At 42.2% G+C, this 1,096,237-nt stretch overlaps 6 protein-coding genes across 13 annotated transcripts; 5 read left to right on the forward strand and 1 right to left on the reverse strand.

Moving 5' to 3' along the window:
- The first annotated feature begins 65,426 nt into the window (after positions 1–65,426).
- asb18 (ankyrin repeat and SOCS box containing 18) lies at positions 65,427–110,530 on the forward strand. Of its 2 annotated transcripts, XR_011886409.1 has the most exons (6): positions 65,427–65,681; positions 82,095–82,362; positions 92,881–93,385; positions 104,486–104,599; positions 108,328–108,722; positions 109,134–110,530. XR_011886409.1 is itself a non-coding variant. In XM_072261393.1 (5 exons), exons 1-5 carry the CDS (start codon positions 65,438–65,440, stop codon positions 108,511–108,513), a joined length of 1,317 nt encoding a protein of 438 aa, XP_072117494.1. In that variant the 5' UTR covers positions 65,427–65,437; the 3' UTR covers positions 108,514–110,530. The 2 variants fall into 2 exon arrangements, 1 of the variants encoding a protein (XP_072117494.1); XM_072261393.1 differs by having other exon boundaries at positions 108,328–110,530.
- Positions 110,531–117,651: 7,121 nt separating this feature from the next.
- gbx2 (gastrulation brain homeobox 2) lies at positions 117,652–119,392 on the forward strand. The gene is made up of 2 exons (XM_072262402.1): positions 117,652–118,171; positions 118,839–119,392. The coding sequence occupies exons 1-2, from the start codon at positions 117,652–117,654 to the stop codon at positions 119,363–119,365; spliced, it is 1,047 nt and encodes a 348-aa protein (XP_072118503.1). The 3' UTR covers positions 119,366–119,392.
- Positions 119,393–150,899: 31,507 nt separating this feature from the next.
- Positions 150,900–800,863, reverse strand: agap1 (ArfGAP with GTPase domain, ankyrin repeat and PH domain 1). Of its 2 annotated transcripts, none has more exons than XM_072261395.1 (18): positions 799,915–800,863; positions 538,496–538,554; positions 503,703–503,790; positions 477,305–477,390; positions 474,355–474,496; positions 472,573–472,707; positions 450,363–450,490; positions 449,923–450,078; positions 445,992–446,084; positions 403,928–404,032; positions 379,181–379,349; positions 356,195–356,356; positions 312,924–313,085; positions 248,368–248,522; positions 244,438–244,528; positions 242,722–242,944; positions 157,001–157,256; positions 150,900–151,273 (listed from the first exon to the last, which is right to left on the reverse strand). In XM_072261395.1, the coding sequence occupies exons 1-18, from the start codon at positions 800,123–800,125 to the stop codon at positions 151,043–151,045; spliced, it is 2,652 nt and encodes an 883-aa protein (XP_072117496.1). In that variant the 5' UTR covers positions 800,126–800,863; the 3' UTR covers positions 150,900–151,042. The 2 variants fall into 2 exon arrangements, with proteins under 2 accessions (XP_072117496.1, XP_072117495.1); XM_072261394.1 differs by lacking the exon at positions 799,915–800,863 and adding an exon at positions 599,587–601,310.
- Positions 800,864–972,694: 171,831 nt separating this feature from the next.
- LOC140199899 (putative methyltransferase DDB_G0268948) lies at positions 972,695–1,011,901 on the forward strand. 2 transcript variants are annotated; one of them, XR_011886520.1, is made up of 7 exons: positions 972,695–972,951; positions 980,418–980,578; positions 982,404–982,617; positions 985,841–985,941; positions 998,000–998,137; positions 1,007,833–1,010,011; positions 1,011,104–1,011,901. XR_011886520.1 is itself a non-coding variant. In XM_072262403.1 (6 exons), the coding sequence occupies exons 1-6, from the start codon at positions 972,841–972,843 to the stop codon at positions 1,007,921–1,007,923; spliced, it is 816 nt and encodes a 271-aa protein (XP_072118504.1). In that variant the 5' UTR covers positions 972,695–972,840; the 3' UTR covers positions 1,007,924–1,011,901. The 2 variants fall into 2 exon arrangements, 1 of the variants encoding a protein (XP_072118504.1); XM_072262403.1 differs by having other exon boundaries at positions 1,007,833–1,011,901.
- Positions 1,011,902–1,030,072: 18,171 nt separating this feature from the next.
- ndufb3 (NADH:ubiquinone oxidoreductase subunit B3) lies at positions 1,030,073–1,034,785 on the forward strand. The gene is made up of 2 exons (XM_072262404.1): positions 1,030,073–1,030,241; positions 1,034,499–1,034,785. Exons 1-2 carry the CDS (start codon positions 1,030,129–1,030,131, stop codon positions 1,034,653–1,034,655), a joined length of 270 nt encoding a protein of 89 aa, XP_072118505.1. The 5' UTR covers positions 1,030,073–1,030,128; the 3' UTR covers positions 1,034,656–1,034,785.
- Positions 1,034,786–1,039,520: 4,735 nt separating this feature from the next.
- On the forward strand, positions 1,039,521–1,067,537 carry LOC140199389 (CASP8 and FADD-like apoptosis regulator). Of its 5 annotated transcripts, none has more exons than XM_072261399.1 (10): positions 1,039,521–1,039,673; positions 1,047,056–1,047,491; positions 1,050,106–1,050,211; positions 1,056,942–1,057,119; positions 1,058,642–1,058,751; positions 1,059,703–1,059,790; positions 1,060,511–1,060,599; positions 1,061,657–1,061,735; positions 1,063,425–1,063,932; positions 1,064,348–1,067,537. In XM_072261399.1, the coding sequence occupies exons 2-10, from the start codon at positions 1,047,190–1,047,192 to the stop codon at positions 1,064,475–1,064,477; spliced, it is 1,590 nt and encodes a 529-aa protein (XP_072117500.1). In that variant the 5' UTR covers positions 1,039,521–1,039,673; positions 1,047,056–1,047,189; the 3' UTR covers positions 1,064,478–1,067,537. The 5 variants fall into 5 exon arrangements, with proteins under 5 accessions (XP_072117500.1, XP_072117498.1, XP_072117497.1 ...); XM_072261397.1 differs by having other exon boundaries at positions 1,039,522–1,039,677; positions 1,060,511–1,060,605; XM_072261396.1 differs by having other exon boundaries at positions 1,039,522–1,039,673; positions 1,060,511–1,060,605.
- Positions 1,067,538–1,096,237: the final 28,700 nt, after the last annotated feature.

The following is a 1,096,237-nucleotide window of genomic DNA, read 5'->3' on the forward strand; positions in this document are numbered from 1 at the left end:
AGAAAAATTTAACTTTCCAGCTAAATGTGCCAAAAAGTCTTGGGTGTGTGATACAGGGTAACGATCGGGGTTGGTAATCTCATTAAGGCTTCGTTAACTGCCACACATGTGGCAACCACCATTGGACTTGGGGACCATACGGAGGGGCAAAGCCCAGGGGCTATTCAACCTGCGTACAATGTCAAGTCTTTCCATGTTGACAAACTCAGTCTTCAGGGTTGCCAGCTTCGATGTGTCTAGTCTATGTGCACAGGCATGGACTGGCAGACCAGTTGTGGAAATGTGGTGCTCAAGCCCATGGTTTGTGACTGTAGTTGAGAATGTGGGCTTGGTGAGGTTTGGGAATTCACCCAACAGTCAGGTGAACTTACATGCAGTGGTGCATGTGCTTGACAGAGTCATTGTGGGGAACTTATTGGGGAGGTAGGGTAACAACCAAAAGTCCTTGACGTCCACAAGCCGGCAGTTCTTAAGATCAACTAGCAGTCCTGGGCACATAGAAAAACTGCACCAAGCAGAGGTCTAGCCACTTTAGCTAGGACAAAGTCCCATGTGTAATGTCACCCGCTGAAGCAGAGTGTCACCCATCATGTGCCTTAAGTCTATATCTTGCTGCCATTGGTGGCCTCCAGTGAGGTTTCGTCGCTCTTTGCTTTCTGATCAAAAGGCAACGCTGGCCACACACTCACTTGAGCACACATGTTGCCCTGAATGGGAGTTCATAATGAGCAGTAGACGACCCTGGCAGCTGGAAACCACAGTGATCACAGTCCTCTGATGTCCCACTGCTCTGGCACAATCAAAGTTGCAAGACAGTTGGCACTTCCTAGTATTGGTGCAAAAGCGACGGTGATAAAAGCACAAACCCAGTGTAGTCTGTTTCACAGCCACGGGTGTGTGTGTGTATTGGAAGCCTTGCTGACCAGGGTTACTGAGGCTTTATTTTCATCATGCAATATTTTTCATGTTCAGATCGGTGTTCAAGCAGAGTCACCACTCTTGATCCTGTGGAACTACCGAGCAATGCTACAAACCAAGTGATGGCATTTTGCTCCCAGAACTTCTGCAGTTTCAAAGCAACTGTGTTGGCGGACATGTTCAATAACTCTGGACTCATCCAAGAGCACTGCTGTATCTGGTGCTGGGAGAAAGCCACTTTTCGGTTAAGCATAGAATAGAACAGACTCTCATTTCCCTCTGATACAGCAATCTTGCCCTCAGGTCCTTAATTTTGTCCTCCAGTGACTGCACATTTGCCAACAAGGTGTTGGGTAGAGGAGCCCTCATCCCTCCTCATTTCAGCCTGGCTTGTAGCCCCCACCCCCCCCCACCCCACTCCTGTCTCACTTCCAGCCATGACAATGAATCTTCAACCTCTTAAATGTGCCGTACCTGTCAGGTCTGCTGAGTCCTTCAGACAATTGAGAGTTCTGAAGATCATTAGCTGATTTAACAGTACATTGCCTAGAGGGATGTTACTTGCTGCAGATTGCAGTGAGAGTAATTTGAAAGAGTATTTAAAAGAATATTTGGAACTATCGTCTGCAGCCCACAGAACATCGATGATCACCAGTGCCATCTTGTCTAGTTTAGGTTCATCCAGTAATGGGCCATAGTCTATTCAAGAATAAAGATTCAAGATTGTCCAGTATCATTTTCAGTACACAACTGTAAAGGGGAATGAAATAGTTGTACTCTGGATCTGATGCAGCACAAAAAAAACACAATAAATACAAATACATAAGATAGCTTATATACATAGATTGATTGTGTGTCCATGAAATGACCCCAGGCACAGGAGTGACTGTACATATGGTGATTGACAAGAATTGATTAAATAGTGGTGCTGAGGGATGTGGAGCAGTGGGTTAGTAGGTGGAGGTGTTAATCAGCCTGACTGCTTGGAGGAGTTAATAGTTATTAAGTCTTGTGGTCCTGGCCTGGGTGCCACGTAGCCTCCTCCTTGATGGGAGTGGGACAAACAGCCTATGAGCAGGGTGAGTGGGATCCTTCATGACACTACTGGCCCTCTTTCAGCCCCTTTCTCCTTACTGTACATGTCCTTGATGGCGGTTAGGCTGGTGCTGGTGACGTGTTGGGCAGTTTTGACTGCCTGTTGTAGAGCTGTCCTGTCCGCTGCAGTGCAGTTTCCGTACCGCGCAGTGATGCAGCATGTTGAATGCTCTTTACTGCACATCTGTAAAAGGACGTGAGCAGCTACGTACGTGACATTGGTGAGTTTTTGTTCATGATGTAGGATGTGTTCTGGGAACGAGAGGTTGTGTGAGATAGGCACTTCCTGGAGATTGAAACTGCTGTGCCACCGGTGTAAAGAGAAGTGAGAGTGGTGTGAGTTCTCAATGACCATCTCCTTTCATTGAGAAAGGGGTTGTTGCCAGTCATCAGGCCTCAAGCACTGGTACCTTCCAGCCCCTGTCTGTAGACCATCTTGTTGCTGGTGATGAGCCCTACCACTGCGGTGTCATCGATGAACTTGCAATGGGCTCAACACTCAAAACCTGGGGAGGCACGCATGCTGACAATGATGGGGAGGGAGGAGCGGTTGTGCACCCGACTATCTGAGGTCTGTTGGTCGAGAAGTCCAACACCCAGTTGCACAGTGGTGTATCTAGACCGAGGAGAAGGAGTTTGTTCCCCAAGTGGAGGGATGGGAATAAACAAAGGGTCAGTGCTCTGCTAGATACCAGCACTGAACACACAGATGTAATATATCTGGAAAACATACACAAGAGATTCTGCAGATACTGGAAATCCAGAGCAATACACACAAAATGCTGGAGGAACCGGAAACAAAGCCTCAAGATTTGGGGGAGTAAATTTAGGACGGAAATGAGGAGGAACTACTTTCCCCAAAGAGTGGTGAATCTGTGGAATTCTCTGCCCAATGAAGCAGTGGAGGCTACCTCAGTAAATACATTTAAGACAAGGTTGGATAGGTGTTTGCATAGCAACGGAATTAAGGGTTATTGGGAAAAGGCAGGTAGGTGGAGATGAGTTCATGGTCAGATCAGCCGTGATCTTATTCAATGGCAGAGCAGGCTCAACAGGCCAGATGGCCTACTCCTGCTCCTATTTCTTATGTTCTTATGAAGGATCTCAGCCTGAAATGTCAAATGCTCCTTCACTCTGTTGATGCTGCTTTACTTGCTGACTTCCTCCAGCATTTTGGATGCATGCTTCACTATTCCACTATTACCTGTGCCACAGGAGCAGATTGCCTTCATATGGGAAGGCAGGCAGTACATCGTCACCAGATTGCCTCAGGGGTACGTGCACAGCCCATATCACAGGCTGAGAGCGCACAATCAGAATCAGGTTTATTATCACCAGCATGTGACGTGAAATTTGTTAACTGAGCAACAGTAGTTCAATACAATACATAATCTAGCAAAGAAAAATAAAATAAATAAAAATAATAATAATCAATAAACAAGTAAATCAATTACATATATTTAATAGATTTTTTTAAAGTGCAAAAACAGAAAGGCTGTATATTAAAAAAAGTGAGGTAGTGTCCAAGGATTCAAAGTCCGTTTAGGAATCGGATGGCAGAGGAGAAGAAGCTGTTCCTGAATTGCTGAGTGTGTGCCTTCAGGCTTCTGTACCTCCTACCTGATGGTAACAGAGAGAAAAGGGCATGCCCTGGGTGCTGGAGGTCCTTAATAATGAACACTGCTTTTCTGAGACACCACTCCCTAAAGATGTCCTGGGTACTTTATAGGCTAGTACCCAAGATGGAGCCGACTAAATTTACAACCTTCTGTAGCTTCTTTCAGTCCTGTGCAGTAGCCCCTCCATACCAGACAGTGATGCAGCCTGTCAGAGTGCTCTCCATGGTATGATAGAAGTTTTTGAGTGAATTTGTTGACATGCCAAATCTCTTCAAACTCCTAATAAAGTATAGCCTTCTTTATAACTACATCAATATGTTGGGACCAGGTTAGATCCTCAGATCTTGACACCCAAGAACTTGAAGCTGCTCACTCTCTCCACTTCTGATCCCTCTATGAGGATTGGTAGGTGTTCCTTCGTTTTACCCTTCCTGAAGTCCACAATCAGCTCGTTCATCTTACCGACGTTGAGTGCCAGGTTGTTGCTGCGGCACCACTCCACAAGTTGGCATATCTCACTCCTGTACGCCCACTCATCACCACCAGTGATTCTACCAACAATGATTGTATCATCAGCAAATTTATAGATAGTATTTGAGCTATGCCTAGCCTCACAGTCATGTGTATATAGAGAGTAGAGCAGTGGGTTAAGCACACACCCCTGAGGTGCACCAGTGTTGATCGTCAGCGAAGAGTATATGTTATCAGCAATCTGCAAAGATTGTGGTCTTCTGGTTAGGAAGTCGAGGATTCAATTGCAGAGGGAGGTAAAGAGGCCCAGGTTCTCTCAAACAGGATTGTGGGAATGATGGTGTTAAATGCCGAGCTATAGTCGATGAACAGCACCCTGACGTAGATATTTGTGTTGTCCAGGTGGTCTAAAGCTGTGTGGAGAGCCATTGAGGTTGCCTCTGCCGTTGACCTATTGTGGTGATAGGCAAATTGCAATGGGTCCAGGTCCTTGCTGAGGCAGGAGTTCAGTCTAGTCATGACTAACCCCTCAAAGCATTTCATCACTGTCGATGTGAGTGCTACCGGGTGAGTCATTAAGGCAGCCCACATTATTCTTCTTAGGCACTGGTATGATTGATGCCTTTTTGAAGCAAGTGGGAACTTCCACCCGGAGCAGTGAGAGATTGAAAATGTCCTTGAATATTCCCGCTAGTTGATTGGCACAGGTTTTCAGAGCCTTACCAGGTACTCCACTGGGACCTTCTACCTTGCGAAGGTTCACTCTCTTTAAAGACAGCCTAACATCAGCCTCTGAGACAGAGAGCACAGGGTAATCAGGTGCAGCAGGGATCTTCACAGCTGTAGTTGTCTTCTCCCTTTCAAAGCGTGCATCGAGAGCATTGAGTTCATCTGGTAGTGAAGCATCGCAGCCATTCATGCTATTGGGTTTCGCTTTGTAGGAAGTAATGTCTTGCAGACCCTGCCGGGGTTGCCGTGTATCCGATGTCACCTCCAACCTCATTCGAAATTGTCTCTTCACGCTTGAAATAGCCCTCTGCTGTGTGGGCCGGCTGGTGGCACGACATTGGCACCGGACCCGGGAGCAGAGGTTCCCGGGTTCGAAACTAGTCAGGTCTGCTCCCAAGTACACTTTCCATCCGTGCCGGGTTGAGTGTCAAGATTGCAACTCGCCCTCGTAAAATAAAGGGAAAATACTGTGAAAATGTCTGAGGAGTGACACGCCACACAGTCTCTCTCTCGCTCCGCGCCTTGTAAAAAGCCATGAAAAAGACAATCACAGACGCGCAGACACACACGCCAAAACAAAAATTAAGGATGACTGAAATGATTAAAGAATTATATATAAAAGAAGAAATAGCCCTCTGCAAATCATTCCTCATTTTCTGGTACAAGCCTGGGTTGCCAGACTTGAATGCCACAGATCTAGCCTTCAGCAGATGACGTAGCTCCTGGGTCATCCACAGCTTTTGGTTTGGGAATGTACAGTAAGTCTTTCTGGGCACACACTCATCCACACAGGTTTTAATGAACACTGCTGTTGAATCTCCCAGTATCCAGGTAGTCTACTGTAACGATGACAACTGACTAAGAGGACCCAATGGAGAGGAGGTAGCTGAGGCCCTGTGTGTGCTGGTAAGCTACATGCAAAGCCACACTCTGGAGAAGTTGGAGCCCAGTGACTGTGAATCTGGGAGCCTGGAGGAGGCCTGTACTGTGCTGTACGTGCGTGGCTGGATGGCGGAGACTGAGGACAGGGCTTGCTTTGCTGTTGTTTTGCTGCTTGCTGAGTTGTTTTGCCGTGTTGTGCCGTGTGTTCTTCCGCCAAGCATCGTGGGCATGATATGTTGGTACCACAACATGTGGTGATTTGCAGATTGCCCCTAGCACATCCTTAGGTTGTGACTGGCTGGACGTTAGTGCAAAAGATGCATTTCACTTCACGTTTCAATATATATGCGATAAACAAAATGAACCTGAGTCAGAATGTGGAGGATTGAGGACGGACGGCTAACCCACAGATGGTACTAGGATCGAGTCAGTTTTCGGAAATCCTGTGTGAATCAGGAGATCAAGTGATCCCAGATGAAGTACAAAATAATATTGTTCTAATGGTTCCTCCAGCCAATAAGCAAGAGACACAACGGCTTGTGGGCCTATTGGGCTACTGGAGGTGGCACATAGCGTACCTAACTGTCCTGTTCGAACCCTGACATAAAGTAACTATAAAAAAAAGGCAGCTTTTGAATGGGGTTGAGCCATAGCAAGCATTTAAGGTTGCCAAGGAAGCAGTGGCTCAGGCCCTGTCCTTGGGCCTTCATTTCCTCAGGCTGCCATTATGGGTGTCCGTGTACATCAGGGCACCTCTGTGTGGAGTCTATGGCAGAAAGTAAAAGGAGCAAACAGTCCCCGAGGGGTTTGGTTCCACACTCTTTGAAAGACAGTTGCTAGGTTGCTGTGGGCAAAACGAGAGCAAATCCAGAAATCCAAGGTGCAAAGGGACTTGGGCGTCTTTGTGCAGGATTTCCCCACTTAGTTGCACTACTGCAAGAGGTTGTGTTGGTGTGGGATACAACATTGTGATGTGAAGGATTGAGGAAAGCATTGTGGCAATGACACCTTCCTGGAGATGTGAGAGACTGAAGATCCTGGACCCTGGGGTGAAAAAAATACAGACTGCTGGAGGAACTTGGGGTGTTAGGCAGCATCTGCAGAGGCAAAAAGATGGCCAACGTTTCAGGTCAATTTGCTTCATGGGGACTGAGAGGAGGAAGGAAAGGTGGCCAATATAAAGAGGAGAGAAGGAGTGAAGAGTGGGGAGATAGGGCTGGCAGATGAAGCAAGTGAAGTTGAGGATAATGTTCAGGTGAGTTCAGGGGAGCTTTTTTTGTTTAGGATAAGATCAAGGTCTGGGCAGATGACAGTATTAGTGGAGGGAACTGAGTGTTTCTTTGTTCCACAAAGTGTTGGATGTGCTAAGACCTTTCTGATGGGTGATAGAGGTATATAACGACTGGACAAGGCCTTATCTGGCACTGGTCCTTGTCAGCAATGGGTCAAAATCAGAATCAGTTTTAATATCACTGGCATATGCTGTGAAATTTAATGTTTTGCAGCAGCAGTGAAGTGCAATACATAATAAAAAAATATAAATTGCAATAAAAATATATATATATAAAAATAAATTACATAAGTAGTGCAGAAAGTACTGAGGCAGTGTTCATGGGTTCATTGTCCATTCAGAAATCTGATGGTGAAGGGGAAGAAGCTGTTTCTAAAATGTTGAGTGTGTGTCTTCAGGCTCCTGCACCTCCTCTTTGATGGTGGTAATAAGAAAAGTGCACGTCCTAGGTGATAGGAATCTGTTTTAGATCCAATGGTTAATATCAGGACATGCAGCCTGGTTCCAGTGTAGGATGGAGACGAGATTTTGTGGACTGTCAAACTGGTGTCCTTGCTATTGGATCCCTTGGCCACTACTCTATCTCATTGGCCTAAGTTAGGAATCATTTCCTATTTCAGTGTTTGTCTAAATGTCTCACAGTATCTGATTGCACCACCACCTCTGGCAACAAGTTCTATATATCAGCTGTTCTCTGTGTAAGAAGACCTATCCTGTCAGATCCTCTGTTCTATGCCCCGCAACTGTGTGCATATTTACTTTTGCCCAGCGTCCAGCTGCACGCCTACCCCTCAGGAGTGTCACACTGCAGTGCTATCCATCCTTCCAGAATCGACGAGCTCAAACGGGAATCTGATCATTACCATTGCCTAGGAAACTTTGTTGCCATACTTTGTAACAATCTTGTTAAACTGAGGTATTGTTCTTTACTTTTGTGTCAGAAGGTCATGTGTTCAGAGACCCTTCCAGAGCCATTGAAAGAAACCTAGTCCCAACAGAGGGTACTTCGCTGTCTGGGGTGTCTACTTGTAAGTGAGAACCTATTTCAAAGCCCTAGCTGCTCTCTCAGATTGATAAATAAATATCTATGATAGTATAGCAAAATGCAACAGAGATACCACCTGATGATATTGATAACCTATATGGTCTGCCCTGCTCAATACTTACTCCTGATATTGATGACCAAAATGATGTTCTTTGAACAATATTGACTTCTCATTCAAAATTACTGATAAATTATTTATCTGGTCATCATCACATTATCAGTTCATGGAGCTTGCTGTTACCTTTTCCCCTTCTTTACCTGTGTTAAAGCAGCCCAGTAGCGTAGTGGTTAGTGCACCACTATTACAGAGCCAGTGACCCTTGGTGAGGGGTTCAATTCCTGCAAGGAATGTGTGTGTTCTCCCGGTGATCACGTGGGCTTCCTCTGGGCACTCTGCTTTCCTCCCACATTCTAAAGATGCATGGTTAAGGTTAAAGACACACAATGTAGGTGCTGTGGTAACACTTGCAGGCTGCCCAGCAACACCACCACTGATTTGGTTTGATAGAAACAGCGCACGTCACTATGTGTTACAATGTTTTAATGCACTTATAGCAAATAAAGCAAACATTTAAAATTGCTTTACAGAGAAAATTCATTTTCTGTATAATGTTTCATGATATTCTGAAGGACAGTAGACAGATGTAAATCTTTCTTTCTCTTAAGTTACTGATGGATATTATCAATAATAAGAGTAACATTGGAATCACTTACCCATTGTATTCAGTCCTGGAACTGTGAAGGAACAAGAGGAATATGTGCAGAAGAGGGATGTATTTTAACCACCTCTTCATGATAACAATGAACTGGGACCTACTCTGCATGCAGCAAAAGCTCTGAACTGTGAGCTTGATGAAATAGTGATCAAGTAAAACTGTTTTCAGATACACATTCCTACCCTCAAATAACTATGCTGCAGCTTAATTGAATTCTAAGCAAACCTAATGGCTGGAATGCAAAACAGCTGTCTGTGGTGGTTGAAGACACTGAACTTGTTCTTCTTAAAGCAGGGAAAGTTAGGGAGAGATGTGTTTAAAAGTTTTGATAGAACAGATCTGCAGAAACAGTTCCCACTCACTGAAGGGTCAATTTCCAAATGGCACCAATCAAAAATAAAAAGCTAAAAGTCCATAGAATGCCACAAATTATATTATGACTGATCAGTTATTACAAATAGGACAATCCATATTAACCATCCAGATATAATATTACAGGATAAACAAGCAAGAACAACTTATTCAATAGATATAGCCATTCCAAACACATATAGAGGTCAATAAGTGAAAACACCAGAAATATGCTGAAATGAAAGAGGAAATTGAAAGACTTTGGAATATGAATAGGTTATGCTTGTTTCAACAGTAATATCTACAATTGGTGTCATCCCAAAGTCACTACACAATAGCATTAAACAATTAGAGCTATACAGAAATATCTATGTAAATCTTCAGAAACCAACTGTCTGAATAGTCTGAAAGTTCCTAGCAATTAACAAATGAGCATGCTTGGTTATGCCTGTACCTCAGGATTTACCAGCTTGAGTTGAGAAAAATTAAAAAAAATAATAATAATAATAATAATAAATAACAAATAGAGATGAAGAGTCATTGAAGTGAGTGCATTGGTTGTGGGAAAAGTTCTGTTTTGGGGTGAGTGAAGTTATCCTCTCTGGTTCCAGAGCCTGATAGCTGAGGGATAATAACTGTTTCTGAACCTGTTGGTGTGGGACCTGAGCCTCCCATATCATTCTTCCCCATGGTTCAGTGAGACGAGAGCATGGCCTGAGTGGTGGGGATCCTTGATGATGGATGCTGCTCTCCTGTGAAAGCACACCATGTAGATGTGCTCAACGGTGGGGAGGGCTTTACCCATGATGGACTGGGCCGTATCCAGTACCTTTTGTAGAATTTTCCATTCAAGGGCTTTGGTGTTTCCATACCAGGCTGTGATGCAACCAGTCAATATACTCTCCACCACACAACTATAGAGATTTGGCAAAGGTTTAGATGTCATGCCGAATCTTCCCAAACTTCTCAGAAAGCAGAGCTGCTGCTTCCTTCTTAATTGCATTTACGTGCTGGGCCCAGGACAGGTCTGCTGAAATGACTGGCTCATGTGCCTCCAGTTTCCTCCTCCTGAAGTCAGTAATCAGCCCCTTGGTCTTGCTGACATTAAGTGAGAGGCTGTTGTTGTGGCACCTCTCAGACAGATATTCAATCTGCCTTCTGTATGCTGATTTGTCACCACCCTTGATTCAGCCAAAGACAATGGTGTCATCAGCAAACTTAAATACGGCATTGGAGCTGTGCTTAGCCTCACAGTCACAAATTTAAAGCAAGTGATCAAGATGATGCTGGTGAACCACGGTGAAGTGCCAGGGGCTGCTTGCAAAACTTCTGAATATACAGTAGCTCCTTTGAACTACTCCCACTGCAATCTGTAGTGCAGCATGTAATTTCCCCTTAAGCAATGTACTTTTGAATTGTCTGAATGAACTAGCAATTTCATGATCTTCTAAAAGACTCGGCGGACTTAACTCTCAACCAAGCAGATACTGCACCGACAACAGTACATCACCATGGCTGGAAGAGAAAATCGAGGGGTAGACTCCAAGCCAGGGTGAAACGCAGAGGAGAGAGACCCCCTTTACCCAGAATCTTGTGAGTAAATGTACAGTCGCTGGGGAATAAGAATGACGACCCAAGGGCAAGATTGCTGTGTCAGAGAGAAATGAGGAATTGCTGTGTTTCACAGAGTCATAGCACACTCCAAACACACCAGATGCATCAGTAAGACTCAAAGGCTTCCCACACACGGGATGGACCGGGCTTCTGATTTAAAGGAGGCAAAAGGTGGGGGTCTGTGTTCCATGATAAGCTCTCTGTAGTGCTCCAATGTGGTGGTGTTCTCATACTCTTATTCCCCCAACCTGGAACATCTAACAACTAAGTGTCAACTGTTCTAATTACCAGGCAAGTTCTCTTCCGTGACACCTAACCGCAGTCTACATATCACCAAAAGTCAACGTTAATCAGGCACTCAAGATATTAATTCTTCCATCACCAAGCAAGAAACAGTCTACCCTGACACTTTTCAAATCATGGTCTGGGACTTCAATCAGGTTTGTTGGAATAAATCTCTACCCAGTTGTCCTTCTTCTTGGACCCTTAGCTCTCACTGGAGCATAGACCATCAACGACCTCCCACCTCCATCGTCCTCTGTTCTGAGCCAGTTTCTCAAGGGTGGACCAGGAGTATCCCCATTGTCTAATTTCAGCCTCGGCGTCTTTCCTCCATGTGTTCTTTGGACATCCCTTTTCCCTCTGTCCTCTTTCCTGTCTGGTGATGTTGATTGACTTCCTCAAGGTGTGGCCAGTCCATCTCCATTTCCATTTGTGTATTTGTATGTCTATGGACTCCTGGTTGGTGTTCTCCCACAGTGTCTGGGTGGTTAATGTGTCAGTCCATCAGATGTTTAGGATCCTTCTCGGGCACTGGTTGATGAAAGCCTGCGGTTTTTGTAATTGCTTCTTTGTTGTTCTCCTGATTTCAGAGCCGTATAGGAATGCTGCTTTAACATTGGAGTGGAAGATTCTGATTTTGTTTTTCCTTGATATGGATGGCCACACATTCTCAAGATGTAGAATGCTACTTCGACCTTGTTGATCCTGGCTTTGACATTCTCATCTGTCCCACTATATACACCTACAATGCTTCCAAGATAGACAAAGGAAGTCACTTCTTCCAGGGTTGTATCTCTCATCACTATGGATCTTTTGCTGGTGCAATTGATCTTCATCACTTTTGTTTTATCTGCATTTGGTCTTAGACCTAGCATGGTGGAGTTAGCAGTCAAGAGTGTTGATTTTACTTGCATCTGTTGGTTAGAGCTAGACAGTAGGGCGATGTCACCTGCAAACTCTAGATCATCAAGTTGCCACCACATAATCTGCTGGATTCCATTTCCTTTCTCATTTGTTGCCTGTTTCATAATCCAATCCATTGCCAACAGGAACTGGAAAGGAGCCATCAAGCATCCTTGCTTCACCCCAATGTTGACAGTGAAGCTTGCTGACAGTTTTCATGTAAGTATGACTTTGCATGAGATGTTGTAGGAGTTCCTGATGATATTGATAAATTTCTGTGGTATTCTATAATGTTCATAAGTTTCCATAGGGAGTTTCTGTCTAAACCATCAAAGGCTTTCTCACGGTCAATGAAGTTGATTAGAGAGAAGTATTCCATTCAATTGACTGGTCTATGATTATTCTTAAGGTAGCTCTTGATCCGTGCAGGAGCGATCTTTCCTAAAGCCTGCTCGTTGGTCCCTTAATGTTGTGTCAACAGCTTGTTGAAGGTGATGCAGAATAATTCTATTTAGCACCTTTCCAACCACAGATGTTAAGGATATAACTCTGTAGTTTTTACAGTCTCAAAGGTTACCTTTCTTTGGAAACTTGATTAGGTGGCTTTCTTTCCTCTCTTGTGACGTCTCTTCTTTGCCCCAGATGTTGCAGGACAAAGTGTATAGGACATCAGCCAAAAGCTTAGGGTCTACCTTCAATGCCCCTGGTGGTACGCTGTCTGGGCCAGCTGCTTTTCCTGACTTTAGCCTCTTGATTGCCTGTATCATTTCCTTCTTTGAAGGACGCCACAGTTGACAGCCAAGTTTGATAGTGCTTCTGGAATTAGAGGAGATTCTGGAGGAGGTAGTCTGTTCAGAATCTCACTGAAGTACTGTGTTCAGCGTTGGAGCTGTTTCTCTTCTTTAGTTAGGATATTTCCATCTTTATCCTTCACTTGGGTATTGATCTGGTTGAATTTGCCAACAAGTTTCTTGGTAGTATTGTACAGTTCTTACATATTCCCTCTTGCTGAGGTTTCTTCTGCTTGGGATGCAAGGGTGCTGATGTACTCTCTCCTGTTCACCTTGATATTTCTCCTTCCTTCCATGTCCACTCTGTCATACTCCCTCTGTGCCTCAATTTTCTCATTCCTAGTTCTGCTATTCCCTTGTCTTTTAATGCTCTCCTCTTCTTGATTGTTTCCATTGTTCCTGGTGCAATCCACTCCAGGATTACACCAACTACTCAAAAGTCCTTTTTCCCCAGCACTTCCTCACAAGCTTCATTTATTGCTTCCTTGACAGCAGACCATTTGTCTTCAATATCAAAGTCCTCAAGTGGAACCTGTTGGAAAGTGTGAGGGAAAATCTCTGAGCTGTTTCTTTGTCTTTCAGATAGCTCACATCATACTTCAGTCACTGATTGTGTGCTATGTAGCTTCTCTTTAGCTTCTTCTGTACTTTGGCAATCTGAGGATGGTGGTTTGACCTGGCACCTGCACCACGTTTCACTCTCACATCATGGAGTGAATTTCAAAACTTCTTTGGGATACATACATGGGTAATCTGGTTTTCTGTAACCTTGTTTGGTGACATTCACGTTGCCTTGTGTATTGACTTGTGTGGGAATAAGCTTCCACCAATAACTAGCTTGAAGTTAGCTCAAGTTTCAGCAAATCGTTCCCCATTTTTGTTCATTTCTCTGAGATTGTGTCCCCATCACCTGGTCATGTCCCGCATTACCCCTGCCTATTTTGGCATTAAAATCTCTCATAACAAAGATCATTTTCCTTCTCTCTGCTGATGACTGCACTGAATGTGATGTAAAGTTCATCTTTATCTTCTTCATTAGTGTCATTTGTTGGTGTGTAACATTGGATAACTTAAGCTATTATCTTCTTGTGCTTGGTTTTAAAGCTAGCAGTGATGAATCTGGAACTTGTGGCTTCCCATGTGATCTTGGCTTGACATGCTTCTGGTGTCACCCTGAAAGCTACTCCCTCTGTATATGGGGCACCAATACTCTGATGGCCTGAGTAGATGATAGTTATCCCATCTGTCAGTTGAGTCTCTCCAGTTGATCTCCATCTCATTTGCTATGACTGTGGATTTTCCTGCCTGATACATGGTTCTCGCATTCCAGGTATCCAAGGTAGATATGGACTTTGGTGACAGAAGTGTTGTCCACTGTGCAGGATCCTGATGACTTTCCCTGCACTGTGTCATATGCTCACTTGATGGTGAGCTTCTTCTCACAAAGTTGATGCTATGGTTGGAGATCAATGTTTCTGTAATCCATTGCATCCACTGTACAGCTTCACCAGAGCCCTGCTTGCTGATCTTCCCATTTCCACCTTTCACGACGAGGATGCAGGGCTGGACTTTGAGAGGTCTGCCCATATACCATCAGTATTAAACCTGAAGCACCAGGAGTCCAAACACACTAGACCACAGCTACACCACAATAAGGGATACCCACCATTTCATGGCAAGGCCACATTCCAGGAAATCTGATCGCTTGGTTGTCCTTTTCCTGCCTGCACACAGGCAGAGGCAAAAGAGCAAAGCTCTGGAGAAAAGGACAATGGAAAGGTGGTTGCAGGAGGCAGAGGAGAAGCTACAAGATTGTTTTGAGTCAGTGGACTGGGCCGTGTTCAGGGACCCTGAATGAATACACCACGATTGTCATGGGCTTTATTAAAACAGTTGTAGGTGAGTGTTTTCCCTTCAAAATCATTCAGAGTCTTCCCCAAACAAGAAGCCCTGGATGAACCATGAAATCCACAATCTGCTGAGGGCCAGATCATTGGTATTCAGGTCTGGTAACCAAGATACAAATGGTCCAGGTATGTTCTCCGGAAAGTCCTCTCACGGGCGACGTAGCAATACCAGATGAAACTTGAATCAATGAAGGATGCTCAACAGTTGTGGCAGGGCTTGGATGCCATCAGCTCTAACAAAGTGAAACCAAGTGACATAGGCAACAACAAAGCTTTGCTTCCAGATGAACTCAGTGCCTTCTTTGCCGTCTTGACCATCACAACATGGAAGAACCTTCACAAGCTCCCACAATGCCCCCCCGCCCCATGACTCTGTGCTTTCAGTATCTGAGGCTGACATGAGACCATACCTCTGGAGGGTGAACCTAGAGAGATCACTTGGCCCTGACTGGGTATCTGGCAGAGAACTAAAGACCTGTGTGGATCAGATGGCTGGAATGTTCATCAGTATCTTTAACTTATTGCTTCAAGCAGGTGTCAGGGCACTGAAGCAGGGACCCAATCGCAGACCAAGTACTGTGCTCACTATGATATTTACTGAGTTGCAAATCCAAAGGGGCAACAAAGTCAGTGTCAAAGTTCAGGCAGAGATCAAAACTTCCAGAGAAATACAAAATTGGGAAACAAGCAGAGTCGATATTCGGATGGACAGAGTTCAGATACAAATGCTGGAAAGGTCAGGAAAACTCATTTGCACAATCTGGTGAAAATGCAGGACTAAAATAAACAGAGATGCAGATGATAGGTGGAGCACAATGAGACAGAAGTGGTAATAATGAGAAACAGGTGAGAGACGGAGTACTCAGTAATACAGGGGCCAGAGTAGAGCAGGAGCGGGGACAGGAGCACATGGGGCATGAAAACAAATGAGCACATGGCAATATAAAACCACAGACTGATGGCTAGGGGGAAAACCCACAAAAAGACAGAGTTCAACTGGAGGTACTAACAGCAGGCTTCAAGTATACCAGTGCCTAAGAAGAACGTGGTAACCTGCCTCAATGCCTATTGTCCAGTAGCATTTACATCCACAGTGATGAAGTGCTTTGAGAAGCTGGTGATGAAACATATCGACTCCTGCTTGAGATGCTACTTGGACCTGTCTACCAGCACAAAAGGTCCACAGCAAATGCCATTTCCTTGGCTCTTTATTCAACCCTGGAACATCTGGATACATCAATCTGCTCTTTATCAACTACAGCTTAGCATTTAATACTATCATCCCTTTAAAGCTAATCAATAAGCTTCAAGATCTTGGACTCAATACTTCCTTGTACAATTGGATCCTCGATTTCCTCACTTGCAGACCCCAGTCAATTCAGGTTGGCAACAACATCTCCTCCACAATTGTCCATCAGTACAGGTGCACCACAAGGCTGTATGCTTAGTCCCCTGATCAACTCGCTTTTATCTTTTGCTTCTGGGATTCTACTTTAACTTGGATTGCTTTGCCTGGAAGCACAGGAACTTTCATACAGGAATTGAGAAACGTAATTTTGAATTGTTCAAGCTCTGGGTGTCCTGAGTCAGAGTATATTTAAAGGAGAGGTTGATAGGTTCTTGATTAGTGAGGGACAGGAGGAGGCAGAAGAATGGGTTTGAGAGGGATAATAAATCAGCCATGATGAGATGGCAGAGCAGATGGTGGGCTGAATGATCTGATTCTGCTCTGGTCTTAGTGTAAAATGGTTTATAAATGCAATTCTTTAATCACTTTAATTTACAATTGATAACCACAATGATTGTCTGATCTTTGTTGTATTTTTAGTTTTATTTTTTAGTTTCTTGTTCCTTAAGATTGTTATAGTTGGGGGTAGTATTGGGGATAAACTCCCACTAACTGCTCCCAAACAGCCTCTGACAACCAAGTCCAGCTCCTGACCCTCAGGTGTGGTTTAGCTGCTAAGCCAGGCAGAACTGTTTCTGCTGACAGGAGAAGGGGCAAAGGCAGGCTTCTAGCACCTTAAAACCAGTCACTTTGAGCAGATCAGGTTTGTCAGCCGTCGTTGGTAGCTCTTTTAGGAAAAGGAAAACTCTGATCTCCTGCTGTCTTACAGCTATACCCACCCATGGGGAAGACTTCGGCAGTAAATCCAAGGAGTCCCTAATGCAGTCCTACGTTGAGTTCAACTCCTATGATGCCACTGATACCAAACTGTATCAGGCCCTGCCGTTCCAACGGTTGTGTGGAGCCAGCTAAATGGGCAACAGCTTGCTCTCCATATCATGCTGCTCTGGCTTCCATATCACGTAGACAGCCAGGACGGGACATCCATGGTCAAACTCAACCAACGGAGGGCCTCAACTTTAAGCTTCTTAGAACATTCTGGAAGCTGCATTTTTAGATTGATGCTCACTGGAAGTGCCACAGTGCTACCTTTCAGGTTGGATGTTGTAGTCTGCCCTCTCAAGTTTGTGTATAATATATTGTGGGCAAGTTACCCTTGACGTCTCAGTCATTATTCATCCCTCAGTTAATATGAGCAGCTGAGCAGTTTGTTGGTTATGGGAGGTTGCTGTTTATAAATTGGATAACTTGTTTCATAAATTACAACAGAGTCTTCAAAAGTAATCAGTGGCTGTAAAGAACTTGGAATGTTCTTAAGATGTTGAAGACCACTGCGTAATTAAAAACTTCCCATTCTAATGGAGCAGTACCAAGTTTGCAAATGTCCATTAGGCCAGCCTGGCTTCGGGATTCAGCGAAGACTTTGGTAGCGAGCTGGGGAACTGTGGATCTCCTTGGCCATCCTTATTTGCTGGTGAATCGGATGTGGTGTTGCTTTCAGACTTTAGAAAATGGCAAGTGTCAGGAAACCTGATACAAAATATCATGTTGATTCATTGTATGTGATTGTCCAAACAATAAAGTTTTTATTTATATGTCTGCAGTAAAACACTACCCATAAATAAAATCATAAAAGTTAAAAAATTGTCATTTGATGTAACTTTATGTTAATAAGAAAGGTACACAATGTTGATTTCACGAATCGTTCATGGACCTCTCAAACAGCAGGTAGGGTTTCAGAACAACATTTTACGTAAAAGCAGGAATCTTAGACGTAATGCCCTACAAGAGGCGCAGTCTATGATTTGGAGGTTTGGTCTGGCTTCCTTGTACAGGTAGTTATCGGTAAAGTTTTCCACACACTTTCTAAATTGGCTTATTCACCAGGCCAGCCAGCTCCAAAGATTTACGATTCTAACATCTCAGCTACCTTCTCTCCTCCACCTTCTCGACACTGGCACCCACAATTCCATCTCAACATTGCCTCCTGTGTGCTGGACGTCGCTTTAGTATCAGAATGTACTGACTATAGAGTGAGTGGTTAACAGGCAGGTGGGCATAGGAGATCACCAACAGCCCTGAGCCCTGATGCTGAACAAAATTCAGATCCAGGTTTGTTTATCATATACCATGCAGTACATTGTTTGCATTAACAACCAACACTCCTAAGGATGTGCAAGTGTCACCACCACCTCAAGGGCCACCATAACATGCCCACAATGCAATGCAGGACACACCACAACAGGCAAAAACAAATAACAATAGCAAAGCAATCCCCTGTCCTCTCTTCATCTCCAAGCTTTGCCATCAGACTTCAAATTCCAGACTTCTGATCAATCTATTGACTCTGGCACTAGCCAATGGCAGGACCACAAACCCCAGGCTTGAACTCTGGGCATACCAACTCATCAATAGTAAGTATGTAGAATCATAGAGTCATGATGCTAACTACTAGGAGCCTTCAGCCCATCTGGCCTATGACCGCCAAGATTCCCATCTACATTAGTCTCATTTGCCAGAATTTGGCCCATATCCCAAACCTTTCCTATCTATATATCTATCCAAGTAATTTTTCAGTGTTGTTAATGCAACCAATACGCACCCATATGCTTACTGACAAAACCATCCGTCATCCACCTGGACCTGACACATATAGAAAGCAAAGGCACGTATATCAGAATGTTGTTTCTGGATTTCAGTTCGACATTCAACACTGTTGTCCCACAGACCTTGATGAACAAACTCCAAAACCTTTGGTCTAAATACTCCGCTGTACAACTGGGTGTTGGATTTCCTAAGCAACGGACAACAGATAGTCAGGATGCACAACCATCCCTCCCTCCCCATCATCCTCAACACGGGTGTCCCTTCAGGGCTGTGTGCTGAGCCCATTGTTGTACACTCTGCTCACACATGACAGCAAGGCCAAACACCCCAGTAGTCACATTGTCAAGTTTGCCAATTACACGACAGAGGAGGGGCCTCATCACTAACAATGATGAGACGGCCTACAGAGGGGAGGTCGAAGAGCTCAAAAGGTCTGGTACCAGGCAAATAACCTCTTCTTTAATGTCAACAAGACAAAGGAGATGTTTATTAACTTCAGGAGAGTTTGTGCACTCACATTTCCCTTTGCATCAGTTAATTAAGGAGTGGGCATAGGTTTAAGGTGAGATATGAAAAGGATGTGCAAAACAACTTTTTTCACCCAGAGGGTGGCTGGAATCTGAACACTCTGCCTGAGCTGATGATCACTATCACAGCATTTCTGAAGCATCTGAATCAAGGCTCAAGCTACAGACCAAATGCTGGTTAATTGGACGCGATGTCAGCATGGACACTGATGGGCTGAAGGCTTGTGTGCTTTGTGGCCCTACTCAGATGGAGAGTGAGAGGCCAGCACGGGATAATTAGGTAAGGAGCTTTGGAGAACGGATGTGGATGTGAAGGCTCAGATGCCAACAGTGGAATCGGAGCAAGTTGTGGAATACTGGAGCAAGAGGACGAGGGTGATCTTGGCTGGGGCTGGTGGCGCAGAACCCAGTTGTAGTGATGGGAGCGACCATGCATCGGCTTGGAGTGGTGATAAGCGGAGTGCACATCGTCGTCTGAGCAAACTGCTGCTGCAGCGGTGCCCTATTTCCACTGTCTGATCCAGTGACTCCTGCTGCACTGGCTCACAGCAGAATTAATCAGTCAGGAGCCTGATACTGCTACACAAGATCCCGAGGGATGTGGATAGAGTAGAAAGCAGGGAACCTCGCTCCATAACAGATGCCTGGATGAGTGCAGCTTTCACAACACCCAAGAAGCTTGACACCATACAGGTGGTTCGCTGGGTACCCATCCACAGCTTTTCCCTCATTCCACCATCGATGCACAATCGCAGTACTTTGTATCATTTTACGGTACATTGCAGGAACTCACCAACTCTCCTTACACATCACATTCCAGCCCCACCACCTCTACTCAGCTAGAGGGCCAGGGGCAACAAAGCCACTGGGACACCACCAGCTGTAACTTGCCTTCCACGACACACGATCCCGACTTCCCTTCGACCATCGCTGGACCAAAGTCCTGGCTCTCCCTCCCCAGCAGCTTGAAGGCTGCAGCACAAGCAAGAGAAAATCTGCAGATGCTGGAAATCCAAGCAACACACACAAAATGCTGGAGGAACTCAGCAGGCCAGGCAGCATCCATGGAAGAGAATACAGTCAACGTTTTGGGCCGAGACCCCTCATCAGCAGCACGACCTGTTAAAGTCCTGCCAAAGGGTCTCGGCCCGAAACGTCAAGTGCACTCTTTTCCAATAATGCTGCCTGGCCTGCTGAGTTCCTCCAGCATTGTGTGTGAAGACTGCAACAGTTCAAGGCAGCAGCTCGAAACTACCTTCTCAAGTGCAGCGAGGGATGGACGCAGCCTCTGATGCCCACGTCCCTTGGATAAATATAATGGAGATGTTTGTATCCAGAGGGCATAGGGTAAAGGGTTAGAGGTTTAGAGGGGATTTGAGGGAGTACTCTTTCACCACGAGGGTGTCTGGAATGTGGAATACACCGCCTGAGAAGGCGGTAGAGGAAAAGACTCTCATTGTATTTATAAAATATCTAAACAAGCACTTGGATCTCCAAGACTCTGGGCCAAGTGGTAGTAAATGGGATAAATCAGCACACAGACCCTGTCCTGCTGTGACCCTGAGGGCAAACAGGACCAGCTTAGATTGGCATCTTGGTGGGCATTGTTGAGTTGGGCTGAGGGGCCTGTTTCTGTGCTGTATTAGTCTATGAATATAGAATGGCAATTGATGGTCAGTATGAACATAATGGGCCAAAGGTCCTGTTACTATGGTCTATGATTCTATGCCTTCGACTCTGATTCAAACCATGTGAAATTTTTCACAAGATGAAGACATGTCTATACAACAGGAACTGACGTGAGCTTCAATAACAAACTACCAGATTGCTAATATTACCAAGAGCCCTGAAGAAGGGTCTTGGTCCAAAATGTCGACTATATTCATTTCCATAGATGCTGCCTGACCTGTTGAGTTCCTCCAGCATTTTGTGTGTGTTGCTTTGTATTTCCACTATCTGCAGATTTTCTCGTGTTTGTAATATTACCACTACTTGCTGAGTTAAACGTTCTCCACTAGATGGTGCCAGTGTGCTAATTTTAAACTGTTAGCCAAATACAGTGGTTCCCAAATATTTTCGTATTGCCGACGCCCTTGGCTCCCAGCCCACATCGCCACTCTCCCTTTCTAACCTGAAATAAAAACTACGAAGAATTTTGTTACAATGAACAGTTAAAAATAAGAACTGCAAATTCAAAACAGTGACAAATAATTGCAAAGATTATTCCAATCTATTTAAAGCTCAAAACCCAGAGGATGGGCAAAGGGTATAGTGAGAGGGACAGAGGGAGAAAAAGGAGAGAGAGAAAAAGAATGTGTGTGTATAAATAAATAATGGATGGGGTACGAGGGGAAGGTGGGGCATTAGCAGAAGTTTGAGAAGTCAATGTTCATGCCATCAGGTTGGAGGCTACCCAGAGGGAATATAAGGAATATACCCCTTGCCCATCCTCTGGGTTTTTCCCCCCCTCCCCCTTTTCTTTCTCCCTGGGCCTCCTGTCCCATGATCCTCTCATATCCCCTTTGCCAATCACCTGTCCAGCTCTTGGCTCCATCCCTCTGCCTCCTGTCTTCTCCTATCATTTTGGATCTCCCCCTCCCCCTCCAACTTTCAAATCTCTTATTAACTCTTCCTTCAGTTAGTTCTGACGAAGGGTTCCGACCCGAAACGTCGACTGTGCCTCTTCCTAGAGATGCTGCCTGGCCTGCTGTGTTCACCAGCAACTTTGGTGTGTGTTGCTTGAATTTCCAGCATCTGCAGATTCCTCGTATCTCCCTGATGTGTCTTTATTGCAGCTCACCCAGGTGAGCACAGTATACTTGAAGATCATCTGGTATTCATTCTTTCTCTTTCAACTCAGAGAGGCTCAGAAATTGGAAAAGGTCACAACGGACAATGTTGCACTTAAACAGGGTTAACATGGAAAGAAACGTGGAAACAATTGATTTGACTTTGATAAGATTCACATCTTTTCCTTGCAATTGAAGATTAATTTCATTAAACATTGCAAACAATTCTGACAAATAAGCAATGTCACGACTAATGTTCTTGAGTTGATAACTGAATGAAGCATTCAAGTCTTCAAAGAATTTTATCAGTCTCAAGGAATGCATAAAAGTCAGAATCAGAATTGGGTTTATTATCACTGGCATGTGATGTGAAATTTGTTAACTTAGCAGTAGCAGTTCAATGCAATACATAATGTAAAAGAAAAATAATAATAAATAAATAACAGTATACATATATTGAATAGATTAAAACTCATCAAAAAGCAAAAATAATATATATTAAAAAAGTGAGGTAGAATTCACGAGTTCAATGTCTATTTAGGAATCGGATGGCAGAGGGGAAGAAGCTGTTCCTGAATCACTGAGTGTGTGCCTTCAGGCTTCTGTACGTCCTGCCTAATGGTAACAGTGAGAAAAGAGCATGCCCTGGGTGCTGGAGGTCCTTAATAATGAACACTGCTTTTCTGAGACACTGCTCCCCGAAGGTGTCCTGGGTATTTTGTAGGCTAGTACCCAAGATGGAGCCAACTAAATTTACAACCCTCCGCAGCTTCTTTCAGTCCTGTGCAGTAGCCCCTCCATACCAGACAGTGATGCAGCCTGTCAGAATACTCTCCACGGTATGATAGAAGTTTTTGAGTGAATTTGTTGACATGCCAAATCTCTTCCACATCAATATGTTGGGACCAGGTTAGATCCTCAGATCTTGACACCCAGGAACTTGAAGCTGCTCACTCTCTCCACTCTGATCCCTCCATGAGGATTGGTAGGTGCTCCTTCGTCTTACCCTTCCTGAAGTCCACAATCAGCTCTTTCGTCTTACTGACGTTGAGTGCCAGGTTGTTGCTGCGGCACCATTCCACTAGTTGGCATATCTCACTCCTGTACGCCGACTCGTCACCACCTGAGATTCTACCAACAATGGTTATATCATCAGAAAATTTATAGATGGTATTTGAGCTATGTCTAGCTACACAGTCATGGGTATATAGAGAGTAGAGCAGTGGGCTAAGCACACACCCCTGAGGTGTGCCAGTATTGATCGTCAGCGAGGAGGATATGTTATCACCAATCCGCACAGATTGTGGTCTTCCAGTTAGGAAGTTGAGGATCCAATTGCAGAGGGAGGTACAGAGGCCCAGGTTCTGTAAATTCTCAATCAGGATTGCGGGAATGATGGTATTAAATGCTGAGCTATAGTCGATGAACAGCATCCTGACATAGGTGTTTGTGTTGTCCAGGTGGTCTAAGGCTGTGTGAAGAGCCATTGAAATTGCATCTACCGTTGACTTATTGTGGCATTAGGTAAATTGCAATGGGTCCAGGTCCTTGCTGAGGCAGGAGTTCAGTCTAGTCATGACCAACATCTCAAAGCATTTCATCACTATCGATGTGAGTGCTACCAAGTAATAGTCCTTAAGGCAGCTCACATTATTCTTCTTAGGCACTGGTATAATTGTTGCCTTTTAGAAGCAAGTGGGAACTTCTGCCCGCAGCAGTGAGAGGTTGAAAATGTCCTTGAATATTCTGGCACTAGATTTCAGAGTCTTACCAGATATTCCATCGGGACCTTCTGCCTTGCAAGGGTTCACTCTCTTTAAAGACATCCTAACATCGGCCTCTGAGACAGAGATCACAGGGTCATCAGGTGCAGCAGGGATCTTCACAGCTGTAGTTATATTCTCCCTTTCAAAGCGGCATAGAAGACATTGAGTTCATCTGGTAGTGAAGCTGCCATTCATGCCATTGGGTTTCACTTTGGTGGAAGTGATGTCTTGCAAACCCTGCCAGAGTTGTCGTACATACGATGTCACCTCCAAGCTCATTTGAAATTGTCTCTTCACCCTTGAAATAGCCCTCCGCAAATCATACCTGGTTTTCTGGTACAGACCTGGGTCGCCAGACCTGAATGCCACAGATCTAGCCTTCAGCAGACGACGTACCTCCTGGTTCATCCACAGCTTTTGGTTTGGAATGTACAGTAAGTCTTTGTAGGCACACACTCATCCACACAGGTTTCAATGAAGTCAGTAACAACTGCAGCATAGTCATCCAGGTTCGAAGATGAATCCCTGAATACAGACCAGTCCACCGATTCAAAGTAGTCCTGTAGGCGTTCCTGTGCTTCCCTTGTCCATACCTTCTTGGTCCTCACTACTGGTGCAGTCTTCAGTCTCTGCCTATATTGTCTCAAGCAGTCTCCTTTTGAGAGCCACCTGACTTCTGTGTGCAACAGCAAGTGTCCAACCTGTTCATTATTCCCAATACAAAGCTCTTGAAATAGAGAGACATGGGACTTCATTTTATTTACCACTGTGATAGCAGTATTTAATGATTTGTGCAGCCGATCACTTAGGTTTTTAATGACAAGATGTTGTCTGTGAATTTCACAATCTTTATTCAAGAAAGTCATAACCCCCACAGTGGCATTCTGACATTGATGGTGCCCCATCTGTTGCACAAGCTAGAATGTTGGTGAGCAGACTCTTTCTCTTTGATAAATTGCTCAACAACCCAAAATATTAACTCTTCCTTTGTATGTATTTCTAGTCCCCTTGCAAATAACAACTGTTCAACCATGCTTTAACCTTTTATGAAGTGAATATTACCAAGAAGCAAAGATTCACTGCCTAGCAAAGTTGACTCATCCAACTGCAGAGCAAATTCTGTCATCCTAAGAGTGTTGTACAATGTGTTTTCCATATTCTCAGACATTTCATCTATTCATCTTTGAACAGAGTTGCTGCAGAGTGGAAGCGTTTTAATTCCTTGGTCTGGTAACTTATGCAAAAACATACTCAGAACCTTCCTTACTGTTGGCAGAATCAATTCTCCAATTGTAGGGGCTTTCCAAATTTAGCAATGAAATGTTGTGTGAAGCACACAGACCATTACTGTTTTATGGGGAAGTGCTGGAAAATATGCTTTGAAATGTTTTCCACTTCTTAAAGTTTTCACAAAGTGACCAAAAATAAGCACGTTCTTGTTTGCTTATTCAGAGTGTATTCTCTTCAAATCTTCAAGGAGCCTGGAGGGTTTCATTGCCTCATTTGAAAAGAATCGTTTCACACAACAGACGCAATGGCTGCTGTTGGTTACAGAGTTATGGTACAAATCCATAATTCTGTATATTGTTTCTTGCCTTGTGAATTACTGTATTCTAATTGGTTGCATGATTATCTGGTATGGAAGGGCCACTGGATGGGATCAGAAAGAGCTTCAGAAGGATGTATCTCTATCATGGGCACTAGCCTCCCCACCATTGAGGACATCTTCAAAAGGCAGTGTCTCAGAAAGGTGACATCCATCATTAAGCACCCTCACCATCCAGACCATGCCCTCCTCTCATTACTATCACAAAAGAGGAGGTTCAGAAGCCCGAAGATGCACGCTGAGCATAAGAACTTCCTTCTTCTTCGCCATCAGATTTCTGAATGGACAATGTACCCTTGAACACTACCTCCGTATTTTTGTACTAGTTTACTCTTTAATATATACATGCCCTTGTTTCTTATATTACCATAAATTATAGTATATTTTATAAGTTGCACGTACTGCTGCTGCAAGCCAACTGATTTTACAACATATATCAGTACAAATAATCCTGATTTTGGTTCTTGTAGTTTCTCCACCCCCATTAAATTTTCCCCATTGATTTTTTTCTGATTGATGTTTTCCTCTGGAGGACTTCCTGCTCACATTATTTACAAACAAACATTGCAACGAGAAGACATTTCAAGACTGCCCCAGTATTTGGCATTCCTTGCTCTGAGGCAATGTGTAGAGATGGAAAGGTCATGGGGTTTCTGAAGTCACAAGTTCAGGGCTGGGGAGGTTCTGATAGGAAAAGAAATAAAAGGCGGCAGAGGAGGGAACTACAGCTTTTCCTGAACAGCTGCAGATTTTTCTTTGGATCGTAGGAGAATGAGGGGAGATTTGACTGAGGTACAGTATACAAAATTTTGAGGGGTATCATTAGGGCAAATGAAAGCAGGTTTTTACGACAAGTTTAGTGAGACTAGGTCATTGGTAAAGGGGTGAAAGGTGAAATATTTAACAGGAACCTAAAGGGGAATTCTTCACTCAGAGAGTGGTGCAAGTGTGGAACAAGCTGCCAGTGGAGGTGGTGGATGTGAGTTTTGATAGGTACATGGATGAGAGGGGTATGAGCGACTATAGTCCAGATGCAAACTGATGGGACTAATTGGAATAACAGTTCAGCACAGGCTAGATGGGCTGAAGGGCCAGTTTCTGTGATGTAGTGCCATACGACTTTATGATTTTGAACTACCAGGAAATATAAAACAGATACAACAGGGTCAGGACCCCTATCGTCTGCCTGAAGTCCATGGGAGAAGTACTGAAAGGGAAAGGAGTCAGAAGAAGAGAGTGTGACGTGCACTGGTTAACTACCTTCAGATGGCCAGTGCTGAGAGGTTACACCTGGTCAACATGGTGGCCCAGTACCTTTGGGTCAGGCCTGTCTGGGCTTGAACCCAGGTCTCCAGTGCAGCTGTCCACAATTGTACCACTGTAGCGAAGGGGCTGAGAGAGAGGAACCCAGGTGCCGAGATCACAGGAGGCCAAAATGAATATTCAGACAGATATCTTACTCAATATCTTGCCTTTCCAGCAGAGTTTCAAAACAAAAGCAATTATCCAATTCAGAAGGCTGAGCAGTGGTTCAATATTACAAAAAAAAGGAGTCAAAAAGGAGCAGGCAAGCAATTCCAAAACAAAAAACAATGGCCTGAATCCAATGTTCAAAAATAAAACATGCCCAACATACAGAAACAGCAAAGCAAACACAAGAACCCACTCAAAGGTAATACAGCACTTGATTACAAGACAAGTATACTATCAAATGTTGACTCAAAGACTGAGCAAAGAACAGCACGATTCACACAACTTAAATACGCAGAATAACTAGGCACATGTGTAGTCAATGATACAGGTAGCACAGCAAGGCTCGAATGTTCAGAAACCAGAAGCCCACTGAGGGCTTTTAGAGGCCAGCTGTGGAATGGACTCCAAAACCCTGACACTTTGTGGTCTCCTTCATTTGATCCAAACAGGAATAGATCTGGGCCCAGAGAGACAGAAACCAAGAAACACGTCCTTGGAAAATAAATGCTGAAACAGCTCATTCTACCTGCTTCTCACATCCACCATTTATTGGAGCCTGGTGTGTCTGTGCACCCCAGGTGCTGAGAGGCAGCTCACTGTTGCTCACCTTCTGGTTGCCTAGGCGATCTTGGCAATTTTTCTGAAGAGGTAACCAAGAAGGCTGATGAGGGCGGGACACTGGATATCGTCTATACAGATTTTAGCGAGGCATTTGACTAGGTCCCAAATGGAAGGCTAATCTGGAAGGTTAAATTGTACGAGATCCAAAGGGAGTCACAGTAGTTGAGTGGATCCATAATTGGCTTGATGATAGAAAGCAGGTGGTGTTGGTGGAGGGTTGTTTTTCAGTCTAGTGGTGTTCTCCAGGGGTCAGTGCTACACCACTGTACTTGGTCATTTTCTGTATGTGAATAATTTGGATGAGAATATATAAGGCATGGTTAGGAAGTTTATGGATAGCATTAAAATAGACGGTATTGTAGACAGTGAAAAAGGCTATCAAACAATAGAGGTGGATTTTGATCAGCTGGGTAAGTGGGCCATGGACTGGCAAATGGCTTTCAATTCAGATCAGTGCAACTTTTTGCATTTTCGGAAGGTAAATCAGGGTAGGACTTTCAAAGTAAACAGTAATGCCGGGGGAAGCATTGGAGAACAGAGGGACCAAGAAATACAAGTACTCCTGTTTGAGTACTGTTGGGGGTGTGGGGGGGGCGGCCTACCTGGGGGAAGCAACAGTGCCCATGCCTCTGGCACAGAGTCTGGCCCTGTGGCTCAGAAGGGTAGGGAAAGGAAGAGGATGGCAGCAGTGATGGGGACTCTATAGTTAGGGGGTCAGACAGGCGATTTTGTGGACGCAGGAAAGAAACACGGATGGTAGTTTGCCTCCCAGGTGCCAGGGTGCGGGATGTTTCTGATCGCATCCACGATATCTTGAACTGGGAAGGAAAACAGCCAGAGGTCGTGGTACATATCGGTACCAATGACATAGGTAGAAGAAAGGAAGAGGTTCTGAAAACAGACCACAGGGAGTTAGGACGGAAGTTGAGAAGCAGGACCACAAAGGTAGTAATCTCGAGATTACGGCCTGTGCCACGTGACAGTGAGTATAGGAATAGAGTGAGATGGAGGATAAATGTGTGGCTGAGGGATTGGAGCAGGGGGCAGGGATTCAGATTTCTGGATCATTGGGACCTCTTTTGGGACAGATGTGACCTGCACAAAAAGGATGGGTTGCACTTGAATCCCAGGAGGTCCAATATCCTGGTGGGGAGGTTTGCTAAGCCTACTGGGGAGAGTTTAAACTAGAATTGTTGGGGGGTGGGAACCAAACTGAAGTGACGGAGGAAGGGGCGGTTGGCTCACAAATAGAGAAAGCTTGTAGACAGTGTGAGAAGGAGGATAGGCAGGTGATAGAGAAGGGACGCGCTTAGGCTGACGGTTTGAGACATGTCTATTTTAATGCAAGGAGTATTATGAACAAAGCGGATGAGCTTAGAGCGTGGATCAGTACTTGGAGCTATGATGTTGTGGCCATTAGAGACTTGGGTGGCTCAGGGGCAGGAATGGTTACTTCGAGTGCCAGGCTTTAGATGTTTCAGAAAGGACAGGGAGGGAGGCAAAAGAGGTGGGGGCGTGGCACTGTTGATCAGAGATAGTGTCATGGCTGCAGAAGAGGAGGAAATCATGGAGGGATTGTGTACAGAGTCTCTGTGGGTGGAATGTTAGGAACAGGAAGGGGTCAATAACTCTACTGGGTGTTTATTACAGACTACCCAACAGTAACAGGGACATAGTGGAGCAGAAAGGGAGACAGATTCTGGAAAGGTGCAATAATAACAGGGTTGTCATAGTGGGAGATTTTAATTTCCCAAATATTGATTGGCATCTCCCTAGAGCAAGGGGTTTAGCTGGAGTGGAGTTTGTTAGGTGTGTTCAGGAAGGTTTCTTGACACAATATGTAGATAAGCCTACAAGAGGAGAGGCTGTACTTGATTTGGTATTGGGAAATGAACCTGGTCAGGTGTCACGTCGCTCAGTGGGAGAGCATTTTGGAGATAGTGATCGCAATTCTATCTCCTTTACAATAGCATTGGAGAGAGATAGGAACAGACAGTTAGGAAAACATTTAATTTGAGTAAGGAGAAATATGAGGCTATCAGGCAGGAACTTGGAAACATTAATTAGGAACAGATATTCTTAGGGAAATGTACGGAAGAAATGTGGCAAATGTTCTTGGGATATTTGTGTGGCGTTCTGCATAGGTACGTTCCAATGAGATGGGGAAAGGATGTTAGGGTACAGGAACTGTGGTGGATAAAGGCTGCTGTAAATCTAATCAAGAAGAAAAGAAGAGCTTATGAAAGGTTCAAAAAACTAGGTAATGATAGAGATCTAGAAGATTATAAGGCTATCAGGAAGAAACTTAAGAATGAAATTAGGAGAGCCAGAAGGGGCCATGAGAAGGCCTTGGCGGACAGAATTAAGGAAAATCCCAAGTCATTCTACAAGTATGTGAAGAGCAAGAGGATAGGACGTGAGAGAATAGGACTAATCAAGTATGACAGTGGAAAAGTGTGTATGGAACCGGAGGAGATAGCAGAGGTACTTAATGAATACTTTGCTTCAGTATTCACTACGGAAAAGGATCTTGACAATTGCAGGGATGACTTACAATGGACTGAAAAGCTTGAGCATGTAGATATTAAGAAAGAGGATGTGCTGGAGGTTTTGGAAAGCATCAAGTTGGATAAATCACCGAGACTGGACGAAATGTACCCCAGACTACTGTGGAAGGCAAGGGAGGAGATTGCTGAGCCTCTGGCGATGATCTTTGCATCATCAATGGGGATGGGAGAGGTTCCAGAGGATTGGAGGGTTGCAGATGTTGTTCCTTTATTCAAGAAAGGGAGTAGAGATAGCCCAGGAAATTATAGACCAGTGAGTCTTACCCCAGTGGTTGGTAAGTTGATGGAGAAGATCCTGAGAGGCATGATTTACGAACATTTGGAGAGGTATAGTATGATTAGGAATAGTCAGCATGGCTTTGTCAAAGGCAGGTTGTGCCTTACGAGCCTGATGAATTTTTTGAGGATGTGACTAAACACATTGATGAAGGTAGACCAGTAGATGTAGTATATATGGATTTCAGCAAGGCATTTGATAAGGTACCCCATGCAAGGTTTATCAAGAAAGTAAGGAGGCATGGGATACAAAAGGACATTGCTTTGTGTATCCAGAACTGGCTTGCCGCAGAAGAGTGGTTGTAGATGGGTCATATTCTGCATAGAGGTCGGTGACCAGTGGTGTGCCTCAGGGATCTGTTCTGGGACCCTTACTCTTCTTGATTTTTATAAATGACCTGGATGAGGAAGTGGAGGGAGGGATTAGTAAATTTGCTGTTGACACAAAGATTGGGGGTGTTGTGGACAGCGTGGAGGGCTGTCAGAGGTTACAGCGGGACATCGATAGGATGCAAAACTGGGCTAAGAAGTGGCAGATGGAGTTCAACCCAGATAAGTATGATGTGGTTCATTTTGGTAGGTCAAATATGATGGCAGAATATAGTATTAATGGTAAGACTTTTGGCAGTGTGGAGGATCAGAGGGATCTTGGGGTCTGAGTCCATAGGATACTCAAAGCTGCTATGCAAGTTGACTCTGTGGTTAAGAAGGCATACGGTGCACTGGTCTTCATCAATCATGGGATTGAGTTTAGCAGCGAGAGGTAATGTTGCAGCTATATAGGACCCTGGTCAGACCCCACCTGGAGTACTGTGCTCAGTTCTGGTCACCTCACTACAGGAAGGATGTGGAAACCATATAAAGAGTGCAGAGAAGATTTACAAGGTTGTTGCCTGGATTGGGGAGCATGCCTTATGAGAATAGGTTGAGTGAACTCGGCCTTTTCTCCTTGGAGTGACGGAGGATAAGGGGTGACCTGTTAGAGGTGTACAAGATGATGAGAGGCATTGATCATGTGGATAGTCAGAGGCTTTTTCCCAGGGCTGAAATGGCTAACACGAGAGGGCACAGTTTTAAGGTGCTTGGAAGTAGGTACAGAGAAGATGCCAGGGGAAAGTTTTTTTTTAAATATACGCAGAGGGTGGTGAGTGCGTGGAATGGGCTGCTAGTGACGGTGGTGGAGGCAGATACAATAGGGTCTTTTAAGAGACTCCTAGATAAGTACATGGAGCTTAGAAAGATAGAGGGCTATGGGTAACCCTAGGTAATTTCTAAGGTAGGGGCATGTTCAGCACATCTTTGTGGGCCAAAGAGCCTGTATTATGCTGTAGATTTTCTATGTTTCTACTCAGCTTGCTGAAAGTGGTGTCCCAGAGACACAGGGTGGGGAAGAAGGTATTTGGCCTTTATCAACCAGAGCACTAAGTATAGGAGACACAAGAAATTCTGCAAATGCTGGAGATCTTGAGAAACCCACACAAAATGCTGGAGGAACTCAGCAGGTCAGGCAGCACCTATGGAGGGAAATGAACAGTCTACGTTTCAGGCTGAGACCCTTCATCAGCTCTCTTCCATTCCAGACTGGATGAAGGGTCTCGGCCCAAAATACCAACTGTTCATTTCTCTCCATAGGTACTACCTGGCCTGCTAAGTTCTTCCAGCAGTCACTGTGTGTTGCACTAAGCATAGGAGTTGAGACATTATATTACAGTTGTATAAGCCATTAGCAAGGCAGCTTCTGGAGTGTCATGTACATGTTATAGAAGAGATACCATTAAGCCGGGAAGAGTGCAAAGAAGATTGATGAGAATGTTCTCAGAATTCGAGGGCCTGAGTTATAGAGGGAGGTTGGGGCAGGCTGGAATTTTATACCCTGGAGCCTAGGAGACTGAAGAGGCTGGCCTTATAGAGGTGTATAAAACTATAAGGGGCCTAGATAGGGTGAATGCATACAGTCTTTTTCCCCAAGGAATAGGTTAAGGTGCAAGGGGAGAGATTTAAAAAGGACCATGGGGAAATTTCTTCACGGAGTATGTAGTGCCTACTTGGAATGAGCTGCCAGAGGAAGGGGTTGAGGCAGGTACAATAATAACATTCAAAAAACATTTGGACAGGTGCAGGGATAGGAAAAGATTGGAGGAATATGGACTGAATGTGAGCAAATAGGACTAGCTTAGATGGTAATTTGATTGGTATGGATTAGTTGAGTCAATGAGCTGTTTTCATGCTGTATTCGTCTATGACCATGACTCAATTTGTGTTCAAACCCTTTTTAATCAGACAGTTATATCCTGACACAGTGCATATATGGAAAGAACGAACCATATTGATACAATTCTCTTCATCTCAGGAAGTCCCAAAGCATTTTGCAACCAAAGACAAAACAATCACAGCTTCAGATAATTTCCACAGAGCAGGCAATGCCATGACATTGACTGCAAACTGTTCCATTGGTTTTGGTTGCTGAATGGACACAGATTAGCACTATGTACACAGGGTATAATGTAGGTACAGTACCTGAAAAGTGCCGGTGGTTTAGCTGATTCTTACAAACTCCAGCCTTTAGTGGCAGCTTTTATTTGAATTTCTTAACTGAGTTTAAGTTCCACAGCCAGCATGGTGGGATCTCAACCATTATGAAAGAACAGTTATGGTCCACACTAACTATAGTACCTCTGTAACTAACAAAAACAGAGAATTCAGGAATAGTCAACATGTCAGGCAGCATCTGTGGAGAGAGGAGGAGAGGAGCAATGCTTCAGATTGATTACTAAAGAATGAGAAAACCTGCAGGTGTTGGAAATATAGAGAGCAAAACAGTTAATGATTCAGACTTTCTGTCCAGGAATAATGTTAATGTTTATTGTACTGCGTCTGGTGCCCATGATGCGGTCTTCTGTATGCTGGAGCCATCCAATACAGATTGTAGAATGCCATTCAGTGTTTAAGGCTGACACTGTGCTCCCTAAACTTCTGAGCTTAGTTTACCGGTTTAATTCTCCAGCCCACTACCAAAGTGACCTCCCTACCAGCTGTGCCACTGTGCCACAGGGCCACAGGTGAAAGTATTTCATAGCTACAGCTGGGCCCTAGTCAGAGAGCGGGCTGCTGCTTTGTGGGATCTTGCTGTGTCACTGGCTGCTGAGCTGAACAATAATGCAGCCGGTGCAGTGCTTCACAACTGCATCATCACTTTGCAACCTGCACTATCCTAATGCAGCCAAGGCCAACATCTTTCTGTTAGGCCTGAGTTGGCTCACATATAAAGGCTGGGGCTTTATAAAGTATTGGTCAGACCACACTTGGAGTATTGAGAGTAGTTTTGGGCCCCTTTTCTAGGAAAGCATGTGCTGTATTGGAGAGTGTTCAGAGAAGGTTCACAAGAATGATCCGGAAATGAAGAGGTTAATGTATGAGGTGGCTCTGGGTCTGAACTCGCTGGAGTTTAGAAGAATTGAGGGGAGGTCTCATTGAAATCTATCAAATATTGGAAAACCTACTGTATATAGAGTGAATGTTTCCTATAGTGGGGTGTTTAGGACCAGAGGGCACAGCCTCAGAATAAAAGTGCATCTGTTTAGAAGAAAAATGAGAAGGGATTCCTTTAGACAGAAGACGGTGAATCTGTGGAATTTATTGCCACAGACGGCTGTAGAGGCCAAGTCATTGGGTACATTTAAAGTGGAAGTTCATAATTCTTGATTAGTAAGGACGTCAAAGGTTATGGGGAGAAGGCAGGAGAAGGTGCTTAGAGAGATAATAAATCGGCCATGATAGAATGGTGGAACAGACTCAATGGGCTGAGTGGCCTAATTCTGCCCCTATGTATTATGGCTTTATTCAAAGCCTCTTGCCCCTTCCTCCCTTACAACAGACCCGCGCCAGGAATCCAGATGAGGGTTCATGAAATTTGGAGAGCACAGCCTGTAATTTGTTGGTAGGTCACAGGCTCTTGCTTCCACCTCACCCCACTACAAGACAGGTACAAAGCCTACTTCAAGGTACACCCCACTACTGAAACTAAAGGGTGCTAGAATTGAAACACATAATCGTCATAGGAACCAGGTGACTGGGCCATTTCAGCACAGCCCTTTGCAAATGTAACCAAGCAGTAGCTATTACTGACACAAAAGCCAATTTCCAAACTTCCACATTGTAAATCACAACACCTTCAGCTGACTTTTTCTCTATATTATTTGCATGTATTTCATTGTACTACTGCCATAAAGATAACAAATTTCACAACATATGCCAGTGACATTAAACCCGGTTCTGTAAAAGAAATAGGATGATTTATTCTGTGTTAAATTTAAGAGCACAACTTATGTTGTAAGGAATCATTAAATGAGTTAATCAGAGATAAACCAGGTTTTTTTTTCGTACACGCAAAAGATTCTGTGGATGCTAGGAATCTTGAGCATACAAAATGCTGAGGAACTCGGCAAGTCAGGCAGCATCTATGGAGGGGAATAAACAGTTGACATTTCAAGCCAAGACCATTCACCAGGACAGGAACGGAAGGGGGCAGAAGCCAAAATAAGAAGTTGACCAGAGGGATAGGGGTACAAGCTGGCAGGTGATAGGTGAAACCAGGTAAGGGGGAAGGGGAATAAAGTAAGAAGCTGGGAGGTGATAGGTTTCCGAGGTAAAGGGCTGAAGAAGGAGGAATCTGATAGGAGAGGACAGTGGACAGTGGACCATGGGAGAAAGGAAGATCAGAGGGAGATGATGGGCAGGTGAGGAAAAGGGATGAGATGGTGTGAAACCAGAATGTGGGATGGAAAAAGAGAGAAAGGGAAAGCAGGAGGAGATTGCCGGGAAGAAACTGATTTTCATGCAGTCAGCTTGGAGGCTACCCAGACAGAATATGGGGTGCTGCTCCTCCATCTTAAGCGTGGCCACATCATGGCATTAGAGGAGTCCATGGATTGACATGTCAGAATGGGAATGGGTGGTCAAATTGAAATGGGTGCACACCGGGAGATCTTGTCTTTTGTGGTGGACAGAGTGAAAGTACTGAATGAGGTGGTTACCCGATCTGCACCAGGCCTCACTGACGTAGAGGAGGCCACAGAGGGAGCACAGGATACAGTAGATGAACCTGACAGACCCGCAGGTTGTGTCACCTCACTTGGAAGGACTGCTTGAGGGCTTGAATGATGGTGAGGGAGGAGGTGTAGGGACACACGTAGTACTTGTCACACTTGCAGGGATAAGTGCCAGGAGGAAAATCGGTAGGGATGTACGAGAGGTCAAGCGAATCACAGAGATCCCGTCAAAATGAATCAATAAGCTCCAAGACCTTAGCCTCAGTACCTCCCTGTGCAATTGGATCCTGGGTTTCCTCACTTGTAGACCCCAGTCAACTTGGATTGGGAACAATATCCTTATGGACAGGTTTGCCAGAGCTGTTGAGAGTGGTTTAAACTAATAGGGCAGGGGGATGGGTGTCAGTATAACAGGTTTACAAGTGGATGATGTAATATGAATGTAAGGAAGGACAAGCCAATGATCGGGTACAAATGCAGACAGAGCAAAGGTTTAAATTATACCAGAGGCAAAATTCACCGGGGCGAGGCACTCCTAGGCAGGGCGAGGCACTCCTTCTTAGAGCACAGGGCCAGGCCCCTTCCTAGGACGCAGGGCTGGGATGCTTTTGCAGGGCCGGGCCCCTTCCTTGGACGCCAGGCCAGGATGACTGCCAAGGTCAACCGCCAAGGAAACTGTCAGGGATTCAGATGGGGAGGGGAAGAGAACAGTCCAGCCTCAAGGTAACAGCAAAGACGGCCTGGCTTACCCCAGGGAGGCAAAAACAGGAAGGGACAGATCCAACCACAGGGTAATGGTAAGGACGGCCTGACTTACCCCATGGAGGCAAGGACAGGAAGGGAGCTCAATCCAGAGTGGCTCCAAGTCTCGGGGCAGCCAGCAACCTTGGCTGGCAACGGAAACAGCCGAATCCATATCTAGCTCGGAGTGGCAGACAGCCACTCAGCTGGCCCCAGAAATGGCCAAATCCACACCATGATGACTGCTCCAACTAGAGACAGCAAGGTCCATGAAGCAGTGGTCCTTCAACCAGGGCTAGAGATCACAAATAGCTGCTCTAGCCTTCTACCAGCAGGTTTTCTCCAAGGAGATACTGACAGGACAAACCAGCACCCACACTCAATTCCAGGGCCACTGAAATTCTCAGCCCCAAGATGAGCATCAGGTGCCTATGATTAAGCCCAACTGAGACAAGGGACAGCCGGAAGACCCGGAGTCCAGAGTCCACAGTCCGGACCGTGAACCGGAACGCGGACTTCACAGACCAGACCACGCCAATTTTAGAGCATCACTGAGGGCATCATTGTGGGCTTTTAAAATCCCACAAAAGACAACTAAAAAAACTACAAGGGAAAAGATGAAATATGAGGGCAAACTAGCTGATATTTTTAAGCAGGATACTGAAATTTTTTCAGTTATATAAAGAGTAAAAGGGAGGTGAAAGTTGATATTGGACCACTGGAAAATGAGGTTGGTAAGGTAGTAATGGGGGACAAAGAAATGGCAGATGAACTTAATAAGTACTTTACTTCAGTCTTTACAGTGGAAGACACAAGCTGTATGCCAGAGGTCCATGTGTGTCAGGGAGCAGGAGTGAGTGTCATTGCTATTACAAAAGGAAAAAGTACTAGGCAAACTCAAAGGTCTTAAGGTGGATAAGTCACGAGGACCAGATGGACTACATGCCAGAGTCCAGAGAGAGGTTGCTGAAGATATAACGGATGCATTGGTCATGATCTTTCAAGACTCACTTGATTCTGGCATGGTCCCGGAGGACCGGAAAATTGCAAATATCACTCAAATCTTTAAGAAGGGAGAAAGATAAAAGAGAGGAAATTATAGGTCAGTTAGCCTAACCTCAGTGGTTGGGAAAATGTTGGACCCCATTACTAAGAATGAGGTTTTGGATATAAATGATAAAATAATTCAAAGTCAGCATGGTTCTGTAAAGGGAAATCTTGCCTGACAAATCTATTAGAATTCTTCAAAAAAGTAACAAGCAGGATGGACAAGGGCAAAGCAGTGGGTGTCATTTACTTAGATTTTCAGAAGGCATTTGATAAGGTGCCTCTCATGAAGATGCTTAACAAGATAAAATCCTAAGGTATTACAGGAAATCAACTGGCATGGATAGAGGAATGGCTGACAGGCAGGAGGCAGTGAGTGGGAATAAAAGGGGCCTTTTCTGGTTGGCTGCCAGTGACTAGTGGTGTTCCACAGGGGTCAGTATTGGGACCACTACTTTTCACACTATTTGTCAATGATCTAGAAAATGGAATTGATAGCTTTGTGGCACAGTTTGTGGATGATATGAAGATAGGTAGAGTGGTAGATAGTGCTGAAGAAGCAATGTGATTGCAGCAGGACTCAGACAAATTGGAAGACTGGGCAAAAAAAAGTGGCAGATAGAATACAGTGTTGGGAAATGTATGATATTGCATTTTGGTAAAAGGAACAAAAGAGCAGACTATTATCTAAATGGGGAGAAGGTTCAAACATCAGAGGTGCAGAGGGATTTAGGAGTCCTCATGCAAAACTCCCAGAAGATTAATTTGCCGGTTGAGTCTGTGGTAAAGGCGGCAAATGCAATTTTGACATTTATTTCAAGGGGAATAGAATATAAAAACAAGGAGATAATGCTGAAGCTTTATAAAACACTAGACAGGCTGCATTTGGAGTATTGTTAACACTTTTGGACTCCTTATCTCAGAAAGGATGTACTGTCATTGAGAGAGTCCAGAGTAGGTTCACAAGGATGATTCCAGGAATGAAGGGGTTAACATATGAGGAGCATTTGGCAGCTTTGGACCTGTACCTCTGGAATTTAGAAAAATGCGTGGGGATCTCATTGAAACCTACCAACTATTGAAAGGACAAGATGAGGTGGATGTGGAGAGGATATTTCCTCTGGTGGGGGTATCCAGAAGTAAAGGACACAAGCTCAAAATTGAGGGGTGACCTTTTAGAATAGAGGTAAGGAGGATTTTTTTTAGCCAAAGAGTGGTGAATCTGTGGAATGCTCGGCCACAGACTGTGGTGGAGGCCAAGTCCGTGGGTATATTCGAAGCAGAAGTTGATAGATTCCTGATTGCTTGGGGCATCATGGGATATGGTGAGAGGGCAGTGCGTGGGCTTGAATCGGATCCGAGATCAGCCACAATGAAATAGTGGAGTGGAATCAATAGGCTGAATGACCTAATTCTGCTCCTATATCTTACGGTCTTCACATCTCCTCCACGATCTCCATCAGCACAGGTGCACCACAGGGCTGTGTGGTTCACACCCTGCTCTACGCGCTTTACATCTATGACTGTGTGGCTAAGCGCATCTCCAATACCATATTCAAGTTTGCTGATGACACCACTGTTGCGGGCTGTATCAAAAGTGGTGATGATTTTGGCATACAGGAGGGAGACTGAAGATTTGGCTGAGTGGTGTCATAACAACAACCGTCTCACTCAATGTCAACAAGACCAAGGACTGATTGTAGACTTCAGGAGAGGAAAACCAGAGGTCCATGAGCCAGTCCTCATCAGAGGATCAGAGGTGGAGAGGGTCAGCATCTTTAACTTCCTGGGTGTTACCATTTCAGAGGACCTGTCCTGGACCCAGCGTGTAAATGCAATTGTGAAGCATGGTAGTGCCTCTACTTCCTTCAGAGTCCGAGGAGGTTCGGCGTGACATCAAAAACTTCGGCAAACTTCTATAGATGTGTAATGGAGAGTGTATAGACTAGCTGCATCATGGCCTGATATGGGAACATCAGTGCCTTTGAACGGAAAATCCTCCAAAGGATAGTGGGTTTGGTCCAGTATACCACAGGTAAAGCCCTCCCAACCACTGAGCACACCGCGTGAAACGTTGTCATGGGAAAGCAGCGTCCATCATCACCACCCAGGCCATGCTCTTTTCTCACTGCTGCCATCAGGCAGAAGGTGCAGGTGCTTCAGACTTGCACCACCAGGTTCAAGAACAGTTACTACCCCTCAGCCATCTGCCTCATGAAAAAAAGGGGATAACTGCACTCCCTTGCCCATGGTTCAAGATGTTTCCACAACCGAGGGTCTCACTTTAAAGACTCTATCTTGTTATTTCATGTTCTCGTTATTTATTGCTATTTATTTATGTTTGCATTTGCACATTTTGTCTTCTGGATTCTACTTGATCTTTCATTGATCCTGATATAGTTGCTACTCTCTAGATTTTGCTGAGTATGCCCGCAAGAAAATGAATATTAGAGTTCTATGTGGTGACATATATATACTCTGATAATAAAATTTACTTTGAACTTTGGAGGGAAATTCATGGTGAGGGACAAATGGACAAGGGAATCACATAGAGAGCAATCTTTATGGAAAGCAGAGATAGTGGGAGAGAGAGACGTACTTAGTGGTGGGATCCTGTTGGAGATGGCAGTAGTTATGGAGAATGATGTGCTGGATACAGAAGCTCGTGGGGTGGTAGGTGACAACAAAGGAAACCTTACCCCTGCTATTTTTGATTGCAGGAGGATGAGGTGAAGGCAGATATGCAGGAAATGGAGGAGATGTGAATGAAATTAGCATCAATGATAGTGTAGGGGACACTCCCAGATGTTCTAGAATGGAAAGCATCATCCTGAGAACAGATGGGGCGGAGATGGAGGAACTGAGAGAAGGGAATAACATTTTTACAAGCGTTAGGGTGGGAAAGGTATAGTCAATATAACTGAGAGAGTCAGGAGATTTGTAAAAGATGTCAGTAGATAACGTGTCTCCAGAGACATTGAGAAAGGAGAGATGATTGTCTGAGACAGATGAGGGCAGGATGGAAGTTGGAGGCAAAGTTGATTAAATTGATGAGCTCAGCATGGATGCAGCAGGAAGCATCACCAATCCATGTACCAATGTGGTGCAGAAAGAGTTGGTGTCACAACGGGGGGGGGGGGCGTTGATGGCTGACACAAATGCAAGACACAGACACCGAAGTACAAGGAACAGGACTTGACGAGAGTAGGGACGTGACAGGATACAGACAAGGAGCAGGGACAAGAATGCAGACTTGGGTTTGGACCCCGAGCCAGAGACTGAACAAGGACCCAGAACCTAGGTCTTGCCTCGGGCTCAGGCCCCAGAACTAGGCAAGGACATGACATGACGGCAGGACTGGCTGGAGCTTGGAGACAGGCTTGGGGTCCAGAGGCTGGAGCTTGGAGACAGGCTTGGGGTCCAGAGGCTGGAGCTTGGAGACAGACTTCGGTCTTGGGTACTTCAAGGCTTGGTATGGACTCCAAGCCAGAGACTGGGCAAGGACCCAGAACCTGGGACTTGACTCGGGCTCGGACTCCAGAACTAGGTGAGGACAAGACGAGGCTACAGGACTGTACATGGCTTGGGTGAGGAACTCCTGGGTAGAGTGAGACACAAGGACAGGTAAAGGCACATGGTCAGGACTCAGATAGGACTGGACTAGGCACGGACTGGACGAGGGCCTTCAGGAGCACAGAGCTTTGGACTAGAAGAGACAGGAGCACAGAACACAGAGCCAGGACCCCTCTTTGGTAACAGGACATAGGGCTGGGACTCATACACAGAACACTGAACATGAAGAGACAGATCCCAACACAAGGTGGCGGCAAATGGCCAGACCCACCTAGCAAAGGCGTGGACACAGAGACAGATCTCAACACTAGGTAGCGGCAAACGGCCGGACCTACCTAGCGAAGGCGTAGACACAGAGAGACAATTCCATACAACAAAAGACAGTTCCTTATCTTGACCTAACAAGGCTCCGGTCTTGCTCCAGCGGTAAGACTTCAGCGATACAGATGGGTTATCCAGATTAGGTGAGCAGGCAGAGAGTCAGGCAAGGGGGGAAAAGACAGGGAAGGGAACAGGACAGTCCAGCTGGGAATGCCTGGTTTGCAGAGGTATTTATGTCTCAGCCCCAAAACGAGAAACATGCCCACAACTGAAACTGGGGAAAACCAGAAACCCTGGAACAAGGAACCATGGACCGGACCATGAACCGGAACACAGACTTCACGAACTGGACTATGACAGTTGGAGAAATTTCCCTGTGTAGGCTCGGGGCATGGATTGTCCACATATCCGATGAGAAGGCAGGCATAGCTGGGGTCTATGTGGATGTCCACGGCTACACCTTTGGTTTGGAGACAGTGAGAGGAGCCGAAGGAGAAATTGTTAAGTGTGAGGACCAGTTCCACCAGTTGGATGGGGATGGTGGTGGATGGAAACTGGTTAGGTCTGTGACAGGACACTGGAGCAGGAATCCAATCGCGGACCCAGTACTGTGCACAGAGTGATATTAATTGAGTAACAAATCCCAAGGTGAAAACAAAGTCAGCGTCAAAGTTCAGGTAGAGATCAAAACATCCAGAGAAATCCAAAAACCCAGAATCGGTAAACAGGCAGAGTTGATGACAGGGTACAGATACGAATTTGTCAAGAGTACATCTTATTGTACCAGGGAATCTTTCAATAGTCTAATAACAATGGGTTAGAAAGTGTCCTTGAGCCTGGTGCTACATGCTTTTGGAGTTTTGTATTTTCTGCCCAATGGGAGGGGACAGACAGGAGAATGTCCAAATATTCTTTGATTAATCTGACCGCTTTACCGAAGCAGCACGAGGTGTAGGGAGCGTCCATGGAGCTTCATTGCAATAATTAAGTTTGCTGGTGATACCACTGTCGTAGGCCAAATCAAGGGTGGTGATGAATCAGTATATAGGAGGGAGATTGAAAATCTGGCAGAGTGGTGCACAGCACTCTCACTCACTGTCAGCAAGACCAAGAAGATGATTATTGACTTCAGGAGGAGGAAACTGGAGATTCACGAGCCTGTCCTCGCAGGCCAATCAGAGGTGGAGAGGGTCAGCAACTTTAAATTCCTTGGTGTTATCATTTCAGAGGATCAGTCCTGGACACGTTATGTGCCATTATGAAGAAAGCACGACAGCGTTTCTACTTTCTTAGAAGTCTGCAGAGATTCGGCATGACATCTAAAACTTTGACAAACTTCTATAAATGTGTGGTGGAGTGTTTATTGACTGGTTGCATCACGGCCTGATATGGAAACATCAATGCCCTTGTATAGAAAATCCTCCAAAATGTAATAGATACAGTAGTCTATCACTGGTAAAACACTCCCACCATTGAGCACACCTACATGGAGTGACGTTGCAGGAAAGCAGCATCCTATCATCAAGGACCCCACCATCCAGACCATGCTGTCTACCCACTGCTGCCACCAGGAAGAAGCTACAGGAGCCTCAGGAACAGCACCGTGCAGTTCAGGAACCATTATTACCCCTCAACCATCAGGCTCTTGAACCAGAGGGGATAGCTCATCTTCCACGCTTCCATTTTTTTTAAAAGGGAAGTACACTCGTGACCCAAGCCTGCCATCTAGGATCTACCGATATCCCTAGTTTTGAGTTTTGATAGATTATTTTAAGCGTCTTAAAATGATGCACCCATGGCTTTAACTGTGGACTTCAGCTATGGTAGTCCAAAATGGGAACATCTCATGATTCCCTCCACAGCTGCACACAAAGTGTCGCCACTTATTGGTGCCATATCCAACGGTTTCCGGTTTGGGAACACCCACATTTTCCTCTTTGGTACACTGTCCCCAGCACATTTGCTGATAAAGTCTGTGATGTCAAGGTGATTCAAAACACTGGTGCTCCACAAGTTTGCATCATCAGCCCTCTACTCTACTCCCTGTACACACACGACTGCGTGGCCAGACTCTGCTCTGACTCCATCTACAGGTTTGCAGATGATACCGCCATGGTGGGCAGTGTCTCAAATAACGATGAGTCAGAGTACTGGCAGGAGACAGAGAGTTCAGTGACTTGGTGCCATGACAACAACCTTTCCCTCAATGTCAGAAGGCTGCTGAATGACTTCATAAAGAGGGTGTGGGAGTGGGGGTGGCGGGGGGGGAGTTGTATGAACCTGCACTTGTCTACAACAAGGGTTTAGGATGAGAGGATTGAAAGCTTCAAGTTCTTAGATGTGAACATCAATAGCCTGTCCTGCTCCAATCATGCAGACATCACAGCCAAGAAAGCTCACTAAAGCCTCTACTTCCTCAAGAGGCTAAGAAGTTGGGCATGTCCCCATCGACTCTTACCGAATTTTACTAATGCACCATAGAAAACATTCTGTCTGGATGTATGGCACTTGGTATGATCATTGGTCTGTAATTAGCTACAAGAAACTGCAGAACATTGTGGACACAGCTCAGCACATCATAGAAATGAGATTCCCTTCTACGGACTTTATCTATACTTCCTCTGCCTTGGTAAAGCTGCCACCATAATCAAAGTCTCCACCAAAGTGACCCGAAGGATCACTGGGGACCCGAGTCACCCCAACCACAAACTGTTCCAGCTGCTAGCATCCGGGAAACGGTACCGCAGCATAAAAGCCAGGACCAACAGGCTCTGGGACAGCTTCTTCCACCAGGCCATCAGACTGATTAATTCAAGCTGACACAACTGTATTTCTATGTTATATTGACTGTCCAGTTGTACATAATATTTATTACAAATTACTATAAATTGCACATTGCACATTTATACAGAGACGTAACGTAAAGATTTTTACTCCTCATATATGTGAAAGCTGTAAGAAATAAAGTCAATTCAAAATGCAGGCATTCTCACTTCTCCCCTCTCCTATCAGGCAGATAATACAAAAGCCTGAATCACGTACCACCAGGCTCAGGGTCATCTGCTATCCCATGTTATCAGACTCCTGAATGGACCTGTTGTATTTTAAGGACTCTTGACCTCAATCTACTGTACCTCATTATGATCTTACACTTTATTGTTTACCTGCATTGTACTTTTTCAGTACTTTTTACACCTTATTCTGCATTGTTATTGTTTTACCCTTATTCTCCCTCAGTTCACTGTGTAATGACTTTATCTCTTTCTACGAGACAAGCTTTTCCCTACATCTTGGTAGATGTGACAGGAATAAACCAATTCCAGTAAAGCTACTGGTGCACTAGATTTGAATCATGGTGTTTTTTCTCTAGTATATACCATGTTATGACAAATTTTGAGTGAGAAATCACTATTGCTTGACTTACAATCCTGCTGCCAGGCACCTATGATTAGTCTGTCTTGTATTTTCTGGGTGATTTCAATTTAGTGGATTACAAGCAGATCATGTGCTGTTTACCAACAAGCACTTCAGTAAACTAGCCATTAGAAAGCTGATGCCTGTCTCGAGTACTTAGCATCACTGAATGATGGTATTTTGCCAGACAGTGTAAATATAATCATTATGAAAGTACCACTGCTCCGTGGTAGGATTTAATGCCTGCTGTTAATAATCTCATGATAGCCTCTTTTGAAACTTCACAAGAGAGCTTTTTCAGGTAGTTGGGGGCCACAGAAACTGTTTTATGATTTGTATGTTTATAGTTTAAGATGTAAATATACAGAATTTTCTGGGTATTTTTATTGAGCTACTCCAAAAGAATGAATTTAAATCCTTTTCCCAGCTCCCGAACTTGTCTGCTTAGTGTAACTTAACCTACATTCAAAACTGTTCAACCCTGAGTTTCCTTTTTAAGACCATTCATGTTGGGGCAGTCCTAAAAATAGAGTGCCAATGGAACAGACAATGGAAATCTGTCCCCTCCACCTTTTATACTGGCATTCATCCCTCTTTCTTTTAGTCCAGAGGGAAAGTCTCAATCTGAAACGTCAACTGCCCAGTTGCCTGCACGGACCCATCAAGTTCCTCCAACACTTTGTGTGCTGCTGACAATGGAGCAGTTATACTGCACAGGCTGAGGCCAGGTTTCTTTTGGTTGGGGTTTCAAACAGCATCAGCTCTGGAGTGAATCTCAACACGGTATGGCTTTTGACTAAGTGGTCAGAGATGAAAATCTCCTCTCTTCCTAAGCAGCTATGAATATCATGGATATGGTTGGACGTGAGGGTTACCAGAGCAGCAATGTTCACTCCTCACTGGGATGTCAAGTCCAAAGCTACATTACAGGAACATTGTCAATCCAAACTCAGCCCTGTGCCTCCTGAAGAGATCTTGGGACTGATCATCCCAAGGTTGGGCAAGGAAATACTTTAAGGAGCATCAGGAAAAAGTAGAGCTGGGTAAACAGGGAGGTTTAGGGATCCATCTGCAAGCAGAGGAGCCAATAATGGAGCGATTAAAAGTTGTGGTTGATGAAAAGACTGCAACTGAAGGAGCTCAGGGCTGTAAAGATAGGCAGGGCAAGGCCATGGAGAGCTTCAAGTGTAATTGTTGACAAGTAACAACAATGTAAACAACTGCTCAGCCACTGGAGGAAGCCTTCGCATTGAAGTTTCCAGCTTGCTTAGACGTGGCTGAGATTTCCATTTCTGGTGTATGATATTAGCATTGATGGAAACTTGCCAGTTGCCATGGGGATGATGGGGCCGAAGGGCCTGTACTGTGTGTCTCTATGATGTAATTGTGCTCGACCAGTGAAGCATTTGAACAGTTTCAGACCAGTAAGAAGGCTGACGTCTTTGATGAACTTTTACATTCAAAGGGAAGAGAATTTTAAATTGAAGGCATTATCAAATTCAGGGTTTTGCTCAATGTCAGACGGTCAACAATATTAATAAGATGCAGCCTTGATGAAAGATCTTGGCCTGAAAGGACAATTCTGCCTGACGTGCTGAGCTCCTCCAGCATTTGGTGTGCATTACTCTGGATCTCCAGCAGAAACTCATGTGTTAATAAGATGTTTCTGTTAAGAACAGAGGAAGAAATATTACTCAATGACCTCAGCACATCACAGAGACAGAACGAGTCTAGGATGCAGAGAGCTGCAGTTCAAGAAGTCACAGAGAATGAGCTGCCATAGAAGGTTGGGGGTGGGACAGAGGGAAATAGACTTCCTTCAGAATTTTTGTTGGCAGAACAACAAAGTGCAAATGGAAGATTTAAATTCTGAAAGCTCTCATTTGGAATATTGTCAAAGGAAATTAAGAAGGACTGGCAGGTGGGGGTCCCATGCTTGTCTTTCACATCCACTGGCCAGGAATAGTCTTTATACAAGCACCACTTGTTCTCCCTGAGCAAGCACAAGCCATCAGAGCAAGTTTCCTCTTCGTGCGGAAATGTTTTGTGAACACATGTTGAGTATGCACTGCAGTTTCAGCTTTTCAGACTGTGCTCAGGTTGCTGAGCAATGTCTGCGGGGAGGACCTGGCTTCACTAGCTCTTGGGCTGACAACTCCAGTTAGCTGTAAAGCTGGAGGCGGGCAACGGAGCTACGGGACAGAGCTGGGTCTGAGTAGCAGGTGAGGCCTCCGGGCATGGATGCCCTGCTCTCAGTAATGTATGATATGCCAGGCAGCGCACCTGGAGCCGCAGTCGTGCAGCCAGCACGGCAGTTGTCTCACAGCTCCAGAGTTGCAGTTTCAATCCTGACCTCAGGTGCTGCCGGTTTCATGTTTGCATCTTCTCCCTGTGACCACAAGGGTTTCTCCTGGAAGCTCCAGTTTCCTCCAACATCCCAGAAATGTGCCGGTTGGTAAATTAATTGGCTACTGTATATTGACTCTTGTGTAGGGGAGTGGCAGAGAGTTGATGGAACTGTGGGGAGAATAAAATCGGGATCAGTATAGATCAGCACTGATTCAATGCTGTAAGACTCTAGGAATTCTGGAATATAAATAACCAAAGTTCAAAGTAAATTTATTATCAAAGTACATCTTTGTCACCAAATAATATTCTGAGATTCATTTTCTTGTGGGCATTCATACTAACTGCAAAGAAACACAATAGAATCAATGAAACACCACACACAATGAAGATGGACAGACAGCCAATGTACAAAAGACCGCAAACTGTGCAAATACAAAAAAAAGAGGAGGAAAGAAACAAAATAAATAAATAAATAATACCGAGAACATGAGTTGTAGAGTCCTTGAAAGTGAGTCCATAGTTTGTGGAACCTCAATACAAATGAAGCCACAATATATTTACTATTTGATGTTCAATCCACGTGTATTTTTTCCAGCAGCAGACTTATCCCTTTCATCAGTAATCCAGGATACCCGCTTCCCTCCAATCTGATTTCCAACATCACATGACATCCTATCATCTATCTGCAAACCCAGTCCAAAAGCCTCGGTTTCTCGCCTTCAGAATTATTGTCACTATTTGCAAGTATTCAACGAAAATAAATGGAAATCATTTTGTTTAAGTCTCACCAATGATTTTTCTCTCTGGGTTGTTCTCAGTAGCATATTAGAGATTTTTTGTAAAGATATAGTGAGATTAGCAAGAATCACCATTTCCTTGATGTGTTTGACATAGTAAAATAACCTAGAGTGCCTGACAGGGAGGTTCAGATAAAATGGAACATTTTACAGTCAATCACAACGGTGGCATGAAAATCAGCAACTGGAAGCTTGATCAAGAGTTAGATTTCGAAAGAGTGTCTTCAAGGAGGAGGGCAACATGGGGAGAGAGAGAAAGGAGAAGTTAGGAAGAGAACTTTTGACCTTATGGATCTGGTGGGTGAATCCAGAAGCAGAGAAGGGCAGGGAAATTGGAGAACATGGACTTGGAATTATTTTTAAAAAGGATGAGAATTTTAACATTGTGGTGTTGGGTAAACAAGGTGAGATATGAGTTGCATGTGAATTTTTGGTGATTTTAATTGGATGGGATAAAGGTATAATTAATTCAATGTCTTCTGTTTGACTTTGGATCAAAATTGAATTAATCAAGTGTTTTAACCCAGAGCCACAACGGGAGGAACTACAAGTTCAGTGATTCAGCTTCAGACTATTCATTACCTTTGGGAGCGGGTCAGTCTTGCACAGTCTGCTTCTGCCACGTGATTCTGTAACCTGAGCCACACATTCCAAGCCTTCAGCAGCCTCTGATCTAATCTGAGCAACTCACTTCCCCCTCTCCTCCCAGCCTTCAATGAGCTCAGCTATGCAGAAGATTAAACCAAAACGTGATCTGGTCCCCGATCACCCCGTTGCTTCGAAGTTCATCCGGGATCTGAAGTACGCCCTGGAGCAGGATGACTCCGAAGAGGTGAGCTTCCTCCTCCAGCAGCGGGCTCACAGCGCCAATGCCATCATCGAGCTTTCCAATGATGACTGGATGAAAGAACCGTCTGCTCAGCTGGACCCTCTCGTCTTGCTCGGTCAGCCTATCACATTTCATTCAAGTTAGAATTTAGTCTTGCTAGTGGGGCTCTTTTATTTCCCCTCTGCACTCGGCAGAGGGCTCATCCACTGAGTGTATATGTTTAGAACTCAAAAATAGGAAAGATGCAATCACTCTGGTGGGATTATACTACAGACTTCCATAGCCACCAGGACAGTGAGCAATTGATATCTGAACAGATTAGGGAAAGGTGTAAAAACGACAGGGGTGTTATCATAGGTGACTTCAACTTCCCCAACATTGACTGGCACCACCTTAGTGCAAGAGGTTTAGATGGGGCAGAACTTGTTTGGTGCATCCAGGAGGGTTTCTCAAGTTGGTATGTAGCTAGTCCAAAAAGAGGAGGGGCAGTATGGGACCTGGTGTTGTGTAATGAGTCTGGCCAGGTGACCCACCTTTTAATAGGAGGTGGTGAATTTAGTCAAAAAGAAAAAGGAAACTTATGTAGGATTTTAGGAAGCTTAAATCAAAGAAAGCCCTGAAGGGTTATAAAGAAGCCAGAAAATTACTCAAAAAAGAGAACTGGGAAAGTCAGAAGGAGCCATGAGAAGTCCATGGCAAGCGGGATTAAAGAGAATCCCAAGCTATTCTATACATATATCAAGAGCAAGAAGATAACTAGGGAGAGGGTAGGACAACTCAAGGATAAAGGGTGGAACGTTTGCTTGGATGTGAAGATGTGTGTAAGGTCCTTAGTAAGTAATTTGCGCATCAGTATTTACCAAGGAGAAGGAAGTAGTAGAGGATCAGTGCTAACCTTCTAGAGCATTCCAAGACGAGGAAGGAGGTCGTACTGGGTCTCTTAAAGAATGTTAAGGTGGATAAGTCCCCAAAGTCTGATGGTTTTGCTGGGGCCTTGACCAATATCTTTATGCCCTCGATAGCCACAGGTGAGGTCCCAGAGGACTAATGTTGTTCCATTACTCAATAAGGGAAACAGAATAATCTTGGAAACTATAGACCGGTGCGTCTAATAGACTGAAGAGGATCTTATGGATAGGATTTACGAGCAATTGGAAAACCATGGCCCAATTAAGGATAGTCAACATGGATTTATGTGGGCCAGTCACATCCTACTAACTTGATTGTTTTTTGGAGGTGATGAAGGTGATTGATGAAGGTGTAGTCATGGAGGTTGTCTACGTGGATTTTAGTAGGTATTTGAAAAGTCCTCCATTGAAGGTTTATCGATAAGATTAAAACGCATGGGATCCAAGATGAATTTGCCATTTGGATTCAGAATTGGTTTGTCCATAGAAGACAAAGGTAGTTGTTGATGGTACTTATTCTGGTTGGAGACCTGTGACTAGTGGTGGATGAAAATGTGCATGGATGGCTTGGCAAGCTTGCAGACAATACAGAGGTTGGTGGCTTTGTAGATGGCATAGGAGACTGCCAAAGTATGCAGTAGGGTATAGATCAGTTACAGATAGGGGCACAAAAATGGCAGATGGATTTTAACCTGACCAAATGTGAAGTGTTGCACTTTTGGAGGTGAAAGATAAGACCCTTAACAGTGTTGATGTGCAGGAAGATCGTGGGACTAAATTCATCGCTCCCTGGAAGTGGCTACTCGGGTAGGTTGGGTGCTTAGGAAGGCACTTAGCATGCTTGCCTCTATTAGTCAAGGAAGTGAGTTCAAGAGGCAGGAGGTTACTGTCGTTCAATGGTTTAATGGTTTAATATCAGAGAATGTATACAATATACAACCTGAAATTCTTACTCTCCGCAGACATCCACAAAACAGAAAAAAAACAAGTGAATGACAGAAACATCAGAACCCCCAAAGCACCCCCTCCCTCCTCCCATGCACAAACAGCACCAAAAGTATCAACCCTCCCCTCCCCCCACTTGCTCCAGCAAAAGCGCCGACCCCCATCCACCATGCAAAACCCCCAAAGAGTCTGTCAAAAATTTACTGTCCATCCCAACACTTCAACATCTCAGACAAACTCTCTCTCACTAGCGGGCGAGAGAAAGATATTGCTCCTGAAACAAACAAGAGCGGGAGACCAGCAGCTCTCTGTTCCGATGTTATGATCTGCTGCATTTCTTGCCCGAATCCCCTGACTCCAGAACTGACAGAGAGAGTGTAGGGGCCTTCTAACAGCAGCGTACACCACCTGCTGTCTCGATGTTTCGAGCTCCAACAACACTTCCATCGGTGACGTCAACCAGGAGCCAGGTGGTCTATGGGGCCCGCACCTGGCGATAGTAAAGCACCAGGCCGCACGGCGAGTCCAAGAATGAGAACCCACCACCCGTGGAGAACTGTAGCTTGACCTGCAAGTCCGGATCACGGACCCCGACAGGGCCCCAGCCATTTTGAAAAGAAAAGAGAGGCGTGAGAAAAGAAGAGGAGGAAACCGTTTCACAGGCGAACTGGAAGGGGTCGCTTTGGGTCTGCAAAAACCCTTAGTTTTATAAAACTCTAGTTAAGCAGCATCTAAACTATTGTATTAGGTTCTCATCACCCTCATGACAGGAAGGATGTCAAGGCTTTGGAAAGAATGCAAAAGAGGTTAACAGAGGTGCTGCCTGGATTAGAGGGCATGTGCTATAAGGTGAGATTGAATAAACCTGGGTTGTTTTCTCGAACGGTGGAGGTTTATAGGATTATGAGAGGCATGGATAGACAACCGGTATCTTTTACCCAGGGTTGAAATGTCTAATACCAGAGGGCCTACATTTACTGGGAGAGGGGGTACGTTCAAAGAAGGTGTGCAGGGTAAGCTTTTTAAAACAGAATGGTGAGTGCATAGAATGAGCTAACTGGGGTGGTAGTGAAGGCCAGTACAACAGGTTTTCAAGGGGCTCTTTGATAGGCACGTGAATGTGCAAGAAATGCAAGGATACGGACTTTGTGTAGGCAGCAGGGATTGGTCTAGTTGGGCATTCAGCCCAACATTGTGGGCCAAAGGCTTGTCCTGTGTTGTGTTCCAGGCTCTGTGTTTATCAATATCAATGTGCCTTGTTTATTAATGCATGGAGCTTGTATTTTTCAGTTTTAACTAGATCCTGCCTCTCAACAAGGAAGAAGTCTTTTTTATTAGCATCAATATAATACCATGTCAGTAATAATTGCCAACCATGGAGAAATTTCACTTTAATTTATATTGTGTAAGATTGCATTGCTTTCTCAATCAGACCAATCCCCATATGTGCTGTCGAGTGGTGTGACGACAATGACCTTGTCACCCGTTGTCACTTTGAACATAACGTGAATTTGAATGCACTCATGCTAATTTAAAACTTGCACATCGGTTGACAATTTTGTTAAGTCAAAAAAATACTGGATTTTGTGGAAGTGGGAGAAAAACAAACGCCCTTGAACGAAAAAAGACTCAAGTCCTATTACTGTCAGTCAATCACAAAATATCAGGTTATGATGACATTGCTGTTTGTGGGAGCTTGCAGTACGCAAATTGGCCAATGTGTTTCCTGCAGTTTAACAAGTTCTACACCTGAATAGTACTTCATTGGCTGTAGAATGGCTCCAGGCCACCTGAAGCTGTGAAAGAAATTACCTTATTGCAAGCCCTCTTCTTCATACAGTTCAGTTGAAAGAAGGAGTTTCAGGACATCGCAAGGCACTCCAGTAATTATTACCAACAGTTAATTGAGGGAGGAGCATTGGCCAGGAGCTCAAGGATGCAAGAAAAGAAGCTTTCATTCTTCCCTGCCATTCTATATGATTATGGTGAATCTATCTCAGACCTCTAGTCCTCCTCTTGCCAGATCTCCACAGCATTCAATTCCCTCAATCTTTCAAATATTTATCTACTTAAATACTTAGTGATCCAGAGAAAAGAGAAATTTCTATGCACCTCGGTTTTAAATGACCAGCTTCTTATCTCACCTTGTTGAGACTCTTTCAGTGGTGAAAACATCTTGACATCTATCCTGTCAGTATCTTTTGTGTCTTAGTAAAGTCCCCCATCATTCATCCAAACTGCAAGACACAACTTGATTAGCCTCTCTTGATATGTCAACCATGTCGTCCCAGGTGAATCTCCTCTGAGCTACTATACCTCCAATGATGCTATATTGTTTTGCCTTGGGTAAGAGGACCAAAACATTACAATAGTTCAGGTGTAGCTTTACCACCACTCTATCCTTCCCAATGATACTGTGAAATATTTAATATCAGCCTGAGGGACCAGGTGGGATCTCAGTAAAACAGCTGGAGCAGAAGGCAGCACTTATGAGTGCACAGTACTCCCTTGAGTACTGTAATGAAACGTCACCCTAGATCTTTCTGTGAGTGTCAACCCATAACCTCAGATTGTATGGCAGGAACTCTCCCAGTCAGCCATGACTTCTGAGCTCTCTTTAACCACTGAGATGGATTTCTTAAGGTTGATAAATTGTCTATCTCCATTGCCGATGAATTAGGCAGCCAAGGCAGCAGATGGGCCAGTAGAATGTTTTACCTGATGGAAAGATAACTCTGCCATGGACGGTCCCAAGCCCAGCTGCAAAAGGAGGAGGACTGGGCATAGGGCTAGCAAAGCCATCCATAAAAACCCATTACTAGAGAAGCTCCGAAGACCACATCCCTGGGAAGAAAGGATCTTTGAAGATGAGCTACAGCTGGGGATAACTTGAAAAACTGTTCCAGGACAGAGAACTCTGGGGACTCTATGCCCCAGTAGGGGTGATGGGCTTGAGAAGAAGATGGAAAGAAGATGGACAGTGAGAGTAGGAACGCAATGAGGTGAAGGATAAATGTGTGGCTGAGGGATTGGAGCAGGGGACAGGGATTCAAGTTTTTGGATCATTGGGACCTCTTTTGGCGCAGGCGTGACCTGTACAAAAAGGACGGGTTACACTTGAATCCTAGGGGGACCAATATCCCAGCGGGGAGATTAGCGAGGGCTACTGAGGTGACTTTAAACTAGAATGGTTGGGGGGTGGGAATCAAATTAAAGAGACTAGGAGAGAGGAGGTTAGTTCACAACAGGGGGTTGGGAACCAGTGCAGAGAGACAGAGGGGTGTAAAATGAGGGTAGAAGCAAAAAGTAGTAAGGTGAAAAGTAAAAGTGGCAGGCCGACAAATCCAGGGCAAGCATCAAAAAGGGCCACTTTTCAACAGAATTGTATAAGGGCTAAGAGAGTTGTAAAAGAGTGCCTGAAGGCTTTGTGTGTCAATGCAAGGAGCATTCGTAACAAGGTGGATGAATTAAAAGTGCAGATTGTTATTAATGAATATGATATAGTTGGGATCACAGAGACATGGCTCCAGGGTGACCAAGGATGGGAGCTCAACATTCAGGGATATTCAATATTCAGGAGGGATAGACATGAAAGAAAAGGAGGTGGGGTAGCATTGCTGGTTAGAGAGGAGATTAACGCAATAGAAAGGAAGGACATTAGCCGGGAGGATGTGGAATCGATATGGGTAGAGCTGCATAACAGTAAGGGGGGCAGAAAACACTGGTGGGGGTTGTGTACAGGCCACCTAACAGTAGTAGTGAGGTTGGGGATGGTATTAAACAGGAAATTAGAAATGTGTGCAATAAAGGAACAGCAGTTATAATGGGTGACTTCAATCTACATGTAGATTGGGTGAACCAAATTGGTAAGGGTGCTGAGGAAGAGGATTTCTTGGAATGTATGCGGGATGATTTTTTGAACCACCATGTCGAGGAACCAGCTAGAGAGCAGGCTATTCAAGACTGGGTATTGAGCAATGAGGAAGGGTTAATTAGCAATCTTGTCGTGAGAGGCCCCTTGGGTAAGAGTGACCATAATATGGTGGAATTCTTCATTAAGATGGAGAGTGACATAGTTAATTCAGAAACAAAGGTTCTGAACTTAAAGAAGGGTAACTTTGAAGGTATGAGACGTGAATTAGCTAAGATAGACTGGCAAATGACATTTAAAGGATTGACGGTGGATATGCAATGGCAAGCAGTTAAAGGTTGCATGGATGCACTACAACAATTGTTCATCCCAGTTTGGCAAAAGAATAAATCAAGGAAGGTAGTGCACCTGTGGCTGACAAGGGAAATTAGGAATAGTATCAATTCCAAAGAAGAAGCATACAAATTAGCCAGAAAAAGTGGCTCACCTGAGGACTGGGAGAAATTCAGAGTTCAGCAGAGGAGGACAAAGGGCTTAATTAGGAAGGGGAAAAAAGATTATGAGAGAAAACTGGCAGGGAACATAAAAACTGACTGTAAAAGCTTTTATAGATATGTGAAAAGAAAAAGATTGGTTAAGACAATTGTAGGTCCCCTACAGACAGAAACAGGTGAATTGATTATGGGGAGCAAGGACATGGCAGACCAATTGAATAATTACTTTGGTTCTGTCTTCACTAAGGAGGACATAAACAATCTTCCAGAAATATTAGAGGACAGAGGGTCCAGTGAGATGGAGGAACTGAGGGAAATACATGTTAGAAGGGAAGTGCTGTTAGGTAAATTGAAGGGATTAAAGGCAGATAAATCCCCAGGGCCAGATGGTCTGCATCCCAGAGTGCTTAAGGAAGTAGCCCAAGAAATAGTGGATGCATTAGTGATAATTTTTCAAAACTCTTTGGATTCTGGACTAGTTCCTGAGGATTGGAGGGTGGTTAATGTAACCCCACTTTTTAAAAAAGGAGGGAGAGAGAAACCAGGGAATTATAGACCAGTTAGCCTAACATCGGTAGTGGGGAAACTGCTAGAGTCAGTTATCAAAGATATGATAACAGCACATTTAGAAAGCGGTGAAATCATCAGACAAAGTCAGCATGGATTTGTGAAAGGAAAATCATGTCTGACGAATCTCATAGAATTTTTTGAGGACGTAACTAGTAGAGTGGATGGGGAGAACCAGTGGATGTGGTATATTTGGATTTTCAAAAGGCTTTTGACAAGGTCCCACACAGGAGATTAGTTTGCAAACTTAAAGCACATGGTATTGGGGGTAAGGTATTGATGTGGATAGAGAATTGGTTGGCAGACAGGAAGCAAAGAGTGGGAATAAACAGGACCTTTTCAGAATGGCAGGCAGTGACTAGTGGGGTACTGCAAGGCTTAGTGCTGGGACCCCAGTTGTTTACAATATATATTAATGACTTGGATGAGGGAATTAAATGCAGCATCTCCAAGTTTGCGGATGACACGAAGCTGGGCGGCAGTGTTAGCTGTGAGGAGGATGCTAAAAGGATGCAGGGTGACTTGGATAGGTTAGGTGAGTGGGCAAATTCATGGAAGATGCAATTTAATGTGGATAAATGTGAAGTTATCCACTTTGGTGGCAAAAACAGGAAAACAGATTATTATCTGAATGGTGGCCAATTAGGAGAAGGAGAGGTGCAACGAGACCTGGGTGTCATTATACACCAGTCATTGAAACTGGGCATGCAGGTACAGCAGGCGGTGAAAAAAGACTGGCATTTATAGCGAGAGGATTCGAGTACAGGAGCAGGGAGGTACTACTGCAGTTGTACAAGGCCTTGGTGAGACCACACCTGGAGTATTGTGTGCAGTTTTGATTCCCTAATCTGAGGAAAGACATGCTTGCCATAGAGGGAGTACAAAGAAGGTTCACCAGATTGATTCCTGGGATGGCAGGACTTTCATATGATGAAAGACTGGATGAACTAGGCTTATTCTCTTTGGAATTTAGAAGATTGAGGGGGAATCTGATTGAAACGTATAAAATCCTAAAGGGATTGGACAGGCTAGAAGCAGGAAGATTGTTCCCAATGTTGGGGAAGTCTAGAACGAGGGGTCACAGTTTGAGGATAAAGGGGAAGCCTTTTAGGACTGAGATTAGGAAAAACTTCTTCACACAGAGAGTGGTGAATCTATGGAATTCTCTGCCACAGGAAACAGTTGAGGCCAGTTCATTGGCTATATTTAAGAGGGAGTTAGATATGGCCCTTGTGGCTAAGGGGATCAGGGGGTATGGAGAGAAGGCAAGTACAGGGTTCTGAGTTGGATGATCAGCCATGATCATACTGAACGGCGGTGCAGGCTTGAAGGGCCAAATGGCCTACTCCTGCACCTATTTTCTATGTTTCTATGTTAAAGATCATGGAAATATAGGAATGAATTTGCAGCAATGGATCCTCTACACTTTAGAGGTTCTGTAGGATAAAGTCACTGATCGTGAATGCATTTTGCTTTTGTGGGTGGGCTTGTTGCCATGGCAATGCTAGACTTACTTATCTTATTTTGGTCTTCCCATAGTATATGCCTGCAAATCATCTTAATCTCCTGCTCCAAAGGGTGCTACAGAGGAACATTAATAGAAAAAATAATTCATTCTAACTGGAATATTAAAGCAAGGGATCAAACACTTGGGATTACAGAGTGTCTTAAAGGAGTAAAAAGATCAGGGCGTCTGAGGGAGTGAATCCCAGGGACTGGGGCCCAAGCTGCTGGAGTAATGAAAGTCAGACATGGGCAAGATGTCACAGAGGAAGGGAAGATATCTTGGTGGGAAGTTAAAGAAAGAGGGAGAGGCGAGAGAGACCTGGAATGAGAATTATCGAGGCATTTGGAGATTGGGATCCAGGGCAGATCAGTGAGCGTGGGTCTGAAGGAAAAGTACAAATCGAGATATGGGCAGCAGAGCCTGAAACATTCTAAATTCATTGGAATTATCCAGACTTTCTCAAAACCTAGAGAAATTGTTTTTCAGCACTTTGGGTATGGAAGGAGAGAAAAGGATTGTTGGCAGCAAGTCAGCCCACTGACTAAAGGCAAGTTCCATGAATGCTAGATTTATACTGGACATTCACACCCTGAGGGTGGTGTTTGTAAAGAATTAAACTGGGTATTTTATTTTAAAATCAACAGGGAATTTTACCCAGCTTCTCTGCTTCTACTTCTTTTTAGACCATATATAATTGCTATAAGACATAAAATATAGGAACAGAAGAGGGCCATTCAGCCCATCAATCATAGGCTGATCCAATTCTTCCAGTCATGCCCACTCCCCTGCGTTCTCCCCATACCCTTTGATGCCATGGCTAATCAAGAACCTATCTATCTCTGCCTCAAATGCACCCAATGACTTGGCCTCCACAGCTGCTCGTGGCAACAAATTCCACAGATTTACCACCCTCTGACTAAAGTAATTTCTCCATGGGAAATAACTTTCCCATATCTAATCTGCTCAGGGCTTTTAACATTCAGAATGTTTCTATGAGATCCCACACCCATTCTCCTGAGCTCCAGGGAATACAGCCCAAGAGCTGCCCAACATTCCTCATACAGTAAAGCTTTCATTCCTGGAATCATTCTCGTGAATCTTCTCTGAATCCTCTCCAATGTCAGTATATCCTTTCAAAAATAAGGAGCCCAAAACTGCACTGAATACTCCAAGTGTTGTCTCATGAGTGCCTTATAGAGCTTCAACATCACATCCTTGCTCTTATATTCTATACCTCTAGAAATGAATACCAACATTGCATTCGCCTTCTTCACCACCGACTCAATCTGGAAGTTAACCTTTAGGGTATCCTGCACAAGGACTCCCAAGTCCCTTTGCAGCTCTGCATTTTGAATTCTCTCCCCATCTAAATAATAGTCTGCCCGTTTATTCCTTCCACCAAAGTGCATGACCATACACTTTCCAACATTGTATTTCAATTGTCACTTCTTTGCCCATTCCCCTAAACTATCTAAGTCTCTCTGCAGGCTGTCTGTTTCCTCAACACCACCCACTCCTCCACCTATCTTTGTATCATTGGCAAATTTAGCCACAAATCCATTCATCTCATAGTCCATACATACAATAAGGTCATACAGTGACATACATCGTAAAAGCAGTGGTCCCAACACTGACCCCTGTGGAACTCCACTGGTAACTGGCAGCCAGCCAGGATAAGATCCATTTTCTGCTGATCAGCCAATGCTCCACCCATGCTAGTAACTTCCCTGTAATTCCGTTGGCTCCTATCTTGCTAAGCAGCCTCATGTGCGGCACCTTGTCAAAGGCCACCTGAAAATCCAAGTACATCACATCTACTGCATCTCCTTTGTCTACCCTGTTTGTAATTTCCTCAAAAAACTGCAGTAGGTCTGTCAGGCAGGATTTTCCTTGTTATTCCTTATTACTTTCTGGAAGATAAGATTAGCTTTATTTGTCACAGGTACATCAAAATGTTCAGTGAAATGCCACATTTGCAACAAATCAAATCAGTGAGGATTGTGCTGGGCAGCCGACAAGTGTTGCTGTGCTTCCAGCACCAATACAGTACAGCAATCCCACAACTCACTTACCCTGACTGTGTGGCTTTGAAATGTGGGAGGAAACTGGAGCAGCCAGAGGGAAAACACCGGGTCACAGGGAGAACAAACAAGATTCATACAGACAGTGGTGGGAATTGAACCCTGATCAGTTGGCACTGTAATGTGATTCTGCTAAATGCTACACCACCATGCCACCCCCAATCCTGTGTCCTGAACTGTCTGGAGTCCTGATACAAACACATTGAAAACACACAGACTCAGCCTGCTATTTTTAGCCTCTTACAACACTGAAGTCACGGGGCTGAAAAGATATCAGTGCCCCGTTGCTAGGTGCTGGTTGGAATATTGGAATACTTCGCATAGGGAAAAAGCACACTTGCATTCAAAAGAGCCAGATCACAGGGAAGCTCAAAGAGCTTGTGACCCATTATCTTGTTCCAAATTTGATTGCACACAAATAAGGTCATAAAGAAATGAGATGTCTGCACTTAAACCCTGCCCTCTCAGCACTGAAGCCGCAGAGTCTTACGGGGAGTCCTCCCGTGCCAGCTTTGAGCCTTTTGATCACCTGTGGCACTGGGACATGTGAGCCCACCTCCCTAGGCTGAGGACTAAGAGGGGGTGGAGAGTTGATTTCTTAATGTAAGGGATAAGGGTGAGCTTCATGCTCTAAGATGTTGCACCGGAGGAAGCCCTGGTGGAAACGGTGCCAGAGTCAGCCCGGGGCATCAGTCAGATGGAGACGTGCTTCTGGTGACAAGTTTATTTACTGAGCAAACCCAACTATACCATGGCAGGATTAGCTGGCACTTCATCTTCCAAGAGAAGCATAACTCACATTTTTATGGCACCTATCGGAATGTCCTCCCGAGCTTTCAAGCCAATGGGGAGCTTCTCAAATGTTGTTACTCTTATAAACACAATAATCTATACACAAGATCTCACATTGAGCTAAATGGCCAAATAATTAGAATTTAGCTACTAGTTCACATGCTATTAGATATTTGTATTAATGAGCAGGTGTACTGGTGCACCTCATTGAACTGAATTGACTTTATTACTTACTTCCTTCATATACGTGAGTAAAAATCTTTGTTACATCTCCGTCTAAATGTGCAATTTAGAGTAATTTATAATAAATATTATGTACAACAGGATAGTCAATATAACATAGAAATACAGTTGCGTCAGCGTGAATTAGTCAGTCTGATGGCCTGGTGGAAGAAGCTGTCCGGAGCCTGTTGGTCCTGGCTTTTATGCTGCGGTACCGTTTCCTGGATGGTAGCAGCTGGAACAGTTTGTGGTTGGGATGACTTGGGTCCCCAATGATCTTTCGGGCCCATTTTACACACCTGTCTTTGTAAATGTCCTGAATAGTGGAGAGTTCACATCTACAGATGCACTGGGCTGTCCTCACCACTCTCTGCAGAGTCCTGCAATTGAGGGAAGTACAGTTCCAATCTAGGCAGTGATGCAGCCAGTCAGGATGCTCTCAATTATGCCCCTATAGAAAGTTCCTAGGACTTGAAGGCCCATACCAAACTTCTTCAACCGTCTGAGGTGAAAGAGGCTCTGCCGTGCCTTTTTCACCACACAGCCGGTATGTACAGATCACGTGAGATCCTTGGTGATATGTATGCCGAGGAACTTAAAGCTCAACCCAGATCCATTGATGTCAATAGGGGTTAGCCTGTCTCCATTCCTCCATAAAGTGGCCACAGAGTGTAAATTTAAAAAAAAGAACTAAGTAGTGTAAAAAGAGAAAAAAAATAATGCTCGTGGGTTCTGATGATGGAGGAGAAGAAGCTGTTCCAAACACGTTGAGGGTGTCTTCAAGCTCCTGTACCTCCTGACTGATGTCCCGGCTGCGATGGTCCCTAATGATTGACGCCACCTTCTTGAGGCATTGTCTTTGAAGATGTCCTTGATGGAGCTAGCTGAGCTTACACCTTCCTGCAGCTTTCTCTGATCCTGCCAGATGGTAATGCAACCGGTTTGGGACGGAGAGAAGAAGCTAATGCAAGCTTCTACACTTGGTTCTTAAGAATGTGTAGGTGATGGGAAGAGCAGAATAGACAAAGAGCATAAGATTTGACACAATGTAGTACTTTGGACTGTTGCTGGTTGACTTTGAAATGGATGGTACTCTGTCAGAGATACAGGCGTACTCCTCCTCCTCCTCCAGTAACAACCTACAGCTTTCCGTTTCACACCACCCTCTCCTGCAAGAAAGCATGATGTCAGTAAGAGTCTTATATGCTTGATGCTGGTGGTCAGTGTGTGAGCTGTGCTGGAGGTGAGTATGAGAGACCAAGGTGGGCCAGTGATAACTGGTGTGCAAAATTATTGAATGTCCCACCTGCTGCTGTTAAGGTAAGACTATAACACACACAAAATTGCTGGAGGAACTCAGCAGGTCAATCAGCACCTATGGAGAGGAATAAAAAGTTGCCGTCTTGGACCGAGACCCTTCGTGAGGATGAGGCCTGATGAAGGGTCTCAGCCTGAAACGTCAACTTGCTGAGTTCCTAAGATTCAAAGCACATTTATTATTAATGCTTGAGTTCATCTAGCATTTTGAGTGTGTTGCTCTGCGATCTCCAGCATCTGCAAAATCTCTTGTTTTTATGTAAATCTGTATTCTGGTCCCTGTGAGCAAACAGTTCTATTCATACCTTAGATCAGCATTGCAGCCAATCACCTGGATGAGGCCACACATGTTGTCCCTTTGTCCTATTGTCTTCTAAGTTGATATTAGTTGAGCTTCCTGGAGGTCAGGAGAATCACAGTACCGGCTATATTACCATAAGGTATAAATAGAAATGAATCCAGTTCAATTGAATTGAATCGAGAAGAGTATCATATAGCAATATCATGAAGGATCCTACCCATCCTGCTTATGAACTGTTTGTCCCACTCCCATCAAGGAAGAGGCTATGCAACATCCACATCAACTCAAAAACAATTACTTCCCCCAAGCTGTCAGGTTAGTCAATGCCTCTAACATTTACCCACTACTACATACAGTACACATCACCTTATGTACGTGCAATCAGTCTACGTATATGACGGTTACTTGTACATTCTGTTTCATATGATTGCTTTTATATTTATATTCATTGTGTTTTTATCCTTGTTGTCTTTTGGCATGCTGCATCGGATCTGGGTGACAATCATTTTGTTCTCCTTTGTACTCACATACTGAGGATTGACAATAAACAACCTTTAATCTTGAACCTTGCCATTCTCTCACCATGTCCCTCAGATATCCCTCAGCTAAAACTGTTTCTCTGAAGTTTGCTGCACACAGTAGTTCTGTACATGCACTGGTAACCCAGCAGCACGGATCAGTTCAAATCCCACCGTGACAACGGTGCAGTTTCAAAGCAAAAATTGTCTTTTGTAATTGTTTTGTAGTCATAATCAGCTGAATGGTCACCATTCGATGACATGGGGTGTCTGTGGATGTCGGGTTGTCCCAGGTTGGTGGGTCACTGATCAGACATCACTGTGAGCAGGAGGCATGAGGGCCAGTCGATACCGAAGATCAGAGCCTGAAGGTCGATCGGATGTCCAGAAGTCAGAGCCGATGTTCGAAGGCTGAAGACTGGATATTAGAGGTCTGGAGGCCTGTCCTGAAGTCGGAGGACTATCCATGTCTGTGGGTGGGTTGGAGGGAGGAAAGGGGCTTACTTTGCCATTGTTGTTTCAGTGCTTGTTGTGTTCAGTGTTGTTCTGCCGAGCATTGTGGCCATGCTATGTTAACGCCAAAATGTATGGTGACTCTTGCGGGCTGCCCCCAGCACATACTTGGGGTGTTGATTGTTAAAGCAAATGGCGCATTTTACTGTGTGTTTCCATGTACATGTGATAACTAAATCGGAATCTGAACCCCCTTCGAAACTGCAAGGCCTTCCCATGGCACAGCCAATGTGGGTTAGTTGGCAATGTTTCACTCTTCAGCAGAAAAATAACTTGTATTCTCATTGCGCTCATCAGAATGTCCTTGCATGTCTTACAGACGATGGCGATCTCCTCAAAAGTGGCTACTCTTGTAAACACAATAAACTAATCCATGCACAGCAAGATCCCCCGCTGAAGTAAATGGCCAAATAATTTTATTTTAGTTACTAGTTGAGAGAGAAGTATGAATTGGAATTCCAGCGATATCTCCGTCCTTTGGATTTTGTGTGTTCACAGAGCGAATACTGCATCGGTGTGGCATTTCTTCCGAACACAGCGTTCCAAAAACATACAGCTGAAAGGAGATCAGTCTGAAACGCTGCTGCATTCAAACACTGGACGCTGAACTGTGTCCCGGAACTGGATTCAGTGCTATTTACACCTTTGGTAATATAACCGGTGCTGTATCCAGTCCCTGTTTCTGGGTGCTGTATCCCAGTATCGTTTCTCCGCCCTTTGGTCAAGGTCAAGTGTAGTGCAGGGTAGTATTGATCCGGGTACCTTATCCAGGGAATGTATTGAGTTACTGTATCAGGGAACAAAATCCAGGCAGTAGACCCTGGTACACATCAAGGTTTCAAATCCACTACAGCATCTGTTACTGTCTCTGAGCACTCTACACTGGTACTGTGTCCAGGTACCATTTCCTGTTAGTTTCCAGGCCTTTTACTCTGGTATGATGTCGGGTACTGTTCATATTATGGTCTCATAGTACAATGTTCTGATGATAATGTATCCTGTAATGTATGTGAATTCCATTTCCTGATGTACCAGCTGGGTGATGTCGCCAGTCATTTCGGTGGACCATACTCTCCTATAGTTTCCAGTCCTACATCCTGTACTATACCCAAGAATGGTGTCCAGTGGTAGTTACGGCCAGTCGCCATCTCACAAGTGCCTCCCTGCCTACAGTTCCTTAACTCTGGAGTTTGATTCTTGTCTCACCCAGCTTCCCCAAAGCCAAATCCAGGGTTTAGTCAGGCTCCCTCTTTAGATCTCTCAAAATCTCTTCCTTCGGAAATTCAAAGCTCTTGACGTGGTAAGTTGTTGAATACTATTTCTCACTCCACCAGCAGGTCCTTGGGTAACACTGACTCTGGCTTTAACCAGCAAGATGCAGACACAAGGAACTGCAGAGGCAGGGATCTGGATCATCTGCGCAAGATAACGGACGGTCAACACTTCACATCGAGAGCCTTTATCTAGACTGTTTGGGTTCTGGGTTCTCCGAGCAGAACTTGAGTCCAGGTGAAGTTCATTGTAAAATGGCAACTCTCCATTTCCCTCCGTAGATGCTGCCTGATCTGCATGAGTTCCTCATAAACACAGGAGCTTCCGCGCAGATCCTGGAAATCTGGAGTAACACACACAAAATTCTGCCATTTTGTGTCTGTTCTGCTAAGTTCCTCCAGAGCTTTGTGTTTTAACCAACAAGAAGTCATCAGACCACAACCAGTGTTCAGGTGGGTAAGAGTTTCTTCCCCCAGGCTGTGAGCCTTCTGAACACTCTGGTACCTCCAAGTACACATTACATATGGTGATGGTGGCGTCAGTTAGTCTCGCAAGACCATGGATCTGCGCCTGGAGTGTCCTCTCCAGGGCGCAGGCCTGGACAAGTTGTATGGAAGACTAGCAGTTGCCTATGCAGCAAGTCTCCCATCTCCACGACACCGATGTTGTCCAAGGGAAGGGCAAGGGCCGATACAACTTGGCACCAGTGTCGTCGCAGGAGTTGCCAGAGTGAGGTTGAAGGCAACGTCGGACAGCCTTAGGGACTCCAGCTCCGGATTTGTCCTCAGGGTTTACTCCCGAAGCCTTTCCCATGACTGGGTACGGCCGCAAGGCAGCGGAGGTTTGAAATCAGAGTTTTCCCTCTCTTAGATTGACTGCCTTCCCAGGCTGACGAGCTCCATCTACCCGAAGCACTGGCTTTAAGGCGCCAGGACTCGCCTTCGCCCCTTCTCCTGTCAGTAGAAACAGCTCCGCCAGGCTTAGAGGCTAAGCCACACGAGAAGGCCAGGAATTGGACTTGGTTGTCAGAGGCTATTTGAGGTGCATGCCGTGAGGAGAACTTCTAGGTAGTGGGAGCTTGTCCCCACTACCACTCCTCGGCTTGACGACCTTGGAACCACATTATATATGACAACATCAGTATCAGTAATGCTGTTGTATGTTTAACTATATGTCAAAGTGCACTTTATATCAACTTGTACATCTACAGAATGAACCTGATGAAGGATCTCGGCCCAAAACATCGACTGTTTACTCTTTTCCATTGATGCTGCCTGCCCTGCTGAGTTCCTCCAGCACTTTGTGTGTGTTGCAGTTACAGAATACTTTTTTTTTATCTGTTGGTATTATTTTTGTGTGCTGAATGTGATATGTCCTGTGATTGCACCTTGGTCCCTCAGGAATGTTGTTTTGTTTAGCCGTATACATGCTTACAGTTGCATGGCAATAAACTTGAACTTGTGTTCTGAGTACTAGTATCACTGGACAGCCAGTCCTCAATGGACTGAGCTTAAGCCACACAACAGCACAGTCCATATACTTGATCCGAGGGACAGCCAACTGCAGGTGGGACGATTGAAAAGCAAAATTCACTTGACTGCTATATGTACGTGAATGAAACAAGTCATGCACCCATTCCCAGCACTGCCAATATTGAGATTGTTGCATGACTGCCGACTATTAATAGTGGCACAATGGAGGGTGAGCTCAGTGATACCAGGATATTTATAGCATAACAATAGCCAGTGTCCTTCAGTATAATAGTGGGGAGCCAGTCAAGGCTAAAATAAACTCCAGACACACAGCTCTTCAGGCGATGGACAGAGACCCTGTGAACCGGTCACAGATATTCCTCCACTTTGAACAGAAGCAGCACATCATGCCTTCCCAGGCCGTGAAGCGCCAAGGCCCGGAGACATTCCACCACGCACTGGTGCAGGGAGATCTGGCGCTGCTGAAGTCTATGGTTGGCGAGTACCATGAAGACGTCAACCTGCTGTTCGACATCTGCCATGGTGAGATGGAGTGGCAGGCGAAACCCCTGGCGATCGGCATCTCAGGTACCTGCTGTGCACGGCCATCTTGGCTTTGGAATGGTGGGGTATAAATAGACAACACGGTGAGGGGAAGGGGAAACTGCTTCTGCTCCCTGCCGCTCAGGAGAAATGTCGGCATTATCAGTGGACCACCCATTGTGGAATCCGCCCGGAACCGAACGGGCAATCAGGGAGGCCGGCTTCACTCCTGTGTGGAAAGTTCCCCAGAATACATTGGCTAGGCTGCAGTACTGTGGTTGTGGTAGCGTTGGAGAGTGGGCAGAGGAGAGTCACCTTGACATTGTCTGGAATGAAGGACTGTAGCTATAAGAAGGAACTGGATAGGCTGAGCTTACTCTCACTGGAACACACTGGAGGCTGAGGGGTGGAGTACAAAGGTTTCTAAAATTATGAGGGGCATAGCTGGAGCAGATCAAGTCTGTTTCCTATGGTAGTAGAGTCTAGAACTCGAGAGAACATGTTTAAGGTGGGGGGGGGAGCTTAAAGGAGATCTGAGGAGTAAGTTTTTTCCTTGCAGAGAGTGGTGACTATCTGGCCAGAGCAGCCAGGGGAGATGGTGGAGGCAAGTACAATCACAACGTTGTCTGGGAGCACGGATAGGAAGGGTGTAGAGGGATGTACAGGCAAATAGAATGATGTACTGTGATAGTCTGCGTGCATGGGGAGGGCTGAGAGGGCCTATTTTGTGTGCTGTATGATTCCCGTGTTTTGGAGACATTAGAAATATTGAAAAGACCTTTTGACAGCAAGGAGCTGTCAAACGACCATCAAAAATGGGGAGAGGGGTGTGGCTTTAGAATCAGCTGCCTAAGGTCTGGATACTGCAACAGTCAGATTTGGAGGTCAATCAGTATGCACGGCTGCAAATGGGCTTGCGCTGCCGTGGAATAGTATTTACAAACATGGTCGATGGTGTGTATCGAAATAGTGATATGAAGCAGCCCAGACATGGGTGCAATAAATAAAAGGTAATCACTAAGAAATCCAATACTGATTTTAGGAGAACCAGCTGTACCCAGGCCAGGGGAGGCCATTGATTTTATTCCATGGAGAGTGGTAGAGTCAAAATACCATTACATGAATTGAAGGGAAGTCAGACAGAGAGGGACAGAAGGATAGAGTGAGTGAGGTAAGGAGCATTAGATGACTGTTCTGTGTGCTGCTCACAGTGGGCCATTCTTGTCCTCAGGATATCTCAGTATGCTTCACTGCCTGCGAACCACTCCTGCAGCACAGAACGAATCTCAGGAGAATTGCAGCTATGCTTGTTCACACCAAGCTCCCACAAAAGACCACATGATCCTTGAGGGAAAGATACTGTGCAGAATCTTATTACTTCTAAAATATATGTAGTTTATTCATAAAAGTATATGCAGAAATGCAATACAGTTGGTAGCTATCTCTCTTAAGATTCATTGTAGCGTTAAACCAATGCATCCTACTTGTAAACATGAGAAAGTCTGCAGATGCTGGAAATCCAAAGCAACACACACACACACACACACACACACACACACACACACACACACACACACACACACACACACACACACACACACAAAATGCTGGAGGAACTCAGCAAGTCAGGCATCACCTATGGAAATGAATAAACAGCCTATGTTTCCGGCCTAGACCCTTCTTCAGGATTGAGAAGGAAGGGGGAAGGTGCCTGAACAAAAAAAGTGGGGGAGGGGAGGGGAAGGAGGCTGGCTGGAAGGTGATAGGTGAAGCAAGTGGGTAGGAAAGATCAAGGGCTGGAGAAGAAGGAATCTGATAGGAGAGAAGAGTGGACCATAGGAGGAGGGAACCCAAGGAGAGTGATAGGCAAGTGTGGAGAAGTAAAAGGTCAGAATGGGGAACAGAGGAAGTGGGGGAGGGAGGATTTGTTGACCAGAAGGAGAAATCGATATTCATGCCATCAGGTTGGAGGCTACTCTGATGGAACATAAGGTGTTTCTCCTCTCCCCTGAGGGTGGCCTGATCTTGGCACAAGAGGAGGACATGGACCGACACATCAGAATGAGAATGGGAATTGGAATTAAAATGTTTGGCCACCAGGAAGTCCTGTTTGTGGCAGATGGTGCGGAGGTGCTCGACGAAACAGTCCCTCAATTTACGAAGATTTTCACCGACGTAGGGGAGGCCACATTGAGAGCTCCAGACACAATAGGCAACCCCAGCAGATTTGCAGGTGCAATGTTTCCTCACCTGGAAGGACTGTTTGGAGTCCTGAACTTACAGGGATAAGAGCTAGGAGGGAAATTAGTGGGGAGGGACGAATGGACAAGGGGATCGTGGAGGAAGCGATCCCTGAGGAAAGTGGGGGGGGAAGGCAGAAGGTAAAGGTCATTTTAATGGTAGGATTCATTTGGAGGTGGCAGAAGTTGTGAAGGATCATTTGTTGGATACGGAGACTGACGGGGTGGTAGGTCAGGACAAGAGGAGCTATCACTATTAAGGTGATGGGAAGATGTACGGGAAATAGAGGAGATGCGGGTGAGGGCAACATCAATAATGGACCAAGGGAAACCCCATTATTGAAAGAAGGAGGACATCTCTGATGTCCTGGAATAAAAAGTTACGTTCCGGGAGCACATACAACAGAGGCAAAGACATTGAGAAAAAGGAATAGTATTTTTACAAGAGATAGGATGGAAAGAGGTAACTGTGGGAATCAGTATCTTTATAAAAGATGTCGATTGACAGTTTGTCTGCAGAAATGGAGACAGAGAGATCAAGAAAAGGGAGGGCGGTGTCAGAGATAGACCGAGTGAATTTAAGGGCAGGGTGGAAGTTAGAGGCAAAATTGATAAAATTGTCGAGCTCAGCATGGGTGCATGAAGCAGCACCAATGCAATCATCAATGTAGCAGAGGAAGAGTTGGGTAGAATACCTGGGGAAGGCTTCGAACATGGACTGTCCTACATAGCCAATGGAGAGGCATACATAGCTGGGGCCTTTGCGAGCACAAGTGGCTACCTCTTGAGTTTGGAGAAAGTGGAAGAAGAAATTGTTGAGGGTGAGGATCAGTTCAGCCCGATAGAGGGGGGAGGTGGTGGAAGGGGATTGGTTGGTTCTTTTGTCATTCTATTTGTGATGCATTAACACGACTCACATTTCCTCTGTACCTGCCACCACTATTTCTATTCACACCACCAAACGGTGTGAAGTGTCTGGATTTGGTCACGTATGCCAATGGGACAGACTGAAAGCCCAAAGCAAAAGGCAGACATTTCATAACCAAGTGTTAGAATTTAATAAATGGACAATGCACAGCCAGACAGGACTGTTTAACATCACTGAAAAACAAAGAATAAAATAGGATAGAGTTGAGTTGCCCTGGGTTAAAGCAGAATAAACACAGTTAGGAAGGAAGGTAAGAAGCAGGACCTCAAGGGTAGTTAATCTCGAGATTGCTGCCTGTGCCACGTGACAGTGAGGACAGGAATAGAATGTGGTGGCAGTTAAATGCGTGGCTGAAGAATAGGAGCGGGGGAAAGGATTCAGATTTCTGGATAATTGGGATCTCTTCTGGGAAAGGTGTGACCTGTACAAAATGGATGGGTTGCACTTGAATCCAAGGGAGACTAATATTCTTGTGGGCAGATTTACTGGAGCTGTTGGGAGAGGTTTAAACTGTTGGGAGCGGTTAAATATGGCAGGGGAATGGGAACCAGTATGATAGAGCTGAGTATGAGCCAGCAGGTTTACAAGTAGATGATAGGTGTAACTTGAATATAAGGAAAGACAAGCCAATAATTGGGTACAAGTTCAGACACAGCAAAGATTTAAATTGTACCAAGGGTGAAAAATGCAGGACTTAAATGTGCGTAGCATTTGGAGTAAGGTGGACAAACTCGTGGCCCAATTAGAGATTGGTCGGTATGACTTTGTGGGCATCACTGAGTCATGGCTGAAAGAAGGCCGTAGTTGGGAACATAACATCAAAGGATATACTTGGTATTGAGAGGACAGGCAAGAAGGCAAAGACAGTTGTGTGACTCATTTGGGAAGAGGTGGAATTACATCTTCAGAAAGAGTTGACACAGAGTCCGAGAATGTTGAATCTTTGTGGGTGGAGTACTGCAAGGATAAAAAAGCCATTGTGGTAATCATATATAGACCCCTAAATCATAGCCAAGACGTGGAGTTGAGGCTGCAAAGGGAGCTGGAAAAGGCATGTAATAAGGGTAATGGCACAATAGTATTGGGGGACTTCAATATGTAAGGGGATTAGGAAAATCAGGTTGGTGTCGGATCACAAGAGAGGGAATTTGTTGAATGGCTATGAAATGGCTTTTTAGAGCAGCTCGTGCTTGAGGAAAGGTTATCTTAGATTGGGTGTTGTGTAATAACCCAGATCTTATTAGAGAGCTTAATGTAGAGGAACTCTTAGAAGGCAGTAATCATAATATGATTTTCATGCTGAAATTTGAGAGGGACAAGCATAACTCACATGTTACAGAGGTATGAGAGAGGAGCTTGCCCAAGTGGATTGGAGGGGGATACTGACGGGGGTGAGGGCAGAGCAGAGATGGCTGAAGTTCCTGGGAATAATTCATAAGACACAGGATATGTATGTCCCACAAAAGAAATTGTTCTCAAAAGGCAGGGACAGGCCATCATGGCTGATAAGGGAAGTTAAGGACAGCATAAAAGCAAAGGAAAGGGCATCTAAGGTAGCAAAAGTGAGTGGGAAGTTGGATGATTGGGAAGCTTTTAAAATCCAACAAAAGGCAACTAAAAAGGCTATAAGAAAGGAAAAGATGAAATATGAGGGCAAACTAAACAATAATATAAAGCAGGATACTAAAAGTTTTTTGAGTTATATAAAGAGTAAAAGGAAGGTGAGAGTTGATATTGGACAACTAAAAAATGATACTGGTGAGGTAATAATGGGGGGCAAAGAAATGGCAGATGAACTTAATGGGTACTTTGCATCTGTCTTCTCTGTGGAAGAGAAGCAGTGTGCCAGAGGTCCGTAAGTGTCAGGGAGCAGGAGTGAGTAGCATTGCTATTACAAAGGAAAAATGTGCTAGGCAAACTGAAAATTCTTAAGGTGGATATGTCACCTAGATCAGATGGACTACATCACAGGATCCTGAGAGAGGCTGCTGAAGAGATAATGGATACGTCAGTCATGATCTTTCAAGAATCTTTGGATTCTGGCATGGTCCCAGAGGACTGGAAGATTGTAAATGTCACTCCACTATTTAAGAAGGGAGGAAGCAAAAGATAGGAAATTATAGGCCAGTTAGTCTAACCTCAGTGGTTGGGAAAGTGTTGGATGAAGATTTGGGGTACTTGGAGACTAATGATAAAATAAGTCAAAGTCAGCATGGTTTCTGTAAAGAGAAATCTTGCCTGACAAATCTGTTAGTTCTTTGAGGAAATAACAAGCAGGGTGGACAAAGGAGAGACAGTGGATGTCATTTACTTGGATTTTCAGAAAGCATTTGATAAGGTGCCAAACATGAGGCCGCTTAACAAAATAAAACCCTATGGTGTTACAGGAAAGATACTGGAATGACTGACAGGCATGAGGCATCGAGTGGGAATAAAGGGGACCTTTTCTGGTTGGTTGTCAGTGACTAGTGGTGTTCCTCGGGGGGCAGTATTGGGACCGCTACTTTTCACATTGTTTGTCAATGATTTAGATAATGGAATTGATGGCTTTGTGGCAAAGTTTGCGTATGATACAAAGATAGGTGGAAGGGTAGATAGTGCTGAGGAAGCAATGCGATTGCAGCAGGACTAAAATAAAAATGACAGGTGGAATTCAGTGTTGGAAAATGTATAATGCATTTTGGTAAAAGGAACAATAGTATGGACTATTAACTAAATGGAGAGAAGGTTCAAACATCAGAGGTGCAGAGGGACTTTGGAGTCCTTGTGCAAGACTCCCAGAAGGTTATTTACAGGTTGAGTCTGTAGTAAAGAAGGCAAATGCAATGTTGGCATTTGTTTCAAGGGGAATAGAATATTAAAGCAGGAAGATAATGCTGAGCCATTATAACACACTAGTCAGGCCACACTTGGAGTATTGTCAATGGTTTTGGGCCCCATATCTCAGAAAGGATGTGTTGTCTTGGAGAGTGTCCAGGGGAGGTTCACAGGATGACTCCGGGAATGAAGGAATTAACATATGAGGAATGTTTGGCAGTTTTGGGCCTGTACTCAATGGAATTTAGAAGAATGTGGGGGGGTGGGGGTGATCTCATTGATACTGGATGTTGAAAGAACTAGATAGGGTGGATGTGGAGATGATGCTTCCTGTGGTGGAGGTATCCAGAACTAGAGGGCACAGCCTCAAAATTGAGGGATGACCTTTTAGAACAGAGGTAAGAAGGATTTTTTTTAGCCAGGGAGTAGCAAATCCGTGGAATACTCTGCCACAAATTGTGATGGAGGCCAAGTCCGTGGGTATATTTAAGGTGGAAGTTGATAGTCTCCTGATGGTCAGGGCATCAAAGGATATGGCGAGAAGGCAGGTGTATGGGGTTGAGTGGGATCTGGGATCAGCCATGGTGGAATGGCGGAGCAGACTCGATGGGCTGAATGGCCTAATTCTGCTCCTATGTCTCATGGTCTTATGGTTTTTTAACTTTAACCTTAGACTTCCTTTAAGTAGTGCATTGAAATAAGAATTAGGTACTTCTGCAATAGGAAAGTAAGGAGGAAGGCATAACCTCCTGTTGAATGACTGCTCTAAAAACTTCTGTCTCATCTTGGGCTTTCCCACATGTTAATCCTTTCAACTCTCCTGCTGACTATGCCAAGTTCTTAGATCTGCTAGTAATGTTATCGAGGAAGTCTTCAGAGGTCAAGAATGAGGCACCAGTCTTGTGGTTACTTGCCGTTGCTCGTTGTTACTTTCTGTTACAGACTGATACAGTCTCACCCGAACCTCTGATAACCATCTAATATATTGGCAGTAACCATAAGATTATCCTTCATTCTTGACTTCTAAAAAACCTTCCGGATAACATCATCTCTAAATCTAACAGAAGGGATACCATGAAATAGTTGTAATGACAACAAGTACAAGTTAAGAACATTAACATGCAACTGTATTTTTCACACATAAAAGCAAACATTTATCTGATGTTGAGCCAATGCCCTCACAATGGTTTCTATTGTATTACACAGAAAACTCAAGAGTTAGTCATGCTGTCAAGAGACTATATCCAAATGATTACCTTCAGAGCATTTCATTTTCACTGATAGGATAAGAGCAAACTATCCGTTCATAGGATACTTTAGAAAAGGATAAATTTATTTCTGCAGATTTGAAGTAATGTTTTTGAAGTTCATTCTGAGGACTGTAGAGGGAGCACACAGCACATTGAATCAGCATGAGTGGAATAGAGCAAATATATTAGCTGCAAATGGGATAGGAAGTCACACAGCACAGAAACAGACCCTTCTGCCCTTCGAGTCTGCACCAATCATCGAGCACTCATTTATACTAATCCCAGTTTAATCTTGGGGCTGCCGGGTAGTGTGGTAGTTAGCATAACAGCACCGGTGCTCCGGGTTCAATTCCGCTACTCTCGGTAGGGAAGCTCTACGTCCTTCCTGTGACTGTGTGGGCTTGCTCCGGGTTCTCTGGTTGCCTCCTACGTACTAAGGACGTACGGGTGAGTAGGTTAATTGGTCACATAGGGGTAATTGCATGACACAGGCTCACAAAATCATCTGCAGATGCTGGGGTCAAAGCAACACAACACGCTGGAGGAACTCAGCAGGTCGGGCAGCATCGGTGGAAAAGATCGGTCGACGTTTCGGGCCGAGACCCTTCGTCATGACTGAAGAGGGAGGGGGCAGGGGCCCTATAAAGAAGGTGGGGGGAGGGTGGGAAGGAGAAGGCTGGTAGGTTCCAGGTGAAAAACCAGTAAGGGGAAAGATAAAGGGGTGGGGGAGGGGAGGCAGGGAGGTGATAAGCAGGAAAGGTGAAGAAAGAATAGGGGAAAACACAATGGGTAGTAGAAGGAGGCGGAACCATGAGGGAGGTGATAGGCAGCTGGGGGAGGGGGCAGGGTGAAACTGGGATGGGGGAAGGGAGGGGGAGGGAATTACCGGAAGTTGGAGAATTCAATGTTCATACCAAGGGGCTCGTGGGGTGGAAGGGCATGTTACCACGCTGTATCTTGAATTTAAAAAATCATCCCACATTCACATCACTCCCCCCCCCCCAAGATTCCACCACTCACGTACAATAGCCAATTAACCAACTAACCTGCACTTCTTTGGGATGTGGAAGGAAAGCGGAGCTCCCAGGGTCACAGAGAAGACGTGCAAACTCCCCACAGACTGCACTGGAAGTCAGGGCTAAACCGGGGTTACTGGAGGCGTGAGGTAGAGGCTTTACTGGCTGCACTGCTGTGTGAGCCTAGTGGAGATATCTGATCTTTAATCTATCAAAGCTACGTTCACAGTCAGCAATGCCCAGATCTCTGTGATGATATGCTCAGGTACACTGCTGAGCTCCAGCTCCAATGCACATCCATAAGACCACAAGACATAGGAGCAGAGTTAGGCCATTCAGCCCATCGAGTCTGTTCCTCCATTCCATCATTTAGATCTTAGTTTGCCCCTGTGGTACAATGTAACTCTTTGCTCTGTCTGCACTTGTGCCCAATCATCGGTTTCTCCTTCCTTACATTCATGCTACACCCATCAACTACCTGCTGGCTCATCCTCAGCTCTATCATCCTGATTCCCAACCCCCTGCGCATATTAGGTTAAACCAGTCCCAACAGCTCTAGCAAATCTGCCCATTTTGCGATTATGCTTCTTTGTCACCTGTGTTGGCTTCCATGTTTTCTACAGCACGCAGTGACTGCACCTTTGAAGCACTTCACTAGCTGCAAAGTCATAGGCACACAGCTCATAAACAGGCCTTTCAGCCCATCATACCAGTTCTGACCCATCCGCACAAACACAAGGAAGTCTGCAGATGCTGGGAATCCTAGCAGCACACACAAAGTGCTGGAGGAACTCAGCACGTCAAGCAGCATCCATGGAAAAGAGTAGACAATCACTGTTCTGTGCCAAGGCCCTCCATCTATCTGTACCAATTCCAATGACCAGCACCTGATCCATAGCCTTCTATGCCTTGTTCCAGGTGATTCTTAAATGTTTCTGTGCTGTAGTTTCTATGGTTTCTATGGTTGTGAGAGTCTCTGTCTCCACTACCTTCTTCGCCAGTGCATTCCATATTCCAACCAACCTCTGGCTGAATAAAAATCTTCTGCAGATCCCTTCTAAATCTATTACTTCTCACCTTAATCTCATGTCTCCTGATCTTAGATAACTAAGTCATGGGGGACAGTGTCTTACCATCAGCTCCTGTCTTTGCATCTCATAATTTTTCACACCTCCACCAACAGCAAGCCTAGCCAGTCCAGTCTCTCTTCATAACTGAAGATCTCTCTCAATCCCAGGCACCATCCTGATCCAAATGGGATGGTCTATTGCCAAATCTAACCAGAGTGGAAAATACATTAAGCTAGAACTTTGTTTGATTCACAGTATTCTTTCCAACGCTGGTGTCCACAGGCATTTTTAATCAAAAAAAATTGCTGTCTTGAGGCAGTAGTACAGTGTGATACATAAACAAATGTCTAAAAAATAAATAATTACAGTAAGTAGTGCAAAAAAGGCAAAAAGAGAGGTAGTTCTCATGGGTTCATGGTCCATTCAGAAATATGATGGCAGCTGTACAGTGATGGACATTAAAAATTGCTATAATTTACAGTAGGAGACCAAATTAACTAAATAGTACAAAAGAGGAATAGTGATATGGCATTCAAGAGTTTACAGACCATTCACAAATCTGATGGCGGAGGGAAAGAATCTGTTCCTAAAACATTGAGTGTGTGTCTTCCACCTCCTGTACCTCCTCCCTGATAGTAGCAATGAGAAGAGGGCATGTTCTAGGTGACGAGTGTCCCTTACAATGGATGCCACCTTTTTGATGCATTGTTTTTTGAAGAAGTCCTCGATCATGGGAAGGACTGGATGGGGAAACGTGCGTCTACAAGGAGCAGTTGCTGGAAGAAGAAACCTAGTGCTGTCCCTGTGGCACCGTGACTTGCTGATACACCAGATAACATCACCCAACACAAGAATACATTCTTCTTTCCACAATATACACCATAATAAACTTTACAGCAAGCAGTCTGTTGTGGTGTTAAATTACACCCTAATTAATTTACTTAAAATTGGAGAGAGCCCTAGGGCTCCTCACCATAATAATTAAAAAGTGTTCTTAATAATGAGCTGGAGGATTATCAGACGCAGACATTTACAATATTCCTGGTGTGTTTAATTACTGTTAGTGTTCACTACCCTATTTTTATCAGAGAGGCAGCAGATTGTCCCATTCACAAACCTCACTGATGTTAGACAGGAAATAGCATAACCATGGCTGTAGAGCATGTGGTGGTTGTCCATCCTGTCCTACAATGACAGGAAACCTGTTTTTAAAGTGGAAGAGCCGTTGTACTGGGGCAGTTCCACCCTCTTGCCATCAGAAGTCTAGGTCTAGTGGTATGAACAAGCGTCGCAAACTGGGCGCTTTCTTGGTTGCAGTGGATGTCCCTGATGGCTTCTGTGCCTTTCATGCCCTTTGCCCCCCACGGAGCACTGCAGAACCTCCTTCCTGGCCGTTCAGTCTCACCATAGATCTCATCCGTCCCGTCCACCGAAGCTGGCTTTGCATGCGAGGACAGGCACGTCCCTTTCTCACTGGGGTACGAGGCTGCTGGCTATCCCCTCACCTGGTTCAGCCCACCTGTCGGAGTGGTGTACCGGGGTGTGGCCACTGTCTCACGCAAACAGTTATTTACAGCCACAGGTGAGAGCCGAGTGTCCGGTGGGGACGGAAGGGGAGTGAGCTTCCCCGAATGGATACGACAAGCCCCTACGCCAGAGGTGCTACCCCTCCCTGGATATCGCAGACACTCCAGCCATAGGACATGATGTGAGCTTAAACATCCAGTGGTTATGGGAATATTTACATGGGAATAGGTGCTGCCTGCCCCATCACACCACAGACCTAGCACCTCTTCAAAGGAAAAGTGATGATGGATGATGTGGTTATGATTGGAGGAGCCAGCTGAAAGTTTTGAAACCAAGACCATAAGATTTTTGTTGCTAAGGGTATTGTAAGTCATGGGACCAAACATGGCAGGCAGAGTTAAGGCACAAATCAACGGTGGGAGTCAGATTCGGATTTATTCATCACATGGACATCAAAACATACAGCAAAATAAATTGAATTGACTTTATTACTTACATCCTTCATATACACGAGGAGTAAAATTCTTTACATTACGTATCTGTTCAAATGTGCAATGTGCAACTTATAGTAATTTATAATAAAACTATGTACAACAGGACAGTCAATATAACATAGAAATACAGTTGCGTCAGCATGAATTAAGCAGTCTGATGGCCTGGTGGAAGAAGCTGTCCCGGAGCCTGTTGGTCCTGGCGTTTATGCTGTGGTATCGTTTCCCGGATGATAGCAGCTGGAACAGCTTGTGGTTGGGGTGACTCGGGTCCCCAATGATCCTTCAAGCCCTTTTTACACACCTGTCTTTGTAAATGTCCTGAATCTTGGGAAGTTCACATCTACAGATATGCTGGGCTGTCCGCACCACTCTCTGCAGAGTCCTGCGATTGAGGGAGGTACAGTTCCCATACCAGGCAGTGATACAGCCTGTCAGGATGCTCTCAATTGTGCCTCTATAGAAAATTCTTAAGATTTGGGGGCCCATACTAAACTTCTTCAACCATCTGAGGTGAAAGAGGCACTGTTGTGCTTTTTTCACCACACAGCCGGTATGTACAGACCACGTGAGGTCTTCGGTGATGTTTATGCCGAGGAACTTAAAGCTGTTCACCCTGTCAACCCCAAATCCATTGATATCAATAGGGATTAGCCTGTCTTTATTCCTCTTGTAGTCCACAACCAGCTCCTTTGTTTTTGCGACGTTGAGGAAGAGGTTGTTTTCTTGACACCACTGTATCAGGGTGATGACTTCTTCTCTGTAGGCTGCCTCATTATCACTTGAGATTAGGCCAATCAATGTAGTGAATTGCATTGTTTGCACTAACAACCAACATACCCATGCATTTGCTGGGGACAGCCCACAAGTGTTACAACACGTTACAGTGCCAACATGCCATACTCGCACAACCTTCCGAGTGAAGAGCTCCCCCCCACTCCGGGTTTCCCCTAATATTTCACCTTTCACCCTTATCCTACGACCTCTGATATACTTACACCGACTGTGTGTGACCTGGGGCTTGGATAAGTCAGTAGAGAGTGCCGGAGAGCTACACCGTACACCCTGGTGAGTGGAACTGCAGGGGTATGCATCTTAGGATAAGGACAAGGCAATGGAAGGCGTGGACGGTGCATCATGGTGACATATTGTTGGTGGGCCTTGCATAGTGAGGCTGACACTCCCTCTCTTTCATGACACCAGCACGTAAGTGACATCACAAACAAAGCACGACAGCTCCTCTACCTTCTGAAAAGTCTGTGTACATTCAACAGTCCTGGGTATGACTCCAAACTGCAACTGGTGATGAGGCTCTGATTGGGGACTTTCAGAGCTTTGGGGAAAGTGGAGTTACCCCTTAGTCATTCATTGCTCCCAGGGCCACTCTGACCCAGAACGGCAGCACCTGCAAGGGTTCCTGCTCAGGATACGAGCGAAGGCTAACGGCAGATCCGGCAGGTTCAGTAACTGAACTTATGACGGAGAAGGCGGATGAGCTATGACCTCAAATGTCAACAGCTATAGTACAGACCGATGAACATTCGGGAAGGGAAATAGCGATTTCTTTAGTTCGCCCAACGGTAGGCAATAGCAAACCACCATTGCAATTTGCTAAGAAAACCATGGTCAAACTCACAAAATGTATCACACAACAACAGCGTCAAGAGGATCTTCAAGACAACTCTGAAGATGCTTCGCTTGGTGGGGTTGATTCTGGGCAGCAGGGGATCCCTGACCGTCATCAAGCTACTGCTCATAAAATTAAAGTAACACAAAAGAAAATTATTGCCACTTGGAATGTAAGAACCCTATATCAAGCAGGAAGATTGAACAATGTGATAAATGAAATGGAAAGACTAAAGATTAACATCATGGGAATTAACGAAGTTCGTTGGATAGGTGTTGGAACATGTCAGAATAGAAAGAAAACACTAGTTTATTCTTGTGGAACATCCCATACTAATGGAGTAGGAATTCTTATGGACAAAAACATGGCAAAGAGTGTTTTAGGACATTGGGCAGTATCAGAAAGAATGCTCCTTGTTAGATTCAGAGGACAACCATTTGATTTAGCAATTATACAGGTATATGCACCAACAACAGAGGGAACAAATGAGGATATAGATAAATTCTATGAGGAGCTTGAACAAGCAAAGAATGGATGCAAATCTCAAGATATTGTTATTGTCATGGGAGATCTAAATACTAAAATAGGACAAGGTGCTGATGGAAATACCATAGGAAAATTTGGACTACGGGAAAGAAATGACAGAGGTGAGAAATGGGTAGAATGGTGCAAGATGAATAATCAGGTCATTATGAATACCTACTTTAAAAACCATCCATGAGGCTTGTGGACCTGGAACAGTCCAGGTGATAACACCAGAAATCAAATTGACTTTATTACTATAAACCAAAGATTTAGAAACTCAGTGACTCAATGCAAAACATATCCAGGTGCAGACTGTAATAGTGACCATAACCCACCCCATAGTATGTCATGTAAAAGTAAAACTTAAAAAACTAAAGAAGCAAAAACCTGAACCTTGACTACTTGCAATTAAAGAAGAAAACTTAAGACAAAAATTTACAATTGAAGTAAGGAATAGATTTCAAAGTCTAGAAATAGAATCTGTTGAAGATGATAGAAATCATGTAGAAATGAAATTTTAACTCTCTAAAAGATGCCTTGGTAGAATCAGCGAAGTCAGTGATTCCTAAAAAAGAAAAAAACACAAAGAATAAATGGATGACAGATGAAATCAAAAATCTAATGGAAGAAAGGAGACGGAAGAAAGCAAATCCTATAGAATATAAGTCCTTAGATTAAAAAGTAAAAAGCTTATGTCAAAAAGCCAAAGAATAATGGTTAAACCAGGAATGTGAGCAAACAGAAAGAATACCTATTACTGATCCAAAAAGGTTACATCGACAAATGAAGAATACCACTGGTAAAAAAAGCTCCTCTGTCCTTCAGGTGGATGTTTGAAAGCAAAGGACAGTACCATTATCGTGGAAAAAGATGAGATTATGAACAGATGGACTGAGTACACTCAAGTATTGTTTGAAGATGATCAAGGCGAAAAACCAGAAATTAAGAAAAACATTGAAGGCCCAAGTATTTTAAAATCTGAAGTTCATAATGCAATAAATAAGATGAAGAAAGGAAAGGTTGCAGGTCCTGATGAATTAGTAATAGAAAAAATTATTGCCCTTGAAGATTATGGAATTGAAAAACTTACTGATTTAATCAATGACATTTATGAGACTGGAATAATACCAGAAGAGATGAAAAAAATCAGTATTTATCACTCTTCCTAAGAAAGCTGGACCAATAGAATGTGAATTACATAGGACCATAAGTTTAATGAGTCAAATCACTAAGATACTTCTAAGAATTTTGATGACAAGAGCTAAAAGAAAGATACAAGCTGAAATAGGCAAAGGACAATGTGGTTTTGTGAAAGAGAAAGGTACAAGAAACATGATATTGATGTTAAGGATGCTATTAGAACTAGCTATTCAAGTGCAAAAAGATTTGTTTGTTTTATCGACTACACAAAAGCATTTGATAAAGTGAAGCACAATAAGTTATTTGAAATATTACAGAAAACTCTAGATCTAGATTCGAAAGACCTCTGCCTAATCAGAAATCTATACTGGGAACAAACTGCTGCTGTAAGAATAGATGGAGAAGTGAGTCAGTTTACAAAAATCAAGAGAGGCGTTAGACAAGGGTGTGTTTTCTCCCCTGATTTATTTAATGTGTACAGTGAAACAATACTACAAAAAATAAGAGATATCTTGGGAATCAAAGTTGGCAGTGAAAACATCAATAATTTCAGATATGCAGATGACACTGTGTTAATTGCAAGTACGGAGGAAGAACTACAAAACTTAATTGATATAATTGTTGAAGAAAGTGCAAAAATTGGTCTATCAATTGCAAAAAGACAGAATGTATGGTGATATCCAAAAAGAAGGAGAATCCTATCTGCAGGCTGAGAATAAACAGGGAAGACATAAAACAAGTACAAAACTTTCGCTACTTAGGAAGCTGGGTGACATCAGATGGCAGGTATGACTTGGACATCAAAAGAAGAATAGGGATGGCAAAAGACACCTTTACGAGAATTAAGAGTATACTGACCAATACTAAACTAGGCATGACAACCCACCTCAGAGTACTGAAGTGTTACGTTTATCCAGTTATGTTATATGGCTCAGAACGTTGGACAATATCTAGTAACATGAGGAAACGAATTGTAGCAGCGGAGATGTGGTTTTTGAGGAGGATGCAAGAATATCATGGACGAAACGAATATCTAACGAGGATGTCATGAACAGAGCAAGCACAAAAAGAGAAATAATGTATGAGATCATGAAAAGGCAACGTAACTTCATTGGGCATGTGATTAGGAAAGAGGAGTTAGAATGCACAGTAATTATGGGAAAGATTGAAGGGAAGAAAGCAAGAGGAAGACAAATGATGATGGAGACAGCAGCCAGAGAATTGGAAATGAATACCAATGAATTGATCCACTTGACCCGAAACAGGAGTGTGTGGGCCATGGCAGTCAAAGCTCAAACTGGGCAGGGCACCTGATGATGATGACGATGATGATGATGATGTAGATTCAACATGTCATCTGAATCTTTGACAGACTTCCATAGATGCACAGTGGAGAGTATCCTGACTGGTTGCAACACCAATGCCTAGGAATTGGGAAAGTCTACAAAAAATGTTCGATACATCACAGACAAAGCCCTCCCCATCATTGAGCACATTTTCAAGGAAAGCGCGCCACAAGGAAGCAGCATCCGTCATCAAGGGCCCCCAACATCCAGGCCATGATCTCTTCTTGCAACTGCTATTGGTCAGGGGACACAGAAGCTTTAGATCTCACATCACCACATTCAGCAACAGTAATTGCCATCAATTTGTCTTCTTTGGCACCTTGCTTGTTTGTCCATCTTTGTTTACGTATGGTTTTTCATAAATTCCATTGAACTTAATTTCCTGTAAATGCCAATAAGAAAATGAATCTCAATGTAGTATATGGTGATATATATGTATGTAGTTTGGTAATAAACGTACTTTGAAATTTGACCACTGCAGGACTCTGGTCTCTGGAGTACAAGCGCGAGCTGACCAGCCCCCTGTGCATCGCAGCGAGCCGCGGCTACACCAGCTGCCTCCAGTATTTGCTCCAGCGCGGAGCGAAGCCCAACCTGATTCCGGGAAGCAGGAGCCCCCTACACCTGGCCTGCGCCAACGCCTACGCTGACTGCACGGAGCTGCTGCTCGAGTATGGAGCAAACCCAAGGCTGCAGACGGAGGATGGAATGGGCCCCCTGCACCTCTGCGACTCCCCTCAGTCCTTTTGGTGAGTGACGACTAACAGTGCCTGGTACCGTCAGCTTAACAGGTGGAGGCACGGAGTGCCTTGAAAGGACAAATCCATGTAGAACATTAAATATCCCTGATATATCTGCCTCTACTGCCAACCCAACAGTGTGTTGCGTGCACTCCCTGGGTAAAACACCGACATCTGACTTCCCCTCTATACTTTCCTCCAATCAACTTAAGATTATGCTTTTTTCATTTTAGCCATTTCTGTCCTGGGGTAAAGTCTCTGACTGTCCACTCTGTTCATGCTTCTTATCATCTTGTACACAGTTATCAAGTCACCTCTTATACTCCTTTGCTTCAAAGAGAAGGGCCTGAGTTCGTTCAAAGGCCTGGGCAAGGTTGTATGGAAGACCGGCAGTTGCCCATGCTACAAGTCTCCCCTCTCCATGCCACCGATGTTGTCCAAGGGAAGGGCACTGGGGCCGATACAACTTGGCACTGGTGTCGTTGCAGAGCAATGTGTGGTTAAGTGCCTTGCTCAAAGACACAGCACACTGCCTCAGCCAAGGCTCGAACTAGCAACCTTCAGATCACTAGATGAACGCCTTAACCACTTGGCCACGCACCAACACTAAAGCTTCCGTATCCTTTCAATAATGAGGTGACCAGAACTGAACACAATGCTCAAAGTGAGGTCCAACCAGGGTTTCACAGAGCTGTAGCATTACCTCACGGCTCTTGAACTCAATCCCTTGACCTATGAAGGCCAACACACCACATGCCTTCTTAACCACCCTATTAATTTGAGCTGCAACCGTGAGAGAACTATGGACCTGGACTTCAAGATCCCTCCTTTCCTCCACACTGCCAAGAATCCTGCCATTAACCCCATGCTCTGCCCTCAAGTTTGACCTTCCAAAGTGAATCTCTTCATACTTTTCTGCGTTAAACTCTGTCTGCCACTTCCCAGCCCTGAATCCTAGCAACATCCAGTTGTAACCTATGACAACCTTCTATACTATCCTCAACACCACCAACCATAGTGACTTCCACAACCTCTAGACAACCAGAGCTTCCTTTAGTCTTGGACACTCTTCAGATGTAGCTAATGTTGTAAATTAGGAAATAAGAAATAAGACAATATAAACAAAAAAAAAATTAAAAACATGGGAGCACGAGACAACCTTCAGTCCTGCTACATCATTCAGGATCCCTCCACACAGACCCTCAGGCTCAACAGTCTCTCATCTTGATGCTGTCTGTATCTAAATATTTATCTGTCTCCTTCTTAAGTATATTCAGTGATGCTACAGCCCTCTGAGGTGGAGAATTCCACTGTTTCAGTGAAGACACTTCTCATCTCAGTCCTGAAGTTCTTTCCTGTAACCAAAGGTGCTGACACTTGACTCTAGACTCCCCAATCAAGAGGAAAGTTCTCCCGCGTGCAGCCTGCTGAGCAGTGCCAGAATCATGTAGGTTTCCACGAGATCCCATCCTATTTGTCCACTCTCTTGTGAATAGAAGCATAGTGAACCCATTTCTCCTCGTACAGTAGTTCTATCATTCCCGGAATTCATTTGGTGAATGTCTGTTGCACTCCCTCCATGCAGGTACTTTTTAGATGAGAAGAAAGATATGCAATGTATTGTCTCCTGTATAATTGTAGCAAGACTTCCTCTTGCAATGAAAACTAACATAGTACAGTATTTGCCTTCACTGCCTGATACCCCTGCATTTTTGCTTTCAACAACAGGTGTATAAGAGTACTTAGTCCCTTTGTAAAGTTACACCTCTCACTTTATTTAGAGATACAGTACAGTAACAGACCCTTACAACCCAATGAGCTCATGCCACCCAACGTGACCGATTAACCTACTAACCCATACATCTTTGGAATGTGGGAGGAAACTGGAGCACCCAGTGGAAACCCACAGGTAACAGAAAATATACAAACACCTGACAGACAGCGGCAGAACTGAACCAGGGTCGCTGGCACTTTAATAGCATTACGTTAATAACTACACTACCATGCTGTCCATATTAACACCATTTAAATCAAATGCTGCCTTCCAGTTTCTCTGACAAAAACAGATCTCTTCACATGTATCCATGTTATACATACCCATGTAATGCAACCATGGTTTTGCCCAGTCACTCAACCCATCTAAGTCACCTTGCAGTCTCCATTCCTCTTCACCAGCCAGTTTTCAGTTATTGTCAAGCTTCACTGTGTTACCTTCTGTTCGCTCATCCAAATTATTGGTATTGTGCATAGCTGAGGTACCAGCACTAATTTCTACAGTGTCTTACTAGTTACTCCCCTGCCATGCCAAAAATGACCCAAGTATTCCTGTCTGTCAATCGAATTTTCAATCCATTCTAATTCTTTATTCCCTTTACCATGCACTTTAATTTTGGATGCTAAATATTCATTAAAGGCTTTCTGAAAATCCAAGTACAACTCTGGTTTTCTCTTATTTACTCTACTAAATACAACCTAAAAATCTTCAGTAACTTTGTCAAAAGCGATTGCCCTTCCAGAAACCCAGGCTGACTTTATTAAATCTCATTGACGTCTTCTGACGTCCTGTCACCTCATCCTTTACAATAGCCTCTGGCATTTTCCCCACTCCTGCTGTGAGAATGACCAGAGTTTCCTGCTTTCCCTCGTGTTTCTTTTTGTTTTAAATGATACGGTTATAATTCACCCTCCACTCTGTGAAATTATCCCATAATCCATGGGGTTCTGGAAAATGATAACCGATACATCCATGATGTAGTTTAAAAGAATGAGGAGTGATCTTATCGAAACGTATCATACACTTGATGCTTGACAGAGTGGATTTTAAGATCTTTTGGGGATCAGGGGAATGTCAAGTGAGGAGACGTAGTTATGAGATTAAGGATCAGTTATTTACTGTGTGTCAAATGGTTGATGTGACCTGTCTAGTGTGGTAGTGCAGTGGGTAGTGCCTGTCGCTCTCACTTTCAGCTTCCACCGCTGGCTAGCGGTCTTGCGAAAAGGAGAGCTGAATGTGTAAGTCTCTCTCTGCTGATACATAGCCTCTCCAGCAGCCTCGTGTAGTGCATCCTGGCTGGCAACACATGAAAACTGAACTCCATTTGGACTTGGGCTGAACTACAGAGGACGTGGAGGAGGTCTGGCCCCTGCACACGTAGCACGCAGGCCCACCGGCGTGTGGACGTGTGGTCGTGAACCAGATCCACAGCTTCAGATAAATAGCCCCACTGCCTTGTGGGCAGCCCCGGGCAAGACAAAGGCTACGAGAGTAAACCCAGACAGCAGAGTGGAGCTCCTAAGACGCCTGGATGTCTCTGAACATCTTTCCAGCAGCTCCTGCAGCCAAGCTGGTGCCAAACATACTGCTTTTTTTTCCTTTGTACCACACCAGTGAGTCCAGGAGGAGGACCTTGACATCTGGGCATCCCAGGATCTCCACAACTTCTGCCCAGGCCTGTGAAAAAATTCTCCATTGTCCTTCAAGACAGACGGATTCCATCATTTAAAATTGAAGTCCATAGGGACTTCTTACAGAAGGCGACAAAACTCTGGAATTCCTTTGCTTGGAAGGTTGCAGAGGCTGGATCAGAAGGTGTAATTAAAGAGGCAATAGGCCAATCTTGGTAAGATCAGGGAATCGATATGGGAACTGGCAGAGATAAGGAGATGGAGAGCTGAGGCCTGGCTTCAATCGTCCACCATCAAAACAAATGGTGGAACAGGCTAGAGGGGCTGAGTGGCCTGCTCTTATGTTATTATGCTTTTGTGTTGTGGGATACAGTCTCCAGGAATTTATCAACATTGGATGTTGATAATACGCTGGGTGAATTAATATTGATTGGGACAGCAGAACAAAGGTCCACCTCCTCTTTTATAGACCATGGAACATTAAACATAAAGGGTTAGTACAGTACCAACCCTTCGACCCACAATGTTGTGCTGTTTCAGCATGTGCCAATGGAAATTCAGCAAGTAGCTGAGAGGCTGACAGTGTCAGCAGCATCCACCCCCACCCCCAACTCCCCCCCCCCCCCCCAGGGCCCACTCTACTGCCCTCACAAAGCTATAGAGAGAGTTAAACACCTTCTCAAAAATCACCCGGGTTTTTAATAAGATCATACTTGTGAAACTGCAGAAAGATAAGTAAAACACACATTAAATTCAATAAAGAATGGTTGCACGCCTGAATATACTAATAATATTGATTATTCTCATGATCAGTGTCAAACAAGGTAACACGCGCACGCAACATTCCATATCTATGTCATGTAGACCACAGTGAACTTGTGACACAACAATAGCTTAATAGTGATAAACCATAAACATATACTTTGAAGGAAGTATTATCTACCAAATGTTTACCAATATTAAGAAAACTGAAGACTCTTCGAATTAACCCATGCAGGAAATTATATCAAAAGATATAAAAAACAGCTTATAAACTGGGAGTGATATTGTTACAAAACAAACAGCGCCTCTAGACGCCAGAAAACTCCCAGCCTGGCATTCATAAGATGCCAAACTTAACTACTGAAACTAAAAGTCAACAAACCAGTTGATATGTCTTTGGCAAAAGAAAAGTCTCAGAAACTAGCCTTTAAACAGTCTTAATGCACAGTCTTTAACCATTCCCATTTCGAAAATGTCAGGCTTGAATGCAAACTTGCTGGTGATAATATCTGCTGAGCAGACCGGCGACACAGTGCTCACCCAGAATGACGAATGAGTGAGTTACCTCTGGAGTCGTGCTCCCTAATCACACCCTCCGACTCGCAAATCCTCTCAGAGTTAAGAAAGGGACAGAGTTGACTGGAGTAACTTTGGATTGGGGAGGAGCTCCTGCTTTGTGATTCTCTGCATACACCTGTCTTTGAACAAAGGATTCGAACCTTTGCCCAATTCACTTGCTCTGCGCTGGGAGCTTGCCTACAAATATACCAACCACTGCAAAGACCGTCTTTAGCTACTCCTGCCATCTTCTCTTTCATCTGGACATGACTTTCACAGGGTCTGAAATGAGTTTGACATCCATTCTCCAGGACATTAGTGTTAAATGTGCTGACAGCGGGCTGATGTGCACCATCGAGGCAGACTTCACGCAATGTGATGCGACCTAGGTCCAGTTGTTGGGCACAAGATGCTGACCATTGTGCTGTTCACGTACCCTGTGTGCTCAGATGGTCTCTGCTGAGCAGCAGGCGAACCCCAGCAAATGGGAGAATCTTGTCAGCGATGTCCTTAAGGTGCGAACAACCACGTGAAGCTTCAGGAATCGGGATTTCATCCCTGTTGTTGGGAGTGTGGTCACGCGCAGTGAGGGTTGGCAACGGTAAGCAGACATCTTCTCCTATCAACTCCACAACAAATCCACTGGCTCTTCTTCCGGTGACTATTGATGTTCCAGAACAGTCTTTAGAGTGTTTGAGGAAGTAGCTACGCCTGATGAGTGCTCAGCTAGCGCCCCGCAGTGCTCCGCTGCAGGTGTGCTGGAAACAGTAGCCCAAGGTGCTGGCCCTGGACTTCGAGCTCTACCTGTGTCTAATACTTAGTGTTGTCAATGGGTTGTCGGCTCAGTTTCCTGGAGACCACTGGTGCTCACTGCACTGTGTGTCCATTCATGTTCTGCAATATATTGTTCCAGCTTCTCCAGTTCTCCTTGCTACCCTCCACAGATTCCCCACCATTCTCCGGGTGACTGTCTTGTCCACTTTCAGACTGACTCCACAGCACAGCCTCTCCGGCCAGTCTCGGTCCCTCAGTCAAACTGTTGTCCAATGGTGGTTGATCACCGTAGCGCGCGAGGGCTGTGCATGTTGGTTCTGCAGTAGCTCCTGTCGGAAGGTGAGCCGCTGATGCGCTCAGTGCACTGTTCAGCCCATGTGTACTCTTACTAAGTGGTGAACACCCACCTATTTCCAAGGTGGGTGACCTTGAACAGTTCTCACTTTCTCCCTCAAATGGGGGTTGATCTGTCTTTGTGTTTGAATCTGAAGCAGGTTCAGGAGGAGGATTGGGTAAACATTTGGTGTGGAGCAAGACAGGAAGCTGGTTGCCATCTTCGTCTGCTGCTTTGATTTCATTCTCCGTTGAGCCACCATGTTGTATCTGAGGGCTTGCTCCAATGGCCAGTCCTTCAGTCACCTTCCCAGACAGATGACCCCCACTGTCTAAGTTATACACCTTTGTCTCTGTCAAGGCAGCCCCAGCTCCACGCTTCTCCTTGAGGGCTCTCAGTGTAGCCTCTCCTCGAGCTTCCTCCATTCACATTTCAACTCTGTGCTATGCATATGCTGCTCTCATTTTGCCACTTCAGCTCTGGCGGGGGGTCATGCTGCAGCTATGCGAACTGTGCTTACATTTGCCCGTGAAACGATGCAATCAGTGCGCCACATTCTGACCGTAGTTTCAGGGCTCAGCAATCACATTGCTCGGGTTGGAAGCTGACATGGTAATGTGTGACATTTAGACTCGTCTTCGGCCTGTGGGTGATGCCTTTGAAGACATGTTATCTTTTCACTCTACTGCCCTCGCAGTGAGGCAATACGAAGCTATGCAGTGAGTTAAACACCTCAAAAATCACCCCAGTCAGAAGCTTTCTTCAAAATTTTTAATGAGATCTTACTTGTGAAACTGCAGGAAGTTAAGTAAAATATGTATAAAATTCAATACAGAATTACCACACACCTGAATATACTGTCAATTTTTTTTCTCACAATCAGTGTTAACCAAGATCATTCACACACGCACACACGCACGTACATGCACACAGCCCTGTGGACCAGAGGGAACTGGTTAATAGCTTAATAGTGATAAATGATAAACATAATACTTCCTTTAAAGTATATTTATTAAATGTTTACCAATATTAACAGAACTTAAGACTCACAGATATTGCTGTTTCAAGGGCAAGTAGGGAGTGAATGGAGATGGATGCAGGAAATTATGTAAAAAACAGCTTGTGAATAGGATGTGATATTCTTACGAAACAAATTGCACACAAAATATCTGTGCCTCTAAGTTTCAGAACACTGACAGGGCAGAGATACCTGTGTACCACTGTGGGGTTGCTAGCCCAGAGTGCCTGCACTGGAGATAAGGCTTTTAATTGCTATTAGTACGTATGTGAAAGTAAAGAATCCCACTTGACTAGAGGCCCAGCCATGACCTGAAATATTATCTCTTGCCCCTGTGGTGTGCCATGGGCATTGTTTGTGCCAACAGCCAACTGGGCTGCAGTTACCCTCCTGGATCACCATGGCAGAAGTTCCCAAACCCATAACATCCACCACCAAGGACGAGGGCAGCAGCCTGACAGGAGTATCTGCATCTCCAGCTTTCTTTTCCAATCGCACAGTGTCCTGACTAGGGCATCTATCACCAGTCCTTCAGTATTACTGGACTCTCCGTGGAGAACTCCCTTCAGAACAGCACTGTGCCAGTACCACCTCAGAAGGACTGCAGAAGTTCATGATGGCCACTCACTGCCACCTTCGAAAGGGCAATGATCAATGGGCAGTAAAATACTGGTCTTGCTGGTAATGCCCACACCTCATTAAAAAAAGTGTCTCCAAAGTGAGCTGACCAATTAACTTGTGATGTGGTTGTTTCAGATTATACTCCGGATTCTGAAGTTCTCATTGTCGTTCTACTTTCCCTGTTTGCCCTCACACTGTAGCGTTCGGGCCAGCAATGATCCCTGAAAATAAGACCGTAAGACAGAACAGTAGGACTAAGCCATTCAGTCTATTGAGTCTGCTCTGCCATTCCATCTTGGCTGATTTATTTTCCCTCTCAACCCCATTCTTCTTCCTTCTCCCCATAACTTTTGACATCCTTACTAATCTAGAACCTATCAACCTCCACTTTAAATATACCCAATGACTTGGTCTCTACAGCCTTCTATAACAATGAATTCCACAGATTCACCAACACCTGGCTAAAGTAGTTCCTCATCTCTATTCTAAAGCGACGTACTCCTACTCTAGGGCTGTGCCCCTGGCCTAGACTTTCCCACTACTGAAAACATCCTTTCAACGTCACTCTATCTAGGCCTTTGAATATTCAGTAGGTTGGACTAGGTAGGTGCATCAGCACTCACAAATCCCCTTGCACCTCCAATTTCTGAATTTGCTCCACATTTTAAAAATAGTCTATACCTTTGTTCCTTGTACCAACGTGTATGACTGTACAAGTCCTTACACTGTATTCTATATGCCATTTCTTTGCCCATTCTCCTAATCTGTCCGTTCTGCAGACACTTTGCTTCATCAACACTACCTGCCCCTCCACCTAGCCACAAAGCCATTAATCCCATCATTCAGATCATGTACATATAATGTGAAAAGTATCAGATCTAATATTGACCCCTGCAGAAAACCACTAGTCACCAGCAGCCAACCAGAAAAAGCCCGCTTTAGTCTCACACTTTGCCTTCTGCCAGTCAGCCAATTTTCCGTCCATGCTAGTAGCTTTGTGGTGAAATGAATAAACAGAAAAAAATGATCACACTATTTATTCAAATTTCTTTGTTATTTTATGCATCTGTCTACACTGTTGATAATGCACCAGTTATTGGCAAAGTGGAAATGATCCTGCACATTCAATCCCCTTAGCCATTAATAAAAAAGGTTAATAGTTGGAGCCCAATACAGCACCACAGGCGACATCACTGGTAATATTATGCCAATTTAAATGCCTGCCTACAGTTTCTACACCATTTCTTGCTGCCCAACCAGCCTCCTAGTAAGGTCAAAAAATGGTGTTCAGTTCCATCAGCTTCAGCTTCAGTTAACAATTTTCATGAGAAACTTAATTAAAAATATTCTGAAAATTCACAACATTCCTCCATCCATTACATTAGATGCTAGTAGCACACACCTTGTTTTAACAAAATACTGTCAGATTCTGTGGGTTCTAGGTGAGTCGTTTTATAAGAGATCTTCCATCTACCTGCAATGGGGTCATCCTGTGTCTTGGCAATGAACCCTGATCTCTCAGGTCGAAATTCTTGCTGTATTACCATGCAGTGGCACTATGTCTGTGACATCACCAACACACTATTGATAATTCAGCCGCCTCTGACCCCTTCCCCACACCTGCTCACCTAACCTCTGCTGTCCTTTAGACCTTCCATCACCAATTCCACCTTTGACCTTCGACCCTCCCACATTTCCATCTCGCCTAACCACAATGATCCCAACTTCCATCACGTTTTGCTCCAGCCCACGCACTCCCGTGATCAGCTCTGACTCTATACAGCCTCCCCACCCCCAGCTGGACCAAGTGTACCTGCTTCTAGATGGCCTCGCTGGGCGATGGTGTGCCCGATGGATGGCCATGCTGATCAACCAGGTGACTCCTAGTGCAGAACCCATTCCGAAATTATCGCGTGATTGGTCCAATAAGAATAAGCCGATGTGAGTGGGGCAGAAGCTGGCACAATGCCTCACCTTGAAGATGCAGAGAAGGGCAGCCTCAAGGCAGAATGGAGAGCCCGACACCCACCCATTTACTTTGCCCCTCACCCGGTTTCACCCATCACCTGCCAGCTTGTACACCTTCTCCTCCCCCCATCTTCTTATTCTAGCTTCTATCCCCTCCCATTCCAGTCCTGATGAATGGCCTCGGCCCAAAATGTCAACTGTTTATTCCCCTCCATAGACGCCGCCTGACCTGCTGGGTTCCTCTAGAATCCTGTTTCTCGCTGTTTAGCGTTGAATGCCAAGACACCGGGGAAGGAGATTTTGGCCGGGCCAATACAGACAGGCCCCATGGCGAATGCAGAATATTTCGGTCTCCATTACTTTGCAAGGCAACAGGAGCTAATAGCTAATCATCACACTTGAGACCTATTGTTGCCAACAACTTGCATTCGTGTAGTGACTTCAATAAAAATGCCTGAGGCTGCTTTACAGAGGGACAAATGCACAAGATTCGACACTGTGCCATAAAAGCAGACACAAGAAAAGCTAGATGAAGAGTTACATTTTAAAGTGCATGTCAAACTGGAGTCAGAGATTTGCAGAGGGAACTTTAGGGTTTAGTTATAATTGGACGTAGAACATACATTACAGTACAGTACAGGCCCTTCAGCCCACAATGTTGTGCTGACTTTTTAACCTACTCTAGGATCAATCTCGTTGTTGCCCCCTGTATGGCCCTTCATTTTTCAATCATCCGTGAGACTAACTAAGAGTTTCTTAAATTCCCTACTGTATCGGCCTCTACCACCAACCCTGGTAGGACATTCCATGACCCACCACTCTCTGTGGAGACAAACTTACCTCTCTGACATTCCACCTATACTTTCCTCCAGTCACCTTAAAACTATGCCCTCTTGTATAAGCTATTTTTGCCCTGGGAAAAAAGTCTCTGGCTATCCACTCGATCTCTGCCTCTTATGATCTTGTACACATCTATCAAGTCATCTCTCATCCTCTTTCACTCCAAAGAGAAAAGCCCTTGCTGATTCACTGTGTCCTCAGGTTATAAGTGAGAGTAATGCTTTCCCGGTTTGCTTCCCTTGTCTAGGTGTGCAAAGTTACTCCTAAAGTATCGTGCAGATGTCAACCAGTTGACCGAGGAGGATCAGGAGACCCCCTTGCATGTGGCAGCCAAGCAGGGTCTTCATAGTCATGCCCACCTCTATCTCAGATACGGGGCCTCTGTGGATGTCATGAATGTCCACCAGGTGTCACCACTGAGCTGCGCCTGTGCCAGTGCGGTGGAACTGGCGAAGCAGAAGGACTATCTCCAAGTGTGCAAACTCCTGATTGCGTACAGCGCCAACGTGAACTCTGTGGACACTGAGAAGCGGAGCCCACTGCACAAGGCTTCCCGAAATGCCAGCGCCCAGCTGGTCCAGCTGCTGCTGACGCACGGAGCAGACGTCAACGCCATTGACTACAACGGTTGCTCCCCCTTGGCCAATGCCATACAGGCTGCACCTTTTAAGAAAGAGCTTGAACCCCAACGCGCAGTACAAACTTTACTCAATCACGGATCTCAAAGGGTGTGGCCAGGAGCCTTTCTGAAGGTAACATCAGTGCTCACTGCTCCGGAGAAAGCTACTCAGAGATGAGTGGCTGTCACAAAGAGGTACAACATGGATAAAGGCCCATCAACCACCCATTGACACTAATCCTATGTCCTACGTTCATCCTAGTCTCATTAACTTCCACAGACACACAGATGTCAAGCAGTCAATTGACCTGCCAAGCTGCACATCTTTGTGCCGTGGAAGGACACTAGGGCACCCACGTGATCAAAGGGAGGTCACAGGCAGCACACGAGGTCAGAAATGAACCCAGGTCTCTCGGGCTGCAAGGCAACGGCTCTACCCGCTGCACCAGTGTGCCACTCGTTGATGAGTTAAGGAAACTCTACCCATTAACTGGCAACTTCTCAGCAGCAACAATATTATCAAATATCCTAAGGGGATCACTGAAAGATTGTCGAACAGTTAATATAATCAGAGAAGTGACAAAAAAAAGATTAGAGGGAAGTTTTTAAGAAGAGGAAAAGATGATAATGGTACGGCAAAGTGACACAGTGCTTAGCGCAATCACTTTACAGTGCCAGCAGTGTGACCAGGGTTCGATTCCCACCACTATCAGTAAGGAGATTGTATATTCTCCCTCGTGACCACGTGGGTTTCCTCTGGGTACTCCCGTTTCCTCCCACATTCCAAGAGACACACGGTTAGGGTTTCTGAGTTGTGGGCATGCTATGTTGGCATCAGGAGCAACACTTGCGGGCTGCCCCCAGCACAACCCTCGGTGATTTGATTCGTCGCAAACAACGCGTTCCACTGTATGTTTCAATGTACATGTGACAAATGAAGCGAATCCATCTACCCAACATGGAGGAGGTTCAGTGTCAGGATCACGCAGCATGCGGAGACAAATCTTCACGCTTACGAATGGTACAAAGATCTGTGCAATTGAAAGAGATGGCAGGTGATGGAATGAACTGAAAACCAGGACTCAAATCTTAAAACAATACGTTGGAAGTCAATGTAGGCTTTGATGCGATTGAGACTTGGTGCAAGGATCCAGGCAATAGTGCACTTGTTTCAATTATTTTTCTTTACAACATATAGGTGTTTCATCTCTGCTTCAGATTTTCCTTTAACACAGAATAGGGCCTGAAACATTGGCCCAGTTACTGCGATGTCATTAGCAAAGTCTCTCAGTGTTTGGGACTTTATGTTCTGAACAATCACAATTGTAGCCTACACCTAATCATAAATGACCCTTTTGAAAGACATTCATAGGAAACCAGGTCCGAACGAAAGTAGTGGTGATACTAGAAATTTGCAGCAACTCATGAACATGACTTATGGTCAGGGGCATGGTGCACAGAGACAGCTATAGGCCATTCAATCTTTCACTTAATATCCAACTTAGCAACAACCTTCCCAACCAGTTATTCCCCGTCCTGCCCCTGGCAGCCAACTCGGCCAGGGCTCCATTCTCAAACAACCCATCAGCAAATCTCTGAGTACATACTAGAACAAAGACAGTGGCAGTTAGATACCTACAGGGAATGTACATGATGGCAAAAGAAAAAATTGCATTCATAATAAATAAATCAAGCTAGTTATGGTAGTGTTTAGCATTCCTGATATCAATGACAGAGAAAGATTAAAGATTAAATATTAAAAATTAGCTTTATTCGTCACATGTACATTGGAAAAACACAGTGAAGTGTGTCATTTGCATCAAATCAGTGAGGATTGTGCTGGGGGAAGTCTACAATGTCACCATGTTCCAGTGCCAAAGCAGTATGCCCACAAATCACCAAACCTAACCCGTACCTCTTTTGGAATGTGGGAGGAAACCGGAGCACCCGGAGGAAACACACACAGTCAGGGGGAGGATATTCAACCTCTCAATAGACAGCAGCAGGAATCAAACCCCAATCTTGTAGCTGGTGCTGTAAATCCTGGTGCTAACCACTACACTACCATGCCACCCAGAGAAAGGAAGAATTAACATTTCAAGGTTATTATCTTTCAGTGAAATGTTCCAGCATTGTTTTAGTTTACTTTTGTGTTTAGCAATTATATGCCACCTTTTACAGCATATGAATGGGTACTTGGCCTCTCAGGACTGTATTGTCACCAGTAAGATCAGGGCTGAACCAAATGCAACCTCATTTCTGTGCTCCCACTATCCCCGATAACATTTCACTCCCTTCTTTAATGAGGATCTATCTGCCTCTGCGTTAAAAATATTCAACAACTTTCTTTCTATCAAACTTTGAGGAAAAGATTTCCAAAGATTCACAATTTTCTTAAGGAAAAATATGCATATTATTTCCACCTTAATGTACATCCCCTATTTCTAATTACTGACACCAGTTCTAGTTCTCCTTTGGTAGGAACTGCTCTCTTCACATTGACCTCATCAGTCCAGCTCCCTCTTACTCTTCCAAACTCCAACCTAGGCTAGCCCATCCATCTTTCCTTCTGGGACAACCATCCCACTCCAGATACAGGCTGGCTCCAGGTTATGACAGGGCTCCATTCCTGAGAACGATTCATAACCCAAATTGCTCGTAAACACAAGTGATTCTGCAGATGCTGGATATCCAGAGTAACACACACAAGGGAACTCAGCAGGTCAGGCAGCATCTATGGAGGGAAATAAACAGTCGACGTCTTGGGCTGAGAACCTTCATCGGGTTTTGTAAGTTGGAAATGAACAACAGTGCATGGGAGAAGGTCGCAGAAACAGCTGTGATGGTAGAGCACGTGGGCACAGGAAGAGCAGCCAGCCTCACTGACCCAGTGAGTGAGTAAATGAGTCTGCTTTGCACTCCCAGCTCTGTTCAACTTGACCTACACCACCCCAGATCAGTGAGTGAGCAAATGAGTCTGCTTTGCACTCCCAGCTCTGTTCAACTTGACCTAGACCACCCCAGATCAGTGAGTGAGCAAAAGGGTCTGTTTAGCACTCCCAGCTCTGTTCAACTTGACCTAGACCACCCAGATCAGTGAGTGAGCAAACGGGTCTGCTTAGCACTCCCAGCTCTGTTCAACTTGACCTAGACCACCCCAGATCAGTGAGTGAGCAAATGGGTCTGTTTAGCACTCCCAGCTCTGTTCAACTTGACCTAGACCACCCCCCCCCCACCCGATTGTTGTGGCTTTGGAGTGTGGAGACAAGGCAAGCGGATCTGGACCCATTGCAATTTGCCTATCTACAGGTCTACAGCAGATGCAATCTCATTGGCTGCCTTCTCAGCTTTGGATCACCTGGACAATAGCAATACTTATAGCAGTTCAGTGTTCAACACAATTATACCCTCAGCCCTAATCAACAAACTGCAAAACCTGAGCCTGTGTACCTCCCTCTGCAATTAGATCCTCACCTTAATCACTGGGAGACCACAGTCTGTGCAGATTGGAAATAACATCTCCTCGCGGACAACCGACACGGGCGCACCAGAAGGATGCATGCTTAGCCAACTGCTCTACTCTCTCTACATCCACAATTGTGTGGTTAGGCACAGCTCAAAGGCCATCTGTAAGTTTGCCAGCAACACAACTACTCTTGGCAGAATTTCAAATGGTGATGAGGAAGCATACAGGAGCAAGATCAATCAGCTGGTTGAGTGGTGTCACAGCAATAACATCAGTAAGACCAAGGAATTGATTGTGGACTTCAGGTGGGGAAGTCAAGGGAACACTTGTCCTGTGTGTGAGATATGGGAATCTGGGAGACCTCCAGCCTGTCATAACGGGGCACTCTGGGAGCGGACCCAAATGCAAGACACAGACACTGAAGTACTAGGAACAGGACTTGACTAGAGAGCTGGGACAAGAACACAGACTTGGGCTAGCACATTGGCTAGGCAAGCGGGACCAGGACAAGGAACTGGGAACTAGGAGCCTGGGCTTGGACTCCGAGCCGGAGACTGGACAAGGACCCAGAACCTGGGTCTTGACTCGGGCTTGGACTCCAGAACTAGGGGAAGACATGATGTGGTCTTGGGAGACAGGAACCTTGGACGAGGACTTGGATGAGGACTGGAGCATGGGAACACGGAGCCCTGGCCTTGAGAGACGGGAACACAGAACACAGAACACAGAGCCTTGGTCTTGGGAATGGGAACGCAGAGCCTTGGTCTTGGGAGACAGGAGCGCAGAACACAAAGAGACAGTTCCCATTACAAGGTAGCGGCAAACAAACAGACCTACCTAGCGAAGGCATGGACACAGAAATAGTTTCCAACACTAGGTAGCAGCAAATGGCCAGACCTACCTAGCAAAGACGTGGACACAGAGACAGTTTCCAACTCAAGGTAGCAGCAAACAGCCAGACCTACCTAGCAAAGGCATGGACACAAAGAGATAGTTCCAAACAATGAAAGACAGTTCCTTATCTAGACACAGCAAGGCTCCAGTCTTGCTCTGGCAATCGAACCTAACAGAATAAGAGGGTTAACATATGAGGAACATTTGTCCACTCTTGGACTGTATTCTTTGGAGTTTAGAAGAATGAGGGGAGACCTCATAGAAACATTTAAATGTTGAAAGGCATGGATAGAGTGGATGTGGCAAAGTTGTTTCCCATGATGGGGGAGTCTAGTACAAAAGGGCATGACTTAAGGATTGAAGGGTGCCCATTCAGAACAGAGATGCAAAGAAATTTTTTTAGCCAGAGGGTGGAGAATCTATGGAATTTGTTGCCACGGGCGGCAGTGGAGGCCAAGTCATTGGGTGTATTTAAGGCAGAGATTGATAGGTATCTGAGTAGCCAGGGCATCAAAGGTTATGGTGAGAAGGCGGGGTAGTGGGACTAAACGGGAGACTGGATCAGCTCATGATAAAATGGCGGAGCAGACTTGATGGGCCGAATGGCCGACTTCTGCTCCTTTGTCTTATGGTCTTATAGCAATACAGGCAAGGTTGCAGGCAAGTCTTCAGGCCAAGGCTTCAGGAGGACTGTGAAGGGAACAGTCCAGCAACTGAAGCTGAATCCAGGAGCTATTTATGTAGCCAGTCCAAAATCAGAATCATGTGCATCAATAAAGGCACACAACAGGACAAGGGAAAACTGGAAAACCTGGAATATGGTTCAATGGACCGGACTGTGAACCAGAATGTGGGATTCATGGACCGGACCATGACACAGCCTCCTGGATAACCGCATATGCACCAGGTGCACGAGATGCAGCTTCTCAGAGAACATGTTAAGGAACTGGAGCTGCAGCTCCATGACCTTCAGCCCATATGGGAGACTGATAGATAGGAGCTACAGGGAGGTAGTCACCCCTCGGTTGTAGAAGTCAGGTAACTGGGTAACTGTCAGGAAAAGGGAGGGAAATGGGCAGCCAGTGCAAAGTACTCCCATGGCCATTCCCCTCAAAAATAAGTACACCACTTTGGATACTGTCAGGAGGGGCACCTACCGGGAGGAGCCACAGTGACTGGGTCTCTGGCACTGAGTCTGATGCTGTGGATCAGAAGAGAAGAGAGGTGAAGAGCAGTACAGTGTGACAGGAGATTCGATAGTCAGAGGAATAGAGACGTAATAGAGATACCGGATGGGATGTTGCCTCCCTGGTGCCAGGGTCAGGGATGTCTCAGATCAGGTCCACGACATCCTAAAGTGGGAGGGTGAGCAGTCAGAAGTCTTAGTACACATTGGCATGGATGATATAGGTAGGAAAGGTGAGCAGGTCCTGAAGAGAGATTTTAAGGAGCTAGGTAGAAAGCTGAAAGGCAGGACCTCCAGGGTAGTAATCTCTGGATTGCTGCCTGTGCCACGTGCCAGTGAGGGTAAGAATGGGATGATGAGTGTGTGGCTGAGGAACTGGTGCAGGGAGCAGGGGTTCAGAGTTCGAGGTTAAGGGATGAGTTACACCTGAACCCGAGGGGGGAACGATATCTTTGTGGGCAGATTTGTTAGGGCTTTTTGGGAGGATTTAAACTAATTTGGCGGGCAGATGGGAACTGGAATGATAGTTGGTTTACAAACAGAGGCAGAGTGTAGTGAGACGGTTAGCAAGGACAAGCTGATGACAGGGCAAAATTGCAGTCAATGGGATGAGTTGCAATGTAAAGGGGGACAAAATTGAAAAGAGTGATGAATACGTGACTGAAGGTGTTATATTAGAGTGTACACAATATACGGAATAAGGTAAATGAACGTGTAGCACAGTTACAGATGCAAGTATGACATTGCAGGCGTTAATGAATCGTGGTCGAAAGAAGATTACAGCTGGTAGCTTAGCATCCAAGGATACACATTGTACTGAAAAAACAGGTGGGTAGGCAGAGGGGGTGGGGTGGCTCTGTTGGCAAAAAATGAAATCAAATCATTAGAAAGAGGTGACATAGGATCAGAAGATATAAAATCATTGTGGGTCAAGCTAAGAAACTGCAAGGGTAAAAAGACCCTGATGGGAGTTATATACAGACCTTCAAACAGTAGCAAAAATGTGGTCTACAACTTACAGCATGAGATAGAAAATGCATGTCAAAAAGGCAATGGTACAATAGTCAGGGAGGATGTCAATATGCAGGTAGATTGGGAAAATCAGGTTGGTTCCGGACCCTAAGAGGAATAATTTGTAGAATACCTATCAGATGGCCTTTTAGAGCAGATCATGGTTGAGCCCACGAGGGGATCAGCTATTCTGGATTGGGTGTTGTACAATAAACCAGAATTGATTAGAGAGCTTAAGGTAAAGGAACTCTGTGTCACAATGGCGGGGCATTAGGAGCAAGGGTGGACCCAAATGCAAGACACATCTTGTGAGGTTACTTAGATTAAGTTTATTGTTTGATACCAGGAGAGTTAGGAAGGAGCAGGAGTAGCAAACCGGACAAGGACTCAGGACTACGACTAAGCTGGGACCAAGGGTCTGGGCTCGGACTCGGAATCAGCTCTCAGAACTAGAGGAGACATGAAGAGGCTAGAGTATGGACTCCGAGCCTGAGACTGGTCTTGCCTTGGGCTCGGACCCCAGAACCAGGCATGGACATGACATGGGCTAGGGAGAGGAGGAAAATGGAAAACAGAGCCTCGGTCTCGGGAGAGCAGGTACATGGAACCATGGACACATACACAGAACACAGAGTCAGGACCCCTCCTTGGGTACAGGACATAGGGCCGGCACTCGCACACAGAACAGAGAGTCGGGACCCCTCCTTGGGTACAGGACATAGGGCCGGGACTCATGACCCTCCGCGGGGCAACGGCAAGACAGCCTGACTTACCCCACGGAGGCGAGGACAAGACAAGACAAGACATGACCCCCCGCGGGGAAACGGCAAGACGGCCTAACTTACCCCACGGAGGCGAGGACAAGACATGACCCCCTGCGGGGCAATGGCAAGACGGCCAGACTTACCCCACAGAGGCGAGGACAAGACAAGACAAGACCAACACGAAAGAACACCAGACAGTACCTATCTAGCTCTGGCAATAGAACTAGACTGAAGTGCAGACGAGGGCTGCAGATGAGGGCTAGAGGCGAGAGGGGCAGAGAAGGGATTCAGACAGGGTGGTAGGACAGGAATCACAGACCACCAGGGCCACGACTTGACTTGGTGCTTGAATGCCGCCAGGACCAGGACTTGACTTGGTACTTGAATGCCGCCAGGGCCAGGACTTGACTTGGGGCCTCCGGGTAGTGGCGAGCTCTCGACTCAGCCCGGGAACAGTAGACAACAGTTCTTGATTCCCTCCAGCGGGTTAACTGACGGACTCACCTTGATGAGGAAACTTTGCAGGCTAGCTTTGGCAAAGTAACTGGACAGGGTTGCTCCGGTGAAGAAAGGCGAATTACCGGCACTCGCTTCGGCAGAGACAAGGCTTGCTCCGGCCAGATGACATCGGCACACCGTGACTTTGCAGACACTTCCGCCCCGAACGGCTGAAAGCCAGAGACTATAAACTACCGGTTCAGTGGAGAATAATTGCCTCCAATCACCAAAGCTGAGGGACACGGGAAAACAGGGAATCAAAAGTTCTGATCGTAACATAAACAAAGTAAATTTAAAGGGACCCTGATCCGGACCATGACACCCTGAGGGCCCAGTGATCATAATATGGTAGAACTCCCCCAGCAATTTGAAAATGAGAAGCTGAAGTCAGCTGTATCAGTATTACAGTGGAGTAAAGGGAACTGCAGAGGCATGAGAGAAGAGCTGGTCAATATTGACTGGAAGGGACCACCAGCAAGGATGACAACAGAACACCAATAGCTGGAGTTTCTGGGAGCAATTCAAAAGGTGTAGGATAGATACATCCCAAAGAAGAAGATGTATTCTAAAGGCAGGATGATGCAACTGTGGCTGACAAAATAAGTCGAGGCCAACATAGAAGTCAGAGAGAGGGCATATAATAGCACAAAAATTAGTGGGGAGTTAGATGATTGGAAAGCTTTTAAAAATCAACAGAAGGCAACCAAAAAAGTCATAAAGAAGGAAAAGATGAAATAGGAAGGTAAGCTAGCCACTAGTATTAAAGAGGATACCAAAAGTTTCTTCAGATATATAAAGTGCAAAAGAGAGGCAAGAGGAGGTATGGAACTGCTGGAAAATGATGCTGGAGAGGTAGTAACTGAGGACAAGGTAACTGTTGACCTGAATAAGTATTTTGCATCAGTCTTCACTGTGGAAGACACTAGCAGTATGCCAGAAGTTTGAGAGTGTCAGGGAGCAGAAGTGATGTCCTAGAGAGAAGGAAACTGAAAGATCTAAAGATAGAAACATCATCTGGATCAGATGGTCTACACCCCAGGGTTCCGAAAGAGTGACTGAAGAGATTACAGAGGCGTTAGTGATGATCTTTCAAGAATCATTGGATTCTGGCATGTTTCCAAAGGAATGGAAAATTGCAAATGTCACTCCACTTTTCAAGAAGGGAGAGAGGCAGAAGGAAGGAAATTATAGGGCAGTTAGTCTGACCTGAGTGGTTGGGAAGATGTTGGAATCAATCATTAAGGATGTGGTCTCGGAATACTTGGAGGCACATAATAAAATAGGCATGGTTTCCCGAAGGGAAAATCTTACCTGACAAATCTGTTGGAATTCTTTGAAGAAATAACAAGCAGGATTGACAAAGGAGAAACAGTTGATGTTGTGTCCTTGGATTTTCAGAAGGCCTTTGACAAGGTGCCACACATAAGGCTGCTTAATAAGATAAGAGCCCATGGAATTACAGGAAAGATACTACATAGATAGAGCATTGGCTGATTGGCAAAAGGCAAAGAGTGGGAATAAATGGAGCTTTTTCTGGTTATCTGCCGGTGACTAGAGATCCACAGGGGTCTGTGCTGGGACTGCATCTTTTTAATGATTTGGATGACAGAATTGATGGCTTTATGGCCAAGTTTGAAAATGATACAAAGATACTGTAGGTGGAGGGGCAGGTAGTGTTGAGGTAGTAGAGAGGCTACAGAAGGAGAAAGGGCAGAGAAGTGGCAGATGGAAAACAGTGTTGGGAAGTGTATGGGGTACAGCTTCTTCCCCTCTGCCATCAGATTTCTGAATGGACAATGAACCCACGAGCACTACATCAGTATTATTTCCTCTCTTTTTTCACTACTCATTTAATTTAATTTTCCTTTTTTTTATATACTTTTTGTAACTTATAGTTTTTATTATTATGTATAGCAATGTGTGGGTGGCGGGGTAGAAATATGTCTCTCCACTGGCCTGCAGCTCACCCTTGGGCAAGGTGTAGCACCTGCTTAGCACCCCTCGCCCCCACCAATCAGGGTCACACAGAGCTACGGGAACAGATTGTGGATGGTCCTATGAGCATCTGGTGCATGTCACAAATCCCGGTTATGCGACCACTGATGCCAGGCAGACAATCTCTGAAGAGTATTGATAATGGTTGAGGTCACCCATCTTGTAAAGACACTGTCCAGAAGAAGGCAATGGCAAACCACTGCTGTAGAAAAGTTTGCCGCAACAATCATGATCATGGGACCAAGATCGCCTACATCTTACGACACGGTACGTAATGATGATGATGATTGCAATGTACTGCTGCCGCAAAATAAATCTCACGACATATTCCAGTGATACTAAACTTGATTCTGGTTTGGAAATGTCCATTCCCAACTGGCAGAAGATGGCTGCAGACCCCACAGTACTTGGCAAATCCATCCCACTGGTCTTCCAAATACTCAACATTTTCGTACGGTCTGTCCATAAGTCATGTGTCCATATCCTGGGGAAGGGCCTGTATTACTGTTATAAATCTTCTCTTGGCACCTTAAGTTGCCTTGAGGTAGTGAAGGTGTTTGGAACGTTTCAACATGAGGTCGGAACGTCAGTGTGAGGGACACAGTGGGCAGAATTCTAAGTGATAATAAGTTTTTTAAAAAGTTAATGACTTCCTTGTCTGAATGCCTGAACACTTGCACACTGCTTCTGCAGTGAAACTCTGATAATCCAGCACGCTTGGAGCTTTCGCGACCGGTTTTCTGGACTATTGATGCTATTCCTGTTTATAAGATTAGCTTTGTTTATCAAGTGTGCATCGAAAGATCCAGTGAAATGTGTGTGCGTCAAATCAAATCGGCAGGTATTGTGCTGAACATCCTGTAATATTGTGACACACTTTTATTTTGGTTTTTAGGTGTTACACTGTGAACCCAGGAAGCTTAAGGGGTCTGCAGTAAAACCAGTTTAAATGGAGGATCCTGTGAGCTGAAGGGGAGTGAGGGGTATGGGGTCATAGTGAGTTGGAAGGGTATATGTTGATATCACCTGACGAGGCTAATGCCAAATCCCCAGGATTATGGATCATTGAAGTGTTATATATCTGCCGTTTGTCAGGCAAATGACCGAGAAGAGTGCTTGAACTACCTGGCTGAAAGGCTGCAAAACTGTCTCTGAGTGAGCCTCAGATACAGCAGTCTGATATACCATGGTCAAGTAGTTGCTCACTCCTCTGCCTCCATCCACAAGGAACAGAACTGCTCATATTCCCCATGGGAACTGTATCCGAGAGGAGGGAACGGAGAGGAACCTATCTGGCCAAGTGCAGTCATTGTTGTCTCTCAGAACACCAAAGTTGTGAAGGACGATGCATGAGTATGGATCAAAGCGGGAGTTAATTTTTTTTTTTACAAACCACTCAGTGGCTTGTTTTCCTTCCAGGTGCTGAAAAGTTGTGCGGATTCTCCCAAAACTGTCGAAGTCTTGTTTAATTCCTACCAACAAATTCAGGTCACGGAGGAGTGGATGGAAGCTGTCCCCAAGGAAATATTTCAGGTATACCATTCTGGTGAAAAGCACTGAAACTTACAGCACGGAATGATGGAAATCACATCTTTGTGTTTGAACCAATGGTTTACAAGAATTATACTAATTTTTTATCAACACTGTTAATCCATATCATTACCCAGAACGTACAATACCCAAATAGATCTCTCACTTTCGTTCAGGCAGCTTAGCCTCTTGCACCTTGCTTTATATCACTCACCTGCCTTCATTTATCATATATTTATCCAATTCCCTCAAAACTTTCCATGCAATGTGCCTCAGCAACAGTTCTCCATTTCTTCACTGCTGGACTAAGCAGGTTTCTCCTAGAGTACAGCAACAAATTCACTGGAGAGTATCTCATACTTAAGAGTCTTTGGTTTGTGGCTATTTTACAAGTGGAAACTCCTCTCTGTCTAGCCTCTATCAAGCTCTCGGTAATGTTAAAGACTTCTATCAGGCCCCCTTCTATTTCCTGGAGAAAGGTGTCCGATATATTTTCACCTGGGTACTGTGTCCCATATGAAAACCTGTATACACGGTGACGAATTGCCTGGTCTCAGGCTAACTCCTCTGGTAGAACTTTCCTAATTGCTGATGAACATATAGACACTGAAATTAGTTGTCTGATTTCCACTTGATCGTCCCCCGGTAGAGGAGGCTAGCCCAACGTACTCATAAGGCAGTGGGAAGTGTTGGAACTAGTTGCTTACTCTTCCCACTCTCCTGCTCTTATGTCCACTCATTATTTTGACTCCCAGAGCACTATAGCACAGAAACAGGCCCTTCAGCCCATCTAGTCCATACTGAACTATTATTCTGCCTAGTCCCCTCGACTTGCACCTGGACCATAGCCCTCCATTCCCCTCCCATCCACGTATTTATCCAAATTTCTCTCAAATGTTGAAATCAAATACACATTCACCCGCTTCCACTGGCAGCTGGTTCCACCCAAACACCACCCTCTAAGTGAAGAAGCTCCCCCTCAGGTTTCCCTTAAATATTTCACCTATCACCCTTAACCTATGACCTCTTTTTCTAGTCTCATTCAACCTCAGTGGAAAGAACCTGCTTGCATTTATCCCGTCTACACTTCTCAGAATTTTGTACACTTCTAACTGATCTCCCCCTCATTCTCCTACACTCCAGAAAGTAAAGTTCCAACTTGTTCAACCTTTTCCTTTAACTCAGGCCATCAAGTCCTGGTAACATCCTTGTAAATTTTCTCTGTACTCTTTCCATCGTATATCCCCAAGTAATGTGCTACTGCAATCAAACCTTTCTCATTTCACTGTGGGATCGTTCTGAAAAATTTTCCTCCCTCCAGCAAGCATCTTTCTTGGTTCATGAAAGCACATTGCCTTGCACTAGTTGGACTCACCTAGGCAGGATTAAAGATTGCTTGAATGGATAATGATTTGTATTTGAGTGATGTTACAGCAATTGTGCTAAAAGTGACCACAGTAAATTCACAGGGGGTCCTATTCCTGACATTTTCATCCACTTACCTCGACTGGAAGCCTCCTTAAGGGCTGAAGGTCCAAGGATAGGGGAGCACCCCATTGAAATCTATTGAATTCTGAAAGGCCTTCATAGAGTGGATGTGGGGAGGATGTTTGCAATAGTGTGGGAGTCTAAGACCAGACGACACAGCCTCAGAATAGATGAACGTCCATTTAGAATGGAGATGAGGAGGAGTTTCTTTAGCCAAATAGTGGTGAGTCTATGGAATACCTTGCCTCAGGTGGCTGTGGAGTCCAAGTTATTGGGTATTTTTAAGGCAGAGGTTGATAGATTCTTGTTTATTCAGGGCATGGAGGGATACAGGGAGAAGGCAGGAGACTGGGGCTGAGAGGAAAATGGATCAGCAATGGTGAAATGCTGGAGCAGACACGATGGGCCAAATGCCCTAATTCTGCTCCCATGTCTTATGGTCTTATCGTCTTATAATACACTATGGTGCGGAGTGGGACTCAGGGCATTGGGGGTGGAGGTGGGGGGAGTGGTTTAGCTCACTTTCCATCTGTAACCATAAGATCATAAGACATAGGAGCAGATTAAACCATCCACTCCATCAAGTCTGCTCTACCGTTCCATCAAAACTGATTTATTATCCCTCTCAACCCCATTCTCCTACCTTCTCCCCATAATCTTTGAGGACCTTACTAATCAGAAACCTATCAACCTCCGTTTTAAATATCCCCAATGACTTGGCCTCCACACCGCCTGTGGCAATGAATTCCACAGATTCACCACCCTCTGGCTACAGAAATTCCTCCTCATCTCTGTGGTGTGTTATTGGCTGTGTAGGAGGGAAGGCTTAGATTGATTGTAGAGTAGGTTTACGACAGGACATCATGAGCCCAAGGGCCCATACAGTGCTGTTCTGTTCTATGGTCTAAGAAACAGGCCCTTCAGCCCACAACATCCATACTAACCATTCTGCTTATCTTATCCAGTCCCATATTCAGTCCGTTGCTTTCTGTGTTTGATGATTCAAGTGCTTGTATAGATGCTTCTTAAAAGTTTTGAGGGTCTCCACCTCCACCACCCCTCAGGCAATGCATGTCTGATCCAACTTTTCCCCTCAGATCCCTATTAAACCTTCGACCTCTCACCTTACACCTGTAACGTCGTGATTTACGCACCATCACCTGTACCACATGCTATCCTTCAGCATCCTCCATTCAAAAGAAAACAAGTACAGCCTCACCTCTTAATGGATACAATCTATCACAAGCACCATCCTGATAAACCTCCTCTGCAACCTTGCCAGCCCCTTCACTTCATTTTTATTAGACCATGAGACATCGAAGTAGAATTCGGCCACTCTGACCATCAAGTCTGCTCTGACATTCCATCAAGGCTGATTATTATCCTTCTCAACCTTTGAGTCCCTAGCTAGTCAAGAACCTCAACCTCCACTTTAATGTCTTGGCCTCCACAGCCATCTGTGGCAATGAATTCCAGCAATTCACCACTCTCTGGCTGAAGAAATTGCTCCTTATCTCTGTTCATCTATTCGGAGGCTGTGCCCTCTGGTCCTGGACTCCCCCACTGTAGGAAACATCCTCTCCTCATCCACTCTACCTCAACATTTCAATATTCGATAGGTTTCAATGAGCAGTGGACAGAACTGAACATACATCTCCAGGTCTGGTTTAACCGAAGTTTTGTAAAAATATAACTTGACATCCCTGCCCTTATACACAATACTGTGGCCAATGAAAGCGGGCATCCCAAATGCCTTCTTCACCATCCTATTTACCTGTGCTGCCACTTTCACGGATTGATAAACTTGCCAGGAGCTCAGCTGCGGTGAAAATAGTCCTCTGCTCAGTCTTTCGGTGCCTATTTTCGGTTACTGAATTCTAATGCTACATCTGTCATAGAACTAAGCACGGTTCACCAAGAAAGTGGATGACAGGAGGTTCAGATTCATTTATTTATCACATGTACGTCAAACCATACAGTGAAATACGTCATTGGCATTAACAACCAGCACGACCTAGTGACGTGCTGGGGGCAGCCCACAAGTGCCAACATGTAAGTACCCCACCACGCTCTCTGTATGAAACATTTTCCCCCCAAATCCCTTATAAACTTTCTGCCTCTCACCTGTGACCTCTTGCCTCAGACACCGCTTCCTACCCTTAACCCTCCTCCATTTGGAAGAACACATTCCATTTAATGGCATGGTTACACTGAGTGAGTACTAACTCTTCTCTGCTCCCCAGGTGCATCGGCCATTCTATGAGTCCCTCTTTGCCTTAGCCTCTGGCCCCCGCTCCTTGCAACACCTGTGCCGATTTGCTGCCAGGAAGCTGTTTGGAAAGCAGTGCTCCACCATCGTTCCCCAGCTACCAATCCCAAAGCGCCTACATGGATATCTTCTCCTGGAGCCAGAGGACCTGGTGTATTAACTCCTTTGGATGTTGGTCCATCATCTTCTGCTTCACTGCACAGCAAACACTGCAAGAAGTTCAACTGCCAAATAGTCTGCATCACTGGCTATTTGGTTTGGAGCCTATATTCTCCGGACTTTTGAGGGAATCTCTCTGTTGAAATTTAGATGTTTATAATGATTAAAGGAGTAGGGGTGTTGATGGAAATAAACCATTTCTTCTGGCAGGTGAGTTGAAAGTGTTAAAAGTAAGCTTCGGGACAAACGTGGATGGCTGAGGAATCTCCTGCACTGAAGACAGAACTTGAGGTTCTGCCCTGTATCTGGCTGGTCATTTGTTGGGAAGGGGAATCTTTGTGCCACTTTAACAAACATGAAGTTAAACAACAGTGATATAGGCTGCAGTATGAGTAAAGTGTGTACTGTACGTGCGCATGAATTGCATATGTGTGTCTATGATGAGTCAAAGCATCAACATCCAAAGTAATTTCCCAACATCTTTTCCAAGGTAACCTTCCAATGGTGGGTTTGCATATCTGAACAACATGCTGACGTATGTTTACAAACACCACAAGCTATCTAATGTATGTTTTGCCTTAGAAGACTTAAAGAAAATTCCTATCCTATTCCTCTCCATAGATGCTGCCTGACCTGCTGAGTTCCTCCAGCACTGTGTGTGTGTTTCTCTGAATTTACAACATCTGCAGAATCCCTTGTTGTGTTTAAGAAGAATTCTAGCTTGTTTCCTTATGTCTGCCCTCTGCTGGCCGCTGCATCGTTGCCCTAATCTGAAAGACTGTGCTCTCTTCCTACTGGGGTCATCTTGTCCCTGCTCCTCCGGTCACTCAGATGGTCTCGTTGCAGAGTGCCGTGTGTCCTGAAGGGGGCGATGGTGCTACAAGATTGACAATGAAAGCCGGCTGACCATTGGTCACGTCTCTTGAAGGAGAGCACCATCGTGAGTGGGGTTAACCCCACCAGCGCCCAAGTAATCCACAGCATTAAAAAGGATAGTTGCTACCTCATTTCAGGAACTGGAGAGATATTTCATTCGTGTCAACGTTGCAGTGATCTGTCGGGATTCCTTGGAATAAGGCTGAATTTCCCTGAACACACTACCTATATTTTTACCATATTTTGCAGCGGACTTCGGGCACTACTTGGTAACAGATGGCAACGGAAGTGGTTCCAGTTAGATGTAGATATTGAAGGAATAAATGGTGGTGTATGTCTCACAACGACGGATTTCCAATGCAATTCCCTCTCTGTGAAATTCAGACATTACGATACAGAAACGGCAGCGGTTACAATAAACCGCTGAATCGATCCTCCGTTTTTCATGTTCCAAGCAAATTTGGCTCGCATGATACACAGAGGGTGAACGAGTCGAGGAACACTTCTTGACAGTATCAATTCCGCTTTAAGACCCGCGGAAAGTATCCAGTCCCGCCGCAAACTTCCACCGGCTCCCCTTTCACGTTCGGAGTGACACTCGCATTCCCTGGTCGCTGAGGGCATGCCTCGAGAAGAGACCCTCCCCGAATTTGTTGTGCCAACAGTTTTACGTCTTGCCTTTAATGTTTTCCCCGATTACAAGCAGATTCTTCCGGTAAAGAGCATATGCACATTCTCCAAAAAAAACCCATCAAAACACGAGACATTAACAAGACAATGTGTTTAATTGGTACAGGGGTTTGCTAATGATACGGATCGACGGACAGTTTTATATATTTTTTTAAAAATCTATTTTGTCATCACAACCTCGTCTTTCTAATAACATTTAACATACCAAACAAGAGGCAAAACACTTTGTCAATTTAAAATGCATTAGCATTAATGTAACATTTTCGTATTACACAGAATGCAGCAAATTACAAATATTTTGAGAGAGAAATTTTGATGAGAAAAAAACATATTCTCCTTGAACATTTTATAATGTTATCATAAATCATTAAGACTCCAGTTCATATATTGATGCGTTTGGGGTAATGATTTACAATTTCAAAAGTGTCTGGTATACTATTTGTCTAATGACTGTGCGATTAAATTCACTTTTTAAATGACCCATGACTCATTTCATGGTAATATATCGAGTCTATGTGTTTCAATCCGTCAAATGTAATTGAATAACACTGCATTTAAAATGTCTCAGCCTGATTGTGCTACAGCTTTTAAAAAGGTAATGCTCAACTTGGGAGTTTGTACTATATTCTGCAGAAAACTTGAATTAATTCGCGTGTGATATAAATCGACTATCTAGACGAGAGTGTGGCGGCGGCGGGGGGGGGGCGAGATCAGACAACATGTATTGCGATCCATTGGGGCAACAGCCTTTGGTGCTGGGAGATGGAGGCAGTGGGGAGATGGGGACGCGGGGGAGGGGTGTGATTATAAGCGTGGACCAGCATTCCCCGGCAATAATGCGGGGACCGGACGGCAGCTGATAAGCAATCAATGAACCCATCCTACACATTGTACTGATTCCGGAGCAATGTGTCACTTGGGTCCTCAAACAAAGGCCAGGAGCCCATGATATATTGTACTCTTTGCCCTTGGTCTGAAGGTGAAGTCCGAATTTCAGACTGAATCGTCAGACCGAATCTCCCCAACCCAGATATCACAGGAACTCCTTCAGATCTTGTCCTTCACACTCCAAATGTTGTAATGTCCGTACTCGCGCTCTTGCCCCATATAAAAACCACTCCCTCATTTCTTATCTGTTCTTCTAAGTTCCATTTTATTGTTACTATGGCATCTTTCTCCAACACTCCCACATTCAGAAAGGGTTGAAACACTAGTACAGCCCTGGTGTCAGGGATCAGAGGAAAAAGCCACCATTTTCCATTGATGTGAGGTATTATTTATATATGATAGATAGATAGATAAGTGTGTGCTATATATATATATATAAATAAATATAATTAAATACCTTTCATAGATATATCATATATATAATATGGAATATGTATGAGGGATTTTAAAAGTATATATATGAAGGAGGCGGCCGTTTTAGGGCTTAATGCCTCTGGACGGTTCTGATAGTAATAATTCTTTCCCTCACTCGTTCCCTCGGGGTTGAGGGAGACCGTGGCATATGGGGTAACAGATGACTTTTCTATAACTTTTCACCCTCTCCACCACCCAATTGCAATCCTGAGTAGAAGTCTCTCCTGGCAGTAACAGGGTAGGTGGCTGGAGAAGGCGATAAAGGGTGGTGGGGGTTGAGGGGTGGGGAAACGATCTGTAATAGAAGTTGGCTCCGAAAAGTTCATTGCATGTTTTAACCTGTGAAAATTGAACTCGATTCGCAAGAGTTGACCAAGGCCATTCAAATACCGCGGCGATCTGCGGCGGGTACAGCTTCAGAAGGGGACAATTGCGTTTGAGGCTCGCGGTAACTTTATTCAACAATGTCGCCGCGTGTTTTTAAACACGCTAGCGCCTCCCAAATTCACTCGGCCGATTTAAGATTTGTGTTAAAAACTAAGCCGGTGATATTTACGAGGGACGTAAATAGTGCACATCAGTTGCAGAATTTCGGCGAGACGGACTCTGTGCAAAATGGACGTTTCCAAACTGCCTGTACTTTATGGGACGTGTTGATTGATTGGCGTGGATTTTATTCCCCGTTTCATTCCCCCCCCTCTTTAAAGTTAAATGCAGGACGTGTTTTCGCGGCATCTTTTCAGACTATAACAAACGTAATTGTTTTGCAATTCGCTGATTATAGGGGTCGGTCGGTTTAGGAATTTGTTTGATCAAAGCTCAGCCCGGTTCTTACAGATGTTTTGCAGATGTTTAAGTGTGTTGAATTCACAGAAGCCGTAGTGTACCGGGCAACTTTGTTACATTGTAATGCCCACTCTAATAGCTTTGGGATTTTTTTCTAAACGAGTATCGTTTTTAAACCTGATGCATCTTTCCCTTTATAATGTTAGCGCGCACAACTTTGTCGTTTACTGCCATGTATTACTAAAGACTTTTAAATGGGTAGGTGAGCCTATGTCGTGTGTTAAACTGAGAAACGCACCTCACGAGGAAGAAAACACCTGCAAAGTTGGTGTGTGCAGACAGCACATCTGTTCGCAACATCTGTCCCCAGATACAACAGACACGGCACACACATATAAACACCGGCAAAGTACTGAAGTTGTGATTTAAACAGGAAAAAGTCTAAGAGTAACACCTTGTCCTTTTGTTAACAAGTCTCTGTACTTTCACGTGAAGTCACGCCACTCGGTATAACAGAGAAGAACCATTTTACCATGGTTTGCCCTTCAAACATAAATAAGTATTAAGGAATCTTTATTTACTGTTTCAAAATAAATTTTATTCCTAGAAGTATAATAATAATTGGTATATGAACACAAGAGATTCTGCAGGAGCTAGAAATCCAGAGTAAAACACATAAAATGCTGGAGGAACTCAGCAGGACAGGCAGCATCTATGGAGAGGACGTTTCGGGCCAAGGCCCTTCATTAGGGTAATTAGTACGTATCTTTGTTTCCAGTCACTGTCCATCCACGTCAATGAAGGGAAGGGTCTCCGATGCTCTGAAATGTAGATTTGATTATGAAAGGATCAGAACGTGGGCCAAAAATGTTTGGGGAAGGAAGCCGAATTGCTGTAAAAGATAAGTAGTGTGCGACGCACCGTTTTCTTCACTGCATTATACAGTATATGTTTAAACAGGAAGGATCGCGATACCCCACTGTCTCCTGCCCCTCGGCATTCCCCAGGATTGCTCCCTTTACAGCTGTCTGCGGGATTAACATAGCTCTGATCTTCGAAAACAATGAACTGTAGAAATTAGATAAAGGCAACCCACAATTTCAATCCCAGATTAAAGGTTTCATTGGACACATGAAACGTCAGGCTGCCGGCCAGCTGTGAGATAAACTGACCCGTCTCGCTCTGTGCTGACAAATTCATAACTTTTATAGTGATTGTCACTCGTTGCCGCTCAAACTCCGACGATTGTTGGAAACAGCGAGCAAAACGCGCGGAAACAATTTCTTTCTCTTCCTGTCTCTCGCTCCCTCACCCCTTATTTTATGGTTTGTTTGTCATGTAATCGCGCCAATTTCTCACTTAAATCTGAGTCTGCCTGATTTGCAAATAATCGATTTAATGACTTCTTCCTCCCAATCGGCAGAGATCACTAATTAGTTCGACTGTTGCGTTTTCTAATTGACCTGAAACAGGCGAATGGGTCAGTCCGCAATGAATCTCCAAGGAACGCGCCGAAGTGTCCTTAATAATTTTATTTCATAAAATAGCATTAAAACCGTAATCTCAACAATGAGTTGGGTTTTAATTTAACAGAGACGAGTTTGGGGTGTCCTTCAGAGGTCATGGGGGGGGGGGTTGGAACATCGCATTCCTTACAGAGAAATAATGCCCAGTGGCAGATTCAAAGCGGCTTTTAGAGCGAGAACGACTCGGTATCTGATTTCTCCGGGGTTCATCCGCCCTTCGGGCACATCTCTTGATTCTGCCCCCCCCCATCATTCTTACCTCCGAGACCGCACCCCGCCCTGCTCCTAACCCTCTCCCCTTCCCTATACCGTTACAAACACTCCTTATCCCAAACCACAGTTGACAGCATCCGTCATTAAAGGCACCTTGTTGCCCGTCCACAGTACTTCGTCTTTCCACGGATTCTTTGACATCCGTCAACAACTTTCGCCGATGATCAGTTCGTTTATTACTGGTAAACACGGTACCTTTTTGGAGGAGATATTCGACATTGTTCATTGGATCAGATAACCTCATTGGCAAAAAGACAGCAGGTTAAGGACCTTCTCGGTCTAACAAACGTATTGGCAGCAGAGTCAGTAACAACTTCCAGGAGGGCAACTTGGATATGTAATAGGAGAGGAGGGTTATACAGGGGTAGTTTCAAAGAGCCGGCACAAACCCATGGCCCGATTGACCTTCTGAGTTAGAAAACAAAAAAAAATGATTCCTGCTTATATATGAATGCCCAATTTCTTCTCGCTGTTCAGAAGGGAATCTTCGGATGTCACTAAAAATGGAAACAAACAGCAGAGATCTACACTTCGTCCGAGCCAGACTCTCCAGCTGATGCGCCCGAACGACGAAAGACTCGTCCAAAGGGAATGATTAAATAAAAGGCCCGATTGTAGATTAAACAATTCCCAGAGTTGGAGAGCGGGCCGTTGTCCGAATAGGGGGTGGGATGGCTAAGCGAGACAGAGAGAGAAAATGAGTTTGAGTGTTTTTTTCTCAAGCTAGCCCCTGTAAGAATGGTTAGTGACAAAATAATGAGAAGCCATAAGTATACTGTCAAACCCCTGAATCCCACACTTTGACAGACTCGTTCTCCCATTCTGCCTGATCACTCCGTGATCTGAATTACCGAGAGACTCCACCCCTGTCATTAGTGGCCTGGTGCCTCGATCACACCCGCTGGATCTCCGGCCGGGAGAAAGGGAGCTCCACCAAGAGAGAGGAGACATTGAGATTGTGCTCAATGTGAGGCTCCGTTTCATTATTAAACGATCACCCTTCTTGGCTAGATTATATTTTCAAATAACCCACCTTTTGCAATTTTACAGGTGCACTTTCCCTGCATTTTGGCTTTCTGATATTTTCGACCGAGACTGGTATTTCAGCTCCCGTTTCATTTGGGCCGCCAATGTTTATTTTGTTAATCATAGCTCAATAGGCTTCTGGCTCTGTGAAATTTCTTAAAGTGCAGGACTGAAATCAATAACCATGTGATGGAACAGATGGAATTTTAGAAATGCCCCCATTTTGACCAGCGTTTCAGGGAATGTAATCGAATCGAATTTCGCGCTGAAAGAGTTTGATAGGCCGAACTCGTTGGTGTCTTTCTCCCAAATTCACCAGAGTCTGAAGGGTGTCAGTGTGCCGGGGAAAGGGGTAGTTAAACTGACGCTTTCTTATATCTGAGTCTGCCTTCCCCTCCCTCCTTCCCTGTCCTCTATCCTTCACAATCTTTCCCCCTGCCCGTATTCTCGGCCAAATCCCTCCCAAGTCACAGTCCGTATCTATTTTTTTCCAAACTCAGCGAACTCCTACCCATATATTGCTAATCTTCACTCTTAACTGTTCCTTTATTTCTCCAGTATTTTCGCTTTTGATTTGCCGAAAGAGCAGGTCGTTTTTTTTGTTATCACGCCCACTTTTCTTCACCTTTCACATATTCTTCTTTCTGTCAATACGCGGCCGGTTCTCTTCTCTGAAAGACTCGGGAGTCAGGCTTTCTTCTCTTTGTGATGCTTATTATTTTAGCGATTTTAAATCGGGATCGGATTGTGTAAAACTAAATGAAAGCCGGCGTTCATTTCTTATCATTTTTGTCGGGTTGTTTGTTTTACTTTTTAATCCAGGAGTAAATGCCTACTTATTCTGGGAGCCTCGAGAGATTCGCATTGTAAAAGAGCAGCCCGTACCGATTTAACGCAATCATGTTGGTGAATAACTCGTTTACATAATTGCTGGGCACTGATTTCAAAGTTGGCCAGCGGCTGATTTAGAACCACATGGAGTCCTTTCTATCTTTCAGTTAAAAACGCTATGAATAAAAGTTTAACTCAGACCTTCAGCGGGCCGCGTCTCGCAAATTGGTGTGTCTGATGCCTATACTTCACACACAACAAGCTCTTTGTAATCCCGGTATTCCCGGACACTGGGCCAATTCTTCTCTTCCAGCTCTGCCGACTGACAATTGGTCTCCTCACCCCTAATACAGTTATCCCAACACGTTTATTTTTTCCCCCAAACGGCCGCAAACAGAGCCGCGATAATTCCGTAATGATCGCGACCGGGGTAATAAGGCAGGACGCTCGCTAAATGCAAAACCCGGCGCCAGCAGCTGATCGCCCCTGTGTCCCTCTCTGTGTTGTTTTGGGGACCGAAACTGTCTGTGAGCGAGCCCTGTCGTTCATCGCCCCAGACAAGGCAAACACAAGAGGACTAGGAAAGGACCACCATCCTTCACGTACCCTGAGCCAGAAGGTACGACCATGTCCAAAAGACTCAAACCCGTTCAACACATAGACTGGACTAAGGATCGATATAATCCATTCCCATTAATTTATGGTTATTGTCCACTTAACTCAAAACTACTGCAAATCCTCTGTGTGTGTGTGTGTGTGTGTGTGTATGTGTTTAAAGGAGTTTATGCTTTCGAATTGTCATACCGCACAACTATTTAATGGATTAAATAGTTTTTTTGTAGTTGTTGTAGCAAGTGGATTCGTACTGAAGTGGAGGCTGTGTGTATCAATCCCCTCTGGAACCAGCCCGGGAGTTTAAGTAAACCGCATGCGCTTCATTACAGGGCATGACGGGAGTTGTAGTTGCAAGCCGCTCTGGAGGCCTAAAGACTTTCGCGCTTTAAACTACAGTTCCTGGGATGCTGTCGGCACCCTTATCCCAGCCTTTCATTCCTTCAAGAACGTGTGTATATTTTGATGGAAAGGATGTCGGGACGCAACAAGGACTGCGTACCTGTAGAAGTTTGTTCTGAGTCGGTGGTTAAATCTCCCCGTCACTTTCGGCATAGATTCACTGTGAAATCACATCAATTGTTGGGAAGAGTACAAGATCCTATAAAAACATTTAAAAGACATTTGAACTACTGTAGCATTAAAGTTTTCAGTACAATTAAGTGTTTGCATTTTCTGTCTAAAGGCCCCAGTTTTCACTAACGGTACAGGGACATTAAAACAAAGTGTTGCGGGGGGTGGCGAGGGAGCAAGGCGAATGTCATACAACAAATGCAGTACCGAAGGGTTGCTGCGCTGGGTGGGACCGCGGCGAGACCACGCCCTCTCTCCTCCATCTCGACCAATCAACAGGGGTAATACGTCCCACGTGACAGACGGGACGTTGCAAGTTTCAGGAAAATGTGAATGAGAAAAAGCGGAGCGTAATTTGAAGCTTTGATGGATGTGACCCCTGGCTGCGAAACCCCCCCCCAACCAGAGCCTATTTCACACTCGGATCTTGAAGGAGCCCCCGGATCCCGGAGAGCGATGATATCCAGGGGAAATCGGAGCCTCGGACCATCGGGCTACTGACTTGAGCCTTTGCACCTTGGACTTGCTCAGCTCTTCCCGTCCTTCTTGACTAGCCTCGCCGCATCTGGGCACCCTTCGCTTGTATGTGCGCCGACTTCAGCCCGTTAACTGTGATGCAGCGACCATTGGGAACCGGCACCGCCTTCAGCATAGACTCCCTGATAGGCACCAGTCCTCAGCCCAGTCCCGGCCACTTCGTCTACACCGGCTACCCTATGTTTATGCCCTACAGACCGGTTGTCCTGCCCCCGCCAGCCCTTCCACAGCCTTCTCTGCAGCACAACCTCCACGCCGTGCCAAGTCCTCACCACCACCAAGTGAGCAACCTGACCGGCTCTCTCTCCAACGGCTTCTGCACCAGCCTGGGCCAGGGGATGGCCGTCACCACCCTCATGGCCACGTTACCGGGCACGGGCGAAGGCAGTCGCAGCTTCCCGTCCTCCCCCAACCAGGAGCCGGCCAGGAAGTTCATGCAGACTCTGGTAACCCTAGACAAGGCTGAAGGCGGGGTGCAACAGGAGGGAGAAGAAACCAAGGCGTTTCTGTGCAAGGACACCCCGGCTCTGTCTTTTCCGGTGTCCGAAGCCGTGCACGCCGTTATAGGTAAGATCATCGTTGCGTAAAAGAATACTGTCACCGGCAAAGGCACAGAATTGTTCATAGTCGCCGTTTGTTAATAACAACCACCACGATAGAAAGTCTCGGTGCATTCAGAGTTCCACTGATTTTAAGTTCAATCGGGTGCATTACAAAACATGCCGACTGCATTCTCCCGTCCTGGGTTCCATCAGAGAAACAGCGATCTTAGAAACAAGAGTTACACATTGTTATGCGCCACTAACACGAGTTACAGTTGAAAGAGAGCGGACACGCTGTCTCAGAGGAATTTGCAAAATTAAACGGAGATACGGGATAAATAGGCTTTGGAAATTTTGCATCTTGCCTCACTGTAGTTAAGGCCGTATTATTAACATATGAACTAAAGCGTGCTTGAATTGACCCGAACTCTAGAAATTCAGACAGTTATTCTGAACCATTTTATCAGCGTGTCTTTAATTAATTCCGATACATTTTTTTAAAAATGTGATCGCAAATAGCTCTTCATTTTAAAAAGATAAGTGAAAGTGATGAATAACAAAACAGTGTTCTGAAGTTTAGAGAAAAAATTAAGTTTAAATAATTAGTTGTAATCTAATTAGGCACATAGATTATTGATAAGTTTGAAATGTCAAATTATGTTGTATTTTCCTCCCTCTCTCTTTCCCTCCAGGTGCCGTCACGACTAACAGAACACAAGAAAAAGTAGATTCAAAGGTAGACGACGACCCCAAAAGCAAAGATGAGAGTTTTTCCATGGACAGTGATCTCGATTACAGCTCTGATGAGAACGTCACATCCCAGGCTGCTCACAAGGGAGAGGAGTCCGGCGCCGGCCTGGAGGAACTTAACCACCACAATCCCACCCCAACAAATACGGCAACAGGCAAAAACCGGAGGAGGAGGACAGCCTTCACCAGCGAACAGCTGCTGGAACTGGAGAAGGAATTCCACTGCAAGAAGTACCTCTCGCTGACCGAGAGATCTCAGATCGCTCACGCCCTCAAACTCAGCGAAGTGCAGGTCAAAATCTGGTTTCAGAACCGCAGGGCCAAGTGGAAACGCGTGAAGGCGGGCAACGCCAACTCCAAGTCGGGAGAACCATCCAGGAACCCCAAAATCGTGGTGCCAATCCCAGTGCACGTCAGCAGGTTCGCGATCAGGAGCCAGCATCAACAACTGGAGCAGCCCAGACCTTGAGAGGAAAAACTTTTCCAACGAGGCGAGATTAGGGGCAGAGCGCGCGCGCACACGCACATATACACAGAGAGAAACAAACTAACTTCCCGGGTAAAAACCCAAGACTTGCAACAGACAGACCCCTATTTATTATAAATAAATAATTATGCTTTGTTTGTATATAAGAACTGAGAAAATACATCAACTCTATACGGTATTTAACTGTTTCGTGGACCAAAACATGTGCGCTGGGAATATCGCGAACGTCTACATGCCTGGGGAGAAAGAGACCGCGATACTAAGATTCACATTAAATCCATCTTCCATTGGTGTTTAGACCACTTTGCATTGTTTCATCGTATGCCAAAAGGTAAATTCCGTAAAATATTGCTATTTAATGTCATTTTTAAATGTTCATGCGGACACGGTCGTTGTGATAGATCTTTTTGTTAATATATTTTTTTTCGGCGTAATTCGCTTTTGAAATTGCAGTTCATTTTTAAAGGAGGAAAAAAAAGACGAGTGTGACTATATGAAATGATGTTGTTAATTTATTTTACGTTTTCTTTTTGGAAAATAATTGTAGCATATTTCTTATAAATGACGAAAATTCTCCCAAAAACGTACAAAAATGCTTTGTGAATAAAACCGAGCGTTGGTTCCATAAAAAAAAATCAATCAGCGCTTGCAGTTCCTACTAAGTTTTGCGTTACTAAAGGTTAAACATTCGAGGTATATTCTTTGGTAAAGTGAAGGGTGCAGTGAATGGATTGGTAATCTGGTACAATATAGTGAGATACTGATTTAAAGTGAAATTTTGAAGCTGAAATTTAAAAAAAAGGAAATGTGAACGCCCCGACTCGGGAGAGCGGACTTTGCTGATCCCTGGACAATCAGAAAGTTTCCCCGGAATCACGGGTTGTTAATGTGCTGGCGATCGAATCGATCTGATACGGGTGTGAATTAGCTGCCCAGTAACAACGAACCTCTACCCGCTTAAGTTATTTAACTCCAAGATCAGTACGAATTTAATATTTAAATTTACAGAACAAACTCTGCAAAGATGCAAATGAGTGACAAGACTTGAGAACACTCCGGTCAGCTGAACTATTTTGAAGGGATTATACTGATTGATACATAATCTGTAATTAATAAGCAAATAATTCCAAAATCCATTCTATCGGCACCTTTAACTACTTCCCCGAAAACATCTAGCTTTCTGAGACCGAATAAATAAGATCTAAGATACTTTTAAAAGACCCAAGTATTTGCCAATGGGCCCGATCTGTACGGATTTAATCCCCAAACTAAAATCGGTGCGATTTGTCAGAGAAACAGAGGAACAGCATTAAAATAAAACTAATTGAGAATGAGAGCCAGTTGTAACAATCCTTTTCATTTAAAATTTCATCCGTTGTGTACAACTGGGAATTTCATGACAAGCTGGGCGAATTGTCACAAGAGTTTAGCCTGCCGGCTACGTGGATGAAAAAAAAGATATAATGAGAGTTTAAAAATAAACTGTGTCGGAGCCAGTTGCGTGCATGAAGCCACGTTAGGATGATTACCAATGCTGTTTAAGGACTGCTCCTTTCTGGGAGTTCTGTTCACAAGAGCTGGTGAACGAGGGCGAATGCGTTAACCAAGTGTTGGAACTGTGCCGATGTAAATACCCCCTTGGGAAGTTCATTCTTTTTCACTTCTTTTTTCGCAGAGAAAATATTATCGACAAATCGATTTTATAAAAGACGTACAAAAAAACTCCGGCGATCAGTTGGTAAAGATCCGCCGGTGTTCCTGATGCCCCCTGTAACTAAATCAACCCTTACAGAAGGTCAAAACGATTGATGGCAGATAATTTACCCTGGCCACATATCATCTAATTCCCTCCTCCCACAAAAAAACAAAGTCGTCTCTGCACCCCTCCCCCAGCTCCACCCCCTCCAAAGTGTTAGTGGCGACAGTGACAGTGTTGTATTGTTGCTGACCCTGACCCCAAATAAACGATACACGACAGGATGTAGCGAGTACAAGATAAACAACTAGGCATTTGATCGCTGTCACCATCGCCATCATCAGCGCTTTAATTTGGCTGCCTAATGAGTCAGATCGCAGGGAGAGATAAAAATTGTCAATCGCCATGGCTTTTAATGAATTTTTTTGCAAATTGTAATCAACCCCGACCGTCGCAGCCCAGTGATTAATGGGCCCCAGGAGAGATGGCTAGCACCTCGCTTTTCATTACATCTCATACACGCTGCACTAAATTAACAGCAACTTGTCTGCGCTTAAAATTAAGTCCCAATGATTAATTTTGATGGGAGTCTAAAGAATAGCTCGTCCTAATAGTTACTGGCCCGCGATGCTTTCTCAAATGAATAGAGCTCCGAGCTGGTTATTTCACCTCCCCCTTCAGTAACTTGCACACTCACATTCAACACATCGAGGCGGGGGCTGCGAGAGCCTATTTGTTTTATTGTTAAAAGTCAGAATTCTGCACAAAAATGCCAGCACTGGAGAATGCATCGGATAACTGAACTACTTTGATGGAGGTATAGATATTAATAGCACATAATTAATAGTGGAGTTAATTTGACACCTATTCTGTTCGCACAATATCCCCAGCTCCCCAGATTTCCTTTCTGTAAAGGGAATTACCATCCGATCACAGAATCACTGGTCAGTTTAAAGGGGTTTATTAATCATTTATATCACAATTACCTCATTAACCGGACTATGGGTTGGTGTCAATAATTAGAGACTGAACATGGTATAGAATATTTATCTGTATCCATGACTTAGGAACTGAAAATGCAAATTCATACTTCATTTCAATCATACAGGGCTAGTTTGTCAATTCTGTTGTTGCAGAAAGACGAGTTCCCCAAACTCCCTTATTATCTCATACTGTGTTTGGAAGTGCTCTTATCTGTATTGAGAAATGTACAAACAAAGACTTAAAATATGGAGTCAAACAATTTGCATAATATCAAAAAGGAAAATGCGCTCCGTCCTGTGAATATGGAGAAGAAATGGGGTTTAGTTAAACCGGCATGACAAAGCCTAAGCATGCTTGATGTTGGTGGGGAACTTAAGCTGCGAGCAAAAGGCAGCCTTTTCAAAGGAAAGCAAAGGCGGGAGTATTTACATTAGAATTGTCCACAAGAATGTTATCCAAAATTTGTACTGTGCATCATTTTATCAAAATCATGTCGTGCTGTTTGTGTTGACATTCCCTGGTTTAATAATGCCAGGATAATGATGACTGGAAGTACTATGTAGTGTCGCTCGTCTTTCTGTCTTCTCGCCCCTCCCCCCACCCCCAACAGGAAAGTTGACCCTGCATCCCCCAAATTGTCAGCTGGCACAAAGAGCGGAAACTAACTTCGGGGATATTCCTTCTCCAATTAACCGGAAGAACAGCGCTCTCCTGTTCTCCGGCAAAACACCGCCTGTATTTCGCCGCAATGTCAGAGCAGCCAAAACCATCAAACAGCCCGGAGAAAGTGCTTACAGAAATTAATCATTGCGAAGTGCTGCTGGTGATAATATTACACAGCGGACACGGGGAAGAGTTGTTCGATTGTTTTCTAAATTATAACTTTCTCAAAGTAAAACCGGGTCTTCATAATTGGATATCATGACAGTCTGATCTTCGTTCATTAACAAAACTCTAGAGTTAATTGAAAATGCCCATGCAGCGTGGCCAGGGGTTAATAGAAGATGTCTAGCTCTGTCTTGGCATAGCCGGGTGCGTTGCGAGGGAGTTTTAATATATGTGCGGGTGATATTCGCTGTTAAAATGAAGAGAGATAGAACGTAATAAAAACCCATTAGACGAGTAATAACAGACCCGCTTTTCGCCTCACATTGCTCCGCGTATGCACGCTGCACTAAACGACTGCACTACCCTCGAATGACCATAAAACCGAAGCTGTCTTTCTACATCTGGAAACCCACGTGGAACAGTGTGATTCTTTGACAAGCTAACTTTACAACTCTTTAAGCTGTTGTGAACTACAAAACGCACCCACTGTTTAAAACCCTCGTAGCCAAGCGAGCAAGAGCTAATTTAAAACACAAGAGATTCTGCAGATGCTGGAAATCCAGAGCGACACTCGGAAAATGCTGGAGCAACTCAGCAGGTCAGGCAGCATCTATAGAAATTAACAAACAGTTGACGTTCCAGGCCGAGACCCTTCACCAGGTCCTGATGTAGGGTCTCAACCCGAAACTTCAACTATTTGTTCCATTCCATAGGTACTGCCTGACCTGCTGAGTTTCTGTAGCATTCTGTGTGAAGTGCGGATTCTCTCGCCAATTCTCTTACCCGGCACAGTCGCTGTTTTGTTTTAAAAGATCCGCTTAGCCAGCAGACAGTCGATTCGTAAACTTGGCGCCTGTCAAATCATAACGCTCAAGGTTTATAATGATCAAGCTGGAGATAACAGAACGTTTTTCATTTACGATCGATACCAAAAAAGTATTTATTTCAATACCGACAACCCCAGAGCAGATAGGGTCGCACAGAGAAAGAGAGCGGACAAACAGAACTACTTGTGAAACTTCTCTTGGTACCGCGGCGGTTTATCAGGTAGACGGACGAGCTCATTGTGTGAAGTTATAATCCCCTTTACGTTCGAAATGTAAACTCATCAGTTATCATCATCTGCCCAATATCAATAGCTGCACGGAATGAGGCGCGAGTTAATGTTTGATTTTTGCTCCAGTCAAAAAAAAGATGCAATCATTTGAATGTATTTAATCTGAAATGATTACACGCTCTTAAGGTCAAAGAGCAGCGCACGGAGCTTTCAGATGTGAATTGTTGGAGGTCATTTTAGTGGTGCATTACAGCCTAAATTTGGTCTCCATCTCTGTGGAGACGCCGTTCATTTCATTTACTCCTGAGATGCGACATTTTGGTACAAACAATGTGCTGCACTAGCACCAATTATTTTTAAAAGTTGGATAGTAAATACAGCAGTTAAACACAGATCACGAGATATATGCATTAACCAAGTTAAGTAGGAAAGCATTTCTCGCTATATTGACATTGAAAATCAGTGCGGTTGTGTTCAGTGCACAGTTGGGAGTGTGGCGCACAGATCCAGCATCCTTTTATTCAAAAGGTATAAAGGACACGGAGCTGCCGAACGTGTATGTTAAAATGATTTATTCTGTTCATTCCTGTATGCGGCGGACATTCATTTCCCACCTCCGTTTGCCGTCGTTGCGTTGCGTTTAGTGTATTAAAAAAAGCCGGGGGGTGGGGTAGGTGAGGGATTATTTCATCACTTGGATCTAAATTCCCCAGCTACCGTGATGGGGCTCGAACTCGAGTCTCTAGATCAATAATCCAGAACTCTAGTTACCAGTGCAGTAAGGAAATCGGCGCGACTTTGTGTTGGTGAGGTATTTAAAATTAAGAAGCGAGATTCGGAAGTCTCCGCCGTAATGAAAATCAAAGTTAGGCTGTCATGTGCGAATAGGAAATTGCGGAGTTACAACTTTCTTCAGGGAGTGCTGAGAATACGGAATTAACTGGCACAAGAAGCGAGGTGAAACTGATAGTCCCATTTTTAGGGATTCTGGACATAAGAGAGAAATAGGTGGTTGGGTGAAATTAGACATAAACCCCGACAAGGATCCAAGATCAAAGAGAAGATTTGATTTTCGTATGTACAAGTGCAAAGAAAATCTTTTTGCGCTGCATCCCAGGCATATAGCATCATATAAGCAGCTTTTCTCAAGGAAGATAAACAAATTAAACTTAAAGTATACAGAGTTTTTACAAGAAAAGACAATTAGAGAAAAGGAGGATCTGTGGGCCGAATGGCCTGTTTCTAGGTAACCAGGTTGTGCTGAAACAGACGGAGGAGACAGAGGAGGACTATGACGTTTACTTGTGACACAATGCCAGTGACTGTCCCTGGATACCACAGCACACACTTAGCCTGTTAAAGATATGTTCAATTACAGACAAATAGTGACTGTTTCACTCGCTATCATTAATGCTCACAGACGCCTCGGACCTACCCTAATTGTTAAAGATTGAAATTACCTGAGCAGATGACACAGCCTCACGGCGACCCGAATCGCCACAAATGTATCTTCATTCTAACGCACATTGGCCGTTACAGATCCAGTGTTCTGGAGATTGACGCTCACAGACGAACACTGCCACTAATACACTGAAGTTATTATTGAACTACACCCCGTGTTTCATTGACAACAACTGATCCGCACAGTTAATGATTACTCTGAATCTAAGTGTTACGAATGTACTTTTATCACTCATTAGACGCTGAGTGTTACCGATGTTCAATGTTACGAACTGCACACCAACCATTATCGATGTGCAAACATTGTTACCAATGCAACTCATTGTTAGGAGACATTATTTTAAATTTGTACACCGGTCGTTACGGATGGACTTACTTTACTTACAGTGAAGTGCTCTCAGCATTATGTGTACAGATTACCCTACTACTGATGTAAATTATTTAACTGTGCAGTAGTACAGATGGACCTTGATTTGAACAAATGTACGGTGACTGGTACAGGTGGTACAAGTGAACTCTGACTTGTACAGGTGGACTCTGACATGAACGGGCGGGCCCTGTTTGAAACAGGTGTCCTCTAATTGGTACAAGTGGGCCCTGACTCGTACAGGTAGATTCTGACTGGAACAGGTAGACACCAATTGGAACAGGTGTATTCTGAATGGCACAGGCGGATCCTGACTGGTACAGGTAGACACCAATTGGAACAGGTGTATTCTGAATGGCACAGGCGGATCCTGACTGGTACAGGTAGATTCTGACTGGAACAGGTAGACACCAATTGAAACAGGTGTATTCTGAATGGCACAGGCGGATCCTGACTGGTACAGGTAGATTCTGACTGGAACAGGTAGACACCAATTGGAACAGGTGTATTCTGAATGGCACAGGCGGACCCTGACTGCTACAGGTAGATTCTGACTGGAACAGGTAGACACCAATTGGAACAGGTGTACTCTGACTGGTACAGGTGGAAACTGATTGGAACAGGTGTACTCTGCTTGTTCGAAATGTACATTGGTTGTTACACGTGTACAACTGCAGTAATTGTCCCATGTACACACATATTTTCATAAGTGAACAATGTTACTGATGTAGATTAATTGTAACGTGTACAGAGGCCGTAAACAGACACATCTTCGCCCATGGAAACTATTACTTTTTTACAGATGTGCAATATTACTGATCTACGCCGTTCCGGATGTGACCACGAACTGTTCCATTACCCGCTGATTATGTACACGGCTAAGTATCCTACAGTCACTGTAACACACTAACAAAAGTAGACGATGGCTGATGAAGGACGAGTCCGGCCGAAGCTCCGACGTGTAAAGTGAAGGTGGAGTGATGGTCTACAGTGGGTTCCGTGCTGACAGGTCTCGGCTCCCAAGGCAGGCGATGGTTATCCTAGCTAACACACCAGCCACTTCACGAGGGACTCTGCCCATCGGCCTCAACACGGGGGACGTCCCAACAACAAAAAGAGCTGTAAATATGAAACACCTGCTCGGAAACCTCCCCTGCCCCGTATGAGCCCAGCTTCTTATCTATGGGACTGGAAAGTGGTCTACAAGGCACACTTTGAAGGTGGCCGGCTTCTAAAGGAATGCAGAAGTCCAAGCACGCACAGGACTACCGGGCGGTGCCAGAGCTGATCTCTCTCTCCTTTGGTCCCTCGATCCCCCACCCCCCCCCCCCCCACCCGTCCCTTCCCGGTAGTGCATAAACCCTAATCGGCTTTAGGACACTTGATGCAATTCCACTGCCTTTGTCTCGCTGACAGCGCCGCCTTTTGTGATGTGACCGCCACTTGTTTAAGAGCCCCCCTCTCTAGTTCAGCGGCTGCGAGAATGCCAGCCGCTGCCTGAATTACAATGGATAAAGCGAGATTACACTAAACTGATCCCCATTAATAGCTGGGATCAATGTGGATGATGTTCCACGCCCGATCTGCAAACTCACTTTTTGGTTAAAAAAAAACCTCTTGCTTTATTGTTGACTCACGCATTGAGCTTCAGTGAATCGGATCAGGGGCCCCGGCGTGACGCTTATAAAGGGAACGAAGTTCAGGAAGTCTGCAACAGAGTTGCCCCCTATAAATGTGTCCAGCCGCACTGGTAACCGTCAGTGTGCTGCCAACAGAATATATGCATGCCCTTTCCAAACACGATGCCGAGCAGAAAAGGCCGCCATGCCTCTTAAGATATGAACAACTTGCTGCAATGGTCGGGAGCCGCAGTTGGAGCTGAAAAAAATTAACACGGTAAACCCATTTCTCCATTGCCTTGCCCTCCGATCCCTGAAGCCTCAGACCCTTTGATACCCTAACCCTGTCCTTGAACACTAGAGTTTTTCAGCTATTGGGTGGAGGGCGAAATACTACGCTCTACCGACCATGGAGGCAAAGCGTGCCTTCTCAATTACTCCCAATGGTCTTGTGCTAACTTTAAGATGAGATCCCCTTGTTCTTGCATCACCTGCTCGGGCAACAAAACAGCAGCGCACTGATCCTGCAGTCCGTCATGCCCAGTCGGTAGTTGTGCAAGGTGCTCTATACATAGTATGTGCTTAATTTTTCCTCTCTGGTCCTCAAATTCCATAACTTTTCTTTGTGAAGGAAACACGGTCGTGAATGGTCAGCCAGACTTAACAACAACATAAACAAATTGCTGTCTGAACTCAATGGGTTAGGCAGAATTGCACTATATTTCCAGCATCTGCAGGGCCTCTGGTGTCATCCGGAATTAACTTTTGTGGCCAGACAACAGGTGGATCAGGAACAGAAGAGAGCTGGGCCTTCCAGTACAGCACCAGCAGTGGAAGGACCACCGTTTCACAGAGCACAGGACATCACAGCACAATATTCAACAGTATCTCTGTTTCTGTGGTCCACCCTAGACATGTAGCTTAACATGAATATACAAATATCCATCCAACCTTGCTCTAACTCACCACTATCCCACAAACAGCACTCAACTACAGATACCAAACAACCATTTCTAAAAAAATTAAACGCTACAGAGACATTTGTGTATTTTGTTAAAGAAAATAGCATATTAAGTAATAGACCACTTTTAAATAAAAACTTGATTGCTTTGTAGATATATGGCCAGTGCATGATTAAACAAAGATAACAAGTGCTAATGAACAATGACATAATGAGTTGAATGGATGAAATTGGTTAACTGAAACAGAAATGGGTGCAGAAGGAATCAAACTGGGCAAAGGACTGACCAAACTAAAAGGTGAGGATGTGGCAGATGTGACAGTTTAACCTTCAAATCATCAATTCTTACATCATGGCGAGAGTGAGCATTGCAACAGACACAGGGTGGTCATCCTGCATCAGTAAGATCTCTCCCAAGCAGAAATTTTGCAGCAGATAGGAGTTTCAGGATGTGCTGTCCAAGATCTTCTGAAGAAGCACAAAGAAACAGGCAAGAAGACCAGAAGGGCAGAGGCTGCCCACAGAAATTGAGTGCAGCAGATAATAGATACACTGTATATACAGTAATAATTAAACCACTCATTCAAACCAATTCTATAGAAACACAAAATCTCCAGTAAACTCAGTAATATTCCACTACTAAACAGTCAATAAATCAGATACAATCTGAATATTAATGCCATCTCAAAACTTAGAAACAGCGGGAACTAATGCAAAAAAAGACTGAAATCAATTAAACCAGCACATTACCAATAAAAATACTACACAAACTCACCACTAAATCTGTAGGTATCTGCAGTAATTCACAACACAGAAAGAATTTAAAACAAACTTCAATGTTAATTAACTCATTGTTAAATCACCAATAAAACCAAATACTAACTCTTAATTAAATCATCAGTAAATTCTGGTAGCAACTGACCATTAATCCTGCAATGAAAACTGTAACAAATTAAAACAAACTAGCATCAACTCAACATTAAATCAACAATGAAATATATTTTTTTATATTTTAGAAATCACAACTTAAACCCAAGTGGGGTTGTGCTGTGTTGTGACTAGGTTGGAGACAGTTTAATTGAGGAGGTTACGTTAGAAGATCTGCTCTAACTAGTGTGGATTTTGTGGGTCTGTGTGAGCCAGGACTATGGGTGGAACCACTCAGAATGGGAATCAGAATCGGAATCAAATTTATGATCACTGATATATATGGTGAAACTTGTTGTTTTGTGGCAGCACTACAGTGCAAGACAAAAAAATTACTATTATTAACAATAAGAAATAAAATAAACAAATAGTTCAGAAGAGGAATAGTGAGGTAATGTTCATGGGCCATTCACAAATCTGATGGTGGAGGGATAGAATTTTTTCCTAAAACATTGAGTGTGCATCTTCTGGCTCCTGTAGCTCCTCCCTGATGGTAGTAATGAGAAAAGGACATATCCCGGATAATGAGAGTCCTTAACAATGGATATTGTCACTACCTCTTGAAGATGTCATCACTGGTTGGGAAGCAGAGTCCGTGATGCAGCTGACTGTGTCTACAGCCCTCTGCAACTTCTTTTGATCTTGCCCATTAGCGCCTCCATTCCAGGCGATGACGATGAAACCTGAACTGCTCAGGACCAATTTTTTCAGGTCACAATTATGGGGACAAGTGCATTAGTGTTCCAGGTAACATTACTGCAAGAAACAGCTAAGCACTTATGGAATATATTTTAAAAGTGAAATACAACACAAACATGTCACTCTGCTGCACATTCAGACTTACTAATCTTTGGGGAGAATATTCACCAACTGCTTCGTGAAGCTTCAAGTACCAAATGAACTCTTGTGTACAGCACATCCAATGCACCCAATTAAAAGGCCTGTATACCACTAGCTAACATCAGCAGAGAATGAGGTTCTGTGTCAAGGTCATTCACAGTGAACATGTTGTACCCTTGCTTATCTTGACTGGCCCTCTGGTGGTTGGGTTCAACCATGGATACTGCGTCCCAGCTGTCTACATGATATGCAAGCACGCACAGTACGATATGGAGAGCAAGCTGTTGCCCGTGCAGCAGTCTCCCCCTCTCCAGCCACCCAATGAATCTAAAAGAATGGCAGAGACTAATACAGGTCTGGTATTAGTGGTGTCGCAGTCAGCATTGAACCCAACATTGGACTTCCTTAGGGACTCCAGCTCTGGATTTTTGCATGTGCTTTACTCCTGAAGCCTTCCCCATGAGCGGGTATGGCTGCCAGGCAGCAGAGGTTTGAGAGAGAGTTTTCCTTCTCCTAGGTGAGCTGCCAACCTCGGATGACGAGCCCCATCTGCCCAAAACAACTGGTTTGAAGGCATCAGTAACCCATCTTTGCCCCTTCTCCCACTAGTAGAAATCGATCCACCATGAGAAGGCCAGGAGGTGGACTTGTTTGTCAGAGGCTATTTGAGATGGAGATGCATATTGTGGGAGGCAATCAATATGTAGTAGCAGCTTATCTCCAATATTTCCCCCCAGCTATAACAACCTTAAAAAACCTTGTTTATCTTACAAAGTGCAATACAGTAGAGCTCTGTGGGTTCTCAGTCTAGAATTAGTGTGAGTTCTGAAGACAGATCTGTTGTGTTTCCTCAGCCAATGTATTCACTGATAAATGTACTAATATAATCATAGTCAAAGTTGAGTTTGTTGTCAGATACTTTATTGTCATATGCATTATTACATGTACTGTATGCATTGGAAAACCTACAGCAGCATCACAGGCACATAGTGACAGATAAACACCAGTCACAAGAGAAACAAATATAATTTTTGCAACAAAAACTTCAATGAGAATTTAAAAAATGTTAATAGTAGTGCAAGTAGTCAAATTATTGTAGTCAAAGTAATCAAGTAATCAAGAGTATTGTTATACTGAGGCTTGTTCAGGTTGGTTCAAGAACTGAATGGTTTCAGGGAAATGACTGTTCTTGAACCTGGTGGTGTGGGGCTTCAGGCTTCTGTATCTCTTGCCCAATGGTAGCTATAGGAAAATGACATGGTCTAGATGGTGGGGATCTTTGATGGTGGATGTTGCCAATAATGGGGAAAGATATGCCTATGGTGTATTAGACAATAGACAATAGGTGCAGAAGTAGGCCATTCGGCCCTTCAAGCCAGCACCACCATTCACTGTGATCATGGCTGATCATCCACAATCAGTATCCAGTTCCTGCCTTATCCCCATAACCTTTGATTCCACTATCTTTAAGAGCTCTATCTATCTCTTTCTTGAAAGCATCCAGAGACTTGGCCTCCACTGCCTTCTGGGGCAGAGCATTCCACATATCCACCACTCTCTGGGTGAAAAAGTTTTTCCTCAACTCCGTTCTAAATGGCCTACCCCTTATTCTTAAACTGTGGCCTCTGGTTCTGGACTCACCCATCAGCGGGAACATGCTTCCTGCCTCTAGCATGTCCAATCCCTTAATAATCTTATATGTTTCAATCAGATCCCCTCTCATCCTTCTAAATTCCAGTGCATACAAGCCCAGTCACTCCAATCTTTCAACATATGACAGTCCTGCCATCCCGGGAATTAACCTTGTGATCCTACACTGCACTCTCTCAATAGCAAGAATGTCCTTCCTCAAATTTGAGACCAAAACTGCACACAGTACTCCAGGTGTGGTCTCACCAGGGCCCTGTACAGCTGCAGAAGGACCTCTTTGCTCCTATACTCAACTCCCCTTGTTATGAAGGCCAGCATGCCATTAGCTTTCTTCATTGTCTGCTGTACCTGCATGCTTGCTTTCAGTGACTGATGTACAAGAACACCTAGATCTCGTTGTGCTTCCCCTTTTCCTAACTTGACTCCATTTAGATAATAATCTGCCTTCCTGTTCTTACCACCAAAGTGGATAACCTCACATTTATCCACATTAAACTGCATCTGCCATGCATCCACCCACCCATCCAGCTTGTCCAAGTCACCCTGCATTCTCATCCTCCTCACATTTCACACTGCCACCCACCTTTGGGCTGAGCCTACTGCTCTCTGCGGAGTCTTACATTCCTGCACTTTCAAATTGCCATACAAAACCACGCAGCAACCTGTCAGGATATCTTCAACAGTACATCTGTAGAAATCTGTGAGAATACTTGGTGACATGTTCCATGACCTTTTTAATGTTCCAAGAAAGTAAAGAAGCTAGTTCAAAGTTCAAAGTAAATTTATCATCAAAGCACATATATGTTACTATATGCTACCTTGAAATTCATTTTCTTGCAGGCATACTCAATAAATCCATACTTGAATAATAACAATAATAGAATCAATGAAGGATCATACTATTGGGCATTCAACCAGTGTGCTGCAAAAAACAAAAAGCTGTGCAAATACGCAAAGAAAGAAATAATAATAAAAATAAATAAGCAATAAATATCAAGAGGTGTTGGCGCATGGCCGAATGGTTAAGGCGTTGGTCTAGTGATCTGAAGGTTGCTAATTCGAGCCTCAGCTGAGGCAGCGTGTTGCGTCCTTGAGCAAGGCACGTAACCACGCATTGCTCTGCGACGACACCAGTGCCAAGCTGTATTGGCCATAGTGCCCTTCCCTTGGACAACATTGGTGGCACGGAGAGGGGAGACTTGCAGCATGGGCAACTGCCGATCTTCCATACAATCTTGCCCAGGCCTGCGCCCTGGAAACCTTCCAAGGTGCAAATCCATGGTCTCACGAGACTAATGGATGCCTATAGAAATATCAAGAGTCACTGAAAGTGAGTCCATAGATTGTGGGAGCATCTTCCTTGTACTTGGATCTGGGACAGGCCAATTAACCTCCAACCTGCATTTGGCTTTATCATGACAGTTGAGGAGGCCATGGACAGACATATTGGTGTGGGGATGGGAAGGCGCCATTCGGAGATCCTGGCAGACAGTGCAAACGTACTAAATTAAGATGGTCTTGTTGGAGTAATGCTACCGCTCGGTGATGCTGAGCCATCAGGATTTCCAAATGGTCAGATAATGGAGAGGAGATTATCAGACTTCTATGGCAGTGGGTCAGGATGATGAGTAGTTTGGAAAGGTGCAGGCTGGGATGGATGACAGAAACTGATTTTAAAAAATTACTAAAACATAATTTGAAGAATAATGATTTTATCATACCATAATACAGCACAGATCTCTTGTGTCAATGCTGTCTCTGTGACTGCTGTCCAATTTGAGTCACAGGCACGGAAGCAGGCATTTTGGCCCACCATGCAGACCGTCAAGTACTCATTTAGACTAATCCTCTTTTATACTCCATAAAATCCCATCACCTTATTTCATTGATTTTAACTAGAGCGAGAATTTTTCAGGCTTACCCACTGAATGTAGCCCAAATTCCTACTTGACAATACAGTATATATTTAAACTTTTTAAAGTGGGGCAGCCGAAAGGAAAACTCAGCAGCAATGTGTAATTTGAAGCAGCCAGGTCTTATTTATTGACATTCCCAATTTAGTTACAATTTGTAGTTGAAATTGAAATCTGATGCAATAGTTTCTTTTAATTTACTACAAGTACCCAGTTCTGCCAGATAATAACCAATGAAGCTCACAAAATGAATTAAAAATAAATAAACCTTATATATAAAATAAGATCATGGCTTAATAATTAAAAATATCCTGGTCCTGTTCCATCTGCTTGTTTTGCCAGTGACCTTAAATCTGAATCCTTTGCTTATCCACTCTCCTACAGGGGCAAAGATTTCCTGTGATATACTTTATTGAAACACCCGGTATGGGATCATGTTTAATTTTAATCACTGTACTGCTCAAAATATCTAAAACGTTATAGGGAGGTTGAGATATGCAAAACCCAATGATAAATGATTTAGAAGCTTTTCAAAGTGGATCTAGTCTCTTTCAGTCAACTGAGGAGATGCTAACAGCTCCTGGAGTAGTTGTAACTGCTTGTAATTGATGTATTCCTATCATTATACTGCTGTCACCTCATGAAATAAACTGATAGCAGAGCTGCACCATGGATTAGGATACACACAAGGGCTTGAGCAACTTGTTGACAAAGACACTATGCCTCTGACCCATTTTGAGAGACTGCAGCTCCTACTTCTTCATTATCAGACCAACATGCGTCAAATTATAATATTAATATTGATGATTCTAATGTGTCATGATGCATAAACACCTCAAAGTGTTTTATCGATTAACTATGAAGTAATTTCATGAGTGTTGCTGAGTTTGCAACTGCCCAGGCGCTTAGCTACGATTGCCCCATCACAGCCGAGGACTGGATCTAATAGGTGGCAAAGAAGCCTCTAGGGCTCAGGGGAGAGGGAGGTCTGGTCCAGCTGAAGCTTCCACTTAAGGAGCATAGATTGTGGAAAGCATGTTGTGTCACTGAAGTCAGTAAGAGGTGGGCAGGCTATGCTTTTTAGAATTGTCACTGGTTTCCCTACTGCTGACCCATACAATTACCTGACACGATTCTAGGCTCTGAATGTCCTCCCTGGCTCTTCTTTACACATATCCCTAGACTTTTATGGCCTGCTGTCAAATTCAGTCTGATTTAAACACCTTGGGATAACTTACCCTGTTGTTGCAAAGTTCCCAAATTTTTGTTGCGGACTGAATTGTCTGCTTAAGCACTGAACACTGGTCTCCATCAGATAATCACCTCCAGCACATCTCAAGGACAGAGAGAGAGGCAACAGCAGGACATGAGCTGAGCAGCTAGCTGCAGGCTCTGTTCAAGTATCCCGAGGACAACTCAGACTCCACTCTCCTCTCTCCTGTGAAGTCACCAATTGTAAACCCGATATACAATAAGTGGTACTTTATTACACACGTCCTATATCTAATAATGTGGCCAGTGAGTGCAGAGATGTTCTTCTGCACACCACTGTTGGAACACACGGCTATTTGAGATACTGTCATCTTCCTGTCAGCTTGAACCAGTCTGGCTATTCTCCTCTGATCTCTCTCACTAACAGGGCGCATTCGTCCACAGAACTGCCACTCACTGGATGTTTTTCTCGCACCATTTTCTGAGAACTCTAGTGAATGTTTTGCATGAAAATCCCAGGAGATCGGCAGTTTCTGAGATACTCGAACCACCCTGCTGGTCCACGGTCAAAGTCACTTGGACCACATACCTTCCCCATTCTGATGTTTGGTCTGAACAACAACTGAACCACATGACCATGTCTGCATGTTTTTATGCATTGAGCTGCTGCCACATGATTGGCTGATTAGATTAGATATTTGCATTAATGAGCAGGTGTATAGATGTATTTAATAAAGTGGCTTCATATGTTCGAATGGTCTGTTTCTTGAATCAGGCAGAAGTCAATGGCAGGCGACTGGGAGAGGAAATTTTAGCCCTAGGGGGACCGTCCACCTGTAAAATATCCATCCTGTGAGGTCAGATCGGGAATATCATCCAAAGTTTCCTGATCCGAATATCTCAATGGTATATGGACATTTTTGTGTTACTTTTTTTTGAACTTATGATGGGTTTTCCACAAAACATTGATTGGTGGGCTGCCTTCGTGGGTGAGAGGTTTGGTGGATTTGTAAGTATTCTGCCTCTGCTCAAGAGTTCTCCCTGTTTTCTCATGCTAGATAGATAAATAACTTCATTCCCGGCTTAGTTGTAGTTGAAGGCAGTTTTTTTGTTCATCAACACGTTACAGTATGCAAAGAGCTGGTGTAAAAAGACGCTACTTCTCAGCATTCTAACGAAAGGCAGACTTAAATATTGATTGAAATTCCTTCGACTTCTATGAAATGTACAAACAATATAAAATGGCTGCCCTGATGATGAAAGCTAATGGCTTAACCATGTGATAATGAAAATTCAACAGCTGTGAACCCACAACTAAGCAGTGAGATCTAGCAATTAGAAATAAAATAACAATCCAAATCAGGACAGACGTGACAGTGAGTCTTCTCCAATGATTGTCACCCTGTCGTGGTGGAGAGGGTTGTGAGCTCCAGAGATCTTGAGAGCCATGCTGTTTGGAGCTGAACTCCTGATAGGGTCCCTCACGGTCAAGGGGAGGTCCTGGACAAAGGAGGACCCAACCAAGACCTCAGTGGGGGAGCTGGCAGAAGCTGATGACACATGACAATGGACCACGTGGTGGATGCCTGTTCATCAGCCTCCCCACCTTAAGCAAAGCCACACACTCCATTCTCGTTAAGAGAACAACCCCTTTGGAGACCATCATACTCATCTCAAGGGATCGCACTACCAGGGTGAATGGGTGAGCGGGAGAGATGGGGAAGGGGCTCGTTCTGCTGTTGTTGTGTTATTGTTGCTGTTTGTATTGTGCTGTGGAACATTGTTGGCATGCTATATTGATGCTGGAATGTCTGGTGACACTTGCAGGCTGTCCCCAGCATAGCTTTGGGTGTGTTGGCCGAGAATGCAATTAACACATTTCACTGTATGCTTCATAGAAACATAGAAAATAGGTGCAGGAGTAGGCCATTTGGCCCTTCGAGCCTGCACCGCCATTCAGTACGATCATGGCAGATCATCCAACTCAACCCTGTACCCGCCTTCCCTCCATACCCCCTGATCCCTTTAGCCACAAGGGCCTTATCTAACTCCCTCTTAAATATAGCCAATGAACTGGCCTCAACTGTTTCCTGTGGCAGAGAATTCCACAGATTCACCACTCTCTGTGTGAAGAAGTTTTTCCTAATCTCGGTCCTAAAAGGCTTCCCCTTTATCCTCAAACTGTGACCCCTCGTTCTGGACTTCCCCAACATCAGGAACAATCTTCCTGCATCTAGCCTGTCCAATCCCTTTAGAATTTTATACATTTCAATAAGATCCCCCCTCAATCTTCTAAATTCCAACGAGTATAAGCCTAGTCGATCCAGTCTTTCATCATATGAAAGTCCTGCCATCCCAGGAATCAATCTGGTGAACCTTCTTTGTACTCCCTTTATGGCAAGAATGTCTTTCCTCAGATTAGGGGACCAAAACTGCACACAATACTCCAGGTGTGGTCTCACCAAGGCCTTGTACAACTGCAGTAGTACCTCCCTGCTCCTGTACTCGAATCCTCTTGCTATGAATGCCAGAATCCTCTTGCTATGAATGCTTTGATGTTTATGTGATCAATGAATCTGAATCTGAAAAAAAAAACAATTTAAAATGCATTTCTGTAGAGCACAGCAGAATCCAAATTGATGCAGAGCACACTCTGCAAATGGACAAACGCAGGATAAAATACATCTAGAGTGCAGGACAGTGGGAATGCTACACCACAAGAGATGGCATTGGGAGTGAGGTCTTTAACTGAGGGCCTGTCTGGATACAAAGTAAAAATAAACCCCACCTCTTTATCTCAAGAAGAGCATCGGAGTTATTCCTGCTGAGCAGAGTATCTCTCAGCGGTTAACCCTGCTGCTTGGCCAGTTTTAATCTACGCTCACCACAAAATAAAATGATTATGTCACTATCACATTTCTATTTGCAGGAGCTTGTTGTGTAGCATTTTACCACAACAGAAAGTAATTCATTAGTTGTAAATGTGTTGTGACAGCCTCAGGTTGTTAGAAGTGCTGCTCAAATGCAAGTCTTTATTTCTGCTTTCTTGAGGAGAACGGGCTCTACTTTGTCCCAGCAAAAGTTAAATCCAGTATTGGATGTTGTAAAGCAAGGAGTTCAATTGCCCTGTCATACGTAACTGCATGCATGGCCTGGCCAGGGAAGAAAGGATTAGATAAGAAACTCTTAATTTGCAGGCAATCAGATTATCGGCGAGTCTGTGCAGCCCACTGAACAAAAGTCTCAGGAAAGATATTCTGCTGTCCCTTTGTGTATCCCAGTGGGACGTGTTATAATAAGGATTCCGGGGAGGTTTCAATGTCCGCTATTGGCATCCTTAGGGTAATCTGATTAACAATAAAATTACCCAATGAGTTATAATTAGAGCCCCGTGGATTTCATGGAAATTTTTGCTAGATTTTACAGACACATCATTCTTCATATATTTCACTTAGTGTCACGGGCCGGAGATATGAAGTAAACAATAGAACTTTCTTCAATATCTAATGAGAATAGTAATTATTCCAAACATATATCATTACACTCTTTGTAAACATTAAATACACTGCATTATCAAATTTGTAAGTAAGAATGACGATTTTTTCTTTACGTGCAATATATCTTGTTTCCTGTTTTTGTATTTCTTGGTCATCTGGTTTAGATCTTTGTGATGGTATTACTGTTGAACATTTTTTTTATGGAAGTGTTATAGTTACATAGATTTATATGGAACACACAGCACAAAAACAAACCAATCTTTTGATAGAGGCTATACTTCAAGTGATCTATCTGTGAAAGGATAGATTGTTAATATAAATCTCACGTTGCATTTACTGAGGCACCCACATAAAAAAGAATCACACTGCTAGTTTTGTGACCTGATCTGTGCTGAAGTGCTCTTGAATGGGAATGGCTTTTATTCGGATTCTCACCAGTACTTGATGTCCATTAGAAAGTAGCTCCAGGATCGGTACTTGGGATGATGAAGGAAAAGTGATATGGCTCAATAATACAAATAATAGTAAGGAATCATATATATAAAAACCTAAAATCCTTGGGCTTTTCTATGAGTTTCAAATTGTCCTCAGACAAGTTCAAGAACAAGTTGCACAATTGGAAACCAATGCATCCAGAGGAATCCCACACAGTCACAGGGAGAACATGCAAACTCCACATGGGCAGCCCCAAGGTCAGGAGGGACTCAGAGCTCTTGAGCTGGTAGGCAGCAGCTCCGCCAGCTGCACCATTGCTCTGTCCTGGGTGAAGGCTTGAATCAAAAGCCATCTGATGCACCTTTTGACCAGCTTGTAAGAGTGTGTAGCAGGCGGAAGTCGTCCCAAAGCATGGAGGATCCGCAGTCACTCATGCAACCAACCTCAAGTACCTACCCAGGGGACTCAATATTTTCAAAAGAACCAGAGCAATATAACCTACCTCAGTGGGACCGGCCTGGTCTGCATAGTTCAATATGTAGCACAATCATAAGAGATTCTGCAGATGCTGGAAATCCGTAGTAACATACACAAAATGCTGGAGGAACTCAGCAAGTCAGGCAGCATCTGTGCAGAGGAATAAACAATGGATGTTGAGGTTGAGAAGGATAATAAATCAGCCATGTTGGAATGATGGAGCAGACTTGATGAGCCAGTTCTGCTGCTGTATCTTAATGGTTTTATGTAGCATATTGCCCCATTCCAAGTAAAGTGATAGAGAACTCCAAGGAGAACAGGCCAAATTCCAAACTTTGTGATCCATTCAGGATTCCATTTCTTTACTTAGTTCTTCCTCTCCTCATCCAGCCCTTCTGGTATCAGCTCCCGCTCTTGGGAGGGGAGATCAGGACAAAAATTATTGAGGGAACACTTGCACCATTCAGGCTTTTGCTGTGGCCTACAGTCACTGGACACAAAATTATGAGGGGTTTAGCTAGGGTAAATGCAAACAGGCCAATGAGTTTGGGTGAGACTAGAACTAGAGGTCATAGGCTATGGGTGAAAGGTGAAATATTTTACAAGGAACCTGAGGGTAACTTCTTTACTCAGAGGGTGGGACAAGTGTGGGATGAGCTGCCAGCAAAACCGGTGAATGTGGATTCGAGTGCAATATTAAAGAAATGTTTGCTAAGTACATGGATGCAAGGGGTACAGAGGGCTATGGTCCAGGTGTGGGTTGATGGGACTAGGCAGAATAACAGTTTGGCACAGCCTAATGGGCTTAAGGACCTGTTTCTCTGCTATAGCGATCTATAACCTGAATTGTGACCACATTATGATAGTAGTTGGGCCAGTAAGGCAACCTTTGACAATCATTTTGTTAAATGTTTAATGCCATATTTGAAGAGCTGACTATAGCAGCATTCTGAGAATGAACTATGGTATATTTTGTATCATCTAAAAATATTTTGATAATTTGCTGTAGTGGCAAAAGAGAATTGAGTATTGAAGTGTCAAAAGGACTAGAGGGCTGACTTCAGTGACAGACGATGGTGATATCTTACAACATGATTTTATAGAGACTTTTAGTGGAACATTGATAAATTGTCTTCAGAGGACTGACTGTAAGAGGATTCAGACCATTATCCCTAGCAGTATTCAGACAATAATTGATCATTGTACAGTATTATGAAAGGATTAAATCTCATATTTTGAGGACTGACTGTTGAAGAAGGCTAACAATGATACAGTTGATAGGATTATTAATAATACAGTTCAGTAGACTATGATAGTACTCTCAGAATTATTGTTATAATATTCAGCTGATCGCCTACCATGATAGAACACACATAGAGAAGATGTTTCCTATGGTGGGGGGGGGGGGGTCGTCTAGGACTGGAGGGCATAGCCCCAGATAGAAGGATATTGCAGTAGAACAGAGATGAGGAGGAATTTCTTCAGTCAGATTGTGATGAATGTGTGAAGTTCATTGCCACATGTGGCTGTGGAGGTCAAGCCATTGGGTATATTTAAAGTGGAGGTTAATAGGTTTTTGACTAGTAAGGGCATCACAGGTGATGGGGAGAAGGCAGGAGAATGTGGTAATATGGTTGAGAAGGATAATAAATTGGCTATGATGGAATAGTGGAGCAGACTCAAAGGCCTAATTCTGTTCCAATGTTTTATGTTCTTTATTCCTGGACTCAACACCGCAAAGCCCAGTAGAATGGACAGCTTGGGAATGGGTCTAGACCTTGTTTCCTGGTGCCGGGCATTTAGTTTCAAGACTTGGCAAAGGGCATCACAGTGGGCAGCAGGCACAGCCGTTCCCTCACTAGTTCATTTTTGACTATATGGTGTTTGCACGTGCACCCTGTGTCATGGATTTCCACAAATTTCTACTCACATCCCAAAGACATGCAGGCTGGTGGGTTAACCATCCGTAAGTTGCCCTTCATCTGTAAGTGAGTGGTGGAATTTGGGGCAGGAGGAAGTGGTGGGAATTTGGGGAAAATATAAGGGGATCAGTGTAACTGGGAGGTTGATGCTCAATGAGGTCTGGGTGGGCTGAACGCTGTATGATCCTATGACTCTGAAGGCAAGGTTACAATGGGAGTTATGTACACATTCTCACATCTCTGCAGTAATGCTGAAGAGCAGCACAGTAGCATAGTGGTTAGTGCAAGCACTTTACCGTACCAGTGATTACCGATTGGGGTTTAATTCCCACCATTGTCCGTAAGGGAATTTGTATGTTCTCCCCATGAGCAACTGGTTTCCTCCCATATTCCGATGATGTACAGGCGAGGGTTAGTGAATTGTGGCTGTGCATTATTGGTGTTGGAAGTGTTACAACACTTGCAGGCAGACCCCAACACAATCCTCAAGATGTAAATGACATATTTCACTGTATGTTTTGATCTACGTGTGATAAATAAAGCTAATTTTTTTTCTCTTTAATCATTCTGTACCATTATTTAGTTACTGTCAGTAATATTCCAGCAAACCCAAATCCTAATCGAGAGAATCTTCTGTGCTGTCTTTCCAAACAGATCATTGGTTTTTGCATCTTGGCAGAACATATTTGAAATTTGTGTTATGTATACATGTGGGCTTCCCTGTCATTACCTAATGATGTTAAATTTTTGGCTGCACTTTCCATTAGATAGAAATTCATAATTTATGTTTATAGACAAGATTTATATCACAGTTCTCACTTCAGGATCTTTCAAAGCTTTGCATCTCAGGAGATACAGTACATAGTAAACCGTAATGTAAGAAATGAAACTGCCAACTCAAGCACAGAAAGCTTCTGCAAACACCAATGAAGAGATGTTTGGTGAGATGTTGAAACCCAGCCAAGTAATTTGCTCTAACACAGATTAACTGCAGCTCCTTTTTGGACTAGGAACACCCAATACATAGTCAGTGGCCACTTTACACCTGCTCATTAATGCAAATATCTAATCAGCCAATCATGTGGCAGCAACTCAATGCATAAATGCATGCAGACATGGTCAAGAGGTCCAGACCAAACATCAGAATGGGGAAGAAATGGGATTCAAGTGACTTTGACTGTAGAATGATTATTGGTGCCAGATGGGGTAGTTTGAGTATCTCAGAATCTGCTGATCTCCAGGGATTTTCATGCACAGCAATCTTTAGGGTTTACAGAGAATACAAAATACATCCAGTGAGTGAGAACACCTTGTTAATGAGAGATTTCAGAGAATAGCCAGACTGCTTCAACTGATAGATGACAGCTGATAGATGATAGGTGACAGTAACTTAAATAACCATGCATTGTAAGTGGTGTGCAGAAGAGCATCTCTGAACACACACACATTGAAACTTCAAGTGAATGGGCTAAAACAGCAGACCACATCGGCTTTCACTTCTGTACCTAATACTGTAAAATGGCCACTCGGTGGATGAACAAGCACTAATGAGAGTGGTGTGGGTAGATATGGACAGAGTTGCTGGCTGCTGTGGGGGTGCAGTACCTGCTGCACAATCCCAGCCCCAACCTTGAGTTGTAACAATCAGGAGCTGGGTCGAGACGAACAGAGCTGAGGAGAGCTGCACAGACTCGCTCACCCTCCTAGTCATCGAGTTTGGCTAGGGGCTGCTCTCCCGTGCCAACTCGCTCTCCTGTCACGGCTGTTTCTGTACCCCTTTCACACGAACTGCTGTTCATTTCCCACTAAAGCACAGTTTGGGTTATAATGGGTTCTCAGGAAATGAACTCTGCTGTAACCTGTGGATTGTTTGTGTGTACACCACCATGTTTTACGGAACCAAACACTCTAGAAGCAACATATCAAGATTTTTTTTATTGAAAAGAGACATTTTACAATTACAGAGATTTGTCTCCTTGCATTACTTTACAGTCTTTAACAGAGTACTGTACAGTTGACCTACAAAATCATAATACATACTGGTATGGTCAATCATAACTCAGCCTAATAAACTCCACTGGTAAAATACAGGCAACAGCACACAGCTTTTTTTTTGTTAGAAACATATAAATAAAGCATCTAGTCATTGCAAAACAAGAACTGCCAAAATGAGGTAATATTGAACAAAATCATTTATTCGGACAGTATCCATCATGTACGTATTTACACAGAGAAACAACCAACAGCTAACAGTTCCTTACAGATACATTCCAGGTTAGTGTAACAGCAGATAAACTGATTCCAGGTACTGTAAATTCTGGCACAGTTTATAAAGCACGATTAGGAATATGTTTATATTTAGGCTTGGCACTCTTTAGGGCTGGAATCCCTAAACAAACCAGAAACTCGGGGATTACGAAACAGCAATGCTGAGCATGTAGACCCCCAGTAATCCGACAATCGCAATCCAAATAAGCTGCTTGGATGTTGTTGAAGTGTGAAAATAATTCAATGACGAAGCACCACTGGCAATGCGCTGCTTTTACACACTGTTTCCACTTGGAGACATCTTACAGTGGAGTTCCTGGAATGCTGGACCGATGACTCGGTTAATGCGGCTGTGTTATGTGTACAGATTGCCCGACCAATAATCGACAGTGTGTGTGTGTGGGGGGGGGGGGTGCTCAGAGACTATTTTGAGAAAAAAAAAGAAATACAAGGAGTTGGGCCAATGGCTCAGAGGGATAAAACAGTTTTCATACAATGAGTCCGGACTTGGCGGGAGAATTACAGCAAGTGCTTGGAAGGTGGAGGTGCAGGGAGGGGGAATAATTTTAAGGTGATTGGAGGAATGTATGGGGGTGATATCAAAGGTTAATTTCTTTACACAGAGAATGGTGGGTGTGTGAAACACCTGCCAGGCTTGGTGGTAGAGGCAGATACATTAGGGGCATTTAACAAATTCTTAAGTAGGCAAATAGATGATAGGAAAGTGGAGGGTTATTTAAGAGGGAAGGGTTAGATTTATCTTGAAGTAGGTTAAAGATTCGGAGCAAGAAGGCTGTGACAGGAATGGTTAAGGATTTCCGGAGCGAAGGCAGTTTTACTACTCAGGGTAAAAGAGAGGCAAGACTGCGCACGTGTGTGACGTCAGCCAGCAGAGCAGAAAAAGTTTAAAAAGACCGTCATATCCAGCGGGCAGTGAAGTGAGAGGTAGCAGAGTGGTAGGGCTTTGGCTCAACGGGCTTAGGCAGTAACAAGGCGAGGTAGGTTTACCTGTCTTCATTGCGGAAAGAAAGTATGTGTGTGAGGCCGGTTTTCTGTGCTTGGTGTCAGATGTGGGAGGTCCTGGAGTCTCCCAGCCTTCTGGACGGCCATATCTGCACCCGATGTGTCAAGCTGCAGCTCCTAAGGGACCGAGTTAGGGAACTGGAGTTGCAGCTCGATGACCTTCATCTGGTCAGGGAGAACGAGGTGGTGAGAGAAAGGAGTTATAGGCAGATGGTCACACCGGGCCACGGGAGACAGACAAGTGGGTCACAGTCAGGAGAGGGAAGGGGAAGGGTCAGGTACTAGAGAGTACCCCTGTGGCTGTACCCCTCGACAATAAGTACTCCTGAGTACTATTGGGGGGGTGGGGACAGCCCACCTGGGGGAAGCAGCAGTGCCATGCCTCTGGCACAGAGTCCAGCCCTGTAGCTCAGAAGGGTAGGGAAAGGAACAGAAAGCCAGTAGTGATAGGGGACTCTATAGTTAGGGGGTCAGACAGGCGGTTCTGTGGATGCAGGAAAGAAACACGGATGGTAGTTTGCCTCCCAGGTGCCAGGGTTAGGGAGGTTTCAGATTGCATCCACGATATCCTGCAGTGGGAGGGAGAACAGCCAGGGGTCATGGTACATATTGGTACCAATGACATAGGTAGGAAAAGGGAAGAGGTCCTGAAAACAGACTACAGGGAATTAGGAAGAAAGTTGAGAAGCAGGACCGCAAAGGTAGTAATCTCGGGATTACTGCCTGTGCCATGCAACAGTGAGAGGAGGAATGGAATGAGGTGGAGGATAAATGCGTGGCTGAGGGATTGGAGCAGGGGGCAGGGATTCAGATTTTTGGATCATTGGGACCTTTTTTGGGGCAGGTGTGACCTGTACAAAAAGGACGGGTTGCACTTGAATCGCAGGGGGACCAATATCCTGGCGGAGAGGTTTGCTAAGGCTACTGGGGAGAGTTTAAACTAGAATTGTTGGGGGGTGGGAACTGAACTGAAGAAACTGGGGAAGAGGCGGTTGGCTCACAAATAGAGAAAGCTAGGAGACAGTGTGTGAGAGAGGGTAGGCAGGTAATAGAGAAGGGATGCGCTGAAACAGATGGTTTGAGATGCGTCTATTTTAACGCAAGGAGTAGTGTGAGCAAAGTGGATGAGCTTAGAGCGTGGATCAGTACTTGGAGCTATGATGTGGTGGCCATTAGAGACTTGGATGGCTTAGAGACAGGAATGGTTACTTCAAGTGCCGGGTTTTAGATGTTTCAGAAAGAATAAGGAGGGAGGCAAAATAGGTGGGGGCATTACACTGTTGATCAGAGATAGTGTCACGGCTGCAGAAAAGGTGGACATCATGGAGGGATTGTCTACGGAGTCTCTGTGGGTGGAGGTTAGGAACAGGAAGGGGTCAATAACTTTACTGGGTATTTTTTATAGGCCGCCCAATAGTAACAGGGATATCGAGGAGCAGATAGGGAAACAGATCCTGGAAAGGTGCAATAATAACAGAGTTGTTGTGATGAGAGATTTTAATTTCCCAAATGTCCATTGGCATCTCCCTAGAGCAAGGGGTTTAGATGGGGTGGAGTTTGTTAGGTGTGTTCAGGAAGGTTTCTTGACACAATATGTAGATAAGCCTGCAAGAGGAGAGGCTGTACTTGATTTGGCATTGGGAAATGCACCTGGTCAGGTATCAGATCTCTCAGTGGGAGAGCATTTTGGAGATAGTGATCATAATTCTACCTCCTTTACAATAGCATTGGAGAGAGATAGGAACAGACAAGTTAGAAAAGTGTTTAATTGGAGTAAGAGGAATTACGAGGCTATCAGGCAGGAAATTGGAAGCTTAAATTGGGAACAGATGTTCTCAGGGAAAAGTATGGAAGAAATATGGCAAATGTTCAGGGGATATTTGTGTGGAGTTCCGCATAGGTACGTTCCAATGAGACAGGGAAGTTATGGTAGAGTACAGGAACTGTGGTGTACAAAGGCTGTAATAAAAATCTAGTCAAGAAGAAAAGAAAAAGCTTACAAAAGGTTCAGAGAGCTAGGTAATGCTAGAAATCTAGAAGATTATAAGGCTAACAGGAAGGAGCTTAAAAAGGAAATTAGGAGAGCCCGAAGGGGTCATGGCAGGCAGGAAACCCAAGGCATTCTACAAGTATGTGAAGAGCAAGAGGATGAGACGTGAAATAATAGAACCTATCAAGTGTGACAGTGGGAAAGTGTGTATGGAACTGGAGGAAATAGCAGAGGTACTTAATGAATACTTTACTTCAGTATTCACTATGGAAAAGGATCTTGGTGATTGTAGTGATGACCTGCAGCAGACTGAAAAGCTTGAGCATGTAGATATTACGAAAGAGGATGTGCTGGAGCTTTTGGAAAGCATCAAGTTGGATAAGTTGCCGGGACTGGATGAGATGTACCCCAGGCTACTGTGGGAGGCGAGGGAGGAGATTGCTGAGCCTCTGGCGATGATCTTTGAATCAACAATGGGGACAGGAGAGGTTCTGGAGGATTGGAGGGTTGCGGATGTTGTTCCTTTATTCAAGAAAGGGAGTAGAGATAGCCCAGGAAATTATAGAACAGTGAGTCTTACTTCAGTGGTTGGTAAGTTGATGGAGAAGATCCTGAGAGGCAGGATTTATGAACATTTAGAGAGGTATAATATGATAAGGAATAGTCAGCATGGCTTTGTCAAGGGCAGGTCGTGCCTTATGAGCCTGATTGAATTTTTTGAGGATGTGACTAAATACATTGAAGAAGGAACAGCAGTACATGTAGTGTATATGGATTTCAGCAAGGCATTTGATAAGGTACCCCATGCAAGAAAGGAGTCATTGAGAACGTAAGGAGGCATGGGATCCAAGGGTACATCACTTTGTGGATCCAGAACTGGCTTGCCCACATAAGGCAAAGGGTGGTTTAAGAGCGTCATATTCTGCATGGAGGTCGGTCACCAGTGGTGTGCCTCAGGGATTTGTTCTGGGACCCCTACTCTTCATGATTTTTATAAATGACCTGGATGAGGAAGTGGAGGAATGGGTAAGTTTGCTGATGACACAAAGGTTGGAGGTGTGGATAGTGTGGAGGGCTGTCAGAGGTTACAGCGGGACATTGATAGGATGCAAAACTGGGCTGAGAAGTGGCAGATGGAGTTCAACCCAGATAAGTGTGATGGTTCATTTTGTTAAGTCAAATATGATGGCAGAATATAGTATTAATGGTAACACTCTTGGTAGTGTGAAGGATCAGAGGGATCTTGGGGTCTGAGTCCACAGAACACTCAAAGCAGCAGCACAGGTTGACTCTGTGGTTAAGAAGGCATATGGTGTATTGGCCTTCACTAATCATGCAATTGAATTTAGGAGCTGAGAGGTAATGTTGCAGCTATATAGGACCCTGTTCAGACCCCACTTGGAGTACTGTGCTCAGTTCTGGTCGCCTCACTATAGGAAGGATGTGGAAGCCATAGAAAGGGTGCAGAGGAGATTTACAAGGATGTTGACTGGCTTGGGGAGCATGCCTTATGAAAACAAGTTGAGTGAACTTGGCCTTTTCTCCTTGGAGCGACGGAGGGTGAGAGGTAACCTGATAGATGTGTATAAGATGATGAGAGGCATTAATCGTGTGGATAGTCAGAGGCTTTTTCCCAGGGCTGAACTGGTTGCCAAAAGAGGACACAGGTTTAAGGTGCTGGGGAGTAGGTACAGAGGACATGTCAGGGGTAAATTTTTTATGCAGAGAGTGGTGAGTGCGTGGAATGGGCTGCTGGCAGTGTTGGTGGAGGCGGATATGATAGGGTCTTTTAAGAGACTTTTGGATAGGTCCATGAAGCTTAGAAAAATAGAGGGCTATGGGTAAGCCTAGTAATTTCTAAGGTAGGGACATGTTCAGCACAACTCTGTGGGCCAAAGGGCCTGTACTACTTTATGTTTATGACTCAGAAGTCACCTAATGCTTTGGATTTGACAGTGATCATGAAGGGTTGTTCAATCTGTGAAGCTTACCCCAGAATATTAACCATTTGTTATAAAAAAAAGGGAATTAAAGGAAAGCTGCTTCCCCCTTTTTTTTTATTATACTCAATAAACTTGGGCTGTCAACTTTATCATAAAATGGAGACTAGGCATCAAGAAAAACTGGATTTAAATCTAAAACTGAGGGAACTGGGCTACTGAAGCCCACACACACTGTTAACCAATTACATGTAATGTGTGTCAATTTTGTGTCTAGGAATGTGCATGACTGCCCTTTGCTGCTGTTCCCTGGTACAGCTTTTGACTGGGACATTCTGGATGACTCCAGCCTCCATGCTTTAGGCCAATCTGGATGTGAATAAACTGCGATCCTTGGGATGGATGGACGGGGAACAGTTTACTGCCAGAAATCTTGTAGGAGTTTCCCACAGTATTTTCCTTTAGAATCCAACAGCAATATACTGTGCAATGTAGTACGGTTTGCAACCAAGCAGCACAGACACACACGCACACCAGCTCCTGCCAGTCCAGAATGGAGCAGGAGCAGATTGGAAAGACATATGATGTAATATTGTGAGCAGATTTCAGCGAGGACTTACCGCGCCTACAGCTCCCTCTTCAGAGTGAGAACGGGAAACAGTGGAGCACACCCAACACTGCCTCTGTCAGTGTGCCTTAGTGATAAGATATGAGGTGGAGGGGGCACAAATCAAAAAGCTCCAGCAGTACAGGTTCAAGTGTCAGGACAAGAAAGCCCTCAGTCAGTGAAAATCGATCCTCCCTTCCAGATGAGGGGAATCACTCAGGTGGAGGTGTTTGGTGGGGTGGGGCATAAAATGGGAATAAAAGCACAGCATTGCTTTGGGTTGTCAGCAGTGGGTTCCACAGAGAATGTCCTGGAATGCTGGAATGGGGAATTATCCTCCCAGTGAACCCCAGGAATTCCATACAGATCCTGACTCTGGCTCACACCATGCACTGGAAAACCAATGCCAGCCTGTACAAAGCAGTTAACCACCAGGCCCAAGTGTGTCAGAGGAAGGCCTGTGAGTAACTTGCTATTTTCTCTCAGCACTAATTAAAAACCCTAGATCTGCTGGAGTTCTGCTGATTAAACACAATAATTCCAGAGCCAAAGAACTAATGCAATGAACTGGAACAATAGCTCCTATTTGGACAACGCTGGAGTGTAAACATGACTGGAGTTTAAATTGTGCATCAGTGGCCCAAATCATTCTCACAGTTTGCTCCCATTCACGGACCCCCCACCCAACAGACACCCCCCAAAAAAAGCCAGAACAACACACAGCCAGTAGTGTGACTCACAGACACGAGTGCCCATTTTAGAGTGGCTGGTATACAGAAATCCAATCTGAGTTTCAAGTAATCCCCTCCCACTTCCCACTCCAGAATAAAAGGCTAAAATCTCAATGGAATGAACAATATTATGTACAACATATAAATACTATAGCATCAGAGTTTACATTATATTTACAGATGGGACAGAGAACCATGTTGGAAATACCTCACAAAACAAGGTGGCAAATCTATCCATTTTGGAAAAAGCTACCAATGGCAGTGCAGGTCAGAAAGGCTGTGACTGTGAGATGAGGCTAGCACTGATCAATCCCCTTTCTTTTTCCAAGCGAGCACACTGTACAAGGCTTCCAGCCGCTTAATCACATACAGGGTACAGTTCTGCTTCCCAGCACAGCACCTGACTGACCCTTCGCAACTAGCAGCCTCCGTTTACTAAACAGGCTGCATCGTGAAGAGAGGCGAGGAAGAGGACTGAAAATTAAATAGACACTAAATTATGACAATGGATTTAGGAAGGAGGGCTCAGAGGACTAGAAGGAGCATGACTGAGATAATGTGCTGCTCCTGCGAACATTGCAATCACATCCAAGCAGTCACTGAACCGTGCCATGTAACTACCTCCTCAGCTAATATGCTTTCCTCTATGATGACTAATCATGTTCTATTAAACAGTGGTAATGCTGGAAGAACTCAACTATACAAGCGTAATGAAGCCAGTATTCTCCCTGGACAGATTAGCCACAACTGATTTGACACATACCATCATTGGAGCTTCAAACCTGACAAACTCCTCGCTCTCACCTGATTTATGTCAGTGGGGGCCCTTCGTAGAAGAGCTGAATCAACCTGTTTTGGTAGAGGTGAAATGTACTGACAATTAATTGTCAACGTCCAGAGTTCCAATTTTTCCCCATGTCCTCTGCCCTGTTGACCCAGTTGGGCCATGAGCTTTTAATACAGATCGTAGTCTCCACCTGTTATCCTCGAACTAGGGCAATTCCTGATGCGTGCTGCATCTTGCTTTTTTCAGTCAACCTGCACAAGACCTCATGCCATTCAGGTAATCAGCTGACTTGTGGCTGCTTGTCTCTTACCCCCCTTCCTCTTTCAACCCCCCCTCCCCCATTTTTGTCAGGCCTTCATGGTTTTGCATCCTTTCGAGAACATAATCAGGAGTGGAATGAGGTTTCACAGATATGAGGCTGTAAAGGGAGAGGTTCAGTGCTGCTCTCTAAATACTTGAACTCTTGCTCAGATGACAGTGGGCAATTTCGACTCCATCTGTCTGCCTTTGCTGTTGTTGTTATTGTTGTTGTTTCGGTTGGTCTTACTGGATAGGTTGGGAGTCGCCAGCAGAATAAAGTGTTCATCAGGGCAGCCGTATTGAAGGAGAGTGTCAATGCACTCCTGACTCATTGCTTGCTTGGCATAGGCCAGTGGAGTGTTTCCGTGAACGTCGCGTGCCATGACGTCCACTCCGTACTGTAGGGGCAAGAATGAAAGTTAGCACATAGTTACTCTAGCCTGGTTTATTCAATTAGATCTTGAGGTTAACTCCACCACCCTGCTAACTCTACTACATCATTGCTCTTACTCAACAAAACCCAACCTTACATTTTTTTCTTTTCACCTGACTCACCTCTCTGTCACTCCCACTTTGTTTTGGGCAGCATATTTCAGATTTTTACACAATGCCTGAGTTCTAACTTTAAGGTATTATCACTAAATTAGACTGAGATAGCACTTGCTACTAAGGGGTTCTTTATCAGAGCGAGGAATCCCATGTATCTGCACTGCACATTGAGACCTATTGCGAATATCAGTTCTTAGGGATAATCTTCTTTCCAGAGACTAGAGAGGCAGTGGGGCAGGAGGTGTAAAGATGGGAATAAAAGCACAGCCTCCCTAGTCTCCCACACAAAACACTTCAACCCCCAGGATCAAGTCTGGCTGACAAATTTTGCAAAGTTCCTAATTCTCCACCCAAATCTGGTGATTCAAGTTTCAAACTTCATCATCCCTTTGATAAATGAAACAGAGCACTAATTTTAGCCACTCACTTGGTCCCCAGTTTAATCATAGCTGTTCTAACATGTACTTTATTCTGCCTTAACCATCCTCTTACTGTTAGTGCAGCAAGCTCATTTAGTGTTCTTTAACTCTTTCTATGACTGGTCCTCCACAGATTATCAATGCCTGACTGATGTACAGCCTGGGCATACAAGTGAGAATTTGAGAGACCTGTGCTATGGATTTGTCAGCTTCTGTGGGGCCACAGGCATCTTCTGCTTGGTTCATGGCAGCATTTCCAGTCTGTGAATTGTCTGGGTTCCGAAGAGTAATCAGGAACAGAATCTGGGGACAACCTGTATTTTCTTCGAGAATCAGAAGCTGGCTTTACATCCTGGTACGTCTCTTTGAATAAACTCTCAGCTATTCCCATTATCACCTTGTATTCCCCCTCCTTTAGCATTTTGCACTTGAAAATTACCACTGGGTTTGCTTCCAGCGTCTAGTCACATTCTAATAATATACTGGGAGCAAGAAACCTTGTGCACCCTTCTAGATTTTTCAATCTCCCTTCTTTGACTCACTCTCAATTCCTCCACTTTAATCAGCTGCTCTATAATTACTCAATATTTTTCTTTAAGATTACATTTGTACAGTTTTTCCAATGGAGGCCCACCTTCAATCATGCTCCCTTTTATTCTGCCTGTTTTATTTACACACATTCCCAATTTTTTTAGAAAATGGAAAGACAGATTTGAATTATTATGGTGCATTTCACAACTTCAGATGTCCCAACATGCCTCACAGCATCGGAGCACTTTATCACTCCTGTTATTGTTCGTGAGTTGTATCTCTTCCATTTAACCTGGTGGTTCATTTTATCTCTCTTGATTCTGGTGTTTCCAGTGACCATAACACACAGGAGCAAAAAGAGGCCCAGTGGGTCTACTCTGCCATTCGATCATAGCTGATTTATTATCCCTTTCACCCCATTCTCCTGCCTTCTCTCCAGTAACCTATGATGCCCTTCCTAATCAAGAAACTATCAATCTCCACTTTAAATACAGCAATCCAATGATTTTGCCGCCACAATCATCTGTGGCAATGAATTCCACAGATTCACCACCTTCTGGCTAAAGAAATTCCTCCTCATCTCTGTTCTTAAGGGACGTCCTTGTATTCTGAGGCTGTGATCACCGGTCCTAGACTTTTGCACAATTGGAAACATCCTCTCCACATCCACTGTACTTAGGTCTTTCAATACTTGATAGGTTTCAGTGAGATCCCACCCCATTATTCTAAGGTCCAGCGAGTACAGGGCTATAGCCTTCAAATGCTGATATTACATTAACTCTTTCATTCCTGCGATCATTCTCGTGAACCTCCTTTGGATCCTTCAATGTCAGCACATCCTTTTTTAGATAAGGGACCCAAACCTGCTCAGAATGCTCCAAGCGCGGCCTTATAAAACCTCAGTATTACATCCTTGCTTTTACGTTTTAGTCCTCTCAATACCATTATCCCTAATGTTTTCTTATTCTGAATCAAATTCTACTGCAGTTGCTGTTTCCCAAATATTCCCTTCATTCTACAACAGTTCAAACCACATCATGGCCATGGCCAATAGTAACCCAGAGACACAAGAAGCTGCAGCTGTTAGAATCTGGAGCAAAGCAATCTGCTACAGAAACTCTCACAACATGCTGGAGGAACTCAGCAGGTCGGGCAGCATCTGTGGAAACAATCAGTCAACGTTTCGGGCCGGAACCCTTCGTCAGGACTGTAGACGGAAGGGGCAGAGGCCCTATAAAGGTGGGGGGAGGGTGGGAAGGAGAAGGCTGGAAGGTTCCAGGTGAAAAACCAGTAAGGGGAAAGATAAAGGGGTGGGGGAGGGGAAGCAGAGAGGGGGATAGGTAGGAAATTCCCCTATCCCAATTTCACTCTGCTCCCTCCCCCAGCTGCCTACCACCTCCCTCATGGTTCTGCCTCCTTCTACTATCCATTGTGCTTTCTCCTATTCCTTCTTCACCTTTCCTGCCTATCACCTACCTGCTTCCTCTCCCCCACCGCTTTATCTTTCCCCTTACTGGTTTTTCATCTGGAACCTACCAGCCTTCTCCTTCCCACCCTCCCCCCACCTTCTTTATAGGGCCTCTGCCCCTTCCTTCTTCAGTCCTGATGAAGGGTTCCAGCCCGAAATATTGACTGATCGTTTCCACGGATGCTGCCTGACCTGCTGAGTTCCTCCAGTGTGTTGTGAGTGTTGCTTTGACACCAGCATCTGCAAGGTATTTTGCATTTGCTACAGGAACTCAGCAGCTCAGGCAGTGTTGGTGATCTTGGCAATACCGTAGAGTACTTCACTCCTACAAGGTGCTATTTGGGGATCAAACAGCATCCCTGAAGCAAAGATCAATGATATAGCAAGTAGCACCTTGTTGGAGTAAAGTATTACATAAGACTGACCAAATGTACAGGATGGAACATGTTGGAAAAAACAGTTCCTGTCCTGACAATTCACATCGCCACACGTTGTTAGTGTGACCAGGGTATATGACAAACTTAAAATCTCAAGATTACATCCAGGGTTGGGAATCCTGCCTCTGCCTAAAGTTTTAAACCCCAAACTGAATGGTCTTTAAAGTTAAATGTGTCAACAAATAGTGTGAAGGAACAAGGTTTTGATTTCTAAGGCACTGTGAACAGTTCAGGGTGGGATCAATTAATCTGCTGTCCCGGTGAATACATAAGCACAGTTGTACACAGGTCTTGTTGGAGGGCCTCAGCCCAAAATGTCAACTCTTTATTCCTTTTGATAGATGCTTCCTGACCTGCTGAGCTCCTCTAGCATTTTATGTGCATTATGTAGCATAGTGGCACTTAGGGTTTTAAGCTAATGTGGGATGGGGGATAGAATTGGGGGTGTTCCTGAAGGACAGGTTAATGTATGGATCTGATGTTACATGACTTACATAAGGTAAGGGTGATGGATGGGGTACAGGGAGTTTACAGAAAACAGGGACGAAAAACACTGACTATGGTGGGAGATGGTTGCTCTGTCACCAAAAGCATCAATAAAAATATAAACTGGTAGCAGTAGGTCACACTATAATCATAGGGGATTGCATTCTTCATAAAGACCAGGCAAATCAAATTGACAAAAAGAGCTTGGAGGACAAGTTCATGGAATGACTTCAGGTCAGCTTGCCTGAGCAATTTACTCGGAAACGGGCTACTTTTCACCTTTTTGTAATGAGACAGGGTTAATTGCTAATCCTCCAGGGAAAGTGGTCACAATCGGATAGAACTGTGCGCACTGTTATAGAGACACTGAACATTGACATATTAAGGGTTTTAACTGAAATAAGGCCAATTATGCAGATATGAGGAATATTTTTCAATAAGGTAGATGGGGACATTAGATCAAGAGGCTTGTCAGTAGTTAAATAATGGCAAATATTTAAAGAAATATTTCAAATTCTCAACAAATGTCCATTTTATTGAGTAACATAAAGCCCACAAGAGAAGCGATCCATCTTTGGCTAACTAAGGTTAGTGATGACATTAAATTAAAGTAAGTTTGTGATGTTGTCAAGTACATTTAGTATGCCTGTGGCTTGGCTAAGTTTTAGGATGCAGCAACAAATGACCAAAATAAAATGGGAGAAGATAAATTGGCAAGAAGTATTAAAAAAAGATAGAAAGCAAACAGTATGTCCCACAGAGGCAGCAGGAAATGGTTGAAGCACTAAACAAATATTTGGTTTCTGCCTTCAGCGGAGAAGATACACCAAAAATTAGTCAAATGACAAGGACGTTAAAATGAATTTCTATTCCAGAGAAAAGACAGGAGGATTTACAGGGATTACAGCTAGACAAGTGCTTATGACCAATAGCATGCATTTCAGTGTTCGAAAGGAAATGGCCATAGAAACAGCAGATGTAATGGTAATAATATTCCATTATTTCTGCAATGTTTCCAGCAGATTAAGAGGTAGCAAATATAATAACTTTGCTAAAGGAAAAATGGATAGAATCCAACACAGGGTAGCATCATAATGTATTGGTTAGTGCATCGCTTTGCAGCGCGCCATTTGACCTGTGTTGAATTCTCACTGCTGTCTGTAAGGAGTTTGTATGTTCTCCCCACGACCATGTGAGTTTTCATGTGGGGGCCTTGGGTTTCTCTCACATCCCAAAGACGTATTAGTTAGTGGGTTAATTGGTTGCATGGGTATAAGTAAGGCAGCGTGGACTTGTTGGGCTGGAAGGACCTGTTACTGTGCTGGATCTCCAAATAAAATAATAAAAAGAATCATTGATCAGTTAGCCTGGCATGTGTTGTCAAAATTCAGCTGAAGGACATGCTAGCAAGGCACTTGCAACATCGTTAGGGAAAGTCAGCACAGTGTACAAAAGGGAAATCATGTTGGAAGTGTTATCAAGTTTCTGAGAATGCAACTGGCAGGTTCGGTAAGGGAGAAACAGTACGTGTGGCGTAAGCTGAATTTCCAAAACACTTCTTAAAATGCCCAATTAAAGATAGCTATAGAAAATAATGTATGGGGGTAAAATATAAGCATACATCATCTGCTTAGGCTACTCATTCAGATCTCATTTCGAAAAGTGAGCACACTGGTGGCCTCTGTGTTAGTGTGCTTTACGAGAATGATTGCTGAAATGAAAAGGCTATCTTCGTTAAAGATACTGTTTAAGGCTGACTCGTACTCATTAAAGACAACAACAACCACAGAGCAAAACACTGCTACTGTAATCAGAAATAAAACACAGAATGCTGGGAACACTCAGCAAACCAGGCCGTAACTGTGTGAGGGAAAATAAAGATCATCCATCTGAAAAGCTGCCTCACTCAGTTGCCTGATCAACTGACTATCCTCAATATTGTCTTCTCTTAACTCACTGGAAACAGTAAAAAGATTTTGAGAAGAACTGGGAGGTCAGATGGTAACAGGCAGTTTTCTATGAAGGTCTCGAACAAGGAAGCATCGAATAAAGAGATTACCATTTAGGATTGAGTTGGGAAGGGATTACTTTACAATGAAAGGAATCAGAGTTAACACCTGAGGTCTGAGGCCCTTTGTCAGAACAGGGTGTGAGGTGCTTTGGGACATTCTGAGTTTGCAAGATGCGATAACAACGTGCCTTTCTTCTAGTTATGCTGCTGGATCACAGACTTACCCAGATCAGTAGCTGTGTCAGGACTACATTCCCCTTCCTACAGGCTAGGTGTAAGGCCGTGCGTCCATCGCCATCTCCGAAAGTCTCATTTACTTCGTCCTTGGAACCATGGGCCAGGAGCAAGATGACTGTCCGCAGGTTTTCCTCGGCTGTGGCGTGCAGCAGCTGCTGTCCCAGGGCAACGTTGGAGCACGGGAGTGGGGCCAGAAAGAGCTTCTGTTCATACTTGGCACGGATCCAGCGCTCCTTCTCCTCCCTAGGTGTACAGAGAAAGATAAATTCTGTAAAACAATTTCTGTAAAAAAAAATTCCTTGTAAAAATTTTGCCTGATTATTTACATCAAATACCATTGTTCATAAATCCTGACAATCTGGCCTCTGGCTCACTCATTGATATGGAATAAAAGCCAAGAGAACAGAGTGGAAAGAACCTGGAATGTGTGATCAGAGCAAAGGATCTGGAGTGTGTCTGGGACCAGGTAACGGACCGTGCGTGGGCCAGAGTAGCAGCAGTCAGGAATGTGGGCTGTTTGTGGCCAGAGCCAGGTTCCAGAGTGCCTGTGTATTTCCCTTTCACCAGACTCAGTGTGAAATTTATATCAACGTGTTAAAAAAACAGATGATGTGTCTGGGGTTTTAATAGTAGGAAATCTACTAGTCTGTACTACTGAAACCCCGATGATGCCAGATTGAATGAATTTTACTGTACATGTTTCTCAGTAACTGTGCACTATTGGAGAGTGGCATCTCTCAAAGATGCTGTTTGGTACCTAACATGAAAGGACAGGTGCACGGGTCACCACTTCATCAAGTAACTTGGAATACTATTGCGATCTCTCCAAAGTTTTGAACTCAGGGAAAAAGATTGCTTCTCCAGTGCAAATTAGAGATGGACTATAAATGAAATCCCACATTCCCCCCCCCAACATTTAAAAGAAACATTGGATTTGGACAGTGTTAATATCAAATGTTCAATTGCTATTATTTCAAGATTTACAAGCAACAGATTTATTAACAGGTTTATGGAAAAGGACACATGATTCTTTTCATTGAACTTGTGGTTGTGTGAGAATGCAATTCCGGAATGTTTTCACTTAGCAACTACCAGCCAGCTCATCCACACATCTGTATCAACCCCATGGCATATCAGTGGGTCCTGCAGCTGTGTACAGATGGCACAAAGCTTACTGAGGAGAACAGAACAAACTTCAGCAGGATGGTTAGGCAGTGCAGATTAAAGTCTGGTGGGAAAGAAAACAGAAATTAAATTGCTTCAGAACAGGCAGATCTGGGGTGAATGTAAGTTGTTGACAGTGAAAGAACAAGTTGAAAAGTTGTTTCAAGTAAAACAATGTATTTGATTATTTGCTTAATAAAAAGAGGCATCGGTTGTGATGGTAACAAATTCATATTATGGGTGTTTTAAAACATTACAAAATGTTTCTCATGAGAGTCAGCACAGGAGATTCAAGGTCTGATGATACAGTGACCTTCGTTGCAAGAAAATTTGAGAACAAGGATGTCTCGCTCCATCTGCACAGGGCCTTGGGGAGGCCACATCTGGAGTCTTGTGTGCAGTTTTGGTCTTCGTATCTGATTGTTGCTTTGGCTTAATTGGAGAAGAATGGGCTTCATAGAAATAGGACTTGTTTGATTAGAAACAGGGAGGATGTTTGTAATGGCAGGGGAGCCCAGAACCAAGGATCGTGGCCTCAGGATATGGGATATGCCAATTAGAATCAGGATCAAGCTAAACCCCTTCATCCAGAGGGTGGTGAATCAGTGAAACCCTTTGCTGCTGAAGGCTGTGTCATTAAATACATTGAAGAAGGACGTAGATGTATTTCATATCATCGGTGGAATCAAGGGAAACGAGGAGAAAGTATGAACAGGATATATGGGAACAGGTCATTCAGTCCACTATGTCTGTGCTGACCGCCATAAAACCATCTGCATACAATGTGGTCTATATCCTTCAGTTCCCTTCCTGTTCCTGTCCGTGTGCCTTTTGAAATGTCTCTTTAATGCCACCATTGTGGTGCTTCCACCACCTCTCCCTGCAACACATTCCAGGCACCTATTGTTCTCTGTTAAAGTAACTTGCCTCTTAGATCTGATCTTTAAACTTCCAACACTACTCATCTTATATTTATACTTTCAAGTACATGACGTTTCTACCCTAGGAAAAAGGTTCTGACTGTCTACCTTGTATAATTATGTAAACTTCAGGCTTCTCCTCAACTTCTAACACTCCAGAGCCAACAAACCAAGCCTGAACAAACTCTGCTTATAGCTAATACCCTCTAATCCGAGCAGCATCCCGGTGAGCCTGCACCCTCTCCAAATTCTCCACATCCTTCCTGGAATGTGGCTACACACACGTGTGAAGAAAGAATACCAAGGACATCTGTAGGTTGTGTTAGTTGTTAAAGCAAGCGACACATTTCACTGTATGTTTTGATGTCCGTGTGATAAATTAATCTGAGTCTGAAGAATTAGCAGATATTGCATGGAGACCAGGAATGACTGGCTTAGTATGCCCAGAATCTTGAGAACACTTCCACAGCAGAAAAGGGCAAGGGAACATTTTCCAAAATCATGTAGGGTTTTGATAGCGTAAATAAGGAGATTGCCTTCTGTGCCAGTAGGTTTGGTAAGTAGAAGTCACAGATTTAAGGTAATTTGTAATAACTAGAGCTGACATGAGGGAAGTTTTGTTGTGCAATACATTATTGTGACCTGTAAGGTACTGCCTGAAAGAGAGACAGTAGCAGTTTTAATAATGAATTGCAAAAGAGAATTGATAAGTTAATGAATCAGAAAAAACATGTGCAGGCCTGTAGAGAAAGGAGCAGCAATTGGACTAAATGGGGCTGGGACAGGCTGGTTCAATGGAGAAGGCTGAAGGTGCCCAGAGAGCAGAGCACAAGCCAAAGTCAACACAAGGTGCCTCTCACAGAGATAACCTGGTATCCAATGACTTGACAACAGAAACTTGCAATCAGGTGAGCTGTTTGTACTCATTGCGCCTGGGAGGGATGTAATGAGAGAAAGAAAATTAAAGAGGGTACTCCAGTTTTCTTTATCCCTGAGAATCACAGAAGATTTGCTTTGGGTTTGGAAGGGGTGGAAGCTGACTTTGCGGTGACCTTAACAGTTGTATTCTATTTGTCCTCTTGAGCAGAAAGGTTAAAGGGGATTTGTACTTTGAGGAGCTGAGGCTGTGTTTACACTCTTATCTGTAATCCAGTCTTGTGTCCACTCTAATCCGAATTAAAATGCAAATGTAAATAGATTAACTGGATTAGCCGTGCACCATTTCCTGGTGGGTTGGAATGACACCCCAGTGACCTTAGCTTCACCTGGATTGCACGCAGCTCTCAAACTTTACAACTCCTTTAGCACCACCCTGCCCCACACTGTAGCACCATCCCGAACACAATGAGCCGAACCCTCTTCCTCAGCAATGGATTCAGGACCATAAAATGCTTTCATTTCAACGTACAGTATGAAAGTGGTGTTCAACCTCTATATTTAGAAAATTACATTGAACTTACATTTCAAGAATAGGCCATTCAGCCCAACTGATCTATGCTAGTGTTTCTGCTGCACCTGTCCCAACTTCACAACCTATCAACACGTTTGCTTTTTCTTTTCTTCTTCACTTTTTCATCTTTCCCTTAAATGCTTCCACATCAGTTACTTCAGCTTCCACATTCACAGCTTTATTTCGGCTGAGAGATGCTTCTGCATAGTAGATATTTTGGTTGCCACCTTTCATTCGAAGTAGTCTAGCTCTGCATGTGAATGGACATGTCATATATAACAAAGGAAGTGCTGCCGTCATTGGAGAGCATCCAGAGGGTTAGTGTGTGAGGAGGGGTTGATGGCTTTGGGCCTGTACTTGCTGGAGTTTAGAAGAATGAGGTAGGGATCTCATTGAAACCTACCAAATATTGCAAGGCTTAGAGAGAGTGGACATGGAGAGGATATTTCAAATCATGGGTCAATTCAACACTATGCTGACCTTTCTGTGCATCTGTGCCAATACCATTTACCCGCAATAGGTCTGTACTTCTTCTGTCCCTGCCTATTCAAGCAATCTGTCTGAATGCTTCTTAAAAGTAGTAATTGTATCCAATTCTACCAATTCCTCAGGCAGCATTATTCAGACATTATCCACTCTCAGTATTAAAAATGTACCTCTCAGATCTCCTTTAAATCTCCTTGCTCTCACTTTACACCTAGGCCCTTTTATTATGAAACAGTTCACTGACGCATCACAATCATAGGAAAGACACAGCAGTTCATGGCCGGGGTGATGTGCAACAATATAACATGATGCCCACTAGCAGTGCAGGTCCTTGCACCAGCTGTTGCTCAGTCAGCTGGCCATCATGCACTATCCTGTGGATCAAAAGGGAAACTCACCTTTGGGGTGTTCTGGCACATTCCATGTAATCAGGGAATGATGCCCCCGGAAGAATATTCATCCGAAGGATGGAATGCAGCAGGAGATACGCAAAGGATGAACAGCAAATCAAACATTCAAGTTTGGCAGAGAACGAAGGGATAGGATGCAACACCAGAGCCACCAGGATCAGAGCTCAATCATTTGCCAGGGCCCATTGTCCAAATACATTTAGGCAGAACCATCATCAACCTCAGATTGGAATGTATCCTATTATCCTTACCATAGACCATAAGACAAAGGAGCAGAATTAGGCCATTCGGCCCATTGAGTCTGCTCTGTCATTCAATCATGGCTGATCTATTATCCCACTCAACTCCATTCTCCTGCTTTCTCCCTGTAACCTTTGACCTAATTTTACTAATCAAGAACTTATGAACTATTAATCAAGAACCTATCGACATATAGAAACATGCTGATGAAGTAGGTTTCCATGAACTGCAAAGGGATCTTGGTCCGTCAGCGAGATGGGCTTCTGCAGCCAGAAGGGGACTGAATTTTAAGATTCATGATTCAAATAAATTTATCACGTGTTCATGGAAACATAGTGAAATGTGTTGTCTGCATTAATAACAAACACGCCCAAGGGTATGCTGGGGTCAGCCGACAGGTGTTGCCACAAATTTCAATACCAATATAGTATGTCCACAACACAGTTTGATTTCCATCATGCAAAGATGTCCTCCCTGCTATCATCAGTCGGTACAGTGTCTGCTCCCTCCCACAGAGGAAATTCTTCTCTCTGGCCACCTTTAATGATCCTAATCACTGAGTTAGATTGCCCCTTAGCCTTCCTCACTTTTGAAATGTGATGAGATTAAAATCACTATTTTAGCAAAGGTAGGCTTGCTAACGAAGGTGCTTCATGACATGGCTTGGAGGCATTATTGGGTCTGAAGAATGTGAGGCGGTTTACGTTGCATTGAGAATTACTTTCTTCTCTTCTCACATCAACCTGAAAAGTTCGAGATTCGAGATTGTTTATTGTCACCCTTCAGTACATGACTGTAAAGGAGGACAAAGTAATTGTTACTTCAGATCCGATTCAGCAAAAAAAAACACAAGAAGCATAAAGAAGACAATAAAAACAAATACATAAGGTTAGCTTATCTACATAGACTGATTGTATACACATAAAGTGATGGGAGGAACAGGAGTATCTGTGTGTCAGGAGGCGTTGACAGGAAATGATAAAGTACAGGAATAACACCATTTTCTATTTTTCTAGTGAACTCCCAATTCTCTTTGCTGAACTTAAGATAGTTTAACGCATTTAATGCTGGTCCCCAAACTTCTAGCTGGTACAACATTAGAAACTCTGTTCGCACAAAGCAAAAGCCATCTATGATTCTTTTCCCAATCCCAAGCCTCTTATTGCTTTGCAATTTTTGTTACTTTAAAGAAAGGTTAAAGATGAGCTTTATTTGTCACACGTATATTAAAACATATAGTGAAGTGTGTCATTTGTGTCACATCAAACCAGAGAGGATTGCGCTGGGGGTAGCCCACAAGTGTTACCACACTTCTGGCACCAACACAGCATGTCCACAACTCACTAATCCCAACCTGTACATCTTTGGACTGTGGGAGGACACCGGAGCACCCAGAGGAAACCCACATGGTCACTGGGAGAACGTACAAACTCTTTACAGACAACATCAGAAATTGAAACCTGATCTTGCAGCTGGCACTATAATTAATGTTTCACTGACTCCCGTAGACCCAAATAGAAACTTGAAGTTAAAATATCCCATTTTCCTGCTTTGAAGAGCAGAGTTCTCTCTGTCTCCTGGTTCATATTCATCCCACAGACAACATGACTAAGACATGATCTAGTCATTTATCACTTTGCTTCTAGTTGGATCTTACTGCACAAAGATTACCTGTTTTTCATACTTCTTTACAACATAGGAGAAGGCTATTTTGGCCCATTTAGTTAATGCCGGCCCTGAGTGCAATCTTATTCCCACTTTAATTTTCCCTGTGATATATTCTCCCCAAATTTACAGCAACGCCCCCAGATTTCATTATTCGCCAACATACTAGGAACATTTACAATGACCTAACCTAACCAGTTGAATGGTTAATCTTTAGCATGTCAGAGGAAACTGGAGGAAATCCACATGCTCACAGAAATATTCTGCAAACTCCACACACACAGATCCTGAGGTCAGGCCTAAACCTGGGTCACTGTGTATTTTATACAATGATTAAGCTTTGTTTCACAACATAATGGCAGAGAGTTGACAGCCTGTCACTCTGGCATCATCAGGGAGTTGATAGGAAGAGCTGGTATGCAATTAGTCTCTTGTTTTGTTCTCACCTAGCAATCATCTGACTCTTAGTTCACAACTGTGGGTGAGATTACAGATGTGGTATTGAAACTTTGACTGTCTTGCAGACCTTAGAATTGGATTTAGCATGGAGAAATCTCTGTATTAACTACCTATAGACTGATTCTACATACCATAAACTGTTCCTGTATCTGAGATTCTGCAGATGCCGGAAATCCAGAGTGACATACACAAAATGCTGGAGGAACTCAGCACGTCAGGCAGCAACATCCCAAGGAAGTCCTAATGAAGAGTCTCTTCCCAAAATGTTGACTGTTTATTCCTTTTCATAGATGCTGCCTGACCTGCCGAGTTCCTCCAGCATTTTGTGTGTGTTATCCAGTACTTCAATCTGGTCTGGTCTTAATAAGCAACCATAACAGCAGTCATTGAAACAGACTTAGTTTGAAAACAGTGAATTTATTAAACAAATAAGTGGAAAATGCTGGACATACTGAGTAGGACAGTAGCGTGAAATAAAACACAGAAGAGAGCTGGCTAATCTGAAATCCCCACATTTTTGCATTCAGCTGGTTAGGACAGAACATGCTAAGTAATAATCCTCAAGAATTATGGGCAAACCTGCAGTTGATTCTTTACATTTAAGTTTTTATATTTCAAAAATATACTTCATTCATAAAAAGTATATAAAAAGAAAATGCAATAAAATTAGTAATACCTTCCCTAACCATTGTGTGATAAAATCAGCACAGACTATCTAAAATGTTTGCAGTGCAACTCATGTAGTGCAGGGTGTTTCCCTGTAGTAATATAGTCAATCTAGCACCAAGGAGGAGATGGACTGCTGGCTAAATAAAAGTTCTTTGTTGATGCCTTATCATACTCTCATTGTGACCTGCTGCCAAACACACTGTTGATCTACATGGGGCAGATCAAAGGCATCCGTTAGTCTTGCAAGACCATGGATCTGCGCCTGGAAAGTCTTCACTCTCCAGGGCGCAGGCCTGGGCAAGGTTGTATGGAAGACCAGCAGTTGCCCATGCTGCACGTCTCCCCTCTCCATGACACTGATGTTGTCCAAGGGAAGGGCATTAGGACCCAAACAGCTTGGCACCAGTGTCATCGCAGAGCAATGTGTGTTTAAGTGCCTTGCTCAAGGACACAACACGTTCCCTCGGCTGGGGCTCGAACTCACAACCTTCAGGTAGCTAGTCCAATGCCTTAACCACTTGGCCACGTGCCCACACATGGGGCAGATTACGTTACTTTTATCCAAATATTACAAAGTCCCAATTCTATTACTAAGATGGTGAGAGGTATTCCTTCCAAAGCAAAATCCAAAACGTATCAATCTGCAGTGCATCAATGACTCAACAAACCAGTGCAGGGCAGGAGAGAGCAGGAAAGATTCCTGTTCAGTCTTGGCTGCCTTGACCTCTCATAGTTATCGAAGTACAGTCTTAATGAGCTAGATGCAAATAATATGGTAATGTGTCACTTACAGAATCATGGATTGATGCAGGTTAAGTGAGACAGTTCAGCTTTAAGGGAGCTTTGACTTCTCGATTCCCACTGCACAACGCCCAGAGCAATGAAAGCACGTACCACCCTTTCCACTAGCATTGCCACTTTCAGGGAGCACCCAAGACCTGACTTGGTGGGATTAAGATTCATGCCTCTTGATCACACCCTGAATCCCTGGACAATCTCCCAGTAACCTAAACCTCTCTGCTGCTAACTTAGAATACATTACTCGAAAGGGCAGTGACAACAGATTCAACAATTGTCAACATCAAACAGGATGCATATTTTTACCTGCAGGGCTACAGGGAAAGAGCAGAAAAAATGGAACAAAGAACTGGAACAGGCCAAATGGCAGCTTCCTGCAACAACAATGAGATCCACTTTGTGGTTTGCTGATTACTTTTTGGTTTGGAAGATACCAAAAGAATTTTTTTGTTATTTTGAAAAAGAAGAGTTAATTCCTTCACAAACACGGGATTCTGCAGATGCTGGAAATCCAGAGAAATACACCCAAAATGCTCGGGAACTCAGCAGGTCAGGCCACATCTATGGAAAGGAATAAGGAGTCAATCTTTCGGCCCGAGACCCTTCATCAGAACTGGAAAGGAAGGGGGAAGAAATCAGCTATTCCTTCTCGTTAATTTCTTCTCTTTCTCATGAATTCTTAGCTGAGGATAATTCCAGAATGTGATATCCTGGACTTTGTTTTCAAATGTAATTTTCTCTGCGTGGGTTAATCTGATCGCTCTGCTGTGAATGGTGCCTCCTTGCGGAGAGCCTCCTAACCAGAGGTTAACCTGACTTCTTCCTCTTTCTAGCCTCACATAGTGGGCTGTGGCAGTGGTTTAATTAAAAGTGTGTCTGCTGGATATCAGCATCGTTGCCTTGGCTCATCACATGAGCTGTTGTTACCCAAGAGACCAGAGCATTATTTTAGCCTTTTCTCATCTCAATAATAATCGAGAAGAATAAAATCCACCCCACTCCCTCTGCTCTCAAACCCTCCAAAAAGACCTGTGGTAACCTCTGACACCAACACAGCATCTGGGAGAAAAGAAAGAAAGCAACCACAACAAAAGTTCACTCACCTTTGGAGTGTTACCACAGCCTGGGTGATTGGCAGGACCACGATGACACAATGAATGGGCTGGGGAGCTATGTACAACTGGGAGATTTTTCTCTCACTCATTCTACTTCTCAGGAATGCTGACAGTTCACCAATAGCTTGGCTGGCTCACAATAGTTGTGTGTGGGGTGTAAAACACACATTGAGTTTGCTCAGTTCTTCTTGGCTGTGAGGTGATGCCTGATACTTTCGACAGCTGCAGACTTCCCTTCCGTTAGCCACCTCAGGCAGGGAAGGAATGATTTCAGCATCACCTCTCACATACCCAGGAGATTGGCAAGTTCACCTTCTCTTCTTCTTACACTCATCTGTTTTTAATATTAACCTGCTTATCTCAATCTAACGTCCCATTAACTTCTGTCAATACAGCAAAGATCCTGGGTCACTATCATCTGTAAGCTTCATGTTCCCTCCTAGTTCATATCACATGAGGTAAGCCCTCCCTAAACCTTTACACCTCTCTCTCTTCCGATAAGGTGCTCCTTAAAACACATCATTTTAACCAAGTTTTATATCACTAGACTATTGTGATTGAATTCTTGATAAAAGTGTTACTTAATTGTAGGTTTTATTTGCACAGTACCTCATCCATTTCCTTCTTAGAAGCCATTTTCTACAACAGATTACTGACATAAACCTATTGTTTTTCAGTTAAAGTCAACAAATTTGTTAAGTATGACCTGTAGCCAGACCCTGGGTGGATTGCATAATTCCAAATTCTTCCCCATTGCAGAAAGCATTGATTCTGATTCCAGAACTTACAAGCTAATGCAGTTATTCTCTTTTTGCACTGTTCAAAATAATGGAATAGTTTGCATTTTACCTTTATTAAAAAGGGGCACTATAACTATGATATAACTTGCTCGGAGAGTTGCTGCGTATGCTTAATTGTTTTCTTTCTATCTACCTGTTTCTCTTTGACTTTTCTGCTTTTCTCTTTGTTTTGCATACTGTCCACAATATCTCAACTCATTGCACTGCTGGCATTTTTTTTTAGATTATGAGAATACTCAGTCCTCGTTTACTGTCACTATAGAAATGTATGCATGCATTAAGTAATGATACAATGCTCCTCCAGAGTGATATCAGAGAAAAACAGAACAAACCAAAGACTAACACTGACAAAACCACATAATTATAACATACAGTTACAGCAGTGCAAAACAATACCATAATTTGATGAAGAGCAGACCATGGGCACGGTAAAAAAAAAGTCTCAAAGCCCCGATCGACTCCCGAGTTCCCGATAGCAGGCAGCAAAAGGGAGAAACTCCCTGTCATAAACCTCCAGGCACCGACAACTGCCGATGCCTTGAAAGCACCTGACAACAGCCGACGTTGAGTCTGTCCATCCAAAAACTTTGAGCCTCCGACCAGCCCCTCCGACACAGCCTCCCGAGCGCCCTCGACCTCACCTCAGCCGCCAAAACAAGCAAAGCCGAGGATTTGGGGCCTTCTCCTCCGGAGATTCCGGACCACACAGTAGCAACGGCAGCGAAAAATGTATTTCAGAAGTTTCTCCAGATGTTCCTCTGTACTCTCACGTCTGTCCCTATCAAATCAGAATTGTGCACGGTACCCTACTTGACAGATTACAGATATTCACCGGAGTGGCCGCGTGCGCTGCGTCACGCTGCCATCTTCTCCTCCTCATTTATGTATTTATGCACATTTTTATTCCATATCCTTACTTTAACCTGCAACTTTATTTTTATATAATTATTTATTCCTTATAATTGTTGAAGGTTCCTGTCTTTGGTTGCATGTTGCACCCTGATCAACCCACCACAGCAAATTCCTAATACATGTATGGTGAATAAAGTTGATCCTTGTTATCTCCTACTCATTTAATATCCTTCACAGTTGGTCATTTACGCAAAGTCATTTAAGGGGAACATGAGGGGAAACTTTTTCACTCAGAGGGTTGTGAGAGTGTGGAATGAGCTGCCGGTGCAAGTGGTGCATTGGATCTCGATTTTAACGTTCAAGAGAAGTTTGGATAGGTAAATGGACAGTAGGGGTATGGAGGGCTTTGGTCCTGTTGCAGGTCGATGGGAGTAGGCAGTTTAAATGGTTCGGCACGGACTAGATGGTCCAAACATGCCTGTGCTCACCATTGACCTCCCATTTAAACTCATCCTACCCTAACCCCATTTTTACTTTACCCTCCCTACACTGTCATCAACTGTCCACCCTCCAAGCTCTAGCAATCACCTGCACTAGAGGCAATTTACAGTCGGTACAGTGTGGGAAGTTGGAAAATGGAGCACTTTACAGGGAGCGTGTGTCAGCTTCCTCACAAACAGCACAGGAATGAACTTTGGTCTCCAGCGCTGCAAGGCAGCAGCTCTACTAGCTGCACCAGCAGGGCGTCCCCTCTATCCCTTTGACATTCTTTGTATTTTTATTTAAAATACCAAGTCAGAATCGTAATCAGGTTTATCATCACTCACATATGTTGCAAAATTTGTTGTTCTGTGGCAGCAGTACAGCGCAATACATGAAATATAACACGAGGGGTGATTGATAAGTTCGTGGCCTAAGGTAGAAGGAGTCAATTTTAGAAAACCTAGCACATTTATTTTTCCCACATTTACACACTTAGTCCAGCAGTCATAGAGCATACGGATCCCTTCTTTGTGGAAGTTGGCATCTTGGACCTCCAGAAAGTGGTCCACAGCAGGGGTGATTGATAAGTTCGTGGCCTAAGGTAGAAGGAGATGAGTTATTAACTTCAAACTTTCTGCATTTTCACTCAAAGAGTTGAACTGCACGTGCATGTAACGAGAGCTCTATAACTCATCTCCTTCTACCCAAGGCCACGAACGTATCAATCACCCCTGCTATGGACCACCTGGAGGTTCAAGATGCTCTTGTTACATGCATGTGCAGTTCAACTCTTTGAGTGATAATGCAGAAAGTTTGAAGTTAATAACTCATGTCCTTCTACCTGAGCCACAAACTTATCAATCACCCCTGCTGTGGACCATTCTACAAAGAAGGGATCCATATGCTGCACAACCGCTGGGCTAAGTGTGTACATGTAGGAGGGGACTATGTTGAAAAATAAATGTGCTGAGTTTTCTAAAATTGACTCCTTCTACCTTAGGCCACGAACGTATCAATCAACCCTCGTAGATTTCAATATGAAATACAGTATATAATTACAATAAGAAATATATAAATATAAAATAGTGCAAACAAGAGAGCAAAGATAGTGCAAGGGTTCATGGACAGTTCAGTAATCTGATGGTGGAAAGGAAGAAGCTGTTCCTAAAATGTTGAGTGTGTGTCTTCAGGATCCTGTACCTCCTCCCTGATAATGGCAATGAGAAGAGGGTATTGTCTGGGTGGTGTGGACTCCAGAAAGATGGATGCTGCCTTTTTGAGGCATTGCTTTTAGAAGATGGCCTCAACAGAGAAGGAGGCCAACGCCCAAGATGAAGCTGGCTGAGATTACAATCCTCTGCAGTCTTTTTTCGATCCTGTGAATTTGCCCCTCCATATGCAACGGTCATGCAGCCAGTCAGAATGCTCTCCACGGTACATCTGTAGAAATTTGCTTGCCTTTGGTGACATACTAAATCTCCTGAAACTCCCAGTGAAATATAGCTGCTGGTGTGTTTTTGTCATACTCTACCACTTACAGCCGTTATTGCCTTCAAGGTAATTGGGATGAGGGGGTTGAAGGGGTGTGAAAATGGGTGGGCACTGGGTAGAGGCCGCCAAATAACTGCTGCAATGTAACGTCTGGGAAGAAGTGGCTAGGCTGTAGGCTGCAGGCACTGAGAAAAAGCGCAATCTGCACGTAGCGACTTACTGATCCTAGTCAAAGCAAAACAAAGAGAGGGAAGCTGCTGTGTTTAATTAGATGGGAAGGTATGGGAACTAGTTGCGGAAGGTAGAATCATATTTGGGGAGAAGAAGAATGGAAAATAAAAGCAGAATCAAAAAGTAAACACGCTTGTTTAAAGAAAGGAGTTGGGACATCATTGCACAGGCACAAGAGTATTATTATATCATACAGGCCACAGAGCAACCCACACAATCTATTAACAGGACATGGCTGTGTCTATAAAATGCCTGAACTTTGACCCGACATTGTGCCAATTCTTACAGCACAAAGAACTGAGCGGGCCTAGTGAATCAGAGCAGTGCCCTCCTGCCTCTCTGCTTGCATTCAAACTCGGCAACAGGCTCTCTTCTCTTTAAAGAAACAGCACAACAGTGCCAGAGCCTTTTAAAGGCAGAGAAAATATAACGGACCCCCCAACCCGGCCCTTTTATCAGTCTGTACATTGTTTATGGTTTCCTCAGTAACAAGGAACCCCAGTAAAAAATATTCCCCCATAACAGGCAGCTTCCACCGAAACATTGCCAACGAAGCTTTCAAATAAATAATAAGGTCTGAATTTGCACCTTCAATGCAGTATCCAGAGAGTTAGTCATTTTATGGCATAACCTATTCAGCAACTTCTAATTTTAAAATCTGCTTGTAAACTGTGAGAGGTAAAACCTCTCCCCCTACCCCCACACTCACCGCTCTCCACAGGGATTGCTCCCTCCATGATTCCCTTCCCACTAATCTCCAACCCAGCACTTATCCATGCAAGCAGCCAAAGTGCAACACTTGCCCAGTCACCTCCTCTCTCACCTCCATTCAGGGCCCCAGTGAGGCAGGTGAGGCAACACTACATCTGCGAATCTATTGGGTTTGTCTATTGTGTCTGGTGCTCCCGATGCTGCCTCCTCTACATTGGTGAGACCTGCTGTAACTTGGGAGGCCGTTTTGTCAAGCATCTGTGCTCCATCTGCCAAAAGCAGATCTTCCCAGTGGCCAAACATTTCCATTTCCATTCCTGTTCTGACATGTTGGTCCATGGCCGCCTCTTGTGCCATGATGAGGCCACCTTCGGGGCAGGGGAGCAACTGGGTACCCTCCAAACTGATGGCATGAATATTGGTTTCTCCTGCTAAAAAAAATTAACCCCTGCCACCCCCTTCTTCTATTCCCCACTCTGGCCTCTTACCTCTTCTCATCTGCCCATCACCTCCCCCGGCACCAATCCTCCTTCCCTTTCTTGAATGGTTCACTCTCCTCTCCTGTCAGATTCCTTCCTCTCCAGCCTTTTACCTTTCCCACCCACCTGGTTTCACCTATCAACTTCTAGCTATCCTGCTTCCACTCCCCCCAACTTGTTATTCCAGCGTTTTCCCCCTTCCTTTCCAGTCCTGAAGAAGTGTCTCGGCCCAAAACATCAACTGTTTGTTCGTCTCCATAGATGCTGCCTGACCTGCTGAGTTCCTCTAGCATTTTGTACATGTTACTTGAGGAAAAAATTAGTGCTTTGGACAGGCTACTTTGCAAGTTGAAGTGGCTAGTTTTCACCAGGCACTGGTTATCTTGATAAAGTCAAAAGTAACGGGGCATTCTTTGTTTCAATCCACTGAGCAGATGTATCACTGAAGGTCTGGGGCAGGGGTACACTGGCCCTGGGGATGGGGAAGGGGCGCACTGCTGCTGGGGATGGGGCAGGGGTGCACTGGAGCTGGGGGTGGGGCAGGGGCACACTGGCCCTGGGGATGGGAAGGTGGGTTAACCTTGTACTATATTATTGCTAGTATTAATCTCGTACTTTCACAAACAATTCCAATGCAGCTAATTCTGTTTCCTCCAAGAAATTGCACCGTTCAAACTAAATTATTTCGAGAGAAAAACATGGAGAAAGGTAAGAGGATCATTGATAAGACTCCTTCACTATCAGACTCCCACCAATTGCATTGCCCTATTGATCCAAAACTGCACTCAGCTAATCATGAGATACAACTTTACTTTCTGAAGTTAACATCGAAACAGTTTTTTTTCTCCAAACTCCTCTGTTTAAGGATCACACAGAACATTTCCCATACATAAATTAAACATGAAAAACACACAGTAATTTCATTCAGGTGTTGTAGTATTTAATAGGGTCTTCTATTTTTTAAATGCCTGAATGAATTAGTGCCTCAGGCCATATAAACGCTACACTGCTTTTCAACAATGATATTATTGCCATAATAATCCTAAATTAGCTCTATACTGTATTTCATTCTAACCTTTACACAGGCTCTTAGCTCATTATAAAGCTGGGCACAACGCAATAGCAAATCAATAGCTTTCTGATCAATGATGCTGTATCATCCTTCACAATAACACTAAGCTGGTTACATTGCTTCAAACCCCATCCTTTAAAGGGGCTACATTTCAGCATTGCAGTCACCTTGACTCAATGTATCTATCGTGTAAATAGTTGTCATCCTTGTGCTGCTAAGGCCCAGCTCAGAGACCTGCATCTAATTCTTCAAAATAGAGGCTTTAATTTTCCCAGAGGAAGCCTTGTCCCAGGGCCCAGTCATCAGCTGCAGATTGCTTAACTGCTTCCCAACCCTCTGGAGTATGGAGGTTTATATCCCTGTCAGCTAATGAGCTAAAGATCAAATTACTGAAGCATCCAGGATTCGGAAAGTAGGAGAGTGTGGGGGGCGGGGTTGGAGGAAGGCAGGAAGAAAATAAAGCCCAAAGATTAAGCTCTTTTTCTTCTGTCATACACCGTTATTCCTTACTGTAATCTGTTCACAACAGAGGCAGAAGACGACAATGGGACAAAGAGATTTTTAAAAAATCACGTGTAGATGAGTGGTGTTGCAAAGATGTAAGGGTTAAAAACCAAGCTGTCTTTAATTGGCTTCACATCAGTGGGTGAAGGTTTCGTTTTGAGCCGTACTATTTGTACGGGCTAAGAGTAAGACAATTACTGCCAAATGTTGCAAGTACAGAAATCCCCCTCTGAGCTGGTGAACCCCAATCCTATTTATGCCCAACCCAACTGGGATATCAGAGTGGGAGCAGTTGGAACCCAGCTACTCAAGTGTCTTAAAATGAATTAAAATTTCAGGAAATGGTCAATTCCCTTAACCAAGGCTGTCATTATGAGAGCAGGAACATTTTCTTCTGGTTCTCTAATTTACCTGGCTGTTCGTCCAGTAGCTTAATAAATAATGAGCCTGTGTACAAATGGTTGCTTACATAGCTGCATTGTGCAGCCACTCTCAGTTATAAAGTACCAACACATTATACAACAATTGCCTGCCCACCACACTCTGAATGTCCAGAAGCTCCCAGGAAAGATCATCTACAGTGCATTGACCTACAGCGTTTGCAGAACGTGTGTTTCCAGGATATTAGTTATTCAGGTAGGGACTTGTATCCAAGATGCACAAGGTTGTCTCTAGAGTAAGCAATAAATACCCTGAGACTGGCAGTAAAACCTCAGAGTGATAAACCCTAAGCTCAAACCCAAATCTGAGTTGACTTGACAGAGGAGCACAAGATGATAAAAGACACTGATCGAGTGGACAACCAGAGACTTTCTCCCAGGGTGGAAATGTCTAGTATGAAGGGGCATAATTTTAAGGTGATTGGAGTGAAGTTTATGGGGGGGGGGGGGTAGATGTCAGAGGTAAGTTGTCTTTTTTTACACAAGTATGCATATTGATGATAGAAAGTGGAGGGCTATGTGGGAGGGAAGGTTAGATTGACATCAGAGTAGGGTAAAAGTTTGGCACAACATGGTGGCTGAAGGGCCTGTACTGTGCTGTAATGTTCTATGAGGGGTTAAGTGCCAAAATCTCTGTTTTCAGTTCTGTATTCGCCCTTCCTGTGCATGTTTGCCTGGGGCTTTGGTTCCCATTTTCACACCAGTACAAGTACACAGTTATGCAAGCTATGATCTCCTCTCTAGCGGTACTCACCACTCCTTAATAAAAAGCAAATGATTCACAAAGTAAGGACAATGGGAATATTGCCATCATAGTAGCAGTAATCTATCACCTCAGCTGGAAGGGCTGGATTCAAGCCTCAGCACTATGACTGTGACTGACCGGTGCTGGCATTGACAATGCCTTGCAGATTAGATGCTTTGAAACATCACTTTTGCTTGGAAAATGTTATTTTGAAAATGGCTGATGGAGTTATTCTTGGTGACCTGGTCTGTTTTGTTGCGAATACACTACCCCTAAATAAAGGGCGTGATTAGCACATGGTGTCACAAATTCGAACACAGAGCAGAACAGCCCCTTTAGCCCATGATACTGTGCTGACTCTTTAACCTACTCCAAGATCAATCCATCGCTTCCCCCTGCACTTTTATATCATCCTTGTGCCTACCTAACAGTCTCCTAAATGTCTCCTAATGTATCTACCCCTATCCCACCCCTAGTGCGGTATTCCACACACTTACTGCATTCTGTGTAAGAAACCCATCGCTGACATCCTCATGCACTTTCCTCCAAACACCTTAAAACAGTACAGTGCAATACAAGGTGTACAATAAATTATAATAAATATATTTTTAAACATCAATAAGAGAGCAAACAAATAGTGAGCTGGTGTTCACAGGTTCACTGTCTATTCAGAAATCTGATAGTAGAGGGGAAGAATTTTTTGCTAAAACTTTGAGCGTGTGTCTTCAGGTTCCTACGCCTCCTCTCTGATGATAGTAATGAAAAGAGGGCATGTCCTGGGTAGTGGGTCCTTCATGATGGATGCTGCCTTTTTGAATCATCCCCTTAAGAAGTGAGGCTAGAGTCCATGATGGAGCTTTGTCTCTGTTAGCTTTACTCTAACTCTGACAACAGTGCAGAAGCATGACTTGGCTGCAAAATGCTCTAGGGTGTCCAGAGGCTGTGAGAAATGCTACGTATAAAGCCCAAAATTGAGAGTGGGCACATTGTGATATCACCTGCCCTGACTTAGCTGGCAGTGTCCCAACCTGCAATTGTCCCATCACAGTCCCAATCTCACTTCGTAAATCTGCTCCTAACTCTTTCCCATGACTCACCAGATGAGGCAGCTGCAAGAAGAGCTGGATCTCCACAGGACTGAGCGGGGAGCAGAACCCCAGAGGCTACACTGGGTTAGCTGGGTGGGCAGCTGTGCAGGGTCTTGAAGGGCAGTGAAAGTTCACAGAATGCAGGGAAAGACCAGCCTGGGTGGAAATACAATTAAACTCCGAAAGTATTGAGAGCAATAAGGAGCCAACATATCAAGGACTTTGGAGGGTGTCCACATTATCTGCACTGAGACTCTGTGATGAAGAAAGGGGTGAAAGGGAAAATGGTGACCACCCGATCCTATTTGGCCTGGACACAACCCCAATCGACAAGGATCCAGTTCTGGTCCTGTGGTGAACAGGTGGGAAACTGTACTTCAGAAGTGGGTGTGGAGGGTTGGGGGGGGGGGGCAACTGGTGGTGGAGGTGAATTGACATGAAAGACTGGAGCTGGCATTGTGGTGAGAGAGCGCAGCGGGGGGGGGAGGGGGAGGACTTAGGATCCATGGTCACCTCTTTGCCGCCCTCTAAACGCCCTGTCTGCCTCACTACCAGACCAGGCCAGACTCAAACAGGGCAGGTAGAACTTCTCTGAGGTCTGATTCAGAGATACCAACCCTCACCAAGAGGAATCTGGGCACAGTGTCACAAATGGAACTATTCCCTCTCCGTCAGCTGCAAAACTCATGAAAAACAACTTTAACTCTGCAAAACATATATATTAGTATTTAAAGCTTCATGTGGACTAATTCAATCCTCTGTGGTGAAGCCCTAAATTGGACCTCTGATGCCATAAAGCAGTATTGTGATCCAGGGCTGGTTAGACCATAGCCCCATCACAAGGACAGCTTCTATCATACTGTTAAAAGACTATTGAACAGTCCCCTAGTAGGACAAAATGGACTCTTGACTTCACAATCTACCTTGTTTTGGCCCTTGCACTGCACTTTCTGTGTAACTGTAACACTCCACTCTGTGTTCTGTTATTGTTTTTCCCTTGTCCTATCTCAATGCACTCACTGAAGTGACAAAATGATCTGTGTGGATGGCAAGCAAAACAGAAGTTTTTCACTGTACCTTGGTACACGTAACAATAATAAATGAATTTACTGGTTTTTTAAAATAGTGTACGCCTCACTTTCTTCTTTAGAGCTGCTGGCACCCCAAATGTGGTGTGATTGGGAACGAGGTTGCTATGAGCTGAGCCACCCAAAACATCACCAATCAAATACTTTGCTAACTCCTATTCTGTTGGCTAGGTGCCTTTATTAAGAAACTCTTTAGCATTAATTGTTGCAAAGTGAGTTCGGCAGATAAACTGAATTCCTTCGTACACATTTCCTAAATAAATACTCTTTTGTTAAATTAGAAAATGAATAAAGAAAGATATGCATGAAGAGGAATTGACTGATGTGATGGAGAAATATTTAATAGATGGACTTCACTCAAGTCCCAAAAGATTACAGGAGATGATTATCCAGTAATCTTTTTATATTCTTCTAATATTGGAGTTTATAATGAGAACTCTGACTCTTCAAAGTGCATTTCTTAATTCTTTCTTTGCATTTTTCACAAGAAAATTCACCAAATCATCAAAGTTTACATAAAATGCTTTGTCAGCACCGGCTAGACTAACATTTAGAAAACTTTTGGTCAAAGCAGAGGGTTTATAGAGAGTCACTAATTAGAAGGATCTTAATGATAGGAATTAATTTATGACAAATTAGTTCAGTTCTGTATTAACTTTTTTGTAGCTACCCTTTCCGATATTAGTTTATGTTCAAAATGTTCAGTTGCTTCCTGCCAGAACTAATTATGTGATCTATTTAATTCTCAACCTGTTTTCCTTAATTGTACTGATACAGCAATGAGCGTAATGCAGTAACATAATAAGCACCTCACGGAATGACATGTACACCAATCATTCATGCCAATTCCCGAAAATAACTGGGCTATATTAAGAGATTATCATAAGCAGCATTGGGTCAAAAATACTCCCAAATGGGATTTGAACTGTACATGAAAATAATCTGATATGGAAAGAAAAATTATGATGATGTATCTCCAAAAATCAAGGTACAATAATATAAATTGTAGTGAAAGTATATTGTGGGTGACACACCACTAACTGTTTTAGGACTTACATTCAAAACATTAGGAGCAAAAATCATGAGTGTTGAAGAAATACCTGATAGATGGTGAATACTGATTTTATTTGTCATGTGTACATTGAAACGTACTGTGAAGTGCGTTGTCTGTGATGAATCAGATCAGCGAGGACTGTGCTGGGGGCAGCCCACAAGTGCTGTTATCCTTCTGGTGCAAACGTAGCATGCCCACAACTTCTTAACCCAAATTATACATCGTTGGAACATAGGTGGAAACCAGAGCACCTGGAGGAAACCCACACAGTGATGGGGAGGTTATACAAACTCCCTACAGACAATGGCGTGAATCAAATCCCAACAGGTGATTGCTGGTGCTGATAAACGATTGTGCTAACCACAATGCCACTTTCACAGAACTCTACCTAACAGTGTTGACTTAGTCCTTCCAAGATTGTTCACAGTCATATTTCAGAAGTGTAAAGGAGAATGAAATAATTGTCACTCTGGATCTGATGCAGCAGAAAAAAAACACAATAAGCATAAAGAACACAATGAATATAAATAAAAAAACAATCCTATATAAAACACAATATACAAGTAACTGTTATATACATAGACTGATTGTACGTACATAAAGTGACACTAGGTGATGTGCACTGTAAGTAGTGATGGTGAGGTGGGTAAACGGGTGGTGGTGTTGACCAACTTGATGGCTTGGGGAAGTAATTATCTTTGAGCCTATTGGTCCTGGCATGAATGCTGCATAGCCTCTTCATTGATGGGGGTGGGACAAACAGTCCAATGGCAGGGTGGGTGGAATCCTTCATGATATTGTTGGCCTTTATCTGGCACCTTTCTGAACTTAATTGAAGCTGCATATTTTGCAGAGGCACTCAAATTACATCTCATCTTCTCCACCATTGTCACAAGTAAGCAGAGGTGCAGAATGTAAAATACAAGGAAATGATGAGACTATAATGAAGTGTATTACAATTACATTATAGCTCTCCTTGAACAGTACTAAGATTCAAGACAGAACAGCAATACAGAGGTTTTAAACGAGGTGCATTACAGCTACACTCGAATGATGTAGGGTATTAGAAAATATTATGAGTAATGACTTGAAAATTATGGGCATTTCTTCCACTGGGATAATGCAGATAATTATGTGATAGTAGGATATGGTCAATAGAATCAGATTGTTTCCAGTGGTTGAAAGTTAGAATAAGGTGTCATAAACACAAATGAAATGCAAGAGATTTAGATCAGTGATCAAGAGGAAGTTCTTTACATGGCAAATTGTGAGATTGTATAATTGATTTCCACAGTCAATAGCGGAGACAAAAAAACAGGCCCAGCATGTCTTGAAAAGTTAGACGAATTGCATTGTTTATGCAAATGTGAGGCAAAGAACAAGCACAATAAAATAAATCCTCCTTTGTTTTGTATTTCTTTACTGATGAATGATACCAGTACATATATTGCGACTTGGCTAACTAACAAAATCTGACCAACAACTTCCTAAAAGCAAACATATGGCAATAATATCAACATTGAAAATTATTCCACCAGGTTTTACACATAAACAGATAATGCACTCATTTGGTTTCAGTAATCAATTATTCTTTTGTTATCTGTTCTACAGTTTGTCCTGCATTATTGTCCAAAAGCACTGGCACCACTCGTATGATAGGAAGAGATTAACAACACTGCAGTAGACACCACTTGGGACATGGTACTAGTGGAAAGCTAAGTGGCTCTGCAGATAACCTGTGATTATGTTTTGAGCTCTTTTGCCTAAAGCAAAACTTCTAACACTGGCCTCAAATTTACCTACAATTAATTTGAACCTCTGAGTCCTTGCCACACTCTCACTGTGTAACACATTGTTTCAGATTTTTCAATTTCATGACCATTTTAGAACATTAGCTCTTGCATGTCTCCTGAGTAAACATTTTCCCCATATTTGAAACTCATGGGATGGTTCAAAGAAAATGCTTTTTGACAAATAAGGCAAAATGATATCAAAATCAAAGAATCAGATCAAAGTTCCAGAATCCCATTACATCTGGTTGTGAATGGTGGTGGACAACTGAACAGCTAGTGGGAGGAAGTGGCTCCAAGAACAACTCTGTCCTCAACAATGGTGGGGCCTCGTAGAGCCAAGGTCAATGCTGAGGCTTTTATAACCACGCTCAACCAGAGGCGCCCAATTGATGACCCATCTTGACCTCCTACTGAGATGCCGACCATTATAGAAGCCAGTCTTGATTTGGTCAATTTGATTTATTACACATGATGTTAAGTGACATCTGAGAACACTGAATATAGCAAGACCATGGGACCAAATAACATTTTGGCTCTAATCATGAAGACGCAAAGAGCTAAATTCCAGGGTGTCACTGAGTAGCATTTGACCAAATGTGGTATCAAGGCACCCTGACCAAAATAAAGATAGACGTCGAGGGGAGAGCGCTCTAGTGACTGGAATCCCAACCTGCACCAAGGAAGGGTGATATCTCAGAGCAGAGACCTAGGTAATGAATTCCCCTCTTGCTCAAGGTCAGAAATGGACTATTTGCCGATGGTTTCAGTGTTCAATTCCATTCACCACTACTCAATGAATAAAACAGCAAAACGGAGACACCATTCAGGCCTGGTCACAAAGTCCTTAAAAGGATAGATAATATTGACCAAGGATGAGGCATAATAATATACCAAAGTAGTATAGTTGCAAAAGGTTAAATTATGAGAGTGTTGCATAAATGCCAATCTAAGTGAGGTGCTTAAGATCACTAATGGAATAGCTAATGTACTCACAGGGAAGCTATTTCCTCTGAAAGAAGAGTCATAACAAGATTATAATGAAAGTTCAGGGTCAGAAGATGTGTTTACAAAATATCTTCTTTTTTCCTTAGCTGAAGATGTCCCAATATTGTTAGCAGTCCCTCCCTTGGCTTGTTTCCCACACTTCAGCTCTCAGTTCATCCCCTCCTTACCTCTCAACAGAGCAGCCTCTTACTGTCCTCACCTTCTCCCCTGCCCAGCCATTCAAATGAGCATTCTCCATCAGTTCTGAAGTCATACCTCTCCCTTACTTTTCACACTCCCTCCGGAGCAGCCTGGCTCACGTCTCTATCACCACTGCAAACTCTCTCCCACCCACGGGCCCACACTTCTCCTTTTATCTCCACATTGTCCAGCGTCCCAGACGCTCTTTCCCAAGTATCAACAATTTTTGGGCACATCTTTCCATGTACTAATTTTGCTGCTCACCATGCCCTCTCCTCTACCTTGGGTAAACTAAGAAATTCACCGCCCTGTTCTCTCTCAGATAAATTTAAGACATTGACAGATAAACAGGAATTGAGGGTTTTGGGGACTGGAAAGGAGTTGAGGGCCTGGGGTTAATCATGTTGAATAGTGGATCAGGCTTGAGGATTCTAGTGCCTACTTACAGAACAGTACAGCACAGGAACAAACTCTTTGGCACATGAAGTCTTGCTGAACTAATTAATTAATCCCTTCTGCCTACATATGGTCCATATCCCTCCATTCTCTCATATTCATGTACCTATCTAAGAGTTTCCTATCTGCCTACTCCTTTTTGCTTGTATATTGTGTCTAAGTGGGACAGGATAATCCTTATGTAGAAAACATCTACTCAGTTTGGGAGTGTGACCCTGAGTTTCCAGTCACTTTAGCTCTCCATTCCACTCTCTCTCAAACATGTGAGGAACTGCACTTCAATTTTTGAACAGGCACACTAAAGCCTGCCAAACTCAACTCATGATTCTGTTGTCCCTGTTGGCACCTGCTCTAGACCAATCTTCTGTTTTGTTGACTTGTCTTATAACTATTTTCTTTTGACTTGCTCCACCATTGGCCATAGAATAAGACTGGATGGAAACAGGCTCTTTGGTCCACTAAGACCATGGCAACCACCAAGCACTTGTTTACATTAATCCTACACTCGTCCCAGTTCATTCTCCCTACACTCCCATCAGTTCTCCTGGGTTCTACCACTTGCCTACACACCAGAATCAATTCCACTAACCCACCAAGGTGTGTGTCTGATGACTGTAAAATCTGAGTTGCACCGACAGAATAGTGTGTGCCTGGTGGTTGCTGAGATACTTTCTGTACTTGAATCAAACTTGCTCCATGCTCTTTGAGCAAGACACACAAAATGCTGAAGGAACTCAGCAAGTCAGACAGTATTTATGGAGGGGAGTAAACAGTTGACATTTCGGACCAAGATCTAGATCTAGAACAGAAGGGGAAAGAAACCAGAATAAGGTGGCTGGAGGGAGGGGAAGGAGTACGAGCTGGCAGGTGATAGCTGAGACCAGATGAGGGGGAAGGTGGTGAAAAAACTAGCCGCAGGATGACTGCAGTAACTAGTGGTTGCAGTCCTGATGAAGGGCCTCACCTGAAACGTTGACTGTTTAATCCCCTCTTATAGATGCTGCCTGGCTTGCTGAATGCCTCCAGTATTTTTGGCATCCGCAGAATCTCTTGTGTCAATGCTCCTTGATTGGTTTTCATCGTCTGAGCCTCAGCAACTGATGACACATAGAAATATGAATAGTGGAAACAGGCCATTCAGCCCACTAAATGCCTACCGACCCATTTCCACTAATTCTACATCATTCCCATTTTATTCCTCCCACACTTTCAACAATTCGTCTCAGATTTTACCTCTTAACTGCAATCAGAAGCAATTTATGGCAATCAATTAACTTAATGACCTGCAGGTCTTTGGTATGAGGGAGGAAACCTACACAGTTCACAGGAAGAACGTGCAAACTCCACGCTGGTAGGGCTTGAGGTCAGGACTGAACCCACATCTCTAGCCCCTCCTCCACCTTCTAACTCTGGCTCCTCATCTTTTTTCTCTCCTGTCCTACTGAAGGGTCTCCGCTCAAAACATCGACTGTTTACTCTTTTCCATAGATGCTGCCTGGCCTGCTAGGTTCCTCCAGCATTTTGTGTGTGTCGCTTGGATTTCCAGCGTCTGTAGATTTTCTCTTGTTTGTCTCTAGCCCTTTGAATCAGCAGCTCTACTAACTGTGCCACTGTGTCTTTAATCTCTCCTCCATTAATCTCTTCTCCGCACCATTTCCTGTATCCTAAACCTGTTTTACCAAAAAACACTGATGCGAAAATTTAACCCTCTCCACAGATGCTGCCTGAGCATTTCCAAATTAGGAGATACCTTGGACTATCTCTTTCAAGAAGCTGTCAATTCTGAACACTAACTTAAAAGTTCTGGAAATGGAAATGAATAGATTACTGTTAAATGAGGGCTTCAGGGACATGGATCCAAGACGGAGTTAGGACATACATCAGTGAAATGTAAGGGGATGAGTAGTCTCCCGCTCCTGTGCTCCCTTCTGTTTTCGGTTTGGGAGATTAGCCCAGTGACTCTTTGCTGTTCAATCATCAGGCCCTCAAGGATCAGTGACCAAGGCGGGATGGTAGAAGCGGACATGACAAAAGAGGGTCAGAGGTTACTGTAGTACTAACCCACCAGATTTCAAAATCTATAAGCACCACGTTCTAGAAATCTCTGTCCAAATGGGCAGCCTACATTGAGAACCTACATCCACCCACAGATATAAATCTGAAATGTCTGCACTATTTTAATTCAGCAGCGCTACAGCCAGATTAAAGTATGTTTTCTTCAAGTTTAAGGCTGAATATCTGGCATTAAAATTTATCCATTAATTCCTGGGGTAGGCTTGATTTATAATTGTTGACCAGGAGAATAAGTACAGACGTACATTCTGATGTTCCTCTCTACCCCACAACTGTCTCCAACAGGCTGAAGGGCCTGTTTCTGTACCGTAGTGCTCTCTATGCTACAGAATATTAGTAAAACACACTGTACAACACTTCTCATGGTCAAGCACTCTTTGTAGAGCACCAGAGCACAGAATGAATTACCTGGTGACCCAGGGAGCAGGATGGCATATAGCTGTGCAATTCTCACTGGAAGGACGAAAAAGCTAGCAGCAAGGAATTTCCCAAGAGCCTTTGTGCCTTGGGCAAAGTGGGGAACTGTTCTGGAAGTGTAGGAGAGGAGCTGGAAACAATGTGAAGAAAACAGAGAATCCTTCCTCTCTGCAGGGGCAGGGTTCTGAATAAGGCGCAGGAAGTTCTTAGCAGTTGACTGACTTCTCACATGCATGCCTTCCCACCCGAGCTAGGTTGCTAGGAGGAAGCAAAGGCAGCTGGATATAGTCCTGTGAACAATCGGCAAGAGATAGTGCACAATGTTACATGGATATTTATTCTTTAATTACTGAAATCCTACAGATAGCTCACTGCTGTAAATCTCATCTTCACAGGAGCCTCAGGGAAAAAAAACAAAATAAGATTTACGAACAATCGGTTACAAGAGAAATAAATACCCCAGCTGCTCCCAATCAATATTGGGAATATTTTCTTCAAACTAGTCAGGTGTTTTATGAGGTATAAAGAATAAGAACTTTAATAGCTGTGCAAAACCAAACCAATGGAGCTAATTGTCCAATTAACCTTCCCACCAAAAACCCAATGCTCAGGCTTAAACTACGATCAGTGGCCACTTTATTAGATACCTTCTGTACCTAATAAAATGGTCACAGAGTGTACATTCGTGGTCTTCTGCTGCGGGAGCCCATCCGCTTCAAGGCACGATGCGTTGTGCATTCAGAGATGCTCTTCCGCACACCACTGTCATAATGCGTGGTTATTTGAGTTACTGTCTCCTTCCTGTCAGCTTGATCTAGTCTGGCCATTCTTCTCCGACTCTGTCAATAACAAGGCATTTTCACCCACAGAACTGCCAGTCACTGGATCTTTTTTTTTGTTTTTTTCCACACCATTCTCTGTAAACTCTAGATTTTGTCGTGAGTGAAAATCCCAGGAGATCAGCAGTTTCTAGGATACTTAAAATCACTCTGCAGTTACATGGTCAAAGTGACTTACAACACATTTCTTCCCCATTCTGATGTTTGGTCTGAACAACAACTGAGCCTCCTGATCATGTCTGCTTGCTGTTATGCGTTGAGTTGCTGCCACATGACTAGCTTATTATATATTTGTATTAACAAGCAGGAGTACAAATGTACCTAATAAGGTAGCCACTGAGTGTATTTCAAACATACTACCCTACCCCCTCCACCACCAACATGATCGTGTAGTAAAAATTACAACACATTAAGAAAGCTTGGATTTGTTGAAATTAGGAACCTAAGGCCCTGACCGTACATTTGAAGAATATTACATCAATTTGGATCTCCATGCAAAGTTTCGCCACAGCAACCTGTGAATGAATGATCCAATCGGATGTCTAATCCCACACCAGTTAAAAGTTGAGATACGAGGCTGGATCATGTCAATGCCAAGCCAAAGGTTCCATGATGAAGGGCTGGCCAGTTGCATTGCACATCAGACCAAAGGCCATTTATTTAAGGAGGGAAGACACAGACAGATTTACAGGGGTATCTGAGTAAGAATTTTTTTTCACCTAGACCGTGACTATAACATGGTACGCACTGCCTAAGAAGCTGGTGTTGGCAGGGACTCTCGTGCAGATGTTGGAAATCTATCTGCAGAAGCATCTGGATGAGCACTTGTATCACCATGGCAGAGTACGCTAAGTGATGGCAAATGGGATTAGTGTAGATAAAGCTGCTTGATCATTAGTATAGACACACTAGGCCAAAGGACCTGTTTCTGTGCTGTATGATTCTATGTCTCAGTGCATGGTCACACCAAAACTGGAATGCACTGGAGATCCAGTTTGGGTCCACTTGACCTCTCCCTGAGACTCTGAACACATAAGTGAGTCTAGGGTTGGTTCGATAAGGTACAGACCCAAAGAGCTTGACATACTGCACTTCAGCCTTTAGCAAGCAACAGCTGACCTCTCTAGTGCAGCTTCATTGCGGGTTCAACACAATCTGGCTCAATAAACATTCACTCCTTTACTGACCTCTGCCTGTATTTTCTTCTCATCACAACCCCTCATTATCTCCTTGTGTTTTGATATGAATTGGGTCTTAGATAGGTACATGCAGCTGAGAAAAAGAGAGCTATGTGGTAGAGAAATTCTAGGCAGTATTGAGAGTAGGTTGCATGGTTGGCACAACATTGTGGGCTGAAGGGCCTGTAATGTGCTGTAGATTTCTATGTCTATGTTTCTATAACTCCACCTCCCACCATGCCTAAGAGAACAGGAATATTTATTGACCTTTTTGACCATCTACACCAGGGGTTCCCTAACTTTTTTATGTCATGGACCATTAAACAAGGAGTCTGTGGACCACAGGTTGCAAACCTCTGATCTACACCAATCCCATTTGCCCTCAATAGAATTACATCTGCCTATGCCTCACTTATTTAAGCATCTGTCTTAATGGTTCTTAAACATAGCAATTGTATTTGCTTCCACCATTTCGTCTGACAGCGCATTCTAGATATCAACCACACTCTGTGTGAAGAACACTTTATCCTTCAAATCACCTTTTTGAGAAATTCTTTAACTTTTGGTAATTTCTCCCTCTCCCCCTTCTCTCTTTTTTCATTCCCTATTTTGGCTTCCCTCTTACCCCTTTCACTTCTCCTCACTCTGGTTCCGCTCCTCCTTCTCCCATGATCTACTCTCCTCTCCGTCCAATTCTTTCTTCTTCAGCCCTTTACCCCTTTACCTCTTTCACCTATCACCTCTCAGCTTCTCACTTTATCTCCTGCCACCCACCCACCTTCCCCCTCACCTAGTTTCACCTACCACCTGCCAGCTTGTACTCCTTCCCCTCCTCCCACACTCTTATTCTACCCTCTTCCTTTCCAGTCCTGGTGAAGGGTCTTGGACTGAAACGTCAACTGTTTATTCCCCTCCATAGATGCTGCTCAAGCTACTGAGTTCTTCTAGCATTTTGTGTGTTACCATGGATTTCTAGTGTCTGCAGAATCTCTTGAGTTTATAGGAATATAATATCCCTTGAGGGCAGCATGATAGCATTGTGGCTAGCGGTAATATTTTACAGCACCAGTAATCAAGGTTTCAATTCCTGCCACTCTCTGTAAGGAGTTTGTACATTCTCCTTGTGACCGCAAGGGTTTTCTCCCGATGCTCCGGTTTCCTCCCACAGTCCCAAGACGTATGGGTTGGTAAAGTTAGTGAGTTGTAGGCATGTTATGTTGGCGCTGGAGGCATGGCGACACGCGGACTCCCCCAAGTACAACCTCGGACTGTGTTCATCATTGGTGCAAACGATGCATTTCACTGTATGTTTCGATGTATGTGTGACAAATAAAGCTAATCTTTATCTCTTTATCTGACTCCACATAACCTATTCTGCTCTTGGATTAAGTTAACGACAACAAATTTGGTGTGTAAACAGATTTGGAAAGGAAAAAAATTGATAATGCTCGTCCTTCTTCCTATCTGCTCTGGTCCCCACATCAACCACCCAGGGAGGACTCCTAACCCTCCCCACAGAGTTTTCATGCATGTCTATGTATTCTCTATCCAAAGGGCAGAGAACAGCAGGAGGATGGTGTTTTATTAGGTAAGTATAAAGCACAAGACAGTGGTATTGCGTTCACCCAGGCTCTCCCTCCAGATGGATACACAGGATTAAGTGCAATACAGTGAGAAACAGAATATAAATGTCTAAACCCAGACATTATAATGCATTTCTGACCTCCTTCCCTCGCCCTTGCGTGCAAGCTTGATATAGGCATTCAATCAAAATAAGTGGACATGCAGTCGTTTATAGGAAATTAACATTTGCACATGTACACATGGTAATAGGACAGATGCCGCCTCATTAGGGCCTCGTTGCTGTGGCTCAGTCATACATTCCACTTTCAGCTGCTTGTATATGTGACAACCCGTGGGCAGCAGCCCTTTCCAGCTGTCTCATTACCCATCTAACCTGGCCAGCAGCTTAAGCTCTGGGACTAAGTTACTCAATTCCACCCACTTCTTTCTCTGCTCCCTCCATTCAATACTGAATCATAATTCTGTCCTTACATTACTCTTTTGAATAATTTAACCAGGGTTGCACTTGCTGTAGACTATTTTGCAACAAAAGCCACTCAACACATGCTTTCCTTCATTTCTCTTGGTTAATTCCTTGTATCTCTCAATTGAACCACCTTCAAAGGGTTATAGACCCTTACAACACTGGGAGGGACAATTTGGCTGAAGATGTCTATGTCAGCCCTTTGATAAAGCATTTCATTTAACTTTAAAGAGAAGAAAACTTGCATTTATACAGCGCCTTTCACAGAGTCAGGATAGCCTGAAGCAATTTACAGCCAATTAAGTACTTTTGATGTGTAATCACCATTAGAACAGCCCCATTTCTCTGATCTTTCCCCACAGCCCTGCAAGTTTTCTCTATTTCAAGTTTTTTTTTGTCTGGTTTCATTTACATTCTGTTGAAATTCAAAAAGCAAAAAAAAACTACAGATGCTGGAAATCTACAACGAAATAATAAAAAGAGAAAGCATTGGTAAAAGCAGGTCAGGCTGCATCTGTGGGGAGAGACAAAGCTAATGTTTCAGGTTGGTCCCTTCATTAAACCTGTTACATTCTGGTTGCTACTGAATCATATACAACCCTCCCACGTAAAAGCTCCTTTCCTCTTTCAAGTCTCCTTACAATCTATTCCTTCATCAAATCTTTAGTTCTGATAATTTTATGTGGCTTATGTCATGTGATTTGATACTGTACCAGTGAGTTACTAGACTATAAATACGTATTATTGTGTCTGCACAAACCATTTTGAACCTTCACCAACTCTTATTCCCATTCAGTTTTCTATATTATGTGTCTGGATTGTAGAGAAATACAACATGGATAAAAGCCCCTGGTCCACTGTGTCCATATTGATCATCTGGCACTCAGGTTTACACAAGTCCTTACCTACCTGTCTTACTCTCCCCCATTCCTATCAATTACCTCAGATTCTACCTGCAACAAGATGGATCTCAAGGCAGTATATGTTGACATATACATACTTCAATAATAAATTTATTTTGAACCCACCTGTACATTAGGACAACTTACAGTGGCCAATTTACCCACCAACTCACACATCTCTAGGATATGGGAGGAAATTGGAGCGCACAGAAGAAACCCATGCTGTCGCATGGAGAACAAGCAAACTCCACACAGACAGCACCAGAACCCAGGTCCCTGGAGCTATGAGGTTGTGGCTCTACCAACTATGGCACTGTTTGTGAACTAGTTTAACATTCTTCTCAGGCTTTCATAACCCACTAGCTGGGAGGATCCCTGGTAACATCTCAGATAATTTTCCTTATTTCCAGAGCTTATGGCTAACTTTGTTTAATTAACTAAAACAGAATAAATACTACTTACTCCATTGATGCCTTACATGGTCACCATCTTCTCCTGAACTTATTTGCTCTGTATAAATGTCCATTATTAGTAATTTTTACAGGGACCAGTAATACTGTATTTTTGGTATTTGTTCAATACCAGAACAAACCTGCTCTTGTGCATCATATTCAGTGAGATGCTCTTTGCTGTTCAATCATATTTGCTATCACACATTAAAAACTTTTCTTAAGCTTCACTTCAATTTAAAAGAAATCACATTTTTCTGTGCGTTGCCTCACATTTTTATTGCCATTTTCACACTTCAAGATATCACAAAAGTCCTGCCCCTCTGCAGAATCAGCAACAGCCAGATCCCATAAAGAGCAGCAACATGATGACCAAATGAACGACAGTAACCAGGGTCAGTCACATTGGCCCCGGAGAGGACACTGATTTTGCTCGCTATCCTTCTTTGTACATATACCATTGGTGGCATTTTTCTAGTGAGCACAGCTGCTCAGAAAACCGTGTGTTTGTGCCAGGCCTGAGGTCTTGAAAGACCATGGGTTCAAATCTTTCTCTTTAATAGGCCAAAAGGTGTGCTGGTGCACTGAAAGTGGCACCCTTACTTAACACTAAGCTCCCAAAGTAGACATGTTAGCCTGAGCTCTGTATTAGGATGAGATTTTCAAGTGAACAGAGAAAAATATTTAAGAGCTTCCTCAAAGTGGAGAAGGAGCATTCGGGGTGATGTTGAGGGACAAGGAGCATATTGAAACTCTGTATAAGCAGTGGAAGGAGTCAAGAACTATCCTCCTGCCCACCCATCGACCACCTCCTAACCCTCTTTATGAAGGGACTATGATTCGCATATTCGAGTCATCAGCAATCCAGAACTCACAAAACCATAAGAAAGTTATTTTCAACCCTGATGTACAGCCTCAGATGAAGAGTGCAGTAGTGAAGCACAGGAGAACTTGCCACTCCTTCAGTAGAATTGTTTCACTGGACTTTACACACCACAGAGTCTGGTTTGAAATCTCATCACTAAAATGGCTTCCCCTGACAGTGCAACCTTTGCTTAACTTTGCAGTGCAAAGCTTGCCTGAATTATGTGCTTAAGTCTCTATGATGGGACTAAACCCCTGGCCTTCTAAGCCTGAAGCATGTGTGGTGTAAGACTGTAAGGTATAGGAACAGAATTAGGCTAGTCATCCCATCGAGTCTGCTCTGTCATTTCATCATGGCTGATTTATTACCTGTCTCAACCCCAGTGTCCTGTCTTCTCCCTGTAAACTTTGACAGCATTACTAATCAAGAACTTATCAACCTCTGCTTTAAATATACGCATAACTTGGTCTCCACAACCATCTGTGGCAATGAATTCCACAGATTCACCACCCTCTGGCTAAAGAAATTCCTCATTTCTGTTCTAAAGAGACACCCTCTCCACATCCACTCCATCTAGGCCTTTCAATATTTAATAGGCTTCAATAAGATTCACTACCACCCCCCCGTTCTTCTAAACTCCAGTGAGTACAGAACCAGAGCATGATGACCAACAAATAGAATCAGTTATAGAAAAGTATAGCACAGAAACAGGCATTTGACCCACTTAGTCCGTGCTGAACCACTTAAACTGCCCCTAGTCCCATCGACCTGCATCCAGACAATAGTCCTCCATACCACTACCATCCATGTACCTATCCAAACTTCTCTTAAACGTTGAAATTGAGCTCCCATGCACTACCTGCATTGGCAGCTCATTGCACACTCTCCGACCCTCTCTGAGTGAAGAAGTTTCCCCTCAAGTTCCCACTAAACATTTCACCTTTCACCCTTATAGCCCACCAAAGCTAAGCGGAAAAAGCCTGCTTTCATTTACCCCTCAATATTGTATACTGTACCCCTCAATATTGTATACCTCTGTCAAATCTCTCCTCAATCTTCTATGTTCCAAGGAATAAAGTCCTAATCTATTCAATCTTTCCTTATAACTCAGGTCCTCGAGTCCCAGCAACATCCTTGTAAATTTTCTCTGTACTTTTTCAACCTTATTTGCATCTTTCCTGCAGTTAGGTGACCAAAACTGCACACAATACTCCAAATTGGGCCTCACCAATATCTCATACAACTTCAACATAACACCCTATCTCCTGTACTCAAAACTTTGATTTACAAATGTCATATCTACTTGTGCCACCACTTTCAATGAATTATGGACCTGTCTTCTCAGATCTCTTTGTTCTACCACACTCCTCAGTGCCCTACTGTTCACTGTATAAAACCTACTGCAGACATCCCACCTCTCCCGGAACTTCCAGGAGTCTCCTGCATATGACTAGTGGCTCCCTGATGCCCGCAAATTATATACAATATCACGGAAATCAATTTTTTTGAGAGCGAGCAAGAGAAAAGCAAGAGAGAGCGCGACAGCAACCACGAAAGAGAGCGCACGCGAGTGAGAAAGCAAGCGAGAGGGAGAGAAAGCAAGCGAGAGCGTTGAGAGCGCGCGAGCGACCACGAAAGAGAGAGAAAGAGCACGAGCGTGCCATGGCAGAGTGTTCCAAAAAAAATATAAAACATACGTCACCCCAGACTATACTAAAGTGTACCCCTGCCTAATAGGGGTCAAAATAATGACAGTGTTGCTCACTGCACTGTTTGCAACAGTGACTTTTCTATTGCCCATGGTGGGCTAAGACAGTAAAAGACATGTTGAGGTGAGTTTAACAGGTGTCATTCGTTCATTAGCATAGCTAACATTATTTAAACTAGCTGGCTAGCTGCTAAGGAGCTGCTCTATTGCAGACATCCCACCTCTCCCGGAAGTCTCCCGCAAATTGATGGTGCTACCTCCCTGAAATGAGTTTTTGCGGGGTGGGATATCTGCTACTGATACCTTGCACTTATCTGCATTAAATTCCATCTACCATTTTTCAGACCATTTTACCAGCTGGTCCAGATCCTGCTGTAGCTCTGATAGTTTTCCTCGCTATCCACTATAGCCCCAAACTTAGTGTCATCTGCAAATTTGATCCATTTAACCACATTGTTATCCAGATAATTGATATAGATGACAAACAACAATGGACCCAGCACTGATCCCTGCGGCACCCCACAAGCCTCCAGTCAGGGAGGCAAACATCTACTACCATTCTCTAGCTTCTCCCACAAAGCCAATGTCTAATCCAATTTACTACCTCATCTTGAATGCCAAGCAACTGAACCTTCTTGACTAACCTCCCATGTGGGACCTGTTAAATGCCTTGCTAAAGTTCATGTAGACAACATCCACTGCCTTGCCTTCATCATCGTTCCTGGTAACTTCCTCAAAAATCTCTATAAGATTGGTTAGGCAGAACCTACCATGCACAAATCCATGCTAACTATCCCTAATCAGTCCCTGAGAATACCCTTCAACAACTTTCCCACTACTGATGTCGGGTTTACCGACCTATCATTTCCTGGTTTACTTTTAGAGCAGGGGCCATCAACCTGGGATCCACGGGCCCTTCAGATAATGGTAGGGGTCCATGGTTTAAAAAAGCTTGGGAACTCCTGTTTTTGTGCCTTTTGAGCCTTTCCTCAATTACCCTGACCCAATGTAAAAAGAACACCACAAAATTTCGTCAGCAGTCTCAACCTTATCTGTAATCCCTTGTTCCCACCACAACCTCCTCTTACCCTTGGCTCAATGGTCAAATAGCATCAGAGATTACTCCTAATTACATTGAACAGAGTTGGAGTGTAACTTAGTGCATCAAGAGCTATATTCCTTCGAGAGAGCAGGGATGAAGGAAGAGTCTAGGAGTGGACAGAAAGGAGGTACTGGTTACTAGATAAGGACCGAAGGACATTTTGTAGCTTTGCTCCTGCAGAGATAGTCAGGTGATCCAAAACCTTAAAAACATACCAGAGGCAAGAATTAAAAAAATGTATTTATTCATTTATGGGATGTGGGCATCGTCAGCTAAACCAGCACTTATTGCCCATCCCTATTTTTAAGAACTAACCACATTGCTGTGGATCTGGAGTCACATATAAGTCAGATCAGGTAAGCATGGCAGGACTTTTCCCCTAAAGGATATTAGTGAACCAGATGGGTTTTTATGACAATTGACATGGTTCTATGGTAATCAGATTTTTAAAAAATTGAATTCAAATTTACCATCTGCCCTGGTGGGATTCAAACTCATATAACTGGGTCTCTGGATTACTGATCCAGTGGTGATTACAACTATGCCAAATCTCCGACCAGACATGAGCTTTAATCAGTGAATCTGAGTGCAACGTCGCCATTGATATTCTAACCAAAAATCAGAATGGAGCAAATGTACTCATTGTCAGACCAGTCACAATAGCAAAAATAAAACTTTATGTTATGCTGACAGTCTGCTGAGATGCTACGAACACATTATTGTGGAGTAAATTTTTCAAGACTGAACTCTCTAGTGGAGTCAATGAGACCAACAAGTGAAGGCTAGCAATCAGATGTACATCAGAAAGGAAGTATACTTACACCACTCTGGTCACAACCTTACCAGGGAACAGCCGATGAAGTATCATCATTACTGCAGCATTGTACATTGCAAGTTTCCACAGACAATGCAGGATAATGATAACACAGTTTCTTTAAACATTGCTGGCTGAAGTACAGAAATTGGCCAGATTTCAAAATCGTAACATGTGATCTTTTATGCTCAGCTATAAGGGGAGAGAGGGTTTAGCTTTATGTTTAAAGGTGGCAAATTTCATGGTGCAGAGACCTTTCACAATTACACCAGAGCCTCAGCTTTGATTCCAGAGTTGACCAAAGGTTTTGTGACTAATAAACAAGCTTTCTATCCATACAGCCATGAGTGACATTTAGGGAAAACTACAGACCAAAAGCCTCCCAGAATGGTGCACTCTTGCATTGGTAAGAGAGTCCATTGCATCCTTCCTCACTTCTTGGCTGTCAGCCAGACATACCTGAGTGCTTTGCTTCACTCTGAAAAATGCTCCAGGGTTTCATACATCATCCATTATTCAGACAACTTCTTCTGCAAAACTGCAGCATGGTGTCAACTACTCTTCCACTGACTTTTCTCACCTCCAAACTTTTTCTAACATTGGTGCCTCAGCTTCACCTTCCATCACCCCGGAAGGCTCCCACTTCCAAACAACTGAACTGAAATACTTCAGTCATAAACACAGAACACAGAATAGTACAGCACAGTAAAGGCATGACGTCGTGCTGAAGGTTTAACTTACTCTTAAGATCAATCTAATCCTTTCCTCCTATATAATCACCCATGTGCCATCTAAGAGTTTTTTAAATGCCCCTAATGTATCGGTTCTACCACCACCTTGGCAGGGCTTCCCATGCGCCCACCACTCTCAGTGTAAAAAAAATTAGCTCTGACCTCTTCCCCCTATACTTACTCCAATTACTTTCAAATAATGCCCCCTCTTGTATTAGCAATTTCCGCCCTGGGAAAAAGTATCTGATTATCCACTTGATCTATGCCTCTTAGCATCTTGTACACCTCTATCAAGTCACCTTTCACCCCCCTTTGCTCCCAAGAGAAAAGCCCTAGCTTTCGTAACCTCTCCTCATAAAACCTTGTCAACGCCTTGCCACTTTCACTCTGCAACCAGGTATCACGTTCGAAGATTCTGCAAGATTTGCACTGCATCCCCTCTATAACGTTAAGAGTCAATGAAGTCATATACACCCTGGAAACGAACCTATGGCCTAGTGAGGCCAGACTGACCATCTGGCGTTAACTTATTCCCCCACATTCCCATTAGCTTACCCACAGATTCTACCACTAACCTGCACACTGGTCAGTTTTTACTGGCCAGTTAGCCTACTGACCTCCATGCCTTTGGGATATGGGAGGAAACTGGCGCACTAAGGGAAACGCATACAGTCACAGAGAGCACATGCAAACTCCACCCAGACAGCCCCGGAGGCTGGAATTGAACCTGAGTCCCTGGAGCTGTGTGGCTGCACTTTACCAGCCGCTTACTATAGCCTTCAGAACACAACATTGTCCTGTGTCCATAACCTTCAGCCCTGCAGTGCACCTATAGTTAGTTTATGAGGCCATCAGATTATAGGAGCAGAATTAGGCCATTCGGCCCAACAACTGTTCCGCCATTTGATTATGGCTAATTTATTTTCCCTCTCAACCTCATTCTTCTGACTTGCCCCCTGACCCCCCACCATAACCTTTGATGCCCTTACTAATCAAGACCTATCAACGTCCACTTTAAGTACACTCAATGATTTGACCTCCACAGTCATCTGTGGCAATGAATTCCATAGATTCAGTAGCCTCTGGCTAAAGAAATTCTTCCTCATCTCCGTTCTAAAGAGACGTCTCTTTGAGGCTGTGTCCTCTGGTTCTAGACTCCCCCCACAATTAGAAACATCCTCTCCATGACCACTCTGACTAAGTCTTCTAATTTTTGGTATTTTGGGGGTTCTTTTTGTTCTTTATAAGGCCTTAAAATGCTTTGGCACATCTAACAATCTTAACAGTGATATGTAATAAGTGTGAGCAGTTGTAGCCCCAACACTAAATCTTTTCCTTTCTTCCACCATTCACCCCCTCCCCCACCCCTTTAGAACCTTCCTTGAAACCCAGTACTTACAGTAACAATTTGTCTCAAACCCTCAGGCTCTTCCCTATGATGAAAAGGGGAATGAGAAAAATGTACTTTTTCAAAGGAGATAACTGGGCAATTGCTCGAAAGAGAAACTTTTGCAAGGGAGATTGGGTGGGGGGGGAGGGAGACGAATTGGAAAACTCAAAGAAATACAAGAGCACAATAGTCTGAATGCGCCCCCCCCCACCCCCCTGCCATGTGCTGTATATACACAGGAAAGTTTCCACAATTTTTCTGCCCTTTTCACTATGTAGTAACTGTAAACGGCCAAATATTCATTTGGTTTGCAGCAAAGCTAACTAAATATCAGACTCAATGTATTTAAAAAAATTTAAATGCTGATGATAGATAATCAATTCAAATTCGTGCTTTTGGTGAGTTGGAATAAAGAATACAAGTTTGTTCACATTGAAGGGGAATGCCAGGACAGCCATGCAATTGGTACCCCAGTGACTGAGAAGTGGTGTTGTCAGTTTACCACCAATTCAAAAGGCTGTGTTCAAGAAGAAATTTATTTCTCTTTGTGTGATATTATTTCACTTCCTCCCGTCCCTTAGAAGAGAGAACCTCAAGAGGACTAGTTCAGTTCCAGGCATGAACTCAGTGGGCTAAAGAGCTTATGTTGGATGACCTACAGCTTCAACTCTCCATAATTGAGAGTCATCTGGCATTAAGAACCTCCTCAGCCATCCATCATTAAGGACCCCCATCACACAGAACATGTCCTCTTCTCATTGCTATCATTAAGGTGGAGGTTCAGGAGCGTGAAGACACACACTCAACATTTTACGAACAACTTCTTCTCTTCCATCATCAGATTTCTGAATGGACAATGAACCCATATATACTAGCTCAGTAACTTTCTTCCCTTTCTCTGCTCTTTTTGCACTATTTATTTAATGTTAATATATAATAGTTATTTTATTGTTCTGTATTACAATGTACTGGTGCAGCAAAACAAATTTCACGACATATGCCAGTGACATTAAATCTGATTCAGTTTTGCCTCTCTGGCTAGAAAGTGTCATTCGATTACTATAACTTTGTTTCCTGAAGAAACTACAATTTTCTCCTTTTCACATTTGTAACCCCTTCCCCTTTTCAAGACAGGACTGAATGTAAACACAAGAGATTCTGCAGATGCTGGAAATTCTGAGCAACACACACAAAATGCTGGAGGAACTCAACAGATCAGACAGCATCAATGGAGAGATATAAACAGTTGATGCTTCAGGTTGAGACCCTTCATCAGGATTTGAAAGAGGGGGAAGAAGCCTGTATGAGAAGGTAGGGGGGAAGGGGAAGGAGTACAAACCGGGCAGGTGATAGGTGGAATCAGGTGAAGGGGTAGGTAGGTGGGTCACAGAGTGGTGACACAGAGAAGCTGGGAGGCGATAGGTCAAGGGCTGAAGCAGGAACCTAATATGAGAGGAGAGTGGACCATGGAAGAAAGGAAGGGGGAGGGGCACCAGAGGGAGGTGATGGGAGTGAGGGGGCAAGAGAGGAGCTAGAATGGGGAATGGAAAAAGAGAGAAGGGGGAGGGTTTAGGTAGTGTAATGCACATTGTATCTCACTGCATTAAAAGATATTGTCATCCATTCCAATTATTTTAAATCACTATACTCTAAATATGGATGTTCCTCCCAGCGGAAATAAGTACATTCTTCTTGTTCACTCTACCAAAAAACCATCATAATTTTGAAAATGCAATGAGGTTTACTCCTAACCTACTCTGTTTCTCTAGGTTTCCCAGGATTAGCTTTACCACAATGCAAATTGAGCAAGATGGTGGCTTTGGTCCCAAGATAAACATTTCTCTTCTGGTGATATAAATACGTCTGGCAGAGTGACTAATCAACTCCAAGCTCCAATATACATTCTTGGTCCAGACGAATGCCATCATTAAGAATTTATTTTAGTTGTTAGTGTTCAACATGCAGTCTGCTGTAATGATAAGAATAGTAGCACCTTCTACCAGCTGGATTTTTCCTTGTACTGTGGACACCACCTCCCATTGTCAAAGAAAGGAGAGTTTACAGAAAGCGTGGTGGGCAGAGCCTGTTCTGAAACATGGAAATTGGCAAGTGGAACAGGGAGATGTAACTCAACGTGCAATGGTTAGGCAATACACTGCGCAAGACAGAAGGCACGATCAATCGAAGGGCCACAGTGACCAGGGCTTCAGATTCAACATGTCTTGAAGGGGCAAGTTTTGACAGATGTAACTATAAAAGATGCTAACATCATTTTGCATTTTACAAACAGGGCATAATTATAACAATTATAGTGTCACTCAGTACAGTTGTATTCCCGTCAATGCTGACCTTTTTACCATCTTCTCCAATCGCATTTAGGTCCATATCCTTTAATGCCTTGCCAATTTAAATGCCTGTATCTACTTACAACACTTGTTCGGGCAGTATGTTCCAGATATCAATTCATTTTTGTGTATAAAAAAACCCCTTCCCTTCAGAATCTCTTAAAAAATCCTTCCTCTGACGTTAAACCAATGCCCTCTTGGTCTCGGTTTGAGTAAACAAAACAAATGTCTATTGGCAAGGTATCTGTTAAGAGTTTTGTGGGAAATTCTGGTTAACTATGTGCTAGAAGGGACGAAAACCATCAGTGCTCATAGGAAGGATTCAGGGATGAGAAACCATTGTCATGAAAGAAAAGATGAGATTCTAGGACCTTTTTATAATTGGTGCTGAAGACTGAAGTTTATGACAGTTTTAGATGGAATGAATAGAAATAGAGAATTTGAGGGAGTGAATAGGAAAAAAATGCTTTGTCTGATTAATTGAGTTTGTGTCATTAATTTAAAATAGTCACTAAGTGAGATAGTTAAGGGAAAGTTCTTTTACACAGAAATGGTGCACAAAGTGCTTTATTAAGGGGACTGGCTGAGGCAGCAAACATTACATCTCTTAAGGGAAAATTGGATAAAGAATTGAAACAGGAGGAAGCCACAGGGCAGTCGCGTAGTAGCATAATGGCATTATAATGCCAGACATTGGGTTCAATTCCCGCCACTGTCCGTAAGGAGTTTGTACGTCCTCCCCAAGACTGTATGGGCTTCCTCTGGGTGCTCCAGTTTCCTCCCATGCTCCAAAGATGTATGGGTCAGCAGGTTCATTGGTCACATGGGTACAAATTGGGCAGCACAGGGTCATTTGGCCGGAAGAGCCTGGTTACCGAGCTGTACCTCTGAAAAAAAAACAAGACTTGGATGGCCATGAAGTAGGACTGTGGAATTACCTCGGGTTCTCGCCAGCTAACCACCAGCACTGAAATAGGTCTTCCCTAGGCATTAGCTTTTGTTCACAGCTGGTTCTTCAGCGCTCTGTTTTTAATTGAGAGCGTTTTGGGAGCTTTGCTGGTTTATTTGCCAGAGTCCGTTTGCCAGCCTCTCTACGCTTTGCATGTTGACATTCATGTTGACTGCGTGCACGTACACTTCTGCTGTCCTCTGTGGGACAAACGAGGGCCAATTTGTGGCACAGTGACACCTGCAGCTCTGTACCAGATTCCACCCTGACCTGTCTGTGTGGAGGCTGTACATAATCTCTCTGACCACGTGCTTCCCGTTCCTTCAGTTTCCTCCCATGTCCCAAAGACAGGTGGGCTAGAAGGTTGAATGAGTGCTGTAAATTGCCCCTGGTGTGTAGGTGAGTGGTAGAATACAGGGGGGAGGACTTGCTGAGAAGTGGGGAGAATGAAAAGTGAGCAGTTGATAGTACAGGTTCAAGGGCTGAATAGCCTGTTTCTGAGTTGTACCTCTCTACTGCTCTATAAATGAATTCTCAACTGATTTCAAGCTGTGCTACTTCTAGCACAGTAAAACACTGATCAGTGCCTAAACCAAACACACACAAGATTCTGTAGATGCTGGAAATTTGGAGCAATACACAAAATTCAGAAGGTCAGGCAGCATTGATGGAGAGGAAGAAACAGTTGACATTTTGGCAGAGACCCTTCATCAGGACAGGAAAGGAAGGGAGAAGAAGGAGGTGGGGGGGGGAATGGGTCCCCTTCTTCTTCAGCCCTTTACCTCTTCCACCTATCGCCTCCCCGCTTTTCTCACTTCTTCCCCCCCTTCCCCCTCACCTGGCTTCACCTATCACCCGCCAGCTGGTACTCCTTCCCCTCCCCCCACCACCTTATTTTGGATTCTTCCCCCTTCCTTTCCAGCCCTGATGAAGTGTCTTGGCCCAAAACGTTGACTGTTTATTCCTCTCCATAGATGCTGCCTGACCCGCTGAGTTCTCCGGCATTTTGTGTGTGTTTACTCAGGATTGGTAGCACATTTATCCCCGAGTCAGTCAGAAAATTGTGGTTTCAAATATCACTCCCTGCTCGAGCATGAAATCAAGGTTAATAACTCAGTACCAGCGCAGAAAGAGAGAGTGCTCCAATGTCAGAGGTACGGTCTTTCAGATGAGAAGCTAACCCACGACCTCGTATGTCTTGTCTGATGGGAAATATTCCATGGCACAATTTCAAACAAGGTGAGGGGAATTACTCCAGATCCAGGTCAATACATCAGCTGAATGGCCTAATTCTGCTCCTATGCCTTATACCTCTCAAGCAACATCACTGAAGGCTGATTATTTAGTAATTTATCTCAGAGCTGTTTGAGTGACATTATTGTACACCCACTGGCTGCCACGCTTCCTACAATAGCACAGTGGCTACACTTTACAAGTACTTTATTGGCTAGCAAGTTCTTTGTGAAACTGGAAGACTGTGAAAGCTACTATAGGAATGCAAGTCCTTCTAAATACGAATCAAATTGTAGTGTCCCATTCCTCACTGAAATGATCAAACTTAGCAGAGAACAGCAGTTAAAGTCGGGACTGATCTGGTCTGGGAGCACACCGAATCAAAACAAACTCTCTTTCAAAGCTTTGCAACTTTGTTGTACTTTGTGGCTATGTTCAACATTCAAAAACTTTAAACAAGTCCCTGTCCAAAGAGCACTTCCTGACCCAGAGGCATCATCTGCGTCTTATTCCTATCGGAACTCCCTAATAACATTAGAATGCATCTTTTTCCGATGAAACTGTAATGAGAAGCAACTGTCAATCACTGCCCTATTAGCCTGGATGGGCTCACTTCCTGAAACAATTTATTGGATTCCCAGCTGCAAGCAAGACCTGGCCTTTTCAGTCTTTTCTTGGGGCTATTCAGGGGGAGTGTGTGGCATTCTGTTGCTGCTGTGCTCCCTTTGTGTGGACTGTTTGCTCAGAAATCAGCTTCCTGAGTTTGCTGACCTCCCCTTTCCCCGAAACCTGCCAAGTGTTTACCAACCTTTTGCTGTTTGGCTTGTGGGCTGCATGGTAATCACCAGCTGTTCCCATGCAAGGAGGGAAAGGAAAAACCCCCTCACCCGTCCCCAGCCTCCACTTCCCCAAAACCCCCTCCCCCCTCTGCTGAACATCAATTTCTTTGAAGGTAACCCAAACAAGCAAGCTTTTAAGGAAATGATCAAGGGAGTCTGAAAGCCTGTATATCATTAGAAGTCACTTGCCAATCACTGTCAGTCAGAGGCAGACATAAATTCCTTAAATAGATTTCAATTATGTCATAAAATGGTATTAGAATGAATCTGAACATACATTCAAATATTGATTAAGTTATCTCTTTCTTCTCTGCACCCTCCAGTAAAAGTACTTGTTTTATTGTTGGACAAACTACTCAGCAGAGGGAATAATCGTACAAATCTGAATTCAATCTTGGATTCTAGCCACTATCCACCCTGCCCCCCCATCCCACCACCACCCTTGACAGAAGAGTGAATTTAAGGCTTATACAGGGACAGGAAGGCAAAAGGTTTGATGGCTAGCTAATCTGGAATGCCACTCGGGGACCATAATTCAGTGTTGAAACACGAGAGAGGGTTTAAATTTAATAAAGAAATCTGATGCCATTCTCACTTTGTGAATAAGATGAGAGCTTTGCATTCACAATTACAGCCCTGCACAGCTAGCAGAATTTTTGAGAATGTAGTTGCAAGTTAATGCAGGAACTGCACTGGCCAATTGGTGCATTGCTAATACCCACAAATAGTAGCAGCAATATATTCTCAAAAACATTCAATGGGTAATGACCATTTTGTTCAGTGATGTTAACTGAAGGATATTTACTGTCCAGAGTATTAGGCATATGGCATAACTTTGTTGGTCTGTATGAAGTTGGTGCCATTTCCCTCTCTGAGAAAGCAGACAGGGCTTCAGATTAACATCTCCTCCAAAAGCTCACCACTTGCTCTGCACTTGGGAACATCAAATGTGCGTTAGAGCTGAAGTCTCTACACACACTTCGCCAGAAGTGACATTCACAGTATTTGCTAAAAAAAAATGGAAGCCCGTTCTGCCACTGGACTTAGTTACAATGCCTAATGCAATGGAACAGCACGTTGATACAAATGAAGTTCACACCGGAGAAGGAACACTGTATGGTTTAGGGGCAAGTGTCCCCACCCCACTCTTGGGGAGGACTAGGAAAAATTAGAAAGAATGGATAACTTAGATACTTTATAACATAGCTCTTAATTGCAAGTAATAGTCACATCAAATTGATAGCATGCTGAAAACATTAGCACTTTGAATGTTCGCTTTTCTGTCATTAGCACAAATTTAAAAAAAAGGACTTGCAGCAAGTTGTATTATTTTGGATATATTTGTTTTGCATAGCACAACACAATTCCAGCACAGATGCGTAGAAACAAGCAAAGTACATTTTTGACTTCAGCCAATTTGTAAAGATCCCAGTCGACATGAAGCCCGGAGTACCATATACACACAGATCAATGATATTCAAAGTGCTGAGAAAATTCAGGCCCCATCATTTGTACGTACAGAGGGTCATGTAGAGAAAGCAGAAATCTTTGTTTTTAAGCACAGCACAGGATCATTTATTTATTTATTTTGTGACACAGTGTGGAGCAGGTTCTTCCGACCCTTCAAGCTACACCACCCCAGCAACCCCCAACTTAATCAAGGAACAACTGACAATGTCCAATTAACCTACCTGGTCAGTCTTTGAACTGTGGGAGGAAAGTGGAGCACCCGGGGGAAACCCACGCATTTCACAGGGAGAATGTACAGACCAGCACTGGAACTGAACTCCCTCCCCACTCTGGTATGCCCTGAGCTGTAATAGCGTCGCGCTAACCGCTATACAACTGTGGCGCCCTCTACTGAGAAATACAGGGATTCAGATTAACATCGCCAAAAGAAAGCTCACTACTTGCTCTGCACTTGGCAACATCTGCGTGTTAGAGCAGAAGTCTCTACACACTCTCATCCAGACGTGACATTCACAGTATTTGCTAATAAAAATGGAAGCATGCAAGGACAAAACTGCATTTTTTTTTATCAGACTTTTAAGAACCTCCAACATTTAGTCTCGGCTTCCAACTTACAGGTATTCTCTGATCCATTAAACTCTGGCTAAATGTCATAAACAGCAATTACAATGTACAGAGGATGTGAGCAGGACTGTTCTTTAATATTCCAGAGAGTTACCCCCTCCCCCCCAGCAACATCTAAACTCATTACTTTGAACTTTCAGCAAATATTTTCCTTTGCCATGTGTATTTTGACATTTTTATTCCATCAACGGGGTTGTTAAAAATAATGTCAATAGAATTTTCTATTTGCTGAAAGAATTATTTAGATTTTCTGCTTCCAGGATAAAACATGGAGACTAAATTTGGTCGCTCATTAGAGGCGAATGAGCCAATCATAAGGATATTATTCAACCATGTAAAAAAAATTATCTGGCTAATTCTATCAGTGAATATTTTACAGATGAATTAGGCCATGGAATCTAATTATTTTTAATGTTCTAACTGTGCTGTCTGTCAAGCCGGTTTTAAGCTACTTAAGATGCGGTGAAGAGGTTTGTTCTTATCAATGGCAGGGCTGATAATAGCAGTGGAATGACAAGTACAATCAGCTAGTTACATTGATCAAACTGATCTCACCCACACTTCATATTCCCCTAACCAGGTTGAATGACTTATCACTGGAATATATTGGGTTAGACAGAATGATTTGCTATCCATGCAGGTGACTGACAACTATTGGGGATTTTGTGACTCCTATTAAACCTCCCCTTGTCACTGGACGGCTGTGAGCAGCTTGTGGGACACAGGAGATGAGAGAGCAATGGTCCTCAACAGGAGCTGGGCTGAAAAAATAGCAACACGTGACTAATTAATGACCTCTCGATCTCTGCCAGAAGAGCGGAGTCAAGGGTGATTAATTAAATTTGCCAAAGGAGGAAATTACAGTGTTAAGAGCTAAAGTTTGATTGCTCCATAATTAACCGGAGTGCAAATAAGATCTGCATCTATAACAAATCAAAATGGAATTAACAGCCTTGATGTTGGGAGCTGTTTTAAAAAAGACAGTTTGTACTCAATTCTCTGAAGATGAAAACTAAAATTATTGCATAAATAGATGGGACCACTGGGTAGGTTTCTCACATCATAGCATAACAAAGAAATGGAAATTTAGGGGATAATAAACATTTAAAAATAAACAAGGGGTCAATTAGTCTAACTATTCACCAGATGCAGAGACTTGCAGGCAATATTAAATGGCATTAACAAAATCCCTTCTCTTTTTCTAAAGAGAGTCTAATAATTAAACCTGTACAAGAAAATTTGAAGTTAGCTGGAACATTATTCGGCTAATTTCCATTGATCATGCTACCCAAAAGTACAAGTCAGGGCATGGCAATTAGAGATAATCACCAGTATGAATGCAGCAGAACCCAAAAGCACACTGCAATGAGATCAAAAGCCATGGAGAATCAGCACAAGTACAGAACACCTCAGTATACTGTGAAACACAGTATGAATCTCTGCATACATTTCGTATGGCTCGACATATAGTCTATGTACACTAATGTATGGTGTATCTCTAAATATAGCTGGTGTGGCTAAATTGAGGGTTGTAGTTTATTATCACTCAGCAGAACAAAGCTCTGCTTAAAATGCAGCAACTTATAAACTACAATTATATGCTGTACGTGTTTAAATGTTGGAAGATTTACTTCAAATATTTTGCAGAAGTTAACTATAAAGTAACTATATTTCCATTCAATTTTTAAAAGCAGTCAATATTTTTTGTTTTTATATATTGCATTTTTCCTGAAAAAGCAAAAAAATGTTTTGGAGAAAACTGTTCAAAGGCCAGAACTGTTGGCACCACTAAAACCGTATTTATGTATTTATCAACATTACTCGAACAGCAGATGAGAAGCCTATATACTGTGGTTGATGACAGTGTTCTGCTCCTCTACCATTAGCTTCACACAAAAAGGCATTTTGGTGTCTGCCTCATCACTGACATATATTAAATTAGCTATGAGCTTATTAAATGGTGGAACAGGATGGAGGGGCTGAGTGGCCTGCTCCTGCTGCTAATTTCTATCTTCATATAAAAGATGTGAGGTCGCTGTTCTTCAATAGTAACTGTGGACTGAACTCGTCACAGAAATTATGGTATATCATTTTCAATGATACAACATTAGTTAATTATTGCCAGTCAGCTCTCTTGATGCAGAAAATTAATCATTGTTCACTGTGGAACTTCATTCTTTCACGTTTTTATATTTTGGACTACTTTAAAAATTATTAAATTAGAAGTTTCATTTTATTTTTTTAAATCTCATTTTCATGTCAATTTTGCCTCCTGAATCTAACTCTTCCAGTTTCTTTATTTCTGTTTCTGCACATGATTTGTCTTTGAATTTATTCTAATTAAGTCCCCTCCCTTCTCAGTCTTAATGCTGTTTATTTCCTTAAATTTCGGCCCTCTGTTAGTTGTTCTCTCTGCTCAGGTCCCTGATGTGCTATTTCTTGTGTTGAATTCTTGGTAGTTTGCATTTTTAACAAATTTTAATCAGAGCTGAAAGCCCAAGAGGAATTTAATCACAAGTGCAAAGCGATGCATTTTAGGGATATAACTGAATGTTAGGGATAGGACAAATACAGGGTCCTAAGGGATATCGATGAACAGAGAGTTCAAGTCCATAGTTCACTGAAAGTGGAACGTGGTTGTAGAGATGGTGTGGTGAAGGCAGAAAATAGCACACTTGCCTTCATGTACCAGGATATTTAATATAAAGGGGTTCATTCTACCTCTGAGGGTTGCTTTGAGGTTATAATAATACTGTACTTTTAAGGGATCGTTAATGGTGTTCTCAGACAAGGATAAAGAATCTTTAAGAAATTAGTGCAGTTACATTGCAACTTTACAACACATGGGTTGGACAAATTATCTGATGGAAGAACTCAGTGGGCCAACCAGCAGATTGTGTGCTGCTCTATATTCCGGCACCAACACTCTCTTGCCTCCAACACAATGGTTAGACTACACTTGGGATATTGTATGCAATTCCTGTAACTTTCAGCCGCATCAGAGGAAGGATGTGGTTACACTGGAGAATATGCAGAGGAGACTCACCAGGATATTACCTGGATTGCAGAACTTTCATTATGGGAGCAGATTGGATAGCCTGGTTTATTTTCCCTGGAGTGAAGGAGGCTAAGGGTGAGCTGATAGAAATATATAAGAATAGAGAGGCATACATAGAAAATCAATCTGTTTTACCTACTGTAGAGGTACCAAAAACAAGATAACATAGGATTTCAAGTGAGAGAAAGGAGTTTTAAAAGGGATTTCAGGGGAAAATTTCTTTTACACAGAGAAAGGTTGATCTCTGGAACTCACTGCCAGGTAAGTGGTGAAGTCATATATTATCACTGAATTAAGAGGCATTTAATTATGCACTCAAATAAGCAAAGTACAGGAGATACGGGATTTAATGTGGGCAAATGCGATTGGTATAGATGGGTAAAGAGGTTATCATAGACATGGTGAACCAAAGGGCCCGTTTATGTGCTGTATAATTCTGAATGGCAGAGGCTGTTTAATGTCCTGATGGGGGAAAATCTCCTCCTGCGTGCCAAATGGTATAATTGGATTATAAATGTCCTGAAATGATGAATAACTTAACAATTCTCAAATAACACAGATAAAGCTGGAATCTTTCTATATCATCCATATCCCTAGAGATCCCTATGAATTTGCCTTTATAAACCACTGCAGTCCTGGTGATGAAAGCAGTTTTCTAATGGAGTCCTGAAGGGAGTTCCTCAATTTTGACCCACAAAGGTTAAAAAAAAAAGGCAATTTATATCAAAGCCAGGATGATGAGCAATTTAGTCATGAAGTCCGAGAGCCATACCACACAGAAATGGATCCTTCAGTCCACCCTGTCATGCTAACCATCATATTGTCCAGAACGTGGAGGGGACTATCTCTAACTTCAGGTAATTTCTCCCCCCCTCCCTACTCTTCATCCCCCTATGGTTCCCCTCCTCCTTCCTTTTCTCCCATGGTTCACTCTCCGCTCCCTCTTCTTTCACCTTGTTCCCCCCCTCACCCAGCTACCTCCCACCTACCCTTCTCCTTATTCTGGCTTCTTCCCCCTTCCTTTTCAGCCCTGATGAAGGGGCTCAGCCTGAAATGTTGGCTTGTTGACTATCTATTCCTCTCCATAGATGCTGCCTGACCTGCTGAGTTCATCCAGCATTTTGTGTGTGTTGCTCTGGAGGAGAGAGTGTTCCCATCCAGTTGTTCTCCTTGTGCTTCCTGAAGATGCACCAACATTTTAGAATTGGATCCTCTCTATCAGAGCCCCCATAACACAGTCATTTGAGTCAAATAGCACTGAAAGAGTCCGTGGGCAACCACTTACGCTAATCCTATCTGACCTCATGTTATTCCCTTCACATTCCTGTCAATTTTCCCCACCTCCAGACGACAGCACTCCCTTAACCCTGTTTGCAATTTACAGTGGCCACTTAACTGACTCCCCCCCCAACATGGAGGAAACCCATAGCGTCAAGGGAAGAGTGTGCAAACTTCGCACAGACAGATTGAGTCCAGGTCGCTGGAGCTGTGAGATAGCAGCTTCTGCATTCCCATCCACAATCTGTTAGGTTGACTCTCACATCCCACACCACATTCTCTCTTGGAAACCTCCTCCTCACATGGCCCATGCAATCTTCTCTCAATGCCAACTTCACACAAGCATGCCTTTTCCACTGCCTAACTTTATTGACAAAAATTAACAGGATATAAGATATGGTAAATCTGAAAGTACTGAAACATAAAATCTGAAACATGCAAAATTTAAATGCCTATAACAAAAACATCAATTGTTCCCAAAATAGCTGTTTCCAGGAAACAGAAGAGGAAAATCTTTTGAAGTATTCAATCTTGAAATTGCTCAGGAGTAAGTTACTTTTGATGAACAAACTTGTCTCTTGTGTCAATAACAAATCTGAAAAACACTTTCTATTGCTCCACTCTATCCTTCTCTTTGGGAATTTCTGTATGGCCAGTAGCCTCTCTGACCCCCTACTGATTTTCTTTTCAATTCTTCTTGTAATCTTCTCTTCGAACCCCTTCCCTCATAATTCTCTTTCTGAAACTCTCCACCCACTGTCATGACCCCCCTCTCCAATAATCTTGTCGTAATTCTCTGATCTCTTTGCAACTCTCTCCCTGACTTCCAGTTTTCTTGGACATGGTCATTGTCTGGCATTTAAGTGGGTCTTATTAGATGATGAACAAGAGAAAATTTGCAGACTGAATTGACTTTATTTCTTACATCCTTCACATATGCGAGGAGTAAAATCTTTTACGTCACGTCCCGTCTAAACGTGCAATTTGTAATTTGTAATAAATAGTATGTACAACAGGACAGTCAATGTAGCATAGAAATACAATTGCATCAGCACGAATTAATCAGTCTGATGGCTTGGTGGAAGAAGCTGTCCTGAAGCCGGTTGGTCCTGGCTTTTATGCTGCGGTACCGTTTCCTGGATGGTAGCAGCTGGAACAGTTTATGGTTGGGATGAATCGGATCTACAATGATCCTCTGGGCCCTTTTTACGCACCCGTCTCTGTAAATGTCCTGAATAGTGGGAAGTTCAGATCTACAGATGTACTGGGCTGTCCACACTACTCTTTGCAGAGTCCTGCGATTAAGGGCAGTACAGTTCCCATACCAGGTAGTGATGCAGCAAGTCAGGATGCCTCGATTGTGCCCCTGTAGAAAGTCCTTAGGATTTGGGGACTCGTGGCAAACTTCTTCAACTGTTTGAGGTAAAAAAGGCACTGTGGTGCCTTTTTCACCACGCAGCCGGTACATACAGACCATGTGAGATCCTCGGTGATATGTACGCCGAAGAACTAAAGCTGTTCACCTTCTCAACCCCAGATCCATTGATGTCAATAGAGGCTAGCCTGTCTCCATTCCTCCGGTAGTCCACAACCAGCTCCTTTGTTTTTACAACATTGAGGGAGAGGTTTTCTTGACACCAATGTGTTGGGGGGGTGGGGTGACTTCTTCTCTGTAGGCTGCCTTATTAGTATTTGAAATAATGCCAATCAATGTAGCATCGTCAGCAAATTTAATTTGCAGATTGGAGTTGTGGGTGGCGACACAGTCAGGGGTATACAGAGAGTACAGTTGACGTTTCGGGCAGAGATCCTTCGGCAGTTCTGCTGAAAGGTCTTGGCCCAAAACATTGACTGCACTTTTTTCCATAGATGCTGCCTGGTCTGCCAAGTTCCTCCAGCGTTTTGTGTGTGTTGCTTATTAGATGATGCGTTGGGAAAACAGCTTTTGTTCCTGCTCCAAAATAGCAACCATAGAAACAGGAAGATCTTGGTATTCAACATCAACACAACCCCCATCAACCAATGCTTAGCATAGGGACAAAATACAATGGACAACAAGGTACAAAGCAAATAATAAAACACACCCTTGGGGTAAAAGTCTCAAATGGATCAGAACGTCACCAGGTATTCTGAATCTCTCCAAGATAGTCCAGGATACTGCTCACAGAAACCATAAATAAAAAAACTAGTACCCATTTCTTCTGCTAATTCTTACCAGACTAGATCGCTAATTTGCTTTTTTAATATAATAGAAGTTATACTGAAGCAGCATTTGTAAAGAACAAACACACTGCCTAATCTTTTACCAGTAAATCAAACAACTTATCACATTATTTTGAGAATCCTAATCCTTTTTAGATTTAATGAAGGAAAATATAGTTCAACAAACCTACCTGAACACTTGACTGAAATTTCCTGAGAATGAGAGACTTATTGTTCTATCTATAATTCTGTTAACTTTATGTCAAATGGCACATCATCTTCACAACAGTAGGGTAAATGAATAAAAGTTTTGTTCCAGGATTACTAAATAAAGTCAATTTTAAAACTCCTGACAGTGGCTTATTAAAATATAGTACAAAAGATCCAATATTTAAATATTTCAATGTATAATGAAACCCTAGACCTTCATGCCTTATTTTTGGACCATGAACTGTTTTCAGTGAACGGGTAACCAAAGTGCTCAGCAGTGAAAGGATCTGTCTCTTTCGGGGGTATATATATGCAAGGCTGACTTCACATGATAATGTCTGCGAGTTACAAATTTTGCCTTTGCCTCTTCTAATACCATGTGATAGATACCAAGGGTGTTCTGAAAATGCTTCTCGTAAACGATGTTGAATATAAGACTTTTTCTACCCTCTCACATTTATCTAATGTGACTATTCTGTAGAAGGTCAGAACAGTTCTCCCTCTTGACCAGCACTTATTCCTCAACTAAGACCACTAAACCAGTTTACTTGATAACAATCAAATTAGCTCTTGTTGGGATACCGCCTTTTACTGTGGTGCAGCTAATGAAGCTGCTGCCTCACAGTGCTGGAGATCTGGGTTTCAACCTGATCTTAGGCTACATCCACACTACGCCGGTTTCGAGTAAAAACTCGACACACTAAGTGTTTTTCAAAATATCTCCGTCCACATTAGGCAGATATTTGGGCGAATCTCCTCCTACTGGGCATGTGCAGAACACACAGAAAACAAGCGAAGAGGAAACGATATACTTGGTGCACGTTTGTCCAGTTACAGAGTAGAAAAACTTAAAAGGAATTGCCCTTGGCTCTCGCGCAGGAGGACTTAAAACTAAAAAAAACAAATACTGGAGTGTATAGAGGCAACCGACAGGGAGTTAATGGACAGTATAACATTGTCAAACATTGAAAAACTGACTAACTCTGTTGCATTAATAAAGCACCTTGTTAAATGTATAAATCTTGTCTGCATCAGTGTTATCTTGTATTTCCACACAATGTTACATTAGGCTGTTACGCATCTATTGTCAGAGAAGTACTTGCATAAGTAGGTAAACCACCTTCATACAAGCAAGGACAGAAAACAGGGCAAACTGACTATACTTATTTATTCAGTAAGCTACGGGTCAAAGTATTTGGTGAGGACATTTCTAACTCTTCTGGCTCCAGTCTCGTTGCCGTCTGTTCTGAAATTGTTAGGTTGTGTGGAGGGCTGCGTTCAAGAAAACAACGAAATGCCGCGCTGCCGCCATCTGTTCCGGCACGTCATGACAGTGTTTTTAAATAGTCTAAAAAGCTCACTTTACAATTTGACTCTCACACAGTCCACACCGACTGCGCGTTATAACAGCCGTCTGGCAGTGCTTGCGCAGTACCAAGCAGAAGCAGAAAAAGCATTGTTGTTGTGGTGTTGTCATGACAGTGTTTTTAAATCTCTCTGTTTACCCTGTACACACTACAACGGATATTAGGCGTTTTCAGATTTATTCACTCTGGAGACCGTTTCTGAAAATCTCTGTTTTCTGGGGATGAAAACGCCGCTTTAGTATGGATGGAGGGTCAAAACGAAGAGAAAAAGGTTTTCAAAATTATCCTGCGTAGTGTGGACATAGCCTTAGGTGCTGTCTGTGTGGAGTTTGCACATTCTCCTTGTGACTGTGGGTACTCTAGGTTCCTCCCACCATCTAAAGGTGTGGGGCTGGTAAGTCACTTGACCCCCTTGCGTGTAGGTGAGTGACAGAATTTGAAGTAAGTTGATGGGAATGTGCTATTAACGTAGGATTGGTTGGATTCAACAGGCCAAAGGGCCTCTTTCTGAGCTGTATCTATGACAACGGCAAGATGGCTGCTGAGTTCCTTAGTATACATAGATAATTTGATAGAGGTGTTTAAAAATCTTAAAGGGATTAGTCAGAGTTAATAACTAGACAATATTCCCATAGCTGATGGTTTTGAGAACTAGCAGGCACAAATTTAAGGTGTTAGGTAACAGAATCTAAAGAAATGAGTAGTTAGAATTCGGAATGTATTTCCAGTTGGGGTGTTGGATAGAGATGCAACAGTAGCTTTCAAAAGGGAAAATTGATAAATACCAAAGGAGAAAGTATTCCAGGCACATGAGGAAGGAAGAGGGGGAGGGACCAACTGAACTGTCCTTTGAAAGATCTTACACACACCTTGCAGGCTACATGGTCTTCCACTGTGTTACATTATTTGTAGTTCTATGATAACAATAATGACTACACCTCAAAATTTAATGCAGGATGCACTGGGAAGCCCAGGAGTCATGAAGGGCATGAAACAAATACACCTTCTTTCTTTAAAGTAAACACTCTAACTCAAATTACAGAAAAGATCAGGAAAAATAGTTGGCATAAAACTAACATAGAAACATAAAAACATAGAAACATAGAAAATAGGTGCAGGAGTAGACCATTCGGCCCTTCGAGCCTGCACTGCCATTTATTATGATCATGGCTGATCATCCAACTCAGAACACCACCCCAGCCTTCCCTCCATACCCCCTGATCCCCGTAGCCACAAGGGCCATATCTAACTCCCTTTTAAATATAGCCAATGAACTGGCCTCAACTGTTTCCTGTGGCAGAGAATTCCACAGATTCACCACTCTCTGTGTGAAGAAGTTTTTCCTCATCTCGGTCCTAAAAGGCTTCCCCTCTATCCTAAAACTGTGACCCCTCGTTCTGGATTTCCCCAACATCGGGAACAATCTTCCTGCATCTAGCCTGTCCAATTCCTTTAGGATCTTATACGTTTCAATCAGATCCCCCCTCAATCTTCTAAATTCCAACGAGTACAAGCCCAGTTCATCCAGTCTTTCTTCATATGAAAGTCCTACCATCCCAGGAATCAATCTGGTGAACCTTCTCTGTACTCCCTCTATGGCAAGGATGTCTTTCCTCAGATTAGGGGACCAAAACTGCACACAATACTCCAGGTGTGGTCTCACCAAGGCCTTGTACAACTGCAGTAGTACCTCCCTGCTCCTGTACTTAAATCCTCTCGCTATAAATGCCAGCATACCATTCGCCTTTTTCACCGCCTGCTGTACCTGCATGCCCACTTTCAATGACTGGTGTATAATGACACCCAGCACTCGTTGCACCTCCTCTTTTCCTAATCGGCCACCATTCAGATAATAATCTGTTTTCCTATTTTTGCCACCAAAGTGGATAACTTCACATTTATCCACATTAAATTGCATCTGCCATGAATTTGCCCACTCACCTAACCTATCCAAGTCACCCTGCATCCTCTTAGCATCCTCCTCACAGCTAACACTGCCACCCAGCTTCGTGTCATCCGCAAACTTGGAGATGCTGCATTGAATTCCCTCATCCAAGTCATTAATATATATTGTAAACAACTGGGGTCCCAGCACTGAGCCTTGCGGTACCCCACTAGTCACCGCCTGCCATTCTGAAAAGGTCCCGTTTATTCCCACTCTTTGCTTCCTGTCTGCTAACCAACTCTCCACCCACACCAATACCTTACCCCCAATACCGTGTGCTTTAAGTTTGCACACTAATCTCCTGTGTGGGACCTTGTCAAAAGCCTTCTGAAAATCCAAATATACCACATCCACTGGTTCTCCCCTATCCACTCTACTAGTTACATCCTCAAAAAATTCTATGAGATTCGTCAGACATGATTTTCCTTTCACAAATCAATGCTGACTTTGTCCGATCATTTCACCGCTTTCCAAATGTACTGTTATCACATCCTTGATAACTGACTCCAGCAGTTTCCCCACCACCGACGTTAGGCTAACCGGTCTATAATTCCCCGGTTTCTCTCTCCCTCCTTTTTTAAAAAGTGGAGTGACATTAGCCACCCCCCAATCCTCAGGAACTAGTCCAGAATCTAACGAGTTTTGAAAAATTATCACTAATGCATCCACTATTTCTTGGGCTACTTCCTTAAGCACGCTGGGATGCAGACCATCTGGCCCTGGGGATTTATCTGCCTTCAATCCCTTCAATTTACCTAACACCACTTCCCTACTAACATGTATTTCGCTCAGTTTCTCCATCTCACTGGACCCTCTGTCCCCTACTATTTCTGGAAGATTATTTATGTCCTCCTTAGTGAAGACAGAACCAAAGTAATTATTCAATTGGTCTGCCATGTCCTTGCTCCCCATAATCAATTCACCTGTTTCTGTCTGCAGGGGACCTATATTTGTCTTTACCAGTCTTTTCCTTTTTACATATCTATAAAAGCTTTTACAGTCAGTTTTTATGTTGCCTGCCAGTTTTCTCTCATACTCTTTTTTCCCCTTCCTAATTAAGCCCTTTGTCCTCCTCTGCTGAACTCTGAATTTCTCCCAGTCCTCAGGTGAGCCACTTTCTCTGGCTAATTTGTATGCTTCTTCTTTGGAATTGATACTATCCCTAATTTCTCTTGTCAGCCACGGGTGCACTACCTTCCTTGCTTTATTCTTTTGCCAAACTGGGATGAACATTTGTTGCAGTTCATCCATGCAACCTTTAAATGCTTGCCATTGCATATCCACCGTCAATCCTTTAAGTGTCATTTGCCAGTCTATCTTAGCTAATTCACGTCTCATACCTTCAAAGTTACCCCTCTTTAAGTTCAGAACCTTTGTTTCTGAATTAACTATGTCACTCTCTATCTTAATGAAGAATTCCACCATATTATGGTCACTCTTACCCAAGGGGCCTCTCACGACAAGATTGCTAATTAACCCTTCCTCATTGCTCAAAACCCAGTCCAGAATAGCCTGCTCTCTAGTTGGTTCCTGGACATGTTGGTTCAAAAAACCATCCCGCATACATTCCAAGAAATCCTCTTCCTCAGCACCTTTACCAATTTGGTTCACCCAATCTACATGTAGATTGAAGTCACCCATTATAACTGCTGTTCCTTTATTGCACACATTTCTAATTTCCTGTTTAATACCATCTCCGACCTCACTACTACTGTTAGGTGGCCTGTACACAACTCCCACCAGCGTCTTCTGCCCCTTAGTGTTACACAGCTCTACCCATATCGATTCCACATCTTCCCGGCTTATGTCCTTCCTTTCTATTGTGTTAATCTCTTCCTTAACCAGCAACGAAGTCTAAAAGCCTTTAAAGTCCCTGAACAGGTAACTTTAGTTTTAATACCAAACACACATTGCTGTAATGATTTTTGAGAGTTAATCTCATAATAATGTCTGTTCAACACCATCACTGGGAAGAGCTGACACACAAAGAAATCACAGCACTCACAGTATCATTTAAAATGTAGTTCTAAGATTCTTCACTGTTATTACTTCGAGACTGGTTAGATGTTCAAAACTGCTGCAGATGATGTCAGATTTGCTACTTCGGTTTCTAGTTCAGACCAAACAGAACAATTATGATCACTGAATCCAAAGTCTAAACAACCACAACAATAATTCAGACAGCTTTAACCTCAACTATGCTTAGCACTCCGTCCTGCTTGGTGGCGCAATAATATCAGCGCTGGACTCCGGAGTGAAGGTTCCCTAGTTCGAATCCAAGTCAGGTTGAGCGTCGAGCTAGCAACTTGGCCTCGTAAAAACAAAAATAGCTTGCTAGGAAACACTGTCATGACAGTGCCCCGATAACTCCACTGCCGAGTTAAGGGCTAAAGAGAGAGAGAGAGAGAGAGAGAGAGATGCTTAGTTCTCACACGGATTACCATAGACACTCACTTAGCATCAGTTTAGATTCTGGACCACACACTGTTAAGTTTTACAATCATATTCATATAGTTTCAAAAACTGGGTTTCCACTCCTCACACCTTAAAAGAGGCAGAGTTTTATGGGCTAGTCTTGCTTCAGTTAGGTGAAGAAGCCCAGCCACCTCCAAGCAGCTGCAAGATCACACCTGGATGATCACAAAAACAAGTCTCCTCACACCATGTTGCTTACCCGACAGCCTGCTGAGAGTCTATCTGTTTGGAAACATCAATGTGAACCCTTCACTGACACCTTGGTCATATTTAGCTCCACTCATATATCTGTTAAACACAAGGGTTTCCATTACAGAACCGACTCAGTGATTTTCACAAGGGCTATCCAATAATCTAAAAAAAATGAATTGCTGGTTAATTATAGTTTTCATTGCATTAAGTAACAATATACTATTAAGTCTGTTTTGAATTGAAATTAATCATTTTGATTCTTAAGTATGATATTTGTTTACTTTTTTATCTTTTAAAAGGTATGAAGTTTCTAATGTTGCACTAATTTTTTAAAAGTTTTTGAACATTTCAATGTCAGAGACGTTCAGGAATATTCATGGATTTTTTTTACATATCTAACAGTATACTAAGTTAATATATGTGACTAAGGCATCTGGTGGAGATTTTTCCCAGGGGTACTGTTCCCATGACTTCCCAATGGCATTAGCCGAGCCTGGCTGTTGAGGATCTGGGATGGCTTGGGAAAGGGATGTTGGCCATGGAATGCACACACACGACGTAGAGATAAAGGATCGGTCAGCTGCTTGAGCACAGTGCTGACCAGAAAATCCATTCTTCAGTAGTTACATTGGATTAGAAATATTAAAAATTAATGCATCAATTTGCCTTCTGTTAATTGTGCATGTTAACTGTCATTAACAGACACTCTTAGCCTTTTGATTGGAATGTGGGAACATGGGCCATTAACACCAGAAGCACGTTTTTTCACTGAGTTTTCTGTGAAGCAATCTGAAGAACACTGGCTTGGTTTCAACTATTTTTCATTATCTGTTTAAAACCATCACAAGGTTGCAGAACCGTGGAGAAAAAACGAGGGTTGTGGGACAAACTAGATGGAGGCTGACACTGGGTAACTAATAGTTCCTATTTTGAGCAAGGCCCTTAAGATGATTCTGACTATAAGTAAGAAAATACACAAAAATCACTGAATACCGTAACCACACCTCAACAGTATTGTAATTAATGGCATCAAAAGCACATAAGACTGCTTACTAAAGAACAATTACTGGGAGTGGTGAGAGGGAGAAAACTAGATCTGCTGTTCAGAGAAATGAATGTATATATAAATATTAGCTTTTTGAATTTACATGTAGGGGTCTCTGTTACCCAACAGCTGCCTGCATTGCTTTCAAAGAGCCAGTGCTGACCTGGATGGGCTGAATGGCTCCATTTTTTGGTGAACAAGGGGCTTCAGCAAGGAGCGTGATTTGTGAGTAACAACAGGCGGGTATTTTCTGCCTGTGTTGAATTCTTTCAGGGACTTTAGATTGCACAAGCTAGTGGTTAAAGTAGAAGATTTAAGATCTTAAATCTAAAGATAAAGATTAAAGGCAAAGATTTAACTTTATTTGTCCAGTGTACATCGAAGCATAACAGTGTAATGTGTTGCTTGCGTCAAATCAAATCAGTGAGGATATGATGGGGCAGCCCACAAGTGTAGCCACACTTCTAGCACCAACTTAGCATGCCCACAACATATTAACCCTAACCCATAAATCTTTGGAATGTGGGAGGAAACCAGAGCACCCGGAGGAAACCCAAATGGTCAGGGGAGAATGTACAAACTCATTACAGACAATGGCGTGAATTGAACCCCGATCAGTAACCGCTGGTGCTATAAAGCGACTGCATTAACAGCTACGCTACAGTGCTGCCCAAGGTCTCTAATGTAACCAGTACTCTAGAGAGGTGTCACTAGGTGGCCAAAGAATTTGGACCAGTCCAATGCTCCTCCTGTAATTTGTGAGAAATTAGGGAAAAAGAAGTTTATCTCAGCTGCAACTCTTCACAGCACACCCAGAGAAATGGGTGGATTTATTGCGGAGCATCTGCTATGCTAGAGATGTCAGAGGCACTGTCTTTCGGATAAGAATGCAAGAGATTTTGTTCTTATCTCTCATTTAAGAACACAGACATCGGAGCAGAATTAGGTCATTTGGCCTACTGCGTCTGCTTCGCCATTCCATCGTGGCTGATCTATCGTCCCTATGAACCCTGTTCTTCTGCATTCTTCCCGTAACCTCAGACACCTTTACTAATCAAGATCCTCAAGGATCAGGAATCAACATGCTCCAAACTAGCCACTAATCCTGCTGCAGGAATGCCAGCAGTTTACCGGTGGGAGCCGGAATGGAACTCCCAAACTTAGTGATAGATTGCATTCATGGGCTGGCTTTGTGAAGTGCACCATCAGTTAACATTGGGGCATGTCATCAGAGAAGCACTGGTGGGAACTGGCCTGTTCTTGTGTTAGATCAGAGTACTGTTCTCTTTATGACACTGGGATGCTTTCCTGGTGGGAACACATCAGCCTGGGACCAGGCAACATCAAGGGCATGGGCAGGTTATAGAGCACGACAGCGCAGTTAGGAGTTATCAAGGACTACAGCCCAGAAACAGACCCTTTGGCTCATCTGCACCATGCCAAACTGCTATTCTGCCTAGGACTTGAATCTACTAATCCAGAAGTGGTAACACCACCACAGAGCTGTGGCTTCCTTTTGCGAAAGATCACACAGCACTATACAAAGAGCAGAGAAAATCCTAGCAGTGCCAACACCAATACAAGAAATGTTGGGACAAACAGATTATCTGGTCATTATCACATTACCATTTATGGGACCTTGCTGTGCACAAATTGGTTGTTATGCTCCTTACTTTTCAACAGTGATTACATTTTAGACAAAAACTTAATTGACTGTAAAACACGTTGTCGTGTCCAGAGGTTGTGAAAGGCACTGTATAAATGCAATTCTGTTTTATATTGAAAAGATTATACTCTTGAAAAGGTTCCATGCAGAGGGAAGTAAACAATCCCACAGAGAGAATGTAAAAATTCAAAATGGAAAACACCAACAAATTACGAGGACTGAACCATGCCCACTGACATGAGATGACGGTAATTTATGGTGAGTTACAATTAGAGGCCCTGTCATTTTTGTGTGCTCATGCCAATTAATTAAATCTGTCAAATGAAAAAACAGTAATGTTCATGTGATAATTAATACAGAGAGAGACAAGTGATCGCAGCGCAGGATAGCAAGCTGCGATGGTCAGGATAATTCCCCCTCCAAGCATTAGCACAGAAAAAAAAAGGCAAAATTGCCCCATAATAATTGTCGTTACTCTGATCACTCAAGTAGAAGAGGGTTGATTAAAAAATAAAGTCAAGCCTTACTAGCTTAAATATCCAAGTGCAGAAATGATAAAATTGGAGGAGTTTATTCATACCATTAAGTCTGGGAGAACTTAATTGAAAGAAGAGCCGATGCTGGACCTTGACAAGCAGGAGGTCACTGTAATTGCTGCCGGACATATTTAACATTAAGATAATCAGGCCATTAATTACCCTTTGGATCATTAAATCAGCCAGTTGCAAAATGAAATTTCTGCCTCTATTACTCACTTGAGAGACCACGAGGGGGCTTTTAATTTATCAGCGAGCTCGGCATACAAAAGGGCTCCGGCACTCACAAGCAGTATGCTTGTGCAATGTACCAATTGGCCATGCTCTCTGCTCAAAGAAAATTAAATAGGTAAAATAACCTCTGTTTTCTCATAAACCCGGGGCTAGGCAAATGCAAGAAGTGGGGGGAGGAAAACAAAGCCTGCGTAGGAGGTAACAGAAGTATAAACATCTGAAGCTGCTTGCTACTTAGAAATCGTAATAAGGAAATCATCCCTGATTATCAGTGCTAATTTGGACCCTGCCAGTAGCTTGTTATGCGAGTTTCTGAGTGACATTTAATTAATTCAATTGCTTGTTAATGAGGGAAGTGACATGTGGGGAGCAGATGCCATCCAAATACAGATGAGGTCCTGGCCAGCCAACTGCAGAGGGTCAGTAGCCTTCCTTCTCTCACCAAAGCACCCATTTAAATCCTGAAATTATGTTCTAGCTTATTCCTGAGATGCAAAATGCTTTTGAAGGAAGACTTCATTTTAATCTCATTAGCCAACTACCACCCCCCCCCCCCACCTGAAGTTTACTGAAAACATCTTGGTGTTTAAATTCTAAGTCTTGTGTTCCTATCCCTGTGTGACCCTGGTGCTCCCTATGCTGTGACCTCCTCCCCCGGCCCCACAATCTCTGACTGCTTGCTGAACTTTAATCTACATTGCTTCACCACTTGCAGACAGCCATTTTCCAAGGCCTGGGCCTCTAAAATGATGAACTTTTATACCTCTCTCTCCCTTCCATTAAGATGCTCCTTAAACCACCTCGCTGTGGCACGTTGTCGCAGCTAGTAGAGCTGCAATCTCACAGTAGCAGAGACCCGAAAGGTAGCGCCTCCAAATGTGCAGTGCTCTGACAGATTTTTGTGTTTAGGTGCCTGGGACGAAGAAGGAGGCAGGAAAATCACTGCAGACACTACCCACCCTGCAAAATGCCTTTTGCAAAAGGTCCCTTCAGGAAAGCACCATAGGGTTATTAAAACAAAGACTTCATGCCATCTTAAAAATTTATTCCCCCCCAGGCAGTTAATCTGATCAACCAGTCCAGTTAGTCCCCCACAACCCTCTTTCTATTATTTCAGTCTCTTCACTGCACTGTAAACACTATAAAACACTTTTTATAATGCTGTTTATTTTTTATAATTGTTTATAATTATTATAATGGTATAATTTTATAATTTAGCATCTGTTCCCTACGTCTCTTCCCTCATTAACAGAACTTCAGTCTTTATAATTGTTGAATGTCATTGTTTTTTGTTGCCTGGCCAACACACCACAGCAAATTCCAAATACATGTGACTGTATATGGTGAATAAAGTTGATCCTTGATTCCTGCAGATAGGCTTGAACCCGTGAACTCATCATTCTGAGGTAACATTACTGATTTACACTGAACTACAGTCAACTTTTGCTGTCACATTTAGGAACATACTCTAAGTATTCTGACAGAAAATAAAAGGCCGCCTTCCTGCATTTATCACTCCCGCTCCATCCATCACCTTGAAATCCAACAAATAATTAATAACTGAAATTCCTTACAGGGTGAAACTTAGTTCCCAAAATTATGATCTTCTCTATTTCGTTATGACCTACGAGAACATTCAGCCCATTAACTCTATGCCAGCTCTCAATCCCACTCCCCCATTTGTTTCTCTGTAACAGATTCTTTCCCGTATTCCCTGCAATTCTCTTGAATCTCCCACTATTCACATGCACTAGGGACAAGTCCAGTGGGCAATTAACCTGACAACCAGTATGACTTTGGGATTTGGGAAGAAACCAGAACATCTGGGGAAAAAAAAACCCCTTGTGGTTTCAGGGAACTTGCAAGCTCCATAGACACAGCACTGGACGTCAGGACTGAACCAGGGTCTCTGGAGTTGAGACAACCCGCTGTGCTTCCTGCCAACTTCTAACCAATGAAGGAGTAATTAAGAGTAACATAAACCCCCGGTTTCTCTTCATATGCCCCATGTTCCAGAGATTAGTGGAAGCTGTGTCATTAAGAGTATTTAAAGAGAAGGCAGTTAAATGTTTGAAAGGTCAGGGGAGGGAGATTTAAGGGGAAAGGGGATCTGGCAGAGAGGAGGGGTTGAGGCCTGGGTAGATCAGCCATGATTGCATTGAACAATGGGACAGGCTTGAGGGGTGAGTGGTCTATACCCGTTCTATTGTCTTGTGTTCTCAGGATTAAAAACCTGGAATTACCCAATTCCTAACAATTTGGTAAGATTTTCACTACACAATTTGTAGAGGTTCAGGGAGGCAGGTCACCAGCAACTTCTAAGGGCAATTAGGAGTGTGCATGAAATGTTGGCTTACTTATTACACATACCTAACCTGAGAACTAATAACTATAAACTGTACATTGTCAGCATGGAGCACCTCAATATCAGCACAATTTCCTCAGAGAGTGCTCCAATGCTTCAGGTTCAACCCTCACTGGTGGTGCTGTCTGTGTGGAGTTGGCACGTTCTCCCAGTTGCTGTGGGTTTCCTCTGGGTGGCCCAGTTTCCTTTCACATTCCAAAGGTGGTGCAAGCTAACTGGCCACTATAAATTGCCCTCAGTGTATAGACGTGTTGTAGACCCTAGGGGTGAAGCGATGGGAATGGTGGGAGGGTTGGAACAGTGTAAACACTGGTGGTCGATGGTTAGTGCACACTCAGTGTTTCTGTCCTGTATCCCTTCATAACTCTATGACAGGTGTACAAGCTCTTTTTCGACTTTTGCTCAGATCAGCCTGAACTTCGAGATTGAAGTTTACTTGTCACGTGTCATTGAAATATAGAGTGAAATCCGTTGTCAGCGTAAACAACTAACGCGCCCGAGGGTGGGCTGGAGGAAGCCCACAAGTGTCACCACATGTGCTGGTGCCAAAATAGCATACCTAAAATGCTCATCAGAACAACTTCTGAATGTTAGCCTGGATATTTCCCCATGGAGACAAACAAAGTAAAAACAAACAAAAAAAACATAGCTCATCAGGGAGTATTTGACAGGGAGATGAGTGTTGACTACTTGTCAAGCATCTTTTGACTAGAAGCAGTGAATGGATCTCTGTCAGCAAGATAGAATGAGAACATTAAGCTGTCTCTTTTTCCAGATGCTAACCTGCTGTGTACTCCTGTTTTAATAACAGAATCCCAGGTTTTGTTTTATTGCTGATGTAGTAATTGAACTCACTTGCTCTGTTTGGACAATTAATTCCTGTGCGCAGACTCCCAGTGTCATCAGCATGCAGTAATTAAAAGCATTTCAATTTGAAGATGAAAACCATGGCTGTTGACAAATCTTGTAATATTGGAATTAATCACATAATTTTACTGAAATATTGTTCCTCACAGTATCTTTACGCGATGAAGCCCTTTTGACAATCCTCCCTCACTCTGTTAGGAATGCACAGTGGGGTACATCAGGCATGTTGGTTCCACCACATCAACACATCTTAAGCCATGAATCTCATGCCTGAGTCAGCTAGTATTGTGTAAAGCTCAGGGATATATTTAGGAGCACCTTTTAAAAGGGGTGATTTGCCCAGATGCTACCAAACTTTAAGAAAACAAAAGCATTTGCTCCACAATCCCGCTCATTTTGGGATGTGGATTCACATCAATTCTTGGATGTCTCCAATTTCTTTTAAACAATAAGCACCAATATCATCAAATGACAAAATCTCCCAGTTTCTTTACCAATGCAAGTTACCCTCACTTTATCTGTTATAAAGACCTCCAAATTATTATGACTTTTAACATAACGACCCTGAGGTTTGCTTACTCGTTTAACACAGCGACACCTGTGCTCTTTGATGTCAGACACTAACCCTGAGAGTTGGTGCCTCCATTAACTCTGTAACTGAGTGCAGAGATGGTGCTTTCTGTATCTCACCGAACCCATAGTTCTTTTCACTTTCCTACATAAAATTCATTTCTCCTCTCTCCTTTAAGGTGACAACCAAGCCTACGCAGTACTGTCTCCTTCAATGCCTAAATCTCATTTGTGTGACAAATTAATGTTACTTTTAATTTCATATGCTGTTTTACAGAATTCAAATCCTTAAACACAGATGTCCAGCGCCTACAATGTGCTTTGCCATCACCAATGACTCCTAGAGTTATAATTGCTAACAGAGAAACCCTGAAAGATAGTATCTCAAATACTACTCCCTGTAGTTACTGTCTTCATTAAAATAACACACTGCTTCTTTAAGCACACTGACCCCTAGAGGCACTACCTCCTTTAACATCAGGTGGGGAGCTGGAGTTAAACAGCAACATACTAAATGCTGGAGGAACTTAAGCATCCGTGACACTTCACATATTCTCAATCTCTTCAACCACTTTCAGTTCCCTAGTCTTAATCGCCTCATTTTCACTATGGATGTTTGGTCCCTATATACACTTCTATCCCTGTTTAAGGAAGGCCTTAGAGCTCTCCGCTAAATTAACTTGATCATTGCACTGGAGTTAAAGCTGTCCAAAGTCAGTCACTGAATTTTAAGAATAAATTCCTACTTCAATGCACTGACATGCAAGATTTAATGTCTCCTGTAAACCTTGGACAGTAACTCCTTGAGATTTTGCCTCATTTAACATTGACCTCCAGACCTCTTGCCTCTTAATATCATTGGTACTTAAAATTGCTGCCTCCTTTAACAATCCCACTAATCCTTGGAGTTACTCTCTCATTTATTATTGCTGTTTCTCCAGCTGGTAGTCAGCAGTGAGTGGTGTGCCACAGGGGTCAGTGCTGGGCCCGCAATTTTTCACGATATACATTAATGAATTGGAAGAGGGGACCGAGTGCAGCATATCTAAGTTTGCTCGTGGCACTAAATTGAGTGGAAAAGCAAATTGTGCAGAGGGTGCGGAGAGTCTGCAGAGAGATATAGATAGGTTATGTGAGTGGAGTACAATGCTGGCAAATGTGAAATCATCCACCTTGGAGGGAAAAACAGATCAGAGTATTATCTAAATAGTGAAAGATTGCAGTATGCTGTTGTGCCGAGGGACTTGGGAGTGCTTGTGCACGAATTGCAAAATGTTGGTGGTTTGCAGGTGCAGCAGGTTCAAGGCAGCAAATGGAATGTTGGCTTTCATGTACTAAAGATTGAATTTAAGAGCAGGGAGATGATGCTGCAACTGTACGGGGTACTGGTGAGGTTGCATCTGGAGTGCTGCATGCACTTCTGCTCTCCTAACTTGAAGAAAGATACGTTGACTTTGGAGGGAGTGCAGAGGAGATTCACCAGGTTGATTCTGGAGATGAGGGGGGTTAATATACGAGGATAAATTGAGTCATCTGGGACTATACTTGCTGGATTTCAAAAGATTGAGAGGAGCCTTATAGAAACATAAGATTATGAAAAGGGTAGGAAAGTTGTTTCCACTGGTAACTGAGACTAGAACTAGGGGACAAAGCCTTAAGATTTGGTGGAATAGATTTAGGACGGATATGAGGCAAAACTGCTTTTCCGAGAAAGTAGTGAATCTGTGGAATATCTGCTCAGGGAAGCAGGAGAGCCTACCTCATTAAATCTATCTGAGCGGAATTACAGGTTTCCCCTGCTATCCGAAGGTAGAGCGTTCCTATGAAACGGTTCGTAAGCCGGAATGTCGTAAAGTGAATAAGCAATTACCATTTATTAACATGGGAAAAATTTTTGAGCGTTCCCAGACCCAAAAAATAACCTACAAAATCACGCCAAATAACACATAAAACCTAAAATAACAGTAACATATTGTAAAAGCAGGAATGATATGATAAATACACAGCCTATATAAAGTAGAAATACTTTTCTGCAGCACTGTGTAGCGCAGCAAAAATCTCACGGCAGCGCTCTCGGCAGAAACACTCTCTCCAGTAATCTTTCAGCTATGAAGCTGCCAAATCACACCAAATAACACATAAAAATACACAGCCTATATAAAGTAGAAATAATGTATGTACAGTGTAGTTTCACTTACCGGAATCAGGAAGACTCCAATAAATTGGCAGTTTCGTCACAGTTAAACACTTGCTTATATGAATAACCACCTTCTGAAATTATTTTCTTCAGTTCAGCTGGGAACTTTTTGGCAGTTTCAGTATCAGCCGAAGCACTCTCTCCAATAAACGTTAAACCATGAAGCTGCCCTGGCCTCAGAAACCAATCAAACCACCCATGACTACCTTTAAATTCCACTTTCGCACCACTTTCATCACCATCGTCCAGTGCTTTCTGTTTCAGCTTATTAAAAAGACTGACTGATTTCTCCTTAAGTATAAGAAAACTTAACGGAACACCATGGTTTGTACACCCATTAGTCCACTCAAGCAATAGACTTTCCATTTTATCCATTATTGGAATCTGACTGACAGACCACTTTGCTACGAGCAGAACCAACAGTAATGTCGGCAGCTTTCAAAATTCTTTCTCCCTGCGTATAAATAGTGCGAATGGTGGACGCAGGCAAGTTCAACGCGCGGACAATGTCCTTACTTCGTTCACCACAGTCGAAACGCTTAATTATGTCTAGTTTTACACTAAGTGTAACACCCTTACGAGCTCTTTTAGGCTTTTCCGATACCTTAGAATCATCTTGCTAACGGATGCACAAAATAAATCGAGATAAAACACGTGTTTAAGCATTGCCGGCTAGAATGCAGTTCCAGGGGAGGAGCTTGGCTGTTCGGGCGTGCGCTGCCTTCTTTCATAACAGTGAAAACACCTTCTGTTAGTGAAAACAGGTAACTAATGTAGGTCTCTCGTAACAGCGAACGTTCGGAAAACGGGGGCCACCTGTATTATTCTGCCTAGTCTCATTGACCTGTACCTGGACCAAAGCCCTCCATACCCCTCACATTCATGCACTTACCCAAATTTCTCTTAAATTTTGAAGGCAAGCCAGCATCCACCACTTCCGTAGGAAGAGGTACAGTCGACGTTTTGGGTTGAATCCCTTCATCAGGACCTGACGAAGGGTATCGGCCCGAACCGTCAATTGTAACTCTTCCTATAGATGCTGCCTGGCCTGCTGCGTTCACCACCAACTTTGATGTGTGTTGCTTGAATTTCCAGCATCTGCAGAATTCCTCGTGCATCCACCACTTCCCCTGGCAGCTCGATCCACACTTGCACCATCCTCTGAGTGAAGAAGTTTCCCCTCAGATTCCCCATAAATATTTCACCTTTCACCCTTAACTAATGACCTCTAGTTTTAGTCTCACCCAACCTCAGAGGAAAAAGCCTAGTTACGTTAGCAAATCTACACCATTGATAATTTTGTATACCTATCAAATCTTCCCTCATTCTCCTAAACTGTTTAACCTTTCCCTGTAACTCAGATCTTCAAGTCTCAGCAACATCCTTATAAATTTTCTCTGCCACCCAACAATTTCCTGAATATTTACTCCTTCCTTACAAAGGATTCCAGTGCACACCATCCATAGAAGACACGGCAGCAATCAACCAGGTTTCTTTAAAAAACAAGAGAATCTGCAAACGCTGGAAACCCAAAGCACCAAACGCCAATGCCCTTGAACGGAAATTCCTACAAAAAGTAGTGGATACTCTCCAAACTATCACAGGTAAAACTCTTCTAGCCACTGAGCACATCTACGGGAAATGTTGTCCCAGGAAAGCAGCATTCATCATCAGGGACCCCCACCACCCAGGACATGCTCTCTTCACACTGCTGCCATCAGGAAGAAGGTACAGGAGTCTCAGGATTCACTCCACCAGGTTCAGGATCAGTTACTACTCCTTAAACATCTGGCTCTTGAACCACAGGGAATAACTTCCCTCGTCCTATCACTGAAATGTTCCCACAACCAATGGACTTACATTCAAGAACTCTTCATCTCATGTTCTCAATATTTATTGCTTATTTATTTATTTTTATTATTTCTTTCTTTTTGTACTTGCACTGGTTGAATGCCAAAGTTGGGCGGTCTTTCATTGGTTCTGTTGTGGTTACTATTCTATACATTTATTGAATATGTCCTCAAGAAAATGAACCCTAGGGTTGTACATAGTGACATAAATGTACTTTGATAATAAATTTACTTTTAACTTTGAAATTCTGGAAGAACTTAATAAGTCAGGTGACATCAGATGCTACCTAACCTGCTGAGATCCTCCAGCATTTTGTGTGTGTTGATCCAGGCTTCTTTGACACTTCCTCAAACTTCAAATCCTTTACCAACTGAAAAAAACTTTCAGGACAGTTCCATTTTGCAAGTTCTTCTCTGAGGAGCGTGCTGCCCTGATATAAGATGGCATGGGAATAATCCATTCCTTCACTGTTGCTGGGTCACAATCAGAGAGCTCCCAACCCAGCACTGGTGTAGGAGAAACTTCAGTACACACACTGCAGTCAGCAATGGCGCAAGAGGATCAAAACCATCTTCACAGCACTGAATATGTAATTATTGTTAATGTCAGCATTTAATGATGGAATAAATAAAACAGTGGCCTCTGGATTTATTGTCATCATTAACATCACAAGTCTTACGGTCACTGCCTGCATTAAACCCCACATATTAATCCCCAGTGTTATTCTCTTCATTTAATGCCACATGGAAAATAAAAGGTTTATTGAATATCACACTGATTTGTCTCCTTCAGCATCCCACACTGGCTACAGCCATCACTGTCTTGTTTCATATTCTGCACTGGCTGCTGTGATCATCATCGCAGTCCATGCTTCCCGTTGTAATAGGATTTGTGTTCTTAACCACAAATACTGCCCTCTGGGGTTGCCATGTCTTTAATCTTTGACACAATCCTGGAAGACTTCCCTCTTTTAACTGGACATGGGCCTGCTCAAGTTATTGGAGTCTCTTAACACACTGGTGCACACGACCTGGTCTCCTGTGACATGTCAATACTGATGCTTTAGAACTATTTTATCCCTTACTCCTGCAGTTACCATGACCTACAACATATCAATAAGGACCAATTCCCATAACACCATAAACCCCTATGGTTACCAACACACCTTACCAATTCCTGGAGCAATGTCTCCTAAAATCCACTCTGACTAACATGCTGATGCACAATCGTGAAGTTCCTTTAATATCACCCCTCATACCAATGCTATTGGTGTCCTTTAACATCATATACCAAGCTGTATAATCATCTCTGTGAAATAGGCAGACGACAGAACTTATTGATCTCTGATTTTACCCTCTCTTGACTCCAGGAATCACAAGCTGACCAAAGGCGTTCCTATCTCACAGAGGCCCGAGTTATTTGGCAGCAAGTTCTCCCACCTGTGAGAACACAAGGAAGCCTGGCGGGGGCAGAGGTGCAGGAATAGGGTGGGGTGAAAGTGATATTTGAGAAGTAATTCTACAACCTACCGACTCACTTTCAAAGACTCTGCCATTCATGTTGTAGTATTGTTTATTAATAATAATACAAACATGAGTCCTTCAAAGTGAGCATTTAGTTATTTTAAATTTGCACAATTTGTCTCCTTTTGCACATTGGTTGCTTGTCAGAGGAATCAGAAGGCAGGGATAGGCAGCGATCCAGCTAATGAAGAAACCAGTGCAGACTGATTTTGGTTGGTGAAGGTATTGTGGTTTGAGTGCCAACACTAATTTACCAACAGATCTTACCAGAACGACTTTCTAGGAAGGTGGAACAGCCTACACTTCCAGCGTATGCAACATTCACAAACTCCAAATAATGGGAGACATAACAATCCTGTACAAAGACATGTGTCATGTGGGCACAACACCACTCTAAAATTACAGAAAAGCACAATGCTGCCACAAAGTGACCCAATAAAGCTCTGTGGCTTAAGATAGTTTTCACCCATCAATAGAATTTTTGAGCAGAAACCTTCTTGACCTCATTGAAATGTGAATGATCCTACGTAAGAGGGCTTGACAGGGAAACACTGAGATGCTTCCACTAACAGGAGAGTCATGGACAAGGGGGCAAAACTGCAAAATAAGGAGCAGGTTATCTAAAGCCAAGGTCTGCAGTAATTTCTTCTTTCAAATATATCTCTGGAATTAACCACCTGACAGGGTTGTAGAGGCTTTTCATTAGAAGTATATGTAGGTAAATTTTTTGAAAGTTTGAGAAACTTGGGGACTTGGCACAGAAGAGGAGCTGACTTCTGGAGGAGGTCAGCAATGATTATGTTGAATGGCAGGGCAGGCTTGAGGGGCTGAATGGCCTACACCTGCTCTTACTTTCCTGTGTTTTTGTGTTCAAACACAAGCGAGCACAGGCAGGATGCAAAGACACGCTGAACTAAAGTGAGCTGCCACAGCCTGCTTCTCTGCTGATGGGAGAGGGGGAGAATTCTGCAGAAGTCACAAACGACCTGCTCTCTACTGCAAGCAGCTGCTCAAAAATCCCCGGGGAAAAAAACAGCAGCGCAGAACATGATGGCTGCTGTGACCATCCCAACCACAGAGGTCTCGACCTGTTCTGTGGCTGCAGCACCAACACGATGGAAACCTCCGTCAGCACCTCTTGACAGAGGCAGAACAACTCACAGTCCCGCACATCACTGAGGCGCTCCCCCCTCATCGTTTCCCCCCACTCCAGACTTACTACCCTGCACAGCATACCCCGTAATCATCCTCCCAGCACATTGCACACACCTTCACCAGGCACACTTCTTCAAAGAAAATGTTTGCGTCCCTCTTACAACACCAGATATTTGAAGCTGACAGCAGGGGAAGTACCATCCACATGGTGCATCTACAGTATCGATTTTAAGGTGCAGTGCTTGGGGCCTTGAGGCTTTTTGGTTACCTAGAGTTGGGGTTGTCTCATTTTACCTGAGGGGGTTCTTCCTCCTGACTCTGGGCAATAATTGATATGACTAATCAGTATCAATACCAGCGAGGATTAGCAAGATGTCACACACTCATTGAGTTATACAGTACTCAAGCAGGTTCTTCATCCCTCCAGCTCCATACTGACCATTTAGCACCCACTTCTACGCAAATCCTACCCCTAGCGTCATTTATTCTACTCACTCTACCATCAACTGCCCCCAGATTTTACCCTCATCTGTACATGAGGGGTGATTTATAGTAGCTAGTTAACCCACCAACCTGCACTTCTTTGGGATGTGGGACGAAACTGGGAAACCCATGGGATCACAGGCAGTGTGTGTAAACTTCACATGGGTAGTCAGGATTGAATGACTTGACGCAAGAGCAGGTCATCAAGAAGCAAAAAATGTATTAGTCCAGGTCTTCCAGCGTGGACATTTCTTTGGGTGTGGATCCTTTCACTGACCCTGGCCAGGTGACCTTGGAGAGATCCGAAATGCTGGCCAAAACAAGCAGGAAGCTGTTTGCTCTCTGAAGGGAAATTCAGCAGACTAAACTTGAGTTCGGAAGACTGAGAAGCAATCTTATTGAAATGGTCAAACTCCTGAAGGGGCTTGTCAGGATGGATATGGAGCTAATGGTTCCACTGAAGGCTGTCCAGAACTGTAGGTCACAGAATCAAATGAAGAGATCAGCCTATACTTAGTCATAGAGTAATTCAGAACTAAAGCACAGAAACAGTCATTGTGGCCCATCTAGTCCATACTGAACTATTTGTAAAGCCTACTTCCATCAACCTGCACATGGACCACAGCCCTCCACATTCTTCCCATTGATGTACTTACCTAATCTTCTCTTAAATGTTGCTATCGAACCCACATTCACTACCCCCGCAAGCAGCGTATTCCCGCACTCTCACCACCCTCTGAATGAAGTTCTCCCTCATGTTCCCCTTAAATATTTTAGCTTTGTTCTTAACCCATGACATCTAATTCTAGTCTCACCCAACCTCAGTGGGAAAAGCAGCACACTTGCATTTACCCTATCCATATCCCTCATAATTTTGTATACCTCTATCACATCTCAAATTATAAAATCAAATAATCACCTTAAATACCTTAAGCCTTAATCTTCTGTACTGGAGTGATTACAAGTCTGATGACTCTTTTTGATGGTTTTTACACTGGGTGGTTGAGAAAGTTTTTCTTTCCATGTTTGGATTCTGGTCTGCATCAGTATTTTTTTTAGAGGATGGTTGCGTGTCTAAGATGACAAGAAAGGTATTAATTCCTCAAGCATCCAAAGCACCAATCCCTAATGTTACTGACTTCTCACAATTTACCATCCAAACTTGTTAGCTTTTCCTTTGAGAAATCACATTACTTATCTGTTATTATGGTTCCTCCAGCGTTTGGAGCACTGGATCTTGGAGTTAGTGTCTCCTTTAACAAATAGTAAATTACTTTGTTATTGACGTTTCTTCCCCCATCTAATTCTGGATTATCCAATATAATACATATTCAGCATTCTAAAAACAGGAGCTGAACTGTCAGGGAAAATTACCAGAGCTTTAAATAAATAAATTCTGGAACAAACTTGTGTTAATTTTGGCTATATTGATCAAATGTGATTCCTGTTCTCATCAACCCTCGACAAGTAAAGCACAGTATTGAATAAAGGCAGATAAAGGAGAAAAAATGAAAATTTCGCACAATCAGTGCTGAAAGATTTTTGCTCACCAGTAATTAAAAAAAGATGGTGCAGAGAAGTAATGGCTCTGTGTAAAGAGTAGGAAGTCAATAGTCTTTCAGCAGACGCCAGCTTCAATTTGTTACTTTGAGGAAGTTTCAGCCACATTCTGATAATTGCAGGGAACTATTTAATCCATTTCCAGGTGACATTAACTGATTAATGCCAGGGAGGAGGTGAAATGGAGGGAGTTGGAGGCAAAAAGGAAGGAGATGGGATCATATCATCATTTGAACTGTCATACTGAAATTATAGCACAAAGACACTTATCTCAAGTTCCATCACACTTTCCAATTCCACCATCTCCACCATCTAGAAAGGCAAGAAAGGTGGTTACAGTGGGAACACCATTGGCTTCAAGTTCTTCTGAATCAACCCTGCTTGGAAATATACTGTGGGGTTCCTTTATCATTGCTCAGTCTAAATATTGTATTAAAATCCTGGAATTCCCTACCTGACTGCATTATGGAACTACACTGACCATACTGGCTGTAGCGAACACCTTTCTAAGGGTCATAGTGCTGGTTTTGCTACCAATGCCCACATTCCAGGAGAAGTTCTTCCTGATGCTACAGTCTGATGGCTTTACTGCAATGTTAAACTTTCCTTTCCTGCACTGCATTTGATCAATATGTAAGCCTGACAAACATCCAGCTGCAGCAAGTAGCTGTGAAAGTCTGTGTCATGTTTCTTATGTTGCATGAAGCAAGAGATAAGATACAGATTAACTTTGTCACATGTACATCAAAACATGGAAGCGTACTATGAAATGCATCAATTTGTGTCAACAGCCAACCAACACAGTCCGAGGATTGCACTGGGGGCATCCGCAAGTGTCACCACGTATCTGGTGCCAACATAACGTGCCCAAGACTCACTAACCTTAATCCAGGAGAGGAAACCCCCAGAGCACCCAGAGGAAACCCTCACGGTCATGCAGAGAACAAACAGACAGCGGCAGGAATCGAACCCTGATCGATGGGTGCTGGTACTATAGAAACCATAGAAACTACAGCACAGAAACAGGCCTTTTGGCCCTTCTTGGCTGTGCCGAACCATTTTCTGCCTAGTCCCACTGACCTGCACATGGACCATATCCCTCCATACACCTCCCATCCATGTATCTGTCCAATTTATTCCTAAATGTTAAAAAAGAACCCGCATTTACCACCTCGTCTGGCAGCTCATTCCATACTCCCACTACTCTCTGTGTGAAGAAGCCCCCCCCTAATGTTCCCTTTAAACTTTTCCCCCCTCACCCTTAACCCATGTCCTCTGGTTTTTTTCTCCCCTTGCCTCAGTGGAAAAAGCCTGCTTGCATTCACTCTATCTATACCCATCATAATTTTATATACCTCTATCAAATCTCCCCTCATTCTTCTACGCTCCAGGGAATAAAGTCCTAACCTATTCAACCTTTCTCTGTAACTGAGTTTCTCAAGTCCCGGCAACATCCTTGTAAACCTTCTCTGCACTCTTTCAACCTCATTTATATCCTTCCTGTAATTTGGTGACCAAAACTGAACACAATCCTCCAGATTCGGCCTCACCAATGCCTTATACAACCTCATCATAACATTCCAGCTCTTATACTCAATACTTTGATTAATAAAGGCCAATGTACCAAAAGCTCTCTTTACGACCCTATCTACCTGTGACGACGCTTTTAGGGAATTTTGTATCTGTATTCCCAGATCCCTCTGTTCCACTGCACTCCTCAGTGCCTTACCATTAACCCTGTATGTTCTACGTTGGTTTGTCCTTCCAACGTGCAATACCTCACACTTGTCAGTATTAAACTCCATCTGCCATTTTTCAGCCCATTTTTCCAGCTGGTCCAAGTCCCTCTGCAGGCTCTGAAAACCTTCCTCACTGTCTACTACACCTCCAATCTTTGTATCATCAGCAAACTTGCTGATCCAATTTACCACATTATCATCCAGATCATTGATATAGATGACAAATAACAATGGACCCAGCACCGATCCCCGTGGCACACCACTAGTCACAGGCCTCCACTCAGAGAAGCAATTCTCTACCACCACTCTCTGGCTTCTTCCATCGAGCCAATGTCTAATCCAATTTACCACCTCTCCATGTATACCTAGCGACTGAATTTTCCTAACTAACCTCCCATGCGGGACCTTGTCAAAGGCCTTACTGAAGTCCATGTGGACAATATCCACTGCCTTCCCTTCATCCACTTTCCTGGTAACCTCCTCGAAAAACTCCAACAGATTGGTCAAACATGACCTACCACGCACAAAGCCATGTTGACTCTCCCTAATAAGCCCCTGTCTATCCAAATGCTTGTAGATTCTGTCTCTTAGTACTCCCTCCAATAACTTACCTACTACTGACGTTAAACTCACCGGCCTATAATTTCCCGGATTACTTTTCGATCCTTTTTTAAACAACGGAACAACATGAGCCACTCTCCAATCCTCCGGCACCTCACCCGTAGACAGCGACATTTTAAATATTTCTGCCAGGGCCCCCGCAATTTCAACACTAGTCTCCTTCAAGGTCCGAGGGAACACTCTGTCAGGTCCTGGGGATTTATCCACTTTAATTTTCCTCAAGACAGCAAGCACCTCCTCCTTTTCAATCTGTACAGTTTCCATGGTCTCACTACTTGATTCCCTCAATTCCATGGATTTCATGCCAGCTTCCTTAGTAAATACAGACGCAAAAAACCTATTTAAGATCTCCCCCATTTCCTTTGGTTCCACACAAAGCCGACCACTCTGATCTTCAAGAGGACCAATTTTATCCCTTACAATCCTTTTGCTCTTAATATACTTGTAAAAGCTCTTTGGATTATCCTTCACTTTGACTGCCAAGGCAACCTCATGTCTTCTTTTAGCCCTCCTGATTTCTTTCTTAAGTATTTTCTTGCACTTCTTATACTCCTCAAGCACCTGATTTACCCCGTTTCCTATACATTTCATACAACTCCCTCTTCTTCTTTATCAGAGTTGCAATATCCCTTGAGAACCAAGGTTCCTTATTCCTATTCAATTTGCCTTTAATCCTGACAGGAACATACAAACTCTGCACTCTCAAAATTTCCCCTTTGAAGGCTTCCCACCTACCAATCACATCTTTGCCAGAGAACAACCTGTCCCAATCCATGCTTCTTAGATCCTTTCTCATTTCTTCAAATTTGGCCTTCTTCCAGTTCAGAACCTCAACCCTAGGACCAGATCTATCCTTGTCCATGATCAAATTGAAACTAATGGTGTTATGATCACTGGAACCAAAGTGCTCCCCTACACAGACTTCTGTCACTTGCCCTAATTCGTTACCTAACAGGAGAGCCAATATTGCATCCCCTCTAGTTGGTCCCTCTATATATTGATTTAGAAAACTTTCCTGAACACATTTTACAAACTCTAAACCATCTAGACCCCTAACAGTATGGGAGTCCCAATCAATGTATGGAAAATTAAAATCCCCTACCACCACAACTTTATGTTTCCTGCAGTTGCCTGCTATCTCTCTGCAGATTTGCTCTTCCAAGTCTCGTTGACTATTGGGTGGTCTGTAATACAATCCCACTAATGTGACCATACCTTTCCTGTTTCTCAGCTCCACCCATAAGGACTCAGTAGACAAGCCTTCTAATCTGTCCTGCCTGAGCACTGCTGTAATATTTTCCCTAACAAGCAATGCTACTCCCCCACCTTTCATTCCCCTGCTTCGATCACATCTGAAACATCGGAACCCTGGAATATTAAGCTGCTAGTCCTGCCCCTCCTGTAGCCAAGTTTCACTAATTGCTACAACATCATAATTCCACGTGTCAATCCACGCTCTCAACTTATCCGCCTTCCCCGCAATACTCCTAGCATTGAAATATATACACCTCAGAAGATTTTTACCACCACTCACAACCTTTCTATCAGCGGATTTGCTTAAACTTTCAACATCATTTATTTTCACCCCAGCCACACTGTCAGCTCTGGCACTCTGGTTCCCATACCCCTGCAAATCTAGTTTAAAGCCTCCCCAATAGCACTAACAAACCTCCCTGAAAGGATATTGGTCCCCCTGTGGTTCAAGTGTAACCCGTCTCTCTTGTACAGGTCCCACCTGCCCCAGAAGAGGTCCCAATGATCCTGAAATCTGAAACCCTGCCCCCTACACCAGTTCCTCAGCCACTTGTTCCTCCTCCAGAGCATCCTATTCCTACCCTCACTGGCACCTAGCACAGGTAGCAATCCTGAGATTACCACCCTTGAGGTCCTGCTTTTCAACTTCCTACCAAGCTCTCCATACTCACTGTCCAGGACCTCTTCACTCTTCCTTGCTATGTCATTGGTACCGATGTGCACCACGACATCTGGCTGGTCACCCTCCCACTTCAGAATGTCATGCAATCGATCAGAGACATCCTTGACCCTGGCACCTGGGAGGCAACAAACCATCCTGGATTCTCTGTCACGACCACAGAACCTTCTATCTGCACCTCTGACTATCAAGTCCCCTATCACTACCGCTCTCCTCTTTCTCCCCCCTCCCTTCTGCACTGCAGAGCCAGAATAGGTGCCAGAGATCCGGCTACTGCAGCTAGTCCCAGGTAAGTCTCCCCCCCCAACAGTATCCAATGCGATATACTTGTTGAGGTGAATGGCCACAGGGGAACCCTGCTCTGCCTGCCCTTTCCTCTTCCCTCGCCTGACAGTGACCCAATTTCCTGTGCTCTGCTCCTTTGGCATAACTACCTCCCTGTAGCTACGATCTATAATCTCCTCATTCTCCCGAATGATCCGCAGGTCACCCAGCTCCTGCTCCAGTTCCCTAACGCGGTTTGTCAGGAGCTGCAGCTGGATGCACTTCTTGCAGGTGTCGTTGTCAGGGACACCGGAGGGCTCCCTGACTTCCCACATCCTGCAAGAGGAGCATTCCAACATCCTGCCTGGCATTCTCTCTACGCTAGACAATCTGAACAAAAAACTTACCAGAACCTACCCTAGCCCCTGCCTGTTCTCGCCGAAGCCTGTTTGAGCCAAAGCCGTCCCACTCTGACTCAGTCCACTCCGACGATGGCCGCTGTATATGGTGGTCTGCTTTTTAAACCTTGGCGCGCTATGTCACACGCTTGCGCAGTGCAGACCCTTCTCCCTGAGCAGTGTTTAAAAAAAAACACGACTTTTTCTACCCGATTTCTTCACTCCTTCTCAGCTGCTTGCTTCGACTGAAACCTATAAAGCGATTGTGCTAACTGCTGTGGTACTATGCCGCTCCGCTTTACCAGGAGGTAAAGTGTAGTGGCTGGACTCCACTATACTGCAGAAAAAACAGTAAAAATCAACATGCCCAAGTGTGGTCATTAAAAGAGGAGAGTGTTAAATATTACATGTGGTATCCTTCCTGTTCTTCCCTCTCCGTCCCACTTAGTCACACAGGACTCTGTGAGAATTACAGTTGTACGTGGCCTAGACAAAATTAAATCCTATTTGGCTGCAGCTTGTTACAATCATTACAGCACTTTGGAAGTGTAATCTGCACCCAATGTGTAATACACTGTAATGTTTCACTGCTAATGTAATGGCCTCTCTGTAATGCTTCACTGCTAATGTAATGGTTTCTATGTAGCAGCAAGTTTGGGTTGTGACTAGGGATAACGGGGGCTTTGGAATGTGTGCCATCCAATGAGAGGCATGTTGTTCTTTCTTGTGGGTCTGAGAGAAGGGATTTCGCAGTCTTCTGTCAGCAAGAGATGAAGAGAGAAGATGCAAGTGGAGAGAGCTGGTAGACCGCTGGACGGAGTGGACTTGGAGAGAGGGTTCATGGGTCAGTGACGCTCGGAGGAGGTCAATGGGAACGAATGGATGGAACCGTGAGCTCCAACATGCACATTAGACAGTTTCATTGAAATGGGTCCTTTTCTTTTTATTTTCTTTACTAATCCTATATTCAAATTAAGATTTATAAAGTTGAATTGTTTAATTGCATATGGTGTACTGTCTGATATTGTGCGGTGCAGATTTGTAACCGGGCAACACATCGTGCAGCATCCACACACACGAGGTTTCTCAGTTTGGCTGGGACAGAGGCTGTCTTCCTCTAGACAAACGTAGGTTGGCCGAACCTGAGGGTTACAAATGGAAATGGAGCAGCCACTCAACAAAGTGAAACTACAAATAGTCTTCTGCTTTAATGCTGATTCTGTGAGAAGATTTGGGCAAATTCCTTGGCTCATCTTCAAAACAATGTCACGGCATCTTTGAGGACCGCTGCAAGGGTAGGCAGGACTTTGGGCTAATGCCAATTACAGTGATATAAACAGCAGTTACGGGCCATTCGGCCCATCTAGTCCATGCTGACCCAATCTTCTGCTTAGTCCCATCGACCTGCATCTGAATCGTAGTCCTCCAAACTCCTCCCCATCCATGTACTTAACCAAACTTCTCATAATTTGGGATTAAGAGAATCCCAATTGGCCAGATTTAGGAACAGCTTCTTTCCAACCGTGATAAGACTGCTGAACGGATCCTGACCTGGATCTGGGCCGTACCCTCCAAATATCTGGACCTGCCTCTCAGTTTTTTTGCACTACCTCACTTTCCATTTTTCTATTTTCTATTTATGATTTATAATTTAAATTTTTAATATTTACTATCGATTTGTAATTCAGGGAGCAAGAAGCGCAGAATCAAATATTGCTGTGATGATTGTACGTTCTAGTATCAATTGTTTGGCAACAGTAAAGTATAAAGTATAAATGTTACAACTGAACCCACATCTACCACTTCCACTGCCAGTTCGCCCACACTTGAAGCATCTTCTGAGTGGAAAAAGTTCCCCTTATACTCCCCTTAAATAGTTCACCTTTCACCCTAAACCTATGACCTCTAGTTCTAGTCTCATCCAACCTGAGGGGAAAGAGCCTGCATGCACTCGCCCTATCTATATCCCTCATAATTTCACATACCTGAATAAGATCTCCCCTCATTCTCCTCACTCCAGGGAATACAAGTCCTAACCTATTCAACATATTCCTATAACTTGAAGCCTCAAGTCCTGGCAACATCCTTATAAATTTTCTCTGCAATCTTTCAATCTTATTGATATCTTTCCTGTAGATAGGTGACCAGAACCGCGCACAATACTCTAAACAGCCTCACCAATGTCTCATAGTTAAAAGATGGCAGCTTCAATGGCCCCTCAAACGCACTCTGCCAGTCACTGCAAGTGCCGTATGAAATCTCCAGTGTGAAATATGAACAGAAAGCATTTGAATAGAAGCCAAGCACGCATTCACCTGAGCACTACTGGCCACCTCTCTCACAGAATTGATGACAGGCTGGAGACATTAGGCCTGTAAGAGGATGAGGGGTGGCCTTACTCAAACAAGCAAGATCCCAGTGACAGGTTAGGTGTTGAAATGTTTTCACAAGTGGCAATGACAATGATTCAAACTTGCTTGCTATTTGAGATTCCTTATGAATCTCGCTTGAATTAGCACTTACATAGGTTTTATCACTGCTGTTTTGTATCACCACCCGGTTCCATGTAATAAATTCATGCATCTATTCTGTTCCTTAAAAACAATTCAAATGCCAAGCCAGTGATAACCAATCATACAGAGTGTTGCAGTAACCAAAACTGTAATTTCTGCCCATGTTTTTGCAGTGTACAGCATGAAACATTTCTACAAAAAGCTATTTATAAAGACAAGTGTGTTAAACATGATGAGGGAAACCCACAACATTCCACCTCTCTCATATTGAGACAGACTGAACCACATGATGAAAATCTGGAGGAACACACACAAAATGCTCAGCAGCGCAGGCATCATCTATGGAAATGTATGAACGATCAACGTTTGGGCAGAGAGTATTCACCAGGGCCTCAGCCTGAAACGTTGACAGTATATTCCTCTCCATAAATGCTGCCTGATCTGCTGAGTTCCTCCAACAATTTGTGTGTATTGCTCTGGATTTCCAGCACCTGCAGAATCTCTTGTGTTCATGAAGACTGAGTAAGCCTAAGATGGGTCACTTGCTAGACTCCCTCCAAACCTTGCACAGATCACACAGCTGAAAGTGACATTTAAACCATCAGTGAGAAGATCTGATTCCTAGGCCTCAACCTGTTGTACAGGCTGCACATCTGTGGTACGATGATGTTTTCACCATGGTGACTCCCCACACAATGTCATAGAGACCCTCAAACAGAGAGGTTTGCTGACTGATATAGCTTGAAGACGATAGAGTAGAGAGAACCTGCTTCTTCTGGTAAGGAAGTTCAAAACAAGTGGGCATAATTTAAAATCACAAATCTGGAACTCACTCCCCAAAAGCTGAGGGCTGAATTAAAGATTAAAGGTCAGCCATGATCTAATTGAATGTCAGATGAAGCTCAAGGGGTTGGAGCTTACATTCAGCCATTCAGTCCCAGAGTGCCAACTCTAGGCAATTACTGAAGGTGACAATTAGATTACAACAAAGAAAAGGTAGACTGCAGAGGGAATAAGGAAACTCTGCAAGTGAAGAAGAAAAGTGCAGAGATATGCTCTAAATTGCCAAGTATTGTCTCAGTTTGATCTGAAACTTCAGGCAGAATCAGATATTGTGGAATTTGTCATGTGGGCCCTAAAAGTATCCCTTTTCATCACTGTGAAGTCAATTAAGCAACTACACAAATACTCTAGGGATAGGGTTTGGTGGGGGTCTAAGTGAGTTTCATATTACTGCCTGCCTTTGAAATGCTGCTATTCTTTAAATGTTAATTCAGAAAAGACTATCATCCATTAATAGGTGCTCTCAAAACTTAATATAAGTATTAGGTATTAGATATAAATCCATCTAAATGGTGGAAACTAGCAGTTCAAAAGGTGTTTGCAATAAAATGAAAACTGACTGTGACAACTTTCATGTAGTGTGTAAAAGGCAGCACAGTGCTATAATTGCTTGGTGCCCTGGTTTCCTCCCACATCTCAAAGATGTGCAGATAGGCAGGTTAGAGGCTGTAAATTGCCTCTAGTGTGTGGTAGAAAATAGGGTGAGATAGTGGGGAAAATTAAAAATGGAATTAAGATAGGGCAGTTCTAAGGTGCTTGGAAGTATAGAGGAGATGTCAGAGGCAAGTTTTTTTTACACAGAGTGGTGAGTACATGGAATGGGCTTCTGGCGATGGTGGTGGAGGTGGATACAATCGGGTCTTTTAAGAGACTCTTGGATAGATACACGGAGCTTAGAAAAAGTGCTATGGGTAACTATAGGTAATTTCTAAAGTAAGTACATGTTTGGCACAGCACTGTGGGCCGATGGGCCTGTATTGTGCTGTAGGTTTTCTGTGTTTCTAAGATAGGATTAGTGTAAACAGATCGAGGGGGTCAAGGGCCTCTTTCCTTGCTATATCTCCCTATGATTCTAAAAGTGCTGTCTTGACCTGTGTTGACAAAAAAATTATGCAAGGATACCAATCTTACCCTGCATTTTCACTTCCATGTTACACACAAAGAACGAACTTTGGAGGCAGTGGGAATCAGAGACTTTTAACTGATGACTGCCAGGGTCAGTTAATGTATTCAGAAACAAACTCAGAATTTTACTTAACACCATCTTGAGAACAGCGGAAAATATTAAAAGAAAAGCAAGTCACTGCTAAAAACTGCATCAGCTTGATCTTGTGTCATTATACAATTAGCGAATAGGTTTAGGTATGAGGCTGAGCCTGAATATAACAATTTGACATCACAGGAGTTTCCACGTTTTGAAATAAGACAGTGCACTACCTTAGCTTTGTAAGTGCACATACACAGAAGCATGATAGACATGAAGTCACAAGAGACTGCAGGTGCTGGAATCAACTTGACAAACATGACTTTTAAACTACTTTCTAATCTGTAGCACACAGTGACACAGAGAAAAGTTATATTATGCTGAGGACACAAAGTAAGAGTGAATCAGGAGAATGCCTGACCCCTGAACGATGGGAAGCAAAGAAGGATCCTGTCATGGAAAGAAATTAGAGATGTAATAGGAGCATGGAGAAGGAAGAGGCACGCAAAGTGAGGAAAAACTCAGGAAAAACTGGGCTAAGCAAAATACACAAATGTAAAACATGGGAAATTAACTCCAAGCAATATTTGTTAATGCCAAGAGAATGACTGGATAAAGCATGCCATGTACATCTTTATTTTTATTACAATAGTTACAGTGCATTAATGGACTCCCCTCACAAAAGACTTTTAATTTGAATTAGCTGTCAGTGTAAATGCCTGCATCTGTGTCCATGTGTTTGTGTGAAGATTACGGTAGGATTGTAGTCATGGCTGGTGTTAGTACCCCTTCACCCCTGAGAGAGAACATTGTGGGCTGATGCCCCATACCAGGATTTCAGCAAAAGGTTATGTTGCCACTTCAATGCAACACTGAGAGGAAGCTGCCTAGGCAGATACACTGACTTTCAGAAGACTTTAAGCCAGGGCCTCAGCCCTCAGTTGGACAAGAAACACCCCAATTCATTACCTGACGGAGAGTTACCACAAACCAAATAAACCTTGAATGTAAATTGTTTGCGATATGTCACTATTTTGAAAATCCAGATATACTGTATTCACTGAGTCCTCCATATCTGCTCTGCTAGATTTATGATAGATAATTGTCCCTTTAGAAAACCCAACACTGAATGGTTCCACCAGCTGCAGGACTACACTCAGTTCTGCTTTGTGCAGTATTTATTGGAAATACAGTAGATGTTACTTAAATCACTTGAAATGCCGAGAAATACTTTTGCATTCAGTGAATGATGCTGCAGAAAAGCACTAACCATTCCTCTCCCCTGATCAGCAGACAAGTAGCCTGTACTATATCAGCCCACTTGGTACCCATCACACAGTGAACTATCCCAAGGCATTTTACAAGCTTTAAACAAATAACCATTGACATCAAGCCACTAAATGGGACAGAGACAAGAAGTGTTACAACTTTAACCAAAAACTTGAAGTAACAAGGACTGTCAAAGGGAGAGGTGGCAAGGTTAAAGAAGGGCAGGTGACACTACACCAAGTGGGACCAGCCAACTGCACTCAGCAATGGTCTGAAGAAAGATTTCAGCAACTATTTCAATAAATTGAAACATACGCTTTACCTAGTAGAATCCGGTGAGGGTTTGGTACGTCCCTGAGCACTTCCTTCCCAGATGCCATTTGCCATTTCATTCCCAATGGATGACATCACTCGGATGAGTTCCACCGGCCAATCATCAAGATCAAGAGAGCGGACACGTGACAGGTGGGTGCCAAGATTGCGATGAATACCTGAACATTCGATGCAGATGAGAGCTCCAAGGTTCAAACTGGCCCAGTCTGGATCTGAAATAATCAAATCAGTCAATTAAACCTTTTTTTTAAATCTAAAGTCCTTCTTCTTTAGATATACTCATCCCTTCAAACAATCTATCCACATATGGCATTCCTCTGTTATAACATTCTTTTTTTGTCTGAACACTGGGCTCCAATGACTTCTGCGAGAGTTGTGGTAGCGTGATATAAGATGGACTCTTGACCTCACAATCTACCTCATGATGATTTGCACCTTATTGTCTACCTTATTCTGCACTGTGAAGGGTTTTCATTGTAATAACGATAAAATCAATTAACAATAAATATATTGATGGCATTCCTTTATCTCTTAATAGTAATTTTAGTGTTCAACTTAGCTTTTGGAACTAGGTCACCATCAAACAAAGGGTCTTCTGCCAGAGGGGAAAAACCCAGAAAATTAACAGAATCACCTATGGCCATCACCATGAGTTGATATGAAGATCAATTCTGCTGGCTTGCGACATAGGGTGGAGGGCTGTTACTTAGGATTGACAAAGATCTGAAAATTTGCTGGAGTTCTACCATGGATGTGGAGAGACAAGAAAAAAAAGATCCCAGGAATGAAAGGGTTAATGTATGAGGAGTGTTTGATGGTTCTGGCCCCGTACTTGCGAGGGTTTAGAAGAATGAGAGGGTATCTCATTGAAACCTACTAAATACTGAATGGCCTAGACAGAGTGGACATGGAGAGGGTGTGGGGGGGGATCTCGGACCAGCAGGCATAGCCTCAGAACAGAGGGATATCCCTTTAGAACAGAGAGCAGGAGTAATTTCTTTAGCCAGAGGGTGGCGAATTGGTGGAATTCATTGCCACAGATTGCCAAGTCATTGGGTATACTTAAAGTGGAGGTGGATAGGTTCTCAAATAGGAAGGATATCAAAGGTTATGGGAAAAAGGTAAGAGAATGGGGTTGAAAGAGATGATAAAGCAGCCATGAGGGAATGGTGAAGCAAACTCAGTGGGCCGAATGGCCTAATTCTGCTCCTATGTCTTATGATCTTAAAATCTGGAGATTCTTTCCTTAACGCAGGAAAGGCAAAAGAAAATTTAATAAAGGGATCTACAAAGGACAAACTATCTTCACAGCCGGAAGGGTCAGCAACATGAGGGCACAGACTTAAGGTAATTGGTGAAAAACTCAGAGGGGAGATGAGGAGATTTTTGTTTCAAGTCAGTGGTTTGTAACAATGCATGACTTGAAAGGCTGGTAGAAGTAGATTCAATAATAACTTCCTATAGGGAATTAAATCCGAAGTTTAAAAAAAAAGAAACATTTGTAAGTCTTTGGGGAAAGAGTGGGGAAGTGAGACTAATTGAATTGTTTCAAAGACACCACACAGACATGATGAGATGATGGCCACCTCCTGTTCCCTTTCATTTTATGGTTACATCCTAGAAACTCTCGCTTGTCTGATGCAAAATGGCACAGGGATTTAGAAGAGCAACAATTTTAGAGAGAAAACACCATTTCATCACTTACTTAGTGCTTCGCAGTCCACGCACTGAGAGTTGCCCCGAATATTTCTGATCGACTGAAGGGCAATGGCTTCATTCTGGCTTGTTAACCGTGACTATAAAAGCAAAATAATAAGAGAGTGAATGACCCCGTGAACAAATGCAAACAGGCAGACTCATTACTGATGCTCCTGTGGAGAATTATTAAACGTTTTGGCTACCACTTTCCGATAGACCGCTTACCCAATTATTACTGCCCTTTGCTCTTCTTAAGGACAACCCTTGTCAAGTGACATTTATTATCGAAACCAAAGATTGTTTCACCTGTTCAGAATGGATGAGTTGGGGAGGGGAGGCTGAATGGATAGATAAGTGGACCATCAATGGGACAGCTTATACTCTGATTCTTCCCCATCTGTTTGCCCTTTAGAACAGATTTCGAGTCAGCGGCTCCCTTGAAGCAAGAACTGACTTCAAGACCATTCATAATTATTCACAAAGAAAAGCACAAGCTCTTGCATCATATGTACAGCACCTTGAAAATGAGTAATTAATGAAAGAGCCCTCTCAAAATGTACAGTAGTATATATTTAGGAGAATTAGACACCTGTAGAAAAATGAAAATAATACACCAATCTTTGCTACTTGCTTCCCCCATAACCCTGATCATCAAACTGTTAAAACATTCTCCCTTTGAGAACAGACTAAGCAAAGCAGTTCTGACGAAGAGTCTTGGCCTGAAACGTTGACTGCACCTCTTCCTAGAGATGCTGCCTGGCCTGCTGTGTTCACCAGCAACTTTGATGTGTGTTGCTTGAATTTCCAGCATCTGCAGAATTCGTGTTGTAAGCAAAGCAGTTGATGATTCACAACAGAATACATTCTTATCATAATCCAGAGGTTAGGAGAAGTACATAACAACATTTTGTAGGCTTTTGTAAGTGGATAAAGCATAGCTTTAGGCTAGATGCCAGCCAATGATGTCAGGAAGCACTGATTTACACAATTTCTAATTCTCCTGAAAAGCTGTGAGCCCTGCAGTTTACTGAAGGTTTCAAAATTGGGAATATAATATATATATTATATATAATATATTATATAATAATATATATATATATATAAAATTATATAGAATAATATATATAATTGGGAATATAATATATATTTGCAGCTACCTGGTTTTCTGCATTAATTTCTCATAGAATATGGTCCAATCGTCATCTAAGTCACAATAATAGACAAACACAATCTGCCCAAACTAATAACACACAATTGTACTACTTCTCATCAATACTGAATACACCACTTAAACAATCACAGTCTAGCTTCAGAAAGGTATGTGAACCTCTGGGGTAATGCCTTCTACAAAAGCAATTTGGAGTCAGGTGTTCCAATCAATGGGATGAGATTGGAGGTGTGGGTTGTAAAGGTGCCCTGTCCTATAATAAAGACACACAAAGTCAAGTTACTGACAGAGCCTGCTTTTCTCCAGAAAGATCTGTTTATGAGCACCATGCCTCGATCAAAACAACTTTCAGAGGAATTGTGGGAGATGCATGAAGCTGGAAAAGGCTACAAAAGCATTTCTAAAGATCTGAGTGTTCATCAGTCCACAGTAAGAGAAACTGTCTACAAATGGAAGAAATTCAGCACTGTTGCTACCCTCCCTAGGAGAGGGCGTTCTGCAAAGATCACACCAGCAGCACAATGTGCAATGCTGAGGGACATGAAAAGACCCAAGGGTAACAGCAAAAGATCTGCAGAAATCTCTAGAAGTTGCTAAAGTCTCTGTTCATGTGTTCACTGTAAGAAAATCACCGAACAAGAATGGTATTCATGGAAGGACACCACGGAGGAAACCAATGCTCTCCAAAAATAAACATTGTTGCACGTTTCAAATTTGCAAAAGACCACTTGGATGTTCTATAACACTTCTGGGACATTGTTCTGTGGACAGATGAGAGAAAAGTTGAACTTTTTGGCAGAAATGCACAGCTCTATGTTTGGAGGAAAAAGGGCACTGCACACCAACAACAAAACCTCATTCCAACTGTGAAGCACGGTGGAAGGAGAATCATGGTTTGGATTGCTTTGCTGCCTCAGGGGCAGGCCAGCTTACAATCGCTGAGGGAACAATGAATTCAAAATTGTATCAAGACATTTTACAGGAGAATGTCAGGGTAGTGCTCCATCACCTGAAGCTTAATAGAAATTGGATGATGTAACAAAATAATGATTCAAAACACAAGAGTAAATCAACAACAGAATAATTTAAAAAGAAAAAAAATGTTTTGGAATTGACAAAGTCAGAGTCCAGACCTTAACCCAATTGAGATGTTGTGGCATGACCTGAAGAAGGTTGCTCATGTAAGGTATCCCAGAAATACTGATGAACTGAAACAGCTTTCTATAGAGGAATGGTCTAAAATTCTTCCTCGCTGTTGTGTAAGTCTGATCAGCAGCTACAGGAAACATTTGGCGGAGGTTATTGCTGATAAAGGAGGTTGTACTAGTTACTAAATACAAAGGTTCACATACCTCTTCCAGCCTGGACTATGAATGATTAAACACTGTGTTCAATACAGACATGAAAAGTACAATTGTGTGTGTGTTATTAGTTTAGGCAGATTGTGTTTGTCTATTATTGTGAGGTAGTTCATGGGTTATTGTCCATTCAGAAATCTGGTGGTGTAAGAGAAGAAGCTGTTTCTGAAGCACCGAGTATGTCTCTTAAGGCTCCTGTACCTCTTCCTTGATTGTAGCAAAGAGAGGAGGGCCTGCCCTGGGTGATGGGGGCCCTTAACAATAGATGCCACAATTGTGAAGCATCACCTTTTGAAGCTGTTCTGAAAGCCGGGGAGGCTCATGCCCATGATGGAGCTAGCTGAGATTACAATTTTCTGCAGGTTTTTCTGATGCTGTGCAGTAGCCTTTCATAGTAGACATTGTTGTAACCAATTAGAATGCTCTCCATGGTACATCTGTAGAAACTTGTGAGTGACATACCAATTCTGCTCAAACTACAAATGAAATATAGACGCTGTTGTGCCTTATATGTCATTGCTCCAACATGTTGGGTCCAGGATAGATCCTCACAGATGTTGACACCCAGGAACTTGAAACTGCTCACCCTTTCCACTTCTGATCCCTCGACGAGGACTGGTGTGTGTTTCTTCAACTTCCTCTTCCTGAAGCCCACAATCAATTCCTTGGTCCTACTGACATTCAGTGCAAGGTGGTTGTTGTGACACCACTCAGCCAGCTGATCTATCTCACTCCTGTATGCCTCCTTGTCACCCTCTGAAATTCTGCCAACAGTTGTTGTGTTGTTGGCAGTGTATAGATGACATTCGAGCTGTGTCTAGCCACACAATTGTGGGTGTAGAGAGAGTACAGCAGTGGGCTAAGCACACATCCTTGAGGTGCACCACTTCAAGCTTACTCAAGAAACCTAAATTTTGCTAGAAGCATGAACAAACGGCACAAAGTGGACAAGTGTTGTGAAAAGGCAAGGCTGATTTATTCCTGACCTGTGTCCTTAATTCACCTTGTAAACCAATTCAAACTCCTGGTACTGTTTTCCACAGAAGCCACTCCAAAATTTTCCACAGATTCCAAAAGTGAAACAGAGTTTCACCTTTTCCTGCAGTCTTACTGCCAAGTTTTATACCAGGTTTTGATCTTCCCATAAAGCCTTAAGAAAACTTTCCTCTCTCCACCCCATCACCCCACCATCAGTTATAACTCCACTCTATGTTGGAGGTGGCTACACCAAATTCAGTAACATCAGAGATAAAACATAAAAGATATAAATTTAACTAGCTACAAAAAGACTGATCTCTTTCAACAGAAAGAAATTAGATATATCTATAATGATCACAAAATCGTCAGTATCACAGTTAACAGATTGATAAAGGAAATTACTAAAGCAGAGAAAGGAACTTGGGGAAAGTACCTTGTTCTTGCTGCTCTCGCATGATTGTAAACTGGCCAAAATCTGACTTTCAATCGCTTGGACCCATGCGTCCCTCTCCTCGTAAGAAGCAGCTTCAAAGTGCCATGTCTGACCCGTGAGAGACACAATTATAAACTCAAAATTCTCTTCTTGCTCTGTAGAGGAAACAAAAGGAAAGTCTTACCAAGTGGAGAACTCAGTGCAGTGTGTGGGTACACCTGCCTAAACTCCCAGGGCCTTTTTGTAACTCATTTCAATCACTTCAGACCATGTAAAAGTCAAAGGGGAAATGCTGGGAACTATGGTCAAGTGATGAATTGATCATCATCAATGGAGGTTTAACGATAAGCACCCAAAAGTGTTAAAGGTATCTAGCCAACAAGGTTAAATCCAACAAGATAGGACTCATTCAATGAAATTTAACCACTGAAATTTTACTGGCTAGTGTACTGATATTGTGATCAGAAGTTAAATGCTCGAAGAGAAGGGTTCACATTTGGAAACAATTTCCCATAGGAGAAAACTGATCACTGTTTTTTCCATCAGCTGTAACAGAGACAACAGATGCATAAGTAGGAATTTCTGGTATCATTTTGAAAATGGCTTTGAAAACAGCCTGGTTGCAGAGGAAGTTCTTTGCAACCTGATAGCTAGCATTAAAGGGCATCAAAAGATTACTCACTCCTGTTTATAATTTCAGATAAAGTCATCACAGCATCTGGACAATCATCTACAGCAAACTGAGTTAACAAAATTGAGTAACCTTCTGTTAATCAAATGATGTACAGTGAGGTTCCTTTTTCTATGTGAGGCTTTATGGGAATTTTTAACTTTCTGTCAAACATACTTAAAGATACAGGCATTGGAAAAGGTGCGATGATGATCACAAGGTTGATACCAGAAGTGAGAGTGTGGAACAAAGAAAGACCAAACATGCTGTACTTTGTCACTATTGAGTGGTGACTCAGTGAGATTCCAGAATGTTCGAAGTAAATTTATTATCAAAGTACTGAATGTAGACATCATCATATGTTGCTTTGAAAATTCATTTCCTTGCAGGCATTCACAGTATAATTGAATCAATGAAAAACTACCCACAAGCAAAGAGTGGCAATCAATGTGCAAAAGACAAACTGTGTAAATACAAAAAAAAAACAAATAATAACAACAAACAAATAAATAACACTGAGAACGTGGTTTCTACTGGAAACAATCTCCACACAGATTAAACCCCACTAGAATTTAATCCAGCGAATGTGAGGTGATGCACTTTGGGAGGCCAAATGCAAAAGCAAAGTACATGTCTGCAATATTGATGTAGAGGGATCTTGAGATGCAATTCCTTTGCTCCATGGAAGTGGAACACAAGTGGACAGGGTGTTAACAAAGGCATGAACCATGCATGCATGCCTTCATCCATCCCGGCAATGAGTATAAAAGTCAGGAGGTTAAGTTGCCGTTGTATAAGATTTTAGCTAAGACACATTTAGAGTATTGTGTGTGTCACCACAGTACAGAATGTACGTGGAGACATTAGAGGTTCACCGGGACGTTGACTGGATTAGACAATATTAGTTACAATGAGAGGCTGGACAAATTTGGACTGTTTTCTCTGGAATGTCACAGGCTGGCGTGTGACCTGATAGTATATTCAACTTTGAGAGGCATAGGGTGGAGATGTCAAATACTTCGGGGCAGAGGTTTAAGTGAGAGGAGGAAAGTTTAAAAGGGATTTGTGTCGGGGGTGGGGAGGGTGACAGAAGCAAATACAACAGCAATATTTCAGAGGCATTTAGACAAACAGAGTGAACTAGCAGAAAATAGAGTGATACAAACCATGTGCAGGCAGATAGGGTTAGGTTAGACTGACATCATAACTGGTGTAGAATTGTTTGGCTACAGGGCCAGTTCCTTTGCTGTACTGTTTGATGTTCTTTTAGGGTGGTAGTCCAAAGCCAGGGGTTGTACTTAGTAATAAATTTACCACGAAACTCAGTAGAATCTGCTCTACTTAGGGAGGGGTAAGAGTGTGGTATTCCTCTGAATGGTTGAAGTGAACACTGAGGCGATGCTGTGTAGGCAGGAGGAGGTAAAATAAGACAAGCGATGTTGATAGTGGTGGATTAAACACTGTGAGAGGAGATTTACAGGGAAAGCACAGATATTGGCCAAAAGCCTATCTCTGTGCTGTTACATTCACTGAATTCCCCATAAAGATGCAAACACATACCACAGGACAGTACTTTGGATAGTCGCAGGAGGCAACAGGTCTTTCAAAATGGAAGAGGGCCCCATGTAAAGGCACTCAGGTATTAGAACTGCAAAATATTTCCTGCTGAAACGTTACAGAAATTATTAATGCAGGAATTATCAAACCATTGTAATAAATAACACCTTTTGAGCAAAGGGCTCTGAGCAAATGCTGGCCTTTGAAATCTTGCTGGGAGCACACAGTTACAATGGGACTTCAATCACTTGCTGCCAACTGCACAGTTTATGAACAGATTCAATCATTTGTTCATATGCCAATTGACAAAATATTTTACAGTGTAATATTTCTAAAGCCAACTTGAATCAATTATATATAAAGCAACAAAATCCTCCATTTGAGATGCAAGTTCACACACAAACCTATGCAATGAGCCCCTCAGGCCCCATTCAACGTGCTGGAATTTTGTATCTGCAAACCAGAAATTCTGAAGAAAAAACAATGGCAATCAGGAAATTATTAAACTAAATCTACCACAGAAGAACCCTAATAAGAAGGCAAGGGCTTATGATTATCTGATCCAGTTGCTTTCCATTTAAAGTGACATTACCCATTATAGCTGACTTACTGGAATGTGACCAGATATACATACTGTATACCACATACGATTCCCGGACTACATGTATTAAAGAGCTTTGAAATGGATTTTGGGCAGTTGAATAAATTGACCTCCTGACATTTTGTATAAGAAAAAAACAACCTAATTTATAATTTTCATGTACAAATGAAAAATTCAATCTTCTATTAAACAAACGTGTGATTGCTGGCTTTGCTGAAAGCGTTTCAAGTCAATTTATGAACTTTGACTCAGGTGACCTTCAGCGGTACGGAATAACAGGCATAGACTATAAAGCATTCGCACATGCAAATGACCTAGCATGCACCAGCCCTGGATTGGAGCTCAACTACAAAGAGCATTACAGGCAATGTTTCGCAAAACAAATTAAATACTGTACTTAAATGTCACAGCACACGATTGTATTTTGCCACAGATCATTACACCTGCTACTTGCACCTTAAACTGCAATAACTTGGAAAATATTACATCGAATGGCAACATGTGCTGAAGTCGGGGTTGGGGGTGGGGTGGGGAGAATGGAAATGGGTTTCTTGAAGTAATTTAAACATCACTATCCTACAGCTAGAGGGAAAGGTCAAAATTTAAGTAAGGAAAAAAGGAACATGTATGACATAAATGATGCAGTTAAATAAAGCTTAAAAAGAAATACAAACAATATCAAAGCCCACACAAGTAGGCAAGTTATACTCCCAACCAAGCTTTCTGCCGGCCGGTCAGTTTTAACTCTGCGTTCATTACCTTCTGTGTTGGTGCTTGTACTGCTGCTGCTGTATATATTTCGCAAGCTACCTACACGGTTTAGTTTCCAGGCTTTACGCTTGGCTGCGTCCAGGGAGCAGAGGGAGAGAGACAAAATGGAGACAGAAAGAGAGAGAGGTGTCAAAGTACAGTGAGAAAGTAGGCAACTAGCAAGGGGGAGGGAGCGGGGTCTCGCTAAACCTCACACAGCAATTAGGAGAGAGGGCACTTAATTGCTTGGCTTCTGCTTTCCAAACTCAGGATCTTTTCTTTGGTTTTCAGAAGTCAGGACTGAAAAAAAGAGGCCATGCTCAAGCAGTAAATTTTAGTTTGATGGAACTTTCTGGCCAGTCCCTCCATGTGTGACTAGAAAGTCTAAGCTGAATCATGCAGTCATATCCATATGATGACTTGGATCTTTGAAACATCAAAAATAGCAACAACTTTTTATAGTACACAAAACGTACACAAAATGTTGACGTAATAATGTCCAACAGCTGACAGTCAGGTAAATTATAACAGGACAATTTAAAGTGGAAGCGGAAATCTGAAAGATACTGTATCTGTTAGAAATACTTAGCAAATCAGGCAGCAGCTACAAAGAGAGAAACAACAGTAAGGTCTCTGCTTGATGACATTGTTTCAGAACCAATTTGAAATGCAAACCTTTTCTCTTCAAATACTTGCATATTTCCAACAATTTTTGCTTTAATTCCAATTTTTATTCAACATATTTGAACGAATAACCAAAGAAATTAAACAAGACATTATGAAATATATTTTTCCCTCTTTTTGACTTCAGAGCCAAAGCCTAGTGCAGTGGAGACCAGCCATTCACAGACAAGGTTGGGTCCTACCCCTGACTCCAGACAATTTTTTCTTTTGAAGCAGTTAACAGGTTACTACAGGTTGAAGCTCTCTAGTCCGGCATTCTGAGATCTGGTGACTCCCGTGGTCCAGGTGTGTTTTGAATGTGCAGTACAGTTCAGATCTCTACTGATTTACTGAACTCTCAGATCTAAAATTAACTAAGATGTATAATAATCTGTAGCTAATTAACCTATTAACCAATTAACTTTTTCATTCACAACCAGCAATTATTTCTGATTTATGGACTCTTTGACAGTTCTCAGAATCATTTTACCTTGGAGCATGCACTTAAATAGAACAGTTCTCCTGCTCAGTAGAGGTGATTGGGGTTAATATTCCTGGATTTTTTTTTGTAGCTTGGCACTAGTCAGGTCTCAATGGTGTTGGATTAGAGAGTTTCTGCCTGTTTTCAATTAGCTTCCACTGACATTTGTGAAGAATAGAAGCTCAACAAAGAAAGGAAATAGAAGAAAAGATATATAAATAAATGTAGAAGCAAAAGGGTATAATCTTCTATCTTCATTCATTGATGGGCCCTAGCAGTGTTGGAAGGCCCAGTGATTATTGCCCATCCCTAAAATGTAGCTGGGAAGGTGCCTTTACGGGCTGCTGTAGTTGCTTGGATGAAGATGTTCCCTTCGTGCTATTGAAAACAGATTTAGTCCGAGGGATGATAAAAGACCAGCAGTAGATTTTCAAGTCATTGAGTCACAAAAAAAGACCATGGAATCAGACCCTTTAGTCCACTGAGTCCATATTAACCTTCAACCACCCATTCACACTAATTCTTCATTAATCCCATTTATTATTCTCCTCATATTCACAAGGAAGGCACCTTAACATCTTGACCTTTTAAGGAGGCTTTTTCTTGTCACCGAACCCTCCAACAAACTTCTACAGGTATACAGCTGGAAGTATCCTGACTGGCTGCATCATGACCTGGTTTAGCAATTCAAATATGCAAGAACATATGCAGCTGCAGAGAGTAGTGGATTCTGCCCAAAACATCACAGGCAGGTCCCTACCCACCTTCAGAAGTATCTATAACAGGCACAGCCCTCAAGAAGGCAACATCCATCATCAAAGATCCCTACCATCTGGGCCATGATCATAGCTCTTTGTAGCTACCATTGGGCAATAGGTACAAAGACTTGACTGACCAATAAGGACCATCTCAAAGAAATTGAGCTGTGTCAGTGAACACATTAGATTATAAGGATTGAGATAATGTAACACAGCTTTGGCAAAAACATTTCACTGCAGGGATATGTGGTCATCCACTACGTATCTGAAAGGATAGATAAATGGTGAAAAATTAGAAGAGTTAAAGGTCCGAACAAACACAAGAGGGTCCATGCACAAGAGGGTCAGTGAAATGCCATGGATGGGCAAAGAACATAATCAAAATTATGATGAAATTCTGACCTCTATACCTACAGCACAGGTGAACAAGGACACAGAGGCTCATGCTGAGATGCTGCAAACAATCTGAGCAATGTCCCTTAAAAAGGACGTGTAGAAACAGGAAAATGGGATCAGTGGTAGGTGATATGACGCCTTGAAGGTGCTCTGTCATTCAACAGGATCATGGCTGATCTTCCATCTTGCTGCCATATCCCCACTCTCCCTAAACCTCATGATGATTTTTGTGTTATCTATGGTCTTTCAGTAAGATGGTTACACACTTGAACACAGCAGCCTCTCTGGGTCCAACCAAAGATGCAATTGCAAAGGGAGAAGAAGATGGCAGCGCGATGAAGCTCGCAGCGGCCACTCCGATGGTGATGTCTGTTATTTGTCAAGTAGGGTGCCGTGCACAATTCTGATTTGATGGAGACAGATGCAAGAGCACGGAGGAACACCTGGTGAAACTTCTGAAATGCCTGCTTTGCTGCTGCTGCTACTGTGTGGTCCAGAATCTCCTGAGGGGAAGGCCCCGAGTCCTCAGCTTTGCTTGTTGCTCGGTGGCCGGGGCGGGGTCGAAGCGCTTGGCAGAGGATGGTGCTTGGAGAGGCTGTGTCGGAGGGGCTGGTCGGAGGCTCGAAGTTTTCGGACGGACTCAGAGTCCGCTGCTGTCGGGTGCTTCCAATGGTGCTGCATCGGCAAGACTGCGGCGCTTGGAGGTTCATGGCAGGCAGACTTTCTCCCTTCGACTGTCTGCGTGAGATGATGAGGCTATCGTGACTTTGAGACATTTTTTTTTACCGTGCCCGTGGTCTGCTCTTTATCAAATTACGGTATTGCTTTGCACTGTTGTAACTGTATGTTATAATTATGCGGCTTTGTCAGTTTTAGTCTTGGTTTGTCCTGTGTTTCTTGTGATATCATTCTGGAGGAACGTTGTATCATTTTTTAATACATGCATTTCTAAATGACAAAAAATGAGGACTGAGTGTCCTCATAATCTAATCTAATCGTTCATCCTTTTTGTCCCTTTTAATGACTGCAAGGCACCACTGGTTAGCAAGAGTATCAAGTATTGCAGGTCTACTCCACAAGTGAGCTGCTGGATAGTGGCAGAGCTGGACTTGTTGCACACTGTGTTGCAGCCAGCTTCAGCCAGCCAGGGAAGAAAGGCACCGTCAGTGGTGATTGCAAGACCCTGTTGGACATTGGTAATGTAGGATACTGCGAGTCCAATTCACTGGCTCACTGGTGAAACTGACAGTGGAGGACCTGCATGGCCTCAGTTGTAGTGCGGACCAGGCCTTGTTCATACCTCGGGGTCACTTGTTGCGGCCGCTGAGGAGAGAGACATCAGAGCTGGCAGTGTGCCACTGGATTTTGTGCTGGGTTGGAGGCTGGCAGCTCCCATCCGGTGTTCCCTTGATGGGAGACAAGCCCGCTTGCATTCGCCTGCAGCTGACCTATGCATTATGTGTTCACTAGACACTAGAATACTACAGCACAGTACAGGCCCTTCAGCCCTCGATGTTGTGCCAACCCATATATTCCTTAAAAAAAGGTGCAGAAATGTTGCGCCAGGACAACATCCATACACCATTAATCTACGGGCCATGCTACTCAAGGACTTAGGCTATATTATTACTATTTTTATTTTTAGTACAGTTTGAATACCCCCTGTATCTGAAATTCCAAAATCCTCCAAAATTTGATTTTTTTTTAAAAGAGCTGACATGATATCACAAATAGAAAATTACACAAGACACTGAAAAGGTTTCCAGGTGATGCGCAGGCCTCTGTGCACCACAAACAGTTCTGAGAACTGACCTTACGTATGTAGTGAACAGAAGTCAATGAGAAATAGACTAACTCCACATCGGGTGACACAGTAACATAGTGGTCAGCACAGCACTTTACAGTACCAGCAACCCCAGTTCAATTCCCGCCACTGTCTGTAAGCAGTTTGTACGCTTTCCCTGTGACAATATGGCTTTCATCCGGGTGCTCCAGTTTCCTCCCACAGTCCAAAGAGGTACTAGTAATGGGTTAATTGGTCATTGTAAATTGTCCATGATTAAGCTAGGGTTAAATTGAGGGTTAACAGACAGCACAGCTCAAGGGACCAGAAGAATCTACTCCATGCTGTACCCCAATAAAAATACATAATAAATAAAAAACGAAGATCTCGATCGTGTATCGCAGTGAACATATGTGGCTTAATGGTATGTTGATAATGAAACAAGCAAAGATCTATCACAGCAAACTGAAAATTGAAGGCCACTGTGAATATTCAATGGGATGGTTGCACAAATTTAAGAAAAGGCACAGCATTAAAAATTTAAAGTGTTTGCTGATCATGAAAGTCTAACACAAGAAGTCGTCTACAATGCTAATTGTTTTTATGCTTTCCATCAAAACCTAAAAATAAAGTAAAATTCAAACTCAGTGTATTCAAAACATGGCATTGTAGGTGGAGACTGATGCTTGTTCAACAGCTGACTCAGGTAGTCTCCTGACGCTGCTGTGCTGCTTTCATTACTCTGCACTCATTATATTAACGGTCTGTAATAACTTTTACTGTTAAGTACATATGTGTGATGAACAAGTGTAAGCCAAAGACTGCTTACCGGTAGTACATAAATTCAGAGTAGGAAATGATGGTGATCATTAAATATTCTAAAATCTGAAAAAAAATCCAAAATCCAAAACACTTTGGCCCCAAGCAGTCTGGATAAGGGGCACTCATCCTCTACCACTTTCTGTGACTGTTTTTCTGCTGTGTGTGCAATGTGTGACTGTCGGTTCTGGGTTTTACAACTTAACCCCAGAGGAAGGCTGTTTCATTTGGCTGTATTAATGTGTACAGTTGAATGCCAATTAAACTTCAACTTCTTTTTAAACATATTCAGCAACTTGGTCTCTAGAGCCCTTTGTGGTAGAGAACTGTACAGGTTCACCTCAATAATAACATTTCTCATCATCTCATTCTAAATAACTAACTCCTTGCCCTGAAACTGTGATCTCTGGCCTTAGATTGGTCCTTTCTCACTTCCAGCCTGTTGATCCCTGTTAGAACTCTAGAGACTTCAAATGAGATCTCCTCACATTATTCTACACTTCAGTAAGTGTAGGCCTCGTCAACCCAATCTCTTCTCTGGACAACTGTACGGCTGCCGAAACCCCTCTGCACTCCCTCTATGCCAGATATATCCTTCAGAACCATGGAGTTATACAGCATGGAACAAGTCATTCAGCCCATCGTATCCATGCTGACCATTGGGAAGCCATCCATATTAATCCCAACCTCCAGCACAGGGTCTGTAGTTTACTATGCCGTGACAATTTAAGTACTCATACAGGTACTTTTCATGTAAAGAGACCAAAAATGCACACAATTCTCCACATGTGCCCATCAAAACCACGTACAATTAAATATTCTTGCTTCCTTATTTCTATCCACTTGCAATGAAGGTCAAAATACTCTTTGCCTTCTGAAAAGTTCCCTGCAGCTAGCATGTTTGCCTTCAGTACCTGGTGTACCATGACACCCAGATTCCTATGACACCCACTTTCCCCCCACATCCCAAAGATGAGCAGGTTGGTAGGTTAATTGGCCACTGCTGTGCCTGATGTGCAGTGAGTGGTAGAATCTAAGAGAAGTGGGCGAGAATTTGGGGTTAATAAAATAAGATTAAAGTGGGAATGGTGTAAAGTGTTGGCATGGACTTGGAGTGTGACTCTATAACTGCTTGTACTGGTTCTCCCCATAAGTAGGTACTTAAAAAATGGCATGTAGTGTAGCTTTACCAGGATGGTATCTGGGCTCAGTGGAGAGTGTTGTCAGCCCAACATGATAGATTTCTTAGCCTAGGCTACCTCATTGTTACTGAACAGCAGCTAACTACGGCATTCCATACCTCTGAATTTTCCAAGTCTTGGTGTAACCCATAAACAAACAAGCCAGGAACATGATGGAAAACTTGTCCGGATGAATATAGCTCCAACAAGATTTAACCAACTTGACACTATTCAGATTCAGGTTTAGTTATCACGCGTACTTGGAAACATACAGTGAAATGAGTTGCTTATGTCAACAGCCAACACACCTAAGGATGTTCGGGGGAAGGGGGTGGGGGGGGAGCAGCCTGCAGTGTCACCACACATTCTGGTACCAACATAGCATTCCTACAGAACAACACAGAATACAACAAGCAACAAAACAACACCAGCAAAACAAACCCCTTTTTCTCCCTCCCATCCACACATACAGCAGTCCTCCAAATGTAGGACAACCTCCCACCTCCTATCTTCAGTCTCCAGGATTTGGCCTTCAATTTTGACTTCTGACCGACTCACGGGCTTCGATTTTTGGTATCAACCCCTGGACTGTCTGATGACAGGACCCCGAAAGCCAGGCGTGCTGACTCATGCCTTCTGCTCGCACAGACATCCGATCCTGGGACCCATTAACCTGGAACAGCCCGACATGCATGGACGTTCTTCCTCAGCCATTAACAAAGCTGGAGCAGAGGTCTGGACTCCATATGTCCTCCATCACCTGCCCGCGTCACCGGACTTCAAGACCAGAGCAGAGGCCTAGACTACAGAAACCAGCTTGGGTGGCCTCCATCTATCACCCCGACTACTCAGTCTCCCACCTCCACCACCGGTGCACACTGCTTGCAGGATGTTACTGGCAAAATCTTCTGCAGCAATTGGCCACAGACACCAAGGGTTAATGCTTCTGACAGAAGGGAGCACCACCGCTTCTGTGTTGCAGGATTCCCCACAAACAGCACCCATCCTGATTTTAAAAAATCTATCGCCCTTCCTTTGCTGTCACTGGTTCCAAATGCAGAAAATCTTTGGGTGACAGATTTACATGCAGAGCGTCAAGAAGGTAGCTTGCCAGCATTCCCTGGAGAGCAGCTCGGAGTGGGCAATAAACCTTAACCTCATCACTGATGCCCAAAGAGAACGCATTAAAAACACACAACACAACTGCACTTGTGTGCCCCACCCCATCAATAAATTTATTTTAATCTGGATTAATTTTCTTCCTTTTCTTCAAAAGACAATGCCTCATGAAGGTGACATCCATCATTAAGGGTCCCCACCACCCGAGGACATGCCCTCTCTCATTACTACCATCAGAGAGGAGGCGCAGGAGCCGGAAGTCACACTTGATGTTTTAGAAACAGCTCCTTCCCCTCCAGCACTGATTTCTGAATGGACCATGGAACATCATTATTTTGGCCCCCTTTTTGTACTAATTAATTTAAAGTATACATTTATTATAACTTATAGTGTATTTTATGTATTGCCCTGTACTGATGCCGCAAAATAACAAATGTCACGACATTAGTCAGTGACAGCAAACCTGTCCGGATTCTACACTGTCCTCTCAGAGAATGCTGTTTCAGGCTGAACCTGCTTGGATGGCACTGAATGATGTGGCTGCTGCTCCAGGGAACATTTGCCGAGGACGTACGACCACATTCTAAACAAACAAAGGTTGTATTACGTCCAAACCCCTGTTATAATAGGAATCCAGCAACAATTCCACCTTGGCAGAGGAAAACGAGTTGGTCTTTTGGCATCAATGTGAAAGTGCTCTTTTAAATAAAAACAAAAAGAACAAAAAATGTTTATTCTGACTGACTGTCAGTATATAATGTCACTCCAAAAACATACGGTACTTTCTAATACTTGGAAATATGTCTTCAATTTTGATCTTTGCATCTGACATGCATCTTTGCTTCTCCACCAGTTCACCTGACTTTGCCGTTGCTTTTATAAATATATGCAAGTTAGTGTGCAGTCCAAAGAAACTTCCAGAGGATTTGTAAGCACAATAAAAATGGAAGTTCAAGAACAGAGGTTTGCTCATACACATATTCAGATTTATTTGTCACATGTTGTTTGCATTAACAACTAATATACCCAAGGATTTGCTGGGAGCAGCGCAAATGAGAAATTTTGCGGCATCAGTACATTAGAGTCAGGATTTAACCTGGGTCACTGGCGCTTTGAGGTAGTTAGATTAAACCGGCAACTGTGTCGCCTCATTCCAAGGAAACGTAACAGAGAATTTTCCACATCGTTGTCACCTCTGAATCCGAAGGGTGGAATCAAGTATCGCTCCAGAGGCTTGAGCAAATAACTTGGTTGCAGCACTGGGCCAGAAGCCCCATCAGAATGATGCTTGTTCTCAATGACTCAAATTATGAGGACAGATTATACAGAAGATGAATTGTATTCCCTGTCTAATGGAATTTCTGGATCACATTGCCTTACTGTTTGGCAGCCAAGTGAAGGAAGTGTAGTGTAGCCAATATAAACATCCCTCACCACTGCTTTTTTTCAGGTGCTCCTTTTGAATGACAGCTTAACCTGAGCTGCCCTCTCTGGTCAACGCAAAAGACACAAGGGCAAAAAATAGGAGTTATCGCTCATATCCCAACATCATAAAAAATTGTTTATTTAATCATTACCTCGTAATGGGTCGTTTGTGGAAACTATGAATGGAGTTGTTGCTGTGTTTTCCACATTATAACTAGTATAGGTGACATCAGCACTTAGGAGACCATGGGAAAAACAGAATCCAAGGCTCCCACTTCTTCATTTAGTCATGTTCCTCTTTGGAGATATTGACCTTGGAAGGTTGGTTAGGACAGGACTAGTGATGAGGATAACTGCCCTCAGAACTGAAAGGACAGGAAAATTGCAGGTAGAAAACTGCCTAACACACAGAGAGCCAAGAGGAGTAACAAACTGCTGTTTCTCAGGCTGGATCGAAGTGTAAAAAGGTGATCACCAGAAATCCGTACTGGGATCCATCTTTTTAAAATATATATTACTGGCCTTGTCTCGGGTATGTAAGGCATCAGTTCAGTCTTTGCAGACAAACCAAATGTAGACGAGTAGAAAATAACAAGGTGAGTAAGTAGCAGGATTGGGAGGACAGAAACAACTGAAATAGGCAGAAGCATGGCAGGTGAAATTTAAGGCAGAGATGCTTGAACCCCTTTGTTCTAAAGAATGAAATGAAGAAATATAAATTAAATGTTGCAATCCGGAAAGGATACCAGAAGAGAGAAACTCTGGGGTTTATGTGCAAAGTCTTTAAAGATGGCTGGCTTTGTAAATACAGTCCAAAAGTCCCATTGAAAGAGCAATTTAAATGAAAAGTTGTTGCTGTACATATGAGAATGCTGTTAATAGTCAGGAAGACTTGATAAAAATTTGGATTTCATTGCATGTAGATCATAAGACATAGGAATAGAATCAGGCCATTTCACTCATGGAGTCTGCACCACCCTTCCAACATAGCTGATTTATTATCCTGCTCAACCCCAATCTCTTGCATTCTCCATGTAACCTTTGATGCCCTGACCAATCAAGAACCAATCATCCTCCATTTAAATACACCCAATGACCTGGGCTCCACAGCCTTCTGTGGCAATGAATTCCACAGATTCACCACCATCAGGCTAAAGAAATTACTCTTCATCTCTGTTCTAAATGAACACCCTTCTATTCTGAGGCTGTGTCCTCACCACACCACAGGAAACATTCTCTCCACATATCCACTTTATCGAGGCCTTTCAACATTCAATAAGATTTCAATGATGTCACCCCTCATTCTTCTGAATTCCAGTGAGTAGAGGCCCAGAGCCATCAAACACTCCTCATATGACAAGCCTTTCAATCCCAGAATAATTTTCATGAACCTCCTTTGAACTCTCTCCAACCTCAGCACATCTTTTCTTGAATAAGGGGCCCAAAACTGCTTACAATACTCCGTGAGGCCTCATTAGTGCTTTATAAAGCCTCAACATTACATCCTTGCTTTTATATTCTAGTCCTCTTGAAATGAATGCTAACATTGCAATTGCCTTCCTCACTATTGACTCTAACTGCAAATTAACCCTTAGGGAATCCTGCACGAGGACTCCCAAGTCCCTTTGCACCTCAGATTTTAAAATTTTCTCTCAATTTAGAAAATAGACTATGGTTTTATTTCTTCTACAAAAGAGCATAACTGTATACTTCCTGACATGGTTTTCCATCTGCCATTTCTTTGCCCATTCTCCTAATCTGTCCAAGTCCTTCCGTAGCCTCTCTATTTCCTCAAAACTACCTGCCTTTCCCCTATCTTCATATCGACCGCAAACTTGGGCATAAGTACATCAATTCTGTCATCCAAATCATTGATATATAACATAAAAAGAACCAGACCCAACACAGACCCGCGTGGAACACTACTAGTTACCCGCAGCCAGCCAGAAAAGGCTTCCTTCATTCCCACTGTTTGCCTCTTGTCAATCAGGCAATCTGCTACCCATGGTAGTATCTTTCCTGCAGTACCATGGGCTCTTATTTTGTTAAGCAGCCTCATGTGGGGCACCTTGTCAAAGGCCTTCTGAAGTGTTACTATTCATGTTATGGCAATTAACAGCTTATAAACTTGCTCAGAGTGGGCAAGGACACTTGCTCATGAGCAAGGACACAAGTGTGGTTGTAGAGGAAATGGCTGCCTTGTGGTGTAGGGTGTTTCTAAGAAGGTTTTGGAAATCAGATACATAATTGGTAATGTTAAACAAACACTTTGACACAGTGGTTAGGGTCATATGTATAGTTCCTCAACTCCTCAGAAACAGTCAATTCTTCTGCTTACACTAGGGTTGTAAGTTACAGGAAATAATTAACCATCATGGCTTTGAGATATGGGAAGACACCCATGCAGTCACTGGGAGACTGTGTAAACTCTCCACAGCAGGCAAACTAACAATGTTTAAAGTCACCTCACTTTTCTCCACTGTCCTTCTCAATTCTGCCTCTCCTCCATCTTCTCATTGAAGGGTTGATAAAAAGACATGGATCATATAATCAATATAATGGGGCCAGAAGGATGAGTTACAAATTAGCATTTAATGGTGGAAGGAAGCAGTTGTCCAGGATCTACTGTGAAATTCAGATTTGCCAAAATCTGTCAGGACACTAAGGGTTGAATTACAGGAAGAAATTACTCAGCCACTGTGAAGCAGCCATATCCCAAAATGGTGATGCTTTGTGGGCAGCAAACAAAACTACTAACTACTCTATTAATTACACTTTTTCTGGACTATGACCATTGCAATCTGCAGCCTGTAATTTCCCTTTGGGAGATGTGCTTTCGAAGCTCCTGTACAACCTGGTATTTTTACGGTATCTTGAGGGATTCGGCAAACTGGACTCTCGAGAATGCAGGTACGGCAGTGTTGGCCATTACTGGAGCGGACTCCGGGCCAGATAGATGTGGCGGGTCCTGGGCGGAAAATAAAGCATTGTTTAATCCATCTAAATGCCAAGCCAGACTAAGGCACTGAGGCTGAGGGTGAAGGATGAACCAGTGTTCAGCTCACTCCTCCATGAGGCTTTACTCACCTCAGCACTGAACTGGCTCCGAGGCTGTGGCCAGCGGTCGTTGGGCTCTGGGATCGGCTGCAGCACTGAACTGGCTGCATGGCTATGGGCTCACTTTTGGGAACTCTGCCGTTCATTCTCTGTGTGTTATTTGTTTACTTTTTAATTGTTTGCACAATTTCTTTTTTTCCCTCACAAATTCGATGCTTGATGGTCTTTGCTGTGTGGGATTTTTTCATGGATTCCATTGTGTTTCTTTGTTTTGTGGCTGTTTGCAAGAAGGTGAATCTCAAGGTTGTATATGTTATATATACAGTCGTCCCTCGGTATCCGCGGGCCAGGACCCCCCACAGATACCAAAACCCGCAGATGCTCAAGTCCCTTATATAAAATGGCATAGTATTTGCATATAACCTACGCACATCCTCCCATATACTTTAAATCATCTCCAGATTACTTATAATATCTAATACAATGTAAATGCTATGTAAATAGTTGTCATACTGTATTGTTTAGAGAATAATGACAAGAAAAAATAGTCCGTACATGTTCAGTAAAGACACAAACATCGTAGCTCTTCTGGGAACGCTGATGCTGCCTTGGCATCAGCCGATGCCGATTCTCCCGTGATCTTTAAGTTCTTGAGGCTGTAGCGCTTTACATAGCTAGCCAGCCATCCCTTACTAGCCTTAAACTCCTTCCTCTCACTCACAACACAAGTAGCGAACGAACGAGACACGAGGCAAACAATGCTCAAACAACGAGTGCTGGAGAGAGACTGGGATCTGTGAAATGGCAGGAGGTTACAGCAGGGTATGCCTACACATCACTTCATTCGCATGGATTCAGCGTAGTGCTCGGCGCACAGCAAATTCAGGTTTTGCTTTTTGGAACTTTCTGGATTTTTGTTTTGAATATTTTTGATCCGCGGTTGGTTGAATCTGCAGATGCAGAACCCGTGGATACGGAGGGCCGACTGTATATTGATAATAAATGTATTATAAACTTTGATCTAATTGGCACGGGTAAACAGAGGGACAGTAATCCAGCCTGGTTTTCTGAAAGATAGCAGATTATCTATATTTAATATGGGTGAATCCAAGATTAGGCCACTCCCTCCCACCACCGTCACCTTTCACCAGCATTCATGCTCTCAGAGTACACGAATTTTGACAAAGTGCCAGAGTCTGAATTTTCTGCAGAAAGTGAAAGCAGAGATCTCTCTCAGTATTTGGATGCTTTTTCCCACAAGTGTACATGAACTATTATATTGTATGTACATTTGTTGCTTCCCTCAGAAGACAGTCGTTAGTCTAATCCACTGCCTACAATGAGACAAGTGGGACATCAGTGAGGTCACATTTTGGAAACTACATTTGTCCTATAAATGGCTACATTCATAGGAGGTCATCAGTAAAGAAAAAACTATCTGGAACACAACACCAAGAGTGCACAACATTATTTTCACTTTTATTTTCTGCCTGCCTTTGCAGAGTACGGTTACCACAGTTTCATTGGTAGTGGCCACCCTCGAGTATCTGCTGAACTGGCTAATCTTTCAAGCAGGTCTAATCAGCATGCATTGGCAGGTTATTTGATTGTGGGAATATCGCACTCAAGGCTCTTAATAAAACATCCATCTGTAGGAGAAATGGTGACCCAACAGAAATCAACTGATAAGGAATTCTGCTTCAGTGCATTGATTCTCTATCTTTCACAAGCCCACAATCTGCCATACAAACAGCACAAGAGCAGCTTCACAGGTAGATTCCAATGTCTCAACCTACCTTTATTATAGATGAACACTAAATCACTTGTCTTAATTGATGTTTCTGAAAGATGCTGGCCTCAATACTTTCCCATGTGAGAAACATCCTGTTTATGGCATTGGAGGGGGCCCAGAGGAGGTGCATGAGAACGATTCCGGGAATGAGAGGGTTCACAAATGAAGTGTGTTCGATGGCTCTGGGCCCTTACTCATTGGAGTTTAGAAGAATGGTGGTGGTGGTGGTGGGGGGGCGGAGGACCTCAATGAAACTCATCGAATATTGAAAGGCCTAGATAGAGTGGATGTTGTTTCCTATGGAAGGGGAGTCTAGGACCAGAGATGAGCAGTTTCTTTAGCCACAGGGTGGTGAATCTGTGGAATACACTGCTACAGACGGCTGTGAGGCCAAATCATTGGGCATAATTAAAGCATGGGTTGGTAGTTTCTTGAGTAGTAAGGGTGTCAAGAGTTATGGGGAAAAGGCAGGAGAATGGGTTGAGAGGGATAATAAATCGAAAGTCAAAAATGAGCAGATTGTATTCCTTAGTATTTTGCCAGCTAACGGTGACAAGAAATATAGAACAGCTCTTCCGGCTCTCAGTGTCTCTGCTGAACGTGATACCAAATTGAACAACCCCTTCTGCCTGTAGGTGATCCATATTCCTCCATTCGCTGCATATTTGTGTCTATATAAAAACTTCCTAAACACCACCCTTATATTCTGCTTCCACCATCATCCCTGGCAACTTGTTTCACACTTACCACTCTTCGTGTAAAAAAAACTTGCCCTGATACATTTTCTTTAAACTTTATCCCCTTACTTAAAGCTAGACCCTCCAGCATTTGACATTTTTGCCCCAGGAAGAAGATTTTGACTGCCTACCCTATCAATGCCCCTCACAATTCATAATCTACCAGATGTCTTCTCAGGCTCTGATGCTCCAGAGAAAACAATCTAAGTTTGTCCGATTTCTCCTTACAGCTAATACCCTCCAATTCTGGCAGCATCTTATAAACCTTTCTGCACCCTTTCCAAAGCTTTCACATCCTTCCAGTAATGGGGCAAGAGATCGCCAAGTGTGATCTAACTGAAGTTTTATATATTTGCAACATGACTTTCTGCCCCAAATGATGAAGCCAAGCATGTCATGCATTTTCTTTACTATTCTATCTACCCGTGTTGCCTCTTTCAGGGAGCTATGGATGAGGACCCCAAAATCCCTCTGTTCATTAATGATGTTAAAGGGGTTCCCCCATTAAATATATTCTCTTACATTTGGTTTCCAATTTGCAACACCTTACACTTGCCCAGATTAAATGTCATCCACCATTTGATCTAGATCTGATCTATATCCCACTGTATCCTTTGATAACCTTCTCCACTGTCTGTATCTCCACTAATTTTTGCGAAGTTATTCTCCAACTCATTTAAAATTTTTGTCCAAGTCTTTGATATATAGCACAGACAACTTAGTTCCCAGCATCAGTCTCTGTGAAACACCACTGGTCCTGGACCTCCAGCCAGACTAACACCACTATCCTCTGCCTACTATGGGCAAGCCAACTCAGAATCCATATGACCAAGTCATCATGGATCTTAATCTTCTGGATCAAAGGGTAACTATTAAGGTAAACTTTGGTTGATAGAGACAAGTCATTTCATATTCATGTTACATTTTTCATTAAGACGAAGGAGTCTACTTCTGCTCTCAGAGCAACGCTATCAGTGCCTTTCCCCCACTGGTGATATATTCCCCCTCAATTCTGCATTAATACACCAAAGATTCTCCAACCTAGACTGGGGTAACTTCTAGTAATCAACTAATCTATCAACCATCACGTCCTGGAGTTGTAGGAGGATATGCATCGTCACAGGGAGAATGTGTGAACTCCCCACAGAAGGCAAATTAACAAAAAATCCAGATGTTTTGACTCTCTTCTGTAAATGAAAGTCAATCCACGTCACTTGTTCATTTCAGATTTGAAGTTGATGGACTTTTGTCAAACAAAGGCATATGGGATATACAGGCTGGAAAGAAAAAAAATTGAAGGGAGAAAATGTGCAGCATTATGTCGATAAAGCTTCCTAATGTGTATAAGATTATTTGATTTTTATGTACAACATGCCCTTTCAAAATGCATGCTGACTAGTCATGATTAGCTCATGTTTCTCCAAGTGCTTAGTAATTTCATCCCATATGACAGAGTCCAGTAGCTTGCCAACAACTTTAATCAGACTAACTGCCCAAGCTCTTTTTTTAAATAAGCCTCCACATCTGGCAACGTCCAGTATTAGTCCTGCAGTATGCTTTCCAAATAGTTTGACAGACAACCGGAAAACTCTCTTTATCCAAAACAATAATCTCCATGAACAGTCACGTAGTCACGATGTTGCTGTGTTCCTAGTATCCGTATGTATTCTTATAGAGTGCCATAATGGTGCAGCAGGTATAGAGGCTGCCTCCCAGCTCCAGTGACCCAGGTTCAATCCTGAACTTGGGCATAGCCTGCTTGTTCACCTTACTCGCTTTTATCCGTCAAAACATGGAGGAACCTTCACAAACTCTCACAACCCCAGATGACCCTTCGATTTCAGTTTCTGAGGCCAACTTGAGAGCATCCTTCAGGAGGGTGAACTGACAGAAAGCATCCGGCCCAGATGAAGTATCCGGCCAAGTAGTAAAGACCTGCGCTGATCAACTGGCTGGAGTGTCCACCAATATATTTAACCTTTCACTTTGGCAGTCTGAGGTCAAGCAGGCTTCAATTATACTGGTGTCTAAGAAGAACAAGATAACCTGCCTCAATTACTATTGTCCAGTAGCACTTACATCCACTGTGATGAAACACTTTGAGAAGCTGGTGATGAAGAATTTCAATTCCTGACTGCGAAGAGACTTGGAACAACTCTGTATTCAATACTATCATCCCCTCAAAACTAATCAATAAACCCTGAGACCTTGACCTCAGTATCTCCGTCTGCAACTGGATCCTCGACTTCTTCACTTGCAGACCCCAGTCAGTTTGGATTGGCAACAACATCTCCTTCACAATCATCATCAGTACAGGTGCAACACAAGGCTGTATGCTTAACCCCCTGCTCTACTCGCTTATACTTATAACTGTGAGGCTAAGCACAGATCCAATGCCGTATTTAAGTTTGCTGATGACACCACTGTTGTTCACCATATCAAAGATGACAACAAATCAACATATGGGAGGGAGACTGAAAATCTGCCTGAGTGGTGCCACAACAACCACCTCTCACTCAATGTCAGCAAGACCAAGGAGCTAATTATTGATTTCAGGAGGAAGAAATCAGAATCCATGAGCCAGTCCTCATTGGGGGAATCAGAGGTGGAGAAGGTCAGCAACTTTAAATTCCTCAGTGTTATCGTTTCAGAGGACAAGCGCTATTATGAAGAAAACATGGCCACTCCTCTACTTCCTTAGAGGTTTGCAAAGATTCAGCATGGCATTTAAAACTTTGCCTAACTTCTATAGATGCGTGGTTGAGAGTATACTGACTGGCTGCATCACAGCCTGGTATGGAAACAGCAATGTCCTTGAACAGAAAATCCTACAAAAAATAGTGGAGGCGGTAGTCCGTCAAGGGTAAAACCCTCCCACCGTTGAGCACATCTACATGGAATGCTGTCATGGGGAAGTAGCACATCAAGGATCCCCACCATCCAGGCCAAGCTCTATTCTCCCTGCTGCCATCGGGAAAGGTGGCACAGGAGCCTCAAGACCCACTCCACCAGGTTCAGGAACAGTTACTACCCCTCAACTATCTGGTTCTTGAATCAGAGGGAATAACTTCACTTGCCCCATCACTGAACTGTTTCCATAAACTCTGTACTCACTTTCAAGGACTCTTCCTCTCAGGTTCTCAATATTTATTGCTTGATTGCTTATTTATTTATGTATGTATGTATGTATGTATGTAGGATTTGCACAGTTTGTTATATTTTGCATAGTGATTGTTTGTCCATCCTGGTGGGTGTGGTCTTCATTTATTCTATTGTGTTTCTTAGATTCACTGTGTATGCCCACAAGAAAACAAATCTCAGGACTGTATGTAGTAACATATATCTACTCTGATAATAAATTTACTTTGAAATTTTAACTTTACTTTGAACTTCAGTACGAAATTTTGAACATCTGGTACTCAGGATTCCTCCCACATCCCAAAAACATGCCAGTTGGCGTTTGGATGGCCACTGTAAATCGGTGGTGAGAGGTGGAGGGTGCAGTTAATGGGTAGGAGAGAGAACTAAGTAAGAGAATGGGATTGTTCTTGGATTTAGCATAGACTCAATGGGATGAACAAAAGAAAATAACCAGGCAAAGTACTGAATTAATATCTACATATCCTTCATCACCATGTCAGTTTCCATCAGTCTTTAAGGGCTACATTTTTACATTAATTATTCTTTCACTACTCTGTGGAAGACTTGCTATTTCTCTCTGCCCTTTTCTCCGCCGAACATATTTCTTATAATCTTTTCTGTCTTCTTTATATTTGTCCTGACTCATTTTTATTATCTATGCACTTGCACTAAATGATGCTATATCTCATCTCAAATTTGATCTAGTCTTTCCATTTTCCACTGTATTTAAAACCAAATCTTATCATCATGGATTATTCTCTATCCTGGTCTACCTTTCAATCATTCATCTTGGTAATGCATGCTCCTTCAATTTGCCTGCAAGTATCATTGCTAATTTCTTCATTGCCATTTAACGCTCTCCCTGTAATGCAGCCACTCGCTTGCTATCCAAAGGGATTGCACTTGGACACGTTGTTCCTCTCTTCCCCATGGCTCTCTTTTGCAAAATTGGCACAGTAACATTAAAGTGTAGATAACACTGAATGAAAATCAGGAAAAAAACCCTGCAGACAGAAGAGGAGGAGTAGGCCATCTGCCCCACTTTTCGACATGGTCATGGCTGATCGATGTTGGTTTTAAACTCCTATTCCAGTTCCCAAAACCCCCAGCTGATGATCTTTCAAGTATTTACCTTTCTCCAACTTAAATATAATGATTGGTCTTCACCAACCCCTGGGCACAGAATTCCAGAGAATTTTTTTTATCCACCTCAGTTTTAAGTGAACAGCCCTGATCTTACTGATGTGTCACCTTGTTCATGACTCTCTCACTAGTGAAAACAAGTGGGAGAGTCAACACTTATCTTGTCAAGCCCCTTTAGGATCCAAGATCCCCAGTTATTCTCAGCAACTGTGATGTGACGTAACCTATCCAGCCTTTCTCAACAGGACAACACAGTCATCCCAGGAATTAGAATGGTGGATTTCCTTTAGATGTAAAAGGCTATAGGACATAGGAACAGAATGAGGCCATTTGGCCCATCGAGTCTGCTCCGACATTCAATCGTGGCTGATCCTTTTTTCCTGCAATTTTCTCCAAAAAAAGATCTGAAATAAAACAGAAAATATTAGGAACTCAGCACATGTAGCAGCATCCACGAAAAGACAAAACGTAGGATTAGTCCAAGGCACATTTGTCTAATAATAATATCAAATTGAATGCCTGTACTTGAATACTCCCCATGACCTCACTTGCTCTGTATTCACGTGGCCCTAAATCAGGGCCAACACATGCATAAAAGGGCTGGTACAGTAGGGTGGCAGTTAGCATTACACTATTACAGTGCCCGTGACCCGGGTTCAATTCCCGCCACTGCCTATAAGGAGTTTGTACATTTTCCCTGTGACCGCATGGGTTTCCTCCAGGTGCTCCTATTTTCCTCCCACATTGAAAAAGACATTCAGATTAGTAGGTTAATTGGTCACATGGGTGCCACTGGGCACATGGGCTCATTCCGCTGAAAGACCTACTCTCATGTTGTATCTCTACAAATAAATAAATAAGCAAGCAGATAAATACAGTGGCATGCAAAAGTTTGGGCACCCCTGGTCAAAATTTCTGTTACTGTGAATAGCTAAGCGAGTAAAAGACAAACTGATTTCCAAGAGGCATAAAATTAGAAATGACATTTTTCTTTAATATTTTAAGCAAGGTTACTTTTTTTAATTTCTATCTTTTACAGTTTCAAAATAACAAAAAAGGAAAAGGGCCCAAAGCAAAAGTTTGGGCACCCTGCATGGTCAGTACTTAGTAACTCCCCCTTTGGTAAGTATCACAGCTTGTAAACGCTTTCTGTAGCCAGCTAGAAGTCTTTCAATTCTTGTTTGGGGGATTTTTGCCCATTCTTCCTTGCAAAAGGCTTCTAGTTCTGAGAGATTCTTGGGCTGCCTTGCATGCACTGATCTTTTGAGGTCTATCCACAGATTCTCGATGATGTTTAGGTCAGGGGACTGTGAGGGCCATGGCAAAACCTTCCGCTTGCTCCTCTTGAGGTAGTCCATTGTGGATGTTGAGGTGTGAAGTTCTATTTTAACTTCATCAGTCCACAGGACTTGTTTCCAAAATGCATCAGGCTTGTTTAGATGTTCCTTTGAACCTTTTGAATAGAACCTTTTGGCTGCAATGATCAAAGGTATGTTTGGAGAAAAAAGGGTGCAGAATTTCATGAAAAGAACCCCTCTCCAACTGTTAAGCACGGGGGTGGATCAATCATGCTTTGGGCTTGTGTTGCAGCCAGTGGCACAGGGAACATATACTGGTAGAGGGAAGAATAAATTAAAATAAATACCAGCAAATTCTGGAAGCAAACATCACACCGTCTATAAAAAAGCTGAAGGTGAACAGAGGATGGCTTCTACAACAGGATAAGGAACCTAAACACATCTCAAAATCCACAATGGACTACCTCAAAAGGTGCAAACTGAAGGTTTTGCCATGGCCCTCACAGTCCCCCGACCTAAATGTCATCGAGAATCTGTGGATAGACCTCAAAAGAGCAGTGCATGCAAGACAGCCCAAGAATCCCACAGAACTAGAAGCCTTTTGCAAGGAAGAATGAGCGAAAATCCCCCAAACAAGAATTGAAAGACCCTTAGCTGGCTACAAAAAGCGTTTACAAGCTGTGATACTTGCCAAAAAGGGGTGTTACTAAGTACTGCCATGCAGGGTGCCCAAACTTTTGCTTCAGGCCCTTTTCCTTTTATGTTATTTTGAAACTGTAAAAGATGGAAATAAAAAAAATAATCTTGATTAAAATATTAAAGAAGTGTGTCATCTTTAACTTTATGCCTTTTGGAAATCAGTTCATCTTTTACTCGCTTAGCTATTCACAGTAACAGAAATTTTGACCGGGGTGCCCAAACTTTTGCATGCCACTGTACATAAACTAGATGAACGTTAAACAAAATGTTTTCCTGTATTTGCTGCTTTGTATGCATCTAGCCCCAACATTATCTGGTCACTGTCAATCGAATTCTCATCTATGTCTGTACCCTGCACCCAATCAATGAACAGGATGCATGCATAGTACAAGCAAAGATTTGCCTGGTAATACTCTTCCCCTTCTCCCAACCACACCTTTCCTTTAGACCTCCTCCTAATTGGATATGTGCCTAACTGGGAGCAGATACAGTAAAGCAATCAAGTTTGGAGTGCACACTTGGTCCTCTACCCTCTGTATCTCCCTCACTCTAGTTGCCGGCCTGGTAGCACTTTTGGGTGCTCTGATAGAAACCCAGACCATTGTCTTCCATACCCCTTCAGTCCATGTACTTGTCCAAATTTCTCTTAAATGGTGAAATTGAAACTGCATGTACCACTTCTGCTGGCAGGGCTCACCACCCCCTGAGTGAAGAAGTTCCTCCTCATGACAAACTCATGAAGGAGTAACGTTGGGGAGATAGCAAGAAATGCAATAAGGAGACTCTGAGATTTGGTGCTGAAGAAAGGTCTCAGCCTGAAACTTTGGCAATTTATTACTCTCCACAGACGCCACCTCACCTGATGAGTTCCCTCAAGGGGTGGGTGGGTGTGTGTGTGTGTGTGTGTGTTGTGCTGGGTTTCCAGCATCTGCAGAATCTCTTGTGTTTATGAAATCAGGAGGTAGATGCTGGAAATCCAAAGCAACACACCCAAGATGCTGGAGGAACTCAGCTGGTCAGACAGCATCTCTAGAAATGATCAAACAGTCAAAGTTTCAGGCTGGGATCCTTCTTCAAGACTGGAAAGAACATGTTGTTGGTCCATGGCCTCCTCATGCCATTGATGAGGCCACCCTCAAGGTGGAGGAGCAACACTTTATATTCCGTCTGGGTACCCTCCAACCTGATGGCATGAATATTGGTTTCTCCTTCTTGTAAAAAAAACTGTCCCCCTTCCCTCTTCTATTCCCCACTCTGGCCTCTTACCTCTTTCTCATCTGTTTATCACCTCCCACGGTGCCCCCTCCTCCTTCCCTTTATCCACTGGCTCACTCTCTTCTTCTATCAGATTCCTTCCTCTCTAGCCCTTTACCTTTCCTCCTATCACCTTTTAGCTAGCTCCCCACTTTTTTTAATGCTGCCTGACCTGCTGAGTTCCTCCATCATTTTGTGTGTGTTACCTAGGAGATATAAGGTTTCTACAGAAGGTGACTAGAACAGCTGATAATGAAAGCCACCCAATGACAAGATGCACCAAAGGGTCTCAGACTCCTGGCTCTTGGGTTCTAATTAGCAAAGGATATTCTCTTTTTATACTTCCAACACACTGGTTTCAGACTTCAGCCCCAGCATCTGTTTTGGGGGCTGTGAAAATATCTTGGCAACTGTGATATGCCATATCTAAGCTCAGTGGCTACTTTATTAGCTACCTCCAGTACCTAATAAAGTGGCCTATGAGTGTATGTTTGTGATCTTTTGCTGCTGTAGCCCATCTACTTCAAGGTTTGACATGTGCATTCAGAGATGTTCTTCTGCACACCACTTTGTAACATGCGAGTTACTATCGCCTTCCTGACCAAATCTGAACCAGTCTGTCCTTTCTCCTCTGACCTCTCTCATTAAAACAGAACAGTCACTCACTAGATTTTTTTGATCTATTTCCTGTAAGCTCTAGAGACTATTGTAGGTGAAAATCCCAGGACATCAGCAGTTTCTGAGATACTCAAACCATCCTGTATGGCACCAACAATCATTCTACGGTCAAAGTCACTTAGATCACATTACTTCATTCAGATATTTGGCCTGAACAACAACCAAAATTCTTGACCATGTCTGCATGCTTTAATGCATTGAGTTTTGGCTGCATAATTGGTTGATGAGATATTTGCAATAATGAGCAGGTGTACTGGTGTAGCTAATGAAGTAGCCACTGAGCATAGAGTTTTAATGTCTTTGCCAGGTCTCAGCACAATACCAGGAAATCACAACCCAAGGGCAGGAGTTTCAAAGCCTTGCAGCAAATTAACTGATGTCAGTGGAGTGTAAAACCAGCAGTAGCTGTTTTCTATCCCTTCCAATCGACTTCATTGGAAACAAAAACTAGAAAAGAAGTGAAATGGAGGGCCGACATGATAATGCTTGTTTTCACTACTACGCCAATGCAAGATACACCATGTTAAGACAAATTGTCATTGATGCTCCCATAAATGAAACATCCAGTATTGTGTCACGTTTAAAGGAAAGGCATCCTGCAGCAAAGAACTGAATCTTTGTGCCTTTTTGCTGTACAGACATGTTACAATCAATGGTTCCTTTATTAGCAAAGGGACAGGATTTAAAACTTCGAGCAGCCTGGATGTCAAACCTTCCGATATTCCCTTTGGTCCGTGCATTGATCAGCCTCCATCAGTTCTCAGAGCACTGTGATAACATGCAAGGTGCCAGAGACCTGGTCCGACCTAATGAACAATTATCGACGTGTGAGAAAGGCTGTATAGAAACCAAAGCGCACAATTCATTGTAGGACAATTTAAGCAAGCAGTGAATTAAAGCATTCATCTGCCTCTTCTCAGTCCCATTTTAAAGCAAAGTATACTTTGCATCCTCGAATCACCAATGCAGTGTCAAAGGAGAAGTCAGCAATAACTTCACATGGAATCTTCAAGCAGTGAAATGTCCCCTGAAGTTTCACAGGAAGATTCTTTGCGAGAAGTTTGATGCTGAGCAAATAGCAAGAAAAGTTAGATCGAAAGTGTAGCTCTTAAAAGGAGAGTGGTAGGCAGGTCAGGAGATCTTCAGAGTTCATGAGGTGTGCTTACAGTTGGCCCCATAAAGTAAGATGGAAAAAAAATAATCCAATTAAAAATAATGTCAATCTGAACTGATGTTGCATAAACAAGTGCAAATCGGAATCAATTCACCATGCTGGGCAGAAGCCAAATGCACATTTCATCACTGGTGGGCAGATATACAGTAAGCACAGCTGACCCTATAAATATAGCATAATGTGACTGTAATCCTCCGTTCTGGGTGAAGTAGTGAGAGATCCTTTGCAGTATATGTCAACTCAGCTGGCGAACACTAAAGAAGCAAGTCTCCAAAATAAAGTGCCCACCAAGAGTTCCTTTCTCCTATACGGGCTACTCAGAGACAGTATTTTCACAACACTGGATGCCAAGGAAGAGATCACTCTTCTGACGCTAGGACCAGAGGGCACAGTCTCACAATACAGGATGTCCCTTTGCAACAGAGATGAGGTGGAATTTCTTTACCCAGAGGATGGTGAATCTGTGGCATTCATTTGCCGTGGATGACTGTGCAGTCCAAGTCATTAAATTGGAAGTTCTAGATTAGTGAGGGCATCAAAGATTATGGTGAAAAGGCAGGAGGATAGGGTTGAGAGAGAAAATAAATCAGCCATTATTAAATGGGACAGCAGGCTCGATGGACTGAATGGTCTTATGGTCTTAATTCATTCACTCACGGGAGGTGCATCTTGCCGGCAATGCCACCCTTTAATGCCCATCCCTAATTGTCCCTGAAGTAAGGAGGCAGCTCAGGGCAAATACGCTGGCAGGTCTGAAGTCACAGGTAGCCTAGACTGGTCATAGACTTCCTTCTGCAAGTGACATTAATGAAGTAGGTGAACCCTACCTCCCAAGTTTCATGGTTAATGTTATTGTTACCAACTTTTCACTTAGCTTGATTCATTTAATAACTTGAATTTTAATTTCCCAGAGACTCAAGGGTCTTGGTCCAAAACATCCACGGTTTATTTCCCTCCATAGATGCTGCCTGACTTGCTGAATTCCTCTCGCATTTTCTGCATGTTGCTTTAAGTAGCCCAGTTGGCATGAACAGTTTGAAATACAGGCTACTGACTTGATGGTTCAAAACTAGTACTTGTTAATGCAGTGGTATAACTACTTTGCCGGCTGAAGGCACCTCTGACAGTAGGCACTGCATGCCTGATGATGCAGATCACAAAAAAGCTAATTTCAATATACATTACACATTTTTACATGTGATTAATGTCTTTCTTCCCTGACAACCTGTGTTAAACACTGTGCCCACAATGCTCCACTTGGTGGCCAGCTAGTGATGAAGAAAAGTTTGCCAAAACTTCCCTTCTTTTTCACTCTGTTCATAAAACCAAGGATCTTGTATGCCCAATACCAAGGGAGATTTCAGGAAGAACTCCTTTACCCAAACAGCAAGGGGAATGTGGAACTCGCTTCTCAAGGGCTAGACAAGATGAATGAATAACAGAGACGTATTTTATTGGAAGCTACTTAAACTCCTTGCTGCCCATACGTAGCAAGGAGTAGAAGGATACGTCACTAGAGTTGGATGAAGTGGACACAATGCCAGCAGAGAGAAATGCCAAAGGGCCATTTCTGTACAGCAAATGCTATGCAAGTTATCTCTAGGCTATAAACGCTCGACTTTATATGTACAACTTGATGATATAATGGATTTGTGGGGCTGCAGGAATCTTCTGTCTTGTGGAAACTCAGTTCATGGCCATATTGTTTCATCTTGCAGTGAAATCTGATTGGTTGTGTAAAACCCTGGGTTAACAACATGTTGGCCTTTGTTGGCTGCATTTCTAGTTTATGAACTGTTGGGGTTATGAACTATTCTAAGGAGCCGAACTCTGTCATAATGAGTCGAGGACCTGTAATTTATACTATTTACAGAACCCCACTATTGTCTTAACCCAGTATAACATAGCAAGACCATTGGATTAAAGCAAGGATTTTGCAGTTTTCTGCAACTTCATGCCACATCGAGCATGCAATTAATGATTTAAGCTCCCAAATATGACTATAATATGTCACCTAGAAGTCTCACTGATAGCAATGTGACTTTAAGATAAATTTGCACAATGGGTCTTCTATAGATTAATAATTGAGTTTGTGATCATTAGAAAGTAGGCAATTGCTTAATTTAGGTCAAATAAGAGGCAAGCTTTCATTTACAATTTATGTAACTACAAAGCTGATATGAACTTCCTGAAATACAGACAAGAGAGTCTTAGAGGCAAGAGTTTTAAAGATAAATTTAATGTGCCATGACTTAATCATGCTATTTTTAACCCTTAACAATAATAAATTCAATCTTACATTAGGGAAAAAACTATAGAGAACAATATGCAGCCAATTATAAAATTTAAGCTTCCCAGCTTGCGCTGATGGATTCTGACTAATGAATATGCATGGTTCATTTGGAACACAGATGACGTCGGAACATCAACAAATGCACTTTAATCGCCTATATAGGCAATGCTTTAGAGCCATTTTGGAAAGCAACAGGAATGTATATCCCAGTGTAACATGGATTGTTTAGCTTAAATATACCAACAAGTGAACTTGTAAATGGCATGCTTTTGTTGGGGATAAAGGCTCTGGTCTATGTACAAAGACAGAAAGTACAGCTGGAATAATAAATCAATACTTCATTAACTTTACCAAAAATCTGCCCAAATTACAGAATGGAAGGTAGCAGAGATAACAGATGGAGTGAAAAAAAATGCATCTGACGTTGGTTAGACACAGGGATGAAGATGATCTCAATTTCAAAGCTCCCTTGATACAGGGATGGATATCTAAGTTCAAAAGTTCAAAGTAAATTTATTATCGAAGTACCTATATATCACCGTATGCTACCCCGAGGTTCATTTTCTTGCACGCATTCACAGCAGAAAAAATAAAATGCAATAGAATCAATGAAAAACTATACATAAAGACTCACAAACAACTTATGTGCAAAAGACAAACTGTACAAATACAAAAAGAGGGATATACCAGAGAACTGGAGGTGCAACGGCCTTGTTCAAAAAGGAATGGAAGAACACACTAGGAAAGCCCAGGGTAGTCAGGATATCTTCTGTCAGAAACAATTACCAGTGAAAATGTTGAGGCACTGGGAAAGGATGTGTTGTTAAAGGGGAGCCAGCACAGATTTGTTAAAGACAATTATTGTTTGACTAACCTGGCTGAATATTTTGATAAGGTCACAGAGAATGACAAAGGGAGTACAGGAAATGTTGCCCATCTAAATTTTCAGAAGGCATTTAATAACATCTGCCATGAAAAGAAGTTTGCAAAAATCGAAGTCTGTGGAAGTTAAGGATCACCAAAAGCTTAGATGTGAAAAGTATAAGGCACAAAGTAGTGGGACACCGTTTAGGACAGCATTTTTATTTTATATTTACTTAAATCTCAGAGATGGGTATACAGGGTAAAATTTTGAAATGTATGGGTGATACCCAGAAGTATAGCATGCAGTAAGTAACATCACAGTGAAGAATCAAGTTGCCACTGATTGGCAGACAAATGATAGATAAAAACTAATGTAGTGAACTGTGATGAGCTACATTTTGATACAAAGAACAAAGTCAATATAGACCAAAGAGTGCATTCTGAAGGGTGTATAGGGACTGGGTGACCTGAATGCACATATGCAGTATGCTTTTAAAATAGGAGGACAATTTGAGTGTGTGGTTAATAAAAGACATGGAGTCTTGGGGTTCTAACTAAAAACATTCAGTACAGTAGCAGGAAGAAAACACCAGTCAGGCCATAAATTGCTTAATACATTCAATTTACTGAACTAGAGGAGTAACACTGTTTCATTTGGCTCTATTCATGTATGGTTGAATGACAATTAAACTTGATATTGATGTGAAGGTGATGGAGGGACTGGAGAAATTATTTGCTAAAATAGTTTCAGGCAGGAGTGATTTCAGCTAGTGGGTTAGAATGGAGAAATCAGGGCTATAATCTTTGGAGCAAAGAAAGCTTAAAGAAAATCTGATAATTGATCACGGTTGGTTTTTTGAGAGAATAATGGCTCCTATTTGTGGACAGAACAGGAACTACATACTGTGTATTAACAATTGGGGAAAGGTACAAGTAGGAAGGAGGTTAGGAAAAACTCTCACACAGAATACAGTTATGACCTGGAGAGTGATGAAATAGTTAAATTCAAAAATGAATTATAAAGGCTCTTAAGAATAATTTTCAGAGGTGTGTGGAAAACACAGAGACATTATTCTCCTTGGACTAGGGCAGACTCAATATAACAACACTAGAAAACAACAAGCAATGCTACCAGAAGTGAGAGGATGGAAGTATGATCCAATGAAACAGCTTCAAAATTATGACCATTCCAAAGGGTTGATATGCAGAAGATGTTTTTGTCCATAGGAGAGTCTTAAAACTATAGATCATAAATGCAAGATACTGTAATAACTAATAAATACAACAAAGATTTCAGGAGAAGTGGCTAGAATGGGATACTAGCAGCCACAGGAATTGTTGGAAGTAACATGAGGTAAAACAGGTGACTTCTTGAGGAAGAACAGCATGAAAGGTCACATTTAGAGGGAGAGGATGGGGTAGGGTGCTTGGAGGTTCATGTGGTGCATAAACCTGTTGTACCAAACAGCCCGTTTCCATGTTGTAAATTGTATGTAGTTCTAAGCTGGAGTTTTGACTTCAAACATGTCCAGGGCTTCTCTCTGCCCTCATTTCTCAAATGACAGGAAACGGCCAGGAACTGGCGTAACAACTTTAAAGAGTTTACCATATAAACCACTACAAATGACAGGGGCAATTACAATATTAGGTTTCAAAGAAGCCGCGGAATGAAATTACAAGCCACACTTATCAAAGGTATAATTGTTTAACCTACCAGCAGTGAGGATATCCAACAGCAATCTAATTGTTTAAATGCGACTGCTGGGGCCTGGTGCTTTACATAAAATAAACCTTCCTAAACAGTGCTATTGGAAAGTTACTGTACAGCTTTCATTACAAACAAATCTCAAAGAATTGCCAAATTGTCGGAAAACATAATTTATTTTCGCTGTCGGGTGAAGAGAGGGATGATGAAATGGGGACGTTGCTAAGTCGGAAAAGCTGTTCCCTTGGATACTCTCCTTTTTCCCCACTGCTTTTCCCACACTTGTCAAGCTACGGAGAGGATGATCTATGTTGGGCCCTAATTAAAGACAAAAGACTTTCTGGTAGCTTGATGCACGAACTGTTCCTTGATCAGCCTACCATGCTCAGCAAAAGACATTTGCTCTCTCAATAGCTTCTGTTCCCGTTCAAGGTCCATCTCCTCCAGATCTCAAGAACCGATAGATCATTTTATGGTGTTTGTGGTTAAAGCAATTTTTTTTTAAAGACTTTTTTTTGCTTCAATTATTATGTTCAAATTTTATTCCCTCTGACGTGCACTTGCTAACCGAACAGCCCACCGGCAGCCCCTAAAAAGGCTGACAGTGCTGGAAAAATTCAGCAGGTCAGGCAGTATCTGTGGAAAGAGAAACAGCTGACACTTCGGGTTGACAACCATACATCAGAATCGGTGGAAGATCTCTAACCTGAAATGTTATCTCATTCTCTTTCCACCGATGCTGCCTGATGTACTCAGTTTTCCTAGCATTTTCTAATTTATTACAGGCAATCCTGAGACTATGAACACTCAATAACTGTACATGAATAACCTTATTGAGTTCACAAGTCCAATGTACATACATACATTTGTTCCTACAAATGGCAGAAGTAGTCACTCACTGTCCCCAGATGTGAGGATTGGGAGTCTGCTAACAGGAAACTAAGACAAGGGAACACAATAATTTCCATGTTCCCTAACTGCACCAAAGCATGGCATCATGTCCTTTCATTATGCTTCAGTGATTTGATGCAACACCCTGAAACACTCTCCCAAATGCTAATGGAATCCAACTTCAAATGGGCATATTATGTGCTTGAGTAGAAACACTCAGTAGGTCAGGCAGCATGGAAACACGTCCTCCAGCATCAACCAGCCCATTTAATCTAGTCCCATCCACCCACGTCTGGCCAATATCCCACAAAACACTTCCCATCCATGTACCTGTCCAAATGCCTTTTAGCAGGTTAGGCAGCATCTATAGAAAGAGAAACCGAGTTAACATTTCAGGCTGGATATTAACACTGATTTCCTGTCCACAAATGTTGCCTGATCTCTGTATGCTTACAGCTTTTTCTGTTGTTATTTCAGATTCCCAGTGTCTTCAGCTGTATTGGCCTGATTTCCCTGTATGCTACTTGATCAGTAAACTACATTCCAAGTCCACTCCCAAAACAGGTATGAGAGTAAATGCACTATCAGGCTAGAAATTCAATCACACAGATTGAGAAGGTCTTAAATTTCATCCTGGGGTTATACTTTAACCCTGAAAGACCTGCTCAAATCCCACACTAAGTTTGTATACGGAAGATTGACTGATACTTTAACAGAGATATTTATGATGATGAAATTTGGCAGAATTGATAGAAATAAACTGGAAGACTTTATCTGACAGCAACTTAAGTTTAACATTTGAACAGTGCTCTGATGCGATGTACCTGTGATGCAGCTGCAAGTTGTCTTTGTTGTTGCACCTGTGCATACATATCATCATCATCAGGTGCCATGCCCAGATTGAACTTTGACTGCCATGGCCCACACACTCCTGTTTCAGGTCAAGTGGATCAATTCATTGGTATTCATTTCCAGTTCTCTGGCTGCTGTCTCCATGATCATTTGTCTTTGTCTTCCTCTTGCTTTCTTCCCTTCAATCTTTCCCATAATTACTGTGCATTCCAACTCCTCTTTCCTAATCACATGCCCAATGAAGTTACGTTGCCTTTTCATGATTTCATACATTATTTCTCTTTTTGTGTTTGCTCTGTTCATGACATCCTCGTTAGATAGTCATTTCGTCCATGATATACACATACTTGTGCAAATAATAATAAACTTGACTTTGGCTGCTTAGGGTGGCAAAATGACACTGCTACTAGAACTGCTGCCTCACCACACCAGATGTGTTCAATCCTGACCCCTGGCACCGACTATGTAGAGTCTGCATGTGACTGTATGGGTTTCCTCTGGATTCTCCAGTTTCCTCCCAAAGGTGTGCAGGTTGGTAAGTTAATTGGTTGCTGAAAATTGCCCCTGGTGTGCTGCTGAGGGGTAGAATCTGGATGTAGCTGATGTAGGTGGGAGGAGAAGATGGCGGCGCGACGCAGTGTGTGCAGCTCTCCAGTGAAATGATATCGTATCTGTTAAATAGGGGCCGTGAACAATTCTGATTTGATGGAGACAGACGTGAAAGCACAGAGGAACATCGGGAGAAATTTCTGAAATGCCGGTTCACTGCCGCTGCTACTGTGCGATCGAAAATCTTCCGGAGGGAAGGCCCCAAAATCCCCGGCTTTGCCTGCTGCTGGCGACCGAGGCTGAGGTCGAAGTGTTCGGATAGAGATGGTGCTCGGTACTCAGTGTCGGAGGGCTGATCAGAGCTCGAAGTTTTCGGACGACTCAGAGTTGGAATGTGGTCGGGCATGGCAAGGAGAGTTTTCTTCCTTCTCCCATCTGCGTGAGATATGGGACTTTCGAGAGACTTTGAACTTTTTTTTACTGTGCCATGGCCTGTTCTTCATCAAGTTATGGTATTGTTGCACTGTTGTAACTATATGTTATAATTATGTGGTTTTGTTAGTTTTTCAGTCTTGGTCTGTCCTGTGTTTCTGTGATATCACACCGGAGGAATATTGTATAATTTCTTAATGCATGGATTACTAAATGATAATAAAATAATAGAGGACTGCGTTTCCTCATAACCTAATCTAATTCTGGGGAAAACATAATGGGATCAATGTAGGGTTGGTATAAACTGCCTTTTCCAAAAGCTCCCTCCTAGAAAGGGCTACAAAGCTATTAAAACAAAACACTTCACATCATTTTAGAAGTTCCTTCCCTAGCAGTTAATTTGATCAACCATTCTTAGATATTCACCTCAACCACTCCCCCATCTATTACGTCAGTCACTGCACTACACATTAAACCAGTATTGTTTTTATGACACTGTTTACATCGTAAATACATGACCGTAGTTATGTACTTGTGCACATTCTATTCCATGTTCATACATTAAGCTCAAAGTTTATTTTTTATTCTTATAATTGTTGAATGTTGTTGTTTTTGTTGCCAGTCATGCCAACACAACACAGCAAATTCTGGATACAGGTGGATTCTAGTTAACTGGGACACACCAGAATGACTACATTTTGGCCCAGTTAAGTTTCATGTAAATAGTCAAAAAAGTATTAAAAAAAAAGGCAAACAAATGATGTATTTAAATGAAATACAGAACAAGTTAGAAGTCAGCAATACTACTACAGTACTATAAAACTGTGTATTTGTTCCTAATAGTTATTGACGGAAGAATTCATCCAGTGTACGCAAATGAACAAATTCAGTGCAGACACACTGAGCTGATAATGAACGGCCTTCATACAATGCTATTGATGATTGCATCCTCCAAATCTTCATTTTCATTGTAACATTCAAGATGATTGTCGATACCTTCAAATTCTTTGTAGTTTCTAACTTGTGAAATAGTTTCATTTTCACTCCTGGCCATTTCTGGCATCAAGCCTGAATGCTTGAAACGCCAGTGAGCAAAACAGTTCTGAATTGTCTTACTGCTTATTTCTCGCCAACTAGCAGTGACAACGATCACTGTTTTTTGAACACAAACACATATAACAGCCACTATTTTAAAACTGTTCGCTCGAAGCATGGTGTAGTGTCTAATGGCCACAGAAGTGTGCAGGACTAATACTAGTTAGAACCTGTTCGACAACAGTCTACTGCCCCAATTAAGTGGCATAGTGTCCCAAATAAATGAATGGAATCCTGGCAATTTTTAAAATTAGTCTTTGTTCTTTAAGAGTTGTCTCAAATAATTGGCTACCCTGAGGTACATACAAATCAGTTGTAATTGAATTGCACGGTAGAATAAAGGAAAGAGTCTATCCTGTCTCCCCGGGAATAATCTCAATTTGGGCCGTCCTTTCTAGAAAGCTAGTGACCCCTTACTGGAAAGTGAAATAACAGCATCAGTTGAGAATGGACATACATTGTTATTTTTCCATTCTTCAGTATACCATTATTGATACTCACTATTTACTCACCTAAACTATAAGTGGCTGCAGAAGTGTGACAACATTGTAAAGTTCATCTAACTCTACAATGCCAAAACCCAAATAACATTCCAGCACATCAACTCCAATTTCAATGGTAAGTGGGCCAAGGAATGGCAAATACAATTTAATTTGGGTGAGTGAGATGTGCTACTACATTTTAGGAGGATAAACAGGAGTAGGGCTTTCATAGTGAATGACAGGGCCCTGAGAGCACTGGTGAACGGAGGGGCCACAGAGAAGAGTACAGGTACTCAATTTGCTGAAAATGAGGTCACAGAGACACAAGGTGGTGAAGAAGGCTTTTGTCATGCCGATCTTCATCAGACAGAGCAATGAGTATACAAGTTGAGATCCCATGTTCAGCTGTACAAGATGTTGGCGAGACTGCATCTGGAATATCGCACTCAGTTTTGGTCACTCTGCAGGAGGGAAACGACATTAAGCTGGAAAGAGTGCAGAGGGTATCCATGAAGACGCTGCTGGAACTCGAGGGACCGAGTTACAGAGGGACTTCATTCACTGGGGTGTAGAAGAATGAGGGATGATATTATAAAGGTGTTTAAAATCATGAGGGGCATAGAAGGGGTGAGTGTACATAGTCTTTTCCCAGAATTGAGGAATCATGAACTAGAGGACATAGGCTTCGGGAGAGATCAGGGAGATTTAATAGGAACCTGAGGTGTAACCTTTTCCTCCCATAAGGAATGAGCTGCCAGAGGAGGCGGCTGAGGGAGGTATGTTAACAATGACTATAAGACAATTAGACAGGTAACTGGATAGGAAGGAATATGGGCCAAATGGGACTAGCTTAGATGGGACTCTTGGTAGACATGGACAGGATGGGCTGAATGGCTTAAGTCCATGCTAAGTGACTCTATGGACATCTCAGTCATAGAAGGATACAACATAGAAACAATCCTTCTGACCATCAAACACCCTTTCACTAATCCTGCATTAGTTCTATTTTGCCCCCACATCCCTACCAACCTCCCCTCCCCCTCACAATTCTGCCACTCACCTGCACACCAGGGTCAATTTACAATGGCCAATTAACAGACAGACCTGTATGTCTTTGGGATGTGGGAGGAAACTGGAGCACCTGGGGAAAACTTGCAAACCCCATTCAAACAGCACTTGAGGACAGGATTGAACCTGGGCTCCTGGAGTTGGGAGTTGGGGGTTGGGGAGGGGTATAGCCACTCTATTAGTTTCACCATTGTGCTCTCTGCTGCAGCCAGAAAATAAGGCTCACATCTGCATCTCACATCATATTCACCCTTGCCACAGTGATCTGAGTACAAGGTGGCTTGTGGTCAGAAACGTGCCCAATTGCACCAGGAAACTTCAAATGGCAGCTGCAGACAATCTTGAATACGGCCATTATTGACAGCATTTAAGCTACACACATCTTTGACTGAACACGAAGGGGATATGGTCTTTTAAAAGAGATTTCCATTATAAAATCTGATTTATGACCAATTAATAAAAAGGACAGAGTTATTTGTGTGACAGATGGACACACAGACACCAAATAATCACAGTAACCTCCTTCTTTATGTTTTATAGCTGCTAACGGGGCCAATAATTGAGTATTGCTGAAAGCGACGGTACTATCTCACGCTAAAGCCTGAAGATCGTGCGGTATTTCATTGGTCTCGCCCCCCAATCAATTCACAAACCACTGAGGGTGAAATGAAAACCATTAGCAAGGCCTTTATATCAGGCAGCTAAGGCATGCTCCTCTGTGCCAGAAATAGATTATGTCAATACACCAGGGGCGTTAGCAGTTCCGACAAACTCCCTGCACTTTATATTCTATGTCACTGACTCCCTGACAACAGGGAATTTTGAACTTCAGGGCTTTATAATCAACTGAGTGAAAGAAAAAAAAAGATCACTTCTTTATAAGCCCACGGCGACCTATTGACTGTTCAAAACAAAATAAAATCAAACTTTACTTGTACATTACACAGCCATTAATGTCAGGATTAAACCAAGACTGTTTGTCCTCTTTTTATAACTCTCCACTGATTTACTAATGTTCACAAATAGCACAATAAATTCAAATTAAAGGTTAACTCACAAAATTACTATGATGTCTAAAATATCAAGCACACAAAGGGAAAATTGACTAATTTGCAGTGGTAAATACAAATAAAAAATATAGGATTTGGATAAATATAGAATTTGCATTTATGGAAAAGCGGACCAGAGAACATATTTTATGCTCTAGCTAAAATGCCAGGGAGTGAGATACAAAGGCACACACAGGAAGATTCCAGGCAAGCCCCAATCCAATAAATAATCATGGTCCTCCACGTGCTTAAGCCTCATCCAACTGTTGGTACGTCTCCATTTTCAACAGTCCTCTTAACGATTATTGAGAAATTACGAGAAAGGGACACATGATCCCTCTGCAGAGCAAGAATAAAGGCAATGGGAAGGGAGAGAAATATTAAACCTTCAATGGTTCTAATATATTTGTGAGCTTTGAGGAAAAGCCACAGAACCAAAGAAACATATGGCATCGAAAGAGGAAATTTGGCCATTCTCATTCATAATAGGCATAATACCCTGCTTCAATTTTTGATCAGTACCAGAGTCATAGAAATATACAGCTGGGAGACAGACTCTTCAGCCCACAGTGTTCATTCTGACCCTCAGTCATCCATTTACTCTAATCCTATTCTTTTATTATTCTCCCCATCTTCCCCCGCCCCCCCAGACTCTACACTCGACAACACACTACAGGCAATCTACATGGGCCAATTAACTTACCAACCCACAAGTCTTTGTGACCCTGCATTATGAATGATGCAGGGACTCAAAATGAAACATTGAATATCTCTTTGCCTCCACAGATGCTGCTTGAACTGCTGAGTTCCTTCGGCAGCTTTACCTTTCTGCCCAATATTCCAGTGTCTCAGTTGCTTGTGACTCCTGCACACCTTTGGAATGTGGGAGGAAACTTGAGCACCTGCAGGAAACCCACGCAGTCACAGGGAGTATGTGCAAACACTCAGTAATGGCAGCGCAGCCGTTAGCTCGGGGCACTGGAGTTCGGAGTTCAATTCCAGCGTCACCTGTAAGGAGTCTGCACGTCCTCCCCGTGGAGTGTGTGGTTCCCTCTGACTGTCCCAGTTTCTCCCACAGTCCAAAGACATACCCGTTAGTAGCTTAATTGGTCATTGTAAATGGTTCCATGATTAGGGAGAAAAATCAGTGGTTGCTGGGTGGCCCCGCTCAAAGAGGCAGGAAAGCCTATATATCTCAATAATTCTTCTAAATTTTAGATATTATAGGCTTGTCTGCTTAATGTGGCACAAATCTCCATCCAAGAATCAACCTGGTGAATCATCACTGCTCTCCCTCCATTAGAAGAATAACCTTACAGGTTGGGAGATATTTACTGTCCACAATATTCCAGAAGTAGTCTCAGCAGGAATCCACATAACTGCAATATTTGTATTTAAATCAATTCTCAATCATGAACTAGAGAAATGAGAAATATAGGCTTTGGTCTTTGAGCTTATTAAGATCAATTTGATTTTCTACTTCAAAATCACTTTCTTATACTAACCCCTAGTCATTTCTTTCTACAAGCCGTAAGACTTTTAAATTCACATGTCTGTTTGTTGCTACAGAGTTATAACACAAAGATTTTTACTCCCTTGTGGGATGGATTTAAATAAATTCTAAATTCTAGTCTTTGATTTTCCAACATTTGGCTTCCTTATGGCTTGGTGTTCTTTACACAATAACTTTCAGTGATCTGTGTACAAGAACACATTTACCTCTCTAAACACCCAAAGGCCTTTCAATTTCATGCTGTTTAAAAAATATCCTACTTAGCTATTTTTTCCCTACCAAAGTTGACAATCTCACATTTTTATGCAGTCTCTTTCATTTGCCATGCCCTCATGCGTTCATTTAGCCTGTATGGATTCCCTTACCTTCGTGTCATCAACAAACATGAACAAATTATTCTTCCTCTCTTCATCCACATCACTGATGTGAATTGGAAGCAGGAAGCAGCACTGATCCCTGAGCAATGCCACAAGTAACATCCTCTAAATTTAAAAATTACCCATTTGATCCTACATCCTTTTGCCTGATAGTTAAACAATCTTAAAAGTTTATCACCTCCAATCCCATGTGTTCTACTTTTGTTTAATAAAGTCTAAGTAGACCACATCTACTGGCTTCTTTATTCTGTTATTCCTATTCTCAATATCTCTACAGTTTTATCAAACATTACTTGCCCTTCAAATATCCATGGTTGCTGTATTCAATTATATTATTATTTTTTAAGGAGCACACTATCACTTCCTTAGAAAAGGCTTCTAACATTTCCAGCACAGTGGTACATCTGATAGAGCTACTGCCTCATAGCTCCAGTAGCCCAGATACAATCCTGACCTCCTGGTGCTCTCTAGTTAGAGTTTGCATGCTCTCCCTGTGATCCTGTGGATTTCTTTTGTGTGTGCTCTCGTTTCCTCTCACACATTGACAGGTTGTGACAAAGTGCCATATGACTCCATGACTATAAATGCTCCTGTCTCATTCTGTGAACTATCATCTTTTTAAATATCTACAGATGCTTTTACTTTTTTTAAATATGCAGGAAAGGTTTATAGTGCTTTAGGAGACCTTTGCCATTCTTCAACCTAAGAAGTCTCTTGGGGTCAAGGATGATAACTCTTGTGGATTCTGAGTTGGCTGATGAGACAAGTGTGAGATACATTGTTGGGAATGAAGGTGCTTAGCAGAGTAAGGAAATGGGAGGTGGTGCACACCTTATGATTCTTACGTACTCCTGATAAATGGACTTGCAGTTCCCAAAACCATCCCCAAAGTCCATTCTCCACTTTGAGCCGTTACATGCCAAAGATTTCCTCAAGTTCATGGGGATAGAAGGAGGCTGTTAGATCTTCCTTGAATTTGTCTCTCCATCCACCAGGTCATAGGAGCTTGGTGTCATGCATGTGAACACCATGGCCACCTCATGCAGTAGACTGGAACCTCAATCCTGCACATGTTGGCCTGACTGAAGATGCTGATGCTTGTTTATTTATACTGTCAGTAGATTTGACGGATTTTGTGGAGATTTTGCGGGCAACATCTCTTGCTTTAAGGGGTTTTCTTTAGTTAGCCATTGCTTCTGAAGCATACAGCCAAGTAGGTAGACAGTTGGCCGTGGGAATCAACAAATGCCAGTTTTGGAACCCTGATCTTCAGGCATAGTTTTCCTCAGTTGGCCAGAAGTTTCGCTGGTGTAGTGAAAGAGATTGACACTTGCCCTCATTGATTGATGCTCTGGACCTGAGGAAGGTGGCCCATGTTTCCCAACCCTGTTTTATTGTGATGGGGTTGAATACTGGATGCTAGGTGTAAGGCACATGACTTCTTATGTTCCAGTGAATGAGTCAATGATCAGCTGCAGCTCAACCTTTGAGCACATCAATCACAAATGTGTTTGGATACTGCAGATCAATAACTAAAGCTAGAATGACCATGGTAGAGATGGCACAGCTCGGACCTATTACCCTTTGTCCTGTGCCAACTTGTTGGAGAAAAGGTGCATCAACATAGTGATAAAGACTGAGAGAAGTATTTGGGCGAAGACACAGCCTTGCTCAAAGTGGAAACTGCACCAATAGTTACTCAAGCAAATCCATAACATAAAATTATTAATACTTGTACTGGAACATTTGTATGGACACAGCTAAAAGATGTTTTGTTCCTCTATTGTTTTTGTAAATAAATGCTTCTTGAACAAGCCAAAAGTTGTGTGTGTGTGTGTGTGTGTGTGTGTGTGTGTGTATGTGTGTGTGTGAGAGAGAGAGAGAGAGAGAGAGAGAGACAGACAGACAGACAGAGAGAGAGACAGCAGGGAGGGGAGAGTGGGGGAGAAGGGAGAAGGGGAGAGGGAGAGAGATATCACTGAAGCCCCCTACCCACACTCCTGAAGACTCAAGCACATCTGAGATTGCTCTCATCGTAAATATTTTTAATTTAGTCCCTCCACTTTCATTAATTATTAGGCTACTCTAAAAATTTCAATCAATTAAAAATTATAACCATCCATTTGCAGAATGACTTTGTGCTGCCTACTGCCATCCTGGCTATGTGCCAGTGTGCAGACAAATGCTATCAGTGTTTCTGACTATGACGAGTGCAGAAAGACCATGCATAATTGACTAAAAGATGGGCTAAAACTGTGGCCAATCAGTGTGTGATCAAAACCCGTGGAATATTGAGTGCTACTTGATTACAGAATACATATCTTTACTCTCCTCCCTTGAACACATCATGAAATCTCTTCAAGGTCTAGAGTGCCATAATATGATCATTACTGTCAAGCAGTATGAAGTGCATACTATTGGTTTCAGGTTAGAGACTCATACTTCACAGGAGTAATTTTCTTTTATTTTACTATGTTTGAGATTGCAGTCCATTAAAGCAAAGAGGCAAAAGGGCTGTTTAAAGATCATAACAGAGCACACAAAGCAGAATGTGTGTTCTGGAACAGAGAGCAGATGTAGTTTGACGAGAAATAAAACAATTTTTTTAAAATCTCATTGTGGCTGCGTTAAAACCCTTCAGCATGAGATGTTAAAACACCTCCACCTAGGAACGAGACAGTGTCCGTCAGTTATATTGAGAGCCGTTGAAACACTTTGGAAAACTCAGCTGCGCTCCTTTTCTGCGAGTACACAGAGTTATTGATGAGCTCTCCCCATTCTGATGTCCTTGTGGCCCCCTAAATCTGCCTCTATACAAGTACAGGGTGAATGGCTTGCTATTCTCTACTCTACAGCAAGGCATTCTTCTGATGTTATGCCTGATAATTTCCTCCATGGATTTGGCACATGGCCCACTCAAACCAAACATCACATTCAATTGGAGGACAGGAATATCAAAATAGCTTTCTACTCCTTAAAATTAAAAAAAAACTCACCCCCACTAAAAAAGGTAAAAGATAAAAGATTTAGAGACTTAGCAATGCATTTCACTGTATGTCTCGATGTACATGTCACATGAGCACAGAAACATACTATGAGATGTGTTGTTTCGGTCAACAACCAATACAGACCGAGGACTGTGCTCGAGCAGGGGTTCCCAACCTTGTTTATGCCATGGACCCCTACCATTAACCAAGGGGTCCATTGGGAACCCCTGTGCTAGGGGCAGCCAGCAAGTGTTGCCGTGCTTCTGGTGTCATCATAACATGCCCACAACTTGCTACACCAAACCCAAAATATTGAAAGACCCTAAACTTTTCAATGGTTCCTTTGTCACTCTTCTTAAAAAGGCTTGGCAACAAACACTTACAGAATGATAGAATCATCTTACATCATGACTCATTGCAGCCTCAAAGAATCAAGGTGATACAGCACTGAAACCTGCACGCCGGCCCACTGTGTCCAAGCTGACCATTTAGTGCTCATTTACATCAATCCAACATTAGCCTACATTCCCATCAACTTCTCCCAGAATCAACCACAGATAATTTATGGTGCCCAGTTAGTCTAACAAACCGCAGGCAGATGTGGGAGGATACCCATGTAGCCACCGGCAAATTCTACACAGACAATGCCTGAGATCAGTATTGAACCTGGATCACTAGAGCTGTAGGGTAGCAATCGATTAGCATGACTGATAAGATCAACCCCATTAGTCCAATTGCCCTGCTCTTTCCCAATAGTCCTGTGAATATTCCTTCTCAAATGTCTAGCTAATTCCCTTTGAGTTTCCTTGCGGAGGCCAAGTCATTGGGTATACAGTACTTAAAGTGGAGATCAATAGGCTCTTGATTAGTCAGGCTGTCAAAGGTTATGGAGAGAAGGCAGGAGAATGGGGTTGAGAGGGATAATAAATCAGCCATGGTGGAATGATGAAGCAATCCTGATAGGCCCAGTGGCTTAATTCTGCTTCTATATCTTATGGTCTAAAAGGCTGAAAGATGAAATGTTTAAGGGGAATATGAGGGGAACAAGCTCATGTGTTTATCTTGAGGAGAGGATGAGGAGAGTGTGGAACAAGCTGCAGTGGAAGAGGTGGACGTGGGTTGGATTTCAGCATTTAAGAGAAGTCTGGATAAGTACCTAGATGGGAGGGGTATGGAGGACTATGGTCTGGATGCAGGTCAATCAGACTAGGTAGAATAATAGTCTGGCATGGACTAGATGGGCCAAAGGGCCTGCTTCTGTGCCACAGTGCTGTATGACTATGAAGTTAATTACTGATTCTGTTTCCACAACCCCATAGGCAGCCAACTCCAAATTATAACCAGTCTTCTTGTAAAGAGGATTTTTCTCACATTCTCCTTGCATATTTTGCTTTAAGTTTTAATTTTGAGCGGCAGGTCCTTGAAGCATCCACTAAAGGGACCCGCTTCTCTCTCAATATCCTACCCACACTGCCAAGAGGAAAACAGGCATAGGTGTTGCCAGCAATTCAACTGCAAGCGGAAGCCCTACCCCAGCAATTATTTTTATGTTAGGAGTTCAGGTAACCACATTTTGGATTGATAAACTGGCTTTTTGATCAAGGCACAAACATTAGCATTTAAAAGTGCAGATCTGGTAGAGGTATTTCAGGCTATGGGAGGTCTGTATTAGGTTTGATGGGAAATTTGTGAAGCTACAGCATGAGCTACAGGAATGCTAAACAAGTCAAGGTAACATGCTCAATCCACAGAATGAAGCAATCCCGCAATCTGTGCTCTGCATTTCAATAAATATATTGGAGTACGAGCTTCCATGTGTATGCCAATGTTTTCAGCTGGTGACCACTTCCAACTAGACGGCCAAGAACAACAGGTGAATGAGAACATCAATCCTGCAAACACTCTTCCAAATCATTCTGACTAGTAAATATGGCACAATTTCTGGGTCAAATTCATGGAGATCCCTACCTAACGGAGTTGTGGAGTTCCTTCACAATAAGGATCACAGCGGTTTAAAAGGACTTACCATAAATACTGATTAGGATGGCTGATTACAGTCTACCTTGCCAGCGATACCATGAGACAAATGAAACAAACTTTGTGCTCAGTAAATGTCTGCCTCCTCCTGAGTCACACCATTACAGACACCAGTCCTTGAAAATCTCTACACACTGAGCATGTTATCAGGAAGGAGTTATTTAAAGAAGGGATTACCAACCTGGGGCCCACAGATCCCTCAGTTTACGGCAGAGGTCCATGACATAAAAAAAGGTTTGGTTTAAAGTAAAAGTTATAGAACTCAACTTCATCCAGGCTACAGTACTGCAGCCTTGTACAAAAGAAGTATCTACGCTAATGGTCAAGCTGTCCTCGAAAACCCACAAAGAACAGGACTTCCAATTACCATGTACTATGTCATGAGCCTATTCTCAATCCCTAGATACCAGTAGTAGTGCCCCTCTCTAGACTCTCTCTATACTTACCACCATCTCGGTAAATCAACATAATCCAGGACTCTCCCATCCACCCTGTACATTCTCACTTTTCCCCCTCCCATAGAGCAGAAAATACAAAAGCCCAAAAGCACATAGAATCAACAGTGCTGTATTAGTGCCCCACACACCCACTGATCACTGGTCTCTTTCCTTCTGTTAGAACTACAGCTCCAAACCACATCACAGATCAGGTCCAAATGTGACTAAAAAGAGCCGAATTCCAGAATGAAAATGAATAGAGACAAGAGTGATGGCAAGGAGTTATAAAAACATCTTGTTACATCCTATCTGGATGTATTAAGGTTCTGCACATGGACTGCAGAGTTGTGGACACAGCTCAGCACATCACAGAAAGCAGCCTCCCCTCCATGCACTCAAACTATAATACTCACTACCTCAGTAAAGCAGCCAACATAATCAAAGACCCCATTCACCCCAGACATCCTCTCTTCTCCCCTCTGCCATCAGGCAGAAGATACAAACGTCCGAAAGCACTTCCACCAGGCTCAAGGGCAGCTTCTACCTTGCTGTTATAAGACTATTGATTGGTTTCCTAGTACAATCTCTTGACCTCACAATCTACCTTGTTATGATCTTGCATCTTATTGTTTACCTGAACTTTCTCTGTAGCTGTTATACTTTATTCTGCATTGTCATTGTTTTACATTGTTCCACCTCAATGCACTGTCATGATCTGATCCATATGAACAGTATGCAAGACCAACTTTTCAGTGTAACATGGTATACGAGACAATAATAAACCAATTCCAATCACCAAAGGTGAATTCATTGGATGCAGCACAATGACACAGATAAAAGAACTGTTTGTTCTCAGCTCTAATGGCCCTGATTCAATCCTGACCTTGGGCGCTGTCTGTGTGGAGTTTGTATGCTCTCCTTGTAACTGGGTGGTTGTCCTCTGGATGCTAGGATTTTCCTCTCATATCCCAAATAGCCATGTGTTGGTAACATCCAGAAAATGACATTGTTGCCACACTGGATGCTACTGCTCAGGCTGTGCCCAAGATCCACCTTCAACTGCTTCACCAACGATTGTCCTCCCCTCTCTCCTTCTGCGGATGTTCACTGCTGATTGCAATGGCTCATCCCCTTCACAAGTTTTCTGATAATTATGGAGACTGTCCTTGCACTCAGCGTGAACTTGATAGAACTCTTATCTGTGACTAGTTAGTGACAAATAATTTTCATGCCACACATGGACCAAGCAACGGCCACCTTAAATACGTTCAATCTCCTTCTCTTGGCATTCAATGACATTACCATCATCGCCAACCCCACCACCACTGAGTTAACATTGATCTGGACTAAGTACGTGCACATGCACATTGTGGTGACAAGAGCAGGACGCATTATCTACAAGTGACTCTTTTTCTGATTCTCTGGAGGCGATCCATCACCCATGAGGCACTGTTAAAAAGACTGATGACGTATTCTCCACTCACCAAGACGGGCACGGCTCCAACCACTTTCAAGAACAAGTCCAACAACATCAGGACCAACCAGACCACTTCCACCTTGAGCCTTTCCTTCTTCCACCACCTGAACAGTGTATCCAGCAGTATCTTCCGGGAGCAGCAATGCCCAAACCGCTAATCTCAAATCACCCAGAAGTAAGGGCAGTTCCATGGAAACACACTGAGAATCATGAGTTTAAAAAATCCTGTTCTTTTGTTCCAAAATCTCCTTTCCTAACTGCATGAGGAGAGAACCATAACTACACAACTGTGATGGTTCAAGAAAATGATGTTTCAAAAGGACATTTGAGATGGATGTCATATGTCGATTAAAAGCAAAGAGTTGAGCATGGAATTGGATCTTTACAGTGTACTGCTTAGAAGCTCTGCATTTTTGAGCTGTTATCATCCATGCGAGATGTCCTCTCTGCTCCTTATGAAAGACCCTATGACTATCAAAGCACAGCAGACATGGGACTGCAGATATCATGCTACAAGATTATTTGGAGTTTTGGTATAGAAATGGGAAGAGTTTTTGTTTTAAAATATTATCAATCTGCTAGATCCTTTCACTCTCTCCATTCCACAGGACAAAGATTCACATGAAGTCATACTGCTTCACATTATTGTATGTTAATTCTTTATCCTGTATATAAGACAACGTACTGACAGGGATCTATGCCCTAAGACCATTAGACATAGGAGTAGAGTTAGGCTATTCGGCCCATTGAGTCCACTCCAGCATTTTACCATGGCTGATTTATTATCCCTCTCAACCCCATTCTCCTGCCTCTTGATATTCTTACTAATCAAGAACCTATCAACTTCAGCTTTAAATATAAACAATGATTTGGCTTCCACAGTTGTCTGTGGCAATAAATTTCACAGATTCACTACTCAGGCTGAAGAAATTCTTCTTCATCTCTGATTCTGAAATAGAATGTTACTGCTGATGCAACCTATTCCTGCATACTAAGATACTTCAGTCCCCCACCCCCACCCCCCATTATGGCAAGATCCTGAGTGAAAAGTATTTCAAGTCTGCGGAATTTGTATTCCCGATGCTTCTAAAGACATTGCTCTGGATCTAACAACCACAGATCTTAAGGACCTCAATTTCAATCCCAACAAATGCTAAACAGGCTCATCTCAAGTAAGTAGTGAAAGGAAGGAAAAATATAATGATATGCAATTAAAAAAAAATAAAGATCTTGCATTAATACTTATAATCCCATGGTGTCCTAAGATCCTTTATGACCAATTCTGAAGCACCTTTGTAATGAGGCTGCTATTGTAACGTTGGAAGTTTAGTAGTTGATTTGGATGTTGATCCCCAAACCTTATGACCCAGCAAGAAATGAGACATAACAACACTGTTTCTGGATTTGTAGACAGAATAAGTAGGATTGCTAATCCCGACTGCTATGAATTGAACCAAGCCTTGCTCGAGCATCTGATGAGGATTGCTTTTATAACCAGATGAGGTCAATCAAACATCCCACTAACAATTGTGCCCTAACCTGACACAGGAAGAACGGCAGTTGGGCGCAGCATACCCATCCGTGAAGGTGTACCCTCTGCATGACTCATCACAGTACTGTGGTACAGCAAGTAGAGCCACAGTCTCACAGTGCCAGAGACTTGAGTTCAATCCGAACCTTGGATGCTATCTGTGTGTAAAGTGTGGGATTCCCTCAGGTACTCCGGTTTCCTCCCATAGTTATGTAAGTTAATTGGTTGATGTAAATTGACCCTAGTGAGTAGGTGTGGTGGGATCTGCATGGAGTTAAAAGGAATGTGTAGAGAATTAAAAAAGGATCAGTGTAGGATTGGTGTAGGTGGTATTTGAATGTCAATGTGGATTTGGTGGGCCAAAGGACCAGTTTCTGAGCCGAATTTCTCCGACTTGATCTTCAGGAGACTAAGTGGGAACAGGTAAGGCCAAGTTGTGTCAATCAAGTCTGACACAAAGGAGCTGCCACACAGCAACCCGCTTTTGAAGTAAAACAATGACACTTACAAAGTGCAGTTGGTGAGCAGAAACAAAAATAGACCATGGACGCTACTATCACTTCTCTGACATGGTCTACGCTGTCACTGGGTGTTTTATCACCACTTCAAAAGGGAAATTTCTTCGATGATGGCATGGTGGTGTAATGGTTAGCACAATGCTTTCCAGCACCATCTGTAAAATCGATCAGGGCTCACTTCCACCACAATCTGTAAGGAATTTGTACATTGTTTCTGTGACTGCAAGCGTCAATTCCGGATGCTCTGGTTTCTTCCCATGTTTCAGATATGTACAGGTAAGTTGTGGGCATGTTATAGTGGCACTGAAAGTATGGCAACACTTGTAGACAGCCAAGCACATCCTTGGATGTGTTGGTCGTTGAAGCAAATGATGCATTTCACTGTATGTTTCAATATACAAAATAAAGCTAATCTTCAAAATCTTTTAATCCTTCAACCCCATGACTTCATTTCTTAAGCTGGAAATCGATGTGAGAGTGTGGCTACCATGTGTCAGAGTACATCTTCAATCAAATTATACTCTGCACTCTAGGGAACTAGTAAGATCTATGGAATTATGACCCTGATGTTGAGAAAGTGTTTCACATGTGAATTGAACAAATTTAAGGCTGGTAATTATGGGATAGGTGTCAATAAATAGATAGAGTCATAGAAACATACAGCATGGAAACAGGTCCTTGGCCTACTGGAGTCCGTGCTGAACATCAACCTATTTACATCAGTCCCAGTTTTTAAAATTTACATCACATTTCCTCAGATTCCACTGCTCACCAGCATACTTGAGGCAAGTAACAGTGGCCAGTTAACCTACAAAACTGCATCTTGGGAGGAAACCAAAAGACCTGGAGGAAATATATGTGGTCACCAGAAAAACATGCAAACTCCACCCAGGCAGCAACCGAGGTCAGGAATGAACCAGGGTCTCTGGTGCTGAGGTATCAGCTTCATCAGCTGCACTGATATGTTGCCTCGGCTTATAGAATATTCCATTTCAGGAAGTCAGACAAACTTTTTCGAGATAGGGTTTACAACTTGAAAGTTGTTGTCACAAAGTGTGCAGATTGCTGTTCATTTCAGGGAAACCACACAAGTACACAATCATGAAGACTTGTTCCTAGATCAAGATGGAGCAAATTGGGGGTGGGAGGGTGGGGAGGAGGCTTAAGTGTATTATAAACTGGCAGAAACCTGGGGGGACACATGGGCTGCTTCTCTGCTAATGTTCAATGGTCACATTCCAGAGCTGCTCAGAGTTTGGTGAGAGGTGATGATTTCCCTCAGGATCTGAAGTGAAAGGGTTTGTCCTTATGTTGCACCTTCTGAAACCTGGGACTCATCAACAAGCCAATTAATTAGTTGCTGAAGTATTACAATGTCGGGAATACATCAGGTTTGAATCTTCCACATTTTTTAATTTTAACTGAGTTCAGGAACTTTTTCCTCAGCTTTTATTAATGTTCTGCAAGTTGGGTATTTCAGATAATTTTAAAAAAATTAATCAAGACTTTCATCAATTTTCAACTCTATAAAGTGCAACTAAATCAAAATGGATAATAATAATAATTACAGCTTACCTCAAGCTTCACCCTAATTATTTCATCAATACAAGCTACATTTTCACAAAAACATTTTGCTTTTCTGTCCCATTTTGTTCTGAGCGTTTTCTCTACTGGTCTTTCCCCCCCCCCCTCCCCCACTATTACCCAGCTGATTGGCAGAGTGGATAATTTTAGGGATAATTTTTAACTGTGAAAAACTAATTCTTAAAAAAAAATACAATTTTCCTGGTAGGGTTTGGGACAGTTTAAAAAAAATCTTATATTGGTTAAACCAAAAATTCAAAGCATGTGACAGACTTGCTGCAAAAGCAAGATCCCACAATCAACTATGAGATGATAATAAGGTGTTTTTTTTAGGTGAAATGAAAGTCACAAAACTGCAGATGTTGGAAATCTGAAAAACCCAAAAAGCTGAAAAAAAGAACTAAAATTTGAAGCCTAATATTTGCTCTCAGAACTGAGAAAGAGAGAAAAAAAAATCATAGTCATAGAATTGTACAGGCACAGAAACACACCCTTTGGCCCATCTAGTCTATGTCAAACCCTTTGAGTTGTCTAGTCTCACTGACCTGCATCTTGGGAGGAAACCAAAGGACCTGGAGGAAATATATGTGGTCACCAGAAAAACATGCAAACTCCACCCAGGCAGCAACTGAGTCAGGAATGAACCAGGGTCTCTGGTGCTGAGGTATCAGCTTCATCAGCTGCACTGATATGTTGCCTCGGCTTATAGAATATTCCATTTCAGGAAGTCAGACAAACTTTTTCGAGATAGGGTTTACAACTTGAAAGTTGTTGTCACAAAGTGCAGATTGCTGTTCATTTCAGGGAAACCACTCAAGTACACAATCATGAAGACTTGTTCCTAGACTAAGATGGAGCAAATTGGGGGTGGGAGGGTGGGGAGGAGGCTTAAGTGTATTATAAACTGGCAGAAACCTGGGGGGACACATGGGCTGCTTCTCTGCTAATGTTCAATGGTCACATTCCAGAGCTGCTCAGAGTTTGGTGAGAGGTGATGATTTCCCTCAGGATCTGAAGTGAAAGGGTTTGTCCTTATGTTGCACCTTCTGAAACCTGGGACTCATCAACAAGCCAATTAATTAGTTGCTGAAGTATTACAATGTCAGGAATACATCAGGTTTGAATCTTCCACATTTTTTAATTTTAACTGAGTTCAGGAACTTTTTCCTCAGCTTTTATTAATGTTCTGCAAGTTGGGTATTTCAGATAATTTTAAAAAAATTAATCAAGACTTTCATCAATTTTCAACTCTATAAAGTGCAACTAAATCAAAATGGATAATAATAATAATTACAGCTTACCTCAAGCTTCACCCTAATTATTTCATCAATACAAGCTACATTTTCACAAAAACATTTTGCTTTTCTGTCCCATTTTGTTCTGAGCGTTTTCTCTACTGGTCTTTCCCCCCCCCTCCCCTCCCCCACTATTACCCAGCTGATTGGCAGAGTGGATAATTTTAGGGATAATTTTTAACTGTGAAAAACTAATTCTTAAAAAAAATACAATTTTCCTGGTAGGGTTTGGGACAGTTTAAAAAAAATCTTATATCGGTTAAACCAAAAATTCAAAGCATGTGACAGACTTGCTGCAAAAGCAAGATCCCACAATCAACTATGAGATGATAATAAGGTGTTTTTTTTAGGTGAAATGAAAGTCACAAAACTGCAGATGTTGGAAATCTGAAAAACCCAAAAAGCTGAAAAAAGAACTAAAATTTGAAGCCTAATATTTGCTCTCAGAACTGAGAAAGAGAGAAAAAAAAATCATAGTCATAGAATTGTACAGGCACAGAAACACACCCTTTGGCCCATCTAGTCTATGTCAAACCCTTCGAGTTGTCTAGTCTCACTGACCTGCACTGGGACCATTGCCTTCCATAGCCCTACCATCCATGTACCTACCCAAACTTCACTTAAATGTTGAAATTAAGCTTAATGCACCTTTTGAGCTGGTAGTTTGTTCCACACACTCACAATCCTCTGAGTGAAGAAGTATCCCCTCATATTCCCCATAAATATTCCATCTTTCACCCTTAACGCATATCCTCTGGTTGCAGTCCCAACCAACCTCAGAGGAAAAAGCCTGCTTGCATTTACCCTATCTATACTCTTCATAGTTTAGTATACCTCTATCAAATCTCCCCTCAATCTTAAGCAACGCACACAAAATGCTGGAGAAAAGTCAGCAGGCCAGGCAGCATTTATGGAAAAGAGTAAACAGTCGATGTTTCAGGCCAAGACCTTTCATCAGGACTGGAAAGAAAGAGGAGAAGTCAGAGTAAGAAAGTGGGGGGAGGGGAGGAAGAAGTATAAAGTGGTAGGTGATAGGTGAAACCAATCTTCTACGTTCCAAGGAATAAGGTCCTAACCTATTCAATTTTTCCTATAACTCAGGTCTTCCAGACTGGACAACATCCTTGTAAATTTTCTCCGACTCTTTCAACTTTACTTTCCTGTAGGTAGGTGACCAAAACTGCATACAATACTTCAAATTAGGCCTCACCAATGCCTTGTACAATTTCAACATAACATCCTAACTCCTGCACTCAATATGAAGGCCAATGTGCCAAAAGCTTTCTTTGCAACCCTATCTACCCGAGACCCCACTTTGAATAAATTATGGACCTGTATTTCCAGATCTCTTTTTCTACCACACTCCTCAGTGCCCGACTGTTCACTGTATAAGACCTACCCTGGTTAGTCCTGCCGAAGTATAACACTTCTCACTTGTCTAAATTAACTTCCATCTGCTTTTATCTTACAGCCCATTTTTCCAACTGGTTCAGATCCCGCAAGCCATGTTAGTCTTCCCCACTGTCCACTACACCCCCAATCTTGGTGTCATCCACAAATTTGTTGATCCAATTAACCACATTATCATCCAGGTTGTTGATACAGATGTCAAACAACAACAGACCCAGTACTGATCACTGCAGCACTCCACTAGGCACAGGCTTCCAATCAGAGGGGGCACCATCTACTACCACTCTCTGGCTTTTCCCACAAAGGCAATGTCTAAATTTACTACCTCATCTTGAATGCCGAGTGACTGAACTTTCTTGGCCAACCTCCCATACAGTACCTTGTCAAATACTTCACTGAAATGCATGTAGACAACATCTACTGCCTTGCCTTCATCAGCTTCCCAGGATGATGACGTAAATCTCAAAGTTCAAAGTACATTTATCATCAAAGTACATATATGTCACCATATACAACCCTGGGGATGGCACAGTAGTGAAGTGGTTAGTACAATGCTTTATAGTACAGAAGACCAGGGTTCAATTCCCACCACTGCCTGCCAGAAGTTTGTATGTTCTCCCCGTGATCGTGTGGTTTCCTCCGGGTGCTCCGGTTTACTGGTTGGTAGGTAAATTGGTCATTGTAAATTGTACTGTGATTAGGCTCGGATTAAATCAGAGGGAGGGGCGGCATGGTCTGAAGGCCTATTTTGCATTTTATCTCAATAAAATTTTTTAAAATATTCAATAAATCCATAATAGAATCATTGAAAAACCACACCAACTGGGCTTTCAGCCAGTGTGCAAAAGACAATAAACTATGCAAATACAGAAATAAATAAAAAGCAATAAATATTGAGAACATGAGATGAGGAGTCCTTGAAAGTGACTCTTCATCTCATGTTCTCAATATTTCTTGCTTATTTATATTTATTAGTAAAGTCACTTTTGGGGTAATACAGACCGGACACAGTCCCTCCAAGTCCGCCCCATCAACCATCCAGTTTACACCACACCAATACCCCATTTTTGTTCTCCCCACATTCCCATCAACCACTCACCGACACACAGGGGGCAATTTACAAAGGCTAATTAACTTACTAATCTCTACCTCCTTTTAATCATTAGATACAGTATAGAGTCCAAAGCTCAAGGTGGTGGAATAACTTAGTTTACCATGACAAGGGTCCTGTAGTAATCACAGTTATTGCTCCAGATTTTACAGTTATCTTATAATTTCAGCAATACAGCCCAATGCTGTTTCCTTGCAATGTTGTTATAAAGCCATCACTTAATTACTTCCCTCGCTAATACTACAAAGCATTTAGCAGAAATATTTGAATCAAAATTGAAAGATTATGAGCACTTTTATTTACTGGGCCAGTGTGGATGGAAGTAAAATGTTCAAAGCACAAGAAGGTGAAATAACTTGGTTCACCATGACAAGGATCCTGTATTAATCATAGTTATCATTCCAGGTGTTTCAGTAATTTTATAATTTTATGATAATTCTTTGTATATGGTTCTCAAAGAGGTCAGGTTTCCAAACCTGGCTGAGTGACAGATTAGAATGAATCCTATATAAATGGTTTCTTAATGCAAGTCTGATTAAAATTGCATCAACAATTATGCCAATGAAAAATTTTGTAAGTTCATTTTTATGAACAATTCACTTTATTTTTTAAGCAAGGAATCAAGCAAACAGGAAGCATACCATTAGTAAGTTCATGCTCCTTTCCTGTAGTTTTGTGTTAAGCTAAGAATGATGTCCCCCTCGCTAGTGAAGGTTCAATAAAGTCTCTTGACCTTCAGTGATTTATGGATTTTAAATATACTAGCTAGACAGTTCATTGAATTTGGATACTCACATGTGCTTAAGGAGCCACGTCAGTTGTGTATTTAACCTCACGCAGTTGGGAAATTATAAGCTAACAAACAGACCATTTATTTCATGGAAGTTATTCCTTTGGTGAACAATTGTCAATGACAAATGTTAACAGTGATGCCACTGAAACAATACTTGCTGCTATGGTTAATGCAGTCGTCTACCAGTTGTCACTTCACCTTGGGAGTGAACCTGATGGGCCCTTGGGAATACATTGTAGAGCATGGTGAATCAAGATTGCATTTGCTTTTAATCTGTAATTTATAAAGAATCCTACATTATCATCTATGAAAATGGTTTATTAGTCACTAAAACCAGGGTAAAATCAAGGATAAACACCAGTAATATCCCATGAGAGAGGGAGGGAGAGGGAGGGAGAGAGAGGGAGAGAGAGAGGTGTAGAGAGGTGTAGAGAGAGAGAGAGAGAGAGAGAGAGAGAGAACGAGAGAACAAACATGAAGTGAGTCTGTGCCTTTCCAACAGAGAACACACACATTGAATTTGCAAAAAAGATAAGGGGTAAGAGATGGAATCATCATCACCATGGGTGTGTTTTTGTGCTTATGAAAGAAGAGAAGTTATTCAGGACATTGATGAATCCACATTCTGTAGTGTCTCTGTGTGGTGCCTAAGCAAGTCCTGTTGGGGTTCTCTCCTCCGAAATCAGATTACCCATTTTCAGCCTGGGAGCCATTTCAGCTGTCACCTAGGATGAAAATAAGTCCAGTTCTACTTGCTTGATCACAACCTTTGGGAAAGCATCTGTGTGGACTAGCTGTTATTTGAGAACTGAATATAGCCTGCTGAGATACATAGTCCAAACATACAAAGGCTGACTATCCAGACAAGATGCAGAAGGGTAATGAACAGGTCACTAGGGAAATATCAGGGAAAAGATATTTCAAATGTTGAAATAAAACAAGCACACCTCAGAGGCATATAGATTCTGTGTTTTCTACCAATCTTTTGATTGACAATTATGGTTATATTGGACCGAGTGCAGGTCGGTGGGACTAGGCGAGAGTATGAGTTCGGCATGGCCTAGAAGGGCCGACATGGCCTGTTTCCGTGCTGTAATTGTTATATATATTAATTGTTATAATTTCAATTTTTTTCTGGTGAAAGTCAGGCCACCGAAGAGAATCTGGGCCAATAGCGTTGGTTAGTATGGAATGTTACTGATGATGAATAAGGGTCAAAATTTGAAACTCTGAAGGCACAGCATGCAACCATTTTCTTCATTACGCTGATAATTTTTAGGCTAAAGCTCACATTAATGCAAGCTGAAGAAACCTAGGTTGCAGGAGGCAGGTAACTGGGCGACTGTCAGAAGGAAGGGAAACGGACAGCCAGCGCAGAGCACCCCTGTGGTCGTTCTCCTCAATAATAAGTATACCACATTGAATACTATTGAGGGGGACAACCTACCAGGGGTGAGCTGCAGGGACAGGGTCTCTGGCTCTGAATATGCTGCTATGGCTTAGGAGAGAAGAGAGGTGAAGAGGACTGCAGTGTTGATTGGAGATTCCATAGTCAAAGGAACAGAGATGAGATTCTGTGGGTGAGACAGGGTCAGGGATGTCTCGGACTAGGTCCATGGTATTTTCAGGGGGGAGGGTGAGCAGCCAGAAAGTCTTGGTACATATTGGCGCGAATGGCATTGGTAGGAAAGACGAGGAGGTCCTGAAGAGAGATTTTTGGGAGCTAGGCAGAAGGCTGCCAAACAGGACCTCCAGAGCAGTAATCTCCAGATTGCTGCCCTTGCCACGCGCCACTGAGAGTAAGAAAAGGATGATTTGGCAGAGAAACGCGCAGCCAGCAGGGGTTCAAACTTATGGATCACTGCAATGTCTTCTGGAGAAGGTATGACCTGTACAAAAGGGATTGAACTCAAGGGGGATCAATATCATTGTGGGCAGGTTTGCTAGAGTTGTTCGGGTGGGCTTAACCTAATTTAGCAAGGGGATGGGAACCAGAGTGATAGTGTTGAGGATGAGATTGTTGGTTTACAAACAGAGGCAATGTGAGGTGAGACTGCTAGCCAGGAGAAGCAGATGATAGGGCAAAATTGCAGTCAACAGGATGAGTTGCAACGTAAAAGGTGGACTAAATCGAAAAGGGTGAACAGAGGACTGAAGGTATTTTTTTTATATACACAAGGTATATGGAATAAGATAGATGAACTTGTAGCACAGTTACAGATTGGCATGTATGATGCAATGGGCATCCCTGAATTTTGGCTGAAAGATTATAGCTGGGAGCTTAGCATCCAGGGATACCCATTGTATTAAAACGACAGGCAGGTAAGGCAGAGGGAGTGGGGTGGCTCTATTGGCAAAAAGTGAAACAAAAAATTAGAAAGAGGTGACATAGGGCCAAAAGATGTTGAATCATTGTGGGTAGAGCTAGGAAACTGCAAAGGTAAGAAGACCCCCCCCCCCCCCACAAACACTAGAAAGGATGTTGTCTACAAATTACTATGGGAGATAGAAAATGCATGGCAATATTACCAATATTACGATAGTCATGCGGGACTTCAATATGCAGGTTGAATGGGAAAATCAGGTTGGTGCTGGATCTCAAGGGGGGGAATTTGTAGAATGCCTACAAGATGGCTTTTTAGAGTAGCTCATGGTTGAACCCAGTAGGGAATCACCTATTCTGGATTGGGTGTTGTGCAATGAACTGAAATTGATTGAAGAGCTTAACGAAACTATTAGGGACAAGTGACCATTATATGTTAGAATTCAGCCTGCAATTTGAGAAGCAGCAGCTAAAGTCATATGTATTAATATTACAGTGGATAAAGGGAATTACAAAGGCATGAGAGAGGAGCTGGCCAAAACTGATTGGAAAAGAACACTGACAGAGATAATGGCAGAGCAGCAATGGCTGGAATTTCTGGGAGCAATCTGGAAGGTGCAGGGTACATACATCCTAAAGAGGAAGTAGTCTTCTAAAGTCAGGATGACACAACCGTGACTGACAAATCAAAGCTATCACAAAAGCCAAAGAGAGGGCATACAACAGAGCAAAAATTAGTGTGAAGTTGGAGGAATGGGAAGCTTTTAAAAACAACTAACTTAGAAAACAACTAAAAAGGTCATAAAGAAGGAAAAGATGGAATATGAAGGTAAGCTATTGAACAATATTGGAGAAGATAGCAAAGTTTCTTCATAAAGTGCAAAAGAGAGGCGAGAGTGGATATCAGACTGCTGGAAAACGATGCTGGACAGGTAGTAATGGGCAACAAAGAAATTGCGGATGAACTGAATAAGGAAATTGCAGATGAACTGAATAAGCACTTTGTAATAGTTTTCACTGTGGAAGACACTAGCAGAATGCTAGAAATTCTGGAGTGTTGGGGGTAGAAGAATGTTAAGTTCATTCGTAAGGCCAGTGATGTTGTGGGGATGGAACTGGACTCTCTAATGGTGGTGTCTGAAAAGAGGATGCTGTCCAAGTTGCATGCCATCCTGGATAATGTCTCCCATCCACTACATAATGTACTGGTTGGGCACAGGAGTACATTCAGCCAGAGACTCATTCCACTGAGATGCAGCACAGAGCATCATAGGAAGTCATTCCTGCCTGTGGCCATCAAACTTTAAAACTCCTCCCTTGGAGGGTCAGACACCCTGAGCCAATAGGCTGGTCCTGGACTTATTTCCTGGCATAATTTACGTATTACTATTTAACTACTTATGGTTTTATTACTATTTATTATTTATGGTGCAACTGTTAACAAAAAACAATTTCCCCCAAGATCAATAAAGCATGACTATGACTAGTTGCCATTACTAGGGAGATGGTTCTTGGGAAACTGAAAGATCCGAAGGTAGATAAGTCACCTGGACCAGATGGTTAACATCCCAGAGTTCGGAAAGAGAAAGCTATGGACATTGTGAAGGCATAAATAGTGACAGGAAAATAGCAAATGTCACTCCACTCTTCAAAATGGGAGAGAGATGAAAGGAAATTATTGGCCAGTTAATCTGATCTCAGTGGGTGGGAAGATGTTTGAGTTGATTGTTAAGGATGCGGTTTTGGGGTACTTGGAGGCACATGATAAAATAGGCATGGTTTCCTCAAGGGAAAATCTTGCCTGACAAATCTGCTGGAATTCTTTGAAGAAATAACAAGCAGGATAGACAAAAGAGGCAAAGAGTAGGGATACAGGGAGCCTTTTCTGATTGGCTGGAGGTGTTCCACGGGGGTCTGTGTTGGGACCGCTTCTTTTCACATTATATGTCAATGATTTGGATGATGGAATTGAAGGCTTTGTGGCCAAGTTTGTGGAAGATACAAAGATGGATGGAAAGGCAGGTGGTTTTGTTTAAGTAGAGAGGCTACTGAAGGACCTAAGACAGATGGAATACAGTGTCGGGAAATGTATGGTCATGCACTTTGGTAGAAGACATGAAAGGGTTGACTGTTTTCTAAATGGAGAGAATATACAAAAAAACTGAGGTGTGAAGGGATTTGGGAGAGCTTGCACAGGATTCCCTAAAGGTTAATTTGCAGGTTGAGTTTGTGGTAAGGAAGGCAAATGCAATGTTAACATTCATTTTGAGAAGTCTAGAATATAAAACCAAGAATGTAATGTTGAGGCTTTATAAAGCACTTGTCGGCTTCACTTGGAGTATTGAGAGCGGATCTGGGCCCCTTGTCAAAGATAGGATGTGTTGACATTGGAGAGAGTTCAAAGGAGGTTTACAAAAATGATTCCTGGATTGAAAGGCTTGTCATATGAGGAGCATTTGATGGCTCTGGATCTCTACTCACTGGAAATCAGAAGAATGAGGGGTAACCTCATTGAAATCTATCGAATGCTGAAAGGCCTCAACAGAGTGGATTTGGAGAGGGTTTTTCCTATGGAGGGGGAGTTTAAGACCACGGCCTGAAAATAGAGGGGTGTCCATTTAGAATGGAGGATGAATTCCTTTAGCCAGGGAGTTGTGAATCTGTGTTATTCATTGCTACAGGCAGCTGTGGAGACCAAGTCATTGGGTATATTTAAGGCAGAGGTTGATAGATTCTTCATTAGTCAGGGCCTGAAGGGTTACGCGGAGAAGGCAGGAGGAGACTGGGGCTGAGAGGGAAATGGATCAGCCATGATGAAATAACACAGCAGACTCGATGGGCCAAATGGTCTAATTCTGCTTCTGCCTCTTATGGTCTTAAGGATTTAGTGTGAGAGCTAAAAGAAATCATGAAGTGCATAAACAAAAACATTAACTGCAGTAAGAGAATAGGGGAAACATCCCCAGCAGAAATAACATGAGTAAGAAATACTGGAAAATATATTAAAAGAAAGGAAGGGATAATGTGAATGTATGCTCATTTAATCCACACAAAGCTATAACAGCCAATGACGAAATGGCAAACTTGTTCATAAATGAGTCCTTGCAGTTCCATTCATGGTGACAAAAAAATATATAAAAGTAATTCGGGTTTGCTATGCTGCAAGAAAATAAGGAGTCTTACAATAACCAAATCTCAGCACCTGCTAGCTTCCATCCCAAGTCATTATCTTTGAGAATCTCCAGATTCAAGAATGATCTATTTTGAATGGAAAAAGTCAAATGTCTTGTAAGTATGGAAGGAAAAAGACCAAGAAGCTAAAAAGTCAGTTTTGTATTTGTTGTGAGGAAATTATTAAAGCCCATCATCCAGGACAGAGACATCACTCAGCAAGTAATGAGTTGATCAAAGAATGTTATTAATTGCAGGTCATGCCTGACTAATCCCGTTACATTCCTGGAGAAGGTCAGAGAGTCACACAGCACAGAAAGAGGACTGAATAAAGAGAACACACTACTGTCAATACAAACTTCAGGGATGCACCTGAGAGATCTTTGCAAGGAAAGCTATTGGAAAAACAAAAGAGCTTGGATCAGAAGTTACTTAGCAACAGATGTCTGTGGGCTGTTGGCCATCTGATAGCTCAATGGAGATTCATAGATTGGCAAACATTAGCAAGACATAGAGGGGAGGAGTAAAGTCATGTCCCCAGGGTCTGCACTGGAAAATCTGATTTCACAATATATATTAATCACTTGGATGAAGGAATAAGAGGCACTATATTCAGGTTTACAAATGGTACTAGATTGTACAATTGGGAGATGAAGATTACATCGTCAGACTATCTAACTATGTTTAGAAAATATACACAGCACACTTTACATTGATAAATCTATAAATTCGTGTGGGGAAGCGGGCAGTTATCCCATTTGGATGTAACTATTTTGTTCAGGATTTTATCTTTATGAAACATGTTTCACACTCTCATGATGCTCACATTAATTTCAGTGGTGTGGCAACTATTGTAACATAACTTCACTCTAGCCACAATATAGCAATGAAATTGGGGTTTTTGATGCAAAAAGAGTTAAATGCAGGCAAGAAAGCCAGGAGATTTTGCTGTTCTTCAACCTGGGCTATGTGATATTTAAATGCAGAACCACATTGGAGGATCAATTTAGATTTTGTGCTCTAGTCTACAAAATTGTATGTTGATCCACTACTATTGTGACTTGGAAGCAAATATTTCACCATCTCACAGTACACTGAATGAAAATAGCAATTGCATATTTCATCTCGCAGCAGCTGTCTGGGATTTGTAGTTCAGGAGGAGTTTGGGCACTTTAGATTTTAACTTTTAAATAATGACTGAATAACTACACTCAATGAAACCTCTCCACTGAAAGAAATGCTAATGGAGGTTTCAAATATCTGGAACCAATAGCGAACTCTAAAAGCCTGTGAGTTAACGATTGATTAGCTGATCTGAGCATGTGTGAAATGGAAATGCAAAAAAAAACATGATTTCTTATCAATTTAATATTTTGGGTTATGCCTGCTGATTTAATCTCCTACACTGGTAATTGCAATTTTTATGGTTTAAAGAAAGAGACGATAATTTTTCATTTGTGTCTCTTCTAAAGCCTGGACTCTTCAGATTACTTACTTGCAGGTCACGTCCATTTGATCTGCTCCACAGAACAAATGTGAATTGTAAGTCAGCATCTACCATTTCAGGAACCGCCCTGTCACTGAGCCCCAAAAAGGTGGCACAGGAAGAACCCTTTACTAGTTTTTAAAGGGCCAGAAAGCCAGCATTTAAAAAATGCCGCAGGACTTATAAATAACTATTTGCCCATCTCTGCTCAACTGGGAAACGGGCTAGACATTGCAAATCTCTCATCACAAATAACAACTTTTGCATTTTCGAAAACACTGATACTTTGATGTGGTATGGTGACAGATAATAGGCCACGAAACTAAAATTGAAAGGTATCACACTAGAAATACATTGTGTTCTTTTCCGTAGAACAGTAAAAGCTTTGAGCGAGCTTTTTATGCATGCAATATACATGAACAAGGAAGAATAATTTTGCTCTAATACACCTACATTATGTGGCAACTTCGACTGATATTCTTAAGGCTTTTAAATCAATTGTTCCCTATAGTTGAAAATCAACATTTAAAAGTACCAAAATAACATTTTGATGTGCTCCAGAACCATTCAGTTCTCCAAACAGCATTGTTGTGATGCATAATACTGAATCATCTCATCATATACCTGTAGATAAAACTTACAACATGTTGTCAATCAATGTACCAGGAATATGTCAGGCCAATGGGTTGCATGACCAATTCCACACTTCATTTGTACTTTTATCAATGTTCGGGATGCAGCACTGGGACATAGCCTTTGAGGATGACTCAGAGCCAAGAAGCAAAAGTTAACTTGGGCCCTCTGCAAATTAAGAGCCATTTTAAAGACAAGCTATGTATGCCAGTCTTTCCAAAAATCTTATCCCAAATCCACCGGTTCCTCAGCTGCAAATCTGTGGTGAGTCAAGACTGAGGAAAGATTCAACATTCTGAATACGTCTTTCGTTTCTGTTTCTGTCTTTTTCATTTCATTTTATTCCCATTAGGGCATGCAGCATGGTCAGTATCTAATGCAACATTCATAGTGCCCTCGAGAAGGAGCAGTTTTCTAAACCTACTATTGTCCTTGAGATGCAGGCGCTGATACAGTGCTACTGGGTAGGGTATTCCTACTATGATGAAAAGTGTGGTGGCTTATTTCAACATCAGAATGGTGTATGATTTTGACTTGCAGAGGCAGTGCTGAATTACTAAGACAGGCTTGCTCTGGATGGTGAGCTTGGCAAAGTGATCAGCAGCAGTTTGGAGCATAGGGATTTTCTCAGCAGAAATCACACCACCCAGCTTGAGACTACGTGGATAAAGAAGGGTCAACTTTTAAGGATCATGCAATGCAACTATCTACGGTAAGCTCTTCCTGTACATTGATGGAAATGCTGTTGCTAATTATACTATTTCTGATTAAACAGAAATGGAGGACTCATAATTGTCCAGAAAACAAGCACAGTTATTGAGAGTGGGGAAAAAAATCAGTTGGGCTTTTAGTTTATGACCTCTCTGTGATGGAATACCTAGCCTGTAGTTAGATGAGGTGATGGTTTCTAACTCCGAATTGCTGGTGCATTGTTTCACAAGAACAACAAACACAGTGCAAATGGTGAAGTCAGTGCCTACATGAGGAAGAGAGAGGATTGTGGTTTCCCTGTCAGTCAAGATGATTAACAATTGATCTACTCTGGTACCTTGTCAAGTGAGTCACCTGTTCTCCCAAAGGAAAAGCAGATACCTGCATTCATACACAAAAATAAAAGGATGTTTTCAGGAACATACCATGGGTTGAGTATTTGAAACTGCAACCTACCAACCTTCTCCAACAGACAACACTGGCAATACCAGTGATCACTAAATTGAACCAATTCTACACAGCAGTACACAAGCAAGCTCACATAACTGCTGCATTAGACTGCAATATATTTGGGAAAAAATATCAAATTTAAGCACAGGCACATACAAGCAGTAAACTAAGCACTGGACACTTTGCCTTCTTTAAATCAATGAGTTCTAGAACATCTCACTTAATGCCAGTAGGGAATATTAACACAGTGAACTACCTTCTGCTGTGCCCGTGATGCCATCCGCTTTGAAGTTACTGGTGCTCTTCTTCCTGCGATGTTTTTTCCTGTTGGCATGGGGCGAAGGTGGAGGCTCCAGCTTGGGACTGGTGGTGCTTGATATACTGGGGCTTGAACACACAGAGTCTCCCAGGCCAGTATCTTCAACAGAAAACACGAGAAATTAAGTTTTCCTTGATCAGTTCCAGCACTTCAATAATATATCCAAACTTCATCATTTGAAATTGGAATACAAGATTTGGGCACCACAAGGAGACAACTCTTACACAAATGGGGAAAATAAAGAATTGGTTTCTCTCAAGGTCCCAGGAATCGATAAAGATTGGGATTTAATATGACCAACTAATCTTAGATGTATTCCAAAATATCATATCAAGTGTATCCATTGGTACCTATGCTTTAGCCATTGATTACCCTTCAATCATGTGCGACCCATCTTCCTCACCTACTTTAAAACGAAGTGCAAACTTCAGTTTGAAGCATCTTATTTGACTAAACAGGCAAAATTAATTCTAGATAAAATTTTCAGCGAACAATTAGTACACAAGGAAATGCACAATTTATCAGCTAAATTGGAAGGAATATCATATCTTCACAACCTTGGCATTCTGCGATTTCCTTTCCAATCTCTACTTCTCCCTCCCTCAAAATTCAAAGTAAATTTATTATCAAAGTACATATATGTTACTATATACAACCCTGAGATTCATTTTCTTGAAGGCACACTCAATAAATCCAAAGAATAATAACTATAATACAATCAGTGAAGAACTGCACCAACTTTGACCATTCAAGAGACAACAAACTCTGGCTCTTTCACATGCACTAGTGCAATGCAGTGGGAAGAACTTATTATCTGAGACAGTATTTAAATCAGTGTTATCAAGTAGGCATTTGCCATATGTTCTGTACAATTCCCCTAGTTTGCAATAATTTCTTTTCCAACACCATTAACATTATAGTAATCATTTAGACTAGTTTGATTCAAGATCATATGAATCACTAATCAATACAAAAACAATGAAGTAAACCCAATGCAAGTCAGTAGAAATAGGAGTTCTATGCCTTAAACATTCATGTAAAAATACTTTAAGAAACAGGTTGTAACACTGTTTCTGCAGAAAAAGGCGGCGGGGTTAATCTTGACATCGTACAGGTTATTTGGAGATGCAAACTCTATGCAAGGAATGTCCCCAGGTTGCACTCTCAAAGAAGGGGGTTAGTAAAAAGATCAGGAAATTCTTGTTGGGAGTAGGTTTCTGAGTGGGGAGCTGGTTGGCTTCAGAGAAGATGGAAAGAAGGAATCAAAAACAAGAGAAAGCAACATGATTCACATTATTTTACATCATAACATTTGTAGTTGCTGAAGATAAAATAACTCCGTTGCCATGCATTAACATACCCTGGAACAGATTCAGTTGTTCATTATCTTCAATTGGAAGCCATGTTCAGAGAGAACAGGTAGAGATGGAAATGAAATGTCTTAGAAAATTTAATGCAATATTATAGTTCTAGTTCTAATATTATAGTTCTATTGTCAACCATATTTCCTTACAGCAAGTTTCCAGTTAGCATGGAAAGAATGGTGAGTTTAGATTCATAGGACACTTCTGATGTGCCCTCACAGGCATTGAAATGCTATTATCTTTATACTGCTACTGGTAAAATAACCTATCTGAATTGCATTCCCCTTACATTATGCACATTTCCCCTCTTTCACTTTTAACGCAGGTCACTCAGCACATCCGATCCACGTTCATTATTACAGAAGCATTTTCATATCCCCATTCCTCCACTTCTTTCACTATAGCAGTCAATTTTTCACTACAATTAACCTACCAGCCTATCTTTTTTTGGAGGATTTGGGAGGGAGCTAGAGCAACTGACAGAAGCCCGCAGGGTCACAATAGAGAATGTGTCAACTCTGCACAGACCTCACCAAAAATCAGGACCGAATCCGCAGCCATGAGGAGACAGCACCAACTACAATATCGCTGTGATGTCCCCAATAACAGTCGAGCAATGTCTTTTCAACTGGGGTACAATTCCATGTTAAGGATAGGAATGGGCAATATTATGGTACGCATTTTCTGATTACAAGCAATCAATTTTAAAATATTAACTCCCTTTGCACTCCTTTGCTTCTACTTTGGGTTGTCTAACCTGACCATTTTCTCTTTTGCTATCCTACCACTCACTCCTGTGTACTGATTATTTCATTCATGGTCAATTGGAGTCATTCCTTTTTCTCTCTTTCAGTACTGACAATTGACATAGGAAATGCATCCTTGTTCACTGGATTTCCAGGCTGTGTGTGCATTGAAACATATACATTACTTGGAACTAAAGTGAAAGATTATTTTTTAAAAATTGTGACAAGATGACAGTGACTTGCTATTAATTCAGATGAAGTTTCCTCCAAGTATTTTGCTACATTTCACAGTGAAAGATTACAATTTGAAAAGAGTCATACAGCGTGGAAACAGGACCTTCTGAGCCTGAGCTGACCATCAACTACTCATTTACCTACATCACATTTTATTCTCCCTAATAATGATGATTCATAAACGTTTATGAAGGGTTCATAAGGGTTTATTCCATGATTTATGGAATCCACTCAGTTATACACTTGACGGTCATGATTTTTACACATAATTTAAAGCACAGATTTATTCAGTTGTTTTGCTAATACACTACAGTATATTATGAGTAGAATAAGCCACCAGAAAAATGTGGACACCAAGTACAGTGAGCGTCCTGTTATTCTCCGTTAACAGAGATCACATAGAAAAACTCTGTTTCCATCTGGAAACAGTTGAACAATTGCATTCCTGATTGTTTTGTTGATCATTATAGTACACTTAAGCCCCAGTGGCAGTGCAGTTAAATTGCTCCCAATAGAACCCACAAAAAATCCACACATTTAATATTTTGATGCCTCCCCTCCAATTGAAAACACATATTTACTATAGCCCTGTATGACTACCACTCTATGTAACATATGAATGGAGAAATTCCACCCTGAGGGGCTATGGTATACTCCTCATAGACCATCGCTAAGCTCAGGGCTTGGTTTTACAGCTGGATAATGTGTTGGCACAGAGGCTTGAAGTACATCCCAGGAGTTGTCAAGTATTAGCTCCAAGATGTTATCTTTCCATGCAAGATTACTTTTATTACACATTACAGTGATGTACAGCAGGAAAATGGACTGCATTGGTACAGCTACACAGAACAGATTCACTCATTTAAAAAAACATAACCTGCTTCTATTTGTGAGTGGTATGTTGACCTTACTGTACTTGCTCATGGCTCAGTGGCTAAGCATTTTCCTCAGGGACAGAAGTCTTTGGGACCATATCCCAATTCAGAGACATTATCTAGGAAGTGCAGTCCTTTCAAATTGGGGTTATACCCATCTTCTAAGGAGGCAAGGAAAAATTGCAAGGATATCTTGGCCAACACTTACCCCTCAGTAACAAAGCAACCACATAATGTGCTGTAGTTAGTATTGCAAAATACAAAGCAAATCAGGTTGTTTATTTACGTACATATTATCTACTTCGTTTTCTGTATTATAACAGCATTTAATATTCACAGTCCTAATTGAGGGGCGACCTTTTAGAACAAAGGTAAGGAGGAATTTTTTTTTAGTCAGCGAGTAGTGAATCTGTGGAATGTTCTGCACAAACTGCGGCGGAGACCAAGTCCGTGGGTATATTTAAGACGCAAGTTGTTCGTTTCCTAATAGGTCAGAGAATCAAAAGATATGGCGAGAAAACAGGTGTATGGGGTTGAGTGGGATCCAGGATCAACCATGATGGAATGGCGGAGCAGACTCGATGGGCTAAATGGCCTAATTCTGCACCTATGTCTTATGGTTCTATACTGTACTAAACCGTTGGCAGATGAACTGAAGTCACATCCAGTGCAGTTTTTTCTCCCTTCTCCTCTCCCCTGCTCCGTGAACCACATCCAGAAACCCCACGTAGTGGAAATCCAATGACCTCGGGCAGGAATCGCCTCACTATTGGGGGAAAGTGGACTGGGGTTGAGCGGTGATTTTTCTCTTCATTTTGAAAAGCTTGTATCCTCTCAGACGTGGGAAGTAACCACTTTAGTGACATGTTAAGCAGACCCCACCAGAGAAAAATTGAAAAGAGGAAGAAATTGTTAAGAGAGTAAATTGCTTAAGTTGCAGTTAACAATTTTATTTTAGGAATCAGAATCAGGTTTAATATTGCCTATGTTGCCTATGTTGTAAAATTTGTTGACTTAGCAGCAGCAGTACAATGCAATACATCAGAATCAGAAACAGGTTTACTATCACAAGCATAATTCATGAAATTTGTTAACTTTAGCAGCAGCAGTTCAATGCAATACATAATATAGAAGAGAAAAATAAATAAATCAATTAGTATACGTATATTGAATAGATTAAAAAACGTGCAAAAACCAGAAATATTGTATATTAAAAAAAGTGAGGTAGTGTCCAAGGATTCAATGTCCATTTAGGAATTGGATGGCAGAGGGGAAGCTATTTCTGAATTGCTGAGTGTGTGCCTTCAGGCTTCAGTACCTCCTACTTGATGGTAACAGAGAGAAAAGGGCATGCCCTGGGTGCTGGAGGTCCTTAATAATGAACACTGCCTTTCTGAGACACTGCTCCCTGAAGATGTCCTGGGTACTTTGTAGGCTAGTACCCAAGATGGAACCAACTAAATTTACAACCCCCTGCAGCTTCTTTCGGTCCTGTGCAGTAGCCCCCCCACCCCCACCATACCAGACAGTGATGCAGCCTGTCAGAATGCTCTCCACGGTACATCTATATAACTTTTTGAGTGTATTTGTTGACATACCAAATCTCTTCAAACTCCTAATAAGGTACAGCCGCTGTCTTGCCTTCTTTATAACTGCATCGATATGTTGGGACCAGGTTAGATCCTCAGAGATCTTGACACCCAGGAACTTGAAACTGCTCACTCTCTCCACTTCTGATCCCTCTATGAGGATTGGTTTGTGTTCCCCCATCTTACCCTTCCTGAAGTCCACAATCAGCTCTTTGGTCTTACTGATGTTGAGTGCAACCTTTTTGCTGTGATGAGATAGGAAGTCTTCTCACTACTCTACCTTGCTTGTCAGTGGCACCTGCTTGATAGACAATCCTGTGGTGTAACTAAAGATGAAAACACACCAGTAGCATTGCTCTGCTGGCAGAGTGGCAGGAATAATGCAGATGCTGATCATTAGACTTTGTATGACCAATCTTTCTTTGGCTTCCGCTCTTCCCTATCCCTGTACCTCTCGATCCCCCCGCAAAGGGAAAATTTGCCCATCTCTGATCTGGATCAATTAAGTTGGAAGGATTAGCAGTTTCAGCTCCTTGGGGTAGAGAATAGCAATGAGTCGAACTACTGAGGGAAGTTCCCCTCCTACCTCAATCTTATGTGATTGAACTTGTCCCAATACCATGGATCTTCTGTTCTACACTCTTTCCAGGAGGAAGCATTCTCACAGCACACACCCTGTCCAATCCTTTCAGAACCTGGTGAGGTTTCTTTCTTCCAAACTCATTTAGTATCACTTACGACTGTGAGGTGGCCCAATTCGCCAACTAACCTACGGGGGAGGTCCGTGGACAGACAATAACAAAGCTTCCTTTTGGGCCAACTAGGTCACCTTTTACCGTGAGCTCTTAATGGACGGTCCCCAAAATCACTCCATGTGGTTCCCAGCTTTACAGGGGAACAACTTTGTTTCCGACCTATGGAAATGATGAAAGAAAGAAAGATTTACGCAGCAACCTGCAGCACTTCAGCTTCTTGTCAAATGACCACCCTTTTGCTTTCTAACAGGTGAAGCTCCATCAATTTAACGTTGTAGCATTGGAAAAGGCAGTAAAGACAGCCTCATTCTGAGACTGTAAATTAGTGTCTCCTCTGCCTCCCTCTAAAGCAACGATCTAACTTGGATTGAATTTAAAATAGGCACCTGCCTTGTATCAATCAAAGTGTGAAAAGGTTGATTGCTACAAGTTATCTAAAAAAAAGGGGTAGAAATTAGATGACTACACCATCATTTTTGCTGCTAAACCAGCTTTGACAGAAACATTAAAACTCACAGCTTTCATTCCTGAGAGGAGGTCCATTTGCGACCCTTTCAAATATTCAGCATTACATATTCGTTCTTCCCAATCGGGCATTGCTGTACAGAAAAAAAATATAATAATCTGCAATAGCCGCATTTCGACACTTGAAGTACGAGTTGGGAAAGTGGTTTCACTTTTCACTCTGAAAGCTGACAAGCATGACTAGAGGGTGAATAAAATAACATTCAGTTCACATAAATATCAAGCAGCCTGCCCAAGACTGATGGGACCAGAATGTGTTCTCAGCCATCATTCCCCAGACAGGCCCAAGGACACCCATAACTTATTTTACAATCATTTAGTTTCAGCTGAACTGGAAAAGTGACAACTTATCTCTGCTGACAAGATGCCATCTCAGACCTTACAATTAACTGTACACGATTAACGGTCCTCTTTGTCATTATCTTCTATCATGATCAACTGTGTGTGCAGCCCTCCATGCCAGGAGGCCATTAGGACAATGCAAGTACCCAAATATGTAGTTATAAAGCTGGCTGAAGCAGCAAGCGCCACTCCTGAGCACCTTCACACAAAATATACTGTAACAATAAAAAAAATTACTGAATGGGAAGCAGGTGGTGCAGTGAAGTAGCAAATGGGCATTGCTACCTTTGAGGTGTTGCGGGGATTGAAGCTTCAGCTAGCTTTGAAGACTAGCTTTGTGTAAAATCTGCTGGAGCAGCTTCAACCAAATTCCTATTGGCTCTAGGCCAAAAGACTAATCTACTCCAGCCTCAGCTGTAATGACACAAAGGCCTCGAGTTTCTGCCACTGGTGATCACCCTTGGAGAGAGAAATTAGAACTCTGAGAATAAAGATCACACTGGCTGTTCTTTTGAGAGTTGGGGCAGAGGTGAGGGAAATTTGAATTGCAATGATTTTGAACTTACGGGAAATTTTTAACAAACAAAACTACTGTAAACAAGTCAGCAATAAGATTGGCAAATAAAAGTAAATTGACCCAAATCATGGAATGAAGAGTTCAACAAACCCAACTCAAGAAGTAATTTATACCACCTTCCGTAGCACTTATTTGCTTAACCCCTGCTTTGGTAAGAAAGGTGAAAAGATATCAATGATCATAAGATACATTGGAAAAGTTTGGTGTTCTAGGCACTGAATCATACTGATTTTCCAGAAGTGAAATTAGACCAGGACAGGCTCACCTTTGGTAGATTGTACTCTGAAGACAATTCGACAAACAGCATTCTCAGGTCTGATCCTAAGAGTTATCTGTGCAGAATTATTCATAGCATCACCCCAATGCAGTCACGAAACTTGAAGCTTTTTACTAGCCTAATCATGGTCACCTACCGGCATTCAACTATTAAAAAAATGCCTCATTTGTGAAGAGGTTTTGGAAATGCAACAGACTACTTCGGGGAATTATGTAGTTCTTGACAGGGAAATGTCTTCCTTACATTGCAGGCACAAAAGCTACTGTGGTGGGAAAAGGACAATCAATGTTTCCGGTCTTCAATCTAGTACAGCTGAAGGGTTTTGACCCAGAACATCGACTGTTCATTTCTCTCCACAGCTGCTGCCTGACCTGCTGAGTTCCTCCAGCATCATGTTTTGCGCTTCAGATCTGAGTGCCTACAGTCACTTGGGTCTTGATAACAATCGTCGTATTTTCTAAGTATTATACGTGTCGTAGGAAGTCTCAGAGAACCACGTCAAGGCAGTGGCGCTTGGTAGTAGAGTTGCTGCTCCAATGATCCAGGATCGGTGCTGATCTATGGAGCTGTACGTATAGAATTCATGAGAGCATATATTTCCTCTGGGTACACTTGCTTCCAAGCATATCCCATAAACACGCAGGTTGTTAGCTTAATTGTCAAGTGCATCACAACCTGGTATGGAAGTTGTCCTGTCCAAGACAGGAAGAAGCTGCAGAAGATCGTGAACACAGCCCAGCATATCACGCAAACCAACCTTCCAGCCTTGGACTCACTTTACACCGCACGCTGTCGGAGCAGTGCTGCCAGGATAATCAAGGACACGACCCACCCAGCCAACACACTTTTCGTCCCTCTTCCCTCCGGGCGAAGGCTCAGGAGCTTGAAGACTCGTATGGCCAGATTTGGGAACAGCTTCTTTCCAACTGTGATAAGACTGCTGAATGGATCCTGACCCGGATCTGGGCCGTACCCTCCAAATATCCAGACCTGCCTCTCGGTTTTTTTGCACTACCTTACTTTCCGTTTTCTATTTATGATTTATAATTTAAATTTTTAATATTTACTATCGATTTGTACTCCAGGGAGCATGAAGTGCAGAATCAAATATCGCTGTGATGATTGTACGTTCCTAGTATCAATTGTTTGGCGACAATAAAGTATAAAGTATAAGTGTGTAGATGGGTGGCAGAATCTGGGTGGAGCTGAAGGTAAAGTGAAGGTAGAATTAATGTAAATAACCTCCTGAGGGTCAGCTCAAACTTGGTGAGCTGCTGGGCCTGCTTGCATGCTGTATCCCTCTGTAACTTTATGATGGACATATTTCTTTCTACTTAAAGGCCTGACAACAACATTACTCTGCACAAGTTACAAAGTGCTCCATACAAAGTTTGACATTCAATGTTCAAAGGTATGATAAAATTTGTTTCAGTGTCTGAGGAGAGGGAAGAAAGGGCTCAATTTTTTTTGCCACTTTCTCTCATATTTGTCTTTTGAAGGAACTCTGTGACTGACCCTGTCAACACAAGTTGGTGGTAGAATTATTGATGATAGCTCTTAATTTAGACAACCATCTGTCAAAACAAATAAATGTTCTGTGTGGGATGTCTAAAGAAAGATGCAGAAGTCAAGGTTGTATTCTAGCTCTACTCTAGCAGTGCTAAATTGTAAGTGTGGAAACTTGGTTCTTTGCATTCATTTTGTTTTGCATGTTATTAAAATATCAACATTGCAATTTGCAAAATATACTATTTTATTTTATGGTGCAAAACCTGTAGCCATTGTTGTCTGAGAGAAAATAATTCCTATGAGGTGCTGATTTCAACAAAAAGATTAAGCCTCTCCTAATATAGGTGTGTCATCTACTTGCTGTTCATCACCACTCCTGATGCAGGGGGTCCGTACGGGGAATGTGCTGTTAATGCAAGGTAATGTTTCACTTGGTACCAATGAGCTCTATTCTGCTCTCCTAGTTGGGTTAGGATGGGGCACATAGTATAAGGGGATAAAATTATATATTTCCATAATTTGTATTACTGGCCTAACTCCAAAGGCAGATTCAACATCTTCCATCTTTGCATAATGACATTACCGTTATTTTCTGCTACTTTCTTTACAAAGCTGACAATGGTCAGTGGGAATATCCCACATATGCGAACACAACAACCAGATAGATAGATATACTTTATTGATCCCGAGGGAAACTGGGTTTCGTTACAGCCGCACCAATAGAGCATAAATATAGCAATACAAAAACCACAAACAATCAAACAACAAAATGCAAACTATGCCAGATGGAAAATAAGTCCAGGACCAGTCTATTGGCTCAGGGTGTCTGACCCTCCACGGGAGGAGCTGCAAGTTTGATGGCCACAGGCAGGAACGACCTCCCGTGCCGCCCAGTGTTGTACCTCGGTGGAACGTGGCCGAAGTCCAACAGTAAAAAGTTCAATATCCGATCTACAAACACATTCCTCGATCGTAGTATGACCCGGATTGCACCATCTGTTGTTAACCAGAACAGTAAGCACCCAACTCCTTTACGATTACCGCTCTCAGTGCACTTCCGGTCAGCCGGAACGGTCTGGAAGCCGTCCATGGAGAAGTTTTGATCGGGTATCGGGTAACCACACTTTACATTTAAATAGCATCTTTAATGTAGCAGAAAGATTTGGTTTGAAAGAACAAATTGACACCAAGCAACTGAAGGAATATGATGTCAAAGGATCAAAGATTTGGTTTCAGAGATGAGCATCGAGGAGGAAAGTGGATTAAGAAGGCATAGAGGTCATGGAAAGATCTTTTTTATGGGGCTTTGCTAAATAAAGGCACAGGCATTAGATTTATGAGAATTTCATACATTCTGTATTGAAGGAATACAAGTGCTGTAGAAGGCTAATGGCTGCAGCCGGCTACAGAGATAGGTAGAACTGAGATGAGGGAGAAACTAGCGTGGATCAGCATTGGATAAAGGGACTTCAGTAGAAAAAGACCTCAAGATTATGAAGCATAACAAAGGATGTCAATCTAGTTGGGCATTAAAGTAAGAAGATAATAAAGGCATGATGCATGATATCTGAAAGATGTGGGTCAAGTGAAGGCTGAATCTGCCAATACTATTTTTAGATTAGATTATGAGAACACTCAGTCCTCTTTTATTGTCATTTAGAAATGCATACATGCATTAAGAAATGATACAATGTTTCTCTGGCATGATAGCACAGAAAACAGACCAAAGACTAACACTGACAAAACCACATAATTATAACATACAGTTACAGCAGTGCAAAGCAATACCATAATTTGATGAAGAACAGTCCATAGGCACAGTAAAAAAAAAACAGTCCCCGATAGCAGGCGGCAAAAGGGAGAAACTCCCTGCCATAAAACTCCAGGCACTGTCAACTTGCCGATACCTTGGAGGCAGCCGACCACAGCCAACCCTGAGTCCATCCGTCTGAAAACTCCAAGCTTCCCAGCAGCTTCTCCAATACAGCCTCCCGAGCACCATCCTCTGCCGAGCGCCTTCGATCTCTCCCTGGCCGCTGAAACACGCAAAGCTCCAGAGATTCCGGTTACCACACAGTAGCAACGGTAGCAAACCAGACGTTTCAGAAGTTTTCCAGATGTTCCGCTGTGTACTCATGTCTGTCTCCATCAAATCAGGATTGTGCACAGTCCCCTACTTGACAGATAACAGATATTCACCACCAGAGAGGCCGCGCCGCGCGCGCTGCTGTCGTGCTGCCATCTTCTCCCCTCTTGGGTCAAGTGAAGGCTGAATCTGCCAATACTATTAAAATGGCAGCTTAAGAAATAGCATGGATGCCTGTGAAATCAACCTTATTACACCAAACTTGTGAAATTCTGGTGCAGTTTCAGACAGAGAGATTGAGTTCCCAGAACAGAAGCAGACAGAAGGTATCTTCAGTCTTCCTAACATTTAACCAGCGGAAATTAATTCCGGACAAAGAAGCTGACATAAAGAGACCAAACTCATGGCTGTCACCATAAAACTGGAAACCAACACTTTTGTTTTAGGTGATGCTATCAAAGAGTGGAAGAAAAATCGGAGAGAATCAAGGATGGATATTTATGCAATATTTGATATAACAAAAGAACCATCCAAAGGGAAGTCGTTATTAATAATTCACTGGCCACGATCCATGACAGCCATCCTGTCTAATGACAACCAAAGGGAAACTGGAGGAGCTTGGTTTGTAAAAAGGCTGGATATATACATTGAGAAAAAGGAGTGACCAATACCTCTGCTGCAAACACCCAGGGAGTCACCAGTGATATTGATCAAAGACAGAAGGGCAAAAGCCTCTTGAGAGGATGCTGATATGAAGCTCCATGTGAGATGGACATACGTTCAGGAGGATACAAAGCTTTCCAGGGCTTTGGAGACAAAAGGGAGAACGGAGATGGGAAGGTGATTTGCAAGGATAGAGAAATGAAAGTTGAGTAGAGAGAGAAAGGTTTTATAGGTGCACCGTAGAAAGCATTCTTCTGGGGTGCATCACAACCTGGTATGGAAATCGTCCTGTCCAAGACCGGAAGAAGCCGCAGAAGACTGTGAACACAGCCCAGCACATCACACAAACCAATCTTCCATCCTTGGACTCACTTTACACCGCACGCTGTCAGAGCAGTGCTGCCAGGATAATCAAGGACACGACCCATCCAGCCAACACACTTTTCGTCCCTCTTCCCTCCAGGAGAAGGCTCAGGAGCTTGAAGACTCGTACGGCCAGATTTGGGAACAGCTTCTTTCCAACTGTGATAAGACTGCTGAATGGATCCTGACCTGGATCTGGGCCGGACCCTCCAAATATCCGGACCTGCCTCTCGCTTTTTTTGCACTACCTTACTTTCCCCTTTCTATTTTCTATTTATGATTTATAATTTAAATTTTTAATATTTACTATCGATTTGTACTCCAGGGAGCATGAAGAGCAGAACCAAATATTGCTGTGATGACTGTACGCTCCAGTATCAATTGTTTGGCGACAATAAAGTATAAAGTAAAGTAAAGTGAATTGCTTAGACAAGATGGAATTAGTAGACCACCTAATTCACCACAACTTCTGCCATCTCCAACGGGATCCCACCACCAAGTACATCGTTCCCTGTCCTCCCTCCCCCACTTTCTGCAGGGATCATACACTACGCGACTCCCTTGTCCATTCGTCCCTCCCTACAGATCTTCCTCCAGGCACTTATCCTTGCAAGCAGAACAAGAGCTACACCTGCCCCTATACCTCCTCCCTCACTACCATTCACAGCCCCAAACAGACTTTCCACCTGTGAGTCTGTTGGGTTATCTACTGCATCTGGTGCTCCCAGTGTGGCCTCCATCCACCAGAAAAAGCGGAATCTCCCAGTGGCCACCCATTTTAATTCCACTTCCCATTCCGACATGCCAGTCCATGGCTTCCTCTACTGTCACCGATGAGGTCACATTCAGGTTGGAGGAGCAACACCTTATATTCCATCTGGGCAGCCTCCAACCTGATTGCTTGAACAAAGATTTCTCGGACTTCACCACCCCCCTCCCCACTAGTGTTCCTCCTCCCCCTTTTTCTTTACTCCATGGCCTTTTGCCTTCTCCTATTAGATTCCCCATTCTCCAGCTCTGTATCTCTTTCACCAATCAGCTTCCCAGCTCTCTTCTTCATACCACTCCTCCCGGTTTCACCTGTCACCTGGTGTTTCTTCCTCCACTCCTCCCACCTTCTTACATTGATTACTCATCTTTTTTCCCAGTTCTGCCAAAGGGTCTTGACCTGAAATATCGACTGCACTCTTTTCCATAGATGCTGCCTGGCCTGCTGAGTTCCTCCAGCATTTTGTGTGTGTTGAGTGAATAACTAAATCAGTTCCGTTCTATATCTATCAAAGTCATCCGGTTTAGGAGGTCAGATTCAAGTGAATCCCTTGATGACTATAAAAGAAAGCAGAATACTCAAGGCGCAGATGGTATGAGATGGATCTGGCAGGTAAGGTTAAGAAAAATTCCCAGAAGTTCGATAGATATATTCAGAGTAAAAGGGTGATGAGTGAGAGAGTCTGTCCCCTTGGAGATCAACAAGGCCACCAGGAGACGGATAGGATTTTTAACAAATATTTAAGAGATAAGGGAAAGAAATGGAGGTTTTAGAGGACATTTATATTACCAGGAAGGTGGTATTTGCCGCCTTACAGAACATTAAGGTGGATAAATCCCCAGAACTTCACTGAGTGCATCCTTGAACTTTGTGGGAGGCTAGGGAGGATATTGTGGAAAACTTGTGGAGGTACTTGCTTCATTGTTAGCCACTGGTGAAGTTCACAAAGTCTGGAAAATGGCTAATTTTATTCTGTTGTTTAAAAAGGGTAACATCAATAGTGGGGAAGTTACTGGAGGAGATTCTCATGGACAGGACCTACCAGCATTTGTATAGACAGAGTCTGCTTTGGAGAAGTTGGCATGGCTTTGTGTCTGGGAAGGTGCGCTTGATGAATGTTTTCAGTTTTTTGACAAGGTTGCCAATATAGGCATTTGGCAGTGAATGTTGCCTAGTTGGACTTTAACAAGGCCTTTGACAAAGATCCGTGTGGTAGGCTGGTCTGGAAGGTGACGTCGCATGGAATCCAGGAAGAGCTAGTGAGGTGGATTCAAAATTGGCTCGGAGGGAGGAAGCAGCAGGTGCTGGTAGAAGGTTGTTTCTTGGTGACTAATGGTGTGCTGCAGGAGTCGGTGCTGGAACATTTGTGGGTCAAGATAAACAAAACTACAACAAACAAAACAATTAACTATTGTATTAATTACACTTCTTGTGAACTAAGATCACTGCAATCCACAGCCTGCAATTTCCTTTGAGAGTTGAGCTTTTGAACCTTTTGTACGACCTGGCATTTTTGCAGTACGCTGAAGGATGCAGCAACCTGGACTCTTGAGAATGCAGGTACAGATGTGGCGGCCATTGCTGGAGCAGACTTGGGGCTGGATCGAAGCAACAGGGCCCAGGCCCGAGAGTGAATAGCAAACCCATGTTTGGCCGATTTAAGCACTGAGCCAGATTAAAAAGGTTGAGGTGCCAAGGCTGAGGATGAAGGACAAACTTCCTTCCTCCACAAGGCTTACTCGCCTCAGTGCTGAACTGACTCTGTAACTGTGGCCTACATTCACTGGCATTTGCCTCAGCACTGAAGTGGCTCTGTGGCTGAGGCCTATAGCCATCAGGGTGCTGGACTGGCTTCATTCATCTCAGCACTGAACTGGCTCTGTGGCTGTGACCTGTAGCCATTGGGGTCCTGGTCTAGTTTTATTCCCCTCAGTGCTGAACTGGCTCTGTGGCCATGGGATTCACTTTCAGGAACCCTGTGGTTCATGTTGTGTGTGTTATTTGTTTACTCTTTTTATTGTTTGCACGATTTGTTCTTCTTTTCCCCGCACACTGGGTGTTTGCTGGTCTTTGTTGTGTGGGATTTTTTTTTAATGGGTTCTATTGTGTTTCTTTGTTTGATGGCTGCCTTCAGAAGATGAATCCTAAGGTTGTAAATAGTATACATACCGTAAACACGAGGAAATCTCCAGATGCTGGAAATTTAGGCAACACACACAAAATGTTGGTGGAACGCAGCAGGCCGGGCAACATCTATAGGAAGAAGTACAGTCGATGTTTCGGGCTGAGACCGAAGGGCTGTACCTCTTCCTATAGATGCTGCCTGACCTGCTGCGTTCCACCAGCATTTTGTGAGTATACATACTGTACTTCGATAACAAATGTACTTTGAACTTTGTTATTTCTTATTTGTAAAGAATGATATTGATGCTCAAGGACAAAACTTAATCAGCAAATTTGTGAGTGACACGTTGTTGATAGTTGATAGTAGAATACAAGGAGATCTTGATTATTTTGGGAGGTGAGCCAAGGAGTGGCAAATGGATTTCAAGACAGTTAAGGGTGTAGGAGAAGCAATTTGGAAAGTTAAACGAGTGAAGCCAGTCCAGGAACCTGATGGCTGCAGGCCACAGCCACAGAACCAGTTCAGTGCTGTGGTGAGTGAAGCCAGTCCAGGAGCCCATGAATGGTAGGGCACCAGAGAATGTAATGGAAAAGGAGGATTAGGGAGTACAAGCGTACTGTTTGTTGAAAGCAGCATCACAGGTAGACTGGATGGTGAAAAGGGTGGTCTTCATCAGTCAGGGCACTGAGTATAGGAGTTAGGACATTACGTTGCACTTGTACAAGTCAATATTAGACTGCATTTGGAGTACTGTGTACAGTTTTGGTCAACCTATAATGGGAAAGATGTGGTTAAACTGAAAAGAGTGCAGAAAAGATCTTGGAGCATGTTGCCAGGACTGGAATTCCTGAGGGAGAGGTTGGCCAGGCTAGGTTGTCATTTCTTGGAACACAGGAGAATGAAGGTCTAAAATATAAGAGTTATTGGATAATATGGATAATAATAGTGTTTTTTCCAGACCGGGGGGTACAAAACTAAGGGGCATAGATTTAAGGTGAGTGAGGAAAGAATTAAAAGGGACCAGAATGGCAGCTTTTTCTTGCATGGAATGAGCTGCCAACAGAAGTGGTTGAGCCAGGTACAATAATATCATTTAAGTCGCACTTGGATAGGTACATGGCAGGAGGGACTTGGGCCAAACACAGGACATCAGGACTAGCTAGGTGGGCACAGTGATTGGCAGGGATCCGACGGGCCGAAGGGCCGGTCTGTAACTGTGTTGCATTGCTCTGTGACTTTACGCCCATGCAATACTGAAATGAGGAGGAAACGCTGTAATTAAGGAGCAGGAATAACAGGGATAAGAGTGCCAAAAGCTGGAGCCAAGCTGTGCAGGGTCAATAGATAGGCAGTTGAGATGGCATTTTGAAGTGCACTGAAGATCCTATGATGATGCTTTTGATCAGTGATTATCAATGCTATCAGAAACAAGGGAATGAACAGAACATGCTTAAGCCTCAGGATCAAGTAACAATTACAATCAATTTGCCTCCTGTCAATGAGAAGATTCAAATACTTTACAATGAAAAGTGTGGAGCCAATCAAAATCAGGCTATTTCAATTAACATGACCTCTTGTCATTTTCAAGCCTTAAAATTCTTGCATGCTTTCAGATCAAAGATGTCTTCACTGGCACTCTGCAGTCAGGTCTGGCTTCAGGTTCCTCCACAATTATTTACTTTTTGCACATGATGCAGCTACACTGATCACTTGTTGAATTCCTACGTCCGTCTATATATAACCATTTCACGTTTTGGGACACTATTGGCAGTCAGAAACCATAAATAACTGAAGGTCACTGTTCACTGACATTAAAAATCTGTAGCAAAGGTGTATCTGGAACTTTAGCAATGCTTTGTTCATGTCTGCTTTCAAACACTATTCTTTAAAGTAAATCTTGATGAGATGGTTTAAAAAAAAAACAAACTTGCCGGAGTTATTGAGTCCCTATGATGTCAAAGAGATCAATTGACCTCATTAAACAGACGTGATCATCAATACTACTCACTAGCGGGATAGAGTTACTGAGCTGGACAGATTAAGGGAATTAAATCAACTTCAATAGAGATAGTGACAGAGGCTGCTAGACTGGGGAAGCTATTGGGCCTGACAGCTCAAGTGGGCTGGATGAACTTGGCTGGGGATACATTCAGGAACAGAATACCACACTAGAAGAAAACAGATATCCTGAAGAACTCTAATAGGCAGTAGAGGATTTTATGGTGTTTTATTTTGAGATGTTTCAAGTCAGGTTATATTCGAAGTGAGAAAAGTGGACCTCGATAAAAGAGAGGTACATGTGAAAATCTGGGTGAAGGAAGTAACGGCTATTTGTAGGGTAATATTGATTCAATTTTGGATTTCTGGGTGTTTTGATCTACACGAATGCTCTGGATTCAGAAAACCGTGAGCGATAATAAACAAGAGAGTCTGCTAATTCAGCAATAACTACGGCTTTGGAAAAAGATAAATCTGCCCATGGGAACATACCACTGAGATGCAAAGTACTCCAGCACAGCCAGTTAACACCTGTAAAAGTATCTCAGGGTTATACAATAAATGCTAAGAAAAAAATCTGGAAAGAAATCTGTTTAAATAATTAGATAAAAGCACAAGCTAGTTAACCAACTTAAGGGAAGTTTCTCTTTACGATATCATTGGTGTTACCTATTTCAGAGTCTTTGCTTAAGATAAGCAAATCAGAAATAAAAGCATTGAGTGGAAGCTGGTAACTCTCATGGTGAACTTTCAATTTTTAAGTGACAGACACTTTTAGTGCTGTTTCAGAAATGAATTATCTTCCTTTTTCATTTTCACGTGTGTGAAATACTGCTTTGTATTGGCAGTGAAATCCGCGATCATCCTGTCCACTGATATCATGTTATTTCTGCATCCTTTTCAACATGAATTCTTGTTGATCTAATCTTTATGTCAAGATACTTTTCCTCTTCACAGAATAAGATAGAACCTTCAAAGCTGCTAGACTTTAACCAAGTGAAATGTAAATGAGACAGATAACTTGTGATGTCAGTTCATAAGTGTATTGAATAAACAATGAAGACATTAATTTACAGAAAGAGTACTCTCAGAGCAGTTTGCTGCCTGCCTTCACCATAGCTCCATTTTTAACTTGCTTTTCAATAATTATGGATCAGGGTGTAGAATTGTTATTCTTCTTGTAGTTTAACTTTTCTATGCTTATAATTTTTTCTAATCACCTATATATGTGTAATTATTCAGCGATTTTTTTCAGTATTTGTAGTGTAGCTGATTCTGTATTTTCTAGAAGCTTCTTAGTTTTTCTGCAGCAGGTGTAATGCCACTTGAATTGGGCTATTACACAGGCCAGAGTTCCTAGAGGGCAGGAGAAAGGATTTCCAATGATCCCCTGGCCTGGCGAATTGGTGTAACCGGAATTCGAGGCTTAGCGTTTGGGGTCCCGTCATTGATAAACCGGAGTTCGAGGCCTAGTGTTCAGTGATCAAGGCGTGATGGTTGAGACGGAAGTCTGGAAGTTGAGGCCTGCTGGCCGGAGCAGAGTTTGTGAATCTCAGTGTCTGCAAGTCCGAGTTGCTGGAAGCTGGAGGCTGGAGACTTGTCCTGGGGTTAAAAGACTGAGTAGGTGTGTGGGTGGGAGGGAAGAATGGAACTTGTTGTGTTATGTTGTTCTGCTGAGCATCGTGCCCATACTATGTTGATGCCAGAATGCGTGACGACATCTGTGGGCTGACCCCAGCACACTATTGGGTGTGTTGGTCGCTAACGCAAATGATGCATTTCATTGTATATTTCAATGTAATCTAAATAATATTGAATCTTGTACATTTCAACAATGGAATATGCTTTATATCTGAGTATGAGATGGCCATGACTTCTTTTCCTCCTCCTCTCTTTGTTCTGGGCTCTTGTAACACTTAATACAACAGACAAGTTTTATGCCTCCTTTTTGACTTCCAAAGAACCTTTGGATCAAAGTCACCAGATCCAACACAGTCCAAAGATGTTTTTGACTTGAATAAAGAATTACATTTGCCCTACAGCACAAAATGGGCCATTTGGCCCATCCACTCTAGACTAATGCTTACCTTCCACATAATCCTCCATCACTGGCATATCATTTCATCCCTGCATATATCCTAAGCTTTCCTTAAATGCATCAGTGCTATTATATCTCAACTGTTCCACCTGCTATCAACTTCCGCATTTCATTCGGCAGAATACCCTACTGGAATTTCTCAGTGATTATTATATCTCTACCACGTCTAGTTTAGTTACTCACAGGTGGAAACACTTTTCTCCTTCTCTCCCAAAAAACCCACCTTGCATATTGGACTTCGATGGTTCCTTACCTGCAGATTTTCTAGACTACTAGGTGTTATTTAACTAATGTTGCAATGCACAATTAATTCACTTTTCTCTTAAATATCACCCTATAGAATACAATTTTTTCATGAAGTGGATAGGGAGCAGAGGAACTGTAACCCCAGCGAATGGGAGCACAGAGTAGGAACTGGGAAGTGGATAGGGGACACATGAAACAGTGCTCCAGCAGGTGGAGTTACACACAAAAAGCTGGAGTGGAAATGTAGCCCATTTATCACACTTCGTGTTTTAATTACAGATTTCCATGGAGTTAATGAGCACCGCAGCACAGAAACAAGCCCCTTGGTCCACACAGTTTGTGCCAACCTAATCTTCTGCACCAGGTCCATAGCCCTCCACACCTCGGTCATAATGTACCTTCCAAACATTGCATAACATTTGAACCCACATCAGGGACTTCCATTGATCGCTCATTCCACACCCACACCACCCTCTGAGAGAAGTAGCTCCCCTTCAAAGTTCAAAGTAGATTTATCATCAAAGTACAGTTTGCCATATCCTACACTAAGATTCATTTTCTTGCAGGCATTCAAAGTAAATACAAAGAAACACAATAGAATCAATGAAAAACTGCACACAAGACGGACAAACAATGTGCAAAAGACAACAAACTGCAAATACAAAAGAACTAATAATAATAACAATAAATATCGAGAACATGAGATGGAGAGTTCTTGAAAGTGAGTCCTTAGGTTTTGGGAACACTTCTGTGTTGGGGTGAGTGAAGTTGAATGAAGTTATCTCCTCGGGTTCAAGAGCCTGATGGTTGTTGGGTATTAACTATTCCTGAACCTGGTGGTGTGGGTCCTGACGCTCCTATACCTCCTACCTGATTGTAGCAGTGAGAAAAGAGATGGCCTGGATGGTGGGGATCCGTGATTTTGGCAACAGTACTCCTTTTATATGTGCTCAGTGGTGAGGAGGGCTTTACCCATGATGGACAACCTTCCAAAATCTCCCCCATCTCTTTTGGCTCCGCACATAGGCATCCACTCTGATTCTCCAAGGGACCAATTTTATCCCTCACTATCCTTTTGCCACTAACATAACTGTAGAAACCCTTTGGATTTATTTTCACCTTACTTGCCAAAGCAGCCTCGTACCTTCTTTTAGCTTTTCTAATTTCTTTCTTAAGATTCTTTTTACATTCTTTATATTCCTCGAGTACCTCATTAACTCCAAGCTACCTATATTTATTGAAGATCTCTCTCTTTTTCTGAACCAAGTTTCTAATATCTCTTGAAAACCATGGCTCTCTCAAACTTTTAACCTTTCCTTTCAACCTAACAGGAACATAAAGATTCTGAACCCTCAAAATTTCACCTTTAAATGACCTCCATTTCTCTGTTACATCCTTCTCATAAAACAAATTTTCCCAATCCACTCCTTCTAAATCCTTTTGCATCTCCTCAAAGTTAGCCTTTCTCCAATCAAAAATCTCAATCCTGGGTCCAGTCCTATACTTCTCCATAATTACACTGAAACTAATTGTATTGTGATCACTGGCCCGAAGTGCTCCCCAACAAATACCTCCGTCACCTGACCTATCTCATTCCCTAACAGGAGATCCAACACTGCTCCTTCTCTAGTTGGTACCTCTATATATTGCTTCAAAAAACTATCCTGCACAATTTTACAAGCTCCAAACCATCCAGCCCTTTTACAGAATGGGCTTCCCAGTCTATGTATGGAAAATTAAAATCTCCCACAATCACAACCTTGTGCTTACTACAAGTATCTGCTATCACCTTACAAATTTGCTCCTCCAGTTCTCGGTCCCCATTAGGTGGTCTATAATACACCCCTATAAGCGTCACACCTTTCTTATTCCTCAATTCCAAACAGCCTCCCTAGACGAGTCCACTAATCTACCCTGCTAGAGCACCACTGTTATATAATCTCTGACGAGCAATGCAACACCTCCCCCTCTTGCCCCTCCTATTCTATCACAACTGAAGCAATGAAATCCTGGAATATTTAGTTGCCAATCACACCCCTCCTGCAACCACGTTTCAGTAATAGCTACAACATCATATTTCCAGGTATCAATCCATGCTCTAAACTCATCCACCTTTCTTACAATGCTCCTAGCATTAAAATAGATGCATTTAAGAAACTCTCCACCTCCCACTCTCTGTTCATCCTTAATTGAGCAAACAACTTTGTTATCTTCTTCTTTTTCCCTTACATCAACCTCCTCTCTCCTAGTCTCCTTAATTTGATTCCCTTCCCCCAACCATTCTAGTTTAAAGTCACCTTAGTAGCCCTCACAAATCTCCCCGCCAGGATACTGGTCCCCCTATGATTCAAGTGCAACCCGTCCACTTTGTACAGGTCATGCCTGCGCCAATAGTGATCCCAATGATCCAAAAACCTGAATCCCTGCCCCTTGCTCCAATCTCTCAGCCATGCATTTATCCTACATCTCACTGCATTCCTACTCTCACTGTCGCGTAGCACAGGCAGTAATCCCGAGATTACTACCTTTGTTGTCCTTTTTTTCAACTCCCTTCCTAACTTCCTATATTCTTCTTTCAGGACCTCTCCCCTTTTCCAACCTATGTCTTTGGTACCTATATGTACCACGACCTCTGGCTCCTCTCCCTCCCACTTCAAGATCTCTTGGACGCGATCAGAAACATCACGGACCCTGGCACCAGGGAGGCAAACTACCATCCGGGTCTCCTGACTTCGTCCACAGAATCGTCTATCTGACCCCCTAACTATTGAGTCCTCTATTACTACTGCCCTCCTCTTCTGTTCCCTACCCTTGTTAGCTACAGGGCCAGACTCTGTGCCGGAGGCATGGCCGCTGTCGCTTCCCCCAGGTAAGCTGTCCCCCCCCAACAGTACTCAAACAGGAGTACTTATTGTCAAGTGGCACAGCCACAGGGGTACCCTCTATTACTTTATTCTTCTTATTCCCCCTCCTAACTTTGACCCACTTGTCTGCCTCCTGTGGCTCCGGTGTGACCACCTGCCTGTAACTTCTCTCTATCAACTGCTCACTCTCCCTGATAAGACGAAGGTCAGCGAGCTGCAGCTCCAGTTTCCTAATGCGGTCTCTTAGGAGCTGCATCTCGACGCACCTGGCGCAGATGTGGATGTCCGGGAGGCTTGGAGACTCCAGGACCTCCCACATCTGGCACTGAGAACAACAAGCTGCCCTCACACTCATACTTCCCCCCTCTTCAAATAACAGTGAAAAAAAATGACCAAACCCTCTTCGCCTCGCCCATTTCCGCCTAAGCCCATTTAGCCAAAGCCCTTAAGCCTTCACTCTGCTCCCGGCTCACTCCACAGCCCGCAAACTCCGCTGCCTGCTATATAAGGCTGTGTTCCTTTTAAATCTTCCTCGTTTCCCTCCACGACGTCACACGCCTGCACAGTCCTGACTCTCTCGGCTCCGATGAAAAAAAAACAAAAAATTTAAAAAAGGCTTCCTCCACACTCTCGCTCCGAATCTCAGTCTTCTTTACCACATTTACCCGATCTATGTCCCTCATAATTTTGTATACCTCTATAAGATCTCCCCTCATTCTCCTGTGCTCCAGGGAATAAAGTCCAAACCTACTCAATCTTTCCTCAAGTCTCGAAAACATCCTTGCAAATTTTCTCTGTACTCTTTCCAGCTTATTGATATATTTCTTGCAGATGGATGACCAGAACTGCACAGAATACAACTTCAACATAACATCCAATAAAACAAAATTTAAACATAAAATTGATCTAATACAAGTTTAATAACAAGAACTCATCTGGCCCACAACAAATTTCACTGACAGAAGAATGGTTTGGGATATCCTAAGGTTGTGAATGACACCATTTCAGTGCTTATTCCTTTGAACTAGTGATGGACAATAAATAATCTGCCTTTGGAATACACATGCTCGAAATGAATTAAAAAAATAAATGCCAATAAAAGAAGTTGAACAAAATAAAAGGCAGGCGATGAGCTGTCTACACAGTTTAAGACTAATGTAAATTATTGACAGGACTTCTAATTACTGTTGGTCTGCATTTCAATCAATACTAGACAGGGTTCAGCTATAAGAGATGCAGTACTTTGGAAAACAAGCAAAGCTCAATACTGAAAGAACATTATTGGTTTATAATGTTCAAAACTTGATGGCAATCATGTGGGAGCATACAACATTAGATGTATCAGAATTCTAACTTGTATTACCTTGACAGTACACAGAATGTAATAATAGTAAAAACTTCCACTTTAGATAATAAAATCTATATAATCCTGCAAATAACAAATGTACAACATCAAGTTTCTGGCGGCAATTGATTTCCAAAGTTTTTCCTAAAGTTTATGACTTGCTGAAGGTACTTTTTGTGCTGCCTTTCAGCACCCACCAATGTTGGCTGTTACACTGCATGATTTCTGAAGCACTGTTGCCACAGCCTTTAGTCATTGAGTTATATAACTCAGAAACAGATCCATTGGTCAGCTCATCCAAGCTCACTGCATATACCCACCACGCTCATGCAAAAAGTTGCCCTTTAAATCATTCCCCTCTCAGCTTAAACCTCTGCTCTCTAGCTCTAAGCTCCATCACCCCGGGAGCAAGACTGTGACCATCACCTTATCTCCTCCTCTCATGCTTTTACAAACCTCTACAAGGTCACCCCTCAGCCTCCTTCGCTGCAGGAAACACTCTCAGACTATCCAGTTTCTCCTTATAACTGAAACCCTCCAGTCCAGGCAATGTCCTTGTGAACCTTTTCTACACTGTCTCCAGCTTAATCTCTGATGGGATCAGTCTGTAACATTCACTGCTTATTTCCCTTCACAGATGCTGCCTGACCTGCTGAGTTCCCCCCAGCATTTTGTGTGTGTTGTTCAAGATTTCCAGTATCGGTAGAATCTCTTGTGTTTATGGATATTGGGGTATAATTTTCATTGGCTATAAAGTGCTTTGAGATACCTGAGGCTCTGAAAGGAGTACAGGGATATAATTTGAAGTCCAATTGGTTTCCCGGGAAGACAGAGGAAACATATAGTTCACCCAGTGATGACTACACATCGAGCATGGCCTACCAGGATAGTGTGAGAGGTTACCAAGAAATAAGTAGGGAAATAAGATTAATAGGATTCCTCTGAGAGCCAGGCTAGACTTGAAAGGCTGAATAGCCTTCTTTATGCTATAAGAAAATGTGAAGTGCAGTGGCTATCAGTGGCTGGTACTGTTGGATGAAACACTGCAAGATTTTACATAAATTTGGCGAAGACTGCTGATTTGACGGTGAGGTTTTTGCACTGTAGTTTCAATGATTGGCAACGCCAAATGAATGGGTAGGGAAGATGCAGATCTTACAATACATGCATCTCAGAAAGTAATCCATTAGTTCAGAAGATACTAGCACTGAGCTTGTGGTGAGTAACAGAGTGTGGAAATCAGACAACAATTTGTTATAATGTAGGAGAAATGATTAGTACGTTTGCAGATAACACATAAGTTGGTGATGTTATGGATAGCGAAGGAGGTCATCTAAGACCATTACAAGATATAGATCAGATGGAAAGTTGGGTGCAATGTTGGTCAGTGGAACTTAATCCCAAGTGTGGATAACACATTTTGGAAAATTAGTTGGGATAGAACAGATATAGTAAATGAAAGGGCCCTAAGGAATGATGAGGAGAGGAATCATGAGGATTAAGTCCACAATTCTCTATCAGTGACAGTACATGTAGACAGAGCAGCAAAGAAAGCATATGGTGTATTTGTCTTTGTAAGTCAGGGCACAGAATATAAACGTTACTTTGCAACTTTACAAAACACTGGTTAGTATGTATTCTGATTATATTGCCTTGTGGTCATCTCACAATACAAATGATATAGTTGCACTGGAAGATGTGTAGAGGAGATTCACCAGGGTCATGTGTGTATTGGAGGGGCTTCCGTTATGGGGAGAGATCAGATAGGCTGGGCATGTTTCCCTGGAGTGGGGGGAGTGCGGGAGGAGAGGGAGGGTGACCCGATAGAGGTATATAAGGTTAGAAGAGAGCAGAGAGAATTACTTTCCCATGGTAGAAGTATCCAGAATAAGAGGGCTTAGGGTTAAGGTGAGAGGAAAGAGATTTAAAGGGAATCTGAAGGGAAAGCATTTATTTATTTTTTGCACAGAGAACAGTTTACCTATTATTTATTTTATTTGCCCAAGGAGGTCCTTCCAGTCCTTTGAGCCACAACCTTGATCAACCCCAACCTCATCATGGGCCAATTTATGATAACCAATTGACCTACTTGGTATGTGGGAGGAAACCAGAGCACTTGGGGAAAACCCACGCATTCTATGGGGAGGACGCACAGAGACTCCTTACAGAATGGTGTCGGATTAGAGCTCCAAACTCCGGAACACCGCGAGCTGCAATAGTGTCACACTAACTGCTATGTTACTGTGGTGATAAGTGGAATTTACTGCAGGGGAAGGTGGAGAATCAGATACAATCACTAGGGTAAAGAGGCATTTAGACTGGTACTTGAATAGATAAGACAGAAGGATATGGACCTATTGGGATTAGAGAAGGTGTGCGGAAAGAACGACAGGGAGGTGGTGGGCTGAAGGCCTATATGTATACTGCATAACTCTATGTCTCTACAGCTCAAAAATTGCTTTTGGAATGATACCAGGGACAAGTTATTTCACTGGACTATAGAAACTAGGATATTTGCCTGGAGGGGAGACATCTCAATTTACAAAGAAGTTGTGCTAGAGTAAAGTATCTCCACTGGCAGGGGAGCCGATAAGCAGAAGAGATATATTTAAGGGAACTGATAGATGAATCAGCAAGGACATGGAGGTTAAATTTTCTTTTTATGCAGACAACTGGATGGTCTGGAACGTGCTCCCCGAAGTAAGTAGTAGAAGGAATAGTATCTTAAAAGGACAAAGGGTCAAGATCAGAGCAGTGGACGAACTGGAAACTTTGTCAGTGATGCTGGCCAAAAGGCCAACTCTAATACTGTAAGGTTTCATGAGTTGGACAGCACCATTGGCTGGCACTGTTTGTACGCAGGTTTCCAAAACAGATCAATTATACATGCTCCTCACCATTGTGCATGTAGAAAAATGATGAGTGAGCCCATTAGTCCGGCATTGCAGCACAGCAATGGATGGACACAAGGATAATCAAGATAAGCTTTATTTGTTACGTGTACATTCACACATTGAAACATACGGTGAAATGCATCTTTTTGCATCAACAGCCAACACAGTCTGAAGATTGTGCTGGGGGCAGCCCGCAAGTAACACCACACTTGCAGTGCCAACCTAGCATGCCCACCGCTCACCAACCCTAACCATACATCTTTGGAACCTGGGAGGAAACTGGAGCGGTCACAGGGAGAATGTACAAACTCCTTACAGACTGCAGCAGGAACTCAACCCTGGCTGGTGATCGTTAACAATGTAAAGTGACTGCACTAACCACAATTCTAGCTTGTTCATTAATCAAGTCAAACATGATTTACTAAATCCTCACAGAGCTTCCAATCTAAAATAGAGTCAAGTGAATGTGATTGCTAAATAGCACAAGTTAAATAAGAAGTTCCTGGTGGCTCTGGGGGGTGGGGGGGGGGATTCCAAAGTCAACCATTGTTTCTCTACGTCCACTAATGTTTATCGTGGCTTAATCTCATATCAAGTTACAGAACCAACATCAGTTCCATCAGTTGCAACATCCATCTAATCAGAATAAGAAAATATTATATTACCACTTCTCATTTATATGTGCAACACTGGAATGGCTGCAGGCGAGAGTAAAATTGTCACCGTAGCACATAATCTACCTCGGAATGATTTACAGTGAATTCAAAGTTCTGAAGAACAACAGGTCTATTCTAGTTATTACAGGACATTCCACACAAATCTTCCTGCAAACCACTTAATTAAATATTGCCTCATTTCAACCAATCCTTGCATTCTTTCCTCCCATGCATTTTAACTAGCTTCCCCTTTAAATACGTACAGCAATGAGTAAAGGCAACTGAACTTCACCAGTGACTACATTGCTATAAGCACAATTTACTGCATATGGTGCTATCAGAGACTGGAAATAATAACTAAAGATTAAACTCAATCTCTCTCAGCCTTGCCACATAAGAACAATCCATCATTACTGCTTCATCCAGATCATTAAAGACTAAATGTGACTATAACCATAATGGTTACAGGAAAATCAACAGACAAGTATCACTGGCTATAGTTGTTAAACATTGCACGATGAAATCAAACTGCTTTTCACTTAGGGACGAAGCAAAATCTCTTTCGGAAATTGTTATAAGTTGATGCGCTCAGTCTGTGTGACACCATTAGCATGATAAACAGTGGAACGTATAGCAGAGCCCAAGCCTTGGATCGAAGCGACCTGTGATAAATCTACACAAGCAGTTACTGCAGGCAGGCGCCCTGCTCTTGGCCCCATTTTCTCAGTTTAACTAGCACCTCTTACTCCCTTGCTCTGCCTCCTACAGTGCAATTTATCTAATGATACAAGGCATCGCTTTAAATGGCTAACACTCAGGGGACCCCAGTAGCTGGTTAATAAGGACAGCAAAGAGCCCTGGCATACAAAATATCCACTAAATTTAGGAGTCTCTCTCAAAGGCTCCCAGACACTAATGAAGACACAGTACTCCTTTTTTAAAACTGTGTCAGACTGCCATGAGATCTGAGAACACATTTCCCCTGCTGGTAACTGTTAGTGCTGCTAAATGCTTAAGTTCCTGCCTTAAATTCAACCCACCAATTACTGGGGACACCGACTGCCTGTACACGGACCAAGATGCAAAGTACCAGCAGAAGAATCAAACAAAACAATTAACAAACAACCTCACAAAAAAATCTGTCTAAATATCACCTTATCCTTTGCCTTCCTTCTAATCTAATTCTACACACAAGCACCTGTATTTACGTACTGTGACTGGCAATTCCATTTCTGAATGGCCTTGGACATCATTTGACTTTTAAGCAGACATACTAACCAAACAGATCTTCTTAGGCCTATCTGAATGGGCCTAAATATTAAGGGACTTCTTTTGATTTTACCTCAGCATTTAGTCTAGACTTCTGTTCTAGCTGTACTAAGTTGGACAAAGTGGAAGTTTTATTAATAATTTTGTGTACTTTGCTTAGAAGCCAATCTTTAAATCTGTATATATCGGCACTGCTGCTATTTAACCATGGTTTATAAAGTAACAGTCTAACTTGGTTCCCACACTGCACTCTATTTGCATTATGCAAGCAGAATGAACGCCCCTTTCTTTTACAGACAGCCTGTTATATCCATGGCTCCCTGAATCATGAACAAATTAAATTGGTTACGGTTGGAGGTTGCAGTGGTGTTGTAATGACCAGAATGTAAATTCATCTGCAGTCAATGAGCTTGATCCATGTTCAATAATTCAGTAACACAAATGTATATTTGTTAAGCAGCTGACACTTTCAATGACTGATAAATGCATTTCCTTTAGAAACATATCACTGACTTCCCTTCACATTCTTTCCAATTAAAACTAAAATGAAAGTATATGCAACATCAATAACTAATTTCTCTTTCAGTTTGATATAAAACCAGGGAAATCTTGTCCAGTATCAGTAATACATAATTGTCATTCATTACTTATTGGAATCAATATAGGATCAAGGCATCACTGTTATTTCCTCCTCTCCATTTCCCCAAAGGCCATTTCAGGAACAGATCTTAGCTCGGGCTTCCTTCTCTTCATTGCCAGTCACAAGAAATGTTATTGAAATTCTTGGAAATTCAAAGGAAATATCAAGAATAATTGGTCCACCGCAACTAATGCCTTTGCTTGTTAGGCAAACCTGTGGACAAAACAGTTGAATTGAATAGGTGCGATGAGGGTTCTGACAACTTTTGACTGAGGATGGCATGACAGAACTCCAGTTAAAGTGAAGTCAGTGAGAATCCAAGGGAAAGCCCTCCACTGTCTGATGCCATACTTCACACAAAGAACGATGGTTCTGGGTTCTGGACATTGTTCCAGTCTGAAATGGATTTGGCTGCAGATGTTTCTCAGATGGTGGCCTTGGCCCATTCATTTTCAGATGTTTCATCATTTGACTCCTCTCCTCCCCCGCCCCCACAAGGTTAGAAGTAGGGATGTTCACTCATGGTACTACGTTTAATCCGCAACTCAGTGTAAAAAAAAATGAAAGTTCTCAGTTTACACTGGGAAATACCAAATATATTTGTTCAAAAAATCTTGAATGTCCTGCTATAAAAGTCATTGAAAAAGTCACATGGTAGGTTGGACTTTATTGCAAAAAGATACGAGCATAAGAACAAAAATCTTGTTACCACAATTATATTGGTCCTTCGTGATACCTTGTGGAGTACTGAGCAGAATTTATGTCACTGCACCTACAAAAGTATACATTTGATAAAACATACGTGGGCAAAGAAAATGTTTTGTTCTGGGTTGAGGGATGGGTACCTATCATATGAGGAGTGTCCAGTAAGCAAAACTTCACTTCTCTAGAGTTTAGAAGAATGTGAGGTGAGCTTATTGAAATATCCCACAGAGCAGGAGGGGGTTTCAGAGCAGAGGGTCATAATCTGAAATTCTGGTTTAGCTATTTAGGACAGTAAAAGAGAAATTTGTTTACTCAGCGAGTGATGAAACATAGAAACATAGAAAACCTACAACACAATACAGGCCCTTCAGCCCACAATGCTGTGCTGAACATGTCCCTACCGTAGAAATTACTAGACTTACCTATAGCCCTCTATTTTTCTAAGCTCCATGTACCTATCCAAGAGTCTCTTAAAAGACCCTATCGTATCCGTCTCCACCACCGTTGCTGGCAGCCCATTCCAAGCACCCACCACTCTCTGCGTAAAAAAAACTTACCCCTGACATCTCCTCTGTACCTACTCCCCAGCACCATAAACCTGTGTCCTCTTGTGGCAACCATTTCAGCCCCGGGAAAAAGCCTCTGACTATCACACATTCAATGCCTCTCATCATCTTATACACCTCTATCAGGTCACCTCTCATCCTCCGCCGATCCAAGGAGAAAAGGCTGAGTTCACTCATCCTGTTCTCATAAGGCATGCTCCCCAATCCAGGCAACATCCTTGTAAATCTCGTCTGCACCCGTTCTATGGCTTCCACATCCTTCCTGTTGTGAGGTGACCAGAACTGAGCACAGTACTCCAAGTGGGGTCTGACCAGGGTCCTATATGGCTGCAACATTACCTCTCGGCTCCTAAATTCAATTCCATGATTGATGAATGCTAATACACTATATGCCTTCTTAACCACAGAGTCAACCTGTGCAGCTGCTTTGAGTGTCCTATCGACTTGGACCCCAAGATCCCTCTGATCCTCCACATTGCGAAGAGTCTTACCATTAATACTATATTCTGCCATCATATTCAACCCACCAAAATGAACCACTTCACACTTATCTGGGTTGAACTCCATCTGCCACTTCTCAGCCCAGTTTTGCACCCTATCAATGTCCCGCTGTAACCTCTGACAGCCCCCCAGACTATCCGCAACATCCCCAACCTTTGCGTCATCAGCAAATTAACAAATTAATTCCAAGTCTGAGAATCGGAGCGGGAGTGCGGAGGAAGCCATTTTTGAATTTTTCGTTTTCTTTCCCCCATCGGTGTTCAGAGAGGCGGGACTGCGCAGGCGTGTGACGTCGGGCAGTGAAGCGCGGAAGATTTAAAAGGAAGACGGCCTCATATAGTGGGCAGCGGAGTGAGCCGGGAGCAGAGCGAAGACTTAAGGGCTTCGGCGGAAACGGGCGAGGCGAGGAAGGTTTGGTATTCATTTTTTGTTGTTATTTGAGGAGAGGGGCAGTATGAGTGTCAGGGCAGTTTGTTGTTCTTGGTGCCAGATGTGGGAGGCCCTGGGGTCTCCAAGCCTCCCGGATGTCCACATCTGCACCAGGTGCGCCGAGATGCAGCTCCTAAGGGACCGCGTTATGGAACTGGAGCTGCAGCTTGATGACCTTTGTCTGGTCAGGGAGAGCGAGGAGTTGATAGAGAGGAGTTACAGGCAGGTGGTCACACCGGGGCCACGGGAGGCAGACAAGTGGGTCACGGTTAGGAGGTGGAAGGGGAAGAGTCAGGTAATAGAGAGTACCCTGGTGGCTGTGCCCCCTAACAATAGGTACTCCTGTTTGAGTACTGTTGGGGGGACAGCTTACCTGGGGGAAGCGACAGTGGCCGTGCCTCTGGCACAGAGTCCGGCCCTGTAGTTCAGAAGGATAGGGAAAGGGAGAGGTGCCAGGGTCCGGGATATTTCTGATCGCGTCCAAGATATCCTGAAATGGGAGGGTGAGGAGCCAGAGGTCGTGGTACATATAGGTACCAATGACATAGCTAGGAAAAGGGAAGAGGTCCTGAAAGGAGAATATAGGGAGTTAGGAAGAGAGTTGAGAAAAGCAAAGGTAGTAATCTCGGGATTACTGCCTGTGCCACGCAACAGTGAGAGTAGGAATGCAATGAGGTGGAGGATAAATGCGTGGCTGAGGGATTGGAGCAGGGGGCAGGGATTCAAGTTTTTGGATCATTGGGACCTCTTTTGATGCAGGTATGACCTGTTCAAAAAGGACGGGTTATACTTGAATCCTAGGGGGACCAATATCCTGGCGGGGAGATTTGCAAGGGCTACTGAGGTGACTTTAAACTAGAATGGTTGGGGGGTGGGAATCAAATTAAAGAGGCTAGGAGAGAGGAGGTTAGTTCACAACAGGGGGATGGGAACAAGTGCAGAGGGAGAGAGAGGGGAGTAAAATGAGGGTAGAAGCAAAAAGTAGTAAGGTGAAAAGTAAAAGTGGCAGGCCGGCAAATCCAGGGCAAAAATCAAAAAAGGCCACTTTTCAACATAATTTTATAAGGGCTAAGAGTGTTGTAAAAGCGAGCCTGAAGGCTTTGTGTGTCAATGCAAGGAGCATTCGTAACAAGGTGGATGAATTAAAAGTGCAGGTTGTTATTAATGGATATGATATAGTTGGGATCACAGAGACATGGCTCCAGGGTGACCAGGGATGGGAGCTCAACGTTCAGGGATATTCAATATTCAGGAGGGATAGACATGAAAGGAAAGGACGTGGGGTAGCATTGCTGGTTAGAGAGGAGATTAACACAATAGAACGGAAGGACATTAGCCGAGAGGATGTGGAATCGATATGGGTAGAGCTGCATAACACTAAGGGGCAGAAAACGCTGGTGGGAGTTATGTACAGGCCACCTAACAGTAGTAGTGAGGTTGGGGATGGTATTAAACAGGAAATTAGAAATGTGTGCAATAAAGGAACAGCAGTTATAATGGGTGACTTCAATCTACATGTAGATTGGGTGAACCATATTGGTAAAGGTGCTGAGGAAGAGGATTTCTTGGAATGTATGCGAGATGGTTTTTTGAACCAACATGTCGAGGAACCGACTAGAGAGCAGGCTATTCTAGACTGGGTATTGAGCAATGAGGAAGGGTTAATTAGCAATCTTGTCGTGAGAGGCCCCTTGGGTAAGAGTGACCATAATATGGTGGAATTCTTCATTAAGATGGAGAGTGACATAGTTAATTCAGAAACAATGGTTCTGAACTTAAAGAAGGGTAACTTTGAAGGTATGAGATGTGAATTAGCTAAGATAGACTGGCAAATGCCACTTAAAGGGTTGACAGTGGATATGCAATGGCAAGCATTTAAAGATTGCATGGATGAACTACAACAATTGTTCATCCCAGTTTGGCAAAAGAATAAATCAAGGATGGTAGTGCACCCATGGCTGACAAGGGAAATTAGGGATAGTATCAATTCCACAGAAGAAGCATACAAATTAGCCAGAAAAAGTGGCTCACCTGAGGACTGGGAGAAATTCAGAGTCCAGCAGAGAAGGACAAAGGGCTTAATTAGGAAGGGGAAAAAAGATTATGAGAGAAAACTGGCAGGGAACATAAAAACTGACTGTAAAAGCTTTTATAGATATGTGAAAAGAAAAAGATTGGTTAAGACAAATGTAGGTCCCCTACAGACAGAACAGGTGAATTGATTATGGGGAGCAAGGACATGGCAGACCAATTGAATAACTACTTTGGTTCTGTCTTCACCAAGGAGGACATAAATAATCTTCCGGAAATAGTAGGGGACAGAGGGTCCAATGAGATGGAGGAACTGAGGGAAATACATGTTAGTAGGGAAGTGGTGTTAGGTAAATTGAAGGGATTGAAGGCAGATAAATCCCCAGGGACAGATGGTCTGCATCCCAGAGTGCTTAAGGAAGTAGCCCAAGAAATAGTGGATGCATTAGTGATAATTTTTCAAAACTCTTTAGATTCTGGACTAGTTCCTGAGGATTGGAGGGTGGCCAATGTAACCCCACCTTTTAAAAAAGGGAGAGAGAAACCAGGGAATTATAGACCGGTTAGCCTGACATGGGTGGTGGGGAAAATGCTATAGTCAGTTATCAAAGATGTGATAACAGCACATTTGGAAAGTGGTGAAATCATCGGACAAAGTCAGCATGGATTTGTGAAAGGAAAATCATGTCTGACGAATCTCATAGAAGTTTTTGAGGATGTAACTAGTAGAGTGGATAGGGGAGAGCCAGTGGATGTGGTATATTTGGATTTTCAAAAGGCTTTTGACAAGGTTCCACACAGGAGATTAGTGTGCAAACTTACAGCACACGGTATTGGGGGTAAGGTATTGATATCGATAGAGAATTGGTTGGCAGACAGGGAGCAAAGAGTGGGAATAAACGGGACCTCTTCAGAATGGCAGGCAGTGACTAGTAGGGTACTGCAAGGCTCAGTGCTGGGACCCCAGTTGTTTACAATATATATTAATGACTTAGATGAGGGAATTAAATGCAGCATCTCCAAGTTTGCGGATGACACGAAGTTGGGTGGCAGTGTTAGCTGTGAGGAGGATGCTAAGAGGATGCAGGGTGACTTGGATAGGTTAGGTGAGAGGGCAAATTCATGGCAGATGCAATTTAATGTGGATAAATGTGAGGTTATCCACTTTGGTGGCAAAAACAAGAAAACAGATTATTATCTGAATGGTGGCTGATTAGGAAAAGGGGAGGTGCAATGAGACTTGGGTGTCATTATAAACCAGTCATTGAAAGTAGGCACGCAGGTACAGCAGGCGGTGAAAAAGGCGAATGGTATGCTGGCATTCATAGCAAGTGGATTCGAGTACAGGAGCAGGGAGGTACTACTGCAGTTGTACAAGGCCTTGGTGAGACCACACCTGGAGTATTGTGTGCAGTTTTGGTCCCCTAATCTGAGGAAAGACATCCTTGCCATAGAGGGAGTACAAAGAAGGTCACCAGATTGATTCCTGGGATGGCAGGACTTTCATATGATGAAAGACTGGATCGACTAGGCTTATACTCGTTGGAATTTAGAAGATTGAGGGGGGATCTTATTGAAACATATAAAATCCTAAAAGGTTTGGACAGGCTAGATGCAGGAAGATTGTTCCCGATGTTGGGGAAGTCCAGAACGAGGGGTCACAGTTTGAGGATAAAGGGGAAGCCTTTTAGGACCGAGATTAGGAAAAACTTCTTCACACAGAGAGTGGTGAATCTGTGGAATTCTCTGCCACAGGAAACAGTTGAGGCCAGTTCATTCGCTATATTTAAGAGGGAGTTAGATATGGCCCTTGTGGCTAAAGGGATCAGGGGGTATGGGGGGAAGGCTGGTACAGGGTTCTGAGTTGGATGATCAGCACTGAATGGCAGTGCAGGCTCGAAGGGCCAAATGGCCTACTCCTGCACCTATTTTCTATGTTTCTATCCCTCCACTTCCTCATCCAGGTCATTTACAAAAATCACGAAGAGTAGGGGACCCAGAACAGATCCCTGAGGCACGCCATTGCTGACCACCCTCCACGCAGAATATGACCCGTCTACAACCACTCTTTGCCTTCTGTGGGAAAGCCAGTTCTGGATCCACAAAGCAATGCCCCCTTGGATCCCATGCCTCCTTACTTTCTCAATAAGCCTTGCATAGGGTACCTTATCAAATGCCTTGCTGAAATCCATATACACTACATGTACTGCTCTACCTTCATCAATGAGTTTAGTCACATCCTCAAAAAATTCAAACAGGCTCGTAAGGCACGACCTGTCCTTGACAAAGCCATGCTGACTATTCCTGATCATATTATACCTCTCCAAATGTTCATAAGTCCTGCCTCTCAGGATCTTCTCCATCAACTTACCAATCACTGAGGAAAGACTCACTGGTCTATAATTTCCTGGGCTACCTCTACTCCCTTTCTTCAATAAAGGAACAACATCCGCAACCCTCCAATCCTCCAGAACCTCTCCCGTCCCCATTGATGATGCAGAGATCATCACCAGAGGCTCAGCAATCTCCTCCCTCGCCTCCCACAGTAGCCTGGGGTACATCTCATCCGATCCTGGCGACTTATCCAATTTGATGCTTTCCAAAAGCTCCAGCACATCCTCTTTCTTAATATCTACAGGCTCAAGCTTTTCAGTCTGCTGCAAGTCATCACTACAATCACCAAGATCCTTTTCCATAATGAATACTGAAGTAATGTATTCATTAAGTACCTCTGCTATTTCCTCCAGTTCCATACACACTTTCCCACTGTCACACTTGATAGGTCCTATTCTTTCACATCTTATCCTCTTGCTCTTCACATATTTGTAAAATGCCTTGGGGTTTTCCTTAATCCTGCCCGCCAAGGCCTTCTCATGGCCCCTTCTGGCTCTCCTAATTTCCTTCTTAAACTCCTTCCTATTAGCTTTATAATCTTGTAGATCTCTAACATTAGCTAGCTCTCTGAAGCTTTTGTTCTGAATTTTTAAAATTTTCAACCCAAGAAGATGTGGAAGCTCTGCCATAAACTGCATTGAGAAAAGAGATCAGTAACACTGGACAACAAAGATTTTACTTCCTGAATATTTTTGAGTGGATCTAATGGACTTTGGGCTGTTGATCATGAAAATCACCATCACATTTCCCTATGTACCTTTTTCTTTTGTATCACCTATATCTGTTATTCAATTCATAATTCAAGTCAATTAAAATGTTGCCCACAATGTAAGTTGTAAAGTTCTCTATCTTCTCTAAGCATGTCTGGGCATGCTTAGGCAGGACAGATACTGCATGGCAGGACAGGTTTTAGAAAGGCTATAAAAGCATCACCCACACACTGTTCTATGCATTGCGTTTACATGCACATCGGTTTATAATCACATTGATGCACATGCTCTACGTGCATAGCATGTTGTGTGTACTCATTATAATAAAGTAATTGTATTTCCGAGAGTATTTATGATAGCAAAATGTCTTGCCAATGATGCAACAGCCCGGATACTTTCTTTTATACTTGTGGTTAGTATACACTTAAATCCCAAAGACGGAGCATGACTCCTCTTATTAAGAAAGGCTATGAGCTCTACTTTTGGTGTAAAATTGGTGACCAAGACAAAGCCTGGGCTCCTCACATTTATTGCATTCCCATTTAGACTTCTTTCCTGCAAATCTTGGTGCCATTGGTGATGAGCATGGTGAAACATTTCACCAGGACATTGGGTCATGGAGAAACAGTATAAGGGCAACTGGAATCCATCAATGCTGGCTGATTATTGTTGGACACTTAAGCGAGAAGCCTCAGACATTGAGTACAAACGAAAATCATCAACAAAACATTTTTAGCTTAGGTGAACTATTGCAAAGCGTCAGCACTGTTATGCAATTAAATGAATTATGTTCAATTTCGTGTTTCTCCGAAGTCCTACGTGATACATGTAGTCTGAAATTATATTCATGCTCAGCTTCAAGCGGACTATCATAATCAAAAAAAAAATTCTGAGGAAGCAACACTTTTGAGGAAATTTATCCAGTGTAATTTTCTGAATAAGAGGGGAACCAAGAGGCAGACTGGGGTGGATGAGGAACAGGCTAGGGAAGAATGTTAAGGTAGATCAGCCATGATCTTGGTGAATGAGAGGCTGAATGCCCTACTGCTTCCAGCTTTTATGTTCTAATGTAGCGCCCTTTACAGAATGCAGTATGGCCTTCGACAACTCTGGCATGATGCTAACTGCAGACATAATACCAAGACTACAAAATCAAGTGAGAGACTGAGTTTACTGCAGTGAAATTTCTCAGGCTCAAGTATGATGGAATATGTCCCACAGGCCTAAATTAGTGCAGCTCCAACAACACTTCACCAACTCAAAACCCAACCCCAGGATAAAGTAGCCTGAGTGACTAGTACCAAATCCATTAGCCTGCTCATGCCCACCAGCACAGATGCCTCTGTGCACCTCCACAACATACACTGTAATAACACTGACTGTCGCGATCTGGAAGGGCAGCAAGCCCATGGAATCACAACTCTCAAAGGTTTTCTCCTGTCTTGCAAATATATTACTGCCCCTTCATCATGGATGGGTCTAGACATTGAAACTACTGAGGGTACCCTCACCAGAAGGATTGCGATGTTTTGCGATGACAGCTAACATCATATTCTCAAAAGCAAACAGGAATGTGTAAAGTAAATGATGATTAATTTCTGCAAATGAACACAAAACTGAGCACTCCAATGATTCCAGGACCACAATACTGATGCTCAGTAGTGATTTTGATCAATTCTGATATGATGTATACTTTCCAGTTGCAGTAACATTGAAACAGGCATAGGTTTCTCAGCCATATATGCTGGCTGTATTGTCCAGTAAGATAAAAGCTATCATTCAGTACATCTTCAGTCCTACGTCCCAGTACCATTTTGACTTTGACCCCCTACATTATTCCAAGGAGGTCCAACATATACTGGACAACAGAATTGGCCACATTGTTGCTTTTGGACTCAGTACTGAATTCAATCATTTCAGATAACCATTTTCTTCACCTTTTTTTCAATGAAGATTGCTGAGGATTTCAGTTTTAATTGTTCCTTTTATTTCTTCACCAAATGGCAGACCATAAAGTCTTTGCTACCTTGATTTGAACCCTATCACATTCCCTCTGCTCTCTCTACTCCTCCCTACACAATTGTGGTTTGCGCAATGCTTTGCAGCACTGGCTGTAAGACTGGGGCTTGATTCTTGCTGCCGCCTGAAAAGAGCTTGTACATTCTCCTGATGACTGCTTGGGTGCTCCACTTTCCTCCCACGTTCCAAAGATGTACGGGTTAGGATTAGTGAGTTGTGGGCATGCTATCTTGGGGCCAGAAATCTGGTGATACTTGCGGGCTACCAGTACAATCCTCACTGATCTGATTTGGCACAAATGATACATTACACTGCATGTTTCAATGTACATGTGACAAATAAAGCTAATTTTCATCATCATTATCACCCCCTCTCTCTGCCTGTTTTGTTTTCTCACTCACCCAGCAGATGAAATGTCACTTGTCTTTTTTCTCTCCCTATTAGCTTGGTCATGAATTTCTATCATTTAAGTTTTTTTGCTCCTATATTTTATTACATTCATACATTTCACCACATTTCATCTCTCCTTAGGACATCTGTTAAAACCTTACTCTCTACCTGGACATTTGGCCCCCCGCCATGCTATAACTTAAGGTTCTCTATATCAAATTTTGTTTGATAGTATTCCCATCAAGTGCTTTGCGATTAACTGTATCAGTGGCCACTTTATTAGGTACACCTACTCATTAATGCAAATATCTAATCAGCCAGTCATATGACAGCAACTCAATGCATAAAAGCATACAGACATGGTCAAGAGGTTCAGTTGTTGTTCAGACCAAACATCAGAATGGGGAAGAAATGTGATCTAAGTGACTCTGACTGTGGAATAATTGTTGGTGCCAGAAGGGGGTTGAGTTTCTCAGAAATTGCTGATCTCCTGAGATTTTTATGCACAACAGTCTCCAGAGTTTACAGAGAATGGAGCAAAAAACAAACAAAAAAAAATCCAGTGAGCGGCTGTTCTGTGGGCGAAAATGCCTTGTTAATGAGAGGTCAGGGGTGAATAGCAGACTGGTTCAAGCTGTTAGGAAGGTAACAGTAATTGAAATAACCATGTGCTACAACAGTGGTGTGCAGAAGAGCATTCCTGAACATACAACATATTGAACCTTGAAGTAGATGGGCGACAGTAGCAGAAGACCAGAAACATACACTCAGTAGCCACTTAATTAGGTACAGGAGGTTCCCAATGAAGTGCGCACTGTGTATACATGACTATAATGTTCACTAGCAATGATCAGTTTTATACCTGAGCTGTTAGTGGAACTGAAATGAGCACTAGAAGGTACTTGTAAAGCCACAGTGAGATAAAGCACAGGAACGGACCATTTGGTCCACAGGGTCTGCACCGACCACCAATCACCCATTTACACTAATCATAAATTAATTGTTTATTACTCGCCCAGTTTGCCCCAGATTCCACCCCTCACTCACACAGTGGGGACAACTTACTGTGGCCCATTAACCTTCCAATCCACAAAATATTTAGGATGTGGGAGCAAACTGAAGCACCCAGTGGAAACCTCTGCAGGCACAGGGAGAACATACGGTCTCCACACAGACAGAACCTGAGGTCAGGAGTGAAATCTCGTCTCTGGTGCTGTGAGGCAACAGCTCTACAAACCGTGCCACTTTGGAAACTGATTCTTCGAAGACCCATGTAAAGAAGTCAAGAGTCAGCTGACCCACAGAGGGAACCATACTCGGCATCCACCTTGTACCTACCTAGGGTATTGGAGAGTAGGCTTTGCTGCTGTGTTATAATCAAAGTTACAGAGATCAAGATGAAAATCTGACTTTTAAGTAAATGTCTAAAAGAAAAGAAGAGTTACATAAGAATTGTAACTTCCATGATCCTTGGTTATCCTAATGGAAGCTGATAAAGTACCCGTGACCTGTCACAACTATGGTGAAGAAAATACAGCAGTCAGTTTGCAAAGAAGATCCCCCATTTGATCTTTTTTTCCCAGTTATGATGACTATGGGATGTGTTTTGGCTAGAACTGAGGGGAATGATTCTACTATTCTTAGAACTAGTGTCCTGGGGTCCTTGGTGCCTGGCTGAGAGAGTATATGGGTAAATGAAGCAGAAATAGTACAGGCTCTGAAATATCTGAGTAAGCAGCTACTTCATGAGTGAAATGTAGTAATTATATGAAAGTTAATTATTCATAGTTGCAAAGTCACCAATAGTGCAAATGACATTGGCAGTTTGTGGATATGATGATAGATGATTCTGACCCATCAATAATTCTCCAGCAAAGTTTGAAACAACAAAGTGCAACCTCATCCAGGTAGCTGTCAGATTACAATGAGAGGCCCAGAAAAGGTAGGTAATAAGAAACACTTTCCCATGGCAGAGTTGTATATGACTGGGGGTTGGGGGTGGAGGGATCATGGGTTTCCAGTCAGGAGTAGGTTTGGAAAGGATCCAAGGAAGGAATTCTTTTTCGATCCAAAGCGTATTGTAATCTGGACAATGTCTGATGGGGTGGTGGAGGCAGAGACATTTAAGAAGCAATAGAACAAGCACTTGAATTACTAAGGATTAGTAAATGACTAACCGTGTGCTGGTAAATGGGTTCAGTATAGTTGGCTGCTCAATGCTCTGCACAGACATGGTGGGCCAAAGGGCCTTCATTTGCATGACAATGAAAGTTACTTCAATGGCTCTGGTTGATGACAGTAGGAGTAAGAGCCACTTATTCGCCCTCTCAGTGCTCGGCTTAAGGCTGATTTATACTTGTGCATACTAGCATAAGCCGTAGCCTACGCAAGTGGGCTACGCCATTGTGAGCATTTATACTTGTGCGTTGGTGTGTCTGCGTCGCTCTGCAATTCACCGCCAAAACGCTAGTTAGCAGTGGGGCTTCTATGCCACTGTGTTGAGTTTCTTCGTGTTGTCATAGTCATACTTTATTGATCCCAGGGGAAATTGGTTTTCATTACAGTTGCACCATAAATAATAACTAGTAATAGAACCATAAATAGTTAAATAGTAATATGTAAATTATGCCAGTAATTATGAAATAAGTCCAGGACCAGCCTATTGGCTCAGGGTGTCTGACCCTCCAAGGGAGGAGTTGTAAAGTTTGATGGCCACGGGCAGGAATGACTTCCTATGACGCTCTGTGCTGCATCTTGGTGGAATGAGTCTCTGGCTGAATGTACTCCTGTGCCCACCCAGTACATTATGTAGTGGATGGGAGATATTGACCAAGATGGCATGCAACTTGGACAGCATCCTCTTTTCAGACACCACCATGAGAGAGTCCAGTTCCATCCCTACAACATCACTGGCCTTACAAACGAGCTTGTTGATTCTGTTGGTGTCTGCTACCCTCAGCCTGCTGCCCCAGCACACAACAGCAAACATGATAGCACTGGCCACCACAGACTCGTAGAACATCCTCAGCATCGTCCGGCAGATGTTAAAGGACCTCAGTCTCCTCAGGAAATAGAGACGGCTCTGTCCCTTCTTGTAGACAGCCTCAGTATTCTTTGACCAATCCAGTTTATTGTTAATTCGTGCCGTAATTGTTATATGGTTATATGGTTATAAGGATAAACAGCCCTGGAAGTCCTTGGCAATAGGAAAATGGAAAGAAAACTTCCAATGTGGTTACCATCGCCAGCACAGGGGAAGACGACTGTGGTGTTTGGGAAACGATCAGCAATCTAGGTTATCACCAGGAGTCTTCGGGGTATGATCCTTGGACTACCTGTCTTCAGCTGCCTCAATAATGACCTTCCACCCATCATAAGCAAGGAATTAAAACACAGGAGAAAGGCATTTGGCTGATGATGCTGGGCCCTAGTACAATCCCATCAGTCCCATTCCTTCTGTCTTCCCTCACAGCCCTGCCAGCTATTCTCTCCCGTATTTAATCATTTTGAAACTTTGGATTGAATTGATGTACAGCGAATTCCAGTTCACAACTACTCTGCTTGAAATTGCTGCCTTTTAGCTCCAGTGACCCAAATTTAATCTTGACTTTCAGTATGGTCTGTGATGAGTGTGCAGCATTCTCCCTTTGACTACATGGGATTTCTCAAAGTGTTCCTGTAGTCGTCCCAGACGTGGGTTGGTAGGTTTTTTGCCCCTAATGTGTTGGCGAGTGGTAGAATCTTCCAGACTTTCTCCTTTGGAAAGATACTATATGCCTTAGTAGATATCCACTCCTAACTACAGGTTTCTGAATGTTAGAAACAATTTCTATTTGGTAATATTAATTGCAATACTGTGTACCAGAAACGAGATACTATCTCTCTGAGTTGTGTGAACTATTGAGAAAGCCATACCCACAGTGTGTTCATTTCCAACTGCATACAGGAACCAGGTAGATCTGCACTGATAGTGAAAACCCCAGTTCTAAACGGATACATGTCAAATGATGAGAAATTTGGCAATTTCTTGGTCTCTGATCTCCTAGAAAGTTGTTTAAAAATTCCCAAGGTTTGAAAGGTTTTCTGTTTTAAAACCGGGATCTTTTCTTTACAAATGCTGTCATCCTGCATTACTGCTGGTATTTCTGAGATAGTTAGAAGAACTAGAAGGACTTTCGGAGCAGGCACAATCGTAATGTTCAGAGAAGATAAGGAGAAATACAAAGAGAAAACCATTTGCAAATCCATGGAAGTGACATTTCAACCGAATTGGATTATCAAAAAGCCAGGCAGAGATGACCAGCTGAGGGGTTGCTCTCTCAATTAGATCCTAATACTGGCCTGTGTTTTACCATTAATTAAACATTGCAGAGCGTCAGAAGGTTCTGGCAGACTACTTAAAACACACAATTCTGTTAAAAAAAAACACAAATCTAGGATACAAAATCACAGAAGGCCTGAACTGATGATACACAGAAACTCCAAAGTCGATAAACTAAATCTAAAATACGATGCTAGTATTAGTAATGGTGAGCATAAAACTACTAGACTGTCATTCCAAAACACTTGGTTCATTATCGTCCTGTCTGGTGAAGAGTAGAAGCAAATGAAGGAGGCCCATCACAATCAAGGTGAAGCTGACTGTCACACTTACCGCTGCTGATGCCAGAGTTGGCGATGACAGTGGCTTCACTCCACTGATCTGCACTGGACACAGAGTAGGAGCGCTGGTGCATTCCCTCAGGGCGGCTGTTGAAGGACACCAGACTGATTCCACTTGCCATCTGTGATGCAGATCCTGTGGGGGTCACATTACCTGAAGGTGGAAAGAAAATGTGACAGGTCATTAAAGCACAGAGACGCCATTGGGTTCAGTGTACGGCTCTTCACAGATACCTCACACTGGTACAGATCCTCCTGTTATTAAAAGCAAACTCCTCCGTATGGGAGTGGATGCAAAACCAGAGGCTTTGCATTTATGTAAACTTTAATTCATCCAAACCTCTGCTTTCATTTTGCAATGGACAAATTATCAATATTTTTAATGTTTCTTCAATTCCGATCAATGGTGCCGACACGTCTTCAGATACCTTGGGCACAAGATCTGAAATTGCCTTTTTAAACCTCCCCACTGCTCTCTGCTCTTCTAGCACAATAATTACGTTGAGAAATGGAGTGATACAAGTTGGATAAATGAACTTTAAAACATTTTTAAGCTCTTGTGGTAAAGATAACAAGTTTAGAGAACCCTCGATTGTGCGCAGAGGTACAATGGTGCTAGACAGTGGCTTCTTCGAGCTCATCTGCGGAAACAGCTTAATTTCTACCTTCAATGTCTCTCTTTTTCCTTTTCGAGGTGGATGAGGTTCTGTCGAAGACTTTGACCCACAGCTGCACTCCAGCTTTTGTTCTTTATGATATTGGTTCCTGTTGCCGGGGCTCACTGACCTGCCAGTTTTTGATATCTCAAGGATGCGGCCTTCGACGTTCTGAGGCCTTACAGCTCTGGGGATGGACTGATTCTATGCCGGTACCACCGAATGAAGTGTCACAGGAGAAAACGGATAATTGGGAACAGCAAATCAGCTGCTGGAGGGCTATCTTTCTCTTGTTGGTGAGGAGAGTTTGTTGTCGATTCTTGAGTTGGGGTTCTCAGAAAAAAAACTCTAACTCCGTAAATCAGTGAGCGTTTTTTTGTCTTGTTAGTCTGTGTGACACCTCGCTGTCCCTTTATTAGGGATTGAGAGAGCGTCTCTGGTTTGTCAAACTGTTGGGTGAATGAATGTGTTTTGTTGTACTGTAGATCATGGTCTTTCTCAGGGGCTTTGTTACTGCTTGCTTGGTGGGTTGTGGGTTTTTTGAAATAAGTGGGGGACAGGGAGGGATCGATGCTTTGTGGCCACTTGTGCATGGGAGGGGGGTGTGAGGGGTGTCTTTGGGGTTCTAACATTTTTACTGTCACTCATTCTTTGGGGTACCCTTCTGTTTTCATGGATGTCTGCAAAGAACAAAGATTTCAGATGTATATTGCATACATTCTCTGATATCAAATTGAACTTCTGAAGAGATATTGGAGCCCTGGTTAAGGAAAAAAAAAGGAGGCACAGAACAGATATAGGCACGTAGGAACAAATGAGGTGCTTATGGAGTATAAGAAATGCAAGAGAACACTTAAGGAGGAAATCAGGAGGGCTAAAAGAAAGTATGAGGTCGCCCTAGACAAAGGGGTAAATGCAAGCAACCTTTTTCCACTGAGGTTGGATGGGACTACAATGAGAGGTCATAGGTTAAGGATGAAAGGTTAAAAGTTTAAGGGGAGCATTAGGGGAGAGCTCTTCACTCAGAGGGTTGTGAGAATGTGGAACTTAGCAGCCAGTGCAAGTGGTGCATGCAAGCTTGATTTCAACGTTTAGTAGTTTCAGTAGGTATATCGATGGTAGGGGTATCGAGGGATGTGGTCTGGTTGCAGGTCGATGGGAGTCTGCAGTTTAAATAGTCTGGCATGAACTAGATAGGCTGAAGGGCCTGTTTCTGTGCTGCTTTTCTCTATGGCTTCACAACCAGGTGAAGGAGAATACTAAGGGATTCAACAGATATGTTGAGACCAAAAGGATTGCAAGGGACAAAATTGGTCCTCTGGAAGATCAGAACAGTAATCTATTCATGGAGCCAATAGAAATGGGGAGAACATAAATGCATTTTTTTGCATTTAAAGAGATAAACACAGTGTCTATAGAAGTGAGGCAAAGCAGCAGCGGGGTCATGGACCCTATACAGATTACAGGCGAGGAGGTGTTTGCTGTTTAGAGGCAAATTAGGGTGGATAAATCCGCAGGGCCTGAGAAGGTATCCCCTTTGACCATGTGGGAGGCAAGTGCAGAAATAGTAGGCGCCCCTAGAAGAGCTGTTTAAGTCATCCTTATCGAAAGGCGAGGTATTGGAGGATTGGAGGGTAGCTAATACTGTACCATTGTTTAAGAAGGGTTCTAAAAATAAACTGGGAAACTATAGGCCAGTGACACTGACATCAGTAATGGGAAAGTTGTTAGAAGGTACTCTAAGGGACTGGATATATGGGTATTTGGATAGATATAGACTGATTAAGGATAGTCAGCATGGCTTGGTGTGTGGTAGGTTGTGTGGAACCAATCTGATAGAGTTTTCAAGGTAGTTACCAGAAATATTGACGGCAAGGCAGTGGCTGTTGTCTACATGTTGTAAGGCACTTGATAAGGTTCGCATGGGAAGTTGTTTAAGAAGGTTCAGTCACTCAGTATTCAAGATGAGGTAGTAAGTTGAATTAGACAAACAACAGGAATTCTGCAGATGCTGGAAATTCAAGCAACACACATCAAAGTTGCTGCTGAATGCAGCAGGCCAGGCAGCATCTCTAGGAAGAGGTGCAGTCGACGTTTCAGGCCGAGACCCTTCGTCAGGACTAACTAAATGAAGCTTCCTTCAGTTAGTCCTGACGAAGGGTCTCGGCCTGAAACGTCGACTGCACCTCTTCCTAGAGATGCTGCCTGGCCTGCTGCGTTCACCAGCAACTTTGATGTGTGTAAGTTGAATTAGACATTGGCTTTGTGGGAGAAGCCAGAGAGTGGTAGTAGATGGTTGCCTCTCTAACTGGAGGCCTGTGATAAGTGGAGTATCGCATGGACTGGTGCTGGGTCAGTTGTTTGTCATCTGTATCAACGATCTGGATGATAATGTGGTTAGTTGGATCAGTAGATCTGTGGATACACGTTTGGGGGTGTAGTGCACAGTGAGGAAGACTATCAGAGCTTGCAGTGGGACTGGTCCAGCTGGAGAAATGACAGATTAAATTTAATGCAGACAAGTGCGAGGTATTGCACTTCGGAAGGACCAACCCAGATAGGTCTTACACAGTGAACGGTAGGGCACTGAAGAGTGCTGTAGAACAAAGGGAGCTGGGAATACAGGTCCAAAATTTACTGAAAGTGGCGTCACAGGAAGATAGGGTCGTAAAGAAAGCTTTTGGGACAATGGCCTTCATAAATCACAGTATTGAGTACTTGAGAGGGGATGTTATGTTGAAGTTGTTTAAGACATTGGTGAAGCCTAATTTGGAATATTGTGTGCAGTTTTTGATTATCTAACTACAGGAAAGAGTACAGAAAAAATTACAAGGATGTTGCCAGGACTGGAGGACCTGCGTTATAAGGTAAGATTGAATAGGTTAGAACTTTATTCCTTGGAACATAAAAGATTGAGGGAAGATTTGATAGAGATATAGAAAATTATGAAGGGTATAGATAGGATAAATGGAAGCAGGCTTTTTCCACTGAGGTTGGGTGGGACTACAATCAGAGAACATGGGTTAAGGGTGAAAGATGAAATGCTTAAGGGGAACATGAGGGGAAACTTCTTCATTCCGAGGGTCTTGAGAGTATGGGACGAGCTGCCAATGTAAGTGGTGTACGTGAGCTCGATATCAACATTTGAAACAAGTTTAGATAGATACATGGATAGTAGGGGTATAGAGGGTAACGCTCTGGGTGCAGGTGGATGAGAGCAGGCAGTTTAAATAGTTTGGCATGGACTATATGGGTTGAAAAGCTTTTTTCTATCTTTTCTATGAGTTTCTACCTTCTCCCCATAACCACATGGGTTTCCTTAGGATGCTCCGGTTTCCTCACACATTCCAAAAAAGTGTGACAAATCAATCTAACCTTTAATCAGGAATAATTACCTTCTTAGTCCTGTCATATGACACAGGAGCAGATTTAGGCCATTTGGCCCATCAGGTCTGCTGCACCATTCCATTATGGCTGATTTATTATCAGCCCCATTCTCCTGCCTTCTTCCCGTAACCCTTGACATTCTTACTAATCAAAAACCTATTAACCTCCATTTTAAATATACTCAATGACTTGGCCTTCAGAGCTGTCTGTGGCAATGAATTCCACAGATACACTACCCTCTACCCAAATAAATTCTTCCTTCATCTCTGTTCTAAAGGGGTGTCTTTGAATTCTGGGGCTGCGGCCTCTGGCCTTAGACTATCCCAGCACAGGGAACATCCTCTTCACGTCCACTTCATCTAGGCCTTTAAGTGTGCAATAGGTTTCAATTCTTCTAAACTCCAGTGTATAGAGGCCCAGAGCCATCAAACATTCCTCATACAACAGGTATTTTACAACAATGTGGGGATCACAGGCATTCAAACAGCTTCCCTCACAAACGCTCACATACATAATGCCACACAGTACATCTGGGAACAGCTGTGATTCAGAAAAGCACTGCAAATTCTCCTGCCCTGTCATCCAGCAGCAAAGTTGCTCATTGCAATGCCTCACTGACAATTCCTGACTGACAATTCCTGGCTTTCACGCAAGTTCACAGATCTCAATTTGCTCCTCAGACTCCGTAGCCCTCTGATAGCTCCCTGCCCTTTCAGGAAATAAAAATGTATCACACAGACAGTGCTTTAATTCATCTGCTCAAGCATTAACTTATAAGACTCGGTGTCCAATTACTCTTCCAGGAACCATCTTAGGTTTAACCAACATGTAGTTTAAAAATGCCTCATTAGAAAAAGAAAAATCAAAATATGTATTTTTCAATGCATTTACATATATTTACACACAGAAGATATACTATGCGATGGATTAATCTCCTCTTGCCAGTCAATAGACTAATCTAAATTTGTAAATGGCATCTCAATATTTACCACTTTCAAGCGACTAACTTGAAGGCTGAAATAACTAATAGTGGATGTGTCAAGCCTCATGTTATCTACAAATGGCGCATACACAAGAGAGCAATCTGCTGGTTTGTCATGGATTTTAATTTTGAGTAAACCAAGCAAAGCAAGGAAACTTGCCCCCACCTCTCATTCAAGGGGTCGGGGTGGGGGGAAAATATGTATCACAAAACTACAGTAGATGAGTCCTGAGTCAAGGGCACAAACACAAGAGGAGAAGATTTATCACACATGCTCCCTCACACGCTGAGTTGGCTTGCTGCTCTCTTGTTTTTGGTCGAGGGAGTCATGAAATTCACAGATTTCAACTTTTCAAGGGAGATTGGGATTAGGTTGTGGCCTGCTGTCTGAATAATGAACTGACCAAGATCAAACATCAAAATCTCATTAAGTTACTCCACTGATTTTGCTCTCTTGGTTACAGAATCAGACAGCTGTTACAGTACAAGAGACTGCTCAGTCTACTGAGCCTGCATCAGCTCCAACAATTTCATCCAGTCCTAATCCCCACAATGCAAATTACGATTTTTCAATTTGCTCCTCAAAGTCCTTAAATTCTATCCGCACCATCGTCACAGAAAGTTCCACAACATGACTGCATACTTCGATCTTTGCTCATGTCACCATTGTATCCACTTGTACAAACATAAGTCATCTTTTCCCCTTGGACTTTGAAGCATCCACTGATGGAAACAGTTCGGTATTGAAACCGGAACACACCCCAGTAAATTTAATAACATCGAGTAACTTGGTTTTACTGTATCAGAATTTTGGCTGCAAGTTTTTTTCTATTGTGCTGTTTCTCCTTTCTCTCCATGAGCAAACCCTGACCTGCGGTTAGCACAATCTTGCACTTCTCTCTCACCATCTAACTACCCATTAACAACTGATCTCCAGTGACCCCAGCTTTACTCTATCACAGAATATTCCCTTTTTACATTCATCTCTCCCTACTCTCTCCAACTTAAAAATAAATTTCTTCTCTTTTCTTGTTTTACAGAGGGCCTGAAACATTCACTCCATATCTCTACCCACTGAAGCTGCCTGACCTGCTGAGTTATTTCCAGCATTTTCTGTTTTTATGTCAGATTTCCAAGCTGACAAGGAAACTCAAATAACCGTGCAGAAGAGCATCTCTGAACGCACAGCACATTGAACCTTGACGTGGATAGTCTACAGCAGCAGAAGACCACAAACATATACTCAGTAGCCACTTCCTGTACCTAATAAAGTGGCCACTGAGTGTATGTGCTTTGTCAATGTTAATCTCTTTTGGCCTTTATATTTGCTCTGGTTTTATTTTCAATGCTCCCAAGAAATTCACACACTACCCTCCTAAGTGCAATCTGTTTTTAAACTATGACCATTAGTTCCAAGATTTTCAGTAACCTCTCAGTTTCTACCTTGTCAAGCCCTGCGAGATCCTTATATGTTAAATGGATCATCTCTAACCCTCTTTCATTGAACAAAGGCCAAAGCTCATACACTCAGTGCCATTTTATCAGGTACAGGAGGTACCTAATTAACTGGCTACTGGGTGTATGCTTGTCGTCTGCTGCTGCTTTAGCCCATCCAGTTCAAGGTTCGACATGTTGTGCGTTCAGAGAAGCTCTTCTGCACTATGCTCTATTTGAGTTACTGTCACCTTCCTGTCAGCTTGAACCAGCCTAGCCATTTTCCTCTGACCTCTCTCATTAACAAGGCATTTTTGTCCATAGAACTGGCACTCACTGGATGTTTTTATTTTTCGTACCATTCCCTGCAAACTCTATAAACTACTTGCATGAAAATCTCAGGAGATCATCAGCTTCTGCGATACTCAAACCAACCTATCAACACATTAGTTTGAATCACTATATATCCGTGTTGGGAAAAATAATGCAGAGACCTGAGCACAATGATCCAAGCTGATACTCCTGTCCAGTACTGCCCAATGACACTAGACTGCAAAGAGTGTAGAAAAGGTTCACAAGGACTAAAGGGCTTGAATTATAAGTTGAGACTGGATAGGTTAGGGCAGGCCAGGGCAGGCCAGAGGCGTAGACATAGATAAGATGAATGGCCACAGTCCTTTCCCCTTGGTAGGGGAGTCTCTAAAACCAGGGTTAAGATAAGAGAAGAAGGCTTTAAAGAAGATTCATACCTTTCCCCTCCCACGTAGAGAGTGCTAAGCATATGGAACAAACTGTCAGAGGAAGTGGCAGAGGCAGGTACAATTACCATGTTTGAGATAGTTAGGCATGTACATGAATAGGAGAGATTTGGAGGGATACAAGCTAAACGTGAGTAAATGGGACCAGCTGAGATGAATTAGGCCAGTAGACCTGTTTCTGTGCTGTATAACACGATGATCGTCAGAAATGTTAGACAAAAGATAATCATCCCATTGATAAACACAAGAGATTCTGCAGATGCTGGAAATCCAAGTAATACACACAAAATCCTGAAGAACATCAGATCAGGCAGCATCTATTCAAAGGAACAAACAGTGAACATTTCGGGCTGAAACCCTTCATTAAGACAGTTTATTCCTTTGCACAGATGCTGCCTGACCCGCTGAGATCCCCCAGCATTTTGTATGTGTTACTCATGTCAGTGATACTTCTGGGAGTTTACGGCTCACAAATTGTCACAGATGTTTGAAAGACTCTGTAATGAATAGTTAAAAGCTAAATGGAGGTAGATTCCTGTTAAGCAGAGGACAAAGTTAAAGGAATTGTGAAGGTGGAACAAAATATTTTAGTGAGTATGGTTTAAATTAGATTGCTGTTAAGTGAACTGTTTCTGAAACAGTCTACCACAGATTTTAAAGGGGTATTAGAGATTTTAAAAAAAACAAGTTTTTAAAGAGGATCTACAGAAATGTTAACCCTGTTCACTCTCCACAGATGCTGCATGAACTGCTGAGAATTACCAGCATTTTCTGTTTCTCACTCCAATTTCTGACAATTGTCAATGGAATCTGGGTATTTTTTTTAGTGTCTTGAAGAAGGTGAGAACTTTGCTACTGCAACTGAACAGTCCTGGCTGATTCTGCACTGCTCAGTGCCAAGGAGAATATAAAAGCAAGGATGTAATGCTGAGGCTTTATGAGATAACCTCCTGTATCTAATAAAGTGGCCACTGGGTGTCTGTTCATAGTCTTCCATTGCTTTAGCCCATCCACTTCAAGTATTGATGTGTTCTGCATTTTGAGATGCTCTTCTGCACACCAATGTTTTAACACATGGTTATTTGGAGTCAATGTCGCTTTCCTATCAGCTTGAACTAAACTAGCCGTTCTCCTCTGATCTCTCTCATTAACAAGGCATCTTCGCCCACAGAACTGCCACTCACTGAATGTTTTTTGTACCATTTTCTGTAAACTCCAGAGACTGGTGTGTGTGAGATTCCAGGAGATCAGCAGTTTCTGAGCTATTCAAACTATCCCGTCTGGCACCAACATTCATTCCGCAATCAAAGTAACTTAGATCACATATTTCCCCATTCTGATGTTTGATCTGAACACCAACTGAACCTTCTGACCAGGCCTGCATGCCTTTATGCATTGAGTTAATGCCACGATCGGCTGATTAGTTATTTGGATTAAAGAGCAGGTGTACCTAATAAGAGTGGCCATTGAATGTAGGTGCAAAAATGCAAGTGATTTGGGATTCCCAACAGCTATCATTCCAAATGCAGGAGAAGCTATCTGCTTCCACTGTACTTACACACCTGTCCTTCCACCAACCCTTCCAGTATAATGAAGGGATATGTTCTTCTTATGATTTGCCAAAGACAGAACTTGCTGGGCTGGTATTTGTTTCTCATTTCCCAGCGCAAACACGCCAGCTATGTGGTTTGGAGGATTCCAGCCCAACCTAGTTGCTCTTTGCTGGTGTTTTGCAGAGTCCAATGAGAGTGCATTTCCCTGGCACATTTATGTATTAGACCTGCTACAGCTTCAGGAAATCCATTCAATTCAATGGATGGGGACAGGAAGAAAGCCGGGATATTAGTTCACAAGCAATAAGTTGGAGGAACTCAGTGGGTCATGCAGCATTTTGGAGGGAAATGGACAAGTGACCTTTTGGGTTGAGATAGAGGGTCCATTTCTCTCTACAAATGTTACCTGATCCACTGAGCTCATCCAGCTTTTTGCTTGTTAACTAATATCCCTGACGAAGGGTCTCGGCCTGTGCTTCTTCCTGTGGATGCTGTCTGGACTGCTGCGTTCCACCAGCATTTTGAGTGTGTTGCTCAAATATTTTTTAACTGTTTTAATTTAAACAAAAGTAATTTATAAAAATGTTTCATTCTTAACATTTATTGAATGTTTCTAAATGTCAGGGACATTAAATACGGAAATGATTCAGAAAATGTGTAGCTCAGGTGGTTGGGTTGCTCTTCGATCTTGGCAATTTACTTGCAAATATTTTGTCACCATATGAGGAGACATCATCAGCAAATATTACGTCAACCAGACTGGGAAAAACTATTCACAAGGACCCATGAACATCAGCTGGCTGTAAAGTGGCATGACCAACTCTCCCGAGACTCTATCCATGAAGATCAAGAAGGGCACAAAGTCGACTGAGCATCAGTGAAAGTTGTGGCGTAAGCGAACGTGTGGCATACAAGAGAATTCCTCAAAGCATGGCCTTCTGTGAACAATTCTGTCAACAAACATGTAGACCTCGATCCTATTTATGAGCCAATGTGGGCAAAATTCCAGACCATGATGTTCACCACGCAACCATCAGTGATTGATAAACATTCAGAGGACTCACCACAAATAATAGTGCGCTGATGATGTCTCCTGATATGGTGACGAAATGTTTCCAGTAAATTGCCATGATCGGAGAATAGCTCATCCCAACCAATATTAAATATTATTGTTTAGCCAGCTAAACTTAGAGCATGACTTAGGTGGCTGCCAGAGTTCTTAGTTGTTTTGTGAGGTGAGCATTGTTTTAGGCCATAATATCCTATAACCACATTGCATCGTTGCTATTTTGTACTGGATGGCTCTGAGCAGCATGTTGATATGTTGCCAATCCTGAAAAGAAAACATACTTATCTTGCAGTCAGCAGTAAAAGCAAGCAACTTTCTGGCTTCAGATTCTGCCCAATAAGAAACAGGCAATTGCTCATTGGGATTAGATCCAACAACCTTGAGCAAAACTATTAGCCAAAGGTACAAGACACTTCCACCTTTTCATACAAAGTGAAATAATACCATTCTGTGACACCGTGTCATTTTCTCATTCTCTCTTTCTCTCTCTCTCTCATTCCAGAGAATGAAGGACCATATTTTCTAAGGGTAAAGTTACAATGTTGTAATTCCAGTCCCAACATCAGCCTCATCCACCATTTATGCCATTTAATCCCTCCGACTCTCCATCCTGACACTCTCCATTCCTCCTGTTTTTCTCTTCAACCTGTTTGTTTCACTTCTAAGTTCTCCCAGTTCCAATGAGAGGTCAATGACCTGAGATATTTCTTACCCCGCAGATACTGCTTGATCTGCTGTACATTTCCAGACATTTTAATGCCATATGTACCTTCAAATGCTATATTACACAGTGTAAATTGCTATCTGGTATTCAGAGGCTACTTGGATATACACACAGGCTTGAAATTCCACCAACCACTTATCTTCTTATGGCACTTTCCTTTGTAACCTCTTTTACCATTTCGATACCCATCGCCCAAGGACCCAAGCAGCGATTCATTTGCACTTCTTCCAATGTAGATCAGAGTTCAAAGTTGAAAGTAAGTTTATTATCAAAGTACATAGTACTATATAATCTACTTTGAGGTTCATTTTCTTGCAAGTATTTACAGGTAAAATAAAGAAAAACAATAGAACCTACAGAAAACCATACATAAACAAAGACTGACAAACAACCTATGTGCAAAAAAAAATACTGAGAACACGAGTTTTATAGGTTTATATACAATTTGTTTCACTTCTAAGTTCTCCCAGTTCCAATGAGAGGTTATTAACCTTTCTTATATGTCTCACTCCACAGATGCTGCTTGATCTGAAGCGAATTTGAAATGAGTGAGTCTGTAGGATGTAGATTCAGTTCAGACTGAAGTTTGCCGTGCTGGTTCAGTTGCCTGAAGGTTTATAGGTAAACAGTTGTCTGAAGGTTATAGGTAATTACTGCTCCTGAACCTGTTGGTGTGGGACCTAAGAGCCCTGTACCTCCAGCCCAATGGTGGTAATGGGAAGGAATTATGACCTGGATGGTGGGGGTCTTGATGATGGAAACTGTTCTCTTATGGCAGTGCTCCATGCTTAATGGTGGGAAGGGATTTCCATCACTTTTTGTAGTCTTTTCCGTTCCTGCACATCCCAGTCCGTGGTGCAACCAGTCAGTATACTTTGCACCATGCACCCAGAGAAGAATGTCAAAGCTTTTAGTGACATCCAAATGTACGCAACCCTAACTTGGGGTCCACGGACCCCTTGCTTAATGGTATCGGTCCACGGCATAGAACAGGCTGGGAACCCCTGCTCCAGGTACAAGTGCTGTTGTGTCTTCTTTGCAATAGGAGCTAACATGTCCTCTGAAATGTTAATGCCAAGGAATTTTAAGCTATTGACCCTCATCTCTGATCCTTCTTCCTCGTGTTCAATAATCAGCTCTTTGGTTTTGATTATGTTGAGCGCAAGGTCTTTTGACACTACTCAACCACATTTTCAATCTCCCTCCTAGATGCTGATTCACCCCCACCTTAGGTTCAGCCAACGACAGTGGTGTTGTTGGCAGACTTAAATATGGCATTGAAGCTGTACTTAGCCACACAGTCATAGGTATAAAGTGAATGAATCAGGGATATAAGCATACAGCCTTGTGGTGCTGATGGTGAGTGTGGAGAAGATATTGCTGCCAATCCGTACGAACTGGGGTAGCCAGTGAGAAAATCAAAGATCCAGTTTACAGGGAGGTATCCAGGCCCAGGTCCTGGACCATACTGATGAGTTTCAATGGGATGATAGTACTGAATGCTAAGCTGTAAGTCAATGAAGAGCATCCTGACATACAATCAGTCTCCACACACACTGCCTGATCTGATGGGTATTTCCAGCATTCTCTCCTTGGCTTCAGGTTTCAACAAAGCTCTTAACTGCATTTCAGTTTTAATCTATCCACTGTTTTTTTTTTTCCCTCTCTCTCCTCCTCCTCCACCACACACTATTCTCTATTAATCAATCAACTACACAGGTCGAGAAGCAACAGTCACCTGGTCAACCACCTGGCCTCAGAGTAATATTTCCTTTTCCACACTCTGTCTGCAAGAACTAACTTGTTTTCTCACTTTCCCAGTTCAAACCTTTCCATGGATGCTGCCCAACCTGATGAATATTCCTAGCAAGTTCATTTATTTCAACATTAATAAATTGTTGGATTTTTTAAACAAGCTAAGCATACTCCGAAACACACGCAATTACTGCAATTTGTCTAGATGACATTTGTGTCAAATGTAGACAATTTTTTTTAAAGGAAATGATGCCTCCATTTGCTGGGGGTTAAAGGGCAATTCAGAATAAACAATATATCTCCCCTCCAGCAAATGGAAGCACATAAGTCCATTAATACAGAGAAAAGGATCAAAACATTGGTGTAATAAGAAAGAGGACTGAGAAAAAATACATGGTATAAACCAATACACATAATGCTGGAGGAACTCAGCATGCCAGATGGCATCTAAGGAGGGAAATTAGTGGTTGATGTTTTGGGATGAGACCCTTATCAGGACTGAAAATGAAGAGGACAGAAGCCAGAGTAAGAAGAGGAAGGGAAAGGAGTACAAATTGGCAGGTGATTGGTGAGACCAGGTGAGGGGGAAGCTGTGTGGGTAGGGGAGGGGTGGTGAAAAGTTGATTTGGATCACTATGTTTCCTGTGTTAGCAACTAGAAGTGAAAACAACCACCGTCTCCATGCTCTCCCTCTATCCGTTCCTATTTCTGTGCATAAAACAGGATTAAACTCCACAGGAGAAGTGGGAAAACCACTATAATAGGAGGAAATGTCTAGTCATGTTATGAAGGCACTGTCAGGATGAAAAGGCCAGTTGTTCACTCAGCACCACCTCTACAGCTACTTAAATAAAAGGGACTTTTTAAAAAATAATGCTTTTAGATGTCAGCCAGTATTTCTGTAAAATTGCCCTGAGTGATAACCAAGCAAGAGACAGTCTATGAATCAAATTATATCTATCTTGTTGAGGGCCGAACCTCAAACTCCTGGCATCCTTTCCCCTTCTAGCCCAGCAGCTCAGTCAGATGTTGGAAACGGGCTGCACCTGCCAGCAGCTGTTTACAGTGCCGATCTGCCGGTTCTAATGAAATGGCCATTAACTCACTCTGAAGGTCAGAGAGCACTGCGTACATGACTGACACGGCACTCAAACACCACTAAGCAACACGGGGCCCTCTCCTCCCTTGAGACCATTTATTATGACACTTGTGTCTGCTTTATTCACTATAATGAAAAGCTGATCAAAGAATGCCAAAATACTTGCAAGCCAGTTTCTGCAGTAAATTATCTTGAGGTGGAACATACCCGTTTTCACAAGTACTGGATATAAACCTGTTTTGCATTAAATAAAATTAATTTGGGGTAGTGATGTCTCCACTGTATCTATAATACCTCCTGATCAGTGACTAGCCTATAATAAAAAAATACTCACTTTTGCCTGTTCCAGGTACAGTATTGATTTACTTATTTTATTTCTTGCAAAACCCTTCTTTGCTGGTCAAGCAGTTTGAAAGCAAATAACGAAATCTAAGCAGCTTAGCACATGACTGCAAGTCTACAAGATTAACAATTGGGAAATGGGACACATAATACCAAAGAGAACGGAATCAGACTGAAGTCTGATATAGTTTATACAATTAACTAGCTTGCATCACCAATGCTAACACACCTCCAGCTAGCTTTTTATTCCTGGTGCAATATTTATATTCACAGCTGAGGGATGAATGAGCAATGATTTAGTTTGGTGACAATGTGCAAACATTCTGAAACCACTGGCCCAGAATTTGCTGGGTAATAATGACAGGGTTAGCACACACAATTAGCATGAAAGTAACTTGACAATCTGCCGCAATGGGGAATGACTCCAAGTATTCACACTGTATCTGATTTGTGTATATCTGCCATGGCAGAATGACCTCAAGCTTCCCTTGAAGAAAAAGACCAAAAGTCTATTTCCTTAACTGAAGTCATGTCGGAATTGGGAAAGAAATGAGGTAGCAGCAGAGAGGGAACATAGATGAGTTAGTGTCCTAAATATGTCTGCAAAACTTGAATGAATGGTTCTGCAGAGTGTTAGGACTAGTACATTAACAGTGTGACAACACTGTCCATGAGGAGATTTTAGTTGATAGGGTAGTTAAGAAGGTTTGTGGTGTGTTGGCCTTCATTAGTCGGAGAAATGAATTTAGGAGCCACAAGGTAATGTTGCAGCTCAATAAAACTCTTGTTAGACCAGAGGATGAGAGGAGACTTGATAGCAGTGTACAATAATAAATGGTAGAGGATGAGTGGACAGCCAGAGACTTTTACCCAGGGCAGAAATGACTCATACAAGAGGGTATAATTTTAAGATGAATGGAGGAAAGTATGGGGGGGGGGGATGTCAGAGGGAGGTTTTTTTTTCTTTTTACACACAGAAAGGCCTAAATGGAATGCTCTGTCAGGATTAGTGGTGGAGGTAGATCCAATTGGCATATTTACAAACCTCTTAGACCGGCACATGGATGATAGAAAAATAGAGGGCTATTTAGGAAGGAAGGGTTAGATTGATCTTACAGTCTGTTCAAATGTCGGCACATCATGGGTCAAAGGGCCTGTACTGTGTTGTAGTGTTCTGTGTTCTTTTTGAAACACTTCAGATCCCAAAGTGGCTTGACAGGGTAGATGTTGAGATGTTTTCACCAGTGGGAGAATCTTGAATAATGAGACATATTTTGAAGGTAAATGGTCATTTAAAACAGAGGTCCCTTGAAATATCTTCCCTTAGAGAGTCGCGAATCCCTGGAATGCTCTGTCCTAGAGTGTTGCTGGGGCTGGATCAAAAGAAGTAATTAAAGTGGAGGCAGATAAAAAGATCAAGGCATTTAGGGGTCTGACACAGAAGAAGTTGTTGAGGCCTTGGGCCCCATCAGCCCAGATCACATTGAATAGTAAGGAAGGTTTGGGATATCTGACGGCCTACTCCTGTTCCTATTTTCTTGTGTTACAAAGTAATATTAGTTTGCAGATCTACAGTTATTCACAACCTCAAGATTCTTCACTTTACCAGTCTTTGCTGTTTGGCATGAAGTATTGCAGATAACTTCTGCTTGCATTATCTCACAAACAATCCGACAATGTTAGTTTTTAGGAAGTATTGACTGAAGGCTGGATACAAGAGGGCATGATTGGATCATTATAATTGGTGATAGATGATTAAAGCCTTACTCTTGTGGAACCCATGACACTTCTTTTCCAATATCTTCTCTGCTCTTCTTTAAAGTGGTGCCACAGACCTCCTTGAAAATGCAAATTGGGGCCTCACTTTATTGACCTACAGCATACGAAAGATTAAACCTCAGCAGGTGCAGTACGAATTCAGAACTGCACTTGCAATGTCAGTCTGGACTTCTGTGGAAGTGGATCTGTGCATTGTATTGTAGGAATAAACAGCACAAAGAGAAAAATGGCTGAGAAACAGGATCGTGAATGACCTGGCAGGAGAAGTTAAGCTGAATAGAGGGACACAAGTAAATAATCCCAGGGCCTGACAGCATTGAACAGCAAGGGTGCTCACGACTGTATACAAGGTGACTCTCAACCAAAACAATGAAAAGCGATTAACTGATTCATTATATCATAGATCATGCTTGTTTAATTTGACTGCCTTGTCTCCTAGGTAACAACAATAGCTCATTGTTACATTGCAGCTCTATAAAACCTGGGTTAGACCACACTTGGAGTATTAAGCTGGGTGCCAATCGCCGAAGAAGAACAACTTGGGAGTATTGTGCTCAGCTCTGGTCACTCATTGTAAGAAGGATGTGGAAGCTTTAGAGAGGGTGCAGAGGAGATTTACCAGGATGTTGCCTGGATTAGAAAGCTTGTCTCATGAGGACAGGCTGAATGAGCTTGATCTTTGGTCTTTTCTCTATGGAGCAAAGGAGTATGACAGGAGACTTGATAGAATTGTACAAAATGATAAAGAGACATAGATTGAGTGGACTTCCGGTAAGATGGTGGCGTGCTTAGTCGCAGCAGCTTCTCCAAGTCCAACAAACAACGTTGGCTTTGGTATTACAAAATACTGTAAGTGTGGTTCATTAGTTCATTGGAAAGACCAGTAGCAGAGGAGATGTATGGCGGTTGTTGCAGTGACCAGGCCCTGATGCTGCACAGGGAAGGAGACACCAGAGGTGGTATCGGAGATAACAGAGACACGGTGGGCCTGCTGAAATCTATGCTGGGTTGGAAGCTAGTCCCTGCAGGTCCATTCTCCCATCAGTCCTGCTCTTCAGTGTTCGCTCTCTGGAAGACAAGCTGGACTGCCTTCATCTGTGGCTGACCCAGTGCGAGATGATGAACTGCTGCGTGCTTGTTCTTGCAGAAACATGGCTCCAGGACAATAGCCTATGCATCATCAATCTTCAGGCCATGCCACTCAGTGCCTTGAGCTACTATTACTTTGTGACCGTATGTACTATTGTAACACTGGAGGAAATACCGGGGGGAAGGATGTCAGAAGCAGGGCAGGGGTTTTACATAGAGAGTGGCAGGTGCTTGGAGCGCAGTGCCAGGGATAGTGGTAGAGGGTGATACATTAGAAACATTTACAAGACTCTTAGACACATGGATGAAAGAAAAATGGAAGGTTAAGTAGAAGAAAAGGGTTAGATTGAACTTGGGGTAGGTTAAAGGGTCAGCACAACATCATGGGCTGAAGGGCCTGTACTGTGCTGCAATGATCTATATTGGCTTTAAAACGCCTTGGAAAAATCTGGGGCTCTGGAAGGTGAGCTATGGAACAGCAGAAGTCTGGGGAAATGTTCTGAATATGAGAGTGGGGTGATGTAAGGGTGAATAGAAAGGTTAATCTTTACACAGCCAGGTCTCACAAGTGGTACACGGACTTAGCAAGAGATCAGTTTTGTTAAGTGTAACACACACATAAAATACTGGAAGAACTCAGCAAGTCTGGCAGCACCTATGGAAAGGAATAAGTAGTCGATGTTTCGGGCCGAGACTTCACCAGGACAGGTTTATAATGTAGGAGCATCACTGCCAGGACACCCGCAGTACTTGCAGCCTTGCATATATGCCATTTCTGATCCAGAATGCTACCACGTTTCTCACCCTCTACATGCCACCTTGGCTGAACAGAGGAGCACTTTTAGTAATAGACCAAGACAACTGCACCGCTCCAAGGAGCACTTATTTGAGGTCATTCTTACCCTCAGCCATTAGGCTCTATGAGTCAACCTATTGCCAGGGAATTGATGACCCCTGCTGTCAGACTGGCTGAGATAACTTATTTTGTATTCTTTCTAGTATTTGTGTATCTGTGTACTTCTAATGCTATTGTATCCTTGTAATTTCCTTTGGGATCAATAAAGTACCTATCTATCTATACAGTATTGGGGTAAAGTATTCCATAGACATAGGCAAAATTGTACATTGAAACAAAGTCCTTTTTATGCATTAACTCTCTCCATTGTGCCTTGAGATAGCACTCTCAATTACCTTAATATTTATGCCTCTCAAAATGTATAGGCCAACAAGAAGAACTAAGAATACACCCTATCTGTGGATTGCTTTATCTAAAGTGTTGGAACATACAGTGATGGCAGTAAGATGGCAGCGCGACTGATCGCAGCAGCTTCTATAGGGTCAACCAAAGGTGCCATTTTCTTTTTAAACAGATTTTTTTAAATCGCAAGACCCTGCTGGACATTAAAAAATGAAAGTTCTGCAGCTCTACCCTTCAGTGAGTTGCTCGTGGCACAGAAGCTGAAGGAGCTGCTCTTGGTGCAGATTTTGCTGCCGTCTGCGTCAGAGAGGCGTTGGAGGAGTCGGTGTGCAGTCTAACAGCGAGTGATCTTCTTAGCCGCTTTCCTTCTGATTGCAAGACCCCATTGCACAATGTTAACGGAGGAGGAGAAGATGGCAGCGTGACGCAGCGCGCGCGGCCTCTCCGGTGAATGATATCTGTAATCTGTCAAGTAGGGTACCATGCACAATTCTGATTTGATGGAGACAGACGTGAGAGTATGGAGGAACATCTGGAGAAACTTCTGAAATGCCCACTTCGCTACCGTTGCTACTGTGTGGTAACTGGAATCTCCGGAGGAGAAGGCCCCGAATCCTCGGCTTTGCTTGTTTTGGTGGCTGGGGCTAGGTCAAAGGCGCTCGGCAGAGGATGGCACTCAGGAGGTTGTATTGGAGGGGCTGGTCGGAGGCTCGGTTTTCGGATGGACGGACTCAGTGTTGGCTGTAGTTGGGTGCTTCCAATGCATTGGCAGTTGTCGGTGCCTGGAGGTTTATGGCAGGGAGTTTCTCCCCTTTTGCCGCCTGCTATCGGGGACTCGGGAGTTGATTGACTTGGGACTTGAGACTTTTTTTTTACCGTGCCCATGGTCTGTTCTTTATCAAATTATGGTATTGTTTTGAACTGCTGTAACTATATGTTATAATTATGTGGTTCTGTCAGTGTTAGACTTTGGTTTGTCCTGTTTTTCTGTGATAACACTCTGGAGGAACACTGTATCATTTCTTAATGCATGTATGCATTTCTAAATGACAATAAAAGAGGACTGAGTGTTCTCATAATCTATTGGTGGACTGCAGGGACAGACAGCGGGGGAGCTGGGTGGCCTCAGTCATAGCGAGGACAAGGCCTGAAGCTACGGTGTCACATGTTTACAGTAGCCCAGGAGAGAGGTGTAAGAGTCACTGGGCGGTGTGGCGTGGCATTCAACCTGGAGTCAGTGCTGCCCCCAGTGTTCCCTTGACAGAAGGAAAGCTGTCAACTGCAGATTTCTGCAAAACTTATGGACTCAGGGTGTTGGACCATTTTTTTTGTGTGACTGTATTTTACTGATATCTTGTATGTGCTATATGTGCCTTGTGCTGTGTGTGACTGTAGGTACTGTGTTTTACACCTTGGCCCCAGAGGAACACTGTTTTGTCTGGCTGTATTCATGTGTACAGTTGAATGACAACTGAACTTAAACTTGAGCGAGCTGGAAAATCTCACTTATGGGTGTCCTCTGATCAATACAGATGAGGAGGGTCAACTGACCTGCTTCCATGCCACGACCCTTGACTGCAAACTGGTATGTCACAGCAGAATTCAGAGGCAGGCACTGAGCTGTGTCACCCTGGTCAAAGAGGGTTAAACTTCACAAGGCCCTTGTCAGGGCAGACAAGCACAAGGTGAGAAATGAGAGTTTTCACAATGCGCTGGGGTACAGCAATATCCAAAAGGGCTGACTGAACTGAGATGTGTTTTTAACTCTTTACTTCTACACAGAAGGGGTTGTGAACCATGTTAATGGAATAAAAGAATTTTTTTGTCATTTCATCCAAACATGAAGACTAGACAGCATTATTGAAAAAATATGAGAGATGAATTTATGAAAATACATCTTAATGTTTTCTTCTGCCTCTGAACAGTACAGCTTTGACACCATGAACCACAGCCGAAATAATACAACAATAAAGCGTATAGGATCTCTTTATTGACTGCCAATGAACTGCTCTCCTATACAGGCAATTACTTCTCCAAGTCTGTCAGTCAAAGGAAAAATGACTGAATCCATTAGATCAAACCTTTGCCACTGCTCATAATGCACCTCTTAGGCCTCATTAATCTGAGTCAGCGGCACACAGCCAGCAGTGCTCAACAAGGCAACCAGCGCCTCCCCCACACCCCACGTGAGTTCTTTCATCTCTGAAAACAGTGCTAATCAAGCTATCCTTATTACCCGACTCACTGTCATGTGAACAGCATTCACTCTTAACTGCTCTCATTACAGTCCCATCTTCAGAGACGTCTGACTGGAAAGAAAGTCTGATTGCATTAATATTCATGACAATAATTAGTATTCTAGGTCACTGAATATTCATGCTATTATTTTGGTTTTATGGGTTGGACGAAGTTCTTATAGTCAGTGCAGAGGGGGCTTGTATTTTCTAGCCTTTATAGATCAATATTCTATAGCAAGAAGAGTGCAATCCTTGCTGAGCAGGACTTTTTCAATATGTTACCTGGTAACTGGCTGAAAGTGTATGCGTTTGAAGTTCACACCTGCTATAAATGGATTTTATCTAATTAAATAAAAAATTAACAAGAAAATTACAACTCTAGTTAATCCGCACTGAACTAAAGTCTGTGTTTTACACATTTTCATTTGCAGGACTGCTGTACAGAGATCTAAATGTTTACCAGCTGGTGTAAATACATATAAATAAGTTAATGATGTCCTGGAGAATTCTGACAGAAATTTATAAGAGGTTAAGAATTAACATAAGAAAGGTGGTTAATAGTCAAAACACGTCAGCTAATGGCTTTCCGTGCTTAGATTTGAGTTGTTTAAGATCAAACCCATCATTTGTAAATTGAGCATCATCAGAATTTAGATGTTGAAAAGCAAAAAATTACAAACGTTAAGTTAAAAGATTAGAAGAGTAGGCTTCAAATCTACAGAAGTGCATGTTACTTTTCCAATATGCTAGATAACTACAGATGACAAGATTGCGTATTATCTATTATGGAGTGCTACTTTATGATATATCAATCCCAGTCCCCCCCCCCCCACTTCCCTCCTCTGAAGGTGCTCACTCACTCTGAGTGATGTATCCATTTCCACAAGGCACTGGCTCCCAGCCACTGCCTAGCCCTGAGTGACAATCCTTAATGTGTGAGCCAGAAGGTTGTCAGTATCCCACTTGCCTCCAACTGGGTTGGTTTGTCTGTTTTCCAGTGAACCAAGTGAGGTGAAAAGGAGTACGGGAACCGGGGCCCCATTAGTTTGAAAGGGAGCATGGTAAACATTACTTGGTGAGCCAGATGCTACGTCATCGAGATTTCCAAATATTTGGGTAGCAGGTTATCGGAGTTGTTTTTTTAAAACAGTTTTTATTGGAGCATTCAGGTTCTTGTGATCTCCCCATTTCTCTTCTCACAGATGTAGCTGGACTTGCTGACTATTTCCAACATTTTCTATTTTTATTGAAAATATCTGACTTGTCCAATGTTTGAAGCACTTCATTTCCTATAAGAGGAATGCTGACTCTCCTCTCTTAGATTCAAGCGTAAAACACAGAAATCTACAGCACATAACAGGCCCTTCAGCCCACAATGCTGTGCTGACCATGTAACCGACTCTAAAAAATGCCTAGAATTGTCTTATTATTTTTATCTCATCTGGCTTTTCTGGCACATCTTTACTCCAACTCAATCCTAGCAACATGGTGCAGCTATAGTCAAATTCTACAAATTTATTCTTTTAAATTATCCCCATGAATTCACCCGTTCTGCTTCAGCAACACCTTGGATAAGTGTATAAGGTGCCTGGAAATCTCATCACATCAAAGTTGCACATCATTCTGAGCTTGCTTGGGATAAGCTCCCAAAGAACCATTTCTAAAATACCCTTTTGCACAAATAATGTGAGATTTAATGGTGCCTCACCTCCACCTCCTCCAAAATAACTTGGGATTAGCATTACATACCAACCTTTCCAATGATGACCATATTCTGATACTAACTCCAATAAACCGGCATCTGATTGTTCAGTAATTCTGATAGTCCAGTATCTGGTTCAGAATGTGAACTGGGGTCCAGAATACAAGTGGGGTGTGTGATCCAGAATGCAGCTGAGTTAGAGTCAGGAATACCAGGGTTCAGGAATGTGGAGAAGGTTTTCCTGCCAGAGTAAGGGCCCAGAGTGCTTGAATATTTCCTCCTCCAGTTAAACTCACTGGGTTTATTGAAGAAATTACTATACTGCTGCACAATAGGTAAAAATGCAAAATAAATGCATATTTGGGTACTGGGAGTATCATCCAACAGTCTGGAAAATCTGCCAGTCTGGGACTGCCAACATTTCAAGGGTGCCAAGTTTCTGGAGTTCTGTATTTCTTTAATTCTTTAAAATCTAGTTTGTATCTCTTTGCTAGAATTCAGATCCTTATAAGCTTTTTAGTGGTAGGTTCCAGTTAATACTGTTGTCCATGAAGACAGTAATATTTTGGTTGAGCTTGTTGTTCAGGCAGATTTTAGAACATTTGTTCAGTAGAGCATATATTTTTTACTTCTTTTTTTGTCTGAGAAATGTTTGAATCCTCCAATGGTTAATAATGAAGATTATTTTGCATGGATTAAGAGATATTTTGAATGACAAGGGGAGTGGATCGTATCAGCTTCTCCTGGATACTGTAAGTAAATCAACGCACGGCAAAGTTGCTCAAATTGAGGAACCAGTTCCATCAGTATGAGCCGAACATAGTTCCTGTTCTACTACAATCCAGGATCATTCCAGAGAGGCTGGTAAGCAGAATTCTGCTCCCAGTTCTGGAAGTAATTTTCAAAGTCAAAGTAAATTTATGAGCAAAGTACATATATGTCACCATATACAACATTGAGTAAGACACAAAATATATGTTACTCTGGATTTGCAGCATCTACAGAATCTCTTGTGTTTCCATTACCTTGAGTTCAATTTTCTTGCAGGCATTTACAGGAAAACAAAGAAATACAATAGTTTATAGAATACTGTGCAGAAACAAAGACTGACAGGCAACCAAAGTGCAATTGAAGACAAATTGTGCCAAAAAAAACCCTCCACCTAAACAATAATGCAGAGAACATAATGTCCAACAGTGCATTTTGTTGCTCACCTGCATTCTGTGAAATATGCAAACTGCTCAGGTCTTTGGGCAAACCATTTGCTTTAGGACTGGAAATGGGGGCACAAGCTGAGGTGGCACGAGGCGGTCGCTTCCCTGGGACTTTGACGGTAGTCCGAAGGAGATCAATTTCCTTCCCGTGGACATTTTGCATGTAATCCTTGAGATGAGAAAAGTTAGTGTAAAAATGTTAGTATTCAAATGCTCTAGAATTGCCTTTCCAAATCAAAAGAAACAGAATGGATTAAGGTAAAGTTAAAGTGCAATAAACAATTAAGCTTTTTAATGAGAGGTGACTAAATACAACAAATGCAAACACCACAGTAACAGAATCCTAATGTCCACATCTTTTGTCTGAAACAAGCCGATTTTTCTAAAATATTGTGTTAATTTAGATTATCTTCATACGGATACCTACAGCTTAAAATAAAGCACTTATTTTTGTTTACTGCAAATAATTTTATCCTGCTCAGGCTGCCTAGATTCTGGCAGCACTATTTGTCAACATCAAGCCCCAATTATTATAAACAAGGCAGTATCCCAAACTGACGCCCTCTCCCCTGGTTTTCATGTGCAAATGCTGTCTCTACAATCAGTTGTGTCATTTGTGTTTCAATACTGATCAGAACAGAAAGATCTTAACAAGGCACAAGGGCAATTCAAACCAAGGTACTCAAACAACTCTTAACAAGTCACTGGAGACTACTTGATGCAAGTCTCCACAAGTGTGGTCCTTGCAAACCTCTGCCCCTTAACAGCTTGAAAATAGTAATTGCAAACTTATTTGCATTTATTGGTGTTCATCATATCTAAAAACATAACTGTGAGAGCCTCTGGGCCATTGTTCTGCTTGGAGAGCATCAATAAATGAGGTGACTGGGTGCAGAAATCCACCCTCTTTGCTCCTACGCTGTCGCTTGTTTTTACATTTGACTCCTAATTATGTTGCATCTATTGCCATCCACTTAATTAGCTGCATTAATGTGATTTCTTTTCACATAGTCAAGCAATTAAGAACTATGATTAAGTTTCATTCAATTAGCCTCAACAAACATGTTAATTGATGCCCCAGATGGAAATGAGGTGCAGTGAGGGAAACCTGCTCACGATCCACGATTCTGTCACAAAACCACGACTCTCAAGACAGTTGCTGCACCAATACAGATCTCTCCAGAATAACCTCCCGCCACTTCACAGCTGTAACAATGTGTCTCTTGTTAATCAACACTACCATTTTATGGAAAGTTTTTGAGAAAAAAAACAGAATGCACTATTGACTTAAAATGGAGCACTCCCATGTAATTAATGGTGGGGGTGGGGGGAATAAAGTATTTAATGTTGAGCATAAGGAAGAATTGCTATGTTACTTTCAAGGGGAAAGGCATGTTTCATTCAAATGTGGATTAGCTAAGGGGATCTGTTTCCAAAACCTCTACATATGCCATAAGTGAAAGTCTGTTTTTAATCAAAATTGTGATTATAGAACATTTAAAGTATTAGAACTGGAAATGGTGATGTGCCCTGACTTTACATCACTATGGCAAGGGTGCTTACTTTGAGATACTACCATGCTAACTCAACCTCCCCTAACCTAGGAATTAAAACTGCAGGCCAACATCAGTTATGGATAAGCGCTAGCATGCCAACAACAGTGGCAATATGCTGCAAATATAATGAATAACAAGGGAGCAAAAAAATAGCTCCTGGAAGAACTCTGCGGGTCAAGCAAAATCTGTGAAGGTAAAACAACTGCTGGTGTTTGGGAGTGAGATTCTGCATCAGCACTTGTCTTGAACTGAAATGTCAAATTAACCGTTTGCCTCCATAAATGCTGCCGGAGCTAGTTTCCTCAAACAGTTTGTCTTTCGCTCTAGATTCCAGCATCAGCGATCTCTTGCGTCTCCAGAACACCAAAGGGGGCTGTTTCAGCTGTATCTTTTGAGTAAAACGGAAACTCTGAGCTTTGTTGTACTTAAATACTGATGTAAGTCTTATCTCAGCTGTCCAGTGTTAAGCGGAATAAACAGATTTGTAGCAACACACACAAAAAATGCTGGTGGAATGCAGCAGGCCAGGAAGCATCCATAGGAAGAGGTACAGTCGGTGTTTCAGGCTGAGACCCTTTGTCAGGACTAACTGAAAGAAGACATAGTAAGAGATTTGAAAGTGGGAGGGGGAGATCTGAAATGATAGGAGAAGACAGGAGGGGAGGGGTGGATCCAAGAGCTGGAAAGATCATGGGACAGGAAGCCTGGGGAGAGAGAGGGGGGGGGAAGGGAGCCCGGAGGGTGGAGAGCAGGCAATGAGTTATAGTGAGAGGGACAGAAGGAGAAAAAAAGAGAAAGAGAAAAAAAAGGGGGAAATATATTAAATAAATAAATAAGGGATGGGGTATGAAGGGGAGGAGGGCCATTAATGGAAGTTAGAGAAGTCAATATTCATGCCATCAGGTTGGAGGCTACCCAGACAGAATATAAGGTGGTGTTCCTCCAACCTGAGTGGCTTCATCTGGACAGTAGAGGCGGCCATGGCCTGACATATCAGATTGGGAATGGGATGTGGAATTAAAATGTGTGGCCACTGGGAGATCCTGCTTTCTCTGGTGGACAGAGCATAGGTGTTCAGCGAAACGGACTCCCAGTCTGTGTCGGGTTTCACCAATATATAGAAGGCCACATCGGGAGCACCGGACGCAGTATATCACCCCAGCCAACTCACCAGGTGAAGTGTCGCCCCACCTGGAAGGACTGTCTGGGGCCCTGAATGGTGATGAGGGAGGAAGTGTAAGGGCATGTGTAGCACTTGTTCCGCTTACAGGGATAAGTGCCGGGAGGGAGATCAGTGGGAAGGGACTGGGGGGGGGGGGGACGGGACGAATAGACAAGGGAGTTGCGTAGGGAGCGATCCCTGTGGAAAGCAGAAAGGGGGGGATGACGTGCTTAGATTTGTATATGCTTTCTTCTGTGTGAAACTATAAACACACAAACACTAAGTGTCAGATTTGTTTACATATTTACAACAGACACTACCGAAAGGGGATCATAATCAATTTAGAAAAGCTGCAGGATCTTTTTTTCAAGAAAGTTTCTCACAAATGGTGATTGATAGACCAAGATATTTCACAGGTTCATCTGAAGCTTCATGAAGTCTTCAAAGACTCGGAGGGAGTCAGCTTTCACTTTGCCTTTTACCTTTCAGCCTTTGACACGGGGACCTTAAACAAAATTTACATAACATGTTGTCAAACCTTGGCATGCTATCTGAATACCTGGGGATCTAAGTGCTGCAAACCCAAAGCACAGAGCTTTGAACAAAAAATTAGCAAAGATTGGTCCTGACAATTTTGTGCATTGAACAGAATATCAAGCATGTTGAAGGAACACAGAGATCTTTCCCTTGGCATAGGAACTGTTGGTGCACATCAGTTTGGAAGGTGCATATGATTGCAGCTGTTGAAATAGATTGAAAATGCCTCATACTGTAGAGCCCAACACAACATTAGAAGGAACATTCCCAGTAAATTGGAGTTTAAAAAATTGCAGAAGAGTTTCAGTAAGATTCTTCCTGGTCAGGGCATTCCACAACCTGAAGGACCCGGTGTTTCAGTGTATTCCTGGTGTATTTATGAAAAACAACCAACAGAAAAATAAACAGCAGAATTATCACTTTGCCAGGGACACTGATGGTGGTAAACAGAAATACTGGGGAAAAACTGCCAAACTTTTCTTCACACTTAGTGTCAAGATCTTCTGCGTGTGCCTGAGTGCAGAGGCAAGCTCTGGAGGGGTGTCAATGATTATCTCCCGGTAGCACTCATCATCTACTGTGAGAAAATGCTTTGAGAGGTTGGTCATGGCTCGAGTTAACTCCTGCCTGAGTAAGGATCACGACCCACTGCAATTCGCCTATTCCCACAATAGATCTATAGTGGATGCAATCTCACTGGCTCTCCACTTTATTGAGAGATACACCATGGAACAGGCCCTTCACCAATTAACCTACTAACCGGTACATCTTTGGACTGTGGGAGGTAGATGGGGCACCCAGACGAAACCTATGTGGTCACAGAAAGAACATAAAAACTCCTTACAGATGGAGCCGGAACTGAACTCTGATGTCCTGAGCTGTAATAGTGTTGCACGAACCGCTACAAGACAACAGCAAAACACACATCAGGCTGCTGTTGATTGATTACAGCTCGGCATTCAATACCATCATCACTCAGTATTAATCAACAAGCTTCTAAAGCCGGGCATCTATACTTCCCTCCGCAATTGAATCCTTGACTTGCTTATCAGGAGACCACAGATGGTGTGGATCAGAAACATCTTCTCTTGCTGACAATCAACACGAAAACATCTTAAGGATGCATGCGTAACCCACTGCTGTACTCCCTCTATACTTAAGACTGTGTGGCTAAGAACAACTCAAATGCCATTCATAAATTTGCGGCTGACACAACTGCTGTCAATAAAATCTCAGATGGCAATGTGGAGTGAGGTAGATCAGCTGACTGAATGGTGTCACAACAACCACCTCACACTCTATGTCAGTAAGACCAGGTCTTGATTACAGGCCAGGAAAGGGCAGTCGGGCGGACATGTAGCAGTCCTTGTGTGGGGTGAATGGTGGAAAGGGTGAACAGTTTTAAGTTCCTGGGGTGTCCTGGGCCCCAACACATTGATGCAATCACAAAGGTGGCACTTCAGCAGCTCTACTGTGTTAGGGGTTTGAGAAGGTCTGGTATGTCACCAAAGACTCTCGCAGACTCCTAATGACATACATTCTGGCTGGTTGGAACTCAATCACACAAGAGCCGCACAGGGTTGTAGACTCAGCCAGCTGCATAACAGGCACAACCAACCCCACCACCAAGGACATCTTCAAGATGCAGTGCCTCAAAAAGGCAGCATCCATTATTAAGGACCCTCACCGTCCACAACATTCTTTCTTTTTGTTACTGCGCTTGGGAAGGAGGTACAGAAGTCCGAAGAAGAAACCACACTCAATGATTCAGGAACCACTTCTTGCACCCATAAACACTATCTCATTATCCCGTTTTTTGCATTATCTATTTATATTGCAATTTATCACAATTTTATGTACTGCTGAATCAAGACAATAAATTTCATGTCCTATGTCAGTGGCCTGGTTCTGATCTAAGGTGGTGATGTGTGCATACATCCTTTGTATGGATATGATGAGCTGAATGGTGTTCCCTGTGCTGTATGGCTTTATGACCAGGTTAATTTACAGTACCATGGCTTGATGACTTCACAATCTCAATACACATAAAATGTATTTTTCCCTTCCTAGATGCTTTTTTTGGGGGAGTGGGGTGGGGAAAGAACCTTTTTCTCTACTCCAGATTGCCCCGCAATTAAGAGGTTTTACTGTATCTACCTGCCATGCCCATTCACCCTTTAACTAACATCACTAACACAACCCAGATGGCCATAAACACACGAGAATCTGCAGAAGTTGGACATCTTGAGCAACACACAAAATGCTGGAGAACTCGGCAGGTCAGCAGGGAAATAAAGAGTCAAGGTTTTGGGTTGATTCCCTTCATCAGGACTGGAAAGGAAGGGGGCAGAAGCCAGAGTGAGAAGGTGGGGGGAGGGGAAGAAGTACAAGCTGGCAAGAAGACCAGAAGAGGGGCAAAGTGGGTGGGTGGGGGAGGGCTGATGAAGTAAGAAGCTGGGAGGATAGGTGGAAGAGGTGAAGGGCTAAAGAAAGAAAAATCTGATAGGATTTCAGATTGGAGAAGAAAGGGAAGGAAGAGGGGCAAAGATGGGGTGAGGGGGTATAAGGGAAAGCAAAAAAGAAGAGGGTGGGTGGAAATTTTCAGGTGATGTTGTCTGAGATTCTGCAGATGCAAAAAATCTTGACAATATACACAAAGTGCTGGAGGAAATCAGATCAGGTAGCATCTATGGAGGAGAATAAATCAGCACGTAGATGTTAAAAGGACCTTTCTCGCATAAGTTGGTCATAGTTTGTCCCACATTATATGCTGTGTCCCAAATTTATTTCAAAAGATCGCTCTAGCCTTTCAGGAGTTATGAATGATGCCATCTTTTCCTCAGACTATCCTTCAGGATAGAGGACTGAGGACTTGTTTCCATTCCAGTGTCACAGGCTCTCAAGCAATGTGGGAGCAGCTGACTGTGCTACAGGAGACTGAATGGTTTGGGAGGTAAGCTGGGCTTGGGTATTCCTCAGACTGAAGGCTCTCCTGAATGTTCCATTTCTGTACAGAATAGCCACAGAGGTCAGAGGTTCCCATGCGTCAGTGGGAACATCAGAGATACACAACTGCAGATGCTACAATACACAACTACAGATGCCACAAGGCGTTGGAGGAACTCTGCAGATCAGGCAGTTTCAGGTTGAAGGGTCTCAGCCCAAGGCATTGACTGTCCATTTCCCTCCAAAGATGCTGCCTTTCTCCAGCACCTAGTGAGCTGTTAACATCCTCAAATGTTGCCTCCACCCACCAGTGATTTCTTGGCACAGTGGAGCTCAGACCAAGCCTCTGTCTTAAGAAATCTTGTATGGGGATGTACTTCAGAGCTGAACAAGTGTAATTGAAGATTTGAAGCAGGGGATGTTTGGCTTGGGAGAAGATGCTGACAATGCTTCATCTATCCTCTCAGCATCATTGAAACCTTTAAATTGGAAGTAGCACTTTTGTGTTTGCTGCTGTTTTGGGCCCAGCAAACGAAGAAAAACAATTTTTCCAATTTTCGAGATTTCTGATTCCTACAGCTACTTCTATTTTCTGGCACTTAAAAAGTTTAAGAGAGTTTAAAAGAGAAGTGATCTTGTTGCAACAAACTAGATTGTTATGGGCTCTAATTGGGTGGGTGTTTCCTCTGGCTAAGATGATTGGAGCTGAAAGCACATGATTTTGCATGTACTGTGGTCAAGTTTGTTGACCTGGTACATCCCTTACTGCCCAATGGGGGTAGATTTGCCCACACTTTGGAGAAACTTCATGGCTGGATATTGCATAAATATACAAGCAAAGCAGCCATCTTGTCATCATTCTTCAGCTCTTGTGTTGTGGGCACATCTTTGTTCTACTTTTGAAAGAACAAGAGATAGCCACATCCCTGCCCGGATTATGCTGGTTTTGGTGGATAAACATTTTCCTGAACACCGGAAAGAAACGCACCAGTTCAACGTTTAGATGTGTCCCCTGTGGGAACTGCCTTGAAATCTAAAAAAAATACCTCCATCAGTCTGAGTCCAAATGTCAGGCTAGAATACAGGCTCAAATCTCTAGAGATGGGCTTGAACCCATAACCCATTCACACACAAACCAGGGGATGCTATAAAGCAAGCCAAGCTACACACTTTAATTCTTATTTCACCAACAGTTCTATATCAGGAAACAAGCAAGGAGTCAAAGAGACATATAGTTCGAACCAACCAACCAACACCCACTTTATATTAATCCCATTTTGTTCTCCTACACTGCCATCAACTCCACTCACATTCTGTCACTCATTGAAATTTACAGCGGCCAATTAACCCACCATCTTTGGAGACCCTTAGAGCTGTGGGGGCAATGTGCAAAGTCCAAACAGACATTACCCAATGTCAGGATTGAACCTGTGTCACTGGAGTTGTGAGACAGCCACTCTACTATCTGTGCCCCTAAGAGATACGGCTGTGGTGAACCTTCTTATGTCCTGCTGGCATATTTAGAAAATACTGACAACTCATTCAGAAACCTGCCAATCTAGTCCAAAACCAAACAGCTGGGAGTCCTATTCCTAAATGTGCTTTCAAACAATGTATTTTCCCCTGTAATCTCAGTTTGCAATTTCCCTAATGTAAGGCAAAATATTCATCAATAATATTTTTATCTCCTGCTCCAGCTTCCTTAATTGTCTGGTAACTGAAATTATGCTTAATAATCTAATTGTGTGCAGACCTTGGGGTGTCATTAACAATTAAACAACTCAAATTAGGGAAAGCACTAATTGGGAGGCTAGAACAGTTGATTTGCTCACTCTCATATAAGCAGAATATACAAAAGGGTGGTTAGCATTTCTGAGAATTACTTCGTTTTACCTTTACGCTGCCTATATCTAACATTGGTGCGGATATGCAGGGGAACGTCAACAGAACTGTCAGAGGTCACCCCATGTAATGAACAGCAACTTTGGCACTTGACATGAGATGGGAACCCAGGTCCTTAAGTTGTTGTCATCCACTGGTGGTAGGCAAGCTGACCATGGTTCTGCACTGGAGCTGAGGTGTTCAGTCAGGGCGGGAAGTCGTCATGATTGATCTAATACTGAGATCGAATGCGCCTGATCAGATTGACAACTCACTCCTTTCTCTCAGTTAAACAGATGAGATCAGCTGAAAGATCCTCAGGTAAGTGTTTATTTTAATGGATGCTGACCTTTAGGCAGGACTGCAGATTTAAATTACTCAGTTGTAGAAGCCCTTAATTTTAAAAGATGTTTTAGTGTTTGAAGTTACTTAAAAACTGCTTCAGAATGCAAATCATTTAAATTGGCCAGTAATTAAGTCCATAAGCTATAGGAGTAGAAATAGGCCATTTGGGCCATTTTGGCTGATCCAATTTTGCTCTCAGCCTCAATCTCCTGCCTTCTCTCCATATCCTTTCATGCCCTGGCCAATCAAGAATCGATCATCCTCTGCCTTAAATATACATAAAGACTTGGTCTCCACAGCTGCCTGTGGCAAAGAATTCCATACATTAACCACTCCCTGGCTACAGAAACTCCTCCTCATCTCCGTTCTAAAAGGATACCCCTCTATTCTGAGGCTGTCCCCACTGGCCCTAGACTCTTCCACCACAGGAAACATCCTCTTCACATTCACTCTACCGAGACCTTTTACCATTTAATAGGTTACAATGAGGTCATCCCCCCATTCTTCTGAATTCCAGCGAAGAGCACAGAGCCATCAAATGCTCTTCATGTGACAAGCCATTCAACCCTGGAATTATTTTTGTGAACCTCCTTTGAAACTCTCCAGTTTCAAAGCACATCCTTTCTTAGATAAGGGGCCCAAAACTGCACACAATACTCCACATGAGGCCTCACCAGTGCTTTACAAAGTTTCAACATTATATCGTTGTTTTCATATTCTAGTCCTGTTGAAATTAAAGCTAAAATTGCATCTGCCTTCCTCACCACAGAATCAACCTGCAAATTAACCTTTAGGAAATCCTGTGCAAGTACTCCCAAATCCCCTTGCATCTCTATTTTTTTGTATTTTCTCTCCATTTAGAAAATAGTGAACTCTTTCATTTTTCTACCAAAGTGCATGACCATACACTTCCCGACACTGTATTCCATCTGCTATTTCTTTGCCCGTTCCCCCAATCTGTCTAAGTTCTTCAGTAGCCTCTCTGCTTGCCCCTCCACCTACCTTCATATTGAGTGTAAACTTGGCCACGAACCCATCAATTCCATCATCCAAGTCACTGACATATAATGTAAAAAGCAGCCCCAACACAGACCCCTGTGGAACACCACTAGTCACTAGTAGCCAGCCAGAAAAGGCTCCCTTTATTCTCACTCTTTCTCTCCTGCCATTCAGCCACTGCTTTATCCATGCTAGAATCTTTCTTGTAATACTATGGCCTTGTAGCTTGTTAAGCAGTCTCATGTGTGACACCTTGTCAAAGACCTTCTGAAAGTCCAAGTACACAACATCAACTGATTCTCCTTTGTCTATCCTGTCGCCTATCCTGTAGAATATTTTAACTTAATAGCTCTTCAAGTGCTTTCACTGATTGCAACTGTTTTTGAAAGTTTCGGTGTTTTAAAGCTTACAGTTTCTGCTGAATCAAGGCTGTGATTTCTCAGTGGGAGATTGTGAAAGGTAGGTTTGTAGTTATGTTTTTGGAAGTTAGGAGCAAGCACACAAGACTTGGCCACAAATGGATCAGGAGCAGGAGATAAAAATATAATTGATGGACATTTCCCCCAACATTATGGTTCCGAGGGCAGTGGTGCGTTACTCTTGCAAGATGTAGGAAGTCAGGGAGACCTCCAGTGTCCCATATGTCTATACCTGTGAGAAGTACATCTGGCTGCAGCCCTTTACAGACTGGGTTTGGGAGCTGGAGCTGGAGTTTTGCCCATTCAGGAGACTGGACTGTTTATACACAGGAGCTACAGGGAAGCAGTCACGTCCAAGTTGCAGGAGGCAGGTGAATGTCAGGTGAGGGAAAGGGAACAGGCAGATAGTACAGGGTACCCTGTGGCATAACTCATTGGATACTGCTGGGGAAGGAAGACCTTTTAAGAGAAAGCCACAGTGACCAGGTCTCTGGTACTGAGCCTGGGTCTGTAGCTCAGAGAGGAAGTGGAAGAACAGAAGAGCGGTGGTAGTGATAGGGGATTCAATAGTTAGGGAACAGGTAGGAGATACTGTGGACATGAAAGAGACATCTGTATGGTATATGGTCTCTCAGGAACCAGGATCAGGGAAATTTCCGATCAGGTCCACAACATTCTTAAGGATGAGAGTGAACAGCCTGAAATCACGGTACATATTGGTATCAATGATATAGGTAGGAAAAGGGAGGAGGTCCTGATGAGAAAATGCAGGGAGTTAGGTCGAAAGCTGAACAACAGGACCTCTAGGGTAGTAATCTCTATGCCACACACCAGTGAGAGTAAGAGTAGGATGATTTAGTAGATGAATGTGTGGCTGAGGAACTGGTGAAGGGGGCAGGGTTTCAGATTTATGGATCATTGGGATTTCTTCTTGGGAAGGTAAGACCTGTAAAAATGAGATAGGTTACATCTGAACTAGAGAGGGACCAATGTTGTTATGGGCAGGATTGCGGGAACTGTTGGGGAGGATTTAAACTAATTTGGCAGAGGATGGGAACCACAATGATAAGTCAGATGATGGAGCATTTGGTGACTGTAAAGGTAGATGAAATGTTGAGGAAGGTTAGGCAGTGGATAGGGGAAAGATGCAGCCAGTTGGATGAGTTGAAATGAGTTTGATGTGAGAATTATCAGGAATAAGGGTGATGAACATCGAACATGGATCAGTACATAGAACTAAGACATTGTGGCCATTACAGAACTTGGCTGTTACAAGGGAAGGAATGACCGCGGCATGTTTCAGGGTTTAGAGATTTCAAAAAGGAAAGTGAGGAGGTAAAAGAGGTTGGGGTGGCATTGCTAATCAGGGTTGGTATCATAGAAAGAGAAGTTGTGAAGAGATCATCTACTGTGTCAGTGTGAGAGTCAGTCTCTCTATGGAGCCCCTCCCCACTATAGCACTGAGGAGCAGATCAGTAGGCAGGTCTTGGAAAGGTGTAAGAACAACAGGGTTGTAGACATGGGTGACTTCAACATCCCTAATATTGATTGGCATTTCCTTAGTGCAAGAGATTTAGAAGGGGCAAAATTTGTTAGGTGTGTCCAGAAAGGATCTCTGACACAACATGTGGACAGGCTGACTAAAGAAGAGGCCATACTGGGTCTTGTAAAAGTAATGACAGAACGCTCAGTGAGTGAGCATCCTGGAGATAGTGGCCACAACTCTCTGATCTTCAGCATAGCCTCGGACAATAGACAATAGGTGCAGGAATACGCCATTTGGCCCTTCGAGCCAGCACCGCCATTCACTGTGATCATGGCTGATCATCCACTATCAGTATCCAGTTCCTGCCTTATCCCCATAACCTTTGATTCCACTATCTTTAAGAGCTCCAGGACAGGAGTTTATGGCACGGGAAAGAATTTAATTGGTGGAGGGCTAATTATGACGCTATTAGGCAGCAACGCCTAGTCTTACCTCAGTGGTGGGCAAACTATTGCAGAGAATTTTTAGGAACAGGATTTGTAAGCGTTTGGAGAAAACTACTTTTTAGGGATAGTTAGCATGGCTTTCTGAGGGACATGTTCTGCCTCACAAGCCTTATTGAGTATTTAAAGCAGAGTGGTGGAAGTGGTAAGGTGGATCTTAGTAGGGTGTTTGATAAGATTTCCCCATGGTAGGATCATCTAGAAATTCATGAGGCATTGGATCCATGGAAACCTATTCTGTCTTGAGGCCCGTGATAAGTGGTGTTCCACAGGAATCTGTTCAGGGATCCCCTGCTTTTTGTGACTTTTATGACTTGGATGAGAAAATGGAGGGGTGGGCTAGTAAGTTTGCAGATGACACGTAGTTTAGAGGTGTGGGGGAGAGTGTAGAACCTATGCGGATAGATTACAATGGAATAAAGACAGGATGCAGAGTTGGACGGAGAAGTGGCAGGTGGAGTTCAGTGTGGAAAGCCTGAAGTGATACACTTTGAAAGATAAAACTTGAAGACAGAGGACAAAGCTAATGTCAGGATTCTTTGCAGCGTGGAAGAACAGAGATACCTTAAGTTATTAGAGGGGGAAGGGGGGGTTCAAAGGAGTGGGGCAGGGGGAGGGGGTTGAGGGTTCAGTGGGGGAGGGGCAGAGGGGGAGAGGAGAAGAATCTGATGTAGATGTGTTCAAACGCTACTCTGTAGTTTTGGTAATATGACACTGGGAATTCCATTGCACTATGATGGAGGGATAGGTGGGGTAAAGCTTCCTAATGCACCTACCTTCTCAGGTCAATGGGAAAAAAAGTCTCAGGATACAATTTAGGGGGAGGTCTGTTGTGGGGGCAGGGGTTCCGACCCTGACCAATATTTAAACCTCAGCACATGAATCCAGTGATTATACATTGCTATTATGGGCATTTTGTTGAGTAAAACATATCCATGCGATTTCCCCATTTGAGAGCTGATTATGCTTCTAAAAGTACCCCATTGTTTGTAAAGCTCTTAGCCATGAAACGTACCTTCGTTTACAGGAGTGATTCAAAAGAAACTGTTTCTTATCTTAACCACTTCTTGTTTTGGGCAGATATCCCTCTCAACAGTTGTTCAAAGCCTTGTTACTATTTCGCTATAGGCAGCAAGGAGTTCATTCCAGCCAAGGCGTGGCGCAAAGAGGAAAACAAATGGGCAGTCAGCAGCTTCAGAGCAGCACTGTATGGAATCATGCGGGAAGGTGTTTCAGATTGGATAATTCCTTCCACAAGCGTGGTTAACTTCCTGTGGTCTGGTCACTGCAAATTAACTCTCACTAGTGAGATGTGAAGGCTATAAATCAGGAGAATTTGGATAGGTTGGGTCTGTTTTCCCTTGAGCAAAGGAGGCATGATACAAAATTATGAGCAGCAGAGATAGGATAATAGCCAAAATCTGTTTCCTGTAGTAGGGGTGTCAAAGACTAGTGGGCACAGATTGAAGATGAATGGGAGCTTTAAGGGGGGAGGATCTGAGGGATAAATTGTTCACAGAATGAGGCAGGTACAGTAACAACACTTAAGAGGTACCTGGACAGGTACCCGAATGAGGAGGGTATACAAGGATATGGAATTAATGCAGGCAGTGGATTAGCATAGATAAGTATGATAGTTTGTATGGATATGAGGGACCAAAGGCCCTGTTTCTATGCCCTACAAGAAGATATACAAAAACACAGCCGCAAATTACAGTAGCCAGAAGGCAAAGAACATCCATAGAAAAGGAGCTGTAAAAAACCTAACTACTGTGAGCAAAACAGTTGTTTCGAAGAATGAATGGGACCAATTTGCATCCACCCCTGGTTCCCAACCCAAACACCACACCCACCCACACTTCCCTCACCCCCATTCTTTTTGTTACTGTCAGGGCAAACTGAATGGACACAAAACAAGCTGCCACACTGCCAAGAACGTCCAGGACCTTGTTGCTTCTGGAGTTCAAAGACACAACAGACAGAGCCCACAGCCAGTGTGAAGCAGCACTAATTTTAAAGGCATAAAATGCTATAAAAAGGCCTTGGGGGTGGGGGCAGACAGTTTTGAAGCTGGTTAAATCTAAATAAGACATGGTTCATTTAATTTGCAGCTTAGCCTAATGTAACAATCAGCTGTGTCTTGCACAACTTACAGCAGCTACCGAAGCCCAAAAGCAGAGCCTCCAGATTAGTTTTTGATGGACTATATTTCACATTTGACGTGTACATAATCAAAAGAGCAAAATATCCAATACACATGAAAATCTGAGCAAAACACAAAATTATATGGCATGCTCAGTTCTATTCAAAGGCATTTTTCTGAGCCATGTACCTGAACAGGCTACCTACCAGCTGATCCCAGCCATCTCAAGCATCATCACAAGCTCTGTCAGCACCACCTGCCTAATTTTGGGTTTAAGACTGCACAATCTGAAAAACAAATTTGCTGAAAATCAAGCCCTTTCAAAAAGATCAGTAGACTTGCTCAACTTTTCTACGTCTCCCTCTTAGTTCAAACAGGGAGAGCATGTTTCCATTTGGGGACCTCTGACCAAAAGCACATCATTCCTTGCTGTACCACACCAAAACACCGACTGCCCTAGCTGGACAGAAGAGCAGAGAGGCTTTAAAGACCAGGCATCATTCCCGTGTTTGGAATTTTAATTCTACGTAAAGACTATTTTTTTTATTTTGAGAACAAGGTTTAAAGTTCAGGAAGAAAGAGGCATGCAAAAATACAAAGTAGCGACATCTATTTGGAAGTTTTCAAAATGTAACACATGCTTCTTACCAGAAACAAAAGTAAAGCCTGCATATTCCAGGAATGGAGGTAGAGCACAGTGAGCATCTTAGTCTGTTTCTGGTCGTCATAAACACCAGCAGTGCAGAGGATACAGACAATGCTCCATATCATTCTCACAAGGAATTCATTTTACATTTTTTAATTTGGAAATTGCTCCAGATGGAGACATCATCTTGACAATCACCCCCCAGGTTTACTTTAATCATGCTTCATTTCCGTAAAACAAAAATTTAAACATTAGATAGAGCTGCCAGTAGTGTAAATAGCTGCTAAGGAATTAGCTCATTGGTGTCACAGGTTAGTGCAATTTTTAATCATAACGATTAAATCGGCAGTGAGAGCACAACAGGGAAAATATTCAACTTCACCCAAAATGGTCTTTCCTGCATAGCTTAGATTTCTTTATTCATTTTGCGAGTCAATGTGGAGAAGGCTCTCTGGCCCTTCAAACCACATAGAAACATAGAAAACCTACAGCACAATACAGTCCCTTCAGCCCACAAAGCTGTGCCAAACATGTCCTTACCTTAGAAATTACCTAAGGTTACCCACAGCCCTCTATTTTTCTAAGCTCCATGTACCTATCCAAAAGTCTCTTAAAAGACCCTATCGTATTCGCCTCCACTACCGTCGCCGGCAGCTCATTCCACGCACTCACCACCCTCTGTGTAAAAAACTTACCCCGACATCTCCTCTGTACCTACTCCCAAGCACCTTAAGCCTGTGTCCTCTTGTGGCAACTATTTCAGCCCTGGGAAAAAGCCTCTGACTAGCTACAAGATCAATGCCTCTCATCATCTTATACACCTCTATCAGGGCACCTCTCATCCTCCGTTGCTCCAAGGAAAAAAGGCCGAGGTCACGCAACTTATTCTCATAAGGCAAACTCCCCAATCCAGGCAACATCCTTGTAAATCTCCTCTGCACTCTTCCTATGGTTTCCACATCCTTCCTATAGTGAGGCGACCAGAACTGAGCACAGTACTCCAAGTGGGGTCTGACCAGGGTCCTATATAGCTGCAACATTACCTCTCAGCTCCTAAACTCTATTCCACAATTGATGAAGGCCAATGCACCGTATGCCTTCTTAACCACAGAGTCAACCTGCGCAGCTGCTTTGAGCGTCCTGACTTGGACACCAAGGTCCCTCTGATCCTCCACACTGTCAAGAGTCTTACCATTATGAGATGAGGAGATGGCAGAGGAACTGAACAAGTATTTTGCATCAGTCTTCACTGAGGAAGACAGCAGGATACCGGACACTCAAGGGTGGCAGGGAAGAGAAGTGTGCGCAGTCACAATTACGACAGAGAAAGTACTCAGGAAGCTGAATAGGCTAAAGGTCGATAAATCTCCTGGACCAGATGGAATGCACCCTCGTGTTCTGAAGGAAGTAGCTGGGGAGATTGCGGAGGCATTAGCAATGATCTTTCAAAAGTCGATAGATTCTGGCATGGTTCCGGAAGACTGGAAGATTGCAAATGTCACTCCGCTATTTAAGAAGGGGGCAAGGAAGCAAAAAGGAAATTATAGACTTGTTAGCTTGACATCGGTGGTTGGGAAGTTGTTGGAGTCGATTGTCAAGGATGAGGTTACAGAGTACCTGGAGGCATATGACAAGATAGGCAGAACTCAGCATGGATTCCTTAAAGGAAAATCCTGCCTGACAAACCTATTACAATTTTTTGAGGAAATTACCAGTAGGCTAGACAAGGGAGATGCAGTGGATGTTGTATATTTGGATTTTCAGAAGGCCTTTGACAAGGTGCCACACATGAGGCTGCTTAACAAGATAAGAGCCCATGGAATTACAGGAAAGTTACATACGTGGATAGAGCGTTGGCTGATTGGCGGGAAACAGAGAGTGGGAATAAAGGGATCCTATTCTGGTTGGCTGCTGGTTACCAGTGGTGTTCCACAGGGATCAGTGTTGGGGCTGCTTCTTTTTACATTGTACATCAACGATCTGGATTATGGAATAGATGGCTTTGTGGCTAAGTTTGCTGACGATACGAAGATAGGTGGAGGGGCCGGTAGTGCTGAGGAAACGGAGAGTCTGCAGAGAGATTTGGATAGATTGGAAGAATGGGCAGAGAAGTGGCAAATGAAGTACAATGTTGGAAAGTGTATGGTTATGCACTTTGGCAGAAAAAATAAACGGGCAGACTATTATTTAAATGGGGAAAGAATTCAAAGTTCTGAGATGCAACGGGACTTGGGAGTCCTCGTACAGGATTCCCTTAAAGTTAACCTCCAGGTTGAGTCGGTAGTGAAGAAGGCGAATGCAATGTTGGCATTCATTTCTAGAGGAATAGAGTATAGGAGCAGGGACGTGATGTTGAGGCTCTATAAGGCGCTGGTGAGACCTCACTTGGAGTACTGTGGGCAGTTTTGGTCTCCTTATTTAAGAAAGGATGTGCTGACGTTGGAGAGGGTACAGAGAAGATTCACTAGAATGATTCCGGGAATGAGAGGGTTAACATATGAGGAACGTTTGTCCGCTCTTGGACTGTATTCCTTGGAGTTTAGAAGAATGAGGGGAGACCTCATAGAAACATTTCGAATGTTAAAAGGCATGGACAGAGTGGATGTGGCAAAGTTGTTTCCCATGATGGGGGAGTCTAGTACGAGAGGGCATGACTTCAGGATTGAAGGGCGCCCTTTCAGAACAGAAATGCGAAAAAATTTTTTTAGTCAGAGGGTGGTGAATCTATGGAATTTGTTGCCACAGGCAGCAGTGGAAGCCAAGTCATTGGGTGTATTTAAGGCAGAGATTGATAGGTATCTGAGTAGTCAGGGCATCAAAGGTTATGGTGAGAAGGCGGGGCAGTGGGACTAAATAGGATAAAATGGATCAGCTCATGATACAATGGCGGAGCAGACTCGATGGGCCGAATGGCCTACTTCTGCTCCTTTGTCTTATGGTCTTATGGTCTTACTAATACTATATTCTGTCATCATCTTTGACCTACCAAAATGAAACACCTCATACTTATCTGGGTTGAACTCCATCTGCCACTTCTCAGCCCAGTTTTGCGTCCTATCAATGCCCTGCTGTAACCTCTGACAGCCCTCCACACTATCCACAACACCTCCAACCTTTGTGTCATCAGCAAATTTACTAACCCATTCCTCCACTTCCTCATCCAGGTCATTTATGAAAATCAGGAAGAGTAAGGGTCCTAGAACTGATCCCTGAGGCACACCACTGGTCACCGACCTCCATGCAGAATATGACGCGTCTACAACCACTCTTTGCCTTCTGTGGGCAAGCCAGCTCTGGATCCACAAAGCAATGTCTGCTTGGATCCCATGCCTCCCTACTTTCTCAATAAGCTTTGCATGGGGTACCTTGTCAAATGCCTTGCTGAAATCCATTTACACTACATCTACTACTCTACCTTCATCAATGTGTTTAGTCACATCCTCAAAATATTCAATCAGGCTTGTAAGGCACAACCTGCCCTTGACAAAGCCATGCTGACTATTCCTAATCGTATTATGCCTCTCCAAATGTTCATAGATCCAGCCTCTCAGGATCTTCTCCATCAACTTATCAACCACTGAAGTAAGACTCACTGGTCTATAATTTCCTGGGCTACCTCTACTCCCTTTCTTGAACAATGGAACAATATCTGTAACCCTCTAACCCTCTGGAACTTCTCCTGTCCCCACTGGTGATGCAAAAATCATCACCAGAGGCTCAGCAATCTCCTCCCTCACCTCCCACAGTAGCCTGGGGTACATCTCGTCTGGTCCCGGTGACTTATCCAACTTGATGCTTTCCAAAAGCTCCAGCACATCCTCTTTCTTAATATCTACATGCTCAAGCTTTTCATTCTGCTATAAGTCATCCCTACAATCGCTAAGATCCTCTTCTGTAGTGAATACTGAAGCAAAGTACTCAAGTACCTCTGCTGTCTCCTCCGATTCCATACATACTTTTCCACTGTCACACTTGATTGGTCCTATTCTCTCACATCTTATCCTCTTGCTCTTCACATAGTTGTAGACTGCCTTGGGGCTTTCCTTAATCCTGTCCGCCAAGGCCTTCTCATGGCCCCTTCTGGCTCTCCTAATTTCTTTCTTAAGCTCCTTCCTGCTAGCCTTATAATCTTCTAGATCTCTATCATTACCTAGTTTTTTGAACCTTTCGTAAGCTCTTCTTTTCTTCTTGACTAGATTTACAGCAGCCTTTGTACACCACAGTTCCTGTACCCTAACATCCTTTCTTCGTCTCATTGGAACATACCTATGCAGAACCCCACGCAAATATCCCCTGAACAATTTCCACATTTCTTCCTTACATTTCCCTGAGAACATCTGTTCCCAATTTATGCTTCCAAATTCTTACTTAATAGTCTCATATTTCCCCTTACTCCAATTAAACGCTTTCCTAACTTGTCTGTTCCTATCCCTCTCCAATGCTATGTTAAAGGAGATGGAATTGTGATCATTATCTCTAAAATGCTCTCCCATTGAGAAACCTGACACCTGACCAGGTTTTTAAAAATGCAAACATGAGGAAATCGGCAGATGCTGGAATTTCAAGCAACACACACAAAAAATGCTGGTGAACGCAACAGGCCAGGCAGCATCTATAGGAAGATGTACAGTAGATGTTTCGGGCCGAGACCCTTTGTCAGGACACACGAAGGGTCTCGGCCCGAAACGTCACCTGTACCTCTTCCTGTAGATGCTGCCTGGCCTGCTGCGTTCACCAGCATTTTTTGTGTGTGTTACCTGACCAGGTTCATTTCCCAATACCACATCAAGTACAACCTCTCCTCTTGTAGGCTTATCTACATATTGTGTCAATAAACCTTCCTGAATACACCAGCAAACTCCACCCCATCTAAACCCCTCACTCTAGGGACATGCCAATCGATATTTGGGAAATTAAAATCTCCCACAACAACCCTGTTATTATTACACCTTTCCAGAACCTGTCTCCCTATCTGCTCCTCAATGTCCCTGTTACTATTGGGTGGTCTGTAAAAAAACATCCAGAAGAGTTGTTGACCCCTTCCTGTTCCTAACTTCTACCCACAGAGGCTCCATAAGACAATCTCTCCATTTCTTCCTCCTTTTCTACAGCTGTGACACTACCTCTGATCAACAGTGCCATGCCTCCACCTCTCTTGCCTGCCTACCTGTCCTTTCTAAAACATCTAAAGCCTGGCACTCGAAGCAACCATTCCTGCCCCTGAGCCATTCAAGTCTCTGTAATGGCCACAACACTGCCCCAGCAACCTCACAACTCCGATTAACCCTAACCTGATGACAGGACAACTTACAATGACCAGTTAACCTACCACACACATCTCTGGACTGTGGGAGGAAACCAGAGCACCAGGAAAAATGCATGCATTCCACGGGAAGAGACTCCTTAGAGAACAGTGCTGGAACGGAACTCTGGAACGGCTAGAGCTGTAATAGCATCACTCTAGAAGCTGTGCTATCGTGGTGATATAATATCTAACCATCAATTCAGGCACATGTCGTGCCATGAGTGTACCTGCAACCTCTCTCACATACACACAAATGCTTCACCTTTCATTTTGATTTTAGTCATGAATTGTGGTTTGATGTATTAAATCAAACAATGCTTTGAATTAAACTCTTGACTGTTTCATGAATACAGGGAATGGTTCTAATGCTCATCACGAGTCTCACTTGATATAATGCTCAGTTATACAGACAAATTGATTAAGATTTGAGCACAAAGTGGAAAGAGATAAGGGAGAGTTTGAGTTAGGCATGCTCATTCCAAGTACAAAAGGCTCAAATTCAATTATCAGTTCACTTGAAGGGCTTCATCTCCACACCCTGAAGAATATCTATTGTTTGAAGTTCTTCCTATCATTTGTCCAAATTTTTACCTTTTCACCTTTGTTTCTTTGGTTGAGCCTCCTAATAAACCTTAATGAATATTCCAGCCGTCCTGTTTAATACCCTATAAAATTCCACAAGATCCCTTCTCAACTACATTTCTTCAGTGATGAGGATCCTCTCTAGTTCTTTGAATCTTTCTTTCATGCTGTGAATCAGCTGGAATGTGCTGAATTAAACTGAGAGTGAATAAAATTGTTTAGATTGCCAACTAATATCTAGGGACATACCATGAGAACAGAGACAAGGATTGTGGTGAACCTGTGGAATTCATTACCACAGAGAACTGTGGAGGCCAAATCACTGAACATATTTAAAGCAAAGGTTGATAGATTCTTGATTAGTCAGGATGTCAATGGTTATGAGGAGAAGACAAGAGAATGAGGTTGGGAGGGTTAAGAAATCAACCGTGTTGGAGTGGCAGAGGGACTCAATGGGTCAAATGGCCTGATTCTGTTCCTATGTCTTACGACACCCCTGCTAGGAAAAGCATGTAGAATGAACAAACAGCTGAGGTAAAACTGTACTGCATTTGTGATATAACTAATATGAGCGACAGTGACAGTGACGTACCCAGGAATACAGATGACTGACTACATGCTTGCTTGTTCGAGAGTAAACTTCAATCCCAAGCTTCCAAATATGCCAAAGACATATTTGGTAGACCTCCAAGCCATATAATGGTGCAATATACATGGTCTACCTGCTGGTATATACTATTTTTCTAACCTTCCAGCACTGGAGATGGAAATGGGGACAAGAACAACCAGTGGAGTTCATTCTCCTGGCCCTAATCCAGTGACCCCTGTTGAAAAGCAAGTATTTATGAGATAGGAAGGGTTAAGATCTGAATATCTAGCTGCTGGTTAATTCAAGATATTCCATTCTGTCCACAGTAATACTAATAATGGCCAATGTGGCTATCTCTAAGGGTCCTGTTATATGGTAGGCAATATCAGAAGTATGGTATGAGAAGCTCAGGACTGAAAAAAGCCCAGGGAGGTTGAAAAAGGAATCACTTGTAAGAATGGATTGGCAGTTGTCATGGAGGAATTTTAACTGCCATATAGATTGGGCGAATCAGGTTGGTCAAGGAAGTCTTGAGGAGGACTTCATAGAATGCATCTGTGATGGCTTTCTTGAGCAGCATGTTAGTGAACCTACAAGGGAAAATACTATCCTAGATCTAGTCCTGTGCAATGAGACAGGTAAGATTAACGATCTTGTAGTCAGGGATCCTCTTGGAAAGAGTGATCATAGTATGACTGAATTTCACATTCAGATGGAGGATGAAATAGTTGGATCTAAAACTAGTGTATTATGCTTGAACAAGGGAGACTACAATGGGATGAGGGAGGAGTTGGCTAGTGTGGATTGGGAGCACAGGTTATTTGGTAGGACAGTTGAGGAACAGTGGAATACTTTCAAAGAGATTTTTCACTGTGCTCAACAAAAGTATATTCCAATCAAAAGTAAGGACAGTAAGTGTGGGGAGAGCCAGCCTTGGATAACTAAGGAAATAAGAGATGGTATCAAATTAAAAGCTCATGTGTACAAAGTTGCAAAGAGTAGTGGGAGACTGGAGGATTGGGAAAACTTTAAAAAGCAACAGAGAACAACTAAACAAGAAATGAGGAAAGGGAAGATACAGTATGAAAGTAAATTAGCACAAAATATAAGAACAGATAGCAAAAGTTTTTATAAATATATAAAGCGGAAGAGGATGCTAAAATCAACGTAGTTCCCTTGGAAGACAAAAAGGGGAAATTGGTATAGTCATATTGGGTGATAAGGAAATGGCTGAGGCATTGAACAACTATTTTGCGTCTGTCTTCACGGTGGAGGACACGTCTAATATGCCAAAGAAGGATGTTATGGACGAAATGGGAGGTGAGGACCTCCATAAAATCACTGCCACTAAAAAGATAATGATGAGCAAACTAGAGGGCCTGAGGTAGCTAAGTCCCCTGGTCCTGATGGGATGTGTCCCAGGGTGCTGAAGGAATTGGTGGAGGTTATAGTAGACGCGTTGGTAATCATTCATCAAAACTCTCTAGACTCTGGGCAGGTCTCCAAGGACTGGAAGACGGCAAATGTCACGTCACTTTTTTAAAAAGGATGTAGGCAAAAGACGGGCAACTATAGGCCAGTTAGCAACATTTGTAGTCGGGAAAATGCTTGAAGCTGTCAGTAAGGAAGAAATAGTGAAACATTTAGAAAGGAGTGGTTCTATTAGACAGACGCAGCACGGTTTCAGAAAAGGCAGGTCTTGTTTGACAAACTTCCTGGAGTTCTTTGAGGACATAATGAGTGCAGTGGATAGAGGGGAACAGGCGGATGTCATATACTTGGATTTCCAGAAGGCGTTCGATAAGGTGCTGCACAAGAGACTTATAAATAAGATATCGATGCATAGAGTCAGAGGAAGTGTATTGGCATAGATAGTGGAATGGTTAACCAATAGAAGGCAGAGATTTGGTATAAATGGGTGTTTCTCCAGTTGGCAGTCAGTGGTGAGTGGGATGCCGCAGGGGTCAGTGCTGGGCCCGCATCTGTTTACCATTTACATTGATGATTTGGAAGAGGGGACTGAGTGTAGCATAGAAAAATTTGCTGATGACACTAAAAATGAGTGGAAAAGCAAATTGTACAGAGGATGTGGAGAGTCTGCAGAGGGATATAGATAGGTTAAGTGAGTGGGCCAAGGTCTGGCAGATGGAATACAATGTTGGTAAATGCGAGATCATCCACTTTGGAAGGAATAGTAGAAGAGCAGGTTATTATTTAAATGGTGAAAAATTGCAGCATGATGTTGTGCAGAGGGACTTGGGAGTGCTTGTTCACGAATTGCAAAAAGTTGGCTTGCAGGTGCAACAGGTTATTAAGAAGGCAAACGGAATGTTGGCCTTCATTGCTAGAGGGATTGAATTCAAGAGCAGGGAGGTCATGCTGTAATCATACAGGGTACTGGTGAGGCCACACCTGGAGCACTGTGTGCAGTTCTGGTCTCCATACTTGAGGAAGGATATATGGCTTTGGAGGCAGTGCAGAGGAGGTTCACCAGGTTGATTCCAGGGATGAAGGGGTTAACCTATGAGGAGAGATTGAGTTGTCTGGGACCATACTCTCTGGAGTTCAGAAGAATGAGAGGGGATCTTATAGAAGTATACAAAATTTTGAAAGGGATATGTAAGTTAGAAGTAGGAAAGTTGTTTCCATTGGAAGGTGAGACTATGGGATGTTGCGTCAAGATTCAGGGGAGAAGATTTAGGACGGAGATGAGGAGAAACTATTTTTCCCAGAGAGTGGTGAATCTGTGGAATTCTCTGCCCAGGGAAGCAGTTGAGGCTTCTTCACTAAATATATTTAAGAAACAGTTAGATAGGTTTTTACATAGTAAGGGAATTAAGGGTTATGGGGAAAAGGCAGGTAGATGGAGCTGAGTTTACGGACAGATCAGCCATGATCTTATTGAATGGCAAGGCAGGCTCGATGGGCTGGATGGCCTACTCCTGCCCCTATTTCTTATGTTCTATGTTCGCTTCCTCAAGCTTGTTCTGGTTCACTCTCCCATTTCTACAAACCTCGACTCTGCTTTCCTCAGCTTCACCCTCTACACATCAACTTTCACTTCTTCCTTCCACAACAAACTTCCATTGTCTGAGGACGACACACCAAACTTTGCCTGCAGATAATTGGTGACACGGCCTCAAATGATTTCTGTTCAGAGGAGGTCTTTTTGGGAAGTGAGTTGTTTAAACTGAGGTGCAGAACATTTGCTTTGGATATCTCTTACAACAAAGATTTTCATTCCATGAAAATTCTTGGAGATCTCCCGAAGTGCCTTCCCGCCCTCCCCATTTCTCCTTGCAATTTTATTCTTGAGGCCTTATTCCCCACTGACTGACCAATAGATCCCATCAACAAATAGGAATGAAACGTGTTCTGTACAGTATTCTTAAGGCAAAATGTATGGACAAGTAATCTAGCACCCAAATCACAAGGAATTCATGAAAGCGTTCTCAGGCCATGACCTAACCATTTTCCCCTGACTCTCGCTCCAATATAAACAGAGATTATTACTGATAACCTCACTATGAGTTTAATTCACAATTGCTCAGATAATGGAACAGGCCACACTCATGCTGCAACATCTGGACGAACTGCAAAGTGGGAATACTCAGGCCTGTGAAGAACCAGATGAGGTTATGTACTTACATGCAAACTAGGATGATATGTCAAGAGACCGTTATCACACAGCGTTACATATTTCTTCTTCCATTCTTTGTTAAGTGACTTCCCACTCCTCTTAAGCAGCATTCCCTAAAACAAATGAAAAAGTAGATTTAAGAAAGCAATTGTATGTTTTTCCCAGGAGAGTCCATTTCAGCACAAAACGATCTCAGCTACCTCTGCTTTGTTGCTCTACAATCCATGATATTCTGCAATCAAATTTTTGTTTTTAAAACTCTGAATTTGAAAGCCCTGAATGCACCCACTGGATATTATTTCCAGCCCCTAGAACAGCATCCAGAATATCCTGTGTCAGTCTCAGGGCTAAATCACTGTACCCCCACTTTACCTACCAACCCAATCACCTTTGGGATATAGGTGGAAACTGGAGCACCCAGAGGAAAGCCACAAGGTCACACTGAAAAGGTGCAAAGTCCACACAGAGAGCACCAGACACTAGAATTGAACCTGGGCTTCTAGGCTCTGAGCCAGTGGTTCTACTCGCTATGTATTACCCCTAATGGCGTATTCTGTTCCAGAGCAGTTAAACCTCTCACCTTAATTAAAAACAAAATCCACCTTAGCCACTTTATCAGGTAAACCTGTGCACCTGCTCACGAATGCAAATATCCAAACAACCAATCAAGTGGCAGTAACTCAATGCATAAAAGCATGCAGGCATGGTCAAAAGGTCCAGCTGTTATTCAGGCCAAACATCAGAATTGGGAAGAAAAGTGACCTAAGTGACTTTGACTGTGGAATGATTGTTGGTGTCAGATGGGGCGGTTTGAGTATCTCAAAAACCGCTGATGTCCTAGGATTTTCATGCACAACAGTATGAGAACAGTATGAAAAGCAAAAAAAAAAAAGATCCAGTGAGCAGCAGTTCTGTGGATGAAAACACCTTGTTTTGAGAGAGGTCAGAGAACGGCCGGACTGGTTCAAGGTGAGAGGAAGGTGACAGTAACTCAAATAACCACAAGTTACAACAGTAGTGTGCAGAAAAGCATCTCTGAATGTATGGCATGTCAAGCCTAACGTGGATGGGCTACTGCAGCAGAAGACCATGAACGTGTACTCAGTGGCCACTTTATTTACAGGAGGTATCTAATAAAGTGGTTCTGAGTGCACAGGACTGGTAATAGAGGAATGCTGCACAGACATCATCCTTCTATTTCATCTGTCATTACTATCAAACACCACTGTGGGTACTTCACCAGATAGTGACTGCAACTTTAAGCATAGGACATTGCACTGAACTTCAATGAGTTTGCAACCTCATGATAATGCTGGGTCACTTCACAGAGATCAGGAGCAAAAAACCTGCCTTATTTTCTCACAAACACGAGGAAATCTGCAGCTGCTGGAAATTCAAGCAACACACACAAAATGCTGGTGGAACGCAGCAGGCCAGACAGCATCCATAGGAAGAAGCATAGTCGACGCTTCAGACCGAGATAGATACTGGGATAGTGGGAAAGCAAACAAACTGAAGGCGAAATCGAAGGGAAATTTGGACAGATGGTATTTAGAGAAAATTAAAACACTTCTTTTCATTTTCTATGGTCATCATCATCATGGCTAGACCATGGTAAACATGGTGACATCTCCTGGTGAGACCATGGTAAACATGACAACCTCTCCTGGTGATACCATGGCAAACATAACACCTCTTGGTGAGACCATGCTAAACATGCTAACAACTCCTGGTGTGACCATGACTGTTCGATTAACTTCTATTTTGAAAAAAGAGGACTGGCAAAATAATTAAATCAGAATGCAAAGGGTGGTAGAGATACAAGTAGAAGAGGAAAAAGGTAAAGAGGTTAGGGAGAGTACTCCAAAATAGAAGAGAACTCAATTGTGGAAAACGAGGGAGAGATAGGTCAGTTGGGTTGAGAAACTGCAAAATAACAAATATCAGTGTTGGCGATTTTCAGCGGGGAAGTAGGAAGTTGGGTGGAAATTGCTGCAGATCAATGAAGAGTAGAACAATGCTGGTCTGCAAGGATTGAGTATTTGTCTCAATCAGGTCAATGATAAGCGGAGGACCTGTCAGCAAGACTTATGGAACTGTGTAAAAGTTGTGAGGTTAACAAAGGTGGAGAATGAAGGACTGGTGGGGATAGTGTTAGAAGAATCAGATCTAAAAAAAAGACATAGAAAGCTGGGATACTGGATGCAGCAAGTGGTTCCTCCAAGATGTAGGTTGGTTCTGAGGTTCACAAACTAACCTACTGCCAATATCGAATTAGAAAACCATCACAGGTGGGGGATCTACTTATGTGCCATTGAAAAGCAAGGGCTATGCTTTATGCTTTGGCAGAGTAGACTTTGATTCTCGGCTGGAGCAGAGTGACCTGCCTGTCAATACTCCAATAAAAAGTGACATTCTATTCTGGATCCTAACTGAAGAAAAGATCAATTTATGTCAGACATTTCATCACCTCACAGTGACCAAAGTGGTCTACAGGTAAAACTTCATAACGTATTTCATGTGTCACATGGTCTACCTTGTTGTTCAAGTACCATAATGCTAGAAAAAAATCAAATGAGTGACAATCATTCAATTTTGCAGTTTCAGAGGGAGTGAGAGATACATTCAGAATAAAGGCTCTTCAACCCAGTCTGTGCCCAGCATCAAGCACCCATCTTTACTCTAATCCTAGCGAAACCCATTCTGCTTTCCTCACATTCCCAGATTCAACCACTCATCCCCACACAGAGCAATTTCTGGCTGTAACCTGTACCTGTATCTCTTTCTCTTTAGGATGCGGGAGGAAGTTGGAGAACCTGGGGGAAACCATGCAGTCACAGGATGAACATGAAAATTCCACACAAACAACGTCAAAAATCATTATTGAACACAGGCCTTTTGACTCATGATATTGTGCTAACTCTTTAACCTACTCCAAGATCAATCTAATCCTTCCATCCCACATAGTCCTCTATTTTTCTTTCATCCATGTGCCTATCTAACATTTTCTTAAATATCCTTAATGTATCTACATGCACCATCACCTCTGGCAGGGTGTACCATGCATCCATCACTCTGTATAAAAAAACTGACCTCTGATATCCCCCCTAAACTTTCTTCCGAACACCTTAGAGTTACGCCCCCTCGTATTAGCCATGGAGCCGAGAAGCAGTGGCTCTACTCGTTGTACCACTGTGCCAGTCCTTGCAAAGCTTTCCAAAGCACTTTACAGTCACACCAAGCAAAGTCTTTACATCTTTGTTGAGTATATGGGTTTTTTCCCTGAGTACTTGCCAGCACAGAAACCAGTGTTAATCAATTCACTCCATACAATGTGACGAATGGCAGAAGCACGGGATAGAACAAAGATTATGGGATTAGACAGCAACCCAGCTACTTTACTAACAACTCAAACTCTGGAACTAGTAGACCTTTTATTAAACTACTTATGAACAGGAGACATTTAGAGGGTGGTGAGCCAAATGCCTGCAAATAGGACTGGCTCAGGGAGACACCTTGGTCAGCAGGGGCACGTTGGGCTGAAGTGTAAGTTTCCGCGTTGTAGACACCATGTTCCAAAGCAGTTCCTAACAGCCACTGACAATGTGGAAGAGTGCCAAGGGATTACATCCACAATTACCAACAACACAATGGAGATGCCACCAGCAATTTCATTAAGCTGAATTGCTCATCAATAATCTGCTCACTGATATTTAGCTTAGATTTTAACACAGTAACATGTGGCTCAAAGGTTGGGATTTTACAGGTGACAATGAGTCGGGATCAAGCTGCCCTGGGAAAGTGAGATGCTCATGAGAGTAAAGGAACAAATACCACCACCACCAGCCCCCCCCACCCACTGCCCCGGGCTGGAATCATATATGGCACAAAGGAAGATGGCTGTTGGAGCCAAGGATGTCTGCCCCAGGACGTGAATGCAGGAATTTCTCAGGACAGCATGCTGCATCAGCTACACATAATGAATTACAAAAACCTTACAGTTGGCCCTCCTTATCCGCGAGTTCCGCATGTGCGAATTCAACCAACCGCGAATTGAGAAAACCCGGAAGTGCTCTTCTAGCACTTGTTGTTCGAACATGTACAGACTTTTTTTTCTTGTCATTATTCCCTAAACAATACAGTATAACAACTATTTACATAGCATTTACATTGTATTAGGTATTATAAGTAATCTAGAGATGATTTAAAGTATACGGGAGAATGTGCGTAGGTTATCGTGGATCGGGATCGAAAAAATCCCGGAAGTTATCTTACTAAGTAAGTCGGAACAGATACATCCGGTATTATTTAGCGTCAGTTAGTCAAATGTTTGTCTTAGTATAAAGTATATATTTTACCTTTCTATGCAGGTAAAACACTTAAGAAACGTATGTTTCAGTGCCGGACTCAGGAATGGAAATTCCTGAGTTCGATCCAGTGACAGACCGCTCCCGAGCACTCTTCATCCCGGCCAGGTTGATGTGAAGGATCAAAAACCCAAAACCCCAAAACCCAATAATTAAACCACTGCGTTGCTTAAAAAATAATTGTTGCTTTAATTGGGGCAGGGCTTTTCCCACTTTATCCTTTAAAATTGTTCCGATCGTTGACCGACTGCAGCCTAATGCTCTTCCAATGACCGATGGCGTTTCACCTCTTTCCGATCGCTTTATTATTTCCACTTTATTTTAAATTGCGACCATGGTTATTTTTGTGAACAGAAACACTGCCGATTCAGAGCTCCACCGCCGGGTCCTAATGCCCACCGCACTGAGACAGGGTAAATAAGGTCCGGGGTTCTGCTGGGTCCTAAGGTCCACCGCATTTAGAGGGGTTGAATAAGGGACTTGAGCATCCACGTTTTTTGGTATCCGCGAGGGGTCCCAGAACCAATCGCTCGCGGATACGGAAGGCCGACTGTATTTCGGTCTTTGCCAACCAATATTTTAAGTTTAAAGATTAGCTTAATTTGTCACACACATATCGAAATATTGAAATGTACAATGAAAAGTGTTATTTTGCCTCAATGACCAACACAGTTCGAGAAGTGCTGGGGGCAACTCACAGGTGTTGCCGTGCTTCCAGCATCAACATAGCATGCACACAACTTACTAACGCTAACCTGTACATCTTTAGAGTGTGGGAGGAAACTGGAGCACCAGAGGAAACCCACTGAGTAAGAGAAGAATGTACAAACTCCTTACAGACGATAGTGGGAATTGAACCCCAATCTTAAAGCTGATGCTGCACAAGCATCACACTAACTGCTACACCTTGTCTGGGTTTTTCCAGGCAAAGTCAGCTTTCAATTGTCCACCCCTAACTGCCATTGAGACAGTAGCAATGTACTGCCTTCTCGAATCACTGCAGTCCCCGTGATGTGCATGTTCCCACCCCTGGGAGTACCAGGGCATTGACTCAGCAACAGTGAAGGAATGGTGACATATTTCCATTTCAGGATGGTGCGTGAGACCTGGAAGGCAACTTCCATGTGGAGGTGTTCCTATGCTTTTGCAATCCTTGTCTTTCTAGCTGGTGGGATTGTAGGTTTGGAAGATATTCTCAAAAGAGTCCTGATGAGTTTTGCGGTGTGTCCTACTTCCACAAGTGCTTAGTTGTTGAAAAGTATCACTTTCTTTCCAGTTCAATGTGCTATCTATTGATTGCCAACTGTGGCTCAGTGATAACACTCAGAATGAGGAGATTAGTCAAAGTAAATTTATTTTCGCAAAATATGTATATGTCACCCTATACTACCCCATGATTAATTTTCTTGCAAGCATTTACAGGAAAATAAAGAAATACAATAAAATTTATGAAAAAACTATACATAAACAAAGACTGACAAACTAATATGCAAAAGAAGAAAATATGTGTAAACGTACATACAAATAAACGAACAAATAAATAAATAAATAATGAGGACATGAGTTGTTGAGTCCTTGAAAGTGAGTCTGTAGGTTGTGGAATCAGTTCAGAGTTGAGGTGAGTGAAATTATCCACACTGGTTCGGGAACCTAATGGTTGTAGGGTAACGTCTGTTCCTGAACCTGGTGGCGTGGGACCCACAGTTCCTATACCCCCTGGTCGATGGTAGCAGTGAGAAGAGAGCATGGCCTGGATGGTAGGGGTCTTTGATGATGGATGCTGCTTTCTTGTGGCAGTGTTCTTTGTAAGTGTGCTCAATGGTGGTGAGGGCTTTGCCTGTGATAGACTGGATTATGTGATCAAGTTCCCCTCCTGAGACATAAGCACACAATTTAGACAGACACTTCACAGCAGCATTGGATTTAAAAGCCTGCAGCAACAAATTATGGTATGACAATTGCTCTACATTTGACCACAAGAAACTGCAGTGAGATGTGGACACAGCTCCACACATCATGGCAAATCAGCTTTCCCTCCATGGACTGTCTATACTTCTCGCTGCCTCAGTAAAGCAGACATCATAATTAAAGACCCCACGTATCCTGGACACACTCTCCTCTTCTCTCTTTTATCGGAAAGAAAATACAAAAAATCTGAAAGCATGTACCACCAGGCTCAAGGTGTTATAAGAGTATTAAATGGTTCCTTAGTACAGCAAGATGGACTCCTTTTCTCATGATTTACCTTGTTAAAATTATTACGATGGCAGGGTAGCGTAGCAGTCAGCTCAAAGTGTTACAGCACCAGCGATCATCGACCTGGGGTCAATTCCCACCGCTGTTTGAATGTTCACCCTTTGACCATGTGGATTTCCTCTGGGTGCTCTGATTTCCTTCCACATTCCAAACATGTACAGGTGGAGTTGGTGAGTTGTGGGCATGTTATGCTGGCGTCAGAGGTCTGGCTACATTACAGGTTGCCTCCAGACTGTCTTTGCCTTTGCTGCAAACAATACATTTCACTCTATGTTTCAATGTACATGTGACAATAACGGTAATCCCTTTTCTTTCTTGCACTTTGTTTACCTGCGCTGCACTTTCTGTCCGCTGTTTATCCCTCTCTTGCCTGACCTGCTGAGTTCCTCCAGCATTGTGCGTTGCTCTGCACTTTCCCTGTTGCTGTTACAGTTTATTCTGCATTGCTCTTGTTTATCCTTTCTACCTCAATGCACTATGTAATGAATTGACCTGTATGAACAGTATGCAAGACACGCTTTTCACTGTATCTCGGTACGTATGACAATAATAAATCAATTCCAATTAAATCCGATTACATCTAAAAGTATCTTCAGAAGCAGCAACACATTCAGCAAATAATGATAAAATGAACATGTAACTGCTTCATGGTGAGGGGTAGTGTCTGCAGAAAAGTCTGTACCAGTGTAAGCACAAGCAAGCTTGCAATTAGTACCTTTGCATTGTTACGTATTCACAGAGAAAGTAAGACAACAGAGTAGTAAGATTAAGTGTTTTTACTGAGTCACACTAGTAATGGTGCACGCTTACAGTATGGGAGCTACAAACCGGATCTGCCCAGATGAAAACATGCACACTCGAAAGACCGCACTAAAAGAGAGAGCCCTCCATGCATAGGAGGACCAATCGATAAACCGCGTGATCAATTGGTTGCAAGTGCACTTGCCCTGTTCTTGCAACTGGTCCGATACGGTTCATAAATGATCCAACAATCCATCTCCACCACCCAGACAGAAATGGGTTCTCCAAACATGCTTGCAGCGAGACGATTCTTATCAGTAAGATGCTCGCAACTTCAAGGAATCGTTTACAGATCTGTCAGAGGATGCTTATCATTACATCGTGTTTTGGGTGATATGATGGCTCCCTTGCTTATCTGATCTGAAAGAATGTCTTTGAGCAGTTTACAGATAGGTTGCATTCAGCCCAAGGGCTGAAGGGATCAATTTTACATCACATTGAGATTATTCTGGCTCTAGCCTAGTCAGATGTAATTTTGTAAACTAGTCGGGGACATTGGCCATTGTAAGAACCTTGAACCAGGTCAGAATTAATTTGCTCTGGATGATTTTGCAACTCCTAAGCATGCATCTAACTGCTAGTTAGATGCATGCTTAGGAGTTGCAAAATCATCCAGAGCAAATTAAACTCGGGGATGGGGAAAAAAAGGTGAAGAGTAAAATTTAAACTTGCAAGTTCATAATGTCAAATGTGAATTTCCTGCTACGGAACTTTCCCTCGCTCCAGAGGCTCAAACACAAAGATCAAAGTGCTGAACTTCAAAAGCTCTATCCACAGATCTGGGGCACAAATGTTATAAGGGAAAATAAATAATGAAAAATGTAAAGAAAATAGCAAGAAGGTGCCTAACAAAAAATGAATCACAGATAAACCAGGCAGGGTAATGCTTGGAAAGAAAGGCTGCTAAGAAAACACGTAAAATCAGAAGGCAAAAAAAGACTTGCATTACCTTGGGACATTCCCAAAATAGTTTTCACTGAGTGGAGCTCTTGGAAGAATTTCTAAAATTTCAGATGTGTAACAAACAATTTCTTCAGAAATTCCCCACTAAAACTGCTACATGAAAACAACTGAGTGACGTTGTGTGATGGATTGATGATGGATTAAAGGAATGATGAAATCACAGAAAGATAAAACCACATGGGGCCATTTGGCCCAATCGAATCAAAGTCCTCCATGCAACAGCAGCATATCGCTATTCATGTACCTCTGCCAATTTTCTTCCCTTGTAAGCTTTTGCCCTGTTCAGTTTTGAATGCTGCACACAACTCTCAAGATGTTTGAATAGCTTCTTCACTGATTAAGAGTGAGGTCTCTGCTTTAATTTCTTATCCAAAATACAGGCCCTTCAACAGTGCAGCACTCCCTCACAATCAGCTTCGATCCTTGTGCTCAAGCCGCTGCAGTGGGAAAAAGTTCCAAATTCCGAGTCAGGAACGCTGCCCAATGAATCATATTTGACACTAGGAATCTGCGAGACTGCAAGTCTGAATTTACTCCCCCCACCCTTTTTTCCTCTTCCCCCAGTTTAATTTGCTCTGGGAAGGTTAATGGCTAACTCTGCTCTGAGTGGGCACAGGGTGGAGAGCACATCCCACAGTCAGCTTCTAGATTCCCTGCGAATCATCAATTCCCATTATTGTACCCATGGGGAAAAGGCAAAAGCTGAGCCTTAAGTCTACAATACTTAAATAAGCAGAAAACATTTTGTATTAAAATCTTGTATATATAACAAATGTAACTAATATCTGAAATCTATCACTCAGCAATGCACCGTACCCACCAGCAATGATAAAACACTGCTCATAAATTTATATTAAAACTCTGCTCAATAGCAATTATTTACCAACAAAGATTTATTGATTGCGCTTGCCACCAGAGATCTGTGCTAACTGAGCCAATCAGTCAGGGAGGTTGAAGCATGCGGGTGCCAAAGGGCAGTAACTCACACTATCAGGTTAAATCCCTTTGATCATTACAGCAACAGCACAAACAACTGATGATGAGTGGTGTGAAACTCTCCCCGGGGACCGTCCTTTGCACACGAGGTGGTGCTCAGATTGCTCCCAGGGAGCAGTGCCCACCAATTAAAACTCCATCACTTGCCCTTCAGCACCCGAGTTAGTCAACAGTGTGCAATGTAATATATTACATATTTATCTAAGAGGAAATAACAAAGGCAACACTGCCAATAAGGACTCAGATGAAAGCGATGCTGAGGTGGTTTATCATCTGCAACATGGGGACTGTTATAATTTTTGCTCCAATTCAGCTAACGTTTGGGATGTATTCTATCAAATTTTCCCTTCGTTGTTGCCTTTTCTGGACTCTCCCACCTTCACTTGGGAACCATTGATAGTCTGGATCAAAGCCCTCACCAGAACTGAAAGTGGAGGCGGCAAGGTGGTGGTGGTGGAGGGAGGAAGGAGAGAGAGAGAATAAAATGGATGAGGGGAGTGGAAAGTTGGAAATGGTTAGTGGACTGTGGAGGAATGCAAGATGACAGGCTGGTTGCGCCACTGTAAAGGAGAAAAACAGGGGTGGAGTTAGGAGATAGCTGGAGTACCAACATGCTTTTTCCTCAACGAGCTGTGGGATCTGTATAACTGGAGGGACCTGACAGAGGTGGATTAAATTTTGGAAGACTTGGAAGCTGAAGGCAACTGGAACTGGTACAGTAGAAGCGTTGAGGCCTGAGGCCATGACCATACTGAATGATGGGAGAGTTCAAGGGGCCGAATGGCCTACTGCCCCTATTTTGTTTTACATGTGTCTGGTTTTCCTGAATTCCTGCCACTTCCTTTCCCTCTCAAAGTCCCATCCACTCCCCTTTGAGTCTTCTGCCACTTACATACACAAACGGGCAACCGGGGGGCCAATTAACCCAGGACAGAATTCTGGCAAGCGGGAAGAAACCAGAGCACCCATGCAGTCACAGGAAGAGCATGCAAGTTCTGCAGAGACAGTGTTGGATTGAGCGCAGGTCACTGAACCGGTGAGGTGGCTGCACTACCTGTTCTGGCACAATGCCACTGAAAGGTCCCCTCTTTTTTATTTCAAGTCAGGTCAGCCCACTTCATGCCCTAGCTAATATCTCTCTCTCTCTCATACTACATCAGCAATTCTTCTGCTGTTCATGAAAACTTGCCGCTCACAAATGAACTGCTGTGCCCTGCACACCAACACCAGTAACAACTCTAAAGATATCTGAGCAAAATACTGGAAATACTGAAGTCTGAAAACAAAATGGAAAATACTAGAAATTCTCAGCAAGTCAGACAGGATTTGTGCTGAGAAGAACGGAGTTAATGTATCAGGTAATTAACACTTTGGTAGAAGTTCATTCAAAGCAGAAAATTGTTAAGTAGGTTTCTCCAGCTTAGCCACTGCCTGGTTTGCCAAGAAGTTCCAACATGTTCTGCTTTCATTATACAAATACAAGTCTTATGTCCTTTATCATGTTTTCCATTATAAATCATGAATATTTTATGCAGTTAGTGAATGGCCTTGGATTCCTGCAGTGGTAGTTTTTTTTTGACTGGTCATATTTAAACTTGTGAAGGCAAATGATGTGCTCACCAGGTGACTGAAAACCATGCTACAAGATTGCTTTTGATTACATGAGATGGTATGAATGGGATTAAGATTATAATCTACTCTCTAGGTACATCAACCGTTAGAGGAAGGAATGAAAACCTAATTAAAAGCACAGAGTAGTTGCTGAGCACCTTAATTACTTTCAGGGGTCAGAACAAGTTCGATCACTTGTTCTGACATTGCTCACAGCTCCTTTTGCTTTTCTAGAACATTGCAACCCATTAAAGAACACCCACTAAGCAAATAACATTTCTCATGTTTTGCTGAGAACATATTAATTTAACAATTCACCATGATTAGATATAAAATTTTGAAACAGAGCTCTCAAAAGCTTGGATACACATTAAAAGTGACCAAATACTTGGACAGAATGCAGCAGTAATCTGATCTATATTTAAAATAAGAGATCAGCTTTATTTTTCACATATACACTGACACATCAAAACGTACGGTGAAATGCATCGATGACTGTGCCAGGCAGCACACTAGTGTTACCATGCTTTCGGTATCAACAAGGCATGCCCACAACCCACTAACCCTAAACCATATGTTCAAAGTAACACAAAATTTATTATCAGAGTACATACATGTCACCACATACAACCCTGAGATTTTTTTTCCCTGCAGGCATACCTAGCAAGTCTATAGAACAGTAACTGTAAACAGGATCAACAGACAACAAACTGGGCAAATGCAGACATAAATAAATATCAATGAATAACAACAGCATGAAATAACTAGATAAAGAGTCCTTCAAGTTAGATCATCGGTTGTGGGAAAACTAGAAATAGAATGAGTGCAGCTATCCCCTTTTGTTCAAGAGCTTGATGGTTGTTGAGTAGTAACTGTTCTTGAACCTGGTGGTGCCTTCTACCCGATGGGAGCAACAAGAGCATGACCAGCAGTGAGGATCTTTGATGATGGATGCTGATTTTCTACAGCAATGTTTCAAGTAGATGTGCTCAATGGATGGGAGGGCTTTACCCATGATGTACTATAGGCCAAATCCACTGTCTTTTGCAGGATTTTTCACTCAAAGGCATTGGTGTTCTCATACCAGGCCGTAATGCAGCCAGTAAGCACACACTCCACCATGCATCTACAGAAGTTTGCCAGGGTTTTCGATGACATGCCGCACCTCTGCAGACTCCTGAGGAAGTAGAGGTGCTGCCCTGCTTTCTTTGCGTTTACATTTATATGATGGGTTCATGACAGCTCCTCTGAGATAGTGACACCCAGGAATTTAAATGTACTGACCCTCTACAACCCTGATCCTCCAATGGACCTCTGGTTTCCCTCTCTTGAAGTCTACAGTCAGTTCCTTGGTCTTATTGACATTGTTATTACACCACTCAGACAAGTTTTCTATCTCCCTCCTCTAATGTCTTTAGAATGTGGGAAGAAACCACAACACCCAGAGGAAACCCACATGGTCATGTGGAGAATATACAAACTCCTTACAAGTAGTGGCAGGAATTGTACCCCGATTGGTGAAAGCTGGCACTGAAAAGTGATTGCGCTAATTGCTATGCTACTGTGTTGCCCCAATTCATGCATTACTTACGTGAAATACTGAGTTTTCCTTTCTGGTCTGTAACATTAATTGACCCTTAATACGTGAAATGATCTTGAGCACTTATTATAGTCCCATTTTAACTCAGCTTCTCGACATCTTCAGTTTCGTTATCAAACTTCAGAGTCGGTGCTAGAAAGAAACATACAGGCAAAGCAATTTGCTTTCACCTGGTCGGCCAGTGCAGGGGATGAAGCTTTTAATGCACTCGGTGAAGCATTTGTAAACAACATTTAAGATTGCTTTACACCTGTGCTAAGGAAATCCTCATCCACAAAGGCTGTTATAAAGAGAGGCAACCAAGACCTCTTGTGAACCACGGCTAAAGCACTCAGTGGTGATACACAGGTATAGCAGACTAGAAAGTTCATTCTCTTGGCCATGAGCAGCTGGAATGTCAGGCGTGGTAGTTCCATAAGCTGTGCCCTCTCTCAGAAGGTTGGAGAATGAGGACTGACCTCCTCATCATTATCCTGGTCACTTCCTCTCTCAATGCTATGTTCATCATACAACCTGCTCATCAAAGCGGATACAGACGGAGCAAGATCCGAGTCCTAATGGGGGGAAGCAATCTTGTTTAAATTAAAAACTGAGGTAAAACACTCTACTGGTTAAAAAGGCAACCGCCAGTAAGTGTTGTGCCACTCATTGTGATTGACACACTTCAGTCCTAACGATGGTGGTCTGAATGGTTTATTACATTAAAACACATCTCCCCCGCCTTGTCTCCGCACAACTGGAACTGTCATACTGGGAGATTGTGAAGAATACAAATGTAATGTACCCACAGTTCAGCTAATGGGATTTGACACAGGCTTTAAGTTTAATGAAGAAAGTTGCCAGTAGCAACAAAACTGTCACTGCTTGCAAAGTGCAATTAATAAAGGCTCCGACAACATTACTCCAGACTACAGCCGGCTATAGGTACCCTTAGTTCAAGCTGTGCTAAATTAGCTGACCAATTTTTCTTAAGTATCTGCACCATTTACAGAGCAATTTATTCATTCCTAGTCTGCCACTGGCACTCAAATGGATGTAGTTTTGCATCTAAGATGGACATCAGGTGTGACTCATTTCAATGCATTGTGGTATTTTTGTCAGATAATGAACAGGTTATCACTGTTCCCGATTTATAAACATTCAAGAAAAAAAATACAGCGACTGAAACACAGCCTCATGGTTCCTCACTGACACAAGATGATTAAATCTCACAATTCATCATGGCACATACACTACTCTAATTGCTCCATAGATTAGGGGAATTAGATGATATAATGGCTCAACAAAATTCTGTTTTCTGCTCTAGAACCTGGAGGCAGATACAGCCCAGAGGTCCAGCCATACAGCTATTACACCCTTGAATTTAAGATGTAAACCATTTTCAACTAAGCTCCACTGTATAAATAGTTTACAATTTAACACAGGTTTAGGGAAGATGTACACAGTAGTCAGCAAAAGCAATGGAAAAACACTGCTTTTCTGTAACTAAGGCTTATGAATACAGTTCAACAGTGAATGCACAAGTCCAGCCTGCATCACATCTAGGTAACTACACCTGGTTTGATGATTCTGATGAAGATCGACTGTACTCTTCTCTAAAGATGCTGCCTGGCCTGCTGAGATCCTCCAGCATTTTATGTATATTGGTTTGGATTTCCAGCATCTGCAGATTTTTTGTTTGTGGTTTGACGACATTCCTGTCAAATGCCTGAAGAGATGGTAGAGGCAGCAAATCTAAATAGGCCTCATTCACAGATTCACTATTATCTACACAATTGGTTAACAACCTCGAAGAACATTTAGGCAGACATAAATGTACGGTGATTCACTCTAAGGATTCTCCAAGTAACCTGTTACCACTCCTTCATACTACTGATGTCAATCAACTGACAATATCTTATCTTCCTTCTTCAATGAATGGGGTGCGGGTTGGGGAGTGGGAAGTTGATTACATTTGCTACTTTCCAGGCACCATTCCAAAATCGCGAATATTCTGCAAGATCTGAACCAATTCACTCATTAATTCTGAGTATTCAAGGGTCAAGGCCTGGGGACTTTTTGGATTCAGTTTTCATTTCTCCAATAATTTCACCAAAGCTAACCAACTGTATAAAGAGCTCTTTCATCTTCCTAGACCCTCAGTTCTCCACATTTCCCAGAGTGTCTTTAGAAGACAGCCAAGAACAATGTTAAATAACTCTTATTTTCTTTTTCCCTATTGCAGTTTCTCCCGCTTCTGCCTGTAAGGGACCCATGCAGCCTTTCTTCCTTACTGCAGAAAAGTTCACAAGCTATTCTTATGTTTCCTGCTAGTTTATTCAGCACCTGAGGATAGTTATCAGCCTCTTTACAGAGCTAGCTTTACTTTCTGTTAGACAGGCTGTGAAACCAAGCCTACAGTTCCATTGGCAAGATGAAAGCCTGTGAAACCAAGCCTACAATTCCATTGGCAAGATGAAAGGGCCAACCATAAACACAAGAACATGGCTTTGCTGTTTAGAGGTAAAATTCCCGAAGATATTTCACAGGCCACGATCAATCGATATTTGACACCATTTTTGGACAGGTGACCAAAAGCACCATCACCAGTACATTTTATGGGATTCCCTCAAGGATGAAGAGAGCAACGTAGAGAACTTCAGAGCTACCAATGAAGGAGTGCTAGAAATTGGACATCAAGCTAGCGGAAGTATAATTAAAGATGAACCAATATAAATGCATACTGAGTTTCACACAAGCCAGGTTCTTGCTGCTTTAAGTATCTGTAAGTTTATTATTCCCCAATTTAACCACATGCTAGATGAAGACTAACAGACTGCTGGAACTGGATGCCAAGCTGTAATTTAATCCAGGGATTCAGGTGGTTTACACAATCATAAACACCCTAGAAGCCCTCAAAATCTTCTTTAAACTATAGAAAATGCAAAAATATATTGATCTATGGGATCCCTGGCCTTTGAATCCTCGAAGTAGGAGGAGGATCCAGAATGGTACTGAGAACTTTCAGGCTGAAAGCACATGGAATAAACAGCAGGAGCATCCCAACTCAAAACCACCTATCCTCCAATAACACCAAGTACCTCTTGACTCTGCAGGTCCCACAGTTATCTCATGAGGGTTTGCAAATAATTCATCTGGGATCCCAAGGAATACAAAGGGAAAAAGGAATGCTCTGAAATAATTAGTGGTGTGACAACAATTCTACCAATGATTTCACAAACCGGCAGCACTACCTTAGAAATTCATACTGTTCTCTTGACATGCCAATGAAGTCATGTCCACCCACCAAATACATTTTGAGTGGTACAGGAAAACAGGATGCTAACAATTTAAAGTCTGTGAAAATTTTGAAAAAAAACAGAATTTTCAGCAGGTTGGGAGGCATCTATGGGAAGAGAAAAAGAATCAATGCTTTAGGTCCAAGACATGGGCTGGCTACCTAAGTATTTCCAGTATTTTCAATGTCTGCATCAAAATGGATTTTGTTTTTTGTGTCTTTTCATAAAAAAAATTGTGTATAAATTGTTTTTCTTGTGGATGCTGCTTTCTGCCGGTGATGGTGCTCAATGTACCTGACTTTGGTTTTGTTTATAATCTGTGGGGGTGAACGAGAAAGTGTTGATCATGAAGGTCAGCACAGTGACGCAGTGAGTGGAGCTGCTGCCTCACAGATCTAATGAACTGGGCTTAATCTGCTTTCTCTGTGGAGTCCACCTGCCCCTCCCTCTGAAAGCTCCACTTCTCCTCCCTCCCCACCATCTCAAAATGATGCATTGGTAGGCTAATTGGTTACTGTGAATTTCTCCTGGAGTGTGGTAAAATCTGGGGAGAACTGGTGGGAACGTGGGAAGAAATGGGATTGAATATGAAAGGGTGTTTTGATGTGGTCTTCGTGGGCTGGACCAGTTTCTATGTTTTAGAACGCTATAAAATAGGGTCTATATACTCATAAACTTCGGCATTTTAACTGATCTACTAACTTCTGTGGATATAGCGATCCTTTAAAACAGTACTACAAATACACATATATGTCCACAGTAGGTTAATGTAACACTGTAAATAAGGATTGAGCATGTGTGCCCTCAAGACTGTAATTAAACTGCAGATTATTTTTCAAATCCAATACTTCACTCATGCTGTTAATAAACTCCAGATTAGAAATATCTAGTGTAGCCACAATCCCCTGGTGGTTGCCCTCTCACCCTGGAGAATACTGAACTTCCAAGATTCAGTAAAGACAAACACCAGAACCCAGACAGACACTCCAGAGTGGTTCTGAGGATACCTCTTCCCTCCTGATGAGATGACTACCTCTTTCATTTGGGGGTAAATTACCCAAGGTGCTGTTTTGGTTAGAAGCAGTAAAGTTATGCCCCGTGTCCTGGGACAATACTTATCACTCACTCTTTCACTGATAAGCAGTGATCTAAATGTGTTTCACACTTCTACTTCTGGGATCTTGCTGTGTACAAATCAGCTGCTGTGCTTCCAACCTTAAATTGATAACTTCACTTGAAAAGGACTTCTTTGGTAGGAAAGAGCTTTGGGATAGCCTGAGGTTCTGTAAGGAGCTAGATGAACGCAAATTTGTTTCCTTCTAGTAAATCTACTGACTGGATAGTAAGTGTGGAATGAGCAGGCTGTCTTAATGTGTCAATTCACATTGATCTCAGAAGAGAGCCAAGGGAGAACGTTCTCTGATAACCACACAAATTCACAAAACTACCAAACACAAAATCATGAAAATAGTAGGGAAAGAGAACTGAGGGAAAGAGGATTACTCAAAAAATCTGTAACAAGTACTTTCACAAAACAAATTACAAAGTTATTAAGGGAATCCATTTCCTGTAAATTAAACCATTGCATTGAAGAGACCAACTTCAAAGTATTTCAAACACACTTTGAAACTAGAGAATTTTAGGTAATCCTTCTGGCTCACCTTAAAATACAATTTAACCCTTGCATACATGGCCACTAGTTTAGGACTGTTTTGGAAATCTATGGAGAAAGTCAAACTGTGCACTGGCCCATAAAACAAATCTCATCATTTATGTAATTATATCTATCTGCACTAAATTTTGCCAATGACAAAGCTTGTGGATAAAGTAGTCAGAGTCTTTTTCCCAGGGTGGGAATGGCCAGATACTAGAGAGCATAATTGTAAAGTGAGTGTCTTGAACTTCTTCCAATATAGATGAAGGGTAATCCAGATTGATACATGATTTGATTGGCTAAAGAGGAATCAACTTCTGCGTAGGGGAAATTCTGAACAACCAGGCTTATCTTAAAATACTCGCCAAATCATTCAGAAATGACACCAGGAAACATTCCTTCACATAGAGAAAAATGGAAATTCTTTCCCAGAGCAGTAACTGAGTTCACCTGACAAATTTAAAACTGAGATTGAAGATTATTGTTAAGATAAGGGTATTAGACAGGGAATGGAATAGTAAGATGGAGATAAGATATGCACAGGCATGACCTAATCAAACAGGGCACAGTTAGAACAGGCTGAATGGCACATGGTGGGGTTTAGAAGCTTTCCGTCAACATTTGCGCCTCCAGTCACTACTAATTTTACAGTCTGCTTTTCATCCATAGTTTACGGCTGTGCATATCTGAAGTGTTTTACGGACCACACTTTCTGAATTATAAGCATGCCATGCTTCTCTTTCAGTTTCCTAAACTGCAGAACTTATAAAAGTAAGGCTCGGAATGCAAAACAGCCAGGAACATGAGAGGAAAGTACAGATAAAACAAGTTGGTTGATGGATCAATATAATGCATAAAAGAGGAAGTGCCCAACCAAAAGCTCATATTCCATGACAGCAAAAACAGAAACTAAGATGTTGGAAATCAGAAGTAATAATAGAAACTGCTGGAAAAGCTCCACTGGGCAGACAACATCCAGGAAAGAGTAACAGGAATCAACATTTGTATGCCAATGAACTTCCATCAAAACAAATTTAAAGTTGTTGAGAAAGGTGGAACTGGAGGAGAGAAGAAAAAAATGACTTTCCTTTCATCTCTACTTTTTCTCTCTGCAATTTTAGAACAGTTCCCTGACTTTGCCCAGTTCTTTTGAAAGATTAATTCTGTTTCTCCTTCCATTGTTGCTGTCTGACCCGATGTATATTTCCACTGTTTTCTGTTTATACATCAATTTCATATTTTATTAAATTTAACATTAACTTATCTTTATATGCTTGAATTCATCTTTAGAGATTTAGAAAACAAGTCAAAGATATTCGAGAGTAAAAGTCAGAAAGCCATGCCACAGCTGCGTAAAAGTTAAATTAGTCACTTCTGGAGTATTGTGTGCCAGGATATGAAGTCTTTGGAGAGGGCATAGAATAGATTCACTATGATGTTGCTTGGTTAGATTGTATCAGCTACAAGGTGAGATTAGACAAATAAATTATTTTCCCTGGAATGTCGGAAGATGAGAGGTGACTTGGTAGAGTATATAAAATTATAAGAGGCATAGATAAGGTAGTCAGAGTCTTTTTCCCAGGGTGGGAATGGCCAGATACTAGAGAGCATAATTGTAAAGTGAGTGGGGGGAAATTTAAGGGAGATTGGCGGAGGAAAGTTTTTTCATACACAGGGAGTGATAGGTGACTGGAATGTGCTGACAGGAGAAGTGTTGGAAATAAATATGATTACAATATTTAAGAGGCATTTAGACAAGCATATGAACAGCTGGCAGATGGGAATACATTAAGTTGGCATTATGGTCAGTCCAGAGATAACAGGCCAAAGGGCCTGGTTCACTGCTATAATGTTCTATGTCACACGGATTGTATATGCACGAGAGGCCTACTCTGGCTCATGTGAGCTAAATGTTGGAACTGTAAAGAAACTGGAGTGAATGTGAATGCAGGTAGCAAAGGAAGCAGGCAAGGTCCTTTAAATCCCAACAACCTAAGAAGAAAACAACTGTTTTTGTGGAATGAATACTTTCTGACTTGGTTTCTTTAAAATCTCAGACAGTAGTCCCTTTTGTCTTGAGCTGTCGGTAGCCAGTCAGTGCCAATGCAGGAAGATGGACAAATAGTGACAGTTCTGTCCTATCACCCAGCTGATCTGTAATAAGGCTTAACGTTACCTCCTATGGCTAATTCATCATCTGACCCCCAGACAGTCACTGTGATTGTAAAGCTCGCACACAACAAGGGAGAACTGACCACGGAATACAGAGAGAGGGTAGAGGCCTTAAGAAGAACAGTGATAAGTGCAACCTGTCAAGGCAAGGACAAAGAAGGGCAGGCCCCAGGGAGTGTGGAAAAAGAGGGAAAAAATCACTGCAACCAGTTTATCTGATGAGGGTTATGGGTAATTAATTATAAACTCAATTACCCAAACCTTACTTCAGCAGCCTCTATTCATTAACAGATAAAAAGTGAGCCTCTAGTACTTTCTCACAAACAATCAAGAACACAATCACTTTTGATTTGGTTCTGCCATTTAACCCTCTCAGATTCATAGTCTGGCATTCAGGTTTACAGTATGGTTACTGGAACACTGCAGGGTAATAACACTCAGTACAACCTTCACTGCCTTGGCATACAATCCACTGAAGGTTGCGCAAAAGATCATGGAATCAATTGCCGCAAGGAGACTTCAATACACAACTTGGCCAGGTTTCGGATTTTTTTTGGATGAGGAGTTCATACTCTGGCTTCCCAAACTGGTGTGCTGTAAAGGGCCCAAAGCACTTTTCAAATTGTATAGGGCACAGGACGTTTCCAATTCCTAGACTAATCTTTATCCCATCTCAAGATTACTGAAACTATTTGGTTATTCTTCCAAGAGGGCTACAACCTTGTTGTTGGGTTTGGATGCTTGTGTGCCTTGACCCAAAGAGCTATGTTGACTGGAGTCAGGGCTTTATGCCTGGTCATCCACGCAAACAGATGTAAGGTCATCCACGCAAACAGATCAAAAGGTAGAAGCTGGCTAAGAGTGGTCCACTGGTCCTACAGGTTCGGTGGTTCCGCGCAGGGATAACAAATCTGACTGGTCAAACAATACTGTTACAGAAACAGCAATGAAGAATCTTTCTACATCTGAGTGAGTTGGTATTCCTGAGTCTCCACCTGGGACTTGCATGACAGACAGTAGTAAAAACCGAAAGGAAGCTACTGTCATAATGAAGGAAGCTCTGAACACCAACAAGACCAAGACCAAAACTGACCGAGGACAGAAATGAAGGACCTTCATTGCTGCCCTAAACACCAGTGGCATAATGGGCAGTAAGTACTTGGTCATTACCTCAATGCAAATTATGGGACCTCTGTGTACAAAGTGACTGTAATGCATTTTGATATCGAACGACACAGTGAATGTGCAAGTTCTGCTTTCTTTATTAAGAATATGAGGGGCACAGTGAAGTTCCCAGTATGGGGGATGGTGAGGCACAGTGGGGCTCCCAATATGGGGTGGGGAACACAGTGGGGCTCCCAGTATGGGGGAGGGCGAGGGCACAGTGGGTCTCCCAATATGGGGGAGATGGTACAGTGGGTCTCCCAGTATGGGGGTGGGGAACACAGTGGGGCTCCCAGTATGGGGGAGATGGTACAGTGGGTCTCCCAGTATGGGGGTGGGGAACACAGTGGGGCTCCCAGTATGGGGGTGGGGAACACAGTGGGTCTCCAGTATGGGGGTGGGGAACACAGTGGGTCCCCAGTATGGGGGTGGGGAACACAGTGGGTCTCCCAGTATGGGGGATGGCACAGTAGGGCTCCCAGTATGGGGGAAGGCGAGGGCACAGTGGGTCTCCCAGTATAGGGGATGGCATAGTGGGGCTCCCAGTATAGGGGATGGCATAGTGGGGCTCCCAGTATGGGGGATGGCACAGTAGGGCTCCCAGTATGGGGGAAGGCGAGGGCACAGTGGGTCTCCCAGTATAGGGGATGGCATAGTGGGGCTCCCAGTATGGGGGATGGCACAGTGGGGCTCCCAGTATGGGGGGGGGAGGCACAATGGGTCTCTCAGTATGGGGGGGGGAGGCACAATGGGTCTCTCAGTATGGGGGGGGGGGAGGCACAATGGGTCTCCCAGTATGGGGGGGAGGCACAATGGGTCTCCCAGTTTGGGGGGGGCAGGCACAGTGGGTCTCCCAGTATGGGAGGGGTGGCACAGTGGGTCTCCCAGCATGGGAGGGGTGGCACAGTGGGTCTCCCAGTATGGGGGGAGGGTGGCACAGTGGGTCTCCCTGCATGGGGGGGGGGGAGAATGGCACAGTGGGGCTCCCTGCATGGGGGGGGGGGAGAATGGCACAGTGGGTCTCCCTGCATGGGGGGGGGGGGGGGGAGAGAATGGCACAGTGGGTCTCCCAGTATGGGGGAGGCAGGCACAGTGGGTCTCCCAGCATGGGAGGGGTGGCACAGTGGGTCTCCCTGCATGGGGGGGGGAGAATGGCACAGTGGGTATGGGGGGGCAGGCACAGTGGGTCTCCCAGCATGGGAGGGGTGGCACAGTGGGTCTCCCAGTATGGGGGGAGGCACAGTGGGTCTCCCAGCATGGGAGGGGTGGCACAGTGGGTCTCCTTGCATGGGGGGGGGGGAGAATGGCACAGTGGGTCTCCCAGTATGGGGGGGGGCAGGCAGAGTGGGTCTCCAAGTATGGGGGGGAGGCACAGTGGGTCTACAGTGGGTCTCCCAGTATGGGGGGGGGAACACAGTGGGTCTCCCAGTATGGGGGGGCAGGCACAGTGGGTCTCCCAGCATGGGAGGGGTGGCACAGTGAGTCTCCCAGTATGGGGGGAGCGTGGCACAGTGGGTCTCCCTGCATGGGGGGGGGGGAGAATGGCACAGTGGGTCTCCCAGTATGGGGGGGGGGAGGTACAGTGAGGCTCTCAGTATGGGGGAGGGGGAGGTACAATGGGGCTCCCAGTACGGTGGGGGGGGGGAGAGTTACAGTGGGGCTCCCTGCATGGGGGGGGAATGGCACCGTGAGGCTCTCAGTATGGGGTAGGGGAAGGTACAATGGGGCTCCCAGTACTGGGGGGGGGGGGGGGTGAGTTACAGTGGGGCTCCCAGTACGGGGGGTTGGGGGGGAGCGGGTGAGGGGGGTGAGTTACAGTGGGGCTCCTAGTACGGGGGGTGAGGGGGAGCGGGTGATGGGGTGAGTTACAATGGGGCTCCCAGTACAGGGGGGGGTGAGGGGGGGTGAGTTACAGTGGGGCTCCCGGTATGGGGGGGTGGGGGGAGCGGGTGAGGGGGGTGAGTTACAGTGGGGCTCCCGGTATGGAGGGGTGAGGGGGGTGAGTTACAGTGGGGCTCCCGGTACGGGAGGGTGAGGGGGGTGAGTTACAGTGGGGCTCCCAGTACGGGGGGTGAGGGGGAGCGGGTGATGGGGTGAGTTACAATGGGGCTCCCAGTATGGGGGGGTGGGGGGAGCAGGTGAGGGGGGTGAGTTACAGTGGGGCTCCCGGTATGGAGGGGTGAGGGGGAGCGGGTGAGGGGGGTGAGTTACAGTGGGGCTCCCGGTACGGGGGGGGGGTGGGGGGAGCAGGTGAGGGGGGTGAGTTACAGTGGGGCTCCCGGTACGGTGGGGTGGGGGGAGCGGGTGAGGAGGGCGAGTTACAGTGGGGCTCCCGGTACGGGGGGGGGTGGGGGGAGCGGGTGAGGGGGGTGAGTTACAGTGGGGCTCCCGGTATGGGGGGGGGGGGTGGGGGGAGCGGGTGAGGGGGGTGAGTTACAGTGGGGCTCCCAGTATGGGGGGGTGGGGGGAGTGGGTGAGGGGGGTGAGTTACAGTGGGGCTCCCGGTATGGGGGGGGGGAGCGGGTGAGGGGGGTGAGTTACAGTGGGGCTCCCGGTTTGGGGAGCGGGTGAGGGGGGTGAGTTACAGTGTGGCTCCCGGTACCGGGGGGGGGTGGTGAGTTACAGTGGGGCTCCCAGTATGGGTATGGGTAGCACATTGGAGCAGCTAGTTGAGCCACAGCTGCATGTCAGAGACCCATTTCATTCCTGACCCGAGGTGATGTCAATGTGGAGTATATACGTTCTCTCCCTGACCATGTGGGATTTCCCTGGGTGCTCTGGTTACCTCCCACGTCCTAAAGATGTGCAAGTTGGCAGGTGAATTGGCCCTGGTGTGTAAGGTGGTTGGTAGAATCTGGGGAAGAACAAAATGAATTAGGGTAGGATGAATGCAAAATGGTTTTGGTTGGTTGGCACAGAGCCAGTGGGCTGAAGGGCCTGCTTCAGAATTACGTTTCTCTGTAACTTTAAAAACACACCTCCCCTGCGAATAAATTTTGAGGGAAAGAAACTTGCTCTTCTCACCTTATATCTAACTTCAGACCCATCTCTGTAGGTGACCTAATGACATGACAGGGATGAACAAAAACATCAACAGTAAAAATAGTTGTGCAGAATTCTCACATTTTTTCAAAGTTTATGAATCACTAGACAAAAAAAATCTAACTTGAAGCAAAATCTATCCAATGTTGTATACAAATTAATTCCTTTACCCATATCGCATATGGAAAAGATACCAACACTATGCTGAATTAAACACAAAATTTTAAACCTGTTTTTATTTTTACTTGATAGTTAGAGCAATAAAAATGCACAAAAGTAATGTACGGATCAGCAGACTAAATCTAGCATCATATCATATAATTTGTTAAGATTGGAAATAATGCACCAAAGACATTTGGTCCAAAGGAATGTCCAGAAAGAGCAGAAAATCGTGAGGCTTATCTCCAGAGTTCCACAGCATTTGGCCCTTGGCAACTGAAGAAAAGGCTGTTGATAATGGACACAAGATCCATAGTTAGAAAGGATTTTTCAGGGTAGGGGAATTTACAGAGATGGGTGGAGCAAGGCTGTAGAAAAGATTGGACACCGACCATGAGAAATTTCATGTCTGTCACATCAGAGACCAAGGTGGATCACTGAACCTGGATCGAAGTGGAGGGTGAAAGTTAGGAGGGTTTTGGAGTCTTTGCCTTCTTCTTCCACTTCAAAAGATCAACATGAAGTTTGCAGTCTGATTAAACTCCAAATTATTTCAAGACAATTTCTTTCTGGGGTCCTCTCTCCCCATGTCAAAAGATGAGGTGACAGCTTTGATTTAAGAGCTTAGCTGCAGATTAACTTGGACATTTCTGAAAGGTTTCTAAATTGCCAAATCTTGAGAGATATTCCAAGAACCTACTTGCTTATCTGCTGAGAAGAGATTGAGTCATCCAGCCCTGCATTTACGTAGCTGAGAAAAATGAGGTCTCATTGAAATGTACAAAATTCTTGCAGGGAGTTATATTTCCTCTGGATTAGAAGGCTTCCCCCATACTGGGAGCCCCACTGTGCCCCCTCCCCCATACTGGGAGTCCCACAGGATTGAGGGCAGATCATTTAGAGATGAGGTGAGAAGATATTTCTTCAGTCAGGGTAACTGTGGAATTTCCTGCCACAGAAAACATGAGTGGTCAAGTTACTGTGCTTAATTTAATGAGGAGATAGATGGATTTTCCAATACAAAAGTGATTGGGGAGGGACCAGGAGTCTGGCTTGAAAGACCAGCCAGGAACCAAATGGCAAAGCAGTTTGAAGGCCCAAGGGGTCAATGCCAACTCCCATTTCTTCATTAATTCTGTATCATATATTTTAAGTAGGGTTTGGCATTCAATGGGAAGACTGGAGAAGTTCAGAGGCTGGGTATCTTGCAATGTCACTGCTTCTCACTCTCACCTTGTCCTTAAAATTCAGGAGCGTCAGCTGCACTCAAGAGACTCAAAAGCGTCCTTGAGAAATTCTTTCAGCGGACAAATAACCCACGCTCGCCCATCGACTTCCCTCACTAATGCTGTGGTCTGTATAATTTTCAAGATGTACTGTTTGCAGCAACACTTTATCAGCTTCAGCTCTCAAACTTACAAAACTGTATCACCAATCAAACATGTGGGGACAGCAGTATTTCCATCTTGCCCTACCATTCATGCCCCTTCCTAACTTGGGTATGCATTGCCTTTCAGTATTGTGCTAAAACCTGTCAGTTCCTATTTGGAAGTATCCAAACTGCAGCTGCTCAAAGGTTAGCGTACCACTACTCAAAGGTTAGCACACCACCGCCTCCTCAAGGACAACTGTGTCTATGTCTCAAGAATGAATCCAGGAAAGTTCAGAAATAATTCTGAACCTAGCAAAATAAGGGATAGGTTAATAATATTTGTCCTAGTTGCAATTAAGAATGAAGTATCTCAGAGACAATGATATAATTCTTCTTTTCTGATTCTATGTGCTAACACTCAAAAGCTTCATGTAATATTAATAATGTTAAAAGGAACTAAAAAAAGTTTAAAAATCCCACAAGGCAAATTTTTGCCTCCTTTAAATTTCAAACTGAATAGAAAGTACGAAGTAGATACTGGCAGCATTAAGATAGTGTTTAATTAAAATATGACCTAGTGAACCAGTAGACTTTGGGACATCTTTCATTGCAAGGCATGAAATTATAGCCTGTCAGCTTCTAATGGGAAGATAATGGAATGAGATGCAGAGTAAATACAGTTTAGAAACAAACATATTTAACCCTTTCTGTAGGTCATCCCCAGGTCTGGCAGTTACAAAAGAACAGTCACAATATTACAGAAACTTTAATTCAAACAGAAAATGCAATACTCTGTAGTATTGTGCTTTCAACTGTCTGCTATAAAGCTCTGGAATTTTCTCCCTAAGTCTCTTGAAATGTACTATATCTCTTCTCTCTTAAAAAAGCAGTACACATGCCAAATGTATGTTTTCTAGATTTTAAGTTAGTTCTTCCAGTATGTGTTTCTTAAAGGATTCTGGAAGGTGCCAAGGATGATTTCCAATGGTGAACGACTACATAAATGAAAGCTGTTGCATAGTCCTGCAATTTACTGGCTAGAACCATTAACACATCACCTTGTTGTAGGAAAGTTCCTGCCCTACATTCAAAGTTCAAAGTAGGTACATGTCACCACGTACTACCTTCAGCGGCATCTCCTTGCAGATGTTCACAGTAGAACAAAGAAATACAATAGAGCCAATGGAAAACTGCACACAAAGACCAACAAACAACCAATGTGCAAAAAACTGTGCAAATAAGTAAGATTGAGAACATGAGTTGTAGATTCTTTGAATGGGTTGTGAAATCAGTTCAGGGGTGAGATGAATGAAGTTATCCACACTGGTTCAGCAGCCTGATGGCTGAGGAGTGAATACCGTATCTGAATCTGGTGATGTGGGACCCAAGGTTCCTCCCGATTGCAGCAGCAACATGGCTGGTTGGTAGGTCCTTACTGATGGATGCTGCTTTCTTGTGGCAGTACTCCTTGTACATGTGCTCAATGGTGAGAAGGGACTGGGCTTTGTCAGCACCAGGACAGCACCATATGGAGAATGTTGTCATTCCACTGAGTAACATGCTGCAGCATTCCTGTATAGAATACCCCTCCAGCAACTGATTGCTTGAACTGTATGTCATTAATATTAAACCCATCTGAGTGAGAGGCCCAGACTTTGTGTCCCGATCTGGTAATCTAAACGCAAATCCTGCTTGTACTGCGGTGTAACGCATCAGTCACAGGTGTCATCGGCCACTTCTTAGAAAAACAAGGGTTCTCAAGCCTAAATAAATGCAACTTTCTTCTCACCCACATTTTCCCAACTACTAGCAGTTTAGAGTAGCACAGTGGTGTAACTGGCAGAGCTGCTGCCTTGCAGTGGTAGAGACCCAGGTTCCATCCCCACCCCCGGTGACGTTTGTGGAGTTGTCACGTTCGCCCTGTGGTTTCCCCATTCGCTCTGTTCCTCCCATGTCTCAAGGATGAGTGGATTGGTAAATTGCTCTTGGTGTGAGAAGAGTGGTAGAATCTGGAGAGGGAGATGATGAGAATGTGGGGAGAACAACAATTATACTGATGTAAGGTTGGCGTAAGTGGTGGTCTGATGGTCAGTATGGACTCAATAAGCTAAGGAACTGTTTCTGGGCTGTATCCCTCTACGGTTAAATTGGGCGTACAACAGGTGCCCAGCAGGAACACCTCACTTTGTTGAGTTGAAGAATACATACACATTTCAGAAAAAAAGACAGTGTTTGAGGCTTCCTGCCACAAATTCAATACAGAAGCTGAATCAATGAACCAATGTGAATAAAGTATTTGCAGATATAGTGCTGAACCATATTGGTGCAGATCTGGAATTCCCTCCCTCAATTTCTCCAGGTGCACTGCCTCCCTCCTACCTTAAAAAACAATGCATGTGCCCAATGTATTTCAGCTAGGCTTTAAGTTGCTTGTTCCACTATCTGCTTCACAGATCTGAGTGCCACATTAGTAAGTTCAAGAGAGACAGAGAGAAAATTCAATTACCTTTAAATTGAATTCTAAACTTTAAACTTAGTCTAGTTTAGGTAGAGGTGAACTGAGTGGCACAGACTGGATTCCTGTATCAGTAAGGGATGTGGAAGACGCAATTAGTGTAAATGGGTTAAGACTGCCATGTTAGTGATAAAATCATACCAGCAAGAAGTTAGTTAAAGCTGTTGATCTATCTATATGGCATCTGTTTTAGGTTATTAACTTTGAGACTCAATAACAAGTTTATTTTTGTTGAAGGACCATTAGTGAACAGCAATTTTACCAGTTAGGATTATTGTAATTTTATCATTGGTGAGAGTGAGCTCCTTGTCTGCCCTCTGCAATCAACCTCATTTGTGTAATCTTCAAAACACTCAGATTCAATGCATGTTTTGTTTGTTTTCTCCCTTTCTCAGTTCTGACAGAGTCTCAGACCCAAAATGTTAACTCTGTTTCACTGTCCACAGATGCCGACTGCTTTCAGCATTTTCTGCCCTTATCAAGGATCAACTTTATTTGCCATGCACACTCACATGCATTAGGACCTGAACCAAGAATCAGCTTTCAACAATTATAAAGAATAAAGTTATTGAATAAAATGTACATTAATGCATTCATACCAGTATATACTTACAATGTACATCGCATTATAAAATGTGGTTTAAAATGCGTACAGTACATTGCATAAAGTGTTTACACTGCAGTGCAGTGATGGGGGTAATAGACAGAACAGAGTGGGGGCGGGGGGTAACTAGAACGGTTGATCAGATTTTCCCTGGGGGATAAAAACTTGGCACGACGTTTTTGTTTTAGTAGCCATGCAGGTCTTCCCAGAATGGAGCTTTTGGCAGTTATTTCACTGTCTGCGAAGTATCATTTAAGCCAGGGACAAGTCACCAATATGGTACCTATGCTGGGGAAAAAGCAACTAAGGAAGGCTAAAAAAAAATAGTGCTGGTCTTACCAGCAATATCCAAGATGAAGGATCAATTTTTTTAAATCATCCATACTTTTACATAACATAAATTTTGCACAAGCAATGTGTCTTGAGCTGCTTGTTTAACGCCAGTCTGTGAAGTTGTAGACCAATCAAATGGAGGGCATCCACCCATTGGAATAGCTTTCCCTCTGTAGGCACCAGCATCCTGGCCTCTTTTCCAGCTTCCAACTTCATTCATTCAACTGTCCTCGGACCATGCAAATTAATTTACAAACGTTCTCTGCAAAATGTATGAGTCAGTTTATTGGCAAACACACAAACTGTTTTTTGATAATTAGCTGTTAATTAGACACACAAAACAGCTGCTGGTACTATTTCACTGTGCAAACACAGACAGTAAACAATGCTCATAAATCTCTGCGAATTTATTAATGACAATACAACTGTAATTGTTTCTGGCTCAGAGGAATTGTAGCACAGCTCTGTTTATTGTATGCAACATATACGCACGTGCACTTCATGTACATAGCTGCGGCAAACACGTGGAGGTCCTGTAGTACTTGCAGAGCTGAACTCCAGCTCCTAGACCTTCTGAGCACCCACAGTTGGTTCTAAGTGGGTAGGATAATGACTACTTATCATTCAAATTCTCTCCATCTCTGGGACAGTTTATAGGGATTCTGAATTCAACAAAACCATACTAATCACCCTCCCAGGTAAACCCGCCATAGGATGAAGTCAAAGAATACTCAGCAGATTAGGCATCACTTGTGGAAAGAGAATCAAGATTAATGCTTTGGGTTGTTGACGTCTCAGTTGAAACACTGACTTTGTTTCTTCCTCCACAGGCGCTGACTATCTCAGAGTGCTTCATGTATTTTTTAAATTTCAGATTTTAACCATCTGTGTTTAGTTTTATGCTTTTTGTTGCAACCTTTACAGGAGAGGTCAGCCTACATGCATTCAGAGCTAAGTGCCTAGGAAAACACAAGAGCAAACTGCATCATGGGGGAAACCCTTATAACTTCCTTTCAGCCACCTGGTGTTCTTCACCACTGTGATACATAAAGTGGGTTACTGGAGACACCTTAGTTCAATTCCTGCAGAATCCAGATGGAGTCCCTTAACATACATCGCAGGGGGAACGAATCTGCCTCAACCAAGCAGGAGAAAGCAACAAAATGTACTGCCAGATCTGTGGGTTTGACGTTAGCAAATTCAAGCAGACTCTCTTTCAAGATCGTGGCTTCATGTGCCACTCTGAAGACTTCTGGTCAAAAAGCTGGGCTGACAGGTTTGTTCAGGGCCTGCAGAATTATTTGAATGCTGGCCTACTGAAAGTCTCAAGTGAAACGAAAAAAAAAAAAATCCCAGACACAATGTGTAGTACAGCAGGACAGGTTTGGGCCAATATAATTCAACCAGGTCATCAGGTATTTGCTGCTTGTTATGTTCCTGTTAACTGCTGTGAATTCCAGTGACCATATATCAAAAAGGACCTTACTGGCTGCAAGATACTTCGTGATGCCCTGAATCCGTGAGAAGTACTTGTAAATTGTGTGCATGGAGAAGAGGTGAGCATGTGCGTGTGCGTGTGCGTGTGGATGCTGTAGTAGAGCTAAACCGGTCAGTGCAGTGGAGAAAGGCACAGGAATACCCGGTTGTACAAAATTACTAAGAGGATAAAATAAACACCCTGCTTACTTTTGTAACTTGCTCAGCTTCGGAGCTAAAACTTAAGAAAAATGATATTGGGAGGGAGGGGTATTGGGCCTGTGTGATGGGGACTGAGATGGTGGCAAATGAGAAAGTTGTGATTGGTAGTGATTCAGAGATGCAAGTTTAAATCTCACTCAGACATCTGTAAATTTGAATTCAAGGAATAAACCTGCAATGTAAAAAATGCTTATCTAAGAAACAGCATTCATCAAGCTACTGGATTGTTGTGAAATCCATTCAGCGAGGAAATCTCAAACACAGGAGATTCTGCAGATGATGGAAATCCAGAGCAAAACATACAAAGTGCTGGAGGAACTCAGTAAGTCAGGCAGCATCAATGGAGGGGAATAAACAATCAGTGCTGAGACTCTTCATCGGGACTGGAAGGGAAGGGGAGAGAAGCCAGAATAAGAAAATGGGGTAAGAGAAAGGAGTACAAGCTTGAAGGTGATAGGTGAAGACACGTGGGTGGAGAAAGAGGGATAAAATAAGAAGCTGAGAGGTGATAGGTGGAAGAGGTAAGGGGAAGGAGTACAAGCTTGAAGGTGATAGGTGAAGACACGTGGGTGGAGAAAGAGGGATAAAGTAAGAAGCTGAGAGGTGATAGGTGGAAGAGGTAAGGGGAAGGAGTACAAGCTTGAAGGTGATAGGTGAAGACACGTGGGTGGAGAAAGAGGGATAAAGTAAGAAGCTGAGAGGTGATAGGTGGAAGAGGTAAGGGGAAGGAGTACAAGCTTGAAGGTGATAGGTGAGGACACGTGGGTGGAGAAAGAGGGATAAAGTAAGAAGCTGAGAGGTGATAGGAGGAAAAGCTATAAGGCTGAAGAAGGAATCTGAAAGAAGAGGATAATTAACCATGGGAGAAATGGAAGCTGGGACTGCACCAGAGGGAGGTGAAGGGCCCTCCTTGCCAAGTCTAACCAATTTGCAATTCCAGAGACAGCACTGTGGTTGACTTTTACTGCTCTCTCAGTACACAGGTAAATAGGGATAGATGATAAATGCTGGCATTGTCTGTTATGTCTGTCAGAAAAAGCCCGGTGGAGCTCAGTGGCTTGATAGGTTCTATGTTTTTTTTTAAAACAATGAAAGGTACATTGAGAGATTTAAAGTAAATTGCAGTCTTTGACTTAAAGCCCCTTGATTTGTTTTCTGCACTGAGTTTTGTTAAAGTCATTATTTTTATGATGACTATGTGTCTATGATTATTAGGAAAGCTAGTAACAGGATAAAGTAACATTTTCCCACATATTCTTATGAGGTAAAGATGCATAATAAAGATCCCTACACTCTATTCAATGAAACCTTCTCAGGATAGTACCAATGCTGAATTAAGGCTGTAAATTCAATTAGGGAAGCCATGCCAAGTCAGAAAATAATTTGCCTGTGACTGCAGAGAAGTAATTTTTTTATATCAAAAAGATCACTCCTATTCACTCGATGGATCACACAGATTCAGAGAGGAAGCCACAAGTTCAGCATGGCTGGGGAGTGGAGTGTTCCATCCTCATCAGTCTGAGGCTAGACACAGAATCAGAATCACTGGTGTATGTCATGAAACTTGAGTGTTTTGCTGCAGCAGTACAATGTAAAACATAAATTAAAACTATAAATTACTATATATATATATATAAAAAAAATTAAATAAGTTGTGCAAAAAGAGAGAGCAAAAATAATGAGGTAGAGTACATGGGTAATTGTCCATTCAGAAACCTAATGTTGGAGGGAAGAAGCTGTTCCTGAGACATTGAGTGTGTGTCTTCAGGCTCCTGTACCTCCTCTTTGATGGCAGCAATGAGAAGAGGGCACGTCCTGGGCGATGGGGGGTTTGTCAAGATAGATGCCGCCTTTTTGAGGCATTACCTTTAGAAGGTGTCCTAGATACAGAGGAGGCTAGTGCCCATGATGAAGCTGGCAGAGTTTATAATTTTCTGCAGCTCTTTCTGAATCTGTGCAGTGGCGCCCCCATACCAGACTGAACACTGAACTTCTGACTCACTGCAATAACTCGTCCCAATTGATTTGTTAATTTTTTAAAAAATACACAGGGAAAACACAGTCAACAGTATGAAATGTATTTGTGTTGAATTGTCCTGCAGCCTCACTGCCCCACATAATGCAGAGAAGCCGGAAAGGAAAAGAAACCAGTTTCCATTTCCACAGATGAGATGATGAATCCAAATACATTCAGATATTCTGCCCCTATAGTCCTATATAATCCTACACCTACAGCGTTTGATGGCTCTGGGCCTGTACTTGCTGGAGTTTAGAAGAATAAGAGAAGATCTCATTGAAGCCGATTGAATATTGAAAGGCCTAGATAGATTGGGGGCAGAGAGGATGTTTCCTATCGTGGGGGAGTATAGGACTAGAGGGCACAGCCTCAGAATACAAGGATGTCCCTTTACATCAAAGATGAGGAGGAATTTCTTTAGCCAGATGGTAGTGAAGCTTTGGAATTCATTGCCATAGATGGCTGTGAAGGCAAATCACTCAGTATATTTAAAGCGGAGGTTGAGAGGTTCTTGATTAGATAGGACATCAGAGGCAATGGGGAGAAGGCATGAGACTGGGTTTGAGAGGGATAATAAATCAGCCATGATGAAATGGCAGAGAAGACCAGATGGGCTGAATGGCCTAATTCTGCTCCTGTGTCTTATTGCCTTATGTTCACAAATCCCAAGTAAGAACACAGCACATATTTCCGGGGTACAGACACAGTTTATCTAATTACTCGGAAAAAATATTTTGACTGTAATGGGAATATTGAGTACATCACGTAAACGATAGCAGAGGGAAAAAAAGCAAGCAAGTCAGCCTGAGGGAACTTCCAAATCAATTAATGCTCCAGTTGAGACCCAGTTTTATCACTGGCTGCTTGCAGGAGACTGTATCTTTTACACTGAGTAACGTGCAGGCTTTTAACTGTTCCATGAGCAATTCTTTTTTTTAAAAAAAGGGGTTTATTATTCAGTCCCATGGTAATAAAAAGTTTAAGGAGGAGTTTACAAGGGTCACACTTCATCTCTATGTCGTACAAATACCTCAACAATTGCTCATAACCTTGTTACGAGATTTCTCTTAAAGGAAAGTTATATCCAGAGCAAGAAAAATCCTATTAAAGACACAATTATCACAACTTCAGTGAAACACACACAATAAGCACTTTAAAAGGCTTGAATTTTTAACACTGACTCCTGGCTGCTTTCAGCGACTCTCAGACTCCTCAAAGCAAAATGCCATTGAAATAAATTCATGTTTAAATATAGAATCTTGCTCCCGCTGCTTTTGTCTTCCCATCAGTGTCCTAATATTCCCTGTGAAGATACATTAACAATGTAGAGAGACTAATGGGAATTTTAATCGGGGTCCATTTCTTCATACATTTACTTTTTCATTATCAACCGTATAATTTAATTTGATTCACTGCGACTTTTAACAGGGGGAGCCGGTACAACTTGTAAAACAGAATGGGTTCAAATGCAGAACAGGATCATTCTTTTGTTCGAAACCAACTTCTAATAAGTGGCTAACCTCTCTTCAATGCATTTTATTCTGAAGGAAATGTGATTAATATCGGCACTTGTCTAATTTCTGGTACATTTTTAAACTATAATGGAAAAAAAGAATTTAATATGCAAAAAATGTGAATGCACTGTATAATGTGGGTCCTACTGGACAGATCAGCAGTGAATCGGGTCTGACATCTGAGCTGACACCCATGGCCTGAGCCTGAAGAGGTCGCAGACAAGCAAAGAGAAGGAAAAGTCTGACCATAAACTGAGGTGAGCTTAGCTGAGAAATTTTGAACAGCAACAAATCTCCATGACACTCCAGACCCAAAGTGATACAGGTGTTGGAAATCCGAAATGAAACAGAGAGGCTCAGCAGCTCTGACAGCAACTGTGGAGAGATCACTGGCCATAACCATTGACTATATCTTCTTCTCTGCTGCCTGATCCACTGAGTTCTACACACAAAACGCTGGAGGAACTCAGCAGGCCAGGCAGCATCTATGGAAAAGAGTACAGTCGATGTTTTTGGCTGAGATCTTTCACCAGGACTGGGAGGAAAAAAGAGATGAGAAGTCAGAGTAAGAAGGGGGGAGGGAGGGGATGAAGTAAACAGCTGGAAAGTCCATTGGGGTGAAAGAGATAAAGGGCTGGAGAAGAGGGAATCTGATAGGAGAGGGCAGAAGGCCATGGAAGAAAGGGAAGAGGTAGGAGCACCAGAAGGAGGTGATGGGCAGGTAAGGAGATCAGATGAGAGAAGGAAATGGGAATGGTAAAGGGGGGTGGGGCAGGCAAATACCAGATGTAGGAGGAGTTTCATCATTTCCTCACTATGCCCAAAATGGCACTGTCTAGGCATATTGATGTAAGTAGCACAGGTGTTTTCCCAAGCCACTTACATTTGGAAGAGTACTCTATAGGTATACATTGAAGAGTACCCTGAACAGAGTCATGGCTTTCGGAAAAGAACATAAGAGTTTAAAGCAGGTGGAGGCCATTCAGCACTCTGTGCCTGCTCTGCTATTCAAGAAAATTATGGCTAATCTACCTCGGTGCTACGTCCCTGCATCACCGCTATCTTCCATGACGTGTGCGATCAAGGTGGCAGAGTGGTGCAGTGGGTACAGCCTCTGTCTCACAGCTCCAGTGACTTGGGTTTGATCCTGATATTGGGCACTGTCTGTGTGGAATATGAATGGTCAACCTGCGTTTCCTTTGGGTGCTCTAGGTGGTTCAAAGATGTATGGGTTGAGTGGTAGGTTGGCCACAGTAAATTACCTCCAACGTGTAGGTCTTCAACAAGTATGGTGACCAAGCATTCAGAGGCTCTCCTGGATAGAGAACTCTAAAGATTCACCACCCCAAAGTTTCTTCCCACACCCGTCTTTAGTGGCTGATCAAGCTTGTAGAAATATCACCTCTGCATCTTTCTCATCCCGCCATGCTAGGTTTTTGTATGGTCACTTCTCTATTTTCTAAATTTAAGAGAGTATGGGCTCAAGTCTGCTTTAATCTCATCTGTGATGGCAACCCCCCGTTTCAGGAATTAACCTGGTAAACCTTTGCCTTAGCTTCAAATGTACAGCATCTTTCCTTTGATAGGTTTAGGAGAGTACAGAAGCATTCTGCTTAATCTTGCTGCTTTATGGCAGCTCACTCCCCCACCTATCTCAGGGATTAACCTGGTGAACCTTCGCTGTCCTGTCTTAACCTCAAATACATATGTCCCTCCTTTGATAGGGTGATCGGACCAGTAAATGTTATTCTAGACACACCTAAAGGCAGCTTAATATCATTGAAACAAGATGTTGCTCCTCTCAAATCCTCTTACAGTAAAGGCCAACTATTTGCCTTCTTAATTGGTTATTAACTTTCAGTGTTTTGTGTTTAAGGTCACCTAGATCTCTCTGACCACCAACAGCTTATGATCTTTCATCATTTAAAAAAATACCTTTCTGTATTCAAAAAGTAACATATTCCTGCTATTCTGCACACCATATATTATATTAAGTTCATTTACTGCCCATTTCTTTCATCAGAATCTAAACAGCAGGAGATATGCAAACAATCCTTTACCATCTGGATCTTTCAACATCTTGCTCATCTTCCATTGGTTTTACTTTCCCTTATCTCCCTGCAACATGTTCAACAACTACCTTTAACACATTCCAAGGTACTTCACAGGAGATTCTTCAAACAGAAGGTTAATGCCCAGCAATATAAGAAGATAGATATTAAGCCAAGCAACTAAAAACTGAAGAAATAAGTTTTTCCAACTATGTTTTAGATGAGAAAAGAGATGGAGGCTAGCAAGACTTGGATGAGAGCTGCAGAGACGGGTACTGCCAGCTCATGGCATGAATGTGGAGTGATTCCAGAGTGATTCAACAGCGGAGTGACTCAGGAGTGTTTAAAAGGTCAGCACTGGAGAATTATAAGGTTACAGGAAATCAGAAAGATAGAGAGGTGAAACCATGGGAAGGATATATACAAACAAGGATGAGAAAAAAGACAGTGCTCCTTAATCAATAGATAACATGGATAAATCAGCACGGAGATCATAGACGACGATAACTTGGCAGCTGTGGTCTTGAGGGAAAAGAGAATTCTTCTAAAGATAAATAATCATGAGACAACTACTCCATGTAAAATTGCAAATCAGTCAGCTGTATTTTTATTTTATATTTTGTTTAGAGACACAGCACGGTAACAGGACTTACCAACCCAACAGGCCCATGCCATCCAATTACACCCACGTGACCAATTAATCTACTAATCTGTATGAATTTGTAATGGGGGAGGAAACCCGTGTGGTTGCGGGGAAGAACATACAAACCCCTTAGAGACCACATTTGTTACACTAACCGCTATGCTATAGTGTCACCAAAGCAGTACCTCTACTAACCTCAGTCCTGTTTGCTAAGAGATATAATCTCACCCAAAAGTCTCCTATTTAAGTCCACACCGTTAAAGCTTACTTTGTGTTCAGGACCTAAGGCAGCACTGTCCATTTCAGTTACTCCGGGAAATTGAGGACATCAATAATTTAAAGCCTCTTGAAATCACAACAAATGCTAAGCATAGGGCTTCAACCATTTCACAAATAATTCCACAATACATGGTGACTTTAATTTCAGATATTGAAATTGTATCTCCCGAGGTCATTACAGGTGCTAATTCCTCAGGCTCACACAACTGGGAATCTAATGCCAACAATGGTTGTTAGGTTACCACCTTTAAAAAGAGCTGTTATCTTGCAACATTAAAAAAGGATGAAGAAACCTGGATGAAAAGCCAATCCCAGCAGTGTAGGCAGTCTGGATTAATCAGTATTAATTTTAAGACAGCATCCTAGGTATGACAAGAGATTCCCATCAGCTGAGACTCATTCAGCAGTGCAGTGCACTAAATCCCACATCAAGACAAGAGCTGGATTCGCATTGGCACAGAGGCAACTTATAATGTCAATCCCCCTGGAAATGACAGCATTCTGCTTTTTTTAAAAACCTGATTTATTCAGATGTTTCTCCAGACTCGGTCTGTAATCCACACAGATGACTAACCCCAGCACATCAGCTTCACAACATTCAACTAAGATAACCAATGTAGTGCAGTATGATAAAAGTTATCGCTACCTTTAATTTCAAAGGGAATTCGTTTGGAGACAACTGTTCATTTCTATCTGCTTCCAGTTTAACTTCTGTGTTAAACTAGTTTGATTGGTTTGTCAGCTTTATTTGTCACATGTACATTGTGACGGTTGCATCAAATCAAATTAAATCAGCAAAGATCAAGCTAGGCAGCCTGAAAGTGTCACCATGCTTCCAGCACCAATGTATAATGGCCACAACTCACTAAACCAAACCATACACCTTTGGAGTGTAGGAGGAAACTGGAGCACCTGAAAGAAATCCACTTGGTCACGGAGAGGATGTACGAACTCCTTACAGGCAGTGGCAGGATTTGAACCTCAATCTTACAGCTGGTGTGAACAAAGGCTTATGCTAAGCACTATGTGACCACGCCGCTGAATTAAAATCTGTGTCGAGGACTGGATTCAGGAACAATTGTTTATGAAAAGTTGTAGACACTTGCCACTAAAAAGAGTTGTTTTTATAGTTAGAATGCAGACAATTTCCTTGATCTGAGAGGAAATTTCAGAAGGCAGTCAGTCACCTGTGTGAGTGGACTGGGATGTCAGGATAAAATAGTGAGCCAAACTTCACGTGTTGCTAATGTCCATTGGAAGAAGGCAACTAAACCGATCCCTCTTCGCGTATAGAGAGAGTGTATGCTCTCTGTTTTATACTGAAACACTGCCTCCTTAAGGCATGAATTTAACACAAAGGGGCATTAGTTGCAGATTAATGCACCAACCTTCAATAGGTCAATTCAATACATCATTGTTCAGCCTTTATTGGTATCAGATGGCACATTACAGGGGCATAATCAGCCTCTGCCTTTTTTTTGAAAGGAAGAGACAAGTGGGAGAACAGGAATAAAAGGGAACATCATTTATTCTGTGATCTTTTATTTTGTTGCAGGGATAAGGTGTTAAAATGTGTGAATCAGTGAAGAGACTTGCAAAAAAATCCATTTCATAAATACAGGTCCTTGACCTTGCATCGTTCTGAACGTTTGCTAACCTTCATGCAATGACTTGAAAGCAAATATGAAGTCCTCTGTGCTAACCTCTAAAAGGCACTGCATTAGTCTGATCACTACCCTTTCCCATCTTCACCACACAATCAGAAACTCAGTGAGCTACACTAAGTGATTTTATTTTAAACAGAACTTGTGTCCTCCAGGGTGTTTCCTCAGAGACTGCATCTACATGCTCCTTAGCAACATGGAGGCCACGACTCCGTTAAGAGAGAAACAACCTTGCTTGAAGAATCAGAATCAGGTTTATAATCAATGACATACGTCATGAAATTTGTTGCTTTGTGGTAGCAGTATGGTGCAATACACAAAATATACTGTAAATTACAGTATATATACAGAATATTAGAAAACAAAATTATGCTACAAAAAGAGTAGCAATGCACTTCTTCAGACCCTTTCTTTGCTGTTCTTATAAACTTAATCCTACTCTCCGACTGCCCTTTCTATCCTAGTTTGCTCCAATCAGCTTTACTTTTAGGATCCAATTCCAAGCATTCCTGAATGTATGCCTAGCTTCCTGTTCTACACTAACTCACTCCATTATCTTCCACACTCTCTTCTGTGCAATTCACTCATAATTCCTTTCCAAGTAACTTGGACTTTTCCACCCTGTGGTTGAAGTGCTGGCCCCCTATTTCCTCAATCTAGCTCTCAATGGTCTGTCTCACCATTATGAGGAAGTTTTGACCCAAATCATCCAATGTTTGTTTCCTCCACAGACGCTGCCTGATCCAGTGAGTTTCTCCAGTAACTTTCTCTCCACCCCCCCCCCCCCAAATCGAATTGTTCTTGGAAGGTCAGTGGACGGGTGTGAAAGTGAGGACGTTTCTGCGTTTGAGGGAGCCTTGGCATTTGTAACTGCACGGTGAAGCTGTGAAAGCCAATTGCACTGGTAAGCCAGACACAAACACGCGCGCACACACACACACACACACACACACACACACACAAACAGCTGTGATCACATAAACAGACTTCCCATCTGCCATCAGCCATTTCCATGTCACCTTCTTTGAGCTCATTTGTACTTCATTAACTGCCATTGACTTAACAAGATTTATGCAAATGAGACCACAGGAACTTGCCAACTCCCACTGCAATCAAGTGATTATGTATGTACAATTCTCCTGCTATGAAAAATTAATAAATGACAAGCCCAGTCAAGACAAAGCGGACACACTTGCAATTCTATCCCCCTCTCCGTTACTCTTAAAGCATTTTCACACTTTTTCAGAAAACATTAAATTTACGTTCTAGTGAAATTAATCAAAGTCTTGCACTAATTTATTTGAATGCAGCTGTCAGTTCAGTGAATAAATATTCTAATTAATCAATCTATTGCATGAAACCACAGAAATTTAACAATTGAAATAATTAGATAAATAACTGTACAGAGACTGTGTGACATGTTTCACATTTCAGCTCCTTCTATTTGTACACTGGAAATATGCATTACGCTAATTAGTTAGTCCAAAAATCAAAGCTAGCCAATGTGTGGCGCTGGCCCATTAATCTAATATAGATTGTCAAAGAATTTCCTGATAATTAACTGCAAGTGACACTTTTGAAAGGCTGGGGTAATATTAGGCTCACTATCACAGCTCATAGGTGGAAATCAACGTGGGGATAGGACCTGGAGTAACTGCAACATAAGTATGGGACCACAGGAAATAAACATCATATACAGCATGGACAGTCGAAGAAAACTGTAAACTAATTGATGGTTATGACGACAATTCGAAACTGTTCAATGTTCCCTGTCAGGGGTTAATTGATATCTTGCACTCCTTGATTAGTTTCACACGTATCCATCACTCTTTCCCACTATATATCCCTCGATTATATTTCAGTCTTTTGCCTACTTCCAGGTACAATAAAATCCAGATAACCTCGTATCTGGTCGTTCAACTATGCCGACACTTTGGCATCTTGCTCAGTCATTAGTCCCTAAAACGATCCAGTGGTCGAAACTGGCCAGAGACAGAATGCTGCCTTTAAATGAGTTTGAAGGGAAATTTATTATTCTACCGTGTAATATTGTGTGGGTATTAATTCTCCAGAAAATCTGCTATTCCGGCATTGGCAAAGTCCCAGTAGTGCTGGATTATTGGAATGTTACTGGTACCAAGTGTTTGCTTCGCTGAAGTGATTGACTTCTCAAATAAAATAAAAACCTTTAATTATCCATTATTCTTTGTTCCTCTCAGTTAGAATTTAGCCAAATTCAGTTTGGGATCTGTTATCCTCTGTTCAAGCATCTGGCGATGACCATGATGCAGAACAGTATTTGGTTATTTTTTTATGCAAGTTATCCAGCTGCCTGGTGTGCAGGATATAGCTGGGGTATTGAGTTAACTACAAAAGTAAGTGACACCGGGACATGTATAAAATTTAGTAGTAATGAATTACCACTTAGAGAAAAAAATCAAAAATTTTAATTCTTTTTTTAATCTATGAATTTCATTGTAAAAAATAAACAAAACTCTCACTGTGCTCTGTACTTCAGGCAGAGAAGAAACTCAGCATGACTTCATGTGCAAAGCCAATGTAAACCCAGAATGTCAACACAACATTCTATTTCACTCAAACAAATATGGATTAAAAAGAGGAGAGGAAATAAATCTTCCTGTATAACCTGCATACAATCATAAAAGAATCTCCTTTGCTTGATTGCATGAACGACATTGAGACAAAGAATGCACATGCAATTGGCGAAAGCAAGTCTCCTCAATCCTAATATTAAAGCAATCAATTTACACATTATAAGAATGATGTTCTGCTAAATCCTTTCCAATGGAGATTGCAGATGAGCAAATAGTCAGTGTCCAGGCCGTTGTTATCTCTGCTAATTGCCTTTGCTTTGGGAACCGAGAAAATTGTGTTCAGATGTCCTCCTGCATCAGCAAACTGGGGCCAAGTCAAACAACATACAAGATCACAAGAATTCTGTCTAGTGGCTGGATTCAGGCTCTCCTCTGCTCAGTGCTAATCATGGCACTCCCACAAAGCCGGCCTTTGAAACAGCCAAAGCTGGAAGCACTCCATATGCATATCGGGCTTGCACATTTCAGTTAATTAGGCCCAGTTTTTAAAACTTCCCACTGTGTCGTGACCATCTTATTCTAATGGTTTTACTTTAGCACATTTAGAGCCTGGCTAATTGATGTCAAGTGTGTGACTTCTGTGCTAACAAAATGGAAAGCATCAAACAAACAGAAACAAGAGGTGAGTTACAGTGTCAAAACTATGGCGTTCAAAGCCTCTAATTAAAAGGAGCAGCGGGGAGAAGGGAGAAACAGCCCCTTACCTGTTTAATTGGGATTGCTCTGCCACTCCCAATGCTGTCTGCTCTGGTCTCCAGATTTTTCTTCTCTTTGTCTAGATCACTTCCTTTTCGAGACTAGGATACAGAAAATACCCTTTGTAATACAGTGTGGATTAAAATCCCAAGGAACAGTTTGAGTTGAAGGATTTAGCCTTCAAATTTTATCTTTGAGCCGCACAATTATAACAGCTTAATGAAAACACTGAACTACATAAGACAGAGGGACAGGGACTTAAGTTCTTAAGTTATTAGCTTAAAACAAAAACTTATATTTTCAGCTCTCAGAAACTGAAAAGAAGTATTAATCTGGGGTGGGGAGTATGCTTTCAACCTATGCAAAATATTAAAAGTAAGGAATTCAGTACTGCTAAAGGGCGCAATGAACAAAGTAGCGTACTGGTACAGGCAGTCTGTTCCTTCAATGTTTGGTGAATGCTGTTACCAAGATGAGTGCCTAATGACTTGCAAAGGTTATCTATTTGTCCCGAACAGTTTAATCCACTGCTTGCTTCTGTATTATACCCTTGGCAAGCACGTTCTTGTTCGCCCAATGGCTGAAATCTGAATGCTGCAGAGTCAAGGCAGGTTGGAAGGACACAGGCAGATTCTGCAACTGCCAACACCCCCAACCCTCCCCCAACACAAGCCAACTCATCTGGAAATGGCAAAGTTGTGTACTTCAGAACTTTCAATGTATTTGTGAAAAAGTCTGTGTCTATATGACTCTGAGGTCATGTGCTGCAGGTCCACTAAAGGTCATAGTTGTGAAGTTGAGGTAAGGAAGGAATCCATGAATAAAGTTTGTTGAGCAAGAGAACGTACTGTTTGAACAACTACGCTATTGACTACTAGATGGCAAATAAGGCCAGGGATGGTGCTCCAATCCAAGGAACAAGATTTAACTTGATAGACAAGATACAAGAAGGGTATGTGATTGCTGAAGGAGAAAGCTGGGACTAGGAAAGCCAATACCCAGAGAGACAGACTGATGTAATTTACAGAAATCAATAAAAACTTGCGTTTAGGATCTTGGGTACATCAAAAGTGTATTTACACTTTCATAAGGCATGAAGTGCTGATAGCAGCTTTCTGAAACAGATCACATTTTTATTAATTTATCTTTGAGGCTTGAAGGATTGGTGGATTGTTGTCATTTATCTATCGTGGCAACCGTCCACAGGGAGGGAGTCAGTGTGAATGACAAGTGTCCATACCAATATACTATTGCAGTAACTGTTCAAACAATACATTCTCTTGTTCAACAGACTTCAATCATAGTTTCCTTAATCACCTCAGCTCTACAACTATGACCTTCAGTGGACCTGAAGTACATTACATTAGAGTCATACAGACACAAATATTCTTCACAAATATATTGGAAGTTCAAAAAGACATGACCTGCCCGTTTCCAGAGGCTCGGGAGAATGCAGGATAAAACTGCACAATTCATGATAATGAGCTTAAAGTCCTCACCATGAAAAGCCATTTCCTCTGCTTCTTTACAGCACCTGACTCTCTGTTGTGCCCTTCAGTTCTACTGTATCGCCGCGAAGCTTCTTTGCAATGAATTAAATGGGTTACTATTCCTACACCATATCCTGGAGCTCACATGATGTTCAACCTTTAAGATGCAGTCGTCTCCACGGAGGAACAGGAAAATAAATTAATCATTCTTACGTCTGCTTCAAGTTGGGAATTTGTCTTTTTAAAATTTTACTTCAATTAGTGAGGGGGATGGGAGGGGGTATTAGATTATTAATTGAATTCTCTAATCTCAGTGCATATCAGAGTAATTCAAGCTGCAACAGTGTAAATTAGCTACATCGATTTGTGCAATGAATTACAGCTTCTGTGTTAAAGGCAGTAAGAGTTTGGGCATGCTCTATTGTGTTGCAACTAAAACATCAACTTTGCTTTTAAACTACCTGAATCTATTTTTTTTTTGAGATACAGCATGGAATAGGACCTTACGGCCCTTTGAGCCTCACCACCGAGCAATCCCCCGATATTAATCCTAGCCTAATCACAGGACATTTACGACGACCAATTAATCTATCAACTGTGGACTGTGGGAGGAAACTGGAGCAGGTGGAGGAACCCCACGCGGTCACAGGGAGAACGTACAAACTCCTTACAGGCAGCGGTGGGAAATGAACCCGTTTTGCCAGTACAGTAAAGCCTTGTGCTAACTACTACACTACTGTTTAATTGTCATTTAACTTTCAGTGGACTTCAAATGTTAACTTATATTTCTTTTTCTACAATCTGCTATTAGGGACACGGGCAATTTTCAAGATTCACGCTCTAGATTTAAGGTTAAGATGTGCAGCAAACATTAATAAAACGTGTCCATGGGGAAGTGATGACTGTTCGGAGGCTGTTCTACAGCTGAGTGAGGCCACCTGCTGGCAAAAATCTGTACAGCAGCAGTACCTCAAAACACAAGTTCTGTTTGAAGAAAAACATCTAAAAATACTTATTCAAATTCTTGCAAAAAAAACAGGTTCACTTAATATTTTGGATCAACGACCTGCAGCATTTACTACTTTTAATTGTGCACTTAAGATAAGCAAACCAGAATACAACTTGTGACAATGTTAGCCACATGTAACATGAGAGTCAGGCCAGGAAATCTCTGCCAGCCAGTACTGGGCAAATTACTGCTGCACTGATTCACAGGTAAACCTACACAGGCACGAGCAGATTGCTGGAGCAGAGGCAAGTCATTTCACTGTGACTGCATTGTGCCTAAGCCATGTGTCCAATTCTCAATAATGAATACAAACAAGTTTCCAAAGCGAGGGTCGCTGGTCACACAATTAAATTTGTTCTGAAAGTAGTCACTTCAATCAAATTGGAGACCCAGTGCACGCCATCCCTGGATTACAAATACCCACTTATGGACACCTGTACATATGAACTTAGAAGTCTGAAGGACTAGTTTCCCCTTTCCCTCCAGTCTCAGCCATTGTTCTTCATCATCACGTGTACTTTCAATGCCATATGTTACATTACTGTGAAGGTGAGATTACCATATCTAGTTATTTTTATGTATTTTCCAAATTATGGATAAAATCAAGTACAGAGGAGATTTACCAAGTGAACGAAAGAAAGAAAAGTGGAGAGCTATGTGGGAGGAAAGGCTTAAATTAATCTTGGGAGTAGGTTAAACAGTCGATACAACACTGCGGGCTGAAGGGCCTGCACTATTCTCTGTTATAACAGTCCGTAAAAATGGACCCATTTGTTTTTGTTATGGGGGGCAGCCTGTATTTATCTCATTGCCCTCCAGCATCATCAGGTCAGACCTGTACATGTGTCAACATGTAAATCCGAAGCAGGAGTATCCAAGTGACTCCTTGTGTCTGCTACTCTAACATACAGACTGAAGGCACTCTATTATCAAAGGGTGCAATTAGCAAAGTGGTGTCTACTCCCTCAATGCTGTGACCAAGAAGATGATTTCACCTATGCATTCCCATATACAGGGGGTGCCCAATGATCACCCTGTTCATCAAGAATCCATCTGCCTCTGCCTTGAAACTACTTGAAGACTCTTCCACTCCTGCCTTTTGAGAAAGAGCCCCAAAGACTCCTGAACATCTGAGAGGACAAACAACTTCCCTGATCGCTCTTAGGTTAGTCACTTTTCTTCCAGATTCTTGCCAAGGTGCATCATGCATTCTATGTCCACCAAGGCAAGGCCCAAGGCCTCTAAGAAACCCTTCATCTATTAACTCCAGCAGAAATAGAAGTAACCACCAGTAAACAAAGACATGTACTTTACACCCTCTGTGTTATCCATTCCTTTAACAAATTAAAGGAAGACATTTTACTCAGTTATTTGAGCACCACTTCAGAGACAATCCATTATTTATTCAAAGCACGGCCACGTATATAAGTAATTACTCACAGCAAATATATTAGAACGCCGCTTGGACTGTTTTCGAACAGGAGTTGGTGTGTTAGCTGTTTGCGGGACGTCGATTCGAAGTTCCTTTTGACTTGTGCTTGGTGTGGAAGGGACAGAAGAGGAGTAATCACTTAAACTCCCTCCACCGTTACTTGTCTACAATACAGAGAAAAAAAGCAGTTAAGTTAAGTTGTCTTGGACGGCTTAAGAAGCACGTATTTCGTACCTTCTTTCTACAAGGTACTCCATTATGAAATAATATAAACTGCTGTTTCTTATCAGATTCTAAATGTCCAAGAATTCTGGCGTGATCCCACGTAGATGCAGAGCTCAGAGAGGATGCTGATCCTACTGGAATGGCAGTGTATGCCCTATCCTGGATTGTTAGTTTTTCGGAAACGCTTCCCACTACACTCCTGACCCCAGACACAAACACTCACCTGACTGAGGTGAACAGCGGAGACTTGTGCAGAACACACAGAGGAATGGCTCGGAGAATTGGGCAGAGACTTGCACGGTCCAATGGACAGTTGCTGCTTCTTCCGTGTAGCTACTATCTTTTGGGCAACTGTTACAAGGAAGGAGGAGAAAAGGAAAATAAATATGCCATGATCATTTCAGATTACCGTCTACGATCAGAAATTAAGAGCACTATATCCAGGTTGGCTTATAGGACAACACTTCAAGAGCAATGGACAGTTGGAGGTGGTGCTAGTTGCAGAAGACACAAAACCATTGCCTTGTCTAGCTGATGAATGCACACAAAATATTGAAGGAACTCAGCTGGACAGGCAGCATCGATGGAAAGGAACAAAGAGTCGACATCTCAGGCTGAAACCCTAAATCAGGACTGGAAAGAAAGGGGAAAGATGCCAGAATAAGAAGGTAGGGGAAGAAGGAGATAGGTGAAACCAGGTGAGGGGAAAGGTAGGTGGTTGGGGGTGGGGTGGAAAAAGAAACTGGGAGGTGAGAGGTGGAAAAGGCAAAAGAGATCAAGAAGAAGGAACCTGATATAGAGCTCAGTGGACCACGGGAGAAAGGAAAGGAGGGGAGGCATCAGAGGGGGGTAGCAGGCAGTGAGAAGAAGGAGTAAGAGGGGAGCCAGAATAGGGAATGGAAAAAGAGGGATGTACTATTCAGTCTCTGATCAATGCTTATTTTCAATTAACATCAGCAAGAATAGATCCTTTGGTCACATTATTCTTTAGAACACAGAGAAATAGACTTCAGTTGTACAGCCCTCTCCCTCTGCTCCCCTTACCACCTGAGTTGATGAGACACAGGAGACAATTCCACCACTGGGATTGTCAATGTGAAGCACTGTCTGGCTTTGCCTCACAATGCTCTGTTGAAGGAGTGCTGGAGGAGAGCTTGGATTCATTTTGGATTTCAGCATTAACATGTTTCTACCTTGTGATACTTGTTTCGAACCTGTTCTAATATCTTTTAAAGCAGCTTGATGTAACAATAGATTGCAGGAGCAAAAAGTTGATGCTAAGTGCAAATTGTTGCCTCAAGAGACTGAATTTGGCCTTGGGAGGGATAAACTACATTTGCTCCAATCATACGTTATCCATTCACAACCCAGCACTTCCGATGGCAGCTTGTTCCAAAGCACTCATCACCCTCCAAGTGAAGAAGATCCGCCTCATGTTCCCCTCAAGATTTCACCTTTCACCCTTAATCCATGACCTCTAGTTCTCGTCTCACCCAACCTCATTGGAAAAAGACTGCTTGCATTTACCCTATCGATACCCCTCACAATTTCGTATACCTCTCTCAAATCTCCCTCACTCTCCTACGCTACAGGGAATAAAGTCATAACATATTCAGCCTTTCCCTACAACCCAGGTCCTCAAGACCCTTGATGACAAACTTCCTTTAAAACTAACGTGTTTATCTCTCGTTCCCAGTTCTCATAAAGGATCTCAATGTGATTTGCTAACTGTTCCTCTTTCCATGAACGCTATCCGATTTGCTGAGGGTTTTCAGCAACATCTGTTCTCATTTCAGAATTCTAGCGTCTGTAGTCCTTTACTTTTGATTTTCATTTATAATTATGGGATTCCCACTGTCAGTTTCACCCACCTCCAACCTGTTGAGCACACTAAAACTGTCAAGCTGTTTGATTTCTCAGTTTGTGGTAAAGGCCAAGTCCACACTGAAACTCAGGCCACGTTTTCTTCCCGCTGTTGTCATCAGGAAGGAAGCTTTCGTTCTAGTCTCACCCAACCTCATTGGAAAAAGACTGCTTGCATTTACCCTATCGATACCGCTCACAATTTTGGATGCCTCTCTAATTTTGTATGCCTGAGAACAGATGTTGCTGAAAACCCTCAGCAAATCGGATAGCATTCGTGGAAAGAGGAAGTGGGAGGAGAAGATGGCGGCGTGACGCAGCACGCACGGCCGCTCCGAAATGGTATCGTATTTGTAAGTAGGTACCGTGCACAATCCTGATTTGATGGAGACAAACGTGAGAAGCACGGAGGAACATCTGGAGAAACTTCTGAAATGCCTGCTTCGCTGCCGTTGCTACTGTGTGATCGAGAATCTCCGGAGGGGAAGGCCCCAAATCCTCGGCTTTGCCTATTGTCTGTTGCCGGGGCCGGGGTTGAAGCGCTCGGCAGAGATGGTGCTCGGTGTCGGAGGGCTGGTCGGAGGCTCGAAGTTTTCGGACGGACTCAAGAGTCGGCTGTGGTGGTGTGCTTCCAGGGTGTTGCATCCGCAAGTTTGCGGCGCTGGAGGCTCATGGCAGGGAGAGTGTTTCTCTTCCTTCTACCATCTGCATGAGATGATGGGACTTTCGAGAGACTTTGAGACTTTTTTTTTACCGTGCCCATGGTCTGTTCTTTATCAAATTACGGTATTGCTTTGCACTGTTGTAACTATCTGTTATAATTATGTGGTTTTTGTCAGCTTTTAGTCTTGGTTTGTCTTGTGTTTCTGTGATATCATTCTGGAGGAACACTGCATCATTTCTTAATGCATGCATTACTAAATGACAATAAAAGAGGACTGCATGTCCTCATAATCTATTCTAATCTAATCTAATCTTTCAGTCCCACTCTGCCAGGTTCAGGACTAGTTATTACTCCTCAACCATTGAGCTCCTGAGCCAGCGTGGGTAACTTCACTCATCTCCACTCTGAAAGTATTCCACAATCTACGCACTCACTTTCAAGGGCTCTACAACTCATGTTCTCAATATTTTTTACTATTTATTATTTTTTTATCCGCTTAATTTGTCTTCTTTTGCACATGGGTTGCTTGTCAGTCTTTGGGTGTAGTTTTCATTGATTCAATTGTTCTTTTTATTCTGCTGTGAATGTCTGCAATAAAATTAATCTCAGGGTTGTACTTGGTGGCTTTGATAATAATAAATACACTTAGAATTTTTGGAAGTAGAAATTTCAGAACTGAACCATGCTGCTATCAATCAAGACAGTCTCTGTGTCATTTCTGGGTCTTTTCATATGTGGCAGCTCATCATGTTGATAATAATCGTTACGACTTTTCCCCATTCTGATGATCTCACGCTGAAATAATGGAATCAAAAAGTCAATTTTGATTTCCTTAGAAACAAACTAATAATATATACATACACACACACATATTGTGTAAGGTTTTTCTATGGGGTGTGGGGAGAAACAGTCTTGTCTGTGAGTTGTTAGGCATCTCTTGCCAAACGAGGAATTTTGTTGGCTAACCTTAAATCAAGGAACAAACTGAGCTATAAACTGCCACGACAGATGCCCATTTGACAAGGATAAATTTACAATTCCATTCTCATGAAAACATTCAGCCTAAACGGCCAGCTAAAAATCTGCTTGCACTCTTTCAAGTTTTACCAAAAAAATAGTCAATTAGTCTCACCATTGACTATAGTTCAGGTCACAGTCAACAAATATTTTAAAAATGATCTCAATACCGTTGTCACTGCAGAACCATTTACTTATTGATCAAATGAAGTTCCCAAGAGAATGTTAAATCCCATTACAAAAGGAATTGAAGAATAACAGGAAGGAAAAGGTTTGCTGCTTATTGTTTTCCTAGAGATGTTGCTGTGATACCAAACTTTCTATCGTGCTAGGGTTTATTTAACTTTAATAAACAAGATCCTTCCAGTTCATATTATGTTACTCACATCCACCATAATTACAAAGATTCAACCACATTCCTGGCATGAATTTCTGAGTATGCTCATTATGTATGAAATTGAAGGCACATTTCCTTTCCTCTTATTTAACTGGGCAGGCTTCCCTCATCCATATGATCTTCCCAGGCGGCTGGTGGCATCCAGAATCCATAGTTTACTGTGGTACCCGAGGAATGCTGCAGTTTCAGGAAGTCTGCTGTCCAGTGGCCACTCCACAGCACTACATTTGTTCCCTCCCACTACTGGGGTGCACAAACACTGCAACATTACCATAACACATATAGGCACCAGGCAGTTTGATAGGGCTTTGCCTGCTGCTTGGGGCAGGCCACTGGCTGCCTGAACTTCAAAGCAGCAGACAGTTTGGCTGTGGGAGAGAAAGGTTTCTTTCTGGAGAGGTTTCTGTCCACAACAGCAGAGCTTCCACTTAATTCCAACTTTAACTCCACTGCCCATTTCCATTTTGACATGTTGGTCCATGGCCTCCTCCACTGCCATGATGAGGCCACTCTCAGGGTGGAGGAGCAACACCTCATATTCCATCTGGGTAGCCTCCAACCTGACAGCATGAACATCAAATTCTCTAACTTCTGACAAATTCTCTCCCCACCGCTGACACCTTGTCCCTTTTCCCATTCCTCATTCTGATTCGCCTCTTCTCCCTTCTCTTCTCCTCACTGGCCCATCACCTCTCTCTGGTGTCCTCCCCCCTTGGTCCACCTTCCTCTCCTACCAGATACCTTCTTCAGCTCTTTACCTCTTCCACCTATCACCTCCCAGCTCACTTTATCCCCTCCCCCCACTTCCTCCTCACCTATTGCTGTCAAGCATGTACTCCTTCACTCCTCCTCTCCCCCCTTATTGTGGCTTCTTTCCCAAACCCGATGAAGGGTCTCAGCCCAAAACATCAATTGCTTATTCCTTGCCATAGATGTTGCCCGACTTAAGGCTGATTTATACTTCTGCATCAACTCGACGCCATAACCTACGCAAGTGGCCTACGTGCGTTGTGAGCATTTACACTTGTGCGTTGGTGTGTCTGCGTCGCTCTGCAATTCGGGCACGTTGCACATGTGCACACACCTGTCCACGCAAGGCTTCATGGTCATGGTAGTCTTTCTCGGGGTAAACCAGTTTAAAGCGAGCGTCTTTTTTTGTAAAATTGAAATGTGTCCTACATAATTTCGGAGGTGTGTAAAGCGTTATGGAAAGCATTGCAGCCAGAGTTCTTTCCCTGCCCTTCAGTCGCCCAATGGGAAGCTATTGCAGCATAGGGGGAAATGCAATACTACCAAGCGAACCAATCACAGTTGTTGCAGTCTGCGTTGCTGCAACGCGCAGTTACATTTTGGAAGAGGTGCGCGTCAGGCTACGGCGTAGGGATCCGCGTAGACTCTGCGTAGGGTTTGCGGCGACGCCGTAACTTTGGCGTTGAGTTGACGTAGAAATATAAATCAGCCTTTACTGAGCTTCTCCAGCATTTTGATTATGTTACTCTGGTGAGGTTAGGTTGGATTGAGCATTTTCTATCTTATCCATTTTCAATATCAGGAAGACAAAGTATATTTGAAGGGAGAGGGATAATGTTTGATCGCAGACAGATTAACAGGTTGATAATGACATTACAGGATGACAGAATGTGATCAACATTCAATTCCAGATCCTTGCTCTTTCAGCCAAACCCCTTCCAAAATTACCACTACCTATTCAGACTTCATTTTTATTCATGTTATAAATCCATCTCAACCAGACTGCTTTAAATGAGTGAGCTCTTTGAACACAAGCTGTCTAAAGGGTCTTCACTGTGATTGACAATCTCACCAATGCAGATAGTCCAAGGCTGTGTTGAGTGCACCTGTCAGCATCTACTGGCTTTCCATCTGAAAGCCTGGAACTGCAGCTGAAGATCAAAGACCATCTCCATTCCAGTGAGACTCACTTCACTCTTCAAATCTCATCTCTCGCCAGGGCACAGTCGGCTACTGTGAGGTGCAGTATTACCAACAATCACAGGGAGATACAATCACACGAATCGGCCCTTCTACTACTTATGACACACTTACATTTCCAGAATTCTTTGCAGTGTGGACGTACAGAGAGATCTTGGAATCCACGTACATAAATCTGTCAAAGTTGCCCTGCAAGTCGATAGGGTTGTTACGAAGGCATACTGTGCATTGGCCTTCATTATTCAGAGGAATTGAGTTCAAGAGCCTTGAGGTAATGTTACAGCTCTATGAAACCCTGATGGAATACACTTTGAATATTGTGTTTAGTTCTGACCACCCTGTGGAAGCTTTAGAGAGAGTGTGGAGAAGATTTACCAGGTTTAACCTCATCTTTTTTTCTCCAGTCCTGACGAAGGGTCTTGGCCCAAAGTGTTGACTGTACTCGTTTCCACAGATGCTACCTGGCCTGCTGAGTTCCTTCAGCCTTTTGTGTGTGTTGCTTGGATTTCCAGCATCTGCACGTTTTCTCTTTGAGTGGAGGGGGATTTTTGAATTCGCAAGTGGCCAGGTCCACACTGAGGTCACTCATCATTACGTTACTTGGCACCACAACTATACTAAAACACTTGGGTTCCAAATCAGGCCAGTAATGTAGGCAGTAGCAGGATTCTATTCTACCAAAACCTCAATGCACAATATCTCTCTCGCTCCACTGATAAGGCAAACAATTTTTTTTTAAGTGTGGATGCTACAATCTAAAATAAAAGAGAAAATACTGGGAACATCCAGCAGGTCGAGGAGCGGCTATAGAAGGGAAACAGAGTTACATTTCCAGTTGGTTTTAAGTCGCAGAGAAGGTGAGGGAGGGATGGATAAGACAGAAAATATCATAGGTAGGGTGGGGCCAAGTGATTCCACTCTTCAGGGAGTTGTCCAGTTGATGGACTAATGAGGGTAGCTGGAGAGAAAAGGGCGAGCAAAGAAAGGGAAAGGTAAACGCCGTGCAGTGCTGGTGAGAGGTGTTGCTGCGTTCTGAAACAGGAGGAGGATGCTGGAAATGGAATCAAGTTCACGTTCAATTTTACTGTCATTTCAACCGTATATGTGCATACTGTCAAAAGAAACAACGTTCGTCTGGACAAAGGTGCACAGCACAGTATGCAGCACTTACACATAAGGTGATAGTACCACAAATAAATTAATAAATAAATAATAAGATGCATTTACGTCTCAAGTTAAAAAGTAATCAGTATAATACCACTGTTGCTTCATATATGGTGAGACCTGGAATTCAGTAGTCTCATGGCCTGGGGGAAAAAGCTGTTTCCCACCCTGTCTAACCTTGTCCTAATGCTACGGTATCTTCTGTCTGATGGTAAGGGGGTCAAAGAGATTGTTAGATGAACGGGAGGATCATTGACAATGCAAAGGGTCCTGTGTAGACAGCACTCCAGGTAAGTATCTCAGACAGGTGGAAAGGGGAACTGATGATCCTCGCAGCAGACGTCACTATCCTTTGTAGAGTCTTGCAGCCAGGCGCCTTGCAATTCCCTTGCATGGAACTTGTGTGTTGTCCCTGCATGGATTTCGTCCTTCCAAATTTCAAAGGCGTGCAGGTCTACAGGTGAATTGGCTGCCGCACATCGTCCCTGGTGTTGGGGTGGTTGTGGGAATCTGGGAGGAGTTGGTGGGAATGTGAGAATAAAATGGGATTAGTGGAGGATAAATGTAAATAAGGTGCTTGCTAGTCAGCACAGACTCAGTGGGCTGAAGAACTCATTTCCATGCTGTGTGGCTGCATAACCCCATTGGCGCTAAAACAGCAAGCAACTTCTCCTTTAACGTTCATAACATAAAAGTCATTCATCAGCCTGAAGTGCCGATGGAGACATGGTCAAACCCAACAATCCTACTATCGGACTGCCACTCACTCTGCTTAGACAAACACAAGTATCTGTAGCTCTACTGACCTGATAATTTTCCTGAAAATACTCTGGCCACGGCTGCTGAACAAGCATTGTTTGGGTGGATGAAAAGGAACACTGGCATCTACTGAATTCTCCATTCCACCATCACATCCCAGAAAACAGAGCACACCTGTCCTGTTATTGAACTGGGACGGTCTGTGCACAAATGCCTACAAGGGTTGATTGCCACTGAAGCTTCTTTTGGTTAAGGCTGGGGATGCTTGACACATTGCCATTAGAACTTGTTTACAAACATATCTTGCAGGGCCCCAGGAAAAGGCATTTCAAGTTCCTGTCCCTGTTCACAAAATGCTGCTGCCTTCATTCTTTTGCAATGACTTTTCCCATCACTGTGGGAATTGTAACAAACAAGATTGGTGCCATCTGCATTTTATTATCTCATTAATTATGAGCAGTTGCACATACCTCCCCAAAGACTGTTCAACATCTTTCATTTATCCAGACTGTCGCTTCCAATATACAATAGCAAAACGATTCGACATGCAAGCATCAGCTTTCAAGTCAATAGCACAGATCTCAACAGCCACAGTGGAACAGGTAATATCTTGACTTCGTGTGATTCCAGAATGCAATCAATTGGCAAACCGGAAAATTGCATGTATCTGCATTACTGCAGGTACATCGAATGATTTTACTGGTTGGGATGATGTCCTTATTACATTTTTGTAGTCATACGGTATAGAAACAGGTCCTTGAACCCACCATGTCCACACATACTAATCACTGTACTAGTCTATACTTGTCCCAATTACCTACATTTGGTCTGTAGCCTTCTCTGCCCTGGACTATCAAGGCTTGTCCAGACAATTCTTATATGTTGTGGAAGTACCTGTCTCCAGATTCCACAAACAGTCTGTGGAAAAATTTGTCTCAGATTCCCTCTAAATGTCCTACCTTTCACCTTATACCTATTCTTTTTTAGTTTTAACCATTTCTACCAAGAGAAAAGATTCTTATGATCTGCTTTTTCCATATCCCCAGAGATTTTGTATACTTCCACCAGGTCATTCTTCACCATCCTCTGCTCCAAGGAAAAGAAAGCTAGTCTAACCATTCTCTCCAAATGACTGAAAACTTCCATTCCAGGAGAATCACTTCTGCATCTTCTCCAGCCCATCACATCTTTCCTACATCCATCCTGCCAAATTACATACAATACTCAAGTATGGCCTAACTCATGTTTTATATACCTGTAACTTGACATCATTAATTCATCTGTAAAGTGAGTATGAAAAAAGGATTTGCATTTTCACGGTACCTTTCCACACTTCATAATGTTGCAAAAATACTTTACAAGGATCTTGCTGGTTTGATGTGGAAATGGCACAGTGTACACATGGAAACTCAATGAGATAACAGTGATCAGTCTCAGTGACATAGGGTTAAGAGATAAATATTGGCCAGGAGATAATTCCTGACCCCTTCCTCAGAAGAGCGGTGTGTTATTTTTACAGTGCTCACAAGGGCAAAAAAGGACTTTGATCTGAAGCCTTACCTAAAACCTCCACTAGTACAGCTCAAGCTTACCAATGGATTTCAGTGTCAGCCTGCATTAACAGACCCACAGAGGTCATACTCACAGGGCATGGTGAGCTATAGCTGACACCCTTAGTGTTCCTTGTATCCCATACTCAAGTATTTATTGATAACACCAATCCAGCCATGGATTTATTATTCTGATTGAATAGTGTAGAGTTAAAATATAACAGGATTTACTTTGAATATTTTCCTCTAATTTCAAATGAATTTAATTACAATTGTTTCCATACTTGACCAGTGCAAAGTAACAATCTCAACCTTATGAATGATTAATTCTTTAATTATTAATTATTAGTAATGAAGCACCAAATATCACTCAAGAGCAGATGGCAACTGTGATAAATATGAAGCAAATCACTCTGACGTGGATAAAGTGCAAGTACATCACACTGGACATGGAAAATGCATCTAACTCAAACCCAACAACTGTAGTCAGGTGATATCAAATCTCATGTACAACTAACTGGGAATTGAAATCACATAACCCATTTTCCAACTTGAACCTTTTCTTGTAACCATTATTATGGTTTTAATTGCTTCTCTTCCGCTTTCTCTTCCATGGGTTTGACTACACCCAACGGTATTCAAAATCTCCTGTTCATTGACAATTCAGCAGAAGTAACTCTGCTGTGATACTGACCTAGAAACACTGTGAGTCAGTGTTCCATGGTCAAGTTCAAGCGATCTTCCAAAACGTCCTTCTTCAATGCCTGCCTTACAGAGCAAACTTCCCCATTAAGTTGCATGGGAAAGCAAATACCAAGCAACACACAAAATGCTGGAGGAACTCAGCAGACCAGACACAATCTATGGAAAAGAGTATAGCCAATGTTTCAGGCCGAAACCCTTAAGCAGGACTGGAGGGAAAAAAAATGAGGTGTCAGTTTAAGGTGGGAGGAGGGGAGGAAGAAACACAAGGTGATAGGTGAAACTGGGGGGGTGGGGGAAGCTAATTGGTGAAAGAGATACAGGGCTGAAGGAGGAATCTGATAGGAGAGGACAGAAGACCATAGAAGAAAGTTCACCCAATGTTTCATTGTCCCCCATTACTGCCTCTCCAGCATCGTTTGGTCAGATGCTAAATTTTGAGCATTATATCACTTGGACTAAATGTGTTCATTCACTCACTCATACAGAAACTCACTTCACAGTATGCAATTTAAAACATACACTACAGTTGCAATGCTGTGACAGGTTGGTCAAAGCAACGATAAGAGTTGTGTTAATCATTTCCCGACCTCTGATTACAGGTTCCAAACCCATAATTATTAAGACGGTGTAATGATACTGCAGCTTCTACATTCCTCTCTTGTGGAGCAATGATTAACCTGAAAGGAAACTTGCAAGCATCATAAATATCTGGCCAAATTTCTACTAAGATCACTTTGCATTGGCCTATGCTTCCTCTGCAAGCAACTTTGCTCCCAGCCTCCAGTTCAACGATTTTATTGGCCTGAGGAAACATTTTCATTTTCCACAGAACTACTTAGCGATGCAGTGAGTAGAGCTGCCGTCTCACAGAGACCGAGTTCAGTCCTGACCTTGGGTGCTGTCTGTTTGGAGTTTGCACATTTTCTCTGTGATCCCATTGGTATAGGGTCAATGTTGGCTGGTGCTTGGTGGTGCACTAGTCAACAGCTCTCTCCGTTGAAGTCACTGTTTTCACGACTGTTGGATTAGGAAGTAGAATTGTTATTTTCCTGTAGTTTAACCTTCCTATGCATGCTTGTACAGTGCCTATAAGAAGTATTCAACCCCTTTGGAAGTCTGCATGTTTTATTGTTTTACAACATTGAATCACAGTGGATTTAATCTGGCTTTTTTGACACTGATCAACAGAAAAAGACACTGCGTCAAAGTGAAAACATTTCTACAAAGTCATCTAAATTAATTACAAATATAAAACACAAAACAATTAACTGCATTAGTATTTACCCTCTTCAAGTCAGTATTAAGTAGATGCACCTTTGGCAGCAATTAGTCGTGAATCTGTGTGCATAGGTCTCTATCAGCTTTGCACATCTGGACACTGCAATTTTTTCTGCATTCTTCTTTACAAAACAGCTCAAGCTCTGTCAGATTGTATGGGGATCGCGTGTGAACATTCCTTTTCAAGTCCTGCCACAAATTCTCAATAGGATTGCGGTCTGGACTCTGACTTGGCCACTCTAGTACATTAACTTTGTTGTTTTTAAGCCATTCCTGTGTAGTATTAGCTTTATGCTTAGGATTATTGTCTTGCTGGAAAACATATCTTCTCCCAAATTGCAGTTCGCTTGCAGACTGCATCAGGTTTTCCTCCAGGATTTCCTTGTATTTTGCTGCATTTATTTTACCCCCCACCTTCACAAGCCTTCCAGGGTCTGCCGCAGTGAAGCATCCCTACTGCATGATGCAGCCATCACCATGCTTCATGGTAGGGATGGTGTGTTTTTGATGATGTGCAGTGTTTCGCTTGCGCCAAACATAGCGTTCAGTCTGATGACTAAAAAGCTCAATTTTGGTTTCATCAGACCGTAGAACCTTCTTCCAGCTGACTTCAGAGTCTCCACATGCCTCCAAAAACAGATCTCCATTTAACTAATTATGTGACTTCTGAAACTAATTGGCTGCACGAGCAATGATTTGGTGAATCATATTAAAAGGGGGTGAATACTTATGCAATCAATTATTTTGTTTTATATTTGTAATTAATTTAGATCACTTTGTAGAGATCTGTTTTCACTTTGACACAAAAGAGTGTTTTTCTGTTGATCAGTGTCAAAAACGCCAAATTAAATCCACTGAATCAATGTTGTAAAACAATTAAACACGAAAACGTCCAAGGGGGATGAATACTTCTGATAGGCACTGTATTTTATATAATCAGTTATATACATGAATCTTCCAGTAATTATAGTACAGTTGCTTCTCTATCTCTCTAGAAACGTCTTAGTTTTCAGTAGCAAGTGTCACGCTACCTGAATGTGGCTATTTTATAGGTTAATTGTTATCACTGGGAGTTTTGCTATCTCTAGTCTGAACACGAGGCGACCATAACTCCTTGTTCCTTTCTTCTTTTCCTTTGTTCCCTTAGCTTTCTCGTTTGTTTTCCACGCTTGTAACATTTAATAAAATGGCCGTAAAGAACAAGTTTTGTGCTTTACTCTTGGTTTCTGAAGAACCTTTGGATGACAGAAATATCAGGATCCAGTACAACAATCAACAGTCTGTGCACTCGATGGTTCTTTCATGTCCATAGAAGCTCATCGCAGGATATTCAGCTGTACATGATATGGTTCTCAGAGTGTATATGTTTCTTCACATCGTGCCCCTCTTATAAACCATTGGTCCAATCCAAAGTGTCAATTGCCACATGCCCAATCATTGACAGCTTTAAAATAACAACTATCATTCACACCCAACGGCTTCAGACAGTAAGTGGCTTTGCAGAGTGCAGCAAGAAGTGTTTTCACTCAGCAACACAGTATTAGAGGACAAGTGTCAAGGAACCTAACATCTGCCACAAGGGAGGGTGCTGAATTTTTGTGCTCTCCAAGCCCGAGCTCGGGGATAGAGAATTCCACAGATTCACCACCCCCTGAAAGAAATCTTAAGTGACAAGCCCCTTATTTTGTAGCCACATCCCTTGCGCATAAATCACCCAATAGCGAAAACACCCAAGCATCGATCCCATCAAACCCGCTTAGGGTCTCGTATGCTTGAATGACACCTCTCATGTGGTGGACCTTTGGGAGCGACATCCCTTGGAATGTCACCACCTTCTGGAAATAGAAGATCAAGCCAAGAAGCTTGAGGCTCTACACCCCTGATATTAATTAGTGAATTGCATTAAGAAATAATAATTCACCAGCTCGCGGTCTGCATAAACACTCTTAAGTTGTTTCACAATGCTCCTTGGCATTCAGGGCTAAGCAGGCAAAATGTCCCAGCCCTCTGTCAGTGCTATATGTCATTTACTAAATAGGGATTCTAATATAAGAACATGAGATTATGGAGCACGGTTATTTAAAAATCTAATATGTATACAACTTTGTTTCTTTAAATAAAATACCCACAGGGCTTTTATGTAATTATCCGCAAGACAGAGTGATCTAAACAAGCCACAAATTTGGAATTTTATTTTTCTCGTTGTTCAATTTTTAAAATCACAACTATCACTGATAGGTTTATGCTAATTTAAACATTGGTCTTTTTAGTTCAATATAGTAAGCTGATGTTTGCAAGCTATGCAGAGATCGTAAACACTTCCCAGTAAAATATCTTCAGGAAAATCCCGAGAAATGTACACTGCTCTAAGTGAATTTTAAATAAAACTGAAACACAGATAATATCAAGTTGTGAAGTCAAGTGGCTGAGATTGGAGAGACTGCGCATACAACAACTGTTGCCTGGGTGCTTCACCAGTCGCAGCTTTATTGGAGAGTGGCAAAGAGAGAGCCACAGTTGAAAAAAAACTCACACGAAATCATAGCTAGAGTTTGCTAGAAGGCATGTGGGAGACTCTGAAGTCAGCTGGAAGAAGGTTTATGGTCTGATAAAACCAAAATTGAGCTTTTTGGCCATCAGACTAAACGCTATAAATGGTGTAAGCTAAACACCACACATCAACAAAATTACATCATCCCTACCATGAAACAAGATGGTGGCTGCATCATGCCATGGGGATGTTTCACTGCAGCAGGTCCTGGAAGGCTTGTGGAGGTACAGGGTAAAACGAATACAGCAAAATATAGGGAAATCCTGGAGGAAAATCTGATGCAGTCTGCAAGAGAACTGTGTCTTGGAAAAAGATTTATTTTCCAGCAAGACAATGACCCCAAGCATAAAGCCAAAGCTACACAGGAAAGGCTTAGAAACAATGTTAATGTCCTGGAGTGGCCAAGTCAGAATCCAGAACGCAATCCAATTGAGGATTTGTGGCTGGACCTGAGAAGGGCTGTTCACTCACAATCCCCATGCAATCTGACAGAGCTTGAGCAGTCTTGTAAAGAAGAACGGGGAAAAATTGCAGTGTTAAGATGTGCAAAGCTGATAGAGACCTATCCACACAGACCCAAGGCTGTAATTGCTGTCAAAGGCGCATCTACTAAATACCGACTTGAAGGGGGTGAATACTTAATGCAATCAATGATTTTGTGTTTTATATTTGTAATTAATTTAGATCACTTTGTAGAGATCTATTTTCACTGACACAAAAAAGTCTTTTTCCGTTGTGGTAAAACAATAAAACATGCAGACTTGCAAGGGTGGTGAATATTTTATATAGGCACTGTAGTTGGAAGGCTCCTGTTAAGAGTTAAGAGTACACCTGATAAAGGGGAAGTAATGTCACTGGGCTTTGTTAAAGGGAAAGGATATTTGGAAAAGGCCCTCAAAATGGGTAATAAATTTCTTGAGACAATCACTGTTACATGAAGTCTTTCTATTGGAATCCTTTCTTGCTTTGGTTTTACACAATAGCTATGAAGAAATTCTAATAAACAAATGCTTTGGTTCTTGATGTTCACCTTGTTCAAACAATATTTATGACTGTTTAATCCATATTCTCTCAAACAGACTTTGGTAAATAGGCCTCCAAATGCAGGTTGAAAATGCATGCTCTGCATACTGCAGCTCCATGGACGAGATAAAGTGACCACAGTTCCAAAGAGGTCGACCAATTCTATATATGTCCCGAAGATGACCTTCAGACCAGAGGACAGCTTGCTGGAACATGAGCACGATGAAGAAGCCTTGTTTAGCCAGTCTATGGCTAAATTTACTATTACCTACATAACACACGATGTGCATTGTCAGATGCATTTCAAAGATCGAGTCTTCAAAAGGCGGTGCTTCAAAAAAAATCCTGCCACCCAGGTCATGCTCCCTTCTTGCTGCTGTCATCAAGGAGAAGGTACAAGAGCCCGAGGACTCACACCACCAGGCTCAGGAACAGTTATTAGCCCTCGACCATCAGGCTCTTGAACTAAAAGGGCCTTCATTCGCCCCATCATTAAAATGTTCCCACAACCAATGGACTCACTTTCAAGGACAATTCATCTCATGTTCTCGATATTTACTGCTTATTTATTATTTTTTCCTCTCCTTTTGTATTTGCACAGTTTGTTGTCTTTAACACACTGCTTGAATACCCAAGTTGGTGCAGTCTTTTATTGATTTTATTATGGTTATTATTCCATTATGGATTTACTGAGTATGTCCACAAGAAAATGTACCTCAGGATTGTATATAGTGACATATATGCACTGTGATAAGAAATTTACTTTGAAGGTGACCTCCATCATTGAGGACCCTCACTATCCGGGACATACCCTCTTCTCATTACTACTGTCAGGAGCCTGAGGGGATACACTCAACTTCTCATTACTACCGTCAGGAGCCTGAGGGAACACACTCAACTTCTCATTACTACTGTCAGGAGCCTGAGGCACACTCAACTTCTCATTACTACTGTCAGGAGCCTGAGGGGACACACTCAACTTCTCATTACTACTGTCAGGAGCCTGAGGCACACTCAACTTCTCATTACTACTGTCAGGAGCCTGAGGGGACACACTCAACTTCTCATTACTACTGTCAGGAGCCTGAGGCACACTCAACTTCTCATTACTACTGTCAGGAGCCTGAGGGGACACACTCAACTTCTCATTACTACTGTCAGGAGCCTGAGGCACACTCAACTTCTCATTACTACTGTCAGGAGTCTGAGGGGACACACTCAACTTCTCATTACTACTGTCAGGAGCCTGAGGGGACACTCAACTTCTCATTACTACTGTCAGGAGCCTGAGGCACACTCAACTTCTCATTACTACTGTCAGGAGCCTGAGGGGACACGCAACTTCTCATTACTACTGTCAGGAGCCTGAGGCACACTCAACTTCTCATTACTACTGTCAGGAGCCTGAGGGGACACACTCAACTTCTCATTACTACTGTCAGGAGCCTGAGGGAACACACTCAACTTTTAGGAACACCTTCTGCCCCTTCACCATCAGATTTCTGAATGGACCGTGAACACTATATCACTTCCGGTTTATTTTTGCACTACTTACTTTTTAAAAATTTCTCATTATATCTTATAGCAACTTCTATCCACTGCTGCCGCAAAACAACAACTGTCAGTGATAACAAACTTCTTTCAGATTCTGACTAAATCTGCCTTGCGCAGCTAGCTAGATTTACTCATTTTGGATGCCATATGCCCTCTGGTGTTCAATTGAAGTAATTACAGTTGCATAAGCCGCACAAACAACTTGTCCCTCTGCATCACCTGCAACCTTTATATAAAGTTCTACCAAGTAATGACTGTTATTTCCTTATGCCTAATCTTCCCTTAACTACCACATCAGCAATTAACGTTTTGTTGCATTATATACGATCCAAGATGGTCTGTCACTCTTTGGTTGCTTTTTTCAATACACCTCATTAATTTATCCTCCCCACTATTACTTCGAATGTGGTTTGCCCTGCCTTCATTCAGAATGAAACCCCTGTCTGTGACTGCTGTGTTCATGCACACTGGCTTTTCTGATTTAACCCTGCCCTGCATTACCTCCTGCTGTTTATTTATTTAGAGATACAGTGTGGATTCGGCTCTACTAACCGCGATGCCTGGAAATCCCGATTTAACCCGAGCCAAATCACAGGACAATTTACAATGACCAATTAATCTCCTAACCTGACTGGGAGGAAACCGGATCAGCCAGAGAAAAGCCAGGCATTCCACGGGGAGGACGTACAAACTCCCGGCAGAGAACGCTGGGATTAAACTCTGATACCCCGAGCTGTAACTACTAGCCTAGTGTGGTGCCTGAATTACTACCCTAGTGTGGCCCCCCCCCCAATCACTACCCTAGTATGGCCCCCCCCCCAATCACTACCCTAGTATGGTGCCCCTAATCACTATCCCGGTGTGGTATCCCTAATCACTACCCTTGCTTGGTCATTTCAAGTTGATTTTCTGAATTTCAAGAAGCTTTCCCTCCTACTGAGGAGATTCACTGGGATTGGAGGGCTTCAGTTAGGGGAGAGATTGAATAGTCACATTGGACCGATTTGTCTATTTGTTCACTTAGAGATAGGGTGGAACTGGCCTTTCTGCCCTAATGACCCCCGCTGCCCTCCAATCCACCCATTTAACACGAGCCCAATTACAGGACAATTTACAATGACTAATTAACCTACTAATGGGTACGTTCTTGGATTGTGGGAGGAATCATGGGCAGAACGTATAAACTCCTTTGAGGCGGCGCCCAGTATGAACGCCGAACTGGAGTCCCAAGCATTAATAGCATCGCGCTGACCGCTACACTACCATGGCACCTGCAGCAAAAGAAGCTGAGTGACCTGAAACTAGTATACAGGTGTCCCCCACTTTTTGAACATTCGCTTTACGAAAACTCACTGCTATGAAAGACCTACATTAGTTCCCTGTTTTTGCTAACAGAAGGTATTTTCACTGTTACGAAGAAAGGCAGCGCGCGGAAAAAAAGCAGCGCGTGATAAAAGGCAGCGCGCACCCCGAGCAGCCGCTTTCCCCCGGATTTGGAATGGCGTTGCTTAAACACGAGCCTGTGAGCAGCCATTTGCAAGATGAGTTCTAAGGTGTCGGAAAAGCCTAAAAGAGCTCATAAGGCTGTTACACTTAGCGTAAAACTAGACATAATTAAGCGTTTCGATCGTGGTGAACGAAGTAAGGACAAAGTGAGTTTGGCTTGTGGAAGCTGACGAAGATGATATTGAAGAGGTTTTGGCATCCCATGACCAAGAACTGACAGATGAAGAGCTGATGCAATTGGAAGGGGAAAGGATAGCAACCGAAACCGAATTCAGTAGCGAAAGTAAAGTCATCCAGGAACTGAACGAGAAGCAACTGTGTGAGATTTTCGCTGCAATGATAAAGTATGACTTTAATTTTGAAAGGGTACGTCGGTTTAGGGCATACAGTATTTGCAAGATGGTTTGAGTGCTTACAAAGAACTGTATGACAGAAAAATGCGCGAGGCTCAGCAGTCAAGCAAGCCTTCCATATCAGCCACAGCAGACGATGAACCTCAACCTTTGACATCGAGGCAGGCAGTCATAGAAGATGACCTGCCTGCCCTAACGGAAACAGACGATGATGAGATGACACCTCAGTGTCCCACCACCCCAACCCCCAGGCCACGGCCAGATACCGATTTGCGGAGAATGCAGCGGTAGCCGGGAGGCACACAGCACATCTTTAAGAAAAAAGCCAAAGCAAACAAGCTAATTAATTAGTTGCCACCCGGCATGTAATTGTTGGCCCAGATCAGAGGCGAATGCCGATTGCGTCAGATCGGTGGGTCCACTGCACCACCCAACCTGCGACGACTCAGTCTAACACACCATCATCAGTGTGCTCGGCAAGCTGTCTTCCCGATTCCAGTAAGTGAAACTACACTCTACATACATTATTTCTACTTTATATCGGCTGTGTATTTTTATGTGTTATTTGGTATGATTTGGCAGCTTCATAGCTTAAAAGTTACTGGAGAGAGTGTTTTTGCCAACAGCGCTTGAGTGAGATTTTCACTACAGAGAACAATGCCGGCAATGATTGTGGAAAAGTATTTCCACTTTAAATAGGCTGTGTATTTATCATATCATTCCTGCTTTTACTACATGTTACAGTTATTTTAGGTTTTATGTGTTATTTGACATGATTTGGTAGGTTATTTTTAGGTCTGCGAACGCTCACAAAATTTTCCCATATAAATAAATGGTAATTGCTTCTTCGCTTTATGACATTCTGGCTTACGAACCATTTCATAGGAACGCTGTGCCTTCGGATGGCGGGGGAAACCTGTACAAGATCATGACAGGCTTAGGTAGGACAGTTAGTCAGAATCTTCTTCCCATAGCAGGGCTGTCAAACACAAGAGGGCAAAGGTTTAAGGAAAGATTTTTAAAGGATGTGAATAGCAATTTTTTTTGTTTACACAGAGAATTTGCTGCCTGTGAAAATGACAAAATCAGATGCAGTTACATTTAAGAGGCATCTAGACAGCACCTGAATAGATACGGCACAGCATATGGATATGGATCAAATGCAAATGGCAGTCCCGCAGGAAGGCAAGACAGTCACAATCAATGTGGTGAGCACAACAGAGGACATGTTTCTGAGCGCTATAACTCTTGGCTGCCTTTATCCCAATTGTTAACAAGACTGGCACACCTTTCCTTTCACCTTGTCTTTCTCACTAAAAGGATCCTGGAAATAATAAGTTTGCATGTGCACATTGTCTGTTAGAGTGCACCCATGTCCATAATTTATTTACTTAGAACACAGAACAGCTCAGGAACAGACCACGGTATCCGTGCTGAACAGAGAACAGCTCAGGAACAGACCACGGTGTCTGTGATGAACACAAAACGGCTCAGGAACAGACCACGGTGTCTGTGCTGAACAGAGAACAGCTTAGGAACAGACCACGGTGTCCGTGCTGAACAGAGAACAGCTCAGGAACAGACCACGGTGTCTGTGCTGAACACAGAACAGCTCAGGGACAGGCCACGGTGTCCGTGATGAACAGAGAACAACTCAGGAACAGACCACGGTGTCTGTAATGAACACAGAACAGCTCAGGAACAGACCACGGTGTCTGTGATGAACAGAGAACAGCTCAGGAACGGACCACGGTGTCTGTGCTGAACAGAGAACAGCTCAGGAACGGACCACAGTGTCTGTACTGAACAGAGAACAGCTCAGGAACAGACCACGGTGTCTGTGATGAACACAGAACAGCTCAGGAACAGGCCACGGTATCTGTGCTGAGCACAGAACAGCTCAGGAACAGGCCACGGTGTCTGTGATGAACAGAGAACAGCTCAGGAACGGACCACGGTGCCTGTGATGAACAGAGAACAGCTCAGGAACAGGCCACGGTGTCTGTGCTGAACACAGAACAGCTCAGGAACAGACCACGGTGTCTGTGCTGAACAGAGACCAGCTCAGGAACAGACCACGGTGTCTGTGCTGAACAGAGAACAGCTCAGGAACAGGCCACGGTGTCTGTGCTGAACACAGAACAGCTCAGGAACAGGCCACGGTGTCTGTAATGAACACAGAACAGCTCAGGAACAGACCACGGTGTCTGTAATGAACAGAGAACAGCTCAGGAACAGGCCACGGTGTCTGTGCTGAACAGAGAACAGCTCAGGAACAGGCCACGGTGTCTGTGATGAACAGAGAACAGCTCAGGAAGAGGCCATGACGTCTGTGCTGACCACAATGCCAATTTAAACTGTCTGTATCTCTCAGGCACGTGAACAAGTTGATAGGGATCTCTCTCACTGCCCCTTAAACAATGCTATCATGTCTGCTGTTAGCACATCCCCAGGCAGCACACTCCAGAAACCTATCACACTCTGTAAAATAAATTGCCTTGTAAATCTTCTTTAAACTTTCTCCTTTCACTTCAAAGCTTTGCTTTGTAGTGTTTGATATATCCACCCTGGGAAAAAGACCATCTTCCCTATTTATCCCTCTCAAAATCTTATACATTTCTATCAGGTCTCCCCTCAATCTCTGACACTCTCGAGAAAGGAATCTAAATTTGTCTAATCTATCCCTATAGATGATACCATCCAATGCAGACAGCATGGTGGTGAACCTCTCCTGCACCTTCACCCCAGCTCCACTTAACGCAGCAACCTCAACTGCACATGATACTCCAGATGTTGCTGAACCAAAGTTTTGTACATTTGCTACATGACTTCCAACTTTTATACTCAGTGCCCTGAAGGCAAACATGCCTTATGCATTCATTACTATCCTGTCAGCTTGTGCTGTCAGTTTCAGGGAGAAACGTACTTGCAATTCAAGACCCCCTTGCCAATGGAACATGTGCAACATTCTGTTTCTGTGCTTTTTGCTCTACCCGGACTCTGAACGGAGACTTATTTAGCAGGCACGGTTCCTTCCTGACAGAGTCTATATGTTTGGCTACACTACATTACTGCCTTGAACTTTCTCTTCAGCTCAAAAGGTAACAGGTTCAAGCCCCACCTCTGAGAGGTGAGAACATCACCTCAAGTGCTGCACTGTCAGGTGTGTTGATATCCATAATGCTAAAAATCCCATGCATTCCCATGAGCTAGTTTTCCTCAATGTCCTCTGGCACAACATCACTATATCTAGAAATCTGACTTACTAATATCCCATAGTGAAGGAAATCTCTGCTGAGCCTTCAAGTGACTCCAGCCTCACCACAGTGAGGCACTGTTAACGACTTGGTTGTGTGAATAAATGGCTGATGAAATGTCAGTGGGTCCCTAGATCCTGGAATATTCCAGCAGTGTTTTGAGGCCTCTGTCGCTGGACAGAAGGCAAAAATCTGAGAGCCATGCTTTGTCTTGATAGGAAAGCTGCAATGTTAAAACACATATTTACCTGTTAAATTACAGGGTGAGTGTGAGGGGGAGGGAGTGGGATGAGGGGAGAGAGGAAACTGATGCGGTGCGAGGGACCAGAAGGTGGGAGGAGGAGGAGGAGGGTGGGGGTGATGAAGGGGTGGAAGGATTCGGGGTGTGGGAAGAGGAGAGGGAGTAGGGGAGAAGGGGCTGAGGGCTTGGAAATATAGAAGGACTTTGAAGAGTACACAGAGAACGAGGTTCAGAAAAGGAAGCAAGAAAGGGGAGGCGAGTAGTAAATATAATTCTGCTTGTTTCTCTCCCCAGCCTAACTACAGGGGAGAGAAATAAAAACAGAGATGACACAAGGCATCTGTCCACAATATAAGGAATAGTGATTTTAAAAAATGTATTTCACCTCCACAGCATGGAGGTGAAGTCTCAGCCCTGTTGGAATTAAAGGTGCTGAGTTAGGGACACAACGAGTGCACCATCGACTGCCAGCTGCCCTCCACGGCCCAACGCGCCAGTCGCAAGGTGTCAAGCCTGCCACGTGACCGAAAGGACACTTCCTGCTGACCCAGCAACTTGGTGTGAAGCCTGTCAGGATTCAGCAAGAAAACAAATGCCTCACCGTCCTGAAAGACGCGTTCCACATTCAGGCCGTAGGTGGCACACGTCTCGTAGTATGTACATCGTTTCAGGTCGTTGGAGAGTTTACGAGCTCTGGAATCATCAATCACCCGTGGATTGGCTGTACTGATGGCATCTGCAGAGGGACAAAACGTTGACAGAATATTAACATGTACTGCACTTTGTGATTGAAATCCCAATCAAATCACAGGGACCTTGATCAAATAGAACAGACACTTGGACCTTAATCCCTACAAATGCAAGAAGATGGATTTCGGCACGTCAGCAAAGGGCAGGACATATGCAGTCAATAATGGTGGACTGTCGACAAGGACCCTATCAGAAACGACTGTCTGTCTTTCTTCTGGGGTAACACCTATGTCCAGGTGCCCTTGGAGAAGGAGGAGCACATAGTCTCATTGGGCAGAGTGAAGGAGTTCAGGGAACGGTGGGCCCTGCAAGGGCTTGAGTGTTTTGTGGATAATAGTAAGCATATACTAACATGAAATAATAAATAGCTTTGTGATCCCCTGATTATTCTATGTGAATAAACTTCTGTTTTCAAAAATTATTATGCTGATAAACACAGAAGTTTTGGGGTTCAAGCCCATGCTTCCTTTAAAGAGGCAACACAGATAGATGGGGCAAAGAAAGCACACAACACAGCATTCAAAGGCCAGAGAATTGACTATAAAAGATGGGACACCCTTTTACAGCTCCACAAAATACTGTCGTGAACACTGCATTGTGTGCAGTTGTGGCCACCACCCTATTTGAAAGGTATTGCTGCCCAAGACGGAATGCAGAGGAGATTCACTTGGATTGCAGAATTTTAATTATCAGAAAAGATCAGATAGGCTGGGCTTGTTTTCCCTGGAGAGGAGGAGGCTGTGAAGTGATCTGATATAAATCTACAAAGGAGCACTGCTGCTAGGCTCGATAGTCAGGAACTTTTCCTGTTCGTAGAGGAACTACTTAAACTAATACCACCTGCCTGTACACGCTCTATATCCTTCCATCCCGAGTGCTCATCAGCGCCTCTTAAATATTGCTTAAATGTTAAATTTTGACAGCTCTTCCAAAAGAGACAGCACACCATCAAAAGGTCTGACAGCCCCCTGTGCTGAGATTCCGTAACTTGATGAATTCCAGTCCTTAAGTAGCAAAACCAGAGGTTCGTCTTCATGTTCATGAGCAATATTAGCCAGCAGAGGGCAGTGCTGTCCATAAAACTGCAAGTACACAGACTCATGCAACCCTAGCTATGAAGTTTAACTTAACAAAACAGAAAGAGGGAACATGTCCACAGATAGTCAAGTTCAAGGTACAAATTTTCCTTTGTCAGAGCATTCAAAAGACCGCTGCAAACAAGGTAAAAGTAAATTGTCTTGACACCTTGGGACATGGAGTAAAGACAACAAATCTCTTTCAATGTCAGCAGAATAAGGAAACTGGTCGCTGACTTCAGGAATTGGGGTGCAGCTGAGATTGAGATAGCCAAGAATGTCAAGTTTGAACTGCTTTGTCCACGTTGACCTACAGCTAAGAAATGCCTCTGCTTCCTCAGAATGCAACATATTCCTTGTGATTCTTACCAATTTTTTACAGATGCACCACAGAATGAATCCTATCTGGATCTGAACTTACTTTTGCACGTGGCGCTAACAAACATCTTTATTGGATCCTTAGGTTGGCCATTCAAGTCAAGCAACATAAACAATATTTCAGCTCCTGTCTGTGCAACTTTGCTCGATGTTCCAGAACTCCAGCAATGTCCTCTCACCTTGCGTTCCAACCAGAACCATGGGGATCTCTGTGGTGCTCCGATAATTAGCCATCCTGCTGTAGTAGTAGTAGACTGCGTTGAAGCTGTTCTCGTCCTCCAGGCTGAAGACAAATATAACAGCATCCACCCACATCGCGAACTACAAAAAAATCAAATCAACCAGTAAGAAATTGACTGAAACATACCCAGCTATCAATGGTTCCCTTTCTAATCATCTCACCATTTATTTGCTAATGACCCTGAAGAAATTGTTTGAAATAAACCCCCCAACTTCATGGTTGTATCATTCAAAGATGACCATGATTGAAAATGGCAAAGTTTTCCTCATGAGGCAAACACTAATTGGTTATGGATGTGCTTTCCTATTCTTGCTCTCTGCAGGAATGGCTTTTAACCCATTAATGTCCATCTGACATCTGCAAACAGGCAATGATGTGAACGCAGAATAAATCTCAGGTTCCCTCAGGCACTCTCACACTTATAGACTTCCTTTTAGATGCGAGTAAGCCATTGTAGATAGCCAACAATGCAGATTAAAAAACTGAGTTCAGTTTATTTCTCACTACTTGACCTCAATTTCACCACTAGCCATCAACTTCAAGATGCATTTGTAAATTTGTCATTTAGTTTCAAAGTTCCGTGTTATGTCCTGGTTGAGAACATGTTTTATTGTACTATGCGGTTAGGTATTTTATTTTAGCAGCTTTTCTGCAAAACACAGTGTGCTTCTGTTAGTTAAGCTTCACAGACTGGTGTTTTGCCTTCAGCTACAATAAGGAGCCATTTGCTCAGCTGAGGAATGTCGTGTCAGCCAATCGGGTTTGTCTTGGTGACATTCTGTCCAGTGGAACACTTGAGAGAGCTGGGTGGGATCAGATTTCTGTAGGACAGTGGTCTGGGTTTGGGTCTTTTGTTGGGAAATATTAGAAGAGGAGGAGGTGTGTCGAAGAGCACAAGGGAAGACGTTTGGAGAATCCTGCCCAAAGGGGAAACCTTATTGCTTTGTGCAGACTAATGGTTCCAAGGAGGAAGTATCAATACTTCAGAGTTAGACAGTTTGTTCTTAACGTTCTTCAAGGAAAGTTCAAACTATAACCGGTGATGTGAGTAAAGTGGTATGCCCAACTAGTTGAGACAAGCTCTAACATTTATGTGCATACTTAGACTGGTTTAACTGCAATGGACCCTTTTCTTTTTCTATTAACTGTTTGTTAAAGTTGAAATATTGGTAAATACACTTCCACTTTTAATTTTATGCTCTGGTCTGTTATTTCCTAGTGCAGAACAATAACTTTTCATGTGGCAGCATTCTCCCCAAATTTCATTCCCTCATCTGAACATTCCAACTTTCCTGTTGGGTTGAACCGAAATCATACTGACCCTAGACAAGTGTTGCTTGTTGAAAGTGACCTTCTCACCATTACCCATGCGATACTGAGTCACATGGCTGTCAGCCAGGGTTAGCTAATGAGCCTGGCTTATCAGGAGCTGCGGTGAGAGGGTTACACCTACACTTAAAGAAATGCCAGAAGTGAAATTTCCAAAAGTAATGGGCACTTCTAACTATGACAAAAAGCAAGCCACTAGAGGAATTTCGAAGGGCAAACAAGTGGTGGGAGGGGGGAAGTACAAGGAATTGCCGAAGTTTTGGATGGAGACCCTGCATCAAGACTGAGAGTGGAGAGGAAGATAGCCAGAATGAAGAGGTAGTGGTGGTGGGGAGGGTGGGGGAGCGGGGAGCTGACAAACTATTTTGACTATGAAGAACTTACTGGAGTATTAGTCTTCAAGGATCATCTAACCTTTCATTTAATTCACTCGTTTACTGCAAAACAGTTGCTTTAATTAACGTCAGGCAGCTTCCTTTGAATCTGGGTCAGCAGCTTTGGTACTCAGCAGGGGATCCACTGAGATTTTGGTAACCCCAGAATCAGGTTTAATATCACTGGCACATGTCACGAAACTTGTTGCTTTGCGGCACAAAACCCCCCATTCACAACCAGCCTTTTCCCACGGATTTGCTCATTCACTCAGCAAGATGGTGCCCCAACAGGAACCGAACTGACACTCGCTTATCTTGAGTGGCTACCAGAGACAATGAGCAGTTCCACTTGAACTTCCAAAGTAATTCATAAACAAGTTTACCAACTCAGTATTAAGATTCGAGCATTTTAATGAAGGCCTCTTTACTGACTTCAATGGAAATCCCGCAACAATGGTTCATTAAAAGAAGTCTTCATATTTCTCCATTTTGATGCATTTTAAAGCTATTCAAACCTGCTCGATAAGCCAATTTAATACATTAAGTGAAGCCAATGGGCTCTAAAGGTAATGGAAATGTGGGGAAAATATAACAAACAGGATCATTGCAAGTGGGTGCATGGAATGACTGTTTCTATGCTGTTTGACTCTTTGAGATTCCTGTTCTGTGTTGCCCACACTGTCTCCAAGAAGTTAGTAAATATGCATTTGGATAACCAGTCTATGATTCAGACTAGCTACCAAACAGCAGACTGAAAACCTTGGAAGACAAAAAAAAGAGCAATGTAAAGTAATTATGAAATGATCATGCAAGTTAACTACAGGACTGATCAGTGTATACCAAATGGGCTGTGTTTCAGTGACCACTAATCTCTGCACCAGAAACATCTGATCCTCAAAGACAATTAAAGATTAGGAAATCACTCATCATTTCACATGCATAGTCATACAAATTCAAAGTGGATTTAATCTTCATTACAATGTAATTCTTTTACAAACAAATTTAATCCCCTTTAATGGAAAATTCTACATGACCCATTTTTGCACAGAAAAGAACTTCATTAGGTTAAAAACAAAATGACTTTGGCATTATTTTTAATATGATGTAACAGTACCATCTCTGCAGAGATTCAGATGGGATTTTGCATGGTTTGAGTGAGGTCTGGTTACCCACAGCAATACCTACCTGTGCCTCTGGAGGGCCCCCTTCATCCCTGATCAGCAGAAGGTAACTCTGACCGTCCACCACAATCTCTTTCTTAAAGCGGCCACCTGTCATAGAAACATTTCATATTGAAAGGCAGGGCAAGACTAGCAGGCACAGCAAACTGCACACATCAAGGCAGAGGTGATGCCAACTACAGGACATATTCATACCATGGCTAGATGGATTACTGATAACACAGGACAGACAAGCTGATAATGACCAGAAAGGATAGACAAGCTGCAGTGAAAAAAAAACTATTTTTATATCCATAAAAAGCAACAGAACATATTTATGAGCAGCCAATTTAATATAATGTCTGCATGGCTTCCTACTGTGTGGCCCCTAGATTAGGTCAACTGCTTGGTAAGACTGGCAAAAACAACACCTTAACATTTCTACAAGGCAGTCAAATGGTGAAGAGCTCCCTGTTCAAATCATAGAATCATACAGCACAGAAACAGACCCCTCAACTCACTGAGTCTATTCGCACCACGAGGCACCTATTTACACCATCCCATGTTGTCTTCCCATGTTCCCACTCACCTACACACTAGAGGCAATTTACGTCGACCGACTAACCTACCAACATACATGCCTTTGGGAAGATAGGGAAACTGGGGCACCAGTGTGAATCCTACACGGTTACAGGAAGAACACGGAAACTCCGCACGCACGCCCGCCCACACACACACACACACACACACACACACACACACACACACACACACACCACCTGAGGTCAGGATCAAACTCAGGGTTTTGGCAGTGACTCAACCACCCATGTTGCTTGTTTGCCCTCAAGTGGCTCACTGCCACCTTCTCAAGAACAATTCAGAAATAGGGGAAGATCAACATCTGCTCCATGCACCCAGTGAACAGAATAAAACCAACAATTTAAGGGTGAGTGATTGATTGGTTGGTTATCCATTGCATCAGATAATGATAGATTGGAAACTGTGTGAGAGAGTTCTTTTTTAAAGTGGAGAAGTGTTTGCACTGGGGCAGTTCCACTTTCCCGACCTCAGAAGTCAAGATCCAGTGCTACGAGTGGTTGTCACAACTAGCGTTTTCTTTGGTTGCAGTTGGATGACTATGACTTTTGTGCCTTGTCATGCCCTTCGCCCTCCACAAAACATTAAAGAACCACCTTGGATCTATCTCCCTGCTGACCTCATCTGCCCAGCCCACTTGCACAAGCCTCAACAGTTCAGGTTTGAATAGAGAATGATTCCTGGATACCCCAGACAGGCACAATCACAGTTTCTCAAGCAGACATGATTCCCTACCCCCCCAATCACAAATGCTTTCCTCCAATACTTCTGTGCTGTCTCTGAGATGGCTGGGTATTTGGAGCCAAGGGAATATCTCTCCAGACACACGTCTAGTTCATAATTGATCTCAAGTAATTATAAATTAGTTGGTTTGATTTTGGTGACAGGAAGATTGTTGGAATTCATTCTGAAGGACATTATAAACCTGCATTTGAAAGGGTACATATCAACCTCTCACTGCTACGGGTGGAAGTTCTCACTTGCTTCAAAAAGGCAACAGTTATACCTGTGGCTCAGAAGAATAACGTGAGCTGCCTTAACGACTATCGCCCGGCAGCACTCACATTGACAGTGATGAAATGCTTTGAGAGGTTGGTCATGACTAGACTGAACTCCTGCCTCAGTAAAGACCTGGACCCATTGCAATTTGCTTGTTGCCACAATAGGTCAACAGCAGATGCAATCTCGAATGCTCTTCCCACGACTTTAGACCACCTGGACAATACGAACACCTACATCAGGATGCTGTTCATCGACTATAGCTCAGCACTTAATACCACCTTTCCCACAACCCTGATTGAGAAGTTACAGAACCTGGGCCTCTGTATCTCCCTCTGCAATTGGATCCTCGACTTCCTAACTGGAAGACCACAATCTGTGTGGATTGGCAATAACATCTCCTTGCTGACAATCAACACTGATCAGGGTGTGTGCTTAGCCTTTTGCTCTACTCTCTCTATACCCATGACTGTGTGGCGAGGCATAGCTCAAATACCACCTATAAATTTACTGATGATACAACTGTTGTTGGTAGAATCTCAGGTAGTGATGAGGGGGCGTACAGGAGCGAGATATGCCAACTAGTGGAGTGGTGTCGCAGCAACAACCTGACACTCAACGTCAGTAAGAAAGACAAAAGAACTGATTGTGGTCTTCAGGAAGGGTAAGATGAAGAAACACATACCAATCCTCATAGAGGGATCAGAAGTGGAGAGAGTGAGTAGTTTCAAGTTCCTGGGTGTCAAGATCTCTTGATGATCTAACCTGGTCCCAACATATTGATGTAGTTATAAAGAAGGCAAGACAGCGACTATACTTCATTAGGCACTTGAAGAGATTTGGCATGTCAACAAATACACTCAAAAACTTCTATAGTTGTACCGTGGAGAGCATTCTGACAGGCTGCATCACTGTCTGGTATGGAGGGGCTATTGCACAGGACTGAAAGCTGCAGAAAGTTGTAAATTTAGTTGGCTCCATCTTGGGTACTAGCTAGGACATCTTCAAGGAGCGGTGTCTCAGAAAGGCAGCTTCTATTATGAAGGACCTCCAGCACCCAAGGCTTTCTCACTGTTACCATCAGGTAGGAGGTACAGAAGCCTGAAGACACACACTCAGCGATTCAGGAACAGGTTCTTCCCCTCTGCCATCCAATTCCTAAATGAACATTGGAACCCTGAACACTACTTTTTTAATATATATTATTTCTGTTTTTTTGCAAAAATTTTAATCTATTCAATATACATATACAGTAAATGATTTATTATTTTTCTTCTTATATTACGTATTGCATTGAAATGCTACTCCTAAGTTAACAAATTTCACGACACATGCCGGTGATAATAAATCTGATTCTTAATTGTGACGGGGACCAAAGACTGACATTCTTGGGCACAATGAAAGCTTGTGTACACAGTGCCAGATAGCAGCCAAGCAGAGAAATAGAAGGTGCACAGGCGGGTAGGGGGAGAGAAAAAGTGGGGATGTATTCAACCAACGTCCAACAGGATTTTGTATGTGGGTATCCACACACCGTAGACATTTGCTGGTGACAACGTGACAAACAGAAGAGAACATGGCGCTGTTAGTATTCTGGTTACCTGGCTGGAATAAGATAGGATCTAATTAAACACAACCCCACTGAGTTGGAGATTCATGGTGAGAAATCACAGCAGGATGGTCCAACATTTCATCCGAGGATGCAGACAGAGAGGCAAGACTGTCACAATCACATCAGATGTTAACATCGACTTTTAATCAAAATAGTTTTTAGTCTGTGGTAGAGCAGAAATCTGACTGGAGGAATTCAATAATCTGATAATATGTTCTCAACTACTCAGAAATCCTGATGGTTGGGCATCTGGTTCACCAAGTAATGGGTTCCTGCTCCCTTTCTGCTCATCAGAACCCCTGTCCTGTTGCTCGCTTTAAACTTACATGGTTTATTGGAAATACTATCATTATGGTGTAACATTTAAATGAATGGAATGTTTGGATATCAATTAAAAGAGCATCGAAAAGTCCAATAAAAATAATCCACTAAGGTCCCGAATGTGCTGGATTACAAAACTATTATGACACAGAAGCAGAATGAGGCCATTCGGCCCATTGAGTAAACTCTATTATTCCATCATGGTTGATTCATTATTCCCCCTCAACCCCATTCTCCCACCTTCTCCCTGTAACCTGTGACCTCCATTTTAAATATGAATGTCACAGATCTACCACCTTCTGACTAAACAGAAATTCCCCCTCATCTGTTTTCTAAAGGGACATCCTTCTGTTTTGAAGCTATGCCCTCTGGTCCTAGTCTCCCCACATACAGGAAACAGCCTCTCCACATCCACTCTATCCAGCAAGAGAGAATAATGGTTTTAATAGGGACTAAGTTGTCAATGATGGAGTCATGGGTGTGACAGGACAATAAAAAATTACAAACACTGCCCCAAAATTGCTCAGCCTCCATTGAACAAAACTAACGGGCTTTAATTTACCTTTTGAATCAACAGCAGTTCTACCTGCAAACCTAGTGGTCAGCTGTAGAAGTGAATCATCTAACACCGTTCAGACCAAAACAGGGGCCTTTCTCTCCCAGTCTACTGGTCAGAAAGTAATTCATTAATAATGGTGACTTATTTGGTGATGAGAATAGCATTTCACTGACGAGGAAGTAATGGAAGTTTCTGATGCATGGCCAGAGATGGAGAAACATAGATACTCCAAATGTTTTAGGGAAGGAAGAAAGAGGGCCTAGAGCAGTTCACGATTTGGAATTTGGAACTGAATCAGAACTGCACAAAAGGAACAAATGTCATCACTGAGCATGGACTCTGGTGCATCTGTTATTTACAAAAAAGCTGTCTATTCTAACCTTCTCCTTTCCCATAAACCTGAGCCCCTCCAAAGTTCTACACCCTGCTTTCTTCTCCGAGGATCATAACCTAGTTGTGGTGAAGAGGCTTGCAAGTTCCTGAGATGTTGAGGGTGATGCCATCTGGCGCTTAGCTCCTGATAGGGTCACCCATGGCTGTAAGGTAAGGGGCAGGTTCCAGACAAACAGCGATCCATCCAAGACCTCAATGGTGGAGCTCACAGAAGACGATGACAAAAGGCAGAGGAAGGTTCTCCAGTCTTGTTGCATTCCATTCTGCTGGACCCTGACCTCAATCTGATTTAGTAAATAATTTCTAGTTAAGGAATCATCCCCCGGAATATCAACTCATCTATAATTAATATCTTCGAAGAGAGAGGGCGAAAACACAAAAAAAAAGCCCACAAAATCACCTTATGTTCCAGCTTTCAAAAGAATGTAAAAGTTTGATAAGGTCTGCATCAAGTAGCATTTGTGGAAATAAAACAGTTAATATATTTGGGACTCAGCATCTATGGAAGGGAATAAAGTGTCACCGTTTCAGGCCAAGACCCTTCATTGGGACTGGAAAGTAAGGGGGATGAAGTCAGAATATGAAGGTGGAGGAAAGGGATGGAGTACGTGACAGGTGGAGCCAAGTGAGGGGGAAGGTGGGGGGGGGGGGAGGTGAGGGAGGAGTGGGGAAGAAGTGAGAAGCTGGGAGGTGATAAGTAGTAAACACAAAGAACTGAAGACAGAATCTGATAGGAGAGGACAGTGGACCAAGGTAGAAAGGGAAGGAGTGCTGGCACCAGAGGGACGACGATGGGCAGGTGAGAAGAGAAGGGGCTTGAACTCCTTGCGCAAGGATGTGCTGGGTTCCTCCAGCATTTTGTGTGCATTGCTCTGGATTTCTAGCCTCTGTAGAACCTCTTGTGTTGATACTTTGGGTCTACGACACTATATCTAGCTGAAGGGGCCCCATCTGGAGTGTCAACTTTGTTCCTCTACCCACAGGTGCTGCCGGACCTGGTGAGCATTTCCAGCACCTGCGGCTGTTTTGCAATTTTTAAAAAAATTTAGATTAAATAATAGCTGGATCTTAAACATATCACCTCTAATCTGCTGTCAAGACTCTTGGTAAATGGACTGTTAACCCGTGAGAGCAAGGAGATCTGAGAACAAGTCCCAGACAAAGGTTAATTGCAGTCCCAGCAAGATGCAACTGCTGTGAACTCTTTAATGACATTTAACTTATTTCTGCTTATATAAAAAACCAGGAAGGTGTCATATTGTGGTGAGAAAGGACAATGCATTGTAACAGACGACAACGGCATCTTATGGCAGCTTTGGCAATTTGTTGAAATTAAGCACAGAATGCCACCTTTGTAACAGTAAAATGGGAAAACTGCAGAACAGCACTAACAAATCTCTCGCATGCATGCCAGATACAGGGACCAATGCCCTTGGAGGGGGAGGTGATGCAGATTTCTCCCAGCACCATATGTTAGCACCCTCCACACAGGAACAGTGAGTCAGGCGATTCAATCTGCCAGAGTGAAATTAGTGCTGACTGCATATCACAGCACTGAGCACGAATGCTGAGAATGAGAAATGAGGAAGCAGACTACGAACATGACCTCCAACTCTGTTAGCAGGATTTTAAACAAATCATAAAATAGGTTCCCCCCCCCCACAACAGAAAAACCAAAAGGCTATTTTCAACTGAAAGCATGATTCCTGTCATTCCTGGTGACCTTTGTATTGACTAATTGTTCACTGTCTCGCTGGATTGGCTTCTAATCACTATCCAGTGACCTCCCCCCATGAAAAGCCAACGTGAGGACATCTGGTGAATCTGTGAAACTCACTAGTTACGATGCATTCCTCTGCTGGATAATCTGCCAACATTCAGTACGAAGATTCATGTCAAATAATTGGATGGCTCAGAACGCAAAGGAGTGCTGGTGCTTTCAAAAGTGTTCAGCAAGGGCCATTTTCACCGGCATGGGAGAAAAGTGGGGCAGAAGCACTTACCACAACCCCCGCATCAAACCTCTGCTCTAAGTGGGCCCGATAGTACCTGAATATCCGTAGATGGAAGATTACACAGCGAGCTAGCAAGCTGGAGCCTGTCACTTTACAGCAGCAAAGGTTACGTGGAGAATTAAAAGAAGTGCTTCAAGTCAAGAATGATTTTGAGAGATTAAGTGGGGACAATCGGTTTCCACCAGAAGTTGAATTTGCAACCCGAAGGCTGAGGTTTAAGAAAAATAGTATAATTAGACAGGAGGAGATTGTATTTTGGTTTGATATAATCTGAAGTTGGAGAAATATTATCATAGATTGATATAGCAAGGTAAAGGTCTATTGCCCACAAAGTCCATGCAGACCTTCAACTACTCATTTACATTAATCCTCGCCACATTGTCATCAGTATCACCCCAAACTGTGCCACTCACGCACACACTAGGGGTAACTGAAAGCAGCTGGAGACCCAGGGAAACCCACAGGGTCACAGTGAGAACGTACAAATTCCATGCTCTGCTATTGCAAGGCAGTTGCTCAACCAGCTGTGCAACTGGCCTTTAAGGTGCTAGGAACTTTTTCTGCCAGCCTCCTCCATGACTCTGTGCTGGTGACTTCGACTTGCTCTCAATCTGACTAGATCTCGATTGTAAGAATCTCATCCTCCCTGCCTCACCATCTGCTTTCCTTGCGGCCTCCTACTGTCCTCTTAAACATCTTCACATTCCTTCTTGCCTCCATCAGACAAACACAAGGAATTCTGAAGATACTGGAATTCCCGAGTAACACACACAAAATGCTGGAGGAACTCAGCAAGTCAAGCAGCATCTATAGAGAGGAATAAAAAGTTGCCATTTCAGGCTGAGACCCTTCTTCAGGATGTTGCGTGTGGCACCTCCCACTGTCCCTTCGCTGTCTCGGGTGGTAAGTTCCAGAGTTCCACCCCCCCACCTCCAAACCTCTATTCTTTGCTGCTTCATAAAACCAAGATGGCAACCTGTTCTGATGGCTGCCCCAGTGGCTCAGGATCAAAAATGCTCCAGCGAAGCAGCTTGGAAAACCGCTTCCCACTCACTATCAATGTAGGCTACTGTACTTTCAAAAACTACTCAGCTGCTAAAAAAAAAGAGACACAATTAAAACGTGTTTTAAAATAAATTCATAAAACAGTACAGCACAGGAAAAGGCACTTTAGTTCATGATGTCTATGCCAACCACATTGCCAATTTTTAGCTAATCAATCACATCTGCCCATATATAATCTACACGCCATTCTTTTTCCTGTTCATCAGCCTAAGTGCATCCTAAATTCTTGCTGAACCTTGTGGTTCCAAATGGATGAACACTCAGTTGACAATTTTAGCAATTTTCCTCCCAGAGCCATGATAATTAACACAAAATCTGGGTCCCAATTCAAACAATAGCCAATGGAAGTGTATAGTCAGAGGTGTCATCTTCTCAATGGCACATAAAATAAGTTCTCATCTACTCTCTCCACTGGATAGAAACAAAATCTCTCAACAATATTTCCAGAGAGAGTTCAGGTATCCTGCCCAATACTTATCCCTCAATCATCATACTTAAAACAGATCTTTTGACCATTATTTCATTGTTTGTACTTAATGCCTACTTTCTACATTACACAATGACTAAGAAGTGCTTTGCTATATTATGATGGGCAGCAAATGGGAGCCTTTTTATCTCTAGGTTTTCTCTATTCATTTTCTGTTCCTCATCACCTTACATGAAATGAATGTCAGCCAGTTATTAAGCACACATCATCACCTCCATCTCTGATCCCACAGAAGTTCAAGTTGCATTAATCAATACTTCCTTGCAACGATCAATAAAATTCAAGAGAAGGAACCTGAGATGAATTTCCCACTCCACTGTGATTGATGTAACTACAGTTCATACATGATATGAGCTGATTTTGAATAGATCAAGGAATAAATGAAACAGCACCACAACAACAAAGGACAGATGGTTTAGTTTCTCCCATTTCGAAAGACTAACACAGTTCTAAAGATGCACAATGGAGAGCATTCTAACTGGTTGCATCACCATCTGATATGGATGGGTCACTGCACAGAACTGGAAAAGGCTGCAGAGGGTCACAAACTTAGCCAGTTCCATCATGGGAACTAGCCTCCCCACCACCAAGGACATCTTCAAAAGGTGATGCCTCAACAAGGTGGCATCCATTGTTAAGGACTTCATCATCCAGGGCATGCCCTCTTCTCATTACTACCATCAGGGAGGTGGTACAGGAGCCTCAAGATGCACACTCAATATTTTAAGGACAGCCTCTTCCCCGCCACCGGATTTCTGAATGGACAATGAACACTACCACACTATTTCTGCTCTCTTCTTTTGTACTACTTACTTAATTATATATGTCTTATTGCAATTTATATTATTTATGCATCGTACTGTGCTGCTGCTGCAAAACAATAAATATTACATGTGTCATTGACTCTGGAAAAAAGGAAGAAAAATCAACGCTGCTACAGCAAATGAAAATTGGAGAAAGGGAAGCAAAACAGAGAGAGTGTTCATGAACATTGTGATGGCTGCAAATTCCGTACCAAGATCAGGCACGGTTGTGGAAATCATTTTAAGTGAACATCTAAGGCAGCCATTGTGGGGAAGTCAGGAGGGAAGGAAAAGCTTGTAATTAGACGTTACACAAGACATCACACTGGGGAACAAATTCAGCCCTTGGTCATGCAGTGGCAGATACAAAGCTGGACAAGGGTGGAAAGGGGCAAGGATCAGATGCTATTAAATAACTCAACATTTCAGATCACGATTTTCAATTGAATTCTACATATTGCTTTCTGCTTTGAAACATTTATATCCCTTTATTTTACACGTGAAATAAATATTATTTTCTTTTTAAAAAAAGCTGTATTTTCTATTTGTTTCGGTGCCTTTATTCGACATGAAATCCAGCCTGCAGATGCTTTGAGTTGGTTGCCATGGTAACATTTGAACCCCTTGCTTCTGCATGTGTTATACAGAGCTCAGAACCAACAATCCTATTAAATAATGATGGATTTTGTTTTGGAACAATGTGCATGATCTTTTTTTGAAGAGGTTCATGTCGCATAGATTTCTCATTCCACCTTATCCAGCTTCACAATTCTCCAAGGTATCAGCAGGCTTCCAAATGCCTCATCGCTCATTCCCAGTTTTCATCACAACCACCAGACTGCCATGATCCGAGAAACTGAGTTCTTCCCTACACCTCTCCATCTCTCTCTCATTCTATCAGTATAATTCCACATACACCTTCAACCAAGGTTTTGATAATCCACCTAAAATACCTTGAGTCACAGAAATGGCTATTTTAGTCCAGCTCAACCATGATGATGCCATCTCTGCTCATCCCACTTGACTGTACAGGACCCATATCCCTCCATGCTTTGCCTTGCCAAGTATCTGTCCACATGCCTTTTAAACATTGCAATTGTATTTATTCTGTCTGGCAGTGTGTTACAGATAACCACTACCCTCTGTGTGGTAAAGCCTGTCCCTCAGGTTCCTTTTGTGTTTATCCCCTTTCACCTTAAACCTGTGCCCTCTAGTTGCTGTGAGGAAGCTACTCTGACTATGTTATCTGCACCCCTCTATAACTTTATTAAAGATTGAAAATCAGTGAGATGCATCGTTTGCATCAACACAGTCTGAGCATGTGCTGGGTGCAGCTCGCAAGTGTCGCCATGCTTCCAGCGCCAACATACAGTAGCATGACTACAACATGGGTCAGTCATCAGCTTCCTATGATCCAGTGAAGATAAACCTACCTAATCTTCCTTTGAACTACAGTCCTCCATTCCAGGCAACATCCTGGTGAACCTTTTCACACTTCAGTGTCATATTTTGTTTGCTAACTTTTCTGCAATGTTCCTGACATTTTCCCACATGGTGGGTGCTTCTGAAATACAAATTGTTGTTGTCAACTCAAGAGATCTTGCGGGTTCTTCTTACCGATTAGAACCAATACATTGGACATGGAATACTTTTGTTCCTGATCTTGCCCTGAAAACAGTGGCCCAGAATGAACTTTCAAGAAATTAAAAAAAATAAATGAACAAGGATCAATTTGCAAAACAAAATCTATTGTTTTCCCAGGCTCAATTAATATATGGATACCCATTGCAGGGTAAATTTAGGTAAGGCAGAAGGCACTTGGACTTACTACAAAATCTATTTTGAATTGCTCAGATAATAATGAAGCCAAATAAACGCCTTCTGCTGCCAACATGCTGGACTCTCTAAAATGCCTGACCACATGCGAATAAATCAGAGCCCTGCTGTGTCTTTAATTGGTCCCTTCAAGAGCTGATGAAAGTCAGGAAACCTAGCTTCTTCAAAGTGCTATTCCACCACCTTGAGAGTTCTTTAATCAAAAGAAACTGACAATAGTTTAGCACAGACTAGATGGACCAAAAGGGCTGTTTCTATGCTGTAAGTTCAGTATGACACTATTGGGAAGCGTATGGATGGGTACAGTTCAGATGCAGACTTGGCAGAATACGTAATAGTTTGGCAAGAACTAGATGGGCCAAAGGGCCTGTTTCTGTGCTTAAGTGCTCTATGACTTTGAGACTCTAAATACAGATCTTTGACTAGTTACTGATACAATATTTTAAATGATGGATTTATGATAATTAAGATAATATTATTTTCAGAAGCAGAAGGTCAAACAATTGTGGATTTATCTAGAAATTAAACAGCTTTTGAAGATTGGTCGTGGACTTCACATCTCACACTTATAAATCATAAGTGCATAATTACTAATCAAATGGCATGAAAGTAAAAAGATTTTTTAAAAAAAGGGCAATTCATCTTTGCTTGAAGTTTGAGGCCATGTAAGCTTGATAAGTGTCTTCTGGCTCGCAAGTCCCAGTTAGCATCTCTCCATTTGCTGCCAAGGAACAACGGAGACCGAGCAGGCATTCCTTTCACTGAGTAGCAGCCAGCACGATGGGCTGAATGAACTTCAGTGCTGCCGACTGTTCCCATTTATGACTTGGCAAAGCCTGGCACTCTCTACAGGAATACCGGCAGGCAAGTAAATCATTCAGGCAGGAAGCTCACCGTTTAAGAATTATAAACACAAAGAGAAGGATCGAGCATCCATACACACTGCTGTAGGACATGTCATTTCCCATACCACACATACCATCACAGAACACCAGAAACAGTTTTGACAAGGGGAAGAACATGTACACACTGTTTAAAATGCTGAAGTAATGTCTGTGTACTCCAAAAAATACTTTGTACCACATAAGCATAAAAATGTAAGTTCAAATTTATAGTATAAAAAATAAATGTAAATGACAAAATGAACAGAAATATTCCTCAATTCACACCTGGAGTTTGAATTAATTTTTAATTAAGCAGTGGTATAAATTTTGCTGGGTTTTGCCATCAGTTCTGTGTAGAATTGCCAGCCATCATGCTTGAAGGTAACAATGCAGCTACATTCAGCCAGAAATGCTAAGTGGACCATTCAGCTTGGTTTCCTGAGAAACACACACAAAATGCTGGTCTGACAGCATCTATGGAGAGGAATAAAGAGCTGATGTTTTGGGCCAAGACCCTTCATCAGGATGGGGTAAGAAAGAACGAAAAAAGTCAGAAGGAGGCAGGGAAGTGGGAGGACAAGTTGTCAGGAGATAGGTGAGGATGGGGTGGAGGTGGTTGGGTGGGGGAAAGGGGATGAAGTGAGAAGCTGGGAGCTAATAGGTGGAACAGCTAAAGGGCTGAAGAAGGAATATGACAGAAGACAAAAGTGGACATTGGGAGAAAGAGGACCTGCTGAGTTCCTCCAGCATTTTGTGTGTGTTACACTGGATTTCCAGCATCTGCAGAATCTCATGTTTATTATTTTTGAGAACCCCCCCTCCCCCCTCATCACGAAGGCAAGTTTTTAGCCAATTCAATTTACATCTCATCATTCTGTGAAGCAGCTGAGAGCCAGATCAGGAACCAACTGTACAGCAAAAAAAAAGCTAGCCAACAGCTGTATTACCAGGATTTACCTAGCAATGCTGAACATTGTCCATGTATGATCATTTCACAAAATAGAGGCCATCCAATGGATCCAATTATCACTCATTGGTCTACTTCTCAATCATCACTCAAGTCCTGGAAAGTGACAGTCACGGTGCTATCAAACTTGCTCACTGATGCCCAATCTGGGATCGCTCTGTTCTAAACTTCAATCAGCTATCTCTAACAGTGGGGAATCTAATCACTTCACCTTGACACCCATTGCCAGACATCTCACTGTCAACATATCAAGTGTCACCACCAATCTTATATCTCATTTGGATCAGCTATATCAACAGCGTGATGACAAGAGCAGATCAGAGGATAGATATCAACACCCAAAGGTCGATAAAACCCCGAAAGTCCAGGCTTCGAGGACTGATGGCCAGAGCCTGGGTCAGCAAGATGGGGCCCAGTGTCTGCAAATCCACGAGTCTGCTGTAGGCTGAAGACGAAAGCCTGTGCTGGGGTTACAGTACTGTATAGGTGCCTGGGCGGGTGGTTGGGAAAGAGGGAAGAACAAGGTTTGTTTTGCTGTTGCTGCTTGGTATGTTTCATTTGCTTGTAACATAGAATACAGTTCAGCAACAGGCCATTCAGTCCGTAACGCTGTGCGGAACATGTTCTATGTTGTTTGTCCGAGCATCATCAACATGCTATGTTGGTGCTGGAATGTGTGGCAACACTTACAGCTGCCCCAAAGGACATCCTCGTGTGTGTCCGTTGTTAATGCGAGTGATGCATTTCACTCTATGCTTCAATGTACGTGACAAATAAATCTAAATCTAAATCATATGGTGGTAACTCACCTCCTGGCACCTCAACATCTTTTCAATATAGTAAGGAACATGATGGCATATTCTGTATTTGCCTGGGCAAGTACAGCTCCAACAACACACAAGAAGCTTAACAGCAGTCAGAAAAAAACAATTCCATAGGTGACACATCCAGCACCCTAAATATTCATTCCCTGTGCCATGGACAAGCACATAGTGCTGTAGTTTGTGCCAGACACAAAATGACTTTTGTACTTACTGACTCAGGCTGTTCCAGCAGGACCTCTCATGCCTACATTCTTCAACACTATAAGATCAGGACAGGATGCCATGGGAACACCACCACTGCAAACTCCACACCATCCTCACATGGAAATCTGCTGCTCAGTTTAACTGCTGGAACTCCCTCGATTCCAGCATGGTGGGAATCCCTTCACCAGAAGGACTGCAGCGATACAACAAGGTGGAGCACCTCGACCTCCTCCAAGGCAACTGGCAATGGCCAGTTTGCAAAACCCAAGCAACTGAGTGTCTGTATCTTACAGGAGTGTGAGATCAGGAAACTCAGTTTTATATCATTAAGGTCAGCAATATCTTCTACAGCACAACATTGCAAGATTTTCACCGTCTTATCACTTTAAATCACATCAATTCAGATAAGTGATATTTCACTCTATGGAGAGATTTAGGAAATAATTGTCAATGAATACCACTCAAAAGTAGTCTAGAATTTAAGACGAGTCCATCTTAACAATTCATTAATGAAATGAATTGTTAAAAGGGAACAATTTGAACTGTTCAATCTCATTTTAAACTGCAACTGTGCTTAAACGTACCAAATGTGCTTAAATGTACTCTTTCTCTCCCTTTAGAGTTCAACTGCTTTCAATGTTCTTCTTTTGGCCTTATCTCAGTCCTTCCACATCATCTTTGTTAATCTGAGTAGGTAAAGCTAAAGTTTGCTGCTACATCTGTTCACTAAGGTTATATTTGCTGTGCTTTTCATTTCAGGTTTTTACTGAGTTACGGTGCAGAAAACTGAATCTGTCAACAGCATCCAAACCCAGTCAGCTACATCAGTAGGGGGAATGGCTAAGACACAGAGTTCAGGAAAATTACAAACAGGGAATGGCATGAGATGCTGCACAGCAACCAAGATCCAGCCAAATAAAGCAATGCCATGAATGAATGACCTTGTGGGATGCACTGTTTGAATATATACAGAGCACTAATAACACAGTAACAATGTACAATCGTTCCCAGATTACACCAATGTTCTGTTCCTGTTTGTAACCCAAACAGTTTGCAAGTTGGAATGTGGCTGGCTAGCAATATATCAAAATAAAAACATTCGTAAACCAGGACAACATGCAGTTAAACCAGGGTGTTTAATGTTGCAAGGTGCAGTGATGTTACTGCAAAATGAGTTCCCACCCAGCAGAAGACATCTGCAGCTAGCCCCGCAGCAGCCAGATGATCTGCCCTGTTGGTTTCCCAAATGTTTATTCTTATGCAGGGGCTGTATATCATCAGGGACCCCCACCATCCTGGCCATGCACCCTTCTCGCTGCTGTCATTGGGCAGAGGTACGGGAGCCTTAGGTCCCACACCACCAGGTTCAGGAACAGTTACTATTCTTCAACCATCAGGCTCCCGAACAGTGTGGATAACTTCAGTCACATCAACAATGAACTGATTCCACAACCCACAGCTTCATTTTCAAGGAATCTGCAATTCATATTGCCAGTGTTGGTTGTCTATCTATTAATTAATTTATTATTCCATTTGCACAGTTTGCCAGTCTTTGTGTGTAGTTTTACATTGATTCTATTGTATTTATTTGTTCCACTGTGAATACCTGCTAGAAAATGAACCTCAAGCAGTATACGGTGACATATACACACATTGATAATAAATTTACTTTGTAGGTCCTACTGAAGGATCTCGGCCCAAAATATCGACTGTACTCTTTTTCATAGATGCCACCTGGCCTGCTGAGTTCCTCGTGCATTTTGTGTGTTGCTTGCATTTAATCTGTATTAACTTTAAGAAATAATCTTGAATTGTGACATCACAATCTGTCATTATCTAACTCCACTTGCCATCCAGCCTCAGCGTCTTCTAATATTCTGTAGAATAGCTAACCATTGCGTCTAATCCAGAAATTCTGGAAACGTTACTTCTGCCGGGATATCACTGTCACATTGTGGCTGCAGGTGCATGTTAGAAACGGTCTTCAATGGGGATGACTGGTAGCTCCTTGCTATTCTATATAGATGATAGCCACTCGTCCAGATTTGTGTTAACTGTGTTACTATTGTGTACACAGCAATAACGGAAATGCAGGGCTCCGCAAGTCAGATGTAACTGTACATCTATTCGCTCATATATTTAACAAGGGAAATCTAACTCTACATCTATTCCTCTATTCCCTCATACATTTAACAACGGAAATCTAACTCCACATCTATTCTCTCATACACTTTTGAGGCATTTTTCAAGCTGGTTGTAGTATGCTTTGAGATATTAATTAACAACTAGATACAGTAATTTATTTCATTAGCTTAATTATGGGTAGTGTTAGGGTGAATGTTCAGTGAAATGAAAGAATTCTAGCAAATATATGTGGAACAATATGATATAATGGCTAGAGAGAATAGACAAACAAATCGGCTTATAGACACTTCTCAGAAACTAGACTCCGACCTACAAAACCTGGGGACTACCTGCAGGTTTAGATAGACCTATCAAGCCAATCAGCCTAAATATTGATGGCATGTTTGAGAATACGAAACCCTCCCCAAGGTGACACAGAAATATAACTAGCAGAGCTGCCGCCTCTCAGCTCCAGAGACCTGGGTTCAATCCTGACCACAGGCGCCACTGGGGTGGAGTGTGCCCATTCCCACTGTGACGCATGGGCTCCCTCCAGGTGATCCAGTTCCCTTCCACATCCCAAAGGCATGTGGATTAATGTTTGTGCTTTGACACACAGTACTCAATGTGAAATAAGATGAATGGAGTTAAGGTTTGTAATTCTCTTCACAAGAGGTTATCAAGTAAAGTTTGGCACCAAGATGTACTGAGATATTCTTCAAGTCGGAGAGCCTCTTATTTGGTCACAAAGACTTCTACAAACTCCTTTAATATGGTCAAGTCGGAGATGTCTAAGGAGAGAAGCCTGGGAGTTACCCTTACTATCAAAAATAATCTTGAAGAGGCATCCATGAGAATGGATCGTAGCTGATGTTGCCAAACCAGATAGGACCACGAAAGGGAAAAAAAACTAATTTTCACTACACAACAGCCCTTGGACTTGGACCATGTCACATTCGTATTCAGCATGAAAGAATTTAGTGTAACATAGGTAGATGGGAAAACAGGAACATTGAGGTGAATAACAAGAGGAATGGAGGGTTGAGTATTTGTCTCTCATTGATAATAAGCATGAAAGATTTTCCAATCAAATGTCACCCGTCCTTATTTATAAATTAATGATCTCCATGGATCCCTCTCCAGAATCATCAAAACATAGATGGCTGAGGTTTTGAAAGATTAATTGCACATGAATTGGGATCGAGTTCCAGGGAATATATCAGGAAAAAAGTGAGAAGAGAAACAGTGTGAAATTCCATGATGTGAAAAGGAAGGCAGCAGGAGATGGTAACAAGTTCTCCTAAGGGAAGATAATGAATCAGTAACAGGACTAAACTAAAAAATAAAATGCTCATTCAAGGTGAAATTTAGTCTTGCAGAGTAGACTGATAAATCATCATCAGTAAGGGACAGACAATCAATACCTCTACCTATAGTTAAAAGAGCACAAAGCTAAATCATTCCCAAAGTACTTGTGATGATACTTACAACAAAATACAAGGAATTTACTCAGCATCTTAGTCAGAATCTTTACATCAAATGCAATTACATCAGAAATGAAGATGATTTATTGTTGTGCTCTTACTACATTTGGTACCCAGGATAAATCACTGACTTAGATAGAACATGGAATAGTACAGCACAGAACAGGCCTTTCAGCCTACAATGTGCTGAACAAATTAGATTAGTTATCAAATTCCCAACTAAACAAATCTCTTTCAATTTCCTGCACATTCATCTAACAGCCTCTTGAAAGCCTCTAACATATTTGTTGTCACTACCACTGCTGGCCGTGCATTCCAGGCACCCATTACTCTCTGTGAAAAAACCTGCTCTGACTATCTCCTTTGAAATTACCCCCCCCCCCTCCACTCCTCAAATGCATGCTATCTAGTGTTCAGCATCTCTGTCCTGATGAAAAGAAACTGGCTGTTTAACACACCTATGTGTCATATTTTTCAAAACCTCGGTCAAGTCCCCTTTTTGATTCCATTGCTCCAGGGAAATCACCCCAAGTTTGTCCAACCTTATCTTATAGCTAACACCCTCTAATCCAAGGAGCATCTCTGCAAAGCTCCAATATCCTTCCTCTAATGGGGTGATCAGAATTGAATATCATATTCCAGATATGACCTAACCAGTTTTGTAAAGATGCAACATAACTTCCTGACTCTTTAACTCATTTCCACAATTAATAAAGCCTTCTTTACCTCCATATCAACCTGTACAGCCACTTTCAGGAAGTTATGACCCCAAGATCCTTCTGCACACCAACAACGTTGAGGGTTTTGCATTAACAGTATACTGTTGCTTTATATCTGATCTCCAAAAGTGCACCATTTCACATTTGGCAGGGTGAAGCTCTGTCAGCCATTTCTCCACCCATATCTGCAACTGATCTATATCCCCCTGTACTTGCTGTCAGTCTTCTACATTATCCACAACTCTACCTGCCTTCATATCCTCTGCGAACTTACTAACCTGCCCACCTATGTGGGCAAGGATGTGATGCTGAGGCTTTATAAGGCACTGGTGAGGCCTCATCTTGAGTATTGTGAACAGTTTTGGGCCCCTCATCTTAGAAAAGGTGTGCTGGCATTGGACAGGGTCCAGAGGAGGTTCACAAGGATGATTGCAGGAATGAAAGGGTTATCATATGAGGAATGTTTGATGGCTCTGGGTCTGTACTCACTGAAATTCAGAAGGATGGCAGGGGGGGGGATCTCACTGAAACTTTTCGAATGTTGAAAGGCCTAGACAGAGTAGATGTGGAAAGGATGTTTCCCATGGTGGAAGAGTCGAGGACAAGAGGGCATCGCCTCAGGATAGAGGGGTGTCCTTTCAAAACAGAGATGTGGAGAAATTTCTTTAGCCAAACGGTAGTAAATTTGTTGCCACATGCAGCTGTGGAGGCCAGGACGTTGGGTGTATTTAAGGCAGATATTGATAGGTTCTTGATTGGAGATGGTATCAAAGGTTACGGGGAGAAGGCTGGGAACTGGGGTTCAGGAGGAGGGAAAAAAAAAAGGATCAGCCATGATTGAATGGTGGAGCAGACTCGATGGGCCAGATGGCCTAATACTGCTCCTATGTCTTATGGTCTATGGTTTCACCCAAGTCATTTATATACATCACAAGCAGCAGAAGTCCCAGTACAGATCCCTGCAGAACACCACTAATCACAGACCTCCAGCCAGAGGAGATTCCATCAACCACTACCCTTTCTCTTCTATGGGCAAACCAATTCTGAAATGACCAATTCACAATGGATCCTATGCATCTTAATTTTCTGGATGATCCTCCCATGAGGGATTTGTTTCACAAAGTAATTCATAAACTAAGCTGCAAGAAATATTAATGTTCGCAGAATAATTAATTGCAGAATGACATCAGTTAGTCCTTCTGGTCCAATTCATTTAGGTTGGCGCAGTACATTTAATTATCAAAAAAGTGGTACAATGCATAAAAGCTTTTTGAATGGAGGATAGCACCTTGGAGAGCAATGTCAATGCCATCTTCTGTAATCACAGATGACAGCACAGATTGCTGAGGGGCAATTAATATTTTATTAAGACTTTAATAGAGCAGGCTGAAATGGAATGCTTAACAGATACCCAATGCCCTCTTTATGCTTGTGTTACTGGCAGTAAATTAACAATGCTAATGTCCAACAATGTTCACTTCTCCAAATAAAATGCTCTCTGGTATTGGTGATCGACTGCCTTTAAAGAGAGCAGCACTCTAGGTATTTCGTCAACAATGCTGTTGCATTGGATCTTTCTAATGAGGATTTTTTCATTGACTTATTTGGCAAACTGGCAATCTGAAACTAATAAAAAATTCCAAACATCAGCACGTCTACAGAAAATTACATGATTTGCTTAGGAGCTATATACAGTCGTCCCTCGGTATCCGCTGGGGATTGGTTCCACAAACCCCCGCGGATACCAAAATCCGTGGATGCTCAAGTCCCTTATATAAAATGGCATAGTATTTGCATATAACCTACGCACATCCTCCCATATACTTTAAACCATCTCTAGATTACTTTTAATACCTAATACAATGTAAATGCTATGTAAATAGTTGTCATACTGTATTGTTTAGAGAATAATAACAAGAAAAATAGTCCGTACATGTTCAGTACAGACACAAACATCGTAGCTCTTCTGGGAACGCTGATGCTGCCTTGGCATCAGCCGATGCCGATTCTCCCGTGATCTTTAAGTTCTTGAGGCTGTAGTGCTTTACATAGCTAGCCAGCCATCCCTTACTAGCCTTAAACTCCTTCCTCTCGCTCACAACACAAGTAGTGAACGAACGAGACGCGAGGCAAACAATGCTCAAACAACGAGTGCTGGAGAGAGACTGGGATCTGTGAAATGGCGGAAGGCTACAGCAGGGTATGCCTACACATCACTTCATTCGCGTGGATTCAACGTAGTGCTCGGCGCGCGGCAAATTCAGGTTTTGCTTTTTGGAACTTTCTCGAATATTTTTCCCCAAATATTTTCCACCCATGGTTGGTTGAATCCACGGATGAGGAACCCGCGGATACGGAGGGCCGACTGTAATTCACCTCAGCATCTGGGTAGAGAGCTGTTGGACAGAATTCAGCAAAAGGTCACTTTCTACCGAGGGTATTGTAATTGCAAGAGTGGATACAAGGTTAAATTAGGCCCACTTATACGGTAGCAGGATCAAAATAGTTAAAAAAGGTACGGGTGGGTGGGGGAGGGCCACAATAGTGTGCCTGCTTATGCAGTGTTATTACAGCTCAGTGCATCGTAGTTCAGAGTTTAATTCCAACATTGTTGCTAACAAGTTTGTATACTCTTCCTGTGAGCGTGTGGGTTTCTTGTGGATGCTCCGGTTTCGCCCCACAATCCAAAGACATAGGTTAATTGGTCATTATAAATTGTCCTACAGTTAAATAGATGGGTTGCTGTGCAGTCCAGCTCATTTGGCCAGAAGGGTCTGTTCAGTGCTGTATCTATCAATCAATAAATCACACCATTATTTAAAAAACACTGCTTTTTGTCTAATGGCCACATGAAAGCACATGACTGATGCTAGTTCGAAACCGCTCAGCAACAGTCTCCTGTCCCAATTAAGTCGCATAGTGTCCCAAATAAACAAAGGGAATCCTGGCAATTTCCTTGATTAGTTTTTGTTCTTTAAGAGTTGTCCGAAATAAGTGGCTGTCTCAATTAACCAACGGCCCAATTAACTGTAATTCACTCTATATCCAATTATTAGCCCCCAAGCTGTCTGTGGCAATGAATCCCACAGATTCAACATCCTTAGGTTAAAGAAATTGCTCATCTCTGTTCTAAAGGGACGACCTTGTATGCTGAGGCTGTGCCCCTTATCCTAGACTTCCCCCGCTATTTGAAGTATCCTCTCCACGTCCACTCTATGTAGGCCTTTCAATATTCAGTGAGTTTCTATGAGATCTTTTCAACTCCGGTCAGTACAGGCCCAGAGCCATCAAACGCTCTTCATATGTTAGGAACATCTTGCTTGGCATGGATCAGTTGGACCAAAGATCTATTTCTGTGCTGTATGACTCTATGACTGCTGTTAGGAAAATTACACTACTGAATAAAAAAACATTCAATCATGGCAGTTTTGCAATCACTCTAACATATGATTGCCCAGTTATAAAAAGTACCATTAATTTTGTTTTAATATGCAAAGATGACTTGCATCTTACTTCCCTTTCAGAACAAAAGTAAGCCCAATACAGCCACCAAAGGCATAGCAGGAAACTTAATTGGTCACTAAAAATTGTCCTGTGATTAGCTAAGGGTTAAGTTGGGTTTAAATAGAAACATAGAAAACCTACAGCACAATACAGGCCCTTCAGTCCACAAAGCTGTGCCGAACATGTCCTTACCTGAGGAATTGCTTAGGGTTACCCATAGCTCTCTATTTTTCCAAGCTCCATGTACTATCCAGGAGTCTCTTAAAAGACCCTATCGTTCCGCCTCCACCACCATCGCCAGCAGCCCATTCCACCACTCTCTGCGTAAAAAACTTACCCCTGACATCTCCTCTGTACCTACTTCCAAGCACCTTAAAACTATGCCCTCTCGTGCTGGCCATTTCAGCCCTGGGAAAAAGCCTCTGACTATCCACACGATCAATGCCTCTCATTATCTTGTACACCTCTATCAGGTCACCACTTATCCTCTGTCGCTCCAAGGAGAAAAGGCCAAGTTCACTCAACCTATTTTCATAAGGCATGCTCCCCAATCCAGGCAACATCCTTGTAAATCTCCCCTGCACCCTTTCTACGGTTTCCACATCCTGTCGGGGGTTGCTGGGTGGTGCGGTTCGAAGGGCCTATTCCACACTGTATCTCTAAACAAATGAATAAAATTTGAAAATACTTCTGTAGTCAATATTCATGGGAGATAACTGAATACAGCAAACAACAATGTGACATGCCCCAGGCTGAGTGAAATATATATAATGACAGAAATACTTCTCTTGCTCTCCTTCAAAAAGCACTTTAAACCACTTGAGAGTGTAGTTAGTGCAGTGGTTTAATATCTTGTCCACCAGACAACACCCTTCAATGCGCACCATCCCCTCAGCTTCAATTTGCCTGCTCAGACACTTGTATGGAATGTCTGAAAGTTGAGGTGTCACAGTAGCATAGTGGTTTGCGTAACCCACACTACAGTGCCAGCTGTAAAATCAGGGTTCAATTCCTGCCGCTGCCCACAAGGAGATTGTACATTTTCCCCATGACCACACGAGGCTCTCCTGGGTGCTCTGGTTTCCTGACACATTCCAAACATAGACGAGTTAAGGTCAGTGAGTTGTGGGCATACCCTATGTTAGCGTAGCGGAAGGTGGACTGCCCAGCACAATCCTCACTGATTTGATACATTTCACTGCACATCTGAGGTACATGTGACGAATAAATCTAATCTTCTTTAAAAAAGAAACTATGGCTGAAGACTATGGTTCTTGATTGGACACGGCATCAAAGGTTATACAGGGAGCTGGCCAGGGAATGGGGTAGAGTAGGGGAGAAAAGGATCAGCCATGATTGAATGGCGGATGGGCCAAATGGCCTAATTCTGTTCCTATGTCTTATGGTCTTAAGACAACTTTGTTTTCCTGTTTATTGCACATGCCCTCCATTCCAAACTACTGACACTTTGGCATGCATCAAAATGCAACCCTGCTTTTGAACTTCAGCTCATACTGATGCCTACCAGTCTTAAGGAAACAATTAAGGCTTCATAGAGTTTCATTTACACTCATATTTCTTTCTCAAGTATCTTATTTCTGCCAGAACCTACCTTCCAGGTTGAGAGAAACTGCTGACAACTATAAACAAAATGCGAATCTGCTAATATAGTAGCTGCCTCCTTGTCTCCGACTAGTGGGGACAAGGATGGGGGATATGACAGCGGTTGAGGTGGTCGTCGTGTGAAAACCTTGAATAAATATTTCCATGGAACAAGATTCCTTCAATCCAAAGAGAAAGCTAATCAGGATGAAACAGCTAATTAGTGAATTGGTTCTCCCTCAAGTACACTGCAGGTGGTATGATGTTACTATGACAACATAATTTGCCAAGTCAATTAGTAAAAAATACAGATAATTAGTCAAAGAACAGTGGACTGTGGATTGATAGAGCTGGACTAGTCAGACTGAAAACACAAATGCAGACAGTTATTTGTCTTCAGAATCAATATTCTGACAAAAAAAACATGGATTCTACTGTATGACATGCCTGATGGACAAAACAGACTGTAATGTTCAACACTACATGAATGGGCACACTGAACAATCAGAACTCTACTGTAGAGTGCGGGGACATCTTCCTTCCTGAAGTATAGCTGCTGCCTCGATTAAACAGAGCACAATTACCTGCATCCATGTCTGAAAAGAACGGAACAGCCAGTCATGAGTAACAGCACAACAGAAGGCAAACATTTCCATAACCATTTCCTGCTCTTAAATTGCTTAGTGTATGCCAGTAAGCCAAACACAAATGTTAGAGCAGTGATTCTTATTTTCTCTTGGGGCACATTCATGCATAACCTATATAAACCCTAAGATATCAATAATAAGTTGTTTTCCGTTCAGTCTTTTAGCTGGGAAACTGCAATTTGGTCTTAGGTCAAACATTAGTTTGAAAATCACACATGTGGCATCATTGCAACAGATGCTGAATTAGTTTACCGTGGTTTCAAAACAAGATCCTAACATGCAGGGAATATTGACAATTGAAGGCACCAACACAAAAATGGTGTACTATTTAAAATTTTAGTTGACATAGATATATTTTTCTTCATTACGAAACAAAAGTTTGGACTTTTCTTGTATTTAGAACTGGTTAAAAGAATGAATGCCAATCCGTAAAGGCCACATTTTCAAACATTCATTTCTCCTCTATGCCAAGTCAGCTGTGATATGGAACTGGCCAAGATAAACTTGACGTCATTCCTTATCCTGTGAGATTTACTTATGCTGTTGAGAGTACAGGGAGGCATGAGATGCCAGTGTTCTGAAGTTGACCAGTCAAACTCTGGAATACAATACTGAGACGTCATTCTTCAGATAAGAGCAATGAGCTCTTAACAAGCTCACAAACAAGGAATGGCCATTGCAAAACCACAGTTTCTGAGTTCCTTCAGCCGAATGAAAGAGGAAGGAAGAAAGCTGTGATAAAAAAATGAATCCTTTTCCATTCCTCCCTCCCTCCTTCCAAAAGCAGACCAAGGACCAGGTTTTGTGCCAACTAAACCACGCTGGATTAACACAGCATTGTGTTCTGTTGCAACGGTGTCATGCGCCTGAAGTGTACTTCAGGACCCAAATTAATTTTAACTCTGCATTTTAAAATTAAATTAGTGTATAAAACTTAATTTTTGTACAGAACAATATTAAAAAAAAATTAGGAGAGCTTTTAAGGCTGATTGCTAACGGAATGCCTGTCCAGGAACTACAACACTGGAAATAGTCTGCAGACTTGTAATTGAAAATAATGGGTTGAGTGTTCATACACCAGCAGACTGCAATTCAAAAGAAAAAGTGGCACGTGTATTAACAACAGTGGACTTTAGCAAGAAGATATTTGAGAATAACCGTGTTGACAGTAATGTATTACATTTTGGCAACACACACTAACCAACAAAGAGCAACAACTGTACAATTAAAAGGCAGTTCAAAAGTGGATAGACAACAGGAGGATAACATGTTCAAAGAGCACCATGATTTAAGGGTTGGAAGAAAAGAACTGAATAGAACTTCCAATAAAATTAATATTAAATGTTATTTTCATATACGACAAATTAATCATAAAGGTGCTTCTAGATAGTCAGAATATAAAATCTCTCTAATTATCACTTTTAAAATGGAAGGAGAGACAGTGCAATGCAACAATTAAGTAGGTGTCATTAAACGTCCCATTTAGTTTCACTTCTTTCAAAATCTCATTGAAAGATGCAGGAAGGTGGACTCTTTTTAATGAACTGTGTGCTCTAGGATTATATGATGAGGTAGTTCTGAGAACACAAAGAACTAATCTTCAGAAAGTTGCAGGGACTCACTCTGAAAGCCATCATAATTTCTAGCAAGATGTATAAGCGAACTGCATGTATCTGAATGACATTAGTCAAGGTGAGCCCTATTCCAGACAAGTTAGTTTACTTAAAATTAAGCTCAGTACTGTATAAAGTTTCCATGAATATCCAATAACTAGTTTTTCTGATATTTCAATAACCAATGTGGGGTGTAAAGCTCCTACTTTTCTTATTCAATGGACCACTCCTCATATGTCAGGTTGGCAAGAAAAATAAAAGAGGCATAAATAGGTATTTTCTGTTGGAAAGATGTAACAAGCAGTGTGCTTCAGGGATTAGTGCTGGAACCTCATCTTTACACAATTTATTAACCTTGGAAGTGGGAAGTCTCGGTATAGTTTACAGTACAGAAGAGGAGGTGTTAGATATCTTTAAATGAATGAAGGTAGATACACCTTCAGGGCCTGAACAGGGGTACTGTATAACCAAGAACAGTAGAGGTAGCTAGAAGAGATTGTGGGAACCCTGGGTGACGTATATACGTCATCGTTAGTGACAGATGAAGTGTCAAGACTGGAGGGTGGCTAATGCTGTGCCTTTATTTAAGAAGGGCAGCAAAGGAAAACTGTTGACCAGTAAGCATAACATTTTTGGCAGGTTAAGTTACTAGAGGGGATTCAGAGGTACAAGATATATCAATGCATTTGAAAAGACAGGAACTGATTAGGGATAGTCAGCACAGCTTGAAATAGTTTAAATATTCACACTTGCTCCATCACACTCTGGGAACTAGGCCACAAATTTAATACTTCAGTTTGTGCTCCAGCAATTACCCAGGTGATATGAACTCCAGGTGGTGATAGAGAGTCAAATACTCCTAGCTTAAATGGGCATTCGTTACGTTAAAGCACTGATCATCGTTGGTTAATTTTCAGCTCTCTATCATACATCATTTCTATGAACCAATGTTGATTTATATAAATTGCACATTCATAGCTACTGTGTGATCGTTGCAATACGTTCATTAGTGTCTAGGTCAAACATTGGTGCCACTGGAAGCACCTGTGAACTCTGATTGGTCAGGTTCCTTTAGTTGTGGTTTGGATATACAACACAGATGCATCTTCACCTCTAGGTACTTCAAAGGAAATATATCAGTAAAGTGCAACTGCTCTCACTTACCTTCAGGTGACTCCTCCTGCACATAGGTTCCTGTTAAATAACGGTGGACCAAGGCTGATTTGCCACTGGCTAAGTTACCCACAATCCCCTGAAAGACAAAAGCAACATCAGTGAGATTGCATTCCACAGTGGAGGTGAACAACAGAAAGCATCACACTCTGAATACCAGACCTGGTTCAGAAACACCCAACTTATGGACACTTCAACATACAAATAGACTCCTATGATACTATTATATTCATTAACATGATGTATGTACTGTGCACGTGATGGGGGTCTTTTGTGTGCTTTCTTGTGGCAGTGCTCCATGTAAACGTACTCAATGATGGGGCAGGCTTTTCCTGTGATGGACTGGAATGTATCCATCTTCTGTAGACTTTTCTGTCCCTGGGCATTGGCGTTTCTATATCAGGCCATGATGCAACCAGTTTACAGTTTCAAATATCCTTTTTTTTTTACACATTTTCCAATTTATGGTCAAAATCAACTTAAGGACATTTACAAAAACAGAACCATTCATTACCTAGGCATGCTTTGTGCATGCAAAACCACATTTCACTTGAAATACCCATAAGCTTATACAAACTGAAGTAGGATGTCTACTGTGATAAAGATAGAGCTGTGAATGTTGTCTACATTGATTTTAGGAAGCGTTTGTCAAGTTCCCTTGTGGGAGGCTCAACCAGAAGATTAAGATGGATGGGATCCATGTGGTGCCTGCAGGGATCCATACTGGGACCTTTCCTGTTTCTAAAATACAGTGCTTATAAAAAATATTCACCCCCCACCCCCTCCACTGGAAGTTTTCATGTTTTATTGTTTTACAACACTGAATCACAGTGGATTTAATTTGGCTTTTCTAACACTGATCAACAGAAAAAGACTCTTTTGTGTCAAAGTGAAAACACAGATTTCTACAAAAAGATATTTATATTCATTACAAATATAAAACACAAAATAATTGATCGCATAGGTATTCACCCCCTTTAATATGACACACCAAATCATTAGTGGTACAGCCAATTGGTTTTAGAAGTCACATAATTAGTTAAATGGAGATCATCGTGTGCAGGCAAAGTGTTTCAATTGATTGTCTTAAAAATACACCTATTTCTGGAAAGTCCAACTGCTGGTGAGTCAGCATCCTGGCAAAAACTACACCATGAAGACAAAAGAACACTCCAAGCCACATCGCGAGGTTATTGAAAAGCACAAATCAGGAGAAGGATACAAAAGAATTTCCAAGTCACTGACTATCCCTTGAAGTACAGTTAAGTCAATCATCAAGAAATGGAAAGAATATGGCACAGCTGTAAATCTGCCTAGAGCGGGCCATCCTCAAAATCTGAGTAACCGTGCAAGAAGGGGACTTTTGAGGAAGGCCACCAAGAGACCTATAACAACTTTGGAGAGTTACAAGCTTCAGTGGCTAAGATGGGAGAGTGACAAAGAGAAAGCATTGTTGAAAAAACTCACATGTAATCTCGGCTAAAGTTTGCCAGAAGGTATGTGGGAGACTCTGAAGTCAGCTGGAAGAAGGTTCTATGGTCTGATTAATTGAACTTTTCCGCCATGAGTCTAAACACTATGTTTGGCATAAGCCAAAACCTGCACATCATCAAAAACACACCATCCCTACTGTGAAGAATCATGGTGGCTGCATCATGTTGTGGGGATGCTTCACTGCAGCAGGCCATGGAAGACTTATGAAGGTAGAGGGTAAAATAAATGCAGCAAAATATGGGGAAATCCTGGAGGAAAAACTGAGGCAGTCTGGAAGAGAACTGTGACGAGGGAAAAGATTTCTTTTCCAGTAAGACAATGACCCCAAGCATAAAACCAAAGCTACACAGGACTGGCTTAAAAACAACAAAATTAATGTCCTGGAGTGGCCAAGTCAGAGTCCAAATCTCAAGCCAATTTAGAATTTGTGGCTGGACTTGAAAAGGGCTAGAAAAGTTCCCCTTGCAATCTGACACAGCTTGAGCAGTTGTGTAATGAGAAATGGGGAAAAATGATAGGGGCCTCCCCACACAAACTCAAGGCTGTAATTGCTGCCGAAGATGCTTCTACTAAATACTGATTGGAAGGGGGTGAATACTTATGCAATCAATAATTGTGTTTTATATTTTGCAATTAATTTAGATCACTTTGTAGAGATCTGTTTTCACTTTGACACGGAAGTGTCTTTTACTGTTGATCAGTGGGGAAAAAAGTCAATAAAAAATTAAAACATGAAAACTTCCGGGGGGGCGGGGGAATACTTTTAATAGGCACTGTATATACATGACATGAATGAAATTATAAATGGGTGGGTTAGTAAGATACGATGATTGGTGGCGACACTTATGCGCTGACCCTGGCATATCCTTGGGTTGTTTTGGTTGTTAATGCAAATGATGCATTTCACTGTATGTTTCGAAGTATATATGATAAATAAATGAACCTGAATCTGATGATGTTGCAGATAGTATAGATGACTGTCAAATGATACAGTGGAATATAGATTTGTAAAGAAATGGTAGACAGTTTAATCCAGTCTAATGAGAGGAGTTACACTTTGGGAGGTCAAATGTAAAGGGACTGTTCATTATTAATGGCAAGTCCCTGTTGGATCAACTATTTAATTTTGTTATTTCCTTTCAGTTTTAGTTTAATTATCTGCTTGCACTTTAAGTAGCCTTTATATACGTAACAGTTTAATATACCTCCAGTGGCTGGCCAAAGTAGAATTCTGGAAACTTCTTAGCTTCTTTGATCTGAAGGAGTATTTTCTCATTGGTTTATTTTATTAGAGTATTTTCTAATTGGATTATTCTTATCTATGGAGTTTTCCTTGTCTGTATAGTATAAAGGTAGCTGTGTTGTACCAGGCGCCATCTTCTCCTTTTCTTTAACTTTTCGACAAAGTAGAAAGACCACTATCACTATCCTGTTTCTGTTTTCTTTGTTCTATAATTCTAGATAAACAATCATTAAGCAACATGTTTTATGCCTCGTCCCTGACTCCTAAAAGAACTTAGGATTCGAAATACACCAGAATCCTACAACCCTTAACAGTGTTGATGAGCAAAGGGATCTTGCAGTCTAAAGTTTGTTGCTCCCTGAAAGTGGCTGCACACGTTGTCAGCATGGTGAAAAAGGCACATGGGATTCCTGTTGTTATTCAAGGAATTGAGTTTAAGGGTCAGGAAGTTATGTTGTAGCTTTATAAAACTCTGATTAGGCCACATCTGGAGTATTGCATTGAAATCTGGTTGTCCCATTATAGGAAGGATATCGAAGCTTGGGAGAAGGTGCAGAAGAGGTTTTCTGCCTGGATTAGAGGGTATATGCTTTCAGAGGATGGAGAAATTTGGGTTGTTTTCTCTGGAGTGACAGAACCTGAAGGGAGATCTGATAGAGGTTTATAAGATTATGACAGGCACAGAGAGAGTAGATAGTATCTTTCTTTTAGGGTTGAAATTTCCAATACCAGAGGACATGCATTTAAAGTAAGAGGGAATAAGTTCAAAGGAAATGTATGAGGCTAGTTTATTTTACGGTGTTTGGGTACGTGGAATGTGCTGGCAGGAGTGGTAGTAGAGGTAAATATGATAGAGATGTTCAATAAGTTCTTAGATTGGCACATGAATGTGCAGGGAATGGATGTGGACATTGTGTGGGCAGAAATGATTAGACAGTTGCGGATCTGATTATTAATTTAATTAGCCTGACATGACTTTGAGGGTCAAAGCTCTTGTTCCTCTCCTATACTGTTCTATGTTCTATGACTACACTGCCACATATTTCATTGGCTAAAAGTGCTTCATGATGTCCTGAGATGAGAAAGGCATTACATAAATGCAAGTTCTTTCTTTTTAAGTGCTCTTTAGAGACACAATCGTGCAGCTGAAAATATTACCTCATTATGTAAAGGCTGCATCTATTCCTGTAGCTCCTACATTGTTCGGTATCTGAGGTTCAATTGGGCCCAACAATTAATGACAAAAAACAAGAGAAGTGGGAGAGAACCACTATCACTCTACAACTGACAGTAAACTATAAATTAAAGAGGAGTACAGAAGTGCCCATTAAGTTCAAATACAGTGGCTGTGCAGTTCTGTGCTAAAATGTAGGGCAGTAGTACCTCCCAGCAGAATTCCTTCCCCTCTCCTGCTTTTAATTACCTCCATCCTATGACCAAAAGGAGAAAGAAATCTCCAACACTCATAATCTGTCCCACTGTATAATGGTTAGAAGTGCCTAAGCACAGTCAATGGATACAGCTGCGGTTCCTTCTATGTTCCCAACTTTTTTTATGTCCTGGACCCCTACCATTAACCAAGGGGGCTGTGAACCTCAGGTTGGGAACGCCTGAAGAGTTTTTCAACGCTGTTGTCAATATAATTCACTGTAAAGCATGAACAATCAGAAGGAATGCACTAAGAACTCTGCAGAGAGTGGTGCGGACACCCCAGCGCATCTGTAGATGTGAACTTCCCACTATTCTAGACATTTACAAAGACAGGTGTGTAAAAAGGGCCCAAAGGATCATTGGGGAACCGAGGCACCCCAACCACAAACTGTTCCAGCTGCTACCATCCGGGAAGCGGTACCGCAGCATAAAAACCAAGACCCATGCTCCAGGACAGCTTCTTCCACCAGGCCACCAGACTGCTTGCTGACACAACTGTATTTCTCTGTTATATTGATTATTCTATTGTGCATATTATTTATTATAAACTACTATAAATTGCATATTTAGACAGAGACGTAACATAAAGATTTTTACTCCTCATCTATATGAAGGATGTAAGTAATAAAGTCAATTCAGGTCAAACTTCACCACCCCACCCCCACCCCCTGGGCAACTTCTCTCCCCAAACAAAATAGAATTTTGGCTGTGAAACTAATACAAAGTACCCTGTTAAAACAGCATTCAACACAACATCTCATCAATAGGATTTAGATTTAGTTTTCCTGTGCAGCTGAACAGCACTGAACTTCACAATAATACAATTTACAGACTCCATTAGCACGAGTTGATGCCACAGGAACTAATTCATTTGCCGAGGGTTCCCAAGGCAGGATATTGGTCTGGAATCTACCTGCACTGTTGCATGTTGCAGTGCTAAGCCAAGGATGTCAAGAGGTTGGGTTATGGCCTGCTCCATCAACTGTGATGGACCCATGCCCAGGATTCTGAACCTTTGTTGATTTTCCCTCTGCATCTCCATAGCTCACATTGTTGACAGGGCGTAACACCTTCCATCTTTTCTGGCAGCCCTTTAATTGCCCTGCTTCATATCTCACTTTTCATTCACGGTGTCATGTGTGCACCCCACACCCGTCCAAATCAATGAACACATCTTCAAGCATTTTTTTCTCTATCAATTTTACTGTTTAATAGATTTAAAAATAACCTCCTTTATATTTGTCTGTGTGAAGTGAAATAAAAGGTCTTCTTCCTTTTAATATTAGAATCATGCTTTTCAATTTCTTATTTAATTTTCTTGGAATCCTAACCCTCCTATATGTCAAGCTAATTAAACAGTGGTGCACACTTTTACGACAAACCAAAGCAGTCATTATGAATGTCCACATTTCAAAGATCCTAAAATCAGCACCTAAGACTTCCAGGATAACATTTCCTTGTCTTGTTGTGGAGGACCTTTCTTGCTGGCCTTGCACATCCCAGACGCCAGCAGCAGCATAGTCTCAATGGTGATACAGCGCCAGATAATGCAATTTACAGCAACTAATAAACTCTTAACCAGCGTGGACAACTTCACATCTCAATTCTGAACTGATTGCCACAACCTACAGACTCTCTCTCCTGCCCCTTAAAGTGCTGTTGACATTCACTGAGAGACAATAAAATCAGGGTGGAAACTATTTACTGTCAAAGCTAGTTGAACTGTGCTGTGGTGTCAGGGGAAGGCTCAGTCAGAGATGAGGGAAAATTGTTTCACATGGATGGTTGTACTGCTTTGGAATCCTCTACCTGCATAGGGTGGTTTCTCATTCATTGCTTGTATTAGAAGCAATGGATGTTTTGATAGTGTGAGAATTGAATGCTGTGGGTGGTGCATTTAGGAGAACTGCTGCCTCATAGCACCAGTGCCCTGGCTTTGATTCTGGTTGGTGCCGTGAGAGTTCTCTCCAGGCAGTCTGGTTTCTTCCCACATCCCAAAGGTGTGCAGGTCAAAGTCAAAGGAGACCTATAATCACAATGTACCACCTTCAGATTCATCTTTCTTGCAGGCATTTACAGGAAAAGTAAGAAATACAATAGAATTTATGAACAAACTGTACAAAAATGAGTAACTGATGAACATGCAAAAGATGACAAAATGTGAAATTAAAAACTGAGAACAGGAGTTTTAGAGACCTTTAAGGAGAGTTTGTAGGTTGTGGAAATCAGTTCAGAATTGAGATGTGAAGTTATCCATGCCGGTTAAGAGTTAATTAGTTGCTGTAAATTGCCCCTCCTATGTGGGTGAGGGGTAGAACCCAGAGGGAGTTGATAGGGAAGTGGGGAGAATAAAAAGCAAGATTTAATGTCTGATAAGTATAAATGATGGTCAGCACAAACTCAGCGTCGAGAGGGAAATGTTTTAGTGCTGTATTTCTCTCTGATTCTATCTGGAGATCAAAGTCTTGAGTTCCAGGTTGATTTGCAAACTTACTGAATGGCAGACAAGGTTTGAGGGTCCCAATGGTTCACTCCTGATTCTATTTCCTTTTTTACACACAAGTGAGCTCCAAAGTACTAAATGGTTCAAATACTTAATAAATGGACCGTTTCTATTTGAAACGCTATTTGTGGAATATCCTTTAAGTGTTATGCTTTGTTGAACAACATCAAAGTGAGTGGTAAGTGGCATACCAACCCATAATTACCATTTTGCATAGCTGCTTCCATGCCCTAAAAGATTAAGTTAGTATTCATGTTTTATCCTCCCCAAAACAAAACAAATTACTTTTTTTAGTTTTGAGTTTCTGCTCCCAGCTAAATGAAATACAGTGGCATGCAAAAGTTTGGCCACCCCGTGTCAAAATTTCTGTTACTGTGAATAATTGAGTAGAAGATGAACTGATCTCCAAAAGTCATAAAGTTAAAGATGAAACATTCTTTTCAACATTTTAAGATTAGTGTATTATTTTTGCTTTGTACAATTTTAAAGTGGAAAGAAAGGAAAGGAGCACCATGCAAAAGTTTGGGCACCCCACGAGATTTCAGCTGTCAGATAACTTTTATCAAGGTCTCAGACCTTAATTAGCTTGTTAGGGCTATAGCTTATTCACAGTCATCGTTAGGAAAGGCCAGGTGATGCAAATTTCAAAGCTTTATAAATACCCTGACTCCTCAAACCTTGTCCCAACAATCAGCAGCCATGGGCTCCTCTAAGCAGCTGCCTAGCATTCTGAAAATTAAAATAAATGATGCCCACAAAGCAGGAGAAGGCTATAAGAAGATAGCAAAGCATTTTCAGATTTCCTCAGTTCGTAATGTAATTAAGAAATGGCAGTTAACAGGAACGGTGGAGGTCAAGTTGAGGTCTGGAAGACCAAGAAAACTTTCCGAGAGATCTGCTCGTAGGATTGCTAGAAAGACAAATCAAAACCCTCGTTTGACTGCTAAAGACCTTCAGGAAGATTTAGAAGACTCTGGAGTGGTGGTGCACTGTTCTACTGTGAAGTGACACCTGCACAAATATAACCTTCATGAAAGAGTCATCAGAAGAAAACCTTGTCTGCATTGTCATCACAAAATTCAGCATCAGAAGTTTACAAAAGAACATCTAAACAAGTCTGATGCATTTTGGAAACAAGTCCTGTGGCCTGATGGAGTTAAAATAGAACTTTTTGGCCGCAATGAGCAAAGGTATGTTTGGAGAAAAAAGGGTGCAGAATTTCATGAAAAGAACACCTCTCCAACTGTTAAGCACGGGGGTGGATCCATCATGCTTTGGGCTTGTGTTGTAGCCAGTGGCACGGGGAGCATTTCACTGGTAGAGGGAAGAATGAATTCAGTTCAATACCAGCAAATTCTGGAAGCAAACATCACAGTCTGTAAAAAAGCTGAAGATGAAAAGAGGATGGCTTCTACAACAGGATAATGATCCTAAACACACCTCAAAATCCACAATGGACTACCATAAGAGGCACAAGCTGAAGGTTTTGTCATGGCCCTCACAGTCCCCCGACCTAAACATCACTGAAAATCTGTGGATAGACCTCAAAAGAGCAGTGCATGCAAGACGGCCCAAGAATCTCACAGAACTAGAAGCCTTTTGCAAGGAAGAATGGGTGAAAATCACTCAAACAAGAATTGAAAAGACTCTTAGCTGGCTATACAGAAAGTGTTTACAAGCTGTGATACTTGCCAAAGGGGGTGTTACTAAGTACTGACCATGCAGGGTGCCTGAACTTTTGCTTCGGGCCCTTTTCCTTTTTTGTTATTTTGAAACTGTAAAAGCTGGAAATAAAAAAGTAATCTTGCTTAAAATATTAAAGAAATGTGTCATCTTTAACTTAATGCCTTTTGAAAATCGGGTCATCTTTTACTCGCTTAGCTATTCACAGTAACAGAAATTTTGACCGGGATGCCCAAACTTTTGCATGCCACTGTACATTCCAATATTAATTCAGGATCTATCTGTAAGATGCTAGTTTAAAATTTTGCTCTTTAGTCCTGGTTTGTTGCTGTTGTTGAGTGCTGTCGAGCTGCTGCCAACTCATGACGACCCTATGGATAGTGTGGTTGTCCAATGGGCTTGTGTGCAAGATGTGGAAGTGGATTGGCAGGCCTTTCTCCAATGCAATATCACTGTGGCCCAGGTTGGGACCTGGCCAGATTCAAACTCAGGACCATCTGCCTCACAGCCCAGTGCTGATGCCACTACACCACCAGCTGGCCCAGTCCTGGTTTACCAATTGTAAAAGAACAATTGTTTCTTTAGAGAGCTTGATGACAGTGTATAATAGTGGAAAAGTACAATCCCACAGTACACAGATCACTGTATTTGCAATCAACTTAAAAAAAAACCACCTGTAATTGCTGCAATGTTGTCAAATGCAGAAAGTTGAAGCCAATATTAAGCTTTCCGTTTTTATTAACAGGACAAGTGTCAGTAGGTAGCCTATCTCTTCACGTTAATGTCTTGTAACTTCCAAGATGATTCTGGGAAAACTCTCTTTGTGAATTGCAAAGGTAAATCCAGTGACACATTTTAGAAGGAGTTTCAGGAATTAGAGTCAGTAACGAAGAAGGAATCACAATACGTCTCATGGTGTATGACTTGCCGGGAACATGCACGGGATGGATTTTTCCACACCCCTTGTCCATGTGGATGGTTGAGACTGCAAGTTGCAGCTAAATTTGTCTGGGCAATGCACTTCTGCTCCCAGCTAAATCAATACATCTGCATGGACTGTGTGCAACCAGAGATTACCATAAGATAGGAGTAGAAGCCAACTATTCAGCCCATCGAGACTGCTCCAATATTCAAGCCATCTCATAGGCATTCAACAAACTCACTCTCGAGATCCGTTTCCAACGTAATTTTCCCCAATCAACCAGCATCTCGAAATCTCCCATGACTATCACAACATTTGACACGCCTTTTCTATTTCCTGTTATGATCTGTGGTTCACATCCCAGTTAGTTAGGAGGCCTGTATATAACTGCCATCAAGATCCTTTAATCCTTGCAGTTTCTTAACTCAACCCACAAGCATTCAACATCTTCTGATCCTATGTCGCATCTTTTTACTGATTTGATGCCATTCTTTACTAGCAGAGCCAGGCCACCCCCTCTGCCTACCTTCCTATCCCTCTGATACAACATGTAAGCTTGGACATTCAGCTCCAACTACAACCATCCTTCAGCTATGATTCAGTGATGACCACAACATCATACCCAACAATCTGTAATAATGCAACAATATCATCCACCTTATTTCTTATACTCTGTGCATTGAGATATAACACATTGAGTACTGTATTTGCTACCCTTTTTGATTCTGCATCCCTAACGCACAGATACTCACCCTGCTGGCTGTAATTATGTCCTATCATCTGCCTGCCCTTCCTAACCGTCTGACTGCACACTATCTTTGCTTTTATACCATCCATCCCATTCTGAGTTCCCACCCCCTGCCAAATTAGATTAAACCCTCCGCAGCAGCTCTAACAAATCTGCTCGTGAAGGTATCAGTTCCTCTCGGGTTCACGTGCAACCCGTCACTTTTTAGACAGGTCACACCCCTCCCAGAAGAGATCTCAATGAACCAAGAATCTGAAACCCTGCCCACTACACCAGATTCTCAGACACTCATTAGTCTGCCAAATCATACTGCTTCTATCCTCAATAGTGCATGGCACAGGCAGCAATCAAGAAATTACTACCCTGGAGGTCCTGCTTCTCAGCTTTCTAACTAGCTCTGTAAATTCCCTTTTTAGGACCTCTTTGCTTTTGCTTCCTATGTCATTGGTACCAATATGTACCAAGATATCTGACTGCTCTCCCTCCCTCTCCAAAATGTTGTGGACTTGATCTGAGATGTTCTTGACCCTGGTACCTGGGAGGCAACAATTATAGTCAAAGAGGTCACCCATTGAGAGCAGAATGAGAAAAAAAATTCTTCTCTCAGAGAGTATCTGATGATGATGGTGGTTGTGGGAACTCATTGACAACATTCAAAACTTGAGAATATCAAGAGATCTGAGATTAAGCAAGAAAATAACACAGAAGTAAAAGATGAGTCATGATTTTACTGAAGGCAGCAAAAAGAGCCAAATGGCTTCTTCCTGTTTGTTTTCTTTCTTACACAATTTAAAAATGTGCTACTGGATGATTGTTAAAAATCCATCTTGTTGGCCAAATACAACAGATGAAAATCTGCTGACTTCATCAACTCCAGACCCAGGGAAAGTTGAAAGGATCTAAAATCCTGAATACAAGAACACCCAGCAAGCAGCAGGCTGTACAGAACATAATGGTGGTGAGGACATGAATGTCCATCACTAAGAGTAACTTGGTATCAGTATCATTAACATCCGGTAAAGTGCTCAAGGACAAGGTTACAACCCTGGCACCACAGCAGGACATGACTAAAACAACTGCTTGAATCCTACTTGAATTCCACCTTACCCATATCCATTTAATTGCTACAAGTTCATCAGTCGGTGACAGTAGAGTGATTGCCTAGAAGACAAAGTTCTGCCTTCATATTGAATACACATTGAGTATAATGAAAAATCATTGCAGACACAACCCACCCTGCAAAGAGACTCTCCCCATCCTGGGTAGTTTCTGTTGAAAAACAGACACTACACCCTGCAAACCGCTATTTCTGAAAGCTCCCTTCTGGAAAAAGCTATACAGTTATTAAAACAAAGAAAACTTCACACTATCTTAACAACACACTCAAAATGCCGGAGGAAATCAGCAGGCTAGGCAGCATCTATGGAAAAAAAGTAAACAGTCGACGTTTTGGGCTGAGACACTTCATCACCACAAAGTGTCCTAATAAAGGGTCACAGCCATTGAATGTCAACTGCACCCTTTTCCATAGATGCTGCCTGGCCTGCTGAGTTCCTCCAACATTTTGCGTGTGTTGCTTGGATTTCCAGCATCTGTAGATTTTCTCATCTTTATTGCACACTATCTTAAACTTCTTCCCCAAGATAGTTAATCTGATGAACTATTCTAGTTATTGCACCTCCCCCCCCGTCACTGCAATGCACTGTAAATACTTTAAACTTTTGATAACTATTTTTACATTGTGAATACACACTGGCATTTATATATTTACACACATTTTGTTCCATACCTGTACTTAAACCTCTATCTTTATTTTTTATATAATTCTTTGTAACTTTTGAATGTTATTTTTTGTTGTATGTCACACCCTGACCAACAAATCACAGCACGTTCCTAATACATGTTAGTGTGCCATATATGCCAAATGCAGTTGATCCTATTTATCATGTTATATATTTTTGTTTGAAACAGCTCTTTGGTTACTGTGGCGGACACTGCCAAATTACTTGATCACAGACAGTGACAGTGCGTCTCTGGAAACTCTGGATTTGGACGGCGAAAATCAGGACAAGATTTTTCCTGCAAATGCACGATCACTATCCTGGTATCTGCTTTTGTGGTGCAGTGTCAGTTTTTATCAAACTGTTCTCCCAAATTGGAATACTTGTACTAATTTATTCATACTGTATAACCCTATGCTGTCACGAGCAAATATTACTGTTACAATTGGGGCAACAATATAAACCAACAGTACCTAGGATTGTGTGCACTGGGTAAGGGCTGAAATGTAGTGCAGTTTTAATACAAATACTTCAAATCAGAATTTCTCATTGCTTGAGACATCTTTCTTCTTACTGTTTCTCATTTTACACTGCTGCCTTGATATACGTAACTGGAACAGCGATATTAGTCTTGACGCTCTCCTACTATGTTCTATGTTACTATGTTCTGTAAGGCTCCCATTGCAAGGCCAGTCCACAAAAATTGCTGGACAGCATAACTGGACTCACCAGTGATGCTAGATTCCTGGGTAAAATTCCAAGGAATTGCTGCAACCTCGCATTTGCGGAGTTAGGGAAACACTGAACGGCTGTCAGCAATAAAGGTGATCACCAGCATACATATGGGGATCCAGACTTCCCAGCAGTGACATTGATAAAGTGAGAGCTTAAGTATGGAACTGCTGGCATTTCATCAGGCCAGTACCAGTGATACTTTTCCCCTGAACAATTGCTATTAAGTTCCTGTACTACCTGTCAAGTTACCATCTCAGCGCAATGGTGTAAAGCATGTAAGGTAAAGTTACACGGATGTCAAAATGGCTGATCTATAGCCTAACAATGTCATAATTTATGATCCTTTCCTCTTGTATGTGGGGAAAGGAAATGAAACCTGTCTGTGTCAAGTGACTAAATAAATGCTACTAAAATGATCCAGATCTGAGAGGGCAAAGACTACAATACAACAAACGACACTGGGGTGCACAAAGAGGTGTAATCTGGGGATGCATTTAGAATTTTCAGAAGATGTTGAATGATTATAGCTCATTATTCCTACAGTCCTGATTGGTAAGCTACAGAACCTCAACCTCCGTACCTCCCTCTGCAACTGGATCCTCAACTTCCTCACCGGAAGACCACAGTTTGTGCGGACTGGAAATAACATCTCCACCTCGCTGACAGGAAATACTGGTGCCCCACAGGGAGGGCTGCTTAGTCCACTGCTCTACTCACTCTACACCTATGACTGTGGGCTACGCACAGCTCAAATGTCTTCTATAAATTTGCTGATGATACAACCATTGTTGGCAGAATCTCAGATGGTAATAAAAGGGCATACAGGAGCGAGATATACCAACCAGTTGAGTGGTGTCACAATAACAACCTTGTACTCAGCATCAGTAAGACCAAAAAGCTGATTGTGGACTTCAGAAAGGGTAAGACGAGGAAACACAAACCAATCCTCATAGAGAGATCAGAATTGGAGGAAGTGAGCAATTTCAAGTTCCTGGCTGTCAATATCTTTGAGGACCCAACCTGGATGCAACACATTGATGCAGCTATATTTCATAAGGAGTTTGAGAAGATTTGGTTTGTCAACTATAATACTCAGAAACTTCTACTAATGTACCATGGAGAGCATTCTGACTGGCTACATTACTATCTGATATGGGGGGGGGGGTGCTACTGCACAAGATCGAAGTAATTTGCAGAAACTTGTTAAATTAGATACCTCCACCATGGGTGCTAGCCTCCATAGTATGAAAGACATCTTCAAAGCCTTAGGAAGGCGGCATCTATCATTAAGGACCCCACCACCCAGGACATGCACTCTTCAGACTGATACCGTCAGGAAGGAGGTACAGAAGCCTAAAGGAGCACACACTCAGCGATTCAGGAACAGCTTCCTCCCCTCTGCCATCCGATTTCTAAATGGACATTGAACCCCTGAACACTACCTCACTATTTCTAAATATGTTTTTTGCACTACTTATTTTAACTCAACTATTTAATAGAGATCTATATATATAAACACACACACACACACACACACACACTTAATGTAATTCGGATTTTTGTTCTCTATTTTACTTTACTGCTGCCATAAAGTTAACAAATTTCACATTTTAGTGGGTTCACCACAGTATTTTTTTGAGGTTCATGGACTTCAGAATCAGGTTATTTTCATCGATGGATGCCATGAAATTTGTTTTGTGACAGCAGTTCAGTGAAACACAGAAAGTTACCAAAAGTTACAATAAGAAATTTTAAAATGAGTAGTGTAAAAACAGAGCAAGGTAGTGAGGTAATGTTCATGGGTTCATGCTCTGTTTGGAAATCTGATGGCAGAGGGAAAGAAGCTATGCCTTAAAACGTTGAGTGTGTCTTCAGGTTCCTGTACCTCCACCTAGATGGTAGTAATGAGAAGGGAGCAGGACCTGGATGGTGATAAATTGATAATTATCAAAATGCAGTGACTAAAAACTAATAGCAAGAACCAAATACTCCCTGCTACACCAAGACATGGTAAAAATTATACACTAGGCTCCTATCCGGATTGAAATAATCTATTAAAGTTACCATTGACAATTTATATCCCAGTCAACGAATAAAATGTTGGGCTTTACTCAGTTCCTGCAGGTGCAGTTACACCTTGTTATGGTTTGTTAACTTCAAAACATTAAACTAATTCAAAGGAAGACACGGGAGTCCAAAATGCGAGTCTAACTTTGTGTTTAAGCGAGGCATGCACATATCATGTGATAGCTTCATGACATATGCAATTCACGTATTTATCCATAGAACCCACAATGAATTATTTAAACAAACAAGAATGCTAAATCAAACAATATACTGTATATACAAGATTACTCAAATACTATTGAAATATTAAATACACAACACAGCTGGCTGAACTGCTGCTTCACAGCCCTAGCAACCAGAGTTGGATCCTGACCCCAGGGACTGGCTGTGTGGAGTATGCATGTCCTCCCTGTCACTTCGTGGGTTTCCTCCCACTCCCTAAGGACACGTGGCTCTGTAGGCAGACTTACCAATGTAAATTGCCCCTGGTGTGCAGGCGCGTGCCAGAATCTGGGAATTTTAGGGAGAATAAAATGGGATCTTATAAACGTTTGCTTGATTAATGCAGATTCATGTGGGTTAAATGGCTTGCTTCTGTGAATCAGAATCAGGTTTATGTCGTAAAATTTGTTGTTTTGCAGCAGCAGTATATTGCAATACATAATGATAAAAAAAAGTAAAAATTACAATAAGTATGCATAATTACAGAAAATAAAATTAAATTTTAATGTAAGTTAATTTAATGGGTTTCATCGCCTAAGTTACAGAGAAAGGTTGAACAAGTCAGGTCTTTATTCTTTGGAGCGTAGAAGGTTGAGGGGGGACTTGATAGAGGTATTTAAAATTATGAAGGGGATTGGTAGAGTTGACATGGATTGGCTTTTTCCATTGAGAATGGGGGAGATTCAAACAAGAGGACATGAGTTGAGAGTTAAAGGGCAAAAGTTTAGGGGTAACATGAAGGGGAACTTCTTTACTCAGAGAGTGGTAGCTGTGTGGAACGAGCTTCCAGCAGAAGTGGTTGAGGCAGGTTCGATGTTGTCGTTTAAAGTTAAATTGGATAGATATATTGACAGGAAAGGAATGGAGGGTTATGGGCCGAGTGCAGGTCAGTGGGACTAGGTGAGAGCAAGAGTTCGGCACGGACTAGAAGGGCCGAGATGGCCTGTTTCCGTTATTGTAATTGTTATATGGTTATATATGGTTAAATATGTAGTGCAAAAAGAGAGGGAAAATACTGAGGTAGTGTTCATGGATTCATTGTCCAATCAGAAGTCTGATGGCAGAGGGGAAGAAGTTGTATCTGAAATGTTCAGTGTGCGTCTTCAGACTCCTGTACCTCCTCCTTGATGGCAGCAATGAAAAGAGGGCATCTTCTGGGTGATGAGGGTCCTTAATGATGGAAGCTGCTTTATGAGGAATCGCCTTTTGAAAGTGTCCCAGATGTGGAGGAGGCTGGTACCCATAATGGAGCTTGGTGGAGATTACAAGTTTCTGTAGGCTTTTCCAATCCTGTGCAGTGGCCCCTCCATACCAGACAGTGATGCGACCAGTTAGAAAGTGCTCCACAGTACACCTGTAGAAATTTGTGAGTGATATACAAGTCTACTGCAGTTGAGGCTAAAGCCGTCTTGCCACCTTTTATATTCTACAATTTTATTCATCAACACCGTCTCTGTCTGTTACACTAACACTGCCTCAAAGTCCTTGCCACTTTCAAGGATTTGTGCACATAACACAACCGTATCCCTGTTCTTGCATCCCTTGAGACATAGACTATTTAGTCTCTGTTATTCTTTCAGCCAAAATTAATGACTTTACATTGTGTGAAATTCTGATCTCAGCCAATTTGATTGCCAAACTTGGTCCCAAGGCAGGGTTTCAATCCAAAACGTTGGCAATTCCTTTCCTCCTACTGATGCTGCTTGACCCACTGAATTCTTCCAGCAGATTGTTTGCTACTCAGGATTCCAGTATCTGACGTCTCTGGAGTCTCCTTGTCTGCCTGCAGTCCATTACTCTCTCTTTCTGAGGGTTTACTACAACCCCAAACCCGGCGCCATCCACTAACTGTGAAATTCTGTTCTGTAGACTCATACCCAAGTCATGAATTTACAAGATTGGTGTACAAATGCCCAGGGAACACCACTGCCCACCAGCTTTATTCCAAGAAAATGTTATCCTCTACTCTCCATTTTCTGTTCATGAGCATTTTTTATTGTGCATTTTGCTGAAAAGTATTGATATAGACAACATCTACTGCAATCCTTCACCAATCTTACACAAATACAGAACAGTTCATAGAACTTTTAACAGTACAGCACAGAAAAAGGCCCTTCAGGCCACAATGTCTGTGCCAACCAAGGTGTCAATTTAAACTGCACAACGCCCATATCCATACAATCCTTGCCTGTTCTGTGTCTGTCTAACTGCCTCTCAAGTCTTCTCTAAATTAAACCTTTTCTGTTAGCTCATCATAAATTTCAATCAGTTCAGTTAAAGATGGGTTGTCTTTAACATATCCATGCTGCAGCCCCTCTTAACTCAATAATCTTCATGTGCTGCCTTATTTCTTTTCCGATCGCCTCTAAATGCTTCCCCAACACCGAGATTAAAGTGAACATGTTGCAGATGATGTCCAAAATGTCTTTAAATCCCTTTCTGAACACAGGTTTTCATACAAGTGTCAATTTTTCAATCCTCCAACAGAGTTTCCCAACCCTTTTTAGCCCAACGCCCCCCTAAAGCGCTTTCATACTTGCCAATGCCCTCCAAAGCACCTTCATATTTGTGAGTATGTAGTTCACTGCACTGAAGCCTCTTTAAACAAGGTAGGAGGATGGAAGTGCAATGAAGAACAGTTTGGTTCTTCTCCAAAGACCAGGAAAATTTGTATGACAGTGTAGCCACATACCACAATAGCCGACATTTTTGAAAAGCATTTTTGATTCATCATCATTCTGAATTTTGATAATTTCTTCCTGCAAGCTCTCTTCCTATTCTTCCACCTTGTAAAGAAATGGGTTAATTACCTGGTCCAGAATTCCCAGATCGTTCAAATCCTTGAATCAATTCTGAAAATGCTTCTTCAATGACCGCAGATATAAGCAGTACTTGTGCAAATCTCCATCTGTGAAAGACAGTGCCATACTTTCCAAGCAGGGAAACTGTGAGGACATTCTTCTCCCAATGTTTTGCTCATATATTTCCAATTTTCTGTGAAAAGTGGACACTGCACTTTTTGCCTGGATTAAATTGAAATTCTCATCCTGCAGTTTCATATTTAGAATGTTCATTTTGTCACACAGATCGACTAGGTATGCCACATCTCCACACAGAAGTTCAATCTTGTTTTCCAAGCTCTTGCTGACTTTGAGCAAGGATTTAACCACAGTGTCAAAAAGATCAAAGAAACATTTTAAGCAGCAGCCCTTTGACAGTCAATGTATTTCAGTGTGAAGAAGCAAGCGTTCCAACTCTTTATTATTACCTCGGCATTGCTGGTAAAATATTCTGCTAGATAATAGATGAGCTTTAATTTTGTTGATAGCAGATATTACAAGTCTCATGCTTGAAAAAAGTTGCTGGCTGAGTTCTTTGACCATGAGATGTTGATGACGTATTACACAATGGATTGAAAGCAGACTTGGAGTTCGGTTTTTCATAAATGCCACTATACCAGCATAGCGACCTGTCATATATCATGCTCCATCTGTTGCACAAGAAATCACATTCCTAATCAGAATACTTTTATCCTGAATATACATTTTGAGCTTGTCATAGATTGATTCCCTGTTGATATTTGTTTTTAACTTTTTACAAAAGAGAATCTCTTCTTAAACTTTTCCATTTTTGTCAAACCCTACATATGCCATTACCAATGCCTCATGTGTCACACAGCTGACTCATCCAATTGCATCCAAAATTCTATTTTTTGTAGCTCTGTGCACAGTTGATACTCAATGTCTTCACTCATTTCATCAATACAATCAGCTAGAGTTATTACTCAGAGGAATTGATTTTAAAATACTGGTATACATTTTGAAAACAGTGGTGAGTAGGCATTATTAATCTTTCACCAATTGTTTGAGATTTTCCACATTTTGCTATCATTTTGGAAATTTTATATGAAGCAATGAGACCACCCCCTTAGTCATTTTTAAGCTTTCTTGGCAAATGACTTGAGTGTACAACTCTTTTCAAATGCTTCTTTCATCTTCTGGAACTGAGTAATACCATAAATAGCCTTTTCAGGGTGCCTTATACAGAAGTGTTCCTGCAATCTTGATGGTTTCATGGCTCCATTAGATAGTACAGTATTACAAATAAGACACACGGGGCGTTGCTGATCTGATGGGAATGGAATAGAACCATACTCCAGGTAGGTAACATTGTATTGATGCACTTTCTGTAGTTTCTGTTTCTCAGCAGGATTAGAATTCATGGCTTCACCGTCTTCAGAGTCAGAGATCGCGCCATAAGTATTTATCCATCATTAACGGGGATAAATAAAAATTTAATATAAACACAAACTGGCAATGCCTCTTAGATGTTGATGATGACAGTGAGTTGACACAGATGGAATAATGGTAGCGGCACACAAAGGGACGGCGAGGCGAAGATGAAGACAATCACAACAGCGAAAATTACGCTGACAAGGATTCAGATTGGAAGCTGAATGTTAGTCAGGATAGAGCTAGTGCTTGGCAGGCTACCTTTATACTACTCCAATTAGTGCGATTGACCAATCACGCAAGGTCTCAGAATCCCCAAAGATGGTTCCTGACCCCACACATGAAGCCGAGGTTGCTTTGAACACCTCAAGAGAAATCCTCTGGGTCAACAGGTTCACTAACTGGCTCTATTTTACCATTTGGAAATGGCCAGCACTGTATTGTTGCGTGACCTGTTTTCCATAGATATGTTTAGAAAATTGAGAGGGTATACTAGACTTAACCAACTGTTAAATTGCATGAACTCATTCCGTGCTGCAAGTCAAGGGGAACTGTTGGGCACCGTTTGCTAATTTATGCAACCCCAATAATATCTGTTTGGTTCGTAAGTTCGGATGAGATTGCCAAGTTTCAGATGCGTTGTGACGATGAGTGCTCACTGCCTGCAGAGCTATGGTTCTTCCCGTGTTTCAGTGCTTCATCCCTTTTTTTGGAAGTGCTTGCTCTACTAATGGTCGGTCAGGTCTTATGCCTCAAGTTAAGGTGCCATTTACCGTGTCCCCCCCTCCCCCAAGAATCTTGAACAACTCCCCAACAACTTCTATTTCCCCTAATGCCCCCATAGGACACGTAACTACCCCCCCTTGGGAATCACTGTTCAAACATTTCCTCGGTTTATGCAGGGAGAATTGGTCAATTGTAGGAAGCTGCTCAGCACATCAAACTCATTGCCATCAGCAACCAAGCACTCATTCCATTTGAATTGCTGACTTAGTTACTTTAGGTGTAAACAGCCACGCTAATTCCTCACCACTATTAATTTTCATCCCATTAATGTTGAACATTTCCAACTTCACTGAGATTTTGGCAACATTATCTTTCCAGGTAACAACTGATACAAAAAGCTCATCAGTAACTATTCCTTAATTGGCCCTCTCCTTGTTATAATATTGTTACCATGTCTATAAAAGCTGCTACGTTTCCCTCTATGTATTTGTAACTCGTGTTCTCTTTTTTTGTATTTTCCTGTTAACTTGCCCTCTCAGCTTACTGTACTCAGACTGGCTCTCTTTTGAACTATTCACCCACCATATGTCATGAACATATTTAATTTGTTTCGCCAAACCACTGCTTTGGTCATTCAGTGGCCCTGGCCTTGGTTTCCTTTGTGGGAACTGAGCAGTGGGTACCCTGTTTAAAGATTTCTCACCATGAAGTTTTACTTCATTCTGAGATGAGGAAAAACTTATTTACACAGGTTGAATTAATCATTGGAATTCACTACCCAAGAGGCTAGTAAATGTACACTTGCAAGGTACATTCAATTTTGAGACATGCACATTTTTAAACACTATGGGAATCAGGGGAATAAACAGGAATGTACACTTAAGTTAGAAGATCTCCCATTTTCTACTTTACTGACAGAGCAAACCTGAGGGACCACATGGTCTATTCATGAATCTATATTTTATATTTCACGCACCTGGAAAATGCCAACTCCAATAACATTGAAAACAGAACAATCAGTCTTTTTGTCCAGGGTAGGGTAGGGTAGTGTAAACATGCAGGGCAAAAATTTAAAGTGAGAGGGGGAAGTTTTGAAGGAAACCTGAGAGGCAAGTTGTTGGGTATGTGGAATGAGCTGCCGGGCAAAAGTCATAGAGGGGAGTACTATTCAATTTTTAAAACACGTTTTGGCAGGTCATGAAAAGATTTAGAAGAATTTGGGTCAAACACAGACAAGTGGAAGACAGGATAGATTCTTCAGATGATGGAGATTTTGAGCATTGCATCCAAAACTCTGGAGGTCACAGAGCATCTATGGAAGGAAATAAAGAGTTGACATTTTGGGACGAGACCTTTCAACAGGACTAGTTCAGATGGATAACATGGACCGAATATGAAGGGTCTTTTCCATGCTGTGTAACTCCATAACACAAGGGTCTCTCAATACTGCTCTGAAGTGTCAGCTCAGACTTCCTTGCTCAAATAAGCTTAAGCCCAGAACCCTTTAACATCGAATGTAAAATGCTAACTGAGCTTTGATCTGTTCTCCCTTCCTGGTTAAACATGAGCATTCAGTATATATGTTTTATCTCACTTATAGATGCTAATTCAAAAAAAAAATGGTTGCCAAAATTGGCACAATCTTATAGTCTCACTCAATGCCACAAGAAACCAAAATGTCAAGCAGAGGTTAGAACTTATTGATGGAATAGAATTGGTTAGTGGCACAAACTCATCTGGTGTCATCACTGCAAGAAGAAGCAATCATTCTATTCACCTGTACCAATGCGTTACAGTTTGAACATATTTAAATATATAAAATTCTCTTTGATCCTACCAAAGAAACAACAGAGTTGCTTGAGTAATATAGGTGAATCTGAATACAGATAAATGTGTTATAGTTACCAAATTCAAAATACTGTCATTAATAAAAAAAAAAAATCCCTTTGATAAATGTGTGGAATCCTGGTCAGAGTAGTCATTACCTCAATTTTTCATTTATAGGCATTGGATTTATGCAAAACTTTGAATGAAATGATGCACAATTATAGACTATAAAGAAGCTCTAAAGCATCATCTTATCTCATCAAACACAAAGATAGTGCAGTTAAATGTGTGGATAGAGAGCTTCCGATATATTGATCATTGACTTGCCTTCAGGGCAGATGGGACCTGCACAGAAGGGATTTACATAAGAGACAAAACTGGACCCAAACTGGAGGGGTGGTTGACTAATGCTTCTCTGGAGGGTTTAAACTGGAATGAAAACAGGGGAGGCGTTGGGATAGGAAACCCAGAGCAGCAACACAGGGACTGAGAGAATGGTGGAGGTATGACAAGCAAGTCTGAGTTCTGCTGCACAGCAGCATGCCTGCACAAAGATGTGAAGGTCTGATCTGGACGAAGTAGGGCCCAGATAGGGTATACGCTTGAAAGCCATAGTTAAGCTGCGCAAGCTCTTGTTAAGGTGCATGTGCAGCTCCAACGTTGGTGACCTTATCACCTGCAAATATGTAATTATCATCGAATGAGGATTCCCCAACAAAGAGAAATCTCCCAGTGATGACTGCAAAAGGGAAACATGAAATTGAAAAAACGCCATCTTGTTTTCTCTTGGTAAAAGTAATTGGTTATAGGAGAGAAATAATGATTGCCTCTTATAGGAGAGGATTATTAGGGATAGGATTTACTCACTGTTGGAAGAATATAGGCTAATTCGACATAGTTGGTGTGGCTTTGTGTGGGGCGCGTAACATCTTACAACCTTGATTGAGCTTTTTTGAAGAGGTGACTTCCTGAGGAAGATGGGGTTGTGGCGGCTACATGGACTTAAGGCATTTGACAAAGTCTCTCATGGTATGTTGATTAGGAAGATTAAGATGCAAGGGGTCCACAGTGAATTAATTGGTAGCTTGGATTCAGAATTGGCCTTCCCATAGAACACAGCGGGTAAAAATGGAAGAATTATTTGGCCGGATGTCTATGACCAGCTGAGGCTTGTGACCAGTGGTGTCTGTAATATATGTAAATGACTTAATGGAAATGTAGATGGCTCAGTAAGTAGGTGTGCAAATGACACAAATATTGGTGTTGTGGACAGTGAAGGAGGTCAAAAGATACAGCAGGATATAGATCAGTTACAGTTATGGATGAAGAAATGGCAGATTAAGTTCAATCTGGATAAGTGTGAGGTGGTGCACTTTGAGGGGTTAAATGTAAGGGGAAAGTATACAATTAATGGCAGCATTGATGTCCAGAGATCATGCATTTCTCCTTGAAAGCGGTGACACTAATTGACTGGGTGGTAAAGATCACATGCTTGCCTTCATTACTATGAGCATATGACATAAACACAAGGATGTCATGATGCAGTTGCTAGGCTGCACTTGGAATACTGCAAGCAGTTCTCGTTGTCCCGTTATAGGAAGGAGACGGAGGCTTTAGAGGGGGTTGACCAGATTGCTGCCTGGATTAGAGGGTATAAACTACCAGAAATTGGACAAACTTGGTTTATTTTTACTGCAGCGTTGGAGGCCGTGTGGAGATCTGACAGATGTTTATAAAATTACGAGAGTTACACATATTGTGGACAGCCAGAGAATTTTCCTCCCAGGGTGGAAAAGCTGAAAATGGTGAGGGGGGGGGAATTTAAAAAAGGCAATGTGCAAGGCAAACTATGTTAAAAAAACTCAGTGTGGTAGATGCCTGGAATGCACTGCCAGGGAGGTAACTGAAACAGATCAGAATGGTAGCTTTTATATAGGCATATGAATATGCAGGGACTGGAAGAATATGGATCATACACAGGCAGAAGGGATAATCTAATTTGGCATCATTTTTGGTATAGACATCAGGGATACTGAAGGGCCTGTTCCTCAGCTGTCCTGTTCTCTGTTTTATGTCAAGAGAAAGTAAATTATATTCAGCTACAAAATATAACATTGCCATACCAGCCTTCTCTTTCCCACTAAGGAATGGAGATTCAGACCAGTGATAGTACGGTTCAGTGAAAAAAATAGCTTCAGAGTTTATACAAAAACAGATCTCCACATTGTTGAAAGAAAGCAGATTTCAATTTTACAAGTAAAGCTTACAAAAGCTCGAGCAAATTATCAGAGGAATGAACCATTAAGTGGAATCCTTCAGTCGCCATCAGATTTCATGCTATGTTCCAGTCATAGCTATCTCTTGATAGCTTATAGCCTCTAATCAGGCAATCCTGGTAAACCCATCCTGAACCCTCTCCAAAGCCTCCATATCCTTCCTATAATGGGACAACCAGAACCGCATGCAATACTCCAAGTGCAGTCTAACTAAAGTTATGCTCCTAGCAGTCTTTACATGTTCTAGATGCATGTGCTAGTCCAAGTTAAACTCTAAATTACATTAAGTCCGGTTTGTTAATGGAGTTCCGTTGATCAAGGTAACGTTACGATACAACAGAAGAGATTTCAGTCCATTACATTCTCGTCACTTCCTTTCATCCATGGTGTGTTGCTTCAGGAAGATAGCATTATTAAGGATGCCTACCACCCTGGCCATTCCATTTTCTCTCCTCTGCCTTCTCAGAGAAGATACAGGAGCTTGAAAACCTGAATGACTGGACTTAAGCAGTGCTTCTTCCTCATTGCTGCCTGACTTCTGAATCCATCCTCTTCCCAGTGGTGTTACCACATTCTTTGACACTTAATTCTAGCTCTTCTTAGTTACGGTCACTTCAGCGTTTCTGTTTGCATTACTTTGGATTTCACTACAATCTTTACACCATTCTGTTGTTTTGCACTTGGCACTATTTATTCTTGTATTTATTATTACAATATATACTATTTACTCTTGTCAGTTTCACATGAGCAAGGAATTTCATTGTATCCCGGTGTTCACGACAATAAACTAATCTGAATCTGGATTTGGTCCTCCGTTCTTTACACATTAGTCACTGCTACATTGAAACCATAACCACTTTCAGAAAAGATCATCTCTCATTGGTTGGGCGTATAATGAAAGCAGGGGGAAAAAAAGTGCCCTTTACAGTGTTACTAGTGCAATACATGGATGATTTGGATTCCAGGGGAGCAGGTTCAGGCAAAACATTTAGGCAAGAAAAAAAAGTCACTGAGTCATAGTTATTCAGCATAGAAACAGGCTCCGTGGCCCAACTTGTCCATGCCAACCAGCTAATGAAGTGAACAACTGGCTCCTCAAATCACAAAAAACCAATGAAAGCACGCTAAAACAAAAATTATATAGAACTTCTAATATCGCAAACCGTTCCTTGATCACTCACAGGAATGCAATCAGAAACCGAGCCTAATATATTAAAATGTGGTATGACAGATCAAGGGATTCGTTTTCCAAGCACCTTATAGAGAAAATGTGGAGAGTTCAGGGCCTGGGGAGCTGAAGGCAATAATTCCAAAGAAACCTGTACTGCAGAGATGTCAAGAAGTTGCAAAACTGGAGAACAATACAGAAATACATATAACCATATAACAATTACAGCACGGAAACAGGTAATCTCGGCCCTTCTAGTCCTTGCCGAACTCTTACTCTCACCTAGTCCCACCGACCTGCACTCAGCCCCTAATCCTCCATTCCTTTCCTGACCATATAGCTATCCAATTTAACTTTAAATAACAACATCGAACCTGCCTCAACCACTTCTGCTGGAAGCTCGTTCCACACAGCTACGACTCTCTGAGTAGAGAAGCTCCCCCTCATGTTACCCGTAAACTTTTGCCCTTTAACTCTCAACTCATGTCCTCTTGTTTGAATCTCCCCCACTCACAATGGAAAAAGCCCATCCACGTCAACTCTATCTATCCCCCTCATAATCTTAAATACCTCTATCAAGTCCCCCCCCCCAACCTATGCAGCAACAATTGGAAACACTCAGGTTGGAAGAACAATACCTTATATTACATCTGGGTAGCCTCCAACCAGAAACAAGTCCGTGAGAAAATACGTCAGCAAACACATGGCAGATGGATGAATGTTATTGCTACAGGTTTGAATGTGGCAAGGGAAATTTTAGTAAGGTTTAATATTATTTGTTAATCAAAATGGAAATCTGCTTTACATTTTTGATCTGTGGTTCTTCAACTTTTTGAAAGGAAGCCTCCTTTAGTCAGTCAGTAAGATAAGCACCCCCACCCCACCACATAAATGCCTGACGTCATAGGCCACGTCTCTTCAGGAATTAAGGCTGATCCAGAGATTGACCAAACAGTAATTGTAGTAGCATACAGAATAGAATCTTGCTTTTTTTTTAGTGAATTTTTAATCTTAATACTAAAAAACCCTGAAGACTCTGCAACCTTTGTTCATCACCACTGAGGAGATTGTGAATCCCAAACTAGGAATCACTGTTCTATGTCATGGCATACAGACTAGAGACTCTAAATTTCAGAATGCTTTTGACTGCTTTCATTTCTGCTTTTTTTAAAAATAGGAACCTTTGCTTAGTAAACTACAGGCTGAATATTTAACTCGTATTGCTAAAGATATGTTTGATCCTGTCTGTAGAGACCCAATATCAGAAAAAAATAAAGGATGAAGAGAAAAATAACCTTAGTGACCCAAATTAAGGATTTACGCAGGAGAAAGACAAAGGATATTCAGACAGTGGCTGTGACATTTACAATGTTAAATTGAACATCCAGGAAGCAGATTAAATGTTAGAGTTTGCAAGGAAATTAACACTATCTAGACACTTTTTAAATAAAAGAACAGAGCTGCAGACAGAAGTTACTTGGGATGTAACGAAGAGAAATTAGCAACAAGCCTACTTCCAGAGATAAAATTATTTAATTTTCTACTTATGTCAATGCCACACAGCTCCTTTGCTCTCTTCTCCAACTGTTTGTTTGCCAGTCTGTACTGGTTGAAAAAGAAATTAATCCAACGGAATATTGGAAAGCCATTTCTTTGGTCATCACCATAAACTCTTTTCACTGACCGCAAGTTTCAAAACTCCCCAAGGTAGCCGTGGTTAAACCAACAAGTCTTTTCTTGAACAACGGGAATTCTTTTCTTGATCTTGGTCTCACCTTTAACCCTTAGATAAACTCCCAACCATATTTCCATGCTAAGATCAGGTACTTTCACTTTTTATATCATCTGATTCTGCCTCTCTCATAGCTTTCTGTTGTTAAAGTCCATATCAACACCTTTGCAACATTAAGACAATGATTCCGAAACAACCCTGGTCAGCATTTCACATTATATACCCTGCAATTTCAAAGACAAAAGACATCACCAAACCCTGTGTTCCAGTTTACAACTTGCTAGTGTAGCCTCCACACAATGTTTTCTGCTGACCTTTCCACTGGCATCCAGTTACTTCTATAATCTAGTTCAGTCCACTCATATACAATACTGTGCAAAACGTCTTAGGCAGCTTTTTTGAAAATATAAATTCTGTTTTGGATTTTTTTTTACCTTCTGCATTAGAAAAGAGAAAATTTTAGTAGAAAAGAGAAAATCAGTAGAAAAGAGAAAATTTTAGATTTTTTGTAATTCTTTAAAGAAAGTAACATTAAGTAACAGAACACTTTTCACACACAAAAAAAGTCATTGCTTAGTAGGTACTGTATATAGCCCAGTGTGAGATTAGACAAAGATAACAAAGAGGTGCTAATGATCAATGACATGATGAATTGAATGAAATAAACTGATTAAACAAACAGAAATGGGTGTAGAAGGAATCAAACTGGGCGAAGAGCAACCTAACTAAAAGTTGAGGGTGTAGCAGATGTAACAGTTTAAACTTCAAATCATCAATTCTTACATCAGGGCAAGAGTGAAGATAGCAACAAGACACAGGGTGGTCATCCTATATCAGTAAGGTCTCTCCCAAGCAGAAATTTTGCAGCAGACAGGTGTTTCAAGATGTGCTTCTGGAAAAACATAGAAATGGGCAGGTTGAGGACCAGAAATGCAGTGGTTGGTCATGGATACTGAGTGCAGTAAATGAGAGATACATCAAACGGGAGTGTCTTCTAAATCAGAAGAGCTCCAGCACTGCTATCAGCCCTGCGCTCACAGAAACCACTAGAACTCAAGTACACCCTTCTAAAGTCCAGAGAAGTCTTGTCAGAAGTGGACTGCTGCCAAAAAGCCATTCCTCCAAACTGGAAACAAAGCCAGGAGACTCACTTACACATAAAAGCACAAGGACTGGGGTGCTGAATAATGGCAGCAAGTGCTCTGGACTGACGTCAAAATTTGAAATTTTTGGCTCAAACAGGAGGCAGTCTGTCAGTAGAAGAGCTGGAGACTGCTACGTGGATGAGTGTCTGCAGACAACAGTGAAACACACAGGAGGTTCCCTGCAGGTCTGGGGCTGCATTTCTGCAAATGGAGTGGGTGACCTGGTCAGAAATGATTGAATCCTTGGTGCTGAGAAGTATAAGCAGATTCTCATCCATCACGTAATAACATCAGGGAGGCACCTGATGGGTTCCAACTTCATTCTGTAGCAGGAGAATAACTCCCAAAACAGGGCCAAGGTCATAAAGAATTATGTTCAGCAAAAAGGAAAACAAGGAGTTCTGTAACAGATGGTATGGCCTCCACAGAGCCCTGATCTCAAATTCATCGAGGCTGTCTGGGATTGTTTGGAGAGACAGAAGCAAGCAAAACAGCCAAAGTCTGCAGAAGACTGTGGCAAGTTCTCCATGATACTTCGAACAACCTACCAACCAATTTTCTAATAAAATTGCACGAAATAGTGTACCTAAGAGAAATGATGCACTTTTAGAGACAAAGGGCGATCACACCAAATATTGATTTGATTTAGGTTTTTTCTATTGTTTGCTGCCCTTTAATTTTTTTTGATATTTAGAAACTTTACCCTTCATTATTTTTGAAAGCATCTTCATTTTACAGAATTTGTTTTACTTGTGCCTAAGACTCCTACACAGTACTGTAATTCTGACTACTTGATCATTTTCAAATTTAATCTCTCCACTATAGCTTCAATCAGAAAGCATTTTGGGAGGGTTTCCTAGCCGAAGCAGTATATAAATACAGTGACATTGGACAAAAAGATGTAGAGTAAAATGAAAAGTAGTATTGATCAGTAAACAACACAGAACAGTTTCTTAAAATTCTTCCATTTTCACAATTAGCATCCTCAAGTTCTTGGTCAATATTGTCTCAAGTGACTCTCACTGTGGTCATGTCTCTAAGCTCTGAACCACCTCTCTTCCACAAGGCAATTAGAGATCAACCCTGCCCTGCAGGATTTTTGAAATAGAAATGATCCTTCTGATAAAAACCTGAAATTTTGCCTTCATGCCTACAATAGCAGAGTATTCTTTTTACACACACCTGGAAAACAAGTATCATCATATTTATACTCAGCATAATTTTAAAAAAAAGCTTTCATTCTATGTGAAAGGTTTACAATACCTGGCCTGAATACTCACTTTTACTCAGATGTTTTAAGTGGACACAAGGAATCATTAGTTAGTTTTATATTTTACGTATGACATAAGGATACTGCAAACTTCAATGGCCACACCCTGAAGATGGAATCTCTACAAGCATGCAAGTAATTTTCTCAAGTGGTGCTCTGGATACCAATGCCCTTACAGCTTGCAAAATACGAAGCAGAAATGGACTAAAAATAAATCTGATGCAGAACTTGTTCCACAACACTAAAGACCAAGGTCAAAGGTGAACAAAGCTGAGAATTAAGACATGGTACATGACAGTCGCCTATGTCATCAAGTGGTAATACTTCCAAAGATTAACTGAAGTTAGGTAAGGTGGATTCCACTTAGAAAAAGAAATGTTGTGTCCTAAAGTCACACTTTCTCTGTCCTACCGAAGGGTAACGGCCTGAAACATTGACTGTACTTTTTTTTTCCCATACATGCTGCCTGGCTTCCTGAGTTCCTCCAGCATTTTCTGTGTGTTGTTTGGATTTTCAGCACCTGCAGATTTTCTCCTGTTCATTGTTTTATTCATATCTGTCACAGAACTGTACCTACACATCTCTAAGAAAATTGATAACAGGCCATAAGTGGTAACTGAGCTTTAGATGATACCTTTAATTACAAGTGTCAATAGTAACACAAGAATAGGAGCAGGCTGTTCAATTCTTGTGTTAATTCCCCTATTTAATCAGATTTTTGCTGATCCGCATTTTAACCCCTGCCTTGGCTCGTTAATATGTCTAAAAGAATCATGGTTTTGAAGACTTCTATTGACCTCCACTATCACAACTGCTTTTAGAGGTAGAACACCATATTTCCATCATGACATGCGCGAAAAAGTGCTGCCCAAACTCGAGCTCTTCGCTAAGTGATCCAGACCTTTGTTCTGCACTTCTAACTCCAGAAGAAATAACCTCTCTTGCTTTGCCTATCCACTTCTTTGATCAACCTAAGTATATATCTACAGAGATGAATATAAGCCTTGTCTAGGTAACTTGCCCACATAATTCTTTCCCTTTTGGTTCAAGAGTATAGGAAATCTGCCTTGTCCCATTTGTGACCTATAATCCATCCAGAGATCGAAAGGCAGTTCTCTATATATGATGCAACTAGAACCCTACAGAACTTATCTTCCACTCCTTTGCATTTCAGCACTAAAGCTTTGATATTCGAAAAGCCTGCAAAATTATTTTTGTCCCTTTCTTTGAGAAATTTCTTTACTTGGCACTAAGGTGATTGTGCAGAGCTGCAAACTATAGCAGTTAATGAATGTATGAAAATAACCAAGAGATAGATAGCAGAGAAAAATTCTGTGATACGATATGAACATACAGCACAGGAACAGGCCTTTGACCCTTAACGTTTCTGCTGATCATGCTGCCGACTGAAATAAGCTGCAAAGGGTTGTCGACTCAGCCAGCTCCACATTGGGCACTAGCCTCCCCCACCATCGAGGACATCTTCAAAAGTGCCTCATTAAAGCTCCTCACCATCCAGGCCATGCCGTCTTCTCATGACTGCCATCGGGGAGGAGGTGGCACAGGAGCCTGAGAATGCACGATCAATGTTTTAGGAACAGCTCCTTCTCCTCTGCCATCATAGTTCTGAAGGGTCCACGGACCATGAACACTACCTCATTATTTTATCCTCTTGTTACACTATTTTTTTATATTTCATATTTTATCAGCAATATTTTATGTCTTGTACTGTACAGCAGCCACAATGCAACTAATTTTACCACCTCAGTGATAATAGACCTGATTTTGATACAATAAAAATTTAATAAATTAGTACAACCCTCTCAGTACACTTCATTTGCCATACTTTTGCCTACTGACTTAACCTGTCTATTTCTCTCTGCAAACACTGCCTGCCTCACAACGTGTCCGACTCAGCAATAAATTGTCAATGGGTGAGAATGGCCCCTCACTTCCATGAATACACATTACGAACAGCTGAGGGCTCAGCAATGATCCCTGAAATTACAACGTGCTAACTTGAAAATGACTCATTTATCTGCGATATGATTCCTGCCACCAAACCATTTCGCCAGAAGTGCTGATATATTATCCTTAATCCCATCAACCCTGAGCTTGGGCAGTAACCTTTTACAATGACACAATCAAATGCCTTTCAGAAATCTAAACTCAGCCATATTCTGGACTCAATAGTAGTCATAGAGAGATGTCATGATGAAGCAGCACCAATGGCCCACTGAGTCAATGCAACCATTAATCGCCCATTTACACTGCCTAGATAGACTTGATTTCTGTCTGCATCAGCAATCCATCTGTATTCATTGGCTCTGCTTGTTTTCCACCCCAACACACTTTATTCTCTGGAAGTAGGGGACATACCCAAGCCTGACCCACTGAATGCATCTTTCATCTCCGTACTTCTCAACACCCACAGTATAGTGCCTATGTTCTTGTTCTCTAACTGCCCTCCATTCACTCACTAAACAGATAACCTTGTTTACAGTTTACCATTATGGTCACCCCAGTTTTATCATATCATTATCAACATCCTTTCCCCACCTTCCCTGCTTCTTCCCAAGCTTCGTTCCTCAATCCTGATGTAGGCCCTTGGTCCTTAAGCATTAACTATTTCTTTTCTCAAAATGCACCCTGACCTGCTCAGCGTTTTCAATATTTTCTGCTTTTATTCTAAATTCTATTGTTTCCCCATGATCCATCCTGCTAGTTGAAAGTCTCAAAAGATTACATTAAATCTGCCAGCTGATTTTCCTCTTATTTTTAATGATTCCCTGACCTAGATGCTAAGGGACCAGCACCAATTTTTCCCGTCCTCTTCCTTTTTATAATGTAGAACTCCCAACATGTTTATGTATTCCTTGATGGTTTAGTTTCTGTATTTTCCTATCAATATTTTGTCATTACTTGTTTACAAAACACACCCCCAATTCCCAGGCCTATTAATCTATCATACTAGCCTTCACTGCAGTTAGTCACGAATGGATATCAATTGAGTCCTTACTTCTCAATGGAATTTTGTCTTATTTTTTAGTGTTTTTAAATTTAGAAATACAGCATGGATCAGGCCCCTCCAGCCCAACGAGCTGCACCACCCAGCAACCCATCTATTTAACTCTAGCCTAATCACAGGTCTGTTAACCTACTAAAGATACTAACTCCTTGGGCTGTGGGAGGAAACCAGAGCACACGGAGGAAACACATGCTCACAGGAAAGGTATACAAACTTCTTACAAATGGCATCGGAATTGAACTCTGAAGCCCCGAGCTGTGACAGCATCACTCGAACTGCTACACCACTGAGGCACCCGCTGGTCTTTACAACATTTAAAAACTTATGAAATATTTCTGCCACTGGTTATCTACCACAACATCTTTTAATCTAATTGAACCTGGCTTTCTGGAGCCGTGGGAAAGCAGCTGAAGCAGCTACATCATTGTGCCCGAGTAGTGTCAGAGGCTTGCAGTCAGGAGTGAGCCCAGGTCTCCAGCACTGTGAGGCAGTGGCCCTACCCACTGTGCCGAATATGTGTCACACTTTACCTCATCTCACATTGACAGCACATCCTTCCTTCTCTTACCACCTAATATATTTATTGAGCTTCCCACCTAAATAATTTGTCACGTCTTTATGATCGAGAGAGACAGAGACAGAGAGACAGACAGAGAGAGAAGTATGATTACGCTCAAGGGGAATTCTGCCTTCACCATTCTACTGTCAAGGGAACATTTTTGTAGTAATTGAAGAGGAGGTGACCACATGTTCACTTTACATAAAGCTCAGAATGTCTCTGAGGGCATCTCTGATTCTTTTAGACTTTAAAATGGCCAAAGAACAATAATCAGAAATACAGCAAATAAATCACTGCCTCCACTTGCTTCAAGTTGATTGAGAAAAGCACGAGAAAAGTGTCTAAACTCCGTTTGAATGCTGTATAGCTTGGCCTGAAAATAAAGATCAAAGAACCCACTGTAGGGGAGAGTGGACATGCAAGTAATCACATTACTAGGGTAAGGTGCCAGAGGAATAGTCGAAACAGTAGATGTACTTGAGATCAAAAGGAGGGGTTCGCATGGAAATTCCACTCAAAAAACGGTTGTATAATTAGGACTTTTCTGTTACACACATAACATTTATTTATTTCTAAGTAGGGTATAAAGAAAACATCTCTGTTATATGCATTCTGCCACATTTAATTCAAAACACAGGTGCATATCAAACTCTACAATCATGACTTTAATCAGTAACTCAAAATCAAACATGGAAAATGCTTGCAGCTCCATGTCAAAGCAACAATTCATACTGCAAAGCCAACACGTATTATTATTAAATGATCGCATCAACTCACTACACAGTTTTAAAGTATCAAATGGGATAAACACCCATTAAAATCTCCTCATAACAAGCTAGAAATACTGAACACACTCAACTGTGACTGACTGAAATTATATAGTCAGATACCTCCTGTACCTAATAAAGTGCCACAGAGTGTATGTTTGTGGTCTTCTGCTGTTGCTCATCCACTTCAAGGTTCAACATGTGTACTTAGAGATGCTCTTCTGGACACCACTGTTGTAACGTGTGGTTATTTCAGTTAGTGTCACCTTCCTGTCAGCTTGAAACAGTCTGAACATTCTCCTTTGACCTCTCTCATTAACAAGACATTTTCACCCACAGAGCTGCCACTCAATGGACTTTTTTTTGTTTTTCACACCATCCTCTGTAAACTCAAGACTTTTGCAAGTGAAGAGACTTTTGTAAGTGAAAATCCCAGGAGATGAGCAGTTTCTGAGATACTCAAACCACCCCGCCTGGCACCAACAATCATTCCACAGTCAAAGTCACTTACTTAACATTTCCTCCCTATTCTGACGTTTGATCTAAACAACAACTGAACCTCTCGACAATGTCAGCATGCCTTTATGTACTGAGTTGCTGCTGCATGATTGGCTGATCAGATATTTGCATTAACAAGCAAGTGTACCAGTGTATCTAATAAAGTGGTCATGGTCAATGTTACCCCTCTCAAATCTCAGTGAGCAAATGCAATTATGTCATACAACATTAAACCAAAAGGCACGAGAGGTTCAATTTACTGTCTGATCATGAGAGCAAAATTGATTTGGATTGAGAAGTAAACAATGTTAGAATATCTTTTTTTGGTGACTTTCCACAAGGACCAATTAGAATCTGTACAACTCTTACGAATAGGCCGAGTCAGAATTCGGCTTGGCTTTGATACTGTTAAACTTGTTCAAGCATGGGCATTAAGAGCAGGCTCCTAACTATTTGTCTCCCAGAACGGGACAGTTGGCCAACACTCATTGGAATATGCAGAATAAACTCTAAATGGCTATGTTGATAGGTAGCAATGTTTCTGCTTTCAAAGCTGAACTGGGGCATAATAATAGTTACTGAGATGAGGAAATGAAATAACCTTGGCAAAGGGCACTGAATAAAAATAGCTAATTTTAGCTTTCATATCTTCCGAACCTTCGCAGTGAGCAACTCTGTTGGAATCATTCCCAAGAGCTTATTTGAAGGTGCTGGTGACAGTACTCACCACTTTGAGTTCTGGCACAGATCGGCTAAGTGTCCACTCTTGGCTGTTCACAAATGCATCTGCAAAACACAAGTCCATAGCCAAAATTAAAACTCCATATAAGAATGTTTGCAAAAGGCAAAGCAACATTTGTCTACCCTTCGCAAATAACAATTGAGAGAGCAAAACCAGAAAGAACAGACAGCAGTTTACAAAGGTTACTAAATCCTTACCTACATGAGTTAACTAACCCTAGTATTTATATAACTAATTCACAAAGTTTCGTTTGACTACAGTAAAGCACTGATATTTGTCATTTTTAGAACGTAACTGAGTGACTACAGTTTGCAGGAGTCTGTCTGTACTCTATAGTCATAGTCATATTTTATTAATCCCGGGAGAAATTGGTTTTCGTTACAGTTGCTCCATAAATAATAAATAGTAATAGAACCATAAATAGTTAAATATGTAAATTATGCCAGTAAATTATGAAATAGGTCCAGGACCAACCTATTGGCTCAGGGTGTCTGACCCTCCAAGGGAGGAGTTGTAAAATTTGATGGCCACAGGCAGGAATGACTTCCTATGACGCTCTGTGTTGCATCTCGGTGGAATGAGTCGCTGGCTGAATGTACTCCTGTGCCCACCCAGTACATTATGTAGTGGATGGGAGACATTGACCAAGATGGCATGCAACTTAGATAGCATCCTCTTTTCAGACACCACCGTGATAGAGTCCAGTTCCATCCCCACAACATCACTGGCCTTACTGTCCTTCACCTCAAGGGTGGCCTCAGCATGGCACCAGAGAACTGACATGTCAGAATGGGAATGGGGATCAGAATTAAACTCCTTACATCACAATTCTGTGTCACTTCAAATCAGTCTGACCACTCTGGTGCCTGAAATGAACCTAAAATGAACAAAAACCATTTATCTCATGGATTTGACCTCAAGTCTGTAGAATGGGATAACAGGCTTTCTTCTCACAAGCAATGCTGCCAGAACTCAGCAGCTCAGGCAGCATCTATGGAAATGAATAAACAGCCAACCTTTTGGGCTGATACCCTTTTTCAGGACTGGAAAGGGAGGAGGAGGATGTCAGAATAAAAAAAGGTGGTGGGAGGGGAAAGAGGATAGCTAGAAGGTGACAGGTGAAGCCAGGTGGATAGGAAAGGTAAAGGGCTGGAGAGGAAGGAATCTGATAGGAGAGGAGAGTGGGCCATAGGAGCAAGGATAGGAGGAGAAGACCCAGGTGGAGGTGATAAGCAGGTGAGAAGAGTTATGGGGCCAGAGTGGGGAAGAAGAAGGGAGGGGAGGGATTTTTTTTATATGCCATCAGGTTGGAGGCTACCCGAACAGAATGTTGGGTGTTGCTCCTTCACCTCAAGAGTGGCCTCAGCATGGCACCAGAGAAGGCCATGGACTGGCATGTCGGAATGGGAATGGGAATGGGAATCAGAATTAAACTCCTTACATCACAATTCTGTGTCACTTCAAATCAGTCTGACCACTCTGGTGCACCCGGCTCAAGCTGCTGTGCAAGGTATTCTTTCCAAGTAAACTTCACAAACCTCACAAGCCAAAACATGATCTTACACCAAAACTAATGAAGTATTATAATCAAAGTGAACAATAATCCAACAATGTTTACTAATGATGTTTACAGAAAGAAAAACTTGGTTAGTTTCTTCTTCTTTATCAAATAGTTCCCCAAGATCTTAAACAGCACCAAAATGCACAGGTTTCCTAGCAGTTCAATATCTCTTCTGAAGAATGAACAACACTGGGCAAATTAGTCTAGACTTTATGAAGTTTCTGGAGTCAAATCTGAAATCAAAGGGTGGAAGTACTAGCAACAATGTCTTAGCTGATGCTTCTCATAGAATTAACAGAAATAGCACCAGACACCACAGTTTCTACAAGAGTCAATCAATGGCCCGGCAGAGTAGAGACCATTACAGTTGCATTGAAAACTTGAATGAGGCAACCACATCATTCACAATCACAGGTTAATATGCAATCAAGACCCATTTCAAAGCACTGACTGCTCAACAATTTTTTGTGCATAATGAGCAGGCGAATCTTAGCAACTTCTGAGGAAGAAGCTCTTCTCTCCTGTATCAGCAATCCCAAAAGATCATCTGAGTCTTCTCCAGGCAGTCCAGGGATCAACACTGGGCTTGACTGTGCTCTGCCCAGCTCACATTCTGAACTCCTGTTTACCTTTGCAGCACTCTGGGTCTGACCAATTTTGATGTCTCATTGCTACAGCTGTCCTAAAACTGCAACCAAGCATCAGGCAGTAAATCCTAGACTCTGCCCGAGACAATCCCGATCACCTATCTATCTCTGATAATCAGAGCCAATTAAAAACGAGAAATATTTTTTTAAACTTATTTTAAAAAACTGATAATTTTATGTTTACACATTTAACCCAGGTAAATTATTAAAGGAGGAAAACACCAAACCATTTAACTTCACAATCCAGGTTAGCAAACATCTTCAAATGAATGGAGCACTAAATTCACCAGCCATGGTTGCCAATGAAGCTGAGGTGATGGTTATGATGCACTGCAGCCTTCAGCTGTGGATGACTCAGCTCTAATCCTGGACTGAGTAACAGGCACAACAGCACAGTGGAAGGCCAGTCAAGCCAGCTGAGGAGGAGCGGAAATCATGCCACCTACTCCAACAGATGGCTGAATCTTACATCAAACATTTAATAGGTGATGCCACCTGCCTTTGAAATGAAGGACCATAAATTAAATTCTACATATAAACTCTTCGCTCAGTAAACATTAAAGATAATTTGCCTGAATAGGCAGTTTTTAAAAAACACATATACCATGTACATATACGCCAATCATATTGGTATTGACAATACTACTGCAGCCTTAATGCAGGAACATAGATTTCCAACAGAATCATTCAGGGCCAGGAGACTAAAGCATGGCTGTGAAGGGATTTTAAACTAGAGAGTGTATTTTATTAAACAATTAATTTTACAAATACATAAAAGGTTTCATGAAATTATTTTAGAAAAACAAGGTAGACTATTATTCCTATTGATGAAAAACTAGCAGAAAATCAATATCTTCACTAAAAATAGCTGACTCTTGTTTTGGTGAAGGGAACGACAAGGTCACATTCTATTATTGAAACAAAGAATAAAGGAAATGGGTCAATTATAGAGGCTGAAGAAAAAAAAAACTAAATGTGGACACAATCCTACTCAAAGAGCTCGCTAATGAATGTTTGTCACAAATGGAACCCTTGGGCTACAAATAATGATCCTTGCTCATATTAGGGATATCATATAGTGCAGGAAACAAGTTACAAAGGAGAGGAAAAGCACTGCCAGCAAACACACTTCATTACAAAGCCATTACAGATGGCTGGGAAATTCAGGAGCCTTCTCAGTGAACCAAGTCAGGTTAATGTCTGTCTGTGCTCTTTATGCTGCAACTAGCCTGATGTGAGTCAGATTAGAATTTCCTCCCGGGACAAAACTGGCTTATCTAAGCACACTCTGGGCAACAGCTGGTCACTCTGCCAGCTTTGAAAGCAGCAAACATTTCCAATTAGTGTCACACTGCAGTAACAAACTTCCGCATTTATATGCCGCCTCATTGAGCAAAAGCAAATTTCTGCTTCTATGTACGACACCTCGCATTGACAGGATATTTCATCGTAACTCACTTCAAGCCAAGACAGGATATTTAATGATATATGTAGGGCTGGGATTAAATTGCACAACGGCTGTTTTAATGGTGCAGGACATTCTTAAAATGCCAATAATAAATCAGGCAACAACGACGGCTTTCACCAATGGGCCTGTGATGGCAAGAATCACTAGCAATTATACAACGCCCTTGAAGCACAGTAAAAAAAAATCCAAAGCTCTTCAAAGATGCACAAACAGAAAATGAATTCTGAGCCAAAGGAAGAGATATTATGCAAGGTGGCAAAATCTGAACTGAAGAGGTGATGGAGATTTGTAAAGGAGAGGCTGAGAATGAGCCCAGGTCCAGGGAATGAAAAGAAGGTATGATGCTGGTAGCTGAAGATTTAACCTCCCATGACTGCGTAGAGCAAGCAGGTGGAGATGGAAAGGGGACAGCTCAGGAGAGGTTTCAGGGTTCAAGTGTATTGTACAGGAAGTTCACAATGGTATTTATACAAAGGATAGGAATCACACATTTCATAATTTTTCCAATGATCAGGAGTAAAGGTTCTATGGAACTTCAAGTCAGGAGAGTTTTGAATGAGCTGAGGGAATGGCAAAGACCCTGAGCAGGGATGGGGTATGGAATCTGTGGCCTGGGAGTCACAGCTAACCAGGACTCATAATTAAACTACATTATGAAAACTGGCAAATGCTAATAGACATTTGAAATTGAATTACAGATCAATGAAAGATGAGGAAATTTGCAAGATTTTATACGACCTTTCATATCCTCAGTGTCTCAAACAACTTTCTAGTCATTGTGCTCCTTTCATTCAGCTTGTTTTTTCTTGACCTCAGGTCATTCCACAGATTGTGTTTCTTATAAGCTGTCACCAGAATATAAAATACTGATTACAATTCAAAAGGAGGCCGTAGGGCACAACAGGGCTGCCTAAGCACCAGAAAGACAATATACATTTTTTAAATTTGCTTTTACATGATATGGAAAATATTTAATAATCTTTATTTAAACTTAGACACTGAGGTTTAATTACTTGCCTCAGCATAATCAGAAAATTGTGCTTTAAAACTGCAACTAAACCAGCACAAATTATATCTTGTACAATTAATTTGTTGAATCAGAAACACACAGAATTCTGCACCACTTTAAAATCCAACAGAAAAATATAACACTGCATATATTTTCCTCCCATCAGGATGTGTTCCTCAATATGACCCAGTGCAATTTTACTAATGCAGTTGATTCCTTTTCGTTTTACAGAATTTAAGCATTTTAGAGTATAGAGTCCTGCAGACTGTCCAGCCTTCAGTATAAAATGTAGTATCTTAATATTACTATTAACATCTAGGACTGCAGGAATTCAAATCACATTGCACTATCGCTCTACACGAATGGCTCCCAACCCTTTTTTATCCCATGGACCCCTACCATTAACTGAGGGGACCCTGGATTCTTGCTCTACACTAAGGTCCACTATTAATTGCTAGATTAAAGCCTAACACACTTCATTTTGATTGGATTGTTTCCACATGAAAAACTTTCAACGCAGTTAAATGCAAGCTTAGTGGTAGGCATTCAATCTGAATGTTGCACAACAACTTTCTTTCTAAAGAGATGTGTAAAAATCCCAAGCTCTTATTTGGAGCTGGCTCGAACATAGAGGTTTGAAAGTCTGAACATCTGATTTTGCGTGGCCCAGATACGAACGTCGGAAAATTGCTGGAACTGGAGCAGAGCAGTGCTGGGCACTGACTGTCATCATTATATCTACATGGCAACGACAGCAAGTCAGTGGGCCAAATAATGACAGGCTAAAACTGTTCATGCCAAACTCCATGTTGTACATGTAATGTATTACCTGCCAACTGTTGACAGGACAGCACAGATACAGTTCCAATCCAATCAATAAAGATGCACACACATAAAAGTACATTTATATACAGTTGCAAGAAAAAGTTTGTGAACCCTTTGCAATTACCTGATTTTCTGCATTAATTATTCATAAAATATGGTCTGATCTTCATCTAAGTCACAATAATAAACAAACACAATCTGCCTAAACTAATAACACACAAACATTTGTACTTCTCACCAATACTGAGTACACCATTTAAACAATCACTCTATATGTTCAAAAAAATGTGAACCACTGGGTAATGCCTTCTACAAAAATGATTTGGAGCCAGGAGTTCCAAACAATGAGATGAGATTGGAGGTGTGTGGCTGTGGCCCTGTCCTATAAAAAAAGACACACAAAGTCAGGTTACTGATCGCCTGCTCTTTTCAAGGAAGATCTGTTTCTGTACACCATGCCTCGATCAAAACAACTTTCAGAGGTCCTCAGAAGAATTGTAGAGATGCACAAACTGGAAAAGGCTACAAAAGCATTTCTAAAGATCCGAGTTTTCTTCAGTCCACATGAGAGAAATTGTCTACAAACAGAAGAAATTCAATACAGTTGCTACTCTCCTGAGGAGTGGACGTCTCACAAAAATTACACCAAGAGTATAACTTGCAATGCTGAAGGAGGTGAAAAAGAACCCAAGGGTAACAGCAAAAGACCTACAGAAACCTCTAGAACTTCTCTATTCATGTGTCCACTATTTAAAAAAAACACTGATCAAGAATAGTGTTCATGGAAGGACACCACGAAGGAAACTACTGCTCTCCTAAAAAAAAAATTGCTGCACGTTTCAAGTTTGCAAAAGACCACCTGGATGTTCCATAACACTTCTGGGACAATGTTCTGTGGACCGATGAGAGAAAAGTTGAACCTTCTGGCAAAAATGCACACTGCTATGTTTGGAGGGAAAAGAGCACTGTACACCAACACCAAAACCTCATCCCAACTATGAAGCATGGTTTGAGGCTACTTTGCTGCCTCAGGGCCTGGACAGCTTGCAATCACTGAGGGAACAATGAATTCAAAATTATATCAAGACATTACAGGAGAATGTCAGGGTCGTGGTCCATCACCTGAAGCTTAATAGGAGTTGGATGATGCAACAAAAAAGTAATCCGAAACACAAGAGTAAATCACAACAGGATGGTTTAAGAAGAAGAAAATGTGTGTTTTGGAATGACCAAGTCAGAGTCCAGACCTTTACTAATTTGAGATACTGTGGCATGACATGAAGAGGGTTGTTCATGCAAGCTATCCCAGAAATATTGATGAACTGAAACAATTTTGTATGGAGGAATGGTCTAAAATTCCTCCTCGCCATTGTGCAAGTCCGATCAGCAGCTACAGGAAGCGTCTGAAGGAGGCTATTGCTGCTAAAGGAGGTTCTACCAGTTATTAAATGCAAGGCTTCACATATTTTTTCCAGCCTGGACTGTGAATGATTAAACAATGTGTTTAATGAAAAATATAAATATTCCTGTGTTATTCACTGAGACAGATTGTGTTTGACTATTTTTGTGACTTAGATGAAGATCAGACCACATTTTATGAGTAATTGATACAGAAATACCATATAATTACAAAGGATTTACAAACTTTTTCTTGCAACTGTAAGTAGAGGAACACACACAAAATGCTGGAGGGACTCAGGTCAAACTGCATCTACGGAGAGGAAAAAAAGAGTCAATGATTCCTGCCAAGACCCTTCATTAGGACTCTTCATACAGGAGAATTGTAATGCATTTTATTCTGAATCCAAACATGGCCTTCACATAACGGTTTTTTAAATATATTTGGACTGTAAAATTTTTAAAAATCCAATCACTAAGTAAGCTTTTGAATTAGATATATAGCAAAAGCTCAAGAAAAATGGTCCTACAATACAGTAAGTTTTATAATAGATTGACTTCAGTCCGAAAGACCAAAAATAGGGATGATGGAGAAGCCACTGGGGTAGGAAAATAACCATTTCTTTTATCTGCACTGAACACAATAAGCTAAGAGCAGCAGAAGGCCACAAGGCCCATGAAGCAAGCCATGCTATTCACTATGATCGTGGCCGGCCTATGCTGGCCTCTTCTGCATGATTTTTCTAATGTTTGATTCCTCAATCTTTCAAATATTTATCCTCCCACATAAAAATACCTAATAATCTGGTCTCTACTGCCCTCAGGGTAAGATCCTACATTTGGTGTGTATGGTACAGCCTTCCAATTCAGCATCCTTCACCATATCATTCAATCTTCGTCAAAAACTGAGTTTAAGTTTATTTTTTTTCTCAGTAATACCAAGTCAAAAATCTACCGTCAGACAGAATTTCATGTTTTCAGGCATGAGTGGTTGTAATCTTGCAGCTTTCGCTAGTCTAACAACCAGAGGCCAACAGGGCCCTTGAAAGTGCACTAGGTCAGCAAACAGCACACAACACAGCAACACACATCAAAGTTGCTGGTAAACGCAGCAGGCCAGGCAGCATCTCTAGGAAGAGGTACAGTTGACGTTTCGGGCCGAGAGCCAGGTCAGCAATTTTGATGTGTGTTGCTTGAATTCCCAGCATCTGCAGATTTCCTTGTGTTTGAGCACACAACACAGCCTTACTGATGACAAGTTACCCCCAATTTGAGAGGACCCACTGACTCAGTCAAGCTAAAACCTATGAGTTTTATACAAAGGAGGTTAGACAACTTAAAAAAAAATAGGCTCTTAAAAACTGCTGCTCTTGGAATAAAATATTTTCTGGTATCTATGCATTTTTAATTATCAGTATGATTTTTTTTGCCCGAAGCTGACTATGAAACCATTATAAAAACCCTTTGTAATAACATCGTATTTTTCCCTTTAAATATTTTTCATTTAGAGATAGAGATGGGGGAAGTGGATAATCCAAGAGAGGATTCACATACACAAAGATTTGAAAATTGCTGTTCAAAACTACACGGTGCATAAATAAAATAAACTAGAGCCAGCCCAATTAAGGGAAATACTGGGTGCCAACTGATCAACATTCCCTCCAACCAGAAGGACATATTGTAGTCATTACAAGTGCTGTTTCTAAAACTGCAATTAAATGTAAAAACCGAAATGGAATAACAGAAGAGAGAAGTGGTTGCCTCAACTAATTAGTGACATGGTACCTAGCTAAAAATAAACAAGATATGATTATGTGTCCGCCTTTGAAACATTTTTGTTGTTATTCGGGAGGAACTGTGCACAGCTCGCCTGCAGACGCAGAGCCATTTTCAAAGGCAAGTCATTAACGAGCACATTACCATGGCAACCATACAACATGGCAAGCTCGGCACATGCTTCCATCATCACAAACTACAGCTCTCATGAACATTCGGGCTGCCTCCAACAAGGCCATTCGATCAGGCTGCTGTTTGAAGGACAAGGCATATTCATGTTGCTCTGATATTGATATGAAGCTTGAGATAAGATTTCCAGGGCATTCCTTTTCCTTCTGAAGTTCTCCCGCCCTGACTGCCGGTGCTGAGTGGGTTCAGCTTCTCACTGAGACCAAGCTGCACTCATCGGCCATCCACGAGGGCCCAAGGCTGCTTCTCAAAGTGGACTCAGCCAAAGGCTTCCTCCGAGCTGAGCCAGGCACATGAAGAGGTGCTAATTTAAGTGTCTCTTCATTTCACCCTATTAATCTGCTATTTAAAACAACCATTAGTAGCATGGAAACCATGGCACTACATTCGAATTTATGATCAACACATAGCAATCACTGCAAGATCAATTAAAAAAAAGAATCTGAAGCCACAATCAAGAGAAATTGAGAATAAATCCATTGCAAACAGTCTTAAGTGTATAAGGATTCAGCCTTGGACAAAACATACCTATTATTTTCAGCAAAAACAGTACAACTTCATAAATATCCTTATTCTCAGAAATTAAATACCTAAGTTATACAACACATAAGTAGCCCACTGAATTCATACTGACCATCAAACACTCATTTTTTACACTAAGCTGACCCTAACACATTTTATTCTCTGCACATTACCATCCCAAACTCCAGACCCTCTGTAAATGGATCCTTGACTTTCTGACCAACAGACCACAATCAGTAAGGACAGGCAGCAACACCTCCGCCATGATTATTCTAAACATTGTTGCTCCACATGCTTGTGTCCTCAGCCCCCTACTCTACTCCGTGTACATGCATGATTACTTCACCAAATCCTACCCTAGCTCCACCTACAAGTTTGCAGACTTGGTCACGACAACAACCTTTCCCTCAATATCAGCAAAGCGTCATTGACTTCCGGGAGGGGAGGACTGTCCATGCTCCTGTCTGCATCAGCAGTGTTGAACTCAGATGGGTTGCAGGCTTCGAGTTCCAAAGTGCACACATCACCAACAGCCCACCCTGGTCCAACCATGCTGACGTCATAAGAGCTTGGTATGATAACTGTTCTGTACATGGTGCACATGATCGCAAGAAACAGCAGAGAGTTGTGGACACAGCTCAGCACAACATGGTCACAGGTCTATATGGACTCTGCTTGTACTTCCCACAGCCAGCATGATCAAAGATTTCCCCGATCCCACCTGGCATGGGGAATAGAAGCGGGGGGGTGGGGGGGGCATTACCAGAAATTCAAGTCCTTGTCCGTTTATCTTTCCCCACTGATCTCCCTCCTGGCACTTATCCTTGCAAGCAGAACAAAAGCTACACCTCCTCCCTCGCTACCACTCAGGGGCCCATACAGTCCTTCCAGGTGAGGCAACACTTCACCTGTGAGTCTACTGGGGTCACTTACTGTGTTCAGTGCTCCCAGTGCGGCCTCTTGTATATTGGTGAGACCCAACATAGATTGAGAGACTGCTTTGTCAAGCACCTATGCTCCGTCCATCAGAAAAAGCAGGATCTCCCAGTGACTACCCATTTTAATTCCACTTCCCATTCCTATTCTGATACGTCTATCCATGGCCTCCTCTACTGTTGCGACGAGGCCACACTCAAGTTGGAGGAGCAACACTTTATATTCTGTCTGGGTAGCCTCCAACCTGATGGGATGAATGCAGATTTCTTGAACTTCCAGTAATGCCCCGCCCCTCTACCATTCCCCATCCCCTTTTCTTCTCTCACCTTATCTCCTTGCCCACCCATCCCCTCCCTCTGTTGCTCATCCCCCACTTTTCTTTCTTCCATGGCCTTCTGTCCTCTCGCATCAGACTCCTCCTTCTTTAGTCCCGTATCTCTTTCACCAATGAACTTCCCAGCTCTTTACTTCATCCCTTCCCCTTCCAGTTTCACCTATCACCTTGTGCTTCTCTCCCCCCTCCCCCCACCTTTTAAATCTACTCCTCAGCCTTTTTTCTCCAGTCCTGCCAAAGGGTCTTGGCCCGAAATGTCAACTGTACTCTTTTCCATTGACCTTACAGCATAGTACAGGCCCTTCAGCCCACCATGTTGGGCTGACCTTTCTTGCACATTTACCCACAACGTTATCAGATAAATCCTGATTTTTTTTAATATACATAAAATTGCTATCTATAACTCCACACAAAAACTATGCAAAGTTCCTGTGTGCTACTGAAAGAGCATGCAACACTGGCAAGCAATGAAAGGTACATTTTTTAAAACATGATACCCACTGGAGCCACAGGAAGCTGGTGGAGGAAGTGAATGTGCAAGGTGTTGGATAGGGTGTCATGAGGTCACTTTTTACAGCATATAATATCTAAATTGGAGTTCAATTTAATCCTATCATAATAAAGTCAGCATTATCATTTCACTTTTCCAATGAAACTATAGAGCCCCAAAAAATTGCTATGCTTTCCAAGTATTTTTCCAGTTGTGATACATTTTCTCGTATTGCCCCCTCCTGAGGATGCAGATTCTAAAATCACGCAAACAACACAGTCCAATGCAACTTTCAGATTCAATCTAACAGATAATGGGGGTTGGGGGGGGGTCAGCTTTCTTGACCTAGGGGAAAATGACAGGAGTACAGGATGATCAATAATGCATTCTAAATAGGACTAACATTTTGGTAAGTAAAAAAAATACAAGGATCGATATTGGCAATGCCATTTGGGATCTTTTCATACAGACAATGAATCTGGTTTTGTTTTGAGGTATGGTCACCGTTCTAAGGGGCACTTGATATGTCACTGGTTTTGTTTGGTTCCTTATTGTGCAATATCCAGAATGCAAATAATGGTAATGAAACAGTGATACCATGGAATAGAGATTTCATAGTTACTGTGTTCTGTTTTATACTTAACTCAGTTCTTCACTGTGTACACTACAAACATTTTTCATAAAACTATCATGCATATGGCTGAGAGGAGGATTACAGTCACGTACAAAGCTTTCTGACACATGAAGATTCATGTTCAAAGAAATGTCAGTCATGGAATTAGTTGATGTATTTCTGTCTCTGGCATCATCAGGATCAAAGGAGAGAGAGAGAGGAGGACTGGAAATGATAGCTTATTCTTAACATGGTAGCTTAATCCCTTATCAGTTGTTTTCGTTCTAAGGTATCAAATTTTATTTCCTCATTCACTGACAGTCACCGTTTTGATCTCAGATATCTGCTCTGTTATCAATGAAGATTTCATGAACAATTTGGATTTTTCTCCCGGTTGCAGGCAATGGTTTTTAAACCACTTGGATTATATTGAACCTAAACTAAACTGGAACAGAACTTAGAAACAACTGCATTGAGACCAAACTTCCTCCAGAAACCCTCCAGAAGAACAAGGGAGTTAGAACTGGGCTGAGAGATCAGGTGTATGATAGGCAGGAAAGCAGAGGGAGAGAGCAAGTCAGCCCAGGGATTTCATCCAAATTCCATTATTTCATTTTTTGATGCTTATCCCCAACAAAAATGCAGCCAATCTTGTTACCACAAAACTCAACTTCGACAAATGAATACAAAATGCACACAATTTTGGAACTGTTGAGTAATATAGCGACTCCATCAAAATATACAGGTTACTGCATTTGGTTTTTGTGATAAAGAAGTGAAAAGCGGATTCACCTGAAATGTTAATAGTCTGTCTCAGTAAGGCATGTAGAAAGGGAAAAAAGATGTGTCTGTTTGGTCCATTTGCTTTTGGCAAACAAAGTCAACAGATGTAACAGGCATTGGAAAATAGTATTCAGTCTCATGAAGTGTGATGTTACCTTGAAAATAAATCTCCAGGAAGCATTGTTCCACTCTTGCACATTTTAAAAGACTGAGTTTTAATTTCTAATTATGAATAAAGCTATGCTTAAAAGTATACAATAGCTGATTGTTTGGGCCAATTCAGACAAATCTATTTGGGCACACTACCAAGTAAAACAGCATGAAGCCCAGGACTGAATGGATGTGCCCACACAATCATGAATGGAAATGCTTCCCACAGTTCCCATCATATTACTGAAGGAGAGACTTCGTGGCAACATATCAAAGAATTGCCCATCAAGCTGACACTGCAGTAATGGGTATTAAGCAAAAAATATTGCTTTTCTACATTTCAGTAACATTGCGTTTTAGAATCTTACCGATTGCACTGCAATTTCCACCCACCATGATATAAAGATAGTGGAAAAGTTCTGCTTCTCCAAGAAACAGCTGAGACTACATTAGTTCCTGGTCAATCCTGATAATCCCAGATTGCAATAGTTCATTCTAAGGAATTACTAAATGCTCCTGTCATGAGTTTCTTTTTATATAGCAACTAATTTTGATCTCAGGATACAGAGTACATACAGTTGTAAAAAAAAGTTTGTGAACCCTTTGCAATTATTGAATTGAATTCACTTTATTTCTTACATCCTTCACATATATGAGAAGTAAAATCTTTGTTACGTCTCCATCTAAATGTGCCATGTGCAATCATAGTAATTTATAATAATTTATAATAAATAGAACAGACAATGTAATATAGAGTACACTCAAATCAGCGTGAGTTCATCAGTCTGATGGTCTGGTGGAAGAAGCTGTTCCGGAGCCTGTTGGTCCTGGCTTTTATGCTGCATCACCACTTCCCGGATGGAAGCAGCTGGAGTAGATTGTGGTCGGGATGACTTGGGTCCCCAATGATTCTACGGGCCCTTTTTACACACCTGTCCTCATAAATATCCTGAGTCATGGGAAGTTCAGAAGTACAGATGCGCTGGGCTGTCTGCACCACTCTCTGCAGAGTCCTGCGGGAGGTACAGTTCCCATACCAGGCAATGATGCAGCCAGTCAGGATGCTCTCAATTGTGCCCCTGTAGAAAGTTCTTAGGACTTGGGGTCCCATACCAAACTTCCTCAACCGTCTGAGGGGAAAGAGGAGCTGTTGTGCCTTTTTCACCACACAGCTGGTGTGTACGGACCACGTGAGGTTCTTGGTGATGTGGATGCCGAGGATCTTGAAGCTGTTTACCCTCTCAACCTCAGATCCATTGATATCAATAGGGGTTAGCCTGTCTCCTTTGCTCCTGTAATCCACAAACAGCTCCTTTGTTTTTGAAACAGTGAGGGAGAGGTTGTTTTCTTGACACCACTGTATCAAGAGAGATGACTTCTTCCCTGTAGGCCACCTCGTTATTGATTTTCTTCATTAATTATTCATAAAATGTGGTCCGATCTTCATTTGTCACAATAATAGACAAAAACAATCTGCCTAAACTAATAACACACAAACAATTGTACTTTTTATGTCCTTATTCAAGACATTGTTAAATCATTCACAGACCAGGCTGGAAAAAGTATGTGAACTCTGGTATTTAATAACTGGTAGAACCTCCTTTAGCAGCAATAATCTCCACTAAGTGTTTCCTGTCGCTGCTGATCAGACTTGCACAACGGTGAGGAGGAATTTTAGACCATTCCTCATACAAAACTGTTTCAGTTCAGCAATATTTCTGGGATAGCTTATATGAACAGCCTTCTTCAGGTCACGCCACAGTATCTCAATTGGGTTAAGATCTGGACTCTAACGTGACCATTCTAAAATATAAATGTTCTTTTTCTTAAACCATTCTGTTGTTGATTTACTCTTGTGTTTTGTATCATTGTCTTGTTGCATCATTCAACTTCTATTAAGCTTCAGATGACGGACCGCTACCCTGACATTCTCCTGTAAAATGTTGACAGAATTTTGAATGTATTGCTCCAACAATTGCAAGCTGTCCAGGTACAGAGGCCGCAAGTTAGTCCCAAATCATGATGCTCCTTCCACCATGCTTCATAGTTGGGATGAGGTTTTCGTGTTGGTATCCAGTGCCCTTTTTCCTCCAAACATAGCAGTGTGCATTTCTGCCAGAAAGTTCAACTTTTGTCTCACCTGCCCACAGAACATTGTCCCAGAAGTGTTATGAACATCCAGGTGGTCTTTTGCAAACTTGAGGTGTGCTGCAATGTCTTTTTAGGAGAGCAGTAGTCCTTCCATGAACATTATTCTTGTTCAGTGTTCTTCCTATAGTGGACACATGAACAGAGATTTTAGCAATTTAACAGTTTCTGCAGGTGTTTTGCTGTTACCTATGGGTTTTTTTCCCACCTCCTTCAGCATTGCACATTGTGCTCTTGGTGTGATCTTTGCAGAACACCCTCTCCTAGTGAAAGTATTAACAGTACTGAATTTCTTCCATTTGTAGACAATTTCTTTCACTGCAGACTGATCAATTCTCAAGTCTTTAGAAATGCTTTTGTAGCCTTTTCCAGATTCATGCATCTCTACAATTCTTCTTTTATGGCCCCCTGAAAGTTGTTTTGATCGAGACATGAAGCACATAAACAGACCTTCCTTGAGAAGAACAGGCTCTGTCAGTAACCTGACTGTGTGTGTCTTTTTTTTTTTAAAATAGGGCAGGGCACCTCTATAACACACACCTCCAATCTCACCTAATTGACTGGAACACCCAACTCCAAATAGCTTTTGTAGAAGGCATTAGCCCAGAGGATCACATACCTTTTTGAATGCATACTGTGATTGTGTACTCAGTATTGACAAGTAACATTGTTTGTGTGTTACTAGTTTAGACAGATTGTGTTTGTCTATTACAGGTTTCCTCTGCCATCCGAAGGCACAGCGTTCCTATGAAACGGTTCATAAGCCGGAATGTCGCAAAGCGAAGAAGCAATTACCATTTATTTATATGGGAAAATTTTGTGAGCGTTCGCAGACCCAAAAATAACCTACCAAATCATGCCAAATAACACATAAAACCTAAAGTAACAGTAACATATAGTAAAAGCAGGAATGACATGATAAATACACAGCCTATATAAAGTAGAAATACTTCTCTACAACGATTGCCTGCACAGATCTCCGTAGCAAAAATCTCATGCAAACGCTCTCGGCAGAAAACCTCACGCAAGCGGTGTTGGCATAAACGCGCTCTCCAGTAACCTTTAAACTATGAAGCTGCCAAATCTACCAAATAACACGTAAAAATACACAGCCTATATAAAGTAGAAATAATGTATGTACAGTGTAGTATCACTTACCGGAATTGGTTTGGCGCCGAGCATACTGATGATGGTGTGTTAGACTGAGTCGGTGCAGGCTGGATGGTGCAATGGCCCCCCACCCTCCGGGCCGCTGACCCGGTACATTGCCGCGAAGAGCGCAGCGGTAGCCGGGAGGCACATAGCACATTCGTTAAGAAAAAAGCCGAAATAAACATGCTAATTAATTAGGTGCTGCCCGGCACGTAAATGTCGGCGCAGATTAGAGACAATTGCCGATTGCATCGCCTCTGATCTGGGCCAACAATTACGTGCTAGGTGGCACCTAATTAATTAGCATGTTTATTTCGGCTTTTTTCTTAAAGATGTGCTGTGTGCCTTCCGGCTACCGCTGCGTTCTTCGTGAATCGGTACAGTATCTGTCCGGAGCCCAGGTGTTGGGGTGGTGGGACACGGGGGTGTCCTCTCATTGTCGATCAGGGCAGGCAGCTCATCTTCTCCTATGACTGCCCACCTTGATGTCGAAGGTCAAGGCTCGTCGTCTGCTGTGGCTGATGTGGAAGGCTTGCTTGACTGCTGAGCCTCGTGCATTTTTCTATCATACAGTTGTTTGTAAGGACTCAAACCATCCTGCAAATATCCCCTAAACCGATGTACCCTTTCAAAATTGAAGTCGTACTTTATCACTGCAGCAAAAATCTCACGCAGTTGCTTCACTTTCTGCATTCGGTTTCGATTGTTATCCTTTCCTCTTCCAATTGCATCAGCTCTTCATCTATCAGTTCTTGGTCATGGGATGCCAAAACCTCTTCAACATCATCTTCGTCAACTTCCACAAGCCAAACTCACTTTGTCCTTGCTCCGTTCACCACGATCGAAACGCTAATTATGTCTAGTTTTACGCTAAGTGTAACACCCTTACTCTTTCAGGCTTTTCCGACACCTTAGAACTCATCTTGCTAACGGCTGCTCAATGCAATGTGTTTAAACAATGCCGTCCGAACCTGGGGCAGAGCGGCTGCTCGGGGCACGCGCTGCCTTTCTTCGTAACAGTGAAAACACCTTCTGAAAGCGAAAACAGGGTACTAATGTAGGTCTTTCATAACAGTGAGGTTTCGTAAAGCGAATGTTCGAAAAGTGGGGGACACCTGTATTGTGACTTAGATGTAGATCAAACCACATTTTATGAGTAATTAATACAGAAAACCAGGTAATTCTAAAGGGTTAGCAAACTTTTTCTTGCAAGTGTAAAAAAAAGTATATTGTAAAGCTAATTTCACATTTCCTCCCACAAGATGTAACATTTTCAGCTGCAAATCAATGGCAGACCCAATCACACTTTACTCCTGGCGTCATTCTCCTATGAGCATGCTGAGTGACCTGAACTGCAAGGTATCAGATTGTGCAGTTGCACACGTATATTCTTGTGGTTGCCTTTGATTATGACTCAGACCAAAAGTAGATACAGTCATTGCGAAACAAGAAAAATGTGATTAAGATTTTAAATAATTTTACTGCAATATATTATGCAACATAATGAACATTAGTAACAATCAAAACATATAGCACAACTAATCTATGTTGTATTTGAGCAGAAAGGCAAAATAAAAGGCCAGAATGTCCATCACAATCACTGGCAGTCGTCACTGGAACTTTCACCACAAGTACCCAACATCGTTCATGCTTCAAAATTCAGCACTCCTCAGTAAAACACCTTTGCTTTAGAGGCACAGTGTGAAATTGGCATGGAAGCAGGTGACAGAAAATGGTACAACATTCTGCGCGAATCAGAAACTCTTTTTTAAAAAAAAGCTTTATGCTGCCCACAAAGAAGTGAGCAAAACCACAGAAGGGACCACCATCTCAGTGTGATCCTCCAAGCAGCACATCATTCCCCCAGCTTAATACATAGGAGCTGGGCAGAGAATAAAAATGAATAATATAGGAACACCACTACCTGGAAGCAGTTAGAGCCATATGCCTTCCAGACTTAGAAATACATCGCAGTTGTCTCCCTGGAAAGCCCCGGAATTCTCTCCCTGACATCAATGTAAATATATCTACATCTCCAGGACAGCAATAGTTGAAGAAGGCAGCTCAGCACTGTCTTCAAGAGCAATTATGGATAGGCAAGTAAATGCTGGCTCAGCAAAGCCCACATCTCTTGATGAAGATAACAGAAGACAATGTTGCCATTTTATTCTTCTAGAAGTGAATGATCATTTCAGTAAAGGAGTAATGCACGTTAATATTGGCAATAAAGAATTGTTTTTTTTTATATTGTAACATGTAACAACCAACTGGAATATCATTGCACATAATAAAAAAAACAAATAATCATCAGTGAGTTATCAATTAATTCTATAAATTAAATGCAGTATTAAGATGACTGCCTATTGGTAATTTGGTTTTTGAATACAGCAGATTTTGGTTCATTGGGCCATCAGTTAATCGAGTAGCTGCTTTTGCTCAAAAGAACAAAAAGTAATTGAGAAAAATTGATGGAGTTCTCTTCGTTTATTTGGAATACTATACCACCTAATTAGGACAGAAGACTCTTGCCAAACAGTTTCTAACTAATGTCAGTTGCACCCACTTACATGGACAATACACCATGCTCAGAACGAATAGCTTTTGAATAGTGTGATTGTATTTGAGTTCAAAAAGCAGCGATTTTTGTCACTGATAGTTGGCAAGAAATAAGCAGCAAGACAATCCAGAACTGGTTTTGCTCACCGTGGTTTCAAGCTTTGAGATGCCAGAAATGGCTGAGTGAAAATGAAACAATTTCACTACGTCAACAAGTTGGGCTCTACCAGGAATTTGAAAGTATCAACAAACAACTTGAATATCAAAAGAAAAGGCAGTGGACACTGGATGAATTTCTTTGCTAACTATTTGGAACTAATACATTGCTTTTATAGTACTGCAGTAGTATTGGTAGTGTTCTAAGTTTGTTTGTATTTCATTTAAATACATAATTTTTTCCTCAGTTAAATGGCAGTTAGTATTTTTATACCTTTTTAACTATTCCCATGAAACTTCAGCTGTTTGGGGTAGCCGCTTAATTGGGCCAAAATGTAACCGGATTCCATTGTATATATAGACATATCAACAAAGCTAAATTGCTATTGTTGAATGACTTCTGGACAAATTGTGTAAAACATTACTGGAATATTCCTAACTTCTGACAATCACTCCACCCATAGCCAAAATTACTAGTAATATGACAATGTCTTTTTTGAAATGAGAAGTAAATATAGATCAGCTACATAGAATAAAAGGTGATCAAATGGGGGCAGAATTTCCAGAGACCGAGTCACACCTTTCTAACTCTGCAATAGGCATTTAAAAATTCCTGTTGGCAAAAAGATTGATTTAAAACTTTGTACAGAAGGGAAAACTGCAACACAGAATGGAGTCTCCAGATTTGTTTTTTGGGACAGTAGTAGTTTATCTTCAATGTTCATGACATCAACACACAAGGGCTTATCCCACATCAGCTTCAACAGAAATCACTGAGATCAGTGAGGTCTATGCTCCACTGGGTCCAGGAAGAATTACTGAGAGACTGTTACACATGGAAGTTTAATGGCTCATCAACACTAGGCCAAGCACTTGGGTGCAAAAGAATAACATTTTTTCCCCTAGAGAGAATATAATTTATACAGAATAATGTCTGTGTTACTAGCCTGAGGCAGAACCACTCTCCGCAGGTTCCTTCCTTATCATTTTCCAAAAGAAAAACAAGCTTTCCAGTGTGTTTTTGTGTGTGTGTGTGTGTGTGTGTCCCCTGCACTCCAGAGAAGAGATCAAAGGTCTTCCAATGACAGGTAAAATGTGCTTTATCTGAGAAAGAAACTAGTTTGTCATTGAGCAACAAAAACAGTCTGCTGAAGGAGGAACTCGGCAGGTTGAACAGCATCTGTGGGAGAAAAGGAAATGGTAATGGTAATGGTAATGTAGCCTCCAACCTGATGGCATGAACATCGACTTCTCTAACTTCTGCTAATGCCCCACCTCCCCCTCATACCCCATCCGTTATTTATTTTTATACGCACGTTCTTTCTCTCACTCTCCTTTTTCTCCCTCTGACTATACCCCTTGCCCATCCTCTGGGTTCCCCCTCCCCACTTGTCTTTCTCCCCGGACCTCCTGTCCCATGATCCTCTCATATCCCCTTTGCCAATCACCTGTCCAGCTCTTGGCTCCATCCCTCCCCCTCCTGTCTTCTCCTATCATTTTGGATCTCCCCCTCCCACTTTCAAATCTCTTATTAACTCTTCCTTCAGTTAGTCCTGATGAAGGGTCTCGGCCTGAAACGTCGACTGTACCTCTTCCTAGAGATGCTGCCTGGCCTGCTGCGTTCACCAGCAACTTTGATGTGTTGCTTGAATTTCCAGCATCTGCAGAATTCCTGTTGCTTGGTAATGTTTCAGGTCGAGATTGCGTATCATGTCCTGATGCTAGTGCAGGAAGTTCCACATAATAGGCGTCCTGAGGTTGGGACTACAAGGACACTAGAGATACAGAACATTTAGTCATCTAACTCTTTCCATGGTGCCTGAAATAAGTTTCCACAGCAAATAGACAGCAATAATTTTATAACAATATGAACCATTATACCTCTGCCAGTTCAATGAAAGATGTTCATTGCTCCCATGCTCCCGCAGTACATAACCTATTCCCTTGTTCAAGTCACGATTAGATCTGAATCCATCAACCCAGCAGTGCACTTCACAGCATAATAATTTGCCCATAAATGCAACTGAATCATACTAATTACATCTCTAATATTCATCACACACTGCCCCTCGTGCACTTTATACACACATTCAAATGTTTGTTACATTGCTCCAATTTGACAGCTTCTTAACTACAAGAGGAGCTGGCATTTGCAGAGCACAAGACCAACCACCAAAGCTACATTATTGTCCTTCAGCTAAAGAACAGCAATGATAAGACAAGATAAGCCTTCACTCTAGCAAAAAATTATTAGTCTTTAAAAAAGTAAGTATTTATTTCCTTTAAAAACTATTACTTTGAGGAACAGACTCACTTCCACCGGTAAGAAATACAGCTATACAAATATTCTTAGAAATTTTTTAAATAGGCCAAGTCTTTGAAGGTTGCCTCGTATAAATTATACAAGCTGCCTTGCTAGCTTTGTGCATTTTCAGCAGTTTACATTGAAGCTAAGGACATGAGTTCAAAGCAAATTTATTATCAAAGCACATATATGCCACCGTATCCAACCCTGAGATTCAGTTTCTTGTAGACATTCACAGTAGAAGAAAGAAATACAAAGGAATCAGTGAAAAACTACACACAAAGACTGACAAGCAACCATTGTGCAAAAGACCAAACTATGCAGGTACAAATTAAAAACAAATAAATCATACTGACAAAATCGTGAGTTATAGTGTAACACACAGAAAATAATGAAGGTCTCAGCCCGAAACGTCAAATGTACTGTTTTCCGGAGATGCTGCCTGGCCTGCTGAGTTCCTCCAGCATTTTGTTTGTGTTGCTTTGGATTTCCAGCATCCGCAGATACTCTCGTGTTTATGAGTCATATAGTCCTTGCAAATGAGTCTATAGGCTGTGGAATCAGTTCAAAATTGGAGTAAGTGAAGTTACCCACACTGGTTGAGGGTAATAACTGTTCCTGAACCTGATGGTCTGAACCTAAGGTTCCTATACCTCCTTCCCGTGTAAGGGAAGAGAGCATGGCCTGGATAGTGGGGGCCCTTGATAATGGATGCTGCTTTCTTGTGCAGGTGCTCCTTGAAGATGCGGGGAGGGCTCTTTTGGTGACGGACTGGGCATTATCCACCTTTTGTATACTTTCCTACCTCATTCAACTTCATAAGTATAAATGCATGCTGCCAGGAATAGGCTGGAGTACAGTATGGAAGCATCAGGACAGAATCACAGGGAGAGGGGAAGACAGGTGACATACTGCACACAGTTCTTCACAGGCCTCTAACTAGATACTGGGATAAATCACAGGAAACATGCATGATGTACATAAAAGAAAATGTAAAAACAAAAGAATTAAAAACATTTTACATTGAAGTTACCCACAGAAAGAGAATTCATCAAAACCCTATTTGGTGAATGCAGATTATTTAAAATCCTGCTTCAGGATATGCTGCATTACATAATAAAATCAGCAATAACCTCAGTAATTGATGATTCAAGATGAAATCTGTATTCCTAATCTATTTTTGTATAGTCGACAAAAAGAGATTTGGGAATAACAGATACATTTAATTTAGGTTTATCTTCTAAGATGTCTTTCTCTGTCTGCTCCATCACAATGGAAACCATGACAAACTGACTCTGAATCAATGTGATGTGAATGAAGTCTGAAGCAGAGGAACTGTATTCAAAAGGTCACGTTTAGGAGCAGATGCAACTATCCAAATGAAGGTTGAAATGCAGCTGCTGCTCCCTACTTATTTCTCAATTTTTTTATTAAAGCAGAATTTTCATATAGGTTCCACATAAGGGCAGCATGATAACTTAGCGAATAGCGCATCACTTTACAGCATCGGCTCTAAGATTGGGGCTCAATTTCCACGCTGTCTGTAAGGAGTTTGCACGTTCTCCTCATAACCACATGGGTTTCCTCTGGGTGCTCCAACTTCCTCCCACATTCCAAAGAAGTACAGTTAGGATTAGTATGTTGCGGGCATTCTATTTTGGTGCCGGAAGCACAGCGACACTTAAGAGATGCCCAGCACAATCCTCAGTGCTTTGGATTGACACAAACAACGCATTTCACTGTATGTTTCGATATACACTGTATAGTTCTGTAACTCCAGAGACATAATCAAAAGAAAAACATGGAAGCCTGGACGTGTTTTGCCTACTTAATTTTCTTTTACTGAGGAGCTCGCATACAACATGGTGGCATAATGACATACGCTATTCACATATTTCTTATATGTAACCCGTAATCAATTATATAAGCAAATAATGTTTAATCATGTGTTTACAATATTATTCAAATATTACCAAAATATTAAAAATGCTATCCTCTTCCCTGCTTAGTTACAAACGCCAATTCAATACAGAACACACCTCAACTCAAACATGTAACGTATTGCTCTTTAGTAATCTTATACTGTATACACAATACACTGTATCATACAACTACTATATAGATATCCATAGCATAATAAAATTTTTAAACTGTCCCATTCAGACTCAAATATTTAATCACTGTGGAAGGTTTCTTGCTCTTGTGGGAGATATCATTCCTGACAAGGGTGGTCACTCTGCTTAGTAGGTGAGATTTGTGGCTGTGAAACAATCCCAGGTTCTGGGGTCTTATTCATGGTATCCAGTAGGAGATGACTCTGGGACTGCATGAAGTGGTTCTGACAGCTCTGGACACCTTTCTTCTCTAACAATAGAACCTGCTCTCTTCAAGAGATCGGTCTGCCATCCCCAGATGACATCAGAGGCAATTTCCACTGTATAGAAGAGCGATCCAGTTGTCTTTAATCTTTCTAAGTACCCATTTTTGAACACTTCTGTAGTCCCTTGTCACTTCTGCACGACTGCTTATTCAGGAGTGAAACACTGAACCTCTTTGTTAGAGGAGCCCTCAATTTGTCTCAGCTGCTTCTCCTGCATACTCCTCCTGAGAGTGGGTTTCAGGAGATCCAAGCATGAATGCAAGGGACAACCCAGGAACAGCATTTCTGATGAGTTGTTGGTTGTGGACTATGCTGCATTGAGATTAATTTCTTTTCTCAATCCACCAGAAGTTGGATTTGGCCCAGTACAGCATGGGTAAAGCTCTCCCAACCATTCAGCACATCTACATGGAACATTGCTGTAGAAAAGCATCATCCATCATTAAAAGATCTTCACTACCCAAGCCATGCTCTTTTCTCGCTGCTGACATTAGGTAGAAGGTATAAGTGCCTCAGTTTTCACACCACCAGGTTCAAGAACAACTACTACTCCTTAACCATTAGGCTCTTGAATAAAAGTGGATAACCACACTCATTTAAGGACTCTGTTATATTGATCTTTCATGCTTGTTATTTATTGCTATTTATTTATATCTGCATTTGCACAACTTGCTTACAGTTTACAGTTCCTGATGTCTACAGTTACTGTTCTATATATTTGATTTGCTAAGTATGCCCACAGAAAAAGAATCTCAGGGTTGTACATGGTGACATGTATGTACTCTGGTAATAAATCTTACTTCGAACTTTTTGAATGCTGAACTTTGAATTCAATTTTGTAATTGTGTCTCCCAAGAAACTGAGCCCATCTCTGTACTCGTACTGCTGCTGTTAGCGGAACGCCCTTCTGTGGACGGAAAATTAATACTAATGGTTGATGATCAGTAATGAGGATAAACTCTCTCCCATACAAGTACTGGTTGAAACGTTTTATACCCCCAAACCAGACTCAAGACCTGTCAACCTGTGCACAATTTTTCTCTGTAGCAGTAAGAGCATGTAATGCAAAGGCTGTGGGGAGTTCACTTCCATCATGCATAACGTGACAAGCTTGTGCTTATACCATAAGATGTCGTGCCACAGGTGAGCTTTAATAAGAATCTGAAAACACTGAAAGGCATGAAGTCACAGGCGGGGTTTCATACTCCCTGTGAACCAATGCTGACAGGTACTGAACCTGTCCAGCCCTCGCTGCTGAGAAACATTAGAAATCCTGTGTCTTAAACCTCACAATCAAAGCATCTACATATCAGGATGACTGCTCTTCCAGTGTCAGCCAGTTTTTTAAATCCCCCTTTGTTATCAACCACAATTTTTCTATCTGTTGCAGAAAATCTTGGTTCCGAAACTTAAATCTTAAATATGGATCAGGATAAGCAAGACACTTTCGACCATGCGCTGAAGAATTAGCATTTTAGTTAATAAAACACTTCAGTATTTGATCCAGTTATGGATTCAGTTTGGCACTTCCTCACAGCTTTTACTTTTCTGACTACATTTTGTGAAAAGTTTTGCTAAAATATGCAGAAAATACATCACTAGGCTAGGGCCTGGGCCCAGGTCCTAGAGTGAGGCACTACCCAGTGCTCAGACAATTTAAAAGCCAGCCCAGATAGACAGGAAGGATCGGGTGTCGGGACCAGAGGCGAAGTTCAGGCCGATTTCACTCGCTCTTGTGACGTCCATTCCTCTCTCCACAGCACTGGAGTGATTTGCCACAGCAGAGCCCAGGTCCTGCTATTCGGACAATTTAAATGCCGGCCCAAATAGACTGTAGGTTCCTTTCTCTGCAATGCTCAGGCTGTGAGACTGCCCCCGCCACCCCCCCCCCCCCCCGCCAGCTGCTGTGCTTTGTGTCTGCAAACTTTGCAGTGATTTGCCCCGCTATTATGATGAACTGAATACCGAGGCTTTGGGCCTACTCCAGGCTGCTCTAGGGATTTGATCCTAAGGACTCAATTTGATCAGGAATATTGTTGTTGTTCGCTTCTACTGCTTATATGATATGTTTTTTTTCCTCTTTCTCTGTGCATTGGGTGTTGGTCTTTTTTAAAAAATTGGATTCTTTTGGGCTTCTTGCTTTGTGACTGCATGTAAACAAACAAATCTCAAGATTATATAACTTATACATTCTTTGACAATAAATGTACTTCGAATACTTCGAATCTTTGAAATGCAGTGGCTCTCTTCAACTTTCCTTTAAAATACAGTTGTTGCTTAACACTTGTCCTAAATTCAGTCCAACATCATTAAACAAGTGAAGAACAAAAATTGTTTTGATAAAGGACAGTAAAAAAGTGTAAATGTTTAATGCAGAAATGTCAAACAAATCAAATAGAAATAGGGCCTAAGTAAGTTCTCTAAGTTGTGCAAATTCAAGCAGTGACATCCAGGAAAACACAGCAGCTGATCAGCGTATTGGGTGGCAATAAGTGCTCTTGACATTCTAAACTGTTAACTTCAAATTATTTTGTAATTCAGGCTCTTCCCCCAAACTAAAGGACACAAGTGTGAAGAGGGCAGCAGAAGTGGGGGGGGGGGGGGAGAGAGAAGAGGGCGGTGGCAAGAGGGGAGGAGAGCAGGAAAAGAGGAGGGCAAAGACACATCAAATGCTTGAAGTTAGAATTAAAAACAGAAAGTTCCGTTTACCCTAAGCAGTTCTGGCAGTATCTGTGGAGAAACAGGGAAACCTCAGTTCTTGGTGAAAGGTACTCAACTCAAAAAACTTCGTCTTTCCACAGATGCTACCCAGTTTGGCAAGTCTTTCCATTGTAAACAATGTTTATAGAAATAAATTAATGTAAAAAGCTATGTTTATAGGTGATTTAATAAAATAATACTCTGGAGGAAGGACTCTCATTATGACAGAAACTGTGACTTGTTGCATTGAAACACTTTTGACCACTTAACTTAATGATGAAAGCCATCTCAAGTCACTGGCCAGAAAACAAAATTCCATCACAAAGCACTCAGAGAATAGGAATTGGAAATGATGCACAGGAATAGTTCTAAGAGTAGATTCCATAAGAGCTTTAAAAACATCTGAATACCAATTCATCTTTATGCTTAAATGAGTTTATGAAAAAATGTGGGAAATGGGACCAAATGGAGTCACTTCCAAGAGCAAACTGAATCAAATGGCTCCCTTCAGTATCATTAACTGGTGAAAATTGTCACTAGTAATTCTTCAATATGTGCAATTTAAGCAGTAGGGTTAAAAACAAGCCACTGATCAAACAGAATCAACATGGAAATAATTAAAATCATCTATTATTACTTAGATGTTTTGCATGAAATAAGGGAATGATTACAATTTGCATTAATCTCTAATACCAGACTTTCCACAATATCAGAAAGATTCACATAACCTTCATTCAACCCATAATACTGTTATATTTAGGGTCATGAACAATAAAATGGACATCTACTTAAAAAGAGTGATGTTGTATCTGAAAGTATGCTCTAATTTTTGCTTGAAATTGTGGTAACTTTTAATTTTAAACAGTATTCTGATCAATATATACTTCGTGCTTAAATTCTGGCCATAATTTATATATTTAAGGCAAAAAGTTATCAGAATAATAACAATGAGTCTTTATAAATTCAGCAATAAACAAAATTTATTTGTTGCAACTGGTTTGTTTGTTACAGGTTGAGCAGTATCTATGAGAGGGGAAAAAAATGCTTGGGTTTTTGGTCAAGACCCTGCATCAGGCTCCAATGCAGCCTTTCGATCCGACACATCAGCAATTCCTTCCCACCTTCCCCCAGTAGATGATGTCGATTCCCCTGCTGTGATTTCCTCCAGAAAACTGTTCTGCAGACTGCAACATCGGCAATCTCCTGTGTCTCTAGTTTATAAACCTGGTGTGATAGGAGCTCTGGGGAAGTCAGTTTAGCATGAGGGTTGTGCGAGTTGAGCAAGGAAGGCTGAGCTGAATGTGAGAGAACAAATGTGCAGATATGCTGAGTGATCAGATGGATGCAGGTGAATTTCATAATTTCCACATTTTCCTAAGGCACAGAAGGCAGGTATTCATCCATCAAGACATTGCCAGTCCTCAGATCAATCGTATTCCCATGCCCATTTATACCCTCCTGGTTCTCCCACCAGCCAGCCATTTTTACAACAGGGACAATTTATAGTCTTCGAACACATACATCTTTGTGATGTGGGAGGAAAACAGGCCACCCAAGGAAAACACTAACAATCACAGGCGAATGTGCAAACACCACACAGACTGGATCAAAATCGGGTTGCGGTAGAGAGCAATGAGGTGTCTCTCTACTAGTGACAACATTGTGCTAATCCCAAGAATGCTAAGATCCCAGGGCATTATTCCAAAGGAGATCAGGGCTGTCCAGTATTTACCTTATAATCGCCATTACCCAAAAACAGATTTTTAATCGTTATCAAAATCCTACTTGCAGGAGTTTGTTCTAGGGAAATTGCCACTCTACTTCTACAGGATAACAGCAACCACAGATTAGTAGCACTAGTGCGAAGATACAGCATCCTCAGGCTGTTAAAAGAGGTTATGCAAATGTAAGCTTCCATTCCAAGCTGTGCTAATTTTTTTCAATCATGAAGTTCTTCTACCTTTAAGGCTTACAGCTCTTGTTAAATAGTTAAATTCTTTAGAAACAGAATTTCTCATTAGCCAAGGGGAAAAAATCTCCTTATTACTTCCAGAAGAATAATACACATACAAAGGTTGGTAAAATCCAGATAATTAGTGTTTTCTTTGTCTAGTTTTCGATACATTTCTAGGTAGCTGTAACTGCCATTGAGAATGATTGGCATTTTCATCATTCTCAAAATCTTCTCATGCTTCATATGACCTCTGGGGGAGAGCAAGTGGGCAGGCTCAATGTCAACAATTTAACTTGCTTTTTATTGCATAATTGTATTGTGGTCTTCTCAACAAAGTAAAGTACATCCATAAAATCTTTTCAGCTGGAAAGATTACCAAGTAATAGAACCTCAAAGCAATGCATTAAGCTACTTTATAGTTCACATTAAGTAACCAATATCAGTTGATTCTCCAGAAATAGATGCTAATGTAAAACAACTGGGAAACTATATTACCCAATTAAGTAGAAGTGTTACCATTTGGAAGTCAATATATCTATGCTTATATACCTATCCCTGAGAACTACAGGTTTGTTGTAAAGAACAATTACTTACTGTGACAGTCTTGAAGAAAGCATAACAATTACCACAAAGCCACAAAATGGAAGAATTCTCTGATGCTGGAGACAGTAAACAGAGCATGTTAGTGAATTGCAAAGACAAAGGAAGCCACCACTTCATTCCTTGTTCACCGCTGTTTACTGATCAAAGTCACCAAAGTATTTTTACTGTTAATTATTGATCTCCTTTTGCTGAATTGCCTTGTGCTGGAAAACAGACACAGGTACAGACTTCCTTTGTGCAGTGAACGTGGCACATAAGAATTGGGATGCTGAAATACATGGCAGTGTCCATTATTAACAGACATCCCACCTCTCCTAGGAGTTCCGGGTGTCTCCCGCATATCGATAGTGGCTCCCTGATGCCCGCAAATTATATACAATATCCCGGAAATCGATTTTTTATAGAGGGAGAGGGAAAAAAGAAAGAAAGGAAATGAATGAATACTGCTTGATCTCTCTTTGTGCTAAGTAGACCTATCAGTTTTCTCTGTGGACGGGCTTTACAGTCGACCTCTCTCTCTCTCTCTTCTATATTCCTCAGTTCAGTTACTGCCGTCTGTAACGACGCTGAAATGATCCGGACAACTGTCGGTGATGAAGTACAAAAACCCAGCGAAGAAATTTTCAAGGCTGGCTGTGACAACCTGACTATGCGAGGCCGTCCTATACAGGCAGTTGGTGTCCTAAAGGGGATTACAGCAGGGTTTAAATTGGAGCGAAATTCCAAAATCGTCCGCTAAGACATCTTTAAAAACGCGCTTGCAGCAAGCAAATTCTTTGGGTTTTTTTTTCCTGAAACATTTCCACTTGCAGGTACATTGAAGCCCGTGATGGGCTGGGTTTAAGCACAGCCGTTTTCAGAAGAAAAACAGATTTTAATAAATACCCGGCCCCCACCGAGGTCTCGTCATTAGGACAGCGAACTGTTTACCTGTGCTGCACACTTTGTATGCATTTTGAATTACACTTTATTAAATAATATGGTAATACATTGTTTTATGTGGTGTGCATGATATATGTATTGTGGCTACACCGTGGTCCGGACAGAGGTTGTTTCGTTTGTGGACAATCAGCCAGATGACAATAAACTTGAACTTGAAGATACAGAACTTCTAAATCACTCATTCAAAATCCCCCATTTCGATGTAAAAAAGTAAGTTCTGATTCCGACTATTGCGGGTGTGTGTGTGTGTGTGTGTGTGTGTGTGTGTGTGTGAGAGAGAGACAGACAGACAGACACACAACAGACGTATATGTGATCAGACGTTAAGCAGCACACACCTATAATAAGGATACACCTTATGCTTTTATTTCTTTTAGGGACCACAACATATTAGGGAGGCTAAGCGCAGGGAAGGTTGCTCAAGTATTTCACAGTTCTTTTCAGCAGAAAATCAAAGTCTGACAGAGAAGGTCACTGGAGCTGAGGTGTACTTTACATCTTTCATCATTGAGCATAACCTGCCATTCCAGGTGTGTAAGCAGACAGGCAAGCTATTCAGGAAAATGTTTCCTGATTCAGAAATAGCAAAAACCTATGCCTGCTCATCAGCCAAGACAGCAGCTATTGTGAACATGGCACATTAAGACAGAATTCAGAAGTCAGCTGTCTCACAAAACACTTGTGAATCTGATGTCTTGCAAAATTAACAAATTCATTGACACAGACTGCTATGAGGTCGAGACATCCGGTTGAGACCTCCCTAAAATGAGTTTTTGCAGGGTGGGATGTCTGTATTAAGGACCTCCAGCACCCACTTTTCTCGCTGTTGTCTTCAGGCAGGACGTACAGAAGCCTGAAGCCACACACTCAGCAACTCAGGAACAGCTTCTTCCCCTCTGTCATCCAATTCCTAAATGGACATTGAACCCTTGGACACTACCTCACTTCTTTAATATATATCGTGTTTCGGTTTTTTGTACGATTTTTAATCTATTCAATATATGTATACTGTAATTGATTTACTTATTTATTCACTATTATTTTATTTTGCTTTTTCCTTCTATACATGTATTGCATTGAACTGCTGCTGCTAAGTTAACAAATTTCACGTCACATGCCGGTGATAATAAACCTGATTCTGATTACATGCAAGTATGCTTCCCCCTCCAAACAAAAAGTTGTTTGCTAATTCACAACTTCAAATCTACTTTCGTTCCTGATCCTGATATTGCTGGATTCCCTTGGTATCTGAAAATCTATTTTAGTCTTCAACATATTCAGTGATTGAGGGGGCCACACCCTCTGGAATAGAGAATTCCAAATCTTTACAATTTTCATCAGCCAACTCCTCTAGCCCTATTCTGTCCCCTCTTATTCAAGGATCTCCAGGCACAGGAAGCAGCCTCTCACCTTACTATTTTACACGTTTCAATAATTCACCATTTTTTTCTTACGTTAGCCAACTGGAGATGTATACGACCTGCTGTATACGAGTGTGTTACATACAGCAGCCCTATGGATTAGACTTTCAGATTCCCAGGTTGACTACTTTAATGGCCAGGAGGAGTGTGCATTCCACGATTACACAGAATGAGCACTTTTCAGAATGCGTGGAGCCAGGTCGTCAAGTTTTCAATGCACTTCGGCCTTGCCTTCCTGATCTCTGGGGGCCCAATTAAGGAGGTTGGGGAAGGGGATGTAAGGTTGAAGTGTTCCACAGCCTTTAATGGACTGTATTGGTGCTTGGTGAAGCTCACCAGTCATAGGTCCAGGCACTGAGATAAATCCATCTCAAATGCTTTGTGTCTACCTGTTCTCAAACAGTGGGCACCAGCAGAACGAGTCTGTCCTGGAATATGACGATAATTTTGTTCCAAGTTCAATACAAAACCAAAACACTTTTGCGAAAAAATGGGACAGCCCCCGAATTTATTTGTAACATTTAGTCATCGTTCATATCATACAGAAAAGACGACGACTTAAACAGGGGAACAAATAAAAGTTCTAAAGCAATGTCCGATCTCTTCACGTCAACTCCATCTGACCACACTGCTGCCTACCACAGGATCTCCAGCCAGAAGAGGAAGACTTGTTTGAAGAGGCAAGAATCTGCACAGAACTCTATCAAATAGAGTGACCAGAGCAGGAAATCACCTGCTTTGGTCAATTGTGCTCCTTAGTGGAACAGTGCAGCACAGAATAGGTCATTCGTCCCACAATGCTGTGCTGATTCTAAATGTCCTCATTCTGTGTTTCACCAGTTTCCCTCCATTCCCTTCATATATGCGTGTCTATCTTAAAACCTCAAACTCCACCAAACTGCCTATTTCCAGTACTATCCCTGCCAACTCATCCCAGGCACCTTCCACTCTCAACATAAAATACCTGTTCTTCATTCTGTTCCATTAAGTGAACAGAAACCGGTTGAAGAAGCAGCAAGTCAGAACCCCATGTGCTGGAACTCAGTAGGACATCAAAGACAATACTCATGTCATTGTTGTTAAAATGCAATGTCATGTTAGACAGACATTGAAAGACCAAGATTTTTGTCTTGGTTATTCAGAGGATTTTGGCTTTAAAATAATGGAGATATTGCTATAATTCTTCTGCAACTAAAATCTAGCTCTTGGAAAATGTTAAAGAGCTGTTACAAGTGAAGGATCAGTATAATCTTATGCCAGTGAAAATCTTTTTTTGTTGAAGTGATAAGGGATGGCGCGAAGTAGAAATTGGTAATAAGTGGGAGGAGGAGGAACAGGGAAGATTCCTGCTCACTGTCAAGGGCAGGAACACTTCATAACAACAGCCCATATCAAACACCCAAATTCCAGCCTCTTCTGCTGACCAGAAAAAAAGCAATGTTTTTTATATGCCTTGTCCCACTTAACCTCAGATGTGTTCTCCAATTGTCCGCAATGACATTTTCTTCACCATGCTCTGTCACCCAGAGTGCGACAAACTGGTGAAAAACTGTGAATTATCAGCAATTTCGTGGTGATGATTTCACATACACAAGAAGCTGAGACCAGTTCACACCCATTTATAGGAATTTGAAAAACATTTTACATTCAATATTAAAGGTAAAAAGAAAATTAGCAAGTCCACTGCATTAATTAAATACCCATTATCTACACGTTATGTCACTTCACCCTGGACCCCGAGAAATGCGCTAGCTCCAGATCCAGTAACACTTCAAATTTTAAAAATACATATTAAATCCTTCCATTGCATCAACCCGTCTCTATGCCTGTAATTTTCCTCAGTCTTTGCATTTTCCAGTTTTAGCCTTATGCAGCCCAATTTCCATTCCCCACCAGTGGTGGCCAATTCATCAGCCTCCTAGCCCCAATGTCAGAAATTCCTTCCTGAAAGCTGCCAGCTTTTTTTCTGATGCTCCTGAAAAATTACCTCAAACTGCTTACTTATTTCCTTACTTGGTCAACGTCAAACTTTGCCTTGATAATGCCTTTGTGAAGCACCTTTTTAAATCACGTGAGAATGGCTAAACAAGCCATTATAAGCTGTTGTTTTAATAGTAAGCTACAAAATGATTCAAGTGTCCAGTCTTTTGCAGGGATAAAGATGCATCACAATCTGAAAAAAACAGGGCTGATTGCCACTATTCAATCCAAGCAGAGCCATACAAGTACTGTACTCCTCAAATTACAAAGAAATACCTTGAGATCTTTCCAAGAATCACAATGTTTTCTTTCGAAATATTTCTGTTGTGAGCCCTGTGCTGTGCAGAGCGCAGTCCAAAAAAAGAATGGAATGTGCAGTGTTACAGTCCTCTTCCAGTATTTGTCAAGTTTTAAGTCACTGGCCATTTACACTTAGACCAGGATTTGAGAGAGCAAAAGAAAACCAACCTCTATGCTTTGCTCTCCTAGATATATCATCCATAACCTATTAACCATCCTGCTGTTGCCACTATGCAATTACAGCACAGCATCCAACTTCGCTGGGCAAATAGCCATGATATAAGGAGTCCACAGCTGCTTGCTGTCCAGCATCATACAGGCAGAAGGGCAATAAAGCCTCTACAGGCACTGTAGCATATACTCCAACCATAAATTGGGAAATACTGCCACCTGCAAGTCTTCATCTTAACCATGTACTATCCCAACAGAAAGTAATTGCTGTCTGTTCTGGAACAACTTAAACAGCATGCACAACTTAAACTTCACATCAAACAAATTTGTATTTCAACACTGGAGGAACTCAGCAGGTCAGGCAGCATCTATGGAAAGGAATAAACAAACCAAGTTTTGTGCCTGTCTCAGCCCAAAACATCGACTGCTTACTCCTTTCCACAGATGCTGCCAGACCTGTTGAATTTCCCCCAACATTTTGTGTGTGTTGATCTGGATATCCAGAATCTCTTGTGTTTATGCATTCCAATGGGACTCACAAGCAGCTGATCAAAAGCAAAGTAATAGTGGCTGTGTCAGTAATACTTACACTCTTTAACTTAGTTAAAAATAGGAAAATATAATGACAGAATGAGGTCACAATGCTGAAGTATCAGAGGAATTTGAATAAAGCAATAAATTTGCATTAAAGCATAAAATATTCCTTTTCCCTCAAAAATTACATGTGGTTCCAAGTATATTTGCTTTCATCTTCTCATCTAATCAAAGTTAATTGCTTCAAAGCTACATATCCTATCCAGTTGCATTGCACTTGCAAATGTTAGTTATGTTGTGATACAAATGGGAAGGGTTGGGACGGCAGATATATTTAAGATTTCCACATGAACGATGTAAACTGAGTTCTCACGCCATGAATCCATCTGACCATCTACAATGAAGCACCTTCACCTTCCCAGAGCTGATAATCCTCAGGAAGATCAGAGTTCTAGTGTCACTAGATGTTTTGCTGACATCACATCAAAAATCAAAATGTACAATGCCTCATTATACTGCAGAACAAATTCAGACCTCAAAAGGCAATTCTACCACTTAATAACTACTGTTCATATGTCACATTCCCCTTTTATAAATTTCCAATTCTTTTAGCTCATATGTGTCTTCTGCACATTTGGTGTTATTATTAATACAACTTGGAAATAACACTGAATATGGCTCCTGCATCTCCTTCCTTTATAAACTACATGCATATGAACATAAAGAATAATTTAATTATTGAAAGTAAATTATTAAATTTATGAGATAGAAACAGAGCATTATCATGTTCCTTTTTAATATTTAAATTTAATTTGCAAAAATAACCATTTCACTTAGTACAGCTGTTCAGCAGTTATCAGGGACATAGAATTAATCTCGAGATGGGATTACATCTGTGGCTGCTGAGGGAAATAAGAAGAGCAAAAATTATTGAGGCTTAGACATAACCTTTCAGGCAGCTATAGATTCAGTGGTGGTACCCATGGACTTGTTCAAATGTTACACCTTGTTAAAAGCTGGGAGTAGAGACAACCCAGCTCCGAAACTAAGACCAGTGAATCAGGGGAGAGATCTGGAAACAATAAACAGGAGCAGAATTAAACAATAACTTAAGTGTGGATTGATCAGATACAGTAACTCCACCATGGATTTGTTCAGGTAAAATCATGTCCAATAAACTTGCAATTTTTTTTTTAATGAAGTAACAGAGAGAAACAATGAGCGAAAATGTAATTAGTATTGTACATGTGAACCTCCAAAAGGCATTTGATGATATCATGCACTGTGCACTGGCTTGTCATCAAAACTGAAGGCCATGAATAAAATTGGCTGCGGCAGCATAGATAGAAAATTTGCTAAAAACAGGATACAGAAAGTAGAGGTGAAAGGTTGTTTCTTTTTGGACTTGGACGTACTGTGGGCCTCTGAGGATCGGTATTAGAATCAATGATTTTCCTGTTACTACTATAAAAGATGGCACAATTTCCAAGTTGCAGGTAACACAAAATTTGGTGATGTAGTGAACTTTCAGAAGGAACAGACCTCAAAGAGATCTGGAAAGACTGGGAGAATGGCAGATGGGCTGCAGATGAGTTTTAACGATGACAGATGATGATGTTGCTCCTCTCTGCGCCGATCTGGCACGTCAGATGGCAACCTTGCCGTTTCTTTAGCATTTTGTCTGCTTTTAATGACGTCGAGTTACTAGTTCGACGCCGAACCCAGCACGGCGGAATACGTGCAAGGAACTGGCCAGGTTCGAACTTGCCTTGAAGTCGGGTGTTGATGACACTACACCACTGGCTGGCTAAGGGTGACAGGTGAAGTATTATATTTTGTTTGAAGTGAATGAGGAAAGGCAGGATAAACTCAAAGGCACAATTCTAAAAGAAATACACAATACGGGGTAAATGTATATAGGATACCAATAGGGGCAGAGCTGGCTAAGAAACAGAAATAAGTACATGTGATCCTGGGTTTTATAAAGAGACACTGAATACAACAACACAGAAGTCATGATGGACCATTATGAAACACAACGTGAGTACCTAGAATTGGTGCTAAGTGGCGACTCCTTTGTTTGCGTCTTCAGAAACAGCTCTATTTCTATATTTGATATCTATTTTTTACCTTTTCAAGACCCTGACCTGGAGTTACACTCTGACTTTGGTTCTTTGCAGGAATGGGTCCCGCTCTCAGGGCCTCACGACCGGCCACTTTTTGATATCCCAAGGACGCAGCCTGGAAGGCAAGCGCACCTCCAGGTTTCCAAATTTTCATGGCTCTGGGGATGTGCTGATTCTAGGCTGATGCCCTTGACTGAAGCATTGCAGGAGAACACAGAACATCGGGAGCAGCAGGACAGATGCCGGTGATTATGTGTCCGGAGGGCTGCGACCTTCTGGGACTGACTCTCTGGGCGCAGAGCTCGGAAAAAGTGACACAACGTACTTTTAACAAGTAGTTTGTTATGTCTCCCCTCTCACTGTGAAACTGGGACACCTCTTTTTCCCCTTGTTCAGGAGAGAGAGAGAGAGCCTGTGGTATGTCGAATTACCGGATGAACCAGCAGTCTTTAGGGTACTGCAGATCTGTGTCTTTATTGACGCTTGCTGCACACTTGAGTGCCCGGTGGAGGGTGCTAATGCTTTTTTGCTAGTGGGGGTCATTGCCTTGCTGTTGGCTTGTGCATGGGAGGGACTTCAGGGTTCTAACGTTTAATTGTCATTCATTCTTTGGGGCACTTGTCTGCTTTCGTGGATGTTTGTGAAGAAAAAGAATTTCAGGATGTAGATTGTATACATTTCTCTGCCATTAAACGTACCTATTGAAACCACTGAAATGTCCAAATAACACATTTTAGGATAAACGTGAAGGTTTTTGGGAGGATGTTGAAGAGGTTTATGAAAATGATTTGTGAAGGATATTTAGTGGACTCTTTTGAAACTGAGATGCTCTTTCTGGAATAAAGGAATTTGCAAGGAAATCTGACAGAGGTATTTAAAATTACATATGATGTACATAGAGCAGCTGCTGATATACTCCACTGCTAAGAGGTCGAGAACTAGATTACCTAGAATAAATATGGTTGGCAAATGAATGAAAAATGACTATGTAAGTAGTTAAGCTGTGAAATGCACTGTAACTACAAGTAATGGAGGCAGATTCGGTGTTCCAAGGATATGAAAGAATTTGCTGGACTATGGGCAGTGGAAATTATTATTTTTTAAATTTAGAGATGCAGCACAGTAACAGCCCCTTCCAGCACAACAAGCCCATGCCGCCCAATTACACCCACGTTACCAACCTGTACGCCTTTAGAATGCGCGAGGAAATCAGAGCACCCTGTGGAAGTCCACAAGGTCTCAAATGGACTGTTGTTAGGTAGATCTAACAAGACTTGACAGGCAGCATCAGCCTGCTTCTGAGTCAGAGAGCACACAAGACATCAAGGGAAGGAATTGTGGAGCAAACAGCAGTGTGGGAGGAACAGATGGCATGGGAAAAACAAGAGCAAAAAAAAGAGACCAAGAGAAAATTAATGAGGAAGGTTTCTACTCTTGTATATTCACAGCTCCCAGCCTGCAAGGAACTGCATCAGAGAGTATATCAAGGTGCCAGAACATGGAAAAGCGAGAATACTCTCCGAGAATGATCAATCAATGATGTTACACTGTTAATGGAGCTGCTGCTACAAGTAATACACAAGGCAGTAATAGCACATTTAATCCCACAAACACAGTAAAAAAAACACATACATTTTAAAAAATGTCACTGCTGTCACATTTTGTAACTCCAAAACAATAAATTAATCAAAGATGACAGGGAAATCCAAAATACAGATGTAGTTTCATCTTTACTTCAAGCAAGGTGCACACGTATCAAATGGTAACATGACGACGTATGCAATAAATGTACTTTTACACATAATCTGTAGTTGATTTAAAGAATATTTAATCAAACTACGAGAAAGTAGCCATTTTAATAATATCAAGCCACAATACCTCAAAGAAATGCCTCAAATAATTTATTATATTCTAAGTGACTTTATACAAGCTATGCTAGAAACAATAATTTAGAAAATTCACAAAAGCATTACAGTCTTCACAATTATGTGGATATTATAACTTCACAGTGTGAGTTGCAATTTGTTGAAGATGCAATGCAATTTAATCGGCAACAATGGGCTATAAAACCTGATACTTAAAGTCTGTGCAATCATCACTCAACAAGACTGAGGTGGTCACCTTTTAGTTTTAGAAAATGCATCTAAATATTTAGGTTGTACATCACACACACACACACTCTCTATGAAGGCAGCCCTCACAATGTGCTTTTGTTATAACCTTTTACCCTCAACTGTTTAATATCTTGCCTGATCGACCAGGCTCAAACTGGTTTGATTACTCAAGCGCGTACAAAGCATCACAAATCGCTGTAACAGCAGACCTTTTTAACCACAGAACATACCATCACCACAGTAAAGACAGAAATCTAACTAATACTTACATGCCCTTAAAACAATACTTTATACTCAGTTTTTATTATGAATAATTATTTCAACTCATCGGAACATGAAGTCAAATATAATAAACATTTGCGGGCTAGTTACTATTTTTAGAAGATTGTTTGTGGAAAGTAATTTCTCCCTTCAGAAATAAATTGGCAAAGAGATAAAAATGCTTCTGACCAAAACTTAATGTAATTTCTGAAAGCCAAGGGAAAGCCTATTTAAACACTTGCCTTGGGTCCTAAGATTTGAACCAAATAAATACCTTCTGTTGGCTCCAAGAGTATTGTTCAGTGTGAAGCCACTTACATAAAGTAATTTCTTTGACCCACAACCCAAAATATCCCCAAATGCATTCAGTTATAAATTTCAAACAAGAGAAAATCTGCAGATGCTGGAAATCCGAGCAACACACACAAGATGCTGGAGGAACTCAGCAGGCCAGGCAACATCTATGAAAAAAGTACGATTGACGTTTCAAGCCGACACTGTCAGCACTTTGCGTGTGTGGCTCAGTTATAAATTTCAGCAGCTCAGGTTTTAATTTGAATCTAGGTTTGTCAGGTTGAAGAGCGTCAGTGCCAATCTTCATTCTGTTAATAAGTATACCAACAAGAAAAAAAGTTAAACATTCTCAAATGAACATTAGGGGACAGAATAAAAGAATGGAAAGTAATACGAAATAAAATACTGGAACATAGTATGTTTCTCTGAATGAGGAAATAGAGGTAATTTTCAGCTTCGGCATTAAGAAATTAATTTGGTGAGCCAAAAATTAAAACCTTTGCAATTATATGAAATACTAAAAAGATTGAACCATTTAAAAAAAAGTAAAATGTTGCAATTGATTTGAATCAAACATAAAATAATTCATGACCACTTTCTCAACTAAGGACTCTTAAAGATTCATTCCATCTTCTCACTTTCAATCCATTCCCTTTCTTGCTTTTAGATATCCATTGTTCTCATATTCCTCCCTAAACACCTTTACATTCCTTCATTTGATGGATCACCTTACACCACTGTCAAACACATTATTCCCTCTTTGCAAAAATTCCAAGCGAAATATTTCCTGATCAACACAATAGCCCACTCCAAGCTTACCCAAACATTTTAGCTCTTTCCAAAAGAACTCCCATAAACAAAGATGGGATATGCCTCATTTGTTCTTCCCAATGCTCTCTTCAGAATCATCAAGATCCAAAATTTATCTGTTGGGTTAAACAGATATCACACCAGCTTCCTTCAGTTTATAACATGCTGTGTGTTGCTCATAATCCTGTCTCTGCTGCATTGGAGATTAAAGACACATTGGACGACTGCTTCAGAGAATATCCTTGATAATTACAAGCCAGATACAGCGCTGCCAGTCAAGTGTCACTTAATTGTCTGCACCATTTCAACTTTTCCTTGTCAGCCTCCTGCACTCTTCCAATGAGTTCAAAGCAAATGAGAAGAGCAGCATCTTATCTTCCAAGGAAGCATATTATCATGCAACCTTCCAAACATAATACCAAGTTCAGCAACTTTATACAATATTCTAAGTTCAAAGTTAATGTATTATCAAAGTGCATACATCACCATATACTGAACTACCCTGAGATTCATTTTCTTGCAGGCATTCACAGAACAAAATAATACAAAACAATCAAAGAAAAACTACACACAAAGGCTGACAAGCAACCAAGCTGCATAAGAACAACTACTGTGTAAACGCAAAATAATTGATAAATAAATTCTGAGAACATGGGTTGGAAAGTCCTTGAAAATGAGTCCATAGGTTGTATTCAGTGATCAGTTCAATGTTAAGGTGAGTGAAGTTATCCACAATGGTTCATGAGCCTGATGGTTGAAGGGTAATAACTGTTCCTGCGTCTGGTGGTGTGGGACCCAAGGGTCCTGTATCTCCTTCGCAATGGTAGCAGCTAGAATGGTGGGGGTCTGTGATGATGGAAGCTGCTTTCTTGTGGCAGTGTGCCTTGTAGATATGTAGGGTTATCTACCGCACACATATTTTGATAATAAATGTACTTTGAACTTTGAAATGGTAGAAAGGGCTTTTTCTGTGATGGACTGGGCTGCATTTCCAAAAAGTCTTACGACTTTTTGTAGGCTTTTCCATTCTTGAGCTTTGGTATTTCCATTCCAGTCCATGATGCAACCAGTCAGAAGACCCTCCACTGTGCATCTACATAGGTTTGTCAAAGTTTTAGATGACATGCAGAAACAGCTCAAACATCTAAGTAGAGGCAGTGCAGTGCCTTCCTTGTAATGGCACTTACGTGCTAATTCCAAGACAGATTTCCGCATTTCCTCAACCTTGTATTCACCTCTATCCACGTTCATCCCTTTTTACCTTGCATCATCATTTCTGTCATCTCAGTGGCCCTGCCTTACAATAAATTGCAGACTTTTCTTTTAGTTCCTCCTTGCCCTTGAAACTTGTTTTGCCTCTAAAATTTCTCACTTAAAAACATCACTGAGCTGAAGTGTTGCTTTTCTCTTTACAGATACTGGGTGACTGACTGTTCCGATTGATGCAAAAAAAAATCAGACTTTAATCTTTGCATTGCCAATGAAAGATTTTACCACTATACAAAAAAGTAACAATTTTCTTTCTATAGCCGTAGCTTAAGACTTAGCTTTAAATTCCTAGCTTTAAATTCTGAACCACAAACCTCTGCTTCCTGAATTCAAGCTATTCAAAAACAACAAAAGCCACTTAAATCACAAATAAAGAATTTAAACAAAGGATTAAAAGCCAATCGTTTCCCAAGAAAGAAGCATCCAAAACACAATATCAGATGGGCACAGAGAAATGAAAGGGGATAATGGGATTAATAGAATTACTCCACTAGGAACTGACAAGGACCTGATGGGCCAAATGTCTTCCTGTGTCCTTCAGTCTAAGATAGAAGATCACAAATACAATCCCACTGATCTGTTTGCAAAAAAAAACGTTTGCATAAAATTACCCTACTTATCATAATTCATACAATAGCCATCTGAACTTATTAGAAAATCCTTGAGTTCCATTTTGATCATTCAGAGTTGCTATCCACTGTTCCAAGAGTCCCTCTTTTTCAAACAAAATTTACAAAAGGGAAACAGTCACCTCTACTGTATTTAAATATAAGGTTATATTACAAAGCAAATCAATTAACAGGTAACAGATACTTAATAACCCATGAATAAAGTTATTTGCCTTTCAATTTAAACTGGTACGCTGGAAATGACACTGGTGTTACTCTCTTCGTAAACAAAAACATAGTGATGAAAAAAACACTGCAAAACTAGCCAATTTGTCCAACTCAATACTCCAGATTGATGGCAATGTTATACAAAAATTCAAAGGATCACTTGTTATCAAAGTATACAACTCTGAAATTCTTCATTTCTCCGGGTTGCCAGGAAACTAATAAAGAAAAGAATGGCAGGATCATCATCAACCCCCAAAATCCGTCAACCCCGCACAAAACAACAAACAAAAATGAACAGGCATATTGACCCCCCCCCCCATACACAAAAAACAAGAAAGATTTATGGATTTTACATAAAAACAAAGATATTTTTAAATATGTTTGCATTATTAAAAATAGATATTTTGCTACTATCTTGTGAAGACATTACCACAGAAAACAAGTGAAAGATAGTAATTAAATTTAAGATTTTGTATTTTAAACTGCATGGTAATAGTTTCAGTCACCTACTTCTCATCACAGTGTTCAAGTTGGGAAACAAATTGGCTATTAACCGAAGAATCCGTCCTATGAATGGATCTCGTCCTATGAATGGATCTCATCCTATGAGCATCTCAAGTTCAACACAGAAGCAGCACATTCAGCACCCTACCATGATCTCATCTACTGCCTACAGATAGCAAAAAGAAACACTGGCTGAGTAGAGCCACAGCAACAACCTCTCACTCAATATCAGCAAGTCCGAGGAGCTGATTACTGACTTCATGAGGAGGAAACCTGTGGTCCATGGGCCAATCCTCAACAGGGAATCAGAATGGAAAGAATCAGTAACTTTAAATTCATCAGTATTATAATTTCAGAGGGTCTGTCTTGGGTCCACCAAGTAAGTGCCATTACGAAGAAAGCACAGCAGTGCCTCTACTTTCTTAGAAATTCACGAAGATTCGGCATGTCATCTAAAATTTTGACCAACTTCTATAGATGTGTGGTGGAGAGTATATTGATTGGATACATTACAGCCTGGTATGGAAACACCAATGCCTTTGAATGGAAAATCCTAAAAAAAGTAGTGGATACAGTCCAGTTCATCACAGGTAAAGCCCTCCCCACCACTGAACACATCTACATGGAGTGCTGTTGCTGGAAAGTAGCATCCAGAGACCCCCACCATACAGGCCACGCTCTCTTCTCATTCCTGCCATCAGAAAGGTGGTACAGAAGCCTCAGGACTCACACCACCACGTTCAGGACCAGTTACTACCCTTCAACCAAATGGCTCTTGAACCACAGGGGATAACCTCACTCAAATTTACCCTCCCCATTACCAAGCTGTTCCCACAACCCAATGTCACATTTTCAAGGACTTTCCATTTCATATTCTCAATATTTATTGCTTGTTTTTTCTTCTTTTTTTAATCGCAGTTTGTTGTCTTTTACACATTGGTTGTTTGACAGTCCTGCTGGGTGTGGTCCTTCATTGATTCCACTGCGTTTCTTGTATTTACTGTGATTGCTCACAAAATATGAATGTCAGGGTTGCATATAGTGACATACGAGGGGTGATTGATAAGTTCGCAACCCAGGAGTCAATTTTAAAAAACCCAACACGTTTATTTTTCCTACATTTACACACTTAGTCCAGCAGTCATGGAGCATACGGATCCCTTTTTTGTAGAAGTCGGCGTCTTGGACCTTTAGAAAGTAGTCCACAGCAGGGGTGATTGATAAGTTCGTGGACTAAAGCAGAAGGAGATGAGTTATTAACTCCAAACTTTCTGTATAATCACTCAAAGAGTTGAACTGCATGTGCGTGCAAGGAGAGCTGTATAACTCATCTCCTTCTACCTTAGGCCATGAACTTATCAATCACCTCTGCTGTGGGCACTTTCTGGAGGTCCAAGATCCGTATGCTCCACGACCGCTAGACTAAGTATGTAAATGTAGGGGGGACTAAGCTGAAAAATAAATGAGCTAGGTTTTCTAAAATTGACTCCTTCTACCTTAGGCCATGAACTTACCAATCACCCTCGTATATGTACCTTAATCATAAATTTACTTTGACCTTTGAACAATGCTCTCCTATAGCTACTGTGATTCATCAGAATGTAAATGTGCAGTTATATACAGGCAGCTCCAGTATTTAAAAGACAACAGGAAGAAATGCTCTGACACTCTAAGGTTTTCACTATTTATTCATTCACAGGATCTGCACATTGCTGGAAATGTCAGCATTGTTATCCATCCCGAATGGTCCCTGAACTGTCAAGCACACTGTTGTGCTTTGAGTTACATACAGGCCAGGATAAATGAATGGCTGATTTCTTTTCCCAAAGGACATTATGGATTCATGATTTTTTTAAATGAAAAATCTGGTGTTTACACACCATTGCTGTGACTAGCTGTTTATGAAATTCCATGTTTATTAACTTATTTGAACTTAAATTTCCCAGCTGCTGCAACTGGATGAGATGAGAAATCACAACTTTGGATTCATAAATCAGAAACTCCTTTAAATCAATGAAAATTCCATAGTTCTGAGTGCTTTGCCTTAGTCATCTGCTGGAGCTCGAGTTGGCAGGTTAGCAATATGCAATCTCTGAATAATACTGATAGTGGTAGGCTTGTTTATCCGCAGATTACAGAGCAATGTCCCCGCTCTGCAGGATTATTTTACTGCAATGCATTTACCTTACCAAATACTATCCTAGTGAACATCATTATACAATTGTGAGACTGCAGACATAAAGGATAGACATCCAGAGAGACCAAAAACACAGAAGGCAGTCTCTTCCTCAAAGCAATAACTGTCCTGCCCAGACTACCTCTTCTTACATACCCTCTGCACCCTCTCCAAAGTTTTCACATCATCGCTATAATATACTGAACAGGCTCACACACAAACCTCTAGCTGTGGCCCGACTTCTGGTTTATACAGTTGAAGCACAGCCTCCCAGCTTAGTCAATAAAGGTAAGTATATTGCAGCAAGATTTTAGGTCATCTTACCTACCTATTGTACTGTCTTCAGTGACCAGTTGTCAGCCATTCCAACATCCTTCAGTTCCCCAACCTTTCTCAGCGCTCATCAGTTTTTCTCTGCCTTATTTGCACTCTCCAAGTATATCACCTCATTTCTCTGAGCCCACCTGAACAGCCCATTGATCCCTTCCTTCAAATGAGAATTTTCTCCCTTAATGCCTCACTTTACTGTCAGTTTGATGTCAATGGCAAACTTCTTATGTAAGATCCCCTACACTTATCTCTAAGTCATTAATAAACACCACAAAAATCAAAAAATGTAATCCAGAGCAACACAGACAAAATGCTGGAGGAACTCAGCAAGTCAGGCAGCAGGTATGGAGGGGAATAAACAGTTGACATTTTGGGCCAAGACCCTTCATCAGAATTTAATACTATGCTTTGTGGAATCCCGCTCCACACATTCCTCCAGAGACAAAAATTGATCTTTAAATTTCTATCATTTTGAATACTACTGGGGCAGATGACCTAACAGGGAAAAGCCGGAGTGGCCAGGTGCCAGGGTCAGAAGTGTCTCAGATCGAGTCCAGAGCTTCTTAAGAAGCAGGGTGAGCAGCCAAAGGTTGCGGGCTACATTGGTACCAGTGGCATCGGCAGGAAGGCCCTGCAAAGTGAGTTCAGGAAGTTAGATACCATGTTAAAGAGGCAGGACCTCCAGGATGGTGATCTCAGGATTGCTATCTATGCCACATGGTAGTGAGGTAAGAAATAGGAATATAGTGCAACTTAACACATGCTCAAGACAATCATACACTCAGTTCTAATCAATGAGCTCCAAAACTTGGACCTCTGTACCCGTCTCTGCAACTGGATCTTTAACTTCCTCATTGAGAGATCACAGTCAGTGAGGATTGGAAATAACATCTCCTCCACAATGAAAATCAACATTGGCACATCTCAAGAATACATTCTTAGCTCATTGCTCTACTCTCTCTACACCCATGATCATGTAGCTAAGCACAGCTCAAATGGCACCTATAAAATTGCCGATGACACAACTTTTATTGGCAGAATTTCAGATAGTGACAAGGAGGCATACAGGAGTGAGACAGCTCAGTTGTCCGAGTGGTGTCGCAACAACAACCTTGCACTTGACATCAGTAAGACCAAGGAATTAATTGTGGACTCCAGGGAGGGGTTAGTAGAGAGACCGCATACCAGTCCTCATCGAGGGATCAGCAGGGAAAGGGTAAGCAGTTTCAAGATCCTGGGTGTCAACATTTCTGAATATTTATCCTGAGCCAAACATATTGATGCGATTACATAGAAGGCACGACAGCAGCTATGTTTAATTAGGGGTTGAGGAGACTTGGTATGTCACTCAAGACTCTTGCAGTTTTCCACAGATGTACCACGGAAAGCATTCTAACTGGCTGCATCCACCATCTGGTATGGAGGGGCCAATGCACAGAATCAGAAAAAAAAGGTGCAGAGAGCTGTAAACTCAGCCAGCTCCAACACGGGCATGGGTCTCCCCAGCTTCAAGGACATCTTCAAAAGCCGCTGTCTCAAAATGATGGTCTCCATTATTACAGATTGTCATCACCCAGGACACGCTCACTTCTCATTGCTACCATCAAGGGAGAAATATGAGAGCCTTAAGACACTCACTGAACATTTCAGCAACAGCTTCTTTCCCTCCACCATCAGATTTCTGAAATAGACAGTGAACCCATGCTCACTCTTTCACTTTTTTTAGACTCTTTTTGCACCCTTAATTTATATTTTTTATACATATTTCTATTCCTCATTGCAATTTATGGTTTTTATAAATATATATTGCAGTGTATTGTTGCCACAGAACCCAAGTTTCATGACATATGCTGGTGATATTACATCTAATTCTGATGTGGCGAAAGAGAAGGTGCAGGAGTGAGGGCCTCAGACACGTTGATCAAACAGGATTGTTTTCATCTGGACTGGAGGGGATTCAATATCCTTCGTGGAATATATTCTACTCAAAGTGGAACCAGGAGTTCCCAACCTGGTGATCCAAAATGAATTAAACTACAAATGAAAAGAAGGGTAAAGGTTCCCTCTCTCCTGGAAGCACCTCTATGTCTGTATATAGACAATATTCATGATCCTTGAGAGGAGAAACAACATGATTAGGAATAAAGTTACAGAAGCAAACTGAAAAGAACTAGATTCCTTTAAAGGGAAGTAAAGATGAAAGTCCTCTAGGAATGAATGCTGAAACAGATCCAAGATGATTGATGGACCATTGTTGCTAAGAAAATGACATTAAGAAATCTTAACTTGCTTCCGAGTTTTGTCTACAAAAATACCACAGAACTTAAAACTGATAATGTAATTAAGTGCATCACTGGAAAAGCTTCATAAGGGGAAACAACAAAATCACGGGATGGATTGCACTTTATTTGTCATTTCAAAGTTTTATCTATTTATTTATTTATTGAAACAAGGCGTAGAATGGGCTCTCACAAACAAGAAAATGTGCAGATGCTGGAAATCTAAGCAACACACACAAAATGCTAGAGAGACTCAGCAGGCCAGGCAGCATCTATGGAAAAGAGTAAACAGTCGATGTTTTGGGCTGAGACCCTTCATCAGGACTGGAAAAAAAAGATGAGGTCAGAGTAAGGTGGGGAGAGGGGAGGAAGAAATTCAAGGTAGTAGGTGATAAGTGAAACCGGGAGGGGATGAAGCAAAGAGCAGGAAAGTCCATTGCTGAGATAAAGGGCTGGAGAAGGGAGAATCTGATAGGAGAGGACAGAAGGCCATGGAGAAAGGAAAGGGAGTAGAGCACCAGAGGGAGGTGATATGGTGAGAGGAGGAAAAGGGAATGAGGAATGGTGAAGGAGAGAGGGATTTCCGGAAGTTGGAGAAATCGATGTTCATGTCATCAGGTTGGAGGCTACCCATTTAAAAATCAAGGTGCTGCTCCTCCAACTTGAGTGTGGCCTCATTGCGGCAGTAGAGGAGGCCATGAACTGACATGTTAGAATAGGAATGGAAAGTGGAAATAAAATGGGTGGCCCAAAAGGGTTTCAGCCCGAAATGTCAACTGTACTTTTTTCCATAGATGCTGCCTGGCCTGCTGAGTTTCTCCTGCATTTTGAGTGCGTTGCTCAGATTTCCAGCATCTGCAGATTTTCTCTTGTTTATGGTTAAAACGGGTGGCCACTGGGAGATCCCACTTTCTTCTTTGAAGGAGGACATCTCTTTAGTTCTGGAATGAAAAGCCCCACCCAGATTGCAGATGTGGCAGAGAAGGGAGAACTGAGAGAAGGGGATGACCCCCTTCTTCAAAGAAAGAGGCTTCCCTTCCTCCACCATCAACTCCGCCCTCAACCATATCTCTTCCATTTTGTGCATGTCTGCCCTCACCCTGTCCTCCCGCCATCGCACCAAGGATAGGGTTCCTCTTGTCCTCACCTACCACTCTATCAGCCTCTGCATCCAGCACATAATTCCCCATTACTTCTGTCATCTCCGTTGGGATCTCACCACCAGGCACATCTTTCCTTCCCCCCTCCCCCCACCTTCTGCTTTACACAGGGTTCATTCCCTAAGCAACTCCCTTGTCCATTCACTGATCCCCCTCCTGGCACTTATTCTTATAAGTGGAACAAGTGCTACACCTGCCCTACACTTCCTCCCTCACTACCATTCAGGGCCACAAACAGTGCTCCCAGGTGAGGCTACACTTCACCTGTGAGTCTGTTGGGATCATCTACTGTATCTGGTGCTCCCAGTGTGGCCTCCTGTATATCGATGAGACCCAGTATAGATTGGGAGTCCGCTTTGCTAAGCCCGGCAGAAAAAGCAGGAACTCCCAGTGGCCACCCATTTTAATTCCACTTACTAATCCCATATGCAAGCCCACAGTCTCCTCTACTGCTGTGATGAGGTCACGCTCAGGTTGGAGGCGCAACACCTTATATTCCGTCTAGGTAGCCCCCAACCTGATGGCATAAACATCCATTTCTCCAACTTCTGGTAATGTTCCCCCCCACCCCCCCGCTTCACCATTCCCTGTTCCCATTTCCCTTTCTCATCCTCATCCCATCTCCTTACCTGTCCATCACCTCCCTCTGGTGCTCCCTCCCCCTTCACCTTCTTCCATGGCCTTCTGTCCTTTCCCATCAGACTCCCCCTTCTCCGGCCCTTTATCTCTTTCACCAATCAACTTCCCAGCAGTTTATCTCATCCCCTCCCCCCCCCCCGATTTCACCAATCACCTACTACCTTGTATTTCTTCCTTCCCTCCCCCCACCTTCTTACTCTGACTTCTCATCTTCGTCCAGTCCTGACAAAGGGTCTCGGCCCGAAATGTCCACTGTTTGCTCTTTCCCATAGAGGCTGCCTGGCCTAAGTTCCTGCAGCACTTTGTGGAACAGGCTCTTCTGACTCCTCGAGCCACGCCACCCAGCAATCCCCCAATTTAATCCTTGCCTAATCATAGGACAATTTGCAATGACCAAAATTAACCTCGTTCTCATCATTAATCCTGCCATTTGTACACGAAAACTCATAGATCTTTCAAATGTTACATCTTTGTATTACCTTCTTCCAGATATAGAGAAACTGTCAACTCCAACCATATTGTTGGCTTTTCCTCCTGGGTCTCCCTCCTCATTTTGTGATTATGGACACCACCAGCTGGAGATGTAGTACTTTGTTCCATCCAACTGTGGCAGCTTAGTAGGTACACAGCCTTGCTCAACTTCAACATCTTTGCCTGGTGTGGCTCCCAGCATACTATTTTGTATTCCTTGTTAGAGTGATTTTTGGGTTTAGGTCATTTACATTTAGCAAATGGCTTTGGCTACCAGTCTTCTGTTCCTTGATAATGTATTGTGAGTGGAACAATGCTTTTCCTAAAAGCTGTGGATCCCAGTCCAGACGCTGATGGCGCCGGTGGGATGGATGGAATCAGAAGGTGTGAAGTTTGTATGTAGCTTCAAGAGAAAGCTTTGTCTATACTTTGTAAAAATGGATTGCCCTTTGTGTCTAGCAAATAAATATCGAGCCCACCAGCAGACCTTTCCACCGAAAGCATCTCCGTATGATGCCTGTTGTAATTTGTTTTGTTGAATAAAGAAGGTGCTTTGTATCTACCAGTAACTCTCTCCGGTGATTTCATTCACACAACAACATTCCTTACAGACCTCCAGTTTGACATCCTGGTTTGATTTAGATTCCAGATTGAAGGTCAGTGGCACTGACTTGCAGCTCCAGGATCCCAGGTACAACCCTGACCTCCAGAACATGATGTCTGAAATTTGGACATTTGTTTCCTCTGTGAGCTCCAGCTTCCTCTTGCACCTCAAAGACATGCTGGCTGACAGATTAATTGGATGTTATAAATTACCCCCAACCTCAGGTGGGTGGTAGGACATTCAGGGTTAATTGGTGGTTGTGTGAGAAAATAAGTTGCAGAGGAATAAGAGAAGGAATGTTCTAGAAACCAGCACAGACTCAATGAGTCAAAATGCTTATTTCATACGGAAATACGATATATAGAAGACTATGGCATGACAGATTTCTGCTGCTGGCCAACTGCATCTCATAGGTCACCAAATATGAGTTGGCACATCGGTTCTGACTCTGTGCTATTTGCATTGATGGTAGGATGTAATATGGAGACCACTGTGAAGTAGGACTTTGTATTCATAAGGATTGCACTGTGGTCACTCATATTACTGCTACCTTTGATAGATAGATGCACATGCCACAGATAAATTGGTGAGGATGAGTCAGTGGATTTGGTTAGTGGATTAATTTCATGTGGTTCTTTTGTCTCGATCTGCCACAGAACAAGTTTCATAACTTTATACACATCTTTCAAGTAAAACCTCAGCCACCTCCACTTTAGGGAATACAAACCCAGCCTATCCATTCTCTGAAGAACATCGAGGACTGATTCATCAACTGAGGGCAGATGGCAATCAGGGGTTTACTTGACCAAGTTTGCCCTGCTGCCATAATCCTTTACAAAGCTTGGAGTCTAAGGGCTGACAAGACTATTTGACTCCCACCTGCACATACTGTAACTGTACCACCACCGCAGACAGGATTGAACATACCCAGGGATTGAGATGGAGGAGTCTGACACACTTCTTTAAGCAAGGATTCTATGCCTATGATCATGTCCAGCTGCTAGCTTGGCTAAGCTGCAGAGGAACACTCTCCATTTAGGCATTAAGTCCCAGATGCTCTCAGAATTTGCAAAGTTGATCGAATTAAAAGTGGCTTTACCTTCTCCAAATTCTGTGCCTAGGTGGAAACCAGTACTTGAACTATTATCCTCAATGTGTTATAACTCTGGAATTATATATATTAGCTTGTTAGGTCATTTCAGAGAGCAGGAAAACACCATGTTATCACAGCTAATCACAATCCTCCATAGCAAATGTTATTTTACACCAAAGTCAAAATACTACAAAACAGAAACAGACTCTCTGCCCCATCCAGTTCATGCCAACATGCCTAGTGCCATCTACCTGCACCTGGACCATATCCCTCCCAACCCCTTACATTCATCTACCTATCCAAACTTCCCTTAAATTATACAATTCAACCCACATCTACCACCTCTGTTGGCAGCTCATTCCACACTTGCATCACCCTCTAAGTGAATAAGGTTCCCCTCAGACTTCCCTTAAATGTCACCGTTCACCCTTAACCTATGACCTCTAGTTCTAGTTTCATCCAACCTGAGGGGGAAAAAACTATGGGGTGGGGGAAGAAGAGATATACATAAAGATATATTTAATTTTTTTTTGTCAAATGGCAATATCTTGCTTGCTCTCATACACACTGGCAATGAGTTACCTGGACGGTGGTCTGGTATAGATTAAATACCCACTGCTTCTGAGCCAGGGTCACGTGCAAAAGTTCAAACTTAATGGCTCCTGCAAGGGCATGTTAAATGCACAAATATTGTGTACACACAAAGGTGGGTTTGTTTGTGTCCTTGATATGTTTAACAATTAAGTCAGCCGTGAACTCTAGACCCCTCCCTTAAGGATTGGCTCAGGAGAAGGTTCATCTTTATTATGGGGTGGAATGCTGCAGGGCCCTTTTCACTCTCCTGTTCACAATTTTTCATTTCTGATCCATAAATGTATGCTAACTTAATACTGGGTGGGATATTTCAAAGGTTCAAAGGGTCATTTAATAGCAAAGCATGTATCCCTGTACATCTCTGAAATTTGTCTACTCCAGATTGCCACAAACAGTTGTTCAGAAAGAAACATTAAACCCACCCCTCCCTGTACAAAAAAGAACGGCACCCATTCAGCAACCCCACCCGCCTCACACACAATGGAAAAAACTGAATAGGAACATCAACCGCCCCCCCCAAAAAAATACCTCCCTACACAAAAACCCAACAGAACACCAACCCCCAAACACTCTCCCCTTCCACAACAAAACGGAACAGCAAGGGGCAGTAAAAAAAACAGAACATAAAAACCAAGTCTGAAAAAAAGTCCATAGTCCATAAATGCAATAGACCAACTCATAAATGCACAACCTATGATATCACTGACATTCATCAAAAGAGGGATTTCATCGAAATTCTGATTATCTCAAGTATTGCACAACAATAAGAGAAGTAAAGTCAGATGGCAGTGGGGAGCTGCAAGCTTTCTCCAGGCATAGCATCAAAATAAAGTTTATCTTTAAGAGATTTTATTCTGCCTGATGATATAGATTTATATCTTTTGAGCTTTCCAAGTAAACAAACGCATCTGACAAAACAATGGAATTGATGAAGCACAGCACAGCAACAAAAAGAAAGAAGGTGGATGGGTCAGTGAGCAGCAGGGATGCCTGGAAAGGTAGAAACAATGCTGCATTCCACAGATAGTTCCCAGATAGAGGAAGGGCTGACTAGCTAATAATTAAAACTTCCTCTCTTGCCCACCAACAGAGAGAAAAATACACAGTATGTCAAAACCGTGCTTTAAAGGTGCATGTTGGAAATAAAATACTGAACTGAAACAAAACATGCATCTACTCTTTAAGTAACTATCTGACTACACTGGTAGTTTTGTTTTCCATTTTGAGCTACAAAATAAAAATCAATAATGTGCAATCAAATTCCTCAGATTCAGTACATCTGAAACACTGACTAATAACATTGACTGAATTTTATGTGGGGAGTGTTCAATCCTGTGTGACAAAGATAAGGTTCCACACATTGAAATCTTTCTTTCCTTCTTTAATTTAAACAGCTTATGGTTAGTAGAATTCAATGTGAACAGTACTGTTGAAATTTAAACTAGCAAGCCCCTCACTAATGAGGGAACGAGGGCATCAGTCTGAAGAATAGTTAAATAACTGCAAAGTTCTCAATATATTCAATGAATTCAACTGTGCATAAATGTTCATTAAAGAAAATGCTTAAACATTTAAAAGTTAATAAAGCATGTGGATTAGGTACAGTGGCAGCTTATATATGTTTACATGGAACATAAATAGTGTAAAATGTGTATTTTGCAAGTACGTCTTTTTAAGCAAATATATGTTACTAACACAAAAATAAAGCAATTCAGCAAACTCTCCATTCCGGTTATTTTATTAAGAGTACTGAAGGAATCAACACATTCCTTACTCAAAACCACTTCTACAATCAGCCAGAATATTTACCAATGTGAAATTATTGGCTAAGCAAAATAAATATTCCAATCTAATATTAAACTTCATCAATAAACATATGGAAATTTTTACAATTCAAGGCACTGGCTTATAATCGTGAACTGCTATGTTGTTGCAAATTTGGTAATCTAGTCAAGAAACCTACAATTTTGGTCTAAAGCAACGTTTGCATTAGGAAGATGGAAATATTCTAGGCTGTTTAGTCATCTGGTTTCTTCATTACAATGGGAATCTCCTGCCATTTGCAATGATAAAGTAGAAAGCAGGTTTCAGTGCTGAATTAGTGATGGATCTGAAGCCAAATAAAAACAGAAAAACAATCCTGTAAATTCTGGCTTAACTTTGTTTCTGCAGTAGATGAGTGAGAGGTTGAACTGATAAGGGAGCAATACGGCAGAAGTTACCAGGTGGCTTCAAGGTATCCATCTATAAGAGCAAGGAGAAGTTGGCTGGAGACTGTTACTCTCTGGGCTGAAGGGGTAGAAGAAAAAATTAGGCCATTTTGTGAAATGAGGGAGTTAGAATGTAGGAGTAATGATTATGAAGTTTTGGGGGCAAGTTATAATCCGGATTAAAAATTAAATGTTGCATTGACTTTCCAATTCTTTAAATAAAATTAGAAACCCTCAAGTTCTTCACGTAGTACATTATTTCTAACATTCATTATTTTGCAGTGCAGCATATTACTATATGCATAATACTACAGCTTCATTACATAACAATACTCAATGTAACTTTAAATCACATTTGATGTATTTAGATAATCCAGAGGTTAAATTTCCATCTATGTTTCCATGTAAATATTATCCTATTCTGACAACAATATTTGCAATCCAAACACAACATGGCCACTTGTTTTTGGAACTGTACGTAACCTTAAAAGCAGCTATCAAGTTTTGGACCACACAACATCTGTAGAGAGAAATGGACAGTCAAAATATCAGGTATGGACTGCTGAAGGGTCTCAACCTAAAACAGTCAGCTAACCCGTTCCCTCCACAGATGCTTTATAAAGCTCTAGTTAGGCCGAATCTGGAATACTGCATTCCATTCTGGTTGTCCCATTATAAGAAAGGAATTTAAGCTTTGGAAAGGTGCAGAAGTTGTTTACCAGGATGCTACCTAGTTTCAAGGGCATGTGCTGTAAGGAGAGATTGGATAAACTTGGGTTATTTTCCCTGGAACAGAAAACATTGATAAGATTAGGAGAGGCATAGATGGAGTAGAGAGCCCATATTGATTTTCCCCAGAGATTAAATACTGTACCAGATAATACCAGAAGGAACTCAATTCAAGTGAGAGAGGGTATGTATGTCTTTTGCAGAGAATGGCAGGTGCCTGGAATGCACTGCTTGGAGTGCTGGTGGAGGCAAATACAATCGGGGCATTCAAAAAGCACACGAATGGAAGAAAATGGAAGCATGTGGAGATTCTGTAGGCAGAAGGGATTAGTTTAGCTGGCCAATTGATTAGCTCAGCACAACGTTATGGGCCAAAGGACCTGTTCTATGTTGTCACTATGTCTGATGGCTCTGGGCCTGTGTTCACTGCAATTCAGAAGAATGAGGGGTGAACTCACTGAAATGTATCAAATGGTGAAAGGCCTTGATAGAGTGGACACCGAGAGGATGTTTCCTATGGTGGGAGAGTCTAAAACTAGAGGACACAGCCTCAGAATAGAGGGGTTTCCTTTTAGAACAGAAATGAGGAGGAATTTATTTCGCCAGAGAGAGATGAACCTGTGGAATACATTGCCACAGGTAGCTGTGCAGGCCAAGTCTGTAGGTATATTTAAGGCAGAGGTTTATAGTTCCTTGAATGGTCAGGGCATGAGGAGATTCAGAGAGAAGGCAGGAGATTGGGGCTGAGAGGAAAATGGGATCAGCCATGATGAAACGGTGGCGAAGATGCTGCTCCTATATCTTATGGTCTTAATGCTAAACCGCCCCTCAAGATGCTTTCAAAAAGCTGCTATATGGTAAAAACACCAAACTTTCTTGCTAAAATACCTGAGACAGCATCCACATGCAGATTGTACTTGTCCTCCCATCTTCCCGAAACCCCTGTATCAGCCACTCCACATATCCTGCTCTCTGGATACCTAGAGTCAGCAATGAGAACTTATCACACTTGAATTCCATCCAATCCTTATCCACTGTGCACACACAAGTAGTTTGCACAACCTGGATCACTTTTACTGCCTTCCTCAGAAGCAAAACATCCCTAAACACAGCAGAAACTGACCACACAAGTCATTAACCGGTCTGTAGGGTTCAGTCCCACAAAGGATTGTGCTGTGAATGACATAATTAAGCATTTTAATATCAATACATGTTTCACACAGCTTTTGCTTTTAATTATGGAAAAAATAAAATTTAAAAAACTAAAGCATTTATTCCAAAGATTAATTTACAAGCCCTCCCTACATTACAAATGTCTGAGTTCAGGACATCCCATGCATGTGTCCAAGCATCAAGGAGACTGGAAGGATGGATGGAAATGGATCATCTGTTAGTGGGATTTGGGGCATTTCCACATGCCTCCTCTTCTTCCCCTCGTCACTACCCAATCACTAAGCTGCAAGAGTTGGGTTGAGCAGAACTCAGAGTGCTAAGTAGACTTGCTCAGTCTTTGAGTCAATGAGGCTGACTGGCAGCCGTTCATCACACACCTGCTCGCTCCCCCATCACAGCTCTTTCTGCAATCCCCTCGCATATACTGTTCTTGTTCACTTCTGACTGACAAACAATTCTCAGAATGGAGCCCTGCAGTAACATGGGGAACATCTGTAGCGAGAATACCATCAAATATTCTGCAAATTCTAGGTATTATTGTGTTCATAGAGCATAAATATATATATGGGGGGGGGGGGGAGGACACAAGTGCTGGCGTTTTAGGCAAATGCCTTACACCTATTTTAGACCAGCATAAATCAGAAATGTGGCAAGAATTATTACTTGTTTAAATAATCTTATCCACCACATTCACTTCAAATTCCCACAGGCTGATTAGAGTTCTTTCCATTGTTTGGCAAAAATCTATCAGATTACTCATTGTTTTCAATGATATATCTGAAATTTCAGCATTTGAGGCTTAAACTTATGTCTGCTCTTTCAAAATAAATTTGAACTGTAAAATCAAAGTTGTTTTTTTTCAAATATTAACCCCTATTGAGGTAATAAAGGAGCACTGATGGGTTATTTATTTCCCACATTGATGATATTCATTAAAAAATAGTGCAATTCTGAAACTTTGTTTTTATGTTCTTTTTGTTTGCATCAAGGGAGGAAAGAAGTGCAAGAGAACTTAACGTTTCAGAGCACAATTAAATGCAAAGGGAATTTCCCTCTAATCACTGCCAGCAGAGGGTATTTATTTGATAGCTCTTGTGAGTCTTAATCAAGCTGTCATTCAAGATACATTATCTGACTTCAACACTGTACATAGGTAATTCCACAACCTACTGACACACTTTCAAGAACTCCATTACTCATATTCTCAAACACGAGAAAATCTGCAGATGCTGGAAATTCAAGCAACACACATAAAAGTTGCTGGTGAACGCAGCAGGCCAGGCAGCATCTCTAGGAAGAGGTACAGTCGACGTTTCAGGCCGAGACCTGACGGAGGCCCAAAACGTCGACTGTAACTCTTCCTAGAGATGCTGCCTGGCCTGCTGTGTTCACCAGCAACTTTTATGTGTGTTACTGATATTCTCAGTATGTTTTGTATTTGCACAATTTGTCTTATTTTATACATTGGTTATTGGTTGGTCTTCGGGGGTAGTTTTTCTTTGATTCTATTCTATTTCTACTGTGAATGTCTGCAAGAAGATGAATCTCAGGGTAGTATATGGTGACATATACCTACTTTGACGATAAATTTACTTTGAATACATATTCAAGTCTAAGACTGCAAAACAATATTGAAGTTTCAGCTTAATACATTTCAGATGAGGTATTAAACTAAAAAAAACATCTACCTGATCCCAAATTTTTCAGGTGGATGCAAAAGATCCCAAGACAGTTTGAAGGATCACAGAGTGTTCTTCAATCCCTGACAGATATTACTCTCTTAACCAGGTCTACCTAAACCAAATCAAAAATGGGGACCCATCTCATTCTCTGCCACAGAAAACAATGCAGACCAAGTTACTCAATGTGGAGGAGGCAGATGGATTTCCAAACACAACAGGCATCAAGAGTTACATGGTGAAAGATAGAACAGCCATGATCAACAGAGCAGTCTTGAAGGGCCTAAAGAACTAATCCTGCTCCTATTTTCCTCTGTCTTTATGTTTCAATTTAATAATGTTGTTATTATGTTGTGCATATACAACAGTGAGGCAACATAGTAGTGCCCTGAGCATTTTAAGCCACTCTATTAATTTGAGTTCATTCCCACCCACCCCCAATCTCAGAAAAACCCAGGAGAACAGATTACTACTTCCTATGAGCTACTCTTTGACTTCACTGAGATGTCGATTTGATGCTGAATACAGCACAGGCCTGTGACATTGTCCAAGTTCACTAGGAACTTGTGTAAAATACAAAAGTAAACCTGCTTTCTGAGTCCTGATGAAGGGTCTTGGCCCTAAATGTCGACTGCTTATTCCTCTCCATATTTGCTGCCTGACCTGCTGAGCTCCTCCAGCATTTTTGTGTGTGTTACTCTCCATTTCATGCATCTTCAGAATCTAATGCACAAAAGCAAACCTCATCAGGTCTCACTTCTTGGAGAGAGCAGAGACGAAGACTTGGATAGTTTGAAGCCTTTCAGCCCAGGACTGAGTAATTAAAGGAAAGATCATGGCTCACATTGTGCATCCAACATCCAAAGGCTCTACGTATTAGAATGCTTTTGTATTAACAAAATCAAACATAACAGGAAATTTAGGGATTTACTAAAACAATTTCACACTGGAGTACTGGGTATACAACACTTCATGTATTTAAACTTGGAAAGTAGCAAAGGCCAATTCCGGGCTTGTCAAGGGAATTGAATTATTAATTCACCAGGAAAAAAGTTACAGATTTCAAAATACAGCAATCAATACATATTGTGCATATTAAATGAAATTTTCAATATTCCCCCATGCAGTTTTCTTCATGTGAGGAGTGAATAGCAAGAAGGGACAATGCAATGGAAACTGGCAACAGTTGATAGCGAGATTTAAACCATTTCTTTTTGTTCTCTCATCTAATAACTTGTTGAAACCAGTGCCATCCTTCAAGGAATCTTGTGTAATAAATGTGTGTTCATGCTTGAATTCACATTCAAAATTCCCAGGGACAAGACTGAAATCAAACTACATTTACAATTTTTGCCACTTTGCCAAGACGTAGATAATTTCCTATACAAAACAAACCACCATTTTCTTCTTTTTGCTCTCAGATTTTCATTGCAATCCAAGTCACTAAAGGTCCACTACCTTTTACCTCTGCAGCCAATATCAGAAAAACATTAAATCTCTTACCAGAGCTCTTCATTTGTCTGCCAACAAAGTAGTATCATTACTGTACTGGAATTTAACATTAAGAAATTGTTAACTACATGTCAACAATGATTTTTGTTGCCATGAATTCGCTCATGGAATCTGGACATCACTAGCAAAAATGACATTTGTCATCTATCCTTGTGTTGAATAGGCAGTCTGCCATTCACAGTAATGCTGAGACTCGAGTCCCATATTACCCAAGCTGAATGAGGATAACTGATTTTTTCCCCGTAAGGCATTAGTGAAACAGGTGGAATTTTTGTAAGAATCCAGTACAGGTCCTTTCAATGTTACTGCTATTGAGGGTAGTCTCTTCTTCCTAAATTCCAGGTGATTTTAAATTTGAGCTGGTGTCTTTGGATCAATGGCCCAGAAAACTATTTGCTTGTCCAATAAGTATGATGCCGCATACCCTTAACTAAGTGTATGCTTTAAATATTAAAAGATGGGACTTAATGTTTTCTTATTTGAATAATTTAATATACATTTTCAATAATCATGGTTCCAGATATCACAAAATGACATTTCCCACTTTTCATAACAAGGGATCTGCCTTTGTTACTGCTGCTGAAAAAATGATAGCAGTTTGGGATTTGATTTTTTGCCAAGCCAGTATCCTGTGCAGAGTTCTGGTCACTCAGCTATTGCAAGGGGACATTTGCAGAAGAGGGAGTGCAACAAAGGTTTGTTAAAGAAAATGAGCAGGTTGAGTAGCTGTCTTCCTGATTAATTCATTGAAAATGTAGGAAGGTCTCCCAGTGATTGACAATTTAGATGCAAGGATGATAGTGTTCTGGCTGGAATATTTAAAGCCTGGAACAATCTCACATTAAACTTTCAATATTCACACTGCTTGGAAACTGAACCCTCCGACAGGACCAGAACATTGTCGTAGGGTTTAGAGGTTTGCATGCCTCGATGACCCAGAGAGCTATGTTGGCTAGGGTCAAGGTCTTGTTCTTTGGCTCTTGGTAGGGTCACCTATACCAAACAGCAATGAAGAATCCTTCTATATCTGTGTGAGATGTTATAGACAGACAGAGATAGAGGACCTTCATAGCTGCCCTAAACAGGCAGTAAAAAATGGAAACTAAACAGACCCTGACCCCAATTCCATTTTACCTTAATCTTATGTGATAAAGATCTCAAAGTAGCAGAAAAAGCAATACCATTCCCTACCTGATTTAAAGTCTTGCTGCCAATCAAATCCCATTTCTGATAGAAGTCTTTGAAATGTCTCTACTTAATTCTTAATGGATCCTAAACTCTATGAGCTAATAATCACTTATTGGAGGAATCAGTAATTATCTAGAATGATGTTCATCAACCATCAATGTCACACTACCAATGCTTTCCTTAAAATGCACATTTAATATCTTGCTGTCAAAACTCCTTCATATTTGGCAAAGTCAGTTATAAACATACACCAAATTAAAACACTACAGAGTATAGTGTGCAGAATTGCCAAGTGAGGTGGAGGGGATATTAAAAAAACTTTGGGTAAAAAAAATGTTTTTAGTTTCCAAAAGACTGATACCTTTGGAACAACATCAAACAATGAAATTTAGTAAATCCATTAAAATATTTTTGCTTCTGTTACAGAATAGAACTTATGCTAAATGTTATTTGGTAATGAAATGGACGAGAAATGTACAGAATTTTCATTCTTCAATTTTGCTCAGACGAATAAAAACTGAGCTACAATATACCAAATTATCAGTCATGTTGCAGAACGCCAGACTACTATTCTTAAAAAAAACACGAAATAATTTTCTTTTACCAGTCACAAATGCTGTCTTTTATAATTCTTTACATTCTGTAATTACAAGCTCTCAGGCTACTGGAATACACAGAAAGTACCTGCCATCTTAATGCTAAATTATTGTTCTTACTTTTGCTAAAAAGAAATTGAACGAAATCCATTAGGGACTCAAATGGTCAGAATTAATAACCATCATACTTTTGTAGAAACACCTCAGCGTCATTTTAACAACAATTATTGATATACTCGCTGGTAGAGCAGCTCACATTTCCCGCAACGCTTCACCTACACCTCCCCCACCACCACCACCACCTCCCAGCAGTTTAAGCTAACCTTCTGGTGCTCCTATCAATTTTTAAAGAGATAAAACCACGCAAGTATCCCGAACAAATTAACAGAAGATCACGCCAAAGAGTAAAGCACATCAATTCCATACCGTTTTGAGAAGTATTTTCATCAATGCTCTCGCTGCTGGACTGCTCAAGAGTTGAGCCGCTTTTCTTGTGGCTACTGGGATATCCCCTGGATTTGGAAACAAAATCTCTGTGCGATTTTCCATATGGACTTGTAACAGGTGTTGAAGTGCCGTCGCGCTTGGAGAAAATGCCGCTGAAAAACCTGAAGAGTTTGTGTTCTTGGGAACTGGATCTCACGCCACCTGTTATAAAACCGTCCTTTCCCATTTCCCGGTTTTCAGAGAGCTTATGAATATCACTGTTATCTAAAGTCCTGTTCTTCCTTTTACTCCTCTCCCACCGCTCTTGTTCAGAAAGTGGGTCCGTTTTGTTGAGAACTTCTCCGACGTCCAAGGTGTTCCGTTTCTCACTCGTTGAAGACTCGCCACAATACGGCTTTTGGATTTTGAATTCACCCGCAGCTTCCACGCCAGAGAGACAGCTGGAGCTGCCATGATGTTTCTCTTTTGATAACGCTTTAAACCTCACCAACTCTCCATTCCAATGCCTGAAACTGAAGCTGAAGCTTCTTCTGAGTAAACTCGGGTGCCTTTTGTCCGTTGCTAACGATAACGGCGGGGTTTGCTTAATAGCATCGACACGAGAAGATTCAGAAGCCAAGGATGAATCTCCTGCAGGGGCTACTGATAATAAACCAGGCTCTCCTCGTGAAATGGGTTGCTTGGAAAAATCAGGCTCCGAAGATATTGCCACTAACTCCTTATCCTTCAAGATGCTTTTCAATGAATCATTTAAATTCCTTTTCGTGGTTACCTCGCTTTTCCTCAAAGCAGATCTACCGCCTGATTTCCTGGTGAAAGGCGCCTCTGCATCGGGGGGCTCCGAAGATGGCGAGACCTCCTTCCCACGAATGGTTTTGGTCGGATCTCCTTGTTCACTTGCTTCGGGGCAAGTTCCACCATCCTGAACGTCCTTTGCCTGGCTAGGGCTCTTTCGCCCAGGAACCTGATCTCTGCATTCAGTCCCGGTTCCCAATCGCTCGGTCCAATTTTTTTTGTTCTTCAACTCAACATCCACGGCAGCCAGCATGCTGCTGGGTCTGACTGAAGCTCCATCTCTGCGCCTCAAGGTGACCAGGTCTTTGGTCGGCGTGCCCTTGAGTTTGCACGCCTGATCGCGGGACCTTCTGGCCACCTTCAGTCTGCCCAGTTCCAGGTGCCCGGTGCTGAAGGTCCGAAAGCTCCGGAGGCTTCCCTGCGCCTCAAATTCATCCTCTGCTTCGCTGCCCTCGGCCGGGCACAGGCTCCCGGGCCTCTGAGTCCCACCGGCTTCCGAAGCCCCCTGGTGTCGGGGGGAAGCAGGAGCTCTACTCCCGCTCTCGGCCGGGGTGGCCTCCCGTTTGACGAGAGTGAGCGAGATGCGATAGACCGTCTTCCTCTGAGGAGTGCCCCTCTTCATCATCTCGGGGTACGGTTCGCTATCGAGAAGGTACATGACTCCTCTCCACCTCCTGCCTATTCGAGCAGAGGACCGGGCAAGCAGCCGGAGCGGATACAGACCCACCTCACACAGGGAGCAGCGTGCACACGGGCTCAGGTGTGCGGAGAACCCGTGCGGCCGAACTGAATGCCATTAATTCCCCTCCTCCTCCGGCATGTAAACGTGCAATGGTAGATCGCTCGCCTGCGACCTGCAGCGCTGGACAATCAAAGAATATTTCCGGGCTCCCACCGAGCCAAGCATCTTCCCAAATGAGCCGAGCAGCGACTTGCAATCCGCCAGCCGGCGTGTACGAGCACCGACTCTCGGGGGCGGGGGAAGAGGCAGACAGAAAGAGAGAGAGAGAGAGAGAGAGAGAGATCCAAACACCGGTCTGGATCTCCGCCTAACCGCGGGAATGGACTTCGACAAAACGCGAGCTTTTCAAACAACAGGGCACCTTAAATCACGTCAACAGCGTAAAGCTCTGCAGTTAAAGCAGTTTTCTAAAACGTAAAGTGAAATTTAGGAAACCATGAAGATTTGCTGAAACACTTCTGAATTTCACTGCTTTTGCGGGTTTATCTGGAGCAGTACACTGCAAACTAGTGCAAAAACATCACAAGCTCAAATCCTATTATTTGCAATAATATAGAAAATGTCAATAAACATCTATTTGCACGATTCCAACAAAAATAAAAGTTATGGTTTCCCCACATTGACTGAAATGCTCAGTCAAGCAGAGTATCAAATAAGAGCCCTAATCAAGTATGATGCATCGTAAAAATAATTCCAAAAGCCTTACCAAACTGACAAATGACTTCTCATTTCAGTAGCTCCAAAGAAATACAAAATAAAACCCTAGCTCTGTATGGTTTGTGGTATAACACAAGCTGAAATCAATCACAGTGGCCTTGGTTTCCATCCCTGTTATCTGTCAAGCCAGCCGATTTCACACAGAATCATGGAAGCACTACAATTAACAACAATCTGTATTTACATGGTAGTTTAAAGCAGTATAATAGCTCAACTGGCTCTGTGGGCGCTTTAACATACGGAATTTGATCCTTGCATAAGGGAGGCATAAGAAGAGATGCTCAAAAATAGAGCAAGGGAATTCTCAAGTTTGAAAGCAGAACAGTAAAGCTCTAAGGAACATCCCCTCCAGCATGGTAAATGGTTTATTATCATCACTTCTGAATGCCATCCAAATAGACAATTTCATTACAAAAGTGCATCGAGTTATTGCAAGGGAAATCAGTAACAGAAAGAAGAATAATTTTGCTTATTTATTTATTTTGAGGTACACTGGCCCTTCCAGCCCAAGTGCCTCCAATTAAATAGGGCAGAATTGAAGGAGTATAAAAATCCAAGTGGGCTGCACAGGTGGTTACAAAGATACGAGGGAGCAAAACAACATAGGGATTTGAGACCAGGGATAAACATTTTAAAAATTGAGATGTTGCTGGTTTGAGGTGCAATGTACAACAGTGATTCAGAAATAATGTATGGAGGATTTAGAAAGAGTGAGCATCAGATTAATTCATATTTAAAGGGTGAAAAAAATTGGGCAAGGAGAAAAAACCAGAAGAAAAAGCTGGATAAATGAGGAAAGATGCAAACAGAAGTCAAGGAAAAGTGGGTGTGAAGCAATAGAGGGGGAAGATGAGGTGGGGTGGAAAATTAGGAAATCAGGAGATGGGGATAGGAAGGCAGAAAGGGGAGAATGGCATAAAATGAGGAACGAGTGGAAATGGGAAAAGAGAGGGTGAAGAATCAGGAGAAATCACTGGATGGAGGAAAATTATGAAAAGTCTGAAAATGGAATGGGGGTAGAAAATAATGAGCTGTGGAGAAAAATATAGAGGGATAGATGAAAAATGAAGAATAGAAAAAATGAAGCAGTGGGAAAAAGGGAGAAATTAAAAACAGCAGGGTGAATAGAAAATCTTGGAAAGAGGAAGAAGGCAAGAAAACAGGTGAGGTGTGCAAATGAGTAAGGCAGAAAAGATGTGAACAGAAATGGATAAGTGGGATAAGGAGTTAAAACATGTTGGAGGCAAAAAATAATGGTGGGGAGAAGGTTGGGGGAAAAACTGGGTGGTTGTCAGTCAGGAGAGAACAGGACTAGTTAAATCAATGAATCAAATGGTCATAGCAACATTTCAATGGAAAATTCTTTAGCCTTGGTCCTGTGTAGTACATCATATGTCAGACTAACTCATATTTGGAAGTACTATCGAATAGCTGTTAAAAACCTTGTACAAAGTAATAAATAAGTTTTACATGCAAAACATTTTGTGAAATGTTTCTTGTCTCTATCATAATTCAACCCACAATGCTATGTAAAATATGCTCCAAACATGTCTCTCTCCATATGTTTACACTGGGCGGAGGTTGATAGGTTCTTAGTCACGGTGTCAGAGGTTACGGGAAGGCGGCAGCAGAATGGGGTTGAGCAATGATGAAATGTTGGAGCAGGTTCGATGGACCAGATAGACTAATCCTGCTTCTATATCCCATGGCCTTATGGATATCCACTACGTTCATTACCTTTACATCAAGAACTAGAACTTCATTAGTTCATTATTTATGCCACTGTTCATTCAGAATAAATGCAATTTAAAACTATACTTATTCTGCAAACCAAGTTATTCTAAAATCATTTATGCTTGTAGACAAATAGTCTGAACCAACAAACTAAAAAGGTTTAAATCAACACACAATTTAATATATTTTGTTGATACAATCTCATTACCTTGGAAACAACTTTAAGTAAAAAATAACCATTACACTGATGCTGCTGGGACGCACTGGGACACACGATCAGTGATGTAACCTGGAGTCATGGGGTGTTTCTATAGACACTCTCACCCAGGCGACCCAGCCAGGGTTGGTCAGGCCCCAGCTTACGTCCCAGCAGCATCGGTCATACTTCGTGATCCACAGCCATCTGGAGGCTCCCTCAGCAGCCTCTGTGGCAGCACTGATGGCTCTTCTCTTTGCAGCCCCCATGATGCCAAAGAGAGAGTGGAAAATTGGAAAACAAATGTCATTGGAATTCCCTTCAAATACAAATTACCCAATAATAACTTAGTATAGTCATATAAGTTTAATAACTAACTTTATAGCAAAATAAAACATACATTAAAATAAATAAAAACATACATTTTTCAAAAAGCTCTCTGGAACATGAGAATTATTTATAGACTGGAACTCATTCTATTTATGAAGCTACATTCTCCTCTGGGAATTTCAGCAAGTAGGAAGCCAAACATCATCTTAATTAAAGCCATTTAATGTCACATAAAGATACTTCCCAAATCACATATTGTGCTGTAGTGTATTGGGTCAGTGAACAAAAATAACATAGAAACATAGAAAATAGGTGCAGCAGTAGGCCATTCGGCCCTTCGAGCCTGCACCGCCATTCATTATGATCATGGCTGATCATCCAACTCAGAACCCCGCCCCAGCCTTCCCTCCATACCCCCTGACCCCCGTAGCCACAAGGGCCATATCTAACTCCCTCTTAAATATAGCCAATGAACTGGCCTCAACTGTTTCCTGTGGCAGAGAATTCCACAGATTCACCACTCTCTGTGTGAAGAAGTTTTTCCTAATCTCGGTCCTAAAAGGCTTCCCCTCTATCCTCAAACTGTGGCCCCTCGTTCTGGACTTCCCCAACATCGGGAATAATCTTCCTGCATCTAGCCTGTCCAATCCCTTTAGGATTTTATACGTTTCAATCAGATCCCCCCTCAATCTTCTAAATTCCAACGAGTACAAGCCCAGTTCATCCAGTCTTTCTTCATATGAAAGTCCTGCCATCCCAGGAATCAATCTGGTGAACCTTCTTCGTACTCCCTCTATGGCAAGGATGTCTTTCCTCAGATTAGGGGACCAAAACTGCACACAATACTCCAGGTGTGGTCTCACCAAGGCCTTGTACAACTGCAGTAGTACCTCCCTGCTCCCGTACTCCAATCCTCTCGCTATAAATGCCAGCATACCATTCGCCTTTTTCACCGCCTGCTGTACCTGCATGCCCACTTTCAATGACTGGTGTATAATGACACCCAGGTCTCATTGCACTTCCCCTTTTCCTAATCGGTCACCATTCAGATAATAATCTGTTTTCCTATTTTTGCCACCAAAGTGGATAACTTCACATTTATCCACATTAAATTGCATCTGCCATGAACTTGCCCACCCACCCAACCTATCCAAGTCACCCTGCATCCTCTTAGCATCCTCCTCACAGCTAACACTGCCACTCAGCTTCGTGTCATCTGCAAACTTGGAGATGCTGCATTTAATTCCCTCATCCAAGTCATTAATATATATTGTAAACAACTGGGGTCCCAGCACTGAGCCTTGCGGTACCCCACTAGTCACCGCCTGCCATTCTGAAAAGGTCCCGTTTATTCCCACTCTTTGCTTCCTGTCTGCTAACCAATTCTCCACCCACACCAATACCTTACCCCCAATACCGTGTGCTTTAAGTTTGCACACTAATCTCCTGTGTGGGACCTTGTCAAAAGCCTTTTGAAAATCCAAATATACCACATCCACTGGTTCTCCCCTATCCACTCTACTATTTACATCCTCAAAAAATTCTACGAGATTCGTCAGACATGATTTTCCTTTCACAAATCCATGCTGACTTTGTCTGATCATTTCACCGCTTTCCAAATGTGCTGTTATCACATCCTTGATACTGACTCCAGCAGTTTCCCCACCACTGAAGTTAGGCTAACCAGTCTATAATTCCCCGGTTTCTCTCTCCCTCCTTTTTTAAAAAGTGGAGTTACATTAGCCACCCTCCAATCCTCAGGAACTAGTCCAGAATCTAATGAGTTTTGAAAAATTATCACTAATGCATCCACTATTTCTTGGGCTACTTCTTTAAGCACTCTAGGATGCAGACCATCTGGCCCTGGGGATTTATCCGCCTTCAATCCCTTCAATTTACCTAACACCACTTCCCTACTAACATGTATTTCACTCAGTTCCTCCATCTCACTGGACCCTCTGTCCCCTACTACTTCTGGAAGATTATTTATGTCCTCCTTAGTGAAGACAGAACCAAAGTAATTATTCAATTGGTCTGCCATGTCCTTGCTCCCCATAATCAATTCACCCGTTTCTGTCTGCAGGGGACCTACATTTGTCTTCACCAGTCTTTTCCTTTTTACATATCTATAAAAGCTTTTAGTAAAAGTGGGTTAGTTCACCCCAAGTTACAAAAAAATTCTATTCTTGATGGTGCTATCATTAGAGTTAGCACACCCCCATTTTAAGGGAAGTAGAAAAAATACAAATCATCTTGGATCTCATTACTAAAGGAAACACATGTAACGAGCAAAGATTCCAGGTCCACGCTGAAGAGGCATACATCAACCATAGCAAAAGTAGAGGCAACTACCGTCCATGAAGTTGTGGCTACTTTTTAATTTAAAAAATACTATTTTTGACAATGGTGGTCTCTGGATATGCTGTATCACATGAGCTTGGGATACAGTCCAGAGCAGAATCTTTCGCAAACAAAAAAATATATACTACAGCACAGGTCAAAACAGTCTCAGAATATCCTACATTAAGCTGGATAGTTAAATTCCACAAAATCAAATCATTGTACTAATACTGTGTGACTATCAGAATTTTCCAACCACATTCCCATTCATCCAAGTCCTCGTTCATGTTTTCAGCCCCATCACCCCAAATATGATACTTTTTTTCGGAACTACTCCTTCCCACTTGCACATTTTCCAGCACTGCAATGACATTGCTACACTGCTGTTCTCTCATTATTCACCACAGCAGACAATAAAATCAATTGCTTGTCATTTCCCATTCAAGCCTCTCCTTCAAACCATATCCTTTAATCACCTTCCTTTCAACTTCTGAATTCTTTATCACCAAATTCCCACTGACCAGAAACTCAATCTGACAAGCCACAAGAATACAAGAGATTCTGCAGATGCTGGAAATCGAGAGATCGAGAGATCGAGAGAGAGAGAGAGATCGAGAGAGAGAGAGACACACACACACACACACACACACACACACACACAATGCTGGAGGAATTCAGCAGGTCAGGCAGCACCTATGAAGAGGAATAAGCAGTCAAAATTTTGGGCCGAAGCCCTCGTGGTGAAAAGATCAGATACATTGTAGCAAATGGCTCACCTCCTGACACGGTGTGATAGAGAGCACTCGGTAAATGCACTCTTCACACACACAAACATTGCCTTGGCGTTGTGCTGAGTGTACACACTTCAACGTCTTCCCTTGCATATCCTCATAATGGGTCCTAAAGCAAGTTGATGCACTCAGTTTGTCTTTATGGTGCCATTCCTGCCATACATTTCTTCAGTAATGGGGACATGTAAATGTGCGCATGTCGTTTACACAGTGTATTCAAGGTAGATACTTCTGTTTATCTTGTAATATGATTCTAACTACGTTGTGGGGTGTCTCATATTCTAATTCATGTTTAGTCTTAAGTTAAGTTTTGATGGTAATCAAAGATGGTATATCTTCGTGCCAAGAAAAAAAAGCTCTTTGGCCTCAGTGAGGGGGGAGATCAGGGCTGCCGGGAGTTCACACTGGAAAAAAATAGTATGGAGCTATTATTGTGTTTTATGCTAGATATTGGCAATATTCTTTCCACTATTTTCACTAATTTTTTGAGCTTTATTTTTGACACACATAATAAACACTCTTGCACTTAAGTGCTAAGCTAGTCCTTGGGCCGGAACTCATGATCTACACACCCCCATTGCCTCCTGAATAAACCACAGATCAGGAGCATGGAGGCACACTCTCCACTGGCTTTGATGAATTCAGCTCCAGCCCTCAAGAATTTGACTGGCATCATGTCAACACTCGTTCTCCCACACCAGCACAGAGTATCTGCAGTTTGTACCGCTACAAAATGTTACTTACCCTGGCTACTTCAATAGCTCCTCACGAACCTCTGTCACCAACATGGACATGGGTAAAGGCAGATGAAAACATCGCCACCTGCAGGGTTCCTTCCAAAGTGTTCACCATCCAGATTTAGAGATACACCCCTGGTCCTTCATCAGTGCTGGGTCTAAATGCTCAAACTCCCTACCAAATGCATTGCGGGACTATTTTCACAAAATGAGTCCCAGCAGTCCAGAATGAAAGTGCGCACTACCAGAATAGCACAGTAGCTAGAAGTGCTGTTCCACAGGTCCGGAGACCAGGCTCCAAATCTAACCTGGTGCTGTTTGTGTATAGTTCATATGTTTTCCTTGTGACCAGCTGGGTTTACTCCAGTTCCTCCTGTTTCCACACGTATGCCAAAACAATGCAGCTTAACTGGTTGAAGACAATGACTTTCAGTGTAGGTGAATGGTGAGGGGAGTGGCAAGTTAGGGGAAATAGAGATGCAACAGAGGGGAAAAAAATGGGACTGGAGAGGATGGGTGTCTGATGGTCAGCACAGCGAAAAAGGTAATTTTCGTGCTGGATAGCTCTCAAAATGATTCCTGAGGAAGGGTCTCAGCCTCAAACTCTGACTCTTTATTCCTCTCCACAAATGCTGTTTGATCTGCTGAGTTCCTCCAGCAATTTGTGTGTGTTACTCTGGAATTCCAGCATCTGCAGAATCACTTGTGGTTATTGTCTGTACTGAATTACCCTACAACAACCTACTCTGCTGTGAGTAGAGATGGCCAATAAATGCTGGTCTTGAGGGTAACACGCAGATCTTGAAAATGAATCAATAGAATGAACTACGTGGACACATTTGGACTACTTAGAATGAAACTATATGCTACCCATCTCAGTGACATAGAATGAAGCCCGGCTCACTGCAACATTGATCTGCCTATTGAAAAAGTTTCTACATGATTCCTTGCATCAGTCCAATGAGTAGAATTCTGTCACCTTTAGGCCCAGAGCTTGTGTCAATAACTGGAGGATTCAAACACAGCTTTCTCACACTGTTCCTCATAGCAACGTTAATGCTGTTTACAACGGCTGAGTCTTCCTGCAAGTGGCTTCAGAGTCTTTCACTTATTCATTTTTGAAAATCTGATCACTGGCAATATCTCACGATTGGTTTAAAATTGTATGCAAATGTACCACCAAAAAAATCTAATACTGGAGTAGCCCAGCCTTCTTGGAGTCCGCTCGAAGAATGTGGATGGTTCCCTCACTAAGCATATTAGCTTTGAGAGGGATAAGAACTTGAAAACCAAGGGCCTTGCTCTGGTCAGCAGAAGCTTTTCCAGCATCCAGAGACAGTAGTATTCTTGTTTGCCACAGGCAAGCTCTCTTGTGTTGAGCATTGAAGAAAGACAATGGCTACACAGTGAATGCTGCAATGACAACTGTTTATATAGTCACCAAATCTTCTTAAGCAATTGAATACAAATCAGACAGATTCTAATATCTTGTGGCTGACAAACAGATCATCAAAAACTATAAATTGAGTAGCCAAGGCCATAGCAGTTACTTGGAAATCGGATTCGTATTTAAGTGCGGATCGTTGCAATAATGAAATTTTTAGCTATATTCCACTTGAAAAAATTACTTATAATCTAAGAGATAAATAAGATATATTTTTGAATATTTGGCGCCCTTATTTACAAAAGATAGGTTGGCATATCTAGGTGCTCCGATGATAAAGATGTTGGTCCTTGGAGCATGTGGAGACCTTCTAATATCCAGGCAGTCTTTCTTTCTTTCTTTCTTTTAGGTAGGGGTATATATCGGGGGGGGGGAGGATTAAGGGGAGGGGGAGGGTAGATATTATTATTCCATGTAATCAAGTTTGAAAACTCAAAAAAAATGATATAAAAAAAGAATATTGTTATTGTATCTGTATATATAAATAAAATTCCACACTTCTGACTAGAAAAAAAATATAAATTGCATTTCCCTAATTGACGTCAGGCTGCACGGTAAGGACATTGGTTAGCGCATTGCTTTACCGCACCAGCAATCATCATCAGGGTTCAATTCCTACCGTCGCCTGTAAGGAGATTTTGTTTTCTTCCCATATACATGTGGGTTTCCTCTGAGTTCTACATTTTGTCCCCACATTCCAAAGACATGCATATGAGGGTACGCATTGTACGCATGCTATGTTTGCGCCAGAAGCACAGTGATACTTCCAGGCTGCCCTTGAACACAATCCTTGTGTTGGTCACTGACACAAACTGTGTTTCACTGAACATTTTGATATTTCAATGTACATGTGACAAATAAAGCTAATCTCTTTAAACAATCTTGAAAAAATTATAAGCACAAGAGATTCTGCAGATGTTGGAAATCCACAGCAATATACACATATGCTGGAGGAACTCAGACAGCAGCTACAGGAAGGAATAAACATTGAGCCGAGACCACTCATCAGGACTGGAGAGGACGGGGGCAGAACTACAATAAGAAGGTGGTGGGAAGGGAAGGAGTGCAAGCTAGAAGGTGATAGGTGAAACCAGGTAGTTGGGGAAAGGGTGATGAAGTAAGAAGCTGAGAGGTGTGAGGTGGAAAAGGTAAAGGGCTGGAGAAGAAGGAATTTCATAGGAGAGGAGAGTGGACCATTAGTGAAGGGGAAGGAGGAGGGCACCAGGGGGAGGGGAAAATTTACTGCAAGTTAGGGAAATCAATATTAATGCCATCAGGTTAGGGGCTACCAAACAGAATATGAGGTGTTGTTCCTCCAACCTGAGCGTCGCTACATTGAGTCTCTTCCATAGCTGTGACAAACCTGTACAGTAAGTGTTGCTGTTCACTACAATTCTTATGGATTTGTTTTGCAGTATAATCCAGATACTTTTGGAGTGACACAGACAATGGTGTCACTCTGGGAAAAATTTCTTTGCTATAACAAGAGGACAATAAGGCAGATCCTTGAGAAGTGACAGAGAATAGGAAGACCTCTCCGTAATTACAGTAACCCACCCTTTCAGATAATAATTATCACATCTCTAAGATCCTCTGGCATGTTGTCCTCTTCCCAGATGAAGGTATAGAGGTCATAAATTTGCAGCCGAAGTATTTCAGCACCATAATCTCGAACTTCAGTGGGATTAAGTGTGCTGCTGAGGCCCTGATGTGTTTTCATCTTCGGGCAACCCTTTCCACATTTTGATGAACCAAGTATCGCTGAGTTGTAGGATGCAGCCAAGGACATTAGCTTCAAAGACTGGGTTTTGCTTGAGATGTTTGGAGTACTCTTTCAAGACAACCTCTCTCTCTGTAAGAAGCCAACTTTGCTTTTTGGCTCTCAGGTAGTCTAGGTTCTTGGATTTTTGTGTTCTTGATATCCATTTGTTGCCCATCCCAACTGTTCAGGAGATGGTGATCAACTAATTTCTTGAATCCATATTAGCCCACCACAGATGCTACCTAGATGTTAGTACTTTTATTTAAGTGTGTTTTTAAAAACAAACCATCACAAGATCCGTATTTTCAACAAAATGAACTAGTTATTTTTCCAATGCAGTAAAAGTGGAAATTAGGGCAATGCAGTTGGACCACACATATCCATGGTTATAATGCAACTTGTCCAGTATTTCACAGCAATATTGAAAGGTGCAAGTACTATTGCAGGATGATTATTTGCATAATAGGCATGCACGACTGCAATGTTGTTTGTCACAATTTGGAAAATGCTAAGAGATACCTTTTAATTGATTCTGCCTATAATGAATTTTAATGAAATTCTCACAAAGCAGCCGAGAATTACCAGGAGAAGCTTGTCAATAAGCAAAAGTCGTTTAAAATGTGAGGGAAGGAAAGGAATTTATGAAGTAAATACCTACATTAACCATGTTATTTGGTGATGGGCTTAGTTCTGATTTTTTGCTTTAAGTGATTTACTTTAATGCTATAAAAATAAGTTTTACAGTGGTATTGACAACATAACTAATTGAAAACAGTTGGTTTGTTAATAAGGGTGGCAGGATTCTAACTGAAAAATATCTTAAACAACTGTTATTAATTTGTATATTTTTATAGAGTATTTCAAACACATGGCCATTGTTATTTTGAACCAAACTGTCACAAGAAAGGATAAAACAAATAGTATCATAATGCTATCCAAAACACAACTATTTTTTGGTACTATAATCTGTCCAAAACACCACTGTATTAAACACACAGAACCAGAAATGCTACTCAACTTTCCCTCACACAACACTACATTATGGAATTTTCAGAATAAACATTATTTTCTCATTGTAAAAATATTTGACTGAAACTCCAAAGTATTTACATCAATCTTTAAACTAGTCAGTTACTTTGGCAGTTTGGTATTTAGATGGTTCCCTATGCTGAATCAAAGCCAGGATGTTCCATAAACACAAAAACTCTTCAACTAATGTTTCTTGACTTCTTATTTATCCTTCCTTTCTTTCAACACCATATGTTCTTCAGTGATGCACCCCACTGACAATATCAGAACATGACAGGTTGCAGGAAAGCATGTTGCCAAGGAACAATGCAAGCAGGATATAATGTACACTGGCAATTGAGAGCTGATCTGCAATGTACAATCCCTGCATAAAGCAAGAAGCAACACTGTATTTAATATCATTAATCTCAACTTGTAAAAATATTATATGCATTTATACATCACCTTCGAATTGCTCTCAGGAAATTCCAAAATGTTTCATCTTCTATGACTTACATTTAGCTGCGGGTCACTGTTGCAATGTGGAATACGTAGCAGTCAATTTATGTGTAGCAAGCTCCCACAAATATCAAATTGCTATTAACCATATAATAATGGTTTCAAAACTCTAAAGAGAGTTCATTAATTCAAAACTCTTTCTCCCACTACAGATACTGCTTGACAAGCAAAGTATTTTCAGCATTTTCTGTTTTAGTTCAGAATTCCAGCATCCACAACTTTTTGCATTTCATATCAGTTTTAAAATTCGATTAAGGGCAAAGCACAAAAGATACTTTCCCTTGCTTTTCTTTAAATACTGTTGTGGGATCTTTCACACCTACAGAAGACAGGACTGGCACTGCTTATTTTTTCATATTCCTTATTGTAAATTAGAATTTTTATGTCTTGCACTGAACTGCTGCAAATTAACAAATTTCACGACGTGCAATATGTTCTGTAATAATAAATCTGATTCTGATTAATCTCTCATCCAAAAGATGTTACCTCTCAGTGCAGCTCTTATTATTCACAAAGCATAATAATCAGTTTTACTCTTAATGATAAACAGATGCATACTTTGAGGTTTTATACAAATTATATAGTGGTTAAAATTATTTTTTTTAAACCCAGAAATTAATTTACTTTACGTTTCCAAATGGTTTCACTTCTGTGAACTGGAACCTTGCTCAAATGTTACTCGTGCGAGTTCAGTTTTATTCTACTCAATTTCCAGACTAGTATTCAGTCTTTGAACAGCAAATAGGAAGCAAGTGTTCTTGGTTATTTTACCCCTTCTTTACATAATTGTCCTCAGTGTCTTGGAACAATAAAATAACTGACCCAGCTAAGTAAAGTTGTCATGAATCAAATGTAGTACATTTTGTTCTGCATCCCCCAGTACAACAGAGTTCCATGCATTTAACTTCAGTCATCGTAGGAAGCATAATTATACTGAGATGCCACACAGTTCAGCTATTGCTACAAACATCTACTCTTACCAGCATAGCAAATTTTTAAAATGAAGAACCCCAGCTCCTTTTGTCCCCAACAACCTCCAAGTGATCCACTTAAGATAGAGATCGGGCACAAAGCTTTCAAAATTGCTAAGTCCACGATCTCACACACTTCACTGAGTGATTAGCAACTAAGTTTACAAGTCTGGAGCAAAGCGTTTGTTTCAATCCGCATTTCTGAAAGGAAAAACTGAGTTAACGTGAGAAGCATTGTGGAGAGCTTCCACAGATGCTGCCTGACCTGTTGAGTTGACAACATCTTCTGTGTTTTTTATTTCAGATTTCCAGCATTTGTAGATTATTTTTTAAATGTTCAATCAACATCCCAGCTATAGTATTGAAAAGCTCTGGCAGCCATGCTTCTGACCAAGCTGTTCCAGCAGCTGTAACAGTGATCCTGCCCTTCAATATACACCTGACTCCAGATAACGGAAATTCACCTTTACAGAATTCATAAATCACTACCAACTTTTTGAGGCATAGAATTAAATTTACTCTTGCAGATTCATAAATAAACAAGCATGAAATTTATTTTTCACCCCGCATTTCTTTACAGAAAAGTAACTGGGGGGAGGGGGGTCTTGCTTGCTTTTCTGAGACCTGGGCCAGGCATCACAAGGCACTGCAAAGGTACTACTATTTCACTGGAATGAGAAACAAACCCAGGCCAATACTCCCAACATAACACTGTCCTGATGCAGAGTTTCCGCCCAAGATGTTGCCAATTCCCTTCCCCACAGATGCTGCTCAACCTGCCAGGTTACTCCAGCAGACTGTATGTTGCCCCTATTACACTCAGTGGGCTCCATTGGGCAGGTCACACCATTTACATGCCCAAGACCAGACACCCGAAACAAGCATTCTCTTCCTAGATTAGTTACAGGAATAGATGATCGGCAAGATGGAGGAAGAGATTGAAGGGTGTTGTCAAAGCCACTTCAGAAAATGTGACATGATCAGTGGAAATGGAGTGGTAGCAGTTGAGATACCACTGACAACCTCAAATCAAGCCCATGAATCTGGAGCTCTCTGGAGCCCAATGTAAATGGTGTGAGGAGCACATTCACAAACCACTCAAGGGTCCACCCTGCCGGGCACCACCTAATCTATTTCTGGACGAGTCTGCAGGTCCTTCGTTAGCCTCATCAGGCACCTCGGAAGCCCAAAACTAAAGCAAATCAAAAAAAATCAGGCATTATTAATCACAAAGAAGTACTTACCTCAAAGACAATAACCATTGGCACCTGCCTGACAATATGGAAAATTGCCCAGGTAGATGTTCTTCATATAAAAAAAACAATACAAATCCCATATGACTAATTACAGTCAAATTGGTCTACTCTAAATCAGCATATTGATGGAAGGTGCTGTTGTCAGTGTATCAAATGACATCTGCTTAGCACTGCTCTTTTAATCTTTGCCAAGACCGCCAGGATCCAAACCTCATTATTGCCTTGGTTCAAACATGAATCTAAGAAGTGAATTCCAAAGTTGGTATCTCATTTTCAGAATTGCATGGGAATTTCTCAGAGAATGATCTTGGCTTGACCATCTTCAGCTGCTTCTTTTATTGGGAGAGTTCACCAATGATTATGGAATTGAATATTATATTTGCATCTCCCCAGCATCCATTCCTGCTGCAGCAAGACCTGAACAACTTGCGGACTGATAACTAGAAATTAACAGTTGATTAAGTTTTGGGCAATGACAATCTCCAACGAGAGACAGTCTAACCATCTACCCTTGATGTTCAAAGGCATTGTCTTTGCCAAGACCCCTGGTATCAATGTTTAGGGTCACCAATGACCAGAAAACTCAACTGCACAAGCCACATGAATACTCTGGCTATAACAGTAGGTCTCAGGGTAGGTATCCTGCAGTGAACAAGGGATATCCCTGTTTTACACAGGCTCAGACGTGAAGTGTGAGTGAAAACATTCTGCTTTGCTACATGCATGCAATGTCAAACACACTCAAGCAGCTTGAAACCATTCAGGACAGAGCATCCAGCTTGACAGGTACCCTACCTACCACCACTGTACCTGCAGCCAATAGAATCTCCTAAAACCGTGACTTCTACCACCACGGACAGGAGCTTCAAGCTCATGAGGACACGTCCACCTGCCGGTTCCTCGCTAAACTGCACACCATTCCCACTCAGAAACATATCACTGCTCCCTTATCATCATTGGGTCGAGATTCTGGAACTACCTGCTCAACAGCATCATGTGACTTCCTTCATCAGAAGAAATGCAGTGGTTCAAGAAGATGGTTCACTACCTTTTCACGGTGATGTAGGGATAGGCAATAAAGATGTGACCTCACCTGCTGAGCTCCTCCAGCATTTTGTGCCCCATATTACTCCGGATTTCCAGCATTTGCAGAATCTGTTGTACGTACATTAAATGGTAACCTTGTTAAGAGATCTGGGGGCATCACTGGCAATGACCAAAGCAATCGTTTTGGAGTCTATGATTTCAGCTATGTTTTAAGAAATTGCCATTATCAAAGATAATTGGTGGTTACACCTATTCACAATCAAAACAGCTTTATTCTACCACCACCCCCAACCAATAGCACTAACTTATGGAAAACACGCAGAAAAAAAAACACCTTTCAGATCCCAATCCCAGATTCACCTATGTCACTCTCATCACTATATGTAGAAGGGTCTAGCATTCATTCGTATAACCGAGACACACTTCAACTGGAAGTTGCACAAACCGTACAAAATAAAACCCTCTTTCCTTTCCTAAGCCCTAGCTTTGCAACAGCAGCTACAGCATATACCAGTTGCTGGTCTCCAAGATACACTGTCCTAGGACCAACGATGATTTTTTCCAAAAGACATTTGTACTCTTGTGCCACTTACTGATTAATAACTGTCTGCAGTTTGCTGTGGTGCAGATCCTATAATACCAGCTCACGTACAGCAATGGACATGAGCGACTTTCTCTACCTTACACTCTACTCAATTGGATCTACATTAACATTAGCTACCTTTTCCCAGTGGTTCAAAGTAAACAAGTAGTGTTGTTTCTCTTCAGTCAAACATCTAGTTACCTAATGTCTGTAACAATCCATCAGTTTTAGTTCCAGGCTTCAGCTTTTAGTCATTACAAACAGCTGCAACTTATGTCAATTGTTTTCAATTTCACCTTTTATTACATCTGCATTTAAAATGGAAACAAGCCAGTGTAAGCTTAACATCACACACACACACACACACACACTCTCTCTCTCTCTCTCTCTCACACACACACAATGTCTTGCTTTAAAATGACCACTTGCAGATAAACACCTTTGTTACAATAACTCCTTATTTCCAAGTGCACTCCATCTGAAGTCAACATCTGGTTTAACAGACTGAAGTGCCATTAAACATCTTGGTTAATTTCCAAATACTGTTTTCAACAACTGACCACATAACACAGCCCTCAGAGGAAGTAAGATTAGAAGATGGGAATTAATTGACAAGGCTTAGCAGATGATGTTATTCCAATTAAGCAATAGATTCTGTTCTTAAATTTATATATCATTTGTATAACCTCTAATTCCCATATTTAGAATTTTAAATCATCCTTCCATCCTTACACATATCAACCAGCAACAGTTCTGCATTACCTGCAACAAAGGAGATGTAATTACAATCTAACATTACAAAAACAGACATTGTTGGAGTATGCAGCAGGTCAAGCAGTTTTGTGGGGAGAGAAATGGAGTTTTTCAAGCCAATGACTTTTCATTAGACCTTTCATCAACACTGTTTCTTTCTCTCCATAAAAACATGGTAGGTTGTACATCTTACCACGCAGGAGTACAAGATCAGTGAGTTGGGTTTCCACTTAACTATATTCAGAAGTGGAAGGCAGATATCACCAATGGAATCATATCCTACCTGAGTTAGTCTATTCAATAGTCTGAACAATATACAACCTGGTCAATAATCTTAAATCAATTAATATTTATAGATAAGGCATGTGGAAAAGTCATTCAGTGAATCATTGATCATTGAAAAAGAATCATGCTCAAGTTCGTGTATTATCCATCAATCCACTGTCAACAACACAATTCAAATCATAATGACCACACAAATGCAAAGCAAAATTTTGCCCCATGAACTCTCAATAAGCATCTTAGCTTGGCCCGAGAAGCACTTAGCAAACCGTTTTATTTCTCATTCATCATCTGGACGTTTTCATGCTGGCTGATGCGGAAGTTTGGTGTAGATCTGTATTGAACACTAAACATAAATGGAAAGTATCTAAACCTGCCATACTTATAGCTACGCACACAAAATGCTGGTGAAATCCACCAGCATTTTGTGTGTGTTGCTTGAATTTCCAGCATCCGCAGATTTCCTCATGTTTGCATACTTATTGCTAACTAGCAATGAGAGTAGAACAGATCATTCCAACTTCGGTTGTGGATCAGCTGGTTGCTATTTCACCTGTTGCAGAAAACCATGGGTTCAAGTCTTACCAAAGGTGATCAAAGGACTCTGACTAGCTAATGGGTGATGCTATTTAATGAATGAGATACTACACCAATGTCCATTCATGCTCTGCAAAAGAACTCAGTGTCCCATTTCAAAGGTGATTAGAACACCTTGTTCCTATGTCAGCCAATATTTTTCCTCAACAAACAACCTAGCCTGCTTATTTAAACCAGCATCACATTGCAATTTACACAAATTTGCTGTATAAAATCTGGTTAATGTGTCTCTAATATTGCAGCAGTATCTCACTGGCTATAAAGAGTTTGAGACATCCTGGCTTTCAAGCTTTTTTTTTGACTCTATTAGGCTGAACAGTTCTACACAACATTCAAAGCTGGTATGGGAAAAATAAGATAATTATCAAAGTAATACCAAAGTTTCAGCTATTTTCCCCAACTTTGTTTAGTTACTTTCTCCAAAAAGCATCCAAACCAAAAATCCTCTGGGGAAAAATAAACTACATTGTGTCAAATAATTACAAAAAGATAGATAAAATTTTATTTATACAATTAAAAACTGAAGTCCATTTCCTATTTTCCAGGAAACCTTATACAAGCTGTCTCAAGCCAGTTATGGGAAGATACCATCTTTCAAATAACACAGGGAGTTACTCTAAAGCTTTTGGTTAACTTCATGGCAAAATTGGATTTTTGCAAACCTTCATTCCAAAATTACTACCAGATGATTATGCACAAATACAATCTTCTGTAGATACAGAATTTACAAAACACTATCAAAGGTAAATTATATCTACTTGCATTTTTATGAAGAATTAACACAAAAAAGCACATGCACTGGATTACAACAATATTCTAATATACGGAGATTAGTCCTAAACCCACATGGGTATACAGATTCTGCACTGATGACACATTACTTTGCTCTGCAAAATTACTTATTTAAACACTTTAAGCAGACAACATATATCAAATTAAGTCAGGAAAGCACCTTCAATTTCAACTGTCACTAAGGACATCTGGTATTCAATGCCAGCAAAAGACTCACTTGGCAGCCCTGTAACTCAAGTCAGAAGGTTCTAGAATCTGGATTCAAGACCAACTCCAGACACTTGCACACGGTATTTCGATCTGACACCACAGTGCAATATGGCGGCAGTGCTGCACTGTTGGAAGTGCTGTTTCTCAACTGATACGCTTTACAAGGACCGACATTTTCCAAAGTCGTCACAAAATATACCAGGGTACGACTTTAAATAAGATCGTGGAGTTATCACCTTTGACTTAGTTAACAGTTAATCCTCTACTAACACCACTAAAATAAACGATTTATCCACCGTGATCTTGCTGGGCCTTTCTGCGCGTAAGTTAGTTTTGTTTCCTATACCTTAGAAACATAGAAAACCTACAGCACAATACCGGCCCTTTGGCCCACAAAGCTGTACCGAACATGTCCTTACCTTAGAAATTACCTAGGGTTTACTCTCCTTAACATTACTGTCCTGGCCAGGAGAGCCCTTCAATTAAAGCCAAATTAACTGTTGGTCAGGTTTCTTGTGGGCTTCATTGTGAAACACTGCACCATCCTACACAAGCAGGTTCAGCATATCACACACAAGGAAGTGCCGGAAACACTTAGGTCCAAGGTTTTCAGTTTCAACCTGAACATGAGACTCTCAGCTGAAATTTGTGCAGCTTTGCCTCATGTGGTTGAAGTTTCTCAATTAAAAGAAATAATCTTAAGGGTCTGCAGACAAGGTACAAACATGCCACCACTCTTCTCAGATAGATAGATAGGTCAGGCATATAAGAATACAGTCCCAATATGGACAGATAAGATTAGGTAGATAGACACAAAGGCTAGAAATGGACATGATAGGCCAAATGGCCAGTTTCTATGCAGTATGATACCCAAAGCAGGCAGCCTGATAATATAAGCGTGACAATAACAAATTTTGAAAAAAAAAATCAAACCAGCTTCTTATGTGGGGAAAAATAAACACCAGAGGTCAACAGACAGTAGGGATCATGCCAAGGTGCAGGTTAGAAGCTTGCTTTCCACAGTTTCCATCTCTATTTCATCATTTAGGGGAGAAGGAAATAAGAGGGAATAATTGTCCTCAATAGCTCCAATATAATGTATAGCTGACATAAAGCAAGAATGTCAGAGGGCTGCGAGTGTGTCACCCTCAGCCTACCAGCTCATTCATTCTCTTCAGCTCAGGGGAAACATAACATGAGAGATGATGGAGTAATTTTGCACTTCATTTTGCCTTCTCCACTTTCAGTAGGAAAATTTAATTACATAGCAATTATTAACTAAATTTTTCACTCGCAGGTCGTGCACGATTAAAAGACAGCAATATTTCATTTCCTTTATAGATACACAATAAAATAAACCATTTTACAAAACAACAACATAACAAAGAAATGGTTCACTACCTACTTGGGGTATCTGCAGTGATTAAAAACACTTTCAAACCTATAAGGAGATTATGTACTTTCAAAAGATGAAATCTGATTGATGCCTACATCTGGAGATTTTCATTCGAAATCTATCAATGGCATACATTATGGAGAGGATTTCTTGACAGCCACAGAGTGCTGCAAGTAAAATGGAAACACAAATATCATTCATGACTTGCCCCTGCGAGGCAAAAAAAAACTAAATAAATGTATTTTAGAGCCATGTTATATAAATTATTTTGGCCATCATTCTCTTTGCGTGACCTTACTTAGAGCAGTTAATGAAATAAGCCTAAAGTACACATTCTCATCAGAAAGCAAAGTAGAACATTACTGAAGGTTGAACAGTACTGAAATCAGTGTGACAAAGTATCACTAAGAACCTCTGTTAAACAAACTATATGTTCAAATGCAGTGTACATCAATAAATACAAATCTATCCACAACATATTTTTAAGAAATCAGAATTATTTTCTTGAAATCAGTTTAGTAGTTTCATTAATGGTTTACATTCACAAACAAATTTAATTTCCCCACAAAAAGATATATTTTTTTAAATTACTAAACACACAGGCATTAAATATCTGCTAGGGAATCTGCCGAATGTCCACTGCAATTTGGTCAGAGATTTTGTGACAACTCTGAAGGAAACATAGCAGTGCTGTTTCATAAACACAACAGATTGTGTAGATGCTAGAAATCTAGAGTATCATACATGAAACGCTGGTGGAATTTAGCAAGTAAAGCAGCATGTATGGAGAGGAATAAGGAGTAGATGTTCCACGACAAATGTTGTTTTGCCCCGAGTTACAATGCATTATTCCTCCATACACCTTTTGCCAATTACCAACTATGTTATCTTCCAACCTTCTTGACTTCAATCATGTCCAGAAATTCCAACATCATCACATGGGTAAAACTATTCCCAAAATACTGCATTCCACTTTCACCCAAACACATTCCCTAACAACCATCTCTGAAGACCAATGTCTGTTCAGCATTTCCAATGTACTGGTCTTAAATTTTATAGGAGATCTTTCTCTCTTGCAACACATTTGATCTCCCAGTTCCCTAATTTTTCTGTTTTCTTTTAAACTTTACAGTGGGTGATACACTCACTCAAATTTTATTCTTAAACAGAGATTCTATATTCTCTTTCCACAGTAAATAGACTCTTTTGACAGTTCCATGAATTCACTATCACCATCCGAGTACTCTGAAACTACTCAGCAGCCTACATCAAACTTGACATTAATTATCTGTGGCTTCAGTAGCTTTCCGTTTTCATTTCTTTTATCTTTAGTAACCTGCACTGCTGCTCTTCAGCTTCACAGGGTTCTGAAGTAAACATGAGGGACGGGGGCAAGAGTGGGCCACTGTCATAATCCATCAGGCAGGTTTTGACAATGCATTTGAAAAGAAGTGACAAAATGAGAAGGCTTAAAAAGAGAATCTGAAAAATAACATTTTATTCAAAAATTTTGAAAGCCACAGCTGGTGACAGAGCACACTGTATTTTAATGATGAAATAATTGCTACTCAAAACTAAGGAAATCATCTGCTTTACATAAATCCACACAAAGATATACTAAAATGTAAACTTCATAGTATTTCAAAACAACACAATGCTATCAGTGACTAAACATCAGAAGTGCATTTAATTCTACTGAATAAATAGGTTTGCCATACTCCAAATCCGATTGTTAAAAGAAAATACAGAGAAATGAGAAGGAAGGAAAAGTTTCAACGTGAATAACTGAACGAGGAACATCTCTTTAAAGATGATTGATTGCCCCCTTCTAAACAGTTGTCACCATTTGTTCAAACTAAAATTGTACTAATGGGGATTGACCACGTCAAATCTCCCAGGTAGAATGGACACCACAACTCAAAATCTTAATGTACTCACTGCCATTTTTATATTAAGTGAATTTCAAATTATCAAATTTGCCACCACTTTCAATTAACTCTATACTACTCTGTACATTTGGGTACATTTCTGAAGTATTCTGTCGGCTGTAAAGTGTTTTGATATTTTCTGGAATGGACATGAAGGTTGAAATACAAATGCAATTTGTTCCATCATTCTTCTCCATGGTCAATGCAGCAACTTAAAAGTCTTCTTACAAACATTTAAAGCCATTGTTGGATCATTCATCTAAGCATGGGTTAGCACAGCTTTGACTGACTTGCTCTCTATAATAATTGGAAAAAGCTTTGAATGACTGCTTTAAAATTCTCACCCCAACCCACTGTGCCACTGGAGCTGACAATGCAGAGATGAGCACAACTAACATCTGACACAAATGCATTTAACACTGGGTATCCAAGACAAATTTTTCTTCCAGTGTGATCAAGAAATAGGCCACTCACTCTAAAGTATCAGCACAGTGCCTGTATTAAGCTCTATCTGTATCTGTAGTTCAACTGCAATCTCTGTCCCGCAAACTGCAGATTGGCAATGGTAGTTCCTCTGATGACCAAAGTTCAAAGTAAATTTTTTTCATCAAAGTACAAATACGTTACTATACTCTGCTCTGGGATTCATCATCTTGCAGGCAATCACAGTAAATACAAAAAACACAATATAATCAATGAAAGACCACATCCAACAGGATGGACAACAAACAATGTGCAAAACAAACTGTGCAAATACAAATAAATAATAATAAATAAATTAGCAATAAATATCGAGAGCATGAGATGACCAAGGATGAGCAAGTGAAAGCTGTTTACTGAAGACCATCAGTGCTAGGACTTGTAAATTATGAATTTCATCTTTCCTCTTGATTAGGTGTCGTCTCAGATCTCCTGTAATCTGTCATGAAGCGTTCATTTTCTGCAGGAGTTTTAGCAGCTACAATAACAGTTGTATATCAAGTCTTGTAACAAAAGAAAGAATTGATGAAGCAACAAAGAAATGGTTGGGCCAGAGATAGCACCCTGAGAAATTCTAGCAGACACTTAGGAAATGTCATCTGGACCTGTCTTTTTTTTTTTATATACATGTCCAATAAAAAATTGCTTAAAAATGAAGAATCACATTGCGGAGATCTCAGAAAGAGACAAAGCAGGATCATACAATTTGATTTTTGTAGTTTCAAATTTTTTAGTTTATCTCCTGCACTCTTAAGCTATTCTATTTGATATTTGAAATGAATCTATTTGATATTTGAAATGAATATATCCCTCTTTTGTCATTTTATTGTTTAATAAACGAGCCAAGAGAACTCTTTTCTAATAACAAATTCAATAAATCAAACCTGTGGATAACTATTTGGAATATAAAATATAGTCACATTGATTCAGTGTACAATATTTTTTAACTCTTCTTACACAGAAAAATATATTCTGAAGATGTATAATTTTATATTTCCTTAGAAGTTTGCGAAGATGCAGCATGACATCTAAAAATTTGACTAACTCTATAGATGTGTGGTGGAGAATAGATTGACACAGCCTAGTATGGACACACCAATATCCTTGAATGGAAAATCTACAAAAGATAGTGTCTATAATCCAGCCTGTCATGGGTTAAGCCCTCCCCCACCATTAAGCACATCTACAAGGAGTGCTGATACAGGAAAGCAGTATCCAGCGTCAAGGACCTAATCGTCCAGGTTCATGCTCTTTTCTTGCTGCTGCCATCAAGAAGCAGCGACAGGAGCTTCAGAACCTGCACCACTATGTTCAGGAACAGTTATTATTCCTCAACCATCAGACTCTTGAACCAGAGCGAATAACTTCACTCAATTTCACTTGTCCCAATACTCAATTTCAACTGCTCCTATAGCTTATGGACTTACTTTCAAGGACTCATCTCATGTTCTTGATATTTATTATTGATTTGTTTGTTTGTTTGTTCACTCACTCTGTTTTGTATTCACACAGTTTGTCGTCGTTTGCACAGTGGCTGTTTGTCCATCCTGTTGGGTGCGGTCTTTCATTGATTCTATTGCATTGTGCTTGGATTTGCTGTGTGTGCCTGCAAGGAAATGAATCTCAGGGTTCTATACGGTGATGCATATGTACTCTAATTTGAACCTTTAGAACTTCTATAATCTTACCCTGACATGTTTTCACACATTTACTCCCCCCCAACCAAAATGGTAACTAATTTCAAAATAAATCAACATAACTTGGAGCCTCTAGTGCATTTAAAACATACTGCAATTGTTGCACACTTAACAGTAAACTTAAAATTGACTTGCTTTGAGCAGAGACAATTCACAGGAGTTGAAATGTATTTTTTTAAAATTCTTCTGAGATCACAAGATACACCTCCAAATTTGGTCTCCGAAGTAAAACCGTCCAACACACAGAGAATAATCATTACAAAGATTAAATTGGTTAAGCAATTAATAATTAATCTGCCATTAATTAGAAGATCTTTTAAAAAGTGGTTGCAATTGCAAGACTAAGCAACAATTGAATTAATATTTTTTGAATAATTTACAAGAAAATACCTTGCCATTTTAACCTGCAGAGATACTGCCTTAGTAATTCACTCATTCACTCATCTTCCTCGATGTTCACTCTGCCCTGCGCGGCGCTGAGGCTGTGAGACTGCTCCAGCTGCTATGCGCTTCATGTCTGCAAGCTTTGCAGCGATTTGCCCTGCTACATGATGAACTGAGGCAGAGGCTACAGGCCGACTCCAGCTGTCCCACAATCGGGTCTATGGACTCAATATGGTAGGGAATGCTGTTGCCTGCTTCTTTTTTTTGCATGATTTGTGTTTTATTTTCTCTTCCTCTGCACATTGAGCATTGTTTTTTTAAAAAATTAGATTCTTCCCGGTTTCTTGCTTTGTGACTGCCTGTATGCAGACGAATCTCAAGGTTGTATAATTTGTACATACTTTGATAATAAATGTACTTTGAGTCATTTGAATACAGTGCATTCAGTGATCACAATGTGGTTTCCTCCACATTGAAGGAACCAAAAACAGACAGTGACTTTTTTTGCAGAACTCATCCATTCCTGAGCCTAAGCTTCCAGTTGTGTCGCTTTAGTTCATAGTTCCATTCCAACCAATCAATTGTGGTTTAATATGTCCAGTGCATGCTCAAGGAAAAGCATTTTATCTCCAGACTAGACACGTTCGAGTTGTCAGGATTCAATATCAGAACAACTTTGCAGCATCTGCGGCGTCTTGTACCACAGTTCCAGCTTGGTTTTCCTCTTTCCTGTTTCTTTCTTCTACTTACATCTCTAGACAGATCAGCTGCATCTAGCATGCCTTCACCATCACCGACATCATTTAGTCTCTCTGATCTCTGCCCCATCAGCCATTCCCTTTGTTCTTTCCATCTGCACCCTCCTCTCCATCTCTGCAACTTAAGTTATCACTGATTTCAAATTCTACATCTGACAAAAACTTATTAGATTAGATTCAACTTTATTGTCATTGTGCCGAGTACAGATACAAGGCCAATGAAATGCATTTAGCATCTGACCAGAAATGCAAAGAATAGTGTTATTTACAAAATAACTGCGAATAAAGTAAGTGCTGCAGCACACAAATATAAAAGTACTGAGACAGTACAATATGGATGCAATACTGCTTAGCACTGTGATGAGAGGTTCAGCAGGGTCACAGCCTCAGAGAAGAAGCTCCTCCTATGCCTGCTGATGCGGGAGCGGAGGCTCCTGTAGCACCTACCGGATGGGAGGAGAGTAACAAGTCCATGGTTAGGGTGAGATGCATCCCTGATAATGCTTTTCGCCCTGCCCAGGCAGTGTCCTGGAATGCCTTATTGACCTGGAATGGTCACTGCTTCTCTCTTTACAGTGTTGCTTAATTTGCTGGTATTTCCAGAACTCTCTGGTTTATATTTCTGCCAGCAAACAGGTCTGACTGGACTGGATGTAAATTTCAATGGCAAGGAAAAAAATACATGAACATAATGTGAAGTCTGAGACTGAACATTATCTTTTAAGGGTTGAGATGTTTGGCATTTGTGGCTTTTACTCACACACTAAAGTGGGAGTGTGTGGAGTAGCCATGTTACTACATTATGGTGGTGGACTGCTTTGTTGCAAATGTGTCTCTGTCAACCACAAGTCTTGCAAAACCCTGTGAGTGGTCTATTCCATCAAACCCAACTGCAATTTGTACCAGGCTACTGGAAACAACTATAATCATCACTGAATACTTGGTTAATAGCTCAATCTAAGCATAATGTGTAAGGCATCTATTAAGCCACGGGTCTTTGCTCTAATTTCACCCTTCAAACTATTAATTAAGAGTCCTAATAAACATAACTTCTCAGCAATGAAAATCATCCAAGGTGCTTCATTATTCCACCATTTACTGAGACCATCACTTCTGCTCCCTTTGCAACCCAAAACTTTCCTAGACCCATCAAGGTGGATGCTGAGAACTTGTTTGCCTTGGCTGGAATGTTTAGAACTAAGAAGTATAGTTTGTTTAGAATGTTTAGAACAAGAAGAATGGGCATCCATTTAGAACTGAGATAAAGGGAAGCAAAATAGGACTTCAACGTACAAGTACACTGATCCTTAGAGACTGCACCAGAGTTAGCAAAGTAATTAAAAAGCAAAGCATGGCTTCCTAGGGTTTAATTATAGAAAACATCAAAAAATAGGGAAATTATATTAAACCTTATTGAACTTTGGTTAGAACACACTTACTATGTTTGTGTACAGATCAGGATAAAGTAATGATACGGAGATGCAAGGAGAATGCAAAGAAAATTAACAAAGGTCAAGCATGAGGGCAAAGGCAATAGATATAGATTAAGAAAGAGAAAGGGAAGGTGGTTCAGATGGCACATGAACCACCAGCGTGGACTCTGTCTATCTGTCTATACTGTGTCATTTTAATGATTATATTTTAGTCAGAAGGCAGTGAATATACGAAAAACTTCAGATAGATAAATACTTTTTGATCCCAAAGGAAATTACAGTGCCACAGTAGAATTACAAGTGCACAGATATACAAATATACAGATATTAGAATATTCTAATTAGAATATTAGTTTACAAATATCACACAAAGTTGTGGTTGCTCAAGTTTTTGAGGACAAGATAATTGGATTTTTGGGCACAAAGAATGAACAAGAGATATGGGGATCAGATCAGAAAGATTAGTGCTGGTCAACAATACACTGTGACATTATCAAATGGCTCGACAACTGCATGAGATACTCCCATTCCTATTCCTTCTTATTCCAGTGAAATATTAGGCTTTCTATAATGTCTTCACTTTTATCTCCTATTCTAACTGGCCTGCTTTTTCCTAGCTTTACTTCAAATTTCCAACATTGGCCACATTTTTAAAGAATACACTCCCGTATCCATAAGTAAGTGCAGAAGCACGAGAAGATGCAGCCTTCATTTCAAACTGAAGCACTGAGCAGGGAAGTTTGACAAAATACTTAGTGAAGGAAGATGACAAGAAAGCCACATTGAAACATATTGCAAGATCACTGGGATCACAAGCAATTTCCTCTTTGCCTGATGTTTTGAGGTGATTTTAGTGAGTTATCCACTGATGATTTTCAATTATCTGTCATGCATTCCAGGGTAAACAAAAAAGGAAACATGCTTTTAAACAAACAAATCATCTTTCAGAGTCCTCAAGACAAATCATCTTATATTCATTAATTTTGGCAATTTTGGTAGGATTTTTTATTTTTTGATAATTATATGTCACTATGGGTAGGAAGACAGAAGTATCCAAAGGAAAACAACAATTTAATACCAGTTATTGGCTCCAACTTGAGTTAAAGATTTCATACAGTGAAATGTGTCATTTGTGGCAAATCAGATCAGCAAGGATTGTGCTGAGGGCAGCCGGAAAGTGCGGAATGTTTCCCACATTAACAGCGCATGGCCAGAGCTCATTAACTCTAACTGTAAGCCTTTGGAATGAGAGAGGAAACCGGAGCATCCGGAGGAAAACCACGTGGTCAATGAGAGAACGTACAAACTCCTTACAAGCAGCGGCAGAAATTGACCCGACTGGTGATCGTCAGCACTGCAAAGTGATGTGCTAAATGCTAAGGTACGTATTTGAAATGTATATTTTTTCAGTTACACTGGGACAATAAAAAATGAATTATTTTCAACAACCAAGCCTGATGAAAGATCAAAATCTGATAAATTGACCTAAAGGAAGTCAGTTTTCTATAATTGGAAATAATTTTCCAGTCTTGGCTTTTGCTGCTTAAAACTAGTGGTTAAACAGTACCAGCTGTCCAGGAAATACCAAAACACTTAACACAAGACTGTATGGTGGGAAAAAAGATTTCTGTCCAATTGTTTAGTCACTGTGTGCAGCAGCGATCCTTAACCATCCATGATTCCCCGTGTCCTTAGCATGCACTTCCCCCACTTGGAGATGGATGAACGTCTTCAGCACTGCAATTCTCAGCCCACACAAGAGGTAGAATGGCGAGGAAGGATCAAAACAAAGCAGGAAAGATTGAAGCTCACAAATAACTTGCAGGTTTGAACAACCTGAAATTCAAGTATGCCAGTGGGATAAGGGACAGTATTTACAATTACACCATTAGGAGATACGCAAAAACCAGAAATTAGTCTTTAACACTGCCTGTTCTGTAATTCAGTAAACTTAAGGTTTATATCTCAGCTAATCTTACCTTTAAATTTACAGCTCCAGGGGCCTGACATTTGAACCTCACCTTCAGTGCTGTTTGGAGGCTGATGGCGCGAAATTGAGTGTCTGGAGCTGAAGGCTGAAAGCAGCCCATCCTAAGGTTGGAGGTCTGTATGTGTGAGGGAGTGGGAGGGTGGGAAAGAGGTTTGTTTTGCTGTTGTCTTGCTTTGTGCTGTTGGTGCTTGTGTTACTCTATGTTGTGTTCAACATGGTTGGCATGCTATATTGGTGCCAGAATGTGCAGTGACACTTGTAGGCTGCCCCCAGCACAAGCTTGGGTCACCTGGTTGTTAACTGTATGTTTGGATGGACATGTGATAAATGAATCTGAATCTGTCTTTACAGAGTTCGCATAACATGGGATTTCACCACGTGTCCCAGCTTCCTCCCAAATCCCAAACATGTGGTAGATTAATTGGCCACTAATTTTTCCCTTAGTGTGGCTTACAGCAAAAAGAATCAAATGGGAATTGATGGGCATGTGTTACAGAGAATAAGTTGAAGCTATAACTGAAATAAGGACCATTAGAACAGGAGTAATAGGATTGCTCCCCACGAGCTGGCATGGACCTAATGGGCTGAATGGTCTCCTAATCTATCACTTTGATACAAGATCATTTGAACTCTGTGTACTCCACTTAAAGATGGCCTTAACAAAGATATTCAGGCAGGAAACTATATGACCTGCAACCCACAGACAAGAAAATCTCTGTTGAAACTTGCTAGTTATTGCTAATTTAGTAAATTTCAGATAAGACATTAGGAATGAAGTGGGATTAACACCAGGCAGCAGAAACCTTCTTCTCAACTGAGACCCAGGGTGGGAGAGAGAGAAGACAGGAAAGGGGGGTATGGGGGCAGAAGGAGGCAGGGGTACGGAAAGATGATAAATTAGTGGTCGTGGGGCAAGATCTAGGTTGTCCTTTTATCAGAATCAGCTTTATTGCCACTGACATCTGCCATAAAAATTTGTCTTGTGGCAGCAGTACAATGCAGTACATTTAAAAAATCACTATAAGTAACAAGAAAAATAGTTTTTAAATAAGTAGTATGAAAAGAGAGCAAAATAGTGAAGCAGTGGCCATGAATGGTTCAGAATCCAGATGGCAGAGGGGAAGAAGCTGCTCCTAAAATATTGAGTGGGGAAACTACAAAAGCCTTTGGTGCTTGTAAAGCTATCATTCTCAGTTCAAATCCTGCAAGCATTTCTTTAGCCTCTTTTCATTTCACTCCTACCCTACCTGCACTCTTCCAGGCACTTAATATCTGACATAGCTGTTTCTTTTTGCCCTGGCTTGCCCTCCATAGACATCATCCAGGGAACTATAAATTTGGCAGTCGTTTCATTTTACCAAACCCCACAAATCTTCATTATCACAAGCAAACCCCTTGCCATGCATTAAGCATTTCATTCTCAATTGTGAACCCATCTGCGAGAACAAATTCAGATTCCCAATTCAAATTTAGACATTGGGCTTAATATTAATAGGAACGGGTTTCCTATTTCCTGAATGGAAACCACACACCTGTGTAGTGCACACCCTGTTAAGAAGTACATGTCTGTCTATTCATCTTCATTATTTCAAAATATAAAGTCATCAACACACCAGTACAAAAATCTCAGCATTTCTTCTAGATTCACATCAATCTAAACCAGACTCTTTGAATAAAGTGCATTTTGTTTTAATCTAATCAGACACCAATACCCTTTTCCTCTGATTAATTCATGTCTCTCTAAGTGAAGGCGAATCAAAATTATGTTCAGGTAAATCACTATTTAGGATTTCACCTCAGTGACTGATACTACAGTCAATGTATTCTCTCCACCCAGAATTACAGAATAAATTGTAGCTTTTATGTATAAACACAAGCTGTTTATGCTTTAGATTACCTGATTGTTTTCTTCCATTCTTTTTTGCAGGTCATACCAAAGAGAGAACTCAGACCCTCTCCTTTCCCCGCACATAGTTAGTCAGTCAAAAGGAAGTGATCAGAAAGGAAAATTAAGTTCAGCGACATTCTCCCCACAGAATATTGCAAAGTTGCAGCAAATCTTTTCAACTTCAGATGATTTTTTCCCCATCCACTTCATGCACAGAGTAAGCTCTCTGAAAATTTCAAACTAAAACAAAGAAAAAACTGGCAACATGTGCTGCCTGACTTTCAAACACACATTATTATCGCCCACACAAAGCTGCAAGCAAAGAATTTCTGACCAGAAGGATTTTTAACATATAACTGGAGGGGGTGATGCGGTTGGAGATAACCTCAAAAAATTTCTATCATTTCTGTTATGAGAGTGTCAATGCATGTGCCCTCATTGATCCAGTTCATATAACTTGCTAACTACAGGGACAGGAACATGAACTCATAAACTTACCAATAAGCTGTGGACTCTGAGGAAGCTGTGCATATATTTTCCACTAGAACTGTGTAATTTGTACACTACATCAAGTGAACTCATAATAACCTGCATTTATATGAACTTAACTGTGAAGCAACACAAAGAACCTTTCAGGACATAATCAAACAATACAGGTGTATCCTGCATTACAGAGGTTGCTGCTTTTTCACTAATGTATTGTTTCATGATTTTCTGCAACACAAAACTGTCTCACCTGCTCCATGTGTCAAGAAAAGTGTTAAAAAAATTTATTCTGGGAATAAAAAAGTGAATAAATTCGATTAGAGTTAGAATTTTATTTGTTGTCTCAAATTTTTGAGTACTGATTTGGCTTGCGGTGCATTTTGTTGTTCTGTGCTGTTCTGCTGTTGTATTTGTGTTGCCTGTGTTGTTCAGCTGAATATTGTGCACATGCTATGTTGGTGCAGGAATATGTGGCAACACCTGCAGGATGCCTCCAGCACATCCTTGTGTTGGTTGTTAACACAAACACACGATCACGTTTCAGCGTACATGTGATAAATAAATGAATCTGACTTCGGTCAGGGGGAAATTTTCATAAATACATCAGCCATAACGCAAGAGACGCCTGTAAATAGCACTCTGCTAAAGAAAGGAATTATTATAATCCAGGTTAAATGTACTGAGATAATGAATAAAACTCACACTTACTATTGATCACTCCAACATGTGTGGTTCAGACAAGCTATTTTTGTTTTTGGTTGTGGCACTTACGCACAACAGAGAATAAATCACAACACAATATTCCTGTGCGATCTTAGTGTTCTCACACTTAAAAGTTATTACACAAAATAACTAAACATTTTTATTCAAGAGATAAGTTTTAAGGAGCTTCTTAAACACAGGCAGAAGAGAAGTTTATGTAATAAAATCCTTTTGATCATAACCTAAACAACTGAATGCACAGTTCCCAATCATGGGCAAAGAAAATGTGGAATAAGAGAGTGAATTAAGTGAAAGCCAGAGTTCTAAAGATTGTATGACTTAAACCTATGACTCAAAAGCAGGCCATTCAGCCCCTCAGGTTTTACCTGCCATTTACTATCATCATGGCTAATATCATGATTACCTCAAATCTACATTCATGCCTCCCCACAATTTTTCAGCTCCTTGCTTAATGAAAACCTATTGACCACGGCCTTAGTAAAAGTTCAAAGACTCCATTTTCACTGTCTTTTGAAGAAAAGTTCCAATACTCCCCCCAAAAAAAAAACAGCTTGAGAAAAAGAATTTTGGTTTATTTTGATGTCAAATGGGCAACCCTTACAGTAACCTCTCAGTTTAATTTCTCCCACAAGAGAAAACATCCCCTCCACACCCCCCTCACTTTTCCAACTGCCAGCAAGAGTAATTCTAGACTGCTTTACCTTTCCTCATAAGAAAACCTGCAAATTCCACAGGAACCTTCTCTAAACTGGTTACGATGCACGAATATTCTTCCTTCAATAAGACTAATGCTGTCCATGGTATTCTAATGGGTTCTCAGCAATACCTTGCAGGTAAGGAGAGGTTGGACCATAACAAGAATTTGAATGCAATCATGTGAATTTGATATTGGAGTTTCAATGGGGTAACCTGTAGTGAGGAAAACTAGGTAAGCTGGTTACATTCGCTAATGAACAGTGCTTGATAATTACAGACACCCCACCCTGCAAAAGCTCTTTTCAGGGAGGTAGCACCATCAATTTGCAGGAGACTCCCAGAACTTCCAGGAGAGGTGGGATGTCTGCAAAAGGGTAGCTCCTTAGCAGCTAGCCAGCTAGTTTAAATAACGTTAGCTATGTTAATGAACGAATGGCACCTGTTAAACTCACCTCAACATGTCTTTTACAGCCTTAACCCACCATGGGCAATAGAAAAGTCACTGTTGCAAACAGTGCAGCGAGCAACACTGTCATTAATTTTGACCCCTATTAGGCAGGGGTACACTTTAGTATAGTCTGGGGTGAGATGCGTTTTATGTTTTCTTTTTTTGAAACACTCTGCCATGGCAGTGCAGGACACTAAATTGAACTGATGGAGAGACAGAGGTAAAGCCCGCCCACAGAGAAAACTGATTGGTCTACTTAGCACAAAGAGAGACCAATCAGGATGCCTGCTCCCACTCTCCCTCTCATTTCCGGGATATTGTATATAATTTGCAGGCGTCAGAGAACTGCTATTAATATGCCGGAGACTCCCGGAACTTCCGGGAGAGGTGGGATGTCTGTAATTATACCAAAGCAAAGGTTTTTTTTTTTAAAATGGAAATTTGATTTTGTCAGGTATTGAAACTATACACACGATTTGACATTTTTCTCCCCACTCCCACCACCAAGAGGCAGGCAACATATCTGGTACAAAAACTGAGAAAGGAAATACGTGGTCGAGAAAACAAATTTGATTGCAAAATGTCTACTTCACAGGTGGCATTAACAAAAATTAGTTAGGTCAGATACATTAACTCAATTCCTAAGGGGGAAAAGAAACCAAAATACATAAGGGTGGAAATTTGGAACTCACTTCAGGAGTAACTCCTTTGATAGTTCACATGAGATTATAAGTACATTCCCATGTTTACATCTGAAATTTAAATTCTTTTTCTTTCAGTAAGTGTGCACTTAAAGTCGTCTGCAACGGTCTGCAATAAAAATTAAATGTTTGGCTCCTGATTACTTCCTGTGCAATACTGAAGTCATCAGAATTACTGTCCAAAGGATTTCATGGGGCTATTGCTCAAACAGAAAACTTGCAGCTTCATGGATTGCTCTCTCATAGTCATCTTGCTTTCTATTCTAATCAAAGCCCTATGGAGACCAGGGACTGAAATTCCAACCACTGAACATCATGAGAATTCAAGTACAGAAGCAGCATAACACAGATGCTACAATTTCGGATGAAAATAAAGTGCTTTTTTTTTACAGCAACTTAAGTTGCAAATTCAAAGTAATGAAAAGCCTTTGTACTTTACAGAAATTTTACAAAACAGAATGGGTAATAAACCACAGGATATTGGGAAAGATGGACAACGGCATTTGGCACCAGACTGAATACAATAGAACTCCAGAACACATATTGCAGTGAGGAATATACTCTAACACATTAAGAGGCTGAGGAATTGGAATGTTTGTATTAGACTACACGATTAAAAAAAACTCATACAAAAGTGGGGAGACATGGAGATAATTTCTAAATTTCTAGAGTACATTACTCTATATGCCACAGCCTGTTGAAATCAGAACCAAGTATGAATAAGAACCTGTAATTGATGTCACATTAGTCCCAATTGCTAGTTTCTTCAGTTATAAAACTCCAACACAAGCTGGGCACTGGCACTCTGGACATGAAAATTAATTCAAATCCTTCAGACGTTGATCAAAAGCAATTTGTACAGGTTCAACAGCAGCTAACAAATTTAGTCAAAGACTATCCTATCATTTGAGTTAGTTTAAAATACCAAGGCAGTGAGGATAAAGACAAACCTCTGCAAAGCATTCTATTGTCAGTGATTACTAACTGTCACTAGATGACAGTTATGACATTTCCCCTTTTCACACAGTATCCTCCTACCAAAGTTAAAGCAAGCTTCATCGACTTGGCACAACCTGCACCTAGCCAGTTCACTTATAATAAATGAAGACATTTGGAAACCAATCTGAGAAATTCCCTTCAACTGACAAACCACCACCCTCCTTCCAGAAATAAATGGGAGTTAATCTGTGTTGTATTATCTCCAGGTCAAATAGCTCCTTCCTGGAGACAAATATGCACATGGTACTCCAAATAATCTTTTATGCAGTACAGTGGTTAGCGCAATTGCTTTACAGCATCAGCCTATAGGATTGTGGTTCGATTCCCACCAACGTCTATAAGGCGTTCGCATGATCTCCCCGGGATCGTGTGGGTTTCCTTCCACATTCCATAGACCCACGGTTTGGATTAGGGTTAGAGTTAGTGAGTTGTGGGCATGCTATTGTTTTGTGTCGGCAGTGCAGTAACACATGCGGGCTGCCCCCTTACAATCCCCGCTGATTTGATTTGACGCAGACGACATATTTCACTGAATGTTTCAATGCAAAGCTCATCTTTCTTTTTAAAGGTATATTCAAATAAATATACCGCTTGAGCTAGAGAGGGATGAGTGTCCTTGAAGGGAAGTTTGCCAGTGCTACAAACTAGTTTGGCAGGGATGGGGCAAGACTGAGCAGGAACAAGTCATGGGATAAAACAGAAGCCTTGTGAGAGCAAATTTCACAATCAGGATAGTTAGCATACAGTAAAAGGAAGGAAAAGAATATTCAGTTGAACTGCTTACAAAGCATGGAAAGACCAACAGGCAAAATGCGAGGATTGGCCCTGGTGACTCGGGCATTACAGCCATAAGAGGAACATTCCGATGCAATTTTGGAGCATCATTTTGTGGAAACTGCAAAATCTATCAAGTACGTAGACAGCGTAACATCAGACAAACGGAATTTACAAATGTTGCAGTGGACTGATTTGGATAATTTTTGAAATGAAATTCATTGATTTACAAAGCAGCTCAATCTGGAGGCAAAAATTTTTCAATTTAAGAGCAGAACTAGAAAATATTGAAAGATTGGTTACTGACTGGATCAAAGCATAAAAATCCAGACCATGAGGCTCTGAACCTTTGAAATTCCATTCCTGAAAGTTTTAACTGTGAGAAATCTTGTAATGGTAACATCAATAGTATTTTCATCAACATATTCATGTGATTCATTGTTTTCAGTGGTGAACTTGGTCAAGTCTAATTATAGGAACAGAATTATTGATGAAACATGCATAACTCTCAAAACAATCACATACAAGCTGGATATAAAATATTTGTCATCGTTAGTGCAGCAATAAAAGCCTTACTGAGAAAAAAGTTAATTTTCCTTATTTTGATCTTCTATGAATATGCACCAAGGCTTATAATTTCACATTTTTTATGTTATATACGAGGTAAAATAGAAATACTATTTAAAAATTGTTTCTTGATTTTCTTTTAAAAGATAAATATTAATAATTTTGAACAGGTTTTCTAAAATGCTTCATTTATTTCAACCTGTCTGTTATACTTTTATCAATAGCAAAACAATGCATGTTTGTAAATAAGCAACAGGACTGGTCCTTTTTCCTTAAGAAGTCCATAATATTGTTACTACTTCATTATTCAGAGACAATCTTGCCACCCCTGACCTCTGACTGCAAGTGCATGGTTCGGTGAAAGCAGTATCACACGTCGACTGGGTGATTAACCAGGCACTGGGCGTGCTGGCCTTCATCAGTCAGGATGCCGAGTATAAGAGTTAGACCATTATTTTACAGTTGTACAAGTCATTGATAGGTTACATTGGAGTACTATGTATAGTTTTGATCACCATGTTATAGGAAAGATGTGGTTAAATTGGAAAGACCATAGACAATATACACAAGAATGTTACCAGGAATTTAGAGCCTGGAGTTATAACAGACATAGATAAGGTGGGCAGGAACCAAAGTCTTTTCCCCAGGGTAGGGGAGTCCAAAACTATGGGGCATAGGTTTGCGGTGAGGAGAGACCTGAGGAGCAACTTTTTCCATACAGAGGGTGATGACTGTTCTGAATGAGCTGCCAGAGGTATGTAATTATCAATTAAGAAGCACTTGAATAGATACATAGAGGAGAGAGGCCTGGAGGAATACCGGACAAACACAGGAAATTCAGAAAAAATAGGTGGACGACATGTTTGGCATAGACTTGATGGGCTAAAGGGCCTGTATCTGTGCCGTATTTCTCTACGACTCTATATAATCTCTATGTAAAAGTACAAGCTTTCCTAATCTTGGCAAATACACTTGTATCATTGCATATAACTGGGGTGCAGTACTGGTTGGAAAAGGTCTGGCAGGCAGGAAAGATACATCGGAGATATGCTGACTGGTGAAGGGATCAGTAAAGGCTGAAGAGTTGGGAAGGTAGTGACTGAGAGAAGACATTGATAGAACAGCAAGACCTATAGCATTTGTATAATCAAACAACGCTAACAATATCAGTATCCAGTTATTGGTGGTTAAAAGAATTCAATTTTTCCTGAGTATCCCTCAGAAGTAGTACAGACTGTAAATCTGCCACTCCACACAAAAATATTGTAGTCTATTGGTATAGATAGTGGGCAGCTTTTCAAGACCAAGGGGAAGTTTTGAAGGTAGGAAGAATGATGTCCTGGGCTCTTTTCAGCTTTCCACACAAAAATCAACAAAACACTTTATGGAAAATTCCAGTAAAGCCAATTGAAAAGACTAGCAAAACTGAACAATGGAACTGTGATGGAATATAAATCCTACAAAAGACTGCAAATTACTGCCTCTGGTTGCTTTGGAGATTGACTAAAAATGTTCCTTTAAATTAACTCGGAAGTCTAGCTGTAACACCTAAAAATATGTACACACTGCTCTCTAAGGTGATATTCTTTCATGGTTTTACTTGTGAGAAAAAGTAAAATCTATATATATATATATATATATTAAAAAATCACATTTTAAAAGATCCGTACGCAACAGAATAATATTTTATCAGGGAAGAATTCTTGGTATGATTATGGTTGGACATATTCTAAAGAAATTTGGATCCCAACAGCTCAGTTAGTAAAGGCCAGATGACAGGTAGACAGAAATTTCAGGCCTGAATTGAAGATGTTTTCAGCCAGAAGTTAAAAGTAGTGATTCTGCAATGTTATCACATGTTACACTTCATAAATGTAAAAGTCCATTGAATGGTATATATCATATAGTTTCTCAAATAGTAATAGAACAGTCAGATAAAGTGAAAAGGAAGGTTGCTAATATTAGTTACTACATATAATAGATACCACTCCGTGAAAAGCCAGCTGATTCAGTTGATAGTCTTAAATGTCAAGCTTTCCACATTAAATTTGGGGCTTTCAATTACATTATGACTTTCACTTAAGAAAGGTCAATCATTCAACTACAAATGTATTTATTTACAGGCTTGCTGCAAACGTCAAACTTTGAGAGTGATTGCGTGGCTTTCAAATATTTCTTCGCCTGCCTCGGAGGTTGTGAAAAGCACTTTAGAAAAGTAAGACCGTTGATTGCTTCTTTAAAGGAAAACTGTAAAAAGTTACCTGTCAATATTAATAAAATGAAGGATGCATTTGTATTCAAGAGATTTCCAATCTTGTGATTATCTGCAAAATACCCTGCAAGTACTCTCTTAGTGGGTGGCAAGACTGCAGCCAGGGACAGGGTTAGGAGAGTGGCCTCGAGAGAAAGTAAGATTGCAGGTAGGTGGCTGAGAGTGCTGTCGCCTGTGTAGCAACTAGTCCATGGGCAAAATGCCTAATTCTGCTTCTATGTTTTATGGTCTTACACTCAGTGGCAACTTTATGAGATACAAGAGGTGGAACCCAGTTTGGTCTTCTGTTGCTGTAGTCCATCCACTTCATGGTTTGGCGTGGTGCACGTTCAGAGATGCTCTTCTGCACAGCACTGTTGTAACGCGTGGTTATACGAGTTACTGTTCCCTTCCAGTCAGCTTGAACTAGCCTGGTCATTCTTCTCTGACCTCTCTCATTAACAAAGCATTTCCCCCCTCCCACAGAAATGCTGCTCACTGGATATTTTTCCCCCACACCATTTTCTGTAAACTCTGGAGACTGCTGTGTTTGAAACTCCCATGAGATCAGCAGTTTCAGAGATAGTTAAACCACCCCTTCTGGCACCAACAATCATTCCACTGTTTAAAGTAATTTAGATCACATTTCTTTCCCATTCTGATGTCTGAACAACTGAACCTCTTGACCACGTCTACATGCTTTTATACAGTGAAATGGATCCACATGATTGGCTGATTAAATATATGCATTAACATGGTGTACAGCTGCACCCAACAAGTGGCCACTGAGTATAAAATAGCACAGGTAGCTTCATCCCTCAACATGAAGTTTGAGCCCCTGAGCACTAGGAGCCACTTGAACCCCCAACCTGAAACGAAAACAGAAAATGTGGGAAACATTCAACGAGTCAGGCAGCATCTGTGGAAAGAGAAACAGTTAACATTGCAGATCCAGGACACTACCCCTTTTGCATGTGAACACAGCGGCTATAACACAAACACTGCCACCATAAAACATGATGAAGAGGAGACAGCCAGGTCAAAAACTAACAAATGGATGGATCCAGAAAAACATCTTGTAAGTGACCCATGAACCTTGCCACTTCACAGTTACAACTAATTTTCTACACTATTATACTTACTAAATACAATCTCATTTCCTGATTTATACCCCACCCTACATCATTACAGACCTATAGACAAATCTCACTAACATTTTATATCAATTCTGCCAGAGCTTCCAACAAAGATTGCAATGAAGTATAAACAGAATGAAATACCATTGACCTCTGAACATTTATATTATATAATTGTGCACAGTGTGCGCAGCTGGCAGAAGCAGTATAGACTTAAAAATGCCCTTCAGTCCATAATATGTTGGAGCTGTCAATACCCCTACAATTACTAAAACAGCAGAATACAACAAGGCTTGCATTGTTAAGCCTGAAAGTTACTTGACATAAAGTTAAAAACTAATACCCTTCGGACATAATTTCATAAATTTTTACAATGATGCAGTGTTTCTGATCCATGTCCAGGGTATTTCATTTTTAACCCATCTTTAAAACAGCCATGTTCCTGTAGTTTAAAACCTTTAAGACCAAGATGATCTTAACATCTGTGCACGTACCCGAGATGTGCCTGAGCTGTTTAACAAACGTGTGAGTGTACAGCAATGCTCAGGCCATCAACAGAGAGCACGTGACAAAACCAAATCTCTTATCTCATGTCCATTAGTGCTTGGGCAGATTTCACAACTTACAATCACCATCTTACAAGATTTGACCACTCTGGAAAAAGTAACGCAATATGTTGAAGCGTAGCAAAATTATTTTATCTTTTAATAACCCTGACAGATAAAAATGATCATTTTTTACCACAGGCAGATGGCTCACCTATCAACTCCCCCCCCTCCCCCTCCCCTGGTTTCACCTACTGCCTTGCATTTCTTCCTCCTCCCACCTTCTCACTGACTCCTCATCTTTTTCTCCAGTCCTAATGAAGGGTCTCAGCCCAAAACATTGACTGTACTCTTTTCCATAGATGCCGCCAGGCCTGCTAAATTCCTCCAGCTTTTTGTGTGTTGCTTGGATTTCCAACATCTGCAAATTTTCTGTTGTTTCTATCCATGTTAGCATCTTTTCTGTGATACCATGGGCCCGTTATCTTGTTAACAGCCCCATGTGCAGCACTTAGTCAAAGGCCTTCTGAAAATCTAAGTAAACAATATCCACAGACACTTCTTTGTCTATCTTGCCTCTTATTTCCTAAAAGAATTTCAACAGATTTGTCAGCCAGGTTTTCCCCTTGAGGAAACAATGCTGATTTTGGCCCGTTTTATCATCTGCCTCCAAGTTCCCCAAAACCTCATCATCAACAATGGACTCCAACATCTTCCCAACCACTGATGTCAGGCTAACAAGCCTACAATTTCCTTTCTTCTGCATCCCTCTCTTCTTAACGAGTGGAGTGACATTTGTAATTTTCCAATCCCCCAGAACCATTCCAAAATCTAGTGATTCTTGAAAGTTCACTAGTAATGCCTCCACAATCTCGTCAGCCACCTCTTTCAGAACCCTGGGGTGTAGTCCATCCGGTCCAAGTGACTTATCTACCTTCAGACCTTTCAGCTTCCCAAGCATCTTCTCTTTAAGTAATAGCAACAACACTCACTCCTGCCCCCATGATGTACTCAAATTCCTGGCATACTGCTAATATCTTCAAGTGAAGACTGACACATAATAGTTATCTGATACTTGATGTAAACAGTATGTAAACAGGAGTGTGCTAAGAAATGTTGTAAACTTTTTTGCTTTGCAGAATCACGGCGGCTATTAAACGTTCCCTAAAGCAAATCCCTTCTCCTCCCTACCCTCTCTTTTAAAAGTGTTCGCTCTTCTAGATTATCCCCTCACGTCCTCGTATCAACAGCAATCACCCATGCCCAGTAACTTCCTCTGTCCCACAATACAGAGTAATCTAATCTTCTTCCCTATCTCAGCATCTCTTCCCCAACAACAACCCCACCCCCACAGCCGAGCTCCAACCCTACCCAATCCACAGCAGCCACTCTTCCAGGCTCACCATTGACAGTCTGGTCAGAATCTGAGTCACAAATTTGAGGCAGTTGCTTTTAATTCTTACTGAATAATATATAGCAGTTGAAGTCATTTTGGTTTCTGAGAGGCATCACTCAGAGATAACTCCTTGTCTTCCAAAAAGTAATATTTAATTCAAAAAAATACTTATAAATCAGATGTGAAAGTAAAGATACCAAAGTTAAAATGTAAACCCATGGCAATCAGCTAATGTGATATTTCATGCAAGTTTACTAGATGTTGTTTCAAGTCTTCTGAAACTTGCCTCAATTCTAGCCCCGAGGTATGATAGATGCCTGTATGTGTACATAGTAGCTTAAAATTATCCTTCAGGCCATGGAGAGAGCTCTCAATTTGCATCTTTCCCAAATCAGTTTTGGACCTACAGTCATCTTTCAATCAACACCAAAACAGAATAATCTAGTTATTATCACCAAGGTTATAGAAATTGCTCAGTACTATTTGACTGCTTCTTTCATTATGATGGAATGAATATTTACAAGGCATATTATTAGTTTTAGCAAGTGTTGAGGTTAGGAAAGATGCCATAAAACACAAATATTTCGTTCTATTGTTAGATGCTATGATGAATGTACCGAAGTCTTTCTGGAAACAGAAGCTGAGGAGGGAGAAGTGACCTTCCTATTTGCAGATGAGATGTCAATCACTGTGAAATACAGGTCTGTCTCACTCTCCACAAATGCTGAGCATGATCAGTATTTTGATTACATAGAAGCAAAAGTTGGATCACAATTCCATATCAACCTCATCTACCCGCCTTGGTTCTGTAATTCTTACCACATTTTCTTTTCAACAAAAAATCTCTCAATCTCAGTTTTAACCATTTTCATTTAACCCCTGACCACAACTTTAGTTTTGGAGAGGGATCTCAACTTTCACCCCTGTGGTGTGAATTTGTGCTTTTATCCTATCAGCAGAAATTCTCTCTTTCCACCTACCATTTCAGTTCCTTGAATTATGTTATGATATCAGCAACACGTACAAAAAGCTGGAAGAACTCAACAAGTCAGGCAGCCAAAAATGCCACAAGTTTCACCCACCCCATAGATGCTGCCTGACTTGCTGAATTCCTCCAGCATGTTGTGTGTTACACAATGTGAAGATACTTTGATGGGTGATCACATGCCTTTCATTTTCAGTCAGCAAGTCGTATAATTTTTTGGTTTTTAGATGGATACAAAGTAATGGTTATAAAATATTTAATCTAGTTACTTGAATTTTCAAAAGGCCATTGAGTTTAATTACTACTTCTCATGTTACTTATGACTTTTGTTGATGTTTTAAAAAAAATTAGTATTAAGTGATACCAGAGACGTAACCAGAATCAATCAGGCAATACTTGAATGACCCAACGGGCAACATGAACTATTGTAATAAAAAATATGGAAAGAAGACCAACAGAAGTGTGTTGTAGTATTGGTATATTGCAACATGTCAGAAACAGGCCACTTTGTCTGCATGCTTGCTATCACACTCTCAAAATATACATTTGAAGATCCAGGAAGGCACTGGTGGTATACAGTGACATTTTGTAGGCAGCTCTCAAAACTACTAGATATTATCTTTCATTTTAAACCACACAGAAATGGAACAGTTATAAACCTCCCCACATAATTTGCCATATTTCTTGTCAGAATTTTTTCCTTGCAATAGATATACATTCTATATCCTCGCTTAGAGGATGCTCTGACAAAGATAGAGACACTCAAGTGTATTCATACTAAAACCTGACTGATAAGATGCCCAACATATAGATGTATTATGGTACAAGTCTACCCAATTAAAGAGTCCATTACATTATTTAATCTGAAAGAATTACAATGTGTCTTACAATTTAATTATAGTCTACAACACAATATTTCAATCCTGACACATATTTGTTCTTTACAGATGAGTCCAGTATTCAAAAAGTTATTGGTTCTACAGTAAAGACAATGAAATTACTAATGGAATTACCTGTCAATCCATTGAATTGACACAAACATTAGATTTATTCACAGAACTTCTAAAGCTAATGTGAGCTGATCGAGAGCAACACACACAAAATGCTGGAGGAACTCAGCAGATCAGGCAGCATCTATGGAGAAGAATGAACAGTTGACGTTTCAGACTGAGACCCTTCTTCAGGACTTGAAAGGAAGGGGAAAGACACCAGATCAAAAAAAGTTGGGGGGAGGTGGGGGTGGGAGGAAGATAGCTAGAAGATGATAGATGAAGGCAGGTGAAGGGCTGGAGAAGGAGGAATCTGATAGGAGAGAAGAGTTGACCATTGGAGAACGGGAAGAAGGAGGGGCATCAGGAGGTGGTGATAGGCAGGTGAGGAGAAGAGGCATGAGGGAAAGCAGAAGGATTTTTTTTGAACCAGAAAGAGAAGTCAATGTTCATGCCATCAGGTTGGAGGCTATCTAGACAGAATATGAGGTGTTGCTTCTCTACCCCAAGAGCAGCCTTATCATGGCACAAGAGGAGGCCATGGACTGACATGCCAGAACGGGAATGGGAATAGCAATTAAAATGGTTGGTCACCAGAAAGTTCTGCTTTTGGCAGGTGAAGCGGAGGTGCTAGACAAAGCAGTCCCCCAATTTACATGGTGTCTCACCAATGTACAGGAGGCCACATCAGGAGCACCATATACAATAGACAACCCCAACAAATTCACAGGTGAAATGTTGCCTCACCTGGAAGGAACTGATCCAGTACATTTGAGTTGATCTAGCATGTTTTTATGGATTGTATTATTTACAGTCATCTCTCACATAATCAACTAATATCACTGATTGTATTTAAGGTTTTTCAAACCATTCATTGCTATGCTTAAACACATAAGGTTTGATTGAGGTTTAATGCCGTTCTATGCTATACCTATTCCCTGGCAAACTATCTGCTCAAAGAAATAGCTTTGTGTATGTATATACTTCCTTACACTATTATTTCAAAATGGCAAAGATATAACATTTTAATTTTTAAACTTTACTCATTGTATACCAGCTTTCACTTACTGTGTTTGTATTCAAGTCTATTTTTAACTTGTATAATGATTAAAATCATTGAAGAATATTCTATGCGAAAGTTATCCATGAATGGATAGCTACTAGATTCCAGAACCTTGATTGGTTGTATCTGGACAAAAGCAGTAAATGGAAAAGGGAAAATCAGAAGATGTTCCGAGGAGGAAGCATTACTTTTACAGATTTGCAGCTAGCACCATCAATTCCTGAACCAACACTTTAGGCAACTATACAAAATAATTCCCAAGGTTATTCTGAAACTTAATATCTAATTTACAAAGACAAAATAATCTCAGCATCAAACACAATGCCTTGATAAATAAATGTGGAAGCAAAAGATATACACAGAGCAAATATATTGGTGAATGTTGCTATATACATCAGCTACTTCAGTTACAATTTTAATAAATTTATGTGAAAACAAATGTAGAACACTGTCAAACAAATAGGTAAAAATAAATGGAACTCTAAGTGCTTGAATTACCATTGATGGCACTCAACATTAAGCTCAGCAATTACTTCACAAAGAATCCTACTTTATAACTGAAAATAATAGCAGTGGAAAAATTAGGGAAATTATTTTATCTAAAAGATCTGTAGTACCACCCTGCTGAGCCATTGGAAGATGATTAATGGAATGTTGCCAATTGGTCTGGCTTTCTCTTGACTGAATGGTGTAGTAAGTAATATTAATTACTAGCTTCATAGAATCATTATAATTTACAACAATTAAAGAGACACTTCAGTTCATCATGTCCATGCAACCAAATAAATCCTCTCCGTTGAAAGCTCTGCACTTTAATGCTCATTTTAAATATGATGAGGTTTTCAGCTTCTATCACTCTGACTCATCTTAGGATGAAAACATTTTCCACTAAATCCCTTCTGATCCTACTAACAATTTATTTACATCTGTGCCCCCTAGTTACTGACATGAGAGAGTGAAGGAGGTTCCTTACTGTTCAGCATTTTTAGGCCTCTCTTATAATCTCAACGAAATTTCTTCTCGGCTCCAAAGAAATCAGTCTCAGGCTCTCCTCAAGGCTGAAGTCCTCCATCTTTGGCAAAGTCTTCACAAATCTTTCTGAGCCCCTCTTCCTGTATCATCATGATCAGCATCAGCCAGCTAGACATTTCAAAACTCTTTTTATTTGTTTCTGCATGACTTTTTTTTTTACTACCAAGTCTTCCTCTTCTTCTACAAACCTCAGTATGCTATAACTTACTGTGTACTTGCTTCCTTCTTCGATCTCTCCTAAATGTTCCCTCAGATTTATTTGTCAGAAGTGAATGAGATCAATTACCCACCCAATTTTTTTTTACCTATCATCATGGACCGACAAGCAGCTTTCTTCTTCACTATCAACCACATATCCTCTAACTTAATCTCAGCATCTACAGTTAAACCTAAGTTATTGTTATAGACACTGAAAAGGTAGGGATGGTGCTCTGACCTCTGTGAGACCCTATAAACAGATTTCCAGTCACATAATATTCGACAATACCACTTGCTTCCTGCCAATGCACCAACTTTGGGTCCAATTTTGCTGCTGATTCCCTGCACATCTCTAATCAATCTGCCAAGAGGAATATTGTCAAAGACCTTAACAAAATTCATGCAGCCAACATCAATTATATTAACTCATTGACCACAATTAATACCTCTTCAAAAAAAATCAACCATGCTGACTGTCCTTTACTGTACAATCATAAACTTACAATAGATGCCATTCAATATATCATTGTTATTCAAACAAAAATAAACTACCAAGACCAATTCCACTGTGGATTATAATGCATTATGAGTTCCTCAGCAAACTTGTTAAGTGGTCACAGAAGTTTATGCTTCAACCAGCATTTTCCCATGGAACTCCATGCAACCCATCACAATGAGTGGTAAAACTTCAACTTCCCACACAACCCTTATCATCTTAAACCTGTAAACCCTCCCACCCATTAACTTCGTTCCTGAGATGAGTCTTTCCTATCCAATCTTTCTCAATTTCATACATTATTAAATCTCCCTTGGCCTTCTCTCTTCTAAAGAACACAATGTTGATCCAGCTGATCTATCCTCATAATTAAACTTTTCCATTCCTGACAACATCCTTATAAATCTGATCCCCATCAATAATGTCACACCCCTGCTATAATCTGGTTACTATAATTGCATGCAGCAGTGAAGTGTGGCCAAACTAATGTTCTAATCAATCCATTATGAGGCTGTGCCTTGCCTACTAAAGTATTCTACATGCCTTCTTAGCTACCATATCTAAGTGTTCTGCTATCTTACAAGATCTGTGATTGTGTATCTTTTTAAAACAAAGGTCTATAATTCCCTCAGAAGTTTATCCATTACTTTTCTAATCTTTGGCAACCTGTAGTCATCCAAAGACTGAAAGGACCTTGTTTGGTGCACCTCTTACTCCCTCTTTATAAACAATAATACCACCTTATCAGCCTTCCAGTTTGAGTTAGACAGCACAGAAATGGGTTCTTCATCCAAACTCATCTATTCTAGCCAAGAAGTCTATCTGAGCTAGTCCCATTTTCCCCACATCTCAATGAACCTTTTCTCCCCAATGTCTGCCCAAATGCCTTTTAAACATTGTAATTGACTCTACTTCTACAGCTTCCTCTGGCAGCTTGTTCCATACACCCACCGCTGTTTGAATGAACAACTGCCCTTCAGGTACCTTTTAAACCTTCCCTCCCTTGCCTTAACTATACGTGCTCCTAGTTTTATTCTCACCTACCCTGGGATAAAGACTGTTCGAATCATCCGGAATAATCCGGAGATTTACAAGAATGCGGTGAGATTTACAATGATGTTGCCTGGATTGGGGAGCATGCCTTATGACAATAGGTTGAGTGAACTTGGCCTTTTCTCCTTGGAGCGACGGAGGATGAGAGGTGACCTGACAGAGATGTACAGGATAACAAGAGGCATTGATCGGATAGTCAGAGGCTTTATCCCAGGGCTGAAATGGCTAGCACGAGAGGACACAGTTTTAAGGTGCTTAGAAGCAGGTACAGAGGAGATGTCAGGGGTAAGTAGTATTAGTAGTAGTAGTTGTTGTAGTAGTAGTAGTGTTGTTGTTGTTGTTTTATGCAGAGAGTGGTGAGTGCGGGGAATGGGCTGCCAGCGGCAGTGGTGGAGGCAGAAACGATAGGGTCTTTTAAGAGACTCCTGGATAGGTACATGAAGCTTAGAAAAATAGAGGGCTATGGGTAAGCCTAGGTAGTTCTAAGGCAACGGCATTTTCCACACAGCTTTGTGGGCCGAAGGGCCTGTATTGTGCTGTAGGCTTTCTACGTTTCTAATTCCTTTTGGTGAAGATGTTTGTAATGATCAGAGCCTCTACCATTTGCTCTTTTATTGCTTTTGACATCCTCAGATTCACTTTATCACAGTATGGCAACTTACCAACACATAAAGATGCTAAACTCCATAATTTCTTCATGCTTTTGTGTTTGAAGACCAACCAAAGCACCTAAAGTCTTTCCCTGTAATGAAAAATCCACATTCCTAATATTCTAGGAACTCCTCCTCCACCCATTCCAAATCCTTAATATGCATTCTGAAACATGTATCAAATTTAAACATAATCTTGCCGCTGGGACCAAAATAGTGATTTAGGAGATTTTGCATTACTTGCTTTTGAACCATATCCCTCTGTTTATGACAAGCTTTTAAAGAGCACTTTCTCAAATGATCCCATCTTCTTCAAACATCTCTCCACATACACTCAAACTACCAAACCCTCTACCATCCTCTTGGCGTCCTTGATCCTTCATCCACCATCTTCTGAAAATCCAAAGCATATCAAAATGATAAATTTGATGCTAATTTATTGAGCATCAAATAACTCTACCAAATTAATTAAATATAATAGTAGCTGCACTTTCCTCCCCAACTAGTTGTGATACAGAGACTCCGCCATTTGCACCCACATTACAGGAAGGGCACGGAGACTTTTGACAGGGTGCAGAAGAGATTCACCAGGATATTAGTCAGTATTATTTATCAGGACAGGAAGAACAAACTTGGAGTGATTTTTCTGGAGCATCAGAAGCCAAAGGGTAAACTGATACATTTTTCTCCCCCTGTAATGGAGGTGTCAATTTCTTGACCACAATATTTTAGAGGTGAGGGGGTAAAGTTTAATGAAGATTTAGGAAGCAAACTTTTTCTTTCAAAACACAGATTTTTAGGGACCTGGAATGAGCTGCAAGGGTAGGTGCTGGAAACAAATACAACAGCAACATTTAAAAGGTATTTAGATGGGCACACGTACAGGCAGGAAATGGAGGGATACACCCCATGGGATTAGTTTAGATTGGCATTATGGTTGGCAGAGACATTGTGGGCTGAAGGGCCTGTTTTCTTGTGCTGTACTGTTTAGTGTTCGTCTTTCCATGTCAACCTGACCACAGCAGATGTACTTAGTTTCTCCAAACCTCTGCTGGTCTAGCACCACTTCTACATCTGTGGAAGACTGCAAACACTGTGGGCACAACATCTGTCTCTGTGCTCATTTACTTCAGCAAATTACCATGCATTCCACCCTGACTTCTTCTGCCAACAGTTCGTGTACCTTCACCATATTTTTGATCCTATTTCATCCTCTTTAACGGAGAGATGCAAGTGTTCATTTCATACCCCATTCTTTGGTGTTTTTTGGTGTTACATCGATGGGGGAGAATAGAATTGCGTGGTAGTAAAGCACGGCAAGAAAGAAAATAAGGATGTATTTGTATTGTAATGGTGCACTTGCACATTCAATACTTAAACCATAAAAAGATATTCAGCTATAGTAAATATCTAAGTGCAGACCATAGCTTTATAGTTTTATGACTCTTATCATCTGTAGCCTCTAAAACACAATCGAGTAACAACAGATTTCACAAGTGACAAAAATATTTTTACTGTTTCGTTGCTCTTTCAGACTCTAAGACGCACGTCCATAGTAGCTGAATAGAAGTAAAGGAAACCAGTAATGACCAGACCTAATTTTTAAATGCTGGCCAAGTACTTAAATAGAGGCATTTGGCAACTGACCAACAATCTTCACATTTTTGCTTATTTTGAATGTGTGCAGAAATGGTGCCGTGATTCCAGTGCTCTAATGGAATGTACCGCTCACTCAATTTCTCACAAGTCTATTCCTGAATTAGGTGGCAGGAAATAAACTACTGAAAGACCACAGCACATTTGAGGAAACCATTGAGGGGCTAAATTACTATATAAGCGTATATTATTGTACTGGGAACTGGACTACCATTTATTTTCTGCTACTTCCTGTCAATATCAGATACTGTGAATTTGGCTTTTGCCCACTGATGGTCCATCTGCAGTACTAACAAAATAAAACTCAGTTTGGAAAGGGGTCTTGAAAGGAAACTCTGAGCAAGAGCAAAAAGATGACTTTGGGGCACCTCAGCTGGAGAGGTAGTTCTTAAGGAAGCCTTGGAATGTGAGAGTAGATCTCAAATGAAAAGTACACCCAGTGAGGGAGGTGGAGAGTATGGAGCTGGGACAGTTATGAGAGCACAGAAGCATGGAATGTGTAAAATCTAAACTGTACTCCAATGTCGGTAAGATCAGAGAGCTAAAAGAATTTTAATGATCAAAACCATACATATTATTGTAAAGGCAAATTTTCATGTGCAAACCTAGAAAAAAACTAATCATTGAAACTACTGCCAAGTCCCCATCTGCTCCTTACGTAACAGTATTTTTGTCTATTCTACAGAGAAATTTATTATACATTTGTCTGTCCATTAATAGAAATTCTATAGCATATATTTTCAGTAAGTTCACACACATATATTTTAAACTTCATTCATATAAAGTCACAATACCTAAAAAGAACTCCAATCTGAAAGGCACCTTCAATCTCAATTACACATTTTTGAATTGCAATTTAAGTACATCTCTATACATTTTTAAAAAAACAAAGGAAGGGGCTACAATGTGAAATGACATTCACTATAATGAATTTCCATGACTATAAAATCCAACTGTACTATGTAAATGGTCTAAAACCGCCATGGCATACATCATAATAGTAAATTAATAGGCGGCAACCCACAGGATAAATACAGAAATGATAGTTGGTAGTAACTTTTCACAGTTTGTGCTGTCGTGACCTTCACAGCTGAATTCAATCAATGATCTAATGTGAACTTTAACCTCCTGCACTATAAATGCAAAAATAATAGAATGAAAATGTGGAGATACAACAGAAACCGCAACACTATATCTGAGTCATAAATATAACCAAACAAACTCTCTGGTGCTGAAAATATTATCCATGTGGTTTAGCATTTTCTCAGAATGACACTTATTGGATGGTATTTCGCAGATCCGTGTAGAGATTCAGCACAGAAACAGCCCCTTCAGTCCAGAGTCTGCACCAACCTTTATGCACCCATTTTCACACTAATCCTACCATTACCTATTCTTCTCACATTCCCTTTTCCCACTACTCATCTGCACACCAGGGATAATTCACAGTCGACAATTGACCTACCAGCTGATACATTTTCAAGATGTGGAAGAAAACTGGAGCACCTGGAGGAAAACCACACTGTTCTGGTGAGAATTCGTGAATTCCCCACTGACACCAAAATACTGAACCTAAACTGCTGGAGTTACGAGCATGGCAATATAGCATCCATTAGCTTCCATCTTAATGCCACACCTATGTACCAATCTACATTTACTTTTCTATGAAATAATGAAGATATTCATAATTTATTTCTTGTTCTATTGACAGATCAACCACATGACAATTTTATTTGCTGGAGTCCACAGATTGTACTAGATCCAAAGACATATCCCGATTAGACATTATCAATACTCCGGAACCAGCCAAGTCTTTCTGAGTAGATGAAAGATCTTTTTAAGGCTAGATTCCTTGGCATTAACTGCAAAACTCAAGCCACTGCTCCCCTAAATGACCTATTTGTTAAGAGTATGCCAAACCCATAGTCTGTTCTACCCGTCTACAGATGATACCACTGTAGTGAGCAGTAACTCAAATAACAACAAGCCAGAGTACAGGAGGGAGACAGAGAGCCGAGTGGCATAGCATTATGACAACATCAGCAAAACAAAAGAGTCATTCATTGAATTCAGGAAGGGGATGGTGCATATGCTCCTGCTTACGTCAGTGGCGCTGAGGTCAAGAAGAGGGTTGAGAGCTTCAAATTCCTAAGAGAGAACGTCACCAATAGCCTGTCCTGGATGTTGACACCATGGCCAAGGAAGTGCACCAGTGCCTCTATGTCCTCAGGAGGCAAAAGAAATTTAACATGTCCCTTTGACCCTCACCAATCTTTATTGATGCACCACAGAAATCATCCTATCCAGATGCATCACAATTTGGAATGGCAACTGCTCTGCACAAACTGCTGAGAGTGGTGGACATGGAAACCTGCCTCCCCTCCATGAACTTTGTTGACACTTTTTGCTGCCTTGGGAAAACAGCTGGCATAATCAGGGATGTCACCGAACCCAGACATTTTCTCTTCACCCCTCTCCCATCAGACAGAAGATACAAAAATCTGGAAGCACAGACCACCAGGCTTCAGGACAGCTTCTATCCCGCAGCTATAAGTCTATTGAATGGTTCCCTTGACCTCACAATCTCCCTTGTTAAGGCCTTGCACCCTATTGTCTGTCTGCACTGCACTTCCTTTGTTTCGGTAACACTTTATTCTGTACTCTATTATTGCTTTACCTTGTACTATCTTGATACTCTGTTGTAATGAATGAATCTGTATCAATGGTATGCATGACATGTTTTCACTGTACCTCAGTAGATGAGACACCAATAAACCAATTTATCTATCCTGGAATCATCACTCGGAGTTAAGGCACCTGGTCATCACATAAGAGAAAGGACTTGAGATTCAGGACTAGTCAAAAACCATATTAAGCTATAAGATTTATACCAGCTTCTATTTCATATGTTCTTATAGGACAAATAAAATGTCTTTGTCCCATGACTGGTTGCCAATGTGCCCTTCTCTACCAGTGGCAGCTCAATCCAAATATGCACCACCCTTTGCATCAAGAATATGCCCCCAAAGTCTCTTTCACATCTCTCAATTCTGATCTTAAACCAATGTCCTCTTGCTTTTAGCACCCCCGCCCTGCAGAAAAAAGAGACTCTGTGCCTTCACCATGTTTATGTATCTCATGATCTTATAAGCCTCTATCTGGTCACCCCTCAGTCTCATAGGTTTCAAGTGAAATCCTAACCTTACCTTTTAACTTAGGCCCCCAAGTCCAGACAACATCCTGGTAAATCTTTTCTGTACCATTTCCAGTTTAATAACATCTTTCCTCTAACAAGGTGACCAAAATTGTACAAAATACTCCAACTCACCAATGTCTCATATAACTGCAAGGTAACTTCCCAGCTCCTATACTCAGTGCCCTGACTGAAGGCCAGTGTGCCAAGCATGTTCTTCACCTTCTTATCTACCTGTGACACCACTCTCAGAGAACTATTACACTTGCATTCTGAGGAGCAAGATCTGCAGAATACAGTGCCTATCAAAAGTATTTACCCACCCCACCCCAGTCGAAATTCTCATGTTTTGTTGTCTTACAACATTGAATCCTACAGTGGATTTAATCTGGCTTTTTTGACACTGATCCACAGAAAAAGACTCTTTCGTATCAAAGTGAAAACAGATCTCTACAAAGTGAGATAAATTAATTACAAATATAAAACACAAATAATTGATTGCATTAAGTGTTCACCCCCTTGAAGTCAGTATTTAGTAGATGCACCTCCAATCTGGGACATTAACTTTGTTGTTTTTAAGCCATTCCTGTGTAGCTTTGGCTTTATGCTTGGGGCCATTGTCTTGCTGGAAAACAAATCTTCTCCCAAGTGACAATTCTCTTGCAGGATTTCCCTGTGTTTTGTTACATTCATTTTATCCCCTACCTTCACAAGCCTTCCAGGGCCTGCAGCCACCACCATCCTTCGTGGTAGGTATGGTGTATTTTTGATGATGTGTGGTGTTCCGCTTACACCAAACATTGTGTTTAGTCTGATGGCCAAGGAGCTCAATTTTGGTTTCAGACCATAGAACCTTCTTCCAGCTGACTTTAAAGACTCCCACACGCCTTTCAGCAAACTCTGGCTCAGATTTCCTGAGTGTTTTTTTTTCTCCCAACAGTGGTTTTCTCTTTGCCACTCTACCACAAAGCTGAAACTGGTGAAGCACCCGGATAACAGTTGCTCCATGTGCAGTCTCTCCCATTTCAGCCAATGAAGCTTGTAACTCCCGCAGAGTTGTCATAGGTCTCTTGGTGACATCCTTCACTAGACCCCTTCTTGCACAGGACGACCTGCTCTAGCTATGCCATATTCTTTTCAATTCTTGATGACTGACTTAACTGTACTCCAAGGGATATTCAGTGACTTGGAAATGTTCTTGTATCCATCTCCCGACTTGTGCTTTTCGATAACCTTTTCGTGGAGTTGCTTAGAGTGTTCTTTTGTCTTTATGGTGTAGTTTTTGCCAGGATACTACTCACCAGCAGTTGGACCTTCCAGATACACGTGTATTTTACTACAATCAATTGAAACACCTTGACTGCACACAAGTGACCTCCATTTAACTAATTATCTGACTTCTTAAACCAATTTGCTGCACCAGTGATAATTTGGTATGTCATATTAAAGGGGGTGAATATTTATGCAATCAATTATTTTGTGTTTTATATTTGTAATTAATTTAGATCACTGTGTAAAGATCTGTTTCCACTTTGACACAAGTTTTTTTCTGTTGATCAGCATCAAAAAACCACAATTAAACCACTGTGATTCAATGTTGTGAAACAATAAAACATGAAAACTTCCAAGGGGTGTGAATACTTTTTATTGGCAGTGCGCATCAAGACTACAAGGAAATAACAAAGAATGTAAGACTAACACAGGAGCCCTATCTAAAAAAGTAGAAACAAGCAAAATGGGCTGAGTGGCCTCCTTCTGTACTTAACATTTTGTTTCTGTGTAAACAAACAGCTCCCGTGACAATATTCACTTCCATTCTTTTATTAAAAACTCAAGTCACTTGTCCCATTGGTTGCAAGAACACTAGTGTAGATAGATATGATGTACATTCAATTTAATTTATAAAAAAACTGTTAAAACATTTTTAATTCACATTATCAGCCATCCTATTCAGCTGATGACAATATAATTCAAGCCAATTTGCACTCCTTCATTAATAGATAAAGCTTTTCTGCCACCGTTGCCATGACAGCAGCCTCCAGATACCACGATCATCCATTATTTTTCTAATTATTTCAAATGAGGCATGGATATGCATTTCCTTTTAAAATTTGTCTGCATAATGCATGAACACTGATGTAATGAAACACAGCAGAGATACAGACAGCCATAACTTCAGTAACAAGCAACATGCCAGATAAAGCAACGTCATATTTGATACCCGTGACAAAGATCGCAATTAACAACCACATCAGACAGTGCTTCCATCTAAAAATTATTCATACTTGAGCATCATTAATAGTGTCAGCTGGGCTAAACCCAGATTCAGAGAATATAAAAGCCACACTGTGTGTGCAATATTGACAACACCATTATTTTGCCACAGTGACAAGCACCATTGGAATTGAATTGACAGCATTTCATTAACTACAAGACCTGTCACTCCATGGTTTCTGGGTATCCTGCCTACTCTCTCCCGAATCCCCTCTGTGTAGGCAGATAAAACCATATTAAAATTCAATGTGCAAACATAGTGCAAAAATAAAACTAGCTTCTGAGCAAAGCCATCACAAAATCTGCTATGCGGGCAGCAGAAGGACTTCACATGGCCTCTTTGAATATTTTTGCACAAGATTAATTGTCTTCAGCTCAGATAAACTGAGCCAATTGCATTGCGGGCTGGCCAAGTAAAACCTTACTTCACACCTTTAGTATATTCCAGTTACTGTAATTGGAACACATTGGGACCAGTACATTTTGGCCAATTTACCGACTACCTCATCAAAATAGTTAAAAAGGCATAAAAAAAGACAAAATGAGTAACAAATTATGTTCTTAAATGAAATACAGAACAAATTAGAACAGTGCCAATACTGTAGTACTATAAAACTGTGTATTAGTTCCTAATACTCATCAACGGGGGAATTCAACGGCATTGCATACTTTTGACTGAAAATGAACAAAATCACTGCAGATAATGGATTGCCTTCATGCAATGCTGTCAACAACTGCACCCCCCCCCCAAGTCTTCATTGTTAATGTAACATTCAAGATGGTTGTTGATACCTTAAAATTTTCCGTAAGTTTCTAACTTATTGAAGTGGTAAAATCGCTTCATTTTCACTCCTGGCCGTTTCTGGCATGTTCAAACTTGAATGCTTGAAACCTCAGTGAGCAAAACAGTTCTCAATTGTCTTACTACCTATTTCTCACCAACTATCAGTGATAAAAAATGCTTGCTTTTTGAACACAAGCACATAAAACTGGCACTATTTAAAGACCATTAGCTCAAAGCATGGTGTGTCTAACGGCCATGCAACCGCATGTGACTGACACTAGTTAGAAATTGTTTGGCAACGATCTCCTGCCCCAATTAAATGGCATAGTGTCCCAAATAAATGAAGGGAATCATGGCTATTTTCTCAATTAGTTTTTGTTCTTTAATAGTTGTCCCAAATAAAGGGCTGTCCTGATTAACCAAAGGTCCATTTAATCAGAATCCATTGTAATTGAAAAGGAAAGCTGCAAGTCCATAGGGAAAGTGCAAGGCAGAAGACTAATTGGACAATTAACTTGATTAGACCTTCTCTCTTCTATATGATTCTATAATTTTATCTTCCAGTTTAGGTTTCTCCCAACTTCTCTGCCTCCTGCAACAGGAGTCCAGTTAGACATAGCCTTCATTTTGTTACTCTTACAATTGGATAAGAGAATAATATTGTAAAGCAGAATCGGCCCAAAACATACAGTATTTCTAGGCCACATAAATTTCAGTGTACGCTGTAATCAGAGAGGACGATTGACCCAGTTTTACCTCAGATACTTCAGTGTTTGTAGATAAAGATCTGTAACCATCTCTCACTTACCTTTCGAGGGTTGGGGGAGATGTGGGGGAGAAAATCAGATCCAACATATTTCTTAAATTTTGCAAATTAGAAAACCCAGCCCACAACTGATGTTTAGATTGTCAACCAAGCATACTGTGAATTGAAAAGCAATAACTAGAGGGGGAAGGGGAAGAATGGATAGAGAGGAAAAGAGAATGACAAGAGAATATCTGTGTGAATAAGATAGAATGCACTAAAGAAAAATGAGCTCTCAACTTCAGTAGCACACTTATGCAATCTGAACGTGAAAAAGAAGTGACCTAGTTAAATTGTTCACATGGTTGTTCAGTGTAATGGATTTCACAGATTACCAATATGCAGTACTATTTGACAAATATTAAAAAGAATGGAATATTAGGTATTCCTGAACCACAAATTATGGCAAGCTCACTCTTAGTGCAAGTAAATATTACAACCATATTCAGCATTTCCAACAGTCAGTTCTTCAGGCTCTACCAGCTTTTTGCTCCTATGTTATTCCTCAGCATTTGCTGGTTTGCTTTAATTGACACACACAAAACTTAGATAGGCAGGATTTAATTATACTGTACACAGAACAAGAGAACATGAAAAAACATCAAAGCAGCAGCAGCAGCCAAGAGCAGCAATGAAAGAAGCGCCCCGTGTCCATTGGAATAAACCCATGCTTTATATTTAGAAATACTATTGAAAACATGGGCAATGATCACCTTTGAAACAAAAGACTCCTGAGATACTATGATGCAAAAATAATCAAGAGGAAAATAATGTTCTGCAGTTTTCTTTAACTACCTTTGGGCCAGGGATGAACTTTGCAAGCTTCTTGGGAAATTAAATAGGATGAAAGTTTTACTTTCTGATTTTTTTTCTTGCAGGATGTGGGCGTTCATTGGCAAGGCCCAGCATTTATTATCTATCCATAATTATCCTTGAGAAGTGGGTGGTGAGCTGTTGCCTTGACATGCTGCACTGCTTCCAGTGAAGGTACTCCCACAGATGTACACTAAAAGCAGGCGGCTTATGGGTCCATTACTTCCCTTTCACACAAAAGCTCACCAAAGCTCAAGTTGAACAATGCAGCCTCAAGGTTAACTGGAGTTATCATTCTTGGTCCTACAGAACACAAATGAGGAATGCATAATGGATTCATTCATACCAATGAAGCTGACAGAGAACTCAAGAGCTCTGAAAGCATACCAGGTGCCAGAAGGCTCTGCAAACAGATGTGCTAAAGTAATCCAATGTAAGTCTCCCCAATTATCAATTATCAATTTAAATTAATGCTCAAAAGACTGTCAAAAGGTGAGAACATATAATGCTGATGTAGCTATAAAACACTATAATCTATTTACAAAAAAAAATCCATCACAATGATCTTAGCTCAACTTCAAATTTTAAAAGGCAAATGCAAGATTTTGAAATCATTTTGCAATTTATTTAGAAAGCACTCCAGAATCAAAGAGGCATTTATTGCAAGAATAACACAAATAGGAATAATGCCAGTCAATTATGTTAAAAGGTATGATAGCATACAAGCAATGGATGCACTTAATTAGGACAAATACATCCTTAAAAGCACAAGTAGTTCAACCACAGTTAGTTAATACTTGATCAAAGGAAAAAGTTTATAATGCTGCCAAAAAGAGCAATAAGGGTGGGAATTAGGAAAATGTCAGAATTCAAAGAATGACCATGAGTAAGTGAGGAAAGACAGCATAGAAGCAAAATATCAAACTTCTGCTGATTTATATGGAGGGGCACTTTAAAAGAAATTAAAATATTCTTAAGACTGGTGCAGTAGAAATGATTTTGGGAAATGTGTGCAGAAAAATTATACAAATATTTTGTCAGGGAAGACATTAAGAACCTCACTGAGGTCCACAAGTTAAGAGGGAAATAAAAGAAATCAGTACTACTTTGAAAGTGCTGGAGAAATGAATGGAACCAAAAGATGATAACATTGTGAAGATCAAATCACTCGAATCCTTGGGTTTTGAAAGAGGCATTTTGAAGGCAGAATATGCATTGGTTATCATCCAAAATTCCATAGGTTCTAGAACAGTTCCTTTAGGGAAGTAGTAAATGTAACCCTACACGCAAGAAATAGGATAGAGGCAGAAAAGGGAACTTGAGCCCAGTTTGCTGCTAGGATCTGTCATGAAGAAAGTGGCTGCAGGTCATTAACATAATTGGGCAGAGTCTGCACTGACTTATGAAAATAAAAACATATTTGGCAAGTAAATTGAAAGGTTCTTGAGGATAACTAGCAGGATAGATACATGGGGAAGTAGTGGATGTAATGAATTTGGACTTTCAGAAAACCTTCAGTAATATGCCACACCAGGGGCTATTAAACAAAATTCAGAGCACATAGGATTACAATATTACACTGGTGCAGATTGAGAATGGACAGTACCCACATTAGAAATTTATCGGTCATTATAGGATAAGACAACATTCATGCAAAAAAATTTCACAATGCTCACAACTAGAACAAGATGCATATCAATAATTTGTAAGAGGGCGGCCAAGTGTATCATATCAAAGTTTGCTTATGATAGAAGGTTCACCAGATTGAGTTTTGGGATTGGGAGTGTTGGTGATGGAGGTGGGAAGGTGGTGGGTAGGAGCTATCTTCAGATTGGCCCTACATTGGCTAAAGTTTAGGAGGGGTAATCTCTTTGAAACATATAAAGTTCATACACTATTCTGTGGACCAGATGCAAGGCGTTATCTCTGGTTAGTGTATCTACTGTCACAGGTCAAAAATAAGGGTTGGTCAATTAGGACTTAGATGCAAAGACTAAACACAAGAGATTCTGCAGATGCAGGAGATCCAGAACAACACACAAAATGCTGGAGGAACTCAGAAGGTCAGGCACCATCTATGGCCAGGAACAAGCAGTCAATGTTTTGGGCCAAGACCATTCATCAGGACTGATAAGACCATTAGGCCGCAAGCCCATAAGATAAAGGAGCGGAGTTAGACTAACTGGTACATCAAGTCCTCTCCACCATTTCTTCATGGCTGGTACACTTCCCTCTCAGCCCCAATTTCCCACTTTCTCTCTGTATCCCTTCATGCCCTGACTAATCAAAAATCTAACAACCTCTGCCTTAACTATACCCAATGACTTGGCCTCCACAGCCACCTGTAGTAACAAAATCCACAGATTCGCCACTCTGGCAAAAGAAATTACTTCTCGTCTTTGTTCTAAATGGGCGTCCTTCTATTCTGAGGCTGTGTGTGCTAGTCTTAAGGTTCCCCCACCATAGAAAACATCCTCTCCACATCCACTCTATTGAGGCCTTTCAACATTCAATAAGTTTCAGTAAGATCTCCCCCCCCCCCACCCACCCTTCAGTCTTCTGAAATTCAGTGAGTACAGGCAGGCCTGGAACCATCAAACATTCCTCATATGATAAGCCTTTCAACACCAGAATCATTTTCATGAACCTCCTTTGAACCCTCTGCCATATCAGCACATGCTTTCTTAGATAAGGGGCCAAAACTGTTCATAATACTGCATGAGGCTTCACCAGTACATTACTGAGCCTCAAAATTACACTTTTGCTTTTATGTTCTCATCCTTTTCAAATGAATGCTAACATTGCATTATAAAATTATCAGCAAATAGCTGCTTATGGGATTTTGCTGCGCAAACCAACTACATTTCATACATCACCAGAACAGGAAATGCAAAAAAAAATTGTTGTGATTTAGAAAATCCCAAGGCTGTGAAATAAACGATAAAAATGCAAGCCTGTCTTTCAGGCCAAATAGCCATTAAAGAAGGTCAATTTATCTTGCAACGTGCACCATTTTCCTAACTTTTCTACCTTTCCTGTTCTGATGTTTGCAGGTTGTGTGTCTAAGAGCCAAGCTTTGCTCCAAGTGACCAAAATTCATGAATGAATTTGAACACTATTATATCTTAGAACTCCAAAACATAAAAACAAATTGAGAGGAATATACAGAGCCAGGAATAACTCATGTACGTTAAATTTCACATTAAGCAAGGTGCGCGCATATGACATGGCAGCATAAAGACGTATGCCATTTACGAACTTTTACATATAGTCCACAATGTATTATGTAATCAAAGGAGGATTAATCAAACAATATATTTACAATATTACTCATATATTACTGAAATATTAAATACACAACAAACTCTAAGACACTACTGGTTTCTGTTGCAGTTCAGATCAATCTCATCCTTACTTATCAAATATTTTATACAGGAAAACACTGACAATTGATGGAAGAAAGACAATGAACTACTGCCTTGAATAAACCAGAAGCAAAGTGGAAGAGTAAACTAAAATGAACTCCCTTAACACAGAACCAACAAGTGCTTGAAACAAGAGAAGTGTCTCTCTGGTGGGGCCAATAAGCCGTGGAAATTTGAGGAGCAGGTGTGTAATGAAATTGCTCATCATTGCAAGAATGATAGGGTTGGAAGATATTAATATTTTATTATATTAATAATATTAGATTTTAATTTCCCCAGTATGGACTGGGTCACCTTTGGTGTTAAGGCCCTGGGTAATGTGGAACTTGGGAAATGTGTCCAGGAAAGCTTCCTGAGTCAGTACTAGATGTTATCTCGGAGCAGCAAGTAACTAAAGTAGCATTCAGGGAGCATTTTGGCTCCAGTGACCATAATTCTATTAGCTTTGAGACAGTGTTGTAAAAGGTTCGGACAGTTCCACAGGTTAGGGACCTTAAGTGGAGCAGAGCTAATTTCATAGAAATTGGACAGGATTTAGCAGACAACAATTGGGTGAACTTGTTTGAAAGGAAAGAAATGAATGGCAAGTGGGAGGCTTTTAAGAGCATGACAGTAAGTGTCCAGGAGCAGCATATTCCTGTTAGGGTGAAGGGTAAAACTGGCAAGTTTAGGGTACTTTGGTTGGTGAGAGATAATGAGGCTCTTGGTCAAGAAAAAGAAGGAAGCATACAATGAGTTTAGGCAGTTTGGGAGAAGCACAAGCTGGTGGGTGATAGATCAATCCAGGTGAGGGGGGAAGGTAGGTAGGTAGATGGAGGGGTTGGAACGATGTGAGAAACTGGGAGGTGATTGGTGGGGTAAGTCTCAGTAATGTTGAAGGAATTCTGAGTGATAGGATCCATTGGCATTTGCATAGACAGGATCTAATTTGAGAGAGTCAACGTGGCTTTGTGTGTGTGAAGTAGTTTTTGATGGATCTTTTAGAGTTTGGTTTTGAGGTAGTAACCAAAAAGGTAGGCAAGGGTAAGGCAGAGGATCTTGTCTATTTGGACTTCAGCGAGCCCATTGACGAGGTCCCGCTTGGTAGGCTGGTCTAGGAGCCAGGAAGAGCTAGTTAGGTGGATTCAAAATTGACTTGGAGGTAGGAAGCAGCGAGTGAGGATTGCTTATATGAATGGAATCCGGTGACAGTGGAGAAACCCTTGCTATTTGTTATTTATATACATAGAAATATATAAATCTACTGTACATTACAGCTCACAATGTTGTGCCGACCATGTAACCTACTCTAGAAGCTACCTAGAATTTGCCTAGCGCATAGCCCTCTATTTTCCTAAGCTCCATTACCTATCTAAGAGTCTCTCAAAAGACTATATTGCATCAGCCTCTGCCACCGTTGCCGGCAGTGCCACTCTCTGTGTGAAAAACTTACCTCTGACATCCCCCTTGTACCTGCTTCCAAGCACCTTAAAACTACGCCTGCTTGCATTAGCCATTTCAGCCTTGGGAAAAAACCTCTGGCTATCCACACGATCAATGCCTCTCATCATCTTACACACCTCTATCAGGTCACCTCTCATCCTCAGGCCAAGTTTACTCAACCTATTCTTATACAGCATGCTCTCTAATCTAGGTAACATCCCTGTAAATCTCCCCTGCACCTTGTCTATAGTATCCACATCCTTCCTGTAATGAGATGACCTGAACACAGTACTCCAAGTGGGGATAACTAAGGTCTCATACAGCTCTTGAACTCAATCACACGGTTGATGAAGGCCAACACACCATAAGCCTTCTTAACAACACTGTCAACCTGTGCAGCAGCTTTTGAGTGTCCTATGGACATAGACCCCAAGATCTCGCTAATCCTCCACACTGCTAAGAGACTTACCATTAATACTATATTCTGTCTTCAAATTTGACCTACCAAAGTGAACCACTTCATACTTACCTGGATTGAACTTCATCTGCCACTTCTCAGCCCAATTCTGCATCGTATCGATGTCGTGCTGTAACCTCTGACAACCCTCCGGACTACCCACAACACCAACATCAGCAAACTTATTAACCCACCCTTCTACTTCCTCATCCAGGTCATTTATAAAAATCACAAAGAGAAGGGGTCCCAGAACAGATCCCTGCGGAACACCACTGGTCGCCGTCCTCCATTCAGAATACGAACCATCCACAACCACCTTTTGCGAGCAAACCAAGTCTGGATCTACAAAGCAAGGTCTCCTTGGATCCCATGCCTCGTTACTTTCTAAATGAGCCTCACATGGGGAACCTTATCAAATGCCCTACTGAAATCCATATACACTACATCTAGTGCTCTACCTTCATCAATGTGTTTTGTTACATCCTCAAAGAATTCAATCAGGTTTGTAAGGCACGACCTGCCCTTGACAAAGCCATGCTGACTATCCCATTTCAGATTATGTCTCTCTAAATGCTCATAACCTTCTCCAACAATTTGCCCACCACTGAATTATTTATATAAATAATTTGGATGCAGATACACAAGGCTTGATCAACAAGTTTGCAGATGACATAAATTTACTGCAGATAGTGAGGAAGGTCATCATAGATTACGAGTGGTGATCAGCTAGGGAAATGGGATGAAAATGGCAAGCAGATTTCAATAAAGATAAATGAGAAGTGATGCATCTTGCAAAGTCAAACCAGAGTTGGTCTTGCACAATGAATAGCATGGCGCTATAAATTACAATGGAACAAAGGGACCTAGGAGTTGAAGTACAAAGTTTGTTTAAAGCACATCACAAGTACACAAGCACATTGGCCTTCATCAGTCACAGCACTGAGTGTAGGAGTTGGGACATGATTTTGTAAGTTGATGAGCTAGTCCCACATTTGGAAATTAACAGTACAGCCCACCTGCATGGTTGTGGTTGCATACAGAAATGAAGCTCTAAAGATATAGTTGGGATCACAGAGACATGGCTCCAGGGTGACCAAGGATGGGAGCTCAACATTCAGGGATATTCAATATTCAGGAGGGATAGACATGAAAGAAAAGGAGGTGGGGTGGCGTTGCTGGTTAGAGAGGAGATTAACGCAATAGAAAGGAAGGACATAAGCCAGGAGGATGTGGAATCGATATGGGTAGAGCTGCATAACACTAAGGGGCAGAAGACGCTGGTGGAAGTTGTGTACAGGCCACCTAACAGTAGTAGTGAGGTTGGGGATGGTATTTAACAGGAAATTAGAAATGTGTGCAATAAAGGAACAGCAGTTATAATGGGTGACTTCAATCTACATGTAGATTGGGTGAACCAAATTGGTAAGGGTGCTGAGGAAGAGGATTTCTTGGAATGTATGCGGGATGGTTTTTTGAACCAACATGTCGAGGAACCAACTAGAGAGCAGGCTATTCTAGACTGGGTATTGAGCAATGAGCAAGGGTTAATTAGCAATCTTGTCGTGAGAGGCCCCTTGGGTAAGAGTGACCATAATATGGTGGAATTCTTCATTAAGATGGAGAGTGACATAGTTAATTCAGAAACAAAGGTTCTGAACTTAAAGAAGGGTAACTTTGAAGGTATGAGACGTGAATTAGCTAAGATAGACTGGCAAATGACACTTAAATGGTTGACGGTGGATATGCAATGGCAAGCATTTAAAGATCGCATGGATGAACTACAACAATTGTTCATCCCAGTTTGGCAAAAGAATAAATCAAGGAAAGTAGTGCACCCGTGGCTGACAAGGGAAGTTAGGGATAGTAGCAATTCCAAAGAAGAAGCATACAAATTAGCCAGAAAAAGTGGCTCACCTGAGGACTGGGAGAAATTCAGAGTTCAGCAGAGGAGGACAAAGGGCTTAATTAGGAAGGGGAAAAAAGATTATGAGAGAAAACTGGCAGGGAACATAAAAACTGACTGTAAAATGTGAAAAGAAAAAGATTGGTTAAGACAAATGTAGGTCCCCTACAGACAGAAACAGGTGAATTGATTATGGGGAGCAAGGACATGGCAGACCAATTGAATAATTACTTTGGTTCTGTCTTCACTAAGGAGGACATAAATAATCTTCCGGAAATAGTAGGGGACAGAGGGTCAAGTGAGATGGAGGAACTGAGGGAAACACATGTTAGTAGGGAAGTGGTGTTAGGTAAATTGAAGGGATTAAAGGCGGATAAATCCCCAGGGCCAGATGGTCTGCATCCCAGAGTGCTTAAGGAAGTAGCCCAAGAAATAGTGGATGCATTAGTGATAATTTTTCAAAACTCTTTAGATTCTGGACTAGTTCCTGAGGATTGGAGGGTGGCTAATGTAACTCCACTTTTTAAAAAAGGAGGGAGAGAGAAACCAGGGCATTATAGACCGGTTAGCCTAACATCAGTGGTGGGGAAACTGCTAGAGTCAGTTATCAAAGATGTGATAACAGCACATTTGGAAAGCGGTGAAATCATCGGACAAAGTCAGCATGGATTTGTGAAAGGAAAATCATGTCTCTCGAATCTCAGAGAATATTTTGAGGATGTAACTAGTAAAGTGGATAGGGGAGAACCAGTGGATGTGGTATATTTGGATTTTCAAAAGGCTTTTGACAAGGTCCCACACAGGAGATTAGTGTGCAGACTTAAAGCACACAGTATTGGGGGTAAGGTATTGATGTGGATAGAGAATTGGTTGGCAGACAGGAAGCAAAGAGTGGGAATAAACGGGACCTTTTCAGAATGGCAGGCAGTGACTAGTGGGGTACCACAAGGTTCAGTGCTGGGACCCCAGTTGCTTACAATATATATTAATGACTTGGATGAGGGAATTAATTGCAGCATCTCCAAGTTTGCGGATGACACGAAGCTGGGCGGCAGTGTTAGCTGTGAGGAGGATGCTAAGGGGATGCAGGGTGACTTGGATAGGTTAGGTGAGTGGGCAAATTCATGGCAGATGCAATTTAATGTGGATAAATGTGAAGTTATCCACTTTGGTGGCAAAAACAGGAAAACAGATTATTATCTGAATGGTGGCCGATTAGGAAAAGGGGAGGTGCAATGAGACCTGGGTGTCATTATACACCAGTCATTGAAAGTGGGCATGCAGGTACAGCAGGCGGTGAAAAAGGCAAATAGTATGCTGGCATTTATAGCAAAAGGATTCGAGTACAGGAGCAGGGAGGTACTACTGCAGTTGTACAAGGCCTTGGTGAGACCACACCTGGAGTATTGTGTGCAGTTTTGGTCCCCTAATCTGAGGACAGACATCCTTGCCATAGAGGGAGTACAAAGAAGGTTCACCAGATTGATTCCTGGGATGGCAGGACTTTCATATGATGAAAGACTGGATGAACTAGGCTTATACTCATTGGAATTTAGAAGATTGAGGGGGGGATCTGATTGAAACGTATAAAATCCTAAAGGGATTGGACAGGCTAGATGCAGGAAGATTGTTCCCGATGGTGGGGAAGTCCAGAACGAGGGGTCACAGTTTGAGGATAAAGGCGAAGCCTTTTAGGACCGAGATTAGGAAAAACTTCTTCACACAGAGAGTGGTGAATCTGTGGAATTCTCTGCCACAGGAAACAGTTGGGGCCAGTTCATTGGCTATATTTAAGAGGGAGTTAGATATGGCCCTTGTGGCTAAAGGGATCATGGGGTATGGAGAGAAGGCAGGTACAGGGTTCTGAGTTGGATGATCAGCCATGATCATACTGAATGGCGGTGCAGGCTCGAAGGGCCGAATGGCCTGCTCCTGCATCTATTTTCTATGTTTCTATGACAAAATACTGCAAACACTGAATATGTGGGGGAAAAAATCATATAAATAACATTTTAGGTTGATGACCTTTCATCAGTTCTCTGCACATACATTTTCAATTTTAATGGGAACCACCCCTGCATATTTAATACTAAACAATACCAATGCAACAATACATCTTACAACATACTATGGTGGTAGGGGAAGGGGGACCCCAATTTTCCAATTTACTACTTGGCTTAAAGATTGTTAATCAATCATTGACATTCTGCAAGTTCAAGTCCCAATACTAGACAGGCTAAACAGAATATGGTAAAGAGTTCAGACACATTATCTCAAGGAAAGACAAACTAATTAGATATTTTTGAGTAAAATAATAAATAATAAAACTTTCAAATTAGCGTTTTACACTTCAAAACACTATCTTGAACTGATTTTAATTACAAAAGTGAAATTACTGTGCCTTCAAAAATAAGCTGGTATCTTTGGATGTTATAGTAATTTAAGCATAAATAGATAGGATAGGGTAGCAACACTTTTGAATGAAGACTTCAAAGATTATGGAAGGTTCAAGCAGCTATCAAAGTGATACAAGCATGGAGTGAGACATGAGAAAAATAGAGATCAGCGTGTATAATAACAGTGTGTATAGTGTCTCAATCTGTGCTCTATTTTGTCACTCAGATCGCTGTTGTTTGGTTCAAGCTGGAAGAAACGGCAGGGAAAGAAAAATAAATTACAACATATGCAGCAGAAATTGTGCCATGGCCCAAAAATAACTTCAGACTTCATGTCTAACTGGAGTAAGCTATGGCTCATCCATGGCAGATGTTGAGATGAAGAGGTTTGGGCACTAGTGGAACGAGATTACCCGTGTAGCAATGGGAGGCAAATGCAGCAAAATCATTTTTTGTAGGGGGTGGTGCTCTGGTTACAATCATATGGCTGGGAGTGAGAATATGGCAGGTAAATCCCAGAGCCATACATTATGGAAAAACTGACCAGTGGCAAAACAACCGATTTTTCATAAAGGGCAATCTCATGTTTTTATCAATCAAGGCTGACATGGAAACAATTTTACAAACTTAGTAACCATCTGCCACTTAGAATTACTGTAAAAGAAACCCCATTTCAAGGATTGAATCTATTAAAATGGATACACTGCCCAGACTACTATATCTCTTTCAGACCCTACAAATAGAGATTAACCAAAATCAATTCAATGAATGGAACAAGATGCTATCGAAATATATATAGCAAGGTATAAGGCTAGGGTTTGTCTCAAAACTTTGCGATTAGCCAAGGAAAAGGGGGAATGGGGCCTACCTTCTCTTAGGGATTACTATTTTGCAGCACAGTTGAGATCCATGATATGCTGGTGCAACCCATCATATGGCGCTCAATGGATAAACATTGAGGAGAGGATACTTTCCATCCCTATACAGGCAATTTTGGCTGATAACTACCTACAAAGTTACATAAATAACATTGACAACCTGTGGGTGAAATGGACTCTTAAAATATGGAAAACTATTATAAAAAAAATACAAACTAGAGAGAGACATTGCAATTCTTAAATGGTGTGCATATGACTCGGATTTTATGCCAAATAAACTGAATGCTAGATTTAAGGACAGGACGACTAAAGGAATAATAGCTATTTGCAATATAATGAAAGAAAGAACACTGTTCAGTTTTGAAATGCTCAAAGAGAAACACTTACTAGAAAAACAAGACTTTTACCGGTATTTACAGATGCAACAGTATGTTAATAGGACAGTTTAAAATGTAACCAAGGCAAGTACATGTTTGATAGAGCTATTTAGAAAAGCACATAATTCAGACAACGGTAGTAGAGTAATTTCAAGCGTTTATAAGGGTTTGTCAAATCTTAAAACACATTCCACTTCATACATTAAAACAAAATGGGAGAAGGAAGGAGGGATAATAATATCTGAGGAAGACTGGACAATAATATGGAGGTATCAATGGAAGTGTACCAGTTCACAGAAATGGAGGGAGTTCGGGTGGAAAAACCTGTTAAGATATTTTATTACACCCTCTCAGAAATCCCATTATAATAGTAACACCCCTGTTGCTGGAGAAATTGTGGAAATCAAAATGCAAACCATTATCATATTTTCTGGGAATGCCCCATTATCAAAGACTATTGGAGTGGGATACATAATGCCCTACAAGACATCTTTAAATGTGAAATACCCTTAGAGAGTAAGACCATATATTTTGGGTATATACCTCAAGAATGGTTGAAAAGAGATAAATATTTAATGAATGTAATGCTGGTGGCTGGTAAAAAGAGCCTTACCAGGAAATGGTTATCACAGGAGAGCTCAACTTTAAATGTATGGATGGAAATTACAATGGACATTTACAAAATGGAGAAGATAACAGCATCTGTTAATCATAAGTTGGAACAATTTGATTCATACCGGAAAAAATGGTATAACTACATAACACCTCATAGGCCTGATTTTATTCTCACAAGTCAATGAATATGTTGTTTAAAAAAAATCACTCCCTACTCTGTACACAGTTTTCTTTTGATTGTTCTTTCTTTCCTCTCCTTTCTATAAGTGTACACCTCAGATAAATATTATGTGGAGATTTGTGACAAATATGATTATATGATATATATGTACAGCATCTGAAATACATCTTATGGAAATATTTGTTTGATGATGAAATTCAATAAAAACTAGATTACAAAAAAAAAGAAACCCCGTTTTATGAATTACCTGGCAAAATAAACTGTCAACACCATTACCCCTGAGATCTAATTACATGAGCCAGGGCCTACAGTTTACATGAATTATTTAACCAAATCTACTGGATTTAATTATGCAAATATATTACAAACACTAAGTGCATCTGGGTTCCACTCTGATGTTGTAGTGTTGTGCTAACATACAACAAAAGAGCACATCAAATTAAGATAAACACCGCATGAAGGACACTTTTCTTGACCTACTCCCTCTGCCCCTAGCATTAATTCAGACGTACGCAGCTAGAAACCAGAATAGGCAAGCTGATTATAAATGTCCACAATATAAAAGCAACCCAATATTAAATGCAATAACGTTTCTGTCCCAAGACTGCCTCGCACAATAACATTAGATTATGAGTAAAGCCTCCTTTTGAAGCTCAGTATTTTTAATAAGGCTTTTAGTTTGATTTGAACCTCGAGTCTAATACAGAGCTGAATGATTTGTAAATACAGAAGTTATGTTCAAATGACATCACAGATCACAATATTGTTAAATCATAGTTTAATGCAATCTCACTAAACTACTGGGAATTTAAAGATTTGTGCAGCTAAATGAAATTTCAGTATAACAAAAATGTAGCAGACATTTCAACCTCCTGCAAAATTGGGCATATTTCCAAAAATTCCTGCCATTTTCACAGGAAAGTATCCCTGTTTGGCTCCATCAAAATTTCCATGTATGGTACACTGCATTTACCCAGCCTGTGCAAAAAAAACTTTCATGAAATCTCTACATGTAACTGCCCAAGATCAACATTACAAACTCCATTATGATGCATTGCATAAATATGCATGATTGTTTATCAGTTTTCACAGTTAGATGTCATGGCTGATAAATATATTCAATCTACACATTTATGGCATATACTGCTTGCACATATATGGCATATAGGATATTTCCTCGGACTACAGTAGCTCATGCAAGCAGAAGCACAATATGCAGAAAATATTCTTTGGAATTATAAACAGTTACAAGAACCTGAAATGCTTGTTAACTTCATATTTTTATATATCCATCTTTTATAAGATGATTTGCTTCTGATCACATGAATGAAATTGTTCTTGAATAAAATCTGACTGGCAGCCCATTTTAACACCACTGTTTTTACCCCATCGACTGCAAAAGAAAGAAGAATAAAATTACTTGCTGATTCAATATTTCTTTTTTTTAATAATGTGACCCTGAATAATTTTACTGAAACATAACATTTCTCTTCAACTCCTAAAATCAGAAAATCCTTTTTTACTGGCAGGTCACAGGAAACATGCGTTACTGCCAAAGGCAAACTTCCCTCCTTACCCTTATCTAAATGGCACTGCCAACAGTTTAAGAAATTTGTGCGTAGTGTTGCTCAATGCCTCCGGTGAAGTAAAATTGGGTCAATCAGCAAACAAAAAGAAAGGATTCAGTAAATTAGTATGCCAATGGAGCATCTTTTAAAGATACCAAATCTTTTATACATTCTCTGGAGACACAATGGAGTCCATATCCAGAAAATCTGAATTGATCAATCTCTTAGTCAACACACTGCAGCAATCCTAATTTAGTTAATCTGCCAGTACTAATTTGATAGCCTGAGGTTTCCCCAGCCAGAAGAGAGAGATAAAAGAGTTCTATCCCAGTCCTACAACTGGAATAAATTACTTTTAAGCAAATTAACATATGATTAGATGAAAAGCGATTGGTGAGAAGAGAAGAAGACTCATTTCTAACCTTTCGAATAAATTCCATATACAAAACCTTCTAAATGAGATGCTGCTTTGTCAGGAAGATCGTGGTTTTAAATATTTTGAATTTCAGCTTCAATAACCACATCCCAAAACATTACTTAAATTGAAACATTACTTATCAAATGTTAAGAATGTTGAATTTCATTTCAAATATATGTTTAAAAAATCTTTGAAGTTATGCAGATATAAAAATTTTACTAAAGATACTGAAAAAGACTGAAGTTGCAATTGTGGAGACATACATCAACACACCGTAAAAGAAAATGAGCATCTGTGAAGGGAGGAACAAGAATTAATGTCTTTATAAAAGTTTAATGACACGAAACTAACTCCATTTCTTTCCTGCTCAAATTTATAGTTTAAAGAATCCAAATGCTGCAGACAGTGCATTCCAAAGTCCATAAAACCCTCTATAGCCTTTCCTAATCCTGCACATTGGTGCCTTCATACCAGTCAGAATGCTCTTCAATGTACATCTACAGAAATGTGCAAGTCTTTGGCGATATACCAGATCTCCTCAAACTCTGAACAAAGCAGAGCTGCTGGCGTGCCTGCTTCGTGATTACATCAATATGTCGGTCCCAGGATAGATCCTTCAAGATATTGATGTCCAAGAACCTGAAGCTGCTCACACTTTCCACTGTTGACCCCTCAATGAGGACAGGTGTGATCCTGGAATCCACAGTCAACTCCTTAGTCTTGCTGACATTGAGCGTAAGATCGTTGCGACACCACCAATCAGCCAGCTGATCTATCTCACTCCTGTACACTTCACTTTCATCATCTGAAATTCTGCTAACAACAATGATGTTGTTTCCTACTGACTGTGGGATCACATAGCTCTATCTTGATGTTCGCATTGGTTAGTATGAACTTATTCCTGTACTGCTGCTTCGCCATACTGGAATCTTTAAGTATGCCAATGCTGCTTGCAGCGTGGTCCTCTTCACTGAACCAGGGTTCTCCCCATGCCACAGGAGCTATCATTCTCTGTACCCTGAAGCAAGTGATGTGTCCCGGCAAACCAAACCCTTCCCATGATGAAGGATCAATGCAGGCCACCACCCAGGCCATGCTCTCTCCTGGTTGCTGCCATCGGGAAGGAGGCACAAGGGCCTTAGGTCCCACACCACCAAGTTCAGGAACAGTTATTACCCTTCAACCATCAGGATCCTGAATCAGCGTGGATAACTTCACTCACCTCAACACTGAACTAATTACACAAAATATGGACCCACCTTGATGGACTCTACAACCAATGTTCTTAATATTATTAATTTATTTTTTATATTGGTTGTTTTCTTTTGCACATTACTTACTTGTCAGTCTTTGTGCGTAGTTTTGCATTGACTCTATTGTAGTCCTTTGGTCTACTATAAATGCCTGCAAGAAAATCAATCTCAGGGTTGTGTATGGCGACATATACATACTTCGTTAATAAATTTATTTGAACTTTTAACTTTGATCTCCATTTTTCAGACAAGTGCAAGTCTAACTATACTTAAAAAGGTGCCCAACAACATCCAGGTTGGAGCACCCCATCTTCAGCCCAAAACATTCATTCATTCCACCAACAATTCACCATGAGTAACATGTATGCTGTGTAAAGCAGTTACTCTCAATTTTAACAATTTTGATGCTGTCAAGTCAATTTTAACAGCACCTCCTAAATTTGCCCCTTTTACCTACAAAGACAAAGACAGAAGGCACATCAAAATACTGCCAACCCACAGGATTCACTTCCACTCAAAGTCATCTAGAGTTCAAAATATGTCAAAGTTCCTTCAATGATGCTAGATCTAAATCCTAGAACTTCCTTCCCAACAATGCCATGGAATCACCTTTACCAGGAGTGCAACGATTCAACATGGCAGCTCACTTCCTTCAAGGCTATTTAGCAACAGACAGTAATTGCTAGCCTTGCCTTGAAGTACATAGTGGCCACAGCCACAAAAAAGGGTACAGAAGTTACTGACTTACTAGATCTTATAGTATTGAAAAAAATGTCCTTCAAGAGCTTCAATAATCTTTTATTTTATGACACTAGGCTTTTTTTACATCTCACTGGCACCACCTTGTGGAATTCAAATTTAATAGTTAAAGGCAATGAAAGTTTCTGGATATGATCAACTGCTCATGAGCAAAGCTGTACAGCATTTAAAAAACGAATTATTGCTATACTCTGTTCTGCCCATTATTTGTAGTGGATAAACTATAATGACAGGAAAACAGGCAAGCCTCTCATACTACCATTCAATGAGATTCAATCTATTTGTACTTTTTTTTCCATTCACTGGTCTTGGCAATCTATTGTGGCAAAAATCTCCTGTCCTGAGGGTATGATTTATGAGGAGATACTGGGTAGCCTGGGACTGTATTCTCCCAGAGCAAAGGATGCAGATAGGTTACCTTCCGGAGATTTATCAATCATGAGGGGAACAGATAAGATGGACTCATTTTTGTAGACCAGAAAGGGTAACCATTTCACTTTCCACAGATGCTGCCTGGCTTACTGCATTTTACTGGTATTTTGTGTTTTTATTTCAGACTTCCAGCATCTTCAATTTTCTTGATTTTCATTCATCAGAGATGAAGGCCTTTTGAACTAGACATCGAAGTACTGTACATTCTACAAAGTGTACTATCCCCACGAGGAGGAAATGGTTTCTGTCTATTGTCAAACCCTCAAGAAATGACCAATTATTTATGCATTTGCTGAGTGTGGAACCCTGCTGAGGGAATAAGCAGCAACTTCAATTGTTTTCCTACATGATAGTGAGGCTGTGTGTCAAAAAGTGAATTGGCTCCTCAGCACGTTGGGTTATTCTGGACAACTTTGTTGTTGTTTTGTATGGTGGGTGTTTTCTCTTCACACTTCTAACTGGTTTTTGGCAAGCCGCTCCTGCAGCTCATGGCCACATCAAAGCCGTCTCAGATCTCGGTGAGCGGGCATGTTTGGGCCAGCTGGAGGACGTCCTGGGTTGGGGCACCACAGCGGCAAGCTGGGGCTGGCCGGGCATCCCATCGGTGTAGTGTTTGCACTCTTTTGGCATGTCAACTTCTGAGTCTACTTGTGGCTGTCCAGCTTTTTCTGTTAGCTGTTGTAAAGCCCGGGAGGAACGAGGCAGGGTCGTCGATCAGATCTCCGCCAGGGGAGGTGTATTTATGTGCCAGTATTGGCACCATTCAGTACGTTCATCATAGGAGTCAAGGTTTTTCAAGTTGTAGACAGGTTTTCAAGATCTGAGTAGGGAAGTTGGAGGAGCATTTTCAATGAGTTTATGAACTGGAACATTGTTGGGCATATTTCGGACACGCTTGCAGAATTTTGCTGAAGCTGCTCTTCCACGGATCTCCAAGGGTGCTATTCGGATCATTGTTGGGAGGCACTGGAAGGGTGTGGGATTTTAGGGCTGCTGAGATTATTATCATAGATGTATGGAGCTGTGTATTGATGATGCTCCTGAGAACACTTCTCTCCCAGGTGGGGTGCGCAATAATTGGTGACTGAGAAACATAGTGCTAGGCTAGATGGTCGTAGGACTAACTGGTTAGCACCCAGTTTGGCTTCTGTCATCTTCCCGGTCATGGCTGTTCTGGATTTTAGTTACTTTGCAACATTTTGAAGGTGGATCTTGTATGAGAGAATTCCACCTAGTATGACTCTTAAGTACTTTGTGTGTGGATCGCTGGGTAGCTGTTTGTCATTTAGTTTGATATTAAGTTGAAGTCTGGTTAGTTGGTTGTTTAGCAGAAATATGGAAGCTACTGTTTTGTTGAAGTTCATACTTGGGTACCACTTTGAGAACTAGTTGGATAGGGAGTTGATATCTTGGGGTAAGGTCCCCCCCCCCAAAGGATTTGACATCGTTTGACTGGAAGGCTATGGCCTAGTCATCACATATCCAAATTAGCAGATTTCAGGGTGGTCACTGAGGTACAGACTGAACAAAGTTGGAGACAGAACTGACTCTTGGAGGCGGGGGCCACTGCAGACTTTCATAATGCGACTGGTATCACTTCTTAGGCAAGTGAAGGAGGAATGGGTGCCTGTCATTCTGTGGAGGAGACGTAGGATCTTTTTACAAGGGATAAGTCGGGCTAGTTTTAACATTAATTCTTGGTTCCAAACAGTGTTGTGTGCAGCGGATAAATCAATAAAAATTGCTCCAGTTTTCTTTTTCAGTTTAAAGCCTGATTCGATGTACGATGGGAGTGTGAGAACTTGGTCATTGGTATTGTGGGGTTGTCTGAAGCCACCTTGTTCGATCAGTTTGTAAAGATCTATCAGAGGTAATATTCTGGATAAAATGATATGCTCAAGAAATTTGCAGGTACAGCAGAGAAGAGAAATTGGCCAGTAACTTGCTGGATCGTCTGTAGGCTTTCCTGGTTTAAGTACTGCAATGACTTTGGCATGTTTCCAAATGTCGGGCTATTTTCCTTTTGTTATGGCATCAATGAAAGAGCTAGTTAGCCACTTGATACTGTCCTCTCCAAGCTGTTTCCACATTTCTGGATAGGTATCGTCGATGCCAGCGGCTTTTGCCAATCTAGTGCTTTGTAAGGCGGATTTTACTTTGGCTGGTGTTAGTGGAAATGTAAGGGTGTTCTGGATTAATACGTTGATGTCATGTGGAGGTCTGCGTGCTTCAAGTGATGCCAACTCAGGGCCACCCATGTTGGAGCAGCTGAGGACGAGAAGCCTGACGAAGATTGATCCAACCCCGGCTCCCGAACGGACAGACTCGCGTCTGCCCCTCCCAGGGCAAATTATATATATATATATATATATATATATATATATATATAATTTGATTCCTGAACTAAACAATCAAAATAAAAAAAGTTTTTGTGGAAGATAGAATGTTAAAGTTTGCTTTTAGAGTTTTATGACAAAGATGATTGGTAGGTTTGGTGGGTAAAACAAGAGAAAGAAAAATCCCTGGCATGAGATTCATTCAATGCACAAAAGAAGTTTTCTTATTTTAATATTAGTCTCAAATTCATACCAATTTTAACAATAAAAACAATACACATAATTTTTGGTTTTATCGTACATGACTGGAGTACAACAGCGTAAACAACTAGGTTGGTCAATTCTTGACATTACACTTTACTCTGAAGCCTTGACATCTTCTGTAAAGTTTTACCTGCTTGATACTAGTAAAGTCAAATTTAGCAATATAAAGACATCAGGGAAGTTAGACTTTACAGAGCTTTAAGTTCAAGAGGGATTTTTTTTTGTAATTTATTTTTTATTGAAGTTCATCCAACTTTTCCATAAGATGTATTACAGATACTGTGTGTGTGTGTGTGTGTGTGTGTGTATATATGTGTACATGTATATATCATATAGTCATATTTGTCACAAATCTCCACATATTTATCTAAGGTATACACTTATAGAAAGGAGAGGAAAGAAAGAACAATCAAAAGAAGAAAACTATGTACGAAGTAGGGAGTGATCTTTTTTTTACAACATATTCATTGACTTGTGAGAATAAAATCAGGCCTATGAGGTGTTACGTAATGAAACTATTTTTCCCAGTTTGAATCAAATTGTTCCAACTTATGACTAACAGATGCTGTTATCTTCTCCATTTTGTAAATGTCCATTGTAATTTCCATCCATACATTTAAAGTTGAGCTCTCCTGTGATAACCATTTCCTGATTAGTCTTTTTACCAGCCACCAGCAGTATATTCATTAAATATTTATCTCTTTTCAACCATTCTTGAGGTATATACCCAAAATATATGGTCTTACTTTCCAAGGGTAGTTCACATATAAAGATGTCTTGTAGGACATTGTGTATCCCACTCCAATGGTCTTTGATAATGGGGCATTCCCAGAAAATATGATAATGGTTTGCATTTTGATTTCCACAATTTCTCCAGCAAATAGGGAGGTTACTACAACAATGGGATTTCTGAGCGGGTGTAATAAAATATCTTATCAAGTTTTTCCACCCAAACTCCCTCCATTTCTGTGAACTGGTACACTTCCATTGATACCTCCATATTATTGTCCAGTCTTCCTCAGATATTATTATCCCTCCTTCCTTCTCCCATTTTGTTTTAGTGTATGAAGTCGAATGTGTTTTAAGATTTGACAAACCCTTATACACTCTTGAAATTGTTCTACTACCGTTGTCTGAATTATATGCTTTTCTGAATAGCTCTATCAAACATGTACTTGCCTTGGTTAGATTTTTAACCATCCTATTAACATACTGTCACATCTGTAAATATCGATAAAAGTCTTGTTTTTCTAATTAGTGTTTCTCTTTGAGCATTTCAAAACTGAACAGTGTTCCTTCTTTCATTATATTGCAAAGAACTGTTATTCCTTTAGCTGTCCAGTCCTTAAATCTAGCATCCAGTTTATTCGGTGTAAAATCAATTTAAGAATTGCAATGTCTCTCTCTAGTTTATATTCTTTTATAATAGTTTTCCATATTTTAAGAGTCCATTTCACCCATGGGTTATCAATACAGTACTATTTATGTAACTTTGTAGATTGTTATCAGCCAAAATTGCCTGTATGGGGATGGAAAGTATCCTCTCCTCAATTTTTTTCCATTGAACGTCATATGATGGGTTGCACCAGCATATCACAGCTCTCAGCTGTGCTGGAAAATAGTAATCTCTAAGAGAAGGTAGGCCTCATCCCCCTCAAGAGGAATTTTTAAAACGTTCACAGCAAGAAGTTATTGCCAAGGATTGTTTCTAATGACAAAGTCTGTAAGCAGATATGATGGATTTAAGATAATCAGCGCAAGAGCCAAAAGTAAGACAATGAGAACATTTACTTTATCCAACAAATTAAGATGATGTGGTGCATCATGCCTGAAAGAGTCAGGAAAGTAGATTGAAATTTCAAAACAAATTGGATAAATACTTCAATATAAAAATTTTTGTAGGGTCATATGAAAGATAGACGTGTAGACATATTGGATAAATTTCCAATGAGCTTACATAAACATAATGAGATGAAAATAAAAATAATCAAAAAAAACTGGTGCTGGAAATCTGAAATAAAAGTAGAAAATGCTGGAGGGAAACTCAGATTAGGCAGCATCTGTATGGAAAGGAATGAATCAGATAAGCAATGCAAATCCAAAACTTTGCCTCTCATTTCACAAATGGTGCCTGACTTGTTGAGATTTTCCAGCATCTTGTTTTTTTTTAATATTTTGAGCTTAAAATTCTCCTTTTGGTTTTGAAAATTCTGTAAAACAATCACTATAGAAACTGAGTGCAGTGTATCCAATTTGTCAATATCAATAACCAAGCAGATAAAAAATACACTTTTAAAAATTTAAGTGAGCTCGATTTGCATGCCAAAAAAACATAATCCAATACGTACACAACTAAATATAGCAATATACTTAGCAGTTTATATAACACTTAGTATCTTGCAACATTATAGATAAAAATTTCAAATACAAAAATTACATGCAATCAATATTTGATCAAAAATTTCAAATATATACTGCATTTTTAAAGTAATGCAGCTGGAGGTGGCTGTTCATAACTATATACTACAGGTAGAAAATTAAATCCCTTCAATACAAGTACTCAAGAATATTTACTACTCTGCTACACAGCAGCACAGATTCCCACAAAACAGCATAACCAAAGAAAACTGCACCTCACAATCACTTCAAAAATGTATTTAGAATTCCCTCAGTTGATAATTGAACAGATATGCAAAAAATACTGAATATTGATAATCTTTCTGAGCTTGAGATATTTTAAAACTAATGCACATTTGGAATCAAAGGCAAGTTAATAAGAAAGACAGTAACGAGAGAGATCTACAAAGGAACAGGATTAAGTCATTTTAATCTGCAATAGGGGTCCCTGAAGTGGTACTTTCAGTTTCTATGAGGGACCTGGAAGCAATGTGGCAAATGAACTTTTCATGTTACCACTAAAATGACACACAAATCCTTGGTGCATGAACTTTTATTGCAGCAGTTAATAAATGATTGAAGTTCATAACACATCAACCTTTGGGTTTCCCAGTGGTGAACTGAAACCTTTGATGAGCAGGTAGAGGGAAAAATTATGCCTTCTGTTCTCAAGAGAATAGAGTTCCCTTTAGGCAAGTAAAGAAGAATCAGCTGGAAGAGAATTGTGATGAAGTCAATACAGAGCATTGCTTCCATGACACAAATACTGTGCTGGAAATAGTTTAATGACCTGGCTTGACTGTCAAAGACATATCACTCTGCTTTATCCCTGCTGAAAGACATTTTGTGTAATTTGCATTATTATAAACAATAAAAGTTTTCTCTGGACATTAATCAGATTTCCCGTTTTCACAATGACAAACATATTAATGGATAGTTTGTTCAAAGTCCCATCGAAACAGCTCATCCAATTTTAACCACCTTATATCTTAAGCAGGGTTTAGCAATAATTTATCCTGAAAACAGCAGGGATGGTCACTAATTAAAGTTATTAAAACTGTAAAACAAACACAGGGTAACCTGCATGGTTTTGTATCAGGTATTACAGGTTCTTTTTTTTTATAATTTATTTTTTATTGAAGTTCATCAAACAGACATTTCCATAAGATGTATTTCAGATATTGTACATATATATCAGAAAGTCATATATGCCACTAATCTCCACATAATATTTATCTGAGGTACACACTGATAGAAAACATTATGGAAAAACTTGTTAAGATATTTTATTTATGTGAACTGGTACACTTTCATTGATACCTCCATAATATTGTCCATTCTTCCTCAGATATTATTATCCCTCTTTCCTTCTCCCATCTTGTTTTAATGTACGAAGTCAAATGTGTTTTAAGATTTGACAAACCCTTTCACACATTTGAAATGATTCTACTACTGTTATCTGAATTATATGCTTTTCTAACTAGCTCTGTCAAACATGTACTTGCCTTGGTTACATTTTAACCGCCCTATTAACATACTGTTGCATCTGTAAATACCGATAAAAGTCTTGTTTTTCTAATAAATGCTTCTCTTTAAGCATTTCAAAACTGAACAGTGTTCCTTCTTTCATTATATTGCAAAGAACTGTTATTCCTTTAGCTGTCCAGTCCTTAAATCTAGTAAGATATTACAGGTTCAACAATAAACCACCCAGTAATACAGGACTGAAAGTCAAGCCACCTTGCCCCTTAACTCTTCCATTGCCACAGACGGCTGTGAAGGCAAAGTCATTGGGTAAATTTAAAGCGGAGATTGACATGTTCTTGATGAGTAAGGACGTCAAGGGTTATGGAGAGAAGGCAGAAAAATGGAGTTGAGAGGAATAATAAATCAGCCATGATCCAATGGCAGATCAGACTGGCTGGGTCGAATGGCCTACTTCTGCTCCTATGTCTTATCGTCTTAGGGATAATACATGGCTACTTCTCTGAAGTCAGATTTAAAAAAAAATATATATATATATATATCTACTCTGGCAATGCACAATTCTACTTTTCTTGCAGGAAAAACCAAATCTTAAGTTCTACCAAGGGCCACACACAAATGCACAAATCAACGTTTGCAAGAGGTCCTCATCGTTGCTAATCCAATTACATCTGATGTCGGACACCTCATAAGCCATCTCCAGCAGCTTCCCCATCATCTGCACTGGAAGACTGGGCACAAAACCCATGCCAGTTTAGATTTTGCTCATTTTCAGTTACCCTTTTCATTTCAATTCCTTTCAATTGCAAGGGAATGGTTACTAATAGATTCAACATCAATAGAAAAATGTTATACTTTCATTAAATCTTTAAATTTAATAATGTAAATTTAATAAACAACTCTAATTAGTGTGATTCATTGCTTTATATCATTTTTGTGGATTGCTAATATTATAAGTATTCACAAAATTGCCACTTTGACAGGTTGATAGTCAGGATACCTGAGGACATGGCTTGACCAGCTCTAAGCTAGGTCTCAGGAGCCAGCTTTGAGTACTTGCTCCAGTTAAGAGAAGGCTGGGGAACAGCAAACACAAACAGCCTACTATTCACTAAGGAATCATCCTGCAGGCCGAATGTTCAAAGTTCAAACTTATCATCAATGTACATACGTATCACCATATACAACCCTGAGAATTATTTTCTTGAGGGCATACTCAGCAAGTCTATAGAGTAGGAACTATAACAGGATCAATGAAAGATCAACCAGAGTGCAGAAGACCGCAAACTGTGAAAATGCAACTATAAATAAATAGCAATAAATAACAAGAACATGAGAAAATGAGATAAAGGGTCTTTGAAGTGAGATCATAGGTTGTGGAACATTTCAATGATAGGGCAAGTGAAGTTGAATGAAGTTATCCCCCTTTTGTTCAAGAGCCTGATGGTTGAGGGAAAATAACTATTCCTGAAGCTGATGCAAGAGTCCTGAGACACTCTTATCTTCTACTTGATGGCAGCAATAGGAAGAGAACAGGCCTTGGGTGGTGAGGATCTCTGATGATGGATGCTGCTTTCCTATGAAAGTGTTTCATGTCAATGTGCTCAATGGTTGGGCCGCCTTTACTGGGGCCAAATCCACTACCTTTTGTAAGATTTACCATTTAAAGGCATTAGTGTTTCCATACCAGGCTGTGATGCAGCCAGTCAATAGGCTCTCCACTACACATCTACAGGTCTGTCAAAGTTTTAAGATGTCATGCTGAATCTCCACCTACACCCAAGGAAGTAGAGGCGCTACCATGCTTTCTTTGCAATTGCACTTACATGTTGGGCCCAGTACAGGTCCTCAGAAATAGTAACACCCAAAAATTTAAAGGTGCTAACCCTCTCCATCTCTGATCCTCCATTGAGTACTGGCTCATGGACCTCTGGTTTCCCTCTCGTGAAGTCTATGATCAGTTCCAGGTGAATTCGCTCAGGTGTAATTTTCCTTTTTAACACCCAGCCCCACTTGGGCTGGACAAAGCTGGTGATCGTATAGTAAGATGCAATTTGAGCCCAATATTCAATTGCTTGCATGCTTCAGTCTAGGCTCAGCTGATTTTAATCATCTTTTGCAATCTGTAGCATGTAGAGATTATGAAATAATGTTGTATACTAAAATATCTAAATCATAAAAACTGCATTAATTATCTGCATATGGAAAAGGAAGGGTGATATACTTAACACGCATGCTGACATCCTATGCTTAAAACTTGTTCCTACCATCACCTGAGAAAATAATTTATATTCAATACTAGTTCATGACATTTTGTAGATTTTAATTTCTTGGAAGTTTTATTTGAAATTATACTATTTTCCTCAGAATATTCAGGACCTCATAAGACTACTACCCTAAGTTATTCAGCAAATGTGAACTGCATGGTGCGGTTCTAAACCGTACAAAGCATTCACTCATATGAATTGGTCAGGACTTGTGCAAGATAGCAGGTCTCAACTGACAGGAATAATGAAAATATTTTTAAAAAATCAACCAAAATTCAAGCCTGAAATGTAAGCTTGAGACTGTATTTTGTAAAGACATAGTTATGAACAGTTAAATGACTGGGATTGATCATTAATAATTGACTGTCAGGGTAGGTGCACGTGTGTTAACAGAATGCCTTTAAAAGCACACCCTAGCCGATTTTCTAATCCATGGGATAGCACAGAAAAAAGATAAATCATTAAACCACATTTTAAACATAATTTTTCTGAAGAGGAAGTGTAAGTTATTCATAACAGACTTTGTGAAACTTGCTACTCCAATGTAAACTTCTAACCTCTACCTTGCTGAAGGCAGACACCTCTCTTCCCTTTCTCAGTCTCTCTGTCTCCATCTCTACAGACAAACTGTCTACCAACATCCTTTATAAACATACTGATTCCTATGGCTGTCTTGACTATACCTCTTCCCATGCTGTCTCCTCTAAAAAAATACGATTCCGTTTTCTTAGTTCCTTATTCTCCACCACATCTGTTCTCAGGCTGAGGCTTTCCTTTCCAGGACACCAGAGATGTCCTCTTACTTCAAAGAACAGCATTTCCCTTCCTCCACCACTGCAGCTGCTCTTATCCGCACCTCCTCCATTTCCCGGACATCCGCGCTCACCCCATCTTCCCACCACCTTAACGGGAATTGAGTTCATCTTGTCCTCACGTACTACCCCGTAGGCCTCTGCATCCAACACATCACCCTCTGCAACTTCTGCCATCTTCAAAAGGATCCTACCATCGAATACAGGTTTCCCTCTGCCCTACCCCTCCACTGCCCACAGGAATTGCTCCCTTTGTGATTCTCTTGTCCATTTGTCTCTCCCCATTGATATCCCTCTTGGCACGTATTCCCGCAAGCAACAGAATTTTATTTATTTCATGATCCAGTGTGGGTAGGCTCTTCTGGACCTTCAAGCTGTGCTGGCCCAGCAACCCCCGACAGCCTGAATTTAACCTGAACCTAATCCCAGGACAATTTACCAATTAACCTACCCAGTACATCTTTGGACTGTGGGAGGAAACCAGAGCACCCAGGGAAAATCCATGCATTCCACAGGGAGGACATACAGGCTCCTTACAGATGACACAGGAATTGGACTCCAAACTCCAATGCCCCAAGCAGTAAGTGTCGCACTAACCACTACGCTACACCTGCCCATTTACCTCCTCCGTGACCGCCATTCAGGGCCCCAAGTAGTTTTTCCAGGTGAGGCAACAATTCACCTACAAATCTGTTGGGGTCCCTATGGTGAGACCTGATGTAAATTGGGAGACCACTTTGTCAAGCACCTCTGTTCCATGCACCAAAGGTGGAATTTCCCGGTGGCCAACCATATTAATTCCCGTTCTGACAAGTTGGTCCACAACCTCTTCTTTTGCCACAATGTGACCACTTTCAGGGTGGAGGAAAAAAACCTCACTGTCTGGGTAGCCTTCAAACTGATGGCATGAACATTGATTTCTCCTTCAGCTAATTTTAATTTCCTTTCCCCTCCTTCTTCTATTCCCCTCTCTGGCCTTTTACCACTTCTCTTCACCTGCCTATCATCTCCCCCGGTGCCCCTCCTTCTCCCTTTTCTCCAATCTGATCACTTATCAGAATTCTTCTTCTCCAGTCTTTTAGCTTTGCCACCCTCCTGGCTTCAGAATCAGGTTTACTATCACCAGCATATGTCGAGACATTTGTTAACTTAGCGGCAGCAGTACAATGAAATTCATGATAATATAGGGGGAAAAGTAAAAGTGTATGAGTGTGTGTGTGTGTGTGTGTGTGTGTGTGTGTGTGTGTGTGTGTGTGTGTGCATAAAATAATTAAATAAAAAAGGGCAAAAACAGAAATAATAAGAGTGAGATAGGGTTCATGGGTTCAATGTCCATTTCGGAATCAGATAGCAGAGGGGAAGAAACTGTTCCTGAATTGCTGAGTGTGTGCCTTCAGGCTTCTGTACCTCCATCCTGATGGTAACAATGAGAAGAGGGCATGTTCTGGGTGAGGGGGGGGGGGGTCCTTCATCATGGACGCTGCTTTTCTGAGACACCGCTCCTTGAAGACGTCTTGAATACTCTGGAGGCTAGTAACCAAAATGGAGCTGACTAATTTTACAACTTTCTGTAGCTTCTTTTGATCTTGTGCAGTAGCGCCACCCCCCCCCCCCCATACCAGACAGTAACGCAGCATGTCAGAATGTTCTGACAGGTTAGATCGTCAGAAACTTTGACACCCAGGAACTTGAAATTGTTCACTCTCTCCACTTCTGATCTCTCTAAAAGGATAAGTTTGTGTTCCCTCATCTTGCCCTTTCTGAAGTCCACAGTCAGCTCTTTGGTCTTACTGATGTTAAGTGCAAGGTTGTTGCTGTGGCACCACACAACTATCTGGTATATCACACTCCTGTACACCCTCTCTTCTCCCTCTGAGATTCTTCTAACAACAGTTGTATCATCAGCGAATCCATAGATGGCATTTGAGCTACGCCGAGCTGTTACAGGCATGGGTACAGAAAGAGTACAGCAGTGGGCTACACACACATCCCTGAGGTGTGCCAGTGTTGATCATCAGCAAGGAGTTATTACTATCAATCCGCACAGACTGTGGTCTTCCAGTTAGGAATTCAAGAATCTAATTGCAGAGGGAGGTACAGAGGTCCAGGCTCCATAGTTTATTGATCAGGACTGTAGGAATGATGGTGTTAAACAATAAACTATAGTCAACAAACAGTACCCTGACATAGGTGTTTGTATTGTCTGGATGATCTAAGGCCATGTGAAGAGTCATTGAAATTGTATCTGCAATAGTGATATCTATCGTGATAGGTGAATTACAGTGGATCCAGGGCCTTGTTGAGGCAGGAGTTCGCTTTAGCCATGACCAACTTTTCAAAGCATTTCATCACTGTAGAAGTGAGTGCTACTGAACGAAAGACATTAAAGCAGCTCACACTGCTCTTCTTGGGCACTGGTATAATTGCTGCCCTTTTGAAGCAGGTTGGAACTTCTGACCATAGCAATGAGAAGATGAAAATGTCCTTGATCACACCTGCCAGTTGGTAGGCACAAGTTTACAGAGCTTTACCAGGTACTCCATCAGGGCCCGCCGCATTGAGAGGGTCCACCCTCCTGAAAGACAACCTGACATTGGCCTCCGAGACAGAGATCACAGGGTCACCGGGTGCAGGAGGGATCTTCACAGCTGTAGTTAAAATCTCACTTTCAAAGTGAGCATAAAACACATTGAGCTCATCTGGGAGTGAAGCATCATTGCCATTCATGCTATTGGGTTTCACTTCATAGGAAGTAACATCCTGCAGACCCTGTCAGAGCTGATGCGCATCCAATGTCGCCTCCAGCCTTACTCGGAATTGTCTCTTCCCTCTTGAAATAGCCCTCCACAAGAATTACCTGCAGCTTAATGTGAAAAAGACTAAGGAGCTGGTGGTAGACCTGAGGAGAGCTAAGGTATCGGTGACCCCTGTTTCCATCCAGGGGGTCAGTATGGACATGGTGGAGGATTACAAATACCTGGGGATACGAATTGACAATAAACTGGACTGGTCAAAGAACACTGAGGTTGTCTACAAGAAGGGTCAGAGCCGTCTCTCTATTTCCTGAGGAGACTGAAGTCCTTTAACATTTGCCGGACGATGCTGAGGATGTTCTACGAGTCTGTGGTGGCCAGTGCTATCATGTTTGCTGTTGTGTGCTGGGGCAGCAGGCTGAGGGTAGCAGACACCAACAGAATCAACAAACTCATTCGTAAGGCCAGTGATGTTGTGGGGATGGAACTGGACTCTCTGACAGTGGTGTCTGAAAAGAGGACGCTGTCTAAGCTGCATGCCATCTTGGACAACGTCTCCCATCCACTACATAATGTACTGGGTGGGCACAGGAGTACATTCAGCCAGAGACTCATTCCACCGAGATGCAACACAGAGCGTCATAGGAAGTCATTCCTGCCTGTGGCCATCAAACTTTACAACTCCTCCCTTGGAGGGTCAGACACCCTGAGCCAATAGGCTGGTCCTGGATTTATTTCATAAATAGTAATATGTAAATTATGCCAGTAAATTAGCTATTTATGGTTTTATTACTATTTATTATTTATGGTGCAATTGTAACGAAAACCAATTTCCCCCGGGATCAATAAAGTATGACTATGACTATACCTGGGTCACCAGACTTGAATGCCACAGATCTAGCCCTCTGCAGATGACGAACCTCCTGGTTCATACATGGCTTTTGGCTTACAGCAAGTTTTCGTAGGCACACACTCGTCCATACAGGTTTTAATGAAGTCGGTAACAACCGTGGCATACTCAGCCAGATTTGAAGATGAATCCAGTCCACCGATTCAAAGCAGTCCTGTAAGCACTCCTGTGCTTCCCTTGTCCAAACCTTCTTGGTCCTCGCTACTGGTGCTGCAGTATTCAGTCTCTGCCTATACTCAGGGAGTGGAAGTGTGACCAGAATTTCCAAAGTGTGGGTGTGGAAAAACACAGTAAGCACTCTTGATCTTAGTGTGACAGTAGTCTAGCCTACTGTTTCCTCTGACACTACAAGTGATCTGTTGATGGTAATTGTTTAGTAACTTTTTCAAGCTGGCCTGGTTAAAATCCCCCATGGGTGTGCTGTTTCATGCATGTTTATCACATTGCTCAGTTCATCTAGAGTCTGTTTGATATTGACGCGAAGTAGAATGCACACCTCTACCAAAATGATCGCAGAAATCTCATGCAGCAGGTAAAATGGCCGGCACTTAATTGCGAGGTATTTCAGCTCTGGTGAGCAAGATTGAGACGTCACCGACACATTGGTACACTATGAGGAGTTGATCATGAGAAACCCCCTGTTTTTGAGAGACTCAACAGTCCTATCTTGACAGTGTATAGTCAATCTGAATCGCTGTGTCTGGTATGGGAGGGGTTAACCAGGATTCTGTGAAGCAGAGGACACATGCTGCCCTAATGTCACAGTCATACTTTATTGATCCCAGGGGGAAATTGGTTAATGTCTCTCTGATGCAGCACCCTAGCTCTGAAATCATGGATTTTATTCACCAGAGACTGTACGTTTGCAAGCAAGATAATCAGTAATGAAAGTTGAAAGCCTCTTTTTTTTAAATAAAATGCAGTTGCAGCCCCGAGTGAAAGCCACACTTCTGATGAGGAGTCCTCCTAGCAAGGATCTTACGGCCACAGTCAGCATTATTTCCGTTGGTTTTAGGCAGCAATAGATTATTCAATCGCCTTAAAACGTCTTTATTATTTACTGTACAGATGTTGGATACAGTTGTGATTCTCAGCTGTAGCAGGCTGAACAGGGATATGTAATCATATCCATCCAGCTGCTCCGCTGCCAGTCCACCCTTTTGAAGGTGCCCCGGAAGGCAAACCTATCACCTTCTAGCTAATCTTCCTGCCCCTGACATCACCTTTTTATTCTGGTGGCTTCCCCCCCTTCCTTTCCAGTCCTGAAGAATAGCCTCACTCCAAAACATTGACTGCTTATTCATTTCAATAGATGCTGCCTGACCTGCTGAATTCCAGCATTTTTGCATTACAAAGTAAACTAGCCTGCAGTACATTGTGTCTGTCAAGTGGGGGCAGCGCTACAACACTGTTGGATCAGTAAACTGCAGCAAGAACTAGATTAGAATCAGAATCAAGTTTATTATCATTGGTGTATGGTGTGAATTTTGACATATTAAGTTACAATAAAGAAATAGTGCAAAAGAGGCAATAGTGCAAGGTGGTGCTAATGGGCTGCTCAGAAATTTGAAGGTAGAGTGGAAGATGCCATTCCTAAAACTTTGAGTATAGGTCTTCAAATTCTTGTACCTGCTCCCCGATGGTAGTAATGAGAAGAGGGCATGACTCAAATTGTGACGGTCTTTAATGATGGATAATAAGGAAAAGGTATTATTACTGATCCTCACTATATGTAGTCTTCTGCTGAGGAAGGTTAAGTTAGAGGTAGGTACGGAGGCCTAGTTTTCGAAGATCTGATTAACACTGAGCTGTAATTTATAGACAGCAGCCTGATGTAGGTATTGCTGTTGTCAAGACGCTTCAAGGCTAAGTGAAGAGCTAGTGGAATTGCATCTGCTGTAGACCTGATGTGGCTCGAGGCAAATTGCAGTGGGTCCAAATCCTTGCTCAGGCATGAGTTAATCCTAGCCATAACTGACCCCACAAAGCACTTCATCACAGTAGATATGTGTCACAACGTACACTGGCAATGTGAGAAACCAAGTGTGGAGGAGAGACAGACTCCAATGTAGAGTTTATTCATAAGAATTCCAACAGAACATCAGTGGCTCAGCAGAGCGATTCCTCGAGACAAAGCATTCTCAAAACTAGGACCCCACAATTAGCTCTAATCAGGCGTCCACTTATATAATACAAGCAACACAGAATCCCCAAGCCTACCAAAATAAACTTAAACAGAAAGCACCAGGAGTCCACATTACAAAGAGCTAGTCGCTTGTGAAAAAACACAGGGAACTCTAAACAATTATCAACTCTCATTAAACAACAATGAGCCAATTCAGATGCTCTAAAAACTTCAGAGTCCAATGCTCTCCTGCTCCTCGCACAAGCTCAAAGAGCTGATTATGGATATGAGTGCTACCAGGCGATAGTCATTGAGGCAGCTCACCTTGCTCATCTAGGGCACTGGTATGTTCGATGCCCTATTGAAGCAGGTGAAATGTCCAATGCAGCAGTGAAAGGTCGAAGGTGGCCTTGAACAGTCCAGTCAGTTAATCGGCACAGGTTCAAAGGTTCATTTATTATCAAACCATGTATCCCAAAACAACTCTGAAACTTGTTTTCTCCAGAAAGCAATGAAACAAAGAAAGAACATCAAAGTCATTCAGAGAGAAACATCAAACCTCGGTACAAAACAGAAAAATATCCTGATCATCAAACCCCTCCCACCTGCACAGAACGGAACAGGAACATCGACGTCCCCCCCAAAAAAAATAAGATCCTCTCCCCAACAAAAAACTAATAGAACATCAACCACCTCCCCTCACACAACAAAACGGAACAGGAACATCGATGTCCCCCCCCGCCAAAAAATAAAATCCTCTCCCAAACAAAAAACTAACAGAACACAAATAGAACATCAACCCCACCCCCCAAATCACCTCCCCTCACACAACAAAACGGAAAAGGAACGGGCGATAAAAACACACAGAATATAAAAACCATAAGTCTGGAAAAAAAAGTCCACAGTCCATAAGCACAATAGTCCAATCCATAAAACGCAAAACTACAATGCCATCCTCCGATATGACCGACATTTGTCGAAAGGGAGGAACACTACATGAGGCAGACAGGCCTACCCGCCTGCCACAGTGAGCCATACAGCAATAGGCCTCTCACAGAATCCTTCTCCAGCAGCCATCAAAAGGCAGGCAGGCGGGTGGGGCTGAAATGCTCACTCGCCTTCTGCATTCACCTCGATGTCTTCATCTTCCTCGATGCTTTAATCAACGATTAATGGACAGTTTAAACGGCAAAATGGAGTCAAACATCGACTCAAAATTTCTTCACATTGTGGCCGTCTGAGTACACACTCACTTCCCAGAATCATCTTGAAGACAGCAAAGTGCTGGATCACTCAAACATTCTCCAAACTGTAAATCACAGGCTCTAACAGTCCCAGAAACACCTTTAAGTTGAAAGACAGATGTAACAATAGTAAAAAAGATATTTTTGTTTGCTATCTGAAAGATGTTGACCAACGAAGCGTATGCTTGGCGCCATCTTGATCAGGTTGTATCAGGTATACAGCCGGGGCCTGACACCTTAGAAGGCTTCCTCTTGAAGGATAATCTAACATTGCCTGTGAGTCAGAGATCACAAGGTCATTGGGAGTCATACTGGCGAAATGTTATTCCCCCTTTCACAGCGTATATAAATTGAGCTCATCAGAGACCGAAGCCGCAATGCAATTTATGCTGTTAAATTTTGCCTTATAGGAAATAATGGCATGCAAATCCAGGATAAAAAAAAGTTGGGGATGGGGAAGAGAAAAGATGGAGCAAGACCTGGCAGATGATTGGTGAATGCAGGTAATGGAGGCCTACACCACTCTAGATGAGCTAATAAGATCTATCTATTCTTCAAGACAAATCAAATATGCAAAAGCAATGGACTGCTCGCTGAACTGTGCTTAGTTTTATGGGACTGGATTGGCCAGTCACTACTGGAATCGTAAGCACAATGCTTCACCTTACAAATTGGTGGAATCCTTGAGGAACAGAATAATCATCCTCGACACTGAATATTGGATTAGATCATTGATAATTGGTGACCATCTCACTGGGTATTACAAAATACTCTCTATCAACAATCAATTCAAAACTGCTCTGCATTTGGTGATTAAATAATCTGGGGCATACTCAGCAAGAATCTCTCTACAACCTTGCCCTGCTCAGGAATATGATCATCTATGTGCAGGGCATTTGCTCAGTCAGCTTAGCTGGGCTGAGTCCTTTTGACGAAGTACTGTACACATATCCAGAATCAAAGAAAAGGGAATTAGGTCATTTGGTACTTACTGCCTGCTCTACCAATTCAATATCATCAAGGGCAATCATCCAAATTCAGCACCTTGCTACTGCCTTCCCTCCATTTATTGCAATGTATTTAGCCATTAGAACAACATTCATGATTCGACCTCTGTGACATTGCATGGTAAAGAATTTTACAGGTTCACCATTCTATGGGTGAAGAAATGTCTCCTCTGTCTGGGTCCTAAATGACTTGATCAGTATCCTTAGGCTGTGAATCCTAGTTCTGGACATTCCCACTATCCAGAACTTTCTTCTTGCAACCAGTCCCATTGTGAGGTTCCAACACATTCTTCTAAGCCCAACCATCCAATCTCTCTTCAATCATCAGCAGCACCATTCAGATCAGCCCTACAATTCATCAGACAATGGAACCTTAGCTGCACTCACTCCATAACTATAGCACAAGCAGAAACACTTGAGTTTATGAGAGCAGCTCATCCTCCTGATTGCAGGGAACAACCCACATTTTAAAATAATGGAATATTATATCAGCATGGAATCAGTACTATGAATGCCAACATGGGTACTATACATTTGGGAAAATATGTTTTACTTCTCAGCTATCCCATAGTGAGCTGTAGCTCAAAAATCCAGACAATTAATCCTTCGCTTCTTTATGGAACTTAATTGGTTGTCCTAATGAGCAGTGATATTCATTTTAGAGAGGTATTAATTTATAATGGGGTAATAATTTATAATTGGGGTATATGGGGTGTCAGGGAGGGGTAGCACCTCTGGTGGGGGAACATGTCGCGTCCTTTTCAGGGCGGTTAGTCCACCTTTGGTCCCCACCTGGCACTCAGCTCTCACCTGTGGCTCCCCGTAGCTGTTTGCATGCGACAGTGGCCACACCCCGGGCAATGGCTTCGACAAGCCGGCTAAACCAGGTGAGGGTAGCCGACGGGTCTCAAACCCTCGGTGAGATAGGGAGTTGTCTATCCCAGCATGTGAAGACTGACTCCGACGGATTGAGCGGACGAGACCAATGGAAGGTCCAACGGTCAAGGCGGCGGTTTCTGCAAGCGTTGTGGAACGTGTAGAGCAGGACAAGACACAGAAGATGTCCTATCTCCAGCCATCTAGACTCTGTCTTGCCACTGGACCCAGATGGGAATTGGGAAGAGACAGTGAGGCTGACGCTGCGCAATTCTCCCTCACTTAAATCCAAATCACGCGCTAGTGTCAACACCATCATTATGGTGTCAAGGTCCTCATCGACGTCAACGATGGACGAACAACAACAATTTATAATAAACAATCTTTACATTTAATTGCACATTGGATAATTACTACTACAAATGCAACATTAATGATTCTTTTCTATAAAAGATATGATTAATATTACTATTTAGCAATGAACAAACAAAACTTTCCATTACATGGAATTCACTGCCACAGACGGCTATGGAGGCTAAGCCATTGGTAAATTCAAAGCAGAGGTTGATAGGTTCTTGATTAGTAAGGATGTCAAACGTTACGGGGAGAAGGCATGAAAATGGGGTTAAGAGGGATAATAAATCAACCAACAGGGAATGGTGGAGCCAACTCGATGGGCCAAATTGCTTAATTCTGGTCCTATGTTCTGTGCCCTAAATCTTATAAGCAGGCTACGTTTATCACGCAAACAAAACTGAAGATAAAACTGAAATAATTTCATGATTGTCACACCGCTTATGGGAACTTGCCATGCACAAATAAATTGTTCAATTTCCTACTTTGCACCTGTGTCTGTTTTGTTTAAAGTAGCAGGGCAGCTTGAGAAAGTTTCTTTTTCCTAAAACACTTTAAAAGGAACTTGGGTTTTATGAACAGAAACACAAAGTACATTGTGATGAACTTTCAAAGGAAAAACAGTGGCTTGGCTGCAACTAGAATATTCGTCAAAATCTGGGCACCACACTTATAGAAAGTCATAAGTGCTTTCAAGTGGATCCAGTTATGATTTAGCCAAAAAATTCCAAAATTGAGAGACTTTGGTCACATGGGTTGACTGTAAGGTAGGGGTTTGGGAGGGGATATGATTGAAGTTATTTAAAAACATGATGAGCACAATCTGAAATTGGTCCTGTTGGCAGAGGAGTCAAGAACTAGGGTACAAAGAATGAATTGGATTGACAAAAGAGCCAAAAGTGAGATCAGGGAGAAAAAAAAAATCCTTATGCAATGGAAGGTTAGTGTCTGGCTTGCACTGCCATGGTTAGAACTGGAAATGGAGACAAACTCAGTTTTAGCCTCTAAAATCAAGCTGGTTAAGATTCTGAAAGGAAGAATCTTCAGGCCCACAGGAAGAGGAGAGAACAGAAACTAGCTGGATTGTTCTTAAGTACTCACAATATGGACGATGGGATAAATGACATCCTGCCAATGTGCCACATTCATTGATTCATCAGCCATAACTTAAAGGCATTTTTTATTAATAGCATTAATTCATTACTTCGATGCTGGCACACTCATAACAAATCTTTGAATTCTCAGTTTGTTTTTCTGAAAATGATGTAGTTCACTGAAAAATTACTTTTGTTACTGGGGGCAAAACTAAATTTTTCAATTCTTAATTTTTTAAGGATTCTGTATAATACTGAGAGAATCCTGTGTGTTTGGATACCAGAATTTGTAGCTAAATGACAGATATCGAGCCTATAAATACAAGCAGTTGATTTTCTTACTAACCAAATCAAAGCTACCTGGTAAGAATTATTAACAGTTAGTGCCCTGCTGTTAAGATGGTGCTGTAACTTCATTTGAATATATGAAAAATATTGGCTGAAAGTTGATATTCACTATTTCAGAGCTGGCGCAGAAACCGACCATCTTCCTGAGGCAAATATTACGGGTTAGTGACCCTTCCTTAGAGCTGAGAATATTCCGAAGACATTTAAAACTTCAGATATTAATAGGAGGACTAGACAAAAGTCAAAATGTGCACAGGAGAAAGATAAAGGTAAGTATATTGTTCAAATGCAAATTATCTGATGAGATATTAATAATCATACTTTGTCATCTGGTAATTGAGAGAGAAGAAATTAAAAATTAATTTAATTCCATGATGTGTGCCATCCATCATCTTCACACAAAAAGCTAAATTCCAAATTTACTCAGACTGACTCTAGAATTCAACATTCAGTGTAGTCAGTAAACTTAGCATTAGATTATGAGAACACTCAGTCCTCTTTTATTGTCATTTAGGAATGCATACGTGCATTAAGAAATGATACAATGTTTCTCCGGAGTGATAGCACAGAAAACAGGACAAACCAAAGACTAACACTGACAGAACCACATAATTATAATATATAGTTACAACAGTGCAAAGCATACCATAATTTGATGAAGAACAGACCATGGGCACAGTAAAAAAAAAGTCTCAGAGTCCCGAGTCGACCGACTCCCGAGTCCCCCATAGCAGGCAGCAAAAGGAAGAAACTCCCTGCCATAAACCTCCAGGCACCGTCAACTTGCCGATGCCTTGGAAGCAGCCGACCACAGCCAACACTGAGTTCATCCATCCGAAAACTTCAAGCTTCCAACCAGCCTCTCCGATACAGCCTCCCGAGCACCATCCTCTGCCGAGTGCCTTCGACCTCTCCCCGGCCGCTGAAACACGCAAAGCCGAGGATTTCGGGGCCTTCAGCTCCGGAGATTCCGGTTACCACACAGTAGCAGCGGCAGCGAAACGGGCATTTCAGAAGTTTTCCAGATGTTCCTCCATGCTCTCACGTCTGTCTCCATCAAATCACAATTGTGCACGGTCCCCTACTTGACAGATAACAGATATCATCACCGAAGTGGCCGCGCGCGCTGCCGTCGCACCGTCATCTTCTCCCCCCTCCTGGGAGGATTTATAAAGATAATCAAATATCAAATATCTTCAGAGCATTTAGAACAGACATACTCTTTCACAGATTGATAATGAAAATAACAATGCAAAAAACCACTAAAGTTTTTAAAAGTTGCTAAAATACTGAGCCAAAAAAAAAAGAAAAATTAAATGCGTGTTCAAAAAGTTCAAAAATTTGATCCAGGGAATCAAGGGTAGGTGGGTGACACCAAACCACGGCCCACAAGCTGACCAAGTTCACTAAAAACCCATTCTCAAAGAGAAAAAAATCTTATATAGCGCTAGTCTCTCGATGGGCAACAATCAATTGGAAAGCAAGCTACTGATTGTCTGGGCAGATCTACTACGGCATATGGCCCACCACTAAGATTACCTTCAGAGCTGGTTCAGCCCTGGCCCGAACATAATCAACTATCAAGGACATTGAATTTGTTAATGTCTCTGAATTTTACACTACTGAAAAATAATATGGCGAAGAAACAATTAATTAAATCACATTTAAATTAACTCAATTCTGTTACAGGTCGACCTTCACTAATCCGACTACCTGTAATCCGGTTCCTTCGATAATCCAGCACAGATTATGCTTAATGTGATCCTTCTGTAATTCGGCATTTTCACTAATCCGGCACTCCTCAGGTCCCAATGGTGCCGGATTAGTGAAGGTCGACCTGTAACAGTAAAAAGGGTGTTGGGTCGAGAGAGTTTCAGACTTCTAATAGAGGAGAGACAGTAAATTCCAATTAATTGGGACTTGTCAGGACCAGTATATTTTGGTCCAATTAAGCAGCTGCGCCTATTAGCCGGTTTCATGGAAATAGTTAAAAAGGCATAATAAAAGATCATATATAACAATAAAGACTGATTTACTTATATATTTCCTTATATTATCATGTATTGTATTATATTGTCCCTGCTAAGTTAACAATTTTTATGACTTATGCCAGTGATATTAAACCCGATTCTGATACCATAAATTCCTAATTGTTATTGATGGAAGAATTCATCAAGTGTACCTGTACTCTGCCACGTTTTTTAGATTGACAGTAAATAACAAAATCAGTGCAGACACCTTAGTGGGAGATAATACACTACCTTCTTACAATGCTATCAACAATTACATCCTACAAATCTTCATTTTCATTGTAACATTCAATATGATTGTCGATACCTTCGAATTCTTTGCAATTCCTAACTTGTTGTAGAAGTGAAATCATTTGACTTTCAGTCCTGGCCATGTCTGGCATCTCTATGTGTGGAAGAAAGTGTGCTGACTGGCTGCGTACGGCCTGGTATGGGAACACCAATGCCTTTGAGTGGAAAATCCTACAAAAGGTAGTGGATTTGGCCAAGTACATCACGGGTAAAACCCTCCCAACCATTGAGCATATCTACATGAAATGTTGCCGTAGAAAAGCAGCATCCATCACCAAAGATCCTCACCGTGCTTTTTTCTTGCTGCTGACATCAGTTCGAAGATACAAGTGCCTCAGGACTTGCACCACCAGGTTCAAAAACAGTACTAATCTCAACCATCAGGTTCTTGAACAAAAGGGGATAACTACCCGACAAAGGGTCTCGGCCCAAAATGTCGACTGTACCTCTTCCTAGAGATGCTGCCTGGCCTGCTGCGTTCACCAGCAACTTTGATGTGTGTTGCTTGAATTTCCAGCATCTGCAGAATTCCTCGTGTTTGCATTTTTAACTACACTCATTCCATTTCTGGTGTTCCCACAACCAATGGTCTCACTTTAAGGACTCTTTATCTTGTTATTTCATGATCTCATTATTTATTGTTATTTATTTATATTTGCGTCTGCACAGTTTGTTGTTCACTGATCTTGTTTATAGTTACTGTTCTATAGATTTGCTAAGTATGCTCGCAGGAAAACGCATCTCAGGATTGTATGTGGTGACATGTATGTCCTCTGATAATAAATTTTATTCTGAGCTTTGAACTTTTGAAGCCTGAAACTGCAGTGTGCAGAGCAGTTCTGAATTGTCTTCCTGCTAATTTCTCACCAACTATCGATGACAAAAATCACCACTTTTTGAACACAAGCACACACAGCTGACACTATTTAAAAACAACACACAGCTGACACTATTTAAAAACAACACACATCAAAGTTGCTGGTGAACGCAGCAGGCCAGGCAGCATCTCTAGGAAGAGGTGCAGTCGACGTTTCAGGCCGAGACCCTTCGTCAGGATGCTGCCTGGCCTGCTGCGTTCACCAGCAACTTTGATGTGTGTTGCTTGAATTTCCAGCATCTGCAGAATTCCTGTTGTTTTACTATTTAAAAACAGTTTGCTCTGGGCACAATGCAGAGTCCAGCAGACACGCATGTGCCCACATCTGACACTAGTTAGAAACTGTTCAGCAACATTCTCTTGCCCCAATTAATCTGCATAATATCCCAAATAGATGATGGGAATCCCGGATATTTTCTTTATTAGTTATTGTTTTTTGAGAGCTGTCTCAAATAAATGGTTGCCCCAATTAACTGATGGCCCAATTAATTGGAATCCACTGTATTTTTCCACAGGACTTGTAAATTTATTTTGTTACTGCAGGCTAAAGTACCCAAAAGCTGGACATCCCATTGTCTAATAAAATATTCTTACAGAAGTGCCAATAGAATGGATTGCTTGTCAATATCCAGTTATCTCCTGCAGTGAAACTAGAAGCCTGTGTTAAGAGATAATCGTATCTGATTTCTGCTAGGAACTTGCATGGAAAGAGTTTTGCCCTACAACTGCTTTTTCTCCCCAAAACAGCTCGTTTCTGCTTGTAGATTTCCAAAATAAAATGCTTAAGTGGTTCTCTAGTTCCCAATTCAAAACATGATATAACCAATTGGACCTATGTAATACAAATAACAGTCCATTATTCAAATTAACTTAAATCTAATTCACTTTACAGGAACATGTGCTAGAGCAGAACCCCCTCTTTGTTGGCTAACCTGCTAAGTATTTCCTGTACTTACAGTATGTTCTAACAGTTTAGACCCATCGAAAGTATTACATGCAGGAAAGGGCTCTGCAGGTCAAGAATAGGGATTTGTGTTTCGGACAGACTGTATCTCAGATTCAACAGAAAGGTACTGGGACTAAAGGGTTAAATTTGTAAATTGACGTCTTTTCACACCAAGCTTGCATATAGAGGACAAAGGATTAATTCAATTGAAGTGATTGATTTTTTTTTAAATGGGTAGAATAGAGAAAAGCTTATTTTGTTTTAAGCGACCCTCTGGAAAGACACAATCTCGAAATTTGTACCGATCTGTTCAGAGAAGTCAGAAATCATTTCTTCACATGAAGGATAGTGGAATCTATAAATTCCTCTCAGAGGTGCTTGATGATCAGCCCTCCAATTGAAAAACTCAAAACTAAGAACGGTAGAAGAGTGTGTATGCATTTTAAAAACCAGGGCAGGTGTTTGGAGCTGAAAATATAGATTTACAATTCATCTAACTAAGTGGCAGAATACCCTGTTGCAAGTCATTGCTCTCCAAACTATAGTAGGCTCTGTGGCTTTTTTCAGTCAAATCTTAGCTACTGCTTTGAATATCTTATATGGCTGGTGCCAAACTTACTTCAATGTACTTCTAGGAAGCACTCTTTTTCTACATTAGAGATGCTGTATAAATATATTGCTGGCACGTCCTTTTTTCTTCTGAGAACACACAGGCTACCTAATTTATTTTTCCCCAGAGCAATATGAAACATTAAAATTAACCATAATTGAGATCAATTTTAACAGCCTGATGACATGAGGTCAATAATTCATCTTTATGGACACTTGCTATTGATCGGGATGCAAAGTATCTCCTTTTGAATTCCTATTCATCAGTATAGCATTCTCTGCTCTCAAAAACCCTTACTCGAATTTCAGCTTTGTCTTTCATACTTCCGATCTTCCCATTTGTCACTAAAACCACTGACTATAGATAACTCTTTAGTAAGGTGATTTTCCTTCCATTTATTACTGTTGCCTCCAAAGTCGGAATGAATATTTAACAGTAGTTTACAAAAAATAAGTTTCATGTCAAAATAAAGATATGCAGCAGTAGTTCTGGAAAAATTCTAATTTTCCTCCCTTGATAGTAAAAAGGTAACTATTTTCTACTCTCTCTCCTGATACAATCAGTTTAATATAAGAATTAAAAGCCTTCAAACCTGAATTCAGAAAATCCATAGCCAATTCTCAGCCTCAGACCATAATCCCATATGATCCCAACATTCTTGAATTCGGAGTCCAAATCACTATCAATTACAACCTCAAATATAAACTACAATTTGACATCCACAATACTTTGGGAGGAGATTCCTAACATTTAAGCCCCAAATGACAACACCTTACCCTCAGAGAATGTTTTCTCATTCTTGGTTCTCAAATAAGAAGGGGAGGAAATAGACAACATTTATTATTTGAACCCTCATGCCGAGAAATTTATATATCTTGCAGAGATTACTTCTAACTCTATAAAGTACAAACAGCAGAACCCACCTATCCTTATAAGACGACCCCACGATATCTGGGCTATCCTATAGTGATGCACTACACTTTGTCAAATATAGTCTTCCTTATGAACAGAGACCACTGGACAAACTGCTCCTGTCAAACTACTCTCACCAAGCTCTGTACAAATGAGACAAGAGTTCCTGTATCCAATCACACTTTGCAATGAAATCCAACACATCTGCCAAGTTTCTTGCTGAAACTAAATGTTCGAATAGTTTCATGCATCAGTGTATCTTACAAATTAACTTTGAAAAACTTCTGCATTTCCCTTCACCACACTGAAATTCATTTTGTCATGATTTAAACCTATCCCTAATTGCCCTCGCAGGGCCTGTTTAGTGTAAAGCACATTGGTAAATCCAGAATCACATAGAGACCACAGCAGGTTATGGGTAGATTTTCACTAAGAACCTAACCTTGGATGAGGCAGACATTAGTGATGATATTAACCATCACCTTTAAGGTGCCAGCAAAGCCTTTGGTTAATCCATTTGAAGATAAAGATCTCAGACCTGGTATAAAACCAATGGTCTTACTGGGAAACAGCAATTTCTGCACAGGGGTAGTGGATGGGGGGAATCATCTACAGTAGGCACTTTGGCAATAACAAAATACTGACAACGATGTTTCTGCAAAACCCTCCAAGACTCTGGAAACACAAGTTTTTATTTTTATATAGATTACAGCAATAGATTACCAGGTGGACACACAAAACGATTCAAGAATGATTTAGGCCGCACCACATGCTGGGAATTTCTGGCCTGAAACCTCTCAACGTAGAGTGAGATTATTAGCAACCTTGAGCGCTTGCATCAGGAGCACAGTGATGAACTGCATGAACAGTGGAAGGAGTTCACCATGTTACAAAGTACCCACCCACCCATCCCCATGGTTTCTGTATTGACCTCTGTTGATACCTCAGAACCCTCAAAGCCCAACCGCAAAGAATTGCCAAAGACGACCAAGAACAATACTTAACCTTTGCATCACCACAGAGATTCAGAAATGTAAACGTCCATTTGACATCTTCACACTCATTCGCTTTTGTTGATTTTGACGATTCCAAGACTCAGGACACTCTTTGTATCCTGTTCACTGGAACGGTCAGAAATCATTATCAGTGCCTGAAACCATTCATAACAAGGGCAATTGAGTATAGGAGCAAAGAGGTCCTTCTGCAGCTGTACAGGGCCCTGGTGAGACCACACCTGGAGTATTGTGTGCAGTTTTGGTCTCCAAATTTGAGGAAGGACATTCTTGCTATTGAGGGAGTGCAGCGTAGGTTCACAAGGTTAATTCCTGGGATGGCAGGACAGTCAAATGTTGAAAGATCGGAGCGACTGGGTTTATATACACCGGAATTTAGAAGAATGAGAGGGGATCTGATTGAAACATATAAGATTATTAAGGGATTGGACACGCTGGAGGCAGGAAGCATGTTTCCGCTGATGGGTGAGTCCAGAACCAGAGGCCATAGTTTAAGAATAAGAATGGAGTTGAGGAAAAACTTTTTCACCCAGAGAGTGGTGGATATGTGGAATGCTCTGCCCCAGAAGGCAGTGGAGGCCAAGTCTCTGGATGCTTTCAAGAAAGAGATGGCGGAATCAAAGGTTATGGGGGATAAGGCAGGAATTGGATACTGATTGTGGATGATCACAGTGAATGGCGGTGCTGGCTCGAAAGGCTGAACGGCCTACTCCTGCACCTATTGTCTATTGGCATCAAATAACTGCAACCCTAATTCTCCAGTGCTAATGCCAACTGAAGAGGGATTCTTCAACAAGTAAATAGTTATTTTATTTTAAAATTAACGATTTCTTATGTTCTTGGCAACAACTGCCTTCAACAAAAAGCCAGTGATTCCGAGACAAGGACACCAAGTACAGATTATTCCTTCCCTCTTTACTTCCTCATTTGAGTACGCCAGTTCTCTACCAGGAATATCGCATAGCAGCACAGACCAGGCTGAAACCTGTGGGGAGAATACGCTTGTACGATTTTTTCAATGGCGTTTCCTACCACAGAGTACAACAAAACTACTGTTTCTTATATTATAAATATTTCATTTTAATCCTTCCCTATTTTTAAGGAGAAACAGTTGCCTTTAATCTTGCATACAATATTGGGGAGTAAATTTCATAACCGCTATTTTCTCCCTTCTAATAAATAGGTCAGCTGTTTTTTTTAAATGCTTCCTTCCATCAGCAAGATTAGCCAAGCCAGCTTTCCTTCTCACACCCAGTAATCAGAGGAAAAACATTTTTAATCAAGGTTCACAGGATTGCACAATTTGATCCCAACTTCAAGAGCCCCAGATATATGTTAGCACCTACAGAATTCACTGGTCAGTGCTTGAGAGGAAGCTCACTCTCACATCAGAACTTTTGGGAAAAAAAAGTGTGGGAGTTGAACACACAAGAAAGTCATTTATACAAAGATGCCGCACAATAGGTTCCATTTTAAAACAGCTCCATTGAGTTCTCAGTTTTTTTTTACTTTAAGATAGCTACTGGGAAAAAAAGCGATCTATCTCATTCATTTCTTCAGGTCTTTATTGTGATCTCTTGCCTTGGCACCAAGCCTGCAAGCCTCAGGGGGCTGTTCGTCCTTGGGAGGCTCACAAACCCCTGTCTATTTTACATGAAGTAATGTAATCAAGAAAGAGACAGATGGATGACAATTTTTGACATTTCAAAGGAAAAAAGCAAACTCAAATACTGCTTCATGCAAAGAAGTGTCGAAATAAAAGGGTTGACAAATTTTCACAAGCATTAAACTAAATAGAATCAGAATCAGGTTTATTATCGCCAGTATGTATTGTGAAATTTGTTAACTTAGCTGCAGCAGTACATGATAAAGAAAAAAAATTAAAGTATATATATGTATATTAAATAGTTAGATCAAAAATGGTGCAAAACAGAAATAATATATATTACAAAACGTGAGGTGGTGTTCATGGGTTAGAAATCGGATGGCAGAGGGGAAGAAGTTGTTCCTGAATCGCTGAGTGAGAGTCTTCAGGCCTCCTGATGGTAACAATGAGAAGAAGGCATGTCCTGGGTGATGGGGGTCCTTAATAATGGATGCCACCTTTCTGAGGCACCACATCTTGAAGAAGCCTTGGATACTACAGAGGTTAGTACCCAAGACGGAGCCCCCTTTGACCGTATGAAGTACCTTTTAAGATGGATCAGACAGTCCGAACAAGTTGGCGCCTCCTATCAGTATGGCTACACATTAATCCTCTGTCCAGTCTCTGGCCTTGGTGGTCTGATTGGTCAGCTAGAAGAGTTTCCTTGTGACCCCCAACTTTCTCTCAAAGGGCAACACCAGACTGTGAATTGCTTTTCTCCACTAGTCAAATCAATAAAACTCTAAACAAATGGTTTTAAATAAATATTAATCGCATTGAAATACTAGAATCATTCAAAAAATGAAAAAAAAACATAACTCTGAGCAGCCAAATTTTGCAGCAAAACACAAATCACAGCAAGACCCCAGTCAGCCTGAATGGAAACCAGCCATTCTTCTGACAGGCAAATGTCCTCTAATTCGCACACAATTATACCAGAAAAATAATGTTAATTTTTTTTAACTTGATAAATATATTTCTAATGGTCAAAGGGGGCTGAGGGGTGACCTGATTTTAAAAAAACATATGGGAGTGAGAGACACAGGATAAAGAGTGTTATTGTCCTTCCACGACAATATCACTCTGAAATGAAGACAGGCAGTCTGAACCATCGGCATTGTGACAGTGTAGTGGGAATAATTCACCTCTAGTCACTCAGCACTACTCAACTACATCACAGAACAACTTCCCAATTCTTAGAAAATATGTAAATGATCAAACTGTCTCAATTCTTGCAATAAGCTGCAGCACAAATATGATGGGCTTAACCTTTGACTGCATTGCAACCATTATATTTACCTTCGAATAACAGCCCCCGACAGAAGGTGGCAAATGACACCTCAGTGAAGCAGCTTGTGCACACAGACCCAACAATTACCAGCAGCACATGGAGTAAACAGATTACCATGTTAATTATTGTACAAACACAGCAGATCCTAGGTTAAATGGAACAAAGCCACAACCACACACCTCCCCCACATAATAGAAGGAATTGTGGCATCTTCCCTCTCTGCCTCAAGTTTCAATAATCAGCTGAGGGTGGTCTCTTCTTTTTTCTATTCATTTTTATGGCAAGGCTATCACTTATGGACCAACCCCTTGAGATGACATTGACAGAAAGGACAAAAAAATCTCTCCCATTTCACGCACATCTGCTCTCACCCCATCCTCCCGTCACCCCACTAGGAATAGGGTTCCCCTGGTCCTCACCTACCACCCCACCAGCCTCCAGGTCCAACATATAATTCTCCGTAACTTCCGCCACCTCCAACGGGATCCCACCACAAAGCACGTCTTTCCCTCCCGCCGCCTCTGCTTTCCGCAGGGATCGCTCCCTATGCGACTCCCTTGTCCATTCGTCCCCCTCATCCCTTCACACCGATCTCCCTCCCGGCACTTATCCTTGTAAGCGGAACAAGTGCTACACATGCCCTTACACTTCCTCCCTTACCACCATTCAGGGCCCCAGACAGTCCTTCCAGGTGAGGCGACACTTCACCTGTGAGTCGGCTGGGGTGATATACTGCGTCCGGTGCTCCCGATGCGGCCTTCTAAATATTGGTGAGACCCAGCGCAGACTGGGAGACCGTTTCGCTGAACACCTACGCTCTGTCTGCCAGAGAAAGCAGGATCTCCCAGTGGCCACACATTTTAATTCCACGTCCCATTCCCATTCTGATATGTTTATCCACGGCCTCCTCTACTGTAAAGATGAAGCCACACTCAGGTTGGAGGAACAACACCTTATATTCCGTTTGGGTAGCCACCAACCTGATGGCATGAACATTGACTTCTCTAACTTCCGTTAATGCCCCTCCTCCCCCTCATACCCCATCCGTTATTTATTATATATATTCTTTTTCTCTCTCTCCTTTTTCTCCCTCTGTCCCTCTCACTATACTCCTTGCTCATCCTCTGGGTTTCCCCCCCTCCCCCTTTTCTTCCTCCCTAGGCCTCCAGTCCCATGAACCTCTCATGTCCCTTTTGCCAATCAACTGTCCAGCTCAAGGCTCCATCCCTGCCCCTCCTATCTTCTCCTACCATTTTGGATCTCCCCCTCCCCACTACTTTCAAATCTCTTACTAGCTCTGCTTCAGTTAGCCCTGACGAAGGGTCTCAGCCTGAAATGTTGACTGTACCTCTTCCTAGAGATGCTGCCTGGCCTGCTGCATTCCCCCAACAACTTTTATGTGTGCTGCTTGAAATTGCAGCATCTGCAGATTTCCTCGTGTTTGCGTAACTAAATGTTGCAAACTGGATTTCCCTCTCATATCTGCTCCTTGTTAGGAGGACAGTATACAACCGCATTAGAGATGACCCATAATTGTCAGGCTCACAAAAGATAATATTTGAAACTTTATTACACAAGGGCTATTGTATTTTATTACTTTAAATGCAGAAATCCAATATTGTACAATGTTCAATTATCCTTATGCTAGCTTCCCAAGGCTTCCAATCCCTCAACACTGCAACTATAAACTCCTCAGCTGACAAATAAGTTAACTTGCTAACTAAATGGAATCTTATGAATTTGTTCTTGTAAAAGTAAACCAACAAAAAGGAATGTGGGTCCATTGAGGGAAGGCTTTTAAGGAACTCGCAAAATAAATCAGAAGTTGCAAACAAAAATGCTCAGCAGGTCAGGCCATATCTACAGAGTGAAAAGGTTAATGTTTCAAATTAATGACCTTTTAACAAAAGCTGGCTATATGGTACTTTGTATATGTCACCAGAGCAGAAAATAAAGATTATCTACTCATGCAATCAGTCCTTATATAAAAATATTAAGGAAAGAAATTTTGGTTATTTAGATTAGAAACAATTTCCAAGAAATAATACTTCTCACACAGTCACGGTGGGAACGAAGCGCAGATGCTTCAGGTGGAATTGTTTGTGGTAGTGTAGATTTGGGACTTGGTCTTATGAATTGATACACTGCAATGTTACTCCATAAATTTGGGGTGGGGGGAGGAAGAAGTGACCAATAAACTATGGGCTTGCCAGTTTAACAGCAATTTAGCTTCAATTACCAAGTCTGTGTGACTGAGCACAAGTATCAAATGACTTGAGATAGCAAGATTCAATTTTACCAACCTAGATGAATGTTTCAAGGTCACTAGCAATGGATAATGATACACAGACTTCCTAATAAAATTCTACAAAGGACTTGGATTAAATTTCTAGGAAGTAGGAGAAAGAGCAGAGGTTAGTATCAAGGTATAACAAGCAAACTTCCCCATATATCTGTACCAGAGCCTCAATTTATATCAATATTGTTATGAACATGTAATCCTAATTCACAGTTAATACGCAAACAACAGGAATTCTGCAGATGCTGGAAATTCAAGCAACACACATAAAAGTTGCTGGTGAACGCAGCAGGCCAGGCAGCATCTCTAGGAAGAGGTCGTGATGAAGGGTCTCGGCCTGAAACGTCGACTGCACCTCTTCCTAGAGATGCTGCCTGGCCTGCTGCGTTCACCAGCAACTTTTGTGTGTGTCACAGTTAATACTACCGTACAGGTAGAGTTACAGAACTTTTCAAGCCCCCTGCCACCCCCACCCCCGAGTTAGTCCCATTTGTCTGCTTTTGGTCCATATCCTTCTAAACCTTCCCCATCTACCTGGCCCAATGTCTTTTAAACATTGTTCATGCACCAGTTTCAATCACTTCCTCTGGCAGCTCATTCCATACACCCACCACTGACATTAGGGTTTGAAAGTGACAAAATTGCAAGCAATGGATTATTAAGAATATGGGCTGTGAGTGGGCTACACTATGATGATGTTTCTTAGTGCCAGATGATGTTTCTTAGTGCCAGATTATCGAGTCTGGATGACAGAAAAATTAGAATATTACAGTTAAACCAAAACACTGGGAGTCACGGAACAGCGAAGAGATTTACATGTCCATATGCAAAATTCCTCAAGGATAATGCAACAATACAAAAGACTCATGGAATGGTATCCTTCATCTTGAGGGCAAATAATAAAGTAGGATTCATCTTCAGTTGTATAAAGCCTTGGTGTGATCACAAAGAATGGATTTCATGAGCACAAATACACTGGTCTCCTTCTGCAATACAAATTTTAAAATTTTTAGAATTGTATTTAGGAATGCTACACTTCAGGCAAAATGTATAGTGCGGCTTCAATGAGGCTTAAAGGATTAAATTATTAAAACCAGTTATTAAATTAGTTTGCTTTCACATGTGTCCAGAAATACGACAGGTAATTTGATCAAGGTTTTTTAAATAATGAAGGGTACGTGACAGGAAAACGAAATTAACACCCCTAGCAGTAACTAAGAAAGTAGACTTTTAGCATTAGAATTTGGTTGGTTTGAAGTGAAATCCTCAGCAATTTTCCCCAATCTGTATAGGAAATTTGAAACTCTATTCCAAAATGCTTAAGGAGTCAAAGTCAAATTACTATATATCTTCCAGTCAAAAGTAAGGACAGTAAGTGTGGGGAGAGCCAGCCTTGGATAACTAAAGAAATAAAAGATAGTACCAAATTAAAAGCTCACGTGTACAAAGTCGCAAAGAGTAGTGGGAGACTGGAGGATTGGGAAAACTTTAAAAAGCAACAGAGAACAACTGAACAAGAAATAGGGAAAGGGAAGATAGAGTATGAAAGTAAATTAGCACAAAATATAAAAACAGATAGCAAAAGATTTTACAAGTATATAAAGCAGAAGAAGGTGGCTAAAGTCAACATGGGTCCCTTGGAAGACGAGAAGGGGAAACTGATATTGGGTGATAAGGAAATGTCTGAGGCATTGAACGACTATTTTGTGTCAGTCTTCATGGTGGAGGACACATCTAATATGCCAAAGAAGGATGTTATGGACGAAATGGTAAAATCACTGTCACTACAGAGATAGTGATGAACAAACTAGAGGGCCTGAAGGTAAATAAGTCCCCTGGTCCTGATGGGATGCATCCCAGGGTGCTGAAGGAATTGGCGGAGGTTAAGTAGATGCGTTGGTAATCATTTATCAAAACTCTCTAGACTCTGGGCAGGTCCCGGCGGATTGGAAGACAGCTAATGTCACATCACTTGTTAAAAAAGGACGTAGGCAAAAGACGGGCAGCAATAAGCCAGTTAGCTTAACATCTGTAGTCGGGAAAATGCTTGAAGCTGTCATTACAGAAGAAATAGCGAAACATTTAGAAAGGAGTGGTTCCATCAGATAGACGCAGCGTGGATTCAGAAAGGGCAGGTCCTGTTTGACAAACTTACTGGAGTTCTTTGAGGACATAATGAGTGCAGTGGATAGAGGGGAACAGGTGGATGTTGTATACTTGGATTTCCAGAAGGCATTCGATAAGATGCCGCACAAGAGACTTATAAATAAGATACGGATACATAGAGTCGGAGGAAGTGTATTCGCATGGACAGTGGATTGGTTAACCAATAGAAGGCAGAGAGCTGGTATAAATGGATGTTTCTCCGGTTGGCAGTCAGTGGTGAGTGGGGTGCCGCAGGGGTCGGTGCTGGGCTCACAGCTGTTTACCATTTACATTGATGATTTGGAAGAAGCGACTGAGCGTAGCGTAGCAAAATTTGCTGATGACACTGAGTAGAAAAGCAAATTGTACAGAGGATGTGGAGGGTCTGCAGAGGGATATAGATAGGTTTAGTGATTGGGCCAACATCTGGCAGATGGAATACAACATTGGTAAATAGATCATCCACTTTGGAAGGAATAATAAAAGAGCAGATTATTATTTAAAATGATGAAAGATTGCAGCATGCTGTTCTGCAGAGGGACTTGGGAGTGCTTGTTCATGAATTCCAAAAAGTTGGCTCGCAGGTACAACAGGTTATTAAGAAGGCAAGCAGAATGTTGGCCTTCATTGCTAGAGGGATTGAATTCAAGAGCAGGGAGGTCATGCTGTAACTATACAGGGTACTGGTGAGGCCGCACCTGGAGTACTGTGTGCAGTTCTGGTCTCCATACTTGAGGAAGGATATACTGGCTTTGGAGGCAGTGCAGAGGAGGTTCACCAGGCTGATTCCAGGGATGAAGGGGTTAACCTATGAGGAGAGATTGAGTCACCTGGGACTATACTCTCTGGCATTCAGAAGAATGAGAGGGGATCTTACAGAAACATACAAAATGTTGAAAGGGATACGCAAGATAGAAGTAGAAATACGAATTGGGGATACGAATTGACAATAAACTGGACTGGTCAAAGAACACTGAGGCTGTCTACAAGAAGGGTCAGAGCCGTCTCTATTTCCTGAGGAGACTGAGGTCCTTTAACATCTGTCGGACAATGCTGAGGATGATCTACGAGTCTGTGGTGGCCAGTGCTATCATGTTTGCTGTTGTGTGCTGGGCCAGCAGGCTGAGGGTAGCAGACACCAACAGAATCAAGAAACTCATTCGTAAGGCCAGTGATGTTGTGGGGATGGAACTGGACTCTCCGACTGTGGTGTCTGAAAGGAGGATGCTGTCCAAGTTGCATGCCATCTTGGACAATGTCTCCCATCCACTACATAATGTACTGGTTGGGCACAGGAGTACATTCAGCCAGAGACTCATTCCTCCGAGATGCAACACAGAGCGTCATAGGAAGTCATTCATGCCTGTGGCCATCAAACTTTACAACTGCTCCCTTGGAGGGTCAGACACCCTGAGCCAATAGGCTGGTCCTGGACTTATTTCCTGGCATAATTTACATATTACTATTTAATTATTTATGGAGCAACTGTAACGAAAATCAATTTCCCCCAGGATCAATAAAGTATGACTATGAAAGTTGTTTCCATTGGTAGGTGAGACTAGAACCATGGGACATTGCCTCAAGATTCAGGGGAGAAGATTTAGGATGGAGATGAGGAGAAACTGTTTTTCCCAGAGAGTGGTGAATCTGTGAAATTCTGTGCCCAGGGAAGCAGTTGAGGCTTCCTCACTAAATATATTTAAGAAACAGTTAGATAGGTTTTTACATAGTAAGGGAATTAAGGGTTATGGGGAATAGGCAGGTAGATGGAGCTGAGTTTACGGACAGATCAGCCATGATTTTATTGAGTGGCAGGGCAGGCTCATTGGACTGGATGGCCTACTTCTGCTCCTATTGCTTATGTTCTTATGTTCTCTTCTTTTCCAATATTTTAATAATCACTTGCACAGACGAATACAAAATACATTATTATGGAAACAGAAACAAGATTGAAATGCCCCATAACTATGTATAGTAAATTAACCATAATTTTGAAAAGGTATATTTTATTCTAATCTAAAGCAAAATCCAAACCCCATAACAAAAAAAAGAGAAAAAAAAACAGCTGTTTGGTTAAAAGAAAAGAAAAAAGATCTCTGACATATAGTCACAAATTCAAACATATAATAGCCATCATCATTGCTGAACAAGTCAAAAATTGTGAAAATAGTTCCAAAAAGGTCCCCATAATGTGAAAAAAAAATCTTGTCTAGGTATAGAAATAGAACACCTAATCTTCTCTAGATTTAAACATGACATAACATCAATCAACCAATGGGCATGAGTAGGCGGAGCAGCATCTTTCCATTTAAGCAACAAAACTCTTCTGGCTAAAAGAGCAATAAAAGCCAAAATATGCAAATCATTCAGTTTAAGAGTAAAATCACTTCCTCCAACAATGCCAAACAAGGCAGTCAGAGGATTGGATTGAAAGTTTACTTTAAAAAGCTCCGAGAAAGTTTGAAATACTTCTTTCCAAAATTTATCAAGCCGCGGGCAGGACATATGAATTCCTAGTAATTGTTATACCCAAAACATATGAATTATAGAGGCCTCTTCGACATTACACCTATTACAGTATGGAGAAAAATCTGAGTAAAAACGCGAGAGCTTATCTTTAGTCATAGGCTCTATGAACCACTTTAAATTGTAAAAGAGAGTGATGCGCACAAAACGAAAAGGTGTGAACAAGTTTAAAAATTTCATTCCAAGTATCCTCATCAATTGAGATCTGTAGGTCTTGTTCCCAGAGGTTTTTAATTTTGTCTAACGGACTGTTTCTCATTGCCAACAACATACTGTAAATATTAGAAATAGATCCATTATGAAAAGGTTTCAAAGTAAAAATTGTATCAATTAAATTCTTATCTGGACATTTAGGAAATTTATGAAGTTGAGAACGCAAGAAGTCTCTAATTTGTAAATACCTAAAAAAGTGAGCTTTACAAAGATTATATTTAATAGATAGTTGATCAAATGAGGAAAGGCCATCTCCAACAAACAGATCCTGAAAACATTTAATACCTAGTCTATTCCACTCTTTAAAAACATCAGTCAAAGAAGGTTTTAAAAAAATTAGGGAAAAAAAATTGGACTATAGAGTGAAAAACCAAGTAACCCAAAGAATTTTCTAAATTGTAACCAAGTCCTCAAAGAATGTTTAACTACATAATTATCAGTTAAATTACTTAAGGATAGAGGAACTGAAGAACCAAGAAGAGAAATAATAGAAAATTTATTAACAGAATTAACTTCTGAAGAAACCCAAACCGGATAGTCTTCACAATTAATGTAGTATAACCAAAACGTAAGGTAGTGTATGTTGACTGCCCAGCAGTAAAACCTAAAATTGGGTAGGGCTATTCCCCCATTTTTTTTTAGTTTTCTGAAGATGAACTTTGTTTAATGGGGGGGGGGTGGTATTCTTCCATAAGTAAGAAGATATAATCGAATCTAAAGAGTCAAAAAAGGATTTAGGAATAAAAACAGGTAGGGCTTGAAATAAATATAAAAATTTAGGCAAAATATTCATTTTAATAGAATTAATACATCCAATCAGCAATAAAGAAGGGAGAGACCAATTTCAGAGTAGCTTCTTAACATAATCCAAAAGAGTGATAAAGTTTTCTTTAAAAAGAAATTTATAGTTCCTAGTAATTGTTATACCCAAATAAGTAAATTGATCTCTTACAATTTTAAAAGGAAGGTCAGAGTTGACTGATACCAAATTATTCAAAGGAAAAAGTTCACTCATATGAAGATTAAGTTTATATCCTGAGAACTGACTAAATTCAGAAAGTAAAGAGAGTATTGAAGGTAGAGAGGACTCCACATTAGAGATGTACAGCAAAAGGTCGTCAGCATAAAGCAACACCTTATGAGTGATACCCCTCCTTAAAATACCCGAGATGTCAATGGATTCCTGAAACACGATGACTAAAGGCTCTAAAGCCAAATCAAAAAGCAAAGGACTCAAAGGACATCCTTGTTTGGTTCCACGTTGGAGATTAAATGGTTTAGAACTCAGAGTTAGTAAGAACCTGTGCAGTGGGAAATGAATAAAGTAATTTTATCCATTGAATAAAATTGGACCCAAATTTAAATTTTTCTAATATTTTAAATAAATAATTCCATTCAGCCTGGTCAAAGGCTTTCTCAGCATCCAAAGAAATCAAGCATTCCGAAGTTTCTTTAGAAGGAGAATAAATAACATTCAGTAAACGACGAATGTTAAAATGAGAATAACAATTTTTAATAAATCCGGTCTGGTCATCAGAGATAATAAAAGTCAGAATGTTTTCCATCCTATGAGCCAAAAGTTTAGAGAAAATTTTAGTAACAACATTAAGTAAAGAAATAGGTCTGTAGGAAGAGCAATCAGTTGGATCTTTATTCTTTTTGAGAGCAAGTGAAATAGAGGCATCATGAAAAGATTGTGGCAACCTACCTAATTTAAAAGAGTCAGAAAGGACAGAAAGTAAGTGAGGAATAAGCAAAGGAGCAAAAGCCTTGTAGAACTCTCCAGAAAATCCGTCAGGACCGGGAGCCTTCCCCAAACTCAGAGAGTGGACAACCCAGGCAATTTCCTCAGAAGAAAAAAGTTGATCTAACCATTTTCGATTAACCTAAGAAAGTGAGGGAATGTTTAAACGATCTAGAAAATTATTCATAGCAAAATTGGCTTTGGGGAATTGGAACTATACAATTTAGAGTAAAATTCTCTAAAAGTATCGTTTATTTCTAATTGATCAGAAGTTATACCACCATTTGCTTTGGAGATTTCCTTAATTTGACATTTAACTGTTAAAGTTTTAAGTTGATTAGCCAAAAGTTTGCCCGTTTTATCACCATGAACATAAAATGGACTTATGTTCTTATGTGCTATCAAAGCACATATATTACCATATACTTTATGATTTTTTTTTGCAGGCATTTGTAGGAAAAATACAATAGAATTTATGAAGAACTATGCATAGACAAAGTCAGACAAATAGCCAATTTGCAAACGAAGATAAATTGTGTAAATAAAAAAAATTACAGAGAACCTTGAGTTATAGAGTTCTTGAAAGTAGTCTTTAGATTGTGGAATCGGTTCCTCACTGGACCCCTGCAGTTCGCATACCATCCCAACCGTTCAACAGACAACGCCATCCCATCACCCTCCACCTGGCCCTGACCCACCTGGACAAAAAAGACACGTATGTTCGAATGCTGTTAATAGACTTCAGTTCAGCATTCAACACAATCATTCCTCAGAAACTGATTGGAAAGCTGAGCCTACTGGACCTGAACACCTCCCTCTGCAAATGGATCATAGATTTCCTGACTGGGAGACTTCAGTCAGTCTGGATTGGAAGCAGCATCTCCAACACCATCACACTGAGCACGGGGGCCCCCCAGGGCTGCGTACTCAGTCCACTGCTGTTCACTCTGCTGACCCACGACTGTGCTGCAACACACAGCTCGAACCACATCATCAAGTTCGCCAATGACACGACCGTAGTGGGTCTCATCAGCAACAACGACGAGTCAGCATACAGAGAGGAGGAGCAGCAGCTAATGGACTGGTGCAGAGCCAACAACCTGTCTCCGAATGTGAACAAAACAAAAGGGACGGTTGTCGACTTCAGGAGGACACAGAGTGACCACTCTCTGCTGAACATCGACGACTCCTCTGTAGAGATCGTTAAGAGCACCAAATTTCTTGGTGTTCACCTGGCAGAGAATCTCACCTGGTCCCAAAGAAAGCCCAGCAGCGTCTCTACTTTCTGCGAAGGCTGAGAAAAGTCCATCTCCCACCCCCCATCCTCACCACATTCTACAGAGGTTGTATTGAGAGCATCCTGAGCAGCTGCATCACTGCCTGGTTCGGAAATTGCACCATCTCGGATCGCAAGACCCTGCAGCGGATAGTGAGGTCAGCTGAGAAGATCATCGGGGTCTCTCTTCCCGCCATTACAGACATTTACACTACACGCTGCATCTGCAAAGCAAACAGCATTATGAAGGACCCCACGCACCCCTCATATAAACTCTTCTCCCTCCTGCCATCTGGCAAAAGGCACCAAAGCATTCGGGCTCTCACGACCAGACTATGTAACAGTTTCTTCCCCCAAGCCATCAGACTCCTCAATACCCAGAGCCTGGACTGACACCAACCTACTGCCCTCTACTGTGCCTATTGTCTTGTTTATTATTTATTATAATGCCTGCACTGTTTTGTGCACTTTATGCAGTCCTGGGTAGGTCTGTAATCTAGTGTAGTTTTTGTGTTGTTTTACATTCTTCAGTGTAGTTTTTGTATTGTTTCACGTAGCACCATGGTCCTGAAAAACGTTGTCTCGTTTTTACTGTGTACTGTACCAGCAGTTATGGTTGAAATGACAATAAAAAATGACTTGACTTGGTTCGGAGTTGTGATGAGTGAAGTCTGATAATTGAAATTTTCAAAATTGAATCAATAGGTATTTCTTTGTTAAGGCTACTAAGGGATTCAGAGAAACAATGGGTAAATGAGCTGCCATGATCTAACAATGGGAAATCAATCTGGAGAAGTAAATGATCTTCCTTTGTTCCTATGATATTTAACCCACACAGAATGAAGTCATGTCCAAATGGTCCAAAGAAAGATTAACCAGGAAAAAGGCTTCAGCTTTCACTCACTAAAATAAACCTGCATTATCCAAATGCACATAGCTTGGCAATGTTTGCTAATGTCAACAAAGATTCTGGCTGCACTGGTGTTCAACACCACCATTCAAGATCCAATTTAGAACTGCACAAAAAGTAAAAAGTACTAATTATCCACTCAGTTCTTAATGCTTTCATTAAGCTCCCGTGGACTTGCCCTTTCACCACCAAAAATTGTGCCAATAAAAATTAATGGATTATACTTAGACTCTATTTGCCTTTAATAACCTATGAAATTGGAATTGTAGATGTAATAAATTATTGTGTCAGCTTTGTTGTGTTTAGGTCAAGAGCAACTGTAGGAGTACTGCTGTGACTAAGTTAACAAATCAAACAGTACCATTCCGTGTCCTCAAAAACAACATTAGTATCACATCAAATAAAGCTTAAACAAAGCAAGGAAAAAATGGCTAAAGCTTCATTGATAAAACGTGTAACTGAAGAGTCACTACAAGCACACTAATTTACAAGCCCAGAAAGTAATACCAAAACTATACCAAAAAGGAACTATAGATAAATTACAACCTTGCAACCTCAATATTTCTCCTCAAAGACTGATCTAATTAGATGAGAGGTCAGTGCCTCTGTACCTATCAGCCATTTTTTTTGCAATACAAACCTTCCCAAACAGCACTATTCACATGCATGTTTTTAGAGAGCACAAAAGCATCTATCAAGCTGGAATCCTGCAGTCATGTGCCTTTTGTAGACTCTGAATAGCTGATTAGACTTTGGGAATAGTAAATCTATACAGTGCCATGAAGATCTCCAACAGAGACTGAATGCATGTTTTGTCCTTGATTATCCAGCTGCTAGCAAATGCCCCGCTCATTTCTGAGAACAGAACATGAATTATCACTGTTGCAGTATAAAATCCTTGCCTGCCTTTCCTTCCCATTACTCACTGCCATTTGGAAGACTAAGAAATAGTTTCATTTTCTCAATTAAGTAAATAACACATAGAATAACTATTTGCTTCTATAAGAGCAAGCACATCAATCACAATATCTAAACACAATATCTTACTTTATTTCCACAGGGTGCAGATAATAACAAAGATGTGAAAATACTAATGGACCTAGCAACTGGAGCACAGAAAAGGAGGAGGAAACCAGCAAGCAAGTGCAGGATTACTTTCTACATATATAAGGAACAATAAAGCCAGCCGGTTATTCAACTTAGTGATGAGGATAGGGGTGAGGAGCCAATACCTGCTAAATTTAAAAATAAATGTACGAGTGAAGTACAAAGTGAAGCAGACCAGAATAACTCATTCAATTCTATATCTTACTGGCCTGGGTCAGGGAGAGGAAATATGAACTTCTGCAAACTCTCTGCCTGCTGCAAAGAGCATGTCAATCTTGTTGCAGTCTGTGACTTTTATTTAAATGTCATTAACGAGCACATAAATAACAGTGTGTAATTCATATCCAAAGAAACGTTGAAGGAATGTTTAGCTTCAAACATACACTCAGTGGCCATTTTATCGGGCACACCTGTACACCTGCTCATTAATCCAAGTATCAGCCAATCTGCTGGCAGCAACTCAATGCTTAAAAGCACACAGACATGATCAAGCGGTTCATTTGTTGTTCAGGCCAAACATCAGAACGGGAAAGAAATATGATCTAAGTGATTTTGACTGTGGAATGATTGCTGGTGCCAGAGGGGGTGGTCTGAATATCTCAGAAACTGCTGATTTCCTGGAATTTCCATGCACAACAGTTTCCAGAGTTTACAGAGAAAAGAACTTATAGTAAGTAGCAGTTCTGTCAGTGAAAATGCCTTGTTAATGAAGAGGTCAGAGAAGAATGGTCAGACTGGCTCCAGATGACGGGAAGGTGACAGTAACTCATAACCACGTGGTACAACAATGGTGTGCAGAAGAGCATCTCTGAATGCACAATAAATTGAACTTTGAAGTGGATGGGCTACAGCAGTAGGAGAACACGAACAGACACTCAATGGCCTCTTTATTAGGTACAGAAGATAAAAAATAATGTGGTCTCTGGGTGTACATGATCACTAAAATTTACATAAGAGGGAAAAGAAGAGATAGGGAATGACAAGTAGGAGCCTGAGTGTAATGCGAACAGCGATTTAGAGTACCTGGTCTGCAGACAGGCAAGGTACTCAATGTACAAGTAATGGGAAAATCTACAGGAATAGTAACTATACAATGGAAAATAGCAGCAGCGTGCCAGCTACAGAACTCACCTGTAGAATTAAAAATAAGAGAAAGAGTGCAAGATAATGTCAGCAGCTACAAACTCAATTCCATTTTCACACTTCTGACTTCTAATTCAGTGGCAAAGGATAATTCATAAAACCACCATTTAATTATGATAACATGAGTGGCTTCAAAGTAAATTAAAGACTTCAGGGAATGGAGAGGCCAATAGCATATCACATTGTACAGAAACCCATTAGGCCATCAGGAGTCAGTCATTTGTAGGTAGAAGTTATGCCACGGCCACACATAAATCTGTTCATATTTATAGGAATTGGTCACCTACCCCTGTCTGTCCATGTTATTTATTGAGATCATTGCTGGTCCTTGGAATCTTCTGTCCTTGGACTCACTTTACACGGCACGCTGTCGGAGCAGTGCTGCCAGGATAATCAAGGACACGACCCACCCAGCCAACACACTTTTCGTCCCTCTTCCCTCCGGGAGAAGGCTCAGGAGCTTGAAGACTCGGGAATAGCTTCTTTCCAACTGTGATAAAACTGCTCAACGGATCCTGACCCAGATCTGGGCCATACCCTCCAAATATCCAGACCTACCTCTCAGTTTTTTTGCACGACTTTACTTCCCCTTTTCTATTTTCTATTTATGATAAATAAATTTTTAATATTTACTATTGATTTGTTCTCCAGGGAGTGCGTAGCGCAGAATCAAATATCGCTGTGATGGTTGTATGCTCTAGTATCAATTGTTTGGTGACAATAAAGTCAAGTCTTCTACCGCACCTGCCTTTTCCTACAGTATTCACATATCGCTCAACTCCCTTAATATTCAGAAATCTATTTTGGATTTGAATAAACTTAAAGATGTTTATTCAAACATCTACTGAGATAAAAACACCACAGCCTTCTGAGATTAAAAAAAAATTCCCAAGATTCAGCACTCACTCATCCTTAACCAGAACAAGTCATCAAATACAAATTATTTCCCAAGTCATATTCAGAGTTGCTGGCTATTAAGTGGAAAGCTATCCATCAGAAATTGATTTACAAAGCAGTCTGTCTGTGACCTGTAATCTTGTTTTACTTGCTCAGAAAGCAAAGTGTAATCATTCTGTAATTCCACAGCATGTTTGTTCGTTGAGAAATGTGATTTCTCAGTAACCTGCAGGCTTTGTGAGAAGCAGGTTATGCCTCACAAGTTTTTGGAGGTGACAACAAAACAAATTGATGAAGGTAGAGTGATGGAAGCAGTGTATATGAATTTGAGTAAGGCGTTTGACAAGGTTCCCCAAGGCAGACTCATCTAGAAAGTCATAAGGCATTGAGATCCATGGTAACCTGGCTGTGTAGATTTGGAATTGGCTATTTACTATTCCACAGAAGGCAGAGAGTGGCAGGAGGAGGAGCATATTCTACCTAGAGGTAGGTAACTATTGGCATTCCAAAGGGCTTTGTTCTGGGATGTGCTCTTTATGATGTTTATAAATGATTTAGATGAGGAAGTTGAGGATTGGATTAGGTCTGCAAATGACACAAAAGGTGGAAGTGTTGTGGATAGTGGAGAAGCTTGTTTGTTGTAGGTTACAACATGATATCAACAGGTTGCAGAGTTAGCTGGAGAAGTGACAGGTGGAATTCAATCCAGAAAAAAGTGTGAAGTGATACATTTTGAAAGGCTGAACTTGAAGGGGGAGGTACAAGGTTAATTGCTAGTATGTGAAACATACTAGAATTGATTGTGGTTCAGTGCCAAGCATAAAACACACAACAATGTCATAATAGACAACATAGTAACAACCAACAATTTACAAGACAATAGTGTAAACAGCCATGAGCAACAAACAACTAACAGAATGGTCACATATGCAAATGTCAATAATCAAACTCATATAAGTGAGAATATCTGAACAGACCAAATAATTATCAACAGAACAAAGAGCAGGAAAGACCATTTAACGGAAGTAGACAAAGACAGTTGGAGCGAGTTTTGTTAAGAAGCACATTTTGTGTGTGTTGCCTGGATTTCTAGCATCTGCAGATTCTCTCATTTGAGTTTTGTTGAGAAGCTGGATAGCTACAGGAAAGAAGCTTCAGTAATGACGTGTAGTGGACTTGTAGCATCTCCCTGTTGGTAATTCAGTGAATAGGTGACTGCTAGGATGGTTGGGGTATGCAGTAATTTTTTCAGCTCTTTTCTTTGCCTTGGGTGATCAACAAATCTTTTAATGACAGTAGCTGATAGCCAACGATCTTCTCTGCTAAGTGGACCACTTGTTGCAACCTGGACTTGGAGAGGGAGGAGGCAGCGGGAAACCAAATGGTGATAGAGGTGGTCACAACACTCCCAGTGATGGCTGAGTAAAGGTTTATCAGGATACCCACTGGTTAAATTTCCTCAGTTGGTATAATAAGAATAATCTCTGCAAATGATGCACTTGCGAAGAAGGCACACCAGTGGCTATATTTCATTCGGAGTTTGAGGAGAATTGGTATGTCACCAGAGACAAACAGATTTCTACAGATGTACCATGGAGAGCGTTTTAGCTGGTTTTAGCAGAGTTTGAAGAGATTTGGTATGTCAACAAATACACTCAAAAACTTCTATAGATGTACCGTGCATTACTGTCTGGTAGGGAGGGGAGTACTGCACAGGACCGAAAGAAGCTGCAGAGGATTGTAAATTTAGGTCGCTCCATCTTGGGTACTCGCCTACAAAGTACCAAAGTACCCAGGACGTCTTCAAGGAGCGCTGTCTCAGAAAGGCAGCGTCCATTATTAAGGACATCCAGCACCCAGGGCATGCCCTTTTCTTGCTGTTGCCATTGGGTAGGAGGTACAGAATCCTGAAGGCACACACTCAGCAATTCAGTAACAGCTTCTTCCCCTCTGCCATCTTATTCCTAAATGGGCATTTAACCCTTGGACTCTACCCCACTTTTTAATATATTGTATTTCTGTGTTTTGCACAATTTTAATCAATTCAATATACATATACTGTAATTAATTTATTTATTTATTTGGGGTTTTTACTTCTATATTATATATTGCATTGTACTGCTGCTGCTAAGTTAACAAATTTCACGTCAGATGCCAGTAATAATAAACCTGATTTTGAGAGGACATCCTTTTAAGGTGAGTGGAGGAAAGTTTAGGGGAGGTATCAGAGGTAGGTGGCTGGAACATGCTGTGGTAGAGATTGATGCAATGAGGACATTTCAAAGATTCAGGCACAGGGATGCAAGAAAGAAGGGGGACTATGGGCTGTGTATGCAGGAAGGGAGGATTGATAATTAAGTAGATTTATATTAGCCGAATACAAGGTCCGAAGGGCCTGTACTACACTGAACGGTTCTATGTTCTTCTCTCAGTTCCATACAATACGCCAAAATAAATCATCTTCACAGCAAATATAATATTTAGTTTAAATAAAGTGAAAATGTGTTGCTACATAATACATGTAATTTCAGAAGTAAGAACTGTCAGTCATCTGTAGTACATCTATATCTTGCGATGCAGGCATTTTCCATGCATGGTCAGTTTCTGAAGACAAGTACAAAACAAGATTATGGCATTTTTGCTGTGGGAGATTATATATGCACTAAATCAATTTGCAATAATGGTCTGTGTGTGTGCAGATGTTAGTTCACTAAATTACTGTAAATCAAACCGTGGTCTGGAAAAAAATGTTTTTACAATGTTCAGCTCAACGAAAGGCTTGGCAAGCAAGATGTACTTGGGTGTTAGCTAGAAAGAGATGAAAAAGGATTCAGCAATTTTCAAAGAATACTGCCAATACTCTCCAGCTCAAGGTACGGAAACTAATGGTAATTACACATACAAACAACATTCAGTGCAAGGTGAACTACTCAAAATCCAGTCTTTTCTCCCAATTGAAATCCACAACAGAAACAGCAAAAACTGAACAGCATCTGGCTATCATTTATTTTTAAATCTGGAGGATTCAGTTTGTTGTCCTCTCAGCAAAAAGAATGCACAAAATTCACGTTCTGCACCAAAAATCAACAATGCAACCCCAAAGGAACTGATGGGGCTGGGGATCAGAATAGTACAGCAGAAACCTCTACCTACTTAATGTTTGTTATCGGCCAAATTATGTTCAAAAATGTGAGTTGTAAAAGTTGACATATAGTAGGGTTTGTTTATAAAAAGAGCACCAGCTTCACTGCTACAACAGAATTCTTGACACTGGAGGCACAGACTATCTTTCCTGGCACACTTGAATGAAATACTTCACCTACCAATATGGAATTTAAAAACATATCTTTTCTGGTTATTTACTAAGATTTAAAGTTGACTTTCTCATAATGTATATGATTTTTTTTAATGGAAAAAATAAAGGTGTAGTAAAGCAGTACCTTGATATATCAACCGTCACTATCAATGGACAGTATCTCAGACAGTTCCTGCACCGGAGTCCAGCGACAAAAATGAAATCAGGATCTAATATGAGTATATTCTTTTTCAGATCTCTACTAATTGAAATTAAAATTATGGGAAACAAAAGAATTTACATTTACACAATGCCTCAAATACTCTCAAAATGTCTCAAAGGATCTTACAAAGGTAACTTCCCAACTGAAGTCCCTGTTCCATTCTAACAAAGTTCAACAAACGACACAAATGTTTTGATAGCTGAGATATAGATGGCGATTCCGGATAGTTTTCTTTAGACTGGTTTCATCACTTCACTGGAGAATTTTTACATCCACTTGAACATCCTCAGGCAAACCCTTTTTTGATGAATGACATGTCCAAATAACAGCACAGTCCTTCAGTATAGCAATGATAACAGCCCACATGATGTGCTCAAGATAATAATTCCCCTGCTGAGTGCGCAAGTCATGTGTTCATGCTAAATCCTTAAGCACACGAGCTTAGTCAACACTTTTAGACTTTCAGACGAAATGTTAAACTAATGATAAGTGCACTACTCAGTAGATATAGATCCTGACACAATATCCAATAGCAGGAAGCATTCCCAGTAACAAGGACTAAACTAACACGACCGAAGTAACCCATGTCACTATTTTATAATTTCATACCCACCACAATAGCATAGTACAAAGGAATAATTTTCTAAATTCATGCACATGGCTTTTCATTTTATCAAAGGACACAGTAAATAACCACTTTCAGGGTACAAATGAATGTCTTTGAATTGAGGGTATGAATAGACAAGCAGATTAAATAAAGGCAAGCTTTCTTTATTAAACTAGGAATGAAACTAAAGATTCAAGAGCTCAGGGTTCTAGCAAGAGAATATCCTAACACGTGAATTATCAGTTTATTATGGCGTTGCTGTGGAATACAGCTTACAATAGAGGTCAGAGACTATTAGATATTTCACTGCTTTTCTGTCTAGTTGACAATATATAGGAAAAAATCAGAATATCATGTTCATTTCCAATATATTGTATCCTCCTACACAATAGTAATGAAAACAAATGCAATTCACTGGTGACAAACTACTCTCTCATTCAACAGACAAAACAGAAACATTATTGGAACAGAAGGCTACAATGATGTTCCAGCTTTCAAGAAAACTGAGCAAAACTAAAATAGAAAACTAAAAACAAAATCCTAGAAAAAGCCATGCAGAAATTCAACAAAAATGTCAAAAATTTTAACTCAATCCTCCTCCACAACACACAATCTGACCTGTTGAATAATTCCAGCAGTTGTATTTAATTTTAATTTTCCAATACAACTGCAGTATTTTGCTTTCTGGAGCTTGTAGGCCATGTTCAACAAGTCATCATAATTAGTAACTAGCTAATAAGTTCTGTAGAATAATTCTATGTTGTTCTTAAAAATCTGTTGTATATCAGCGTTGAAATTGTTAACCCCTGCTGTGAGATTAAGATGTGCTTTTGGCATAATTTGCCAAAATCAAAATCCTTAGGTGAAATATTGTAATTAAAGGCTGAGTTGTTGAGTTATTTCTTACACATGAACTGCTCTTTTTATGGATGTGTTGCTCAACTGAGCAGGAAGCATAATCAAAACCAGGGGGGAGAGCGAAACCACTTCAATATTAGTTGTTGTATTCATTGTTAAGCACTTACAATTACTCAAGTACAATCACATCAAACATTACACTTCATCAACTCCCACCTTTACTCAGTCACCAAAAATTCAGCTCCAAAAACATCACCCTTGATAAAATATTCAACCTAGTAATTTTAGTTCAAAAGAGAAATAGTCACAAAATGTTTTTTTTTAAATGACCCATGGTCAAACACATATACAAGAAAGAAGGATTAGGACACAAATTCTAATGATACTGCAATACTGATTCAAAGCTTATTGGCCTAATAATTTACCAAGACTCAATGGTTCAATTAAAGAATACCTGTTTGTGCAGACTGTCAAAAGATTCCTTCCAGTGTGGAGGGAAAAGGCTTAAACAAAAGATATAATCAAAGAGAAACAGCGTAATTATTACTTCTCCCAGTACAGTTCAGTTAAAATATTTGTGACATTTTTAAAAAGTTTTTTCATTTGAGATATTAGATCTAAATTACATAGATAAAGGGTATTTTTTGTTTTGAATTTCCATTCATGATCAACTTCACAGGACATCTCTACAGCAGATTATAAAGATTTTATACATTATTTTCATCAGCCAAGACAGTGAATGAATGTGCCTCAAAGTCACAAACCCAGGAGTGGTCAAATTTGTTCTTGCTCTGACTTCCGGGCCATCCTTAGAGAAAGCAATGAACCCTCAATGTCACAGCTGATATCCTGGCTGTGGCTAAGAGCACTTGCACACAAATAACATCTCGAATTTCTTAACCTTTAAAAACCTCAATTCATGTTAAAAAGCTTTATTTACCATTATACTATTATAAGTAGAATTGCAAGAAGTGCATTCCCCGCTGTGTAAGGCAATTTGCACTCAACAAAGACTCACAAAAACAACATGATGATGAATCTGTTTGTGATGTAGATCTAGAGATAAATATTGGACAGATACCAGGAACCAGTCCTTACTATTCTCCCATGGCATTTTCCCCCTATTTCTACCTCGGATCTCCTCATTGCTGTAGAGGATATATGATACAAGTCAATAAATGTTTAAACAATGACCTTTAAAATTAGCAACAGTATTTTTAAACCCTTTGCCTTTAAGACAGATAGCCTATATTCACTTTCTAGTCTGGATTCACAGCACATTTTCAAGAATACAAGTATTTTTCATGGTATTTTTTCCCCCCAAATGTTATATCCAGAATGTGTATGTGTGTACTATCAGCTTTACTAATTCAGCAGTACCAGATAAAACAAAGGACAGAAATTGAGTAACCCTGATCTGATAACCACTGCAATCATTTGTTTTCCAGTTACTCATGTTTATCAAACCTTCCCCCCAAAGAAATGCACAAAATCACCATTACTGTAAAAAAAAACATTTTGCTTTCAGACTATTAGCAAAAATATAGCAATGAATACTGATCTTGTAAAGCCTCAAAACCTCAAGGACCGCTGCGGCACTTCTGAATCATTTGGTCAAATGATTTTTTTAAAAATCTAAGTTATACTGCAAATTAAGCAGAGTCAAAGTACTTTCATGAGGTTGCACATTTAAATTTTCTGCTTAAGTAAACTGGACAGTTGATTGGTGAAACATTTAAAGGCCTGCAGCCATCAATGGAACATTCCAAATCATATAGTAGTAGCCAAGCGTCACAGATACAAGAGCCCTCTCCTCAATTATAAAACGCTCGAGTTACTTCAAAATGGAAAGCACATCAATATACGCCTTCTTTAAATGATCTATTATTCTGAAAATAAGTTCAGGACTCGTACACACATTCTAACCATGCAAATAATATCCAGGTTTCCATTTACTCTGCACCTTGGACAACTCAAGCAAGGTCAACAACAAAAAGCTGATTTTGAGTCACATGATAAATGATCATTAATCAGGTCAAAGAAAGGTTTTTGGAGGGAAAAAGTAGAGAGACGGAAAGCTTTGGAGAGAAACTTCCTGAGCTTAAGGCCTGGGCAGGTGAAGATACGGTCAACAATGGAAAGCTTAAAAAAACTGAGGTGGTGCACAATCCTAAGAAATCAAAAAAAGGTTTCACTCAGAGTGCGCAGTAAGATGATGAAATTTGGATAGCAAATGTTCAGAGCCCTCATCAATTATTTAGTGATACGACTGCAGAGCCACAGGCTCTCTCTCAATATATCTGAACCTGAACAGTGTGTTCAACATGTGAATATCCAAAATCACATCCTTGAAAAATAGCCATTTTTCTGGGGGTCGCGATGTCATAGAGTCAGAGCACTACCAAATAAAAACAGGACCTTCAGTCCATCTAGTCCATAGCAAACTGTTATTCTGCCGAGTCCCATCGACCTGCAGCTGGAACACAGCCATCCACTCTCCTCCCATTCACAGGCCAATCCACACTTCTCTTAGGAGTTGCAACCAAAGCTGCATCCACAACTTCCGCTGGCAACTCGTTCTTTTGCCACTTAATTGTTTTAAACCTAAACGACATATTACTTATTTTTAGGAAGTTAAACTTAGTTAGCCTGGTATTTGGGAAACAGCCATTTGTAGCATTGAAGTCCCAATACTGGGTAAATCCTTAATCAGCAATATCATAGAATTCAAGATTTATATCAAGTTCAAGTTTGGGTCTATTGCTGATGGGCAGGGTAAACTGTATAAAGATGAAGATAATGCCAAGACTTCAGTATTTTTTTCAGTCTTTACCTATCCCATTACCCAATAATTTTTTTTTAAAAGATTCTCAATGGACATATTCGTTTATTTTTATGGTCAGGTAAAATATCTAGAACCTCCATGGAAAAATTGACCTGGTACTATAAATTGGGAGGGTTAAAATTACCAGATTTTAAAAAATATTATTTAGCTGCACAAGCACATTTTATTGCTTCTTTTTTTGATGAGACAACTATTCCTTCTTGGGTTACAATTGGCTTACATATGGTAGGAGAAGAGATGGCAGAAGAATTTATATATAAATGGGACTCTAAATTAATTAAAAAGAAAACAAACAATCCTCTACTGAGATATGTAATTTATATCTGGGAAAATATTAAACAATTTATGGGTCTAAAAAAAAGGAATATCCTCAAAGACGCTTTTATCTCAGAACAGATTAATACCCATGAATCTGGGTAATAAATTTCTAGTCACCTGGTATCAACACGGTATCAGGCACATTGAAGGTTGTTACAATCAGCAGAAGTAATTTATGTCTTTTGAGGGACTTAAAAATAAATATAACTTATCTAATAACACATTCTTCTGCTATCTCCAATTACAATCTTTTTTGAGGGACTGTTTGGGTCCATCACTGGCCCTACCAAGGTGCTCAGACATGGAGATTCTAATTCGAAAGGAGAATACAACTAAATTTACTTCTAATATGTATTCTTTATTCCAGGACCAATGCCCAAAGTTTCATATATACAGATCGAGGGAGAGATGGGAGTCGGATTTGGGCATTGTAATTGATCAATGTTGGTCACATCAATGTGTGGATAGTGTTACCACTCTTATCAACTCTAGATACAGAATGATACATTTTAATTTTTTACATCAGTTGTATCTCACACCTGAAAAAAACATAAAAAGTAAACCAGAAATTTCCAACGTGTTTCAGGTGTGGCATAGATGTTGGTACCTTTTTGCATTCCACCTGGCTATGCACGAAACTGAGATCTTTTTGGATAGATCTGGGGGAGGTACTAGGAAAGATTCTGGGGGTGGATTTCCCTCTAGACCCAGAATTGTTTCTTCCGGGGAACTTAGCAGTTTTGAAAGTTAACCTCCCCAGGAATAAATCCAAATTTATTAAAATTGCATTGTCAGTGGCCAGGAAATGCATAGTGGTAACATGGAAATCCGATTCCCTTGTACATATTCATCATTGGAATAAAGAAATGCAAAGTTGCATACCCCTTGAGAAGATTACTTATACCCTTAGGAATGGATACACTGTGTTCATTGAGTTTTGGCAGCCATATTTGGATTACTTAAATGCCCAGATTGTTTAAATTTATTTATTTATTTATTTTTAAATTAATATATCCCTTATTATAAGCTAGATTCTTTAATTTGTATTTTAAACTGACTCTGAGAGTTGGATGCCTACTCTTCTTTTTCTTTTCTCTTTTCTTCTCTCCTTTCTTTCCTCTGTCTTTTATGTTTTTTCTCCCTCCTTTTTTCTAATGAGGAGAGATGGTGTTGGGATAGATGTTTTTTTTCTCTCGGACTTATTAATGTATTTGAATTAATTTTTTTTCAATATGTATTAATTGTTGTATTAATTGAGTCCTTATATTTCTTCTTCAAAAAATTAAATAAAATATATTTTTTAAAGTTTGGGTCTATTGTCATGGACATAAATCTCATAAATCTCCGAGTATAAATCTCATAAAAATTGGCTTTTTTTTAAAAAACAGAAGGATGATACATTACATAAATATAACCTATAAATAAACATTATAAAGTAAATCATTATAAATCAAAGCAGCAGGGCTCAGGTCCAAGGGCGAAGAATGAGCTGAGAGTTGGTAGATTCAGGTTGCTGGGGCAGATTGAAAAAGTCAGGGCATTGAGGCCGGAGGCAAGGGACAGGCTGGCGTTCAGCTCTCTACTCCATGAAGTTTACTTGTCTCTACGCTGAACCGAGGATGTGGGCTGAAACTACTGGGCTCCTGGACCAGCTGCGGTGATGAACTGGCTTCGCTCACTTTTGTGAGCTTTAGTTGTGAATGTTATTTGTTTGCACATTTTTACTTTTTATTCTTTGCACAATTTGTTCTTCCCCCCCCCCCCCCACATTGGGTGTTTGGCTGTCCTCTTTTTTAAAAAAAGGTTCTATTGGGTTTCTCTGCTTTGTGGCTGCTTGCAAGGAGACAAATCTCAAGGCAGTATTTTGTATACATAATATCATAATAAATGCACTTTGAACTTTGAACATGGCAAACAAAAGTTATGTCATTAGCTCAAGATTCTGCAGATGCTGGAAATCCAGAGCAACACACACAAAATACTAGAGAAACTCAGCAGGTCAGGCAGTATCTACGGAAAAGAGTAAACAGTCAATGTTTTGGGCAAAGACCCTTCATCAGGACTGGTGAGGAAGGGGGAAGATGACTGAATAAAAAAGTTGGGGGGGATACCTAGAAAGTGATAGGTGAAACCAACTGGTGGGAAAGGTAAAGAGCTGGAGAAGAAGTCTGATAGAAGAGGAGAGTGAAGCAACTTAAACTGCCCTCAAAACAAACAAGACACTCCAGAATCCTTTGTTGGACTCCCTTTATCCTAAGTACATCATCTGGAAAGAATGCCTGAAGCTGTGGGCAATGGGAAGGAGGGTGGTGAAAGGTCTGGCATTGCATTTTCTCTGCTTACTGAGGAAAGAGCCAAGAGAAGGTGCATGACTGTTAACCCAGCTGAGAAATAGCCTTGAAATAAAAACGGTTTATTACTACAGTACTATTGTGACACACAGTCAAAGGCTTTTGTTTGCTTGTTATCCAGATAGTTATAGAAGGAAGGCTCACTTCGCAATGCTGGAAATAGGTGGAAGGGAAAGAAAACGAAAAGATGTATTCCACAGCAGCAGATTACCACAGAAACATAGAAAATAGGTGCAAGAGTAGGCCATTCGGCCCTTCGAGTCTGCACCACCATTCAGTATGATCATGGCTGATCATCCAACTCAGACTGGAGACTGATCAGACTGGATGGTTGATGCAGAAGGACCTATTATGAATGTTGGTGAGGGTTAAGGTTTGGGGTGGTGGTTAAGGCAGATGGATGTGAAGTGAGGAAATATGCTCAAGGGCCATTTTGGATATGGACACATTATTATTTTAACATTAAAAATACAACATTGACAATCCAGCGAAAAATAGCATTTGGCCAAGAATCCCGATAAAGCGGATTGCCAGGCATCAACAAGGAAAATACTGCAACGGATGAAGTCATAACTCACACAAAGAAAGTTGACTAAGGTCATTATAAATCAATCACTCTGACCCAAGTATGTTATAGCAAGATTACTTCAAGGCAAATTCTGAGGCCAAACCATTTTCAACTTCAATGAACTTTGGCATCACAGGGCAAAGCTCTCTTTGCTGATGACTGCACATCATTCAATTCCACCTGCAACTCCAGAAGTGTTTATGCTGAGGACTACACCACACCTTTGTAATACTAAGACCCTTGAGCCTGAATGTTGCTATATTACTGCAAACATATGATTAAACTTCCTGTGTTCAATGACAAGGCAAATATAATTCAACATAGTTTTTTAATTCTTAAAAACTTTGGATGAGAAAGTTCAAGAGGGCAGTTTCCACCTGCTTATTAGAAAACAGAATGCTTTGCCACAGAAAGTAGATACAAACAAAATCATTGTTTTTTCAGAATGAAGAAACATTTAAGGCAGGTTCATGGAAGAGTGTCATGCAAGTGCTTTGCAAATCAGGTCTAGAAGGGACAAAAAACAAGATAAGCTGGGAGATGTTTCATAGTTAGGAATGGGTAGCATCACTGTACAATATCAAATCATCTATTAAAAGTAAATGTTAAAGAAAGGAATGAGCCAAAACTTATTTTTAATTGGATAAATTGAACAACAGTTTACTTCCTTATAGCCCTTTTTGGTTTGCATCTTTTTGCTGATGGTCTAACTAATATGTTCATATGAAACACAAGATGACGGAAACATCTAGAACAGCGGTCCCCAGCCACCGGGCCGCGGACTGGTACCAGGCCGCAAAGCATGTGTTACTGGGTCATGAGGAAACGATATGAGTCAGCTGCACCTCTCCTCATTCCCTGTCACGCACTGTTGAACTTGAACATAGGGTTGCCAACTGTCCCGTATTTGCCGGGACATCCCGTATATTGGGCTAAATTGGTTTGTCCCATATTTCCCCCGCTAAGGTAGAGTGTTCCTGTGAAACCTTTCATACCGAAATGGCGTGAAGCGAAGAAGCAATTACCATTAATTTATATGGGAAAAGTGTTTGAGCGTTCCCAGATCCAAAAAATAACCTAACAAATCATACCAAATAACACACAAAACCGAAAATAAATAACACTAACATATAGTAAAAGCAAGAATGATGTGATAAATACACAGCCTATATAAAGTAGAAATAATGTATGTACAATATAGTCGGGAAGGTGAAGGCAAAACGGATTTGTGGGGGGTAAGAAATCGGCACATACGCGCATGCGCACACAGGTGCCCACGCAAGGCTTTATGGTCATAGTAGTCTTTCCTGGGGTAAAGTGTCCCAGGATTTGACTGCTACTTTTGTCCCTTATTTGGGAGTGAGAAAGTTGGCAACCCAAAAAAGACATGTTGAGGTGAGTTTAACCCTACTTGAACATGCCATCCCCCCCCCGGGTTGGCCGGTCCACAAGAATATTGTCAATATTAAAGCGGTCCACGGTGCAAAAAAAGGTTGGGGACCCCTGATCTAGAACATCTTGGCAATAGTTCCTTTTCATCTTACAGAACAAATTGCAACAACAGCCTGGGTTTGACATACAAAGTCACAAAGAGTAATGAAGGAATCAGTGACTTCTTCAACAAATGGAGGACAGCAAACTTTTCTATTGCTTTCTTCTTGCACCAATACAGTTAGAGTGAGAAACTGGCAGTTATAATATTGAATGGCGTAAGAAATAATTGAGTTGGTTAATGTTATTAATCATAAAAGGATATATCCCTCCATTATTTCATTAACTACATGTGCAATGAATTATTTATATGGCTTCCTTAGGTTGTTGGATCTGGCCTTTGAGATGCACCAGCTTTAAAAAACATATTACATGATGTCATGGATTTTACAAAACAAATTTATTTTTTTTTTACATTTTCTAGCATGCAAAGATAACAACATGTTACACTACAAGTCCACACAACAGAGCCTGGTCACCTTGGATCTCCCAAACCCTGGGCCAAGACCAAACTCTGAAACAGTCATAGAATCATAGAACACTACAGAATAGAAACATGCCCTTTGGTCCATCAAATCTGTGCCAAACTATTAATCTGCCTAGTCCCATTGACCTGCATACCTCTCCCATCCATGTATCTATCCAAATTTCTCTTAAATGCTGAAATTGACCCATCTACTACTTGCGCTGGCAGCTCGTTCCACACTCTCACCATCCTCTCATCACTGAGTGAAGCTTCCCTTTATGTTCCTCTTAAACATTTCACCTTTTATCCTTAACCCTTGACCTCTACTTCTAGTCTCACCCAATCTCAGCAGAAAAAAACCTCCTTGCATTTACCCTATCTATACTCCTCATAATTTTGTATACATCTATCAAAATTTCCCCTAATTTTTCTACCTTCTAGGGAATAAAGTCCTAGCCTATTCCAGCTTTCTCTATAAATCAGGTCCTCAAGTCCCAGCAACATCCTTGTAAATTTTCTTTGCACTCTTTCAATCTTTTTTAATCTTTCCCATAGGTAGGTGACTAAAACTTGACACAATACTCTTAGATGTAAGCATTCAAAAATGCTTCTCAACTGAAGTACAAGTTACATTTAAAAGAGCAGTTGAAATAGATGTATCAATGAAAACAGCAGACAGAGACACAATTGAGTTGCAATCAGGAATGAAAGTGAGCGTGAACAAAATTGCAATGTCTAAACAGAAAGCTGCCTGGTCAAACAAATTGTGTTACCGTCGTGACAGGCCTCATACACCAGACCAATGTAGGTTTAAAGTTGAAACTTGCAGAAAATACAACAAAGTTGGACACATAGAAAGAGCACTTCGGGCAGCCAAAAATAAATAGGCTGCACAGGGAAGAGAAAAAGCTAAAAAGTCAAGTTGCAGTTTCAAAAAGAGCAGTAATCTGCATACTGTTGATGAAAAATATGATAATGATGAGAGTGACATTGGACAGCGTAACCGAGACTTGCAATATGGCTAACACCAGAAGTGAATGGTAAATTAAAATGGAATTAGACACTGGCTCTGCTGTTTCAGTTATACTACAAGATGTGTTTGAATGCCATTTCAAAGATACTAAACTGAAGCCTGCAAATATCCAACTAAGAAGTTATACTGGTGTATAAAAACAGGTGTTGGTGCCAACCTCTGTGCCTCTGATTGGAAAGCATACTGGACCAAGGAAAGACCACGCTACTCTGAGGAAGCGTAAAAATGATGAAAGCAGTGAGCCAACAAAACAGTTTTCGTAAGCAACATATCTGAGAAACCCTCTGATGTGTTAATCAGGAGTTACTTGAGAAATGTGTCTTGGTTTTAAGCTGGAAGAGAGTTCAAGGAGCTTCGTGAAAGTTGCAAGGTTTCGGCTTTTGTGAGTATAAAGAACCAGAATTTACCCTGAGTGCATTAAGGTTATCACATGAACTTCAAATGGGAGACAAAAAGCTGCTTTATAAAACTAGACGCAAAGACCAAAGCCCAGCTGGATGAATGGAAGGCCAAAAAGGAAGGAGTCAATGGAGATACGAAAACAGAGGATTCGTCAGATGATGTTATAGATGAGGAAACGAAGAGCAGAGTTAAGATCATATAGGGAGCCATAGAAAGATTAATAAGAGAATACTCCATTGAACTAAGTGCACCTTCCCAAGATCAAAATGCACAAACTAAAAGAAGAAAAAGGACAAAAAGGTGTCCAAAGCTATGAGAACCACATCCTGCAGTCTCAGGGTCAACTCCTACAACCACCACAGAGGAGGCTGCAGAACCTGAGATTGTTTTCATGGACACAAGTCTCACCTGCTAAGCAGAGTAATCTCCCTTGGTAGGAAAGACGTTATCCCACAAGAGTAAGAAATCCTGTACAGCGATTAAATCTTTAGGTCTGAATGGGACCAATTTTTAAATGTACTATTCTCTGTGGGTGTCTCTATGGTCGTTGTGTTATATAGTATACTGTGTATATAGATGAGATGCATTCTATATTGAGTTCGAGTTTATAGCTTAGCAGGAAGGAGTGTTGTGTATTTGATATTCAAAGGATTCAAAGTACATTTATCAATGTATAAATTATACAGCTTGAGATTTGTCTGTTTACAGGCAGCCACAAAGCTAGAAACTCAAAAGAACCCAATTTAAAAAAGAAAGACCAACATCCAATGCCCAGAGAGAAAAAAAGCACAAATCATGCAATCAGTAGAAGCAAGCAACAGCGACCTGAACCAAAGTGAGGCCATAGATCCGATTCCCCAGAGCAGCCGGAGTAGGCCCAGACCTCTGTACCAGTTCATCATATTTGAGTAATATTGTAAATATATTGTTTGATTAAGCATTCTTGTTCATTTAAATAATTTGAGATGGGTTATATGTAAAAATAAGTTAATTGCAGATGTCATGATGCTACCACATAATACGTGCGCGCCTTGCCTAAAGTAAAACTACACTAGACTCACATTTCAGACTTCTGTCTTTTCCTTCTAACTAGTTTAATATTTTGGTGTGACAAAACATAACATGGTCCGGTTGGCGAAAGAGTCGGAAAAGCTAAATCTCACTGTCGTTCTCCTGATCAAAAGCTTGGAATGTGATTTTGTCAAAACCACTACCATTTTGTCAAACAGCCAAGTGCAAGACCTTACAAAAACAACCACAAGGTAAACATTGATACCAAGCAAATTTAATCATTGTTCATCTAAGACAGGGGTGGCCAACCTTTTACATTCCAGGCTTCAATTTTTTCACTCACGAGTTCAGATGCGCCATACAAATCTTGTACCCCATTTAATTCTTGTAAAAATGTTAATATAGAACTCGTGCGTGAAAAAAAATTGCATCTGAACTCGTGCATGAAAAAACTGACGCATAGAATGTAAAAGGTTGAACACCCCTGATATAAGGGATCACCAGGACATCTGGATCACATGCACCATGATAGCTGTTGTTTGAGCATACACCAGCCTAACCCTGTCATCTCCAACCACCTGAACCCAAAGCAATGGCAACTGAAATGTAGGTATGACAAAATCAATGTCCTAGATGTCAAGAATCGCCAAAGAAATCTCTACTCTCACAGTGCCTCAAAGATAGCCTGGTGACTACCAATCAACACAGGCTGCAGAGTTCACCCTAATTAGCACCTACGAATAAACTGCATGCTTTTCTACCACAAAACACTGAGGCTCGTTTGATAATAGTTAGATAATAAAGGAGGAGAGCATCTCGGAGGATCTGAGAAACAGTTATTATTACTACATTCAAGGAAGAAGATAAATCCAATTGTTAATTATAGGGGCCTCACTGCTACAACAGAGGAATTCATGGCTCAGCACGAAACTCAATAATTTCAGATAGCAAGCCAGGTAAAGGGTCTCAACCCAAAATGTCAACTGTCCATTTCCCTCTGTAGATGCTGCCTGACCCGCTAAATTACTTCATCAGTTTGCTTTTGGCTTCAGATTGCAGCACCTGCAGTCTCGCATCTCTCCAGCTCTAATATGGAATCTATCCCAGTGCAGGCTGGCGCTAAGCAAGGATGTACCATTTCATCAACTCTTTAATACTGTACTGGGATGGGAATGATGAACTCTTCAATTTTCACCATCCCTACCGTACAGCCATGACTACTTAAGTTTGCTCTGCAGGCAAAGCTCACCGATGGATATCAGGACCAGATTAGCACTGTTTTCTTTGCTGAAAGATGGGCCACTGCACAAGACAAAAATTGTCTACCAACCTGCCCCTTCTGCACAAAATTGACTTCACAACAAAAGAGACTCCAGAAAATATGCATTGTTTTGCTAGGCAAGGGAGCTACCCCACTGTAATAGCTGATACCGATGACAAAATCTAATACTCATTTCAGTGTTTGGCTGACAAAAGAAGAACACTTGAAGGTTAAGACCATAAGCAAGCAGTAAATTAATGGTCCAAGGAGCATTGCGATTTCTGTTCCCTGCAGCAGACACTTCAAAACACACAAGAACAGCTACTATTGATGTCTTCTCACATCCATCAAGCCCTGTGTCAGTGTCCTTAGTTGGTATCTGCAGTGTCAAGCATCTGATCATGCCAAACCACATTTGGTTGACAGGAGAAATCATCCACATATACAAGGACAGATGAAACACTTTCTAGGCATTTGCAAAGCCTCTTTGCATTATCTCAATGTTCTCACTAACTCATGGGAAGTACTGGCATGTAAACAAAGAAGGCACTGAGCATCCAAGTCTTATTACAAACACACACAAAGGCCAAAGCTAAATTGAGGATGAAGTGCACAATTTCCCAAACCTACCCAGAAGCCATTCTATTGAGCATGACTTGCTCCTTGTGTGGTAGAAATTGCTGATCCCACGTCAGTCTCAACAATCATCTCAAAGTCCAGTAGAAGTTATCCATAATAATAAATAAAGAATGGTCAGAGGAAGGTACGCTATTTTGTTTTTTTAATCATTTACTTAACTAAAGATTAAACTAAGTACAAACAATAATTATGACATTGAATAAAGACGACAAACCATAGGAAGGTTGTAGTGTCTTATTGTTAGATTATGGATTTCTTCAGAGGCAACTGAACGGAGTGATAGAGAATGTTGCAAGTCATGGTTTCAACCCATATTCTTATCAATTTCTTTCAGACACATCTTGTGCCAACAGATATATCCTCTGCACACAGCAATGCTAAAACTCGCTAAACTCATTGTAACTAAAGCAAACAAATGGGCAGGTAAGAATAAAAGACTAATATTTAAAGGGTGTTTTGCACAATCTCAGTCTACTCCAGAATATATGAGAACCAAAGTAGAGGACTTGCAGCTAAATCTGAAAACAGCAAGGGCACACAAAAAGCAAATATACTAAATGAATAATTACCTGTTTCATTGCTATTTTCTGATAGATAGCTATGAGCCAGGAAACAGGAGAGAATATCCCTGCTCTTCGTCAAAGGATTAATATGGGATGTTTTAGGTCCATGTAGAACTTTGATTTACAAACCCCATTTCGAGAAAAGTTGGGATATTTTCCAAGATGCAATAAAAACAAAAATCTTGTGATATGTTAATTCACGTGAAGCTTTATTTAACTGACAAAAGTACAAAGAAAATATTTTCAATAGTTTTACTGACCAACTTAATTGCACTTTGTAAACATACACAAATTTAGAATTTGATGGCTGCAACACACTCAACAAAAGTTGGGACAGAGTTAAAATAAGATTGAAAAGTGCACAGAATATTCAAGTAACACCGGTTTGGAAGACTCCACATTAAGCAGGCTAATTGGTAGCAGGTGAAGTATCATGACTGGGTATAAAAGTAGCGACCATCAAAGGCTCAGTCTTTGCAAGCAAGGATGGGTCGTGGCTCACCCCTTTGTGCCAAAATTCGTGAGAGGATTGTTAGTCAGTTCAAAAGGAACATTTCTCAATGCAAGATTGCAGAGAATTTAGGTCTTGCAACATCTACAGTACATAATATTGTGAAAGGATTCAGAGAATTCAGAGACATCTCAGTGCATAAAGGGCAAGGTCGGAAACCACTGTTGAATGTGCATGATCTTCGAGCCCTCAGGCGGCACTGCCTAAGAAACAGTCATGCTACTGTGACAATTATAGCCACCTGGGCTCGGAAGTACTTCAGAAAACCATTGTCACTCAACACAGTCCGTCGCTGCATCCACAAATGCAACTTGAAACTGTATTACACAAGGAGGAAGCCATACATCAACTCTATGCAGAAACGCCAGCGAGTTCTCTGGGCCCGAACGCCTGTGGAACCGTGTGCTGTGGTCCGATGAGTCCACATTTCAGCTAGTTTTCGGAAAAAACGGGCGTCGAGTTCTCCGTGCCAAAGATGAAAACAACCATCCAGATTGTTATCAGCGGAAGGTGCAAAAGCCAGCAACTGTGATGGTATGTGGGTGCATCAGTGCCCACGGCATGGGTGAGTTGCATGTATATGAAGGTACCATTGACTCTGAGGCGTATGTTAGGATCTTAGAGAGACACACGTTGCCATCAAGGTGTGTCTCTTCCCGGGACGTCCATGCTTATTTCAGCAGGACAATGCCAGACCACATTCTGCACGGGCTGCAACAGCGTGGCTTTGTAGACACAGTGCGTGTGCTTGACTGGCCTGCTGCCAGTGCAGATCTATCTCCTATCGAAAATGTATGGCACATCATGAAGAGGAGAATCAGACAACGGAGACCACGGACTGTTGAGCAGCTGAAAGTCTTATATCAAGCAAGAATGGACAAAATTTCCAATTGCAAATCTACTACAATTAGTATCCTCAGTTCCAAAACAATTAAAAAGTGTTATTAAAAGGAAAGGTGATGTAACACAATGGTAAACATGCCTCTGTCCCAACTTCTGTTGTGCTGCAGCCATCAAATTCTAAATTTGTGCATGTTTACAAAATACAATTAAATTGGTCAGTAAAACTATGGAAAGTCTTTTCTTTGTACTTTTGTCAGTTAAATAAAGGTTCACGTGAATTAACATATCACAGATTTTTGTTTTTATTGCATTTTGGAAAATATCCCAACTTTTCTGGAAATGGGGTTTGTAATATCTAACCAGAAAGGTGGCACTTCCAAAAGTGCAGTCCTACCAGTATTGAGCTGGATAAAGTCTAATGAAAGAGCTGGACAATACAGACATTGTACCAACATGCATTCACTGCAAAGGCATGTTCCTTCGCAATTACTAACATCAGTTAGGATAAAATATTAATTAGAATTTAATTAACCCTTTTAAGGATGTTGGCAACAAGATCTTGGAAAAAATATTGTGACTTTACTTATATAGGCCAATCTTTCCAAACAAATTGGACAGGTGCCCAGATAAGCTGCTTTCTGCTTGATCAGTATTATCCAAAATAATTAAAGCCACAGATTACTTAGATTCCTTCAAACAAGCAAAGGTTTTACCAAAGAAATTGAAAGGTGTCTTACAAAAAAGTCCCTACAGAATACTGGTATGCCATAGACAATTTCCTACATTGTTCATTCAGCATTGTCAACTACTCTACTTATTGAAATTTACCCATGTGTTCAGCAAATTTAGCAAAGAAATCCATTCTTTTTAAACTTATTTCTGTTTTTGCACTATTTATAATTTAACTATTTAATATACATATATACCAAAGGTTCAATGGTTTTTCATTAATTTTTTTCTTTAAAACCATTGTGACGACACTAAAATTTAAATTAAAAAGACCTTTTTGAAATACAGGCAAGTACACCAACAACCAATCCCCAGCACCCTGTCCCTCCCACTATACCCCATGCCCATCCTCTGGATTTTCCCCCCTCTCCCCCTTTTCTTTCTCCCTAGGCCTCCTATCCCATGATCCTCTCATATCCCTTTTGCCAATCAACTGTCCAGCTCTTGGCTCCCTCCCTCCCCCTCCTGTCTTCTCCTATCATTTTGGATCTCACCCCCACCCCCCCACTTTCAAATCTCTTACTAGTTCTTCTTTCAGTTAGTCCTGACAAAAGGGTCTCGGCCTGAAACATCGACTGTACCCCTTCCTATAGCTGCTGCCTGGCCTGCTGCGTTCACCAGCAACTTTTATGTGTGTTGCTTGAAATTCCAGCATCTGCAGATTTCCTCGTGTTTGCACAATATTTCCTTACATTATTGGTTGACTTGAAGGGAAATCAGCCAGTAAAGCTCGAGCTCAGCACCACCTTGATTTTGGCCAACTCCACTTATCTTCTAAAAGTGTACAGATTCAATTTTGAGGTATTCTTTAACATCTGCTCTATAGTTCCTTCACTAAAACTACTTCTAAAGCATCTTTTCTCTTCTCGCATGTATCAAAAAAAGGTTGAACTCAAGGACACTGTTGGAAGGTGATGCACTATCAATTACTCCAAAAGACTGGAAGTAGAGTAAATACTGAAAGGGTTTTATTAGCAGTAAAATGTGACCTCGACCATGCTGAGTATCTGCCCTGGACAGACAGGAGGAGCAGTGGCACAATCGCCTTTATTCAGGGGTCTGTGGGAGGAGCCACAGGAGCAGTCAGCGGAGGGGCGTGTCCAGACAGGTAACTCAGTTAATATAAATATAAATATATATGTATATATACACACACACACACACACACACACACACACACACGGGATGGGAATTCCTTTCTTTTCTTTTCAATCTTTTTATTAATTTCGAAGTATAGAAACAGAACATAGCCATAATACAAATAGTAGGAGAAATATTGTTACACTTAAGAAAAGTAATTGTAAAATCAAATAGTGTAAGTTAACAAAGCTCCCAATCATGTAGAACTGACAACGGATAATACAAATCAAAAAAAAACTGGAAAAAAAAATCATGAAAAAGAAAAAAAAACAAAACCAAAAAAAAACCCCATCCCCCAAGAAAAACAGAATTAATCAACTAAACTAAAAGACTTGGGCAAAACTAACAACTTAAAAATGGAAAAGAAGAAAACCTCAGCGTCGATTAACTCCATTCCCCTCCAACAACAGTACAGAGAGATAAAACAAGTTTGGAAATGACCAAATTACATCAAGTGAAAATGCTGAATGAATGGTCTCCAAGTTTTTTCAAACTTAATGGAGGGGTCATAAACTGCACTTCTAATTTTCTCCAAATTCAAACACAACATAGTTTGTGAAAACCAATGAAATACCTTAGGAGGGTTAATCTCTTTCCAATTCAACAAAATGGACCTTCTAGCCATTAAAGTAAGAAATGCAATCATCCTTCGTGATGAAGAGGTTAAATTATTTAAGTCTATCATTGGTAGTCCAAAGATAGCAGTAATTGGATGAGGTTGTAAGTCTATGTTTAGGACCGTTGAAATAATACCAAAATATCTTTCCAATATTTCTCCAAGAAGGGACATGACCAAAACATGTGGGTTAAAGAAGCTATCTCGAAATGACATCTGTCACATATTGGATTAATATAAGAGTAATAACGAGATAGTTTATCTTTGGACATATGAGCCCTGTGCACTACTTTAAACTGTATCAACCTATGCTTAGCACATACAGAGGATGAATTCACCAACTGAAGAATTCTTTCCCATTTCTCAGTCAGTATATTAATCTCAAGTTCTCTTTCCCAGTCAGCTTTAATTTTATTAGAAGCATCAGGACATAAATTCATAATTATATTATATATAATTGCTACTACACTTTTCTGAGAGAGATTTAAATCTAAGATTTTTTCCAAAACGTCCATTGAATATGGGTGTGGAAAATTAGGGGAAACAGTAATTAAAAAGTTTCTAATCTGTAAATATCTAAAAAAGTGAGATCTGGGTAAATTATATTTATTAGAGAGTTGATCAAAAGACATAAAACAATTATCCAAAAATAAATCACGAAAAGATATTATACCTTTGGTTTTCCAATCAAAGTAAGCTTGATCCCTCGTGGAAGGTTGAAAAAGAAAATTTGATATAATGGGACTTGCTAGAATAAATTGATTAAACCCAAAAAATCTTTGGAATTGAAACCATATACATAAAGTATGCTTAACTATTGGGTTATTCATTTGTTTATATAATTTAAAAGAAGTAAAAGGAAGTGAAGTTCCTAAAACCGAACCCAAGGAAAACCCTTGTAATGAATTAGATTCAAGATTTACCCAATGAGGATTTAAAGATACGTCCAAATCGCGTAACCAAAATTTTAAATATCGAATATTAATTGCCCAGTAATAAAATCTAAAATTTGGGAGGGCAAGCCCCCCCTCCTTTTTAGATTTCTGTAGATACCTTTTACCTAACCTAGGATTTTTATTTTGCCAAATATATGAGGAAATTTTTGAATCCACGTTATCAAAAAAAGATTTTGGGATGAAAATTGGAACCGATTGGAATATATACAAAAATTTGGGCAAAATGATCATCTTAATAGCATTAATCCGACCAATCAAAGACAAACAGAGTGGCAACCATTTGGTAAATAAAAGTTTCATCTGATCAATTAAAGGTAAAAAATTAGCTTTAAATAAATCTTTATATTTTTTCGTAATTGTTATCCCTAAATATATAAATGAATCAGTAACCAATTTAAATGGTAAACGTCGATAAGTAGGTACATGCTTATTTAAAGGGAATAATTCACTCTTATTAAGATTCAATTTGTAACCAGAGAAGTTATTAAATTGAGCTAACAGATCTAAGATAGCAGGAATTGACTTCTCCGGGTTAGAGATGTATAACAACAAATCATCTGCATATAATGATCATTTATGTATTTCGTTTCCACGGGTAATACCAACAATATTTGGTGAGTCACGAATAGCAATTGTTAAAGGTTCAAGAGCAATATTGAATAGTAAAGGACTAAGAGGGCAACCTTGCCTAGTGCCACGAAAAAAACGAAAAAAAGGAGATCTATAATTATTTGTACAAACCGAGGCTACCGGGGAGTAGTATAACAATTTAATCCAAGATATAAATGTCAAATTAATATTAAATTTCTCAAGAACATTAAATAAATAAGGCCATTCAACTCTGTCAAATTCTTTCTCAGCATCTAAAGAGATAATACATTCTGGGGTAGTAAATGAGGGGGTATAAACAATATTCATTAACCTCCTAATATTAAAGGATGAATAGCGATTTTTAATAAATCCGGTTTGATCCATAGAAATAATTTGAGGTAACACCTTCTCCAATCTAGTTGCTAGAACTTTTGAAAAAATTTTAGAGTCTACATTCAGAAGAGATATCGGTCTGTATGATGCACAATCAGTAGGATCTTTATTCTTTTTAAGAATTAAGGAAATAGAGGCTTCGTAAAACGATTGTGGTAATTTACCTAAACTGATTGCTTCCTTGAATATTCTAGACAACTTAGAAGAAAGAATGGAAGAAAAAATTTTTTAAATTCCACTGTAAACCCATCCAGACCTGGTGCTTTACCGGAATTCAATGATGAGATTGCAGTTATTATTTCTTCCTCTGAAATGGAAGTTTCTAATGATAGGGACTCTTCGGTTGATAATTTCAGAAAACTCAATTTACCTAAAAAATCATGCATGAAATTAGAATCATGAGGAAAATCAGAGTGATATAAAGAGGTATAAAATTCTTGAAAGTTTTGGTTTATCCCAACATGATCAACTGTGAAAGTATCATCTTGTTTGCGAATCTTAGTAATTTGACGTTTAACCGAATCAAATTTCAATTGGTTGGCCAGTAATTCACCCGATTTATCGCTATGAATATAAAAATCACTTCTAGTTCTCATTAATTGATTTTCAATCAAGGATGTTAATAATAAGCTATGTTCCAATTGGAGTTCAACTCTGTGTTTGTACAGCTCCTTACTGGGAGAAATAGCATATTTTTTATCGACTTCTTTAATTTTATCAACCAACAAAAGTATTTCATTGTTAACATGTCTTTTCAAACCGGCCGAATAGGAAATAGTCTGACCACGGATATAAGCTTTAAAGGCGTCCCAAACAATTCCATTGGAAACTTCTTCCGTAGTATTAGTTGAAAAGAAGAAATCAATCTGCTCCTTTATAAATTTGACAAAGTCCTGATCTTGAAGCAAAATAGGGTTAAATCGCCATTGTCTGTTAGTACAAGGGGTGTCCATTAACTTGATGGAGAGTTTCATTGGAGCATGATCTTGTCATAATTACAATCAACTACATATGGAATCAAATGAGAGTCAATCAAAAAATAATCAATTCGAGAAAAAGAACGATGAACATGTGAAAAAAAAGGAAAATTCCTTATCATCTGGATGTAGAAATCTCCAAATTTCTGAAATCCCAGAATCCAACATAAAAGAGTTAATAATAGTAGCCGACTTATTCAGTAAAGCCGGACTAGCTATGGATCTGTCTAACATGGGATTCAAACATAAATTAAATTCACCGCCCATTATCAACATATACTCGTTTAAGTTAGGAAAGGAAGTGAATAAGTGTTTAAAAAATTCAGGATAATCCACATTCGGAGCGTAAACATTAACCATAGCGACCTTTTTATTAAAAAGTACCCCAGTAATTAACAGAAATCTGCCATTAGGATCTGAAATAATGTCTTGATGAATAAGTGTAATTGAAGGATCAATAAAAATTGAAATGTCTTTAATTTTGGCTTGAGCATTGAAGTGGTATTGTTGTGCTTTCCAAAACTTAAAGAAGCGTTGATTGTCCTCTTTCCTTACATGAGTCTCTTATGCAAAAATAATATGAGCATTCAGCCTTTGGAACACTTTGAAAACCTTTTTCCGTTTTATTGGATGGTTTAAACCATTTGTATTCCAAGAGACAAAATTAATAGTATGAGCCATAATTGAGAATTAACTCTTTGGTGAGTAAGGGGTTAACCATAATGTGAGCTCATGAAATCAGAAGAGGAATACATGATTAGAGGGGAACCGGAAATCTCGACACTGCGGACATCTTAGTAGCTCTGAATCAGCCCAATAGAAAAAAATTAGAAAAGGAAAAGACTATCCCCTCCCCCAACCCCAAGAATCCCGAACTAAGCCAAAGAAGGCTGAAGAAAGCTCTAGCTAAAACTAATTCTAACCCCATTTCTGCAGGGGGCAACTCCAAAAATATATGTTAAATAGGTGACCTCCCAGAGAATAATATATGTAAAAAATAACCAATATAATAATTAGTCTACATAGTAAAAATTACTAAAATATATGAAATTAAAAAAAAACTTAGTCAATACGTATAATTAGTTATAGACGAGTAAATAAAAAAATCACTTCCAAAAGGAAAAAAAAGGATTATGGGAAGAAGAAGCATAAGAACATGGCGTCCCGAAAAAAAACAAAGGAGGTTATACAAAGAGAAAGACAAGTCGCCATTTTAATTATGCAAAAACCAAAAATAGGAAACATATAACTAAAAATGATCGTCGGATCAGATCATTAATGATAACAAAAAAGGAAAAGTTAAAACAAAAGGTTAACTAAAGGAAGATGATGTTATTCACAGGAGATAAGTATATATAAGTTATAGAATAACAACTATAGTAATAAACAAAGAACAAAAATCTTGGACTTATAAAAAAACCTTCATCGCACAGTAGTAAAAGGTTTATTTTAAAAAAACACCAGAAAGGAAAAAAAAATTGGTGCTGGAAGCACCTGACACAGATTAAGAGAGGGTGTCTGTATCAGATGGGAAATTATCATCCAAAAAGCTCCGAGCGGCAGTTGTAGAGTGGAAGACACGACGATTTCCATCGGGAAGAGAGATTCTGAGACGTGCAGGATACAATAGTGCCGGTTTGAGATTTTTTTTGATAGCATTCCGACATTAGAGGTTTAAAAGTCAGTCGTTCCTTCATCACTTCAGGACTGTAGTCTTGAACTATCCTGAAGGAATGCTGACGATACTTGATCAGCCCTTGTCGACGAGCGGTCTGGAGAAGCTGTTCTTTAACATTAACATAATGGAAACAAAGAATAACTGGTCTGGGTTTGGAAACAGCCGCTGCCGACTTTATCCACGGTATACAATGGGCGCGGTCGAGTAATGGAGGATCGTTGGGAAAAACTGAACCGAACGAATCCTTTAAAGGTTGAGCAAAGAATATTGCAGGGTCTCCAACCTCAACATCCTCAGGTAAGCCAATTAAACGTAAGTTTTGTCTTCTCGATCGATTCTCAAGATCAATAACTTTGGATTTAAGTTGTTGGAGTTGTTTAGTAGTCGAAGCTAGATTCTTCTCTAAGATCTCAACTTTTGTGTCCGTCTTCTGAGATTTAGTATCCAGTTCAGAAATTTTTGCATCGTGTTTTTGAACATCAGAATCCAGGGATTTCAAAGAATCCGTGATTGATTTTAAATCTTCATTGACGCTTTGACGATGTTGTTCAAATTCAGCAGTTAAACTTTCAGATAGTTTTATCCGATGCTGCTCAAACATTTCCTCCATAACTTCGTAAGTTAATTCCGTTTGTTTGGAATCGCCTTTCTTCTTTCCTCCGTTCCCATCAGCGTCTTTCCCATCTTTAGTTCTAGATCTCGTACTCATTTCTCTAAGCTCGAGAGTTACAGTTGACAAAAGGAAATCAATTAATCAGTAAATCAAGAAGATAAAGTAAATCTTCTGGTGTACTTAAAGTTGATTAGATCAAGGAGATCATAGGTTAAAAAAAGGATAACGGGAATGGAGCGAAGCCAAAGAGACGACCTCACTCCATGAGCGCTCCTTGCAGAATCTGATGGGAGTTCCTTACAGATACTAAATGACAGGAAATTTATGAAAGGAAAGACTGAACAATCAGAAGACCTTACCACTAAACACACCCACCACTTACTCTTGGCCCACACTGCACAGGAATATGTGGATCTGGACGGGCCTCTACAGCCATCTGAGGGCCCACCAATAGACAACCCCTTAGGAAAACATCATACTCAACTTCAGTGATCACAGTACTAAGGCAGAAAGGATAATCAAGGTACAGTGTTAACTGGCGACTTCCTCACTGGCTGCTGGCAGAAAATGGAACATCTTCCCTTCTTCTGTGTTGTGACACAAGGCTAAGGTAGGTAAGATGAAGTTTCTCTTTTTTTGTGTAGCATTAAAAGCCCGAGTATAGTTCATTTACTTAGCCAAGCAATGGAAATCAAAGGAACAGCAGACAAGAACAGAGATGCAGGTTTGTTATTCTTGCTAATATCATTAAACATTAAACTCAATGCTGCACTTTCATTGAAAAAGTAAATAACTGCCGAAACTATTGTTCTTGTAATTACTGCTCTCCTCCCTACAGCTCAGTCAACTGTCTATAGTCAAAAGGTTCCACGAAATTAAGTATGAAATTCTCAATTACTATTATTAATTCCTGCTGCTGAAAAACTGGTAATTAACATAATACTGGATTTGATACAATGGGGACCTTGACAAGGTTCCCAATTAATACTGAATTAAAAGCAACACATGTAGGCAAAATTTTATATTTACTATGTGATAACTGCATTCAAAACATGTACTGCCATATCAATTTAATCCCCTCACGTCATACGAAACTTGATAAAAACATGCTTTATTTAATGGCAATCAACTGAAAAGCGAGAACTACAGCATTCTAACATCTAATCCTCCTTAAATTCTTGATATAATCCATTGCTCAGATCAATTACATTTGTTGGATTGTTGTCGAAGTGAAGATATCTGGTGCAATTGTCATTCTCTATCATGAGCATGTGTTCACTAGCCACCAAACCAATAAATATTGCAGGATTAAAAGGAAGGATAATACAAATAAGCAGAATACACGACGGAAAATCAAATGAGAACAGAATGGTTAAATCAATTATAATTTTACCATATATTGCCACACACATCTAGGGGAAATGTTCTCAGAAATCCAAAATGGTAAAGACTGAGGACTGCATAGCCCTGTCATAGCTCAGTTAATACAGGATAACCAAACAAGCCTGCAAAGAAGAAATATCTTAACAGCAAGTACCATATTTCGGACTAGACTGACAGCTGAATGACTAAGATTGTTCTGCTCTTCTATACTATGTTTTGCTACCTTACCCTTGCCTTACAGAGAAGGAGGAGCCTTACAAATAATCTATTTTAAATGAAGGATGAGTATTAGAAAGGTTTTCTATCCTGATCGTTCTCAGCAAATTTCACTGGATAGGTTTGTGCATGCAAAAACAAGTAATGATAAATGGGGAAATAACTGGGGCATTATTTGTTGTTGTTGTTGTTCAGTCGTTAAGTCGAGTCTGACTCTTCGTGACCTCATGCACTCCTGTACACCAAGCCTGCTTGTTGGAAACTGCCCCTCTAAGATCCCCCAAGGTCACACGCATTGTCTGGGTAATATTATCTATCCATCATAGCCTCTGTCATCCTCTCCTTCTTTTACCTTCTGTTTTACCTAACATGAGAGTCTCCTCCAAGGAATCCTGTCTTATGATGTGGCTAAAATTATTTGAGTTTTAGTCTCATAACCGAGCCTCCTCATGAGTAGTCTGGCTGTATTTCTTCAAGTATTGACTTGTTGGATCTTCTTGCTGTCCAACAAACTCTTAACACTTTTCTCCAACATCCAAGTTCAAAGGCATTGATTCTTTTGTATTCAGCCTTACTAATAGCCCAGCTCTCACAGCTATACATCACAACTGGAAATACCATAGACTTGACTATACGGTCCTTCGTAGACAATGTTATGTCTCTGCTCTTCAGTACTTTATCTAAATTTGCCATTGCTGCCCTCCCCAGAAGTGAGTGTTGTTTAATTTCGTGGCTGCAGTTACCATCTATTGAAATCTATGAACTGAGGAAGACAAAATCCATCACTGCTTCCACTTCCTTTCCATTAATTACCACAGAGTTAATAGGGCTGGTCAACATAATCTTAGTTGTTTTAATATTGAGCAACAAGCCAGCTTTTGCACTTTCTTCTTTCACTTTGATTAAAAGCTTCCTCAGATCCTCCTCACTTTCAGCCATCAGAGCAGTATCATCTGCATATCTGAGGTTGTTAATATTTTGTCCAGCAATCTTGATTCCAACATTTGAGTCCTCTTGACCAGCATTCCTCATGATGTGTTCAGCATATAGATTAAATAAGTAGGGTGACAGTATGCAACCTTGTCATACTCCTTTCTCAATCTTGAACCAGTTTGTTGTTCCATGTTCAGTTCTAACTGCTGCTTCTTGATCTTCGTACAAGTTTCTCACAAGGCAGATCAGGTGTCCAGGTATCCCCATTTCTTTAAGGATTTTGAAGGCTTTAGAGTAATCAATAAAGCATAGATAAATACTTTTCTGGAATTCCTTCGATTTCTCTGTTAACCGGTGTAGGTTAGTAATTTGGTGTCTGGTGCCTCTTCCTCTTCTGAAACCAGCTTGTACATCTGGTAGTTCTCATTCCATATATTGCTGGAGTCTTGCTTGCTTATCTTTCACATTATCTTGCTAGCATGTGAAATTAGTGAAATTGTTCGGTAATTTGAACACCCCTTTACATTTCCCTTCTTAAGAATTGGGATATAAACTGATCCCAAGGAAGGAAATGCAAAGGAATGTTCAAATTAAACTGGGGCAACCAATATCAATAATAAAAATTCTTTGGGTGAAGAATTTTTCCAAACAAAAAACACCATCTCGCTTGTTGAATTATCAAAATATAGATTTAAAAATTTGTCCTCAGCTACATTAGCTAGAAGTGTAATAGTTTTTCTTGTGGAAAGTTACTTTTAATGTTTTGAGCCCCAATTCCCAATGGTGTTGCATCATTCATGTCATAACTGAAGGATGAGGTCAGAAGAAGATAGGATTGCAAGATAACTGCAGTTTGTAGTACAGCTCAGATATTCAGTTTATGCTTTCACATAAAAGAAAACCTTGCAGTTATATGACATCTTTTATAGCTTCTAGTTGGTATAAAGGACTTCCACCCAAGAAAGTGTTTTCAATTATCCTTGTTACCACAGGCTAAGAAATTTCATAGCCACTTTGAACATATTGACTATGTGAGAAGCCTCAATGGGTTGACACAAGATGGCATTGAGCTGCGATGTCTATAGAGGTTGTGGCACAGATTTCATTGCTTTTTAGGTTCATAGGAATGGTTTTCGGCACAGTGCTAGGAGTTAGGGGACAGGTGAGGGTTTTAGGGACAGGGATGAGGGTAGGTGGAGATCAGGTGTAGTAAAAATGATGTCGGGGCAGAATCAGATTTGATATCACTGGCATATGTCATGAAATTTGTTGTTTTGTGGCAGCACGATACTGTATTCCATAATAATAATAAAAACCATAAATTACAGTAAGTATATATTGAAAAAATTATGGCCAGAATGTGGTGAGGACAAAAACTAGCGATCCCTGTGGTCAACAACTGAGATTGGTGGGCCCCATGGACTAGGGCTGGTGATCCCCTAGGTCAGTGAATTGCCCCGAGGGTCCGCGAGTCCTGGGATTAGAGTTCTGTGAAGGCCTATGATTCCCCCCAGGTTGATGAGTTCCAAGCGAGTCTGGAATTTGAAGCCCAGAGCTCAAATTCCCACGACTGGCGAGTCCTGGGGTTGATGTCGAAGGTCTGCGAGTCCGAGGCCCGACATTGTGGACGTGCTGTCGTGGCACCGGAATGAGTGGTGACACTTACGCCTGGGCTGACCACAGCACATCCTTAGATTGTGTTGGTTGTTGAAGCAAACGACACATTTCAGTGCGAACACTTGATAAATAAATCTGAACATGAAAATGAATCACAGATTCTTTATTTCCACTTGATAGAATAGGTACAACTTCAGTACCATGTCTCATTTAAAAAACATTTGCAATACTCCCTCTCTTCTGCATGGGCATTTCACACTAGTGTCTGTGCTCTCACCACCAGACTGGGACTTGAACCCCCAACATTTAGGTAAACGTAGTCAAAGCCATTCAATCTGAATGTTGCATTCCAACCGAGGCGATGGACATCAAAAAAGGTTGTGAAGCATTACTGGGGCAGTATGGTAGCATAGCGATTAGCATGACGACAATACAGAAACAGCAACCCGGGATCAATTCTACCACTGCCTGTCAGGAGTCTGTATGTTCTCCCCAATTCCATGTGGGTTTCCTCCAAGTACCCTGGTTTCCTCCCACATTACAAAGACGCACAGGTTAGTGGTCACATGGGTGTAATCGGATGGCCCAGGCTCACTGAGTCAGAAGGGCCTGTGACTGTAGTGTATCGTTAAACAAAATAAATAGAACTGAACAGCATTAACATGTATGTGAAGTAGATCTCATTTCTGTAGACATTGCCAAGGGACATATGTCAGGAAAAATGCATGTAATTCTTAAATACCAGTTTAAAAATTTTGGAGCAGCAAATAAAAGAACATTTTTTGGCAAATGATCAAATGGTGGAGGATTTGCTAAATCTAGCTCAGAAGTCCTTTTACATACAAGGCTCGATTCTATTCAAAGCTGAAAATTCAGATCTGAGTTCTCCTTCTGCAACCTGCTTTTTTTGGAATGAAAACAAGTTCCATGGCACAGTGGAGTTGCAAGTAGTGCAGCTGTCTCAGAGCTTCAGTGTGCTGGGTTCAATCGTGACCTCCAGTCTGGACCATGTTCTCCCTAGCCCATATGCATTTCCTCTGCAGGCCTCAGTTTTCTCCTGTGTCCCTGTAAGTGTTAGTTTTTAGGTAAACTGCTTTTGGTCTAGATGGTTCAACAGAGAATACCTCCACTCCATCTGCCACAAGCAAGACATCCCGGTGGTCAAACATTTCAATTCCCATTCCAACATATTCTTTCTTCTCCAGCCCTTGACTTTTCCCACCACCTGGCTTCACCCATTACCTTTCCCCACACCCCCACTTTTCTATTCTGGCATCTTCCTCTTCCCTTTCCAGTCCTGATGAAGGGTCTCAGCCTGAAACATCAACTGTTTACTCTTTTCCATAGATGCTGCCTGACCTGCTGAACTCCTCCAGTATTTTGTGTGAGATGCTTTGGGTTTCCAGCATCTGCCAGACTTCCTTGTGTTTGCAACACCAGAGAAACCTGCAAATAGCATATGATCAAAATGGAAAGCCACATATGAAAAATAAACACCCGGATGAGCTACTGGCTCATTTGCAAACGCGAGAAAAATGCAGATGCTGGAAATCCAAGGCAAAACACACAAGATGCTGGAGGAACTCAGCAGATCAGACAACATCTATGGAAATTAATAAACAGTCAACATTTCGGGCCAAGAACCTTCATCAGGACTGTGTTTCATTATTATTTGGCCTGTATTAATTACCAAAAATGAATGTGTAGTGCAAGTATCAAAAGTAGTTTCGATTGAAAACATAACATGATTTTACTTGGATGATAAGATTTAATCTTTCCTCTTGCCCTTCCAGAGCCAATGATTTTAACAATTTTAGGTCTCAACCCAAAACTTCAATGTTCTCTCTATTCTGAAGCTATGCTTGTATCCTGTCACCAAGCTTCACCATCAGCTCTCTGAAATTCAGTCAATCTTTATTATTTTGCTGTATTCAATTCCATTGCTCTACACCAGCATCTTTCAGTCTGATGAAATGGCATGGCACATAAATGCTGTTTCTTTCCAAGGGCTGTCTGGCCTGCTGAGTGTTTCCAACATTTTGTGTTACAGTTTGAGATTTCTTTGCCTTGCAGCTATAGTTATTAATTTCCAGTGAGTTCACACAGAACTGAGAGGCACACATTCCACATTAAAAAGAGCAACAGATATTTATCTCTGTCATGACATGAAAGAACAAGAATCTTTATCATGGCTGCCCTGTGACCCAATTATGCAGAATCAATTCACCACAGTAATGAAAATATACATAAAGTAACTCTGTAATGAAAATACACAAAGTAACATGGAACCTTGGGTCACATGCAATGGAGTCCAAGCGGTCCATATGTCACCTGCCATAAATTACCTCATAAAAGGCCTACCAGGAAATGGATTAGTGCATCCCTACATGGTTGCTTGAAACAAAATATATTATAATAAAAAGTCCTGTCTGTTTCAGAAGTTGCTGCTTGCGCCACTGCCAGCTAGTCTTGTTAATGGTCACCCCATTACACCAGGGGTCCCCAACCTTTTTTGCACTGCGGACTGGTTTAATATTGACAATATTCTTGCGAACCAGCCGACCGGGGTGTGTGTGGGGGTGGGGGGCGCTTTTCAAGTAGGGTTAAACTCACCTCAGCACGTCTTTTACAGTTAGGGTTGCCAACTTTGTCACTCCCAAATAAGGGACAGAAGTAGCAATCAAATCCTGACGAAGGGTCCCGGCCCGAAACGTCGACTGTACCTCTTCCTTTAGATGCTGACTGGCCTGCTGCGTTCACCAGCATTTTTTGGGTGTGTTGACGGGACACTTGTGTTTCCCCCGAGAAAGACTACCATGACCATGAAGCCTTGCGCGGGCACCTGTGTGCGCATGCATGACGTGCGCATGCGCTTATGTGCCAATTTCCCCCCCCCCCACATATCAGTTTTGGCTTAATCTTCCCGACTACACTGTACATACATTATTTCTACTTTATATAGGCTGCGTATTTATCATATCATTCTTGCTTTTACTATAAGTAAGAGTTATTTTAGGTGTTATATGTTATTTGGTAGGTTATTTTTTGGGTCTGGGAATGCTCAAAATTTTTTTCCCATATAAATTAATGGTAATTGCTTCTTCACTTTACGCCATTGCGGCACGAAAGGTTTCATAAGAACGCTCTACTTTGGCGGGGGAAATACGGCACAAGGGCTGTCCGGTATGGGACAAATCAATTCAGCCCAATATACGGGATGTCCCAGCTAATACGGGACAGTTGGCAACCCTATGTTCAAGTTCAACAGTGCGTGACAGGGAATGAGGAAAGGTGCAGCTGACTCATATCGTTTCCTCTCGGCCAGGCAGCACATGCTTTACGGCCCGGTGGTTGGGGACCGCTGCATTACACCACATTAACACCTGGAAATCGCAGAATCAAACCATTAATCTGTCCTCTTTTTGACAGCATTACGTTGCTGCACTGCAACATTGCTGCTCTAATTTGTGACCAATTGACTTTTTTTAAACAGAAAATGCAACTGACTTGAACATACTGGCAGTATCATTTGCACACATAGAAATATAGAAAATAGGTGCAGGAGTAGGCCATTCGGCCCTTCGAGCCTGCACCACCATTCAGTATGATCATGGCTGATCATCCAACTCAGAACCCTGTACCAGCCTTCTCTCCATACCCCCTGATCCCTTTAGCCACAAGGGCCATATCTAACTCCCTCTTAAATATAGCCAATGAACTGGCCTCAATTGTTTCCTGTGGCAGAGAATTCCACAGATTCACCACTCTCTGTGTGAAGAAGTTTTTCCTCATCTCTGTCCTAAAAGGCTTCCCCTTTAACCTCAAACTGTGACCCCTCGTTCTGGACTTCCCCAACATCGGGAACAATCTTCCTGCACCTAGCCTGTCCAATCTCTTTAAGATTTCATACGTTTCAATAAGATCCCCCCTCAATCTTCTAAACTCCAATGAGTATAAGCCTAGTCGATCCAGTCTTTCATACGAGTCCTGCCATCCCAGGAGTCAATCTGGTGAACCTTCTTTGCACTCCCTCTATGGCAAGAATGTCTTTCCTCAGATTAGGGGACCAAAACTGCACACAATACTCCAGGTGTGGTCTAACCAAGGCCTTGTACAACTGCAGTAGTACCTCCCTGCTCCTCTACTCGAATCCTCTTGCTGTGAATGCCAGCATACCATTTGCTTTTTTCACTGCCTGCTGTACCTGCATGCCCACTTTCAATGACTGGTGTATAATGACACCCAGGTCTCGTTGCACCTCCCCTTTTCCTAATCGGCCATCATTCAGATAATAATCTGTTTTCCTGTTTTTGCCACCAAAGTGGATAACCTCACATTTATCCACATTAAATTGCATCTGCCATGAATTTATCCACTCACCTAACCTATCCAAGTCACCCTGCATCCTCTTAGCATCCTCCTCACAGCTAACACTGCCACCCAGCTTCGTGTCATCCACAAACTCGGAGATGCTGCATTTAATTCCCTCATCTAAGTCATTAATATATAGTGTAAACAACTGGGGTCCCAGCACTGAGCCTTGTGGTACTCCACTAGTCACTGCCTGCCATTCTGAAAAGGTCTCGTTTATTCCCACTCTTTGCTTCCTGTCTGCCAACCAATTCTCTATCCACATCAATACCTTACCTCCAATACCATGTGCTTTAAGTTTGCACACTAATCTCCTGTGTCAAAAGCCTTTTGAAAATCCAAATATACCACATCCACTGGTTCTCCCCTATCCACTCTACTAGTTACATTCTCAAAAAATTCTATGAGATTCGTCAGACATGATTTTCCTTTCACGAATCCATGCTGACTTTGTCCGATGATTTCACTGCTTTCCAAATGTGCTGTTATCACATCTTTGATAACTGAGTCTAGCATTTTCCCCACCACCGATGTTAGGCTAACTGGTCTATAATTCCCCGGTTTCTCTCTCCCTCCTTTTTTAAAAAGTGGGGTTACATTAGCCACCCTCCAATCCTCAGGAACTAGCCCAGAATCTGAATCTAAAGAGTTTTGAAAAATTATCACTAATGCATCCACTATTTCTTGGGCTACTTCCTTAAGCACTCTGGGATGCAGATCATCTGGCCCTGGGGATTTATTTGCCTTTAATCCCTTCAATTTACCTAACACCACTTCCCTACTAACATGTATTTCCCTCAGTTCCTCCATCTCACTGGACCCTCTGTCCCCTACTATTTCTGGAAGATTTATGTCCTCCTTAGTGAAGGCAAAACCAAAGTAGTTACTCAATTGGTCTGCCATGTCCTTGTTCCCCATAATCAATTCACCTGTTTCTGTCTGTAGGGGGCCTACATTTGTCTTAACCAATCTTTTTCTTTTCACATATCTATAAAAGCTTTTACAGTCAATTTTTAATGTTCCCTGCCAGTTTTCTCTCATAATCTCTTTTTCCTTTCTTAAGCCCTTTGTCCTCCTCTGCTGGACTCTGAATTTCTCCCAGTCCTCAAGTGAGCCGCTTTTTCTGGCTAATTTGTATGTTTCTTCTTTGGAATTGATACTCTTCCTAATTTCCCTTGTCAGCCACGGGTGCACTACCTTCCCTGGTTTATTCTTTTGCCAAACTGGGATGAACAATTGTTATAGTTCATCCATGCGATCTTTAAATGCTTGCCATTGCATATCCACCGTTAACCCTTTAAGTATCATTTGCCAGTCTATCTTAGCTAATTTCACAATTTCCTTTACTCAACTTCTCCCATTATGATTCATCAAATCGCATTAATCCTTAGGTTTTTTTCCTTGAGAACCAGCCATCTCATTATTTAAGACTTCACCAAGATGATGCCCACAATCCCTAATCACTACAAATAAATGCTGGAATACTCAGCAGGTGAATTAAACAAGATTAATGTTTTTTTTTTCTGGAACGGTGGATGAAAAGGAATGAAAGACTTGTTTAGTGATACTAGAAATGAATTAGTCACTACTGAGGTTGATGGCATGAGCAAAAAGGACAAGAGAAACTACATCTTGTTTCTGCAATGTATCAGAGGGTGCACATGACTCAAAGGCGTACCCGACAACTGATGGGGGAAATTATTGAGATTAAAACAAATAAAAAATCTGAATATGTAGTGTCAGTCTTATTTGAAAATATTCTAACTATCAAAGCAAGTAGTAAAATAGTTGTAAAAATATAAAATTGAGCAGACCAGAATTCATCACAGAGGCCTAAATACTAATACACTGTGTGATGAGCTGCCAGCTAAATAGCTGCAACACAGTTTATTAAGGTTCAGGCAAGGTTTACAAGTAAAACAGAAAATGCACAAAATACTCAATTGCTCCTACAAAGAGAAACTGCATTAATGTCTTATTTATGTGTCCCTCCAATGATTTTGATGAAAGGTCAATACAGTAATCTGAAACACTGAGGGTTTCCCTTGGAAGTTCCAATAGAACATAGAACAGCACAGTACAGCATAGTACAGACCCTTTGGCCCACGATGTTGTGCCAACCCTTGAATCTACTCTTAAGATCAACCTAACCTTTCCATCCTACATAACCCTCCATTCTTCTATTATTCATGGGCCTAAGAATCTCTTTAATATTTGTAATGATGATGCCGCTATCATCACTCCTGACAGGGCATTCCATACACCCACCAATCTGCATATAAAACTTACCCCCTACACTTTCCTCCAAACACCTTAAAATATTTTCTATTTTATTTCAGATTTTCTAAGAATCTACAATAGTTTACTTTTGCAGTAGGGATTTTATAAGCAAATATGTTGATTATTCCCTGCCTTATGTCCTGTAAAACTATATCCAGTACAAATCTAAATGAACCCTGCCAACTTGTTAACATTATATTCTTAGTCTGCAATTCTACTCAGATAACTACATGCTAGATAGTACAACATTTATAAGTGTAAAATAATCACTTCAGACATTTTACAGGGTGAAAAAGGAAGGAATTTTGAACAGAGATGTATTAAAAGGCTTTTTTTTTTAAAAAATAGAATACTTTAAAACAGAAGATACCTGCACCACAGCTAAGAGATTAGCACCTGATGGACTGTAGTTGAACAAAAATAAAGCAAGTGGAAACTCAATGTCTAGACTCAGAATCTGGTTTACTATCACTGGCATATGTTGTGAAATTTGTTGTTTTGTGACAGCAGTACATTGCAATATATTATTTTTAAAACTAAAAATTACAATAAGTAATGTATATTAAAAATTAAGTAAAAAAAAAACAGAAAAGAAAACATGGAGGTGGTGTACAAGGGTTTATTGTCCATTCAGAAGTCGGATGGTGGATGGGAAGAAGCTGCTCATGAGATGTTCAGTGTGTGTCTTTAGGCTCCTGCATTTCCTCCTTGATGGTAGCAATGAGAAGAGGGCATGTCCTGGGAGATGAGGGTCCTTAATGATGGATGCCGCCTTTTTGAAGCATCGCCTTCTGAAGCTGTCCTCGATGTTGAGGAGGCTAGTGTTCATGGTGGAGCTGGCTGAGTTTACAACTTCCGGCAGCTTTTCCTGATCCTGTGCAATGGCAGCCAAATACCAGGCGGTGATACAATCAGCTAAAATGCACTCCACAGCACACCTGTAGAAACTTGCGAGGGTCTTTGGTGACATGCCAAGTCTCCTCAAACTCGGAATGAAATATAGCCACTGCTGTGCCTTCTTTGTAATTGCATCAATATGTTGGGCCCAGGATAGATCCTCAGAGATGATGACACGCAGGAACTTGAAACTACTGACCCTTTCCAATGGTGATCCCTCGTAAGCGGCAGTGAGCAACAATCCCCCCTCCACCCCCACCAAAAAAAAAACGTGCACCGGTACCCAAGCGTATGCTAAGCAATAGCAAAGACACAGACCAAAGTTACCCCAAAAGCTTTGCATTTCATCCGGAATTTGACAAACCACAGGTTCTCTCTCTCCCTGGCAACGGAGAGGGAGATGTCCCCCATTTTCACAGCGAGCAGGAGACATAACAACAACCCACTGGTTTACGATCTTAAAAGTTAGTTTTGTCACTTTCTTCTTGGGCACTGGTATGATTGTCACCCTTTTGAAGGTGGGAACTTCCAACTGCAGCAGTGAGAGATTGAAGATGTCCTTAAACATTTCCAGGTTTAAACAGGTTTTCAGTGCCTTACCAAGTACACCATCAGGGCCAAACACCTTGTGAGGGTTCACCCTCTTTGAAAGATGTTCTGACATTGGCCTCCTAGACAGAGATCAAAGAGTCACCCTATGCTGCAGGGATTCACACAGGTGTAGTTTTATTCTCCCTTTCAAAGCGTGCATAAAAGGTGTTGAGCTCACCTGGGAGTGAAACATCGCAGCCATTCATGTTAGGTTTTGCCTTGCGGGAAGTAATGGCCCGCAAACCCTACCAGAGGTGATGTGCATCCAAATCTGAATTGTTTTCTCACCCTCAAACTACCTGGACCTCTTGTACAGTTCTGGATCACTGGTCTTGAATGCCACAGATCAAGCCCTCAGCAGACTACAAATCTCCTGGTTCATCCACCGTTGCTCTGGGTGTGGCCAGTATGGTCTAAAAGCATACACACATCCAGAGAGGTCTTGATGAAATATTCATCACATTCAAAGATGAATCCTTAAATACTGTCCAATCCACTGATTCAAGGCAATCCTGTAAGTACTCCTCCACCTCCACTGACCATACCTACTTGGTCTTCACAACTAGTGCAGTGATCTTTAGTACCTGCCGATATGATCTTTAGTACCTTCCCATATGCCGGAGTAGAGGTACAGTCAGGGGATTGGACTTTCCAAAGTTTGGCAAATATAAGTGTTCTTGATGGTGGTATAATCGTATGCTGGCTCCTCTGGTTCCGCAGGTGATATGCTGTTGGTAGTTATTCAGAGATCTCTTCAAGCTGGCCTGATTGAAATCACCCGCAAAGATCGGGAAGGCATCAGGACATGCTGTTTCCTGACTGCTGATTACAGTCCAGAGCCTGTCTGACATTGGCTCAAGGTGGAATGTACACCGCTACCAAGATGATGGCAGAAAACACCCGCAGGTAAGATGGATGACACTTGACTGTTAGATGTTCCAGGTCTGGTGAGCAGGGCTGAGCCAGGTCCGCCACGTCTGTGTGCCGTGATGCGTCAATCATAAAGCACATTCCAGCTCCTCTATCTTTAGAAGACTGAGCTCTCCAGTCTTTGCGGAGAACAGTGAAGCCATCAAACTGCAGCACTGCATTCAAAAAGACGGAGGTAAGCCATACTTCCGTAAAGCAAAGTACACGGCAGTACCTGATGTCCCTCTGGCACAATGATCTTGCTCTGGGGGTTTTCAATTTTATTTTCCATTGACTGTACATTCACCACCAGGATAGTCAGGAGTGGGAGTGCTAATAATTAGTTCCAATATAATTAGTTCCAGTCACAGCTTACTTGTGTGTTGCAACAAGTTACGCTTGACGACAATTGGTAGTTATATTTAGTGTGTATGGGTTACTTGGGAAGTTGCCGACACAGATGTACATTAGAATCTATTGTTAAGAGATGCTCTGACTGTGATTAATTAATTAAGAATAGAATCAAGTGATAATAGCCTAAAGGAATGGACATGAGATATGCCCTGGAGATTTGTGTGACAGTGTCAAAAACAATAGTGAGATCAAGAAGATAAAGGAGTGAACATAAACACCAGGACAGTCAGGCTACGTCCTCACTACGCCGGATAATTTTGAAAATGCCAGTTTCGAGTAAAAACGACAGGCATACACACAAGCGTTTTTCAAAATATCTCTGTCCACACTAACACGGATATTTGGGCGAATCTCCTCTACTGGGCACACGGACACACAGAAAACAAGCGAAGAGGAAACGGTATACTTAGTGCACATTTGTCCAGTTACAGAGTAGAAAAACTTAAAAGGAATTGCCCTTGGCTCTCACGCAGGAGGACTTAAAACTAAAAAAAACAAATACTGGAGTGTATGGAGGCAACCAACAGGGAGTTCATGGACAGTATGACCCGGCTGACAACGAACATTGAAAAACTGACTAACTCTGTTGCATTAATAAAGCACCTTGTTAAATGTGTAAAACATGTCTGCATCAGTGTTATCTTGTATTTCCATACAATGTTACATTAGGCTGTTACACATCTATTGTCAGAGAAGTACTTGCATAAATAATGTAAACCACCTTCATACAAGCATGGACAGAAAACAGGGCAAAGTGAGTATACTTATTTATTCAATAAGCTATGGGTCAAAGTATTTGGTGAGTACATTTCTAACTCCTCTGGCTTCAGTCTCGTTGCCATCTGTTCTGAAATTGTTAGGTCCTGCGAAGCGCAGAATCAAATATTGCTGTGATGATTGTACGCTCTAGTATCAATTGTTTGGCGACAATAAAGTAGTAGTAATAATAATTTAAAAAAAGAAGAAAACAATGAAATGCCAGGCTGCCGCCATCTGTTCAGGAACGTCATGACGGCAGTTTTAAAAAGCTCCGGTTACCCCGTACACATTGCAACAGATATTAGGCGTTTTCAGATTTATTCACTCTGGAGACCGTTTCTGAAAATCTCAGTTTTTGGGGGATGAAAATGCCGTTTTAGTGTGGACAGAGAGTCAAAACAAAGAGAAGCTTCGTTTTCAAAATTATCCAGCTTAGTGTGGACGTAGCCTCAAAGAATATCTTTTACTTTGGTAGAAGCTACTTGCTGATTTGAGAGATAACATCTAAAATATTCCCAGTACCTGAACATGAACTTACTAAAACATATGCCATTGTGTAAATCAATTTTAAAAATAATCTCAAGGAGCCTTTTAAAGAGCACAAGTTTCTCTAGCATCATGGGCAATTAAAAAATCCTTTGAAATTGTTTCAGCATAAATCACAAAATAATTTACAGCAACATTTATAAAAAAATACTTCTACATTTTAAATAACACATATTGAATCCCTCATAGTTAACTAATGAACAGGCTGCTGAACTGCACAAGCGAAGTAACAGTTATTTGAACAGCAATCCCGAATTCTCCAGATCATCTCATATCACTAAGCCATTTAAAACAGAGTTTACAATAACTACATAGAGTTGAGATGAAAAACTGCATTATCTAAGCCGATTCCCTAGCTGAGCAAGCATCTTGCATATTCTAGGCACAGAAACTGCACAGCACATTGTAAATGAAGTCCCTGATGACAATGAATAGCTGAAGGCATCACTTCTACCAAAGTCTACGGCTGTGGTCCAAAGGACTAAATATTCCACTGCATTTCAAGATATTTTGCAACCTTTACACTGCTGAAGTGTGCTGGCTGTACTGTCAATAATATAAATTTCATATGTGGGCCAGTTTGAAAGATAAATAAATCCTCAAAACACTATTACATAAAGAATATGTTTATCACTATGGCATCTCTGCACCAACTCCAATTTATTATAGGGCAACAAATGGCTTCTGAAAAACAGACATTCAAGATGTAATGCAGTCAACATCAAATGTGTGATTCTGACATGTTACTGTTAACATGAAACAATACTGCATCACGTTAAGTAGCCAAGACTCAACTCAGCTGACATTGATATTTTATACAATTTAAAAGATGTGTGCACATTTTTCTTCTGACTCTGAACAATGCCCATAAATCGAAAATTTCACTCAGCAATTCAATTTACTAATGATACATGGCAAAACCAGATTAAACCAATGCAGTGACATAGCAAGACCTTTGGTATTAAAATAAGTCCATAAGAGAATTCTGGTTATGCAAGAGAACAATAACGCACATAACAGTTAGTCTCTACTGATAATGAAATCATTCTTTTCTCTCACAAGAATATTTGAAATTATGAAAACAAAATGGATAAAATTATTTAAGAATCATCAAGACTTTAAAATCTAAGCATTGCATCAAGATCAGAACAACAGCTTTATGGAGATTCATGAAAATAATGTAGAATACAGCACTAAGCAATTATCTTTGAATTATAGATTTGGTACTTTGCACAAGAGGATCTCAAAAAATTAAATCTGACAATCAGCAGCAAGGCAGGAGGACTCTGCAATTCTCTTTGATGAATCAATTTCAAGTGGGGATAGGGAAGCAAGAAAATCACATCAAACTAACCACCATAATTTACAAAGGATGCTGGTAAAGCATATCCTGGATAAGTTCCATACAAATTGTGGTTCCCCAGCTCTTTTGAATGGAGGTATTCTGCAAGCCAGTCCTCCAATCTGGAAGGCTAGAGGAATGAGTAGCAAATACACGATACGTGATGAAAGGTCTTAGCCTGAAACATCGACTCTTTATTCATTTCCATAGATGCTGACTGACCTGCTGTGTTCCTCTAGCACTTTGTGTGTGTTACTCTCAGTGACCCTATGCTCCCAATTATCCGTCACTTTAATTCTCTATCTCATTCCCACTCCTACCCATCTTTGGCTTCTTGCACAAATAGATTTCAACAAATTTGATCCTGAACTGTAGCTCACTAACTTGGAACGTCCATAATGATGGGATGCGATGCAAAACCAAAGTGGGTCATGAAGACAGTCCAATTTGCACAATTTATATTCTGGGGAACATTGAACAGCAACTGAAATTACAGAAGACAGTGGATTATGGTTAAGTGGGACCAGTGCATTTTGTCACAATTAAGCGGTTGCCCCAATTAGCCAAAGTTTCATGGAAATAGTTAAAAGAAATAAAGATAAACTATCTTTTAACTGAGACAAATTATTTAACTGAGTAACATTTAAATGAAATACAGAACAAATTAGAACATTGCCTATACGACTATATAACTGTGATTTAGCTGTGCCTGTACAACTGTGATTTAGCTCCTAATAGTTATTGACAGAAGAATTAATCCAGTGCGCGCTGCCGTGTTCTTTTGATTGACTGTAAATGAACAAAATCAGCATGGACACCTAGTGCAGATAATGGACTGTCTTCATCACCTTCCTGCAAAAAGTCAAAATGTTAAAATCAAAAGTTACTACTTTTTTTGAATCAGCATCTGATAGCCCAAATGGATAACATGCCACAAAGACACGGATCTGATGCCATTTAAAAACTCTTTGCTCCATAATGTCTAACGTCATTGCTGGCATCTCCAAGCCTGAATGCTTGAAACCACAGTGAGCAAAACAGTTCTGAATTGTCTTACTGTTTTTCACTCGCCAATCATCAGTGACAAAAAATCACTGCTTTTTGAACACAAACACACACACATAACTGGTGCTATTTAAAAATTTTCTACTCTAAGCAAGGTGTACTGTCTAATGGCCACACAAGTGCACACGACTTGATGTTAGTTAGAAACGGTTCAGCAGGTCTCATCCCAATTAAGCGACTTAGTATCCCAAATAAACAAGGGGAATCACAGCTATTTCCTCAATTTTTTTTGTTCCTTGAGAGTCGTCCCAAATAAGTGGCTGCCCCATTTGACCAATGACCCAATTAACCGGAATCCACTGTATAAATAAGCCATTAAAAACTTAAGGAATTGAATGCCTCACAGAAAAACAAACACTGGCAGCCCTCAGAAAAGACTTTTAAAACAAGGCCTTAGCTACCTCTTCCTGACAATTAAGCAAATTTATCCAAGTATCTCAGCCCAAATCAAAATTAATTTTGCATACTGATCAAACTTTCAGCAAAATATAAAAGATAAATAGGCATTCTTTTCAATGCTGTTGTGGTATGTTGATAGCGCCAAGAGGCCTTCTTTAAAAAAAAGATAAGTAGCCATTAATTTCAGAAGTATTTTGTCACCTTACAAACTTTGTCCCAGGGAGATAATGCATTCATTAAACATCACTCTTTTAACAACATTTCTTGTCACTCAAGCACAGCAATTATTTTCTCTTTGTCATTGTCTGGTGCATGGTGTGTTACAAAAATATAACCCATTCTCATTGGAAAGATACACTTTTGTATTTGTATTTAATTTGTCTCATAAAAATGATGCCCACTGCTGAATTATTAACTATCTCAAATAATACCCAAAAACATTGCCATGCATGAAAAATAAATTTTAATTCAGTCATGTACACCACGATTAACTATCATCCTGCCATTAATTTCTCAGACTAATTAGCAAATTTCTACTTGAATTAACAATGTCCTTACATTTGATAGGAGTCCCAAAAATAACCACACGAGATGCATGGAAGCTAAAACAAAAATCCAACACTAAACAAGGATTATATTCAAGAGCACGTAACTAAAAACTAGCTCAATTCTGACAAAACTGTTCTTCCTTACATTCCCCACAGTATCCTTCTCTATCCTTACCAACTAGCAAATCCAGTAACTGTTTTAACAAAATGTAAAAGGAAAATAAAAAGGAATAAAAGCAGAATTCAATCTGATGAATTAAAGGTTCCTACTATAAGCCAATATTATCTCACTCTTAAATCATTCTACTCCTTGCCTAAATTTGGGGATGTTAATGAAACACCCACAATTAGGGGTCCTGCAAAGCCTGATTCAAACCCAGCACCCTTCTATCCAAAACTTAATTTGTGGGAATGCTGGCTGACTGTGGTAAACCATGTATATATGTTGTAACTCGGTTACCTGTCTGGACACACCCCTCTGCTGACTGCCCCTGTGGCTCCTCCCACAGAGTCCTGTATAAAGGTGTTCACCTTGCCCCTCCCCCTCAGTCCGGGGGCAGACACTCACTGTGGAGGTCGTATTGTACAGTGAATAAAAGCCTTTCAGTATTTTACCAAACCTCAGTCTTTTGGAGTAATTGAAGGTGCTTCAATTTTATTCGCTGTACGTTTTAAAACATGGAACAGGCCCTGAGACCAGAAAAATTAGACCTCAATCCGCAAACACCTGAAGCTGGAAATGCTTTCGAACTCTGGCTGGCCTGCTTCAAAGCGTATCTAGAGGAGATTAAAGCGACTGACCCCGTAGCGAAGCGCAGAGTTTTACTCTCCAGGGTCAGTCCACGGGTTTATTCGCTGATCAGAGACCAGCCGAACTACGATGGCACAATGAACGCACTCAAAAGACAATACCTGCGGCCGATAAACAGCGTCTATGCTCGGCACCGTTTAGCGACATGGCAACAACGCCCCGGGGAATCGAGTGCTGAGTTCATCCAGGCCCCACGGACGCTCGTGCGAGCCTGCAATTGCCAGGAGCTGACGGCGGCGCAGCATGCAGAACTCCTAGTGAGAGACGCCTTCGTCACGGGGATCAGGTCAGCGTACGTGCGCCAGCGGCTGCTGGAAAAAGCCGATCTTACCCTAAATTCGGCGATGGAGCTGGCTGATACGTTGGAGACCACTCTGCATAACTCCGAGGCTCTCCAGGCACGCGATCCCCCGATGGCCTCGTGGGTGCCGCAGACCCCGCAACCTGCCGGCGAATCGACCTCGGCTGCCACCAGTCGTGAGTCCGCGAAGTGTTACTTCTGCGGACTGGAGAAGCACCCCCGAAAACGCTGCCCGGCCCGACAAGCTACCTGCTCCAGCTGCGGAAAGAAGGGCCACTTCGCCAAGGTCTGTAAGTCAAAACCGCGAGCGGGATCGAGCAGCGCCGTGTGCGAGACGTGGGGGTCGCCATCTTGCCTGCCACTATCTTCCCTGCACACTGCCACCACGTGCGAGACATGGGGGCCGCCATCTTCCCTGCACGCCACCACCATGTGCGAGACATGGGGGCGGCCATCTTGGTCGGTGCCACCTCCCACCGTCTACGACCAACGGGTGCTCACGGGGCACCCCACCACGCCGGACCAAGACAGCGACCCCACCCTGGCTTCCGTGACCCTCGACCAAAGCGCTCCCCACCAGCTCGCAAGGTCAATGATGGACATCCTGGTGGAGGGGCACAGGACAAGCTGCCTGTTTGACACAGGCAGCACGGAGAGTTTTATCCACCCGGCCACAGTGCAGCATTGTGGACTCATGATACGGCCGGTAAGTTGGAGGGTCACCATGGCCTCCAGGTCGCATACAACAGACATCCGGGGGGGTTGTGTAGCGACACTAGTGGTGCAGGGCACATAATACCGGGACTTTACGTTACTGGTCTTGCCTCAACTGTGTGCCCCTGTGCTGTTGGGGTTGGACTTCCAGAGCCACCTGAAAAGCGTGATAATGAAGTATGATGGGCCCCTCCCACCAATTACTGTCATAAATCCCGTTTTGTAGAGATATGTCATGTACCCCGCTACTGACCACACACACACACCGACCCGCGCATCCCACCCAACACCATGCCAACTGCCACACTACCGACACCACTTGCGGCCTCTCCACCCTCAGGATCCCTCCCCCACCGCTGTTCGCCAACCTGACCCCCGACTGTAAACCTGTGGCAACTAAAAGCAGGAGGTACAGCGCGGGGGACACAGCTTTCATTAAGTCAGAGGTGCAGCGGCTGCTCAGGGAGGGGGTCATTGAGGCAAGCACAAGTCCTTGGAGGGCGCAGGTGGTGCTGGTTCGGAACAGGGAGAAGAATAGGATGGTCGTGGACTATAGCCAGACCATCAATAGGTTCATGCAGCTCGACGCGTACCCTCTACACCGCATCGCGGATATGGTCAATCAGATAGCACAGTACAAGGTGTACTCGACCATAGACCTAAAATCCGCTTACCATCAGCTCCCCATCCGCTGGGAGGACCGCCCTTACACTGCCTTTGAGGCGGACGGCAGGCTTTATCAATTCCTGCACGTCCCCTTTGGTGTATCTGTCTTCCAGAGGGCAATGGACCGGATGGTGGACCAGTGCCAACTGAAGGCCACGTTCCCGTATCTGGATAACATCACCATCTGCAGTCAGGACCAGCAGGATCACGACAACAACCTCCAAAAATTTCTCCAAGCAGCCAAATCTTCCAACCTCACCTATAACAAGGACAAGTGTGTATTTGGGACCACCCGACTTGCTATCCTTGGGTGTGTCATGGAGAATGGAGTCATTGGCCCTGGCCCCGACCATATGCGCCCCTTGTTGGAACTCCCTCTTCCCAATACCCTCAGAGCCCTCAAAAGGTGCCTGGGCTTCTTTTCATATTACACCCAATGGGTCTCTAACTATGCAGACAAGGCCCACCCCCTGGTCAAGTCCACCACATTCCCCCTCTCTGCAGAGGCCCACGCGGCCTTCAACCGCATAAAAGGGGACATTGCCAAAGCAGCAATGCATGCGGTGGATGAGGCCATTCCCTTCCAAGTAGGGAGTGACGCCTCCGACTTTGCGCTGGCTGCTACCCTCAACCAGGCAGGAAGACCAGCAGCGTTCTTCTCCCGTACCCTTCAAGGCCCTGAAATTCGGCACTCTGCAGTAGAGAAAGAGGCCCAGGCCATAGTGGAAGCTATAAGGCACTGGAGGCACTATCTTGCCGGCAAAAGGTTCACCCTGCTAACTGACCAGCGCTCAGTCGCATTCATGTTTAATAATCAGCAGTGGAGCAAAATCAAAAATGATAAAATTCTGAGGTGGAGAATCGAAATCTCCACCTACAACTATGACATCATGTACAGGCCTGGGAAGCTCAACGAGCCCTCCGATGCCCTATCCCGGGGAACATGCGCCAGCGTGCAGATCGACCGGCTATACGCCCTACATGTAGACCTTTGCCACCCGGGAGTCACCCGGCTTTTCCACTTCGTGAAAGCCCGGAACCTGCCTTACTCCCTTGAGATCAGGATGATGACCAGGGACTGCCAAGTCTGCGCAGAGTGCAAACCGTACTTCTACCAACCCGAAAAGGCACCACTCATCAAGGCCACCCGCCCCTTTGAGCGACTGAGTGTTGACTTTAAAGGCCCCCTTCCCTCCACCGACCGCAATGTGTACTTTCTTAACGTAATTGACGAGTACTCGCGGTTCCCCTTCGCCATCCCCTGCCCCGACACCACTACCACGTCAGTTATAAAAGCCCTGCGCAAGCTCTTCACTCTGTTCGGATACCCCTGCTATATCCACAGTGACAGAGGGTCCTCGTTTATGAGTGACGAGCTGCGCCAATACCTACTGGCTAGGGGAATTGCAACCAGTAGGACCACGAGCTATAATCCCTAGGGGAATGGACAGGTAGAGAAGGAGAATGGCACAGTGTGGAAAGCCACACTCTTAGCCCTCAGGTCAAAGGGACTGCCGGTCTCCCGCTGGCAGGAGGTCCTTCCCGAGGCACTCCACTCCATCCGCTCCCTGTTATGCACAGCCACCAATGCCACCCCTCATGAGCGGCTCTTTTCTTTTCCCAGAAAATCGACCACTGGAACCACCCTACCATCTTGGCTGACATCCCTGGGGCCAGTGCTGCTCCGGAAACATGCGAGGAGCAATAAATACTCCCCAATAGTCGAGAGGGTTCACTTACTTCATGCAAACCCCCAGTATGCCTACGTGGTTTTACCTGATGGGCGGGAGGACACGGTCTCCATCCGCGACCTGGCGCCCGCAGGAGCTCCGGGCCCCTACCCTGAACACTCCGTGGTGACTATTGACCCCGTACCCACCAATGTATGTACCTACGAGACACCGTGCACCCCAAACCCTATACAGACACCACACAACACTCCCATACCGGGCGCGACGCACACGCACGAGGGATTACCGACGCCTAACGTGCTGGCACCTGAAGTCAGGCCGGAGCCAGCACAACCACCATCGCCGGTGCAATCACTGCCGGTGCTACGTCGATCACAGTGACGGACTCAACCGCCTGATAGACTTAACCTGTAAATATACTTCTTGTAACTATTGTCAGTCACTTCACCCCGCGGGACTCTTTTTTAAAAAAAGGAGGGGTGAATGTGGTAAACCATGTATATATGTTGTAACTCGGTTACCTGTCTGGACACACCCCTCTGCTGACTGCCCCTGTGGCTCCTCCCACAGAGTCCTGTATAAAGGTGTTCGCCTTGCCCCTCCCCCTCAGTCCGGGGGCAGACACTCACTGTGGAGGTCGTATTGTACAGCGAATAAAAGCCTTTCAGAATTTTACCAAACCTCAGTCTTTTGAAGTAATTAAAGATGCTTCACTGACCGAACACACCAATTCAAAGCACACAAACACCACCAAGTTATCGTATGTACAGGAACAGGATCTTGAGGTGTGTTACGAGTAGCAGTTAAAATACGCTTTGCTCAATTTCAAAACAGCAGCTGCAATATTGAAACGACTGTACATACTCTGCCTTTCACTACAATTGGCTTCAATTTCAGTTTCTTGTCCTATGCCCTGTCAAAGGTCAATCAGAGAACAGTGAGTCACAACAGCCATTTCTATTTCCAAATACTTTCTCAGGAACAGTTTGCCTCAAGAGCTAGACTTCATAAAACTGTAAGTGTAATATAAATTCAAAGCAAGAATTGGTGCTTACCACAGCTTATGAAAAACCAGTTAAACAGCAAATACAAGTACATATAAACAGGCATGCCTTTAGCCATCATTTCAGAATTATTTCCCTCATCCTGTTGAACACACTCCTTCAAAATCTATCCACACATTTTCAAAAAGCTTAGAGTAATATTTTATTTAGTCTTTGATTAAACATTGAAACACCAAAGTGCTGCCCACATTGTTAGAGAAAAGCTAACACATTGTGGCTAAAATAATAAGAAATAGGTAATGAAAATAAACCAAGAGATACAAGTTTTATCACAAAACTTGGGACATTTTATTAAACGTAATGCTCTTTTGTTAAGCAAGGAATAACAAATATGCTTAGTTATATCACATACAGCCAGGCAAAACAGCTTATTTCTATCTATTTTGTATGGCAAGAGCATTTTTAAAAAAAACATTCAAGGTCATTTTTTGTATTGTTCAAAATAATACAATATTGTAATATTGTTCCTTCACCTTGTAAATCTGCAATAATGCCAACAAGCTATCACTTATCACAGTGACTGTACAGTACAGCTGTATCCCTTAATACAATATTGTAATAGCAGGAATAAATTTGCACCACAATAGTCTACAGGTGATTATGCAGCAATTCGGCTCATTTAATCTAGTCTTTTCCTCGGGGGGGGGGGGTTCAGAGCAAAGAATGGCAATTCCTGTACAGCTATACAGTTCTACATTCAGTTCAAAAAGGAAATTTCTCACAGAAAGAAAGTTTGCTTAGTCAGGCTTAAATGCTTCAGTTTATTAAGAACAACTAGGCAACATGGTGAAGTGTGATGAAATAAAAGCCACCTCAGGAATGATTATTTTAACATAGAAGAAATCACTTACAAATTTGCTACTCATGAAAGCAGTTCACTATTCCTTCTTAAAGGCAACTTGGGACAGTCAACATCCACACCCTTAAGTTAATAAATTTAAAAAATATATAATGCCCACCCTTTCCACGAGAAACTGTCCTTTGACTACAGCAGCCAAAGTGCAGCTTAAAAGTCTGAATCTCACAGTAGCCCAGCTATGCCCACTCCAGCAACCAGTTCATTTCTGCCACTGCCTGTGAGAAGTTTGTATATTCTCCCTGTGACCGCAATGATTTCTTCCGGGTGTTCAAGTTTCCTCCCACATTCTAAATATGTACAGATAAGTAGGCTAATTGGTCACATGGGTGCAACTGGGTGGTGCTGGATTGTTTGGCCTGAAGGCCCTGTTACCAAGTTGTATCTCTAAATAAAATTAATAAATTGTACCTGAAGAAAGCCCTGGATTCTGCACTCCCTCCCCCAATGAACAAATATATTGCATTACATGAGATTTTGCCAAGTCAGTCTCAATCAAGACAGCAGTAAGTCGAGAGAAAGTAAAAATGAGATTGGTTCCCCATCAGAAAAGAGTGACTTTCACCATGAGCAGTTACAGGCTATTGTTCAAAGCTGAATTTTTGTTAAGACATGCCCCAATCATCAGTAAATTCCAGTACAGGACATTGTATTCCTATTAATAATAAAGGACTGAAGTGCCTTTTACTCCACACAGCTGTTTTCAATGCATCACTGTTCACATGGGTATTCATTCCCCAATTCTTTCTCAATCTCCAGATATTTATTTTTGAAATCGGACCATAAGACGTAGGAGCAGAATTAGGCCATTCAGCCCATCAAGTCTGCACTGCTATTCCATCAAGGCTGATTTATTATCCCTACCAGCCTCATCCTCCTGTCTTCCCTCCGCAACCTTTGACAGCCTTTCTAATAAAGAACCCATCAACCTCCGCTTTAAATATATCTGTCAATCAATTTCACAGATTCACCACCCTCTGGCTAAAGAAATTCCTCATCTCTTATCCAAAAAGGCAGCCTTGTACTCTGAGGCTGTGCCCTCTTGTCCTAGAGTCCCCACTACTGGAAACATCTTCTCTACATCCACTCTATGTAAGCCTTTCATAACTCAATAGGTTTTAGTGAGATTCCCCCGAACTCTTCTAAATTCCAGTGAGGACAGGGCCCAAGCAATTAAGCCTTTCATTCCCAGGATCATTCTTGTGAACCTCCTCCAGACCCCTTCCAATGCCAGCACATCTTTTTTTTAGTTAAGGGGCCGAAAACTGCTCACTATATTCCAGGTGTAGTCTGACTAATGCTTGATAAAGTCTCAGCATTACATCCTTGCTTTTATATTCCAATCTTCTCGAAATGAATGCTCACATTGTATTTGCCTTCCTTACCACTCACAAGTTAACCTTTACAAACTCCTGCAAGAGAACTGCCAAGTCCCTTTGCATCTCTAATTTCTGAATTTCTCTGTTTAGTCTACGCCTTTGTTCCTTCTACCAAAGTGCATAACCATACTTTTCCCTACATCTGCCACTTCTTTGCCCCTTCTCCCAATATGATTGTCTTTCTGCAGACTCAGTTTCCTAACACTATCTGCCCCTCCACCCATCTGCAAACCTGACCACAAAGCCATCAATTCCATCATCCAGATCACTGACATATAATGTAAACAGCAGTCCCATCAACAGCTCCTCCAGAACACTACTAGTCACTGGCAGCCAATCAGGAAAAGCCCCTCTTTGCCTCCTGCCATTTCAGACAATCTTCTGTCCATGCTAGCATCTTTCCAGTAATACCCTGTCAAATCCAAGTAACCAACATCGACTGACAAACAAGAGAAAACATGCAAATGCTGGAAATCCGAGTAACAAACACAAAATGCTGGAGGAACTCCGCAGGCCAGGCAGCATTTATGGAAAAAAAACACAGTTGACGCTTTGGGCCGAAACCCTTCGGCAGGTCTAGAGAAAAAAAGCAGAGGAGTAGATTTGAAAGATGGGGGGGGTGGGGGGGAGGGGGGAGGGGAGACTGACCACCCTTTGTCTATCCTGACTGTTATTTATACTTATACTTTATAGTTGCCAAACAATTGATACTAGAACATACAATCATCACAGTGATACTTGATTCTGCACTTCCCACTCCCTGGATTACAAATCGATAGTAAATATTAAAAATTTAAATTATAAATCATAAATAGTAAATAGAAAAATGGAAAGTAAGGTAGTGCAAAAAAACCGAGAGGCAGCAGTCCGTGCATTTCTCAAAGAATTCCAGCAAATTGGTCAGGCAAGATTTCCCCTGAAGGAAACTATGCTGACTTTGATCTATTTTATCATGCACCTCCAAGTACCCCAAAATCTCATCCTTATGAAGTCCAGCTAAATGGCATATAATGTCTTGTCTTTTGCCTCCCTCCCTCCTAAGTAAGGGATGGAGGCAAAAGAGAACTTCCCTGCTACTGCAAGAAGCTCAGTCACCTAGGTGGTTATCCCATTTCCAAATATTCACTAATTCCTGTTGTAAAAATATCTTCACATTTCCATTTTCTTTTCTGCAATTTCAGCTGGTCCCTTTTGCATTATTGGTTCCAAAATATGTTTGAATGATTCAACTCATCAATATTTCTAAAGAACATAATGGAATGAGACACCACCTTGATCTTCCCCAATACAAACTACATCAGCTCCAGTATTTCTCTCTATAGAACTCAACACTCTAACTTCAGTGTCACATAGCAAGCTTCACTTAATTTTGTAGTGGCATAATATCCTATCCAAAGTATGGCAATCATAACAGAACGTGGCCAAACAAAGTGCTGCACAAGTTCATTCAACATTCTTTACTATTAAATCTACTGTACATCCAAAGATTTCCTACTCAGTAGATAAGAATTTTATAGAGCATGTGCAAAGTTTTGTCATACATTTTGAAACTGCTGACAAATAATTTCTGACATTTTACATCCTGAAGGAGGGTCAACAAAGGTAACAATAATTGCAACAAAAAAAACCCCTTTTTTTGTTAAACTTGCCATTTTCCTATTTTCTTGTTTCATCTTGAAGTGTTTCTTCCCCAGTGACTTGTTTCAATGGATGTCTGCAGCCATCTTGAACTCATGCATGAAAAATACTCGAGAAATGAGTACATTTTGTCTAAAGGGCACCAAGGCCAATTCTTTACTTAAATTTCATGTTTCGCACTTCAAATAAGTCGGTATACATCAAAAGTAAGTAATAAGTCATGTCTCAAAGTCAGGAACACCAAGGTAAACTGTACTGCCTTGTTCCCATCTACTACCATAAAGATAAACTGGCACACAAAGGGGACCAAAGCAGGAGCTTTCTGACCTGTATGATGAACCACTGACTGTATTCATTATCTGTGCCATGGCAGTCTTTGTGATCTTACATCTTCAAGGCAACACATTACCAATGTCTATAAATTAGCATCAGCACTTCATTAAAACATCACTTCCCACTAGAAATAATTTGCAAAATGCAAATAAATTAAATGATCAGATTGTGCAGGTGACAGGATAAGAACACTCAGATATACCTCATCTTAGAAAAGAAAGGTTTAAGCATTCAACTCCAGCTTCTTTTCAGTCACTCCATTATATCATGGATGATATGCGTCTCAATTTATCATTGACAATCATATTTAAGAAGTCTTGAACATTCAAATTGTCCAAGCATCTACAAGCTATTAAAACAGAAAGCTAGATATTTCCACCAGTTTGTGTGTGGAAAAAAAATCCTGATTACACTTCCAAATATACTGTACTTTGGTGATAGAAAATGGCCCACATAATTATATCTGAGGCACTGACCAAATTCACTGTTCTTAAGTGATTATATCAAGAAGTTTGAATTAATCACTGGTCCACAGGGATAATTCAGAGGAGCTTAAATCTTACCCTTTTGTTTTAGAAAAGGCTAACAAAAAAATCCAAAACATCAAGTTATTTTAAGCACATTTCAGGAAATCCTTTACAGCAGCAATAGCCAAGTACTTTAAAACAAAAAAAAAGCATTAAACTTAAGGGCTAAGAACTTAAATTCAAGAGCTTATTATTAATAAAATCTTCAAGCCTGAGACTTTTCACTACCTCAATATTTCTCCAATTCATTCGTTTTCCTAAATCTGTCCCACTACTGGTGGTCACAACTTCAGCTATCTAAGTTTAACTACTGGAAATTCGCCCTTAATCTGATGCTTTAATACCAGATCTGGTGAGAATGTGAGGCTTGCTGAAGTGAGGGCAAATCAAATAACAACTTTCTGATATCTATGTTCAAATCGGTCTACTGCATTTATGAGAAACTGCTTTCAATTTACTCTGTAATAATAGTAAACGCCATTTGCCTTGTTATCATTCTTATGTTATTCAAGGCCAATAATTTTTTATCCTTAACTCCTGTAAAAACCTCTATAGAGGGCATCTGTAGATGGTGTACCAAGGGAGACAGCTCTGCCATGAGAGAATTCATTAATTGACACAGATTTTCTCATTGCTGGTGAGAAAATAATCAAGTAGGTATCTGAAAACTCTGAAATCACACAGTGCTATGGATCGTATTGAGAGTCAGAATTAGGCTGAATATCACTGGCAGATGTCATGAAATTTGTTGATGAACAGCACAAGCAAACTCTAAGAGCAGTGAGTGTTATCCAAATTAATGTTCAGTATCATAGCATTAAATGAAAAAACAGGTAGCCTTTCTTTAAAGCTTGCACACAGAACTTTCACACAACAGGAAGAAACACGTAAGCAACAGCTGATATTCAAATAGTGGAAGGAAGGTGTGACAAAAATCAATTCAATACAGAGTTTTAATTGATTAGAAACACTAAAGATGATTAAAAATAGCTTTAAACACGAGAGATTCTGTAGATACTGGAGTAACACACACCAAGTACTGGAGAACTCAGCAAGTCAGGCAACATCTTATAGAGAAGAATAGAGTTGACGTTTCGAGCCAAGACCTTTGCAAGCTCCATCCAGTATTAGGGTATGAGAGGTGACAAATAAAAACAGGTCACATTCCCATCAACCAACTATGGTAACCACTGTCAATTTGTAAGGGGCACAAGAGCAGCTCCACAATCCCTTACAGGAGCACAAATACAGGAAGACTGGTAATGAGTGGAAGTGTAGATTTAAGACACGTTATCCTGATCAATTTAGTTAAATGCATTTCAGCATATGATTCAGCAAAAAAACATGCAAGGCAATTTAAAATTTTAAGTTGCAAAGTACTCTCAGAGGAAAAGATTTACATTTTTACATGTTGAGATGCCTGTATCAAATACCTAAGCTACACATTTAACCGATGAAATCCACCTCAACCATTACAAGGAAGCAAAACATTTTATGCAACCTGTATCTCATTATTTCAGAGTTTAAATCCATTCGTTGCAATATTGTAATGAAATGCAAAATGAAAAGCTAACTGCTTCCCACCCCCAATCTTAACTTGACTGAAATAGCAGGCAAGTGCTGAATATGAAGAATCACATATTCCCACACTTAGTAATTCCATTATTATGCTTAACTAGTAAGCTGGCCCTTATTTACAACTGTGAACATTTGAACATGAAACACACTTGCAATGGGAATTACAAACAGCAAGGTGTGAAAATAAAAATAAGTGCTTGTAAATTGGATAAACATTTCCTCTTAACTGCAGAATTATTATTTCAGTCAACTTCAGATAGGTGTTCTGCTTCCTCATTATTTTGCCTTTTGTAGTTTCAGTTTAAATAATATTTTATAACAGAGAATGGGAAATGACACAATTAAATATACCATGCTTCCAAATCCATGATCAACCCATAACATATTTTTCCCCACAGACTGACAACCCATCATTCCACTCGTAGCTTGTGGAATTGACCGAGTGGCCATCATTATACTGCCTGGCATCAAATACATCACTCAGCTGCACACATGCAACACTGCCTTTTCATTAAAAATAATACTTGGTGGCATGGTAGGCAAAATGAATATAGATAATTTACCATGAAAAAAATCATTTTCTCTGTCAGTGCTATAGAAGTCCACAAACAATAACATCGCTTTCTCAATTGGAAATTTTAAAAAGATTAGTCCAAAAATCTATTTGGGGTGACAGAGGCTTTATTGACCTGGATAACCAAGAATCAATCATATTAAATATACTAATCCATAGCTATATCACTGTAAATTTCACATTGACAATAATCATGTAGCAGTCATGTGACTTGGAATTGTGTTTGGTATGAATTTTATTACTTTTTTTATTGATTGAAATTAATCATGCAATATACATGTTATAATGATTAACTATTCAGTTTTACAACTTCATATTCTGCACTTTATATTATTCTCATTCGGGTATAATCAATGTTACCTCCCTTAGCCTTGGGAACAAAGTAGTCAGTATGTGGCTCAAAGACATTCAAGTCAATGTCTCAATCAAAGAAAACTTAGGCTGAGATGCTGCTGATTATCTACTACTATGTCGACTCAGGCCTAGGGGGCTGGCGTTGGGCACAATGACAGACCCTCCACTTCTCCCTCTCCCTCATCAGTGTGTTCAGTTCATCTACATTAGCCGCACCGCTGTCTTCTAGGACAATGCTGACAACACTGATTACTCGGTGGCAGTATTCCTGGTCCACCACGCATGTGGTTACTGGACGAAGACAAGAGTGAAATCAACTTACTTGGCAAGGCACAAATGACAGACTAAACAAATGGTCTCTTATTCTTATCCGAGATAGAGCCCTCAAACTGGGAAGCAGTTTATTTACTGAGAAGAAGGAAATTGGCAGGGAAAGGGAAAAGTTAAAGCCATCTAAACTTTCACCTGCAGAGACCATACATTCTCATATCCTGATTGAAGGTGGCTGGAAAATGCACAAGAGCAAATATCTGCACCTCTGACAGGAAACTGAAGTCATACACCTCCTTCCCACGTATACTAACTTGCATACAGCCCTAGCTGGAACTCCCTTTCCTTAATCACCAAAAATCCGCATGATTTATAAACAATGCCTGACTTTGCAAACTTCTATTAAACAAATCATCAGTAATTGTTGAGTTCAATTGCTCTCATTTCATTCCTTGAAATGTGCACATTATTTACAATTATACTCTTCCACAAATATGATCATTGTACACAAGAGACAATGCAACAGTTTATGTCACAATGCGGAAAATGCACTGAGCCACAGAATATACCTTGAGCTAGTAAAGGAAACACCTCACCACAATTATTGCTAGCCCAAATAACACCCAGAGACAACTACTTCACTTAATTCACTCACTGCAATGTGCCATATGACATCCCCCAATTATAAACTAAATTCAGAATATTTGCTTATTCAAATTTAATATTCCAAATGAAATGAGTAATTCTAAACAACCAACACACATCAAAGTTGCTGGTGAACGCAGCAGGCCAGGCAGCATCTCTAGGAAGAGGTACAGTCTTCCTAGAGTATAGTAATTCTATATACTCATTTCAAATGTCAAATGATTAGAAATCTCCTTCAGCTTAATATAGTACAAAAAAGTGTTACTTCTATGAGATTTGGAGTGCTTTTTATTACAAATTCAGTTTTCTTTCAAGCTTCATTCCCTTTTGTTCGTGCAGAATTACAAGAAGAATACATTCAGTAAACTTTTATAATTATGAATATGCTGGGATACTCAAGAGTGGAATTAAATGTGTATTTTTTCCCGCATCAGAGGCTACGACCAATAGAGTGCCACGGGGTTCGATACTGGAGTCCCTGCTCTTTACAATATACAGTGGATTCCAGTTAGCTGGGACACATTGGGACTAGTACATTTTGGACCAATTAAGTAGCTGTCCCAATTAGCCTAAGTTTCATGGAAATAGTTAAAAGGTATTAAAAAAAAGACAAACTACCATTTAACTGAGTAAGAGTAACAATTTATGTAATCAAATGAAATGCAGAACAAATTGGAATGCTGCCAATACATCTCCAGTACTATAAAATTGTGTATTAGTTCCTAATAGTTATCAATGGAGGACTTCATCTGCCACGTTCTTATGATTGACTGCAAATGAATAAAGTCAATGCAGATACTTAGTGCAGATAATAGACTGCCTTCACACAATGCTTTAGATGATTGCATCCTCCAAATATTAATTTTCAATATAACATTCAAGATGATTGACGGTACTTCAGATTCTTCGTAATCCCTAACTTGTTGAAGTAGCGAAATCATTTCATTTTCATTCCCAGCCATCTCTGGCATCTCCAAGTCTGAACACTTGAAACCACAGTGAGCAAAACCAGTTCTGAATTGTCTTACTGAATATTTCTCACCAACTATCAGTGACAAAAATCACTGTATTTTGATCACAAACACAATCAACTGACGCTATTTAAAAACTGATGGCTTTAAGCATGGTGTGTCTAACAACCATGCAAGTGCACACAACTATCGCTAGTTAGAAACTCAAACAAGTGAAAATCTGCAGAGGTTGGAAATCCAAGCAACACACACAAAATGCAGGAGGAACTAAGCAGGCCAGGCAGCATCTACGGAAAGGAGTACAGTCGACAATTCAGGCCAAGACCCTTCCTGCTGAAGAACCTGCTGAGTTCCCCCAGCATTTTGTGTATGTTGCTAGTTAGAAACTGTTCAACAACAGTCTCCTGCCCCTATTAAGCAGCATAGTGTGCCAAATAAATGAAGGGAATCCTGGCTGTTTTCTCGATTTAGCTTTTGTTCTTATGTGTTGTCCCAAATGAATGGCTGCCCCATTTAACCAATGGCCCCATTAACTAGAATCTATAGTATATTGACATTATTGAGTGGATTAAGTGCATCATCCCAAAAAACTGCTAATGATTCAAAATTAAGTCAGTTTGAGCTGTGATATGGACATAGAGAAGCTTCAGGGGATAAAGATGTCTAAATGAATAGACAGGACATTGCAAATCATCTATCTTTCTCCTCTGCTATATAGCAAAGACTTGAAATTAACATGGGAATAATGTTCAAGACTGCTTTGAGTTGATGGAGTGGGCAATATTCAGGGATTCGTCTTCAAAACCAAATGAATACACCACAGTTGTCACTGTCTTCATCAAACCCGTGTGGATGAGTGTGTGAACACACCCAAACCAAAACACATGGATGAACCAGGAAATTCACTGCTGAGAGCTAGATCTGTGGCATTCAAGACCAATGATCCAGAACTATACAAAAAGCCCCGATACAACCTATGAAAGGATATTTTAAGAGCAAAAAAAAAATTTTGATTTGTTAGAGAGGGAGTCAGAGAGAAGTTAGAGACAGATCCACAACAGCTCCAGTAGGGTTTGCAGGCATTACCTCCTGCAAGGCGAAACCTAATATCATGAATGGCTATGATGCTTTACTCTCAGACAAACTCAATGCCTTTTTTGCACGCTGAGAATAAAACTACACCTATCAAATCCCTACAGCATCTGGTGACCCTGTGATTTTTGTCTCGGAGGCCAACGTCAGAGTACCTTTCAAAGAGGGTGAACCCTCGCAGGGCATCAGGCCCAGATGGTGTAGCTGGTAGGGTACTGAAACCCTGTGCCAACCAACTGGTGGGAGTGTTCAAGGACATCTTCAATCTCTCTGCTGCAGTCAGAAGTCCCCACCTGCTTCAAAAGGGTGACAATCATACCAATGCCCAAATGACCATTGCCAAGTGGCACTGATATCTACTGTGATGAAGTGTTTTGAGAGGTTGGTCATGGCCACAGACAACTCCCACCTAAGCAAGAACCTAGACCAGCTGCGATTTGCCTATTGCCACAATAGGTCTACGGCGGATGCAATTTCACTGGCTCTCCACTTGGTCTTGTTGGATCACCTGGACATTAACATCCACCTACACATTAATATCCACCTACACATTAACATCCACCTACATGCTCTTTCTTGGGTACATATCAAACCTGAAGACGTGAAAGCTCTTCAAGACTATAGTCTTTTTCTTAGAGGTTGCTGCAGTGCTCTGGAAGAAGTGCAGTACATGTGTGAGCTGGACATGCCTGCTAATATGCCGATTGTCGTAAAGTTGTCATAAAGTTGCCCTAAATGCTCAGGAATAAATGGAGAATGATGACCTATGAACTGTAAGAAAGGCACAACCCTTTGCTGATTTTATAGAAAGGCAAGGAAAGATTGCTACAGACCCAGTGTTTGGGAATATACCAGATGCAACATCACCAGCAATAAGCAAAGGCGCATACAAAACTAAGTTATAAATTAGTTCTAAAGATAGAGGAAGCAGCTTTGTCACTACTGAGTCCTGAAGAAGGGTCTCGGCCTGAAACATAGACTGTTTACTCTTTTCAGTAGATGCTGTCTGAGCTGCCAAGTTCCTCCAGCATTTTGTGTGTTGCTTTGGATCTCCAGCATCTGCAGATTTTCTTGTATTTGTCACTACCGTGGCTACTGTGAAAAGTAAAGCTAAAACTGAACTTGGAACTAATGAAAAGGAAATGGTCTCGTCAGTCAAAAGCACTTGTCTGTTCTGCCAGGGTGAACATACTTTGGATTTGTGCTCTCAGGTAGAGAAAAAGATTCATAATGAGAAGATCACTTTTCTAAAAGAAAATGGCGTCTGATTCAGTTGTTCGTGTACGGGACACGTCAGCAAGGACTGCAGGAAGTGGCTTTCATGCAAGGTATGCAGTGGCAAGCATCCCAGCATACTTCATATTCACTCTGACAAAAAGGGTGCAGAATCAAAACAAGCCGTAAAAGAATCAGGCACAGCAGTGAGTAGTGCCCTGGTATCTAACGGCCTTACAGGGGTGGGTGATCATGACTGCAAACTTCCCATAGTTCCAGTACAAGTGAAGTCCAAGAAGGGTAACAAGATAGCAGTTACTTACGCTTTCCTAGATCAAGGAAGCACGGCAATGTTCTGCACAGTGGTCCTCATGAACAAGCTCAATCTCACAGGAAAAAGGACCCACATTTTCTTACACACCATGGGTCAAGAGACGATCATGAGCTACTTAGTTTCAGGATTGGAAGTGGCTGGCTTAGACAGTGAAAACTATTGTGAACTACCTAACATCTATAAGCAGGAAAGTATATTTGTCCACAATGGAACATTCCGTGACAGAGGGATTTCCAGGGATGGTCTCATCTGAAACATGTCCACCTGCCAGAACTGATTCAGAAATTGAGCTGCTTTAGGGACAAATGTACCTAAAGCATTGGAACCATTGCAGTTGATTAACAGTGTTAATGATGGATCCTATGCAATCAGAACAATGTTGGGTTGGATTGTGAATGGACCACTGTGAAAGGAGACAATGGTGATGGTTGAGACTGTGTACAGCCAGAGCAGACAGTTAAAAGGATCTCAGTTTTGAATTTGGATGTGCTTTGTCCGCAGCAGTTTAAGGTAGACTTCCCTGAATGCAGTCAGGATGAACAATCTGGTTTGTCAAGGGAAAACCACAAGTTCACAAAGCAAGGTTGCAAATTCTGCAAAACTGGTGGATGGCCAGTACCAGATTAGTTTACCTTTGAAAAAGGTTAACATGCCAAATAATAGAAAGGTTGTTGAATAACATGCTCTAATTCTAATGAACAGGTTTAAGAAGGATTTGTCAGTTCACACTGACTATACGACTTTCACGAAAGGATGTCATCTCCAAACGTTATGCTGAAAGAGTGCCAGCAGCAGATCTGGAACTCAGAGATGAGAAAGTCTGGTATATTCCACATCATGATGTTTATCACCCAAGAAAATGGGAAAATTGTGTTGTTTTTGACTATGGAGCAACTTTTCACAGAATATCACAATGCTCAGCTTTTACAGAGACCAGATCTTACTCACTCACTGATTGGGGGTCATACCAGATTCAGAAAAGAACATGGTAGATATTGAATCAATGTTTCATCAGGTACAGCAGAAGATGCAGATCTGCTGAGGTTTCTCTGATGGTGACCTCAGCCAAGATCTAGTGGTACATCTCTTTGGAGTAACTTCATCACCAAGCTGTGCCAACTTCACTGTTAGGAAATGCGCAGAAGACAATGAAGAACAATTCAATTGCAAGATGGTGGACAAAGTTTAGCATCGTTTCTATGTTGATGACTGCCTTGTGTCAGTGTCTACGGAAGAAGCGGTCTCTATCATGACCTTTTTCCATTTGTGCTAAAGTGGATAAGCAACAGACATCATGTGCTGTCGGTGATACCAGAACAGCAAAGAGCAAAAGACATAAAGGATTTGGATTTGGATCAAGATACATCTTCAAGAATACTGGGTGTGCAATGGTGCATCCAATCTAATAACTTTAAGTTTAAGATCATGATCCAAGAAAGATCACTCACCAGAAAGGGGAAATTGCCTCCACAGTTAGCTCCATCTATGGTCCTCTAGAAATCTTGAGTCCGGTGGTACTATCCATTAAGAAGATTCTACAAGATGTATGTAAGAAAGGGCTTGGCTGGGTTGACACTATACCAACATTAGCTGCTCATGAGTGGACAAGCTGGCTGGAAGAATTCTGCCAGCTGGAAGACATCAAGGTTGTTAGATGCTTGAAACCCTCAGATTTTGAAGAGGTTGCTACTGCACAGTAATTCTACTTTACTGATGCAAATGAAGATGGCTATGGAGCAGTGACCAACCTATTGGTGCACAACATGATCCCTCAGTTACACTGTGCTTTTATCATGGTAAAATCTAGGGTAGCTCCTTTGAAGCCAATTTCCACCCCTTGTTTGGAGTTCATCACTGCTGTGATGACAAGCCATATGGACACATTGTGGAGGAAGGAGTTGTACATGCAGCTTTACTACTCAGTGTTTTGGACTGATAGTACTTCTGTACTGAAATATATCAAGGATGGAACCTCCAGGATCTGAACCTTTGTTGCAAACAGAGTTTCAGAAATTCTTAAGGTCTCACTGGAGGAAGGTAAACACTACAAGCAACCTGGCAGATGTGGCCTATAAAGGGTTGAAGGTGAAAATGTTCCTGAAAAATGATTGATAGGTGTCAGCCCCTCAGTATCTTCTTCAGTCTGAAAGGGAATGGCCTGTGAATCCCAATTGTTCTGCAGAATTTCTGCTAGACAATCCAGAAGTCAAGAGAAATGTTACAATGAAGGCCATGCAGATTGAAAGGGAGGTGGATGCATTAACACATATAATCCATCACTTCTCGTCTTGGACCCATTTCAGGAAGACAGTGGCCTGAATTCTTAGATTTAAGAACCTACTCTTCTTTCTTAGTCAGAAGCAGCAGCAATTGAACATGGCTCTTGTTCAGTCTGACTTGGATGAAGTACAACAAGGGTATACTTTTGAGAGAGATTAAAAAGGGCAACGGTCAGATCAGCCAAAGTTGTCTCTCAGTGGAGAAGCTCAGAAAGGCTGAAATGAAAATCATTGAGTTTTGCCATAGAAAGAAATTTCCAGATGAGTTCTCAAGTTTTCAAAAGGGAATTGTGCATGTTAACCCCCCCACCCTCCGCCCTTCTGGCTGGTTCACATCATGGAGAAACATGGGAGAGATTGATCAGGTCTGTATGAAAGGTCCTCAATTCTACCATGAAGTTAAAGAATCTTGATGAAGAGAGTTTCCACACAATCCTTTTTGAAGTAGAGGCTATTATCATTAGTCATCCAATTACTAAAATATCCTCTGATCCCAATTATTTTTACGCATTAACACCCAACTATCTATTGGCTCTGAAGACTTCACCATCCTTACCATCAGGAGAGTTCCAAAAGGAAGACATTTATGCTTATAGATGTAAGCAGGTCCAATACATATCAAGCAACACACATCAAAGTTGCTGGTGAACGCAGCAGGCCAGGCAGCACCTCTAGGAAGAGGTACAGTCGACGTTTCAGGCCGAGACCCTTCGTCAGGACTAACTGAAGGAATAGCAAGAGATTTGAAAGTGGGAGGGGGAGGGGGAGATCCAAAATGATAGGAGAAGACAGGAGGGGGAGGGATGGAGCCAAGAGCTGGACAGGTGATTGGCAAAAGGGATACGAGAGGATCATGGGACAGGAGGTCCGGGAAGAAAGACAAGGTGGGGGGGGGGGGACCCAGAGGATGGGCAAGGGGTATAGTCAGAGGGACAGAGGGAGAAAAAGGAGAGTGAGAGAAAGAATGTGTGTATAAAGATAAATAACAGATGGGGTACGAGGGGGAGGTGGGGCATTAGCGGAAGTTAGAGAAGTCGATGTTCATGCCATCAGGTTGGATACATATCAAGCTTGTTTTGGAAATGGTGGGCCAAGGAATATTTACCACAGTTACAGAAACACCAGAATGGTTAGGTATAAAGTTTCCTCCTAGGAGACATTGTGCTTATATTTGATGATACAGCACCTCAAAACTCATGGATCATACTTTATACTTTATTGTTGCCAAACAATTGATACTAGAACGTACAATCATCACAGCAATATTTGATTCTGCACTTCCTGCTCCCTGGATTACAAATCAATAGTAAATATTAAAAATTTAAATTATAAATCATAAATAGAAAACAGAAAAATGAAAAGTAAGGTAGTGCAAAAAAACCGAGATGCAGATCCGGGTATTTGGAGGGTACAGCCCAGATCCAGGTCAGGATCCATTCAGCAGTCTTATCACAGTTGGAAAGAAGCTGTTCCCAAATCTGGCCATACGAGTCTTCAAGCTACTGAGCCTTCTCCCGGAGAGAAGAGGGACGAAAAGTGTGTTGGCTGGGTGGATCGTGTCCTTGATTATCCTGGCAGCACTGCTCTGACAGCGTGCGGTGTAAAGTGAGTCCAAGGACAGAAGATTGGTTTGTGTGATGTGCCGGGCTGTGTTCATGATCTTCTGCAGCTTCTTCCTGTCTTGGACAGGACAACTTCCATACCAGGTTGTGATGCACCCCAGAAGAATGCTTTCTACAGTGCATCTATAAAAATTACTGAGGGTTTTAGGGGACAGGCCAAATTTCTTTAGTTTTCTCAGGAAGTAAAGGCGCTGGTGGGCCTTCTTGGCAGTGAACTCTGCTTGGTTGGACCAAGTCAGGTCATTTATGATATTGACCCCCGAGGAATGATGGGAGGAGTCATTCAAGTTTTTCCAGACAGAAGAGGATTGGTGCAGCAGGTGCACATCAAGCCCAAGACCAGCTGTCTGCGCTGACCTATAACGAAGATTTGTCTTCTACAGGAGGCAGAGGTTTGAGGAGCTACAAATCTAGAAGCTTCATGATTTTGACTTGACTTACTGACTGGACAGAGGGTGGTGGGAAAGATCACTGTGTACTGGGCTAAGTGCTGGTAACCTCTGACCTAGATGAATGTTCCAAGACTTGACTGGAAGAAAAAAAAAGAAAGAGGACATTTGTATAAATGTTAAGATGTTTATCCTTGAAGATTTCATGTCTCCTTTTTCTGTAGTATGTAGTTATAATTATTATAGTGTAATAATTAGGGGCTGGGCTGCAGGAGCCATGTTTCTATTTTCTGTCAGTCTACATTATATTTGTGTTGCACATTTATTACAGGTAATTTGTTATGTGGACTGGGGAGTGACAGAAGAGAGTATAGTTACAATTTCACGCTTTGTCGTAGGTTAGTTTAACCTAGTTAGAAGCAAGGAGAGAACTGGGGGTGATATTTTTTTTGTTGACCGCTTACTGGTATTAGACTACTTGGTTACACCAATTGTAACACTGTTATACTGCTTAGTATCGCTAACTTTGCTAATTGGAACACTAATTACTTTTATTTCACTTTCTGCTAATTTTAGTCTTTTTTTTAGCTGTAAGATTATTTGTCTTTGCTGGTTTCATAATAGAGGATCAAACGTACTTTTTTCGACTTCGAGCTTAATTATTTTGGAAGTGCATCAACCCCCGTACTCAGTCTCTCAGGGGTTTTGGTTTGTTTTCAAGTAACCAGTACAAAAGGGATACATATTGATTATCATTACTGCCAAATGAAGCAGCAAATTATTTTTTTTTTACAAAGCGAGAGCAGTCAAATATCTTCACAGGAAATGTCCCATCTGGTTAGCTTGGTGCTAACCAGATGTCTGCAACACCACATAACACTGGATATTCATTGATAACAATGGTAAATACTGTATCTAGTTCAGTTCTTCCAAGAATATTTAATCTTGCAGTCACAATTCCCAAATTATATGAGGTACAATATTATAAAGAAATAATGCTATGTTTTAAAAGATTAATATTTTTTCTTAGATTTTCTAAAATGCTGTATTTATTTCAATCTGTTATACTTTTACTAATAGTAAAACAATGAATACATGTATACAAGCAACAGGACTCCTTCCTTTTCCTTGGGAAAAAAAGTCAATGACAATCTCTGCTCAAAATTACCATGATACAAAAGAAAATTTTTTTATATAAAAGATTTTCAATATGGGCACACACTCTCAAAAAGGTTCGCCAGCCCTGACCTAGTCAATTAATTTGTAGTTAGCTCTTCCAACAAAGGACATTATAATTCTTAAGCAAGATCTTTCAAAAAAATGTTGCAATATTATGTTTTCCTCCCAAAACCTTGTCAATGAGCAAAACAATGAAATCAGATTAAATATTTATATCAGATTTTATTATAATCTCGAATATTAAATTTAGTAAGTATAAAAATTAAAGTTGTCAAATTGATTTGCCATGAAATGCATTTATCCATTAACATAATGTGCCAGATTTTAAAGTTAAAATTATAGTAATGCATTTTCATAAGTACAGCAATGTCAGACAAATGTCAATGTCCAAAATTACTGGACATAAAAAAAATCATAGCTAACCACTGAAATATATTCAATCTCATGAAGGTGATGCACTCGTACAGTAGGTACAAACTAAAATTACCAGGAAGTCTTGTCATTTCAAGTTCACTAACCCTCTTAGCAATGTCATGGTTGTTAACTACTGCAATTCAACTACTAGATTCCTAAATACTTCACTATGTCAAAACCTCTGTAACAATTGCTCGGATATTTTGTATACGAGCTTAACCAGACCCTTTGTTGTAGCCATTGCCACTTGCATTCACTCACTTTAATTTTCTTGTCTACCTGCTTCATTATCCTCCTGTTTGGTTGTTGGGCATCCATAGTTATTTGCTCCATTCTCATTACTGCAACATAGTTACTTTGCATTTTCAGTAATTTTCCATTAGGGTCTTTGAAGAGCAAATCTAATGAAGTGACAGGTGCCATTAAATGCTCTATCACTGAAAAATTTGGCTCATGGGAAATTTAAGAACCATTTTTCACTGTAATTCTACAACACAGGAGCAAGTTGACATACACACATCTCAGCAATCAGATCACTACAAAAATGATTCACTTCCTCTGCCTCCAGCAAGCGAGTGTTAGTCAGCAACCAATATAATCGGCCTGTATTATTGGCACCAATTGCTCATGAAGCACTGCTTGGCTCTGGCTGATAAACAAAAGGTAAGATCTCCATTGTTCTGCTGTTGTTCATTACAGCGTTGACCCCTTAGCATCCAGTGTCATATATCATGGAAACCTTGAGATACCTCAAAGAGAAAAATTAGTGTTTACACATTTGAATAGCAAAGTAAAAATCTAAAGTCTTAAAATAACATTGGGGATAATTCACAGCACGTCAAAATACATAAATAATGTCACCACTCTCTCTACACTCCACCATCTGCCTACATGTGTGAAGTCTGGTTACAGTAAAAAAAAACAGAATTAGCAAAATTTGTTTCCGAAGTAGATAAATAAGGCAATTAGGTCTCAAGTTACTTTCCTGCTATTAATCAGTTCATCTTGATAAACTATCGTCAGCTATTCCTGTTTGGATGTTTGGAACATGCCCTAACATAACTAGGTAGATGCAGTGCAAGTTAGCTAAAGCCTAACAAATGCATTTACACTCTGAAGGCTGTAACAAAGATCTCCTGTCCATACAGGTGGATTCTGAATACTTGTTTGGCTCAAAAATGTCATGGTAGATAAGAATTCCTACAAACAACAGCTTTTTAAAAATGCCACAAGGATTTCCAACAAAGTAGAGGCCAAGTAGACAAAGTACAAGTGACTGTCGTCTAAAATGATGATTAGGAAACCAAACAACAGCCATTCTATACAAAAGACATATGAAGAGTTGGAGGAAGTGTTACACATGACTAAGGTCTTATGTAGATCAGTAATTATATAATTACACCCTTAAAGCAACAGCAGTTACCACCACATTGATTAAAAAACAATTGATTCAGATGCCACACACGACTTTAATTAGACTCACACATTCATTTGTGAGACGTGCAATTAAATCTTAAGTATTAAAATATCAAACAAAAGGCAGCAAATTATCATTCAACATCACTGTTACTCACTTTTTACTGAGTTCTAATATAAGCCAATGGCATCCATCTTTGTTTTTAGATCTTATACTTTTACTTCAATAGACTGTGGAGTATATCTGAGTATGGACATGCAGTTCTCTATGAATTTGTGTGATCATACCGTAATTCTCGTTAAACAAGGGAACCGTATGACATGCCTGCTTTGCAGCAATTATCACAATGTCAGAGACGATCTGGGACATTTACACTGTCAATTTAAAATCTCAACAAGTAAATTGTTTAAATCTGCTGCCTTCCAAATAAATCATAATACAGCAGATTCCAGTTAACTGGAACACATTCAGGACCAGTACATTTTGGCCCAGTTAAACTACTGACCAATTAGCCAAAGTTTCGTGGAAACAGTTAAAATCATAAAAAAAGACAAACTGCTGCATAACTTAACAACAAGTTATATATTTAAGTAAAATACAGAACAAATTAGAACACTAACAATACTACTACTATTCTATAAAATTAGTTTCCAATAGTTATCGGAGGAATTTATCTAGCATAGTTGTACACTGCTGTGTTCTTTTGATTAACTGCAAATGAACAAAATCAGCGGACACTACTGCAGATAATGGACTGCCATCATACAATGCTTTAGACAAATGCACCATCCAAATCTTCATTTTGATTATAACATTCAAGATGACTGTCAATACTGTACCTTCAAATTCTTCATAGTTTCAAACTTATAGTGAAGTTGTTTCCTTTTCAGTCTCAGCCGTTGCTGGCATCTCCAAGCGTGAATGCTTGAAATCGTGGTGAGAAAAACAGTTCTGAATTGTCTTACTACTTATTTCTTGTCAATTATCAGTGGCAAAAAAAATCACTGCTTTTTGAACACAAACACATGCAACTGACATTGTTATTTAAAAATTGTACACTCTATTTAGAAACTTCTGAGTCCTGCTAAAGAGTTTCAGCCCAAAACATCAACTGTACTTTTTTTCTCCCCATAGGTGCTAATTGGCCTGCTGAGTTCCTCCAGTATTTTGTGTGTGTTGCTCGGATTTCCAGCATCTGCAAATTTTCTCTTGTTTCTGCAACAGTCTCCTGCTTAAGATTTGTCCCAAATGAAAGACTGCTCAATTAACCAGAATCCACTGTAATTACAAGTGTACGTGGGTATACACAACAACACAAGGAATAGGAAATCATTTGGGTCTTTATGCTTTCCATCAATGACATCACTACAACTTTCCTGTACTGACACCATATTCCCTGCTTCCCCAAATATCCATAAATCTATCCCTTTGTCCTGAATATACTTAACACACAAGTATCCACTGCCCTTTGGGTAAAAGAATTCCAAAGGCTCTCCACCTTCTTCTTTTCACCTCTATCCTGAATGGCCCATCTTTTACTTTGAGAATGAAACCCCGATTCTAGGTATCACACTGGAAGAAGCACCAATCCTGCAATAATTCTGTATGCTTCAATGAATTTTACTCCTCATTCTTCTGAAGTTGGACAGCATATGCCAAGTCTGCTTAACCACCTCTCACACAATAAAGCTGTTACCCAACTGTTAGATGTTACTGTCAGTATAGGTAGCGGGAAACTTCATGAACAACAGCATTCTGGATGCTGTCCCACCACAACCATATATACTGAGGGCCAATTTCAAGTGACTCACACCCCATGTGTTCCCTTCTCATTCCTACCAATCCATCCTGGTTCTCTCGATTTTTGTTCAACTTCTCCATCCCATTTACTGGATTTTTTTTCCTCCTTCACCCACAAACCTATCTGTTTGGGTTTTCTCAATTAGCATAATCCTTCTATCCAACCACCACACCCCTCCCCCTCAAATCTGCCTCTATCTGCTTATCATGCCTCCCTTATCAGGTACCTCTTGTCACCTTCCACTCTCTGTATCTATCTCCCTTTCCTTTTGCCCTACCTGGTTCCATTAGCCCAAAACAGAAGACCTCACCTGTTTCCACATATCACTCACCATTTCTTGAAACTCCCCCTCCCTTCCCAATTGGCTCCATCCGCCCTCTCCACCCACATCACCAAGTTCCACTTATCACCTTCCAGTCCCTTTCATCAACCTTCACTCTGCAGTCCCCCAGTCCCCCATCCAGATCCACCTGCACAAAAGTAATTTTCCTTACCCGCACCTACCAGCCTCCTTCTCCAAACACCTCTCATCTCCCACACCTAGCACCATCTGCTCATCAATCCCCACCCCACCTGTTCCACTTACCATCTTTCTAGCCATCCTACCCCTACCTCTCACTTCTACATTCTGGCCGTTTTCCTGATCAGTCCCAATGCATGGTCTCAACCTGAAATGACATCCCTTCACAGATGCTACTTTACATGTCCAGCAGGTTGCCTTTTGCTCCAGATTCCACATCTCCACAACAATATAGCTACACAGCACAGCAACAAACCTGAAGAAGGATCTCAGCCCAAAACGTCGATTGCCTGACCTGCTGAGTTGCTCCAGTATTTTGTCTATGTTGCTTTGGATTTCCAGCATCTGCAGACTTTCTCGTTTTTACAAGGTTCAAAGTAAAATTTATTAGAGTATATGTCACCACATACAACGCAAACAATAGGAATTCTGCAGATGCTGGAAATTCAAGCAACACACATCAAAGTTGTTGGTGAACGCAGCAGGCCAGGCAGCATCTCTAGGAAGAGGTAAAGGTCTCGGCCTGAAACGTCGACTGTACCTCTTCCTAGAGATGCTGCCTGGCCTGCTGCGTTCACCAGCAACTTTGATGTGTGTCAACACATACAACTCTGAGATTCTTTTTCTATGGACATACCTAGCAAATCTATAGAACAGTAACTGTAACTAGGATCAGTAAACTGTAAACATCAGAAATTGTAAACTGTACAAATGCAGATAATAAATAAATAAAGCATGAAATAACACGATAAGAGTCCTTAAATGAGTGTAGTTATCCCCTTTTGTTCCAAGAGCCTGATGGTTGAGGGGTAGTGACTGTTCTTGAACCTGGTGGTACGAATCCTGAGGCACTTGTACCTTCTACTTGGTGGCAGCAGCAAGAAAAGAGCATGGCCAGGGTGGTGAGGATCTTTGATGATGGATGCTGCTTTTCCACAGCAAGGTTTTATGTAGATGTACTGGGCTGAATCCACTACCTTTTGTAGCATTTTCCACTAAAAGGCATTGGTGTTCCCATACCAGGTCATAACGCAGCCAGTCAGCACACTTTCCACCACACATTTATAGAAGCTTGCCAAGATTTTTGATGACACGTTGAATCTCCTCAGACTCCTGAGGAAGTAGAGGCACTGTTGTGCTTTTTTTTTTGCAAAGAGGGGTCCAGGATAGGTCTTCTGAGATAATTATGAAAACAAGCCAGTTTTAAGTTGTCTCAACTAATCCTTCCCCATAAACCTGATCTGGAAGTATGTTTTCAATGATAATGTTTTGAAGTCAACCCTTGGCACATTGTTGGAAAGATCTGATAATTAAAATGCTCGATGACACTAAACTCACATAACAGGTACAATGCACATTAACATAGATAAGATGGAAAGCCAGTTTTTGGCATGCTCAGACCAGTCCCACATACTGTGAAGAGTCAGGCTGAGAAGAAACTGGGTAAGACAAAATACAATGGTATTCTTGTGAATGTGGAACAGACTGATTCAGTCGTATTTATGGGACTGTTCCTGGGGCCAACAAAACTCTGCAGATGTCGACACTACAATGTTCCACTGGATCAAGGTGAATGACAAATATATACCACCCAGTTCACAATTGTACATGGATTTGGCAGATAAAAAGGATTCTGAAAAATGGACATCTTCCAAGCCTACCTAATAGTTAACATTGTTAAAGAACCCAACGAAAACAAGGGTTCTATTCATACTTCCGAGTCTTTTCCCAAGATTTTCCAGGCCAAGATAGGTAAAATGTTCTTTGTCATGAGTCACTGCATTTGCATGGAAGATTATCTGTTGATTGCCAAAGCACACAAGATGAAAACTTTTTGATCTTGGAAAAAGTGTTCAGGTTACACGAGCACAAGGTGAAACAGAAATGATGCAAATGCATGCTTTGCATTCAACAGTAACGAACCTTTGTTTGAAAATTGATGTCAATGACACAGAACCGACTAAGGACAATGTAGAAACACCTAACAATATGCCGAAGATTTTTCACATTCAAAAGGAGCAAACACAATTAAGCACAAATTGATAACAAAGTCAATAGTACTTTCAAATTCAGTCACTGGAACTCATGCACATGGATGAACATCGAAAGAATGGTCAGAACTTAACCCATGTGCAGATCACTACTTCAAATCAGACAGGAGGCAAGCAAAAGTGCAGGCATAGTGGTTTATTATGCAACACCTTAAGAGAAAAGATCTCGACCACAGGAATAATCAGCTTTAAAGCCACTGCAAGCAGGTTTGTTTTCTGGTCCAATACAGACAATGTCCTTTCAGATAATGTAGTAGTGTGGCCAAATTTGTGGAAAATGAGCCACTAACTCAGCTTTCCAGTCAAGGTGACGGCTCTCTGGACCTTTCCAGAGTACAGAGCAATTACGAGCAGGTTAGGTCACTTGGCATCTCAATTACTCTACCATTCAATAAGACCATAATTAATCTGATAGCACCCTCAGCTTCACATTCCTTTGACTATCCACAGTAAACTTTCACCCCTTGCTAATCTAATACTGATCTACATCCAACTTAAAAATAATCAAATACTCTTCTTCCACATATAAGGAAGAGTTCCAATGATTCAGAAAATTCAAAAGGTGGGAAGGGGGGAAATCACATCACCCTTCTTTGAAAAGTAACCCCTTATTTTTCAAATAATGCCTATTTCTATATTCTAACACAAGAGGAAATATCTGCGCACTGGTCATTATGTGGTGTGCCTGCCCTATGTAATATAACAAAATCACTAGCTGTCTTGTATGTTCCATCTGCTGCCTTAGAATGATCAACTACAAAATTAAGTCCTCTGCCATGCAAATGTATCACTACATGCACCTTAACACCTTTGTGAAGAGACTAGAACAGTGAACAGTACAATGCTAGAAGTGGCTCTTCGTTCTACAGTGTTGTGCCAAATTAATTAAACTAGTAATAAATACCTAAATGAGGTCTCCCCTCAATCTCTGCTACTGCAGAGAAAACAACCCAAGATTGATCAATCTCTCCTTATAGCACATGCCCCCAATCCAGGCAGCATCCTCTTCTGGTTGTTCTTCAAAACAGCTACAGACTTCCTATAACGGAGCAACCAGAATTGAATGCAGCCTAGCCAGCGTTTTGCAAAGCTGCAACACAACTTTTGAGCTCTTGAACTGAGTGCCTCGACTAATAAAGGCATTATGCCTGCTTTATCTATCAACCTGTGCAGCCGCTTACAGGGAGCTGTGGACTTAGACTCAAGACCCTCAGATCAGCTCAGATAAGGGCACTGCCGTTAACAGAGCACTGACACTCTACGTTTAATCTCCTAAAGTACAACACCGCACGCTTGGCTCGATTAAACTCCATCTGACATTTCTCCGCCTATATCCGCAACAGATTGTCTATATTATCCACAACGCTACCAATCTCTGCATTCCTGTGAACTTACTAACTCAGCCAAATACATTTTCACCCTAGTCCTTACATATCATAAAAATGATTAGCATTGAAAATGCATTTGGGTGGAATCAAACTATGACCCTGTAATACTCTAAAAGCACATCGAGTCACTCATTTTTTTTTTAATCACTCAAAGCAAAACATTGACAGTAGTTATAAACAGTTCTTTTACATGTTAAGACCTTTGGAACTTAGACATAACTAAACTTAGATAAATTCCTATTGTAAATAACAAGTACTTTAGTAAGGCCCACTTGGCTCTCTTTACCCTCATTAAAATTTCAGTTGGAAATTTGCACAGCCATGTCTCAGAAATCAAAATTTCTGGGATTTTTGGAATATTAATTTCTGCCGTTGAATGACAATTATAAAAATACACATGAACAATTCTGGTTCCTTTTAGGTAGCTGACATCATGATACAAAAATTAAAGCAGAGGCCTCAAGCAGTTTGTTAGTGTACTTTTAAAGCTATTATAACCAGTGGAATGTTTTCTTTAATCTTAACAAGAAGCTTTTTCAGGTGACAATTCCAGTTTATCATAACACTTGTAATTGTGCAAAGTATACAAATAAATTATGCAAATCCTTTATTCATAAGCATTAAACTTTTGGTTCAAAACAAAAACAACAAGATATCAGAATTTTGACCTTTTTGATGCCTCTATGTATAGAACATACTTTCGTTTTGAGTTATTGTCATAAACTTTCAAACTCCACTGTGAAGGCAATTTGAGCAGTTCATCCTAGTTGAGGTACATTGCTTTGCTCAGTGAGAAAGGTTTCATTAATAATCTGAGTCCTGCAGGAATGAACATAACATGACAGAATTCTTCATTCAAATGGAAAGTGGAGCTATTCAAAGGAAGGAAACTATAAAAGGTACGAGGAGTGAGATGACAATGACAGGTAGGGAACTTCATTAAAAAGGCATAACAGTGGTAGACAACGGCTAACATTTAAGGGAGCGATAAAAGAACTACATCACTAAAACACAAAAGAAAAAGTAACCATGACTTATAAACGTAGTAAGGATAGTATTAAATCCTGAATTAAAAGCGGCATCTAAAGCAACCTGAAAAAGTAGCAGGCCTGAGGATTTACAGCACAAGGATTCAACAAAAAAAAATCAAAAATTTGATTAGAAGGGAAAAATAAAATTACTTAAAACCTTGTAGAGAATATAAAAGTGGACTGTAAAAAGTTCTACACGTATGAAAAGAAAGGTAAAGATCAACATAGATACGTATATTCAGGAAAGGGAGTATTTATAATGCGGAATAAAGAAATGGTGGAATAATAGAACAAATAATTTATGTTCAGAGATAATCACAAATAATTCACAGAAATGCTAAGGAACCAAGAAAGGGTATTAAAGAGAATTAGTATTAGGTTGAAAATAAGAGATGGAAAAACGAATGCTAATAAATCCAAAGGACGATATCTGCATCCCAAAATACTAAAAGAGAAAGCCATGAAAATTCTGGATATATTGGTTCTCAACTTCTAAATGTCTGCCGTCTATAAGAATAATTCCTACAGATTTAAAGGACAGCAGGTATAATGTCACCGTTTTTTAAAAAAAAGGAAGAAAACAAAATGATAGTCTGAAATCAGTGGCTGGTAAAATGTCAGTCTATTTTAAAGGAATGAGTTAACTACATACTAAGAAAATAAAACCAAGAATAGACAAAGTCAACATGAAATTATGAAAAAGAAATTGTGCTTGACAAACTTACTGAAATTTCAGAACTAACTAGTAGAATAGACAAGGGAAATCCATTTGATGTGTATTTGGATTTTTTGAATGTCTTTGATAATATCGCACATGAAATAGAGACTACAGATGCTGGAATGTGCTGGAGGATCTCATTAGCATCAATTGGTGCCTCAGAATCCTTTCACCCCGACTCCTCTCTATGCCGAGCATCTCACCCCTCCATTCTCAGTCCTGATGCAGGGTTTTGTATTTTGTTGAGTATTATTGCTTCAGACAAGCAAAAGACAAGGTAGTACACTCCCACTGGTGGGTAGCTCAGATATCCTTTCTGTGCAATAAATGAATACAGCTCCTTTTGCATAGAATAAATGCAAAGGCAGGTTTACCTGAAATTTTCAGAGCTACAGAAAGATAAAATAAGCTCACAAATATCAATATTAAAATCCAGGAACATTCACCTTATTCTTTATTGTTCGCTCTCATGCCTCAATAAAATGCATTCATTTTTCCACTATTGCCTGTAAAAAGTTCAAGCACTCTCCATCAAGCCAACCATTTGAGTTTGAAACTACTTTTCCAGGAATTATTGCTTACAAACATAAAATTGAAAATATCATTATTAAAGCTAATTAGTTCTTAAACAGTTATAGATTTGAAGATAAGTCCATTGTGTTGAGAATGCTCCTCTCAGCCTTGAATGATTGCTGATCAGGCTAAGTGTGTCCGTATAACATATGATCATAGGAAATAGCAGCAAGAGGCAACCATTCAATCCCTCAACCCAGAGTGGATCTCCTACTTCAGCGCCACTTACCTGACCAACCCCGACATTCCACAATTTCCTTGGGCTCAGTCACTGAATACATCCAGGCAGAATATATTAGTTTCTGCCATCAATACATCCAAAGAACAAGCCTCCCATAACCTTTCTGGACACAGAATTCTAAAGATACAACGCCAGTTCCAAATTGCTGACTCCTTATTCTGAGTCTGTTACCTCTGGTCCAGGGAAAACATCATGCCAAATCTATCACATTGGCACCGTTATTATTTTATATATTTAAAATGAGATCATCCATCATTCTTCTAATCTCAATTAGCATCCACCATTCTTCTAAACTCAGTATTACCTAATCACTAGCCATAAGACATAATGACAGTAGGTGGTGCGATAGTGCAGCGGCCAGTAAATACAGTGGCAGAGATTGGGTTTCAAGTCTCACTGCTGTCTATAAGGAGTTTGCATGTTCTGACCGCATGCATTTCCTCCAAGTGCCTGGTTTCTTCCCACAGTCCAAAGTTGTGCACATGCTACGTTGACGCCAAAAGCATGGCAACACTTCGGACTGTGTTTGTCTTTGATGCAAACTATACATATGTTTCAATGTTTTGATGTAGACATGTCAAATAAAGGTAATCTTTCTTTATATCCACCGTCCCAGTCATTCACATTAATACATCAGAGAGTTTCAGATGACACTGTGCTGCAATTATTGACGAGCATAGCTTTATGATCAGTATTGAGATATTTGAATTGTAACAAAACGCTCCCATCCAACACATCATACCAAAGTGCTTTGTGCAATATTGTCTCAATCCCACTTTCACGTATTTACTCCTGAGCTGTGTAATTTAACTAAATATTCAGCAATTAAAATTTAGAACAAAAATGACAATTCTCAATATATTTCAAAAATGCACAGAAAGAACATGATTCATTTTTTTTGCACTATCTTACTTCCCATTTTTCTATTTATGATTTATAATTTAAATGTTTAATATTTACTAACTTTTATTATTTTAAATATTTTTAATATTTAATATTTAATATTTGTAATCCAGGGAGTGGGAAGCGCAAAATCAAATATCACTGTGATGATTGTACGTTCTAGTACCAATTGTTTGGTGACAATAAGTATTAGCCACTTTTGATGCTTTTTAAGTTAATACAATGTGAACTAGCATGTGTTACATATTGCAGATTATCCTCCATGAACAGCAGAAAGTTTGCAGACCCTGGAAATCCAAAGCCACACACGCAAAATGCTGGAGGACAGGCAGCATCTATGGAAATGAATAGACAGCTGATGTTTCAGGCCAAGACCCTTCTAAAGGCTGTGCTAGCAGGTCTGCGTGAGTACACCTGGTTGAAGAGTTGGAGGGCAGCAGAGATCACAGAGGGCGAGCAGTGAGAGAGGGTTTCACTGAACTTCAGGTATCTTTCGAGAGGCTGGGGGTCACCCGTTTTTCTAGAATAACTGTAATCCATTTGAAGGTAAATCCATCGAGCTGGCAAGTACTTCCTGAATAATGTTCCATTGAAAATGAAGAAACAGTGATTAGAACTTCTCTGACTGAAGGAGAACTTTCCAGGTTGTAATGTTTTTACACGTCTTGTGACTTTATCCTTCTCGACAGTAGAGGTCACAGGTGAAGGGTGCTGGGAAAGCTGCTGTCAAAAATTTCTGATACAGTGAAAGAGGTGAATAGAGTGCAAATCCAAAGGTCCAAACAATCCAATTGTCCCAGGTGTCAAGTTCTTTGCATGTTGCTGATCCTAAACGCTTCCAAGCAAATGGAGAGAGCATTCTTGAAAGCCTGATAGTGGAAAAGCTTTGTGGAAATCAAGAGATCGGCCTTTTATCATGCCATAGGCAGCAGCCTATTCTTAAAGCAATAGTATTCATGTGGAATGTCCAGTTAAGCTCTGGGCCAAGGTTCACAGTTAGGATGTTGACAGTGGGTGTTCTGGCAACGGTGTGGTGATGTTGTTGGATGTCAAGGGGAAGCACTGTAGACTCTCTTACTGGAAATGGTCATTAAATGGTTTAAACATCAACTTCCATTAATCAGTTCATGGCTGAATTTCGTACAACTCTTTCCTATGTGCAGAAACTGCCTCAGCTACAAGTTATCCTGAACATAAACATCCCCACTTCTGTCTTAGTTGCACTAACTAAAGATATTTGGCTCAAAAAAAACACCTGCAGCAATGTCTTGGTGATGAGATGGCTGACTTCCAAAAACACTATGAATTTCCTTTGTGCTCAGTATCACTGCAGCCACTGGAGAATATTCTACTAAACCACCTCCTCCTCCTCTTTGATCCTTTCTTTACCCTATTATTCTAAAAAATATATAGCTTGCAAAGTTTGTATCAGCTTTGTTCTAAATGTCTGGTAAGTATTCTTACCTTAGTTTAAACAGGTATATTAAAATAGAATATTGAAATCAGCAATTACCTGCATAAAGGTTAAAACTGACAAAAAAAATCCAGAAATCACAAGCGGCTAATATGATCACATATAAGATTACACAAAGCTCATGTACTGATTAATGCAAGAAAGAAATGAAGTCACAAGTTCAATTAACTGGCTTGGGACACAGTTCTAAAGCACAAAGGGATATAACATGCTCAAATTATATCCAGCCATAAAGAGATAATTTATACCAGTACACTAAGGTCACTTTCAGTATTTTATTCTATAGATGGTTTCTTGTTCCATTCACATTCTGATGTAAGAAGTCATAATAAAATTTGATGCAAGAAAAATGAGCAAGAGAAATGGGAATCTTCCAGACACCATATTTTGGTGAGGGAAATTCCCTCAGCAGTTTAATTTTCACACTCCCATAATAGTGATGTTTGCTACTGGTTCCTCATATACACCTAACACAACACAGCATTACATAACAGAGCCTAACAAAAGTCTGAGAAAGTTAAAAATTCCCCTGAATTAGGCAGGTTTCAGCCCCAGTGTGTGTCTTCTTCAATTGCATATTGGTCCACTTGCTCATTAAAATTCCACCTATTGTTTTGGCAACCTGTTATCAATCTTTACCTAGTGATAAACCATCCTACTGAATTTACAGTTTAAGAAATCAAAGGAAAAGAATTTGAAAATATACCACTCATTGTAAGTGTAACAATAACATTTTAAATGAACTAGTTTGTTTTACTTGTTTAAGTCAAACCTATATTGCATTCTTGTAAATATTCATTGCAGAAGATTAAGTAAAATTCATCAATTTTGTTTCAAATATTATTTTCCTTTTGGTTTAGTGCAGATCATTATAGTGAGTACCATTTTGTGTTTGGTACAATTTTAACAAAATTGAAAAATAAAATTAATCATTAACACGATAAGAAAAATATTCAACATAACATAAAGCAGCGACAGATGGCTCAAATGACAACTTCCTTCTGGATACACTGGCGCATGAATGACATTTTATCATTGCAATTCTAACCATGGCTTTAAACAAAAACTCTCTCATTCAACAAGCTGCTTCATAACAGATTCCACATAACAATTATTAAACAGTATTTTTAAAAACTTTTTCAGTTTACCCAAGTATAATTTTACTAGCACATAAGTGCTACATTCAGTAAATTGGAGCTAACTGGAGCTAATTCAGCTAACTGTAACAGGCCTCAAATTGCGAGATGCAACAATGTACTCGTTATACCACCTGAAGTACTGAATCAAACTGACTAATAATGCCACGTGAAATAAAACTATTTTTTCACACGCTCTCGAATTTTTGAATGGCGTGGTATTATGGATGACTGAAAATTGGTTATACAACAGCCCACAGGCAAGTTGAAAAATATACTTTAAAGTTCTTGACAGTCATCCATTTTACAGTAATTGTCTCTCCTCCCCTGCCAATTCATTAATATGTTTTTTTTTGTATTTATCCATTAACGATCATCCCTTCCCTAGTCCGTAAACACTCCTTACCTTCGATGCTGATGACATGGTCCCTGATCTGATTCTGAAGGATGGGGTCCTCGATTCTCTCCAGCAGGTCGTAGATAGTGTAGATGTTGGGATGGACGCTCTCGAATCGCTGGATCTCGGCTCGGATGGCCGCGGAATTGGCCAGCTGCTGCTGGTAATTCATCATTTCACCGAAACCCAAGGACGGAGGGGCAGGGAAGCGCTCACACATACAGGGACACAGAGTGAGGTAGACAGGGTCACAAAAACAGGGGAGGAGGGGAGGGGTTGGGGAACCACCAAACTATAGCACAGTCTCTCCCCACCATCCACCACCTCGCACACACACTCCTCCGCCAACAGTTCCACAGTCTCGACACAGGATCCGGCGAGAATCCGCTCCATAAGCCGCCGCTCTGCCTGTGTTTTCTGCCCCACTCCTCAGGCTGCGGGTGGCTGTATGCAGAGGCGACTCTCCCTCACATCGCGCTGTTAGTCTCCCAACGGACCAGCCCAGGCTGGGGATTTTTTCCCCTCTCTCTCTCTCCGCTTATTCCTGGTTTCCCGCAATGGCCCGGACTGGAAGCCCGGCTCTCCCGCTCAAAGCCCGTCCCGCTCACACACTCGCACTTGATCCCGACCCGCCGCAGCTGCCGCACTCGCCCCGTGACGTCACGGGTCCAGCCCCGGCTCCGCTCCGCTCCGCTCGGCTCGGATCAGCCCGGCGCAGCCCTCAGCCGGGCAAAGTGGGCCTAGCACCGCTCCAAAAGTCACTCCAGCCAAAGAGCCAACGGGCAAAACCCAGACCAGCACGATCCTGACCCGGCGCCGGGCAATGTCAGCCCAGAGTAATCAGGCAAAATTCTGCTCAACACAGCCTCAAAGTTCCAGCTGTGTGGTAGCAGCCCAGTACCCAGCACATGCTGGAAACGTCGCGCCAGCTCAGATTCTGCTTAATCCCCAGCTGGACAATGATAATTCCGATGTAAATCGAGCCAGGAAATGTCTCAACAGCGCAGTCTCAGTAAAGATACCTTTCACAAGCAGAGTTCTAACACGTGCCCAGCAAAGCAGCAGTCATTCCCATGCAATGTCATCCCAGCGCAAATTACCGAGTGAGCAGCGTAGTTTATATCTTTATAAAATTACAACATTATATTCAACCAACCTAATGGAGTTCATTGAGGTTGCATCCAATTGAATACATAGAGGGGAAACCATTAGTGGTGGTTTTTGAATTTTCAGCCAGCTTTCAGTAAAGTCTCACACAGGAGATTGATACGCAGGGGTTAGACCTTTTGGATTGGGGGATAGTGTGCATTTAAAACTGGTTATCAAACAGAAATAAAAAGTGAGAATAAATTAATCTTTCTTCGGTTAGAAGTTGTATCCAGAGATATAACAGAAGAATCGGTGCTTGTGATCAGCTATTCATCATTTAACACATTGATTACAATCGGAATCAGGTTTAATATCACCTACATATGTCGTGAAATTTGTTAACTTTGCGGCAGCAGTACAATGCAATACATGATAATATATTTTTTAAATGTGAATTACACTAAATATATATATAATAGTTAAATAAGTAATGCAAAAACAAATTTCATAAATGTAATGATGTAGTGTTCATGGGTTCTATATCCATTTAGAAATCAGATGGCAGTAGGGAAGAAGCTGTTCCTGAATCACTGAGTGTGTGGCTTCAGGTTTCTGTACCTCCTTCCTGATGGTAACAATGGGAAGAGGGCATGTCTTGGTGATGGGACCCTTGGTGATGGGACCCTTAATGATGGACACTACCTTTCTGAGGCACCACTCCTTGAAGATGTCTTCGATACTTCAGAGGCTAGTGCCCAGGATGGAACTGACTAAATTTACAACTTCCTGCAGCCTACTTCAATCCTGTACAGGACTCCCCCCTCCCCCCATACCAGACAGTGATGCAGCCAGTTAAGATGCACTCCACGGGACACCTGTGGAAATATGTTAGCAAAACACACAAGATGCTGGAGGAACTACTCTTCAGCTTTTTTTCTCCAGTCCTGCCAAAGGGTTTCAGCCCGAAACGTCGACTGTGCTTTCTTCCATAGATACTGCCTGGCCTGCTGAGTTCCTCCAGCACTTTGTGTGTGTTGCTCAGATTTCTAGCATCTGCAGAAATTCTCTTGTTTGTAGAAAAATGTGAGTGTTTTAGCTGACATACCAAATCTCCTCAAACTCCTAATGAGATACTGTATAGCTGCTGCCTTGACTTCTTTATAGCTGCATCGATATTTTGGGACCAGGTTAGGTCCACTGAGATAGTAACACTCAGGAATTTGAAATTGCTCACTCTCTCCACTTCCCACCCCTCTATGAGGACTGGTGTGTATTCCCTTTCTGAAGTCCACAATCATCTCTTTGGTCTTACTGACGTTGAGTGCAAGGTTGTTGCTGCGACACCACTTGACTAGCTGGTATATCTCGCTCCTGTACGTCCTCTCGTCACCATCTGAACTTCTGCCACCACACTTGAGCTGTGTCTAACCACACAGTCATGGGTGTAGACAGAGTAGGGCAGTGGGCTAAGCACACATCCCTGAGGTGCGCCAGTGTTGATGGTCAGCAAGGTGGAGATGTTATTAATGATCCGCACAGATTGCAGCTTCCAGTTAAGAAGTCGAGGTTACAGTTGCAGAGGGAGATACGGGGGTCCAGGTTCCGTAACTTCTCGATCAGGACTGTAGGAGACCAAGGTTTGACTAAAGGGATATGGCTGAGGGGACCAAGTATCATATTTTGAAGTTGGCTGATGGTATGAAACTAGATGGAATTGGGTATAGGGGGAGAGAATACAGTGTGAACAGAAACACGGCAAATCCAATATTGTGTGGAAAAATGTGAAGTTATCTACAGTACTTTGGAGCACAAATTAGAAAAGTAAAATATTTTAAATGGGTAATGATGATGCACCCGAGCTTTATATATATATCACCAAAAGGCAGCATGCAATTGCAGCAAATGATTGAGAAGGCTAGTAGTATGTCGGTCTTTATTATAAGAGGATTTCAGTGTAGGTGTCAACATATATTACGGCAAGTACCTTTGAACTTGGTGAGACCACACTCACAGTATTGAGTTTCAGCTTCATCTCTTTACCTTTAAAATGGTACACTTACCATACAGGAAATGCAGGAATGGTTCACTAGACTGGTTTTGGGGAATGAGTGATCAGGTAGACCAGCTGCAGATGCTGGAATCAGAAGGAGGAACTCAGCAGGCCAAGCGACATCACGAATTGTCAATGTTTCAGGTCCAGATTCTGTACCAGGACTGAAGGTGGAGAGCCATCATAAAGAAAGGCACACAAAATGCTGGAGGAACTCAGCAGGTCAGGCAGCATCTATGGAGAGCAATAAACAGTCAACCTTTTGAGCTGAGACCCTTCATCAGGACTGGAAAGGAAGCGGGAGGGTGCCAGAATAGAAAGGTGGGGGAGGGGAAAGAAGATAGCTAGAAGCTGATAGGTGAAGCCAGGTGGGTAGGAAAGGTAAAGAAGGAATCTGAAAAGAGAGAAGAATGGACCATCAGAATGGACTAATGGAAGGAGGAGTGACATCTACTTTTTAAGAGGCTAGAGTGGTGAATAGAAGAAGGGGGAGATGGAGGGAATTTTTTTTTAACAGGGGAGAAATCAATATTCATGCTATCAGGTTGGAGGCTACTCATACAGAATACAAGGCATTGCTCCTTCACCTTGAGGGTGGCCTCATCATGGCACAAGATAAGGCCATGGACCAACATGTCAGAACAGGAATGGGAATTGGAATTTAAATGTTTGGCCACCAAGAAGTTCCACTTTTGGAGGATGGAGTGGAGGTGCTCAACAAAACAGTCTCCCAACTTAAGATGGTTCCCACCAACGTAGAGGAGGCTGCATCGGGAGCACTGGACACAATAGCCGGCCCCAGAAGATTCACAGATGAAGTGTTGCCTCACCTAGAAGGACTGTTTGGGTCCCTGAATGGAGGCAAGGGGGGAGGTGAATGGGCAGGTGCTGCACTTTGACTGCTTGTATCTAAGATATTGCTCCTCCAACCTGAGAGTGGCCTCTTTTTGGCAGAAGAGGAGGCCATGGACTGACGTGTGCGAATGGGAATGGGGATTGCATTGCAATAAAATGATTGGCCACTGGGAAATCCTGTTTTTTTTTCCAGATGGAATGAAGGTGCTCAACAAAGCGGTCCCCCAATCTATGTCAGGTTTCACCAATGTAGAGGAGGCCACATTGGGAGCACATACAGTAGTTGACTCCAGGCAACTGTAGGAGGTATAAAAACCTATTAAGTCATAGTAAGAAGCACACAGGCCTTCATTGCAAAGGTGTTTGAACACTAGAGTAATACAATCTTAATACAATTACTGTACATGAGGCCCGAGTGCATTTGAAATAAGAGTGTAGTGAAATATAACATACACATTTAGAATATCATTGGTATAACACATCCATATTATACATGATTTGTCAGCAAGATAATGGTAGCTTTTCCAATCTAAAAGCAAATGTTAAGTGTGCCAGATTCTGTTGGGAGATAAACAGTTAATATTTCAGGTTATGAGTCTTTTATCAAAAATGAGAAAAGGTGGCAATAAAGCAAGAAATGGAGGAGGAAGAAAGGACAAAAAGGCCCGTAAAAGGGTTATAGGAGGACATATTAAATGACAAAAGAGATAATAGCCCAAAGCAAACAAAGATAGTAATGTCAGTTTTTCATCCAATCAGCATAAGAACAAAGAAACAGGAATAATTTTGCAGCTTTATTGGAACAAAGTTGATCTCTACCTCAATAACATGTAACTGCCTTTTCTCAATATATAGCAATCTCTAAATTTTATCTTTGAAATTTTCAATTGACTGACAGTGTTCCAATTCCTACTATTCTTTCTGAGTAGACTTTGTTAATCCCATTATCAAATAAAAATGTTGAACTCCCCCCTCTTGAATGACATTTTAAACTTAAATTTATGCACCCTATTCTCATAATTTCTTCTTTTTAATCAATCCTTTGGGATCAAGGATAATTTTCAATCTAGTTTTGTGTTTCCTAAAGTGATCAATAAGGCCAATGTAGGAATGGCAGGCTACTCCACAGACAGTACAAGAGAAGCCAGACTTGGTAGGTGGATAGTTGAAGGTACTGTTTTCCTTCCACCATTACACAAGGGTGTCCGTGTGCTCCTAAGTGCTCCACCTCTGAGTCCCAATACCATCCTGAATAGTCTTCCACTTTGAGTAAGTAGTCATAAGTCAGAAAATCACACTCTGTTCGTGATGTTGAATTACCACAAGAAAACTTCGAGTACATCCGAAGCAACACACTCAAAATGCTGGAGGAACTCTGCAAGCCAGGCAGCATCTATGGAGATGACATTTCAGGCCAAGGCCCTTCAGGACTGGAAAACAACGGGGAAGACACCAGAATAAAAAGGTGGAGGTGGGGAGAGAAGAGGACAAGCTGGAAGGTGATAGGCAAAGCCAGTTGGTGGGGGAGGAGGGATGAAGGTAAAGGGCAGGAGAAGAAGGAATCTGACAGGACAAATAGACAAGGGAACAACGGATGAAATAATCTCTGCAGAAAGCAGAGAGTGCGGGGAGGGGCAGGGAAGTAAAGATGTGTTTCGTGGTAGGATCCTGTTGAAGATGGCGGAAGTTGCAGAGAATGATGAATTGAATACAGAGGCTCATGGGGTGGTAGGTAATGACAAGAGGAATTCTATCATTATTAAGGCAACGGGAAGATAGGGTGAGCACGGATGTCCAGGAAAAGGAGGAGAAGTGAGTGAGGGCAACATTGAAGGTGGAGAAAGGGAAACACAGTTCTTTGAAGAACAAGGACATCTTTGAATCTTTTCCTCTGTCTACCTGGTAATCTCTTCTCCAAGTTCTGTCATAGGAAGAGACCACCCACTTACCCACTCTGGCACATCCTGTATGGGACTCTGGTAACAGGCATACAAGTGACATGAGCAGCTGACTAACCAAGACTTCAATGCACAGGATATTGGGCTGGGAGAAAATATTGACATGTTCACTTTTCATTATAATAAATTTGAGAGTTCTTCAGAGTTGGTATTGGTGGTACAATATATTTTCCCAATACCTTGATGTGCCTGCTATGGGTGGCCGAGTTCTGAGAGCATAAAGAAGGGCAGGAGTTATCCCTGCGGGTCGAAAAGTTTTGTGCCAGGTCTGTGGTCTTGACGTTCAAATACCCTTTTCAGTGCTGCCACGCAGAAGCCAGTAGAAATTTTTCTCATTAATGTCTGCCAAGAGAAGGCTCCTGAATGCAAGAAATAAATGGTACATGGTCTTATTGTTGGAGGGCACTGTGATGCAGGAGGCGGATAGAATGAGCAGTTTTGTCTTATGGCTATAGAGTGTAAGGCCCATTCTCCTGAATGTTTCTGTTGAATAAGTTGATGGCTTGAACCTCAGCCTCCAGGCACTGCAAGTGGAAACACCGGCATAATTTAATTCTATGATCATTGATATAATTCTGGCATATTTGTGCTATATTCGTTTCTAGCCCAATGCTTCTCTTTTCTTTCAGACTTATTTTCACATGTACATTGAAACATGCAGATTCTGAAAGAGGTGGCTGAAGAGATTGTGGAGGCATTAGTAATGATCTTTCAACAATCAACAGATCCTGGCATGGTTCCAGAGGACTGGAAAATTGCAAATGTCACTCCATTCTTAAGAAGGGAGGGAGGCAGAAGAAAGGAATCTATAGGCCAGTTAGCCTGATTTCATTGGTTAGGAAGACATTGGAGTCCATTATTAAGGATGAGGTTTGGGGGTACTTCAACAGATATGATTAAAAGCAAAGGCCAAAGTCGGTATGCTTTCCTTAAAGGGAAATCTTGTCTGACAAATCTGTTGAAATTCTTTGAAGAACTAATAAAGTGCTTCCCATGAGGCTGTTAAACAAGACAAGAGCCCATGGTGTTACAGGAAATATACTGGCCTGGATAGAAGATTGGCTAACTGGCAGCAGGCTAAGAGTGGGAATAAAGGGGGGCTTTTCTAGTTGGCTACCAGTCACTAGTGTGGGTCTGCAGGGGTCAGTATTGGGATTGCTTCTTTTCAAATTGTATATCAATGATTTGGATGATAGAATTACTGGCTTTATGGCTAAGTTTGTGGACAATGCAAAGATAGGTGGAGAGGCAGGTAGTGTTGAGGAAACAGGGAGTCTGCAGGAGGACTTGGACAGATTGGGAGAACAGACAGAGAAGAACATAGATTGAACATAGTGTAGGGAAGTGTATGGTCATGACTTTGATGGAAAGAATAAAGGCAAAGACTCTTTTCTAAATGGGGGGATAATTGAATAATCAGAGGTAAAGGGACTTGGTAGTCCTTGTGCAGGATTCCTTGAAGGTTAACTCTCAGGCTGAGTCAGGGGTAAGGAAGGAAAATGCAATGGGAGGAGGAGGACCAGAATATAAAAAGCAAGGATGTAATGTAGAGACTTTATAAGGCGTTGGCCGGACTGCATAATCAGAATCAGGTTTCATATCATTGGCATATACCGTGAAATTTGTTGTTATGTGGCAGCATCACATTGCAGTACATAATAATAAAGACTGTAAATTAAAGCAAGAAGTATTTAAGAAGTTAAATTAAGTAAGCAGTGTAAAAAAGAGTAGTCAGGTAGTGCTCATGGGTTCAATGTCCATTCAGAAATCGGATGTTCCTGAATCGTTGAGTGTGTGCCATTAGGCTCCTGTACCTCCTCCCTGTTGGCAGCAATGAGAAGAGGGCATGTTCTGGGTGCTGAGGATCCTTACTGATGGATGCTGACTTTCTGAGGCATCGCTCTTTGAAAATGTCCTGGATGCTGGGGAGTCTAGTGCCCATGATGTAGTTGACTGAGCTCCCCCCACCCCAGCCCCCATACCAAACTGCCATGCATTCTTTGTAACTACAGAAATATGGTGGGCCCAGGATAGATCCTCAGAGACGTTGACTCTCAGGAACTTGAAATCGCTAACCCTTTCCACTTCTGATCCCTTGATGAGAACTGCCAGCGCTTGTTCCCTTGTCTTACTCTTTCTGAATTCCACAATCAATTCCTTGGTCTTACTAACGCTGAAGGAAGGTTGCTGCTGAAACACCACTCAACCAGCTGATCTATCTCACTCCTGTGCATCTTCTCATCACCATTTGAAATTTTGCTAGCAATCGTCGTGTCGTCAACAAATTTATAGATGGCATTTGAGCTATGCCTAGCCACACAGTCATGGGTGTAGAGAGAGTTGGGCAGTGGGCTAAGCACACATCCCTGAGATGTGCCACTGTTGATTGTCAGCAAGTTGGAGATATTATTCCCAATCTGCCCAGACTGAGGTCCTCCAGTGAGGAAGTCAAGGATCCGGCTGCAGAGGGAGGTACAGAGGTCCAGGTTTTGGAGCTTTTAGATCAAAACTGTAAATGCTGAGCTTTAGTCCATAAACAGCAATAAACAGTATTGTCCAGGTGATCCCAGGCTGCATGCAGAGCCAATGATATTACATCCACTGTAGACCTATTGTGGCGATAGGAAAATTGCAGTGGGTCCAGGTCCTTTCTTAGGCAGGGGTTGATTCTAGCCAAAACCAACTTCTCAAAGCACATCATCACCTTAGATATGAGTGCTACTGGTTGATAGTCACTAAGGCAGCTCACCCTCCTATTCTTGGGCACTGGCATAATTCTTGCTTTTGTGAAGCAGGTGGGAACTTTTGACTGTAACAATGAGAGATTGAGATGTCTTTGAACACACCTGCTGGTTGCTTGGCACAGGTTTTCAGAGCCCTACCTGGTATACCACAGGAGCCTATCACCTTGAGAAGGTTCACCCTCTTGAAAGATGTTCTAACGTCGGCCTCTGAGTCAGAGATCACAGGGCCACCAGATGCTACAGCGATCCTCATAGCTGTATTTTTATTCTCTCTTTCAAAGCGTGCATAAAAGGTGTAGAGCTCATCTGGGGGTGAAGCATCACTGCCATTCATTATGTTGGGTTTCCCTTTGTAGGAAGTAATGGCCTGCAAACCCTGCCAGAGTTGATGTGTATCCAATTTCGTCTCCAACCTTGCTCGGAGTTGTTCCTTAGCTCTTGAAATAGCCCTCTGCAAGTCGTGCCTGGTTTTCTTGTACAGACTTGAATGCCACAGATCTAACTCTCAGCAGACTATGAACCTCCTTGTTCATCCACTGCTTTTGATTTGCGTGTGTCCTGTGAGTTCTCGCAGGCACACACTCATCCACACAACTATAACACCCTGGGAAAGGTTTCTCTGCAAAAGCAGTGTTTGGGTTATGGTTAGAGATAACGGATGCTTTAGAATGTGAGTTGGGTCTTTTGTTCGGCGTGAGAGGAAGAGAGAAGACACTGGAGAGAACTGTTCGTAGGGCACGACCCGATGGAGAGATCATGATTCAATGGAGCTAGACAGCGAGATTGACTGAGGATTAGTGAATTGAGCTCCAACTGGTGCACATTTGACTGTTTAATTATAATAGACCCTTTTTGTTTTACCTTCCTTTTCTTTACTAACCCTTTAGTTAAGATTCATAAATATAATTCCTTTAATTGTATGGAGTGTGCTGTCTGTTGTTTCTTGGCACTGAGTTGTAATGGGGTTGCAAATTACACAGCATCCACACAAACCAGGGTCTGGAGCAGGAGAGCCATCTCAGCCTCACGGGTTTGGCGGGACCGGAGTGTGTCTTCCCTAGACTTATGCAGGCAGGTGGTTTCACAAGTCTTAAAGAAATCAGTGAAAACTGTGGTGTACTCATCAGGCTTAAATCCATATCACTCCAATTCCCATCACCCTGCCAAATTAGCTTGAACCCTCCCCAACAGCTCTTGCAAACTTGCCCCCAAGGATATTGGTCCCCTTTGGGTTCTGGTGTAGCGTGTCCCTTTTGTACAGGTCAAACCTTCTCCAGAAGAGTTCCCAATGATCTATAAATCTGAAACCCTTCCTCCTGCATCAGTCCCTCAACCATACATTCATCTGCCAAATCATCCTATTCTGCCCTCACTGGCATATGCCTCAGGCAGTACTCCAGAGATTGTTACCCTGGAGATCCTGCTTTTCAGCTCTCTAAATTCTCTCTTTAGGACCTCCCTTTTCCTTCCTATGTCATTGGTACCAATATGTACTAAGACATCTAGCTGCTCACCCTTCCCCTTCAGAATGTCCCCTCCTCCTAAGAGTATCTAACACAGTGTAATAGTTATCAGAGGGTACGGCCACAGGGGTACTCTGTACCAGCTGCCCATCTCCCTTCCTTCTCTTGATGGTCACCATTCACTTGCCTCCTGTAACCTGGGGGTTGACAACCTCCCTGTAGCTCCATCTCCACAGTCTTCATCGTGAGCCGAATATCATTGAGTTGCAGCTCCAGTTCTTCATCCCGTTCTCTGAGAAGCTGCAGCTTGGAACAGTTCTTACCCCTCAACCACTGGGCTCTTGAACCAAAGGGATAACTTCACTCAACTACACTTGCCCCATCATTGAAATGTTTCCACAACCTATGGACTCACTTTCAAGCACTCTTCATCTCATGTTCTTAATATTTATTGCTTATCTATGTATTATTACTATGTCTTTATTTTTGTATTTGCACACTTTGAGACTTTTACACACTTATTGAACGCCCAAGTTGGTACAGTCTTTCTTTCTTTTTCAATCTTTTTATTAGGTTTCAAAATTAAACATAACAATAATAGTAATGATACATAGAGACCGGGATTACAATAATAACAGTTAACATGTACAAGCACAAATTCCAAGTAGCAAATATATTTTAGCCTCCCAATCTCATAGTAATTGACCATGAAAAAGATATTAATAAAGGCAGAAAAAGAAAACCCCCTAAACTAAAAAGAAATTAAACTAAAAAAAACAAACAAAGCTTGGGCTGTCATATTACCTCGGCTAAAATTATTTGTCATTAACTCCGCTCCTCTATACATGAAAAAAAATTACTACAAAGGATTCAGAAAGGGTCAACTTACATCATATGAAAATATTGAATAAATGGCCTCCAAGTTTCTTCAAATTTAACCGAAGGATCCATAGTACCACTCCTAATTTTTTCCAAGTTTAGGCATGCTATCGTTTGGGAAAACCATTGAAATGTAGCGGAGGAATTAGAATCTTTCCATTTGAATAAAATGGATCTTCTGGCTATTAATCAAACAAATGCAATTTGACGGCAAGCTGACTTGGATAAATGATTAGAGTCTATCACTGGTAGTCCAAAAATTGCAGTAATAGGGTGAGGTTGTAAATCAATACGCAGAACTGCTGAAATAATATCAAAAATATCTTTCCAATATGGTACAGTCTTTCATTGATTCCACTATGGTTATTATTCTAGTTTGGATTTATTGAGTATGCCCGCAAGAAAATGAATCTCAGGTTTGACTTCTAATGCCCAGTGATTAAACCCCCCAGCGGCCGGCAGATTATAAGCAAGCGCTTGTGAAACTGCACAATGTCATCTGCAGGCAAGAAACAGCCCATCTCAACTCATTTCAAATTATAGTTAGTGACTTTAACCTGGTCTGTTTGAAGAAAACCCTGCCCAATTATCACCAGCACGTAACCAGTTGCACCAGAGGTCCCAACACACTAGACCAATGAGGGGTGCTTGACAGCTGTGGCAGGGTTTGAATGCCATAACCTCCTACAAAGTTAAATCTTGTGACAAAGGAGACAGCAGAGTTTTGCTTCCAGATGAGCTCAATGTCTTCTATGCTTGCTTTGACCACCAGAACAAGGAGAAACCATCGCACACCCCCACAGCTCCTAATGAGCCTTTGGTCTCATTATCTGAAGATGATGTGCAGGCTGCCTTCAAGAGAGTGAATCCAAGGAAAGCGTTCAGTCTGGTCAGAGTACCCAACCAAGTACTGGACACCTGTGCTGACTAAATGGCTGGTGTGTTCAAGGATATCTTCAACCTCTTGCTTGGACAGTGTGTGATACCCACCTGCTTCAAGCAGACTTCAATCATACTGGTGCCCTAGAAGAGTGGGGTAACCTGTCTAAATGACTATCGCCCAGTGGCACTTACGTTCACAGTGATGAAGTGTTTTGAAAGGCTGGTGTTGTAGCATATCAGCTCCTGCCTGAGTGGTGACTCGGATCTGTTCCATTTTGCCTACTGAAGGAACAGGTCCACAGCAACTGCCACCTCATTGGCTCTTCACAACACCAGAACATCTGGACAGCAAAGGTGCATACATCAGGATGTTCTTTATCGATTACAACTCAGCATTTAATAACATCATCCCCTCTCAGCTAATCAGTAAATTCCAAAACCTGGGTCTCAATACCCCCTTGTGCAATTGGATCCCTGATTTCTTCACTTGTAGACCCGAGCCAGTTCAGATTGGCAAAAACATCTCCTCCACAATCTCCATCAGCAAGGAGCAGCACAGGAATGTGTGCTTAGCCCCCTGCTCTACTCACCTAACACCTATGACTGTATGGCTAAGTACAGTTCCAGCACCATATACAAGTTTGCTGATGACACCACTACTATGGGCTGTATCAATGGAGGTGATGAATCAGCAGAGAAGAAGGAGATTGAAAATTTATCTGAGTGGCATTATAACAACAATCTCTCACTTAATGTCAACAAGACCAAGGAACTGATTGTAGACTTCAGGAGAGGGAAACCAGAGGTCCATGAGCCAGTACTCATCGGAGGATTAGAGGCGGTGAGAATCAGTATCTTCAAATTCCTGGGTGTCACTATCTTGGAGGACCTATCCTGGACCCATCATTTAAATATAATTGCAAAGAAAACACAGCAGCACCTCTACTTCCTTAGGAGTCTGCAGAGATTCAAAAACCTAGGCAAACTTCTATAGGTGTGTGGTGGAAAGTGTGTTCACTGGCTGCACTACAGCTTGGTATGGGAACACCAATTCCCTGGAGCAAAAAAACCTACAAAAGGTAGTCAACTCAGCTCAGTACATCACAGGTAAAACCCTCCCCCCAAATTGTTGAGCATGTCTACATGAAACATTGCCATAGAAAAGCAGCATCCATCATCAGAGATCCTCACTACCCAGGCCATGCTCTTTTCTTGCTGCTGCAATCAGGTAGAAAATTCAGGTGCCTCAGGATTTGCACCACCAGGTTCAAGAACAGTTACTACCCCTCAACCATCAAGCTCTTGAACAAAAGGGGATAACTACACTCATTCAATTTCTGGTGTTCCCACAACCAATGTGTCATAAGGGGGGCATTGGGAGCGGACCCAAATGCAAGCCACAGACACTGAAGTACTAGGAACAGGACAAGGTTTATCAAGAAAGTAAGGGATGTTGGGAAGAAACAACGCTGGACAGGGACACATGCCCTGGATGAGACAGGAACACCAGGCCTGGTCTAGAACTAAGACTGGGAAAGCTGGACCAGGACAAGGAACTTGGAGTGGGCTAGGACTCCGAGCCAGAGACTGGACAGGGACCCAGAACCTGGGTCTTGACTCAGGCTCAGAACCCGGATCTAGGTGAGGACAAGACATAGCTATAGGACTGGACGTGGAACTCCTGCACAGGATGAGGCACATACACAGGACAAGAAGACAAAGCCTTGACTTGGACAGGATGAAGTTCTTGGACGTGGCTTGGACAGGACGAGGTACTTGGACATGGCTTGGAGTGGACGAGGTACTTGGACGTGGCTTGGACTGGACGAGATACTTGGATGTGGCTGGGACTAGTCGAGGTTCTTGGACGTGGCTTGGACTAGACGAGGTTCTTGGATGTGGCTTGGACTAAGGACTCCTGGACTGGACTAGGGACTCCTGGACTGGACGAGAAAACTCCAGCACAGGACGAGGAAACTCCAGCACAGGGCGAGGAATCTCCAGCACCGGCCTGGGCAAGGTACTCCAGGGCAGGACTTGGCTCTTGGACTAGGCTAGGCTCAGCTCGGTTAGGCCCTTGGGTATGGAGCTGGGACTCCTTCTTGGATCGCAGGGCCTGGACCCTCCTAGGACGCAGGGCCGGGATGCTTTTGCAGAGCTGGGACCCTTTCTAGGATGCAGGGCCGGGATGACTGCCGAGGATACTTGCCGAGGTAAACTGTTAGGGATTCAGATGGGGAGGGGAAGGGAACAGTCCAGACAGGAATCCTTGGTTTGCAGAGGTATTTATGTGCCAGCCCAAAACGAGAATCAGGTGTCTCAATTAAGGCACCCAATGGAACAAGGAAAAACAGGAAAACGCAGAATAAGGATTGATGAACTGGAATGTGGATTTCACAGACCAGACCATGACACAATGATCTCACTTGAAGGACTCTTTATCTAGTTATTTCATACTGTTGTTATTTATTGCTATTTATTTATATTTGCATTTGCAGAGTTTGTTGTCTGTTGATCTTGTTTACAGTTACTGTTCTATAGATTTGCTAGGTATGCCCGCAGGAAAAAGAATCTCAAGGTTGTATGTGGTGGCATGTATACACTCTAATAATAAATTTTATTTTGCTTTATAAGGTGACATCATGTACTTTGATAATAAATTTACTTTGAACTTTTGACCTTTGAAATTTTGATTTGTATGTGCCACATTTTTTGACTTTTCCATTAGTCAATCAGCACATTTCTACTGTCTGAACAATTTAAAGCACCTTCAGACTCTATCCCGTGCAAAAGTAAAAACACAACTCTAGTTTTTCTTCCACATTTGAGTATTCATTGTAGAAGAATCATTAAGGAAAAAATGGGGAAATATCAAATATTATCAAAGAAAAATTGCAGTAAAAAGCAAAAACCAAACACATGGAGAGGGACATGCATCACATGTTGATCAGTTAATATTTTCCGAATGCAAAACAAAACAAACTGCTGAAAGAACTCAGCAGATTGAGCAGAATCTGTGGAAAGAAAGGAAATGAACCTTCCAGTCGAGATGGCATATGCTTGCAATGATCCTTTGATCGACGTCTTCTGGATAGATCATAAATCATCTTTTTCACTTCTTTTATGTCTTTTGCGTTTGTTTCTCATCTTGAGTGTGATTCTGGAACTGTTGGCATGTGTTTTGTTGTTTGGAGATCGTTTCGAAGCTTCAGCTCTCTGCAGTCTCCATGTAGATTCCAGGAGGCAGAGGCAGCTTGAGCAAACCTTGTGGCAAGAAGGCTGCAGGATAGCACATCAGCTGATATTTGGCTCCATTTCACCGATTAAAGCTCTATTGTTTGCCGATTAAAGTGACAAGGGAGATTGAAGCAGAGGGGAGAGCCTGCCACTGCAGAGAGTGTTGTCCAGGTTTTATCTGCATTTTGGATTTGGACTTTGGACTATAGACTCTTTTTTTTAGTATTATAGTTTTTAGATTGTGTTTTTTCACCCAATCTTCTCGGGATTTTTGTGCAGGGAGGGGCTTTTGGGTCTTTTTTTCAATGTGCCTGATTCATTTTGTTCATTTTTCTGTGTAGGAGGAGGGATTTAGGAGGTTGATGTGCCTGATTCATTTTGTTCATTTTATTTGTGCAGGAGGAGGGATTTGGGAATCGATGTGCCTGATCTGTTTGTTCATTTTTTCATGCAGGGAGGGGATTTGGAAGTCGATGTGCCTGATCCATTTTTGTTTTTTTTTTTGTGCGGGAGGAGGGATTTGGGAATCAATGTGCCTGCTGTATTTTGTTCATTTTTTTGGGCAGGGAGGGGATTTGGAGGTCAATGTGCCTGATCCCTTTTTGTTTGTTTTTTTTTCAGGGAGGTGGGATTTGGGGGTTGATGACCCCGCTGCCTTTCTTTTCTTGGCTACCTGGAGAGTTGAAGAATTTCAGAATTGCATACTTGGTAATAAGTGAACCTTTGAACCTCTTGAACCTTTGATCTGTCAACATTGTGGATCGAGGTTCTGTCATCAGGGGGCATTGGGAGTGGACCCAAATGCAAGACACAGACACTGAAGTACTAGGACCAGGACAAAGTTTATCAAGAAAACAAGAGGAGTCAGGAAGAAACGACGCTGGACATGACACTGGGCCTGGTCTAGGACTAAGACTAGGAAAGCGGGACCAGGACAAGGAACTTGGAACTAGGAGCCTGGGCTAGGACTCCGAGCCAGAGACTGGACAGGGACCTGGAACCTGGGTCTTGACTTGGGCTTGGACCCCGGATTTAGGCGAGGACAAGACGTGGCTACAGGACTGGATGTGGAACTCCTCACAGGATGAGGCACATGAACAGGACGAGAACAAAAAGCCTTGACTTGGACAGGACAAGGTTCTTGGACTAGACTTGGATTAGATAAGGTACCTGGACGTGGCTTGGAATAGACGAGGTTCTAGGATGTGGCTTGGACTGGACGAGGTTCTAGGACATGGCTTGGACTAGACGAGGTTCTTGGACGTGGCTTGGACTAGACGAGGTTCTAGGACGTGGCTTGGACTAGATGAGGTTCTAGGACGTGGCTTGGACTAGACGAGGTTCTAGGATGTGGCTTGGACTAGACGAGGTTCTTCGAAGTGGCTTGGACTAGACGAGGTTCTAGGACGTGGCTTGGGCTAGACGAGAGACTCCAGGACTGGACGAGGAAACTCCAGCACTGGGCTGGGCGAGGTACTCCTGGGCAGGACGAGGGAACTCCAGCACAGGATGAGGGATCTCCAGCACAGGACGAGGGAACTCCAGCACCGGGCTGGGCAAGGTACTCCTGGGCTGGGCGAGGGACTCCTGGACAGGACAAGGGAACTCCAGCACAGGACTAGAGAACTCCAGGGCAGGATGTGGCTCTTGGACTTGGCTTGGTTAGGTCTTGGATATGGAGTCGGGACTCCTTGGGCTTGGAGCCGCTGGGACCCTACTAGGACGCAGGCCCAGGATGCTTTCTAGGATGCAGGGCCGGGACCCTTTCTTGGACGCAGGCTGGGACCCTTTCTAGGGCAGGCCCGGGATGCTTTCTAGGATGCAGGTCGGGGATGCTTACTAGGACGCAGGCCCAGGATGCTTGCTTTCTAGGATGCAGGGCCAGGACGCTTTCTAGGACGCATGGCTGGGACCCTTTCTTGGACGCAAGGCCTGGGTGTCAGGGATTCAGATGGGAGGGGAAGGGAACAGTCCAACCAAAAGAAGCGGTATCCTGAAGCTATTTATGTAGCCAGCCTGAAACTAGAATCAGGTGCCTCAATTAAGGAGCCCAACGGAACCGGGGAAAGCAGGGAAAACCCGGAATGCAGATTTCATAGACCAGACCATAACAGATTCAGCATTAGTGTTGTTTTCAAAGTCAAAAGTCAAAGTAAAATTTATTATCAGGGTACATACATGTCAACACATACAACCCTGAGATTCTTTTTCTGCGGGCATACTTAGCAAATCTATAGAACAGTAACTGTAAACGGGGCAAATGCAGATACAAGTAAATAGCAATAAATGATGAGCATGAACTAATAGGAATAAGAGTCCTTAAATGTGTGTGGTTATCCCCTTTAGTTCAAGAGCCTGTTGGTTGAGGGGTAGTAACTGTTGTTGAACCTGGTTTTGTGCTGCAAATTCCAGCATCTGCACTAATGCTGATAACAATGATGATAAAACTTTGGCTTGAATTTCCAACATCTGCAGAATTCCTGTTGTTTGTGATAAAACTTTGGGTTTAGATAGCCTCTTCTTAAGAATCTTATTCAATGCCTTCTGAATAATACATACAAAATGCTGGAGGATCTCAGCAGGCCAGGCTGCACCTATGGAAAAGAGTACAGTTGCTGTTTCGGGCCGAAACCAGCAGTACTACTGAAGGGTTTTGGCCCAAAATGTCGACTCTACTTTTTTCCATAGATGTTGCCTGGCCTGCTGAGTTCCTTCAGCATTTTGTGTGTGTCGCTCAGATTTTCAGCAACTGCAGATTTTCTCTTGTTTGTCAGTATGTTCTGAAGTTTTTATGGACAACATGTACAGAAACCCCTGTCTTCTGATGATCTTATCAAAATGGCTTTACATTTTGGAAAAAACAAGCTAGGGTTGATGACAAAAGCGATTATATAACAATTAGGGACAATAAGGCAATATAAGTAAGAAGACACAAGAGACTGCAGATGGTGGAATTTGGGATCTGGAACAAGATTAAAACAAACTGTTACAGGAATTTAGTGGATCGAGCAGCAAATGAGCAGTGGGCAGCACTTTTTTTTAAACCACATCATGATCTGACTGCCATGGGTTCTTGCCAACAGCATGCTGGGAGCCCAGTTGCTTACAATATATATTAATGACTTAGATGAGGGAATTAAATGCAGCATCTCCAAGTTTGCGGATGACACGAAGCTGGCCGGCAGTGTTAGCTGTGAGGAGGATGCTAAGAGGATGCAGGGTGACTTGGATAGGTTGGGTGAGTGGGCAAATTCATGGCAGATGCAATTTAATGTGGATAAATGTGAGGTTATCCACTTTGGTGGCAAAAACAGGAAAACAGATTATTATCTGAATGGTGGCCGATTAGGAAAAGGGGAGGTGCAACGAGACCTGGGTGTCATTATACACCAGTCATTGAAAGTGGGCATGCAGGTACAGCAGGCGGTGAAAAAGGCAAATGGTATGCTGGCATTCATAGCAAGAGGATTCGAGTACAGGAGCAGGGAAGTACTACTGCAGTTGTACAAGGCCTTGGTGAGACCACACCTGGAGTATTGTGAGCAGTTTTGGTCCCCTAATCTGAGGAAAGACATTCTTGTCATAGAGGGAATACAAAGAAGGTTCACCAGATTGATTCCTGGGATGGCAGGACTTTCATATGATGAAAGACTGGATCGACTAGGCTTATACTCATTGGAATTTAGAAGATTGAGGAGGGATCTTACTGAAACGTATAAAATCCTAAAGGGATTGGACAGGCTCGATGCAGGAAGATTGTTCCCGATGTTGGGGAAGTCCAGAACGAGGGGTCACAGTTTGAGGATAAAGGGGAAGCCTTTTAGGACAGAGATTAGGAAAAACTTCTTCACACAGAGAGTGGTGAATCTGTGGAATTCTCTGCCACAGGAAATAGTTGAGGCCAGTTCATTGGCTATATTTAAGAGGGAGTTAGATATGGCCCTTGTGGCTAAAGGGATCAGGGGGTATGGAGAGAAGGCAGGTACAGGGTTCTGAGTTGGATGATCAGCCTTGATCATACTGAATGGTGGTGCAGGCTTGAAGGGCCAAATGGCCTACTCCTGCACCTATTTTCTATGTTTCTATCCCATGGACCATCCATCTGCAGGACGTGACACTCAGGGACTTGGGCCATATTATTCATTTATTGTGTGTGACTGTATGTTTACTGTTATCTTATGCATGCTATGTGTGCCTTGTGCTGTGTATGACTGTTGGTATTGTGTTTTATACCTTGGCCCCAGAGTAATGCTGTTTTGTTTGGCTGTATTCATGGGTATTCATGTATGGTTGATTAACAATTAAACCTGAACTTAAATTTGACTTGAACTAAGGTTGGGGGCACATACGGGGAGGGTGGGCTGGTGGTGGAGAATAATTGTTGATGTTTCAGGTCAAGACCCTTGTATCAAGACAGAGGTCAGAAAGGAACTAGGAATTCAACTGATTGGTGGTGATGTGTTTCTCTTTCCTAATAACATTCATTCATGGCTTGGCTTCACGAACGAAGATTTAGGAAGTGGGCTGCCCACGTCTGCTGCAGGCTCGCTGGTGGCTGACGAGGCCAATATGGGACAGGTAGGCTTGGCCACAGCGGCTGCAAGGGAAATTCTGTTCTGGGTTTGGTGCTGTTGTGTCACGGTTCTTCCTCCTTCTCCTTTTGTCCTCAATGCCAGCCCTGCGCGCGTTCTCGAAGGAGGAGAGAGACTGGCGAATGGTGTGTCGCCAGGCCTTGTGATGGGAGGAGGCTAGATTAGACCACTGGTGATGGTCAATGTAACAGGCACCAAGGGATTTCTACTTCGGTGCCCCTCTGTCACGGTGGCCAGTGGAGAGTTCGCCATACAGCACAATCTTGGATAACAACAATTCGCACATTTAACATATTTAGTATTGCATAAACACCTCAAGGTGTTTCAGAATGAGAATCAGGTTTATTATCGCAGACACATGATGTGAAATTTAATGTTTTGCAGTAGCAGTACAGTCTAAGGCATAAAATTACTGTAAATTGCAGAATAAGGTGCAAAGAAAAGAGTAAATGTAGTAGTGTTCATGACCCTAAATCACTAAGTGCAGTTCTTTAGGCTCCTGTACCTCCTCCCTAATACAACACAGAACATAGAACAGTACAGCGCAGTACAGGCCCTTCGGCCCACAATGTGCCAACCCTCAAACCCTGCCTCCCATATAACCCCCCACCTTAGATTCCTCCATGTACCTGTCTAGTAGTCTCTTAAACTTCACGAGTGTATCTGCCTCCACCACTGACTCAGGCAGTGCATTCCACGCACCAACCACTCTCTGAGTGAAAAACCTTCCTCTAATATCCCCCTTGAACTTCCCACCCCTTACCTTAAAGCCATGTCCTCTTGTATTGAGCAGTGGTGCCCTGGGGAAGAGGCGCTGGCTATCCACTCTATCTATTCCTCTTAATATCTTGTACACCTCTATCATGTCTCCCCTCATCCTCCTTCTCTCCAAAGAGTAAAGCCCTAGCTCCCTTAATCTCTGATCATAATGCATACTCTCTAAACCAGGCAGCACCCTGGTAAATCTCCTCTGTACCTTTTCCAATGCTTCCACATCCTTCCAAATGTGAGGTGACCAGAACTGGACACAGTACTCCAAGTGTGGCCTAACCAGAGTTTTATAGAGCTGCATCATTACATCACGACTCTTAAACTCTATCCCTCAACTTATGAAAGCTAACACCCCATAAGCTTTCTTAACTACCCTATCTACCTGTGGGGCAACTTTCAGGGATCTGTGGACATGTACCCCCAGATCCTTCTGCTCCTCCACACTACCAAGTATCCTGCCATTTACTTTGTACTGTGCCTTGCAGTTTGTCCTTCCAAAGTATACCACCTCACACTTCTCCAAGTTGAACTCCATCTGCCACTTCTCAGCCCACTTCTGCATCCTATCAATGTCTCTCTGCAATCTTCGATAATCCTCTACACTATCTACAACACCACCAACCTTTGTGTCGTCTGCAAACTTGCCAACCCACCCTTCTACCCCCACATCCAGGTCGCTAATAAAAATCACGAAAAGTAGAGGTCCTAGAACAGATCCTTGTGGGACACCACTAGTCACAATCCTCCAATCTGAATGTACTCCCTCCACCATGACCCTCTGCCTTCTGCAGGCAAGCCAATTCTGAATCCACCTGGCCAAACTTCCCTGGATCCCATGCCTTCTGACTTTCTGAATAAGCCTACCGTTTGGAACCTTGTCAAATGCCTTACTAAAATCCATATAGATCACATCCACTGCACTACCCTCATCTATATACCTGGTCATCTCCTCAAAAAACTCTATCAGGTTTGTTAGACACGATCTGCCCTTCACAAAGCCATGCTGCCTGTTCCTGATTAGACCATGATTCTCTAAATGCCCATAGATCCTATCTCTAAGAATCTTTTCCAACAGCTTTCCCACCACAGACGGAAGGCTCACTGGTCTATAATTACCCGGACTATCCCTACTAGCTTCCTTGAACAAGGGGACAACATTTGCCTCCCTCCAATCCTCTGGTACCATTCCCGTGGACAACGAGGACATAAAGATCCTAGCCAGAGGCTCAGCAATCTCTTCCCTCACCTCGTGGAGCAGCCTGGGGAATATTCCATCAGGCCCCAGGGGCTTATCCGTCCTAATGTATTTGAACAACTTCAACACCTCCTCTCCCTTAATACCAACATGCTCCAGAACATCAACCTCACTCTTATTGTCCTCACCGTCATCAAGTTCCCTCTCATTGGCGAATACCGAAGAGAAGTATTCATTGAGGACCTTGCTCACTTCCACAGCCTCCGGGCACATCTTCCCACCTTTATCTCCAATTGGTCCTACCTTCACTCCTGTTATCCTTTTGTTCTTCACATAATTGAAGAATGCCTTGGGGCTTTCCTTTACCCTACTTGCCAAGGCCTTCTCATGCCCCCTTCTTGCTCTTCTCAGCCCCTTCTTAAGCTCCTTTCTTGCTTCCCTATATTCCTCAATAGACCCATCTGATCCTTGCTTCCTAAACCTCATGTATGCTGCCTTCTTCCACCTGACTAGATTTTCCACCTCACTTGTCACCCATGGTTCCTTCACCCTACCATTCTTTATCTTCCTCACCTGGACAAATTTATCCCTAACATCCTGCAAGAGATCTCTAACCATCCATAGTACATTTCCCTGCAAAAACATCATCCCAATTCACACCCGCAAGTTCCAGCCTTAGAGCCTCATAATTTGTCCTTCCCCAATTAAAAATTTTCCTGTCCTCTCTGATTCTATCCTTTTCCATGATAATGCTGAAGGCCAGGGAGCAGTGGTCACTGTCCCCCAGATGCTCACCCACTGAGAGATCTGTGACCTGACCTGGTTCGTTACCTAATACTAGATCTAGTATGGCATTCCCCCTAGTTGGCCTGTCAACATACTGTGACAGGAATCCATCCTGGACAGACTGAAACTCTGCCCCATCTAAACCCTTGGAACTAATCAGGTGCCAATCAATATTAGGGAAGTTAAAGTCACCCATGATAACAACCCTGTTATTTTTGTACCTTTCCAAAATCTCCCTCCCAATCTGCTCCTCGGTATCTCTGCTGCTACCAGGGGGCCTACAGAATACCCCCAATAGAGTAACTACTCCCTTCCTGTTCCCGACTTCCACCCATATTGACTCAAAAGAGGATCCTGCTACATTACCCACCCTTTCTGCAGCTGTAATAGTATCCCTGACCAGTAATGTCACCCCTCCTCCCCTTTTCCCCCCTGCTCTATCCCTTTTAAAGCACTGAAATCCAGGAATATTGAGAATCCATTCCTGCCTTGGTGCCAGCCAAGTCTCTGGAATGACCACTACATCATAATTCCATGTATGTATCCAAGCTCTCAGTTCATCACCTTTGTTCCTGATGTTTCTTGCATTGAGGTACACACACTTTAGCCCTTTTACCTTACTACCTTTACACCCTTTATTCTGCTTCTCTTTCCTCAAAGCCTCTCTGTATGTTAGATCTGGCTTTACTCCATGCACTTCTTTCACTGCTCTATCGCTCTGGGTCCCATCCCCCTTGCAAATTAGTTTAAACCCTCCCGAACCATTCTAGCAAACCTACCTGCAAGGATATTGCTCCCCCTCGAGTTCAGGTGCAACCCATCCAATCTATACAGGTCCCACTTTCCCCAGAAGAGATCCCAATGATCCAAACATCTAAAATGCTGCTCCCTGCACCAACTCCTCAGCCATGCATTCAACTGCGATCTCCTCCAATTCTTACCATCACTGTCACGTAGCATTGGCAGCAATCCTGAGAACACCACCCTTCAGGTCCTGTTCTTCAGCTTTCTGACTAATTCCTGAAACTCACACTTCAGGACCTCATCCCTCTTCCTGCCTATGTCATTGGTGCCAACATGCATCACGACTTCTGGTTGCTTTCCCTCTCGTACCAGGATGTCGTACACCCGGTCAGAGACATCCCGGACCCTGGCACCCAGGAAGCAACAAACCATGTGGGTGTCCTTCTCACGTCCGCAAAATCTCTTGTCTGCTCCCCTGACTATAGAGTCTCCAATGACAACAGCTCTCCTCTTCTCCGTCCCACCATTCTGCACCACAGGGTCAGACTCAGTGCCAGAGGCCCTGCCATCGTGACTCACCCCTGGTCGGTTGTCCCCGCCAACAGTATCCAGGATGGTAAACTTATTATTCAGGGGAATGGCTACAGGGGTGCCCTGCACTACCTGTCTACTCACCTTTGCTTTCCCCCCTCTGCTTCCGGCAGCCTAGGTGTGACTACCTCCCTGTAGCTCTCATCTATGACTGCCTCATTCTCCCTTATGAGTCGAAGATCATGCAGCTGCTGCTCCAGATTCCTTACACGGCCTTCCAGCTCGCCCAGCCGTATGCACTTCTGGCAGATGTGACTCTGCGGGAGAGGAAAGTTCCCCCAAGACTGCCACATCTCACATGAGAGGCACATCACCGTCTCAGGAGACATTGTAAAAACTAACTGCCAGCTAGCTTGTCCTCCTCCGCTTCTCGTCGAAGCCTCTCGAGTCAAAGCCTCAAAGCTCCACTCCTTCACTGGCCCACTCACTCACTGGCCGCTTCGCTTGAGCTATCCCTCTATTTGAGCTTTTCAAAATGTTTGGTCACCTGACCTCGACTGCCCAATCAGCTGCTTTCTGCTGAGTCTGAGCTATTCAAATCTTGATTGTCTAATCAACAGCTTACTGCTGATCTATTCAAATCTTGATTGACTTGATTGCACAGACCAACTGCCAAAACTGCCAGAATCTCTCGAGTCAAAGCCTCAAAGCTCCACTCCTTCACTGGCCCACTCACGCACTGGCCACTTTCCACAGATGATGAGTCCTTCGTGAAGATTGCTGCCACCTTCTTGAGACAGCCCCTTGAGGACATCCTCAGTGGCAGAAGGGTTGTACCTGAGATGAAACCAGCTGAGCCTACTCTCCTCCGCAGCCTCTTGCAATGTAGTGCAGTACACTGGAGCCTCCATACGAGGGGCACGGTGTGCGCTGACAAGTGACTCAATCCAGTGCAGAGGAGCGGCACACTCCCACGTGGAGACAGAAACAAGAGTTTATCATAGGAATTCCACCAGTACATCAGTGGCTTGACCAAGTGACACCGCGAGACCAATCATTCTCAAAATGCGATGGGTGCTTAATGGGAGTCCGCTTTAAAGAATCATGGTACGTGGAAAACCCACGCTAGTCAAAATAGATTTGACACTATTAAACAGAAAGTACAAGGGCTTAATGATTCTAGATAAGACAACAATTAACAAATTCAGGCGCACAGGCCTGCAGGGTTCATGACAACTTGGCTATGATGCATTCAGTGAGAATCTCCAGAAATTTGCAAGGGTCATTAACGATGTATCAAACCTCCTCAAGCTCCTAACAAATTTCAGCCACTGGCATTCTTCATGATTACATCAAAATGTTGGCCCAGGATAGATCCCCTGATATTTTGACATCCTGGAACTTGAAGCTGCTCACCCTTTCCACTGGTGTTCTCTTGATGAGGACTTTTGTGTGTGTTCTGACTTCCCACACAAGCAGCCGATCTATCTCACCTCTATACACCTCATCGCCATCTTAGATTTTACCAACAACAGTGGTGTCACCTGTGAACTCATAGTGTTTGAGCTGTGCTTAGTCACACAGGGGTCATGACTGCGGAGAGTAGAGCAGTGGATTAAGCACGGATCTTTGTTGATTGTCAGCGAGGAGGAAATGTTGTTACTGACCTTTACCACCTGATAAGAAAGTCGAGGATCCAGTTGCAGAGAGAGGTACAGAGGCCCAGGTTTTGAAGCGTGGTGAATATTACTGAGGGGCTAATGCTGTTGATTGGAGGAGAAGCTGTACTCGGTGCTGTCGCAAGATCGAAGAAGATGGAGGTGCACAGCCACCAACCCCAGATTCGGGACGGCGCCCACTGACTGACTGAATGCTGTTGAGCACATAGCTGAAATCAATAAACAGCAGTCTGCCAGACATTTTGCTCATATCTAGATGTTCCAAGGCAGAGTGAAGAGCCAGTGAGACTGTTTTCCTTGTGGCTGTAGGTGAACTGCAGAGGCTCCAGATCCTTGCTCAGGCAGGAGTTAATTCTAGCCATAACCAACTTCCCAGAACACCTTATCATTGTAGATACGAGTGCTACCAGATGACAGTCATCGATTCTTTCAGCATTGTGTGTATGTCACCCTGCTCTTGTCGGAAATCGGTATGATTGCTTCCCTTTTGAAGCAGCTGGGAACCTCTGACTGCAACGAGAGGTTGAGGTTGTCCTTGAACACTCCAGGCAGTTGATCAGCACAGGTTTTCAGCAGCGGGCAAGGTACACAACAGGGGTTGGATGCCTTCCGAGGATTGAAGGATGTTCTGATGCGGGCCTGTGAGGCAGAGATTATAGGGTCACCAGATGCTGTGGGAATGCACTCTGATGTAGTGTTATTCTCTTTCAAAGCATACATAAAAGGCATTGAGCTCATCAGGAAGTGAAGCATCACTGCCGTTTGCCAGGGTTTGCCTTATAGGATGTAATGGCATGCCACAGCTGTCCTTCATTCATTTGTGTCTTTAATGTCACATGGAATTGTTTATTTATTCTCACAATGAACCACTTATTATATCATTATGGTGGCTGACAGAAACATTGGCGAAGATGGACGCTATAAGGAGAAGCAAACGAAAATGAGATAAGGAGGCAGAGATCCATGGAAGAATTTTCAAAAATATTCAATATTTAAATAATATGGCATTTTGATTTTTCAGTCCAAAGGTAAATTTTAAAAATTGCAGTCTAACTTAATTATAACTAACACTTTATAATCTAAATTATAATTAACACATCAGCAATTTCCTCATGTACTTCTTTAAAAAGCAATTTATTTTCTGCACCAGATTTTAATTGATCCAACCTCAGCATTTCAATAAGCATATAACTCTTGCCGAATAAGAAATCATTTAAAAACAAAATTTATCTTTAACATAGAGCATGCAACATTACAAAACATTCCAAGAGCTGTACTGGGATGTTACAAAACTAAATTTGACATCATATTACATCAGGACAGGAAAAGATCAGTTATAAGGGGAATATTAATGGAGAAAATAAAGTTAAGACAGAAGGACTTGGCAAAGCAATTACACAGCCTCTGCTGAAGACATTACCTTCAGTGACAGGACAATTATATTTGAGGACAGGTCTGAAGGAGCATGGCTATACTGGAGGATTTGAAAGACAGTGGGCAAATTCAGAACTCAGGAAACAATGGTTATTTGAATGATTTGGATAATCATAAGAATTCATAACCATAAAATCATAAGAATTTTGTAATCAATAGGTTCAATTTAATGTCAGAGAAATGTATACAATATACATCCTGAAATTCTTTTCCTTCGCAAACATCCACGAAAACAGAGGAGTGCCCCAAAGAATGACCCTCCCACCAACAAAAAAAGCATCGGCACCCCTCACCAAGCACTCGAGCATACAGCAAAGCATCAATAAAGACACAAACTTGCACTACCCCAAAGACTACTCGTTCACCCAGTGATTTGACATACCACAGGCTCTCTCTCTCCTTAAAAAGGGAAAAAGAGGTATTGCCATTTCACAGTGAGAGGGGAGACATAACAAAACAACTCGACGATTTATGGTGTTAAGTCTGTTGCGTCGCTTTTTCTGAGCTCTGTGCCCAAAGATCTCAGGTGTCTGGGCACTACAGCCAGCCGCCAGCTCGCTGCTTTCGATCTTCTGTGTACTCCCACGACATACCAGTTTTCTGTGGTGGCACCAACCTCGAATCCACCCACCTCCAGAGCCACAAAAATCCGGCACCCTGAAGGCGTGCTAGTCTTGCAGACCGCATCCTTGGGATATTGAAAAGCAGCCGGTCGTGAGGCCCTGAGAGCAGGTCCCATTCCCACAAAGAACTGAAGCCAGCGTGTAACTCCAAGTCAGGATCTTCAAAAGAACCCTGGAAAGGAAAAAAAAAGATATTAAAATAGAAATAGAGCTGTTTCCGAAGATGTAGGTAAAGGAGTCGCCATTAGGTGCCATCATCCAAAGCTCCACCCTCCGTAAATCAAGAACCCAATCCAACAAGAAAAAATGTATGATTGATCAGAACTTGCTGCAGTTAAGAACATTTTGAATGACCTTAAGTTTTTATGATTTGGAATAGTCTAGAATTTAAAACAAGCATAAACTGGGGTCTTTTGTTAGTGGATGAGCTGAGGTAGAGTTGGAATTGGGGGAAGCTAAAATGCTGGCACAGGCATTCCATCACATCTGTTCATTTGAGGGATGAACTCAGTGCTTAAGGAATGGGGATCAAATATAGCGACCTTGTTCTTCACAATATTTATTTCTGATCTTCCAAACCTGCTACAGCACAGGCATTCTGACAAGTTAGAGACAATTGTTGAGCTATGAGAAGTGCCAAAGAAACCATGATTGTGTTTGCACAGCTCCTTTCCAATACTACCTTTCATCCAATTCCACTACCATCCCCTTCATTACTCTAACTTTGTTTAACCAAATAATCCGACTACTTTTCATTCATTCCTTCTCACCCAAAGCTTTCTCCCAATTTCGTTTTCTCACAACTTTACGCACTTCCCTCCACTAGCTCTAGCCCCTCAGTCAATACAAGTGCCTTCCTTAACTCAACACCATTGTTTTCTCCCTAAAACTAACTTTCTCACCAAATCCACATTTTCTCTAATCACCCACTCAATAACTTCTCTCCCAAACTGAAACTATTCACCCAAATCCATCAATATTCACTAATTTTAACTATTTTTAATATTTAATATTTGTAATCCAGGGAGTGTGAAGCGCAGAATCAAATATCACTGTGATGATTGTACATTCTAGTACCAATTGTTTGGCAACAATAAAGTATCCACGAGTTGTTGCTGTGCCTCGGCAAGGCAGAGGTCAGTACGCCAGACTACAACAGCACCACCCCTTATCGGCGGGTTTTATAGTAAGGTTAGGATTAGTGCGGAGGGAGTGGAGAGCAGGGCATTCGGAAGGAGTGAGGTTGGAATGGGGACAAGGTGCGGTGAATTCGAGACGGTTGATGTTCTGTTGGCAGTTAGCAATAAAGAGATCCAGAGCAGGCAGAAGACCAGAGCGGAGTGTCCATGAAGAGGAGGAGGGTTGAAGACGGGAGTAGGGGTCATCGGTGGGAGTGGGAGAGTCCTTGCCGAGGTAGGCTCGAAGACGGAGCCGGAGGAAGAAGAGTTCAGCGTCATGGTGCATGCATAACTCGCTGAGGTGTGGGCAAAGGAGGACAAAGGTAAGGCCCTTACTGAGGACAGAGTGCTCTGCCTCAGAGAGTTGAAGGTCAGAGGGGATGGTAAAGACCCGACACAGATGATAGCTGGGATCAGAAGGGGGAGGGAGGCTGGTAGTGTCAGTGGAGAGGGGAGGTTTGGGGTGAGAGGAAGATGGAGTCTCTGAGGGCCCAGGAGCTGATGATGGGATCTGAGGGAGACGGGGTTGCAGAGTAGTGGTGGTGGGGCGGGGTGAAGGGGAGACGGGAGTCACAATAGCAGCATGTGAAGACCCGGCCTGGAGTTCAAGGCTGGAGTCGCAGTTGGAGGTTGTGCAATTGCTTTGAAGGTATCCATGGTCATTGGAACCCACATTGATGGTGCTGGAGTCTGGGCTTTGAATGTGCCCTGGGTTGGTAGAGCCGCTGAGATCAACAGCGGGGGCCGTGATCCAAAGTTCATGCCTGCTAGCATCGGAGCCAGCAGGCTCTGGGGTCTGCAGATGGAAGATCTTGCGATCCTTGCCTAACATGACAAAGTCAAAGAAACGGTGATTGCACGCATGGATCCGACGGAGGATGAACTAACAGGCAGGTCCATTACAAACGGCGAAGAAAGTACATGAACATTGATTTCTCTAACTTCTGTTAATGTCCCTCCTCCTCTCCTTATCCCCATCCCTTATCTATTTATTTATTTATTTATTTATTTATATTTTTCCCCCTTTTTTCTCTTCTTTTTTTCCTCTGTCCCTCTCACACTAACTTCTTGTCTGCTCTCCATCTTCCTTTGGTGCTCCCCTCCCCCTTTCTTTCTCCCTGGGCCTCCCATCCCATGATCCTCTCCCTTCTCCAGCCTTGTATCCCTTTTGCCAATCAACTTTCCAGCTCTTAACTCCATCCCTCCCACTCCTGTCTTCTCCTATCATTTCGGATCTCCCCCTCCCCCTTTCAAATCTCTTACTATCTCTTCTTTCAGTTAGTCCTGACAAAGGGTATTGGCCCAAAATGTCGACTGTACTTCTTCCTAGAGATGCTGCCTGGCTTGCTGCGTTCCAGGAAGCAAGGAGCGTGGATCTGTGCAGTTGGTTTTCCAGGACCGTGATCAACCTGCTGATTGTCATTCTGGCAGCAGTATTGAAGTCTGTCTCCTAAAGACCAACCAGATCAACATCATGGATTTCTGTAAAACTGCATTCACTGGAAATATGGGGGTAAGATTTTAAACTGTTATCGGTAATTCTTGTTTGCTCACTTTGGTCAGGGATCAGACAAGATTCTGTTGTCAATTTCCAGCATGCCTTTGAGTTGCAATAATCATTTCCTAGAAAAGAGTGGATATGGAATGGGGTTGGGAATGATGATACACAGCAATCAGGAAAAAAATGTAGAGCACTATAAAAAAAAGTCCCGGAATTGCGCAAGAATTTGCCTCTAGAAGAATTCCCTAAGGCAAATGTTATGTAAACTGGATGTCTCTAAAACCATATACTGGTTTACAGTGCCTTGAAAAAGTATTCAGCACCCACAAATATTTTCACATTTTACTGTCTCATTTTCTAAATTTAAAATATATTGAAGTAAGGTGTTTTGAGCTAACCTACAAAACCTTGTGCATCATGTCAAATCAAAAGAGAAATTTCAAAATCTGTCAAAAATTTACTAAAAATTAAAAACCAAAATTGTGAGGCTGAAAAAGTATTCATCCTCTTTGCAATTACTATGATAGCTTAATTACCCAGGCTAACCAAAGGGATGCCAGTAGACTACGGCAGGGTCTAAATGAGATCACTGGGTGCAAAGAAAAGGCTGGAAATATCAATAACTGTGGCGCTTCTCTTCCTGACAAACAACGTATTCTACGCAAGATTCAAACAGAAGAGGAGCGTCCCGCTCCCTCCGGATGAACCGGACCTGGTGGCATAGAGATTCATCGTCACCGAGGACGTTAGAAGGGCCTTCCTGAAGATAAATCCAAGGAAGGCGACGGGCCCAGATGGCGTCCCAGGACGGGTTCTCCAGCCCTGTGCAAGCGAGCTAGCTGGAGTGTTTGCTGACATCTTCAACTGCTCCTTGCTTCAGTCTAAGATCCCCTCGTGTTTTAAGAAGGCAACGATAATCCCAGTGCCGAAGAAGAGCATGGTGGCATGCCTGAATAACTATCGACCTGTGGCTCTGACGTCAACTGCTATGAAGTGCTTCGAGAGATTTGTTATGGCACACATCAACCACAGCCTACCGGTCAACCTCGACGCTTTGCAATTCGCCTACCGGAGCAACAGATCAACGGCAGATGCCATCTCTCTGGCCCTACATTCCTCCTTAGAACACCTGGAGAATAAAGACGCATACGTAAGGCTCCTTTTCATTGACTACAGCTCTGCCTTTAATACCATCATTCCAAATAAACTGATTCCTAAGCTCTGGAACCTGGGCCTTAGCACTCAGATCTGCAGCTGGATCTTCAACTTCCTCACAGACAGGACCCAGGCTGTAAAAATAGGGGACAAGCTCTCCCCTACAATCACTCTGAGCACCGGTGCCCCACAAGGCTGTGTACTCAGCCCCCTGCTGTACTCACTGTACACCCATGATTGTGTAGCCAAGTTTCCATCAAACTCAATATATAAGTTTGCTGATGACACAACAATTGTAGGCCGTATCTCAGGTAATGATGAGTTTGAGTACAGAGAGGAAATTAAGAATCTGGTGGCATGGTGCGAAGACAATAACCTAGCCGTCAATGTCAGCAAGACGAAGGAATTGGTTGTTGACTTCAGAAGGACTAGCGGACCGCACGACCCAATTTACATCGGTGGTGCGCAAATGGAACAGTTCAAAAGCTTTAAGTTCCTCAGAGTCAATATCACAAATGATCTGACTTGGTCCAACCAAGCAGAGTTCACTGCCAAGAAGGTCCACCAGCGCCTTTACTTCCTGAGAAAACTAAAGAAATTTGGCCTGTCCCCTAAAACCCTCACTAATTTTTATAGATGCACCGTAGAAAGCATTCTTCTAGGGTGCATCACAACCTGGTATGGAAGTTGTCCTGTCCAAGACCGAAAGAAGCTGCAGAAGATCGTGAACATGGCGCAGCACATCACACAAACCAATCTTCAGTCCATGGACTCACTTTACACCACACGCTGTTGGAGCAGTGCTGCCAGGATAATCAAGGACACGACCCACCCAGCCAACACACTTTTCGTCCCTCTTCCCTTCAGGAGAAGTCTCAGGAGCTTGAAGACTCGTACGGCCAGATTTGGGAACAGCTTCTTTCCAACTGTGATAGGACTGCTGAACGGATCCTGACCCGGATCTGGGCCGTACCCTCCAAATATCTGGACCTGCCTCTCGGTTTTTTTGCACTACCTTACTTCTTTTCTATTTTCTATTTATGATTTATAATTTAAAATTTTAATATGTACTAATTTCAACTATTTTTAGTATTTTTAATACTTAATATTTGTAATTCAGGGAGTGGGAAGCGCAGAATCAAATATCGTTGTGATGATTGTACGTTCTAGTACCAATTGTTTGGCGACAATAAAGTATAAAGTGTAACTTTCCTCAGGGACAATCCTGTATATTACCTTATCAACTAACCTTATTTGTTGATGTAGAAAATTGGAGGATCACCTGAATAAATTCCCCACTCTCTGTACGGTCCAACAGTCTGGTAGATTTTCAACAGACCAAATCAAAATGAAGACAAAAGAGCATTCAGGACAAGTCAGGGAAATGATAACAGAGAAGCAGAAATCTGGGGAAGGGCACAAGACCATCTCAAAGGCACCAGACTTACCTCAGCACTCAGTGCAGTCCATCCTGAAAAGGTGGTAAAACTATGAAACCACAGCCACACTGCCTAGTCAGGCTGCCCCTCCAAGCTTTGTCACCAGAGAAAAATGGCATTTGTAAGAGAGGCTATTGTGGCCAGTGACATGACGCTCTATCCACATAATCTCACTTAAAATCCATTGTTACAGTGTCAGAATGTTACAACAGTTTAAAAAAGGACTACAGTGCCTTGTAAAAGTATTCACCCCCCCCCCCAACTCTTTGTTCACATACAGGAGTATTACAACCTGGGATTTTGATCGATTTAACTGAGAATTCTTATTTGTAAATCATGTGCTCCAATTTTCACAGTAGAGCCCAAAACAAAAACTGGGAAAATTGTAAAGCATGAGAAACTAAAACTTCAAAACCTGAAGTGTCAGCAGTTCAAAAGTATTCACCTGCCCCCCCCCCCCCCCCACTTTGCTCAGTGCTTAGTTGAAGCACCTCTCACAGCTATTACAACTGGTAGACTTTTTGGACAGTCTCTGTTAGCTTTGCACAATATGATAGAGCAAGATTTGCCCATTCCTGCTTACTAAAGTGCTCTAGCAGTGCCAGGTTAATTGGGGAGAGGTGGTGGACAGCAACCTTGAGTTCTTGGCAAAGATGTTCCATCGAGTTAAGGTCAAGACTCTGAATGGGCCACTCAATTTTCTTCATTTGAAGCCACTCCATAGTTGTTCTGGCTGTGTGCTTTGGGTCATTGTCCTGCTGAAAGATGAACTTCCTCCCCTGTTTAAGCTTCCTGACAGAGGGCAGCAGGTTTTTATCCAGGATCTCTCTGTATTTAGCAGCAATCATCTTCCCATCAATCCTGACCAGACTTCTAGCCCCTGCTGCTGTACAGCATCCCATTAGCATGGTGCTACCTCCTCCATACTTTACAGTCGAGATGGTGTTTCCTGGCTGATGTGCAGTGTTAGTTTTACGCTTCACGTACTGCTTGGTATTGAGGCCAAAAAGTTCCACTTTAGTCTCATCTGACCTCAAGACTTTTTTCCACGTCTTTACAAAGTCTTCTAAATGACACTTTGCAAGGTCTTTAGGGCATGGATATATTTTTTTAGCCAGGTCTTCTTCCCTGCCACTCTTCCATAAAAACCCTTTTTGTACAAGGCCTTAGAGATTGTGAAGACATGAACATCATCTCCAGTTGCAGGCACTAACTTCAGCAACTCACACAGACTGACTGTTGGTGTCACATTGACCTCTCTTACAATTGCCATTCCTCTCCGGTGACTAAGTTTGGAGAGGCAGCCTGACTAGGTAGCATGGCTGTGGTTTCACGTTTTTTCCCCACGTTTTCAGATGACTGCACTGAGCTCTGAGGTATGTCTGGTGCCTTTGAGATGGTCTTGTGCCCTTCTCCAGATTTGTGCTTCTCTTTTATCATTTCCCTGACTGGTCTTGAATGCTCTTTTGTCTTCATTTTAGTTTGATCTGTTGAGAATCTACCAGACTGTTGGACCGTACAGAGAGAGGGGGTATTTATTCAGGTGATCCTCCAATTTTCTACATCAACAAATAGGGTGAATTGGTAAGGTAACATACAGTATTGCACCTGAGGAAAGTTAGTGTAGTAATTAGAAAGGGGATGAATACTTTCTCAGCCTCAATTTTCATTTTTAATTTTTAATAAATTGTTGACAGATTTTAGAATTTTTGTTTTGATTTGACATGATGTACAATGTTTTGTAGATTAGCTCAAAACATCCTACGTCAACATATTTTAAATTTAGAAAATGAGACAGTAAAACGTGAAAATATTTGTGGGTGTTGAATACTTTTTCAATGCAATGTATGAGAATGTCATAGGCTCTGTAACAACAAATTATTAATTTTGTTTTGCTTCCTATTGGCCAAAAATGTGTCTGAAATCAGTTGGTATAGTTAGGGGAGCTTTGCCAGATGCCAACTTGGTAAATGGATTGAAACAAACTCTTGTAATATCTAGCTGCATGGAAATTCCATGACATTGGCGATCTTGGAAGTTTATTCCCCAGCAACTGCTAAATCTGGTGTACCAAACACTTCTGTAACTTAGTTATTTTCTTAGCCTCACTTTAGATAAAACTATAATTAACTCAAATTCATTAGTGGTCATATATTTTCTACTGTAAATAAACACAGTAACTGAGTTCTTGCAGCTGGACAATCTGCCAAAAGAACAATAGTCTTACAATTCTTTATGTTTGCTTGATCAATTTGTAATCTGCTTTATGCAGGACATCTCAAAATAAACACTATTGAAATTTGACCACTAATCTCCCTTCAATTTACCTGGCTTTTACACAGTAATATCAAGTAGTTTTCTGCAATCTTATTTAATGAGCTTTGGGAAAGAATTATTTGCATTATAATTTGAGTAGAGAGAAAGCAATGCATTCATAACACCACACTCAAAGGAAATATGGATGAGAACATCTATCAACATCATGCAACAATTCTGGGGCTAGCACTTCACCCAGTGGCACAATTTGTGATTACTGGTTATCAGTGTTTACTATTATAGTTATTGCGATTTTGTGGCAATTTTGCACGCCTCAATATATGCTGAATTGCAGTCATTCATTCTAAGTCAGTTTGGATTTCAAAATGAAATATAACATTCACCATATGGCCAGGCATAATAGACTATTTTGCACATTTTGTGAGTAAAATGATGCCAATGTATTTTTGGACATTTTAACGGTTACATTGAATCAAGTTGGTTGCTTAAGATAGATACTTGGATATTACATTAAACAAGACTGATTTTACTTGAGTCATGATATTGATCATGGCCTTGTGGGTACTTTGTCACCTGAGTCAGAAGGTTGTGGTTCCATTTTCCATTTCAAAAATTTGGTGTAGAACTCTAGCTTGAACACAACTCCCAATGAGGGAGTGCTACATTATTAGATGTGTCTTCTTCTCTGACTGAGATGTTAAGCAAAGTTCCTGTACTCTCAGTCCAGTACGTATGAACACAGGAAATAAAAGCAGGAGTAGGCCTTTTGGTCTTTCGTTCCAATTTTTTCAGTCAAATGACTAATCTTTCATTTTAGCAACACTTTCCTGCTCCATTACAGTAACATTTCGTTTCTTTAATATGCAAAGGTCTACCAATTTTTGTCTTAAATATACAAAGCATACAGGAATTTTTTAATCCCTGGATGAAGAAAATTGCCATAATCTCAGTGCTAAATCTTGTATTTTTTATACTGAGATTGTGATACCTGGATGCAAGTCATCATAGTGAGGCTAACATTATCCCTGCACCTAGCCTGCCAAGGCCTGTAAAAAATTTGCATGTTTCGATGAGATTCCATCTCATTCTTCTAAATTCTATAAAGAATAGGTTTAATCTCAGGACAATTCCCTTGTCCCGGAACTCAATCAAGTGAACCTTCATTGCTTTCATTACAAGTATATATTTTCTCAGATAGAGAGAACAACATGTTCATAATATTCTGGGTGTGGTCTCATTAGTTTCTTATGTAATGCTCGGTAAGGTTTCACTGCTAATGTAATGGCCTCTCTGTAGCAGCAGTGTTTGGGTTATGACTAGAGATAACAGGGGCTTTGGAATGTGTGCTGGCCAATGAGAGGAGGTGTTTTTCCTTGTGTGCCTGAGAGAAGGTTTTGCGGTCTTTTGTTCAGCAGAAGATGGAGAGAGAAGATGTCAGAATGGGGAAGCTGTAGACTGCAGGACAGAGTGGACTTAGAATGGGGTCGGAGTCGACGATGCTCGGGGGAAAATCGATGGAGAACGAACAGATGGGAAAACGGTGAGCTCCAACGTTGTGTGTTAGACTGTCTCATGAGAATGGGCTCTTTTTCTTTTTCGTTTCTTTACTAACCCTATAGTCAAACTAAGGTTTATAAAGCTCAATCATTTAATTGTATATTGTGTACTGTTTGTTATTCGTGGTACTGATTTGTAACAGGGGACACATTCAATGAAATCAATCCCGGACGAGCCCCTAGGGTATCACTTGGGATTGGTTTTGTTGGAATCTACCCAAACAAGATTTCTCAAGTTTGGCCAGGCCAGAGGCTGCCTTCCCCTAGATTAAGCTGCTAATCGAACCTGAGAGTTACACTTATATAACTGCAGTTAGGCAACTTTATTTTGTCTATTCGTATACTCTTATCAAGGCTGATGTACCATTATCTCTCTAATTGCTCACTACACCTGAAAGTTAACTTGCAGTGATGTCTGTAAAGACCACTAAGCCCATTCAAACAAACATTTTTCAATTTCTCACCATATAAAAATACTGTTTTCATATTTTTTTCTATTAAAGTGACAGCTCTGCATTTTTCCACATTATATTCCACATGCTAATACTTTGCCCGTTCACTTACTGCTTCTTTTTCCTCATGAAAGCCTTTCTGTATCCTCTTTGCGAACTGTATCATCAGAAACTTGGATGTATTACACATGGGTTCCGCATCTAAATCATTCTGAACAGCTAGGCCCCAATCACTAATCCCTCATTCAATAATCTTATTTTCCAGGTGCTCTTCAACCATTTCCTCAATAATAGATTCTAAAAGTTTTCCCTACTACTATGCTAGATTAACAAGTCTGTGGTTCCCTATTTTCTTTCTCTTTTCTTTCTTAAATGGCGAGTCTGGATTTTCTAACTTCCAATATGTGGGAATAATTCTAGAATATCCTCATTCCAGTTTTTTGGACCTTGTCATGTACAAATTGGCTGCTGCTCTGCCTCCATTACATCAGTGGCTACACTTCAGAAGTACTTCATTGGAAATTATCTCAGAATACAAAAGTTACATAATTGCAATTCTTTTTTACTTTTCATGCCAAGTTGCAAACTTTTTTTAATAGCTGGAACATTTATGTCATTTGTATGATGAAAGACTATAAGAATGGATGAAGTTACAAGTTGTCTGCATTTCAAGTTGGGGAGTAAGAATGTCTGCTATGGGCGCCCAATTACTTCCCTGCTCTCGAAGTTAGATGACATTTCCATACAGTTCCCTGTCTGGGTTTAGGGTTAAGTTTATGCACACAAACTTTCTGAATGGGATAATTGTTTATCCTGTATGTACCAATCTCTGAATATTAATTCTTTTGAACTTCAATAAAAAAATTACAAAAACAATAAATATTGCCCTCAAGCAAAAAACACTAGAAACAATATTTAAAACTGCTAAAACTAGTCATGAAAAAGAATACAAGCTAAAAAAAAGATAAATAAAATAAAACAAGGTTCTGTTAGTTCATTTGATTTCCATAAAATGGGTAAATGCTTGCTTGAGAGCATTCTGCCAGTGACCATTACACTATTTCTCATGTACAATTTGGTGTACTCATTAAAAAAGACCTAACTTTATACAGAAGCTTTCATAACTTCGGAACTGTGGAACTCATTAAGTATATTGGAGTCAGGATTGTAACATAGCTTGTGTGCAGTCAGTTTCACGCAGCAATATGATAATCAATGGATAGCCTGTTTTTGTGGTATTGACTGAGCAGTAAGTACTAACCAGGACATCAGAGAGCTGCTCTTAAGTATTGTCTTTTTTTTTTACATTCACCTGAAAGAGAAGACAGAACATTTAAATGTCCAGCCTTTGAAACTTCATCTTGAACAAAGGTACTAGCACCCTAACTAAATATAATATGATGCTAGAATTGATTCAAGAAATAATTTCATTGAAACGGAGAGTGTGGGAGAGCGTGTTTGTTTCCCCCCGAAATGAAGGAGCTGGTGGGAGCTGATGAACATTAGATGTAGTTTCAAGAAACCCTATGACTTCTATGAGACATCAAGAGAACAATAAATCTCTATTTCATTTGCATTCCTACACTTAGATTGCCAAAGTTTTCAGGATAATCCTTTAGATTCAAAGCTGGAAGACTATGCAAATTCAAACTAAAATTACTGAACGACTCTGAAGGCCTGTGCAACTGCGCCTGATGCATATAGAAAAGATTATTCAGAAATACTTAATTGAGTTAAGCTGCATCAAGCCAACCATGTCCTTCTTTAGACTTCGAAGTGACAAAGCTGAGAGGAGGAATAGGAAGGGCTGTTGTTCAGTTTGTGAATGAGTCATGCCGCACAAGTAAGAACAACTTGTGAAGGATGAATACAAGAATTCTGCAAAACCACATTTGATACTAGTCAATGAGGTGGCTGTGGATGCACTTGATTCATATAAATTCCCTCTAATTAGCCGTGATAGGATGTGTAAACTCTTTTTGATAATCTAGCCAGGCTGCCAGCAATGCAAAGTTCTCGGCTTGAAATGTCACCTGTTGGTTCATTTCCATGGATGCTGAGTTCTTCCAGAATTGTGTATGTAGCAATGCAACTGTTCAGAATAGTTATAAAGGATACATTCCTTGTTAGTCTGTGTAATCATCAAATTGGATGTAACCAGGATTCTTGTGATTCACTTGTATTGTTATCTTTTTTAAACTAATTGGATATCTGATTCAGTTGCTAAACAAGGATTCCAAACCACTTCATTTGCTATGGTTATAATAATAGTCTGTAATACTTTACAAAAATGGATCTAATTTTTTGTGCAGTTGATGATGAAACATCAACTCCTGCCTGAGAAACAACTTGGATCTGCTCCAATTTGCCTACCAGAGCAACAGCTCCACAGCAGATGCCATCTCACTGGCTCTTCACTCAACCCTGGGGCATCTGGACAGCAAAGGTGCATACATCAGGATGCTCCTTATCGACTACAACTCAGTATTCAATACCATCATCCCCTCAAACCTAATCAATAAGCTTTAAGACCATGGCCTCAATACCTCCTTGTGCAATTGGATCCTTGATTTCCTCACTTGCAGAACCTATCAGTTTGGATTAGCAACAACATCTCCTCCACAATTTCCATCAGCAGAGGTAACCCCCTGCTCTACTCACTTTACACTAATGACTGAGGCTCAGCACAGCTCCAAAGCCATATTTAAGTTTGCTGATGACACCACTGTCATAGGCCGAAGCAAAGGTTCATTTTATTATCAAAGTACATATGCAGAATACATCTGAGATTTGTCTTCTCCAGACAGCTATAAAATATGGAAAACCATAGTAATGGAAGGAAAGACATCAATCCCCTGTCTTGCCCTCTCGTTGTAAACACCCCACATGAAAAGAAAAAGAAACAAAATGTCGCAAACCTCAAACCTCCTCAACCCCTCCCTTGGCAGGTCAGAACATCAAACCCCAAACCTCCAGACCATCAATTGGCAACAAGAAAGAATGGGTGAGAACACAACAAAAACAGAACTGAAAGAGGCAAATATGAACTACAGTCCAATCCATAAATCAAAGGATTTCAATGACATCTCCAAGAGCATCGGGACCCAGCGGCCTTTCCGAGGGCAGCAGCGTGAAGTAGTGGTCTCTCCGAGGACAACGACATGAACCAGGGAAGCGAGGGAAGGTGGTGACAAATCAGCATTTAGGAGGGAGGCTGAAAATCTGGCTGAGTGGTGCCAAAACAACCATCTCTCACTCAACATCAGTAAGTCCAGCGAGCCGATTATTGACTTCAGGAGGAGGAAACCAGAGGTCCATGAGCTAGATCTTATCAGAAGATCAGAGGTGGAGAAGGTCAGAAACTTTAAATTTCTCTGTGTTTTATTTCAGAGGACCTGTCCTGGGCCCAGCACTTAAGTGCAATTAAGTAGTAAGGACCACAGCACCTCTACTTCCTTGGGAATTTGCAAAGATTTGGCATGACTTCTAATATTTTGACAAACTTCTATAGATATATTGTGATAAGGGAGGTGCTGGGAGCGGACCCAAATGCAAGACACAGACACTGAAGTACTAGGAACAGGACTTGACTAGAGAGCGGGAACAAGAACACAGGCTTGGGCTAGGGCATTGGCTAGGCAAGCGGGACCAGGACAAGGAACTGGGAACTAGGAGCCTGGGCTTGGACTCCGAGCCAGAGACTGGACAAGGACCCAGAACCTGGGTCTTGACTTGGGCTCAGACTCTAGAACTAGGCAAAGACATGACGTGGTCTTGGGAGACAGGACTAGGCGAGGCTACAGGATAGAACGAGACTCCTGGGCAAGATGAGGGAACTCCAGCACAGGACGAAGCACATGGACATGACGAGAACAAAACCTAGACTTGGCACTCAGGAACAGCCTGAGTGGACTTGGGATGACAGGAATGCAGAACAGCAGAGCCTTGGACTTGGGGAGGACAGGAACACGGAGCCTTGGTCTAGAGCATGGGAACATGGAGCCTTGGACTTGAGGGACAGGAACACAGGGATATGGAACACAGAGCCAGGGCCCCTCCTTGGGAACAGGACTTGGGGCCGGGGCTCTACACAGAATGCCGAACATGTCGAGACGGTTCCCAACACTAGGTAGCGGTAAATGGCCGGACCTACCTAGTGAAGGCGTGGACACAGAGGCAGTTCTCAACACTAGGTAGCGGCAAACGGCCAGACCTACCTAGTGAAGGCGTGGACACAGACAGTTCCAACTCAACAATAGACAGTTCCTTATCTTGACACAGCAAGGCACTGGTCTCGCTCCAGTGGTTGAACTTGACAAGGTTGCAGGCAAGGCTCCAGACACAGGGTGCGGGGCAAGGCTCCAGAAGAAGGGGAAGGGAAGGGAATAGTCCAGTCTCAGGGTAACAGCAAAGACGGCCTGACTTACCCCACAGAGGTGAGGACAGGATACTGACGAGACGAACCAGCCCCCACACTTGAAATCAGAGCCCTAAGATGATCATCAATTGCCTATGATTAAGCCCAAATGAAACAAGGGGCAGCTGGAAGACCTGGAGTCCAGTTTCCATGGGCTGGACCATGAACCAGACCAGACCATGACAGTACCACGCACCCCCCCCCCCACCCCCAACTCTAATGGAGCTTCCAGGTGACCGAGCAGGCTGTCCAGGACTAAGGACGACCTGGGCATGTGGGGGTGAGGGGGTATACAATCAGGAGGAAACCCAGGATGACGAGAGTTAGACGACAGTGTTTGCGTTGCTGGGTCCATGTATGGCTGGTTTGTTTCGTCATAAGGGAGGCGCTGGGAGCCAAATGCAAGACACAGACACTAAAGTACTAGGAACAGGACTTGACTAGAGAGCTGGGACAAGAACACAGACTTGGGCTAGGACATTGGCTAGGCAAGCGGGACTAGGACAAGGAACTGGGAACTAGGACCCTGAGCTTGGACTCCGAGCCGGAGACTGGACAAGGACCCAGAACCTGGGTCTTGGCTCAGGCTCGGACCCCGGAACTAGGAGAGGACATGACGTGGCTACAGGACTGGACGAGGCTTGGGTTCTTCGAGGCGAGGGCATGACGAGGCTTGGGTTCTTCGAGGCGAGCCAGAGACTGGACAAGGACCCAGAACATGGTTCTTGACTCAGGCTCGGACTTCGGAACTAGGCGAAGACATGACGTGGTCTTGGGAGACAGGACTAGGCGAGGCTACAGGACAGAACGAGAAACTCCTGGGCAAGACGAGGGAACTCTAGTACAGGACAAGGGAACTCCAGCACAGGACAAAGCACGTGGACAGAACGAGAACATGAAGCCTAGACTTGGTACTCAGGAACAGCTGAGCCTTGGACTTGAAATGACAGGAACTTCGGAACCTTGGACTTGGGACAACAGGAACGCAGAACACAGAGCCTTGGTCTTAGAGAGGACAGGAACACAGGGCCTTGGTCTAGGGCACAGGAACATGGAGCCTTGGACTTGAGACAGGAACACAGCCAGGACCACTCCTTGGGCACAGGACTTGGGGCCGGGGCTCTACACAGAATGCTGAACACGACAAGACTGTTCCCAAAACTAGGTAGCGGCAAACGGCCAGACCTTCCTAGTGAAGGCGTGGACACAGAGACGGTTCCCAACACTAGGTAGCGGCAAACAGCCAGACCTACCTAGCGAAGGCGTGGACACAGAAACGGTTCCCAACAGAAAGTAGCGGCAATTGGCCAGACCTACCAAGCTACAGCATGAACACAGAGACAGTTCCAACTCAATGATAGACTGTTCCTTATCTTGACACAGCAAGGCTCTGGTCTCACTCCAGTGGTTGAACTTGACAAGGTTGCAGGCGGGGAAGGGGAAGGGGAAGGGGAAGGGGAAGGGGAAGGGGAAGGGGAAGGGGAAGGGGAAGGGGAAGGGGAAGGGGAAGGGGAAGGGGAAGGGGAAGGGGAAGGGGAAGGGGAAGGGGAAGGGGAAGGGGAAGGGGAAGGGGAAGGGGAAGGGGAAGGGGAAGGGGAAGGGGAAGGGGAAGGGGAAGGGGAAGGGGAAGGGGAAGGGGAAGAGTAAAGACAGCCTGGCTTACCCCACAGAGGCAAGGATGGGATACTGACAAGACAAACCAGCCCCCGCATGCAAACCTAAGGCCACTTATATTCCCAGGCCCAAGACGAGCAACAGGTGCTTATGATTAAGCCCAAATGAAACAAGGGACAGCTGGAAGACCCGGAGTCCGGAGTAAACGGAGCGGACCATGAACCGGAATGCAGTCTTCATGGACCCACCATGACATATATATTGGAGAGTATACTGACTGGCTGCATCACAGCCTGGTACGAAAACACCAATGCTCTTGAACGGAAAATCCTGCCAAAAGTAGTGGATAGGGCCCAGTCCATCACAGGTAAAGCTCTCCCCACCATTGAGCACATCTACATGAAACATTATCACAGGAAAGCAGCATCCATCATCAGGGACCTCCACCTTCCAGGGCATGCTCTCTTGTCACTGCTGGGATCAGGAAGAAGGTACAGGAGCCTCAGGACTCACACCACCAGGTTCAAGAACAGTTATCACGCCTCAACCATCAGGTTCTTGAACCAAAGAGAATAACTTCGCTCAACTTTATTTTCGCATCATTGAAATGTTCTCACAACCTGTGGACTCACTTTCAAGGACCCTTCATCTCATGTTCTCAATATTTATTGCTTATTTATTTATTATTATTATTATTAGTTTTTTTTGCATTTGAATAGTTGTCTTTTGCACACTGGTTGAATGCCAAAATGCTGTGGTTTTTCATTGATTCAATTATGGCTGTTATACTATTATGGATTTATTGAGTATGTCACGAGAAAATGAATCTCAGGGTTATATATCCATATCTATATGTACTTTGATAATGAATTTACTTTGAACTTTGAGCTTTAATGGCTATCAGCCAAGAACTCTTTGATAACAGAATCTTCTGAATTCTAGATGATCTAAAATGGAAGAGTAACATTTTACAGGGCAGGCTACAGATAACTAAATAACATTGAACCTGTACCACTGTTAATCTCTAGATTTTTATAAACTTACATGAAAATATGATTTCAATTTTCCAGTTTTCAATTATGCCCTCCTCCGTTCCAGCAAGGAAAGATTACTGCTGATGTTGACCCTTAGGATATCAGCTGAAATTTTGCATTTTGCATTAAGACAGACATTGAGCAAAAGGAAAAGTTGGATCGAATAAAGATATAATTTAGACGTAGAATATTGTGACAGGGTAGAGGTTGTTGAGGCATGAGGAGATTGATTAATCAGATGTGTTTGGCATGGATGTAGATGAGAAAGTGATTGTTGGGAGGATTAATGGAGCTCTGATTATTCGACTCAGATTCACATTTATTGATTCACATCTGCTTCAGAAGATACAGTAAAGTGTGTCAATTGCAGTAACAACCAACACACCCAGGGATGTACTGGGGGGGGGGGAACAACCCACAAATGTCCCCACACATTCCAGTGCAAAACAAAGCAGCCACACCATGCTCACCAGAATGATACAGAACGCAACAAAATTGAACACTACAAGCAACAAGCCCCTTTCCTCCCTCCCTCACACCCCCACACATGGGCAGTTCTCCAACTCCAGGACTGGTTTCCACTCTCCAGGCTCCAACTCAGGCGTCAGGTTTCAACTTCCGGACTTCTGATCGACCTTCAGGCTCTGATCTTCGGTATCAACCCCAAGGCTAGCCAATGATGGTACACCAAACTCCAGGCTCGAACACTGGATGCACTGACTGACCGGTCCTCATGGTTTCAGTTTGCATAAACATATTCAATCCCATTGGGCTTCGAGCACGAAGCGGGGGTATAAACTCCGAATGTCCTTAGTGGCAAGTCCACGTTGTAGGCCTCTGAACATGGAACAGATGCCTAAGCACTGGATGTCCTTCATCACCTGTCTATGTGGCTGGACTTTGAGCGCAGAGCGGAGGCCTGACCCCTAACTCCCCACATCCCTGTCCCTAAACTCTAACCTGACCTCTAACTCCCCTCTCTGTCCTCAGAGACATCCCTATGACCTTAAAAACATCAGCTAAGCCTGAGCCACAGTCTTGGCGGGGACTGCAGCTCAGCTCCATCTCGAGCAGAATAAATGGGAAGATGTTGAAACTTTAGCAATTTCTGGGACAGGGTTCGTAGGACTAAAGGATATTTGGAGTATTTGCATGAGAACTATTCATTCAGGGGCTGAGTTCCTTGTTGTAAGGATAATGAAACTGAAAATTTTGAGACCAGGATTATTAGGATAGGGAAGCAGATGTTACCCATGACTGTGTGGTTAGGCACAGCTCAAATGCCAGCTATAAATTTGCTGATGACACAACTATTGTTGGCAGAATTTCAGATCTTGGTGAGAGGGCGTACAGGAGTGAGATGTATTAGCTAGTTGAGTGGTGTCACAGCAACAAACTTGCACTCAGCGACAGTAAGACCAAAGAACTGATTGTGGACTTCAGGAAGGGTAAGATGAGGGAACACACGCCAGTCCTCAGAGAGAGATCGGAAGTGGAAAGAGTGAGCAATTTAACATTCCTGGGTGTCAGCATCTCTGAAGTTTGTACCTGGAGCCAACATATCGATGCAGTTACAAAGGAGGTATGACAGTAGTTATATTTCTTTAGGTGCTTAAGGATATTTGGTATGTCACCAAAAATGCAAATTTCTACAGATGTACCGTGAAGAGCATTCAAACTGACTGCATCACTGTCTGGTATTGGCGGGGGGGTGGGGGGGTCTACAGGACAGGATTGAAATAAGCTGTAGTGAGTTGTAAAATTAGTCAGCTCCATCATGGGCACGAGCCTCCATTGTATCCAGGACATCTTCAAGGAGCGATGCTTAAAGAAATGTCCATCATTAATGACCTCCACCACCCAGACCAAGCTCTCTTCTCATTGCTACCACCAGGAAGGAGGTACAGAAGCATGAAGGAACACACTGTATGATTCAGGAACAGCTTCTTCCCCTCTGCCATCCGATTTCTGAATGGACTTTGAATCGATGAACACTACCTCACTACATTTTTATTTCTGTTTTTTTCATTAATTATTTAATTTAACTTTTTTTTATATATATGGATACACTTACTGTAATTCTTTCTTTTTATTATGATGTATTGCATTGTACTGCAGCTGCAAAGACAGCAAATTTCACAACATATGCTGGTGATATTAAACCATATTCTGATTCTGACCGGATTATTGGGACTGTAATGAAAATGCTGGGAGGTTGGAACTGAAAATGGGAATGCTTAAGGTAGTTACGAAGGATAAATATTAGAAGGAACAGCATAAAGTAACTTAAATTCTGGAGAAATTGGGAGCTTGAAACTTACTTGTTCTACACTTGCTATCTGATCAATGTAAAATCATCTCTTTAGCGGTTATGCTAAATAAATGTAAATAGACAACAGTGATAACAACACTGTCTTTGTGCTTCTCTAATTTCACTGCCCATGGGGCTGCACAACTGCAAATATTGTTCACTCTTTCATCTTTCTGATGTTAAAAAAGAATTTAGTTATGGTCTGCTGGCATTTCTCCAACAGCTACAATTGAACACTTTCCATGGAGGTTGCAAAGTTTAGCAAGGTGAATTTATTAATAATTATTGGAAATATATAAATAAAGTTTTAAATCTTTTATGTTCAAAGGTTCATTTTATTGTATGCATGTACAATACGACTCTGATATTCGTCTTCTCCAGATAGCAATGAGATACAGGAAAAGCATGGCAATTGTTGAAAGACAAGATATCAACTAACAATGTTGTTAGTCTCGTTAAATTTACAGGCTTTTTCATTTGTCCCCAACCTGTCAGAACTTTCTGATTTTTGTAATTTTGTCTTAGTTGAGTATTTGATCATTTGAGCACAAGCCACATTCCCAGGACTTGTGGTTACAATCTAGCCAGAAATTCCATTGCAAGTCCAAGGTAGTGTTGCACAGCTGAAGGAGACAGTTATTGGATAATAGGGAGCTCAAATGGAATGTTTAATTGTGCTCCTCGAGGGGCAACTACAATTGGATAGAACTTTTATCTTCCCTTGAAAGTGCCATGACCTTGGCCATTGTCAATTGTGCTGGTTATTGTTATTTCATGTAGAATCAATGAAAATGGATCACACGATGCTGACAGGACTCTAAGGAAGCAATCAAAATTACGTTTGGTCACGTATTAATATACCTTAGTGGTGAAATTTGTCTCTTCTTGTGGCTTCCTTTACACAGGAGGTGCTAATTTTTTTTTGTTCTTGAATCTTGATCATTATAAGGTCAGAGAGAGACATAAACTATCGTCAAGAAGATATAAAAAACATAGAGTCATAGAATCATATAAAAATACTTCACAGTAGCAAGCCCTTCAGCCTATCTAGTCCATGCCAAACCATTTAAACTGCCTCCCATCGACCTGCACTGGGACCATAGACCTCCATACCCCTACCATCCATGTACCTATCCAAACTTCGCTTAAATGTTGAAATTGAGCTGGCATGCACCACTTACACTGGCAGCTCATTCCACACTCCCACGACCCTCTGAGTGAAGAAGTTTCCCCTTGTATTCCCCTTAAACATTTCTCCTCCCTTAACTCATGACTTCTAGTTGTAGTCCCACTTAACCTCAGTAGAAAAAGCCTGCTTGAATGTACCCTATCCATACCCCTCATAGTTTTGTATACCTCTATCAAATCTCCCCTCAATCTTCTACGTTCCAAGGAGTAAAGTCCTAACCTATTTAATTCTTCCTTAAAATTGAAGTCCTCCCGGCAACATCCTTGTAAATTTTCTCTGTACTCACTCAACCTTGTTTACATAGTTCCTGTAGGTAGGTGACCAAAACTGCACACAATACTCCAAATTAGGCCTCGCCAAAGTCTTAGACAATTTCAACACAACATAACATCCCATCTCCTGTCCTCAGTACTTGGATTTATGAAGGCCAATATGCCAAAAGCTTTCTTTATGACCTTATCTACCTGTGGCAGCACTTTCAATGAATTATGGACTTGTATTTCCAGTTCCCTTTGTTCCTTAGTGCCCTACCATTCACTGTGTAAGACCTGGTTGGTCCTACCAAAGTGCAACACCTTGCACTTCTCTACATTAAATTCCATGTGCCATTTTTCAGACCATTGCCCAGCTTGTCCAGATCCCACTGCAAGCTCTGTTAGTATTCCTCATTGTCCACTACACTCCCAATCTTAGTGTCAGCTGCAAATGTGAGGACCCAGTTAACCACATTATCATCCAGGTCATTGATATTGATGACAAACAAATGGACCAAGCACCATTCCCTGCGGCACTCCACTAGTCACAGGCCTCCAGTCAGAGAGGCAACCATTTACTACCACTCTCTGGCTTCTCCCACAAAGTGAAAGTCTAATACAATTTACCACCTCATCTAGAATGCTGAGTGATTGAACTTTCTTGACCAATCTTCCATGTGGGACCTTGTCAAATGCCTTGCCTTCCATATAGACAACATCCACTGCCTTGCCTTCATCAACTTTCCTGGTAACTTCCTCGCAAAATACTTATCAGATTGTTTAGACGTGGCCTACCACAGATGCAGCCATGCTGACTATCCTGATTCAGTCTGTACCAATCCAAATACTTACATATTCAGTGCCTTAGAATACTTCCCCTAACTTGCCCACTACTGATGTCAGGCTCACTGGCCTATAATTTCCTGGTTTATTTTCAGAGCCTCGTGACCAAGTACCTTTCTTTTTCTGTCCGTTTATTTTCCTTCAGGCACACTTTATGAGGACTATTCTGTTTGGGCAGTTGCACAAAACTGCAGTGTTTTAATACAAAGGTTCAAATGCCTTAAAGGATAACAGAAAACAACAATATAAGTGGCTAGGAAACGAGTCATATACATTTTAACGGCTTTTGTATGATTTGATTGAACTTGAATTTTTTTACAGCTGCTAAGCAACGCTTGAAACTCATTTTCTAGGATTACAACTAAGAATGGTGCTTTATATGACAGAATGTCAGGAAAAGTACACTGTCCTCATCTCCAATTTGTTTTTACTCTTTCTTGTGGATGTTCTCTGCCTATGAAATCATGTTTGATGCACAAATTAGGTCTATTGCTTCTATAACAGATTTATATTTTAACCAAATTGAACCTAAGCAGAGGTCTGAATTACTGCTTCTAAAATGGTCTACTTATTAGAAGGCATGGCAACTTCCCCGGTTGACTCTATACTGAAGTAGTGATTTCACTACTTGTCAGAATTTCTGTATTTTGGGTTTAAAAGAAGTTATGGTACTACATTAAACAACAGTAGGGGTTCCCTCCTGGCAGCCTGGCTGATTCCTCTACTAAAATTATGAAGACTGAATAAGTCTTTATAATAACTGCAGTTTATGGGATTTATATATTGCATAAGTCGCTATGTCATTTGTCATATTATGATATTGAGTACAAGGATTCTTCATTTACTATAACTTCTCTTGTATATTCTAGTGTTGCAGAATTTCCTATATGAATTTAAACTTTCAGGACAGAAGATCCAACCATCACCTTTGAAATGCTATAATGATTGTGTGGTCTCTAAAAGCAGAGCCACCAGGTTCAGGAACAGTTATTACCCCACTACCACCAGGCTCTTGACCAGAGGAGAGAACTTCACTCAACTTCACTTGCCCCATCACTGAAATGTTCCCACAACCTATAGACCCACTTTCAAGGACTATTCATCTCATGTTTTTTGATATTTATTGCTTTTTTTTTTGACTTATTATTTTCCTTTTGTTTTGCACAGCTTGTTGTCTTTTGCACAGTAGTTGTTTGTCCATCCTGTTGGGTGCGGTCTTTCTCTGACTCTATTGTGTTTCTTGGATTTATGCGTATGCCCACAAGAAAGTGAATCTTAGGGTTGTATGTACTTTGATAATGCATTTATTTTGAACTTTGAAAATTATGCATTCATGAGACATTGGGAGCTAACAGCAATGGTAGAGATGTATTTTCACCAGAATGTGTATCCCGCTGGCCCAGCGTACCCTTCTGCCCTCACCATCAAGCCAGACGATCAGGCATATCTAAGACTGAGGTGTCTACATGCCAAAGCTGCTACACAGCTCCTGGTGTGCACTAAATGGCAGACATGGTATGTGATTCAAAGGTAAGTGGTTGAAGATTCATCTGATCCAAGCTCTGCATTCCTGTTCAGTATGATGGTGCATGGCCCAACAGCTGATGAGCGGAGAATGCTTTAGGAATATGTCTTCCTCATTGCTTCAGAGACCCACGGTTTGATCCCGACTTTGGTGTTGTCTGTGTAGTGCCTACAGATTCTCCCCAGATCAGCATGGCCTTTTCTCAGATGTTCTGGTTTTCTTTCCACATGCTAAAGATGTACTGATTGGTCAGTTACTTGGTACTGCAAATTACCCCAGGGTAGTGGGTTACAGGAAAATTGGGGTTGGGGAAGTTGGTGGCATGCAAGAGGGCAAAATGGATTAAGTGTAGACCTGTGCTTAATGATTAGCATAATCACAGTCGGCCAAAGGCCTCACTTGATTGTCTCTAATCTGTCTGCTGGTACCCGGTTTGGATCTCACCAAGACTGTTCAGAGATCGTTTCATCTTTTGACCTAACATGGGCCAAAGAGTTGTATTTCAAAGGTCAGAACTGAGTGAGTACTCTTGATGCCAAGGTACATTCAACCTCAGGTGGTATCAGTGAATAAACCAGTCAATGGGCATCAAGGAGATGTTCCAATGGTTGAAGTCATATCTCGGATAATAGAAGATGGATGTAGTTGTTAAAAGTCAATCTTCCCATCCCAGACCAATGCTGCAGCTGTTTCTCAGGACGGTGTCTTTGGCTCAAGCATCTTGTTTCATCAGTTACCTTCCTTTTACTCTCAGGTCAGATGATTACACAATATTGAATTCCATTTGCAACAGTTTCTTCTAATCAAATCATTTACCTAGATGATCCAGTTGTGTTTCTGGTCAGTAGGGACACTCTGCAGGTTAATCATTGGAGACGTATTCATTGCCATTGCCATTGACAGTCATAGGTAGATGAATTGATGCCCTCGTGTTGGATGTGATCATTATCAGGCACAAACTTTACCCCTTTTCAGAACTAACTTAAATGTCAGCTGGGTCTTACTACATGCAACCATCATCTGCTTGAAGTGTCCTGTGCACACCTTCAACATGCTACTCACCTAAACTCCTCCAAATGCGTACTTCACACTCTCATTCATCCCAACCAAAGTGCACCTGAGCAGCTGTTCCACCAACGATCTGTAGATTTATGTACCATGCCTCATAAAGAAATAAATCATTGCCGCTGGTTCTAAATCATGCACTCCTTACCCTTCAGTAGGACTGCAGGAACTTAAGAAGTTGGATCAAAACCATTATCCCAAGGACAGTAAAGGATGGACAATAAATGCCGATCTTACTACTGACAATCACATCATGCTAGAAAGCGCAGTAAGGTTTCCTAAATAATATGAACATTTACCAGCTAGCCTTGGCTGAGGAACTGCTAAACCAAAATGTGGCATGTCATTGGAAAGTGACGTTACAATTGCAGAATTTAATAAAGCCAGTTCCATCACAGGCACAACCTCCCTCACCATCAATGACATCTTCAAGAGGCGGTGACTCAAGAAGGCAGCGTCCACCACTCAGCACTTTCACCATCCAGGAGATGGCATCTTCTCATTACTGTCATAGGGGAAGAGGCGCAGGAGCCTGAAGACCCACACCCAGTGATTCAAAAACAGCTTCTTCCCCCCCCCCCCCACCCCCGCCGCCCACCATCAGATTTCTGAACAGAACTTATTCTGCTCTTAATTTCTGTTCTTATACTATCTCATTATTCCTTTCTTACTTTTGTAATTTACAGCAATTTTAGGTCTTTGCATTGTAGTGCTGAGCTGCAGAACAAGAATTTTCACACCATCTAAGTCAGTGATAACAAATCTGATTCTGTTCTGGACTGCACTGCCTCTGTAGCTACAGTAATATATTCTGCATTCTGTTTTCTTTTTTTCAAACTTGATGCACCAATGTATGACATGGTCAGCCTGCATGGAGCACAAAGTTCTTCACTCTCTCTCAGTACATGTGTCAGTAACAAAACAATTCAGTTCAGTTCAAGTGTGGCTCTACCCATGCCTGTTTCAACTACTTGGTGCCACCAGCCAAGCTAAAAACCTCAGTTCCTCAAATCAAACTCCAAAATGCAGCAATGTGATCCACACTGCCTAACTGTAAGCACCTGAATCACGACATCCTCTCAATTCTCTCCATACTCATGACTCACCACATCTCACTATGCACTATACTACTCCCCCTCCCAAAATTGCTCACAGCAGTCTGATTTACCATTCACACTCCCCTGATACATGACTGCTCCCCAGCTCACAAGCAGCTCATCACAACCCCATACAAAGTTCTCCTTCTTCCCACACACCCTTAACGGACCAATCATGTTTTTGACTCACTTCCTGAACCATCAGTCACAGCCACCACCATCGTTAGATGCTGCCATCTGACCCTCACCTCCATCCCCTTCCTATTCCAGCAATCTCCCCAATCTTCTCTGCTTTCCCAATGATCCCCTACCTCAGCTGTATCTGTTTTCTAACACATGCAGCATGGAAAAGAAGGTCTTTTCCATTTGTAACACTGACTAAACAACCCTTGAAGCTCTCTGATCTAACATTCCTGGGTCCCCGATGCACCCAGTTCTTCATTTGGCATTCCTTGGGACTGTTTGCCTTTCTGATTTTGCAAGCAACAGATTGCCAAACGAAACCATCATTGATGAATAGGGGAGGGATGAATTAGTCCATCTCTGGCCACAGATGCACTCCTAGATGTTCCACACAAATAGTGTAGATGTTGAATATTAGAAAAATCAAAATGTGGACACTCAAAAGGTCAGATGGCATTGACTGATAGAAAGAAGTGATAATATTTATTCTTCTCTGGGATTTGCAACTTGCTGATGAGGTTGGGATTTAATACAAAAAGGAGTGAATACGACATAGTCCGTCACGGGTAGAGCCCTTCCCACCACATCTATATAGAGTGTTGTCACAGGAAAGCAGCATCCATCATCAGGGACACCTCACCACCCAGAACATGCTCTCTTCTCACTGCTGCCATCAGGAAGAAGGTAAAGGAGTCTCAGGACTCACATCACCAGGTTCAGGAACAGTTATTAGCCCTCGACCATCAGGCTGTTGTACTAGAGGGGATAACTTCATTCAACTTCACTCTGCCCTTCACTGAGAAGCTCCCACAACCTATGGACTCACTTTCAAAGACACTTCATCTCATGTTCTCAATATGTATTGCTTATTTATTTATTATTATTATTATTTCTACGCTTTCTTTTTGTATTTGAACAGTTTGTTGTCTTTTGTACACTGACTATCTGTCCTGTTGGTGAGATATTTCATTGATTCTATTCTGGTTATTGGATTTTTTGAGTACACCTGCAAGAAAATGAATCTCAGGGTTGTATATGGTGACATATATGTACTTTGATAATAAATTTACTTTGAACTGCCCCCTAATGTGCTACAATCTCTGGAGTCACTTAATCAGGACTGATTAAAAATGGAGGGCTAGTAACTGGGTTAATGTCTTCTCGTTTAGCCTCCCAGGTGCAACCTATGCAGTTCCATCTTAAATTACTTGCTACAACCGCATCTTATAAAGATAGAGTGTAAAGGAAGAATAAGATTCAGAGAGGGATGTGAATGGAAAACTAAAAATGAAATTTTATTATAAATAAACTATAAAGTCAGAATTGGTTTATTATCTCTGAATGTCATGAATCTTTTTTAATTTTGTGCCAGTGGTACAGTGTAAGAAATCAAAATTATTATAAGCTGCAAAACATAAACAAATAGAGCAAAATATGAACAAAGAAGGCAGTGTTCATGGACCATACAGAATCCTGGTGATGGAGGGGAAGAAGCTGTTCTCAAAACACTGAGTGGCTACTTTCATGCTTTTGTACTTTCTGCCCGATGGCGGTAACACAAAAAGGGCATGTCCTGCGTGGTGAGAGTCCTTAATGATGATGCCACCTTTTTGTGGCACTGGTTTTTTGAAGATGACCTCAATGAGAGGGAGGGTTAGGCCTGTAATGGAACTGGCTGAGCCTACAAACCTAAACAGCCCCATGTAATCTTACGCATTGCAGGTTCCATACCAGGCTGTGACATAGCCAAACTGAATGCTGTCAACTGTACATATGTAGAAGTTCTTGGTGATAAACTTTGAATGAAATAGAGTCACTGGCATGCCTTTTTCATGATTGCACCACTGTATTTGGCCCAGGATAGATCCCATGAGATGTCATCACCCAGGAAGTTGAAGCTGCTCTCTCTTTCCACCTCTGACCCTTCATTGATACTGGTGTGCGTTCTCCTGACTTCAACTTCCTGAAGTCTACCATCAATTCCTTGGTCTTTCTGACATTGAGGTGAGGTTGTGACATCACTCAAACAACCAATCCATCTTACTTTTGTATGCCTCTTCATCGCCATCTGAGAATCCACAACATTGGTGTTAACAGCAAGTATATAGATGACGATTGAACTGTGCCGAGCAATATGGTCACGGTTACTCTTATTATATACTGTAACCTTTATTCCTATTCTACATGGATGATCTCAGTAGATTTAAGTGAGGGAATCCCAAGACCTTTCTAATGACTTCCCAGCAATAGTGTTGCACAGGGGAAGCTGTTTTCTGCTGCTCTTTATACCTGACTGTTAATTAATGGAACGTTGCAGTGGAACTTCAGTTGTAAAATGTGTCCACTACTTAAGGGTAGTTTTGTGAAGAGACATTGATGCTCATATACAGGAATAGTTTAGGCAACCTTATGACTTTAGTTACCACTTAGTTCAAGTTTGTGTTGTCATGATATTTATAGCATCAAGATGACATTTGATAAAGTACCACATGAAAACATATTGTCAATATCATTCTTCGTTCAAGAAACAGGTGATGCAAAGTTAAATTGGAGAAAAAGGTTCAAGGGGGATGTGAAGATAGTCTTTTTTGTAGAGAAAAAGTTACAAACTGGCATGAATGTCCCTAATAGTGGTGGAAATAGAATCACTACTTTTGAAAGGGATTTGGACAGACACTTAAGAGAGAATAATTTTCAGAGCAGGTGGGAAAGGATAAGAGAACAGAACTGGCAAGACTACAAAGAGCTGGCATTACTACAATGTACTGAAAAGCCTCCTGCTGTGTCTATGAACCTGTGAATCTATCACAAATGTGATCTATTCCAATTTATTTTAACAGCTCTTCTTGCCTCTGTAAAGTTTCCATATCAAGTACAAGGACACATCATGGTGCTGCAAGCAACACAGGGGTTCTCTCAACTCCAGCTTCCTAGATTCATTTTTGCCTTCTGTGCTGTCTGCTTGGAGTTTGTATCTTCTCTTTGTGACTCCATAATCTTTCCTGGTGCACCGGTTTCCTCACACATCCCAAGGACAGTCAAATTGGGAAGTTCATTGGTTGCTGTAAATTACCTTTAATGTAGATGGCTGGTGGGACAATCAAAAAGTTGCATATGAGCATGTGTGTAATAAGAGGTTGTGGGGAAATAAGTGGGAAAGCAGGATTGATGGGGCAGCTTCATGAGGTGGCACAGATCCAATAGGCTGAATGGCCTTCTCTGTCATTGGGAATTATAAAAAAATCAACATACATCAAATCATTAGTTCTGCTTAGGAAACAGTCTTGCAGAATACCAGTGGACAAGACATATAATGCTTCATTGTATGGAATCCCTGTTTTCTATTTTAACCTCCAAGATGTTGGCAGAAGTTCAAGGAGATGAGAAGTGAGTATTCAAAATCTTTTAAAGTGGAAATTATGTCATCAACTTGGGGGTGGTGGTTGTGAAATATACCCACTTGCAGAGGTAGGAAGCAACAAACAGGTTTTAATCATTCTTTAGCTATATGAAGAGTAACCCTATTTAAGTTTAGCTTTACCAGGGAAGGGAAATCTATTAGCAAAAGGAAAGTGAAACTCACCAGCCCTAGAAGGTAAATGCTTTTTTACAGCATTCCTTAGGCGATAGAAAGCAGGAGGAGTATGCTCCCACAAGGAAGCCTCTGTCCTCCCCTCTATCGGTTTCAACTTTGACTTCTACTTCCCATGCTGGCAAAATTTTCCCCCTACAAGCCCAAATCCCCTGCTCTCCCTCTCCTTCTGATCATCAGGGACCATATCCGAGATGATTCCCCCTGTAATCACTTCATCGCTCTAGAAGCTTAGAACCTTCAAGTCTGAGAAATTTTGGCAATAACAAACAGGATTATCATGGATTTACCACAGAATATGATGTTCTGTTACAATATCATTACAAAAGTAACACTTAAAGTATTTTATATAAATTATATTGCCATCTTTGGTAATCTTCACCAGGAAGAGTCAACAACTTCGAGCTAGTTCTTATTTTACATTGTTAAGACTTCAAAGTTCAAAGTAAAATTTATTATCAGAGTATATACATGTCACCACATACAACCCTGAGATTCTTTTTCCTGCAGGCATACCCACAAAATCTATAGAACAGTAACTGTTAGCAGGATCAATGAACAACAAACTGCAAATACAAATATAAATAACTAGCAATAAATAACAAGAATATGAAATAACAAGATAACAAGTCCTTAAAGTGAGATCATCGGTTGTGGGAACACCAGAAATTGAATGAGTGTAGTTATCCCATTTTGCTCAGGAGCCTGATGGTTGAGGGGTAGAAACTGTTCTTGAACCTGGTGGCACGAGTCCTGAGGCTCCTGTACCTTCTACCTGATGGCAGCAGCGAGACAAGAACATGATTTAGTTCAGTAGTTGAATTGGGAAGACAAAATTGACTGAAAAGTTAAAGTGAACATAAATGTCAAAGATTTTGATTTAAAATGGTCATTTACACTAACATTATTTAAACTTGGACTGGAGCAATCAAAGAATTGATGGTAAATGAGATGAGCATTAATTTCAAAGTTCTGCTCCAGTAACATCCTAGATGAGAATTATAGGGATCTGGGAAGGATTGTATATTACATTCCTGCTGAAGATTTTGCTATATAACTTAGAGGATCTGAATATCTTTGACAAGATATAGAATTTCCATACCCTAATTGCTCCTTAAATCTATTTTAGAGATCTTTATGAGATCATATTTTATGGTCAATTTTAATCAAAATTAAATTGTTATTAACCCATATTTTGTAGGACTATTTCAGCAAAACTGTCAGCTATCGGCAATATAACCCTACTTAGTGCAGTTTGCTCTATTTTGAGGGTGTGCGTGTGAATGCGAATATGGATAAAAATTACCGTAGCTGCTTAGCCATCGAGCAGGCAGATGCCCCATGATGCGGGACCGTTCAGGGTGTGACATAAGGGGCGGCACGGTAGCGTTGCAGTTAGTGTAACATTTGTAGTGCTAGCGACATAGGTTCAATTCTGCTGCTGTCTGGAACGAGTTTGTATGTTTTCCCCATGACCGCATGGGTTTTCTCTGGAAGCTCGTTTCCTCCCACATTCCAAAGACCTATTGGCTAGTAGATTAATTGGTCACATGCATGTAATTGGGCAGCGCCAACTTGTTGGGCCGGTGGGACCTGTTACCATTCTGTACCTCCACTTACCCTGTGCTTACATTATGGACTCACTGAAAAATTCTGTGCCAGAGGAGGTTCAACTGACCTTTTCCCCTTGGTTTGAATAGAAAGCAGCTGCAGGATCTGTATAGAAGAGTGTATATTCCTTCTAAAAGATTTAAAAATTAATATTGTTTAATATTATTCTTTTAAATATTTTAATGAGTTTTAAAGTAGTTTCTAATGGAACGTCTCCATTGTCTCAGAAAACATGGCCGCCAGGGAGGTAAAACTGAAACACGGGGCCCAAATGCACCCCTCCTTTCGATCTTTCTGGCTAATGTACACTCTGGAAAATAAATTTGAGGTCTCAGAGCAAGACTGCAGTATCAGAGGGATATCAGGAACTGTTGTGTACTCTGCTTCACAGGGACATGGCTCACCCACAGCATTCCAACCTGAGGGCTTCAACATGCACCATACAACAGCATTATTACATAAAGGCAGAGACAGTGGCATTTGCTTCACGATTAACTCATCATGGTGCACAGACATGACAATTCTGTTCCTCCAACCTGGTACCTTGGGTGGTCAAACACTGCCCATTCCATCTGCTGAGGGACTTCCCCACCATCATCCTGGTAGCAGTGTACACTCTACCCTGGCAGATGCCAAGTTGGCACAGGAGGAGTTGAGCAGTGTGATCAACAGTGACAAGGCAGCATACCCTGATGACTTCCTGAACATGGTGAGGGACTTTCATCAGGCCAGCTTGAGGAAGTCTCTGATAGACTACCACCAGCATGTCACCTGTGGGACTAGAGGAACCAACACACTTGACCACTATTACACCACCATCGCAAAAGCTTACTATGCCGTCTTGTGCTTGCAATTTGACAAGTCTAATCACCCAGCAGTATTTCTACTCCCAGCACTGAGGCAGAGACTGAAGACTGCAGCACCAGTGGTGAGAACAGCGAAGGTATAGTCTTGGGAAGTGGAGGAGCATTTTGAGGATTGCCTTAAATCAGTAACTGGACCACATTCAGGGGTTCTTACTTGAATCTGAAAGAATATGCCACGGCCATCACTGACTTAATCAGGGACTGTGTGCTTTCAAGAACATACCAGATATACCCAAACCGGAAGCCATGGATGAACCAGGAGATTTGCAGTCTGCTGTTTCAAGAACAGCAAACCAGAATCCTACAAGAAATCCAGTACAATCTATGGAGGACCATCATGAGAACAAAAATGCAGATTTCCACAGACCATAAAGACCATCAAATATAGGAGCAGAATTAGGCCATTGTAGAAGTCGGCATCTTGGACCTCCAAAAAGTGGTCCACAGCAGGAGTGATTGATCAGTATGTGGCCTAAGGTAGAAGAAGATGAGTTATACACCTCTCATTACATGCATGTGCAGTTCAACTCTTTGAGTGAATATACAGAGTTTGAAGTTAATTACTCATCTCCTTCTACCTTAGGCCACAAACTTATCAATCACCCCGCTGTGGACCACTTCTACAAAGAAGGGATCCGTATGTTCCACGACCGCGGGACTAAGTGTGTAAATGTAGGAGGGGACTATGTTGAAAAATAAATGTGCTAGGTTTTCTAAGATTGACTTCTACCTTAGGCCACGAACTTATCAATCACCCCTGGTATATGACTGCTGGAGAACCTCTAGATTTTTTTTTATTTGCTTCACTTATCATTGTAAACTAACCTGGCTGCATGGTAAAATAACTGCTTATTAATAGTCTGATTAGTGTGCAGTTTATATAGTATGGTAGAATAAATCAGCATAATAATATTCATTTCAGCACAGAGAGCCAGCGATGTTCTTCGAAGTCCTTTTTTGCCTCATATTTCTCGCTCCTCAAATATTTATCCAGTTTCCTTTGTTAAATTGGTGTTGAATCTGCTTACATTTCCCTTCCAGCAATGCATTCCAGATCATCAAGGCCTGATGCATAAAACATTTCGATGCTCCATTTTTTTCTGCTGATTGCTACAAATGTCTTTCCTCTGATTATTCAATTTTTACCACTGGAAATATTTACTCTATCAAAAACACTTGGAATTTTGAACATTGCTATTAAAATTTCCCATCTGTACAAAATGGAATAACCTCCATTTTTCAGGTCTCAACAAATAACTGAACTTTTCATCCCTGCAGTCATCCTAGTATTTTTGCTCTGCATCCTCTTCAGGGTCTTGACATTCTTCCTAAAAGTATATTGTAAAGAACTGACCATAGTACACCAACTCACATCTGTGATAGTTTTGCACAACTTCCTAGCTTTTGTACTCTGTGCCTCCTATTTATAAAACCAAGGATCCACCATATTTTAATGGCCATCTTAACTTGTTTTGCTGTTTTTGAAACAATATGAAAATAGACTTGGAACTCTCACTGCTCATGCAACCATTTGCAAGAGTTACCATTCAGTTTTCTTCCTTGCTATATGAATCACCCAACACTTGCACATTACATTTGATCTGTCATGTGTCTACCCATCTCTGTATAGACACTCTTAAGCTGTTGTCTTTTTCCTCATTGTTTATTACTTTTCTAAGATTCAAAGGTTCAAAGGGTCATTTTATTATTAAAGTATGTATGCAGAATACAACTCTGAGATTCGTCTTCTCCAGATAGCCATAAAATACAGAAAACATATAAGTAGTTGAAAGAAAGACATCAATTCCCCCCCGCACAAAAAGAAAAAGAAACAAAATCACAAACCCCAAACACCCCACAACCCCTCCCTCGTACAAAAACTAACAGATCACCCGAACCCTCAACCCACCAATCCGCAACAAGAAAGAGTGGGCGAGAGCATGAAAAAACAGCGTAGAACTGAAAGAGACCAATATAAACTACAGTTAGTATGAACTGCAGTTCAATCCATAAATCTCAGAATTTCGATAACATCTCCGAGAGCATCGGGACCCAGCAGCCCCTCTGATGGCAACAACTCAAACCAGCAGCTCTCATGCCATCTGGAAATACATGCAGTGTTCATGGGTTCATTGTCCGTTCAGAAATCTGATGGCTGAGTGAAAGAAACTGTCCCTAAATGTGTGTGTCTTCAGGCTGATGGTAGTAATGAGAAGAGGGCTGTCCGGGTGGTGGGATCATTGATGATGGATGCCACTTTTTTGAGGCATCGCCCTTGGAAGAGGTCTTCAGTGGTGAGGAGGATAGTGCCCATGATGGAGCCTGCTGAGTTTACAATCCTCTGCTGCTTTTTCCCCATCCAGTGCAGTGGCCCCTCCATACCAGATGGTAATGCAACCTGTTAGAGTGCTCTCCACAGTATATCCGTCGAAACTTGTTAGTCTTTGGTGACATTCCAATTCTCCTCAAACTCCAAATGAAATATAGCTGCTGACAGCCTTCTTCGTAATTCCATCAGTATATTGGGCAACATGATGTCTGATCAGTCCGTGCTCAACCCAAAACGTACAGAATTCATTCTACATCTCATCATAGCTGGGACTTTAAATTTACCCCCTGCAAACTAAAGTGGTCACTCATGTGGCTGTGGTGGTCAGGGGAAGCCACAATGGAGATGATTTTGACTTACCAAAAGCATGATGACACAACAAGGTTCTGAGGATTTCAGGATACATAGAGAGAAAGATGCCTTTTCTGCGGAGGGGTAGAAATGGCTCCAGGCACATACCCTAAAGAGTTAGAATATAATCTGTGCAGGTCCTGATAGCATGAGTGCAGTGCCACAAGACATTCAGTTCTTACACACACAGCCAACTTCAGAAAGTGCACGTTGCCACCATGTCTCACCAGTTGCAGTGCTAAGCTCAAACATTGCACAAAGAACCATAAAACACATTTCACCTACCGACTAGGACTTGTATCTCATGTCTATATGTTCCCACCACACACGCGTGGCAATGTTGCAAACTGATTACAGCTCATACATGGCCATCCTCACTCAGTGGCCACTCTATTAGATACATCTGTACCACTGCTGGTTAATGCAGATATCTAATCAGCCAATCATGTGGCAGCAACTCAATGCATAAAAGCATACAGGCATGGTCAAGAGACTCAGTTGTTGTTCAGAACGAACATCAGAATGAGGAAGAAATTTGATCTAAGTGACTTTGACTGTGGAATGATTATTGGTGCCAGATGGGGTGGTTTGATTCATTCAAAAACTGCTGATCTCCTGGGATTTTCTACAATTCACAAAAAATGATTCAAAATCAAAAACAAAAAAACGCCCAGTTCTGTGGGTGAAAACACTTTGTTAATGAGAGGGGTCAAAGGACAATGCCCACACAGGAAGGAGACAGTATCTCAAACAAACACACATTATAGCAGTGGTGTGCTGCAGAGTATCTCCGTGCACACAATATGCCGACCTTGGAGTGGCTGGGTTATAGCAGCAGAAGACCATGAACATGGCGTAGTATCCAAGACATCTTCAAGGAATGGTTCCTCAGAAAAGCGGTGCAGATGATTAAGGATCCCTATCACCCAGGACATGCCCTCTTCTCGTGGTTACCATGGGGAAGGAGGTACAGAAGCCTGAAGGCACACACTCTGTGATTAGGGAACAGTTTCTTCCCCTCTGCCATCTGATTCCTAAATGGACATCGAACCCAAGAACACTACCTCACTTTTTTATTGTTTCTGTTTCTGCACTATTTTTACTTCAACTATTTAATATACATATATATACTTACTCTAATTAATTTACTTATTTATATTTTCTGTATTATCATGTATGGCGTTGTACTGCTGCCACTAAGTTAAATTTCACGACATATGCCAGTGATATCAAACCTCATTCTGATTCTGCACCCAGTGGCCACTTTGTTAGCTACGGGAGGTACCTGGCGGATGTATCACCCAAAAGCATTACACGATCTGTTTTGTCCACATCTTCCTCTTACAGGATAAATTGGCAGATGACAGGGTCAGCAATTTTAGCCAGCAAGGTGCAGACATGGTAGCATTAAGCTATGCCAAGGAAATAAGAACCCAAGACAAGCAGCAGGTTAAAGTGATAGGCGATGGTATACCCATACCCAGTCCTGCTTCTCACATCTCACCTATTTTTTATCCTATACTTACTGATTTTACAAACTATTAGATGATATGAGCCACCTCTTCTCCCTGTGCCTGCAGCAAACCTATTACTTCCAGTCCTCCCTAAATAATCCCGATGCTACAGCCTTGCCCTTTTCCACTTCCTTATTATGTAACTCCAGAACTGTGACTTAACCAGACAACATTAGAAGAAACTGATGCGGACCATAAGACCATAAGATATAGGAGCAGGTTTAGGCCATTTGGCCCATCGAGTCTGCTCTGCCATTTCATCATGGCTGATACATTTCCCTCTCAGTCCCAATCTCTTGCCTTCTCCCGTAACCCTTCATGCCCCGATTAATCAAGAATCTATCAACTTTTGCCTTAAATATACCCAAAGACTTGGCCTCTGCAGCTGCCTGTGGCAGCAAATTCCACAGATTCACCACCCTCTAACTAAAGAAATTCCTCCTCATCTCTGTTCTAAATGGACGTCCTTCTATACTGGGGCTGTGCCTTCTGGTCCTAGACTCCCCGAACATAGGAAATATCTTCTCCACATTCAATCTATTGAGGCCTTTCAACATTTGATAGGTTTCAATGAGATCCCCCTTCATTCTTTTGAATTCCAGGGAGTTCTGGCCCAGAGCCATCAACCAGTCCTCATATGGCAACCCTTTTATTTCTGGAATCATTCTTGTGAACCTCCCGTGAAACCGCTCCAATGTCAGCACATCATTTCTTAAATAGAGGGCCCAAAAGTGCTCACAATTCTGCAAGCGAGGCTTCACCACTGCCTTATGAAGCCTTGGCATTATATTCTTGCTTTTATATTCTGGTCTTCCCAAAATGAATGTTAACATTGCATTTGCCTTCCTTGCCACTGACTCAACCTGCAAATTAACCTTTAGAGAATCCTGCACAAGGACTTCCAAGTCCCTTTACACCTCACATTTTTGAATTTTCTCTACATTTAGAAAATAGTCTATGCTTTTATTTCTTCTACCAAAGCGCATGACCATTCACTTCCCGACACTGTATGCCACCTGCCACATCTTTGCCCATTCTCCTAATCTGTTTAAGTTCTTCTGCAGTCTCCTTGCTTCCTCAACACTACTTGCCCTCCACCTATCTTCATATCATCTGCAAACTTGGCCACCATGTCATCAATTCCAGCATCTAAATCATTGACATACAATGTAAGAAGAAACGGTCCCAACACTGATCACTGTAGAACACCACTAGTCACTGACAGCCTACCAGAAAAAGCTTCCTTTATTCCCACTCTTTGCCTCCTGCCAATGCTCTATCTATGCTAGTATGTTTCCGGTAATACAATGGGCCTTCTGAAAATCCAAGTACACAACATCCACTGATTTTACTTTGTCTATCCTGCTTGTTATTTCTTTAACAAATTCCAACAGATTTGTCAGGCAAGATTTTTTCTACAGGAAACCATGCTGACTTTGGCCTATTTTATCATGTGTCTCCAAGTACTCCGAAACCATATTTTTAATAACAGACACCAATATCTTCCCAACCACTGAGGTCAGGCTAACTAGTCAGTAACTTCCTTTCTTCTGTCTTTCTCCCTTCTTGACGAATGGAGTGACATTTGCAAATTTTCCAGTCCTCAGGAACCATGCCAGAATTTATTGATTCTTGAACGATCATTATAAATGCCTTCACAATCACTTCAGCCACCTCTTTCAGAGTCCTGGTGTGTAGACCATCCGGTCGAGGTGATTTATCTACCTTCAGACCTTTCAATTTCCCAAGCAACTTCTCCCTGGTAAAGGCAACTTCACTCACTTCTGCCCCCTGACAGTCTTGAACTTCCAGCATTCTGCTAGTGTCTTCTTCAGTGAAGAATGATGCAAAATACTTATTTAGTTTGTCTGCCATTCTCTTGTCCACCATTACTACCTCTTCAGCATCATTTTCCAGTGGTCTATTATCCACTCTCACCTCTCTTCTACACTTAATGTATCTGAAGAAACTTCTGGTATCCTCTTTAATATTATCAGCTAGCTTACTTTCATATTCCATATTTACCTTCTTAATGACTTTTTAGTTGCCTTCTGTTGGTTTTTAAAAGCTTCCCAATCTTCTAACTTCCCACTAATTTTTGCCCTCACTTTGGCTTTTATGCTGGCTTTGATTTCTCTTGTCAGCCATGGTTGCGTCATCCTTCCTTAGAATACTTCTTTGCAATGTACCTGTTCTGCCCCTTCTGAATTACTCCCAGAAATTCCAGCCTTAACTGCTCTGCAGTCAATCTTGCCAGTGTTCTTTTTCAATCAATTTTGGCCAGCATCTCACTTAGCTTTATAATTCCCTTAACTCCACTCTAATACTGATACATCTGATTTTAGTTTCTCCTCAAATTGCAGGGTGAATTCCATCACTGGCTCCTAAAGGTTCCTTTACCTTAAGCTCTCTCATCAATTCCAGTTCATTGCACAACACCCATTCCAGAATAGTTGATCTCCTAGTGGGCTCAACCATGAACTGCTCTAAAAAGCCATCTTGTAGGAATTCTACAAATTCCCCCTTTTGGTTTCCAGCACCAAACTGATCTTCCCAATTTACCTGCATGATATTCCCCATGACTGTCATAACATTATCCTTTGGCATGCCCTTTCTATCTGTTATTCGTAGCCCACATCTTTGCTACTGTTTGGAGGCCTGCCTATAACTCCTATCAGCATCTTTCTACCCTGCAGTTTCTTAGCTCTACCTTCAAGGATTCTACACCTTCATATCCTGTCACCTCTTTCATAAATTATTTCATATTTACTCTCTGTCTACCTGCCTGTCCTTTCAATACAATGTGTATCCTTGGATGTTAAGCTCCCATCTATAATCTTCTTTCAGCCATGACTCAGTGATGCCGACAACATCATACCTGCCAATCTCTAACTGATAGAGATGAAGATACATTGTCACACAGCTTTAACATTTACAGCTGAGCTACTGATGCCAAATAGAATTAAAAAGTGGCAAAAGCAAGCAATCAACATGTTATGGATTACTGATTGATTCGCAGACAGGAAGGGGCAAAATTACGACACAGGTCCCAACTGGCCAGAGCTGAATCTGCACGTGAGCTCCCCTGCAGTGGTTTCAGATGAGGCCATAGGAAGGACAAATGCCAGGAGAAGGCTCTTAGGAGTGCCCAGTTAGTTAAAAACCATTCATATCATATAAAGTGTTAAATCTCATAGAGGGCTTTGTGTAGAGCTTGGCTCCTTTCCAGTATTTAATGCTTGTCAATGCCATTAACTCACCTGTGACTCAGCATCATGCCAGATCCAAAGAACAATGCCTCATCTTCTACTGCAACATAAGCAAAAGCCATCCAATGACAGGGTGTTGCTTTGGAAACAAAGATTGCCATTAGGTAGGCTCAGATTTCAGCCACGCCTGCTCATATTGCTGCAATCATGGCTGAAGGGTGTCACAGTGGTCCACCAATCTGTACCTATAGAATTACTAAGATTGCTGAGCCACCCCAGCCCCTGAGCAGAGATTTTTGCTGCAGGAAGCACGAAGCTGCTAAACTTGCTCAGGTTGACAGCTATCATTATTTCACAACTCTCACTCTGCGCTCGAACAATGTCAGTGCGCCTGCCCATTATGCAGTCAGCTCAGGTTACTGTCCCTCATGGTCAGAGGGTGCAGCCTGAAGCTGGGGCTGATGTAAATGCACTCATCACTCCTGGAATAGATAGCATCTGTGATTTCCCCCTTGTGTAGCAAGTTGTGGATCCAAACTGACAGAAGCTCAATACATCAATGTTATCCCCAGAGCACATGGCATGTTTCAGTCAGGACCTTGTTACTAAATAACAAACTCACTCACGGTTACTTATGGAGGTGTATGAAGGACAATTATTCCCTGAAGATCCTGAGTGGATTTGGCCCTGTTTCGCTTTTCTTTCGATTTTAGCAGCTTCTGTCTGCTCTCTGGATATTCCCACTGCTCTGCAGCACTCTCACCTTTGGGAGCAACTGGTTGGCACAGAAGCCTTGGATGCAAGCCAAGCTACTGCAACATCTGGCCTTTTATCAACTTCAGAGTTATTCAGAAACCACCAATCCATCATTCAATCTAAACAGTCAGTAAAACTTACATACAGGGCCTTGAAAAAGTATTCTGTCCGCACAACTATTTTCACAATTTACTGTCTCATTGTTTGAAATATATTGAAGTAGAACTTTTTGAGTGAATCTACAAAACATGGTGCAAAGCAAAAGAAAAATTCCAAAACCTGTCAACAATTTATTAAAAATTAAAACCAAAATTGTAAGGCTGTGAAAGTATTCATCTCCTTTGTCATTATTACACCAACTTTCCTCAAGTGCAATCCTATATATTACCTCATCAATTCATCCAATTTGCGGATGTAGAAAGCTGGAGGATCACCACTTTTCAATGAATTCATAAGAATAAATACTTCATCTCTCTCTGTGAGGTCCGATAGTATGGTAGATTTTCAACAGACCAAACCAAAATGAAGACAAAAAGCTCATTCAAGACCAGTCAGAGAAATAATAACAGAGAAGCACAAATCTGGGGAAGGGCACAAGACCATCTCAAAGGCACCAGACATACCTCAGAGCTCAGTGCAGACCATCGTGAAAAAGTGGAAAAATTTGAAACCACAGCCACACTACCTAACCAGGTCACCGGAGAGGAATGGCACTTGTATGAGAGGTCAATGTGACACCAACAGTCACTGAGTGAGCTGCTGAAGTCAGTGGCTGCAACCGGAAATGAAGTTAATGGCTCCACAATCTCTAAGGCCTTGTACAAAAAGGGTTTTTATGGAAGAGTGGCAAAGGAAAAAAGCATATGCTTGCCCATAAAGACTTTGTAAAGCACCACTTAAGATATCGTAAAGATGTGAAGGAAGGTCTTGTGGTTAGGTAAGACTAAAATTGAACTTTTTGGCCTCAACAATATGTGGTACACGTGGCCTGCACATCAGCCAGGTAACACCATCCTGCTGTAAAGTATGGTGGAGGTAGCATCATGGTATGGGGTTGCTTTTCAGCATCAGGGACTGGAAATCTGGTCAGGATTGATGGGAAGATGCATGCTGCTAAATACAGAGAAATCCTGGATAAAATCCTTCTAGCCTCTGCCAGAAAGCTTAAACTGGGGAGGAGATTGTATTTCAGCTGATTAACAACCCAAAGCACACTGCCAGAGCAGCTAAGGGGTGGCTTCAAATGAAGAAAATTGATGTCCTTGAGTGGCCCAGTCAGACTCCTGGCCTTAAGTTGATCAAACATCTCTGGCTAGACATCAAGTTTGCTGTCCACTGCAGCTCCCAACTAACCTGGCACAATACAACATGCTTGCAAGGAGGAATGGGCAAATCTTGTTCCATCACGTTGTGCAAAACCAATAGAGGCTTATCCAAAAAGACTACTGGCTGTAATAGCTGCGAGAGGTGGTTCAACTAAATACTGAGCAAAAGGGGGATGATGACTTCTGAATTGCTGACATTTCAGTTTTTAGTTTTCCACACTTTACAATTTTACCTGTTTTTGTCTCTAATGTGAAAAAAGGAGCATGTAATTCACAAATAAAAATTCTCAGTTATATTGATCAAAATTCCTGGTTGTAATACTCATTAATGTGAACAAAGGGTTGGGGGCTGACAACTTTTACACGGCACTCTACAAGTAGACGATGATTCCGTTCAATAGTACAGCCAGGGTACCTTTCCAGTTACTCAAAGCATTGTTAGCTTTGCAAAGTTAACATAGGCATTAACCTGAAGTGTTGCTCTGCCATTTTGCAGTGACAATTAACATTATGACCTGTCTACTGTCTTCTGAAGTGCTTTATTAGTGCCACACTAATATGCTACATTTATTATGCTAATATAACTCCCAAATAACCGACAGTATCCAGTCTAATTTTGCAGCCAAATGCCAGGTTAGGCCCCAGTCCTGCAGGCAGCCAGAAACGGAGTTGTATTGAATGTTTTCCTATAAAGCTGTTGAATAAGGAATTCAAGAATTTTCACCCATCAACAATGTTGAGCTAATACTTCAAACTCCAGTTACCTGGGTGCAGTCCAGGCCTCAGGGTACTGTCTGTGTGGATTTTGCTTGTTTTTCTCTGTCACCACATGGGTTTCCTCTGGGTGCTCTGGTCTTCACCCAGATCTCAAACATTGGGAGGTGGCAGGATAATTGGAACTGTGAATTGCCACGAGTGTAAAGAGGTAAGTAATCAGAAAGTGGGGAAAGTCAGTTCGAGGCAGAGTTAGTCGAGGATTAGGACTGAGATTTCTCAAATTGACATAGACTCAATGGGCTGAATTGGCTTTCTTCCACATCTTAAGACAATATGGAAAAAATAGAATGTGGCAACTTATCTAAGTGCATGAATATTACTCATTTTTGGCTCACATTGATCCTGAAAGAAAAATAAAAACAGAATGTATAAAGCTTTTTGTTTCCTTCCGTAACCTGTGTGTGTCATTTTTTCTCTACACACCGGCTGTTCCACTCATTTGGTTTCATTCCCAAGAGACCAGATCACTCAAAAACACTTCTGGGGTTTTTTGCATACTAGTAACGTGGCAACTGTTCAAATTTAAAAGTAAATTTTACTAACAAAGTACATACATGTCACCGTATACAACCCTGAGGTTCATTTTCTTGCGCGCATTCTCAGCAAATTGATAAAATAGTAACTATAACGGGATCAGTGAAAGTTCAACCAGAGTGCAGAAGACAACAAACTATGCAAATGCAAATATAAATAAATAGCAATAAATAATAAGAACATGAAATAACAAGATAAAGAGTCCTTAAAGTGAGATCATTGGTTGTGAGAACATCTCAATGGCTGGGCAAGTGAGTGTAGTTATCCCCCTTTGTTCAAGAGCCTGATGGTTGAGGGGTAGTAACTGTTCCTGAACCAAGTAGTGCAAATCCTGAGGCTTTTGTACCTTCCTCCCAAAGGCAGCAACGAGAAAAGATCATGACCTGGGTGGTGAGGATCTTTGATGGTGGATGCTGCTTTCTTATGACAGTGCTTCATGTAGATGTGCTCAATGGATGGGAGGGCTTTACCCGTGATGTACTGGGCCAAAACCACTACCTTTTCTGTTAAAAGACATTGGTGTTTCGACACAGCTGCACATCTATAGAAGTTTGCCGGAGTTTTAGATGTCACAATTCTTCACAATTGCATTTACATGCTGGGTTCAGGACAGGTCCTCTGAAATAGTAAAAACCAGGAATTGGGGTGGCCTGGCAGTGTAGATTAGCTCAATGCTTTATGAACCAGTGACCCGGGTTCAATTCTTGCCACTGTCTGTAAGGAATTTGTATGTTCTCCCCGTGACTATGTGGGTTTCATCTGAGTGCTCTGGTTTCCTCCCACAGTCCAGAGACGTACCAGTGGGTAGGTTAATCGGTCATTGTAAATTGCCACAATTAGGCTAGGCTTAAACCGGGGGTTGCTGGGCAGCACGGCTCAAAAGGCCAGGAAGGGCCTGACTGTATCTCAATAAAAAAAACTAACTCTCTCCAGCTCTGATCCTCCAATGAGGACTGGCTCAAGGACCTCTCGTTTCCTCTCCTGATGCCTTCAATCAGTTCCTTGGTCTTGCTAAAATGGAGTGACAGGTTGTTGTTATGACACCACTCAGCCAAGTATTCAATCTGCCTCCTGTATACTGGTTCATCGTCACCCTTGATTCGGGCCACCACACTGGTGTCAACAGCAAACTTGAACAGTTCTCTTACTGGAACATATAAAAGATCAACTTCCCAAATGCAGCTGCTGAACTTAAGCCAAAGCCAATGTTATTGCAGTCTTCAGCTCCTGAAGCTACAGAACAGTGATAAGAAAATGCTCAATATTTTGTTTTTATTTGGCAAGGGACAGATTGACAGCCTGAAAATCTTTTGAGGACCATTTATACAAAAGGGAAGGCTCAAACCGTCTAAGGGATCTTCAGTGCCATCGTTCCATGTGACCTCTGATTATAGATTCCTCATAAACTGGTAGAGGGTCACTTTCCTTCTGCTTCAGCAGCAGTTACAGATGGAAGTTTGGGTACTAAACACGTCACGTTAGATGTAGCTCAGAAACTTCTTTCATTTCAAAGGACAGTAACAACTCTTAGAAATTGAAGCAAGTTTCAGTTCAATTAAATTTTTGGAATTAATTGAGCTAATGACTGTTTTAAAATATATTTTATGGGTTAAGTGTTTCTAATGCCATAATTAGTTTACAAATTTAACATGATTAAATAATTTTTATTACTTTGATTATTTTTAGTAGTTTTAATTGCTTTGGAATGTTTGTGACTATCAGCACTTTTCACAGATATTCATGGCATTCCGACCACCAGTACTGACTGGTCACATTAAAGTTCCAGGGCACTCCTGACCAGAACATTAAAATTACTGTTTGTCTGACTTGAGGTTCACTGCCAGTCACAGACGTTCCTACTGGGATCTCAACCTTTCCGAAAGTGATCTTTTATATGTTCCAGTAAGAGAACTGCTCAAGTTTGCTGTTGACGCCAGTGTGGTGGCTTGAGTCAAGGGTGACGATGAACCAGTATACAGGAGGCAGATTGAATACTTGGCTGAGTGGTGTCATAACAACAACCTGTCACTCCATTTTAGCAAGACCAAGGAACTGATTGAAGGCATCAGGAGAGGAAACAAGAGGGAATTTTATTGCATGGCGAGCAAATAGTTCATTCCTCTTTGAATCAGACCAGAAAGAACTATCTATAAATTTGCTGATGATACAACTATTGTTGGCCAAATCTCAGATGGTGATGAGAGGGCAAGATATGTCAGAGTAATTGAATGGTGTCACAGCAACAATCTTGCACTCAACGTCAGTAAGACCGAAGAGCTGATTGTGGACCTCAGAAAGGGAACACACACTAGTCCTCATAGAGGTATCAGAAGACAAGCGAGTGAGCAATTTCAAGTTCCTGGGTGTTAATATCTCTGAGGACATAACCTGGTCCCAACATATCAGTGCAGCTATAAAGAAGGCAAGACAGCCGCTATATTTCATTAGGAGTTTTGAGATGATTTGGTGTGTTACCTAAAACACCTGTAAGTTTCTACAGACATACCATGAAGAGCATTCTGACTGGCTGCATCACCATCTGGCAGGGGTGGGGGGGGGGGGGTGGATGCAGAATACTGCACAGGATCAAATTAAGCTGCAGAGAGCTATAGGACTAGTCAGCTCCTTCATGGGTACTGGCCTCTGTAGAATCCAAGACATCTTCAAGGAGTGGTGCCTTAGGAAGGTAGTGTCCATCACTAAGGTAACCCTCCACCCAGGACATGGCCTCTTCTCATTGTTACCACGGGGAAGGCACACACTCAGTGATTCAGGAACAGCTTCTTCCCCTCTGCCATCTGATTTCTCAATGGATATTGAACCCATGAACACTACCTCACTACTTTTTTTAATTACCATAATTCATAGTTTTTTTTTCTCGATATGATCACGTATTGCATTGTACTGCTGTTGCAAAGTTAACAATTTTCACGACATATGCCAGCAATATTAAACCTGATTCTGAAGTGGACTGGGTTAGACCGAAAACTGTGCATCACAGTTAGAATATAATCACTCAATTCTGATACTTCCCTGTCAAGAACCATTCAGTGTAATCCCAATCTCTTGTCAGACTCTCTATCTTTAATGTTGCTGTTTTTCAAGCAACTATTTCCTTTAGGATTCTGCGCTGCCATTAAGTTAATCAAATACTGGACTCACAATTCTATCTCCATTAGATTACAGAATTATCATTTGCAAATTATGTTCTATCTTCTGTCAGCAAATGATATAAATCAAGAAATTCCAAATACCTTCATGATAATGTAGAATTATGGCCTTTATGGAATGTAAGAAAGCTTCTCTATCAAATTATGCTGCTGAGCAAACTGGCTAATCTGTAACATCATTATCTTCAAAGCCATTTTGTCTTTCGTCCTTCAGCAGAATTGGATTCATGTTTTATTCTTTGTCACTCAATTTCTGAGGGTGCTGAAAGGTAAATTCCCCAGAGGGAGAGAGCAAGGACAAAGGCAAGCAGCTTATTTGTGCAAGTCCAACAGATCAACAGCCCGATCTAAATGCATCATCAGCATTCCAACATTACAAATCACTGGAGCACGCAGCTGGCTTCGCATCAGCCTTTGCCCTGAATAATCACAAGTAATGGATAGGCAGCACACAGCTGAATGATACAGAACAGAATCAAACCCCTATCTGGCAGATATTCTTTTTCTTGTGGCTTGTCTTAACATTGGCAACAAGCCATTTTCCCATATCTGTTCCCCTTTGGCTCCCTATTGAAATAAAAGAAACAGAAAAGGGGAGTTGTATTGAAATCCGTTTTTTCTGTATTATTTTCATGATAGGCTAAGGCACTGAGATCTTTTTGTTTGCCAATCCTTTTGGAAGTCGTCTTTTCATATTTAATGGATCACAATGTTTAATTTCCTTTGTTGATGAGGATATTTCCTTGCTCCTTCTGGTCTGATACAGATAAAATCTCCTAATGTATTTTCAACCAGTTTTTTAAAAATATTTGTTTTTAAGCTCCAGCTGTTAATTTCCACTTTGTACAGAGCCAACATCTATTTAATGTTGCAGCTAGAATCCATTTTGTTCCTCAGCTAGTGACCATTTTATATCAGATACTTATATATTTATTTGTATTATTCCTACTATTGCATTTGACTAACCGTTTGAAAATATCCCAAGAACTGATCCTGTGCTAATTCATGTTAAGCCAGAGAATCTGACCACTAAATGTTACTACTGTTGAGAGTCATTCTAGAACCTTTTGCTTCCTATTCAAACTATTCAAATGCATAGTTACTAAGCTGCAGTTTTCTAGACCTAAATGAATATCCTGGTGGATGAATTTGAAAGTTGGTGGGAATTGATTTATACTCAGGGATACCAGGAGACAACTGAAATAGAAATATAATTTTAGGGGTGATGGACATCCCTAGTAGGAGAGAATCAGTCTAAACCTGAACCCTCTGGAGAAAGGTATTCCATTACCTCATTTACTTTGTCCTCAATAAAGGAATACTAATTGGAGAAGTAACTTTACGTCTTGCTAGAAATTGATATACTTGCATGGTCATGGGCCTAGAAATCTTCTGGTTCCAATAAAATGACTCCCAACCAAGATAAAGGTTGCAGCCTTGTGCTCAAGGCACAGTAACACATTGATTTCCTGTGAAAGCCCAGTTGAAGGGCCTCAAAATGTCAGCTGACCATTTCCCTCTGCAGATGCTGCCTGACATGTTGAATTCTTCCGTTAGTTTGCCTTTTTTGTGGATGTAGAGATTATTCATGGGTATTCAGCTTTTTGCCCGCTGCCCAATCAAATTGAGAGAGAAGTCTTCACAAGGGTCAGGGTAAGAATTTCAAAAGTGAGCATCTGTAGGCTTTCAGCTTTTTCTGGCAGTACAAATGAATCACTGTCTGGTTTGGATCAGCTACCAAACAAGACAAGAATAGACTCCAAAGAACTGTCAGGGCTGCGGAAAGGATTATTGGTGTGAAGCTGCCCCCGATCCAGGACTTATATGCATCTAGAGTCAGGAAGCGAGCAAGCAACATCATTGTAGACCCATCACACCCTGGACATCACCTGTTCCAACTCCTTCCTTCTGGTAGGCGCTTTAGATCACTGTATGCCAGGACAAATAGGTACAAGAACAGTTTCTTTCCGTATGCCATCAGTCTTATGAACACTTGAATTTTAGTCTATTATAAACCAAGTCCACCTGTACATACACAGGTATACCTCATTGTATGTAGTTCACCATTATTTGCACTATTGTTTTGTTTGCTTTTTGATTCTGTACAGCGAGAGCTCAGGGAAACCGGCATCAAATTCCCTGTATGTGTCCACATACTTGGCGATAACAAAGGATTCTGATTCTGATTCTGATTAGCAAGGGCTAATAAAAATAAGGTAGGGCTAGGCAGAGTGGCCATTGTTTGAGTGGACCAATATTAAGAGTAGGGAGGTTTTGGCTCAGCAGGCTTTGGCAAGAACAGGTTTGGGCAAGATATGTTTCTTCTCCATTGTGTATCTGTTAGTGCATAGTTAATGCAGTGAAAATGGCCTCAGGGCTTGTGTTGTGTTCTTTGTGTGGGATGTGAGAATTCTGGGAGTCCTCCAGACTCCCAGATAATCAAATCTGCACCAGGTGCAACAAGCTGCAGCTCCTGAGAGAATGTGTTAAGGAACTGGATACCAATATCCTTGCAGGCAGGTTTACTGGAGCTGTCGGGGAGGGTTTAAACCAACTTTGCAGGAGGAAGGGAACCAGAATGATAGGACTGAGGATGGAACAGTTGTTATACAATCCGATGCAGTGTGTAGCGATAGTCAGGAGTGTCAGGCAGATGATAGGGCAAAATTACAGTCAGTGGCATGAATTGAAGTGTAACGTCGGGACAAACTCAAAAAGTGTGACAAATGCAAAACTGGAGGTGTTATATTTGAATGCACTCGGTAATATACAGCAGAGATGTGGTTTTTGAGGAGGATGCAAAGAATATCATGGACGAAATGAATATCTAACGATGTCATAAACAGAGCAAGCACAAAAAGAGAAATAACATATGAGATCATGAAAAGGCAACGTAACTTCATTGGACATGTGATTAGGAAAGAGGAGTTAGAATGCACGGTAATTATGGGAAAGATTGAAGGGAAGAAAGCAAGAGGAAGACAAAGACAAATGATGATGGAGACAGCAGCCAGGGAACTGGAAATGAATACCAATGAATTGATCCACTTGACCCGAAACAGAAGTGTGTGGGCCATGGCAGTCAAAGCTCAAACTGGGCATGGCACCTGATGATGATGATGAAACAGAATGAGGTAGATAACCTTGTAGCACAGTTACAGATTAGTCGGTATGATGTTGTGGGCATCACTGAATCGTGGCTGAAAGAAGATTATAGTTGGGAGCTTAACATCCAAAGATACACATTGTATTGTAAGGACAGGCAGATCGGCAGAGGGATGGTGTGGCTCTTTTGGTAAAATATGATATTAAATCCTTAGAAGGAGATGACATAGGTCCAGAAGAGGTAGAATCCTTGTAAGTAGTGTTAGGAAATTGCAAAGATAAAAACTCCCTGATGGGAGATATATACAGGCCTATGAGCAGAAGTCAGGATGTGGGCTACAAATTACAACAGGAGAAAGAAAATGCATGCCAAAAGGGCAAAGTTATGATAGTCATGGAGGATTTCAATATGCAGGTAAATTGAGAGAATCAAGTTGGTACTGGAGCTCAAGACAGAAAATTTGTAGATAGCTTTTTAGAGCCCACTAGGGAAAAGGCAGTTGCGGGTTGGGTGTTGTGTAATGAACTGGATTTGATTAGGGAGCTTAATGCAAAGGAACCTTAAGGAAACAGTGATCATAATATGATAGAATTCAACCTGAAATTTGAGAAGGAAATTTTAAAGTCAGAAGTATCAGTATTACAATGGAGCAAAGGGAATTATAGAGGTATGAAAGAGGATCTGGCCTAATTTGAATGGAAGGGGACACTCGCAGGGATGATGGCAAACAACAATGGCTGGAGCTTCTGGGAAAAATTTGGAAGGCACAGGATAAGTACATCCCAAAGAAGAAATAGTATTCTAAAGGCAAGATGATGTAACTGTGGACAACAGTAAAGTCACTAACAACATAAAATCAAAATAGAGGACATACAATAGAGCAAAAATTAGTGGGAATTTAGAGGATTAGGAAGCTTTTAAAAATGAACAGAAGGCAACTAAAATGTCATAAGGAGGGAAAAGATGAAATATGAAGTTAAGCTAGCCAGTAATATCAAAGAGGATACCAACTGTTTTTTCCAGATATGTGAAGAGTAAAAGAGAGGTGAGAATAGATATCGGACCACTGGAGAATGACACTGGAGTAGTAGAAATGGAGGACAAGCAGATGGCGTATGAGCTAAATAAGTATTTTGCATTGACCTTCACTGTGGAAGACACAAGCAGTATGCCAGACATTCGAGAAGGTCAGGGCAGAAGTGAGAGCAATTGCTTTTAATAGGGAGAAGTTGCTTGGGAAGCTGAAAGATCTGAAGATAGATCAACTGGACCAAAACAGAGTTCTGAAAGAGGTAGCTGAAGAGATTGCAGGAAAGATACTAGCAGGGATAGAGGATTGGCTGATTGCCAGAAGGTAAAGAGTGGAAATAAAGGGAGCCTTTTCTGATTGGCTGCCAGTTACTAGTAGTGTTCTTCAGGGATCAGTGTTGGTACTACTTCTTTTTACATTATATGTCAATGATTTAGATGATGGAATTGATGACTTTGTGGACAAATTTGTAGACAACACGAAGATAGGTGGAGGGGCAGCAATATTCACTCTAAGGTGTGCATGTGTGTTAGTGAACATATCTTTTGCTACTAGCACACAAAGGAATTTAAGCTGTGCACAAAATGTTGTCATCCTCTACCTCATTGGCATGTTAAGTATGTTTCATGATTATACACAATCACATTTCTTTCTCTGGTTTCTGATACAGATGGTGTTGACAACATGAAGTTTCTGATGGTTTGTCTGCAGATCTTAGAACTGTCTTATTTATACTGTTTTTATTGAAGAAATTATTCAGTGTGCACATGTTGTTGTCACTGGTCGAAAAATTGCACAGCACAAGATTTTTGCACACTCTGGTCATTACAAATTAGAGGAGCAGGTAGTGTTGAGGAAGCAGGCAGGCTGCAAAAGGACTCAGACAAATTAGGAGAATGGCCAAAGAAGTGCCAGATGAAATATAGTTGGGAAGTGTATGGTCATGCACTTTGGTTGAAGGAATTAACAGGCAGAAAATTCAAAAATTCAAGGTGCGAAGGGACTTGGGAATCCTTGTGCAGGATTCTCTAAAGGTTAACTTGCAGGTTGAGTCAGTGGTGAGGAAGGCAAATGCAATGTTAGCAATCATTTCGAGAGGACTAGAATATTAAAGTAAGGATGTAATGCTGAGGCTGTATGAGGTACTGGTGAGACCTCTCTTGGAATATTGAGAGCAGTTTTGGGTCCCTTATCTCAGAAAGGATGTGCCGACATTGGAGAGGGTTCAGAGGAGATTCACGAGAATTATTTCGGAATGAAGGGATTATCATGTGAGGAGTGTTTGATGGCTCTGGGCCTATACTCGTTGGAAATTAGAAGAACGAAGAGTGATTATATTGAAACCTGTTGAATGTTGAGGGGCCAAGATAGAGCGGATTTGGAGAAGATGTTTCCTATAGCAGGGGAGTCTAAGACCAGAGGGCACAGCCTCAGAATAGAGGGACAGCTATTTAGAATGGTGTTGAGGAGGAATTTCTTCAACCAGAGGATGGTGAATCTGTGGAATTCATTGCCACAGCCATCTATGGAGGCCAAGTCATTAGGTGGAGGTTCATATGTTCTTAATTAGTCAGGGCATGAGAGGTTACAGGGAGAAGGCATGAGAATGAGGTTGAGAGAGAAAATGGATTAGCCATGATGAACTGGCGGAGCAGACTTGGTGTGCTGAATTCTGCTCCTGCAGTATCTTTTATGGCTTTATGGTCTTGTGATGTTTCTATTCATAGGAGAGTATAAGATCAGTGTGCACAGGCTCAGAATAGAGGGACATCCCTTTAAAACTGAGGGGAGGAGAATCTCTGAGGATGATAAATCATTGGCACAGAGGGCTGTGGAGGCCATGTCTTTGGGTGAATTTAAGATAGAGATTCATAGGTTCTTGATTGGTAAAGGGATTAAGGGTTATGGGGAGAAGATGAGAGAATAAAGTTGAGAAAAAAAAGCAGCGATGATTGAATGGCCTAATTCTGCTCCTATGTCTTATAGTCTATGGGTTATAGTTAGCTACATTGCATTTGTAGTGGTTTTGGCAGTATGTTGGTTTATGATGCAATATTGTAAGCATTTTACAAGAAAGATGTTAGTGCCGTACCTGAGAGTTTATAGAAACAACTGAAGATTTTATGACTGATTGCTTTGAGTCAAGATGTACTGTCACATACTGACAGTGAGCCCATCAGAGCCACGGGCTTACAGTAGTCCTTAGAGCAGAATGGTTCCAATTTCTGCACCGTGGCACAGCAGACAATGAGCATGGCATGCTTTTGAGGGAAGATGTATACACCTCTGGCTTCATATGCTGCCCTTACACTCACCATTAAATCCGGGGGTGTTTACTAAATTGCTGTTGCACATTGTCTCTGGCCCCCACCTGGCACATGTTGCAGGTTCCCATTCGGTTGAATAATACCACTGAAAAAAGTTGTGGAAAAGTTTTTTTTTATTCTGATTGTGATAAATGTTTAGATTTTAAACAGCAATACATGTGCTTGTATATAAAGTTAAAGGTTCTAAATTTTTGTTTCAGTAAGTTATTTTAATTAAACTTTTTTCAAATGTCCTGTGTCAATATGTTGTAAGGGTGCTCTATGGGCAAAGTCTTACTTCCCACTGCCCACATCTTGCGGCCTGCTGTGCCTCATGCAACAATGTATGCGACCATGCAGGCAGGCGCTATGCAGCCACAGCACAGATGGGATGATGAGGCACGAGGTGTGAGTATGGCAGGTGGTGTTGTTCACAGAGAAATGTAAAAGTGGAGATGAAATTTGATAGTGTTCTACAAGGCAATGTTACTGTAACAGCAAGGTGTGTGATAATAAGACAAGTTTTAACTGAAAGTTGAAGAGCTGTAGATACTGGAAAACAGAGCCATAAACCACAAGTTCTGGAAACATTCAGAACACTATGTAGCAGCCAAGGAGATGGAAACAGAATTAACTTTTCAGATCAATGACCTTACATTGTGTAAATATTAATATCAAGGTTGGTGCTAGCATCTTGTTCATGTTAAATAAAATTAAGGATTATGTCAGAAGACTAGCATTTAATAGCTTCATTTCAAAAATGTTGTTAATTTTCGCTGAGAAAGGACTTCCAGAGGTCTCGAAAAACAAGACATATAATAACTTTGTTTGGGTTGGTGTTAGGAAGATACTCAGCAATTTTCTGCTTTGGTTACACTGTGAACTGAGAAAATCAGCAGTCTCCAGCAGCTCTCCCGAAGAAGGCTTGTTCTTCTCCTCTGGATCAGCTGGATGCGGACAGACCCTCCTACTCAGGCTCATCACTCTATTTTCTAATGGGTCTTCCTTCTCCTCTAACGTATTCCCTGGCTAGAACTTTGCTCAATTCAAAGCAGTTATGCAGCGTCAGCAGATCTTATTAGTACAGGAGATCCTATTGGGTGAGCACTGTAAAGCACCCACTGGCTGATAAAGTGAGCAAAAATCTCATCTCAACCTGGGGAATTCTTCACTCCATTGCATGATACAGGATGGCTCTCATTGTATCTTTGCTCTGGCGTCCTTATTGGTGTGAGGAATCATGGCAAAAAAAAACACTTGTGTATGAAGTAGCAATGCAGAAGGTTTGCCTTCTTAACTAATGGTGGCATGATCAACTGACTTCAAATGAAGTTGTTGTGGGAGCTTGCTGGGAAGATGGCATTTATCACATTCTTGTGATCAACTGCTGAAGGGCTGAGGGTTATAAATGTGCTTGAGTGCAGTCCCTGAAGCTCTGTACACTTGGGAAAGCAGCCAAGCTCTCTACTAATGTTGAAAAAGGTGCAATGATTCCTTTCAGTGTAATGGGCTTCTGAAACACTTTTAATGAAGCAGTGGGCAGGAAGCTGTGAAATATGACTGAAGCTGCCTGGAAGTATCTGTGGAAGTTCACATTCATTTTTGAGAGCAGATGGGGGCACCAAATGATGATACTTCATCATACCACACAGTGTGTTAACCTAGATTTTGAACTTAAATCTTTGAAGTGAGACTGGAATCTTCACCCTCCTTACTATTGCTACCAATTGGCCAAATCAGATAATTACAGACAAATTAAAACATGGATCAATAGCCTGTAACCTCTGCCTGTACTGTAGCCTGTGTGGCAGTGTCATTTTTTTATTTTTACAAACTGAGCTTAGTTACAAGATCTAGATCATTAACCTCTTCACACTGTTTCTGATTTTCCAGCTCTGAAAACTGCAAATGTTAGAATTGTATTTGTAAACTATGAATGCATGATTCCACAAGAGTTAGAGATCCAACCTGGTAATTGGGGATTAAAAATCTTAGAGTCATGGAACACTACAGCACAGAAACAGGCTTATCAACTTATCTAGTCTGTGCTAAACTAGGGCTTTTCTCTTTGGACCAAAGGAAGATGAGAGATGACTTGATGGAGGTGTACAAAATGAAAAGAGGAATAGATTGAGTAGATAGTGGAAATGGCTAATATAAGAAGGTATAATTTTAAGGTGATTGGAAGATGTCAGAGATAAGTTCTTTATCCAGAGATTGGTGCATTGAGCATCCTGCCAGTGGTGGTGGTGACGGCAGATACATTAGGGGCATTAAAGAAGCTCTTAGCTAGGCATGTGGATGATAGAACAATGGAGGGCTATGAAGGAAGGATGGGTAGATTGATTTTGGAGTAGGTTAAAAGTTTAGCAAAACATTGTGGGCTGCAGGGCACTGTACTGTTTCATGTTCTATTATTCTGCCTAGTCCCATCGACCAGCACCTGGACCATAGTCCTCCATAACCCTCCCATCCATTTACTTATCCAAATTTCTCTTGAGTATTGAAATCAAACCTGCACCCATCACTTCCACTTTCAGCTCGTTCCACACTCTCACTACCCTCTTCATGAAGAAGCTGCCCCTCATGCTTCCCTTAAATGTTTCACCTTTCACCCCTAACCTGTGACCTCTAGATCTAGTCTCACTCAGCCTCAGTGAAAAAAGCCTGCTTGCATTCATCCCATATAATTGTGTATATTTCATTCAAATCTCCCCTCATTCTCCTGTGTTCCAGGGAATAAAGCCTTAAACTATTCAACTTTTCCCTATAACTCAGGTCCTCAAATCCTGCCAACATCCTTGTAAATTTTTTTTCTATACTCTTTCAATCTTAATGCTATCTTTCCTGTAGGTAGATAACACGAATCACACACGGTACTCCAAATGAGGCCTCACCAGCGTCTCATAGAACTAATTATATCAAATCTTATAATTAAGTAAGTCTGCAGTACAAACCTGAAGATAGCTATAGTAATCATGAAGCTACCAGATTGCTGGAAAAGAACCACTTGATGGTCTTTCTGTAGAAGCAGTGTTTGGGTTATGGTTGTAGATAACGGGTGCTTCGGAATATGAGCCATCCAATGAAAGGAGTGTGTTTCTCGTGTTGTGTGCCTGACACCAGGGTGAGCTGGGTCTTTTGTTCGGTGGGAGATGAACGGGAGAAGATGCTGGAGTGAAGAGGTCGTAGGACTTGACCTGGAGCGGGACCGTGATTCGATGAAGCCCAGGGAGATTGAAGGAGGATCGGCGAAGGGGAAACCATGAGCTCCAACTTGTAGACACTAGATTGTTTCAGTAAAATGGACCCTTTCTTTTTTTTTGCTTTTTCTTTTCTAACCCTGTAATCAAATTAAGAATTATAAAGCTAAATCATTTAATTGCATGCGGTGTATGGTTTGTTATTTCGTAGTCCTTATTTGTAACAGGATAATGAATTATGCAGCATCCACACAAACGGGAGCTTGCACTTCCATTTCCCACGTTTAGTGGGGCCGGAGATTGCCTTCCCTGGACTTAGGCAGCCGATGGAACCGGTGTGTTTCACTGTATTCTGCATTCCTTGTCTGCTTTTCCCTGATACTACCTCCAAGTACTGAGGCGATGAAATGATCTTTATGGGTGGCATGTAAAACAACTTCTTTCAGTGCATGTGTGACAATAATAATCAACGAACAAACCATTGCAAGTTACTTTTACCTCCTTTTCAGTTCTGTCCTGAAATGCTGACCCCCATTTCTCATCCCACAGATGCTGCCTGACTGGCTGAATATTTCTAGAATTTTCTGTTTTCTCCTTTGCCCTTACTTGGTCTGGGCTATATTTGAGCTAAGCCGATCAAATGGTTGACTCTTTACTTCTTCCTCAGCTTAGGGTTAATCATGAATGATAGTAAATACTGTCATTTCAGGTGATGTTCATATTCTGTGAAAAAATAATTTTTTAAAATTGTGATGAAATACTATTTCGAAAATACCCAGCTTGGAAACAAATAACCGAATGAACAGAAGGGGAAATGGCAGGGTTAATTTCTTGTACACTTATCTCATAGTGACACATCAAAAGAGTAAGGCATGAGTAATCTAGCCCCAACTGCAAGGTTTCAGGCTTTTTTGTTGCTATTTATTGCTCTCATCCAAGGTCAGTTCATAAGAGATGGATGGACAGAATGAGTAAATGTAAAAGAAGCAGAGGTAGCAGAAATATTAAGAGGATTTGAAGCATAAATAAGCTTCTTCATGAGAGAAATCTCACAAGGTCAAATTTTGATGGTATAAAGGGACGTAATGTGATAACATAACTCAATTTCCAATCACAGATTGATTGAGAATAAACCTGCTGCTTGGATTTGGAATTTTCTAGATCTCTACCATTTATTTTTATATCTCCCCACCTCCACCACTAGTTGTCTTCCTCTATCTTCTGTCGAGATCCCTGTCATTTTCTCTCTCTGGGGCTCCAGCACCTGGCTTTCTTTCCAGATAAGTATGCTAGCTCATACCTTTGACAGAAATGTGGCTGAAATGCTCATTCAGTTCATCTGGAATTAGTTAGCACCGCACTGCTTTAAGTCTGGCCTGTATATTTTTTTTGGAAAACTTCACTGTGCTTTAAAGATGTCAGAGGTGGGGAATGAAACACTTTCTGAGTTTCTGTGCCCAGTGAGTGCATCAGATATTCTTGGATCAGGTCAAACGAAATGTTTAGTTCACCTCAAATCACTCTATGAAAGATGAATTATAGGGAGCAAGATGCAGAGCAAAGGATCCTTTTCATTGGCCTCACCAAATATCTTAATCCCAACTTCAGAAGATTTCTCTTCCATATTTGCCTGCAATTCTTTGCATTTCAAAACCGATCTTGGTGACTGAGTTTATCATACATGGCCAATATGTAAACAGAATTATACTGTGAACCTGCATATACCAGAAAGTGTTTTACAGCTAAAAATAATTTCATATCAGCATCATTTCAGAATAGGGGAAAAGCGTATTTTGCTCAGAGTTGTTTTTCATTCTTTTGAAAGATCAAATGGGTAAGAAAATGGATGTGGTGAGTTACTGAGTCACTGAGGAAGAGGTACATGCCAAAGAGGGAGGATGAGGCAACCGTGGCTGACAAGGGAAGTGAAAGACAGCATTAGAGCAAAAAAGAAACCATAGAGCAGAGCAAAAATGAGTGGGAAGTTAGAGGACTGGGAAACTTTTAAATACCAACAGAAGACAACTAAAAATCCTAAGGAGAGAAAAGATGAAATATGAAATTAAACTAGCCAATAAAAGAGGAAACCAACTTTTTTTTTCAGATATATCAAGAGTAAAAGAGAGGCAAAGGTGGATATTGGACTGCTAGAAAATAAATCTGGAGAGGGAGAAGTGGCAGAAGTATTTAATAAGTATTTTGCATCAGTCTTCGCAGTGGAAGGCACCAACAGTATGCCAGAAATTCGAGAGTGTCAGGGGGCAGAAGTGAGCTATTACTAAGGAGAAGGTGTGTGGGAAGTTGAGAGACCTGAGGGTAGACAAGTCACCTGGACCAGATGGACTACACCCCAGGGCTCTGAAAGAGGCAGCTGAAGAGAAAGTGGAGGCAATAGTAACGATCTTTCAAGAATCACTAGATTCTGGAATGGTTCCAGAGGACTGGAAAATTGCAAATGTCACCCCACTCTTTACGAAGGGAGGGAGGCCATTTAGCCTGACTTTGGCGGTTGGGAAGATGTTGGAGTCCATTGTTAAGGATGAGGTTTCGGGATAACCATATAACAATTACAGCACGGAAACAGGCCATCTCGGCCCTTCTAGTCCGTGCCAATACTTGAGGGCACATGACAAAATAGGCCAAAGTCAGCATGCTTTCCTTAAGAGAAAATGTCATCTGATTAATCTGTTGGAATTATTTGAGGAAATAACAGGCAGGATAGACTAAGGACAGTCAGTGGATGTTGTTTACTTGGATTTTCAGAAGGCCTTTGACAAGGCGCCACACGTGAGGCTGCTTAAAAAGATATGAGCCCATGGTATACAGGAGAGATACCAACATGGATAGAGGATTGGCTGACTGGCAGCAGGCAAAGAGTGGGAATAAAGGGAGCATATTCGGGTGCGGGTGCTGGTGACTAGTGGTGCTCTGCAGGGGTTGGTGTTCCGTCTGCTTCTTTTCATGACATTGATTTAGGTGAGGGAATTTATGGCTTTGTGGTCAGTTTACAGATGATATGAAGATAGACAGAGGGGCAGGTAGTGTTGAGGAAGCAGAATGTACGCAGAGGGAGTTAGACAGATTGGGAGAATGGGCAAAGAAGTGGTAGATGGAAAATAGTGAAGAGAATTGTATGGTCATGAACTTTGGCAGAAGGAATAAAGGCATAGACTATTTTGTAAATGGAAAGAAAATTCAAAAAAATCATAGGACATAAAGGGACTTGGTTTAGGATTCTCTAAAGGTTAACTTGCAGGGTGAGTCGGTGATAAGGCAGGCTATGAAAATGTCAGCGTTCATTTTGAGAGGACTAGAATATAGGAACAAGGGTGTAATGCTGAAGCATTGGTCAGACCGCACTTGGAGTATTGTGAGCAGTTCTGAGCTCCTTATGTATGAAAAGATGTGCGGGCATTGGAGAGGTTCCAGAGGAAGTTCATGAGAACGATTCTAGGAATTAAAGGTTTAACATATGAGGAGCATTTGAAGGCTCTGGGCCTGTACTCGCTGGAGTTTAGAAGAATATGGGAGGGGGGATCTCATTGAAACCTATTGAATATTGAACGACTTAGATAGAGTGGATATGGAGCGGATGTTTCCTGAAGTTGGTGAGTCTAGGACCAAAGGCCACAGCTTCAGAATAGAGGGACATCCATTTAGAACAGAAATGAGGCGGAATTTCTTTAGCCAGATGGTGGTGAATCTGTGGAATTCATTGCCATGGTTGGCTGTGGAGGCCAAGTCATTGAGCGTATTTAAAGCAGAGGTTGATAAGTTCTTGATTAGTCATGGCATCAAAGGTTATGGGGAGAAGGCAGGAGAAAGGAGTTTAGGGGGAATAATAAATCAGCCATGATGGAATGGCAGAGAAGACTTGATGGGCTGAATGGCCTAATTGTGCTCCTATGCCTTATGGTCTTATGGTCCTGAAGAGGTCCCCACAGTGAGTTAGCTGGTGTATGAGATTTACTGATTTTATGGCCTCTGATTTGTACTCCTGCTAGAAGTACACTATTGCGGACATTGAGTTTGGTTATGATGTCTATATTACCATCTGAAGCATAAGTGGACAATGCCACAAGAAGTTGTAAGAGAGAATAGCTGACGGGAAAGTAAGTGGAGGAGAGAAATTGATAGGATTGGTGTAAACCCAATGGGCCAAAAGATTTCCTTCTACCGCATGTTGAAAGGAAACATGAAACAACAAACTATGAAAAATAAATTATAAAAAAGCAGAGAGAAAGTATGCATCACGTGAAAGACTGATGTCCAAGATTAGGAGAGCTCAGTTACTACACTTGAGGCCTCAGTTAATATCACATGACTACTCCAGTATTTTACTTAAAGCATCTTATTTAGCTTTTTTCAAATACGCACTTTTGAAGTGAATCCTGCAGACTCGTGTGTCTGTGGGCAATTATTTCATCATCTCCAGTGACTGTAAATAGTTTCCTTCTCTGCCCTATCCTTTCATTTTTTCTCAATATGTGTGATGTAAATGAAAAAACCACAATTTCTCAAGTCTTCATTGTGGATTTCTTCATGATAGGCAGTTCTCTGGTGGATCTTCATTGTAGTCACCTTAGAACTTCAGAACTTCCGCTAAGTGATAAAACTCTAAAAATGCAGAGGGTACACAATGACTGAATGCTATTACTTTCTTTTATCTTTTTTTCAACCTGAACTGTTGCCTTTGATACTGTGTGAAACAAATTACTATTTTTCAAAGGCATAAGGTCTCTGTTTATTCACTGTGTAATTACTAATGTTATTTATTTTACCATAATGCCTCGAAACACTTCCTGACACTATTAAACACTATCTGCCACAACTTAACCTAAACAACCCCCCACCCAGCAGCTCATCTCAATTTCCTTCAAAATAATCTAAAACACTAATTATTGTGGAAAAAAAAATCTGTTTTGGAGTTTGCAAAGATTACCATTGCTACTTCTGGAACTATGTCCAATGTATTGATATGTATAACGGCTATACAATAAAATTGATTATCCACATCAACCAGTACTTTTCTTCGAAATGTGGTTTGTATGAATTTCTATAAGTTATGCAATAAGATAATAAAATAAAACTGATGGAATTCAAAGAAAGTTGTTGTCCTGGGTAAAGAGTGATGGTAGAAGGTAGCAGCACTGATAAGTATGCAATTATATTGGAAGGAAGTGATTGTAAAATTCAGTGTCAGGGCCTCATTCACTCGCTGCACTAATTAACAATTTTGATTACACAGCGTTGTCATTTATTGAGGTTTCTCAAATTTGTCAGTAATTAGTGGGAAGGAAAATATGGGAGCACAAAATGACATAGAGACCTTGTCACATTAGGTGAGTAAGCAAATTTGTGGAAATTGATTTCTGTGCAGGTAGACATTAGGATATCCAGCCTGGACCAAAACAGGCTCTTAGAAAGTTAAACTGGGTGTACAAGGAGACTTGTGTAGTTCATGCAGCTGGATCATTAAATGCAGTGCTCTGGAATTTAAAATAATTAAGTTTAGTGTAAAGTCTAATGGAATGTCATCCTAGTTATCCAGCAAATTGGAATTTAACTTTCAGGGGAGGCTTGTAGGAGTAGGAAACCCTGGATGACGAGGGACACTGAGGCCCAGACCTGGATAAAGAAAGAGCCACGTGTCAGATAGAGGCAGCTGGGGCCAAGCAAATCTTCGGAGGAGTGTAGGGAATGCAGAGTGTACTCAAGAAGGCAAACAGGAGGGGAAAAGGGGGCATGAGATAACAATGCCAGAGAAGGTTAAAGAAAATCCGAAGAGATTTTGTAAATATATTAAGGGAAAAAGAGCAACTAGAGAGAGAACAGAGCCCCTCAAAGACCAAAGAATTTTGTGTGGAGCTGCAGGAGATTGGCAAGCTTTTAATGAATATTTCTCCTCTTTTTTTTACCATGGAAAAGGACATGAAGGCCTCAGAAACTACGAAAAGTAAATGGGGATGCCTCGGGAATAACCTGCATTACAACAGAGGATATGCTGACTGTGTTTAAAGGTATGAAGATAGACAAATCGCCAGGCCTGACCAAAGTTACCCCAGAAATCTGTGGGAGGCCAGAGAAAAAATAGGGGGAGGCTTGGCTGAGATATTTGCACCTGTAGCCACAGGTGCCAGTGTCTGGAGGTAGGGAATAGAGTGCTTTTATCTAAGAAGGGCAGCAATGAAAATCCTGGAAACTGTGAAACTAGTAAGTCTAACGTCTAAGGTAGGTAATCTACTGGAGAGGATTCTGGGGAAAAAGTTTATGTACATCTGGAAAGACGGGTAGTCAGTATGACTTTGTACATGAGAGGTCATGCCTTACAAACTTGATTGAGTTTTTTGATGAGGTGACCAAGGAAGTTAACGAGGGCATGGCAGTAGGCTGGTTTATATGAACTTTGTTAAGCCTTTGATAAGGATCCATATGGGAGGAAAGAGTGCAGAAAAGATTTTCAAGGATGCTGCCAGGATTTAAGGGATCGAATTATAAGAGGTTAGATAGGCTGGGATATTATTCCTTTGAGTGTTGGAGAGTGAGTGGTGATCGTCTAAGGCATACAAAATCATGAGGGGCACAGACAGGGTGAATGCACTTGATTTTCTTCCGAGAGTTGGCATATGAGGAATCCGAGGGCATTGGTTAAGGTGAGAGGGAAAAGATTCAAGAAATACTTGAGGGCAACCTTTGTTGATTTTGTTGTGGTTTTTTATTGAGATTTATAGAAATTTAAAGGAAATTCAGAGGACATTCATTGGATAATTAAGGTTTCGTATGCAGGTGAGGTGGCTAGGACGAGATGGAACCTTAAAATCTGTGTGAGGCTTTTGAAGGGGAAGTTACGGAAAATCTTTTGCGCATAGTGGATGACTGAAAAATAGAAACCACCCTATAAAATAAAGCAACTGCTTGCTCTGACTATCATTGAAGTCTAAGATGTTACAAACATTCTGTGAAAGACGGACTAAATCTACTGTGAACACACAGCAGCCATGATTTCAAAGAATCCAAGGCAAATGGTCTCTTGTTGCTCTATCTTCCTCTACGTTTTAATCATGGCCATTTGATACAGTACCTTAAACACATCAACAGTCTCGGTCCCATTTTCCTTTTAGAAAAACGTCCATCTCTGTTCTGAAATTTTCTGTTATCCCAACCCCAACATCTTTCTTAGGGTAAACAACAGGAATTCTGCAGATGCTGGAAATTCAAGCAACACACATCAAAGTTGCTGGTGAACGCAGCAGGCCAGCCAGCATCTCTTTCTTAGGGTGTTGAGTTTCAAGTTCATCACTACTTTTCTGTTAAGAAGTGTTTCTTTTCATCAGTCATAAATTTTATTTTTAAAGTACTGAATTATATCTTTTTTTCTGAACTTTACCCATGAGGAATCAATTTCCCTCCATTTATTCTATAATCACAAAATCTTCAGGCAGATCACTCGATGTAGACTCGAGGGTATGCTTTGTCCTCTCCAAGGTCAATAAATCTTTTCTGAGGAGCAGTGCCCAGGAACTACTCCAGGCGTTCAGGTGTAAGCTAACCAAATAATTGCTACATAATCCTTGGAGTAATGACATAAGCACTATTTTCACTATTGTCTGGAGTTCTCACAGCTGTCCAACCAATGTAACACTGATAATAAGGAGAATCCCCATGGAGGTTCACAATTTATGCATTCAAGATTTAAACACAATTAATGCTTCAACTCCTAAAAGTAGATCATATCCTTGACAGAATTACAAAAGATAATCCCATGAATAATTCAAATTGCTTTAATAAATATTTAAACATGCCAACTATTTCTCTGAATATTCCACGCAAAATATTAGTTGACAATCTGCAGAATGTTTCTGGCATATGGCACCTGTTCGTATTTTGATTATTACAAAGGACATTCAGTACTCTCAGGGTTAATTTACTGGATTAATGTGAGACAAATCCCATCTGCTGGAAGTCACTTATCGAATTTTATTCTGGCAGTCTTTTCTAGGCATTATTTTTAACTGATATCAATAAAAAATTGGGTATTTTATGCTGAAGTCTGTATTTGCTTGTGTATAAACATTCTAATGTGAGGTTCTCCAACATCAGTTCAGCAAAACAATGATGTCATGTGACCAGTTATGGTGTATCATTGTTTTACAAGGCTTTCTTATTTAATCCCAAAGGCCTTTGCTATTTTAATTTAAAATCACTTATTGTTCATTTGGGGGCCTTCCTCATTTCAATCCTCAAGATTCATCTCAAACTCCATGAGGGGGAAAAGGACAAAAATGTCCCTATGTATTTTATAGCAAATGAATTACACCTGAAGTGTGGTCACTATTGATAATGTCAGAAATTCAGTAGTCACACAGGAAAGTCTCACTATAATAATAAATAAAAAAACAATTTCAGTGATATTTCTTGAGAAAGGAATCAGGAAATGCTAAAAGTTGGTACTTAATGTACTAAAAGAGAAGGCTGACTATTATCCTGACTGAGGAATTTTAAATTAATGAAGATATTTAATACCATGGAAGTAGATATGATGTTTTCCCTTTTGGGAGAATTCCAACACTAGGGTTACACTACTAATAAATCAGAAATTTGGGAGGAATTAAAGTATGCATGTATAACACAACTCTGTTATTATCAACTGAACCACCTCTAGCAATGGAATTTGATCATGGACAGGACTGTATCCAAGGACTTAGAAATCCTAACTACTGCATCAGCTGTTTGGAGATTGAACATTTGCACAAGACCCTCAGGACTGCCTCTTGCCATGCCATTGAACCATCAGCAAAAGCTGGTGAATTCTGGATAGAACTGAAAGGAAAGTGTCTTTGTCAATGTTGGCCGTGTGCCGCAAGCTAACTTCTGAAGGATTTGTGGTTTTGCTGCAATTACTCAAGAGAAAGGGGAAGTATTTCACACAGGAAATCCACAGAAACTTATTGAATTCCTCATCCTCTTTCCTGTAATACCCAGAAAACCTCTTCATTCGGAATGACAATCAACTGTTAGGCACACATATTATTAACCAACCTTTGGGCTGTAGTGTTGGATGTGTAACCATGTGATATTTGTACAAATTATTGTAGATTTCATTTTTTGAGGTTAAAGCTGATAGTTTCGTCACATCTGGTGATTTTTGGCTTGTTTATTAAACAAACTCTTCTATGTTCTAATTTCTATAGATTATGTACGGAAGAGAAGAGACAAGACTAGACATCAGTGAGTACCTGTGAGTGATTATTTGCTCAGTGTTGGACAGTAAATTGTCTAAATAAGTGCTGAGACTTGCATATTTTCAAAAAATAGTGCTGTTCAGAGCAGAATTATGTCCATTTTCAGGCCTTGTAGCTCCAGGCAGGAAATACACTCTTCAAACTTCTAGTGAACTTTTTGGGGCTTCTAGAAACATTTCTTTCTAGTACGAATTGTGATCTTTACACATAATGTCAATAATGTCCAAAATTTTTCTCCAGATTGATTTTCAACTGCACTGATCTGAAAAATGGCTATTTATTTACTAGCAAGCACCTAATTAATATTACTACTACTAAGGCCGTATTAGTCCCCTTATGGAATGCATCCCAGGGTACTGAAATAAATGGCAAAGGTTATCGTTGAGGTTTTGGTGATAATTTACCAAAATTCTCTTGACTCTGGGCAGGTCCCAGCAGATTGAAAGAAGGCAAATGTCACGCCACCATTCAAAAGAGGATGTGGGCAAAAGGTAGGTTACTATAGGCCAGTTAGTTTAACATCTCTAGTTGGGACAATGCTTGAAGCTATCATTAAAGAAGAAATAGCGAGGCATCTGGAAAGGACTGGATCCATCAGGTAGATGCAGCATGGATTCAGCAAAGGCAGGTCCTGTTTGACAAACTTACTGGAGTTCTTTGAGGATATAACAAGTGCAGGGGATAGAGGGGAACAGATGGATGTTGTTTGCTTGGATTTCCAGAAGGTGTTGGAAAAAGTGCCACATAAAAGAGATCCATAAGATAAGGATGCATAGGGTTTCGGGAGATGTATTAGCATGGATAGAGGATTGGTTAACCAATAGAAAGCAGAGAGTTGGGATACATAGGTGCTTCTCTGGTTGGCGATCAGTGGCGAGCGGTGAGCTGTTTATGATATATATTAATAAACTGGAAGACAGGATGGAGTGTAGCATATCTAAGTTTGCTGATGACACTAAATTGAGTGATTACAGAGAGTCTGCAGGGAGATATAGATAGGTTAAGTGAGTGGGCAAGGGTCTGGCAGATGGAGTACAATCTTGGTAAATGCGAGGTCATCCACCTTGGAAAGAAAAATGGAAGATCAGATGATTATGTAAATGGTAAAAGATTGCAGCATGTGCAAGAGGACTTGGGAGTGTTTGTGCATGAATTGCAAATGGTTCGTTTGCAGGTGCAGCAAGCTATCAAGAAGGCAAATGGAAGATTAGCCTTTATTGCTAGAAGAATTGAATTTAAGAGTAAGGAGGTTATGCTGCAACTGTATAGGGTACTTGTGTGGCCGAACCTGGAGTACTGTGTGCAGTTCCAGTCTCCTTACTGGAAGAAGGATATGCCGGCTTTGGCGGCGCTGCAGAGGAGGTTCACCAGGTTGATTCCAGAGATGAGGGGATTAGACTATGAGGAGAGATTGAGTCACCTGGAATTGTACTCACTGGAATTCAGAAGGAAGAGAGACCTTATAGAAACATATAAAATTATGAAAGAGATAGATAAGATAGAGGCAGAAAGGTTGTTTCCACTGGTAAGTGAGACTAGAACTAGGGGACATGGCCTCAAGATTTGAGGGAGTTAATTTAAGACGGAGATGAAGAGGGACTACTTTTCCCAAAGAGTGGTGAATCTGTGGAATTCTCTGCCTAATGAAGCAGTGGAGGCTACTTCAGTAAATGTACTTAAGACAAAGTTGGATAGATTTTTGCAGAGTTGGGGAATTAAGAGTTATGGGGAAAAGGCAGGTAGATAGAGATGAGTCCATGGTCAGAACAGCCATGATCTTATTGAATGGCAGAGCAGGCTTGACAGGCCAGATGGCCTACTCCTGCTCCTATTTCTTATGTTCTTATTTAAAGTGCCGATTCTTCAGCTACATTCTCTACCCTCACTGAAATCAGTGACTTCAAATGCAGGCGGACACGTGTACCTGAACGGCTTTACCAGAGAAGGTCAAGGCCATGGTCACTCTCAGCTTCCTAGCCTCAGAATCGTTTCTGTCTGTTACCATATCTCATAGTTTTCTGTTCAGTGCTACATTAGTGAATGAAGGAGGGTGGGGAATGGGGAGGTGGTGAGGTCACCCAAGCTCCACATTCAATGAAAGAAGTCTTTAAGTACTTGTTCAGACCACAGGAGCAGGTGTAATGTCTTGGTTTAATTTAAGATTTTCTCAGAATGTAAACTTTGATAGACAATACTCACAGACTACACTCATGTCATATTACTTCTTTCTGAGTTCTCCCTCACAATCTCCAGCTGAAGCACCTGTTTATGGCTCTGGAGTACTCCCATAGGTCACTTGTTCAAAAAATGCCTTAGACCATAGGACCATAAGACAAGAAATTGGCCATTTGGCCCTTTGAGTCTGCTCTGCAATTTCATCATGGCTGATCCATTTTTTCCCCTCCTCAGCCCCACTCCCCAGCCTTCTCCCTGTAATGTTTAATTCCGTGTACAATCAATAAACTATCAAGCTCTGCCTTAAATACAGCCAGGGGCCTGGCCTCCACAGCTGCCTGCGGCAACAAATTCCACAAATTCACCACCTCCTGGCTAAAGAAATTTATCTGCATCTGTGTTTTAAATGGACACTCCTCTATCCTGAGGCTGTGCCCTCTTGTCCTAGACTCCCCCACCATGGGAAACATCCTTTGCACATTGATTTTGTCTTCCGTAAATAATGTTTCCACTGATCTGTACAAGCCCTTCAGATTCAGAGTTATTTAATTACCACATGTACATTGAAGTATACGGTGAAATGTGAGGTTTGCGCCAACCAACACAAGACAAGAATGTGCCACGCATTCCAATGCTAACAGAGCATGCCCACAATGCTCGGCAGAACAACGCGGAATGCAACAAAACAGATCAGATCACGACACGCAAGTCTATTGTGCAATATCTCTCCAACCATGTCCACATCTCTTCTTTAAGCAGCTTCACGATCCAGTAGCTGGAAGGGTTATGTTTTGTTTTGTCCTTTTAATGGCTGAGAGCCAAGACTGCAGCCATAGGGCTAAATGCTGCCAACTGTGAGATCTAGAATAGAATCATGAGCGGAAACTGACACGTCACAGCATTACACAAGGAAAAGCTGATAATGCTGTACTGTGACCATCACAATTGAAGATTGTGATCTTCATTGGATTGATAAAAGCAGCAGAAGGAAACACTTAATGGGGGTTTAATATGATTTCAAGAGCAGAATATTGTAAAAAAAAGACATTGAAAGATTGTGAATGGGCAATGTTGTGCAGATGGAGTTCAGTCTAGTGAAATATGAGATCATGAACTATGAAGATAAAAGGATTATTTTCTGAATGCTTAGAAGCAGAGACATTTAGATGTTCAAAAATGCTAACAGCTATTGAAAGGATAAAAAAAAATCAAAATAGCTAATGGAATGCTGGCAGTTATTAAAAAGTACTGGATCTCGCATTTCAGAAAACTGCATTATAGTTTTTTTAAGGGCGGATAGGGCCCATGTAGTATACTGTGTTCAGATCTTATGTCAAGAGGAGCCTTGGAGGCTGCAGTGCAGATTCACTCAAATAAAACCAAGGCTAAGGAGCTTAAACTGAGGATAAATTGCAGAGACTCAGCTTGTGTACCCCCAAGTATAGAGAGGTACGAGGACAATCTAGTTCAAGGTGATTAAAGCATTTAATAGGACAAAGAGGTGGGGAGGAGGGCAGGGGTTTGTTTGAAGCCCTGACTGAACAGGCATGACAATAAAACAAGTTGCCCATTCTGGAGTGAAGTCAAGAGCGGTACTTTATTTTATAATTTCTCTGAAATAAACTGCTGAGGCTGAGGATCGTTTAAAAATGTCAGGACTGAATAGGTTACAGACTGTTAAGCAATGGGATCCAGGAACATGGCCTAGGGGAATTAATGAAATTAAGATACAAATTAACCATGAGAGAACTGATTGATGGAGCGAGCCAACCCAATAATTGCATCCACTGCTGAATCGATGTCATTGATTGGTGTTGTAGACTGGAACCTTTTGTGATGGAATGGTAAAATCGTCGCTGTGGGTAAATTTATGCATGATATTCTCATTCCATCCGCACAGAACAGGTATTCACAGCCAGAATGTTGGATGGGAACATCAGACTCATGGGTCTTCCTGCAATCCTGTCTCTGGGCACTCTGCGTACACCAGTCACATTACTCCCTTCGGTGCTGGAACGATACCTATTTGTGAACTCCTCCCTTGGGTTCAGGCTGAATGGGAGCTCAGCATTGCATTGAAAATTGGCATTGTACAAGACCCTGCACACTCGCTCCATTTACAATAAGCACTTGACACTTGAACGTTTGATCAGAAGATTGAAAATGAAAACGTGGATCAAAATAGAAGATTGCGCTGGTGTAAATATTTTTTAAAAGACCTGTTAATGCTTCCCCTTTCTCAGTGCTTTACAGCTTGTTGGATGGTGAAATGCTAGTGGGCAGTGTTGCCCATGTAGTTGCTGTCACGTTGCTGGAAAGCTGCCCTCCTCCCTGAGCGGGCGTCCATGATGGTGAACTCCTTCCTGGGAAGGGCTGACTTCTGACTGCAGCACCCCACTGTCTGTGGCTGTAGCTAAGGATAGTCGTGCGTGGAGTTTAGGAAAGGACAAATGGTGGAAGGAGGAATGACATCCTGAGTGAGGAAGCATGATCCAGCCTCACAAGGACATGGGACTCCCATGTACTGTGATCTGCTTCCATACACTTGCCAAACACAGGAATAAAACAACTTGTTCCCAAAGGGCAACAGTGGGGTGGCAGGAGGATGGAGTGAGAGCAGGTGTGTGTGAAATGGGGGAGATGCGTTTGACAGCAGAGTTGACAGTGGAGGAAGGGAAGCCCCTTTCTTTAAAAAAGGAGGACATCTCCCTTGTCCTGGAATGAAAAGCCTTGTCCTGCGAGCAGATGCGGCGGAGACGGAGGAATTGCGAGAAGGGGATGGCATTTTTGCAAGAGCAAGGGTGAGAAGAGGAATAGTCCAGATAGATGTGAGAGTCAGTAGACTTATAGCAGACATCAGTAGATAAGCTGTCTCCAGAGATAGAGACAGAAAGATCTAGAAAGGGGAGGGAGGTTGGAGGTGTCGGAAATGGACCAGGTAAACTTGAGGGCAGGGTGAAAGTTGGAGGCAAAGTTAAAAAAGTCACAGGACAAGGGAGATGTCCTCCTTTTTTAAAGAAAGGGGCTTCCCTTCCTCCACCATCAACTCTGCTCTCAAACGCATCTCCCCTATTTCACGCGCATCTGCTCTCACTCCATCCTCCCGCCACCCCACTAGGAATAGGGTTCCCCTAGTCCTCACCTACCACCCCACCAGCCTCCGGGTCCAACATATTATTCTCCGTAACTTCCGCCACCTCCAATGGGATCCCACCACTAAGCACATCTTTCCCTCCCCCCCGCCCGCTTTCCGCAGGGATTGCTCCCTACGCGACTCCCTTGTCCATTCGTTTCCCCCCCATCCCTCCCCACTGATCTCCCTCCTGGCACTTATCCTTGTAAGCAGAACAAGTTCTACACATGCCCTTACACTTCCTCCCTCACCACCATTCAGGGCCCCAGACAGTCCTTCCAGGTGAGGCGACACTTCACCTGTGAGTCGGCTGGGGTGATATACTGCGTCTGGTGCTCCCGATGTGGCCTTCTATATATTGCCGAGACCCGACGCAGACTGGGAGACTGTTTTGCTGAACACATACGCTCTGTCCACCAGAGAAAGCAGGATCTCCCAGGGCCACACATCTTAATTCCACATCCCATTCCCATTCTGATATGTCTATCCACGGCCTCCTCTACTGTAAAGATGAAGCCACACTCAGGTTGGAGGAACAACACTTTACATTCTGTCTGGGTAGCCTCCAACCTGATGGCATGAACATTGACTTCTCTAACTTCCACTAATCCCCCACCTCCCCCTCGTACCCCATCCGTTATTTATTTATATACACACATTCTTTCTCTCTCTCTCCTTTTTCTCCCTCTGACTATACCCCTTGCCCATCCTCTGGGTTTCACCCCCCCTCCCCCTTTTCCTTCTCCCTGGGCCTCCTGTCCCATAATCCTCTCATATCCCTTTTGCCAATCACCTGTCCAGCTCTTGGCTCCATCCCTCCCCCTCCTGTCTTCTCCTATCATTTTGGATCTCCCTCTCTCCCTCCCACATGCAAATCTCTTACTAGCTCTTCTTTCAGTTAGTCCTGACGAAGGGTCTTGGCCTGAAACGTCGACTGTACCTCTTCCTAGAGATGCTGCCTGGCCTGCTGTGTTCACCAACAACTTTTATGTGTGTTGCTTGAAATTCCAGCATCTGCAGATTTCCACGTGTGTGTGTGTGTGTGTGTGTGCATGTGTGTTTGTGTGTGTGTCCAACATATCTTTCCTGTTTTTGTAATCTTTGCCTTTCTTTATGAATGCCAGGATCCTCTATATTTTGGTAACCACTTTCTCAACAATCCCAACCACTTATGCAGATGTACAGCAAGTCACTTCTCTGTGCACTGCACCTGTTACTGTGTCTTTGTGCTATTCTGCTCTCCCTCACTTCTCCTGCCAAGGTGTTTCTTGTCACATTTGTCTTTATTAGATTTGACCTGTAATTTTTCTGTTCTTTCAGCCAAACTGTCTACGTCTTCATGCAGTCAATCTTCTCAGTGTTCACTACACTTCCAAGTATTATGTCATCTACAGATTTGGAAATGTTACCCTGCACACCCATGTCTACATCATTAATATACAATCAAAGCACTATCGCCTACTATCCCCAAAACGCAATAAAATATTTACAAACCCTCTCTGCTTTTTGCCTTTAAGCTCATTATTTTCCCTGTTCATTGTGATCTTCTTATCCTATGCTTCATAATTCTTCAAACCAGCGTTTTGCTTCCTAATCCTCCAGCAGGGATTGACATGGCTGAACTAATTAGCACTGTCTTTTTTAAAGCAATATATTAATTTCTAAACCTGTTAGCATATTGAAAACGACCCAGCCAAATGCCAAAGATTATTTTGATTTTCAGAATCTATTCTTGGCCCACAGAAATTTCATCACTGGTTCGCTCGGGTTCGTTTACCTTAAACTCCCTAATCAAACCTGGTTCATTACACAACATCCAATCCCGAATTGCTCAACCACAAGCTGGTCTAAAAAGCCATCTCACAGACTTTCTGCAAATTCCTTTTCTTGGGATCCAGCACCAACCTGATTTTCCAAATCTACCTGCATATTGAAATCCCCGATGACTATCATAAAATTGCCCCTTTTACATGCCTTCTTTATCTCCTGTTGTAATTTGTAGCCCACATCCTGGCTACCGTTTGGATGCCTGTATATAAATCCCATCAGGGTATTTTACCCTTTTAGTTCTTCAATTCTACCCACAAGGATTCTACATCTTCTGATCACACATCACCTCTTTTGAAGGATTTGACTTCACTTTTTACCAACAGAGCCACACCACACCTTCAGCCCACCCGTCTGTCCTTTTGATACAAGGTGTATCCTTGGATGTTAAGCTCCCAACTATGATCTTCTATCGGTCACGACTCAGTGATGCCCACAATGTCATACCTGCCAATCTCTAACTGCACTACGTGATCATCTACCTTATTGGTGATTCTATGTGCATTCAAATATAACACTTTCAGTCCTGTATTCATCACCCTTTACAATTTCATCCCCATGTTACACTTCACTCATCCAACTGACTACAATTTCGCCTTATCATCTGCCTGTCATTCCTTGCAGTCTCACTACAGTTTCTACTTGTATACCAACAGCTCCAGTTCCTCTCCTCCTGCCAAATTAGTTTAAACCCTCCCCAACAGCTCTAGCAAACCTGCCCACAAGGATATTGGTCCCCCTCAGGTTCAGATGTAACCTGTCCTCATTGTACAGGTCATACCTGCCCCAGAAGAGATCCCAATGGTCCAGAAATTATAAACCCAATTCCTTAGCCACCAATTCGTCAGCCACGTATTTAATTGCCAAATCGTCCTATTCTTACCATCACTGGCACATGGCACAGGCAACAATCCAGAGATTACTACCCTGGAGGATCCTGCTTTTCAGCTTTCTACCTAACTCCCTAAATTCTCTCTTCAGGACCTCCTCCCTTTTCCTGCCTGTGTCGTTGGTACCAATATGTTCTACAACTTCCGGCTGCTCACCCTCCCTGTTTAGGATGCAGTGGATCTGATCCGAGACATCCCTGACGCTGGCACCTGGGGGCCAAATTACCATCTGAGTGCCTTTTTTACGTCCACAGAATCACCTGCCTACTCGTCTAACTATGGAATCCTCTGTCACTACCGTACACCTCTTCTCCTCACTTCCTTTCTGAGCCATAGAGCTAGACTCAGTGCCAAAGACCCAGTCACTGCGGCTTCTGCAACAGTATCCAAAGCAGTATACCTATTATTGAGGAGAACGGTCACAAGGGTGCTCTGCTCTGGCTGCCTATTCCTTTCCCGCTCTCCTGACAGTCACCCAGGTTCCTGTCTCCTGCAGCTTAGGGGTGACTCCTGTCTACTAGGTGTAGCTTCTATTTATCATCTCCTCATTCTCCCGCATGAACCAAAGGTCATCAAGCTGCAGCTCCAGTTCCTTAACAGGGTCTCTAAGGAGCTGCAGCTCGATGCACTTTGTGTAGATGTAGTTATTGGAGAGACTGAAGGTCTCCCAAAGTTCCCACATCTCACACAAAGAACATACCACTAACTCTGGACCCATTCTCTGTGCACTAGCCATGTACTAATAGACAAAGAAAGAGAAAAAAAACTTACTAGAAACTTACTTAGAACATCTGCCTGTTCTTGCCCAAACCAGCTGAGCCAAATTCTCCCACTCTAACATTGGCCTACACCAGCAATGGCTGCTCCCTTTACACCTCTCTTCTTTCTATTGGCTTAAATAAGACTCACTCCTGATGAGACTTGTTCTTTGCAAACACTCCCACCTCACAATGATGCCTTCTCTCACGCACTGCTTTAAATTTTGCGCTATCCAGGCCCATTATTTGATCATTAAGAACCAAAAGAGAATGACTGGAGACAGGTGATTGTTTTGTAATGCTGGTTAATTCGGACTTTAAAGCTCCATTGAAACTACGATGATGAGTCATAGGGCCATAGAATACTATGGCACAGAAGTAGGCCCTTCAGCCCATCTAGTCCACGCTGAGCTGATCTGCTGCTAGTCCCATCTACCTGAACCCAGATCATCGCCGTCCATACTCCTCATCTATGTACCTAACACACTTCCCTTAGATCTTATAAATTAACCCACATCTAACACTTCATTTGGCAGATCAGTACACTCTTGCACTAGCCTCTGAGTGAAGAAATTCCCTCTCAAATTCTCCTTAAATATTTCACTTTTCACCCTAAACCTATATCCTCTTGTTCTAGTCTCACCCAAACTCAGTGGAAAAATCCTACTCAAGTTCACCCTATCTATGATTTTGCATACTTCAATAAAATCTTATGTCTTATGGATTCACCCCAGATTATTGAAGGAGGCAGGAGACAAGATTGCTGGGCCCTTAACCAGTATCTTTATGTCCTCTTTAGCCACAGATGAAGTCCTGGAGGTCTGGCAATTGCTAATGTTGTATTTTTACTTAAGAAGGGAACAAGGGAAAACTCTGGGAACTATAGACCAGTGAGTCTCACATCAGTTGTAGGGAAATTGCTGGAGAAAATTTTTAGAGATGGGATATATGAGCATTTGGAAATCCACGGCCAGCGCGGCTTTGTGAGGGGCAGGCCACGTCTTATCAACCTGATAGAGATTTTTGACAAGGTGATGAGAGAGTCATAGCCATTGTCATACTTTATTGATCCCGGGGGAAATTGGTTTTCATTACAGTTGCACCATAAATAATAAATAGTAATAGAACCATAAATAGTTAAATAGTAATATGTAAATTATGCCAGTAAATTATGAAATAAGCCCAGGACCAGCCTATTGGCTCAGGATGTCTGACCCTCCAAGGGAGGAGTTGTAAAGTTTGATGGCCACAGGCAGGAATGACTTCCTATGACGCTCTGTGTTGCATCTCGGTGGAATGAGTCTCTGGCTGAATGTACTCCTGTACCCAACCAGTACATTATGTAGTGAATGGGAGACATTGACCAAGATAGCATGCAACTTAAACAGCATCCTCTTTTCAGATAGATGCAGGTAGGGAAGTGGATGTTGTCTACATAGATTTTACTAAGACATTTGACAAAGTCCCTCACAGGAGACTAATCCAGAAGATTGAGATGCATGGGGTCCGTGGCGTACTGACTGTTTGGATTCAGGACCGTTTTGCACATAGAAGATAGTGGGTAGTGGTTGATGGGACTTATTTGATCTGGAGGGCCATAATTCGTGGTGTCCTGCAGGGATCTGTGCTGGGGCCTCTGTTATTTGTGATGTACATACATGACCTGTATGAAAATCTAGATGTGTGGGTTAGTAAGTTTGCGAATAATACCAACATTAGTGGAGCTGTGGATAGTTTAGAAGACTGGTAAAGAATACAGCGTGACATAGATCATTTGCAGATATGGGCAGAGAAATGGCAGATGGAGTTTAACCCAAATAAATGTGGGGTGTTGCACCTTGGTAGGGTGAGTGCAAGTTAACAGTACACTGTTTACTAGAGGGCAAGGGCCTGAATAGTGGTGCTGAGCGGAGGGATTCTGGGATCCAAGTTTATAGCTCCTTGAAAATGGCAACACAAGTCAATGAAGTGGTTAAGAAGGCTTATGCAATGCTTGCTTTTTAGTCGAGGCATTGAGTTCAAAAGTCAGGAGGTTATGTTGCAACTTTATAGAACTCTGGTTAGGCCACATCTGGAGTATTGTGTACAGTTCTGGTCGCCCCGCTACAGGAAGGATGTTGAGGCTTTGGAGAGGGTGCAGAACAGGTTTATCGGGATGCTGCAAGGTTTAGAAGGCCTTTGCTATCATGAGAAGCTGGATAAACTTTGGTTGTTTTCTCTGGAGTGTCGGAGCCGGAAGGGAGATCTGATAGAGGTTTACAGGATTATGAGAGACATAGACAGAGTAGACAGGGAATACCTGTTTCCCAGGGTTGAAATATTTAACATCAGAGGGAGCGAGTTTTTCACTCAGAGAGCAATGGACGCCTGGAATGCACTGCCTGGTATGGTGGACGAGGCAAATATACCAGAGGCTTTTTGGAGCCGTTCGGATAGGAATGTGGAAGTAAGGAAGATGGTGGGATATGGACATTGTGTAGGTAGGAGGGATTAGTGTTTGGGTGTTTTTGATTTGCTGTTTAGCTAGTTTGGCAGAACAGTGTGGGCCTGTTCCTGGGCTGTACTGGTCTGTGTTCTATATTCTATGTATGATGGGGGATCCAGTTGAAACCTATTGAATATAGAAAAGCCTAGATAGAGTGGATATGGAGAGGATATTTCCAAAAGTGGGCGAGTTCAGGACCAGAGTTCATATCCTCAGAATAGAGGCACGTGTATTTAGAACGGAGATGAGGAGGAATTTCTTTTGCTAGAGGGTGGTGAATCTGTGGAATTCATTGCTACAGATGGCAGTGGAGACTAAGTTATTGGGCATATTTAAAATGGAGGTTGATAGATTCTTGATTAGTCAGGGCTTCAAAGGTTACCTGAGAGAAGGCAGGAGAGTGGAGTTGAGAGAGATAATAAATCGGCCATGAGCCGACTCGATGGGCCAAATGGCCTAATTCTGCTCCTATGTCTTATGGGCCTATCCCCCCTCATTTGCCTGCGCTCCAGAGAATAAAGCAATAAGCTATTCAGCCTTTTTCTACAACTCAGGTCCTCAAGCCATGGCAGCATTCATGTAAATTTTCTCTTCACCCTTTCAAGCTTATTGACATCTTTCTTGTAGGTAGGTGACCAGAAGTGCACACATTACACAAACTTCAGCCCCACCAAGGTCCATACAACTTCAGCAAAACATCTCAACTCCTGTATTCAATGCCCTGATTTATGAATATCAAATGTGCTAAAAGCCTTATTTATGACCCTATTTAGCTGTGATGCCACTTTCAAGGAATTATGGATCTGTATTCCCTCATCCCATTTGTTCTACTGCACTCCTCAATGCTCCACTGTTCAATGTGGAAGTCCTACCCTATTTTTCCCTCTCAAAAAGCAACAACCTCACACTTGGGCACCTCACGTGGTGACTCGTATGGCAGCAGAACTCTCAATGGATACGATCAAATATCCTCGTTTCTGATTCTTGTCTGCATTACATTCGATCTGCCATTTTTCAGTCTATTTTTCCAGCTGGTCACTTTTGCATTCACAAACACACACCGTTTCCATGATGACCACACACACACACACACACACACAAAATCAAAAGGTAAACACCTTTATAAAATAGGAAGGCATACATGTGTACTTCCTGCTGAGGTAATTATTCAAAACCTCTAAAACTGCATATTACAACCCATGATTGTAGAAATGAATGAAAGTAAGAATTTTTACTTGAGATTCTCCATGTGACAAACTTTGCTGAAAAATTGAGTGTGGGATGGTAAAGTCTTGTATTTTTTTGTACTAAATTTATTTGCAGTAATAATCCAATGTAAACATTTAGATTATTCATTTGCCTTACCAATGATTTCATGGGCATACCATCCTGATGGTGTAATGGTTAATGAAGCAACATGGGTCAACCATCTGCAGAGCACCTTACACACATCAATAATTTCACATCACCACTGAGTGCCCTTTTTAGCTGGAGAGATGCAGCCTCGAATTCAATGTACTACCCAGGAGGGAAGTATTTGCATGATCTAGAGAAGCTTCTGTTAATGTACACAGTAAAATCTATGGCTGAATGCCAAGAATCAACCTTTAGTCTGTATTTCACCTGGAGCAATGGGTGGAATGTGTGACACAAATTTCCCCCAAATTTTTTACGACCAAGAATAAATCATTTCATCACTCATAAATAATAATGAATTCATAGGTTGTTTTTGAAAATTATGTGGATGAATACTTTATTTCAGTACAGATCGGGGGTGTCAGTAGAAACATACTTTTAATGTTGTGCTAACAGTTCTACTAACTGATGGGGGGTGCGGAATGGCAGTAACTGGAGAGTAAGCCCATAATTCATTCATTTATCTAGAAGTAACAGGCAATATGTTGAGAAAGGACGCAAGGAAATACAGAGAGAAACATCCATAGCACATCCATATTGTGTTCATTTCTAGTCGGCTCATTGTAGGAAGGATGTGCAAGCTTTAGAGAGTGTAAACCTCTTCTGCCCCTCTCCAAATCTTCGACATCTTTTCTATAATAGGGCGACCAGAACTGCATGCAATATACCAGATACGGCGTAACTAGAGATCTATAGGTTCAAAAGTTCAAAGTTCAAACTACATTTATTATCAAAGTATATATTGTATGCGATACACAACCTTGAGACTTGTCTCCTTACAGGCAGCCCCAAAACAAAGAAACCCAATAGAACCCATTAAGACAAAAGCCAATGTATGAAAAAAGGAACAAATACTGCAAACAATAAAAAGTAGGCAAATAAGAGTCAGAACTAAAGTTCATGAAAGTGAGTTTAGCACCATGAAGCTCATCATCACTGCAGACGGTCCAGTGCCCGTTAGTTGTAGGCCCGAGCCTCAGTTCGGCACAGCGATGAGTAAGCCACACTGAGCAGCGAGCTGAACACCAGGCCCATCCCTCGCCTCTGGCCTCCACACACAGATGTTTTCAATCTGGCCCGGCATGTAAATCAGCCAAACATCAGCTTGTTCCCTATCCACAGACCTGGGCCCCACCACCTTGGTATGGTCTGTAACCAACCCTTCCAACCAGGCCTGGTGCCTAAACTGGTCATACGGCCTATTCCTCGCTCGCGGGCCCCGAAACCACCATCCGACTCTGCCTCACCTCGGATCAGTCGCTTTGAATCGTCCCCAAGCCCACTCCAGCAATGACCAAACATTGGCTTTTTCCTCGCTCACAGGCCTGGGGCCCAACAGATCAAGCTGCACCTTCAGCACTTCAGCTCACAACACAAAAATGCCAAGTCATACGGGCAGTTCAAAAGCTCAGCTCTGAAAGGGAAGTTACAGGCTACGGATTGCAGTGATGGTCCAGAAAAAGTGTGATTAATAACGTAGTTAGTAGATCTGTTTGCTGCCAGTAAGTTGTTATGTTTTACCAGCGCCATCTTAAACCAGAAACCTTATCTTATACTTTATCTTAACTTGTATTTTAAACTTCTTTACATCTTAAACTTACAAAGCTGCAACATAACTTCCTGGTTTTTGAATTCAGTGCCCTGACTAATAAAGACAAGCTTGCCATATGCCTTCTTAACCATCCTATCAACCTGTGTAACCACGCTCAGCGAGGTATGAACTTGAACTCTAAGATCCCTCTGCTCATTGAGGCTGGTAAGGATCTTGTCCTTAACAGTCTACTGTCTCTTTACTTGTGGCCTACCAAGGTGTTACATCTTGCATTTGGCGGGGTTAAACTCCATCAGCCATTTCTCCACCAATATCTGCAAATGATCCATATACTGCTGCATTCCTTGCCAGTCTTCTATGCTATCCACAACACCATGAGTCTTTGTATCATCTGCAAACTTACTGTCCTACCAATCCAAATTTTTACCCAGGTTATTTATATAGTACATCACAAACGGCAGAGGTCTCTGTACAGATCGCTGCAGAACACCACTATTCACAGACCTCCAGCTAGAGTAAGTCCTTTCAACCACTACCCTCTGTCTTCTATGGCAAAGCCAGTTCTGAATCCAAACAGCCAAGTAGCCGTGGATCCCCTGCAACTTAATCTTCTGGATGAGCCTCCCATGAGGGACCTTGTCAAGAGCGTTACTAAGATCCATGTAAACGACATTCACAGCTCTATCTTCATCAACAACCCTCCCCACCTCGTCAAAGTTGGTAAGACAAGAGGACAAAGGATCTTCCCACTTAGGCCATGGATCTGCAAATGCTGATAAATCCTATCCTTAATAATTCTCTCCACTAATTTCTCTACCACTGATGTGAGACTCTGTAGTTGCCAGGATTATCATGGTTCCCTTCTTGAATAATGGAACAACATTAACTACTTGCCACTCCTTCGGGACCTCACCCATTGGCTAGAGAGGACATGAAGATATTGGTCAAGGCCCCAGAAATCTCTTCCCTTGCCTCTCTCAATAACCTGAAGTATATTTCATCAGCCCCTGGGGACTTATCCACAATTAATGCTCATTAAGAGACCCAACACAACTTTTTTCTTAGATTATGAGAACACTCAGTCCTCTTTTATTGTCATTTAGAAATGCATACATGCATTAAGAAATGATACAATGTTTCTCCAGAGGGATATCACAGAAAACAGGACAGACCAAACACTAACACTGACAGAACCACATAATTATAACATATAGTTACAGCAGTGGAAAGCAATACCATAATTTGATAAAGAACAGACCACAGGCACAGTAAAAAAAAGTCTCAAAGTCCCGAGTTGATCGACTCCCGAGTCCCCGATAGTGGCAGCAAAAGGGAGAAACTCCCTGCCATAAACCTCCAGGCACTGTCAACTTGCTGGTACCTTGGAAGCAACTGACCCCAGCTGACCCTGAGTCCATCCCTCTGAAAGCTCCGAGCTTCCAACCAGCTTCTCTGATACAGCCTCCCGAGAGCCTTTGACCTCTCCCTGGCCGCTGAAACATGCAAAGCCGAGGATTTCAGGGCCTTCTACTCCGGAGATTCCGGTTTCCACACAGTAGCAGCGGCAGCAAAGTGGGCATATCAGAAGTTCTTCAGATGTTCCTCCGTGCTCTCACGTCTGTCTCCATCAAATCAGGATTGTGCACGGTCCCCTACTTGACAGATAACAGATATTCATCACCGAAGTGGTTGCGTGCGCTGTCGTCGCAACACCATCTTCTCCCCCCTCCTGGGAAGACTTGTTCCTTTACTTTGAAGTTCCCTAGTATATTAATACACTTGGCACTGATCTCCCTATCCTCCATGTCCTTCTCTTTGGTAAATACCAATGTAGAGTACTCATTAGGAACTTTGCTCGCAGAGTGGGCTTGTCAGAGGTGGGTTTTTCACAGAGAGTGGTGAATGCGTTCCACACTGTCAGAGGTGGTGGTAGAGGCAGATACATTAGAGACATTTAAGAAACTCTTAGATAGACACATGTATGGTAGAAAAACGAAGGCTATGTGGGAGGTAAGGGTTAGGGTAGTCCAATGGTAAGCCAGTTCTGAATCCCAATGGTCAATTCACCGTGGATCCCATGAATCTTATTCTTCCGGATGAGCACAACATTGTGGGCCAAAAGGCCTACACTGTTTTGTACTATTCTATGTTCCATAAACATTGATTAAAAATAAAATGCATATTTGTAACTAAAAATAGAACTTTGGCTATTGGATTGTGCCTAGGCAGAATTATAGCAAGCAGAACGTTTACAGAAGTCCAAAATACAAGCTCTCATTTCTGTGCAGTGCCATCAGAAGGCGCCAGGTTTTGAATGGGAAGTAGTGTAAGAAGGGGTGAATGTAAGAAGGCCAGGGATGAGGACATTGAAATAAACAAAATTATCATTAATTATCTTCAGAAGTATAGCTAATTTATTGTCCAATGTGATAATCTACCAGAACATACAATCTAGCTTGGCAGCATATTCTCCAACATTTTCTCAAGGACTTGGGCAATACCTGAAAAAATCATGGTCTGTTTCTGTCAGAGGGGGTGGGAAGGGAAATGGTTCACTGAATAATATTCAAGGTGAGTGAGTGGGTTGGGTTTTAAAACCTTAAAGAAAACATCTTCAAAGCTAATCCATTAATTTAAACCAGTCGTGTAAATTTTGTATAAGTAAGTATAGGAAGCGAACTCTTTTCCCTATACACAGGGCAAGAGGAGCTCATTTGTAGAGTGTGCAATTTATTCAAGTTTGTGATTATGTTTTGTAACTCCAAAACATTAAGTTAATTGAAAGGAAAAGATGGGAGCCCAGGTGAACTTGTCTTATTTTCATTTTCTCTTTAAGCAAATTGCGTACGCATAATATGGTGGGGTGATGACATATGCCATTCTCATCCTGTCACATATAAGCTTTAATAAATTATTTAAATGAATATGAATGTTTATCAAACAATATACAGTATTTACAATATTGCTGAAAATATTGCTGAAATATTAATTACAGAGCACCCTTCTCTGCTTGGCTATAAACTCCAACTCAATATAGAATGCATCTCAACTTATATACATACAGTATACTATATAGACATCTACAGCATAGTAATTTTTAAATTGTCCCATACAGGTCTAAAGATTTAATCAACACACACAAAATGCTGGAGGAACTCAGCAGATCAGGCAGCATCTACGGAAAAGAGTACAGTCGACATTTCAACCCGAGACCCTTCATCACAACTGGAAAAAAGGATGAGAAGTCAGAGGAGGAAGTTCAGGGGAGGGGAGGAAGTACAAGGTGGTAACTGGGAGGGGGGTTGAAGTAAAGAGATGGGAAGCTGATTGGTGAAAGAGATAAAGGGCTAGAGAAGGGTGAACCTTTTTGGAGAGGGTAGAAGATCATGTAAGAAAGAGAAGGGGGAGGAGCACCAGAGGGAGGTGATGAGCATGTAAGGAGATAAGGTGAGAGAGGGAAACGGGAATGGGGAATGGTGAGGGAGGGAGGAAATCACCAGAAGTTCGAGAAATCAATATTCATGCCATCTGGTTGGAAGTACCCAGACGGAATAGAAGGTTTTGCTCCTCTAATCTGAGTGTGGCCTCATTGTGGCAGAAGAGGAGACCATGGACTGACATGTCGGAATGGGAATGGGAAGTGCAATTGAAATGAGTGGCCACCGGGAGATCCGACTTTTTCTGGCAGACGGAGCATAGGTGCTCAGCGAAGCAGTCTTCCAATTTACATTGGGTCTCACCGATATACAGGAGCAGCAGATACAGTAGATGATCCCAAATGACTCACAGGTTAAGTATCGTCTCACCTGGAAGGACTGTTTGGGGCCATGAATGGGAGTGAGGGAGGAGGTGTAGGGGCAGGTGTGGCACTTGTTCCACTTGCAAGGATAAGTACCAGGAGAGGGATCAGTGGGGAGGGACAAGTGGACAAGTGAGTTGTGTAGGCAGTGATCCCTGCGTAAAGTGGAAAGTGGGGGGGAAGGAAAGATGTGCTTGGTGGTGGAATCCCGTCGTAGATCGGTAGAAGTTACAGACAATTATGTGCTGGATGCAGAGGCTAGAGGGGTGATAGGTGAGGACAAGAGTAACCCTATCCCTGATGGGGTGAGGGCAGATGTACGAGAAATGGAAGAGATGCGGGTGAAGGTAGCATTGATGGCAGAGGAAGAGAAGCCCCTTCCTTTGAAGAAGGAGGATCTTATTAGTTCTGGAATGCAAAGCCTCATCCTGAGAGCAGATGTGGCACAGATGGAGGAACTGAAAGAAGGGGATGGCATTTTCACAAGTGACTGGATGTGAAGAGCTATAGTCCAGGTAGCTGTGAGGGTCAGTGGGTTGATTCCGTCTTCTCCAGCCCTTTATCTCTTTGACCAATCAACTTCCCAGCTTTTTACTTCACCCCTTCCCCCTCCCCAGCTTCACCTATCACCTACCACCTTGTACTTCTTCCTCCCCTCCCCCCACCTTCTTACTCTGACATCGACTACTTCCTCTTCTCCATAGGTGCTACCGGGTCTGCTGAGTTCCTCCATCATATTGTGTGTGCTGCTTGGACGTCCAGCATCTGCAGATTTTCTTGGGCTAAAGATGTAATTGCTGTGGATGCTTTCTTACTCTCGTGGGATAACGTCTTTCCTGACAAGGGAAGACACTCTGCTTGGCAGGTGAGACTTGTGGCTGTGAAAAAATCTCAAGTCCAGGGCCTCCTGTGTGGTGGTTGTAGGAGTTGACTCTGGGACTGCAGGAAGTGTAGACAGCTCTGGCACCCCTTCTCTAACAATTGACTCTGCTCTGTTCAACTGATCAATGTGTTGTCTCCAGAAGATATCAGAGGCAGGAGAGTGGTCCAGTTCCATCCTTAATCTTTCCAAGTACTCACTGTCGATCACCTCTGTAGCCCCTCACCAGGAATCCTTGTCCAGGAGTGAAATATCGAACCTCCTTGTTTGAGGAAACTTCAATTTGTCTTAGCTGCTTGTCCTTTTGAGATTGGGTTTGAGGAGATCCAGGTGTGAACGCAAGAGATGGGCTTGGAATAGCAGAGCTGGTGAGTTGCTGGCTGTGGGGTGTGCTGCATTGAGAAGTGCAAGGAGGAAATTGACGAGTTTGTAATTCAGTGTTAATGTTCTGTTGACGTTGCTCGCAGTGCATTCTTTCGACTCCAGACAAACCTTTCTGCCAAGTAATTTGTAGTTGGATAGTACGGTGCGGATATAATATGTCTTATTCCATTCATTTTCAGCAATGACTGAAATTGTATCGTAGCAAACTGATCTGTTGTCACTGCCACCATTTCTTGAGAAGAGCTTTCTCAACACATCAACAGTGCGCTGTACTGGAGGTTTCTGAGCATGTTCCTGTTCGCATTGTAGCTGCATCCACTACTACCAAGAAAGTGGTGCCCATGAATTGTCCAGCAAAATCTACACGAAGGGCAATGCAGGTCGTTCCCAAGGATGGGAAGTTTCTGCTCTTGGCATCTTCTGAACATGTTGACATCCCAATGGTGCATGGCAAACTGCTTAATCTGCTGATCCATCCAAGGCCACCAGACAAAACTTTGAGCCAATGCTTTCATTTTAACCATGCATACATCAGGATGCTCTTTATCAATTACAGACCAGCATTTAATAGCATCAGTAAAATAGCTATCAGTAAAATAGCATCAGTAAAGCTAATCAGTAAACTCCAAGACCTGGGCTCAATACCCTCTTGTGCAATTCATAAACACAAACTACTCTGCAGATGCTGCGGTCAAAGCAACACGCTGGAGGAACTCAGCAGGTCGGGCAGCATCCGTGGAAATGAACAGTCAACATTTCGGGCTGAGACCCTTCGTCAGGACTAAAGAGGGAGGGGGCGGGGGGGAGGGTGGGAAGGAGAAGGCTGGTAGGTTCCAGGTGAAAAACCAGTAAGGGGAAAGATAAAGGGGTGGGGGAGGGGAAGCAGGGAGGTGATAGGCAGGAAAGGTGAAGAAGGAATAGGGGAAAGCACAATGGGTAGTAGAAGGAGGCGGAACCATGAGGGAGGTGATAGGCAGCTGGAGGAGGGGGCAGTGTGATACTGGGATAGGGGAGGGAGGGGGGAGGGAATTACTGGAAGTTGGAGAATTCAGTGTTCATGCCAAGGGGCTGGAGACTACCCAGGCGGTATATGAGGTGCCAGCTCCTCCAACCTGAGTTTAGCCTCATCATGGCAGTAGAGGAGGCCATGTATGGAGATATCTGAATGGTAGTGGGAAGCAGAGTTGAAGTGGGTGGCTACCGGGAGATCCTGTCTGTTTTGGCAGACGGAGCAGAGGTGCTCGACGAAGTGATCCCCCAACCTGCATCGAGTTTCACCGATGTACAGGAAACCGCACCGGGTGCACCGGATGCAATAGATGACCCCAACAGACTCACAAGTGAAGTGTTGCCTCAACTGGAAGGACTGTTTGGGGCCCTGAATGGTGGTGAGAGGGGAGGTATAGGGACAGGTGTAGCACTAACGCTTACAGGGATAAGTGCTGGGTGGGATATCCGTGGGGAGGGACGTGTGGACCAGGGAGTCGCAGAGGGAACGATCCCTGCGGAAAGCGGAGAGGGATGGAGAGGAATAGATGTGCTTAGCGGTGGGGTCCTGTTGAAGGTGGCGGAAGTTGCGGAGGATGATGTGTTGGATCCGGAGGCTGGTGGGGTGGTAGCTGAAGACAAGGGGAACTTCTGCTGTCATCAATGATCCTATTCTTAGTTCCTCTGTCTCTGCCACATCGGCTCCCAGGATGAGGCTTTCTGTTCCGGGACATCTCAAATGTCCTCTTTCTTTAAGGATCATGGTTTCCCTTCTGCCGTCATCAATGATGCCCTCAGCCACATCTCCTCCATTTCCTACATTTCGGCCCTCACCCCATCCTCCCGTCACCACACCAGGGACAGTTTCCCTTGTCCTCACCTATCACCCCACCAGCCTCCGGATCCAGCACATTATCCTCCGCAACTTCCACCACCTTCAACAGGACCCCACCACTAAACACATCTTTCCCTCTCTACCCCTCTCCCGGTGCAGCCTCCTCTACATCGGTGAGACCGGACGCAGATTGGTGGACCGCTTCGTTGAGCACCTCCACTCTGTCCACCACAAAGACAGGATCTCCCGGTTGCCACCCACTTCAACTCTGCTTCACATTCCCATTTGGATATGTCCATACATGGCCTCCTCTACTGCCAGGATGAGGCTAAACTCAGGTTGGAGGAGCAACACCTCATATACTGTCTGGGTAGTCTCCAGCCCCTTGGCATGAGCATTAAATTCTCTAACTTCCGGCAATTCCCTCCCCTATCCCAGTTTCACTCTGCCTCCTCCTCCAGCTGCCTATCACCTCCCTCATGGTTTCGCCTCCTTCTACTACCCATTGTGCTTTCCCCTATTCCTTCTTCATCTTTCCTGCCTATCCCCTCCCTGCTTCCCCTTCCCCATCCCTTTATCTTTCCTCTTACTGGTTTTTCACCTGGAACCTACCTGCCTTCTCCTTCCCACCTTCCCCCCACCTTCTTTATAGGGCCTCTGCCCCTTCCCTCTTCAGTCCTGACGAAGGGTTCTGGCCCGAAACATTGACTGTTTGTTTCCACGGATGCTGTCTGACCTGCTGAGTTCCTCCAGCGTGTCGTGCATGTTCCTCTCGTGCAATTGAACCCTGGTCTTCCTCACATGCAGACCCCAGTCAGTTCAGATAGGCAAAAACATCTCCATCAGCACAGGTGTGCTCAGTCCCCTGCTCTATTCGTTGAAATGGACTCCCCTTCCTTTTGATTCTGTTTATGAAACCTAAAGCATTCTGCAATCAATGATGGTTTCACTTCTAAATGTTCCTGCTGCCTTACTGTCACAATATCTGCAAACCTCACTTGGCGTGTTTGGTTGGAGCAGTCAAATATCTAAGCAAACTGTATCCCTTTATATGCAATGCAGTCAGTAAAATTGACACTCACTTTTCATCGGCTATTCCATTTGCTTTAAAATACTGCTCAATCCACTCAGTATACAAAATCCAGTTATCTTCTGTGCAATTGAGTGCATCAATCTTTCTGATGTAGCCAGCTATTTCTCCTTTTTTAAAAATATAATTTTATTATCACCTGGTACTCTCTGTTTATGAACCTCTGAATACATCCGATTTCTGCCTTTTTTTTTTAACTCTGTCTCCTTTTCTGAATGGATATGTTCCGCACTCTTTCACTTACTCGACTGTCTTGCTGTGCTTCAACGGGTAGGCAGTCATCTCGGGTTTGTTTAACGCCATCCTTGTCACCTTTGTAATTCCAAAACATTAAGCTAGTTGAAAGGAAAAGATGAAAGCCCAGGAGAACCTGTCTTAGTTTCGATTTTACTTTAAGTGAACATACGACATGGTGGGATGACGACATACAGCATTTACGTACTGTTACATGTAACGCGTAATAAATTATTTAAGTGTAACACCCTGGGAAAGGTTTCACAGCTGATGTAATGGTCTTTCTGTAGACGCAGTGTTTGGGTTATGGTTAGAGATAATGGGTGCTTTGGAATGTGAGCCGTCCAATGAGGGGAGTGTGTTTTCATGTTGTGTGCCTGACACCGAGGTGATCTGTGTCTTTTGTTCGGCGACAGATGGAGAGAGAAGATGCAAGAGAGGAGAGATCATAGGAGTGGACTTGGAGTGGGGCCGTGAGTTGGCTAAGCCCAGGGAATTCAGTGGAGGATCGGTGAAGGGGAAACTGTGAGCTCCAACTTGTGCACATTAGATTGTTTCATTAAAATGGGCCCTTTTTGCTTTTTCTTTACTAACTCTTTAGTCAAATGAAGAATTATACAGCTAAATTGTTAAATTGTAAATGGCGCACTGTGCGTTATTTCATGGTACTGATTAGCAACAGGGTAACAAATCACGCAGCATCCACACGAACAGGGGAGGTCTCGGGTGAGCTTACACCTCAATCTCACCCACTTGGCAGGGTGAGAGATTGTCTTCCTTAAACTTACACAACTGACAGAAACTGAGGATTAGATAAACAAACAAAAATACTTCATCAAATTATATATTTACAATATTACTCAATTACAGAAATGTTAAATACACAATTGTCACAGATTGTCAATGCATATTGTTGCAGTTCAGGGACCAGTTTGTCACACGATACTGTCCCGAAATCAACAAACTACTGATCACAAGGAATATTACCTATACTGCAATATGAAACTTCAGTGGGATCTGCAGGCACAAAGATACCTGTGAGAGAAGCAGAGTGCAGACAAGATACTTTGCTTGTTGGAGTCCAGAGCCCACACATCAGATGCAGCTTCTTCCTCTGGTGGGTACTATTATAAGAAATGATGTCAGAAGGAGATTTCTGAACAATGGTCACAATTTTCACAGCTGTGCAATTGTTACAGTTTGGCTGGGACACAGCAGGAAGCAAGTCCTTTTTAGACTGCAGGAATAAGTTGAAAGATTTTGTCCAAGTTGAGAGCAGCTATTTTTTGTAACAAGCCACAGGGGTAGAACATCAACCTGACTTTTGCACAATTGCCAGAAATACAAGAAAGCAGTTTACAGCCACTTTGTAGGGAAGATGAGAGTGAGTGGCCTGGTATCAAAATTGCATTTGATTCAGTGTGGCCTCAAGGAGCTCCAGTAACACTGAACTCAAAGGATATCAAGGGAAAAAGATTCCAGTGACGGGAATCATATTTCACATAAAAGGAAGCTGTTTATGGTTGCTCAAAGTCAATCTTCCCAGCTCCTTTACATTGCTATACAAATATCGTCGGCTGTTTTGGCAAAATCTTCCTTGCAAAATTACTCACTGATGAATACACAATTACACTTGGAGTATTGTGTTCAGTTCTGGCTGTTGCATTATAGGAAGGATGCAGAGGAGATTTACCAGGAAGCTGCCTGGACTAGAGAGCCTCTCTAATGAGGAAAGGCTGAGCGAGCTTGGGCTTTTCTCCTTGGAGCGAAGGAGGGTGAGAGGTGACTAGATAGAGGTGTACAAGGTGATAAGAGGCATAGATAAAGTGGACAACCAATATCTTTTTAAAAGGGCAGAAAAGGTTGATACAAGGGGGTGTAATTTCAAGGCAATTGGAAGAAAATGTAGGGGAATGTCAAGGGTAGGTTTTTTTACACATGGACTAGATGGTGTTAGTGGCAGACACATTAATGACATTTAAGAAACTCAGGTCAGCACATGGGTGAAAGAAAAATGGAGTGCTATGTGGGAGGGAAGGGTTGATTGATCTTAAAGTAAGTTAAATGGTCAGCACAACTTTTGGGCTGAAGGGCCTGTACTATGCTGTAATGTTCTATGTCTGTCTGTGACTTTTAATTTCACTTGCAGCTCTTCAGAAACTGCTGCATGTCAGTATGAGCTACTTCAAGACAAAAGCAACATTTAGGCTTTGGCCAAGTGGCAACGTGTGTCATATGAGAGTGAATGTCTTCCACGAGAAAGGGATTATTCACCTTCCTTTGATAATTCAGTGGCATCACCACCACTGTCCTGCACAATCAAAATCCCAGGGTTAACATTGATCAGAAACTCGGTTAAAACGGCCACATAAGTACCTTGGCTACAAGAGCAGGTCTGAGGACAAATATTCTATTGTGAGTAACTCACCTTCCTGACAAAACAGCTACAGCATTTGATCCGATGTAAGCACAAACCGACTAGATTCATTCCCTTGTATGTGCCCCCATCAACAAGCTTATTTTTTTGTTTATTTTTGCTACATATACCAAGTTACAGTGTGAAGCTTGTCTTGCATATTGATTATGCAGAGAACAAATTATTACACAGTGCATTGTGTTCAATAAGATAAAACAACAATCTTGCAAAATAAAGTGTAAAAGCAACAGAGGAATTGTAGTGCAGGTAAACAGTGAACTCTAAGATCATTATGAGGTAGATTGTGAGGACAAGAATCCAGTTTAACGTACTGCACAAGAAAGCCCATTCAAGAACCTGACAACAGTGAGGTAGAACCTGTCCGTGAGCCTACAGGTACCTGTATGTGCTTTCAGGCTTTTGTATTTTCTGCCAAAAGAGTGGGGTCTTTGTTGCTTTCTGCCCAGGGTGAGTGGGGTGTTTGATTATGCTGGCTGCTTTACAGAGGCAGCGAGAATTATAGATGGAGTCCTTTCTGGGGTGTCTGGTTCCTTTGATGCGCTAGGCTGTGCCCACAACTCTCTGCTGTTTCTTGCGGTCACGTGCAGAACAAGTTCCGTACCGAGCCGTTATGCATCCATCAGAATGCTTTCTACGGTGCAGCGATCAAAGATGGTAAGTCGATGGGGACATGCCGAATTTATTTTGCTTTCTGAGGAAGTGGGGGTGTTGGTAAGCTTTCTTGGCCATGACACCTACATGTCAACCAGTGCAGGCTATTGGTGATCTTCAATCCCAGGAACATGAAGTTCTCACCCCTCTCAACCTGAACACCATTGATGTAGACGGCTTCATGTGCACACCCCTTCTGAAGTCAAGGAGCAGGAAGATGATGTGATACCATTTCTATGACTGAGTCTAGCTCCGACAGTATTCAAAAAGCTCAAGACCACCCAAATCAAATACAACCTGCTTGACTGACATCACCTTCAACGTTCATGCCCTCGACTCCCAATCCTCTGAGGCTGGTGTATCATGGTTCCCTTCCTGGGATAATCCAGCAGCCCCTCCCAAGGTTATGATTTCAACCAGCTAGAAGGACAAGGGCATACAGAGCATGGCAACACGACCACCAGCATGCTTCCATCCAAGTCTTGACTATCCTAGCTCGGAAATGCAGTTCTGTTCTTCATGAATTAGGTTAGCTTTATTTGTCACATGTACATGGAAAGACACAGTGAAATGTGTTCAAGTCAAGTCAGCGAGGGTTGTGCTGGGCAGCCACAGGTGGCACCATGCTTCCGACGCCAACATAGCCTGCCCGTAACTCACTAACCCCAAACTGTACATCTCTGCAATATGGAAGGAAACTTGTCACGCACGGGGTGTACGTACAAACTCCTTACAGACAGTGGAGTGAACAGAAACCTGCCGGCACCATAATGCGATTGTGCTAACCCCTATACGAAAGAAGCACAGTTGCCACTTTCTAACCAGGAATAGAATAGCAGTGAAGTGGTGAGTAATTAATGTCCTGGAGGCTTGTTCAGGACATGAAGTGACACCCAGAGAAATTTGTAATATACAGTAGCTTCATTTTTCAGAAATAATTACTGATATTTTATTTGCTGACACATTTGCTATTTTTACGTTACATGAATATAGTTATTATTAACATTCCTGCTCTGACTTGAATTCGTGGTCGGATTTAACTTTGGATCAATGGCAGAATTACTAAAAGGAAATTCAAGCTTGTCAGTCATTTGTCAGCATGGTAAATATCCCTGAGGTGAGATGATGTGGGAATTGACTTTGAACGTCAATTACAAGAGAAATGGGTAACAGCTGGATTTTATGTTTTGCCCTTGCTGTGTGTCTCATTCCGTCATTAACAATATAGTGGATTCTGGTTAATTGGACCATTGATTAACTGAGGCAGCTGCTTATTTGGGACAACTCGTAAAGAACAAAAACTAATTGAGAAAATAGCCAGGATTCCCTTTGATTATTTTGGACACTGTGCTGTTTAATTGGGACAGGAGACCGTTGCCAAACAGTTTCTATCTAGCATCAGCTGTGCGCGTTTGTGTGGCCATTAGACACAACGTCATGCTTAGAGCATCAGTTTCATCTGCTTGTGTTCAAAAACAGTGATATTCATCACGAATAGTTGATGAGAAATGGGCAGTTAGACAATTCTGTTTTGCTCACTGCAGTTTCAAGCATTCAGACTTGGAAGTACCAGAAATGGCCAGGAGTGAAAATGAAATGACTTCACTACTTCAACAAGTTAGGAACAACAAAGGATTTGAAGGTATCGAGAATCTTCTTGACTGTTAGCTTGGCTCCCCACCGGACACTCAGCTCTCACCTGTGGCTCCAAGTAGCTGTTTGCATGTGACAGGGGCCGCACCCCAGTACAGGTGGGCTAAACCAGGTGAGGGTAGCTGGTGGGTCTCATACCCCCGTGAGACAGGGACGTGCCTGTTCTAGCATGGCAAGTCAGCTCTGGTGGTCTGGGATGAGCCACAGAAGTAGTCATGGTCATCTAGAGCAATCAGGGAAGATCCCAGCTGTGATGTCTGCTTATACCACTGGACTGAGAGGTCGAGAGAGTGGAACTGCCCAGTGCAAGGGCTTTTCCACTTTAAAAGCTGGCCTGCACAGGCCTCCCGCCATCTTTGGGTGCGCTGGACAACCACTAGTCATATCGGTAGAGTTCTAATTTGTTCTGTATTTCATTTAAATACACAATTCCTTATTCATTTAAATAGTAGTTTGTCTTTTGTTAATACCTTTTTTAACTATTTCCTTGAAACTTCAGCTAATTGGGCTAAAATATACTGGTCCCAGTGTGTCCCAATTAACCGGGATCCGCTGTAGGATAAACTTCTGTCCTTGATAACCCTGGTACAAAACAGAAGCAAGAAACAAAGTGCGGTCAAGCTGGATTTTATTGGATAAAATTAATGTGATTATTTTGATTCATTTGCAATCAGCTTAAGTAGGTGACTGATAAAAGACTCCTTCCACAAGAGGTACAAATTTGGAAGTTGGCTGTTAAGAATTTGATTACGTCATGATCTCATTCAGCTGACACCTGGCCACGAGCTGGCTTACAGGCAGAGACAAAAAAATGGATTAGGGTGCTATTGTCCTGCGCTTGAAGAGCGGTTTTCTATTAAACATTATCCAGCAGACATGCAGCGATTAGTCAAAATAACCAGATGTGTCCCATATTAGAGTGTTTTAATTTGCAATCTGATCCTCTGATATACTGTATGTAGTATCGTATGTAACTAAATTAATACTTGATATCCGTGAAAGAATACTAACCCTATGTTGTTCTTTGACAATGTTAATTATTTTTGCTCTCTTTTAGCACTGTTTCTTTATTTTATATATACTTATTGTAACTTGTAGCAATGTTTATGTATTGCTCCGGACTGCCACTGCAAAACGACAAATTTTACTACGTCAGTGACAATAAACCACGGATTCTTGAGAATTTGGATAAAACAGGTTTTAATTTTGAAAAGAAAAATATTTAAATGTTAAGAAATCTAAACTTATATATTTATAGAACAAGGTCTCAGCAATCAAGCAATATTTCGGTGCAACCTCCTGATTTTGTAATTTTTTCACAAAATATGTTTTTCCTGTCATTACAGACACAATAAAAAGCCAATTATTCTTATTTATTTAGTCTTATATAGATTTAGAGCTTTTAAATCATTGTCTTCATCATAGATACACATATGCTGTTACATGTTGAATATTCACTTTTGTTCATTTTTTTATACTATTTCACGTGTACTTCTTTAAAAACTCTTACATCATGCAACTTTTATCATGAGCATTAAATATACAAAATAACAATTTTGGACATAAAAGAACACATTTTTAATTTTAAAGAGAGAATTACTTTATTAAATCAAATATTTTGGAGGAACAGATTGTAAGCATATTAATGTAAAACAAAGAAAGTTCCATCTGACGGTGGTGACTGAGACCTGACGGTGGTGGCAGTGGCCTAATTACAACAAACAATTCCAACCTTTTCACCACTCAAGTCAATGCTTCCTTGCTTAACAAATTTATTTAACAATTTGGTACAACAAATAACAACTTGTCATGTACATTTTATCATTCTGTAAATATTAACAACAGTAAACAGCAAAATAAAAACTACAGTACAACTGCAATGTTTAAGCAGAAACATCAGAAAACACACCAGGGACTAAAAAAAAAAATTCCATCCATTTCTGGGCTTGAAAGTCTTCGAAAACGTTCAGTCAGCTTTATCAGGAAGTAGACGATTAATATGCTCCTCCTCTATGCAGTCCATGGCTTCAGCAGACAGGTGGTAGATCTCCCTCATCCTGCTTGCACGACCCGGTGATGATGTCTCCATCAACCTGACCAGAATATCTTCGACTGGTACGAAGCACATATCCTTTCCACCTGGTTTTGGATGGAAGTGCGTGTTGGGCCCACGAGGGTGGAAAAACTCCAGTTGAACATCTTTGTTAACAACCAGTTTTGGTCATAAATGACTGCAAGCCAGTCTCCACAAATAATGACACCAGTAGATATATCTGTCGTATTTCTAGTTTGCTCTTGTCGCCAACACTTTTTCAGTTTGTTTCTATCTTTCATTATCTCTTGAAGTTTATTTTTCAAAGCTTTCATCTCCCTCAAGTATCTTGCTCTTGTTTTCTTTCTTTCCCTTTCCCCTGCTATAGACTCCCTACTGCGAGCTGGCTCCTGTATAGTCTGATCCAATGGACTATCTGGGGGAGATTCTAAGAGTTCCCTTTGTCTTACGCTCCCTTGATTCTTGTTGTCTATGTTTCCACACCTTTCTTTTACTCCTCTTTTCCCTTTCATTCAAATCACTGAGTTTTTATCTTCCCATCCTCTACTCTCTTCTTCCATCTTTGCTTTTCCTTTCTCAGGTATTCCTCCTTTAGCTCTGGCTCACTGTATATTTTCTCTCTCTGCTTTTTCTGGTATTCCCTGTTTCTTCGCCTTCGCTCCTCCACTGATAGCTGCTGCCTAGCCATAACTTCCTCAAATACATAAATGGAAGGTCAGAATTTAATGGAATTACTATGAAATTGTGCAAAATTACTATGAATTTAATTATGTTTAATTTGGTGAAATTTTATAAAATGATTATGAAATGGTGCAACTTTTATGGTTTTAGTCATTGGGGATACATATAGTAAGGAAATATTGTAGGTCTGTGTTTGTAAGAAATAAATTATGTATATTATAAATAAAGAGGTTAATGAAACATTACAAGCCATATTATTATTTATTGTGATCATAAATTATATTCAAGCCTCCACTGAGGATGATTTGGATGTTTTTGTCAACACCATCAGACAGAGAACCTGACGGCGTTGATGTTCGACGGTGGTGACAAAAACACACTTTTTTACATGACGTGCATAAGTTGTATACAGGAACCATCTTGTTTTCCCTCTGTTGCTAGCTGCCTCTGGCCTCTACTTACAATGCATACATTTATGACATAATTTAAAACAATTCTTTCTATACAAAAGAGACAGTGTTGACACATCATGGTTGTGACAGTGGCAACATCAATAAATATGTAAAAATTATTGAAAAAATAGCAAACTTACAGGAGCTTGTTTGACCTTGTTGCATTTAGCAGATGTGGTGGGTGGAAAGGGGGTCCTCAGGAATATAGTTGACCATGTAGTTGCCTGATTTTATTGCTTTTTTTTTATAAATATCTGATGGTGCTGACAAAAACTTGGGACACATTTTGAGCAACCACAAAATAAGAGTAAATGTTGTTGAAAATTCACTGCTTTTAGTTTTAAAGAGGTTTTTCACTCTACTCTTTGATCTGGCATATATTATACATTTTAAATAATTTTTCCCACACTTTATCAAATTGAAATGATAATCTCTTGTCAGAGGCCAACTGATTTTGTGAGTACTGGGCTATCATATAATCACATAATTTATAAAATTAAAAAAAACATATGAAAAAATGTTGCATTTGTGCAAAAGACCCTTAGATTATCAATACTGATTATTTTAAATAAGAAAATATTATTCATTTTCAATGGAATTAGCACTTTTCTTAGTGGGACATGTTTTCACCCAAGTCTCAAGAATCAGTGACTGTGACAATATAATCTCCAGATATGTAAACAGTTAATTATTGTTGTATCAGTGTTAGTATTTACTGGCACATCATCTCAATTCTGAGTAAACTTAGTTCATTGCCCCAACTTTTAAATGCTAAGTTTTCCAAAGAACTTCCTATTTAATTAGGGTTTAAATGAATCTTATTATCCAATTATTCAGTTCATTCATGTCTTGAGAAGATTTTCTAATCACTGGGGCAGAAGTAATTGAGCTATTGTGAGGTTTTGACTTGGGTGAGTGTCAATGTTGAGTTTAAGAGACTATGGAACAAGTTTAGAAACATAGAAAACCTACAGAGCTGTGCCGAACATGTCCTTACCTGAGAAATTATCTCAAGTTACCCATAGCCCTCTATTTTTCTGAGCTCCATACACCTATCCAGGAGTCACTTAAAAGACCCTATCGTATTCGCCTCCACCACCGTTGCCAGCAGCCCACTCCATGCATTCACCACTCTGTAAAAAAACTTACACCTGATATCTCCTCTGTACCTACTTCCAAGCACCTTAAAACTGTGCCTTCTTATGCTAGCCATTCCTGCCCTAGGAAAAAGCCTCTGACTATCCACACGATTAATGCCTCTCATCATCTTATGCATCTCTATCAGGTCACCTCTCATCCTCTGTCACTCCAAGGAGAAAAGGCTAAGTCCACTCAACTTATTCTCATAAGGCATGCTCCCCAAGTCTGTGGACCTGCTGGCTAATGATGCAGTGCAATTTCTGGACACTGATGCAGATATAGGATTGTAAGCAAAAAAAAAAGCAATAACCTATAAAACAGACAAATCTAAGCATGCAAGGGTTCTAAAATTGAAAACAAGTAATCCAAAGGAATATGGTAAATTAATGATAAATTGCCAAGAGAGAATTAAAATTATTTCCTCCCCGTTCTGGTATTAGTTACACTTGGGAAAACCAGAACTACGTGTGGCTGTCATATGGAGCCTCGTGCAAAGACAACATTCGAAATCTCCTAACCCCAGCTTATGTACATCAAAAGCATAGCCAGGTGGCTACACATCGAGGAAATGGAAGTCATCCAAAAAACGAAGGATAGATCTATATGGAAAACCATGGTCACCAAAGTCCGCATCGGATATGGTACCTAGACAGACAGACAACCATTGTTGATAACCTCTGACCTGGACAATATCCCTCCTCCTCATTCTGACCCACTGTCTCAATTCCTCATCCTCTTCCTGACATCTTTCCTGGCCAGGTCTACTACTTTCATTCAGAATCAAGTCCATTACCACTGACCAATGACGTGAAATCTGTTGTTTGGCAGTGGCAGTACAGTGCAAAAAACATTAAAAATCTATAAATTACAGAAATAAATAGCTCAATTAAAGGAATAATGAAGTGATGGCCATGGGTTCAGTGACCATTCAGAAATCTGATGGCGGAGGGGAAGAAGCTGTTTCTAAAATAGTTAGGTATGTGTCTTCTAACTCCAGTAGCTCCTTTCTGATGGTAGTAACAAGAAGTGGGTATGCCCTGGACAGTGAAGGGTCATTAACGGTGAATATCGCCTTGGTGGGGCATCACCTCCTGAAGATGTCCTCGACAATGAGCAGGTTCGACCCTTCAGGAAGAGTAAGACAAAGGAACACATAGCAATCCTCATAGAGGGATCAGAAGTGGACAGAGTGAGCAGCTTCAAGTCCCTGGATGTCAAGATCTCTGAGGATCTAAACTGGTCCCAACATATCGAAGGCAAGACAGCAGCTATACTTTATTCGAAGTTTGAAGAGATTTGGCATGTCAACAAATACACTCAAAAACTTCTATAGTTGTACCATGGAGAGCATTCTGACAGGCTGCATCACTGTCTGGTATGGAGGGGCTACTGCACAGGACCGAAAGAAGCTGCAGAAGGTTGTAAATCTAGTCAGCTCCATCTTGGGCACTAGCCCACAAAGTACCCAGGATATCTTCAAGGAGCAGTGTCTCAGAAAGGCAGCATTCATTATTAAGGACCTCCAGCACCCAGGACATGCCCTTTTCTCACTGTTACCATCAGGTAGGAGATACAGAAACCTGAAGGCACACACTCAGCGATTCAGAAACAGTTTCTTCCCCTTTGCCATCTGATTCCTAAATGGACATTGAAACTTTGGATACTACCTCACTTTTTAAAAAATATACAGTATTTCTGTTTTTGCACGTTTTTTTTAAAAATCTACTCAATATACATAATTGATTTTACTTGTTTATTATTATTATGATGTTTTATTTTATTTCTTTTTCTTTTCTTTGCTAGATTATGTATTGTGTTGAACTACTGCTGCTACTAACAAATTTCGCATCACATGCCGGTGATAATAAACTGGATTCTGATTCTGATGGAGCTGGATGAGACTGTAATCCACTGCTGGTGTGATCCCGTGTATTAGAGGCTCCACACCGGCCGGCGTTGCAGACTCTTCCTTCTCTGCTTCCTCCTCCCCTTCCCATTTCTGAGCTTTAATTCTGACCCCATCCCTAACCCCTTCTCATTCACTCATTGGTGAATGAGCGCAGAGTACTTCTTCCTCATTAACTCAGTAACTACATTGGCTTTGATCTTGCATAAAATGTTTTGATAATTATGAGAAAGATAAAACAGTATTCCTTTCTCATCCACTCTCCCACTTAATGTTGAGCAGCATCAGAAGTGTGGTCAAGGCTAAACTTGCGGAGTTCCCCAAAGAAACCACCAAGCCATTCCCCTGACAGACCTCACCTCCAATCCACACCTCTGAAAATGTTCTGGAGGTAACAAGAAAAATCTCAGATTGTTCCCCTTGACAGATTTTTACGTAATTAGGTAAAATTAAAGGATTCCAATTCACCCTTCTATTCCTTCACGGTAAATTGGTTCCTTGTTGAACTTCTTGAAGTCACAACTGATGTCTTACAGAGAGATGGAAATTTTTTCTTTAACTTGAACACAGCATTTTAAAATCATTGAGTTAGGAATTCTTCCACTAATCCTGTCATGTTTGAGGCTAGCAGAACATTTGAGGAAATAATTATATGGGTGGCCAATCCATTCGCAGCTGGCTATTGAGGTACCGAAAGGGTAGAGAGGTATCACCGCCCAGGAGGGTTACACCAACGTCTGGCGGAGAAGGAGGGGTGGGCAAGTTTGAAGGAAAAGGCACCAGCAGCTGTCAGCTATTGGTCTCATATCACTGAGAGTAGGAAACATTGAAAAACGGGGATAATTTAGCTGGATTTTAATACAACTTTAACTGTATAAGATTTTAGTAACCTGTCTTCTTCATTTTATGTGCAACAAAAGACAGTTCAGCTTCTGTTCTTTAACCATAAACATGTCCCAGATCATAAATATTTCATCGTGAACTTTAACATAATGCAAAAGTCTCCAATGACTTACTTAAAATTCCCTTTGTTTCCATGATAGGGTTCTGAGAAAACTACAAAAACCAAATCATTTCTCTATGAGGGATTAAATGATCACAAATACTCAATCCCTGATCCAAATACTTTACGCCAAAACCTAGAGTAATAAAGACAGCAACTGAGATAACAACATGTGCAGCTGTTTAAGAATATTCCCAAAATAGGCCTATTTTCATAAGATGGACAGTTCTGAATAAAGTTAAACATAATGCCATCAGTGAGAGTTTGATTCACTATTCCGATACAGAGATGAGTTCCATCTGTTGCCCCAGAGGTACCAGCTCCTGCCAGGATAAATCACTGTGGACATCATCAGGAATATTTATTTGAAAGTGGGCTCTTCCTAGAAAGAATATAAACTCAGACAGAAAGAAATGACCAGAAAGATACCCACTGACCACAGCTTGCAATTACATTGTTTTTCTAACATCGTAAAGCATCATAGAATAAGAATAATACAGTATTCATAAAAACAATTATCATTTAGTTTTGTCCAGTAGCACTTACATCCACAGTGATGAAGTGTTTTGAGAAGTTGGTGATGAAACACATCAACTCTTGCCTGAGAAGTGACTTGGATCTGTTCCAATTTGCCGGAACAGATGTTGTGTCATTGGATCTTCACTTAACTCTGGAACATCTGGAAAGCAAGGATGTGTACATCAGGATGCTCTTTATTGACTACAGCTCGGCAACCAATACCATCATCCCCTTAAAACTGATCAATAAGCTTCAAGACCTTGGCCTCAATGCCACCTTGTGTAATTGGATTCTCGATTTTCTCACTTGCACACCCCAGTCAGTTTGGACTGGCAACAACATCTCCTTCACGATCTCCATCAGCACAGGTGCACCACAAGACTGTATCCCTAGCCCCCTGCTCTACCCGCTTTGCACTTATGACTGAGAGGCCAAGCACAGCTCCAATACCCTATTCAAGTTGGCTGACAACACTGTAGCCATTGGCCGAATCAAAGGAGGGAGATTGAAAATCTGACTGAGTGGTGCCATAACAACAATCTTTTACTCGATGTCAGCAAGACCAAAAAGCTGATTATTGACCAAGAGGAGGAAGCTAGAGGTACATGATCCCATCCACATCAGGGGTTTAAGAGGTGGAGATGGTCAGCAACTTTAAACTCCCTGGTGTTATCATTTCAGAGGACCTGTCCTAGGCCCAGCGCGCAAGTGCAATTATGAAGAAAGCTCAGCAGTGCCTCTACTTCCTTAGGAGTTTGCAAAGATTTGGCATGACATCTAAAACTTTGACCAACTTCTATAGACGTGTGGTGGAGAGTATATTGACTAGCTGCATCACAGCCCAGTATGGAAACACCAATACTTTTGAACAGAAGATCCTACAAAAAGGAGTGGATACACCCCAGTCCATTATGGTTAAAGTCCTCCCCACCATTGAACACATCTACACCGAGTATTGCTGCAGGAAAGTGGCATCCATCAGCAAGGACACTAGCATGCAGGCCATGTTCTCCTTTGCTGCTGCCATCTGGAAGGCGGCACAGGGGCCTCAGGGCTCTCCCCACCAGGTTCAGGAACAGTTATTACCCATCCACCATCAGGCTATTGAACCAGAGAGGATAACATCACTCAGCTGCACTTGGCCCATCACCGAACTATTTCTCCAACCTATAGACTCACTTTTCATCTGATGTTCTCAATATGTATAGTTTATTTATGTATGTATGTATTTATTATCATTTCATTTTTTCTTCTTTCTATTTGTATTTGTTGTCTTTTGCACACTGGTTGTCCACCATTGGTGAGGTGGTGCAGTCTTTCATTAATTCCATTATGATTATTGGATTTATTGAGTATGCCCGCAAGAAAATGAATCTCATGGTCACATATATGTACTTCGATTATAAATTTACTTTGAACTTTAAATTTGACTTGAGGAATTTTGAACTCGAGCATCCACAAACACTTGTACTATTGCAAATATTATGCTTCCTTCTTAAAATAAGCATGTGAGTTCATATTTCTCTATTCTTGTAGCAGCAAATGCCCTCTTCATTCTTAAAGCTAATAACTCAAACAGGTCTTTTTCTCTCTTTTTTAGTCATTCTTTTAATATTCTCTATATTAATAAGCTACTAACACAAGCAACCCTGCAGGGCATTTCACAGCCTCACGCTGTACCGCAGCAGATGAAATAGTTTTTGAAGTTTGAACACTATTGCAAGTCATAAATCCTCTCAGGATACTGTCTACACTGTAGGACTAAATAAAATATGCCAATAGCAGTAGTGTTAGACTCCATGTTTTTATACTTTACACAGAATAAGAATCCCTCAGGAAGCCACTGTTTCCCTCTTCAGCACTCACTCCTCCCCTCTTTGTAGTAAACAGTTGAACGTCATCACACTCAGGAATTTTTGTTGTTACTGCCTCTTGCACTGTGGACAGTCACAGTACAATTGTGCAATATAAACAATAGATTCAAGACCAAAAGGCTGCATTCAATTTAATCATCCAGTAATCGAGCTGGAACACAACCTCAGACATGCAGCATTTCAAATGTCAGTTACTTCTGACATCTAATAACACTGTGTACAGAAAATGTTTCTCACATAACTTGCCCCAGTAAATTATTAATTGTGAATTCTATTTCTCATTCACGTGACTTTACATACCTTTTTATTACAGAAACAACAAGTCCCCCAAGGTTTAAATTTCTGTATCATCCATGTACATAGCAGAGAAACTGAATTCACACAGCAACTGTGGATGCAAAATCTTCTAAGAGGTTGGAGATATTGGAAAAGCTTCAGTAGAGGCACTAAATTATCTGAGCTGAGAGTCAGAAATAGTGCAGTTGTCAGAGACAATGAGTGGAGAGTTCATTGTGCTTGGATTCTGTTTGTCAGGACAGTGCAACCAACACAAGATTAAAATAAATATTCACATTTATACAGTACTTTGACTTCAGGTTGTCCCTAATGGCCGCTCATGCAATAATATTATTAAGTGGGGTTATTTTTGTAGTTTAGGATACATGAAAACTAATTTTCGTAGAGCAGCTCACAGGAACAACACTGAAGTGGAGACTGGGTAACATTGGACAACAAAGATTTTGCTTCCTGGATACTTTTGGGTATACCTTATAGATTTTAGGCTGCTGATCATGAAAATCACCATGAGAATTTCCCACCATGCACCTTTTCTTTGTAATGTTATTTCATTCGTAATTCAAGTCAGAATAACTGATGCCAACATGAAGGAAGGTGTTTTTGTTGGTCCACAAATCAAATAGGTCATCAATGACAGGCAACGCAAAGAACTTCTAGTGGGACCAGAGAAAACTGCATGGAAGGAATCGAAGGATGTTGTTGAAAATTTTCTTGGCAACTTCTGAGCACCAAACTACATGCAGCTGGTTGACAATGAGCATCAAGCATACAAAACCATAAAGTGCAACATGTCACTAAAGATTCATTTTCTGCATTCCCATTTAGACTTCTTCCCTGCAAATCTTGGCACTGTCAGTGACGAGCGTGGTGAAAGGTTTCACCAGGACATTGCGGTCACGGAGAAATGGTTACAGAGAAATGGGATCGGGGTAACTGGAATCCATCATCAATGTTGGCTGATTATTGTTGGACACTTCAGCGAGAAGCCTCAGACACTGAGGACAAAGGAAAATCATCAACAAAACATCTTTAGCTTAGTTGAACTATTGCAAAACATCAGCACCATTATGCAATTAAACACATTATATTCAATAAAAGTTAATTTCTTGTTTCTCCAAATTCCTATGTGATATGAAATTACACTTCTGTTCAGCTTCAAGTGGACTATCCTAGACAAAAAAAACCTGAGGAACCAACACTTCTGAAAAAAATTGTTGTCCAATGTAACCAGGATCAGATCTATTATCACTGACATTAATTAATGAAATTTGTTGTTTTGCTGCAGCAGTACTGTGCAACACATAACATATGCTATAAATTACAAGAAATATATACAGTGGATTTTAGTTAATTGAGCAGTTGGTTAATTGCAACATCTACTTATTTTGGTCAACTCTTTAAAAAAAACAACAAATCCAAAAAATAGCCAGGATCCCCTACATTTATTTTGGATATTATGGCACCTAATTGGGTCAGGAGACAGTTAGCCACACAAGTGCACGTGCTATTAGACACTCCACTGAGCTTAGAGTGAAAAGCTGCGTCGGTTGTGTGTTCTTGTATTATGTTATCCATTTGGACTGATGAAAATTCCAAAAGCAGTGATCTTTAATTTTTTTTTTTTTTTTTTTTTTTTTTTTTTAATTTTAACTTAAAAAATTTGAGCGCCCTACACAGACTGGGACGGTGCAGGGAGAGTGCCCTACGCAGACTGGGACGGTGCAGGGAGAGCGCCCTACGCAGACTGCAGGAGGAAAGAAATGCAGAAGGGCTCCAGTCTCCAAAGCTCTGCCCAAGTGATCAATGGGATGAAAGACCATTTCATCCAGGCACCCTGTGACTCCAGCTGCACTGCCTGTCGTCCTTGTGGTCCTATACCGCTGCCTGGACAACGTCTCGCCTATCCCTTGCACCTATACTCCCCCATCATTGGAAGTGTGCTGAGCTGATGCCTTCCTTGCTGTCCCAGCCATGGGTTGCCAATGATATCTCTCAATTGCAGAGAGGTCACCAACTGGTCTACAGCCAAGTTGATAGCTCACTTTCGGCCTGATCTTGTTCCAACTCCTGTTTGATTTATTAGCTTGTTATCAGAGCTCCTCAGAGTTAACACAACTTTATACTTTGCCACCTTGAACTCCTCCACTACCAATGACAACAGGAGCTGTAGCTGACCTGATCTTATGTAGAGCCCCACTGAAGAAAAGCTTGGGGGGAGATCCCCAGCCACTTCCACAGGTGCTTGTTGACTTTCCTCTCGATGCCTATTATAGTGGTCATGGGGAACTTGTACACTGCAAAAAGCCAAAGCAGCCTTGGTAGAAAACCATTTTGGTATAGCCATATCTTAAATTTACCAGGTGGTCCGGTTTTGTCGATCTTCTTCAGCCACTTGTCAGTCTGCTTTACCGTGTCGGTGATGGTGGTGCGGTCCGTCATTGCTGCATTAAACCACTTTCCATTCTACTGAGTTGTCCTCTATGGATGGAATGACTTGTCCCTGTACTTGCTAGTAACCTTGCCCTTTTTGATCACCATGCATCTGGACTTCCTGGCCTTGGAGATCATCCTTGTCACAATAGGGTGCTGGGAACAGACCCAAATGCGAGACACAGACACTGAAGTACAAGGAACAGGACTTGACTAGAGTAGGGACGTGACAGGATACAGGCAAGGAGCAGAGACAAAAACGCAGACTTGGGCTAGGCAAAGCGGGACCAGGAGTAGAAACCATGCACTAGGAGACAAGGCATTGACTCCGAGCCCGAAACTGGACAAGGACCCAGAACCTGGGTCTTGTCTCAGGCTCAGAACCCAGAACCAGGCAAGGACATGACATGGCTTCAGGACAGGATGTCTTGAGGCCTGAGCTTGGAGGCTTGGGCTCTTGGAGCTTGGCTGCAGGACCGTAGTCTTGAAAAGTGGAGGCTGATAACTCGGAGGCTGGAGCTGAGAGACAGACTGGAAACTGAACATCAACATAGAGCCATGGGTCCTTCAAAAAGCCAGGACTCATCGTTAACACAACACCAACATAAGACAGGACAGTACATTGACATAGAGCCAGGACTTATACTTAGACAATCTGGGACTCAACCTCTCCACACCAGGGTGGGACAGGTCCATCAGCTGGACTTACCCAACAGAGGCAAAGGCAAGACATGTCCCCCCCACAGGGCAACAGAAAAATGGCCTGACTTACCCCACAGAGGCAAGAACAAGACAAGACATGACCCCCTCCCCCCCCCCACAGGGCAACAGCAGCAGCCTGACTTACCCCTACAGAGGCAAGGACAAGACAGATCCCCCCACAGGGCAACAGCAAAACAGCCTGACTTACCCCACAGAGGCTAGGGTAAGAAGAGATAAACACTAAAGAACAACAGACAGTTCCATCTCTGCTTCAGGGTTGCTCCAAGTCACAGTTATAGCCAGCAACCTCCACTGGTTACAGAAACAGCCAGATCCCTACCTAGCTCAGAGTGGCTGACAGCCACTCAGCTGGCCTCAGAAACAGCCAAATCCATACCACAAAGACCACTCCAACAAGTGGCAACAAGGCTCCATGAAGCAGTGGTCCTCCAACCAGGCCTAGAGATCATGAATGGTTTCACTAGCCTTCCATCAGTAGGTTGCTCTAAGAGGGACTGACAAGACAAACCAGCCACCCATACTCACCCCCAAAGCTACTTATATTCCAAGCCCAAAGATGGGAATCAGGTGCCTATGATTAACTCAACCAAATGACGGACAGCTGGAAGACCCGGAGTCCGAGTCCACAGACCGGACCGTGAACTGGACTGCGGACTTCACGGATGGGACCATGACAATCCAAGCCCAGGCAGCTACGTTGTCCAGAGTTTCCAATACCCATCTTGCTTGAACGTGGAATACAGTGATGTCATCCATGAACCCACGTATTGCAGGTTGGATGCTGGGCTCCAACACTGGGCCTCAGGTTACATCTGCTGCTCTGATACGAGGAGGTTCATACCCATGACAAACAAGATGGAGGAGATGGTATAACCGGTTGGAATCCCTTTCTGGAGATCTTGCCATCTGGTTGTAAAGTGGGTTGAAGTGAAGCATAGCTTGCATCTTCCTCAACAGTTGGTGATTATGTCTTGTGTCACTGGTGGGATATGGTAGTGGCCTGGATAAGGACGTGAGGAATTGATCCGTAGGCATTGGTTTGGTCTAACCACACAACTGTTAGGTTTCCTTTCTTCTGCCTGGCCTCGCAGATCAATTGGCTGATTAGTGAGGTGTGTTCAAGGCACCCAGAAAAAGCCGGGATGCCACCTTTCTGAATGGATGTGTTATCCATTAAGTAAGAGTTCAGCCTTCCTGCAAGCACTGAGAAGAACATCTTGCACTCAACGCTAAGGAGGCTAGATTGTTCTAAACTGGATGACTGTAGAGGAATCATCTTCCTTGGGAACAAAGCATCCTTTAGCCATTTTCCAGCTGGCTGGGATAGAGCATTTGGTCCAAGTCTTTCTCATTACCTTCCACAACCTCCAGAAGAGTTTTGGGCTTTCTTACATACCTTGTAGGGTATATCACTTGGAACTGGTGGTAGACGACTTTGCTCTCTTGATGATATCCTAGACTCATGCCACGTTCAACTCAGCTGCTGGGACTCTTGGTTTGAACTCTAGTCCCTGTTCCTACAGGGATCGCTGTGTGATTTCCGCAGAAATTCTTCCACTTCCTGCCTTGAGCTGGTTCAGGTGCTAGATTTTCGCTGACTGAGAAGAGCCTGGTGAACCTGAATGGGTTTTTAAACAAATTACGCTCTCCTTCTCTCTTTCCTCTTAACCTTCACAGCTGCTCCACCCTCCTGAGCTTGTGCAGCTGTTCCCGCAGTTTGCTGGTTAGATCTTTGATACCTTCTTTTTTGTAAGGAGAACTGTTTTTGAATTCTTTGTTCAGGGTCTTTAACTCACTTCTCAGGTAGCGAATCTCCTTTTCCCTCCTGTTTGGTTGTCATGATGGTTTAGGATCCTCTTTATTCTGCAGTGGAACAAATCGCTCTTTAGCAAAGTTGATCACAATGACTGTGAGGAAGTCAATTTTCCCGTAGACAGATCCTGCCGACCTAGCTTCCAAGATGCAATCCAGGTTGTCATCGAACTGCTTCCAAGACACATTGTCTGACGATCCAGGCCTGGTGCTGGCACCGTGCTTGGTGGAGATTATATATGTTATCCTTTCCTGTGCTCTCCTAATTAATGGCTTTATGGGGTTTTTTTTTTGATTTTCACAAAAATGCATTTGATAAATTAAGAATTTAAAGACATGGTTTATTTATCAAGGCTGGTATCAGGGGACATTTCTTGCGGTAAATAAATGCAACAATGCTTATTCATGAATATAAATGAATGCCTACTTCTATCAGCTGGAAGATTATTAAGCAAATGCATTTGGAAGTTATTCATCAAATATTTCACTGATTAAGTACTCAGCAGCAAGCTTGCTAATCTGTCTTCCTCTTCTCCATTACCACAATCTGTATTTCTAAGCTGGTTAGCAGTATCGAAATTGAATTACCTTTGTATTGGAGTGGATGCTGACTGGTGTGCAGCTAAGCCAATTCTACTGCTAGAAGATTATCAAAGAGCCTTCTTTCAAAAGAGGAAAGCAAACATTAAGGTGATGTATGAACATGGGGCTCAGGCTGTTGAAAAAGAATTGCCAAAACATTAACTTAATTTCTTTCATTCAATATCTTACCAAATTTAACCAACTATTGAACATTTTCATGTGTAGCATAGTAGTCATGGTTACATATTAAAAGATACCAGTTATTGTGACTAGCTTAAATCAGGAGAATTAATTTCAATTAAATCTTTAGGAAAAGTGATCCTGACTTCTTCAGCTCCTCTCCTTCAGTGCTTCCTTTCCATAAATCAAACAGTACCTTATTAAAAATTCAAAGCCATGTGTAAATGAGCTAAAAAAAACATCGTGATGAATTGAAATTAACTCAGGGACACAGTGACTGCAAATGCTGGAATCTGGAGCAAAAAAAAAACAAACTGCTGGGGGGGACTGAGCAGATGCAAACTGAAGGGCAGCTCCAGCTGCTGGAAATACAGAGCAAGCAGCACCTGTCGGGGGCAGAGAGATGGTCAGTGATTTAGGAGAAGAGTCTGCATAGGACAGAGAGCGTAGATGGGAGCCCACTGGCAGAAACCTGAGAGAGGGAGGGTCTGAGGCAAGGGCTGGTCGACGTTAGGTGGAAGCAAGTGACGAGGGAAATGATGGGCAGAGGGATGACGAGCCGGGGGTGGGGGGTGTTGAGGGAGGAGTGGAGCTCAGGGATGGTGACTGATCCGTAATACGTAGAGGCAGATAAGCAAAAAGGAAAGAAAGGGTCAACTGGAGCCACGTGGGGGTAGGGAGGGGGCAGGTTGTAACAAAGCTTGAGAGCAAGAACTTTAGAATTTATTTAAATCTTACATCCGTCCCACAACATGAGGGAGTAAAAATCTTTGTGTTATGACTCCATTGCAATGAACAGACATGTGAATTTAAAAGTCTAACGGCTTGTAGAAAGAAGCTGCCCCGTAGCCGTTGGTCCTGGCTTTAATGCTGTGATATCGTTTGCCAGATGGAAGTGGCTAAAACAGTTTCTGGTTGGAGTGACCGGTGACCCTGATGAACTTCCAGGCCTTCTTTCTGCACCTGCTGTTGTAAATGTCCTCAATGGAGGGAAGTTCATGTCCACAGATGTGCTGGGCTGTCCGTACCACTCTCTGCAGTGCCCAGCGACCAAGGTTGGTGCAGTGCCCGTACCAGGCGGTGATACAGCCATCAGAATGCTCTCAATAGTGCCCCTGCAGAAGGTCTTGAGGATCTGGGGGCTCACGCTGAACTTCTTCAGTCAACTAAGGTGAAAGAAACACTGCCGTGCTTTTTTGCCACAAAGCCTACACGTGCTGGAATCAGATAAATAAGGAATGTAATTAAGTGGCCAAATGAAAACTAAAGGAACAGCAGCTCATATTCTGGCTAGTTTTGTCTACAATCAAATGGACTGGTGGATACACAGGACAAGAGTCTGATATGATTATTTTCAACAATGGAAAGAAGGGACAAACAAAAGTGAAACATTTTACCAAGGTTAATTGCATACTTTGTTTTGAGATATTGTTAAAAGTGAAAATCCACCTTATTCTCTTGATGACTATTATTTACTAGCATGAACTTCCAGGTGTTGGAAGGGAAGTATTGGTGGGGATAAGGGCTGTCAGAGGCAAGTTTTGTTCCCAGAGACTAGTGGGGACATGGAAGGGGTGATGGTAGAGGTGGATACATTAGGGACATTTAAGAGACTCTCAGGCACACAGATAAAAGAAAAATGTGGGAGGGAAGGGTTAGATTGTTAAGGGGTTGGCACAACATTGTGTGCCGAAGGTCCTGTACTGTGCTATACTATTCTATGTTCTATGTAGGAACATTTGATTTTCCATCTTCAGGTAATCCACACTCCCTGTGGTCCTTTCTCTCTCCTCCCCTTGCTGGTGGCATCAGCTACCACCCATACCCTACGTATTCTGGTTCTCCTCTCCCTCCCCTGCCCTTATCCCTCACTAATCTGGTTCTGCTCATCACCTTCCTTACTTTTAGTACTTCGCTGATGCCATTGACTTCAGTTTCACTGGGGCCTTCTGATGCCATACCCGTCTTTAGCGTCAAGGGCGGTTGTTCTTTCCTCACTTTGATCTGTGATTTTACCAGAACTCTGATGAATCCTGCAGTTGAGTGATCCTGTCAGAACCCCCTTTCATCTCCATATGCAGGTCCTTGAAGATTAAAGGGGTTTAATGACATTGTCAATGATACAAGCAATTCCGTAGATGCTGCAAATGCTGAGAAACTCACATAAAATGCTGGAGGAGCTCAGCAAGTCAGGCAGCATCTACGGATTAAGAACAAAAAGGTGTGGTGTGCAACAAAAAGGGGAGATGGTTACTAGAAGTTAGAAAAATCAACGTTCCTGCCATCAGGTTGGAGACTACCCAGAATTCCTTCATTCTGATGCCTCTCTCACCCCTTCTCTTCCCCTCCCTTGCCCTCATGACCTGCCTATCGTCTCCCTCTGGTGCCCTCCTCCTTCCCTTCCTCCCATGGTTTACTGTCCTCGTCTTTCCAATCCCTTTTCCTTCAGCACTTTATCCCTTCCACTTATCCCTTCCTAGTTCTCATATCATTCCACCTTTTCCCTTACCTGATTTCACCTATCACCTTGTACTCATTTCCCTACCCCCCACCTTCTTCTTCCAGGTTTTGCCTCCTTCCTTTCCAATCCTGCCCGAGGCCCGAAACATCAGCTGTTTGTTTCAATAGATGCTACCTGAGCCGCTGAGTTCCTCCACGTGACATTGATAGTGTTGCCGATGGTTGAAAACAGATTGGTTGGATGATACTTCTCCGAGAACCATCACCTTGTCGTGGTGGAGAGGGCTATGAGTCCCCGAGATCCCGAGAGCGATTCCATAGCAGAAAGATCGGAGTGGGGTGGTGGTGGTGGCAGTTTCCAGACAAAGAGTGATCCAACCAAGACCTTATCGGTGGAGCCGGCAGGAGATGGTGGCACACCAGCAGTGGATTACAGTCTCATCCAGCTCCATCAGGATCAGAATCCAGTTTATTATCACCGGCATATGACGTTAGATTTGTTAACTTAGCAGCAGCAGTTCAATGTAATACATAATCTAGCAGAGAACAGAAAAAGAAATAAAATAAAACATAATAATAAACAAGTAAATGAATTATGTATATTGAATAGATTTTTTTAAATGTGCAAAAACAGAAATACTGTATATTTTTTAAAAAGTGAGGTAGTGTCCAAAGTTTCCATGTCTATTTAGGAATCAGATGGCAGAGGGGAAGAAGCTGTTCCTGAATCGCTGAGTGTGTGCCTTCAGGCTTCTGTACCTCCTACCTGATGGTAACAGTGAGAAAAGGGCATGTCCTGGGTGCTAGAGCTCCTTAATAATGGACGCTGCCTTTCTGAGACACTGAAGGTGTTCTGGGTACTTTGTAGGCTAGTGCCCAAGATGGAGCTGACTAGATTTACAACCTTCTGTAGCTTCTTTCGGTCCTGTGCAGTAGCCCCTCCATACCAGATAATGATGGAGCCCATCAGAATGCTCTCCACGGTGCAACTGCAGAAGTTTTTGAGTGTATTTGTTGACATGCCAAACTCCTAATAAAGTACAGCCGCTGTCTTGCCTTCTTTATGACTATGTTGGGACCAGGTTAGATCCTCAGAGATCTTGACACCCAGGACCTTGAAACTACTCACTCTCTCCACTTCTGATCCCTCTATGAGGATTGGTAGGTGCTCCTTCGTCTGACCCTTCCTGAAGTCCACAATCAGCTCTTTCATCTTACTGATGTTGAGTGCCAGGTTGTTGCTGCAGCACCACTTCGCTAGTTGGCATATCTCACTCCTGTACACCCTCTCATCACCACCTGAGATTCTACCAACAATGGTTGTATCGCCAGCAAATCGTCAACATGAAAATGGATAAATCCCCAAGCACAAAATAACCTGCAGATGCTGGGGTGAAAGCAACACTCACAACACTCTGGAAGAACTCAATCCCCAAGGCCTGGCTGAGTGCATCCTCAGTCTTTGTGGAAGGCTAGAGAAAATACTTGCTTCATTGTTAGCCACTGCTGAAGTTCCTGAAGACTGTAAGGTGGCGAGTGTCATTCCACTGTTTATGGAAGGTAGCAAGGACAAGCCAGAGAACTACAGGTTTGTCAGCCTGATAGCTTTGGTGGGAAGGTGGGGAAGCTACTGCAGGCAATTCTGAGGAACAGGATCTACCAGTCTGATTAGGAGGAGTCAGCATGGTTTTGTGCATGGGAGGTCTTTCTTGACAAACCTTTTCAAGTTCTTGAAGAGGTAATCAAAGGGTAGATCTTGTCTATTTGGACTTTATCAAGGCCTTTGACAAGGTCCCATGTGGTAGGCTGGTATGGAAGGTTAAGGCCCATGGAATCCAGGGAGAGCTTGTCAGGCAGTTTAAGATTAGACCAGAGGTAGGAAGCAGAGGGAGATGGTTGAAGATTATTCCTTGGAATGGAGACCAGTGCCACAAGGGTGGGTGTTGGGATCCTTGTTTTCCCTTACTTATAAAATTATTTGGATGCAAATACACAAGGCCCGATCAGTAAACTCACAAATGTCACAAAATTAGGAGATGTTGTCGATATTGAAGAAGGTTATCATAGATTACAGGGGATGTTGATCAGTTAGAACGCGGATTTCAACGCACGGTGTGTGAGGTGATGCATTTTGGGAGTGGGATTTGTACTATGAATGGTGGGGCAATAGGGAGAGTAATGGAACAAGCAAACCTGGCAGTACAGGTGCATAGTTTGTTGAAAGCAGCCTCACAGGTAGACAGGGTGGTGAAAAGGGCATTGAGTTCACTGGCCTTCGCCAGTCAGAGCTTGAGCTTACGAGTTGCGACATTATGTTGTAGCTGTGGAAGCCACAGGCGAGGCCGCACTTGGAGTACTGTGTACAGTTTTGGTTGCTCTATTATTGGAAAGATGTGGCTAAAACTGAAAAAGTGCAGAGAAGATTCACCAGGATATTTGCCAGACTAGGAGGCCTGAGTTATAGGGAGAGATTGGCCGGGCTAGGTCTTTATCCCTTGCAACACAGGAGAATGACGGACAACCTTGAAACAAGTGTTTAAAATTATGAGAGGCACAGATATATGAACAGTAAGAGTCTATTCCCCAGGGTAGGCAAGGCTCAAAACAGGGGGCCTACCTTTAAGGTGAGGTAGGGGAGATTTAAAAGGGACCCGAGGGGTAACTTTTCACACTGAGGGTGGTGAGTGTGTAGAATGAGTGGCTGTGAGGGAAGAGTTAAATTTGATTCCTCAAAATGGAAGGTGGTCGAACAAACTCCTGTTAGTCTGGGATGTGGGAATGTACAAGGGAAAGTACAGGGGAATCAGTCCACAGCAAGGCTTTGGGAACTCTGTGTGAGTACCATCTGCGGCCTTGAGAGCAGATAATAGAGGAAAACATGTTTGTCTGGAAAAGTATTTGAGTACGTGAAGCACCTTCAATTACTCCAAGACTGAGGTTTGGTAAAATACTGAAAGGCTTTTATTCACTGTACAATACGACCTCCACAGAGAGTGTCTGCCCCCGGACTGAGGGGGAGGGGCAAGGCGAACACCTTTATACAGGACTCTGTGGGAGGAGCCACAGGGGCAGTCAGCAGAGGGGTGTGTCCAGACAGCTAACCCAGTTACAACATATATACATGGTTTACCACAGTACGGGGTCTTGAAGGGTCAAAAAAAAAGGGAAATTTCTTTGTGCAAGTGGGACTCTTCTCTTAGGCTGGGTCGCAGCTGTTGCTAAGAGCTGGAGATAGAGACAAAGGTATTGAGAAAAGGAGAGAGAGAGAGAGATAGGAAAAGCAGATGGACACGTAGCTCCCTCTGGCAGGGTATTGTGTGGTATGGCTTAATCATTGGTTGATAAGTATTATTTTGTCTCTTTCTACTTTATCAACAGTTTTGCTTTCTTTCCATATTTTATTCATGATATTACTTTGATAAAGTAATTTCTTATAACCTTGAATACTCGTACAGAGCCTCCTTTGTTTGCAGATACCTCTTGGTGCTGAACCAGAAAAGAACAGGGAATGAATTTTAAAATATCTTCCTTACAGCTGCCAGAGGAAGTGGTTGAGGCAGTTACAATAGCATCATTTACAAAGCAGTGGGGTGGGAGCATGGGTGGTGGGTCTCGGGGGAAATGGGCTGAACGCAGGAATTGTGACTGGCTGGGTGGGCACCGTGGTCAGCACGGACTGGTCAGGCCGAAGGGTCTGTATTGCATACGATTCTACTACATGCTGCATGTTGTTTGCTCCTGCTCCAAACCATTGGGAAATTAACTGAATTAACCTAAAACTGGCTTCTGCAGTGATGAGTATCTCAGAAGACAGTCATCATACCTTTGACAATCTGTGTGTTTTCTTCATTCATTGTGTTTTTATAAGAACTATTTGTCCTTGTTTCCAATATTTCCACATCAAAGTTTCCAATTTTTCTGCTTTAAGATTGTACAATTCAATCACTGCTGATAGCCTCCTTACCAGTACATAAACATGGAGTTAAAGATTAGTGTAGTGGCAAACTTTAACAAACCAATGCTGCTGCTGGCAACCCCCACAGATTGTTATTCTTGTGATCACACCAGTAATAATGTCCAAAAAGTCAATGAGCTGCATTCAATCCTTTATTAGTAACTAGCAAAACAATCTTGAAGCGATGAAACTTACGAAACTAAAGCTAGCCATACTACACATACTTACTCAAAGAATTGAGTGACTTCAAATGTGATTAAATGAAGTTAAGTGTAATTAACAGACATCCCAACTCTCCCGGAAGTTCCAGGAGTCTCCTGCATATTAATGGGGGCCCTCATGCCCGCAAATTATATACAATATCCTGGAAATCAATTTTTTTGAGAGTGAGTGAGCGAGAGAGCGCAAGAGAGAGAGCAAGAGAGAGCGTGAGAGAGAGAGCGAGCGCGAGAGCAACCACGAGAGAGAGAGAGAGGGCGAGAGCAAGAGAGAGCGAGGGAGAGCATGAGAGAGAGAGCAAGCACTAGAGAGAGAGAGTGAGCTGGAGAGAGAGAGAGAGCGAGCGCGAGAGCGACCATGAGAGAGAGAGAGAGCGCCATGGCAGAGTGTTCCAAAAAAAGAAAATATAAAACGTACATCACCTCAGACTACACTAAAGTGTACCCCTGCCTAATAGGGGTCAAAATAATGACAGTGTTTCTCATTGCACTGTTTGCAACAGTGACTTTTCTATTGCCTATGGTGGGTTAAGACTGTAAAAGACATGTTGAGGTGAGTTTAACAGGTGTCATTCGTTCATTAGCATAGCTAACGTTATTTAAACTAGCTGGCTGGCTGCTAACGAGCTACTCTATTGTAGACATCCCACCTCTCCCAGAAGTTCCGGGAGTCTCCCGCAAATTGATGGTGCTACCTCCGTGAAGCGAGTTTTTGCAGGGTGGGATGTCTGTATTATGTGTAACTAAGCAGTCAACAAAGATATGATTTTCATCAGTCCCAGATCCAAACTACCCAGAACAAAGTATGAATACGTAACTTATTCCCTTTGCTTTTACCTTTCACGTGATTTGTTACCATAATACATACACAATGGGGTGTATGGGGTGTCAGGGAGGGGTAGCACCTCTGGTGGGGGAACATGTCGCGTCCTTTTCAGGGCGGTTAATCCACCTTTGGTCCCCACCTGGCACTCAGCTCTCACCTGTGGCTCCCCGTAGCTGTTTGCATGTGACAGCGGCCACACCCCGGGCAACGGCTTCGACAAGCCGGCTAAACCAGGTGAGGGTAGCCGACGGGTCTCAAACCCTCGGTGAGATAGGGAGTTGTCTATCCCAGCATGTGAAGACAGACTCCGGCGGATTGAGCGGACGAGACTAATGGAAGGTCCAACAGTCAAGAAGGCGGTCTCTGCAAGTGTCGTGGAACGTGTAGAGCAGGACAAGACACAGAGGGCGTCCTGGTCATCCACTGCGCCTAGTCCCATCTCCAGCCGTCTAGACTCTGTCTTGCCACTGGATCCAGATGGGAATTGGGAAGAGAGAGTGAGGCTGACGCTGCGCAACTCTCCCTCACTTAAATCCAAATCACGCGCTAGTCTCGACACCATCATAATAGTGTCGAGGTCCTCATCGACGTCAACGATAGACGAACAACCACCAACATACACAAGACAGGATACAACGCAGATCAAAACAGATGCATGGCTTCCTACAATTAGTCACATGCACATCAAAACATACAGTGAAAATGCATTGCTTGTGTCAAATCAAATCAGTGAGGATTGTGCTGGGCAGCCCGCAAGTGTCACCATGGCAACATCACATGTCCACAGCTCACCAGCCCTAACCTGTACCTCTCTGGAGTGTGGGAGAAAACCCATGAGACTGGGAAGGGCGGGAACTGAACTCTGATCGGTGATCGCTGGCACTGTTAAGCAATGTGCTTACTGCTACACTATTGTGCCGCTCTGTTATCCTCTGATCTGCATGAGTTATCCTAACTTACAGAATGAATGATGTATTTACATGATAAAAGAATAATCTTGGACAGGCCAAGACAAAATCACTAGCGCTCTTATTTGGGAGTGAAATCAAACCTACATGATACTAATGCAGATGCCCCCTGAAGGCTTCCAACTCATTCATTTAGGAAAAGAGTCACTCAGTTTCTTTCAGACTGACACAAGATTCAATCTGAGGTTTCTAGGAAAAGTAGAAAATGACAGGGAATGTCTTCAATCCCCTTTGAAAAGTACCACATAATAGAATACTGTTTTCCAGTCATCAGGCTCGGTCCCGGCAGTAGCCCTCGAGCAGAGTGATGTTGAGAGTGTGATTAGTATGTCACATCCCCGTCAAACAGCTTTTACTGGAATTGTTGGCATAACATGACCATGTGAAATATTTTCAGGATTTTACTCCATTCGCAATTTCTAGTGTTCACAAAGGAAAAGGGGAAAAGGTTTGCTTATTGATGTTTTTAGGTTCCCAGCACTTGCTGCTCATTCCTCTCCCTTGAGAAGCACCCACACACAACTGCAGCCCTTCGAAGGACAGGCCTCCCACAGATGGGATGTTAGTTGAAGAACTTAGAGCCAACAACAATGAAGAGATGGTAATAAATATCCAAGTCGGGGTGGTGTACGACTTTGAGGGAAATGCTTTTGGAGGTGACTGCATTAGCTGGTGCAGTGGTAGACCCAGAACTTCAAAAGGGAGCTGGATAAGCACCTGAGAGGAAAGAATTCACAGGCCTGGGGAGAGAACAGGAGGGTTACTCTTGTCTAGAGCATGAATGACGTGATACCCCTTGGTGCATAGTGTCTCCAAAATTGCCGCATACTTATGAATGAAATAATATTGTCAATTCATGAGAGCATTAGCAGCGCACTAAAAAAAATCTTTTGCCAATCACCTTCATTTTATAGTTGCTAGTGGGTCCAATTTGCTTCTAGTAATTCTTTGAGGCTTATAATTTTGAACGCCCCGCTGAGATCTCCTTGCAGGACCTTTGCAAAAGCTATGATGAACATTTTAAAATATGTGCATCACGTGGAAGATGTGAATAAAAAGTACAGAAGGAACTGGCTTATATACGGTCAGTACATACTGCCTTATTTATTTCAGGCTCTCCTGTGACACAACACTTAGCCATGCCTTACTCCTTGGCAGTTGACTCAGTGAGTCAAATAGCTTCCTTCCATTCTGTGACTCTGATTTTCTATCTATCTGAACTTAAAGCAGCTTTCATTTTCGGTCACGACCACTGATATGATATTTTCAATTATTACCACTTAATTTCTAAGCGGCAGAGTTGATAATGTTTTCAGTAAACTCTCCAAAAAATGCCTGAATTTAGTTCTCTAGTCTTCACCAACAACACTGTTCCATTCATACGTATGCAAGAACTTTGTGTGTACTGTTAGCCTGTCCCTCTCTTCTCACTACTACCATTGGGTGGGAGGTGCAGTAGCCTTGGGTCCATGCAATCCAGTTTGGGAGCAGTTGTTGCCCTGCAGCCACTGGGCTCCTGGACTAGCCTGTGCTCCACCAGGGGCGGTGTGACACGGCGTCCAGGCTGGAGTTGGTGCTGCCCCCCCCCCCCCCAGTGCTCGCCCAGTGGGAGACAGGCTCAGTTGTGGTCAACTGTGGATTGATGGTGCGAGTTTTGGGACTCTTTTATTGCGTGACTGTGATACCATTTGTGCCTGCTATCCTCTGTGTGCTTTGTGCTGTGTGTGACTGTTGGTATTGCGTTTTGCATCTTGACCCCGGAGTAATGCTGTTTTGTTGGCTGCATTCATGAGTACTCACGTACAGTTGAACGCCAATTAAACTTGAATTGAATTGAACTTGCCTCAGTGCTGAGCGTACTCTGCAGATTTGGGAAATCTGCTGCTCATTTTCTATGTATTACATGTTTATTTATTCTGATTATTTGCGTGATTTGTCCTCTTTGCACACTGGATGTCTGTCAGTCTTTGTTGTGTTGTTTTTTGTGAATTCTATTGTGTTTTTTTGTCTTGGGGCTGCCTACGAGGAGATGATTCTCAAGGTTTTATATGGCATACATACTTTGATAATAAATTTGAACTCTGAACTTTGTTCATTTCTTCCATCATTAGTTTACTGTAAAATACATATAATAATTCACCTTGTCTTTTTTGACATCACCTTTAAATTGACAACAGGTTGCAGTTTGAAGGATGCAGAATCAGGTACAGGGCATACCCCTGAATTCTTTAATTCACCCGCCATCCTGACTAGGGCAAGTATCCCAGGTGCTCATGTCACAAATTGTTATGGGTGGCAAGGTGGTTTGATGCTCTCATAAAGCTTCTTCAAGATGCAGAAATATTTTGAAAGATGGTGAAATTGCATCTATTGTGAGACATTTGAAGTCATTGGCACAAAAGTCAAAGAGCAAGTGAGAATATTTTTCAGAAAGGAAATAGCTGAAGTATGTAAAGGCTTTGGGAATAATTCCATAAATAATCTTAAAAGTGATTTGGACAGGGATTTGAAGGCGAGGAATTTGCAGAATTAAGTGTGGCTGCTCTTTTGCTATCTGATTCTTTAAATCTCATTTTCATTGGGTCTAAATGCTGGCACCCCCTGCCTGACGATACCCCAAGAACTGCAGAAGCACAGAAATGGCAATGTTTCAGAAGGATGGATTTTCACCACATTCTTAAAGCTTCTAGAAAGAGCCAAAAAAACGGATTTGCCAGCAAAGTCTACATACCAAGAGCAATCAATAAATAGCACATCTCACTTCTCAAAGTGAAGGCAAGGCAAAAAATAGGTGATTTAATTTCGTGCTGACTCTTTCCAACAGCTATCAGTCAGCAATTAAATGAAATACAGTTGGAGATTTGTCTGGAACATAAATACAAAGTATAGACCAATTGGACTGAAAGCTTTGTTTCTATGTACTGGGTTATTTTTTAACCAATTAAATTCTCATTCTCTCTGTCTCTCGCTCACTCATTCTCTCTCTCTCTCCTTCTTGCTCACTCATTCTCTCTCTTTTTCAGTATCACACTCTTGCCTTCAGTTCTCCTCTCACACAAAATGAGTTATTTTCATTTGTATATTATCAACAGAACAAGACATTTGCCCTAAGCAGTTTATTGACGTGTGTCGAGGGCCCAAATTTTGGCTCTCCTCCACAGAAACATTTCTAAGGTTGTATTCTGTAGTTAATTCTAACGGTTGTCATGGAGGTTACTGTATAGCATAGATCGGGAAAGAAGTATTAATACCACTGGCGTGAACTGCAAACCTAGAAGCACTTTTTCATTCTGTGCTCTTTGCACAGTTAGACTCTGAAATGACTCATAGCAAACACAACTGTTCAGAAGTTCATCCCTGATCAGTAGCTCTGAACATTGCTGTGTAGCAGTGACACACACAAACTGCTGGAGGAACTCAACAGGGCAGGCAGCATCTCTGGAAAGGAGTAAAGAGTCAGAGCTTTGGTGCAAAACCCTTCATCAGGACTCCGGACGCTGCCAGACCTGCTGAGTTCTTCCAGCATCTTGTTTGTGTTACTCTGGAATTCCAGCATCTGCAGAATCTCTTGTGTTTATGCTGCACAGTAGTGTCAGCATGCTGAGCTCTGCCTCTGAATTTCACAGGTAGTATACAATGCACATCGACAAGGTAGAATTTCTAAACAATTATCTCTATTTATTTTAGCAGTGGCATTACCTTGCTTTAAAGAAAAAGCTAATGTCTGCTCTAAAATAGCAGAGGAGCATTCCAGCTCAATGGGATAGATGTTTGTTAATGAATCATTCTTGCGGTATTGGAAATGTGGCAATCAGTTTGCACAAAATAAAATTGTTGCTTAAAATCTCAGTCTAGAAAAAAAAAGATTGGTATGGGAATTTTGGTCTGTTTATTGTCTTGAATATTCATGCTGTACCACAATATCCCATCACTGTTGTATGAGTGACAGGAAAAGCATTTGTTGATATTATTACAAGGGCAGTAGTTTAATTATTTTTAGATTTCTTCCTGGAATGTTTCTGGCTCTCATGAGCCAGCCATAATCGCATTAAAAACTTACCACATTGTGAGAGACCCCAGCCGAGGATTCACAATTCCGAAGGATGCTAATGAACCGAGTTTTTTTAAAAGGATAATCTGACAACTTTCACTGCCTCTTTCTGCTACTCAACTTCAAGCTACGACAGCTTCCATTTATGTGATAACTGGCCTAATGAAACGTCAGAAAGCACATTACCAGTGTCAAATCAAACCACATTTGATATCAAGCCACAGAGAGAAACATCAGGACAGATGAGGAAAAACTAAAATAAAATGACTATAATTATCACTAGTGACATGCACACGCACAAAATGCTGGGATCAGGCAACACACAACATCCCTCCAGTGTTTTTTGTGTGTGTTGCTCCAGATTTCCAGCATCTGCAGAATCCCTTGTGTCTTTATAATTATTGATACATTGAATGTTCTGATCTTACCCACCACATTTCATTGGTTCTCTCAAACTATGTTGTGTTTAAACTTGGAAAAAATTAGAAGTGTTATTTATGATCCCTCTATTAAATTCGAAAAGACTTGGAAGCCATTTATTCAACATTTTCATATGATGTAATTTGACCTTTTCCAAACTTATTCTATTTCTTTGTAATATTTGTTGAGAGGAACGGAGTCATTGATACTAACAGCTCCTTTTTTTATCATGTTACATGACAGCCCATGTCTTTTTTTTAGTTTAGTTGGGTTTTTTTTGGGGGGTATATATTTTTACCCTTTTTCATGATTTTTTTGATATTTTTCCCTGTTTTATACTGTTCATCTGTATCCTGTATGACTGGGAGATTTAACATTCAAGTGTCAACTGGGCTTATATTTAACTATGTCAATTACAACAATGTATTCCCAATAACTTTGTATCAATACTAAGCTATGTTTATTATTATGAAACTAATAAAAAGACTGAAAAAAAAAGAATGTTCTGATCTTGGGTGGCACGGTGGTGTGGCAGGTAGGGTAATGCAAGTACAATGCCAGCATCCTGGGTTGAATTCCAGCTCTGTCCGTAAGGGGTTTGTACATTCTCCCTGTGAACTCCATGGGTCTCCTCTGGGTGCTCCACTTCCCAAAGCTGTACAGATTAGTCGCTTAAATGGTCACGTGGATAAAACTCATTGGGTCAGAGGGGCTGTTGTATCTCTAGATCAAATAATAATCTTTGTCTTGATCCAATGTTGATTAGGTTATTGTTGAGCTTAGTCTGTGCTAAATACTTAATCATGTATGTGGAGGATAGATTAAGTCTGGCACTATATTAAAATCTGAAATGAGACCAGATTTGGAAAATATTACAGCCTCAGGCCATTGCTACAAGATTTCAAAACAGAAGCTTCCTAGGACCTGCATCTTCAGCTGCTTTGTCAATGAATTTCTCATTTCCTTGGGGTCAGATGTGGGGCTATTTGCTGATGGATCCAGAATATTCAGTGCTCTCCTGAGATAAGACTTGCCACAAGACCTGAACAACGTTCAGAAGTCGACAGATAGATGGCAAGTAACATAGAGAGAGAGAGAGAGAGAGGGAGAGAGAGAGAGAGCGAGAGAGAGAGAGAGAGAGAGAGAGAGAGAGAGAGATATTACCCACCTTCCTTGACATTCATCACGGAGCCTCCCACTGTCAACATCCAGAAGCCGGATATCCTGGGGTGAGTGACTCATCTCTTGACTGTCCAAAGCCTTTCCAACATCTGCAAGAAATGTGCTGATATGCTCGAAGGGAAAGCATGGATTCAACAACATTCCTTCCCAGAGCACAGCAACAGGAACGAAACCAGAAGGACCACATGCTCTCAGACTCAGTATTAGACTTAACAAGATTTGCTGAATGGGCTTTGCAAAGCTTCCTCACTTGGGGTTAGTACTGGTAAATACCACTAAATCCTAGTCAAATAACATCCCACTGCAGCCAAAATTAGAGAATTAATACCTTCATTTGAGAGATTATTCAACCATTCTGCCATCTTCCTCAGGATACACTGGTGCAATTCTACAGTGCATCAGAGAGTGCATCCTCACATCCACCATTACTGTACCATTTGCCACAATATCCTCTCACAATATACAGTACGAAAACTTCAGCGAACTGTCAGGACAGTAGAAAATGTCACTGGCTGCAGTCTACCATCACTGCAGGACTTTAATGTGTCCACAACAAAGAAGCAGGCAGGAAAATCATTGACAATAGTACATCAGTTCTGGTCACCTCACTACAGGAAGGATGTGGATACTATAGAGAGAGTGCAGAGGAGATTTACAAGGATGTTGCCTGGCTTGGAGGACGTGCCTTATGATAAGTTAGCAAATTTCACGTCACATGTTGGTGATAATCAACCTGATTCTGATTCTGAATAGGTTGAGTGAACATGGCCTTTTCTCCTTGGAGCGATGGGGATGAAAGGTGACCTGATCGAGGTGTGTAAGATGATGAGGGGCACTGATCGTGTGGATAGCCAAAGGCTTTTTCCCAGGGCTGAAATGGCTAACATCAGGGGGCATAGTTTTAAGGTGCTTGGAAACAGGTACCGAGGGGATGTCAGGGGTAAGTTTTCCACACAGAGTGGTGGGTACGTGGAATGCACTGCCAGCAGCAGCAGCGGAAGTGGCTACAACAGAGCCTCTTAGATAGGTACATGGAGCTTAGAAAAATAGAGAGCTATGCGCTAGGGAAATTCTAGGCAGTCTCTAGAGCAGATTACATGTTCAGCACAACATTGTGGGCCGAAGGGCCTGTAACCTGGTGTAGATTTCTATGTTTTATGTTCTATCTATCCATCCAGCAAAGTGTCTTTTCCAAAAGCTCCCTATAGAAAGCACTATGAGACTAGTAAAACAAAAAGTACACACCAACTTAAAAGCTTCTTCCGCAGGCAGTTCATCGGATCAACCATTCTAGTTATTTATGTATTGGTGCACCTTCAATTCCATTTCTGTGTTTTAACCTCCAACTTTATTTGTTATATAATTCTTTATTCTTTATGATTGTTGAATGTTGTTCTTTATTGCATGTCACTCCAACAGACCACAGCAAGTTCCTATTGCATATATAAGCAGAATCAAGCCAATCCTAGAAGATCTGCTGTTTCTCCGGCAAGACGTACGCACAAGATATTGTGGCACAGCGACGTACAGTTGGGAAAGAGTGTCAATGTCATCTGTGGAAACTAAAGCAGTTTAATAAGTGAGAACTGGGAAGGCCCAAGGATGTGCTGGTAGGGGCTGTAAATCACCACTAACTTACGTGAGTGGGAGGAGGATTAAGGTGAGAACATGCTCCAGGAAAATAAATCAAGAAATGGTACTAACGGGAACACTCAGAACTGGCATAGACTTGATTGGCTGCCTCTTCCCCATTTCAATCAGAAGGTAAAATGAAAAAGACATCAGAAGCAAGCTCTCAAGGTAATGGAGAGTATTGCATTTTCAAGAAAAAAAGTGCTGAAGAATTTTCCTAGAGATTTTGTTCATAGGTTCCTGGATTTGATCAGAGTAAGATACTAATTCTTGTATCATTCGGCTTCTGTCTTGACTGAACATTCGGTTCAGATATAAAGTGAGCGAAATGCAGAATCACCTATCTCATTCAAGTGGTCCTTAATATACCTCTTAAACTGGGAATGAATTTCTGATGATACTTAATGAGAAATCAGGGGCTTGATTCAAGCCAACATATAAGGATTTTGAAGTGGTAAACTCAATATTATAATATGTTGCAGACCTTTACTGTTGCATGGTGATGTTATATAGTAAGGGAAGGGTCAGAGAGCACCTCAGCACAGAAACAGGCCCTTGACCCAGCCAGTCCATGCTGAACTATTATTCTGCTTATTCCCATTGACTTGCGACTGGACCATAGCCCTCCGTACCCGTCCCGTCTACGTACTTATCCAAACTTATCTTAACGTTGAAATTGGCCATGCTGAAAATGTCATTTCTGCTGGCAGCTCATTCCACCCTCTCATCGTCCTCTGAGTGAAGAAGTTCTCTCTCGTGTACCCCTTAAGCATTTCACCTTTCACCCATAATCCATGACTTCTAGTTCTTGTCTCCCCCAACCTCAGTGGAAAAAGCCTGCTTGCACTTAGCCTATCTATTCCAGTCATAATTATAAATGCCTCTATCAAATCTCCCCTCATCCTCCTACACAGGTTGAACGAAGTTCAGATGGCGCTAAATGGCGACTCCTTTGCTGGCATCTTCGGAAGCAGCTTTATTTCTAATTTCTATTTTAATATCTTGTTTCTTTCCTTTTCAGGGTGTGTGTGGGGGGGAGGGGTTCTTTTGAAGACCCTGACCTGGAGTTACACTCTGACTTCAGTTCTTTGCGGGAATGGGTCCCGCTCTCAGGGCCTCACGATCGGCTGCTTTTTGATATCCCAAGGATGCAGCCCAGAAGACAAGCGTGCCTTCAGGGTTCCAGGATTTCGTGGCTCTGGAGAAGTGCTGATTCTAGGCCGGTGCCCTTGATTGAAGTGTTGCAGGAGAACACAGAACACCAGGAGCAGCAGGTTAGCTGCCGGGGGTTGTATGTCTGGAGGGCTGTGTTTTTCTGGTGCCGACTCTCTGGGTGCACAGCTTGGAAAAAGCGACACAACAGACTTAACATTGTGAATCAGCGAGTTGTTTGTTAAGTCTCCCCTCTCACTGTGAAACTGGGACACCTCTTTTTCCCTTATTAGGGAGAGAAAGAGCCTGTGGTATGTCGAATTACTGGGTGAACGAGTAGTCTTTGGAGTACTGCAAGTCTATGTCTTTATTGATGCTTTGCTGCATGCTTGAGTGCCTGGTGAGGGGTGTTGATGCTTTTTTGCTGGTGGGGGTGTCATTGCCTTACTGCTGCTTGTGCATGGGAGGGGGAGTTGGGGGGGGCTTTGGGGTTCTAACCTTTTAACTGGCATTCATTCTTTGGGGCACCCCTCTGCTTTCATGGATGCTTGCGAAGAAAAAGAATTTCAGGATGTACGTTTGTATACTGTATACATTTCTCTGATATTAAATGCACCTATTGACCTACACCCCAGGGAATAAATTCCCAACCTATTCAGCCTTCGTCTATCACCCAGGTCTTCAAGTCCCAGCAAAACACTTATCAATTTTCTCCATTGTTTTTCAAACGTACTGATGTTTCCTGAAGTAGGTGACCAAAACTGCACACAATACTCCAGTTTAGGCCTCATCAATGTCTTATACAACTTTTACATAACACTCTAACTCCTGTACTCAATACTTTGATTTATGAAGACCATTGTGCCAAAAGCTCTCTCTACAACCTTATCTGCCTTTGACACCAGTTTCAAGGAACTATGGACCAGTATTCCCAGATACCTCAGTTCTAATGGAAGACAGGTAAAATACCTTTGTTTGTGTATTTAATTGCAAGGCCCATTCCCTCAGTCAGTTTATTAAAAGAGTCCATAATAACTCGGAGCTCAACCTCCAAGTACACACCTGCACAGGTATAATCTGCATATTGAAGACTAACTATGTTCTCCTATATAGGCAACACAGGTTGAACAGATTCTCATTGGTTCTGTAGATTAGGTCCATGGATTGGAACACTACAGGGAGAAGAGCTGGACAAACCGCCCAGTGATGACACCACCACAGTTGACATCAATCTGAATATGCAGTTGAATCCTTTCTTCTTTCTTGTTGGAATGATCACTGCCCAGCACTTGTACGGCAAAGACAACTCGCGACTTTCCACTCAATGCCTGAATGGCAATCGGGTCTTGTTGTCTGAGGACGCCGTATGTCTTTTTTCTCCCCCTCTAAGGACTTGCACTCAGAACTGAACACAGTGCAACAGCAAACACTCACAATTTGACCCTATGTAAAAATGAGTCAGGGAATGTGATTATAAACACTAGAGATTCTGCAGAGGCTGGAAATCTAGCTCCACATCATTTCCTGGATATTCTATGTAAACCTTGTCTCTGTGTAAAGACTCTCCTGGATACCGGTTCTCCGTTTGTGGCCGTGCTAGTGCCTCACGACCCTGCCTCCGCTCCTGTGTCCTGCACTTGGGTTGGTCCTCCGCCTCGTCCTTGCAACACTAAGGGGCTACAACAATGTCTGCAGAAGGACTGACACAGATTGGGAGAAAGTGCAAAGAAGTGGCAGATGGAATACAGTGCAGGGAAATGTATGGTCATGCACTTTGGTGGAAGGAATAGAGGGGTAGGCCATTTACAGAGGTACCAAGGTGACTTGGGAGTCCTTGTGCAGAATTTCCTAGAGATTAACTTGCAAGCTGAGTCAGTAGTGAGGAAGGCAAATGCAATGTTAGAATTTATTTCAAGAGGACTAGAATATAAAAGCAAGGACGTAATGCTGAGTTTTATAAGGCAATGGTCAGACTGCACTTGGAGTATTATGAGTGGTCTTAGTCCCCTATCTAAGAAAGGATGTGCCGGCATTGGATAGAGTCCAGAGGAGGTTCATGAGAATGATCCTGGGAATGAAGGAGTTAATGTATGAGGAGCGTTTGATGGCTCTGAGCCTGTACTCACTGGGGTTTAAAAGAATGAGGGGGATCTCATTGAAACTTATTGAATATTGAAAAGCCTAGATAGAATGGAAATTGAAAGGATGTTTCCCACAGTGGGTGAGTCTAGGACCAGAAGGCACAGCCTCAGAATAGAGGGACATCCCTATAGATTAGAGATGAGGAAGAATTCCTTTCGCTGGAGTGTGGTGGATCCCTGGAATTCATTGCCAAAGACAGCTATGGAGGCAAATCATTGGGTATATTTAAAGGAAAGGTTGATAGGTCCTTGATTAGTAACAGTGTCAAATGGGGAATGGGATTGAGAGGGATAATAAATCAGCCATGATGGAATGGCCTAATTTTGCTCCTATGTCTTAAGGTCTTATGATTTTAGATCCCTGGTTCTGCAATATTCAGCTTCCAACAACCACAACAATCTCTTTTTTATGCAATGTATGACTCCTGAAAGTACAAGACTCTGGCCAATTCCTATACTGTATACTCTGAGGCAGAAATGCTCATTTCTAGTTTATCTGCCAGTTCAGGGATGTTCCCATACAATTTTGAAAACACATTCACTAAAGCAAAACTAATTTCAAAACAGGTACAGGTTATCCAAAATGCTTGGGGCTAGAAGTGTTTCAGATTTTGGACTTATTTTGGAATATATAATGAGATAACTTGGCACCAACATTTCTGACTCTGAATCTATGTGGTACAGGTAATCGCCCTTTGTCTTACACTTGTTCATCACACATGTACTTAACAGTAAAAATTATTACACGCCATTAATATAAAGAAAATATATTGAGTGCCAGGTAACAAGAACAGCACAGCAGTATCAGGAGACTGCCTGAATCATCTGTTGAACAGCAACAAGCAACGACAGGCTTTCAGTCTCCACCTACGATGTTGTGTTTTGATTAAAAGGTTATAGTACACTGCATTTGCATTTTACATGTTTTCAGGTTTTATGTAAGGTATAAAAATGATCAGCATTGTAGACTTGTTCTGGTGTTAGATTTTCATCAGCGAATCTTTAAAAATTTAATGCCATTGTGTAAGTTATAAAAACAATCAGCACTGTAGACTTCTCTGGTGTTAGATTTTTGTGATCAGCAGATGCTTTAAAAATTTTAATGCCATGCCTTTTCTTAAATTTTTGCTACCAGCCTGTTGAATATTCACAATTACTTTCAATTTTCAGGTTGTTGTGATAGACCTTTGCTTGTTTCACGATCAGCATACCATCAAGCGGCATATGTTCACTGTGATGCTGATGAATCCGCTCTTTCAATACATGATCAAGAGCTTCATTTTTCACTTTATGCAGTGATTTTCTATTTTTCATTAACTTCTGTTCATTGGATATGTGAGGTCACTTCTCAGAACTGTCTGTGGGGCATCGCCTGGCAGTCTTAGCAGCACCTTGTGGAATTTTCCTTTTGTGATGACATGTCAGCGCTTAAAAAAATTTCAGATTTTGGAATTTCAGATGTAGGGTACTCAACCTGTGCTTGAATTCCAGCCCAGCAAGAAAGCTAGGTCTTTGGCTGGAATTTTGCCTTGAACCACAGAAGTTTAGATCAAAAAAGGGTTAATTGATCGTGTCTATGCAGAGTTCTTCTTAAAGTAGGCTTTAATTATTGTTTTGCTGTGCATGCCTCAGTTGTATCCTTTTCTACTTTGGAAATTAATTCTTTCACTAATAGATTCAGAGGTTAGTGCCTCAACATTCCATTTTCAAACGTTGCTCTAACTCTCTGTTCTCACTGCCTTGCCAGCTATTTTGAAAGCCTTCTTCACTCTTCATAATCTTCAAAACCCTTAGGAAGCTCCATCGTAACTCTATTGAGTATCCTCTGTTGTGCAATACTACTTGAAATGAGCTGATTTTGGTACTTTAGTCACCGGAAGTGTTAAAGAAGATCAGTTAAATATTTATATAATGATGTTATTGGATGCCACCCTGATAACAAACTGAACAAAAGGCAGGATGATGGTATTGTGTGCAAGTGACCACAAACACTTTCACAGCCTCATGCTGTGACCCTAGAGAAGGAGGTGTAAATGTTGGTGGCTTATAGAGCCCCCTGGTGCCTGATTTTAAATCTGCAGAGACAGATGGACAGATTTCTCCATCCTCATGCATGTTCCTTCCATTGCTTCCGGAAAGATGGCAGTGCGCACGATCGCAATGGCCTCTCCTGGTCCAACCAAAGGTGTGATTGTTCATCTTTTACATCTTTTTTACGATCACAAGACGCCGTTGGATACCAAGAGCATCAATACTGCAGGTCTGCTCCACCAGAGATTTGCTTGATAGTGACGGAGCTGCATGCTGTGTTGTTGCCTGGACTTGTTGTTGGACAGAGGAGGTGCGGTGTACAGCAGGCAGTGCAAATGATAGTCCTGGACGTTTTTATTTTGATCGCTAGACCCTGCTGGACATTGGTAATGTAGAATACTACAAGTATAGTCAGTTCATTGGCGAGACCAACAGCAGAGGAGCCGTGTTATTGCCTCGGGTTGTTGCGTGGATCAAAGGTTCGAAGTAAATTATTGTCCAAGTACATATATGTCACTATATACAACCCTGAAATTCAACACGTGTAGTATTCATGTAATATTCTACATTATTCAATAAATCCAATAACCATAATAGAATCGATCAATGAAAATAAATCGTAGAATCAATTAAGGACTACACTAACAGTGCGGACAACCAGTGCTCAAATTATAACAAACTGTGCAAATACAAAAAAAAAGAAAAAGAAGAATTAATAATAATAAATCAATGAGATGAAGAGTCCTTGAAAGTCAGTCCACAGATTGTGGGAAGTGCTCAGCGATGGGTGAGTGAAGTTGATCGGGCCCTCGTGCCACAGTGTCGCCTGCTGCCGTCACCCAGGAGAGGAGATGTCGGGGCAATGTGGGAGAGGGCAGAGGTCTCTGGGGGCACGCTGAAATCCGTACTGGGTTGGGGAGGCTCCCATTGGTGCTGCCCTCTAGTGTTCGCTCTGTGGGAAACAAGTCAATATCTCCTGCACTGCCAATCTACAGGCTGTGCCACTCAGGGATCTGGGCTATGTTATTTTTTTTCCTGCTATCGTAACTACTGTATATGTGCCATGTCTGCTGTGGGCTGTTAGTGCTGTGTTTTGCACCCTGGCCCTGAAGGAACACTGTTTCATTTGGCTGTATTCATTTATGGTTGAATGACAATTAAACTTGAACCTGATATTAAGTTGGCCTAGCCACCCGAAATGGGCAGGTGCTTTAGAACCGTGCAGTCGTCTGCTGTAAAACCCGGCAGCAGGGTCAGCAATAACTGGGGATCATAAACACAAGAGATCCTGCAGATTTTGGAGATCCAGAGTAACACACAAAATGCTGGAGGATCTCGGCAGGCCAGGCAGCAACATTTCAGACTAAGACCTTTCATCAATACTGGAAAGGAAGGGTCAGAAGCCAGAATAAAAAGGTGGAGGGAGAGAACTGAGTATTGACCTCATCAGTTCTGGAGAACTCCCATCCACCACCACCAGTCTCATAGTTCCCTTACCCTCACTGCTTGCTTCTATCTCTTATCCAAGATCCACAATCCTGACTGTCTGGGTAGGCCTATTGTCCCTGCCTGCTCCTGCCCCACTGAACTCGTGTCCTCATATCTTGATTCCATTCTATACCCCTCAGTTCAGTCCCTTCCCACCTATATTTGCAACACGTTCCATGCTCCCAGTCTCCTCAGTGACTTTCCCTGACTGCCTCATTTTCACCATGGATGTCCAGTCCGATACACTTCTATCAAGAAGACCTTAAAGCTCTCTGCTTCTTACTCAATAAAAGAAACAACCAGTTCCCCTCCATCTGGCAGAACTGGTCCTCACCCTCAACAATTTTTCCTTTGGCTCCTCCCACTTTCTCCAGACTTGAGGGGTAGCCATGTCCACCCCATGGGCCCCAGCCAGGCTTGCCTTTTTGTTGGCTATGTAGAACTGTCCATATTCCAAGCCTTCCCCCGGTAATGCTCTCCAACTCTTCCTCTGCTACATTGAAGACTGCAATGGTGCTATTTCATACACCCATGCTGAGCTTGTCAATTTCATCAACCTTGCTTCTAACTTCCGCCCTGCCCTTAAATTCGCTTGGTCCATTTCTGACAGCTGCCTCCCTTTTCTTGATCACTCTGACTCCATCCCTGGAGATAAACCTTTTCTCAGATTCTTCATCTCTGCCGCATCTGTTCCCAGGACATGGCTTTCCTTTCCAGGGCATCAGAGAGGTCCTCCTTCTTCAAAGAATAGGATTTCCCTTCCTCCACCATTGGTGCTGTCTTCATCTACATCTCCTCACCCCATCTTCCCGCTGCCCGAACAGTGGCAGAGTTTCTCTTGTCCTTACTAACCAGAGACTCTGCATCCAACACATCATCCCTCCCAGCATTTATCCCTGCCCATTCACCTCCTCCCTCACCTCCATTCCTGCATTTATCCCTGCCCATTCACCTCCTCCCTCACCTCCATTCCTGCATTTATCCCTGCCCATTCACCTCCTCCCTCACCTCCATTCCTGCATTTATCCCTGCCCATTCACCTCCCCCTCACCTCCATTCCTGCATTTATCCCTGCCCATTCACCTCCTCCCTCACCTCCATTCCTGCATTTATCCCTGCCCATTCACCTCCTCCCTCACCTCCATTCCTGCATTTATCCCTGCCCATTCACCTCCTCCCTCACCTCCATTCCTGCATTTATACCTGTCCATTCACCTCCTCCCTCACCTCCATTCCTGCATTTATCCCTGCCCATTCACCTCCTCCCTCAACTCCATTCCTGCATTTATCCCTGCCCATTCACCTCCTCCCTCACCTCCATTCCTGCATTTATCCCTGCCCATTCATCTCCCCCCTCACCTCCATTCCTGCATTTATCCCTGACCATTCACCTCCTCCCTCACCTCCATTCCTGCATTTATCCCTGCCCATTCACCTCCTCCCTCACCTCCATTCCTGCATTTATCCCTGCCCATTCACCTCCTCCCTCACCTCCATTCCTGCATTTATCCCTGACCATTCACCTCCCCTGTCACCTCCATTCCTGCATTTATCCCTGCCCATTCACCTCCCCCTCACCTCCATTCCTGCATTTATCCCTGCCCATTCACCTCCTCCCTCACCTCCATTCCTGCATTTATCCCTGCCCATTCACCTCCCCCTCACCTCCATTCCTGCATTTATCCCTGCCCATTCATCTCCCCCCTCACCTCCATTCCTGCATTTATCCCTGCCCATTCACCTCCCCCTCACCTCCATTCCTGCATTTATCCCTGCCCATTCACCTCCCCCTCACCTCCATTCCTGCATTTATCCCTGCCCATTCACCTCCTCCCTCACCTCCATTCCTGCATTTATCCCTGTCTGTTCACCTCCTCCCTCACCTTCATTCCTGCATTTATCCCTGCCCATTCACCTCCTCCCTCATCTCCATTCCTGCATTTATCCCTGCCCATTCACCTCCTCCCTCACCTCCATTCCTGCATTTATCCCTGCCCATTCACCTCCCCCTCACCTCCATTCCTGCATTTATCCCTGCCCATTCATCTCCCCCCTCACCTCCATTCCTGCATTTATCCCTGACCATTCACCTCCCCCCTCACCTCCATTCCTGCATTTATCCCTGCCCATTCACCTCCTCCCTCACCTCCATTCCTGCATTTATCCCTGTCCGTTCACCTCCTCCCTCACCTCCATTCCTGCATTTATCCCTGCCCATTCACCTCCTCCCTCATCTCCATTCCTGCATTTATCCCTGCCCATTCACCTCCTCCTTCACCTCCATTCCTGCATTTATCCCTGCCCATTCACCTCCCCCCTCACCTCCATTCACGGCCCCAGGCACCTTCCAGATTAGGCAACACTTCACCTGTGAATCTGCTGAGGTCATCTATTGTGTCTGATGCTCCCAATCCAGCCTCCTCCACATTGGTGAGATCCGTCGCAAATTGAAGGCCGTTTCATTGAACACCTCCCCTCCATCCGCCACAGGCTGAGTTTCCTGGTGGTCATACATTTTAATTCCAATTCCCATTCCTGTTCCTATTGTGTCAAGATGAAGCCACCCTCAGGGTGGAAGAGCAACACTTTATATTCTGTCTGGGTAGCCTCCAACCTGATTCAAAGATTCAAATTACATTTATTATCAAAGAATGTGTAAATATTGATTTCTCCTTCCAGTTAAAAAAATTCCTGTGATGGGCTGGGTTGTAGTCACTACTGTTTCTAGGCTTTTCTGTTCAAGGGCATTGGTGTTTCCATACCAGGCTGTGATGCAGCCAGTCAGTGTACTCTCAACTACCCAACTATAGAAGTTTGTCAAAGTTTTAGATGTCATGCCGAATCTTCTCAAACTCCTAAGGAAGTAGAGGTGCTCCCATTCTTCCTACGCAATTACTCTTATACGCTGGGCTGTTTCTTGTTTGGAGATGGCATCGTGCAGCATTGTGAGCGCTTGATTGTAGTCGGTTGCTGGTGGTCCGTAAACTGCAGTCAGGATTACACAGGAGGATTCCCGAGGTAAATACAAACGTTTGTAGAACAGACGGCATTTGAACTTTAAGTGTTTCAAGTCAGGGGAATATGAGTTTGATGGAATCGCCAAGTTGGAGCACCAACAAGAATTAATCATAAGCACACACCTCCTCCCTTTGCTTTACCTGAGTCCGCAGTTCGACCCATTCTGTAAATCATGAATCCTTCTGGTCTGACTATATCGAAGCCTACAATGAAATGTGCCATTTACGTTAATAACCAACACAACCGAAGCAAATTCTGGGGGCAGCCTGCAAATGTCGCCACACGTTCTGGTGCCAACAGCATGCCCACAGTGTTCAGCAGAACATGCAAGCAACTACAACACAGGAACAAAATAATGCAACCACAAAAGGGTCCCCGTTCCTCCCTCCCATTATCCCACTTATCCACACACAGACAAGCCTCCACCCTCCAGTCCCTGGCCCAGATTCCCAGACATCGGGCGCCCAACTTCCAGACTAGACAACTCAGAGACTTTGACCATTGGGCGCGACTTCTAGACTTAACGACTTTGATCTTCAGGCTCGCACGGATCTTTGACCTATTGAGATATTACATATCATTATTGTTGCCCACACCACTCTCCTGTCATTCAGCAAAAGCTACTGGAGTGCTTTGCATGTAAGTACACATGTTAATAAAGTTACTTCCCTGGAATTATTTCATTACTTCAAACATATACACGAATTAGATGGAGAAGAGTCCGGTGTTTGTCTGTGTGTCTTTGCTGTGTTTTATGAGCTAGTACGTTTCTGTGGCAGCCTAATTTCTGCCTGCTTGCTGTGTAACTCTATGTTTGAACAAGAGATCCTTATCGCTGTCCTTCAGTTCAAGGAACGTACGATGCATTGTAAAATTACCACCTTGCTGATTGAAGGCGGAAGTAAAAACTATTTTCCTGACTGATGCTGAAGGAAATTCTCATTTAACGTTGGCAGGGCAATGAACACTGTCTAAACTGTACCCGACTACTCATATTGTCATACAGCGCAGAAACAAGACCTTTGACCTATATCGTCATAGAGCAGGGATCAAGACCTTCCACTCAACAGATATATATCAATCATCCAACACCATTTATGTTCATCCATACGAATCCATTTTATTCTCCCACACTTCCATCACTAAGTCCCACAGACTCCGAGGAAAATTTACAGAGGACACTCGAACTACCAGCCAGCATGTCTTTGCAATATGGGTGGAAACCCAAGCACTCAGATGAAACACGTGCAGTCACACGGAGCATGCAAACTCTGCACAGACAGTGCTAAAGGTCAGAATTGAACCCAGGTTGCTGGAACTAAGGCAACAACTCTACCAGCTGCATTACTGTGCCACCGAGAACAGAGTAAAATATATACTGTACTGCGCACCCTCCAAGAAACCTTTGTATTTCCTGGAGTTTAAAACTCTGCTGCCTGTAAGGAGTTTGTACGTACTCCCTGTGACCGTGTGGGTTTCCACCTGGTGCCCTGGTTTCCTCCAACATTCCAAAGAAATACGTACAGTGAGGGCTAGGGATTGTGGGCATGATGTGTTGGCGCTGAAACCATAGCAACACCCCCCACACAATCATCACTGATTTGATTTGAAGCAAACACCACAGAATGTTTCAATGTACGTGTGACAGATAAAGCTCAACTCTAGCCCTCCCTCTCTTTAAAAGCTTTGATGTTGAAGCATTGGGTTTAAATCTTACCCAGAGTCAAAGTGGGAATGTGAGTAACCATGGATGCTGAGTACAGTTCTGTCTCTGAATCTCTCCGGAAGGACATACCCACCTCAGATATAGAGCAACAGAGGTATGGAAAAGAACAGCACAGAAACAGGACCTTTGGCCCATCTAGTCTGTGCTGAACCACTTAAAATGCCTACTCACTCTGACCTGCACGTGAAACATAGCTCCCTACAACCCTGCCATTCAAACCTCAGCAGCTTGTCCCACACTCTCACAACTCTCTGAATTTCCCCTCATGTTCCCCTTAAACTTTTCACCTTTCCCCCTTAACCCATGACCTCTAGTTGTAGTCCCACCCAACCTCAGTGGAAACAGCCTGCTTGCATTCACCCTATCTGTAAGCCTCATAATTTTATATATATACCGCTGTCAAATCTTCTATGTTCAAACGAATGAAGTCCTAACCTATCAACCCAGCCTTGTGGGCCGAAGGGCCTGTATGGTGCTGTAGGGTTTCTATGCTTTTTCTATGTAACACACACAAAATGCGGGAGAAACTCAGCAGGCCAGGCAGCATCTAGGAAAAGAGCAAACAGTTGATGTTTCGGGCCAAAGCCTTCGGCAGGACTGGAGAAAAAAGCTGAGGAATAGATTTAAAAGGTGGGGGAGGGGAGAGAAAAACACAAGGTGATAGGTGAAACCTGGAGGAAGAGGGGATGGAGTAAAGAGCTGGGAAGTAAATTGGTGAACTAGATTATTCTGCGTACATATCTGGAGAGTTTAAAACTAACTTTTACTCTAGATGTAAGAATGAGAGGCAATTTTATTAAAATTCTAATATTCTGAGAGCAGTTTAATGCCAAGGGCCCTTTTTCTCCCTGGACCAGGATTACTGCCTCAGGATTACAGGTCAGCTATGAAGAGAAATTTCATTACAAGTTTGTGGATCTTTGGGATTCTCTATCCCAGAGGGTTATAGCTGCCTAGCTAATGAGTCTGCTCAAGGTTGAGAGTGACCGTTTTTTGTGCTCTTGGGAAATCAGGGGTTATGGGGATTATACATGGTAGGGGATCAAGCACAATATTGAGTGTCATAGCAGGCTCGAGAGACCATTTCTCTTTCTATTCACGTCCTTGTTTTAACACACCCTACCTCCAGCTGCTTTTCCACCTCAGGGATACCTCAGCAACTAAATGTTGAATATTCACTTTCATTACATGGTAGGAGGAGCTGTATAAAGAAATATGCAATTTTAAAAATAAAGATTAGCTTTATTTGCCACATGTTATGTTGAAATATTGAAGTATACGTCGTTTGCATCAAATCAAATCAGCGAGGGTTGTACTGGGCAGCCTGCAAGTGTTGCCACGCTTCCGACATAACATAACATGCCACAACTCATTAACCCTAACCGTATATCTTCCGACATAACATGCCACAACTCATTAATCCTAACCGTATATCTTCAGAATTTGGGAGGAAACTGGAGCGTCCCACGGAAACCCGCCTGGTCTCGGGGAGAATGTATGAACTCCTTATTGATAGCAGCAGGATTCGCACTCTGATCTCACAGCTGGAGCGCCGTAAAACACTGCACAAACTGCTAGGCTACAGTGCTGCTCTCAGCATAAAGTTCCCATTTGCCAAATCTAATCCTAATCACCACCAATGTATGGGTAAACAAGAACATCGGTTAAACTGTGCATTAAAAGAAACTCCTATCAGGGCCACCCCTCCCTCTTCTCTGTTCGGTTAGATTTGCCCTAAATAACTTCATCTAATTTATCACAGTTGCTGGAACGAAACCCATTCCCTTGGAACGCAAAGTCCAGACTGACATTGTGCAACTGTACTGATTGTCATCACACTTTTAAAAATACTTCAAAAGTATCTTTTCTCCAGTGTGGAGATAACATTTACACAGTGCTTTTAGCATAATAAAAGACTGCAAAGTATATCACAAGAGTGTTATCAGATAAAAACTGCAACAGAAGTCAGCGTTAGTTAGACTGAAGCTTGGCCAAAGAGGTAGCAATTAAGGAGGATATTAAGTAGGGAAAGGGGAAGGAATTACCACGCACAAAGACTTGCGAAGTGAAGCACAGCTGTAAATTGGATAGTAATTAATACTGAGGGTGCTCAGGAGACCTACACCAGGCCCACTCTCTCACCCATCCTCCCCTCACCACTGCTTCACTCACTTAACGGTAGGCTTCAATTATAGAAGCGGTTTCTGATACAATGACGTAGTTTGCCTGAAAAATAAAACTGTAATCATTTGATTGTACTTCTCCGCTGAACCATAGCGACCTACATGTAGTTATTAAAAAGTGTGCGCCCTGTTGCTGAAAGGCAGATCAGCAGCTCAAGGTGTGTACATTGGTTTTGCAAAATACATTTGTCTGCGCTCTGGTTCTACGCTCCATAGTTCAGAAGTCTGATGTGTCTAGAGGCATTCATTTAAGATTCTGCCTTCTCTTCAATAAATCCACATGATAATCAACATTTGACAATAGTACAAGAAAGGATAAAATTCTTTTGTGTAAGCAGTGGATGCTGAGAATTTAAGGAGTAGGTGTGAATAGATTTTGCAAAATTTAAGAATTTGTCCTTGTTTTGAAGATTCAGTGGTGTGAAAATCCCTCTCTAGTTCTCCCCAGCACATCCTTCTCCTTTAAAACGCCCCCTAAAGATAAAGGGCCGAACAGATCTTCCATATAGCTCAAACAAAACACAGGACAGGTCAGGTGATTCTGCCCTCACCCGTATCTCTTCCATTTCCTGGACGTCCCCTTCTTCCCACCACCCACAGGGATGGAGATCCTCTAGTCCTTGCCCAACACTCTACCCAACACAGCGTTCTCCCCAACCTCCGCCATCTTCAGCAGAATCCTACCACCAAATACATCTATACACCCCCCACCCCCACTCTCGGCTTCCCTCAGGGACCGTTCCCTCCATGATTCCTTTTTCCCCTCATCCTTCCTCACTAATCTCCCTCCCAGCACGTATCTCTGCAAGTGACAGAAACGCTACACCTGCCCATTCACCTTCTCCCTCACCTCCATCCTGAGCCCCAAACGGTCCTTCCAGGTGAGGTGATACGTTACCTGCGGATCTGTTAGGGTCGCCTTTTGTATCTGGTGCTCCTGATGTGGCCTCCTCTACATCAGAGAGCCCGGACATAAATTGGATGGGGGGGTGGTGCAACTTGGTCAAGCTCCTCCACTCCGTCTGTATTTCCTGGTGGCCGACTGGGTGAGATTTTCATTCCTATCCCCATTTCTGTTCCAGCATGTTGCTCCATGGCCGCCTCTTCTGCAATGATGAGGCCACTCTCAGGGTGGAGGAGCAATGCCTCATATTCTGTCTAGGTAGCCTCCAACTGATGGCATGAACTTTGATTTCTCCTTCCAGTAATATTCTCTTTCCTCCCCCTTCCCTCTTCTTCTATTCCACACTGTGGCCTCTTACATCTTCTCACCTCTTCCTGGTGCCCCTGCTCCTTCCCTTTCTCCCGTGGTCCACTCTCCTCTCCTGTCAGATTCCTTCTTCTCCGGCCCTTCGCCTTTCCCATCCACCTAGCTTCACCTATCATCTTCTAGCTATTCTCCTTCCTCCCCCTCCCCACCATTTCATTCTGGCATCTTCCCCCTTCCTTTCCAGTCCTGAAGAAGGGTTTCAGCCCAAAACAGTGACTGTATATTCATCCTTATAGCTGCTGCCTGTCCTGCTGAGTTCCTCCAGCATTTTGTGTGTGTTGCTATAAATTCCCTTCACAGTCTATCAGGTACATGTGCTGACTATAACACATGAATGAATGAACAGCAAGAGATTGCACCAACATTGTTGTAATTCCTGAGTACTTTGACAAAGATTTTTCTGTCCCTCCAAGAAATCAGTGGTAGCTGGAGGAGAGAACTCTTGCACCACTTTCAGGACTTTTTGAATGATCTTCAACATTGTTTCCAAAACCAGAGTTTTGTGCACAATTTCAGGCATCTTAGCATTTATTGGGAAATTTGTCTCCTCGTGTGTTTTAGCTGAATGTTGGTGTTACCAGTTAGCGGATATCTGCCGGGTTTACGCACAGAATGAGTGTTTTCAAAAGGACAACACTCAATCCAGCTTCATGGCAGCCAGCCTACAGCAACAAATGTCATTGCTGTCACAGGCGAGTGATAAGCTGAGGGAGGGGGAGCTAGAGATATACAGGTTTCCTGGAAAGATGTAGAAATCCTTTTCAAAGTAACACGCAGCAAGGGGAAGGCCTGTTTCTCAGGGTGGACAAGGGGTTCTGCTTAGGGCGCCTTATTAGAGAGATAATAAATCAGCCACGTTGGGACGGCAGAGCAGGCTTGATGGGCCGAATGGCCTGATATTGCTCCTATGTCGTATGGCCCCATACGAAGAGCCTTGGAAATGGTGGCAAGAGTTTTCTCCTCCAGGTACCACTGATTTCTTGGCAGGTTGTCCCAAGCTTCTCGGAGAACCTGGCACAGTTCTTCTGCAGACTTGGGTTGTCTCGCTTGCTTCTGTCTCTCCAAGTAATCCCAGACAGCCTCGCTGCTATTGAGATCAGGAAGCCATGCCACCTGAAACCAAACAATAAATCTCGGATGCATGGACTTTTGTACAGTACTGTATATCTGAAAGGGTGCGATGGGAATCTGTATATCATCAGGTGTCTCCTGGCTGGTTACTGGTGCTACAGAGCAAAACCCTTCTCATACAATTCCTGTTCACCAGAGGCACAAGACACCAGATCTCATGCCAACAAACCCCAGTGCAAACTCTGGTGCCTGTTAGATTGTGACGTTGTCTGAGTCAGGGGCGGTAAGGATGCCTGCGTCACCGTTGTGAAGAAGACACCGACGTCTGCTGGACTGACACTACCCAGTTGCTCTAATATCTCAATCAGAAGCCCTGGATGAACTAAGAGATGTGCAGTCTGCTGAGGGCCAGATCAGTGAAAACCACGTAGAATACGAAGGTGCAGGTCCAGCTTCTGGAAAGCCACCTCACGTGCGGCGTGGCAGTTCCGAACCAAACCTGAATCACAGAAAGACGCTCGGCAGCTGTGGCAGGGGTTTGAATGCTCTCACCTCCTACAAAGTGAAACCACGTGGCACAGGTGACAAAAAGGTTTCACTCCTAGATGAGCTCAATGACTTTTCTGCTCCCTTTGATCGACAAAACATGAAGGCACCTTCACAAACTCCCACAGTCCCTGACGACCCCGTGATTTCAGTCTCTGAGCCCGACATGAGAGCATCCTTCAGGAGGGTGAACCCATGGAAAGCACCCGGCCCAGTCGAGGTACCCAGCTGGGTGTTGACGACCTGTGCTGATCGACTGGCTCAAACGTTCACTGATAACAGTTAACCTCTCAGTTCGGCACTCTGAGGCACTCACCTGTTTCAAGCAGGCTTCAATTATTACAGTGCCCAAGAAGAACGTGGTAGCCTACCTGTAGCACTTACGTCCACTGTGATGAACTGCTTTGAGAGGTTGGTGATGAAGCATATCAACTCCTGCCTGAGAAGTGACTTGGATCCACTCCAATTTGCCTAACGGCACAACAGATCCACATTGGCTCTTCACTCAACCCTGGAACATCTGGACAGCAAAGATGCATACAGCAAGATGTTCTTTACCAACTATAGTTCAGCATTCAACACTGACATCTCCTCAAAAACTAATCAATAGGCTCAAAGCCCTAGGCCTCAGTACCTCCTTGTGCAACTGAATCCTTGATTTCCTCACTTGGGGATCCCAGTCAGTTCGGATTGGCAACAATATCTCCTCCACAATCTCCTTCAGCACTGACTGTGTGCTTAGTCCACTGATCTGCACACTTTATACTGATGACCGTGAGACTAAGCACAGCTCCAACGCCACATTGTTGTTGACCGAATTAAAGGTGATGATGAATATACATATAGGAGGGAGATTGAAAACCCGGCTGAGTGGTGCCATAATAACAACCTTACACTCAATGTCAGCAAAACCAGAGAGCTGATTATTGATTACAGGACGAGGAAACTAGAGGTCCGTGAGTCGGTCCTTATGAGGGTATCAGAAATGGAGAGGGTCAGCAACCTTAAGTTTCTAGCTTTATCATTTCAGAAGACCTTTCCTGGGCCCAGCACACAAGTATCATTACAAAGAAAGCACAACAGCACCTATACTTTCTTAGAAGTTTGTGAAGATTTGGCCTGTCATCTAAAACTTTTGATAAACTTCTACAGATGCACAGTGGAGCGAATACTGACTGGCTGCATCACAGCTTGGTATAGAAACACCAATGCCCTTGAACCGAAAATCCTAGGAGAAGTAGCAGATACAACCCCGTCCATCACGGATAAAGCCCTTCCCACCACTGAGCCCATCTACAAAGAGTGCTGTTGCAAGAAAGCAGCATCCATCATCAGGGACCCCCACCATTCAGACCATGCTCTCTTCTCATTGATGCCATCAGGAAGAAGGTACAGGAGCCACAGGACTCACACCACCAGGTTCAGGTGCAGTTATTACCCCTCAACCATCAGGCTCTTGAACCAAAGAACTCTTCACTCAACTTCACTTGCCTCATCACTGAACGGTTCCCACAACCTTTGGACTCACTTTCAAGGACTCTTCATCTCATGTTCTCGATATTTCTTGCTTATTTATACATTATTATTATTTAGGTTTTTTTTGTATTTGGTGCAGTTTGTTATCTTCTGCGTGTGGGCACGTGGCCAAGTGGTTAAGGCATTGGACTAGTGACCTGAAGGTCGTGAGTTCGAGCCCCAGCTCAAGTGCCTTGAGCAAGGCACTTAATCACACATTGCTCTGCGGCGACACCGGTGCCAAGCTGTATGGGTCCTAATGCCCTTCCCTTGGACAACATTGGTGTCGTGGAGAGGGGAGACTTGCATCATGGGGCAACTGCTGGTCTTCCATACAACCTTGCCCAGGCCTGCGCCCTGGAGAGTGAAGACTTTCCAGGCACAGATCCATGGTCTCGCAAGACTAACGGATGCCTTAATATCTTCTGCGCATTAGTTATTTGTCTGCCTTTGTTGTGTGCATTTTTTCATTGATTCTATTGTGTTTCTTTCTATTTACTGTGAACTTCTGCCAGAAAATGAATATATGTGACATATATGTACTTTGATAATAAGTTTCCTTTGAACTTTAACCTTTGAATCGGAATATCAGCATCCACAGAAGCAGTGCCACAGGAAGATCAATACAACTATGATCTTGACAAGCAAGTCTACAATGGAGCCAATTTGTGATTTTGATCTCAACACAGAGATCAGTGCAGGAATTAGGGAATGATTGATGACCTTTATGTTTTCTAACTTCAAAACATTAAATTAACTGGAAGACAAGGAGCCAAGAAATCTGAGCCTTACTTTGTTCCTTACTTTAAGTGAGGCGTGCATGTATCACGTGGTAGCGTCATGATGTATGCAATTTGCTTATTTGTACATATAACCCATAATGAATTACTAAAACAAACAAGAATGTGTATTCAAACAATATATTTAGAATTTTACTCAAATACTACTGAAATATTAAAATACAACTCCTCCTCACTTAGCTATAAACTCCAATTTAATAGAGATTGTATTTCAACGATATACAGAGTATACTATACAATACAATGACTATATACAGACATCTACAGCATAGTAAATTTTTTAATTGTCCCATTCAGGCCCAAAATGATTTAATCACTGCAGTGAATTTCTTACTCATGGGATAATGTCTTTCCTGACAAGGGGGATCACTGCTTGGCAGGTGAGACTTGTGGCTGTGAAACAATCTCAGATCCTGGGGTCTCCACCACCGTGGTTGTAGGAGCTGACTCTGGGACTGCTGGAAGTGGTTCTGACAGCTTTGGACACCTTTCTCGTCTTTCGGTTTTCTTCTAGTTTGTGCATCTTGATCTTGGGAAGGAGCATTTAGTTCACTGGAGTATTCTCTTATTAATCCTTCTATTGCACTCTTTGTGATATGATCTCTCCACTCGGTTTCCTCATTTACAACATCATCTGACAAATTCTCTGTTGACTCCCTCACTTTCATTCCTGACTGCAACTCAGTTGTGTCTCTATCTGCCATTTCCATTGATACAGCTATTTCAACTGCTTTTTTAAATTTAAATTGTGCTTCAGTTAGGAGCCATTTTAAATTCTTTCTTCTTCAATCCCACAAACTAAATGATCTGTTCATGCATCATTAAGCCCATTATTAAACCAAGAATGCTCAGAGAATCTCTTCAATTCTACTATGTACGCTGAAAGAGACTCCCTTTCTTTTTGATTCTGCTTATGAAACCTAAAGTTTTCTGCAATCAACAATGGTTTTATTTCTAAGTGTTCCTGCATTACGTTCACGATATCAGCAAAGCTCATTTCAGCTGGTTTGGTTGGAGTAGTTAAACTTCTAAGTAAACTGGATGTTTTGAAATCCAATGCACTCAGCAAAATAGGCACTCACTTCTCATTGGCTATTTCATTCACTTCAAAATACTGTTCAATTTGCTCAGTATGCAAAAACCTGTTATGTTTTGTGCGATTGAACACATCAATCTTTCCGATGCAGCCAGCCAATTCTGCACTTTTTTTATATGATTATCATCACATGGTACTCATTGTTTATGAACCCATGAACTCTTCCATTTTCTGTTTTTCTTTTAATTTGATCACTTCTCTCTCTCTCTCTCTCTCTCTCTCTCACTTGCTGCACTGTTTTTATAAACAATTAGTCTAAAACTCATATGTCTCACTGCACTTCAAATGGTAGGTAGCTGTCTTGGGTTCGTTTTAAAAATGCTTCATTGCCACTGTTATGCTTTGTAACTTCAAAACATTAAACTAATTGGAAGAAAAACGAGGAGCCGAGAGATATAAGTCTTAGCTTGTTCTTTACTTTGAGCGAAGTGCGCACATATCACATAGCAGCATCATGACATATGCAATATACTTATTTTACATGTAACCCATAGTGAATTACTAAAATGAACAAGAATGCTTAATCAAACAATATACTTACAAAATTACTCAAATACTACTGAAATGTTAAACACACAACAGTCTTCCAACAGAATATCAAATGCTTCGTTGATAGCAGCTTTGGAATGTGTGAGCCTGTGAAAACATTGCTCAGCAGAAAAATATAGGTATACAGGTTAATTCTTTGCCTTCTTCCTCTTGGTCAGCACTGACGCTACCCATTGAATGAGTATCAGCTCCTCAATACTTGATAAGGTATTCCCTGTTAATTCGAACACAATCTGTGGACCTTAGCTGGTGTTTGAGTGTACAACACAATCTTCCGAAAATACCCAGTTAGATCTCATCATTTAAGCAGTTTCCTTCTTTAAATACAAAAATAAAAGGCAGCATTGACTACTGCAAGTTCTGCCGAGGCTCGCCAATGAATGCCATGGTATGAAGCTGTCTAGGCCATTCAATGTCAGCACAGGCACTGATGTCCATTGATGGCAGGTGCACTAACAGAGAAGTTCCCAGCACAGTTTTGTGGTTTTTAACTATAAACAATCCCAAATGCCACCCACTTGTAATGTTTCCTTACAACCATGAAATGGAAATCTACAGGGGCACAACTGAGAGCCTCCTGACTGGCTGCATCACTGCCTGGTACGGGAACTGTACCTCCCTCAATTGCAGGACTCTGCAGAGAGTGGTGTGGACAGCCCAGCGCATCTGTAGTTGTGAACTTCCCACGATTTAGGACATTTACAAGGACAAGTGTGAAAAAAGGGCTTGAAGGATCATTGGGGACCCAAGTCACCCCAACCACAATCTATTCCAGCTGCTACCATCTGGGAAACGGTACCGCAGCATAAAAGCCAGGACCAACAGGCTCTGGGACAGCTTCTTCCAGTAGGCCATCAGACTGATGAACTCGCGCTGATTTGAGTGTACTCAATATTACATTGACTGTTCTATTTATTATAAATTATTATAAATTACTATGATTGCACATGGCACATTTAGATGGAGTCGTAACATAAGGAATTTTACTCCTCATGTATGTGAAGGATGTAAGAAATAAAGTCAGTTCAATTCAATAGGTGGGCCAGTCTAATCTACCAATAGGTGGTAATTGCTTGTATCACTTTTTTCTGGTTGGCAGGTGGCCACCAGCAGAATGCCTCAGCAAAAGCCAAGTATCTCACCTTCTGACCAGCTGCTTGCCAGTAAAAAATATAGTTTCTTATCTGGCATTGTCTGCTAGGAGCTGAATCTACTAACTTTCACCTCAGTGAGTGGTTTAAAGTCCCAGCCATCAAGTCAGAAAAGAACTTCAGGAGGACCAAGACAGCTAAGTGACAGAAGGTCTCATACTGAGCAGTCTGGGCAGGACGGGGTGCCTGCTGGAGGTTTTTGGGGTCTCTTTACTTAATTTTGGGATCCCTGGTTAGAACTTATCCGAGCTGGTTTCAGCGGATGCTGTTCAGGTCAGGTAGTTTGGGTTGTGGTGGGGGGGGGGGCGCGGGGGGAAGATCCTTAAGATATAAATTATGCAAGGTAGTGATGTGGGTATTCTGACCTTAATCAGATTGACAGGTATACCAGCCTTAGGGAGGTTTAAGGCACCTCCTGCACCTACCTCAACTGTTCATCAACACCCACAACAACAAAATCACTTCTACTCAGTTATTTTAATTAGCTTCATGCGCAAGGAAGTAATGTGACAAACTATGTGATTGGGTGTTAATGTTTGCAGTAGGTGTTGCAGGTGTCTGCATTAATGTTTGTAATGTAATTGTTGAATATGGTGCACAGGAGCATTCATTTCACCTAATTCACTCTGAAGCAGTCTGACATAGTCCAACGTTCTTGAAGAACACTTTATAATTCCAAGACTTTCAGTGTAACTCCTCCTCACATGAGTTGCTTGCCATGCCTGGTCAACAAGTATGGCTTCAGTGAGGTGAAAGACACTTCCAATAAACTCAGCAAACAGGCAATAATTTTCTTGAGTTTAGTCTTTTCCACTCAGGGTTACCCCACGTTGCCCTCTTCAGCTGCATACTGATATGTTTACTGACGGCAGGGAAATGAGAGAACCAATGGGCTGGAGAGGCCGGGAGCTGCCCCAGAAACTTACTGGTTTTTCATTGCTGATCTGACAAGTGAGAACAGTGACTAAGAATACTAAACAGGAAACGCTGTAAGCACTCGGGCAATCTGTGCAGAAAGAGAAACAGAGTTAATGCTTCAAGTGGAAGATCTTTCATCAGACGGAGAACTACTTGTATCTAACAAGCCTGTTGGTGAAGAGTTTGGTAGTTTTATTTCACACAAGCATGGCCACACGTTTTTTCGAGGGGAAGGAACATGCTGCTCTGTACCAGAAATACAGACCCTTTGCATCTACTGAAATTAACAGCCTCATCCTCAAATACCTGGAGAAAAAGGTGAGAGAACTAAGAAAACATAGCAGATAGATGCCAGGAAATAAGATTAGCTTCTGACCACTGCAGTAAAAGGAAAGAGCTTCGAATTCTGATCTTCTACACACTAACAGAAGCCACAATTAAATCAGGATTATTTTTAACTGGATTTCTAAAAATGTGAATAGCTGTGCATAAACATATGTGTGCATGAAGTCAAGAGATAAAGGAGTTTTAAAAGCGTCCTTCTATTCACCCTGTTCATTCAGTTGCACTTTAAGCTGCTGGTTCATGCCTCGTTACCCATGAGAGATTAAACTTTGTACCAAGCCATGAGGGAAAGATCATTAACTTTGTCATGAAAATAAAGTGAGATATTCTTAGTTCCTGTAAAGGAACAGTACACATTGAATGATTCTATTAGAAAGAATATCTAGTTCCATAATTCATAATTCTGGAATATATTTGATTATTTGTTAATTTATTTGTGGAAATGTTACTTTATGTGTTGTGTCTGAGTTATATGTACTGTACTGTGCACCTTGGTCCAGAGGAACGTTGTTTCATTTGGCAATGTACCTATATACACATGAATAACCACAAACTTGAACTGTCAACCACATTTGACAATAATCACCTATAATTTAAGATATGGCAAAAGGATTGGATGATTTGGATGAATGACAGAATTCAACTTTTAAAGTACAAAGTTCAAAGAAAATTTATTATCAAAGTACATATATACAACCCTTGTGGGCATTCTCAGTATATCCAACAACCATAATAGATTTGATGAAAGACTGTACCCAACAGGGTGGACAACCAGTGTGCAAAACTGTGCAAATACAAAAGAAAAAAAGAAATAACAATAATAATAAATACATAAGCAATCAATATTGAGGGCATGAGATGAAGGGTCCTTGAACGTGAGTCTATAGATTGTGGGAACAGTTCAGTGACGGGCAAGTGAAGTTCAGTGAAGTTAACCCCTCTGATTCAAGAGCCTGATGGTTGAAGGGTAATAACTGTTACTGAACCTGGTAGCGTGAGTACTGAGGCTCCTGTACTCTCTTCCTGGCGGCAACAGCGAGAAGAGAGTATGACCCGGGAGGTAGGAGTCCCTGATGATGGATACTGCTCACCTGTGACATCTGAGGAGAGCTTTACCCATGATGGACTGAGCCATATCCACTGTTTTTTGTAGGATTTTCCATTCAAGGGCATTGGTGTTTCCATACCAGGCTGTGATGCAGCCAGTCAGTATACTCTCCACCACACATCTATAGAAGTTTGTCAAATTTTTAGGTGACATGCTGAATCTTTGCAAACTCCTAAGGAAGTAGAGCCATTGCCGTGCTTTCTTTGTAATTGCACTTGTGTGCTGGACCCAGGACAGATCCTCTGAAATGATAACACTGAGGAATTTCAAGTTGCTGACCCCCTCCACCTCTGATCCCCGAAGAGGACTGGCTCATGTGCCTCCGGTTTCCTCCTCCTGGAGTCAATAATCAGCTCCTTGGTCTTGCTGACATTGAGTGAGAAGCTGTTGTTGTGGCACCTCTCAGCCATACTTTCAATCTCCCTCATAAATGCTGATTCGTCACTACCTTGGATTCAGGTTATGACACTGGTGTTGCTAGCAAACTTCAATATGGCATTGGAGCTGTGGCTACCCACACAACATTAACGGTAAAGTGAGTCGAGCCTTGTAGATGAGATGTTGTTGCAAATCTAAACTGACTGGGGTCTGCAACTGAGGAAATCAAGGATCCAACTGCACAAGGGGGTCTTGAAGCTTATTGATTAGTTTTGAGGGATGATAGTATTGAACACTGTTCTGTCATCAATAAAGAGCATCCTGATGTATGCACCTTTGCTGCCCAGATGTTCCAAGATTGAGTGAAGAGCCAATGAAATGGCATCTGCTGCGGACCTGTTGTGTCATTAGGCAAATTGGAATGGATCCAAATCTCTCCCCTGGCAGGAATTGATATGTTTCATCACCAACCTCTCGAAGCACTTCATCACAGTGGATGTAAGTGCTATTGGATGATAGTCACTGAGGCAGGTTACCATGTCCTTCTTTGGCACCGGTACAATTGAAGCCTCCTTGAAGCAGATAGGTACTTCAGACTGCTGAAGTGAGAGATTAAAGATCTCAATAAACACTCCAGCCAGTTGATCATCACAGGTCTTTAGTACTTAGCCAGATACCCATCGGGGCCAGATCTTTTCCATGGGTTCACCCTCCTCATGTCGGGCTCAGAGACTGAAATCACAATGTGGGAGTTTGTGATGGTTTCTCTATGTTTTGACAGTCAAGCTGAGCATAGAAGGCATTGAACTCATCTGGGAGCAAAGCCCTGCTGTCACCTTGACTTCACTTCGTAAGAGGTGATAGCATTCAATCCCTACCACAGCTGTCGAGCAACCTTCATTGATTCATGCTTAGTCCAGATTCACCAATTTGCTCATGAGATGGTTTTCCAGAGATCATACCTGGATCTCTTGCAACTTTTTTGGTCACCAATGCCTCTGATACGGCCTCAGCAGATTGTGGATCTCATGGCTCATCCAGGGCCTCTGGCTGGGTAAATTTCTGAATGATTTTGTAGGGCTACACTCATTTTTATAAAGTCTGTGACAACCATAGTGTATTCCTTCAGATCCATAGTACGGATCAACTGGCTGGAGTGTTCAATGAGATCGTTAACCTCTTGCTTTGGAAGTTTGAGGTACCCACCTGCTTCAAGCAGGCTTCAATCGTACTGGTGGCTGAGAAGAACGTGGTAACCTGCCTCAGTGACTATCATCCAGTAGCATTTACATCCATTGTGATGAAGTGTTTTGAGAGGTTGGTGATGAAGCAAGGTACAGTTCTGATTGAAAAGCTCCGGTACCTGGGCCTCTGTACCTCCCTCTGCATCTGGATCCTCAGCCTCCTAACTGGAAGACCACAATCTGTGCAGGTGGGATATAACATCTCCACCTCACTGACAATCAACAGCGGCATGCCTCAGGGATGTGTGCTTAGCTCACTGCTCTACACTCTCTACACCCATGACTGTGTGGCTAGACACAACTCAAACGCCACCTATAAATCTGCCGCTGATACAACATATTGTTGGCAAAATTTCAGATGGTGATGAGAGGGCATACAGGAGCGAAATATACCAACTAGTTGAGTGGTGTCATAGCAACAACCTTGCACTCAACATCAGTAAAACCAAAGAACTGATTGTGGAGTTCAGGAAGGGTAAGATGAGGGAACACACTCTGGTCCTCAGAGAGCGATTGGAAGTGGAAAGAGTGAGCAATTTAACATTCCTGGATGTCAGCATCTCTGAAGTTTATACCTGGAGCAAACATATTGATGCAGTTACAAAGAAGACACACCAGCGGCTATATTCCTTTAGGAGTTGAAGAGATTTGGTATGTCACCAAAAATACTCGCAAATTTCTACGGTTGCACTGTGGAGAGCATTCTAACTGGCCGCATCACCAACTGGTATGGGAGGTGGGGCCACTGCACAGGATCAAAATAAGCTGCAGAGAGTTGTAAACTCAGTCAGCTCCATCGTGGGAACGAGCCTTCATAGTATCTAGGATGCCTCAAAAGCATGGTGTCTATCATTAAGGACCAGCATCACCCAGGTCACGCCTTGTTCTCACCGCTACCATCAGGTAGGAGGTACAGGAGCCTGAAGGCACAGCTTCTTCCCCTCTGCCACCAGATTTCTGAATGGACCATGAACTCATGAACTACTTTATTTCTACTTTTGCACTAGTTATTTAACTCAACTATTTCATATATTTATATACTTACTGTAATTCTTTCTCTTATCATATGTTGCATTGTACTGCTATCACAAAGACAACAAAGTTTACAACATATGCTGGTGATATTAAACCTGATTCTGAAACAACTCCTGCCTGAGAAGCAACTTGGATCTGCTGCAATTTACCTGCCAGAGCAACAGGTCCACAGCAGGTCCATCTCACTGGCTCTTCACTCAACCCTGGAACATCTATACAGCAAAGATGCAAACATCAGGAGGCTCTTCATTGACTACAGCTTGGCATTCAATACCATCATCTCCTCAAAACTAGTCAATAAGCTTCACTACCTCCTTGTGCAATTGGATCCACGATTTCCTCACTTGCAGACCCCATCAGTTTGGATTGGCAACAACATCTCCTCCACAGACTCCATCAGCACAGGTGCACCACAATGCTGTGTACTTAGCCCCCTGCCCTGCTTACTGTACGTTTATGTCTGTGTGGCTAAGCACAGCTCCAATGCCATATTGAAGTTTGCTGACAACACCACTGTCATAGGCTAAATCAAAGGTGGTGATGAATCAACACGTAGGAGGGAGATTGAAAATCTGGCTGAGTGGTGCCATAACAACAACCTCTTACTCAATGTCAGCAAGACCAAGGAGCTGATTATTGACTTCAGCAGGAGGAAACCAGAAGTCTATCAGCCAGTTATCTTTGGAAGATCAGAAGTAAAGAGGGTTAGCAACTTTAAACTCTTTGATGTTATCATTTCGGAGGACCTGTTCTGGGCCTAGCACGTAAGTTCAATTATGAAGAGAGCACAGCAGCGCCTTTACTTCTTTAGGAGTTTGCAAAGATTCAGCAGGACATCTAAAACTTTGACAAACTTCTATATACATGTAGTGGAGAGTATATTGACTGACTGCATCACAGGCTGCTATGGAAACACTAATACGCTTGAAATGAAAATCCTACAAAAAGTAGAGGATACAGCCCAGCCCATCACTGAGCACATCAATAGAAAATGTTATTGCAGGAAAGCAGTATCTATGATCAGGGACTTTTATCAACAAGAACCAGATCACTTCTTGTGGCTGCCATCAGGAAGAAGGTGCTGGAGCCTCAGGACTCACACCACCAGGTTTGAGAATAGTTATTACCTTTAAACAATTGGCTCTCAAACCAAAGGAATAACTTTACTCAACTTTATTAGCCCCATCATTGAGATGTTCCCACAACCTATGATCTCACTTTCAAGGACTCTTCACATCATGTTCTCGATATTTATTGCTTATTTATTTAGTATTATTATTTCTTTCTTTTTGTATCCACACAGTTTGTGTCTTTTGCAGACTGGTTGAATGCCCAAGTTGGTGTGGTCTTCCACTGATTCTATTATGGTTATTAGTCTATTATGGGTTTATAGAGTTTGCCTGCAAGAAAATGAATCTCAGGGTTGTACGTGGAAACACATATGTACTTTGATAATAAATTTACTTTGAACACAGCCCAGTCCACCAATCTGAAGCAAACCCATAGCTGCTCCTCCGCTCTTGTGACCACATCTTTTAATATCCTCATCTCTGGAGCCTTGCTCTTTAGCCTCTACCTGTATGCAGAGGGAGGAACAGCATCTGCCATAAAACTTCACCATTTCACCAGTTGAGAGTTTCTGCTTTAACTTCTGTGCCTCCCATTTTGATGAGCAACTCCCTACCAAAATGGGAAAGAGTGACAATCCGGCCTTCAGCATGTTAGCAATAAATTCCCTGCAGTGGAATTTAGCATCTTACGGTGCCATCTTGTGGAAGTCTCTTGTGGGACACAGAGGAGAACTATTAGCTACATGATGCAGCTGTTGATAACTATAAACGGCCTTTTCTTTGTCCTCCATGTGATTTACTGAGCTGGATACCCATTCAACATTCTTAAAATGCTACTGGATCCTAATATCAAAGAGATCTGATTTGCAAACAAAAAAATCTTTTAAGGTATCTGAAAGTTCTGACATTTAATCTGTTCACCACTGGCAAAATCCAAAGTAAATTTATTACAAGAGTACATAGTACATGTCACCATATACAGTTCTGAGATTCATTTTCTACTGGGTATATTCAGTAAATTCAAAAACCATATTAAAATCAATGAAATTCTGTACTCAGCAGGGCGGACAATGGGTGTGAAAGAGACAACAAACTACGCAAATTCAAAAGAAATAATAATAATAATAATAATAAATAAATAAACAATGTATCGAGAACATGAGATGAAGAGTCCTTGAAAATCAGTCCAGAGGTTGTGGGGACAGTTCAGTGATGGAGCAAGTGAAGTTGAGTGAAGTTATCTCCATAGGTTCAAAAGCCTGACGGTGGAGAGGTAATAACCATTCCTGAACCTGGTGGTGTGGCTTCCCAGGCAGCTGTAATCTCAGTTTTCAACAGACTTTTTAACAATAATTTACCTTACAAATATCTATACCAATCAAATTCTCTTTCACCTCGTCGTGGTGGATAGGCTTATGAGTTCCTGAGATCCCAAGAACAAAGCCATATGGTAGTGTCACCCATGGCACTAAGATCAAGCAAGGTGTTCTAGACAAAGAACCCTCTAATCAAGATCTCAGCGGTGGAGTGGACAGGAGATGACGATATATCACAACAGCAGTGAAAGTGGAGGAAGGATGCAGCCGTGAAGGGTGTCAGTCACCTTGCACTCCGTGCCACTGGACCCTGACACTGACCTGTCAAGGACCACATAGTGGCTACCCTTGCATCAGACTCCCCACGTTAAGCAAAGTCACGCACAGGCATTCTCCATTTTGATCAACCTGGAGGAAATCTGTTCAAGAGGGAGTTGTGCTGCATGAGAATGACCACTGTTATGCCACAGAGAACAAGCAGCCTGTGACCAAAAGACCCAACCACTGACCACCCCCACCACTTGCTCGTGCCCACACTGCACCAGAATACATGGATCCTGGACTGGCCTCTACAACCACCTGAGGACCCACCAACAGACAACCCCTTAGCAGAGTATCATACTCGACTCGAGTGATCGCAAAACTATTGTGATAGCCGTAATGGTTTTCCCCATAGCAAAGGTTGTCAGGAAACTTGATTTTCCTTTCCAGTTCTGCCCGAAACATTAATCCTCCTTCTCTCTGCACAGATGCTGTCTAACCCATCGAACATCTTCAGCATTTTCTGTTATTATTTCAGAACTCCCACTGTGAGCAGTTTTTAAACAGTTTTCATTTGTCCTACAAGATCACAGTGACTTGATAGAATTTTTGGAGAGAAACTGTTTCTAATTGTGGTTGGTTCAAAGATGGGGGACATAAATGTAAAGTGTTGCTTTTCTGTACCTCTGAACCTTTAGAATGTCCTTATTTTCCAGTTCTAGCCTCTTAAACAACACTGACTGCCATTGTTTCACCTCTGTCAGAATTGTCTTCAGCTTTCCAAGCCATAACTTCTCAAAACTTCTCACCCTCTTCGCTTCTCACTTTCCAAACATCTCCTTATATGGGTAAGTCTTCTTCCTATAAAATACTTTGAGAAGTGATATGTTAAAGATGCTATCCAATTTGTTGCTGAAGGTGCAGTTAGTTGTATCTTGTGCAACTATAATAAATGGACGTGTTGTTATTGAAGACATACTTGCAGCAGAGTGGAAAGTGTTTGGCTGAATCATGTTTCCCTTTACAGAAGGGGAAGCCGTTCAGCCTTGCGGTGGATGTGGGATGCGGTTCTGGCCAGAGTTCCAGGGGACTGGCTCCCTTCTTTGACACTGTGGTTGGAGTTGATGTGAGCGAGGCTCAGATTGAAGAGGCCAAGAAGACGTGTGGACTCAATAATGTTTCCTATAGGTAATCGCTGAATATGCATGTGCTGAAAATTAGTGATTTAAAATGAAAAATTTTGAAGACTTTAAGGTGAAAACTGGGATATAGAAGTGAACACTATAAAATGAGTGCAACCTCTGGGTGTTCGGAGCTGATTGCTGCAGCTAAAGAGTTAATATTCTTGGCCTCATAGACCATGTTGTCAGTACCTCCAGTTGAACTCTGTCTTTTTGTGGGTTTTCCCCCAAACCGTCAGTCTGTGGTTTTATATTGCCATGTGCTCAGTTGTTTTCATGCCCCATGTGCTCCTGTCCCCGCTCCTGCTCTACTCCGGCCCCTGTATTACTGAGTACTCCGTCTCTCACCTGTTTCTCATTATTACCACTTCTGTCTCATTGTGCTCCACCTATCATCTACCTCTCTGTTTGTTGCTCAGTGTATTTTAGTCCTGCGTTTTCACCTGTCTGTTGCTGGATTGTGTCAGTGAGTTTTCCAGCATTTGTATCTGTACTCTGTCTGTCTGAATATTGACTCTGCCTGTTTCCTGATTCTGATTTTTGGATTTCTCTGGCTGTTTTGTTCTCTACCTGAACTTTGACGCTGACTTTGTTTGCACCTTGAGATTTGTTACTCAATTAATATCACTGTGTGCACAGTATTGGGTCTGTGATTGGATCCCTGCTCCAGTGCTCTGACACATGTAATGTAAGGGATTAATGGTGGGGTGGGTACAAGAAGAGAGATTATTCATCTCCTCTCTCAACTCCTGGCTACTGGTAACTCACCCTCTTGACTCCAGGATTTATCACTCTCTGCTCTTGCATATTTCCTTGCATATCTCCTATCAAGCCTTCAATTACTGCTCTGATTTTAGCCTGCTTGTAAGTGGAGATGAGTTAACAAGCAATTGTTCTTTAGGTTTTAAGAGTCGCTGTAACTTTGTGATTGTTAGGGTTTATATTATTCAGAGATCATTTATTCCAGCTTTGTTGCACTAACTGGCTTTAACACGCAGGGAAACAGTTGTCGGAGGAAAGTGATGGGCAATGCTGCTTCATATAATCAGCTGTACTCTCGTCCATTTTGAATTATGAATAGAGCAGAGGTATTAGTGAAGTGCTGCTAACAGCTTGTGGTGGCAGCTCGAAGGCACTTTACGGGCAAGTTGCCCACTTTCAGATCACCTTAACTGAAGTGCTGCTTATATTTCTCACAAAGCCTACCAAAGCTGTTCTCTGCAATGCTGCTGGATAAACCCTTGTGTGGAGATGCCTTTTGCCCGTCCTCCCCCCTCCTACAGTCCACCAAAGCACCAGCTTGCGCCAAAGGATGTGGGTTAACGTATGGACAGCGCTCAGCCCCTGCAGTACTGAAAGAGTGCGAAGTGAACAGACGCAACTCTGTCCCAACTCAGAACTACTGATGGTTGAGGATCCCTTCATATTGCGCAGTTGTGGATTCTGTTGTGTGAGGAATCCATGCATAATAATCACACTGGTTTATCTAGATCTTCCTGGCCTGTTTGGTGGGGTTGGTGCCAATCAACGGTATATGATATGACACCTACTACCTGCTCTGCATACTTGTGGTGTGAGTACACATGCTATCAGAGTGAACAATTTGTCCAATAGCATAAATTGCACTAAATTAGTGCACTTTCATCCATCTTGTACGTGAATTGTGAACTTTGTAGAGCCAAAACTTTGGAGCTACCCAACCTAGTTTTGTAGCCAATCGATTTTTGCCAATAAACATTTCTTTATATTTGAAATAGAATCAGATCCCTTCCATAGAAACCAGCGGATTATTGACGATGTTGTATCTCTGTACGTGTAATTGTTCTCTACAGACAGGGTGCGGCAGAGAAGATGGATTTCAAGGACGCGTCTGTTGACTTGGTCACAGCGGTGACAGCAGCACATTGGTTTGATGTGGAGAAGTTTTTGAAGGAGGTTGACAGGATTCTAAAGCCAAAAGGCTGCTTGGCTCTCCATAGCTACCGATTTCCATTTGCCATGCATTATAACGGCTGCTCCGAGCATCTGACTCAGATTGTGGAAGAGGTAAGACGTCAAATAGCATTGCAACTGAAACAGGCACGTTTCTGTGTCTCTTGAGATTCTCAGAAAGCTTTTGTGAATGTTATAGCGCTCAGGCATGAGTTTGAATCTTAAATTTCCAAACCGACTGTATGTTTACTCTCTGCCTTGCGTAAAATCGATCTTAGTTTCAACAAGTAAGATTGTGTCGATATTGTGATCAGACTAATAAGGCTGAATGTAAGAAGCAGGAGAGGCTGTAAAATAGTTGACCCTTCAAAACTACTCTACTACACAATAAGATCATGATCCAACATTGGCTTCAATTTTACTGCTCTGTCCTTAAACTCCTTGAATGATATATAGTTCAGATGTCTATCAGTCTCCACCATGGACATATTTCAAGTCTCTGTCAACACAGCTCACTGAGTTGGAGAACTCTTATGATGCCCAAGAACACAATTTCCTCCTCATCTGCATCTGAAATGGGTTACTCTTTATTCTGAAAACATGACTCCCAGTTCTATTTTGCCCCACTTGGGAATAAATCCTCTCAGCACACTCGTCCTGTCAACCTCCTTCAAAATCTTGTGTGTCCGCTTCAGCTTTCATTCTTCTAAACTGCAACCATTAAATCTCCTCTCTTAATACATTAACTTCTTCACCGCAGTAAATCTTTTCTGCACCGACTCTATTGCAAACTCCTACGTAGGGAGCCCAGAATTGTCTGCAGTACTCCAGGTACGGTCCCACCAGTGCCTTGGAAAGTTGGATCCAAACATCTCTACTTTATGTGCAATATCTCTCAAAGCACACTCTGATTATTTGTTGTATCTGCATTTTAAAGTTCAAAGTAAATTTACGATCAAAATACACAGTATATAATCTCCATGTACTAATTTTAAATTTCTTTTTAATTTTGAGATACAGCACAGTAACAGGCACTTCCTGCCCAATGACACCCATAGGACCAAGTCACCTGTGCGCTTTGGAATGAGGGAGGAAACCTGGGCACCTAGAGGAACTCCCGTGGTCACGGGGAGAAAATACAAGAGTGGCAGGAATCAAACCTGAATCACTAGCACAGTAAAGCGATGTGTTATCTGCTAAGCTGCTGTGCAGCCCTTTCTTTTCTAGCCGGCATTTACAGTAGGCCAGAGATACAAAAGAATCAATGAAAACCTGCACACAAAGACCAAACAAAAAAGTGCAAAAGAGGAAAATTTGTGTAAAAACAAATAACAGTACATAAATAATGCTGGCAACATGAGTGGTAGAATCCTTGAGAGTGAATTGAGATGAGTGATGTGAAGCTGGTTCAGGAGCCGAATGGTTGTAGGGTAATAACTGCTCCTGAATCTGGTGGTGTGGGACCTAAGGCTCCTGTACCTCTTTACCAATGGTAACAGTGAGAAGAAGCAAGATCCGGATGGTTGGAGTCCTTCATGATAGAAGCCACTTTCTTGTTGTGGCACTCCCTGCAGATGTGCTCAATGTGCTTGCTGTAGGCTTTTCCATTCGTGGACATACCAGGCTATGATGAACCCTGTCAGGATGCTCTCCACTGCGTATCTGTGGAAGTTTGTCAAAGTTTTAGATGACAAGGTGAATCTGCACAAACTTCAAAGAAAGTAGAGGCGCTATTGTGCTTTCTTTGTAACAGCAAGCACTAGGACCTTCACCCAGATCTCTACCACAATATATTGTGAACTAATTACTTTTTTAAAAAAGAGAAACTTTTTTTATTTCTTTGGAGAAGGATGGTCCTGCACTTGCCCAGCTTGTGCTCCACTTACCATCTTATCCGCTTGCTAAACATATTCATGTCCCTTAGCTAACTCTTTGTAACCTCAACTTGTTAAACTAACTTTGACACTAGAGATTCTACAGATGCTGGAAAGCCAGAGCAACACACACAAAATGCTGGAGGAACTCAGTTAACGTATCAGGCTGAGTCCCTTCGTCAGGACCCATCTTTGAACATCAGAAAACCTGCCTTACAGAAAATTCACCTGCCTGATACAAATCATTAAGATTGATTGTAAATATTTTAGGTACTTGCACTGATCTCTATGACTTCCTATTAATTACTGATCCAAAAATCACACATTAATTCTAACTGTGCTTTTATCAGTTATCTGTGCCAGTATTTTACCCCAACCCCATGCTCTCTTACCTTATGCAATTACCTTTTATGGACCTCATTATTGAGCACCTTTTGGAAACTCAATACACTACATGTATTGTTTTCTCTTATCCATCTTGTTTATGTTGCTTCTATGTAGAAAGAACTCCAGCAAATATGGCCAACATCATTTCCCTTTCATGAAATCACATTCATTTTGCTTAATTGTTTTATAATTAAGTGTCCTGCTCTGATCTCTTTAATCAAGGTTTTTAGCAATTTTCCTGTATTTTCATCTTCAAGTATGTTTCACACAGATCTTAAACTAATGTTAATGGTTTGGATTTTCTTTTGTCCTCTTCATGCTGGACTGTTGAGATTAGTGCTGAAAATCATTTCTGATGGTATCAGTAGACAAAAGGACAAATGCTAATTCTCATTTTGTCCACAGATTGTTCCCAGTTTATAAACACCTGCCCTTTGGACACCTCTACATGCAAACAAGCTCCCACAATATTAGTAAATTCAACTCACTGGCATACTGTATGCTCATCACTATGAATGACAGAACTCGTTTCCTCCCTCCCTCCCTCCCTCCACTTATTCATTGTTCTTATTGGACATGCTGTGCATTACAATACTGTGAAGGTATGGTTACTGTAATCAGTGACTTTTCAGAATCCGAACCAGGTTTTAATATCTTTGACATAGGTGGTGAAACTTAACTTTACAGCAGCAATACAGTACAATCAATGACAAATATAAAGGGAAATAAACTGAATTCTTGGTTTGTATTTTTGTGTAGTTTTGTATTGGATTTTTGTATATTTTCAGACTCTAGGATAAAATGGACTAATGGGTACTTGTACAAATGGAATCCATTCATAACTTGAGTAAGTTCTGTCTTTTAGAAATTCACTGAACATATGGCCTTTCTGTCATTCTAATGAATAGACTTTGTTTTGTTTAAATTAAGCCCCAGAAATGCTTCAGTCACAATTTTGCTACAGGGCTTGAAAATATGGGGTATGCTTTCTTGTTGCCAGCATTCAATGTAGTTATTAGTTTAACAATTGTTATTGACTAATACAGTGCATAATTTTTCTCATCAATTATTTGCAGATGTACGAGAGATTAGTGCCCTACAAGAGTGAAAGAACACAGATGGTTTGGAATAAATACGAAGAAATATTTGAAGCTATCACATTCTCAGACAAAGAAAGGTTTGGCCAGATAACATTGAAAATTTCTTGAACTGTTTTTTTTAAAAAAAAAAAACTATGTAGGAATCCTGCCAATATTTGTAAATGGCGAAACAGTCACTTTAAGATAATAACCCCCCTTCGGGACTCTTCCAATAGAGGAAGGAACTTCATTCAGTTCTTTCATTCTGTTCAATATTTTAGCTAAAAAATGAAAACAAAGCAGAAAGCTATAGTAACAGACACAAAATGCTGGAGGAACTCACAGGACAGGCAGCATCTCTGGAATGGAATAAACAGTCAATGTTTTGGCTGAGACCCTTCATGAGGGCTGGAAAGTGCGGGAGGGGGGTGCAGAAACTACAAAAAGGAGGGATGATGGAGGAGGGGTACAAGCCGGCAGATGATAGGTGAAGCCAGATGAGGGAAGAAGATGAGTGGGTGGGGGTGGTGGATGAGATAAGAGCTGGGAAAGGATAGCAGAAAGCTTTTGGCCATTTTATGTAGCATTATCAAATACTCAATTTGTATTGTTCTTAAGGCCAGAGTCAGTATGGCTTTCTGAAAATCATGCTTGTTAAAGCTGCTGGAGTTTTGAGGATGTAACATACAAGAGTGGATAACAGAATCCAAAGTAATTAGTGCCTATAAAAAGTATTCACCCCTCTTGAAAGTTTTCATGTTTTACAACATTGAATCACAGTGCATTTAATTTGGCTTTTTTGACACTGATCAACAGAAAAAGACTTTTGTGTCAAAGTGAAAACAGATCTCTACAAAGTGATCTAAATTAATTATAAATATAAAACAAGTAATTAAATGCAGAAGTATTCAACCCCTTCAAGTCAGTATTTAGTAGATGAATCTTTGGCAGCAATTAGTCTTGAGTCTGTGTGAATAGGTCTCTATTAGCTTTACACATCTGGACACTGCAATTTTTTCCCCATTCTTCTTTCCAAAACTGCTCAAACTGTCAGATTGCACAGGGGTTATGACTGAACAGCCCTTTAAGTCTAGCCACAAATTCTCAATTGGATTGAGGTCTGGGCCCTGACTTGGCCACTCCAGGATATTAACTTTGTTTTTAAGCCATTCCTGTGTAGCTTTGGCTTTATGCTTGAGGTCATTGTCTTGCTGGAAAACGAATCTCCCAAGTTGCAGTTCTCTTGCAGACTGCATCAAGTTTTCCTCCAGGAATTTTCTTATATCCATCTCCTGGCTTGTGCTTTTCAATAACCCTTTCACAAAGTTGGTTGGAGTGTTCTTTTGTCTTCATAGTGTAGTTTTTGCCAGGATACTAACTCATCAGCAGTTGGACCTGTCTGTCTGTATCTTGTTTTACGGCGTTTGGCATCCAGCTTAATGGTGCATTACCGCCACCCTCTGCTCCAGAACTTGCACTAGACAGACATTCTAAATTCCTTCACCCAATCGCACGCACGCACACACACACAAACCTACACTTCACCCTCCCATCTTTGACCATCCTAGTATCCTATTCCTGTTTATTTGTCATATTCTATAAAAAAAAAACCCTGTACCCCTTAAAAACGCTAAAAATACCCGGACTTGTGCTCTCTCACCCATGCCCAGCAACCCTTTTAATGTGAATTGCTGCATCCCCAACTCCCTTAATTTATTTCTCATCATCTCTCTCTGTATCCCATACTTCCTGCAACTCAAAACTACATGTTCTACTGACTCCTCTTCCTGACATTCCTCACACAATCCTGTCTAGTGTTTCCCTATCATTTTCAATGTTTTGTTTAATGCACAATGCCCCAGCCTTAACCTAGTCCACACAATTTCCTCTCTTCTGTTTCCATTACCTACCCTAGTAACTGCAACACTCTTTTGTATTTGATATAAATGCCTCCCTTTCCCCTCCCTGTCCCATCTTTCTTGCCACATTCGGTTGCCTTTTTCCCAGATTACACACTTAACCTCTGCTTTACTGATACTAATGTGCATTTCCACATTTTCTTTTTTTAACACCTTCTTTGCCAACTCATCCACCCTCTCTGCCAACTCATCCACCCTCTCATTCCCCTTCATCCCTACATGTGCTGGAACCCATAGAAATTTTACCTGACCTCCCTGATTTGCAATTCTTGTAACTAACTGAAGGACTTCATAAAGTACATCTTGCCGACTGTTTGTGTGAAAAGACCTTAAACTTGCTAGAGCTGAGGATGAATCTGAACATATCAATGCTTTGGCTTGTCTGGCTTTCTGCACCCATTGCAATGCAACCAGCACTGCCAGCATCTCCACTGTAAACACCCCTAACTTATTAGATGTTCTTCTGCTGATTCCAATTTCTTTTGCTGGTATTACCACCCCAAACCCTGTCACTCCTGTTTCGGGTTCCTTCGCACCATCCGTATAAATGTGAGTATAATCACTATACTTTTCCATCACATGACAGTTAAATGCATTTACCAAATCTGTTTTATATCTTTCTTTCCTTTTTACCTCTAACAAATGCCAGTCTATGTCAGACCATACAAGCTTCCATGGAGCTACAACCGGATAAACTACTGAAGGACTTCTCCTCAGATCAAATACTCCACATTCTTTCGCGATATCATTCCCTACCCGACTAAAGGTATCCCTCTGAAACCTCCCATTTTCCCAGCACTCCTGCAACACTCCTTTAGTAGGGTGAGAATCATTGTGCCCCTGCAAGTTAGCCCAGTAGTTTGCCATCAGTTGCATCCTTCTTAGTTCCAAAGGCATTATTCCCATTTCTACCTGTAGGGCTGACATTGGTGACGTTTTAAAAGCCCCACTGCACACTCCCAAGGCCTGAGCCTGAATCACATCCAGTTTCCTTATAAGAGACCTAGCTGCTGATCCATATACTATATTTCCATAATACAATACAGATCTTACTAAAGCCAGATACATTCTCTTCAAAGCTGAACAACTTGCTCCCCATTCCCTACCAGTCAAACATCTCATCACATTTATTACTTTTTTACATTTCTCCTCAACTTTCCTGATATGGTCTGCCCATGATAATCGTGAGTCAAATATAACTCCCAGAAATTTAAATGATGCAACCCTTTCTAATTCAACCCCATACATCCTTAACTTCTTCCCTACCTCAACCATTTTCCTGGTAAAAAATACAGTTTGAGTTTTATCTACTGAAAATCTACATCCCCAATCATAACCCCACTCCACCACTTCATCAATTGCTTCTTGTAGTTTCCTGATTATATGGTCCATGTTCCTGCCTCTTTTCCACAAGGCCCCATCATTCGCAAACAGTGACCTACCTATATCCACTGGTACCTTTGCGAAGACATCATTGATCATAATGATGAAAAGTAACGGGCTAATCACACTACCTTGAGGTGTGCCATTTTCCACTATGTACTGTTTTGATAATTCTGATCCAATCCGAACTTGAATTTTTCTACCAAACAAAAAATCTTTAATCCAATTAAAAACTCTCCCACCAACCCCCATCTTGTGCAGTTTAATTAATAATCCTTCCTTCCACATCATATCATAGGCTTTTTCAATGTCAAAGAACACTGCCACTACTGACTCTCTATTTGCCTGGGCCTTCCTTATTTCAGTCTCTAACATAATCACTGAGTCCATGGAATTCCTTCCCTTTCTAAAACCACTCTGATAACTTGCTAGCATTCCCCTTTTCTCAAGCTCATATGATAACCTTTCTGTTATCATCCTTTCCATTATCTTACATATACTTGATGTTAATGCAATTGGTCTGTAGCTGGTAGGTTTTGACAGATCCTTGCCAGGCTTCCTTATTGGAATTACTACTGCTTCTTTCCGTGCACTTGGTAATCTTCCCTCCTCCCACACTCTGTTATAAAAATGCAGCAACTTCAAGAGCGCTCCTTCTCCTAGATTTTTTAGCATCACAGAGCATATCAGATCTTTCCCTGGGGAGGCTGGTCTCAATCTCTTTATTGCTCTCACCATTTCTGCTAATGTAAATGAATCATCAATTATATCATCTGTTCCTTCCCTCCTGCTTAACACACCTGGGTGTTGGCTCATTATTCTTTCCCTTCTTCAGACAAATTTTCTGAACTGTGTATCAGTACAAGTGACTTGGCCATGACCTCAGCCTTATCCCTACTGGAGACTGCAGTTTCCTCCTCAGATATCATTACTGGATATTCCCATTCCCTTCTATCTCCTCCCATCCTCTTAATCATTCCCCATATCTCTCCCACAGGTGTTGTTCTTCCTACCTTGTCACAAAAACCCCTCCAACTTGCCCTTTTAGCTTGACGTATAGTTCTTCTCACCACTGCCTGTGCTTTCTTATATTGAACCAAATGCTGCATATTATGGGTTCTTTTAACTAGCCTGAATGCTCTATTTCTGTTTTTTACAGCCTGACAACATTCCTCTGTCCACCATGGTACCAGTTTTCTATTCATCCTATTTTTACTCCTAGGTATAGATCCTTCTGCTGCCATGATAATTGTTGAAGTCACCTGACTGTTTAATTCATCGACATTTCCAGAAATATCAATCTTTGTCAACCCTCCTTCACTCAACTTCTGGAACTTACCCCAATCAGCTTTTTCAAACACCCACTTTGGGGTTCCGCCACCTGGTCTTACTTCAGCTCTTTCACCCACTGAACACAAAACTGGGTAGTGATCACTGCCTACTGTTGAAGCAGTCCAAACTCCCCAGTTACTAATGCCAGCCAAGGTATTAGACACTAACGTAATATCTAACACTGACTCAGTTCCTGTTGTTATATCTATCCTTGTGCCACTACCACTACCATCTGTACATCTACAGATGTATTTTACTACAATCAGTTGAAACACCTTGACTGCACACAGGTGATCTTCATTTAACTAATTACATGACTTCTAATACCAATTGGCTGCACCAGTGATGATTTGGTTTGTCATATTAAAGGGGGTGAATACTTATGCAATCAATTATTTTGTGTTTTATATTAATTCATTTAGATCACTTTCACTTTGACACAAAAGAGTCTTTTTTTTTCTGTTGATCAGCATCAAAAAAAGCCAAATTAAATCCATTGATTCAATGTTGTAAAGCAATAAAACATGAAAACTTCTGGGGGGGGGGGGCGGAGGGGTGAATACTTTATATAGGTACTATGTATTTCCAGACTTTATTTTCCTCTGGGATCAAAAAAGTATATCTATTTGGTACAGTGCTACATGTATGATAACTGCACAAGGGAGAAGGACACAGGATTGGGAGTAATATATTGACATGAATAGGGATTGCCTAACTTACAGAAAATAGATGGTCAATTTAAATGAGTCAATTAGTAAATCACAAACACGGGCGATTTTGAAGATGCTGGAATTCTTGAGCAATACTGTACACACAAAAGTGCTGGAGGAACTCAGGAGGTCAAGCAGCATCTATGGAGGGAAATGTACAATCGATGTTTTGGGCTGAGACCCTTTCATCAAGACCTGATCCTGGGGGAGGATGGTACCACAGTGATCAGTGCTGGGACTTCAGCTATTAACAGTCTATATTAATGCCATGAAGGAAAAGACTGAGAGCACCTGGGCCAAGTTCACTGAAGGTGTAAAGGTAGGTGCGAGGAGGACACAGTCAGCAAGGAGATTTATTTGGATTAAGTGAGTGGGGAAGAAGTTTGGCATAGGGAATATCATGTGGGGAAAATCAGGATTATCCACTCTAGAGGGAGGAGTAAGCAAGCAAGTTATTATTTAAAGGGAGTGAGTGTGCAAAATGTTGCCGTACAAAGGAACCTGATGATCCTCGTATTTGAAACAGAAGAGGTAGAGGGATGAAGGGGGAAAAACGAAATTAGAGATTAGCTTTTTGTTGCATGTATATCAAAACATAGTGAAATGTGTCATCACATCAAATCAAATCAGTGAGGACTGTGCTGGGCAGCCCACAAATGTCGCCAGGCTTCTGCACCGACATAGCATGTACACAACTCACTAATCCTAACCTGTGTGTCGTTGGAAATCGAAGCACCTGGAGAAAACCCAAGCAGTCACGGGGAGAACGTGCAAACTCCTTAGAGGCAGCAATGGGAATCGAACCCTGACTTTACAACTGGCATGCTGTAAAGTGCTGTGCTAACCACTATGCTACTGTGCCACCCCAGTGTATGAGATACAGACAGTAAACAATTCAGAGGGGTCTTTACTGGAATAATCATTCCTGGAGGCAGCAATTGATACTGATGTTCACCATATAGAGGCTCTGCTTAAATCAGAATTCTGGTACTGAGGCAGGTTTGAAGACCCACCATTCATACAGCATTCTCTGAGTGGACCAGAGGTGGGACACTATCTCAGAGGATCATCTTCTGGTTATATTCTAGATGAGAAGCTATTCTGCAGAATAAACAAAGATAGGACATCAAAGATGTGAATAGGATTTGAAGAATAACTTTTCAAACTTTATCTGGGCTGATGGGAATTGAATTTTAATCATGAGAAATTTTGCAGATGCTGGAAATCCAGAACAACACGCGCACAATGCTGGAGGAACTTAGCAGGTCAGGCAGCATCTACGGAAATGAATAAATAGTCGATGTTTCCGTTCGAGACCCTTCATCGGGACTGGAAAAGAAGAGGGAAGATGATAAAATATAAAGAGTTCGGAAGGAGGATAGCTCAAAGGTGATAGGTGAAACCAGGTGGGTAGGAAAGGTAAAGGGCTGGAAAGGAAGGAACCTGATAGAGAAGAATGGACCATAGGAGAATGGGAAGGGGGAGGGGACCCAGAGCAAGGTGATAGGCAGGTGAGAAGAGGTAAGAGGCCAGAATGAGGAATAGAAGAAGGGCAGAGGGGAGGGAATTTTTTTTTTAACGGGAAGGAGAAATCGATATTCATGCCATCAGGTTGGAGACTAGCCAGACAGAATATAAGGTGTTGCTCCTCCACCCTAAGGGTGGCCTCATCTTGGCACGTGTCAGAATGGGAATTGGAATTAACATGTTTAACTGCTGGTAAGTTCCACTTTCGGCAGATGGAGCGGAGGTGCTCAACGAAACAGTCCTCAATTTACGACGGATCTCACCAGCGTAGAGGAGGGCACATCTGATGCACTGGACACAATAGGTGACCCCAGCAGGTTCACAGGTAAAGGGTTGCCTCACCTGGAAGGACTGTTTAGGGCCCCTGAATCAAGGTGAGGGAGGAGGTGACTGGGTAGCTGTAGTATTTAGGCTGCTTGCAGGGATGTGCCAGGGGAGTGATTAGTGCAGAGGGGTGAATGAACAAGGGAATCACAGAGGGAGCAATCCCTGTGGGAAGACCACAAGGCCATAGAATATAGAAGCAGAAGTAGGCCATTTCGCCCATCGAGTCTGCTCTACCATTCCATCATGGCTGATCCAACTTTCGTCTCCGCCTCAATCTCCTGCCTTCTCCCTATATTCCTTCATGCGCTGACCAATCAAGAATCTATCAACTTCTACCTTAAATATACATAAAGACTTGGCCTCCACTGCTGCCTGTGGCAAAGAATTCCACAGATTCACCATTCACTGGATAACAAAATTCCTCATCTCCATTCTAAAAGGATGCCCCTCTATGCTGAGGCTATATCCCCTGATCTTAGATTCTCCCACTGCAGGAAGCATCCCCTCCACTTCCATTCTATCAAGGCCTTTCACCATTTGATAGCTTTCAATGAGGTCACCCCTCATTCTTCTGAATTCTAGTGAATAAAGGCCCAGAGCCATCAAACACTCTTCATATGATAAGCCATTCAATCCTGGAATCATTTTCGAGAACCCCCTTTGAACCCTCTCCAATTTCAGCACATCTTTTCTAAGATAAGGGGCCCAAAAATGCTGTCAACACTCCAGGTGAGGCTTCACCAGTGCTTTATAAAGTCTCAACATTACATCCTTGCTTTTATATTCTAGTCCTCTTGAAATGAATACTAATATTGCATTTGCCTTCCTCACCACAGACTCAACCTGCAAATTAACCTTTAGGGCACCCTACACAAGGACTCCCAGGTCCCTTTGTGCCTCAGTTTTTGTACTTTCTCTCCATTTAGAAAATGGTCTACCTTTAATTTCTTCTACCACAGTGCATGACCTTACACTTCCTGACACTGCACTCCATCTGCCATTACTTTGCTCATTCTCCTAATCTGTCTAAGCCCTTCTGTGGCCTCCCTATTTCCGCAAAACTACCTGCCCTTCACCCATCTTCATATCATTTGCAAACTTTGCAACAAAGCCATCAATTCCATCACCCTCATCATTAATATATAATGTAAAATGGATCGGACCCAACACAGACCCCTGTGGAACACCACTAGTCACCGGCAGACAGTCAGAAAAGGCTCCCATTATTCCCACTCTTTCTCTCCTGCCAATCTGTCACTGCTTTATCCATGACAGCATCTTTCCTGTTATACAGTGGGCTCATAGCTTGTTAAGCCTCATGTGTGGTGCCTTGTCAAAGGCCTTCTGAAAGTCCAAGCACACATCAACTGATTCTCCTTTTTCTATCCCACTCATTATTTCCTCAAAGAATTCCAACAGATTTGTCAGGCAAGGTTTTCCCTTGAGGAAACCATGCTGACTATGACTTATTTTATCACTTGCTTCCAAGTAACCTGAGACCTCATCCTTAATAATTGTCTCCAACATCTTCCCAACCACTGAGGTCAGACTAACTGGCCTATAGTTTCCTTTCTTTTACCTCTCTCTCTTCTTGAAGAGTGGAGTGACAAATGCAATTTTCCAGTCCTCCAGAACCATTCCAGAATCTAGTGATTCTTGAAAGATCATTACTAATGCCTCCACAATCTATTCAGCCACCTCTTTCAGAACATCTGGTCCAGGTGACACCTATCTACTCTGTAAATGGTAACTTCTCACCCTTCATGACCCCTGACACCTGGAACTTCCACCATACTGCTAGTGTCTTCCACGGTGAAGACTGATGCAAAATACTTATTTAGTTTGTCTGCCATTGCTAAAACTCCAGTATTGTTTACTAGCAGTCTAATATCCACCCTCACCTCTCTTTTACACTTAGTGTATCTGAAGAAACTTTTGGAATCCTCTTTATATTATTTGCTAGCTTACTTTCATATTTCATCTTTTCCTTTTTAATGACTTTTTAGTTGTCTTCTGTGGGTTTTTAAAAGCTTCCCAGTCCTCTAACCTGTCACTAATTTTTGCTCTATTATATGTCCTCTTTTTGGCTTTTATGCTGGCTTTGACTTCTCTTGTTAGCCATCATTGTGTCGCCTTGCCTTTATAATACTCCTTCCTCTTTGGGATGTATATATGCTGTGCCTTCCAAATTGCTTGCAGAAATTCCAGCCATTGCTGCTCTGCCATCATCCCTGCCAGTGTTCTTTTCCAATCAATTCTGGCCAACTCCTCACTCATGCCTCTGTAATTCCCTTTACTCCACTGTAATACTGACACATCTGACTGTAGCTTCTTGAATATCAGGGTGAATTTGATCATATGATCATCTAACCTGAAGGGTTCTTTTACCTTAAGCTCTTTAATCAATTCTGGTTCATTGCACAACATTCAATCCAGAATAGCTGATCCCTTACAAGCACAAGCTGCTCTAAAAAGCCCTCTCAGGCATGCTAGAAATTCACCCTCCTGGAATCCAGCACCAACCTGATTTTCCCAATCTACCAGCATATTGAAATCCTAATGACTATTGTAACATTGCCCTTGTGGCATGCATATTCTATCTCCTGTTGTAATATGTCAACCACATCCTTACTACTGTTTGGGGGTCTGTATACAACTCCCATCAGGGTTTTTTAACCTTTGCAGTTCCTTAGTTCCATCCAGAACGATTCAACATTTTCTGACCCTATGTTCCCTCTTTCTAAAGATTTGATTTCACCTTTTACCAACAGAGCAACGTCACCCCCTCTGCCTCCCTGCCTGTCCTTTCGATACAATGTGTATCCTTGGACATTGAGCTCCCAGCTACAATCTTCTTTCAGCCATGATTCAGTGATGCCCACCTGCCAATCTGCAACTACGCTACAAGTTCATCTACTTTATTCTGTATACTGTGCACATTCAAATACAACACGTTCAGTCCTATATTCACCCATTCGATTTTATCTACTTTTTACATTGCAACTCATCCTGTTGACTGCAATTTTGTCCTATCAACAGATTCTCCTCATTGTACATTGCCTCTGTTTGTAAATGAGCTACCTCATCTTCAGCATTATCATCTGCCTTTCCTACGATACTTCTTGCATTGAAATATATGCAGCTCAGGACACTAGTCGCACCATACTCAACTTTGTCTAATGCGCACCTCTCCCTCATACCCCATCCATTATTTATTTATATGCACACATTCTTTTTCTCTCTCTCCTTTTTCTCCCTCTGTCCCTCTCACTATACCCCTTGCCCATCCTCTGGGTCCCCCCCCCTTTTTCTTTCTCCCTGGGCCTCCTGTCCCATGATCCTCTCATATCCTTTTTGCCAATCACCTGTCCAGCTCTTGGCTCCATCCGTCCCCCTCCTGTCTTCTCCTATCATTTTGGATCTCCCCCTCCTCCTCCCACTTTCAAATCTCTTACTAACCCTTCCTTCAGTTAGTCCTGACAAAGGGTCTCGGCCCGAAACATCGACTGTACCTCTTCCTATAGATGCCGCCTGGCCTGCTGTGTTCACCAGCAACTTTGATGTGTGTTGCTTGAAATTCCAGCATCTGTAGAATTCCTCGTGTTTGCGTTTCTCAACTTTGTCTGTTGTCTTACTGACATCTGCATGCTATTTTGGCACAGGAATGAGGAGATGCTGTGCAGGCTACCCCCAGCAAATCCTTGGTCTGTGTTGGTCATTGACAAAAACAATGCATTTCTTGTCTGTTTTGATCCACATGTGACAAATACTGCTAATCTTTTTGTATTGTATATCAGTGAGACCCGATGTACATCCGGGGACTGGTTCACCGAGCACCTACGCTCCATCCGCCAGAAGAAGCAGGATCTCCCAGTGGCCACCCATTTTAATTCCACTTCCCATTCCCATTCCGATATGTCAATCCATGTTATCCTCTACTGTCGTGATGAGGCCACACTCAGGTTGGAGGTACAACACTTTATATCAGTTTGGGTAGCCTCCAAACTGATGGCATGAACATTGATATCTTGAACTTCCGATAATGCCTCTCTTCACTGTTCCCCAGCCCATTTTCCCTCTCATCTAACCTCCTTGCCTGCCCATCACCTCCCTCTGGTGTCCCTCCCCACTTTTTTCTTCCATAGCCTTCTGTCCCCCCCCCCACCCCGCCTTCTCCAGCCCTGTATCTCTTTCACCAATCGACTTCCCAGCTCTTTACTTCATCCCTCCCCCTCCCGGTTTCACCTACCTCCTTGCGTTTTTCTTTCCCCTCCCCCACCTTTTAAACTATTCCTCAGCTTTTTTTCTCTAGTCCTGCCCAAGGGTCTGCCTGTTCTGCAGAGTTCCTCCAGTGTTTTGTGTGAGTTGGTTATTTTAAAATAACAGAGCTTAAAGGTTATTGAAGTCAACAGAGGAAACTTTAAGTGCAAGCAGGTAGGTGGGAATTGAATTCGAAGGAGATGGTTGCTGTGTGAAAGTAAGCAGTGTTTTATTATGCTCTTCTTTATTCCACTAGACCCAGAAGAAATCTGAAGTCATAAATTTCAAAATTAAGTATGCTAGAAGAGAGCAGTTAACCATGTATGTGATATCAAAACATTTGTAGAAGACAATGAAACTGAAGGAAGAATTTGATAAGATGGGAAAATGAGCTCAGACATGGCAGATTGGATTCAATCTCATTAAAGCTGATGTATTTTCATTAACTAAATAGCACACATAAACTTGAGGAAAGATTAGTTTGATCAAGCCAAAGTACTTGGAAAACAGGTTCACCAGGTATTAAAAGCAAGATCTCATTGCTAATTCTTTAAAATGAAAACATTTTGTTTACTGTGAGAATGAATACATGTTATTATAAATATTAGCTTTCATTTCTGTGCAGATCCTATCTAGCTTGCTGGGTATTTTGCATTTTCTGGTTTTGTATTTGAACTGTTTTTCCTTTTCCCCTCCAGAGTTGACAATATTCTAATCAAGCACCAAGCACCTATCTCAGGGATCATGGGATTAATTAAATCCTTATCTTGTTACCAAATGTTCCTGAAGAAAGATCCAGAAGCAGCTAAATCTTTACTTGAAATAACAGAGCAAAGGTAAGAATCATAATTGATGTGAGAAATTAGTTGATCATTTGGTTAGTGCTCAAATCTGGGGTTGATTGAAAGTTGAGTAAAAGCAACAAACAAGCTGGAGTGAGCTACGCTGTGATTTATTTACAGAGTGAAAGTGGATTCTTTAGCAGAATAGCATGGTTTTCCAGCCAGTCACTCCTCGTGTACTTCAATACTTGTGGATCAATTCAGGAAAGCTAGTGGGATATCTAAAAGGCAAATCATTTTTATCAAGTTGTATTGACTGTTGTTGGTGAGATAATGTTGCAGATTGGAAACGAGGTGAAGGCCTTGGAGAGGCAGCAGAAGGAAGTTACTGGAATAGTATCAGGATTCCAGCGTTACTGACAAAGCCAGATTCTAACCACCCCATTGACACAAGAATCATTGGTCCTTCATGTGGTCTTGGATCACCTGGACCATACTAATTCTTCGTCAGGTTGCTGTTTATTGACTACAGCTCAGCATTTAACACAATCATTCCTACAGTTTTAATCAAAAATCTCCGAAACCTGGGCCTCTGTACCTCCCTCTGCAACGAGATCTCCAACTTTCTCACTGTCTGACCACGGTCTGTGTGGATTGGAAATGACATTTCCACCCTGCTGATAAGCTGATAAGGGTCATTTCTTCAGCGGTTGAACGGGGCACGACTGCGCAAGCGCGTGAAAGTCAGACTATGAGGCAGCGGGAGAGGTAAAAAATGAGCAGATTAATGGAGCAGGCGACGTTGTAGAGGGAGACAGAGTATGAAGGCTTTGGCTCAAGGGGCTTCAGCGAGCAGAGGCTGAGGACGAGCTTCACTCCCAGTGAGGTAAGACCGGGTAATTTCCTTTAATTAATTTAATTACCTTAAGAGTAGGTAATGGAGGCAGCAGTTAGGGCAGTCGAGTGCTCCGTTTGCAGTATGTGGGAAGTCAGGGCGAGCACAATTGTTCCTGATGACTACACCTGTAAAAGGTGCATCCAGCTGCAGCTCCTGACAAACTGGGTTAGGGAACTGGAGCTGGATGAACTTTGGATCATTCAGGAGGCAGAGGCAGAAATAAACAGGGGTTCCAGAGAGATAGTCACCCCTAAGAGTCGGGATACAGGTAGCTGGGTGACTGTCAGGAGATGGAAGGGGAATAGACAGAATGAGCAGAGCACCCCTGTGGCCGTTCCCACCAATAATAAGTACATCATTTTGGATACTGTTGATGAGGATGACCTACCAGGGACAGGTTGCAGTGGTCGCGTCTCTGGCACCGAGACTGGACCCTCAGCTCAGAAGGGAAGGAGGGAAAAGAGGAGAGCAGTAGTGATAGGGGATTCGATAGTAAGGGGGACAGATAAGAGGTTCTGTGGAAGAGATCAGGAATCCCGGATGGTCTGTTGCCTCCCTGGTGCCAAGGTCCGCGATATCTCGGATTGAGTTCTCAGTATTCTCAAGAGGGAGGGTGAGCAGCCGGATGTCGTGGTCCATGTAGGGACCAATGATGTGGGTAGGAGGAGTGAGGAGGTCCTGAAAGGTGAGTTTAGGGAGTTGGGCACTAAGTTAAAGGAGAGGACCTCTAGGATAGCAATCTCAGGATTGCTACCAGTGCCACGTGCAGGCAGGTTTAGAAATAGTAAGATAGCATAGATCAACATGTGGCTGAAAACATGGTGCAGGAGGGAGGGCTTCAGATTTATAGATAATTGGGCAGTTTTCCAGGGAAGGTGGGACCTGTTCCGGCGGGACGGTTTACATCTGAACTGGAGGGGAACAAATATTCTTGCAGGTAGGTTTTCTAGAGAGGCTCCAGTGGATTTAAACTAGATACAAGGGGGGAGGGGAACCAGAGTGTAGGAACAGATGTAGGGGAGGAGGAAGAAAAAGGAGATGGTAAAGTTGTTTGCACCATTAGTGATAAACAGTAAGAAGTGGAAAATTTCTTAAATGCATTTATTTTAATGCTTAGGAGCATTGTAAGAAAGGTGGATGAGCTTAGAGCATGGATTGATACCTGGAAGTATGATGTTGTAGCTATTGGTGAAACATGGTTGCAGGAGGGGTGTGATTGACAAATAAATATTCCTGGATTTCGTTGCTTCAGGTGTGATAGAATCAGGGGGACAAGAGGAGGAGGTGTTGCATTGCTTGTCAGAGAAAATATTACAGCGGTGCTCTGGCAGGGTGGATTAGAGGGCTCATCTAGGGGGGCTATTTGGGTGGAATTGAGGAATGGAAAAGGTGTAGTAACACTTAAAGGGGTGTATTATAGACCAGCTAATGGGGAGTGAGAATTGGAGGAGCAAATTTGTAAGGAGATAGCAGATATTTGTAGTACGCACAAGGTTGTTATTGTGGGAGATTTTAATTTTCCACACATAGACTGGGAAACCCATACTGTGAAAGGGCTGGACGGTTTGGAGTTTGTAAAATGTGTGCAGGATAGTTTTTTGCAGCAATACATAGAGGTACCAACTAGAGAAGGGGCAGTGTTGGATCTCCTGTTAGGGAATGACATAGGTCAGGTGACGGAGGTATTTGTTGGGGAGCACTTCGGGTCCAGTGATCACAATGCTATTAGTTTCAATATAATTATGGAGAAGGATAGCTCTGGACCCAGGTTTGAGAATTTTAATTGGAGAAAGGCTAACTTTAAGGAGATGCGAAAGGATTTAGAAGGAGTGGATTGGGACAAATTGTTTTATGGGAAGGATGTAATAGAGAAATGGAGGTCATTTAAAGGTGAAATTGTTAGGGTACAGAATCTTTATATTCCTGTTAGGTTGAAAGGAAAAGTTAAAAGTTTGAGAGAGCCATGGTTTTCAAGGGATATTGGAAACTTGGTTTGGGTAAAAGAGAGATATCTACAATAAATATAAGCAGCAGGGAGTAAATGAGGTGCTCTGGGAATATAAAGAATGTAAAGAATCTTAAGAAAGAAATTAGAAAAGCTAAAAGAAGATATAAGATTGCTTTAGCAAGTAAGGTGAAAATAAATCCAAAGGGTTTCTACAGTTATATTAATAGCAAAAGGATAGTGAAGGATAAAATTGGTCCCTTAGAGAATCAGAGTGGACAGCTATGTGTGGAACCAAAAGAGATGGGGGAGATTTTGAACAATTTCTTCGGTATTCACTAAGGAGAAGGATATTGAATTGTGTAAGGTAAGGGAAACAGGTAGGGAAGTTATGAAAACTATGATGATTAAAGAAGAGGAAGTATTGGCGCTTTTAAGGAATATAAAAGTGGATAAGTCTCCGGGTCCTGACAGGATATTCCCTAGGACCTTGAGGGAAGTTAGTGTGGAAATAGCAGGGGCTCTGACAGAAATATTTCAAATGTCATTAGAAACAGGAATGGTGCTGGAGGATTGGCATATTGCTCATGTTGTTCCATTGTTTAAAAAGGGTTCTAAGAGTAAACCTAGCAATTATCAGCCTGTAAGTTTGACGTCAGTGGTGGGTAAATTAATGGAAAGTATTCTTGGAGATGGTATATATAATCATCTGGATAGACAGGGTCTGATTAGGAACAGCCAACATGGATTTGTGCATGGAAGGTCATGTTTGACAAATCTTACTGAATTTTTTGAAGAGGTTACTAGGAAAGTTGACGAGGGTAAAGCGGTGGATGTTGTCTATATGGACTTCAGTAAGGCCTTTGACAAAGTTCCTCACGGAAGGTTAGTTAGGAAGGTTCAATCGTTAAGTATTAATATTGAAGTAGTAAAATGGATTCAACAGTGGCTGGATGGAAGATACCAGAGAGTAACGGTGGATAACTGTTTGTCAGATTGGAGGCTGGTGACTAATGGTGTGCCTCAGGGATCTGTACTGGGTCCAATGTTTGTCATATACATTAATGATCTGGATGATGGGGTGGTAAATTGGATTAGTAAGTATGCAGATGATACTAAGATAGGTGGCATTGTGGATCATGAAGTAGGTTTTCAAAGCTTGCAGAGAGATTTAGGCCAGTTACAAGAGTGGGCTGAAAGATGGCAGATGGAGTTTAATGCTGATAAATGTGAGGTGCTACATTTTGGTATGACTAATCAAAATAGGACATGCATGGTAAATGGTAGGGCACTGAAGAATGCAGTAAAACAGAGGGATCTAGGAATAATAGTGCATAGTTCCCTGAAGGTGGAATCTCGTGTGGATAGGGTGGTGAAGAAAGCTTTTGGTATGTTGGCCTTTATAAATCAGAGCATTGAGTATAGGAGTTGGGATGTAATGTTAAAGTTGTACAAGGCATTGGTGAGGCCAAATTTGGAGTATTGTGTACAGTTCTGGTCACCGAATTATAGGAAAGATGTCAACAAAATAGAGAGTATAGAGAAGATTTACTAGAATGTTACCTGGGTTTCAGCACCTAAGTTACAGAGAAAACTTGAACAAGTTGGGTCTTTATTCTTTGGAGCGTAGAAGGTTGAGGGGGGACTTGATAGAGGTGTTTAATTATGAGGGGGATAGATAGAGTTGGCGTGGATAGGCTTTTTCCATTGAGAGTGGGGGAGATTCAAACAAGAGGACATTTTTTGAGAGTTGGGGGCAAAAGTTTAGGGGAAACACGAGGGGGAACTTCTTTACTCTGTTAGCTGTGTGGAACGAGCTTCCAGTAGAAGTGGTAGAGGCAGGCTCAATATTGTCATTTAAAATTGGATAGCTATATGGACAGGAAAGGAATGGAGGGTTGTGGGCTGAATGCAAGTCGGTGGGACTAGGTGAGAGTAAGCGTTTGGCATGGACTAGAAGGGCCGAAATGGCCTGTTTCTGTGCTGTAATTGTTATATGGTTATATAATCAACCCTGGCACATCTCAAGGATGTGTACTTAGCCCATTGCTCTACTCTCGCCACACACATGACTGTGGTTAGGCTCAGCTCAAATGCCATCTATAAATTTACTGACAACACAACTATTGTTGGCAGAATTTCAGATGGTGACGAGAAGGTGTATATCAGTGAGATAGATCAGCTGGTTGAGAGGTGATGCAGCAGCAATCTTCCACTTGACGTTATTAGTAAGGCCAAAGAATTGATTGTGGGAACACAACCAATCCTCATAGAGGGATCAGAAGTGGAAAGGATGAGCAATTTCAAGTTCCTGTGTGTCAGCATCTCTGAACATCTATCCTGGACTCAAAATATCGATGCAGTTACAAAGAAGGCACGACAATGCTTATATTCCATGAGGAGTTTGAGGAGATTTGGTATGTCACCAAAGACACTCGCAAATTTGTACAGATGTACAGTGGAGAGCATCCTAACTGGCTGCATCGCTGTCTGATATTTGGGGGGAGTGGGTACTGCACAGAATTGAAATAAGCTGCTGGAAACTCAGCAGGCTCCATCATGGGCACTAGCCTCCCCTGCATCAAGGACATCCTCAAAAGGTGATGCCTCAAAAAGGTGGCATCCATCATTCAGGACCCCCTTTACCCAGGACGTGCCCTCTTCTTATTGCTACCATCAGGGAGGAGGTACAGGAGCCTGCAGGCACACATTCAATGATCCAGGAACAGCTTCTTCTCCTCTGAAATCAGATTTCCGAATGGACATTGAACCCATGAACACTACCTCACTATGTTTTTTTTCCCTTTTTTTGCAAAAAAATTTATTTATACTGCACTTATTGTAATTTAGTTTTTATTATTATTGCAAAGTACTGCTGGCACATAACAAATTTCACAACATATGCCAGTGATGGCAGAGAATCTCACCTGGTCCCTCAACACCAGCTCTGTAGCAAAGAAAGTCCAGCAGTGTCTCTACTTTCTGCGAAGGCTGAGAAAAGTCCATCTCCCACCCCCCCATCCTCACCACATTCTACAGAGGTTGTATTGAGAGCATCCTGAGCAGCTGCATCACTGCCTAGTTCGGGAATTGCACCATCTCGGATCACAAGACCCTGCAGCGGATAGTGAGGTCAGCTGAGAAGATCATCAGGGTCTCTCTTCCTGCCATTAGAGATATTTACACCACACGCTGCATCTGTAAAGCAAACAGCATTATGAAGGACCCCACGCACCCCCCATACAAACTCTTCTCCCTCCTGCCATCTGGCAAAAGGCACTGAAGTATTTGGGCTCTCACGACCAGACTATGCAACAGTTTCTTCCCCCAAGCCATCAGACTCCTCAACACCCAGAGCCTGGACTGACACCAACCCACTGCCCTCTACTGTGCATATTGTCTTGTTTATTATTTATTGTAATGCCTGCACTGTTTTGTTCACTTTATGCAGTCCTGGGTAGGTCTGTAGTCCAGTGTCATTTTGTGTTGTTTTTTACATTGTTCAGTGTAGTTTTTGTATTGTTCATGTAGCACCATGGTCCTGAAAAACGTTGTCTCGTTTTTACTGTGTACTGTACCAGCTGTTGTGGTTGAAATGACAATAAAAAGTGACTTGACTTGACTTGATATTAAACCTGATTCTGATTCAGAGGATGCCACAATAAGGTGTCAGGCAAAGTTGACATGATCTACAACGCACTGCCTAAAAGCATATATCTTTCAAAAAGAATTTGATGTACTTGATGGGATTAAAATTTCAGGTCAATAAGGAAAGAGAAGAAAGGGAAATAACAGTATGTCCCAAATGGCCTCCTTCTCTACTTTAAGGATTTCATAATACTGCACCCAGTGTTATTCTCCAGTTGCCAGGGGAACCACAACCGGGTTATTGAATCTTACTGAAATCGGAAGCAAATGTTACACAATGTCTCTGACATTTCTTTATCAAGGACTTTTTGGTGCCTGGTGTGACTGTGATCAAAGTCACAGGAGGGACACTGAAGCTGGTGATGTAGAAGTCTTTATTCATCATAACAAGCAGGCATTCTCATGGAGACTCTCCATAGAGGCTCACAAACCAAAAGTACATCCCATTTTCCCCTTAAGATCAAAAGTAACAGCAGGTAATTCAATACAATCTCAATAGTTACAATGGTATTTTATGCTTCATTATTTTGCTTTGACAATGCTACCTTTGAATTACATCTCTACAGTGGGAAACACCTCTGGATGCTTAAACACCCTGGTTGCTAAGTAATTTACACAGATAGACTAAAAACTTCTGAAGACAAAGAGCCAGACACCCACAATCAATGTTATCAGGGCTGTCTCTGAGTACACATAAACTATTGCTTGCCTCTACCTGTGACCATGTTTGATATGTTAAGTGACAACATCAGTCTGGTCTGCCAGCTTGAACTCAAGTCACAATGGTGCAAATAAGATAGTCCATGTTGCCTGGTTTGATGCAAGCTAATTAACACATCCCCATTGTCTTAACATCTGACTCATGTATGTGCAAATATACCATGGTCACTTTTTTGTAAACCATCTCTCTCAGTCTGTGGGCTTGTAACTTCAGTTTGTTGCTTGCAATTTACAATAAAACAAGAAGACTGGTTCTTGCTTGAATTAGTATCTGCTATATTCACTTTAACTCCAGAATACTCCCTAAAGTGCCTTCCTCTCTTCCCTTTTTGCAATATAAAAATCAATTAAAACTCACTGAGAAAGCCATCTCCCTAAAATAAATCCACCCTTGCAGGCCTGATGAAATATTGCCACAAACATTCAAACTCAGTTAACCCTTTTATTACACAAGGTTTGAATAATGGGAATTTATGCTGCAAATCCACAGGGCTTCCGTGAAACCACAGCTGGGGCTTCTATTTGTTTTTGATTTCTAAAAAGAGTTGTATGTCCTTTGAAGAGGATTGTTTATTTTATGTATTAAATACAGTGCAGAATAGGTCCTCTGGCCCTTTGAGCCCTGCTACAGCAACCCTGATTTAATCCTAGCCTCGTCACAGGACAATTTACACTGGCCAATTAACCTACTAACCAGTAGGTCTTTGGACTGTGGAAGGAAGCCAGAGGTCACAGGGAGAATGTGCAAACTCCGTACAGACAGTGATGGGAACTGAACCCCGGTCACTGGTACTGTAAAGTGTTGTGCTAACCACTATGTACCGTGCTGCCCTTGGGGGAGAAGGTCATGAGAGGATCCTGTTGATATATACAAATTTTTAATGAGATTTGACAAGAGAGACGTGATGTTGATATTTTCCTTTGCTGATATGTCTTGAGTCCAAGATTCGCAATGTCAAATTATAGGGTCAGCCGTTCAAACAGAGAAGAAATTTCTTCACTTAGAAGGTATTGAACCTAAGGAATTCCCTATCCAAGAGAGATCTGGAGATTCTTTTGCAGAGTATACTTGACACAGATAAATGGATATCGAAATACTAAAGGAGTTATGGGATCTGGGTCTAGTGAAGAACAGTGATACTGAGGTAGAAGATTAGCCATGATCATGTTGAAAGGCAGAGCAAGCACAAGGAGCTTACTGCTTCTGTTCCCTATGCTTATTTTGAGTTCTGTATGGATAGTTGGATAATGCACATATACAAACTTTAGCTCAACAGATTTGCGGATTGTTATGGAATTAGGAAGGACTGGGTGAAAAGTGAAATTCAGCCATGATTTTAGTAAATGGTAAAGAGGATCAAATCTCCTCTATCCTCCTTTTGCTCGCAATTCTTGGTGCAGATCTTCCTAGAGTGAGACATCGCACCACGGATAACGCAAGACAATTTACTGCAGACTTCAGCTCAAATGAAAATTTTTGGGGCAGCAGGGAATTAATTGACTATTGAGACCAATAGTAAGACTTAAGAAAGATGGAAATTAGATTTATGAAAGGGTAACAGAATCAACTAGGGTATAGAACTAGTAACAAAGACCATAAGATATAGGACCAGAATTAGGCCATTTGGCCCATCGAGTCTGTTCCACCATTCAATCATGGACTGATCCAATTCTTCCAGTCATCCCCACTCCCCTGCCTTCTCCCCATACCTTTTGATGCCCTAGCTAATCAAGAACCAATCTATCTCTGCCTTAAATACACCTAATGACTTGGCCTCTACAGCCACTCGTGGCAACAAGTTCCACAGATTTATCACCCTCTGACTAAAGTAATTTCTCCGCATCTCTGTTCTAAATGGATGTTCTTCAATCCTGAAGCTGTGCCCTCTTGTCCAAGAATCTCCTACCATGGGAAATAACTTTGCAATATCTAATCTGTTGAGGCCTTTAGCATTCGGAATGTTTCTATCAGGTCCCCCCTCATTCTCCTGAACTCCAGGGAATACAGCCCAAGAGCTGCCAGGTGTTCCTCGTGCAGTAACCCTTTCATTCCTGGAATCAGTCTTGTGAATCTTCCCTGAACCCTCTCCAAAGACAGGGAAAAGAATATTCCATTAAATGAGAGAATAAAAGGGAAAGTAAGGAAAACTATAAACAATTCTCTAGGAAATATGTTACCTCATGTAATAATGGTTGCTATTCTAGATTTGATCTGACAGATTGACTAGCTTAACTTTCTGTGCTGAGTTTATGTGCAACAGGAGAAAGCTCATAACTGGAGAAGGCAAAGAAAAAGATTCCATTTGTACAAATTAAACAATGGAATGACACAAATCAAATGGAGGTCTGAAGGCCCTCAATTTGATGGGGTATTTGTACCTCTCCAACACAGCATATGGTTAACATATTTCTGGGGGCAAAATTTGCCACCCCATTGCTCCAACTGCATGAGATGCTGGAAGTGTTTTACTATGTATTCCAATGTGTTCACACAGTACATGATCTGAAACTCATTAGATTTTGATTGCTATTTTTCAGACTTCTGCAAGCTATGGGAGTTTCTTCCAACGATACTGTGGTGGAAATAACAATGAATTCCTTTTGTTTACTGGCCAGCAAACCAGAGTAATATGGGTTTGCTGTTCTCAGGCCAGTTATACCAAAGTTGCATCAATGACTGCATCGACACTGTTTCCTGACCCATGCGGAGCTCGTTAACTTCATCAACTTTGTCTTCAACTTCCACCAGGCCCTCAAATTTACTTGGTCCATTTCCAACACCTCCCTCCCCTTTCTCGATCTCTCTGTCTCGATCACTGGAGACAGCTTACCTAATGATCTTTTATAAACTCACTGACTCTCACAGCTACCTGGACTATACCCCTTCCCATCCTGTTGATTGTAAAAATGCCACCACCTTCTCTCAAATCCCCTGTCTCTACAGCATCTGCTCTCAGGATGAGGCTTTTCATTCCAGAACTAAAAGCCTCCTTCAAAGAAAGGGGCTACCCTTCCTCCACCATCAATGCTGCCCTCACCAGTATCTCTTCCATTTTGCCCACATTTGTCCTCCCCCAACCCACCAGTGATACGGTTCCTCTTGTCCTCACCTACCACCCCACCGGTCTCGGCGTCCAGCACATAATTCTTTGTAACTTCCACCATTTTCAATGGGATCCAACCACCAAACACATCTTTTCTTCCCCCCACTTTTTGCTTGTCCATTCAATCCTCCCCACTATCTCCCTCCTGGCACTAATCCTTACAAGTGGAACAAGTATGGATAAGAACAGGTTGAGTGAACTCAGCATTTTCTCCTCGGAGCGACGGAGGATGAGAAGTGACCTGATAGGGGTGTATAAGATGATGAGAAGCATGGATCATGTGGATAGTCAGAGGCTTCTTCCCAGAGCTGAAATGGCTCGCACGAGAGGGCATAGTTTTAGGATGCCTGGAAGTAGGTACAAAGGAGATGTCAGGGGTAAGTTTGTTACACAGTGAGTGGTGAGTGCGTGGAATGGACTACCGGCGACGGTGGTGGAGGCGGATATGATAGGGTCTTTTAAGAGACTCCTGGATAGGTACATGAAGCTTAGAAAAGTAGAGGGCAATGGGTAACCCTAAGTAATTTCTAAGGTAAGGACATGTTTGGCACAGCTTTGTAGGCTGAAGGGCCTGTACTGTGTTGTAGGTTTTCTATGTTTCTAAGTGCTACACCTGCCCCTACACCACCTCCCTCACTGCCATTCAAAGCCCAAAACATCAACTGTTTGCTCTTTTGCAAATATGCTGCCTGGCCTGCTGAGTTCCTCCCGCATCTTGTGTGTATTGCTTCAATTTTCAACATCTGCAGATTTTCTCTTGTTTCTGATATCAAAGGAACATCCTAGTTCCCTTAAAGATATTTCACAAACGATCCTTGGTAGGTCCTGGTGTGAGCACAGACACCATTTGTGATACATTTTAAATGGATAAGGGAAGGAATCAAAATGGGGTTGATGTTCATCTTCATCACAGGACACAAGCAGGAAATATTGGATAGGTCACCTGTTACAAATTCCAGCTCGCTCACTTCTCCGTTGCTGAGGAAAAAGGAGTTTCAACTCACCTAAAAGTTAAGATTTTAGTGTGCCAGTTACTACATATTTCTGGGTCTTTGCAATGGTTAAGTTTGTCAGCAATTCAAGGGACATCTATAAACAGATATATGACAGGACTTTCCAATCTGATGGACTTTTGTTGTAATTTCAGCTAACCACCCACCTCATTACAACTAGTTTCATTGTGCAAATCTTATACCTGTGGGGTTGATAAGGCCCATTGAAAACTCAAGGGCTCTCTGGACAGGGCTGGCATGTGTTCCATCTGAATGTACTGGCCTTGAGCATCTGCTTTCACAGGGATTGCTACTCCCCCAGAATCTCTTTAGATTTACACTGATGTGGATCCAGAAGGAGCAAGAGATAACTCGGGTCCCAGAACATATACTTATTCTTGTTCCCACTTAAAGGTCTAAGTGCAGGCCTGCTGAATGCAAGAACTATTGCTGTCAAATTTAGTTGGACGCATTCCTACAGATATTTTTTCTTCCCACCAATTCCACCCCCACCCCTGACAGACATCATAACCTTTCCCCTCACCTACAACAAACAAAATGAGAATAAAAGATACACTCCTGGGTTGCTCACAGAACTGTCAACGAGACTTATAGCTCCTGGTAAGAGATCAAAATTAAATGTGTTATCAAGTTACATATATGTTATCATACACAATGGATTCAGATTAACTGGGACACCTTGGGACCAGTACATTTTGGCTCATTTAAGCAGCTGTCCCAATTAGAAGTTTCACAGAAATAGTTAAAAAGGTATAAAAAAAAGGCAAGCTACCATTTAACAATTATGTATTTAAATTAAATACAGAACAAATTAGAACAATACCAATGTTATTGCAGTACTATAAAACTGTATATTGGTTCCTAATAGTATCATCCAGTGAATGCTGCCATATTCTTCCGATGGACTGTAAATGAACAAAATCAGCTCAGGCACCTTATATAGATCATGAACTGCCTTCGTACAATCCTTTTAATGAATGTACCTTCCAACTCTTCATTTTCATTGTAATATTCAAGAATATTGATACTTCCAAATCCTTTGTAGTTCCTGACTTAAATTAATGAAATAAATTAATTCATTTTCACTCCCAGCCATTTCTGGCATCTACAAGCCTAAATGCTTGAAACCACAGTTAGCAAAACAGTTCTGAATTGTTTTACTGCTTATTTCTTGCCAGCTATCAGTGACAAGGAACACTGCTTTCTGAACACAAAGACATACAAATTGTGCTATTTAAAAACTGTTTGCAAAAGCACGGTGTAATGTCCCATGGCCACGTGTGCACGCGGCTGATGCTACTTACAAACTGTTCAGCAACACTCTCCTGGCCCAATTCAGTGGCATTATATCCCAAATAAACAAATGGATCACGGCTATTTTCTCAATTTGATTTTGTTCTTTAAGAGTTGTCCCAAATAAGTGTCTGTCCTGATTAACTGATGGCCCAATTAACCAGAATCCACTGTACTACCTTGAGATTCATTTTTATTTATAAAATAAAGAAATGCAACAGAATTTACAAACAACTATATGCAGCAAATATATTATCTGGTCAAGACAGCATCAGCAAACAATGATTCCTTAGCAAACAATGATTCCTTGGGTGACATCTCCCAGATCGCAGATCTTTTAAATTATTTCTACACCTTCTGCTTGTTCTTTCTGAAACTGTTGGTGCCTGTGCCATACAGCTTGGATCTCGATCGAAGGATCCAGCTCTGTACTATGTCCGGACAGCAGCCTCGTGGAGAAAACCAAAGGTGACGCAGGGTCACGAACAACTCCATCTCAAAGCAGTGAGGAAGACTGAAACATCGAGGTGAAGCTGTTTGGATCCGGTCAGCAAGCACTCCTGACAGAAGCCAGAAGTTCGACGACCGCCCCCAACGGGGGCCAGAGGGTCAGCAATGGAGGCCACTCTTCGGACCAGGTGTGAGTTCTGTGTCATGGAAGGATTGTTCAATGTTCTGAGATTTATGTGTTTGGACTGTACTTTATATTGATCCCCTTCAGTTTCTCAGTATTTTCTTTCTTGTGGCTGATTAGTGGGTGGGTCATCTGTAAGGTGTGTGTGTTGATGCCACTATTCCTGTTCGTTTTTCCCAAGCAAGACAGTTACTCGCTGCCTTTATTCTCTGCGGAGCAGGAGTTTGGGGGGTGAGTTGCTACTGCCACTGTCTTTTTTTTCTGTGAGTGGGGGGACTGGGATTTTTTATTGTTGCTGTGTTTTTTTCTGTGGGAGAGGGGATCAGGATTTTTATTGCTGCTTTCTTCTGTAGGGAGGGGGCTTGGGATTGTTATTGTTGTTGTTTTTCTTGTGGGGGGTCAGGGATTGTTGTTTGGTGTTTTTTCCCTATGGAGGGGGTTAGGGATTGTTATTGTTGGTTTTTGGTGGGGGAAGTGTAATTGACGTTTTTTTTCTGTGAGGAGGGGAATCGGGAATTGTTATTGTTGCTGTTTTTACCTGTGGGGAGGGGTGGGGGATTCTGGGGGCTGAGTTTTGAATCTTTTATTTTTTTCATCTGTACTTCATGGACAAATATCAGAGTTGTACTGCACATGCATACTTTGACAATAAAATGAACCTTGTAATCAGTAACTGATGGCCAATATGCAAAGAGCAAAGACGCAAATAATAAAAATAATACTGAGAACAAGTTGTAAAGACTCCTTGAAAGAATGTGACATAACTAGTGAATGATGTACGGAGTACGAAGCTCATCCACCACTTCGTTCCCGAAGAAAACAATCAGTTCTCAATTTGAAAATGTCTAAATCTATTTGACAGGTCCTTTTGTTATAAAACTATAATGTAGTAAATATGTGTGTTTATTTTGCTTATTACAGAGATTACAGTCCATCTTAATTAGACCATTGTTTCTTGGCTCCAGTTAAGGACTCCAGTTTCTATTGTTACGTACCCCGTAACTGGGTTGCCAAACCAGCAGAAATGGAACGCTCGGTGGAGTCTGTGATTACTGGAACTAATAAAGTTTTATTAAAGAAATAAGTAATACGGTACACTAATCGTAAGGATATAAATGTAATAGGTTAGCAATGATAATACACACATATACACAGAACTAGGGTAATAGGAATCAATCAAGCTCTATCGCAGCCTAGGGGTAAAATGATCAGTCTCAAGTGAAGCAGAGTTCAGTTCAGTTTAGTGCAGTTTGAAGTAGTTGCTGTTGTACTGTTGGGGGGGGGAGAGAGAGAGAGAGAGAGAGAGAGATGCAGATGGTTTCAGGCAGACCTTCTTATGTCTTCTAATCCCGCTGTGGTCACCGACTGTGACCCCTCCGTTCCGGATACGATCGTTCTTTCGCGGTGAACCCAGCACCCAGGCAAGGGCGGACACACACCCCAGGTTCCCACTGATCATACCTTTACACCCTGTGAGCCTCTGATCGGTTCCCGCGAACCGGTCCTCCAAACTTGCACCAACTTGTGGGGGCACACTGCTCTTTCCAGGGTCTCATGGCGTATCGTGCCTTAGCAAACCTGCTGTTTTTATCCCCCTGCTGGCGTATCACCTGTCCACCAAACTTCAAACAGTTCAGGTTCAAAGTAAACGGTCTGTCAATATCTGAATTGTGTTTCTTTCTCATTAATCTCTCTCTTCCCTCTTATTAGCATTTTGAATGTTTCTCCATTGTCTTCCGTTATTTCTCTCATTAGCATCATCCATCCGGTAGCTCTGCTTGGCATCACACATGACACCCCCATCCTTAAAAGGATTTTTACCGGGGTAAAAATTATGGACATGAATGCACATTATTAGATACACACTAATATACAGGTAGTCATCAGCTATTCGGCTAATACAGAGAACTTTAAGTTTTAACACCTTTACAGACAATCAGCAATCACATTGTCAGTTCCTTTTATATGTTTTATCTTAATGTCAAATTCCTGTAATACCAGGCTCCAACTTAATAAGCATTTGTTTTTATCCTTCATTGTGGCCAAAAACACTAATGGATTGTGATCAGTGTAAATTATCAGTGGTTTCCATGCCAGACAAATATAAACCTCAAAATGTTGTAATGCCAGTATGATTGCCAGTAATTCCTTCTCCACAGTGCAATAATTTCTCTGATGGACATTAAACTTCTTAGAAAAATAAGCCACTGGGTGTTCAATTTCCTCTTTGTCTGTCTGCAACAGCACCGCCCCGGCCGCTTCGTCGCTAGCATCTGTTGCTAGGGAGAAGGGTTTTGAAAAGTCAGGCGCATTCAATACAGGGTGGTGACACAGAATCACCTTCAGACTCTCGAATGCTTGTTGACAAAGGTCATTCCACACAAACTTCACATTCTTCGGCAAGAGCTTAGCAAGAGGGAGGGTAATATGCACAAAGTTTTCGCAATACTTCCGATAGTACCCCACCATCCCCAAGAACCTTCTCAGGGCTCTCTTTTCCATCGGATGGGAACGTCAGAGATAGCCTGCACCTTAGCCTGCATCGGTGCCAGCTGCCCCTGTCCTACCACATACCCCAGATAAGTGACCTTAGCGTGGCCGAACTCACTTTTCGCGAGGTTCACTGTCAGGTTGGCTTCAGACAGCCGTTTAAACAGTTCCTCTACCGCCACAATGTGCTCCTCCCACGTGTCACTCCAGACCACTAAATTGTCAATATACGCTTCTGCGTTCTTTAACCTTTTTATCACTGAATTAATCATCCTTTGGGAGGTCCCTGGGGTGTTTTTCATGACAAAAGGTAAAACATTATACTCATATAACCTGGATGGAGTGACAAATGCTGAGATTTCTCTAGTCCGGTCGGTTAAAGGAACACACCAGTACCCTTTCAGCAAATTGATCTTTGTGATGTACTTAGCCCTCCCCACTTTATCGATGCAATCGTCTACCCTTGGGATGGGGTAAGCATCAGTTTTTGTGATGGTGTCACCTTTGTGTAATCTGTACAGAATTGTATGCTCCCATCGGGTTTCGGGACCGATTTGGATGGCCTAATAATACCTGTGGCTAGCATGTGTTCAATTTCTTTCTCCACTAGCTTGCCCTACTCCATGTTCATCCTATAGGGGTGTTGCTTAATAGGTTGATCTGATGTCATGACAACATCATGTACCGTCCCCTTGCATCGCTTCGGTACATCCGGACATACATCTGCATGCTGGTTAATTAGCTTTATCAGCAGCTCGCTCTGTTCAGGGGTTAAGTGAGAGACCTTATCAGCAAAGTTGGCCAAAACAATAGAGTTCTCCAATCTGGTCAGCACCATATTTATCTTTTCAAAATGGGTTTTCCCCTTATTATTTGGAACCCCAGCCTCATTTATTTTTGTGATAACACCAACTAGGTCTGCTTTCTTATCGTGGTAAGCTTTTAACATATCAATATGCATTAACTGTGTCCGCTTATGTCTACAATACTCAATAATATCCTTCCTCATGTTTGGCCAGTAAAACTCTTTCATAATTCTATCAACTGTTTTCCTCACCCCGAAATGTCCACTCAGGGGTATCTTGTGGGCCAGGTTAAAACTCTTGTCCCCATAAATTTTTGGCACTACCACCTGGTGTACCACCCCCAACTCCTCATCTGCGGGCACGGTACTTGGTCTCCACTTCCTCATCAGTACTCCCTCCTTCAAGTAATAGCCCACTGGTTCCCTTTTTATTTCTGCTTCGGAGAGAGCTGTCTCTGTCAAAACCATCAGCTCCTCGTCTCCTGTGCCTGTACAAATTCCTTCCTTGCTAATGATAAATCTGCCTCAACTCTCTCACTTCCTTCCGCTCCACTATGCTCCTTCTTCTCACTTTCTAACCCCTCCTGGTACAAGGCTGGTAAAAACGTCTCAGCTAAATCTACATTCGCTTTGGCAGCCTTTCTGGACATGCGCCGAGTTACTGCGCAAACGGAATAAACCTGTGAGTCCATGGGCGGGTCCTCAATCCTGGCAGACTTGCTCGTCGGCTTTACTGCTGGGTACACATCTCCACGTCTCCCATCAGTAATTCGCGCCTCACTCCTATCGTGACCAGTCCGGAGACCAAGTCACTTTTTAGGTGTATCTGGTGCAAAGGTACTGCTTCAGTCCCTTTCCTAATGCTTTTTATCACACTGACTTCCCCAGTCTCGGTCTCTGAACTAAAGTCTAACACCCTCATTAAGATCAATGACTGACAAGTCCCAGTGTCTCTCCAGATCCGTACTGGAACTGGACTTGATCCCTCCTTCACCGACAGCAATCTGGCTGAAATAAACTTCTCGCGCCCTTCCTGAACTCTATCAGACCTCTTCTCCCCTAGCGGTTTGTTTGCCGGCTCAATACAGTCGGTCGAAGTTGTCATTTTTCCTTTCCCCGTCTCCTTCTTTGGGGCAAATCACCTGGACGCAATGTGACCGGCTTTCCCACAATTATAGCATACAACCCCAGGAGACTTCCTACCAAACTTCTTCCTGTCTTCCTTATCCTTCTCACTAGTCCCAGGCTTACTTTCTGGCTTTTCCAGTGGACTTTCTCCACCCTCTCGACTACCCTCCTGGTAGCTCTTACTCGGGGTAAACTTTGCTTTGTGTGTTAACGCGTACTCATCCGCTAACTTAGCAGTTGCGGCTAAGGGTTCTGCCTCTGTCTCATCTAGATAGGGCCTCATATCTTCAGGGACACAACCTTTAAATTGCTCAATCAGTATTAGCTGTAGCAGTCTGTCATAATTCCCAGTGACCCCTTTTGAGGCGCACCAACACTCACAACACATCTGCATCTCACGTGCAACCTTTGCCGGTATGCCTCCGGGACCAACTCTCAAATCCTGAGTATAGCCTCTTTCACCACATCATACCTCCGGGCATCTTCTGCTGACAACGCCGAGTAAGCTTGCTGAGCCTTCCCCTTAAGTACGCTCTGAAGCAAAACAGCCCACTTATCCCTCGGCCAGTCCTGACTTGCAGCGACTTTTTCAAAATACAGAAAGTACCGATCAACATCAGCCTCCTCAAATGGGGGAACCAAACTAACTTCCTGGGTCGCCCTGAACCCTCCACTTTGGATCAGCATTTGGCCCCTCTCTAGCGTCATCCTTAACTTCTCCAGCTCAAACTCCCGTTCCTTCTGCTTCTCTCTCTCTTCCCATTCTAGCTGCTGTACTCGGAACTCGTGCTCGAGTCTTAATTTTTCCATCTGCAGCTGCACTGCCTCTCCACCAGGTTTGCTCATAGACACCACCTCCAGCTCCCCGTGGGGAAACACACCTTTAGATACACAATGTTCAATGATAGCTCTGTGCATCTCCGCTCTCCTCATTGTCGGCTTCCCCTTAAAAAGATTCAACTGTTTGGCAACAGTCGCCAATTCTGATTTCCTGGCACCCTCTAATGCCTCCAAGGTTGGCGACTTTAGAAATTCCTCAATCTCCATTTCTGCTGTTTGCCCTCTTTTTTTTTCTTTTGGGAATTTTAACCCAATCAATTTACCCAGTCCCAATTTTGGCATTCAAAATCCCAGATGAGATCCCCACTTATGTTACGTACCTCATAACTGGGTTGCCAAACCAGCAGAAATGGAACGCTCGTTGGAGTCTGTGATTACTAGGAACTAATAAAGTTTTATTAAAGAAATAAGGAATACAGTACACTAATCGTAAGGATATACAATGATAATACACACATATACACAGAACTAGGGTAATAGGAATCAATCAAGCTCTATCACAGCCTAGGGGTAAAATGATCAGTCTTAGGTGAAGCAGAGTTCAGTTCAGTTTAGTGCAGTTCGAAGTAGTCACTGTTGTTGTACTGTTGAGGGGGGGGGGGGAGGGGAGAGAGAGAGAGAGAGAGAGAGAGAGTGAGAGATGCAGTTGGTTTCAGGCAGACTTTTTTATGTCTTCTAATCCCACTGTGGTCACCAACTGTGACCCCTCCATTCCGGATACGATCTTTCTTTCGCAGTGAACCTGGCACCCAGGCAAGGGAGGATACACACCCCAGATTCCCACCAATCGTACCTTTACACCCTGTGAGCCTCTGATCGGTTCCCGCGAACCGGTCCTCCAAACTTCCACCAACTTGTGGGGGCAAACTGCTCTTTCCAGGGTCTCATGGCATGTCATGCCTTAGCAAACCTGTTGTTTTTATCCCCCTGCTGGGGTATCACCTGTCCATCAAACTTCAAACAGTTCAGGTTCAAAGCAAATGGTCTGTCAATATCTGAATTGTGTTTCTTTGTCATTAATCTCTCTCTTCTCTCTTATTGGCATTTTGAATGTTTCTCCATTGTCTTCCATTATCTCTCTCATTAGCATCATCCTTCCAGTAGCTCTGCTTGGCGTCACACATGACACTATCATCTCCAGATATTTGATATCCCATACAGCTGTCAGGTATTGAATTAATAAACACATTTTGCTTGGGTGTTAGGTGTGGGGGTGGGAGCTGAGGTTTGTTAAGAAGAGGTGGCTACACCAGAGTTATAACCAGTCCTGAGTCAGTATGGGTGGAAGTCAGGAAAAGGAAGGGAACAGTTACTTTATTGGGGGTATTCTGTAGGCCTCCCGGTAGCAGCAGAGATACAGAGGAGCAGATTGGGAGGCAGATTTTGGAAAAATGCAAAAATAACAGGGTTGTTATCGTGGGTGACTTTAACTTCCCTAATATTGATTGGCACCTGAGTAGTTCCAAGGGTTTAGATGGGGCAGAGTTTGTTAAGTGTGTCCAGGACGGATTCCTGTCACAGTATGTGGACAGGCCAACTAGGGGGAATGCCATACTAGATCTAGTACTAGGTAATGAACCGGCTCAGGACACAGATCTCTCAGTGGGTGAGCATCTGGGGGACAGTGACCACCACTCCCTGGCCTTCAGCATTATCATGGAAAAGGATAGAATCAGAGAGGACAGGAAAATGTTTAATTGAGGAAAGGCAAATTAACAGGCTATAAGGCTAGAACTTGCAGGTGTGAATTGGGATGATGTTTTTGCAGGGAAATGTACTATGGACATGTAGTCGATGTTTAGAGCTCTCTTGCAGGATGTTAGGGATAAATTTGTCCCGGTGAGGTAGATAAAGAATGGTAGGGTGAAGGAACCATGGGTGACAAGTGAGGTGGAAAATCTAGTCAGGTGGAAGAAGGCAGCATACATGAGGTTTAGGAAGCAAGGATCAGATGGGTCTATTGAGGAATATAGGGAAGCAAAAAAGGAGCTTAAGAAGGGGCTGAGAAGAGCAAGAAGGGGGCATGAGAAGGCCTTGGTGATTAGGGTAAAGGAAAACCCCAAAGCATTCTTCAATTATGTGAAGAACAAAAGGATGACAGGAGTGAAGGTAGGACCAATTAGAGATAAAGGTAGGAAGATGTGCCTGGAGGCTGTGGAAGTGAGCATGGTCCTCAATGAATACCTCTCTTCGGTATTCACCAATGAGAGGGAACTTGATAATGGTGAGGACAATATGAGTGAGGTTGATGTTCTGGAGCATGTTGATATTAAGGGAGAGGAGGTGTTGGAGTTGTTAAAATACATTAGGACGGATAAATCCCCGGGGCCTGATGGAATATTCCCCAGGCTGCTCCACGAGGCGAGGGAAGAGATTGCTGAACCTCTGGCTAAGATCTTTATGTCCTCGTTGTCCATGGGAATGGTACCGGAGGATTGGAGGGAGGCGAATGTTGTCCCCTTGTTCAAAAAAGGTAGTAGGGATAGTCCGGGTAATTATAGACCAGTGAGCCTTACGTCCGTGGTGGGAAAGCTGTTGGAAAAGATCCTTAGAGATAGGATCTATGGGCATTTAGAGAATCATGGTCTGATCAGGGACAGCAGGCATGGCTTTCTGAAGGGCAGATCATGTCTAACAAGCCTGATAGAGTTCTTTGAGGAGGTGACCAGGCATATAGATGAGGGTAGTGCAGTGGATGTGATCTATATGGATTTTAGTAAGGCATTTGACAAGGTTCCACACGGTAGGCTTATTCAGAAAGTCAAAAGGCATGGGGTCCAGGGAAGTTTGGCCAGATGGATTCAGAATTGGCTTGCCTGCAGAAGGCAGAGGGTCATGGTGGAGGGAGAACATTCAGATTGGATGATTGTGACTAGTGGTGTCCCACAAGGATCTGTTCTGGGACCTCTACTTTTCATGATTTTTATTAGCGACCTGGATGTGGGGGTAGAAGGGTGGGTTGGCAAGTTTGTAGACAACACAAAGGTTGGTGGTGTTGTAGATAGTGTAGAGGATTGTCGAAGATTGCAGAGAGACATTGATAGGATGCAGAAGTGGGCTGAGAAGTGGCAGATGGAGTTCAACCCAGAGAAGAGTGAGGTGGTACACTTTGGAAGGACAAACTCTAAGGCAGAGTACAAAGTAAATGGCAGGATACTTGGTAGTGTGGAGGAGCAGAGGGATCTGGGGGTACGCGTCCACAGATCCCTGAAAGTTGCCTCACAGGTAGATAGGGTAGTTAAGAAAGCTGATGGGGTGTTAGCTTTCATAAGTCGAGGGATAGACTTTAAGAGTCGCGATGTAATGATGCAGCTCTATAAGACTCTGGTTAGGCCACACTTGGAGTACTGTGTCCAGTTCTGGTCGCCTCACTATAGGAAGGATGTGGAAGCATTGGAAAAGGTACAGAGGAGATTTACCAGGATGCTGCCTGGTTTAGAAAGTATGCATTATGATCAGAGATTAAGGGAGCTAGGGCTCTACTCTTTGGAGAGAAGGAGGATGAGAGGAGACATGATAAAGGTGTACAAGATAATAAGAGGAATAGATAGAGTGGATAGCCAGCGCCTCTTCCCCAGGGCACCACTGCTCAATACAAGGGGACAAGGCTTTAAGGTAAGAGGTGGGAAGTTCAAGGGGGATATTAGAGGAAGGTTTTTTACTCAGAGAGTGGTTGGTGCGTGGAATGCACTGCCTGAGTCAGTGGTGGAGGCAGATACACTCGTGAAGTTTAAGAGACTACTAGACAGGTATATGGAGGAATTTAAGGTGGGGGGTTATATGGGAGGCAGGGTTTGAGGGTGAGCACAACATTGTGGGCTGAAGGGCCTGTACTGTGCTGTGCTGTACTATTCTATGTTCTATACTCACCACGTCTGACAGGTGAAACTACGGTTAGGATAACTCTAGTGTTTCTGGCTGGATAATTCCAGAACACGATTGTGTGTTAACCAAAGAGGGGGGAAAAAAGCATTAAAAAGTTGCATTTCTATTTATGAAACAAAAAAAATCTTTGAACATTTTTATTTAGTTTTTAAAATATCTGATGGAGAAAACAAGCCGACTGGCCAACTGTCTAAGACCATCTAACTGGGTCCAGAAGATTCTGCTTTCCATTTGGCTGCAGGAAGGAGCACTGTGTCCACATGGATGGTCAAAGATGAGGCTGTGGGACCATTGTGGTTGACGCTGGGGGTGGGGAGGGAGATAAGGAATGTGATGCATCTTCAGCAATCTGCCTAGTTACAATTAACATATATCCCAGGTCCATATTTCACACAGAACCGTTTTAAATCTGCGGTTGTACAAAGAGTTACTGTGCCTAAAAAAGGTATTCACCTCCCCCCACCCTTGGAAGTTTTCATGTTTTGCTTTACAATATTGTATCACAGTGGATTTAATTTGTCACTTTTACACTGATCAACAGAAAAAGTGAAAACAGATCTCTACAAAGTGATCTGAATTAATTACAAATGTAAAACACAATAATTGATTCCATAAGTATTCACCCCCCCCCTTTAATATGACACCCCAAAATAAATTCTTCTGACTTATAATGGTGATTGGCAGTCCAACTTAACGGTGCATTTACACCACCAATTGGACTGGAGTGTGGTGTAGAGAGTTGGGAAATAAAACCCCCATTAGTTCTTTATCAAGTGAAAACTAATTTACCCCCAAAAGCCCTATAGATTGTAAATAACGAAAGACAATATTGTGAATTAAATTAAAATCACTTCCATAACTTAATAAAGTTTTAAATGAAAACTATCAACCCCCAAAAATAGTAGTACAGCCTAAATTTGCTTTCTTTCAACCTTGTACACTTCATATTGTAAAAGGTGTTCAACTGCTTCATAATGATGACAACACCTACGCACCCCAGAGTGATGCTTTCCAACAAGATACAAGGAAATATTAAGCATAGTATGCCCAATTCTATGTTGAGTCAATACATTCCCTTCCCTTCTTGTTTTACACCCTTCTCCCATAAGACTCTTGGGTTGATGTATTCTGTAAAGCTGTCTCCCCTTTTGGCCATTATCCGAAAGGCTTGCCATAATCTGTTAATACTTAGCGCCCGCCCCCCCCAACTTCTTAGTTTCTGATTTGCTAAGTAGAAAGTCTATATCCACAGTCGAACTTCTAACAGCTTTTTTTTTAGCTAAATAATTCACCCGCACATTCCCCTCATCACCTCTATGTGCAGGACCCATTAAGACATGTAAACCAAAACTTACAAACAGAATTTGAAGAGCTTCCAGCAGTAAATCTGGCCCACTGTTAGAATGACCTGTTTTGAACCCGAACAAATTACAACTTTGCAAGGACAAATTTCCTCCACCCACTGTGAGCCCAATGCGATGGCAACCAATTCTGCAGTATATACTGATAAACAGTTAGTAAGATTTGTCTTTATTGTTACTTGTAACTCAGGCACAAAAACAGCCATACCAACATTCCCAGTTAAATTGTCTTTGGATCCATCAGTAAAAAATGGTTAACATATCACAATAATTTTCCTGAACATATTGATGAACTAACAGACCCTCAGGCATATCAGAATCCTTGGACTTCATTAAATCATGCAATCCAAAATCAACTAAAGTTACTGGGGGAAAAACCAAGGTGGGGTTACCAAGAAAGCAACAGTGGGACATATTGCATAATCCAGCAAACACACGTTCCTCATGTGACAAGAACCCAGCCACCCAAGACTAAAAACACTCTTCTTGTGATGTTCCCAACAGTCTTCCAACACACTTTTAACAGAGTGATCACTTCGCTGCCCCCTCAAATTAATCCAGTACATTAACAACAACTTCAATTGTCCCATTTCAGCCAGTAAAGCCAAAACAGGAGACAACCTCACTGCACCACAACAGTCTTAAAGCCTGATCTTGCATCACATCCAAACATTTTAAATTTGAAGATGAAGCTGATCCATAGGCCACACTGTCATAATCAAGTAGAGATCTAATTAAACAAATATAAATGGCCAGAGATTTTTGAGTAGCACTCCAAGAATACCCACATAGACACCCAAGGATATTTAAAGCCCTTCTAACTTTATCAATTATTTTACTGATCTGCTACTTTCAAGTCAGCTTATTATCCAGCCACATGCCGATAAATCTTACCACTGACACTTTTAGGAGTTTGACCATATAACTTCAAATCAAATGCAGGTCTATAGATATCTGTTGTAAAACACATACTTGTGTTTTAGCTACTGAAAGAGTAAAACCCCATCTATTTGACCTTATTAATTGCTAATTGTATCCTATATACAGTTAAATTGAAATTTCCACCTCGAATCCATAATGCTCCATCATCTGCAAAAAGTGATTTACCCACCCCAGAAACTATCTCAGAGAAAATATCATTAATCATAATATTAAACAATAAAGGGCTACTATTACTGCTCTGTGGAGTCCAATCTCTATCTCATAGAAGCCCGAATATACCTTACCCACCCTTACCTACAGCTTTCACAATTTTATTTTTATCAGTACGACTAGATGCCTAATTAGTACAACTCACCACATCCGTTATAAACATCACAAGCTTCATTTTATCCACCAGTAAAGTATCTTTAGTAAGAGAACTGTGATGTCAACATATAGCCACAGACTTCAAAGTCTGTTCTCTGATTGGTAATACTTTATCAACATCGGTTTAACTTTTTGCAAGGCCTCTGCATGAGACATCTAACTATATGTTAACCAGCTGCCTCCTTAAGCATTTCACATACTCTATAAGCTGCACTATGTTCTCCTCCACAACTACAACAATTAAACTTTACACCTTCACAATCTTTATACTTCTATTCTCCACCACACTTACTACATCATAGTTTCCCACGACATACTGTCGCAACATGCCCAAATCTCTGATATTTGTAACATCTAAGCAGGGGCTGAATATAAGCTCATACATTATAACTAACATACCCCAAACCAACTTTATCAGGGAGCTTCACCTCATCAAAATAAATCGATCCTTTACCCATTTCTAACTACTTGCAATCCCTTTACCTCCTTTTAACTTGCTTCTCAATAAATGAGATTTAACCTCTTCTACCGAAACCTCCACCCGGAACACCCGTTATAACACCTCTATTCCCATTAGGCAACATAGATACTATCTTTTTGCCAAATTAGGTCTTCAAACGTGATGCCTTCTCTCACTGCTTCTTATCCTTACAAACGATTAACATATTCCCTCCTCCTGAAGTACGAGTACAATCTATATTCCCTCCAGCCAATGTCAACTCTGTAGACTGAGAGAAGAAGGCTATTCCGGGTCAAATTTTAACAATACCTTGAAGTCTGCTTTCTTTTTACTTTTAAAAATCCCGCCCTTCCTCTCCTTCACTTGAAATCATTCCAATATCATGTTTCTTCCTGCGTTTTCCAGATCTAGATACAACTTTACTCCAACCTGCCCCCGCTGACCAGCCCTCGCCCGAACCCTGTCCCTGCATTTCCGGTTCCTTTTCCAGATCCTTCCCCCTCCCTGAACCCACACCATTCTCAACATCCCCACACCACTCAGAGCCAGAGCCAGAGCCACCACCCAGCAACCGAGACTCCCGACCTCCGCCCTCCCCGGATCATCACTGGTGCAGCCAACTGCTGTCAGAAGTCGCATCGTTAGTGAAATGAAGATCACCTGTGTGCAGTCAAGGTGTTTCAATTGACTGTAGTAAAATTACACCTGTATCTGGAAGCTCCAACTACTGGTGAGTCAGTATCCCGACAAAAACTACACCATGAAGACAAAAGAACACTCCAACCAACTCTGCGAGAAGGTTATTGAAAAGCACAAGTCAGGAGATGGATACAAGAAAATTGCCAAGTCACTGAATATCCCTTGGAGTACAGTTAAGTCAATCATCAAGAAATGGAAAGAATACGGCAGAGCTGTAAATCTGCCTAGAGCGGGCCATCCTCAAAAACTGAGTGACGGTGCAAGGAGGGGACTAGTGAGGGAGGCCCCCACTCTGGAGGAGTTGCAAGCTTCAGTGGCTGAGATGGCGCGTGCAGCAATTGTTGCCCGCGTGTTTCACCAGTCACAGCTTTATGGGAGGGAGGCAAGGAGAAAGCTACTGTTGAAAAAGACTCACATGAAGTCACGGCTAGAGTTTGCCAGAAGGCATGTGGGAGAATCTGAAGTCGGCTGGAAGGAGGTTCTGTGGTCTGATGAAACCAAAATTGCGCTTTTCGGCCATCAGACGAAACGATATGAATGGTGCAAGCCAAACACTGCACATTATCAAAAACACACCATCCCTACCATGAAGCATGGTGATGGCTGCATCATGCTGTGGGGATGCTTCACAGCAGCAAGCCCTGGAGGGCTTGTGAAGGTAGAGGGTAAAACGAATGCAACAAAATACAGGGAAATCCTAGAGGAAAAACTGATGCAGTCTGCAAGAGAACTGCAACTTGGGAGATTTGTTTTCCAGCAAGACAATAACCCCAAGCATAAAGCCAAAGCTGCACAGGAATGACTTAAAAACAACAGTTAATGTCCTGGAGTGGCCAAGTCAGAGTCCAGACCTCAATCCAATTGAAAATCTGTGGCTGGACTTGAAAAGGGTTGTTCATTCATGATCCCCACCCAATCAGACAGAACTTGAGCAGTTTTGTAAAGAAGAATGGGGAAAAATTGCAGTGTCCAGATGTGCAAAGCTGATAGAGACCTACCTACACAGACTGAAGGCTGTAATTGCTGCCAAAGGTGCAACTACTAAATACTGACTTGAAGGGGGTGAGTAATTATGCAATCAATTAACTTGTGTTTAATAATTGTAATAAATTTAAACAAATTTGCAGAAATTTGTTTTCACCTTGACATGAAAATCTTTTCTGTTGATCAGTCAAAAAAGACAAATTAAATGTACTGTGATTCAATGTTGTAAAACAATAAAACATGAAAACTTCTGGGGGGGTGAATTCTTTTTATAGGCATTGTATTGCCTTGAAAATAGCCCCTTTGGCCGAGCTAGTCTGTGACGACCAAGTTGTCAACCAGTGCTAGTCCCATTTACCTGCGTTTGTCCGTATCCCTCCAAATCTTTCCTATCCACGTAACTGTTCCAATGCCTTTTAAATTTGTAATTGTACTCACCCCTACCATTTCCCCTGGTAGCCTGTTCTATATCCTACCATGTTCTGTGTAAAAAGGCCACCCCTCAGGTCCCATTTAAAATTGTCCCCCTTCACCTTGAACCTAGGCCCTCTAGTTTAAGACTCCTCCCATCCACCTTGTCTATAATCCCTAATAATTGTATACAAAATCTACAAAATCACCCCACACCCTCTTTTATGCTCCAGGGGAAAAAAAGCCCCCAGCCGATTCCCCCTGTCCTTGTAACTCAAGGCTTTGTCTCATGTAAATGTGAAAAAATGTTACCAGAGTTTCAGAGATATAAAAATGTAAGAACATTTTGTTCAATGTTCATTTGTTACAGCTGTCAATTCTCAAACAAGAGAAAGTCCGCAGCTGCTGGAAATCCGAGCAACACTCACACAATGCTGGAGGAACTCAGCAGGCCAGGCAGCATCTATGGAGAAGAGTACACAGTCGACGTTTCAGCCTGAAACCCTTCATCAGGACAGTTGTCAATTAATTGGTTTCTTTGAATCTAATCCACCTGGGGCTTTTTAAAATGTATTAAACAATTCACTCTGTATTTAATTTCAACTGCTGAGTCATTTTGATTCAAACACAGAATACCCATCTTCATAACCACTTTAATAATTCCCTAATCATACTCACTGTCCAAGAAGCTACTTTCACTGTTCAGCAGTTAGTTGTAAGTCTGGAAGACTTTAACAATTTCATTACAGGTAACCTGGGGACAATTGCTGAATGTCTGGAACCAGCATGGGTGAAACTGGATATACAGTTACTCTTGATTCAGAAAGATATTAAAGACAAAGTATGTTAATAGTCCGTATCAGTCCCATTATCAATATCAGATTTAAACCATAAAACATAAGATCAGAGTTAGGCCATCCAGCCCATTGAGACTGTTCTACCATTCTAACATGGCTGATTTATTATTCCTCTCAATCCCATTCTCCTGCCTTCTCCCAGTAAACTTTACCCTAACTAATCAAGAACCTATCAACCTCAGCTTTTGATGTACTCAATGACTTAGCCTGCACAGCTGTCTGTGACAATGTACTCCACAGAATCATTACCCTCTTGCTAAAGAAATTCTTCCTCATCCCTGTTCTAAATGGATGTCCCTTTATTATGAGGCTGTGCTCTCTGGTCCTAGACTATAGGAAACATCCTCCCCACATCTACTTTTTCTGGACCAGGGTTAATGGTAAAGGTCCATGGACCCGGGGTTAATGGTAAAGGTCCATGGACCTGTGGTTGATGGTAAAAGTCCGTGGACCCGGGGTTAATGGTAAAGGTCCATGGACCCGGGGTTAATGGTAAAGGTCCATGGACCTGTGGTTGATGGTAAAGGTCCATGGACCCGGGGTTAATGGTAAAGGTCCATGGACCTATGGTTGATGGTAAGGGTCCATGGACCTGTGGTTGATGGTAAAGGTCCATGGACCCGGGGTTAATGGTAAGGGTCCATGGACCCGGGGTTAACGGTAAAGGTCCATGGACCTGTGGTTGATGGTAAAGGTCCGTGGGCCTGTGGTTGATGGTAAGGGTCCATGCCTAACAAAAGGCTGTGAAACCCTGATCTAGACCATTCTATATTTGATAGGTTTCACTGAGCTCCAGCCTTGTTCTTCCAAACTCCACCGAGTACAGGCCCACTTAGCAAATGATGTGCTTTTCTTTCCATCCCTAATATGAGCTCAAATTCCTCCATCACCACCTTGTATCCAACTTTGTCACTTGTATCAGGTCTATGAGATGAGTTTAGCTTTATTTGTCACAGGTACATTGAAACATACGGTGAAATACGCCGTTTGCATCAAATCAGTGCGGAATGTGCTGGGCAGCCCGCCAGAGTCACCACACATCAGTGCTGACGTAGCGTGCCTACGACTCACTAGCCCTAACCATAATCTTTGCGATGTGGCAGGAAACTGGAGCACCCAGAGGAAACCCACACAGTCACGGAGAGAATGTACAAACTCCTTGCAGACAGCGGCCGGAACGGAACCCCGACCTTACTGCAGGCGCTGTATAGCATTGCACTAACCGCTATGCTAAGTGCGCGCGCACGCTCTCACACTCACTTTTTCTTTCCTAGTTTAGAATACTTCTAAAAATGATCAGACTTTAGCCTATTTATCCAAACATTTCCTAATGTGGTTGGTGCCAAATTTTGTTTCCTAATCTCCCTATAAAGGGCCTTGGGAGACTTTTATTATGTCAAAGGCCCCACACAGATGTAAGTTCTTGCATATATAACTGCATACATAACTGCATGTGTTTCTGCTTTCTCACATTCCATCAGCCACACTGAAAAGTAAGGGTAAGATGGTTTGAATAACAGTAATAAAGAGATAAAGGAAAAATTATCTCTCTTGCTCCTTCCCCTAGTTATCACAAGCTTGCATGTCGATTTGCTTCTTCAAGTAACAGATCAGTAGGAATAATGTCTACTTGTAGTTGAGTCAACACTTGGGAGATTGCATTCACTCCCCATGAACCAGAAACGTATTTTTATAAAGGAAGGTGATGCATATGTTTCCATTTTTATACCCTCCCCCCATTTCTTTTTTTTAAAAAAAGGTTCCAGAGACAGAGATTACCCCATGACATTTGGAGTAATAGTAGTAGTGCGATCACTCGACTCAAGTGATCTGGGATCCACATAGTCTGGGGTGCAGCGTGGGCAAGAATAAGTAATGGTTGTGGTTAGTGGCTGGGTCCTTTGGTTGTCCAGCCTCTCCTTTGGCAGCTGCTGCTTGTTCTCTGCGACACAGCAGAGGTCCCTCATTTAGCGCAACTCCCTCTTGAACAGATTTCCTCCAGGTGTCTGTGTTGAGCACAGTGCCTGCCCAGTTTTAGATGTCATGAATTTCTTCAAGTGCATTTTGATGTTACCCTTGATGCCTTTGCCCACCAGGGGCTTGCTGGCCTTCCTTCAACTGGTAGTGAAGGATCTGCTTGGGGAGATGCGAGTTAGTATTACAGTATGGAATCAGGCCCTTCAGTTCCCCGTGCTTGGCCCACATCCCACCAAACCTTCCCATAGTCCATTGCATTTAAAGTTTAGGATTAACTGAAGTAAAAAATCTCAAAGCAGTGAAGAAAATAGTAACAACAAAAAAGTGAGGGAAAGATGTGAAGGGGAGAACTTGGAGCGAGCAGATGGGAAAATTTGATTATTAAATTGTACCCTGCTGCTTCTCTCCTGGTTAAATGGGGGAGGCGGTGAGAGAGAGAGAAACACAAGACATTAGAAGACCAAAATTATATTTGACCTAAGAGAGAACTTCGTTACTTTTATCACATGGACCTGCCCAGGCAATGGGAGAAAGAGCAGGTGTTTGTTTATAAGCCGAATTTCTTTAAGAACCGCATGCTGTTGGATTTTCTGGCTATTGATGTTTGGTGGGGGGGCAAACCTCCCAAATCCAACAAACCCAGTTCCTTCGGGAGTACGACAAAGCCGTGCAGCCCAGGGACCTGATGGCGCACACCAGCCGTGCAGCCCAGCTTCATTTCTGTTTTAATAAAATTCTGGAATTCCTTATCTAATTACTAAGTGCTAGTACCTTCAATATTCAGAATGCAGGGCTTTATTATCACTTCTCAAATGCAATTAGGAATACGCCATAAAAGCTAAAACGTGTTAGAATCACTGAGTAATATTAGCACACATCGTGCGAGGAAATGCGCAGAACAGGAGACGACACTTAATCATTCCCTGTCCTAATATAATTAATTAACCCGTTTGAGGACGTTTATAGCAGCAGGTGCAGAAAGAAGGCCTAGAAGATCATCGGGGACACCGGTCACCCCAAACAGAAACCGTTCAGCTGCTTCCATCTGGCAAACGGTACCGCAGCATTAAAGTCAGGACCAACGGCTACGGGACAGCTTCTTTCTACAAGCCCTTAGACTTATAAATTCACATGTCTGTAGATTGCAACGGAGTCATAACGAAAAGATTTTTACTCCCTCACATTGGATGGAGGTAAGATTTAAAAATATTCTAACCTACTTCCATCCAATTTAAAGGCTTTACCTTGAATTAATTCCCTCTTTAAAACAAACCCTCATTTCCACACCGCATTCCACTCACTCCCATTTTGCAAACCACGTTCCTATTTATTGTTCGACCACACTGATTGTTATTCACTCAATCCTTTTCCTATTTTGCAATAATCCAATTTCTGCCTCTAGCGGAGTCCCCGTCCCCGCTTTAAAGGTCATTCTCAATCCCTGCTCCCTGTGTTCTTCACTCAAATCCCAATTCCCCTCCCGTATGGCAACGGTTCCGCTTCCCTTCCGGTCCCGGCCACGCACGCGCAGTGAGCGGGGGACTTCCGGCGAGTGGCGGTACTTCCGGTTGGCTCGGAGGCGAGTATGGGGCGCGGGCTGGATCTGCCCGATCACAAGACATGGAGCCCGCGGGGCACCCCGCTGGAGCAGGTGCAGGAGAGGCTGGCGCGGCGGGGCCTGCGCGATCCCTGGGCCCGGTGAGAGCAGGGTGGCGGGGCGGTGATGCCTGAAGGGAGTTGAGGGGTGACGATTGCCCAGATGTTGTGAAAGTGCTCCCTCCCACCCACCACCTGAGACTGTTCATAAATAGCCCAGGTGGTTGAATTCGGGAGCCTTTCTTTAACATGGCATCTGAAATCGGACAATACCAGTTATTCAATTCGTCATTGACAAGTCACCTTACAAGGGCAATCTAGAGTTTCGTGAGAACACCACGGCGCGTTTCTCTTTCTCCTTCTATACTTTGTGTTCGGATGCCTGAACTAGTGATGGTATAGAACAGCACAGTACAGGCCCTTCGGCCCACAATGTTGTGCCGACCCTCAAACCCTGCCTTCCATATAAGCCCCTACCTGCTATGAAAGATCCTAGCCTTGAGCCTGATCATTGTCTCTTTCTCTTGGAAGGAAGACCACCTGAGAGTTTTGGTTTGTGCCTGCAGAAATAAGACATGAGTGGGCAGGCACGGGAATAATACTTTGTGAAGCAAATGTTACTGTTTATCAGCTTTAACACGCTAAGTCAGAGTCTGTCTGAAGCATAGCTGTATGGCTATGTAGAGTTTTGAACTCTCTTAAACCAGAGTTACCAGGTTGTAATGTCATTCCATGTTGGTTCTTTTCCAATTGTGGTCAGTCAGTGGTGATTTCCCAGTAAATCGTAATTTTAATAAACTGTAAAGTTGTGAGTTTGAAGTAAGTTGAGAAAATACTAAAAGCTCAGCATCTCTGGCAGTATCAATAGAAAGGAAACAGCATTGATGTTTCAGGTCAAAGACCCTTCTTCAGAATTGGGGATGAAGTAAAACAAGATTGTTTTAAGTTCCAGTAAAAACCAGGAGCAATGGATGGGAAAAGGAAGCAATTTTGATAATGTGAGGTCAGGATGTCAATAGGCCATCTGATTTTAAAAGTTGAAAGTAAATTTATCCCCTATGGTTCAAGAGCCTGATGGCTGAGGGGTAATAACTGGTCCTGAACCTGGTGGTGTGAGTCCTGAGGCTTCTGTACCCTTCTGATGGCAGCAGTAAGAAGAGAGCATGACCTGGGTGATGGAGGTCCAAGATGATGGATGCTGCTTTCCTGCTACAGCACTTCGTGTAGATGCCTCAGAGGTGGGGAGGGCTTCACCCGTGATGGACTGGGCACTATCTACTACATTTTGTATGATTTTCCATTCAAGGGCATTGGAGTTTCCATACCAAGCTGTGATGCAGCTAGTCAATGTACACTGCACTGCCCATCTATAGAAGTTTGTCAGAGTTTTAGATGTCATGCTGAATTCTCACAAACTCCTAAGGAAGAGGAGGCACTGCTTCGTAATGGCACTTGCGTGCTGGGCCCAGGACTGACCCTCTGAAATGACAACACTGAGAGATTTAAAATTGTTGACCGACCCTCTCCACCTCTGATCCCCTGGTGAGGACTGGGTCATGGTTCTCTGGTTTCCTCCTCTTGGTCAATAATCAACTCCTTAGTCTTGCTGACATTGAGTGAGAGGTTGTTGTTATGGCACCACTCGGCCAGATCTCCCCCTCCCCCTCCAACTTTCAAATCCCTTACTCACTCTTCCTTCAGTTAGTCCTGACGAAGGGTCTCGGCCTGAAACGTTGACTGCACCTCTTCCTAGAGTTGATAAAGAGCATCCTGATGTATGCATCTTTGCTGTCCAGATGTTCCAGAGTTGAGTGAAGGTCCAGTAAAGTGGGATCTGCTGTGGACCTGTTGCGACGGTAGGCAGACTGGAGCAGATCCAAGGTACTTGTCAGGTGGGAGTTGATACGTTTCATCACCAAACTCTCAGAACATTTCATCACTGTGAATGCAAGTGCTACTGGATGTTAGTCATTGAGGCAGGTTACTACATTCTTCTTGGGTATCGGTATAATTGAAGCCTGCTTAAAGCAGGTGGGTAGCACCTACCATCAAAGCGAGAGGGTGCTGATATTGGCGAACACTCCAGCCAGTTGATCAGTGCAGGTCTTCAGTACTCAGCCTGGTTTCCCATCTGGGCCGGATGCTTTCCGTGGGTTCACCCTCCTGAAGGATGCTCTCACTTCTGCCTCAGGAACTGAAGCCACAGCGTCATCAGGAGATGTGGGAGTTTGTGAAGGTTCCTCCTTGTTGTGACAGTCAAAGTGAGCACAGAGAGCATTGAGCTGACCTGGCAGGAAAGCCCTGTTGTCGCCCACGTCACTTGGTTTCAATTTTAGGTGGTAATAGTATTCAAGCCCTGCCATAGCTGTCGAGCACCCTGAAGTGATTCAGATTTGGTCCAGAATTGCCGTGTGGCAATGAGATGGCTTTCCAGAGATCGTACATCATCCTCGTTTACTTGCTTATCAGACCTGAATGCCACTGATCTGGCCCTCAACACTTTGCAGATCTGATGGTTCATAGGGCTTCTGGTTTTGAAAGTCTGTACGATTTTGTGGGGAAACTGGAACTGGACAACCATGGTGTATTCGTTAAGATTCTCTGATGAGTCCTTGAACACGGCCCAGTCCGTCGACTCTAAACAATCCGTAGCTGCTCCTCTGCCTCCCGCGACAACCACTTTGTTCTGCCTACTTAAGGAGCCGCGCTCTTTAGTTTCTGCTTGTGTGCAGGTAGGAGAAGGACAGCCAAGTAACCAGATTTCCCAAAATACAACCGAAGCATGGAACAGTAGGCTTTCCTATTTGTAGTATAGCAGTGGTTGAGTGTGTTGGGACCCCTAGTGCTGCAGCTTATATGCTGATGATAATTGGGCAGAGATTTCTTTAAGCAAGCCTGATTGAAGTCTCAGACCACGATTTAAAATGTGTCAGGATGGGCTGTTTCTTGTTTGGTGATGGCAACGTTCAGTATCTCGAGTGCCTGTTTAACTTTAGCTTTTGCCAATATGTAAACTGGTCGGGATCACGGAGGAGAACTTTCTTGGTAAGTAGAACAGTCGGCATTTAATCATTAGATGATACAGGTCAGGGGAACGAGAGTGCGACAAGACCGAGCACCACAGAGTATTTCTCATGAAACACAGACTCCCACCTTATGCCTTCCCCAAATCAGCAGTTTGGTCCATCCTGTGTATTGAGAAGCCAAACCCTGTGTCTCAGAGTAAGCCAAGTCTCTGTGAAACACAGAATATAGCAATTCCTCATTTTCCTCTGATAACAGCAATCTTGCCCTTTTGTCCTCAATTTTGTTCTCCAGTGACTGTACATAGGCGAACAAGATGCTCCCAGTGGATTTGCTGGCATTAACAAAGAGATAATAATTCTTGCAGTAAGTAGTGATTTCCCAGGGAATTACCCCCACTGGTGGATGACCTACATTAGGTCATTTGAAACTGTTAAATTTGACATAAAATCTGGAAGACTGCTATATACAGCACTTGTCCTTTTACCTCTATCTGAATTCCATTGAGAACCAAACAGCTCATCCAGGTGAAGCAGTGAATAAATAGAACTTCTTCCACTCTAATGTACTGTATTCAGTGTTGGCAGTGTGTTCTCTATATTGATGAAATCAAATACAGATTGAAAGATCGCTTGGTGGAGTGCCCATATTCAGCCTCCCACGTGTCTCTTATTTTAAACCTCTTCCACTTCCATTCTGACCTTTCTGCCTGTGGCCTCCTGCACTGTTAAAATGAAGCTAATGTCAGCCAGTGAAACAGAATGTCAACAGTCAACTATCAAATTCACCATTTTAAGGGAAGAAGTTGTGTATATCAGAACTGGCCTCGCCTGCTGTTGAATATTCATCTATAATTTTTGCTCAGATTTTCTGTCTGTTAACACTTATTAATCTGCTGGACGTTTCCTGCAGTTCTGGCCTACTGTAGCTTTTAACTTTTTTTAAAATTATGTATTCTCCCTCTAACTTTCATTAACCTCTTAACTAAATAACCTCATTGACAGAATATCCTCAGCATCTCTGACCTCAACCTATCAGAGATGTTGCTTTTTCTCAATCCATCCCTCTCTGCAATTTTATACTAAATTGTATTTTTTCATAGTTCTGAAATATTAACTCTGATTCTATTTTCACAGTTGTTGTTTCCATCATTTTCTGTGTCTTTGTGATGCTGATTTATCCCCTGTTGGAGGTGTCAACTATTTTTTGTCACCGACAGAGTAATCCTATCAGCAAATTAAGATTTTAGTTAATATTGGAAGCAAGTGACACTATTCTCAGTATGTGACCATGTGATGAAATGGACTGACTATTTTCTATCTCGTATCTTTGCAGCAACGAGGCATGGCGGTTCAGTGGAGGCTTTAGTAAGCCAATCACTTTCAGCAGTATTTTCTTCCGAGGCTTCAAGTGGGGATTTGCGGCATTTGTTGTGGCTTTGGGTGTCGAATATGCACTATCATCTCCCAACAAGAATGATGGACATCATTAAAGAATGAACTCTTAAAACCATTGAAGCTTCCAGGAATTTGTGGTTTCTCCCCAACACTCTTTGAATAACTAGCATTTGAAATGAGAGCTGAACTTTTATTTAAGAATAAAACAATCTACTGAGTCAAAAACTGTTCTGCTTTTTATCCATTGATTTCCTGTCATGTTGCGTACCCCCTTCTGAAGCTGGGGATTGGTTTAATTGGAGCTCGTCACTCCCCGGTACCTGTTCCATGCGGTTAGTGGTTAACATGCGTAATAGTGGCATTAATTCTTCGTACCCTAATCTATATGGTGTGTTGCAGTAATATCGTCAGAGGATGTCAGATTCTACAGATATGCAAAGAGCTTTTATTGCCATCTTTACGGCAATACCACACAGTTGTCGTAATCACCCACTATCCTATCAAGTTCTCGATGTTGTCATTGAGCAAGTCATAATTTCCCTTGTGGAAACAGAAATCAATATTTTATTGTCATGGAGTCATTCTATTTCACGTCCATATTAGTGTCAGGCTGTAAGGGATTATTTGAAGCCTTATGGTTCCATCTGACCTTCAACTGAGCTTCGGTCCATCATGTTAAATCTGGTCAAAAATGAATTTGAGCTCAACCTGCAGAACTTGGAAGTGGGATTATGCTATCCAAGGGGTCATTCGGGTATTTATTACACATGGTGAAGGTTTCTGCCTTCACCACCCAATCAGGAGTAAGTTCTCAAACCATATTGCTTGTTGATTGAAATAACTTTTTTCTCAACACTAATCTAGTCCTTTCATCAACAAATTTTAATCTGTTTCTCTTAATGACCAATCTCTGGTAAGGGAAATAAACCTTTACTGTTTACTCCATCTCATGATGTTAAACCACTTTAGGGGAATTCAAGCTGACCTGCCAATTATCTTCTGAGGGAGATTGTTTAAATTTAAGAGACTGATGGAAGAAGATCTGGGAGCTCGAGCAGGATTATAAAATGAAAACTATTCTGTGATGTACTCTGGTCCCAGCCCATTGAGAGCTTTAAGTAAAAGAACTTTAAAATAAATTCTAAAAGATACAGGAAGCCAATGCAGAGTAGCTAGGATAGGTATGATATGTTCCCTCATCCTGTTTTGGTTAAAAGTCTACAGCAGCGTTCTGAGTGAGTTGAAGTTGTCAATAGATTGCTTTGGAAGACCAGTAAAAAGTGCATTGCGGTAATCTAGTCAGTATAAAGACATGAATTAGCTTTTCAGCATCATTATGTGACACAAACAAACATACCTTTGCACTGTTTCTTAAGTATAGAAATTTTGCTCTGGTCACTTTATGTGTGATTTAAAATCTGAATCACGGAGAACATCCAAGCTATACACACAATGTACTGGAAGAGCTCAGCAGGTCAGGCAGCAACTATGGATGGGAATAAACAGCCGACGTTTCAGGCTGAATTCCTTGAAGTCCTGATGAAGGGTCTCGGCCTGAAACACCAACTGTTTATTCCAATCAAAGGTGCTTCCTGACCTGCAGAGATCCTTGAGCATGTTGTGTGTATTGCTCTAGATTTGCATCACCTGCAGTACCCATTGTGTCTATAACACACAAGTTAGTTACTTCTCTTTTTACAAGGTACTAGAATGGGATCATGTCCTTCCTCTTTACCTAATTTCCCCAAATACCACAATCCCATTTTGTACTCTAAGAGTAGCCCTCTGCTGGTCTGGATTCTGTGTTGTTTCAACTTTTTTTTTGTTGGGAATCTGGGCATTGATGACAAGGCCAGCATTCAAAGTCAATTGTATTAGTGTGTCTAAAATCAGAGCAGTTAAGGATAGCAGATTTCCTCCCCAAAGGACATTATTTTCACAATGTGGTCATCATTACTAGGAATGGCTGGAATGTTAATATCATTAAATGATATGACATGAACATGGTACTAAAATGGGATTACTCATCCAATAATGATGACTGTGCCACCACCAAACCCCAGCAACAGAAGCAGGAGATACTTGAAAAACTCTGAGCTTCGTTCTCTGTAGGAGGACTATTCTGTAGAACTGGACTCTATGCCATATACTGTAGTAGTAACACTCACTATCACCAGGAGGGGTGTGAGCTCTTAAGGCTTGGAACTTAAATAGCTCAAAATCGGGTTTGTTATCACTAACATATGTTGTGAAATTTGTTGTTTTGCAGAAGCAATAGAGTGCAAAGCAAAAAAAAAATTACATGGTCCATCTCTGACACCACCCTTCCCTTTCTCAATCTCACTGTCTCCATTTCTGGAGACAAACTGTCAACCGACATCTTTTATAAACATCGACTGCTTACGCTGGCCTCCAGCGTTTTCCAGCATCTGCAGATTTTCTCATCTTTGTGTTTTATAAACCTACTGTTTCCCATGGTTATCTCAACTATACCTCTCCCCTATCTCCTGTAAAAATGCCTCCACTGCATATGTTCCCAGGATGCAGCTTTCCAAGACATCAGAGAACGTGACCAGAGGGTGTTCCCTCTTGTCCTTACCCACCACCTCCTCAGCCTCCACATCCAACACATTATCGTCTACAACTTCTGCCATCTCCAAAGGGATCCTACCACTAAGAATACCTTTACTTTCCACCCACCTGGCTTCACCCTTCACCTTTCACCTTCCAGTTAGCCTCCTTCACCTAACCCCACCTTCTTATTCTGGCATCTTCCCCCTTCCTTCTTAGTCGTGAAGAAGGGTCTCGGCCGGAAATGTCAATTAATCATCCATTTCCATAGACACTGCCTGACCTTCTGAGTTCCTCCAACATTTTGTGTGTGTTGCTTTCGATTTCCAGCATCTGGAGACTTGTGTTTATAAAAAAAAATTACTGTATGTTACAATAAGAAATATAAATATATAAATAAATAGGTCAAAAAGAGAGCAAAATATTAAGGTGGTGTTCAGAGATTCATGGAAATCTGATAGTGGTGGAGAAGGAGCTGTTCCAAAAATGTTAAGTATTAGTTTTCAGGCTCCTTTGAGATGGTAGTAATGAGAAGAGGGCATATCTTGGATGGTGAACTGAAATCTGTATTTCAGCTGCAATGGTGAGTATTTCATCACATATTTCAGTAAATGATTACTTTGCAGTTCAAGGGAGTTGCGTCCAAAAGGGACTGGCTAATTTCCGAAGATATGAAGCAAATAGATGTCTCAGGAGACTCTTGAATTGAGTATAGGAGCAAAGAGGTCCTTCTGCAGCTGTACAGGGCCCTGGTGAGACCACACCTGGAGTACTGTGTGCAGTTTTGGTCTCCAAATTTGAGGGAGGACATACTTGCTATTGAGGGAGTGCAGCGTAGGTTCACAATGTTAATTCCCGGGATGGCGGGACTGTCATATGTTGAAAGATTGGAGCGACTGGGCTTGTATACACTGGAATTTAGAAGGATGAGAGGGGATCTGATTGAAACATATAAGATTATTAAGGGATTCGACACGCTGGAGGCAGGAAGCATATTCCCGCCGATGAGTGAGTCCAGAACCAGAGGCCACAGTTTAAGAATAAGGGGTAGGCCATTTAGAACGGAGTTGAGGAAAAACTTTTTCAGCCAGAGGGTGGTGGATATGTGGAATGCTCTGCCCCAGAAGGCAGCGGAGGCCAAGTCTCTAGATGCTTTCAAGAAAGAAGTGGATAGAGCTCTTAAAGATAATGGAATCAAAGGTTATGGGGATAAGGCAGGAACTGGGTACTGATTGTGGATGATCAGCCATGATCATAGTGAATGGCGGTGCTGGCTCGAAGGGCTGAATGACCTACTCCTGCACCTATTGTCTATTGAGTGTCAATCAGTATTGGCTAAGAGGTTAACACAGCTGCAAAAAGGGGTGACATTATAAGGATCAAATGAAGTTACATAGTTTGAAAAGTTAAAAAGGGGCCAATTGCACAATAGAGAGTGTAACACAAAGCAGGGGATATTAATCACCCTAATATTAACTGGAATTCAGTTCAATTATAAAAGAAATTGAGGAAACAATTCTTAAATTAACAAGATCTTGTTGAATCTCCTTTGCAATTGCATTTCAGGATTTGTGGTGGGTGCGTGAAATGCACTGCTGGCGGTGATGGTGAAAGTGGATACAATAGGGTCTTTTAAGAGCCTCTTAGATAGGTACATGGAGCTCAGAAAAATAAAGGGCTATGCACTAAGGAAATCCTAGGCAATTCCTAGAGGTTAGAGTAAGTTACATGGTCGGCACAACATTGTGGGCCGAATGGCCTATAATTTGCTGTAGATTTGTATGTCCTATGTTCTATTTGGTTTCAAGTTATGAAGCTAGATAAGTGGGAGGATGGTTAGTTGTAGAACATTTTGTGTTAAGTGATCATAACTTGTTTAGATTCTGCAGAGTTAAGCAAAAGGACAAATAAAATAAATACAACGTTCTTAAATGGGGCAAGATCAATTTTATTAGATTGAGAAATCACTTCACCATAGGTGGTCTAGTTACAAAGGAGATTTAAGGAAAATGAGTGCCTTTTATAGAGCACCCTGAACGACAAGGAGCTCAAAGCCAAAATAGGGCCAAAAAAAAAGTTCTTTTTTTTAAACTTCCGTTTCTTCATACAGACTGGCAGATCGCTACACTGGTGCTACTACTTGCTGGAGGATCAATCACTCATTGCGTTTCTCGTTGCCGTGATCTCACTCTGCAAGGGTGTTCACAAACGCTGTTACAAGACATCAATAGTTTAATATTGCACAAAGCTCTGCCTAATATTGGAAGTACAGGAATGGTATTAAAAGGGGAAAATTAGGAAAGCATTGAGAGGGCAGAGAAAAATACTGAGAAGTAAAATCATAAAGTCCAAAGGTGTTTTATAACCGCACAGAGAGTGGAGTTATAAGGACCTTGTCATCGTAAAAGGGTTAATTGGTCAGCGGATGTATATAAAATTGCCAATGACCCAGAGTCTGAATCGGTATTTTTCCTGAGGCTTTCACTTTCGTTTGCAGGGGCAGAACAAGCAGCGAGAGTCGATGACAAACAGCGTGACTTTGGTCGGTGAGATTCAGTATGTGGGGCGTCCCGTGGGCGTTTGTAGTCGTGCTCCGTTAAGTGGGGCGGCAACCGAGATGCGTGAGCGCAGGCCCGAGGCGCGCCCGGGATGTCGAGAGGCCGTAGCTGGCGTTGAGGGCGGCCAATGCATGGAATTTATTGCAGGCCGTCATTGGATATATTTAAAACAAGGGTGGATAGATTCTTAATTAGTAAGGGTGTCAAAGGTTATGGAGTGGAGGTAGGCGAATGAGACTGAGAGAGGGGTAGTGAAAGGCTGGCCCAGTTCTGCTCCTGTGTGTTACGGTGTAATGGAGGTGAGGCTGGATCAGCCAGAGGAGCGGCAGGCCCTGCTAGGGCTGCACTGACTCGGCGGGTGCTTCTTCCCGGCGTTAACATGAGAAAGGCTTCGGGGTTGTATATTTGTTCCTGGTCTGAAATGCGAACTGTTTCACTCTCCATTGATGTTTCCTCACCTGCTGAGTGTTCCCAACATTTTCTGCTTTAGTTCAGAGTCCCAGCATCCACATTCAACACCCCCCCCCCCCAGTTCTTCAACGTTTGTAAATATTTGAAGAGCTGAACAGCCTCTACCACTCTCCATCAATACTACTCGAAAGATGAAATCACCAAAATATAAATATTGAGGAAATTTGTGTGCTTATGCCATTGGCGCTTCAATTTATTGACCTGGTTTTTGCTGTACCAAATAGCATGCCATTCACACTACCCGTTGAAGGACATTGTAGAAAATAACATGTAGGCCATTTGGCCAACACTTTGTGATTTTCTGAAATTTCACTTCAGACTTTTTACAGCATATCACTTATGTAAATCATGAATGGTGCAATTTACAAAAGGAAATTATTCCTGGAAAAATGTTTTGTTGAATGAGATTTTCTAAGTTGATAGGATTGAGGTAAATCCATTTATGTTTTTTTACAATGTCTTTCTACTGACAGTGAGATGTGTGCTGTTTGTTATACTGTAATGAAAAAATGGAAATCAAAGATGTGCCCCAGAGTTAGTGACATTATTACAAAAAATATATTGAACATTTATAAATCAAGGAATACTTCCTTTCCACAGACATTGACTGTGCTTCTCCCTGACAAGGATATGTATCAGTCCCTATATATCTCCACCCCCCACCAGGAAGATCTCAAAGCTCTCCATGTCTTTTTGGATTCCAGACCTAACCAGTTCCCCTCTACCACCACTCTCGTCTGTCTAGCAGAATTAGTCCTTACTCCTAACAATTTCTCCTTTGGCTCCTCCCACTTCCTCCAAACCAAAGGTGTAGCCATGGGCACCTGTATGGGTCCCAGCTATGCCTGTCTTTTTGTTGGCTTTGTGGAACAATCCATGTTCCAAGCCTATACTGGTATCTGTCCCCCTCTTTTCCTTTGCTACATTGACGACTGCATTGGCGCTCCTTCCTGCACGCATGCTGAGCTCGTTGACTTCATTAACTTGCCTCCAACTTTCACCCTGCCCTCAAGTTTACCTGGCCCATTTCTGACACCTCCCTCTCCTTTCTTGATCTTTCTGTCTCTATCTCTGGAGACTGCTTATCTACTAATGTCTACTATAAGCCTATGGACTCTCACAGCTATCTGGACTATTCCTCTTCTCACCCTGTCTCTTGCAAAAATGCCATCCCCTTCTCGTAATTCCTCCGTCTCCGCTGCATCTGCTCTCAGGATGAGGCTTTTCATTCCAGGACGAAGGAGATGTCTTCCTTTTTTAAAGAAAGAGGCTTCCCTTCCTCCACCATCAACTCTGCTCTTAAACGCATCTCTCCCATTTCACGCACATCTGCTCTCACCCCATCCTCCTGCTACCCCACTAGGAATAGGATTCCCCTTGTCCTAACCTACCACCCCACCAGCCTCTGGGTCCAACGGAGAATTCGCCGTAACTTCCGCCACCTCCAATGGAATCCCACCACCAAGCACATCTTTCCCTCCTGCCCCCCCCTTCTGCTTTCCGCAGGGATCGCTCCCTACGTGACTCCCTTGTCCATTCATACCCCCTATCCCTTCCCACCGATCTCCCTCCCGGCACTTATCCTTGTAAGCAGAACAAGTGCTACACGTGCTCTTACACTTCCTCCCTCATCACCCTTCAGGGCCCCAGACAGTCCTTCCAGGTGAGGCAAAACTTCACCTGTGAGTCGGCTGGGGTGATATACTGCGTCAGGTGCTCCCGGTGTGGCCTTTTATATGTTGGTGAGGCCCGACGCAGGCTGGGAGAGTCTTTCACTGAACACTTATGCTCTGTCCGTCAGAGAAAGCAAGATCTCCCAGTGGCCACACATTTTAATTCCAGGCCCCATTCCCATTCTGACATGTCTATCCACGGCCTCCTTTACTGTCAAGATGAAGCCACACTCAGGTTGGAGGAACAATACCTTATATTCCATCTGGGTAGCCTCCAACCTGATGGCATGAATATTGACTTCTCTAACTTCCATTAATGCCCCTCCTCCCCTTCACACCCCATCCCTTATTTGTTTATTTAATAATTTTTAATATTTTTTTTATTTTTCCCCCTTTTTTTCTCTCTCTCTTTCTCCCTCTGTCCCTCTCACTATAACTCCTTGCCTGCTCTCCACCCTCCGGGCTCCCCTTCCCCAAGCTTCCCATCCCATGATCCTCGTATCCCTTTTGCCAATCAACTTTCCAGCTCTTAGATCCACCCCTCCCCTCCTGTCTTTTCCTATCATTTTGGATCTCCCCCTCCCCCTCCTACTTTCAAATCTCTTACTATCTCTTCTTTCAGTTAGTCCTGACAAAGGGTCCCAGCCTGAAACATTGACTGCACCTCTTCCTATAGATGCTGCCTGGCCTGCTGCATTCACCAGCATTTTTTGTGTGTGTTGCTTGAATTTCCAGCATCTGCAGATTTCCTCATGTATATGAACCAGATATGTTTGTTTGGTTTCACTCCTGTGGATATTCTGTTAGTATACCTTAGTGTTCGTAAAGGACTTGTTATATTTTTATTAACAATCCAGCATAGTTCAATTTCTTTCTATAGATGTTATACAGTATTGTACGTTGAATCTACTAGGGGAGCAGCTATACTGGATTGGGTGTTACATAATGAACCGGAGATGATTATGGAGCTTGAGGTAAAAGAACCCTTAGGAGGCAGTGATCATAATATGTTTGAGCTCAACTTGAAATTTGAGATAGCAGTATTTCAGTGGAGTAAAATGAATTACAGTGGTATGAGAGAGGAGTTGGCCAAAGTAAATTGGAAGCAGATGCTGGCAGGCATGTCAGCAGAGCAGCAATGGCGTGAGTTTCTAGGAAAAATGAGGAAGGTGTGGAATACATGTAATCCAAAAACAAAGAAATACTCAAATTGGCAAAATAGTACAACTGTTGCTGACAAGGGAAGTCAAAGCTAATGCAAAAGCAAAAGAGAGGACATACAACAAAGCAAAAATTAGTGGGAAGAGAGGGATTGGAAAGCTTTTAAAACACTACAGAGAGCAACTAAAAGAATCATTAGGAGGGAAAAGATTAAATATGAAAGCAAGCTAGCAAACAATATCAACGTGGATAGTAGAAGCTTTTTCAAGTATGGGAAAAAAAGAGGGATGAGAATGGATATAGGACCACTAGAAAATGAGGCCGGAGGAATGATAATGGGGACAAGGAAATGGCAGATAAACTAAATGTGTATTTTGCATCAGTCTTCACTGTGGAAGACACTAACAGTGTGCCCGATGTTGAAGGGTGTGAGGGAAGAGAAGTGAGTGCCATTACTATTACAAGGGAGAAGGTGCTCAAAAAGCTGAAAGACCCAAGGGTGCATAAGTCACCCGAGCTAGATGAACTGCACCCTAGGGTGCTGAAAGAGGTAGTGGTAGAGATTGTGGAGGCATTAGTAATGATATTTCAAAAATCATTGAACTCTGACATGGTGCCAGCGGACTGGAAAATTGCAAATGTCACTCCACTCTTTAAGAAAGGAGGAAGACAACAGAAAGGAAATTATAGACCAGTTAGCCTGACCTCAGTGGTTGGGAAGCTGTTGGAATCAATTAAGGATGAGGTTATGGAGTACTTGGTTACATAGGACAAGATAGGACAAAGTCAGCATGGTTTCCTTAAGGGGCAGTTTTGCCTGATGAACCTGTTGGAATTCTTTGAGGAGATTATATGGAGGATAGATAAAGGAGATGTAGTGAATGTTGTATATTTGGACTTTCAGAACGCCTTTGACAAGGTGCCATACATGAGGCTGCTTATCTGCTCGTGGCATTACAGGAAAGTTACTGGCATGGTTAGAGCATTGGCTGATTGGTAGGAGGCAGTGAGTGGGAATAAAAGAATTCCTTTCTGGTTGGCTGCCAGTGACTAGTGGTGTTCCACAGGGGGTCGGTGTTGGGATTGCTTCTTTTTATGCTGTATATCAATATTTTAGATGATGGTATAGATGACCTTGTTGCCAAGTTTGCAGATGATACAAAGATTAGTGGAGGGACAGGTAGTGTTGAGGAAACAGGTAGGCTGCAGAAGGACTTGGACAGATTAGGAGAATGGGCAAGAGTAGCAAATGAAACACAATGTTGGAAAATGCATGGTCGTGCACTTTGGTAGTAGAAATAAATGTGCAGACTACTTTCTAAATGGGGAGAAAATTCAAAAACTTAAGATGCAAAGGGACTTGGGAATCCTTGTGCAGAACACCCTAAAACTTAGCTTGCAGGTAGAGTCAGTGGTGAGGAAGGCAAATGCAATGTTCGCATTCATTTCAAAAGGTCTAGAATACAAGAGCAGGGATGTGATGCTGAGGCTTATAAGGCACTGGTGAGGCCTTGCCTTTGGTTTTGTGAACAGTTTTGGGTTCTTCATTTAAGAAAAGAATGTGCTGGCATTGGAGAGGGTTCAGAGGAGGTTCACAAGGATGATTCCGGGAATGAAAAGGTTATATAAGGAACATTTGATGGCTCTGGATCTGTACTCACTGGAATTTAAAAGGATGAGGGGGGGGGGGATCTCATTGAAACCTTTTGAATGTTGAAAGACCAAGACAAAGTAGATGTGGAAAGGATGTTTCTCATGGTGGGGAAGTCTAGAACAAGAGGGCACAGCTTCAGGATAGAAGGGCACCCATTTAAAACACAGAACATAAATTTCTTCAGCCAGAGGGTGGTGAATATATGGACTGGAGTTTGTTACCACAGGCAGCTGTGGAGGCCAGGTTGTTGGGTGTATTTAAGGCAGAGCTTGATAAGTTCTTGATTTAATGTAGCATCAAAGGTTACGAGGAAAAGGCCAGGGAGTAGAGCGGAGTAGGGGGGGGAAGAAGTTTCAGCCATGATTGAATGGTGGAGCAGACTTGATGGGCCAAATGGCTCGATTCTGCTCCTATGTCTTATAATTCTATGGTCTTGTAGTACAGGCCCTGGTTTCAGAAATTGACTTCGTAGACAGCCCTACGTACAAGCGATTTCCCATGACATTAAATTGGGAAGTTGTTCCCTACATATAGTAATTGGTTTATTATTGTTACGCACTGAAGAACAGCGAGAATCTTTTTATGCCATCTGCACAGATCATTCCAAACATGAACACACTGAGGGAATACGAAGAGAAAATCAGTAACAGAATGCAGAACTTAGTGTTATAATTACAAAGAAAGTTCAGTATAGGTAAAGTCTGAGGAACACAAAGATCAAGAGGTCCATTTAATAGTCTTAGCAGGATAGAAGCTGCCGGTGGTGCATGTTTTCAAGCTTTTGTTTCTTCTGCCTGATGCAAGGGAAGAGAAGAGAGATTGGCCAGGGTGGGAGTGGTCTTAGATTATGTTGGCTGCTTTCCCAAGGCAGGAGAAACTGTAGATGAAATGGAGATGTGACTGATTTTTATGATGGTTTGGGTGTAATCCTGCAGTCTTGGGCAGAATATTTGCCTTAACAAACTGTGATGCATCCAGTTAGGATGCATTCTATGATGCATCTCTAAAAATTGGTGACAGTCAATGGGGACATGCCAAATTTCCTTAGTCGTCTGAGGAAGTGGAGGTGCTAGTATGACTTCTTGGCCAAAGTATTTACACTATTGAACCAGGACAAACTATTGGTGATACTTACACCAAGGAATTTCAAGCTTTTTACCACCTCCACCTCTGCATCATACGTGTAGGGATATGCACTCCGCCCCACTTGAAATCAATGACTAGCTCTTTTGTTTGGATGACATTGGGGGAAAAGTTGTTACCTTGCTATCATGCCACTAGACTGTCAATCTCCTTCCTGTTCGCTGACCTAGCATTGTTAAAGATCTAGCCTACTACAGGGGTATCATCTGCAAACTTGCAGATAGAGTTAGTGCAGAGGCTGGCCACAGACTCCCCTCCTCCCCCACCTTCAGTCGTTAACCTTCCTTACATTGTGTGATTTTGATGGGGTTTATTGCTGTACTGTGGAGGTATGGTTATCATGGAGTCACAGAACAATACAGCACAGAAACAGGCCCTTCAGCCCATTTAGTACATGCTGAACTAACTACTCTGCCTAGTCCCATTGACCTGCTTCCAGACCATTGCCCTCCATACCCCTCACAAAATCATATCAAGTGGTTTTATGATGATGGACAAAATCGATCTATGGACATCTGTAAAAATAAAATGAACCCAGAGATGGCCTTAATAAAACTTTTCCTGTGAACTCGCTGAGTTTAAAGGAAGCTTGGGAAATGGGACATTGGTGAGTTTAAAAGAAGAGTGGGAAAAGGGCCCATTCAGTTTAAAAGAGAGCAGGACTGTGGTGATGTGTTTTTTCTCTCTCTGGGGAATTCCAGTGGAATTATTATGTTCTGAGACAAATAATGTCCCCAAGGTGTTCTTTGTTCTTGAATCCGGAGGCACTATTGTGACAGCATATGTTTTGAGCACAGAAGTGTGAAAGTATGAAAATTTCTATTGGGCCCAATGCAAGTTTGATATTTCTTCTGGATGGGGTGTCTCAAGACTGATGTCTCAGTTTCTTAACAAGAGATCAACTGTTTACAGAGAAGAGAAGATAGTTCTGTTTTTCATGAGTCATAAATTGTTAGAATTCTCTACCCAAGAGGGTTGTGAAGTCTTGGTCACTGAGCATAGTCAACAGAGAGAATGAGATTGACAGAATCTGAGTTTAATGCAGGAGAGCAGCACTGAGCCAAAGGATTTTAAAAAACGGCTGAGCAGTCACAAAAGGTCAAATGGTTTATTCCTGCTTCTCTGACTCATTTTGTTCTCACTGAAACCAGCAGAACAAAAACAGTTTTAGAATTTTTAAAAAATCACATTTTACTATCAAATCTGCAATCAGACTCAGCGAATTAGGACAGTAGTTGGTTAACATGTTTATTTCCCTGTTCAGGTCTCTGGATTTTTTCTGGCTGAAAAAGAGAAGTTGGTGGCGTCAGCGGGAATGAGATTGTAACACCAGAATAACTCTTGAGAGAATATTAGCTTCCAAGAAGCCGAGGGGAAGCTTGCTCTATTTTTTTGGCAATGTTTGGTCAACTTGATAAGGAGATCAGAAAACAGGCCATGGCGATAGCTGCTGAACTATCCCAAGAGGAAAGTGCTATCATTGTGTTTCTGTGCACAGATTTTGTCGAAGGGTACTCAGTGACTGGGGAAGTGAAAGAACTGTTTGAAATTCTGAGCAAGCGGAACCTGCTGAGTCTTGATCTTCTGGTTGAACTGCTTTATCGGATAAGGAGGCTTGATATCCTGAAGAAAATGAAGGTAGACCTAATGCATTTGGAGAATAATTTGAGAGCTGGTAAAGGACGCGTGTCTACATACAGGTAAAACCGTGTAACAATGTCTGATCAATAGAAATAGGAGCAGGAGTAGGTTGCTCAGTAAAATCATGCGTAATCTTTTACCTCAGCTCCATTTTCCTACACTGACCCCAAACCCCTTCTTTCCCTTAATCCAAAGAAAAGTGCCACCATCATGCCCGTATACCGATTTTGCCCGATTCTACTCGGTAATTTTTCATTTATTGTTTATATCTTTAAGTGCACTTTCCCCATAGCTAATGCACTTCAAGTAGTTTCCTAAAGCACAGTGTTAACAGAGAATATGGATTTCTCCCCCTGGGTGCTTTGCAAATGATATTTTTTAATAGCTGTACTGAGCAATCAGAATTGACATGGGAAAGGAAATGGAGAGCAAGCTGTCAAGCCTGCATTGGTCAAGTACTAAACAGTTACAACACAAAAGGAGGACATTTGGCGAACAATTCCACTAAATTCATATCCACCACAGCTCTCCTACCTCTATGTTTGATCACTGTTGTATTAGAATGGGTATGTTTAACAACTCAGAGAAATAATGGACTGTTGAAACTATTCGTGTAAGTAATGCAACAACAAAGAAACATTCATCCACGAGACTGTTCTGGCCTTTGATTCGATTCTGCCAAAACCAACGCATGTCTCATTTACTCACCTGCAACCCATATCTGTGAGACTTTATAAGGCATTGGTCAGACCGCAACTTGGAGTATTGTGAGCAGTTTATTGCCCCTCATCTGAGAAGGGATGTGGTGGCATTGGAGAGGGTCCAGAGGAGGTTCACGAGAATGAAGCGTTAATGTATGAGGAGTGTTTGATGGCTGTGGTCTCCTGTACTCGCTGGAATTTAGAAGAATGTGGGGTGGGGGAGAGTCTCATTGAAACCTATTGAATATTGAAAGGCCTGTTTGGACGACGATTTAAGCACCAGGCTGAATCAGAATAGTCGGATACAGGCCGAATCGAGGCAACGGGGTCTAGGCCTCAGAGCATATCAAAGTGACTGAACTTGATGTTTGGATGATGATTGAGGTGCCAGACTAGATTGGAAAGGTCAGGGTGTTGGGACCAGAGGCAAGGAATGGGCCGGTTCAGTTTGCTGCTGCACTCTGCACTGAACTAAGGGTCTATGGCCAGGACTGTCTTTGTGGACTTCCCAAAGCTTGTGTTCACTGTCCGCATGATTTTTTTTTCTTCCCTCTCCCTTTCTCCCCCTCTCCCTTTCTCCCCCTCTCCCTTTCTCCCCCTCTCCCTTTCTCCCCCTCTCCCTTTCTCCCCCTCTCCCTTTCTCCCCCTCTCCCTTTCTCCCCCTCTCCCTTTCTCCCCCTCTCCCTTTCTCCCCCTCTCCCTGTCTCCCCCTCTCCCTGTCTCCCCCTCTCCCTGTCTCCCCCTCTCCCCCCACACACATTGTGTGTTTGGTCTTTTTTAATGGGTTCTTTTGGGTTTCTTTGTTTTGTGGCTGCCTTTCGGAGTCAAGTTTCAAGGTTGTATAATGTATATATATTTTGTAATAAATATACTGCGAGCTGGATAGAGTGGACGTGGAGATGATGTTTCCTATAATACGGAAGTCAAGGACCAGAGGTCCCAGCCTCAGAATAGAGGGATGTCCATTTAAAGCAGAGATGAGGAGGAATTATTTTAGCCAAAGGCTGGTGAATCTGTGGAATTCATTGCCATGGACAGCTGTGGAGGCCAAGTCATTGAGTATATTTACATCGGTGGTTTATTGGTCTTGATTAGTCTGGACATCAAAGGTTAGGAGGAAAAGGCAGGGGAACGGGACTGAGAGGGATAATAAATGAGCCATGATGGAATGGCAGTACAGACTCGACGGGCCAAATGGCCTAATTCTGGTCCTATGTCCTATGGTCTTTCTGAGACCTATATTTTACAAACTTTTGTTGATGTTTTGTAATTTCAAAATGTTAAACTAATTCAAAGGAAGACCCAGGAGTCCGCAATGTGAGTCTAACTTTGGGTTTACTTTAAGCGAGGTACGCAGTATCATGTGGTAGCGTGATGACATATGCAATTCACATATAACCCGTAATGAATTATTTAAAGATCAAGAATGCCTACTCAAACAATATATTTATAATATTACTCAAATACTTTTGAAATATTAAATACACAACAGTTCTCAAAATTCCAACTAGAGGTTGGGATTGTGTATTTCCATGATACAGTCTGTAAAAGAGCTTACTGACAAATGCTTCTCAACAGCGTAAGTCCAATTCCTAAGAGAGGAATTAGCTTCTTTCCATCTATGTTACCAATACCTTAATCATTTAAAATTGCTCAATTTTAAACAGCTTCAGGGAATAGGAACATGTATTCTCATAACTTAACCCGTGAAGCCCCAGAATTCCAATGAATATGTGTTGCAAACCCACAAGGTGGCCCCATGGTCTATATGTCTCAGGTTTACCAACATGATGTACAGCTGTGAAATTACCCCAATCCTTGTGTAATTTAGTCCTTTTAAAGTATATTACTAGTGTTATAGCTATTCTGGATGTGCTGTCCAATGCTCCTTTAGAATATTGTTAAGCCTGAGGAGTGGGTGGGGGGAGGGGGAGGGTGGTGGTTTGTTGATGATTTGCAATCCTTGCCACAGACAACTGCTGGTGGACATCAGTGAGGACCTCTCGCAAGAAGATTTGAGATCTATCTTATTTTTATTGAGTTGTCAAATTCCAAAAGGCCGCCTGGAAACAGTGAAGGTAATGATTTGTTCCTGGGTTGTCTGCACAGTCTGTAGCTGTGAAGTACAGGCGATGCAAATGGATAACTTTATACATAATCAAATGCTTTAAACTGCATCTTAGTTTTATTAACCTAGTGATTTTTCATGCATGATAGGAGTGGACCTTAACAGTATTTTATCAGTGTTCCATCACACCTCAGATGAGTTTCAACTGTTGTCATTTACTGTCCAAGTGAACAAGGCAATTAGTTGCTCATAGCTACATTTCAGAGGTTTAATTTAGAACAATAAACCAGATTGCTCTGCAACTTGGAAAATGTTTAATTAATCAAAAACATTCCTGCTGCAGTTTGAAAATTAGCTCTCTGAAAATGTTCTCTCGCTGCTCATCATGGATTCTGCTGATATCTTAAACATATCCTAAACCAGAAAACCATTCTAAAGACATGTCCTTTCTGACAATTCCTGTTCTTTTAGTCTACTACTTGTTCTCATGTTTCATTGCTTTTGTATCCTATCACCATGCCTCACCAGTTGTATTATGAACCCGGAGTACAGGCAGAATTAGATCATTCTTTGCTAAATCCAAAGGGGATTAGAATGATTAGCACTGTTACAGGTGGAATTAGGTTTCATCATTGGCTACAGTTAAGATTGGCCTGTTTGTCATCCAGAAACTATCCAATAGACAAGGGAGGACTGGTATCAGTATGTTCAACATCTGAGATGATCTGGGATCAGATTACTTTTCACCCAAGCACAGTCTTGGGACAGAATCTCCTGAACCTGGGAACTCTCAAAGCAAATTAGTCAAAAGCCAAGAACACCTCAGAAACAGATCCTCCCAATCTTGGGGTCAAACTTACCTCAAGCTTAGATCCAGCTGGAATTATATCTTATGAATGTGATTAGATTGGTGATCGTAGGCCATTCAAGGCCCTCCTAACCCACAAATATTCTGGGATCAGAATCTTCTAAATCCTGGGAGAGGTTGGACCATGCTTTTCTAACCCAGAATTCTTTAAAGTCAGAGTTCCTAATCCTGGCAATGGCCTGGACGCAGATTCTTCAAAACCAGGATACAAACCAAGCTCAAAACGCCTGTGTACAGTTTTGGGGTGGGAGTAGACTGAAGACAAATGATACATTGATGAGTACAAGCCAGCTTGGACTGTCGCAGGAGATTTTACTGTGAAACTGCTGTTCCTGGTGATAACAGTATCGCAGGAGTAGGCATTTTGGTCTTTCAAGCAAGTTCCACCAGGAAGATCCTGGCTTATCCAACCCTGGCCTCAGCACCATTTTCCTGCTCTCTCACCAGGCCCCTTGACTCTCTCATTGTTCAAAATGTCTTGCTGATCCTTGCTTAGTAACGTCCATTAACTCTGCCCAAGTTCCAGAAATTTACAATAACATATTCCTCCTCATTCCATTTGAAATGGACAATCCCTTCGGCTGAAACTATGCCCTTTAGATTTATTTACCTTTGTCAGAGAAAGCACCTTCTCAGTACTCACCCTGTCGACCTTTCTCAAAATGTTATGTGCTTAATTAAGATTATCTTGTTGTTCTATACTCCAACAATTATATGCTAAACCTGCTCCATATCTTTCCATTCAGAATCCTCCCTGGTAACTTAACCACAGGCCTATTTACTGGCCTATAGTTCCAAGGCTTTTAGTTTTCTTCATACAGAAACATCTGCATGATAAGCTAGGGCAGATCATCAGCGATGTTACCTGGGTCGTCAGGTGTTTCGGGTCTTTCAACATCATACACCCTCGCCCAGGTGACCCGACTGGGGTTGATCAGGCCCAGGCGACCCGACTGGGGTTGATCAGACCCCGGCCTCGCCCAGGCGACCTGACCGGGGTTGATCAGGCCCAGGCGACCCGACCGGGGTTGATCAGGCCCAGGCGACCCGACTGGGGTTGATCAGACCCCGGCCTGTGCCCTAGCAGCAACCCATGGATCTGCCCTCTTTATCCCGAGCCATCTTGATGCTTTCTCTGCTGCATCTGTGGTGGTAGAAATGGCTCTCCTCCTTCTCTCTCCTGTGATTCCAAGTGCAGTGTATACTTCACAGAGCGACTGGCCTGCAAAGCCACGACACCCAACCTCCACGGGCCAACACCGCTCTCCAGCCTCTTCTTTAGCAGTTACTCTTCAGATCTTCATACTTGACTCTTTTCCGCTCGTAAGCCTCCTCCATGCATTCTTCCCACGGCACGGTAAGCTCAAGCTTAAGAACATGCTTCGATGCAGTCCGACATCATGTTGTGGTCCAACTCAATGTAGTCTCTATGATGTGGGGAGGAAACTGTAGCTGTTTTCCCAGGTCTGCTTTTAACTTCCAGTCCTGCGCAGTGAAGAGCAAACCGGTTGCTTTCTGGTGTTCTGTTGGTCTTTCCCCCTCTTTGACAAAGCAGATGGTATTCTTGACCGGACTTGTTTTCCAGCAGATGTTAAGGGTGCTGCAGATTGTCTCAGCAATTGTCCAGAGGACCTGGTCATGCTGCCACTGATAACAGCCATCGGCAAGAAGCTCTGGGGCAGCAGCTTAGAATATGCTCTAGCGTACCGGTCTTCTCACAGAGGGGGCAAGCTGGTTGTTCTGCAAGGCCCCAGCAGTGCAGGTTGGATGGGCTAGGAAGGATGTCATAAACAGCCTGGTTAAGGAACTTGATGCGGTGTGGATCCACCTTCCAGAGATCGTTCCACATGATCTTTCGCGCGATCACCTGCTCCCATTTGGTCCAGGCTCCTTGCTGTTTCATTGCCACTGCTCTGCTGGTCCTCTCCTCCTCCACAGCTGCGCTTACTTCATTCTGGACCAGTTCTCGTCACTCTTTCCCTTGTACTTTGTCAAAATGGGGGACTTCAAGTCTTCTGAGTCCAACTCTTCCCTTGGCGACTGCCCCCACCAGCACTTTGTGGCACAGTCGCGCCTCGGCTTTTTCCACTGCAGTTTCTGCTCTCCACTCTCTTCCAGTTCTCACTGCCACTCTTGCTCCGGCAACCTTTGGATCTGAAGAGTCCCGGAACTGCAGCACCTCTCTTGTTCGCAATTGAACTCCTCCTCGATGGATTTCAGGGGGAGCCTCGGTTTGCATTTATTCCTGTACAGAGCGATGCTGCTGATGTTCCCAGCCATCTTCGCAGGAACCGGCTGACTACCCTCTCTAATTCAGCAACAGAGGAAATTGGAAACTCATAGAGAAGCGGTGGCCAGAGGATTCTTGGTAGAACACCGTGCTGGTAAATCGCCTTAAACCACCAGTCCTGTCAACCTCTTGCAGCCATTATTCAAACTCCCCATAGGTGTATCTTATTACCACCTTATCTCTGAGTGTTGCATCAAACATCTTCCCAAGACTTTTAACAGGGTTCTCTGTGATGGTAGGAATTGGAATGTCCTCAATAGAGAAACAAAATTTCTCCGGTTCTCTCTCCTTCTTCAGCACTACAGATACAGTTTTTGATTTTGCAGGCTTGAAGGACATCTTTGCCTACCTCATCAACCTTTCCAGCCCACCTAGCACCAGGCACTGACTCCGATCATCCATGAAGGCTCGTATTTGTGGTTGGTGGATCTCAGATCTTGATTTTGGGCCTCGACTCTCTGGCTCTGCGGGTTTTACCAGCCTGTTCATTGCCAGGGCGAAAAGGATGACTGAGATGGTGCAGCCTGTGATGATACCAGTCTCCAGCCTGCACCAGTCTGATGTTATTGGCCCTGTGAGACTCTCGGGTGGAACTCGTTGTAGTAGTCTATAAGGAGGCCTCTGATTCCTTCAGGATCATGGTGCCTCTTCAGAGCATCTTCAACAGCCTTGTGGGGGATTGATCCATAAGCATTGGCCAAATCCAACCACAAAACCACTGTCACCCTTATTCTCTCTGGCCTCTCTCAGGAGCTGTGTGATGACTCCAGTGTGTTCCAAGCAGCCTGGTACCCTTGGAACGCCACCCTTCTGGACGGAGGTGTCGATGTAATTGTTCCTCAGGAAGTACTCTGTTAGACGCTTTGCCACCACGCTGAAGAAGATCTTCCCTTCAACACTCAGCAAGGATATTATCCTAAACTAACTGACTGTTCTCGGATTTCCCTTCTTATGGAATCCACATTCTGTATGCATACTTCCATTGCTTGGGCACTTTGCCTCTCTTCCAGTTGACCTTGAGGATTCTCCACAGCTGCCGGAGAGGCCGGGGGCAGCGTTTGTAGATGTTGTAGGTGGTGCCACTTGGACCAGGAGCTGAGCCAGCTCTGGCTTTCTTGACTACTTGCTGAACCTCCTTGAAGAGAGGCTCCTGAAGGTCGAAAGCCTCTGTTGGTTCTGTGGGGGCAATGAGGGCATCACAGTCTCCCAGTTCAACTTCTCTGTCCAGGTTACTGAAGATGCTTCGAAGATTGCTAAGAGACATAAGGATTTATTCAAGCTCAACCTTTTACCATTAATTAGTCAGGTTAAACAACTGATTACTAAGTGGTCCCCATTGTCTCTATCACTGATTGGCAGAATTAATGCTATTAAAATGATTATTTTACCTAAATTTTTATATCTATTTCAAGCAATACTAATTTTTATTCCTAATTTTTTTTTTGATACTATCAATTCTAAAATTTCCTCTTATATATGGCAGAACAAAAATCCCAGGTTAAGTAAAAAATATTTACATAAGTCCAAGAAAGATGGTGGTTTAGTATTGCCTAATCTAAGATTCTATCATTGGGCAATTAATATTTAATATTTAATATTTTGGACACAAGATTGTAATATAATTCTAAGTCCACATTGGGTAAACCTTGAAGGCTACTCTGTACAAGGGTTCTCTTTGGCTTCCATTTAAGGAACTTCACTTACTTTTGTATTATCTAAATTGAATAAACAAATGGTTAATCCAGTAATTAAACATACATTATGAATATGGTTTCAATTTCATAAATTTTTTGGTTTGAACAAATTTATATTATCAAGCCCTATTATATCTAATTTTTTTTTCAACCCTCGGTTATGGATCAAGTCTTTTTGATATGGAAAATGAAAGGTATAACATGTTTTCGTGACTTATTTCTGGATAACTGTTTCATGTCTTTTGAACAGTTATCTAATAAATTTAATTTGCCCAGATCCCATTTTTTAAGATATTTACAAATAAACTTTTTAGATACCACACTGCCTACCTTCCTGATCTCACACCCTACTGATATCATCGATAAAATTTTAGGTTTAAATCCCTTTCAGAAGGGATTAATGGCATCTATTTATGATAAAATTATGAAATTACAACCAAGTATATCTGATAAAATTAAAAATGAATGGGAAAGGGAACTTCAACTTTGCCTACCTATAGAGAAATGGGATAAAAATTTTCAACTAGTTAGTTCTGCCTCTATATATGCCAAGCATACAATTTAATAATACAATTTAAAGTAGTGCATAGGGCCCATATGTCTAAAGATAAATTAGCCCATTTTTATTCCCATATAAACCCTATTTGTGACAGATATCACTCTGAGGTGGCTTCCTTAACTCATATGTTTTGGTCCTGTCCTCTTTTGGAAAAATTCTGGAAAGATATTTTTGATATTATCTCAACAGTTTTGCGTTTTGATTTACAACCCCATCCTATTATGGCAATCTTTGGTTTGCCAATGATAGAACATAGGTTTTTATCCTCTTCAGCCTGTCGGATGATCACATTTGTTACTTTAATGGCCAGAAGATCCATTTTATTGAACTGGAAGGAGACCAATCCTCCTACCACACTTCAATAGTTTTCCCAAACTATATCATGTTTAAATTTAAAAAAAATCAGAAGTGACATTTTTGATCCTTCGGTTAAATTTGAAGAGACTTGGAAACCATTTATTCAACATTTTCATATGATGTAATTTGACCTTTCTGAATCCTTATTAACTTAAAATATATGCATAGAGGAGCGGAGTTGACGACATTATTGAACGTGTTTGATTTAAGATATTGGCCTAGCCTTGTTCCGTTTTTTTTTTGGGTCTAACATTTAGTTTTTTTTTGATTTTTGGCAGGGGGTTCTTTGTAGTTTTTTCTTTTTATTTTTTTCTCTATGATTAATTATATTAAGAGTTTGGAAGTCTATTATACCTGTATTAATCGAAATCTTTTTTGTATGTGCTTATCAACAATAAGATTATTCCAATCTCTCTGTATCAATATTGTTATTCTCTTTAGAATTTTGGAAAATTAATAAAAAGATTTAAAAAGAAAGAAAGAAGGTGGTGGTCCATCCATTCCTTTGTGCAGGACAGCTTTCCGTTTCTCTTCTAACCCAGCAGCTGTTTGGTGAACTGAAATGGGTTAAATTCTGTAGTTTACTAAATTCTATTACCTCATCTATAATGGACTACAGCATTTTCCCAGTGATGAATATAGATCTATTGATCTATAGTTTCTTGCTTCCAGTCTCCTTCCTTTGCTAAAGATTGGCGTTACTTCAGTCGTGTTCCAGTGCTCTGGGGACCCAGAGATTAGGAAGGGGTTTTAGTTGGATTGCAACCAATGCATCTACTATATCACTTCCTTTAAGATCCTTGAACCCCATTAGCATTACCTTTGAGTGGTAGGGATTACTGAAGTTCCCCTCTCCATAATGATTACCTGTTACTATTGGACAGCAATATTCGGTCAGCATTTTTGTAGGTTCTGCGATCTAAAAGTTGGGTACTGCTCCTGAGCTAATGGAGATTTCCTTTTTCCTGCCAGACTTTCTTAGATTTGGTTGTTGAACTGGAGAAAACTGGCAAAATTGATGAGAATAATTTGGCTGTGGTGGAAGATTGCCTTACCAATATTCGGAGAATCGATCTGAAAAAGAAGATCACAAAACACAAGCAGATGCGTGAGTGCATTTGGAAAATAAATATTAGGACAATAAATAAGGGTAAGGGTAAGTGTGAACACACACTGGGAGTGGGAAAGTTGTAAATGCCAGGAAGATGTGCGCTAGGGAGGGGGAGTCCTGTGAAAACCAGGGAATACTGCAAAAAACTGGACAAACACTTGACAATAAACAGTGTAAAGTTGACAAGCTGGAAAAATAAACGCGAGATAGCTATGAACCTGGGAACAGATCAGACTGACGTTCACAGATGTAGACTATATTTGAATGTTCATCAAATTGCACGAAATTGTTGCTGAATCTAGAGGCATTACTCAGTCAGTATTTATCAGCCCACTTATGGTACTCTTGGATTGGGATTTTGAGCTGCAGACTAGCTACCCAGGGGTCATTGGCAGAATAAAGACTCAATTTTTGGAAAATATTCGATGGGAGAGGGGGCTGGGTTGCTTTTTTTGGGGGGTGGGGTTACAATGCAACTATCCTCAATGTGTTATGTTGGGTTAAAATGAGTCATAATTTGTGGAGGTGATTAGATTGGTTGGAATGTTTTAGGTAATCATGGTGATGTATGTTACTGCAGTATTCATCGTGGGCTAGAAAGCCTGTTCCTGGGCTATACTGTTCTATTCAAGGCAGTTACAGTACAAGATACTGTGGGGGTTATATTGGCTGTAGGTGACTGTCACCTGATTCAGCAGTCTCATCCCTATGTCAGATGTATGTGGTTTCAAGTCTTGCTCATCTGAGCTGTGGTTTCCATGCTCCCATTCCACTTGTGTTGGGCACGTGGCCAAGTGGTTAAGGCGTTCATCTAGTGATCTCAAGGTCGCTAGTTCGAGCCTCGGCTGTGGCAGCATGTTTGTGCCCTTGAGCAAGGCATTTAATCACACATTGCTCTAGTCTGTGCGAGGAGTGGCGCCCCACACAGACTTCCAATCTGCGCCTTGTAAGGCATGAAAATGCCCGACGCAGGCCTCTCATGGTCTGAGTCGACGTTCCCTTTCCCTCCCTCCCCATTCCACTCACTGGGATGCTGGTTTCCCATGCTCCTTTTCAATTTACCTGGTTTGCTGGAAAATTTATCATCTCACTGTGTAACATCTAAAACTGTAGAGATATTATAATATCCAGTAGTGAGGGACTAGAGATATTGTAACATCCAGTAGTGACGGCACATTGTTATTCTGGCACCAATAAAGTCATAAGCATGCTGGGATATCAGGGTTTTATTGTATTTGTTCTTCATCACTATATGTAGAACCTTCATGTATACACCCAGAGGTTGGTGTTTCATGCATTAAAACAAGGTACCTAAATTTCAACAAACTCTGCTGACTACGGTTGTGAAAGAGCTGTTTGAATTACTGTACGTGTTCATGTCACTGCGTGTGTGGATGCACGTGTTTGTGCTCATGTAGCTCAGAGTGAGCGGCGGGCTTTTGTAGGGTGTACATTTGTTAAGGATAGTTGCAATAAATTGCAGGGATTATGTTAGTTGGAGCAACTCGCAGTAAATGATGGTGTTAATGACAATACTGTAATCTTTGTCTGTCTTTCTCAGGTGAACGTATGAGCCCTGTAAGAAGGTCAGATGCCTATCAGAACGTCATTCCTGTTTCTGTTCCCCAGCAGGAGTGTGGATTTGGTCCAGAGCACGTTGAACAACTTGGGGTAGGAATCTCTGAAAAGACTTGAAAATACTTATAAAACATTTTGTTTTACTTTTCCTCCCTCCCTTACGCTTTCCCCTTTTCATGTTTTGCACCTGGCATGGCCTTTGATAATTTTTCGTGTCAGGAACTGGCGTGGACTGGAATTAGTGGTGTGTAGTTACTGAGATTTTGTGTGGTTGACAGGAGTTCAGTTCCACTGCCATTGATCCCATCCCTGTCTGAATCTGAACCAGACTGCCCACAGCAGCAGCATATTTGATCCAAAGATGAGCTGAATTCCAAATCCATTCTTTCATTTCCTTCTCATCACCATTAACAGTCTCATCAACAGTCTGTGGTGGCCAGTGCGATCATGTTTGCTGTTTTGTGCTGGGGCAGCAGGCTGAGGGTAGCAGTCACCAACAGAATCAACAAACCCATTCGTAAGGCCAGTGATGTTGTGGGGATGGAACTGGACTCTCTGACGGTGGGGTCTGAAAAGAGGATGCTGTCCAAGTTGCATGCCATCTTGGACAATGTCTCCCATCCACTACATAATGTACTGGTTGGGCACAGGAGTACATTCAGCCAGAGACTCAATCCACCGAGATGCAACACAGAGCGTCATAGGAAGTCATTCCTGCCTGTGGCCGTCAAACTTTACAACTCCTCCCTTGGAGGGTCAGACACCCTGAGCCAATAGGCTGGTCCCGGACTTATTACCTGGCATAATTTACATATTACTATTTAACTATTTATGGTTTTATTACTATTTAATTATTTATGGTGCAACTGTAACGAAAACCAATTTCCCCCGGGATTAATAAAGTATGACTATGACTATTACTCAACTGTGTCCCTGCCTCATCTGTCTCTAGATGTGATTAATCTAATAATCTCTGCCTTCCAAAATCTTGAGGTTACCTGAGACTGACTTAACTCTTTGCTGTTGTTTTCCTTCATCTTCCAGATGAGAAGCAGTGTGCAGCCTGTGATTACAAACCAGTTATTGAGACAGCATATTCCCTCCAATTGCCCAAGGTTAACAATAACCTTATGTAAGTAACAATTGCTAAATATTGATGTTAATCTCTGTACCTAGTGTAGGGGAGTTTCTTATGTATGCTTAATTAAACCATTCCATGTCTAACAGCTACATTTACGTGTATCATACTCTGTTTGGGCATTAACGATCAATGGGTAGGCAGTATGTAGGGAAAGTGTCATTAGGTTGTGGCAAGTTTGTGAATTCATCGTCAAAGACTAAAGCAAAGATTATTTTGATATTTAATCATAGATTTGATAGAAGTTAAGGATAAGGTAATGGGGTGAGCCCAGGGGACTAGGAAATTGCTTGAGTGATGGCTAAGTACCAGTAGGGACTTTTAGAAGTATGTTGTATTTCTCCAGTGATGCAGTCTTTTCCTGGAACAGGACAAGTGGAGTGGTTTAACAAGTGAAATACATCAGGATTCTGAGCACCTCGACAACAGCAGAGTGTGTGAGGTTTCAACTGGGGTCCCTGATCATGGACAGAATGAAAGTACAACCTTGCTTGGCCTTCACCTGGCAGATTTTGACTGCACTAAGAATTGGGGCAATGCCACCTCGTGCGATGAGAATATATTCTTTTCTCCCAAATTATTGTGGCCTTTTTTCACTTGGCTTAGATATATTGCTCATTATTGTTAAATGTTTCTTCTTTTGGATGTGAAAGCTGAATGTATTACAGTTTGAGATGAACTACCTCTTTGAAACTGTCTGTTTTTCTCCTGCAGCTGAGGAGCCTAACGTGACAGAACTGAGCAGTCCAGTGCCTGAGTCAGCACAGCCCACTGCTCCAAGAACAAGCTATGTGGTCCAGCAGGTAGCGGTAGGCACACATCGCGGTGTCAAAATGTGGCAAGGGAAGGGGCATGAATTTGAATGGGGGAAGTGGAGTTTCACACACATGAGGTGGGTTTTGGAGTGCAAATATTTACACTTCAGTGGAAGCCCCTCCAGCCAGAGATGGATATCTCATTGTGAGGAGGTAGCTTTTGGTCACGTGCTGTGGGAGATGGGGCAGGGACACTCTTTAGGTAATTTCTCCTCAGGCTGGTTACATATTAAGGAACACACAGGGGAGTTTGCATGTATTGGGGAGTGCTCATTATCAAAGGGGTCATTCGCAATGGGGTACTTGAAGGAGAAGGAACAAGGAAGTCCTATTTATAGCCAGTGAATTTTATTATGCAGTCTTGTTACATAGGAAATATGACAAACTCTTGCAATTGCAATGCTATGATGTGATAATGATTTGAGGAATAAATATTGGCCAATGCACTGAGGTAAACTCTGCCCTCTTCAGAACGGTGTCATTCAGCAGATGGAGCAAACAGGCTTCAATTTAACTTTTCATCTCTAAGCAGAGGTACTTGAAACACTGAGTGTATTCTTTCTGCATTTGTCTTAAGACTTTCCAGTAGGACTTGAACCCATTAGATGACAGCTACAATTCTGTGCTGCAGGTAACGAAGTCCAGATACATACAGTTTGTTGCCCAGTACGGCATTCCAATGCTGACACTAACTCACAGTGGCTGCTATCATCTCACGTTGTCGTGCAAGTGGAAACTGAGTCAGAAGATCGAGGGTTCAGTAGCAGTCTAGGGACTTGTGTACAGACGTGGGCTGAATTTCTGAAGTCCTGAAGGACTGTTACAAAGTTAGTCACTGCCTTTCAGCAGACTGAGTAAATGGACACTATTCCTTCCCCCTGGGACTCTGGCTTATGGCCGATTGGGGGGAAAACAGCAAAGGACCACCCCTTTTGGGACAAGTGAACATTGATATCTTTCCCAATACCACTAGAGCAGTTGATCAGGTGGAAAGCACTGTGCTAAATGTGAGTATTTTATTATAATGCTGTTCTTTATGTTACAGAACGGACTGGAAACTTACAAGATGCAGAGTAACCCATTTGGCCTTTGTTTAATCATTGACTGTATTGGAACTGATGCAGGTGAGTGCTGTAGGCTGCACTCCACATGGTGTATACTGCCCTGTCTTAGTGCATCAGCCCAGTTTACTGTGTATTAATCCCATGTAGTTGATTATTAATCTCCATTTACTAATCATGAACCCTCCTCCACATGCAGTTCAGTTTTCTGTATGTTAACACTGCCCCTACCCTCTCACCCTTTTCCTAGTTTCCTCTCCATTGTTACTGCCCTTGGTCAACTGTACTTCTTCATCTGTTATGTATTTAGCCCCCCTCCTTAACTCCCCCGTGCATCGTATACGGTATATTAATCCTACCACTTCCACTCCACATATTGCTGTGTACAATACCACCTGTTTGTAGCTCATCAAGACTTTCACAGTATTAAATCCTACCTCATTCCCATCTTTTAAAATCTTCTCCTTTACCATGAAACACACTGCACAGGTAGATAATATGACCAATAAAGCACAGCAGTGTTGCCACCTACTTACAAGGCTGAGGAATTTTAGCATGACACTGTTGACCTTCACCAATCTTTGCATATGCACTATGGAAATCATCCCACCTGGCCACATTACAACTTGGTATGCAGCTGCTCTTCCCAGAACCACAAGAAGAGTTGTAGATACAGCCCAAACTCTCACAAAAGCCAGCTTCCCCTTCGTTGGCTTTGTCTGTACTTCCTGGTGCCTCAGGAAAGCAGTCAACATAATTAAATATCCCTCCCATCCCGTCATTCTCTCGTCTTGCTCATTCCATTGGGCGCCACGAAGCTCAAACACTGCTTTTGTCCTGCTGCTGTAAGACTCTTGAATGAACATCTTGTACACTAAAGGTGAACTCTGATACCATGTCACAGCCTCTGCACCATGTCTGTCTACCTGCACTGCACTTTCTCTCGAACTCTTAAAATTATATTCTGCATCCTGCTATTGTTTTTCTTTGCTTTTTATACTCCCTCAGTGTGTTTGTGTATGGAGTGATCTGTCTCTATGGCATGTAAGCAAAACCTTTTCACTGTATCTCAGTCATCATCATCATCAGTGCCGTATCACACGGGTGATTGTGGTCTTTGACCATGATTGTTCTTGAAAAATTTTTCTACAGAAGTGGTTTGCCATTGCCTTTTTCTGGGCAGTGTCTTTACAGGTGACCCCGGCCATTACAAATTCTGTTCAGAGATTGTCTGGTGTTAGTGGTCGTGTAACCAAGACTTATGATATGTACCCTCTGCTCATACAGCCATCCACCACCTGCTTCCATGGCTTCATAGAACTGTTAGCAGTGCTACACCTTTCCCAAGAGTGATCTGCAGGCTAGCAGAGGGAAGGAGCACCTTGCACCTCATTTGGAGGCGTATCCACCCCGCCTCCCAATATCTCACTGCCAGTATCAGTAATAAGCCAATTACAAATATATAATTTTCTCTGATTCACATGTATTAAACCTCACCTCCAACAGTGAATTAAATCCCTTCCTTTTACTAATTATTGTTACATTTCCATTTAATAACATCCCCCTTCCATGTGTAATAAACCTCAGCTATTTAACTCCTCTGTTGGCTGAGCATTAACACTATGTATGAGTTGATTAACACCAATCTCCTGCTTCCCTTCACTTGTGCTTTGACCTCCCTCCCTTCATTTCCCTATTTAACTGCCCCACCCCTCTCTCCTTCATGTACTAACTCCTGGCTTGTTTCTCCAGGTCTGTTAAAGGAGACATTTGAGGCACTACATTTCAGTGTCGTCCTCCATCTCTACGTTGAGCTGAACGAGGTGGAAAAGATTTTGAAGGAAGCATCAGAGCGGGATGATCTAGGCGCCCTTGACTGCTTTGTTTGCTGCATTATCAGCCGTGGCACGCAGGATTGCATCCTTGCAGTTGATGGGAATGACCCTGGACTTCCCTTTAAGCAAATCCAGCACTATTTCAAAGGGCAGCAATGCCGCTCCCTCTTGGGCAAACCTCGGCTCTTCTTTGTTCAGGATTTCCTCAGAACTGCAGCGAATGGCGAATTGGAGCTGTCCAGTGCCCAGAGTAATGGAGACCTAATTCAAGTTGATGGCAATAACTGCGAGGAAATAGTTCCTCAGGAAGCAGACATCCTGTGGTGTTGCTGCCAGATTTCTCAGAGCCTGCTTCACCAAGCACCTCAACAGCCTTCCTCCTTCATGCGCACTCTGTCAGAGTATCTGTGGAAGTATCGACACAGGTAAGTACTGCAGTTAGAAGCATCTCATGTGACTCCTGAGCCTGGTGTGGATTCACAGTATATGTCCAGAGCCTTGGAGTTCACCGTTCTTAGAGCTCCGCCAGAGTGGTTTTTTAAAAAAAAACAGAAATATTCAGCAGATCAGGCTATTTCTGTGGAGAGAAAAGTAGTTGGTTTCAGGTCAGTGACCTTTCATCTGAGTTTGGAAACGTTCATGGTTATTCAGGATTTAATAGATACTCTTGTTAAACCCTAAAACCCAACAGTTACTGCAGGTAGACCTTGAGACATTGTGCAGAGTCTTAGTCTGCACTGGGGATGTTTGCAGAGTCACAGACTGTGCTGGGGGAGTCTGTGAAGTGTTCTTGTGCTTTACTAGAATCTGCAATTGATTTTTTCCCCACATTGTCTCTAGGTCGGACTTGATTTCAATCCTTACCGAGGTGAATAGGAAGACGATGTTAAGAAATGAGCAACTGAGCCAACAGCAGGCCACGCCTCTCATCCTGCAGCACACTCTGAGGAAGCAGCTCATCTTTCCCTGAATGCCACCGCAAACCTACATACGCTCTGTAGTCTGCATTAGGAAATATATCAAGCGCTCAAGACCACTGACCAGATGAAAGTCTATTGACAGTCTGTTACCAGAACAACCGTTCCCACTTGTCTATAAGCTGTGATACCTGAGTACTTGGAGCAAGAGGGGTGGTGCACATCATCATGTCCAAGAGAGATACTTGTATCATTGTGCGCTCTCGGCCAGTGAGGTATGCAAGAGACTGGAGGGGTATTAAAGCTAGCAGGAAGATCCTGATTGCTAAGAGAGGGGTCTAGGTGGAGAAAGTGGGCTTGGGCTCAGAGGCTTGGCACAATGCAGCACAGGGTAGAGCTCAACATGTGGGTTGGTAGATTGATAGCCCAGACCAAATTGCTCCTGTTGTGGAGGTGACTGGTAGAATCTGGCAGGGAATTGATGTGGATGTGGGTAGATGAGGTTACAGGGAAAGATAATGTGTGTATGTGAATGTGCTGTGAGCCAGTGTAAACTCAGTGGACTGTATGGTCATAACTATGTCATAACTTAAGAAAGAAATCAGGAGGGCTAAAAGAAGGCGGGAGGTCATTTTAGCAGACAAGGCAAAGGGGTTCTACACATATGTTGAGAGCAAAAGGATTGCAAGGGTCAAAATTGGACCTCTGGAAGATCAGAACGATAATCTATGCGTGAAGCCAAATGAGATGAGGAAGTTCTTAAATGGATTTTTTTGCATCAGTATTTACTCGGCAGATGGACACAGAGTCTATGGAAGTGAGGCAAAGCAGCAGCAAGGTCATGTGCCTTATACAGATTACAGAGGAGGAGGTGTTTGCTGTTGAGGCAAATCAGGTGGCCAAATCCCCAGGGCCTGACAGGGTGTTCCCTCGGACCCTGAGGGAGGCAACTGCAGAAATTGAAGGGGCCCTAGCAAAGATATTTAAATCATTCTCAGTGATATGTGAGGTGCTGGAGGACTGGAGGATAGTTAATGTTGTTCCACTGTTTAAGAAAGACTCCAGGAATAAACCAGGAAATTATAAACTAGTGAACCTGACATCAGTAGCGGGAAAGAAAGTATTCTAAGGGACCAGATATGAGTTTTTGGATAGACAGGGACTAGTTAAAGATAGTTAGCATGGTAGATTATATCCTACCAATCTTAGAGTTTTTGAGGAAGTTACCTGGAAAGTTGATAAAGGTAAGGCAGTGGATGTTGTTTACATGGACTTTAGTAAGGCATTTGACAAGTTCCTGCATGGGAGGTTGGTCAAGAAGGCTCAGTCGCTTGGCATTCATGATGAGGTAGTAAACAGTACTAAATGTTTGTTTTGCGGGAGAAGGTATAGAGTGGTAGTAGATGGTTGCCTCTCTGACTGTGACTGGTGGTGAGCCACAAGGATTAGTGCTGGGTCTGATGTTGTTTATCATCTATATTAATAATCTGGATGGTAATGTGGTTAACTGGATCACCAAGATTAGGGGATGTAGGGACAGCAAGGAAGACTATCAAAGCTTGCAGCGGAATCTGGACCAGCTGGAAAAATGGCAGATGGAATTCAAGGCAGACAAGTGTGAGGTGTTACACTTTGGGAGAACCAGCCAGGGTAGGTCTTGCACAATGAACAGTCGGGCACTGAGGAGTGTGGTAGAACAAAGGGATCTGAGAATACAGGTCCATAATTCATTGAAAGTGACATCACAGATGGACAGGGCAGTAAAGAAAGCTTTTTGGCACATTTGCCTTCATAAATCAAAGTATTGAGTACAGGAGATGGAATGTTATGTTGAATTTTTATAAGACGTTGGTGAGGCCTAATTTGGAGTATTGTGTGCATTTTTTTGGTCACCTACCTGCAGGAAAGATGTAAATAAAATTGAAAGAGTACAGAGAAAATTTACAAGGATGCTGAGTTATAAGAAAAGACTGAATCGATTAGAACTTTATTCCCTAGAAAGAAGAAGATTGAAGGGAGATTTGATAAAGGTACAAAGTTATGAGGGGTATAGGGTAAGTACAAGTAGGCTCTTTTGGGTTGACTACAAGTAGGGGTCATGGGTTAAAGGTGAAATTTTAAGAAGAACAGTAGGGGAAGCTTCTTCACTCAGAGGGTGGTGAGAGTGTGGAATGAGCTGCCAGCGCAAGTGGTGGATGCGATTTTGATTTCAATATTTAAGAGAAGTTTTGGATAGGTTCGTAGATGGGGGGGGTATGGAGAGCTATGGTCCAGGTGCAGATTGATGGGACTAGGCACTTTAAGTAGTTCAGCACAGACTAGGTGGCTAAAGAGCTTGTTTTTGTAATGTAGTTTTCTATGATTCTCTGAGGAAATAAGCATCATTGAATGCACTCTTCCAGTTTTTTCTGCTACATCATAAACTTAATGCTTTCTCCTTATTCTATATTTGAATAATTTTTTTTTATCATTTGTCTTTAAGTAGTTTTGCAATAGTTACTGTCAACATCGGACTTTTCAGGTTCAGCCTGAAACCTCTTTCAATATTTTTATTAATATTATATAAATTGCATGAATACAAATACAACATTCATAAGGATACAAGTAAGTAATTTGAATTACATTACATTTAAGTCACAGTAATATGATCACAGTATCCCATATTCCAAATCAATCATGTAGAAAAAAAGATTGAATTATGAAATAAGATAAAATAATTTTATTTTATTAAAAAAATCTTACCCCCACTTCTTCTTTGTCTTGTTTTACGGCGGTTGGCACCCAGCTTAATGGTGCATTACCGCCACCTTCTGCTCCTGAATCCAATAGACTTACATTCTAAATCCCTTCACACAATCACACACACACACACATACCCTAACTTACACTTTATCCTCCCACCTTTGGCCATCCTAGTACCCTATTCCTGTTTATCTGTCATATCCTATTTAAAAAAAAAAAACCCTGTACCCCTTAAGAAAGATAAAAATATCCTAATCTACCCCCACTACCAAAATGAGCTGGTTGTTGGAAAAAAAAATACCTTGCCATTTAATATTATAATAATGGCTCAGATCTATACTTTACTAACAGTTCAAAGATTATGAAAATAACTCAGAAAGGGTCCCCATAACATTAGAAAATTCTGTTTGGAATCAGAAATCGAACAACGAATCTTCTGTAGATCAAGGCATAACATAACATCAGATAGCCATTGAACACGAGTGGGCGGGGTGGCCTCCTTCCACTTGAGCAAGATCACCCTCCTAGCCATAAGAGACATAAAGGCCAATACCCGCAAATTACATGGCCTCAGTATTGTAGCACTATCCTCAACAATACCAAACAGGGCAGTCAAAGGATTGGGCTTAAAGCTGACATTAAAAAGTGCAGAAAAAATTTGAAATACATCTTTCCAGAATTTGTCAAGGCTCGGACATGTCAAAAACATATGAATTACTGTGGCCACTCCATTAGTACATCTATCACAGTAAGGGGAAATATCTACGGTAAACGAGAGAGACATATGAACTCTATGTACCACTTTGAATTGTAATAAAGAATGACAAGCACATAATGATGGAAGAATTAATCAATTTTAAAATAATCTTCCAGCTCTCTTCCGATATGAAAATCTGCAAATCCTTTTCCTAGTCTCCTTTCATTTTACCTAAAGAGGCCTTTTTCAGTCCCAACAGTAGACTGAAGATATAAGATATATCTTATGTAGATGTAAGATATTGAACCGTTGTCAAAGGGTCTCAAATTTAAAATTGTATCTATTATATTCTTATCTGGACTTGTAGGAAATGTATGTAATTGAGATCTTAAAAAATCTCTAATCTGTAAGTATCGAAAAAAGTGGGTATTGGAAAGGTTCAATTTCGTTGAAAGTTACACAAAAGAAGAGAGATTCCCTCCATCAAACAAATTCTGAAATTGCTTAATACCCAATCTATCCCATTCTTTAAAAGATAAGTCACTTAAAGATGGTTTAAAAAAACAATTAGAAAAGATGGGACTCGAGAGGGAGAATCTCAATTAACCAAAATGTTTTCTAAACTGTAACCAAATCCTCAAAGTATGTTTGACCACCACATTGTCAGTTAGTTTATTTAAACATAAAGGAAGCGAGGATCCAAGTAAAGAAATAATGGAAAATGTCATAACAGAGTTGACTTCCAAAGAAACCCATATAGGGTATTTCTCATGGTTAATGTAATATATTCAGAACATAATATTTCATATATTAACTGCCCAATAATATAACCTAAAATTGAGTAAGGCAAAGCCTCCATTCTGTTTGGTTTTTTGAAGGTAAGCTTTATTTATTTGAGATTTTTTATTCTTCCATATATAAGAAGAAAGAATTGAATCCAAAGAGTGAAAAAAAGATTTAGGAATAAAAACAGGCACAGCTTGAAAAAGGTGTATAAATTTGGGTAGGATACTCATTTTAATAGTATTAATTCGGCCAATCAGTGATAAAGAGAGAGGCGACCAATTAGAAAGTTTTTTTAACATAATTCATTAAAGTTAAAGAATTTTCCTTAAATAAATCTTTATAATTCTTAGGAATTGTTACTCCTAAATACATAAATCATTTTCTTAAAATTTTGAAAGGAAGGTTAATATCAGTTGGTATTAAATTGTTTAAAGGAAACAGTTCACTCTTATGTAAATTTAATTTGTATCCTGAGAACTGACTAAAATTAGTCAGTAAATGGAACACGAATGATAGAGGTTGTAACATTAGATATAAAAAGCAATAAGTCATCAGCATAGAGTGACACTTTATGAATAGTACCTCTCCTTAAAATACTAGTAATCTCTTTAGACTCTCGAAAAGCAATTGCTAAGGGTTCTAATACCAAATAAAAAAGCAGAGGGCTCAAAGGACAATGTTGTCTAGTGCCACGTTGGAGCTTAAAGGGTTTAGAATTCTGAAGATTAGTAAGGACACTAGCGGAGGGAAATAAATAAAGTAATTTAATCCAATGAATAAAATTAGGTCCAAAATTAAATTTTTTTAAGGATGTAAAAAGATAATTCCATTCAACTCTGTCAAAGGCCTTCTCCACATCCAAAGATATCACACATTCCAATATTTCCTTAGATGGAGAATGCATAACATTTAACAAACACCATATATTAAAATGGGAATATTGGTTTTTAATAATTCCTGTCTGATCATCTGAAACTATAGAAGATATATTTTCAAGTCTGCAAACCAACACTTTACTCAATTTTGATGCTAAAATTTTATCTAAAGAGATAGGTCTATACAAAGAACATTCAGTAAGATTCTTATTCTTTTTGAGAATGAGCAAAATGGAAGCTTTGTAAAAAGACTGTGGTAATCTTCCTACCTTAAAGGAATCTGTAAGAGTAGAACATAAGTGTGGTATAAGCAAGGAGGAAAAAGCCTTCTAGAACTCTCCAAAGAATCCACCGGGTCCTGGGGATTTCCCAGAATGAATTCTCGTATAGCCTGAGCAATTTCCTGCTGGGAAATGGGTTGATCCAATTGACTACGACCATCTAACGAAAGATTAGGAGTATTTAATTGATCTAAAAAATTATTCATTGCAATATTATCATTAACAGAGTCAGAATTATACAATTGGAATAAAATTCCCTAAAAGTGTCATTAATTTCAAACTGGTCAGTTGTCATGTCCCCATTAATTTTATGTATTTCTTTAATTTGCTGCTTGGCTTGAATTGATTAGCCAGTAGCTTACCAGTTTTATCTCTGTGAATATAAAATTGACTTCTATCTTTTAAAAGCTGGCTTTCAATTGGATACGTTAAAAGAAGATCATATTTAGTTTTGATTTCAATACATCTCTTATATGTTTCAGGATCGGATATCGGAGCATATTTATGGTCCAGTTGTTTTAACTGATTAGCTAGTTTGTTTCTCTCTTTGTTAACTTTTTTAATAATGTTTGCAGTATAAGAAATAATTTGACCCCGGATATATGCTTTAAAAGTATCCCATATAATAAGACTAGACATCTCTTCCAATGTACTTTCTTCAAAAAAAAGAGTAATTTGAATCTCCATAAATTTTAAAAAACCCTCATCGGATAACAGAGTTAAATTAAATTGCCAAAATCGACTCATGGGGATAGGACCAAGAAGATTTAAAGATACAAGTACAGGAGAGTGGTCAGAAATAGCTATCTCTTTATATTTGATCGATCGAACCAATGGAATCATTTGACTGTCAATAAAAAAAATAATCACTCCTGGTATAAGAATGATGGATATGAGAGAAAAAAGAATACTCCCTGTACGTTGGATGAAGAAAATGCCAAGAATCAACTAAAAAAATTTATATATATTCTTAACACTTTATTTTTTCTTATTATTATTGATATAGTTTAGGTTTGTTAATCAGTTATTTAGTAATTTGATTCCTCATTGTATAAATTGACATGTTGACTTGATTATCTTAATGTATTTTTTTGTTGATCTTTGATATTAATAAAGATTTTAAAAATGAAATGAAACTATACCATATTTAGTTAGAAAGGATTGGATAAACAAAGCTGATTTATTAACTGTGGCTGGTTTGACAGACGAGCGATCTAATACTGGATCTAACCAGCAGTTAAAATCTCCTCCCATCACAAGAGAGTAAGTACACAAATCTGGCAAAAAACGAAAATAGACGTTCAAAAAAATCCTGGATCGTCTACATTGGGGGCATATATATTAGCAAAAACAATCAATTTACTGTCTAAACTCCCAGATACAATAACAAATCAACCATTAGGATCCGAAACAACTTTATGCTGAACAAAGGAAACTGTATTATCTACAAAAATCGAAATTCCACGTGATTTTGCATTAAATGAAGAATGGAATTGCATATCCTTCCACTGAGTAAAAAAACGTAAGCTATCACAGCTGCATATGTGCGTTTCTTGTAAGAAAATAATGGGTGCTTTTAATTTTTTAATATAAGCAAACACTTTGTTCCGTTTAATGGGGTGATTCAGCCCTTTCACATTCAAACTAAATAAGTTAATATTTTGAACCGTTTTACATACAAAACATCTTGTAATTAAAAGATCTGGCCATCAGTTATTAAAACTAGAAAGCAAACCGTAAGGTAAGGTAGTCAAACAAGCAATCATATAACAGACATCCCACCCTGCAAAAACTCATTTCAGGGAGGTAGCACCATCAATTTGCGGGAGCCTCCCAGAACTTCCAGGAGAGGTGGGATGTCTGCAATAGCAGCTAGCCAGCTAGTTTAAATAACGTTTAGCTATGCTAGTGAACGAATGACACCTGTAAAACTCATCTCAACATGTCTTTTACAGTCTTAACCCACCATGGGCAATAGAAAAGTCACTATTGCAAATAGTGCAGAGAGCAACACTTATTATTTTGACCCCTGTTAGGTGTACGCTTTAGTGTAGTCTGGGTGACGTAGGTTTTTTATTTTTTTGGAACACTCTGCCATGGCGTGCTCTCTTGCTCACTCAAAAAAAAAATCGATTTCTGGGATATTGTATATAATTTGTGGGCATCAGGGAGCCACTATCAATATGCAGGAGACTTCCGGGAGAGGTGGGATGCCTAATATAATCAACTCAACACAGCTCCCAGAGAGAAATAGGCCCCAGTCCTTCCTCCACCCAAAGCCAGAAGGCTGACCAATAGACAGTCAGTGAGCTAACAAATAAAAGTTCCCTCCCCAAAAAATCCTGTTGACAGAAACTCCAGTCCTTCAAGGTCAATTATGTCCCTACCAAGACACACCATAAAAAGAAAAATAACTCAGTATTCAAAAATATAAAAGGATCAATTTAAACAAATTTAAAGAAAGCTATATTAAAATAAAGCCTCAAAAGGGATATAATAAAAAAGTATCAAAAAAAAACCAAAAAACAATATATGAATGGCCAAAATGTAAGCTTATTGAAACCTTATTTCAAATTCATATTAACAGAAGAAAAAATGATAAAATATGAAATATAACAGTTTTAGACTTAAGCCTTCAGAAACTCTTGCGGACTTCAACTGACTTTATTTTTTGCAATCCGTTCTTCAAAACAATACTCAGATGGGCGGGAAATTGAAGGGATGGTTTAAATTCTTTATTGTAAAGTTCCGACATAACTTTATATTTCATACAATCAGCCATAACTTCAGGCGAATAGTCTTTCACAAATCTGACCTTGTAACCATGGAAATTGATCATTCCTTGTTGATGGGTATGGTGAATTAAAAGGTCCTTAATACAAAATTCGTGAAAACTTAGAATGACCGACCTGGGTCTTGCTGCCGATGACAATGACTTCAAAGTTGGCGAGCAATATGCTCGATCGAGCTTCGGCTCAGACGTGAATAAAACGGAATAGCTGTTTCAGAAAGTTTGCAAAGAACTTCGTAGGGTCAGCGCCTTCAATTGATTCTTCAAGACCCAGAATTCGCAAATTATTTCTCCTGTTTCTATTTACTAGACTGATAATCCTTTTCATCATTTTTTCATTGGATAAGGATAACTCTTTGCAGAGTTTAATTGTATCTTCAACATCCTCTTCAAATGTCAACAGCTTTGCAGTATTTTCCTGAATTTGGTTCTCATGCTCAGTTAAAGTTTGTTGGGTTATATCCAATTTGCCATTAAGTCGTTGAAATTCCTTAGAAAATTCTGATTTTTGCCGTTTAAGGAAGTCATTGATTGAATCCAAAGTGACTGGGGATTAGTCTTCTGTTTCTCTTTCTTTTGCAGAAGCTTTTGTTCTTTTCCCAGCCATAGTAGAGCAGTAATAAAGTATTATAATAAGGTTTCAAAAAAAAAACTGGTAGGAGACAATAAAGTAAATAGGGCAGGAGCAGTGGAAAGTGGCCAGTGCGTGAGTGGACCAGTGAAGGAGTGGAGCTTTGAAGCTTTGGCTCGAGAGATTCTGGCAGTTTTGGCAGTTGGTCTGTGCAATCAAGTCAATCAAGATTTGAATAGATCAGCAGTAAGCCATTGATTAGACAATCAAGATTTGAATAGCTCAGACTCAGCAGAAAGCAGCTGATTGGGCAGTCGAGGTCAGGTGACCAAACATTTTGAAAAGCTCAAATAGAGGGATAGCTCAAGCAAAGCGGCCAGTGAGTGAGTGGGCCAGTGAAGGAGTGGAGCTTTGGGGCTTTGACTCGAGAGGCTTCGACGAGAAGCGGAGGAGGACAAGCTAGCTGGCAGTTAGTTTTTACAATGTCTCCTGAGACGGTGATGTGCCTCTCATGTGAGATGTGGCAGTCTTGGGGGAACTCCCCTCTCCCACAGAGTCACATCTGCCAGAAGTGCATACGGCTGGGCGATCTGGAAGACCGTGTAAGGAATCTGGAGCAGCAGCTGGATGACCTTCGACTCATAAGGGAGAATGAGGTAGTCATAGATGAGAGCAACAGGGAGGTAGTCACACCTAGGCTGTCGGAAGCAGGTCGTTGAGTGACAGTCAGAGGGGGGAAAGCGAAGGTGAGCAGACAGGTAGTGCAGAGCACCCCTGTAGCCATTCCCCTGAATAATAAGTTTACCGTCCTGGATACTGTTGGCGGGGACGACCGACCAGGTGTGAGCCACAGTGGCAGGGCCGCCGGCACTGAGTCTGACCCTGTGGTGCAGAAGGGTGGGACGGAGAAGAGGAGAGCTGTTGTCATTGGAGACTCTATAGTCAGGGGAGCAGACAGGAGATTTTGTGAATGTGAGAAGGACACCCACATGGTTTGTTGCCTCCCGGGTGCCAGGGTCCAGGACGTCTCTAACCGGGTGCACGACATCCTGGTACGAGAGGGAAAGCAACCAGAAGTCGTGATACATGTTGGGACCAACGACATAGGCAGGAAGAGTGATGTCCTGAAGTGTGAGTTTCGGGAACTAGGCAGAAGGCTGATGAACAGGACCTCAAGGGTGGTGTTCTCAGGATTGCAGCCAGTGCTACGTGACAGTGATGGTAAGAATTGGAGAAGATGACTGAGGAGTTGGTGCAGGGAGCAGGGTTTTAGATTTTTAGATCATTGGGATCTCTCCTGGGGAAGGTGGGACCTGTACAGATTGGATGGGTTGCACCTGAACTCGAGGGGGAGCAATATCCTTGCAGGTTGGTTTGCTAGCATGGTTCGGGAGGGTTTTAAACTAATTTGTGAGGGGAATGGGACCCAGAGCGATAGAGCAGTGAAAGAAGTACATGGAGTAAAGCCAGATCTAACATACAGAGAGGCTTTGAGGAAAGAGAAGCAGAATAAATGGTGTAAAGACAGTAAGGTAGAAGGGCTGAAATGTGTGTACTTCAATGAAAGAAGCATCAGGAACAAAGGTGATGAACTGAGAGCTTGGATACATACATGGAATTGTGATGTAGTGGCCATTACAGAGACTTGGCTGGCACCAAGGCAGGAATGGATTCTCAATAGTCCTGGATTTCATTGCTTTAAAAGGGATAGAGAGGGTGGAAAAAGGGGAGGAGGGGTGGCATTACTGCTCAGGGATACTATTACAGCTACAGAAAGGGTGGGTAATGTAGCAGGATCCTCTTTTGAGTCAATATGGGTGGAAGTCAGGAACAGGAAGGGAGCAGTTACTCTACTGGGGGTATTCTATAGGCTCCCTGGTAGCAGCAGAGATACAGAGGAGCAGATTGGGAGGCAGATTTTGGAAAGGTGCAAAAATAACAGGGTTGTTATCATGGGTGACTTTAACTTCCCTAATATTGATTGGCACCTGATTAGTTCCAAGGGGTTAGATGGGGCAGAGTTTGTTAAGTGTGTCCAGGATGGATTCCTGTCACAGTATGTTGACAGGCCGACCAGGGGGAATGCCATACTAGATCTAGTACTAGGTAATGAATCGGGTCAGGTCACAGATCTCTCAGTGGGTGAGCATCTGGGGGACAGTGACCACCGCTCCCTGGCCTTTAGCATTATCATGGAAAAGGATAGAATCAGAGAGGACAGGAAAATTTTTAATTGGGAAAAGGCAAATTATGAGGCTATAAGGCTAGAACTTGCAGGTGTGAATTGGAATGATGTTTTTGCAGGGAAATGTACTATGGACATGTGGTCGATGTTTAGAGATCTCTTGCGGGATGTTAGGGGTAAATTTGTCCTGGTGAGGAAGATAAAGAATGGTAGGGTGAAGGAACCATGGGTGATAAGTGAGGTGGAAAATCTAGTCAGGTGGAAGAAGGCAGCATACATGAGGTTTAGGAAGCAAGGATCAGATGGGTCTATTGAGGAATATAGGGAAGCAAGAAAGGAGCTTAAGAAGGGGCTGAGAAGAGCAAGAAGGGGGCATGAGAAGGCCTTGGCGAGTAGGGTAAAGGAAAACCCCAAAGCATTCTTCAATTATGTGAAGAAAAAAAGGATGACAGGAGTGAAGGTAGGACCGATTAGAGGTAAAGGTGGGAAGATGTGCCTGGAGGCTGTGGAAGTGAGTGAGGTCCTCAATGAATACTTCTCTTCAGTATTCACCAATGAGAGGGAACTTGATGATGGTGAGGACAATATGAGTGAGGTTGATGTTCTGGAGCATGCTGATATTAAGGGAGGTGTTGGAGTTGTTAAAATACATTAGGACAGATAAGTCCCCGAGGCCTGACAGAATATTCCCCAGGCTGCTCCACGAGGCGAGGGAAGAGATTGCTGAGCCTCTGGCTAGGATCTTTATGTCCTCGTTGTCCACGGGAATGGTACTGGAGGATTGGAGGGAGGCGAATGTTGTCCCCTTGTTCAAAAAAGGTAGTAGGGATAGTCTGGGTAATTATAGACCAGTGAGACTTTCGTCTGTGGTGGGAAGGCTGTTGGAAAAGATACTTAGAGATAGGATCTATGGGCATTTAGAGAATCATGGTCTGATCAGGGACAGTCAGCATGGCCTTGTGAAGGGCAGATCGTGTCTAACAAGCCTGACAGAGTTCTTTGAGGAGGTGACCAGGCATATAGATGAGGGTAGGGCAGTGGATGTGATCTATATGGATTTTAGTAAGGCGTTTGACAAGGTTCCACACGGTAGGCTTATTCAGAAAGTTAGAAGGCATGGGATCCAGGGAAGTTTGGCCAGGTGGATTCAGAATTGGCTTACCTGCAGAAGGCAGAGGGTGTTGGTGGAGGGAGTACATTCAGATTGGAGGATTGTGACTAGTGGTGTCCCACAAGGATCTGTTCTAGGACCTCTACTTTTTGTGATTTTTATTAACGACCTGGATGTGGAGATAGAAGGGTGGGTTGGCAAGTTTTCAGACAACACAAAGGTTGGTGGTGTTGTAGATAGTGTAAAGGATTGTCAAAGATTGCAGAGAGACATTGATAGGATGCAGGAGTGGGCTGAGAAGTGGCAGATGGAGTTCAACCCGGAGAAGTGAGAGGTGGTACACTTTGGAAGGACAAACTCCAAGGCAAAGTACAAAGTAAATGGCAGGATACTTACTAGTGTGCAGGAGCAGAGGGATCTCGGGGTACATGTCCACAGATCCCTGAAAGTTGCCTCACAGGTGGATAGGGTAGTTAAGAAAGCTTATGGGGTGTTAGCTTTCATAAGTCGAAGGATAGAGTTTAAGGGTCGCGATGTAATGATGCAGCTCTATAAAACTCTGGTTAGGCCACACTTGCAGTACTGTATCCAGTTCTGGTCACCTCACTATAGGAAGGATGTGGAAACATTGGAAAGGGTACAGAGGAGATTTACCAGGATGCTGCCTGGTTTAGAAAGTATGCATTATGATCAGAGATTAAGGGAGCTAGGGCTTTACTCTTTGGAGAGAAGGAGGATGAGAGGAGACATGATAGAGGTGTACAAGATAATAAGAGGAATAGATAGAGTGGATAGCCAGCGCCTCTTCCCCAGAGCACCACTGCTCAATACAAGAGGACATGGCTTTAAGGTAAGGGGTGGGGAGTTCAAGGGGGATATTAGAGGAAGGTTTTTTACTCAGAGAGTGGTTGGTGCGTGGAATGCACTGCCTGAGTCAGTGGTGGAGGCAGATACACTAGTGAAGTTTAAGAGACTACTAGACAGGTATATGGAGGAATTTAAGGTGGGGGGGTTTATATGGGAGGCAGGGTTTGAGGGTTGGCACAACATTGTAGGCCGAAGGGCCTGTACTGTGCTGTACTGTTCTATGTTCTATGTTCAATCTAAAACGATGTTACTCCATCAGCTGCAAACAGTGCTCTCAAGATCAGCCTGAAACCTGAAGAAATGTGTACAACCCTGAGCTCTGGTACCTATAAGTTCAATTCAATGTGGTTGTTTTACAGAAATAAATCAGAGCATTAGGTAAAAACTTCCTTTTAAACTGGGAACAGGAGTAGAATAGACAGCTCCCCCAAATCCACTACTGTTCAGTGAGATTTTGAAATTCTCTCTCAGCTCCATTTACTGCCTTCTGACCTGCCCATTTGTGCCTACCAGGGTATTTTATTGGCACAGTGTTTAGCTTATAAGACTAGTAACCTAGAGCACCAGGCTAACCCGAAACAGAGGTTTATATTCCACCAAGGCAAATGTGAAATTATTTGGAATTTAAAAGACGAACTTCTGTCTTCACATTAAGCATTCACTCACCATACACAATTACAGTCAGTAACTGTTACCCCTGTACAGTCAAGCCAAGTGACTACGATTGACTCAACAAGGAGCACTGAAGAGCTTGCTCAAAGTAGTACCAATAGTGGCCAAAGTAAGAGGTGCCAGCCCAGCAAAAGCTACAACACGTCAGTGCTCAGTGTGTGTGAACTCTCACATCAGAGCTCAGTGTGTCCTGCGAGCTCTCGCGTCAGTGCTCAGTGTGTCGTGTCAGTTCTCACGTCAGTGCTCAGTGTGTCGTATGATCTCTCACATCAGTGCTCAGTGTGTCATGTGAGCTCTCACGTTAGTGCCCAGTGTGTGCGAGCTCTCACGTCAGTGCTCAGTGTGTCCTGCGAGCTCTCACGTTAGTGCCCAGTGTGTGCGAGTTCTCACGTCAGTGCTCAGAGTGTCGTGCGAGCTCACACGTCAGTGTTCAGCGTGTCGTGCGAGCTCTCACGTTAGTGCCCAGTGTGTGTGAGATCTCACGTCAGTGCTCAGTGTGTCGTATGATCTCTCATGTCAGTGCTCAGTGTGTCGTGTGAGCTCTCACTTCAGTGCTCAGTGTGTCGTGTGAGCTCTCGGGTCAGTGTTCAGTGTCCTGCGAGCTCTCACGTCAGTGCTCAGTGTGTCGTTTCAGCTCTCAGATTAGTGCTCACTGTGTCGTGTGAGCTCACACGTCAGTGCTCACTGTGTCGTGTGAGCTCACACATCGGTTCTCAGTGTGACGTGTGAGCACTCACGTCAGTGCTCAGTGTAACGTGTGAGCTCTCACGTCAGTGCTCAGTGTGTCCTGCGAGCTCTCACGTTAGTGCCCAGTGTGTGCGAGTTCTCATTCAGTGCTCAGAGTGTCGTGCGAGCTCACACGTCAGTGTTCAGTGTGTTGTGCGAGCTCTCACGTTAGTGCCCAGTGTGTGTGAGATCTCACGTCAGTGCTCAGTGTGTCGTTTCAGCTCTCAGATTAGTGCTCACTGTGTCGTGTGAGCGCTCACGTCAGTGCTCAGTGTGACGTGTGAGCTCTCACGTCAGTGCTCAGTGTGTCGTGCGAGCTCTCACGTTAGTGCCCAGTGTGTGTGAGATCTCACGTCAGTGCTCAGTGTGTCGTTTCAGCTCTCAGATTAGTGCTCACTGTGTCGTGTGAGCTCACACGTCAGTGCTCACTGTGTCGTGCGAGCTCTCACGTTAGTGCCCAGTGTGTGTGAGATCTCACGTCAGTGCTCAGTGTGTCGTGCGAGCTCTCACGTTAGTGCCCAGTGTGTGTGAGATCTCACGTCAGTGCTCAGTGTGTCGTATGATCTCTCACGTCAGTGCTCAGTGTGTCGTCTCGGATCTCACTTCTGTGCTCAGTGTGTCATGTGAGATCTCACCTCAGTGGTCACTGTGTCTTGTGAGCTCTCACGTGAGTGCCCAGGGTGTGTGATCTCGCACGTCAGTGCTCAGTGTGTCGTGAGATCTCACAACAGTGCTCAGTGTGAGCTGTCACGTCAGTGCTAAGTGTGTCGTGCGAGCTCTCACTTCAGTGCTCAGTGTGTCGTGTCAGTTCTCACGTCAGTGTTCAGTGTGTCCTGTGAGTTCTCGCGTCAGTGTTCAGTGTCGTGTGAGCTCTCACATCAGTGCTCAGTGTGTCGTGTCAGTTCTCACGTCAGTGCTCAGTGTGTCGTGTGAGCTCTCACATCAGTGCTCAGTGTGTCCTGTGAGTTCTCGCGTCAGTGTTCAGTGTCGTGTGATCTCTCACATCAGTGCTCAGTGCATCATGCGAGCTCTCACGTCAGTGCTCAGTGTGTTGTTTCAGCTCTCAGATTAGTGCTCAGTGTGTCGTGTGAGCTCTCACGTCAATCCTCAGTGTGAAGTGTGAGCTCTCAGATTAGTGCTCATTGGGTCGTGTGAGCTATCACAGTGCTCAGTATGTCGTGTGAGCTCTCACATCAGTGCTCACAGTGTTGCGTGAGCTCCCACGTCAGTGCTCAGTGTGTCGTGTGAGCTCTCACGTCAGTGCTCCGTGTCTTCAGCTCTCATGTGCTCAGTGTATGAGCTCTCCTCAGTGTGACGTGTGAGCTCTCACGTCAGTGTGTCGTGTGAGCTCTCTCATCAGTGCTCACTGTTGCGTGAGCTCTCACGTCAGTCCTCAGTGTGACGTCTGAGCTCTCACGTCAGTGTTCAGAGTGTCGATGAGCTCTCACATCAGTGGTCAACGTGTCACGTGAGCTCTCACGTCAGTCCTCACTGTGTCGTGTGAGCTCTCACGTCAGTGCTCAGTGTGTCCAGAGAGCTATCGTGCTGAGTGTGTCTTGTGAGCTCTCACATCAGTCCTCAGTGTGACGTGTGTGCTCTCACGTTAGTAAGTGGGTCGTGTGAGCTCTCACGTCAGTGCTCAGTGTGTCGTGTGAGCTCTCACGTCAGTGCTCAGTGTGTCGTGTGAGCTCTCACGTCAGTGCTCAGTGTGTCGTGCTCTCACGTCAGTGCTCAGTGTGTCGTGTGATCTCTCACGTCAGTCCTCAGTGTGTCGTGCTCTCACGTCAGTGCTCAGTGTGTCGTGTGATCTCTCACGTCAGTCCTCAGTGTGTCGTGCTCTCACGTCAGTGCTCAGTGTGTCTTGTGATCTCTCACGTCAGTGCTCAGTGTGTCTTGTGATCTCTCACGTCAGTGCTCAGTGTGTCTTGTGAGCTATCAAGTGCTCAGTGTGTCTTGTGAGCTCTCACGTGCTCAGTGTGTGAGCTCTCCTCAGTGTGGTGTGAGCTCTCACATCAGTGCTCACTGTTGCGTGAGCTCTCACGTCAGTGTTCAGTGTGTTGTGTCAGCTCTCACGTTAGTCCTCACTGTGTTGTGTGAGCTCTCACGTCAGTGCTCAGTGTGTCCAGAGAGCTATCGTGCTCAGTGTGTTGTGTGAGCTCTCACGTCAGTGCTCAGTGTGTCGTGTGAGCTCTCACGTCAGTGCTCAGTGTGTCGTGTGAGCTCTCACATCTGTGCTCACTGTGTTGCGTGAGCTCTCACGTCAGTGCTGTGCATCGTGTGAGCTCTCACATCAAAGCTCAATGTGTCATGTGAGCTCTCACATCAGTGCTCAGTGTGACGTATGAGCTCTCACGTCACTCCTCAGTGTGTTGTGCGAGCTCTCACATCAGTGCTCAGTGAGTCCTGTGAGCTATCACAGTGCTCAGTCTTGTGAGCTCGCGCGTCAGTCCTCAGTGTGTTGTGTGATCTCTCACGACAGTGCTCAGTGTGTCGCATCGGCTCTCACTTCTGTGCTCAGTGTGTCGTGTGAGATCTCAACTCAGTGGTCAGTGTGTCGTGTGAGCTCTCACGTCAGTGCTCAGTGTCTTCAGCTCTCACGTGCTCAGTGTATGAGCTCTCCTCAGTGTGACGTGTGAGTTCTCACGTCAGTGCTCAGTGTGTCCTGCGAGCTCTCACGTCAGTGCTCAGTGTGTCCTGTGAGCTCTCACATTGGTTCTCAGTGTGCGTGTGAGCTCTCAGATTAGTGCTCAGTGTGACGTGTGTGCTCTCACGTTAGAGAGTGTGTCGTGTGAGCTCTCACGTCAGTGCTCAGTGTGTCGTGTGAGCTCTCACATCAGCGTTCACTCAGTTGCGTGAGCTCTCACGTCAGTGCTGTGTGTCGTGTGAGATCTCACAGTGCTCAGTGCGTCGTGCGAGCTCTCACATCAGTGCTCAGTGTGTCATGCGAGCTCTCACATCAGTGCTCAGTGTGTCATGCGAGCTCTCACGTCAGTCCTCAGTGTGTCGTGTGAGCTCTCACGTCAGTGCTACGTGTCTTCAGCTCTCATGTGCTCAGTGTATGAGCTCTCCTCAGTGTGACGTGTGAGCTCTCACATCAGTGTGTCGTGTGAGCTCTCTCATCAGTGCTCACTGTTGTGTGAGCTCTCACGTCAGTCCTCAGTGTGACGTCTGAGCTCTCACGTCAGTGTTCAGAGTGTCGATGAGCTCTCACATCAGTGGTCAACGTGTCACGTGAGCTCTCACGTCAGTCCTCACTGTGTCGTGTGAGCTCTCACGTCAGTGCTCAGTGTGTCCAGAGAGCTATCGTGCTGAGTGTGTCTTGTGAGCTCTCAGTGCTCAGTGTGACGTGTGTGCTCTCACGTTAGTAAGTGGGTCGTGCGAGCTCTCACGTCAGTGCTCAGTGTGTCGTGTGAGCTCTCACGTCAGTGCTCAGTGTGTCGTGCTCTCACATCAGTGCTCAGTGTGTCTTGTGAGCTATCAAATGCTCAGTGTGTGAGCTCTCCTCAGTGTGGTGTGAGCTCTCACATCAGTGCTCACTGTTGCGTGAGCTCTCACGTCAGTGTTCAGTGTGTCGTGTCAGCTCTCACGTCAGTCCTCACTGTGTCGTGTGAGCTCTCACGTTAGTGCTCAGTGTGTCCAGAGAGCTATCGTGTTCAGTGTGTCGTGTGAGCTCTCACGTCAGTGCTCAGTATGTCGTGTGAGCTCTCACGTCAGTGCTCAGTGCATCAGTGCTCAGTGTGTCGTGTGAGCTCTCACATCAGTGCTCAGCATGTCGTGTGAGCTCTCACGTCAGTGCTCAGTGCATCGTGTGATCTCCCACGTCAGTGCTCAGTGTGGCATGTGAGCTCTCACGTCAGTCTTCACTGTGTCGTGTCTGCTCTCACTTCAGTGCTCAGTGTGTTGTGTGAGCTCTCACGTCAGTGCTCAGTGAGTCCTGTGAGCTATCACAGTGCTCAGTCTTGTGAGCTCGCGCGTCAGTCCTCAGTGTATTGTGTGAGCTCTGACGTCAGTGCTCAATGTGTCGTGCGAGCTCTCACATCAGTGCTCAGTGTGTCTTGTGAGCTCTCGCGTCAGTGCTCAGTGTGTCGTGTAAGCTCTCACATCAGTGCTCACTGGGTCGTGTGAGCTCTCACATCAGTGCTCAGTGTGTCAAGTGAGCTTTCGCGTCAGTGCTCAGTGTGCGTGTGAGCTCTCACGTCAGTACTCAGTGTGCCGTGAAGCTCTCACGTCAGTGCTTTGTACGTTGTGTGAGCTCTCACTTCAGTGCTCAGTGTCGTATGATCTCTCACGTCAGTGCTCAGTGTGTCGTTTCAGCTCTCAGATTAGTGCTCACTGTGTCGTGTGAGCGCTCACGTCAGTACTCAGTGTGTCTTGTGTGCTCTCACGTCAGTGCTCAGAGTGTGTGAGCTCTCACGTAGTCTTCAGTGGTCCGTGTCTGCTCTCACGTCAGTCCTCACGGTGTCGTGTGCGCTCTCACGTCAGTCCTCAGGGTGTCGTGTGAGCTCTCACGTCAGTGCTCAGTGTGTTGTATCTGCTCTCACGTCAGTGCTCAGTATGACCTGCGATCTCTCGCGTCAGTGCTCAGTGTGTTGTGCGAGCTCTCACGTCAGTCCTCAGGGTGTCGTGTGAGCTCTCACGTCAGTGCTCAGTGTGTTGTATCTGCTCTCACATCAGTGCTCAGTATGACCTGCGATCTCTCGCGTCAGTGCTCAGTGTGTTGTGCGAGCTCTCACGTCAGTCCGCAGTGTGACGTGTGAGCTCTCATGTCAGGGCTCAGTGAGTCCTGTGAGCTATCACAGTGCTCAGTGTCGTGTGAGCTTTCACATCAGTGCTCACTGTGTTCCGTGCGCTCTCACGTCAGTGCTCAGTGTCGTGTGAATCACATTTGTGCGCAGTGTGTCCTGCAAGCTCTCGCGTCAGTTCTCAGTGTGACATGTCAGTTCTCACGTCAGTGCTTAATGTGTCGTGCGAGCTCTGACGTCAGTGCTCAGTGTGTCGTGTGAGCTCTCACGTCAATGCTCAGTCTGTGTGAGCTCTCACGTCAGTGCCCAGTGTGTTTGAGATCTCACGTCAGTGCTCAGTGTGTCGTCTCGGCTCTCACTTCTGTGCTCAGTGTGTCATGTGAGATCTCACCTCAGTGGTCAGTGTGTCTTCTGAGCTCTCCCATCAGTGCTCAGTGTGTCGTGGGAGCTCACACGTCAGTGCTCAGTGTGTGTGAGAACTCACATCACTGCTAAATGGGTCATGTGAGCTCTCACGTGAGTGACCAGTGTGTGTGATCTTGCACATCAGTGCTCAGTGTGTCGTGATATCTCACAACAGTGCTCAGTGTGAGCTATCACTTCAGTGCTCAGCGTGTCGTGTGAGCTCACGTCAGTGCTCAGTGTGTCGTGTGAGCTCTCACGTCAGTGCTTTGTACGTTGTGTGAGCTCTCACTTCAGCGCTCAGTGTTGTGTGAGCTCTCACGTCAGTGCTCAGTGTGTCGTTTCAGCTCTCAGATTAGTGCTCACTGTGTCGTGTGAGCGCTCACGTCAGTACTCAGTGTGTCTTGTGTGCTCTCACGTCAGTGCTCAGAGTGTGTGAGCTCTCACGTAGTCTTCAGTGGTCCGTGTCTGCTCTCACGTCAGTCCTCAGGGTGTCGTGTGAGCTCTCACGTCAGTGCTCAGTGTGTCGTGTCTGCTCTCACGTCAGTGCTCAGTGAGTGTGAGCTCTGACGTCAGTGCTCAGTGTGTCGTGTGAGCTCTCACATCGATTCTAAGTGTGCCGTGTGAGCTCACAGATTAGTGCTCACTGTGTTGTGTGACCTCTCACGTCAGTGCTGAGTGTGTCGTGTGAGCTCTCACATCAGTGCTCACTGTGTCCTGCGAGCTCACATCAGTGCTCAATGGGTCGTGCGAGCTCTCAGGTCAGTGCTCAGTCTGTGCGAGCTCTCACGTCAGTGCTGTGTGTCGTGTGAGCTCTCACGTCAGTGCTCAGTGTGTCCTGAGACCTCTCGCGTCAGTGCTCAGTGTGTCGTTTCAGCTCTCAGATTAGTGCTCACTGTGTCGTGTGAGCGCTCACGTCAGTACTTAGTGTGTCTTGTGTGCTCAAACGTCAGTGCTCAGAGTGTGTGAGCTCTCACGTAGTGTTCAGTGGTCCGTGTCTGCTCTCACGTCAGTCCTCAGGGTGTCGTGCAAGCTCTCACGTCAGTGCTCAGTGTGTCGTGTGAGCTCTCACGTCGGTGCTCAGTGTGTTGTGTGAGCTCTCACGTCAGTGCTCAGTATGACCTGCGATCTCTTGCGTTAGTGCTCAGTGTGTTGTGCAAGCTCACACGTCAGTGCTCAGTGTGTCGTGCGAGCTCACATCAGCGCTCACTGTGTCCTGTGAGCTCTCGTGTCAGCCCTCAATGTGTCGTGTGAGCTCTCACATCAGTGCTCAGTGTGTCGTGCAAGCTCACATCAGCGCTCACTGTGTCCTGTGAGCTCTCGCGTCAGCCCTCAATGTGTCGTGTGAGCTCTCACATCAGTGCTCACTGTGTTGCGTGAGCTCCCACGTCAGTGCTCAGTGTGCCGTGTGAGCTCACAGATTGGTGCTCAGTGTGTTCTGTGAGCTCTCACGTCAGTGCTGAGTGTGTTGCGTGAGCTCTCATGTCAATGCTCACTGTGTCGTATGAGATCTCACATCAGTGCTCAGTGTATCGTGTGAGCTCTCGCGTCAGTGCTCACTGTATCGTGTGAGCTCTCACCTCAGTGTTCAGTGTGTCCTGTGAAATCTCACATCAGTGCTCAGTGTGTCGACTGAGCTCTCACGTCAGTACTAACTGTGTCGTATGCGCACTCAGATCAGTGCTCAGGATTTCGTGTGAACTCTCACATCAGTCCTCAGGGTGTCGTGCGAGCTCTCACGTCAGCGCACAGTGTGTCGTGTGAGCTCTCACATCAGTGCTCAGTGTGTTGCGTGAGCTCTCACGTCAGTGCTCAGTGTGTCCTCTGAGCTCTCACGTCAGTGCTCACTGTGTTGTGTGAGCTCTCACATCAGTGCTCAGTGTGTCGTGTGAGCTCTCACGTCAGTGCCCAGTGTGTGTGAGCTCTCACGTCAGTGCTCAGTGTCGTGTAAGCTCTCACGTCAGTGCTCAGTGTGTTGTGCATGCTCTCACGTCAGTGCTCAGTATGACCTGCGATATCTCACGTCAGTGCTCAGTGTCCTGCGACCTCTCACGTCAGTACTCAGTGTGTCTTGTGTGCTCTTACGTCAGTGCTCAGAGTGTGTGAGCTCTCACGTAGTGTTCTGTGGTCCGTGTCTGCTCTCACGTCAGTGCTCAGTGTGTCGTGTGAGCTCTCACATCAGTGCTCAGTGTGTCGTGTGAGCTCTCACGTCAGTGCTCAGTGTGTCGTGTGAGTTCTCAGGTCAGTGCTCAGTGTGTTGCGTGAGCTCTCACGTCAGTGCTCAGTGCGTCATGTGAGCTCTCACGTCAGTGCTCAGTGTGTCGTGTGAGCTCTCACGTCAGTGCTCAGTGCGTCATGTGAGCTCTCACGTCAGTGCTCAGTGTGTCGTGTGAGTTCTCAGGTCAGTGCTCAGTGTGTTGCGTGAGCTCTCACGTCAGTGCTCAGTGTGTCGTGCGATCTCTCGCGTCAGTGCTCAGTGTGTTGTGCGAGCTCTCACGTCAGTACTCAGTGTGTTGCGTGAGCTCTCACGTCAGTGCTCAGTGTGTCGTGCGATCTCTCGCGTCAGTGCTCAGTGTGTTGTGCGAACTCTCACGTCAGTGCTCAGTGTGTCATGTGAGCTCTCAGCTTAGTGCTGAATGTGTCGTGTGAGCGCTCCCGTCAGTGCTCAGTGTGTCGTGTGAGCTCTCAGGTTAGTGCTCAGTGTGAGCTCTCACATCAGTGCTCAGTGTGTCGTGCAAGCTCACATCAGCGCTCACTGTGTCCTGTGAGCTCTCGCGTCAGTGTTCAGTGTCTCGTGTGAGCTCTCACGTCAGCGCTCAATGTGTCGTGTGAGCTCTCACATCAGTGCTCACTGTATTGCGTGAGCTCCCACGTCAGTGCTCAGTGTGCCGTGTGAGCTCACAGATTAGTGCTCACTGTGTTGTGTGACCTCTCACATCAGTGCTGAGTGTGTCGTGTGAGCTCTCACAGTGCTCAGTGTGACGTGTGAGCTCTCACGTCAGTGCTCAGTATGTCGTGCGAGCTCTCACATCAGTACTCAGTGTATCGTGTGAGCTCTCACCTCAGTGTTCAGTGTGTCCTGTGAAATCTCACATCAGTGCTCAGTGTGTCGTGTGAGCTCTCGCGTCAGTGCTCACTGTATCGTGTGAGCTCTCACCTCAGTGTTCAGTGTGTCCTGTGAAATCTCACGTCAATGCTCATTGTGTCGTCTGAGCTCTCACGTCAGTACTCACTGTGTCGTATTCGCACTCATATCAGTGCTCAGGATTTCGTGTGACCTCGCACATCAGTCTTCGTGTGACCTCGCACATCAGTCCTCAGGGCGTCGTGCGAGCTCTCACGTCAGCGCACAGTGTGTCGTGTGAGCTCTCGTGTCAGTGCTCAATGTATTGTGTTAGCTCGCAGGTCAGTACTCAGTGTTTCCTACGAGCTTTCGTGTCAGTGCTCAGTGTGTCGTGTGAGCTCTCACGTCAGTGTTCAGTATGTCCTGCAAGCTCTCACGTCAGTGCTCAGTGTATCGTGTGAGCTCTCACGTCAGTGCTCAGTGTATCGTGCGAGCTCTCCGATTAGTGTTCAGTGTGTCCTGTGAAATCTCATGTCAGTGCTCATTGTGTCGTCTGAGCTCTCACGTCAGTACTCACTGTGTCGTGTGCGCACTCACATCAGTGCTCAGGATGTCGTGTGAGCTCTCACATCAGCGCACAGTGTGTCGTGTGAGGTCTCACGTCAGTGCTAAATGTGTCATGTGAGCTCTCACATCAAAGCTCACTGTGTTGCGTGAGCTCTCACGTCAGTGCTCAGTGTGTCCTGCGAGCTCTCACGTCAGTGCTCAGTGTGTCGTGCGAGCTCTCACGTCAGTGCCCAGTGTGTGTGAGCTCTCACGTCAGTGCTCAGTGTGTCGTTTCAGCTCTCAGATTAGTGCTCACTGTGTTGTGTGAGCTCTCACGTCAGTACTAACTGTGTCGTATGCGCACTCACATCAGTGCTCAGGATTTCGTGTGAACTCGCACGTCAGTCCTCAGGGCGTCATGCGAGCTCTCACGTCAGCGCACAGTGTGTCGTGTGAGCTCTCGTGTCAGTGCTCAGTGTATTGTGTTAGCTCGCAGGTCAGTACTCAGTGTTTCCTATGAGCTTTCGTATCAGTGCTCAGTGTGTCATGTGAGCTCTCACGTCAGTGTTCAGTGTGTCCTGCGAGCTCTCACGTCAGTGCTCAGTGTATCGTGTGAGCTCTCACGTCAGTGCTCAGTGTATCGTGTGAGCTCTCACGTCAGTGCTCAGTGTATCGTGCGAGCTCTCCGATTAGTGTTCAGTGTGTCCTGTGAAATCTCATGTCAGTGCTCATTGTGTCGTCTGAGCTCTCACATCAGTACTCACTGTGTTGTGTGCGCACTCACATCAGTGCTCAGGATGTCGTGTGAGCTCTCACGTCAGTCCTCAGGGTGTCGTGCGAGCCTCACTTCAGCGCACAGTGTGTCGTGTGAGCTCTCACGTCAGAGCTCAGTGTCCTGCGACCTCTCGCGTCAGTGCTCAGTGTGTCGTTTCAGCTCTCAGATTAGTGCTCACTGTGTCGTGTGAGCTCTCACGTCAGTACTCAGTGTGTCTTGTGTGCTCTCACGTCAGTGCTCAGAGTGTGTGAGCTCTCACGTAGTGTTTAGTGGTCCGTGTCAGCTCTCACGTCAGTCCTCAGGGTGTTGTGCGAGCTTCACGTCAGTGCACAGTGTGTCGTGTGAGCTCTCACGTCAGTGCTCAGTGTCCTGCGACCTCTCACGTCAGTACTCAGTGTGTCTTGTGTGCTCTCACGTCAGTGCTCAGAGTGTGTGAGCTCTCAGTAGTGTTCAGTGGTCTGTGTCTGCTCTCACGTCAGTGCTCAGTGTGTCGTCTGAGATCTCACGTCAGTGCTCAGTGTGTCGTGTGAGCTCTCACGTCAGTGCTCACTGTGTCCTGTGAGATCTCACGTCAGTGCTCAGTTTGTCGTGCGAGCTCTCACATCAGTACTCAGTGTGTCGTGTGAGCTCTCACGTCAGTGCTCACTGTGTCCTGTGAGATCTCACGTCAGTGCTCAGTGTGTCGTGTGAGCTCTCACATCACTGCTTAGGGTGCCATGCGAGCTGTCACGTCAGTGCTCAATGTGTCCTGTGAGCTCTGACCTCAGTGCTCAGTGTGTCGTGTGAGCTGTCACGTCAGTCCTCAATGAGTCGTGTCGGCTCTCACGTCAGTGCTCAGTGTGTCGTGTGAGCTCTCATGTCAGTGCTAAGTGGGTTGTGTGAGCTCTCACGTCAGTGCCCAGTGACTGTGAGCTCGCACGTCAGTGCTCAGTGTGTCTTGTGAACACACATCCATGCTCACTGTGTCATGTGAGCTCTCACATCAGCGCTCAGTGTGTCGTGTGAGCTCTCACGTCAGTGCTCAGTGTGTCGTGCGAGCTCACAGATTAGTGCTCAGTGTGTCGTGTGAGCTCTCACGTCAGTGCTCAGTGTGTCGTGCGAGCTCACAGATTAGTGCTCAGTGTGTCGTGTGAGCTCTTAGAGCCAACAGTTGCGTCTTGTTGAGAATGGTGGTACAATTAAGGGACAGCTGGTATCAGGACATCCTGGAATATCCTCACTCTTAGTGAACTACTGGCCCATCATTCACAATCACATTCATCCAAAAGTGTAGGGTGAATTATCTATCATGGCCTCGTCCCGAGTACCCGAGCATTCTGGAAACTGATCTTCAGCCAATTTGATTCATTCTAGGTATTGTCAAGAAAAACAATAGTGAATGCAGTGTAAATACAGAATTCTAGCTGTGGTGCAAAAGACTGGGACTCCAGATCTAAGCAAGCAGTACAAGTGTTGTTAAAACAATGGCACCCACCTGACCAAATTTCCCAGATATGACCTGTTCACAAGCAGCAGGACAATTCCAAACTGGCACGTTACTGCCCAAACTATCTACTCTGAATCAGCAGCGAAGTGCTGCTAGATGTCAGAGACAAAGCTGCCAAGTCGCTCTGGCTAACTGACAACTTCATCACTGATGACCTGGATTATGTCAGGTTCTGTGTTTATTTCTGCTGGAATTGTTTTTATTGAGGACTGTTCCCTGAGAAACCCCCAGGTGATAACCTGGTGGTGGGCCAATTAACCTTTCCATGTGTGAGGTTGTTCCCACTCACAGGAGGCTATTCGTTTAGTATTTTCACGGGCATCAGGATAGAGAGTAATGCTTCTCTTGCATACTGTTTATACAGATCAAACCATTACAAGTGCTTTGAACTACAAATAAGGTAAAACAATAACATGCTTTCAGGCTTTTGTATCTTCTGCCCAGTGGGAGAGGGGAGAAGAGAAGATGTCCAGGGTGGGCGAGGTCTTTGATTATGGCATCTGCTTTACAGAGGCAGCGAGAATTATAGGCAGAGTAAATGAGAGAGGGGGACTGGTTCCTGTGAAAAGAGTTTCCCCTTTTTCCATTTGATTTCAGTTTTTCTTCTAATGCTCTGCTCTGCTAAATGATATCTCATCTCATCTAACCTCTTGCTTTTACGCCTGGATTCCAAATAGTCCTGGCAAAGTTCAAACTAGAGAGAGGATTAATGGTGAGTCTGATGCTGTTGGGTGGGTACATAATAAAGGGGGCAGATGCTGGAAATCTGGATCAACACACAAAATGCTGGAGTGATTCAGGGGGCCAGGCAGCACCTAAGGATGAAAATAAACAGTCCCCGTTTCGAGCCAGGACACTTCGTCAGGACTGGGTAGGGAGGGGAAAAATCCAAGAATAAATGACTAGTTGGAATCAGTGGAGCAGGAGCTGGCAGGTGATGGATGAATCCGGTTGAGAGGCAGCAGGGTGGAAAAAGGGAATGATGTGTGAAACTGGGGAAGGGAAAGGGCTGAAGGAGGAATCTGATAAGAGAGCGTGTAGATCAAGGAATAAAGGAGGTGATGTTCAGGTCAAGAGTGGAGGAGAGGGAAGAGAAAGGGGTAATGGAGCTTGTCACACCAGACAGCCAGCCACTCTAGTGTTGTTTGGTGGATGCTGAGCAGGTCAGTGTCAGCTAAATCAGGTGAGAGAGGGCAGTTGCACAGAACGTGTTCAATGTTCTGCACCCTTTCGCCACACTCACAGGATTCGCTAGTCTTTAAACTCCACTTCACCATATTGTCTCCCGTCCAACAAACTCCCGCTCTCGCTCTATTGAGAGTGCACCACTTCTGTCTGTCAAGCAGTGCCCCGTCTGGCAACATTTCTGTGGGGCCTTGCACTGTATTGTTTGGTGGGGTTCTGGCTTCTGTTTGTTGCCAGAGGTCAATCCCGTATGTTTGGGGGGGGGGGGGGTTGATGTTCCCTGCGGTAGTTCCTCCACCGCAGCAAAGCCCCCGCTCGATTCCCGGCACATGACGATGCAGTGGGCGCCGTGGATCCGAGCCCTGCCCGCCTCCCTCATTCCCTGTTGCAGTTTGCCCCCGGATCTCCGGCGGAGCAATGCTTGCAAATCTGTAAATGACGTTAGTGGGCGTAATATATCGGCAGGCTTCGTCAGGAATGGGTCCACCTCCTCGGAGGGCTGACCTGCCCCACACAGGTGCACAGCAGAGCGCCAGGGCAGTGTGAGCATCTGCTCCCCACCTCGTGCTCGCCAATTCCCTCCAGAGAGAATGGCCAGAGCCAATTCCCCCTCGGAGACCACGGATGGAGCTATAGGGGTGGTGACCAGTTTAGAGACGGTCATGCCATCGGGTTGAAAACTATCAGGACAGAATATGAAGTGTCGCTTCTGGATCCTGTGGCAGCGGAGGAGGCCCTGGACAGACATCTGTGTCGGAATAGGAGGTGGAATTAAGATGGTTGCCCACCTCGAGATCCTGGAGCACAGAACAATTGGATGGATAATGACTTGTTTCCACCGAGGAGCAGAAAAGTGCCCAGCTGTGATTTCTTTCTACGTGGGATTGACATTGCACACCATTGTCCACATAAGGTGTCAGACCAGGGCTCTAGTCCTATGGCAAAGGCAGGCTCCTGTACAGATGTAGTACACATACTGTACTAAGGTATTCCAATCACCCACTAACCATGAATACACACGAGATACTGTACCAAGTCAAAGACGGTTAGGACCCAAGTGTCGGGAGTACAGTATCCGAGACTAGAATCAAATCCAGACATGATATGAGATTGAAACGAGGACAGGTTTCTAAACCAGACAAAAATCAAAAGTAGAGCTGAAAAGCCCCGAACCTCGTTTCAGTACTCTTTAAAAAAAATTACAATCCTGGCACCAAAATATGGCCGCCAGTTAGCGGGGCGGGCCTGAATATTTAAAGGGGCCGCGCCAGATATTCACATTCCGGAGTGTCGGAATGTCTAAACCCCGCAAATTGATGTGGTCGGATGCGTATCGTAACACATCCATAATGATCTAATCCGGCAACCTGTCCACTTGCTTGATTCCAGTTCCTGGTTTCCTCTCCCATTGCTAACCTCCTAGCCCGTTCCCCCTCCCTTTACTAACCTCCTAGCCCGTTCCCTCTTCTTTCGCAAGTATCAACTCTAACCTCATTTCTCCAGTCTCCAGATGCTGAATATTTGCTTTGTCTAAGAATGAGGCTGCCCGTTGAGCAGCCATTTTTCACCCTATGGGAGTGGTCGTTTACTCATTGATTTCACCCCCCCTCCCACCTTTCATCAACCCCAGTAGCTGTGCGAACCCCACACCCAAACCCCTTCACACAGACTCCCAGGAGAATCTTTGGCGATGAACGGGGTTGATACAACCTGCCGATGCAGAAATATCTCGTTCAACACTATCCTCCCCCGGAGAAAGCAATATCCATTGACTCCGCTCCCCACCCCCCAGTGATGCCGGGAGTCTCCGGAAGAAACTGCAATCGATCACCCGCTTGGCACTTGCAGCTGTTGGTCCCTTCTGTCTCCCTCGATGAACCAGCCTCGATCGGAGAGATACGGTGGGGAAAACTCCAGGCCATGAAGAGACGGATCATTGTGGCGAATATTTCTATCGCTGCTACTAATGGTCTACACTGAGAGCACCTCATGGCTGCCCAGGTTCCAGCTGCCATATACTCACAGTGGGACTTTTTCAGCTACAGCCGCAGAACCAAGTCTGCTGGCACAGCCCATCCACTTCAAGGTTGGATCTACGCTTATTTGTGTTACTGTCCCTTTCCTGCCAGTTTGAACCAGTCTAACCCTTTTCCTCTGATCCCTCTCATTAACTGAGCACTTTCACCCACAGAACTGCTGCTCACTAGATGAGTTTTTTTTGTTTTTCACACCATTCTCTGTAAACTCTAGACTGTAATTAACTCAGTGGCAAGTTAACTTTGGCCCATTGTTATTTAACAGGAACCCACATGCAACAGCAGTCACCTGACAGTAGTGACCGCAGTTAGATATTACTTCCATATTTCTGTTGAAATATTCAGGTGGAGATGCGTCTGTGTTGGGTATCTATTATTGGCCCCCAAACCAAAGCTAAAGGACCAAGACAGCAGAGTTCAGATGTACTTTCAGAGCCGCCAACTCCTCAGTCTAGATACTGATGAACATATTGCAACGACCACACAGCAGCGGTTGATGGTGCAATGTACTGATGAATGAACAGAGACCACTGTGTTGGACACCAGTAAGATGTCAGAGACTTAATGATAGAGTGAAAGTAGCCTCAACTATGGACCCACCCTTCTGCCACTACTTAGCACAAAAATCACCTTTGGTTTGCTGAAATGAGGTGAAAGTTAACCAAGAGGTTTCCCCCTTTGTTACCATTATAAAATGAATGAACAGCAGAAAGATGCCCTACGTGAAGTCACGTGAGGTCTGATCATTTAAGTTGGCACAGGAAGAATGCCCATTTAAACTAGGAATGTTTGGATCTCTATCACCACCTGGAGTTGGCTACTATCTGCACAATTTTGGAATACAGCCCAAGCATTAAATGTGTAATATTAAATGAAGTATTAAATATTATCCCCCCCCCGTTCAGTCCCTCCCTACCTACATCTATGACACTTCACACACTCTTGATCTTTTCAATGATTTCTAGTTCCCTGGCCCCTCCACCTTATTTTCGTTATGGATGTTCAGTCCCCATTCACCTCCATCCCCCACCAGGAAGGCCTCAAAGCTCTCTGCTTCTTCCTGGACACCTAACCCAACCAGTTCCCCTCCACCACTACTCTGTCCATCTAGTCCTCCCTCTCGATAATTTCTCCTTTGGCTCCTTCCACTTCCTTCAAACAAAAGGTTTAACCATGCATGGGTCCCAGCTAAGCCTGCCTGTTTGTCGGCTAAGTGGAGCAGTCTATGTTCCAAGCCTACACTTATATCACTCCCCAATTTTTCCTATGCTACACTGATGATTGCATTGGTGCTGCTTTCTGCAGCCAGGCAGAGCTTGTCGACTTCATCAACTTTGCCTCCAACTTCCACCCTGCCCTCCAGTTTACCTGGTCCATTTCCAGCACCTCCCACCCCTTTCTCGATCTCTCTGTCTCTATCTCTGGAGACAGCTTATTTACTGCTGTGTATTATAAACCCACAGACTTTCACAGCTACTTGGACTAAACCTCTTCCCACCCTGTTACTTGATAAACACCGCTCAATTCCTCTATCTCCGCCGCATCTGCTCTCAGGATGAGGCTTTTCATTTCAGAACTAAGGAGATGTCTTCCTTCTTCAAAGCCCCTTTCCTCCACCATCAATGCTGTCCTCAACCGCGTCTCTTCCATTTTGCACACATCTACCCCCACCCTGTCCTCCCACCACCCTACCAGGGATAGGGTTCCTCTTGTTCTCACCCACCACCCCACCACTCCTCGTGTCCAGCACTTAATTCTCTGTAACTTCCACCATCTCCAATGGGATCCCACCACCAAGTACATCTTCCCCCCAACCCCCCTTTCTGCTTTCCGCAGGGATCTCTCCTTACACGATTCCCTTGTCCATTCATCCCTCCCCACTGATCTCCCTCCTGGCACTTATTGCATGCAAGCCGAACAAGTGCTACACCTGCCCTACACCTCCTCCCACACAACCACTCAGGACCCCAAACAGTCCTTCCAGACGGGTTTTATACTGTGTCTTGTGTTGCCGGTGTGGTCTCCTGTATATCGGTGTGACCCAATGTAGATTGAGACACCACTTTGCCGAGCATCTGCGCTCCGTCCGCCAGAATAAGTGGGGCCTCTTAGTGGTCACCCATTTTAATTCACTTCCCATTCCGATATATCAGTCATGGCCGCCTCCACTGCTGCAAAGAGGCCACTCAGGTTGGAAGAGCAAGACCTTATATTCCTTCTGGGTACTTCCAACCTGATTACTTGAACATCCATTTCTCAAACCTCTGGTATTGCCCCCTCCCCTTTCACCATTCCCCATTCCAATTCCCCTCTCTCACCTTATCTCCTTGCCTGCCCATCGCCTCCCTCTGGGGCTCCCCCACCTTCCCTTTCTTCCGTGGCCTTCTGTTCTCCCCTATCAAATTGCCCCTTCCCCAGCCCTGCATCTTTCACCAATCGACTTCCCAGCTCTTTACTTCACCTCGTTTCCCCAGGTTTTACCTATCACCCTGTGATTCTTCCCCCACCCCCCACCCTCTTAGTCTGAGTTCTCATCTTTTCCCTCCAGTTCTGATGAAGGTCCTCGGCCTGAAACATGGACTGTTTACTCTTTTCCGTAGATGCTGCCTATCTGCTGAGCTCCTCCAGCATTTTGCGTGCATTGCTCTGGATTTCCAGCATCTGCAGATTTTCTCTTGTTTATTAAATACATTACCTAGTTCCTGATGGTGTGATCAAACTGGTGTGAACATTTAAGTCTATGACCCACATTTCTGCCAGGCTCAGGCTTACCCCACGGGAAAGTAAGCCATATTTCTCTGCGTCAATTTGCAAGCAGGGGTGCTGTAAAATGTGACAATAACTCAAACACTAGACAAGATCTCATCACACTTAAGTGTAACCATTGTTTTCATCAAGGCATTGCTGAACAGTTCCAGTAAACAGATTGCTCAGAAAGAAACATTTTGGGTTGTCTTCTATCTACATTCCTTTCAAAGTATAACCGAGTCAAGGAAGGTATAAAATCCCAATGTATTCCAATACAGAGTGTTACGTAAACAGCAACAATGAATATCAATCGAGACAGGTTATATAAAAACAACCAAACATTTATTAAACACGGATAAACGATAAGGTAAAAAAAAATGAAAACTTTATGAGGAAGTTAACAGATATGCTGTCGTTCACCAACTCGCCAGACGGCACTGGCGTTAACGGCGAAAACAGTTCTTAAAGCGATAAAGTCAGATATAGTTCTTAAAGCGATAACTTCAAAAGTCCAACAGATTTTCA

This window comes from Mobula birostris, chromosome 6 (assembly GCF_030028105.1).
Source record: "Mobula birostris isolate sMobBir1 chromosome 6, sMobBir1.hap1, whole genome shotgun sequence".
Lineage (NCBI taxonomy): Eukaryota > Metazoa > Chordata > Chondrichthyes > Myliobatiformes > Myliobatidae > Mobula > Mobula birostris.

What these genes read in the sequence shown, in the direction of transcription:
- asb18 (XM_072261393.1), top strand. Translation starts at nt 65,438, where the DNA reads ATGGACAGAGACCCTGTGAACCGGTCACAGATATTCCTCCACTTTGAA. An exon ending in GGCCAGGAGCCTTTCTGAAG is followed by an intron (nt 93,386 to 104,485) that starts GTAACATCAGTG and finishes TTTTCCTTCCAG; the next exon opens with GTGCTGAAAAGTTGTGCGGA. An exon ending in TCCCCAAGGAAATATTTCAG is followed by an intron (nt 104,600 to 108,327) that starts GTATACCATTCT and finishes TCTGCTCCCCAG; the next exon opens with GTGCATCGGCCATTCTATGA.
- gbx2 (XM_072262402.1), top strand. Translation starts at nt 117,652, where the DNA reads ATGTGCGCCGACTTCAGCCCGTTAACTGTGATGCAGCGACCATTGGGA. An exon ending in AGCCGTGCACGCCGTTATAG is followed by an intron (nt 118,172 to 118,838) that starts GTAAGATCATCG and finishes CTTTCCCTCCAG; the next exon opens with GTGCCGTCACGACTAACAGA.
- agap1 (XM_072261394.1), bottom strand. Translation starts at nt 601,060, where the DNA reads ATGTACCTTCTCGATAGCGAACCGTACCCCGAGATGATGAAGAGGGGC. An exon ending in GGGGCCCTCCAGAGGCACAG is followed by an intron (nt 474,497 to 477,304) that starts GTAGGTATTGCT and finishes ATTTTTTTGTAG; the next exon opens with TTCGCGATGTGGGTGGATGC. An exon ending in CATCACGGGCACAGCAGAAG is followed by an intron (nt 248,523 to 312,923) that starts GTAGTTCACTGT and finishes TTTCCTCTACAG; the next exon opens with AGCAAGAAGAGAATTTTGAG.
- LOC140199899 (XM_072262403.1), top strand. Translation starts at nt 972,841, where the DNA reads ATGGCCACACGTTTTTTCGAGGGGAAGGAACATGCTGCTCTGTACCAG. An exon ending in CTCAATAATGTTTCCTATAG is followed by an intron (nt 980,579 to 982,403) that starts GTAATCGCTGAA and finishes TGTTCTCTACAG; the next exon opens with ACAGGGTGCGGCAGAGAAGA. An exon ending in CTTGAAATAACAGAGCAAAG is followed by an intron (nt 998,138 to 1,007,832) that starts GTAAGAATCATA and finishes GCTATTTTTCAG; the next exon opens with ACTTCTGCAAGCTATGGGAG.
- ndufb3 (XM_072262404.1), top strand. Translation starts at nt 1,030,129, where the DNA reads ATGGGGCGCGGGCTGGATCTGCCCGATCACAAGACATGGAGCCCGCGG. An exon ending in CTGCGCGATCCCTGGGCCCG is followed by an intron (nt 1,030,242 to 1,034,498) that starts GTGAGAGCAGGG and finishes GTATCTTTGCAG; the next exon opens with CAACGAGGCATGGCGGTTCA.
- LOC140199389 (XM_072261397.1), top strand. Translation starts at nt 1,047,190, where the DNA reads ATGTTTGGTCAACTTGATAAGGAGATCAGAAAACAGGCCATGGCGATA. An exon ending in AGCACGTTGAACAACTTGGG is followed by an intron (nt 1,058,752 to 1,059,702) that starts GTAGGAATCTCT and finishes TTCATCTTCCAG; the next exon opens with ATGAGAAGCAGTGTGCAGCC. An exon ending in AAGGTTAACAATAACCTTAT is followed by an intron (nt 1,059,791 to 1,060,510) that starts GTAAGTAACAAT and finishes TTTCTCCTGCAG; the next exon opens with CTGAGGAGCCTAACGTGACA.